We start from the raw sequence: 1,153,433 nt of genomic DNA, 5'->3' as shown, positions 1-1,153,433 counted from the left end.
TTGCAATATTCCTGTGACCATAAAGGAATAAAGGACCATTAGTGTGAAATGACTTGTAAGTGTGAAATGTGGTTAAATCTGTGGCCAAGGCCACTCCAGGCAGAGCTGAAATGGAAAGCCACAGGCATGTGTTGTGGACAACAGTAATCCCAGATTGTGCCTGTCTGATCAAAATTATACAGGAAAGCTTACAGGTATGAGGTATATGAAAAAATACCTTTTTGCAAACTCATTCGTGCCTCTGATCTTTCAAGTTGATAAATGTACTGCTTTCAGTTTCAATAACGAGAGTTAGGAGAAAAGAAGAAAAAGGAAAAGGAGGATAGTGAACTGACAGGAACATTTTAAGTGAACAGGCATTCTAATATGATTTTTTAAGACAAATGTTAATTTTTCATTTTATGACTACACTCCTTCTGGAAAAGTTTATGTCATTTCATACATATAGTGGCTGGGAATTATTACTTGGGAAACATTTATAGATGGAACTTTTCTTTTAATAGGCAGCAAATTATTGCAGTATGTTATGCAAAAGTTCTCAAATTTAAATGCAAGTGTACAGACACAGACGCAGGAGTACTTACAAAACCACATTAAGGTACTGTAAGACAATTTAACTTTTCTAGGTGGGCTTATGTTTAGGGTCAGAGTAATGGATTTATTGAGGTTTAGTTCTAGATTCTCTGTCTTTCAAAGTTTTCTCTTTTTGCTCCTTTTGCTAGTCATCTCAAGACATAGAACGAGAGGCAATGGCCTCAAGTTGCGTCAGGGGAGGATTAGATTGGATATTAGGAAAAATTTCTTTACTGAAAGAGTGGTCAGGCATTGGAACAGGCTGCCCAGGGAGGCGGTGGAGTCACCATCCCTGGAGGTGTTCACAAAACGTATAGATGTGGCACTTTGGGACATGGTTTAGTAGGCATGGTGGTGTTGGGTTGACGGTTGGACCTGATGATCTTAGAGGTCTTTTCCAACCTATGATTCTATGATTCTATGAAGGTCCACTAAGAGTGGCAAAATCAATTCATTCAAGAGATTAGTCAAGGAAATTGTAGACAGAAATGATTAAAGGGCATAGAAAAAAGCAGTATCTTTAAAAGGACAAAAAGGGAAAAGGGTTCCTTTGGTTTCCACATACCTCGAATTTCTGGTTTAAAAAAAGATGCAGTTCAAAAGCACAGAAACAGGAAATTATATACCAAGATATTCCAAGTGTAACATCCCAACTCTGAAATGCACTGTCTTGCTCCTCGTGTACACTGACCTTGAGCATGTATGAAATGAGACATATATGGTCCTTTGGTGGGAAAAAGTTGATTTTCAATTGGAACAAAACAGTAGTTCTAACCACTTTCAGATGACAGTGCTTCCCTTGTCTTCAAACCCAGAACTATGGAGGTGCAGCAAGTACATTTAAAAGTAGTGAAAACCTAACCACGGAAATCAGTTATGAAATTCCTGTTGCTTCCCAATTCTGACTTTTCATGAGGTCAGAATGTATTGAATGTAATTTAGATATTCTGACTAAGTTTAATCAGGTCAAAATGAAGTTCTTTTGACTTAAATACTCTTTTGGCCATGAATCTTTCCTCCTGCTCTGAAGATCTGTATTTGTAAGCCCCACTGACATATGAATTAGCTCAGAAGCATTACTCACAATGAATAGCATAGTTCAACAGTTTGTCTTCTATTCCCTGGAAAAATACTGCACTACGTCCTTCTGAAATCAAGGTTGATAAGTGCGCTTTAATTGTGTCCTCCTTCTTAAAAGCAATGCTTCAATATCACAAAGAATTTATATGCATCCATGAACTTCTCTTCCTCCTAGAAATGGACAAAACCATTCCAAAGATCCATCCTTAGACAGGTCTTAAAATAGGTAGGATTACAGTTTTGTCCTTCTCACCAGCAAGACTGCCTCCTGAAATCTGTCTCAGCATCACCTGGACAGCTTTGCTTATCATTGTCCTGAGAATATGTCATAAGAAGCAGTAATCTTAAAGGTTTGAAATTACAGTGTTTAGCCAAGTTGTGTGACTGCAGCAAAGGCTCCACAACACATGATCTCCCCACACTGGAGATCGTGAAATACTGTTAAACTTTCCCAAATTCCATCCAAGTGTGAGCTCTTTAGAGCAAGGGAATGGCCACATTTCATGTCAGTTGTTTATAGCAAATGTGAAGAATTGAAAAATTCTTGAATAGGAGGAGGAAAATGTAGTCTGAAATACTAAGTATTTTAAGAAATTTAAGATTAGTTCAGAAGGGTGGAAAAAACGCTGGTATCTTGGACCTGAGATTTCTCTGAAATATGGGATCACATTCTCATAGAGACTAAGGACATTGGTCGGTGAGGAGGAGGTTTGGTTTGATTTGCCACAGATGTCTGGTGAGAAAGCACTGTGCAAAAATGGAAAGTGATTGAAACTCTAGCTTAAGCAAAATTTGCGTGAAAAAGGTCAGGAATCTTGAAGGTTAAAATGTATGCCTATTTTCTGTTGCTGAGTTGAGATTTTCTACTACTTTATGAAGTTGATTATCTTCATTTCCACCTAATATCAAGTGGCCCTGAAAAGCAGAACTGTAGCGTTTGTCTTTTGAACCAGCATCGCTGGGCATTCCTTGGCTAGGGTGCAGGGAGAAGGCCAGCCAGCTCCTGATACACAGGTGAGCAGAGAGATGCCAAGTCCCCTTTCCCAAAGTACCTGTGTACTGTGTACCTGAGTACCTGTGCAAAGGACATCTGCCAGAGGTAAGAAAGAGGTAAGAAAGCATCACTGTTGCCTGTTCAGATCAAAGGGAGTAGTTTTGAGATTGTCCAACGGAATAGCCTCATAAGGGCTATTTCCACTCTAACAGTTCCGAGTTTGTTGGACATGAGGGACTAAATTTACAAAGAGAAGCATACGCTTACTTGCTTCAATGGCTGAGTCAGAGCCTAAGTACCTGAAGCAGTAGGGTATGCAGGAAAAGCTGACTCTAATTCTTGCCTTTCTTGTATCTGCTTGTAGATAGGGTTTGTTAATCCCTGCAATTAACTATAGAGAAGAAAAAAAGGTGTCATACCCTGGAGAAGAAAATATTTCTCCTTCTTACACTAAGCGTTAAGATTTCCCTGGCAAGGAATTCTGGTTTTCTGCTGCTCCAGCATTAGCACTTCTAGAAGAAGGAGTAAGAGGAGCCAAGGGCATGAAAAAGCATTGTGGAAGCCTTCCTGCTTGAGACACTTTAACATTAAACGACTGAAGCATTTAGAAATGTAGTGTAGAAGACTGACACCCAACTAACAGGTAAACAACACACATTGCCTAGGAGTAATTTCTGAGTTGCAAAGTTTTGCCATTCTCTGGTGCTAGCTGGGGCATTTGGCTGAGCTGTTCCCAGGTAAATGCTTATGTTCCTGCTCCTACAGCAGGCTCCAGGCAGGAACTGACAGGAGGAGGAGGAAAGCAGAAGGTCTTGTAGGGCATAACTCACTGATGGAATTATCTCAGTTGGCTCCTGGTGTAGAGTGATCAGTGGAGAGCAGCACTGTAGCCATTAAAGTGTGCAATCGAGCTTTGAGTATTTACGAATCTGTAGTAGCAAGAGCCAAGAGAGATCAGTTTTACCTCAATCTTCTTGGCATAGAAGGGAAGATAAAATAGAAAGAGTATCTGCTTAATATGCCACAGTGCAAAAGGACTCAGTCTATTGACAGTCTCTGGAGACAGGTCCAGTGCAGCTCTGAGGCTGGCTGGCCCTGCATTCCAGCCAAGAACCAGGCTGCAGCAAGTCAGGAGCTTTGGAGGTGAAGCGTCTGTAGGAGGCAATGATCTTCACATCCATTGATTCAATTAACATAAATCTTTATATTTCCAAAATAATTATTTAGGGATTCTTTTATCCCTTATAACCATATATTTAGGCCTTGAACAGTGTTCATTATAGTTATATTTCTAAGTGTGACAAGTAAACCTTCACCCTGCTGTTTAGCCTCATCTGCTGTGTCTTGCCTTGTCTTGTCTGCATCTGAGCCAAAAATGAGGGAACTTTCTTTTCTGCTTAAGCAGATCTTTAACTTTCAGCACCTAAGTTGACCTTTTGACTTGGGTTTAAAATTTTGGCCCTGCTGAAATGGGTGGAAGTTTTGGCACTGATTTCGATAGAGCAAGCATTTTGTTCCAGGTGCTTTGCTCAATAAAGCCTATAAAATTACAAACCATAGGCCTTTCCTCTTTCTTAACTTCTCAGTCATCCTAGGTATCACTAAGTGATAAACACAAAAATCTTGAAGAAACAAAATGGCATCTTAAAAAAAAGGATCCTACACGAATGATTAAAATACCTTTAAGTATATATAATAGGTACGCATATGCACACATGCACACACATATATAAGATGTCAGTGGGATCAAAGCTTTTCTCCAGCACTTTAATAGGTGGCATGCACCCTCACTTATCTGCTGCAGTCAAAACTTGTGTATGCATGTGCAGGTGCTGGGAGTTGCTTTTTCACATTGTTGGCACAGGGCCACATAGTAGAGCCATGCACCTTAATTTTTTAACAAACCTGTGTTTTCTCAGGTGTTCATTTATCTCTGTGAGGGAATTTCTTAGACCTGTAACCTCAAGTTTAGTATGCTAATAGGAAGAGGTGCTCTTACTGCCAATAAACAGGCCTTATTCTGTCTTAGACGCAAGGATATGGATTTCTTTTAATATTATTTATAATCTTTGCAAACGTAGGGATCATGCACATGGAGTAGTAAAAATTGGCATTTGGAACAGACTACCAAAAGATGTGGTTAGGTTTTCTACCACTGTGAGTTTTACCATCAAATTTGGATAACTTTCTAAAAGACAAGTTTGGGTTTGATCTACAAGATGCTGTCGTAGAGGCATGAATCACTGTATGAAATGTATGGCCTGTGTTGCAATGGCTCTTTTTGGCCTTAAAAATCCATGAGTTCATGCTGGTTTTGGTGATACAGAGTTACCATGAACAAAGACAGAGAGAAAACTAAAGATTATTCTCTTGGGAAAAAAAAATGCTTTGAATAATGAAGCAGAGCTAAGGAAGGTGCATATTACTATCCATGTGATTAATACAAGCACTCTGCTCAAGTGGGCCAGTCTTTTAATTCACTGTAAAGTTTTAAAATTGCAGAGTGGATTGGCTGAGTTTTTGAGTGAGTGATTGAATCGTTTGTGTAGAATATCTTTTTGGCAGTTTAGGAAGCAACTCTGTTCTTGCTACTGAAGCTCCATTACAACAATTGTGATTTTTCTGCAGGCAATATTGTCAGTTCTCATTTCTCTCAGTGCTCTGCATTTTGACAGCAATGCAACCTAGGAGTCAAATTACTGGTTTTTTTCGTTGTCTGAGAAGCCTTTTCTTTTCTGCAGTTGTCTGCTTCAAGGGTTCATTCCTTCTCCTTTGCAGTCAGTGGAGTTTTATTGTTGTCTCTCACAGGCGAGGGACAGGGCTCTTGTTTTTCTTTTGTGCTTTTATTTGATCCAAAGGGCTTGTTCTTGTTATCTAAACTGAAAGTCACTTTCTCATCCATTAGTCAAGGTATGTTAAAGATCAAAAGTTTGGGGGATTTGCTGTTGATTCTAATCTCACAACATTTTTCTTTATTTACTGCTCTTTTAGATTCTGTATTTGAGAATTTGCAAAACTTGTTTTCAATGTCAACATCCAAGTACTTCCCATAAATAAAAAAGCTGGAGTCACTTAAAATAGTTTCAAAGAGTTCCACACACAATCTCAGATGGAATAGTCTGTAGTTTCCTGGTATTAATCTATGGTTTTATTTTATATTGTAGTATTACGTTGCCACTTGGTTTTTTTAGTTCTTTTGGATCGCTGCTGAAATGTATAAGGTTATGAAAAGAAATCGTATCTCTAAAGAATGCTAAAACCCTTCTAACTGCTGCTTACTTTTATGGGTACTCTGGAAGATGTGCTGTTTTCAAATCTTATTAGGATCAAAAATGTTTAACTCCTACCTATTTCAGAGTTTCCTGAATGAGTCTGAAAAAAAAACCAAAGAACAAACAAAATCATAGATTACTTATAACTGTAGATTTCTCTAAGTGCTAAAATAAAAATAACTTTGAGTAGTGAGTTACTTCTAGGAAGAGGACATATGACAGAAACAGGCTTTTGGGAAGGAAATCAATGTGCAGGGATAGTTAGCTATCCAACAGTAAGCCAGCGTTTTGTGGACAAGTTAACATCCTATGTGTCCACTGCATGGAGCAGCAAGCGCCATTAGACATATTCTGAGGAAACACTGTGGCTCCCCAGCATCAACTAACCATCAGCCGGCACTGCAGGAGCTGTCTTAGACAGTGCTTGTTCTGTGCCTGCAAGTGTCCTTGAATGACATGCATGGCTCCATTTCTGCCTTTGCCTCCCCACATCCTACTGTGGAGATGCTGCTAAGTCACCTAGCAGCAAGCAATACCCACAAGCACAGATACTAAAGCTGCTGCTTTCCAAAGCCACGCTGCAATAGGCATTGCGCTGTCAGCAGGTCACCCATCGCCTTCATGTTTGTATCTCCCAAGGGGCGTCTCTCCGAAGCCAATGACAAACTTGTGTCAGCTTTTTCTGGGCTGTACAGAATGGCAGCTGTGGTGGGACACGGCAGCATGACAGCCTCCTGCTGTCGGAGCACCTCTGGATCCTGCATGGGGAGGTTTGAGGTGTGCCCCCAGCAGCTTTGCAAATGAAATCTGAGTTGAAATACAAGATTTCTATTAACATGCTGCTTAAATTCTTCCCTTTTAAATAGTAATGCTTTCCTCAGAACCGTTGTCCCTCACTCAGGTTATGTCAGCACAGCAGTGACATTCGCTAGACCCAGCCCAGAGCCAGGCAGATCCAAGGCCGCCCGGGTCACGCTGCCATGTTCCCTGCTCATCAGGAAAGGTAGGAATCATCACCCATGGTAGAAGCTGTCCTTCAGTGTCAGTCATCTTTTCTCTCTGTTTCCTGCTGGTTTACGGTTATTATTTTTAGTAGTCTTTATGCCTCAACTCCTCATTTCAGTGGGCCCAGTGGATGGCTTATTCTCTAATTTCTGGTATGGGTTACTTTGGTCAAAGCGTGCTTTCCTCTTGGTACACTCTTTAAATACAGCAGTGTGACTACTGCTTGGGAAAGGATTTGAATAATTCTATTGGTATATTTTGGTATTTGCAACCACTTAATTTACTTTCTTTAAACTTTCATAAAAGGGATTTTAAGATTATTACTACTTGTGGGCATAGTGATAGGAAAAATAAAGACTGTAAATATGTATAGGCACAATATTTATACTGTAATTCTATCTATGTTGATCTTGGATACCGTATCTGAATTAGGTACTCTCTAGTCTGGAAAAGGAGTGATAGCATGGGGCTCAGGTGGACTGTAATTATCACACACAATTAGTCTGAAATATTCCCTATTGCTAGTGGCTTTTCAGCCGTCCCGAAGGTGAGTTGTAGTTCCATTGAGCTGATGTGAGATTTTAAAGTGAATGCATTTGCAAAAAATGCTAAAGTTTACTTTGAAATAGTTTGCTAACAAAAAAAGGGCTGTGACTGTCACATGAAATAGCAGACCTGGATTACTAGCCACAGTCTAGTTTCAATGTTTTTTAAGTTCCAATACACACGAGCTTGATTTCTACAGAGTTATTTTCATATAATCCTCTTTAAATTTACCCTTAATTTTGTTTACAAAGAATGACCATTTATTTCTATATTTCAGATAGTGTCTTTACAACATGCTTTATTCTCTCACTGATGTGTGTCCCTCCCCAGTAAAAATGAAGCAAAAAATGCATGTCCTCCTAAGCACTTTCCTAGGCATTTTGTTGAGCTTAAATGTCTTCAGTATGTATGAGAAAGTAAATATACATGTAACAAAGAGTTCTTCCTTCCCTGGGCAAGAGCATGTTATATAATGGAAGAAATATTATTATTGGCATGATAATTAAAAATAAATAACACATTTGAATAGTACCAGCCCACAAAAAGCAGGGCTTGCAGCTGGCAAGCCGGAAAATTTTACTCTAGGATGATTTTTTTCCACTACACTAGGAGGTATATTGGTGATATGTCAAAAGCCTCTGGCTTCTGTTAGTTTTTATAGTAACTTTAGTACAACTGAAACAACAAAATTTTATTTTACGAATTAATTTTGCAGAAGTCATTTTCTTCTCATTTCAACTGGACAGTATTGAGTGGAGTCTGTGCATACCGAATCCAGAACTGCTTCTTAACAGCATAATGACTACTTATTTTTTCTGTGGGATTTCTTCTATCAGCCCCAGAATACTAGAGGCTATACATTGATGGAATCTGTCATTCCTCATTCTTCTTTCTCATTTTGTGCTGTAGCAAGGCTAGTATACTCCCAGTTCCTGCTCTCTCCCCAGGCAGCATGACCCTGCCAGGCAATGTGGTTCTGAGCACTGAAGTATCTACCATTTTCAGAGGTAATTTCTACTTTTATTAAAGATCAATAAAAAAGTGTACCTTTAGCATCATGCAGGTCAAGCATGGAGCTTCAGAGAGGCTGTGAAGCTCTGAAACCAAATGTTAGGTTTTGGGGTTTTTTAATGAGTGGATTTGCACAATGACCTCAGTATTGGGACATGGATAAATACCACAATTTTCCTTTAAACAACTATATCCTCAGAGTGCAAAGTCAGTGCCAGGGACCTTCTGCAGAGGAATCTGTTGAGGCGATGAAGCAGTACCACTGCCAGAAGGAGCCAGCGATACCCCAGCCTCCCTCATTCTCTGTTTTTCCTGCGCCAAGTTCTCATGTTGCCCTGGTGCAGGTGTAATCACAAAATCCCCCTAAGAAAGCATCTTTAGCAAAAAGGAAGAGAAAAAAAAATATTCAAATCCATTCATTTTGGTTCTAATGAAACTAATTATCAGATAATATAAGCCATCTGTAGCCATATACTTAATTATTGACAAGTCAGGGCAATCAAAGGAGCTTTAGTGATTCTCGGTTCTAAGGGGATGGGCAGACACACTGTCCCCTTCTCACAGGAGCTCAGCCCAGCCCAGCCAGTGGCACCAATGCAAACATGACAGCCAAGAGCTGCGGTGGGCCAGCATGTGCCGGGGAGCGGTTGCAACATCACCTTCTGGTGGAGAAATCTCCATGTTTACCTTCAGACAAATGGTTTGAGCCGCAGCCCACGGATGCTGTGGCTAGCAAGGGCATTCCATGCATGCTTATGAGTAAGTATTTGGAAGCAGAGTAGGTGGCCACACCTGCCAGCAGCCGCAGAAGAGGCTCATAGTTCCTACCTGCGAGAAAGGCAAGGGATCTCCTTACATTATATTGCCATTTTATCTTCCTCTACTGTGCTTTGTTACAACTAGTCTATAAAAGATCAGTATGAAACCTTCCTGATGGGATCAAAATTGTAAAAATACGCTTCCCTACTCCATTATATAACAGTGTGAAGTGTTGCTGAAGATTCCAGAAATACTGGGAGAAAGAAAAGAGAAAGCACGTATCACCCTGTGCAGTCTTTCATCTCCTCCACAGCAATCAGGATAAGCTGGGCCCACACCCATCTGTACAGAGGCTCGGGCCTTTCCAAATGAGGAAATCTGTGGAGGAGTAATCTGTGATGGAAACCCAGGGGATCCTCCAAATCTGCAGATTCTTTAAGGGCAGTTGTTTTCCAGTGTGCGTTAGTGTGTTTGTACGAGGCTGGTGGGTTCCTGAGGCACCGATAGCCTTTTGGGGGTCGCCGTGTATTCAAGAGGGTTTGCTTTTGGCATCATGACAGCTGGAGTCGTTTGGAGCCTGATTGTGCACTAAAGAACATGTCAGGAAACCACAAGACACTGTTTCTCTGTGTGGCAATGATCTGCAGGGAGCCTGGATAGCTGTAATGGTACATTGCTGCTCGCTTTATGTCTGGCTTCGCATTAACTCTTTAATTTGCTTGCTTTGGCTTCCCTGACTGTTAAATACATACACACAGGGTCACTTCGACATAGTGAAAAATTGCTTTCTGGAATCGGCTTCTTCGTCTCCAAACCCTGGAGCTCCTCGCGTCGGTCCTGCTCCCGCGTGCTGCGTGGGGTCGCGTGCACCGTGCCGCTGGGGTAAATCACCGTCTTGCCTTCCCTCGCTAATTTGCTGCGACAGTGACCAATTCCAGAGGCATCGGTAATGAGGTAGGGATTTTCACCTGAATAAAAGTTACTCTAACATTTACAAGGATTATTTTAAACTGTTATCAAGTGAAAAATATTTTTAAAAGGAGCTCTGTCTATCACTCCTGCTTTGCTGTGCCAAATTCTGGTAAGCATGGGGCATCTGTCTTTTTAACCCTTTTTACCATTTTCTATTTTTAGATCTCCTCTTCTACTAATGCAAAAGTTTTGCCATTTCCACCAGGCCTGGAATATTGCACTCCACTTTTCCCTAGTTCTTCTGTATTTCGATATTTAGATTTACAGGGATGGGACAAAAACGGGTAGCTGGAACATCCAATATCTGCCTTTGGGAGAGGGCATTGTTGTCGTTCTTTCCCCACAAAATAGGACAGCTCTTGCAGGGCTGCAGAAGAACCATTTCCTCTCTCATGCACAACATAGTTACAAAATAGGGTCTCTCGGGCCCAAGAGGTGCAAAATGTTTTGACAGACCTGGAAAATAAGACCCCAATGAATTTATGGGTACAGGATTAATTGAGTAATTGTTGCTAGATGTAGTTTTTGTTACTGTTTACTGCTGCTTTTATTTAAGCAAATGTGCTGTAGATACATTATATTCCTTTTTGATTTCATCTAGTAAAAACATACAAAATAATATTTGATAAGAATACCATGTTATTTGAAACACATTTTTTCTTGAATTACTATCACCTAAAGTAAATGAACTTAAAAAAAAAAACAATTCATATTTTTCCATACTAAAACCGTCCAACCTCAGATTTATGCTGTCTGTGACTTTAAAATCAGATTGAAGAGGGACAGGCAAAGAGGAACCAACATTAACAAGAGCAGGAAAAGAAAGAGTGTCTGGCAGAGAGCACAACAGATGCCTTCCTCCCTAACCTGCCATTTCACCTCTACTCATAAAATGGAAACTGGCCTTAGAGCTAGATGACCTGCAGAAACAGAGACACAGCATACAAAAAAAAACCCAAACAAAATCAGAACAGCGATGTAGGTACGTACACCAGAAAATATTTGGCTTGGCTGGTGTGTCAGTTTAAAATTTAAGAAGTTCTTGATTTTTTCAGGTTGGTTTATGTATCATTAGCAAGGGCCGTACTACAGTTAGCTCAGTCACACAGAGGCTGCTCCCAGGATCTCAGTGTCTTGAACTATACTAAAGGTACAAGTCAGAACAAATATAGGATGTTTATAATTTATACTTCAAGCGAATAACGCTGCATTGTCAAAGCTCAGTTAGCCGTGGTCGCTTATTTGGCCTAAGGATTATCGTTGCCACCTGAATCTGGCAGATTTCTCACCCAAGAAAGTGTGTTGTGTGAACAGGGCTCCGCCGGCCACCCCCCTCCCCCGCTGCCATCCTCGGCGCTCAGGGCCCGTCGGTCCTGGCACCGACTCGGTGGGGAACAAGTCCCACACGGGCATGGACCGGCCATGCGGAACAGCTTAGGATGCCCGGAGCTGCCCTCACCCCCGGGCTGGCTTGGGAGTTTGACCCCGGCGGGTCGGGCTGGTACATTGTGGTGTGTCCAGGGCACCCTGGCTCCTGGCAGGGACACTTTCTTTGCCATTCTTTGCAATTTTGAATTGGATTCTTTGTAATTTAACTCCTTAGAGATTTTTTTTATCCCAATCCCTTACGGAAACACAATTAATTGGCAATTATTCCTTTATTATTGGAGAAAGAAGCAATGTAGCTTATGAATAGTAAATTGCCAGAGGTAGCTATGCTCCTTGTCATGAGCATCTCTTTGGTAAGGGTGATGGTGCTGCAGCAGGGTTAGATGATGTACAGAGAACTGTATGGCCCTCTGGAAGGCATTATGCCATGTTTGTACGTGGTACAACCTGTTGTTACTTGCAGAACAGTGATCTCAGTCCTAATATGAAGGCTTGCACTTAAATATGAAATATGTGCAAGAACATGCATTAGAAGTTCATATCAGCATAAGAGACAAAAGATTTTCCCTTGTAAATAGAAGCCTGAACTAGAAGTTAAATATATCTTCTATAAAATACTGTCCAAATGTAAATGTTTTTCTTCAGATAATGCAGATGCCTTAAGACTGATTAAAAAAACCCCACAAAAAACAACATTTTAAAGAGTCCTTTCTAGAATTCTGTGGGTGGTTTTAATAGTAAATGATGTTTCTGCAGCAAGGAGGGGTTAAGCAAGCTCAGCTCTGATGGCTCTATTTCCAGCGCCAATAATATATTCCACTGTATCCTACAAGAGATCCTGTAAATGCGAATACAGAAAAACTGAACATTCTTTTACACAGGAAGGTCTTTTCCTCAAGCATAAATAGTCTGTTTTTTTGAGATAAAGGCTATATCTTTACCAGACCAATGGCTGAAATTTCTCTTTGAAATCTTTGTAAATGCTGTCACTCTGAAGCCAAATGCTCATAAATTCCAGTGAAAATTTCCCTCAATATTCCATACAAATAGCAAATCGTAGTAACTAGCACCTTTCAAAACTTATGGAAACTTAATATTGCACAATGTTGAAAAAAGAGAAATTTCTAAAGCTAATTCCTGTTCAAATAATTTGGAGTTTTTGTGCTTAAGTAGATGTAAATCCCTTCAAGATCTTTGAAGTTATTCAAATTATTAAAAAATGTACCCAAATCCTATGAAATTAAATGGAAGTTAGGACCATAAATAAAAATGTTTATTTTTATTATTTATTATTAATTCAAATCCAATCATCTTATAAATTTTTAAATTTTTTTCAACTTTTTCTTTAATTCAAAATTTAAAATATGAATATGCAAGCAATCGTATTCCTCAGTGTGTGCATGAAAAGAAATCCACTATCTAAACATCCGTAACAGGAAAGTTGGAAGTCTAACATGTTACCAATATGTATAATGTACAAGAATATCTTACAGTAGTTTTAGAAGATAATTTACAACCAGCACTGAGCTCTAAACTACACAGAAAAATAAACAATAATTCCATTAGATCTGGATCTTTTTTCAGTTGTTTGTTTGAGGATGCTTGGCTTGATTTAAGTGCTTTAAGATATTCTTTGCCTATTCTGATGACAAGTAACATAAAAAATAAAAGATTTCCCCATATAACAGTAGCTGCTGGTGTCCTGTGTCAGGGTATTAACCTCTTTAACCCTGTCAGTTGGCTGGGGCCAGGAAATATAGACTAGTCTTTTACTACTCTTCTGTGTGTCACAACTTTATTACACATCACATTTTTACCCTTCTGAAGTGTCTATAGTACTAAAAAAAAATAGTCTTGTAAAGAGAATGCAGTGTTACATGGTTAAAAAGGTATGTGGGACTGAGTATCGTATATTTTATCAAAGCGATGTCCTCCTTCATCCAGAGCACATTATTGTTGCTCTGCAAAATCTTCACATCAAAGAAAGACTCGAGGTTCTGTTTTGTATTTTGTAAAAGTGATTTCTGAGCATTTCTAGTTGAATTATTCAATAGTTTGCTGTATATCATTTTGCTGATGACAAGAAAGCTGTCTCGTACCTTTAGTGGTGTCTGTGCAGACTTGGCTTGTCTTTCAAGTTAATATAAAGCTATATACAGCTGATTAGCAGTAAATATTTCAACTGCTATTAAAAAAATATTAGTTCCTACAGGCAATAGTATTGTCCATTGCTTATACATACTATAGTCTTCTCAGAGACCTCGTACATATCTTCCATTAAGAATAATAATGAAAATTATGAAGGCACTTAAAAATCTCGTCACAGTAAGATGGCATCATATTGCTAGATGAATCAAAGACACCTTTTAATTCATAAAAAAAACACTGCTTTATCACTTAATTGTAAATCTTCTGAGACTTACACATTATTTTCAGTAATCCAGATGGTTGCAGAAGAATGTTATCTTCCAGTAAATATCATTTCATTAAATATATAACAGCTTTGGGCATTACACGGCAAGCTGCATCCAATTCTCTTCTCATTGCTGGGGTTACAGCTGATGCAATAACTTGGCTCCCTTCTCCTTACTATTGTGTCCATCTTTTCCAGATTGTCACCCGTAATTTACTAGTCATGTGTATGCAGATGGTTCACCTCCAAACACTGTTTCTTCTGATAACCACGGCAACAACCGTTTAAAGTGACTTAGAGATAGTGTCCTCAAACCATAGCTGTATCTGCCTGTGCAGGGCAGGAGCGTTATGAGAGAAGGAGTCTTGTCTCCAGTTTTGATCCTGGTATTGGAACCGCACCCGATGCAGGCAGGTGGCCCCAGCCATCATCTTTGGCTGGGGAGATCTGCCTTGCTGCCTGCACCTCCTGCCTGCACTTCACTAGGGTCCCCTTCATTTTGCTTGCACCTCTGACACTGCTCTCCTCCCTTGGAGTGAGAAATGGGTAAGGTTTCGATCCCCCTCTGGTGCAAAGTTTGCGCTCTTTGATGGGCAAACCTGACCGGTCCGCAGAGCCCCAGCAGGGCTCCCACTTCCCAGGTTGCAGCCCAACCCACGTTAGCCTGGATCCTCTAAGTTCTTGCTTGTTTTCTTTTTTAATTTTTTTTTTCCCCTTTTTTTAAAGTTTCTTTTGGGGTGTGGGGGTTGCGTGTGTATTCATTTGGTTTCTGCCTCAGCAGCCTCCTTTGATTTAACTCCTGCAGTCAAGCAGGGTAATGTCACACAGGTAACACCTGGGGGAACTGTGACATTTATTCCCTATAACTCTGTCATCCTCCACAGCAGGGTGTTGCTTTGGGGAAACTTAAACACGATCCAGGGAACATTCAAATGAGCCTTCATCACAGCTAGATGGAATTTGGTTCCCAAAATCACTCTGTTTCTCAATCCTTTAGAAAAATGTGGCAAAGACCATGGCAATGCTCCCTGTGAGGAGGTTTTGTACGCTGCGGTGGGATTTCAGCTTCATCCCAATCCCACTGTGCACCTCTGGCAGTCTTTGGTAGACAGCTTTTTGGGAGATGGAAGTTTTGGGGATGAATTCAATCAGGAGAGCAGTAAGAAATAAAGTGAGGGGAAGTTTTTCCATTTGGTGAGATGATGCAACACTGCAATAATCTGGAAATAGATGGACTGCATAGCCTTTTACTTGTCTGATTTGTAAGTGAAGTAGACAAAATAAAGGAGAATCTACTTTCAGGAATAATCCTACCTCAGAGTTTTCATCTGAAACTAGTTTGAGTTGGTCACTATTCACATTTTCCATTTATTAAGCTAAACTGTATTCACTGTTTCCAGTTTTTAAAAAAATCCTTAGCATTCAAAATTCCCAATTCTTAACAAATGTTAGCTCATTCTGAACTGAAATAAAAACATGGCTTTTTTGAAATTTTACACAAAATCAGAATTCTGGGAAAAAGATGTTTCCCCAGAATTTTTATTCTAGAATTGTAAAATGTGTTCTCAATTTTAAACATATTTAAAATTTTGCAACATATTTGTTGGTATAAGCCAGTTTTCTTCCGGACTAGTTTGTGTTATGTCAATAATAGTAACCTGATAATATAGTAAGTATGGTCTGTTCATTTGTAATTAAGAAGAAGGGCTCAACTGATTAAAATCCTTTTCTCTTCTTTTCATTCACAGTGAGTAAATCTTAATCACCCCTGACAGCACTTTACATCACCAGAAGAAACTCTGTAGTGACTGGTGTGTCTATATGGTCCAGAGCAGAGCAATGCCAAGAGGTTAAGGAGGGTCCTAAACTCAACAGAGCTGTGCTGGAAAAGTTAAAGGGTCCACAAAAGCTCTGAAGCCTTTGGAGTACTTTTCAGGGGTCCACAGTAGCAGGTAATGGATTTGCTCCACTTTATCACCTTTTGTGGACCCTGTAAAAGTAGTCCAGAGACTTCTGAAGAGACTAGGGGAATTCAGGTTCGTGTCTTTCTTTTCACTCTTGATACTAGTGCAATATTTTTCACTCCATGCTAAGAAGCTAAGGAGGAGCAAGCAATCATGATTACTTTGTGTCATGTCAGGCATCAGTAATTTTGTACTCTAAGTACTTCTGCTGACCTGCTAGAAATTGAAGAAAAGAGCATTATACAAATCTCCACCTGAAAAAGTGAGGTTATAAAATTAAATTTCAAAATATTCTGAGGTTAAAAAAATCCCAGTGAAAATTTGTTCATTTCACAATATTTTTCTTAAAAAACCTTCATCCAAACTTCTGAGATTTTATCAAGCAAGTTTATGGAGGAGGCATGTTTGACAGAAATCTTGTAAGCCATGTCTGGTCTAAATGAATTGTGAATAGAGATGTAATTTAACGGATATTCCTGGTCCAAGGAGTACTCCTTCTTCATTGATTTCATAGGAAGGACAATTTGTTACCCGTCTTTTTTATGTATCACAGAGCTTGTTTACTTGGGAAATATGCTTTTCATGTTACATTTTAGATGTAAACTTTTGGGGTTTTTTTTAAACAGTAGATTTTGAAACAGCTATACAAGTAAATACTGTCCTGTTTTAGTATGATAATCAATTTTACCCATGCCAAAAATGGAATTTTCCTGTTCTTCATTTGTAGCTGAAATATTTTTTTTTTAGGTTCAAGATTTTACTTTCACTTTTTAACCACGTGAGTCTTATGGTAAAAGTAATTAAAATTGTAACACATTTGGTTCCAGCAGCCTCTCGGGATGCATTTCATGCAATGCACACCCCTGCCTTGCCTGGCCTTGTCGTTCCCTCCCTCCCTTTCCCTATTGTCTTTTTCCAGCACAGAAAATACGATTGCTTCATACCAAATATCCCACATGACTTTTTTTCACAAGAGTTATCCCTTTCTGGCATATTTTTCTAATTTATAACATGTTAGTCCATCTTAATTTTATTCTTATTACTGGCACAACTGAGAGTTTGGGACTTTTTTTAGATTTTTGTCTATATGCAATTAAATGCAATCAACTCCCAGTAGTAAAGTTTTGGTCACTTACTTTAAAATGCTGACATAACATATCCTGTTTTAAGGTTTTGATTTTTCTTCAAGACACTAATATGGTGTTCATTATCAAAAGACAAAGGGCACTCTGAATTGTAATAAGGACTTTCTGGTTTTAAATTCCATTACTTGCATTAAAACCACTTACTGCCACTAAGAAAAATGAGTATAACTTTGCATAGTTTGTGGCAAATAGGCAGTCTTTTGATATCTTATAGCAGAATGTTTCAGTTAATAGGTCTGCTCTTGAAAGTACCCTTTCACACCAATAGTTACAAGTGCATTCTGTGTTTTTCTTTAAGCCTGACATCCATGAAAAGACAACCAAGATCTGTTTCTTATTGTGCATTAAAGAGGATTCTCTGGAAATCGCTGAATAACTTAGCAATATGCTCTGTATCATTTTAACTAATGACAAGAGAGATGTCATCTCTGGTGCATCTGTCTAAAGTATCCTCTTGGATAACTTCTGTATATCGCAATCTGCTTCATTTCTTCAAATAGGAAGCCTTTTCAAAAGCCCAGTTAATTGGCAAATACCAAAATATTTCACTTATTTGCAAGAAACAAAAAAGGAGCATGTTGACTTTTGGGAATCAGTTCCAAATAATAATAAGTATTCCATTAAAAAGAAAAAAAAAAAAAAAAAGGAAAGAAAAAACCCACAACACTCTAATTCAAGACCAGGGCTGTTTTTTTCAACACAAATATGTTGTATCATTTCAAGCATTCAGGTCTTTGCCTTGGCGTGTTTAAAGAACACAGCTGTACCAAGCTGGTTTATCTTCCAGTTAAGGTCAGGACAGCTGGTCAGGCCTGGAGACTGACTTTTATTATATTTTAGTGTTTAGATTCATTTTATTCTGTTTATTGCTTTTGTACTTGGAACAAAAAAGGGGTTCTTTGCAAATAAAACCCTTTCAAACCAAGATATAGGCTACATCTCCCACTGGTGAGGCCACCATCTCGCCAGGCTTCATCTGCAGGATGGATCAAACCTGTCTGTGCGGTCCTTCTCCCCTGGGCTGTGCAGGACAGATGCCGCTGGGTGTTGAGCACAGGCAGCACACGCCTGTGCTGGGAGGCAGCCGAGGTTTTAGCCACTGGTCTCTCTTGTAGAGAGAAGTGCAAGTGTGCATGAAAACCCAGTATAGCAGGCTTTTGAGGCACAGCTGAAAATAAATGAGTGCTCCAGCTGCCCACTGGTATGCTGAGCATAGCGGCTTAAGTGAAAAAACGGGGAGTCGCTGCAAAGTGAAGCTGAATAGGTTTTGAACAGTACAAATTTCCTGTAAACACTTCTTTAAAAACCGAACAGCAGCAGAAGAGCAGGGCAAAAGGGAAGGGAGAGAATGGGAAGGAGAACAAACAGGTTGTGCATCTAAGTGCCGGCTGGCACAGCTCTGTCTCGTCCCAGACATCAGGGGAGACCAGCTCAGCAGCTAAAGTGGGTTTTCGAATACAGAAAAGACAGCTGGGTGGTGGGCATTGGTAAAAAGAAATCTGCCATGATTAAGGAAATGTCCTTCACCAAAAATGGAGTAATTTTGAACACATTTTAGTCAGTGGTGCTAGCCAATGATGCTCAGTTAACATATTTGTGTGGTTTTAGCCTGTAAATATTTGGACTGCCCATTACATTCTACTCAGCGGAGAGCCTTTCTTTCTTACTCCAAAAGGCTCAGTTTTAGGGTAACTCTGTTACATCTGAGGGGTGTTTGCTGGAGGCTGCTCTAACACTGGTCTTAAATGAGACTCTTTTCACTGTAGTTATGGCATGGACTGCTGCCACAAAAATTAATCCCTGGGAAAGCTGCTCAGGATTTTTCACATTACTGTGATTTGAGCTTGGTAATTATGACACTTACATTGAGTGGTTTTTTAAAAACCCTGAGGGTTTTGATTTAGGATATTGTGTCAGGTCATTATAGATAGAGTGCACATCAGGATTCAAATCTGGATCAAAATCTCCCCAAAATTTGGACTTCTCATTCCCAGGGATTATGCGACTCCATCACTACTGCCTGCTGCAGATGGCTAAGAAATTGGTAGCCTCTAATTGTAAAACCTTGAAAAGGGCAAACATTGTTTAGTGAGATGTGAAGAACCTTACTCTCATTGCTACCTTCACAGCTTGTTCCACCCTTCTTTCTCCCAAAATAAAATGTAAGAGCTGGAAAAATGTTACCATCTAAAACTGTAAAGACTCTCTTTTTGCTTTTCTTTGTATGCATATACTTTGCTTTCTCTTTTTAACAATGTCAGTTCAAGCATCTCTGTCATCCTGACTTACACTGTAATTTTAAGATGTCATCAGAAATATTTCTTTTAGTGACTGCCAATCATTAATTGCTTCTGCCGTATGTCTCCATAAACATTACGTGTAGATATGTTGGCATATAATATTCATAGGTTTTCTGTTTCTATAAACTTACTGGTAATACTGTGTTTCTCCAATAGAGATATCTATAAATCTAGACCTCCAGAGATACCTTATAATGACTTAAACATTACACCAAACAAGCAATTCCAAGGGGACATGATCAGGATGTAATAATGGGCCAGTGTCAAAAAGGATTTATGATTATTATTCATATGACTCAACCATATGCTCCAGCTACTGCTGTAATCTTGCTAGTCTTGATCTGACATCTGTAGTGATAATGAGTAAAATTGCATTACGCCACAGAAAAAAATCAAGACACTTAAAAAATAACTAGTGGGCTGCCAGGAGAAACATTGACCTCCTCTGTAGGGTCAAGAGATGGTTTTAAAATATGCGGGATGCTCCTGACAAAGCTGAAGCACTCCAAGGATCTGGCAACCAGCTGTTCTAGCTTTATTAGAGAAGAACTTAAATATAATTGAATTCCTAAACCATATGTATTTATCACAGCAGTTGAATACCATGCATGGTCCTATTGAGTTGACTTTTAAAAAGGAAGTTACCTATTTCATTTTAAATAGTATGACAAATGGTATCTGTTCTAAATAATGTGAGAGTGGGGAAGATACTTAAATAATGTGTATTTCCAGGATCACCTGAATGGTTATGGTACCTGTCTGTCCTTCCTGGTTAGGTATCAAGCTTCCAAGGGACTACAGGGAAAAAAACAGATATTTCTGCTTTGTTTCCTTCTAGCAATCTTGGTCTCCCTTGCTCTTTTACAGAGCAACCCTTGGCTCTGGCTGCAGCTGAACCTGGTGCTAGCTGGGAAACAGTAGCTCATCTGTGCCATTTCCAGGCTGCCCTGTTCAGTGGGAATTTAGCAAGCATATAAATACCTTCTGGAGAGATATACAGGCACAGAGAACTCCTTACTGCATCTGGACTAATACATACTGATGTGCAAGGTAAATATATGAGTGTAGACTTCCTTAGTTTCTGTCAAAGTCCATTAATGTTCCATTACTGACTGCAGCACTTAGGAGAGAGGTGAAAACTCATTCATTTCTCACTGAGAAAGAGAAAACTCAGGTGAATGGCCTGATGTCAACCTTCCTGATCATGCAGTGGTGGTTAGCAGATGGGCAGCAAGCAAAGGTTAAAGGAGCTCACGCACAAAGTGGGCTAAATCACAAACCACCAAAGTTGCTATAAAATCATGGCCAAACATAGCAGTAAAGGACAAATATTTAGGCAGTGTCAGTCAGTCAACTAATGTATGTATCAGCATATTAGTGAGGAAATCCCCAGAAACTCTGTGGGAGTTTTTCTTTTTGATCTGCTACCACCTGCCAGGCTGCTGGCATTGCCGCTGCAGCCACTGGGCGGGTGGGAGCAGTTCCCCTGGGATTGGAACAAGTTGCTCCTTAAGGGAAATAGCCACTTCATTAATTCAAAGCCAGACTGAGCAATCAGCAGCAGCTGTGGAGCAAAAGGCAGGGAACCAGACTAGAGGCAAGCTTGTCTGCCTGCCCCGGAAGTGACAGGAGAGCTCCTTCTCTGCTGGTTAATCGCAGCAAATGTTCTTCACTACTGTCAGACTTGCACAATCTCCATTTTGCTCAAGCTAAATTCTGGTGCCTCTCCTCATCCTCCTGAGATCCTCAGCCAAAAGACACGTATGACATCTGTGAAGCCTGAAGTCTTGGCTTCACCAACACAAGTACTGGTAGACTCAAGATGTTGTTTTAAGCACCTGACATCCTCCATCTGTCTTCTTTATTTTTAATTATTTCTAGTCTATAGAGTGACCTAATCAAACAAGCTCCCGTCTGATGTCAAGGTTCTTTCTTTGCTTTAATCTCTTCATATTTCTATATAATTTCTTTTTCCTCTGGAACTATCAAAGCATTTTCTTTAACAAGCCCATCAATGAAAAACAAAGTCTGCATTCTTGAATTCTAAGTCACACGTAAACCTTAGAGATGCTGTTTGCTCAGTGTTGACAGAAGCAGTCGTCTGCCCTAATTTACCTTTGTAGCATGTTTTTGTTAGAGCTGTGAGAGCGTGCATAAACTCACCAGGAGGATATGCACGCTACAGGGCTCTTTTCTTAAACTCTTTCAGCTCTGATAAAAACACACAGGCTAAAGCACTGTCCTGTACTGGGACAGTAATGCCTCTCTGTCCTGTGTTCTTTTAATATCAGAAAAACTGTCGCTGAGAATATTGACTCACTGAAAGTCATCACAACAGGAGTAAATGAATGGTGTTTGAGAAATGATCTCGAGGAATTGTCTTTCTTCCATTTATGTTCTGCTCAGTCCTACCAAATTTCTTGGCGATGTTTTCTCTCTAACTTGGGTGTCAAGGCTCATATCCCTATTCCAGCCCAATTATTTTTCAGGTTCTTATGGGGAGAGAGTGATGCCATGGACAAGCACTAATGGGCCTCCAAAAGTAACTAAAATGGTCAACCTATTGCTACAGGCTCACATTTTCTAAGCAGGATTTCCATATTCACTGTGAAATTCACGAGGCCCTACCAACTAACAAATATTAGACATGGATGTATACCACCACATGCATAAACATCAGTTGGAGGCAGTATGAGCTCAACATAGAAGGGTTATCACTGTGGCTGATTGGGGTGCTTCACGTTTAACTTCTAGAAATCACTTAGATCAGAGAAAGGTGTCATTTGATCTTCCATTTTTCCACAGATGCTGCCAAATAGTTTTCTAAATCAGTCCCAAATGTGGCCTGGTCTCTGTGTTGGTCCAGTGTGAGTATAGTAGTGGTTTTGTTCCTTCTTGCTACCTTTTTTTCTCCCCACCTCCCTTCCTCCCAGACTTTGGGGTGAGAGCACTGAGCCCCGGAATATTACACGAGTTAGACAAAACAAAGCTCCAATGTGTGCTAGATATAATAACCTGCAATGTCTCCCCTGTCATCCCAAATTACTGGAACACACTGTGTTTCAGCCCTGCCTACATACATGCCTGCCTGCTGGAGAGCAGTGCTGCCACCCCATCAGCTGGACTGGTGCAGGGTCAGGTGTCAGCTCCTTCTTGCTGGAATGTGCTTGCATTGCATTCTCCTTGTCTTCAAGGTCATGGACAGATGGTGCTTACGCTGATCACCTGCAGGGAGTCTTCATGAATTATGGGGTTTCTCAGAAATGTTTTGGGGTTTGCTGGCTGTACCCAGTAGTACTGGGGAGACTGATCACTGCCAGCAAACGAGTCGGGCACACACGGCTCACCAGTACCTGACTGGTGCCTTTAGCAGTGGCATAAACCTGCCTCCCCGTATGGAGTCGGGGGAAACTTTTCCCTCCATGCCAGGCTGGCAAGGCTGCGCATTCGGGAATTGTGCTTTGTTTAAAAAATAAGTCCTTTACGACATGGTATGCAAGCTATTTCTGAAAAGATCCTGGAGATACATTTAATATGTCATGGGGAGGTAAGTCTTTGGTTGCTTGCTTTCTTAAGTTCATTGTAATTTTGGTCTTTTACCTTACTACTTGGGTTTTCTCGTGGGTGTTGAGAAACCACCTCAGGGCACAATGTAGACAAATAGCCTTCAGGCTCTTCTGTGCCAGACACTTACTGCTGCAGTCTCCGGTGACTGGACTTTAAGAGCTAATGTACTGTTTCAGCCTTACTGTTCTTAAAATCCTAAAATAAGCCAAGTCCATTGAAACAGTTTTTGTAGTAGGTGTTTGAAAATTCATCTCAACCAGGCACAAACAGGTTAGAAAGCCCATGTTAAAGTGCACAGCAAGTTCTAACAGCCAAGTGACCGTGAGTGCTTGAAGGTAGTAGACTCGTCCATTGGATTAGGCAGGCCCAGAAGTAAACATTTTCCAGAGCCACATGGTGAGAAAATCCACACCTATCACTTTATTGCAGTCCTGCATGCGTTAAAGAGGGTTGAGGCTACATAGTGACATATCTGTAATCTATCCTGGTGTACTCATTGGCATGGTTGAAAGATGAAGGTATAAAACCAATATTTCAGGTAAATCAATAGAAATATGGCACAAAGTGGTAAAACAGATTTTTTCCGATAGTTCAGTGAATTGCAACATAGCTTGTATTTTTTCTCCACTTACCCCTTCAAATACTGCATACCGCATCCATCAGAGGACTGAGTCCTCAAATAGCTCTGACATTGCATATGTTCTTGCATGTGATGTTTTTAATCACTGATATTTTGTGCTTGGTTTCACTTACTGCTGCCTTGTTCTGCCATCTGGTTGTCTTTTTTAGGGAGGTTAATGATGGAAAGGAGTTTGATTATTTTGTAGGATGCCATTTGCTCTCACCTTCCATGTACCTTTTCTTCTCTTTACCTGACTAAAAAAACAGCAAACATGGCAGAATCCTATACATAGGGCCTGGCACAGTGCCAGTGAAGACACCACCCACCAAGAAAGCCAGATTTTTTCACAGTACTTTCTTAAAGCGTGAGTATATGAATGCGGAGAAAACATTGTGGGAAGAACTCTAAGGGTTTGAAAGGGCTTGTTTTGATTTTATTTGGTTTGCACAATGTAATTTTTTGCTTGTAGCAATACTATTTAATGATTTTCACGGCAGAAGTAATTCCTAGTGTCAAGCAGACTCCTGCTAGACACTAGGAAAAAAGTCCTGTTTAATCTTGCATTTATTTTAAACCCTTTTTTACAAAGCATCAGTGGAGCGCTAAGTGCTCAGGAGAACAACTGGAAAGGCAAAGTTCAGGGCTTCAAATGCAGCTCTGTTCCACTTTCAGGTGTGAGTTGACTAAGGTGACTAAGGACAGGGATGGAAGTGGAAAAGAACATGCATCATTTTCCACCCATGAATATCCAAGGTAAGATACAGATAGTTCTAAAAGGATGACTAAATTTTTACAATAACAGTTGCCTAATTCGCTTCTTAGACCTTGTCTAGAGATTCTGCTGCTAATGGCGCAATTTGGAGGAAGAGACTTGGAGAATCAGACTAGAAAGTCATACCAAGTTCAATAGGGCAGCATGAACACAGGGATTCAGGAGGCTGTAGAAGTGGAAAATGTAGTAATTCACACTATGGATAGATTAGTGAAGATAGATACATGAAGGGATTATAGTTGAGATATAGGCAACACTCTTCTGTCCGACTGTCCTTGGGTTGCATAACTGAATTATGTGGGTGGACTCCCTGTCAGGATTGTACGGTACTAAGCTAGGGGCACATGGTGACAACATGGCATCTGGATGGTATGTGGTGGAGAATGGTGTGAGAAAGATCAAATTCCCAAAGCCTGAAATGGACTGAAGATAATGTCTGTTGGTGCCATTACTTCCTTTTGATGTTTGCTTTTGATCATGTCTATTGGTGCCATTGCTTCCCTTTTTAACACTCCTAAAGTGCTTTACTGGGCATAGAAGTATGTAGAAATGCTTGAGTATTGTCAAAGGTGATGGAAAGACAAATCTCATAACTTAAAATTGTATATGCACACTGTTAACAAAGGTCTTCTGGTAGAATGCAACCTGTGTTGCTGTTAATCTACCAAAGATGTCAATCCAGGAGCACAGTGTCCAAAATCAACCCACGGAAATTTCCTCCCAGTGTTCACAGTGTGAGAATAATCACTGCCACCTTTGTATCATAGGGATTTCATATCTTTCAACAGAATTTTCTATCATCTTTGCAGTAGTGGTTTGTGAAATGAATGAGGTCCCATAAGTGAAAACATCAGTAGAGTAAGTGACCTTCATACATAGAGGTATAAAACAACAAATCAAGCATTGCAACAAGCCAACAGTGCAGTGTGCACATATGGGAGCAGACAAAATAAATTAAAACAATGTTGATATCTGCTGTATTCGCCAGTATCTCAGAGGCTCTGAAAAGTTGACCATGTATTTTTTTTCCCAGTTGCTTATATTCAGATTTTCAAAAGCCCAGAATCTTCTTTATAGATGTTTTTCCCTGTCATTTTATGAAAAACAAGGGAAGGACTGTGGTAACTTCAGTAACTAATTGAGCTAGTAATGTAATCAGAAGTTAGATGACAAAACTTGTTTTTTTATTTTCAGTAATAATTTTTCCTCTGCTTTGTGCTCCTTAATTTAAGATTAAAACCACTTTTTTAAACCACCAGCTTAAAACTCAGAATGAAAAAAAACTTACAAAAGGAAGTAGCTGAATGTTAGTTTCAGGATGTTTTTATTAGAATACTTTTAGAACAAATTGTTGGTGAAATATTGTTCTTGTAGCTCAGTTTTCCTTACTACTGAGGAAAATCAGAAGCAGAAAAGGAGGTGGTTTCTGGTCACACCACAAGTCTAGAGAATTAGGGCTCAGTCTCTGCTTACTGTTTAAACTCATAAAATGTGTAGGCTCATCACTTAGTTCAGTGGAGTTGCTCTAATTAGCTGGAAGCCATGCCAACCTGTTCACACGAGTTACTTCTGACCAGATGTACGAGCCCATACTCTGCCTTTCTGTACCTGTGCCCTCAGTGCTGACAGGAAGGAGCTGACGCACCCATCTGTAGCAGAATACAGCCACAACACTGTGTCATGCCAGAAGAGATTTTGGTGTTCCAGAGACTGATGTGTTTTATAACGGCAACAGAAATGCCTTTCCAGGCAAATTCTAGCAGTGACACACCAAACTTAACAGATTTAAACCAGGAAATAATTTGAACGATACACCTAGAATAGAAGAACAAGAAACAGAAAAACAGGGTGGCTTTTGTTGTTTGGATTCTTTTTACTTTCATTTTACTGTTTTACATGCTGAGTTCCCAGAGTGTCTGAAAGTTTGAATGCCTCCACTGGGGGAAGAGGCCCCAGCAGAGGCATAAATTGGGCACTTTTGTATACCCTAATGCACTTATGACATTTGCTATATAGCTAACTACGTACATAGCTACACAGCCAGCTATCTATGAAAGCAGCACAGAAACATTTTTGTTTTCTGTGCTTATTAATGTTTTCCACAAACTTCTGTCACCTGTGGGTGCTTAAAACAAGGTTACAAAAAGCACTACTGCTGCATGAATACGACAAAAATCCAGAACAGAAAAAGCTAGGTTACTGCCCTAACAATTCAACCAGCTGAAATACTTTCTCCGTGTAATCAAATGCGCCTGTCTCATTATCACGCTTAAGCAAACAGCTTAATAGGTGGCTTAGTCCAAGGGTGTACAACCCAATGTAAGAAAATCCTGCTTTGTAGCTTGTCTCATGAAAAGTAAAACATAGATTATGCCTTGGAAGTTGTTTACAAAATTGCTCTTGGTCTGCCCTGAAGATGAGGTTGGTTTTCAGCTTCAGGAGCCTCTCAGCTTAGTCAGCTGTTCATGTCCCTGTGCTGCCCAGAGCGCTGCTTTCCTGGAGCAATGCGGGTGTCCTCTGGTGGCTGATACTCTGCTGCAGATCCTGTGGGCCTCGCACCAGAGAAGTGGGGTCTGCAGGCACTGTAAGCTGCTGAGCCAAACAACCCTGAGTTTTATTTTATTTTGTGAATCAGACAGTCTTTTCTTTCCATGCAGTCTCTTATTCTCCTTGCAAGTGTCCCTGTTATTCAGAATACCCTGTCATTAATGAAAATGCTCGAATGGCTCCTACAAAGCATGCCCTCTCCTCGCGAGTCTTCGCGGTGGCCCTGACGCTCTCACTAGTGCAGCTGTGGCATTCGTACCATGGTCAGGGGGCATGACAGGACGGGTTAAATGACTTCCGCTGTGAGATTTTCGTAACTATAGGTTGTGTCTGTGATTGCATGCACCCACATCACACAGTGCTGTGGGAGCTGCTTTTGCCATGAAGGCTTAGATTACAGAGCAGTTTCCTTCCCAGCCTCGTGACTCCACGCATGCACACATGCACATTTCCAAAATACTCCAATCTGGGGGATGAGGTTTTTTTTTGTGGACTTGCTCCATGCCAGAACATTCGACAAAATCCTTTGAGCTTTTGGGGGGTTTTGAGAGGATAGCAATGATGCTCTTCCTATCAGTCAAAAAATTCCAACCACCTTTTTTTTCAGCAAGACACAAATAACACTCCTGTGGGTCCCGCAGTGTGTCTTTTCACAAACCTCCTCTTCTCCACTCATTCTCCTCTTTCCAGAAAGCATTGCTTTCGCTTTCCCCACTGCAAAAACAAAATCTCCCTCTGCTCTCTCTCCCTTCTAGCAAAACTGTTCTTCCTTTTCCTAGAATGTCCTTGATTCTCATTTTCACCTCAACCAATTTAATACCAGCTGCTCCCCTGCTCAGATCATACCTATTCCTTTTCCCAGTGGGCAGAGCCCACAGTCTCACCATCCATTGGTAAGACCACAAACGAGGGGGATTTGGTCCCGCATTGATGACCTGGACAGGACCCCAAACCCAGGGTTCACAGGAGTGCCCCTCTGAGGATTTCAGAGCAAAAGGCACTGTTTTATTCTATTCCACACCACTTTCAGCAAAGGGCTGGATTACCCAGATACAACAGTACTTGAGCCCCAGTGGTTGTACCGTTTCTGTGATGAGTTGGCTGGAGTACCCCTGAGAACAGTCCTGTGCTAAAGCCCCAGCACTGATTTTTATTTTCTTCTGTTAGCATGATATTTTCATTCAGTGGAGTCAAAGCCTCTCTCTTGACTTTGCCTGTCACTTAAATGAGCGGAACTGGCACATCTGGACCTCAGAGAAGGATCTGGTCCTGTTACTTTGTGGTATCTTTCTCTGTTTGTAAATCTGGTCTTCTGTATTTTAGCCTGCATGAAGTAGTGGCATTTGACATTTTAAGCCAATCTTTTTGTAATATCTCTAAATTAAACACTCTGTCTTGTTTGTTAGTTTGGTTTATCTTTACTGTCATCTAACATGAAGCTACAAGCTCCACATCCCTTCAGAAAACAAACATGACTGGCAGCAATCGTTCTGCAGAAAAACTGAAGCAAACCATGCTTTGATGGATTTTCTGCTAAGATTCATAATAGCATGGAGTTAAAAGAGAGAAAATAGGTGCTTTGGAGCATAAGATTGTAAAATGCTAATTTCAGTGACACAGTGGTGGACTGGGTAAATATAGAAAGGATTTATTATGAAGTTCTTTAGTATTGTTGGCACTGATGGCAAATTGCTGGGCAACGTTATATCTCCAAAATCCAGGAAATAGCATAAACATTGAACCACTGTATTTTCAATGACAATAATGAGAGAAGTTTTGGTATTGGTTGGCATCCCCACAAAAGGCACATGTTGGCATGTTCAGGAATGTAAATGATAGATCTGCTGCTTGAAGTTTATAATTATTTAATCAAACCCAGACTGCAGAACCTGGAGGGACATCGTGTATCCTTAAAGGAGAAAAAAGAGGGGGAGAGAGAGAAAGAAAAGAAAGTCATACTTTGCAAATGACGGAATGCGTCAGTCCCCTGGGTGTGCCTACTGTGTATCTGTGACTGCCACAGAATTTGTGGGTGAGCTTTTCTGCTCACTACAGCACCATACATTTAAGTAGCCCTGCAGAAAACAAATTGCCGACAATCTCTTTCATGTGCTGATGCAAGTCAGATTAATTCTCTCCATTTCCTTTCATGGAAGAAAGAAAATCTGCAGATCGGGACAGGAAACCACTCATTTGATGAACTATTTCTACACTACTGTACACACACACACACACACACACACGCACGCACGCAGAGCCTCCCCCCTTCCCTCCTGCAGACAGACACGCACACAGCCACAAGCCCTCTCTCTTCCAGACACACAGAGGCAAGTTATTTTCAGCTCAAATTGCACATTTAGATTATTATTACGGAATTTCAAGCAGACTTCTTTTGCTTCCATTTTTTTGTAAGAAAACAAAAAAGAGATAATGAACATTCCGTTTTAAGAAATAAATCTCCCAGCATTGTATGTTCTGGCTGGTAAAAAGCTGAGTAGCAGAGTTCTGCTATGTTCCCAGCCTGGGCTTTGCTGTCGACTCAACTTTCAATTCAGTCCTAGCGTGATGGAAAAAGAAAAAAGTCTTTCAAAAGCAGTAATTGTGTGTTTCTGGGGAGAGAGAACAAATTAGTAAATCAAATTAGCATTACATTTCATTCCTAGACCCTAGGAGATTCAAGGATTTACATAAGATACTATCTTAAATTACGTTGTTAGTGTAAACATTAAGATTCTGCACAAGATCTCTGAGAATTGATGCATCATTGGGTGATGTCATCATGCCATATTTAAAAAATAAAGGAAGAAATGCCTTAGCTGCACATATCAATACACGATTGCAGTATTTTTAAAAATAAAAATGCATGATTTTATTATATTGTGAAGGACTGAATGTCATTAAGCCATTCACTGTGCGTGCTAAGAATACTTGCATTGTTTTTTTCTTTTCTCTCCTCACACACCAAAATATTTGCTGTAGGGTCTTCATGACTGTAGAATATGAAATCCAGGCCCCACACAAGACTGTGGAAGAGTTACCATGGATTTCTATGGGGTCATCATTTGACTCAAAAAGGCTAAATAAGGGTCCTCAATATTACTGCATTTCCCATCCCAGATTTCTATATCTAGAGACCTCCTCCTTCTTTGTATCACCAAATCCTCTGTAATTCTACCTCAGCTTATTGATTCCTTATTTGCAACACTGAGGTAGAGCAAAGTGTCCGTGTGAGGCTCCTCAGCTCATTACTGCACTCTGGGCAGCCGCACTCACAGGCTGCCGCAGCCAGCTGCGTGGTACTGGGCTGCTTCTAGCTCAAGTTTTAAAATTCACTCTGCCAAAAAAATAGTGCAATGGTGAAAATAAAAAGAAAAAAACGGCTTCTGTGTCTGGGGCATGAGCATTTGGTAATTAATAATTTGAAAATTAAACACAGTATAATGTAGGGAATTTTATTGTTAATTTTATGAGTTTCAGGTCCACTGAAGAGCTGAAAATGGTAACAGGATAAATGAAGTAAAATTGTATTTATGTCCTAAGACATATAAAGAACAGTCAGTACTGTTGTAGTTGTTGAATTAGAACTGCCCAACTTGAGGAGCTAAGCCACAACAGCATAAATAAATATGCAACTTATATTTAATTCTTTTTAATTTAAAGATGACTTAAAGAGCCATACAAAACATCAGGACAACATTAAAACATATGCAAGTTAAAAAGCTTCATAACTGTAAAAAATTATTGTAGTGCTGTTTTTTTTTAAGTTTGACTAAACAGTTCTGTTAATCCTAGGACTCTCTGTATATGTTTTCTGTGTTTCAGACAATAAATGCTTGCCACAAATTTATGCAATAATGTGTAATATATTCAGGAAAACTAATTACTGAAGCAATTTCTGTTTGGAAAGTTGTCTCTAAAGCCAGAGGGATAGAAACATTTTGTATAATGATAACTCACATCCCACACACCATTTCTTTTATTTAATCTATCTGTGCACAGAAACCTATTATTAAAAAAAATAATAATTGGCAGAATAAATTCAGCAGTTGAAAGGCATAAGAAAAAATATGCAAATTGTGAAACAAACAGCTAAAATTACAGGTATTTTAAAACTCCTTTATTAAAAATAATTATGGAGCTAAAAATTGAGTGCATGTCATAATATACTCCCACTCTAAATGCACCCTTCCCCTGCTTTGCAAATGGGCTTTTGTATGAATAGAGTATCGCAAAAAAATGAGCAATGACCCCTCCTTCTTATCTGGTTTTTTTTTGGATGTTCTTTTCTTGACAAGGAATGTGGAATTCACATTTAAATTTCCTGGGTTTTATCCATTTGTCAGCACTAAGGCCATCTCTGTGATTTACATGTTTTGCATTTAATGATTTTCTCAAACAGAATTAAAAACTCTCTTTTTCAGTTCTCCTTTTAAAATCTCCAGGATTGATAACAGGTTTTAAATAAGATCTATGATTAAAGAAACATGTGGGTTGATTTTACAGTTCAGAGTTCTTTTTAAATACAAATAAATTAATTTTTAAAAAGACCGGGATCACTCGGAAAGCCTTCACTCATTGGTTAATCTGTAAGGATCAGCCAGAGAGGTGAAGGTATATCTGCAATATCTAATTATATTCATACGAGAAACATAACCCATGCAGATTTTTTTATTTGTGTTGCAAAAAGTTTCATTTCCTGCTGAAGTTTCTGGATGCGGTGCTTAGCTTAGCTGGTCTTTCTCAAAGCCTGAAATTTCAAATGAGGTAAATGCATTACCCAAATACACGTGCTCTCTGCAGCTGATCCCAAATCCAGCAAAATCAAGGGGAGACCATGCGTGAAGATCCGACATGCCAGCTGCTCCATGCAGGCACGACTTCACTGAAACCGCAGGAACCACATCACACCAGAAGTAACGCTGTACCAAGGCTGTTTTTAACTGATCTTTTGAAATAGACTCAATTTCTCGATACACAGAACTCTCAGTATTTGAAATAGGCAGAACATATATTTTGTATGTCCATAGGTTCATTGCTAATAATATGTCAAACTGTATCCCTAGGTGCATTGAAGGCACTCTCTAGGTATGACTAGGAGTCATGCACTAATACAAATCAAGTGAACTGGGTTTTTTTATCAACTCATCTATGCTCAAAAAAATGTGTTGCCACCTCAAAGTTTTCTTTTTTCTTTCTTACATTGTTCCTCAGTCTTTCCCCAAACTAGATGCTGTTTTTGCAATTGTTTTCAAATGTCATCCTTGTGACTATGTCAGCTGTTCTATCCCGCAGTTGGACAGTCTGCACAATTCCTTCCTGATCCTCCACAAGAGCTGTGTGTACCAGCAGCCTGTATTTTGGGAATTGAGAAAATGTAATTATATGCTTTGATATCTTACGTCCCTAACTCATTTGCTGATAAGTAGCTGCCAACTTTTAGCCCTGTATTCTCCGTCCTCTCCAGCACCGGGAACTTTGTGTGTCGGGGGAGTTTTGGCACATTACTGGGGAGGTGCCAGCTGTGCTTGAGCTGGCTGCACTTCTCCCTTCTGCTTCTATATCACTGCATGTGTCTTCAGACACTGAAATTGTTAAAGGCGAATATGTGGCTTAGTTTGTCCTTCAGCAGCTTCAGTTAAATTATAGCGCCTCTGTTAAGAGCCGTTTTCCTTTTGCCATTTAGGACAAAATCTGTTCTTTAAAGCACGCTGCTTGGTTAAAGCATGTGTGTACGAGCATTACCCAAAGTTTTGTCTTAGAAGATCTCATTTTGACAGGCACGTACAGAGCACCCAATATTTAAATGTGGTGTATTTATATCAGATGTATACATAGTAATTAATTCATCTCTCGGTATATCAGATAGTTTTGTGTATAATGTAAATAGCACATCTTTTCCAAACAGCCCTTAAGCTTCAACAGCCTAAATCTCCATTCATCCTATGTTAGCAACATGAATAAATTTCTTCAACCCAGAAAGCTAAACATGTGGTTGAGCGGTGAACCCCTAGATTAATGACATGGTCTATGCTGATGTCACTGGACATGACAGTAATTCCACAGCATAAAACTCACCCAATATAATATCAACACACATAGGACTTAAGACAAAGTTTTAACTGAACCCTTTTCTATGAAAAAAAAGCATTTCACCGTTGAAGTATTTTGCAGAAATGTGGTTATATACACAAAAATGTCAATGGAGAAAAACCTACGTTGTTCATTTCCTTTCCTTTTAATAAGAAATACATTACAATAAGAAATGTTTCATCATTTTAATGAATATTATTTGATTTTATACCATATTACTAATTACAGCTCTTTAATATTGTAACATAACACAATGATGAAGAACATTCAAAATAGAATATTTCAGTGCCTGTAAGCCACAATGGTTTGCAGCTTTTGGTCTCATATCATTATTAATGTTTCAGCTTATTTTATGCTTTGCAAGAATTTATTTTTTTTTTTCAGAATAGCCATTGAATTGGAAGTTCTGATTTCTGATCATCTTTAGAAAGCACAGCATCAATATTAGGAGGAGATTCTTTGCAAATTTGAAGAATGTAGTTACTATTATATACATGTATTCATATCCTTTATTTATGCCTTGCCTTCCCCTTTAGTAAAAGGGAGAGAGATAGGCCTTCCCTTGTAAAGTACTTTGAGATTGACTTATGACAAATTGTTTATGGAAAATTGTTTTGGGCTTTCTTCTCACGCTCTTCTTTTTTTTTTTTCACCAAGTCCTCTAGGACCAGGTTTTCAGAAGCATGAAGCTACCCAAAATCTGACTCAGCTGCTGCACCTCGAGGCTTCTTCCTGCCTACAAAAGTCTTTCCATATTTTCACCTCGTCTTTCCAACTGAGCATGTATCATGCTCGCATTCACCTGACTCAGCTCCTCCAGACAGGGCTGTAAGTATTCTCATCTGCTAGAGCAAGAGGCAGAGCATGCTGCTGGCTTTGTTCTTTCACAAAAGCTGTTGCAGTGTGGGCTATGGGACAGGCAAGATCAGGATTCTGGGCTGTGTTCTGAATCAAAATGGGTCTTGGCTGTGCGCAGTAAGCAGCAAGCCTTTGGTAACAAATGTGTGGGCACTGGGCAGCACAAGTGCACTCACTTGCTGAGGCAAAACCATGCAGATGCACCTGGCATTACCTTTTGAACTCTCTCAAATGCACAGTGTGAACTAACTAGTGCACCAGTCTGATCGTGTGTACGCTTACTGGGAAATGCTTTGCTGCAAGCTTAAAATGAGCACTGTAGATGAATTGAGTGCCACTGAATGAACTAGTTTACACAGTCAAAACACACAGAGATTTTGGCTATCCTCTTGCACTGGAAGGTAGCACTGTATGGCAGTGAGCAGAAGACCCAACAATATAGTGTGAAGGGTATCTCACAGGTAACATCCAGAACCCTGGGCGGATAGGTTATGTGCCTGGGAGGACAGCATGTGCAAGGCTTTGAAAAATCTTATAAGGTTGCTGTTAGATCCAGAAAAATAGCAAAATTGCTGTTAAAGTCCTATTTAAATTCTGCTCTGCACTGTTTTCCATTATGTTTGAAAACCTGGTAATAGTTCAGCAGCCTATCAAAAAAGAAAAAATTGAAAAAAAAAAAGATTGCTTTTCTGTAGGTAGGAGGACTGACAAGATTACAGCAGCTGGGTTTCTATTACTCCAAATGACATTGTACAGAGCTAAAATGGATCTTCCTACAGAAAGCTAATCAAGGTGGAAGAGAAAAATTGGGTTCATTAACAATGTCCGTCACTGAAAAGTCAAACAATTTTTCACTCTTCAGATGAGTCCAATTACAGAGATGTTACTAGAAATTGTTTTTCTGTGACAGAGAGCTTTAACAGTGGTTTTCCTTTTTTGGCACTTTGCTTATTGGTCTCTCGCATTGCACCCATTACTGGGTGGAGATTAACACCTGTTACTGTTATAACAAAAAATGACGAATGATGCCATTACTGGCACAGCTTTATGTGAACAAAATTAAGCTTATGTGTGTTAACTTTTGTAGTTACAGCAATTACCACAATAACCTTCAAATTATAATTTGCACAGACCCTGCACCAAAAGTGAGCAACTGAGAACAACCATCTTCCCATTTTCTTGGAGAGGGCTGTAGGCAAAATGCAAACTGAGAGCTCTCTCCATGCCTCCCTTGAGTCAAGGGAAAGCTATAAAGCACCCCCTTTATTTTGCCCTCTCAGCTGGCAATTCTCTTAACACTCTTCTCCAATATATGTATAAGATTCTCACATTTCAGTTTATAGCTACATTTGACTCAAATATGAAATCAATATTTATAAAGCTTGAGTCAAATCTCAAGTTCTTATCTGGATTTTTGAAACGTGACCCGTGTGGCTAAATTAATGGGCATAGTTGTACTTTGGCTTTAAATACATGTATCGGTTGTACCACTCGTTCTAATTCATCTCAGCTGGTGTTGACTATCAAAGGTTTGAGTTCCAGTCTAAGCTGCTCTTCAAGGTTCCCTCTATAGTCATCGGGGATCAAGACTTGTCACTCCACCAAAGATAGATGGCTGGTACTAACGAGATCAGTTGCCATCCAGAAGTACTTATTTCTTTGCTTCGACTATAGAGGGAGTCAGGACAATTGGCTGGGACCAGAAGCCGAGCTTTTATTTAGGATAAAATTCAAAGCCATCTAGATGAGGTGAAGGAAAATTGCCATCCTCAGATAGTAATTTACTGCCCTTCAGCTGGACCAGCCAGTGAAACAGCCGTTTGTTGCACAGTAGCATGTTCTGCTGGTAAAAAATCTGTGTTAAAATAGAGATGCCTTTGTGTGCAACTTTTCTGTTTTTTTTGTTGGTAGGCTGAGTTCTTTAGAGTAAGATGTACAAAAATCATAGCACATACTTTCTGAAATGTGATACTTGAAAATGTAGTTGTCAGGAGATCTAATAATCTTTTAGATTATTAAACCTATGGCTAATAAAAACATTAATGACATTTTTACAAATTCTCTTTCCTGCAGCTAACCATGAAACTCAACATTCTTTCTTTGTTTTGTGGTGACACCAGAAAAAGTATCTTGTGATTTAATCTGATATAAAATATTCTCTAAAATACTTTATATAAAAATTGTTCTTGCAAAAAAATATATTTTCCAGAAACAAAAAAATACAGAACAATTCCCATATCACATCTCTTGGAATAAATTATCCCATTCATACAAACCAACCATTATATCTTCCTGATGACAGCACTGTGCTTTCTTTTCTTTTCATTTTTCCTAGTACATTTGTAGCATGTGGATCAAAAGTTTGTGGATTCTTGTCTTTTCTTGAACCCACAAGCAAAGCAGCAATACAGCCAAGTTTTAAAAGTTTGCAAATCATTAAGAAACAAAGCAGACAAAACACGCAGTGTTCCCAAGAGACCTGAGACATGAAAGCATCTATGTGGTCATGTACATACACAGAATCTGTTGGGACTAGACTTAGTTGTTTAGTAGAACTTGGAATGCACTATCATTCGGATCTCCTGTTGTAACTTTGAGGAAGCAGTGTATATATTTTGCCACAATTCTCCCAAACACTATGTCTGTAATGGAGTTGAACCTGTCCATTACTCTCGACTGAACTTCAGATTTTAGAACACTCTGATCTCCATCCATATTTTAAGTGCATATCTCAATACATGTTCTACTTGAAGACAAACTCTGCAGAAGTTTCCTAGGTTTTGGTTTCTTTACAAACCTTATATGAAAAACTGTCCCCGTGGAAGTTAGTGGGGCTTTGCCACTGCCTTCAGGATTTCATTCCTGGTTCTTGCTGTGTTCTTGCCGTTGTCCTCTGGTGACAGACTGTTTCTGGTCTCCTTTCCTGCTTACTTCAGCTGATGATAGCCTGATTGCACACAGTTATCAAGAGCAATATCAGGCAGGAAACTGGCTTGTGCTACCACGTGCTACTACTTTAGTACTAAACTACTTTACTTAGTGCTAATGCTTTAATCAGGCTACAGTGAGTTACTAAGTCAAATATCTTATACAAGTCTCACACCTGTGTAGTCACCTTCATCAAACAGTTTCACAAGACTTATTTTTCCATAAAGCTGTCTTGACTGGCACCAATTATACTGTCATCCTTTAATTTTATACTAATTGAATTCCTTATCATCTTTTCCATTACTGTGCTTGAGACTGATGCCAGACTAACTGACCTGTAATTACCATGATCATTCTGCTTCCTCTCTTTGGCTTTTGGCAACGTTGCGTATTTCTACTGTTCTCTAGCAACCTTTGGATTTATAGTGCATGGGCTCTTTGATTTGAAAATATTCATCTCTAATAGAAGGATTTTAACAGTGACTTTCTGGGCAATGTGGTGCAAGGGAGTTTATTATCATTGTGTCATACGAACGTATCATCTTTTTTCAGTTCAAATACTAAACAGTAGAGTGTGTGTGTGTGTCTGCATATGTCTATATACAACATATATTGTTTCTGTCTTATCTATAATATATATAACACTGTTGATTTAAGCAATCCAGTAATGTGTTCATACCATGTTAAGGAACTTCAGCGGAGATAGTATAGTCCTGAAAAACCTTCTTAGTGTTCCTAGCAGCATGTATTTCCTTAGATCTCTTTATCCTGCTACTGTATTTTTTTCATTGCTAATTTATGCAGACCACTGTCTAATTTGATATATGTATATCTGCATATGTACAAGCAAAAGAAGGTTTTCCATGTTATGCAGCAATGCCGTGTTATGTTTTGCTGTTTTCTGCCAAAAAAAAAGAGACATAATCACAAACACTGCTCATATGTAGTCATATGATCAGAAAAGATGTTCTGATTGAATTTAATTCATTCTGTGCTGAATGGTGTCATTTTACAGCCCAGAGCATTTATTATAGTACGTTCCAGTAAAGATCATAAGATACCCTCAACTAAAGGTCCTCTTTGTTTCCTTTTCCATTGTCCTTTTTTTCCTTTGTTTAAACATAAGTTGTTTGGAAATTCTACTTATTCTCCTAAACTTACTCACTTTTCCTTCACATGGTCAGTATACTTCTGTCACTGCACCAATGCATACCAACATAGCAGTTTGAAGCTTACCAATGACATCTTAACAGCCGCAGCCTGCGTTCTCAATTTACTGGGTTTTGTATCTCTCCTGTTTACTGTAGCTTCACAAGAGAATGATATTTTATAAACACCTGGTAATTTAGTTAAAATAAGGAGCTGGACACCTAAAAAGTGGGTTTGGTTTTTTTTAAGGTTTGGCATTCAGATATGAAACAGATGTTTATTGTGCTTTTTAAGTGTCCAGGAGATCTTGTCAAAAGTGTCTGGCATGTACAGTTATTTTTATGTTATAGTAAGTGTATATTATTCTTTGTTTTCATGTCTTAACACATGTATATTATTTCATAAATTAGTTTTGTTTTCTTATTATGGAATAATACTTTTGGTAATTGCCCACAGCTCTGCATATAAATGTGCTCTACAAAGGTGTTTGGATTAAACATGTCTGTCTGCAGCTTTATTAAACAAACTGTTAATTAATCTCAAATATTATCTAGCATGCCAAAGGCTTTCCCTTTGTAGACAATGTAGGTTTATCCATGGAATCTCCAGTCACTTGGGCTTTCTTACTTCTTATATGCCAAACCCATTTCAGTTGTTTCCCCATGCAGAACACTGGGTGTAACAATGCATGCAGCCAGGAACTGAAGCCTTGATATGAAGCTTTGCATTGCCAAGTCACATAACCAGCCTGGACTGGACTACTGTCCTCACATAATGGCATGCAGATCTCACCTTTAAAGTTGCATCAAAGAAAAACACAAGATCAACTTTTTAATGGCAATTTCTCTTAGGACGTCAGTCCTTTTCAAGCATTATTCTCAAAAGAGAACCTTTGTTAAGAAAGCAAAGCTCTGGGAATAGCAGCCACAAAAATGTTCCCACTAGATTCTGCAAAGTCCACCAGTTGCTGAGCTCTTGGCTCTGCTCTTACGCCTGGATAAGGACTGACAAAACCAAAGGAGATTAGGTCTTAAAACCCCTCAGAAGACACAGGTGAGGGCTAGACTAACTGTTCAGTGTGCCAGTCTCGATCTTAGTCAAATCCTGCTCTTGTTTATGCTAATTTAAATGTAGTGCAAGACTGTTGACTTCAAAAATGTTCTAACCAAGGACATGAAATTCTGAATTTTGACCTATTTTTGTTTATGCTGGCATTTCTGTTCTCTTTTATCTTAGCTGTTTTGTCTCAGTCTGTGTCCTCTCCTTTTCCATCAGTGAGTCCCCTCTGCAGCTTTATTTCAGGTTTTGTTTGCCTCTGATCTGTTTCTCATTCTTCTAATGAAAATACATTGTCTTATCCAAAAAGGTAGTGAAAAGGTGTTTTTCCTGGACTAAGCATGAATATGCAGGAGAGGGGTATATTACTTCTCTCTGTGTCTTTGATTAAAAAAACCCTGCTAATTATGGAGCAGTTTGTAGAGGAAAAGGGACAATTATAAACGTCAAAAGGATCTGAAGAACACCCAGTCTTACCTCGCCACTTAACACAACTTTGGAGTAGACCTGTATTAACAACCTAGGGAAATTGCCTTGAAGGTTGAGCCCACCTTTACTTTCAAAGGGAAAGTTCAACAAATTTTGCCAGACTCTGTAACTTCATTAAAACACTGGAAAATTTCAAAGTGACAACTACTTTAAGCCTTTTTTTTCTATATTCCTTCTTGGGTGGATCAAGTAAAGTAAAAGAAAAAAGAGTGTCTGACTGCTGGGAAGATTTTCTGCCATTCAGATGCCTATCCAAACTCGATTCACAGAGAGGAAAAAATATTACTTTGAACTCCTCGATATCTTTTGCAGAAATTAAGTTATGGGTTATTTATACACGTTGCCCTGTTGTTACACTGAGAACACATCTGCTGCCTTTAAAAAAAAAAAACCATTGCCAATCATACTGTTCTTGTGATGATGTTATGTGTCAGAGTTATATTTATAAGTACTTTTGCTTTAACTGAATGCAAAATGAGTCTTTAATTACAGGTTTTAAAACTAAACTACTGAAAAATTGGTTACTCCGATTCACTATAGAGATTTCAGGCCTCCTTATGTTCCCCTTTTGACAGGAGCAGCCACTCATCTGCTGCACCACTCATAAGGCAGAGGTGGAGCTCCCATTAGTGTCACTGGATCTCTTGCATCAAACTAATTGGAATTTCCTGCTTGTATGAAATACCTTTTTTTTTACTTTGGGGGTTGTTGTTCTCCAGAGAAGTAGCCATTTTTCAGTGTTTCTGAGGAAATGGACATTGTGAAAAAATACTAGCTTGAAAGCAAGGCCACATGGTACTTTCAAAGCACGGCATGCACTTGAAGATCCAGAAGGCACCAAATGAGGTGACATGGATTATGCTGGCTGTGCTTGTCTCTACCATAAACATACTTCTCCTCCACAGTTATAAGTCTGTGTGTGTTGGGTTTGTGTGCACAGTATGCATTAAAAATGCTGTGATATGGTGGACCTTCTGGGAAACCATGGGGAATTTTAGCCTCCAGCTTCTTCCTACTTCAGCATTCAGCACGGGATGGTGTCCCATGTGTCTTTGAACTTTGTTGTAAGACATGTATATGAATCTTGCATGTAGAAACTTATGTAAATGATGCAAGATTTGTATACAATTAAAAAAATACTGGTGTGTATATAGACATGTATTTAACTATGCATATTTAAACTTTTTTTCTAGCATTGATCTAAATTTTCAAGCATTTTTCTCTGTTTAGATTTCCTCCATCCCATGTGCCAATTTACTATTTTCTTGAATCAGGAAACCAACAAGAAAATCAAGAGTAAATTGTTTTTTCATCTCAGTTTATAGCACCATCTGATAAAATGTAGGTTTCTTCTCCAGATAAACTGTACAAAAATTTAGAAGTTTGCCAGAATCCCTAGAGCGCCTGTTAAATACTTAACAAAAGGCTTGTTTTGACAAAGGAATATCACCCCTAATTGTCAAATCCATTCCAAACAAAACTAGGAGAAGATGAGCGGGTAATATTTTCAGTCAACAGTCAGGCCTCTGAAAACTTAATTGTGGACAGTCAGAGCTAATGCTGCATTTTTGTCTTATCAGTCACAGTTTCATGGATTTCATTATTTTCACGGCGTTCTTTCATTCAATACTTTAAACATAATGTTTGGCATGTGGGGAAGAGGGACATGACAGGACAGTGTTCGGAAAAGAAAACTGCTGAGCTGGTTTCCTCATGGTGGGTGCTGGTATCTGTTAGCCCAGGCTGCAGGGCGGCAGAAGCTAGGCAGCAGTGGCGTACCTGACAGAAAGGTCCAGGCCCACGAGTCCACGTGCCATAAGGTTTCCTGGGATTTTTGGAGTAACATACGTTGAGAATGAACTTTTTCCTCCATTTCTCACTGTCCCACAAGGGTAGCATCTTACGGTCTCTTTGTCTCAACACTTTTTTCACTTTGTTTTGTAATCCCTTTGAGGCTTGTTCCCCACCCACTTCTCTTCTTCCAGTACTATATGGCTTAGAGGTATTGTTGTCTTCCTTCCTCCAAAGTCTTTGCACTTTTAGCTAGAATTAATGACATCTGGGTCAGGCAGCCAAGAGAAAACTGGTTCCTTCCAGTTTAGAGGCCAGCTTTGTTGGCTTTGCAGAAGGACTAACCCTGGAGATTGTTGAACTAAAGTGAGGCTGCACAGTCATCTCTGCCTGTATATTTTAAACGCTTTATTTTCAAACAGAACTCTGTTTTGTGGAGAAAAGGAAAACCACAGGATACAGTTATGAGGAAAATAATTTATAAAGCCGTGCCAGATCCTCAACTCTTTCCTCTGGCCCAGCACTGAGAAGCAATCTCTAAGCTGCTTACAGAGGACATCTGGTGACCCTGTGGTATAGCGGAGTCATCGCGCTGCTTAGCCAGTTCAGGACATCTGCTCTTTTCAGCTTTTGGAGAGTGATGGGACACAGCCAGAATTCGCAGTATTTCGAAACAGATCTGTCAGCAGAATAGTTCCTGGTGAATTTTATTCTTGCTGGTGTAATTTCAAGTTGGTTCTTTCTTTGCCGTTTCCAAATCAACCAAAAAAAGACCCAGTGCATCTCCAGTTGAGACGTCAGAGAGGTGTTTTAAAGCAGCTTTTGCCACCTCTGTGGACTCTGCCCAAAAAGTAGGTTTCCAGACAGGAGGAACCTGTTCTGAACACTGAATGTAAGTTTTTCCATGAAAGATATTAGACACCAATAAGGGCAAGCAGTGTGTAGCTTTATAGAGTCAGCATGAATCAAGAGTGCGTGATCGTATTAAGCCGTTGAGAGCACAAAGCAGTTGGTACAGCTGTGAACTTCCCTGGGCATGTCCTCACTGTGAGAAGATTGCAAGTACCTGCTGTGCTGGTGATGTTTCTGTATGTCAGAGATACTGAAGCTCCAACCATCAGCACTACCCCTCTGGACCCTTGTACCACCTTCTGCTCCACTATTCTTGGATTCAAAACATCAAAGACTTGATTGCATAGAGTTATGCTTTATTTGCTTCAAAACAGATGTACATAGACTTGGTCTTACTGTTCCTACCTGAACAAAAAAAACAGAGTAAATCATTCACAGATCCATCGTGATGGAAAGAGAAAGGCTCAGAAGTAAATCTGCCAGAAGGGTGGGTGGATAACAAATTTGTCACCTTCTCCCACTCTCTGCTGCCTTCTTTTTTGGTAAAGATGGCTCAGCCTCCATTAAGAAAACAAGATAATAAAAATATAACATAAGATAAACTCATTTGGTATGAACTCAAAGAGGATGATAAAGAAATTTCCATCCTGTCCCATGCTATATGTGGTAGCTGCATAATTAGACAGCTTACTCTGTCACACTTCTAACACATTATTCTGTTTCATAAAGAAAGTCTCATAAGCGCTTACAATGTAATGTGTTTATCTGGATAGATCCTCTGAAAAGTCTGATGTTTTTGACTTCTAGATAAATAAGCACTCATGGAGTACACACCGTAACTTCTGTGTGGACAAGATTGACTAGGACCTAGGGAATGGTATTATCCTTCACAGTACAAAACTGAGTTGGTATGTACTAAATTATTTTTAATCTTTGAATATGATAAGCACTTCCTCTTTTCACAGCTTTTCAAGCAAAAAAAATTAAATCTACTTTTATATTTACATTCTAGAATGCCAGCAAGGGAGACCTAGGAAAATCATTAGGAGGATTGTGACTAATGTATAAGATATCCATGGAAAGTACAGAAATTTTTAACACTGTCCTGAACAGATACAAATCCTTTGGTAAGGGGGAGAAAAAAAAAAGTGTGTTTTGGTCATTATGCAAAAGAATAAATTCTTCCAGTTAGCTATCAAGATGTCTGTCATGTTTGGATTCGTAAGTTTGTGTAGATGTGAATTCCTCTTCAAGCATCTTAAGCGCTGAGAAGCAAATCAAACTGTGGAATAAGCAGGTATAAGGCCTATTGCCTTTAAAAAAGATTTGCATAGTTTATGCCATCACTGAATTTGGTGCAGAATCATTTAATCTGGTAGATCTGATCTCCTGAAATCATCTTTAGGTTTAAGCCTCTTCTGCAGGTTTTCTAGAGACAGATATGCTTTCAGAGACATAAACTTCAGACTTTTAATCACTTTTTAAGAGTGCCAGCACCAGCAATATGCATAATTAACGAGTTTCATGTTGCAGACAGGTTAAGGCAAATGAACTATTGCAAACACATAGCTACATACTATGTACCTACAAATCCAGAAGTAAATATTGTTCATACTTCATTGCACAGTGCAAAATGCCTTTTTGCTATTGAAATATAGAGGCAGTATTTTATGATTTCCATGGCCACAAAGAGGTATGAGGGTAACTGGATTTCAGTATTTCTGTCATGATGGAGAATGGCAACACATACTCCGTAAGTCTTCATTGTTAAAATACATAAATCTTAACAGTGACCAGAATTTTAATTAGAAATGCATCTTTTAATTAGTTTTCTCCTCTGCTTTCATTCTTCAGAATCCAAGAGCCCTTTTCTGAATTCAGTCACAAATATAGTCGAGGTTTCTGAAGCAGTTCATTTACAAATCTCAACCACAAAAGACGAGCAGTCCCCTATAAGATACCTGAACTGCCTCAAGGACAATGACAATGTTAAAATTTAACAGTGAGGTGAATTAAAGTCTTTATTTAGGGCACTCTTAACCCTATTAAAAATCCCTTTGTGTCTTCAGTGCCTGTAAAGGCAGCCAAGACGCTGGTTGTTATTCTTTGCCTACTGCTCATTTGTTCATTCCTATTTATGTTCTGCATAGCATTAGCTGATATGTGAAGCAAAGCGCCCTTCCAGTACCCACCATGTGCTTGACACATCATGAAAGCCACCCATGCTTCTGAGAGATGCTCCTGGCTTCTGTAGCAATTCAGGGCAGGGAATGGAACAAAAGATTTGAATCAGGCAAATTAAGAATGATCTCTAATATAAACATGTATTATTCAGTAACCTTATTTAAATTCCAGGAAGCCTGAAGTCCATACCTCTTGCTTTGTGCTGCCTGAAGCCTGCTCTTTGTCTTCTGTCAGATTTTCAATCTACAACAGGGGGTAACTGAGTTTTCCCTTCATTTTCAGGCGCAACTGTTTTCTCACTCTTCCAACAATGCCTTCAGATGTTTGTAGCCGTCAAGCTTTGTGATCACTGGCATGAATTCCACCATGTCTGAGAAGGAGGAAGATATTGCACATTTTCACCAAGACCACTCAAGTCACCCTTCTCCTATTTCTGACACACTCTGCTGTCCCTGTCTACAATAATCAGAAAACTTCGCTTTTTGCACCTGGCTTTATATAGGCTCAGTGATACCTTCATAAATTCACTGTTTCTGACCTTTTTTATTTTTACGTTTTTACATGGACTGTCTTCCTGTTTAACAAAGGAGGTGGAAGAACGGAAAAATAGCTGCCTTCAGAAATAACTGCCTTCAGTCATTCTGCTGGGACTGAAGCTTTGAATTTTACATACCAGTGGCATAAGAAGGGCGCAGCAAGCATGCAGATTGCACACCTTGAATATGAAAATATGAATGATGGGTATAAAGCACAAGTTTGCTGCAGTTATTGCTTGAGTGGAGCTCACTTTTGACAAGGCTCAGTGAATGAAGCAGGGGAACAAATGTTCACCCCTTGGTTTTTTTTCATTCATGGTAGAAAAAGATGCAAATTAGAGCTCTCACAGGAGATCCATCTCATGCAAGGTCTTGAAATACGGCTTTATTCCAAATTGGAACAAAGATCCAAAATTTCCAAATGTTCAATGAAGAAAAATATCAAAGAAAAATAATTCACACTGGATTGTCTGAATAATTTTACTTTGTCAAAACTGAGGGGTTCTGTTTTGACTTTGATTACTTTATATTTTTGATATGATGCAAAATATAATACCTCATTCAAAACTTTTAAGTTCAACAATACTGGAAAATAGCATCTGCTGGGATACCACTTTGACAGTAGAGTTATTAAAATCTTCACAGATGTCTACTGAAATTGTTGGGAAGTGAGTTTCAGTCACTTACTAATTTGTAATTGCTCATTTAGAAATGTTTATAACCATTTCTTCAGCCGTGTTGAAGAAGTCACCCATCGTAATAATGCCAAAAAGCATGGAGTCCACCTGACATACACCCAGCCTCCCCCACTAACACGATTTGAATCTGGTCCCAGCAGCACCTGGGGAAGCCCATACAGATGTATGGGTTATCACGGTGTAGGCTGAGTGTACACCTCTAGCCGAGTGCAGTCACCCACTACTTCAGGTCACAACTTTTTAGGTGAAGGATGAACAGTACTGATAGACAATGTTAACAAGTTTCCTTCATGATTTGAGTTAGGATGGACTGCAGGCTGGGTTTCCCTAACCTTGGAAGATACCCCTGTGAATTAACCTTGATTTGGGACCAGCAGGACCGAGGTCAGCAGGTGTGCCTGGACCACACAGGTGGGTTTTATGTATCCTAGAACAGCCATTGGCCCTAATGAATTATTTAATGGCTGTATTATCCTTTTTTATTATTATTTCCAGTACCTGGCTAGAACACAACTGGGGTGTGTAACTGGGAATACAGGTTTTGAAATGATTGAAGCCAACACTGGGAAAAGGGTTGTTGTGCCCCTTCTCAGCCGCCATGATGTGAATCCTGTGGGACTTGTTTGGTCGTGTTTGTTTAATACTCAAGCAGGGTCCTTTTTATTTGTTCTTTAATCATCAGAGCATAACTTATTCACACATGGTCATGACACACAGCTCCATCACAATTCCTTCCTACTGACTATAAAAGGCATGACAGCAGAATAACCTATGACGGCATGTTCACCCCTTGTTTCATGCTGCACTCGCAGCTTAATCACCACAGTTTAATCACTAGTATATAGCACTGTGTGAGCTCGAAACACCATGTTTCTCAGAATAATATGTTGGTAGAGAGTAGACCTCTAAAATGCAAAGCAGTAGGTTAGAGAGTGGGTTCACTCCTGCCATTCATTTATTTCCTTACAGAGCACTGATGCAGTGAAACTCCCATCACAAAGCTAGTGCACATTTATTTGCTTAAGGAGTCTAATAATCAATCATCAAATTTCTCCACTTGTTTTGTGGCAATTGTATTTCATCACTTGGTAGGGTATGAAACATTATCATTCTTTACATGAGTTTGTTAACGGAATATTTATTTGAAGAGTTTTCAACATAAATAAAGATTTTCTACATATATTTCTTTAAAAAGATTTATTTTTATTTCAACTATTTGCTTTTCTATGAAAAATTTACATGAAAAAATAATCCAGAAGTGTAAATGGCATGAAAATGGAATTATCCATCAGATGGAATGGGTGATCACTCCAATTCAGGTATGCAAGTCTGGGTGGGGTACAGCAAATGGCTTCAACAGTTTATACGTTTGGGGGTTTTCTCTCCATGCCCCTCTCTTCCCTCTACTGTAGATCATTTATCCTTTGAGAAAGGAAAGGAAGGCTGGTATAAATTAGGAATGGTAATGTAAAAGCCTATACCCACTGCACAAAAGTTTTTCAAATTAATACAAGCGTTAAATTGCCAAAGTTTTTTTCCATATACTGCCAATATTAAACATGACATGCCTGCTAGGGTTGGTATAAAGTTTTGTCAACATTTTTGGCATACAGGGGCTCAGCCTAGGGTCAATATTTTCCTGACCAAATTTTGTTGTTTCAGTTGCCTTTTTATACTCATATATTGTAACTTAAACATTTTTCCCAAAAAATGAAATTTGGCAGGCTATTAGTCCATAATGTGGTGTAATGCCTTTGGGTATTTTTTTAAATATAAATCATTGAGATATTTAAGGTTTGAGGTTTAAGAACTGTGCATACACTTTAACAACTTCTTTTAAAAATATTTAGTATGCATATTTACTACATATGTATCTTATAGAGACTAGAGATTAACCTGGAGATTACTTGCTAAAATATGCAAGCTGCTGTCCATGAATAAACATCCTCATGAACTCCTATGGAAAGTTTCTTATTTTAAAAAAGTTGTTTAAAACTACAATAAAGGCAAAGGGAAGTAAGATGGGGGGGGCAGGGAGGAGAAGCAATGTCTAAGTAACTTTAAGGGTTTAACTTGGCCACAGAAGATAAAATTCATTTTTTTTTCTCCTGGGATCTAATCCAAAGCCCACTGAGGTCAAAAGCAGGCTTTCCACCTATTCCTATGTGCTAGAGACATTCCCATGTGTCCCTGGATGCAGTCTCTGCTCTGTTGCTCCCTTACTGTGCTATGCTGATGGGCTGCAGCCGCAGCCCATATAACACAGCAGCCTACTCATCTGCCCTATGCATTACATGGGTTTGGGCTAAGTTACCGTGGCAAAGCAACTCTCCTCTGGAGTGTCCTTCCTTCCTCTGTAAATTCAAATCAGATTTCCACTTTTGCTTTGACATCTCAGTGCTTACCAGTTATTTGTTGTATTCCTCACACAGTAAAATATGGGAGGAAAATTGTAGAATCCTGCAAATGTGCAAATGTCCCATGGTGTATGTGCACACGACAGTGTTATGTACCACATAGCATCCCTCAGTCTGAGAGCTCTTTGAGATATTAACCCCATTTCAAATTAATTTTTAACATTGGCCCAGGAATACATTCTGTAACTTTTGCTAGTTACGAATGACAGGATTTGTGTAATCGAAAAACACTGGTGCCATCACATGCAATACTCGTTAGAATGCAATTCCCGCAGTTCATGGACAATCTGTTCCTTATGATGATTTCTGGGAGCTTGTAAACTCTCACTAAGACGCTGGAAACATCAACCAAACATCTCAGGCACATTGTCTTTCTGAACCTGAACTTTTTAAATAGTGGTTAAACATGTAGTCTGCTTTAGTTTCCTGTCTATCTTCATCATAAGCCAGCACCTGTTCCCAATAAATTATACACAGAGCTGTATCAGCAACACCTTAGCAGCAGCTGCCACCCTGAAAAGCAGAATTCCCTTGAGGACAATGCACCTGTGAACACATACAGTGTTTATTTAGCTGAAAGGCAAAACTTGAAGTTACATTAAGCAATTATCTAAAGCCTCATGTATGCCCATTATTAACACAAAATAACCTTGTTCTTAAAAACCAGTAAAAATCTATTTAAAGGCTTTTTCCATATCCCAGGGAAGCATGTACTAGCACTGCGGATCTGCTATTAGCCTAGGACTTCAATGTCTGATGGTGGGAAGACGTGTGGGGGAGGCTACATGTGCACAGTTACAAAATAATAGGGCACAGATTTGGAGTTCATTATACACAGAGATGAGAGAAGAAGCCAAATCATTTTCAGAGAGACTGGTGAACAACAGACTTTTTTCTTTTTGATTCTGCATTATAAAGTAGCATTTTGTTGCCAAAGTATAGAACTACTGTGTTTAAGACAGTGTTTGATCTTTCCATCACTATGAGACAGTAGGAAAAAGTGGTCCTGAGAAAATGGTTTTCTTATTACTAGAAAAAACGTCTCATACTTAGTTCACTGCCAGCACTGTCCTTTCATGTAACAGCGAGCCTATTTTAGCAGCACTAAGCAGAGTTGGTTGTTTGCAGCAGATCACAGGATAATGGAAATGAAAAAACTGATGATTAAAATAGAACAAAACTCTGAGATAAGTTCTGAAGTTTTGGGAAAGCAAGAAGTAACACTAGCAACTCTGTAGTTGAAGTAAATTGTAAAACACATTCAGATCAATGTGCATACTTTAAAGATTACTTGGCATGTGAACCTTATAAATCACTTCAGGGGAAGACATTTTCTACTTTGTGTTTCCAAAATTAACACTAAATATAGAAAGTTTATGTATGTGTGTGCATGTACGTACAAGTTCCTTTACTAAATTCTTACAAAACACTTAATTTTTGAGTCGTACTTTACAATAGTTTCATTCCTTTTCTGATGCAATTCAAGTGATCAACTCGAGTGCTCTTAGGTGAAAATGTGTTTTAACACTTCTGTTTGGCCAGACCTGAAAGCTCTGGAAGGACTTACTAATGATATTACAGCTTTCTTAGGTGTAATTTTTTTTAAACCCTCGCAATGCTGAATACAATACGTAGAGTGGTGATGCCAGCATGTAGATATTCTCCCATCAATAATTTTGTACAATTAGATCCAATGGGTTACATTTTATGAGGCGCAAGATAAAATTCCAAGAGAATAGCATTAGCACAACCTCACAATAAATACCTTGCCTTTCATGTGTTGCTAATAAACGTAACATTTCGTTTCATATTTCATTATCAGATAGTTTGAAGTTTAACATAGCTATATTTTTTCCAGTTGACTTTTTTAAAGCTTCTCTATTTTCATCCCAGAACAAGCATGGTATGTTTCAGAGATCCAAGCTAAAACATATGGATTAAGTCAATGATTCAGTTTCTAAACCTCCAAATGACTGTTCTGATTACTCATGCAAATCTATATTTTTGCCAGGTTTCCTTAAGACTTTAAAACAAGTAAAATTAATAGGAGTATATTTTCTTCTCCTAATGCACGTGAAAATGTGATAGAATGATGGTCTCCTTACACAGACACAGACCTACTTCTTGATTTCAATTTTCTTGGCTGTGTTTGATTCTAGTTAAACATAAATGCTAAAAGCACCCAGCTAAGAGTCCAACCAAAAAGAAATTCAGCTATGGCTACAGAATAAAAACTATTTATTTTCCCCTGGAGTGTTTAGCTTTTATTAAATGTCAACAAATCTAAAAACATGCTTTACTAATCTATGGCGTGTATGGGAAACAAGTCGCTAGCACAAGTTGCTGAAGGTAATGTTTGCTTTGGTTTAGATACACAGGTTCCAGAGAACTGAAACCTCTCACAAGCATTTAAATCCTACCCCTTGCTTTCCTTTAACATTTGTCAGATCTCCCACTGGTGACCAAAGAACGCCAAGCTGTGGTATGGCATGGGGGCTGAAAGCAGACCTACATTTGTCAGTATTCACTACCCACTGTGATATGCTTATCCATTAGTTTTTTTCCTGTTGACTTTCATGCATGCTATTAACCCAGGATATTACATGTTCTCAAACAGAAAATGGAACTATGAATGGAAGATGCTGCCACCTGGAAGGTCTGCCTCTGTGCTGCCCATTGGAGGATCACCTGGGGGTGAGGACCACAAAAGCATCTTCACGCTGGGACTTGCAGGGAGCCCCACCTTGCTGCAGTGTAAGTTGGGTTCCTCCTCCCCTCACATCTGTGTTCACACAGGTTTTGCTGAGATTGGGGCATTAGAGTGGAGGCAAGTCCTGTACATAGGAGAAGTGTCCTAGTTATAAAAGAGAGCACATAACCACCACGGTTCCTCCAGCACAGCTTTTCATAGATTCAAGGAGGTTAACAGGAGTGCAGGGTCGTGTGGGTCAGTCTAGTCTCACCCAAGTGATCCCAAGTTTGGTTTGATTTGGTGGAGAGACTGCTAAGGCTTTATAAACCTGAGTTGCCATGTGGAAGGACCGACAGGGCAAACAATTACTGACATAGGGCACTGAAGCTCGTATGTCCAGAGCAGAAGTGCTGAGCCAACAAAAGGAGGAGGGGAGAGCTGTGGAAACCTGTTACTGTCTCAACAACATCTTTGCTGCAGTGTGATCTCTTCTGTGCGTTAGCTGTCATCACTAGGTTTCTCATGGTGTGATGTTTGGGCCAGGTAAATGTAAGGCTTGGCTTTGGTCTCCAGTCAGATGGCATCCAAAAATAGGTATTAAAAGGCACCGGCCATTTTCTGAAAAGCCAAACAGAAGCACAAATGCAAAATACAGTTTGGTACAGTAAACAAAGTGCCACCAATAAGGCTAAGTATGTATCAGATCATCTTCTTGGAGGACATTTTATCTCAAGCACAGTAAGGTGGGCAGGGAGCCATTGGTATGAGAGCTTCCTTTATTGCAATGCTTCTTTATTATTTTAATTAAATTTCTTTCCACTCATGGAGATGCACAAAACAATAAAATAAAGCCATATGAAAGTTCACAGTATGCAAGATTCATCTTGTATTCACAGGTTTTGAGTAGCCCATTTTAAACTGATGTTTGCTTGTTTGAGAATGCACACCTGCACGTTACCACTTGTGGTAAATAAGTTTATTAGCCAAGGAATGTCTGAATACTTACTGGAAATCCCATGTACATGCAGTTATGTTTTCTGTTAAGATCCCTCTTTGGTAAAATATGCTATCCCACTTCCATACTCCAGGGAAAAAAAAAAGCAGTAAATGATATACAAACATGCAAGAAAGATGCAGGTGAAAAGATTCACAGAGCTTAAAAATGTCATATGCCTGATGATTCAGTGTGTCTTTCCACGTACAATTTAAACACTCTGTTTCATATTCTATTTATGTCAGATCAAATGTTCCACTCAGAGACTAATACTTTATTAGTGTCTCATTTATATTTGTTTTTACTTTGAATTAAAACCTAAAGGTGGTGACAGAAGAAATTCTGATGCTTGGCATAGGATTAATACTTGAGGGCCATTCAACTTTGCTAATCATCCATTTGAAGAGAGTTTCCTTATGCAAAGAAATTGCTCCACTTAGGACAAAACCAATTTTTTTCATCTCTGAACTCCAAAAGAGCAGATGGGTGGAAAGAAAGTGAGGGGAGGCAAAGGAGCAAACGGACACAGAGCAAAGTGGGAAACTTTGATCCTTTCACTGAGGGGCTGAGGCAGATCAAAATGAAAGAATCTCTCACCACGTTTAAAAAAAAAAAAAAAAGAAGGAAGAGAAACAGAGAGAGCAGTATGACAGGAGACAAAGACTGAAGGAGAAGGCAAAGCCTCAAAGTAAGGGCTGATGCCAGGCTCTGAAGGAGAAGATTTGCAAGGAACAGAAGAGAGGAAGTATCTTGGCTTCCTAATCACAAGGAACTTCCAAGACAAGTGAAGAAATCACAGGAATAAAATACATTCAAGTGACTTCTGATTTTGCTTTGCTTTTTACCTTTCTTGTACTATCTAAATTGTAAAACACATCTGCCGTAACTGGACTGAACACCCTGGAGCTATGGAAGAAAACCCATGCCCAAGCTATTGAGTGATTTGCAAAAGGAGCAATGGCCCCACAGCCTTCAGCAGTAGGAATGAGAGACCCCATTTCTAGAGCAGAGAGACGCAACATGGGTGCATGTCACAGTTTGGGGAAGGGGCTGTGCTGGACCCCCTTGGGTCAGGGTAAACTTGAAAGAAAAGGAATCTACCAGCAGGTCTGTCGGCTGGCTCACAACCCATGTGGGACAGATCTACTACAGCTGTGTCTCTGATTTAAAATGAGCAGAGAATTAATGAATTTATCATATGGGTTTAATTTTGTCGTAGAAAATTTGACTGGTACTTTATTCTAGCCCAATTAAATGAGTAGGACTTCCTGCAGAGCAAAGCATTATCACACTTGAAGCAGGATCAGTGTTCTAATCTGCCACTCTTATACAGCCCAGTTTGCTTTATTTACACCTTTTAAGTTACAATGCCTACATCATCTGTCAGTAAGTATCTTTTTGGCAGGCCAACAAATTGAGGTGGATATACAAAAAAGCCGGTTTATCTGTGCCTGCACTTTTGCCAGGGATCCTAATGGAGTATGAATGTACAGCCCAAACACTGTAGTGTGTCAGCACAGTTCCTGGCAGTATGTAGTTAAGCATGAACAATCTGTGATTTGTTGAAGACCAATAAGAGACTTGAGTCCTTCTTAATGTGTAGCAAGATCAGTTTTTGCAAAATAATGATTGCTATATGTGTGGCACTTAGCAAGCTGTTATTTGTTTGCATGATGGTAGCCTTTACTGTCCTAATTTATTCTTAAAGAACTACAGTGTATAAGTAATTATAAACAGAATGTGAATTCAGTGCCTGAATAACTGCCACTTTTTTTGCTACTAACAGCAGACACTATTCAGACACTTGAATGGTAGAACAGAACACACACCCACCCACTGTAATTTATTTCAGTCACTTTCAACAAGATGTCCTGCTTAGAAAAAAAAAAATCATTGAAAAATCCACATCAGTCCTTCATCTCTCCTCTGAGGAATGTGTATTTATACTATTCTTGAGCCAAAAATGGATCATCATTCACATATGCAAAAGAAACATTAAATTACTTCTAGAGTTTGCCCGTTCTTATTTTATTCTCTTTACTTCACTTTTGTGCAGAGTTATACATTAAACAAGTTCCTCTGCTGAGTGTAGTAAGACTACATGGAAGCTTACATACAAAGGAGTGCTAAGAGATTGGGTGGACATTGCTGCTTATTTTTGCAAGAATCGGCTGTTTTTATAAAGAAATAATACAATGACAGTCTTGGGCAAGCTCTAGCAAGGTACTGGTTTCCGAGTCCTTCTGGCAATACTATTTATAAATGTACCAGGCCTTTAATTTGTCTCATTCCATGTCCATGCTCAAAAAGAACAGGATTTCACATTAATTTAGCTGTATATGTTTGTTATTTCAAGTAAAATTCTCAAAGCATCAAAAGGCCTCTATATATGAGATATTTCAAGAAAGCAGACACAGGCACACCAGATCAAAGGTATAGAATGCAGTCTGATTAAACTAATTTTTTAAAAATACATCTGAATAAATATTCTTTGATTCAGGGAACATGAAAACCAAACTACCTTTGAACAAAAAATTCCAATGAAATCCAATATTTTTTTATAATTTAAGAAATTCAGGGTTTTTAATGTTTCTTTGCTTTTTGCTTTTTATATGTCAATTAGAGTGGGACAGATCTATTGCATGAAATATATACAGGGTCAAAGCCTAAAGCAGAGCCATCAGTAATAAGGTCTGTGGAACATCTGAGTTTTCTTTGAATTTCATGCCACTTTAGAACAAAGACGTTTGCAAAAGTCTCAGCAAGTAGTGACATTTTAGGTTGTTTATTAAAAAACAGAGACCAAACCTTTGAAAAGCACACTGTAAGTACATTTACAACTATCCATGTTAATAAATCTAGCCACTTCTTTTCTGTTCAGCATTTGTCCTGTTTAGCTATCACATGGCTGGTCTCACTTGATGCCATCCTGCCAGTCTCACAAGATGTAAGGCATTCCCAATATCCAGGACACAAGAAAGAGTATGGGAAGATTTAGGAGCACATACAAATTGTGGAGACCAGTGATGAGTGGCTTTCCTCAGGGGTCGGTATGGGGACCAGCGCTGTTTAACACCTTTGTCGGCGACATGCACAGTAGGATTGAGTGCACCCTCAGCAAGTTTGCCAATGACACCAAGCTGTGTGGTGCAGTTGACACGCTGGAGGGACAGGTTGCCATCCAGAGGGACCGGGAGAGGCTTGAGAGGTGGACCTGTGCGAACCTCATGAGGTTCAGCAAGGCCAAGTGCAAGGTCCTGCACATGGGTGGGGGCAATCTCAAGCACAAATACAGGCTGGCTGGACAATGGATTGAGAGCAGCCCTGAGGAGGAGGACTGGAGGGTGTTGGTGGATGAGAAGTTCAACATGACCAGCAATGTGTCCTCACAGTCCAGAAGGCCAACAGTATCCTGGGCTGCATCAAAAGCAGCGTGGCCAGCAGGGTGAGGGAGGGCATTCTGACCCTCTGCTCAGCTCTGCTGAGACCCCACACAGAGTCCTGTGTCCAGGTCTGGAGCCCTCAGCACAGGAAAGATGTGGACCTGTTGGAGCGGGTCCAGAGGAGGCCACAAAAATGATCAGAGGGATGGAACACCTCTCCTATGAGGAAAGGCTGAGAGAGTTAGGGTTGTTTATCCAGAAGAAGAGAAGGCTCCAGGGAGACCTTAGAGCAGCCTTCCAGTACCTGAAGGGGCCTACAAGAAAGCTGGAGAGGGACTTTTTACAAGGGCATATAGTGGTAGGACGAGGGGTAATGGTTTAAACTCAAAGAGGGTAGATTTAGATTAGATATAAGAAAGAAATTCTTTCCTCTGAGGGTGGTGAGGCACGGGCACAGGTTGCCCAAAGAAGTTGTGGTTGCCCCCTCCCTGGCAGTGTTCAAGGCCAGGCCAGACAGGGCTTTGAACAACCTGGTCTGGTGGGAGGGGTCCCTGCCCATGGCAGGGGGGACCGGAACTAGATCATCTTTAAGGTCCCTTCCAACCCAAACCATCCTATGATTCTATGACTTATGGAAGCAGTTAGACATGAGTCTTGTCTATATCTTATTTTAGGTAGAATTATAGTAGCTGCTCACTGTATGCTCAACTTTAAAAATTTAATTATCTCCTTACCTACGCCTTCATTAGTTTTCAACCTTTGGTCACCAACCAACATGCTGCTTTAGTTTCTAACCCTTTTTCAACTGAGAAAAATGAAGACACGTCTCCAAAGATTTGAAGGTTTAGTATTTTTCTCATTTCCATCAACAAGAATTTCTCCAGATAATGGTATCTGTCTAAAAGTACCCAGCCCTCACAGGCTTTATTCCTGAGCCCTGACAACAGCAGCACACTTCTTGGTTGCAGTTTCAGTAGATTGTAGGTGGGAGAATCTCCAGTAATATCTAGTTTCTATTCAGGATTTGTAACTAGACTGGAAAGTAAATGCTGTCCTCCTAATTTATTATTTGTCCCTTTTCCTACAAGAAATTGCCTGCAAATTGGTTTTCTCTCCATCAGCTTTGGTTTTCTGACTAGCTGGAGTTCTTAATCCTCTTTTTATACTGTTCAGTTGTCATCCGTTTCATGTCCACAGCCTCTAGACTTTCTTCTTCAAACTGTCTTTCAGAAGCTTCTGACTCCTCTGAACAGATCAACCTTCCTGATGGGTTTTATACATTCCTGAATCTAACAACTCCTGCATTCCAGTGAATCCACCTTCTACAGAGACTCCGCTCCTCTAGAATGAAGGGTATGGTGCCTGTTCGAAGTACTGCATATAAAGTCACCACCTCTATTTATTTTCCAACTTTCTATGTATGCCCAAATCTTGTTCTCAAAACTGTTAGGCGAAAGCCAAAGTTATGAAGAAGTTTCCCAGTAGCAAGTAAACTCTACTAGTTATGCTTACAAAGATGCGATAACTATAATCAGCATAAGGCTATGAACTTTCAGTAATGGCAAGCACCAAAAATGCAGATAAATGGGTATCAGTGGCTGTTAATGTATTGCCTGGCATAATACGAGAAATAAGAAAATGTCTGTTTAAAAGTATATTTTACCTGTTTGATAGATGTCTAATGACAGTCATCTTGACCACCAGTTGCCTGGTTCTTGCTCATTTTCAGGATACTGATGCAAATATAGGTTTTGCATACTGTGATTATAGTAAGCAAAACCCCTAAAGACTCAGCAAGCAATTGAGTGCAAAGGGACTGAAGAAGCTGTCAGACATTCTCATGTGTTGTCTGTGCTGTAATTGTTTCCAGTGGTCAGCAAAAAATGAAACAGAACCATAAGGTTTTAAAGATTAGGCTTAATGTCTCCCGCATCGTCTAATACACGATATGGCCCTTTCCTGGAACACTGTATGCACTGAAAGAGAGTGATGAAGCAGAAGAATGGGCACTATGCCATTGCATCAGATGAAAGGGACGCTGGTGGATATTTGCCATGGGAATACTTGACTGTTAAGCACTTGATCTACTGTCTGTTAGCTCATGGGAATGGAACTAGTAAACTTGGGAAACCTCAAATAAATTCCCATTGTATATATAATATAATCTAAACCAGAATCTTCTTGGGAACAATTGCTAATGATAATGGAAGTCATCCTTGTTTAGTGGAAGAAAATATCCATTTCAGTACAGATTTTTATACTGAAAATTTTTACCGAATTTTTACGAGATCGGCAGTCTGTCATTAGCAAAATTTCTATTTTAGTCATCAGTTTACTAGGGTATTACAAAGAATATTTTTTTTTAAAGTCTGCTTCTGCCACCCTTGCAACGACATGAAGAACCTTTAAAATTACCTAGATGATAAATTACTGTTTCAGAAGAATTCTTGAATGAGCTCATCTTTGTACCCTATCCACTATAGTCATGGTTTCTGTTACAAACCAGATGAGCTGAACATTTACTTTAGATCTTGTTTGTAATTTATGAAACAAATGTGTAATAAAGACAAAGTTAATTTCATATACAAACATTTTCACTGAAGTCTAAAACAATCCAATGGTTTTTTCACTGTATGTTTGGAGATGAAACTTTTTTTAAATTCTTCCTCGGCCCAAAACTGCTAAGTTTTTTTAATCAATCATCTGCAGATACCTCACACTGAATAAGTCATGCATTTCTAGATGGCTTCCCTAAAGGGGCTTTATTCAGTGTTTAACAGAAACCATTAAGTCACTGGAATCAGAATACACAGCTAACATATTAACAAGCCCAGAATAGAATAACTGATGTCAATCTGTAAAGAATTTATCTTTTAATTACTAGACCCCAAACAATGAATCAACATAGAGTAATGGATGACATATCAAATATACCTGATTTATAAGGTACATATAAATGCTTAAATAGTGTGGCATTGGAGTTGGGGACATGAAGTATAATGAAATATTGTTTAGAGAGTAAATTGATTAGTGTGAGTTTAATAATAATTTAATAATATTTTTTTCTGCCTTGCAGATTTATTCTTGCTGGTTTAAGTTGTCTTCTCTCGTATCTTGAAAGCATGTTTCTGTATTCATTACATAAAACCCAATATCTCCATTCAAATTTTATCTCTAAACATCTTTCTTGCCCACTTCTTTTAATTTCACAAGGCATAGCCAGAGAATAATGTGTGTCAGCTGCCACAGAATACATTCCACCAGAAGAATGCACCCAAATTTGACCCAGGGAACAAGATATACCTTATTGTATATAAAAACCTTAATATTAAGTTGCTAGAAGGGTATCTGGCAAGCACCAAATTAAATGTCTTTTCAGTCGACTCTAGCTACTTTGTTACTCTGTAACCTTCCCATGGCCCACTGCTTGTATGTACCTTAAAAAAAGAAGAATCAGTTTGTTGGCAAGACAAGACTTCTCACAATAACTCCAAGGTGCAGGTGAAACTCAGTTTTCCTGTTTAAATTACGCTGTTTTCATTCCCCTCTTTGTCTACATTCCTCTCCTTTCCCTCTCTTTTTCTGTCCTTATTTCTGAATGGATTAAAATTAAATTAAGTTCTTTAGAGAAGAAGGGAAAAGAAAGACACACACATACATGTCTTAGCTGTTATTTTAAACTCTCGCAGCACTAGTAAAAACGCTATATACCTAGGCATTGCAAATCAACATTATTTTTTCTGCAAAAACACCACGTGCATGTTCTTAAACATGAGTCCTCTGTGCAAGATCTTTTCACACATGCAAAAACAGCTGACATTTCATCACTTTCATGCAGTGGATAAATAGAGGAATCGTGGAAGAGAAATCCACTGCTGTTCTTGTCTAGTTTTCTTGTTACATATGTTGCTTCTTCAGTATCAGGATTGTGCATGTTGATATTAATTATGAAAGTCATTTTCTTAAATATAGTGGCTGTTACAGCAGAAATTTAAATTATTTCAGCGTTCCCTGCAGTTGTCACAAACTTCCTACAAAATTAGAAGAAAAACTCATTTCCTGGACCAACATCCTGCTGAACCTAATACAAGTATTAATCTACTATCTTTTTTCACAGAATCACAGAATGGCTGAGGTTGGAAGGGAGCTCTGGAGGTCATCTGGTCCAATCCCCCTGCTTGAGCAAGGCAACCTGGAGCCAGTTGCCCAGGACCGTGTCCAGATGGCTTTTGAACTCCTCCAAGAACGGAGACTCTACAACCTCTCTGGTCAACCTGTGGTAGTGCTCAGTCACCCTCACAGTAAAAAATGTTTCCTGATGTTCAGATGGACCCTCCTGTGTGTCAGTTTGTGCTCACTGCCTCTTGTCTTGTCACTGGGCGTCACTGAAAAGAACCTGGCTCTGTCTTCTTTACACCCTCCCTTTAGGCATTTATACACATTGATTGGATCTTTCGAGCCTTCTCTTCTCTAGACTAAACAGTCCCAGCTCCCTCAGCCTTTCCTCCTATGAGAGGTGCTCCTGTCCCTTGATTATCCTCGTGGCCCTTCACTGATGTCTCTGCAGTATGTCCAGTATTTGCAAGTAAGTGTGGGTTTTTTAAAACAAAGCGGTGCCTACGCTAAATACGCTTGAATAAGGCAGCAACACAGTCAGTGAAATAAAAGATAAAAAAGGTGAGCAAGGAAAAAGCATCAGAGATCATCTGTTACAACCTGGACTTTGTACATAAAGCCTTAGCATGCGGGAATACAACTTGCCCGGGGCATGTTCTGCTTTGTTTCTGATGGGGAGCAAAGAGGGAAAACTAGGCATCACAGAGAAGAACTCGGAGCTGAGACAGAGCAGAGATGTTTAGAGGTAATGTTCATGTGTGGATGTGTATGTCCATGTGTCTACATGTATGCACGCCTACAGATAGTGGTGTGCAACTGCTAAGGCACTGTAATCTGATGCAAACTGTTTTGTATATTAAAAAGCCGCATTAGTAAAAGATCTTTTCAGAAATAGACAGATGTGATATCTATGCCAAAAAATGACATTGCAAAGGGATTAACTGTTTAAGTGGTCAAATTAGACAAGACAGACATAGTTAGCTTCCCTTGGCCTGTAGCTCCTCTGCATGAGACAGCTTGTCTCGAGCTGCCAATACCTCATTGCTGCTAAGGCAAGGAGACAGTAACGTTAGGAATTGGGACATTTCCCAGTCTCTCACTGTCTGACCTTACGCCTTGTAGTCTTATCTGCACTAGGGCAGGATCTCCCAGTCTCCCTATGCCTAAACCTGGGCCACAGCAGAGTGCTTTCCCAGTGTAGCTATTTCTAGAGAACTGTCCTAAAACTTGACGTAGACATGTTTATTCTGGCAAAACTGCACTTTTGCTGTGTAATATGGGTGAAATAAGCTACCCTGATGAATACACCGTTTTGTCATAACTTAGTCCACAGCAGGGACTTTTGCTGACACAACAAGGGATAATACTCTTTGACTGATATTGTAGTTTGTAGCGGAAGCCTGGCCCAAGTCCAGGACTGGGACCTATAACCTGCTCTTTATTATTATTAGCAGTTTTATTTAGATTAAGGCAGTGGCTTGATACTTGATTCAGGAGATTAGGAATAGCAATGTGCACGTGGAAGAAAACACAAGGGCATGCAGAGGTGCTCCAGCCAGACCAAGGGCTACTCCAACACAATCGTGGTATTTCTGGCACTCAGCTTTACTCTTTCAGCGCAAGCTCAGACATATTTGGACAGCATTGCATGCTTTCATAACACTAATAGGTTTCTTAAAGAGTGTTATCTGGTACGAGAGAGCATTAGCTGGGGGGGTTGGTGTGTGGGGGGAGGTGTTCATCAGCAGGAAAAACCTACTTTAAAATTACATATTCAGTTGCTTGCTTTAGTCTCAAGTTCCAGAGCAAAGTAAGTGAGTGAGATGTGCTTTAGTCCTGTGTTAGCAATACCAATTTACAGTATAAAATGAAGCAAGTAGCTCTCAAAGTCAGCCTAGTCCTTCCAAAGACTACCTGGTCCCTTCTCCTTCCCCCTTGCCCAATTATCATAATTTTCCTAACCTCTGTGTGCACAAGTCCTGTCACTTCACTGCTTACTGTGCCAATGCATCACCTCTTTCCCTAGGCTTAGCAAATGCCCACACTGCAGTTGCTATCTCCTTTAAGCTTGGATAACGTCTCTGCAGTGAACCTGAACTGAGCTGCACATTGCCTTGGCTGCTCCTGCCAGAACCCAATGCCGTGAATTTTGAACTAGGGTGTCTTTGTAACACATAAAAAGTAAGTCCTGGCACAACTCTTGGAGCATCTTAAGTTATTCAGCCCTATCTGCTTAAAAACACCATGACTTCATAACCAGAGGAAGGTGTACTCCTTCCCACTCCCATTTCTCCTATCAGTCACAGCAATACTGTGAAGTTGTAGTGTTTTGTAATAGATGTGGGCATTCCCTATGTGGCATCCCTATTTCTCACAGAAGGTATCCTAGATGATTCACTGACCCTACTCTGGACCATGTATAATTATCATGCCAGAGAGACCAACTTAAATCTACCAAACTCTCTACTACCAAAGCATGAAAAAGAGATTCTGCAAAACTCCTGCAAATCTTAAACAAAATGCCAGAGACTGTTGAAGTCTCTAACTAGAGAAAATTGGCATTGCAACCACCATAAATTGGAAAAGGAATAACAAATGAGTTGGCAACATTTGCTACTGATACCAGGTTCTGAAAGATAACAAAAACGTTCGCAGAAGAATTGTATGGCACCAGGTGACGGGATGCCAAAATGGCAATGAACACACAGCCCTGCACAGACTGAAAGGGAGGCAAGTAATGAAGTACCTACCAGCACTCCCAAAGAATGAGACCTGGAGCCATAATAGATGTGTTTAGGAGAACATCAGTTCAGTCACGCTAGACCACAAGGAATTCTTAGGAAAGAAAAACAAAACTGAGAACCACACTATACCTTTGAATACCAGGTACAGTCCTGGTGTCCTATATTTCAAAAACAGTAGACCCAGAAAAGGTGCAGAAAAGGGTATCAAAAACTGGTCTGTCCTGCATAGTGGCAGGCACAGAGGGATGGGCTGGGCAGAGCATAATCCCCTTGCTATCAGCGACAGCACAGAGCGAATGCAACTCTTGATGGACCCCTGGTTGGCCTTTGCCTGTTGGGGTTTTTAAGGTGTAAATCCTTCTTTGAGCTAGATCTGCATGGCCTGGAGTAGCTGGAAGAAAACCTAAAGAACAGGCCAAGTAGGGAGAAGAAAACACAACGAAAATGTCCACAGTCTCTGAAAGAGCCAGTCAACACAGCTGGAAAAAAATGTTCTGGATAAAGAATTACAGCCAGCAGAAATGGTGAGGTGCAGTTAGATTAAACTAGAGCAGTTCTGAGGGGACGCTGTCAAAAAACGTGCTTGCACAAACACTATCTTCAGTATCATTCATAAAGCAGATAGTGCCAGCGAAGCTGACTTTACCCAAAATAATTATGCATTTTTCCACTTTTAAGTATTCTCCAGATTTACAGAAATATCAGCAGCAGCTTCAGTTGTCTACAGCCTCTATCTGGCAGTCAACTGGACACACAGACAGGGATTCACAGATGCAGCACTGGAGCAGCATCGCAAGCCTGGTGAGCTACAGCGAATGCGGCAGCTGCAGAGCCTACGATGAGCCAGGGGCTGCCCCAGGTGTCAGATGACCAGAGTACTAATACAGCAAATTGCTGGAAAAATGAGGAGTAGAATACATCATTGATGCTGTATTATTTGTGCTACATTTCTCATTTACGGTGTCATGTCTGACTGTCGCTATAGCTTTGGTCATAGAGGGACCTGGCAAAGGACCGTTCTAACCATGCTCTACATCGTTCTTTCCGCAAGCAGCCTCGGTGTGGTCAGTATGTCCCTGTCCAGGTTGCCTGTTTGCCACATGTTATCCTTACGTATACAGACACATGTACATGCCGATTAATAAGTTAATTTAGCACAAGAATTTGATGGTGAGACAGAAGACCCCAAGAGAATAGATCTTTCCTGTTGAGATAAAGCAGCAACTCTGTTAGCTTAAGCCAGCAGAGACTTTTTCATGTTACCCAGAATTGCTTAGACTGAGATTTTCTGAACATCTATGCATTTGAAAAAGACTAAACTATTTGAAGAGCTATTAGCATGCATGCTTTAACTTCACTTCTTTTTCATGTTTGGCTCTTACGGAAAAATACCAGATTTTGATACAAACATCTGTTTCATGTTTTTCTAAATGTGAGCTTAGTACAAAAATTAACCCCTGAATTTTTGGTTTCAGCAGCCTTCTAGCTCTTCAGCACGCATTCACAAGCCTTGTCTTCCTAGTATTGCTAGGAACTCAGCTCAGCCTATGGCTGCTTCATCTTCTGGAAATAACTTGGCTAACACTGGGTATGTTCAAATGTTTAATGAAGGTATTTTTCACACAGTCACCATTAGCAGTTGTCACTTCTTTTTGCTGAGGCACTCCAATCGCAGTAGCTCAGCTCTTTGTCTCATGCAACCTCATTCAACTTTTATCGCAAGGAAATGTAGGGAAATAACAATCTTATTTGCTCTTTCCAGAAATGGATTTTAGTTACTAACAGGCCCAGCAGATGTTTAGCAATGGTGAAACCACTCTACAGAGCACAAGTCTGAGCTTGATTTAGTGGGCAGTTTCTTCTACCTCACCAGATGACTAAGACATTAGACACTAACATATTTTCACTTATCAAAACAAGGGCAATTTTCTTTCCTGTCAGTTTAGGGTACATTAGCTAAAGGTAATGACAACTAGCAAATCTCCCCAAATGCAGGAGTTCCTTTCAGCGTGGGTGAGCAGCCAAAATGCCAGAGGATTTTCTGAATTACCCAAACTCCCAAGCCAACAAAACCAGACCTTTGGTATCTCCTGCTTCAGGCTGGCTCAGGAATCGCTCAGATGTGATCTTTCTTTTTCACAAATTAGTAATTCCTATCTGGAGTTAAAGGGGGACTATACAAGGGGGAAGAAAAGAACTAAGTAAAAAAAACTTTTATGCATTTTAAACTCTTCAGAATGTTTGATCTTCACCTGGGTGAATTTCAGCTACAATTCGTCTCTCACCAGTTTGGCTATCTGTGATCATAACAAGGTTCTGCATCAGCTTATGGCAACAGTAAGTATTTTATTCTCTTACTATATGAAGAAACCAGTTTTTTTTTACCACAATGAGAAAGTTTTGCACACTTTTGTAGTGACAACTTAAAAACTCCAGTAGTAACATCTTTCAAAGCTAATGAGATACTGTTGATCTCCCCTTTAAATGTATAGATGATGTACAGGGTTTTCTTTTAATACCTGTTTAAGTTTTTTTTTACACACTACCATTGTATTTCTGAGGCCATCAGTGACATCCAGTGGCCAACTAGATTAAGCCTAGACATGTTTTATAGACATCTGCCTACTGCTTGCCTTAGTAAAAAAATCAATTAAAACATTAACCGTGCAGTTGACTTGTTTAGCCTAATTCTCTCATAGCTGTGATGGGAATCTCCCTGGAGAAAAGCTCATAAGATCAGACACTCACTCTATTCCCTTCCTTTGAACTGGTGAAACCCAGACGTTTCGTGGGAGACACAAGAATGTGATTTGAGCTCTACTTTCTCTGCCAGTATCACTAAAGTGAGTCAAAACTGAAGCTGAAATCTCTTGGGAATAGAGTTGGAGAAAAACTGTAACTAGATTTTTTTTTTTCTTCTTCATGCAAGCAGATGTGAATCTCAATATAAGCATGTCCTGTCCTCTCTGTTTCATTAATGAAATTTCATTTTTACTAATTTATTTTAAACGAGCTACTCTAAAAGCAGTTAATAGGAAAAGCAAATATTTATTCAGCCCAAATCACACATCTGGATAAAAACAAGTGTGAAGCACTACAGAGCAGGTAAAACTCAGCACTACAAAAATTTTATTCAGACTATATCTTACAGAAAACTGAAAACGAAATTCAGTGCAGTAACAAATTTCCAGTGCTGAATTTTAAGCTTGCTTGCAGTGCATGACCATGTTGTTAACTCTGTTAATAGCCTTCATTGGCTAAATGACAGGTGTTCTGGAGAAGGTGTTTGACGATGTTCAACCCCTTCCTTTGGTGGTGACAGCAGGGCGGCGCAGGAGAGCAGTATCTGGCCCTTGCAGTGCAGCCTGGGCTGTGGGTGGTGGAAGGGCTTGTTCCCCCCGGGCACACCCTCCTCCCGTCCATCCCTGGGGGCACCCAGGGCACTGAGTTCAGCTGAGGCTGCTCGCCCACAGGTAAGTATGCCTCACCTGGTGAAAGAAATGGGGGTGATATTTGCCCTCATACGGTTAGCCCATGCAGAGAACAAAATTTTTTTTTTTTTTTTTGTAAAAGATGTCTTTAAATAGAAAGAATATGAAAGAGATAAAAGCTAGGGACTAAAACTTATGGTCTGCAGTTCCCCGGGCACAGGGACTTCAGCTGCTGATTTAGCGCTACAAAGCATGGACAATAGTACCAGTGGTTGCAACCACTGTATTCCAACAGCAGTAGTAGTCATTGTACTACTAACACGTCTCTTTAGTGGTACCTCTCATCTTTTACTAGATAGTCAATTTTCCTGTGACCTGTTCTGATGAAGTATTACGTCCGCACTTTGCATAAAATTGAAGAGCTAAATGCAGTACATTGGAAAAGGACATTACAGAATCACAGAATCACAGAATAGTAGAGGTTGGAAGGGACCTCTGTGGGTCATCTAGTCCAACTCTCCTGCCGAAGCAGGGTCACCTACAACAGGCTGCACAGGACCTTGTCCAGGCAGGTCTTGAATATCTCCAGAGAAGGAGACTGCACAACCTCCCTGGGCAGCCTGTTCCAGTGCTCCATCACCCTCAGAGGGAAGAAGTTCTTCCTCATGTTCAGACGGAACTTCCTGTCCTTCAGTTTGTGCCCATTGCCCCTTGTCCTGTCACTGGGCACCACTGAAAAGAGTTTGGCCCCATCCTCCTGACACCCACCCTTCAGGTATTTGTAAGCATTTATAAGGTGCCCTCGCAGCCTTCTCTTCTTCAGGCTGAACAAGCCCAGCTCCCTCAGCCTCTCCTTGTAGGAGAGATGCTCCAGTCCCCTCACCATCCTCGTAGCCCTCCGCTGGATTCTCTCTCCAGTAGCTCATCTTTCTTGAATTGGGGAGCCCAGAACTGGACAGAGTACTCCAGATGAGGCCTCACTAGGGCAGTGTACAGGGGAAGGAGAACCTCCCTCGTCCTGCTGGCCACACTCCTCCTAACGCATCCCAGAATGCCATTGGCCTTCTTGGCAGCCAGGGCACACTGCTGGCTCATGGTCAACCTGTCGTCCACTAGGACACCCAGGTCCCTCTTCGCAGAGCTGCTCTCCAGCAGGTCCACCCAAAGCCTGTACTGATGCATGGGGTTGTTCCTCCCCAGGTGCAGGACCCTGCATTTGCCTTTGTTGAACCTCATCAGGTTCCTCTCTGCCCAACTTTCCAGACTATCCAGGTCACGCTGAATGGCAGAACAGCCTTCTGGTGTGTCTACCACACCTCCCAGTTTGGTGTCATCAGCAAACTTGCTGAGGGTACACTCTAACTCTTCATCCAGGTCATTGATGAAGAAGTTGAACAAGGCTGGGCCCAGTACTGACCCCTGAGGGACACCACTAGTTACCAGCCTCCAACTAGAATCAGCGCCACTGATGACAACCCTCTGAGTTCTGCCATTCAGCCAGTTCTCAATCCACTTCATCGACCACTCATCCAGCCCACACTTCCTGAGCTTCCCTAGGAGGATATCATGGAAGACTGTGGCGAAAGCCTTGCTGAAGTCTAGGTAGACAACATCCACGGCTCTCCCTTCGTCTACCCAGCCAGTCATGCCATCGTAGAAAGCTATTAGATTGGTCAGGCATGATTTCCCCTTGGTGAATCCATGCTGACTACTCCTGATAACCTTCTTTTCTTCCACTTGCTTGATGATGGCCTCCAGGATAAGCTGCTCCATCACCTTTCCCGGGATGAAGGTGAGGCTGACCGGCCTGTAGTTCCCTGGGTCCTCCTTCTTGCCCTTTTTGAAGATTGGAGTGACACTGGCCTTTCTCCAGTCCTCGGGCACCTCTCCTGTCCTCCAGGACCTCTCAAAGATGATGGAGAGTGGCTCAGCAATGACATCCGCCAGCTCTCTCAGCACTCGTGGGTGCATTCCATCAGGGCCCATGGACTTGTGGACGTCCAGATCGCTTAAGCGATCCCTCACACAGTCCTCCTCGACCAAGGGAAAGTCGTCCTCTTTGTAGGCTTCTTCTCTTACCTCCGGGGCCTGGGATTCCTGAGGGCCAGTCTTAGCACTGAAGACTGAAGCAAAGAAGGCATTCAGTAGCTCTGCCTTCTCCGCATCCTCCGTCACCAGGACACCCGACTCATTCAGCAGCGGCCCCACATTGTCCTTAGCCTTCCTTTTGCTGCTGATGTAGTTAAGAAGCCCTTCTTGTTGTTTTTGACATCCCTTGCCAGCTTCAATTCCAGGTGGGCCATTCATGCCAGCTATTACGATTGTGATATTTGTGATTTATTTCCCCCCCAATATCCTTTCTCCATAGCTGGCACAAACCAAAGTAACGGGGCTGCTTATGAAAAATAGTTGCGGTCATCAGAAACAAGAAGAAAATAATAATACATTCCAGAACTCTAGTTTTGAATAAAGTGTGTTATTTCTGGGAAACATAGTATAAGTATGAAGTAGCAGTTAACAAGAACTAAATGTCTGTTGTTCGTTAGTCCACCAGACAATGAATTAACAATGCTTCACAGATTATAGCATGCAAAGATGGAATCTGTGCTTATGTATACTATTGATGAGGTGGAAAAGCATCAATGAAACTGAAACTTACTCCCCATTTAGACTGATACTGTTGGAGAAGGAATCACCCCTTTGTTTACAGTGTTTTAAATTCCTTTAAATGTATAAATAATATGCATTTAACTGGTCAAGAGGTGCCAAAACCAAACCCCTGGTTTCATAAGCTTACATGTTTGAAGTGTACTAAATAGACTTTATATTAAAAGGTAACGGATGTTTACTAAGCTTTCTTGATTCTTGCCAAGGATAGGCTGACTTACAGGGCAGACAGCCATAGAAAATATGCCATCTTCTCACTGTAGGCTGAAATTTTTCAGCATCTTTTCATACATTCACAGTCCACTTTCACCTTTACCCTCTGCACAGTAGCCAGCAGCCACTTTAAACGGCAGCCTTATGCACCTGGCTGCCAGTGAGCAATGGTAAGGGACTGCAAATATATACACATAAATACTTGTAGATAATTTTTATTCCTACATATATAAAAATACATAATGTATAATATATAATATATAATATACATGTTATAGCTATATAATTTTTTTACATGCCAAGCTCTTGTCCAGAAACAGCACTTCAATGAGTCTGTTGAAGGTTTCAGTACAAATATCAGCATTCAGTTTCAGAGCATGCGTGCCTCCATTTTTTTCAGTGGGAGACCAGCACTTTGCTCTGATTTCACAGCAAAGAGAAAGGGCAAAGCTTGCGTAACGTCTACAAGTGAAATACAGAAAAACTGTTGTGGATCATTTCTCTAGTAATTCCCCCTGAAAGCCAGTAATACATTTAGAAACTAGCAATTATACGTGCAAGGCATCGTTACTGGCAAGTAGCACTGCAGTGAAAGGCTGTATAGTTGGTATTGCGGTTACTGATGGTTTGCTCTGTTCTGCTATATGGTTTCCTTTTTCTGTATCATGTAAAGCTATTTTGATGATGTTTCACCACTGTAATATACAAACATCATTTTCTATGAGGCAGAAAATGAAAATCCAAGGTGGATACCAAAAGGCACTGAGAAAATATTAGCTACTTTATTTATGGAGTTATTTAAAGAATCTCATAAGAAAACTGGCATAGCTAAGCCAGCAGTACTCATTTGGACAGGGTAGTCAAGCCTGAGATCTTCAGCTCACCATCAGCTGCATATTCAGTTTGTTGCATGGAGCTTTTGCCACATTTTCTTTGCACTGTGCTGATAACACACTGTTTAAAAATCTCACTCAAAGTTTTGAGAACAACCCACTGTAAGCAGCGGTTGTGAGGGAGTGCTTGTGCCAGCTTCCTGTGCCTGAAGCCCTCCCTCTATTCCCAGGGCTAGCCAGCAAGCGCTGCCCCATGCGGGTGGTCTGCCAGCATCCCTGGGAAGCTGCAGCACCAGAGCATCCTGCAGCTCTGAGACAGGGAAAGGTATGACCCCACCAACACTGCTCATCTAAGTGAGAGGCCTTGAGCTTCAAGCCTATGCAAGAGGCTCTGGATGTCATTCCTGGGATGTGCTTTTTATAGCAATGAGAAGGACTCACACATCTGGATCAGAAACCATGCACAAACCATCCGTTGACGTCAGTCTGTTTGAAAGCAACTTTGGCAGAAATATCTAAAAAAAGGAAGAAATGCTGAAAAAAAAGTACATCTGTTTCTTGATGTGTCTCTGTCTAGAGGAAGTTCAACCCCATTTGTCTGAGGGTCTGGCAACATCCAAGCAGTCTGTGTGAAAGGAGCATCTAGGCAGGAACTATGGAAAGAAGATGTTTTATTCTCCACTAGGCTTCCAGATGCAAAGGATGGGCCATAGCTTCTCCCAGGAGGGGCATGGCTCTGAATGTGTGTGTCTACCTTTCATGGCTTCTTCAGTCAGTGTGGCGTGTTTGCTAACTTTTTCAGGGAAACTAATCATACCTGTGTTTTGGAAATACTACTTTTAAATTGGAGTCTTCTAATGATGGGGTTCAGGTCTGCTGAGCTCTTTCTTGATGCAGCTGAACCTATTTCGTTAGCATTTCCTGGCTACACAGACAGCTGGTCACAGCATTGGCAACACTGTGTTTCTAAGGTTTGTCTCATTTTTGGTCTAGGTTAAAGCAATTATGGAATTAATTATTGGCTGTACAGCTGTTCTTCCCCACAGCCTGCCAAAAGTCAGCTTAGCATACAGTCTTCCCTGCACAAAATGCTAGTGAAAAAGCAAATCTAGTGTGCTGAGTGTAGAACATAAACAGCAACTCCCACCATATAGCCAAACCAGGGGATTACAAGCAAATGCTTGCCAGGAAAGCTGCCATGCATCCAGCGTGCCTGTCACTCTGCAGCCTTTAGGCAGGTGTTGTGAGCACACCCCTGCGATCTCTAACATGTAATACTTGAGAGTCAGAGATGCAGACTGGCTTGTCCTTAAATAGCATTTGCCCCCTCTTGGGACCACCAAATCCTCTATCCAGTTGTACTAATACTGAACCTGCTTCATCAGTTGTAGTAGAGTTATTTTTTAAGTACATTCTTTGGACTGTTTGTCCTTTATGTGGTTCTATGCATTTTGTTATGGTGGTGTAGACTTCTGTTTGGTTCACTTCCTTTATTGACATGGACACCTTTTTCCTCTAAAGACTAAAGGTAAAACTGCCAATAACCCAGTCTAACCCGTGGCACTTTCCCTCCTCCACCTGCTTCCCTGCCTCCTGCCCAAACACCGGCTTACAAAATCATATGCTTCAGAAGAGGGCAGATTGTAGTTACAAAATAGCTTACTTAAAAGAGTCCAGATAATCACATCTGTCCTTGGAAAGTGTACCCTTTGCCACAGTATGGCTTAATTTCACTGGCAAGGTCTGGTGCTGGGCAGCTGCTGCTCGCAAAGCCACCTCTTGCCTGCTTCCCAGCTAGGCATGGAGATTGTGAACTAAGTGAATTTAAAGGTTGGTTTCATCTTTGGGGATTTAGATGACTCTCATGTATGTCACCTCTGCTGATGAACTAATAAGCCATCATATGCTTCAGGTTGTATGGAAAGTGAAGTGAGGTGCCAGGAGGAGAAATGAGGGCAGTCTGGGACAAGTGCATGGTGTCCTGGTGGCAGGTGCAAGCAAGGTGTGCGGGGTGGCATGGTCCCCTAAGTTGGCTGCCAAACTGACACCATGAGGGGTTTCCTCAGCCCCACAAGCTGCCTGTGGCCAGGGAGAGGGACAGCAGCTCCTGCCCCAGACCTGGTGCTCCCAGCACAGCGGGACAGGAGCCGGCAGGAGCACCCAGCTGCTGCTCTGCAGGCACAAGGTGTGGGCACAGACCTAACATGTGGCTCTTGATTACATTTCATCTTCGTTTGGTTCCCGTGCTTTAATCAAAGCAGCCGACACACACCTTTACGTGGTAAGGCCCTGTAAAAATGCCAAGCAAATTCAATGCTCTGAGAGAAATTCAGGAACGTGGAGGACAAAACGCAGCTGCTGTGAAGAAGCAAGCTGGGCTGAATTTAAAACTGCAGCTTAAGCAAATGTCATCTGCAAGTGCTGCAGTTCAGCAGAGCTTTTCCTGATGGGTCTCACCAAAGACATTATCTCATTCAGTGGTCCCCACAGCATCTCAACAGAAAAGTATATATACTTCCAGTGTCCTGCATGTTTTTATCACCACTTGTAAACGGAGAACTTGAGGCGTACAGGGATGAGGAGTCAGACTTTCAAAGACAGCGCTAATTCTCCATTGTTGCATTTGCAATTTGAAATTCATTGGATTACATAAATCACCCGATCAGCAACTAGAAACAATACCACATCGCTTCAGAAGCTAACCACACTGAGCATTCTGGCATTTGAATAGTGAACCCTTGCAGTGAATCGCTTGTGTACTATTCAAAAAGCAAAACAACATTTTGAAGAAAAGGCAAGAAATTTTTGAAGAAAGAGACTGGATAATTTAAAAGAAATATGTGAACAAAAAGAATTTCTTGTTAATTGTAGTTCATACTTATAGCCTTAACCTCTGCAAAAACGAATCACGTAGCTAGGTGTTTGCACTCTGGCTATCATCTTCATGATAGCTTTCCTCAACAGCTAGCAGAATTGTTGGGTTTTTTCCTTTGAGGATTGTTTTCATCTGGTATAATTTTATTAGGTATACAAGGGGTAACAGGGATATTTTTCTAACAGTGTATTTATTTTCTAATGAAATGTGTTTTATTGTTATTCTCATTCCTGTCTGTAAGTGAAATCTGAATTGGCCCTGTAGTAGCTGTGAAATTGTGCTTCCATGTCTAACCTTCATATTGCTTCTAGCTTTCAGTGACTTTCACTAAGTTGTCCAGTGGCTCCCTGCCAATCTGAAAATCTCTGTAAATGCAAAGAAACTCTCTGAGGATCATTTTGGAAGGACAAATTATTTTGGTTTCAGTAATAGACAAGGCAGAATCTAAAAAACATTTTGGGATATTTATTTATACAGCATAAATAGGCAGAACTGCACATCATGCTGTTGGAGTTTTAATTCAGAGCTTTTCTCCTCCTACAGTGAAGCCCGACTGTTGCAGAAGCAGAGAGAAACAAATGAAAATTTTCTAAAAGGGTATGAAAGTTATCAATAACTAAGAGATCAAATTCCACCCCTCTGGTACATATAAATCTGAAATGACCTGAGTGGTTTCAGCTGAGTTGTTTCCAGTTTGCACTGACATATCTGACACTGGAATTTTGCTTCTCAGTGATAATCATCAGCTGCTTTTCCTATCTGTGCTGGACATTTCAGGCACAGGGACAGGACTACACGCATCCACACGTTGCATTGTACCTGCAATCTGAACACATCTGCTGTTGTCCAGGAAAACATAAAAAGCTTTTGAATAAGTGTGTGCTTAAGCCCAGATTTGTAGTCCAACACTCATGGGCTCAAGCAGCCCAGATTACAGGTGAGGTCTGCAGGTGGTAACAGCTGCTCCCGGTGGGTGTATGGGTGCGTGAGATGGAGGACTGGACAACCAGACAATTAATGGGGTTCTGATGTTGTTGGTGGTTGACTGGGAGGTTTTTTACCTCAGTGAAGAATGAAAAAAAAAGTGTAAAGCAGAACTGGGCAGACAGTTTGCTGGCAAAATGGGAAAATAATGGGAGCAAACAGATGTTAGGACTGAATTTTCAGCTACCCCAAAACAAGCAAGAATTAACTTGGATAAAGCTCTTTCTTTGAGGCCAGACAAGTATTTCATTCCAACTGCAGTGTTTAGGGTCTAGTTTCTTTTTTTGAGTGAAATTATTTCTGGCTAGCTTTTGTTGACATGAATAGTTTTGGGTATTTTTTGTAAAACAAACTGTCCAAAAATTTCATCCACCTCAGCCGCAGAGGTCACTTTTACACAGAACTGCTCACTGCAGAGCAGTGGAAGTTCATCTAAAGTTTCTCCCCACCAATGTAACAGAAACAGTGGACCCCACAATGCTTGGGACAGAAATCACCCCAGCATCTCTGTGTACAGCCCAGACATGTGAGGGCACAGGCACTTGCAGAGCATTTGGGAGGGCCAAGCATCCACACCTGCCCATTCTCTTGGCTTTTCAGTCATAAAATACTGTGCCATGTACACAGAGCTCAGATCAAAAATAGTCATATAAAAGAGGGGAGCAAATAAATAGCAGTGCCTACATGAAGTGCATCAATGAAAACAGGAAGGATTTAGATATCTATTTTAGGACTTTTGCATTGCTTTCAGGGGTTTACATTAAGCAACTCTAATCCAGAGAGAATCTGGGACTGAAATGCAGAGGTAGGGATTTGTTAGCTTTTTTTTTTCTTTAAGATCCTCACAACCACTCCTTTCTCACAACTATGCTTAATTAAGAACACTGTCTCTTCTGACGTTTATTGCTTTAGTAAATGTATTAGACTGCACCATCAGCTTGTGTAAAGGAAGATCTGTCCCAGTATGTTTTTCCTAAACAAAAAATACTGTGAGACTGTATGTACAGCAAATACTAAATACGCAATTCTTTCTTCTTCACCAGATAATATACCGCCCTATTTGGTCACGTAACAAATTATGCAAAATCAAGAGACATGCAGAAAGAGTTAATTCTCCTGCAGTAAAGCTGCTCACCTGCTGATGTTATTACTAAAGACAAGAATCAATTCGATTAGTAAAGAGGGCAGATTTAGATTAGATATAAGAAAGAAATTCCTTACTGTGAGGGTGGTGAAGCACTGGCACAGGTTGCCCAGAGAAGCTGTGGATGCCCCCTCCCTGGAAGTGTTCAAGGCCAGATTGGATGGAGCTCTGAGCAGCCTGGTCTGGTGGAAGATGTCCCTGCCTATGGCAGGGCGGTTGAAACTATATGAGTTTAAGGTCCCTTCCAACCCAAACCCTTCTATGATGCCATGCTGAAGTGCTTACCCCAGCTCTCAATAGCAGAAGGAATCAGGCTGACAGGGCTTTCTCATTCACTCAGGACCTGAGTCAGCTCTGAGCAAGGAGTGAGCAGCCAGTAGAAATGTCCACAGATACCCATGGCCATACCTTGGTCAAGCACCCAGCTAAATAACGTAATGGGAGATCTGTCATCTTGTACCCAGTACTGGTTCTGGGGGAAATGGTTTTAAACCAGATGATAAACTCAGCAGCTCAGTGAATAGAACGTCCTAAACCCTGCATTGTCCAGCTCAGAAATGGGGAAACTGTTCACCTGAATTTACTCTCAAACACCACTTAGGAGCTAAAGTGGGACTAACCAGGGAAGAAAGCAGTGGGAACAGAATAAACAGGATGTCCAAAGTCATATAATAATGCTGTCGCGGTGTCAGAAATTGAGCCTTTTCACCCTTTCTCCTGAAAACCAAAACCAACCCGAAGCCCACTAACAAGAATGATTACCAGCAGACTTCAGTGGCTATTCTCTTTGTTTTGCACTCCAAGATGACTGTACGGGCACTGATTATAATAAAACAAATATCAATTGTGCTTGCCACACTATGCCAGATGCACTTTAAAAGACAAGTAATTATAACTTTCCAAGATCATTAGATTAGATTAGCAAAAATACAGGTGCAAAACAAAGTAGACACGAATTTAATTACCATGCTAATTTTCTGTTGGTATGACAAATACCGACTATACTCCTGTAGTTACTTGCTTTATACATCAAGCCTTGCTAATACTACTGCTTAAGTTACTAAAACATTTAAGAAGGAAACTGTGTTGCAGTTGTGAAGTATTGTGCTGAAACAGCCTGTAAGTATTACACAGTTCTGAGATCTTAAAAATGCAAAAACTAACTTTTGTCCTTTTCAGGCAAAATAAAACCTGGAGCTGCTAAGCAGTAGGGAAAATACAAATTTATTTGACCATATATGTCCTCTCTTCCATTAAGAACTTCTGAAATTTTTAGTAACTCATGCAAAAAGCAATAATTTTGTGAAAAATCTGGGGTTTTTCTCCTCCCGAATTAGCATTTTAGCATTGATTATGAAAAATTCTTTCTAATGAAATGAAAGAAGGAATCATTGGGACATTCACCGAGAAACTGCTTGAACTAGGCCCAAACATCTGAATTTACTGATTAGTTTTTCTCAGGAAAATAAGAAGTGGATTTCATCACTAAGACCTGTGTGATTTTAATCACACACTCTTTAGCACTAAAAACCCACAGTCCCTTCTATCTTCAGTGTCATGAGATCAAAGTTTAAAAACAAGGCAAGAAAAGAGTGTCTATGCTGGACACTCCTGCTATTATCAAAGAAAAAGGGAAAAAAAAAATCATCCGTGAATCCTTCCCCAAGGGCTGTCAGCAGTCAGTGGGTGCGTACAGCCAGGTGTTGGCTCTCTGGCTGGCTGGTGAGAGCCCCAACAGCCTTGGGCTCAGGGAACCACATTGCGCCAGTGCCTGAGGGTCAGAGGCTGGCACAGAAGGTCCGAGAGCGGGAACCTGCTGGAACTGGTGCTGGCACAGAAGGTCTGCTGAGATTGGTGCTGGTGGTGAGCCCAGGGGGGCTGTGCTGGCTTGCTGGAGCCGTACAATGCACATCTGCTTCCACCGCTCCAAAGGCTGACTTGGCTTCACTGCATGGGAAGGGGACGATGCAATGGGAGGTTGGAAAATGCCATTGTTCTGGTGTCAAAGGAAACATCAGATCAGCTCCCCTAAGAGACACAATCCCATCTGGACATCAGAAATAGCTACCACTCCTCTAGAAGAATATACCTTTTTTAGCCATTTCTTTTCTTCTTGATCTTTTTTTGGAGATTAATTTTAATGCCTCTTGTTCAGTTTATCTTTACCTTAGATAGCAACAACTACTACTTTTTCCATTTGGGAATACCTTCTCTCACTGGTATTGGTCTTCAGCAGCAAAGAACTGTGCAACATGAGCCTTCAGAAAACAATCTCTGCTCTCAGATGTTCATGGACAAGTCTCATGGAACCTGGGGCATAACTTCACCTTATAAATTGTGTTTATCAGCAGCCTGATGTTTCTCTATAAACTGTTCTGCATTGCTAGAGAAAATGTAAAGTGCTATTTCTGAACAGTAAAGCTTTTCCCCCCCAGAAGTAGAATATGCTTCTATTCTTGGCAAGAAACTCGCTCTCTACCCTGGGATAGCTTGAGTGAGTAAAAGGAACAAACCACTATGAACTGAATACTTAAAAAAGAAAGAATGAAAGAAAGAAAACTCTCCTCCTGCTTACAAACAGAAGACTGGTTCATTTGCGCATGCTGTGTAAAACTCACCACGAAGTCCTTTGTGCCATCAGCATGAAAAGAATCCTTTGCCCAGGCGGGAGATTAGGGTGGCCAGCGGGAATCCCTGCACCCGAAATTCAGATCAGAATGGGTAAGTTCATGGGAAGTTTGGATTTTAAAGGGATTGTTCTGATGATGCCAAAAAAGCAGCAGTAACAACAGCCAACTTCAAGGGCCCATCCAAACTTCTGTTTTCTCTCTCAGTAAAGGTACACTGAGGAGATGACATGCAAGGGGCTGGTTCTGCTCACCTTTAAGGGTGCTGTACAAGAGTGAACCATAAAGGTGATAGCAGGTACATCAGGCATCTCATCTGAGACCCCTAACTGCTGCCTCTCCCTCCCCTTTGTATTAGCAAACCCTGAGAGATTGGTGCTGCTGTTGAAAGCCCTGCAAGTAGGTAGCGGCTTCAGCTGAGCGCTATGGTCTCACGCAGTACAATCAGTGCATCAATCTTCCTTACACCAGTGTCTTATCTTGGCTCCCAGAGCCGTAGTCAACTCCAGAGATGACGAGGGCACCAAGGGTGCCGAGACGTGGGCCCGCAGCTGCCACTCCCCTCCTGTGCCGGCAATTGTGCTGCCACCTTGGGAGCACTCCCGGCCGCCCGGCATGGTCAAAAGACCTTTGAATTAACCTTTTCACTAGAAAAGAGATTGTGGCCCTATAGAAAAGTATGAATTCAGAACAAAGCCTTTCTGCAGGATTAGTCCATTAGAAGCAAAAAAAGGAGAAAAGTTTTTTTGTTATTCTGCAAAATATAAGTGATTACAGGATTTAAAGGAAAAAAAAATCGTCTGTCTACAGTGGGGAGTATCAACGCTGGAACAATGCATGCTCTTATCCTCTGCCCAAGTCCTTGTACTGCCCTTATCTCCATCACATCTGACTGCCTGCCAGGAGCGTGAGCTAAGAGATACAGAGTAACCGCTGTCCTGTGTGGTCCGATCCTCTGTCCTCTCTCAAGAGAAAAAGGTGTGTGTGAGATGTAGGTCTGCTTTGCTTTAGGATTTTTTCAGGGAAGGGGGAGGGCTGTACTAAGATTTTGTATCAGAGGAAGAAATAATTCCCTGTCAGAGTTTCCTTCTTTTTCTTCTTTTCTTTTTTCTTTTTGGTAGCCTTCTTTTTCCCTCCCCTTTTCGAGTTTCTCCCAGTCAGTTCCTTGTCTCATTAATAGCCAAAGCACCCGCACCAGCTAATCTCACCTTTGGGAGAAAAGTAAAAGACTGTGGCCTGCAAAATACAATGCTCTCCTCACCAGCTTAGAAACAAAGGACTTTTTTGTATTTTTTTAATATGGTATCCATACACACATGCTTAAGTAGACAAGATATTATTTTTAATGATCAATTATTTGGGAGGCATTTTCAGTTTGGTGACAAATTAGAGTAATTTTAAAAGAGTGAGGTTTTTTTTTTCCCAATGGTTGTATAATAGCACTTACTAAGAAATCTGTTCCCTATACGGTATCTAAAAGCTAGTAGAGAGCAAACAGTGAGCACCTCTGTTTTAATTCAGCATTCAATCTGAAATAAAGCTAGGGTTCTCAGAGGCCCCACAGTAACTAAAGGTAAAAGGTTTTTCAAATTTCAGATCCTGCAGTCCGTATGTCAAAACTATTTAGTGTGGACCTTATGATTAGACCTTCAAATAGATTCTGATCTTTGTTTAGAAACCATCTGGCTAAAGAAAAATAGCCAGCTGTTTCATCTCTCCTTTTTTTTCCTTCTTCTTTCACTCCATCCCAAAAATACATTTTGAGATCAGCATTCTGCTTTTCATCCATTTTTGTCAAATGTGACAAAGGATTTTTAAATATCCAGTGCGTGTTTGTTACACATAACAAAGTCCGCGTAATCACATGCTTGTAGCAGTAAAATCCCACATTCCTTCCCTTCAGAGATGGTGCAGTAATTATAATTCAGCTCTCTGAATATAACCCAGGGCATGGAACCAATACGCAAAATTTGCACGCACGCTAGCCCACCCTTTTATAGAATTTAGAATGTAACCAGTTTATTGGTTGTATGGTCACATTAAAATTCCCCTTTTGCAACACTTCTGCAAAAAACAAACACCTGGATTGAGAGTTTCCTAAAGGAGTCATCTGAAAATAGGTACTTTCTGCCAAAATGTCATGAAGATTTATGTGCTTACATTCACGGATTAAATTGAGGACAGGTGGGAGAACATTCATGTATGAGAAGAAATGATAGCAAATTTATGTGTAAAAAAAAAAAAGGAGGGGGGAAGAGGGTAGTTATTATGATTTCTGGTGGTTTAGATAAAACAGACGTAGATTTTGCAAAAGGTAAGGTGCCATGCCTGGAAAGCCATCCTTCAGCAGTGAAATAATTATCTATGGGATTGTATTTCCTTAAAATGAAAATAGAGGCATTCTGGAATTCAAAACATACTGTCTCGACTACAGCCACAGCACTGAATGGCACTTGCATGCCACGCGGCGTGTTGGAACAGATGTTTATGGGGAGGACTCACAGAAACACTGCCGCTTGCTTTCCTTCACTGACTGGGATAATTGTCCCTCTCCCAAGGACAGCCCTGCCACTGTACAGGAGACAGTGACGGCTGCTGCAGAGGAGGACTGGGTGGTCACCGCCAGACCCCGGAGCCCCTCAGACACGGGGGCCTCTAGGCTCTCTGCAGAAAGCCCATGAACAAGTGAGCACTGGTCACGAAGCACCAGTGCAACACCTTAAATCGGGGTGAGAGGCAACTCCATCCAGTAAGCAAAAGTCAAAGCAACAAGGACGCCAAGTTGTATGTGATTTATTTTTTTTTTAAAGCTGGTTAGTATTTCAAACACTTTTTTAACACCTTGGCAATCTTAAAGTATGAACACCTAACGACTGGTCTGCTAGAAACAGATGCTGGAGTCTGATGACTGTCCTCTTCTCTGGATTTGGGGGCGGTGTCCGTGAAAAGTCCTGCTGTGTCCAGACCCTATGTAAGACACTTCCAAACTAAATTTTACACTGAAGAAAACTGTAACATAGCGCAATAGTCATCCAAGCCAGCTGTAGTTTTAGCCTCTCTGAAACACCATCCCAACTATTATCAGCATCCATAGCTATGTTGCAAATCAAGCTGTTCAGTGGGCACCAAATTCCTTTTAGATTAAAATTAACATTATTGCAATCCATGCACCAGAAGCTGCCTGTGTATATATTATCATTCCTTTAAAACAGCAGTGCAATGAAGATCAACATATTCCCAGCTTTTAAATCATAGAGGATGATTATACAGAGGCACATGAAAACTGAAGAATATCGACAAGCTTTCTTTTTTTTCCCCCTCTGCTGGAAATGACTGTAGAGGTAGGCAGTCTAGTGTTCCACATAAGTACTGTGTTTTATGTAAATAAATACATAGCTAGGAATAGTCATGGGGGTTAAAGGGCATCTGTAAAGAGAAAACTATGGTTCCAAGACTCTTTGTTGAGTTTATTTAGTAGAGGGACTAGAGAAAGTTTCTGATTGGGCTGTAAGGTGCTAATAGTCCGACTAGATAAATGTTAGATTCCGAAGTCTGGATGCCAGAAGAAACTGTAACATGGTTAAGAGCTGACACAAAATTCTTATATCCAAGAAAAACATGTTATTCTGCACAAAAATTAGGGTATAAAGTATTATATCTCAGTATACCATTGATGTATTATTCTTTTTCAATTTCTAGCCTTCACGACAGTGCAGTGTTATTGTTCCATAATAATCCTTCCAAGTATAAATTTATTTTAAAAATTGTTAAGTGGAAACCATCAACCTATGCTTCATAATTTAGAATTTATTTTTATTCACTGGTGCCTATAATTACTTCTTAGAAATAGCTGAAATAGGTTTCCTCTCTAAATTTATTTTTACTGTATCACAAATGCATAAAGATTTAACAACATAGAGCACTTGCATGAATTCTGAGCCACTGGAATTGCTCTTCTGTCCAGAACTGAATTAAACTATTTACACAGCAACAGTGACTGTGGGATTAGGTCTTAATTACGGCAACACTTCTGCAAGCAAAACAGGTTGCATTTAACAAGTTTATCATTGATAATCATTAACAACACCTATCAGTGAGTATTTCATAATTAATTTAACAACATGCATCATATAATGTTCCGAACACAGGGGCATTTTTGACTGTTCAGTTACCCAGTACCTACAGGTTTGATTCCTGACCAAGATCAGGGTAACACTAGGCCATCGGGACCTGTCTGTTGTCCCTGAAAGCTGTAAGAAGGGTTATTTTTAAAATATGTCTAGTCATTTCATCCTGCCAGGAACAACTGAAGCTTCCAGGAATCCATTATTCTTCACATAACACAATGTTTCCTGTCTAAGGCTCACCAGTTTAACACAAGCTCTGGAAATATTTAAGTTAAGTCAGACTAATCTGTTATAGCTACATCGTTTGCAAACTCTCTGAAAAGTGCAGATTCAAAGCATTCTGTCTCCCCAGCAGGATGTTAAGTTTTGTATCTATTTACTAGGTGGGATCAAATTGTGCCCCCATTTTCACCTGTACTATCACAGTGAAACCAGTGGAAATAGATAAGTGAGAAACAAAGCAAATGTAAAGTGAGGTCATTGTTCCTTATTTCTCCAAGAAGGCTTCACATAGCAATGCCCTCTGAGAAAAAAATCCATCTTAGACCATATTAGTCCCAGCGGTAATACTGATTTTTAGCAACTGTGTTACACCAGGGATACATTTAATCCCACTGTTCTTTGTTGTTCTCATTAATAAGCCACATTATGTCACTCAGTCTGCATGCAAAAGTATCATTACCGTTATTTAATTGCTTTGTTTTTGTAAGAAAAATTACCAGACTTTGTTGCGTATAACCAGTAAAAGTGGCCAAATCAAAGTTGTGCACTCCAACCCAAATATTTTTTACTTTGTTTCTGCACATATAATTGCATGTAATTTGTAGTTGTGTACAGAATTTTTATGATAAAACCTCATTAATCACAAATTCATCAATGCAGCAAAAATACATCCAAGAAAATGCAGTATAATGTTACAAACATAAGACATGTTTTAGGATGGAAAGAGGCCAGGATCCCCATCTTCATCTATCCCCTAATGTTACATAAATGACTAAGTCATCATATCAGTGGTTTTCACATGGAAATATAAACACCACTGAAATTCCATATGCTATAAATGGCTATGACTCTTGAGTGCTTAAAATTACCAAGAGTACCATAAGAACAGTGTGCACAATATCCACTGAAGGAGGAGAACAGCCAAGGCAGCACTGGCAGCATGGCGCAGTTGATGCGGGGCATTAACTGCCATCCAGGCTGCTGTTCCTGGGTGCGTTACCACCTCCCCCTGTGCCCTCACATGCAGGTTCCTTCAGAGCTCTCCCCGTTCAGTTCCCTCCAGCTCCCAAACATTTGTTGTTATACTTCTGGCGCTCTGGTTATTTAGCTCTGAAGGCCTAGCATGCACGTGTACAGCTCCTGAGAGAACTGGGTCTTCAACTTTCTTTAGCTCCTGAAGCCCCATTTGAGCACTAATTAAAAATAACCTTTAATGTAGGACACTGTGGGCCCATCTTCACGCTCTTCTGCAGCACTGAGGAGCTGAAGTCAGTGGAGTTGCTCCTAATCTGTATCAGCGTCCAGGTAAGGAAAATTTTGCTCTGTATGTGCTTTCACAACTAAACCAAACCCAGGCTATATTCTGATCTAATTATAGTCCTTAAACCAGCAGCATGTTACCAGCTCAGGGTCTTGTCAACTTCAGTCTCGAGAAGACAATTCACAGACAAGTGGTGGCTGTGAAATTCAGTCAGGCAAGACATGCCTCTGATTTCGAAGCAGAAATCCATTCTATGTTGATGGCATTGTTGGCTCAAACATCATATTTACATTCTAGTTTTTAATGACTTGCAGTTAAGAATCAGACAAGCTGTTCTGTAGGTGGTCTGAATTATATCCTGTGTGCACGCTACACGCTGAGAAGAGTTTGCTGATCTAAAAAATGATAAAAGACTAAGCAATCGCCCACTGTAAGTCCAAATCTTTACCCTGGCAAACCTTACCCTGATTTTGCACATGAATTTTGCCTGAGTAATGGCTGTAGAATTTGGCCCATTTTGACCACACCAGTGATTAACGGTCCAGCACTGGGACCCCTGTCTCTCCAGTCCATTTTAGGAATTTAAAGTTGATTCACATTATTGCAATAACCAAAAATCTTACGATCTTCTAGTCTTTTTTAACCTCGCATTTCTCTGTGATGAAGATATTTTCTTCATTTAGCAGAGCGGTGACATTTTTTTTAGTTATATCTGATTACCTAGAAATGTACATGCATGCCTTGTAGGATTTTCAGAAGTATCTGAGTGCCTGTCTCGCACTAAAATCAACGAGAATTAAGTCCTAAATGTCTTTAATGCGTCATACCAACATGACTGATGAAAAAAATCACATTAGACAGCTTTGACAAAGCAGGAGATTTATTCTGCCACCCATGTGCCAAACCACTACTAAGGTCCCTGCACTTGACTTCTGCAAAGACCATCATCCTCCTTTCTCTTCAACTCACTTCATTTCATGTACTTTATAAAAGGGATCTGTAAGATATGTCCTGATCTTTCAGTCTGTACATAGCTCAGAAGCGAAGATCTTGATCCTGACTGAGACTGGGAATTACTGAACTGAATTAATTTAATTCAAATAAATAGTAAAACCTAGAAATTGTAGTGGTACCAATGGAAAGCCACTGCTTTTCTTTTTTAAATTTCATATTTGAACTAGAAATGCTTGCAAAAGGTCTTTCTTATTTGGGAGGGCAGGTGGGTAAAATTTAAATAACAATGCTATGGCAGGCCCCTAAATACTATCAAAACCTACCACCTTTGTGCTAAGAAGGTGCAAAAGTTGCTACAAAAGCCTCTGCAACTCTGCTACCAGTGCAGGAGCTAAGCGGCTCCGGCTGCAGGCTCAGCCCCAGGTGTGTGCACATCTGAGCCCTTCTAGCTGACGGTGCTGAGGGCAGAGCAGAACCTGGGGGCTGCATCTCCTACCCTCTCTGTACTGGCATACTCATGACCATAGCTATGGCAGCAGGTAAGCAGTGCAGTCATGGTGGGGCTAATGTCGCGGACACAAAATCAACAGTGGGTGCATTCGGGGGGGGGGGGAGATAGGGCTGTGGGCCAGTCCTGTGGCCTGGGCTCATACTGACAGCAGCAGCCCGGAAGGTGTTTCGGAGCACGCCTCCCAGGAATTTGTACCCTGAAAACATACTGGTTAGTGGGAACAACTGAGAGATTTACCTCCTGATATGAAGTAACATGAGACATCATGTAAGAATAAGATTAAAATGATTCATTTCAGGCAATTGCAGGAGAAAGAGCCCTTCTTTATGTTACCTTTTTATAATCCTGAAATAACCCCTGGTAGAAGGCAAATTTCAGTTTCCTTCAACAACTGCTCATATGTTTGACATACAAGTTGTAACCCTTATTCCTTCTTCCTGTATCTTGTTGGACTTTAGCTTTTGGGGGAGAGATTTCTGTAGCTGTTTCTCTAATTGAAAATAGTTCTGCTTACACCCAAGAGTTATCAACACTGTGAAAGTCCCTGCAGTGTCTCAGCTCTCCATCAGCCTTAGGCACAATTTAAAAAATAGTTTGATAAGTTGCTTGCTTGCTTCCTCTCTTTATCACTTAGCCTTCCTACAGAACCAGTAACGATCAGAGAGTAGGAATACCTGGGCTACCTCTTCATTCTCAGTAGAACACTATGCTTGTGAATAACCATGGAAAGACAGGAGGAAACGCTCAGGCTGGTCCAAATCTGCTGCCAGTCCTAATGGTCAGGCAGAGGAGGAAGCTGGTGGTTGCCCAGGCATGAGCCCTGCCTCAGTGGGGTGCCAGCAAGGCAAGGAGGCAGCAAACCCTGCACAGGTCTCACCTGCAGGAGCTGCTGCCACAGTTCATGGACAGCCTGTGGAAATGCAGCTCCCAAACCTTGTAGTAGTTATTAGCAGTATAATAGTTAATATTGTCACTCTTACAGGCACCAATTACTCTTTTTTGCTGTTTTGCATGAAAAGCACTACTGAAAGCTCATCGGTAGTGTATTGATCTGGATGGTATTTTCAACCTGGGTGCAACAATCTGTTATTTTCCTGCCCAAGACCTTGGCGAAGGCAGGACATCTACACCATGCCAGTCCTGGCAAGCCAGGTGGGTGCTGCCCTGCAGGAGGTCAGAGCCTGCGGAGTGGCAGCTTTTACTCAGAGAAGGAAAAGTTTCTTCTTCCAGCAGCAATGTCCTCATCTTCGTGCCTCACAGGACCTCACCAGCAAAACCTACAATTCTCCTTGGTTGTGCTTCCCTCCCCTCCCCTCCTGTGCAGGCTGCCCACAGCCCAGCCCTGCCGAGAGGCCACAAGTCACTGCCTCTTCCCAGCGCCCTAGATTGAACTGTGAGCAGTTGAACTGTCAAACGTGCTTTTTGGTGGGTGCACACAGTAATGTTCTGTCTGCTGCTCCTTCTAACTTGAGGTCATTTGTCTTGGTGTTTCTCACAGGTGATTACAATAAGACAGCAAATGGTTTCCCCGCTTTAAAAAAAAAAAAAAAAGGCAACAAAAAGAACCCAAAAAGTAGAGGGGAGTTAAGTGAAACTTAGATATGTTAGTTAGGAAGCATACTCTTGATATTATGTTAAAATATTCATTGAAGTCATTTTAGTTTTGCTCACCTAGATTTTTAAACAGTCAAATCTCTTTGGGATGGAAATGTTCCCTCTGCAACCCAGGAAAGACGAATCTTTTCTGCAGTGTCTTAGGTGAAATAGGCTATATATAATAAATAATCGCATGGTAATATTTTCAACGCTATCCTTGGTCATTGTGTTAATCATCCCTATGCATACAAAGTAGTAGGCTTTCTGATCTGCTTATATATTGCTTTGTGTATTGGTTTCACATTTATAGCTTTTTTTTTCATCTAGCTTGCTAGATCATGATGGGATAATTTCAGGAAGCCTACAGCTAGATTCCCTCCTGCTTGCACTGACTCTCTGCTCTGAACAGCAGGACGTCTATTCCACACTAATATAAGAAAAATAAGAACAAGTTTTCACTGCAAGAGATTCCTCTCCTGATTCATTCAGACTTTCTGGGAGATGGGATGAAAATGGCTTTTGAAAAATAAAAGCTGCTACAGCTGACTCTTTGCTAGGGTTTGTCATATCCCATTAGCAGCGATCTAGAATACCAGTGTCATAATGTGTTGGCAATCACTCACCTTCACTAGTATGATATGAACGCCTATTCATGTCAACGTGCACCCTGTCGCTCAAACAGCTACAAAGATACACCGCGTAACAGGAAAAAATTGCTAATGGACATAACTTTCATGTTACCAGTACGAGTAATGGAATAACATGCTTTACGCTGTGGAGACTGGTACCTATGTCAGCGTACACTAGATAAAAAAACATCACCGCCATAGAGGATTTCACCAGGTCTACAGATTTTACATTTTAGATGTTCTTATGGCTCCATTAAAGTCCCTTGCTATATATGTATTTCATAGCCATAGCGTTTGTTGCAGTTCAGATGTAAAATATAGCTCCTTTGCCTAATAACACCATGGTTTTTTCACTTGTATTCAATTAGGCCCATTTTATTACAGAAACCTCTACTTTCAGTCATTGTAAGGGATTACTATTACATATTCCTATAAATAATTGTTCACTTTAAGGATAATGTGAGTAGCAATTTGCTTCCAAAGCATTTTCATCAACATACTGTCAGCTTACTGCTGATATCTTTTAATTACATGAGCTTTTTTCTGGAGATTTACCCTTAAATCTCTTGATAATCCTAGCAAAATCTTGATGTCAGCTAATGAACCATGCCCCTTACAGTGCAATTACATCAAGGAAAGAAAAGGATCTAAATGGTTCCTTTCGTTTTTCCTCAATTTAATAATATAAGATGTTAAATGGGAATGGAACAGAATTTAGGAAATGCCAGCCCACAAACAAGAAAACTCCCAGTAAAAGAAACTGGGTTACATGCCTTCCTCTGAAAATAAAATATTCAGCTGCGAGTCTGTGGCACGCAATTTCATCTTTTAGGAATTTTATTCAGACTCACAAATGAATACGTATTATTCAGCTTTTGTCCACAAATGGAAAAACAAAGCCAACTATGCCTACAAGAGCTCAGAATAGGAAACAGAGAGAAGCAAAAGAATAGTCTTGAATTTTGACCAGAATTTAGATGTTAGGTGGCTGAGCTATTTGAAATATAATTGCCGTTGCAAATATTCTGGGGTTGCTCGTTGAAATTTAATAAATAAATAAAAAATTGGGTGTGAACACGCCATTGATCTTGGTGTTCGGCAAAGTGCCATCTCTTACAGACCTGCGGAGGTTTCGTGCACATTTTTCTGATTGAATGCTATTCTCCCAGTCAGTCAGAGCGCAGCGCAAGTTGCCAGAAATCATTCATCAGCCCCTCGCAGAAAAGTCTGTCAGCTAAGGCTACAGGCCTAGCGCCAGGCTGTCAAGCTTTGGGCTTGCAGCCAGTCTGTCATGGTTTAAGGCTGGTAGCCAAGCAGTAACTTTGATGTTTAAGGGGTTAGCCAACTGGTATGTGAGGGTGGCCTATCAGCTCAGAAATAATATACCGCACTCAAAGGTCATGAGTTCTGAAACTAATCTGGCTGTTATAATATTTCTAATAAAAACTGAGATCGACATTTTATATTGTAAAAAGTGTTCAAATTATTTCGGTATTTGTTTTGATTAAAATTTCCATTACACGTGCTTTTCATTATGCAACTCAATTAGTATATAAAAGATTTTCTGTTTAAAATGTTGAAATGAGCATAATTGTTCAATTTGGAAAGATTACAATGCTTTTATTTAATTAACACTGCAATAAATACTTCATTTTCTAAGGAACCCCATACTTTTGGGCCATTAACCATTCAACAAATTTACAGTATGGAAGGTTCTTTATGGAGAAGATGATAAATAAAGCTATTTAAATGACTGTGCAACAGCTCTGATGCTAAGCAGCAAATTATAGCTTTTTGCTTCCCATCCACTAGAGTTGTACCTCGATTACAAACACATGGGAATGTAATAAACACTATACATTTCAATTACTATTTTGAACATGAGTTACACAACACTCTCTCAAATTTGGTATGTAGAAATGCACTCTGCATTTGTGGCATCCTCCCAGAAAAAGAAGATGAAATAAATTTTCATCTGTCTTCCTCCTTCCCCTTCTCCCACCCCATCCCCAGCTTCTTGAGTTCTGCAAACCCGTGTTAGAATTTTCTGATTTAGATCTGATCATTTGTTTCTTCATCAGAATAAAAGGAATCAAAAAACCCCCAACTGATCAATAGTTTATTATTTGCAACAGGAATATGATGAAGGCAATCCCCTGGTGGCAGTGCTGCATGGTGCACTCCATGCACACCAATGAATGAACTAACAGAGAACAGGGGTTCTGACACAATAACAGGAAGATGGCACAAACCCTAGCACTCCAGTTGGACCCTGCATTAACTTCCCTCCATTCTGAGGCCTGCGACAAGTCTGCCTAAATCCATAAATCAGAAGAGGCTCAAGAGGTAAAGTGGCTTTTTCGGGTAGTGGAAGCACTGCATAGTTAGACAGAAAGCACGAGCCTGGAGTCCCCACAAACAGGCTGATCGGAGCCCGCGGAGCCCGATGTGACTGACCACAAGGTGTTAAATACCTGCAAATCCCAGCAAAATCAGCAGAGCTAGGAGTTTTTGGCACTTGCAGAAGCTGTTCAGCATCCTGTTTCATCCCAGGCTGCCTGGGAACTGCCGCCAGGGCCACAGTGCCATCCACCTGCTGTGTAGCTGTCATGGAAAAGGGGTTCACTTCTGTCAATATTTGTGTCATTTGGTGGTTCTATGCAAGGAGGTAACAGGAGGGCAACGCTATTTCAGATTTACAGGGCTGCTCACCGAAAAAAGCTCATAAAACTCTAGTTTGCCAGAAATGGCAACATAACCAGTAACAAAATCTAATTTGTGAACTTCACTGGGAAAAAGGCCTCTTTGTAAAACTATGATATCATCTAGGAATATAGATTCAAAAGATTTTATTGCTTTATTAGCCAAACCTCCCTTCACCTAATCCAGATGTTACAATCCAGAATCTTTAAATGAAAACTAAAAAAAACCCATCAAAAAACCAAACCAACAAACAAACAGACCTAAGAAAATACTTTGGAAATGCATTAGACTGTCCTTTTTCACACTTTTAAAAACTGATGGGCAGTATTTTTATACAATGTCCACTGGAGTCCTTTCAGATGTTGTGCTGTGTTTACAGTATCAGTTTTTTACAATAATTATGAAATTAAAATAAGCCACATAACCACGTATTTAGGCATTCCTTATGAACTGTAACCACTGAACAAACTACTTGAAAAACATTACCGCATGCTATGTTTCTCAGTTCTTATTTGAAGAATTTTTTTCCTAATCTGAAAATAATATATAAAGAGCACAGATATAAAATAAAATGTGAATTCAGAGAACGTTTAAAACTACAGGTGAAAAGTAAAAGTACTGCTGAAACTTGACTTAATAGAAAGATTTTCTTAAGAGCATTTAGAATTCCCAAGTGTACCTTAAGACAAGTAAACATTTAAAACAGATTTTTCTCAGGAAAGCTAGCCACCTGTTTTTGTATATTTCCTGGAAAGGGAAAAAGATAGACTCCTGTTGTGCAAAAATAAATTGTGCAGTTTGTGGTAACTTTATTAAAGATGAGTCATTTTTAAAGCTAGCAGTGAGACATAAATGTTTAACACAAGAGTCTCTTTCTTATGGAAGCTTTGAATAAGGACATGCCTGTTTTAAACTGTAGATTTACAGGGAGAGAAGGAGCAAAATATTTTAAAATACTAACTGTATAGTCTAGTCAATGAAAGTGTTAAAATCAGATTAAAAACTCAACAAGCCATGTCCTGTCCTATATAAGCTTCTTAGCCCCTGGCACTTGCAAACCTAGTGAACTAGGTTATGGGCTCTCCAGACGTACGCGTCCGTGTATTTCAGCGAGGCTGGTCTCACTGTAATAAGTGTAATAATACACTTAAAATTGCTAGAAGAAGAAAAGATATATCCCCTAAAGTCTATTTTGAATGCCTTCTTCAAGGGCCTGATTAATAATCAATACGCTTAAGCATGGGCTACATTTCATGGTACTTAACTGTAAATATATGAAGTAGTTTAGTTTAAATCCAGATGTTTCTTTCAGAAAGTAATCTATATTTGATTCTGCTTTCTAATTTCAGACTATGAGCACTGCTCTTTTCTTGCCTAACTGCATGATTTAGGGTCAACTAGATTGAGAAATGATAAAAGATTCCTTCATAATTAAGTGATGTTATCAAATCCAGACAGAAAAGCCAAATATTCTGAAAAATCAGGTCCTCCAGTTTAGTTCTGCAATGTTGTCTCTGAACTCTCCGCTTCGGGAGGGAGACGCCTCTGTCTTAGAGCTCAGGTACCAATGAAATGTAATATTCCTACCTTTCATCTATCTTTCATGGCAAATGAGGATTAAAAAAATCAGCCATAAGAGTCTAAAGGATAAGTTATTGATTTCCTGTTTTCAACTATTCTGGCAAAATGATTTCTGTTTACACAAAAGAGGTTGATTTTGTTTCGAAATATTTTTTTCCTCACCATTCTTATCTCAATCCTGCAAAACTCTTCATCCTTCTTTTTATAAAGACTAAAAGTAATAATGATATGCTCTCCAATGCTGTCTTCCCTTATACCTGAACCTTAGTCTATTTACTTACAGCATCTTACGAAAATAATTGAAATTATCAGAGTGGGTTTTTTTTCAGCTCATTCAGTACATCACTATGAAGCAAACAGACTATTTTATGAAATGTGTGTTGTAGGATGCTGGCACTGTCCTGAAGGGTAAGCTGGGAGCAGGGTCAAGAACGCTAATTTTTTGACCAAGCTGTCTCATAATGGCAGTAGAAAGGGCTAGGGTTTTGTGGGCTCTTTTTTTTTTTTAGCTTTGTGGAAGTCTGAAACTATGCCATTAAGACACTTCTGAGTTACATGACCAACAGTCTTGTCCGGTCCCTTAAATGAATGTCTTGTCCTTTATTATCTAGATCAGAAGCTGAAGTATCACACGTCTCATATGCACAGCACTTGGCACTCAGTGTGAGCTCGTCCGAGATCCTTATCTCTAAACCAGTTTTTCTTTAAAGTCATAAACATCTGGAAATTGTGCACTATTCTCACTCTAGAAATCAAACACTCGAGTCCTTATTTGATCTCCCAGGGAACATTCCCATTGCTTTCTTCTGTTGTGTAGATGCCACAGGATTTGGCTTTCTATTTGACAGCTTCTTTTCTTAGGTGACTGGGAATCGGTCAGACAAGGATAAATTAGGCCTTTTTTTGCCAGCTGCATTATTTAACCGACTAGATAATAAAATGTTCAAGAGCCAGCAGGAAGTTTTACACTGAGATAAAGTTGTTACACGAGAAAAGTTGAAAGTCTCATTTGCCCTTACCACAAAGTGCCTGGTGCCATCCAGGCTTTACATATCCTAGAAAGCTGTGGGACATTATGAAATCCAAACTCTCAAACATGCTCCTGGTTGCAGGTGAGACATATACCTAACATAATGTTTTGCCTGGCTAAGAAAAAGAAATAAATATACAGGGTCGGTATATAGCGATTTCTTCCTGAAGAAGCCATTGCAGCTTCTGACAGTATCAGGCTTTGGGACTTCCTGAGTCGCTTTCTGAGAGATAACACTCAATATTGCCCCATAATTGAGACATTAATAGTTTTTCCAAAAGAGATAGATCTTGTTTTGTCTGAACTGAGCAAGAATTGAGCTTGGCCTGATGTTTAGGAATGGAAATTTCCACAGCATCTTCTTAAAAGCAACTTTGCATAGAAGGCCACGGCTCGGTTTTAAAAGGAAGAGCTTTAAAGGATTATTGGAAAGTTTGTACTATCTCAACCTGATTTTCCCATTTTCTCTGTTAATACCATCAGATGATTTCAGTAGCTTCATAATGAATTGCATTTATCAAAAAAAAAATATATATCAATGGTATATGTTACATCCCTAATTTATCTTCAGAGCTACGGAATACAGTGCCCCGTGTCATAGTGATCCTACTGGCCTTATGGTTAAAATCCTGTTCCTATCAAAGCAGAGCAGCCAATATTCACTAACAATATTTTATTTCATACTCTTCATTCAGAAAGATTCAGGATGTCTCACATATCTCAGGAAGCAATGAGCATGTGCTGGGTTTTTCATGGAAAATACAGTCTGAATAAAACTTCACAAAAATAGAAGCACGAACTGCACATTGCAGAAACAAATCTTCCATGTTTTAAGCCAAAAGCATCAATTTCTTGTTAAAAAAAAAAAAAGAAAGTTTTCTGTCTGTGTTTTCTTTTGCCAAAAAAAGTTATGTGAATTTCCTCCTCCTCTTGTTTTTATTTTTATTTTCCTTTAATGTTTCCTTCAGGAAAAGAACAATTCTGACCACGTCTATTTTTCTGAATGCTCAAATATAAAAATTCCTTGGCAGCTTTGTGCCTGCAGGATGTGGCCCCTTGCATGGAGCGGGAGCAGCTGGAGGAGCTGGCCCATTAGAGCATCTCATAAATAGGAGAGACCAGGAGCAGGTGAGCAAACATGCTACGTTTCAGATCTCAGTTTATCTTTATGCTCTAAATGCCTGAAGATATTTCATATAAATGTCTTGATCGTAAGGCTGTAAATAAGGTGTACCAGATTCTGAAATGGAAGTTACGAAAAAATACCTTTTTTTTTAACAAGTTACCCCACATCATGAAACTTTCTGAAGGACTGTATATATCTAGAACTTTTCTGTCTGCACACCCCTTACAAAACATTTAAGTCTTCAAACTCATTCAGAGGATTTTATAGTTATGATGAATGATAACAAGTTTCATGTGGGCATCAGAATATTTGGAAAAAAAGCAGAAAGTGAGACTGATTACACACTGGTGAAGAATCAAATGTGTATTTACTTTCATGAGTTCAGAATGCCAAGCTAATTTATGAGCAGCTGAACAAAACAGAGCCATAAGTGTGTTCAAATAAGTGGTCATCCCAGATAAGTAAAAAAACCCTACCACTACTACCCTCATGTTTAACCCCTGGAGATGTTGCCTGTCATGTTGGACCTTGTATATTATCTGTGCAATAAAGAACAAGGGGAACTTCATGCTCTTCAAGGGGTCTAAAATGTACATTTAGTGGTATTAGTAAGCAATTATGAAGCGGGAATCTTCGTGGCTGGCTGTCTTGTTCTGGTCCGGGAATTGTCAATCTCTCTGCAGCACACGAGAATAACAAGCTGGGATGCCACAAGTATATGGGTAACTTTTATGTAACCTTCAGCCTTTGTGGAAAAATAAAATTCTTTGTTACTCGGATTTGACTCTGTACCAGATGGTATGAATAAATGTTTGCAATGCCAGTGTTCAGCTTGGCTGATCGATTCTGTCATACTCCCAAAGAGGTAGAGAGGGCTTAAATAACTGATTCAGGATGTAGAAAATATTTTCCTTTTCCTGTTGCAGTACTATTATGTAGAAGTGATGCTATTCTGACTGCCAGCTTCTCACCAGGTGGGATGCATAAATTGTGTAACTATTGATCAGGTTTTTAGCAAAGTTCACACAGCTCTTTGCTAACCCTTTCACATATTTTAATTAATTCCCAAAGAAGCTTAAAGTACAATGGTTACTATCCTTCTCTTTTTTTTTTTTTTTTTCCTCAGTATTATTGTTGCCTGGACTAACCAGAGCTGATGCAAAACCTGTGTTCAGCTCTTGATGATCAAATTCTCTTTCATTTCCGGCCTGGCTAACAAACGCATTCTTATGGTGGAACAATTTGGCAAACCTTTCCTTGGCCAGTACGAGCCTTATGACAGCAACTGTCTTGTTTCTTATATGTGGAATATAGTGCCTAGTACACTGCCCTGAAGTGGACTCAGTGCTTCTAAGTGTATGCTATGAATAAAACAAGCAAAGCTATTAATTTGTTGAGTTGGCATAACATCTATTCTCCTTCTTTAAATTTTCTCCCTTTCTTTTTGGATCCAAGGTGGTGGATCTCACAAACACAGGCATCAGAGCTTTTTTCAAAAGGTTCAATCCCCTATGCCACGCCTCCCCAGAAGATTTCAGCCTTTAAAGTTTGATCATATGGAAAGTTTTATGTGGACACTGCTAAAGCTGGGCCACAGAGCCCAGACTACATTTTTGTGCAAAATTGCAACCAAAAAACTCACTGATTTTTCATAATTACCAAAAGTGTATGCTACTTTCAACTTCTGTATTACATACAAAAATTTTCTGACACACCTACTGTGGTATCAGGTGGGAAAAGTAAGTCTCTGTGTGTTTCTGACGCAAAACCATTTTTATTTTGGCAATGTCACATAAAAAGCATTATGTGGGTTTTGTTCATCAAACTCCTGGTCTATTTTAATGTATCTCTTCCATTTATGCTGCATGGTGTCTTTTAGAAAGCTGTGAAACCTCCAAGGGTTTTTCAATCCTTTTATATCCTTACCACAGCACATATCAGACTTGCTCCTGCAGAGAATTCCTCACTGCTCTTATCAGACCACAGCAAAGTCTCAAGATAATCTTTCTCTGTGTCTTAAAGTGTGGGAGATACTTAAGTATTTAAATATCGGTGTGTACAAAATGATTATTACAAGGAAAAGAAAAACCTCTGGGACAAATTCACATATAAATAATGTCATTGATACCAATAGAGCAGAGCTGTATTTACAACATTGTACCTTAGAAAGAAATTCCCCTATCTCTATCCTACCTGAATTTATAACAGATGTATAAGTACTCTTTGGGATACATACATTATGAACATGGAACTATCATCACGGCACTCAGGACCACATTTTGACCTGTACATGTGGTGTACACCTGTGCTTTTTCTGGAAATGCACTTGATTTGCAGTGTGGGAAATTCCCAGATTCAAAGCTAATCTGGTGTCTTTGTTCCTCTTATGAGATCTTTTTAAGCTTTTCTCTATAATTCTTACACAGCTTCTGGAGTAACTGCATCTTCAGTTCCACCTCCTTTAAGAATATGGATCTTATTTTCACTAATACTGTGTTAACTACTAAGCAAAGGACCCGTTACAGAGCACAAAGGATTATGATGTGTCACAGTAATGTTGCTGTTCAAATGCCCTACTCTATATATTTTGTCTCAAAGTCAATAATGTTCAAGAAGAAATCAATTTCATCAAATTAAAATAAATGGCAGTCAAACCCCACACCTAAAGGTAAAGCTGCTTCACTGTTTCACTTCAAAAACCACAATCACTGTCTCTGCTATGTTTACCCTGCAAACAACCCTTGCACTTTCATGTGATGAGCACTGTGGAGACATTAAAGAACTACTTTTCTTATCATTTTACTCATTCCAAAAAAAGATCACCAACTTCTTCTCTTTCTCATTCTCCCTGGCCAGACTGCTTATGGACCCAAGTGACACCATCCATCTCTCTTTCCTTGTACTTGCCTCACCCTCCCTTGCTGTACTGAAGGCAGCTGCTGCATCCTAAACTCAGCGATAACATAAAGCTGCATCCTAAACTCAGCGATAACATAAGTTGGCTATCTGGACTTTTACAGGCAGAATGACTATATCCTATCTCAGGCGTACACTAGCCTCTTTGTAATTTAATGCTGGCATCTTTGACAAGGTAGCTGCATTCTGTCTCACAGCATGTTGTATATTTTAAATGCTGTTGTACAACTGCTAGCCAGACCGCACAGTATAAAGTAACAGCTGAACAAAACAGAGATTCAGTACTAACAGGCAAACCACAGAAGTTTTGGCTGAGCATCCAAAACTGCTAATGCTTATCGAGACCTCCTGAGAGCCCCCCTCCTTCCTGCAGCCCAGAAACCTCCACCGCCAAGTGTCCTGATCCTCATTAACTTCACATCACTGTCATTTGCTAGTTTTTTGCAGCAGCGGCCTCCACAAGCTGCCTGGCACTTCCCAAACACAGTAAGAGACATGCGTTGCTATTGTTTTCTCCTCTTTTTTTTTGTTTTTCCTTTTTGGGAATGGCAGGAGACATGAGCTGTACTGGAGAAATTACAGAATTAGTGTAAACCCTGCTCTGTTTCTGTGCAGCGATGTGGTGCCCTCTGATGAGAGCTGAAATCTGGCCTCCCCAGCCCTTCAGGGGTCCTTTACTATCTGTCACACCACCAGGCCTCCAATTCTGCCGGCTTAGACTGAAGCATGGAAGCAGCTCCATTAAGTTCAAAAAGAGACTCGTTTTAAAAGTTATGCCCGAGAACTTACGTCTTAGCAGGGACAAGGACTCTTGCAGACATGATGTGAGAGTGCATCTCAGTGTAGTGAAGGGAAGTTTAAATACAGCTCTTCATGTAAATACCTACACCAAGCATTTACCTGCCAGACAGCAACTTCTCAAGCTTTTTCGTCCCCTCCCTATTCCTGCTCAGTCTGTGTCTGCGGGAGCAGGACCACAGCTGCCATCCGCACAGCTGTCAACTGCAGTGCTAAGACTCCATACATATTTCTTGACAGAAATACCATCACTGATCCTTTCCTCTGCCAATAAGCACTACTGCAAGATCATCTGGGGCTTTATGCAGTTTCTTAGAAATGGCCTGGAACCACAGATGAGCTTCAGGATGCACCACATAATCACAATTTATCTGAAAACTGCAATTACCCTTCCAAAGGACACAAATTAATAGAAGGCAACACAGACTCTATCACAGGATTAACTTTTTTTCCCCTAATTCTCTTTTTCTTTCCTTTCTCTTCCTCTTTATCTGGCTGCTGTTCTTCTCCTGCTGTTCTTTCACCCATTTGGTTTCCTGCTCCCTGTCCCCCTCTCTCCTCCCTGTGCGTCTCCTGCAGTTTGCAGTGCTTTACTTCTACATCAGAAGTTATGACTTATCACAATCACAAGACCCAGTGTCTGAATGGCCACTCATCAGGTATGATGGCGTGTGTGTGACCTAACACGAGCAAAGAGATAAGCAAAACTAATTTTTCTACAGATTACTAAGAATCACAGTTTTACGGGAAAGCAGCTACTCCAAGTCTCATCAAACCTCTGACCTGGCAGTGCCCTGAGGAATATCTGTTAGGTGTCACCAGCACTCAGATGAAAGCGCTTGCTAACATGATTTCACTCACTCAGAGTGTAACAGTACGATGTTATCCCTTGGCTCTCATCCACAGTACCAAAAAGGGTAAGGATGTGTTGGGTTTTTTGTTTGATGGTTTTTAACAATAGCAAACATAGCTTCTGGCTTCCTTGTGGGTGGTATATTAAATGCGAATTTTTTCCCCCTAAAGAGGTTCAACTATGAATTTATTTTCTCCCCGCCCTGCTTGAACGATAATATTGTGCTAATATTAGTTTCACCTTGGGGTTGCTACAAATCAGATATGCTGATTTTAGGATTTTCTTCTTGTTTTATGCCAAGAGCTAGGAAAAAATTAATTAGCATTTGATGTAGCTCCAGAAAAGTCCTGATTCCCAGGATTTTCATAACATGCAATGTCTTCTTACAGATATAGTCTTGCTGTAGATAATAAAACGGTACAGATTCAGTAGTTGTGGTGGTATTCCTTAGCAAGGAGCAGCAGTGAAGCTTGTGTATGAAACAGCAAATTGTCAGAGGTATCATTAGAAAATTCCTATGATCCCCCAGACATGTCTCCACAGGAAATGCAGTGACACAAGTACCCGTGAAATGGCTCTAATTAACAAAGTAGGGTTTGTTGGCAGTTGAAAAACTAAATAATCCTTTATCTTATGAAAGAAGTTGAATCCAAATAATAATTCTTTGAGGGAATAAAAGCCGACCATGGAGTACATCATTCATTGCTGTTTCATTTCTCACTTCGGTAAAGGGACAAGTTTTTCTTTCCCCAGCTGGGGAAGAAGAAAATAATGCACAACTCACAAAGCAGATTTGTCTTTTTTAACTACATATTAGAATAACTCAAATCATTTAACATGCTGCATTACTAACAAGAAATTGAATTCACAGGTATTTCTGAGCAGGTGTGTTAAGAAAAAGAAGGAAGAATCCCCAGCTGAAAACATGGTATTAAAGGTTAGAATTGCTCACGTGAAGCTGTGATCTTGCACTAACTGCCATCAGCAGACACCATGGTTTGGCCTGAGATTACACACTGACTGCTTACATATTTCATGATTACGTATTATTTCATAGATACTTTGTATCAGCTGCACTCCTTTCTGGACATACTTCCCTCATCCGCACCACTCTGCTCTATAACCACGTTTCACCGAAATTCTGTTTTACTTAAGCTAAAAATGTGTGTTCAAAATGGCTAGCAAAGTTTCATGAGTAAGAAACTAGGCAATGTGCTTTCTAACTCATCTCTCAAAACCATCAGAAATAGTGACTTCCCACTTAGAAATCCCCTCCAAGTACTTTGGCTCACTGGCTGGGCAGTGTAAGAGGAGTTTACATATACACTGGATTATATACAATCTTTGTCTGGCTAAGTCTTTTGCTTTTAAGTTTGTTAATCCTGATATCTTTGGGTTCTGACTCACAAGTCAGATAGTTATCTTAGGATGTCTGTGGTGATTCCTGCTCTTTGGTGCCTGGACCACCCGCCTCTTGGAGATGTCCCCCCAACTCCACCTTCCTCCCATTGCAGCGTGACTCATCTGCTTGTGGACCAGCTGTCCCGGTCTCACATCTTTAAGTAAGGAGGGAATGGCAAAAACCCACACCACCCCCAGCATAGCATTCATCTGCAATGTGGGCGAAGACGACTTGTGTTCTCTGACACTTTAAAGGAAGTTAAACTCGGTTATCTGAATTCTGGACAAATGGTAAAAGGCTCTCTCACCTCCTTACCTCCCTTCCCAGCACCATTTTGCTCTGCTCTGCATGAGGCCCTTTTTGATGAGATTAGGCCATGCACCCGCACGTTCTCGGAGGCTGCTTTGAACAGCCATGTGCATAGTGCATCATTTGTCAGGACCTGTGAGGTCTGGCCATATTCACAAGCAGATATTTTGGGTGTTTGGGCATTTTTACTGTTGAAATGTAGTCATGTAGGAACTCAATCAAATTGAGGTACAAGCTGCAGGGGAATTTTTCAGGATGTACAATTTAAAGTGCCCAAGTCCCTTTAGAGAGCTTTACACACCAATTAGTGACTGTTTCTGTGCTAATGAAAAAGGAAGCAACAAGTATGAAAAAACAAAGTTTGCTGAAACGTGAATGCCTGGCACAGAATTTGAAAGACTCTGGTAAATGACATAAGGAGTGACAGGAGCAGAATTTCCTTTTTGACACATGCGGCTTTTTGGTGCTGTTCTTATGATGACAGAAGTTAGTAAATGTAAGTTTGCATCTGGTAGCTCATAGTGGACAACCCTCTGGTTGTGAAGTAATGGGCAAATATCACAGATTTGTACGAAATGTTAGAAACTCTCTCTGAGGCCAATTCACACAGACTGTATCAAGCTTTTAATTTTTCTGGGGGGCAGGGGGGGGAAACATTCTGGGGAGAACTGACCTCTCTGAAAACCTGCTCTCAAAGCTGCCAGTGTTGATTTTGATCCCATGGAATAATATAATGTTTTATGTTGTTTATACAAGTCTTCCCATTATTTTTGTTTGGTAATGGAATGAATATTAATACAAAGTCTCACATGTTCCCACTTTGAACAAATCATCCCTGGTACTGACATTCAACCTAGGAAAATCTATTAGTACTTTGCTTAGTACCTATAGCTTTTCTATTCTTGACTTTTTGACTGCAAACTTTGTTTCAGCTTTTCATGTCATGGTTCTCAGTCACCTGTTGAAGTAATATTAATTAAAAGGGTTTTTATTCTCAGACAGTTCTTCACAGAATTTTGCCATCTGGCCATCATGCCCTGTTTTTCTGCATCTCATCTGTTTTTGATTTAACAATTCTAGTTTATAATTCAGAAACTCTTGTCTGTGACCTCTGTATCTTGAATATCCTCTGTGAGTCACCTTCATCATCACTGTCTTCTAATTCCTCTCATTTCTTCTGATCTCCTTTTCTTATACCTGACTAAACAGATTTGTTTATTTTGGCCCTAGTCTAGCCTCTGATCTTGTGCTTATTTAATCCTTAATCCTCTTAACACCGCAGCTGAGATACATTTTTCTTTTTGGGCTGTCTGTTCTTTCTAAATGAATTCTTAACTGCAGTAATGTCTCAAGCAGCCGCTTAGTGTTTAGATCTTCCTCTTTCAACACTAACAGCACTCAAAATTTGTTATCAATGTCAGTAATGCAGTGCTCAAGCAGTAGGTGGAAGACAGAGCTCAGTTAAACCAGGGCTCCTGTAATATTTTCATTGCTCACATAAATTCAGCTAGACACATGAGCTTAGACTCTGAGGCAGAAATATCACCAACATAAATTTGGTAGCTGACAAAAGGAGATACAAGGCTATCCTTGGTGTGACTTTTTGTCCATCAGTAACATTACGTCCAGGTTTCCCTCTATTGCTTGTGAAGAGGCAGCTGTGTAGTACCCATAACTAATGTTTTTCAGTACAGAACTTTGTGGACCACTGGCCACCTTTGATAGATTTTCCTGTTCCAAAAGGGATGAGTGATCCCTAATATTTCCTCATTACCCCTGTATACAGTATTAAATTTATAAAAATTATATGTATACCTGCTAGAGTGCAAGAAAGATTGACTGAAATAATTTATGCATTGATTCACTGATTTATCCTACTTCTGCCACAAGGCTAGTATCAGGACAAAATTTAGATCACTGTTACAGTGACTGGAGCTATAGAAAACCTCATGCAGTGGACCGCAGTCAATAATTTAGCAATTTTTTTTATTTTTACTAATACAGCTTCTCTGGAAAAATGACCTTCTCTGTTTGCCTAACTGTCCTACCTTGAGACCACCCGAGGTAGCTGTCAGTCAGCCTGTGTGGTGGGAGCATCACCCAACACATCAAACATCCTTGTCACCTGTTTGGTTTTCAATTTTGCACTACTTCAGTTTGTCATGCATTCACAGAAACACATCAGATGTTGGGCATACTGACTGCTGCTGTGCTATTGTCTGGAGATCTTCCAACACTGCTGACCTGGCTGGCCCAGCATGCTCTCAGCCACACCTTGGCACTTTGCTCTCTCCTACAAAGAGTGGCTGTTAGCACCCTCTGCATTAACAAGTGCAACTGTCCCAAAATGGCACTCTGTGTAGCTCCCACCATCATCTGCCCCTGCCATTGGAAAGCATTTCTTCTTAAAGACTGGGCTGTGGTGGCTGAAACATGGCTGTGCAGTAGGCACAGGGAAGAATTGGTTTGTGTTTCAGCTACACATCTTATTTAGTTATGATAAACCCATTTCTATAACAAGAACATGTCTTGAATAAAAATGGCAAACCAGTCTTCCAAATGTACTAGTTTGGATGTTCTTAATTGCCATACAGCTCTTTTCACAAAACTAGGGAAAATACCTGAATGCCTGCAATCAGAATATTTCTTGTTCAATATTCTGTACATTGTACATAATCCTTGCTTGAACTCTTGACAAAACTGTGAGGCTATCCAATATACCTGCACTTGTCTTAGAAGTGCTTTTCAGGGACAGATGTTTAAGGGAAAACTTATGTAAATCCAGCGTTGAACAAATAGATGAAAAGTCATTAAAACTTCAGTCTTTGACTCAATACACTAGTACTTGTGACTTTTCTGTTTTGGAACATTTCTCAGTTTTCTTACCAAAACCCCCTTATTGGTGAGTCTTTGGTGACAACAGTATCTCATCTGTGAGAGATCCTGGTACAAAAGGCACACTTTAAAATGCTTTCCTTTATATACATGCTGGAAAAATGGTTCTATAACAAGAGAGAAAATACCACTGAAATGGTATTTAATGCAGATAGTTCTTGAATATTCAAGAACATAAGCTGACAGTAAACCACCTTGTTAAGGAAACGTGTATTTATTAGCACTTCTTTACTTTTTTGGGCTTTTTTTGTTCCTGTTTTCTAAAGGCTTCTTACAAGCATTTTGTATATGACATAACTTGAGTAGAACAACAATGAATGAGCTCAAAAAACACAAATTCTGTGTAATACAGCAAAGCTCTTTTGTTGTTATGGCAATTTGAATCAAAATATTTGATCAAAAGTATAGCTCTACAAGACTGCTAAAGGCACGTATGAAGTAGCAACAGTGTCAGTTACTAATTTCTGTCTTCATGATGGACATTAAAGAAGCGTACTTAGTTTACAAACATTTTCCACACTTAGATACATGTTATCAGTGATTAATAAGAGTTCGTGTTTCAAGAAGACAGAGATCGTGGCTTTTTCTTGAATTAAAATTGGCTCTTGGAACATAGCACCACTGTTTTTGCTAATGTAGTGGTAAAAAACCATGCTCGTACACAGATCAGTGAATGTAAGCAAACATGCCTTACCATACCTGGGCACCCTGAGGACTGTATATGCTGTGAAGTTGAACTACACAGACCCAGGCCTTGGCTACAACTTGGCAGAGGGACAATACGTAAAAATGTGTGGATAATTTTATTATTCCATCATCTGTGGCTTCAGTAATGGTGACATAAAATCAATGATAAATCACATCTCTGTGTGAAATTGTCACTGGGCTGTCTCTCGACTGTTGCGGTTTTGGAGTCAGGAGTGTGCTTCTGCACAGATCTAACATCTTTAGACAAAAAAGGACAAAACTTCTTCTGAAAGGCTCCCATTTCATATTCCAGTTGGCACTTGAGCTCTCTGTTAGAATACATTACTGAAACAGGTGTGTACAGCTTGATACTGCTTGGCTCTATCATATAATATGAAATATATATGAGAAATAGAAATCCTGCTGGTTTCTTCTAGCTCTGGTAGCCTTACAGCAAGCTGCTGGCAAATTTCAAGTCTTCTGCTTTGACTTAGGCTTCCCCCCTCCCCAAGTAAGAACAACAGTGCACAGATGCTTGTCCTTGGACCTTTGGGAATTGGCTGGAAATAAATACAGAAATACATAACTACTCTACCTTTAAGAAAGCAGAACTTCAACCTCTCTGTAGCTTTTCTAGAAGAGCTGCTGAAAAACTTGTGATGGTTTCTCTTTTCTGACAACTGCTTCATAACTTTAAATGTATTATCTCTCTTCTCATCTCCTTATTAGGTAATTTTAATCTCTTTGCAGACATGGCAAATTCAGCCCATTACTAAGGACAAAAAATCCCCATGCATAGCTTTCACAGTTCAAATGAGCAATGTTTCAGAACATAAAAGCAAATATTTTCTACAGAAAGATAATTTGTTATCCAAACAAATATAACTACAAGCAATCTGGTAAAATAACACTCACAATCCCAATTAGTGTACAAGAGACTAAGAGAAAAGACAAAACTAAACAGTACCTGGAATCTTTCCTGAGTGTTTCTGTCTGATTTATTCTAATTCATCCATTACTCGAATTTTAGAAGTGAACAAAGCAATTAGACTCTAGATTTTTAGCCAGAAGCTTGATGCAATCTTGCCATCCAAACTACAGACCAAGTCTGGGCTTTAACGACCTCTCTTCCTTGAAAAATACAGGAACCAATTTTGCAGTGTATAGGACTAAGTTTAACACGGGCCATACTAATTAGTATATACTTTACCGTAGCCAGCTCAAAGGAAAAGCATTACAAAAGCGAAAGATGAAGAAATAGCCCTCGTTTGTGCACATTATATACACAATTAAATGTATCGGTTTGTAATAATAACAGATCCAACCTTCCAGAGAGCATTGAGCTTTTGTGAACTGTTCAAGCATTCATTAGCTGTTGACATTCTTTAGAAATGAATAATTTATTTGAGTTTGGGAGAGTAGCACATGATCTAATAAAATAAACAAGTCATTGTCATCTGCAGGTAGTGTGCCAGATGTATGACTTAAGCCTGGGTCGAAGGAATAGTACTATTTGCATAGAATACTCATTCAACGCTAATGTTCGGAAAGCTCTGCTGACAGCTCTTGGCCTCTGCAGGGAGATATGAATCTTCACCTGCTGTCTGCTCCCACCTGCTGTTGAGGTCTCTTGTAAACTTAAGGACAGCCTTTGGCTCCTCTAAAAAAAAAAAATCACTCATTCTATATATAACTACTCTGCACCAGTCATTTAAAGCATAACTCGCTAGCCTCAACTTTTTATCAGTACTTACATGAGCAAGCTAGACTGTGTCTTTTGTGAAAATAAATATGAGAGGAGTGATTTGTGACTGGTGCCTTCTGCTCCGCTCGGACTGAGGACAAGGATTGTATGCAACCTCCTACTCCCCGGCAGCCCTCCTGGCTGAGCAGACCTGTCGAAGGACTCCAACTGGCACATTCAGTGCTTCATGGCAAAAAAACGTCCCACCCAAGAGGCAGCCACTCCTATATTTCAATCCTTATCTCCAGAGACAACTGACTAGTCCTATGGAACTGAGTATGACTTGGCACAGATATCTTTAACACCAGCATAGAAAACTACATCAGGTCCCTCAAGCACATTACGTTTACTCAAATGCTCGCTATTTACCACGCTAAAGGGTTTTGTTTTGCCCAAAGGACATTAATAGAAGGAACAATTTAAAAGTTCGTGGATTTGTAATAAAATTGCGTGTTTCACCAACTGTTATGCCATAGGAACTGATAAAATGTACAATATCAATTGAACAGACTTGCTAGTTATTGTACAGAGAAAAAAGGCATGAGCTTTTAAATGTTCAAAGCATCAGCTTACAGAGCAGGAACTAATTAAGCATGCACTAATGAGGCATGATCTTATGAAATGGGAATTAATGAAACTTCAAAGTGCTACCTTTCAAAGTACAAAGCTGGCAAAAACAGCTCCAGATAATTGCCTAACTACTTGGCATCAGGTCCCAGCCCAGGCTCCAAGACTGGCCTAAAAATCAGTCGCCAGCCCCTCGCTTAGCCACAAGGAGGTGAACAATCAGTCCGGACTAACTTCTGCTAGTGGCATTTAAGGACTTGCTCCCCAACATATATATTTATATAATATGGACAACCTCCAGTAGGAAGTGAGCAATACCATCACCTTGCCAAGAGGAAACAGCTGGGGGCTAAACTACACAAAGCTGTTCAGTCCTGTGTCTGCAGGAGACTGTTTCAAAGTTAACAGAGAGAAGACAAATTCCTGATCTTGGCAGCTGGTGCTTCACAGCTTTGCTATCTGGAACTTCGTACGCCAGTGTTTAGGAGTTTCTCTAGCTCATGTACCAAGGGAGTGACAAAACCAAGGGTTGGAGTGTCCAACTCTTGTTGCTTCCCTCCCTCCCTAATGAAGAGTTAGTTAATACAAAGCAGAACAGCTACGAAATGAAAATCAGGGACGCATCCAGAAATAACAAATAGTCTGGTAGCTAAGGATGCTTGCCAAACATGCAGAAGACTGCCTTGTAGGTCCTGGCTCTGAACCGAGGCCAAGCAAGGACTCCGTTTTGCTATCTAGCACCCGTACCAGCAGGATACGGAGGTCATAAGAGCACTTGTATTCTCCATCAGCAAAATATTTTACTAGGCTAGACAATCACTATGAAAAATTACTTGTTTGGGAATTTTTCAGAGCTTATCAGTGTGAGATGTGTTTCTTCAAAAAACCTAGGGAGGAGGCTACCTGGGACAGAGAATGAATTCTGAGATACTTTTCCAATCAGTTCAGCCCTGTCATCTAATCTGAGCTTTCAATGCTGCAGTAACTATTGATAAACTGTCATTTGCAACTGTCAAGACCCTTTCAAAAGGTGCTTGATTCAAAAGATGCTGCTGCCGATTCTTTGGTTTGACTACATATTGTGCTTCGCAAGAATCAGTCCCTAACTGGTCTGCAGCACCATGGGAAGAAAGCATGTAATAATAAAAACCAAACTTCTGCACTGGTAAGGAAAATACAACCGGGAAACGATGCATTTTAACATGTTCTCTTCTAAATACTTCAAAGTCACTTACAAGAAACATAACTCTATACCATTCCACATGTCCCCTTCACCCAGAGTTCAGATCTCTCTCAACAACTCTCAGAGTTGTTGACTTTAATTGGAAAGACTCTCATCCCTTGTGTCAGGCAAAGACTTTAGAGGAACTATGGATTCTAGCCACTCTCACAAATGTTTGCGTACTACCAGTATTTAACATGTGCCTTGAGGAAGAACCTCAAAGGTTAACATATTTAATGCACTTTCTTCCTCTAGGTACTGTAGGAGAGCAATAAATGACACTCTTAGCCTCTGATGCGAAGCTTATTATTTGAATAGATCTCAGGTGACTCTGTGTGAAGCATCAAAGACACTGGGACTTCAGTCTGGGTTCCCTTCACAAATTAGAAAACGGTGCTGTGAAACAATATACTTCAAACTCCCCAGAGCAAATCTGCATACTGGGTTTTCCATATAAAGAGACAATTTTCACCATTTCATAGCTTGTTCACGCGTCCCAGGTTTGGATTTAGAATATTCCACTGTTGACCTACTACTCTACTGTGTCTTGGCATGCACTTCACCTTTTGCTGTGTGAACTGCTGCCTGCCCACCTTTTGCACTATGTACACTATCATAAAGGTTTTGAACCACATCTGAAATGTCTGGAATTTTATTCTCTCCCAAACTGTGCCTTTAGCTTCTTCAACAGCTCTAGTTTTGAACTGATTTATTAGTACTTGTCCTCCTTCTTTTTACTACATTTTCAAAGATGAAAATGAAAATTGTCATACAAATTATTGTTCTCATACATGTGCTGGAAAGCCAGATAAGGACACTGGATGTAGATGTAAAGCCCCTTTCTTCTATTTAAAAATAGTAGGATTATTTTCATTAGAACATCTGTAAAAGTTTAGCCAATTTTTTCATAGATACATTTTCACGCTTTATCCAATGGAAAAATATTTTCCAAGGACATTTGGGTAGGTTTTAAACAGACAGTCACAAAATATGTGGGATCATATCCTCATCTGGTGTAAACTGATGACAATCCATTCCTTTCAAAGCTAGCTTTGTGCAACCACCCTATTTTTCGCCAGTTGTGGCTCAAAAACTATCTGGAAAACAACCACTTTGGAAAAGTTTACATGCCTGGCTGGTCTTAGTCTACCCTCTTTTGTTTATATCTCAAATATTTTGGACCAGATATATGATTAATTCAGTGGAAATTTTACCCTAGTTACTCTCAAGATTCTTTACAGCGGTTTGATTTAACTTGAGGGAGTGGAGAGATTGTGTTTACTGATGGAGGAGAAAGAAACAGGAGTCATAAACTCCACACTCTGACACTGCCGATGCGCAGGAATGCTGCATACCACCCTGTCAGCATTGCAGCATGCTTTCATACTTCTCTCACAGTTTACCAGTAAGATTCAAGATTCCTACAATTCCCAAAGTACCCAAATCTTCGAGACTGAGGCCAAAACCAAGTTATCACAGTAAAACTCAATGAATTGTTGTAGCTTTTCAAACTGCATTTATAGGTCAAGAGGAGGATTTTTTTTGTTTTTCCCTCTTTGAAGCTTTAGAACGTATACTTTTTAACAGGACATTATCTTCTAATTATAAAAAAGAAAAGGCTTTCTGGCCCTAAAATCTATGGTGTGCAAAATAAACACACAAACTTTCTTCTTTCATGTTTCCCAGACCAGACATCTTTACACTCCTGGGAAGCTCCTACCTCCTGCTCCTATCAAAGGAGACAGTGAGGAGGGGGATAGGGCAAGCCGGGGCTTTCTAAATTGGTTTATTGGAGGATCAGTTGTAGACTCTGTGATGCTGCTTTTGTTTTACAGATACCAGGACTCATGGCTTCCTTCCTTCCTTCTACAGAAACCAAACCTCCCGTGTCCTCCCTGCCACTTCTGCAGCTATCAGAGCTTTCAGCTACATAGAAGTCATAATGAGAACAGAGATCCAATCTCCAACAGAGCCCAGCTAGCTAGGGAAATAACTTTCCTAAAAAGCTAATTCAAGCACAAGTCAGTCCCCAGCTCAGGTCAAAAAGAGCCCCTGCCACTGCCTGCTCTTAAGACTGGGCAAAAGTCACTTCCTTTTGCATTTTAATGAATAATTTTAATGTCACAATACTGACATTGCAGGTGATCTTGAGACAGATACCTTAAAAATACGTCATTGTACGAAATACAAGTTGAGAGAATATCCCACAGACAACCGAATCGGTATGAAGAAGATGAACACGTGAATCCAATTCCCACAATGTTGTTGAATAATGATTATTGCACCATAATTCCTTATAAGCAAGAGAAACACAGTGGAAGCACATCAAGTATTTTTACCTGCCTTTTAATGAGAAATAGCAGGTGGAAACAGGGAGAGAAGCAGCAGTTCACCGGAGACCACCAGAGCACCACAGACCACAGAGACCTTCTGTTGGGAGGGATTAATTCTGTAAAGCTGAATTAGCTTCCTGGTATTCAGTACAGCCAGATCTACACACACAGAAATTATGAATGAGACCCCCAGAATCATGAAACTGACTTTAAAGTGAGATTTAACAAAAATGTGACTGGTTTATTTGCTTTCTGGGTGTTCAGCCTCTAGGGTTAACATTTCCAAGCTTCTGTTTGTAATCACAAGAACTAGAAACCCATTATTTAAAAAATGGAAACTGAGATTTGTACATGCTTCAAGGGCTGAGGTGTGAAGAAAAACCCTAAGCCTTGTAAGAGATGTGATAAAGACGTCATAATTGGCAGTGATGTAGATATTATATAGTTTGGCCTTGTCTGGGAGAAAAAATATTCTCTCCAGCTGCTGACCTTACAAATTCTCCTGGTCTCTACTGGTGATACCCCTCAGTCTCAGGCAGTTCCTACACCTCTGCACAACTCTTCTGAATTCCGAAATGTTTAGCGTATTCCACAGTAAACTGAGCTCAACCCTGAACAGACTGATCAGCCAAGGAGCCAACATCAATAGCTTTTCACAGTTTGGTTGGCCCCAGAGTGCCAAATATACCACAGCAGATAGAAATCTGAGACTCATAATACTGCTTTCTAAAAAGAGAGCTAATTTTCTCAACATCTAATAGAATTCTCTGGTAGTTTCACTGAGATGTCTTGTGCTGGTTTCATCTCAACATTTAATGAATACTGATATTTTTAAGAAACTGTTTATTTGCATTAAAAATTTACTTTCCCACATTCCCCAAAGTATCAAAAGAAATTGAATGTTAGATTTATAATTAACGTGGTTTGGATTTTAAAAGCATTTTTTTTACAGCAAATAACATTTCCATAAATCATGTCCATGATTGAAAAAATATGGCCATAACTGAAGAAAAAACTGCTTCATTTTTCATCTGTTTCACATATATAAATGTGTCAAGTTTACATAAAACACACTGATAAAGATGAGGAAGAAGGGAAGAAAATGATAAAAATAGCCTAGGTTGTATCTGTAACACCTCTTTTATTATAATTCTCTCTGATACTATCGTGAACAAACTCATTACTTTTCTTGCCTGGTTTAGTCACTTAAGCTATTAAAAAGTTAAAAGAAAAATAACTTTTAGCTCTTAATTCAACCCTGGAAAAAAGGTGGCATGTACAATGTGTCATTACCTTATTTTCTTCTGACCACTTCACAGACAACAGCCCTAAACTAGTTCATGACAAAAGCAACTTCTTTCTGCTCGCACCAAATGTGATCATATAGATAGCTTTGATTTCAGGGCCAGACACCCACCTGGGGTAAACTATCCGTATTCTGTCAGTGTTGGCAGGGCAATGCCACTTTGCACCAGGGGAGGACTGCCCAGCGCTCCCGTAACACAGCAGAAGTGAAACAGTTTGCTAGCAGAACCACTTATCCCATGTAATGTCCTACTTGTAGTTTTACTCCACAGCATAACATACATCTCCTGAATAAATAACTTTGCTGCTTAGTTGGCCAACAATCTGCTATTAATAAAAAAAGGAACGCTAATATATTTCTTCTAATATTTTAATTAAAATATACGTCTTTAATATATTTGACTTCTTTTTACCGCAGTGGTTTGGCATGAAACATCAGAGAGAACAAGAGTATGCAGCAAAAACAAATTAAGTATTTAACCTACCACCATGGTGATGGGAAAGAATACGTAGTAAATTTTTCAAACAGAGGTAAGTAATGTGCTGCATTAATTTTTTTCTCCTAACAAGTGTGTAGCTGGGGTGGCTAACGCAAAGCGTATCTCCCTCTTCACACACAAAAGTTGTTTTCAAGTTTTTTCCATTGATAGTGAAATCTCCTTCAGTTTAGTGAGGTCTTAAGTATTCAACTGTTCAGTGTGCTTAAAAAATATATGCAATTCATATTTTCTATAGCTTATTTTAGCAGCAATAAATTATTTAGAAAAAAATGTGTGTTAGAAATTTCTGCCAATAACTTCCCCCGTCCTTCAGCAGTAAGTTAGATTTCTTTCTGTGATGTGTCCATTCATTTACAAATTAACAGGAAAAAAAGAAAAATCCTTAAATATTCTTCAAGAAATGGTAGGTAAATAAAACTATCACTCAATTTTCAAGTGTTTCAATTAGGCACATTCATACGCAGGTTTCAAGCTGGAGGGAATCTAAATGAGACTGACACTGTATATGTGGTTTTACTTACTGATTTTAGTAAGTAAAATCTTAGAATCTTACTGATACTAACTTTGATCTGCCTCTGCCCTCTCTACATGTTAGCGATGCAGCGCGGTACCTTTTACTTCCACACGCTTGTCCACCACCCCCGCCTATGTACACGCATCAGCCATGGGGCCTTTGCTCCCCTTCTGGAGGCAGCAGCCTGCCCTTGCTGGCCATGCCTGGCGGGAGCCCCGGAAGGGCCACTCCTGCCACAGACACGGGGTGGAGGGGCCCCTCAACCACCTGGCAGCCAGGGCACAGGATTTGGCCCTTTACGCTCTGCTTTCCCATCCAGCCTCAGGAGGCTGCTAAAGCTGGCGTGCGGCAGGCCTCATTGTTGTTTTGTGCTTCCTTTTTATTTTAGTTGGCATTTATTTACTTGCTGAGGGCAAGGTAGCCTCTAAACTAAGGCAAACCGCATTTTTAGAGGCACAGAAAGAAAGAAGTGATACAATTTATGCTGACAAAATGGAAACTCGATTTGCTTCCCCACAGCCCCTGCAGCTGCACTGCTCCCCGGCCACAAGGCCTCGACACGGTCACCCAGCTGGGGCCGGGCCTGTGCTGCAGCCCTCACTCTTCGCTCCCTGGCCACCCGACATCACCGTGGCCACCAAGCACAAATATTCAGGAATATCATGGCCATTTGTGAACAGCCCCGCAGATGCCCTAATGGCCATTTGAAAAGGCTCTTAAAGGTGCTGCCCCTTCCCCACCAGCTGAGGGTGGGCCACGACCAGCGGCCGCCGAAGGCTGTGCTGTCCCCAGTGCCAAAGAGCTTTGCAGCAGGGAAGGACTTGGGCCATTCCCTTCCCTGAGGCTAGGAAGTAGCAAGCCAAGAGCCAAAATGCAGCTGCCCTCCCTGGTGTGGGCCAGGGGTCCCCAGGACCCTTCCACCTCCCGCCCAGCACCATGCTTGGCCTTGTGCTGGCAAAGCCCAGTCCCCAACCTGAGACTGAGGAAAACTCAAAACCAGACAACATAAGCGGTGGTAGGGAGGGGGGAAAGGCAGGACAAAGAAGAGAGACAAAGGTTTAAATAAAGACAAACAAAACAATGAAGCAACAGAAACTGAGGGGCGAATCTGAGGAGTGACTCGGCTACTGACAGCCAGACTGGCACTGGGTCATGGGCTGGAGCAGGAGGGCTTATTCGCGTGCAGGGGCTCAGGCAATTTTGGGGGAGCCCTGGCTGTGCTTCCCCCGTGGCTCCCTGAGCAGCCCTGCCTTCTGCACCTCTGTGCTGGCAAATTTCTCATGCCTTCAACTGGCACAGAGCGAGGAGGCAAGTGAGGAAGGATGCACCAGGGTCCCTTACTGCTAGAGAAATGCTTGTAAACCTGACAAGCAAATGGCCCAATCATGATATTTTGCCCCTAATGTGAATAAGCTGTATGAGAAATTTGTTTTGCATGAGCAAAGGCTACAGGACTGAGCCTAGGAACCACCTTATGAAGATGAAATATTTCTTCTGATTTGTTTTTTATATTCCAAATCCTTGCATTATCCAGTCTCCTAAATAGCAGCAATGCCAAATTTCCTTTTACTGAGCCTCAGTCAGCTTGCTTTAGGTGCCAAGTCAAATCCAAAAAAAAATTTACTGTGCTGCTATCTCTAGCTCCTAACAATCTATTACTCAAAAAATGAGATTTTTAACTGTGCCAAGCATTCTTTATCAAGGAGGTACCTGGATAGGAACCTATTTGTGAGTGCTTCTGCAAAGAAACTACTGCTTAATGCTAGAAACATTACAAGACGGATCTATTCTGGCTCTATAAATTTGAATTCTGTGCTGATTTAACCCCATATACACAAGAACATAAGAACAGTCATATTGATGTGCATCTAACCCCTATCCAGTCTGCAGCAGTCTCTCAGCTGGCACACAGGTAAATAAGAGGCATAGGTGTTGAATACTTCCAATACTGGGAGCATTATCCCAGTCTCCAACTATTTTCAGCTGTACTGATTCCTAACTCCAGTCTGGTTTGCTCAGTAACCCTCAGAGGGCTGCTCTCATAAGTCCTTCTCCAGTGTTGCCCAGAGCCCATGTGAACTTCCGACACCCAAAATGTCCTTGGTCCAGAGTTTCTTCTGCTCATCTCATGGAGAACTTGGTGTTTTGGACCTGGTCCCCACAGCCCTCACCTCTGAGCCCTCTTTCTCCTGTTAGAGACTAGCAAGAATCAATTCCATTCCACCCACTCACAATTTTCTAAACTTAAAAGAAAACTAAGTAGAAAGGCACTGTCCTTTTAAGAGGTGCGGAGTAAATGAAGAAAAAGGCAATTAGGAGGTAATAGCTCTACTGGGTGAGCTATTGAAACACTTTGATTTCCACATTAAACCAGAAAAACTCTGATGTTTCCAAGTTCACTGGGATGTGTGTCCAAATTGACCTTTTATTGCATATGGTCAAGTGCTGTGAAAAATCCCACCACTTAGCATCTCTCTGTTATCTCAGCCACAGGCAGGGAAATTCTCCCCTTCAAAGAGGACCATAAAAAGAGATAACAGAGACTTCTGTGCCATCAGCATTTCAAACTCAACAACCCCTCAGGAAAAGGGAGGGGGGTTTGTAAGGGAAAACAGGGTTATTTGTAAGAGTAAACTGATCGATGGCAGTAGTTTCTCACCCACCAATCTTATGCAACACAGGAGGAGGAATGCCTCCGGGCTCTCCACCTGGAAAATGTAGTATCAAACCAGTGCGTGTACAATTCTTGGAGTACTAATCTGGCACCGTGGTGTTAATCAATCAGCTTACCAAACACACAAGCTTACAATTTTCCCATATAGTTGGAGTGCAAAGACAGGTTTCTACTCAACTGTTACATGACCTCCTTTCAGCCCGCTTTTTACTGAGGAGCATGATTTTGCTCACACTAATAGATCTATAGTCAAAACTTCTGCTGTATACTGAATGCCAAAGTAGATGCTGCTGTATGTGGGTGGGAGGGGGAAGGAGTCTGCCAGTATAGCACATTTCATTCAGGGAACTGGTATAAACTACATACAGACAAAACACTAGCTTGCCAGTATAAGCTGTGGCTACACTAGGAAAGTGTGCCAGAATAGCAAACTGCCAAATCTTTTCTAGCATAGAGAATCCATGCTAAGCCACAGATAAACGTTGCTTCAGACATTAACTCTCACTCGTCTCACCATACCACATGTAGGAGCTGACACCACTAATAGATGCTACTACTTTTCTCCTTAATCTGTCTGGGGTCAGCGATTTCAGGAGGCCCAAACTGTTTCGGGGAAGGTGGGAAGGGAAGAAGCCTTTGGAGGATGGGTTATACCCCTGTAGGTTTGTTGCAATGGGACAGATGCACTGGGGCGTGGGCACTGCCACATACAGAGACAGAAGACCTGGCTTTGCTGCATTAGAAATTAAAGGGGACTACCATTTTGTTTCGCTTAGCGGGAATAGTCACTAGTATCCTCAACGGAATTCATCAAGCTGTCTTCTATCATAAAACATGAAGGAAACGGATTTCACTTGCAAGTGAGAGGACTAGACAACAGCTTGACAATGAGTTGGAATAACAGCATGTTATCACAGTACGAAAAATATCACTAACAGTAATCATTTCACAGGGTTTCCCACATGTTTGTGCAGGACCTTTTCATGTACCACCTGTGGCCACATTTCCTATACTTTTACCTAGAGTCAAAGCAACTATGGCTACAGTTCTTCAAAGACTTACACGCTTTACAAACTAAGAGGAGACACCGAAAGTCCAGAACATCTAGCACAGTAAATACCATAGCTGGAGAATTGGAATTATCAATCTAGCACAGAAGACAAAACAAGTGCATTTCTTTTTTTTTAGATGGCACTTCAGGTTAATATCAAGAGCTTTGCTGGGAGAACATATGTAATATAATACAATCATATATGAAAACACAACAAAAATTATTTAAAAGATCATGCTGTACTCAAAGTTTTCATCACAGCATGAGAAAATTCCTTTTATTGCTCAAAGTAGTGGTTGACCTCATCATCTGAAAGCAGATAGATGGAGGTAAAGCAGTCAAATCAATCATTTAGCAAAGCAGCGGGTTGCATATATGGCTTTTTCTGTGCAGGTTGTATTTTTAATGGAATTTTCCTCACATTCCCAAAATCTTGATAATTAATATGCTAGGGACATTTAAACATTATTTGTTTAGAGCACAGGAAATAATACGATGGAAACCACCAGAAATAACCTCACTTTACAAAATTTTGGAAGTGACGCCCCAAGGCCAGCTTTTTGCCGGCTCTTTTTTTGTGGCTTTTTGCCACAGTGAAATAATTAATTTCTGATACAGGTTTAAATTCCAAGCTTCCTCCCAATTTTTTGAGAATTTTTCTTTCGTATTTGCAGCTAAGTGCTTTGATTACTTATTTCATGTATATATATTTCTTTTCATTTGTTCCTATACCATCCTGTCTTTGATTAATCTAATTTCTGAGAAAAATGAAGTCTTCAGATTTTCCCTGCATTCCCAGGCTGGCTGGCAGTTGGTCCTACACTTTTAAAGGAGAGATGACAGTTTATTAAGCATTAAACTACAGACTAATGAGTTCTTGCCAAAGCCTGTCAGGATTAATTCATTTTCCAATGAAGTGAAATGAGTGGCTGAATGCTTGACACAATTGCCTGCAATCAGTGCTCCTCCACAATAAATGCAGGAAAGGCTGCCACCAATGTTCTGCCGTACTCGCCATCAGTGACTGAAGTCTCACATTACCCAGCTTCTCTTCCGGCTGCTTTTGCAAAAGTGCTCTGCCAGGGAGGGTAAGGAAATTCAGGCAAATAACAGTGTTGTTAACTAATTTCTTATTCTCATCCAACATTTTTCCCCTTATTGCCCACATTTGCCAGCACTCATATTTCATGTCTCCTTTGACTTTCAGGAAGGAATATTTCAGTTTCTCGTAAGGACCAGACTTTGGCTCTCTTACCACTGCATGGGATCTGGCTTCAGAGATAGTCCTACAGATTTCTGGGAGGGGACCAAAAAAAAAAGCGATGGTGGAGAAGGGCTTCAGTTCAGTGGAAATACACATTCCTGGGTTAGGCACTCCTCAGTGTAAGCCAAGGTGTTAGTGTGTTGCCACCAGGTTGTCTAGACTAATTAACTTGAAACACCACTGTTTATTATTATAAATTATTTCACAGCTTTGTCTGTTATTCCTGAGCTCCTGAGCTAGTTCTTGTGATTCATTCCTCTGAATGCTCCTGCTCTGTCCCCTCACAACTAAAAAACAAAAAAAAAATTAAGAAATTCCCCTTCTCCTGTGCCCTGGCCACCCTTCCTGGTGATAGTGTGACCTAACTCACACATCAGCTCTGGAAATGCAGAAAGCTCTGGGATCCCTTTAACATAGCCACTGACTGATTTAAGAGGCAATTCTTATTTATTATACATTACGGCAATTCATTTTTCATTGTTTGGGAGATTCAGGGGGCTTTGTGTTACCTTTAAAGAAAGTGCTGACAAGCTACCACAACTGTAAGGAGAGAGGCCACACAAGAGGAGGAAAAGAAAACCAGTGCTAACGGCTGTTTGCTCAAATATGGCTGATACTCTCCATTCAGTCTGTATTTATTTAAGAACTCAAGGAATATTACAATTGTGGCAACTAGTTGGGGGCTACTCCATTTTATAAACTGGTTCACTTACTCATATCAAGTGCTCAAAGCCAATAAATGTACTGGTTTGGGATGTATGACACCGAAGTGCAGAGTCACCGAGGCAGGCAAGGAGCGCTCTCCCTTACTCCAGCACTCAGCACTTAGCAGTCGTTGGCTGCTGCATAAATCCTGCACTGTACTATGATATGTGCTAGGCACAGCCGTGTTCTCTAGTTGAACCCCAGCACTGCTGCTTTGGGTCTGCACAGAAACAAGTCAGCTCCTCTCTTTGGACTTGGACATAAAAAGCAGAACCCAGTTTTCCTCTCTTGTGTTTACTTCTTTCTTGTGTCTTCTTATTTTTAGACAGATGAAATTTATTGGCTTTCCAGGATCAAGAACTTAAAATGTTGATAATGATCCCATCTCAGGATACCTTCCTAAGCAAACTCCCTGAGAGATAACATTTGGTCTGTTACAGCAGAGCCAGTAAAGCCTGCTTTCCTAAGCATTTCTGTCTGATACCAAACTGCTGCATGGATGCACTGTTATCTGCAATAAGAGATTAACATTCATTACAACCTGTCCTTTGGTAGGGACACAAGTTAGGTCCCTTTTCTCTGCTGGGTTATTTTTACAACACAAATGAAAACTGAAGCTATTTCAGAACTCTCCCCTTCTGCACAGTTCAGTTTAGGTGTCATTGGATGAAAAAGGAGGAAAACTGACCGCCGAAAAACAAAATCCTCTAAGAGCATTAAGAAAGAGCATTAAGTACTGTGTAGAGCAAAGGTTGGGAACTCTAGTTAATTCTATTGCAGGTAAGAAACAACTGGAATAATTTTTTCAAGGACCGCATAATTAGGATTTAGCCTATTAATAAACTATTAAAGGCATTTATAGGATTCAGACAAGGATGAGGAACATGCAATTAAAGTCCTTACATTAATTGCAGAATTACACGTCATACACTGTAAATTGGACATAAATAAAGTAGTAGTGTGGTGATACTCTCATTTCTTTTATACTATTTCTACACATCATCAGTATTTTTTAATTCTAGCTAATTCTAAGATACATTTTATTTCCTTTCAGCTCTGCGTTCTGTGGAGATAACATTATAGAATAAATCTTTAAATCCAAGGCCCCATGCTTGCCTATGCTCCAAGTTAATATACACATGCATTTGCCCTGTGCACAAAAAAGGGGACAAACATCACATGTTTAAAAGAATAAAAATGGCAAATATGAGGTTTGTTTTAATGTAACTGTACAGTAAAGACCTTAATCCTTGAACCTGCCACAGTCCTGCTCTACGAAGTCTGTACAGAGTTTACACAGGAGTTACAAATCAGAAAGATATAGCACCAAAATAAACGGTCTGTACTTCCTATGGGATAATGGTATTGCACTCTGCTGAGCTGCAGGTTAGTTTTTTGCTGTACCTCTCCTGCATTTGAAAAATCAAATGTCAATAAATTAGAAATTTAATTCCTTTCTTCACTTACCCACATCCGCTTCCTTTGCAAAAGCAATAAAGAAATCATTACTTTAAAGCCAATATCTCAATACTTTGAGGGAGATGGAGGGAGGGGAGAACAGGGAAGATGAAAAGGACCAAGTCACAGTTTTAGAGTTTTTACAGATACTATTATATGGAGCAGCCTGAAATAAATAGGCTGAAACGAACATGCTCTTTCAGCAAGAAAGATACTCAAATTCAGAATGTGCTTTTGATGTCTGTGCTTAGAGCCAAGCTGGTCATTTTTTTTTAATCCTATATTTTTTCCAATTTCAAAGCAGAAGTCTGCAACTTGGTTACAAGGCTCTCAGATATAAACTATTGGACTAAGGAACAGAGCTCCCTCTAATGGTACTTCTATACTTACACTGATTTATAGTATGTTGTGATGTCATGTTCTTCCTACTTGTTGCTAATAAAGTTACATCAAACTCAGGACTGCCTTTGTTGTAGATATTTGTGTTTATTCATTCTCATTTGGTGCTACAGCTTTTCTCTCTGAGAAAAGAGCAGTTCATTGAAATGGACTCTGAATATCAAAGGGAGCTTGTGCAGAAGAGGGTCATTATTATGTATTAAGCACCCAAAAAGGGAGCAAAAGCATTAGCATCTAGATAGTCTTTTATAGGCTTTTTTCCTGTTTGTAAATAATGGCTGCTTGCCTGCAAAAAGCATGCATTCAGAAAGATAGTAATACTTTCTTTGTATGTTTTGATTTTCTTTATTGCTTTCTCATCCTGGCATCCCATCATGGGAGAGGCTGCTGCTGTCTTTGGGATACTGCCAGGCATATAATTGTTGAGGTGGGTTGAAGACAATACAGGATTCAAAGAGAAAATCTGAGGAAAGAATTGTAAACACTTGACAAGCCTTAAGTAAGATAATATGAAAACTTGCTGATGCAGAATGGTAGTCCATACTCTTGCTTTTCATCTAGAAATTGGCCAAAACCAGGCTTATTTCACATAATTCTTCCTGCTCCATCCCACTTGTTGCAAGTTCCAATGAAACAAGACCCAAAGGCAAACCACTACTAATTTTGATCCGAAAAACCAAAAATTACAACGAAGATTCTGTTTGTTTGTTTGCTTGTTTTACCCCAAAGCACTCCCATTTTGCCCAGAAAATCTCTGAATGTTCCAGTTTGACCACAAGCAGAAATACTCTGCAGTGCCTCATCTTTCCCTTCATTTGTGCACATCACCAAGCTTAGTAAATTAGCAAAATTACAGCTACGCAGTGAAGGAATAAGCATAACATGGAAGGGATATTGCTGCTGTGAAGTAAGAGATATTGCCATGGTTGTGTACAGAAGTCAGCACCATTAATTCCCTCTTAAATATAAGTTAGAAACTCATGCACCCATCTTAAAAGATAGAACTGGACAGAAGCTTTACTACATAGTGCTGAAAGAAGAATAAAGCAAGGACAATCTGTCCAACAAAAAATAAAAAATAAGAGCAGAGACGGGAACAGAAGCTGTTGGAAAGAAACGTGGCTTCGCAAAACAGTAACTATGCACAGCTATGCTTATATGCATTTTGTACTTTATAAAAAATTTTGAGTATACACCATATTGGTTTAACAAAAAGAGCAGCATCAGTGCTGAGAGAAATAAAACACACCCTTGGCTAAGTATCTTGATCTGTGTCCCTGAGGAGAGAAAGCATTTTTGGTGGTCAGGCAAAAAGGATAGCAGGGATTCATTATTATTACTTTTGTAGAACTATATTCTACATGCAAAAGGCAGAAATATGCAGAGGGCACTTATTTTAACTTTCCCATGTACTTAATTGGTAGCACAACTTCAAATAACTCATTCTCTTTCTGCATAGTACCTGCCTATAAAAGGGTTGGCCAGTAACCAGATCCTTTTTTAAGTTTTGAGCATTTTTCAGTTGGTAGTGTTGAAAATTGATCTCCTCAGAAAATCATCTCACAAGTTCAAAAATCTGGAAATCAAGAGTTAACAGAGGCATCGCTCAGCAGCTGGGGCACCGCAGGTGTACAGGCTGCAAGTCCCTTTTAGATCACAGTAGCGGATGGTAGTGGGTGGCATAGCGGTGGCTTATTTGATCCTAAGTTACCTTCTTATTTGAGTTTGAAAAAAACGCCTATTCGTGGTTTTCAAATTATGGAATGAACTTAATTAAACTGTAAAACATTAAAAAACAGTAGGAAAGATTATATCCTTGTGGGGAAAAAAGAATAAATCAAGTGCCTTAGTGACTTAGAGAAAATAAACATAAACTGGTTGTAAAAGTAAATCAACAGTTTCCAGTCCCACCCACCACCTTTTCAGTGGAGACAGCAAGGTGAGCTTGCCTTTCTAAAGAAAAGTTTATGCAAGAAAAAGAAAAGAAAAGGCTGATATATAGATTCAGGTCCTTGAGAAAAATATCACTGCCTTTCTTTTTTCTTTCTCTTCCCCCCTGCCCTCCCCCCGCCCCAACGTCACTCTGTCATGCTAAGCGCTGCACACTCCAAACAGTTTAAATGTTTTTCTGAAGCTGACGAAACATGGTAAAACGTGGAGCATTACAACATTACCGCTCTAATTTATCAAAAGTTTGGAATGTTTCTCAATACGTGTGAGTGGGAAGGCAGAAAGAGGCATTTTTGACATGTAAAATCATGACTGGAGAACTTTATAGAAAGCGCAGGCAAAAAAAGGAGAGCAAAGGACAAAAGAAATAAAACAATCAACAAAAGGATAAAAAATTATGGTGGGGAAACAAATTCACAAGCATATCTGACAATCATTTTTAAAAATATAAAAAACAGTCATGAATTGTAAAGATTTCCTGCAAAGCAATTGAAAGAAAAAAAATCAGATGAAGTCTTCTACACGAGACAAAAAACTGTGTTTCTACCAGCTGTCATGAAAATATTGCACAATGACTGGCGCAGAAGACTAACCCTCAGTGGTTTGGGGGTTTTTCTGGTGGTTTTTTGGTTTTTTTCTGTTTTAATTTATAATCAATGCATCAGAAAGCTAAACTGGAAAAAGAAGCTGCCACATCGTATTTAACTTTCAGACAAGCAAAAGCCTGATGTTTCTCTCACTCTGTGCATTGCAAAAGTACTGAAGACAACGTCATACTGAGAGATTAATTCAACAAGGTACCTACACGTGTGCCCAACTGCAAATCAAAGTGACTGCTCAGTCAGGTCAGTGAAACTCCCTGAGTCAGGGCTGCAGAAAAAATCAGGGACAATCTTAATATCTCCTGTATAAGAAACTGTCAGCAAGAAATTAAAGTCCTTGGTCTTTAGAGGGCTCTCCGAATTGAGTAAATCACCGAGATTGACGAGGAATGTGAGGACAAAGACTGTCAAAGAGACAGGCTGGGACTGTGTAACACCTTACAAACAAGGAGAGCAATTTCAAAATCAGTATGGTATTTGACTGGCAGCCAATACATTTTCAAAATAAATCAAATGTGCTCCTGTCGTCTCCTTTTCATAAGAAACCTGGCAGCCACATTCTGTGCTAGTTGGAGTTTATGTAAAGTCCCCGGTTCCCTTAACACAGTGAAAACCCAGCCTACACTACAAGTATTTTCACTGTTCATCTAAACCATACTTGCATCCTCAAACACCACTCTGCTTTCCCATGATTTTTCATCATATTGCATTCATGAAGAATCTTTAAAAGGTTAGATTGCACTGATGAAATAAAAATTTAAAAATTTACGTGCAGTGCATGATCTCTGGAACATCATAAATAAAAGATTCATTCTGTATGTATAGTTGAATGCTAAACCAGATATGATCATTTTCAGAAAAAAAATTAACTGTTCTTATTAAAATTCTGAATGAATTATTCTTTTCTGAGATTAATTTCACATTAGTACATGAATAATTTTTTTTAATACAGTATTGTCCTTTTCCAAGCACAATCTATTAATACTGAGAACTAATATTTGTTATAACAAAAAATATTTCAGTATTTCAGAGCAGGATTTTGCATCACGTTGGTGGGGGGGGCTGGAAAGCAAAGGTATTGCTAATCACTGAAAGGGAGGGAAAGATGTATGCAAGTATGGTGCAATAAATCTACCTTCAGAAAACAACGAAACCAACAGCCAAAATAGAAAACAAAGAGCCTTGCCATGATGACACACAATAATCAGCAACCAGATGTGTAAGTGGGGAAAACAGTTACACTGCTTTGTACAAGCTAGCACTCCAAATGGCATTAGTTCAATTTGATTTTTAAAAATCTAATTATATATAAGAGTTCAGATTCTTAATATCAGATGCTTGAATGTAATTTGGGAAAGATTCCATTAGAATCCACCAAGACTAATACAGCAGCAGAATTTTAGGAGAAAGAAAAAAATGCAATGGCTATAGCGTGTTGTCATAAATGTCTTTATAAGGGCAAGGAGGCAAACAGCAAGTGACTGCTGGATAAATGCTCGAACGGATTTTAGTTAACATCTTTATTAATAATCTCTAAAAGGGAACACACAGCACATGAACTAAATATGCACAGCATATAAATTAGGAAGTGCTACAAACATCAGAAAGGACCTAGAGACGTTTAAAACCCCAGGGAGGAAAGAACAAATGAAGTACCACCCAGATAAATACATTCCAGTATAATGGGGAAAGAGGCGGTTAAATTCTGCACTGAACCTGGCGGTCTAGTGGCTCATGCAATATATGCTGAAAGCAAGTTAACTGTGCAACACTTCCTTCACATAATGCTACACAGATCCTCTAGAATATTTTGGGTTACCTCCTTTTAGACAGGGAAAGATACTCAAACTTCATTGTGGCAGTGCTAGCTCTTCACAAAAATGCTTCAAGGGAAGAATGCAACATTTGCCTAGGATTTGTTTAGATAACCAGATGAATTATTGTGCTTTTTCCTAATTCCTCTAGTTTACATCTTCCTCCCTTTTTAAATGAGAAGAATTCTCCCCTCGATCCCAAATATGAATTCTAATTTTAAAAGAGAGTGCAATGCAGCCTGATTACTGTTTTACAAGTTATTTGTCTAAATTATGTGGCCTCTGTAAAAATAATTACTCTTTATCATTCAACTTGCTTACTATAAAGATAGCTGAAAGCTAATTAGAAATTGTTCAGTGGTTAGCCAATGCTGTCTTTGATCACTTTTTGCTTTTAAAGTTTGTTCCTGTGCCCATACTGCATTCCCAAGACGTTTTCATTTACCATCAGGAAAGCAGATAGAATTAGATCATGTCACAAGAGAGGAGTACTGAGAGGATGAGTAAAATCAATGCAAAAAGAAGGCAGTTACAGCTTATCTCACAAGTTTTAGGAAAAAAAAAACCAAATTGGGTATTTCAGAGTTTTTACATATAGAAAGGAAATGGGTACAGTCCTTCCAACATGCTTATGATCAAAACCACAATGTGGCAGCCAAATATCCAGTGCCCATTGTTCATTGCTTCAATAGCTCCCTGTTAATTCACTTAACTCAAATATTGAAGTTATGTTTGGGAAGCCCCACTCAAAATTTACATGGCCAACTGACTCAGAAACATCCCCCTGCCTCCATTAACTCTTTTTATATCTTCCTTTCAAAGCCTCATCAGTCATGGAAAATGAGGCACTCATGGAAGGTTCTGATTTTGATGGGAACGCCACAGGAAAGGTGATTCACACATAGACAGGGTGGGCGAAGGACTGTTTATGTAGCACTCTCCAAAGCTCTTTTGGATGTTCCTATATTCAATATCACAGTAAACGAGGAAGTTATCAGGATGGACTCCACACCATTGGCCATTGGATACCTGATTATGTAGCAGGTTTGCCAGCAAGCTTGCTGAATAGGCTTTAAAATATCTTGTAGGGCTCAGTGGTCTCATAATTCCCCACTATATGAAACCTGGAACATCTTTTTTGGAATTCACCTCTGCTTCTCTCAGTGTAAGTCTGTCTTCAGCCTAAGCAGAACATATTGATCCCATTTGATTCTACAATACATCTGCTTCAAAGAGGTTTTGCCATTACAGCTTTTATTGGGAGGAACCTTCACTATAAAGGGCAGCCTGCTGCCTGCCCAGCATTTACCAATACCTATCTTCAGGGAAAACGAGCTCATTAGCAAAGTGCTCAGTGGAAGGTCTAGAAACAGGGAAACTGCGGAGCAAATGACAACCCATAAATTAGAAAGTAAAACATGCTATAGCAGTGATGGACAAATCTGACACCACAACAATGTCCTTGCCCATGCCCAGTGAGTAAAGGAGGTCTGCACTGTGTTTGAAGTTAATGCTAGAGAGTAAACAGTGCTTCTCTTGCATTTGCCTTGAAGAATTAGCACTGTGGCTAGAAATTGCTCTTCTGGGAAAAGCTTCACATTTTATGTTCCACATCTTCTTGGGAATTGCTGGCACCTCTGTCTGAATCTTATCAGTAGGTTTTACCAGCTATGTCCTTCCTCACGCCAATTAGCATAGAGAGAAAAGAGCATTTATCTTTTTCTTCTTCAGGGGCTGAACAAGGTGATAGGAGTGGCAGATAATACTGGATGCATTACGGGAATTTTTTAACCCATAGTTGCATGTACTATGCCCTGCAGCACAGGATTTGAGTTCCTGGTGCTCTCCAGCCTCTGAGGTCTTCTACAGCACAAAGCCAGGAGGATGGTACACAGGGATGGGTATTTCAAATAGTGTGAGTGGCCTCTCTAATTTTTTTTAACAGAAATTTGCTTACCCCCTTAAGAAGACAAAATCCAAGCTTTTCATACAAGAGTGTCAGTACTGGATCAGATCAAGGATTCATCCAGCTCTGTGTTCTGCCTCTGACAGCAGCCCCTAGCAGACAAGGAGAGGACAATAAGCATCATCTGAAGATACACTTACAGATGAATGTGCAGTGGTAGTCCCTCCAACACCTGCCCTCTGAACTTCCTGTCGTAAGGTGGTATAAGGATATCCAGAGCTAGGAGCTGCACCTAGACGACAGATTTTAACAGCCCCTAAAGGATTCAGCCTCCATTAACATATCTAGTTCATTTTTCAATCTACTACACTCTCAAAATTGCAGGTCCAAGGTTCACTGCTTCCTCCCAGTCAGCTCACAGGGGAGGAAGAGGCAGCCAGAACATGCAGTCGCTGCTCGCTGGCTGCTTGGCTGTGCCTCTTTTGGAAATTTCCTATGATTGCTGAGGTGACACTTGAGAAAGGGGTAAGCAGGACTTCTGTTTTCATCGTGTTTAAAAACAAACTTCCAACACCACACAAGCAGTCCGGCAGCCTACACTACAGGGAATTGTATCCACTCTTGCAAGTCCTGTGTGGGAGATCAGTACATTAGATGTGAAACAAGCAGTGCAGCAGAGCAGGATTTGATACATGAAAGACTAGACTCCTCGCAGACTGTCTCTGCTATTGAGAATAAAGCGGAGTCTTTTTCTAAGAGATTAGAAGGTGCTGAAAACAAGTTTGCTGGTCTGCAAATTGGCTGTGCTGGATATGTTGGCATGTTTAATATGTTGCTCAAGGAAAATAAAGTGCTACAATACAAGACAGACAAAGTAGATAGTGAGGCCAGAAACAGGAATTCTAAGAATAGTTCTACACGCCTGAGAAAACCGAAACAGGGAAAGGGGATGTTTTCTCTGCACAGTGGCCTGAGGATCTGTAGTATCGGGGGAGGACTGGGTGCTGATCACTTTGATCTCTGCCAGAGGAGCACCACGGAAAAAGCAATATATTCTGCAGGACTCTGTTACCCAGCACTGGAAGCCCTTCCACGCCAATGAGAAGCTCCCAGAGACTGGGATATCTCAAGGGTGGCTCAAGGCTGGGGAATTAACTCCCCCATCTGCTCACCACTTCTGCTCCCAGGGTAAAATATGGCTTTTTGACCTTGTGTTCTCTAACAATTGCACATAAATTGCCACAAAGCTTGCCATGGTGCAGCCTCTTACTTTTGGGATGGGATGATGCTGTGATTCATGCATGGGTGGAAAGCACCCACAAAGTGACAAGTGTTCCCCATAGCCTCATTTACTTGCTCTGGTGTCTTATTAAACTGACTTTCCTTCCTGCTAAACACAGCATCTAGTTGCTCATTTCACACATGAATATTGTGTTCCAGTCACATTGAATATTCACCTTAAACTAGCTGAGTGGTCCTTTTCTCAAAATGTTTCTCTCTCAAGCATTATATCAGCCAGATGATAATAATAAAAGTAAGCAGAAATTCTCAAAATCTATTTTCTTTTTTTTTCTTTGACAATCAACTCAATAGCACGTTCCTCTGACATCAGCCTGCCCATTTTTCCAAAGCACAATATCTACTGAGTACAGTAATTTCAAATTTGAGGTAGTGATTCTGACACAAGGGGGATTCTCTTGATTTGCATGTGAAAGTAAGTATGCACAGATTTCTATCCTGAAATCCTTTTTTTTTGCCCCCCCCCAACGGTTTGCTGCTTCTTGCCCTCTCTTCCCCCTTGCAGTATTATCAGGACCTAGTTCAGAAAGAATCTTGAGCATCTCCTGCTCAAGAACACCAGTGAAGCAGCTGTTTAAAATGCTCACATGGTTTCTGAAAAGAGGTCAGATAAACACGCATGTTGAAGTCTTTCTGAATCAGGGTGTTACTCTCACCACAGGCCATTGTGCAAAGCCTTAGCTAGTCAGCTGGTCGGAATAGGGACTGCTCATCTTTCTACCAGTGCTAAAAACACAGGGTTTCTAATCCTGATTTGTTCTAATGTTGCATAAACGGAGACCTTTCAGTGCCTGGTGAACACAAACAGTTTTGGTGCATACAGCAACTCCTCTACATATACAGCTCCAATTCAGCTTGTTTAGATACCCACAAGTTGCATGCAAATAGGTTTGTTCTGTTACCCTGCCACATTCTTGTCCCGTCCGTCACTGAACGCTGCCGCAGTGGATGACAAACAACTCCCCACACAAAAGGCAAGCTAAAGGTCATACTGCCTCTTCATTCCTAAAGCACAGCTACTCCACTTCATTTCCTATGAGAGAAAACACAGTCCTCTTCACAAGAACTCTTTGCTGAAGCTGTATTACTTGGGCCTGTATACAGAGGGTAAGAAGCGGGGGCATCACCTTGCAAACACCCACACACAGAGGCAACCTGACGCCGCAGACTGCCCCGTTGCCTCGCACAGTGGCTCACGAGCACCAGTGCCAGGCTTGGGGATCACAGAGATGTTTTGTAAACTTTAGGAATGACTTCAGGAGAAGGGTGCGGAGGGGGTATGCAAAATTCAGAAACATCTACTTTGATGTTGCACTCTTTTCCCCTGTCATTCAAACACATGTTTTTTTGTCTAAGGATGATTAATATATTTTTAATGTTTTTCCTAACTGAAGGGAAGCCTGTGCTATATATTAAAAGGGGCTAGAAAAACACCCCGAAAGCTGAGCTGGCATAAGTGGGTAGCCTGTATGTGATGTTTATTATGATTTTTCGTTAAGATCCTTGTCTCCTCATTTTTCACCATTTCTTATTGCACTTGTCACTGCTCTATTTGAGGCATCTTGTCTTCACTCCCGTATTAGTCCAAGTTCCAAGAAGAATTCAACCCAAAACACCCTTTGTGAAAGCTTTAACCAGTACAAAACTGAGCCAAGCTCCACGCAGAGTCTGCAATACTTACAGAGAGCCAACTTTACTGCCACTGACATTCAACTTGCCAGAAATCTGGGTTTGATAGCGCAGGTTTCAGGGTGTTTGTCAGGTGCCTGTGTTAGGATACAGCTCAGACCATTCACGCCTGAGTACGGGAGACCCAGAGCTGCTGCTCTGGCAGGAAAAAAGGAAGATTAGCCCTTGGCACGCAACATGCCAGCAGTCCCAGTCCAGGGCTCCATGCTTGCCCCGAGCGCAGTGATGAGGCCCTGGCACGGCTCTGCTCCAGCCGCTCTGTGGGATCCACCTGCCCCAGCCCTGGGGAATGCGCGTGCCTCACCTCTGCCTGCTGCACATAGAAAAGCCATTTCAGCGTCTAACCCTGAGCCCAGGCAGATACAGCAAGCCCTACCGAAGGCAGGGGGGTTACCCCCTCTCTCATGATGACGTTTGTCTAGCATTAGCAGGGGGAACCACAGGTGATGGCTGCGCTTGACACAAGGGAGAAAAAAATCAATGGCAAGAAAAAAAGTTTCTTAGCAAACATTCAGATGTGAACAGATCCTGGAACTGGATTCACAGCACCTGTTAAATGCTCAAGCTGGGGGAGGTACCAGGTTTAGCAGCAACGGCTAAAACCGAGCTCAGGTTTATGGGTCAGATGAAACAGCTGCTTAACTGTTCAGGAAAAATCTGAACTCCACTGGCATGTGGACTTGATGATCTTAGAGGTCTTTTCCAACCTATGATTCTATGTGGCTCAAGCTGTAGCAGTTATCATATAAATAAACAGTAGTCCTTGAGGTCCTCAAATTCATTAGTTTCTATTCCTATTATTTTCATCTTGCAGATAAGACAAAAAACCTCATTATATTTTACTTTTCTAAGTTTTATGGCTCTGACATATACTCAGAAAGATTGCCTTTGCTGCTGTTAACTACCCGCCGGCACTCTCATTAAGGTCCATTTAGGAATAATCTATTACCAAAAAGGAAAGGTCCAAGTTTCAAGGATGGATTATTTAAATCACAGCATGCCCTTCTGCAGCAACAGGAAAACGGCCGATTCCCCCCACCAGCACCTTTCAGAGCTGCTCAGTGGGGGACGAGGCAGCCCATGGGAAGGTGTATTGAATTTCCAGATGGGAAAATAACAGCAGAAAACTCAGACCACCACATCTCTGGACAAGTGCAAAAGAGCAATATTTCACTCTAGTATGAAGAGCTGCCTATAAAGAATATACATTCTGCTCTGCCCCTTAAAAACTATCCAGAAGGATAATAAAAACATTTAAGAAAGCATGTGCCATGTAATATTATTTGCACATATAGTATTCTTCTTACATGTATTTATAAAGTAAAGATACAGAAATTACTAATATTTTATTGGAAAAGACACAAACATAGGCAGAAAACAAAGCACAAGGCTATTCTAAACTACAAGTAATAAAGCATATACCCATTTTTCTTTGATTTTAAAAATTCCTCTAGAAACTTGAATGCATGCTTGAATCAAAATTTAACAAATATTATAGTTTATATTACTATCCAAGTACCTTTGATGGTTCACTTTAAAACATTTCTGATCTATTTTACCTTTTAAAATGCATTCAAGTACAAATATTTTAGGAAAAAAAATGCTAATGGAATAAGAGGGAACAAATCACGTAATGTTGACTGACACATAAAAAGTAGGCTTTGTTAATGTTATATTCATTACCTTAGAAAATGTTTTACAGGAAGTGTAGTAAATCCACCACAGATGTGATAAAGATTAAAACCTCTTTTAAAGCAAATCTGTCCATTTAAAATAACCCAAAAGGCGTGTGCAACATTTCTCAGCAATTCTCCAAACAAGTAGCTGATTAAACAAACTCACTATTAAATGAAAGCATTTCATAAATTCTACGCAAATACAGTCCTGTTCATCAAGATGAAAATCACCAAATCTCCACTTTACCCTTCATCTCCAAGAGATATTAAAAAGTACTTAGAAGCTAATTTGAAATCACAGTCCGTTTGCTCTAGCACTGTGCTACCTACCACGACACACAAAACCACTTGCAGTGTAAAACACAGGAGAATATAAGCACTGCACATCCCTTAGAGCACTACTTAAATTTAAAAAAAAACAACCCAAACATTTTGAAATACAAGTATCTAAATTAAGAGCACATTATCTGATACATTTAAGGGAGGAACTGTTACTATTTTATCCACCATGTTTCATTTTGGTTTTTAACAGACCATCTTTAGATGAACCAGGATTAAATATTTGCATTAAGCATACCTATAAATGCCATCAAACAGCTGGGTCCAATCAACCCAAACATCACAAATGGCTTGCAAGATTCTGATTACTACATGCATATTAAATCAGCATTAACATTTTTTCCTAAAGGCTATATGACAGCACAGTGGAGTTAAATGAGAGTTTAAAAATAAAGAATTAAACCAGCCACTTCATCATGATAACATGTTGTATTTCATTCTCCTCCAATGAGTGTCCCTGTCCTGCAATTTTCAGTTAGGATTTCTGCCATTCTTCCATATATTTCATCAATGTTTTAAAGCAGTTGAATTAAAAGGAATATTTAGACCAACAATAGACATCCAAAAGAAAAATAATCACTTCTTCTACGTATAAAAATATTTTGCTATTGCTTTGTAAAACATGGTATAACGTGATCATTACATACTACTCCCACACATGACGGGTACAAGAGCATACAAAAAAGTTGAAATGGTGCAGCTGAAGAGGAAAGACAGCCTTGAGACCCAAACCTACAAACATTTTTTCCCATGATTAACTACTCTGTCATGAGGAATCTCATTTGAATCATTAAGAGTACTCAGAGTACCGAAGTTAAATACATACGTAAGTATTTATAGGCTAGGACTTTGATATGACCCGACAAGGCAGCAGAGAAACTCTGTCCCTATTTTTCTTTATCCTCAGCTGAGCTAATTCCCATCACCAACAGGAAGGATTTCTTCAGGAAGCCCACCAGTCACTGGATGGCAGTTTCCCTGGGGTACACAGAATTTTGATTCAGGTTTCTAATTTGAAAAAAAAGTTCTCTCTCCCCCAAAAAAAGCAGCATGAAGAGAACATGCGTGCAGATAGCAGCCCGTAAAACATCTATATATAACGTTAAATGTTTGCATATCTTCTTATGTTAGCTTGGCAAGAATTAAATTTGCTGCTCATGAGTATTGCTGACATTCCAAGTTCATGCCAAGAAATGTATTTACTACCACACACTGCCATCTTTTATGTAACATAACATATGTGTGTGTTTATATACATATACACATACACAGTCAAAAAGAGCTGTGCCATAAATAATAATAACAAATCAAGTGAAAATAACATTTAACCCACACACCGCACACTCACTAATAAACACAAGCAATGTATAGACAAAACCTATGCTTGACTGTCATCATGATGTAATAACTATTTCAGATCAAACTGAGAAAATTAGCATGCTAGCCAAACGAACATGAAGTAGGCTAATTTGGCTAAAACGCTCAATTTCTCACTTTCTGCAATAAAAATATTACTGAAAAATTCCAATTATGTAAATAATGTAGGAATAAATAAAGTGTTAAAAATATAATTCAGTTCCAATGGAAAAGGAACACATAAGGGTATGAACCCTGCTTCTTAATCAGGCTAATTCTCTGCTGAAAAAAAGAGTGCGCAGATCAGGTTACGCCAAAAAGAACATAAGCGATCCAAAGACAGCACCGTGTGTTACAAGGAACATGTAACTTTTTTTCTTAAAAGAAAGCAATGCAGCAAGTATATAGACTTCAACGCTTAAGAAATTTTCCCCATGGATGGCATACATAATTTGATATATTATATGTATTTCCTTGTACATTTCCTCCAAATTCCTATACTCAAATTAAGTCAGTTGTAATGCGCTATTTCTCAACAGGAGCTTTAACAGGCGTCAGATCTTTCACTCATCTGTGACTATACTATTTTCTCACAGAAATAACCAAGAACAAAACTTGCTTCCAATTAATTCCTTAATGTCCCATGTGTACAAAAGAACACGGCACCAACCGAAGTGGAGCCCACAGTGCGATAGCCATGGTACAGACTTGGAGAAAGCACAATCCCTGTGCCCATGGGGTTGTTGCATTATATTTGCATTCTCTGCTGCTCAGAAAGTCGGATGTGTTCAGCACGGAGCAAAAGAGCCACGATTTACCTTTCACATCTGCCTCAGGGCTTAAGAGGACTATATACTGAGATGCCGGGTGATGTGCTGTGTTGGTACCAAATGTCCTGATACAACTCTTGGGCCCCTGCATTTGTTTTGTTCCAAGGAAAAGGGCATCTCCTTGTCTAAAGGGCTTCCCACCTGCTGAAACAGGTCCACTTGGCATAGTGGCCATAACTTTGGTATAAAACAACAAATACAGACCCCCAGAGCAGCTACGAGCAGAGACAACCATGTCTACTCCATTTGTGTACCCATATTGACTTGGTTCTTCCAAGTCAAGTGCGTCTCGCCTGTAACGGAGACTAGCCCTGCAAGAGTTGCAGCGACGCTTGTGGGTCACCTCATGGCAACTAGCAGAAAGACGAGTATGCTCCCCGCTTCACAAATTCCTCTGACCAATATCAAATGTTTATGTGGTCTAAGACCACACCAATTATACAAATTTATGTAAAGTTCACCATAAAAATAAAAATATTTGGGTCAATACACAAAATTCTGCAGAGAGCACCCTGCGGATTTCTACTAGCGAGACAGAGCAAAAAGCCCATAAAATGTAGACAGCTGGTAATAACAGCACAGCAAGGAAGCCTCTACATATTGCTGAGAAGCCCAAGTATATTTCAACTTGAAAATGCTTAAGCAAACTACATAAACTGAGTGCAAAGCATATTTCAGTAATTTACCTTCTCAGTAAGAAAAACAACTTAAAGAGAGACTAAAATATACAGTTTTAGAATTTGTTTGCATAAGAAAGACACATCCTAATTTTTGTAATGTATAGTGTTAATAGTATATATTTAAATGAGCCTCTATAATCTGTCATCCTGCTACTTAAGTGTTTCTTTAATCAGCAGAAGCAGGGGCCTGGATGTCAGCCGTTCTGAGAAAACACAGCTCCCTTTACCTTCTGCGAGAGCTGGGTGAAGCTCAGCCCTCTCCGGGATGAGGTCTCTGCAGGCAGGATGGTGGCTCTTGCTCCGGCACAGCTGCCACCGCTCCACACTGCGCTCTCTTCCTAATGTGAAGGCCTCAGAATTAAACCTAACTTTAATTTAAGTTGGAAAATCACAAATACTATTTTAGTGATATCCTAAAGCCAGCACCAGCCCAGGGAACTATTAGTTCCTCTCTACCTTTCCAGATACAAGCCAGCTACAATTCCAGGAACAAAATGGACACTACCCACAAAACTCTTGTGATGTTACTGAAGATAAGAGTAATAAGTGGAGCAACCAGTAATTCCTATAGTAGAAATTCAAAAAAATCAGCATTCCAACAAAGAGTTCATAAAAAACATCCATCTATTCAAGAAGAAAAATACATTGTGGATTTTTTTTAACTTCAAAGTAATTTATCAGCTCCTGAGAGGTATTAGGATTGTATGTTGCAATGCTCCTCTGGCATAAAGTTGCCCAGGTGGTAGTTTAGCACTCTGTGGAGAAGTTTTGTCTAATGCCTCGGGGTCCTTGAGATTTCTGGAGACACCAAAGCATCACTCCAGTCCCACTGATCTTTGCAGCAGGATAAATGGCAAAGGGAAAGGGATGCCTCCTCTCCCTGATGTCCCAAGTGTCCCCTGAGCACAGCTAGGTCTGGCTGCCAATGTGGGCAGAGGGGCTGAAGAGCAGTGACCCTGCAGAGTGGCGTGGTGCGGGCAGCGGGAGTGCCTGAGCTGGCCACCTCCTTCCCCTGCTCCAGGCTCACAGCCTTCCACAAGCTCTTCACCTTTCATGAGCCGCAGGATTTTAAACCAAGACATGTATTACAGCAGTTCTGAGAACACAGGAATATTTACCTGTCCAGAGATGACTACTCCTCTGCACCTTGCCTGCCAGTAATGGGTACCAGTGCGGCAGGAGGAGATGCATAAGAGCTGTAGCAATCTGCTTGTAAGAACAAATTCTTCCAAACCCTTAGTCTAGGATCTGAACATCTCCACTTAAATCTGTTCTGAGTTTTTAAGCACATTTGGCTGTATTTTGATATATGTAATAATTTAATTGTAGTAGCTGTCTATGAGATGTGCTTTTTGTACAAATAAGCTTCAGACAAGGCCCAGTCACTTGGGGGATTTAATTAACAACTACCTGGAAATTCTTACTTGAAAACTGGCAAAGTTGATCAGTGTGCAGGTGACTGTTGCTAGAGAGTCACCAAAATCATTTAAGAAACTTTAAAAAAGGGAAGAAACTGCCCTCCCCAGTTTCATGTTGATAAATGACACATGTGAATGTGCCCTTAAATAAATAAACCAACCAAAACCAAAACAAAACAAGAAAAAAAGGTTTCCCGATTAAATAATGAGCTATTGCCTGGAACAGCAAAAAACATATAAACAAATACAGTGACTGTGAGAGCTAAAATGAGGAGAGAAAAATAGTTTCAAGTGAAGACTAAGAGCCTCTCCAGAGCAGGAGCTGTGAGCATTAAGCCGAGCCCATGTCCCCAGTATGGCTGGCCCCAGTTGATGCTGAGGCCATGAGTTACCAAAATGTGCTGGATTCTCTTTAGCACTGACCCCAGCTCCTTCCATCTCCTGGAGTGCATGTTTCTTTTTTTTGTTGTTGTTATGGGTTTGTTTGGGGTTTATTTAAATAGCAATGCAAAGTAAAGAGGTGGAACAGGTTGATATGGTGATGGCATTAGGTTTTGATCTCTTGCTTGAAACAAAAGATGCACACCCTGCTATCAAAATATAGCGAACATTGTTTAATGCTACTTGCCTGACTTTCCCTCGCCTTTTACCTTGCATAGTCACACAGATCTGAGCCAACAGTATACAAAATGTTACCCAACCAGAACTATCCACAATGCAGATATTTGATACCCATGTTGCCTCTTCTAGTTTCTAAAGTCCTTTTATAAATGTCCTTTTTACCTTAGTCCTCTTTGTAATATTTAAGTCATTTTCAAAAGAATATCAAACTCCCTCCTCATGCAGTGTCAGAAAGGGAAACTCATTCTTCCAGGACAGCCCCCCTTCCTCTCTGTCAGAGAGAAGCAGGCTGCAGTGGGTCCCAAAGCAGGTGACTGATCTGCAGAAATGTTATGTACAACTAGGAAACCCTTCTCTGTTAAGCCAGGAAAACAGCAGCTGCTACAAAGTTATCAGCTGCAGCATTATATGCAGCATTCTTTTAAATGGCATAGTTATAATATTGATGTGCAATTAAGAGTTTCCACACAGTCTGTTATTTTAATATTGTCCAACCACAAACTTGTCAATGTATGTATTATTCATAATGATTCCAAACTTATAGATATCTCTAGCTGGGAAAACAAACAACGCACCTCCCTGCTCCCTCCAAGCCTCCCACTTCCTATTCCTGTAACGCAATAAAAATGCTTGCAAAAGTTTTTGGACAGTCTCCTATCTTTTCTCTTGTTTGAGGAGAAAAATAAATGTTCCCCAGATTCCTTATAACAGAGAGAGGTTTAAAATAGTTTTGAAAAGATTTGATAGCATCTTAAAATAGTCTCTTTTATCTTTTATATTTTTCTTACAGTGTCTGTAGATTATGGGCTGAGTTTAAAAAACCCTTGGGTGTTACTTTTGGAGTTAAGAGTATGCATATGGTGCGCACATTTCCAACTAAGTGATGACTTCCATGAGACGTAGTACTATATGTGGGTGGGATGATGGTAAGTAACAGATTTTAATGTACAATTCAAATAAGGGCATGAAAATCCAAGTTTTGCAATAAAAGAAACATGTCAAAATTCAATGGGACAAATTTAATGTTATTTATTCTCTGTCTTCAAAAGAGCTGGGATTTTTGGTTGTGTCCTGAGGCTGTACAAAATGGCTACATGGAAAATCTGTCTCCAACCAAATCTTCCTGGGACTGCAGGCATTAGGCTGGTTTTGTCATGTCATCTAGAGTATTGTTTCACAGAAAATATGGAACTGATTCCATTTTGCTAAGTGAAGTGGAAACAAAAAGATTTCTGATGCTCAGTTATAATCACTTCACATCTTTCTGCCCTCAAGAGAAACTTTACCTGTCAGCGACTTCAGCAGCCTCAAATGAGGTGTGCCAATACATGATGATACCATGATGCTGCCTAAGAAGCAGGCTCTTGATGTTAGCCAGGCAATAGCTGTGGCTGCATTAGGACATGGACAGTGTGGTCTTTCAAGCTGGAGTAGTAACACTACAAAAATTCTTTGCCCAAGGCATCAGCATAATTAGGAATGGCTCTGATCATTAGCACTGGAGCAGCAGTTATATTGTTTTGCAATTTATCCAGTACCAGAAAAATTCTCAGCTCTGTACAGTACATCGTTCACATTTATTTCCTTCCCCAAGGAAAGTATAGATTGACCACACCACAAAATGTGCTGTGACTGGGACATTGTGTCCCAAGTATGTTATAACATGCTCTGCTCTTTGTTGTGTAGACACTGTTACTGAATTGTGTTATAGCCCCACATTAATAAAATATTTTTAGGTCTTTAAGTGTGCTGAAAGCATAGTACGTAAGAGATTCTTGAAAGTTTGTACAGATCCAAGTGATTTACCAACCAAAGTCAGAAAGGAAGGATTTGTTATGAAGATGCTTCCTGAACAAAGAAAAAGTAGGTGTCTGCTTACTACAAAAATGGGAAGATGTTCTTGCAAACAGAGTGGGTGGGTAGTGACAGCGCAAGGCATAGGAACGTAAGTGGGAGAAGGATGAAAAGTTTGGGGGATGCGGTATCAGGAAAGAGCAAGAGGTTATGTAAAACTAATGAGACATGCAGAGCCCTAAAACCACAAGCTATTACCCAGGGATAAAATCCCACAAACATCCCGTGCAATTTAAGAAAATCATTTTTCCTCCTCAGATGTAAGGCATACAATATAGTAGGAAAATAGTGTCTCGTTTTTTTTTTTTTTTTAAGCTTGGCACATCATCAAAGTCTCCCGTGGAGCCAAAGAAAAGCACCTCCACCCTAATCTGAGGCTTCTGCATGCGGAAAGAAAACATGTCCCCTTCACCAGCTATTTCTACCAATGAAAGCAGAAAGTAGGTGGGAGACACACAGAGCCATCAGCTCTTCCCATTCCACCTTAACGAGGCTGGAATTTGGCCAGGACACTACTTTTACAAAAACGCCATCGAAACCTGTAGCAATCCAGTCCACCCCTTCACAAAGATGGCACCTTTGGAAGCCCACTGCTAACGTAAGCGCTGATCTGCCCCTGACTGGGAAGCTAACCCTCCTGCTCTGCCGCCCGACGAGCCCAGGCGCTGGGGCCTTTCCAGGCGACGTGGAGGCCTCGCCCTCGCCTGCGAGCTGACGGCTCCCAGGCCAATGGGGAGAGGCTGCAGACTTGAAAGACACGCTGCTTAAAAGGCTCTCTCATGTTTCAGCTGGCCATGTGTTTTCTCTTAGTACCCTGCAAGTTCAAATACCTCCGTATAACAGAAGTCAGACTGAAAAGACATTGTGCATAAAATAATTCTTATCCACGTTGGTACAAGCCTTTGTGCTTTTTAAAAGCATATATGAGTAGGCAGGGTACTATTCACGCTACTTGGTGCATAGATTGCGTCTTGTTCAAATTCAGTGATCAAAAAAAAAAAAAAGGCTTGCAAAGGTTTTTTTTTTTTAAACCTGATCTGTAGCAGCACAGAAATATTTAACAACATCCACATCGTTCATAGGTAGCTACCTTTTGAGAAAGACCAGATTTCTCCCTCTTCCCATGCAACACTGCTAACCTGAATGTGTGTGCCAACTGCAGGATCAAGCTCACAGTAATGACACAGTTTGCAACAGCATCCTACTAAGTTCTAAAGCCAATCCCAAATCACAGTTTTTTTCTGAAATAAATCTTTAAAAAATCAAAAATAAATAAATAAAATTGTAGTAGTAGAATCATAGAATGCTAGGATAGTTTTAAGTAGTAGTTCTGTGTTATTGAAGTAGTATTGAAGGATGCAAGTCCACCAGTGACAAGAAATCAGAAATGCACCAACAAGTTGTTTGGTGAGCACACCCCAGTTTAGAAAAAGTGTATGTTACCTCTGATTTTTATTACTTATAAAGGTACTGGTTTTACAGTTTCTTCAATGCACTCAGAATGCCACTACATGTATAACCACTGAAGTAAATCTTCCACACAGAATGAGTAGTCACTGTTACAAATAAGGCAATATTGATTCAACTCAGAAACTGGGACTGCTTGAGGACAACAGCTTAAGACAGAATTTTGATTGAGAGGCTCATATTTTCCTAAACTTTGCTTTCTACCAAGTTATTCATTGTCCATAAGCAAACATTTCAATAGCACTCCTCAAAGTCTTTGCATTTATACTGTAAACTTTGGCACTTGCTCATAGACGTAATTTAAGACGATGTGATAGACTCTGCATATTTGATCTCATTGTCTACCTACCAAGCTAAGCCCATTGCTCACCCATTGGCACAGGAGTTAGGAGACAGCTGAGAGATGTCATCATTGATGATTTTAGGTACTGACATAGCAAAAAATAATCTCCTGGTGGTGACTTTCCAGCCTTGCAGATACATGGTCTAAAACGAAGTATAGACAGACACACAGACTATTCCACTTGGTACCCTCAGCCCAGGGTGGCGTGGCAGGCTTGCTTTAAAGACTCAGGAGAGCGTTTCAGCGCAGGGCCCCACTGTACAGCACTGTCCTTGCTCCACAGCTGTCACATCCTCCCCCTTACAGCCCCAGCATGCCTTTACTGCTCCTGTTTACTCTTTTTTCTAATAAGAACATAATATAATAAGAACAGGTTTGCCCACAGACTACTCCAAACACACGCAGACCTGCACTTAGATTAATGATGCCAGGCATTAGGGATTTAGCCAGCCATCCCCACAGGCTACCAGGACTCGTCTCCCCTAACCAGGTCAGTAGGGCTGGGGAAGCTTCTTTTCTTCTGCGCCACGGAGCACTTTGCCGCTGCATCCACCCGAGCGAACCATACTGCCGCAGCTCACAGCTACCAACAAAGTCTTGCGGAAGGCAGCACAGAGGGTTTCCTATTCTCTACCTGCGGTTTAATTTCCCAGTTTCCCCTAATCAGCTTGTGTAGAGCACCTCACCACTACAACCGTACTTTTCTGAGTACTGAACTCATTCTCTGGGTTGTGCTGTACAGACCGCTCTTAGCAGTCTGGGAAACGCAGACTGCATGACCTGATGCTCTCCTACGGGTTTTAAGAAACTCCAAATGTTGGTAAAACCCATGTTAACATATTGCACCGCATTGTCATGAAAATCTTTATCATTACAGAAAAATTCCAGTGTCATGAGAGAATTTACAATAATGACTTCTATGTCAGAATGGTGTTTTACAAAAGCCTTTTTCACCTGACAAAATTCAACCTACTTTGTTAGGTAAAATGTTCCCAAGTAAAGGCAAGTCTAATTCAAGAACAGCAAACAGGACTAGAGCTTGCATTGCTTGTATCCGAGCCAGAAACAATTAGTTATGTTTATTAATGTATACCTTTACTACTATGTTGAGTCAGACTTCTGTGTGTTTCTTTTGCTTATCCCCCACTTTATATTGTCCATCCTCTCTGCTCACACAGAAACCTGAGACTGGCAGCCGTTAAGAAGTGTGTTAGCTGGAAGACCTAGAGGTGTATTCCAGATTTCATGTATTAAATTCCCTCAGTCTGCTGACCTCTTCTATTCTCAGGAAAAACACAGGCTGCATCACTGAGCAGGACTTCAGAACGATTAGGGACAGGGAGTAGGGACTACTGGACTAGTCAGGGTGAAGATTTTCTTTTCTTTAGAAAATCTGCAAGAGTCATGCTTCAGTTCTCATTTGCAGCTTTTCTGGAGCACAACGTGTTCCGTGTTGCTACGGGTTATGAACATGTGTTAGGGAAATTAAATAAGAACCTAATCCAAGCACCACTCAGTTAATTAATACTGTACAGTTAAACAGGGGTTATAACTGCATGCATGAGAATTAACAAGATTTGTTTGTATTAACATGGTCTTACCTCTCCCAGGTGACAGCAGGGACCATGCAATGGGGATTTATGCTCTGCTCTAGCCGCTGTCACCAGAGGGGCTGGTCAGGGACCCCGGCGCAGGTGACCACGGGGCTCTGATCCCCACCCATCACCTCCAGTGCCCGCTGAGGAAGGCCACCACTCGCTCCCACTATTGAAGCCGACTGTACTTTGCATGGGAGAATTACTGATGGCTTGGCACAGGGAGAGGGGAGATGACCCTCTGGCCTGCTGATTAAATGGACTAGAACTGAACTTGCAACAAAAATAAACACAGCAAGAACACAAATCAGCAACACTTGCGTGACTTCATGAAGACAAAAATCAGATTACTTCAAGATGATCTTTACAATTACGTTAGCAAGTTCAATAGAGCATCAAAGTTGACAGCTGTAACTTTCTGCGGCGAGGAGCCTGCAGAAGGCGGTGACAGAGCTTCTACGGCTTCGGCAATAGTGGGGCTGAGCCCCTCTTCCCTCTCATTCCTCAGCCATTACTCACATAAGCACCATGAAGATTTTTATTATACAGCATTGGGAAGAAAGTTAGGACAGAAATGACAGTCCTGCTTTGTGTTTGGCACTAGTTAGGTGAGACTTCTACTATTTTCAGTTCGTGATTTCCTCCTCCTGCTCCTCTTCAGCTGTCTGCCTCACCAGCCTAGCAATCTCCTACATCTGGAGAGGAGATATACCTGCACTGCTGCCTGCACACTGCCAACAGCAGTGCCTGCAGCCTTAGCGATGGGCTCAGGGTGCTGGCAGCAAAACTGTGGCCATAACTCTCCAATAACAGATGGGGTTTGCTCTCTGTCTGTCTACATGGCTATTTGCTATTAAAAGAAATGATCTTGCTTGCTTTTATCAATTTCAACTGTAACAAGATTTTGCATTAAATCATTTACCTCCAGACACTGGATTTGCCTCTATTACTACGAGTTAAATTTATCCGTTTTCAGGAGCAAGTAGGACAGTAAGTCCCACAGCAATTTATAGATGAACACCACACCAAACACAAGGTTTATACCCTTGAAAGGTCAGTACTACAAATTTGATGTAGACTACACAAGGTTTAGTCAAATGCTACAGGCCACATTATGGGGCAAATTTCTGTAGATTTAAGATGAGGTCCACATATTCTGCTAGTTTTCTCATTTGCAAACATCTGTAGCAGAACACACTGATCTTCCACTAACAAAACCACACAAATGGAGTCAGTTCCATTTGTTTTCCTTATATGGGAAGAACCATCTCTAAACAAATTTAATTTCTGACTCCAAGTGGGATTGAAGATGCTTTTCAGATAAGAAGCGGGAAAATAAAATCGCAAGAGATCACAGAAAATGATGTTGTTATTCCCTTCCTTCAGCATCCATCTAATTTTATGTTTCGCATTGGGGCAGTTTGGCCTTCTCGCAAGACCAGAAAGACAGTAGAGAAACAGCAGTTCAGCGGTGGTTAGACTGCACTCATGTAACCCAGCAATCAGAATTCAAGGGAGAAAATAATTTCCTATCAGAAATATAGACCGAAATTGCCAAGAAAATCTCTCCAAAGCTACAAACCTATCACCATTCATCCATTAGACTTGCGATGAGGACAAAAATCAAAATTGCACCACTTAATAAACCATGGATGGAATATCACACAGAGAGGAAGAAAAGAAGACGTAGCCATGAAGTCAGCTTGAGTTCTACTAAATACTTCATTTTGAAATCACATTTCTAAACAAATCAGAGAAGTAGGTAAAAATACTATTGCATTTACAGCCTACCCACTGTGACATTTTTTTCCAGACAACTGGTAAGATTTTGTATTAGCTACGAAGCCATGTCTTAACAATCTTGTGGATTCACTCATCTCTTCATCCTTGGTGCCAGAACTGCGGTGTGTGATGAACAGCGAGTTGGCTTTGAGACACCATGCATATGACGTGCAGTTGAGGAGGACACCGACCTGGGAGCAAGTGCCTGGATAACTATTCAAACCTTCCTAGCTCCATTCCAGTTTTCATAAGGTTTATACCAGTATTACAGTCTTTTCAAGTTAAAATAACCAAGAAAGGAAAGTTTGAGGGGTGACGTTCCTTGAGCTTTTTCAAAAGTATTTGCCCAACAATAGTGAATTTCTCTCCCTAATATGGGGTGTTCTGCTCCTTTGGCACCAACAGTAGGAAAAGGGAAAAAAGCCTCCACGGTGCGATTTCCTGATTAAGCTGCTTATAACCTGTAACCTTCTTGGTCTATTTTCATCTGGTTTGTTCTGTTTGTTTTTGGTTTGGTTTTTTTTTTTTCCTTCAGTTTCAACTGCTGAGCCCAAAGGAGAGCTGTGTTAGAAATGGATGGCTAGTTCATAGAAACATTATCTCGTGCAGCATCAGAGATTTTCAGACATGAAACCCTCGTCCAGTTTTTTCACACTGGTGGCTATAGCAGATAAAGCATCATCACTAATGCATCACCAGTGTGTTATTTCAACCTCCCAGTTGAAAACAGACTGGTAATTTAATTATCTATTGCCACGAGTCACTTTGTTACACCATGACAATAAAACCCAAAGTAGACTGACTTTTTTTTAATAGAGCTCCAGAACACAAAACTTATGAAGAAATGAGAAACACAGTAAGAGCTGAATCTAACTATAAATGCTGACATATCTCCACTAATAATGATTAATGACTAAGAAAAAGAAAAGGGAGGCTGCATGCACAAATGCCAACCTGAACTGACATTAAGACATACAACTATTTTAAACATTTTCCCTTCTAATTACATATTTCTTACTACTGTAAAATATCCAACATACAAAACCAGATTGGCTGTACTGGCTGTACTGCCTGTCTCAAAAACAGCAGGCAGTCAAATAAGCTCTGAAAAGTTAATTCAAATGCCACAAGTAAAACAGCACTGCCGTTTCTTCCATAGAAAAGCCAAATAAAGCTCATTTACTTCTCTTGTGAGTATAAGGCAAAGGTATTAACACCACAGCAGAGTTGTTCCACAGTAATATGTGAAAAAGGGGACTGAATGCCCAAACCTGCAGTCTCTACTACAGCCTCCAATATTTTTACTTACATTTCAGTGGGAGCACAACTCATTTGATTCATGGAGAGGGCTGTGGCCACACTGACTCGGCTTGTTCACTATTACAAGAGTGACCTCCAAAAGACAGAGCTCAGGAGTGCACTAGTAAATAGCATTCAGGGTACGCCACTTTGTTCACTACTTTCCAAGGACCAAAATTTCTTTTCCTGGGCAGAATGGCTCTTTTTATGACAGCTTTACAACTAATGCACAGCCCACCATATTCTACGTGACCTGAGTTTCACCGTTCAAGTGCAAAAAATGTAAGTTTTAGTATTTCCCTGTTTCACTGACAGGTGTAAATGAGAGCGTGTGCGTGCCACAGAGCATATCTGGACAGAGCTACGCATGCAGGAGTAAAGGCTGTTGGAGCTCTGTGGGTCCACATAGCAGCACGTGTTGTATCAGCACCATGACAGCAGCAGGAGGCTAAATGCTTGTGGTATAGAACATACCAATGTCATTAGCATGACACCAGCACAATGTCCCACTCTGCACCCCACTGCTCAATCCACCCTGATCATGTGTTGCTTCACCTTCGCCCTCCCAGCCCGGCTCCCGGGGAAGGACAACATCTCTGTGGCAGCACAGGAGGTCAGCACGGCTGGAGGGGGGCTGTGGGTCTCCTCCTCTCCAGGAAAACTACCTATTCAAGCCAAAGCTGCTCAGCACACGAATTCTGAGGCTGTTTAGGGTTTTTGGAGGTGGGTGAGGGACAGTTTGGGTCATGCCAGGGGTCCCAGCTAGGACTGCTTTCAGCAAGGCCACATCTGGCAAAAAGCAAGTGCCCAGTGACCACAAACCAACCCCATCCCTTAATGCCACTGACCTCCCATACAAAGAGCTTAATACTGTGTTGTTATTTGGGGATCTCAAGGTGCTCTCTTTGCTGTCAATTATCACGCAAGATCGAAATAGCATCATTTGTCACTGGTGCAATGCCACGTAACACATCTGGAAGCAGGGTGTTGGCAGTGTTTGTGTTATGCTCTCAGTGGGAGACGATTTGCTAGTAGAGATCATGACAGCACTGCTGGAGATGAAAACACCCAAAAAAGTGTCCCTGACTGGCAACTTTTATTTTGCAACATATGTCAAACTCCTGTCTGTGATGTGGCACGACTAGCTATTGTATGATGTAAGTGCAACAGCACATATTTTAACATACAACACAATTGTCTGGGAGAAGTTAATTCAGCTCCCCACTGTGAGATGCATTACGTGATGACCAAGTCCTGAAAAGTGCTCTGGTCCACTTAAACCAGTGCAGTAGCTGAAAGGGCTTCTCACAAGGCAGGGCGCACTGGCAGAAATTTCCAGAAGTGAACTGTAAATGGAAAACCTTCAGACAAACACAAATATTAACCAAACTGGATGCAGAATTACTAGTTTGGGTTGGGCCTCCTCAGAGCGATGAAGCAATTCCCTTAGAAATGCCTCTATATGTTCAGAGCCTGCACTTAAGGCGGATTAGCCATGTTGTCATCTTATGCGAATACCAGTCTTTGCTTGGGAAAATGAATTAAGACCACACCAAAATTACTCCAGTGAAGAGTGCTCAACAGCACTCGTAACCTCAGGGATGCCATTATAACAGCAAAACGAACCAGCAAAACACAGACTGGTTTACCAATGCTGCTTTACTGCAGAGCAAAAATACGGTTTATGAAAGTGAAACACACTAAAGAAATACTTTGCTCAGACCCCAGCATGATGGTGCCATTCCTCAAGACAAGAAAGTCCTTCTTCATCCCTTCCAACATGGAGCTTAGGAAAAAATCACATCTGACGTGAGTCATCTTCTCATTCAGACATTAATTCAGTTTATCCTTGCTGGAAGGATGACCTAACTCCTACCTTCTCCAGAATTTCTCAACAGTGGATCCAGGCACAGGGTCAGAGAGGAGCCGTGACAGAGGTGAAAAGAGGAAGGAAAAACATACACAAACAGACAGAAGAGCGATAATTCTGGAGTTTTCCTCCAGGAAACCACGTGCCACTGCACAGCAACAAAAATAACCCAGGGGTTCCCTCTCTGCTCTGGCTCCCTGTGAGGAGCCACTTTAAAGCTTTTAGAACATTTGCAGAGTTTGAGAGAAATGGTTTTTGTTTAACTTCAGCTACTTCAGAAATGCCTGGGGCCTGAAGAAACATATTTTTGGATTGCTCTTAAAGAACAGGCTGAACTTTGAAGTTTGGGGAATTTTTTTCAGATCAAATGTTAAATTAATAAACACCAACATGACAAATCGGTCTGAGTACTGAGGAAAAAATTAACAATCACTAAAAAAATCTTCTTGGATTAATTGTAGCATATTGTTACTTATGCTAATAATATGTTGATGGGTCTGGCACTGCAAGTCCTATAAGCCATGCTGCATAATGTGATTTTGTGTCCTAATTAAGCACATTTGATATTATTGTCCGTTTGCCCCTACAACGTAAAAGGCATATCATCACCATTGAATAAATACCAGTTTGGGTAATGATGAGATCATGAATAACTAGTTTACTTATGGACCATTTAAGAAATGTGCACAGAAATTCAAAGCATCTGGAATCTAAATTACTTCTTCGTACACAGCCTCTTTATAAAAGAAGTTTCATCAATGCCACTGAATTTACCCTGCACTTTCTTGTTAATTGAGGTGCTCGACTAAAGCGTCTCACGTGACTCATTTATTCTTCACTGTATTGCAAGAAATGGCTGGATAAGGAAACCTTGACTCCATGGGAACTCATGGGTCAGTCAGCTACAAGCCACACACAGGCTATTAATTACAGCTACGTGGTTGCAGAATCATCTGCTAACACTGTACAAACAGGAACAGTATCATGCCAGTATTGCCACATCCACATTTTTGTATTCTCACCTCAATTTTCCTCGCCCTATTTTCAGAAGAAAAAACATGATTCATTCATAATAGGTGCCCTATTAAGTACTTAAAAAGCAATAATGTAAAACAACCTTCGCCTATAAATACTGGTAAACAACAGTTCACTCACCGCTGCAGTTCCTCACCATCCCAGTGAGGTATAGAGGGGAACTCTTACTTTCCTGTAGATTTCAGGGACATTTTTTCAGGAATCTGAGGACTGTAATGCTTCTGCAGCCCAGAAGTGTTCCTACCAAGGACCACCAGAACAAGTTTGCTTCTCACAAGTTAGCTAACTTGTAAAAAGAAAAGAAAAAAAAATACATCTCCTCCATATTCTAGTCTCTGCTCATTAATGCAAGCCAAGCTAATTGTACCAGGACATTCCTACTGCAGGATGGAGCTGAGATGGGAGAGTTCCTACTGATTTTATTCCCGGGAATCTGACACCAGAATCACCTCCCTGAAAAAAGCGGTCCATGCAGAGGGCCAGATCCTCAGCAGGCACTGACGGTCAGGGTGCTTTGATTAACACAACAAGCTCCTGACCCAGAACATCAGCGCCCTGAGGAGGATTCCAGCAAACATCTGTTACCATTAAAGATCGCTGGTTGAGATCTACACCCAGAGAGGGCTAGGGCTGAAGGATTGCATAGTTCCTCTCTGAGGCTAAAACAGCACAGAGATTTGAATGTCAGCAGAGCAACATTTAAGGAAATCAGCTTCAGAATCAGGAATGAGGAATGTGAAGCTATTCATTTAGTGGTTTCTCTAATGCCTCTCCATTTAATATTTGCAAATTTAATATTTACACATGCAAGCCTTACAAAAATTATGTTATGAGGAACAGCTTCTGCAATTTTCATCATAAACAAACAACCAAACTAAATGGTATATATAGCAGGGGTTTACAGCTGGGATCCTATATTACTTCTTAGAGCCACTTATCTAAGATCTGGTATCTATAAAAAGCCTCTCTGTTTGCTATTTACACAGGTGTCCTGGAGCATTATATAATCATGTAGCAGATCAACATAGCCTTAGGATCTCAAAGTATAGTAAAAGTACATTAGGATCATGACATAGAGGGAAAGAGTTGGCTACCATTTGACACTGGTCTTTCATTCCTTCCAGAAGTTCACCTGGACATGGAGGATAGATGTTTTCAGTTCTTCATGAGAATAAGGCAAAGAAAACACATCTTTTCCTAATCTCACTCACCTACTTTTTTTGAATGTAGACTCAAGCTGGCTCCTCACATAAATGTTGAAACTTTGCCACTATTATTCATGCTAAGTAGTTCCACTAAACTTGGCAATAGATCTTCTACAGTAAGGTCCACAAGCCAGGGGTCTTACAAGATCTCTACTTTCAAAGAGTCAGGCTTTAAAACAGTAAAGCCATAATAACTTAAAGTATTCCAAATGTACACCATCAAGGAGGACAATAAGACATGAGAGGTGACAGAGTCCACACAAGGCATAGATGTTTCCACATACTCTCTAACTACAGAGAGGATCAGAAACTACATTACAAATCAAAGCAGATTCTATAATAAAAATGCCCTCCAGAAAAGGCATATATCATCCCTTAAAAAAAAAAAAAATCAACGTGATGTATTATCCATAAAATCCCCCACAATGATTAATCTATCATTTCAGTCAGCCAAATCCTTTAGACACTGTTTGAATCTTAACAAGGTAACAACAAAATCCACTAGAATGTAAGAACAAGGGACATCTTCACTTCCTAGTACATCTGGCTCCATCAGAGCTTACTCAGCTTTTACTCTGCTATAATGAAGACCTTATGTATGAGTAAAGATCTCAGAATTTGACATTTGTATAGAAATATATATTGCATGCAAATGACATGGCAAAGGTAACACTAGTATATCAGACCTTGTACTTACTATGAACGAATTACATCCTTCGTTCATTAAATCCTCCCGTCATTCTTTTCAAAAGCATCTGTTACCCAGGATCTCTACATACTGCCTTGTTACAGAAGACAACATCAGGATGAAGAAACTTCCACCTCTCGTTCCCTAGTCTGTGCACAGTTGCTGCTTATGCCAAGGTGTTGCACCCTCTCCCATAATTTTCATCAGCCATTAAGATTCCCATATATAGAAGGCTGTAGCAAAAAACAAAATTCTTACATAGAATGCAATGCAAATCATAATACTTTTACAAATTAAAAACCAAAATCCTATCATCTATTTTCAGGTACAAGCATGTCCTCATGCATACTGAGGATTGCCAGAGGTCATAACTAACAAGCATTCCATATAATGCATATAGCTAGCAAGGAATTGTTCCCACACTATTATCACCAGCATTTGCCTAGTTGTACACTTACAAATCAAACGGCACTGTGGCTTAAAATGGACATACTGTCTTTGGCAGAAGTTACCATTTGCCTGCTTGAGAACTATAGCAGCACTAACTCTTCAAAAACAAATCTGTTTTGAGACACCTTGAGCTGTTCGTTTTCTTTACAGTGTTTCTTTGGAGCCATTTCTTTGGTTATGGTTTTCCTTCTAGTTCATTAAGTCCTCAAACCTGATTTACTTGCAGGCTCTTTACCCACAAAGGTACTCTGTGGGATGACAGGATCATCAAGGGGAGACTTTCATCCAGAAAGCACAAATGCAGAAATACATAGATCTTCAATTTTACACAAATATCAATCAGCACCAATGAAGACTGCTAACAAAGCCAATGTATTTGCCCACCATAGCTTAGTCTTTCCCCCTTTTTCTTCAGATATTTACTAGTTCATTTCTTGCTGAGTAACAACTTTCTTTTTCATGCTGTGAATCCTATCACCCAAAGGAAAGCACAAAAATACAGCTGAAAAGTATTTCACAGCATTAATGACCTCAATCTCCCTGCCCCAAGTAATGGCCAATTCAAGTTTGCTCAGGGATTACCCTTTGCTCCTCCAAGGTTGCCGATTTACAAAGCAAAGAGATATCTGAGAAGTCCTGAAACGATTTCCCTACCAAGCATTAGCTTTTCTGAAATCAATAGTCATGGAAAGTAAATCCCAGCCTATACTTGAGAAAAGCTGTGTAAAGATGAAATTCCTTTCATGAAAAACAACAGGAAAACCTACCGGCAGATGGACTTGCTCCCCTGGTGGAAAGAAGAGGCAGAAAGCAGCAGCCAAGGCTGTAAGGACTAGCAAGCTGCAGCTGTTGCCCACTGCTAATGAACTGCCAGGGGAGAAGCAGGAGGACGCTCTGGGCAGCAGGTGGTTTCTTAAAGTGGTACTCATAATGCGACTTGTCACGGGAGACCTGGGAGTCACTGGTGGAACTCCACAGAGATTATCACCTTCTATTGCAGGGATCGTTGCCTTTGCTCAGGGTGTGCCTCCCAGAAGAGGACTTTCAAAAAGAAATTCTTTAAAAAAAGTGGAACTTTGGAATGGGCTGCTTTCTAAACACTAAACAAAACCAGAAAGAACTGTGAGCCATGCTATGAACTCTATGCTACAGTTTGCATTTTCAAAATTCCTCGCAATGGATCTGGAATAAATCAGCAATGGGTCAAACCGCTTAAGAAAGTGTTTGAATAACTGCCCATGGAGTGTCCGGGGGTTCTCCGTCAGCTGAGTATTTTGACTGCTGCTGTTCAATTACCATTTGAGAAAGCAGGACTGCTGGGAAAGACAACACAATGTAAACCAACATTGGCTATAAAAGCATATAGTGTACCAATGCACAGCCCCAGTTTCAGAGATGTTACCAAAGGCAACCTCATATCACACTGCTCAATGATGCTTCTAGCCAGCAACGTTCAATACAGCCAAAGGTAAGAGGTCTTCAAGAAATCATGAGAGCCAGAAATATCTAATTTTACCTCTGTAATAGAAACAGTAATTGACAAATCATCTTTTACATTTATAAAATATATGACGAGGAATGTACCACAAGCATTCTAGACTTTCTGTCTGCACTGGAAATCAACTGGGAAATTAGGAGGTATGGCGTAGAAACATCACTACGAATATACTGTATTACTGCTTTTGCAGCTGCAGTCCCAGAATTTGTTTCACAATAATTCAGTTACCCATGTTTAAATAACCAGCCAGCAGAAGAAAGGCTGATATATTTCATATGCATTCTCTTTGAGCAGGGGGGCCTTCACGTCTGGTCGAAAAACATCAGGCTCATATGACACCACCAAAGTCAGGAGAGATGCCTAACCATAACTAAAAGCAGAATTTGGCCAACACAATTGGAAAATACCAGCAAAGTATATACAAATGCACACACGCAACTTCACGTAAAAGCAGAGCATGAGACAGATTGGATTTTTTTTAATCACACCTTTTAAAAAAAAAAAATCCATGTGCTCCTACGTGGTTCATTTATCCCGCTGCAACATAAACAGACCTATCAGAGCCTGTAGTAGGGGAGAAAGTTTATTTTTTTCCTTTTTTTTCCCTGCCCCCCTGAAGATTTTAAATACAGTTTGAAGAGTGAAAATACAGATCTGGCCTGCCTTCCAAACTCACTTCAATAATAGATACGCAATTTTAAGACTACCACAGTCAGCAAGTATGTCCATAAGCTATACTTTAATGTATTTATCTATATTTTTAAGAGAACTTTATTTTCCCCCTTTGTTTTCATAGTTTCCTCTAGCATATAGTCCAGAAGAAAAAACTAGATGTCTTTCCTGATTCAGCAAAACCACCCTTCCACAATGAGTATCCTAAGAGTTTACATATTATTTCTCCAGAATCCTTACCCAAAGGAAAGCAGGCTTTTCGTCAGCTTCGGTACCAGTTTCTACAGATGTTGCATAGTCTTCATAAGATCGTTCTATCAAACATATCCTTCAGAAAGGAAGGATTTTAGCTTGCTTTCTGCTTGCAGTGTCTGACTCGAAGCTGCCGTTCACTTCTTCAAGTTTCTTGCCTGTTGCTGGCACGCTTCCTGCTAATACCTGAGGCTTCAATCTTTTGCAAAAACACAGTCAAAATCAGTACTGGCAAAGCCATAACCAAACATAAAGATTTGAAGAGATTACTAAAAGTACAAGATTCTGAACCAGGGGATAATAGCATTTTTAACAAAATTGAACAAACTTTGCTGCAAATTAAAAACAATTATTTTGTATCGGAGCCCATAATGACTATTTTGAATATAGATATTTACTGCTGCCAATAAAGAATTTTTTTGGTAACTTTTCTATTATTGGGAAGAGCTTGAATACAATCCAATCCAAAAAAATGCTGACTTTCCTAAATAGGGGCTGTGTTTTTGCAATAAAGAATACTGGTCAATATACAAGTGAAGGAAAACTGAACCAGATGTCAGTAATAGGACCACAGAACGTTGCATTTGCCCAGAATCGCTATTTTAAACACACGATGTTGGTCTACTGGTTTGTGGGATAATACATTCTTGGCAGCCAGAAGGAGTTTCGATATGTTAGAAGGTTATCCTTGAGCAAAAAAAAAGAAAAGAAGCAGAAGAGAGGTAGAGAAAGGCCACTCATTCATCAAGCTTCCTATAGGGGAAACAAAATCGTGACTTACTCGGGAAACCAGTTCAAAGAAAAGCCAGTCTCAACACAGAAGGCTGTTTTTTTACATTAATTTTCATTATCTGCTTTGCTTCCTTACAACTTCATTGTACTTTGCCTTTTTTTTTTTTAAAGGATTCTTCCCTCCATACATGCTCAGTTTCCAGGCAAGAAGTCGAAGGAAAAACTGGTGAGCTTTTCCCTTGCAGCTCACGTGCAGTCAGATGATGGGTGGGAGAACAATGCGCAACCCAAACCGCACAAAATCCAGGCCTGAAAACTTTCTGCGCTGGAAATGTTTGCTCACATGAGGATCTTGCTGCCATCACCAGGATTACTGGAGGAAGCTGTTCACAGGATCAGGCCCAACTGTCCCACAATCACTACTAGCAGTGCTGGAAGCCGCATGCACCAAAATAGCATTAACCCAGGTCCCTATCCATTGTCAATGAAGTACTCGCCCATCTCTGAAATGCTTTCTAGTTTCGAGTCACAGCGATTTGGGATTGGATTTTTGGGGGAGGGTTTCCCCTTCTATTTAAGAAGTAGTTACATCTGTATGCCTTCTTTAGACAGAAATAAAACTTCAAGATGTATTTTGTATGTTTGGCGAACAATCACTTCCCTGTTTTACCACGTAGTAAATTTAAAAATCAACTCTGTTCATTGTTTTAACAAACCTTCCTCTGAAAGATAATTAAAACCACTTCCCAATATACAACCAAAGTTTTATTTTTATAGTCTATCTTCCATTATGGCATAATACTTTCTTTTTTTTAAAACCAGTGAAATATACAAATCACGCAAGACAGAAATATGTACATTAAATGTACAGAACAGAGGAAAGGACATAGAGGATTTACATATCTGAATGACAAGCAAAATATTTTACATTAAATAGTGTTTTAATAGCTAGGGTCATGAGATTCAATTCTGCTCAGACAAAAGTCACTAAAAAGGAACATGAGGTGATTCAGCAAATGAAAAAAAAAAGGATCATGTTTTTTGTACAATAAAAACCAAAGTGACATATTCAATGAATTAGTGCTTTATTTATTTATCTTACTTTAAAGATATTCTTTGCAAACATCTGAAGATGAGGGGTAAATATTCCTTGTACAATAAATTAAGAGCAACAAAGCGCCATTTAAGAAGCTGATAAATGATCAAGATGAACTTAATGATACAGCTTAAAGGCTCGTGAAAAGTTAAGGCTTTAGTACAACTAGGCTAAAGTGAAAGATTTTCCTCAGTTGGTATTTGCTAAACCATTTTCTTTAACTTGTTGGATGGGACTAAGTTTGAAAGAGGCATCCGAACCAAAGATGATATCCTGTGTAATCACACAGCACTGGGGGGAATGCATATTGTTCAACAGATAACAACTTCCATTTCAAAAACCGAAAAGCAAGGCCTGAATGCAGCACATTTTAGAGTTGGAAGGTGTCTCCTTTCAGCAATAATCAATAATGCCCTTAACGTGAGAGTGGAACAGAAGCGATCTCCAGACCGATACCAATTCAAGCGTAGGGTGCTGCCTCTACCAACCACCCAAGAAAGTCCTAAAGCTGGGAAGAGGCTTACTTCTTTGGGATTATCTTAAAACTTTTGAATGATAAATCTTTTAAAAAATAATAAAAAAAAAACCAACACCAAAAAGTCAGAATCAATCTAAAAACCTGAAGAGATCTGAAAAAGAAAATGGGTGATGAACTGCCCCTGTAATTTAGATGTTTTATTATTTCTTAAGTCATTAAAATATATACGTACAAAAAGCTTTGAAATATCAGACACCAGCAGACCACAGTTGTCCCATATATATGTAACTGCTCAAGTATAGTCTGAACAGTTGTAGTGTATATCTGCAATATATTATCTAAAGCATGTGTATTAAAGACATAGAATGATAAATTTGGTATTGCTGCAACATTTCATTGAACTATAATAGTCAGTTAATGTTATTAAAATACGAAACTGTTGTCTCCTTGAGTGAAAGCGTTCCCAAAATCTGAGAAAAAAAAAAAATGAATCATTCCAAGAGTGGGTATCTAATGATTTATTTTCTCACATAAAATTAGAGGAGTTATTTGTCAAGCTGTGTTTTGAAAGACAGCCAGGTATTACAACATTTTTAAGGCATTTTCAAATTTGGGGAATTCTATTTTCTATGGGCTTTCCAGGCTGGGAGACCAAAACTGTTTGCAAGCATTGCAGCTCCCTGCCGCCCGGGTACTGTGCTCCACACAGTCTGCACCTCGGCGGCTCTCCATACTAGGTAGTAGTGAAGTACTGCTCTGGAAGACGAGACACTCGAACATCACAACTAGCTAAGAAGGCCAAATTCTGCCTTGAAGAGTATCTTCATTATTTGTCAAGGCAGATTTTTTTTCTTTTTCTTTCTGGTCTTGTTAGGTTCTGGAACCAGACACAGTGACTCTGGAATAGCGCAGCTGTAGCCTTTATGATCCTTTGCTCTTTACCCTCCGATGACATTGCATACTTAAGTGGGCACATTCAGATCTGCCACTGACACGGCACTTCATGATGAATATACCCCTTACTTACAGAGCCCTAAATGTACTGAACAGCTTTATATACCCTATTCTGGTAACTTCTAGTGTCTGAAACTAAAAGTCATGGACAGGTCTGTGTGTTCCTCACATCCATAAGGATTGTTCTAACATCCCAAGCACATTACATGGTTGCTCTGCCTACTGCACATGTATTATGTCCCATGGGACTAAATTAGGATATGTTGGATTTTCCCCTCAAACTACTCTATTGTTTTTAAGAAACGTCAATTTTTTTTTTTACTTTGTAAAATAAATATTCTCGGGTTCTCCCCCATTATTGCCAAAAATATAAGCTGCACACAGTTCTGGGATGGACGCAGACAGGGTTTCCAGGCACTTCTCTTTACAACCTCTATATTTTTCTTTTTTCGTTCCTTTTTTTTTCCTTCCCCCTGCCTTTTTTTTTTTTTTTTTTTTTTAGAAGACGACGACAACTCATTGGACTCTATAAATAAAGTGGAGATAGTCCTGTGGAAAGGGAGAGGGGCCTGCACCCCTTGTTGGCAGGTGGCTGCAGTTCCTCCCACCTCGTCTGTCCCCTATTTGCACACAAATTGGTCCACGATCTCTGTGCACAACTTGCATTTCACGTAGCAGCACCAGTGGAACTTGCAGTGGCAGCGCTCTCGCTGCACTGTCTTGAACTGGTCATACCCTCGGCCACAGCACATGAGTTCGCAGCCGTCCATGCCCTCCGAGGTCTTATTGCAAAGGCGGCCCTGGGTGCCCAGGGACCCAGTGCTCTCGTTGCGCACGCAGTAGTCAGGGCTGGGATCAATGTAGACCAGGTCGTGGATGGTGGGTGCGTTGAAACGGCTGTTCACTTGCACCAGCTTGCCCCGGCTGTTGAGTTTCATGGCAGCAGCGCTATCATATTTCTCCTTGAGGGCATCGCCTACCTTGCGGAAATCGGCAAGCTGCAGCCAACAGGTCTTCAGGCTACAGGAACCAGAGACACCGTGGCACTTACAGGCCACGTCAGCCAAGTTGTACACAGTCTGGAGGAGCCGAGGAGAGAAAGCAAAAAGGATGATGAAAGATTAGCACGGCTGTGAAAGCATTTATTCCCCTCATTTCCTGCGCTCTGCTGCATTCCCACTCGCCCCTCTGCAATCTTCGCCTCAGCATCCTCCTCCCTCCTGCAATACGCTGGGAAGGAAGCGAGCTGGCACAGGCGCACCCCCAGCAGCCCCGGCAGCCGGGAGGAGGGGGGAGCGCTCCGGCCAGTCGACCCCACCACAGAAGCAGCCGCACCAGCACACATGCAGCCCAGACAGCAGCATCACTCGGGCTGCAGTCAAATATTAGGAATTTGCTCTCACGCCAGCAAAGGATTTTGCTGTTTCATTGAGAAATGTAAAACATCCCTTTATTTCTCCATCTGAGTTACTGTATTGATCTCAGCTTGAAGCTGCAATTAGGGAAAGAGTTAAGATTCCTCTTGCTCCTGGCTCAGACACAGCTGATTGTCTGCTCTTGGCTCGGCATCCTCCTCCTAGCCCAAATACTGCTCTGCAAGAGCGACTTCATCCAAGAAGAAACCCCCAAACACCTATGGGTGGGAGACAGAGCTACATAGCAATATCCTCTTTACAAAGCTTTGGCAGGGAATTATCAGTCATTTGCTCTGTACAAATAGAAATAAGAGTCAGTGTTGACACTGCCCCAAAAATCCTGGGGTCTGACACATTAGATGATACTGCAGACAACTTCCACCCAGCAGTTACAGAGTCTTAACGCTGCCAAATGGCACTGCAAAGATGAGGCTGAGGCAGGAAAAAACTGCTCGAGTCTCCGTGAGCAACTGTGAAAGTGTCATTTTTCTTCTTGCTAATAGTAAATTGGCCTGTCCATTGCTTTCAGACACCCTCCTCTCACATTTAAATACTATTAATTTTCAATTATCTTTCATCCTTCTTCACCTTAGAACACAAGTGTAAAGTCTCCAGCCGAATATTTCTGGCACTTCAAGCTCTAGGAAAATAATGACTTTGGCTCTTCATATTCAGACTATTAAAAAAAGAAAAGTTTACACCCATTCATTTAAGGCATTTTTGAGATTAAAGAAACCATAAAGACATGTTTAACCACAGAAGACCATGTTTTCTAATAATATGGAGGAGCTTTTCACATCCTCTTTAAGCAGGAAAAGAAAAAATACAGTCAGAACAATCCTGCGGCACAGTTCCAGCCTGGGAAGCCCAGCGCGTTCCTCTTCCCTCCAACACACACTGTCCTGGTTGGAAATACAAACTAATAAAATTCTGTTCTACAAAGCATCCATAGGGAGCAGAGCACTTTCAGTGAAAAAATATGGAGGGAAATACAACACACTTCAGCCCCAATCCTCCCCCATGGGGAAGGCAGTAGGGCAGTCAGACAACCAGGAGCAATACAAATTCATACACTCCCCACCCACACCCTGTACTTGCTGTTTTCTTGTTTTGTGCATGGAAATGGAGGCAAGCCTTGGTGGCTGGGCACCACCCAGCACTGCCCTGTGCCCCACCGAGGCTCGTCTTTCCCCAAAAGGAGGGACGCAGACAGGGGCAGAGGGATGTGCTGTTTCACAGCCACTTACTCTCCTCCCCGCCTCGTTGTTGTGCAGGTTCATCATGATGCGGGCACTCTCGTAGGAGCCTCTCTGGTAAACCCTCTCGCGCTCCCGGGCGTCAACAAACTCCTTGGCGAAGCGGTATCCGTATTCGATGTTATCCCCGCAGCCACCCCAAAGCCAGTCCCGGGGCAAGTCCTTGGGCCGCGCTGCTCGGCTGCAGCCGCAGGAGGAGAGCTCGCCCTCCCGGCAGGCACGGCTCATGGCGTTGACCACCCCGGCCGCGCTCACTGCGTAGGTGAACGCCGTCTCCCGGCTGCCTGCGCAGAAAGACAAGCGGTGTTACAGGAGAACCCATGTGCACCACTCCCTGCCCACCGACAAGCCGGAAGGGCAAAGGCTCTCCAGAAGCCACCAAAACTAATTCACCTACTAAAACGTAGGGTAACCCTGAACCATGCTCCTCAAATTGTCTTCACTCCAAAAAAACCCAAGCAAAAACAATCCATTAGAGCACACAAGCTGTTTGTGAAGAGCAGGAGTCGCTTCTCATTCATGCTGGTGAAAGCTTGGATGAGGGAGAAGGTGAATTGGGGCCGGAGCACAATGCCAGCGGGGCCGAAGCAACCGTGTCTGTGTGTGAGGGGCACAAAGGGAAACAGACTCCCTGTCTTTCAGAAAAAAGAGATGTTAAATACAACTTTTAAAAGTCTGGTTCTTAAATTACTACTTCTCAAACATGATTTATGCACTTCACCCACTTGCACCAACTTATTTAAAGTTATAGCATTTTACAAAGCCTCCTGGTATCAAAAGAAATGCGCAGCAGAATAACATGCAACATTTCACCCTACACATAAGCCAGGCACTTCTGCAGGAGGCTATTTAAAACCAACGACAACCTATGCTGTTTAGTATCCACCACTCCAGCTCATGTGAATATGGCAAGTGAGTCCATGGACAATCATCTTTACAAATTACAGGGAAGAAAAAACCCATGGCACAAGGCGGCCTTGAAGGTTTTCTCTTGCATCTGGTGCCCTTAAATGGAAATTGAAAATCTCGAGTTTCAAACTTTCTGAAGAAGAAAGTTACCATACCCACAATGCAAGATATGGCCACGTACCATGTTCCTGACAGCACATAATCCCACCTTTATTTAGAGCCTGACTACCCCTATCACTTTTCCAAGGGTGCCACAAGTTCTGCCTACAACTAGAAAAGCTTTCAACCAACTATCCAATCAAAACCCACCCCACAAAACTTGCACCAGCGAGCCCACTTGAAGTTTGTTTTCATTCTTGAGAGACAGTATCCCACTGGGTCTCTTCCAAGAAAGATTCCCAGAGTGACAGAGAATAGACTAATTTTTTTTTTTTTTAAATTTATGAGTTAAGATTTATTCCTTATCTTTAGTCCAATCAATAGATCAAGCTAGTTTTTAATCTTGATTTTACAAGATTTTTCTTAGGGAACAGCAAGGGCCTTTGTAAAATCAAGGCTTTAAAAGGTTGCGTTTTGGACATGTCATATGTATTTAGACAGCAACATTCTGAAGACGAAACTCTTTGTACAAGACCTACCATAACAGGTCAAATCTAACAGGAGCTTTCGAGCACTTCTGGAACATAAATAATTTGCAGTCTGGTCCATATTTAACATAAAGATGACACCATGCTCAGAGCAGCTTTGTTAATATAACAGCTGTCATCCACTGGATTAGTTTTTAGTAATAGATGCTGGTTTTAAATGGGAAAAATCAGAAGGCTTACGTTGGGAAAGATCAGATTTAAGGAAGGTGAGAAGCACTTTGCTCCCTTACTTACAATGCTCTATTCTCACAGACACCTGCTCATGGAAGTACTTACATGAATTATGAGTACAAAGGGTTACAGAAGTAGCCTTTTCAGCTGAAAAAGACTCAGCTTTATGTGGTGACTTATGCCTTGCATTTACTGCAAAGTATAGCAGGGGGAACCTCATGCAGATTTTAATGTTCCCATTTGTTCTGTAACACACATTTCTGGATTAATTCCTTAAGCAAAATTTCCACTAAATTGAGAGGAAAGAAACGTGGTCTGCTTCAGACCACAGGACTTGTCTCTTCTGTTCCATTTTATTCTTTTTCATGTTTAGTTAGCTCATGCGTTTACATGGTTAACTATGCCATTTATTGCAGGACTTAACTCATAAATCTGAATTTTTTTTGACTAGTTTTCATTATTGTCCTGGAGGATATTTTTAAAAACTTACTCTTAGTGGGAAGGAGAAGGAAAGGCTGGGGTACAGACAGGAGAGTTGCCCCCAAGTTCACCCCTTGAACATTTAGGCAAATTATAAAACAGCATCAGCTGCTGAAGTAGACTCCAAGCTCCCGCAGGCTGCAAGCCAACACTGCCTCAAGTCATCGACCCCAGGAACACACTAAGAGTGATGGTTCCACATGGATGAGTTACTCCGAATTTTTTCTTCTTTTTTTTTTTTTTCCTTTTTTTTTTCCCCCCCAAAGTCTTTAGGCACAACTGTGCTTTCCTTCAGCGTCAAACATATCTGTCTTTTCCCACAGTCCAGCATTTCTCTCTATTGTAGCCATGGCAAGCAAACACACATTCCAAACACATTCAAGTCCCCTCTCTCCCATATATATAAAACATAGAAATGGAATTGTTCAATATACACACACCGTAGGAAGCCACCCACAGAGCTAGGAGCTGAGCTTTACACTTGATATTAATAAGTCTGCAAGAACAGAACAAATTTTTTTATACCTGAACGTAAGATACAAAATGTTCTTTGTCTTGTATTTTAAAAGCATTCAACATCAGGCAGCAGGCACGAATAAACTGGACCCCAACTACACCAAGCTGTTGAGGCAGGATCCAGTTATTTTGCTTTATTTTAGCACTTCTCAGCTGTTTGCAAAGCCCAAGCACAGCCGGCCCGGGGCCAGCCCCAAAGCCAGGAGATGGCAGAAGGCGGTGAAGGCAGCAAGGACCATGGCCCGACCTGAGAACCAGCACCAAAGGAGAGCAGCAGAGAACAAAAGCCCTAAAATTTTGCAGTTCAATAAGCCACAGAGCAAGTTTCCAAACCCAATGCTAGGTTTATTTGTACAGCTTTAGCTAACTTTGCAGGACAAATCCTGGAAGAAAGACTGTCCATTTATACACTGGGGTAATTACTGTGCTGTCAGTCAGCGCTTTGCCTAGGCGCTCTCCTGCGCACTGCCAGCAACAGCGTGGTCGTTAGCTCCAATGACAAAATCCTTCCAAGCTATGTGCAGTCACACCTTGACTACCATCTTCCCGCATCAGTGAGAATAAGGAGTATCCGACAGTCCCTGACACTCCAGGGTACGGCAGGCTGAAGTAAAATCGAGTCAGGCTCTAAAAGTAAATTTTTCTGCCACTCAGAGGAACAGCAAATGGTCATCGCTGAAGGTCAGCATGAAATAACGCAACTGTTACCCACAACACCTTTCTTGTTCTCAGTGAATACACTCTTTAGGCTCTTTAACTCTTGAATATGGCTATTAACCTTGCTTCCATCTGCAATTAAAATAAGTGGTTTAATTACATGATGAATTGCTGTGTAGACATCAGCTAATACAGTCATATTCAGCAGAAGGGTGCGGCAAAGTTATTTAACTTGAAAGAAACCACCTTTAAATAGATCTGTCATACTTGGGGAGGGCAGAAACGTCTATTCTGGAGACAGACACCACAAATCACGGGCCCAATCCTGTACGTTTCTTCACACTGGTAGTCCCCTTGAGCTAATTTTCACTTGCTTGGATAATACGTAAGAGCTGAAGGATGAAGGTCTAAATTTTAAACAGATTATTTTTATGACATTTGTTAGATTATTGGAACAGGAAGGTCTACAGAAAAAGTTGTCTTTCATGTTTCATGTGCTTTTAGACTTTTGCTCAGGTAAAGCAAAAAACCAAACTGGATGGGGGAGTTAATACTGTGCTTGTAAAAAGCCCAGGGAAGTTTGTTTATCTTAAATCAGCTGTTCCAGTTGGGTACTTTTATGCAATAGACTTTTTTTCTATTTGTCTGACAAAGTCCAAATAAAAACTTCTTTTAATAAAAATCGAGACCAAATGTGAATTGATGTATTCCTTCAACCTTAACTGGAGTTTGCCCATTTACAGATAAACCTAGCTTGAGTCTGATTTTAAAAATTTATTTTTTTAAAGCAGGACAGAAAAAACACTGACATAAAAGCTCTACTTTACATCTCCAACTAAAAAGCACTGCTGAGTTTGTCACTGTACCGATCACTACATGAAAGATCACAACTGTCACCCAGAAAAATAGGCATTTTTTCAGTTGCTTACACAGAATCAGCAATCTGACTTGGGAAGGGCAGAGGAAGGCTTCACCACGGACCCAGTTCAACAGCACTGGTTAAAATTTTGCCAAGGACTTTAAAATACGACGAGGTCCTTAAACGACAGGAAAGGCAGGCAGCACGTGAGCACTGGAGAGGCACGTTTCAAAGAGGATCTGACAGGGAAAGGGCTGAGCGTCCACCAAATTGTGGTAAGATGTTAAACAGGAATCTGTCCCTCTTACCAGCGATGTGATTACATTAAATGCAAGTTACAAGGACAATCACACATTTTGTCCTGATAGAACTGATTTCATTAAAAATTACCCTGCTACGTTATTTCTAACATAGATCTACCTTTCTCAAAAAGAGAAAAAAGTTACCATATCCGGTAATAAGCAAGAAGAAATTGCCTATAAACACTAATAGGCAGAGCAGCAATCTTCAGTTAACCTCCAGACCAAGAGCAATTTATTATGCAGCTGCTAACTTTGGAACTAGACAGGGACATCTTTAATTTCACAAGACACTGCTAGTTTTAATTCTCTGAGGTTGCCTTCATGTTGTCTCAGGTTTTCTAAAAGGAGATTTCAGGGACGCATTTTCCTTTCTCCTCTATTCCCATATGCAAATACATATTCCTACTTTGTTTTCCAAGACACTTGGCTGGACAGTGGTGGGAAATCACCTCCAGCTAAAAATAATTCAACTCCTTTGCCAACTTTTAAAAACACTTGATTGTATACAGTACTCAGTAAGAACCTGGCAAGAGTTTCAAGTGCAGAACAGTGTGTGCCATACATATCCTTAGACAAGAGTTTAATCGTAAAGATGTTGCTTCCTACCTATCTGCATGACTCTGCCAAAAACAGAGTTGTTGTCCACAGTGCTGCAGTTCCATCTTCTATGTCTGAACTGATACTGGCACTCCTTAATGCCCGTCTTTGCGCCCTCTCCAATGAATTGCATATGGTCCTGATACAATTGGCAGAGTTTCTTCTGTCCTTGGGAAAGCCCTGCTAGCTGGCTACATAGTGGCTGGGCTCCTATTATATACACCTCTGACATCTGAACAGGGTTCATGGGGTTCATAGGGTTCATCCCTAAAGACCTGCATAAAGAAAGATTTGGATTAATAAAGAGCAGACTCAGAAAAGGAAAAAAAAAAGTCTGTAAATCCCAAGCAGAACTGTATCTTATACGTGAGTATACAACTCCTGGTTTTGCTAACAGATGAGGAAAAAACCCACTTAAATACGAAACTTTTGTTTTAAAGACAACACAGAACAGAAGTTATTAGTTCCCATCCATGTGGTTATCACCATACATTAGGGACTGAAGTAAGACACGGACTTGGAAGACTTGCATCTAGTCAGTCCTTCATCAACTTAAATGAACATAGTAAAAATAACAGGAGCTCTAAACAACTGCAAGGCCAGAGAATAAAGCAAAACCAAAAAAAGCCCCCCAAATCCAAATTTATTTTAACACACATTTTAGATTTAAGTTTGGATTTTTCAATCCGTTCTACCACAAACAAATAGGAAAGCCTTTCACAAGCCAGAAGTTAGAAACTTGCTGCAGAATACTTCCAGCTTCTTCTAAATGACACAAAAATACAGAGGCAAGTATATTCACTGTAAACAAAATCAACTTTGTTTTCTTAATTCTCAAAGTGCTCTTCACATGATACATTTCAATTAAAAAGTGGCCATTAATCTGAAAAGGATCACTTGAAACAGCTGAGAAACACCTATTTCAACAGCTCCCAACATCATACACTATTCAGAAACAGATAATTTGCCAAAGCAGAAATTTACGTGTACTTCTTTGTAACAAAATGTATTTATAAACATGTAAGTTACAGAAAAGTTCAAACTGAAACTTTAATAAAAGTTTTTACTTGTAAATCAGCATTCTCTCTCATATACGCAAAATTTCTAATCCAAGGGAGTTGAAATCACTCTTTTAAAAGACAGATGATTCTAGAAATTTAAGGATCATCAAATCCATAGACAATCTACTGCACAGCATTCTAAAAACTGAATTTTACAACACGAGATGTTGAACATTTACCCTTATTCGAGAGAGCCGTTCATTTTACTACACAGCGTATTATAACTACAGCATTACCCCACTGCTGTCTTGCTCATGCGGTACTCCCTCAGAAAAAAAGTACATAAGAAGCAAATAGATACTTAATCAAGCAAATCTTGACACCCCCTTTTAAAAAGCAAGTCGATAGAAGATGCTTACCACCAAGAGCTGGCTTCTATTACAACCTGGGTAAAAGAGGCGAAAATGGCCAGAGCCACTACGACGTACTGAGAAGCCATTGTACTGCAAACTGTCCCCAAAGCACCTCCTTGGATTAATACTGCAGTGGATTTCTGGAGGGGGGAGAAAAAGGATCAGACCGTTTATTGCTTCTCAGGCCGTTTTCGAGCATTCAAGTTTCAACAAGGGAAGCATCCGTGCCCCTTTTAGCTGGACGCGGACTCGCCTGCCCTTCTCCCTCCGAGGCTCGGGTGCCAGACGCAGGCACGTCGCGGCTCCCGCTCCGCCGGGCAAAACCCACCCACGCACCCCCACCCCCCCGCGGACACCGCCTTCCCGGGGCGGCGGCAGCACCGGCCCGCGCCCGCCTGTCCCCCGGACCTGCCGCGCCCCGACGGGACGGGACCGCTGCTCGGGACGCGGGGAACCCCATCCCCGCGCCACGCCCGGCCCCCCCCGCTGCCCTGGGGCTACAGGCGACCCGCGGGCCCCGGGCCGGGCATTACCCCATCGCTCCCCGTTCCGGAGCCAGCATCGCAGACACGAAACGCTCCCGGCTGGCTGAAGGCGACTTCAGGTTTGCAAAGCGAGCCCGAGCGGGGAAGGGGGGGGTGGTGTTTGGGACGCCGGCGCCACGGAGGGGGTCGGTGCCGTGGGGGGGTCCAGAGGGTCCCGCCCGGGGACGATGCGGCCGGTCCTCGCCCTTCCCCGCCGGCCGGACCAGGCGCTGCCCGCTGCCCCCTAAACCATCTCGAAACAGCCTCCGTGCTGCGCCGCCGCCCGCTCTCCGCGATCGCCGAGGAAGCCCCGGGCTCCGCGCTGGCAGCCCCGACGGAAGCCCCCGGGTCCCGCCGGGGTCGGTACCAGCCCGGGGAGGTACCGGGAACGACAAGGAGCGGTTCCGCGTCCCGACCCGGCCCCTGCAACAACCAGGCTGCCGCCTCGGAAGTCAGAGGTTTCCCCCGCCAGCTCCCACGATCACCGTCTGTGTACTCACGCGGGACTCCCTAACTCGCTAACCAGTGCCATTCACGGTTTTTTATTTCCCCTCCCCTCGGAAGGGGAGAGGAAGAAAAAAAAAAAAAAAGACATTTCGACACTTGGGGGCTCCCTATTCATTCTCAAAAAAAGCCCTTAACGCTGACTTGAAGGTGCTCTGCGTTCCAATTTATTTCGGCTTGTGAAGGGTCGGGAGGAGAGGACCGGTCGCCGGGACGTCGGGCTGACGCGCGCGGTGACACGGAACCGGCCCGGACACATGCGAGGAAGCTCCGGTCAGCGTGGGGCCCGTCCGGTGTGCGCCCGCAGCAACGCGCCGCTCCCCGCCGCCGAAGCCTCCCCTGGCCCCCGGCCGCCTCCAGCGGGTTAAACACCCCCTACCCGGGGGAGCCCCCCCCGTTCCTCACCGCCGGGCGAAGGGGGGCCGATCTCCCGCGGCAGAACGAGCCCGTCCGCTCAGCTGGGATCAGGCCCGGGAGGGGCGCGAAAGCCGTCGGCACATTAAGCGAGGGACGAGGCGAAGAAAGGTATGCGAGGAGCTCGCTGCGACACCCCAAAGCGGACGTGTTGGGGTTTGTTTTTTCGTTTTCTTTTACCAGTTAGTTCTTAAAACAATAACAATACACGAACAAGTGCCATGGGACTGCCCGAGCCCCGAGACGGCCGCAGACGCCGTGCCGAAGCGGGACCCCAACAGACGTGTGGCCGCCCCGTCCCGCAGCCAGCCCGCTGCACGCCGAGCTGCCCCGGCGGGGCGGGCGGGCGGCCGGGGCCCGCCGGGCGCGGAGGGAGCCGGTGGCCGCGGCACGGCGGGGGGGAAGGGGCCAAAGCCCCTCCGCCCCGTTCAAAGGGCCCGGCCGCCCGCCGCACCGGGCCGGGCCCCCCGGGAGCCGCGCCGCCCCGCTCCCGACAGGGGGCGGGCTCGGCCGCCGCAGCCCCGGGAAGCGGCGGGTCCGCGCGGCTGCTGCCCCGGCGGCGGCACCTCCCGCCCCTCGGCGCGGCCGTCGCCTCTGCGGCCTCCTGACAGGCGAGGCGGGAGGCGGCACCTGCGCCCGGGGGCCCGGCCCCTCCAGCCCGACCCTTCTGCCGGCGGCCGCTGAGGACCTGCCACGAAAAACAAAACAAAAAGCCAACACGCAAGGGGAAAAAAAAAAGAAACACCCCCCACCCCCCCCGCCCCCCCGACGGCGTGGCAGCGTTGGCTATCACGGGCGTGAGGCACCGTTTTCAACTTTGTAGGGCCGCGGAGACTGGGTTTTGGTATTTAATGCGCCCCATGCGGAGCCCGCGCTCTCTGCCGAGATGAAAAGGGAAGCTTTTACAGATCCCGCAGCCGCGGGACCGCCTGTGATCCCGTTTTACACGGGGCGTCTGGAAAGCCTGCGGAGGCATCTGGTTTTCTGGGAGCACTACCTGCGGGCAGGCGGCATCCAAAGTCCCGGCTCCGGGGGGCTATAAGCCGCAGCGGGCTCCGCGGGGAAGCCTCCGGCCGCCCCCCGCTTCCTGCTGCAGCTTCACATCCATTTCGGACGGGCGAGACCAGGTCTCACGTCTGAAAGGCACTGGCAGGTTCCCCAGCCCGGCTCTCTCCCACCGGGGAAGGGGGGGGGGGGGGGGGGGGGAGTTAGGGCGCACCTCCGTCCGTCCCTCCGCGCCCGCTCCGGCCGGGGAAAAGCCTCTCTTCTCGGCCCAACTGAACTCTCCGTGACCCTCCGAGAGCAACCGATTTAGCATACAATTGCCAATTAAAAACAAACAAACAACAAAAAGCCAACAGCCTTTCCAACATGGAGTCCTCGCAGCGCCGAGGAGACCCCGAGGAGCCGCGCTCCTTCACTCTGACCCAGGAGGGACCCTCTGCAGATGCAGAGTGATAATCTCCAGAAACTTAGAATAAAATTAAAAAAGGGGGGGGGGGCTGACTCCGGGTCCTCCACTGGCCCCCAGCCAGCTCTCCTTAAAGGTACAGGCCACCATTAGCGCCGACGTAGAGCTCCTCCATAGCGATCCTACTCGGGAAAGTTTGGGAAGTTTGGAAAGATATCTTTAAACTCGCGTTAGGAACCGCTGCCAGAAAGATGCACCGGGCCGCGGCGGGCAGAGCCAGCCCAGCAGCGTCCCTGCGGCGGGCAGGCCCTCTTCGAGGGGGAGGAGGGATTTAAAAAGAGAAGGAAAAAAGGAAATGTAAAGGAGCTTTTTCCAAGCGGGGGGCAGCGCTCTCTGCGGTGGGCGAGAGCGGAGCGGTGGGAGCACCCGGGGAGGCGAGGCCAGGCCCGCCCCAGGCCGGGACCCGCGCCCCGCCAAGGCGCTGCCCGCCCTGCGCGCCCGCGGAGCCTCCCGCGCCCCGCGGGGACTCACCTCCATCGCGGCGGGATCACCGAGCGAGAGCAGCCGAGTAATCCAAACGGAGCAGGAGGGGAAAGGGCGAGGCGAAAGTAAAATCCTGGATGGCGGGAGCCGGGCGGTCTCCTCCCAAGCAGCGGACGGCGGCGGCGGCTGCCGGGGGAGCGCGGGGGCCCGCGGAGCTGGCGGGGGGCGGCGGGTGGGAGAGCAGCCGCTCTGTCCGGCGCGGGCTGAGCGGGTCCGACTGCGGAGCGGGGCACCAGTGCAGCCTTCTTTCCAAGGTCCATCAGCAATCGCGGTAATTAGGGCTTTCCACCACCAGAAGAAGACGGAGACAAAAAAAAAAAAAAAAGCCAAAAAAAAAGCCAACCCAACACACGCACACAGCGCCCGTGGGCGTGATTGTGCGGAAGCAAATAAAAATCTTCACAAGCCGCAGCGAAAGCGCCGCGGGCGCCGATCCGTCCCGGCAGCCCAGGTGGTGCCGCCGCGGGGCTCCCCGCGCTCCTACCCGGCTCCCGGCGCGTCCCCTCCGCGGCGCGGCTCGGCGCGGACCGGGCGGGGGGCGACCGGCGGAGCCGAGCGGGCGCGGGGCTCCCCCCTCCCCTGCCCTGCCCGCCCCCCGTCACTCGCTCAGAGGCTGGGTGGCGCGGAGCCGGGCGGGTGCAGAGCCATCCTGGGGCTGGCTCCCTCCATTTTACACAGAGAAGAAAAAGCAAAAAAAAACCACACACAACCAAAAACCAAAAAAGCCCAACAGAAAAAGAAGTTTCTGCACAACCGGGGAAGGGGGCGCGGGGGGGGGCCTTGTGCACGCGTGTGTCTGTCTGACGGGGCGGCTGCTCCTGCAAGGCGGGCAGGGGCAGGGGGAGGGGAGCAGCCCGGGGCTTCAGGAGCTGCGGCTCCCCACGTCCATCGCCCGCCGCCGGGCACCGGGGTACGCGCGGGAGGGCGAGCCGGGGCCGCGCCGCGCCGACCCTTCCTCCGCGGGGCTCTGCCCCCGCCCGCTGCAGCCGGCCCAGCGCCCCCCGCGCCTCTCGCTCGCTCCTCTGCACCCCACGGCTTAAAACTGAGTTTAAAAAAAAAAAAAAAAAAGAAAAAGAAAGAAAAAAAAAAAGTTAGAGAGCCAACGGCAGCCGAAAAACTTTCTCGGCAGCGCATGCGCCCGGAGCCGGCCTATGGCAGGCGGGGCTGGATTTTAAAGCTGTACGGCAGCTAGCGGGACCCCGGGGCGGGTGGGGGGCGTCAGGGCTGAGCGGGCCAGCGGCGCCCGGCTGAGCCCCGCAGCGCCGGGCGCTTCTCGGTGGCCAGCCCCGGCGCGAGCCGCCCTCAGCACGCACCACCGCTCCCGCAACGCGGCGCCCCCCTCGCGCCCACCCCCTCCGGCAGGGCGCGTGGCGGGGGCGCGCCCGGGTGTCTTGGGGTGGGGGGGACGGGGGGGGACGGGACGGACAGACCCACGCGCGAGCGCTGATGGCCGGGCCGCCGCCGCGCCCGCGGAGCCTCCCCCTCGCCGACACGTGCGCGCGGTGTGCCGTGCGCAATGTGCAGCGCACGTGGCCAGGCCGCGCCCCTCCGGGCGAGAGGCCGCGCCCGTCGCGTGCTCGGAGCAGCGCGGGGCCGGCAGTTCGCGTGCCTTTCTCGGCGGCGTCTTTTTTTTTCCCCCGCTGTGAACTTGGCAAGTTGCGGGCAAAACCGTTTTGGGGTTAAACCCTGCGGGACCCCCGCGAGCGGTGCGGGGGGGGTGTGTGTTGCGGAGACCCCCGGTGCTGCCGAGGGCATTCCCCGCCCTGCGGCCCTCAGCCTGTCGCGTGCACCCAAGTGCGAGAAGCGGGAGCGTAACCCCGCGCTCTGTCCCTCGTATTCGGCAGCGACTGCGGGCCGCGGGGGGGAGGGGGGGGGCGCGTTATCAAAGCAGCCCTGGGAAACCCGAACTGGCCGCGAGGGCCGCTCCGCCATCAATACACGCGTTCGCTCCGGAGCCCTGCCAGTGCAAACACAATCCCCTCAGGAGCCCACGCGGGGACGGGCGCATCTCGGCCGGCCCCGAGCCCCGCTGCCCGCCAGATAAGGGCGGCGCCCCCCGGCATCACCGCCCCGACCGCTGACCGGGCAAACTCCCCCGCCCCGCTCTGTCCCCCCGGGGCGCCGCTCCCCGCCGAGGCCCCGAGAGAGCCAGGGTGCGCGGGCAGGGAGCGTGGGGAGGCCGGGCCGGAGCCCTGCGCGCCCCGCCCGGCACCTGCCCGCCCAGGCGGGCCCGGGGTCGCAGCGCCGCTCCCGGCAGGGTTATTTGCTCCCTGGTGTCCCAGGAGCCTTCTCCGTCAGACGGCCGTAGGGCCCGGGCCGCGGTTCATTCCTCGGGGCGGCGGGTGAGGGATTTATAAATGAGGTGTTGCACCAGGTCCGGGGGGGGGGGGGGCGCGGTGTTAGGAATAAAGGAGTTGTTCGTTCCTTGTAGGAAGACGAAGACCAACCTTAGTTTTATGCCTAGTGAATAATATTGCCTTTGGTTTACTGTGGCATTTCGATTATCCCTTTTAGGAGTCTGCAAACTGCACGGGTTAAAGGTCATTTCTCAAATCACTAGAATTAGTAAAGAATAGCAGAAAACTGTAAAAAGGGGAGGAGCCGTGCAGTAAAACAAGAAAGATCACCTGAAAGAAACTAACAAAGAGCCCCGAGCTGTTTACCTCTGGCGTTTGTATTCCCAAATGGTGTTTATCATCGTGTAATTGCATCATGTCATCGGGTGCAGGAGAACACCTCGCCCGGGACCAGCGATGCAGGCGGGCAGGGCGCTTAGCAGCAGCTTGGCGATAGGCGAAGCCAAGAGCAGATCGTTCTCGTTGCCGGGATTCCTAGTTGTTGCTTTTAAAAAGAAAACTGGACAGGGAATTTATAAATCACGGGCAAATTTTCAAGCTGTGGCGCGCAGAAGTGGAAATAAAGGGCAGAAATCCAAACATCCTGCAAGGCTTTAAGAATTTTAATTTCTCCTCGCTATTTAAAACAGCTGGGTGAAGCTAGAGGGGGCAGGAGCGAGAAGTATTGACAATGCTAAAGGCATTCATGCTGCCCAAGCTTTTGTTTTCAAGGTTTGCTGGCAATGGAGCTCTTAAGTTAACCAGGCAGTTGATCCAGTGTGCTTTACTGCCAACGTCAAAGTATTTTATGGAGGAAAAAAAAAAAATAATGCTCATAGGAATGTAATAGGAAGTGCAAAGATACTGTTAAACGTCTGAACAGCAGAACCCCAAACAGCAACACCACAGGATTTTAGAGGTGAATGTCTGCTATAGCCCTGCAATTCACTGTAAGACAGCAAAATAGATTATTTCTGATCTTGCAGATGTATTTCTGCCATTTTTCTGCAGAGTAATGCATTTTAACAAAGGAGTAGTCACATCAAAATATTGCATGCATGTGTTCATTGTAACGTGTAGTGCTGTGTGATTTATATCTTTACACCTTCACCAATGGCAAATATGCAGTCAGAGGCCAATAGGCACAGTTTTCTATCACGAAGAACCCATTTGGGAAGCAGAACTTTTGAGGGGAAAAGGCATTTTCCTATATGTCTTTTTAGTTCATCATGGCATTTGAATATATAATACAGGAATTATTACACGTTGCACTGAACCTCTATGAAGGGATATCCCATCTGCAGCTGCTTTGGTATTACAGTGCGTAGTGTACCTGCATATGTGCTTTTCCAGGTGAGGGCCGTACATAGTACCATAATGACCGTTTAACAGAGCAAATATGTCATGTTATTTTGAAGATGTAACCTGCACCCTGCCCACCAGCACATCTACTCCAGGGATGACTTTTTACTGAACTCCTCAGTTCTGAGGGACTTAGAAGTGACTGCCTTGCAATCATTTATGCACTTAGGTTAAGACTGTTTTCTTTCCTGAAACATGCTGTTGCTTTCTACTACAGACCATCCTGTCATCCAAAAGATGGCTGAACTACAAAAGAAATGCCAAAGATAACGATTTTATGCCAATTCTTGCAAGAGTAGTTGTTTTTGTATATCCTTAGCCACTAGAGGCAAGAAATAGCATGAGAAGCTCCCATTCTTTTTAAATAATTGTTTTGTATTTCTAGCTTGTCTAACTGCTGAAGAAACTTGGACAAGCCAAGTTAAGAGACTAGAAGACAAAGAAGAGTATGGACATGTGTGTCCCTGTCATCGTCCCCTGCCCCCTCCCTCAAATCCCAAATTTGTGATGTTGAAAGAAGCCAGGATATTTGGAAACAGGAATAACGACTAGAGAGGAGGAAATACAGAGTCTAGATTAGCATTTGTTTTTACCAAGTGAAGGCGTTATTTTAGATGCAGTGAGATGCAAATAAAAGGCAGCAGGCAACGGAGGAAAGTTTGCAGGGTAATGAAGTGTCACAAATTCTGCTAAATACACTGATCTACTGTAGGAAAAAAAAACATTTTATATTTGAATTGATGATAACTATACCAACTTGTTATTACTAGTAATGAACTGCATAATAGCCCCCTCAAAACACTGAGCATTTGGCTGAATTAGCAGCTGGAGAAGGACAGTTGCAGATTCATTTTTTATTTTTAATGTGCAAAACAAGGCTGGATTAGTCTCATTCCCTCCTCCTGAGGTCTACTAAACCTCGCTGCCACTGCAGAAATCACAGCCCAGGTACAACACATGTGTCTGCTGGGTAATACAGGAAAATAAAGATATGAGAAAATTCTTTACAAAACCGAGAAGTAACTCTAAAAGCTGTTGAACCGGGATGCCAACCTGCTGCTGCATCTATCAGAGCATGGGGCTCGACTGCTGTGAGATCAGCCAAGCGGAAGATGGTCAAAAAATGCCCTCTCCCACGAGGAGGCAAGGCTGCCTTTTGGTGCCCCACAGGGGTGGTTCTTTTGCTGTTCTGGGAGACTGCTGCCACAGGCAGCTGCTTGTGCCAGCGCCGGCTCTGGCACACTGAGCTCTGTGAGCTGGAGGTGCAGGTGCTGACGCAGGTGTCTGAAGAAGGTGTTCAGGGAGGCTGTGACTCCCCCGCAGCCAACAGGACACAGGAAAGCTGCCTAGACCTCTGCTGTCTGTAGTAATAGAGACCGTGAAAGGGACACTTCTGACATTTTCTGGTTTTACCTCTGCAATAGCAAGGTTGTTGAAGGTAATTGTCAAAGGGATAACTTTATGCCCCAAGAAGCGTTTGCTGTTTTCTCTTCTGTCCTGCCTCTGTCCAGGGTGGGAGTCCCTCTCCTCGCAGCTTGTGCCTTGTCTAGAAGCTGTAGGTCTTCATCTGGGTGATACCTCTCCCGTTTGCGTCTCAGCCATCCCCCTGCTGCCACCATACGTCATTGGAATGTTTCAAGTAGTGAGTCTGGTTTACTTAAAGAATACTGCTTTTAGAGGAATAATACTTTGCTTTGTTTCCATTAGGACCTTAAAAAAAAAAAAGTTTATGGGAGGAAAAATAAACAATCCCACACCACTCCTTAACAACAGAGTACTTTCCCTCTCCTAATGCTACCAGTTCCTTCTTTCACTGAGGCCAAAGGCACCTCCCATAAACTCTGGAAGGCTCTTACATGTTTCTTCTGAGTGGCCTGATCATAAGTCTCCCCAATACGCACACAGAGTTCATTTTCCAGAGATGACCAGGCAGGGAGCTTTGTCACACTAACTAGGGACCAGTGCAGTCTCCTGGTTCCTTCTCAGAGAGCCACAGAATAGTTGAGGCATGGGAGGCCATAGCTGCAGAGAGGGTCTGCGCAGGAGGCAATGGAGAAAGGACAGGACAAGGCTCTTTTCCACAGACCACCTGTATCCCTCACATGTAACAGCCCTTTAGCAGCCCCGCTGCCATATGCAGTGCTTGGTCGCTGTGCTTCAGGTTCCCGACTGCAGCAGCAAGGCAAGCAGAAGCAGCCCAGCACCAGCTGCGGAGGTGAGGGATCACACTGGGGTGATCTCTGCTCTTTAAACAGACACCCCTAGAAGCAGGCTGCTGTTGCGCTCCATTCACACTGCTAGCACACCCCAGGCAGCCTCAGATGTGGTTTGGGGCTGTGCATGTAGTGCTGGGTGGTACCTCACCACTCTTGTTTCACCATCCTCCTCGGACTGTGTAAGATGCTGCTCCTGCCTTAGGAAACTTTTTAATCCTGTTTCCTGCCTGGCATATTTTCATGGTGTTGGTGTGGTTGCTGTGCCATACTCATGCCCCACAGGTAACTAGGACTCTCAGGAGATTTTACTGATAGCAAGCCACCAGACCATGAATGGGCATGGATTTACATGCAGGAAGAAGAAGAGAGGAAAGGGCACCACAGACTTCCCATGAGCATGGACTGGTCTGACACCCACCCCTGGCATGGGCACAACCATGTGTGGTTGCCTGGGGCCATGTCCGCTCCTGAATAGTGCTACTTACCTCCAAGAAGATTAGAAGATTAGGCTGGAGTTTATAATTGTAGCAATATTAGATCCTCAAAGTCCACATAGCTCAAGGAGGAATGTAGGTGGATGCTGTCTGAAGCTCTCACCTGAAGTATCACAAAGTATTTCTCTAAAATATGTACACACACGTCATCACTAAGGTGTGTTTAAGAGTGAGAGGAGGGAGCTCAGCCCTTATATGGCACTTATCTTAAAGACTACTGAGCTAATTCGTCATTTCCTTAGGACTAAAGATAGGTCGTAACAGCTAAGCCAATGTATATATGTCCATGACTGCTTAAAGCCAACGTAATTCTGAACATAGCTATCAATCTATGCACCATGAGCGACACATCTGATAAATTTAACCCTATCTTTCAAGCTCCATAATAGTCTGTGAAATGGCCTCGATTCTTACCAGTTTATTTAGAATATGGCATTGTTTGAAAACTCATTTTACAAAGATATTTAAGGTTTAGCTTAATTTTGAACTCTTCATTTTAAGTGTTTGATTAGGCAAACCTTCTGACTTGTTGCTCCAGTGATAGTATTGTCTGTATTATTTCATGGAATGATGAAGGTACTATTTTAGCCCTACATTATTTTCATCAATTTACATTAAAATTGCAAACACGTTTGAAAATGGCACTGACAGTGTGAATGTTTGCCCACAGTGAATAACACAAGGATACACTGACAGCACAGCCATGGGACCAGGCTGAGTAGTATGTATTTAGATTCTATACAGAGTAGGTGTAATGGCCACATGTAGACCTGGCACTGACAGCAAGTGCTTCTGCTAAAATCACTAACCCAGGCTTGAAAAGTTGGAAATTGATTTATCATGGACCCCCTCTCATTCTCTTCTGCTATTTAGAGCCTGTAGACCACCACTTTTTGAGGAGTGACCTGACAAAAATTGCTGATAGTATAATCTTAGAAGAAACAAGGACTATTGTGGTGGAAGGTAGTGTACTGTGCCTCCAGGCAGGACCTGGCAACAAAGTGGGTGAGGGCTTCTGCAGAGGCCTCTGCTGTGCTCCAGCCTACCTGAGTTCTGGTATCAAAGTCCATAGCCTGTGTACACGTGTTCCTCTTGTTCTGCTTCTTCATTCGAAGGCAGAGAGAAGCCATCTGAGCAGCTTATTGTGCTATTGGAGCCGACAGTCTCACGGAGATGGGAAATGCTTGTCTGTTTTTTATAATAGTACAGAACACTGTAAGCTTTTTTGTCAAGTAGCTGTATTTTTGCTTCTGGGAGAGTATGACAGGTATTCATTACCGCCCAGTGCGCTGCTTTGAACAGCTATGGTAATTGCCCAGCCCTGCCTCATTGGCATCTGTCCTGGTCACAGCATCTCTTCCACCCAGTCAGTGATAACCTGTAATTCAAAGCATAGCGGTGACTCCATGATATCACTTTTAACAAAGCAGCCAAGCAAAGGAACAGCTACAGAAGTAGCCACTTAATTGCTTGATAATAGTCATTGAACTTGAGTTTATCTAATTGTCTTTATTATGGGTTGCCAATTTAGCAACTTTTCTTTATTTAATCAGCTGGTTTGCTAGTATTTTCATAAAACACTTCCTTCCAGAACATCTGAGGCTTACAGGGCAACTTACCCAGCATAGAGGTAGATGTACTGATCTACCCCTGGTTGTAGTGAACTCCACAGGAAAACTCATTCATTTCTGTAAGGTTTTATGCAGAACATTTATTGCATTTTCATGATCAGTTACATGTATTTCTACAGAATGATGGAAATGCCAGAGACTAATATCCTAGCTGCTTTTCAAGCAGAAGTGCATTTCCATGCAGTTCCATCATCCTGTGACCTTTTTTTGGTGTGCAATATAGTATGAAGTGATTGTGAGGGCCACATTATTATGAGTAGGATATCATGAGGATATTCTCCATTTCCATAGAAGCTGATAGTATTTCCTCACTAACTATCCCACAACACTATCTTGTATTCCTTAGGAAAATATTTAGAAGTTTTTCAGTATTTTCTTTGTACCTCTCCTCTTTGTCGAAAAGGTGTCTTAGTTATAAGTCCCAGCTTGACTCTAAAAAAAAGAAAAGGAGTATAGAATATACATTGTAAAAGTCACTTAAATAGTTAAATGTGTGTCACAGCAGGGCTTTTTGCCACTAAGTAGGCAGGGTGCTTCCCTTCAAAATGCTGGACTTTATACTTGCCATTTGCACTGGAATGAATATTGACAGATGTGTCCCTGAGACTAGAAGAGTTTTAGGGAAAGCATTCCTTGTCTGAAATACAATTTGAGCAGTATTTTATTATACTGTGACCCTGTGAGTATACAATCAGGAGGGACTCCTGGGGTTTATTTCAGCTGATTATGGAACACAGAGCAGAATACAGCCAGTGACCTCTGTAAATGATCACATATTTGACTTTTGGATAAGAAGTCATCTAGTCATAAATGATTTATCTAGAAGATTCTATCTGATCTGAGACTAAGCTTCACTCAGCTGCATTAGCAAAGCATGTAACAATTTATAAATTTCACATACTGTAGTACTTAAAAAAATATATTTACATTTTGTATTCTTTACATATATCTGGACTGGATTTTGAAAGCTAATTCAAAGTGAAATCAGATTTTTAAAATATTTGTTAAAAAGCCCTTCCTAAAAATCTGGTATTCATTTTAATATTATATCCTGTATTTAATAAGAACTGTTAATATTGTCTGTGTAGCATAATTACAAAACTATAGTAAGATGTGTCATTCAAAAGAAGTGTCCTTTTCATCTTCATTCCTGCGGTGCAAGTAGGATGTGCATAACATCAAAACTATCTCTTCAATTGCCATTTTGTTTGTAACATGGTTTAAGGCAGTGACTTTGAAATGTTTTGAATATACAAATAGGAAGAAATTTAGCAAAATAAAAACTTCTGATTTTTTAAATTTGTCCCATTCCCTTGGCGTTTGACCTTTGTGAAAGTACTAAGCTATTGCTCATCAAGGCGCCCTTCCTTTCATGTGAATTACTCTGTTCAAATATATCATTTACTTTATTTTCGGACTGCAATTTAATGTCTGTGTTGCTAAGTAATCCAAATTCTTCTCAGAACTCACTACAGTGACAAGGTCCAATAAATCAGTTGTAGAAAATGCCCGTTCAGTGCAATTTCTCACTAAACACTCAGAGTTTAACAAACGTGCGTGCATCACAATTTGTATTTGCAATTTCAAAAAGTGAAAAATAGTCATTGAGACAAACTGATTAGGCAAGTGAACTCTGAAAAAAACCAGCATTTCTAAACAACCTGTTTTAATATTTCCTGATTTGCCTTATTCTTTGGGACACCAATGATGGCAACCTAATGTATATTATGAAAATTTTATAAGGTTTTCTATATTTCAGTCTCTTATCATGCAAGATGCTGATTATATTCAAATCCCACAGCAAGCAAAGGAAGGAGAGCACTTTCATATTGCACAGAATAGGACCCATAGGTGATCCAAGTCTGAAGCACGTGTTTCATCTCAGTCTTACCTTAGGTGCCTTCTGACTCATGCCAAGTCCTCTGTGCACCCCCAGAGAAGATGGCAAAGCAGCCAAAGAATCACAGGATTCCTTCAAAAAGAGTTTTTCAACAACTGCATATGGCACTTCTGCATGAGGGAATTTAGAAATAAAAAATGTGCAAAGCACTGTGGAAAGTAGAATAATCAAGTCCTGTATGCCCTTGTGGATGCACTGGAGAAGTGCAAACAGAGCAGCAAAGCATAAACATTTTAACCAAAATCGTTCCCTGTGATGCACATAGAGAACAGATGTGGGTGAGGATTGCTATGAAAAGGTATGACCAAATGCATTCACATTACCCCACAAGCATTTATAATTGATTTTAGGACCTAAGTCCTGTAAAAATTTGCTCATGGGAGTAGTCGTATTCTTCTATAAGCTATCTGGCCATTTATAGCCAAAAATGCCAAGAACTGATACCCCTTACTTGAGAAGGGCTGGGAGTACCTTCCTTCTAACTTTAGTAGTGTTATTCATGGAAACAGGGTGCTACTCCTGCTCTCTGATTTTAAATTCTTAACCTGTTTCAAAGACACTAATGAATATAATAACATTTATAGTCAGCTTAGTAACCAGTTCTCAGTATTTTAGCAGAGTAACTATATCCAGTGCAGTATGCTTCACCTAGAAGGAAGGCTGTGAGGTATTTCAGTTAATTTACTTATGAATTGCAATAATTGATGGCAATCTTGAAGAAAAATTAAGAATACCTGCACTATTCTCAGGCCTGAAGAAGAGGCTTCCACTGAAATATTCATGTTCTTGCGACCAAGAAAAAATTCCTTATCATATGAGCTGGACAGGTCTTTTCCTGGAGTTTTCAGACCTTGATGTTTTATTGACCAAACTCCTCGCTTTAGACTGGAGCTCATGTTCTCCAAGGAAGTACAAGTGGTAATTATGCAAGTCTTTCCTTCCCTGTCATAGGCAACATTTACAAGGGTGATTTACAACCTTCAGCTTTCAGATACGGAGACTATTTTTTTAACTTCAGTGAGAATAACTCTGACATGGTAAATGGCATCACAACTGGAACAAAACTTCTGGAAACTGGCTACCCGTACAGCCCTGGAAGTTAGTTATTATGGGGTTTTTTTCCCTCTTCTTTTTTTTTCCTGTAATAACCCCAACTGAAAGATTGGTCAGAATTTATTTCGTTTTAGAAAACAGACTCCTTAGATAAAATGTATATTACTCCCTGAGGCAACAGCAAATCTGTCTATAGCAGTAGCAAACTAACCTATAGACTGAGTGATACTTATGCAAGTATGTTATGTATGAGGCCCCAGGGTCGTTCCCCGGCATCTCCACCAAGAACTGTTGTGGTTTTGCCTCAATTTGCAACAAAAGAACCATGCAGTTACTCTCTCACTCCTTCCCCCTCCCCGGTGGGATGGGGAGGAGAATCAGAAGGAAAAAATGCAAAAACTCGTGGGTTAGGATGAGAACAGTTTGAGTGGCAAAGGGAGAAGAAAACAACAATCAATAATACTGATAAAAAGCATATACAACATGCAGTGTTCTCACCACCCAATGCTCAGCTTGCTCCTGAGTAGCAAAAGCCTCTCCTTCAGCCAGCTCCCCACTTAAATACTGAGCATGACATCACATGGTGTAGAATATCCCATTTGATTGGCTGCTTGGGTCAGCCCAACTAGTTTGTTGTGAAAATTAACTCTATCCCAGCTGAACCCAGGACACAATCATAACAGATACCATGAGATAAGTGACTGTAATGTAGAGACACTATAAAGACAGACTGTCTTAAGCATTGGTAGAAATAGAGTGCTGACCTAGAAACACAGTCAGGACAACTATAAACAAAATACATTGTAAATGAACCTCAGTAATGAACCCTAAGATATAGCTTCGTATTGCAAAGCATTCAAAAAGTCAGGCAGTTTGTTTGTCTGAATTACATTTAGCTTAAATTGTGATATATAGAGGAAATAGTTTGGCCCCATGCTCGTGTAAATGTACGCATATGCTCCAGAAAGAAGCAAGCGGGGCACAATCAGAAACTTACTTTTAATCAATAGTCTTTCAGTTCAGTAAAACTTAGATTAGTCCCTTAATGCACACCCTTATCATGACTGACAACAATCCTGCCTTCTCACGTTTGATCTGAGACTGGAGAAGGTAGAGAGGGCAGCAGAGTTATACGCGAGGAATACGGCTGCTCCGTAATGACCACATTTCTGTGACCCTTAGTGGATAGTAACACAGATCTTATTATTAAAACAAAACAAAACAAAACAAAACACAACTGTAAGAGCTCCAGGGCAGATCTGTGTTCTCTTTTGGCTTGCGTTAACCTCTAACCAAAATCTGGCCATTTAAAAAAAAAATGTGCTTCAGCTGTTTTTCTTTATTTTCAGAAGTTTAAAATGAAATATAAAGCCCATAATAAAATGCATATGAGGACACAAATCAATAGACTTGAGAACTATGTTAAGAACTACCCAACCATATAGGTCTTCATTAGCAAGGGTGTTCTCCTCATGAAATTCAGAAAATGCTCTTATTCGCTTGTACGCCTGTAGTTGCTCATGATATTATTTATTTCTATGGTAACGAAAGCAGTAAATACAGCAATATTAGACAACAATAATCAAGAAAAAAAACCTGTTGCAAAAGAAGACAACTAAGAGCCAAAACAGAGGTGTTTAGATGATGGTGTCATTTGCTATAATAACTGTTTAGCCACATATTTGGCAAGCCTTGGATAACTCACTTATGAGTAATGCATTTGTCCAAATTACATTCAAATAAAAAATAGTTACCATGCTACATTATCATGAATATTCTGCACAGATATTTCCTTTCTATAGATTTTCCCACGACAAGAAGACTTCTTACTGAACTCAGGTTAACTGTAGATTGGTGCTTATTTCTCTTGTGCAGCCTCTCGAACATTGGTTAGGTGATGTGGAGCCACACTTCATCAGTCCTTCACTATCTGGAGCTATCTAACTTCCTTGGGCAGCCTTCCACTCGCCGCTCTGCTGTTTGCTCCAGCTGGAGGGAGCTGGCTGCTGTCCTCCAGCCCCGGCTCCCTGAGCACAAGGCAGCCCGCATCTGCCAGAACATCTGCTGTCTCCTGGCCTCGCTGGGGTGAGTACCAAAAGTATGGCCTTTTTAAAGTTGGCCAGTTGCCTCCATTAGAAACCGGACGAGTTCAAAGTTCCTGGATTTGTCCTGAGACTTGTAGCTACATGGGAATGTATGGTATATTGATCTGTAACACAAATTCAAGTGCATATTTCAAAGGGATACATGCGTTGTCTGTAGGATGCCCTGGCATTTTGCCTGCTCTTCCTCTGCGTCTGTGGTGATCTGGTTTTAGAATAGGTTCATTCTGAAGGCAGAGTCATTTTGAAGAGCAAGAAGTGGAAGGAATGTAAAACCAAACAAAATCAGTCTTCGATTTGGCAATTGCATCCATCGAGGGTGGGCTTCTCAACAGGGCTACTGCTGCATCAGTGCCTCCAGGCCATACAACATCTGTAGCGATGGGTCATAGGCTACTCCGGGGGAAGGCAGAGGTTGCCTCTGGTTTGAAAAAGTGCATTTAATAAGAGGTGTCTTGTTTGAAAAGGTAGGAGCATGAAATAACGTCACTGTAATCTCACAGGAGGAAAAGCTGTACAGCAGCGCCCACATCAGCTGTCCTTTTCATATACGGGTCAAATCATGCCCTGGCAATGTGCAGGGCTCCCACTGACTTCATAATGGGAAATGTATTACTTATTTAGAGCTGACTTGTCTTTATTTAGAACGATTTAATACATTAGTTATTAAAAATTTTGTGTTTTGGAGAAGCAGTATCAACAGGTGCAATACAGCTGTGCAGCTCTTTGACCCTCTGTTTTGTACGTTCTGACAGGTTTCTGCACAGGGCAGGACGCAGCATGTGTAACCAGTGTGGCTCTTTTAGGATCAAATCCTGGACCTGGAGCACAGTGAGAACAACCGGGAGATGCAGTAGGTGTTCTACAATTGGCTTTATCCAACTCACGCTGGCACAGAGCTGTTTGGGGCTCTCAGTGTGTCTGAATTGACACGTTGGCTTGAAATGTAGGCTGACACAATGGCTTCATCTCCTGAAAGTCCCCCACTTTGGTTTGCTTACTCAAATCTCAAACTACTTTGGCTTAAGTCTGGAGTGAACAGATAGGCTCCCTCAGGAAGAAACCTCAAGTTCAGAAGAGGTTGACTCTTACTCAGGCTCTCTCCTGTAGGGCTGGAGGAGCCCTTGGCTGTATGAACTCAAACTTAACTTGAGGTGAGGTGTTCCTGCAGCTAGAGCTGCCCTCTGGGGAGCTCCCCTCCCCTGAGGCACCCAGCAGACACCAGCACAGCCTTCCTGCCCCTTCCCCTGGGGCCCTCAGCCCCTTTCCACAGAGGAAAGCGCGGCGACTCCTTGTTGAAAACAATCTTTGGAAAACGGGGCTCAAGAGCCTTTTACAGTTTCCCCAAATGCACTGCTGTCCTCCTCCGTGTCCTTAGTGCTACACATTGGTACATACTGTCCCCTTCACCGTGAAGGGAAGCAGGAGTTGCCTTTAACACAGGAAGTAATTAATGCTGAAAACAGAGTAAAAAAATGCATGTTGCCAATGGAGAGGGGTGAAGAGTCTGCCTGAATATAGAAAAATATCATTCTGAAAAATTGTGCAGGTCTAGAAAGAAGATAGGAGCAATTGCTACTCAATTTATAGTATTACAACTCAAAGCTAAGTAGGCATAAGTAGAATACACAATAAATGTATATTTAGCTGTAGTTAAAAGTGAAACTTAATATCCTATGTTAGTACATAGTCCTCTCTTACCAAGAAAACTAATTTATAGGTAAAGAAACAGAGCTTAAAACTAAGAGACTGTGTGTTTTTAAATAACCTAAGTTAAATGCATACTTACTTACCTTTTATTCTCCTGCTGTGTGTGCCCTGAGCTGGTCCAGGGAGTTCTATGAGGTAAGAAATTCCTGTTCAACAAAAGTTCCTTTTCTAAAAAAAGTGAACATAATGGAAACGGGGAACCACTTACCAGGCAGCTGAAAAAGGAGCTGACTGTGCAGAGAATTTCACACCTTATGGCTTTTGGTCAGTAAAGTACATAAACAAAATGTAATTTTCTATGCAATTACACAGGGTCACACAAGAATACTATGTTTTAGCAACCCACTCAAAAGCATATTGCTCTCTAAGAGCCCAATCCGGAAAATGGTTCCTCACTTTAGCAGAGTTGCTCGTAAGCATTTCTGGGAGTGGGGCCTAGGAGACATTTTCCTTTTTATGCTTTCTTAAACAGTTTATGTGATAGTAACAACAGGAAGATAAATTACTTTGAATGGTAGCAATTAGAGAAATAACGAGTGTGATAGATTTACCATGTGGAAAACATCTCTCACACATTTTCTTGCAGTCATTAAACATACTTTTAATGACACAACACTGATTTCAGAAAGAAACAAAGTTTATTTGATGAATATAAACAAGCTGATCAACACTAAATACTTCCCATACACATGATAACAATGTTATGAACTCTAAATACCTTGGTACTTTACACTTCTACTAGACATTAAATTACAATGACTGTCTACTACATGCCCACTGGTAATTTCTAGGAATTCCTTAGTTTCATATCAATGTCCTTAACCATATATCAATATCACAATCCAGAACATGCCACTCACTTGAAAAAATTATTACAAGAAGCACTATCAAATGAGGATCTAAGGTAAATAGGGAATACTGACCCATTGCTGCAGAACATCACATTCAAACATCACCCTACACACACAAAAAAAAACATTGCAGATACAGTTTGTGTCAACACATCTGAGGTCTTTTCATAAACACTGTTTAAAAAGTAAATTGAAACCCACTTTCAAATGAAAGTCAATGTGCAGGTACGTGCATACTGGATACACAAAATTCATTAAATACAAAATTCATACTGTACATTTAAATGAAAGAAAGAATGTGCAGTACAAGACTGATCTCACATTAAAATAATGTTAACCAAAAGTTGGTTTGCTTCTTTACACTTAGGGGGAAAACCTACCAAACATTGCTCAAATAAAATACTTCCCAACATCACAGTGTTTATTGTAAACCCCGAGATTCTGTTTTAGTATATGAAAAGATTTTCTCCAAACAACATAGAGTATCACATGAAATTAAAAGAAAAAAAAGAAAAGAAAGAAAAAAAGCAATGTTAGACAAATTAGGGGCTAACTTGTAGGCCCTGATAAAAGTTTAGATCAATACTCTTACCAACATGAGCGGGGCAAAAATGCCCCTAAAATAATACCTGTGACAAAATTGGCACATACATATAAATACCTAACTATACAGCTTTGTATCTGTGACCCTATTTCCCCCCTAGTTTATGTCCTACTTCAAGTATTCAGTTGCAGAGTTAAGGTAAGAACCTGATTGTAAGAGACACAGACGATTGTCCCCTACTGCGACAACAACTTTGTCATGAGAAACTAGTTTTGTTGTCTGAGTTTCCAAGTGCAACATTTGTCATATGTGCTAAATATACTCCCAAAAGCTTTGCTGTTTCAAAAACAAAGATCTAAAATGCCATTGATAGTTAAAGGACAAACCTTTTAAACATGAATGAAATTGGGATTATCTATGCTATACTAATTCTATACATTTTACTCTTATTTACTGAAGACAGTAGCATCCAGCAGGACTCCTGCTTGAATAAATTGCTCTTTGATTGCACCAAGAATTATGGTACAAATAAATAAAATATAATCTCTAGACAATAATTTTAAGGGGGTTACTATGTATGGCTCATGAAGGATGTTTAGGGTTAATTGCACCACAGGTTCAAAAAATAATTTTTCTAAATTCAGTGCAAGACTTCAGAAGTATCCATTTAGATTTCTCTTTTTTTACAGCAGCAAAGAAAAACTACTAAGGATTAAGGCCACCCATGCTTAAATTTATTGTTTGTCCTTTAAAAATGTAGATATTCTATTCCCACTCCCATCAGCATGGAAGCATTTCTTCCATGGACAAAAAGATGCCTCAGTAAAACAGCCAAACATTTGCACGTTTGCCAGACTGACTGAAAGTGTTCATGGAGTCATAAGGATCCTCTGCTTGAGAAGTGGTAGAGATTTGACTTTCAGTTATATTCTCTCACTGAGTGTAATAACATCACATTTTATTTTTCCTTGCATGTGCTTTGAATTTAATTTACTAGATATATTTTGTTGACACAAACAGCCTTTAAGTGCTGTTTGTTCATTGGTATTTTCTTTAACATCTAAGATTCATTGGGATCCATGTTGGAGACTTTTTCAATGCAGAAAACAATAACAAACAGTTCCTCATTTACAGGAGACCTAGTGCATATACTGTATTCACAGCAATCTTAGCTTTATTTTTGTTTTTGTTTTTTTTGTTTTTAAAGAGTCCCAGCTTTTATTGTTGAAAACCTGTATGCATTTGGATGGTAAAAGTTTGATACTTCCTTGTGTATATGTCCATATATATACATACATACGTATTTATATATGCCTCAAGCTTTTACCATCCAGGAATAGATACATCTTGTATATAATCTTACATTTATGCTCAAATTAGATGTCCTATGCATTGTCAGAGACACACACCATATTTTTATAAAGCTAATCTTTGTAATCAGTTATTAGTACCAAAAATTGATTTCATTTCCAACCTGGCCCAGAGCTTAATACCAGTTATACTATCAATGTTTTTTCGGTTTTGTTTTGGTTTTAATTATTATTATTTTATCAGTAGATATAAGAAAATAGAGGAGGGTAAAGGCTTGGGTTTTTGGGTTTTTTTTTTTTTGAAAAGCCCACACCTAACTGGGGGTAAGATTAATGCCAACACCCTTATATAGCATTTTACTAATACCTCTTTGATAATCTAGTGCAATAGAAGTGATACTTTAGAACAGACTAGGTAAAATCAGCAAATGCAGATACCACATCTAAGAGAATCTGAATTACTTATTGAAATCATTATCAATTACCAAAAATTAGTTAAATAACCTGTTTAACTGAACTTCATTAAACAATAATCTTCTGAACAGATGGTTTCTTCGTAAAAACAGAATAACTTGCAAGACCCATTAAAGACAGAAATGAAGGTCTTCTAATATCTGCTTGAATCTCCTTCGTTATTTTCCAAAGTATCTAATTTCATAGTAGACTACAAAAAATAATGGAGAAAATGCCAATTAATGCAGCATTTCATTAGATATCAACCTTAGCATTCATTTTCTGCATCTGTGATCTTCTCCAGGGTATCATGGTCACGTTTGGAGATCCAGTGCAATAGATTATCATCGTTACCTTCCAGTGCTACATTGTTTTCTTCCTGTTTTGCTAGTTCCTCTGACAACTGTAACAAGGGAAAAAAATATTCCAATTAGTAACATGATCGAAGCATACAAAACATCCTAGTTCTTGTCTAATCAAGCTTCTCATAGACATTAGTGGATATGTTGCTTTTCTAGGGACTACGGATTAAGTGAGGATATAAATTTTATTTGAACCCACTTCCTATGTTCATAGGGTGGCAAGTAGTTTTACAGCTGATTTCTATGACAAGCTTCCCTCTAAATGGGAAATATTTTAAATTCCAAAGATGAGAAATTCCATTGTGCTTGTGATTCTGCAAATGGTGATTTTTCTGATCTTACCAATAAGCACAGTAGCTTTGAAGTGGAAATGCTATTAGTAAAACTAAATATTTTTATTGGAAACCAGAGGACTCATCCATTTATTTCCACTCAGTTCCATGGCAGGTGGGAATATGTAGGACCTCTAGCAACCCTCCAGAACTGAAGATACTGAAAGCAACATTTTACTGTTGTATTTTAAGCACTTTAAATCCACTTTAATTTACCAAACAGTGGAGAAAGGTTTTATAGATACACAACCCTCAGATTTTTAAAAGTTAAATTATACAACAATCTGTTATGAGTTTTTCAGCCATGCAGTCACTAATCAATGGCTGTTGCTCTTCGTGGCTTGGCTGGCATTCCTGAAATCCAGGGGACCACAAGACGTAAGTGGTGCAAGCCTGAGTCTGTCAGTGGGAAGAAAGAGTCTTCCTGCATGCCATGGGCTTTGGATGAGGCTCCGTGTCTGACTGTAAGCCACTACCGAGTGAAGCCTGAATGATTTTTATTGTTACACTAGTTCTGCTGCAGCTAACGGCACAGCGTCTTGAACAGAGCACAGTGAATTAGTCTTATTTGCATTATCTGTATATCAGATGAGTGGGTGGAATGAAGTGATTCCTTTACAGGGCAATTGTTCGTTTATCCACTGACTTCGTTTCTAGAGAAGTGGAAATGCATTACGTATGGGATTCTCCTTTATTTGCCTTGCATTTATGTAACCTTAGAAGTTTCCAAAACATCCAATTTTACGAAAAAGAAATTGTCATAGAAAGTTTACACTTTTGTGTACAGCTGAAAAATGGTTATGTTTTGTAAATTGAACTAGTTGACTAAAATTTCCCTTCAAATTCTAGAAGCTAATATTTATCGGAGTAATTATGCTGTGAGTAAAATGAAACGCTGTTGACAGAATAAAGGTGCAAATGATTTTAAATCCCTATTTCCAAGTTCATATCTGTGTGGCAAGTACATATAATGGTTTATATAATAGAAACTTAGATGTATTGTTTTACTTTTCCAATAGGAGGTTAGTACAATTCTTCTGGTTAAAACACTTAGGGACTAATCCAAAGCCCACTGAAATGTGGAAAGGTTCCCACTGATTTTAACAGGTTTTGGATCTGGCCCTTGAATGGAGAAAAAATTACTTCTGCAGAGCTGGAAAGCCAGGGAGTTCCTAAAGTAGATCATGTTACTAGTTCTGGCACATAAAATCTTTGCAAACTTTTTATGAAAACTGTAAGTCAGAGATGCATTACGTTTCGTGAACTGTGCATAGCTCCCATTCTTTTGTGTGCCAAGTATTTCTTAATCATTATTCAAAGAGATATATAGGTATAGGAAGCACCCATATAAATTAATAAGGAGAGTACATTCCAGAAACCGTAGCACAAAAATGTCTACATTTTTTAACAGGTTTGCAACAACATAATCACAGCAGATCTTCAATGTACATGATATTTCACAAGCTGAAATTTCTTTGCAATTAACACTCATTTATGCTCTTAAAAATAAGAACCCAGAATAAAGTGTCCAATCTGAGGAACAGCAACAAATCACAAAATACAATTTCTCTCTGGCTTGCTCCCCAAATTTTCATTGGAGTTTTAGTATAGAATGAAACCCCCAAATAAACCCCACCCGCTTATTCAACCACCCATTCATCAGGAAACCATAGCTGTATTGGACATGTAACAAAAACTTGTTCGCCACAGGTAGGAAATGCAAAGTATTTCTCAAGCAAGTCAAATAAATATATAAAAGGATATTGCTGTCAAATACCAACTGAGGTTGAGTAAATTAAATTCTTCAGTGCTGTACTTGGTATAGGTCACTGAACCTCTGAAACAGAAATTTGGTAACATACATCGGGCCTGAGATTCAGCAGTGCTCCAGCTGAAATTAATGTCTTGTGAGTGTGGCACCTCTGACAGTACATTAGATACCAGTCAATGAAAACAGCAGAAGGATGTGAAGATATAAGAATGCAGTAGCCCACAAATATTTGTTCAGATTCTTTTTCCTTTGGATAAAGACACCTGCCTGATTACTACGTTTTACCTCCAGTCCTTTCCTCTCAGCAGTGATTTGCAGAAACAAGCTGGAGAGGGTGGGTAAACACAAAGGGGTTAAAGGGGAAACTGTTTAATAACAGTAGTAAAATGCAGGCTATTTTTGACATCTGGGTTAATGTCCATTATGCTCCATATGCTTTCCAAATGTTTGCAACAAGCACCCAGATACAAAAACAGATACCCATTCACATAGGCTTAAATTGCCCTCTCGTAACCTGTTGCACATGGTACCTACATAAAAGGCCAACAACTGATATGGTAATTAGTGAGTCAGAAAGAGAGGGGCTAGCCAGTTTATTGCAGCGAATTGGTGTCTGACCAAATGTTAGTAGGGAAGGATATCATTAATGAAAACCTGTTAGGGCTATTTCTGTTCCTTAATCTATGACAAGGCATCTGCATTATAATGTGACATCTTTTAAAAATCTGTCAGGATGTGAATTCCTCAGTTGCCTTCTGTAGACTCATTCATCATTGCTGGGATCGGAGTACCAGCAAACAATGGGAAATTATTTCATTTTCTGTAAACAAGTAACTAGACTGAAATGTAGTAGTTAAAAAATAAGGCTATAACTCATAAAGTCTTTCTCAAGTGACTTCCTGGAACTTAGCTGTGCCTCTTGCAACAACAAATTCTACATGACATGAAGAAAAAAGAAATGCGTTCTCAATTTTTACTTTTGTCTGTGCAAAACCATGAAAAGAATGACACGATTAACTAAGGCAAATCCCTGGCATGGTACTGTTCTGAATTGTATCCCTGCCACGAGCTTATTTTGTGACTAAGGAAAAAGTTGTATCATTTTTCTGCGCCTAACTTGCTCTTTGCTATAGCGGGGATAACATCAGGCTCCTCACAGGAATTTGCAAGGCTTAATGTTTGTAATGTGCCTTAATAGTCTTGGATGAGTGCTAAGTATTATTATTTTTCAGTTCCTGCATTTGATTATAACTGAAATAACATAGTAAAAATTAAATTAATATATTAAGTTACAAGTAAAGAGCAAGCATGTGGTTTGTGGAGCTACTTGTAACACCTTTAATATGAACATGTATTACAGGCTAGGTGATTCCCAAGGTCTGTAATGACATGTACCATGTGGGCATAACTTAACAACTTTAGAGTCCCCCCAGATGTTTGATACAGCCAAAAATCTGTTCGTGGCTGCTGTACAAGCCCAGGGCTTGGACCAGTGGGAGCACTGTGGGCTGCTTTTCCCCTGCCCCTGAAGTGCAGTTGCAAACATGATCACAGTCCAGATATTTGCAACTCAGCACAAGAAACAATATTAGGTAGCACAGATCTGCTGGAGTGCTCGCCACTATATCGTTCCCTCAACACAGGATATGGAAATGGCATGCTATGTACTATGTGAACTTCTCTGTCGTTACAGTCCCAACAATGAATACAGTTTTGCTACTTCCTCCTGGCCTAACTCTCATGGAAAGAATGAAAACGTACTTGTGGCTTTCTAAAGAATACAGTAACCTGTTAAAGCTTGTTACATCAATGTGAAAATCTCTAGCGAGGAGGGCCAAGAAGAGAAATAATTAAGTCATAAAGTTGTGTCCAACCTACGTAGAAAACTTTCAATGCTGAGATGCCAGAGACACCTAAGACACTTGTTGAGCTGAGTGAAAAGGTAAAATCTAGTTTAAATTTATAGCATTCCTTCAGTGTCCCTCTAGGAGCTTGGCTTTTTGCCAGTGTTCCTTGTTAAAAATTTGTTAAACGTGTTTGGCATTAATGCAAACACAAAGTGCTCATTTGTTACAAATTCTATTGGAATGCATTCATTTAAGGCAATGAAGTAGTTACCAGAAAAGAAAAAAATGTTCATTAAGTACATTTTAAAAATACAATGATGTATGCGGTGCATAACTATGGCGCCCCAGTGGCTATATAAATATCTTGACAGAATAACCACAAGTTGTGTTTGGTTTGAAATTGGAATCTTTTAAACATAACCAATAGAACAAAACCTGGTTTTGTTTGTTGTCAAAACTGATGTTAGTCTTTCTTGTTTAGAACTAGTTAAAATAACCAAAGTTTTGGCATACAATTTCTTACATCTCAAACCAATAAAGCCCACAGGTTAAAGTAATGCTAAAGGAAGTTTCTTGATTCGAACGGTAAGTGCGGCACTGCACATTATCTGGAGAACGCTGAACACAGAAAGTAAACACCCTGCTTGGAGGAGAACAAATTTTAGTCATTCTTAAAAACTCCACTTAAGGAAATGTTACCTGGGAGATCTGCAACTGTCTGACAACATTCAGGTATGCCTAGGCAAAGGTGTCCTGCCCTACTCTTAGTGCACTAATCCTTTCAGAGAAAAAATAGCTCAAACCTAGTTTACAAAATCCTAGTAACAAATCTGTCTTTTATAGTAACGTGAAATATCCCGATAATGATAACTCTTGATTTTGAATAAGCAATTCTGAGGTGTATTTCTTAGAGGCTAGAAAATATCTTCTTAGCTACCCTGTAAAAGTAGAACCATTTTTCTTTTTATTTTTTCAATTATTTATAGTTACTTACAATAAAGCTTAAAAGTGGTAAATACATGAGTAAAATATACTTTAAAAGAAAGATCCAGAAACTGTGTGATTTAATTAAATATTGAAAGATTCACAAGACACATCAGTATAAAAAGTTATTTATAAAGACAAAATTAACTTTGTTCCAATTCTGGCAAAGAAATTATTTATCCCATTTGTTGCTATTTATGTTTTAAATTCATTATACAGTAAACTTCAGAAGGATCTGCAGCTGGTGGTAGAATCACTGCATGAATGTGATAAACTTTCCATATTGCTATAATGCCAGAATTGTTAATCTCAGTAAGGCATAAAAGCAGATACCATCGGGATGAATAAAATCAAATGAATTCAAGCCCTCTAGAGAGTGAGAGTCCTCTAGAGAGTGAGAGTCCTTGAAAGCTACTGTACAATTAGATGATAAAGTTAGATGAAGTTTATGAACCTTGAGACTATTTGGACAAGGATGCCTTCTCTACTGGGAATGTTTATAAATCAAAATTAGACAAGTGGTATATGAGTTGAAAGATAGGGGTTTTTTCTTAATAAACTTTTTCTTTCCATGAAACAAGTCTAGTCCAAATCAAAGCGCTGCAGAAATACGAGAAAACTCAGCACATATTCTTCAATCTGTCACTTTCACACTAAATTAAAAAGAGGTTTATGGGAAATGTTGAGGATGGCTTCAGACTAGCACTCTTTGATGACCTGAGCTGGAGTGTATTGAAGACGATGGAAGAATTTCCATCGACTCCAGCGGACCCGCGAGCTGCTCACACAGGCAGCAGTGACTCAGCAGCGTAGGGCATGGAACTTTTTGTCAAAACATTTACGACTTCCTTAAGATGCAGCATGTGAGACCATTAATACTTTTTTTTTTTCTTATTTAAATCAAACAGAAATGACAAATAAAGAAGAGTTCTTGGGTAAAGTGATTCAAACAACAAGAGTTTCCTAAAAACTGTCAATAGCAGAGATTACTTAATGAAATTTGAAGGAGCCTTTTTCATCCTTGTTGATGTGGAATGCCATTTATTCTCGCGCTAGGGACTAATTAGGGGCCTTTTTTGAAGATCAAGGTTTTGCGATCTCTGCTTCTTAATAACATGGTTTGCCTGTCTGCCACCTGGGACAAGGCAAGGCACTCTCTCTAACTCCTGAACAGCAGGCACTGCCTTAGGCCATTGCAAGTGCAGGCAGGAAACCGATCCTGCCTTTGCAGTCGTTTAACCCATTCGCTGCCGGCCCTCCGCAAGCCCACTCAAAGTCCTGAACAGGCAGTGACCAATCGAGTGGGAAAGCATTAATTTAGTATAACAAACAACTGTGTGGCTGGAAATCTGACATTAAGGGCAAAAATATTGTATTGGTGTAGTGATAAAGATGGCATCAGAAATCATGCTCGATTTATAGACTGGACTGAATGCATGCGACAGTGCTTGCTGCAAATCCAGATACCCCTTGCTGTGCTCCAAGCAGACAGACAGTTCGTGTTTCTGGTGGCTGGGAAAAGAAGTGGTTAAATAAAAGCTGTGTCAAGCCCTCAGTCTAATAAGTCATCTTATTAGGAAGTTGTGATGCCCTGTTTGCCCTAGCCTGTGGCTTGTCTGCTCCACTGAAAGGTCTCCTGCTGGGACCTTTGTGGCATTATACGAGGTAGAGAAGGCTGCTGCAATATATGAGCCTTGGTTTTGAGCAGCCGAAACAGCAGGAGAACTAAGCTGCAAAGAATTAAACATGTAACAACTTTGTAAAAGCACAGACAGTGATTGAGGTTGGCCCTTTTGCTGTTGACACTTTCTGGCCCCTGTAGGTTGTGGTCACTAAGCCCATTAGAGCTGCAGTGTGGCAACATCTAGTTCAGCAAGTTCAATGTGTTTCTGCATTATTTCTAAATACTGGACGCAAGCTGGCAGTGATAGGAGAGTGGAATATGGCACCAGAAATATGTCATAAACACAGTCATCATTGTCAGGGATGTGAAATTACTTTTCAAACTTTATTTTTGGCAGATGGAGGTTGGGTGTATTTTTGCATTTTGTTAACTGAAATTTAATTGCAACTTGCTGCATGTTTTGTTTAATTTTTTTTTAAAAAAGGAATTCTTTTAAAAGAAAATTTTCACGTATAGAGAAATCTTTGTTGCTAGAAATTCATTGCAAATTAAAACAGAAAAAAACAACCCACTGAAATCTCAGCTGGGTTAAGTTTCACTTATGAGCATCCACTTACTTAAATCAGCACTCCCCACTGTTCTTACTCTTTTCATTTCTTTAAGATAAAACATATTTAATTCAGATTTTAAAAACTCAGTTGTGAAATGGACAAGAAGTATGAATTCAATTAGTGAAAGGATATAATATGGATGTAACTGAGGGGTAGATTTAAATTATGAACTCTAGTATGACACACAAATTAGGAGAACACCCCTTCCTGGCCTCTTCAAGACTAAATTTTTTTTTCAGGGAACATTGCAAGGTTTCTGTTGCCCTTTTGATGAGGATGCTCATGACCCTGATCTCTGAAGGTTCTGTTTGCCTTTTGAAATTGCATTGTGGTCGCACGTTTTGTAAATCCCTCCAGATTCATCGCTGCCAGGATGTAGATATGGAGCAAATGATGAGTTGGCTGAACACTTGTGTCTGAAACGTTTGTCTCTCTCACAAGTCTGTTACGTATTGCCGCTGCCCTCATTCCCAAATGAGCTAAAGCTTATGTAAGAGGTTAAATGTGCAGAGCATGATGAAGACAGGTCACAGCTGAAGGAGGGAAAGGGTTGGCAGTCTTTTGTTCTTTCTGTCTACAGGCATTTCCCTGGTGCCCTCCCCTGTTTCTTCATGGGTGAGGTAACAGGGTTTTTGCTCTGGCGTAGCCACCCTTTGGGTGCACCCAGCTCACCGCTCCGTAAGTTCCGACTTGCTGATCCACAGAAATGACTGGCTACTCCCTTTGGAGGGATGAAAACAATATCAAAGGCAAAGCACATTCTTTCTTTGGCCACTGGTGATGAAGGATTGTTTCTTTGCTGTTCTTAGGAGTTCACTTGAGCCAAGCAAGGTCATAGCTGTGGCTTTTCTCTGGATGAGGGGAATTTCTAGAATTTGTAGGACTTGTTTTTTTCTGTGATCTTTTTAGATTTGCTGATAGTTTGGGACTAGAAGGAAATTCTTAAAATCTCATACGTGTTTGTCTGGTTGTAGGAAGTATGACTTGGTTTTCACCTCATGCATCCTACCAGAGTCAGTCAATATTTAATAGCTAAAATTGGCTGGCTGTTGTGCTTGGATAACTAGTTACTGTGGCTGTCACCACACTCTGTTGTTAGAAGCATATTGGTTGCTAGATGTTGTACCAGAGTAAATACTAATAAATTTCGTGGTTGTGGTGAAGAAGTTTAATCCAAAAGCGTTCCAGCCAATGAGCAGGCATATAAGAGCCGCACTCCTTCTTTTGAAGTACCCAAAGGCTGGATGGGGTTGGGAGGAAGAGAGGTGGTGAGGGCTGAGTGCAAGTTTGAAGTTCTTTTCAGTGGTGCCCAGCGACAGGACAAGGGGCAATGGGCACAAACTGAAGCACAGGAAGTTCCGTCTGAACATGAGGAAGAACTTCTTCACTCTGAGGGTGACGGAGCACTGGAACAGGCTGCCCAGGGAGGTTGTGGAGTCTCCTTCTCTGGAGATATTCAAGACCCGCCTGGACAAGGTCCTGTGCAGCCTGCTGTAGGTGATCCTGCTTCGGCAGGAGGGTTGGACTAGATGACCCACAGAGGTCCCTTCCAACCCTTACCATTCTGTGACTCTGTGATACTTCACGTGCGGGCCTACTTCTTCCCTTAGGAAAAGGCTGGATTCCTGGCTAGAGCGGACAAGTTGTCTTGGAAGTGCTGGGCATATCTTGGTGTCCTTAGGGCAGATGACTCCAGTAAATTGGCAGAAGTTTGCTGGGATTATATTTTTCTTAACCAAATAATAATAAGAAAATTAATAAAGATGCACCTAATGGCTTGCAATGATCTTAGATGGCTTATCTTCTAAAGTTGAGAATAAACCAATGAGCTTCAGGGTATTGCTCTGTGAATTTGAATATTTGTAGCAACAGCTGTGTGTCCCTATCTATACTTCATAATGTAGGTAAACCATTAACATGCCATTTCATTAGTTTATTCTGCTAGTTAATAGCCCTGTACTCTTTAAAGTTATCCTATCAGTTATATTTAAATACTAATTGTGCTGTGGAGGGCATTGTGAGGTATGCTTCTTGTATTAATAATAAATATAAAAGAAATCAACACGCCAAAGGATAGCTCAGGGTTTTGTTATATACCAAAAGCCTGTTTCACAGTATATACTTTCATCTTCTTCCCCTCCAAATGATCCTAAATATTTTTTATTTTATGTGGTTCGTGATATCAACCTACTTATAAAAGTGAAGTGTGATATTTACAGTTGCATCTTTTAATGTCAAGAAGAAAGAGATACAACTAAAGAAAGTGTTAGTAGGTTTGGTCTATTTGAAGTAAGACCAATGCTGGTTCCACTTACAACTCCTCGAACTGCTAAAGCATTACAGTGACTGTGTGTGGCAGTGTGAACATGACCATACATGCTTGGCAGCTACTTATTTTTCAAATACTCATCCCAACAACACACAGCATTTTGAAATCTAACTTGTGTGGTCTAATTATGCAATAATTTTTATACTTTAGGCCCCAATATTATGAGCTTCTCCACAATTATGGGTCTGCCCACGCATTTCTCAGTGCATGACGGGGAAGGCTTAGGGACCAGTTCTGGTAAGCATATAAGTATATATTCTAATTTTCACTTTAAGTGAGACTTAAACATGCACCTAACTTTCAGAGAATGCTTAAGAATCTATCCTGAAAGGGACCTTGCAGGCTATCCTTTTACTAAGGGCATGCATATCATATGCGTGCCGATCAAAGACCCACAGTTATCGGCATACCAATAATAATGACAATTGCATAAAGGGAAATAATAAAACAGCAACTTAATAAAATTGCAACTTATGCAACATCTTCCCCCCTCCCCCCAATCTCCAAACATCATCTTCTTAATCATTTATGAACTCAAAAGCATGCAAGTGTGTAAGGGTTAGCGAGATCAGAGGCTTAGATTGCAAGATTTCCAAAGGAGATACTCAGACCTTCCATGCAAGTGTCAAATGACAGGTAAACATATACAACTAAAAATATGAACTTCATTATGAAATCATACAAATTACATGGGCAACATTTTCTACCTGATGCATTTATAAAAAACGGATGCACTGCAATTAAATCATGTTCAGCAATACAAGACTGGTAAATTTATAAACAAAAAGAATCACTACAATCCATCATTAATCACAATTTACACTGCACAGTATTTTTTTCTAGAGAACACCTATTTCCCTAAGCCCATTTGCTTTCCCTTCTCAATCTTCCATTTCCACGTGTGCACAGACCTTCTCTATTTTTCCTCTCGCTATTTTTCTGCTTGCTTAAGCTATATTTCTCCCCACTCTTTTTTATTCCATTCTCTTACCACTCTGTCAGTCTGTGTTGCCAGTCTCTGACCAGCTCATTGCTGACTGGTGGTATTAGACTATAGCTGGAAATTGTGTGATATCATCACCACCTACTTTACCTGCATATTGCAGTTCTGCTCATTGGAACAAGATAAAACATGAGAAGAGTAATACACACAATTTGCTAAATAAAAACAGCAAAACAAAACCAAAAGATACTTTTGTTGTATATGCACAAATGTATCAATGCCACTGAGGAAAAAGTAAAGCCCAGGGTGGAACTTAACTCATGGAAACAACTTGGAAAATAAGAATAATGATGGCAATACAACTTTGCTCATTCCTCCATTAATTTTAGAGGGACAAGCAACAAAACTGGTACTTAAAAAATATCTTTTCTACTGAAACAACTACATTACAAGAAAGACAAGATAGTTTCAGGACTACTTTCCGGAAACTTTGTTCTTGCTGGACTCTCTAATTCAAGAAGAGAAAACCAAATTTGACAACATGTCCTAATTTCTCATTAAGTGTTCTAAATACAAATAAAATTATCCAGCCCATTTAATTCTTCTGGATTTATTTTTTCCTCCCACTTGCATGTCTTGCCTCATTTTGTATCTGAACTTAAAGAGACAATATAGGTCACCACTGCTATGAACACCTCCACATTCATATTTATACACTCTGGATATGAGATACAGCGGCCTGTGCTGTATAAAGAACATTCGAGTTGGACACAAAGGTGTGGGAAATTCAGCAAAAAACCACAGCTGGATCATGATTTCATATTTTAATTTAGTGTACTGTATTGTGAAGGCTAGAATATAAAATGCAAGGATTAAGTCAAAGAACGTGGTTTCACTGTATTTTTTAAATAAGAAAACCTTGTTTTTACAAACATTTGCATAGATCAGTTCAAACATTATTATATTTAACATTATTAATTTGTCTAAGCTACTTGTGCTTCTGAATAAGCCGATTTTTGTAGCATATACCCTAATTGTAATTTATCAATTGTTTTATCATCAAAAGCAATTGATTAAGCCAGGAATAGGTTTTTAACAGAGCTCAACAATTGATCATGTGAAAAGCAACAAAGAACCTAGTAATTTTCTCATGCAAGTTATGAGATCACAAACATAGGATGTAAAAAAGGAAGAGGAGGATCACACATGTCCTTTTCAGAATATGTTTCCAATAGAATGTTTTGGGATCTTTACTTTCATTTAATTAAATTAAATCTTATTTTTAATTCCCCAAGGTATATACCTTCCACCATTAGGCATTTCCACAGTAATGATCACAAATTATTTTGTAAGCTCCTAGAAAATGTAGGTTGTTCCAGTAATAATTTCTAATTTAGCTCTCTTCCAAATTTCAAAGTATGGATCAGGAACAACTCCCACTTTCCACCATCCCTTTGCAGAAGTAAACAGGGCTGCCCTTCCTCTCCAGGGAATGCATCTTCCAGGCTCCCAGCAATGCACGTGTCCTGGGAGCTCAGGGCTCCCTGCTAAATCTGGAACATTTCATTTAATAACCATTAATAGACCAATACCATCCACAAACCGCTTAGCACTGTTCCAATTTCATTTATACTTGTGGTCTCCGCAGTTGGCATGGTAAGCCTGGGCAACGGTTACATGATATTTGAGTAAGTATTGCTTGTATTATATCTGGAATCCACTGCCTGCTCATTTCACTAAGTGTCTGTATTGTGGCAAAATTTACCAATCATTTAATATTCACACCCTTCAGACTATTCATGATTTCAGAGATTTTCATATTTCTAGATATTTTCCACACTGAAGAATTAGATTGCAATAGCCTCTCTTTACGTAGAAACAATTTGAAATCTCTACCATCCCCATCATCCTTTTTTCTAGCCTTTCCTGTACTCTCTATTGTTTCTCAGTGGCTTATCAGAAATGAGTGGAATAGCAAAGAATTGGGTAAACCTTGAACAGGTACAGGGGTTAAAAATGGCTTTGTGTTTAGGTACCTATCTCTTTCCTATGTATTTATATTGTTTGCCTTTTTGATTACTGCTTCAAATAAAGCTAAGTATTTCGAGGACTATGCACAATAATTCCAACATCTCCATCCTGAAAAGTAACAGCTAACTCACATCCTGACATTTGGTAAGGTAGTGTTAGGGTTGCTTTCCTCCCATATGCTTTATTCTCCATTTATCTAAAAGAAATTTCATCAGCCGTTTTACTGCCCAGTCCCTCAAGTCAGTGCAACCTAAATTTTGAATTTTCAGAATTCCTTCAAACCTGCAGAGGAACAAAACAGATTTCAAAACCATTTAGTGGTAAATTCCCATTAAATATATCTGGTTTCTCAAAAGAATGAGCTGAAACCTGCAGGGCAGCTGGGATTGAGGGATAGCGACAGACACATTTCCATTCTGTGCACAATTCAACAAAGTGCCAATCCATCCTTGTGGAATCTTTTTCTGTGCTGGTGTTGCTGGCTGACAGTGTCAGCATTCTTCAGCATTACGCCATTATCAGCCTGTACTGGGACCCTTTAAAACAGCTGAAATAAAAGGGCTCTTTTTGCATATTTATGCCATCCTGCTCTGAGCACTTCCTGCTGGCCCCAGTAAATCTCTGCTAAATTTCAATCGACTCGCGTGGTGTTCCAGCTGTTAGATAAACTTCCAAGGATATTTTTGTGACAGGTACAAACCTAGACAGGAAATCCCAAGAAGAAATCCTAAATTAATTATATGTCAACATTCAAGCCACAAGAAGGAGCAATTGTCATAAATTTTTGAAGTTAGAATCCAATTTTAGTTGTAAGTGCAAAAAAGTTCACTGACTCAGTTGTGAGTCAGTGCCAATAAAATAACATATTTCACATTCTTTAACAGTTCACTTTGGCTAAACATAGAAAGGAAGAAGCTATGATCAGTGAACTGTATATTTAAATCACATAAAAAGACTACAGACAGAAGCCAATAACAAATCATAGATTTTCAAATTATAATTCAGTATTGCCTAATCTTATCTCACCTTTAAAAAACACATACAAAATAAAAACTAATTTTATGCTAAATGAAAACATCTTCACTACCTGAAAATCTGACAACGATGCCAACAAAATCTTTCTACAATACCGCTCAACATGTATCCCAGCTCTCTTCCTCTATACACACACTCTGTGCGTTTTGTTTGCTTTATGAACGCTGGTAATGCCAAGTAAGCAAGGAGTTGCAAGGGCAAAGAGTGTTGAAACGGTACTGGCCCACAGAGGGTTGCCCATGTTTCTCTAGTTTCAGTATGGCTGCGGATTTCTTGACAGCTTTTCCAGTTCCTCCGCGCCATGCCCTTGCAGAACCTCCAAAGGCCGGCTCCAGAATGCACAGGCAGGGTGAGTCCTCTGCAGCTGCCCGGCTGTGCAGGTGACAGAGATACCCTATCCTGCTCCCCCAATAGTCAAAACATTTTCCTGGGAATGCTGTCGAGTGCTCCTGCCCGGCAGCGCTTCCCCAGCAGCGTAGACAGCGGTGGTACGTCCCTCCCGGCCCCTCAGCTGCGCTCAGCTGGGAGCAGAGCTCTAATCCACTCCCAGCTGAGAGCAGCTGGAAACGCCAACCACTGTGCGTCAGGTCAGGTACTTGAACAGCAGCCTTGTGCTCTAACCTGGCAGGGGGCCCTTTCCAAACCTGTCTACCTAAAGACAAGAGGGAGAGTTTTCAGATACCCGCTGTCTCAGTACAGAGAAAAATGGGGGGGGGGGGGGGGGTAAGGGAGAGAGGGAGTGGGAGAAAATACATGAAGCTTTGCAGGCTGCATTTCTCAGTGCAGCTTTGGGGCACATGTGGGAGATGCTTGTGGTCCTCATTCTGGCACCAGGTCTGTAACAAGCTCTGGCAAACAGCAGAGCAACACAGCTCTAAATCCTGCGGCATTGATACCAACCTCAGGATGCTGTCTGCTAGGTATGGAGCTAGTGGTGAGAAACCGTACTGGCCACAGCCATTACTCCCACCGTTGGCAGAGCTCTGCACCATCAGCCTTTGGCTCTGTAGTCCAGCGACCACTGCTCAGGAAAGAAAAGCCCAAGCAAGGAAGTGCAGCCATCTTCCTTGTGCAGAGGCAAGGCAAAGGCAGCAAGACAGAGAACCTGCTTTACAGCAAAGATAGTTCACACTATTGACAGGAGAGGCTAGAAAACAGCCATCTCACACAATGGGCATGAGGCCATGGCTGACTATTCTGTTCACAAACAATATGCTTTTGTAAAATGCAGGTAACATTGCTCCTGCTTCACCAAGTGTTTTCTCTTCACAGAGGAAATACACTAAAATGAACCATCCAAAGCCCAAGGAAGACTGTCTTTCAAATTAGTTCAGTGGAGCTATGTCAAAATAGTCCCAGGAAGCAAACACTCGGGACTCATCTGCAGGCAAAACATGGCCCACAGCATAAATACGGATACGTCAGAAATCTGGCAAGGCACTAGCAGGAACACACTGCACTTAACTGACCACCTTGATTCTGTGTCTCTGAAGTACTGTGGATAAACAACTGTTCATGTCACCCTGGGAGAACAGGAATGTACGATATGGCTATGAAACCACCTGGACTTTTGTACATAAAAAGTGTTTTCACTGCTTACAGAAAGCCAGACATGTAAATTACGCTACCTTTAGCAGGAAAAAATATGTGCCAAAGACCATGCCTAGGAGCAGAACTCAGGAAGAAGGGGGGTGTGGTCATGCCAGTTTTGCAGTGTTTTCTTTTACAAGCCTGTTTTACTGCTGAGGTGGGGGAGACCAGCGTTATTGCTTCCTCAGAAAGCTGTTCTCACAGGATTTGACTATTAGTCATGAAAATCTTATAAGGTCAGACAATCCTGCAAGACTTTAACAAACTGAGGGTTAAACATGTTCCCAAGATTTCCGTTATGTCCATTTCTAAGATGGAAAGTAATGCCCTGACAAATGTGTACCCCCTGGGAAAGCAGAAATAGAAACAAAACTGGCGATCTGAATTCAGTTCCCCTGAAAGTTTACACAAATTTGTTATCAAATTATTTATCTGCTTTCAGGATTTCCACATGGAGAGATAAAGCTAGCATTGTCAGCAAAACCATATTTCCATACTAAATATGTGGATAAATAGGCTTAGCCTGTTTTCTTCGTGCTGAAGACTGATCATTTTGCAAGAACAAGAAGACACACACTGACAGCATCCTATGCCGTTAGAGGTCCCCTCAAGGCTGATTGTAAGCATTAGAACATTAGCAACCTGTGTATTTATCAAAATATGGACACTTGAGTGGCTTGAAGTAGTTTCACTTCCTCTTAAATGAAAATAAATCGGCAGCGTGAGCGTTGACTGCCTGAAATGCAACTTCATTACTTCAGAGGTTAATGGAGCAACCTCTCTCTGTTGATCTTCCTGTCACCATTGGCTACAAAAGACTCTCTGACACAGTGCAGTTTTCAGGAGAGGCACAAGTATAACAGAGATTAACCACATCAAAAAAAATACTGTCCTGCTCCATTATATTCTGCAAAGCTGGTGTGCAGTAAAGCACAATGGCCAGCAGTGTGATCTGCCTTGTCTGAAAATAAAATCAGCATAAAAAGAGGGAATGATACTCTATTACTGAGACAAATACCTTTCCATCCTAAAAAGAAAAGAAAAAAGAAAAAGAAGGAAAAAGGAAATAAGCAAAGAAGGGATGGGAAGGAAAAAGAAAAAAAACAAAATGTGAATACTTTAATTATGATGTAAAGTATTAGGAGCTGCTGACCTTGAGCTATTTTGCACTAATTCTATACAATCCCTCTTGTATTTCTTACAGAAAGTTACACAGTGATTTAGCCAAACTACTGTTCTTTTGAAGGCTGAATTCATGCTTTTGCAGGAGATGAAGACTGACAGGACAAGAGTAGGAGGTGGCCACTGAGATTCAAAGCGGATTACATTTAATGCTGGTTAAGTGAATAACCCACTGAATGAAAATGTATTCATTTAGGGAAATGTGCCTCTTCTTGTTACACGTTACTGCCCTGAAATGCCTGGAAGGTCTGATAACTTTCAATAATACAGAACTCCTGTTGATCACTAATAACATAATGAACATGTCCCTCACAATTCTGAACAGAGAACACTGCCCAAGAAAGCGGAACATTCTGTACATCCCATACACAAATAACTGGGAATCACTTCCAAGAAGGTAGATTACTCCTGTCGTACAAGCAGCATCCACTGTGTCAAGAACACTAATCTAAATTCACAGTATGTACAGGTTAGTTTTCTTTTGGTGAATATGCGGATGAAATGAAAATTCTCATTAGAAATGTTTCATTTTGTTCAATATTTCTGTTCTCTTCAGCAGATTAACAGATGAATACATAACTAAAAGTACATCAGACATGCAATTACAGCACTGTAGATGCATGCACATATGAAGTAATTATACGTGGTGTTGTGCAAACGATTCTGATGTGTTTCAGGTCACTTGTATCCACTCTCCACTTCCCACCCCCACCACTGTTTGCGATGATGTTTAGCAAGTCTGACAACATGCCTACAGCAAATATATCACATTCCCTTGTTGAACTCTTATCTTTTGGAAGCTTCCATTAGAAGTGAATACTTTTGAGCATGAAACACATCAACCTGAATGAAAGCATCCACTTCCTACACACAGTGGCAGGTACCTGGACTTCTTATTAGAAGGCAACATTGACAATAAGAAGTGGCTGCTGATAGCGTAAGGGAGGAGGAACCTACTGGAAATTATGGGAGATAAGGAAGATCGGATTTCTTGCTGCAGAAGCAAACTGGGGGTGGAGAGATTCCAGGAAGAAACTCCTCTGAATGCCAGAGGAACTGTCACCTTCCCAGACTGTGATCTAGGTGTTGTGAACAATGGGACAGGAATTCAGTGTTCAGCTTCGCTTGTGCTCTGTATCAAGATTTTCTCAACTGTAAAAATCAAAAAAGCAGCCACTAAACCTGGAGAAGTCCCTTACAACCTACAGATCAAAGTGGGATGTAAATACCAAGCTTTTTTCTGTACTACTACACCATTTTCAGTTTCTTTAGATTGAAAAACGTATGCAGCGTTACCTGAACTCAGGTTGATTAGGAACCATGACTTACCTTTTGAAAGAGTGAATAGTGGTTCTGGATGACAAATGTGAAAAAATGAAAAATGTTTTACTTTTACAAAGTATTTAGCCTTTCTCTCAACTTAGGATCCAAAAATTAGTTCCAGCAGTTTGAAGCTGTGTTTTGCAATAGCTGCTATGCTGCTGTAGAAAGAAGACTCCTTGGTGAATGATTTAAGATAAGAATTAAATAGAAAAAAATGGTACTTCAATGGTATGTTGATCCCATGAATGTCAGAGAGTTGAGAACGCCTCTTCCACAAATATATCAAACTCAAAATTGATAATTAATGTGACAGTGCTGCATGTTCTAAAAGATACCATTTATAATATCTCAAAAATTCATTGTCCCACTGGAAAAAGTTTGAGAAATTGTATGTTGCATAAAAATATGAATTGAATATAAGAGTATAAGACAATTCTTAAACATGGGAAAGCTCCACCTCTGCATACACAGAGTATCAGAATGCAACAATATGTACTTCAAAGCTACATTGCTGCAGACAGAATCAGCCACATCTCTCTTTGTAGGCTCTCCTTTGAAGAAGGAACTTCATGGGTAAGCGGGTGAGAGGTATAGCTGCCACTCATAGCTACACAAAGTTGTTCGTCCTTATCCCAGAATGCTGCATTTTTGCTCCAGACAAAAATGCGCTATGGAGCAGCTGGTTTATAGGTTAAGAAAACATTTTTTAGTATCAGTGACAATTTCATTCCAGCTTTTCTTCTGTGTCCATAGAGATTTTTGGTATTTATCTCTAAATGACAGTTCGGCCTGCATCATAATGAATACTGTTGTGGATACATTTATATAAAAGCACTTGAACAAATATTTTTAAAAATTCATGGTAAGGAAATATTCTGGCTCTTTAAAATAGATTGTGAGTTTGCATTCCGAACTTTTTTTTATAAAAACCTCTTGATGCTTTCTTAATTAGAATTTTTAACAACAAGGGCAATATCTTAGAGGGAAACCTCTACCAATGTATTTTTCAATGAGATGCAGATTTTAGAAGGATTTTCTTTGCAAATAAGCAACACTTCTTGATTTTTATGTCCATTTGAATGGTCAAATTATTCAGAGGAGTGAAGTATTACTATTATTAGTAAGTAAAAGAGATATCAAGCATTCTAAACTCAAAGATTAACCATCAGCAATGAAAGAAAACAACAACCCTACAAGTATAGGATAGCCTCTTTTTCTGTTGGCTGAAATCTTTTATATGGTATATAATCCTGGCAAAACAGAATTTTTCTATTTACCTTTTTCCCTATTGACAAGTAATGCTCTCTTTACCTAACCTTTTCTAAACCACCATTGAAAATTGTATTTTCTGATTCAAACAAAACATTGTTTTTCTTTCTACCTCATATGGCTAATAATAAAGACTTGAGGCAAATCTCCCTACAGCTGCTTTCAGTTCGTTTTAAGTCAATGAAACCTATATAATCCTGTAATACAGTCAATTGTTTCTTTTCTACTAGGCCTGAAGGGCTGCAAGCTTAGAAAGGGAAGAATTACTGTTTTGCTTTTAAGCACCTATTAATATTTTGCCCCTCCAGCAGTTCTTTTTTTTCCCCTTTGAAGCCTTTTTCCCACTAAATTAATGTTTAACAATTAAATCAAGCTGACAGAGATCTTAAAAGATCTAGACAATTACTGATTGGGTAGAAGAACAGGCCTTTAATTTAAATGGGAAACATCTCTGAAATGATGGTATGAGACCCCACAACTAATTACATAATTTTCTGCATCTGAGAAAACATGAGCTGAGAGAATGCAAATAGAGCCACACATGTAATATCAGGAAGAAAAGCTGGAACTCTAACATCTACCTATTATCTTTGAAAATAGAGCAACTTGTAGAAAAACAAGCTTTATGCTACTAGATACACAGAGCAAAAATACAACTTTACAAAAAAGCAGAAAATCCAAGGGACAGCATCTCTTTTTCAGGCAAATCTTACCTATACACCTAGAATGGCAATACTAACTCTCTATGTAAACATCACAAGCAGGCCTGAGAGCCCTTTCGAAACTGTATATTCTTTGTATACATAATATACTTTTGTGTACTTGTAAGATAGAAGTGTTTTGAGTTTCCTGCTTTCTTCTGTAGTAATGTGTATTTTAACTTAAAAATACAACCACAGCTGAGTAGGAAGGGACAATAATGGAGTTTTTTCTGTTAGGCCTGAATAAATAGAGTTTGTCCTGATTGAAAATCCTTAACCTGAACTCAAAAGCTGGTTAGTGAGCACCTCCTTTGTTAGATCCTCTGACCATGCGGTCCGAGAACTGTCTGCCCCCTTGATTCAGACAGTGCTTTGGGTACTGAGACCTAACCAGCTCCATAACCTCGTGTGTCTCTCCAAATCTCAGAAATACCTTAATGTGTGCTAAGACCCCACATACCATTATTTTTTCCTCCTAACTCAAGAAAATTTCAGCTGCTCCAAGCAGGGTATCATGACTAGCCTTGCTTCTTAAAAAGGGTCAGACTGAACTATGACCAGGGAGTGTTTGGACCACATGTGCATTACCAAGACCTAATTAACAGAGTCAATGACTTTATCGTATTTCACCATGGGTGCAGAAGCAGCTACGGGCAACTACTAGAATTTCCAAGAAAATGATGGAACATACCAGCAGAAACCAAATAGGTCCATGGTGTGAAACTTTCAAAAATGGACCCATGCTTTTCAAGTTTGTCCATCACCCAAGTATTAGGGCCAGACGATCAATGAAAGAGGCGTGTAATTTCCTGATAGGTCCTCTGAAGTATTTCCAAAGGAATTCGACTCCCACTGATTCCTACCATATGAGAAAACAGCAGTTTTTAAGACAGGTACTTTAGGTTGCTTCCACTTACATGGTTGAACTCTTAGGGAACTTGAAGGTTTTGTTTGCTGTTCAAATGTTCACCAAACTGCACCTATTCCTGAAACATTTACCATTGTTCTCCTGTGAGGTTCTGAGTACTCGCTACTACGAGCCAAGCCACAGGTAAATGAATTAAAAAAAAAATCCCCACAGATTTTCACAATTCAAATACTTGCTTAATATTTTAGATGGAGTTTTCTCTAATACAACAGTTTTCCTCACCCCTAGATAGAATCAAAACATGATCTGAGGAAAAAGTGTTCTTCAGTTTCATGAGTCATCAAATCATTCTGAAACACTGGGCGCATTTTAGCTCACCATCTGTTATACAACCTCAATGCAAAGTAAAAATTATTACGCTTTTGGCTAGAAATCTGAATTCCATTTTCAGAAAAAGGTTGAGATGACAAACAGGCTACTATGAAGGACACATTCACCCAACCAAAACCACTCTAGCACTTCCAGGAATTAAGCCTCTTATTCCTACAATAACAAACAGCATTACTGACATAAGAAGGTCGTGTCCTTTCCTGCTTTTGATAATTTTTTTTTAATATAAATTCTTTAGTATCTCTCTCTCCACTATTCATTTTAAATGTTTCATTTCACCATGCCAATTATATTAACAATATATTTCCCAATACAGACTGTAACTGATTCATGACTGTGTGCCTGGCTGAGGCATATGCACTAAAAAGCTATCCTCAATCAAATGCCTTCTTTTTGCCCACAGAAAAAACAAATAGGTAACAACCTCACGTGTGTGTCATTTACAATACACGTTAAAAAGCTACAAAACCAGGAATCACTTCTATGTTATGCACACACACATACACACCACCCTCCCCCCCCCCGCCCCAAGACATTCTGCAATAACACCTCATTTATGGTTCTGGAAGGAACTGACTCCCTCAAGGAAATATATATGCTGCGGGCCAACAGAAGCACCAGTCGCTTGCAGACAGCCGAGCACAGGCTCTGCTCACAGGTTCGTTCCACTTAGTCCCTGTTTGAAAATCGTCTGCGTGTGAGTGGGTGGGAAGGGTGACAACCTCTGGGGCTGTGACGGAGCTGGCAGCAAGAGGAGGAGATGCAGCCGGGCAAGTCGGACAGGAGCTCAGGGGCTCCCACCACTGCTGGCACCAGTTGAGTGCAGAATGTATTGGTGGTAGCTCTTAAATGACAGATCTGAGGTGTGGTCGTAAGTGCACGAGACTGAGCAACCAGCACTGACTCCAGCACAGTCTTCACTGCTGCCACTTTTTTCTTCTGAGTCATTTTGCGTGCCTCCAGGAGCAGCTGTCCCACACATCCAGTAAGATGCTGGAGCTCAGCCCATCCCCGAGGTCTCCAGTGCCCTCAGAGGTGTTGAGGGCCCTCCGCAGCCAGATAGTTGGAGAGCTGCTCCCTCACCCGCGCACGATGTACTCGCCAGGGTGCAGAGCAAGGTCTCCTGCAGCACTGCAGGAAGCTGGGGATGGCTGGGAACTCGGGAAGGGGTACACAGGATGGCTGCCGCTGGGGACAATGGTGCCGCTGGCTCCTGGAGAGCCGAGCACAGCCAGTGGCAAAGCTGTGCTGCGCGCAAAAGCCCGACCCTGCTGAGTGCCCGTGCCTTACCTCCGCATTAGGCAGCAGCTCCTGTTACCAGCAGGCTGCAAACCATATCCTCACTCTTTCCCCTCCATTTCACACACCAAGTAAATCTGATGAGGACACTGTCCTCTGACACCTTCTGTTTCAGAGAAACTACAGAACAAACAAAGATGTTGCTAACACTTCAAGAATGTGCTGAGCTGGGCAGCAAGTTTGCTAAGGATTGCCTGAGAAGGCAGAACCACCCTCCTGGGGCAATCTGAAGGGAGCACAGTATTAAACAGTTTTTAAAAGCTATGAAGATAGGGTGGGTCAAGAAGACAGATGAAGCAAAGAGTAGGAGATGAACAAAGGCGCAGGCTTTGGGCCAAAGAATAAACTTTCCTTACTGTGTAATGGCAAAGGTGAAGAGGAGTTGACTGGCAGCAAGAAACAGGCTGCAAGTTTCCAAAGAGGGACTGTGCCCCTCTCTAAAAGCTGTGTTCCTAACACAGGAAGAAAATGATGCAAGGACATAAAGATGTTTCTGTCTTTTGGATTCAGTATATTTCTTGTAGTGTTAAAAGTTCAAAGTGAAAATTTCCACCTCAGTCTGAAGATGAACAGTGCAAAGATTTGAGCTTTGGGAAAGCGTGAGGATCTTCCTGGAGATCCTGCACGAATACAGGCCTAAGCAATGGAGAGCAGGTCTGTGCAATTAGGCAAGCATGTCTTGAGAAGGCGTGTAGGAGCCCCCAGCCAAAGGCAGTCCCAGGTTCTGCTCAAAGTCAGGAAGATTGAGAGAGAACAGCTCCTGAGCCGTAGGACCTAAAGACAGAGCTTGGGGAGCATCCAGCCAGTGGAGGCTGTCCAGAACTGTGACACCTAGTAACAAATAAATAGCAAACAAAGATATACTGGTGACAACAATCAGCTTTAGAAGTTAACAGGAGAAGCCTGGAAAGTGTAAAACATATTTGTGTTGCTAGGCAAAGGCAGTGAAACTAATTCTAGAGTAATGCTGTGTCAAGTAGCGTTTCACACAGAGGAATTTGAAGAACAGAAAACAAGGAAGATGAATTGTTATTTAAATTTCCAGATTTGGATCCTTCCTATAAGCCTGACAATGAAAAATTGATAATACAGATTCATCTAGTTTGCAATAAAACCAGAGGCCAATATTATGTTCTCAGCAAACACTAGCTAACAGGCATGAGAAGGTTTAAACTGTCACCATTCAGAGCAACGATGATGAGTGAAAAGTGACACGGGAAAGTTGGGGACTGTTTGTAATCACCCTTGCATAGCTGTTACAGGCACAATAAAATGGCAACAGGACATTATAAATAGAGCATGTAAAAGAGCCTTCTGTGACAGGGAGAACTGTTACAGGCCTCCTTATTAGACAGGTTGGCTTAAGCATTCACTCCGTCACCTTCCCCAGTTGGTCAAATGCTCTGTCCCATCTTGAAGATAACCAAGCTTGTTCAGCTTGGTTTGTCCCATCTCTATTTTCATATAAAAAGGGTGATTTATCAGAGACTTCATTTAAAAAGCAAACCAAACAACACCACAAATGTGTTAAAACTTTTTCAATTTCACAGATAGGAAGATAGGACAGCAGCTTTGTTTTAAAAGCTTTACACAATTTAAATGATCTGGGATGTTTGGAAGTAAGTTTGATTGTAGAAAAGAAACCTCTCTTCCCACAAAGATGCTGGGAAAGGACGGAGCTTCCTAGCTCTGTTTGTGTCAGAACTGCATTTTGCAAATCTGCAAATCCCTCCACAAGCAGCACTGCATTGCACAACATTGTCTTTTGGCCTAATTTTCAAAGATCTTTATACCAATAATTCCCACTGAAGTCAGTGGGAACACAGAACTAGAGAAAGGAATCTGAACATTTATGTAATTTATGAGGAATAAATGATAATCAGTCCATTTAGTCTTGAAATGTAGCATGCAAACACACTAAATTCTAGCTGCTATTTACAATTTACAGCAACAGTTTCAGCAAAGAGCATGCAAGCTTAAAACAATAATCAAGATAAATGTTTCTGGTTTTTTAATAATTTAGTTTGGATTCTTATTTCACTGCAAATTATGTACTGTAATATTGAGCACAAAATCAGCTATTATTCAGAGTAAGCACTGAAGAATTACAGATTTGTTTCCAGCATTTACTTCTTTTTGCTGTTACATCACAGATGTGCACACGTTTATTTTACTATGAGTTTTGTGCATTTAAGGCCATTGTTAGAGATAAAGAAAATGGGGTCTCCTTTAATGACTTCTTGGCAATACTTCCCTCTGTAATCATACAACAACATACAGCATGATATCCATAAAAAATAGTATTGGTGCTCATGTAATTTAAATTTCTTATTCACCCTTCCTTTCCCCAAATATGTCCTGTGTTCAGCTAATCTCACCTGTCATTCTCAGAAAAAATTAAAATAATGAAAAGAAATTCCTTAAAAAGAAAGATGATTTCCCTTAAGCCTAGGCATAACTGAAGTATGCCAAGGAAATAATATCTGCAGGGCTCAAAGACAAAGGACCGTTCACAGGACCTACAGTTTTGGACATTTTTACTTACATTCCTCTCCCAAAATGAGGCGCAATATCAATGATTAAGAACAATGAATGTTTTCTGAGGTCACCCAGCAGAAGAAAAAAAAATTAATAATAAAGAGCACACCAGAATGTTCAGAGGGAAATTAAACAGTAAATAAATACATAAATATGATTAGATTCAAGCATGCACTTAATACATGTTCAGAGTTCTTCACTCCTACCCTACTCCATTATTGCACAGATTACCTTTCCTTCACCCTTCCTCCTCTGGAAATTTAATTAATGATATGGATGAGAGATGCTCACCAGGCACAATGAGACATGCAGAGGATGTACAGGAGTAATACTCTAAACAAATGAGAGTATAAATAAGAAGTTCACATACAAGTTAACTACATCGCACTTCTGCGAACAGACATGCACCTCATTGGGAGGCAACTGCATGCAGAGCAGACCAAACCTTCGATATATGTCATCTCCTAAGATGAAAAAGGAGCATGCAGCAATGAACCTTACTATTACTATTTTTGTGTTTTGTTTTGGTTTTTTTTAAGTCTGGCATTTTTGTTCTATTGCAAACTACTCCATTCTCATGGCCTAGAGTAGCTGCAGACATGCTTTAAAATGCCACTACTTCCATGCCTTTTCCATTTTACTGTATTCAACTGGTTTTAAAAGAAAACAATTTGAAAGTCTTTTCCCTCAAAAAACATCTCCTTATATAAGGACTCTCTCTGAAATAATTAAGATTGCTCAATGCTAACCTAGAAAAGGATTGCACCACTCTGAGCAATAACCCCCTAGATATCAGGACATGGTAAATGACAGGATGTCAAAAGCAAAAGGAGGGAGACACCTGCAAATTAATTCTGTCATCTGCTCACTACTCACCCACTCACATCACGCGGGGCTGAGGAATGAGGGACCTCACCTCAGCAGGGTGGTGCAAGGATCAGCAAGAAGAACAAAGCAGCAGCTGATCATAACAGTTGCAGTCGAAAATTGGAAGGGAAAAGCACAGGGAAAATTGAAAAACGGAATTTATATACAGACATGGAGAAAGACCAAGATAGAAGAGATAAAACATCCTGGGCAAATGAAGAGAGGAGACTGCACTAGAAGAAAAACACGGTTTAACCCAGTGTTTTAAACAAAGACAGACTGCTGACTTTGTACCCGAGGGCCTTTCTGTGCTGAAGTATATTGAGGGAACTGATGGATGTCACTGCTGTTCCTGAACCTGCATAGAAACTTCTCCGGTTCTGGAAGAGGAGGAAGGCAGGTACAGGCATGAGTGATATCCACCATCCTTGCTGAACTCTGCTGGAAGGCTTCCAAAAAGGCAGGATTAATTAAACTATGAGCAAACTACCGTTGCTGAGCAAATTGTTCCCTCCTCCCTGTGTTTGAGAAACTGAACAGGGGAAGGCTGAAGTGCAGAGATGGTGCAGAAGCACCGATCTCCCCTGAGGATGGCTTTGTGGCTCTGGAGGATGCCCTGCGATCTCTGCAGACCTCACTGCTCACTTCACAAGGGAAAAGCACACTGCTCTTGCTGCGCTACAGGCAAAAATGTAAGAAAAATGGAGTCACTTACAAAAGATTTTTCTGTATTTCTTGTAGGCTTTTTTCCATAAGAGTTAGCAGGTCCTAACATTGGAATACAGATGCCTGGCTTGATAGTCTGCAAAGTTCACCTGACAGTATGCCTTTAAGGAAATGTCTGTGTGGAGAAGGGCTGAGTATGCGGGAATCTACCCTTCTTTAAAAGTATATGTATCCTTATCAATGCACATTTGCCTTCCCTCCTTGGGAGTAGGTACAAGTATCAGTGTAAAATGATAGCTGGATTGTTCAAGCATTTACATGGTTTTAATGAGTAGCTACTTAAATGGTCCAGTGACTCCACACATAAATATTTGACCCTAGGGCTACAGTAATTTATGGACCATCCAATTATGGAAAGTATTCTTTTTTCTTTTGCATTGCATTTGGACTGTTCCTTTTATTGCTTACTCCATATCCTTTCCCACTGTTCCCCTACAGAGCTTTGTGTGATTGTGGGGAGTGACAGAGAGATCTGTACATTAGCCTCACACATGAAGGAAAAGGGTCTATTTAGGCTACTTACAAGCCAGGAAAGAAAATACAGGGAATTGTGGAAAAGTTTATGTGGAAAAGTTCCACATTATTTTTATTTTTCTCTAACAGTGTGAAAGGGAACCTGAGCTTAAAAATGTGGTCTACAGCTAGAGGTTCAATATGATATATATTTGCCCCTAGCTAAAAGTCAAAATCCTGTCTTTTCAAGTATGTGTCAGTAACTACTGTAAATGTTTGAGAAGGAAAATGGAAATTCTCATCTAATTCAAGCCATGCCAGAAACATATTTGCATTGTCTACAGTGATACAGAAACTGTATCAATCACAGCCTGATCACATTAAAATTTTAATTACAAAGTCCTATGCAATTATGAACAAAGTCTTTGGATGTCTTCATGAAGTCCAATTGAAGACACACATTCCAGTATTTAAAAACTCTTGCTGTTTATGGCAGGGGATTCATTAACTTACTTACAAAATATAAAGTCTGTATCTTCCATATAATATTTGCAAAATCTGTTCTGTGTGTGTTTCTCAGTGCTGGCAATATTACAGCAGAATTGGAAAAGAAGAAAGCCAAGAATAATCTCTATCCAATTAGTAACAATTTTTTCAACTGTCTGGACTAGCTAAAAATACGCTGCTTGGATGAGGAAGGATAGCTCTGAGGTAAAAATAGCAGAAACAGAATATTTAAGATAAAACAAAAAAAATCCCAAATCATTCTTAAGAACTTGTGCAGAGCTTTAATATTTATAACCTCCTTGCCCAAGCAGAGCTTCAAAACACAAAGAGGACATGAAATTGATAATAAAGGAAAGGCACCAAGAATGTACAAAATAGAAAGAATTTCTTCATTCCTTCTGTGAACATGGAAGTCCTCCCTCTGAAGAAATTTATCTTGGCTGATGAGGGATAAGTGGGTGTGCCCAAGACAAAACTTGTCAGACAAAGACATGTTTGTTTGCTTTTTATTTATCTTAAAGTCAAAAGCACAACACATTACAGTGCTAATGTGGGCCTCTCCAGATCTTTACTCTTCTGTGGGATATGAGATGGGGAGAAATATTTATTCCAGGGGAGGATAGATCTGTAACTAACTCTATAGTTATCATAAATTTGTATAATAAGTAGCCTTTGAAATGGCTGTGCAAGCATACTGAAAAACATTCTAAGCAGATAAGACAAATAAAGACTGAAAACGGCAGCAAAGACAGAGGCGGAGCAGAGTTTTCCACCTCCTACAGTAGAATAATGGCCCACTCATTACTAGAACTGTTAGGCTATAGCCCTCACTCCCTGCAATGATATTCCACCCCTAAGCAATGTAGATCTTTAAATTAACATAAGTTAATCTCACTGAGAACACACTCCAGCTAAAAAGTAAGGCTGAACTGGAAAACAAACTTCCTTATTTTCTGTTTTTAATTCCAGCATTGCATGCACTGAAAATGTGTTTTTGAAGGCTCATTATTATCAAAAATTAATAGCTTCAGGAGCGTGACAGCAGAAAATGCTGCTTATGGAGTACTTCTCACTGGTAGGAAGATGGAATGGGTGAACTAATATATATATACATATATGTTTAATTTCTATTGTCCATGGCTCCAAGTGGACAACAATTGACCTTGAAAGCTGCATTCCTAGCAAGATTAAACAGAGTACAATGAAGTGTCTGTTTAGAACAAGATTAAAGATGATGTCTGGAAGACAGAGAGTCAATGCTTTACTTCAAACACAGCTATGAAAATTTATTCTGACAAAATAAACAACATCAAGTGAAAAGTCAGAAAAAATGGTCTTGGATTTCTGTTAATCAATATTGGTTTTTTCAAAATGGATGTCCAGGAATTCCATCATCAGGAATTCTTTGTAGATTAATTACATGTTCAATAACCAGTTCAAATCAATTTATTCATGCCACATGTCTGGATTTTCATGCATTATAACTGATATTATATTTTTAACTGTAGCTTGTTTTAAAATGCAGTGGACATAGAATTAAGGCACTGGACATAGATTCTTCATTCCATTTTATATAGTCACAATCTCAGTGTAGAACTTTTGGAAACTTTTTTGAAATGCTGAAGTGTTGCTACATCACTCTGGGGTAAGTTCTGCCTTGCATATTCTTTTGAGTGATTGACAACAAGAATAAAAATAGTACCATGTTAATCCTTTTTCTTGATTAAACTTGATTAATTCTAGTTACATTTATAATTTTATTAATCTCTTGGGATTACTAGTTTTAGGCTATGCAAGCTAAAAATGTATTATCTGATGCAATCATTTGATGAAAATAATGGGCCAAGTGATTACTACGGAAAATAAGTGTTCAGTACCTCAGGGGATGAGGGCCTATCAAGGGGATAGCAAGGCATTGTTTTTTGTCCAAATCTTCACAGTTACATAATATTTACTGTTACCCACCTATATACTAAAAACACATAATGCAGATGGTATTCCTGACTGGAATTTGTCTCATTCTCAGAACAGCCCACAGTGATTTTATTTATTTACAAAAAGACACTGAAAAAAGAAGATATCCACTGCACTTGCATAACTCCTGGTCAAGACCTAGTGTTTGCTCTAGGTTGTTTGAGTTTTAGAGGATTCACACCCTCCCTCATGTTGGAGTATGACATATCCTACAAAGTTCTGAATTTTAGTCAAGTTATTCTCAATCCTGGCCAGAATTCCATTGGGTTTTTTATAGAAAATCAGAAAGACGGAAAATGGGAATATCTAGAACTCTGTGGGAATAAATCACATTTGATAGTTTGTTCATGACCTCTTTGCCATAGAACCCATAGAGAGGAGTGAGATCTGAGCCTTCCAGCAGCAAGGTGCAGGGAGAAGCTTCTGCCTAAATAGGATGCTGCAGGGAATGTATAATTTTCTCTTCAGTCTCATGAGTTTCAGAAGAAACAACAGCACTATACTTTTTCTTACAATCCCTTTTATCATGCATTCAACCCATTCTTTCTCACATACCTGTTACTCAAAGATTCCAGCTACCTAAGATCATTATAAGAAGCATTTCCATTTTCAGAGGTAGGTCAACAGCAGAACATTCCATATGAAATGTGTATTCTTTCATGAAATAACATCTGACATTTATATTTTAAGCAGACAGTGACTTGATGGCACAAAATAAATTTAATTAAGTAACTAAGCCCAGCAACAGCGGGATCAGAATGAAATCTTGAACAGTCTACAGTGCAGCAAGTTATAATTTTCTATAGGTTTTAGTGCTAAAGTAGAGAAAACCTGGAAAATGTATCTTTTCACAAGATTAATATAAAATGCAAAACATTCATAAATATGGTTTTAAGCTCCTTAAAATATAATGCTGTAAATCTTATTACAGACTTCAGATGTAATTGTTCTGCTGTTTGTCTCATAGCGCTGTGTCTCTTAACTTTATATGGTTACAAAGGGTATTAATTTTGCTTTAGTCTTTTGTTTTCTTTTGCTAATAAAGACCAGACTTGTTTGTTCATTTTCTTTCAAGTACTTCTGTTTCTCATACTGTGTTTCTCATATAGATGTTATATAGAAAATCAGTATAAAAATCTAGATGGTTCAGGTAAAGTCCAAAAATTTGGACAACTTGAGAATAATCAGAAGCTTTTGGGGTCATCCATTCCTCTTTTATTGCTCTTATATTTCTCATATTCTCTCTTATATTTCTCTTCCTCTGTATTTTCTTTTAATTTCAAACTAATAAAAAATGTTTTTCTCCTCTTAAATTCATATGCTTTCCTCTCAGAATCCATTCTTCCCTTTCCAAAACATCACTGGCAACTGAGAATACCTTCACATTACAGGCTTATCAGTCCATCTCCTTCAAAAGCCATCTTGCCAACAAGGATGTACATTTCTAGAAAAGACCATCTGATCCTCCTGCCAGCTGAAAGGACAGGCCACTGTGTTTCTGTAGAGCTTTGCTGGTATGAATTTGTAGGTGTATGGAGATTTCTCACACACCATATGTAGATCAGGTCCAACAGTAATAATTTCTTTTAAATACAGCATCACTTAATAGGGCTCAGAATACAGGTTTATATATTTTTTTAAATAAAGTGAAAGATATTTTGGAAAGTCAACTGGAGCAGAAATGCCCTGACATTTTAAAAATAATATAAATAATAATTTAAATTATTTTTATTGCAAATCCATAACCTATGCTGTGATCCCAAACACAACAGCATTATAAACAGAAAGACCAGGGTAGGTAATGCACTATTGCCAAAAGTAAGAGTAAACAGTCTCTTAATTCATCCTTACAAATGAATGAAATAGAAATGTGCAACTGAACCAAATTTTAAAGTCAATACAAATTTTGGTACTCTCTTCTGCTGCAGAAGCCCAAGACATTCATAACAAAGTTGGAGCTATATAGTTTATCTTGACAATATTCCTTTACATTCTCCAATTATAATTCTATTTAAAAGAAGAAATACTGTTTTAAATTTAAAAAAAAATCATGAAAACAGCTCCTTTCATTGTAGTTTTCAGACAACACAGGGCCCTCTGACCTGTAATTTCCTGGACTACAGCTTATGTACATATTAATGAAGATGTAATAGCTCTGACTTGTTATTGTCAAAGATTTTTGTCAACTTAGTAAGAGATAAACTCTTAGAACATAGGTACCAGAAATACCAGAAAGCTTGCTTATAGATTTATTTTTTTACCCATCTCATACAGTTGTCTAAGGCAAGATGAAAAAAGTTCAAACATTACTATGCTGTTTAAGTAGACCTTCATACAGTCTTTCTGACTTCAGCTTTCCTTCCCCTCTAAATACATAATAATCTAAGCAGCATAAAACTATGCTTGTATATGCACTTGGTACTAATAAGTTTAAAGTAGGAAATGATGGTGATGTGATAGCAAATGAATGTTGGCAAAATGTCAAATGTCCGGTGTAAAATTTTATGAGCATGCACATTCCAACGTAATGTGGACACAAGCCATCCACTGTAGTTCATTTTGGCAGAAATATTGCAAAAATATAATTTTAGCATATATTACAATTCACTTACGGATGCTTAAAAACACATTCATCAGCCTCCCAAGAGAGGTCAAAGAAACATGTGGGTATACCATATACAATAGGAACTGGTGTATCAAAAAAGACTGGTTGAAAACTGAGACATAGATGCATCAAAGGTATCACAGAGGTTTCTTAGTGCTGACTGGGCTTAAAGTAAATACAAGTCTGACAGTGGGAAAATGTAAGTGAGCATGGCTATGCTGATTTTAGTGGAAGTACAGCAATTAAATCCAAGTGATGATCAGGCCATTAATTTGCAAAGGAATTAAAAACTTTCTCATCAACATTAAATGTAAGACATTTGATGCTTTCTGATAATATATACGTAGGGCCATGTTTATAATCATTCCTGAGATGGTATCCTTTTGTTTTTCATGGAATAACCTAGCAGTTTAATTTGTGCATTAAAAAGATGGAGTTGTGCAGTTAGTTGTGTGTGTTGCGTGTGTTTAATTATGGGTGGAAACTGGAAATCTGTTATTGTAGTGGGAGAGCTGATTTTTTAACAATGACGGGACAGAGAAGTTGTGAAGAGATGAACAGGGTGAAGTTATATACCCTGTTGCTGTACAGCAGCATTTCACACTGGCACAAACATAAGCAGCAAACAGTAAACTTTGGGGCAGGACAGGGCACCTAGAATCCACCAAACAGAAAACTACTTCTACATCATGTCTGAGTGAGAGTCATTGATGTCAGTGGGGTTTCTCAGCGCATACAGTGCTTACAGCTCTCAGTTCAATGTGTCGAAATACAGGCGATATATGGTGGACACTTACATCATAGCAGCAGAGAAGGAAGCGCATTACAGTGTTCAAAATTTTGTTAAATCACTTGAGCTGGTAGGTTTTGAAAATAAGACATCTGTACATTACCTGATTTCATACTCCTAAACACGCGGTCCTTAGGAATTAGAAGTTCTCAGGATGGATGTAAATATCCATTATAATATTAATTCTTATTTATACAGTCAATTCAAGTTCACCAATGGAAATACAACATTTGTCATACTGAGAATAATCCTGTGGTGCACAGTACTTCTTTAAGTCCCAAAAAGCACATTCATTTTTCAGTTTGAAAAAACCCGTGGCACCTTGAAGAATTACAGTCTTGGGATCGTCATCCCTGTACACTGTTTCACTAATCATTATATTTGTGAAAAAGGGGAACCTAGTCAAGCCTTTCAGAACCTCTGCCATAGTTTACAAAACCACTAACTCTCAGACAAAATTCTCCTTTTAGAAAACATACAACATCCCTCAAAGCTCTGCCTCTCCCAGACTCATTAGTGGTAAGTGATAAAACACATTAACAAGGGAGATATTTTTAATGAGCTTGCACAGAGGTCTGTGCATGTTTGCTAGCAGCCTGACCCCTTCTTGTACTCCTTGGGCTCCGGTCTTCCAAAACAGATCTCTTCTGAAGTGTGATTCTCTTCCTTGGGCTTTTGTTATCACTTTACAAGTTGTAAGAAAGCAAGTAAACTAAATACCAAAGAGAATTCTGCTAAATACCAGCTGAAGTCTTAATTATGGCTGCACAAGAGTTTCAAAACAATCAATTAAGGTGCCCCAGATGGCAACTGGTAAAGTTGCTTTCACAGCAGAAGTCATATCACACATGCAGAGAGCGTACGATATCTGCTGCTAGCGATCGCTTAATACTAGGCAAAATCAAATAGCCAATGTCCTTCACTGAGATCTGTGTGGCCAGTACTGTCCTCCAAGGAGCAGGAACCTTCAGCTCACAAAAAATGTCAAAAGCAAAGATCCTTAAGACTTGTCGTGACTGGAGAGGACACGAGACACTAATGAAATGCCCTACTGGATGATACACACACAAAATCCCTATCATAAACACTTGCTTGTCCATAGGGTTAGCTTCAGGCACAAGTCAATGGAGAAGACCTCTAAATGTGGAGCGGAAATATTAAAGTAACACTGATTGTCAAAGGTGCCCTGGGAATGCTGCCCAATGCACTTAAGAACCACCTCAATGACTCTTTCATTAGTCTCCAGAGTTTCCAAAAGTCTAGACTTACTATCTTGAAAATGTCAGTATCAGACAAATTTATGGTGAGAAGCAAAGTTCATGAGATAATGGTGGTGGGGAAAAGAGGATGTTTGGGGAGAGGGAAAGAGAGACGGGGTGGGAAGAGAGAGAGATAAAAAGTCTGGACTTTATTTTGAATATATCTTCCATTTTGTGACATCTTGACTTTTAAGCATCTAGTTGATCTTGAGCTCATGAGGAAATAAATCCAGTTCATAGAAAATGGCATCAGTTCATTTGCTTATGATACAAATGAATAAAACCAATAATCCTTGATTTTATCCAGTTAGACTAGCTAATGATCAGGGATCTATCATGATGCACATATAGCTAATTCCTACCTCAAAAAAAGTATTGATTCACATTTGCAAACAAAGACTGTAAGAAAAATGAGGTCATACAAAAATGAATATGGTGATAAAAAGTTTTCTTATGTGCCTCCTTCAGTCAAAGTTTTACGCTTGGGACTAAAAGTAAGGTAGATGACAGTCCTGTGGGGACTAAAAGTAAGGCAGATGACAATCGTGCCTAAGGCTCCTTCCATTCTTGTCATTCTTTGATCCTTAATTCATGGTTGTATTGAACTGTGGTCGTGCTGTACATACTGGTTCCTATGCAGTCTGAAAGCAATTTATGCTTAATAAATGTGCCCATTTCACCTGATGAACAGGCTGACCAGAATGAGCTTCCAAACCTGTCTGATTAAACAAAGGAGAAAGGCAGATCTGAAAACATTAAAGGGCTTAAAAATCCTCTTTGATTATCATTAACTGATCTGCATCTGGAAAAGGCATCAGAGAGCATAATGTGATAAAACTAAAAGGTTAAGATGTTTGCAGAACAAGAATAATCCTTATGCTATAGACAGGAAATATTCAACTCGGGGTAAAGTTTAATGAGGGCAAAATAAAGCCTAGGCATGTGGAAATGCTCCTCTTTGAGGATATTCTTTATACCAATTACTCCTCAAAGGTATTGCATGAATGTTTTTGGCAAAAGATTACAATTAAATCACATGAATAGTTTCCAATGTTTTTGTATCTAATGTGTTCAAAAATGTTCTTTTGCTCATATTATGAATCTGTCCTCCTTGTACTTTATTTTGGCAATTCATATAGATACTGATTTCAATTATGTCAAGAATTTAAAAACATCTCAGCCTATTAATCTCATTTATGACAGGACAAATAATTAATTGGCTTTCATTATTGTTTTTTTGTTTTCCAAGAATATTGCATGGGGAGAAAAATTGCCAGTAAGATTGTACTTCTTTCTTATTTCTTCCCAAAGGACTTTTTTTGTTTTTATTATTACCATTTTCCCCTAAAGGATTAACCACTGTCTTGAACTACAGTCTCTTCTAATTTTATTACAAAAAATTCTTTTTCCTTGCTGTGCTTCTGATATTAGGAGAGTAACAAAATAATACAACTCAGTAATTCCCTGGTAAAGCTAAATTTTGGACACAAAGGAGAACATTTTTCGAGCAGTGAGTGCAAGATGAAGAGGCACATCTGAGCTGGGATATTGGTCCGTGTTTAACTTCCCACACACGCCCTCAAAAATTTAACCCTACGTTTCAAAAACAATGCTGTAATCTTCCCCCCCCCCCCCCCCCCCCCAAATTTTAATAATAGCAATGTCTTTTTTTTTTTTTCTGGATACTGAGATCCCTTTTCTCAGAAAATCTACTTAATTAGGTGATAAAGATCACCTTGAAAAGATTTGGGAGATGAAATGCACATCACAGTAATGATCTGTCTGAATGCACGGAGTAACAAGAGCAGGGGTTGAAATCTCCTATCTCATGCTTCCACAGAAACATTAAACTCTGGATTCCTCTTTTTCTCACACCTTTCCCTGTTCTCCCCATGCCATTTCTGCAAGTCCTCCCATGTTTTCCACATGCCTTTGCAGGACTCGGTAATTCAGCCTTTTTTTCTGACTGATCTTCTTGGGCTTCTGTGTTTGTCCCCCAGCCACTGCCATACTCAGTGGGGCTAGTCTCTGCTGAGGGGTCTTGCAGGCACTTTTGGGTCACAGAAAGCAATCTGAGGAAGCAAGTGGCAGTTGTGTGCAGTTAGGAGATTATGGATATTTATTAAAAATATATTCTGTTTTTTGAAAAATAGAAGAAAATTGTGACATAGAAGAGAGTCATGGGGAAAAATCTCAGACAGGAGGAAAGTTTGGCATTCTGTGCTTTCAGACAGAATTACTTTTTAAAAAACCCTGTCAGAAGAGTTGGAGGAAAACATCTTTTGTGTAAGGATGCCAAGCAAGGGACAGCCTGGGCTGGGAGAAAGCAGCTCTGGCAATAGGTGCTGATGTAAAGATCCCTGCATATTGGATCCCTATACGGTTTAGCTCAGGAAGACACTTGCCCCTTCCAGATTATCAAGACTTCAAATGAAATAATAGCCTTAAATAAGTAGGTTGTTCCGAGTTTTTTTTGGTAAAAATAAAAAAAAAAAGAAAAAGAAGAAAGTTTATTGTAAGGATTGTGTTTAACCTTTCATTTACAAAACACCTAAGTGAGCAGATAGGACATTCTTCTTAATCTAAGTCTTTGTTTTTCTAGAGATTAATATAAACTACCCAACCAACATATTTAGAAAACACCAATATGAAAGATATGTTATTGACAGATCAGAACTGCTGCACCAGCGGCTTGCTGGATTTGGCCTGCCTCGCTAGATCCTAGCTGCTTTGAATTACAGTTCTCAGCTCTCTGTGCTTCCTCTTGCACTACTTAACATACCACTAAAACTTTTTCCTGTCTCTACTTATTTCCACTGCTGTGCTTTCCAATAACAAATCCTCATTGTAGCTTTTTATATATTATAATTGCTTTATAGTTTTAGGAGGTTTGCTAAAACAAAGATAGACAAGATCACCGTAATGACGACAGAATATACCTTCCCTTTGTTTCCTAGCCTAGTCTGAAGAATTGAGATAAATTCATGTATACAATCGGCATTCTATTCCTCCGATATAATGGCTTTTGTGCTGTTCTCACAATTACAATGAAAATACAATAGATGTACTATGTCAACTAGTGAAAGAAAGGAAAAATTTTGTACCTCTCTTTTGTATAACTGTATTAAATTAGGAAAACAACGTGGATTTAAGTGGAAACAATGTAACTGTTCTATTTAAACACCACCATAAATCTGACTCAACTGAAGTGCTTTGTTCAGAATTAGTGCAAGGAGCCATTACCGTAATTCTCTGACTCTCTTTTTCCATCACACTTCTTCAGCACAGAAGGACCATCGCTCATTCCTGTGCTTTGCAATGCATCCTCAGCCAAAGAGATCCGCTTCCTATCAACACCCTTAAGTCATTTGATGCCATTTACCTTCTTAACTGCTATGCGATCTGTTGGGATGCTTTTTCCAGGCAGCTGATCGATCACACGTGTTACTAGTGCCAGTAAAGAAAATTCTCAGAGTCCCAAAAACATGAATGGAGGCAGTATTTGTGCAGAAAGGTGTCTGAACTTGCTGCCTGCAGTTATGGAGCACTCCAGTCTGCCTGTAGAGCATTCAGCAACTAGCAGGCAGTCTTTTATGGTGAGATACAGGCCTACCAGTAATGACAGCAGTAAAAAATGACAACACAGAATGCCTTTTATAACGTGGCTAATTCATTGCAGACTAGAAAGTACACAGGCATGTAAAAAAGGAAAAAAATATACATCGCATATACTACTAACAACTCTTGTATAAAATCTATCAGTATAATTTGAAAACAGATACTCTAATTATAAATAGCTGTAGACATTTCAACACTAAGGTCTTCCAGTAATATCGCTGCTAGACAAATATAGGATGAAAGGGTCTTAAATCATGTTACTAGTGCCTATGGCTACTCTTAATACTTTTTGCTATATAGTGTTTTGGACATTACTATAGTTCTTTGGTTCTACCTAAAGCAAAGGAGCCAAACAGCAGTCCTGCCTAATCTCTGTGGCCCCTGTGTGCCTAATGTGGATTCCTGGGATCTGGTGTGACCAGAAGCCGGAGCTCTGTGGGTCACATTTAGTTCACAGGTTGAGTTTTTTGTGATAGGTGCATACATTTCAAGCATCAATCCCGATTTTGATTTTCACGATATTCAAGAACTTTGTGGTTCAGCTGAAAGTAGTATATTGTCCTATTATAGCAAACAGGGGGACAGAAGGGGGAGGTGTATGGAAAACAGCTTTCTGAAAGGCAGTCTATCTTCTGTCAGTATAATTTCAAAATACCAGTTGAATTGCAAGTACAATTTCTGTTCCTTGCACCTCTAAGTGGACTTGACTGTAGATACAAAAAAAAAGGGACCTGTTTATTCTCTAAGGGAAAAGACTATTTAGAATAAGTATATGCTTACAATTATGGTAATGCTTAGAAAACTCAGTTATGAAAGGATTTGGGGTTTTTTGTATGTAAGTTGCAGTGTAATCTAATGAATTGCATTGAAAATGTATGATTTTTGCATGCACATCACATTGCTCCTTTTCTGTTCGCAAAAATCTCATGAATGTAACTAAGACAGATTAAGTTTCACAGAGAAAATCAGCCTAGGAAAAAGTGCAGAATTCCCTTCCACTACGACCCTTTCTGCTTTCCTCATACATTCACAAGAGAAAGACTGGGGAAATGTCAGTTGTACAGAGAAGAAAGAAACTAGGTCCAAAATTGAGAATTCATGCTACATGTAGACCATGTATTTAGAAATAGAACTTTACATGCCCTGGTATTTGTCAATAAAAAAATGACTATTGAAACTCACAGAAATTGTCAAACACACAGTATTTTGCCTTTAATTGTTACTTCTTCTCTGAACTTTTACTTCATATGCAGAAGAATAAAGATTACCTGTCAAAATAAAATGCTGCACAGCATGTACTGTGGGAAAGTACTTCGTTCACTTACAGATGCAGCAGCTGGTGTGCACTACTGAAAAGTGCTTAATTTAATCACCCGGAAAAATAAAAGAGTTTATGGCATATTTCAAGCAAAGACATCTTGAGTTTTTCACATGATTAGTATTCAGTATTTATTTTAATATTCATAAGTTGCCATTGAAAAATAGCACTTGCTATACTAGAAAAGGTAAATTTTTAACCTTCTTTCCCATTCAGTGTAATATACTATCACATAGCAAAGAAATCAAGATGTCTTTTAAATCCAGCTTCAAGTATCTGCACATTCCATGTTAAGCTGCAATGCTTAATTTAATATCGGTGCAGTACTGGTAAACATTTTAAACAATAGATTATGTAGCCTAAGGGACAATGCCACAGTATTCAGAAGGTGGTATAATAGGTTTGAAGGATGACTGTACACTTGAGAGGAGGCAGAAAAACCAAAAGCAAGGAAATCTTGACCACAACTGCCAGAAAATAATGCAGTCACTATGTGAGCACAACCTCTGGCACTCTCTTCTGTCAGGACAGGAGAGAAGTCTACAGTACTGTCATGGTCCACAGGCCACAAATGTTCCCAATGTAGCTTTGTATTCAAAGCTTTTAACAAAAAAGGTCAACAGCTGTGGTTCACTGAAAGTCTGGGGGCAATAACTCTGTGTTTTAATGACATAAATGACAATAGTTTTTCAACAACAGAAACAACAGAGAGAGAAGAGAGACAGCAAAAATGGAAAATAAAATTAGTCTTATTTCGTTTCCTTTCTACATCACTAGTTGGAATAAAAAGTAAAGTATCTTTCCAAATTCCCTCAAGTGCTCGAAATCATTCTTCAAAATGAAAGGCGCTAATTACCTGCAACAGTTACGTTCATCTAATGTAACAAGATTTCATTTAGCCTGTCTTAATCTTGCCACAGCTGTTACTGGTCTTTTATTTGGGCAGTGAAGGGAGGGCATGAATGTTGTTATTAAAAGATTCAATACCAAATTTGCAAACAAAAACTCCTCAAGAACCAAAGCAAATAAGATCATTAATATCATACTTGTGCATAAATTTAAAATACTGTTGCTAAATACTGGCAAAAAATTCTACAAATACTGCACATGACACTGCAAACTGCATACAGCACTTCCAGGAGTGATGTAAAAAGCAGTGTCTAGGGAAGACAAAACGTTTCCTAGATGATATTAACATTGCCATTTAGGATGAGCCAAAAAATATCCTTCTGCAGGTTCAACTAAACAGTTTAGGAAACTCTGGCATCAAAATACTTACTAGATCCAGATGTTAAGAACCTAAAACCCCAAAAAACTTGTAATCTTTCATTCTACACTTATTCTACTGTTTTTTACCATTCCTACCATTTCATGATGTGCTTGTGATTTTTCACAGAACCTCAAAAGGTTCAGCTCAGCTAGGGAACCTTTCCGCTGCTCTCTTGTTCTCCATAATCTCTTTTATCCCCCAGAATATGCCTTCCACCGCTGACCATGCGTGTCGCCTGCATGATCCTTTTCTCCTTCAGTGACTACCAGCAAGTCGAGTACCAAAGTTTTGTCTCCAATATGACTCCGAAGAGCTAAATTTTATGGTCCTACCTAATGCAGATTTTTCTCTTCCTGTTCTGATTCATAATGAAGCCAACAAAAATGAAGGGTCTGCTCATGGAATCAGTTCCATGCATACTTGTCTTGTGGAGGTGAATAATCCCGCTGATTTCAAAAGAATGACAAATGTGCATGAAGTTCAACATAAGTGTAACTGGTTGCAGGCTCGTGGCCCGGATGCTGATCGCAGGATTTGGCTCCAGCAGTACAATCTAATGCAGCTTGTGCTGATAAGTCTTATTTTAATATTAGTAAAGAGGATACGGCACAGAACGTGTCTGTTAAAAGGTTTAAAATACATGTGTATTTTATTTAAGTAACGTTGAATTTCTGGGCAACTTCCCTAAATTCCTTTAGTTTGCTGAACAACTAGAATCAGCTTTGGCATTCTTGTGTAATGACGCAGTGGAGAATTAAATGACAGACCATATGTATGTGAAATGTATGTAAATTAATACAAACATGCAGGAAAATTAGACATATTATAAAAGAAAAAATGCAAAAGTATATGCTGCTTTGTGCACACAAGGTTCAACATTGTGGCAGAAAACCTGCTGTGCTTGTCAATGAATTAATCTTAATTTGATTTCTATATAGAACACACAAATGTTTAAAACTTTTCAAGAACATTTCTTAAAAGAAAGCGCACATCTGTTCACCAAATCTGACCTGAATTTGCACACAGTATTGCACCCTTCAAAACTTTTTTTTGGAAACAAAATTAGATTTTTCAACAAAAGTGTTCCTAATTATCCCCATATAAAGATAATTTTTATACACCATAGGACACGAAAGCCCAGGCTAGTAACATACACTGAATCCTAAAAAAAGGAAGCAGACCCCTCCCTTATCTGTCTGCCCAGCCACTTTTCTACAAGAGTTTGAAAGCCACACACACACAAAGGCACTTATATACGCAATCAGCGGGCAGTGCTTAGATACAAGATCTTAGTCATGGTGTTACCCATATATAACTCTTCACTTACAGAATGTCATAAGTATTTTAACACCCATAGCAAGATGTCACACTGCTTACAAAGCAATCTCTCAGAAGTACAGGCAAACCAGATGATTTGCTTTCCATCATTTCACTGGTGTTACTTTCCTGACATTCACATGGGACACTTGACCTAGGGGCTGGTGTGGTCCCAAGCAGAACAGCACACTGTACAGACCTGCCTTACGCACAGGGGTTTCCTACCAGAGGCAACACAACTTGCATCTTCCTGCTTCTGCTCCACGGGCAAAAAAAAGCCAGTTACAACAACTGTCCTGGTTTTCCTGGACGCAACAGCCTGACAAAATCTTACTCTTGCAGCAACGCCGTTAACATTTAAAGAGAGAGAGACAGAGCTGTCACTCGCGCAGCTGAGCCAGTGGCCAGGGAAGTGAGTGGCCCTGCTGTGCAGTCACCAGCAGAGAGGTGGCCAGTGTGACTCCTCCGAGCAGGGCACTGCCTCGGCTCCCGCCCCTCCCGGCCAGGACACCAAGCGCAGCATTCCCACTCCCCTGGAGCTGGCATTTGCAAGTCACTTTAGAGTGCCTGAAACTGGCACAATGCCATCATTTGTATGGGTGAATGTTTTTGGATATAAGAATGAAACAATTGTATTTGTAATCACATATATTAGTTGTAGGTTATCTTTTATAGAAATAATTAATAAAAGCTTTGCTTTCATGCAAAGTGAATTTTGAAATACATCAGTAGTTTTGCATACAACTGGAAAAAAACCCTAGAAAGTTAACCTGCACTCTGAGAGAAACCACTAATCTGGAAGAAGAAAAGAGCTCAGCAGATTTTGGAAACATTTTTCAAAATACTTCAGGCCAAAATTTCCACAGGCTTTCTGAACCATGATCATAGCATTTATGCATGTATGATGACTTGTTACAGATTTCCATCTAGCCTAAGGAATTTACTTTCTTAATTTGTTACATACCATAACAAGGAGAAAGTGAAAATCATTTGTAATGACCACCAGTGAAGAAGATTTGTCAAACACGGACCACATTGACCCATGACAATAGGGAATATGGACTGAACACAACTCTCTCTCAAAATGCAGTGCTCAAAATACCTCTCCAAAACCAACACTGATTTATCATTAAAGAACAGGGAAATGTTAAAATGAAAGTCCGTCTCTACCCATCGATCTGTTTTATACTTCAATTAGGAAAAGAATTAGTATAGTCCATGATCTAGATATAAACAATCGCTACAATAAAGTTTTGTTAACATTTCTATAGTAATTTACTACAGATGTTACTACATTACAACTAATTTCTCATTATCTTCTCATCAGGAGAAATTCCTAACCAAAAAATAGACAGATATTAACATTAGTTGAACCCATTAGCAAAAGCAGTCATCCTTATGGTGGAAAATTCATCATCACTGTGGACAATCCTAAATAAGGAAGGAACATTTCCATTCACTTTTGGTAAGCAGGAACTAAGCTAATCTCAAATCAATTTGTATTTGTTTTTTGCACACCTTATTTCCCCATGAACTGGTCCAAGCTCTCATTTGGTACTGCAGCTTCCAACCGGCCTCAAAATTAGACAGATTTCTTGAATCTATGAGTCTCTGTTAGGAAGCCGGACAGCTTCCAGGACACAAGATAGGAACTTAACCCGCTGATCTGCAGGCAGCAGTTCAATACTTCTAAAGGAAAGTGCTTTTGGATTGTTCAGCAGGAACGGAAACTTGCATATACTGCACGCAACCCTCTCTGCCCCTCGAGCCACCCCCCAAAACTTCCAAACCAAAAACCAGACAAACTAACACACATTGGCAAGAGGAGGGGAAAACAGTACGCAGTTTGCATCCATTCATTCTCAGTTGTATAGGGACTGGGAAATATAGCTGACATCTGAACATTACCTGGAATGCAAAGAATATTTAATACTGGACCTATTTCTTTCGGGATTTTTATACCCATTCAAATGAAAGTTGAATTGCAGAGCTAAAAGAAAAGATATCACACTCCTATGCAAGCCATAATACTAAGAATTCAGTGGTTCTTCCAACAATGACTTAGTAGCTCACAGACGCAGAAGTAAATTTTTTTCCAGAAGAATTTCTATTTTTATGTGCTGCAAGTGCATGGATTGGTAATGATAAAAGTAACACTGGTCACAGATTTTGCTGTAAAACTATTCAGTTTAACAAAAGGGTAAAGAAAATTAGCAATTTTTCTGCTTGAAAATATTTTTCTAACAAACTACTAAACCAAAATACAGAATTTTTAACTTTCATAAAAGAATGTCAAGTGGATTTTAAGCATGGAGCTTCACTCTTCAGCAAGATGCTAAAGATATACATACGCTCACTAAAGAAAAAAAAAACCCTAATGGCAGATCTCTTCATCACAGATACATGTCACTGCAGACTTATCAGTTTAATTATGGCATCCAAGAATGGCTATGCAGCTGTTTTTGTTATTCACTACGTATCCCGTGGTAGTACTAAGTTAAAAGCTTTCAAAAGAATGTCATTTAGCTAACTGTTTGGTAACTGTTCAGCAGCTTGGATTTACATAGCACTGCAGAGCTGTGACTGTATTTGACAGCATGCTTATTGGAAGACATACATAACTGAGCTTTGATATTTATGCTACGCACTTTTACCCAGAAAGAAAGAATGCAACATGTGTACCAGTTAATTTCCTGTATTGTATAATTTAGGTATTCTCTTAATGGTTAGTTTCATAGTCTGTAGATAATATTGATCATTACTAATTGATTTATGATGAACTACAAACTTATTTTGTTAGCTTCAAGAAACTTAAGATTTGCCATTAGGTATTTCCAGATCTTCTTTTTCCAAACGGAGAGTATAGAGCAGAAATACAGAATATAAATTGAAAACAGGTAACAATTCACATTTCTTGTGAATGACATAAAAGCAGGGAAGGATTTAGATGGCTTTGCAATTGGCATTGTTTCAGTGCTTCAGTAATTTATTCCTTGCTAAGTAAAAATTTACAGCTGCCAAATACTATTTTTTTAGATATTGATTATGTACAATGTTTTTAACTAGTATATTTCTAAGTCAAGTTGTGAATGGATTTCATAATTAACTAAGTATAACTAAGTAATTTGGCAGCCCCAGCCAACTTCAATTTATACTTTTGTCTGGTTGAAAGGAAAAACAATTACTATACTCTGCATTACTCCCAAAGCTTAAAATACACATCGGCTAAATATAAACTTAACACTAAACACAAATAAATGCATTTCAAGCATCGATAGTCTGTATCAAATACATTTATAAATATTAAGCAACAATTATACATCAAGTTTTTCATTGCTGATAGAGTCTAATTGAGTGATGAAACAGTTATTCTACAGAGCCCTTTAAAATTCCAGTCATATTTTTTTATCAAAAGATATGCAATCCTTGGATCCCTGTTACAGGCTCATGAAAAACCTTATATACAATGGAGAATAACATCAAAAATCTAGACCCTCTTTTGAGTATCATCGGAATTCATGTTTTATTAACTACTCATATTTAAGATATGAGTACAGAATGGTAGAGGTTGGAAGGGACCTCTGTGGGTCATCTAGTCCAACCCCCCTGCCGAAGCAGGGTCACCTACAGCAGGCTGCACAAGACTTTGTCCAGGTGGGTCTTGAATATCTCCAGAGAAGGAGACTCCACAATCTCCCTGGGCAGCCTGTTCCAGTGCTCCATCACCCTCAGAGGGAAGAAGTTCTTCCTCATGTTCAGACGGAACTTCATCTGCTTCACAGTATCACAGAATGGTAGGGGTTGGAAGGGACCTCTGTGGGTCATCTAGTCCAACCCTCCTGCCGAAGCAGGGTCACCTACAGCAGGCTGCACAGGACCTTGTCCAGGCGGGTCTTGAATCTCTCTAGAGAAGGAGACTCCACAACCTCCCTGGGCAGCCTGTTCCAGTGCTCTGTCACCCTCAGAGGGTGACCCTCAGTTTGTGCCCATTGCCCCTTGTCCTGTTGCTGGGCACCACTGAAAAGAGTCTGGCCCCATCCTCCTGACACCCACCCTTGAGATATTTATAAACATTTATTACGCCCCCTCGCAGCCTTCTCTTCTTCAGGCTGAACAAGCCCAGCTCCCTCAGCCTTTCATCGTAGGAGAGATGCTCCAGTCCCCTCATCACCTTTGTAGCCCTCCGCTGGACTCTCTCCAGTAGCTCTTCATCTTTCTTGAAGTGGGGACACCAGAACTGGACACAGTACTCCAGATGGGGCCTCACTAGGGCAGTGTAGTGGGGAAGGAGAACCTCCCTCGACCTGCTGGCCACGCTCCTCCTAACGCACCCCAGGATGCCATTGGCCTTCTTGGCAGCCAGGGCACACTGCTGGCTCATGGTCAACCTGTTGTCCACTAGGACGCCCAGGTCCCTCTCCACAGAGCTGCTCTCCAGCAGGTCCGCCCCAAGTCTGTACTGATGCATGGGGTTGTTCCTCCCCAGGTACAAGACTCTGCACTTGCCCGTGTTGAACCTCATCAGGTTCCTCTCTGCCCAACTTTCCAGCCTGTCCAGGTCACGCTGAATAGCAGCACAGCCTTAAGTTCGCTACAGGAATAGTAAATTAATACACAGATAAGGGGAGGTGCTGAAGTTCTGACTTGCATAAATAAGAGAAAGCAAAAGAGAAAAAGACAGAGAGATAGATAAATAAAAAAGTAAATAAATACCATCAACACCAACTAGGAAAAAAAGAAATTAAATACCAGGAAATCTTAATATCCCACACAAGTCACTACAAGGAAAGCTTTGGATTAGGCTTCTAGAAACCACAATTCAATAAACCAACAGTTGTCAAACTGGTAGCAGACATGACGGCTATTTCCCGTCCGGTGATGGCCATTATGGAAATAAATTTACTAGATTGCTAAATCAGTGTGAAAAATGTTGCTACGTAGGTAATTCTAGTGGAGGCCTTTTTTTGCCCTATTTATTATTTACATTAAAACAATGCCCAGAGGCTTTAAGCAGGATTGGAACCTAGAAACAAGTTCAGACAGCTCTGCATAGTGTTACCTAAGCTTGTTTAATAGGTATGCATACATAAAATGCACGTGTGTATACACACACACACAAATACAAATCATCCTTGCTTAGTACACATACAAACATACAGACCTTATTTACATACTCAAAACCATTATTTTACACTGTCAGGATCATAAAAATATATAGGTATTTATATAGTATATAATGCAATGACCTCCTGATCCGTAAGTGGGCTGAGTAGACAATTCCTTTTTATAAAAAGCCATCTAGTACATAATCATCTGAGATCTGCTATTTTTGTAAGCAAAGTCCATAGTACTAACAGAAATGGACATCATACACATTTTAGTATTGTTAATTATTTTTCTCCCGCTTCTCCTACATTTTATAAATTCATTAAATACAAAGAAAAAACCAAGTTGTACTTCTTTGTTAATTACCAGTATTTTGAACTTAGGATAAAGTAGACATGTTTTTTTGCTAGTTTCTCATCTCTGTGTCACAGTAGCAAATAATTGATCAAGACTATAGTAAAAATCCTTAAAGTGGGATTTTTCCTTATACTTCATGTTAAAAGACACGGAGACGTGGTTTCGCAGCAGCTCTGTTGACTAAGCAAGTAAGAATCTTCTTCATCTCTGACTAGAATTACAGAGTATGATGTTACGCTGTGGCTGTGAAATCCACAGATATTCTTAGCCTAGACACACAACTTGCTGTGTAGATCACTTTGCACCTTGTGACAACTTAAGTTTTGTATCTGTGTCTGCAATCTGAATGAGAGGGAAGGCAGAAAGATAAATCTATAATACATCTTCGTTCCATGTTGAGACCTTTGTTAATTAGGTCTTCCTCAATCATCATATCTTTAATTGGCATTTTTCTAATATCAGGAAGAGACGCCTAAAGTTTTGGTGTCTGATGCTGCATCAAAAGGCCACTGATAATGGCACAGCTCTATTCCAGTAGGACAGCATTTGTTGTCAATAGAATAATTTCTCATTTTAAAAACAAAGACTAAGCAATGAAGAACTTGCAGTGTCAGAGGCGAAAAAACTTATAGGGAAGAACAGAAGCAGAAAAAGTATTACAGGCTGTTTCTAAAAAGATGAATGTTCCCTAGCTAAGCAGACTTACCACCATCAGAATAGGAAGACAGAAGAATAAAAGAGGACTGTGCCATTGGAAAAACACGGAGACCAAATTACTCTGAAACATGCCGATGAAAGCAAAGAAAGGAACAGCACAGAAGCATTTTTCTCCATCTAGCTGTAATTTTGACGTGTTTTGTAAGTAAAGGGCACATATTTAAGAAATTCCTCTGTGCAGACTATGAGGCTAGGATTATAGCAGTCACGTCGTACATGTGGTGTTCTTAACTATACTGCTACAAGAGAGCAGATCCGAAGACAGAAAGCATGAATACTGGAGATACCAAAGCTAGAAGTAATGTCATGTATGACATACCGGAAATGTATTCAAGAAGCCAGATCTAGTACACAGGGCCTGGAAGCTTTTTATTTCAACAGAGTTAAGAAGGACATGAATGTATACTGCTGTGCAAGACACCAACTCTTGTTCATCCATAGGTTCCTGGACAGAATATTCCCAGATATTAAAAAATACCTGCACACATTCTTTTTTTGTTTTGAGATGTATACTGTAAGGTTTTCAGAGATGCAATACACCTCACGCTTCCATGAGCTTTCTGTAGGGTTTTTGGTTTGGGGTTTTTTGGTTGGGCAAGGACTAGGAAAACAAATGTAAAACACCTCAAGATCTGTTTCCTGCTTTCTGTATCTGGTTCTCTTTGAAGTTTTTGTCTTGTCCTGTAATATTTGCCTTATGCTCCTTTTTCATCCTGAAGAACCATATCTGCTGGAAGAACTTACTTGCTAATATTCTCAATCATTATTTTAAGAGCCCTACAGAATCCAAAACAATATGCTTCAACTAGGTATTAATGCATTTATTTACGCATTCCTTTGTTCCTTTCAAGCAAAATCTGATTTGGCCCTATGTCTGTATGCCTCTTAAAGATAAACAGGGCATTATTAAAAAAGCAAAAAAAAGTTATTGTTTAGCCATAAGCCAATTGCAACTTAGTGATGTGACAACAGCTCTTATTTACACACAATTAAATCAAGGCTGTATTTGCACTATACAGTTTTAAGGGTTTTCTGACATCATGAGTTAAATTGATTCTGCTAACTGTTTAGGTCAGCTTTTTGATTCTATTTTATACCGAATGACATTAACTTACTGTTTTTGACTGCTGTACCTGTGTTAGTCAAGATAAACATTTTTAGATATTTATACTGAGAATGTATTCTAGATAAGTTTACCTCGCATTACCTTTCTCTTCAACAAAGTGCCAGCGATTAGAAGCTCATGATGTAGCCAACAGAACTGTCTGTCCAAAAATCTACACATCTGTTTAATAGAGAAAGAGAGAACATGGGCAGGAAGGAACAGTTTTTGGTTATCTAGAACTGGATATATTTAAACTAATGGGTTGTTTAATAGCATCTCAGGCTTTGATTTATTTTACATTGAAGGGATTCTGTCCCACATCAAAGATGTCTGTTGAAGAAAAAAAAAAGATTCCTTTCAAAAAAAAAAAAAACCCCACCTTTGGCTGAACAAATAATTTTCAATTTAGGAGCAGGTGACAGTAAGATATCTCCCAAGGGCAGAGTATTTAGACTTACATGGAACTAAACAAGTCTGTTATGATGAAAGCTGGACATTCCTCAGTGCTGGGCTCTAATGAAAACATCAATGTTTTACTAAGTTTTGAAACTGACAATTTAACAGTTTTACAAGAAACATTTAACATTTATCATAACTTTGTACAAGTTACATTTAGACAAGCGAAATAATTGCATAAAGCAAACAACTCTTGCATATAGTAAAAAAAATGCATACTCTTCTTAAGATGAATGTACATTTAAGAATGATGCCTCTTTGCAATGAACTGTCAGCAATAATGGGTTCCCATAAACAGGACATTGTATCATAAAAAGAGGAGCAGATTACTATCACCTCTGATGACAGAAAATACAGACTTTCTCTGACTGTGCTCAATGCAAAGTCCATCAGGTTGAGCATTTGCACGGACCAAATAACAGGAAATTGTAAGGTCAGAACAGAACAGGGGAAATTACTGTAAGACAACTATCACAAAACTGGAGAACAGTCGGGAAAAGCTGCAGAGGCAGGAGACAGATGATGTAACCCGGGAAAGTGGAGTTTTAAGTCTGGAAAAAGAGAATTTGAAGACCCTGCAGGTTACTAAATGAGGAAAGAGGAAAGAAGGGTAAAAAGGCTGGAGATGCACTTGAAAATAAATCAAATTAAGCTTAAAGCCTGGAAGGAATATGCAGCTGGAACAGGTTGTAGAGGGAAGACAGCACAGCAGAAAGACCACATAAGAGAACAAAGAGCCACTAGAGGCTGTAAGAAAGGAGATACTGAAATCCTGGAAATGTTAAAAGAGCAAATCTGGCAAAATAAGAATACGGTGCTTCCTTGAATTAGGTAGCCAAAGCTGAATATGAAACATATCCATATACGTGCTGAGATATTAGTAACTGGAATATTGCAACATTTGTCATTTAGGTAATTTCGGTTAATGACAGGAGGCACATTGACAGGAGTGATTGGCAGAAGACAATCCCTAGGTGCTCAGGAAGACGGCTGGAAGACAATTTGGGGAGATAGCACAGTTCAGGATTTCTGAGATGTCAAGAATGAAATGATGAAAAGGACAATACAAACCAATATTCTTGTTTGTCCTGTAATGCCTAAAACAGGAAGTTTCTACACTTCAGAACTATGTCTTGCAAATCTTACAGGTACTAAATGACATGAAAATTTGTTAAAACAGATAGAAACAGTTTTAGGAACACATGCTAAATTTTGAATATGCCTTTAACTGCCCATACGAACCATTGCTGTAAGAGAAATTGCACATGTCTATTTTGCAAAACATCATTTCCAGAAGTGAAGCTTGCTCTCATTGAAACACATTTAAATATTTGTATTCAGATGAAGAATTCACTTGCTTGTTCTAAACATTCATTATGTTAGATTCTGCAACTACAAGAAAAATAAATTTGCACAGAGGTTTATCACTATACCATCTCATTAGCACACAGAAAACTGAAGCTGTTGAAAAGGCACAACTGTGCCTTATGCAACAAAAGCCTGTTTATGAATTATGACTCTATACACAATATGCCTTGGGGATTGTTCCTGTTCTAATCAAATACTTGTGCAAATATGTTGGCCAGGAACTGATAAAGTATTTACCTGCAATAATTAGGTAAAAGAATGATACTATCAAGTAAAATATAGTTTCCTATATACTTGGGATATTTTCTTCACTCAGTAGCCAGCTTCCAAAGGTTTCACAAAAAAATTAAATCACATAGCTTAAATATTTGTCCACAAATAACACTGGTTAAATAATTCTGCAACATCTGGTTTCCTTTTCTGTTTGCTATTTGCGCCCTTTTTCTGAGTATAATTAGTCCTTATAAAATGGGAATAAAGCAAGTTATTGTCTTCTGGAAACTAATGAAGTATATCACAACTATAGACAAAGGGACTGTACTTCATTTTGCACAGCAGAGTTAAGATGCCCACAAAGAGAAAAAGAGCTTATGTTCATATGAACATGGTACTTGGAGCTCAGAGGCCTAGATTCACTTAACAAATTTAGTAAAAGGAAGTACTTAGAGTAACCACATAGCTGAAGTGGAAAATTTCAGGAGGAGGACAGTTCAAAGGGATGGGAAATAAAAGCACAGGGAGACATGACACGACACTTCCCTTCTGTCTTGATTTTCCATGTTGAGGGCTCTATGCCAATACAGATTGAATTTGTGGGTCAGTACAGATAATCAAAATGGGGGAAAAAACCCAATGTGTGAATGGTGTTTCTATGGGAGCTGTGGTAGCATGCACCAGTATTTGCATTTTCATTACAGTATTAATCTAAGACCAAAGAAAGGTTTTGTTCTCCCTGTATCTGTCAGTGTGCACAGGAGGACAAAGCCACACTCTGAAGAAATCATCTTTGAATTTAGGATTCATTACTGTAACACTTCAACCAGCAGAGCTTGAAAGGGTAGCTCCAGACCAAGCTGTTCAAAAAACTGTATACCAAAAAAACTCTTTATTTTGCCTAATTACAGAGGGCAAACCGAACATATCCCGATCTTTTTTCTACAAATCAATGAAGCTTTTGCCATTGATTTCCATGAACACAGGTTTAACATTAAAAAGTCAACAACAGCCACTGAATCTTGTTTAAAATACTGTTCTATTTTCCTGTTCTGACAAGAATGGAGATTAAACCATTTTATGTTCTCTTACATCATCTTTTTCTATTTGATAGAAAACCAAGAGAAAAATGAGAAGCAATGCTAAACTTAGCTAAAGCAGTCATTACCACTGGTCCAGTTCAAGTACTTGGTCTACGAAAAAAATCTATTAAAATAAAGGGTGGATTTAAAATTAAAATGAAGTGGGTTTTATTTCTTTAAAATTCATTCTGCGACCTCATAAAATTCGACAAAGGAGACTCTTATTGATCAGTTAATTATGTCTCTGTAATGCATAATAAAATATTATCTGCTTTCCATTTATGTTTTGAGATTTGGTCTGATTTTGCCTTGTAAACACAAAGTGCTATATTTGTAACTATCTGTTTATGGAAGACATTTTTATAATCAAAGCTTATTTTATGTTTCAATGATACATCACCCACAAAAGGATCCAGACCTCATACTGAAGCGTCTGGTTCATAAGCTACCTGCACAAGCTACAGTTTGAACCACAAACTCCAAAACGTAACAAAGAGCTTGTCTTTTTTCAAGAAAGCCTCAGCAGGACTGTGCCTCAGGATGTAACCTGCAGTATCCCTCAGCACTTCAGACTGTACAATGTATATGGAAGAAGAGTCAGGAATATACATAGCAGAGTCACACAGTCATAACACTGTAAAGCAGAAAATGCCTACTACTCATTGTGTTCGGTTTAATAAAACTTTATTTTTACAACTGTCTTACTTTTATCTTAAGAATGGGATCTAGACCTGCTGCATACCTAGACATGTATTGAACTTTACTTGCATGGATCAAATTAAAAACATGAATTTGCATTACCAGTTTGGACTGGCAATAAAGCCAGAATTAATTAAGTATTCTAGGTGTGCCACATTACGCCGCCTCCAAAAAATCAATTTGCTAAAGGAAATCTTCCCGGAGAAAATGTCAGTTGTGTACTTTTCAATATGCTTCATATTTCTGCATTTTTCTGCATTAATTTGTTATGGAACTATCTTTCAGATTATCCCTGCTTTTATTGTGTTTGGTGTTTATTTTTAAGTAGAGTCATAAATGTATTTCCATTTCATGCTATTTTCAGTTAGGAATAAAATGACAGTACTTCCAAGAAAGAAAATTACCAGGGAATCTGTTCTGCATTTGTAGGCAGGAGTGAGGCACTTTGAATGGAGAAGAAGAATTAAATTAGCCCCAGATATAAGAGCTGAATACTAGCCATATGTTTTTGAAGTGAGTATCTGCAAACCCTTTCCTATAGATGCTTTATAGTCTGAAATTTATACATATAAATATAACAATGTTGGTATAATCTGGTAAGAAGTTTGCTGCCCTACAGCAAGCACAAGTCCCTCCAACTTTTAGGCAAAACGTTTTTTTCTTTTTTCTTTGCCAAAGGGACCACTGCTTTTTGAATAAAGCATTTCTACCTTTCCCCAAAGCCACCAGTTTAGAATGAAAGCATATTCCATGTTTAAGATTCTATATTTACTTAGTTTAAATATTTATGGGTGAGATGTATATACAATATTGAATAAAACAGAAACCAGATTCATTCCTTAATGAGTGAGAAAGAATACACTTCATATGAGGCAAAAGGTAGTGTTAGAAATTGTCACTACTTCTCTAAAGTCAGCAACCACAAGAAATGTTCAGTCTGCTCAACTACTGTACGAATAGCAAAACCAAAAGAAAGTGTTATTAGTTTTTCTTCCATATTCTCAGATTTTTATGACAAAGGTTAGAATGTTCAAAAATGTGTTTAAATTTATTCAGCTGTTCTCATAGTTTCATGTTTCACTGGGCTGCTACACTGCATTATGCTCCCATATGACTGGATTAAAGCTATCTAACAGGCTGGTTATTAGTCCAGCATCTGAATACTTGCTCAGAACCTTCTTCATCAAGTATTGACAAGCTGCAAAAGTCATACCGAAATCTTCTTTTTTTTTTTTTTTAAGAAACAGGACATCAAAGGCATTTGTTAGAACAACACTTCTAAAGACTGCTCTTCCTCCAAAGACACTGATAAACTAAAAACGGTGTTAAACCCAGTTGTAGGGGGACTGGACAGCCCAAGGAGAGGTAATGGGATACAGAGATTTTGACCTTTAGGTCATCAATTTAAATTCAGCTCAAGCTGATCATGATCAGCATTCCCACATGATGAATATTTGTTAGCCTGTGTAAAGAAATAGACACAATAAATATTGGTGGACACATTACCAAGGTAACTGATCCCTTTTGGTAATCTCAGAAGAATACCTACACACCGAAATGGCACAAAACAATCCTGATTCCTGTAGTTTCATGGAATCCATCATCAACCACATATTCCAAAGCAATGTCCCAACCACAACCAAATTACTTATGACAGGTTTTGGAATTTTTTTTTTTTTTCAGTAGGCATGTATTTCAACTAGAAGCATCAATGATCACCACTGAGTTCACCTCGTAATAACAAAGCATAAGGTGCAAAAAACAGAAATAGAAAACTGTATTGAAAAATGCCATTAAATTCATTGCTGTTATATCCCAAGAACTACTTCTAAGCAGATTTGCTTGAACTGTTAGAAGTATGGATATAGCAAAACCAGAGGAAAACCTGAGACAGCTGACAGGAATAACCAGAGGCATGGAAAGACAGCTCTACATGGAGTCTGAGACGGAGATATTGTTTAGAGTCCAGTTTAATAAATGCTGCCTGGTATGAACATATAAAATAATGAATATTACAGGCATTTCTTCAGAGCCTGGGGGTTATGAATAAAGCTAGGCACAAAGGTTCTTTCCTAGCCTATAAGAATTCTGGAGATTTCAGATTATAAGAATATATAATATATATAAGAATTCTGGAGATGTCTTGTTAGTATTAGGACAAATCCTTTCACAATTTCCACAAAAGCAGAGATACCCAAACTCTTGCAGACAATAGTCCAGTGGTAATGACAGTTGCCTTGGATGCATTAGATATTCAACTGGGTTTAAGTCTCTATTCAGCTGGATTCAGAAAAGGAAATTGAACCAAAGTCACATGTCTTAAAGGATAATGCCCTCACTATTAAGCTGTGGGTATTGTAATGCAGATTTCTCTCACGGTTTCTTGTTGAGCAGTTCCAATTTCAGTAAATTAATTATTTGCTATTTGAAATTAAAGCTTCTTAAACAAAGTGTCTTTAAACTATCCCTGATATGAGAGAGGTTTCAGGTTCGATAAAGCAATAATTTCTATCAAAAACACTTTTAACTTGAAAAATTCCCTGGCAGCTTCAGTATTTCCAAGAGCAAATGCAAATAAATTTCAGACATTTGTAAACAGTTTTGGTTTGTTTTTTTTTTTTTGTGGCAACACTAAAGAGGAGACAGTGAGACCAGGCCATGCAATCTTTTCCTGTTCATGATATCAAGTGATTTAAGGCTGGGAAATAATTATTACTAATCATCCATCAACAAACGTCTCATATAAATAAACATAACAAAACATGCAATAAAATGAGAAACATTTTCATTTAAAATTGATTAAGGGAAAACACAACAGCATTCATGTTACTTTTTTTTTTTTTGCTAATTGACAATGTAGTTAACAATTTTTATACCTGGGAGGATAAGGCCTTTAACCTGAGCTTTAACTCAGTAGAGAGTCCTCTTTATTGTAATTTCTTTTTACCCTTCCTATCCGTAATCTTGAAAATAGGCTGTACTTAAATTAATACTAATCTTCATGTGATTTGAATCATAAGTCTGTTTTTCATTTCTATAGCTGTCTTACATTTGTCTATTACCTGACTGTATCAAGATGCTTATTGATCACAACTTTTAAGTATCATAACTGCCTTATGCAGGGCTTCCCAAATCACACTGATTCAAAGCAACTGGAATCATGTAACATAGTTTATCCATAGTTCTATAAAATTTATTCATTCTTGAAGACCTCTACTCACCTCCAAAGTTTACCACTCTATCAACTCATAGCTTTTAAAATTTTCCCTTCTGTAGAAATGTTTGTTTCCTCCGCTCTTCTACTCAATTTTCCAATTTCAGTTTTTTTTCAATCCTCTCTCTCCTCCTCTGTCATTATGTGGGTTATCACCATGAGTTTTTAGCTATTTATCCCATTTTCTTCACACTGGTATCTAAGCACTCCCTTTAACACATCAACAAACATCCACTTCTCTAGAGCAATCAAGTCAACACTGAGCTAATCAGTTCCCTACCCCCGCAGGTCCCCATGCACACAAAATCATTAATATGATCCTGACTTACAATCTTTATCAATCTAACTTCTATTCACTGTGAAAGGAAAGTAGTGTTAAATTGTGCAAATGGTAGCCCATCTAAAGACAGATTATGAGACAGTGAAAGTCCTGTGTGTGTAAACATAAATGCTGCCAAATCAACTGCACATAAATCTACTCAGTCAATGACCAGGATACGGATTGCATCCTTCCTACTTCTGCTGAGTGCCATCCTACTATACAATAAGTTCCACTGAAGAGAAAATATATGCTAGCAAGGCAGAAAAAGACTTGTCTTTAAAACCAACAGCCTGTCATGAATCTAGGTTTCTATTCCCACCTCCAGCACCCCCAATTTACCATATTACAAAGCAGCAATAGTTCACATTTGGATACCAAACCAGGTGATACATCTACCACCAGAAAAGTAACATGTAATGAATCACATTATTTCTCCAGTGTTTTAAACAGGTAGAAACAATAATAAAAGAACTGCCAAGGAAATCCACAGTTCTAATGTTCTACTGTCTGTAGCTCTTCAGCCTAAAAATAATTCACTGATGTTATTTTCAAAATTAGCATTTCTATTAAAAAGAAAACCAGATTCATCTTAGTTGATCTTAGACATCGATTTACTCACCAGAATAATTCCACTGAGACAGATAAGTGCATTTTCATGAATAAGGACCTGCACTGCAGGACTTAATAAAAACATATACATATAGAAAAAAGTGATAGCCTAGGAATTAAGTCAGAAATTTTGACAAACATTTGTTTTAGAACAACAATGCAGTTAATTTAGTTGACTATTCCTGAGTTCAGATCTAATATACACTGCTCTAAGCAACTTCCTGAAAAGCATTCATACATTTAAAGCAATTTCATTAGAGCTTCAAAACGCACTGTTTCTGTCTATGTTCGTAACTGTCAATGCACTGTTGAACCACAAATTCTTCCTATCATCTTGTTTAATTTTAACACATTATTTTAAAGTTAACATGTTCGAAAAACAGGTTCATAAAATCCCTCAGCTCTACATTCAAAGGAGCTGTAAAATTAAACTAATTACAGGCCTGAAAATATGGGAATTCAAAATGGGACGTGAGCAGAACTGAGGCACCTCCAGCCAAAATGGCAATCCTCAAGGCCCCTGCCTCATCCTGGAGATGTCTGTTCTCCAAAGACAATACAGCTTTTGATGGTAAGATAGGCCAGGAGCAGTAGCTGCATCTCTGTGCAAGGCCAGAGTTTACCTGTGCGGCCAGGACTGAACACCTCGCTGCACAACTTACGTCTAAGCCTGACTGGGATCTAGAAATGAAGCCCACCCCTGCATAGATGATCTGAGGAATTTGATCCAACAGGTGTTCCCAAAGCCAGCCTAAGCCAGCCTAATAAACACCAACCAGGCAGGTTTCCTACAAAATTCTTCAGGTGTTATTTCTTTCTAAAATGGTACATGAACAGCAGTCATTCCTAGCCTAGCAGCAGGACTACTCATCCCAGAAGCAAAATCCCCAGGTCCAATTCCTACTTCAGTCTAGGACTCAAAGCAATGTCTTTTGGCAGAATGTTCTAATCAATAGGCTACAGGCTGTGTCAAATGCTGGGATGAGGTTAAGGATATATTAAAGATCTCCTGCTGAAGTTGTATCATTGTACAGAAAATAATTCAAGATTCATTGGGCCAGAGAAAGAACACAAGAGGGAGCAAGAGTCTGTAGCCTAGTGATTTGGGCACTCAGCTGGGAAAAGAAGTCCTGGTTTCCTGGCCTTTGCTCCATAGAAGGTTCATGCAATTTATCAAACCGCCTTTGCATAATGTAAGTCCTAGCTTGAATCTCGCTACATTTTCCTTTTTGATCCAAGTCTACAACATTTTGTGTAATCACATTCATCAATCTGAATTTTGCAGACACCAACATATCTTTTGTATGCTTTTAACGCTAAAATTTAAATAGAGAACATCAACAAAACTGAAAAACCCTAAAGCTTATTTTATATTAATTTTGCTTTATAACTACATAAAATACAAGCACTTACTTAACAGCATGTTAAAAATAATACTAAAATGCAAATACATTTATTTACCTGTGTCAATAAGGTGCTTTGAATTACTAAGTTTGAAATTATTTTTTCATCTCATCTTTCTCAGGATATGGTAAGATTTTTAAGAAGTTGTAACAATAGTAACAGACTTCTAATATCTTAATTCTGCTCAGTTTCAGTTTCTCATTCTCATTTCATAGTATTTTCATTTGCTGGTTCTCATTCCCTAGCACAACAGTGCTATGTCATGCAGGCGACTGTTTAAATCCAAGCAAGCTTACCCTGAAATTCCCACTCCAACAATTTCATGGACATATTTCTGTTTTTGCTAAACATTCTTCTTATAATAGCTTCATTTTGGGCTGAAGCCTACATAACAGGGTTCCTTTAAATAATATTCCATGCCTTGAAACATATTACAAAAACTGTTATATCAAGGCAAGTTATGCAACAGCTCTCAATGGTTTTAGCATATTTACTCTGTCATGCCATATGTGAGACTGCAGCCTCCACAACAAAACCTTTACACACTGAAGTCATTATCTCTGTGAAGTCTGCAACTGGCATTTAAAACTTATTGATGGCCTGGGTATTGGTGGCTCAGTAGGCAGCACTCTTGCCGGAGGCCCAGAAGGTCAGAGGTTCACATTCTGCTCAAAGAACAAGTTGGACATGTTCCAGGATTGTGTGTGGGCTGTGCTAGACTCCTAAAGGGGCCGTCCTTAGGACAGTAAGTGAAAACTTGTCTGTTTTGTGGATACCAAAGTCCTCTTGGAAATGGAAGAGGAAGAGTGAAAAACAAGTTTAACTTGCCTGAAACAAGTTAATGAAAATGAACGTACCTGAATTTAGTTGCATGTGCTAAATACGGAATGGTATAACTACAGTACACTGAACAGTATTAAACAAGCCATTTTGGTCTTTGTGGTCAACGTGTTGAAGACATAGGTACAGACTGTTAGGCGTGCTCAGTATTAACTAACCTAATAGCAGAATGACTTTGGATTCAGTTTCACATCACGCAACTATGAAAAACGCATGTGTAGTTTCAGTAAGTGAGGATTCTAAACAAAAATGCTTTAACGCTGGTAAAACTTCACAGCATACTATATCATTACTGAAAAACAATCTTCAGCCAAATATCCAAGTCAATACTAGCAACATATATAGAGAATAATATAAACAGAGATTCAACCTGCTCTGGTGTTAAACTTTGATACTTGAATATCCCAGATGTCTCCCTCCTCCTCTTCTTCTTTATAGACAGGTAAAGATGGATCTCTTGAAGGAACTGGGGATCACACTCTAGGCAAAGGTTGGACAGGTGATCAATGTACAGCATGAGATTTTGCCGTGGCTATGTGCCTCCAACAGTGACTGGATCATCTGGTTTAGAAAAACAATTCAAAATTGTAATATTTTCTAAAGAACTTAGGGAAAAATTAGCAAAAGGGAGAACAAATTATTTTTATAACATAGAATGTATTACAGAACATCTTCTCATAATTATACAGATAATTTCAAAAATTCATTTCTTATTTAACATTTAGTTGATTAACTTTTTAATTCCTTACACGTCAGCCTTTAGAGGATTGTGTCCCATTTCTATTGGCAGAATGTGTTCAATAGTTACTGATGGGACATGAAGTTATTCTTATTGGTGTCTAACACAACCACGAAAAGTGCCAAGGCCAGGACTGGTCCATTACTTAACAGGTTTTGGAGCAAGTCACTATTTATTAGCCAAATGGGATTCTACTCTGTAGTGCACTTCAGAGAGGTATTCACAGAGGTTAATGTTTGTTAATGAAGATTCATCTCCCAACACTCCCCTCATTGTCAATAGACTGAAAGAGCATTTTCTAAAGGACCATTCAGAGAACCTAACGTGAGACTTCTTCTAGCATTTAGGAACACCATCTTTTATCTACCTGTCTTGTACATAGTGCTTTTTTTTTACCATCACAGAAAAACAAATAATGCCCTCCTTCCCAGAAATATCCATTAGTATAATGGACCTTTAAGCTTGGTGAAATCAGCCTGTATTTAAGACACAGTGTTTACACACAGTAAAAGAGATCATGAATTACAAGCATCATGACATCTTCAGGCTACCACACAATTAATGTGTAAGCAATGCACTTCTTAAACAAAACAAGTTAATGATCGCATTATTTCTAGTTTAGAAACAGAGGAACTCATAACACAATCCCAGTGTAAATTTGCAAAGAATTATGAGTTCATTTTATATGAAAAGAAGCTATTTCAAGGAACGAACTATGTCCTCCTAACCTGGGACAACAAAATTGTTTGTTTTTTTTCTTTTCTCAGTAAGAAAGCAATTAGGTATTTTCCAATAAAAATATCCTTGTCCATATATAAACACTCCTGGTAATCATGTAATTACCTTACCCAATCAGATTAAATTGCTGTCAGTTGAGTTCCCACTGTTGATTAACTTTCACATACTCTAAACCTAAATGAAGTCTTTAGTTAAGTCACTTAGTCATTTACAAAGGTGTCTCTATGATTCCAAAAAGTATAACAGCAATATACTATTTGCTATAATCATCAAATATCCAAGGTCAAGGATAGATCACAGTGGACCCCTTTTTTAAAACCCAGAGAAACACAGAATTAAACTATGTTGCTTATTTTTGTGTTTCTTGCCATGACTTCTAAATGTAATAGTAACCTTTGACCCCCCCACATTAAACACCATAATTACATAATTAAAACTAATTATGCAATTTAACATACATATTTTTGTCCTACAACAGGCAGGTCAATTACCTCACTCATTGACCTTGGAAGCTTTCACAGTTTAAACAAAACAATGAGGCTTTCAATTAATTTTAAAGTACAAACAGAGAAGGAGCAGCAGAACCACAAGTCTTGAAGCTGATATTGCATAGATGGATCACTTACAAATCTCTTCATTTAGTATTACATAAAATAAATCCTTTGATAAAAACTCCTAAATGTCTGTCTTTGTTATATGTTTCTATCATTAGAAATGTTAGCACATTGTGAACAAACAATATATACACATGTATTGCCAAATGCAAGCAAGAAAGGCCATAGAATACTTTTTCCTGTCCCACATCTTTTCTTCAGTATAGTTTCCTTTGCTTCCTCCTACGCTTCTCTACCTCTCATCCTGTTTCACCTTCACTTTCTGAAGTCTTTTTCTTTCCCCTTTTCATTTCATTATCTTCTCTGTTCCATTTCTAGCTGTAAAACTTGATAGCAATTTATATATTCTTAAACTGCTGTAGCCGTTGTCTTTTCCAGTTTCCACTTTCAGCCCTAACCCCATTCATGAGATGGTGTTTCTCATCAGGTCCTGCCACCAGTGGCTCCTGCTGATGATAATCCAGCACACTGAGGGAACTCTGGACTAAAGAAAGCTACCGCTAAAACAAGCATGGGACGTGCTCTAAAAAAACATTCTAAATTTTCCAGGGTGGGAAGTTTGGTACAACTGAGAGGCACTTTATGAAATTATTGAAATATGTTTCCCTTGGATAATGTCTTTATTATCTGCATACACTTAGGTAAGCTACATATACTGTACTGAAAATGTTTAAAATTGTACAACAGAGACTTATGCAATATTAAGTTGTGTCCAAGGAACTTCTTTCTTTTCATAGAGTAAAATTAGCATTGTAATTCAACCACGTTTTTATTTTTCAGTAAAGTAAATCCCATTTGCCAAAGAACAATTCTTAAATCAAGTGTAAGCCCAGGAGCTCTACATTAAAAAGGATAATGTTCTGCTATGCTGTTTTTTCAATTGTTATCTTAGCCACAAATAGTTCCACCAAAGTTAACAGACTTAGCTGTGAAGTGACAGGCAATATACATATAGGTATACCAATCAAGCTTTAAGTTGTTTCCTCTTAATCTTGTTTTATGTGGGGATCAGAAAATAGCTACTGGCAAACACATATGCAAATCTTTGCTGACTTCTTGAAAGTAAGACAAAAATATCTAAAGTGCATTTTTAGTTTCGGTGTCATTTCTAACACCATTTTTTGAGTCCTTTCTGTTCTCTGCTTTAATTAGGCCTGACTGACTTGCACAATGAGCTCAAAAAGATATCAGTAAACCTTTGACATAATGGAAACAAGGAGCACTGAACTCTGAATGAGGAGTTACAAAAGGAAAGAAACAATTTAAGATGGTGGCAGGCCTTACTGTAACACTAAACCTTAAACTGGATCTTATTTATATAAAGTAAACCAATATATTAAAATAGTGCCACAAACTTCTGGACAATAGTTTGAAGGAAAATAATATAGAGCCTGTGTAGAAATTCTATCCAAGGGAGCGGAGGAGATTATTCCTTATACTCCCATTTAACAAAAAGATTCCTTCTGTTTTGAACAGAACAATATTCTAATTCAGCTCATAGAGCATCCCAAACAGAGCAGCAAAAGAATGTGTGAAGGAGTCCAAATACGGTGCTATTGAAACAGAGCGGGTTAGAGGAATTGAGACAGAATCCTACAAGTGGCTAAATAGCAGCAGGAGCTCAGCATCACAAACAGCAGGATGCTGTTCTTTCCAGACGTGAGTGACATAATACAGGCAAAACAATCAAGATTTTAGCTGATAAATGCATGCATTAGGAAAAGGCCTTGCTGTAGAACTTTCATACGCAACCAACGTTTAGGTAAATTCTGCAGACCTAATTTACACTGGAGAGCATTTTGTCTTATATGAACATGTCATGTTAATCATATAAAACAGAACCCTTTCTAACATAGAGACAGTAATTTTTAAGAGCCTAAATGCAGAAAACACAAGAGTATTTGCTTAATGATTCAGTAATGGATAAAGCTACAAGCTTTCAGTAGTTCGACACAGCTTCAACTCTGTCCTGAGCATTTCTACAAATATTAACTATATATAAAAATATTAACTCCAAATATCTAGGATATCTAGAATGAATAAGTAACAGAACCTATGTAACCCTACTGATTATACGTAAATTCCATTCTATAGCAGTAGTATTAGAGGCGCTTTAAGGTTCTGAAGGGAATAGTTGCATTTGTAAGAGATATATTGAGATATTAAAATAACATGCACAATGAAAAAAAGGATCAATAGATCATTCTGATTTCTAGATTTGATGGGATTTTATAACATGACATTTTTATTCTACACATCTATTTTTCACTCACAGTATTTTCAAAATATCTTTTAAAAGGCTGAGATTCCACTTACTTTCCATTTTATGCTATGAGCAACCAGAAAAAAATTTATTCAATTGCTTTTTACCCAGGGAAATGCAAAACATTATGTGTAAAACATTCATCTGTGTTCCCCAAATTCTTCCCTGTCCTCCACAAAACATCCTTTTGGAATAATTACTTTAGTAAGTTTGAAATAAATTACAAGTTTTAGGTCAAGAAAAGATTCCAGCCTGGAGTAGAGGCACACTTCCCCTCGACTCGGAGAACACTGTGAGACAAGAATTTCTGAGTGGTGGGGTAACTGCAGGAGGCCTGGTAGGGAGCAAAGGGACATTGAGGCACACCATCTTTTCTCCTGTGGTGGCTCCTGGTATAGTCTCCCAGCTTAAGCAATTTTCACAGCATAGTTTTTATGCATTGCATACAGCATCTCAGCATTCAATAGATTCCTTCACTGAATTCATCAAATCTCTTTTTGAACGAGTAAAAGCTTTGGCACTCATAGCATTATGCAGCAAGAAGTTGCACAGAATTGCAGTTTATACAAACAAATAGTCCTCTTCCCCCGTGTTGGTTTTTCTTTAAACTCCCCAACTGCTAATTTTATTTCATACTCAGATTAATTGTGGTACGAGGGATCATAAGTAGCTGTTTCGAATTCGCTTCTTCATCATAGCTGGCTTTATACTTTCTGTAAATACACAGGCATTTGGGTAAACCTTATTAGTTCTCCAGTTATCAATTATCCAATTGACTGTTTTCATTCAGAAATCAGTTTCAGAGGCAGTTGTGCCTTTGAGAACATGAGCTATAGTAATTAAGGAAGCAGGACAGGGAAAAGGTCAACCAGAAGCACAAAGCTACAGAGTTCCCCTGCCATGGCTGGGACAACGACATAAGAACATCATGACATTTGCAGAAGGCACCTGAAGACTCTATTCTGTGGGCCCTTTCTCAGCACATGACCACAAGTTCACCTATCATCTGATCACAAAACAAGCGTCTCACATCACATGAGTGACTGAGGGAAGATGACAGATGTTGTCTGTATTTTGACAATGTGATGGACGTGTAAATCTATTCGTGGTAGTTTCTTCTGCAGAAAGACCAGATTACAGAGCAGATAAAGTTTCTTGTAAGCTGGCTCCAGTCCACAGATCTTGTCACAAGCTGGCCATCGGTGATGGTAATGTGTATGATATCTGGAGATCTTTCATAAAACTGTGAGATCAGGAATTTGAAATGATGTAGAAACAGCCATAGTATTCTGCAGTTCTAGTCCTCTGCTTAGCTGAAAACCAACTAGATGCTGCTGCTTTTCTATTACCTGCAGCATTGTGCAGTTATTGAAATATGCAGTCATCTTGTTCTCATCATCACAGGGAGTGTGACTTATTTACATGTACGGACATATTGCACATTTATAGCATGCTTGGTACAGAGCACAGCAGCTTTCTAAAAGTTGATTAAGACATTATGCTGAACTAAAAATTGGGCACTTTGTGAATATCTGCGTTTTGGCCTTTTCCCAAATGTCTTCCCGCCACAAAGTGAAAGAGGACAGCTGGAGTAGACTAACTTTCTGTACACAAGAGACTTTTTCCTTTCCTTTTGAAGGTATTACTTGCATGTTATTACATTTGCATAAAGGATCTTTATTCTTTCCCATATATAGTAAATTGCCTTCTAGTATGTGAATGTTGTATAGCCATTTGCCCCCCAAATACAAAACAGAACTATCCTCACTGTCATTCAAGCTTTTTTTTCCCCCCATTACAAAGAATTTATGCAAATCTATTTTTGTTTGGTCTGTTTTATGCTGACAGCAATTAATTCTAAAGCCTACAGCATAAAGACATACAAGTATCACATATGTTTTTAATCTACAAGCAAGTTATCCAATTATTTTAGGTAAACTTTATGATCACAACCATTCTTACCAACTCTGATATAATAGGTTTTCTTCTTCTCAATGGCTTAAAATTCACATAGACTGCTATAAGGAATATACTCTTGAACATTCCTCATGTTTTACCTCCTGATTTTGAGATAATAATATAATCAGTGAGCAAATTTTGTTTATACTTATTAGTAAAAAGACACTAAAAGCATGGTGGGAAATAATATTCCATGCCTTAGGACTCAAACAAGTTTTCTTTATAAATAGAGCTTGTGTAAATCATAGACCAAGTTGACAAATTTCATGGATGAGTCATGGTGAAAATATCAGATTTCATGGTTTAAAACAGATTAATAAGAAAATCATATTAGAATCTCAATTATCTAAAATCTGCATGTTGCTGAAGAATTAAACAAAAAATAGTAATAGTTCTGGAGTCCGTGCACTTATTTACATTTGCACTGAGTCACATATAGAGCATAAATCCTCCTCATCAACCAAGCGCCTTGTAAAACCTCAGAAATCTATATTTAGGTACATTAGGCAAGACACACTAGAACCAGAACATCAAGAATTATAGAGATTATAGTACATTCAAGCTATTTCAATGCTTTTTTTCCCATCAAATTATCCTAATGGGAAAATATTTTGTCACCTTATAGAAAAACATTAACTAAAAGAAGAAACAGACTTTGAAATGCAAGCTGCTATTTTCACAATTATTTATATTTGGTGCATTTAATTAAAAATTAGGGAAAGAATCTCCTAAAGAAGTTTCACTTCAACAGAATATCTTGGTATTCTGGTAAAAATATAAAATTCATACCAATGACAAACAACATTTAGAGTTAAGAGAAACTATCGGTTTGCATGTAAAACTTCATGGCCTTTAAGTCTTTCATGATGATGTAATTTAAAGTGAGGCCTTATTTAAAAGAGAGGTGACATGTAACCATGTGATTCAAAGAGACTTGCTGACTATGTAACTACTTGGCTTGATGCCTACATCTCTTCTACTTAGTTGTACAGACCACTTGTCATCTTTGCGTATGAAGACAGCCAATTTGTCAGACATTTGCTTTAATTCTTCTCCTTTGTCTTCTTTACAATATCCTTCATATACATCCTGGTCATCAATATCATATATCTGACTGGAGGATGGAAATTCATTTGTGTCTCAGTCTTACTTCCTTTGCATGCAATCCTCCTGGGTCTTATAGGATGTACTTAATAAGAACCACGTTATTCTGCTAAGTCCTTGAGCAGACTTTGAGAAGCAGTACGGCAAATTAGTTTCAGAACGTGGAAAGTCAGGTTGGAAATAAAAAGCTGCAGTTATCTGCAGTACTTTCTGCAGTTCAGAAAGTAAGAAAAAGAGGTCTAACTTTCAAGAAAGGATTTGGTGTTTGTTTTTCCTTTGGAAAGCTGGAGTAATTTATCCACAGACAGTAACGTGTTAGACACTAGCTGCAACTAGAATTAGCTTTTAGTTAATTCACATTTTTCATATATGAGCAACACACGTCTCATCCAAGCATATTTAAATGCCTTTGTTTCTACAAACTTAGAACATTATTTGCAACAAATTCTATACCATTCAAATATTTAAAGTTAAAAGTGTGTTTGAACATAAATAGCCCTTTAGATGGCTGGAAATGCCAGGTTTATAGTTGTCCTTGCAACCTTAATTCTGCCCCCTGGTGTCTATAATTTGTGTTTATTTCTAACTAATGATCACACATTATTTTTCGCTCTAGGATCTCAGTGTCATTCTGTTGACAGGCTAAAATATTCTTACAGAGTGAAGTTGCCTTTCAATACTACCAAAGGTTTTTAAATGCTGCCTTTGCTGAGCATGTCCCTGAAACTATGGTACTATTTGCTTCCCGGGCTTCTCTGTGCTGCTCATCACCATATCTGGGCATCTCTAGAATGCTAACAAACTGCTTTCTGCATCTTCTTTGTGATATGAAAAGAGCATTATTATCTGTGTAGGAAAAGATGGTGCACAGACACTGGGCACGGTTTCAAAAGTCTTTGTTTTATTGCAGATGTCTTGGTCGTTTGCTCTAATGCATTAGGCTTACTTGTGTAATGTTCTTCAGGTTTTATAGACCTTTTCATTTTTGAAATAGCTGTATAGACTTTAACATGTTACATTTGACAGATCTCTCTCTAAAAAAAAAAAAGGTAAATCTTATTTTCCTCATTTTGTAGATGTTCAAAGGTGACTTTTGCCTAGGCTGTCCAAAGACCTGTTAGAAATGGCCTAAAACTCAAAACTACTCCTGGTGCTTCAGCACTGGGTTTGCTCCTGATGACCAGACACTTTTACTAGCATAATGGCGGCGTTTTCATTGCACTGAGGTACTTTGAATGCTCCATACATCTGAGACAGGTCATGACTGAAATAAACACAAGTTCACACAATACTTGTATTTCAGTCTACACAGTTTGTTAGCACAGAAGAAATCTGTAGCAAGAAAATGGATAGGGCTAAGTTAACCAACAACATTAGTGTTAGTCTCTCCAACAGTGACTGTCCCATTTAACATGCCACTCCAGAATGCATTTAGTATAATAGATAGCAAGCATGGAACAGCAGTAAGGTGCTACAGAAAATGTGGTAAACGGCTGTATAACTGAAAAGTGCTGTAACGTACCAGAAAGGGCACCAAAATAAAAATTACATGAGCTACCTTAAATCTGGCACTTCCTAACTTCCAGACTTTTGATTTGCACTGTGATGACCATTTCATCAAGCTGTTTGGTTGACTTGCAACATATATTTGCTGTATTAAAAGACGAAAGTTACGGACAACTTCAACAATGGCTCATCAGTATCAGAAGGAAAGTTTGAGCTCTTAATAGTGACAGCTGAAGTACAGATATACACCTTTTAAAATAAACCTGTGGTTATTGGTGATCACTTCCAATCCTAGTGGTGTGCACTGAAAGAAAAAGCTTCTAGCTTGTATATTTGAGCAAATAAAAGCATTTTGGTTTGCTTTGTTTATTGTTTAGACACACTGGAGCATAAATCCATCACTTACTCCCTGAACAAAATCTGAGTGCCCTCTCTGAAGTGGCCATGCAAACTAAAAAAGTAGTGAAAATAAGGCTTTTGGTTCTTTAAACCTACCAGCATTTCATCCCTATTTTCAAATGGATCTGATCCAAAAATCAGCTGGTCTTATAAGGAGCCTTTTTGCTGATTCCAGTTAGGTGACATATCCCTTAGAGGAGTTTGAGCAATGCATATGGTCAGGCTAAAATATCAAATCTACTCTTTGTTTTTACCATCTCGTTTCCAATTACACAGACCTCAATGGATTTCTCATTATCTGTTCTAACATCAGGAAATCAGTATCAGCTACAAAATTTAATTAAATAAATTTCTTCATAGAAGCAATGAATGCATCATTAAGACCCAAAATTAATCTCAGTCAAGTCTATCAAAAACCTCCCATTTTCTTGGCAAAAGCAGATTAAAACTGAAATAATACGAAAATTCCAATTTACTCTCCAGTAGCGAGTTTATGTGTTTTGTGTCTGTATTTCATCCTCCTCAGTGATGAAAAATTACCATACTAAATTTTTGGTTCTTAACATTTTGGGGTACAAGAACTGCAAAAGACATGTTTGGTTTTCTATTGACACTAAAATGAGGAAAAAAACCCACAATATTTCATTTACAATCCTAAAAAAAAAAAACCCCAACAAATTTTGGACTAAATTTGGTCAAAACTTTGACATAACAATCTCTCCCTCACTTTCTCATATACTGAAAGAAATAAGTAATCCATGTTTGTAAAGTGTTTTAATGAACTCAGATGAAAATTACAGAAATGCAAAGCAAGTATAATTGTTGTTATGACGAAAACGTCTAGTCCTACTCACTATGTTCATTGCCTTAAGTAACACAGTAGGTAGCCTGTTATTACTAAAGGAATAAACTTTTTCATCAAACACTCTTTATAAAAATATTTCCCTGGAAATGTAACACAGCATGTAGCAAGACTACTACAATTTTCCATCACCTATGAGTACATGCAGCATAGGTACTGCATGTAGATAATTTTACTTGAGCTTTTTGGCAATAGTTCCTCTCAAGGAAACCTACATTAACCCGAAATTTAGAGTCTGTTATCCCCAGGCCAGCTTCATTGGAATTTTTAATATGGCACTGTCAATTCAACTGTTGTGTGTAAAACGCCAATAAACTGGCCAGAAAAGAGCTGAAGGGCTAATTGCCTTTTAACTCCACTGTGATGATAAAGTCACGTAGAAAGAAAGGAAAAACTCCCACTGCTTTAACAAGTTTATCTGACTGCCACTTTAACATTCTCTGTCTGCATACACTTTAGTGCATTCACCAATAAAAGGATAAAAGCATTCAAAATCCTGCACCCTCAATAACTAAGAAAGTCCAGATTCAAAACGTCTGCTCTGCTGAAATCAGCCCATTAGGTCCACTAGCTTTTTGCATGGTACCTAATTTCAACTATATAGTATATACCAAGAAAAATTTTTCTTTTGATGCAAAAGGTTATAAATCCTTACAAAACTGGAATGAGAGAAGAAAAGGAAGGATACTGTTTTTGAAATAATAATAAAAAGCAGAAACTGCTTCTCACAGCTGAAAGGTGAAATAGTGCAACCAAGTCAGTGGGGAAATTCCTACTGACTGTAATAGGGCAAAGATTTAATCTCAAAGTAAAATACAGGAAAATATAGAATAATTTAATTTTTAATGCTGGATAAATATATAATTTCAATTTTCAATTAATGTCTGTTCCTTCAACCACATTTTGCATTCTTTATTTCCCTCTTCAAAAATGCAGTTTTATAAAACCATTTTTTTTTTCATCTGATTATGAATGAGATTTTCTAGCTACCTCTGGTTTTCTGCACTGTTATTTCTTATTAATCCATAATTAAAAGTAGGCATCAAATAATGCCAGTTATGGAATTCAATATTTATAGACAAAAGGCATATTTTCCTTTGCCAGCTGAGTGATAACCATTCTTGTCCTACTTGATTCCACAAAATGAGGTGGTTATTAAAACACTTTTCACAGGACGACTGAAAGGAAGAAACTAGTGGTCCCTTAATTTTTTGCTAGACCTGTACTTTCACTTTGACAAGAGAAGGGAAACAATCAGGTCTGATACTAAATTGACCTGTTCCACTTAACAAAATAAAAGCAGAGGTAGAGGCATTGTGATTGCCAGCTGCAAACCACTGAGTGTTGTTTTTCTATTAAAAATCTCTTCCATGTTTTTCTTATTGTAACCTGGAAAGAATACAAAATCTGAAATCCAAAGGAATTTCTACAGAAAAGAATACTGTTAACACGAAAAGGTCCTCAAGTACTCACCAGAGCAAATGTTATATCATATTAAGGTAAAATTTAAAAGCAGAGTTCAAACTAAAAATGAAGTGTCCTTCAAAACAGACCTATGTGCATCAGATCCTATGCATTAATGTACTTATTTCCATACAGTTCTGCATTTCCCTCCTCTATCACTTCATAATTCATTCCAGATTTTGTTATTTCTTTCACATTTGAAGGCACATTGTTCCATATTTGGGTGATGAAAGACTGAACTGGATGGAAATACAGTGAAATGTTAGAGGGAGAATGAAAACAAAAATGAAATCAAATTTTCAATTTATAAGGTAGTAACAAAACTAAAGAAAATTTAGTGCTCAGGGAGGCCTAGAATGTTCATGCTCACAGTACAAAATAAACAACCTTGCTATCCTTCCAAATGTAAAATGCCAATACCTAAGGGAAGTAATGAATTTATCCATAACATTACGCTACTTTTAGGTTGTCACTGCAGCTCAGGGTTATTCTTAAAGCTTAGATCTTCATTAGTAGATTAGAAGGCAGAGTAAACTAAAAGATCAAGCTAATCCAGGATAAACTTCTTTTCCACAGTTCAAAGGCATTGGCCTTTACACAGGTTCAATTGCAGGGTTCTTTGAAGATGTGCCCTAAAGTTCATTAAAGAAATTTCACTGACTTGAACTGATTTCAACATTAAAAAGATAACGCGAGAGCTTCATTGCCAGAAAGAACCTGACAGACTGAAGGTGGTATTAGACTATTTTTTTTATTCTTCCACTAAAAGCCTTCTTCATTTAAATAGATCTTTGTGTTTAAACCCTTAAGAAACTTTAAAAATCAAATGAAAAAAACTCTTGAAAACACAGATTTAAAAAAATCCAGTTAAAAATCATTACTTAATTCTGTCTAGAGAATCCAAACTAAGCATCACTGATTTTTTTTTTCCCTCATTGACTGTCCTTAACAATATTTCCAGCTGGTAATACACACAGTGAACTGTCAGTTATTGCTTATGAAGCATCTAATCTGTGCATAGAGCTTTGTAAAGAAATATAATGGCAGAACAACTAAAGTCTTTAACAATGTAAGATTTACACAGATGTACATAAGCCTTGTCTTAACAATAGGTGCTCCATAGCCCCTGTTAATAGTAATGGGAAGAGGAAAAGACTGTTTAAGATTTTCTTCAACCTCTGCTGAAATCAAGAGAGACACATTTGCTGATTATAACTCCAGAGTTTCACTTGGTCATTACCTTTAAGTTGTTCTACCATGAACCTTTATGAGAAAATCCTAAACAGAGAACTGTCATATGTACCAAGGCTTACTTAAAACATCATTCTCAGCTTTTTGATGTATCCTGTGTTACTCTTTCTCTTCATAAAAGCACACAGCTGTCTCTTTAAGCCTATTTATTTTATTTACTTTGCTTTTTTGAGTTCAAGATTTTACCTTGTAGATTTTTTTTAAAAATGACAGAACTACTTGTCAATGTTTACACATTTAGGCCTTGTAGTAAAAGCTGTCAGGCTATGCAGCTGACTCAAGGAAGCTGCATTTTATCAGAATAATAGTATCAATTTCAAAATAATTATTTAAAAAAATTACAGGATGACTGATACTGGTATACATACTGAAGATAAAACGCTGAAATTCACATTACAGCTTTTGTCATTTAGCAAATCTCTTGCTGCATATTCAACCTTTTGCAGTGATGAAAAAGCAAATATTTTATCGATGAAAAAGATACTCAGAAACTAATCCTTCTTTCTGCCACCTAGCTTAATGTTAAATGCATAATGTGATTAAAGCCCAGACACACATAGATAACTTTTTTTTAAATTTACACAATGAATTTCCAGAAGTTTGTCTACTATCTTGCATACGATCTACTTCACATGTATGACACACACAGAAAAACCTTCTATAACATTATCAGCTAACAAGTTGAAACAAGCAAAATGTAAAAAGTTCCAGAATTAAATTATCCATTCAATTTGAATTTTGTATCTTATTAGATATTATTTATGATACAGTCCTTAATTCTACATACTATGTTTTTCCCCAGGACTCCTGCCTCAATCCGTACACAGAAGTGATGTCAGGTCCTCGCCCATGACCAACTAGTCAACTTTTTTGATACATCTTGTTTTCAAGCTTGGTTAATTGAATACTATTCAAACATTACTGTCTAAACAAAACTATTAATTTAATTCAGGCTTTTCTAGAGCAATCTTTATTATGACATTATTGCATTCATTTAGCTAAGTATCAGCATCCACAACTCCGTCAATTTGCAGTTATCCTCATCTCTCTGGACTCTGCTCAGTTACCACCATTAGGGATTTTGCTCAGCCAGTTCCAATTTCCCCTCCATCTTCCATATTGAATCATTCTTATTCATGTACTCCGACCTCCACTGTGCTCTCCAGTCCCACCTTACAATCCCCTCCTTCACAGTTCAGCAGTTGCAACTTTTATCTGCTGAACCACCAACCATTATTCTCACCTGCTTGCACACCTACCTCAGCTCTATCTTACCCCTGCAGCTGATTTACCCTTTGTTTTCTATTGAGATATATTCCCAAACGCTTTTTCCTCCCGCCTCAAGGTTTTTAATCAGTCTCAGTCCTCTCTGGATCTCATTCTCTCCCCTCAGATCAACTTATTGAGAAAAACACCAGCTATGGATTGACTGGTAACACAGAAGGCAGAGGAAAGAAAATCTCTCAGCTTCAGCTCTGGACCTAGCACAACAGCACCAGTCCCAAACTGAAAATAAGGGAAATCTTCTGCAGCTCCAGAGCTGATCATGCAGATGGAATCCTAGCTGCTAAAACCTAATGACCTCATGCAAAGTGGGATTCTTCGAAATTAACCAAATTTAACAAACATTTACTTGGACAACAAAAAGTACATCCATGAAATGAATACTAGCCAACTGCCAAAACTCCAGACACTATCTTGAAGCAACAGGCTCAGTAAACCTTTCCAAAGAAGTTTCCACTTGTATTGTTTACTAGTTTGGGTTGGGTTTATTTTTTTTTAACTTATATCCACTGTCCTGGAAAAAGCTGAGCCTTTTCAGCTAAGCACATGGAACCATTTGTGCAGAGTATAAACTTTTGAGACAGATACCTCACTTGGCAAGTGTCCCAAGTAACTTCCTAAAATTATCAGCTAAAGGAAAGGATTTTTTAATGGAAAAGGTCAGACAACCTTTAAAAGAAGAAAGGATACTAGGCCAGTCTGGAAACTGGGTATATATAATGCAGATAAACAAATCCATACTACTGCTTTATTGTAATAAGCTATTTAATTTGTTTCTTTTTATTGTCAAAACCAAAAAGGGAATTTTGAAGTGCTGTAATTATAAAACAAAAAGATGTAGAAAATTCCAGTTGATAATTATAACAGCTGAAAAACTCTTAAAAAACCCCCAGAAGAACAAGTTAATAAATACTGTAAAAGTTATTTGTAAAAAAGTTATGTAGATATAATTTTTATGTATTGATGTAATAATATTTACATACTGACATATATTTCATATACTGATACAAATGTTTATATATTGATATAATCTTTGGGTCCTTCTTGCTAAGGACAAAAACCACCTCCAGCATGATAGGAATAAAAAAATTGCTGTATATATAAATATTTAATAGAAGAAAAAAGGACATATAATACTTTCAAGCTACACTATTGCCAGAGAGAATGTTGCTATTCAGAGCTGATTAAATATATTTAAAGTTATCTTAATGATCAAATAAATATTTTTTGCTTTTGAAATTTTGTAAAATACTACTATTATTTGTACATTCAGACTGTAAACTCAGAGTAGTTGTACTGTACACCTTATTCGCAGCTTACAAAACATTATTCTTTAGTGTACCAATTGCTTCAGTCCTCAAACCACAATGCACAACAATAATACAATGTTCAGAGAAATAACTCTATGTAAAACCTAGCACATAGGCTACATAAAAAGTTCAAAATTGTTAGAGGTACAATTAGTCACAAACCAGATCCATACAAATAGACAAATACAAAATAATTTAAGAACAGGTCATAACATCTTCATAGCTCAGTTTATCAAAATAGAAATATAATAGTACCTACTTACAAATTATTTTGTGAAGTTTAGATTTATTAAAAAGAGCACACATTCTTAGTAGTAATTAACACCAGAATTTTTTTTATGATTAAAAATGCAATCGAAGGCCTCCCAGAGGAACACAATGCATAACCCACGTACGTAACACCTAAAAGAACGGGCTGCTTGAACAACACCCTTACGCTTCAGCAGTGAAGGTAAAACTTGCTTTTACAGTTTGATGTAAAAGGTAATGGTTGACTTTCAACTGACATTGATGGATTGTAGATCACACCTTCAAACCTAGCTGGATGAATTCCAGTTTTCATAGGTGTGATATCACTATCAGTATCGCTGCCACCATCAAATAATTGACCAGTGATGTTCAAATTGTAAGATTTTATTTTGAGTCTATGGGCTGCCATGTGTTTAACACTATGGTGTACCATGAGGGCCCTTAAAGTGTTTCCTTTTAATTTTTTTTTCTTCTCTTAGCTGCGTTATTAACTGTATTAGCAGTATTTCCTATTCTGCATTTCGGAAATACCTGCTTACACCAGTAATACCTTGTCTAACTGTAAAAAACCTAAAAGGAAAGTATCCACTATCCTACAGTCCATAAACATATCAAGCTCTTAGGCACATAAAAGTGAGACCCTGCAATCCCTGGTTAATACCAGATAGATCTCTGTTAGACTATTTTCACTCCTTCTACACACATCCCACCATTGAATTTGATCCAACTTAATCCTGTCTAAAATTAAAATAATGGTCACCTGTTATTATTTACTTTATTGAATGTGAATGCTTACTGTAAGAGGAAAAACACCAACTCAGTAGAAGAAATTACAGCAATCACAGTCATTTGAAATGTAAGCATTTGTCAGTTTTTAACACAATTATAAAATTAAAATATAAGATATTTTAAAATCAGATTTGCTGACAAAAAATGGTTGTTGGTTGTCTACAACGTCTGTTGAATTCAGCAAGTGTATTGCATTACTTTTTAGGGCAAGGACCACTCATAAGAATGCAAGCACATTTTATCTTCCTCGGGCTCTTGTGAATGACTGTTGTTTTGCTAAGATACTGTATTTTTTATCCTATGAGAATGCTATGAAAATTCAACTTCATTAAATTAATGCCTCACATAAAATTCAAAATTGTTGGTTCTCAAGGATGATAGTGTATGAAGGATAACTTTGTTAGCATATTGCATTTCTCTTAACTTTTAGCCTATTAACTTTCCTATCAGAATTCCATTTTTGTAAAGAGTGTGAGAATAAGATATTGGCTTTTTTTTTTTTTTAAACTCTATGAATAAAGTGAAATGACTAAAGCCTTGGGTTTTTTCATTTCAAAGGTAAAAAGCCTAAACCACATTTTAGTCCATTCACTTACACCTTGACACCAACACATTCTGGAATCCCAGCTAAGTCCAGCATACATTGTCCTACTGAAATTTCAGATTAATAAAATATTTGAAAGGTGCATCTTTATTTCTACAAAGATTACTTTTAAATAATAACAACTTAAAGAATCCCTCAGCTGTAGATGTTGTTATATTTAGAATTCTAAAGAACTTTCTCTTTTCCTTAGATGAACATGAAGAACTATATACATCTGAAAACATTTATTAAACTTTAGTCATCTCATTTCTGCTTTTTTGTACCACAAACAGATGCAGAAATGCATAATATTCAGTGCAGACGTGTCTAAAAATGAAAGGCAACAGTGTATAAGCCAGAGTAAAATTCTTTCTCAGCATTAATTCAACCCTTTTTTCTTCCACCATGCATTCTTGCCCCTTCTACAACAGTCCTTGAAATTTAGCAGCTCAAAATCATATGTCTCTGTTAAGCTGCTAGGTATGTGGAAACAATGTTTTTAGGAGACCCACAAAATCAAACGAGATCAGACTAAATTATCTACTGCTGATCTGCACTGATACATTACTGCTAGTCACTAAACCAGCCACTTTAGGTCCTGAAAAAAATTCAAGGGGCAATGAACCATGATATGCAACTTCATTGAAAGCTAGTTAAGCACATTATCTGGCAGAAAAAGCATTTTCGACCCCCTTGGTTGTCAACTTTGAAGAGTGATAATTACCTCTTTAGCACTAGTAGAGACCAACTGAAGTATTACAGCACGAAAGCTCTTTCATAACACAGACTGATCTACTGACTAAAAATGCATTCAACTTTTTTTGAATTCTGGGATAGGAATTATGCCACAACATTAGTACAGAGGCCTACTTGAAGAAAATAAGGCTGCACTTCAATCAATTTCTCCACCATCATGCCTGTGCAGATACCTTCTCCTATATGCCAAGTATCTGAGATCAGATCAAAATGTGGGCATTGGGCTTTCATTGCTCCTTCTTGTCCTTTTGTGAAGATAGTATATCAGACATTGCTTTATTTACCTCCCACTACAGAGCTGCAGCTGACCAACTATGCTTTCTTCTCACTCCTCTGCTATATCACACACACAGTCTGTTTTCCTCTCAGCTTTATGCCTTCTAAGGCAAAAAAGGGACTGCAACAGTCATTTATACATAGTGTTTCCAAATGTTCCCAGATCACCTGCTAATTCTAAATGAAATCAGATTTAGGTACAATTCTAGAATTAGCCACAACTCCATTATATTTGGTATTAAAGACAGTATGAAAAGCTTATAAAGAATAGAGTGTATTTGTGCATGAGCTTCCAGAGGAAAGCCTTCATCTTGGAGGACAGCAGTGTGCACATGGTGAGCAAGTTAAATCTTCCTTACTTTGTAATGAAATTCTTAACAGTTCTCCAGGTCTTTTGCTTTGTATAAGTCCCCTCATGTTTGAGCCATGAGAAAACAACTGACACAGCTGAAGTTCCTCCACGACATTGTGCACAACGTATCTTCAAGTGATTCTTTCAACAGATCCAGAATTTTTTGTTTAGGTGGAACACAACAACTTAAATGAAGGATTCAGAATGACAGAAAATCCACAACTTTTTGATGTTTAATTGTCTTCCCTATTACAAATTTATCTCTCACCTGTCCTGTGAGCTTTTTTGGTGTGAAATATATGCTATCACTTGTTCCATCAGAAGTTTCCAATCATCCTAAGTGGCCTCATCTTCATGGAAGTGACTCAGCAGGCTCCTCTGGTGGGATGTATTTGGATGAGATGGATAACACAATGTCCTTGGCCCAGGTCTTGCTTTCTTCTGGCTGCCCAAGCACCTGCTCAGGTCTCTGAACTGTGCTGAATTTCTTTCTTGCAAAATTGTCAATCTGTTTTCCCTCCTTTTACCCCAAATATTTGCAATTTTCAAACCCTTAATGTCATGCCAGTGGCTTCTTAGTGCTTCATCTTCTGTTTTCCTCCTCAGTCATGACTGTTTGTCCTCTTTATGCTCTTCAGTCATCAGACTTTTACTTCGGCATCCCACAAGAGTTGTATTGCTAATTTCCACTTTCTGTTCCTGCTCTCACTTTGCGAAATACCACTGCAAAAAGCCTCATATTGATGAGGCTTCTTTTGTTACAAATTTGTTCTCCTCCTCCATTTTTAATGACTTTGTTAAAATTTTTCTACTAGACATGACTCATACCAAGATCCAGATATACCTTTGCTCTGAATGATCTTGATAACCTTTTCAGCTTGTCACGTATGGTCATATAAATTAGCTGACAATATGTAAGTACCAAAAATTAAACTTGGAAACAAAAAATATTTTTAAAAAATGTATCTACATGCAGACGTGGACCAAAAGAGGTACTAGAATGTTAAAGTGATAAAAACTGAGAATGTATGTCACTTATCACAAAAATGATAAAAAATAGAATCTTCTAGGTTAGAGACTTCAGTTCAGAACTACCAAAACCAGTGTTTCTTTGATCCACTGCTTGACATATACACGTACCTGAGAAGAGTGGGAAAAATAAACTGAAGAAACACACGAATCATAATATCTTTTTTTTTTCTCATAAGAAGAAATTAGACAAAAGAATTGTTTCATGTACAAGTAAATCCCAACTTACTCTCTAGTTTCCAGCTGATGTAGTTCAAATAACCAGGATAAATACATGAGGGAACAATTTGAAGAGTTAAGAATAAAACTGAGTAAGAAATAAGAGTGTGGATGTCTGAATGATGTGATGAAATACTAGAAATTATTAAATTCATTAAAACTTGGCCTGCTGTTCATAGATTAATAATCAACTATAGCAATACACATAATATATTGAAATCATTATTATAAAGTAAAATACACAAAAGCAGCTGGTATGCCCTAGTTACGTGTTGCTTATGAGCTGAATCATGACAGTAAAGCATTAAGGGTGTGGATTAAAGGTACAGCTACAAGAGTTTTGAATTATGTTCCTAATTATGAATCTTGCAAGCCAGTATCTCCTAATATTGAAATATCTACCCCTGATATTAATATCCTAGCTTCTTTATGGACTCCATTTAATTACCAACATTATAAAAATATTTTGGCTCTAATAAAATAAAACTTGTTTATTGTTGTTGCAACAGATCTATCAACCCTGTCCTCAAACACTCCAAAATCGCTTTGAGAATAAGCATCTTTAAAGTCTTTGATTCTTGGAATACTTATCTTTTCTGAGTACATCAAGGAAAACAGCAAATAAATAAATAACCCAACTTCAAACTGCTATACCTAAGACCTTTAAGTCTCAAACAAAAATATTTGACTGAGGCAGATTACAGTAAGGAGCCAAACTTTGTTTATACAGTACCATGCCACACAGGAAAATAAGAGCCACTACAGACAATAATACTTATGCTTTTTAATTCTCTTTAAACTGACAAAACTTCTTATAAATCAATATGATGCACATTAGATGTATGTCTTTACCCTTTTTTCTTATGTCGGTTTTGATCATCAGCGTGGAATACTACTTTTAAGTATAAGGTGAAAAGAAAGCAACAATACTCACAGATTGGTTTACAAAGCAAATGAGGTGAGAACTGTGGAACATTTCATGCACTGAGCTTCTCAATCACTTGCCCTCCTGCCATGCCTGATTAGCTCCCTATATTCTCAGAGCCACTATCATTAGTCACGAGGCAGGCACAGTTAACAAATTGAAATAAAAAAGTCTTTTCCACTCCTAAATTCTGGAAGCTTTTCCCACATCGAATACTTCATGGGAGACATCACTTAGAGGGATGCAAAATGATCCAGGACTTAATAACATGCTCAGTAATGTGAACTGCACATTAATAGCTCTGCTACAACTACACAGTATGTAGCTGTAGTGTACGCAACAAAGCCAAGAAACGCTAGTTAAATTGTGGATCTCAGCTGAGTTCAGCCTCTTGTTTCAATAGTCCTTTCCTGTCTCCACATTTCTCACTAAGCAGCTACTCTCACTGAATTATTCACCACTGTCTGTATAAATAATGACAGCTATGATTATCGTATTCCTTTGACATTCCACAAATTAGTACTCCTGCTAAGGTTTGTTTGATAAAGACTGTCTTATCTTCTGTTGTGAGCAAACATTTAGTGTGCCTACAACATACAACTACAGATTTTCTTACTCTGAACAAGAAAAGCAAGGAAACTAACTTTTGGAGGCAAAAAGCCTTAACAGCAAAACTACACATCAATCCTAGCAATTCACACTTCTAGAAATAACACCATTTCTACACCTACACACAAAAAGTGAAGTGTATCAGGTAATGATGGCTTCCAGAAGAGATACCCAAATTAAGTATCTATTTGCCCCATGCAGTCAAAATTAATGGTAATTGAAACTTTCTGAGGAAGGTGGGAAATCACCCATTTAAGAGCCAGAAAATGCAATGGCTCTAAGGGTGAGCATGCAGCTTTCCCAACTCTCCAAAGCCTGTCACAATCCTAACAAATTGTAGTGCAGTTTCCCCTGCCCCCCAGAAAAGGTCCACACAAGAATGCCCAAGAACTACTATTTTGTAGAACTGCTTTCAATAAATTTCCCAAAGTTCACATTTCCTGATTTGTGACACGTCCCATGATTCACTGAAAGTGAAAATTCAAAATCACACTGCTCACAACATTCAGAATTATAGATTTCTGTTACAATTGTACCTATTATCCATTCAAGGACTTATACTCCATCACGTTCTTCACAGTATAAATAGCTGTTGTCCAGAATTTTCACAACTTAGGATAAAAATATAAAGAAACAAATAAAGGTGAGATGAAGAGGTAGATACAACCCTGATTTGAATTACTGTTTATCAGCTTTGCTTGTCACTTGCCCCTCTTTCGTTAGACAGAAGTTAATAGCCTTTAAGGGTAATTATTAGTGATTTAAAGAGTGACATGGTGGTGAGTTCATAGATTTGGACATAGCTGCCCCTCACCTGGAGAAAACATGAGGGAAAGTGTGAAGTTGTTGGAGGAATAAGGTGAATATACCAGCAATAAAGGTTGGACTTCCTGACACAGCCAAGGAGGAATGAAATTGTGTCCTAGAATACTGGGTCTAAATGGTAGAGAGACAATTTCTTACTGAAGAAGTGAAATCCAAAATGAGACAGGCCTACAATATTGTTATTTACTGCATACTTTTCTGAGCACCTCGAAGACAATGTTTACTGACATGCTTTCATCCTCAAACCTGGGACTATTTTTTCTAGTGCATTAATCGCAGATGCTCTACAGAAAGCAAGCGGGTATGAAGACAGAAAACAAGGAATGTTCCTTGAGAACAAAACTACAGCAACATTTTGATGCACAATGAATGAGTTGATAAAATATATTCATAACACAGTTTGTACTAACTTTACCAGAGACTCAGGGCCACTCCTGATATGCTTATAGCATAAAAATAGCAACCACTACATATATAACACAACTGTAACACATATCCTCAGGCATATCAGCATTAACTTTTCTAAAGGGTTCAAGAGCTTCCTATGAAAACCTGCCACATAAGTTAATATAAGGGACTTGGGCAACATATTATCAAAGCTGGTGATCCTGAAGATTGTCTTACATTTTAGACAGTGGACATAGGAAAGCTCCAGGACAATCTCAAAAATATGCAAAAAAATGGAAATTGCATATTGGGAAAAAGGAGAGAGGTCTCAGTGACTGGCATTTGAGTGCACATACGTGATAGAGGAGCAGCAAAACCAGCACAGGACTAACATGGAGAATGTAAAGCACAGCTAGAGAAACTCTGATACTGTGACCTGGATAGCTGTGTGGATTGAATGCTGCCAAAACCAGGACAGGACATCAAGCAGGTACAGCACTTTTACTTTATATCTTCCACAGCCAGGAAAAAGCAAGCAGTATATATTAGAAGACAGATATGTAAGTCTGTAACAATGACAGGTCACTATCTATTGTCTCTGTTCCTGGAATAAACACACCAGGCTCCAAGAACCGACAAGTTAAAAGTGGTAAAGTTTGTCACTGTGTTGGACAGCTTGGCTATTCATAGCTTCTCACCTTGGTGGAGATGGAAGAGCCACTGACATTGGAAGACATTAGATCACCGATTAAAATATCTAGTAATAGACTTACCTTTGAAGAGCAGCTGTACGTAGTACTGTGAAACCTTACGTGCACATCTGGGCAACATTTGCTTCACACAAATAGATATTTTATTTGTATTTCATACAAAAGTTATTTTATTCTAAATGCTTTACCTACTTTAGTAGGTGCATTTATTCAATTATTTATTTGATTAAAAAATAATAAAGTGACTTAGATCTAAAATTGCCCATTATTCATTTAAAATTACAAAGTTTGGTTTTGGTAACATTTTTAAATACATAACTTTTCCCTTGTACAAATGCAAACATAAGTTTCCCCAAAACACATGCCAGTAACTATATCTGCCAAGTCTCATGTGCTAAACACAAAATTCATTCTTTTAGCCTATCTCATGCTCTCCTGCTGCAAGACCTCATGCATTTACAGCATGGTGCCACTTCCTCTCTCCAAATCCGTAACCTAATATGCCACATGCAACTGCCAGGCTAAGCAACTGTGTGTCTCCAGCGCAACTTACATGGCAGTGGGGAAGTGACATGGGCAAGTCATGCAAGAGAAACAGCAAGCTGCAGGGCCTGCATGGGCCAGGCTGTCTCCATCATGTGAGCAAACACCCATCTCCATCATTTACACAGCTCACATGTTGGGATTCCAATAAACTGAAAGAGCTGGAGTGCGTAGGAGGGACTGACATGTGGAAAATCAAATATGGAGGGGAAACACTTCTTTTATGATGCACAGAACCCGTTGGTGTGGTCAACAGATGGAATGTAGCCAGATGCTCATTACAGCAATGCTATTGACATTGCTACAATTAAGGTAAGAGTCACTGTTTCCACTGTAAACTCCTGTTTGCAAGAGCTTATAAATTGGCCATAAAACTTCACTTCAGGCAGAACCTTAACACACAAGGTCTCAGCATTAAAGTATGTTTCACATATATTAAAAAAATGGTGTGCCTTTCAGATTACATGCTAGCTCAAAACAGGTTTCCCATTCTTGTTATAGTATTCTCTGCACTCCTTGCACTCAGAAAAACCTTTGTGTCTACTGAGCAGGATGATGGAATTTTCCATTCTAACTACAATTTTCCATAGTGGGTAGCAGTTTCATTTCTTATTTTACTATCACATTAATAAGTTAAGTTGTTAGCTTTGGAAAACTGGTTATCATCTTTTGAAACAGTATTTTTAACTCACAACACCTCCTATATACCCATTTAACACAATCAAAACATAGCTTCATATAATAAAGCACCTTGGTTGAAAAGGATGCATTATAGTTTTTAGTCTATTTTCCTCACATAAACACCCCCCCCCAAGGTAAAACGAGTTCAGCCAGCTAATACAGTTATCCTTCGTCCCTGAAGTAAGAGGGAGAAACTTCCTTGGATTTCAACAGGAGCAGACCCAGGCTTTCAAAATACATGGGTGCCCTATAATTACTTCTTATTTATAGAGTGCTGACAGTAGGCTCAGAGCTGTACAAACAAAAGAAGACATGGTCCCTGCCCCTTGGGGCTTACAATCTGAAAACACAACAATTGAGGCACATAAAACATCAAGTGGTGATACAGTCCACAGTGGAATACTGACATGTTTGTTTTCCCACAAATAAATTGTTCTTTGAGAGTAGAGAGAAAAGGGGGAGATAGTCTTCTACAGTTTGCTTTTTAAGAGAGGATTTGAAAAAAATCATATTCCTAGCAACCAGTCTTAAAAATTTGCCATGAAATATGACTATGAGAAAAAATAATCTCTATGTAAGGACTTAGTGGACAATTACAGAAAAAAAAAGTTTACATTCCCTTTAGAAGGAGCTGAAATTCTGCTCTATGTCTCTATTCCTCAACTACTGAAAAGCACACATTATCCTTCTACTTCTGCATAGCATGTGACTGTGTATTTATAAATACACATAACTGCGTAACTACCCACCCTTCGTACTCTGATTGGTGAAGTTATCTACAGAAAGACAGGATACTGCACTTTTCAGTAGAGGCCCTGTGCTCTTGCAACTTGGATTGAGATATACAAAAACAGTGCACTTAATTTTTAAAGAACAAATGCAGCTGGGTTTTCTACAGCTCAGGGATGACACTGGCCTATCTGCTCTAAGATAGGGTCCATTTCAGCAGCCCTCCAGAAGAAAGAGAACATTTCATTCCATTCCCTTCCAGGCACTTTGCTGGTTATGTTCCTAGCAGACATCGAATCAGACTCATCCTATTCTACAGAGCAAGTCCTTGTTTTAGTAACAGTAGTTTTTCACTTAATTTAATCAGATCAGCTATAATGCAAACATCAGAGTAAGGCCAACTACTCCTTTCTCCTAATTTCTTCTTTTCTGGGTAGTGACAGCTATACGCTCTGCCCTGTACATCTCCCTACTGCCAAATTAAGTTAGGAAAAATGTTGAAAACAGGAAGACAGTTTGGCACACGCAACACTTAATCCCAACTAAAGTGCTAATGTTAATGCTTTTGAAGCACTCCCCAACTGCATATATGACAAAATCCAGTCAAAACTTCATAAGAGCTGGACTCTGCAGTTAGTAAACTCCACAGTGTAAATGCCTGAGACTACGGCTTTGCATTCTTCACATAAACTTCTTATGACCTATGGCTTCATGGCTGGATATGGTTTTTAAATTAGTCCAGCCTTGATTATTTATCGCACTGGGTCAGTGACAAGTTTTTTAAAAAACTATTCTTTAAATAAACATTTACACTGTTAACTTAGTAGACTGTAATGTCTTCACAGAATTATAGGGTGGTGGTTTGGGGTTTTTTTTAAAGTGACATCAAGACTGGAAGGCATAAAATTTGACCTATCCTGGCAGTGATCCTCCCTTCCATTTGTTTATTTTTCTAACCTGCTTGCCACTGGCAAAATTAAATTAATGAAAGGCAAGTGATATTAATACCAAAAAAATCAAACTGATGTATAGGGCATAAGAAATAGTATCTAAGAATTAACAATAATATAATAATATGAAATAATGTGCAAATTTTTTTGTTACTTCAATGTCCAAGTAATTTGTGCCTTTCCAAAAATTGAGGGAATGTCTAGATTCTAAAAGCAGAAACGGTAACTCCTTCCATGAAGGCACCAGGAAGAACACTCCGGTCATACACACGGAAGAGAAGCACACCTGTACTGCATGGATACCCACAACGTACCTGAAGAGTGCCCTGGCAGAAAAAAGCTCTGCCACGGGACACAGTAGCCTTAACTTTAAGGGTCAGCTTCCAGGACACACACATTTTAGTTAGGTGCTAGTGATAGTCCAGCTGAGTTAGGGTCAGCACATCACAGATGCATGAATTATTATGGTTCCCTAGGTCTAAAGGAAGAATGCTTTAAGAAAATGTGAGTGCCATGGTACTTGCAGATCTGTTTTATACTCTGGCAGCTACTGACTATAAAGCTAGAGGGAAAGATTTTTACCATAAACTTTTACCATAATTGTGTAGGGGTTGCAACTGAAAACATTTGAGACTGAAATAATGTTACATTTCAAGGAACTTCTCAGAGGAGAGCTGAGCTGCAGCGTGGTACTGTGGCAGGCACACACACAGACACCAAGTCAAGAATGCAAAACAGGGCTTGTAAAATGAGTACACTGTAATTGAAGAGAAGGATGTTGCTGGAGGGGAGATAATGTCCCTGCCTGTGGCAGGGGGACAATGACAAGAAGATCTTTGAAAGTCCCTTCGAACCCAAACCATTCTATGATAAGGAACATATGGCAGACTAACTCAAATTTGCAGTTTTTCTCATATATCCAAATATTGAAATAATGTACCAAATTAACTTCAGTGTAATCACACTAGGGTTGAATATCAGATTTTAGAAGGGACAGTGAAAAATAGAGGGGAAAAAAGGGAAGAGGCATTTAATTTTTGACCACCCAACCACAGTGAAGTAGAATTTGTGCTGACAGCACCTTGCAACTAAATACATGAAAGAAAACTGAACACCTTCCTTTCGTTCACATTATAACACACATGTTCCTGAGTCTGCTTCATTTTCTATCCCTCAATATTATTATTAAACCCACTTATGCTACCTTAAGACATCTTTGCACTGTTACTACATTCAGGGGCAATGAAGAGTGTTTATACACTGAGTGGAAGTGAATGTAAATGCATCTAGAAGTATAAACTGGCATAAAGGACATTGAAGGATGAGAAATGAGATACAAGTCAACTCAGATAAGACTATCCAGACTTAACTACAACTCATCCACAAAGCAGCATTTGCAAAGTAGGTATAGATTAATTTTTTTTCCTGAAAATATTACAGAACCCTTAAATAGCCTGAAGGGGACAGTGAAATAGACAACAAAGAAAGAAGTGAAAAATATGTGGTGTGATAGAAGATACAGGACATGCTTTGTGCACTGAGAGTGCATTTGATACAATTGTGCACAGACTACAATCCACAGCCAGTTACAATAGATAAACATACAATCCTCCGCTTTTCTTGCTGGCCACTGCCACCTGCCTTCTCATGCTCCGGGCACCAGTGTGTTACGGATGAAGCCCACTACTTTCTTCTGACCTCTTCTATTTGATTTTTTTTTTTTTCCCCAAAAATCTTATCTCTGTAACATTCCTCTCAGACACTCTCCATTAAAAATAGTTATTCATACATGCAACATACATACATGATTTGAATATAAGCATTGGGTAAAGATCCATTAATAAGCAAACAATGCTTAAATCAAACCACTTAAAAAAGAAAACAAAACCAACATTTGACCCTTCTCTTGTAAGAACACACGGAATAATCTGATGCAAAATCCATGCCTACAGACCTGCCAAATACCATGAGTTGAGTGTGGGACTCATGCTTTTACACAAATAAGCAAAGAAATTTAACCATAATTTTCAAGACTATTTTTAAACTTCTAAAATCTGACTAAATTTTATTTGTCATATTAGGAAAAAAGAATCAATGAATAAAGAAATCTGTGCAAAATGCATTTTATTCTAAAAGACTTTTTGTTATCTGGAAGACCTATCAAATTCGCTATCATAATGGAGTGCTGCTCCATCTGCATCATCTCAGAAGCCTTTTCCTCTTCCATGTTAGGGGATTGTCGCAGCAAGCCAGAGAGTTTGTTGTGACTTCTGTTGTTTTTATTGAGGACTGGAGAAACCAGGCTTTGAAGTGTAGGTCACCTTTTGGAATGTAAATTACAGCAGACCAACGGCTGTTGCTTATTTACAAATTTTTGGTTTAAGTTTCAAATCCTTTTTTCTACATTTGATATCGCCTATTACACAGAACTAATTATATTTCCATCAACTTTGATCTCACTCATTCTGTTGCTCAGTTTTCACTGAAAAGGCTGCACATATTTATGATAGTCTAGTTGTGAAAAAAGGAAAACACCAGCAATTTCACTTTCTATGTCTTTAAAATAACGCATATTTAAATCCAATGCTAATTCATTTGCAAGCATATTCAACGAATTTAAACATTACAATATTTAATGCTTTTCTAGGTAAAGACATCTGTTGCTAGGGATTAATCTGCAACTGAACAAAATGTTTTATTCATGTCAAATAAAAAGCAATTGACTTAACTATCTGCAACAGGATACAAAACTCTCTTACAGAACTCCCCTGTTTGGCCCTTGCTGGGGTTGGCTCAGTCACAGGGAAAGGAGGAATCTTATCTTTTCTTTGATAAAAGGCTATTGCAGATACTGTTCTGATATCCAGGAAATATCATGTCTAATGAATAGGCACTTTGTTACAGAAGTTCAACTTCTGGTTAGAAATAATTTTTCAAGTGCTATATATAAGAAATGACAACTGAAATCTATCCAAAAAACAATAGTCTGTATGATTTATAGCCTGCAACGATGGGAGAACGCCATTTTCATTATGCTGAATCAGTAAAGACGTTACAGGGTGAATCTGTATTTGACCTTTGAAGAATTGGTTACATAGGTAAAATGCAAAGACCTCATGTTACTGAACTATTGAAAAGAAACAAAAAAATCATATTGGCTGAACACATTTGTATTCCAAACTCCTTGGATTATTTTTTTGTTTGCTTTAGCAGTATATTCCTAAAACAGCGCAAACATGCAGCAACTATGAATATTACAATCCATGCCAATGGATACAATTTTGTCATTGCCTTCAGTCTATCTGCTTTCCTGCTAAAAGGGGAGATCCTGCCTTCCTACGCCCCCTTTCCCTGCGCCTCCCACCTCCCAGTCACAGCCACGCAGTTCTCGTCATTGGCCTTTTTTGGCATTACTACTCATTTAGCTAACTGGTGAGCAGGATAAGCTCACTGATTGAACAAAGCAATCATTATTATTTCGTTTTGGTAAGGGTTAGTGTTCAGTGAGATCTGCAAGCTTAGCATGAGTACTAATAATGGCAAAAAGACCATGCAGCCAGGAGTCAAGCAAAGCGCAGGACCATCCTTCACAGCAGCACCAACAGGCTTAGATCAGCTTTCGCAGATAATAAAAAAAACCCCTTTGGATATTTTGTACTTTCCATATACACTGTTCTATATCTGGTTTTTCATGCATCATCGCGGTCTTCTGAGAGGTATTTTTCAGTTGTTTGTATCATATGGCTATAAAATAATAAACTAAGATTAGTTGGACTGCCTTGCTCTCCTATTAAACATCTTTAAAATTAAACAGTTTTGCAAATTCATTTGGTTTCTATTTTATGAAGATAAGAAAATGGACAAGCCAGGCTCTTGATAAAGGAAGTTAAATCTCTTCTCCTTTAGCAACAGATTCAAGTCAACAATTATTGCAAAATAAATATAATCAAATAGCCTTATAACTGGCTAACATCAAATTAGTTACTATCATCTGAGTTCTTAACAGACAGAAGTACTCTACAGTTGGCCAATACAGTCTTACTAGTAATCTAAGGGAAGAAATCAAGGCAGAGCAGACAAAATTTAGGGTTTCCAAATAGAGTGAAAAGGTCCATTCACAGGTTCTCCGGACTGCGCTATTAAATTCACATACCAAAGTGTATTGGCACTGGTGGAGTCACCAGGAAGGTATGTGCTCTGTTCCTTTCACAGCAGTTCAATCTCCTATAGAAAAAGGGCATTTAATGATCTCCAGATATGCAGGTAAGTTTGATTCTTAAGTTCTCTGATCCTGACTGACTGCTGGTGAATTAAAGTCTCCCTGATACAAACCCCAAGTCCTATTTCTGAGAAGGATCATTTACATAGAACTTGTGATGCCAGCAAAGACCTTTCAGTTGCGTCTGGTAGTTTATCATCTCCACAACATCCCTGCTTCATGAAATGCAGATAGACAAATATATAAACTATTCTTACTTCTGTACTACCTGTTTATACATTTCTACATATTTCACTGACCATATACTCTGAGGTCTTGGTGAAAAAAATAATCTCTGTCCAAACAAGGGCCTGAACAATCTGATCTAACTTTGAAGTTAGCACTGCTTCAAGCAGGAATGCATCTTAAGTAAAAATCATGATAAGTCAGAGTACAAAATTTAAACAAAATATGAGTTTCTAAGCTTTGTGTAAAATTTTGATTTAAGCTTGAAGTCTGTCAGGATGGGACCAAGTGTTAAAGCAATACTGAGCACTAATCAAGTTTGGCTCAGCAATCATTTATTCCCTTTTGTCCATCAATGAACACGCTTTTAAAAACAATCCGAGCTGCCACTTGGTTGTGAAGTGCCCCAGACATCAGGATGGTTTACATACAACTGCCTATTCTCTAGGAACATAAACCAGCAGTAATTTTTTTTTTAAATATGACTTTTTATGTACACATGCACTATTCAAGTACATTACCTACAGATTTCCCCTAGAGCTGCTTGCTACACGTGTATATCTTAGCTTTTTCCATTAAGCTGAGCTACTTATTTTCTGCAGTACCACCTGAACCACGCCTGTTAAAAAATGTCACTCTCATGGAACATAATCCCAGCCAAAATTCACATGCAAGATGTAATCTCAACAAGCCACTTGGAATCATCTCTAAAATAAATAAAAGCCTGCCTTCTTCCATGGGAACGAATCAGTATGATAGAAACGCCTCAGATGGATGTCTAATCTGTTCACATGAGAACCTGTCAGTAGAACACTCACTTATATCATTTTCATAATCTGTCATTAGAAGGAAGACTGATTCATTCAATTTCCGAAACTTCTGTTAGACTCACAGTTAAAACCTTTCTTTCACGCTTTCACATGTTTGCATGGAACTTCCAGCAACAAAATGTACTGAACAAAGTAAAAAAAAAAATCTAATTCTGTTCACAAATTCCTATTTAGTTTTGCCTCTAAAAATCTACTTCCATTCAAATCCTTCCATCAGAACAAGTCTATAAGGTTTAACTACTAAAACAGGTTATCAAAAGCTCCTATTTATGAGAAATTTCTTTAACTTGTGTCAATTTTTCTTTTAAATCAACACATACAGATCTGAAACTACAACAGTAATCTTTCATGCATTTTAACACTGATCATATGTCCAAATGATTATTGAGAGTAATATAGAAAATATTCTATTTCCAAGACAAACTTCAAATGAGGAATCCAGATATCAACTTAATAAATTATTTTAAGTGCAGGCTAGTTAATGTTCCACATGAAACAGAACTCTGCATAAACTAATCAAATGGCCAACCATATCTTTAATCACTAAAATGCAAGTACTTCCAAGAAAAATATATCTATAGTACAAGTAACCAAAAATATTATTTCATGACATCTTAGATAATGTTTTTTTAAAAAAATTTTACTTTAGAAAAGCCTTTCCACTGACATTTTTCTCATTACTATTCTTTAAAGGTAAAGCATTCATACTTCAAGACTACCTCCTGGGAAGCAGAGATCTCTGCCTTATCTCCCTACAGGAACCAGTACAGATTACCCTTTTAGAATTAGAGCTAAGTCAGTGGCTTAAAAAAAGCTTAATAGACTAGGAAATAAATATAAGCTAATTCTGACAGCTCTGCTAATCACTTGATAAATCACCTTCAGAAATAATATTAGGGCATATGACAGTAGTTTATCTTTGTAACATCTGTCATCCAGAAAGGGTATCTATCCACCCTTTAAAGAATGTATATTTGAACCAAGACACTTCAAGCCACACCTCATTTTGAGTAAAATCAACAAAAGTTAAATAAAACTAGCAATATGACTGAGTAGTTTAGGAAAAAAATTAAAGCTTACTGACTCCAGCAGAAAGTACAATGGAGACTTTGAAGTGAGGCAGAATATCAAGAAAATCACTAAGTTAGAGAGGAAACTAAAGAGCTCTGCTTTCCTGCAAAATGTTGCGGTAATTTGAAGCCAAGCTGAAAATGGCGATACCACTAATATGACAGCAAGCAACCTAACTTGCGTTGTCAGAAGCAGTGTTACCATAATGATTTCACAATTGGTAAAGAAAAACATTGGAATAAAAAGCAGCTGGCTTGAGTTCTTCACAGGTAAGACCAGGATAGCAGTAACCAGGATGTGTCTCTCAGCTCATGCATGTTAGACACTTACTCCTGCATTTTTTAGAGCAGTGCGCAACCTTGGCGTTGTTTTACCATCACTTATCCTACATAAGCAGCAACTTTTGACTAGCTAGGAACTGTCAAAGTTTTCCCCTTATCTATGACTCTTCTAGCCACCACAATGCAGGCACTGTGTCCTCTAGAATGGACTGCCGTAACCTGGAAGTGATCTAGAAACATTACACCGATTTCCTGCCACAGAGTGGGATGCTGTAGGTACAGAAGCATGGAGCTCTGATCTCCCAGAGACTATTTATGCCTACTTCTAGCTCAAAATGCTAACTCCAGCTTCAGCCCTGGGCCAAAGGCATATCTAAGTAACAATGCAATGCCTTGCAGCAATATTAAGCTATATCTGAGTCTTTGACCTTTACCACCAGGAGCAGCACAGCTTTGCAACTTGATGAACATCTGCTCAGGACAACTTATTTCTGCAGAGTGTCACACAATGTCATCTCCATAAGGGATGAAAACCTGCATTAAATTCTGAATAGTTGTCACTTTTTTTTTTTTGAGATCTGGGAAGAACATGATTTAAATCAATGTGGTACTAAAATCTAGAACAAAAATTAGCAGGACAGACTAAGTGGTTAAGAAGAAAGCCTATGAACAGTCAAGACTTACGTGCATTATAGAATCACAGTTTGTGAGCATTAACATTGAAAATTATATGAATTCCTGTTCCAATAAGAAGCTAGAAATTAATAACATCCTGAAAGAATGAACTGTTATTATTCACTTCAATTTTCTGTGGTCATTATTTTAGGCAGTATGAAAACCATACAGTAAGCATCTTTCCTTGCTCTAAGAAACCTACTGAGATGTCAGGATCAATCTTAATGAAATAGAGCTATCAGAATGGTACCGTTACCTGTGGCAGAGGCCACCTGGGAAATGGGGGTCCGGGGAATACTTTAAGACGTTGTTACTTATGCCATAAGAATAGTGACCAGTTCACAGTCTGCACAATCTAGGCAGCCATATCAATTCCTAAAAGTATAAAATACAGCAGGATGCTATTTCTTAACCTTTAAAATCAACACTGTACCACTTTCCTCAAAGGATCCCTGTAATAACTTATCCATGATACATAAGGTTTCTTGTATTCTGACTCACATCTGCTTCTAAGTCTTTTATCAGTCACTCCTCCATACTGTGCATTTTGTTAAATCATCAAAAATCCCTGATTTGTGTTTCAAAGGAAGCACCATAGTGCTTAAAAATTATGCTAAAAGATGAACATCATAGATGTTCCTACTAACTTGAACATATGCCTTTTTGATTCCATTGACTTTTATTTTCATAGTTTAAGACACAAATATTTTTGACCGGGGAAAAAGCAAATATGAGGAAAGCAAATGTAGGTGATATCAATGCTACTGAGAACCTTTTTTTAAAAAAGCACCATTATTATCTGCAGCATGGAAAATAAAAACCAGAGACCAGCTGAGGTGTCAGTCTTTTAATTCATAGTAGGACAAAATTATTACCAGCTTTCAATCCAAATATGCAGTTGATGGGCTGGATTCAGAAATCAGGTGGGAATTTTGCAAACTATTTTCAGAAATTGAGATGGATTACTTTATCCCCATGAACTGAAGTCCCACCAGAAAATGCTACCCAGCTACAAAGGCAACCAGAACTTGAAAATAAACCCTTTCAAGATTTGTATCACACCTAGCAACAAAGCAGGAGCACGGACCTAAACTACGTAGTAGAGTCAAAGCTACATATGCAAAATTTCACAATCGAATTTCAACTTTAAGGTCTAATACTGGCTCAACTTTGGAAATAGCAAACAAACCAGACATTTCTTAAAACAGGGTCTCAATGCTAACAATCAATAATTATGTGAATTGTTTTTTACACTAAAATACGCAAAGAAAACACAAAGGTGTTTTTTTTTTACCACTGGGATATAAATACAGTGTAATTAAACACCGTGAGACCTGTTTTCTACCTTACAATGGATTTGGGGTACTCAACTTAGCAATCTCCTTTCAACACTTTTAATCATTGTTATTATTTAATTATATCACAAATTTGAAAAAGAATTATTTATTATTATTGAAGAAGATTTAAGCTAGGGGAAATTTCCTTTTGGTTTAAGAAAACAAAAAGGGGGACTTGCCCCATCTTAGCTTCCCCCCCCCCCAATAAATAAATACTATTTTTATGTTTATGACAAGTTGCCAAAACTTCAATTGGTCTCCTTGAGAGGCTGGTAGAGCTGTTTTAGTCACTACCACTTTGTTTGAAAAACTGAATGAAAACCAGGGAACCTAAAAATGTCTTGGTTTACATTCACTAATATGTAAGAGAAAAGAAAGAGTGATAATGGATACAGTGAGTGTAGCTATGCCAAAATACTTTAGAGTCTGTCTGCTTAAAAACAATGAAAAAGAAAAAGTCTGAAAATTTTCTTTGCAAACAGGGATGTTCTAATTGCTTTTCATTAGGCTAATTTGTTGGAACTGACAGTGGACCTTTTCAGAAATGAACTAAAGTCTTATTGAAATTTTGAAGGATTTTAAATAAAGCTTTCTGTGCTCTAAATTTACTGTAAATTCTTTGCTTTCCTAGAATGATCTCACAGTATTTCACCAAACCCATCTCAAGATTTTCCCACTAAGGGGGCTCTAATTCACTCCCTCTTTTCATGCCTCCTGGAGCCTCTACATTCTACAAAGTTCTTTAAAGATAATAGGGTCTGTAAGTCCCAGAAAGGAACAGAACCTAGATTAGAATGCTTTCTTCAGATTTGTAACGTGCTCCATGGCAGCTAGTCACACAGCAGCTTGCAAGCAGATAAAACAGGCGTGTTCTTTGAAAGTGTCACAATCGGTACATTCTCAAAACAAAGTGCTCTAGCACACAAACACAAAAATTTTAGTAGAAATGAGCATCTTTCAAGAAGACGAGCTTATGCTATTACTATCAGTAGCAATATTACAGTTATTGCTGCTATTATCACGAGTCATCTACCCTGTGCAAAACACCAAGACAGGTCTCTTTAGCAGGACACTGGCAGAGAAGGAAATGGGGAAAAGAATGTTCTATTTATTATTATTTTTTTGAATGTGAACTTTTCATGTTAGTTTTCTGTGCAGTATTTTTTTCCTATTGTGTGGTTAATCAGTACCTTCACGTTGGTAGACAGGTACACATTTTTTTAAAATTCTTGTCATTAGTATTTCTTTCATAAAAACACTATCAGTGGTCTAGCACAATCTTCTTATCTTAGAATACGCTTTAATTACATTAATACCTATTTGTATTTCTGAAAGATCTTCTAAATACATTATTTATTAGCCATTTGGATCAAAGCCCATAAAGAAGTCCCTGTTTAAATTCCTGCTGCTTAAATGATTCTGGATGCACAAAATGAGCATGCTTTTCAGAAGATGACTTTCCATTCAGTTTTATGCAATGTATAAAGTTTATACAAAAGCCATTCCATAAGATGAGCCTCATGTAAGATATGATTTGATTTGGATGGTTACCATCTTAAGAAGCAGTATGTCTTGTCCGAGAATAATTTATCTCAGACTACAGACAATGTATGAGTTAATGATTCCAAGAGCTAAAAATATACTTGGGGTAATGCTCAAAAGTACATGTGTACAATATGTACATCAACAGGCAACAGTTAATTTTTCTAACGATACAGACATCAGGTCGCTCATGAAGATTCAAAAACCAGCTTCTGCAAATGTCAGAAAATGCTTATTTGAGTGTACTGTAAATTTAAAATACCAAAGTAATATATTTATTATTTTAAATACAATAGAAAGATTAGAAATAGATCATCAAGGAGACAAGCTAAACCCTATTGAAAATAAGTTCATATGTTTTTTTTAACTTCAGCTGCAACTGAATATGAAGTTTTGTTATCTCAAAAATGTTTTGACATTTGTTGAACTAAAACTGAAACACAATTTCAACCACAGTCAAACGCAGACTAGAGAGGAATTGAAAAGTTTACTGGCTCGGTCCCCTGGAAGGAAAATTTAGCAATGAAGCATATTTTTTAAAGTCACTAAAAAGCTGTGAGATTAGTTTCTCATCTCATGTATTGTTTGGAAATATACCTTACCAGACCCATTTATTCCTAATGCAATTTACATGGCATCCAGTAGATTCAAGCAGACACTGGAGCTGGTACTCTGTTTTCAAAAGAATGCCATTCATCGTTGTACATAACTGAAAATCAAATGAGAACAGATGAAACCAGATCTGAGTATTTCTTTAGCCCTACTTAAATTCTGAAAATCTTCAGTATCTGCCAAAGCACTTGGGATCGTTTCACCAACAGGTTATTTGCCCACTATACTTCACAGCATTTAAAAAAAATAAGAGATGGAAAGTTTCATGTAAATTTTCATGTTGCTTATCCTCATTAGTATTTTGTATCAGTAAGGCTTAATTTCATTGTACAGAATACAGAAGTAGATTTGCTATAAGGAACTGTTAATTACAAGTATCAAAAAGTATAAAATGGTCTGTGAAAGACAGCCCGTTTGGCAGCAACTGTGAAAAGTGAACCAAGGTATTTGAGGATTAATCTGCTGCTGAATATGGTCTTACAAGTGCAGCTTTGGAAACGAAGATAAAAGAAACTACTCTGTACAACTACAAATCACTTCAGATAAGAAAAAAAAAAGACTCGTAAGTCATCAATTAGGCAAATCATAATCATAAGGAATGATAAAAAAAAAATATGCTACTGAGCTACTACCAAGGGTCAGATGATGTCCTCTTATTCTGTGCCTTTTAGTTTACAAGTGCATTTCATCTCAAAAAGCAGAGATACTAAAAGAAAAATTTCTTTAGATAGATTTACACATATCTTGTAAGATTATAATTTAAACCAAGTACAAAGCTCAATTTCAGCATTCTTTATTACTAGCCATATTACAAAGACCAGAAAATTGGGAGGTAAAGCTGCTTTAGCAGTGATGCTTATCTGACTTCAACACATCTTTCTTCATGTTTCAATCAAAGAACAGCTGCTGTCATCCTACTGAGAAAACAGTGATAGCAGAACACATAGCAAGCCTTAAAAACTGCTAACACAGGAGCCTTATTGTGGAAATAACTCCTCTGCAGTTAAACTTCACATACAGGAAAGCTTGTAACTGAGGTGAAAGGATGGATTTAGCAGTAACATTCTTTCAAAGTCTTGTACTGCCTTTCCAGAAGGACAGCTGTGAGCCAAAACAAGGCCTTGTTCTACAGGTGATGCACCTTGATGTCCTCCAGATAATCACAGACATGGTCTTTCAACAGCTAGGCTGTCGTAATGATCACAAATTACTAAATACAACACTGTCCCATTAAAAACCCTTAAGACAAAGCATGATGTGTCTTAATGTTGGCAACAACAGTAACAAAAGTGAATTTTTTTTTTTTCAATAAACTACTTCTGATACCTTTAAGCTGCTATTTGGTGCAGGGGGGGTGTTGGGTTTTTTTGTTTTGGATAAGATTACAACAATTTTGTGTTATTTTTTTTAAACAAGAGTAGAAATTAATTTTATCATTCAATGAGTTATTTGGAGAAACTTGTTCCTTTAGGCAAAAGATTTAAAACATAGCTGTTTGAATAAAAATAATGTTCTAAATCAAATGCAGTAGCGAAAAGCAACTACCTCAGCAGTAGGACAGTGCATGTCCATGAGAGGCAGGATAGAATTCCCTGCACTTGCTAGCTTAAACAAGGACCTTTTGTAGCTTTATATTTGGTGCAGATAAAAAAAGAGTAAAAGTTTTGTAAACACAACACTTCAACTGATCTAATTTTATTCAGTTTTTAGATGAATGAAATCTGTGCACTTTTTAAAATATATTCACATTTTCTTCAATACACACAAAATACAAAAGTCTTCAAAAGTTATATAAATATTACAATTAAGAAATGAACTAATTTTAGGAGGGTGAGTATCATTCTCCTCTAAAAGGAAGATAAGGAAAATGAAAAGTGAAAATCCTTCTAGGATTTCACATCACTCCTATTGCTTCCAGGAAATAGCTGCTAATATGTAAAATCTCTTAAGATTTAAACAACAAACCACAAGGACCAACATATTGACCTTCAACCTAAAATAATTTTTACTGTATATTGACCTTACTCATACAGTTGTTTCTTTGCCTTGATAAATAAAACAGAATATTAAGCACACTGCATACTGTACCTTTGTTAAGATGAGAAATTCCCATGAAGAAACGTGTGCAAGGAATACCTCAGACCTGGATGTGCTCACTTTGCCAGTTGCTAACCACTTTGGTAAGTAAAACTTCCTGCCAATATGAACAACTAGATCCTTTGGGAAGGAAAACTGGCGTGCTCTACCTCATCATGTTGGCCCTCACACCACACAGCTAGTTAAAGAGACATTCACTCACACGTACTCCAGCATACACGTATTCTGCTTAAACTGTAGACAAACAGCAAACTGAGGCAATATTGCTCAGTACGTCCTTTACACGCCTTTCCTTCTTTCACTGACTCACAGAGGATGCTACTGGTCAAGCTAGTCTCACAAAATAATAAACACTATTTGACCATGCCTACAAAAAAAGATACAAACCATATAGGTAAATATGCAAATTCAAAGGGATGGGTAAATGCCAAATGCATTTACACTCATGTGGGTTCAGTTCAGGTATGAGTGATTGGAATGATTGACTCTGAAAGCTTCCAGTCACTCTGTGTAAATAGGGATGAATAAAAAACTTTGGCACGACTATTCATTTCCCTGACCCTGGCAGCGAAGTCAAGCCAACTGGCCAAAGGAATGTAGATTTAGACTTCCTTGAACATGTCAGGATGATAAAATAGTACATTAAACAATCTATGTATGAACAAAAATCCATTTCATTTATTCTTTCGACCCTGAACTCTGATATATTTATGTTTCAGTGGCTGTCAAATTTTCAAGCATTCAGAAGCTAAAATGGTTAGGTACTCATTAATCTAAACAGCACAATACATTTACTTTTTCAGGCTTGCAGTGTGCTTGCAAACGCAAAAATAAACCAAAAAAATGTAGCTTATATGGCAAGGCAATTAATGAGTTTTCTTTGAAGTTGTTGTAAATAGGAATAGCAAATCAAAACATGCCCTTATAGAACAGGCAAATTATGGCAGAAGCCATCTGCTCATTTTTATAAAATTGTTTTAAATAAGCAGATTGACCAGTTGACTGATTTCCAGCGATGACACTGTAAGCATCTTGATCTTTTATTTTTTTTTTAGTTCAATGGCCATACAGTAATTTATTGAGTGCTAGATAACCTACCAGATTCCTACCTGGAAATTCAATGAACAGCACTGTCCTAACCACAAAACCAAAATAGCTGAGTTTATACTTTTAAGGCTTCTGTGCAACAGGCCTTCTTTTCACTAAGTGGCAAACCCTTGGGAAAACACTACAGGCTTGACCGGGAATCTGGTACGCCTGATTTCTGCCCTGACATAAAGAAAGCTTAAATCTGGTGAATCAAACCTTGTCACATTTTTTTAGCATTGGGAATTCTTTGATGGTCTACTGGCATTTTGGTCATATTCTTTACCATGATACACCCCTGACACCACAGTAATGCAAATAGCGTACAATTCTAAGAAAATCAGAAGAAAAGGCAAATTTACTAGATTTCAAATGACAAAACCACAGCTATCAAAAGGGTTTATTATTTACTGGTATCTCCAAGCATGTGATTAATGAATCTATTGTCAAAGACATTTTGTAAAACAAAATAATAATAAATGTAAATACATTGAGTCACAATAATTTAGGGAAATCAACATTTTAAAACCAGATGCAAAAATATGTACACAAATCTTTGCTGATGCTTGACGTGCATTTGATCCACTTTTTCAATCTGCATGTACATACTGGGCTTTGTGTTCAGAATAGGGTACATAAAAGGAATTGAAAACATAAACCTTGATGTGCTATATCATACTGCATTCCAGTCTTACATTAAGATTTTTTTATGACATGTTAATTTTATTTTAAAATAGAATTCTTTCTCCTAAATCTGCAAAGCTTTTGATTATTGACTCTAAAGCACATAAATATTCACATTGTAAAGATATTTAAACTATGTGCACACCCTACCGATTAATAAATGCCAAATTCTCCCATTGTTTCCAAACTTTTGTCCTGTTTTGGATATCATACAAGCTGTCCTATACAACACAACATTGTCCCTGCCAGAAACTGCTAAAGTGAGAACAAACATTTAAGATTGACTTCAGCAGTTGCCTTGGAAATTAGCAATAAGGATCTAGAAGTCTTGAGTTATTCTTGATTTCATATGAATAATTTTATATTGTGCACTCTATATTAACAGATTATTTTTTAAAATCTCCTATTTTACAGCAAAGCAGACAAACAGAAATTATGATGCATCTTTTTGTTTGGAGGGAGCACAGTAAGATGGATTCCTGTGAACAAGCTACATTTGGAGTAGACTTCTGATTCTGTCAGTTACCAGCCCTTAACCACTTTTTTTCGACTGGACAGACCAGCAGAAAGCTGATTGTCAGACAAGGCCCTGGCTCTTTTATTTCACAAACATAAATGTGGATGATGATCCATCTACACTAAGGGAAAAAGTAATAGAATTTATCTTCCATACAACTTTCTACAGCTTTCCTGATTCCTCCTCAGCTCCTGCAAATTATTTTGAATTTGTGAAATTCTGACATGACTTTTCAAACTCTTTAGGACTCTATTCTACCTTTCACTAACTGGAAAACAGAAGACAAGGCATTATTAACCTTGAAAACTTTATTAAAAACATCTAAAAACTTCCTAAGTAATAGCAGTTAAAACTTGACTGACCATGACATAATTTCCTGTTTTAATGATTTTTATTGTCTTCTTAATCAGAGAGATTTGAAAAACACTTAGAATTGTAGAATAAAAAGTAACAGTTTCCCCAATTCAAAATTGAAATTCAATATGATATATATGATTTAATATGTATATGATACTTAATATGAACTCATTACTTGTTCACTATCTCAGAACAGCAGTTTCTACGGAATCTCTAACCTCATTACGTATTTTATTATATTTTAAACCTTACTACATTAAGCTTATATATTTCTAACCCTACTACATAAGTCAGAATTCTCCATCCACTACAGGACAGTTCTTAAAAAAACCCACTGGAAACCTAAATGTCGCCTGTTTATCTTGTTTAATCTATATATCCGACAAGAAAAAAAATCAGATAAAATGTCTTCTCCAGTGTAGTTTCAATTAGCTTTGGAGGACAAAAGAACAATTTTTTAGAGTTTTCTGAGGGAGCAGGGATTTTTGAGAACTGACAAAACGCCATGAAGAAAGAAGAAAAGTTTTCTCACTGCTCATATGCTATTGCTAGCTCACAACAGCAAATAAAAGCATCTGAAACAAATAATAGCACTTACAATACTGTTGTTTTAATAATTTGTTGGGGTCTTTTCTGAAAATTTGACCTGTTCTTCACCTACTGAGGAAATAAATTGTGTGTTCCTTAATAGAATTCACCACGTAGAGCCGTAAATCCATTGTAGAAGAATTCTAAGTCTTGAGAAATGTTATTTAAAGACTCCAACTGTCGAACTAATCTTTTGAATACCTAGGTAATATCCCTGTACACTAGGAGTGGGATTTCTTTAATCTGTCCACTTGACATCTGCTATATCTACACCATTCTTTTTGTCTGTACTCTGGTCTGTAGAGGATTGAAGATAACTTAACTTACTGTGCCAATTATGACTCTTTCTACTGAAATAGTTTTGGTTATGCTTTATTATAGCAACATAACTAATATACATTATCTCACTCACTGCAAAAACCCCATCAGAAGATTCTTCTGTGGGCTGGCGAGATGATGTGTATACTGCATCTCCATCCATACTAAATCCCAGCCAGTTTATTTTGTGTTAATACCATCATCTACTGACTCATCTGGAGAAGCAGAGATAGTTTATATGTGTTAATTACCACCTTCAGCAATGAATAAAATAATTGTATTCTATTCTGGAAACTGGAGGCCAATTTCCTAAAGGGGCTTCAACATTCATAGCCTAAAGTAAACATCACCAAAACAAGAGCTGCCCTGGCACAACACAGGCACAACAAAAGTAAAAAGAAAACCTAGTCTTCCTTTCTGTTCTAGACCTCACCTCCCTTCAGTTTACTGCTTTGAGTTTTCAGCTGTGTGCTGCTTAATTTTATGTGCCTGCAGAAGTAAATTACACATCATGGTAGTTTGACTATTTGGGGAATTTAAACAAATTATTTAATAAATAATATTAGAAAAGTCAGGTTATAGTATGATGATCATGAAAGCAAATAAACAAAAACAAAAGGTAGATTATCTATTTTAGACATATTGCCTCAAGCTAATAAGTAGACACCTGAGGGTTTCAATAGCCGTGATTTTAATTTGGAGAAAATAAATTGGATCCAGGATAGGACTGCAGATTATGAACTATCAGCAAAGACATAGAAAATAAATTGTATTTGCAAGTGAGATTATCCAAAGACTAAGGCGTAGAGACATAAGAAAATGGAAACAAAAGAAACCTCAAAAAAAGTGGTGAAGAAGATCCATTAAAGAATAACTTGGAGACTAAAGAAATAATGACTATTTTTTCAGTCCTTCATTGATCTCCTAATTCTATCCCTAAATCTAACTCTTAGCATACAATTTACCTACCACCCTTATTGGACATAACCCATATAACTTGTTTTGTCATTCACCTTTTCACTCCTTCGTCTCAGATGCTCAGTCTTGCCAAAACAAACTACACCCCATCCTGGTGCTAAAACTAGCCAGGTTTTTCAGCTCCTTCGTACTTCCACCTGCCTGAAAAGATTCACACCAGTCAGCAAGTCTGTGTCTTGCAATCACAAGAAACAAGCACATGTTTGAAGAAACCTCTTTTTTGTCAGTCTGCAGTCTCAGAAAGCCAGTTCCCAATTTCACAGCCAGTCTCTCCCTTCTCACTGACTTCTCACCAACCTGAAACTTTCTTCCCTCCTTCTAAGGGAAGCAGAAGCAAAAGACATTACATTATCTAGCCAATATTATTACCTTTTGATCCAAGCATGAGATTATATATAGTTCTTTGATGACGTTTCAGTTCCTTTAGAAGAGAATGGCTAAACTGAAAGTAAATTATTACTCTACAAGGAAGAAAGCATATTTCTCCCGACCTCACCACGCTCCATCTCTGTTACTGGGGATAGCTGTATCTTGCTGTGATAATCTTGATTCAAGGATCAGTGCCTTATACAAGTTGTAGTGTTGTTACAGGTATTGAAACATTTAGTAATGTGACAGAAATCACACAATTCTTCACTAAGTTAATTACCACTAAGTTTTAAAAGAAGTAACATCATCTACTACCAGAATCTACACTTCACCATGTTACTAATATATTGACCCATTTGATTAAATTAGCCAAAAAAAACCCAAACCATAAAGGAGGACAAAATGAAATAATTTCAAAATGCAGATTTAATATCATACTGCAATATATATTTGTACACATCTCATATAAAAAAGCACTGATAAAAAACATTAAAAATATGATTTTAATATGGCCCAGTAATTTATTAACTGCTTGCAACAGTATTTGACAACAAAAATATACATGCAAAAACTTCATGCAAAACTGTTGCAAAGGCATTTGGAAAAGCAAGTACTTGTAAAAGACAATTAGTTTTCTAAGAAAGAAGGCAGGCAGTAACACGCATCTGGAATGACAACTGTAAGTTTCAACAGCAGCTTCCAGGAAACATTTACATTTGAAAAATCCCTACTTTGACCTCTTTTTCCCGACTTTGCTTGCTGGCAGATAGGAGTACATGACAAATGAACCTAATTTAAGTGGGCTGAATGCCAGATTGCCTGTTAAAAAAGTGCACCTGATTGTACATTAGGTGAGAGGTCAGTGACACTGAACACCAGCAGGTGTAATAACAACTGCAGGCTTTTTGTAAAGGAAATGCAAACAAGAATTCACCCCGAGGACATTCAGGACAGCACCTATCGGCTTAGGTACCAAGTGATTGGCAGTCAGGATTGCACATCAGGATACTTGGGTATGCTTTGTTAACCTGTATCATGACAGCACTTTGAGCAGTCTGTCACGAAAGATGGACTCTTTAGCTAAAATCATAAAACAACACGCAACTAGTCACTGAAGAAGAAAGCAGCTTTTCTACTATTAAAGAAGCCTCAAAATAGAATAAATCGTTCTGCATCTCAGCACCTGTTTTCTCCTGGCTACAAAGCCTTTATTCATCTGTCATCATTTAAAAACACCAGTGTTGGAACTACCTGATCATTAATCTTTGAAATATTTGCCAAGAGAGTATTAGGTTCTTGCAAACTGCACGCTCTACCCACAATTTGTGGGAAGAATGTAGAAAAACAATAAGTAAATAACATTTTTAAAACAGTGTTATTCCATCTTATTAAATTACATCAATTTGTCAAACACCCCTTCTGCTGATTCAGAGGTTTTATATTCCAGCTACTACTTTTTTGATCTAAGGAATAGTGACTGGTTGATAAACAATATTTTTCTTAAACAGAAGCATGCTAAAATTGCATTATCATACCAATACCAAAGCACAGAATTCATAGCAACCCAGTGCAGTCTTGTAACAGACAATCACAAAGACAATATCCAGTGCAGCTTTTATAGATTTGGGGTGTTTTATTTTCTAGAGTATCACATCCACCCTTTATTTCTGAAATGTTGGCATGTCTTTTGGTTAAGATTTATTTATTGGTTTAGAATCTGGCAAGGCATCTTTGTCTGTTTCAAAAATTCAGTCACAATGTTAAGAAGAATGTAGAGTTCTTGCGGAACAGGATGAATACTTTAATTAATTATTGTTAGCAGGATCCTAGCAAAAACCGTCTGTGTCATATGTATACGTAAATTTGATCTCACATAATAAAATTATGAAAAAAATAGCTTGTTTAGTAATTAGCTTACTGCTTTGCATTTTCTGAAATACATTGTTCTGAATGACGATACATGACAGATCCTGCTTGGTAAGAGAGAAGGCTTGCTTATCTTTCATATAAAAATATTTGTGCTACAATTAACTTTGAATAAAAATTTTCTTAAGATTAGGTTCTATCAGACATCCCAAGAGAGGCTACTTATTAAAAAGACATTTATTGATGAGATTTTTCTATTACACTAATAGCAAAATATAGCAGAGGTGGTTTAGATCTTGGTCATTATATTCTGATTTGTACTGGAAAGCAATTAATAATAATGAAAATGAGACCAGCATAGTTGACATACTCTCCTTTTCAAAAGTCCTTGTGCGTAATATTGTCCTCAAAGAAGTCAATGGGACAACGCAGTGATTACTGACCTAAGTGTGTTAATACACTGTAAATTCTTCAGGACAGTGGTGGCTTCATGTGGTACGTCCTTCCTCTTCAACAAACACGTATTTGGCAAGTAATAAATAAAATTAGATGAAACCATGAGAAAACAAAGACTTCTAAACCCAGTATTATAGTTGTAGAAACAAAGTGAAACAGCCACTGTCATTATTACTTTTGAAGTAAAACCAGTCAATGGCTTACAGATCTTCCAGCTGGTCAAGGCTGTTTCTGAACAGCTTTTATGCATCAGACCATGCACAGCCACACCCTACACTATTGTTTCACCATACTCAAAATTTATAGTCCAGTTGACTATTAATGAATTACTCCCAAATACAGAAAGCATACAAGTATGAAACAACTTACTTGTGGAGAGCTTGTTTTCTGAAAAGAAAAATTCAGTTTCATAACGTGCTTACTAATTCTTCCTTTAGAGAAAATCATATTCTAACACAATTTAGTAGCAACTTCAGTGCATCAGATCACATAACTTCACAAATTTGAATGCACAAAGACAGCATCTGAAATATTTCTAACACCAGTTTATTAACTGAAGTTTGCTTTGTAGGTGCTAAGCAGATAGTTTTGTCCAATCAGCCCATTTAGGAGAATGTACTTGTGTGTTAATCACCTGCTGCGCGGGGTAGGGGGGTCTATCCTTTGATCAAAGGGAGACATACTGGTTTTACTTTACATCCTGTCTCTCTAGCTCTCAACTCGCCCATAAGCTGGAGGGATTCATTTCAGGATTTTTCTTTATTCCCAGTATTCTGTTACTTGCTGCATACCACCACCCAAGACATCAGGGCTAAAACCAAACACTCTTTGTGGTACACCCATATGACAGACTTCAACATGGAAACAATATTTAAGTTAAACCTGTAAGATCAAGTTTGCTGAAATCCTGCAACACTTGCAGCTTTTGAACACTTCAACATCAGATCAAAGCTTGCCAGACAGAGTCAAGGAGCGAATCAGTACATTTAAACCTGTCAATGCTCAAGGAAAACCAGGGTACATTGGTAAAAGTGCAGTTGACAGTATTGATTCTGTCTTGGTGCTAACAGCAGTTAAATACAGCTAGAGAACTCATGTTTTGTCTCTGTAAACTATTTTTTTCTGTAACTACAGCAGGGTTCTCACTCAGCTTGTCTCAAAATACATTCCTAGAAGCTACACTGCTTTGAAGAGGGAAAGAAAGGGTATTTTTCTTCTGACTCTTATATTGAAGAACTATTTCCAGATAAACCTTTCCCACACTTTCTTCAAGCAGTATGACTGTATCTGTGGAGGATTCACATACAACTTTAGTAGCTTTCACAGTAAGACCTCTCCTTCCTACAAAACCAAAAGACAAGTCACTCTAAGACACTGCAATATTTGAACAAGCAGTCTTCACTACTTTGAATTAAAAATTAGAGAACTTCTTAAACAAGTAAAAAAAAGCCCATCTCTCTCCTGCAATCAGTTGCAGGCTTATTTTGGTTGACAGGTTCAATTCTAAAACTATTACTACTAGCAGAGATTTTTTTAGCATTTATCATTTTTCTTCAAATAAAAGGCAATTCAAGTTCTAAATGATTTTCCATCTATTAATTACACACTGGAAATACATTACAATCCTCAATCTAACCTGGTTTGCAACACTGCAATTGTAAAATAGTTAATTTGAATTATAAAATAGTTAACAATAAGACAGTTTGTTACTAAAGTTTCTACCTCTGACTTTAGAAATTAAGCAATTCAACAAATGAAGAAAAAGATCTCTTAGAAGATGAATGACCACCATTGCGTAGAGGATGGAATAAAAACTGAGTCTGGTGTAGTAAAGAAATCTGGGACAAAACAGCAAACAGATTCCAAGCAGTTTTCTAAGTTTTTAAAAGGATGACCTGCCATTCGTACGTATTTTACAAATTAAAGCCACAGGATCTACATGCATTTCTCAACAACTTTGTCAGCCTCAGACAGAGTATGATTGAGGGTAAGTTAAACAGGGTGGATAAGGAGTTATGTTTTCATTAAATCTAACCACAGATTTAAAACATAGCTACAGCATAGAGTTAGGCAGTGATTAAAATTCGAGAGTTGATAAAAATTCTTTCAGTAGTATGACACTGAAGGCAAGTTCAGCATTGGATCAGGAACTGATCAAAAATTTGCAAAAGGAATAAAGCTTTTCACCTTTATCTTCTCCCCCCCAGTTGATGCAGCTAGGATATAATACTCAATTACACCAAAAAACATAACGGCAATCTCAGAGCACTTTCCACCCAAAAGGCTTGAACACAACTTCATCCAATCAAAATGTTGGGGTCTCTTACTACTTACACAGGTATAAATTCCTACAGGGGTATCAAGCCAATGTAAGTCAGATCCAAAGCCTGTAACTGCCATAATCAAAATCATCCTAGCTAACAGAATTCCTAAATCATTAAAAACTTGCCTCATTGTTTACATTTGACCCTATCCATACTCTTAGAACTAAAGTGAATCCTCATGAAAAGCTCACATGCAGGAGCCAGGTCAACAGATGTAAAACACTACACAAAGAATGTGACCATACTTTGATGGCTCCAACAAACAAAGATTTAGGCCTCAGCCGCATTCGGGAACAGTAGTCATCCGTAAACACTTACAGATAGACTTTAAGATCTGCTATAAAGAGCACAGCTTTCAGCTTTCTTTGAGATTTATCACCTAATACATTTTAAGGTCCTAGAGCTACATGTGACAAAATTAATCATATAATTAATATAACTGGCCCAGCAAAGACTTATTGCAAGATCTATCTGAACTGGTTTTGGTTGGGTTTTTTTTTTTTTTTAAGAACTGGTTTTTCTAGAATTTAACACAGATTTACTATCCAAAATTATAACTCCTATATAAAATGGAAAATATAATTTATTACTGATCTCCATGCTTGCATCTGGTAAAAATATGTCTATCTGCAAAATGAACAAAGAGGTTCTGATTCTGATTAAACAAGAAAAGCACACTGGTTTAATTTAAATAATTTTAATAATCTGATTACCTAAATTGGTGCAAGAGTCTTTGAAGATAGTGATTTCAGTAAGGGTCTTTTTGTTTTTAACTTATGGACATAATTCTTTTCCAGACTGAGCTCTTCCATTTGAAGATGTTACCACCACTAGCTGCTCTTCACTAACCATCAGATGGATGTTACCACACAGTTTCCAACAGAAAGTCAGAAATGTCGGAGCACGCTCTAATCCACACCAGGCAACAATAAACAGGCTTGCCTGATGACTGGGTATTCATCACTGTTTAAGCTAACTTGGCTCAGTTTGCTTGAAGTTGATATGGGATTGATGGGAGTGATTTCTTCTGTTGAGAGATCTGGGAGAGTAACAATCTCTAGCAGAAAACCAGTAATAAGCACATAAGGGTGGGTGGTAACAACGTCATCAACTGGCACAGCTGTTTGTAGAGTGCTCTGCCCATGGCCTAAGGGTGTGGACAGATATCCTCATCTACATCCAGATATGCTGTTGAAAGAAATTCCAGCTGCTTGTCCCTCTCCCTTCTGAGACCACTACTTCAAATCTTCCAGTAAAGTTGTTCAAGTGAGTAGCTTGCTTATTTTATTCAAAAAGATCTGGCTTAAAATAAAACTAGTACATGAACTGTTTATCTAGGTTGGTAGAACTCAGTAGAACTCAACTGAAGTTGCTCTTTGCCTAGCGGTCTCTTGAAATGGACAATTAGCAGAACAGATTTTTTTGAACAAATGAGAATACTGATATCAAAATGGATGCCTAATTAGAGTGGGACAGTATAGCAAAATGAGGAATATTAACAGGCCTTCCTTAAGTATTTCTAACCCATTACATTAATACTTGCTACTAGAGAACAAGTATGCAAATAGCTTAATGTCATCAAAGCAAAGTTCCCAAGATGCTTCATACTGAACTTAATTACATCACATGAATATTTTTCATAGATTCCTGTATTGTACTTCCTGTTATAGAATTAGTTCTAAATTATCATGTTTCAACCACTAATTCAAGGCTTAAACTCAAGACAATCCCATCCTGCCCAATGCCTTTTCTTTGGCAGAAAAAGAGAATGGTTATGCAAGTAGTACACACCTGCTGAAACAATCAAATGTCTCTTGTTTCTTCACATCCACATCTCACTCAGCTCAGTCTGAGCTCTGGCCACCACACCCAGATGAAGCACTTCAATTATTGCATGTGTGTGATCTCAAAATCTGCATTAGAAACCACTGCCAGAATAACATGCAGCAGAAGAGACAGGGATGTCTCTCAAATCTGGCTCCAGGCCTTGTGGCTGGTAGGACCGGATATCTATGATAGCAGTCATCACCTATCAAAGCTTCTCCTTGAGGAAATCAAGAGACATAGGCAATGACAACTGGTATTTCATTGATGTTAAGTACGTCAGCACAGGGAGGTTTTTGGGTTAGTTTTTCATGTTTTTCTTTTTCTTAAAAGAGGCAGCGTTATAGCACTGTAACTAACAGAGAACAAATGTGTTTATATTAAAAACAGATACTAGATAATTTTTCATTAGGTATTATTTTCTGTACTCTACTGAACATTTTGTCTTGTATTTTTCATAAACTTCCCAGGGCAATTTATATAAATCTCATGTTTCTTCAAAATTGTTTTTTTTTTTAAATATATATATTTTAGTACTCAATTGTAAAATCTTATATTCAAAAGTTTGGGTCGTATGACCTTTGATTAGGTCTTTAAGTTCGGTGGTACTTCTGCTTCCAAACAAACCAAGACCTTCCAGGAGGAATGCTGTATTGCCAGTCCCATATTCACATACTCTAATATTCACAAACAACTGCTTGAAACTGTTTTCAAGACAAATAATAGTAATTTCACACGTTCACATGAATATTTGTAGAAGTGCAATCCAACAAAATGCAATTCATCATTGAATACATCTCTTTAAAGCAGATTTTTGCTACTTTTTTCAAGATGTTTGCCTAGCTTCGGATATTGATCTATAGCTAGATTATGTGATTACTTTTTTCAGTGTGAAGTCAGTGATCATCTACTCCTGTTTACAGCAGCAACAACATTCCAAAACCATTTAGGTGTGAAAAAACATACTGCCTTTTCTCACTTTCTACGGTGTTAAAAATTGCTCTAGTGTTATTTATTGTATTTATTACTATGGAAGATTATAAAAGAGCATGACTGATGATTGTAGTCCCTGTGGTTGTTGTCTTTAGGCCGACCACAAGCTTTGAAGTTCAGTTCAGCAGCTACATTTTCAGATTATTTGCACACCTTCTGCACCTGCAGTGAAGAAGCCGAGGCCAAAGTTCAGGTAGAATGGCCTGACTTACACAGCTAAAATACAAGTGACAGACAAAAAACTATTGAATTTCTATAATAAAGTTCTATAGCTAGACATGAGGGTGATTTGGTGTCTCATAAATACCTGAGATAAGATAAGATAAATGCCTGCTGGAGTAATGTAAAAGACATCCAGTTTGTACAAATCTATTTGAGAACACATATATGTATATTTACAGGATTTTTTCTACCAAGACTATGAACAAATCAAAAGAAATTGCTCTGAGTGAGAACTTAACAGTACTGAAATAAATAACAAGACTCTCACCAACCTCAGTGGGCCCAGGGTTTCAACTTCTGACCTTAACTCTAATGTATTTGGCCATAGCAGTGTTGTAACAGAAAGTTAAGAAGGTTTTTTTCAAAATAATGATGATCATCTTTACTGATCTTCCATTCCACAAGAAACACAGAAAAAGTTTAATGTTTGTCAAGTGACTCATGGATTTCCAGTGTATAATCAATAAAAAAAATAATGAAATACATACAGCTAAATAAATTCCTGTGTGCTTCTAATGAAAACCCTCTGTCTTCAACAGTGGGCAATTAATACCCCAAAATATTAGCAGTAGTAATGAAATCTTTAAGAAAATAAGAAAGGTAACTTTTTAACTAACACAAAATCTCCCAATTAAAGTAAAAAATAAAAATGTCTTCTATTATGAATAAAAGTATTTTAACAGGCATGAAGACTAATCACAAATCTGTCCACAGTTTGCCAAACAAACATTCCTAAGGAGGTTCCTCCTTTTGTTTAGTAAAAAACAAGTTGCAGTAAAACAACAATCATGTCTAAAAATTCACAAATTCAAAATGCCCTTGGGCTCCAGTAAATGTAGCAACACCCATTTAGCTAATTAAGCATAGACCTAGTATTCATACACTCTATGAGGGAATTAAAATGAACACTGCAAACAGTCATGCTCCTTATTTTTCCATTGCTTTGCATGCTACTGAGACTCAGTTCAAAGTTAACATGTTTTTTTCCAAAACAGGCTAAACAGAATATCCAAACATAAAGAGAAATAAATTATTTACAAAAATCTTGACTTGAAATAATAAAAACAAAAAGCAGAACAATAGCTAATAGTTAATGTCTTTAAACATATCCTTATATAGTAACGTGAGCAAATTTTGTTATGCTTTATACTGCTGTTACTAAGGACATCTTGAAAGAAAACTGTTAACCACATCCCAACAAAGACAAAGCTAGGTACCACATTTGTTTTAAAACAGCCTCCTCGTCCTTCTCCCTCCCCGAAAACATACAAAAGACATTCAGTAGTTAGAACTGAACAGTGACTATCTGCCTGAGCAATAATTAAGAGGCTTTACTCTTTGCCCATTCTGTAAACAATTCCTGCTTTGAAGGGTTTTTTTTACTGAATGAGACTGATGCTTCCCGAAGAATGACTCCACAGTGATTATCAAGGCAAAATTTTAAGATTACAGACTTTATGTTCGGCTCCTAAATTCAAATTTAGCAGACCAGCTTTATAATTTTAGTTTCAAAAACACTAGATGTCATTTGCTGGCAGGCACAAGCTTCAGTCCCTCTTTATTTCAGGTGTGAAGGTAACCCTATTCTAGGGATGTAACAGGCAATAAACTTGTTCAAACACCCCTAAACATCTTTTAAAACATCTGATTTACTTCTCATATACTTGTTGCAAAGTCCTACTGTTTTTCCAGTGTCTGCTGCACTTCAGTGGTAAGAAATGGAAAAGAAAAAAAAAAGCACTTGTATTCTACCTGCACACCTCAGCTGTGTCACAAATCATATTTTCTGAGTCACATGGCTTCAGTTACACATGACAGAATGCTATATGGGCTTAATTCTTAAAACTTCTCATCACCTCCTGATTTTTTTATTTTCCTTTGTAAGAGTGAGGAGAGGGGAAGAGATCCTGTTTCTAACAAGCCCCAACCAGTGCAGCTACACGTGCTACCAAATTTACTGGCCAGTGAGATATCCCTGAACACCCTGTCTGTTCCTTAATGAGTAACAAGCTCTCTATAACCTTACAACACATTCTCGTCCTGCCACTCCACATTTCCACCATCATTTCATGTCGCTCTTCTGTAGTATTTGAGTACTGAAGTGGTAAAGTTTAAAAGGACTTCACTGATTTTTAACTTACCACTTTTTGAACAATTAGAGGACCAGTCTGCACTATCCCTACTTAGGCAGAGTACTACCTCACGGCCTCAGGAAAACTTTCTATTGCACAAGACTATCTGCGTGCTACCTAAACCAATGTTAGCAAGTCCATATAATCAGCATAAAATTAGACTCGAAACAAAGCAAGTTCAGAAGCTAAACTTTTTGGTATCTCGGGTGCTTTCTGTTTTGTCGAAAAAAAAAATCCTCAAAGAGAAATCAACTCCAATTCAAAAGCATAGTGTTTATTTTACACTACTGCAACAAAAAACAAAGTAAGGTTTCCTTAGTCTCTTCATAGCCAGTTTTCAGAATGATTGTACACTTTGTACACAAGGTTTTTTTAAACCAAAGCAAATATGTCTTTGAGACTCTGAAAGGACATTAATATGCTTTGGTTCATAAACAAAATTGTGTGTCACAATGGAACTGCTGCATTCACAGTTTATGTAATTTAAACTGTATAACTAAAAATTATGGCAAATCTATGAACTATAAAAAAAGTAAGGTGAAGGACTTTTTTCTAGAAATCCACATTCTTGCAGTTCAAATACTTCTAAAATTAAATTGTTTCTAACATTGTATTTTCCTCTCCAATATAAAATATATCCCTCATTTTCATTCTTGTTGGGTTTCTTGGTTTTCTCACGTTCACAATTTGCTTTTGATAGAAGTCTGCAATAAAAAAAAATACAGTGAAGCTTTTCTAAACAAAATATACAACCAATTTAATTGTATTGTCTGCATTTTCATATACACACAGCTGGCTGAGATATTTAATGTCCCTCAGTCATACTCAGGATTTCATACCCAGCCATGAAAATCAGAATACAGTGAGAGAGGAAGAATGGTAAAAACATGTTCAATCCCATGAATTAAGGGCTGTTTTAAGAGTCCTTACATTATGAAGAGTGAAATCAGCTCATTCCCACATGGAGATGAAATATCCACCTCCTTCCTGTTCCATTTATCTAGTCTCCAAATCCATTTCGTAAGGGTGCTGAAAGTTCACCAGTCTGACCACTCATCCACCCTACTACTACCACACAAAAAGAGTCGACTCATCCTGCCTAACCCTGCAGCCACAGCACTACGAAGACAACCGGAGTGAACTGTGCACCCATCATTCCTGGTGGAGAACAATTGTTCAGGGAGTTTTATCGCCTTGCCTTGGTGAGAATAGCATCCAGATTCCTCTTACGTGCACTGTCAAAAACACAGGACAGAGCTCTCTGTAGTGAAGAGTTTATGCCTAGAGCTTTAAAACTCTGCACAGAAATGTATTTATTGTAATCACTTGGATATTCTACTCATGTTAATGATGCCACTTTTAAATAGTAATGCACAATTCAAGACAGTTCATTTCACCCTGATTACTAACCATTCGAGCTGTTGAATTCATTTAGCTTTGAGCCATATGCATCCAAGACAAATCTTGTGTCTTATTTAAATAGCAATATAAATTATTAAAATGTTCCAAAACTAAATGGCAGGCACTATTCCTTTCAATCCATAATTACAGCATTATAAAGTGGATTCTAAAAGGAATATCACACAGAAAATTATAACAGAACTAATTACAATGTCCAGACTTTTAAAAAGCAAATAAATGTGGAAAAATGTGTATCTTACACAGAAAGTGTCTGCAAGATTCAACTGTATCTGCCTTTTGACTGTCAGTGTTGATTGTAAGTAGAAACAGAAAATAATCCAGTTATCCAAGCCATTAATTTCCTTCACAGATCCAGGGCTTTAGACTATATATAAGAAAGTACCATACAGTTATCTTACAATCAAGTAATTTTTCACTCCTGCCCTACTCAAACATCAGAAAGTAGGAATAAAGACCTGGAAACTAGTTTACGTCATAAATTCTACTACTCAAGAATACTTCTGAGAACTAAATCCAGTTTTCCTCTGGTTTAATACAAGAGCTGAGTAGCTCGGTTCTACCTGAGCAACCCCACTGCAGAGCTAGACGAGTGGAGATGAGATAGCCAAATCAAGCTGTTAGCTCTCCAGTCTGCGCAAAACAGAACAGTTTATCCATTACTTCTTCTAAGTATATATTTTGCAAGTATCTCTTTTGTAAGATATGCTTGCAGCTCTTAATAGCAAATATGAAGAAATTTAGCACTATCACACATTTTCAGAAAGGTTTAGTGGTCTGAGACTGAAGCTATTTTTTTCCCCTAGGGAAGGAGGTGTATGACATGGGTTTTCACCTCACATTAGCCATTCCGACACCATGGCTATTCCACCTACAAGGACAGGTCTACTCACAAGTTAAGTCTGACAGGCAGGCTATACCTCCTACCAGCTATTTGATACACTACCTTTGCAGTAGTATACTACCCCTGCCCAAAAAGAAACAGCAAACAAGTTCTTCATCAAGGGTCTGGTATATAATGATACCAGATAAATTATGTTGGCATTTGAACAAAAGAGTCAGAGAGGAATGTCTGATTTTAAATTGGAAATACATATGGGCCTGGAAAATAAACAAAGATCTGCTCTCCACACCCAAAACAGAAGAATGATGCTGACAAACAGCTGAAAATTACATTACTTTTAAATAACATCATAAACTGCTATTAAAATACCATGCAGCTGCAGTTAACAGAACTTGCTAATTACTTCAAACACAACACTAAGGATACCCATAAACCTTTTTACATTCTTATGTGAAAAAAACAATTCCAGTTTCTTTTTAAGGCTACTTATGTTCAGGAAAGAAGAAAGAGGAACTAAAAGATTTAGAATTTGAGTCACATCCTTTCCTACTGCTACCACATGCAATATGTGCGTCCATAAACACAGAGGTTACCTACATATACAACCTGTGCAAGCATGACATTTAAAATTGAATCAGAAAACATAAAACCAAAAAAGTTTATAACTACTCTCTAAAAAACCAAGGTTGCTATCTTATAAATGTTAATGGTACCACAGTGCCCATTATTTGATTTTACAACTATTGAATCTTAAACTTCTCTGTGACAGAAAGCTTCAACAGTTGGTTTTTTTTTAAATAAAATACAAAATATTCATTATGGATAGCACTAATTTTGCACCTCATAACTATTCTAAAAAGTAAGTATATAAGAATAAAAATTATTCCTGTCAAATAGAACAACTGACTTGTAACGTGGCTTATAACACCACTGGAAACAAAACAAGTTATACAGTCTTCAACCTTGGAGTGACAGGGACCAAAGTAACATAAGGTATGGCAGCTTTAATAACATGTTAATTTTTACTTATGTGAGTAGATTTTGTTCCTCTGAACAGTCCTACTGTAGTAAATAGAATTGTTCCAGTAAGAAGTAGTGACATGAGCAACATTTTCTATGAGCAAACCATCAGGCCTGATGATCTTAGCAATGTTGAGACCACAGTGATCATGAGCTACAAATTACCTACAGCTTCAAAGGCAAGCACCAAAAAAGTGGATATGCCTTGATCAGTAACTGACACACAGTGACAACACAGCATTTGCTCAAAACTGAGAGCGACAAATAAGCTGCACTTTGTGCTCTTAAATATCACAACCAAATTACTGTATGAATGTTAGTCCATCAGATTATTTCAGGCAAAGAGCATTTATTGCACAGACAGATTATACTTTCTTTATTAAGCATCTGCTGCTTATTTTCAAATTTCATTTAATTACATTGTAGCTTCATAGGTAGTCTCATTTTTTCCACGCATATTATAAATTCTGTTCCAGTAAAATCGTATGCTTAATCTGTGGCAAACTTTCTTAAGTATCAAATTTTCATACTCATTCTGCAAAGAGATTAGCTTTCTTACAGGGATTTTCAAGATGTTACAGCAGATTAATACTAGTTTAAAGAAATTCTTACCCATTGAAAACAGGAAATTGTTTAGGCAGATACAAACAGATACAAATACACTCTTTTTAAAGTTTTGTACCTACCTACACATTTAGCCACAATAGGCTAGGAAAAAAAATTAAACTATTAGACCATTAAACCATTAGACATAGTTTTGTACTGTTCATTGCATATGACAAATAATTTTTTACATGGTTCACAAACACGCTTGTCAAGAAACACAGCTCCATGCAGTTTAAAATAAAACAGTAAAAATTAGACTGAAAGTTGAAAGAGATAGAAAAGAGATTTTCTCACCCCTCAAAACAAAACTGGAACTTTGGTTTATAGGAATGGCTATGCCCATATACCCTCCTCATCATCCTGCGTGCCAGACATTAGGAGATGCACAGAGAAGAAGTTAGCATTGGAATGAAAGAAGAAAAGGTTAGTTACTTTGGTGCATATAAAATACAGTTTTCTTGACTGTTAAAGACATTATTTTTTTTAAATGTAAGCTAGCAAAACCAACTGAACAAATTTGTATTACATATACAAGAACCTGCATCTATAGCAACCACAAAAACAAGAACAATGACGTAAACATTTTTCCCACCCAGTTAAAACAGTGTGTAGGAAGTAGATTATATGATTAAATATTAAAAGATTATCTATTTTTTAATTGCATGCAATTCATACCAACATTGACAGCAGAAATAGATCAAACCTCATAAGCAAACAAAGTAGTTACTTTTATCAAATTGTCTTACATTCTGTTAGGTTAAAAGACACAAAAATGCTGAACCACCAAAATAATCTATTGTTAGCAAATTACACTTTTCCAACATGCAATCAGTTAAACCTATCTTTTAAGCAATCCTTAAACACTGCACATTGTTGAGTACTATTAGAGAGCTTCTCTCCTTTTTTCAATTATTGAACCATTGGGATTACTCATTTATTTAGAGTTTTAATGATAGGTAACATTAATGGCAAACACAAAAAATCATAACAATTTCATGAATTTGTTTTTAAAAGTATTATTTTACTGTAGATATGCTGAAAGCAGAAGGTCTTTCTTTACATTTATTATAAACTTGAAGTTTAAAAGAACAAAATAAAAAAACATGAACTAAACCAAAAGAGTGAAATATTCTTGCCCAGATACATTTACTGAAGATTACATTTTCTATAATGATTCTTTATCTATAGAGATGTGTACGCACATATCTATATCTACTTTTACTGTGCCAAATTCTGATGTGATACTCAGCTTCTAGAACAGAGGTGCACAATACAATGTTTTTCATTTAACTCAGCATTTCAAAATCAAATAAAATCTTATCATTTTAGATATCCTTAAAACTGACTCATTAATATCTTAGAAAGATAAAAAAATTACACTCTACGGTTTCAAAACTGTGAAAGTTAGCTGGTGTAAAATATTGCTGGCACTTAATTCAATCTAAAAAAAATAATAAAATTAATGTTAATTAATTATGATTGAAATAGACAGGATTTTTAGCCTGAAAATACACACTGCCAATATCACTACTGTTCCTAGTCCATTCTTGGAACAAAAAAGAGCTCCCAGATGTCAACTGTTATTAAAAACCAGATGTTAAGATAGATGTCTTGCATGTTGCTGAATTAAGTAAAGAAATCTGACAGTCCACTATAAACTTAGCTATCATTTAACACAGAAGAAATGTGGGTAAATTTTTTACAGTTAACTTGCAACACGTCTTAGTTATAATGTCTGCACAACTACTCCACAAAGCAAAGACACCGTAAACCCTGAATATTCTTATTTCTTTTTGAAACAAAGGGACAAATTCTGTAAAACTTCCAGTGAGCTGGGTTCACCTCCCAGAAAATATGAGTCCTTTACCCTGAATTCTACAGGAGCTACTTTTATTCAGGCCTACAAATGCTAATTAAATTTACTTTGAAGTTGAGAAGAGTTTTGCCAGAGTAAAGGTTGAAGAAAACTGAAGGATTTCTTTTCCACTGAGTAGTTTGATCCTATTTCACTAACAGAACGCATTAGGTTAATCTTTGGTGATATCTTTAAAAACAGTAAAAATCAACAAAATGGGCAATTCTACATTTTCAGATGACTCCTCCTAACTACATACAGCTGTTTTGCTGTTCAGTGTATTTTAATTCTTCAAACAGGCAGATGTTCATTGTTCCTTCAATTATTTGTGTGACCTCTTTTTGGCAGAATTCTACAAGAGTTTAAAAATCAAATACTTTTTAGAGTATTATGAGAAACAGACAGACTATGTAGTTTGACACTGATCCTGATACACAATAAGCAATAAATCAAAAGCTGGAGCTCAGTTAATGTCAATCAGTATCGCTTTATTGAGTACTGGTCCTGTCAAAATAACTTTCTATCTTTTTCAATAACAGACTCTTTTTGATAAGGTAAGTGCTTTGAAATAACATGCCAAGATTTGTGCAAGGCATTTGACTACGTGCCACAAAACACAGTGACAGCAAAATTAGCTCTGTATAGAATGAATGTTGCTGGAGAAGGAAGAGGACCTGCAGATATCTTTTCTCATCCCAAACTTGTGCTGTATTCCCATAATCTGAGAGAAAAGTCTAACGAAGACTGCTTGGAAAAGAGAACGTTTAGCTGAATAAATGTTATCAGCTGCATAAGCGTACGACTGAAATCATGTATAAAGCGTCATCATTTGAAAACGTACAGGGCAAACTTAGAAGATGGGGACTACATCTGAAATCAATGACATCAAAAAGAGCTTTGCAGATCGTGGTGGAAGTGAACATGTGATACAAAGTTGAATTTACAAGGACAAATATAGGCAGAGAAATAAAAATCAAGAAGTTCGCTTTATCTCTATGCAGCAGAATGAGACCATTAATAGAACTACACATGTGGTGCTCATGTCATACTCTTGTGAATATTTGAAAGACTGTAACCAGATCAGGAAACAGCTACAAAATTATTGAAGAATAAACTTGGCAGTGAGAAACAAAAGACGCTCAACCTAACTGGTCACTCAGAAAATATTAAAAGATTGTTTGATCACTATTAACTAACACATACAGAAAAGGAGACAGCTTTTTTCTCTAGCAGGAAAAACTAGACAGAGATTTACAAGATGTAACTACACTACAAATATGGTACATATTTTCCAATAGTTCATCAGTTCTGGATGACTTGAAGATTTCATATCAAGACTTAGACACTTTATAAAAGATACGGCTAACTGTATTCAAAATAATTTTTAAAAAATTACAGATTTAATGAAGAAATTATTGAGTGGTCAGGTCCAGATTATGATCGTGTACCACTTCATCTTCAACATGTACAATTAATAAAAACCCTCTTCCATCTTTCTTCCTCACATCTGTTGTAGTGAGAATGTCTGTGCCATGATCTTACTCTGTACACAAATAGTTTATTATGTATTTTCCAATTTTAGTAATTAACAAGTTCATAAAAAGTTAAACACAGTCATCTATTTTGACAGACAACCGAACAGAAAAAATAAACTGTTACTGGATTTGAGATTTTTAGTACTAAGAGCAACCTCAAATCCTGTTTCAACATACTGTCTTGTTTTAAAAATCTGTATCCATATAGTATTTTGACTTGATTTATATCTATCCCAGAAAACCTGTTCCTATCTCATTTTCAATTCCATGCACTAATTATTTATAGAAGATAAATAGACTTGCACTAACCTAAGCAGAGCTCATCCACTTAGCATCCATATTAAAAAAGGCCAACACTTGATAATTATGTGCTTTATTACCTAATATGTTATTGTTTAGTTAATTATGTCATAAATCCATGCTAGGTAATGTACTGACCTAAAAATACTTGGCACTTGATGACAGCTGAGGAGAAAAGTACAATTCCTACAGATATCGGAGAATGTCAACCCTCTTTTTCATTAAAAAAACAGGATTAAACCAAAGAACCTTAACGTCACGATATGTGCTGTCACTCTTTAATCTCACAGAAGCCAGAATGTACAGATGCAAGATCTTAAAGGAATATTAAAAGAACTCATTGATCACTTACTATTCCCATTATGCAGACAGGTTGTTTTTAAGCCTGCACTACCACCTTCCAGTGCATTGGAACAAAGTTATGAGATAAGGCTCAACTATCTTTGTCATTCTGCTGCCTGTTACATTTTGAGAAGTGCATATTTAATGGCGTAAATCCTAACTTAGTGTTATAGGCTTTAAGATTTTTCTGTATGGATAGGAACAACTACACAAAAGCACTGGATAAAAATCATGTAAGAATCAGGACGGTAGTTTTTACTGGATTTACAAATAAACCATTCTATCAGGAAGGTAAGGTTTGGTACCTCAACACAACCAGATAATGTAAGAGAATACAGAATTCTTCACTGATGTTCTGAGACAAATGATGTTCATTACCTATTTTTGCACTCTTGACACACTGTGAGGCAAAATTAAAGCTGCAGTTATGCCTTATCATTTATTAATATTGGATCAGAGTCTTCCAGAAATATGCTTAGTCTTTCATATCAGTGTGTACCCTGAGAATCATTAATCTATGGCCCTTTCAAACAATAAACTATAATCAAGCAATTTTTGATGAATTTTTGTGTACATTAACTGCTTTTTAAATTTGGATCTTTGATTGGTTTATAGGGTCAAGAACAGCAATTCAATGACAAAAATGGCAAAGCAAAATCTCAATTATAGACATGCAAAAAAACCCCCCAAAATTCAAGAAATAACATTTGAATTGATAAATTAGTATACACGCTTAATTATGACAAAATTATTATAAATCCAAAATATTTAAGGTATTAAATGCCTTGCATTTTTAGGACTGACATCCAAGTCTCTAATTTGGACTAAATGGTATAATCTCCAGTACTATGAAAGCCTTGGTACATGGGCTATTTATAGATTATTACTTCATTGATTTTATCTCATCCTTTTGCTAGTCATTTCTTTTTTCTGTGCTGCTACTTATCACATTTGCTTAACTTCTTAAAAAGAAATATCTGGTGCTATCAAATACAATTTGCTGTTCTGATCCCACTGCCACAAAACCTAATGTTAAAACCTCAAAACTGGCTTCAAAGTAGCAAGATGAGGAACTTCAAGAATAGTGCTTGGAAAACACTACGCACAGATGTAGAAAGCTCGTATAAAGATATCTTCTGTTTTATTATTGAAGTGGCACACAAGTATCTTTATAAAACGCATTCTTTAAATAAAAATAAAAAAAATCTTAATCTCCTTTTAGACAAAAGCTTTTGCAACCCAGGCAACATTAAAAACATAAGGAGTTAAGCTTTTCTAGCTCTCTTCCCACAGTAGAAGACCCTTCCTGACAAGGCTCATCACATTTCCCTTTCATGTGCCGGCATGCTAAGAATTAATGTCTTAACCTGAGTTAAATAAATCTAGTGATAACCTGCTCATCTCTTGAACTAACTTCTGATGACTGATTTACACTACTCTCCTTACTATCTATAGCTACTAATGGGTCATTAAACGTGTAACTACTGGCTCTGGACTGTGAAACTGTCCTACTTACAGCAAACAATTACATTAACAAGTATTTATTTCCCCTTGTGACACAGAAATCTACCTGCTAAGTAATGACATTTCTTTCAAATCAAGAACTTCACCTAACATCAGAATCCTTCAGAGCTTAGACAGACTTTTATCTGCTACTCAATTTCTAGGGGCAAACATAGTTGAGTGCTAATCTCATGAACTCTCCATCCACAAAACAACTGACTACAGAAGAGTTTTGAGCAGGAATGATTTGAAGAACTGAGCCTGTGACTGGGAAGGGGAAAGACTTGGAGTGGATCCGTTTAAAGCTTTGGTCTGTACAGTTTTCAAGGTCTTTATTTTATGTTTCATTTGTTTATTCAAAAGGTTTAATAAATCTTAAAAATTGCTTCAGCAATATGGATTTATGTCACAGGTCTATTTTCAAACCTATCCATAACAGAACGGGTCGCAAGTAACCATGCATCATCCATTTCTGAAAATGACCATAAAACCCATCTCACCATTTGTTCTATTTGTATATAGTTACATTAAAATCAAACATAAATACTGGTGATGGGGGTAAGTGGAAGGTTGTTTCTGACCACTTACATTGCAACACCCAGACTAGCATTAACATGAATAAGATGTTTCACCAGATACTCATGCATTCTAAAGCTTTATCGCTAGATGAAGCGGAAACCCAATACATCTTACAAGAAGTGGTCCGTGAAATCAGATTTGCAATGCAAAAATTTATGGTCCCCTTTGTAGTGAAAGCCTGTGACATGTTATCTCACTTAAGTAACCAGCGCCAGATACGCAACTTTTGTTATCAAGTTACTGTCTCCCAGAAATGCATTTTTGGCTCTTTCAGCTGGTCTCAAGACCTATTTTAGACTATGATGGTGGCAGCTAATTTTTCTAGTAAGAAATATAAGATAAATGTAAACCTCTATATAAGTGTTGTATATTCTAACACACACATTCAGGGGAAGTGAGTGGGACAGGTTTCTATAGCTAAACATGATCTCAAAAAATTCTTCCATATGTGGAAAAGACTGCAAAGCTAACATATAAATATAGATATATATAAATATACACACTGAGCAGTATGTATACATTTATATCACATTCATTAAACCTCAAAACATAAAATAAATTCATTTCTGTAAGCAAAGGAGAGGTATAACTTTTGAATATACAAAATCCATCTCCTGGAGGTATCATCGACAGCAAAACCTATTTTCTACTTGTTACTTTTAATACAGCTCTAGTTTAGCTAGTCTTTACTCAAATTACAAATTTAATAAAAGGTATATGAAAAAATACCTGTCTAGAATATAATTACAATTAAGAGGTAGGAATAACAAAAGCATGAAAAAATATTACAAATTTCTGTTGGTTCTTACTTAAATGAGAAACCTTAAGTAGAGCACAATGTTTGTAACTGTAAAATGGCAGTATACCAAAATCAAGAACTAGAGTATCCCTGAAAGACAGAATCAAACTCAGAGCAGACTCTCAAATTTCAAGGCTCTTTCTTTTGTTCCATCACAATTACAATGTAATCTACAATGAAATTTATGTTTGAAATCAGTCATATTATCCTCAAAATCTGGGCAAGCCTCTCTGGAAGACTATTTCAGTTTTAAAGTAAAGTAGATAGAAATACCTAGACAGATGTCAGAGGCAGGAAAAATTCTCTATATCTACTGAATTAAGCATATGATAACACTTACTGACTTTTGGGAAATGCTTAGACAGAAATTATATCCTCAGTAGAATAGAAGTATTTGCCATTCAGTAGTGTGTTTATAGTAAAAAATATATCTATAACTCCACACAATTTAATTTGAAAATTGACTTTTTAAATGGTGACCATGATACAAATAGTATTTTATTGCATTCAGTTCCACAAGTCTGAACAATGTGTGATATGAATCACAAGTTCCTTGTTCCAGAGGGACAAAATGCGTAGCAAAGATGAAAAATTGGAGGAAATACTTCAAAAAGTAAAAGCATTTGACTAATTTGCACTGCACTCCTGAGATCTCAAAACACTAATTAATTCAGCACAATACTAATTATTTACAGTGGATATGCCTGTGATTGTTTATACTGAATTTACCAACCAGCAAACCTTGCCCTGCCTAAATTCCTAAATTAAATAAATCCATGTGACTCCAATGAGCTTAGTGCAGGCTCAGCACTGTGCTAATGCAATTGCTTGCTTCCTTGCAGCTCGAGGCACCAGCAGAACTAGTTCACGTACGTTTAGTGAACAAACAAGAGCAAGCTCACACCTGCCCAAATACAATGTGTAAACATACAGGATAAAGAAACACACAGAATATTAAACAAAATCTGGGTCAGGGGAGGGGGCAATAATTCCCACTTACTGCATTAAACAGCTATGTCATAACACTTCTATATACTAAAATGTCACTGGTGCTTTGGGTTTTCCGCTTATTTTTGTTTCTTCTTTCCTGAACAACTAAAAGACAAAGTTTTAATGTTGCAGAAAACTCCTAAACATGATATTTTAGTTTTCCAGATACTAAACTTCTGCTCAGAATGAACTTCCTACTCACAGTCCAGAGAAATTTGAAGAATTTTACGCTTTTCAAATAACCACGGTTATCTGAATAAGCTAAAACAATCTGTTTTGTTTTATGTTTGTCCTCCTTTTAAGTTCTGTTGTTTGGTTTTGTGGGTTCTTTTAATGAGAAATCCCAGTTCCAGTATTCCTGAGGCCTATTCAGGAGTTTGAGGTTGGCAGTTATCCAGCACGGCCACAGAATATAAAGCTTTATGCTAACAGCCAGGGCTGCCAAAATACACAAAGTAGCATGCGCTCCTTTCCCCTAAAATTATATGTGGATCAATACAGCGATTTGCAGATCAGGATCCAGACACTAAAATAATAACCATTGTTTGACTGTCCTGTGGCTCTGATTTCAAAGTCATCCACCTCGAACAAAATCCCATCTGACCTGTTCAGAGTTTTTCACATATCGCCTTTCAGCAACTCCAAGGATATTTAGCAGTTCCAGCTGATGAACAAAGACCTGTTGCCAAGACCAGTCACCACTACAAATCAATAAACACTTTTTTTGAGAGCACATGGTCTTGAAAAAGTCAGGTTTTAGTGGCATACTCCTACTTTGCAACAGTCAGATTGTTGTCAAGTTCTGTGCATCATTGCACGTGATTTCTTTCCTCAAATGAATGAGTTTACCAGCATACTTTAAAAAATCTTTCTAAAATGACAGATATTTAATACTAAGACAGCTATTAGATAGGTCTTTAGAAGCTGGCTTTCTGATTGGAAAACGGCAGTAAGGGAAGCTTCATAGATACACACTGCCCCATCACTGTCCTAATAAGGAGGACTTTTCCTGTAGACAAGAGGATAGTTCAGAAACCTTGAACTACCTTTCAGGCCTCTTTGCTGAGATTTCAGAGTAATGGAAAACTTCATGGTGAGTTTGTCACAAATTACTTCTAAGCACCACCACCTTGTAGCTAGGCCGTCAAAAATGCTTTAAATAGGAACAAAATCTCTATGCAGCCAGACCACATTAAAAGATGTAAAAAGACATGTCTACATGCTTATGACACCACGTGACATTCCATTTTCAATTACAGCTCCTAAGGATAGGGTCAACTTTTTGGAAAGCAGTCAGGTCCTACAGCCTTATGGCATGCCCTATGCTATTCATATTTTTCTAAAAATCAGATTCTTTTTAATGACAATATCATCTCCCATCATAAAACACAGTTAAAATATATTTGTAGCCTTGTTGACCATGGAGTAAAGCATTCAACCTTAATTCAACTACAGCTTGGGAATTCAGGAAACTCTTATGAGATGAGAAACACTTTACATTTTATGTCCTTAAAAATCTCCAGTACTATGGGAAGTAAGAAGATTTTATAGTTCTTAAAATCATCAGAATTGGCAATGAAGTCCTAAAGTACAAAAATTCAAAATATTTTCAATACAACGAAGGAAACTGAAAGATGATTTGGGCAACTGAGGCCAAGAGAAAAAGGTTTTTAGGAAAAACAGTAAGTATGTAGAGTATGAGATAAGAGAGGCAGGGAGTTAAACAGTAGGCTTTGTGATGAAGTCTACGCTCTAAGGGCAGGACAGCTTCTAAATCTGGAAGTTCAAATTAATTTAGCCATGGGTTTTTTTTGTTCCAGATAGAACTTGGATGCAACGATCCAGATTAGATTACTGTAATGCACTCTACAAAGGGCTACATGTTACAATTCCTTGGAAACTGAAGCTAGTACAGAATGCTTATTAAGCTCATTTTCATGCTAGGAGTATTACACCCTCACTCCAGGATACACACTGACTGCCAAAATGTTTCCAGGTGGAATTTAAGAAAGATTGCCAACTCTTAAGCCAAAACTGAAGAGAATAAATTTAAAGTTTTAGTGCAAAGCTGCAAAATTATCTTTTTTTCCCAAGTTTTTTAAAGGCTAGTAAAAATTGTTAATATTGCAATGTTATTGACATGGCAGCACTCAATCCCCAGAAATTTATTTCTATCAAATAAAAATCAGATGCACTACAATAACTAGGGAACACACCATGACTCACTGAAACATGACCATGTGCATGGGCAGAGGAGAGTTAGAGTCTTCCTATTGCTTGTGAAGTTTTCTTACATGTACCCCAGAGTTTAGGTCCAGACACACAAAGGCAAAAAAAGGTTGCCAACCTATACCTCTCCCTAAACAGAAGAGCAAAAAAGAGGGGATAAAGGCAATAAGTGGCTGGAAACTTGGCTTTGCTCCCTTAGCAGCCGCCAGAAGACCGAAGCACACCCACTACATCTGAAAAAAGGTGCCCAACTAGTTCCTTCAAGAAAGTAAGAGATCCTATCCTTTACTATGTCTAGAACCATGCTGCCACATGCTGCCCATGGCAGGATATGTTAGTAACAGTTATAACAAAACCATGATCACTAAAACAAAATGTCAATACCTGAACAGAACAGCATCACATAAAAACTATGCATATTTAAAGCAGGATGTGTGTGTATTTCTCTTCCAAGAGACTGGTGGTACACCAGTCTCTTTAAAGGGGGTATAGACTCACGGTAGCATATATACAGTGGTTTGCATCAGTAAGTGGGAAATGTATTATTCTTCCTTAAAAATATGTACTCAAATATGCACATGTACATAGTTTTACAGCCATATATAATAACATACATGCATTTCTTTATATAAACGCAGCATATAAATTAGAAAATCTAATGTTAGCCATAGAAATAAGAAACGTTTCAAGATTAACACTGTACATTCAACTGTCTCTTTCTGTCCAGAATTTGTGAGAAAACTTTCAAAAACTCTCACTAGCATTCACTAAATTAAATGGCATTTATGTAACAATATGCACTATTTCTTGTCTCCTTACAAAATTAAAAATGCCCTCTGATGATTTGCAAGTTTATTGTGTGGTTTCAAACCACTAGCAGTACATTGGATTATGGTCATCAAAAATCACATTTCAAGAATTTATGTGTAATACACTACTGAATGGGAAACACAGGTTTGTATGGCACATGGCAATCAAATTGAGGTACAAAAGAATGCTGTATGGAATGGTAAATAAATACAACACAAAGTAAAAAAAAAAAAATCTAAAAATCCACGATTGAAAAATGTCAGCTAAAGCAATGACTTGAGTTCATTCATGATTATCATTGACTGTGCTGTTCTCAAAGATTATTTCAGCACAGATTTTGCTATGGATCTTCTAATTGCTTGCTTTAAAAGTAAACATTTGCTGAGCTGATCCATTGTTCACAGAGTCTGTGGAAATTTAGGGATGGCCGCACTTCAGGAGAGCACCCACTCCAAGCCCAATGCACCAACACAAGATCAAACAAAGTTATTATCATGTGCCACAGATTTTCATCTAACCCGTTCTTAAAGAACTCTAAGAAAGGAGCTTCCATTACATCTATACGAAAGAATGTCCACATTTTCTTTCCACTTCTAGCTTTATTAGACTCACAGTGAAAAAGTTTCCTTTTTTTAATAACTAACCTAGTTATTCTTGGTATAAATTAGATTTCCCACTCCTACTCTTTCTCCAGTGGGCACTGGAACACAATTGATCATCGTCTTTTTACAACAACATTTTATGTATTAGAAGACTTATGTCTCCCTTTTAGGACTTACTAGACTAAACAAACCCAGTTCTTTAAGCCTTCCTTATAGGTCATGTTCTCTAAAACTCCTATCATTCTTGTCGCTCTCCTTTTGTCCCTTTCTAATTTATCTGTCTTTCTTAAGGCATGGTGATCAAAACTGTATATATACAGCTTTTCAGGTGAGGTCTCACCAGCACTCCAAAGAACAGAATAATTGCTTCCTGCTTCTTTTGCAGTATTACCTCAGTCCCAGAATTAGATACAACTTCATTGCAACAGTATCCTATTGTTACCGCATACTATGTGAAACCCATATTTTTTTTCCATGCTATTGCCTCGTCAGTACACGTGACTTCTCCCTTGTATATGGACTTTTCTTAACTGAATTTCAGGTTACTTATTCTAGACTTTCTCTCCAGTTCATTGAGACCGGAGCAGCGTACTGAGCAGTTTAACTTCTCCTATTATGCTTGAAGCTTCTTGCAGCTTGGTTTGTTATCAACAATATTCATGTTTTTTCTATTTCATCACTGAAATAATTTCTAAAAAAATACTCCACAGAAGGAGATAAACAACACACCTCTTTGGAACCCTGCTGTAAATGTCCCTCCTGTCTGACAATGAGTAACAGAAAATTTGTCTGTAGCCTGTCATTTGTATCAATTGCACACCCATCTCATTTTGATTTCATAATTAAATTAAAATAGTGTTATTTCTAGTTACAGCTTTCATTATGGTAACGTATTTTACATCACATATTAATTACATTAACAAATTAATGTATTTATTTGTATATTACAAACATATGGTAGGACAGTGTGAAAGGCCTTACGAATTCAAAGTATGTCACAGTTACCACTTCCTTCTTTCGCCACAAACCAGTTACCCTATCAAAGGAAATTAGATTTGCTTGACATAATTTGTCCTTGACAAATACAGGCAGACTAAATATAGGATGGGTATGCTATGTAACAGCCATCTAGACCTGCATTCTGTTTTAGAGAGTGGCCCAAAACTGTCACCTAGGAAAGAGTACGAGAATAAAGTGAGTACACAGTGATAAACAATCTCATATCTTCAAGAACGTAATGTAAAAATAGCTTATCTGGTCTAGGATAGGAACCACTCACTGGTGATTACAAAAAGAGGATCGGGGCAAAGCAAGTATGAAGGGATCTGATATACACTGAGATGGATAGATAGATAACATCATGCAGTCTGATACGGATGTCAAGCTACTGAAAATGAACAGTAAAAAGACTACTGACTTTCTATTGATTCACTGATTAATAATTTATTCCATAACTTTCCAGGGTCTAAAATAAAGTTATTCATAAATCTTCATACATTTTATGTATAAAGATGAGAACAGTGTTTGCCTTCCTCGACCCTCCAAGGATCTCCTGTATCCTACATGACAGTTGTTGAATATAATCAGAAATAGTTCAGAGAAAACTGAGAATACTAGTACGAGTAAAATAGCTAGTATTTTATGTGCTCTATCTTTAAGCATGCACTCATCTCCATCATTCATATAATTTCTTACGTTTTTTAAGTTCTTAAAGATGTTTTGATAAAGACCTCATTATGCTTCTTATCTGTTCTCTTCCCTGAATAACCTGTTATTGTGCATTGAAAAGCACCTTCTTCACTAACTGTTAGCTCTCTTGCATTGTCTTGTCCCTCAAATTTTCTTTACAAGTTCAGGCTTCTTGAATTAGTTGAAACCAGTGTCTGGGTTTCAGTAACACAGAGGTGGCTGTTACCTGTTTTTTTACATCTCTTTCCTTCATTCTGTTTTTCTCATTCTATTCCTTGCACAAAGCCCAAACCTTTTATTTCATGGTCATTTTCAGACAATTTTGCCTTCTTTTATAAACTTAGCCAACTTGCCCCTGTTAATGAGAAACAGAACTAAAACCAAGACAGCAAGTCCTTAATAACTTTCTCCACTTTCTGAAAGAAAAAGTTGTTCTTAACATGTTCCAAGAACCCGAAAGATTCTGTGCTCTGTTGTTCAGGTTGTGGTTTGGGTTTTTTTTTTCAGTTTGTATCCAAGAAATTGAGTTTTCTTTTATTTACTAGTTCCTGTCTTTAGTACAACTCTATCGGTCATTCTAAAAAAAGCGTCATTTGCCTCTGTCTCCTATTCTTGATTAAGTAGTCTATCATACATCCCCGTTTTAACTTCACCAATGTCTTTCCCTTTTATTTCTATGCAGATATAATGAACTTATAAACTAATTTAGTATCAAACAATGATTCCAAATATAAAAACAGTGGTTTATTTTGCCCCAGAGTTCTCTACTTGAAAAAGAGTTAGTTACTTCTATGAACAGTTTTTCCTACTCCAGATAGATACATACATGGGTAACCTCCCCCCTTGTCCTACTGTGACTGAGTTCCTCCTAAAACTCCTACAGTTTTCAACTCTCACTCGTTGTAGTAGGCTAGTGTCATATAGTGAAAAGAAGCCTGTCTTAAAATTTGAAAGTCTTCTTCAGGCCAGATTCCATCCATAGCTGACAAGCTCTCCACTTACTAAGCATATTCATCTGAAATGAAACAGGGCACCCAGCATCCGCTGGAAACTCATGGCATGCTGGCAGCATAGCTTACATATATGTTTTAATTTCAAAATAGAAATTTGTTTCTTGAAATTTCATCTACTACAGCTCAGCTTCTCTCATTTGTATTTCTTGTGGTTTAGTATTTCACACACATACCTACTTGGATGTACACACACACACTCTATTGTTTACCACAACAAATTTTTTACCTTATCAGACCCAGATCTCAGAAAACAATTACAAATATTAAATATAAAATGTTTGCTGGCAGAAGGGTATTTAAAGGATGAGATAAAGTTGGTCACTAGAATTTGAAATAATCTTTTGGTGTGTATACATACAAATATAATGTATACTTTATATAATTACATAATGAATTAAAGAATTAATTACTTTCAATACTGTAACTTTATAATGATAACTAGCTATAACTAATAACTAGAACATTATTACTATTAGCTATAGCAATATTACAGCTTTATTTTCAATATTATAACTGTAAAAATAAAGCAGATACTTTATTCTTAGTGGATTTGGTCTTTAAGCTTTGCAGAAATAAAAGGCGCAGCAATTTCTGTTTGGAATCATCTGTTTTCAAAGACATCAAAACAATAAACTTTTTGGTCAAAGTGTCTGCTTCATCCAGTTGTCTAGGAATGTACTTGTAACTCTGGACACTTAGCAAATTTACGCCTATTGACAGCAATATTATCTGAAAAACCACATTAAAGTATTCCAAAAGGCAAAATCTTGGCATGCTGACAAACCACAGAACATCACAACTTCCTCATTCCAAACATATACAGTGTAAATATTAATTTAGAACTATGTGACAGTAAATACCATTAATATTCTAAAATACTATCAATAAAAGCAAATTAGTTACATATTTGCAAAAATATTTTTGCTTGAAAAAATGTATATATTTGCTTTTTCACCTTGAGTGGAGGAGAAATAGTTCAATGCTAGCGTGCTCAATTAACATACTTCAGAAGACCATTTTATGAGGACAGTTATTTGTCCTTTCTGAAACACAGGACTAAGAAGAATAATATTCTAAGAAGAATAATACTGAGTTACTAAGCGTTTTTAACCTAATAAATATCTGCAATTTGGTTTATCTTGCCCAGTTAAAAATCACTATTGATTTTAATCTGTATCTATTATTTGCAAGCTTCAACAGAAAGATACTTTTGAAAACAGATTAGAACCATTGGTTTACAAGCTGCCAAAGAGAACTGCTGTACAGGTTTTTCAACACGGATGATTAATCCATTTATTTCAAATAAACAAAAAAATATCGCAAAAAGTGCATACTTCTGAAATCACGAGTAATCACAAAGTAGGAAACTTTTCACTGTTTTTCTACTGGAAAAGCTGACTTATGAAATGCTGAAAATAACTGTAAAACTTCTAAGGAAAGGTAAGAAAGAAAAATAAAAGACACCAGACAAGAAGACAAAATTTTTAAATTCTTTCAGGGACAGAAATAAATACCAAAGCTATTAGTTTTGGTTCAAAGAACACATCACTGGCTTATTATTTTTTTGGAGTATTTATTTTATCATGAAATATCAAAATAATAAAATTCTAAAACTGAAGGTGAAAAAAGTGGCGACTAACCTGATCTGGAGAGGGTCTGTGGTTGGAGTGTTGTGGCCTCCCAGGAGATCGGTGGTGGTGGTGGTGGTGATGGTGGTGATAGTGGTGATGGTCATCATCGTAGTTATCTGCCATCAGTTTCATTCTATTTTGCGTCTGTTTAAGATGTAAAGTGAGACAATTCTATTACATGCTGGAATATATTACTCTAACAGTGTTTTAGGAAGATCTTAGCTCCTTCTTATCTGTCTCTTTTTTTATTTTTTTTTATTTTTTTTTTAAAATAGCTGTAGGGACCGAATAACAGAAGTCCAGGCTGCTGGCTTACAAAGAAAAGGAAACAGAAATAGAAAAAGATAAAGTATGTGAACACATCTTCTCTCTCAGTTTTCACACAAGTAGAATTGCACAAAGAAATCAGAAAAGGATATGATCAAGGATGTTGTGTTTGAAGGGCGTCAACAAAGACATTCAGCTTTTCTAAATTTACTATTTTAGAAGAGTTTCCTATTTTTCCAGTCTAATATTATGTCTTGCCAATTAACTTGTAAAATCTCACTGAAAGAATATTAAATGTACTTCAAATATTTACAGTTAGCTACTGAGGCATGTCAACAACACTCATGAATAGCTATGCTAAAAGCTCTATTTTGGCTTAATTATTTTAACTGTACACTAGGATCATCCTGCTAAACAGTAAAGAATCTGAAAACTGATACAGACACAGGCACTTAGAGAAATCAGCAAATATGGAACTTGACACATATTACTGAATGAAAGTAAGTCTTAGATACAGATCTTGAAAAAAAGATCAACACTTCAGCTACTGCTCTGTACAGATAATAAAATCTATGTCACCCTGAGATAACAAGATACACCGCTGCTCTTTATCACTATTACAAGTATTCCATACCATGAGATACATAGACTGGAATAATTCAAACCTTGCTCATAATACCAAAAATATCTTACTACCAATTGCCCAATAGCAGTGGATACAGTACTTCTCTTTTTCTGTTAGTAGGACTAACTAAGGCTGTCTCAGGCAAACTTGTCACCCTGTAATCATGTACTTATTTTTGCACTAATAAAACCCAGAAGAAAATGCTGTCAACTCTCAAAGACCTTTTCCAAAATTAGAATAATAATTTGGAGGCATATGCAATTAATATCATGCAGATGACTGAAGGAAAGATAGTCTTAACACACTTAATATCATCTTCAGAAATCTCACCTGAACCCTCCTTCAGGAGAAAGGTTGTTCTTGAAGGAGCATTATCTACTTTGTGCCAGTTGTCTATGTGGACATGATTTGAGCTGGTCAAGCACAAACAAGTCTACTTTGCACGTAGAGACTTTTGGTGAACAGTAAACATAAGGGACTGAAATCAATTGCAAAAAGCCACGGTTTAGTTCTACCCATGCTGCAGGGTAGCAGGATTCATGCTAACACCAGTGAGAATGCTAGCTAAACACATTACCCCAAACTAATAAGTTCTAAAGGACCAAACACAGAGATACATTTAAACACAGCTCCTTTGTTTGGGTATGTTCCTATATTAACAGGCTTCCAATTTGAAGTGCCCATGAGATAGCTAGTCTCCCATAGGTTGTAAGTAGGAAAAATTTAATTCCAGGACTATTGTAAATTTATTTTCCTATGAGAACAATCTTATCTCAAAATCTCCATTAGGAAAATCTGACTGGTAAGTATATTTTAATAGAAAATGTAAAAACTCAGAGATTGCTATTAGAGTCCCCAATTTTATTGTTTTTTGCTAAAGTAGAAAAGAGATCTGGGAAAAAAGCAAGATAAATATTCATATTACACAATATTTGAAATATAACAAAATCTAATGTAAGGAAAACTATGAACTACAGGGATCACAGGAAATCCTGATGTGTCTTTTCAGCATTTACATTTTTTTGAAACATCACAGTGCTTCTCAAGCACTTAACATGATGTCCATTAGAAAGATCACAGAAAATCATTTTACAGGAGGGGACCTGTACTCAGTTCAAGTAAAACCCACCAACAACCAAACCAAACCCTTAAGGCACCCACAATAGCAAGATAAAGGAACAACAGCAGATTGGATATGCACATGTTTAGCCACCCTTAGACTCTTTCTGAGCATCTCTACAGCACTAAAACAGCATCTTCTCTGTGTGTTACGGAATGAATGTCCTCCAAAGGTCAAGTGGTGGATTCCTTTCAACAGCAATTGCATGGGCACTATACGGTATCATTTCAATTTTTTAAATGCTATTTTCTGCACAGTTGGAACCATTTCCTTTTCTCCCTCCTGGATAAGTAGGTGGAAGCGTACAGCTGTATGAATTTTAGCTATGAATTTCTATCAATTTTGCCGAAAGACCAACTCAATCTGAATCATCATAGTTGGTCTGTTTGTCTTTAGGTTCAAAGAGGAAGGCCTTTTCAACAAATGAGTGGAAAAGGTGGAGAATTAACAGACAAATAATAACCCAGTTACTGTAAACACTGTAATATCCTACCTCTTTGGGGAAGCTCCTAACATTTTATTAGTTTATTTTCTTATCAATGAACAGCCTTAAATTTCCTACCTTTCAACTGTATTCCATAAAAGAATGTAAAAGTTAAACAAGATGATATATGCAATCCTAAAAGTGTCCCCTGTAATGAGGTGTTGGGGATTAGACGTGTCATGGGATAAGAACTGTAAATGAATGATGTCATCTTTCTAATTTGGTGCTGAAATATAAATAAACCACTTCTAATGTTTCTTCCTTTTGGACGCCAGATTGCAGTAAAATGTGCACAAAGAAATGTTAACACTGTAGTAGGCTTCCTTTAGTGTGCCTGTTGCGGAAGCAAAATATATAAGAAATGTGAAATGAGAATTTCTTTTCCATTCAAGTGATCATCAAACTATGCAAACTTATACATGACTTGTGATTGTCATTAATTTCTTAAAATGATGCTAAATATTTTGCAAAATCTTATTTTTAAAAGCTTTTTGGTTTTATTTGTTAGCTCTTCATAATGATAGCTAATAAGATTTTGAGGTTCTGTTTGTCTTTGCTTTAGCTGCTATCAGAGTGCTATACTTCCAAACCAAACTGTACTTTCCAGGTATGCTTAGTTTTGACTGAAAACATAGTATGATTTCAAACTTTTAAAAGCAGGATGAGGATTTCTGGAAGAGGAACAAAAGTAAAGCCATCCAGAGCAACAACACAATCCTTTCCAGGTCCTTCTAAACAAAATCTGTAACATTACTTCTATTTGCTTCCCTTGCTAACTCTTTTGTCTTTAGTAGGCTTTGAAACACCAGGTATATTTTTATTTGAGAAAGAAATTAATTAACCACATTGGAATTTGCTCAGGACCCCAGGGCTTCACACCCCTACACCTACATACAAGCACATACACAAACACGCAAAAAGATGTATACATTTTAGGACGTTGGTTTATCAAACAGACAGTAAATCCTCATGGTCCGGGTCTCATATCAATGCGTTAGGACACTGCTTCAGTACTGACTGCGAGGGAAAAATACCACCAACTGCCATCATTTCCTTCAACATCTTCAGCATATTTGAAAACTTCCTATGCAAGAACATCCAAGACCTTTTCTTAAATTATTTTTGAAAGCACAACAGATTATTCAGTATGACTCTTCTCGATGATCAGGAAACTCGGTCTTGGATAGTACAAGTCGTGAAAATTACAATGATGAGCATACATGCATTTAAACTGTGCTGCACAGAATTTGCATCTATGTTAGTCTGCTTGTGTTACTCCATATCTGAAATAGTTATATAGTTCAAAATCTTATTCACATTTTCCTCTCAAAACTATTATTATTCATACAGTTTTCCTGAAAACGGAGTTTCTCAAAATTTGCATAGCCACAGCTCTGACAACAAAATTATCATACCAGCAGTCCTTTTTGAAAATGCCTGGTGACCACCAGGCCCACCCCTGAAAAGGAGCAGCTTTTAATTTGGATTTATAGTAGGAAAGAAAAAAATGTTAACTTGTAAAATGCAACAATTCATTAACTGCATCTCCTACAGACCATGTATAGCTTTATTAGTTTTAGCCTAAACAGTTCCCTCATTTTTTTGCTTTAAATTTATTGACTACATTCAATAAATACCGTGTCCATTTTGAAATACAGGAACGATAGAGGAATTAAAAGCAGCTTAAATCTAGGTGCACAGGTATATTAACCCTTAGGGCTTGAAACAGTTGTCTTTGATCATTCAATATCACTGTTTGCTAAGCTGTCAAGGTCATGAATGGTATGCGTAACTGAATTTTTAACCCACTTACCAAAGAATTTATGGTCTAGCACTGTAAGAAAACTGACAGACATTTCTTGTCCTCCTAAAATTCTGTTGAGTTTAAGTAAGGATCTACTGAAGTGAAATGAAAGTCTTTGATTGACTGGTAACAGACTAAATAGCTTAACAGCAATCTGTAACTGTAAAACTATAATATTAAAACTGTCTTTTAAAAAATATTTTAGCAAGGTGGCAATAGGGAACTATGCTTTGATCTGTCATCTGGATCAAGTTAACAATAAAACTCTCATGAATGAGGTTCAAATGAGGAAAAATAGTAAGATTTGTTGCTCTGGGATATAGGTGTAACACCATTCAATAGCTATTACTTTCCTTTGAATTTTCTTCTCAATCTCTCTTCACTAATGGAATTCAAAGCATTTCTAGAATATTCACTTTCAATAGGGTAGGATTTTTCCCTATATAATATGGGAGGGAGGCAGATATCAGGCCTGCAAGCTATCCTGGAAATATCCTGTGGTCTAATTATTAAAGCATGGAATTTAAAATCTAGAGACCCACATTCTAGCCTCTATTTCTTGCAGTCTCACTATTTGAAAACAAGCATGCTAATGTTTCCACAAAGCATTCTGAGATCTTCATGTGTCAGATTTTTAGTTCTAGTCTTCCTGATTTTTACTAATAAATGATATAATCTGAGCTTTTTTCCTAAGACAATAATTTTAGAAAACACAAATAATTTTTTTACTTTGAAATCCAGAAGGTAAGGAACTAAAAAATTGTGTGCTTAAGACTACATAGTTTGCCAAGTTTATCCAGAAGTTGCATAAACTTAGTGGAACTACCCTGAATTTAATGAAAGCATGTGCAACTGCAATTGGTTTCCTAGTATGAATCCAGCGCTTCAGGCCTGAATTCCATTAGCTGAGGGTTAACAAAATGTTTGCTAATTAAGTCAGCTCTGTACTTACTCTCTCCAAATAAAACCAGTTTTCATGTCAGAACATATTTTTACATATTCTTTGAAAACTGTTATCGTCTGAAGAGAAGAATTTCTTCTCATTTCCACTGCTGCACAACACAAAAGTTGCTAACTGCCACAGAATACAATTTATAGCTGATTTGTTATTTGATAAGTTAGTTAATTAAATATTGGATAACAAATGCTGTACTTGGCCTCAAACATCCTTAAAGTTCACCGACTTACATTCATCACTCACAATCTGTTTAAGAACTGTAACAGTTTGCACTAAATGAAGACTTTACAAAAACAGCATATATTTGTTCATTACAAAATACAAAATACTCCAGAATGTAAATTGTTCTGTTTGTGTAACAGAGGAATACAGTCTGAGAAGTAGCTACAAAAGGCATTTCAGAAAGCAACAGAGAATGCTGTGTTTCTAAGTAACCCTTATGGTGACTTCTAAGACCAAAGAAATCATCAGAGGCAACACTGACAATTAAAATTAAATGCTGTGTAAAGCCTGTATTTCTAGAACTTGACTGTTGCTTTTCTTTTTTAACTCCTCAGCAAGTTTCCATTTATTTCAATTCTGTTGTCTGTCCACTACTAAACGTTTTTCTGAGATCAAAAATAACAAGTTCAAGTCTTGGAGGCTCTAAAAACATGTTCAACATCAGTCTCATTTAGCTCCACCCTCTTCGAGCATTTCATGCTTACTAGAGATACATGCATACCACATGAGTGATTTCATAATAACCCAAATCATGAGCTTAATTTGCTATCTAGAAAAGAAATTGAAGAGACATCTCATCACAAAGTTTCATCTGAAACACCTTTTGCTTAAACTTCTTGTTAAGAGATTTTTGAGCACTGGTTCACTAATTATCTAGCTGAAGCAAAAAATATGATTCCAAGGCTCTTACTGTTAAACAGCCTAACCTTGAGACAGCTCTCGATTCTTTTTCATGGTAACACACTTCCCGAATCAACACATGATTAAATGAGACAAATTGTTAAAATACATCCACCAATTCTAGTTTTGACAGAAGGACTTGTGTGTCACTTTTCCACAAACAGGAGGATCAATTAATAGGCCGTTGTTTTGAAGGATCTTTTGCCAATACTAGAGCTGCATGGAAGAAGTTAACTTCAATATTCTTCAATATACTCCAAAGTAATGCAGAGCTTGTATTACTTTATGCTAATTATTCAGGCCACTTCTAACAGCATAATACTAGCAACACAATGCTTATTATTTCCAAAATAAACTACACTCTTGCCTTGAGTCATTAGAAATACATGATAATATTAATTTCAGGCTTTTTTGTTGCTTCTGCAGTGAGTTTTGAGACACCAAGAAAATTCCAGCAGAAAAAAATCTTAAGTTATGAAGACTATAAGTTTGCAAGCACTCATCAGTAACAAACAGATAACAAAAATGTTACAGTATGGTAACTAACTAGGAACTCCAGATGCTAAATAACTATTGTAATCATAACCGAATGGGTGTTGGAATGCATCACTACGGGGTAATGTTTTACTGAGTGGTTTAATTATGCATTTTCTTTTTATAACATCACTATAATGTAATCTATTCTTACATTCCTACTCTTAACTGTATTTTAACATGGGTTTTGCTGCTTTGTTTCCCACCTCCATTGAAGAACACAGTTTTTTCCCTGTTCAAATTCCAAATGCGCTAATAAGCATGTTTTACTTTTCCTGTTATAGTGTATGACTTGTCTTGGAAAGTGTGAGAGACACGATGCATGCAGGCTAAAAGTGTGTATGATACCTTCCTGGAGAAAAGTTTGGCTACTCCTCATTTAACTCTTTTTATTTTTTTACCTTATTAAAAATGTGACTGTTGCATATGAAGTAAAGAACACAGTAAAGCATTTATGCTAAGAATGCATACAATTTTTTTTTCCCATCTATATCTACTTATACATTAAACTTAATTAATGTGATGTTTTACATTAAAATCTTACAATTGTTATAATTTGTAACACATACGTAACTAGAAGACTTGTTCTTCAGGCCCTGTCTGCCCTCCCCAGTTTGACAGGACAGAGAACAGGGACTAAGAAACAGTACTGAGTATTTTCCAAGTTTTCATGAAATCCAACCCTCCTCCCAGGTGAAATATAAAAGCAATTGCTGCTCTATTGAGATACGCTGACTCCTGTGCACCAATGCAAAGCAGCTTCCAATGCAGATCTTTTCAGAGACTTGGATCTGATAATTTAGTGTTGAACATAAGCATAGAAGTTTTACGTATATTTCAGTTCTTTTTTAATTAGAGTACTATTTAACTGATATTGACAAAAATTACACTTGCTGCTTTGCAAGTTTACAAAATGTGACTGACTTGTCCTGAAAGCAGCTAGAGCTCATAGTAAGTCTCTCTCTTCACAACCTGAAGGATAACAGTCTCACAAACAGCAGCTGGGATATTAGACACTTGGCAGACCGAGACAGGCAGCAGCTCCAAGTGCCAAGCAGACACTTATCTCAAGCACTAAGGCTAAATTTCAACTTTCCTGACACTTGTGATTGAACAAAGTTATGCTGATTTGAACATGGTCCATCTGACTTTTTAGTTGTGGTCTCTGCATTTAGAGTTTGCATTTTTGAAGTCTTTTTAAGTTCTGTAAATTAAAAGTATGGCTTGAAGCGCAGGAAATACCTTGTAATAATACAGAATACTTAGTAATGTATAGGCTAAAGTCACGCTAAAAGTATTTGTCTAAGTCCTACTACTAAACTTGGTAATTACATAGAATTATGTAAGAACATAGACACAAAGAAGTACATTAAAAAGCATAATTAAAGCTCTGAAACAGTAGCTGCCTGAGGATATCTCAGGCCAGGTCCTACTAAATGCAGACAAACAACATAAGAAGGTAAGGTTCTCTGTTTTTTTCCTTTTTACAACAGGAAATAACTCATTAAAAAGATGCTTCCCCATAGTAATTATTTAAAACCAGACATGAATCAGAAACTTCAGTAGCTAGCAAGACCTTTGAAACTGCAAATCTCTGGTTAGTAGCACTGATTGTCTTTCAGTGTCCTTAACGTCTGAATAGTTCATTTCAGCTATCTTTTTTGCAATTTCATTAACAAGCCCAGCTCTCTCATTTGTATCATGTACAAAATATAGCCTAAATTGAAATTACTACATTTCTTCCATTGTATGCCATATAAATTGATAAAGAAAACAAATTTCAACACATGGATGTTATACTGGAATATGGAACGAAATGGAGGTAACGTCACAACACTGGCTTGATATGCTTTATAGAGACACCTTACCTATAACTAATTCTTGTTTGATGCTAGACTGTAGAAATGATAAATTTTTCCACCATTACAGGAGCAGAAAAATTTGACACCCAAGTTTTACAATATTATTCTAATAACTTGCTAATTAGCACTGTACTTGAGATCAAGTGTTAGACTGTATTTACCTTTATTATCATGGGATACTTTGTAGTAGAACTTCAGGACTTGTTTCAAAAATGTCTCATGGAGAAAAAAAACCAAAAGTTTTTGGCTTGGGAGTTCACTCATTTTTATAATGGAGATATTCACTATTCTTATCAGAGATACTTAATAACTACCCATTTTCACCTATCAGCCAGAACAAAAATTACAAAAGCTCCAGTGTTAACATATACCTTATTTTATATCTGCATTACCTACCTGTTCATTTAGTCTCAGTGGAGTTAAACCGTTTGTCTGAACAAAGTGCGTTATGACAACTACAGCTATTGAGAGGATCTAGTATAAATTCACAATGAGATTATCACCAGTGAAAAAGGGTGCCATTAGAGATGGCCATGCTTAAGATAAGATATCAATTCTTCAAGAATTAAAAAACTCCGAACAGAGAACAAACAGAAACAGATTTTAAAGCAGATCACCAACTACAAAGCAGGAAAGGACTTCTGTACCAGGTCTGTGATGCCTTCAGGGCCTGACTGCTATAAGCTACAAGGCAAAAAAAACCCCTCTCATTGGAAAATGTTTGTGTAAAAATACCATCTGAAAGAATCCGGATTCCCGAGAACATAAGGAGGAAAAAGTGATGCCATATCCAGCTATGACTTGAGTCCTTCAACTTTTATAATTTGAAATGTCAAATCTTACTAAGAATATGTGGAATGTTTTGTGTGAGCGCTGCCAACATTTTCAGTATTTTTCCAACACAGAACATTTTTTCTGAATTAACTAATTTGATCCGGCAAAGGCTATTAGTTACACCCACACATTCTGTCTCTTACCTTATGCCATATGGAACCTGCTGCCTTAAGCTACAGGGAGAAGTGGCACTCTGCTGTTTCACCACTACACTACTCTGTCCACATTGGGTTTATATCTAAGCTGATTGTACTTAGCAAAAATGAGAATTACAGATGCAGATTCAAAAATACAGATTCAAAATTCTGAGTACAAATGAAGATAAAAAAACCCAATGTTAAGACACAGACAAATATTGCCTTAGGGTATTTATAATTAATAGAAAAGTATAAGGTACAAGAATTTTTCAGATAGTAAAACAATCTAAGGCTACTGAATGCATGGGCTACTTGTATTGATGTCAATGGGATCTGAACAGACACATTTAAAACCAGAGATTAATAGCCATTTTGCTACATTGCCTGAAAATGTTTAAGGAAAAAAATAACCAGACTGCTTTTCCTCATATGAGAGTTTAATATATGAAGTTACTAGAACATCTACTCTTACCTGCCCAAAATAAAACAAAGAGCTTGTGTAGCATAATGGTAACAAAACTAAAACTCCTAAAACTTAAAAGTTCAGACTACTCCTTTGTTCAAAGTTAAGTGCTTAAAGCTTGAGCAGGACCAGTATTATGAGCAATAGTGACCAGTACAAACAGAAGACAAAAAAAAAAAAGCACAATGGACAAATATGTCTGCAGTACCCATGTGAACGGCTCCATAACATGGGTTCTATTTATTGTGCAGTAACACTCAGACTCAACTGCACAATAAAATCTCTCTCTGAAGTAGATCTGTGCAAATAATAATGATGATGATACAGTATTCTGTGCTCTCATGATATTGTCACATGTGAAATTCAAGGAAATCAGAAATTTTAACTTAGTTTGACAATATCAGAAACAGAAGCAATAGTGATTAGGAACCAACACAATATCAGGACAGTGCTACTGATCACAAGGTCTACAGACAATAATGTCTCCAGACATCACAAGAAAGCACTGGAAGACTTTTTTGTTCCCATACTTGTTAAACATTAGAGGGTTCAAATGCAATTAGTTAATGCACAGCGTTGCAGAAGAATGTTTTGAGCTGCCAGAATAATCACAATCACAACAACTTCTAATCCTATTTATTCTCTTAAACAGTAATATAAACACTTCGAATATCATAAAATACACAATGCAATACAGGTGAATTAATCTAACAGGGAAAATATAACTTGGGGTATTTAGTTGTTCTTGAGTGCTTGACGTCATCACCATAACATCACATTAGCTCTATTACTGATGTACTTAACTAGAACAGTATACGTAGTGCAACACACTGCCTTCAATTCCATTTTATTCCTTCGCTACTGAAAGAGTTCTTTGAAATATTCGGATGTTAATTAGTGAGAAATACTTCTATGTATTGCATGCAAGAGAAAACAGTGGTTAATTTGCTGAAAAACTGTCGTTATACAGATTTTTAAAATTCCTTGATTGTTTCTCACCCTTTTTGTTTCATTAGCAATATGTTCATGTGATGAAATATAGAGTAGTGAACTAATAGACTAGAGAAGACTGCCAAACACCAGCTTTGCCTCTGGCCAGAGTATTCTGTACACCTGCAGTCTTGAAAACACTGGAAAGGTTTCTGATTTCATGTTTTGAGAAGAAAAATAAAATGCTCTTAAGGAGTTAGAAGACCTTGCATTTTGGCCAACTCCACTTACACTTTTGGCTCTGTATCCTGAAAGTGAAAAGAGGCAACTGGGAAATTTTCTCACAGTATCCAAGTTCAGAATGAATCGGTGACATAGCAATGTCTTCTGCTCTTACCAAAATCTCTTGAGATGTTCTAAAAACGGACTTTAATTATTTCATGAAGGATTGCATCACTATACAAATTTCTCTAAAAATAGCCGTCTCAGAATTCTCAGAAGGAATCTTGGCCAGGGTGATTATAAATATTATGCAATCATTCAGCCAAGCCCACGTGGTGATCTTGTTTAATACTGTATTTCTGAAAGGTTTTTTTTAAGCCTACAACAAAGTTCTATGGCTCTCAAAATACAGCACTTGGTGTATGAATCAAAACAATCCCAGTGGTTGTTTTGCTGGGAGTGCATTACTATGCTTCCCATTTATTTAAACCACTAAACAATAAATATTTAACTGACAGATTACAGCTGCTAAAATGTATTTAACTCATCATACTTAAATATGCTCATTTCTTATGGGAAGGTGATCACATGTGTTCTCATTCCCTTAAAAAGGCAGTATATTTAATTTCTTTAAGATGCTTCTTTTTCTTTTTCAGTGTGAAGAATTGTGACAAACTACTTCAAAATCAAGGTCTTGGTCGTTTACAATCTGTTTGACATTTCCAAAGGCCAGAAAAATTAGAATAGAAAAATTGGAGAAAGGCATTCAACTGCATATTTGGTGCTAGGAGCATTATTAAATCATGAACTGTTTAAAAAAGAGAAAAAAATACCTTAAAATTTCAACTGAGACTTGTCAATGTGGAAAATATTGACATTTTATGACTCAAAAATAATTGATTAATTAAAAAGAAAAGGATGCCGGTGTCTTTTTGAATTGGGGGGGAGGAAGGGGTGCATTTGGGAAGTAAATACTTTGCCACCAAACCGAATCACAACGGACTTCACTGTTGTGTGGCAAACCACATTAAAAATAAAAAAATATAAAATAACATCCACTTTATGACATGGATACAATAGGATGAATATCCATGCCTAAGCAGGCAATACACTGTATTTGTTTTATCTGTGCCAGAATGGTGCCTGTTTAGACAATAGCCTGTTACTCCTAGATATTGAAAAGCTCTTGGTACTTCCTCTCATGGAATTTTTCATGCTCGTTGCCTGTGGCATAATGCTAATATTCTTCTGAAGCGACCTTAAGGAAGTTTTTGGAGAGGCAAGAAGCTTCCAGTTGAAATACAAAATGCACCAGGACGCTTCAGGAGTCTACCAGAGTGATTAGAGAAGTTTTTCACAGTGTAAGTCTGTGGTAAAAGCAGCTACATTTGCATTTAGGCAATTCAATCTCCGTGCAAGTCTGCAAAACATTACAGTACAGCGATAGAATCTGTTCTTCTGGCCTTAATCCAATAACAATAAAATGCTATGAGTAACCTCAATACTTTGGGTTACTCCACTGAGTTTCATAGAACTGACCTCCTGAACCTTTAAGACATGTACTACATATTGTGCCCTATCTCTTTAAATATGAAGCAGGCTTTTGATGTCTACAATGACCTCACGCAGTGGAAGTCACCACAGCTCTTGTACAGCATTCTGAGTAGCAGTAGATGAATTTGCAAACATTTTGATGTTCCAGCTAGGTAAGCACCTATAAATGTTATGACGTAGAACCATTAAAACTCCACAACCCCTTCCCTTAAATTGCAGCCCTCACTCGCCTCATCAGAGTTAAGTGAAAGAGCAATATTTGGCCCTCTCCTGCACATGGAAATATTAAGGAGGAGTATTCACATTTTTTTTGTACGACAAAAATTTTGACTCTAGGACATTTACTGTCAGCAGCAGGATTTTCCAGAGGAAGACTGTGACTTCCCTTCTTATGCCTCAACAAGGATATTCCTGGGCATTTCATGTATACAGTCAGAAATCCTGGATTCTGATTAATTCACATACATACCTCTCCTCCTGTCTCTCAAGAAACAGCCTTTGTAGCGCTCTCAAAAAAAGCCCTTTGTACTTACTTTCTCATATCAGCAGAGGACTTTCGAAGCTACAGTGATCCTACCTCAGACACTGAAGCCACCACTTCAATAGCAATAGCAAACCAGCATCCTAGGCTTGAAGCAGAATGTTGCACTTTTTAAAAATTGTTATTTTCTAAAATAACTACAAATGATTTCCCAATAGCTTGGCTACAGGATTTAAGACATAATCCGTATTAACTGCTGCTTTACACTGCAACAACTGCCCTTCTGTTTCGCAGGTCTAACACAATGGTGAAATGAAAGTCTGGTTCTGAAGAATAACACTTCTCAGCAAAATTTGGAGAACATTAGAAGTAGCACAGGAATTGTAATAGGAAGACAGATAACTAAGTGGCGTAAAACAACCTTCTGAAACATAGCAGAAAGTATTTTTACGTTTAATGAAGAAATCTAAAGTTGATGCACCTGTAATAGAAGCAATTTTGTAGCAACACAGAACAGATATAACAGTATTTTTTACGTTCAGGAGATGCTTTATTTTACGTACAGTATAGCACAGGAGTGGATTTGGGGGCCTAATGTTTAGCATTATCTAGTGAGTCATCTTCTAATATTTATAAGTATCTCTCATGATCACATTAGGCTGGAGAAATTGGCCTTTTTTTTCTTCTTTCTTTGAGCAGTAGAATAGCTGTAGAAATGGGGAATGGGACAAAAAGGCTATCAGAAAAAATTTGATGCTGCAGCTGATCGTTCACTGAAGTTCTAGTGAATCAGAAATAGATTAGGAGACAGCATCTCTCACAAAAACTGAGGAACAGGGTGGATATATCACACAGTGTGGAATCCATCACTTCCCCCCCCACCCAGTACAGCCATAGCAAGGAAGACTAGCGCTAACAAGACTTTGTGTTGGATGCACATGTGAAAGCTTTGGGGGTTGACAGTGGCTCTCCCCAAAGGGATTAAAGAAGTATAAATGATCTCTACAATCTATACTATCAGATAATTCTTAAGTGTAATAAAGTGGTGACCTAGTTAAACCACATTCCTATTCCTGGTGTCTCTTCTTTTTGTGGTGTCTGAGATAACAGGGAGATTATTTAGGCATCAATTTAATCTAGTTAAATAGCTTTACTGAAGATCTTTATCACTATAAATAATGGAGGTATTTGAAGTATTTGGTTACAATTCTAACTGAAGTTATCCAAAACAATGCCTCTCTAGCAATCCTCTTCTGCTGTTCCTTTACTCTGTCTGAAGCAAGTTATGAATGTTTTGAACACTTTTCAGCAATAGCTTAAAGGTACAAAACCAAACAAAACTAAAATACAACAAAAAAAACCCAGTTTGCCCAAGTCTCTGATGAACTTTTTAAAAATATCCATGACGTATCACAGAACATGACTAAACGTTGTATTAATTTACTCTTCAGTAATGAAAGATAAAGGTGAAAACAACAAGGTATCTAAAAGAGGAAATAACTGCCTTCTCTTTTCTAAAGCAAACCAAAAGAAAAATCCCTAAAACTATTTGGAACGTAACATCATCTGCTCTGATGCAGCACAGTGGGATGAAGTACTAAAAAGCATAAAGCACGTCTGCCTATTTAGCACATAAAATTTGGGTGAAATGTCTCCTGGCCAGCTAATTGACCTGAGACATGAGTGCGGCATGGCTGGACCACAGGTACTTGGCTGGAATGTCTGTAATGAAGTCAACATCACAAGTGGATGATAAATTCATGCTTAGGGGCTGTCTCCTATTTTTATAGACCTGTGGGAAAAATCGATAATGATTACACGCGTGAGGTCAGAGCTATAGGGAATTTAGCATAGCAGCAAGGGCTTTCCTTAACTTTCTGTTATTGAGTGCATGGAGTTCTACAGCATGTAATGCATGATTCAGAATGAAGAATCACAACATTGACTATGCAGTATGTCCTAAACATTATTAGCCTGGCATGCTCATTTGTAAAGTGGCACAGTGCCCGACAGCAGAGTAGTTACTTGAACAGGCTAAGGAGATCAGAATGATTTTGCCGATAGGTTTTCTCCCCCTCAAACAATAATTACAGAATTCAGTAATGTCACACAAAGGAAACCATCAGATACACCACCTCCAGACATGGTCCAAAAACATATTTCTCATCTTTTTCACCTATTCTGAAAGGGGAAAGGTGTTTAGCAACACACATGACACACAGCACAGGTCTTTATTACCTAGGTTATCTGAACATCTTTTGTCCTCTTGCCTACAGTACCTCTTCTGGCTATGACTATTACCTTTTAAAAATCAGGGCGAGTAGCTACTGCAGAGTATGCAAAGTTTTAAACATTTTAATTAGACAGAGAAGAGATCTATGTACTATGTCTGGTACATTTGTACTGTGTTTAGTATGGTTATGTTCCTCATTAATAAAGCAGAACGTAAAATAAATTTGCTTCTGAGAAAATCTATTTCTAGAGTTTGTAACTAGGTGGGGTTTTTTTTTAAACCTCAAATGACTTACAGTGTTGAAGACTGGGTGATTTTTACTCATTTGAGAGTTTATTTTAAGGATAATCACAATTTCCAGATAACCTCTCAGAAAGCCTGAAACCTTCTGAAAACACAATTATTTAACAACAGATAAGCAAATAACTGAACAGAAAAAGTTAGAAAGAGTCAACTGAACAGACAGATCTGGCTTTATGGCAAAGAGCATCTGCTCTTCTCTGCCTCACATAATGAAGACAGCTGGAAGCTATATGAGGAGGGAAAAAAGAAAGCGTATTGGCTGCATATAATATGCGCCAAGCAAACATGCGGCTAAATACGTAACAACCATAAAGAAGCAATAAATACTCAACATTGCACACCTCCTACCTTTTGTAACTGCTGTCACATATCAGATCTGGCTTGAAGACTTTCAATATCAAGTTAGGATGAAATCATACAAATGCAAATAATGCCAATTTTCTGATTCCATGAAAGTATGAAAATGAATGTCTCCCCACCTGCTGTTTTAACTGATGTACTAATCTGTCCTTCTCTCGTTTAAGAGCCATTACTTCCTCTTGAGTCTTCTTCTTCTTTGAAGCAGACAGTTCAAGCAAGGCAATGTTTGCATCTTTTTCGCTAATTGCAGCAAGCAAAGCTTCCTGTCTGATAAAATAAAATAAAAATTGTTACATTCTCATTAAAACAGAACATATACTACTATATTATACTACATGAGATGTTTCTTTTAATCACTACGAGAACAATCCACTACCTTCTGAACACCCTTTAAACAGCAAACATTGTCAATTCTAATCAAATTATGAAATAAACTTTTTAGACCAAAAAGTTCTCTTTGTAGATTTCTCATTATTTAACTATTTCATAAAACATTTACCTTAGGCTATTTTACTACAATACAATATCTAACAAAATTTCTGTTAAATGTTTGCTTTTAAAAATCTTTGGTATTTATTTTTTTAAATTCACTTTTCTGAATTCTAGAAATGTCTTCAATAAATCTGTTGTGAATTATTCAAATCACACAGATTGAATAATAAAAAGCAAAGCAATACAGATAAACCACATTTTTATGCTATCCTGTTAATTTGGTACCCTGAAGACCTCAGTACAGAAATCTCTGGACATCTTCACATTTGCTTAAATCCTATGGATTTGTTATTATTCATTGTGTCACCACAAAACTATAATTCTAGAAGTAAAATATAATATCTAGAAAAGAAGTTCCTTGATCTAATTATTCATGAGGAATCTTTTTCTTCAGAATCTTGACCTCTCTATCTCCATAAAGCGAACAGAAACTTACAGCACTCAGAACATATAGAATTACATAGAAGCTAGCAGGGGCACATCATAAATAGTTTGTAAGGACCTACAATAAACATAATTTTTACAACACGCAGTTGGAAACACAGATCTTGCAGTATCTTATTATTTCTTACGCTCTAAAATGCGCACATTGACAAAGCCATAATCTGTCCCTTATTTTCCTAAATAAAAGAAATATATTCATCTTTTGCAATGCATTCAATGACAGACTATGACTTATCAGCCAAGAAAAAGCATATAATACTTCATAGCTTTTAGAACAGAATATGCTATGGCCTACACCTTTTTCCAGAACTATGTAAGATCAATCATTAAAAAATAAACATGAATAAATGAGTAATAAATTAACCTCAGGCTCCAACTGCTAATAAATGTAAGAATAAGGCTCATGAACTTCATACAGTCAAGGTGAGCTAGAAGTTTGAAATTCTCATAGTCCTTTGCTTGCCAGCAAAAATGTCAAGAAAGCTATTTCACTTTTATTTCAAAGTTCCTAATGTATTAATGTAAATATTTATAGGACAATATTTCTGATGGAGTCAAAGAAAAACAACCCATTTATTTTACTCTCAAAGTTGAGACATGGATCAATTTTAGATAAACAGTTGCATTTTATTCATACACTTAAATAGCCTCATTTATTATTCTGTCTTTTTCATTCTGATCACTGTTAAGTGATGTTTGAAAGAGGATGCCATAAGTCTCCCACAGTCTTAATTTAAATGAAAGCTATTAATTATTTTAAATAACAGGTATTAAAGAAAAAAATATCAGAGGGTCACATATCCATAATGCTAATTTGAAATGAGATATAGGTATATTGTTTTCTACAAACCTCATAATAATGCATAAAACTTGCTGCATAGTAATTTGCAAAAGACTGACAGAGTTCTCATGTGTTGTGCTCAAATACAGTATCAATTCCATAAGAAACAGAAGACAGCTGATTTGCTACTGTATTCAACAATTCCTCTCATCTTGCAGAAAGCAGAGAATTTATGCCCCATATAAAATCTAAATATGCCCTCTTTTGAGCATCCGGCTCAAACAGGAAGAAAAATGTAACGCAGTTTCAGCATTTTTTCGACAGTACCTTTTACAAACAAGTCTGTACTTTTCTGTTTTAGAAATGTGTCCTAACCCTAGAAGGTGGGGTTTTTTTCCAGGGGTAATAATATAAGCTTTCTGACAGAAAGTGTCAGCAATAGGTATTCTGTGACTTTAAAGCCAAAGAAACAGCATATTGCCTTATTACATAAAATACACTTCTTCTAAATTAAGGAAGATTAGGTTAGTTCCTCTACAGTTATCTGATACCATAATTATCAGTCTAATTATAAACTTATTTAATATCTGAAGATAAACATTGACATAACCATCACAAACCAAACACACTCAGAATGAAAATAGGTAAAGAAATCTCAGAAATTCCAAGGTTTATAATACATTTAGATTAATTCCCAAGTTCTGTAAGTTAACTTCATCCCAGCCAGACCCAATACGTCTGCTCATCTAATAGCAAATTTCATAGTAAATGCTTGCCATCTACAAGGTTTCTAATGACATCTACTGTTATTTAATTATGTGTAACACATATTACAGCTATAAAAAGCCACAAACAGAAGTTCCAAATTGACTGGTTAACTACATGAAGCTATACTGAAATTTCGCTTCTGCTCCAAAGTTTAGGTTATTTCACTGCCTCAGAATTCACCTTGGAAACACAAACCTGACTAGTGAGGAAGAGGAGTCAGAACTACTGAATTCTTTGGTATCTTCTCAACATTTGATAACGGGATTCACTGACATCTGTCTTTTTTGTATTGCCAGACAAAACTATCACACATTGCTGTGGTCCTAACTCTTCAACTGTGCAACACTCTCTAGTCTCACTTTCAAGCAGCAGACAAGGTAAAACCTTCCACAGGACAGGAAAGCCAGTCAACACGCTTTGAAAAATCTGCATTCTGGATTCTGCAGCCCCTAGCATGCTTTTTCTCAGGTGATGGTGTTCAGGGATGATGAAAGCCAACCAGAAGTTATGAGAATGTTTTTGCAAGGAAAAGCTAAGAGAATCTTCTTTCTCTATTGTCTCGTGGCTCACAGGATAATTCCATTCAGTATACCACTTCTCCTATCTGGGGGACATATGTAACCAAACACTTCATCCCAGGAAATAAAGATCCATAGTCATGTGAAATAGCTGCTATCATATGACTCCATAAGGGCTCCACTGAGACGCTCTAAGATTTGAATAAAACCCACAGCACATACACAAGTTTGAACTGGCCCCCCCAGATTATTGTCAATATATTTTTTTAATTCTTATCTTTGTAGTAAACCTAAGTGGAGCTGGGAGGCCTTAGACCTACGAAAGCTGAGAGATGACTGCACAAGAATACAAGGATGATGATTTCTACTGAAGTCCTTCCACAGCAATGGGGAATGGCGAATGCATCTATGGAGACGGGCAGCTGAATGCAAACTCACACTGCCAAGTACTCTTCAGGCTGCCCGAACGTGAGTCAGCTTCAGTTCAGAAGCTGTAAAGCCTCATTTATCTAAGAGACAAGGTGTTTTAGCTTGGGCACAGTGCCACACAACATGCTGACGGCTTCCAGACTGGAACTGGCCCACATATAGCCTACTCAGACTGTGGGCAGAGCAAGCTTGCATCTGTCTGCACCTGTCTGCACAGACATACTCGTGGAGTACGTCGGCGTATTATCTGCATCTATTATCATGGATAATCTGAACAGTAATAACCTCAAATATATAATCCAGTGGCATTTAAGCAGGCATCCGGGTTAACAACAGTTCAGCACAGCAGGACTGAATATTCTACCAAATGATACATGTTGGTTGCTCACATCCTTATTAACTAACTACTTCAAAAAAGATGGAAGACAGAGAGAGCCAACAGTTTTTTATTATTATTTCACAGAGTACAAAATAAAGATGCAGGTTGTGACAGGGCATCTAAAGAAACCAAAGCGGCCTCCTTTACTTCTGCATGACCTAGCATACTACCAGAGTTACAGTTCCTCCACTAAGTCCCTGGGAGATAGAAGTTGAAAAATAACTTTCCCGTGGTGGTAAGGCATCATAAGTGAAGAGATCCAAGCATTTGTGAAGCAGCCTGTAGGGACAGACCCAGAACTCTACATTATCATATCTCTTTTATTACATATCACACACTGGTTTACTCCTCTCTGTGAAAGTTGCTGTGCTACTCTGTCAACGTTCTTCACGTTTCATATGAAAGAACCAAACCTGTTTAACAGAAGCAATTTATTTTAGTTGCCCAGTCACCCTGCTAAAAATTTAGTATCACCATTTTTGCAGGAAACATTTGAAATGAGATCATCTGACCACTAGGAACAAGGCTAACATGCCAGCAAAACAGCTCACAATCATGACTTTCTCACTTACAAACATGAAGTAAACTTCATTCAAAAACGTAAACAGGTGGCAAGGTCTTCGTCTAAATCTCTCAGCTGAGTAAAACACTTCCACTTTGCTGCTAGAAACTGAAACCCATCTTGCCTTTTTGTGTAAGAATATTTGAAAATCAAGACCTGAACTGGCACCAAGAACAACATACAGTCTGATATACTGTCCAGCTAGCATGCTTGAGAGTGTAAGTGTAATTTATAATTCCTAATTATCTACTGTGTCAGGAAAAAAAATGACTATCCAAATACAGTTCTATAGAGATGTTATCACTATTTGCAGCCAAAATGTCTCCTTATTGTTTAATACATTATGGTAATAAAATACATTTTAAAATAATTTATTAGACCACTGAATTAAATTACATTCTTTAACAGTAATATTTATAAAGAGTAATCCTTTTCACTATTAGTAGTTTTTCCTCTCTTTTTTGGCAAACTAATCTGTTATACAAATAACAGGGTAGTACTTTTAACGCCAAGAAAAATCACTTTAACTGTACATGGTAAAATTAGGTAAACTCTCAGATTAACAAAATACAAGTTTAATCTAATAGCATTTGCTCCACATTGGTAATTATTCTGTACATTTTTCCTTTGACATACATAAAGTAATTCATAGGATTCCCAATGTACATATCCTCCACTACAATAATGTTGCTCATTACAAGGAGGAGAGGGAGAACTTTTCCCTGGAAAAGCAAAACTCGTGAAATGAAGCATCTCCTCCCTGGCAAAGCCTGACTGCATTCTACTCCACAGCAACCTACTACCTCAAACTAGTCACCTTAATACAAAGACAGTGAATATACCAGTCTCTTGACGAGCACACTTGCAGTTGCGAGATCAGGGCTTACAGTACTAATTCCAGTGAGAAGTACCAAGAAACTTGCACAAATATCTTGGTATACTTTATGTCACTCCATACTAAAATACAAAAGAAAAGACTAAAACAATAGTTCCTTCCTAATGGCCAGGAATTAATTCATTTACACAAGCAGTATTCCAGCCCAAACTATTCAGGATTCCACTCTGTTTAATGTCTTCATTAACTGCACAGATGATGGACTAGAAAATCTACTTCTTATACTTCAATGAGACTTGAGACTGGGAGAATCTTCAAGTGCCATGAAGACAGGAATAAAAATGTCTTTACAAACCAAAGACGCCGTCTACAAAACTAAGGGGGAACTCCATATTAATGATCTGTTGTGAATAAGGCAAACATCATACTGTGAAGTATAAACAGAAATAGACTGCAAGACAGAAGTGATTCTTTTGATCTACATGACTTCAGGAAAATCTTAGCTGGAATACTGATTCCAGTTTGGATATGAATCTTCATGAAAAATGTGGAGACTGTTCAGGGAAGAGTAACAAAAGCAGTCAGAGAAACAACTGACAAGAAAACATTGGAAAAAGTAGAATAAATAGTCTATGAGTGGCAGGACGATAATGAGAATATAAAATGCTATGTTAAATTGAAATAGAACATTTTTTTCCATATCCATGGAACACAGAACAAGAAGTAATGTGCACAAATTGCAGGATAAGAAGTTGCAGGTTTTTTTCCTCCTAATATCTAGCCAAGGTCTAATGATAATGGCAGATAAGTATGAATAGCAATTGAGTACTGGAAGACATAGCTGGGGAAAAAAAAGATGGTCACCACCATTGGAAGTCTTTTTGAACAATTTAGGCAAATGTCTGTTACAAATGACCTGGGTATAGGTGATCTTGCCCTAAGATAAGACCTTACCAGCAACCCAATAATTCAACGATTCCACGTTTTTAAGCTCATTTACTCTGTGTCCCATTTAAGACAGCAGTCCTTGGAGTTAATGTCATGTTTTATCTGCTTCCATCATACGCTTGCTAGTATACCTACAACTGGAAGAAAAGACCTTTTATATTTAAGTTTCTACATCTATAGTAAGAAAGAACAATATAATTTTCTGTGAAAATTTCCATGACTGCAATTACAGATAACAATGACTTTAGATTGCATAGGCCATTCCTCAGTGTTAGTGAAATACGAAGATGCCTTTCCTTGGAGGACCTACCAACTATTAATCTGATACTAGACATGGCTTTTAGACAAACAAAAAGTATAAAATCATATCAATCTTTTGGTGAAGTCACTGGAAGTAGTGTTAATGAACAATTTGAATTAAGGAAAAATACCATACATAGGATTAGAGACAGCAGATGATACCAAAGCAACTCAATTATAAATGTAACCTAACGCCTGAAAAATGCAATCTTATAGATCTCTAGCAATAGAGACACAGAGCATGCTTTTGTGAAAGTGTCTGTCTCAGAGTGAAAAATATTACTCAATATGAAAAGGAAGCTTTAGCATACTAGAAGGGAAGATTAGATAATGCAAGAAGAAATAAATCCATGAAAGACTCTGTTGAATGCCAAACTGAAAAAGTATATTGTATACAGTATTTTATCAAACTGCAGCCTAAACAAATGTCAAATGGAATAATTTCTTTAACAAATATGGGCAACAACTGAGAAAAAAGGGTTGCTCACTAGCATATATTTAGTCAAGATTAACTATGGATAAAAAAATATACTAAGAACAGATTTAATAACCCTAGACTGTCATTCAGCTTGTAGGAGGTATTCAAGATACAGCTAATAAAACACAAAAAATGGTTCTAACCACCCACAAAAAATCTCAGTAGTATAAAACACTGAAGGATGACCACTAAGATAAATGCTTTCTTTTGAGAGCTGCCTTGCAGTTAACCTTCTTAAAGAGTCTCCCAGAAACCTCTAATCATAATACATTGCATTGCCACTTATCACAGTCAATTTAGAAGTGAACTCTGTAAACACTCCTGCTTTACTCCCCACCTCTGTTAGTCTAAGAATAATTTTCTGGGCTTTAATAAAAGAACTTATGACAACTTATTGGGAGGTGAGGTGAGTTCTTAGAAATAGTCCAATTGTAATCTAACAGAATTCCAAGATAAAGTTTTATAGAAACAAGATCTTCTAATAAGAACTTTTCCTGCCTTTACTACTTAAGCTGTTCTCCATAAAATATAGAAATGCAACTTAAAACGTCGCCATTAAAATTAAATCAAGTCAGAAATGTTTGAACTAATGATCTACAGTAAGTACTCAGCCAGCTTCTCACATGCTAATCGTACCGAAGGAGAAAAAAAACAGCTCAACTTTTTCCCTTTAATTATTGTTTTCTTTCCCTCGTGACCCCCAGTATTCAACCTTAAGTTCAGTAGGAGGTGACTAGAGATAGACGGTGATGAGAGATCCTGTTTGAAACAGCTTCTCTCTGTCACTCCTAAAGCAAATAAATGGTTTGTTAAAACATGCTGTTAATCCATTATGGATGTGCATGTATCTTAGAAAATAAACTTCAGAATATTATTGGTATTCTAAAGCTTTTTCTTTAAAAACAAGACATACTGATCACAAGCATGAAATTTAAAATCTGTATATTCAACAACAGAGTTGTAAGTCTAAGCTAGTTGTGTGACACAGACATGTAAATTCAGTCACTATTAATTTTAGACTATTATCATAAAATTGTGTGTCTAAGGCTGACAGAAAACTTGTCTCTCCAACTACATGACTTAGTATGCTTTACAAAAGCGTATTTATAGCTTACGTCTTTTAAATGAACAATTATTTTGCACTGCTTTTAAAGAACAATCCCTTCTGAAATACTTTCAGAAAAAAATCCAGCATGAAATAGCACTTCAGGTTGGCCTGGTGCCCTTACCCCAAGCACAGAGAACTACTGATGCTCCACAGCCCAGACACACCAAGAAGCAGAGAGGACTGCTCCATTAACTACAGGGCAGAATGACGGGGCCCCTGCTCTTACAAACCCCAGTCCACCAGTCCAACCCACCAAGCACTTCTCATATTATCTGAGTAGCAAACCTTGAATTTACCATCTGATCAAGCCTTCTGCTGGAAGCAGGTGTGAGAAGCAAATAGCAAAGCTTACACTGTGTGAGACAGACAACAAATATTCTCTATATTACACCTGTATTGAACATTTATTTTCATTAGGCTGGAATCAAGAAGAAATAGGAAGAAGCAGGTGTCCCTAATGAGAAATTTCAGAGTAAATGGACAGAAGGAAAAGAGAGGACCTGAATCTCAAAAATCAGAAGAGTTCCTTGAAAAAGCAGCTTTCTTATCCATTTGTCCTTTTCCTCCAGTTTACCTCGCTAGAGCCACAGTTCAGTGCTTCTTCCCTATGTCTTATTATTCCCACAACCACAGGTCTCCTTACATCCCCCATTACCAGTATTGTCTTTAGATTGGCAATTTTAAATTATTCCTTTTTTTCCTCCTTAACAGCATGTCTTTTGTTAAGCAAACAAAAATCATTCAGTATAAAGGTATAAGTTCAGAAAGAAATTTTAAAAGGCAAAGAAGGAACTTCATGCCCATTTTTGGGGGCTAATTTTCAAGTAAGAAGTAGGCACTCAAATGCCCTTTGAATTCTTGGATCTTCTTCAAGCCCTGTAACATCGCGCTTCTGATGTCTCGATGATTTATGTTTTAGAAATGACAGATAAGTAAAACAGATCCCCTCAGAAAAGGTATACTCATGTGTGAAAGCAATTAGACCATAGTTTCATAGATCATGCTTCAATAACCACTGCATGATCATTTCATTCAAATGGGCAGCATTGCTTACACGAGTAGATATAACAAGCTTCAGACTGTGTGAGAAATGCAGAGAAAAAAAAAATTCACAGTGCTGCAAAGCGCAGCCGAAGAAGCCAGATGATGACAATTATTTCTGAGTTTTGCAGCTTTTTACTAGAATTGACTCCTGTTGTTCATTTGGCTTCGTAGAATTCTCCACCAGAATGCAGCCAATACTTGGTTAAAACACCTCCGCCTGTTTTACGCCATACCACAATGTGGTGCAGAAATGGGGACTGCTGAGAACAACAGCATCTGAAAGCATGGGATTGTGTTACAGCAGAACATAGCACTGCACAGAGTCCACCTAAGTTAAACAGAAAAACAAAACTATAGGTAATCTGTCATTGTCAGCCTCCTTATCCTTCAACACTGCTTTTTGTGTTTATAGAAGACAAAGATAAAAGTACTTTGCAGGATGAATGGTTTGATCTCCAGAATATAGTCCTTGGTTACATTTTTGAACCGCCAAATAAATGTTTAAGCTTGGAAAAAAGTTACTATTGAGAGTCACTATTGTTTTAGTGAATTTGCAGAAAATATTTGAGTCAAAGACATATAAAACTGAGATGCAGAGACAGAATATTATAAAAGATATAAACATTTGCTAATTGTATTCTGTTCTTAATTTTGAATTGGCAACATATTCCAAATGGCCATTTGTTACAAGTAGATGGTTATGCTAAAGAATGAGTGGGGCTTTCTTTCAACTTTTAATAAATGCTGATCAACAAAGTCAACCTTTTTGCAAACAGATAACAAATACAAAGATACGAAAATCTATTCCCTTCCTTTCCATTGCAAAGTTAAGAAAATTATTGATCTGATTTTGTTAGAAGTAACTTAACATCCTCCCTCTAATTTCCACAAAGTTACAAGCAGCTGCTCTTTGAATAATATACATAACAAAACTCATAAAATCCAATGTTGATCACATTGAACTTTAAAGTATATCACTGCGGGAATAATTAGCTCGACTGTGAAACAACATCCAGAAATCAATATGAATATATACTAGAATTTATGTCTTGAGCTTTACAGTATATCAGAAGGCAATTTCAAGAAAGAAAAGTGCTTGAGTACATATGATTAACAAAATGCACTCTCTTGGCAGTGCATAATTGATATTTGATAACTGATCTGAGGACATAGTTTTAATGCTCACTTACTAAATAGAGTGTCAGACAGAGATTATGTAAATCAGTGTCATATAATTTCCAGTAGCCGCAAATATATATCAGAGTACAATTCTGTATGTTAGCCATAAACTAAGAAACTCCTTAGAATTTTGAACACACTCCCCACAAATGGGCTGACAGTTTTAACATTTTAATTATTCTAATCTAGATCTGTGAAGTCAGAATCATCATTACTATTATTAACATGATGACATCCATTACTTATTACTACACTATGAGTGTGTGTTAAAACTGGTATGTAGCTTAATTTGATAGATACAGGAAATTTTACAAATTATTACAACTGAACATTTTTCATTTTTTAAAACTACAATGTTTTTGTTAAATTTGCCTAGCTGATAAGGTATTGCTATGTACAGAATAAGCTTAAACATATTGCTCCAGACATATAGTTTCTGAGGATTTCACTATATTGGGAACCATTAGATACACATTTATGATCAAGTTACAGAAATCCAACTATTAACACCACTAATTATTGTTGTTAGGATTAAAAAAAAAGGAAGATAAGCATCTGAGTAGAGAAGATAAATAAGAGAATTATTCTCAAACTAACAGGCCACTATTCCTTTAGGTGTGGGGTATCTAAAGAGGTAAGTGCCTAAAGGCATTTTGTCAGAGAACATTTACTCAAACCCTGCCTCCATCATTTTACCACAGTGAAAAAAACACTTTCATTTTTAACAAAATACTGCATGCCCAAAATACAGCATATGAAAACAGTAACTACAAAATAGAAAAATATCAGTAAAGACAATGAAAGCCTAGAGCAGGCCCAAGATATTTTATAAGGAAGAAGAGAGGTAGTTAGACATCAGTACACAAATATTTCTCTAATTAGTATCTTAAAAGATTGAGAATGAAAGCAATAGGATACCACACAATGTTATTTAATTATATGACTTCCCTGCTGATGGAGCTATTCACAGGCATTGCCAGGAGCATGAAGACCATCATACGATTCAGCTTTGCATGAAGAAGTTTGCTCATTGATCTTCTTTGATGGGTTAACTGTTTCAAAATTTGTTTCAGACTAAGGAAGCTTTTTAAAAAAAAGGCATATGTACAGTCTTTGAGCACTAAGATAACACACACTGACTCACAGTGAAGACAGTTTGTACTGACTTTCTCAAAGCAGACAAAAGGCATAATGTGTATCACTGAACTGTATCAGAGAGAAGGCATAGAGTCCACCAATATGGATGTCCGAATGGCACTAAGGAGTCATCACAACAGAAATAACAGTAGTTTGATATTTTAAGATAGTTCTACAACAAATTGCAGCATGTTTAGTCTTGATAAATAATTAACTATTTACATATCATACTAGACTAACAGGACTAATACATGAAGTTGTCTGTTGATTTGAATAATATTTCTGACAGCCTTTAGGAAAACTTCTAAAACTGAAGGACTTTTACCGAGACCAAAGAAAGAGTCTGCTTTTGAGCTGAAATTGAGTTAGTTCAAATATTACTATAAAAATGGATAATAAAATGACAATGCATAGGACTACATTAATTACTGAAAAGTTGTTCAACAATACCTGTAAAATTATTAAAATCAGTGAACTAGAAATAAAAAACTATATGGCACTTACTACTAGTTGGGTAGGTCAACCAAACTGCTTCTCCATCCTTGTCAATGTTTTAACTATCAGCCTTTCCACAGTTAGAGCGCTCCCTTCTGTAGATACTAGCTAGGTGTATGTCAGAAGGCATCTGTTCTAGTCGGGTATTTTCAAGTGTATGTTAAAAATAACTGACTGAGGTGAATCTTCTTGGGGAAGGGGGATATTAAGACCTTTCCTGAAGAAGCTACCAAGCCTGTAAGGTGGGACATAGAAAGCTGTCACAGCAGGGGGCTGGGGACCAGCAGCTTGCCCAGACACCCAGATTACAAGCAGGGGTGGCAGGGGACAGACAGTACTTCTGAGGAACCAGTGGGCACTGGACAAGTTTGCTGCCATCCAAAAGTCACCGAGTTAGCTGGAAAAGGGGCATGTCTGCAGGGGGGGAGTTATGCAGAGATCTTTCAATTTCTGATGAGACATTCCTAGACTTCCGCTCATCTTTAAGGAATCCTTAGGGGCAAAAAAAATAGATCCATGTCAAAACTATGATCAATCTGTGGCCCTGTCACAAGACATTAGACTTTCAGACACTTATGCGTGTAGTCATTCGGTCATGTCTCCATCAACCATGGGATCTGAGATCCATCCAGATGGCACACAGCTGAGTTTACTCATCAGTTAGACACATATATGTTGGCAATGAATGCACTGCTGCAATCATCAAAGCGACACTGAAGTAACAGGACTGTGTATAGTGGTCTTGCATATATTTTCAAATCTTTTCTTCCTAATGAAGAATGCAGCATTTTTCTCCCCATCCTTTCTGCTTTTACTGTATAAACGATAACTACAGGAATTAGCAATCTTTCCATCCCATCTCATTGTATCTGCAAGATTTGCAAGGCCTGAGAGTTCCCCTCCTCACCACGTTTCATTAATTGGGAGGATATGAACAACTTTTCTGTTAGAAACAAAACAGTTGAGTCTGGTGTGCAAAGTCTGTTTTTAAGGTAGGGATTTACAAAACAGAGAATTAATCTGAAAAGCCATCAATAATAAAAAACAAAAATACTTTCAAAAAAACAACTTCAAAATACTATCTAGATGTTATTTTGCAAATTTTTGATGGCTATATCTTAGAAAAATATACAGAACTGTTGCAGAACACTGGGTAAAGTCATGTTTATGGTCTTACTAAAGTTTAAGAACTCTTTAAGAAATCAACAAAAACTACATAAGGCTTAGTATTTGGCAGCCAAGCTACTTAAAGCTATACTAGACATTACAAGAGCAACACAAAAGCAGAGGATAAATTATTCAATTAAAGAAACACAATCAGAGGAACTGAAAGAATCAAAATCAAAAGGGATTATTACTGAAAACCCTGATGCTTAGATCAGGATGGATGACCCTTCACAAAAAGGATGTGGAAATATTATATTACACTTGAATTTTAACACAGTCATGAATTTCATAGTTCAAAAGAAGGTTACAGTAGAAAAATAAAAGCAGAGCATAGAGGCATTGTGCAGAATGTAAATAATTTCAATTTTCAATTTTCTTTTTCAAATCTGACATTCAACAGTACTGATAAACTTTATCCCACCAAATTTAAACTCTAATTAATAAAAAATAAAACCAAAACTAACAAAGATTTCAACACTGAAAACTTGAAAGTACTCAGACAGTTCAGACAGTAAATTCATACAATCACCTTTCCCCAGGGACAGTCCTACAAGAGGTATGTTTGCAAAAACATTTAAATTAATAAAGACTGCTAAATTTCTACAGTAGCTATGGTACAGTTAAAAAATATAAATTACTTCCAAAACCTAAGGCACAGACGGTAAGTGCAACAAAAATCAACAATGCTTTCGTAACAATAATAGCCAGCCAATTCAAACAAAAGAGTTTGCTTAGAATCAAATAGAGGACACTTTCAGAGGCCTCTGCATGTCCAGGGTGGATTTGATTTTTTTTGAAACTATGTACAGATTTGTACACTTACTGTAACCTTGGATGGGCTCTAGAATCCAAGACAACAGAAAAATCAGATGTTTCTAAGCAGGATTTTGAACATTACCTGAATCAACAGCACATCTGGAAAGAATCGTGACAGCAAGAGCCCAAGAAGTAGTTGCTATGGAAAATGCTCTCTTAGTCTGCTGTCTGGGTGGCCTTGTGACTCATGCAAATAATATGATCCTTTTTAAGATGCGCTCCCACTAGAAGGAGGAATGCTAATAGAAGTGCCATTACTATGAGAAATGAAATGACAGGTGTCAATTTCTGCAATGAGCAGGGATTCTGTATAGGTGGGAGGAAATAATTGCACCTCAGCAGCTCAAAGTAGCCAGAATTAACCAAATCAAAGTCCAGATAGAAAAATAGCCATAGGATTATTTTGCTATTGCACAAAAGGGAACTAGTTAATTAGTACAACCCAACTCTGCAGGTAGCTATGCTGTTGAGTGTACTGTCCAAAGACATAATAAAATGTACACTCTAAAAATATAAAAAAGATTTGCAGTATTCCAGAAATTGTTTTAAATCTTATGAGAACCATGTTAGCTGGCTAGAATAATATTTCCCCAAATAAGAAAATAATACAAAAACTTGCCAAAAAGATACTGAAAGAGAGAATGCAACATTGCCCTTTCTGGAATAGAAGATTAAATGAAATAAAAAATTCAGGTCAGTATCAGGTCCTAATAAAGTTTATCTATGTCTTCCTTACTCCTTCCAAAAAGAGAAATATAATAGGCTATTACTGTATTCATTACAAAAACTTCTGATTTAACCATGGAAACCAATGCTTTGGTTAATAAAGAACTGATGTGTTTTTAAAAGTAGAAAAGACTGTGCAAAAATCTTATAAATACAATATTTAAAACATTAAAAACTAAATTCAAGTATTAAAAACCTGGCAAAGACATAATTGGTTTGGCTGTTATACTTGTTTTAAAACTACACTATGTGAATACTGCTCATGATTCCATAGTAAAGGTTGACTTAAGCTTATCCTTAAGGCAGAGAGTCATACTATTTAAGCACAAAAGAACAAAGTAGATTTCTCCCCAAATTACTTCCATGCTTCCGAACATTAGTGGAAGTTACTTTGTAATGAACAATTACTAACAGCTACGATTGTTTGGGAAGAACAGAGTGCATATGATGTTTATAAAGGCTGACATATTCAGTTCACATTTACAGGAAGCAGACTAGCTCAAAGCAAGAGAGCTGAAGAACAAGGAACTTAACATATCAGTGCTGACTGCCTAAGTGAGAAGTAAATCAGTGCAGTGTATGGGAACATAATTTCACATATGTTGACAATATCTCCAAAATAAATGATTTCTTATGTTTTCTAAGAAGTCACTTTCTCAGCCACTCGTATAACAGAGAAAATTATTTGTACTTCTCTGCAATCAATACAGTGCATAAGACATATGCACATTATGATAAAAGGAGGAACTCCTAATAGATATTGCCTCATTTTTTCAACAGGTAGAATAACTATTACTAGTTATAATCAAATTCTATGCTGTTAGTCAGTGAATATTTGTTGGACCTGGAATGCTGAATGGATAGTATTTTTTGAAGTCTTTCCATCCAAATGTAATCTACGTCAATAGTTTCCAACCTTTTTGCAGCTGAAAATCTCTTCAGGAGTAACACCCCATTGCATGATACACCTTGACATTCTTCCCATTCATAACCCTGAGCTGTTGCCACCTGCCTTCTTTCTTAGTGGGTACAGCTGCCAGTTCCACTTAACCAACCACTCTTCTGCATCCTGCAGTTGTGTCAGCATTGCCACTAAGCCTGGAAGCTGGCTACACAATTGATGGAGAAACTGCACAAATCTAAAACCTACCTGGCAGAGTTTATCTTTGCAGTTTATTCTGTGTAGTGCCTTATCATTAGGTTTATCTGGTAATCAAACATCACGTAGTCATAGTACAGCCAACTGAATAAATCAGAACGCAATCAGTATCAGCTGAAAAAACTTCCCAAAGTTCAACACTGTAGCTGAAAATGCCCTATTCTCTGAGTTGAGAGATGGATAGGACCCTAACCACCTCCTTTCAGGAAACAGCTTAAATTCCTCAATGGACCCACGTATATGTTTGTATTGTTGAGAGAGGCCTTAATTTTTCAAGTAACATAATAGAATGTCAGTAACTACGACTTTTTCCAAGTCAGCAAAGAAATTATTACTGACAATAACTACTGCACCTCACTGGTGATTTGTTAAAGATGTTGATAAAACTTTCTAGTTAAAAAGCTGTGGCCTTCATTTTCTAAAGGTGGATCTAACACTAATCACCTTAAAGTAATTTATTCCAGCAGTGAAACCTCAACTGCTACAGGAGAGGAGAAAAGCAGATGTATGTTAGCTACCAAAAGGACAAACAGCATTTACCAACACTTACCACCTCATAGATCAACTTTTAGTTATCTTCTTCAAGGTGAACTACTCAAATTCTCTTCTTTAACATACAAATACAAAGCCACCAAATTACAAATTATTTCATACTGTACATGTGACAATATGAGCCTACGTGTTGTTTAAAAAGCTGTAACTTCTTTAGCCTACTTGTTAAAGAATGAACTTTTTGAAAAACCACCAGAATATCCCACAGATCCATTCCACACAGAAACTAAAATGGTGAGAACCCTACAAAGGGCTGTGGAACTCTTGGGCTGCTCATTCCAATCAGCTAAGATCACTTTTAGGAAACCCTACTTAAGAAAATACTTCAAGTAAATCTCATTAGTCATAGACTGTGTCATTACCCAGCACAAAGTCACAACTTCCAGGTATTGCATGATTATAGCCCACAATAATGAAGATAAACATAACCATAGCTCTGAGGAGTCAGACAAGGTCAACATCTCCTGATTGAGCAGAATGCCCATAATAATACAGGAAATAAGAGAGCTTGCTGGCAAGCTTTAGATCAACCAGGTCCAACACTGACATATGAGAAACAGAAGTCCTTTGCTCCTTTCTTGATATACCACTGGCCCATGGACTGGAGATAATACTGCTCTGTATCTTCTCTAAACCTAACCGTAGTAATACATGAGCTAATCTAGTACAGCAGAGCTGGAGGTAAGGATTAAGTTTCATATTGCTCCTGCCAGGAATCCTCAGAAAAATTATCAGAATGTGTCTTTTGAGTATAATAAAACAGAGATATTGAGAATTCCAGGCCTGGTCTTTTCCTATTCAATACAGACAAGCAATAGTATAGCTAACTAAACCACAGCAATCCTCTAGTGTAATAAATCCAGCTGCTAGATTTGGTCCAGGTCTAATTCCAAAAGGGGACCCCAAGGACTCTAGTCCTCATAACGTCACCATGTGGTATTAATTGGACTAATGTGCCTTTCCAAGCACCTTTCTTTGTCAATGACTCTTGGTTCCCAATACTGCATCTAGACTGCACAGCTGGCGCACATTATTCTTCAGCTCATCCAGACTGGAGGCCTGTTTTTTACAAGGTCACAGGATCAGAGGGTACAGCAGCTCTCTTCTATCTTATATTCTAGAGTTTCCTTCCTGTGGAAGTTAAGTATAAAGGTGAGTTGATGGGATGACACACAGATCTCATTCTGCATAGTTCAGAATTCTCATACTTTCAGCACTGTCCATCAGCAAGAGGCTCCCTTTGAGAAGTGCAAAGCTCTGTTTCAAGAAAACAAGTATTTTGAGATGCCAAAGGAAAAGATCTCATGCATCCAATTCATCTTGGTTTTGGCTTTCTCCATCCCCTGCAGACTCTCCATAGAAGGTATACCTTATATGAAAGTCAATTGGGCAGACTACGTGTCCAACAACAGACACTCTCCTACAAAGAAGGCCTTGCTCTGAACATGGTCAGTTCAGACGAAAAATATAGCCATCCTACCAAGGGCATCTGACTGCACAAAGCCTAGTGACTGTGGAGATTTTGGCAATGGAACAGGGTGGGTGTCAGCGTCAGAGCTGAGGTGTGAATCAATGCAGTCCTAAGAAAGTATGTCAAACAGCTGCTTCAGATTAGCATCACCACGGACATTGTCTTCTTCTAGAGGCCTTCTCCACTTTCTTTCACATGGTGGGATGATATGGGCCTAAATTATACATTGGAATAATCAGAATTTCTGTATTACATTCATCAGGAAAAAGTGAACTCTATGGTTAAAGGAAGAAATCACTGTTCCAGCTATTAATAACATGTGTTTGTAAATGAACTTTATCACGTATATAACAAACTAGTATTTTCAGTCCAACTCACAGTACTTTTACTTTCTCACTAGCATATGTTTCCACACTCTATCTCAATCAACAAAGACAACATGTTAAGAGATTACAAAGAATCTCTCAAACACGGCTTCCCTTCTCTCACAGTGTAGATTTGACCAAACTTTTCATACACATTAGGTGTTCTTCAGTTTTATTCTTTCTTACTTTTTAAAACATTCAATATCTGTGGAAAATTAAGTCAGAATATTTATAGGCATTCATAAAGTATGCAAGTACCACATCAGGAAACAAAAATTAAAAGGAGTATGAAGGATCTGATGACAATTAGATTGAAAATATTAATTACATCCCAAACCAAGGACTTCTGTAAGCTGCAAATTTACAGTTCTTTACTAACTAGAAACGATGAGACTCACAACTGCAGTAGTGAAAATATTATTGCTTCTGTAAACTCCAAGCTCAAGTATAAAGTAGATATGTAATCTTCAACTCCCTAAACACTCCAATTTGGCCACTAAAGATGCTGTTTTACATTTCCAAACATTTTCCCTTGTCACTACTTTTTATACTTCAGTTCTCAGGTTGTAAGTATTTGTTACTTGCAAAGCAACTCCTTTTGAACACAGAATCATGGGAGGCATTTGTTACTAACTGCTAATGCAGCCTGCCAAACAAAAACTCCCTGCTGGTGACATGACCACCTAGTGACCTCTAAAAATGTTTTAACAATGTGAAAAATATCTCCCTCTTGTAGGAAACGGCAATTTTTTAAATTAAATGTACATTGAATGTTCGCTTACATACAGATAAATGGTATTCAGAGTCACCTTCTCTGTTTCCAATTTCAATCTTTTGAAACCCAGCCCAAACCTAAATAAATAAACGTTGATACTAAGAGGAAACTAAGAGCTCAAGAGCCTTGTGATTTCACAAACAGCTTTTTTCCATTTTCTAAAATCTAAACTTTGAGCCAGACATAGAACAGGTAATGAAAAGAAACAAGTTTGGCAGCCCCTATGTGGGTCTAAGATGAAAATATGTCAGGCAAAAATAAGTGGCTACAATTTGGTTTTAAAAGTTTGGAGCTTGCTAGACTGATTTTTTTTTTTTTTTTAGTATGTAAAATTTGCAAATTGAAACACTGTAAATGTGTTGAAAAGTGACTGTTACATAATGCCACCATAATCAAGCTTTGAAACATCATTTTACCATTATCTATTCTTTATGCAATAGCATCACAAAAATAAAGATATCTATTTATACGATAATTAATATATAATACTTAAATATGCTATATTTCTTTAATACTATTTGATGAGGTTTTTTTCAAGTTATCAAGACATTGACAACTTTCAGGTAAATATTTTTAGATAATTGTATCTCATTTATTTCTTTTTTTTTTATTTGTAAGACACTGGATTAAAAAATTATGTTACTTGATACCTTTTTAACAAAATACAGCAGTTTCTGGAATATTAACCTGTAATTAGTTCGGATCCTTCATAAAGAACAAATTTGCCAATCTCATTCCATCAACATTTTATGATTTTTACTAAGAATAATAAACTAGCTAAGGTACAAATCTTGAATCTCTCTCCTATCCAGAACTATCTGGTGTTCTGTTAGAGTAGTGTATCAGGTCAAAATTGGTTTAGCAGGCTAATGCCACAAGACCGATAGAAGTCATGGTTCCTTGTATGTCATTGACATGATTGCATATAACTTCAAGTAAGCTATATAAATTAAAGGACTTTAGTCCTATTAAAAGAAAACATTGTAACCTTTTCACGTATTTAGGCTCTGAATGAAAAGTCAGAAAAGTTGAGATATTAGAGCTGAACAGCTGAAATACTGACACCACAAATAATCCAAAGGAACTGCCCAGGGATTCTGAGCACCGAGAGTAAAGTCCATGCTACATCAGCCTGCTACATCAATGCACGAGGTTACATATTTGCTAAGATGTAAGTACGGCTTTCAAAAACTTTCTACTGCGCTAATTAGCCATCATATTCAATATAAATCATGGATAATTTTAATGGAGTCAGGGGGAACACTCTTTTAAGTATTATGATGAGAACAGTACTTTTTATCCAAATAAAATTCTATATCAGCATGTAACATAATCAGCAACACATGCAGGTTTTATACACAGCTTGTGTGTGTAGCTACTAACAGCTTTTAGGTGAAGTACTTCTATAAGGAGTTCCAAAAACAACTTCTATCCTTAATATCAGCTATAGCGTATGTCTGCTTGATTCTTCCTTTGTTCCAAAGCAAAAGGTGTTATCTACACTTCTACAACCGCAGCAACTACCAAAAAGTGAAAGCATAGAATTCAAGTTCTGAGTAACAGAACAGAATGCTCTTCACAAGAATAAGACCCAAGGCAGTGAATTATTTCTCATCTTTGACCCTGACCAAATGCTACTGTTATCTGGGCAGCCTTACGCTGGTTCCCACGTCTTTCTGGAAGCGATCTGGAGCAAGGTGTTCACCATTCAGAGGCACTCTCTGGGACAATACTCAATATAGATGTCTAATATAGACTGCAAGATAAATATACCTCATCTCCTTTACATTTGATGCAAGACAGACTTGTGAAAATACAATCATGAACTGATCAAATAAGAAAAAGAATCTCTGTATTGCAACACTTTTGCACCGAAGTAGAATCTGCTGACTTACGTGAAGTGATGCCCTTTTGATTTTACTATGAGAACTTCTTCTCCAAGCCAGTTCTCACCCATAATTCAAGTGTGCTGTTATAGGTGAGGTACAGTGGTTTACAGAAGACTCCTTAAACCAGACCTGCAGCTGGTACACATTTTGTAAATTCCACTAAAATCACAGGGACTGACCTAGTTCAAACGTAATGGTCTGGTACATAAACCTTGCACTGACCCAAATTATCTTACACAAAATGTTGTAAAGATGTTATTATGATTGTTGGGCTCTTATTTATTGATGACAAATTATAAAGTTAAAAAATAAACATATTTTAATGCTTTTGTATACTTATTAATACATTTTCTGACTTTTTATTCTCTACATTGTTTCTTCATATGTTCGATAACAAACTGGGGCAAGGCGTCTCTCAAATTCCATCGCCAAATTACAGTATTACTGACTCTCTGCCTAATACACTACTAGATTTTATTCATCTTGCCAGGACTACTGCACAGGAAGAACTACTCAAAGTTTTCTTTCTTCTTTTTTTTCACAACAGTGGGAGACATGCCAGCTGGGACATTTTAAGTCTCTTTCATTAAAAAAAGGTTAAGGTCAAAATAAGTATGATAAACATGGTAGTTCATCTTCTCAAAACTCAAGATGAAAGGCTAAGCAGAAGAGAATATTTTAACCTCACTAACTGTAAAACTTTTTTTTTTTTCTTAGAGCATAATTAGAAGCAAAAAAGACTTGGAAAAAAACATTTTTGCTATAAATTTTTTGTCTTTAGATGTACTCAGTAGTTAATTTAACAACGATATAAGTTTAATATGTTTTCAATTATCTAAATGACTGACACTTCCAAGTTTTATGGAGGATTATGAAGAGTAATACACTTAAAGAGAAAAGAAATACATCTTTCCATTGTAAAAGGAACAAAAAGTTTAAAAGAGAACTCACATTGTGTTTTGGTTAAATGAGTTGTCCTTTGTCTAAAAATTTCTAAATGCTCAGAGTTCCTTGCCTGTATGAATATATTAACATATGGTAAATCCCTACACTTAAGTTTCTTATACTAAAATACTTTGTTACAAGAACACTGAAATATGTTTTCACTCACTTTCTAACAGAAAACACACAGCCCAAAGGTTATCAGACAAATGGGGACAATAGATTAACTTCCAAAGAACTATATTCTGTTTCTTGTAAAAGAAAAGTAAATTTATGGCACATCAAGCTTTTATTCCCAAATGAATATAACAATTGTAATGCAAAAGTCTAAAACTGGCAACAAGTAGAGTTGGTCAAAGCATATGTAATGAAACTTGAAACTAGGCAAAGAGATTTGAGAGGTTAAAAGGAGATAGGGTGGGAAGCTAGCAAGACAGACCTGTTCTCCCTCAAAAGCATAAGAAAAATCTTCAGTACAGTGAAAACAGTGTAGGTTGCATAAATTGGAAGTGACAGAGTCTTTTGGACTATGGTGTTGTTTAAAGCAGGAAGATAGTTTGGGGGGTGGCAGGGACCCATGGAGCACTACATGGAAGATACAGTGTCCAGTCTTATGGGTTAAAGTGAGAGGAGAAATATAAAATGGACCATATGAAATTAACTCTACCTCAAGGACTGCTGCAGTGAATTACCCATGGAGAGATAAGGAGAACAAAAGGCTCAACCAGCTATTTCCCAAAAATATGCTGCCACACAACCCCTCTGCCAACCCAAGAAAATACATTGTTATTTTGTAGTTTTCCTTTAAATCAGAAGAAAATCTGAAATCATAGAAGTTTTAATACATCTAGTAATTACCGTTAATGGATAACATAAGTCACATAGCATCAGTGAGTAAAATGTCCACAAACAGCTGACATACAGTTTATTAAAGGAAGGGGGGAAGGCTTCTAGTTAGTACAGTTACAGAAAAGAGGCAGCTCAAAATGGTGCCAAGTGTCAACAACTAATAGCATAACTCTGTTCTGATTTACATACCATATACACTGGGATGACTGGCACTGTAGAGGGTGTAAAATTAGGTAAGAATATAGTCTAAAGTGTCCTCTTTGGCTAATGACTGCAATGTGCTCAACATGAGGCAATTCTAGTGCTGATGCAAGGGGAAATCTGAGCTAATGCAAAGGACAGCAATCCATTTAGTAAGTCGTATATTTTAGACAGAGATCTTAACACCAATACTCCATGACCTGCGCTGGCTGTCTGCCAGCTTCTGGGTGAAACTGAAAGTGTTAGTTTTGATCTACAAAGTCTCAAATAGCTTGGCACCTGCCTACTTAAAAGAATCCCTCTTACCCTTCCTTTGTGCTGCACAGCATAAGAGACAGCATGAGAGTCTTTGCTTGGAAGCGTGAGTGCGTGGAGGCAGTGGGGAAGCAAGAGAAACAGGGATGAGGGTTGAGGAGAAAGCATTAAGAAAAGTTCTCTTAATTGTGCAAAAAAATGCACTTCTTGAAGTGAAACAGTCCCTGAGGTTATGCTATAAGGACCATCATTTGAGTGCCTGAAGTGGGTATGATTTCCTACTCGTGACTATTTGATGAACACACTAAGTGTACTGGCAAAAACTCCGTCTTCAACTTCATGAATGGTGAAGTTATTCTGAGATTTTCTTTATTCCTTTGCTTCACTTATGGAGTTTCCTTTGAGAATGATAAAAACGTACTTGGAGTCGTATATGGGGCTTTTTGAAAGCCAGCACTACACAGCTAAATGATGAAAATAAAGTATTAATAAGGCTTTATATTTTCACATCATGTCCTAAATCTATAGCAAAAGGCAAATGGATGTTACTAAAAATCCATACTCTTATCAGTGCTTAAAGTACACCTTACTCACAGTCGATTAACGTCTCTCCATTCAATGGTGCTACTCTGCATTTCCTGCTAAGTTTTAAGATTGAAGCACTGCACTTAAAGACAGATATTAAGATATAAAATAAATTATAGAGCAACAATTTCCAGAGAAATGACGTGTTCACAACACCAATAAAAAAGATTTAAAGATTTTTTAACTGAATGTTTGCAATGGTTAATGAATAGAACATTGATTTTATGACTGTTCAAAAGACACTTTCACCACACATCACATAATGCTTTTGTACACTTGGCAACCAGATCTTACTTTAGCATATAAGTAGTTAAAATGTACTGAATCAGGATAAGGAAAAGTAGCCATAAAATTCAGTTGTTATTCAATATATTATTGCACTATTTTCACATACACCCTTGAGGAAATGAGAGCAGAAACATGCTGCACAGTTAATACACAGTTCAGCTGCATAGTTAATACACAGATTAGACTACTGTATTCAAGCAGTAGATAAAGTCTAGGAGATGTCCCATAGGATATCCCTATTGAATTCTCATCTGTGATTTAATCTAGTTAGCCACAGGGTGTCAACACTGGTCCACACAGAGGCAGGCTCGCTGAATTTATATTTGCCAGTTTAAAAATAAATCTTAAATAAAACAATCTAGAAATAACAGTTTGAACAATTTGACACATACAATAAACATATGCAATGACTTACAAGGGAAGGAGACTGAAGCACAGAGCAAAAGTGAGTTCAGGAGACACCCAGCCTTGTTACTTACGCAAGCAGTAAAACTGAATTAAATACTTTTTGCTTAGAGCCAATGGGACTAGGTACATGACTCAGACAACAGGGTGTAGACAATAGGGAAAAAGCAAGAACAGAATAAACTGAAAAAGAACATCAAGCAGTTTCTTCATCCAGTTATACTGCTGTTCTCCTAACTCTTTCCCCAAAGACAGTGTGAACCCTACTGAATTTTTCAAAGCTGATTATGATGTATAGTAAAACTCTATGGCAGTGCTGTCGTTACCATTACCCATTATTGAGCAAAATAGCTACACTTAGCTGAACAAGCTAAAAATAGCTGTTTAGCTCTAAAGCTTACTAAATCTCCAGGTTTGCGTTATATAGAGTACTTTCTTCCAAATCTATTGATTCTGTGATCTGAGTTAAACATGTATAAGGCAGCAATAAAGTATGTATTTGCATAAGCTATTTTAATAATAGAGAACAGACTGTAACACAGCAAAAAAACCCACTAGATACAATGCAATCTCTATTACAAAAGTTAGATTTATGCCAGTACCACTCCAAATGAGCATTTTTAAAACAGTAATTCTAACAGAAAGAAATTAAACATCACAGAACTGCCATTATTTCTTCAGTCACTGTGTGATTCTATTGACGAGGAAACTGACTGGTATCAGATACAAGCGTAGTACTGTATTTATGCTGACATTTTTTAAATAAGTGGGAATTTCAGAACAATAACCAAAATACTTTATGCCCAGGTGTTCAGAGAAAGAGGAAGCAAAACAGAGTCCTGAAACTATTCTCTAAATTATTACCCAGCCCTTCCTCAGTTTACCTCGAAGTATTTTACAAAGAAGAGGAAAAATAGGAATAAAGGATGAAACTGATTTTTCTAAAATAATCCAAAAAATAGCAAAAAACACATCAGGAACAACATTCAAGTTTTATGTTTCCCAGAGTACAGCTTTATTCACTAGCCCCAGTGCCTTTGGATTGGATATGGATTGTTGTGTAATGTAACAAGTTTCGTTATCCTACTGCAAGCCATCCTTAGGTACAGCACCTACTGAAGTTCACTGTAGGAGAAGGACTGCTAAAAAGAAGAACTGCAGCTAGAGAGAGATGGATTTTAGCTCCCCAAACTCACTAATACAAACAGTTCCATCACTAGTGCCACTTTCTGAAAGTTGTATTTTTTTCTTTACCTCAGATGCACCCAGTAAAAGCTAGTTAAAAAAAGAGTAAAAGTGATAAACAGCTACTTCGGTACTGGAAGATTAATACCTATATACATAAAGCATGTTCGAGATACCAGAAATTAAAATAATGTTTGCACATTATCAAGAATAACCAGCATACTGTGTCACAGAATCACAGAATGGTAGGGGTTGGAAGGGACCTCTGTGGGTCATCTAGTCCAACCCCCCTGCCGAAGCAGGGTCACCTACAGCAGGCTGCACAGGACTGCGTCTAGGCGGGTCTTGAAGGAATAGATCCACCTAAAACCTGAGAATTATAAAAATTACTTCACAGAGTTGTTTCAGTAAAGTAAAAACATGGTAATAATAACCATGCTTTGCACTAATCCAGCATCTAATGGTCTATGCAGACTAGGGAAAATAATTAAGACCAAGTGAAAAACTGCAAATACTTGAATTTCATTCATTATTATAAACGGTCCTGTTTTAAGAGTTTGGATCACTCCACCAGAATCTCTGACTTGAGAAATGTGCTGTCTGGTCAGTGTTTTTTCACTGTTGTAACTTGGAGCAAAGCTGCCAAAATAATTTCTCTATCCAGAACTTTATTCTTTATCCAGAATTTCCATCACCTCCCTATTCCAGAAATTCTAGAAAGGAATTGTTTCTTTATGTGATATACTTGAAATACACTGATTAAAGATGGTTCTCTGTTCACCCCAAATGCAGTGTTCTCCCCTGCAATGACACGACATTTCTGTAAAAAACAAACAAAAAAACCCCAACCAAACAAAACAAAAACCCAAAACCACACCTAGTCTGCCTAAGTGGCACTTAGTTACAACTAGCAAAAGAGAGTTTGTATCTGTTATTTAATTTTTTCGAAATTACTGAAGACAAATTTTAAAAGGAAAGTGACAAATATTGTAAAAGTGATACATGTATGTACAAGCTGTAAAAAACAAAAGTGACTCTAATGATTCATTCAGTCAAGGGTGTAGAAAAACCCAATCAAAAACCTGCAATCACCATTAGTGATTATACTCCAAGTCTACAGAATCCCTTTACGATTATTTTCCTTGACTAATAGGGTCGAGTCCTGAAAGCCACAGAGTGGTCTGCTTCTATTCACTAAATCATTTGAACATATGCTTTCTCATAAGCAAATCAGATTTGAATTCAGTAGAACCACCCACATGTTTACAGCTAAGCATATGCTTAAGTGCTTTACAGTTCATGAACAGTAAGATTCTTACTTGTAAGATACTCCCTTAAATCCCCATCTATTTGTGGTTGTAGGAACTGGTAAAGGGTCACAAACATTCTGTAACATTCTTTGCGTTCCCCAGAATCTTGTTTAATCTGCAAATAATAGCAACTATCAGTCTTTTCTAGCATTCTGATATCTCTCTTCTGTTCCTTGACTAAAAAGTACATTGCCTGTTTGTCTTCTCCCTCATTAATACAGAACAAGTCTTTCCAAGTTTTAAAGAGGAGGATCATTGGAAAGGACAGATTTATTTCACACTGGAAAAATAATAATTACAAACATGAAAAAAAAATTTTTAAAAAAATTAAAAAAATTAAAATTATCTAGACTCAAAAATGACAGAAAAGATCAGTGGAAGAATAGTAAAAACAGCCAGAAAAGAAGGGGAGACAGATTTCATATATGAAAGAGTAACACCTGAAATATGGAGTGACGTAGCATGGTAAGTAAAGGATACTTTAGAAAATTAAATCACTTGTAATCTTTCATACTTCCAGTTGCAAACCTCAACACTAACAGACACGCATGTCACTTCTGCCTTTTCCACAGCGGATGTTAATTTAGACCCATATAAGAATGCATCCATCAGAGCCACTCCTCCATGCTGCCTACAGGAGACAGGCCCACTACCAATTTCAAATATGTGGGGAGACACTAACTGAAGTATTGTTCCAAACTACAGTCATGGTAGCAATAATTTACAAGAGGTGATTAACATACGTATTTGACACTGATAAGGCCTGACTGCTCTAAAAATCAATACATCTAAAGCAAACCAATTCTATATTAAAAAAAACAGTGACTTCTGATGTTGGGGCCAAAAGTTGAGTTCAAGCAGTTTGGGATTTATTGCTACCTTAGGTCAATTATACTGCACTAGTCCTCACCTGGGCTTCACTTTACGTCCTTCTTTAAAGCACAGCATAAATCTATAATCCTAGCAAATTTAGAAACTTCTTTAGGTTACAGTAATTTATTTCATCTTGAAAGTTTTTAAGTCAAAGAAGCCTTTACACTGACCATTAATTCTGGACTGGAATAACATAGCTGATTATTTGAAAGTGTCATCTTTCTATTCTCCTTAAACAACTGCACTTTATGCAAAACCTTCCTGCAAGAATGACCATGCAGTCTATATGTCAGACATCATTATTTCTCTGCAGAGAGAATTTATAGAGCAGCAATGAATCAATTTTAGGATCTTCTGCTAACAGACAGTGCTCTGCTTGACCTTTCTCTTTGCTCTATCATGTTTACATTTTATACTACAGTATGTCTCTAATCCCCAAAGTGTCCCTAAGGGAACTTTACTGTTTCTTAAGTCATGCTCAACTGCTGAACTTTGCAAAACATAGCCAGAGAACAAAAAAAGTATGTGAACTAAAAAAAAAACAACCTGTTTTCTATCTTAATTTTCTCCCATTTAAATATTAGCGGGGGGCTTGTTTCTTAAATTAAAAGATCTGCAATTATGATAGTCATTCACTCTGTATTCTCCTCTCATGAAAAACTACTTTTCCAAAAATTCATTGTCTCATTATTGCTTATTTATAAGTTACTCACTACTATGCTAAGTAGTAAAGAATTGTGGTATAAAATTAAGAAATAATTTTAATTCACATTAATAACATCCCATATTCATCTGCAGCTCACAGCTTTTATAAATGTGACTAACTGGCCTGCTAAGTACTTAGAATAAAACTCCTTCAAGCTATCTATGAGATAAACTACTCTCCACTAACAGCTATCTTGTGTATATATATCTTGAAACGATCCTGTGCAAAGTGACACACAGTTTCATTATTAATCTCTTACTATCACACAAGAAAATCTTGTATTGTTACCACTTACGATTAAAAAATAAATATACTCTCTCTCCATGTTGCAATCATAAAAATACTTCCACAGAGGATGTACCATGTCTCTCATCTGTGATACTGGTGCACAAGTTCATGCTATTTGGAGAATTTCTCATTGTATGAGAAGATACAGTTTTATATTTCTTCTATGTTCTTATATCCTTGCCTACATACGCAAAAGAAATCTAGGCTATCATGGAAACAATCATTGTCAACAGGCAATGCATTAAGCACGTTTGAAGGCAGATGATGAAAACAGGAAAATAACTCACCACTCCTTACAGTGCAGACATGGTATGCTAGACTTGAGGTAATGAATCTTTGTTAACAGCAAGCAGGGCAGAGCTTTCAGAGAAAGCTGAACTGTTAACATGCACAGTAAAAGAGCTGTTCTGTGCCTGTGGACACAATGACTGAAAATTGTCATACATTTGTGATCTCCTTACACGCTCTCAGCCTTCTCACAAATTTCTCCAGAACACAGTTTCGCATTCTCATGTCTAGCACTAACTAGTCTAGTACTAAAATGTCCAGCACTAACTGCCTAGCACAATTTAGAATACTAGGCATGAGACAACAATGGGTCCCTTGCCTCTGTCCTAGGTTCCAGAAATTACTTTGGAAAAGTTACTTAAACGCAAATTAGGAAAAGGGTATTTGAGAGTTTAAAGATACAGCTAGACGCTCAATGGACTTTCTGAAGAAAATCCCCTCGTAAGTAATAGCCGATCTGTGGCAAACAGAATATATTGCTAACAGCGTCTCAACTGTTCACCAGTTGTGGTGCTGGAAACTCACATGCTTTCAACACAGTGACACACCTTGTTCTCAGATTTTCTATCAAGCATTCCTGAGTGCTTGAGTAATGAAGACACATCCGCTTCAGAGGAAAGAAAAGAAGGTTACCTAGACTGACAAATCTCTCTGTTATACCTAGCTCTCATAAAGGAACATGCTCAAGACAGGTGACCCAGGGTATGAATCACAAAAGCTGGTGCTGATAATACTTCTAGAACACACTATGAAAAAGTTTTCCATCATTGACCCAGTCGTTTGAGAAAAATCTACTGATCTGTTGCTTAATTGTGTAGATATATACACAACTATTTAAATCTGGGTTGTCTCTTTCTAATTACTTCTAATCTAGAAAATAGGAATCATGTTAGGCATGCTGCAAGAGTTGACTACATCGATGTTATCATGATACTTAGATGTAAAAGTAAATGGGCAATACATATATATACAAAAATAAAGGTATTATGCAACTCAAAATAATATGGTTTTAAAGAAATACACCTTTACTTCTCCTCCTAAGTCTGAAACATCCCAAGTAAAAATTTCCACAAGGAGACTGAGTAAACTTAAGAATTTGGATAGCTATTTTTTCATGCTCATATGTGGTACTATGATTCAGAGACCTGAAGCTTTTACATGGTAGACATAATCTTTTCTTTAGAAGTCAGTGCTTGCTCCTCACACAGCAAGAGCAGAAATACTAGACCTTAACATAACGCATTGTGTAACTACAAAAAATTAATCTTGCTTAAAGAATTTAGGAAATCTGGCTTCCACAAACCCCTATACAGTAGGACTGATTGCAGTTTAAGGCATTCAGATTTCAAGGGATGCAAAAATATCCAATGTGAAAGTTCTTCACTGTTTAGAGTTCTAGCTTAAACATTTTATTTATTATAACATCCGGCAAACACAGAATGAACAATGGTATGTTATGGTAAATTTTGTCAAAAGGCACGTAAAATCACCATGTATGTACATGGATACACAACGTTTGGCTATATTCTGATAAAAGAGAAGGTGATGGGTTTGGGGATTACAGTTGAGGAACGGGTGTTTTTATAACGGATAAATTAATCTCTAGTGCCATTCTAGTGATCTACTAGAAAAAAAACAGGGATTAATCTGGCCCAGGACACCAACTGTAACAGTAAAATTATTTTGTGGCTGCTTTTCTTTCTGGATTTATAATCCCTCACTGTGCAGACTTACATTGTCAATAAATAATATGTCTGTTCACCTAGCAAAAGGCCTTTCTTCTTAAAAAACTATATATGGTAAGTCTGTGTTCTAGCATTTTCAACTTTTATCCTATCATCTTCAACAGAGATTTCAAAGCTTCCTCTACTAATATGTCATGGTTTAACCCCAGCCAGCAGTAAGCACCAGAGCGCCGCTCGCTCACACCCCCCCCGCCTCGTGGGATGGGGGAGTGAATCAGAAGGGTAAAAGTGAGAAAACTCGTGGGTTGAGATAAAGACAGTTTAACAGGCAAAGCAAAAGCCATGTGTGCAAGCGGAGCAAAAGAAGGAAATCCTTCCCTACTTCCCTTTGGCAGGCTGGTGTTCAGCCATCTCTGGGAAAGCAGGGTTCCATCATATGTAACGGTTACTTGGGAAGACAAATGCCATCACTCTGAATGTCCCCCCCCTCCTTCTTCCCCCAGCTTTATATGCTGAGCATCAGGTCACATGGCATGGAATATCCCTTGGGTCACTGGGGTCAGCTGTCCCGGCTGTGTCCCCTCTCTGCTTCTTGTGCACCCCCAGCCTCCTCTCTGGTGAGGTGGGGTGAGAAGCAGAAAAGGCCTTGACTCTGCGCAAGCACTGCTCAACAGTAACAAAAACATCCCTGTATGATCAACACTGTTTCAGCACAAACCCAGAACACAGCTTCATATCAGCTACTATAAAGAAAATTAACTCTACCCCACCAAAAACAGTACACCACAAAATAACACTGACCTTTTTTTTCTTCTAAGAATCATACTAAGCATCATTTGCTGTATTAATTAAACATTTGCTGCAAATGTTTACATCTGTCATTTGGGAACCTCCATAAGCTTTGACTCTGCCGGTGGTTAGATATGTATTTGACAAAAGTCAGCAGAAGTAGTTGAATGCTAAAAATTAAGCAATACAACACTGGCAGGAGTGGATCGTAGCTTCGTTCCATGGAAAATTTAAAAAATAGTATTTACTTACAAATATTTCTAAAGCAGTGTAAAATCAACTCCTAAGAAAATTTGCAATAACAAAAATAAAACGGGAAAAAAGATTTGGTTTAGACCAACGGAAATTACGACAAAGAAACAAATGAGAGACTATATTTAAATGACTGCATATCTTCCATCTTTGAGCTCCAAAAAAGGACAGCATTATCATGGTAATAAAGTACTTCAAAGACCATGTAAATTAACTATAATTTTCCCATATTTTGTCAAAATAAGTGCATTACATTTAATTTTCCTGACATGTTTCATAGTCTGTCACAGAAAAAGCTGAGTTTAATCCTTCAATACCAATTTGGGATTCCGGAACCCAAAGATGAGAACCAGTATACACACAGCACAATATCTTCCAAAGGAGTACACTATTCAATAAACTCCAGTAAATGAACTCCTAGTGACTGTTCTATGTTTAAACAGGCAAAGCATTGTGCTAATGCACCTATGCCAACAGAACATGAAGAGCCATGGACATAACCTATTTTTTTGAAACTATGACAGGGTAATTAACACTTAGTACACCACTTACTGACATCTTAAGGCTTCCTAAACATATGCACCATTTTATTGGGAACAACGTCTGCTGATAAAACTCTTACCTTTCCTGTGCATTGTGTCCATACAGGCCTAGGATTTCTGAGTTGGTGCAGAAACCAGCCAGCCACCCACACTCCCTTGGAAGTGGCCTTTCCTTCCCTCTGAGGCGTGGGGGGCTGCTGCCTGCTTTGCTCAGCAGTTTCTCTGCTTAAAATGCTGAACTACTGCTCCCTGCAGTGTCTCTGGTCCTCACCAGAGATCCTCTCCAAGCTTCTTCCTCCATCCATGCTTAGCTCTTCCCCAAAGCCATATCCCCTCACCTAGAAAACAACTCCATTTAACCCTGTCATTTCTTTATTTTAGAGGAATACAAGAGAGAATCAAACAAATCAAAGACATCAATGCTGCACCTTTCAGACAAGGCAAATCCATTGAATGTCTGCAATAGTTGTTTGACAACTTATTTCCTTTGAAAAAGCTTACCTACTATTTATGCTTGGGACTGTTTTTTATCCTCACTGAGGACAGTTCCCACTTCATCTTTGAACAATGCTTATTTATAGTTATTCAAAATATGATGTTGTTCTACGGAAATATATATGCAAATACATAAACTAGAGCATTATTTAAACATGTGCAAGTAATTCTACTCAAATATGGTTTCACAGAAAACAATAAGAAATACTTCACAAATACAATTCAAGAAGAGAAACTCCAGCACATCCAAAGTAATTTCATAAGTTCTAAGTAGCATTCAGAATGTAACAGAAAAATTAACACATCTTTACTCAGAAGTGCATTCATAAAAATTCATATCAATTTCTACAATAGGACATTTACTATAACTTGATATTTTGCTTTGGAGAAACGGGGTTCAAAGTTCGTTTCATATATGAAAAACTAACTACGACACAATGTTGGACAAAAACCCAAAATCATAAAAGCCATGGTTTTAATTTCAGGATAGGAAAAGTTTCTATTTTCAATAACTGTGATCTATTTTGATCATGTGTATTTTATCCCAGTGATCAAAACTACGGATAGTGGATATAAACTACTTTAAAAAAAAAAAGTGCAATACTGAATTTATACTACAATGTCATCATTTTATCAAACAAACTTTCTCAAGGGGGGATGTTATTTTCACTGCACTTTTTCAAGCTTTCATTTTCAGCCATCAATATACAATTTAAAAAAGGATATACTACCTAGCTCCTAAGCAAAGAATAATCATATTACATTGCCTGGAACATCATCCTCAGCTTGATCCTGAAATCACTGCATAGGAAGATAAATGATATTTCCACTGAAAAGTCTCCACAAATAGCTCAGTGTTTTAACAGCTTGTTCTCCAGATACGCTTTTCCCTTAGCCTTTCAAAAACTAAAATGTCAGACAATATGATAAACACAGTAATACAAAGGTGAAATTAACTTTGTAAACCAAGATCCATAGGTAATGCAGTTGAAAAATTAGACAAAGGCAAGAATGGAACTGAAGTCTGTGTGGCTTCATGTGATGTTTGCTGGCTCAAAGGGCTTGTATGCAGCCATGACCTAACACAAATTAAGTAACTCCGAAGTAGGAGGACTGTGGCTACATCAGGACAGTGCTGCATCCCAGCTAACAAGACCTGACAAGGTTAATTGTTTCAGATAGTGATGTATTGCTGCAGTTAAACTGTTCTTAGAATTCAAACTTGCGTTGCTGTATAGAGGAAGCTCATCCTCCGTTAAGAAGAGTGTTTCTGACACTGCACTCCTGTTAACTTTCCCAATGACCTTCCATTAAAATTGAACTAGCATTTGTAAAAATCACTCACATCTGTCTTCTACATCAGTATGTCTATACCAAAGTTTCACAGGAGAAGATTGGTCGGAATTATTCATTATCCTGCCATTCATCTTCACAGAAAAAAAACCCCAACCTACAGAACCAAGTACTCATAACCTTTTCTTGTTGCTCACGTGGACATTTCTACCCCACAGCAGAACGCCTATTATGTACAGAATGACATTTATTCTATGGAATAAGGTATTTTATTACATCCACTTTACAGCATTCACTTGACCTTCTATCGATTGTCCCAAAACACACTGCACTGTTTTCAGGTTCTGTCTTTCGATGCCCATGCCCTTTATAGGAAGGAACCAGGTGGATAAAACCCACCTTGAGGAAGACCTCCCACAATTCTACACTCACCAGGAGAGCACTATATTCAGGGCTGCTCATCTGTGGTGTAGGACAGGAAAGCAGCCAGATTTTCAAGCAAACTGAAAAGCCAAAATGTACCCACGCTAACTCTCTAAAATCAGCTTCCCCATTCAGAGTCTCACCAGCGCTTTTGTTAGCACACCTGGAGAGGCACACCGTATCAGAAAGGCAGGACCAAAGCAAGGCAATGCAAGATTCCAAATTTTCTCTATGAATTCCACTGAATCAAAAGCTTTCTTCGGACAGATTGCTCCCTTGGTTTGGTTTGTTTCTGGGATTTTCTTTCTTTTTGTTAATTCCTCTATCATCTTTGATAAAACAGCAAGGATTGCCCTGTCACCTCACTTAAAACTTTAACAAACGTAGAGGATTATACTTCCTCCACTAAAAGTTAAGATTTTTTTTTTATTTAATCTTTTTATATACATCTCCAAGAAAGCAACAATTAGCTTCAGCAGTGCACTGAAACACGAGGGGTCCATAACAACATCAGTTTGCCCTTGACTTCCTTTATAAACCATAAAGTAAAAGGAAGCCAAATGTGGAAAAGCTGAAAGACACAGAGAATGGAGAAGTCAAAAAGAATTTATAAACACAGTAGATTAGTTTAGCTTTAATCTTTCTCGATTTAACAGCAAAGATCAAATTGCTGAAAACTTTTGCTTCGTAAACTATAAATATTCCTACAATCTCTAATATTAAATAAGTGCAATTTAAACTCGTATCTAAACTTAAGAGCACTTCATATGCTCCACAGGCTTGTTCACTAATCTCATTTTTACTACTAGAAATGCAGACTGAGGTGTAGTATAGGATGCCAATCAGCAGTACACTTTGTAAAATGATTTTTTGCACGAAACACAATAGCTGCATGTCAGCAGGACATGCTGATAGATTTTTTTTTTTTTTTAATGTTTTGGACTTGCCAAGTAAAATATAATAGAAGTGTAACGAGATAACTTCTTCAGTTTCTGCTTCTTACCATTTATTAGGGCTTCTAGACCAGTTAAGGAGTGATAAGACACCAGAAAAAAACAGGGATGTGTTATTTTTTATGTTACAACCACTATTATTAGTACTTATAGTGCTGTACTTTCTCTCAAGACCCTCACCCACGATTGTGTATCTTATGTATCCATGCACATGGAAGACATAAAATATATGTCAAACAAAATAAAGCAAGTTATTAAGTCAAAATAGACCCTAAATCTTAGTGGAAGTCAACAGATAAACATACTATAGGTCTAGTATAGCCTAAGTACACAATGCATAATTCAGAGCTGAACTAAGTTTATAACTTATTGCAATATTTCTTACTCAGAGAGAGGTCTGGTATATTAAAGCTTTGTGCAGTCACTAATTCAGCAAAACTCATGAGAAACTTCTTTCTTACTTATACTTTTTTTTTTTTTAAAAGCCAGTACAGCAATATCTCTCCCATGATAGACATGTCTAGGAAGAAAAAAATCTAGTCTGAATTTGTATATAATTAAACACAGAAATTTATTGCTAAATCATTTGTACTCAGTGCTCTCATTGCCACACTCATACACATATTATTTTATGCAATTCTATCATGATTGCTGGCAAAGACTTTTTTTCCCTATCATTGGCCTTCCCCGGCACCCATCCTTCTGGACACTGCCATATAAATTCTGTTTGGCAGTAGTGAAGGATGTTTAAAATACTTTGTAAAATAGTTTAAAATATAATGTGAAGTTAAAAGCATAATAGATTTATGGAAGCATTTATCCTCATCGCCATTAAAAATGTAGTAATATTCATGACAATTTCCATCAGTACAATATATTGAAATACAGAGATAATCATAAATATTAATATCTAACATCTGATTCCTAATCTTCAGATCTGTGCACTAAACCTAACCATTCTACGCTCTCATACTTCTCACTTTGCAATGCTGAGCAGGAAGAGTAGCTCAACTTGAATGTCGAACATAAGGAATTCCCTTTGCTCCCAGCTGAAAAGAAACTTCCTTATAAAAACACACAAGTTCATCTCCAGAGGGTACAATATAAATCCATCATGCAGAGTGCAAGGAGACTACCAAGATGTTAGGAGCATAGGAAGGAACAGCAGTATGCGAGAATCAGATATGAGGGAGCAGGGCGGTTGCAGTGGAGACAGAAAACTCTATAATTTCTACTTTACACCCAACTCCTGAATCTAAGATAGGCCCTACTACTCCTGAACAGTTCAACTTTCTGTTGTCCAGCCAACATTCACAGTTTAGTTTAGTTCAGGAATTTGCACCATAAATGGTTTCTCTATGGGATAAAGGACTTGGCTTTGGTGACGACAATGTGGCAGTCTTCATGGAAAGTCATAGGCCACATATCAAAGATTTAAAAGGAAATCAAATTACTTATTTTTTAATCATAAAAATAGGATCACATGAGAAACAGTGACCTCACATATGGTTCTTTATTGGTAACAAACAGACTAGAACTATGTTAAGACTTTGCAGTGAAACAACTCCAATACATATTCACTTAAATGATAAAATACCATGGCGTTGGTCTGGAGTATTTATAATAATCCAGTGAACAATGGAGAAAGGTGGTGGTTGTTATTTACAAATAAAGTATCACTGTTGTGAACAAAATTGGTCTAAAGATATTTTACATTAAAATAAGCACTTCTATAGAAAGTATGCTACTGTTTAGTACTTCCTCCCCCAATTCTTTTCCAGCATCTCAGTACTAACCTTTTTTTCCCTCCAGTATTTCCCCACTGGTTGATTGATATAATTGGTATTTCCATTTTCCAAACAAATCACCAGAAATTTCCTCCTCCTAATGTTTCTCTTCTCCTCTCATTTTCTAACACTGTAAAATCCTTCAAGCTACCTTTTTATCAACATTCACTCCACTTCCTAAATAAACTTTAAATATGTCTAGTTATACAAAATTTCGTTCAGTAAACATTGTTATAAGATTATTGCCTCCTCAATTAATTACTGTGTGACAGCACTACTTCAGCTTGTTCCAGCCATTTAAACTGAACAGCAGTGGCAGTCCACTTAGTCATGATATACCTTGCATATTTCTGCATTTCTTCCAGCCTGCTTTCCAGAGCATTGCCCATGAGCATAGCAGTTGATTAGGATAACATCTGAGATTTAGGAAACAGGGAGCAGTTTCTGATCAAACACCTTTCAGGACATCCGTTATTCATGCAATCTTAAAATTAATATGCTACTATAAATTTCAGTCACAAGAACTGAAATAGAAAGAAAAGAAGTACTAGTGTACTAGAAGTACGCCTTTTCTTCAGTGTCAAATTTCTGAATAAAAATCCCATGTTAAAAGAAAAAGAGCTGAATAAATGCATCACTCACAAGGCAAACCCAGGATATGACAAATTATGGGACAATACTTAATTTCATGCCAGTGCCCAAATAGCATATTTTCGGTGACAGGCTTGTCATCATTATTAAGAACTTCCCTTGTCTCCCAGTGATGAAGAAACACATTACAGACAAACACATCAATCTTTCCACACAGTACAATGCAAAACCTTAATTACAACCTCATGCTTTCCCCCACAAACACACAACATACCACAGCCCTAAACCGTACATATGTCAACCCTGAATATCCGCTGATGTTCTTCAGATTACAGTTAAGGCTTTGTGTTGAACTATGAGGGAGATCACTATATTGAATACAATATGGTTTTTTCTCAATCAAAAGTTTAGAAAATAACCCATGAAATCTAGTCTCTTCTCCTGGATTTGGGGCTGCAGGTTTGTATGCATATACAGACTCCTAATACAGAGAGTTTTCCAGCAATGGGACTAAATTATCTTTTTGAGTTAAAGACAGAACTCAATACAGAGGTGTACTTCAGTGACAAAACTACAAAATGAGAGAACCAACAGACTCAAATGACACTGGCGTTCGGATCACAGTCAACACCTTGTATCACAAACAGAACTCCGTATCTCAGTATTTGTCTGTCTTCCCATTACCTTAGTCCAACAGAAGGTTGGACAAAAACTGACTGAGACTCAATGCAGATAAAACAAAAATAAACGTTTTCCAGGAACGTAAAACAACTAGAGTAACTGAAGGATTAGGGGTAAATGTTTTCATCTCTTCTTCTAATCCGCTGGCACAAGGATTGGAACCCAGTTTTCCCTGGGTCTCCCATAAAAAACTGAGTGATATTTCTTTTTCCTTTCCAGAACGTTATTGCAGTAGCTCTAGAAGGAGAGACTGACTGACAGTCAACAGGTTACAACATTGGCCAGGCAGGTGAAGGATGTGGATTGAACCACAACAAAATGAAGTCAGTACTCCTTCTTCTCTGACACTGTGACTACCTAAGCACTGCCTTCCTTTCTGCTACAATGAGTGAAATAAGGGAAACAAGGGAGTGAAACAAAAAAAAAAAATCTTGCTTGTTTTGAGAAGAAAGAAACCTCTTCCACTCCCATAACTGGACACTGAAAATTAATTATGTAGCTACAAATGTGGAAGCTTATTTGATTAGTAAACACACTGATGCTTTTACTAAAATAATTTTGATTCCTGCCTGTTGCTGAAATTGCTTGCACTTTACAACTCATTTTCCATTACAGCAAGCCTGTATTGGCCTTGTGTTGCTGAAAAATTGCAGGTCATCACTCCATTTGACCTCCATCCTGTATTACTGCAATGCTACGACTAAGGATCACCCTTGAGATCACTAAGACATGTCAGTCAACGTACTTCAACATTGGAAGCAGGGATTCCCATGGTTTTGTTCACAAAAGTGCAACTTAATAAACAAGACAATAGGCAAGGATTGGATAATAAAATTTGCCTGCAAGATGTTCAATAAATGTAACGGGATACACCTTTCACATACAAAATTGTAATAGAGAACTCAGGAGCATTATTTATTTCTACTTGAGCAGGATACATGCAGCCTGACTTTTTCTGCCTATCACCTATAGTCCTAATATGGCTAGAAGATACGCTGCAAACACTAAAGCTCCTCCAGTCAGATAGAGAATGCCAGAACAGAAAAGAAATGATTTCTTAACCACCAAACACAGACTTTTCTACTAGTTTTCACAGATTCTAAAGAAAAGCTGCAGATCGTGCTACAGCAAAGCCTGCTGCTGCTGTTTTATGGATACATGCGTATGAAAGGCAAAATACGCTTCTTTATTTCTAAAACATTTTAAAATCCTATAAGGGGACAGTAAAAAACCATACTGTCTGTAGTGCTATGCTGAAATTTCATGGTTCATCAAAATTTTCCAGAGAATAAACTAATCTTCACAACCACCCTAGAAGAAATTTATTTCCACAAAGCAATTCAAAAACCTTATCAAAAACTGCGAAGTAGAGACCTGTTTCTGTGGCATGCTCAGAATCTGTAACTGCGCCTTTCAGCAAAAGCATTCGTACAGGACATGTTCAGCAGATCAGCCTCTATGAGATGAGACTACACTATCAGGTTCTGGTCATTTTTACAGGGCTTTAGTTAAAGATCAAAAGAAATGTTTGTCTTTGGTCCTCTGTAGATTTACATCAGTTCAACTGCCAATATTTCTTAATTCACAATGAAACTGTGCAGGGCACCCTTCATAAATATTTATTCCAAAAGTTAGACAACTGAATTTTAGTAGTGTGCCAAGCTATAAACTAACTGAGAGACTATTTGTTCTTCCATGGAACGCATGTCAAGGTACCCAACTTCCTCTTCATGCAGCAAATCTACAGGCATACCAGTTCCATTTTTTCTTAATAACTTATTACTAAGCTGAACAGTGATTATTTAGACTTCTAAATGTGCTGGAATTCAGACTGTGCAGCAGACTCTCCATTTGTATTGTTACAGGATAGATCTATCTCTTCTTGAACATGAAAATTATATGTAATGAGTAATTTCCTGAATGGAAGATCGCTTTATAGAGCTATTTATCCACCATAGTAAGTTATTTTTAGTGATTATCTTCAGTGAAATAAAATTCCAAAAGAAATAGGATCCATGCATATTCTACAATAGTTTATTTACTTATATATTATGTAAGGATCATTCATTCAATAAAACCTATGTTACAACCATCATCTACTTTGTGTCATATGAAATATCTGATCTTTGGTTCTCAGTTTATACTAAGCTCAAAGGTGAGTAATTTCACCTTAAGAAAAATGTCACTAATAGACTCTGTAGACGTGTAAATGGTATTAAAAAGGTCAAGGAGACCAAAGTCTGGCTTTCATGAGGTCTCACAGCTACAAGGCGTTTGTCTTTGTTGTTGGTGCCAGTTAAGGCATGTCTGGCGCATTTGATCCCCCAGATTAATACAAAGAAGATATCTGAACTGCGAAAAAAAAATACACAACAGGAAGCTTAAATGCAGCCATATGGACCATCTGATTCTTTCAACCTCTTAACAGATGAGGGTTGAAATAACTTCCTTTGCTTATTAGCTAATTAAATTGTCCTAACAGTGTATAAAATGCCTATAATAAAACTGAGTCTAACCATAACCTCCAGCTATGTTCCGTTAAGTCTCACATTCTAGGTCGTCTAACCATTCAGTATACCACATACTGCTAACTGAGGTATAAAAATATATTATCTCAACTTAAAAAAATTGTCATTTTAAAACAAATACGGCTCACAAAAAGACAAGAAAACACGAAAAGCACTTTCAAATATCCACTAATATATATTTAAGATTTTTACCAACATTAAATAATGAGTCTTACATGGCGTTAATGCAAAGTCACATGCCTTAGCCCCTATTAAACTTTGTAGTAATGATTACGTGACAGTACCTATAGTACCTAAACCAGCTAACTTTTTCATTGTTTTTTAACACAAGGAATATTTTGGAATCAATCATAAGAGAATTGAAATATCTTTTTTTAAAATAAAATGTTGTGCTTTAATGTTGCACATTACATTCATGCAGATATATGCTCTTCCACCACAATAGCTGCTTTATGTGTTGCTTTACTATGAAGTCTACCACACTTTTTATGATGTACAGCTAAATGACTACATAAAAAACATATCAGTGATTCTAATGCATACATATCACCAGGACAGCAGTTCCTTTTTCGGTTTTCATTTGTCAAGTTCAGATGAATTTTAATTAATGCAGCTGAAAGGACTCTACAGAATATATTCTCTGAACTAGAGCAAGACCTATGACTCTTTCCAGAATGGCTGAAAGCTCCTTTATATCCTGTTATCTCCAAATGATAAGTGTACCTTTCAATATATATTTACTTCTCCTAGATAGGAATAGCTAAAGTACATTTCCACAACATATGACTTCCATTAGAAGACATGATGAATGACCCTCTCTCAACAGCCCAGGGAAGAGCTCATCTGTGCATACTGTAACAACATGACTACAATGACATTTTTCGTCACATCACCATATATTATCAAATTGACATACACTGTCATTTTGCTAGGAGATATCATACTACCTGAATAAAAGTAAAAATAATTTCCAGTTTGCAGTTTTCAAGGATGGTATTTCTTTTTATTGATACTTTGAAATCCCTCTTCCTTAAAATTTCAATTAATTACAATTCACATGATAACAATGCCAAAAATTGCTAGCGGTAGCCTGTTTTCTTTAATCAAACCCAAAATTGCCACCCACATCATGGTGTCTGACTTTCATGTTGTTATTTTAAAAGCAGTGGGTATGAGAAAAATGCAGCATTTAGTGTCCTATGAAACAGCAATCAACTGAAAGAAGAAAATTGTCCTTGCAATTGAATATATTAACTACATAATTTTACCTTGGCTACAAAACGCAACACTCACTGAGGCATGAAGAATCAATGCAAGTACCCTGGCTCACTCACATTTGCACTAACTTGCCTTCACAGAGTTGCCAGTAAGAAACTAGAGAGAGGTGACAGATAAGACAAAGGCAAAGTTAATGGATTATCAAAAACTTTGGACCAAAGGAGAGTTTAATGCCACACTTGGCATCACTTATTTTCACTTTATGAAATTGCATTTCCAAATTTCTCTAAAACAACAGACTTAGAAAACACTTTCTTTTTACAAGACATAATGTACTGGAAAGACAGAAAACATATTTCATTAATTTATCATAAATAAGTTTTTCGTATCAACAAGCATTTAGGATGAAGAATGAATAATCTACTACTAGTGGAAAAATCACATGAAGACGTAACTAGCTAATATTTATTGATGGAGATTTCTAACAAAGATAAGGACACTAGAGGACAATATATTTTGCAAAAATATAGGAAATAAATTATCAACTTAGTGTCTTTTTTTTTGGAATTATACAAATTAATTAGAGATTAATACATACTAATTTCATCATTGTCTGCATCTCCAGCAAAAATAATTCCTTCCTAAAAGTTGCACATGATTTTCTCAGATTATGCTCATCTCTGCAAAAGGATACTGACAGTCTGAGAATCATAAACTTTAACATCTTATTAAGGTGTACTTAGAGACAGGACCCAAATCAAATTTTTAGAAGGAATAACCTTCTGCTTAAAAATAATACTTTTCAAGATGAATATACTTATTGCGCTAGTTATTTGCTATATCTGAAATATTAAAGCTCTGGTTTTTCAAGCCCCACCTTTGGAGACTTGCATGTGCAGTCCATTTTCACTTCAACTTTATTTAGCATTTCAAAATTCAAAAGAATAAACATCCATCACGTCAGGAGAAAAAACATCCCAATCCCTAGCTTTTTCTAATTTGTCTGGTGTTTCGGCTGGTCCACTACCTTTTGTAGGTTAGTAATCAGCAAACAGTAATCATACGTTTCAACTTCAGGTACAGGAAACACCTCAGTAAATACTGCTGTTCTATCTGGATTTTTTGAATGGTTGGGTTTTCAGATAACTCAGTGTTACCTTTCCTAAAAGCCACAGTTTTTAATCGATTTTTACTTTACCTTTAATTCCTGTACTGTTTGAGGCTTTTCACAAAGAGTCAGTTCATCTTCCACTACAAAATAATAGTCACGAAATGTCTTAGAGCTGTTTGGTTCATTAAGATTATGATAATAAAAACAGTTACCTTTGTGTATGTTTTATGTATATGTACATACATATATTTTTAAGAACATTATATCCCCACTCAAAGCCTGCAAAATCTTCAGAATCATTTCAGCTGATCACATACAGGAGAACACTTACTTTTTTTAGATTTATTTTGAAAATCAAGAAGTGAGATTAACAATGATTATGCAATTTTCTAACAAATTGCCAAGACAGAACTAACTCTCCTCACATAGTGGCCATGATACTATTCTTTTTCTCTTCACCTCCTTATTGTGCAAGCTCATACGCTTGAACAATTTATCAACAGAGCAGGATGAAGATTAACAGCTGGTGGAGCAGTAATATGCTCATTTCAATCAAGCAAGCCATGGAAAAATATCAGCTACAGTACAAGCTCCTACGTTACCTTCGAAAAAATACCCACTCGGGGAAATGAATTCAGATCTACATACACTAGCAGCAACAAGTCTACACTGCAGGAAAAGATATTAAAGTAAGTCAAAACAACTAATCAAGCAAACAGACTGGTCCAAGAATCACAGAATGTTGGAATGCCTAATGTATGCGCTAATAAAGGTTTATCAGATGGGAGAACCTTCTGCTGAGACATTTTCAGATATTGTACTAGAGCAGACCATAAAACTGTTCCTAGTGTTTTTCAGGAGATTACACAAACCACTCTAGAACTTTCAGAATGGGTAGTGCTGATTACTGCAAAGAAATAATTTCCCTAGATGTAACCTGTCTTTTATCTCCAATCACTGCAAAGGTGACTTTTTTTACTACTATTCACCTAAACTGAAAGACAGCTGCTACTCTACAACAGCAGACTGCAAACGTTTAAGTATGTATTGAGCCTGTCCTATAACACCAGATACTAGCTACTAAAAATATTCAGGTTTTCTTTCCATTTCTCTATGATAAAGAAACAACATTACAGCAGATACGTGCTGCTTATAACAACGAGCAATCAAATGAAGTTGTGTTGAGTAGTGAAGAGCAGAAAAGCAGCAGAATGTTCTAAAGAGGAAACTTGGTTTTTGTGCACCAGTTGTGCTTGCAAACACAAATCATGTCAAAAACAAGTCCTGGAAAATACAACAAGTGATGCCATAGCACCATTTTGCTACAAATTTGCTACAAATTAGAAATGAGCATGCATGTGACCAGTAAAAAAAAAGTACATCTTTGTGAAAATGAGTTCCTGCGAGATTCAGCAGAGCAGCTCTCCAGCTCTTGATTTCTCTTACTTTAACCTTTACAACTACCTAATGTACACTGCAAACACGGCTTTCAGTACACAGGCTTTAATATTCACTTCGGCTCAAAGAATTCCTGCAAATAAATAATGGCCTAAAAATGAATGATCAGTTCACTCCCTTTGTAGTGTGCGCATCCTTTCTCCTGCCAATCTATCCAAAAAATCCTGACCATCCTCTAACTTTCTCTGCAAAATGAAGCTGCCCAACTTCCATTTTTTTAAAATCTTAACTGCATACCTTCCCATAAGTATCATGTGAGGAAACATCCCCATTCCCTCAGATTTCATAGTAAAACTACAAATGTAATTGTAAATCTCTTTCTATCAAAATGACCTGGTTTAGAAAAATCCTTAAGCATTACTAAAGAATTTAAAATAACTTTGATTATTTTGACAGAACTAGGGTAGGAAGCAAATACAAGTACAAAGAGATTAAAGGTGAGCAGTCACCTCTCCTCTAGCAGAGTGGAAACACGCAGTGTTCAACTAGAGGAGGTAACTACATAACCAGACTCAGCTTCAGCCAGAACAGGGTGTATGAATGGAGGCGAAGACACGCAAGAGTGCTAAATCAATCATGGACAACGTACCAACGTTTTCACTCCGTCCACTGAGATTACAGTACAAAAGTTTAACATAAGACTTATTGACTATTGTATTTTCAGACTAACTTAAAAGCATGCCCCATTCAAAGTAAACAGAAACGCAACATGGTTAAGATAAGCTATTTCTAAAAAAATAAAAATGAGTCAGTGTATCCCTCTACTCCAGTTTGTTAAATTTTATCATAATAATATTTCAGTTCTACTAACTCTGTTAGTACAAGGCTGTGCTGTCAACAAGGGACAAATGTATAAAGAAATAGTAATAAAAAACTATGCTATAGCCAGGGAGAGATTCCCAGTGCTGAAATAAGTCTTCAGGAAACCAGTAAGAAAATTCTAAGCTACAGTGACTATGATAGCATGCGAGCACAAACTTTATATTATTTCAATGAATTCTTGCCTCAACATTGTCTTATTAGCAATATTACATAAAAGAATAAACCAAGAATATTGGAAATTCAATCACACAATTAATTTACTTACTAGTTTACTCTTTCCATATTACCAAGGTCTCATGCCCACAGGGCAAAAAACCTCCACTCTCTAGTTCAAGTACCTTTCATTGTCAATTACCCAAGACAACGTTTAAGCCACATTATTTGCAGTAGATTCTCATGTAAACATCAGCAGCAGCATCAAAATTATCATTTAACACAGAAGTTACACAATCCTACTAAAAATGATGAGTGAAACCGCATTTGTGATACAAAACCATGAACACATACATACTGATTACGATACACGAAAGCAGTGTACATTTCCTTGAGTAGGAAAACATTTTAGCCTTGTTTTTACAAAACTAACACCTCTAAATGCGTGAAGATCTGTGCAGTGCTGAAGCCCAATGGTGCAAAAAATGCTGAAATGTGAACAACTGCATTTCCATCACATCAGCTGATTACAAAATACGGTGTTTATTGCAATTCTAAGTTGCCTGCAGGAGGACAGAAATGCTTCTTGTAAAAATTGGTAGGAATAGAACAGAATCATTCAGTTGGAAGGGACCTACAACAATCAGCTAGTCCAACTGCCTGGCCACCTCAGGGCTGACCCAGTTAATGTACATCATTAAGGGCGTTGTTCAAATGCCTCTTGAACACTGACAGGCTTGGGGCATCCACCACCTCTCTAGGAAGCCTGTTCGAGCATCTGACTGTCCTTTTGGTAAAGAAATGTCGTTTAAACCTCCGCTGGTGCAACTTTGAATCAGTCCCATGTGTTCTATCAGTGGATACCAGGGAGAATTGCTCAGCACCTCCCTCCCCACTCCCCCCCCCAGGAAGCTGCAGAGAGCCATGAGACCACCCCTCAGCCTCCTTTCCTCCAAACTAAAAAGCCCAGAGTCCTTCACTGCTCCTCTCGGGACATTCCTTCCAGCCCTTCCACTAGCTTTGTCACCCTCCTCCAGACACATTCCAGTACCTTCACATCCTTCTTAAATTTTGGGGCCCAGAACTGCCCACAGTACTCAAGGTGAGGCTGCACCCACGCTAAATGCAGTGGGATGATCACCTCTTTGAACGGTTGGTTATGCTGTGTTTGATGCACCCCAGAGCACGGTTTGCCCTCTTGGCTGCCAGAGCACAATAGTCATATGGTCAGACAATATCTAATTTGGGATAGGGTCTGCCATAAGAAATACTCTTTCCAAAAAAAAAATGAACCATACGGGTGAGTTTGTACAGCATACTTAATAACATTATTGATCTGTTAAAAACTACCCTAAAACTGCATTTACTGTCTCCTGAAACAAAAATCCAAGTCTGATAAAGAACTGCAACCGATTGGGCCATATTGCTCCCAGGTAAAACAACCTCAAATTTCTGCTCAGAAAGACAAGTTTTAGGATTATGCATCTCTCTCACAATCTGTTCCTTAACAGCAGGACTTTCTAAGCATGGTATTTCTAAGAGTCAGTAGTTCACACAACTACAGGCACCCCACTGTCTCTATACATCTGCCCTTTAGAAACCTTGCAGTGCATTTCTGCAACACTTAACTCACCTTCAAGATTCTGCTCCTTTACTATTACAGATTCACTGGGCATACTTGCAGACTGTCCACATTGTTTGTAGTACTGTCTACAGCATTTTTATGATACCTGTTGAACATTCCACTAACCATTTCCCAAGTTGTTGCACAGTGACTACACCATACACCTCCAAGTCCAAGTCAGCCTTCCCTTTCACTCTCCCTGCTTCTTCCTTGTACCTTCGTGTCCCCAGCTGGCACGAAGTTGGTTCACTCCAGTCATGAGTCAGAAACTGAACCAACATGTTGACAGTCTAGACAAGAATTCAAGGTTTGAGTGTAAGACCAATTCTTAAGGTGACAAACCTAAAAAATTAGGATTACAACCTTTAAAAGTCTCTACTAATCTAGACGCTTTCTTTTTTGAGCACCCTACTTTACCTACAGCTGCATGTAAACAGCAGATGATAATATTTTTCCAATAGAACCCTCAGGTTGAAAAATTATTATTAAACTGTGACTTCAAAATCTTGAAAAAGCTGTAGAAACACAGGGAATACAACTAAAATATCCTAAACTTTATTTCAGAGTAATAAATACTTTATTGAGTTTTTGCTGTTCTTTTTCTGTCATTTACCTTGGTCTAACTTAGACGATCAGATATATACTCAGACTTTAGATATTATTGAATTTAGAATGCCATATGTACTAGTTTGAAATTTTGGGCCCTGGCTAGTGTATATAACACCTAACTTCCCAAACTAAGCTTTTTGTTCTTTAATGTTTATTATGCTCTTGTTACCATTTCCAGCTATTTTTAAATACACAATAATATCTATCAAGTTGTCTTGTGAAATACAATGTAGAATAAATTCTATATAACAAAAAATGTTTTTAATGCTCACTTTATAATGTAAATATTTACTACATCATAGCTATATACATTTAAATGTCATTCACTATGAAACAATAATTTGTCAATCTTCAGGTTTTAAAGTTATAAAAGAGCAGAGAGGGCACAAGCATATACACACAGACCTGCTAAATCAGAAGTATTTCAGTTACAGATTAGCGTTACATTTCAGCATACTATATTTTTCTCACTTTAACTTTGTTTTCCATGTTGACTTTAAATTTTTTTTATTTGTGTGGTATATTAAACCCTGGCTTGGAATAAACGGATTCAAATAAACACAACTCAGTGCCAGCATTGCCACAGGCACATATTTTTCTTTCAGTGGTCCTGGGAAGTGGTTTGTTAAGCTATTGTTCTCAATTAAAAACTCATGTGTTTGTTCAGTACAATATGGGTCGCTGCTTTGAGTGAAAGATTCCCTTGACATGGCAAAACCTCTAATTGTAACAAGTCTATGCCAAGTATGTTTAACCAGATGCAGCCCCGGGTTTGATTAGCAGCCACTGAATTCCATGTACAATCAGATAATGATGGTTTTGCTTCTCCGCTGAGCAAACATCCTCGGCTTTTAATCAAGTATGTATGTGTATCTATATATGTATGTATGTATATGTGTATATATCTAAAAACCTCTATACACATAATTATGAGCAGCACAACTATTTTAAAACTATAGTTCATCTCAACTTACTTGACCTTTGACTGTTTAATCTTAGGAGGACCTGTGCAATACCAACTAAAAATAAATGGAATCAAATATTTATTTTGGCAGATACCATACAGATATAGTAAAGAGACACGTGGTGCATGGAAATTCTTTACCACACATGTAGAGAGCAGAAAAGACTCTGGAATACATTTTTGTTTTCCCACTTGTGGGATAGCATCTATTGGATAATGATGATATTAGAACTGCAAAGACACGTGCCATTTTGGAACAACATTCCAATACTCCTTAACTATGCCTGAGGGAAGGTGGTAAAGGTTGGTGTTTATTTTATGTAAGAGTGGGTATTAGTTAAGTTTGCTAATATGATTTCAAGAATATTTTGGACTTCTGCTATTTGCATTTATTTTTGTTTTATTTGCATGTATTCAATAAGGGCTATTAGTGGAAGTTAACAAAACAAAATTCTATCACTTTATTTAAGCCTAGACTTCTTTTATTCCAGAAATAAATACACTATTATCTTAAATACCCAAAACTATCAACATAATCTCTCATGTAAAGTAAGAAATTAATGTCGTTCTTCTGTACACCATATACACAAACATCTTTAAGTTTATCCTGTTCTGCTCTGGTTTCTTTTGTTCAAAACCACAGAACTGAGTCCAAAAGAACACAGTGAAAAAGAATTAAAAGTAATGTGTAATGTAGTTCAGTCTAGGATAAATGTAAAACAAACTTTAAACAATCTAAATGAAGGCTACACTGAAGGGTGTTAGGGAGAAAGTCACCTGTGTCTTTTAAATATTTATCTTCCACAAGGAGCAACAACACATATTTCCCTCTACACGAACACACAAAAGCATATTTATTTTTCTATATAAACTAGATTTGTTCTTTCACTGAGAACCATGTGTGTAAAATTAGCTTCATGAAGTACATAAAAAATAATTAATGAAACAACATAAAACTACGCAAACAGTTGACAATATGACTTGCTTGCTGAATTTAATAGAAGTCTCAATTTAATCATCACTTCAAGGACACTGTATGTACATGCACTATTGTCCTGGCTTCTGTCATTCCCATTCATAAACAGCTGAGAGGGATACAGGAAAGTTGCTCGCCTGTACTTTCTGTCAGAGTCTTTAGACCAAAACAGGTTCTAACAGACGGTGTCGATTTCTCTATCACATTCATATGCACATAGTGAGAATAAAAAAAACCCCACAAAAACTTCAGGCACTATAAAGCTTACAGTACCAGGCTACTAAAAATACTTACCTCTAACAACAGACAGACAAAAGCACGAAAACATTTCTAATTTTCCTCACTTAAGCTTTTCCTTTCCCATTTTCACAGTGAAAGTTAATTCCATCCATTATTCCAGACTGCAGTTACACTTAAAGTTTTACAGACATTTTAAGAGTAGCAGCATCTCCTCATCATATGCTTCACAATGAATTTTCATCATGTAAATAAGCAGCTAGAACATGGCTGAAAAGCACTCAAAAGTCAATACACAATTTTTATCTTCTTCAGCTAAACTTCTTTCTTACGTTTACTTTGCAAAGTAGGAGATCTGGGGACAGGGAGGAGGAATTGCACTGCTCTGTAGCTACATTACAGTACTAGTGCTGTGTTATACTTGTGTCATACTACGTCGTAACTCCACGGATACCTATTAATTCCTCTTTCGCAGCTCTGTCCTTGATTCGCATAGCTGTGTCGAATATTATTTCCACTGTGTGCTCTTAATTTCCTAACATGCTGTAAATAAACCACATTGTGAAATAAGTCATATTATGTTTAATTTAGTAGCTCATAATTTGAAATATGTACAGTAGTATCAAATAAATGATGAAGATCGCACATTTCACCCGATTCTAAAAGAAACACTCAACTTGAGGAAAAAAAAAATATTAGTGTTCGCAGCTAACTTAGGAGAACAGCAAACCCTGCCCCCCGCCTCCAAGAGGTATGACACCAGGACACAGCAGCAAGAGAAATTCATACACTCTCTTCTCTTTGCCACTGCAACCTGACTGCTGGTAGCAGCTTGGGTGTTTTTTTTTTTTTACAGTAAGCTAAAGCATTTCTAAAATGTTTTCTTCAACACAGACTTATTTTATAAGTGTAATGAAGCCAGGAAAAAGCATTGCAAAATTACACCTGCAAAACACGAAGTTTTTGCATTTTTAGGAGATTAATTAAAGAAGAACCCTGGGAAATTGGGCAGTTGAACTTGGGCTCTAGGATGCAGAACAGGAGAGCATATACATTCTGACTGATTCCCAGCTGTGTGCACCTCTCTGTAAAACAGATAACGTGCAAAAATGACAAATTCCCACAAAAGAATAAGAGATGTTTCTAACACTGCACTCCCTCAAGGGCTCTACTAGTTGCGGAGAGCTGGTGAAGAACACTAATTGACATTGCGGAGCAGCTCATCCTCTGGCATTTCTGGCTATATCCCTCAAGGACAGTTCTGGTAACTGGCAGTACTGGATGCCAGTGGAACCATCAGCAAATGCTTCTGCCTGGGAAAGGAAATAGCCTTACGCTGTACCCTGAGGATAGACTTCGGCTTTGTTAAACCATGTATGTGTCTCTGTAAGAGAATTCCACAGTCAACGGACCTCCACTGAGAAAGTCATGCCACCAGATGTTTAAATCAAGGGATTCTTAGTGCACCAGCTGATCTCAATTGCTGGTGGTGGTAGTGAAGGCACTTTTGGCTCTCTCTGAATTGGGCTGTTGTCTCCCTAGGTGGGGCTGTCATTTTAATAATAGATCATTGTATTTCCCAGTAGGAGGCCCACTGTCATGGTCCAGAGTAGGATGGGGAGAATTAAGCTCCTGTTTAATATTTTTTTGTTATGTCATATCTCACAAATAGCATTGTTTTACTCTATAGTCCATGGAGAGATCTCGTGCCTAGGACTTACTTGAAAGAAACAGAATTTTCAGATTTGCTTACAAAGAAGAGTTAGCTTATAAGCCCATGCACACAACATATACAAAATTTGGGAACACTGCCAGAGTTCTGACATATCACACACACACAAAAAAAAAAAAAAATCATAGTGCAGTGTACGTGTGGTCTACTGAATTGAATAAAGGTCTGGTAGCCAGGAACAATTCAATTCCTCCCCACTTAGCTACACTATGTGGCTAAATATAACATTTCAATTACAAAGCAGTTCCAACCCAAGCATCACATACACTAGATATGTACTTCACGGAGTTAAAAAATGTTTTCTCTAAACGAATGCCAATGTGATGAACAGAGATGTATGTTTGCACTCCCAAACCCTGGGTGCATTTCTGGAGAAATACACAGGCAGCGCAGTAGGAAATGCACAGCCTGAAGTAGTGTGAAATTAATGTATTGCTTAATTCTCATGTTGAAAAAAACTTCAGTAAAAAGTTTCATTTACATGAAAAGAAGTCGCTTTATACCTCTGTTATCTGTAGAGTAAAAACTGCAGAAGCGCTACCTCTCCACCACATCAGAATGCTTCAATACATCATTATTGATCATTTAAGAATTATCAAAATGCTACTTTATAAATAGGTAGGTGATGTTGCCTCACATTCAGTGCTGTTCAGTTCCTACAGATTATTATTTTAAAATATGACCTTAGTTGCAAACCATGATATTTTCAGGTGTTTCTAACATTAACAAGCATCTTCAATACAGACATTTTGACCCTAACCTGCTTACACATATTTACAACTCAAATATATTATTGCAGCTGTCAGGAAACTCATTTATCACATGTACCACACATAACGCTTCTACACTTGGAGTACACTGTGTAAATTATGTAATTTTAAAAAATCATGACCTGAGTAAAATTCTACTAAATGTAATAAAAAACTTTAAAAGTATGACTATTCTCACAGCCAAAAAGTTTTCAATTACTTGACAGTAACTAAAGCACAACACATTGTGTTTTTAGATCTATTAAACATTGATGATCTTTGTATTCTGTCTTTATACAGATAAAAAACTTGGTTTGTTCCATATTTGTTAAATATTCTTCATATACATGTTTTTTAGCATACAAGACAAATGTCAATAGAATAAAATGAATTAATGTATTATTTACAACACTTAGCAAACACTATTCACGGATTAAAATAAAGTAGAACTTGTCCAAGAGGACTTAATCCATTAAAGACATAGGAAACCAGCTTAATTTGTCAGAATGGCAGCTATTAACTCTGCAAGGTTATGCAAATACGGCAGATGGATGAGAAAGTGCAGGCCATCCCCACTGTGTCAAACATAAATAAACTTTCTATGAAACTGGCAGCTAACAAATTTGTTGTGTAGAGAAGGCAGGTAAGGAAACACAAATACTTTTCCCCTTAAATAGGAACAATATAAATAATTCTACAAAAGTTGTTAATGTTTGCGAAATCATACAACTACTTTTGTTCTAAATAGCTCATACATTTCTCGGTCTCTGAGGTTCCCTAGAGGGAGGAAAGCTTCAGAATCTCTTGACACACTATCTGTGTGGAATAGGCAAGTCAAATGGTAATTACAGACCTACAGGAAGTACTTACACAGAGTCTAAGTATAAATTTAGACAAATTAATAATATTGCTAATGAATAATATTCCTGACATGGAAAACCTGTGATTTTAAAAGTATGTGATTTTCCTGACTCCATCAGGTCAATAACTGTTTTTAAAACAGTAATTCCTGAACCTATTAGACAGCATCAGGGGGTTAGAGGACCTTTCACATCACTGACAAAGAAATACAAAATCTATGTGTGTGCATGTATGTGTTTTGTAGATGTAGATAGACACAGACAAATTGACAAAGGTCTTGCAAAACTTGAACAAAATTCTGAGGTGAATCATACAGGTTTACAAGCCCGTACGTCACTGTAATAACTTCAAACGTGCATTATTGCTTTCTGTTGCTACTGTTACCCAGATCTTTCATGCATGGAGTCTCTTTCTTCTAAACACGAGGGTGGATAAATACTTAGTCAAAGAACTTGCGAAGTGGCAAGGTATATCACCTTGGGAAGGAAACATCAATAGCTTTGTAAGAACTGCTGATAAGCATAAACTCCGTCATTAAAAGAAATACAGGAACATGTAATTCTGATTACTGTTTATGAGGGAGGAGGAGGAAAAGCAGAGAAAGCAGCACCCAAATCAGTTTGAACAATAGCATAACAGTCAGATAACCCAGAAATACTGAAGGAAGATTACACTGTACAGGAGTAAGATCATCACGATCTATTAAGTAGCATTAGGGAAAGAGTTGGGCATAAATTTCATTACACTAAACACATGTGCAACCAGTTTAAAATTCTGCTTTTTTGTTGTTTTGCATAGAACAATTTTTATTCTAACTTTTAAAAAAAATGGGTCACATAACTAGCCACACAATCCCAAAAGATGACCTCAAATAGCTTTGAGGTAATTGCTATATATTAGGCAGTATATCCAAACAGAAGGTCAAAGAGAAGATAAATTGTGAGAGAGTGCTTGAAGCAAGCTCCTAGCTTTCACTGGGCAATTTCAGAAGGAAGACAGAGGGAACAAAGTTGTTTACATCCTCTGTTTTTTCAGCATTAGATTGCCAATCTCTCTAGAGGACTGAATGTCCCCTTAACTAACTTTATCAGTTCAAGTTATCATTACAATTGAACAACCCCTAATGTACCTCTTGACCAGTGACCTCTTCTTTCCAGTTGTTCATCTTTTTTTTCTTTTTTTGGATCTTCCACAACTACATGAAATGGCATCTTTCTAAAGCTGAACTTTTTTTTTTCCCCAGTTTGCTCCACCGTCTTGCTATTTTCAACTTCAGAAAAGGCATTTTCTCCCACTCCAAATCTGCGACTTTGTTTATCCTTCAACAGTACACACACAACTTGCAGTGCATGAACTTTCCCTGCACTGTCAGGAAAGCCCTTCCTTGGACCACTTTTCCTTAGGTTGGCTCCAATTGTGCAAAACAGGAGAATTTGCCACCAAACCCCTAACAGCTAAGAAAGAAAAAAATATCACACACGATCTACTAGCACCACTGCTCTCGATGGGCTACAACATGAACTTAAGTATAAACCGCATAGGATAGTTGTTCTTCTCTACCATATAAAAACCACTTACAAAACATTTTAATATTTTTGACCATTAAAGTGCTTAAATATTCTGTTTGCCGAAGTAATTCAAGATAAACTCTTCCTTTTATAGATTCATTCCACTACTTCCCCCCCCCTTTCCCTAAGAATTCAGTCTGCACATTCCTGCTAACAACTTTTCTTAAAAGGCAGAAAAAGATACAGAGCCACAGGAAATGCTTCTCTGAAGTTTCACTAATGAGGAAGCAGATCTTAAGGCTCTTGCTGCTATTGGACTCATTTGTATTTTTTATGAGCTGATGTACTAGTGGGCAGAAAAGAGACAGACTCTCTACTGGCAGATTAACCAGCCCTTTAAGGGTGCCTGCTGTTAATTTTGGTTATTCATCTGCACATCTGTCTCTGCCCAACTGTGTCATGACTATTGCTCCTTGCAGCTCACTTCATTTAACCAGAAGCTTTTCACCACTGAAATCTGTCAGCTTGTTTTGTTCTCTTACAAGATCTAAGCTCTAGTTCTTAACCTAGCTGAAGATCAGATCTTTCATTTCCACTAGTGGGAATAAAATGATTTCTGATACCAGAAATTTTAATGTAATAGTTATCAACCATGTTTATTCACCATATTACCGACATGATAGCTCCTGACAAGAATTGGTACCTCAACTGTTTTCCTGAAGAAAGCATGCTTTGCTAACCCCAGACTGTCCTAGCTGTGACTCTAAGGGAGCCATTCATTTTGCCAAAATCTCTGAACGGAATACAGCTTAAACCCTCCGCTGCCTTAAAATTTCAGGGACAGTTCCTCTGGTCTTCCAATGGAAGAAAGACTACCTTGTACCAGCTTTCAGACAACATATACTGTTTTCTCAGCTGGAGAATATTCCCTTTGTTTTGCCAAAGCTTGTCCCTCTTAGCCATCTTAATCCTAAAGGAACAAAGCATATGATCCATTTCTTTTGTGTCTTCGCTTTCATTTTTTTACTCTGTCTGACTATAATAATGGACCTTGGATTGTTACTACCGTCTGCCTACAAAGTATAGCACGTTATCATTTCAGCAGGGATATACAGTACATTTCTGTGCAGTTCATTTAAGCTCTGCTCCTATCCCATTACTGTTTCATTCACTTAAGGAACAAGAGGAGTCTTCTCAAGTATTCCATAGATCTGGCAAGTAAGAGCCTGGAATCTGCTGTTCTTTACCTTTAGCCACTACACACTCTTGCCTATACAAACAGAAGAGTGCTAATACACTGTATATTATCTATGCCTGCCCTTTATGAGACTCCAGCATGACTGCTTTGTGGTTCACCTGATTTAGAAAGAAGTGATGTAGCAGAGCTGGGGTTAGAGCACATCAAATATATTCTATTTGCATTTACATTGCTTTCATGTGAATTCTGCTTTAGAAGAACTCACAGTCTCTCCCATCTAAGAGACAATGCTCCAGCCACAACAGTCAATGTCAAAAGAAGAGCTTGGTACAGAAATCAGTTCTCTTCTTGGTGAGTGAGGCAAGATGTCTGCTCTCAGCATGAATCTTTTATCTGGTGTTCATTTATTCTGCCACTGTTCTTATAAGCCTGAGGGTTAACCACCTGAAGGCATATAACTGAAGATGACTTTCTTCCTCTCATAGTTTTGCCAGATTTACAACAATACAGAATTCTCCAAATCATGCTATTTTTCATACACTCTCTTTAAAGAAACCCCTGCTTGCTTTGCGATGCTGAAATAACACAAAAAACCCAAACCGCTGCAAGAGTTTGTCTATGGATTACCATTTATCTAGCCTTTCAATAATATTTTCAATTTATTTTCAGTAATATTTGATACTTATTTAGTCAAATTTGGTTAGCTACACATAAATTTTAGCATTTAGATTCATATAGCCTAGATGAAAGCAGTCACACTGCAAAGCTCTAACCATTAGCAGCTTCCCACAAATCCTATCACACCATGTCTCTTTTGTGCCACAGCAAACAGAGCCACTTTATTATAATGACAGGTAAAACTGTCTGTCTGCCCGGATGTATTCGATCTGTCATAGGGATGACTTGCCTAGGATCAAAGAAAATCAATCACCATAGATACACTATCTCAAAACTTAGGTACTTTTTAAAAAAATGCAGGGTAGGAAAGAAGCAGTTTCTTATAAAAGTAAGCTTCCATATCACCCGAGTCTGGGATTTTTACATGTCTTCCCATAGACCAGGGTAGAGAACTTTTTAAATTAAATTTCCATCAAGGATGTACACATACCCTCATCATTATTTAAAACAAGCTAAAAATTTAGTGGGTTTATGAACACTTCTACAAGCAAATTCTTTATATACACTATTTATAGAAGGAAAACACAAAAATAACTGAAGATCAGCTGAGAAAAAGATCTAATGTCCTATTTTAGTCAATATTAATTTATTTTTTGAGGTCTGAACAGATTCCATATAACAGGATGTTAATATGAACTTCCCTTCTTGAAAAGATTTTTCTTCTCCTAGTGTCTCTGCTTGATTCCATAATCATTATTATGGACTGTGAGATAATATTTTAGCAAAGGTGAAGAAAACAAAAGACATTATTTCATGACTTCTCTGTCTTTCTGCTATCTCCTATACAGGTTGCTGTGTGATACTTCATTTTTCAGAATACTAAGCAGGCAGTTGCAGGTCAAGATTTGCTCTATCTGGTTGGACATGTGTGGCCTCTGAACTGAGAGTTAATAGTAATACAAATACCCCATAGAGTAGAAAACAGGAGTCAGACCAGAACAAACAAGCTCCTGATATTTATTGCCAAAAGTATTAGTAAATAAGATTCAAACTGCAACCACCTTGTAACGTTTATACACAAAAGCCTAACTTTGAGACACCAATTTACAAGGACCAGGCCCAGTTACAACATCTCTGCATTCCTGGACATACATGACAATACAAAAATAAATACACAGCAGCCTTAAAGTTCTCCTCCGTTTGACATACCAGTGTAATCTTTACAGTTAAATTACAAAGCCTAGACCTCTCTGAAAATAGCAAAAAAAAAATATGTATTATATGAGATGTGTCTTGCTCCTGGAAAAAGAGAACAAAAAGAAAACAGATTTCTTTGTTAGAAGAATGAGGAGTGAAAAGGAAAAGAAATTACTTTAGTGACTCAGAAGGTAGCTACTATCCTTACTTTTAAGAAAATCCATATTTTTAAGAAAAAAATCTAATAACTGGGGAAAAAACAGACAGAAGTAGGAACATGGATTCAAAGGGACATCCTGAATCACCACCTGGTTGACTCTGGAAACGAGAAAAAAGGTAAAATTAAACCACAAATTAATTCTTAAAGGCATAAAACTGACTAACGCCATTTCTATATGCCAAAACTCAGTGATTTCATGCAGAAGTCATTCAGAATGTCCCAATTACCACTTGACAAAAAGGCCCAGAAAACAAACATGGATCTTTCCCTTTGAAGGGGCATCTGAATCTTCGGCCTCCCATAGAGATGGCAGGAAAAGGATCATCAAAAGGAGAAAATTCATATACATAAAGATGCTGGACCACGCTTTCTGCTATCTGGCTTCAGCAAGATAATCTTGTAAATAGGACATACAGTGTCTAAGCACTCCAAACAATGCCAGTGGTCTAATTAATATTTTTATGCAATCTTTCGTGCCTACATTCAAGAATACTCTTCTGTTTTGGCCTGGGTATTTTTGGTTTTAATCTGTTATAACTCTGGAACTCTTGCCTAGATCAAAACATGTGACCACATGCATCACTTCACAGGGGCAGAATAAACATCTGGAATTATTCTAAGACAGCCTCAGTTGGCGTACTACTGTCACAGGCTTCCTCCTAATGTTGCACAATGCAAAGAACATTCTAGAGACATACAGGAATTGTTCTGGCTACCTCGTATTTTATTGATCACAGTTGCCACAAAACCTGAAAATGCTAGCAAGATGCCCAAGCAATGGCAACCCAAGAGGTGTTAGACTCAGCACTGCAGTAGAAGTAGCTTCAGAACTGGGGAGAGAATGATCCTCAGCTTAAGAGACAGCCCTATGCTAAAGGGTCAACAGAGTGAACATCAAATTGTCTCACTTAATATAATTTTATAATTAAGGTAGCCCCAATATTGGAACTCTCCTCTTACTAGTATGTTCTTCATTTTACGTTTCTGACAAATAAGTTACAAACATGAAAATAAGGTCGTAAGGTAGCCTAAAGGAAAAATAAATTCTAGTTTCAGGCAATGAAATACAGCTACCATTAATTACATATATTTAGATTAAAAAAATAAAATTAGAATTGAATGCATACAGTTCAGAATTCCTGTGATAAGTATGCATGGCCTCCACAGAATTCTTTATGTTCTCATTAGTGAGTTTTACAAATGAAAGCAGTGGCACTACGCCTTTCTTAGGGTATTACTTTGACATGGGATGATAACAGTCTCTCCACTGCAGATTCAGAAATCTAAAATAACAAAAGTGACGGCGTTCATTTTCTGACCAAACAAAACCACTCTTGACATATTTTATGGATATATATTGACAGTCTATGTTTTTATGTGTGAAGAACTTTTAAAAACATAGAGAGATTAAAGCAGTTTTCATTAAAACAGCTTTAGTTCACAAACCAGAAATGACTACATGAAGCTAGTGCAAAGGTAAAAGAAGACAAATATTTCTGTTAGGGGAAAAGTCAGTAATACTGGTGCAACTGAAGATTTAAAAGATATTAAAAGAATCTAATTTTATTGAAAAAATATATAGTCCAAACAGCAACAACTTTTTTAGAGTTCATAGTTTCTTACATTCTGCTGTCTCTCTGATATTAAATAAAAACAATCATTGTTGCATTTACAATGTTATTTAAAGCTTGCTATTTTCTAAAGATACATAGCCTTTCATCTTTAAAATATGTATTGTTCAAAATCTCAGAAAAAATATTTCTGCTGTCAAAGAATGAATATTTTTTTTCTTCCTCATACACTGGTCGTGATCCACATGTATTTTGTCAAAATTCACCCTCACAAAACAGTAAAATGAATAGAGGAAAAATGTAGTGAAAGCCATCTGTGATGAAGTATAGAATGAATGCTGTTAATCTGCTAAACAAGAAAAAGGAAATTAGGGATGGACTGGCTGCTCGGAGAAGTACTATCATACATTTAACTTAGCACTTTCTAATTAAGTTTATTTGTAAATAAATCTTGAAACAATGCATCATTTGTGTTCTAATATTTTCTGAACAAAAATAAAGTCACTGTAATATGGATTTTGACAGCTAAATCCACAACAGTTAAAATGTAGCAAATGAAAGACTACAGTCTACAATAAAACATGAGCTTGCAAAATTATTACCTCCTTTAACTGGGGCTATGATTTTTTTTTTAGCATTATAAATCATTCTTTAAGCTAATAGAATTTTAGGTTTGTTCAGCACCTTCGAACAAGTTATTCTCAAATTTTTTCATACTGGTACCTACCTTTCTGCTTTGACTTTCCACAGCACCACTGAACCATTGGAGAGGTACTGAAATAATCAACATTTATTCTGATCAGCAAAATTCTACCCTCCACTCCACGCTCATTTTACGTTGGGTTCCTTAGATGCCCACATCAGTGGTTATGACTGTTAGTATGCACACTTCCCCAAAACATGCCAAAATGTTGAACGTTATCCATCAGACTCATGAGCAACTGAGAAATAGCTAAAAAAAAAAATTCTTAAATTTCTATCTTCAGACTTTCCTTCCCCAAAGAAATGAGCACTGTGAAAGACAACTATAGTTCTATTTATGTTTAAAAGAAAAAAAAAGCACGGTTTCCCAGGGATGTACTTCTGCAGTAGTGGGAATCAGCATGCATTACCTTATAGCAGTGCATTCTGCATGCTTAGCTCTTTAGTATATAAAGTCACTTCATCAACCCAATTATTTCTTATTTCTCCTATTTTTTCCCCCAAAGTAACTCTAAACTACTTTAAAACACCTTCATTACAGAAATGATTCAACCAGCACTGCTGCAAACCATGGAAATGTAAAAGCTGTTAAAAATGTATTAAATGCTGTCCATGCCACAAGGGTACTAGTGTAAAATGACCTTAAGTTTAAAGGCTCCCTATGAAGGCAGAACAGTAATCTTCTCTGCTTCTCCTAATGAATAACAAATGGGCCTTCACAATTCATTTAGTTCAGTACAAGCTGCCATTACAACCCATTTTGTTTTTTTAACTTTGTGGTAATGTATCATCTTGCCTGACTCTATGTCATCTTCTTGAAGGTCACTAAAGGTATGTAACTCCACTCCTAATAATGAAAAAAAGGAGGAAGGAAAAAGAGATACGACAAATTTTGACAAAGCACCGACCAGTGCACTCAGATACACTCTCACACAGCGAGGCTCCTACTTCCTACACAAAAATGCTTCCTGTTTTGTAAAGAAAGCCAGAAAATCACTGAAGTCTTCAAAATAATTCTGTTTTTCAATTAATAACTAAAATGCAACAATATCTGTGAAAAAATTCTTTGGGTTTCTGTTTACTTACTCTTGATTTTTGTTATGCCCTAAAATGTAATCTGAATCTGAGCATTCAAAAAGGAATAAGACCATGAATATTTATCTTTATTTCACAGGTGTTTAGAAACATGTATTATGTTGCTATGGACAATTAGCCTTTTATCCAATTTTAGCTGGCAGTTTAACTCACCCACCCTAAGGTTTTAATTATCCCCTCAATCTGCATGCTTAGGCCTCAATTCATGCAGCTGGAAATCTGCCTCAGTGATGTTATAACCTTGTTAATGTAACAAAAGAGGAGTTTACTTAAAACTGTACTGACTGTGGACTTAAGCCAAATTTACTTGAAAGAGGAAAGAGACTGTCAAAAATCCTACAATAAACACAGAAATGCAGTTCTTTCATAACCTTCACCTTAATTCATATAGACAAGCAATTTACATGTAAGTGGATTCATATGGCCTGCGAGGGGCCTCCTCTCTGGAGCTGGACTATTCTTTGTACCCCACCCCCATCTTTAACAAAAAAAGCTCCAACAGCTCACTTTACAGAAATGGCAGAGTATATGCAATCTTTTTTAATCACAATAAAACATAATTAAGATAAACATTTATAAAGCTAATCAGTAACAATAAAGGCAGCATAATTTCATAAAGCCAATTTCAAGGAAGTTCAGCTAGTCCTCTGTCAAATACATATTTTAAATTCAATAAAGGTTTTATTTGAAGAGTGTAAAGTTGCACTTCTAATGAGGTAATAGTTACTTTAGCCTTAAGTGGAAGTTGCTTGTCATATACTGATATCCCTCATTCATTTAGTTGCCAAATTACAGTAGGGATTTCCTAAGTTCATCTGTTAATTAGATTCATTTGTAGGCTAGATACTAACAAAAACCTACATTAGACTAAACAAAACCTCATAGCATTTGAAGTGTTGAAGGGAGATCTTTATAAGAGAGAAAAAAATACAAATTATGTTTTTTAATACAACTGTGAAAATACTGTAAGCGGTTTTCATCCTGATTGGATTCTTCTACTATATTTTAAGAGAGGATCTAATGGGAGGGGCCATAGTGGGTAGCTGGGTGATACCCGTGTATGCATAACCACAAAACTCATAAAAGACTGTTTTCATTTCACCAGTTTTCTTTCAGTCATTGATAAAATAATCCAGGGGGGCAGGAAGGGGGAGGTAAGGGGCACCCAAAATAAAACTGTAAAGCAGTCAAGTTTCTTTCAGGCATTCTGAAAGTCTAAATATTTTTCAATAGGCGAAAAGTCTTTTCTTTAAGATCATGAATGTCAGAGTATTTTCCGCTCTGTTAAGAGGGTATTAGGTTGCTGGATGATGATCTACCACATTTCTCAGGCTTCTATTCTTCAGGTGTTACGTAATAATCTCTACTTTTTTGCTACTGAATTTCACACTAGTCCCAACAACAGCTCTAGCTCTAAACCCCACAGACATTAACTACTTACCTTTTGTTTACAGACCACACAGAAAACTAAGAACAGCTTCTCAAGATAGTCATACAAGACATGGATGAGTTTTTCCAGCTGACAAAAATTGTCATAAGTTATCAAATACAGTAAATCTCCTAAACACTGATGAGAAAATTCCATCTTTTGGATTTTTTAGAGTGAGGGGGTTTAAAAGTCCAGATTGCTCATCCTATTAACTGCATCACTCCTTCCTAATCAGTCTTTGGGACATAGCTTGCCAGAACATGCAGGCAGCTGAACATAACTACCGTGAAGTCTCCTCACTGTTGCTCACTAATTGATGCAATAAGTTCCTACACTCACACCTGACTGCATTTTATCCAAAACTCTTCCAGCCTAAAGAGATAAGGGAGGATACAAAATTACATTCTTATGGTTGCAGATTTAAGTGGAATTAGAATTTTCTTCAATAACTTACATTCACAACCCACATAATGTAAGGATTTGAAAGTCTCCAAACTAGCTTTGATTCTGTGTTGAATAGAGGTGACCTACCCATCCTATCAAGCCTACCTTCAACATTTTGTCCTCAGTATCTATCTGTTTCCTAACCATAAAGAAAGCTCAAAAGGGTTGAAAAACAAAAGAACGAAGTAGTACATTTAATGACTGTCTCCATTAGACCAATTTTCCCGCCCACCTAGAAAATGAAAACCATGTAAGCTAGTCTTCAAAGAATGCAAGATGCGCTTGTTGGAAAGCAAAAATGAAGAAACCCTAGTAACTAGAATGATTTTAGTAATGTGGTGATCCTCAGAGGCCTGTGTGGCCTAATTTTGGTCAGAGTCAAATGCAACAAAGATGAACTACATGTTTGAGGTAGGAGTGGTTAGAAACTGGGAAGAGTTTAACCACAAAAAAGTATTTTTACATTTCTAATCTAAGCCACTAAATCACAGGTCCCACCCCCCTCGCCCCTTAGCATCTACATATTTACAAAACTAAATCTGGATGGGTTTTGAGAAAATCACTATTAAATACAAGGAAAAAAAATATACCAAGTCTTTCACTTGCATCTCCCAATATACTTTTAAATACTAAAATGCAACATAGTAAGCATAGTACTCCTACCAGGATTATGCAATCTCCTCTACAAATGCAACATTTCTATTTACCAACAACTGAAGAAATCTTTCCACTAATAAGATTCTGCGTGTGTGCCATCACCAAGCTTTTGTTTTACCTTGAAAAATTAATCTATTCAGTCGAAGCCACTTCACCCTAAGGAAGCAAACCAAAGTGTCCTTTTAAGGTGATGTTTATCCTGAACACAACAGCATGACTATAAGATGTAGCACAGACTTTTATAACGTAGCTTCTTAAATAGGGCTTTTCTTTGTTAAGATACCCTGGTACACTGCACAGCAGTGTGGACATAGCCAAGTTTGTTCACAATCAGAGAAAATCGAGATGAGCTCATCCTAATTTCCATTGTCATCACATTAAGTCATGATCTGTCAGTCTCTGCTAAACATCAGCACAGCATTGAAAGGAGAGATGTTGTTCATTGGAAATTCAGTGCTTCAGCACATTGCTGTGTGCTATGCCATATTCTACCAACCATATTTGAAGAATTTTACTACAGAATTTCTAAAGTCACATTGTTTAGATAATGTTAACAGTGCTAACATTATACCTGGTTTTATTATCTTGTTTATTATAGTACATATGTTATATATTGGCTTGATGGCCATTGAAGGATGGGAGCCCATTATGCCTGGTACTGTATTAATAAAGAATATTGATCAGTCTTGTCAGGCTTATACTCTAAATAGGTAAGCTATACATGGGTAAGTGGGAGGGTATAAACACCACCAGAACAAGTAGTGTGAAATTCTCTTAGATTTAAAGTATTGCATGAGTTTGTTTCCCTCCCCAAAATACAGAAACTCTTTGACTCAAGATAGAGGTACGGACCTCTATGACAATAAATTCTTACAGGTATCATTGTATCAGTATCCTGGTTTCAGTTGGGATAGAGTTAATTTTCCTTCCAGTAGCTGCTGTGTTTTGGATTCAGTATGAGAAGAATGTTGATAACACACCGATGTTTTTAGCTGTTGCTAAGAAATCAAGGACCTTTTTCCAGTCTCCCATGTGCAGCTAATGAGCAGGTGTACAAGAGCTGGGAGGGAGCACAGCCAGGCAGCGAGCCCAAGCTGGCCAGTGGAAATATTCCCGACCATGGACATCATGGTCAGTTTATGAATGGGGGTTGGCAGTGGGGCAGGAACTTTTCCATGAGTTCGTCAAGCTCTACAAAATCTGCAAGTTCTGTGATCACTGCTCAGGGACTGGCTGTGCAAGTGATCATCGGGTGATCAGAAAAATGGTATTATGTATTGCTTGCTTTGCACATTCTATTATTATTATTCCTTTGTTGTGTTATTAAACTGTATTTGTTTCAGCCCATGAGTTTTACTTTTTGTCCATTCTCCTCCCCATCCCAGCAGTGGGGAGGAATGAGCAAGCGGCTGTCTGGTCCCAGTTGCCGCCTGCTGGGTTAAACCATGACAACCAGTTAAATAAAAATGTAAATCTTACTTATGCCCTAATAGGCAGAAAGGCTGCCCCATGAGCTCACACCTTACAAAGAATGAGAGAATGCACACTAGAGAGCATTAATGAACGCTCTCAGATATGAGAGAGCAAAACTTCAAGCACATCTTGCACCTTATTAGACATGCGTGAACCCAATCAGAGGAAACAAGTCAATAGGAACTTGGATTTATTTTTCCACAGCGCACTGAGAAGTACTTGTTTTGCTAGAGGTATGGGGAGGAATGAGGAAGTACAGAAAGGAGTCAGCAGTGGCTTTACTTCATGGCACCTAAGCAGTAATGGGAAAGCAGAGAAAGATAACCGAACCTTTCCCTTCTGCCACTAAGAAAGCTGTTCCTGTTTGCCTCCGACTCTGTTCTCTTCTGACTTTGTAAGACGTTTTCTTTTTAATAGAAAATGTTATCATACACATTTCTAAGCACATTTTATATTTTTATACAATATTAAACAATAATCCAGTAGTTTAAATGATCCAAACCTTTAAATTTTTTGGTTCTCCATTTTCAAAGATCTGAGTTTACATTAAGTTAAGCATTATCCCACTGGGGAGAACCTCAGCTCATAATTCCTGTCATTGAATTGCATGTCCTGGGTCTCAAATATGTAAGATTTGCCACTGGAAAAAGGAAAAAAAACCTGACCTATCATATTTTGAGGTCTAAAATGCAGAAACATCTGCTAGAATAATATTCAGTTGGGTGAGGTTAGAAATATGGGAGCCTGCAGTTGATCAGCGCTGCCCTAGGTGTCACAGAGGCCAATGGGAATTACACTAAGAGGGTTTCAGTAGACAAGGGCATAATTCAGTCAGCTTTAAAAAAAATCCATGAAACGGAAGCCTAATTTTTTCTTTCTTTTTTTACTTTTAGCCTCCTACTCCTTCCTTTCTGTCTTTTGAGTCACTTGTTCTTTTGAGTACATTATCAGAGGTGGAGGCCTTCACGTTCCCATGCTGGCTGAACTTCAAAACAAATGCCATCCTGTTTCATAATTTTTATCATTACTAAGTTTTTAGCTAATAAAACTACTTTTAAGTTAGTTTTAAAACAAACTGTATATAGCTTTGTCAAGATCAGTAATTACAGAGCACAATTTTTTTCTATGGTATTGTTCTTCCGGTAAAAGGATTTTGTTGCTTGTAATTTCTTACATTAAAAAAAAAAAAAAAAAAAAAGAGTTGTGCAATACAAACCACACAAAAAGTGTTTAATACTTAGCAGATAGCTTATAAAGTTTTTCTTCTTTAACTAAAAAGTTAAAATCGCTAAACTCGCCAGTAAGTTAGCTTTAGATGAAAACAGTAAGCTTCCTTAGAAAATAGAAATATACTTCAAACCATACCCTTCTTTTCGAAGAGCCCAGACCTGGATTTTCATTCTTCAGGTTTGTACAGCCCTCTTCTTTTTACCATAGTCCATGTTTCACTGAACACTAACTCACAGTCACTCCTTACTTTTATATACTACCCTGCTTATCACCGTCGCTTTCTGAATACTATTCCACCTCACATGAATGTAGAATGCTAGGAATCAACATATATCATGGATTAAACTGGTGTATGTTAAACCCTAACACGTTTATGAATTAAAAAACAGAAAAGCCTTTTAGTTTAAAAAGGTTGATTTTAAAAAAAAAAGGAAAAAAGAGGAGAAGCAACTGTAATGATTTTCAATTGCAACTGTCTTCAAATTTTCATTTGCATTACAAAAGACTAGAATACTCTGCATCTCCAAGTCCTTCAAGCAGCCTAAGACACCTGTAAACATGAAGCACTGTTAATCCTATCTGTATTCTGAGTAATTCAATCACTAGAGAATATAATGTAACTGTCATATTTCACTCTTACAACTTGCACTTTAAAACAATCATTTTGTCACTTGTATCATCTTGTAAATCCACTTATACACTATAGAGCAACAGAAGATGCAAAAGGCGATTCAAAGCATGGCCTTTACTCTTTCCAGAGTGTATTAGTTGACTAGTTCTCAAAAAAAAAAAAAAAAAAAAAAAAATTTGTTTTAGGAACATAGTTCAAGAACAACAGCCAAGGAGTGTAAAGAAGTATCCACTTATGGACCTCTTGCCCATGAATTTGTCTAATCCCTTTTTGAATCATCTGATGCCACCTTGTCCTCTGTGGAAGCAAGTACCAGAAAGTCACCAACCAACCACTCCATAAAGCAGCATTCCCCTCTTTCGAATCGATCACTGATTAAGTTCAGCAAGTGCCTGATACTCCTCGTGCTGGGGGATCTGGCAAACAACAGTTCTACGTTCAGTTTATGCCTTCCTTTGAGATTCTGCAAACTTCAAACATATCCTCCCCCTGCCTTCCCCTCCCCAGAGTGAAGAGCCTTTAAGCCTCTCCCTCATAAAGCAGCTGCAGGATTCCCTTGATCTCTCTACCATTCAGATTCTGAGGAAAGCACTCAAGGAATAAAACCCCTAAGAAGCATTGTGGAATTTCCAACATAAAAAGTTGCTGAAGCATTGTTTGTTATTTTTCTACTGAAGCAGTACCTGATTGGGTAGAGAATAACAACAACAAAATCGGAAAGAAAAGTGCACTATTAGGACATAGAGGGGCAACTACCATCAAAGTCCCTTTCTGCCTGACAGATGCCTCAGACCATATGGATCATAGGAACTTGGAAGATCATTTTTACAACTAGAGAGCCAGAAACTTAAATTTCTATAGTTTGAGAACATTCCTCATGGAAATGCATGATAATTAACCCAAAATACTTATGAGATGAGGAAAACAAGCTGGTAAAAATCCAGACCCATTTTCTAGATCAAAAAAGTATGCTTATTTATTACAACCATAATATGTGTTGTCTGGAATATGAACTCTTTCTGGCTCCCCTTCATGCAATGCTTGTGTGACCTAAGAAGCACTACTGCCATTCCATAATAGAGAGGAAGACATTGCCTTCCTGAGAGGGAAACCTTTGAAAAGGTTGCTACTGCACTCTCCCAGCTGTCTAAAGGAGGCAGGAAACATGTGAGAGGCTCCAGCTTCCTTTGCTCATATCACGTTTCAGAGAAATCCTAAATTGATCTTACTAACCTTCAAAAGCAGATGACAATCTATTTTGAAAGTAAATTATGACCTTAACTAGAACAAAATGAAGAAAAGAAATGGCACACTTTCTTCCCATGTTGATGAAATTTCAAACATTATGAATCTTACAAAATAAAATGAAAGTATTCTCTCATTTAGTCTGAACACATAAGACAGTCAAGTGAATAGGAAATTGGTGACACTCATACATCTTTAAATATGAGAAGCACTTTGCCAAGTAAACAGTTCACTCATTCTGTTCTCACAAAGAGAAACATTTTATTGCTTTGTGCCCTTCATTGTTTACAGAAGAAAAACATCTCTTCATTTTAGTCAAGAAAGCTTCTGTTCCAGAGAACAAAGCCTTCATTTGGGTTTCTCTAATCTTTATGGTGTTTGCAAGTTGGTGTCAAAAATGTTAGTCAAGGCATGCTGTGTTACAGGTCTGTGGGGTAAAAGCAGTCACAAGAGACTTTCCACCCAACTTAGAAGGAGACCACATTACCATTCTAACTACTTCCTATGGAAGTCACAGTTATATCAACATCCTGCTGTTTTGTTTGTATTTAACTTGGGATATGACTCTCTACACTCTCAGCATGAATCCTACAATTAAATGGAAGCAGTCCACAGGTTACTAAAAAACAGTCTAGTGTTCTACATTCAAAATGGTACAATTTTTGAGACAATCAACTTGCTATCCATTCACTGAACATGTTTATAGTATACATTGCCACCAGCTGAAACACGTCAGAATAATCCCTCTAATAAAATCACAAAAAATAGTAAATCGCTGTCTGAAAATTATTTTTTCGCCACAGCTATTTATACACTAGTCTGTTACCTAACCTATTAAGCAAAAATGTGATTCACACTAGAGAAATAATCATAACCATCTTTCTCAAAAAGGCTGTATTTAGAGCTGAAAAAGTGGGAAAAAACGGATTTCAAAATGAACCTACTTTCAAAATAATACTTTATTAATGGTCTAAGAAATCTGACCCTATTGTATTTGCTTAAACTTCAATTCAAAGAGTATCCTTTAATGTCAGGTATCCACTACTACTCATTTAGCCTAGAACTATCCCCAAGGCAGGTGCTGGCTCTTTTTAGAAAATACTAGCATGTAAAAAAGGAGCATAAACTAAGCATCTTTGCCCAAATCTTTTAGTTAAACACTTCATTTTCCAGTGTAGGCAAGAGAAACGGTTATCTACCTTCTTGCTTTCCTTTTGAAAAGAAGGGGGTGGGGGGAAAGCACTGCCTAACCACAGGGAGCAGACAGTGTCTATGGGGAAGCTAGACTTATAAGTGGTTTTAAAGAATGAGTTCTAAGTGATTCAAAGAGTAGTTCCAACTTTAAAACACCTTCCCAGTTTCTCCTGCCTTGCTGTATTGCTTTCCTCATCCTTGCTGCAGTATGGAAGACCCCAAAAAAGGAAATTAATTTCATGACCGTGTGAAAGTAGAGTCATCCCTACAATTTCATCAGGGACTTTCCTGTCAATGAGTGCCATGCTTCTGGCCTGTGTATGCACTGAACAGGTGAACTGCATACACAATTATTCTGAAATGTTCCAGATGCACTGGATTTACTACTTACACAGAGATTTCAGAAGCGCGTTTGACCATAGCTGTACCCACAGCGACGAGGAAGAAACCGCTTTCCTGTGGGTGACAGAACCTTTTCCAGTGGAGTAATTCGGACATAAATACAGGAAAATATGTTCAGTTCTTCTCCTTTTCCCTCCTCCCCAAGTGCCAGTCTGAGATGGTGATGGATGGAAATAGTAATAGGAGATCGTAAGGCAGGGACATCAGCTGATTTGTCCAGGTGCTGGAAACGTATCTAGATTCTCTGGACATCCAACAGCCCTTGTCAGAGCTGCAGCTCCTGCTGAGCTGCTACACAGATGTGAAATCCCCAACTTCTACTCCCGAAATCCCCAACTTCTACTCCCATAAAATTTATAGATGGAAAAAGGGGTATGTCTGCAGAAAACCATATGAATTGTAAACTTCCTTATACTTCTGCCACAAGTGCTTCATAAAGCATTTTGACTTCCCTACAAACTCTGTGACTCTCCAGTTTTACATCTTACACAGTCTTCCCTTTAGGCTGTGATCCCTGACTTCCAGAATCCATTCAAAGTCCCTCTTCATTCCTGCAATATCCTCAAAAGTCCATTATGAAGCCACGCTTGAATTTCCCGCACTTAAAAGGAAGGAGGGAACCAGTCAGACCAGGTGACAGACAAACAGACAAGACACCTCCTCTCTCCTGCAACGAGACAACCTTCCTGCTTACTCTGTGCTGCTGCTCTGCACTCTGTCGAACCAAGCAGATCCAGGCCACGGTCTTGCACCCGAGACTGGCATCTAGTGGCAAATACAAGGGCTTTCTCCTCGTCTGGCAGAGCAGCTGAACCACTGACCCAGCAGGTAAAGGTGCATTATGCGCTCAGCACTTTGCAAAGAACGGCAGCTGGTGGGACTGAATGCTTGGTGGAAAAAACATTTTATCCCCTTCTTCACACAAATATTTCACCCTTGACTATACACAGGTGCTGTTAAATTAACAATGTAAACATACTGAAAAACAGAGATAAGCAATATTCATTTATTATTTTCAGCGAAAAAATGGTGGACATTCTTGAACAAAGGAAGGGATGTTTAATTTTATACTGTCACTGTAAGACAATTTACTGCAAAATCTAATTTTAAAATAAAATTTTTTTTGACAGCACAGCAATGTTCTATTTTTGTTACTAAATGAAAGGATTAGTAGCTGGTTATTTTACAAGGGGATCTTTAATGCTTCATTACTGAAGTAATCTGATTTATTCCACATAAGGGAAAATATATATTCTTCTGGAAATTTGTAGTGAATTTCAAGGCAAAGTCACTTCCAATAAAACTGATTTAGCAATACCCACAGGTGATGGCATGAACTCTCTCAAAGTCAAGGAAATTACCTTTCAAACTCTTGGCAAGAATTTCATTCACAATACTCTGCAAGCTTCACAGCACTGAGGGTACCGAGTTGATTGCTATAGGAAATATGCAGTAATTAACAGCTGGATATCAAAAATTAAGAACTTGCAGATCTTCAAGTCTAAACATCAAGGTTCCATCTTTTTGCGGATTAATTCCATGGTCACTCACTAAGCGCAGTGTTTGTCACATGTGACTAAGTTACTGAAAGATCAAATTAATGCAAAACCACAAGGAAATAATTTCTTTTTTTTTTTTTTTTACTCTTATATTTAAACATATTTCTAAGTAGGGCAAACACCACAGAAAGCGAATTTAAGGGCTTTTAACCAAGAAAACCCCAAGTTTTGATAACAAAGTTTAGAGGGTTTGGGGGTCTTTTTAGTTTTGTTTTTAACTTCAGAGGTTTCAGCTTGAAACTTACCTGCATATAATTTAAAAGTTGAACTAACAAAAAAGTGATAATAATTTTTATATCTTTTCCCTCACATGCCATTAGACTTTCTTTTATGACTATTGGCTCTCCAGGTCAAACTTTATATCTTTCACAGGGAAAATAATTTTGACCATTTCTAAAAAGATGATCTATCCCATAGAGTAAAATCCACTTTCCCTAAGGACAGGCATTTATTTCACATATATCTATAAAGCAATTTTAATACTATATAAATACTCATTTATCTATCTATACAGCTATCTAATTTTGTTACAAGCAGGTTTATGAGTTTTGGAAGGAACCGCCACATAGGGAAGAACATCTGTATGAAAGCATTGTAGATGCCTTGTGGTCATGAAAGTATGCTCCACAAATATGGCATTTCTGAAACATCTGAAAAAACTCCCACCACATCACAGCGCAGAAACTTTGCCTGCCCTCAAGCTCTTCATGTTACAGAATGAATAAGCTTTTCTAGGCAATCTCTGTGAAGTTCTCAGTAGGCTATGCTCCTTCTTGCAGACTCTCAGAAAACAAAAACAATGTCTGGAAAAAGTAGTTTTGATATATATTTCTAACTACCAATTCTTAAGTTGAGGCCAAATGAAACATTTCCATATATGACAAATACATTTTTAATAACATTACCATGCCTTTTATCACAATATACAATATAGAATTTTTTTAAACTATCATTTATTAAAAAATAATAAGTGCATTGGTATTTTTTCTTATGCTCAGAGATAGAAAGAGCACAAAGCATTAAGACAATTAGGCAAAATGATGGATTGGAACACATGTTGCATTTTACTGTTAACATGTATGTGTAACTTCCATTAACGTCAGTATGAGTTATGTGTGCGCTGATAAAATAATATGACCATAACAAAAATATTTCCTCCAGAACTAATATAGCAATATTTTCAAGAGACATTTTGGGAAACACCCACCCACCCCACCATTTAGAACGTAATATACAAATGCCAATCTTTCTCCAAACTTAACACTTCGCAATTCCTTAAAACAAACCTTATTTTTTCACATGTTGGCATCAGATTAAGAATAACCTGATGTTTATGTCCTTCCATCAAACTACTTTTCATTTAATGGGTACTTACCTAAGATCTCAGTTCAGAAAGATCAACCAGGTAATGAAGAAGATTAAGCTGCTATTCATCTTTATTCTAAACTTCCTTAAAGAACTGAATGTATATGGGAACACGTAATGACAACTAAAGAAGTTATCTAAAACTGACAACTGATCGTAGCCAGTAAATTAAGATGGATCTTCACAATGTCAGCCAGATGGGCCTAGAATGCAGAGTTATGCTTGGAACTTGAACATAATATAAGCATAGGAAATCATCATGAATGTTCTTAAACACATAGTTCATGCCTATTTAACTGGAAGCTAGCAGCCAAAAGCTATAATCACTCAATATTAAATTACAAAAAACATAAACAGAAGTTATGGTCCATGGTACCAATTAGTAAATTCCTTTAAAATATCAGAGAGAAGACACACTATTTTACTATATTACTACAACACAGAATTATCATTATTCTGTCTTAGCTAGCTTCTGCACTCTTTTTGAGAACATCTTATTCATTAAAAAAACGTAATGCCATATCTACTATATTCTGTTGTAACGCAGCAGTTTTCTAAAGCTTGTTTGTCATACACTTATTTCAGTGATCAATTTCAAAAATTAAACTACTGTAAATGAATTATCTGAATTCTTTCTAAAAGACATTTACTAATGTGTATCTATTAATTTCTTTTTAGTATATCTTACTAGATTAAGAATCTAAAAGTAGGATTTACATGTAATTTATATTTAATATCAGTCATGTAGCCCTTCCCATACGCACAGCTCAAAAAATGAATAAGTATGTTCCTTTTTGCTTCTTTGATTCAGTACTAATGTTGTTCAAGAAGCAGCAAAAAAAGTAAATATGATCATGTGAACTTGTCATTATTTTATTTTTTCTCTCTGTTGAGCAATACTGTGCTGTGATTTTATGTATTTTATTTTGTTCGTTAACTCTATTTCCTATCTGCTAGATCAACAAAACCATCCTGACGTCTGACAGCTATATTCATTTCTTTCCATCTCACCACAAGCAACAGAAGTTCTGCCTGATTCCATCTCCAGTATGAGCTCAGCTTTGTAACATATTTCACAGAAACTAAAATTAGGATAGAATTAAAAATAGCGATACTTTTTTAAATTAAATCATGTTCTAATTGTAAGATACCAGCTGAATCATAGATGTCAGGGGGAGCGATTTGTATATGAGTTAGAGCATCAGACTCTTACAAGGAATGACACAGGGCTAGGTAGCTGGGAAAGCTACCCAGTAGAGGATTAGGTAACCCTCTGTGGCCTAAGCAGGAAGTAAGCATTATAATTAATTGTATTTTACTATACATGTTAGAAGAGTTTTGTTATTAACTTAGAAAGTCAAAAAAATTTTTGGTCTGCTCAGGATTAAAAATTAAAATTGTGTGTGAGCAATTGCTTCTCGAAGATGGTAAAAAGGTAACGGCAGAAAAAGTCCACATACATACGCAGCTAACAAAGTAGCAATTAAGAAATCAAAGGCAAAAAAGCCAAGTCATAACAGCTTCACTCTTTTTTGCCAATTTTAAATATCATGTCAGAGCTTTAATATCCCATAATTAATAACATTTACCTTCATTGTGGGTAGGAAGTTAGATTTAAATTATAGCTCTATGTTCCTTTTTCAGTTCTATACACTTATACATTGTGATAATATGTATGCAAATAGGTTTTTGTTGGTTTGCGTTTGCCTATTTGAATGCAATAAACTTTGCACCATCCATATAAAGTTAACAAACCCCTTTCCTTGAATTTGACACTAACAGAAACTCCAACATAGAATACTCATTGAAAGATGGGACATTAGACCCTCAGTTTCTCATGGAAGTTATAGCGTGCTGATATTTTATTTGCATGTAACAAAGGACACCTATCAAAAAATTCTTCTCATGTCAACTGTTGAACACTTCTAAAATGAAGACTTTTGCATTTCCATATTTTAAAAGGAATTTAACAGTTTTACAACTATTAGAAGTCCTTACATTCAGACTTAAATATATACATAGAAAAAATACTTACCGAAAAAAAACCCACTTCTCTTCTGGCAAGAAAGTAGTAATTTTAATTTTTCTAGAAATTAGAGAAATCAGTGTACTTACTTCATTTCTAGAATTTCTTCGAGCTGTTTTCTTCTCTCTATTCTCAGGTTAGCCAGATGTGCTTCTTTTTCAGCCAAAGACTGCTGTGTTGAGGCAAGACGGGCTTTGGTAGAATCTAATTCTTGTCTAGTCTTTTCCAGTGCATTCATCAGCTCTTCCACCTAAGAGAGAAAACTTTTTAAGCTCCATATTCTTTACAATAAGTAAATATTATATCTATATAAATCCAGAAAAAAAACCCACACAAAAGAAATCAAGTAAATAGCTATACAAATCCATTCTTATCCTATTTTAAAAACTTACAATAAAAGTAGTCTTTAAATACCAAAAAATCTTCATGTTTCCATGAATCCATCGAGTAATAAGCAATATTTATATAGAATAGAACTAACATAAATTGCCAGTAACCTATTTAACTTGGGACACTGCCACATACAGACACAATTTATAAATATTTTCTGCACCATTTATATTACTTAAATGCAGGGTGGTGGTAACTCATCATAACAGTAATTTCAGAAATTTTAAATGCAGATATAGATTATGTATTTTAATATAAAACTGATCATGACAATTCATGTATTTTTCATCAAAAAGTGCACACCCTTCTGTGCAGAACAGGTTGCCTGGGAAGCTGTAAACTCTACAATCCTTGGGTATTTTCAGATCTTGACTGAATGAAGCCTGGAGAATCTGATCCAACTTCAAAGTTATCTCTGCTTTGAATAAGAGTTTAGACTGCATTGCCTCTAGTGGGCCCTTCTAACCTGAGATATTCCATGATTCTGAACTTTAAATGTCTGTTACTGCTCTAATAACAACCAAGTTATTTTCCTCAAGACAATTGTCAGAATCTCTGAAGTATGAAATATAGGAAAGTTAGGGTGATCCCACTTTTTCTCTGGTGTTGGTAAATGTCAACTGGATGTAAGATATATTGCTTATTGCAGGAATTCAGAAACCATTCATCTTTTCAGAAAACAAAATGCAGAAGTAGAAAAAATGTATGACATGGACTATCACATTATTTAAAGAACATCCTAAAGAATGGAGACTACATATGACAGCTGTCTGGGAGCAGAAAATTTACTTGTGGGGTGAATCATATTCACCGAACCAGAGGGTCACGAATAGTCTCTGGTAACTGTGACACCAATATGATTTCCCCCTATTCAAATGATACAGTTTACATTAAGAGCTGCAAGTAAACAACAGATTTAAATTGGTTTTTATGAGATACAATGATTTACATAAAGAATGTCCTATTTCCAGCATTTTCTTTCTCACCTCCTTTGTCCAAATATTAACATTTTATAAATTAGACAACACTTCATGAAGAAAATTTAAATAAAATGAAAGAGGAGAGAGGACATATTCCAGGTGTTCATGTTATGTAAGTCATTGAAAAGTGACACTTTTGCTGGTGTATTGAAAAGTCTGACAATATTTCACTGTGGTCGTGTAATCAGTGTGTCTACAGAGAAAATGAGATGTTTTCTCCCAAGTTCGAGCTTAATCATTATTTGTTGTTATTATCTATTACTAGCATGCAATCAGCGTTTATAACATTTTTTGTTTCCATTTGAACACATATTGCCTCCTATGTAACAGGTTCAATAAAGCAAAATTAATAATACAGTCTTCACTCAATTGTAATGAGGACTTACACCCTGTTTGAAATGATACACTGATTACTCACCCCTTCAACACCAGCTGCACCTTTATAAACACTCTAATAAGATCAATGGAATGCTACGTCTGACACCCTTCAGTTCATAAGAAGTTGTATCTCATGAATGCAGAATCAGAACTGCCAATAATGCTGAAACTACTGATCTTCAACTTTCCACTCAGAAAGTAAAACCAGTGTAATACTGATATAAACAAAATAGCAAGAAGTTCAAATTGTGCAGCAGAGTCTGTGCAGGCGCAAGATTCCACTAAAGCAAACCATGAAGACAGACAAAGGCTTTAGGTGTCTTTGTAAAATGACTATCTAGTGAACTTTCACAGTAGAAGCTGCAAAGAGAAAATACACTTGAGGGAAATAAAAAAATATAAAAGCTGGATTTGCACTTAAATCCTAGGGAAAAAAACCTAAAAACCAGAAGCAGAGAGACAGATCATATTTCTTTAAAAATATACTCGATTTCTAATATAACACGAGATATTTCATTTTCTGTTTTAGTACAAGAACACAAACCAATGCTGTCTCCAACAAGGACAAGCCCCAACTACTAAAACATAGTATGAAATATCTCCCTGTTTTCTTGGGTGATTTTGTAGGCTCGTCCTTGTGTTTTTTAAAAAATTCATGTAGTTTCTGCTGAGCCTCCAGCCTATTCGTTAATTCCAGGCAACATACATTAATAGAAACAGTAGTAAGGATTCCAGACTGCAAAGTCATTGATTTATACAGACTCTTGGTTGAGACAGTATCTTTAAACATCAAGTCTTTCCACACTTGCAGATTTGTTTGGCAGATGAGAATATAGAAAGGCAGAATAGTAACACTTCCCTATCTACAGTATCGTCACCCACCTTTTCCTACAGGTTCAACTGAATTTAGTACCCAACCTGCTGACTGACAATGATCACTTAAGTTCTGACATATCACATCATTTTAAAATATTTAAAGGAATTAAAGACTTGTGGAAAAACAAGCTGTGGATTTGTTAATGTATATTAATAACATACTCTTATATTACCAGATAAAAGAGATTAAAGTTTAAAAGACAGGGAAAAAACATTTAAAAATTTAAATACGAAAACTTTTTCAAACTACAAATCGTTAACACACGTAGACTTGAAAGTTATACCTTCATATACACTTTCAACACAGTTTTTGCCAGCAAGTTGTTCTTCATTTCTTGAATGTGACCCAAGTTCAGAGTTGTATGTTTTCCAGTTAAATGTCTCACCATCACGTACAGCAGAATTCAACTGGCAGGCATGTGCAGAAGCAACAGATTTTTTTTTTTAAAATCAACTACTATCAAATGTAAATGTGTGAATGCTGAAGTTGCACGCACAACAAGCACGTTTATTATATAGCTGTAGCAGATGTATTGCAATGGAAAAATAAACAAGGAAGGCAGTATATAAGTCTATGGGGAAAAAAAAGCATTGCAAAACATAAACCAAATTCTTAATGTAAGCACATGTTCTCTTCTTTGATATTAGCATTAAAATGCTAGCAGAAAAAAATTATGGGTTAATGTTGATGTACTGCCTCTTAGTCCTCATGTAAGAAACGGAAACCAGTCCAGTACTACCAGCCCAAAATTTTAGCTTTCTAACCTATAGCAAATGCTTCTTTTGCTGCAGTTAGGAGTACTCCATCTAGAGAATAATGTGTGTCCAGGAGCCCTCTCCTCTTCAAAGCACTGGTACGGTCCTTCCTTCCAGTTTCTTTTTCATTTTTCCACTCTCCAGTTATTGAACCGAGTCCCCTGTTGAAGTATCAGTTCAATAATGGCCAAGTAAGACATTTACGTACTTTTCTTTCCGTTGTACAACGGATCAAGACAAACTTTGTATTCATGACCACATTTGTGACCTCTAATATCTCACCGAGCCATTTTCTTCCCAAACTGCAGCATCCATTCTACCCCAATTACCACGCACACACCCTCCAGACCCTCACTCACAAGCAGACACCGCAAGCCTCCGGCAGGGGTCGCTGCTGGCCAGCGACACATCCCCCAGCCCAGGCGGCGCTCGCAGCGCCTCCGGCTGCCGGGGCGCGGGCAGGCGCGAGCCGCCCGCCTGAGGCTTCCCCCGCGCCGCGGCCGCACCACCCCCACCCCCCGCGCCCGGCCGGGCTCCGCTCTGCAGCGCCACCTCTCGGGGAGGGGCGGGCTGACGCCTCGGCAGCCCCCGGTCAGGCAGCCCGCGCCCGAAAGCCCGCTGCTTCTCGCTGTCTGACTGGTTCTGGCCACAGCCTTTGCCATTTCAGATATCAGCTAAAGAATTAATAAGAATACGTGTTTTGAAAGAGTTTATTGCGAGAACCTCGTTGAATACCAAGTTCTTTGCTAGTAAGTGCTCTGTGGCCCGAACACATTATTAAATGGGGTTTCTTCCACTTTGCAAGGCAACGGCCTCATGCTATCCTTTGTATGTGCTAATCAAAGCCTTTGGTTTTTCTCCATACTTTCAGAAAGCCTAACTGACCTTAACGCTCCAAGGATTTTATTAAAATCAGTACTAGAATTAAGTTTACATTTCAGAATGGCAGAAAATCAGCAAACTAAACTATTACAATTTTTAGTTTTGACTCTATTTTAAATGAACACTTTCTACTATTTCTGCAGCATCACATTTTCAAGTCCAATCAGCAGTATTTCACACCAAGTCAAGAAAAGAAAAAAACTAATGTGGCTGAGGTATACATCTGTGTTACCAGATTCTGCAAATTAAAGAAGGTCAGAGTTCAAATGAATGAGAGTTTATTAAAAATGCCCCAGAGCATTCTTGATTCCAGATTGGATTCGGCTCCGCACAACTCATGCTAACATAATACTGTTCCAGTCCGTGGGAAGGAGGAGGGGGAGGGACAGTTGCATGCTTTCTCAGTTGAAGTATAACATATTTCTGTAGGATGACAAAGAGCTGGCAACTTTCCAGCAATCTAGGTTAGTATTGTTAATATTACTGTCTTTAAAGGGTTGGCACTTCATTTTAGCAACAATATTAGTAATAAATACAAGAGTTTTGGATTTCCCTAACTGACTTTTTCAAGTTTCGGTAGCTATACAAGAAGTCTATATCTACTTTAAAACATAATCTTGTGTTAGTACACACAGATAATTCATGAATTTTACAAAGAAAAATAAAATACATAAATCCTACTGTTTACTTATAGATTCTTCACTTTAATGCAAGAATAATAACCATTATAGATAATTTTTTAAAAAAGGGTTTAACAAACTATTACATTCATCCAGTACAGGTTTCTGTGAGCTGCATTTTTATAATAAGAAGTCACCCAGTGTAAAAATCCATCCAGTTGTTTTCAAATGTGCTTTTTTCCATTTACTAAGGAAATGCTTTGCTTTTTTTTTTGTGCCAAGTTACACACTATATAAATTTCAGTTATCTCTAGTTCTGTAAAGATTAATTAAAAATATTTTTTTTTCCCCAATGATTAAGCGTGAGATTGCAAAAAAGGAAAGACTATATTCCTTAAAGTTTCTCTTTGTGGCTTTCCTACAAATTTACTCTGTCCCTGGACTAAAAGGACTTAGATTACACATTCACAGAGATGAGGGAAAACAGATAAAAACCTGGATTTGCACACACAAATATCCACTTACCAGCTCTTCTGACTCACAGGCTGGAGACTTCAGCTTTTTACACTAACAGATGGCCTATGCTTTGCACAGCAAAGGATGAGTGTCAGGCATCCCAGGATCCTGGAACAGCGGCTGCTGGCCATGCAAAGAGCCGCTCTATCTCATGACTAATTCAATTACACACCTACAGGAGGTCCAACACAAGTCATGTGGACCCACTGCTCTTCAAATTGCCAACGCTGTCCTGCAATATGGTTTGTAAATACCTTGTTTCTTTCTGTTTCTAATGGGAATTTCTCCAGGGTACAACTGCCTGAACAGTTTCATTACAAATGTGTTTTTCTCAAAAGAAAACAGACATAGCAAAGTGTCATACTGAGCTTTGCAAGACATGGAAATAAACTCTTTGTCACCCTCCCCTCCACTCTCTTCCCATCCCATTTGTCATCCATAGCACAATTCCTCACCTCTGCTCTTTAATCACAGCTTTTAAACCCAGGAAAGAGGTTTAACAAAACCAGTATAGTTATGGAGGCTGATGTTCCTGAACCTTTCCAAATGAAGAAATTAGACCCATACTGTCCTTACAATTTTGGACAGTGACAGAGAAAAAAAAGTAACCATACTCTAGAACATTATATAAGCTTTAAAATAAACATCGTAAGTGAAGGATTTGACAGAAAATGAAGTAGAACATTTATAAAATCCACAACAATACTTCCTTTTCAACTAGGGGTTCTTGTGGTTTTTTTTTAAATCATAATAGACTAGGCAAGTAGGGCCCAATGATATCAACCAGCAATGCAGTGGTAGTATAACACAAATTGCCAGAAGCAGTGAAATAGCAACCCTCATGAAACGGCTTGTCACTTCCATAGGAACACAATGGCACAATTATCAGATGGGATGTCATGCTGCAGAATTTGAAATTGGAAGCCTTCTTGAGATTAATTTATTACATAAAGTAGAATTTAAAATATTTTAATCCTCTTGCTAAGTGCTATGTTAATAACAAATGAGGTTTAGTTTTATGCAGACGAAGGAGACAGTATAGATAGAGCACATATTTCCCATCTAGACTTGCAGGGACCACAGTCAAGGAGAGAAGGCACTTTCATTTCCTTAGTATTTCCTTGCTGGCTGTCCCACAGTAGCTACCAGTCATGTTGATTTATATTAGCATGGTGTTATGATAGATACATATGTCCATCTCTACATAAAATTATTTCACAATTTAGCAGATTCATGTAGATCAAAATAAATATATATCCTAAGCGGAAGGATTAATAATGTAGCCGTCTTTATTAAGTTAATGTAAGATTTTGCAAGACAGTTCTGGGAACTGTATTAAAATTATTAACTTGCTTGATACTGGCAGTTAGATCTTCCATAATCTTTTATTCTAAACCTCAGGAATTCAATAAGATATAAGACCACAAGAATATAATTCTTGGATTCGTTATCTGGTCTTCCAATTAATATAGTGATTTCACCTACAATTGAAAACTTAAATCATTTTTGAAAATATTGGTAATAATGAGTTAAACAGAATAATAATCAGTTTAGAAGGCCAAACCAAAACAACAACCAAAAGCAACAACAAAAATATATGTGTATTTCTAATTTTTCAATTAAATCAAATGAAAATGATAGTATAAAGAATGTTAACCTCCATGCTCTAGTGTCATGTTTCTAGACAGATGAAAACAAAAACTATTCTCAAGTGCAAACAAAAATGATGCTTCCACTGCAGTCCCAGGAATACTGTTTAAACACTCCATCTTGTGAAACACAACCGGTCTCCAGTTATAGTATTCTCCATTACTTTCAACTAGAAAACACTGTATGACAACCCAGTGTCCAAAAGTGCATGGGACCTCCTGCAAAACTTAAAAGGATGGGCAAAACAGCAGAATACTCCTCGCGGATGCAGCCGGAATGTTTTACCCCAAATAAAAGCTCTTTCATTAGCAGCAAAACACAGCTATAGGATGGAGTAATTAATGTCACATTCTGATTTTGCAATGCTTTATAAATTAGAACCCCCCCACACACACACTCAGATCATTTCAATAAAGATACAGTATTCAAAGTGTTGCAAGAATCAGCCAACAAATTTTTTTTGTCCAAGGTAAACTTCACACTGACAAGGCCTAACTGCTCATTCAGCTCCAGAAGTCATCCAGACACCCACTGCAATGGAAACAAGACCAAGCACCTGAGCAATTGTACAATTCCACTTCTTAGAAGAAAAAGTAGCATCTTTTTATTTCATTTACTTTGCAAATTAAGTATTTCATTAACACAGCTTATTAGTTTTCTCTCCTTTTCCACTGTGCTTCATTTGAGCAAGTCTGTGACCGTTTTAAACGGCTGGAGGCCTCAGTTCGGCTCTAACTTAAACTTGTTTGATACTATGCAAACCTAATTACAAAAGTAGCATTAAAGGTGTTTTATAGTTGTGCAAATGAAAGCAGACAGATATAATATATTGACAAATTACAAAATTCAACCTAATGTTTTCAGAAGTATAAAAAAATATGTAATTTAATTAGCTATTGAACATATGTTGATTTCAGTAGGACAATGAATTGTCCTACAGGATATTGTATCTGGAAGAGAACTCTCACAGACTGAAAACAATTACGCTGTGTGATTTCAGTGTTGAGTCCTTTTAGATAAACCATGCAAGCAGAGCAGAGCAACTCTTTAGCTGGTGTTAAAGTACAGCGCTGTCAGACTGGCCTCTCTGGTTAATGTCAATAGCACTGCGTATAAAAGGTGACTAAAGTGTGTACAAATGTTGATCTTTGGAGAAGGCATGCCTAGAATCATACACACATCTACTATTTCATCCACCAGGTCAACTTCAGGGAGAGGGGGCAAATTGGGAGTTTTCTTGCCAGAAGTTGATTCTTAGCACACTTGTTAGGTTACACTGCACAAAGCTACTTCCCCACTGCTTTTAATCCATAATCTCAATATGTTATTTGTTAGAAATGCTTCTCCCTTAGAATATTTCCAAAGGCAGCAGAGATTCACACGTCTTACTGCAAACAGGTAGTTTATGTACATAACAATTTCTTCACACACTACAACACGCCTACATCTTGTGAAACAGCAAGTAAGGTTTATTAAAGTGAGAACATTATTGTATGAAATTACTTGGATAGTTTTATGTAAGAAATCTCATAAAATACAGTTACCTATCTAGTTTTGACAAAAGTTAAATAATATTACTAGGCAGCAAGATAAATGAAGATTCATGCAACCGGTAACAAGGCATAGCTGCCACCCCAAAGAAATCTGATGCCATCTTTAGTGCTGTGGCTTTTAACATAGTGTTCATGTGAGCACTGAATGCCCAAGGAAGCTGTACCTGCACTCTTAAAGCAGATAATATTTCCTTGTTTACTTAATTCTATGACATTTTTACTATAAAATTTTTTATGCAATATTTTATTGGCTTGGCACTCCTACAAAAGTCACAATGGCTTGGGCATGCTATATGCTTAAAAACTAAAACTACTGTCTATTGCATATAATGCAATATTAGCTATATATAAAGAACCTTACAAAAAGTCACAGTATGCCTGTACATTCAAGAGCCAAGTTCTAGCTCTAGCACACCCATTTGCAAATCATTCTTATCAGGAAAAATATGAATACTTGATATAACAATTGGTAGTTACATCCTTATTTGAATTTGTCCAGAGCCACAGGTGAAGTACAGGAGAACACATGGAGCAGGACTACAAGCAGTTGACGAAGTTAATTGTTTCAGACATGGTGCAAGCATAAGTAACACAAGTTTACCAGTAGGGGCTCTGTCTTTATAGGTCAAATAAGTTGCACTTAAGTCCTAAAAATAAAGGTTATATATTTTGTGTCATTTCTGGTACTTTTCTGGGGACAAAGGTTTGTTAGCAGAATATCTTTCTTAAAAAAAAAAAAAAATTAAAAATTGCTTTGAAGGGTCACTTGAGGAAGAGACCAGTCAATGGGAACAGAACTGAAGTGCTTATGAGTCTGTCCAGGATAGGATAGCCCATAGGACAGTCAGGGGAGGCCTGTGAGGGATAACAAAACGTCTTGACAACTGGACTCCATTATTAACACATGATAAAGCTGGAAATGATCACATGATGAAGCAAAAATATCGACCCAGAATTTGTCAGCAGGAATTCCTCCATGAAGGCAGTTTACAACCAATCAGCAAGTCAAATTTTCAGGCCACCGAATAGAAATCTGGCTCAAATAGTAAGTCCCTGTTCATGACACTGTCCCCACACCTACCACACGTAATAAGCTTACTGGATAAATCAGTCACAGATCACAGTGCCTCCCCTCAGTCAGCATGCTAGAGAGAAATTCCCTGTGGGAGGAAAAAGCAGTGCTGGAGGAGCAGGATGCCGAACTGAACTCAACAACAGTCTCAGGAAATACTACTTGTGCACAAAAGGAGCCAGATGTGAGTGTGGCTGCACAGGCTGTTGCCTCGGAGAGCAGGGCCGCCAGCGCTCAGCAGGAGCTGAGAAGCAGTAACAGAGCCCATAGATGCCTCCACAGCGCTGCAGGCACACCAGCTCAGGAGGAAACTATGCAGCAACTAAACAGCTCCTTACACATTAACTGCACAGAGGCAGCATACAATGCTGCACAGCAGAGTTGCAGAGACAGAATGTGCAGAATTATACAGAGTATGCAGAAAAGAAACTCCATAGCAATGGTTCGCTATGACAGAAACGGGAGAAGAAAAGGAGGTAGGGGAGAGAACACTGACAAGGGCAGGAAGACAGCCCAAGAAATACTATCCTGAAATCACAAAATTTTCCTCAGTCACTATCTGAAGGAAGGAAGAGACAGTAAAGAGACTTTATAATAATAATGGGTTTACTTCAGGTTAGGTCGGGAAAAATTCATCTCCATCTCTTTGTGAAATACAGCAGCAGTCAACAATGAATAAAATCATTTCTGGGAGAAACAAAACCGGCTCTTCTCCAAGCAACAAAACCATGTTGTCTGACTATCACTGAACCAAAACGAGGTTTAGTGAGGATGCCCAGATGAAGAAAAACAGCTGTCACTTAAACTATTACATCACCTACAACAACAACAACAGACTTCAATTTTGTCACATCAGTTCGTGAGAGTTTGGCACAAGCATAAAAACGCACATACTGTAACTCAAACTTCCAGCACCTAGACGTTTTGTTTGTCTCCCCTCATGCAGTTAATGATATACCAACGCAATGCACTTCTACCCAGTGATAGATTTTGTTTTGCTAGACTGAAAAAAGGGAGGAAGAGAAGATTATAATACTTAGATTCCTATTCACGTTATCATTATACTATTCCAGAGTACTTATATTATTCCAACATCTACCAGGTACAAGAAAATAGTAAGAAAAGGCAATAGAAAATGGTGCTCAGCTCTTTGTTCTACAAATTCAGTTGCTTCTTCCATCTCATTACTGTCCATGAGTACTCCCCCACTACATTGCTCTGCAATTCCCTTTTCTGTGTCCATTCTAGTCTCTTTTAGCTTCTGATGGAATAAATATACAGATACCTTTTTACCAAGCTCCCAGAATTTGATGAACGAGCTCTGCCTCTTCCACTTCATCTTACCAAACTGCTGGTCTAGGTCATATCAAAACATTTCTCCATACCATTCTTGGAGTGCTTCAATTCCAAATTCTGCTCAGTAGTCACTTAACTGTCTTTGCCTTTTTATCTTCTCAGCCCAAAGATGTGACAGTTGAAATATTCTAACAGAGCTTCCCTGCAGAAGTTCATTGATTTCCCAACTATTACCTAGTCATTGCTCAGCCTTTTTTGGCTTATATGGTCAATGACTGGGGTAAGACAGCTGTTCTCATTTAGTGATTACAAGCAGTTTTTGCCATCTGCTAGAAAAAATACTGAAGAACACCAGGTGTCAACATTTAGAGAGAGCTTCCTAAGTTGTGCTTCACAATACATTACAACAGAAATCATAATGAAAGGCAGTCTCATTAGATCTAGGAATTCTATTTACAGGTAGTACAAAGAAAGTTTCTGTATAGATAAAGCAATAATCAGTTTATAATAAGAAAACTAAGAGAAACTGCACTATAAAGCCTTGGCCTGAACTGGGCAACCATAATAGTTGCTCTATGGCATTTACTAAAGAATTTACTATTGTAACTGTTCTTGTATGAACATTATTTAGATACCAAAGCAATGGGCAGTTACATAAAAGCCTAAGTTTTATACAGCTATAAATACTTTTTTAGGCAAAATACATTAGGCAAAATTTGATAAGAACAATAATATTTGTCACCAGATGAAACACGACAAGTAGTAACAGAATATTTATCATAAGCTGCCTTTTATTCATCAGCTAAAGGTTTGTTTTCCTTCTTAGTCTCTCAAGCCTCCTCCCACATGAGGCAAAATACAGGACAGCATAAACAGAAAACACGCAGATCTACAAGCTGACATTATTCACTCTATTTTGAGGCAAAATACATGGGCATTAAGAAGACAAGCTAAGTGACAGGGCTTACAAAACTTACAGCCGGGAGGCTTAAATTGGCCTTGATGAGAACTGTGTTTTGGGTCTGCTTGACCTTTCATGTAAACTAACACCCTTGCCACTGTTCATATTTTGTATAATAATTCTCATCAGGACATATCGTTTCTTATTCTTAAGTCCCTCTCATCCAAACACAGGTTTAGTTTCAGAGGACGGAGATGACTAGGTCCACATCAAGTTGTACATTTGAAGTATTTTTTAAGATCTAGAGTCCCTATCCAAGGAACGCACAATCCCACAAGTGAGGATACATTGAAACTATATTAGAGTGCATTTACAAACACACAAATTTACACAGCATATTATAAATTAATGCTTTCTTTCTTTCTTTCTCAACTTTGTACTCAACTTTTGTCCCACAGACAAACTTTATTATGGAAGTCTCTGCTATACCCATCAGTTAAATCCTTTAAAGAATCAAATTTTTATTTTACTTCTGCAGGTAAAACTTATGAAACAAACAAAAAATTCATAGATTTATCATGTTTTAAGTAAGAAGTTATGTACTACGAATTAAGTAGGCAGTTTTTTAAAGCAGAAGAGCATTTCCATGCATTTCAAGGTGCTTGATACAGAAACATGACTCTCTAATGCTTAAATTACATATATACTTTTTCAGATGGGGCTATTCAGCCTCTCAAATTAGCTCCAGTACATGATACAGTAAATTAAATTTGTTGAGCATCTAATCTCCATTATAAGCAATATCCTCAACACCACATTGATGTGTTTTAAAATCTCATCTCCAAAATGTTCAAAGAAAAACTTATTCTTTCATATACAGCCTAACAAAAATAGTAACACCAACAATATAACAGTGTGCTCACAACATGCGATGTCACAGTATAGAAAACTGTCTACAATGGCTGAAATTATTACTCCTGTTTTAAGCAGCACACAGGACTCTACGAAGCAGGTTATATAATTATTTAATTATTTTATGCTTCATATTTCCAGTCAGATGCAAATATTTTTTTAAATGTTTGGGAATGAGGATAGTTAAATATAATATACTTCTACTGGAAATAACATTTGCTCCATTTAGACCTCAGGCACTGCTGATGGCAGAATAAGATTGGAATGTGCAGATAATTATCTTTGAGGCTAGTCAACAGCTAGAAGTCCTTCATAATATCACCTTTAAGATCAAGCCAAGACATTCCAGTCTGAATCAAGGTTTATTTATTAAAGGATTTAGCACTTTTAGATCCAATATTGCCTGGAAGACCACCAATTTCCATTCCCAAATATCTAATTTCTCCAGTTTCTTGGTGCATACATAAGACCTTTAAAATCACTTCAGTGAGAACACACATATGCACATAAATGACATCTAAATTCCTTCCCCTCTCCAAGATGAATTCCACAGGAAACACCTCTACAAAGCACAGAGATAGTAGGAGATTTCAAAAATTCTCATTCGTTTAAGAAACACAGCTTAGACAATTGCAGGCATTTTTTTATTGAAAGTCAGTTTTTTTCTTGATCTTGATTTGTATAAGGAATACTTAGAAGAACAGTATTTCAAGGCTAGTAAAAAATAAAACTAAATTAAGTAAAATTAAATCATTGGTATATGAAATCATCATATCTGTCCATTCTCCTTGGGGTAGCAAAGACAAAAGACATAAAAATTTGACAATGGTGGTAAGCAAATACACGTAAGATGTGCTTTGAATATTTTCTTATCAAGGAAGAGAGCTAGGCACTTAAAACTTAGAGGATTTATCTTTTTTCCTTTTAAGAAACACTGTTTACAATGAGCAAACAAAATTATTATTCAAAATTAGAGCTCAACAATTCTGTTGTTGTAAGTTGGCTTTTTCAGTCTGGGGTCTTTTTTCTGCTGGTGCCACTTATCTAAAATCTACTGTTCACATCAAGATCAAAAGTAATGGCTTATAATACAACATCTGTTCATTAAATTCATGTGATAGTGCAATATTAAAGAGGCTTTCAATAAATGAACAAAAAAGAAATATACCCTTTCTACATATAATAGATTTGGGCAACAAAAAAACCTAAATACTCACAGTATGATCCTGGTTATCCAAACTTTCCTGATGTACATGTCTTCCTGTCTGACAGTGACTTCTCATGACACAAACTCTGAGTCACCCAGAGAAATTTAGTGTCATACAAGTTGTTTGAATAACTGATCTCCTACTGTATTGCATTACAAATACAATTTAATCTGAGATCTACCTTGTGGAACTTCATGTAATGTTATACAATATTCCACCTCAAGAGGAAGGAAAATTAGCCATTACAAAAGAGTAACCCTCACTGCTATAAATGCACAGTAATACATGATAATAAAAATAGTAACACGTATTAACTTACTATACTGTTGTAATACTACAAAAGCACCAAGCATTTAATATTCAAGAAACCCAAAATAGTGGCAAACAATGTTTAAAAAAGTTTTTTTAAAAAGAAGAAAATAAGAGTATCTACTTTTCCAAGACAGTATCTGTAGTATCTGTCTCTCCTTTACTTTAGTTAAGTAGAGCTAGTAGTTAAGCTGCCAAAAAGAGGCCCAGAAGATAAAAGATTTCCCAAACCAAGTAACATAAGTTTCCCGGACATCGGAAAGAAGATTCAAGCTCCTTATCTTAAAGGACAGCAACCTTCCTCCCTGCCCCCTGCCTTCTCCAAACAGGGTTTCAAAGAGAAAAAAGAAAAGTCAATTATATCCTCTGTCAGGAGGATATATTCTGCTCCCACGTACTGCCCTTGGCTTCAGCAGGGTAGAAGCAGTTAAAACAGATAGCAATCCACTATTATTTTTACTCAGAGTTGCATGTAAAAACTAAAACCATTTTAACAATCCCAGTACAGGCTTATGGTTAAAAGCCGACATGGTCCCATTCACTGTAATATCTAAAATGAGAGTCTTGAAAAAACAAAGAATTCAACCAAAGCTAAGAGTATTGCTGTCTTTAGAGAAGTCAACTCAGAAATAAACACAACTGTTCATGAGAAAGATATTAGAAGCAGTAAATTTTCTAGTGATGAGTGGTTTTAGGTGTATAATTTATGTGTGTAAACACTTACTTGTGGTATGACCAGAAACACAGATATCACGGAACGAAAAGGAGAAAAAATAGGGGAAAGTAGAAGATGTGGATATATGCTCTACTAGGCTGATAAATAAAACTAGCAAACATATGAAATAGGAGATTGTGACATATTTTCACAAAAGCAAAAATAAAAACAAACGCTGTTGACTCAAGAATGAACATTGGCAGGAAGCTGCCATTAGGTCTCCCATAGTTTACACTATATTTTTTCCTTCCAGACGTTGCCAGTGGGAGGTTTTATAGGATAATGATATACTGAGAAACTTATGACAAGCATGTCCAAACAAAGTAAAACATATTTTTCACAAAACAGTAAACTCTGATAGCTTTAAATCCATGGAGTCAGAGGTAGCCTGAAGACTAATTATAGCAGAATTGTTAACTTGCAAAACCTGTTTCAGGTATTTAAGCATTCTTGACTTTTTTCCAGAAAATATCATTCTAGCAGGAAGTTCTAAAAAACAGACTTGAAATAGGAAAGGCGTTATTCATACAAAAATGCTGAATAGTAATATGTTTAACAGCTTGATGACAGCAAAAACAGACAAATACCATAACTGGCATCAACTAAAAATGTATCTGGCATAGTAAACAGAATTTTAAAGAACTGAGTAGGCATAAAACTTGAATAGTTTTTATTCCTAGGAGCTGTCTTTTCTACCTCATACTCAGAGTTTGTTAGCAAAATAATATATAAGGGTGTACTTAAGTTTGAGTCTATTTAAATGTGTTGGGTAAATGCAGATCATGACAGTCACCAGTGCAGCCACTTCTGTAATTTTTACTGTACAACCACATGACTAATTCCTGAAGTATCAAAACCCTCTAAGAATGCATAAAACTACTTTCACATATTAAAACAAGTTTATCTGAGCCTGTATAGAATCAAAAGATTTCTAAAGAACTAAAAATATTTTAAAAATAACATGGGTGTGAAAGATAAAATTTTAAATTATTGGCAACAGAACTTTTTCTCATCCTTTTCTTCCTGTAAAAACACAATCTTGACCCAAGAAAAATTTCTCATCTGAGTTAGACAAAAAGGCCAAATCAGTATCTTACGATTCTCCTGACACTTTCAGATAAAGAAGATGAAGTTTGCAACATTCCTCTGGATATACAAATCAGTCCAAAATCTGTGCCTTAGACTATTAACCATCACCTGAGCATTAGTGTGTGACAGGAAGTGCTGAGTATGTGCATTATGATGATTTTCCTCCTTTCCTCCTAATATAGGAATTAATAATTCTTTAATTCTAATAATCCCTAAGAAGGGGTCAAACAGGGCAGAGGAACCAAGATGTGGCTTTCCCGGCAGAGAGATGCAACTGAATTCTCAGCAGTGTCTTGGAAGGACAACGATGATAATCTAGCATATTTACATGACAGATCTAGTCACAAGCAGGAATTTAATTGCTTGTTCATCTTCTTCCATGATACCAACTAAGGAAATAATGAACAGGTTCAGCCTTACCCAGACATAACAGATCCACTCTGACCTTCACCTAGTGCATAACTGCTCTCAGAAATAAAAAGGCTAACAGTAGCTAGGATATGGGACAGACTAATAATCTAAATAGGACAGCTGTAAAAGAGTACCAGGATCAGAGATTATTTTTCAGCTACTCCTTTCACACTTAGTCCTAAGTGTACTGATGGCATAACATTTGCATTCCATGTGTATCATTCAAAGCTTAGTCTGTAAATTCTCTGAAGTCATTTTTCTGTTGTTACTGAAGTACTTCTTTAAATACATATTAACTAATCTATGGTTTCATACATCAAGTAGACTATTTTTCATATACAGACTTAAATCTGGCTTTAAAAACTGTACAATGAATTGTAAAAACAGTTTAAAGTTATGATTGGCTGATAAAGTGAAACTCTACTCCATTTCACTTGGATTAGTGTGCAGCTGCAAGATATAAATTCTGTGTGAGAAACAGTACATTTTTTAATGTTCTTTGAATTATCATGTTTTTGCAGAATGAAAGACAACTGGTTTCATATGCAGGTAAGAAATATTGGCATAAGGAATGTTATTTGATTTTAACTGAGTCATGTTGCCAGAATGCATGAAACAGCTGCATGAGCTGAGTATCTGCCTGAGGCTACAACTGTATTTCCCTCATCTTTTACCACCTGTCTGTGCTGAAGTTACTGGAGGCTGGTAGATATCAAACCCCACTGGGATCTTTAACTACCATAATTACAAAATGCATTCTCTACTCTCCTGTTGACTCTTAATGTCTAAGCATTTGGTACTAGATGAGACACCATTATCCCTTTCATTTGCAAACTTTTAAAAGAATGTCATAAATAAACTCCAATACAAACAAAGTTACTAAAGCTTAATTGAGACTTAACTCTATCAAGCTTACTCGCTTTGACACATCTGTAAATTTATTAAATTATTATGCCAAGACCACCAAAAGGCTGATGCTCTTTTGCATCACTCTCTACCTAAGAGTAGCACAGATCAAATAGTACACTTACCACTCGGGGGGGGGGGGGGGGGGGGTGGGGAAGAAAAATGTCACTGTTGGGGACACACACACACGACACAATAGATAATAGAATACTGGAATGTTTTAATATCAGCTATAGTGAATTTTGACCTAGGAATAAAAATCTCCGATAAAAATCTCAGTGCTGTTGAAAACAAAAGTGTTTTTGAGAACTCCTAGGGAACAGCTGTGATACCAAAAAAATAGGGAATGACAAATATAATTTTGTTCTTAACATAAAAAAGGAAGACTGGAGAATTACCAATAGATCAGTTTTGATTCTGAGACTTACTGGAATAAGCAATCTGCTTCAGACTATTTGTAAACACCTAAAAGAATCAATATGGACTTCCCAAGAAGTTATGTCACACAAATCAATTTTTTTCATATAACGGAGTAATTGGCTTTGTTGAAGGACAAGAGTAACAGTCATATCTGGTAACAAATCTCAAGATATTCACATAAGCAAGCTAAAGGAAAATATGATCCAAATGAAAGTAACATAACATGGATCCCAAACTAGTCGGGAAACTGTAGTGAGCCACCAACAACTCACTGTTAAACTACAAGACATTTAAAAAAAATGTGATTTTGCAGGGCCATATGATATTCTTTTATTAATAACCCCAAATACTAAGACTACACATTTGCAGACAGCATTAGTATGAAAAACAAAAATGTAACTTTAAGACATCTATGCATCTCATAACCTGAGAAATGAACTGGAAAAAAAATTATTATATGTAACAGGGAGAAAATCAAGGTCATACACTTCAGCAGAAATAATCAGTTCCACAAATCCAGGAAGAGAAGTAACTGATTAATAAGTTGTCTTTTTCTGCTAAAGGAAAGGATCAAGACACTAGGGTGACAAGTCAACAGTGTCATGTTGTTGCAAAAAACACACTATGGAAAGATGTATATATAGTAGTAATCCTGTTTTCTTTGGCGCTGGCAAGATCTCAGCAGGAGAACTGGATCCAATTTTATCCACTCAAAGATGTGAACAAACTGGAAAGACTACAAAGAAAAGCAACAAGGACAATAAGAAAACTATAATACATAACCTCTATGGTAAGATTGAAAGAATTAGGGTCTATCAACTTCAAGAAGAGAAAGCAAAGGAACAGGATACGCATTTTCAGATACAGGTCATCACAAGGAGGAGGAAAAAAGAAAAAAAATCAGTTCGCTATGTCCAGTGTGGCTAAAACAAGAAATAACTACCTGAAATTACAGAAAAAGAGACTAAATTAAGACATTAGAGAAATCTTATAATGCCTGTGGACTCATGAACAAGGTTATTACAAAGGTCACTAACAACAAGCTAGACCGGCTTTTCTCAGAAATAACAGTGGTATAATTGATCCTTACTCCCTGCTATGGATGCACTAGAAGATACCTTCACATCCCTCCTAGGCCTGTTTCTCTATATTTTAATTTAAAATGTATATAAAAATCTATCTTTTATTCTAGCATAAAATGCACAAAAGAATTGCTAGACAAAACATTCCAGATCTGCCAAAAATCACAGGAAAAGAACCTAACTCTCACAGTTAAGAAAGACAAACAATGTAAAACTATCTGCAATGAGAAGAGGCAAGATTTCAAGCAGGACTATTTAGCTTGGAAAAAGCACTATTGAAAAAGCAGCAAGAGACTGTAAATGCTATAGAGAAGGTGAACTGGGAACTATTTCTCACAGCTGAAGAACGATGGCCACCTAAGGACATTACTAGGCAACAGGCTTAAAAACCACATAAAAAGAAAAATGCTTAACATGACATTTTCAGTTGCACAGATCAAGAACCTGGGGTAATTCTCAGCCCCAAAATGAGTGCTAAAAAGTTTTAAACACTTAATTGATTATAAGTTCTATGGCTGCTAAACATGACAATATATATGCTATTTCCAGCTCAAAAGGTCCCTAAAGCCACCAACTGGTAGAACCTGAGACAGTATACAGAGCAAAAAAACACTTTGCCTATTCTTATTTTTTCATGCCCTAATTCTTGCATTATTCGACTTTTTTTCTGCTGACCAGGACAAAAAAATGAAGTCTGCACTCACAGCCCAGAAGGCCAACCGTATCCTGGGCTGCATCAAAAGCAGCGTGTCCAGCAGGTTGAGGGAGGGGATTCTGCCCATCTGGTCCACTCTGGTGAGAGCCCACCTGGAGTCCCGTGTCCAGCTCTGGAGCCCTCAGCACAGGAAAGACACGGACCTGTTGGAGTGGGGCCAGAGGAGGGCCACAAAAATGATCAGAGGGCTGGAACACCTCTCCTCTAAGGAACGGCTAAGAGAGTTGGGGCTGTGCAGCCTGGAGAAGAGAAGGCTCTGGGGAGACCTTATCGCAGCCTGCCAGTACCTGGAGGGGCCTACAAGAAAGCTGGAAAGGGACTTTTTGCAAGGGCACACAGTGATAGGACAAGGGGTAATGGCTTTAAACTCAAAGACGGTAGATTTAGATTAGATCTAAGAAAGAAATTCTTTTTATGAGGGTGGTGAGGCCCTGGCACAGGTTGCCCAGAGAAGCTGTGGGTGCCCCCTGCCTGGCAGTGTTCAAGGCCAGGTTGGATGGGGCTTTGAGCAACCTGGTCTGGTGGAAGGTGTCCCTGCCCATGGCAGGGGAGTTGGAATTAGATGATCTTTAAGGTCCCTTCCAATCCAAACCATTCTATGATGACATGATCTCTTATCCAGTATGTCAGTTCTTATGTTGCAAAGATAACAACAACAAACGCGTTTTTGTTGCATGAAAGAAGGACAGGAATGATGTCAAGGCTGATGTTTCCTTCTCTGAAAACACTGCTGCCACCAACTCATCCTCAGTTCACCAGGAAGGTGTAATTATTGTAATAATATCCTCAGAGGGTAGCTGTGATGTAGAACTACAGAACTAGTTCCCAAGCTGCAGGGACTCATCACAAAAACTGCAGATATATTAATTAAGCTCTTGCTGTGCATGGCTCGCAGCCTAATATTCATTCTGGGGAAATATCTAAAAACTACTCAGGTATGTCACACAGGTTACACTAATTCAGCCTCAGAGCATTAGTAATGTAATGTATAACCTTGCATGGAACCAGATTAAAAAAAAAAAAATCTCAGGCTGAAAAGTGCTTACAAAAATGCAGAAAGATTCGTATCTGGAAGAATGTTCTCAGTCATTCTTTTGCATAGAGTGAAGAAATCACCCTTGGCCAGACCCCTACAGTTCTTAATCAGCTAAGGATTCCAAACTAGAAAAAGAAATGTAAGTCAAATTCGTCTACGTTTCTCCTTAAAAATCAAGAAAGTCTACCCAAGAGTTAATGACAGTAACCAGAATAAAAGTACTTCTCTGTTTCATGAAAATAAAATAAATATTTAGAAAAGGACAAAATATAATATAAATTGAAAAGGACTTGCAAGTATTGTGGAGAGTAAAATGTTTAGTACTGAACTCCAAAAGGCATGACAGGTGCCGGAAGTCTGTGATCTCCCCGCTAAACTGAAGAAGAATGATATGTCTCCTACCTTTCAGGAAAACTTTACTTCTTAGTGGCCAGCTTTGTCTATAAATCAAGTTGTTTATAGAAATTTGTTATTAGTTGCTCAAATACAGCTGTGAGTAGCTAGATAAGAACCGACAGATACTCTGGTATACAGCAGTGTGGACAGAAGTGCCCTACTGTAAATCACAATATGTTACATTAATGCATGAACATTTTTCCTTGACAACACTGGAATTTAAAATATATATACACCATATCATTACATTCATAATTACTTACTGAAGGGTAACGATCATACGAAAATCTCATGAAAACATTTCTCTCCAAAGACACTGCACCACAGTTCAGATGGCTCATGAAACAGTCATTTGAGCTGCCATTTTGGATTCTTCCCTTGGAAAGTAACACACCAGCTAGCTGGTTTATGGGCCTTGATGTCTAAAGTTTATTCTAGGTTTTTACAAGCAATCAGTGACTTACATCATGAAGTTGTTTCCATGTTCAGGATATGCTGCTGTAGCAGGGGGTGGGGGGGGAACAGAGAAAATCATACAACTCCTTCTCCAGGTACAAAAGTTTAAGGCTTTTGTTCAGATTTTAAAGTAAAAAATAAATAAATAAATAGAAAGCTCTAGAAAAAATAAATGTCTTTCACAGACTCTTTATAAGAGCCAAAGATGGTATTTTTAGCTTTTTTCTGCAGTCCCAGATATCCTAAAACATTCTTGTACATAGTTCTATAATGTTTTATAAAGTACAGAACTAACCAGTGGTATGCAAAAGGATGTAAATCACGGGTGTCAGACTTATTATATTAATCTTCTACTACCTAAGTCCTAAGTAATTGAGCAGCTGACCCTATATACCAATCTTAATTAAGAATTACTCATGCATTGAACAACTCTAAAATTTCTGAGACACGACATCCATATGCATCCATTTTACTTTTGCAGCACAAGAACATAATTCACTGTGTATTCCAGTTCCTTTTCACATTTTCAGCTTCTGCCTGGTAATTTCACTGTCTTCAACCAGTATAAATTTTATTGTCCCACGGAAAAAAAACAGTTCATATTTTCAGTCTTGGGGTCATTCAGGGAACCATTGTTCCCCTAAATTTTATTAAAATATTAATTCTACCTTTCTTAAAGACTATGAAAAAATCCTCAACAATGCTGTAGTGCAGATTCCACCTAAATGTTGTATTAAGCCCACCATTCCTTTCAGATTTGTCAGTTAGCTGCTGCTTGCTTTGTCACCAGATAATTTTTACTGTAAACATGTTTTCTAGGTATTAAAAAATATTCATTTATTATCATTTCTGTTCTACATAATTTAAGGGCCAATGAAATCAGTGAGACGTCCTTTCATTTTAATGAGATTACTTTAATGGAGTCAGACTTAGCTCAGTCAAACTTCAAGTCCAAACTCATGCTTGCTAAGAGCAGGAGATGCTTAGTTCTTCAGTTATACGAGTTTCCCTGTTTGAGTTGGGATTTTTTACTGTCTTTAAACAGACACTTGTCAAGACTTATACCTGCTTATCTTTTTTATCCTAAGCCACATTTTGGCTGTATGTGAAATGAGTTTCCAGACTGTGACTCTTGAGCCACATGTCTAGTGGATAGGTCAAATAAAGTTCCCGTGATAGGGTTTCATTACACAACTGATAACAGTGCTTTGCAGTAGGGATACAGCTGGGTAATCTGAATCCCTGACTGGGAAGGAAAAGAACCAGCTACAATTGTGAGATTCATTTATATGCCAGCTCCATGCCTAAAGCAGATTCATCCACAGACCCCCTAGAGATATAGTCACTTCCCATTTGGTAAACAATCCCAAGACCCCATCTTCTACCTCCCTACTTTTGATTTACCAAGGTGTAAGTCTCCTCTCTCCAATCCATAACATTTTTCGTCCACAGCTTGTAAGGTTAAGGAACCCAGCCAGCTCTGTATACAGTCTCACCCACCTGATAGACAAATGTGTATCTCTATCTCCTTTCTAACATAATATTGTAGGTTTAACTAAGTACAATGAGAAAAAGGACATCTTACACCCAACAAGCTTCATTCCCATCTCAACTGATGAGATCAGTTCATAACAGATGAAGTGGAAATCTTGATTCTTGATGTCATTCCCAATTCTTCTATTCAGCTGCTAACTCTCTTAGCTAAGTACACTGCACAGAATTAAGCCCACCATCAAAAGGCACAGATGTGTATTGATGCCCTAACTAGTTCTTTCACAAACACACACACATTTTCATTGTTTACAGTAGGTATTTCTGTAAGTTAAAAATTAATATTAAAAACCTGATTGTTGGCAGCCTGACATTTCACACAAACCCTGTGTATTCTTAGTATTCATATCTTTTCAGAAACTTTTATCACAGTTCTGCCAAGACTACAATATTAAGTGTCTGACTCTTCTTTCCTATACAGTTTTCAGGGAGTCCCATCACTGATGAAACGTCTATTTACTGGGCCAAACTGTCAGAAGTATTAGTACAGAAGCCCTTCACATGTTTACGAATCTAAGTAAAAACTTCACATGTAGAACTTTGTCTCTGCTGCCTATCCCTAGAGAAGAGGATGCTGAGAAGGACATAAAAGAAGTGTGGAATATAGTCTTTTTCTACATATTCTTCAGCATCAGTGTGACATGTCTGGAAAAAAAACCTGTAGCATCTTCATGGAAAGCAATAGCTATACATTTCACATGTAACAACAATCACCCAGTTGTATCCTTACTGCTCACAAATTCGACACAGAACTTTTGCTGAAAAACTAATCTTAAAGAAAATCTAACAGAGACGCATCAAAGGAAACACACTTCCAGCTCTTTTATTCTTAGTTGTAGCAGAAACCTACTGGGACCTCCCCATCCCAAAAAAAAAAGGCGGGGGGGGGCAGGAGGAAGTCTACACTAACCTACAGGGAGAGTTCAACCAGAGAGATGCATATAGCATGAAAGTCTCTCCCTAATCTGTTTCAGGTATTGACTTACCATGGGAAGGGGACACAATAATAGAGCTGCATTCCAATGCACTCAGGATATACAGTTCTTGCTTTCAAAACAACTAGCAAAACAGAAATGAAATTGATTATGCAACATTCAGAATAACAAAATCTATGTTTCTTCCCTCCTCCCCTCAACTCCTGACTTGAACTTTTCAAGAAGCTATGTTTTCTAGTTCCTCCCCTAGTACCCACAGGTTCTTATTGCCAAAGTTTACTGTGGTCATTGCTTTTCCACTTTCTTTTAACCCAATATCGATTTGGGGATAAGATTAGAAGAATTTTGTCATGTGAAAGTAAATGAAGAAGAGGATACTAAATTTATGAATTTTAGATAAGCACTCAACAGTTCAGCTGAGGATACTAAGTTACTTCAGTCTACAAAGCCAACAAAAACACAAAACTATCATGAACTGCATATATAGACACGATACTGTCATGACTGCAACTATTCTTTCCAGACAACATATTCACAATACATACAATAAAATTCTGGAAAACTAAGTTTTCAAAATTAATCTTAAGCTTAGCTCTTCTGAGCTGTAATATTTGCCCTAGGTTACATGCAAAGTTTTCAGAACTCTATAATTCAAAAATTGGCCGAACTTCTGCAAACTTCACACACACATCCTTTTTTTTTTTTTTTTTTTTTTTTCCCCAAATGACAACCTGAGTGTAACCAGGAAAATTTTTAGGTCAACGGAAAGCTTAAAGTGTGATCAGCTTTGTAACCTTCTAAATGGGGCCACAAACATAACCCCTTCATAATGTATGTCTTTGATTTGTACAATGTAAGAAAAAATAATGGGAGAAGAATTTGATAGTCTTAATTCAAAAATCCCATATGGTATGTTTATCATTTACTATATGTATAGTGTCTGATGTGCATACAAAGACTATGGATTTGAGATGCTTTTTCAGACCAGCAGCTTGAACATATCATATCCCACAGTTTCATGAGATCCAAACGAGATGCAGAACATACACCATTTACTGTACAAGCACGGCTGTCACCATGGAAAGTGGTACTTACATTACCAGAATTTAAGAGATGCATGTTAATAAGTGGTAGAAAGAAGCCATACTATATCCCTTTCTTCAACTATTCAGTGCTTTGGATGTCCTAACTATGTCATTTCATATTATGAAACACACAAGGAAGGCCAAGTATCTAACATTACCACTTCCACCAAAGTGACAAAATATTTTCAAAATGGGCATGGAGACACTTCATCATTACAGGTGGTATCTACAACCTTTTTGTTCAAATTCTGCTATAATACAAAAATAAGCTCTCATTTTTCATCTCCTTACACACATACAGTAAAAATACTTTTACTGGGTATAGATACTCTTATCCATTAAGATTCAGAAATAGAAAAGCAGCTCTGGAAAAAAGTGTAAAGAAACAAAGAAAGGGGAAAACCATTATGATAATTAGAGTTGTGTGATACTTGGCTGTTATGGTATGTACGGTTCATCCAAACCTTTTTTTTGGCTTTGATTCATATTCCAAATGTTGCTTTGACTTCTAGACTTAAAGGAAGCCAAAAACTTTAAGTGAAACGTTGCCAAATCCAACATATTTTTGCAGGTTTAGGGTCAAAACCATGCAAACCCAGAGTTCCTCATACCATCATAAATCAGCCTGAGTTAGCCAAAATGTTATTTTCTGCTCTGCATAAGCTTTTTTACTACACGCTTCCCCGTAACATTTAAGCTTTTTGCCATCAGTACTGCATTTAGTAACATGACTACATAGCTTCACGTCTTCATGACTTTCTTATTCTATGACAGTTGCTGTCGTCTTTTTTTTTTTTTTTTTTTAACAAAAGACTTATGAGCTTTATTTTTAAATATTATCCAGTTTCCTAAGAGTTTGTAGGGACGCACAATCAAAAAAAATAATCCTTGGTCTTGGAGTGGATGATGCTGAATTTCATTCAACTATTCGCTCTTTTTTCCAGGCCATTTAAAAACACACCGAACAGTCACAACACAGATTCTTAAGGAGTATTCAAAAATATCATGACTCGTGAACTCATGAGGAATGATTTAATTTTAGGAAAGGCACTTTGCCTCTTCACCAACATACTATGTTTAGGCACATGCCCACTAATTCTACTTCTTTAAAAACATTTTATCTTCATTTTAGCAACACAGATGCGATATGTAGAGGTAGTTTTCCAAAACTTGCATGGAACCATTTTTAGAAATAGGTGTCACATTAGCCACATTCCAGTCCTCTGGTAAAAAGGAAATTTTAAGCAAGTTATACACTGGAGTTATAAAGTGTTAATAAGTTATAAATTCACATATTTCACCTCTAATTTCCAAGAAGTTTAGAATGAAAACTACTGGGTTCTGAGAGCGACTTGGACTGACGACAAGCTCACTCTGCTTTGAACAACAGGTTGAACTTGACAATCACTTGGAAGTCCCTTTCAACCTGAATTATCCTCTGATTCACTGATCCCATTGTTAATTTTAGTAACTGTTGTGTAATCTCTTCTACTGTAGCTTCACTCCGAGATAAATCTTCCAATATTTTGTCCATAAAAAGGACTTCCAGAAGCAGAAATTACCCAAGCTCCTCTTCTGTGAACACGGGAGAAAGAAATTTCTTTCATTTTTTTTAACTTCATGACCTTATTTTCTGAAAGCACTCTTTATATGTCTCGATTATCTTTGGCTCTATGGATTTTCTGGCAGGCTTCTGCCTTCTGACACGTTGGAAAATTACTAGTTCGAATGCATTGCACGACTTACTCCTTATTGTGCTTCATGCATTTCATGGTCTGTCTATTTGTGCTTTTTACATTTTACTTGCCAGGTTTTATGATTCTATTTTTCTCCAACTAGACAAATTTCAGTTTTTTAAAAGATGGTTTTTTCCTTTTGATAGCTTCCTTTATCCTGCCGCTTAACTATGCTGGCTTCCGTTTGGTCTTCCTAAAGTAGTTTTTGATAGGTGGTATCCATTTCCTCTGAGCCAATATAAATTTCTTTAAATAGTCTTCATGATGCCTGTAAAGCCTTTACTCCTTTGCTTGTCCTTTTCAATTTCTTTTTGACCAGCTTCCTTATTTTGGTGCTGCTTCTTTTTTTTAACAGATACAATGTATTTCTTGGTTCTTGTAGTTCCAGCATGCACAGAGCCCAAGTAAAATGTCAACTGCTACAGCATCACTCTCGGTCCCCAGTTTTTAAACCTGGTTTCAATTTCATTTTATTAAATCACTATAGGCTAATATTCAGCTTGCTTATTTGACTGAAAATACTAAACAGCTACAGAGAGTGTCGTATCAGCAGTTAATATCAGTGGTAGTCAGCACAGCTGTACCGCAACATAAGCTGTATTTTGCTTGCTTTCCAGCTTTACCTCATGAATTGTGAAAAATCATTTACACCAACAAAAAAGAGAACTCGAAACATTCTCTGAATGGGACATCTGTCAAGGATGTCACAGTGGTTTATGAAGAATGAGAATGCATTGATTGTTCATACCTATAGATGCACCAAAACAAAATTCCTTAGGTATTCAACACTGGGAATGAAGACATAAATATAGACTCATAGAATCATAGGTTGGAATAGACCTCTAAGACCATCAAGTCCAACCATCAACCCAACACCACTGTGCCTACTAAACCATGTCCCAAAGTGCCACATCTACACGTTTTTTGAACACCTCCAGGCATGGTGACTCAACCATCTCCCTGGGCAGCCTATTCCAATGTCTGACCACTCTTCTAGTAAAGAAATTTTTCCTAATATCCAATCTAAACCTCCCCTGATGCTACTTGAGGCTATTATTATGTGTACACAATACTGCCAACATACATAAAGACGATATTTTGATCATTTAAAAGATATGAACAATAAAGACAAGCATTTGTGCGAATGTTAATGAAGTTTTGACCAAACTACATGGCTGAGAAAGTATAGAGAAATAAATACAACTTTTTATACACATAAAAGACTAATCAATAAAAATAAAAATTGGCCAAATTTTATATTTATATACTATTCATACTGGACAAAATTTTCAGATTGCAGAAAAAAAGTAATAGCAATATGCATACTGAATGTGACTGACACTAAAAGCCTCAGAAAATTCATACTCTCTTAAGTAGACTTCCATTTGTTCATATTTCGAATATTAATTCTACCAAAGAGCAATTCTTTCCAAAACACACAGACACACAACTCCACTTTTTTGCCACAATTTATAACTTCTATGTGTATGGAAGTAGTCTAAAATATTTATTAAAGATAAATAAATTAGTGGCATTCAGGATTCATACTAGTTTGTACAAGCTTACACATTCATATCATGGACCTAGTTTGACTCAGATTTTGTTCAATTACTACATTAAAAAGGTAGTGGGAAAAGTTCTTTTTTCCTTCTGAATACATATTCAGTGCTAAACATCTGAAATTTTCATGAAAATACTGAGATATTTTCCAGCATTCTAACATTCTCAAAAACAATTAAGTGCTTCGTTACTAGCTCACTGAATTTATTATTGATTATGCTTTTCTTTAAAGCACAAATGCTATAGTTACATTCTGCCTGATTTACTTACTTTCAATCACTATATGAAACATCCGGCCACGTGTTTTTTACGCAAGAACTAGTATTGGGAATAACATATTTGAGGGGAAAAAAGAAAGACTTTTTTTTAAAAAAAGACAACAAAACAAACCACACACCCTATCAGAGACACTAGATTCTTCAGAACCTTGCCAGAAGAGACATAGGTTTACACTTGCTATATCTACATCTGGGTTAGAGGACAGATGGTCACTGCACATGTAGTATAACCTGTGAAGGAAAATTTAACACATGTGCACCAAACAGTGTAATTACAGCATTAATCCTGAAAAGGAGCAAGAAAAAACACCTCTAAGACGAGCACGTAAATGTATTACTATACCAGGGAAAGGGAGGAGCACACCTTTAAAAATTTTTGAAACTGCAGTACTCCAATTTCTCATAAGACTCCTTTCACAAAGAAAAAGGGCAACAAAACCACAAGCAAATGTGCTGTAATGCTTCGAGGTAGATGCATATGTCATCTTCAAAACATGCAATTGAGTCTACCCACCAGCAGTCTACTGCGTTAAAATCAACATTACACACCTCAGCCACTGGGCATGGGAGGGCAAAGCTGCACCTATATATGAACTTTGATAATGTATATACAGAACTGTGAGAAAGCCGATTTAAACGAAGAGGCACTTAGGTCTGTGTCCTTTAACTAAATCTTATGTAGCTGCAGTCTAACACAAACATAGATTTGTGTTACCCATTTAAACTACTTACTCCTTTCTCAGAAATTTCAGGCCGAAATATCAACCTAATAGGTCTTCATTGTAAAAGACAGAGAAAATAAAAATACCATATAGTAAGGCTGTACAGAGGCTCCAGAAAGTCTTTACCTTTCAGCACCTCCCCTTACAGACTGAAGGATTCCTACTCCTTTTTCTCTAGGTTTTCTGTATGAAATAACTTCATCAAATCAACAGTACGGTGAAGGAAAACATTTGAAAAAAATACCATATATCTGCCAGAACTATGCTGTAGGTTTACCTGTCTCCATGCCTGTTCCCCAGACACAGGTTGGTGCTCAGCAGTTGGCATCTCATCTCTTGAGGGGACCTGGAGCATACATGGCAGCCCTCTGTCCCCAGTCAGGCCGCTGGTCCCGTCGTCTGCTCCTCCTGACTGGGTTCCTTCGGACCCGATTCATCCCTAATCATGCCTGGGACTGTGGACAGACCCTGTTGCTAGCACCCAGCTCCGTCCACCATGCTGAGATCCTGCAGGACTGGACCAGCCGGTGCCTGGGTGGCCTTGTGCTCCCAGTCCCTGAGGGGGCAGCTGGCCTGCCCTGCAGCCTGGCAGGGAGCCCCAGCCAGCCGCAGTCCTGTGCCACGGAGCCTGCCCACGTCCCTCCTCCTCCAGGCCCCGGGCTCTGACCTCCCCGCAGCCAACCCCCTGCCCAGCCCCAGGCTCCTCAGGGACTTCCCTCTCAGCATGTGGTGGGAGCAGGGGGGCTTCCCAGTGGCAGCCTCAAGCACCAACTCCCTCCCACCAGCTGCAGGCCCCTCAGTCGTATCCTTGCCATGAAGCTGAGCCAGCTCCAAGTCCCCTGTGCCACCTCCTTACCCCTGAAACAGCCCACTGGCACCCCACAGCAAACAGGTCATTTTACAGCCAGTCCTTTCCGAACCCAGACCTCCATGAGGTAGGAGGACAGGGAGAGGGAGATGCTGCTGTCATGGCCCTGAGGGCACCAACAGGACTTAATGACCCTAACTGGCATCACCTGGGAACTTCCCCCACACCTGTGCCCACTCATATCCCCAGTCCTGTCTCCTGGATCCCCTCCCACTTCAGCTGCAGCTTGTCTCGTTACCATGAGCAGCATTAGTACAAAAATGTTTGTGTATGGTCCCTGCTTCTCTTGTTATAACCAGGAGAGACAATTCTGCACTGGGAACTTGCAGAAAAAAATACTCTTCAAATGTCTTCAAATATATTTTATAATGTCCTGGCTTTTCAAAGTAGCACAGCAAACCGAATGGGGAAATCATGACTCAAGGGATTGTGAAGGACAACAATTATACAAAACTTTCTCCTTTAGCCTTTAAGAAACATTTTCAGGTCCTTAGATAAATTATTACACCTGACTGTCTACTATATAATTCAGTATGTGTTTTAATTTAACAGGTACTTTATACACCTTTCAATTAAGTAAGGGAAGAATGTAATTTGCAGTAGAAAATTGGAATAAAGCACCTTAGAAAACCAACAATATACAAGTCAGCTTATGTCAGGCAGCTAACTGTAGTTAATAATTCATACCATTCCACAACAGATTTAGGATACCTTCGCCCAGGTGTCCCATGAACATATTCACAGCAAAGTTTTTAGGTAAGAAGCTGTTAGGTGATGTCTTATAAGATAGCTTTCTAGTAGTCTTGTGATACGCTTATTTCACATTTAGAGAAAAGATATAAAAGAGAATGAGTTTAAGACACCAGTTATCCTGCTTATAGCACTAATTATTTAAGTGTTTGTCAGTTTCATAAGAAAAAGGTGAACAAAGCCACGATGCATAAAGGATCAATGCCTATGCTGAAAACACAAGAACCAGACAATAGCCTTTAAGCAATCCTTTCTAACGTCTGTATTAGGAGAAGTAATGATATTTGTTAGGACTTGGCAGCCAAATGTTCTTATAAAAGAACACCCAGACAGAAAACCAATCTTGACAAACCTTACAGCTGACTGCGGAAGGACTTTCTCACAAATTACAACTCCCATCAACAGACCAAATGTCAATGATGAATGACAATGGACTGTTTCCATTTGTACTTGAGATCCGCTTTCTCAATGACCTTTTAAGTTTATTTTTTGTCTGTACAGGGTTTTTTTAGATTATTTTTCTCTTCATGTGAGAAATCTTTGTCTGACAAGGCAGTGGCAAAATTCCCATTAACTTTACTAGAGCCAGGAATTCACCCCATATGCAGGAAAACACAAAGTTCTTTCTTCAAAACAAAGGGACTGTAGCACTCGTGACACACTGTTCATACTGTTATAATGTCCTTTGAAGTTTTAAAAAAAAATAAAAAGGGGGGGATCACACACACCTGGCTTTTATCTTTGTCATAGCTTCTAGATGGGTAAATTATGGTAATTCTCAATATGACAGAGGCATGTGACAGATAAAGAGTAGGTGTAAAATGCTTCTTTCATTATGCCAATATGCAACTGTGAAAAGAAACATGACTGGCTGATACTGAATAATCTTGCGTAATAAAACTCCACCCCACTAAAGAACAAATGCATTTGTAAAAGCATTTCTAATTCACATCACTAAAACATCCCCAGAAATAGAAATAACTCAAAAGTATTTTTTTGTAGGCAATATGAAAAAAATCTGCATTCTGTGAATAGTTTTGCTGTTTAAGACTCAAAGTTAACATTTTTATAGTTCAGCTACATCAAGCTATTATTTTAGATTCAGTTCATTTTCCCTATTAACAATTATGGAAGTTGTAACAGAAAAAACCCTCCGACTGTATTAATACATTTATTTATTTAAAACATTGGGACTTCAACAATATCCATAACCTATCAGCCTTTCTCCAAGGAACATCTAGGGAAGGAGTCTTTTTCAAATGCAGAATGCTGAACAGACTGTTTTTCAAGGAAAAAGTGAAATGGAAACATACAAACACAAGTAGAGGATCAAAGAAATGCTTATTAAAGCAGACAGGACCCTAGCTGTAACTTGAAAGAACAGATAAACATCAGCCTTCTGTAAAATCTGATGTACTGCACTCCAGTGTCATTGTTGACTTATCTGATTATCTTGATAATCCAGGTTAAAAAAATAAAAGCTGAATCCATTGTAAAAGAAATCTAAACTGCAAATGGCAGTACTCTTTTTCTTCATCTGCAGCTATTACAGATCATCCACAGAGAAGTGAGAGACTAGTAAGACTATCTAGCTATTGCAAGATAGTTAACTTGGTATGTAGTCTTCCTCATCTTTCACATGCTAAAGACTGATCTTCCGATCTCTCACTTGACCAAAAACTATTTCAAATTCACCTGCACTAAGTACCTCAATCAGTAGCAATTCATTAGCAAACACTTTTAGTATCATAAGTGACACACCACTTCAAAATATTATCAATTAACAGATCAGACCAGTAAATGGAACACTGGATAGACTAATAGTAAGTCTGTGCTTCATGGTGCCGTCAGCCACCTGGAACACCTTGCGCATAACCTTTATTCCTTATGCCTCAGTTTCTCTCAATATATTTGTTACACTTCTATTCTGTAAAATACTTTGAGATCTACTAATAAAGCATGCTATGTCAACTGTGTGGTTTCTTAATTGAACATAAAGTTTTACTTTTACCTTTAGTCACAAATGAGCATTTTCTGGCAGCCTGTGTGTACTGTTTTAACTTGCATGTATTGTGAAATAGCTAGGAAACTGAAATATTAACAATTTACTCTCATACTTCCATGGTGAAGAAGTCTATATCTGAATACGACTTTGCTCTACGTGACTACAGATTTCAATAGATGGCCAATACTTGTTTGTTTCTTTAACTACAAGATCTGATGGTTCAGCTTGAGATTTCAAAATCATGTCCTTTTTTCCTGACTTATCTATTCTACCATCATTAATTTTTCTGGCTAAATTCTGCTCAACTAAAACCAAACAATTGAAAAAAAAAGGGATTAGCAAAGTATAAAAGTGAAATTTAGTCCCAAAATCTTCTAAAGAAAGCTGTCGCATGAAAGCTTCTCCAAGCAAAGATGCGCTCACAGGGAATAATTTTAAGAAAACTTTCCAAGGTAGGACTGTTCTAGACAAGATTATGTAAAAAAGCACCTTCACCTCCCTTCTCTTTCCAGTCTGTAACAAAAGGTAGTCTGTAAGTAATGGTGTATAAGGCTATTACAGAACACTTGTAATGAGAGATAAGTGGTATAAATCTGGCTTATTAGCAACCAACCAGAATAATTCTACTTAGCCTTACCTCAAGCAGAACTTTTGTTACTGACCAGATGTATTAGTAACAGACTTACCTGCCATTCAAAATGATCTATGGAGAGTGAGAAACAGCAGCAACAGCTAGCACTGGTTAAAAACAGGTAAATACACCAAGACCAAATTATAAAACTAGCTAGAAATCTCAGCTTGATGCAGACCACGAGGAGGTTTTTGAAAACTTTTCTGTATTTTCATCCAACCTATTAGGCTTTCAGCAAAAAAATGTTACAGCCCATGCATAGGCTATGGTTATAACAAAGTATTATAGATATACAGTCTGCACAGAATTTAGCTAATCAGTTTTATTTCTAGAACATGATTACTTTTTTGCTAGTTTATATATAGGAAAATAGCTTTTATTTGTGAAAACTGAAAATAAAAAAATATATAGGTAACATTTTTAAGCAATGCCTAAATCAGAAAATCTATGCTAACACAAATTTCCATTATACTGCTTTTGTATTACAGGGTTAAACCTCCTATATTCATCTTATATTGAAGACAGCTACACAAATAGTGTCAGACATTTTATTGCAATTTCACTTTGCAGAATTTCATCTAAATCATTGTTTTTGTCATTGATTATAATTTATGTAATATAGAGTTTTTAAATACATAAGTTAGTAAAATATTAGACAAGCTATAAGTCAATGTAAAAGTTAAAAACGAACTATACGTAGAATGCTATATTGGACAGTCATGTGCTGAAATACTAACATCTATTATAATGAGGTTATTGATGTAGAGTTGACATATGACTTGATTTGCAGATGCCCTGCTGACTAACCTTTTGCAACTATATCTCAGTGTAAGCCTGTGGTAATTATTGCTGGGTAGGGAAAGTTGGTTTAACTGAACTATTTCTTTTGATGCATGTTGAATGTGATTGCCCCCTGGAGACTACAGGAGTCCCACATGTGTGAGTTATTACGTAAATATTGAGAGGGAGAAAAAAAGGCGTATCACATTAAATTTTTCCTGTTTCCTATTGTTGCAGTTTTGTTTTTTTCCAACAGGGTCTTTTTCTTCCAGGGCTTTGCCATATATGCCCTTTTCAACTAACAAAGCAATTCTTAAAGCACATAGTGGAAATAACATACTTAATCTAAACACAAAATACTTGTCAATAACTGCAGTTCACAGATTTCTAAATTAATATATTAGAATATACAAATTTAACTTTGCTTGCAAATCAACATGTCCAGATTTTATTCTTGGGCAGCAACATCAGTGAATTAACATTAGTTAGACAACACAAAAGCATTATGTTTCTGACTTCAGTGTAGAAACTGAAAAAGATGAGAAAGTCAGTATTCAGACTTTCTGATATGGGATGGTCTAGAAGTCCCTGTAATAGTTCAAATGTTGTATTAATAATTATATATAATGTTCTATAATATTGTACCTGCTTAAAAATCCAAAAATAATAAATTGGGAGAGTTCTAAGAATAAAATTCATGTTATTTTATACATACTTATATACTGTGATTAGACAAAAGAATGGAAAAGACAACTACATACAACAGTTGTACTGATAACATTTTACCAGCTAAATTTTTTTTTATATTGTAGCTGGTTAGAACATAGCACAGAACACTGAGTCACTTCTGTCAGCCTACCATTTATGACAAAGGAAAAAAATTATAAGAGACTGTGAGTCTGGCAGAAATTGATCTTTAAGTGAGATTTTCACAGATTCTCTATGGGGACATTTTATAACAAGAGTAGTTTTGGCTTCTGGGGATTACACCGCACAACGAAAACAAATGTCAAAGTAAATCCCCAAAGAAAAAAACCACTTCTGGTATTGATCCTCAGACCCACCAATCAACCTTCCTGCCCTCTGTGGACTCTCAAATACTTCTCTTCATCTGAAACCTTTTAGAAATATTTTCTTCAACATAATCTCAAACTACTGGCTGAAGTTCAACACACGTTTCAGCAACACATATGGAATTTATCCACAATTTATGGAACCTCCACAGGCCAAGGAAGAAAAATTCCTAAATGTCCATCCATGTTTACAATCTGAATTTATATTTATATTATGTTAGAAATCTGAACATACGTACACTAGCTGTGTCTTCAACAGTCTTATGTGTGTTTGAATCGATCAGTTTGATTTTTGTAAGTATGCACTTCTAATCTCGTAATCATTTTTTAATATATTGCTCTACATCATCACAGGCTTATTTACTTTTTCTATTACCCGCTGCCTGAGCCTCCACTCCAAGATTTTTTTATAGATTGGTTATCAATGCATAACAGAAAAGATACTTTTGTTAAGTCCTACTTTTTCAAAATCTGTATTAAAAATTTACGATCAGCTACATGAAAATGACTGCTTTAAGAAAATGCAGCTCTTGCCTTTTTCCCACATATTCACAAAGAGAAAAATAGTTCCCTGAACTGTGTGAAATTTATAATAAGCTGTACATTTTGTTGAAGGTTGGACATTATAAGCTACACTGTATCTTGGCAAAATCCAGCCATAATTAGAGACACGGAGAAATGCCAAAGGAAGCACCCACGAACATATCACTAATGCACACAATGGTGTAATCTACTGTGCTAGGTTCTTTCCATTTGCTAATACATAACTCTTGCTTTATAAGGGTAAAACAGTTTGATATGTATATGAACACTAATTTTCTTACAAATTGACCAAACTTCAGCATAACCACTCAAAGATGAAACTTTACAGTCCCCAAGGAACTGGTACTTTGAAAACAGAAGCATACAAGGACATTTTTTAGTTTTCAAGTAATAAATTGAATAGAATTCTGTAGATGTGTTTCAGAAAACTCGCACAAAATATTGAAGTTTACAATTCTTTGTATGTTAGTTTATTAACATAATAGACTCTATATGGAGAACTTCGCCAAAAATTCCAAATATTGCTCACTTGCACTTGGAATCAACATACTTTTTAAAAAGTATTTGCAACAGCTTGAACAAATGTATCCAGTCAAAAAAAAATTACAATTTAGTGTGAATGTTTTGCAATATGCTTGGTGTTGAAAATATTTCTACATGGGCTACAATATTAAATAGGACAACTACAACACAAGGCCATCACAGTCTTTGATCTTAAATAAGTTTTTAACTCACTACAACCATAATAAAAATAAGCTGCTAGTCTGTATTTTCCACAAACAAGTCCACGAGACCTTTAAAGGACGAACTTAATTCTAGCTGTGGCTGACCCCATCTTCTGAATTTGTCACTGAACTGGTTCCAAAACCTTGTGATTCTTTGTTAACTTACACAAAGACTGAACGACTTGTTGCAGCTGATTCTTACAGGGACTTGCAAAGAACCTATCTTTTGTTTTAAAATATTTGTAACTGATAGCAGAAATCTTAGCAAGAGGCAAGATCTTCAAAAACACTGCAGGTCATATCTTATCCTTTTTCTTGCCTCTGTACATATTTCCAAAAGTCTATCTCCATCATATCTCATCTGTGTATTCTGAACGCTCACAATACTGAGAAAGAAAAATCAAGAGCAGTCACCTATTTCCCCTTCTTCTCTACACACAACAATGAGAGGTAAGGAGCAATTCTACTCATCACAGTGAGACCATTTCATGCATGCACGTTGTGGAAATCAGAGAGGAACGGTGTGAAAGACAAAATCCCAATCTTATCTCCATCACTCCCCACAAAATGACCGGCCTTCTGAAGACAGAAACGTACAGAATCTCCCAAACACTCGGAATTATTAGAGTCTTCCAGAGACATATAGGTCTACCTTCAGATGCATGCTTAAACTAGAATTCAGTTTCAATACGATAACCCATGATTTCAACCTCTTAAAAGGTTGGGTTTCCTCCCTACACATATATTTCAGCACTAATAAATACAAAGCTGTGTTTATGCAATTAATTCTCTCCTGCCTTATGTCAGCTACATATACGAATGCCTGTCTGCCTAACAGTTACAACTGTTTCCTCTGTCTCTGAACTGATTACGCTGCTCTGTTCATTTTTATTTGAGACTTCATCTCATTCCCTAGCTTCCCCTTTTTATTAATATTATAGTTTCAAAGTTTTTGAGACAATGCAGTAGGAAATACACTGCATTAAGAGAAAAATCATAATAAATTGATGTCAGCTATACCCCTTGTTTAGGCCATGCTTCTACTTTATTTTAAAAGACACAGATATAACACACAGCAATGTGCCATGTCTTTAGTATATTTTGTATTTCCAGAGCTATTATGGAGATGAAAACTGCATGTTGAAGCACAGAGTGAAAAATAAACAAACAAATGTAAGTTTAAGCATTCATGCTGACTAGCTATGAAATCTCTTGGGAGCTATTTTTAGTGAGTATGATACCACAGATATTCACATGCCAATAATCAGACAGCAGTAATATTAAGTACCCAGTTTTTCTCTCTTTTGATAGGACTTTCTCCTGATCATGTTTTATTCATTACCTAAGACTAAACTTCCAGCCAGTACAAAAGTATTGAAAAACTAGAATTCTTGCCTTGCTTCAGTATGTCCAGTGACAAACCAAGGCTGACATGCTGGACTCTGTTTAAAAAGTGAGATTTTTACACCTGGAAAATGTATGTGTGTACACAATCTGTTTCACAATAGTTCAGACTTAAAGCATTGATCAAGTTGCCTGTATATATTTGAAACTAATGAGAACTACACATTGTCTCACTCAAAAACAATTTTTTTAGTGAAATGCCTCTTTCAACATGTGGATTTCTGCCCAAAGAAAATCCAAGCTACCTAAAAGAGAATTGTGACAAATAACCCAAGCATTTAAAACCTTAGGAGAGTCAAAAACTTTTCCAGCAGATAAACCAGAAGAAAATCAGAAACATCCAGAAGCTGTGTAGATCAGAGCCGAATAGGGTATTTAACTTTTTAACTTTCTTTTCAGTCTCATCCCTGAACCTCTCTTGTGACATGTATGCTTTGGACAGTGTGCATAGTTTCTGCAGAGCAGTGTTTCTGGACTTAGTACAGATACGATTCCACAATGTTCAATTCACTTATTGAATTGATACTTTACATTTATGAAAAGTATGACCAGACAAAAGCATACATATAATTTCCTTTGGGACTATGTGATGAGACATATGTGAACATTATTCCATGCACACTCTTATTGTTTACTCTAGAGAAAAGAACGGACTTTGTTGTTGTTGTTTTTACAGCAGCTTTGAAAATCAGAATCAAAACCAAGCCCACTCTAGTTCTCAATGTTATGTAAATGTCTTCTTTCCCAAATCTATTGAGGTAACAGTGCTACTAGAACAAACACGTTCCATACAATAATCAAGAAAAATGCATTTTAGGAAATAAATGTCTCACATCTATAACATTTCAAGATCCTGCAGAGATTTGAGGAATTATGCACAACTTTATGACGTGATGCCTGTATACTACTTAGCTCAGCATTCTCAAAAAGCCTCATCTTTTTAAGACAGACAAAAAAAAAAAACACAGAAAAAAGAAGACGTCAGATACACCATTCTCAAAAGAATTCACGATAAGCTGTTCAACGGCCAGCTCTCCTGCTGTGATGCTTTATGTAATATATGACCATCACATTTGGCAAGACGTGCACAGGTCTGCCCTTGATTTGTGGAAGGAAAAAGCAGAAAACCTCACAACTACTCTTCATTCCCAAGAATTAATCTGAAGTCTGGCTCCCTGGTGTTTCAAATTTTACAGTGATCCAAATAACCCCCCAAAACCACACCTGAAGCATCACTCACAATTATAACTGATAGCTGAGGGTGACCAAAGTGAATTCCCTCCTCAGGCATTCCAGGGCACTCTCCATCACAGCAGTGGCCCTGAAGTGCTGTGAGATGGGGCCATCAGAGATTCAAACTTGATCTGCAAGCATGGATGCTAGGATATGAACCAGCTTTGAGAGGTTTTTATCTGAGAAGATACTGAAAAATGTCATGAATATACATGATGCTACAAGCCTCAGGAAGTATTACATACTACCGAAGCTTCAAAGAAACTACAGGCTTCTGAACTTCTTCAAACCTACCAGAAAGCAAATGGATAGCTGAATGGTTAGAGCTTCAGTCCCTGCTTGAGCTCTACAAAATGGATTGCACTTCAACTGACTGCTTCAGTTTGCCCTGAATGACACCCTGAATGGTCCATGGACAATTATACTAGCTTTCTTATGACATCTTTTCCAGTACTTCTGCAAAAGAGATTGAGATTTGGCTGGAGTAGATGTAATTTGACTAGTCTAATTGCTCTTCAATTCTCAGCTGAGCTTATCGCAGCTAGCGAACAGCCAGCTTATCACATCTAGCCAACAAATACAATCATTACTTCAGGCCAGAGAATTTCAGGATAAACATTACCCTAATAGCTCAACACATCATTCACAAATGTAACAAGCACACTATAGACACTAGCACTATGTGTTACAAGTGCCTATAAACACAGGATGTTTCTACTAAACATAGTAGAACATATTATAAATAGTAACAAGAAAAGGTGGTTGGATCCTACGATTTACTAAGATGTTAATTCAATATTTATTGAAATACCAATTAATTTTATTTTTAATTAGCAGATGCATAGTACTCCCAGACACTTGTTTTTCACACTATATCATATATCTCACATAATGTGTCTCCCCCAAATTCTGCCTCACTTGAATCCTTAGATCACTACTGTTACGACATTTTATTAACTCTATATATTATTTATAAATTGTAATTTAATACTAAGAGTGATCAAGTATTCTGTTCTGTCAGATTATTCATTTAGTCAACTCTTATACCCCAATTTGAATTCTGTGTATGTTCCCATCACTAGAACATGCGAGTCAGGGACATGTTTCCATTAGATTTAGAATTAGTATCATGAGCTTTTACTGGAACAATGAATTTTGTGATTAATTTTCCAAAGCAAATCCTACAGAACTTCCACAGAGAATAACAATTCCTCTACCTCACAAGAGCAACAGAAAAAAAAAGTCCCAGATACTACCACTACCCCAACTTCCTTAATCTTATGAAAGAAGCAATCATACAAGGACACATGTCATCAAGCCCATTTGGGAAATCATAGAACCATAGAATGGTTTGGGTTGGAAGGGACCTTAAAGATCATCTAGTTCCAACCCCCCTGACATGGGCAGGGAAACCTTCCACTAGACTAGGTTGCTCAAAGCCCTGTCTAACCTGACCTATTCCTGTTGAGTTTTGACTTTGTGACAGTTTATGACAGAATACTTCGTTGTTCTCTGCCCTACAGTCTTCACACAACTCCTCACATAACAGAAATCTCTACAGTTCAGTGCTCTCTTGTCAGACAGATGCCACAAAAAGCTCCCCATGATAACTCTGAAAGTCACAGGGGAATGAAGCCTCACCTAGTTTTCCTGTGAAAGAAAAGCTCCACAAGAGGTAGGCAATGTCAAGAGAAGTCCCGTTCAGAAATTCAAGCAGCTCATGTAGATAGAAAAGTATAGTCTGTACTATACAAAACAACTCAAAATGCAAAAAATGCATTCAAACGCTCCTTAGGTTTATGTTTGGCTTTCCCAAAAGTATTCGACTCGCAGTCTTTGCATTAGACTTTTCCAGATATCTCAGACGCAGACTTCTTCCATACTTGGCTCTGGACATGATACAAGAGAGATTTTGTGTTATATAAGATACAAGAAAGTCTTCTCCTCCAGACCAATCACCAAAACGGCAATTTTAAGAAGAAATGAAACTAAATGAGGCTGTGAATCTTCCCAGAGAACCATCTTGATGCTGTTAGTTCATCTTCATCTGTAACAGCTTTGGGTTTAAAGAGACACATATATTTCCAAAGAAAGCCATCTGAGAGTTAAAATAGCCCTGCAAAGAAGTGGGAGAGCTATTTGCAGTAGTGGAAGCTCTTAAATGGCAGGATCACTCTGCCTTGGGCTATGTGTGCTACAGCTCACACAACCCCTGCCTTGTAACAGCAACTTTGGAGAGATATTTTCTCAGTGTGCAACCAGTGGCAAGCACGGCCTCCTTTGCCTCAGCCAAGGCAGCAGAGTAAGTGCTGGCAGGTTCCTGCCATAGAATGGTCCAAATTATGTGACAATGCCAATCTAATTGCCTGTCCTTTCTAAACAGCTTTTGCCCACAATTAGCTGGATGAAGGTAGGTCAGTCTGTGGTAGAGAGATCTCTGTGAGACTGAGCTTGGTATTGGGAGAGAACAACAGGACAAGAAGTTAATAATGATCTTTTGTAATAATTATGTTGTCCTAGGGCTGCTAAGACTGTCTCTTTTACTGTGGACTCACTCACCAGCATCTTAGGGCTGTGCTCCATCTTGCCCTGCACTGCCACTTAGAGATGAGTAATAGCTGATCTCTGCACTGTAGAAAGAAAACCCAGTCTTGTTATGTTCTTCTCTATACCTGCAGAGGAAACTTGTCACCTCTTGAAAAGTGATGACACTTGCTGTTTGAGTGCTAACCTCTGTCAGTGGTTGGAACTGCCAGGACTTGAATTGGTGGCAACGATTCACAGCAAGGGCCTGGTGTCTTACACCTGATGCCGCAGGCAGAAGCAGAAACAAGGAGGTTATGCTGCCCTTCACATTGCTTGTGGGGGACTCCATGGATGGTATGAAGCCTTGCCATTTCTCTTCTATTACTCAACTAGTTGAACGCATGGTTCCCACTGAAACTTAAACCTGGGTGCAGTTCTCAGCGTATTTTATCTATGGGGAAGCTACAAACAGGCAGTTCCACCCTGTACTGACTGTGAAATCTTGAATGTTACTCCTTTGGCCCCGTAAATCCTTTGAATAGTATCCTCCAGAGTTCAGGAGGACACAATAGCACTAGGAAGGAAGGGAAAAAAAGAGAGGAAAGGGAGGAAAGACTGAAACAATGAAGGGAGCAAGGAAGGACAGGCTCCAGCCTATGCCAGAAGGGCACATCTATCTGATCTCAAGGGGCTTGCACTATGGAGCACTGGTCTGATAACTGGGACTGCTCTCTTGACATTGACTGCTGTAAAATCTGTCAGCATAGATAGATTCACTGTTGTGAGTGGAAAACAGGCCAGAGGAATGCGTTTACTTGCCAGAGGTCCACGCCCAATGATGCTACCTAGGTGGGCTGCAGAGCATCCCAGCATTGCCAACACACAAGTCAATGGTTTGAAACATTCTAATTTCTTTAACCTCTCACTTCCAAACCACAAGGCCTAAGAGGGCATTTTTTCCCTAGCTACCTAGATCCCTTGAAGCAGTGAAATAGTAACTGTCTCGTGTACCTGCTAGACCAAAGTAACTCTATCTTAATTTGCTGGGGAAGGAAAAAGCTGACAGATATTCATCAAGTTTGGCAGCTTTTCTCCATCCCTCTCCATTCACTTTGTTTCCTTAAGGATTTACTCGAACGTATCACAGGGCTGTAGAGTCAAACTTCTATTTGCAACTGCACATCTCCAGGTATTTTATGGCTCAACCTGTAAAGTCAAACAAGCCCTTTTCATGCAGGTGGATTTGCCACCTCTGTGACAGCCAGTCTAATTCACTAAAGAAGCAAGCTGCAAAGAGAGAACACATCCAGCCCTGCATGAACACAATGGTTGACATCAAGAAAGACATGGGAAGAAATAAGCCAAGGAAATGAGGAAACCTTTTAGACACTGGAAATATAACAACTAGTTATGGTAGCAAACTTAAAAGCAGCAGATTGCCTGCTTTGCCTATGCCAGAGAAGGCAGGATTAGCTGTCCTAGCACGCCAGCAGCGCAGACAACCAATACTCGGTCCCTCCTGTTGTCCTTGCAGCTACTGAAGGAAGGGTTGGGAATGCAAAGCACCTACTGACAGTCAGAAGCAGCAGGGGTCCTCTCTTTTTCAGTTTCCCAGCAGCTCAGCAAGTGTATGATGGGCCACAGCACATACACACATACATTACTGAAAGTAATATGCTGAAGTATATAATATTTAAGATAGTAACATTTTAAGGCATAGTAACAGAAAAATAGTTATTGGTTAACTGGTTTTCATAAACTGTTCTTAGTGTGTAAATGCTTTGCAGCCAGTGAACAGCACAGAAAAGCTATACACCAGACAAGCTTTTTTCTTTCTAAATTCAGGCTATTCAGCCATGCAGCTTCCATTTGGTAGACTCATTCTCATCAAATGACTTGAAAGCTCCAATCATAGCAGTTACATCAAAGACCCCTGGAATGACTTCTATTCTCTGGTGATCACATCGTTCTGATAGATTTCCAAAATAATACTGAAAAAATAAAGCTCTAATATATTCTCTTCACTGAACCACATTAATTACAAGTAGCTGCTCAATACTGAAATTTAATTTTGATATATCATATTGTCAGACCACATACTTCACAAAGTTTTATCACTATATCACATGCAGTAGAATGCATGGTGATGCTATCAGTACGTAATGACCAAAGCTACAAAGTATATATAAGACCACACAGATGCATAAATAATGTATCATTTCCTGAATTTGATTCTGATGTACAGTTTCACCAACACAAGCCTGAACAGAGGTGTGGTATTAATTTCTCCATTTTGCATGCAGGAACACATGAGAAATACAGTACCAAATGAAGTATGTGAGGGTCAAATTCCATCTATCGGAAACTTTTCAGAAACCCATTATATTAAGCAGATCACAGCAATATTGATATTTTGCACTGTAAATTAGACCTGCCTATAAATATGGGATGTGGGGACATTGAGGCTGTTGACAGAAATCAGTACTTCTCTTCATAGTTTTTCATGGTCAGATCTCATAGAGTAATTTTTAAGTCAAGCATCAAACATGCTTTGTGGTCTTTAATACAAACTCCCTAGTATGTAACATATCATTTAACCAGATCAGCTAATTATCTCTCAAATCTCAATGCCTGAACTCAATAACTTACAAACTGTAGAAATTCTCCTAGAATAAGTTTTAAAGTCTATATTAAATTAAAAAAGAGATAAATAACCTTTTCGTTCAAACTGTAAGGAGAAAGATGTTGATGTAGTAACTGTGCAGTAATGATTATGAGACCCATCAAATACTGTGTTCCTCTATGTTACATCTAAGTACATAAAAATTATCTCTAATGAGGATTCAAAATTCATCACTACCTTCTTAGACAGTCTATCCTCATCTTTTCAACCCACTACATATGCATGTACAGAGAGTTAATAAGATCAAATCACACTCGTTAAATGATCTGAGTATGCAACCAGATTATGATCTCCCTGTTGATACAGAATTGCCCTCCCAGACAGTGGAATTTAACGTGAAGTGCTACATCTAGAAACACAGAACAAGAAGGGGCTCGTGGGTCTCAAATGCTGTTGCCTTCAATCTCCACACTGGAAAATATGGCAGAAGTTCTGTATACAATTGAATGCTCTTGAAAAACTAAATTGAATTTGCAGAGCTAATCACCAAGATATGTAGAGGTCTGCCCAGACTCTCCTCAAAACAAGCTCACAATCCTTGTGAGGAGAGGGCTTCAATTTCTATTGCTTTTTCCTCACCCTAAATATTATTTCATGGGTGCAACTGAAGTCGGTAGTGCATCCTCTGGTAGGAAAGGAGAGAGCCATAAGCTCTTTAAGGGACAAGATTCATTATGCATCGTGGAAGACACACAGTGAAACAGAAGTGTACTTTAGTTGATGATTTTAAAACACAGATGAAAATTAAACTCACTTGTAAATGTTGAGAGTTGTCAGTCATATTGTCCTCTCGCCTACGAACTTCTTCCAACAACTGTGCATTCTTCTTTTTCTCCATTTGCTGATTGTGCTTCAGATTGGCAACCTTCTTGTTTTGGTCCTTCATATGTCTAAGAATTGTATACACATATGCATTAGTGATAATGACTGCAAGCACTTCTTTTTCTCTATAAATTCACTTGCAACTATGACACAGGACATCGATTCTCCAACAGATACAATTATTCCAAGTATCAGATGAAAACAATAAAACTTCATCTTGTTTTCAAGCTGTCGTATCAAAACAGCTTTATTTAACACCATCAGATTATACCCTAGTAAAGCAATTTGTCAGGCCTGCAAGATTTCTTCTTTTTTATCATCTGCTCACAAATAATCCTGCATGATCTAAGCACTACACAGAAAAATTGTTGTAATAGAGGGAGATTATCCAACAACCTTTACACACTCAGTGAGTTCAGGAACAATTTTAATGGGTGCTTTAAGTAGCATAAATTTCAAAGGAAGGTGAAGGTGATGACTCCTGTATGTTCTGAAATTCTATTTTTGAAAACCTGGACTATAAATACAATGTTTGTGAGGATTAAAGTGTAATGAGCTAGGTCAGGCCATAGATATGCCATGAAGAATAAAAGATGCCTTTACAAATAGCTTTCTACATAACAAAATCATCACATTTCTATCTTTTTAATAATTAAATTTCTTTCTACAAAACATTAAAAAATTTGAGTAACTGCTAATGAAAATGAAACAATCTTTACCACCGTTATGTATTTTCTTTTTTTAAGACTGTACATAAGTAAAAAAATATATATTAAAACTGTTTCAATGTTTAATTATCTTTTTCTGTGGATCTTCTTCAATAAGTTACCAGAAGCTTTCTTGATTCTGATACTTAGCACACATCCTTTTAAGAAAGAAGGCAAGCTAATTTTGCCTGGCAGGCACTGAAAATATATCCTTGAAGTAATGCTTTCTACCTGCTTGGATTCTTCAGTATTATTTCCCTACTTTCTCTGACTTTGAGGAATTTTCTCCCTTTTATCTATATAAAAATAAAGTCATGTGCAAATTCCTAATGAGATCTACTCACTAATCCTGTTTTGGCAAATGAAGAGAATATTATTCAATGCCCAGCAGGATCACTGAAAATGCCTCTGTTGCTTCCATGTTAGAACTTTCAGTGAAAAAAAAAAAAGCTATAGAATACATTTCTTGCACTGATTTTATTATGCTAAAGAAACTAGGTCGTTTTATATTTACTTCTACCACTATTTTCTTTGTCCTACCACTGTTTTTTTCACTACTTATTTATATTAAAAAATTACCACTCAATCTCTAACCAATAAATGTTGCCATGGTATTAAAAATTCTTCGAAGACACTTCATACAGAAGTTTGTAGGTATAGTACATAACAGATAAGCTAATCTATTCTTTTTAAAAAAAAAGTAACTTCAACTTGCCTAGAAAACTAAAAGTGGGTACAACTCATTCAAATAAAAATCTTTGCTTTTTAAAAGAATTACATCAAGCTCAAAGACAATTTTTTAAGAATACAAGTATGAATTCTTCTGTTTGAAAAACAGATTTTTCCTATAGTTGTGTTCAAGTGTTTGCATCAGCCTGTTAAGGCACAAAAATATAGGTTAGCCTAACTGATTGTCTGTTTACAGCATGTCTTTTGTACTCCGTTTTTAATGTTAGAAATAAAATTTCTGAAGACTGTACATACCGTAAGAAGAATCCCCAACAAGACACTGTTACCACAAAATAGACCAGTTTCAGGAAAAAAAAAAAAAATCAAAAGCCATCCTTTTTAGATTTATTTTTAGTACAACCATTTTTATATTACTTAAAACACCTACTGGAAGATGAACAGCTGAGCTTCTCCAGCTTGAACCAACTCTAGTTAGGAGTTAGTATTTTGCAATGCTAGAGACTTTGAGACCTTAGTCTGCACCTTCCTTAAATATTCTCAAATATTTGTTATAGTACTCAGATATAGCTCTAAAACCATACAGCTAAGGCTCCCTCCTCTTTAGAAATAGCTTTAACAAAATGACAAGACTCCTAAGAAGCAACACCTTTTTCCCAGGTCAAAGAGACCACCAGTACAGCACTACATCAGTCTCTTGGTAGACTTCTGGCATCATGTTTAAATGCCCAAATTAAGTTCACTTGAGAACGAAAAAAATACCACATGATGGTAAGAAGAAACCTGCCTACAGGAGATCTACCTCAGTAGGCCTGGGAGCATAACATAGATCACCAATACTCTATCATAGTTTTAAGAAAGGTTAATTTTCTGAAAGAGATAGCAGTCTGCCACAGCTAACCAATAATAAACAACATGACAGTGCTAAAAACAGCAGGGATATTTCTGTTAGAGTTACACTGATAGATTAATAAAAAAATCAACCAGAAACTGCATGTTCCAGTTTAAACTTGTTTCTAACTCTTAAAGAATATAACGGGTTTAGCTATTGAGTTGTCTATTTTTTACTAAAATTCCTCAAGAATTTAGAGTAATGCTCTTTGACTTTCTAAATAAAGTATTCAAATATATGTCAGGTGCTCTGTGCAACTCCAAGCGAAAATCAGTTCTCCTTCATGGGTCCATGTCATAACTGTAAGCACAGACCTAATCAGCATAAAACCAAAACGAATATTAGAAAAAATGACTTTCAGAACTTCATATATAAATGTGGTATTTGGCAGAAATTTTGCTGGTATAATATGACTTTGTGCTGTTAAAATGTAAAATGGTTTCCAGTCTAATGCTGAGTAAATGATAAATTAATTTATATTTAATCTCTGTAAGAAGTTCAATTTTGTGCCAATGCTAACTGCTTCTTTCATCACCCTTCCCTCTCACAACTTCCCATTTCAGTTTCTGTCTAATGCCACACTGAAAAGCAGAACATGGTAAAGCTGCAAAGGAGAACATCTGGCGCCTGTGATATGCAAAATCTTGAAGAGAAAGAAATAAAAGAAAGCTGTGTCATAGCCTCTCTTTCTTCCACAACTGACTACATGCCTATGGAAATGAAAATAAAATGCTACCATTAAAAAGCCTGGCTGAGTAGTTTTCTTTTAGGCCTGCATTAAAGGTACAGGAGGAGTTCAACAGAGGAGATACAACAACACATTCCCTATCTTCTTTTTTTTTTTTTTTTTGAACAGCAAATGTATCAAATGTAATCCTTGATCCAGTATATTTTTTCAGTGTGCTTGCTGTGGTATTTTTTCATATGGCTCAGTTTCTAAAATGCTTTTGAATAAAATACAACATTAGAATAAGTAAAAATTATTCACAAGAAATAGAAAAATATTTGGGACCATTATACAATCAACACAAAATATCATATGCCATTACCATGTAGGATATAAAATATCCACATAGTTTACTAGTAGCGATGCTGCTATGCATAGTTGAGTCTACATTATTCTTTACTATGAGGAACTAGTTTCATGTGTTCTGCTACACTTTTTCAATTTAAAGCTGTAAGACTACAAAATTCATTAGACAGAATAAAATAAATCAAACATTCCTGTTTAAGATATATGTCCTCAAAAACTGAAAGGTATGCTGCAGGCGGTAGAATTGATTACCATCACACATTAATCATATTCTGGTACTAAAAAATATGCAAAAGTATTCTTTGTTTGATAGTGTAACTGCCCCAAAACAGTAAAACAAAGTCCACAGCTTTCTGATTTTCCACATTGTTATCGTTCATTTTGAAGCTGGGTATCTATTATCTTATAGCGAGCTAAATTCTTTAACCAGTGAACTATTTGTTACCGAATGCTACTCTGTTTGTAATTTTACAACCTTAACGTAACTGGAAAGCCAGTCTTCAAACTAGTTCTAAAGCACCCAAGTCCAGAGCACACTGAAGTGGCGCCAACACCACATTTGGCTTAAAGAAATGATGTTCTGAGCTCATAACATTCAAGGAGGAAAAAAGCAGTGTAAAAAGCAGCATGGAGGACTAACACTTTACACAGATGCTTAATCTTGGTGAAACATTAAAATGTCTGGTCAACAACACTTTCTCAGATAAAAAAATTAAATTTCTGTTTGTGTTCCTTATGGCTATAGCCAGTCAGCAATTGTCATAAAGTATCTAGCAGCTTCATCTATGAACAAAAAAGAATTCAGAGTGAAGCTAAGCTGTCTTCAAAATGGACTTGAATGTAAGCACACCTTGAATAGTAAAAAAAAAAAAAAAAAGAAAAGAAACAAGTTCTGTTCCATTACACAGGTACAACCTGAAGGACTTCATGGCACGTTCTAACTCATTCGATCATTCAATACAGAGAAGCAGAACCAAGCAAACACGCATGTCACATAAATACTAGATGACAATGATATTGGAAGTTCATAAAGAAGAGATGAAGAACACCAGGTGTAAGAAAAAATTCTAAATAAAATCTGATTCTTCTAGTACATTAGACATTCTCTTATTCCTAATGAAAATATTATATAAAATAACATACTTCTCTAGAAACTACCTTACTGCACATTAAACTGAGTTTATGAAATTTTTAAACCTAGATCAAGCCATTGCTCTGAACTGTAAATACACAGTACACTGCAGCTTTGCTACTGCAGTAAAAATCGGCCAGTGATAATTCCCCATTCCTCTTCCTGAATATTCTCCACCTGGGATAATTTTCGATAACCCTTCTCAACACACAGAATGCTCCACAGCCATTCATTTCCACCTCAACTGGGCATTAGACTTAAAATCAGGTATCTAAACCATAGCAATGCCAACATTTGTTTTCCTCAGCATCCAACAGCTTTTTCAGAAAAATGGCCTTAGATTACCAACACAGGAATCAATAGACTGTAGCAGCTCAGATTTCTGATACTGCTGAAGAACCATCAAACAATGACTGCTAAATCTTTAGGTACACTTAGAATATCATAGATTCGAACAAGGCCGGTGAAGGGAGAAGACATAGAATTCTTATACAGCCCTATAGCTTGGTCTCTTATCAAGATTGGACTAAAGAACCTAGAGCCCCTTAAACCTTGCTGTGCAAACAGCAGACGCTCTTACATCAATTACACTACCTGTTCATTCTATTTATTTTTTTAATTGAAGTTTCTTTGTAAGAAATAGACATCAGTGCCATGGAGACCCAGATCAGCAAACAGACAAATATCAAAACGCAGCTGCACTTAAATTCTTGCTGGTATGAATATCGCTGATTGTAATAACTACATTTAATCATGTTCATTTGTGTTTTTTTCTTGTTCTTCTGGAATAGCATAAAAATTGATCTCATAGTTTTAACTACAGTACATTTAATTCCTTCATACCAACTTTTTAAGACAAATATTAACGTTTAGTTTCTGCATATATGTATCTTTCAGATGTCATTTCACAGTAGTGTGTAACTGTTGTCTAAACTCCAACGCTTTCATCTGTGATAGCTATAGAAAATCACACTATTTCATTAAAATCCCAGTTTTAATTAGCTACCTGGGTACCTTGGCCAAAAAGTTGGTAGCATTAGCCAAATGTGTTACATGCACAGTATAGCCTTTACTCTATTTCATAAAGATTTTTACTTCCTCAAAGCATCCAAAAAATGCAGACATGCAAAATACTCTCAAGAGCAAAATCTGAAACGTTTTCTAAAGGAATATGTCTCTGTAATAATTTTCATCACATTATACAGCATTACAATGGGACCAGCTGTCAAAGTCAATCAGAAAATTCTCCAGTATGCTAGGAACCCGTACTCCTCAAGAAACAAAAAAATCAAGAGTGCAATAAACTTACTAAAGAATGCTTTCAGGAAAAAAAAATATTTTATGAAATACAACAATTTAGTCAAAACAAGTAATTTCTGTAACACAGGAAAGTCTCCAAGATATATTTTAAAATGTAATGCAGTACACATTTTAAACAAACATCTTCACCTATTGTTCTAGGCGTGCACTGGGTGGAATATTACTAACAACATTACCTGAAAAAATTATTTTTATTTTTAACAGACCATCTCTTTCTAAATAAGTAGGTATTATCATGATAAGAAAAGCTGTATCCATGACAGGCTGAAAGTCTGATATGACAAAGAAAACCTAACATACCTCAAATAACTAAAAAACTTTCTGGTTGGGTTTTTTTTAAATACAGATTCTATAAGCTAAAGAATTATTAGAATCCCAAATGTCTTTTAAAATATGGAGGTTTTCCTTATTCTTAACCTTTCTTATTTTCTTTTTGTTAACTAATACAATTGTCATGATGATAAAGAATACCTTAAATGCAAAAAACAAATAAATAATCCTAACCATTAAGAAATTAATTACTTTGACATAGGCAGCATGTCCAACAGAGCTGAGCTTCATATTAATTTTTATTCTTTCTACCCTGATGGCAAAAAATTATATTGGGACTAACCCTTTTTTTAATGATGTAGATGATGCTCAGAAACTAGACTGCTCATACATTCCAGGCCAAATCATTCAACCAGCTTTATGCCCTGATATAAAATGGCAGAGAGTAATGATCATAACCACAGGAAGAAAACATATTAAAATTTATTAACATATAAAACAATAAAACTATTTTATTTCATAAGCATTTTGCCTTTTTCCATGTAAAATGAAATCTACTGAATGCAAAACTGCAAAACCATCTCACCATTGTACACAATGGTTTCTTCTGAGATAGGCAACACAGAATGCAACTATCTATTGCCAGTGCATTTGTTAAGAGGGCGAAAAGAGTTAGTATGTCCAGAGCTGCACAGAAGAACAGTATTCCTCATTGAGATAAGGCATGTCACAGCTGCAGTATCAAAAAGCAAAAAGGAAAAACCAAAGGTACAAAGCCGTTGTCTGGTTCTCCCAATAGGAAATCTTTAAAACACATATAAATGTATATATGTTGCAGGGCTAGATGCATCAGTGTGGACTGTTTCAGTCATGCCCTACCAAAACTGATCCACAACTCACACCAAGGGCATATTCACCACTGACAGAATATACTCCAACCACAAAACAAGCAACCTATGTAGAACGCAGCCTAAGAAAGTCCCAAAGCTATAATTCAGCAATTTACAACTTCTAACATGTTACCTCCTCCACAGTAATTATTTCATTTGTGCTTTTTCTTCTCATTTATTCTGAAGGTCTGATGACAGAGCTGCTATGAATATCTGTAAATTTGTTAAAAATGGTGCCAAAACCGGTAATACTTTCTCTGCCAGCCTCTTTATTCCATTTGATAACACTACACAATGCATCCAAATTCTGAGAATATAAGTGGCCAGGTGATTGCCTGCCTTAAAGAGGACATGGCTCATACTGAGCCGTTTGGAACCAAAGTATAACATTGGCATAAATCAGCTCCATTCTCTATTTCAAAGCTACTACATCATTTTAAAAAATAGCATTTCTTGTGCTTCTTTTGAATTTGGGACTCTTTCTGCTTTTAATCTGAAAATTTGACAGATGAACATAAAAAGCTCACAGATTACTACAGACCACTACATAGGCATATATGAGTAAGGTGTTTTGAATAAAGACTTCCTAAGGGGTGGGGGGGAAAACCATTGCTCGATTTTTGTTTAGGTAGACTCAAATGAAAAAAACCCATATTTTTTTCCATGTCTGTTATCATAAAAGCCACATTTTGGAGAAATACTTCATCCCCAAATCCCAAAGGATTCCTTTCATTGCATGTCTGACTCATTACCATCCTATAGAAAAAAGTCCTGTCTATCCTGTCTAACCTTTGCCCTTCTTGCCCTCATTATTCCAAAGCAGAAAATCTAGCAGTTCTTATTCTCACCCTTTTTCTTTTCTCTCTAGAAGAACTTTATTTTCCCCTCTCTACTTCACACTGAAAAGGAGCAGGGGCAAGACTTCAACTGCCTGAACTAATTCCCTTTGTAATTGTTTAAACTCCTAGACTGTGTAACAACATAACCTACCACCCTACAACTGACCCTGTGACACAATTGCATTATTACAGTTGTGCTATCTGATCTTGCAACTGAAAAAAAAATCTATTCTACAGTGACATAAATGGGAGTAGCTCAGCTTCCTTAGCATGTCTATTATAATATGGAATGAGAGTGAACGCTTGAGTAGGTGCCTCCTGGAGAGACAGAAAAACATTGTCACCCTGAGGCTGGATTGCCCCTGCTGCCAGGAAGGTAACAGGGGACATTAAGACCTTCCCTTACGAAATAAGCTTGCAAGAACTAAGTAAAATTTTGTTGCCTTTGGGACAAGAGAATTTGGAAGAACATAATACTCTCTGGTTAACCTTGGCCAAACCTACTTTATCTTTTGGTAATGAAGGCCACTATTCTGCTACACGTCTCAGAGAATATTATCACAAGAAGTTAATATTGTTATCTCTTACTGAAGAAGAATGCTCGATCTTCTTTCTGCCCTTCATCTAAAGCTGAGACTACAGCAAACTCCACATCACAGTTCATACTCTACTCACCAGGAGAGCTAAGCAGCACCCTCTATGTTCTCTGTTGATATAAAGGACTGGAATCAAAATGACCAGCACAAACAATGGACCAAAAAAAGAAATCATCCAAACCAAACAATATTTTTTTAAATCTCCAAAGAATTTGATTCCCACATCCTTAATTCTCCAGTTGAATGCAAAAACGCTGTAATGCCCAGAGTTACCAGCTCTATATTCAATGTTTTCATTACATTCCCAGCTCCTGTTACCAATGGATTACATAGCTATTTCAGTTCCACTCAAAACAGTGAGCTTGCAGCCCACACAGATCTACAGGTCTCAGAAAACACAAGGCAGTTCCATTGCTGGGTTAAAAATTAAAAAAAAAAAGCCACAAATGCAAATCACCCTTTTTTCCTTCTTTTTCTTTTTCCCCTCCCCCCTTAAATCTCATTATTTCAATTGTTTGAAACCTAGTTTAAGATTTCTTAATACTCCAATTACGACAGTGCTTCAGTGTGACAACTATTTTTCCTCCAAATGCACCACAAAAAGATACTGTTGCCTTGAGAGAACCAATAACTCTGCCTGGTAGAAATAAAGCGAGTGTCACAAAAGTCACTGAAACATTTCTCACCTCAAAGACAAAAACGTGGGAGAAAGGGTTTACCTAACACACAGTCTGGGAAGTCTTCCAAAATCTTTGTTTAAGAAGTGTTTAGTCTGACACAGTTCCCTCCAAAGCCCTAGAGAGATGCTAGAAACATCCACTTGAGGATAATGCAAGAATGAAAAAGACCTACTAAAATCCTGTTCCAAACTATGGTTCATATCACTTTGTTTCAACACATATTTGTGCTGCAACCACTGAAACTCCAATACAGGGCACTGCACTACTGTCTTTCTCAGCACATTCTTGCTGGATGACACTTTATGTGAACATGTGTGAAATCCGTACCAGAAGACTCATCTGTCACGCATCTCTCTTGTACGCCCAGGACTGTTCTGCATTTTCTTCTGATGTTGTTCTTTTTTTTTTTTTTAAATACTACTGATGACAGGACACTAGATGAGAAAGGTACTTGATCTGATTTAATGTGGCAATTGCTTGCTCAGCTATTTTATTAATTGATACCATTAGCGATAACTGTAACCAGTAACTGGAAATAGTTTGTTGCCTGATATTTGCAACCAAGCAGTTGCAGTCCTGCTGCTGCTTCATCAGGTCCTTTCCAGCTGTTGTCCAGGTAAGCTTTTTTCTTTTTTTCCCCCTTTAAAAACAAACAAAACAAAAAAACCCCATGAACTCCTGACTGTCCAGTTATTTTCTGCATCCAACTGCTCCACAGCATGCCCAGCTCAGCCTGACAGCAATCAGGATCAAACCTCCTCTGCTGCACTTCATATTTCATTGCAACTTCCTTCACAAGCAAATCTTTCAACTGCAACTCCTGGCTCAACCTAGCAGTTCTTGGGATTGATCCAGCCATTATCATTCAACACATAAATTAAAAATTTCCATACTTTGCAGTAACCTCTTCAGACCTCCAAATAAATCAGGTACACTTCGTACAATTTTTTGACATGCTAACTTCCCCTTATTATAAATTCAGATCAGAGCATTTCAATCGATTCACAATCACGTTGTCCACGCATGTTGCTCCTGCATTATGGAAGCAAACAATGGGAATGGAAGAAGTGGTTCCACCAACAGCCCAATTCCTAAATTTAGTCCCCCTGTCTCTTTTCAGTCACAGCTTTTTGAGGGTAAGCTGTGCTATCTCATGACGATTCTTCACTCACACATCCCTCCACTGCACACAGGGAATCCTGAAAGCATTGCACCCAGGCAGTCACCAAGCTCCCCAGAGGAGTGCTGTATGGCTACTGTATTCACACATTCAAGCGATAAAGAAATATGCTCTGTGGCTCTTCCCCTTGGGGAAAACTTGTGGAAGCAGCCAGTCTAGAGAAGCGTAAGAAATATTGCTCTGCCTTAAAACTAGTAATCATGAAATGGAAAGAGTGACAGTTCCTTGTGTTCTTTCTTCCCCAACACAGAATTGTGGTGACAGGTCCAACCCAATCCAAAGCGGATATTTTTCCTTCTGAGAGGCAGAGCTCTTTCCTCCTCATATCCAGTTTATGCTGCATATCCATGTACTTCCACAGAGTATTTACACTTCAAATCAAAACCAAAAAAAGGTACATCACTGAGAAATTACAAAATATCCTTCCTTACTTAAATAAACTATTTCTAGTTATCTCAGAAATTATTATTTTAACCTCTACATCCCTTTATGCAAATTGAAAGGGCAAAGTATAGAACTGGACAGATTCAGGAGTCAGATAAAAATGAACAACAATGCATTATGCTATCCCATAGACCTGTTTGTATCTTTTTATTGTTTATCACTATGATTTCCGCTCATTCTGTAGTATATTATTATTTTACGTTTTTTTAAGAAAGTACAATTCCAATGAAATAAACTTTCTATTTTACTTTTCTTAAACAAAAATAAATGTAAATGTACACACATTTAAAATTACACACGTAATCAGATAAGTCTAAATAATCTCTTCTCAAATCTTGATCTCTTTCAAAATGTTTAAATATTAAAATGTTCACAATGTTAAAATGTTGATTCTGTGTATGTAGCAAGTAGACTAAAACAGAAAGACATGACGACAACAATCTGTCTTTTATCCAATGTGACAACTGCTTCTCACTCAGAATAACTGGTCTCTCAGAAGAGTAATGTATATCACAGATTCTCTCAGTTTTCATTAGAACACTATCTCAATTTCTCCAGGGAAATTATCTTTGAACAACATATCACTCTGCCCTTGGAACCATCAAACTGACATTTGACAAAACTGTGGAAGGCTCGTAAGTTAAATTTAAAACTCCGTTAAACCTTGCTTCACACATGTCATTGAGCTCTAGGCCCCCCCAGAAATAATTAGAAAGGCCAATATCAGAGGCTGGTGGGAAAATTTCCAGCACTGGTCAGTATATCAACAGAAAAAATATCCATTTCCTCTTTACTTGCAAGCAGAAAAGTTTGGGGACTTTATAACCTGCTGTAACCTAAATGAAAAAAAATAATGTCACTGTACTGATTCTTGGGCTCAGAACATTTCTTTATTATAGACGTAGATGCCCATGGCCAGTGGTGTTTATGCCAATGTATCTGATTTTCTTGTTTGCCATCAGTACCAATAGCCCATGATGTTACAAAACAGGCACAGCATTTTTCTAATCATTCTAACCCCGTGTAAATACGGATGAATAAAATGACAGCTAAGAAAATATTGATTAGCAGAAGTTAAAGAAATTAATAGATCTGTTTCTTAAATTAAATTTAGACCTTAATGATGATTCAAGCTGCGAAAATTTAACACTTCACTAAAATCCCACAATAAACTCTAATCATACGCTACAACTTAAATAAAACTCTAGGGACGAAAGTTGGCAGGATTATGAGGACATTTTGCTTCAACAAGGTCAAGTGGTTTTTTAGGTCAATAAAACATAACAGAAATTGCACCTCCAACTGCTGAACAAATGTTTCTGCATACCAATCTTTGAAAGCCAGTGAAATCAACCATAATGACAACCGCATAGCGTAATACCTCTCTAAGCTCTCTCTGGCTAGAGATATTTTCAATCAATGTTGGGTATTTTCTGATAAAAATGCCAGAGTGGTCACACTCAGACAATAATTTCATCACAGCCAACTCTGGAGTTAATGCTTTTAATTTCTGGAAGAAAGATCAATTCTGAAAATAAATCGTTTAAGTTTGGGGTTTTTTTTTTATAATTCAGGTGTAATAACTATCCATTCAAGCACATTAAAATGTGTTTTTCGTAGATAAACAATAAAAAGAAAGTGTTCATCCAATCCATTACTGCAATCAATAAGCCTCAAATTTCAGAAATAAAATTTTCCAGCTGGAAAGTTGCTTCCGATCGTGATGTGCATTAAAGCACATCAGGAAAAAAACCCTCTTGTCTTGTCAGTCTTTTCATAATAAGACATCTTTTGCCATACAGTTCAAAGGCATCCACATCAGATACTTCTCTGACACGTCTGAACTGTGAAATGCGGACTCTGCTTGTTATAGAGACTAAAATACCAAAACTCTCCCAAAATGGCAAGCTCTGCTTCTATATGAATACAGAACAATGCTGTACAAAAAAGTATACATTGACATAAAAATTCTGAAAACTTCAGATCTGAACACATTATAAATGCAGACTGGACATTTTCCATGATTACAGACAAATGTGCTGCTTGACAACCTGATACCTGGAACCAGCAGAAATGGCTAGAAGTTTCTGAACCAGAAGCTGAACGACTCCAACTGATCCTATTATGTTTTGTAGTAACAGGGAAAGGGATGATGGTAAAGTATTAAGTCTCTGATCTTAGGTATAAATCTCTCTGTATACTATCATTATTGTTCTATCCCTACAGGGTTGGGTTGTCTACCAAAGTTATTCCCAGTGTTGAATTCCCTGTACAAAGACAATAAAACTGAAAGAAGAAAAAAATCTTCACACAAAACAACATATGAATTCAGTATGTTGTTAATAAACATTTTTTTCTTACAGACTCTTGACAAATGCATTCCTTTTCTGTAAAGTTTCTGATCTAGAAATGGAATGACCAAAAACTTCACAACAGGGACAAGCAGAATAAAAACAAAAACCAAAAAAGACAAACAGAAGTTATTAATATGGAATCAAAATGGCCAAGCAACTGAAGCATCCATGAAAATCTTCATTGCAGAAGGAGTAATTAAGTAGGAGAGCAGTAAATACTGACCTGGAAGTCAAGCTGGTTGGAGTAGGGATGAAAGCAGCAGTTTGGAGAAAAACAGATAGGGAGGAAGACAGCAAAAAAAGAATAAAGGAAGGAACATATTAGTTCTTTAAAAATGTAACAAGCAGATGTCATATCAGCAGATTTTATTCGAAAAAAGAAAAGGAAGGCAAAGGGAAAGCGAGAAGTAAAATAAAATTTCTGTAGCCGTATATCCTTGCTGTGCACTGAATAAAACAGAATTTTTACAATAAAATGGCATCTTGTCATTTGTGGACTGTGGAAAGCCATCCATATTTATAACCACCCGAATGCATACACACACTGAACAGAACAAATAAATTAGCTGGATATTGGTAGTTTTCGCTGCCACACAAATGTCTCATCATATACCACAAAGTCTTTTTTTGAATCGACATAGATTTGGTGACCCACATTCATGAAGTCTTCCCATGAAAGCCAAAACAGCTAAACAATTTGGCAGCTTGTTCAAAGGTATCATTTAGAAGTTCACAAAGCACTGCACCTAATAATCAGTGACAGAGATTTGTGTCATGTCGCTCCCCACCCCCCATCCCGGAAATTCAGCCACTTCTAATGCTGACAGCAATTTTTTTCTTCATTCTGAAGAATAAGGTTAATACTTCATCACTGAAAATACTCCAAGGCTTGATAACTTATTTGTTAAAACATACCTAACAAGCCCTTTCAATTAAGTAAGACAAAAAAAATCCCTGCCTGACACCCAGCTAGACTAATCCTTAAAGCTGTCACTGGTGCACAGGTTTTCGTTCACTTATGAAAAGGAAATTTTTTAAAAGCCACAAAAATAGTTTTTTATAATGCAATTATTCCATATGCTGATGTTTTGTCATTTATGAAATGAATTGTCAGTGCTCTGTGGACTTATTTTCATCAGAATTTAAATCTAAAACAAGTCAGAATGAATTAATTGTAGTCTGAACATCTCAAGAGCTTAAATGCGCACCTATAGTGTTATTACCCAAAACTTATCACTTCATACAAGAAGTGGATAACAAAACCCCGAACTTCTTGTTTAAAAACAGACTGGGTTTGTCTCAGATAGTACAGTATTTTTAAATGAACTTCCATATTGTTGTAAGCTTTGCTGAAAAGCTACACTCAATCAAGTAAATGACCGACCATCCAACACACCACTGGAGAAAAGCAGATCCAAGCTTTTGCAATCTACACTACGTTTTCATCACTTTCTTTCTCTTTTCAGACTAAATATATTAATTTACATCCACTGTATTATGTACCAACACTCTTTTACTGAAATCACTCTTACTTCACCGCAGTGCTTATCCCTTTCACGTCTTTATAGAGAACAGGCATTCAGACCAAGCCTTTGTTTTGCCAAAGAAACAAACTGCTGTTGTTGAGACTACTCCTCTGACAGAAGCACTCCATTCCTTTAATTATCCTACCAGCCCCCGCTGCACCTGTTTCCAGTTTTGATTCAACCTTCTCAAATATGACTGATGGGAAGTATACAGCTGTGTTCCACATGGAGTCTTGCTAGGACTCGATGACATTAATACCTTCCTATCCTTACTGTCGACATTTATTCTGACATATGAGGATTCGCACCTCATTGTTTAGATGTCTGCTTCATTATTTAGATGGCTCCTAATGACACTGCCATAAGCAAATTCACCCAATCTTTCTCTTCCTAAACTGTACCAAGGATTATCCTCAGCTTACAGCAGGCAGTCTTACTGGTCCTAACTTCACAATCATGCATTTTGTATTATTGTATTTCACTTAGTTTCATGATTCATACTCCCTAGCATACTTCACAAATATACTTTTCATCCTAACACCATTAATAAAAGCACTAAACAATATACTCCTTCCATCCTGACAGTTCTGTTTCAGCCACAGTTACCTCTCTTTGGCTAGGCCCTTCACAATAAAATTTAAGCTGATCACTATCTTACCCAGTTTCACTTACATTAGCAAAAAAAAATCCAAACGAAAAAAAACCACACCACATTTCCTTCATCAAGAAAACCAAAGAAAACCACCAAGCGAAGTTTACTGAAAGTACATTATGCTGGGATATACTGCATTTAATTTTACTCTGTTCTCATTATAAACAGATAAATCATGAAAGATGCAATAAAAGTTATCAAACAGCTTTAGTAGAGGAGGAGGAATTGATTCTCCTATGCAGTAATAAGAAGTTATAAAATACAAAATTAATGTATATGGAGTAATTCAAGAAACAGATCAACATGTTTTTATACAGGAGGAATAGTATGACTCACGAATCTTAAGTGATGCAACTCAGAAGTGTGATAGTTTCTGAAGCAAGAAAATCACATTAAAACCAAAAGAATCACCATTCATCTGAAAGCTTCTTCAGTATTATTAATAATGTTCATCCGCCAAATAGCACACACTTATCAATTTAATGGCCCATATCCTGAAGCACTTTCTGCGTCAATACTTTCTGACAGACAGCAGAATATCAGTGTTCATCACCTGGTTTTAATTCTTGTTTGAATTTTTAAATGGTAAGTTTATTACAAATGTTTTTACTATTCAAACTGATTTATACAAGTACACCTCATTATGCTGATGAATTTATACATCAATATAGCAAATATTGTGAAGACACCATAGATTGCAATACTATAGATTATGACTCTCAGAAATTTATGTTTGTAAATTTTGAGAATTTATCTTGTTGTCATTATCATGCAATGTAAAGGTGTTGGCACAGCAGCAAACATGGATCCCAACAAGCTATTAACACCAAGTACATTTCAAAAGAGCACTGATTTTCCTACAAAACCCCAGAGAGGCCCTTACATCTGAATTTAGGGGAAATGTTGAAGATAAGCTGTTTCCGAACAAGAAAAAAAGAAGGAGAAAAAGTAAGGAGAGCAAATAGCAACTTAGAGTACCTTTTATGAATTACAAAACAGTGGGACAAGAAGGAAAGAATACTTTCAAATACGCTCTGCTAAAGTTCAGTCATTTTCACAATGCTTTATTCCCATAAAGTGGGTAAACTGAGCTTTGGCTCCACCTCTTTCCTTCAATAATGAGCCAATCAAGTAGTCATTACAAGCTGAGAAAGTAGTAGCACTTCATAAAATGTTACAGCAATTTACACTCCACCTAACCCCCTAGAAAGGGGAATTTCAACATCAAAGTTCCCCCCCTAGGGACACCAACAGGTGGCACAGTTATATACAGATTTAGATCTTTAGGCCAATGTTTTCAGAAAATAAGAAAGAGAAAATAAATTCAATTTTAGAGAAACCTAAGGTGGGCCTGATTAGTAAGAAGGGTTAGATACCCACTCTCTAAAAATATTTCCCTATTACACTTTTACATTACAGGCAGATTGCTAGCCTTACTGTACTCATCAACAAATTTGTGCCTGTGCTTATACATGGTGGAAAGCAGCTTTAAGACTCCATTACCAAGTAAAGGCAGTAACTTCAGCTGATGAAATCAATAATAGATAATTTTTACGTGAATCCTTGGTTTTCCCCTAGTTTACAATAATTAACTTACATATACCATGTGTACATGAATTTGGAATTAATATTGAAAGCTGTACATAAGTTAAATCAAGTGAGAAACTGCATTGAAGTTAACAGAATTCACAAATAAATCTTAGTGCATGATAATTCAAAAAAATTGCAACATACTACTCTCCTTAGCTGGTCATGACACAGATATCTTATTGTAAGCAATACCAAAGCACTTAAAGGTTCATAGCAAAGCGTAACTACTTCATCACATTCAAAGTACAGTATATTCTGTTCAAAAAGTCTGTGCTTACTCAGTGGTACCAAATTATTTTCTGAAAAGTTATTTCAGGATCAACACCCTCATCAACAATAACACACTGGAAATTGGTGTCCCAAAATTTCACTGATAAAAGTGCATTGAAATAAAAAAAAAATTTTTACAAAAACAGAAAATTCTGTCCATTACATAGCCCATACAGGATTCTCAGACAATAAACAGAGGTTGTGTTCTGACAATGCCATAGTAATATCTCTACACCTCTTGTTTCTTTGTAATCATTGTTTGGTGATCAATAATTCTCAATTTAAATAAGTCTACTGATTTATGTTGATTCTTTATCTCTATGTAAAATATTTAAATCAAATCAAAATTTACTAAAAGTTTTAGATCACAAGCTTCACTACTTCATCATGTTCATCTTTTAATCTTTATTGTCATTTTAATATTCAACCATTCAACACATATGTGATTGCTACTTAATAAACCTCTCAAGAGTATCCTCTTGAACAAAAGTTTAGCATGCCTACTATTGCATCTAGTGTCACACAATAATTCAGTAGGTTTTTACAGCCCAATGAGGGTATCAGTTACTGTTTCTGTAAAAACTACACAGTCAGTTTCCACCAGCTTGGTCACACCTGGAGTCACTATATTCCAAGCCTAGGTTTGTAACTGCCCCTAAAGTACATGCACTGATGCGTGGAATAAGCAGCACTTTCTTGACCACACAGATTCACTCATCATGTTTCCTTTTTCCAATACACTGCTTTAGGCTTTTGGAGAGTTTAGGCAGAACTCACAGTCATGGTGCACAAAGTGACCACTCTCTATCACTAGCTTCCTCTGGTATCTACTTTACACATTAAAATCAGTGCAAACACTAGAGTATTCTAAACTCCTTCTGATGTGGTGAGAGAGGTAACCACTAATTAAAGTTGTCCTCACATAAACATGCAATTACATTTTGAGTACAAATCTTCTTTTTTCACTTTAAATTTGAGGTCCCAGTTCTCATGACGCTTTTGTTGGTAAATATATACTACATTATGAAACTTTTTGCCAAATGGCTGCAGAGAAAGATAAGTTTTGGCAACAGGTAACTGTGAAGGTAGATAAGTCATCAAGACACTCTACACCTCTTCCTTTCCAAGCTGGCTGTTTTTCTCTCCCTAAGCTTATCCTGGAGGCCATCATCAAGCAGGTGGAAGAAAAGAAGGTTATCAGGAGTAGTCAGCATGGATTCACCAAGGGGAAATCATGCCTGACCAATCTAATAGCTTTCTACGATGACATGACTGGCTGGGTAGACAAAGGGAGAGCCATGGATGTTGTCTACCTTGACTTCAGCAAGGCTTTCGACACAGTCTCCCATGATATCCTCCTAGGGAAGCTGAGGAAGTGTGGGCTGGATGAGTGGTCGATGAAGTGGATTGAGAACTGGCTGAATGGCAGAGCTCAGAGGGTTGTCATTAGCGGCGCTGAGTCTAGTTGGAGGCTGGTAACTAGTGGTGTCCCCCAGGGGTCAGTACTGGGCCCAGTCTTGTTTAACTTCTTCATCAACGACCTGGATGAAGAGTTAGAATGTACCCTCAGCAAGTTTGCTGATGACACCAAACTGGGAGGTGTGGTAGACACACCAGAAGGCTGTGCTGCCATTCAGCGTGACCTGGATAGGCTGGAAAGCTGGGCAGAGAGGAACCTGATGAGGTTCAACAAAGACAAATGCAGGGTCCTGCACCTGGGGAGGAACAACCTCATGCATCAGTACAGGCTTGGGGTGGACCTGCTGGAGAGCAGCTCTGCGGAGAGGGACCTGGGTGTGCTGGTGGACAACAGGTTAACCATGAGCCAGCAGTGTGCCCTGGCTGCCAAGAAAGCCAATGGCATCCTGGGGTGCATCAAGAAGAGTGTGGCCAGCAGGACAAGGGAGGTTCTCCTTCCCCTCTACACTGCCCTAGTGAGGCCTCATCTGCAGTACTCTGTCCAGTTCTGGGCTCCCCAATTCAAGAAAGATGAGGAGCTACTGGAGAGAGTTCAGCGGAGGGCTACAAGGATGATGAGGGGACTGGAACATCTCTCCTACGAGGAGAGGCTGAGGGAGCTGGGCTTGTTCAGCCTGAAGAAGAGAAGGCTGCGAGGGGACCTAATAAATGCTTATAAATATCTCAAGGGTGGGCGTCAGGAGGATGGGGCCAAGCTCTTTTCAGTGGTGCCCAGCGACAGGACAAGGGGCAATGGGCACAAACTGAAACACAGGAAGTTCCGTCTGAACATGAGGAAGAACTTCTTCACTCTGAGGGTGATGGAGCACTGGAACAGGCTGCCCAGGGAGGTTGTGGAGTCTCCTTCTCTAGAGATATTCAAGACCCGCCTGGACAAGGTCCTCTACAGCCTGCTGTAGGTGACCCTGCTTCGGCAGGAGGGTTGGACTAGATGACCCACAGAGGTCCCTTCCAACCCCTACTATTCTGTGATTCTATGATTCTGTGAAGATAACCAACATTTCCACTCTTTCATGGTAATTCTCCCTAATGGGACAGAGCAGTGCTATCATTACTGGCACTACAGCAGTAACCACAACAACAAGATCCCTTCAACTTCTCTTTTGGAACCATGAAGAGTTTTTCTTCTGACTTGATCACCAGAAAACAATTATATAAAATATCTGAAAACATAAAATTCCTTCTTTTTTACCTAAGAGTGGTTAAGTACAAGAAGGGAACAAAGAAATCAGATCCACATAAATTGCTTATCAATGAAATAAATTGCACCATACCATATGGGAGAAGGTTCCAAGAATAACATCATTATAAGGGTGTGAAACAAATGGATCCCAAAATCCTCATTTCTCCATTAAAGAAAGACTGTACAACCTTTCCGGCAATAAGACAAACACTGCCTAATCACCACCAGAAAATATTCATTTGTAGCGGACAAAGACTACAGAAACACTGAGAAATAGCTACAACTATAATTAAGTAGTCATGAGACTGGTTAGAAATACTTACCAATACTTTTCAGGAGCTCTGAGAACTAGTGATGCTGTTCACACTGACAAAAAAAGTGTGGGGACAGTTTTGATTTACCAGTTACAAGAAAGACAGGGTTATTGCCCAACAAGGTTTTCTGGAAGGCTTGTTGTCACTGTAAATTGCCTATGGCTTTTCCTATATGTGTTCCTGTTATGAAGACTACTAAAAATTAGAAACCTTAAATAGTTCCAAAGTCAGCAGACAGGAGATGCAGTTCCCAGGTAGCCTTTTTTTTCTTCATTTCTGATTCAATTTTACAAGACATATCAAATATTCTGTTAAAAAACATATTCTACTCTTAACTTCTCTGGTCTGCAATGAAGATCAAGTAAATAAAAAAGCCACTCAATGTAAGACAAATAATACAAGAATTACCTTTCTAACTCAGCAATTTTCTTATCTTTGTCATTCTTCTCATTCTCTACTTCCTTGAGTATTTCTAGAAGTCTGTCAACCTCAGCCTGAGCTTTGCCACATTCTTCTCTATAGTACGATGCCTCTTTGTCAAGCTGTTTCATTCTGTCTGCAAATTCTGGATTCATCCGTGCCTCCTCTTCAGCCTCATGAGCCTTCAGAATCAATATTTTTAAAAAAATAAGGATGACAATAATTTATATAGCTTTAAGAGCTTTGCTTCTTCAGTCTCGGAGTTCAAATTTTCATTAAAAAGGATTATGGGTATTTCTGTCCGATGACAGTATTTTCTACAGAAGCTTTATAAAAAGGAATGAAAACACCTTCATAATCTAAAATAATAGTTAAATGCTAGCATCCTGAAGGGGGAGGAGATTCATTACAGTTTTTTACATATTACAGGGTGTTTTTAAAAATAAAAAGTCACCTTGTAATTAATTTAATTCACATTAAACTTTTAAGCCATTTCACATACATAGACAATTTCTTAATAAATCATATTCTTTCTCTTTCCCCGTATATACATACACTTTGTCCATGTATATATATACACAAAGATACGTATGTACATACTGTAATTTATATCACCAGATGTTTCAAATGCAGTTTGATATGAAGAATTTAAACGGAAGAAATTGTTTTTATGCAGTGCTGTTTTTAAAGGACAGACCAATAAAACTAAAAAGTTGCTTTCAGCAGACGTTTTACCCAATAATCCTTTTTCTCTTATCATCAATACTTAACCTGAAACATCAGAAGAACAAGCCCATCGGTGAAAATGACACAAACCTGGCAAACACATGCATGGATGGGTGGCAGTTTCACAGACAAAAAAGAACGCAATGAATACAACAACAACAGTGCAGAACCCAATCTTACTCCCATCAAACCTAACGGCAAAAACCTAATTAACTTCAATGGGAGCATGATCTAGCGTCAAGTGCTTTAAACTGTTGGCTGTAATAATCACAGACAGATGGAAACAACAATGCACTGCAATGTTTAGCCTACCCCTTGCTTCCCATTATTCCTAATTGGCATCTTGAAAGAGCAGGCAAGGAAAAAACAAGTAGTTTAAGGCAGTGCACATTAAACATAGAAAATTCAGATAACATTCTCTTAACATACAGGAATTCTACGGAAATTCAAGATATTTAGAACTGAAGGTCCTCCAACTATCTTATTATGCAGGGAAGATGTGGACTTAATCTTCTTAATTTCAGGGAATAGACAATGCAAGCAAGCAATGAGAGAAATGCAGATCAAAATGAAACATGCGAGTTTTGGAAAGAATTAATACAAACTACAGATACTAGAAGGTTCATATTCTTTGCAATGGTTAAAATTTTCTGTATAAATAAAGAACAAGTCTGGGTTCAGTATAAATACAAGAATTAAAAAAATGAAATTACTAGGGGAGAAACTTAGGGGGAGTTGCATGTAACATATAATTTAAGCATGAGGATAATAAGAAAAAAGATAGTAGATTATAAGTGCTATCTATCCCACTGTGAGATTGTTCTTCAGAAGATATATTTGGTTACCAAAATAAGCCACGGGAATGACATGAGAAGCCTACTAAACTTACTGGCCTTGCTCTTCAAATTCTCTATTTTGGATAATAATACACGCTCCAGCCCTGAACTGTATGCAGACACAGGACCTCCCTAAGACAGAGCTCGTTTCAAGGTAACATCCCAACAGTATCTCAATTTTACTCTTTGGGTGAGATGCTAGCAACAGATTCCTTTTCATAGTCACAAATCTTCCTGCTTTAAACATAAACTTTGATTTATTTCATATTGGGTGTTAATTGTGTCAAGAAATTTACTATCAGCTAGCTTTGTAATTTTTGAAGTAAATGTAATACTCAGACTCTAGCCCAATTATGTGACTGTGTACCAATGTCCAGCTGCAGACCACTTCAATTTTCCATCAGCTCTATTGAGAAATTAGACAATGTATTATCTCTCCAAAATGAACACTAAGTGTTCTTTTACAACAAAGAAAAATAATTCCGTATGTTGGTAAAGGTAAATTCACCCTAGTGAAAAAAAAAAGAACATAATCCAACTCCCACCTTCAAGGTACTAAGAAAACTATGCAAAGGGCATGTTGTTCTCCATTGCTCTTCAGATTTCTCCTCCTCTCCTAAGTGCAAATCCAGAATTTCACAGTTTCCCTCTATAGGCGATCACTCTTTCATATTCCTCCCTGCCACCTTTCTTTCCCTTCTGTTCATTTTAGGGTAAAATTCATTTTTTCACCAGCCTTGCTTCCATCATTTTATAAACAGGCAAAACACCCGCCTTCCTGCCTCTAATCAGTATTTTCTTCACTTTAGCACACAGGGACATTTGGCTTCAGCTCAAATTTTTTCCCCCCATGCACCTCTACCATAGTTTTAACCCAGGACAGGATGAAATGCAGAAGAGACAGAGAAGCCGGTCTTACTTTTGCTTTTCATTGCCACACTGGACTTTCTATGATGAAAATACATAATTGGGCAAGAACATGACAGAGTCACCAACACAAAGGTGCCAAATGTTCTACTGCCACAGAATACTGCTGTCTCACAGCAGGTCAGAAATGTACTGAACAAATTATCTACTGCACAGCTTATAACTGAAACATCACCTGAAATAATAAACTGTATTCTTCAGTTTAGCCCTATAATCCTTGCTCAACAGCATGCTAAGGAAATTCATGTTAAGTTGCAAAAGTGTTTTCAGTTCTTGTGTTTTCTATGGTACTCATTCCATTCCCTATTTATGGGATATGTTTTTGGAAAACAAAAAGTAAAAAGCTTGGTCACTTTATTTCCCTATAGTTCCCAATATGAAGCAGAACCTACAAGATATGTTTAAATCCAAAATGATTAAGTATCCAACCTATAGAGGGTTTTGAGGTGCAGCACAGTTACCCATAATGTCACATATACATCAATATTAGGATTCAGTTCAAAGACAAGTGTAAGTTTATTATAAACTTTAAAACAAACAAACAAAAAGATCCCAGTATCGCAAACCACCAATTAAGTTGGTTGCCTCTAATTTTACAAGCACTTCCTATAGAATATTTTTTGACTGTTGGCAGGAAGAAGATTTCTACAAGGACATTGCCTTAAAGAAGAAGGAAAGGAAAGTCAGTTAAAAAGGGAGAGCAAGAACATAAAACATTTTTAAAAAGAGCTTTCTGCAGGTGGTACTCTAACTTGCAACGAGTCCCTTGAAGGGAATCCTCACGTTGTAAAGAAAGCTGCTGATGCGACAAGAGAGCAAAACACAGCCCATCCGACATTCCCAGGACAAAGGCACAGAATTACTTATAAAAGCCCTATTATATTTTATGGCTTTGAAAGATGTGTTTGGATTTGAACTCGATGCTCTTTTTTAATTGTTATATACAGATCAGGGGTGGTTTGCTGACAGATGGAACTTGACTTTTGAGGTCAAACAGTAGGCCCAAAGGAGATGAAAGGCAGCTCAGCTGATATTGACCCTGCTCCCACTCGGACAGGGCACATTTCTTTGGCTTTTTTGCAGGCTGTGGGAGACCAGCTTGGATCACTTCTCACCCGAAGCTGCATGGTTATCCCATGAATCAGAAAGTCTCTACCTGTTACTGCTGTCCTCTCTTCTATCCTTTTTTTTTCATTTCTGTCCCTCTTTTTCTCCCTAAGGTCTCTGCTTTCTTGGAAAGAATACATTTTCTGGTTTTATGGGGGTTTTTACAGGTAAGAGTGACTGGTTCGTGCATATTTTCAGCAGTAATTAATCTCTTAACCTGTACCTGTAAATGATAACACTTGTCTGTGCAGATTAGGCTAGTTTCAAACTAGCACGCTTGGTTTATGATGTTTTGTCTGTCACTTGTGACTTTGTTGTATGTTATTTTTGCAATTCAATAAAAATAGCATCTCACTCTACTATTAGAATTTCACTAATTTTTACAGTAATTATGTATATCTATTCTGATATTTGCTTAGGAAGTACTGCAAATACTTTAGAAGTAACATTTCTTTATCTAAACCACAAATTTTCTTTAGAAACACCGTAACAGTGTGGTACAGACATGCAACATGAATTACTTAGTCAATTAAAATTTTATGGTACAATCATATATGCACTATTCTGCATAACAGAAATGGATGAATAGATATAGTATTTAATTTTTAAAGCTTCAGACACAAACATACACAGAAATCAACCAAGTACTTAATTAAAAAATGGAACAGCAGAATTTACATGCAATAAATTACTTTCTAAGATCCTTCAAATTTTATTATTTTCAATAATAGACTAAAAAAAATTGCTGCCACCTTAATTTTTTTGTAGTCTCCTTAAAATTCAAAGATTTTTATTTAACTTCAGGGACTGCTCTAAGCAATTCAGAGTGGATTCTGTAAGCACTTTAAATTTTAATCTGACATTGCTCCAATGGAGCATTTGGCAAATGAAGTCTTCACTATTCAGAAAAAGCTTCACCAGAACTCCAAACTAAGTACATCATCATATTTTCATTACAGGACAAAAACAATCATGTAACTTCTTATAATCAATTTTTCACAAGAATTCATTAGGTATTTTTAAAAGTTCAGCTTTCAAAAGAAGAAATGCGCACCCAATTCTGTTTACATCTTATTCATACAGGTGAATACATTTTGAAATACTATACTATAGAATATGCACAATTTGCACCCCTTCCATATCATCTCCACTTTGGTACCTAAAGGTGTATTTGTGTACATACATGGTATAATGCTATAAGAATAAAATACTTCTATGCATTGCTGTATTTCAAAAACATTAGATTCAGCAATAAATGACAGTCTTGGAGTTAGTACTTGTGTGACCTAGTAGAAAAAACACATTCCACCACAAAAAAAATGCTCTATTACGGCACGGGGTAAAAGAGGTCTACTCAGAGACTGTTATTTCTCTGACACATGTAAACAAAACAGCATTAAAACATCAGTATTTTAAGATTCGATTGCCATCTGTTTTTTTGTAACATTATTATTCTCAAACAAAAAAAAATGTGGCAAGGAAACATTCTATTAAATAAAGTATCAAAATTAATTGTGGTACAAAAAAAAAGTTTCAAGTAGCTGCTATTATGCCATCTCAAAGAACAAAAGTGAAATCTTGGCCTTGTGGAATTCAAAGAATACACTGCCATTGACTTCAATCGAAACACAATTTCATGTCAAGACCTCAGGTGGTTTTGGGCGAGAGGAAGATCATTACTACTAACATTGTTAAAAGTAGACTGATATACCCAAGTGGAAGAAGAAAGAAGATGAGCAAGAAAAGTTTATTTAAGAAAACCTGTCTCATGGATATATTACAATTGCTGCCTGGTGCCAAAGGAAAAAGATCTTGCTCCCATGATTTTGGAACTGCCAACAGGCTGTCCTTTTCAGTATTAAGCACATAAAGGCAGAAAAAATAAAAAGAATGACTGACTGACTTTGGAATACCACACATAAATAGACTGGGAAGTAACAAATGAATTCCACACAGCAGACTATCTAATACTGAAATAATGACTGGAAAACATTTACAAAATCAAGAGAAAAACTAACACAAAAAAACACTCCAGTCTGAAAAGACATGCACAGTAGGAGTGCAAATGATATGAATAGAAACATAACTACCACACAGGTGAACCAAGATGATACAGAAAAAATGGGTTTATTGTTCAAAGGGAAAAGCTCTTTGACCAACAGTGTGCTGGGTGGTAGAGGCCATAATATCAGGTCTTATTCTACTTCCAATCAATTTATGACTGGATTCTAAGAACAGTTAGCCAGTAACTTTTAAAGTAAATACAGCACCTTCTGTGGGACTCTCTTTCACCATACATAAGTCATGACATATCCATCACATGGTTAGAAGCTACAAAACTCAGCAATAATAGACTCCAAAGCTGGAATCCTGGCCCGCTGACATTAATGGCAAAATTCCCATTGACTTCCATGAAGGCAACACCTTCCCTAATGCATAGTATCACATTGCTTAAGCTACAAAACCAGTTCTTCTGTATATACTATCTCAATAACATGGTAATTCCAACTATGATTACTGTGTAAACTATAGCTTGCAAATTGCTGTTACATCATTTTTTCTGTCCTGCGATGCTCACAGCACATTACATTTAACAGTCTCAGCAAAAAAAATGAAAACTGTTCTCTGCAGAGAGAGTGTTTGTTGCTGCTCTTCCTCAAATTGAAAAAGGAACATAGTCAAGTCAAAAGGGTAGATATTGTGCAATCAAAGCAGACATTGGCAAGAATAATAGTGCTAAACAAGCCAAAGCAATACTGTTTGGCTTTTTCAAACACTGCTCTTTGTGTTCATCATTTTATATGTCAGCATTTTCTTTGATTAAATACAGTATTTCCATATTCTTAATATATATGTGCTGAATGTATACAGTCTTATAGGCGTAAAAACTGATCTGAACTATTTTAATTGTACAGATTTTTGACAGTAGCATCAGTCACTTCCTAGATATTATTATTCACATGATCAACTCAGTCACATAAGATAAACTGAATAAATTAGAGGTTATTTACATTTGAAGGATCAAATAAAGTACTGCAGAGGAGGAATTAAAAAGCATAGCTAAGCAAAAAAAAAAAAAAATCTGAATCACCTGCATGCTTTCTCTAATGGAGAAGTTGAGGACCTAAAGGCTAGGATGTTTGTTTTCTCAGAAATACTTTATGTACCTATTTAGTACACTTCATATTCTTAAATGGCCTTGAAGTCCACAAGGTTCATTTATTTGGATATAATGAATATAGCACAGTGAGCATCAGAAGTATTCCGCAAAGCTCCACAGAGGAAGAGCACAACACAGTAAGGTAATGGATCCTCATGCTTTCATATGTTACAGCGGGCATTTTAAAAAAGAACTTACTGGATTGTACATCTGATTGAACAACTGTTCAGCTTGCTACATTGCAAAGTTGGAAGGGAGTGAAGCACAGACAGGAAAAGAAGGAAAGATCCAGGAAAACAGCATTAGCTCAACAAAACCAGTGCATTTGCACAGAACTTGTCATAAAAAAGTAGAAATTTAAGATTCTAAACATTCCTTGGTGAAAGTGAGAGGCACTGGGGAAACATAAATGTTGACTTTGGCTCCTAAAAAAGAATAGCTGGAGTAAGAAATTTAAGGTTTGTGTTACTTCCCCTTTCTCAAGTTAAATAACCCATGAAATAAAGAAAGGTGTCCACTTTTGATGATACATTAAGTGCTGGTCTCAAGCAATGAATCATGAGAAGTGCTTTTGGCTGAGGCTGCAATTTATCACCAAAGCTTCAAAGACGGTAATAATAAAAGATTAATTAAATTGTATCATTAAATTTATTACATTCCTCTTGTTTAATACAAGACTGAATTTTCTATGCGGAATGACTTTCGAACAGTACAGCTTGGCAAAAAGTACTTTAGCAATGTCAGTAAGCAAGTAAATTTAAGATAATGAAAAACAACAAAAGTAGAAAATTCTAGAGTGGATAATAAGATTATACATACATATACCCACACACACACACGTATAAAACACTTAGCTACCTATTAGGTAATTCCTGCTGCTCTTTCACTAGTAGCAATACCAAGCAAATCAACAAAAAGTTTGTGCAATTTTGGCACAAAGTAGCATTAAGCATTCTTCTGGAGTTTATGATTTTTTTTAATTTTACGAATTTCAATCCATAATCTTTGTCACAAAGACTTCAATAAGCTTGTCCATGGTTTTAAACCTTATTTTGAGTACCAAAATACAGCACAGTATTGTGAATGATTAATATTTATGAATAACCTATTTATTATTTTTTGAAATATATCTACCCTATAAAATTGAAACAGTGGATTTAGAATCAGCATGTTTTCTCCTGCTGAAATGCAAACAATCCAATTATGTAATACTGAAAAATATTTGGATCTAATCAGACCCAGCCAAAAACATCTTTATTATCAATAAATTAATCTTATTCTCTCCAAAAACAGGAAGGAGAGGAAAGAAGGGAAGAGAAACTATAAATTTATATTTTTTTTTTAATTTCTAGATTTTCTTTGTACCTGCCCTTGCACATGTCTAGGGTTTTTTCAGGCATAGTACTCACTACCATTAGTGCTCACGGAAAATTAACTCCTACCAAATGTGCACAGAATACTGTTTTCATATTTATTAGTATAACTTACTAAAACATATATCTCAACATTAAACTGTAATGATTTTATGACACTATAATGAAAAGTGCCTTCTCTACGATATTTTTAGAGAGAGAAGTAATGTGTAAGCTAAATTCAAATTTCTCAAAGTAACAAGCAGCCCCTTGGAGTCACTTCTGAAAGAGAGATATAAACTTTGCCCATTCCTTTTAGCTTCCGTAGTGGCTAATGTTCATACATAAGCACACTTATGGGACATGCAGGCTAATTTACTCCAAACTATGTTGATCTTCCCTCCTACTCTAAACTCAGACATATGCAAGAATAACCCAGATTTCTCTTTCAGTTAGTTTCCTAAGGAGTGAAAACATGGTGAAGGTAGTTTTCTGGGGACCAATTACTTTTAACACAGGATATTTACAGGTTTGAACATAAAGTATTTTATTACAGAAAATGTGAACTGAAAATAAGTGTTTGGACTCTACTATCATTAACAGTCACTGTTTCTGTTTAACTAAACTGTCCACAAGGAAGGCTGTAACTACATTTTATTGTGGAAATACCTGGTCTCCTGCAAATGTTGGGTGAATTTCCATTGGGGCTTCATGCTGTATTTCTGATATAATAAAACTATTATGTTTTCACCTTTCATTTAATAATCCTTTGTATTTATACAGAGGGAACAAAAGATGTCCCAGACACTCTCTGTCTTTTATAAGTGCTTATTTTTCCATGATTATATGATGTGTTTATATGTACAGTCATAAAAGATTGACTTAGGGTTGCAAGTCCTTCAAGAGGATTATGATTTTTTTTTTTCCACTGATCTGTGCTTTTGGGGTTTTTTAAACTATTTTTATTAAATTAAGAAAATCAGGTATTTCAGGTTGTAATGAAGTATATTTTGTAGTGAAGTGCAAAGTAAACAAACACATTTTCTAACAAAAGAAAAAATAAAGGACTTCCAGAGAAACAGCTTCTTTGGCTATTTTAATTCTGACATCAATAGCATTTATAAGCTGTCAAACATTTGATATAGTTGTGTTTCCATTAAAAGCTTCTGTATTTATTCATTGAAAAGTATTACTTTCCTTCCTCTCCACAACTAAATATGTAACATAGGCACCTAATTGCACATATTCATTCTGAATTAAAAAATAATAGAGGTATAAGGTTTACACTCTGGTATCCTTTATACTTTGCAATACCTTCTTCACAAGTAAGGCTATTAAAACAATGCTTAAGCACAGAGCAGGATGCTACTAAACCTGGGTAAAAAGAATGTCAGAATATTATCCTAACTGTGGGAACATTCATAGAACAAATAAATTTTCTTTTCTAGAAAATGAAACATTAGATATCAATATAAAAAAATAATGTTTGACATACACTTAGTCACGAATTAGACTTAGAAGGCAAACATAATGCCTAAACCCATCAAATATGTCATGAGACTGGGGTTCAAACAATGAGAGCAGACATTACCAAATGACACAGAAAAAGGCCAAAGAAACAATGTATGGTAGAAAAGGCATTAATAAACTTGCAAATCATTTAAGCAAAAACTATTTTAATGCATCAATTTAAAAAAAACCACATTATAAAATATAGGATTGGTATGTTTTTCTTTAAGTGCTTGCTTCCACTACTCGCTGAACAGAAACACTGAATTGCTAGCTGAGATAAACTATGCATTATTTCACTTAATTATCACAAACACGTGTTCACCAACAAAGCCAAAAAAATGACAAAATAAAAACCTAGCTAGAGTTTCTGTTTTGGAAGCAGATATTTTTTGATTAGGAAGTACAGCATTTCTTGGACGAGCCTTTAATTTTTTCCCATGCTACAAAAATTTCAGTCTACTTCTAATAGCGGTATAAAATCATATGCCTACAAATTGCTGCTTTGATAATTTCTTTCTGCCCTTCTGCTTTCCCGCCAATGTCCTGCTCCCAGTTCATCTATTTGTAGCAGCTTCTCAGAATTCCCTCATATAGGTATTCAAGATAATTTCTGAGGCTCACTAGTGGCTTTGGTACAAGCCTCTTCAGGAAAAGTTAGCAGTATTCGATGCAAGGATCAAACAGCATAAAATGGGTATCTTTTACATTTACTCCAGAAGAGTAAATAAGCTTGTATTTTCAAAATGAGGGCGTGGGATGTTGATGTTTGTTTTTCTGATTGTTTTTGTTTGTTTGTTTGAAGATGGAACTTACCTTTTTTAACTGTGCTTCCAACTTACTACACTCTTCTTTCTTTTGTTCTATGGCTATTTCTAAAGACTTAAGTTTGGAGTCTCTTTTCAGCCCTGCTGATGCCAATGAAGATGCATGTTCTTTGAGATCGATTAAACTAGACTGAAAAACGACCAAGAGTAAAAAGTTAATTCCTAGTCATCAGGACACTAACTTATTGCCAACTTAGTAATCACTCGGATCCTGTTCCCCCTCCCCTTCCCCAAAAAGAAATGACACAAAGATAAGCATCAATAGCAAAAGACATCATTTTGAGAATACAACCAATTGGAATCACAGGAGTTGGCATGCAGTGAAACACAGAAACATTCATAAAACAGAAAAATTGACATTATATTCTGGAGGTACAATTACTTTGAAGTCTGTTGTTCTAACTGACATATGAAAACAGGAGTAACAATGGAATATTTGAGACTACTGGAGGCTTATGTAAAGGAAAAAGCAGAGATAATGACACACAACTACACAAAAAAACTGAAGCAATATTTTATGTACAAAAGTGAGGGCTATGAAGAAGCTTAAGAAAACAGCAGTTCAGAAGCTGACCACTGAAGTGGCAGAATTTCAGTATTTAAAATGATTCGAGTAATCCTGATGCACTTTGTTTCATCATGATATAGATAGCAGAACATAGATTTTACTGAAAAGACTGACCTCTTTTTCTGTCAATTCAGCTTGTAAAGCATTAACTTTCTCCTTCAGGTCTTTGTTTTCTTTTTTATAAGATTCAATTTCTTCAAGTCTTTCTCTGTCATCTCGCTCTCTTTGCTCCTTCAAGCGCTCTATTATTCTTTCCTAACAAGGGAAAGAATTACAAAATGGAAAAGCTGGGAATCACTTTAAGAAAAGACAGAATAAAATTTCTTTACATTAACTAGCACTTAGAAAAATCAGCCGTCAGAAGTAGAGTTAATGGTATTAAAGCCAATGCAAGATTTCCCCTGATTTCAAAAGCATTAGATCAAGGTTTTAAATACATGATAAGAGTAACACAGTACAGAAACTTCATTATATTATTATCTATACTAATATGAATATATTTAGTGTTGCGACAGATATGGAAAGTTATCCATCTCAGTAATGTATGTCCTGTATTCATAAGCAATTGAAGTCTTGAATAAAAGTTCAAAACAGAGAGGCCATGACTGGTTTACTCAGCTTGAATTTGGTTATGTTTTTGGAATGCTAGCAGCCTCTATAGTGGCTGTAAGAAGTTCCCAAGGTTCCAAACCTAACTAGAATTCAGTCACTTGTTAACTATCAGTAACTTACAGTTTACATGTATTATATTTTGAGAGGACAAAAAAAGAAATTATCCAAGACACAGAAAAAGTGCTCTGATAAAACTTCTGATATCCAAAGGAAGATTTTTCTCCATCTAATTAACAGTAACTCTACACATATTTAAACTCAACCACTTTATTGACTTCCAGTTACTATCATAAGGATTGCTGAAAATCACCAGTCAAGGACTGCATCAAGAATTCAAACGACGAAACGTGAAAAGCAGATGCAGTAGTATGGTTTTGTTAAGCTTTGATTACATTCATCAAAATCACATTCTACCAATACTTGAAGCATGCATATAATAATCAGAGAGAAATATTTAGAGTAAAATAAAATAACCACTAGACTTGCATCTGAATTGGGGATAGGTCAGTTTAAGCAGAGCATCAGCGGAACTACTAGTGTCCTTTTGGAAGTGCTAGTCGGGGGGTAGTGGAAGCAACACCATTTAGGAAAATTAAACCTACATGGGACAAAACTACTTCCTCACTGATGAAGTTCTGGCTCAGGTAGAACCATCAGCGTGCTCATGGATCCTATTTAAGCCGTTTTGTACTAATGCTTTAAATCTCCAAGAAGGAGTTTAAGAGTGGGAACAAGACTTGAAATACTATTTCATAGAACTGGACAAGACTGATGGAAGCCTAATAGTACTAGTAAGAGAGAAAACTCTCATGCCAATTCCCTCTGTCTATGATTCCTTATACTGCCATACATATACAAACACACACACACTGGAGATACATATATACACACACACACTACACATACAATTTAGATTACCTTTACGAGTTTACCTTTGCCCATATCAATCTACTCTCAGCTGTGGTTATTGTATCTCAACAAACCATACAATGCAAACAACATTTCAGCAGCTGTATAACCCATTCTGATTTGTAATAAACTTAGTCATTATAATGAAAAGGAAAAAATTCATTATCAAAGTTAGCTGAAGTAGTAACAGCACTTTTAACAAGCGTCTGTTATTGAGACAATCCTGGTTATTTGTTCATTTTCTCCATACACTTGGTCAGATGTTCCTCCAAGTCCTAGAGGATCTTCCAAAGATTGTTTCTGTGCTTTTTAAAGCTCAATGCATATTTTGCAAAAAGCTCACTGTCAACGCTTCTGTGCATGAAAAGAGAGCCTAAACTCAAGGCTGGTGTTCATCCCAGCAGTCTCCAACCTTGGAAATATTCAAAATCCAGCTGGACAAGACCTTGAGTAAACTGCTCTAGTTGACCCTGCTTTAAGCAGATGGGTTGGACTAGACAATCTCCAGAGGTCTTTTCCAGTCTCACTGATTCTGTGGGATAGGCAGAGACATTTTCTAGATTCTGTACCTCAAACACTGGCTGTTTCTTTCTCTTCTGCTCAGTCTCTCTCTCCCCATTTTCACAATTCATCCCTTTGTAACACCAAGCAGCAACTCTGCTGACAATTGTCCATTGCCTCTGCTTGTTGTCTGTTCCTCCTTCCATACTGCATAGCAAAGGATCTACTTAATAGAAAATGGAACACCTGATGTTTTCAGAAGGCTGGGAAGTTTTCCATAAACGCCCCCTTGTATTTTCAGTTTTTATATATCTGCCTTTCACTAAGCATCTGTTGAAGATCTCCCGTTTATTCATTCTCCTGTCACTTAAATGCCATATTATCTGCATGTATGAAGTTTAAAACCGATAATCAGTTTCTGTGTGAACTGAATAAATCTTCTATTATTTTAAATTACTGATTTAAAACTTGACTACACTTCAATCAATTTGACTTTAATGGGTTATGCATTTCCCCGAAAATATTTAAAAGCCAACTCAAGAAACAGAAAAATTCAGCTTCTCATATTGATCTTTACTTCTCTGGAATGTCTCTAATGTTTCCATTTGCTTATTGGAGACCTAACTGCAGGGCCCAGTGTAAGTGAAATTAAGCTTATTAGAATTTTAATTTAAATCTTAATTTTTGTACTTCCTTATCTTTATTTTAAATATTTTAAAATTAACTTACTTTTGTATTATGCTTAAACATAAAATGTAAGCTATGATGCAACATCACAGAATCACAGAATGGTCGGGGTTGGAAGGGACCTCTGTGGGTCATCTAGTCCAACCCTCCTGCTGAAGCAGGGTCACCTGTTAAACTCAAGTATCAAAAGCAGATATGGGGTATTAATCTTCATAGATGCTTGCTATATGACTAGTCTATTATTGGATGTGAAACTAGGCCTAAGTTGAAAACGTGATGTATTTCAAATATATTCCTTTTAGAGCCATTTCAAACATTTATGTTCCTCTGACAGATTTTTTTTTTTTCTTCCAGTTATATAATATTGGCTTCCAGCTGTAATAATTTATTTCACCAATAGTCAAAATTTTTTAAAACGCTTCACATTGAGTATTTCATAATGTGATTACATGTATTACTAAAATTAATGTTTAACATTATTAGAAGGTTTTAAACAATTAAAGATCTTTACCAAATAAGTAGTTATATTTAAGTTTGTAAATAAATGTATTTTGAATCTTTCAGACCTTAGAAAATAATCTGCTTTATATTGAATAATCTTGTAATAAGAATATTAGTATATTTATTTTTTGTTATCCAGTTCCCAAGGAAAACCTCTTCAAAGGGCTGGAAGTTCACAGTGCTACTTTCACTTTGCATCTAGCATTCCCCTGACATCAGGGACGCCCTTGTATAATCTAGCTAACGGGGCATACATCTTACCAAATTAGCATTACTATAAGAATATTCACAGAAAACAGTGTTGACTACTGTCCTGGGTTTGGCCAGGACAGGGTTAATTTTCACCGGACTCCAGGAAGGGGCACAGCGGGGGGTGGGGGCTGACCCCACCTGGCCAAACAGAGCCCGGTATTCCATACCGTGTGCCATCACGCTGGGTTCCGGTGGGGGGGCGGCGCAGGGGGGACTCACTCCCCGCTCGGGAGGGTGCGGCGCCGGTCCTGTCCGGGAGAGCGGGTCTGTTCTGCGTTCTGTTTTGTCGTGTTTTTCTCCTTATTTGTATCGTTGTTGTTCTCCTTATTTGTATCGTTGTTGTTCCTGTTCCCTCTGTCTGCTGTTCTGTTAAACTGCCCTTATCCCGACCCACTGGTTTCTGCCTCTTTCTTTTCATTCTCCTTCGCACCACGGCGTGGGGAGGGGCGGCCGCGTGGCGCTTTTGTTGCCGGCGGCAGCCGAAACCAAAACAACTACTCATACAGAACTTGTATCCCTACTTATTTCATTCAGAAATAAATACACATCGATGACATACTACGTTCCACTTAGCACACACTAAAAAAGATATGGTCAAAACTAAAGGTAGCAGGCTACCTGTAATGTAACCTGTTTCCAAAACAGTACCAGCTGCCTACGCACCAAGACCCCTGGAACTGTATGCGACTCCTGACTGCACCCAGCCCAACAGCAACAGCTTCCTTTGACTCATACCTGGCAGGATTTCAGGCAGAAATGTGTTCATACAGAATAAAGGTCCTTCAACAGCAACACTGTTGAGTATTACAGAAATGGCAAACCAGCAGCAAATGGACTAGGTTTTAGGTGGGTTTTTTTAATTTTACTATTAGTTGGCTTTGGCTATATAGATTGTGCAAGAAAGGGATGATATGGGATACTAAATAACTTCAAGTTTATTCCTAGTAACAAATAATATTAATTCTAAATCTTTTGAATATTAACGTTAAAATGCCAGCCTACACTATGTGGAATAGTTTAACAGCCATTCAGAATCCACCCAGTTATATTCAGACTCAGTTTTATACCAAATCTTTCTTGAAGATTTATTTACCTAAATGACTTTTTTTTCTCCTGTAACAAATTAAACATAACACTATTTCATCTTATTAATGAACAGTATACATTTTTTTTCTCAGTCAATCACAAAAGAAGACTAATTTATCTGTCAGCTGCATAAGGCTAAATGTCAAAAATGTGTTAAAAGGGCCTAATATACCATGTTTTACTTGATTAACAGCTAACTTGCGGATATCCCAACAATGTGTTCTTGTTTCAGTCTTATTTGCATTGGCAAGCTTTCCATATGCACTAATCTAGGACCTCACAGGTCTAATCTATTTGCACTTCATCACAGAAGCAGGAACTGAATTGCCACAGCATATAGCTCTATTATCAGACATACTCAGTTGCTTATCTGCTGTATGCTGCTACAGTAGGACCAACTTTATAAATATCAGCTTCATGAAAGCAACCTCTTGAGCTGCTTTGGACCAGTCCAAGAGCTGAGATATTCTCTGAAAAGTTTCTTGTTAAAACATCAAGGAAGCTGATAGGAGTTTTGCATAGTCTAATGTTCAAACTTTTATTAGGAGTAAATTAATTTTTTGTTTATTGCAACGCAACTATCACTAAGAGTTCTTGTTTTGTCCCATTTGGACAAAAATCTATTCCACATTTCTACCAGTATTCGCAGTGGGAAAAGTCAGTAACTATTGATAAAGGCTGTAGGTCTTAAGAATGCTACTGCAGACAGGATCCGGGACAACAAAGGTTACTCACTGAGAGCAGCTAGGATGAATCAGAAAGCTGTACACAAACAGGAGTAAGACACACATGTATACATAAACTTGTCAAGGTATTAAGCTGCCAGAAGACACAAGAGAGCTCGACAGAGTAGTTCATTTGGAACTTCTAGAAGATGCCGACTGGCTTCTTTCAATGTGTAAGTACATCCCAGAGACTACACTTAAGATTGAGTAACCTACCCTTGAAGGTGTGGCCTTCTGACTACTGAGTCTTCAAGTCTGGCTTTTCACTGCATCAAAACTTACAATGGGAAAGAAATTGTGCACAATTTCTCTGCACAATAAACAATGAAAATCATACAAAGAGATGCTTTCACCTTGGAACCTTCCTCCTCATCGGGTCTATCGCTCTAAGTACCCTGTTTATCAAAACCTCATGTTAATTCTGCTCTGCAATGTTGCTTTTCTCCTCTGTTTTTTATCTAATATACTAATCATTCCTCAACTCTAAAAGATTTCCCAGTAGTGGGAAATCACCCAGAGTGACGGGTCACACATTAAAAGTTGCAAAGCTCACTTGTAGAAAAAGGCTGTTATTTAATAATTATGTGCCTATTTTCCTTAAATTAACAAAGTAGCACTTCTGAAGTAATACAGAATGGCAAGCCTATCACTAATGTATAGAGTACTTCCCTTTATATAGTGCCACCTAACTCTTGTAACAGTCTCTCCATAAGCAATTGAAACGGTCACCAGAAACCACAGCACAACTCAGCTTCAAGACACTTCTCAAAAGCACTGGCTTACAAAAGATACAATCACCTTCATCAGCCGCAAAAACACAGAAATCTCTGTGGCAGAGGAAAACATCCCATGGTATTTGTCATATACATGTCTCGGAGTAGCCTGCAAACACTGCAGGAAAGACGCCATTCTCAGTTGACTGTATGTAAGCAAAGTCACTACTTTATACAGAACTCAACCTTAGGGATCCCATGTGAGTGCTAATCAATTCCACTTGGAAAAACCACCAATCACACCGATTCTTTTAAAATTCATATACATCCATGCAATTCCATATGAAGTAGACATGAATTGCAAAAACACGTTTCAGAGAAGCATCTAAGTTTATCTAAACTTTCCAAAACATTAAAACTAGAATCATTTATCAGACTTCAACCTTAATGACAGCAATCAAATAAAGCTTGACGCAAAATATCCATCAGGGTCTCTAGTGTTGTCCCATTTCAAGTTATCACATACACAAAGAAATTCTATAGCACAATTATTAAACAAACTCTGGGACAAATCCTCACTACGACATTCAAAAATAATGGAGCATCCTGAGTTGAGTAAAATTTTACAGTTTTTATGTCTGACAATAATAGAATATTTTATTTTCAGATGCATACAAAACTTTTGCAAAATTATAAAACCTTTTACATTTATTTATTAGTTTGTATTTATTTCAACAGATTTTAGAATGGTACTGGTACAAAATGACTTGAAAACAACTAATTACCACTCATTAATTTGGATTAGGTTTTAATCTAGTACTTCTTACTCTTTTTTATTTCTGGTAGTGAGAAGAATATTATATATGATTATTCCATGCCTCCATTCTAGCTGCTTCTGCTATGAGCCCTGGCAAACTGCCATTAATATAATATTTTCAACACAGAACTAACATTAAAATTGAAGACAGATTGCAACTTAGCAAATTACCCCAGCTAAGAAGTATTGCATAAGTGCATTTTCTCTGAAGATATCTGCAGATAATACTGAGGCAGCAAATGGGATACAAGATTTCTTTGGCTTTTGACAATCTACTTCATGCTCAGTTGCACAGGAGAACTGGCAAGTTTGCAGTGTGACACTCACTCTGCTTTCTACATTGACAACAGTAGCATGATTGTTAAAGGACCATTTTAAACTGTCAGCTGCCTCTACGGGCATTTTGGGAAAGTGACAACATAGACTAATCCAGAAAAGATAGTTTACAAGGAGGAAAAACAGATTAAAAAGTACTTTGTGTCATTTTTTAATAATATGCTGTGAGATGGGTGAGCACTGCATCCAGATTAGCAGTGAAAGATGAACAAAATGTGTAACTTTCTTTACCGCATAAATGCTGTAAGCACAATTACCCATATGAAGCCACAGAAGTACAGGTTTGGGGCGGAACTGCTGAAGAGCAGCTCTGCAGAGAGGGACCTGGGTGTGCTGGTGGACAACAGGTTAACCATGAGCCAGCAGTGTGCCCTGGCTGCCAAGAAAGCCAATGGCATCCTGGGGTGCATCAAGAGGAGTGTGGCCAGCAGGTCGAGGGAGGTTCTCCTTCCTCTCTGCTCTGCCCTAGTGAGGCCTCATCTGGAGTACTCTGTCCAGTTCTGGGCTCCCTACTTCAAAAAAAGATGAAGAGCTACTGGAGAGAGTCCAGCGGAGGGCTACAAGGATGGTGAGGGGACTGGAACATCTCTCCTACGAGGAGAGGCTGAGGGAGCTGGGCTTGTTCAGCCTGAAGAAGAGAAGGCTGCGAGGGGGCCTTATAAATGCTAACAAATATCTGAAGGGTGGGCATCAGGAGGATGGGGCCAGACTCTTTTCAGTGGTGCCCAGCGACAGGACAAGGGGCAATGGGCACAAACTGAAACACAGGAAGTTCCGTCTGAACATGAGGAAGAACTTCTTCACTCTGAGGGTGATGGAGCACTGGAACAGGCTGCCCAGGAAGGTTGTGGAGTCTCCTTCTCTGGAGATATTCAAGACCCACTTGGACAAGGTCCTGTGCAGCCTGCTGTAGGTGACCCTGCTTCGGCAGGAGGGTTGGACTAGATGACCCACAGAGGTCCCTTCCAACCCCTAATATTCTGTGATTCTGTGATAATAGTAATGCCAACTTTTTTCACTGTTGTTGACCAAGAAAATGTTAGTAAGGTGGTTAAACATACAAAGAAATAAAAAATCCAACATTAGCTTTTTAGGTGTTAGTGCCAACACCACACTGGCATTTTAAAGTCATATACAGTCACAAATATCTTCATAGGATTACACACTGCAGAATAGCACATAATACTTTAATTAGTTGCACTCACCTGTGCATATTTAAGTGATACACATTAAGATCTGTGATCTGTAAAAAGTGGATACTTGTATTGATTTTTTTGGCATATAAATTCATTTGGATTACCTCGTATTCAAAATCAACTGGAAGAAAAACCCTGACCTCACTAAAACTGGTAAGAATGTTGCCACTAATTTAAACAGTCCAGATTTAGCCCTTCTGCTGGGTATTTTCAAACTAAAGGCCTATAATTTTAAAGGAAAAAAAAAAGTAATTCTCCATTTTTTTAATGAAATACAGTTTCTCTTATAAAATAAGTGTAGGAAACCAATAGTGCTAACAGCAAGCCATGGTAAGGGTTGGTAGAGTCCCTGCCTGTTGGCTCTTCAGTTAGGCTCTGCTTAACAGACAAAAGAACAGGATACTCCAGATCACAAAGCCATAAACATACCCCAAACTCTACCTTAAGTCAGGTTGTTCTTTCAGGGAATAACCATTCATCCCACTGACTGAGAGAAAATCTTCTCATGCCCTGGGCCATTTACTCCGTCCCTATTTAAAAATTACATCTTTCTTTTCCTCAGAGTCCAGATTCAGTTCACCAGCCGGGAATCACTCCTTGCTCATCCTACCAGAACAGAGCCATCTGCTTTCCTGACAAGGCCTATAGGCTTTGTTACAGGTGCCAGACCAATTTAAAAAGACATTTTCTGGACACGCTTCACCCACAAGAGCAGCACAGAGCACCGTTCCATTAGAACACATTACCTTTTCTGACAGAGCTTCTTCTAAGGTTGCTAGTGCTGTGTCTGTGTTGCTAGAATCCGTCTGCAATGACTTCACTCTGTCTTTTAGATTAGTTAGTTGTTTGTCTTTGTCCCTAAGTTGCTCCTGTAGATTTTCAATCTGAAAATGAAGACAGATTACAATATTCATCAACCTTGTCTTAACATTCAAAGGGGGATTTGGGTGGTAGGATCAACTGAATGTATACATATCACAAATATGATACATATGCCTCAGTATATTGCCAAGCTTTTGCATGGTATAATATCAATTAACTTCTGTCCTTTCTATTTTCTTTTGTTTAAAAGTATCATTTTATAATAAATCATATGAAAAAACTCAGTGCAGTCAGGTATTTTATTATTTAAATATTTCTGATATTCATAACTTTAAGGTACTGCATTATCTCAGTAATTCAATGTGTGGAATTACCCCTTTAGATTATTCTAGTTGCAATAAGCAGGATAAAGAAAGGGAGAAGCAAAGCAAGTTCAGTGAGCCTTAAACTGAGGAAGAAGAAAGATAACAACCTACCTATCTAAAAAGCCCTTCTTCCATGATGCCCTGTTGTAAAGGAAGCTCACCCGGACAGAGATCAGGATGCTTATAATTCAAAATGCCAAACCCAGAAACAAAAAAAAACAACCCAAAGGCCATAATTTCCATTCACTTTCTTCATCTCCATGAAGATTTAAGGTATGTCACTCTATTCTGGATATTAAAACTGCTTTGAACAGGTCTAGTTTTTCCTCTATTGAGTATTTAAACATACTGCTAAGGTACCTATAAACACACTGGTTTGTTAAACAGGTCATAATTTTTAGTGATTAAGTCAGAAAAGGTTTGCACAAAAAAATTATCTGCAGGACCACGTGGCTTTTGGAAGTGAATCTAAATAAAAGCACTCAGTTTCTGATTGTCACAGCAATCACCTTCTATGGCTGTAAGGCATTATGATCTGGGCATAATGCAGAGAAGACATGAGGTATGTCAAATGTATAAAATTTTATTAATTGTCTGTCAGAAGCACCTACCTCCCTGTATCCTACGGTCTCAGTGCCACTCACTATTATGCCACTGGCATAACACCAAAATTTGTTCCATAATATTAGCACAAATAAATAGTAACAAGAAAATTAACTAGTATATTATTTTAGTATGCCACTTTATATAACACAACAAAATATGCCTAAATTCATATGGTATCATTTATTCAAAACTGGTTTTAAATACACTGTTAAAATTTGACAAATTGTTACTGTCAACAGAGATTCAAATTCTTATTTTCATCAGTGATTTTACACTTTGGATCATGTTCTTTTGCTACTGAAATGAATGAAGATTCGCTGTTCATTTCATAAAGTAGTTTTTCTTGCAGCCAATGTCTTTTCAGTTTAAAGCAATTCAGATTTTAACAGAAGCAGGATCCTTCATAAATACTGTTAAACTGTATTTAAAGATTCTTTTACAAACCTGAAGCTGAATTCAATGTATGTGCAGCTCTGCAGAAGTCAACAGTTATGTCAATAAAAATTTGGTTTCCACATGCAAAAATGTATCACCGTCATCAAATACACTTTAATTTGGAGCATACTTTGGTAAAAATTCTCCTCCTACTACATTATATACGTGCAGGAAAAAAGTCTGAAGTTAAGTTTTGGCATTATACATATCTATCATTAACAAAAAAATAAAACTCACAGTACAGCTCTGTGCACTGTATAAAGTTTTTTAAAATAAATTTAAATTAAAAAAAATAAAAATTAAAGAAAATTAAATTTGAAAGTAAATTTGGAGGAGCACATTCCAGTTAGAAAATCCTTATAATAGTACAGCAAATACAAGCATTGTACCTTTATATATATATATATATATATAGACACACGTAGTTTGGTATGTCAAATTACTGCTACGGCCCAAAGATTCCAATTTCTTTGTAAACTAGAAAATACTAAAGTACATATAGAAAAGTTTTTGGGGAAAACCTGGCATAGAATAGCTCACTCTTGTAAATGACCTCTTGTAATATTTTCTTTCTGTGTATATTTTATACAGATACAGAAATAAGATACATGTGTTAATGAGTTAAGAACTTTTTATTTTATGGCGTGTGTATTAGTCACATCTAGAATTACGTTAACTGGCATTGAGAGGACTGCACAGTATGTTTCTTTACTTTCATCCAAGTATTAGTGATTCCAACAACTACCGCATGACACCCTGTGGAATACTTCAGCAACTGCACATTTCAGCTTCACCAAAATAAATTTTCAAGCAAAAAGGAAATAAAACAGGAGAGTGAATATTGATTACATGTTCTTTGAAGCAAAGTTAAGATCTGGTCCTTTATTATCATCAGCTTGACCTACCAGTTCTGGGCACCCTAAATTAAAGCACTTATTTCCTATGCACAGTGCTTATCTGAATTCCATAGCATTTACACGATTTCCTTCCTCTTAAAACTAATTTAAATATGATCCAACCCTTAACCAAGAAAACATGTTCTAAAATTATTCAGCATTTACAGAATTCTTTCCTCAGAGGTAAAGAGAACAGGCAGCAAATTAAAAACATCCCCATTGAATCACAGCTGCTTTAAAATCAGTCATTCAATGCGTAGTCCATAGATAAAATAAGAGGAAAGGATCTGATTATTCTTCTATTTGTGCTATATAAATCTGAAGGGAATACTTTGATGGGAACAGGACCACACCGGGGTATGCAGAAGTAGATCACTACCACAGAGTATTTGTTTGTTTGTTGGGATGGGCACAGGATTAGTAAAGATCTGCTAATGCAGACAAGATTTTACTACCAGTTAACCACAAAGAGTTTTCTCAAAAAGATTAGAGGAGACAAAGAGATTGAGCATTCTCACATGTTAAAATCTTGGAACACAAGATATGATTTAGTTCTTCCTGGGTTTTTTAAATCCAGAAAGAACAACAAACAATCTGGTAACCTCTGTCATTCTACAGCATATATTTGGGTACAGGCATATATGTAAAGATGCAATTCTATTTCTGAATAATTACCTACTTTTGAGCATGTCTGAATTCAATTTATGACAGGGACTGTCATGACTTTCTTATCCCCTAACACTTATATTTTTATCTGATAGGAAATCAGTTACTGTGTAGTTTTGTCAACGTGTAATTCTTACCCCTGCAGACTGCTATTTCCACGTGCCATGAGTTGTATGAAAAGCAACTGCTCCATTCTTTCTCTATTTCATAAAGTGTGTACATTGCCAGAACTTACGACAGACTTTATTCCTTTTTAAAAAACAACACCCTTTCCCACGAGTCATCCTGTCAATAAATGCAAGTGCTAATCTTGTCACTTTTTGGTGACAGTCTCAGGAATGCTTCTTAAATACTCAGGGCATTAAATTAAATCTCACCCACAGACAGCCTTTGTAATTCTACAGTAACCCAAACTGTCAAAAGAAAATTACTTTCATTATGAAAACTAAGGTACTGTACTACGGAATTTGTAAGAAAATTACATAATCAAAGAAAATGTTCCATGCTATAACAATTTCCCATTAGAGATACGCATTAAAGTATAAGAGAGTTTAAGACAGTGTAAGAAAGAACTTACCAGAGACTTCCTAGGCCTAGCTAGTGAAACATAGAGCCATACGCTTAAACTTTGCTCCATATATTTTCCTCTCTGCTCTATATTTGAGTTTTAAGTAAACAGACAACGAGTATTTTGCAATACTGGCTTTTTTAGTCCTAAAACTAATTTTGCTGTATTTTAAATTTCTCTAGGCAGAACTTTTTGACATTTATTTCATATCAAAGAACAGGTCATGTCTGTTTCAGTGAAGCAGATGAATAATATAAGATTAGTTTAATTTAAATTTAAAATTGAAACACAGAGGAGTAAACAGAACTTTTGTATATATCATTTTCACCATTTACTAAAAAAAAAGTTACTATTTTAAGAAAACAAATTCTACTGAACAGTTTCCTGAGTACTGTTACATTCTACAGTTAATCGAATTACGACCGAGATTTAATAAACAACAGCATTCATCCAACTTAAGCATTAACTATGACTACTTTAAACCTTAGTATTCATTCTCAGACTTCAGCTGCTGCCTCATACATATACTTAACAAAAGACAAAAAACCTAACTATTATTTGAAACAGAAAAAAATAGTTTGGTGTAGTTCAAATGCAAATACTCTTAAATGTCTACTTACAATTTATTTTTATTTGTAAGACTCCTGATAAAATGTTCTATCTTGTACGGTCCTTTTCAGAAACACTTTAGTATATCCCAGAACATGAAACCATCTTTGGTAGTGACTCAGTAAATTAGATGTATCTACAAATGTCCTCTAACATCTCCATTCACTTACATGTGTGTGCATGCATGCATAATTTGTAATGAAATACCCAGAAAAAACTGAAATAATTTTTCCCTACCATGACTATAAAATATTACTACCTGAAACCTCAATATACAGAAGGTATAGTTTTTGGAAAACACTACAGATTTTTTAGCCAAATTTTTACCAAATGATATACAGTTATTAAATATCAAGTCAATCAAAGTATTTTAAAATTAACAGGCTTTACAGCAGTTATCTGAAGTTTCAGCCTATGTGGCAAGAGGGGGAAGCTACGGCTCCATAGCTATTCACTAATATCCATGATATGACCTAAATACATTTTTCAATTTAAGTAGCATTTCAGTTAACAAAATGAATTCATTGAAGTGCAACTTCTGCTTCAACAGCTTGACACTGCAGAACGGTCTTTTAATTTGAAAGAGACTAGCCCCAAAGTGCTTCATCATTCAGTAGCACTAACTTTCACTTTGGTTTTCTTCCTTTTAAGTAGGTAGACAGACAAGCATTAATTAGGAATATTGTTTCAAAAGTCAAAATACATATACATTTGGATTCCAAAAATTAAAATAAATGTTATATTGAAAAATTATACTATAATATAAAAATCTAAAAGATCATAAAATGGGGGCTTGCTGCTTGCAACTAAGTACATTTATTAAAAGCGTAAGATTTGAACTAATCTTTGGCTTTATCAAAGTAATTGGGAAAAGCTTGCTAATCTTAGCACAACATGATAAAAATACTCTTGGATTTCATAAGCAGTTCCAATAGCTACCAGCACACTTGATTATTGCCCAGTAGAATAAAGATTCTTACCTATAGTTGCCTATTGCACAGTATGTTCTCAATTTCAAATATTTCCAGAGTAGCTTCTTCTTACTACCTTCCAAATTCATATTTTCCACATTGGAGTAATACAACAGCACTGCCCTTAGTTCAGATCACAACATACCTTCTGGTTCAATAGTGTATTTTAGCTTTCTATTCTTTCATTATTTTGCCCCACAAGACTTCCTTAAACATCAGAGATTTTAGATGGCCCAAAACATATGACCAGCTCAATCCTACACTGTCAATATGGCAGTGGATTACCGAGACAGCAAAGGTATTTGTAAAGCTGTACATAAACTTTAAATAACCCTTTAGTTTATGCAAAGCAACATTTCCAAACATGGCTACAGTGTGTGCCCAAGGAGAAAGCAGTCTCCAAATCAATGGGTCTGTAAGGTTTTCACAAAAGACAACTGCTCTGTCCAAATAGTTTTTACCTCATACTTCCTTCAGAACTACAGTTCAAAGTAGCAAAGTGCAGCTGCACAGTGACTGTCACAAAGGAGTTAATGAAGCAAATGCCACTTCAGACATCAGCCCTCACAGTAACCTGATGACAAGAGCAATAGAAAAGTGGCATGAGCTAGTAATTACCCTATTGCTACCATCCCAACTCACATAATCCACGCAGGAAAGAAAATAATCCTTCAGAGTTTTCCTCTACTTGACAAGCTTAAAAAACAGAAAAAGACGTAAGACCGTAAGAAACCAGAAAAAAAGGTAAACAGAGTATTTTTCCTGAGGTACACTTACCTTGTTTCCCTCCAAAGATACAGCATTTCTATACAACACAACACATTTTCTGCTTCTTCAAGCTCATTGAATTTTTGCCATTAGGATTACACAGCTGATCAGACTAACACTGTGGTTTGAAAACTTACTTTTGTGGTTGTTCATTCTTATACCATCAAAGACTTTTTTTTTTTTTACCCTCTACATTTACACTATTAAGAACCACCTGGTCATGCCCATTTTATCCAATACAGTAGAATCATCTTCCCTTTTACTTCATTTGAAGTTGCTAATCTTTACATGCGAACTTGTTTCTAACAAAGTTGAAAGTGCTTTGGGACAGGAAGCTGTTAGTTTATACAGTGTTCAAAAAAATAAGACATCAAAATCTAACCGGTGTCTTCACAGAAATACTGCAATATAAAATACTACACCATTTCACAAATTAAACTGAATCATTTGTGACATGAATTTTTTCTCAGTGAAATCAGTCTCTCTCGTCACATTTTGTTGGGTGCTGTTGTTCCATTATTTATCGTATTACTAAATATAATACCATTTTAAAACAATTATGTGTAAAACAGCTCAAATAAAACAACACAAACAAATAACTTACCTAAGACATGCCTTTTTCTTTACTTACAAAGTGCTACTATTCTCCAATATTAACACTGTCAACCAAGAACCTACAGTGAAACTATACCCCATGGATTTACGCTGTCCCTTGTAATAAGCACTGACATGTTAAGAAAGCCAAGTGTACCATTTCATAGAGAAAAATGTCAAGTCTTGGGATGACATACCAAGTACAACTAATTTTGTTAGGCAAGGCTCTGTGTAAAGACAGTTCTGAAAGACTGCATGAGAATTTGATCTCTGCCTTGCTCAGTGGCTAGAATAAACTATCTTCAAAAAATGAGCACTGTGAATTCAGCTGAAATTCTGAGCTAGAGAAAAGAGTGTTTGCTTTGTTTGTTACCACTTGTATTCCAGTACTAGCCAAGATTTTAGTAAAGTTATTCACTCACATATTTATCTCCAATTTCTTGCTAACCTGCAAAAACTGTCACTAACATACTAAAGCATTAAAATGTATACTGCAAATCAACCCACATAAAAAGTTAACAGAAAAACAAATTGATACAAGGAAGATATATATTCTATGTTTGCACTTAGTATGAAATAATACAGAAAAGAGATGGCAACTCGTTTTCATTTATTCACAAGCAACAACTTCTGAGGCTGAGTGTGTAAAATTACAGTAGAGTCGACAGGACATGAGACAGATTATCAACTGCGTACACTCTTCAACAGAAATGAGCTATGCAGCATGTACGGCTAACTCCTTATGCAACTGAGTAAGGCAGAAAAATACCTGAAGAAACCACCACTAGAGAGAAAGTGCACATGCAGATGAGAGGCAAAGATGATGTCATTCCTCTAAAAGACAGAGTTGAAAATTATAACAAAATATGAAAACAAATATCAGAATACCAAAAACAGTACTTTGGATGAAAAACTTATGCTCTTACAACTAAACACTAAAGCTGTAGTAGAAACCTAATGTAAAGAAAATACCGAACAAAACCCAAGAGTTTACACAGATGCTGACATCTGGAGAATTTTCAAGGAATGAAATGAAGAAAAAAGAACAGTAGACAGGAAGGGAGGGGTATAAAAGCTATGAAGATGTAAGTAACAAACTTTAGCAACAGCTTCAAACACAAGAGTAAAGGGCAGTTACAATTTGATTTGATCAGAAGGATCAATATTACATACCTATTAACAATCACATCAAAAAACTTCCAAAAAAAATATGAGAAGTGGTGTATTCAAGAATTCTCGGGATTTAGTTCTACTTCAAGATATACACAAATTTTTTTGTATGAACAAACCCAAAACCTACAGAGAGCTAAAATCATTTAAAAGTTAGCGTGCATATGTTTTTGAAAACTGAAGTGTCAAATATTTCGGCCACTTCCACCACTATGTCATCAAATGCCTTTACTGCAAAAAATTGGTATCATCATCTCTAAACAGGAGACACTCAACAAAAGATTGCTCAGAAAAAAAATATATCAAGTGGATCCAGCAGTTTCTAACAACCATGAACCAATTATTGTTTCATGCTAAACTCCTCACTAGCATCAACCAGGCCTCCAGGAGCAGAACAACCAGGACAGGGTATTCTTCTGCTTGTAGATGTTATACTTCCTGTCTGAATTATTAGCAACGGCAGCAAGCTCTGCCTCAGTATCTTCCGTAACTTTTTCTCTCAAATTGCAAAGTTTAAGATATTTTCAAAGCCATTAATGAGAATTCAGATACTTCTTCTCCAATGTGGATTTCAGTTTTGAATTGCTTTTTTCTTCTATTTTAAAGAAACAAATAAGGCTCAAAATTTCCTATATAATTTTTATACCCAGGTTAACAGTTGGACTTAGTGATCTTAAGCATCTTTGCCAACCTAAATGACTCTATGAAATATTAATAGTTGGTCCCAATACTTAATTCTTATTCTGGAAAGGGTAAAAAGAAGAATTCACACTTTTATTTGTATGTTTGTATTTTTACAATATCTGAAATACAGTATGATTGCAGTAAAATTTTGAACTTGATTGCTAATACTTTATCAGAACTCCATAAAATAACACGGAAATTCATTTCTTCCATTTCCTTTTCCCATTAGTTGATAACTAAAAGAACTGTTTTCAAAACTCTCACATACTTCACAGGTACAGTAACCTGAAAAGAAATAAGGTCTTTACAGATTTGCAGCACGTGAAGTAGTCTTCACAGATTTGCAGCACGTGAAGCCCACATTCCACAGAAGCTCTACAAACTAAATTTCAGCCCTCATATCCCTCTTAGCTGTCACAGAAACACATAGCTGTAGGCCTCTGTCACCTGAACGGGACTGAGAGTTGGTTTTGTATTGTAACTTACTACAAGCGTTTGCTTACAACAAATCTCTGTCCTAAGGAGGATTCAGGAATACAGGGATATTTGAAGGTCTATAAGACATTCTTGCTACTAAACAGTTTAGTCCCATATGTTCACTCTGTCTATCCATCCATTCGACAGTCCATTCAACACATTCACCACAGTATGACTGTAAAGCTGCAAAGACCAAAAAGGGTATGATTAATGAAGCCATCAAATTTACACTGATATCAAGCTTCTGAACAGATGTTACACAGCAATTAAGCTTTCCTAACGTAGGATGAGGAAATCAAATGTCAGTGGTAGAATCAAGAGCTCTGCCCACATAATGTGCAACTACTTCCCATGTCATTATATGTTCTGTATGATTCAGTCTGTTAAATGTATAGAGTATCAACTGATTATTTGTAAAATCTTGAGGAAAACAGCACACAAGCATAAAGTATTATTATTACGGCATCTAAAAAAAAAAATCCAATAGGATTGGAAGTTTACCTAAAGAAAAAAGAAAATACATATGTCCCTTCATTTGGTAGAGGACAAAAAGGTATAAAGAAGGAAAATAACCTATGATCTGTTTATCACTAAGAGAAAATGTATATCATTTACCAGAAATATGTGGTCATATTATCTGGTCAGCACCTGCACGAAAGTACATATGGCTAGAAAAAAAAAACACCTTTCTTTATTCTATAATTGGAAACATCAGCCTACTATCCAAAGTACATGTAGAAACTGAGAGCACCATGTTGACATGCATCAATAAATAGAAGCAAATGCAACTAAAATTGGAGATCAAAAGTGATACATATATATATCTTCTCTTCTTCTTCCAAAACAAGTGTGCGTGTTTGTTCTATTGTGCAATCACTGCAGGAAATATTTCACCCATTTTTACTTACTGTGAGATTCTAGATTGCTTCCATAATACAGGATTTAAATAGACAGGTACAGGAAGGATTCAGAGGAATCAACAAGCATTAAGAAAGAAGACGCACGTGCTGAGCTTTCATACAGCCAGGAGAAGAAAACTCCCCTAGGTCTGTTTAGGTGAGGGATCTGCCCTCAAGTCAGCTGATACTTTTACAGAGCTATAAAAGCAGGTCAGTGGGAAAACTGAGCCAAGAGAGGAGAAGGCTGTCACACAGAAAGGAGCTCCTGGACTGAAAGCTTGGCTTCTGTTACCAGACTCCAGCTGAGAAAGAGTTGGAACTTAATGATAAAATTAACCTTCACCAGGAAGCTAGCCAAAAGAAGCCTGGGCTGATAATATCCACTTGTGTATCTGGAAATACTCAGTCTCTGTCTCCGTCTCTTCAGGGACCAATAAATTCTCTGAACAAAACAGCTTGACTCTTGGATTCTTCTAAGCAGGACTCATAGTCTTGTGAGAAATCCATTGAAAAGTTTTTGCTCTCATTATATGTATTTATTTTGATATAATTCAAAATGCAACAGTTTTTCTCCAGATAGTAAATATAATAATGTGAAATCAACTAACACAATTCCAGTTATGACACATGAAGCGGTAGATATTCATTCTTAACAAGCAAATGGTTCTTATAACAACTGCCTGTACGTGTTCAGGGCCAGATATTCAAGCTGGGTTGGGTGGGCATGAATTCCTACATCTCACAGCATTTTACATGTTACAGGGTAATGACTGATTGCTGAACTTTTTGGGAAGTCTAGCCCACTTGCACATTGATAGCACCTGAAAATATGACCTGTAATACTTCTCCAAGTTAACCACGAAAAATCCTACCTTTCTGCTCACTCCTACCTTTCAGCTGTTGGCAGACACCTGATGATTTGTTACTCACGGCCAGTTTTGTATTATTTCGTATAGGTTCATATAAAATAGGTTATGATAGCTTATGCAAGAATTTTTCAAGAAGATTTTGCATGGAAAAATGTTACACTATGTCCTATGTAAACCAGAGAAGTGTATATATACTCTAATATACACTCCAATGTAAACTCACATGTAGGAAAAAGCTGCTTGGGCATACTTACACTTTTAATACAAACTATTTAAGATGAACAGTGATATACATTTTAGGTTGTATCTTGTCATTCCTATTATGCCTGTATCAGTTGGGAAGACTTGGGGGCCTCTGCCCAGATTAAAAAATTACAGCACATCTTCATAAAAAAGTTAACAGATGATGGGAATAGAAAGGGAGCAGATAAGTTGTACAGACAAGTGTTAGGCAACAGAGAATACAGAAAAGTAAAGCTAAAACAGAAATGGAGTAAGAACAGGCACATCAAGAGCTGCAGAAGGAGAGCAAGAGCCAGTTAAGACAGTAGCATGGGAAGCCTTCCAGAGCAACGAACACAGAGAAATCAGTAAACTGGATAACCTGAAAGGGAAGTAGCAGAAATTAAAAAAAAAAAAACAAAAAAAAAAACACCACAAAACCAGCAAAAAAACCCAAACAACACCAATGTGTATGTTGTGTGCATTATTTTAAAATACAGATATATCCATGGAACTACATATAGAAGCAGAAAAATAACATAAGCTTTAAAACAGATGACCAATCTGTCCTGAAAGCAGATTTAGGCTTTGGTATCTGAAGTATCACAAGAAAGAAGCTAAAAAGCATGTTACTTCATCTTTAAAAAAATTATTTCACTTTACAATATGTTATTAAAGTCAATGTAGCTATTAAAGAGCAATGAAGTCCTGATAAATTAGAGAAGCATTCATCAATGAAAACAAAGCAGTAAAACAGAAACAATCTCCATCAGGAAAAGACTAAAAAAACATTTAGAAAAATAAGAGGAGGAATAATTTACCATAAACTTGAGTTATGATTTTAGATACTTATGAAAATTATTAAGATAGGAAAACAGAGAGAGATCCAGAAAAAAGATTTCTTAATTACAGAAAAGAGCCATCATCTACAGTTCTGAAAAACAGGCAGAACCTTGTAAACTCTACTTCATTTCAAAGTGAAAAGGTTGAGCAGGTTGTGATGTAGAGAGGCTGTAAACCTTATTTAATCCCTAGAGAAAATGTAATGCTTTCATTCACTGCAAGAATATCCTTCAAATCCTGCTTGTGTGTAGGGGAATGCACGATGATACTCCAAGATCCTTTCCAGGACTATGGCCGATGTTACATCTAGCACTGAAAAACCTATGGTAATTGAATTTACTTTCCCATTTGAGGGCTATCCAATCACTTAACAAATCTCCTTGTCAATCTCATTTCATGCTACTCATTTTCTAAGTTTTACACTGTCCAGAATAATTTCTTCTCTTTTGTGATATTTATAACTTCAGCATATTAGAATAAAAACTTCAGTTCTATTAGTTTTAGGCATATACCTGTGCCTGTCAGGCCTCTAACTGTTGTTCTTGCCACACACTTTCATGTTTACATTATTGTTCTAACAATAAGATGTCTGAAATTAAGCATGTTTTTTCAGGTGGGATGACACAAAGGCTGTCTAGAGAGAGGTTATCATCCTGTCTTCTGCTACTCAGTATTTCTGTGGACAGCAATATTGGCAATTTTTACTACCACATGCCATTGCAAATACTCTTCTAAATTCATATTAACCACTCCCTTCAGCCTCCTGGCATTACCACTCCAAGTTTCTTTTTTAGGCTAGTCACCATTTCTTTTTCCCTGTCTGTCTTTAAACTTTTTTTTTCCCCCTAATTGAAATACTGAAGAATATTTCCTAAATAAAAATATTGAAGAAGGCCCTATTGAGAAAAAAAATCTGCCTTCTTACTCCAGCTAAGTCTCCCTCATCTTAACTGTAGTTACCTGTTTATCCTTTTTCATACTTCATCAATCAACTTCAATCAATGCAGGGAATTTTTTTATTACCTGAAGGATTTTTTTCCACTTCTATTCTTGCTCTCTTATGCTCATTCTTTTCATATTCAATCTAGAACTATGATTTATAGCACAGTATTTCTAGCCTAGAATGTCACTGCTAAACTTTATCATAATCTGTAGTCTTCCGGTTTTTCCGGCCTACTTTTCATATACTTCTAACTTATGTACATATGCATTGTAATGCTTTCAGAATACCTGTTTCATTTTTACTGACACCACTAGATATTGCTATTGATGGCTTAGGGTTACCACTTAAATCACCAGTTTGAGTGAAAGAAAAGAATATCTTTAGTTCCTTTCCTGAAAAGTTTAAAGAGATATTTAACACGTTTTGTAAGGTTTGAGTGTGAAACTGAATATATCTCTCATTTAAGCAACTCCTATAGTTTTCATTCCAACAGAAAGCTATAAAAGATACAAGAGTCTAGACAAAAGCAAAATAAATGTACATTTAACTAAAGGGTAAGAAGGACATGCACAGGCAGTAGAAACTGGGACAGGTATCCCGGGAAGAGTATAGGGGCGCTGCCCGGAAGGCCAAGGCACAGCTGGAGCTGAACTTGGCAAGCTATGCGAACAATAATAAGAAGGGCTTTTACAGGTCTGTCAGCCAGAAGAGGAAGGCCAAAGAAAGCATACCCCGCTGATGAGCAAGACTGGCAAACTGGTAACAATGGAGAAGGCTGAGGTACACAACTTTTTTGCCTCAGCTTTCACTGGCAACCTCTCTTCCCACACCTCGAGTGGATGGACCACAAGATGGGGACTGGGGTAGCAAAATCCCAACCACTGTAAGAGAAGATCAAGTTCGTGACCACCTGAGGAAGGTGAACATACATAAATCTATGGGAGCTGACGAGATGCATCCCAGACTCCTGAGGGAATTGGCTGATGTCATTGCCAAGCCACTCTCCGTGATATCTGAAAAGTCCTGGCACTCAGGTGAAGTCCCTGGTGACCGGAAAAAGGGAACCACTGCACCCATTTTTAAAAAGGATAGAAAGGAGGACACTGGGAACTACCGACCTGTCAGCCCCACCTCAGTACCTGGGAAGATCATGGAACAGATCCTCCTAGAAGCCATGCTAAGGCACCTGGAGGACAGGGAGGTGATTCAAGACAGCCAGCATGGCTTCACCAAGGGCAAGTCCTGCCTGACCAACCTAGCAGCCTTCTGTGATGGAGTGACTACATCCATGGACAAGAGAAGAGCTATGGATGTCAGCTATCTGGACTCTGTAAAGCCTTTGACACAGTCCCCCACCACACCTTTCTCTCTAAATTGGAGAGATATGGATTTGATGGGTGGACTGTTTGGTGGATGAAGAATTGGTTGGGTTGTCACATCCAGAAGGTAGTGGTCAATGGCTCAGTGTCCAGATGGAGATCAGCGACAAGTGGTGTGCCTCAGGGGTCCATAATGGGACCAGTACTGTTTAGTATCTTCAGCAGTGACACAGACAGTGGGATCGAGTGCACCCTGAGCAAGTCTGCTAACTCCACCAAGCTGAGTGGTGCTGTCAACATGCCTGACGGATGGGATGCCATCCAGAGGGACCTGGACAAGCTTGAGAAGTGAACATCATGAAGTTCAGCAAGGCCAAGTGCAAGGTCCTGCACATGGGTGGGGGCAAGCCCCAGTATCAGTACAGGCTGGGGGATGAAGGGATTGAGAGCAGCCCTGAGGAGAGGAACTTGGGGGTACTGATAGATAAAAAGCTGGACATGAGCTGACAATGTACGCTCACAGACTATGAAGTCAACTGCATCCTGGGCTGCATCAAGAGAAGCATGGCCAGCAGGTCAAGCGAGGTGATTCTCCTCCTCTACTCCACTCTGATGAGACCCCACCTGGAGTTCTGCATCCAGCTCTGGAGCCCTCACAAAAATGACCAGAGGGCTGGAACATCTCTCCTACAAGGAAAGGGTGAGAGAGTTGGGGCTGTTCAGCCCAGAGAAGACAAGACTCTGGGGAGACCTTAGGACAGCCTTTCAGTACTTATAGGGGACTTATAAGAAATATGTGGACAAACTTTTTATCAGGCCCTGTTGCAACAGGACAAGGAGTAATGGTTTTAAACTGAAAGAGGGTAGATTTAGACTGTATATAAGGAAGATGTTTTTCACAATGAGGATGGTGAAACACTGGCATAGGTTGCCCAGAGACATGGTAGATGCCCCATCCCTGGAAACATTCAAGGCCAGGTTGGACGGGGCTCAGAGCAACCTGATCTAGTTGAAGTTGTCCCTGCTCATTGCAGGGGGGCTGGAACTAGATGACCTCTAAAGGTCTCTTCCAACCCAAACCATTCTATGATTCAAACATCTCACTTTTCTACAGGACAGTGTAACTCAGACCATATACAATTATGGGTATGGCAAATGGCTAACATACACTAAAGCATGATACAACTAATTTTGTTAGAAGACTCTAGCCATAAATTGCATTGTAACAGTAATTATATATCCTTATACTAGTAGTTTCATAACATGCCTTTTACAGAGAATTGTGTGACAACATTAAACAAATTTGGTATAAAGATTTCAAAAGTACAGACAGATAATTCACTTGAGAGTTAACGTAAGCTTTATTCGATTGTTCCAGAACATAAAGCTCTTGGTATTATTTCTTTAATTCAGAGACTTTCAGATAACTGTGTATTGCTCTTAACTCCAAATGGTAAATTGATTGTATAGATCAATTTAAATCGCACACATTTCACATTTGAAGGGAAAAAAGTGCAAATACAGCACTTTAAAACTGCTCTGTCATCTTTAATCTCTAATTACATATCTCTTCCTCCAGCCTTTATGAAATTATTTCAGGAATTTCCAATATTCTCTTATTTTTCCTTCTTCCTGTAAAATATTCTAAATAATAATATAATACTTCATCAAGATCAACACAGGAGAAATACTAAACTTTACACTTCCTTACTGTCAGAGTAAGGAATAAGGGGGTAGACAGGCTGCAGAGGGAGGAGGGAAGCCCTAAAAATGGAAAATAATTTTAAATTAAAAAAGCCAACCCTGTAATAGCAACAATTTTTACATTGAAAGTAAAAATAACAGGTCTGCCCCCTAGCTACTATAAATAAAGCATGGCTATATGAATTCAATACAGCTATGTTGATTTGTACTAGAAGAGCATCCTGCCCTTAGAACTTGCATTCATGAGCTTGTAATCGGGAATCCAGTTTCACATGGTACTATTTTACATGAGTTTCTTTAAGTGTCAGTGGTAAGAAGAAGAAAAAAACCCCAAACATAGCAGTGGAGCTTAAACAGGCAGGAATTAATCAGAAATATTAATACCCTTTCTGTTGGAAAGTTTCCTTTTAGCTCCCTGGTTACAGAGGCCATCTATATTCATATATAAGGGACAGTGTAATGACTTTACATGAATGAAAAGCTTTGCAGACGGATAACAGATCTCTCTGCCTGCTTTTTTTAAAGATGTCTTTTCTTAATCATTTTAAATTAACACATGGTCAATGTACATAGGTTTATATCAATTAAGAGTTGTAGTGTCCAAAATGTTGTTCATCAGAGATCTACGATTCTTGTTACTATGAGATGTAATTTAATATTTGCACTATAGCTGCACGAAAGACAATGCACAAAGAGTTTCACCACTAGTTACTGCAGGCCAGAAACAGTCTTTCTCCATATAAACTATCAAAGCACCACTAAATTTAAACTGAAATGTTAAACACAGTAACTTGGATGTCTTTAATCAACATCTGCTGAACATTTTAGATTTTCTATAGCAGCAAAGGTAACACAGCAATGCTTTTATATCAATGTCTGAATAGGAAGTAGAAGTAACCTGAAGTGGTTCTGTGTTTAAGATAGTTTGCTTTTGGTATGAAAAAAAGTCCCTTCTTTTTTTTAACCTTTCACCAATTTTCCTTTATCATGTATCTCCTCCTAAAAAGCAGCAGGTTTGTATGTACAACTTAGCCTCATTCTAATATCATCGACTATAAATAAATAAAGCAAAATTATTATATAGTAGATCTATGACAAGAAATACATTTTCTCCCAACCCAGTTTTTCATTAGGTCGTTGATGTCTGGGATTTATTAATCAATGTAGCCACCCTTATTCATTTGGTTTTCTTCAATATTTTTCATTTATTATAAAAGCCTTGATGAAAGGATCCATGAAGTACACTCATTGTCCCTTTGACAGTTACAGAAAAATTCATTGTAACATCCTGAACATGCACTTCAAGGTAATCTGCTATTGCAATGCCAGTGACACCGACCTCATACTTTATTAAAACCGTCACCACACTTGTAATATTTTTTCTCTGATGTGTATTTCTTTGCTTTTTATACCACATATTTAAAAGTTTATCTTAAAGAATTACATAGGATGGTAAGGATTTTCAGCAACTGTCAGATGCAGTTGTCTCTCCCATAGCGTTAAGCCCCTGTAGCTCTATGTTCATTTCTGTTACTACCTGAAACATGCCGCTCTCCACGGTGGGGTTTGACAGACATTAGATAAAACCTTCAGAAGAGTGGTGAGTTAGGAGTTTTCAGTTAAGAACACTCTGAAGACCTTTAGAGGTGATAGCTATGTCAATAGCTTTATTACACAGACTACTATATCTCTATAGTTCTGCAAGCATTAGAATTATTACAGAACTTAATTTTTGTCAGGTTTTCTCCTCAAGAACATGCGCTTAAATTTAACTGTAAAATTCTTTTTAAAAACTTCAGCATTGCTTAACAATGAAACTAGAATAGTCTGACAACACTTCCATTTTCAGTGTCTCCCATTCAGATCATGACAGATACTACTAATGGTCTGGACTTTTTAAATGATTGAATGATGGCCAGCTCAATGTGTCAGACACAGGGAAGAGCTTATTACAGAACTAAGGATATATATAGATTATTTTCTACTGCCTTACTTAGAGAATTTTTATTTTAGCACTAGTATAAAAAGTTAATCAGGTAGTCTATAAGTGTTCATCAGGTATTCTGTAAATAGTATATTAAAACTTAACCAAAACCATACAAATCTTCCTGTTCTGTTCCTGTGCCTTTTTGTGGTATGGTTTGTTTGGTTTTTTTAAACAGGTTTTGCAGCAGAACACTTAAGGCACAGCGATAACCAGTGATTGCAGCACTGCCCATTTCCCATCTTCCCCCTCCCCGATCCTCATCCCCAAAAAATCCAGATTTAGCCCTTACTAAGAAATATGTCCTGCAGCACGAATTGTAGCACAGGTCTCAATAAGAAGAAGACACATTTGTCTGCACTAAACACTTCTGTCAACATTACAATATGCCCAAAGAAGGAGAAATGCTCCTGCCTTGTCAAGGAGAGGCAATTCACAAGGATGACGATACGAATCGGTTCATTTTAGTGTCCTGCCTGCAGCGAGCTGTCTATGAGGTGGCTCTTCTTCCCCCTCCCCAAAGTTGGAATGATTTATAGGAACTTGTGGGAGGTGTTGCAATTCATACATTTCAAGGCAGAGACTGAATTCTATTACAATTCATAAAATGACAGTATACAAAAGTTAGTAACAATTAGAGTTCTAACAGTGAAATCTGCTGAACACGTAAAATGTCATGCAAAAAATTATGTTTTGTAAATCTAACACAATTTACAAGACTAGCTCCCATGGACAGTTCACAGGGATGATCACTTTGGCAACTACAAGAGCAAACTCCTGTTTTCTGTTACCTTCCTATGTAGTCTAGATTCTATACTTTGAAGTTCTTCACATTTGTTCAGCTGCTTACTATGACATCCACCTCCTGACATGCAAAAAATCTAAAACTCTTGAAAGTCATGGATTTTTTTTTTTGTTAAACAAACATTCAAATCAAGCTATTTATGGCTCCCATGACAGCCACAACAAAAATCCACACTTAACTATTGATTAAGATTTTGGGATAGGTCACAGCAGGTATTTCACTCAAATTTAAAATGTGCTTTTACATACTCTCAATCCTGCCTATCAACAAGCAGCTGCTTTAAGACGAACAGTTCACAAATTCACGTGGACCTTTAGCAGCTTCTCACCCTCACTCAAGATCAGCAGTAGGCACTACAGAGAGCGATGTATAGAAGTTCCCATGGTGTACAGCCACTTTGGCATGAGGTTAAACACAGAGCAATGAAGGACTCTGTGCCTACCTGGGGACATGAATGGAGATTTCTGCCATCAAATTAAGGCATCTCTTAAGCAATAAATCTAGTGGATCTGATTCTTCTTCCAGATAAGTAAGTGTTTACACTGGCACAATTACCTTTAGTAAATTTACTGCTGATTTATTCCTAAGTGAATGGCAAATACGTCCAGTATTTCTTTCATATATAAAAGATTACGCAATGTTATACCATTTTTCTTTTTAGTTTCCAAGAAATGCTTTACTCCATTCTCTTTATTTCACTTTCATCTTTGCACTGTGCCTGGCTAGGCATTAAAAATCAAAGTCAGGTGTGCTAGAAGGAAGTGAATTAGATTCAGATTCCATTCTGAAGTTGGATTTATTCTACTCATATTCAAACATACCACTGCTGATTCTACCACCAAGAAACACATACTACTTGGCACCAAGAAAATTATCAAAGCAATCTGACCAAATTGGCACCACTAGCTCTCGCTACATCTGGTAACAATAATATGAAGGGAGAAGTATGAAGATAACAGTTCTCATTTATTGTTACCATTAAACTTATCTTCATGAATACTCTTAAGTCTTTGAACTCCGTGATTTCATAAAGCCGGTAAGAGGTCCACTCAAAGGTGAGGGGTGATGCTTTTCCAAAAGTGATAAAATATCCAATCTAATAAGGTACTAGAGTCTCTAGTCACAAACTGCTCAGTCAGACGGACAGCAGTGGAATACCACCAGGAAAGCCTGACTGCCAACATCAAGGAGCTCTAGCAACGCATAAATTAAGGTGTTTGATTTTATGCCAACGGAAGAGTAGATATTTAATCTACTACAAAATTGATAAAAATCAACTGCTAATGCATAAGTCTACCTTTTATATTTATTAGGAAATGTTTCTTTTTTGTTCCAGATATAACCAACTTGGATATACACTAGGTCAAGCTGCTGATCAACTGTAACTGCCTATCCTAGCAAGCAGATGAACAAGGGCAGTGGGATCTACTTTCTAGTTTCAGGATGGGATCAGGATGGTTTCTCACTTGAACAAGTTATTCAGTCATCACATTGCTAAATAATTCATGCATCAGACTGACAAAAAAAATTTAACCTCTCAGTCAAAATAGGCACAAAATCATACGCAAAATGTACCATTTCTGAATCAGTCAAAATTTAAAATTGTCTTTTCGTGGATTTTACTGCACACAATTACCAAGCTGATGAACTTATTTTCCTAGGAAGCATTTCATAAAACTACGATTCACTATTTTTAGCTAAAATGTGCTAAAAAGGAATAAGGATCATTAATAAAAACCTGGTAGCAACATGTTTGAAACAGTGTCCTATAACCATGATACAGAATTATACAGACCATTTATTTAGATGCAAAATTTATCATTATACTTTGCAATAAGCAATCTTAGTAAACTTTGAACTGTGTCTGCGACTTAATTTAAATATACCAAATTCCAGTATGAATGAATTAGTTCAAATGAAAACAATAAATAATATCCAAATACTTCTAGCATTAACAAAAATCTCCCCATACTAGTAGCATCAATAGTTGCTCCCCCTGTGCATGTAGCAGTAAGAAGTATATATGACACCTCCAAATATACTAGCCTGACAGGATGCACAGTTCCCAGCTTCACAAAGGATTATGAAGGTGACAACTCATGTATCCAAAGGATGAAGACTTATGCTAAACATCTCTACCAATACTGGTGTAATCACAGTTATGCCTTGTAACAAAACATGATATACAGAATAAAACAACTGTTCTTTAGTTCAAGTATTACTTGGCAACATATTCCCAGCTTGCCACCTTATATATTCTGAAGCTAGAGCTATGCTTTTAACATACATGTATTTATTCTACTGCAGAATATGTCTAAAATGGTAATCTAATCCAGCGGGTCTACATTTTGGAGCCTGGCAGAGAGTACCTCCTATACTCAGTTACAACATACACAGAGAAATGGCTGCTGATTCAGAGAGGCAGCTGCAGCATGTTCCTGTGAATCCCCCTTTTCAAAGTCTGTGTCAGTCAGCAAAGGTGAGAAGTCACCCAACGTCCTTCCTCCCTACCACAAATAAGTCACCTGGAATCTGAAGCTTGAAAGAGATTTCAAGAGAAAGATTAGCATGTAAGACAGACATGCAAGCTTTTTGGGTTCTTGCAAAACTTTGTTCCATGGGCTACTTTTTGAAGGATATGATTTTGTGTCATTTAAATTTGAGTTGTCAAAGATTCAGTGGTAAATGGCTGGCAGGTATAAAACCAGCTGAATCTGTCATGTTGAGAGAGTTAGGAAACAGTCAGGCTGCCACTCAGAGATGCAGTTCCAAGAGCAGTGAATCACATACACACACTCTCAGTCAGCAGCTGAAAATTCAAAAAAGTAATGACAGCAGGATACCTCTCCAATGCAATATCCTTCTCAATTGCATTTATAACACTCTCTCATCATTTTTAACTCCCATAAGAAGACTTCTATTACATTTCTTGGAAGACTATTTCACAGAAAAATATATTTCTTCTCTTAAGCAATTTTGATTCCCTAACATTCTTTTTCAGATATATTAGTAGTCATCCATTTCCCTAAATAATTTCCCTGTGTTCTTCTGCACTTCCCAACTTCTACTTTCTTTTTGCCCAGTCACACTACACATAATTTAGTTCTTTCACACTTCAAAAGAAATTTCCTCCAAATCTATTGAAAAGAAAATATTACTCTTCACATAGCTTAAAATTCCCAGCATGCGAGTTGGCTGCTTTCTCGGCATGAATAAAACTTCGGATCATATTTAAAGATCACTTTGTTAATTAGTATTGACATTTCAGAGCTGAATGGCAGCTTCCTTCCTTGCCAATAGCACTGGTGTCACACTAGCAGTAGGAAACTCTTATGTAAGTAGCTCATTAAGCTCAGTCCTACTTTGCAAATGGCATACTGTTTTTAAGAGCACTTCTGTATGCTATGTATAACCTGAGTCTTGAACTATTCAGTTCTCTTCATTTGAGCAGTGTGTGAAGAACCCTCTCAAAACTAGCTAGCATAACTTGATCCAGAATAACTTACGTTATTTACACTTACAATTTATCTTTAAAATTCTATATACATGTGATCTACACACACATTCACTATTTCCCAACAAGTTATCTTTTTTTATTTCTCATTTATATATTGTACTACATCATACTTTAGATCTTACAACTGAGTGCCTCCTTTCTGTACATGTAACTACATTTAGAAAGTTAAAAATGTATTAGTTAATAATGTATGTAGTAACAGTATCATACTACTGTGCTAAAAACTATACAGACCAATATATGACAGCATCTCTTCAAAGCAGTTATTTCTTATTTCAGCCTGTTTCTTCAAAGAATTAGTGCTTTTTTCACTTTCACTAACAATCTCTTACCCTATAGCATATGAATTAAATAATATATCCAAAATGCTCAGTTTTCCACAGTTTGCATACAAAGGCAGCCAAATTATTATTTTTAACTTTCAGGATTTTAAGATACAATTCGGATTTTCAAACATGCAAAAAAACAGGTTCCTTTGTTACCTCTTCAGAGATGTACACCACTGGTACATGAACCAGACTAGTTTGACCCACTGCAGTTTGACTCCGTTTCTTGAAAAACTGCATGCACGTTGCTTCTTATAATATTTTGTGACAAGTAAGTGAAGGCCATCCCAAAGAATACATGCTTCCACCTCATATTGGGCAAATAATTACCGTAAACTAATGCACGCTTGCAGTTTCAGCTACTTATACTGAAACCTAGTGACATTTCTGAATTCTTTCAAACACCTGGTACCAGACATCTCCAGCCATTTCATGAATGTCAGCTGCCACTGATAAAGACATGATTATTGTGAGCAGATCTCCAAACAACTTCAACATCAAGACCAAGTGCAGTTAATGTTTCTTCACTTACTTGAGAGTTCATGATTTACTATACACCTGATATTCAAAAATTACCATATTTACAGAACTGGCATTAGATAAAAATTTTTTTAGATTTTGTAATCTTATGAAAATTCTTTTGAGGAATTCAGTGATTTTCTCCTATAAAGATAAGCGCTTAATTTCAAATAGGTCAGTAAGCAGAACAGTGTAACTATTCTCCTTTTGAGTGTAGACTTGAACAAAAGCAGCAGTAACGAGCAGGTCATTGGCGGGGGCGAGGGGAGGGACAACAAAATGCTGGGCTTCTAGCTTCTGTGGGTAGCAAATTCATTGGAAAAGACAGTAGATTCAAGCACAACCTGGAAAACTTTATAATGATCATGAATTTCAAGGTGCAAGGACTTACCTAAACTCATACCTATCGTTTTAGGCTGGATGATCATTCAGGCTGGCTTCACTAAGCGTACCTATATTAAGTCACATATTTCCAGTGATCTTTTCTAACCTGTAAAAACTTAGAAGTGTAAGGTGTTACAAAGAATGGAAGTTAAAGAAGATAAAGGAAGGTGAAAATGATCACTGCCTCTGATCCTAATGACATTCTTGTCAGTGTCTTAGTGTACAGGCCAAGAGTCTCCAAACAGATGCACTGGTTAGGCTTGAGTTTTTTCTGTATTTATTCAGATAGCTTTGATGTGTACCACATGCAAAGTTTAAGGGCCCCAAGGCTGCACTTTATTGCGCAGAATCATTGAGGATCCAATTTTTTTGACAGTGTATAGGGATCAATAACACCACCACCGTGGATAAACAATTGGCTATATTTAGTTCAATCTCACTTTCAGACTGCCTTATCTGAATAACACAACATGAATTGGCAAAGCTGCAAGCATAAGCAATTTTCTAATACTCAGTACAGTGAACACTGTATCCTTGGAATGGGCATATATTATTGGAAGAAACATTTTTTGACATATTACACAAGTCACCATAGCAGCTTTGCAACATCAAAACTTTCATGTTACACCAGAATGACTCGATAATTTTTTTTTTAACATTAGACTGGTAATCTACAGTGAGAATATTGATCTGTTTTACAGAGCAACTAATACACTAAAATTCTGATTCGGTAATTGCAAAACCCCAGTTCACATAACAGCCTATTCACACTGCTCTGAGAATTTGACAAAGTTAATAATAATGTCCTTCATCACACCATCATGACCCCTCAATGGGATTACGAAAACGTGCTTCCAGCTGACAAAACCATGGGAAAAAAAGCAACAAAGGTACTTTCTATCAGCAATGTACTTGCACTTCCTACTTGTTAAGATGAAACAAAAGAAATTGGTCTCTTAGGCTGGACCATTCTGGATTCAGACGTTTCCATTTCAGTGGTGTTCTCAGCCAGAATTCCTGCATCAAGCAATAATACTGATGAAAATTTCCAAGCACAAGAGTAGATGTTTACACCAGTAATGCTCTTAATCTGACCGTATGTGAATTTCCTTGTTTTCAGACGACAGCTAACAATAATGCACACAATTAATTGTACAACACATTTTAATTTAACACGAACTGGACAATATCACCTAGTGTGCACAGTCCAGCCACTCCAAGTACAGATTCCAATTATTACATGAGAACTAAGACTTTATGACATTTCCTACAAATGCTAATTAGCTGGTAGGTTAGGGCTCTCAGTCATGTAGCACTTCATCAATCACAAAGCTTAAACTATTAAAGATGGAAAATGTAACATTTTACATGAAAAGTTACATTGCAAGTCAAAGTAGAATATTATACTAGCCCCCTTTACATGGTGTTCTTTTATAACGGTCCCCACGAAAGAATTTCCACAAGCTGTTGTTCTAATATGATCCAGGTCTACATCCTCCACACTGTTCTTGTCTCAGCAGCTACTGTTTCAACATTGAGACTCATACTTCAGAGTATATAATTGGTTTTTAAAATATCTACAGATTCCTAGAGGACAAAACTCACCAGATATAGCCACTGTATGAAAGAGAAAATTCAGGAGCAGAAAGGGACACAAATGAATCATCATCCAGTTCAGCACATCTGCCCTTCAGCCTACAACTCGACCATACTCACAGAACTTGAAAGTTTGAGTATAAACACATAAAGATTTCTGAGTTCTGCCCCTCTACATGCTAAACTGACAGATATGAGGTGTAAGACTAGCTTTGCCAGGTTAAACAAGTCTATTAAAACAGCATACCCAACTTTACTGGCACTAAAATGGAACAGTGGTGCCAAAGATTCTGAAAGAAAGAAATATTAAGTAATATTGCACCTCTGACATTGACATAAGTTTATTATTACTCCATGCCAATCTATCTTGATCCAAATCCTCTAAACACATGCTGCTCCAGTGCTGGGCCTCTCTTAAACCTGCAGATTATACTGAATAGTGTAGCGGTTTTTACATTTGGTCAAAAATTACACCAAAACCATTGCATGGAAGTACAATACATCATTAGCTCATTATCTTGCTCATTAATTTTTTCCGCAACATATTGCCTTGTGTGTGCTCCTACACCATCCTGTGGAACTCACCTCTGCTCTTTTGTTGCCAATGCTTTTGTTTCTTCCACACCTTTGGTAGGGAGCCCTCAACAGAACCTGTCCTGTCCTATCCTGTCCTCCAAGTGTAAGAGCTATCCACAAAGGAGAAGAAACAATTCCAACTTTGAAAGAGAGCTTTCCTGATTTTGGTTTGGTCTACTTCATATTTTTCAACATGGCAGATAACAGTAATGTACAGAAGAGAAATCTAGAATTAGAAATTGCCGTCTTTCCAAGTTACATATTCTTTCCTACTTGGTTTCAAGTTATTAATGACAGAAATATTTTTAAGCTCTATATACAAATTCTTCCTTCTTCAATTACTTGAACACAACCATTAAAACAAATATTATTTTAGGCTAAGTGAAGCGAGATGTAGCTGTCTACCTTGCACCAACAAATGAAGGCACTAAAATAACTGGTTATTCACAAGTTCTCATAGCAAAAGTAAATAAAAATACACAGATATAAAATTTGGCCCTGCATAGAAAATGCAGACAAGTATTATAATATTACAGTCAGAAGAATCTAATGTCTAGAGAGAACTTAGGAAGAAGAATTAGAAGCAACTCCTTCGCTTTCAGAAGAGTTTTCATGAGAGTAAGAGGGCAACGAGGGCAATGTCCTGCAATAAGGTATGTAAAGGCAGGACAATCCACTACAGGGCCCAAAATTGCTTCACCTCCTCAGTGCCGTATGAAACAGTCCATGCTGCTTTCCACCCACTGATTCCTCTACATATATGTGCACGATGAGGACATATTCATTTCTAAATGCTTAACACATAAATGTCTGGCTGCCATCACTTGAAGTGAAAACAACAATGGAATAAGTGGTCAAAAGGTCAGAAGGAGAAGATGAGCAGAAGCTGAAGGAATGCAAGATGCACGTGCAATCCAGCAAGGAGTAAAAGATAAAAGCAAAATCAGATTCAAGTAATGGATAAAATTATTGCAACTGATATATATTAAATACTTTTTCATCAAAATTTATTCTTCTATATGGCTTCTATTGGAAAGGTATGTTGTCAAAACCTGGAAAGAAAAGAGGTACATTGGACAATCTTCTTATTAAAGCACAGCACCCACTATTAGGCTATTTGAAAATCCCTGAAAAGTGACTGTTCAAAAATATTACAGTAAGAATACTACAGCATCAGGAATTACTACTATACATAGTCCAACATATTTTGGAAATAACATGACTGAAGCAACAATCTGCCTATGGTCAACAAGGAGCTGTGCTCCCTTTGCCTTTGACACAACTTAAAGACTCTGTGAGGTATGAATGCCCTGGGACACATAACTTCATGTAGTGAGGATAAAATTATCTAGAACATAAAGGCACTAATGCCAGGAAAGGTTCTTGAAAAAGTAGACAGACACTTTACACCTTCCCTTCTACATGCAAATGTTGTGGTCCAGAGATGAGATTGCATTTGTCGCCAAGGATGCTGGGATGCTCAAGGAGGCTAACCATGAGAAGTCATGATCTAATAAGCACTGCCATAATTAAGTTGAACAGTTAGGTTAACTATACAAGTAGATTATCTTTTTTTTTTTTTTTTCCCAGATTAATTTAAAAGCCTGGATTTCCATTGGTGACATACAGAATTTTCTACTTCAGAATTGTACACCAGGCACATGAAAAGTAAACAGTGAAAGTATCCATTACAGCATCATACTCTAGATTTATTTAAATAACAGGGGTGAGCAGAGCAGGCAATATTTCAAACAAATTTTTCTCTAGTCAAATTATCTGTAAGCGAATTTACCTTCAAACATATTAGAAGCAAGGCACAAGTAAAAAAATGATCCAAAGCTTAAAATGTGACCTAAGGGTAATTTTAAAAACGTATTCTCCAAATATTATATTTTTTCCTATACAGAAAATAATGGTGTAATGATGATCTGATATTAGCATTTTTGGGCATGCTAACATCTACATATTAAGGTAATGTGTTTATTAGAAATGGTTCAGGAAAGCAAATCTATGCATAACTTATATGGTGTAAATGAACTATTTTTCTCTTTTTTTTTTTTTTAAAGTAATCATCATAATTCATTCTTCTCTGAGTAAAAGTTCTGCCCATAGCAGAAAAACTGAACTTCAGAAGTCTCCTGATGAAGTATATTTACCAGAATAAAACCCCCCAAAAATTCAGGTGCTACTTCCAGTTCTAAAGAATCAATTTAGTACTAACTCTGATTTTGCACCTAGTAGTTAGCAGTATTTATTTATCACATTGTATACTAGAGCCCACGAGGCTATAATGTGTTTACCCTATGATTCAGTGAAGAGAGATAGTGCAGTCTGAGAGTGATTACTTTAAGAAGCAGGTATAAAAGAGGCAAGACCATCCACAAGCCCTAATAAAATAGCCACAATGTATTAAGACCACAAAAACACACCATGTTGCATATCTATGAGCACATAGCCATGACAGGCAGTGCTGACAGCTCTGTGATAAGTTATATTCATCACACAATTTTCATGACTGAATCCACATTCCTCCTACTCATCCATTTCCTTAAGATCTCAATACAACACCAACTGTAAATCACAGAATCACAGAATGTTAAGGGTTGGAAGGGACCTCTGTGGGTCATCTAGTCCAACCCCCCTGCCGAAGCAGGGTCACCTCGAGCAGGCCTTATACATGGGAATGAAGTTAGCCTGCCAAATTTTAACGAAGGCTATATCATAGAGCAACAAATAGAGGTATAAGGACTCCGAAGGACATATGAATTGAGTATGCTGAACTGCTGTCATAAGCAGACATTTTCTCTTATTCTTACAATGTTAATTTGCTGGCAGCATCACAGCCATTAGACTAATTTTTAGTTTGTTTGAGATTTTTTTTTTAGAATACAAACCATAAGAAAAGATGCATTCTTTTCTTCAAAATTCTCAAGTGATGTCCAAAATTAACTAGCATTCAGCACGGGATAAAAGGCTTGAAGCTTGTATCTTTACGTGATCAACATTGCTAACAAGGCACATATTCAGAAATAAGATTAAAGCAGATTAATACCTATATTCCAGTTTTGATAGGCCTTATTTCCTGGGCCTGAAAAAGCAGTCATCTCAGTTTCTGGAAAATAAGGACTTGGCTTTTTAAAGACTGTATTTAACCACAGTTAACACGAACTACCTAGATAGTAACAGAGTAAGGAGTAGACGTTCTTTGAGTGGCTGTAAAAGGAGGGGAGAAGTAACAGTAAAAGATATTTGATGCCAGGAACTTTTTCTCCATTTATCTGTATGCTCACAAGTGCATCTACATATGATAAAGAGTAATACACATGGCACACAGAACATACCCGCTAGCATAAACATTTCTCTGAGCGTGACAAAAAGGATATGGTAAATAAATGCACTACTACCGTGTGCAGAACCCTTGCAGAGCTACCTTTTCAGCAAATTCCCTCCCCAGTCCCCCAGGTGGAAACTATAATGATTAAATCCAACTTCCCAAAGAGAGTAAATACAGTTAGCTGAATTTGTGAAAAGTTAGAAATAAGACTAATAAGGCTGTTTGGAGAGAGCCTCCATACTTCATATCTTTAGCTCACAGGAAAAGCAGACAATTGAATTAAATTAACTTCCTTCCCCCCCCTCACTCCCCTTCCCCTCCCCCCCCCCCCAAAAAAAATAGTCTTTAAAGAAAAAAAGCAGTATCCTAATCTTCTAGCAGTCCCACACATTTTGCTTACATTATTTGGAAAAAGTAGTCATCAGTGTTAGCAAGGATAAAGGAATTCCTCATGTTGAGGAATAAGATTTGTCAGAATTTCTAGGTTTTTCATTCAACTTCAATAATTTGGTGGAAACTGCAGCACCTAATACTTTTGGGATATGATATAATATAATTAAGATATAATACTATAGAAATGATCCCACGGAAAACAGTAACACATGTCTTATATTAGAGAACTACTTGACTATTACAGACTTATTCCTTGCATTTTTTTAATATATTAAAAGTAATATGCTATAAGAAATATATATATTTCCCCTAAATGTGCCCTCAAAAATTTTACAATATATCCTTTCACCAGTGATCTTACCTTTTTTTGAAGGACATTAATTTTTCTTTCTTTTACTTCCAACATGTCTTTCATATCTCGAATCTCTCCAGCCAAGGTTCCTTTCTCTTCTGTGAGGTCTTGAAGTTGTTTGGTTTTTTTATTCAGAAAGGTTTCTTTTTCTTCCAATCGTAACCGCAAGGCATCAACCTACATAAGTAAATCAAACATATTTAGGTTTTAGTAGAGATCATTAGCATATATAATTTTTTTTCTAATTCCCTTTGTTTGTCACTTAAGAAATGCTTTATTTCTTTTCTACGTAGATTTTTCCAACTTTATCTCAGACTAAGAGATTCTATTACTTGTTAAAATGTAATAAAAAATGAAAGCAATTTTAGCACCAAAGCATGAATAGAAAAAAGTAGAATAGTCAAAACATGAAATAGCATTAAAACAGTCCTAACTTGACATATGCATAAAGGACCTGAAAAAAAAATCATCTTGACTTATTAAATATATAACTCATTGAAAATAGGGTTTTGTATCCTGTATTTAATTTGCCCATTGAAGTCATGAAGTGGACAATCAGATACTACACACTTACGGGCATAGATCAGTAATCTAGAAACAGAATTGTTTAACAAAGACAGGGCAAATAGGGAAATGACAAGATTCTTCACTTTTCCCCAGTGTATACTGCATAAGTCTCTTAATTTAATTTTTTTGTGCGTGTTAACAAATTTTTGTTTGTTTTACTGTAATTTCCCATAGTAAGCACAAATCCCTATCAACCAAAATAAGAGATACTGCAAGGATTTTCCTAAGCAGAAATGTCTTAATAAACAACCTCACCAAACTGCTCTGCATTACATAATTGCTTTTTTCCTTTAGAAACCCTAAAAAAAAAAAAAAAAAAAAAAAAACCCAAAGCATTCTAACAGCCCAAAAGGTGTATGTAGCCTTGACTTTCTCATTTCTTGCTGTATAAATGCTCAGCATGCAATTTTATTGTTCACTTAACGCAATTCAAACGGTTCTCAGATTACGGTCAGGCAAATACTTGCTGGTGGTGTGGAAAAAATCCATAGATCACTTGGTATTGGTTACTATTTGCATACAGTTGTTTCTATCAGCAGCTCTACTGCTAATTGCAATTAAAAGCTTGGGTATTCATAACAGAATTTGGAAATAAGGACGAAAAATAGCTGACTCTCCTCCAAAGGGAGGGGGGTGGGGGGGAGAGCAGCAGCCACCTTCAAGGACAGCAGCGTAAATACTATCATTGAGAAAGGAAAGAAAACATTTGGTAAAGCAAGGAACAAAGTCACAAGCAAAGGTGTTATTCACATTGTGAAGCAGAGCAGATTCAGTCACTGTCAGGATGCTCACTGATACAATCTTTGAGAACTTCTAAGATACTATTCAGACTTTTGGCTCTCAAGAACTTTCAAAAAGGTATTCACAGTAAGAGATCTTGTCACAGCTTCCTTAAATTAAAACATAATAATGGAATGGAATAAAACAAATACTTAAGGGGTCTTACAATGATGTGATGGCAAAGTGGAGGTGAAACCATAAAGTGAAATTGCAAGCAAAAAGTAAAGCTCAAAAACAAAGTTTTGCAAGTTTTAATGGTGCAGCTTTTTGTACGGTAAAGAAGAACAAGACAATTAAGAATCAACAGTGTAATAATTCACGAATATAAAGACACTGACTGTAGAATATAGGGGGTTCAAAAAATTCTGTATTTAATCTTTGCTGACCTTGATAATTAGCAAAATCAAAAATTATACATTTCACTGAAATGGAAAGAGCAAGTAACATTATTCCTACAACAATGTTTAAAAAAAGTGTATGATGGGATAAGTTGAATAGGTGAATAAAGAAGAATTATAAAGGGGAAAAAAAACAGTAATTAAACTGAATTGGAATGTATCTCTCTAGTTTAAAATGTTCATCAATTTCTTTGTCTAACCTAAAATATGCTGGGTGGATGGGTGCTGGAACTTAATTCACTAATGCCAAAGAAAGGATTATCTATCTTGTAAATTCTACTCTTACTACCTTTGTAATAAACCATATTTTTTTAATAAAATAGTAGACATCTCAATTCATTAAAGCAACAGGGTATGTTTGGGTTTAACCATCACTACTGCATGAGTTTCACCTTACATGCATCGGTTTCTTCAGTAAGCACTTCCACTAAATCATACCTGTTTCAACATTCTGGTTCAGAAATGCAGTTATGAATGAATCACTGATTAGCTCACAGGCAGCACAGCATAGAATACTGGGTGGGGATGTTTTTTGGTAAAAAACAGATTTCATCATATACCAAGATTTAAAGGTCAAAACAGACACTTCTATATTTTTTTTTTAATGTGAGCCTCATATTATTGAAGGCTAATTTGTAAATAAAATAGTACAAGAAAATATAGCGTATCCCTGAAATTTTGTCAGCAATTTTAAACATTGTAAGACGTCAACAAAACCAACCCATTGTTAGTGTTAAGCATTATGGATTCAATTCTGCATTTTTTGTGCAGTCTCAAACTCCCAAATTCAAGTCTGGGGTACGAAAATCAAAGAGTTTATTCTTAGTGAAATACTTCAGTTTTCCAGAAGGCTGGTTAACACATCAACACTTGGATTCCAGGAGAGGAGATACTAAAAATACTGCTATAGACCTAATTCTGTATTTGCCCTTGCACTCCATCCAGAGACAGCAAGACACCATGCAGCACAGAAAGCACACAGAGGTGGCAGCATGGTCATGGAGAATCTTTGCAAGCCATTAGAATAACATTATAATTTCATGCAAAGTAGAGAACTAAGATAAAGAGAATGCAATCATTTGTTATTACAAAGACAGGTTTCCTTGACTAGAGGCCATTTTTCTGATACTGTTTTCTTCTGCAGCTCAAACCATGAGGTGTTCACATTAAGTGGATGTACACAGGCTTATTCTAGCTGCAATCATGCCATTGGGAAGACAAGGTTTGGATTGAAAATACATGATGTGGCAATCTAGAATAATTCTCTTTCTACAAGAGAACTGCAGGAAGTCAGGCAAGTGAGAAATTTTAGATTCACTAATCCAAATTTCAAACATACAAATATCAGAAAATAAAGAACAAGGGTATAAAGTTTACATTACCTATAAAGTTATAAAGTTTATTTATAATGAAAAGCTAGATGGAAGTAACTGAAAGCACGTACGTGTTAGTTTAGCATTTTTAAGTTCTGCAGTTGGAATAGTCAGAAAAGGTCATATGTATTAAGCACTTTTTCCCTAGTTAATCAGAATATTAGGAAAATACAAAACACTAAGCAAATCTAACTTATTTTTATTCATATTCTGAGTTTTGTAATGCTAAATTTATTCAAAGCAAAGTCTTTGCGATACCATTTTAAAACTTGGTTTGGGACCAATTTAGATGATCTATTGAATCTCGAAATGCATGTTCTGCTTGCTCTTAAAATGGCTCATTGCTTTTCTATACACTGGAAAAAAAGATTTATATTCTACTGGATTTATTTTATTTTTAGGACTTTTTTTTTTTTACAGTATTATAGTAATAGGATCTTGCCCTTTACAAGCAGTGTGGAGTATGAGATTCAAAGCTGACTTTATAAGTTAGAAAACAAGAAATAGTAGTAGCAGCAAACTTTCAGACCTCTTTTAATAAACATAAAAGACCTCATCTGAAACTCATTACCACATCTTCTTTGTACTTAATCACTTACTTGCTCCATGTCTGAAAACAATCCCTTAAGTCAAATCACAAAAATCTCTGTTGGGCTTTTAAGCTGCAGCTGAGAAGCTCGTCATAACATTCCAGCGGGAGCTCCTAAAGGGGTTCTCTTCAGTCAGGCACTATAAGTCTTATTTTCCAACTGCCACTAAGCAGAAGCTTAATACTTGAAGTCAAAGTGAGTTGGAGGTGATTAGACCCAGCAATAAACAAAGCACTGACACCTTCCCCAGTGATTGGTGTTACACAGTAGCTTCCATACGTGCTGATACAGTTCTGTTCTGCTTGGCTGATCCAGGCAGTTTGAGTCAATAGTTTTTTCATCTCTACCCACGCAGTCCCCACCCTAAGGGACAAGCAGACAATTCTCACTCTTCTTCACAAACTTCCTCCACACACCCTGTCATCACGGCTCACTAGATTCAACCTGGGAATGAGGATTTTAGGCATTAAAACTTGGGAGCACAAGAAGGAGCGTGGAGAGGATGAACAGACAGCACTGAAGTCCATTACTATGAGTGACAACCTGTGCGGGAAAGGGGAGCAGAGCCCTGTACACTCCAGTTTCTTAGACCCCAATCCTGCCCTCACACAGCTGTCAATTAAGGAGCACCACATTACCAAACCTTTCACCACTAGCCAGCTCATAACATGACTAATATGTTATTTCTATTCCTTAACAAAGATACAAATTCAACCTGGAGGGACAAGATAAGGTGCATGGTGGTTTTCTTTCACACCAAGAGGAAACACACTCGGAACTCTGCAGCAGAGCCACACTCTCCGTCTTTCCTTTCACTGGTGAGCGTTCAGGCCAGCCATACAAAAACCATTCAGTTAGCACAAGGGATATATCCTCAACTGTGCTACAGGTAACAGGCACCCAGTATCTTAGAGTTGTCTGGGCTGAAATGCAGAAACAGATTTTTTTCTTGTTAATGTCATAAATAGATTATTCCACACACCTTCACGTAAATACTTGACACCTGAGATCAATTCTTTCAGCTCCATGGTAACTTTTTAACACTTACTAATGAACACTAACATGTTTGAGGTGAATTACATTCTTCCATAAGAAGGCGCACATGGACTACAGATCTGAATATATTTATATGCAAGCGATGTAACTTCTGCCTAGAGTCCCAGTTACCACAATAAATTGTTTTTAATACCAGACTATATCAGTTTTAATTTAAGAGTACATTTTTAGCCTTGGTAGCTCCAAATAAAAGCTTAAAAGCATGACTGAAGTGCAGCTTCAATTGCACTGAGAAAAGTTTTATAAATATTTGAAACAGCCAAAGAATCTCAATCCCAGCAACTCCACCTCGCCCAAGGACAGTGCAAGCATTGGGAAGGAAAGAGCATGGCATGTCCAACCACAGCCTGAGGTGGCAGGTCCTCCATTCCAGCCCCAGGGTCTGCTACCACTACTCTTCCCTCTTGGGCAGGTGAGTGGTTGCAGCTGCTCCAGAGCCATAGAGGCCACCCTCATTCCTAACACAGAGAAACAAAAGACCGGTTTACACCCCAAATTCTGTCAGGGACTCAGACACTTCCATAACAGTTCATGATGTCATGTCCAAGACACAACATATTCAAAGTCATAGTTAGGAAGGTAAATCTCACTCCTCAGCCCTTTCCCAATGAATCATAGGTCAGCAAATGCTCTACTGTTCTAGCTAGAATTTCAGTTCGACTTAATTCCTTCTTAAAGGAACTTCACCTTCCTGGTGAAACAGAAATCTTTCTCAAATAGGATGCGAAGCAGCTAGGGACCTGGGTTACTGACATAGCATTTCTCATGTTTCAATCTGGATCATGGAGTTTCAAACTAATCTTTTGCAAACCATACATATTTCTATTCTTTTCTAAGACAATACCTTATTTGATGCTCCCTCTTTTTTTACCCTTTGTGCAGAATATTTCAACCATTATGTATTATAATTAAAGCCAAGTCCATGTGAGAGCTCACACTAAAAGCTTTAAGAGCAGAAAAGGACAATATTTGTAACACCGCATGGTTTTTGATCTGTGTCATCCTTTTCTCCTTGGAAGCAGAGGAAACAGAATTATCTCTAGTCTTCATCCCCTGAAGCTATCTTTTGTGGAGCTCAAATTAGATTATGTCCCGACACCAATGTTGGGAAGAAGAAAAAAAAGAAAAAAAAAAAATCTGCCAAATATATCTCTATTTTCTTACATCTCCTCAACCAGCGATCAGATATCTTGAGACTGATACAGCAGAGCGCTTTAATAAACAGGAGGAGCTGGAAGCCACTATACAGCAGGACGGCTACGACTTGGTCGCCATCACAGAAACATGGTGGGACAACTCGCATGACTGGCATGCTGTCATGGATGGCTACAGACTCTTTAGGAAAGACAGGCCAACGAGGAGAGGTGGGGGAGTTGCTCTGTATGTGAGGGAGCAACTGGAATGCATTGAGCTTGGCCTGGGGACAAATGAGGAACGAGTTGAGAGCTTGTGGGTTAGAATTAAGGGACAGGCTCACACGGGTGACATTACGGTGGGTGTGTACTACAGGCCACCTGACCAGGAGGAGGAAATTGATGAGGCCTTCTACAGGCAGCTACAAGCAGCCTAACAGTCACAGGCCCTGGTTCTCATGGGGGACTTCAAACACCCTGACAGCAGCTGGGAACACCATACAGCTAGGCAGGCGCAATCCAGGAGGTTCCAACAGAGCATCGATGATAACTTTCTGATGCAAGTGGTGGAGGAACCAACAAGGAAAGGCGCTCTGCTGGACCTTGTATTAACAAACAAGGAGGGACTGGTGGAGGATGTGAAGGTCGGAGGTAGACTCGGCTGCAGTGACCATGAAATGGTCGAGTTCAGGATCCTGCATGGAGGAAGCAGGGCGATAAGCAGGATCAAAACCTTGGACCTCAGGAGGGCTGACTTTGGCCTCTTCAAGGAGCTACTGGGAGGAATCCCGTGGGACAGGGCTCTCGAAGGCACGGGGGTCCAAGAGTGCTGGTCGCTCTTCAAATGTCACTTCCTCCATGCTCAGGAGCAGTGCATCCCCCTGAGAAAGAAATCGAGCAAAGGAGGCAGGAGACCTGCATGGTTAAACAAGGAGCTTCTAGCAGAGATCAGGTGGAAGAGAAAGGTCCATGGAATGTGGAAAGAGGGGCAGGCCACTTGGGAAGAGTACAGGAATGTGGTCAGAGCGTGCAGGGGTGCGACGAGGAAGGCCAAAGCCCACCTGGAATTGAAGCTGGCAAGGGATGTCAAAAACAACAAGAAGGGCTTCTTCAACTACATCAGCAGCAAAAGGAAGTCTAGGGACAATGTGGGGCCGCTGCTGAATGAGGCGGGTGTCCTGGTGACGGAGGATGCGGAGAAGGCAGAGCTACTGAATGCCTTCTTTGCTTCAGTCTTCAGTGCTAAGACTGGCCCTCAGGAATCCCAGGCCCCGGAGGTAAGAGAAGAAGCCTACAGAGAGGACAACTTTCCCTTGGTCGAGGAGGACTCTGTGAGGGATTGCTTAAGCAATCTGGACATCCACAAATCCATGGGCCCCGATGGAATGCACCCACGAGTGCTGAGAGAGCTGGCGGATGTCATTGCTGAGCCACTCTCCATCATCTTTGAGAGGTCCTGGAGGACAGGAGAGGTGCCCGAGGACTGGAGAAAGGCCAGTGTCACTCCAATCTTCAAAAAGGGCAAGAAGGAGGACCCAGGGAACTACAGGCCGGTCAGCCTCACCTCCCTCCTGGGAAAGGTGATGGAGCAGCTTATCCTGGAGGCCATCATCAAGCAAGTGGAGGAAAAGAAGGTTATCAGGAGCAGTCAGCATGGATTCACCAGCGGGAAATCATGCCTGACCAATCTAATAGCTTTCTATGATGACGTAACTGGCTGGGTAGACGAAGGGAGAGCCGTGGATGTTGTCTACCTAGACTTCAGCACGGCTTTCGACACAGTCTCCCATAATATCCTCCTAGGGAAGCTCAGGAAGTATGGGCTAGATGAGTGGTCGGTGAAGTGGACTGAGAACTGGCTGAATGGCAGAACTCAGAGGGTTGTCGTCAGTGGCCCTGAGTCTAGTTGGAGGCTGGTAACTAGTGGTGTCCCCCAGGGGTCAGGCTGGAAAGTTGGGCAGAGAGGAACCTCATCAGAGGTTCAACAAAGGCAAATGCAGGGTCCTGCACCTGGGGAGGAATAACCCCATGCACCAGTACAGGCTTGGGGCGGACCTGCTGAAGAGCAGCTCTGCAGAGAGGGACCTGGGTGTCCTGGTGGACAACAGGTTGACCATGAGCCAGCAGTGTGCCCTGACTGCCAAGAAGGCCAATGGCATTCTGGGGTGCATTAGGAGGAGTGTGGCCAGTAGGTCGAGGGAGGTTCTCCTTCCCCTCTACACTGCCCTAGTGAGGCCCCATCTGGAGTACTCTGTCCAGTTCTGGGCTCCCCATTTCAAGAAAGATGAGGAGCTACTGGAGAGAGTCCAGTGGAGGGCTACAGGGATGGTGAGGGGACTGGAACATCTCTCCTATGAGGAGAGGCTGAGGGAGCTGGGCTTGTTCAGCCTGAAGAAGAGAAGGCTGTGAGGGGACCTTACATATACTTACAAATATCTGAAGTGTGGGTGTCAGGAGGATGGGGCCAGACTCTTTTCAGTGGTGCCCAGCGACAGGACAAGGGGCAATGGGCACAAACTGAGGCACAGGAAGTTCCGTCTGAACATGAGGAAGAACTTCTTCCCTCTGAGGGCGATGGAGCACTGGAACAGGCTGCCCAGGGAGGTTGTGGAGTCTCCTTCTCTGGAGATATTCAAGACCCGCCTGGACAAGGTCCTCTACAGCCTACTGTAGGTGACCCTGCTTCGGCAGGAGGGTTGGACTAGATGACCCACAGAGGTCCCTTCCAACCCCTACCATTCTGTGATTCTGTAATTCAAAAATCCACCTACACAATGAAGCCCAGGCATTTTGATAGAATAGGTATATGGTCCCCCAAACTAACACACACAGCAAGGAGCCGTTCCGAAATCAGTGCTCTACTGAGTTTTCAGAGAGGCAGAACTCTGAGCCAGTGCCAGTCTGAGAGCATGAATAGGCAGCTCACACTGTGTGTGGTCTTAGGTGTACAGATTTAGTTTCTATTCACAGGAATGCAATGTGGAGGTTTATAAGAACATTGGTTATGTCAGTCATTTTCTCCTTCCCTAAATTCTTCTTTCTTCTTTCTAAGTTCATGTAACCATGAACTAAGACTTTTATATTTCTCATAATGTGAAATACAACTACCTCAGCCTGAACTGCATGTGACCTTTTACTATACGGTACCTGTTTGGTGCTAAGCACGTACGACATCGTTTCTTAAGTCAAAACCTGTTGTATCAGCTCCTCATCTTGTGGAAGACAAGAAGCAAAATATACTACTTCATTTATAACCAGGTTGAATTTGCCAATATTAGAAATAATGTCTTCATGAAAATGGTAATGTGAAATCACATCTCCCAAAAATAATGAAACAATGAAGTATTCTAAATGGAGCACGCCGATACACTGTGACAAATGTCTCCCATTTTGTTACTCCTCCTTTTATGTCTATGGCATTTTAAATATAATCTGAAAGGAAATTAAATATGGGTCATTTTACAGCATCAGATATACATTTTTTTATTTGAAAGAATAAGGATTTCTGGTACACAAAATCCCTCTCTTTGGCTTTTCACTCAACACTACGTAATTTTGATTCCTTGACATATTTTTCCCAAGCTTTGGCAGTACACTTATTCGTAAAACTTGGCAATCTGAAGAACACCATCATTTTCCAGAAAAATAAAGCAAAATCTGATTTGATAGCTAACACAAAGTGTTTCAAAGATGTCTGTCCAAGTAAATTGCTTTTTAATTTTGTCTAACTTCTTTTCCCTCAGCAACTACTTATTTCAACTATTTAATACAATAAACTCTGTCACTTGCTCTGGAAATATACAACACGCTGCAAAAACTTCAGAATTGGGTTATACGTTAGAAAGAAAAGAAAAGTTCATGAAAGTGGCAAAAATTGCCAAATTCGAAGTCGAACTTTATCAATCTTCACGTCATCACCCGCCACTCATGACCAGCTCCAGTAGTGATGTCTATTTCTTGAAGTTCCTTACTGCTAACTGTTTAAGTTTTATGCCATATTATATATATAATTTATGAAAGTGGTTTTAGTGTTATGGATCTCCATGAGGAAGTAAAACATGAAGAAGTACTACTGTGTTTCACTGTTAAGAATTATTTTACCAGCGTAAACAAATATATTTAAAGCAAAGGTTTAGCTGTATTTTTTTTTTAACTAAATCTGAATTTGCTAGTCAAGCAGTAAGTGTACTGAAGTATCTGGGGTAATAGAGGAGGCAAACTGTAACCCACTGTCAATCTCCGTCCTAATTCCACCTCTGTTGCAGCACGTGCTGCAGTCAATATTTGCCACTGTGTCCAAGAGCCTGTGCATGCTATCATTCCCTCCCCTCCTGATGACCACTGGAGGCTCCACAGGGCTGCTGGCACTTTTCCATGCCACTATTTGCTCTCTTAGCGTATTACACAGCCAACTTTTGATGAACCTCTTCAGTCAACCGAAAAACAAACTTCTACTAAAGATCTCAGTGCCTGTATTTATACATCCATACGTATCTGGGGAAATGTAATATACTAAGTTTTGATTATGAAAACCATTTTAAACCATGAAAAAAAGAGCTGTCACTTCAATTTTCTATACACAACTATTGAGTTGTTGAGTACAGAGAGCATATTCTCTCATGGGCCTTTTTGCAAATATAAGAACTAAGTTACAAGTATAGAAAGGATATCATGTGTCTTTAAAATGTCCCAACTGTCCACATCAGAGTTAGAAAAAAAGTCTATTCTAAAATACAACAATAAAATAAAAACTATGCCCTTGTCATATTTGTGCCTCATTTTTCAGTCTGATCTGATAAACACAATTTTTTTCAAAGCAATAGTTGTACCTGGTAATCCATAGTATAATACATCAATTTCTTTCAAAAATACCTGATCTATGTAAAATTCAAGGCAGAAAAGGCAGAACATGGCCACATTTTGAAGCTGCAGAGACTTGAATTTTGTAGAATTAATACACTTCACATTCTTGTTCCAAAAATTGAAACTTTAGCGAGTTAGCTTTTTCCCTTCTCACAGGAAAACTCCACTTTCAAGCATTATTTCAACAACATTATCACCCCTATTACTCTGGGTATTATGGTTGCTCTAGTTTACATTTTAATTCAGCAAATTATTTTATTGTAGACCTGATAGTTAACAGGCTTTATATTCTGGAAAAGGTAATGTGTTTTATTGTCTTCTTTCTTACGTACTTCAAGCTGAGAACATTGTAGTTGAGTGGAACAGACATTGGACAACATTAGAAGATGTTTTGTAAACACAGGATAGCATTGGCTGTTCACATCAGGAAAACAAACTCGTACCATCTCATACCATTTCCCTCACAGAGTCAATGTCACAAATTCGTTCTTTCAATCCTGTACAAGAATGGGAAAACCACCTGATGGTGTAATGCATCGAATGCACTTACTCTCCTTTACTCACTCCTTGAAAGATGGCATCTACATGTTTCACAAAGCTCCCAGCCTCCCTCCCCGACAGCTTAGCCAGCCATCATCTCTGCTAATCAGTCTTGATTTTTCTTTCATTCTTTTTTTCCACTAGTCCAGATTGTGCTGCTCTTTAAAAGACAAAATTGGTAATACTGACTGGTCAAACTACACTAGAAAAGGTTTTAGCTGAACTAGAGATTGTAGCCAAGATATAAATGGTTCCTTCGGGCAGTTTGAAACTCTTCCTTGTGGAACATTGTATGCCACAAGGAATTCTGAGTATGTGTATCTTATCAAAGCAGCCAACTGCTTAACATCTGTTTTGTTCAAATTTATATCTTTGCCCACCCTACTACTAAAATTAGGTAGTTTAAAGCAACTAGTCCAAAGTTCAGAATTTAATATTAATTTCAGTTCCAACAAATTTTGGAAAACACATGGGAATTTTAACTCATGTGCTAATATTTATAAATTCTTCTTAATAAAACTTCCAACACTAACCTTACCTCATTGAACTTACCTCACTGATTTTTATCCTCACTATAAAACTATAGTTGTCATAATATTTTTGAATTACTGCAAAAGGAAGTCAGTCATTCCAAAGTCAATGTTATTTAGCAACATAATGGTAGTTGTAAATTCAAAATACTTAAAACCAATTTACAAAACTATCAGTCCTGGAAGTTTAAACTTTTGAAATTTCTGTCTCCAATAACATTCAAATTTTATTATACTGTAACAGATTAATAGAAAGTGAATTAAAAGGCTACAATGTTCTTTTTTAAAGTCACGCCAATGCATTTAACTGCTTCATGAAAAAAAGTGTAGAATTCCATAATAGTGTATCATCAGTAAATACTTTAGCTTTATACATGATAAAAATAGAATTTTTACATAAACTTTTTTCTCAGTTTTATTTTTTTTAATATTAGAAGTCAGTTGTTACAAATAGTTGACATAGCAGTGAAGGTGTGATTTTCAAAAAGCACATATAGGCTTGTAACCTACTCAGAACATTCAAACAAAGGAGCTGCCTGTAGGTAAACATCTCTCCAACTGAGCTAGAGTGCCTACGTTATGTTTGCAGGGGTGAGCTGTACCCTTGACCTTACTCTCAATTTCACATGTTTTGAGTCAGATACAGCTCAGAGAAGAATGTTATGATTCACCCTGTTCTGCAACTGGAACACCTGCTTATGTCACCCACTTGTTTATCAGACATCCCTACATCAGTAGGTCCAGCTGGAATCAGCTTGGCTACAAGCTTATCTTCCAGGATCTATGGCCAGCTCATAGAGTGACATAAAACAGCCTAGACAATATTTTTCTTTTATTCATAGAACACAGCGAACAAAGAAGAAGGTTAAAACAATAAGTTGGACATATATTGTTTACATTAAATTTAACACAGTGTTTTCTTCAAGAAATATGCCATTTTGGCTTTTATATGTCTCCTGCCCATATTCTTCCAGAGACCAAGTTACAGCCTTTTTTCTGCAAACCGCTGCATTTTTCTTGAGTGATAAGGTTCTAATTACTTGTAATCTCTCTGATTAAAATTTCACCTCTAAAATTTTCCAAATACAAAAGCTGAGAGTGAAGTCTCTCTCACAACAAGCCAGGCCCCATAATCTTCTACAAAATAGTAAACACCAGCTGGTTTGATATTAACCTAGAGTGCCAGCAACTGTTACAGGTCAGCTTAGCTCCATCACTTGTCCTTTGGTTCTCTAGGCCCTTCCAGAACTTAGAACTTTCTCATTAGCTCTGGCTTTCGAGGCATGTAAGCGCATGCAACCCTCTCGCTTGCTCCCTTTGCATATAGATGAGGCAAGAAGAGGTTTGCCTGCTATCGGAACAGAGAGCAGTGTTTTACTGCCTTAGATGGCCAAAAAGGTGATGTGGAATATTTGGCATTCCAGGAGTAATGTTCTGAAAAGTTGTCATGTAAGTTAGGAGGTCCATTTCGGATATTTTTGAGACATGCCCATAAAGGAAGTTCCTCTCAAGAAAAAAACCTCAATGAAGGTTCAGTTTGCCAACATCTGGCACATTCTCAATAATTATACATTTCAACTACAGCTGGTATTATGTTACCAGATCCTCCTACAACCAAGTTTTTAAAAAGATAAAAGGATAAAAAAGGTACTTTTATAAAAAGACAAAAAGATACTTTGCAGGAAGATTCTGCACTTAAACATGCACTTATTCACGAGGTCTCTGTCCTCTGTGCAATTACAGATATCAGCTACCTTCTTCAGAATGGCCTGGTCAGTATATTATTCATTCGGGGGTTTTTTCCCTAGCTTCACAGTCAGTCTTTTTTACCCATGCAGATTTGGGGTGTATATTTTCTTGTGGTACAGAGCTGCATCAAAATACACTGTCCATGCACTGTTATTAAAACTAACTTCCCTTTTACAGCATGCAGCTGAGTTTGGGTGATATATAGAAATAATTCAGTTAGTAACAGTACACAAATCAAGAATTATTAAGTTCCAAGTGTTTGCCTGGAGAACTGTGTACAAAGTTCTCCACCTTTATCTTCATAAATTGGGCTGAACTATGTCGGCATATCAGAACGACGCAGGCCTCAAATCAGAGGCCCCTGGGACAGTAAGACCTAAAGTGAGAAACAGAAGTCAACCTTCAGGTCTGCTCTGCTTTTATGCAATAATCAAGTGGTACACACATGCCCAGAATACTGCCCCCCTGCCCCAGGAACAGCCTAATGCTACATATAGACTCAATGTATATACACATCTGGTGTAACAGACTTTTACAAAATACCCTTTCACAGTGGGTAAAGGTCATAGGATACCTGTGCTGCTTAGGGGCTTCCAGCCCTGCTGTAAGTTGCTGATCTTAATCGCATCCTATAAACTTAAGAAGTGACACCAACCAGAAATGCTGTTTGTTCAGAATTCCAGAATGTCCTTGCATCTAGAGGCAAAATACTACATTACTTGTTATAATGGCTTTGACAAAACCTTTCCAAAATCATAAATAATTTTAATCTTTAGCTGACAAGCATTAATTTCAATAAACAACGATGCTGAGGTTTCTAGCAGAAATCTTTTTACAAGATTAAGACGCAATATGTATTAGACATGCTCTCCCTTCCATTGACTATACCAATTCACTGTCATATCCTCTTTCCATATGTCTCCCCAGCCCTCTGTGATTATAACGTCCAGTTTAAGGACTGGCACTATTCAAGGGCAGATTCAAAAATAACAACTCTAATGTAAGAATCAGATAGATCATACAACCAAACTGAATGTACTGGTTCTGAATCACATGGCATAAAACATCTATGTAGAGAAACCCTACCTAAAAGTCTGCGAAACAAACCCTAGCTGGCTCAATTCTATCATAAGTATTAAATCTGAAAATATTTATGTGTGAGCAGACAAGTTGCAAATTAATGTCAAAAATTAAATTAAAAGTAACATCCTATTTTACAGTCTTTTTTCTATTAGGCCAAGGACACAAATTTCATGGAACTCAGAAGTCAGGTCTGGTAAAACAAGAAATAAGAGAAAACCAAAAGACTAGATAATTAAATTACATCTTTCTAGAAATAAAACCACAAGTTATATAAGAACAGATTACTTCAGGAGAGGTCTTTATTTCCATACTCAGAGTTGAACCATACCTTCTAAAATGTTTGATGCAAGTAATAATTAGTGAGTAATATTAAAAGCAATTGGTTTTTTTTAATATGGACTGAAAGCGCCATAAATGGACCTTAAAAGCACTACTCTGGCATGTAGTAGGATACAGAGATAAACATATGTATCTACTAAACGTTAATAAGGTTTTAAAAATGATAGAGATCTCCCAGAAAGAACATTCTAAGTCATTCAGGATATAATAAATAGCAATAAAGTGTTCTTTAAATAGCAAAGTTTGCGTACCATTCTTGGAGACAGTTTTAATGGGAAGTCTGTTTCAAGCGAAGGCAATATGCACCCCATCTACAGCAAAGTTTTTTGCTTCCTGCAAGTGGTAGGTTGTTTTAGGGGACAACTTAATAAGTACGTGTGTGTCTCAGATCAAGAGTAAAAAAACAATACTGATCCCAGTGTTGTAATTTTTTTTTTAATATGAAGTTTATTTCTGAACTAAGGGAAAAATCACTGATTAATTGTAACTGTTGAGACCCAAAAAGCAATGTTTCTGTACTAAGTCCATAGTGATCTCAGTGCTATAAATTATCCAAATAGGCATTTCAAACTCAGCTGATGGTGATGATTCTTTTCAGTGGCATGGTATAACCTTAGTTTTCCAGTTATGGCAAGTTGAAGATTAAAACATCTATCCAGAGGAATGAAAATGCTATCACAGCAACTCACATAAAATCTACTTCTTTAACTGAAGGACGAGCAAGACCTGAGATTCTGCTTTAGGACTAAGTAAAACTTCAGAACAAAATTTAAGTCCAAGCTCACAAAGCAAAAAATTTCAGACTCAAAGGTCAACTACAAAAACTCTTTCTGGTAATAGGTGAAAGAGATAAAAATGCTAACAATATAAATACATATTTATAGCTACAAATGGCAAAGTTTTAAGCACTCTTGAATTACACAACTAAAAACTGTCAGCATTGCCTCAGTGTAATATCTGCAAATATTTCTACTTCTCATGTGGATGGGAGCATTGACTAGTCTACACACAACAAATACAAGCCAGAACAGGATATCACTTAATAGCTTACTGAAGGAAAACAGCTGTGTGCTGAGAGTAACAAAAGGAGTAACAAAAGAACCAACACTCTTCTATGACCTGACATTGTAAAAGGAAAAATCTAGGACTATAATAGCAAACTATTGTTCAAAATTAAGGACTCTGACACAAAACTCAAAGATATATGTAGCTGAACTTTGTATCACAATTACTTGATTTTTGCAAATAATCAACTTGAAAAAAAATCAGAAAAGTGATCTCAATAGAGCTCAGCTGTAGCAGTGGATTTGGATGGATCATCAACTGTTTGACACAGCAACTTGCCAGCTGGTCTAGTCTTGTAAGAATACACAGACATACAGTTCTCCCAACTTTTCCCACCACTGCCTTACCCAAAAACAAGTTAAATAAGTATCTACTAACAGCAAGAACATTGTATTTGTTCTCTAATCCATGGAACCTTCCAGAGTGCCAAGAATGGTAGCATCTTTTCTGGAAGCTTATGTCTATATTACTGATAGTAGGTGATGATACCTGAATAGCCATATGTATGTTATGTCAGTTAGTTTGGGGACTAGAGAATAATCTAGAAATATTCCATTTACTAGTACAGTCAAAGCCCTTAGTAGTACCTAGGATAAGTAACTTTACTAGGCTAGTTTGCAAGTGGTTTGATGTTGTGGTTTAACTCAGCAGCCAGCAACTAAGCACTAGACAGCTGCTTGTTCACCCCTCTCCTTCCCCTCCAGCAGGATGGGGAGGAGAGTGGACAAAAGGTAAAAATTATGGGTTGAGATAAAGACAGTTTAATAAGACAATGAAGTAAATACTAATACTACTAGTAATAAATATACAAAGCAAACTATATACATTTTTTCTCACCACTCGATGACTGATTCACAGTCAGTCCCTGAGCAGCGATCATGGAATCCCAAACTTGTGGTTTCTGTGAATTTCTCAAAACTCTCCAAAAGACTAAACTCCCAGAAAAGTTCAAACTTCTGGACAAGAGATAATCCAAACTCACAGACAATGGACGAAAGATTCCTACACGCCGGCCAGCCCCCATTCATAAACTGAGCATGATGTCTATGGTACGGAATATTTCCACCAGCCAGCTTGGGCTCGCTGCCTGGCTATGCTCCCTCCCAACTCCTGCACACCTGCTCATTAGCAGAACATGAGAAACTGGAAAAAAGTCTTCGATTTCATAGCAACGACCAAAACCATCAGTGTTATCAACATTCTTCTCATACTAAATCCAAAACACAACAGCTACTAGGAAGAAACTTAACTCTATCCCAGCCAAAACCAGGACGCTTGAGAACAAGATTAAAAGCATACTCTGAGTCATGTGATAACTAATATTTTCCTTAAAATCTCAGTCCTCAAATGCTTAGTGCTGAAACTCTTATGAAAAAAAATCTGTTCTTTATGATAGTGTAGAAAAACCAAGATCTAAAAAACTTAAAACAGAAAGAAAAATATATAAAAGTACAATTTAGATCACATTTAAAATGTTATGATTTTCAGACTTAACAAATGAGTCAACATTTAAAATGTGAGGGATCAGTAGTTTTCAGATTTATGGAAACTAATAGCTTTTCGGTTATACTTTGACCCCTTTAAGAAATTGCTCTGTGAAATGCTGTAACATATGTATTAACGTAATTCTGTAAGCCATTACTAGGCGATATCTTACAGACAGTAGACGGCCCATCAGCTGAAAACAAAGAGGCTTGGCAATATTGCTAAACTACTTTGTTAATAACAAGCATCTCAACCAAACAAGCAGACTTTACTCCTAATGAAACAGAAGTGCAGCCATTTTGCTTATCTTAAACATTGCAAATGTATTTATTTTTTATGCTGGAAACTGACTCCCCCACTACTTCGAATCATAGAATCATTTAGGTTGGAAAAGACCTTTAAGATCATGAAGTCCAACCATTAACCTAACACTGCCAAGACTACCACTAAACCATGTCCCTAAGCACCACATGTACACGTATTCTAAATACCTCCAGGGATGGTGAATCAACCACTTCCCTGGGCAGCCTGTTCCAGTGCTTGACAATCCTTTCAGTAAAGAAATTTTTCCTAATACCCAATCTAAACTTCCCCTGGTGCAACTTGAGGCCCCTTACTCTTGTCCTATTGCTTGTCACTTGGGAGAAGAGACCAACATCCACCCTGCTACAACCTCCTTTCAGGCAGTTGCAGAGCGCAACAAGGCCTCCCCTCAGCCTCCTCTTCTATAGGTCAAACAAGCCCAGTTCCTTCAGCTACCCCTCATAAGATTTGTTCTTCAGACCCTTCATCAGCTTCATTGCTGTTCTTTGGACGCACTCCAGCACCTCAATGTTTTTCTTGTAGTGAGGGGGCCAAAACTGAACACAGTACTGGAGGTATGGCCTCACTAGTGCCGAGTACAGAGGCATGATCACTTTCCAGAGATTGTGCTGGCTTGTGACAAGAATTCCAGACATGAAAAGCCTACTCAGACCATAAGAGGCTGCTTGAGATGCAGCGTGTCAAGAAAAGACTAAAAAGGCGGTTTTAGATTCCAAATACATAACTCATTTTTTATGCCATCTTTGCAGTCACATTCTTTATGCATTTTAGGTAGATTTAGAGAAGGCATTTTACTCTAAAAAAAAAAAACTTCAACCATCACAGAAATTGTAGATCTTTGCCTCATATTTTAAGTGTTTGAAAAGTCTAATATAATTAATGAAACTCAACAATATTGCAAAGAAATGCATGAGACTGGAACTAGAGACATAAAAGAAAATTTAATCTTTGTCTAAATACAGTGCTTCTAATAGAGGTTACATGGTAAATTAAAAATAAAAAAGTTATACAAGAATGAATTCAGACAGAAGTTTCAGTTGCAGGCTTCCTAACATACTAACAGAGCTTAGCTTGCCAAATACTTCTACTGAATCCAGTCTGCCAGATCATCTAGCAGCAAGTCAGAAACATGTCAAGATCTGATCTTGCAATTATTTATTATTCAGCTGGAAGCTATAAGTTTACTAGTTTACCACAACTATATTCCACCTGGGAGACAATCAGTTTCTCAAGACAGAACAGCATCTGCGTGAGAAAGATAAAGCAAAACTGATAGGTGCTGCTTTCATAACAGCCTTGACACTAAACAAGCTATGTAAAGTTAGATACGAAAACAAACTGTATCACAAAAGTGGTCTTACACTGTCAAATATGTAAGGGATACTCTCAGAAAAAGAATCAGCAGTGAAATAATTCTCAAAAACTACTTTCAGAGAAAGAGCCTTGCAGCCTGCAAGTATCAGCAGTGACAGCCAAGGCACAGGGACTAAATAGACAAAGAGAGAGTCTTCAACTAAACACCTATTCAATGAGAACACAAGCCAATTCTGATTCTTCACAGTACAAACAAGTCTAGAACCCACAGATCTCAACTGTAATTTCCATGATGCTATCGTATTCTTTCCTTACCCAAAATGTGCAAGGCAATAATAGATATCACGTACACTTTATCACATTTCAAAAAAAGAAACTTCATGAACTACGTATCCACTACTGATCCTGAGCTGCAGTAAAATCTGCATGTAAAAATCATTACACCACAATCACGTACACTAGAATAGCTTGAAAGAAATCTTTTCTTCTTCCCCCTTTCCCAACTGTCTTCAAGGAATCTCCAATCTATAAAGCTTATAATCAGAAAAAAAATGTGGCTAGTATAGATCCAATACAACCAGAGTGTCACAGATCAACAAATGCCAGACTTCTAAAATGGGGTTCTCTAAATCCTGCAGAGGCATACCAGATTTTTTTTACCTACTGGATTCAATGTCCTACTTGGTATAAGGAAAAATACGTTGGTGAAACATAACTACTGCTGTATATCATAATAAAGACACAGTAACAATCAACGGGGCAGTGGGGTAACTATTTAGCCATAAGAAAACAATTTTGCACAAGACAAATAATTTGTTCCTGACATGTCACTCCTCTAGGAAGTCCTGCAAAACAGCTTCAAATGAAATGCCTAGGAATAAAATTCATAACTCTGTTGGATATTAAAATAGCCATTAAAAACAGTTCACAGCACGAAGCTACAAAATAACATCTACAAACTTCTCACCTAGTTCTGTGAGATTAAACTGGTGGTCCCTAAGAGAGCCCAAGGCCAGTTACAATTTTGGCAACCATCTCTGTAGAATATCCAACATAAAAAAATAAGACTATATGAGTGCACCTAGTGGACAAAAAAAAAAAATTTCCAGAATCTCCTAACTCTCACAGCAATCATCAAAAGTACACAGAACTGAGTCTGTCTGCATTATCCTTGGCTTGGGAGAGCCTTCATCCATAAAATGGATTAAAGCCTTCCCTAAAATAAGACTCAGCAAATGAAGACTACTAGAATTATAAAAGGATCAAAAAATAGCCGCGGAAAAAATTAAAAGGCTTTTCATTTTACTGTACTCCACTACAATTTAAGTGTGACGTAATAAGATGCTAATTCATTGACCTTCCATGTATTACTACTATTTTTTTTTTTTAAATCTTCTTAGCACAAGTCAGCACTAATTTGAGTAATGTTTGTCAAATGTATAATCTGTATGTTGGATATGTTTCATTAGAGTTTATAGAAGAGAATGGTGTCATAGCATTCAACATAACTAATCAAAAGGTCAAAAATATACCTTAAATATAGTAATACAAAAATATGATTAATACATTCTCTATAGAGAGTTTAAGAATTAGTTCTCTGCTCAGATTTCCCCCCAAAAGCATGTCAACACTCTCCCACCAAGTAATGTTATAGGAGAACTGCTGTCAAAACTAAAACAAAAACTTGAATTATTCAAAAAATGATCTAATTGTATTAAATTGTGGTCATTACACATCAGATAGTGAAACACCATTGAATTAATTTGGACATATAATGATACATATAAGCTCTGTGTGTTTTTTTCTCTTTTCTTTTTCCCTTTTTTATATTAAAATTTTGTTACCAGTAAGGAGAGAAAATGCAGTGAGAGGAAAAATGTAGTAAATACAACAAACTATATAATTATGTCAGGGTCCAAATGGCATTTTCTACCATTTTCTGTAGAAGGAATTGGTGTTTCCAGAAAATACCTCAAGTAGGTAATCATCAGCAAGATGGTTCTACTCTGTACAGCTCAGTTTTCCTGTCCATAATGTAAACATAGTAATCGTTATATACGTCTCACAGACATACTACAAACATCCAACACTTTATTAAAAACTTTTAAAAGTGCCTTGCATAAAAAGCCAGAGGTGTGTCATGCCACAAGGACAAGAAAAGAATAAGTAGCTGGGGTAATGGAGTGTTGAATCAGGACAGCAGGCAGGCAGCTTGAGCCATTTCTGGAAAGGCCATAGTTCCTTTAGGAACTCCCAAGGAAAGATCCAGAGTCCCATAATGACAGTTCTTCTATTGAAGCTTGTGAAGTATTTTCAAGACTTCTGATAGAGACATTAAATAACTGCTGTTCTACTTTACAACAGTAGGCTGAAAGGAAAAATGCAATATGATGTGCAGCATCTTAAGAGCAGATATCCTCCAATTTCTGCTATCATTATTATAAACAGGGTGCAAAAATCTTATCATTATTCCTAGAAAGTGAAACGTACCTGGTAGCCTGTGAAAACTTTCCCATATTTAAAGCTTGAAGGAAAATTTCAGCTGAGCCAAAAAAATACGCACAAATGGACACTTCAAATAATGCTTTTATCAGGGCTTTTCAAAATTAAATCTTTTCTTGACTTGATTTGCTCTAAAAAGTGATTCTGCAAAAACTTTGAACAAAAATTTTATGACCATTTTTGGTAAACATAGATAGATTCCATTTTTTTAACAGGGGAAGGATAAAGAAGCATTCTACAGATTTTTCCATAGAATGGTTTGCATTGGAAGGGACCTTAAAGATCATCCAGTTCCAACCCCCCTGACATGGGCAGGGACACCTTCCACCAGACCAGGTTGCTCAAAGCCCTGTCCAACCTGGCCTTGAACACAGCCAGGCAGCGGGCACCCACAGCTTCTCTGGGCAACCTGTGCCAGGGCCTCACCACCCCCACAGGAAAGAATTTCTTCCTTATATCTAATCTAAATCTGCCCTCCTTCAGTCTAAAGCCATTACCCCTTGTCCTACCACCGCATGCCCTTGTAAAAAGTCCCTTTCCAACTTTCTTGTAGGCCCCTTCAGGTACTGGCAGGCTGTGATAAGGTCTCCCCAGAGCCTTCCCTCCTCCAGGCTGAACAGCCCCAGCTCTCTCAGCCTTTCCTTGCAGGTGAGGAGTTCCAGCCCTCTGATTATTTTTGTGGCCCTGCTCTGGACCCACTCCAACAGGTCCACATCTTTCCTGTGCTGAGGGCTCCAGAGCTGAATAGAGGACTCCAGGTGGGCTCTCACCAGAGTGGAGTAGAGGGGCAGAATCCCCTCCCTTAACCTGCTGGCCACACTTCTTTTGATGCAGCCCAGGGTACAGTTGGCCTTCTGGGCTGTGAGCACACACTGACGGGTCATATCGAGCTTCTCATCAACCACCAGCACCTCCCCAAGTTCCTCTCCTCAGGGCTGCTCTCAATCCATTATCCCGCCAGCCTGTCTCTGTGCTTCGGATTGCCCTGACCCATGTGCAGGACCTTACCCTTGGCCTTGTTGAACCTCATGAGGTTCACACAGGCCCACTTCTCAAGCCTGTCCAGGTCCCTCTGGATGGCATCCCTTCCCTCCAGTGTGTCGACCGCACCACACAGCTTGGTGTCATCGACAGACTTGCTGAGGGTGCACTCAATACCACTACCCATGTCACTGACAAATGTGTTAAACAGGGCTGGTCCCAATACTGACCCCTGAGGAACACCACTCATGACTGGTCTCCACTTGGACATCGCGCTGCTGACCACAACTCTTTGAGTACGACCATCCAGCCAATTCTTTATCCACTGAGTGGTCCATCCATCAAATCAATCTCTCTCCAATTTGGAGATAGGATGTCGTGCAGGACAGTGTCAAATGCTTTGCTCAGGTCCAGGTGGATGACATCTGTTGCTCTTCCCTTATCTACCAATGCTGTAATCCCATCGTAGAAGGCCACCAAATTTGTCAGGCACTATTTGCTCTCAGTGAAGCCATGTTGGCTGTCACCAATCACCTCCTTGTGCCTTAGCATAGTTTCCAGGAGGGATCTGCTCCATGATCTTGCTGGGCACAGAGATGAGACTGACTAGCCTGTAGTTCCCTGGGTCTTCCTTTTTTTCCCTTTTTAAAAATGGGGGTTATGTTTCCCCTTTTCCAGTCAGTGGGAACTTCACTGGACTGCCACAACTTCTCCAATATGATGGATAGCGGCTTAGCAACTTCATCCACCAGTTCCCTCAGGACCCTTGGGTGCATCTCATCAGGCCCCATGGACTTGTGCACTTTCAGGTTCCTTAGATGGTCTCAAACTTGATCTTCTCCGACAGTGGGCGGTTCTTCATTCTCCCAGTCCCTGCCTTTGCCTTCTGTGACTTGGGTAGTGTGGCTGGAGCACTTGCAGGCGAAGACTGAGGCAAAAACTTCGTTGCAGTACCTCAGCCTTCTCCATATCCCGGGTAACCAAGGCTCCCTATTCCTTCTAAAGAGGGCCCACATTTTCCTTAGGCTTCCTTTTATCACCAATGTACCTACAGAGGGCAAGAAAAGCTTCTGTGTCCCTCGCCAGATTTAATTCTGCCAGGGCTTCAGCTTTCCTAACCTGATCCCTGGCTGCTCGGACAATTTCTCTGTATTCCTCCCAGGCTACCTGTCCTTGCTTCCGCCCTCTCTAGGCTTCCTTTTTGTGCTTCAGTTTGTCCAGGAGCTCCTCATTCATCCACGCAGGCCTCCTGGTGGTTTGGCCTGACTTCCTCTTTGTTGGGATGCATCGCTCCTGAGCTTGGAGGAGGTGATCCTTTAATATTAACCAGCTTTCTTGGGCCCCTCTTCCCTCCAGGGCTTTATCCCATGGCACTCCACCGAGCAGATCCCTGCAGAGGCCAAAGTCTGCTCTCCTAAAGTCCAGAGCAGTGAGCTTGCTGTGTGCCCTCCTCACTGCCCTAAGGATCTTGAACTCCACCATTTCACAGTCACTGCAGCCAAGGCTGCCTTTGAGCTTCACATCCCCCACCAGCCCCTCCTTGTTGGTGAGAACAAGGTCCAGCACAGCACCTCTCCTCGTGGGCTCCTCTCTCACGTGGAGAAGGAAGTTATCAATGCATTCCAGGAACCTCCTGCATTGCTTATGCCCTGCTGTGTTGTCCCGCCAACAAATATCGGGGTGGCTGAAGTCCCCCATGAGGACCAGGGCTTGTGAACGTGAGGCTGCTCCTGTCTGCCTATAAAGGGCCTCATCCGTTCAGTCTTCCTGGTTGGGTGGCCTGTAGCAGACCCCCACTGTAATGTCACCTGCCACTGCCCTGCCTTGAATCCTGATCCATAAGCTCTCAGTTGGCTCCTCATCCATCCCCAGGAGGAGCTCCATAAGCTCCAGCTGGTCACTGACATAGAGGGTGACACCCCCTCCTCATGTCCCCTGCCTGTCCTTCCTCAAGCGCCAGTAAACCTTTTGTTCCAACACTCCAGACATTTTCTACACAACAAACTCAAACTGCTGGAACGCCAGACTGTGACATGTAAATAACATACTTGAAAAAATAAATAAATGATCAAATAACATACAACATACTTGCTACAGGATTCTGAGCATAGATTGACAAGTCTACCTAGTAAAAAAAAATTTTTTTTCAAAAAAGTATTTTAGATTCCGGTCAGATTACCACAAGTAAACAATCTGAAGTTGTTTCAAACCTCATTCATCCCTGAGTTGGAAATTACTATTCCTCAGCAAATATATCACAACTGAAAAAGCAATGTCACCAGTTCACAGCAGTGAGAAGCAAAATGACCTCCCTGAAATGACCCCCACAAATGAAACCACAATACAATGATACATTTGAGACAAGTCTTTTTAGCATAACAAAGTTTTTCCATTTTCCTGATCATCCCTCTAACCTTCCTCTGCACCTCTCGTGCCCTGAATTAATCCCTCTTGAACCTGGGGGACCAGAACAGTAAACTGCCTTTCAGATGAGATCTCACAGACTACATTAAAATATTTCCCATATGTAACAGAAATCTCTCTTCTGATCTTCTAGGATCAGATTTTCCACAGGCACATTTTACTGGTGATTAACAGCAATCTTCTGACTAACACACTATTACTACCTTTACCTCAACTTTTACATTATAGAAGCTCCAGTTTTCAGTCCTCAGGGGCATAACCCTGCATTTCATAATACCACATCTCATCTGTTTTTCTCACTCCAGAATTCAAGATCATCCAAATCTCCTCAGCATTGCTAGTGGCTCAAATCTGTGCTTCTCCATGAAATCTTACGAATGTGCTTCCAAAGTTTGGCAAGCTATGCAATGAAAATATTAAATACACCTCATCGCAATATCAGGTCTTCAGATGCTTCAACAGTATTTCCTCCAGCCTGGTCTTTCCTCTTCCACACTATCTACAGTGTTTCTATATCAGCCAGTATTTCACAAATTCTACCATTCTTGGACAGACCTCATTCTCCTGCCACTTTCAACATGATATGACACGAAAAGCCTTACCAGATTAGACACTTCTCAAAGAAAGACACTGCTAATTTAAGAGATTCCATACCTAAAATGGATGTACAGTGGCACTCTAAAAATGGCTAAATGAAAATTTTTTTCATAACAGAGAAATAATCTCTTACAGCAAACTCAAAGGGAGATACTGAAAATAATGTATGTTTTTACTTTAGGTAAAAATGGATTTTTACCATTTGTTTCAAGCTTGCTATCCAGTCTGGGAATGGAAGTGGTAAAATTCTACTCTAAATCCTATGCTAGTAATGAAGTTGCAAACTCTGAGCAACTATTTTGTTCCACAAAAAATATCACCAGAATTCCTGCTTTTTGAATAGAAGGCATTCAAAAGACTTTTACTAATTATTTCTGTACTTCACAGTGTATCTTTGAAACACTTCTAGGATTTTAACCTTTTCAACTGAGGTTATCCTTAAATATGAAGATATAAATGACCGTGGAAACGATTTTGCTAATATGCCATAGAAAACATGTAAGAAACATTCATTTTATAAAATGTTTACTATTTAATCATTTTTAATATTCTTTTTAGTGTATATAGTATGTATATTTTTAATGTATATTCTTTTTAGTCTATATATATTTAGTGCATATATATATGTATATGCATACTCATGCATAAATGAGTATTATCTGCTAAAAAATCAGGGTATAAATAATTTAACACAGAAGTAGAGGCTATGTGAAAGCAGATTACGAGTCATGGAAATGAAACCTGAGTATGAAAATTCATTCCTCAGTCTCTGACAGTTGACATGAACATGGAGTCTTATAAATATGCTCTTCAAGAAAATTCTAAAAAAAAAAAAAATAAATAATTATCATTCCTCATCTGCTTTCCTTTTCCTGGAAAGTACTCTGAAAGTAATCATTTTTCCAGACATAGATTATTCTGCACATGGGTGAAATTCTGCTCCTTTTTCCAGTCTCCTCACAAGATTGGGAAAATAAAGACACATTTCACAAAACAGGACAATGTCAGTGTAAAAGGACTCTTAATGTAAAGTTTAGCATAGATTAACACATGGGATCCTGCCTTATGCAAAATTCATTGTATTTATCAGCACACACAAGTATCACAGTACCATCTCAAGGAGAAGCAAAAAACATTCAACAAACCAACCTCCAGAAAATCCGCATCTTTCTAATCCAGCAAGTTAAAAAGGACAGGTTAAAGAAGTGCTAATATTTCTCTCTGTAGCTGTCAGGCTGTCTTAACACCCAGTGCCTTTCCCTATATAATCCTATGTAGTGACACACATTTCACACAGTTCAACTAAATAGCAAAATGTGTAAGCACTTTGGCACTTAAAATGACACTTCAGAGAATTCAATTTCCAAGTACTCCTTCAGTGAGGAAATTAAAAAAAAAAAAATAAATTAAATCATTAAAAAGTGAAGAGCTACTAGTTAGAGAATAAAACCAACCACAGACAGTTTAATTTATTAAATATAGATCTACTTTAAGATTGCATTACAAAAGCATATCTGTGGATACATAGGTGTATTAGCCTCCGATTTCCATCTCACTTTACAAAAAATGAGTGGTTTTTTAGGCCTATCATTCCTGAAAATTAAATCTAGAATGGGAAAGTCAGCCTTTGTTCTTCCCGTATACATTACACCCTCAGTAATGCCTCTGCAGTCTGCCTGTAAACTTGTGCAGATGCAATTAAGTGCCTCTGTAACTGAAACTTTCCAAACCCTTCTATTATTTATGAAAGAAGAAACCTAACCCTCTACTCTCATTCCTCTCTGCACTGGATTGCAAGACCTAACAGAGGATTAAAGAATATTAAAACATTATTTGCTGAATGATGTATGTAGATGTGATTTTTAATGACAAAAATATAACAAAGAATGACCCTGAGGAGCACAATGTGTCTTTTCATAGTAATACAATAAAATAGTTTCCATACTTTCTTGTGATTTCTTTATATGTATGTACAAACTTTTATATTTTATATATATGTATATCCAAATATTTAACTTTTTGTCTTTAATAGCCATTCAGCCCCTGAAATTTTACCATTCAGTATGCCCTTAACTAGCTATTTTGTCCATTTTGAAAATCTTAATTCCAAGGATCTGTCAAAAAACTTAAACTGGCATCATCATCCTAGGACCATGTAAGAGTAAATGATTCTAAAGAATCAAGAAAGCTTTTGACCTCAATGTAGGCATCCTGTATCAAAAACACTTAAAAGTGTATAAAAGACTGACTTCAGGAAATCTTATTCTTTAATATAATCTATTGCTTGGCATAACAATAAGGGTTCTTCTTCAGCATGACTGCTGGTTATAATTAATAACAGTAAATGATGCAAGTTATCTATACATGAATATCTGTCACGTGAATTAGATAATATTAAGCATCCAAGGAATACAAAGAAGTACCTACTTAGCCTCAAGGTCCCATACTATATAATTCATTAAGCCACTGAAAAGCAGAAACCTTTGAAACAAAGACAGGATCCCAAGCTTGCAAGCAGTGAAGTCCTACAAAAAGGAAATGCAGGTGGCAAATGGACATCAGATATTGAAACTCAATATACAGAACATAGGCTTTAAATAACAGTAGCAGCCTTTCCCTAGCCAAGTTTTCAACACTCATTGCAATTGTCAACACTAGCCTAAAATTTTCTCCTCTTATTTCGAAAGAAAATTATTATTACATAACTTCCAGATTTCTCTTTCAACCATGCCACCCACTGGTTGAGAGAGCAAGACAACTGTACATCACACAAAAAGTTCTAGTCTTTCTCTTTTAGTTTTTAACAGCAGATACCTGATTATACCACTATAAAAAGTATCTTTGAACAGTTTAACTTACTAACACAGTTAAAAGGAAAAATACCCAAATCCTAAATCTGTAATTCATAAAGCAGCATATTTTCCTTAATTAATTTTCTCAAAGTTTACAATATCTGTACTAATTCTCTGTAACTAGATACGTTCTGGATCCATTCTCAGAGAATCTGTGTAGAATAAACATTTGAAACATCTTAAAGACTAACTAAAACCATCTTTCTACTACACTGCAAGGCAAATGATTTTTGGATGTTTTGCATTTTTATGCTAAATAGTGCAGCTGCAATTCATAAAAAGCAATCAAGCTAATTTAAGTCAATCATGTCCAGGAGGTTCTCATCACTTGTATAAAAATGCTCTCACACTCACATTAAGGCTTTACCACAGCAAGTAGCTTCTCCTCACCCCAAATTTTGGTACCTTAAAGTTCTGTCTGCATCTTACGCAACAAAGAAAAGGAAATAAAATTCTTATTCCAAAGAATCTTCATAGTTTTACACTGTAAATCAAACTTGTATGTCTCATTTGAATAGAAACTTAGGTTGATAGTACCAAATGAGCACAAATACAACTTATCACAACTCAGCAACACTGTACCTTCAGTGTACGTCAAGGCATCAGGTCAAAGGCAAAATAAACTTCTAGCACTGCAAATGCACAACTGTTACCCTCTAATGCATAATCTGGATTACATTACTGAGATCATAACATATGTTTTGAATTTATGATTTTGATTTATCAATACAGCACATCACAGCTGCCATCCTGAGTTCCCTCTCAGCTGCTGCATTTGATATTTTAAATGATGATTGTTTATATTTTAAAATTTTGCGTTAACTGTTGCCACTAAGTTTCAGACCTATAAAATTATTGTAGCCATGCAAGGACTCTTTCCTAGACGGGAAAAATCCAACATAATGGGTCTGAATTCTGTTACGATTTTTACTCTTATGACCAACTCCTATGTGCATATGACTGCTGTCACTTTTCAGCCAGCTCAAAAATACTGAAATAAAGATCTGAACTTCAAAGTATGCCATGTCCCTATTCCTGTTCCCTATGAGATGGTTATGGGGTTCAGTACAGTAACTGGAGGTGGAAGCAGAGAACCACATAACCATGCCCTGGATCTCTTACTCCTTCATGAAGGGATGAAGCCAGGTGACAGCAGGTGCTATCAGACTGATATAAATTGCTGTCACGGCTTCTGTTCATGTTCTCTTTGAGCAGCTGCTCATCAATAGCATTTGCTCACTGTTCCCACACAAGCAAATAAGGAAAATACAAAAACATCAAGAAAACCAATCTACCAGCAATCCTGCAACTAACCAAGGCAAGGTTTGAGAAAACATACTCTGGACTTCAAATCATAAAAACTGCCATCTGTCTCAGTGGAGGAAAATAAGGTACAATCACTGGAATAATTTTCCTAATACTTTTTGGTCTACAGCTGACACAAAATTTTTTGCCAGATAGGAAAGATTCTCTTTTTATTGACAGACAACTATGTATTTTTTAAATGCACTGAACTTTTAAATAACACATTGAATGCTAACATAAGCTTTTCATCAAACTGCTTATCTTTGAACTGTAAGTGGATAATAATTCTCAGACTTACGTAAGACTAATAATATTGAAATTAATAACACATTGCAACTCTGAACTCATGTTCTAGAAATGCTTCTTTTGGTTATTCATCAGAACACAAAATTCTTCACAACAATAGGTAATCCAGCACAAAACAAAGCCAATGAACAGGACGAACAGGCAGCACCTAGCTTGGGAGTGTGCAGCCTGTCTCTGGAACTTGTGAGATCATACATGGAGCTCTCTGCCCAGTTTGGATCACCCAGTACAAGACAGATACTGAAATACTGGCACAAGTCCAACTGAGGCCCCACCTGGATGGTCATGGGAGTGTGGCACAAAACGTACTAGCAGAGGCTGAGCCCCAGGTTTGTGCACCCTAAAGAAAAAGCCACAGGGAGATCGTGCTGCTGTCTTCAACTACTTAGTGGGAACATTTGAGAAGACAGAGCCAAACTCCTCTCAAGGGTGCACTGGGAAGGGATGACACACAACTGGAACATTGAAATTCCACCTTGTCATAGAAAAAACACATTTTTTACCACAAGCATGGTCAACTACTGGAACAGGTGCCTAGAGAGGTTATGGTATCTCCACCCCTGAGATACCCAGAACTTGACAGGACACAGCCCTGAGCAACCTGCCCTAATTAAGACCTGCTTTGAGCAGAAGCTTGGGCTAAATGACCTCTACAGCTCCCTCCCAAGGTACATGATTCTATGGTTCATCTGAACTTAAGCCTCAATCTGTCAGCCTCATATACCTCCTGCACTAAAAGCAGAGACAACAGATGTGCTCACACTAAGCCTGGTACCACAACACACCAAGGCAGGAAGCACCCACTTGGAGGAGGAAGCACCTACAGACCAGCACTCCCTGAGGACTTCCCCAAAGACACAGAGATGGGCATGCAGCAACTGGGCTGCATGCGCTGAGCACAGTATGCACTGTGTAAGAGAAAGTTAGAAGGTGCCAAAATCCCAGCTATCCTGTGATCTAGAAATTCTAGAGAATAAAAATAAAAGCCTCCCAGTGAAAGCTTATGTTAAGAATGTGCTGAAATCATGCTTAAAGAGTCAGACATTTTGAGAAGTAGGCATGCAATCTGAAAGCTAGTTAAATTCATAAATCATAGACCTGTACACAGGGAAAATCGGGACAATCTTGTCCTTTATCACGGCATCCAGCTATAATCAAAGTCATAACTTAGCCATTAGTATGTGTTATGCTAGCTAGCTATAAGCACTTTCCTTTTTGTTAATACACTTTATTTTAACCAAACTTCCAGTGCTTTCAGAAAAGAAATGATAGACTAGTAGAATGACAGAATAAATATAATCTGCTTTTTAATAACTCCAAACTGTATTATGCCACTGTGAACAGAAATAAAGATCAGTCTCTTGCCTTCACATCTCTATTATAATAAAGCAAAGCATATTTTAAAGGTGTTAGCTTGCAAATGAAATTACTTTAGCTAAAATGAAAGAGAAGCTGAAAACAACTAGTACATTGACATAACTTAGAATATACACTTACAGAAGATTTTAGGACTAGGTGGTATATTAAGCAAGAAAAGCCCAAGAAGTGGTAGTGCTTGATAAACAGAACACAGTCACAATCCTGCATAGCAACACAAATACTTAGTACCTCACCAGTATCAACGGTAAATGCTTATGTGCAACCCCGGTAGAGGTAATTGCCTCACTGAGAAAGGCTAAGAGGTTGGTCAGACGTTATTTCCCCATCACAAATACATGCTGGCTACTCCCAATCACTTTCTTGTCTGTCATATATTTGGAAATGGCTTCCAGGATTATTCCTTCCTCATTATGACCTTCCCAGGGATCAATGTGAAGCTTACCAGCCTGTCGTTCCCTGGATCCTCCTTCTTTCCTTTCTTAAAGATAAAAGGGACATTTGCTTTCTTCCAGTCTTCAGAAACCTCCCCCAACCACAATGACCTTTCAAAGATAATTGACACAATGCTATCAGCACTTGTAGGTGCATTCCAGCAAGGCCAAGGGACTTGTGTGTGTCTGGTTTGTTTATATATTCCCTGACCTGATCCTCCTCCACCAGAGATAAGTTTACCTTGCCCTAGACTTTTCCACTGCTTTCAGAGACCTAGGACTGCTGAAGGCCAGTCTTACCAGTAAAGATCATGGTGAAGAGGGCATTCAGTACATTGGCCTTCTCCATGTCTTTTAGGATCAGGTCCCCAAAGCCATTCATCAGTGAGCCCAGATTTTCCCTAGGCTTGTGCTGTTGATGTGCCTGTAGAAACCTTTCCCACTGCCCTTCACATCTCTTGCTATATTCAGGTCTACAGGGGCTTTGGCTTTCTTAACTCTATACCTGCATGCTCAGATGGGGTCTATCTATTCCTCCCAGGTCACTTGTGCCTGCTCCCACCCCCCTGTGTCATTCCTTTTTATTTAGCTTCACAGTTAGAGAAGGAGGAATGAGAGCTGATTTCAACAGTGATCACTTACAAAAATGCATGGTACCAAAACATTCTGATATATTTTAACAATTCCTGAAAGCATTCATTGTCCAGGAAAAACATAGATCATTTAAGCTTACACTCTCACTAGGGATGTGACAGACTGCTTCAGAATTTATGACAGAAAATTACACAAACTAAACTAGCCCACTGCCAGACTACTAGTGCACAGACTCATACTGGAAGACAAAAAGGTAACGGGCAACTGGCCCTTCAGTGTGGATAGGCCTGAACTTCTGCATGGCTCATAAACCAACACAGCTGCAGGGCTGGGCAAAAACCATGAATCACCAATGTATATGAGTCTAGGTCAAGCCTGGCAAAGATTTCCTGCCTGATTTAAACTTAGTTTATTTGGGCCAATGGCACTTTTCCTAGAAATGGAGGGCAGGTTGACCACACGTGTGTCTGTCTGTATTTGTGGCCTGACACTTGGCAGCATACACTTCATTATGTTTATGGTTATACTTAGAAAAACTACTCTCAGTTGTTTCCAGTCTGTTGCAAACATAAACCTACAAGCTGTATTAAATATGTACTATTGTAGTTACTACAACTGTATGAAATCATGCATAAAATCCTAAAATGGAATAAAATAAAAGCAACTTCTCCCCCACCCTCAGTTTCTGGCACCATTTCAAAATAAACAAGAAAGCAAACCAATCCTTAGATTGAAAGGTCAGCCAGGGCCTTATTTACAGGAAGGATAAAACTAGCCTAAAAAAAAAATTATTCAATAAAAGTAACCTTCTCTTATATCAACTATGTAGAAAGATAAAACAGCTCAACAATGAAATATCTAATTAGCTGTGTCTATTAATGAAGAAAATGGATCTTCGAGCCAAAAGAGTAAAATGAAATTTACACTTGCCTCAAAAATGAAATAAATTAATAGTAAGGGACATTATTGAAACTCAAACAATGTGGATTTTACTAAGTGTTGCACAGAATTCAGGTTTGAATCTTTTATTTTCATCCTTTCTAATCTCAGGAACCTTCCTGCTCCTGACATAAAGCAGAGAAATTTAGCTATAAATATTCAAAGTCAGAAAAGAATGTGGAACTATACCAAGACGCAAAATACATGTTCTCTTTGAAATTCAGTGTAGTGCAGAGACCATTAAAAACTGCACTATGTTATGTTTTAGACTTCTGAAACATGTAGAGGATCAGTGAAACGTAATCTGGAGCTCAAATATATCTGAGCACTCTTTCCTCTACAGTTTCCTTCCTTGCCCTGTAAGGACTCTGCTTATTTTTACATGATTTTGCTATGCATCTAAATTCAAAGATGAAAGATGAACCTCCAATACAAATCTTTCCAGTAGTAATCCATCTTCCTTGCAAGCCACTGACCAAAGAATCACTTTTGTCGAACTGGACATGGCAAGGAGGCATCATGAGCACTTTTTGCAGAAACGCAAATAATTTTAGTAACATCTATTACTACTGGTAGTAATTTCTACCAGAATTTTTTTTCTTATTACTTTATTATTTGTCCCAAGTTTTACGGCAACATTAGTGTCCTCCATGAAGAATATTTCAGCTGCACCGTTCCTCCAAGTTTTACTACTGAAAAACACCATAGATGTTTACAACAGGAAGCAACTTTCTCCAACCTTGCTAAAAAAAAATGTTTTAAATTCAACCACAAAGAGCACACATACTTGGAAAACAGCAAAATATTATTTATGTAAAAGATTATGAATATAAAAAATGAGCAGATACAATAGATATTTATTTTCAATTAACTATTATAGGAAGACAGATATAGTATTTATGAATACTATAATCTATCCCAGAATCCAATTTAGTGTTACTCTAATGGTGTTCAGAACAATCAGTAAATGATACAGTATAAAGCTAATTAAACTAATGGAAAGTATTTTAAGTATTTTCTTGGAACTCCAACAATTTAAACAGTTTAAAGGGGAAAATAAGCATGCAGTGAACATTATCCAGAACTGTTTTTATGTACACGATCCTCTATCTTTCCCACCCTATACTGATCTTGTCCCTGATCTCACAATGTAGGACAGCTGAAATAAAGTAGTCTTTAAAGATAAAAAACAGCTGTTACACTTGTTTGACCTGAGGAAGAATTTGAAAGACAAAAGCAAAAGGACATGAGAAAGAAAAGAGTCTTCATAAATGCAGTATTTGCAGAATTGTTTCAGCCTATTTCTATCCAATTCTCGTAATAGTATCTGATGTGCACCTTGCTTGCATCAATCTTATTTCCACCGAAAGACAGAAGTAGAACGGAACCTAGCAAAGGCAATGATGATTCACAAGCCCCATCTGAATATCTACAAAAGCAATCTATTTTAAAATTGTTACTGAATTTGGAAAAAAATCAACACCACACATTACAACATGTAAGAATTAAGGTTTGCCTCTGCGAATCCAGTTTGAACCCGCATGTTAAAATAGGCAGCCAAAGAATTCGTATAGAGACCAAAGCATCCTATCCATTTTCTTCTATCTTCTGATTTGCTTCTCAATCCAACTTTACACTAGTACCAACATTTTCAAAACTCTCTAAATACTTGACTACTAACTCCCTGATTTTATGTTGTTAGGGCTTAGTTCTACAATACTTAAATACATTTCTAACACTAATCATAGCAGAACTTCACTGATTCAGACAATGTTTAAGCAGCTCTATACATCAGCGCTGATGTTCCTATCTCAGAGCTCTTAGATAATAGCATTTTCTGCAATCCCTCTCCACAGTTCCATGCTCCTTTTTCATTCATTTCCCACTGATTCTTTAGAACACCTGATTTTCTACATGAAGCGTTAGATTATTATTAATACTTCACAAAAATCTCCTCTCCTTTCCTTCTCTTGTAACTGTTATTCCTTCAAATGCATCAGAAATTGTTGTTCGCATTTTTAAAACAACTTTTCTGCACATTTCTTTATCTTTATTTCTTCTAGCATGGTACTGCTTACACAGTTTCTTCTGCAAAACTAAAAATGCTGTCATACTGAAAATATTCACAGTTACTCTTAAGCAAGAATCTTTCAAAAACAGAGACACAGATCTGTGGAAAAGAGTACACCTCGGAAATTCACCAGGATGCACGTGGAGTCTTTAAACAAGTACAGCTGGTGGAATGGACACAGGTAGGGAACGTATGATAGTGTATGAGCATAAATGACCCAAAATATATGGTGTCTGTAACAACATCAGCAAACCTTGGCCTTCTCATCACTTTTTACATCCCATGCTTCCTTCTCAAAAAGATGGACATTAACATTGAGAATCATAGCAGTAAATTAATCTTCTGTGTGAGACAGAGTGCATATTTAACAGAGAAGTACAAAGCAAACAGTTCAAAGCCTTTCTTCTTTATATTTCACCGAACAGATAATAACCAAAGGCAATAATGCAGATTCAAGTTACTTAATGCCACATAATGCTATTTCTTTAACAAATATTAATGCATTAAAAATTTTATTGCATAGAAATAATGTAACTAATGCTACCAGGGGGAAGGTATATGATTCTGTACAGGAAACACAAATGCAAAGGATTTGTTTGGAGAGCTAAGATTTAAGTTATAATGCCATAATTTAAAATAATCACAGGAAAAGAATCAAAGAATCAAACAAATGGAGAACTGCACCACAGTCAACTAACTGAACAGTTTACTAACATCGTTAACCACTTACATGTCCAAAGATCTAAAAAGAACATTTTTCAAAGGAGACAGATGACTGCTGAACTTTGTAACAAGCAATTTTTACCATGTCCAACAAATGTTGATTGGCATCCTGCCTTTGAGAACATTTTGTACCTTAATTAAAATGCACAGCCTTCTCATTAACTATGTATCTTTAAAACTTTTTGCTCTAAGGACATTAATATCCTTATTTAATTAGGTGCTATCATAAACAGTAGTTGTTTAACCCAGCTTCTTTTTAAGTGTCAGACCACTATTTTCATGGCTCACTGTGCACAACTGCAATTCCTCCTCGCAACAACTGGAAACTAAGATGATTGTTCCCACATGTCTGCACCAGCCGACAGTCCACAAGGATTTTTACTTACTAAAGCCTTAAGGCTACACAACTTCATTGCCATGACCTACCATGGCAGAGCTGTGAAGTACCAAATCTACTTTAAAAAGACAGTTTTTGCCACCAAAGTATTATCCTTCACATCTCTAAATGTACATTTATGTACATTGTCTAAGTGTATATTTATGTCTAGGTTTCTATTTTGTCCAATTTATAAAATGAAAAAGCATCTTTCACTTCAACAGAAAACAAAAATGAAAGCTGCAAAACTGGAATTCCATTAAGTTTGCCACAACAGCTAGTTGAAAATATACAAATAATGACAGAATCAAATTATTCAGGGCGAAATCCTGCTTCTTTTGCAGGACATAATTTGTAAATACTTTTTACCTGTAACAATGACAAATCTTTTGAAAATTCTCACAGCCTGTATTACTTGATGATTTTACATATGGAAAGTACTACACAAATTTAAAGTATTATGTAATTATATTATGTTATCACCTGGGACATGAAGTGTGTAACCTCTGCTTGCCTTACCTGATCTTAGTAAGAGGCTTCCCTAAATATTAGCAGGTCACCTGTGAAACCACTTATCTTTCACAAGCTTAGATTCTTACTTTCATTTTCCACTGTAATACCAAGACCTAGAGATTTCTTTGGATGCCCAATGACCACAGCTGCAGAAGCTTTTTTATTTCAAATGGGCCATATCTCCTATTTTATTAAACTCTGCTTCTGCTGTGAGCATGACTTCTTCCTTTTCAGAGACAGAGGGCAGGCTGAGAATATATCTTTGCACCTACCACAGGCTTGAGTGTTGGGGTTAAGAGCAACTGTGAGCTAAAAACTGTTATTTATGTTAGGAAGAGCAGATCTTCTCGCTGAACAAGCATGCTCCGAAACTGAGTCACTAATTAAAAAACTACACAGTTTGCAGTCTCTAGCCTTAGTCCCAGCACAACAGCTGAACTGTCACACATGATATCACTGCATTGTATTCTTAACACCCGTATTAAAAAAATAAATAAATAAAACACCAACAAACCACAACCCTTACACTGGTACTATGTAAGAAGTAAAAAAGCATACCTTGTTCCTACCTTTGTATAGCAAACTATTATCTAGCTGTATGCACCCTGCACAAGGATCAGCCTCATTGATGATTTGCTTGCTTCTTTCATTCTTACCCCCAAATAGCAGCCACAAAACACCAGCCACCATTGCCCTTTCCTTCTTTCGCTTTTATAAACAGGAGAGCCACTTGTCTTTGGCCTTAAGGCCATTCATGGCTTATTCACCAAACTATGCCCCCCCTCCAGTCAAACGACTTAATTCGTTCTTTAAGTGGTTTAAGCCCTTTCTCTCCAGCTGTCTCTTCAATACAAAAGTCAAAAATACGCAAAACTACTTCAGTAACTTCTTATACTTCATCATAGCAATTTGTGCAAGACATCATTAACAGTTTCAGATTGGGGGGGTTATGTCTGCTAATTGTTATGCTAATTATAACATACACAGATTATTTGTGTTCTCCTTGGTTTTGCATCTACCTGGTGAAATTTCAATACTGTTTTGAGGTGGATTTTTCTTTGCATTTCTTTGTGTACAGTGCCAATACAGTAGGATCATAAGTGGGCCCCTTTAGACTTAATCACAACACAAGGAACAGTTAAACTACACAAAGAATCATTTCTGAAGCAATTCTGTCAAAGTTCCTCTCAAAAGTTCTCCAGGTAGAGCAAAGGTTTTACATTAGTAGGTAACAATACTAATATTTTCCTAATCATTTCCATCCACTAGAATTAAGCCTAACTGCAGCTTAATTTATCTTATCACAGTAAATTTTGCTCAGTTATAAAAACTCATTAAATCTAATTGAATGTTGTTTTAAATGGCAACAAGGTAATTTTCTGGAAATCTAGGAACTGAAGGGGGGCGGAGGAGGAACACCACAGCTATCTATCACTTTAATTAAATAAAATAGATGAAAATGAGAAGCATTTTGACAGCAAGATACATTTAATATTCATTAAACTATTTGTCCCAAACAACTTGCATAAAGTCTTTACACTCTGAGTATACAGCCCTTATCTTTGTATTTTCATCTTTCCCATTTTTTTCTGTGTTTTCCTGTCTCTGAGCACTACCTTCTACAGGCCCCACAAATGAAACTCTCCACTCTTTCAGTCACCTTTCCCTCAGGAAATTCCATTTCAACTTTTTATGAAATAAAAATAATGATGTCCTCAAAAGAAAGACAGAACATTTAAAGCTATTGTCAAGAATGGACTCAATCCTGGGTGGGGAGGAGGGTGTGGGTGTAAATAAATCAATCAACATTTAATCTCTCTCTGGACAAATGAATGCTAGTATTTAACTCATAGAGCAGAAAGTACACATCTTTGGGATAGTATTACCTATCATGTATTTGAGGGAACTTCATTGGTAGTACCATAGAGTCAGTGAGGTTGGAATGGGTCTCAGGAGGTCATTAGTCCAACCTCCTGCTCAAAGCCCAGAGAACACTGAAATCAGACCTTGCCATTTGATGTGCCTTTGAACAGTAAAGTCTTGAAATGCTCCAACAGACAGATGGACAAAAAAACCCCTTTGCTTCAAAGTTTACTTCTGTTTAAATACAGCATTTTGCTAATCTAAGTGTTCTTTCAGTTTAACTCTTCCAATTTACTGCCTTGCCTCTATGCTTCTCTCTCCAGTTTTAAACTGTCATAGAAGGTGAAAACTGTATAAAAAGTGAAATGGCTGGCAAATTCCACCCGAGATAAAGCTCCGTTTGAAACATGCAACACACTGTCAATAAAGCTGTGAACAGCTGCGGAGTGACAGAGAGCGCAAATGGTACACAAGCCTCCATAACAGTGCTTTTTACAGTGGGTGATCTTTCCTTTGCATGCAGAGCAGATCTACCAGAACAATATACTGGCAGTACAGGAAAGAGACCACACTGAAATATCTGGCCCAGCCTGATATGAAACAAGAAAAATTACAAAACAATAGAAAAATCCAATTTCAAAGTAAAACTCTAACTTAGAAAAATAAAAAAGTGAGTGAAATAACCATAGTTATACCATTATTATTGTAAAATTAAAAGCAGATTTACATTTCAAGCAATATCAAATATCAACATTGTAACAGAAAGAAAAATAAAGTGTTTGTAGTTTTGTTCCAAGTATTTTGTGCTGTCTGCTTTTATTTGCTCTTTAGGCAAACTAAGAACAGCCAAGAAGTCAATCATTTCACAACCCTTCTCTATAAAAAGATTTGTTTAAAAGAAAAAACAGATTGCAATAAATACGTACTATAATCACCTTTCCTCTTCATTTTTATTAGGTTTTCTATATTAATACATGCATGCTGAACACATCAGTATTCAATACAGTACAGACTTCACCTATTTTTCTAATCCATTTTCTCCACTGACAGGACTACACTCACAATTTACAAAATATCTTTGTAGACATTTACTTCTATCACAGTTCATTAACCTCCAAACAGCACACCTGCCAGTTTGTGGGTGTGTTATCGAAAGCAAGGATACACTAATAAAATGCTAAGTATATTTGTGTCAGAATTGCTTATGAAATGAATGTTTTTCTCCACTGAGCTACCCATCTGAAATGAATTTATTTGCATCAATATATGTAAGTTATTTTCCTGATTGTAAGAGCAGTAGTTAAGTCCCAGTCACTGCAAATATGAGTAAATATAGTCTCAAACTGTACCATCTACCACTTTTTAATGTATACAAATGGTAGTGTCTCATCTTTTTAAATCATCAAAAAGGATCATTCATGTTGTTTAACCTCTTTCCCTCTGCACTAACAGTACGATTTCATTTAAAAATTAACATCTATACCTTTTTCACAACAGCAAGGAAAATCTCAGCAAGTCTAATATTCTTCCTTTTAACAATCCTGTGGATCACAGTGACATCTTCAGTGTTCTGTAGCTGGCGTAGCCTGACCATGGCTCATTTTTATCTGACCTCAGGGTTTTCACATCGTTAATAAAGAGATAATCAAAACAAAGCCTATATACATTAGGGTAGGAAAAGTTTGCATAGCTTGGCACTATCATCATATATACCCTTAAAAATGGAACAAAATGAAATGCACATAGCCGAAGTGGTGAACCTTGCAAGGGCTGGTTCCAAACATTTTTCCTGCTGGCAGTAAACCATTTTCAGACCTCCCAACTCTGACCACCATGATAGTTATTGCTTTGCAGGATTATATCTTTTTGTTTCAGCTGTCAATAAAAATATCAGATGATACCTTTTTAAGTCAAATAAACATATGGAAAAAAATCAACCAAACACTGACATCACTGAGAACAGAAACACAGCGCAAAAAGCACATTATGTTTAGATCTAGACTTATTTACAGTTGGTTTTAAATTTTCTGACATCATGTGACAAAGTGCCATTGTACCTGAAATCTGATCCAATTACCATTGTTTGAAGGAAATTAACTATACTAATTTAAAAAATCCAGATGTCCTCTTATTTCTGATGATCTTCTATAACATGTGTAGAACAACCATCTGAATAAACAGATACGCTAGTCATGCCTCTCAGTAGCAGTCAACATTCTGCACAGATTAAGAAACATTATAACTCTGCTTACGCTTCATTTCTGACCGTTGAAACCAACTATATAAGCATAAGCTCAAATGTAAAGTATACTTATAAAGTAGTAATATTTTCTGAGATAAATTTGCTACATCATCATGAAAATTCCAGACTTTAAATTATAGAAAAAAATAATCCAGTCTACTGAATAACAAACACTGATAGAATTCACCAATAAAGAAAGTGAAATAACTTCCAGGGATATTTGAAATAAATATATATATACACACACACATAAGAACAATAATACCAACAGATTACTTCTAAGCCTTATGCCCTATTAGACCTGGCTTGCAAGCACCATGGAGGGAGGTGGAGGAGTATCAAGTAGAATTGGGGGACTCAGAACCAGTATTGTACACCAGGGGTCAATACTGCATTCAGTCCTGTTCAACATCTTCATTTATTATCTGAATGATGGGGTAGTGTGTAGCCTCAGCAAGTTTGCTGATGGTACAAAACTAGAAAGAGCACCTGATACACCAGAGGATGATGCTGCTGTTCAGAGTGACCTTGACAGGCTGGAGAAATGGGCTGGCAGGAACCTCATGCAATTCAGGGAAAGGAAATGTGAAGTCCTGCACCTGGGAAGGAACAACTCTATGCACCTGTACGTGCTGGGGTCCACCCAGCTGGAAAGCAGCTCTGTAAAAAAGGACCTTGTGGTCCTGGTGGACACCACGTTGAACGCCAGCAGTGTGCCCTTGCAGCAGAAAGGCAAACAGTATCTTGGGCTGCATTAGGAAGGGTATTGCCAGCAGGTTGAAGCAGGTGATCTCTTCCCTCTATTCATCACTGGTCAGGCCACACCTAGAATACTGTGTCCAGTTTTGGGCTCCTCAGTACAAGAGAGACATGGACATACTGGAGAGAGTCTAGTTAAGGGCCACAAAGCAATTAAGGAATTAAGCGCTTTATTAAAGTGTTGGAGCATCTCTCATATGACAAAAGCCTGAGAGACCTAGGACTGTTGGGCCTAGAAAAGGGGGCATCTATCACAGTGTATAAATATCCAAAGGGAGGCTGTAAAGAAGATGGAGCCAGGCTTTTCAGTGGTGCCCAGTGACAGGACAAGAGGCAATGGGCACAAAACGAAACACAGGAGGTTCCCTCTGAACATCAGGAAACACTGCTGTGTGGATGACTGAGCACTGGCACATGTTGCCCAGAGAGGTTGTGGAGTCTCCATCCTTGGAGATATTCAAAAGCCATCTGGACACGGTCCTGGACAACCAGCTCTAGTCAGCCCTGCTTGAGCAGGGGGGTTGGACCAGATGACCTCCAGAGCTGCCTTCCAATCTCAACCATTATGTGATTCTGTGAATCACGTCCTGTTGCACCATATGCAGCTGCTGTCTCCAAAACCTGAAGCTAACTTGCAGCGTACCATTATTAAGCTAAATAATAATAAAAGGCTTGCTATGAAGTAACAGAGATCCTATTGAGGATTTTTTTTATTACAGGATTTACTAAGCTGATTTAATTACAACAAGGTGATTACAAAGTAATCTTATTTAGGTAGGAAGTTGACACTGCAACAACAAATAACTTACTCAGATCAGAATTAGAACTGGCCTTTGACAGTTACTTTCATCTCCAGCAAGAAGCCCTTCAAGGCAGGTTATGATCATGTTTTAGGACAGCATAAAATTCTACAGCGATAAGTAGCAAAAACTGTCTATTCTATAAATGGACAATGTGAACACGGAGGAAGAAAAGAGTGTGTGGCTTAATGTAGGCCAAAATGTTATTAACTTTACTCATCTGGGAACAACCAACAACAGCTTGTACAGTACAAAATTCCTTCCATAACTATTTCCACCTGCTGGAGGGCTGCCATTTGCCCTGCATCTCCCTGCAGCTGCTTTCCCATCTGCTGCTGGAAGCCATTGCCCTCCCCTTAGATAAGACCTGAGGCCTGGAGACAGAAGATTCAGCTACTCTCAGCAAACAAAATATTTTCCTAATTCCTGGCTGCAGAGAACGAAACCTGCTAGGTCTAGAATAATTGCTGGACTGCTACCACAGCACAGTCTAGGCCTTGGCTTAGTCAGCTTAAAACCCGGGTGTCAGAGAAAGCCCATCTGGCAAAGCAGTATTTTTATTCCTCACCCATCTACGCTGGCAGGCCACAAGCTTGATCACCATGTAAATGACACTTGCTCATTTTCAGGTCTCTGGCAAGAAGGATCCTGGTCTTCGGTAAGAAAGCCCCTCTACCCTATCATGGATCTCTTGTGGCAGAGATTGTATTTTCTGCAGGAAATGTACGAGCTTCATTAGAGGAGCTTTTGATATGTTGCTGTTTTGTTATTTAACACAGCTTAGTATATTTATATCAAAAACCAAACACTGATGGCCTCTGCTGATACTTGAAATTAGCCCACATTTAGTATCTCACATATAACCAAATGTAACACTTTCACCAGAGATTCCTATGAGATACAAACATTTAGCTCAGGAAGTGTGGGCTGGATGAGCGGTCAGTGAGGTGGATTGAGAACTGGCTGAATGGCAGAACTCAGAGGGTTGTCATCAGCAGCACTGAGTCTAGTTGGAGGCTGGTAACTAGTGGTGTCTCCCAGGGGTCAGTACTGGGCCCAGTCTTGTTTAACTTCATCAATGACCTGGATGAAGATTTAGAATGTACCCTCAGCAAGTTTGCTGATGACACCAAACTGGGATGTGTGGTAGACACACCGGAAGGCTGTGCTGCCATTTAGCGTGACCTGGACAGGCTGGAAAGTTGGGCAGAGAGGAACCTGATGAGGTCAACAAGGGCAAGAGCAGGGTCCTGCACCTGGGGAGGAACAACCCCATGTATCAGTACAGGCTTGGGGCTGACCTGCTGGAGAGCAGCTCTGCAGAGAGGGACCTGGGTGTCCTGGTAGACAACAGGTTGACCATGAGCCAGCGGTGTGCCCTGGCTGCCAAGAAAGCCAATGGCATCCTGGGGTGCATTAGGAGGAGTGTGGCCAGTAGGTCGAGGGAGGTTCTCCTTCCCCTGTACACTGCCCTAGTGAGGCCCTGTCTGGAGTACTCTGTCCAGTTCTGGGCTCCCCATTTCAAGAAAGATGAGGAGCTACTGGAGAGAGTCCAGCGGAGGGCTACAAAGATGATGAGGGGACTGGAACATCTGCCCTATGAGGAGAGGCTGAGGGAGCTGGGCTTGTTCAGCCTGAAGAAGAGAAGGCTGCGAAGGGACCTAATAAATGTTTATAAGTATCTCAAGGGTGGGTGTCAGGAGGATGGGGCCAAACTCTTTTCAGTGGTGCCCAGCAACAGGACAAGGGGCAATGGGCACAAACTGAAACACAGGAAGTTCCGTCTGAACATGAGGAAGAACTTCTTCCCTCTGAGGGTGACGGAGCACTGGAACAGGCTGCCCAGGGAGGTTGTGGAGTCTCCTTCTCTGGAGATATTCAAGACCCGCCTGGATGTGGTCCTCTGCAGCCTGCTGTAGGTGACCCTGCTTCGGCAGGAGGGTTGGACTAGATGACCCACAGAGGTCCCTTCCAACCCCAAACATTCTGTGATTCTGTGATTCCCTCCACTTCTCCAGAGTTCTCAAAATTCAAGATTAAATGGAAATGTAAAAGGTCCTTTTGAAACACAGGATACTTCTGAGTACTGAAGACAGACATTGTTGCCTTGTAGCAAGTTTATATTTGCCAAGTGATTACCAAAAAGTCTCCCCATAAAACTAAGAGTAGGTATACAGGGTGATCAGGAAAATTTTACTCTAAGGCATCATCTTGAATTTTCCTGTCTTGCTGCATCACATTTCATTTGTACAGGATGTAACAGGAGAATGCAGCCTGAAGGCATAAATTTGTTAATTGAGATGCACAATGAAGCATATAATGAAACAAACAAGAATTACTTAATTCTTATTTCCACATATTGGCCCACTAGTCAGTAGAAATACATAAAGGGCAAATAAGCAGGCAAAAAAAGAGAAAAAAGGAGGCATTTCCATCCTGAATAAGAAAAAGCGCAAGCAGCACGAACAGCCTGTTTTCAACCAGCTCATAACTGACTAACACTAGGAACAAGATCAGCTCAAAAACCCTCAAACTTATGACATCTAATGAGTGGTCTACAGCCTTCGTAATTAATTTTTACTGAGGTTTCTTCTTGTCGCTTATGTTAAGGATGTGTTCTTTCTGGTTTTGTCTAAATATTGGTAAGAAACAAGAACTTTGGCCTACAGGGGTAGATGTAGCAATCCACAAATTCAGCTGCTGTCCAGCTTTTGTGTTCCTCAGAGCTTCAGCACATTTCTCCAGAACACCCACAGTTTAACAGATTTTCTCTCCAATAAACTGCACACTCAGTCTGGAAGTTGTAACATAGTAGTTTGTGGAGAAGAGACATCCTGGCAATCATTTTTAACCAGAAAAACTCCCTAGCACACAGCAGGGTGGTAAGAAATGTGCCAAAACCCTGAGGGTCTTAAAAATATGTAACAATAGAGCATCATTAGAACATGCACATCAGCCTTGAAGAATCTTATTTTCTAATCTATGAAATTGCTTGGACACAGAGATCTGCCACTTGTTTTCATGACTGTTGGAGAAAGCAAGTAACATCCTCACATATTTGCACAGCAATCTATGACAAAGCCAGCATTTGGTTATATGTGTGTATTTCTTACGGCTAGCTGAAAGCTGCTGTAAGACTCTATTCAAGGAAACAAGACTAGATAGGTCAGTAGTTTTAAGGAGCTCTTGATTCAAAGTCTGTTCAGAAGAGGTGAAAAGTATGTTCAGACTAACCACATATCTTTTGCGAGCCTCAATATTTTTTAGCTCCAGAAATGGTTCTTCATTTCTAACCCCTGAATATCTAATCTTCTAGATGGAAAGTTGTACAGCCTGTGACATGCCTGCAACAACCTTGAGGCTTTAAAATAACAAACAGAAGTACTGGTCTTTCCTGATAAGTCCTGGCTTGAGAAACTAATGGGTACACGGTGTGCTACCTCTGTAACATAAAAGATCTTTTTCAGCAGATTTGAGATGTGCTACATCTCCATCATAAAGTACAGGAAAGTAATAAAACATTCAGTGTATCATAAATGGATAAAAAATGAGATGTAATTAACATTACCCAAAGAACGCACGTTATTAAAGTATTTCGAGACCAGGTAAATTGCTGACATAATTTTAAAGTTTAACACAGGTTATTGAAGTCTCTGCCTCAGGCAAATGGTGCACATAAGAGCACACCCTGTAACGCTATCTTTTCAAAACTAAACAGAAAAAATTTTGAGGCAAGTGAAGTTATTTACCATTTTAGATCTGCTATTAGATCAAAATTATTTGGAAAACCATTTCAAATAGTGGCTGCATCAATAAATGTGTATAACTGGAATTGGAACCTATTTTCCTTATGTTGCTTCTACTGCATCTCAAGAGGTACCATATCCCAAAATGCAGTCTGACATTAACCCAATACTCTGAGGCCTTCATCTTCATATGATCTCCCAGGGGGGTTACATTAATGTGACCCTTCTGCCAAAAGCCTCTTGTACATGAACAGACAATTACAGAAAATTTTAACTAAAATTAATTCCCATAAGAGGTGGACATAATTCACCAACTTTCCCCAATTCCCTTTACAAGTTATTTTAAAAAGAGAAAAGAAACTGAAAAAACTGTTGTCTGATAAAATCATTACCTACTCAAAGCAGAAAACAGAAATCACCTAGAGTCATAGTTTGCAATGTTTCAGAGCTTCATCAAATTATGAGGTAATGTAATTGCCAAAGGCTGACAATAATGCATACGAAATCAAAACACAACTTCTGAAGATTCAGTCACAAATAAATTCAGGCTCAATTGATCTAGCAAGTCCACCCAGAGGCAGCCTTAACTGTGTAAAACCAAGATATACTGTGATGACATTTATGAGTTTTTTTGCTTCATTTTTAAGTCTCATATCAGCAATGACCCACCTAGCTTACAGTGTTATTTCATTCAGAAAGAAACAGAGGCTTGTCATCACAATGCTTTGGATTATACAGAAGTAAAGGGCTAATTAAAATAAATAATCAAAACCAGGAACTGGTATCTTCCACTGAATAGAAATTATACTGAGCATAGCTTTCCTTCATCCCATACTTAAGCAGTTTTGGGTTTTTTTTTAATTGAAAGCTGGAAGAATTGCACATTATTTGTACAAAATATCACAATCACTTATATCACAAATAACACATTAGGCCAAACAAAAGGGAGTCATTCTTTGCTATTATAGAGCATATATTCTATCAAGTTACCTCTCTGATTGTTTTTGCATTAATTTTTCATTTGGTTTCCCTGAGAGACTAACAATAAGCAGACACAATACAACTGATTGTCACCTGCACACTGATAGGCAATTACAGCTAATTTTAACTTAAATTGCTTCATATAGAAGGTTCAAACTCAGCTACCTTATTTAGAAACTGGGAAGAAGAGGAATTGAATACCTGTCAGAAACCAACTTGTTCTCCGCCAGGACTAGGCAATCCCAGCAGCCCTTCATCAAGAGTATGTAGATTCAGTTCTTTTTACCACTGCCCATCTGCCAGCCATAAGACTGTAATGCCTTGAATACATACCAGTCCGATAAAGAACTAGGAAATCAAATTAGCGGAGAGCAAATGGAATTCATCACCATCCTCAGCAGCATGACAGGTAATACAAAGCTTGCAAAACAGATTTGCATAGCTGAAAAATTAAAATATGTAATCTTTACCACTCAAAAGCTAGATTGAGATCTGCCATAATTGCTGCATTTTTTACTTTTGTTCTATTATGATCATTTTGTCTTATATACATATGCTGGCTGGCCCATTAAAAACAAGCTGGAAACTGCAAGATTTCATCTGTGTCTTCCAAATGTACAGAGGATAAGACATACAGCACAGAGGGATCATCAGAATCTTAAAAATATTTATTTTGTGCTTCCATGATAATGATGAGTTTAGTCTGTTTTTTTCTCCTAGAGCTTTGTCAGCCAGAAATTTCAAATGTTCTGGAAGATACCTGTATTCCTTAAATAATATACTTCTCTGAATAGAAACTCTTTGCACTCTGTGACTGAATTTACCAGGTATTTCTGTTTCTTGAAAGGGGTACACACATTAAAAATAAAATTAAGACACTATAATATGAATCAGTCTAATCAGTATTGTGTGCTCCAAGTGTACAAAGTTTTTTAAAACCCCAGGAAGTGAACTAATGGACAATTTTTTTAACACTTGATTTACACATTTCATCGAATATGACAACCATCTCAACCGTTTATTCCATTACCCATATTTTTATGATTGGACTTTGTAGATACGTATGTAACTAGTGCACTAGCCTGTTTTAAAGACTGAAATAAATCATATTTTAAAATAAATGTTGATTACACTCAAAACAGTAACAACAGATTAATATCATGCACCCTTCAACAGTTCCCTTCAAAATACATCAGTAGCTTCACTCCTCAGAATAGAAATACACAGTCAAAAGCAAGCATCAAGCCAGAGCAGCCAAGAGGAAAACGCAGTCAACTAATACATGAAGAAACAAGGTATGAAATCACAACAATCAAGTCAATTAATGCCCAGCTCCCCACACTGAAGCCAGTGAGAACAGGCACAAACATTTTCTTAAATGCAATAATAGTTGCTTCTAAAAAAATTCTAGAATGAGAGGTGGTGTACCACCAAAAAATATATACCAAATATACTGCCATTTAAAGGGTTTTAAATTATTTCACTATTCTTTAACAAATTACCTTCTACACAGACTTGCAACAAATACATCATCACCTTGACACATGCTATGAACTAAATATTTCTATTGCATTTTATGATAAGAAGATACAATACCTCTGTCTGAAGTATGGCAGCTCTCTGTTCTTTGGCAGTAAGTGACTCTTTAAGCACTTCAATGTGTTGCTTGCAATCTGAATTCTGATTGCTGAGGGTTTCAAGCTTAGTTTGTAAGGCAAGAAGTTCTGATTCTTTCTTTGAGAGTTCTTGTTTCAGTTGGTCAATCTGTAATGGGTAAAAAATGGTTAGACCATTAATTTAATTTCCAATTCACAGTCGCACTGAAATCTGAAAGGTGTGAAAAACCATGATATGACAACCCAGACACCTGTAAAATTTGGAAGAGAATTAACATTCGGACTTTTTACACTCAACTTCAATTGAGTTTCTTGTAATTTAACGTACACTGTCTTCAGAATTATTTCCCTGCTGTTGCAGAAGTTAAAAGGAAATTCAAAGATTATATGTGATGATTTGGCCTATAAATTTACTATGGATCTAACTTAAGTTCAAAGGAATTTATCCTGTGTGAGACAAGTCTGGCAGGACAGCAAAAATGCATAGGAAAAGAAATGTTCATAAAAGCACAAATTCAATCCAATAGCCTCTTCCTTCCAACCGTGTGATTCTTGTGAGTTATCATTGGCCAGAGTGAATCAAGGTTTTTAGGAGCCTGATAAGCAAAAGCAGGCATCTTAGCAAAGAGAAGAAAACAAAGAAGTAGAATTTTAACCTTACTCTTCTTGCAAATGTATTGCCGCCCACTGTCCTCACCTCCTTTTTTCCTTCCTGGCAGTTCATATAGAATTCTCAAGTACGAGGAAAGACAAGCCAAAGAGATTAATTTAAGAGAATCCTGGAGAAAATGTTACAAAAAATTCCACAGAGTGAAACGTCTCTGAGGTTGTAAAAGTGCATCCTAGGGGAAACAGCAGAAACCCAGTCACTAAGACGGAGCTTCTGAATTTAAGTGAATTTAAGGTTCATCAGTAAATGTCACAGAATTGTGATTATTTTTCGCTTTCCACAATGACAATTGGGAAGGGTAGCCAGAGCACACGAAAGTGTGGTGGATTTAGAATATACGAATATGAACAAAGCACTGGACAATACACAGAATGATACTAAAGGATAGTGAATTAGGTGACATATATCTATTCTTCTTAAACTCCTGTGAAATAACACTGGTCACCAAATGAGTTCCGATACATCATCTCATGAGGATTATTTGAAATAAAATGCCTCAGTGCATCTGCGTAAATCAGAGAAACCACACTTCTTTATATTTGGCGTTTTCTTGATGACTGTAAGGCCTAGATATTTTTCTTTAAAATTCAAGTTTCAAGTCTGCGACAACCAGAAAAGTGCAAGAAGAGCTCTTTACATTCTCTCCCATCACTTGCATCCCAATAGACATTTGGAATGCAAGAAATCTAGAAGGGCTAGATGGAAAATGACTCAAAAATCTCCACGAAAAAAAAAAAATGTATCCACAGGCTGATCCTACTCAACCACATCCTAAAGATCCACATACTAAAATATTTCACAGATTCAATATTGTATGGCACAGTCACTAGAAACATTTACTGCTGATCAAAATATTTTTATTTTGGTTTACATCACAAGCATATCCTTAAAAAAATCAATCTAAAAAATCCTTCTTCCAACTATAGTCCATATGCACATCTTAATATATTTATTCCTTATTTCTCTTTATAAATCTCAATATGTTTGTCTAGCTGGTTAAGGTACTTGACTAGTTCCTCCTGAGCTACATATAAAATCAAGAAACTATACTGGCACTAAAAGCAATCACTTTCAGAGTCTGAAAATACCAAAATAAGAAAAGGAGCATACAAAAAGCAGATGTCAAGAAAATGTAAAGAATGTAGTTAAGAAACTGCTAGAGAACTTTCTCTTGAAAGCAAACCACCTTCCTCCAGCCCTTGTCAGAACATGTGAGAAAGTATGGCAACCAAGACAAAAATGTATGCAAAATGAACAATGGGAAAATCTGTCTACAAGATATAAAGACAAAATGCAGATCTGCAGCCTTTCTGAATTATATCACATGCTTTACAGAAGACCCATGTGAACACCACAGATGCTTAATCTCTCCCCACTTTTTTCCATGACACAACCCATACCCTGAGAAATAATCAACAACAGCAACAACTACAAAAAAAAGCTTTGTTTTCATTGCAGGTATGTTCTTTGGGTTTTAGAAACAGAATCCATTTACCTGTTTAGTATAAAGTTCTGGCTACAAGACCTACAAATTGCCCAGAGTTTAAAAATGTGTTAGAGTTCTCAAATAAAATAAATAAATTTTTTTAAAAGCCACAAAAAATGTGCTTTTGGCTAGTGTTTTATTAAAATAAAGTATAATGATGAAAGTGTACTAAAAAAATTAAGTTCAAAAAATTAAGTATCAAAAATACCAAAGGCATAACAAGAAACCACATAACTTCTTAAAAGAAATTTTAGACGCGGTTATATTTGCTTTTTTAAAGTTCTGCAATTATCTGTTAGTGTGTGAACACATAAAAAGGGACATGAAATAAATCTCTGTCTACAGCAGATGTGCAAACATTTTAACTTTGCTGTATCTTAAGTGGTGTGGAAGACCAACGGTCACAATTCAACGAGATCTCCTGATCTCAGTACAGAAAGAGACAAAGGCAAAAACATTTTTGTACTTTATCAAGACTACAGTGAAGACAGCCTACACGTCTAGATGCTACAGCACTTACACGCAAAGAACTCCAAGTTCTTCAGGTCTGATCCTGACCTTCCCACTATCTCACATATTTCATATGTGCAATTTCCTTGTCACTGCTTTTTCAACATTGCCCAATATGATCTTGCTTCACCTCCTTTCCTGAAACCCTAGTTCTTTGTCTTCCTTCTCAATTCATGATTCTTTGTCACCTCCCACATTTCAGTCCCTTAGATATTAGCATTTCTAGAAGATCATTATCCTTTTTCTTACATCACTATTTTTACAGAAAGGAAAAGGAAAAGGGAAAGGGAAAGGGAAAAGGGAAAAGGGAAAAGGGAAAAGGGAAAAGGGAAAAGGGAAAAGGGAAAAAGAGAAACAATCAGAGCCTTTCCCCTGAAGATTGCATATTAGAATTAATGGGCCAAATCTTCAAGTAAATAATTCCATCAAATGAAACTATATTGATTTATGCATTATAAGGATCTAGTCTTACATGACAAATGACAACTGCTTTTTACAGTGAAGGATTTCAGTAAAGGAAAAACAGTAGCAATGCAAATGAAGTGGCTGCATACAGTACATTCTACAAGTCTGTCTGTAGATTCTACAGGTTATATTGGTCAAGGTCTATTTTTAAAGTGTTTATCACATTTCCAGGCCTATCCACAACAACAAAAAAAAAAATTGTAGTTCTTTTCCTATATATTTCTTCTACAGGATCACCAGAACTTGCATGCTTTCCTTCATAGAGTGTGAAAAGTTCTTGTACGCAGACATTAGTTACAGAGTGCCTTCTTACAGCCTAACCAATTCTTAAAACTCAATGGTAATTTGCTGACGTTGTGCTATACTATCACTAGATTTTCGTACTCATTCCTATCGATAGCATGAGAGTTCTAGTACTCAAAGAACTACTTAAATTCCAGAGTGCAGACTCACACTTGAAAAAATGCATGTGTTCCTTTAAATATCTCGCTGCTAGCCAAAGGACGAACCCTAGTAAGAGAAGGAAGTCTTGCAAAGCAGAAATTATTTTTAAAACTGCATATCTTCCTACATGTTTTCTTCATATCCTTAACGAAGATATTTGAAGCTTCATATCCCTCAGTCATGAAAACTTTAAGACTTGTTTTGACAACTTCTGTATCATGTGAGTGATGGCAATTTTTGTTGCTTCAAAAACAGAGCATGGAGAGTCCTCATAAAGTGGGGGAAAAAAAAATCTAAGCAAGTTTTCTTTCTCGTTTCTACAAGTTCTATTTAACTGCAAGTCAAAATTAATGCCTATATATTTGGAAGGAGTGAATATTACTAAAAATTGGTTAAGAAAAGGAACACTTCTCAGCATTCTCTGCCACTCACATACAATAAATAATATTCAGTATTGGCCTCCATTTAACACCTCCCTATTTATTTAAATCAAGAACAGATTTTAAACAGTTCTACTAAAGAATAAATGTGAAGTATTAAGAGCTTTATAGCACCTAAGATTGTTAACTGTGAGAATAATTTTGTTCTGCTCTTTGCCATCAATCAAGACTTCTGTTTATCAGAATTTATTAACAATCTCAGGTTCAACAGATCAGGTAAAATAAAATCTGTTTTCCGACAGCTACGTAAATACTTTTCCACCTTGAAAGGTTCTCAGATTAATGATGAAAATAGTATCTTCTGCTGCAAATCTCAATTTTAAGTGGAAGAAAAGGACTACTGAAAGAACACAAAGTTTCATCAGAATGTGGCATTTATCAAAGATCAGAAGATTACGACAAAACAAGACACGTTTAACAGTCTTCTCGTTCATCTTCTTTCTGTGCCACAGAAATACACTGAAGCTTTTCCTCTCAAAAACATCAGAAGGTTATTAACAAAGTACTAGGCTTTGTACATTATTTTTATAGCAACAGATTTGCTGAGATGCATTAGGATTTTAGCTGGTAATTGCTAAAACTTAATTGCTTTGAAATTATCAATGTTTAAATAGGCAAAATAATTTTCCTGATCATAATGCTACTTAGGAACTTTAGGTACTTTTCAGTATCTTAAGATCTACTTCTTTCAACAGAATAAATACATTCTTTGATAATTTTTATTTTAATAAATCTGGAATAATTCCACATGGGCACTAACACTTCGATTTCTTCTGCAGCACAGACTCCCAGGAGAAGATAAAAATAGGCCCCAATGTCCCAAGACACCAGCAATTCCTGTGATGTAGTTTACAAGACACTATAGTTTCCAAACTGGGAGACAGTAACAGCTCTTCTGAGATGGAAAATCTTCAGTATCCTATACTACACAATGTGATAATATTTTCTTACTCCTATACTCCCTGTGGAGTTCAGACAAAGTAAAAGCATCTTGTCAAGAAGATAATGAAGGTCTAATTTACACAAGAAAACTGAAAATCAGAGAACTCTGATTCTCCAGAAGGTGCTGACAGCATTTCATTGTCTGACCACAGACAAGCTGTGTACTTTCTCTGAATCTTAGCTTGCCCAACTCTGAAAGCGTGGCAATGGTATTTATCTACCCGATATTGCAAACTTTGTACTTAAACAGCAACATTGCTAAGTATTTTAAGCATCAACAGACAGTGGCAGGCAGAAAACTACAATTTAAGCCAATTAACTCCTACTTTTTTTGCTTATATGGCCTCTAAAGAGGTAATAGTATCAGCTTCTCCCCAAACAGTATTTTCAGAGCTGCAAGTACACATTTCGGAATGTGAAACAATCCATCTCTGTTCCCTAGAATTTCACATACACAAAAAACCCTAAATATTAAACAGAATAAGAACCCAAACAAATAACTAGGATGGAAAGACTTTTAAGATAAAGTAAGATTTCATAATAATCAAGACTACTAAAGTTGTTTGCCTGGATTTTACTCTGGCATTATGGTAAAATTTTTAACATCAGTGCAAGAGAGGAGATGGCTGGCTTTCCTCTTCAGTGTTTCCACTTCAGGCTGCAGTGAGTTGTTTTGACCCATCTTAGTTTATCTTATAAATAAAATTTTAAAAATGCTTCAGTCTCCATAACTCCATAAACAAAACACATGCAAGGTAGACAGGTGGGAATAAGCCAGCACAAATTGTAACATTATATATATTTATTAGAATTTTTAAGGCACTTACACAAATATCAGAAAAGAAACATTAGAATTCACAAGAAAGACTATTTGGAACGCTCATCTTTACCTAGACAGCAGCTGAGCACAACAAAATGAAAGAAGGTAAAAAGACCAGCTGCAACAACAATTTAGACATCAAGCTTTACTTCCGATGCATTTTAAAATAGTGAACAAGCAAAGCTGTTTTGCAAGCTTGATACCAGCAAATGTGCTACATCACTATACATTTACTATCTGCTTGTGGTCAGCTCATAATTATCCATGTAAAATAATTTGAAACAAAAGGTACTCTACAGGAAGAAAGTCCTCAAACTGCAAGTCATTAAAACGTTGGAAGATTACACTTTGGTATCATCTACAGAACAGCAGTCCTCACTGTAAAACTACAGGCAAAATCAGAAAAAAATTGCACAGTTGAAGTTGTGCCAAAATGATGCAAGTCAAAATTATGAACTAATTCAAAAAGCCAACATTAAAACACAACACACAAGAAAGGGAAAAGGGAACACAGTGTATATTCACGAGTGTAGTAGCCTCTGTAGAAGCAGTGAAATAGTCTCTTCATTACCTCTTCCTAAGTCAAAACATAAATGCTTCACTTCTCCATAGCTACTAAGTATTGCACAGTAGAGATCTACCAAAAGACAACATGCAGAGAGCTGCTTGTGTTGAAAAGGGTGAAGTTAAAACTTTTGTTTCCATTATTTAAACAGCAGTAAGTTATTTTATTAATAGACCTTACCTTATTTTTCATGAACTTTGAGTGACTCTTATAAACTTCTATTTGTTTGATTTCTTCTTCTCTGTCCTCTGTATTCAGAACTCCATTTGTCTTTAACATCTGTATTTCATCTTCAAGATCTCTTATATTGCGCTCCAGTGAAGCTATTTTTGTATCCTAGATCATAAATAAAAAAGAGAATACTGAAAATTACATGAAACGTTTGTTCAAGCGTAACAGAAGTATATCTGTACTCACATGTACATCAAATAACAACATAGCAAAGAGGTGGTACAAATGCAGATTGCACATACTGCCATAAACCAAGAGTAATTCTATTGATTAAAAACTACAGAATTTAGACCTCTTTCACTACCAGAAAGAGATATGTAGTGCTATGTTCTGTTGCACGGTCTGTAGAGAATACACTGGTCAAAATTCCGTCTTCATTCCTACACAGTTAGGGATGAAGGGAGAATGGAAGATACCCTGTTTGCCATGTATACATGGTAACATAACCTTGCTTGCTCTGCTAACCATCTAGGCCTGGTTATTCTTTCAAGCTCTTGAACACAAAATTTAGCCTGGGAAGGCCAGTACATCATCACTGCAGGATGACAGGCCACTTCATTATGTGACTCAGCCAGACACTGGGTTTCTCTATGTCCAGAGTTCCGCCTGCTGTCAAGAGGAAGAAAGGTTGTCTCCTCATATACCTTTCCTCCACTAATTCAGTCACATCACTAAGATGGGATTTAGCACTTGTTATTATGAGTCTCAAAACAAGCAAAACCCCAGCCACTAAAAAAATCTGCATCACAGCCAACGGCTTCCACGTGTGCCAGCACAGCACTCAAAATACCCAGTGATTTTTCTTGTTGTTGTCAGTCATTTGGAAATGGACTAAACCTCTTCAGTGAGAGTCAGAAAGATTAAAAAAGTGATTACACAAACTTCACAAATAATTTTCAAAGAGCATTGCAAAATCACTTATTAGGAAATCTGCTTTAGGCCCTGTTTGCAGACCTTTATTAAGAAATTGAAAACACTGATTCAGATGGTCATTCAGTTCAAGCATGTGAAGGAGCAACCATCCATCAAAAATCAGAGATCAGGGAGAAGTTTTTGTTCCACTTAGGTCAATGAAAAAAGAAAAATCTGATTCAATAAGATCAGGGTATTACCCTAGAAACCTAATTTGGGAAAAAATACAAATTGAATTGATCTTTTAACCAGGACAAGCTAAGCTTGAATCTCTCTGCTTAACTACAGCTTTGTTTCTGTTTCTTTTTCCAAAATTAGTTTTATTTTTCTGAGCTCTAAGAGTACACCAACGCTTTCTCTAGACTGCTCAAAAGCACGCAAAACCAAAACTCCTGTAATACCTTCTTTGATAACAGAGCTAAGCAAATTTAGCAATTTAATATACAGGATAGTCAGACGAAGTTCCAAAAAGTATGTGAACTTTTGGTACTAAAGGAAAAATGAAACTCATATTCTTTTTGAGATTTAGCAACCACTGTTATAAATCCATATGGAATCAAAGCTATGTAAGGACTAAATGTCATTTAGATGGCACACTATCATTTCTCTAACATTTTAGCTTTTATCTTTATAGTCAATAATAAGTCTCAGTCTAGGAGAAATTTTATTATTTTCTTATTTCTTACATTAAATTAATAGAGGTTTTTGAATGGGAAATTTTTTAACTATTTAGTTAGCAGTACAAAAAGCTGTTAATAAGCAAGTGAAAATATTCATAGTCTGAAATACTGAAGGTTTTAAAGATCTGACAAGATAAGTATTTATAATATGAAATTAAAGTCTGCATTTTCCTTACAATTTTCAATCCCAGAGAAATTCTACTTAAAAATAAAATAATAACATTATTTAATTTACAGTAACTGTGGTCCTTCAAGATTTTTCTCTCAGAAGCTGATGCTTTTTCACCAAACATGCTGGAGTGCATACAGATACTTTTGACTAGAGTACCTGAGCAGAACATCCTGAATATCTTTTATGCCTTCAACTAAGGAAATAAAGAACACTTATTCTCAGCCAATCCTATCCCTGTGTGGGACAACACATCTCAAAGAATGGTATTTACTGTAGTTCTAATACTATTATTTTGTAAGGTAACTAAAAACTTCCTTGCCTACATCTTTTCTACATTCTACTACATTGAGTGTGATAGAATTCTACCTGTGCAGTGTGAAAACAGTCCCACCAAAATTAGCTTCAGAACTTCACAGTTTCTCTGCAAAACAATGTCACAAGAACAGACTCAATGAACCACAAAGAGTTTTCCCGTATATCTCCATTAATGAAAGTATTTAGGATACAGAGACAGTTTGCCTAGATAAGTAAGCTGTCATACAATAGCTCATTTGATAAATCATAGCACAGATTGAGCCAATTAGAAGGTCTGCATAGAAATAATTATCCACATTGTCTTCACAAAGTCAGAGCAATTGAGCTTAAATTCAAATTAATCTGAACTATGTAGGAAACAAGCATTTGGCTTAGTCTTCAATGACAACACCTCTCAGGCCTCTGTGCTTAAGGAAAGGGTTCAAGCAAGAGGACTATTAACAGCGAGGACTCAGTCAGGGCTTACTTGTGAGAATTCAACCTGTACAAATCCATGGAACTCAACCCACTGCACCCAAGGGTGTTGAGACAACTGGCTGATGTCCTTGCAAGCCCATTCTCTAGCATCTTCAAAAAATCATGGAAACTGGGGGAGATCCGTGACAACTAGAGGAAGGCAAATGTTGCCCTCATCATAAAGAAGAAACCAAAAGAACAAACCAGGGAACTACAGGCTTGACACCCTCACTTTGTTCCCTGGAAAAGCTATGCTGAAGTCTTCTTGGACAACATTTTTGATCACATGAAGGAGAAGGTAATTGGGAACAGTCAGTGGGGATTTACCAACAGTAAATCATGCCTGACCTACCCAAATGCCTTCTGTGATAAAATTATTAGATTTGTGGATGAAGAGAGAACAGTATCTGTCATTTACCTCAACTTTAGCAAGGCTTTGGACACTGTTTCCCATATTTTTGTATCCAAGTTAAGACGTTGTGGTCTGTATGGGCAGACAAGTAGCAAGGTTAAAAAAAAAAAAAAAAAAAAAAAATCCGTGATCAGGTTTAGAGGGTAGTGGTTAACAGGTTGTGTTCTACCTGGAAGACAGTAAGAAGAGTACTACGGGGCCTGTCCTGGGACCTGTCCTGTTTAATATCTTTAGCAGTGACCTCCAAGAGGTGACAAGAGTGCTTGCTCACAAAGCCTGTAGTTTACACCAAGCTGGGAGACCAGTCAATATGCCTAAGGGCAGGGCTGCTATTCAAAGCGACCTAGACAGACTGGATGAACCGGCAGACAAGAACCTTAGGAAATCTGACAAAAGACAAAAGCAAAGTCCTGTGTCTGAGAAGAAAGAACTCCTTCCAGCTGTACCGGGCAGGGACTAACTCCCCAGGGTGCAGCTCTGCTGAAAAAGACTTGAGGATCTTGGTGAACAGCAAACTTAACAGAAGCCAGTACTGTGACCCAGCAGAAAAGGCAGCAAACAACATCCTGGGCTGTATTAACATGAACACAGCCAGTAAGCAGATCAAGGGAAGAGATTATCGCCTTCTACTCAGAATTCATTAGACTTCATCTAAAGTAGAGTACAGCATCCAGTTTTAAGCTCTGCAGTACAAGACAGACTTGATGAATGAATTCAACAGGTGACCACCAAGAGGGCTGGGGTACTGGAGTACTTGCCCTCTACAACCAGGCAGAGGAAAGTGGGCTTGTTCAGCCTAAGGATTAGAAGAGAACAGAAAGGCTTCAAGAGAGACCTAAAAGTAGCCTTGCAATACCTAAAAGTGTTATATTTTGAGTACAAGCATTGGAAATGGTTGCCCAGAGAGGCAGTGCTGTCCATCTCTGGAGGTTTTTCAAGATATGACAGGATAAAGCCCTGAGTTTATATCTTCATTTGGGTTTTGCAATCATGAGGCACAATATACTACAGGCAAATATTCATGAATTCCATCAGAGTAGAAAGAATATTCTTTCTCTGTCATTATTCCTGCAGTAACTGTAGTACAGTGATCTTAAGCCTGAATGTCTGATGCCACTGAAATATGTTCAGCATTTCACTAGCAAACTGTATTAAGATTTTTAGCACCCTTAATTATTACTGTCTTAATAATTAATCACAAATAGCTTTGCGGTATAATTAATTGTAGAAGCACATGGATGTATTTCCCAAAAGTAGGACTAACTTCAGTGCTTCTCTCTTGGCTTTTCTCTTCTGCAAATAGCCAGCTGCAGTGTTCATAACCAAAGTAATGCAAATAATTAAATTTACAGCCCTTTATAAGATCTAATTCCTTTTCTTCATGTGTAAACAAATTTTCAGTCAAACTTTGTTCTACTGAAAACGTTAGAAAATCACTATACACGCAGTAGAACACAGAAATCATCTCATTCAAAACAGTTAGTTGAAAATTAACATCAGAGTAAAAGCATGTTTCTCCTCTGAAAGACGATGCCCTCATTTAACAGTTTTGTTCAATCACACAATCAAAACGACAGTAAATGAATAATAACACTATACTGATATAAGTAAGTATATACCAGTTCAATCATAGAAACTGAATGGCTTTAAAATGAACAGCAGGATAAGCACTTGCTTAGTCAGACAGTGTGACCAGGAAATTTTTGTGTGAATGAGAAACCTGATAAATACAGTCAGCTCCCTTCCAGATACTTAGAAAGTCAAGAATACAAATTTTCACTTTAAAAAAAAAAAAATCAGTCATAATATGATAGGTAGAGAAAAAAAAAAGAAAAAGAAAGACTTGTCAAATTTTGCCTACTGCTAACATTGTGAAAATGGGAAAAATTCATCTTGCATACTGCTGAATGCAGATTCATTCACTTGCATCACACTGTGATATACCAATTTTCACTGGCAGATATGTTTCTGGGTCATACAACTATGCAAATACACTGTGGTTCCTGTCTGAAGAGTTTTTCAGTGTGTTTTAATCCAGGTAAGAGCTCAGTGATGTAAAAGGATGTAAAACTTTTCAGTAAGAATTCGTAGACAAAGGAATTTAAAATAGAAGTTGAGGAGAGCTATCTTCCATGACAGCAAACATACTTCCATGCCACACAAGCAAAGTAATGCACTTTGAAGGGAAATACCAAACCCCTTCATGCATCTTACAAGTTTCCAAATTAACTGCATCCCCTCTTGGAAAACGAGCTCCAGCCAAAGAGAAAAGTATGCCAGGACGCAAAGGAAACAACCAAACAAAAAAAATTCTTGGAATGTGAATCTTGCTGTTTCTTATCTTTTATCTCACTAGCTGTTTCTTTTCTGGAAAATCTCTGATACTGAAAGTGCTGATGATAATCAGCAGTCCATAATTTCCTTTCTTGAAGGGTATGTTCAAAGAGAAAGAGCATTCAACCAAAAATCAGTTAAAAACCACAAGGGAGTTGACTAGGGATGCAATTTTAAACAAAACAAAGCAAACAAACAAAACAAAAAAAAACATAACAAAAAACCCACTACACACACACCACCACTACCACCACCTCCACCCCACTCCCCCGTTCTGTAGGGCTTCCAACCAGCTTTTACATTATATATATAGAGAGATACACGCCTATATCTAATATAATTATGGAGTTGTTTTTTTTGAATAACAACTTTTCAAGTTACAGGTAAAATACAACTTAAATTACTTAATATGTTAGTCTAAAAAACATTATTAAAATGACAGATTTTCAATAGCAGAATTTTTAAAATTTTATTAATATTTGTCCATGGAATCAGCATTACATTACTCATATCATAGAGCAAAGGCTGTATAAATGGTCATAAAAAACAAGTAATCTTTCTATTAACTAGCCCTTCACATGCAGAAAATAAACATTTTTAAGATGTTAACAGTTCTGTTCACAAAACATTTTTCCATATGCTTTTTTTTTTTTTAAAGAGTAAAACAAAAGGTTGAGATGGAATGAAAAAAAGAAAGGGGAAGAATTCTCATTAAACCTTATCATTTGGAGAAATTGCACAAAAAGAAAAATACTGCAACAGAAAAAAATTTAAAAGCTATCAAGGTTTATGAACAACAATAAATTATTGTAGCTCTCGCAGATCATAGCTCTACAATCAAATCAGCTTGCTCCATCAGACTTCATTTCAGAAATTTTCTACTCCCTTTACTGAAGATAAAAGCAAAACCTAAGCTTCAGTGCACTTTAGAATGATTTTTGCACTGAAATATATTAATACTTATATGACCTGTTATGACATCGCATCTGGGAGTAGTCCTCATCAAATCTCTCCAGCTAAGTCTTCAGGACTCTGGCTTTTTGTACTACATTTGTATTTTACATTTTGCAAATGTAACGTGGCAGAAATAATTTATAGCACAGCCTGTTACACACTTACAAGGTTTATACATCACAGAATGACATTTAAGTTTTATTAGAAATATCTAACATAACCTTTGGAAGCATTTTCCGTACTTCTATCACAAGTTTAAAGTCTCTCAGGAAAAGTTGACTTTTAATCTATCTCTGCACACTGTGATTACAACTGTGTAAAAACTTGTTTTCCTACCTCTAGAAGAATTGTCACTGTCAGTTTTGAATTAACTTCTTATTGGAACAGAAGCTAGAGATTTCACAAATTTTGAAGACTGCAATCTGTTTCAGAATAATTTATCTAAAACATCAGTGATGACAAGACAGAAGAGAAGCCAGGCATCACCTTCGTTCACAGACTGTTCAAGGAGTCAAAGGTACTGTTCCCTTATGTATGAACAATACAGGACCAGTAATGCTGGAAATACACCAGACAGGCTGCTGGCTTGCATAGGAAACCTGAAAGTTTTCCTGTCTGGACAACTGCTAGAAAGTGAGGACCTATTTTTGCAGGTCAAAGATAATACAGTCTAGAGCTCCCAATGGGTACTGCCACAAGGGAGCTGGGTTGACTTAGAGGATGGATAGAAAGTTAGATAGCTTTACTTTCACTAAAAGTTTTGACAGAATAGGCACACTCCCATGAAATCTTATGATTCAGTTGAATCAGCATTTTCCCACAGAAAACTTCAACTGGAAAACTTTCAACTAGCTCTTGTTGTGGCACAGGGTCTGGCAATCTTTCAGAAATTGAAATAGGAACAGATGCAGTATTTCCTTCAAAACTTTAAGCCTTATCCACATTAGCAGCATTCTAAAAACTTTGTGGGTCTGTGTTGAATCACGAAGAAGATTCCTTTGCAGTAAAATTAAAGAAGCAGCTTAGTATTAAATGGTACTAATAACTGTCTTCAAAGTTCTACAACAATGCAACATTTATGCAGATTTTTCCAGTCAGGCCCTCTAAATCTGTTAAAAGACATAAGATTATATAGCAGGCGTTGTGATATAGATCAGGATACTCACTCTAATCTATCCTTTCCTTCCAGCAGTAACCAATACTTCTTCTACCTCTCCTTTATAAGAATAGTGTTGCAGATATTCAGTGAGAGAGGTTAGGACTATTTCTATGCTGGATCTAGCAGAAATCCATCTCTTTTGGAACATGAAACAACTAATGTGTGTCCTGAAGCCGAAGACAATGGAAAGGAGACTAACTCTACAAATGAGTTTCCACAATAACGTTTCATGAATCTTCTATATCCAGTCCTCACAACAAGAGTGCTATAGTACATTTCCTGAATGCTTGGTGGGGGGAGGGCAAGACATTTGTAAATAATACAGCATTCCAGTCTGTCTTACTCTGAAACGAAAAGTAATGAAATGCTACTCTTCATCATTTCAAATACCTGATAAATTTACACTATGTCTGTGAAAAAAATTGCTTGCAGGGCATTCAACAAGCAATCAGAAGCAAATATTTGAAACTTCACATTTAATAAAACTTGCATTTAAATGCACATATGCACACTTGCTATCAACTGACCATAAAAGACTACTCTTCTGTATACTTTTCTTAACTTTGTCAATTTAATACAGAGAATATTCAGGCTTATTTTTGAAGACAAGGGAAAGTGAAAGTTCATGCAATCTTAACAATGAGTATGTTGCACCGCAAACACACATACACACTTTTTTAGAACCAAACCCATACCTGAAATATCAAAGCTGGATCAATACATAAAGATGGCTCTTTCTGCAAGTAAGGTAAACCACAAATATTTTCATTTACTTTACAGCTTACCATTTTTAAAGACTTTTTAATTCTTGTTGGTAGACTACATATATTTCAGGATGGTCAATACTTTACAATTAGGATGAGCGTTATGACATATCTGCAGGCAACTCATTTCTGATTTTCTCTCTCAAGTAATATCACTGGTTTAAGCCCAGAATGGTCTGAAGAAGATCACAGAATCATAGAATGGTTTGGTTCGGATTGGAAGGGACCTTTAAAGATCATCTAGTCCAAGCCGTCTGCCATGGGCAGGGACACCTGCCGTTAGACCAGGCTGCTCAGAGCCCTATCCAACCTGGTCTTGAACATTTCCTATGATGGGGCATCGGCAACTTCTCTGGGCAACCTATTCCAGTGTCTCACCACCATCATCATAAAGAATTTCTTCCCTATGTGCAATGTAAATTTCCTCTCAGTTTAAAACCGTTGCCCCTTGTTCTCATCACTACAGGCCCTATTAAAAATTCTGTCCCCTTCTTTTTACAAGCCCCCTTTAAGTATTGAAAGGCCACAAGAAGGTCTCCAAGAAGCCTTCTCTTCTCCAGGCTGAACAACCTCAACTCTCTCAGCTTTTCCTCATAGAAGAGGTGTTCCACCCCTCTGATCATTTTTGTGGCCCTCCTCTGGACCTGCTCCAACATGTCCATGTCTTGCTAGTACTGGGGACCCCACAATAGAATGCAGTACTCCAGCTGGGGCCTCACAAGGGATGAGAAAGTTTTGACCTGATTCATGTGCTCAGTAGTACTTCTTACTGAAAGAATGACATGAAAAGTGTGTTTGCCTTAACTCTTTTTATTATACTAATCAGTGTTAATCAACTTTGGATATCACTGATATTCAAAGATATCAATGATCTGGCATTTGTCAGCACGCAAGGCACAAAGAAGTATGCATGGGTGAAATTGAAATTAAAGGAAAGGACTTCAATGTCCTAGCTTTATTTCACACTTAACAGACAAAGATTTAGACGTTAAAAAAAAAAAAAGCTGTTTGTTTACATACATCCATAGCCACAAAGTCAGAAGCAACCATTGCAAAGAAATTAGACAGGCTTCCTGTATAACAGAAGACATAAAATTACATGAATGCTGCCAAATATACACACCATATTTTAGTGTGCATTTGCTACCTCTAGCTTCCATGCAGTGTATTTTACAATATATTTATTTTCATTCCTGGAGAGGGCTCTTTTTTTTTTTTTAATGGAGATATCTCAGGTAGGGATCTACAGACTGTAATCTCTTTGCTCTGTCATTTCCTCTTTGTTAATTTACACAAAATTTAAAAAAAGTCATTCATTGCTTGGTAATTTTTTTAAACGTTCTGGTGGCTCTTCTCTGAACACCATGAGCTCCATGATGTAACTCACTGTTTTGGGCAGATACGCACTTCAAAACTTTTACCCCTTTACTAAACCCATGATACAGACAGCTTATCTAGTATGCCCCACTTTCTAGAGAACACATCTCAAGAGAAAACCATGGCGGAGGGCTGGGGGAACTAAACAAAACACAAATATCTCTTGAAAGCAAGGTCTACAATGCGATCAAGCCAGTTTCAAAAAAAACAGGAGCTTGAGGGAATAACAGGAGCATGTGGGAAAAGGAAGCATCCTGCCCTCCTCCTGTCCTGTAACACATTTCCAGAGGAAAGAAAAGCTTCTGGAGAAGGTCTGCTGCAGACAAGGGAACAGAAAGTAAAGAATGTAAGGAGAAAGAATAAGCAAAAGACATGGGACATCTGGAACTAAACATCTCTAAGAAGCAAAATCAGAAAGTTAGGAAAGAAAGGTCTGCACAATGCATCTGAAAATGAATAAGTAAAGCAATAGAAATAGGAGTCACAATATAAGATGTCAATTTTCCACCTTTTCTGTTTGCGCCCCCCCCCCTTTTTTTTTAGTAAGTATACCAAAGATGCAGAAAATATAATTGCTATAAGAAAAGGCTACTGCTTGCAAAGTATTCAGAGAGAAATGAAGAACATGGCAGGATAGGAAAGAAAAAAAGCTATTTAGGGCAAAAAATCCACATATGAGATGACAGGTGGGAGAAATGGGTATACAACATTGGGTGAAAGGGAGGAGTGACTGGGAAAAGGGACAGAAAGCATCCAGCAGCAGCAAGGGACAGAAGAAAACCAGAGGAAAGAATAGAGAGATTTACAAAGGAGGGAAAGCTGCCTCGTGGCAGAGCCTGGGGGAGCCATGGAGGGGACTCAGACAAAAGCTAATGTGGCGAGGGGGCAGAAAGGGTTTGGTGCAGTAAATAGAAACGTGTACTGCTTGGAGCCTCTGCATGGGGGAGTGGATGGCCTCAGATTGTCATATTACAGGGTAATCTTCTCCCTCCTTCTACCCTCAACACTGTAGGGAAATTATTGCTTCAACGCTTGATCATTCAAAACAAATGTTGTCTGGATTAAGACAGTTTAAACTTACTTGAAAACATTCCAAAGCTGGAACTTGTAATAATAACTGCTGTTTAATCACGTGGATTTCAACATCTTACATTTGTCCCTTTTTCTTTTCAATATTAGGCCTATTTTAGACAGGGCAACCCCAAAGGAGTGTGTGTTAGCAGGAAAAGAGCAAGCTGTGTGCCTCTGAACCAAAAGGCAGCTCCATATGAGCATGCTCCAGCAACACAATTACAGCCTCACTCGTGACAAATGAAAGCCCTCACTACAAAGACCAGATTTTTGAGAAGTGGAACATGGCATCACACCCAACTCTCCTGAGAGACAAACAAAAGACTTCACTGTCCTCAGGCACAGACACTGTCAAAGTGGCTGCAACTACAGTCGTCGCTTGTGTCATTCATGTGTCATGTCCCCTGTACTCCCATTCCTTTCAAAGAGTTTTGGTACAGGAAGAGGGATTGCAAATTGTCTTGCAACATAAACTTTACATTGTTAATAACCCACATGGAAGACCATAAATTATTCTAACATACTATCTCTCTATCCAGAAATTTTTAAAATTATAATTCTGAATATTAGCAGAAAGAAACAAGTTTCTCAGCCAGTATCCTACTTTCCCGTTTCTCAGCCAGTATCCTACTTTCCCATATACTTAGGGTAACAAGTTACTGCAAAACCACACATTATAGATTTCGTAGACTTCTGAATGAGAATAAACAGGGAAGATCCCAGGCAAACACACATCAGAAGATGGAATACTGAAATCAATGTACCTTCTTTGTTATTCATATAATCCAAACTAATTATTATCTATTAAAAGGCAGATACTGTATTTATAAAGTCCTGCTGCTGTTTTAACTGTGTATTTACCACAATGTTCATGCTGAACTCATTTGCTCCTAACAGAAGTCACTTGCAAAATGAAGCCTTTAATTTGCACTTCCTTTTCAGACTGAAATGAAAGACCATCATTAATGTATTTCAGGCAGCATTGTCAACTCACAAATTATCTGAAGTCTCATGGTATTTTTCTTAAGGATGTATATTCCACACTCATAGAATTATGTGAAAATACCAGGTTTCACTTTTTAAATTATTATTTTTATCTTTTGTTATTGTGGGAAAAAAAGCCACAACACTTTAGTAATATTATATATCAAAAAGAGGAAACTATATTCAGGACTAAGACAGGAGTTTCAGCACATTTCATCATATCACTCTGCTGATGCAGTGAATATTTGCCTTAGGTTAGATGTAAAATGTTGGCCAAATAACCACCACCAGAAGTATTGCTTTTAAAGATCAAGAAGAAAAACATTTTACATTGGCCTTGGACAGTTTATGTTTGCTTCTGTTTGTCAGTTTATTCCACCCACTTTGGCTCACCTGAAATTCTCCCCACCCCCATCTTTTTAAAAGCAATATTCAGTTCTCATTATTCAGCAAAGCTGCACTTGATTTTTTTAATCAAGTCTTAATACAAAAATAGTCTGGGGGAAATAAATACTAATTATTCCTAGCTTCACAACAAAATAAGTTGAGAAGTAAAAGCAAGCATTTAATGAGTTAATAGTAAAAGTTATAAATCGAGGTGTTGTGGGTTAACCCTGGTAGGTAGTTAAGTGTCACACAGCTGCTCATTCACTCCCTGGGTGGGATGGGGGAGAGCATCAGAAAGGCAAACATCAGAAAACTCGTTGGTCGAGATTAAGCCAGTTTAACAGGTAAAGCAAAGCTGTGCACTCAAGCAAAGCAAATTATGAAATTCATTCACTGCTTCCCAATGGCAAGCAGATGCTTAGCTATTTGCAGGGAAGTGGGGCTTCATCATGCATAACAGTTACTTGGGAAGACAAATGCTATAACTATGAATGTCTTCCCCCCAGTTTTATCGCTGAGCGTGACATTCTATGGTACAGAATATCCCTTCAGTCAATTCAGGTCAGCTGTCCCAGCTGCATTCCCTCCCAACCTCCTTGCTGCGGTGGGAGGAGAGTGAGAAACTAGGAAAGCTTTGACTCTGTGTAAGCACTGCTCATCAACAGCTAAAACATCAGCATGTTATCAACGCTGTTTTAGTCCCAAATTCAAAACATAGCACCACACAGGCTGCTACGAGGAAAACTGACTCCATCCCACCCATACCCAGTACATGAGTTCATGCTACAAAAGTAATGTACGGGAAAACACACAAAGACCATACCTTCATTTCAATAACTGTTTGAAGAGCCTTCGTCTTTGCTGGCTCAGGCTGAAGTTGGGTTCTTCTATGCAATTCCTGTGGAGGGACACGATAGAAGTAAGCCTGACGACTCATCTTTCCATTATTTTAATCGCTCATGTGAATTTACTACAACAAATAGCAGTCTGATGATTAGAAGCATGTAACCCCAAATGCTACAGGTGCTTCCCTCTCTATAACCCCTCTAGCATCACTGCAGTACTTATATTACAGTCAACTCTGACAGCACATGCGCTATTTCTGAAACCTCTATCAATTATTAAAGTCAACGGTGACAAAGCCAGCAAGTAATTACTTAGTCCAAAAACAATGCTGCTGTTTCTGCCTAAACATCAAAACTTCATTAATTCAGTTGCGTTAGTAATTCAAACACTGTTAAGTCATTTCACACCTTTTACTGTAGTTTCTTCTTAGTTTTTCCTCTAATATTTGAAATAAGCAATTTAAAGACATTATATTTAAATTTGACATTTTAAGGATAATAATTACATAAGGGATTGACGCAGCACCCTCTACAGTAGCAATTACATTTCAGTTTCACATTTTCATTCTATTTTTTATGCATCTTAATCCACAGGTGAAAGAAAAATAGATTGCATTAGTTAAGACATACAGTTAACAGAATTAATGTCTACTGGTCTTTATAAGAAAACAGTATGAAGACAGCAGCACTCGGTCTCTTATAAAACACAGGAGTTGTATCTTGGTAAGAGATATCTCAACAAAAAACTCACACACCTACATAAAACAATGTAAAGCTGTAATGAAACACAATCATTTAAGAATCTCGTGATGCTTATACCCCTCCAACAAACCATCTGAGCAGTTTATTAGAAAACAAAACTGAAACAGGACAGATATTGTCCTGTTTCTAGTCCTTTGGAGTCCTTCCCCTCTAAAGGACAGGATTGCCATGGTAGATGTCTTTCTCTCCCGGTTCTTTCTACCCCAGTGCTCCACATACACACTTGAACTAACTTTATAACCATGAAATACATTTACACCTGGTAGGCTGAGAAGCTAGGTTCATTCACCACAAAGACATTAGCTAACTCCAGAACCTCAGCCATTGTGTCTCCCAAATTATGCCTCTCCTAGCTCATCCTCATATATTCAGGGAGGGAGGATCATCAGAAAAATCTAACACTGTGGGTCCTTATTACCTTTATTCCCACCTCTCAAATCCCCTTTTCTTAAATGAAGCAAACAATGTAAAACTCCACAATCAACTGACAGACTAACAATCAAAAATATAATCAACTATGGATGGTGCACATTTATTTTCCTGCCCCCTTCCCCCCCCCCCCCCAGCCTATCCTAGCACATTTCCAGGTCTCACCTATCTAATAACACACAAGCTTAAAAGTCATAATTTTTTGTGTCATGAACTATCAATGAATTTCTTGTTCTATTTGGCAACAAGCATATTGCTTATCAATGACTTTGAGAAACAACCACTCGAAAGACTATAGTAGAAGTGATTTGGGGCATGTTGTTAAATTAAAATCTATTGATAATAAACATCTTTATAAAATACATTCAGAAAATTGTGTGGCCTAATATATTAAAATAACAGAAAGAGACAAGTTAGTCATATGTGCTCCATTCAACTGAACATAGATTACTTGACTTGAAAAGTTGTGTATGACAGGACATAACATCAAGACACTCATCCCAATATTGTCAGGTTAGGCATACATTTTTGGTTAAAATAAAAGCAGCTGTCCATAGGTAACAGAAAATTGTATGTATACAGAAATACGTCAACACTTATGATCTGTAGAATTACAGTTAAGTAGCCAAGTTACAGTCAAATGGCTGGTAAAGTAAGACCATGTTTAGATCACACTAGTTTCATCTCATTTTTCAGACTCCTCTGTTAGTGATCTTTGCCTGCAAATACCTGGGGGCATGGGCAGTTTTTCATTCCCTATTTGTACCACAGCTAACAATGATACCTTAGTCAGTAACTGAAGCTCTTAGGAACCCTGACAATATAAAGAAGGAGTTGGATGTGCTCTGTCTTGCCTATTCTATTTTGCCCACTCTGCTGCTTTCATAGAAGGGATGCACAAAAACATAACAGTTAGATAAACTGCTAAATTAGATTCTGACCTGAAATAGCCTATTGGTATCTTGATAAACCACAGCACTGCATGCAAAAGTCAGATTAGGTGCACGTGTTTGACTGCATACCTGAAGTTAAGTAGGTCTGCATGCTTTTTTATTACATTAAATATATTGCAGATAAATGTATGTATATTTAAACTACCTCTAACATATGACAATAGTGAATTTCTAATTTTGCACTGGGCATTTATGAGAAAGTATATCTGAATGGTCCTTTCTCCTTGTTTTTTATTTACAACTAATTCTCCACATTATATAAAGAAATCATTGCAAATCACCTATACAGTGAATCTCTCAGTCACCACCAGCTGTTTGTCTCAGATAAAACAAGTACCTTGACCACACAAATGTTTTAAAAAAATAAGAGTATGTCATAGATTTGTCATATAGGTCTGCTATAAAAGTCATGGAAAAATAGTTGGCCAGTCATACCACTATCTGATCAGCAAAAATTACAGCTAATTCTAAGACCAGACTTTGCTCCCCAAGGCCACATAAACTGAGCTGGAGTATAAACAGGATTCCACACATTACCCAGGGATACAAACCAGAGTTTCCACCCCCTTAGCCAAAGACGAATAGACTGCCAAAGATGAGTATTCTTATATGTCTATCATAGCATGAAGCCTTGCCTCATAATACTTTTCCTGTTTGCTTTATGAATCACTCTGATGCTGGCTGACTTAAAAGCTTTTCTTCTCTATCCCTGATGGTAAAATGAAGCAGACTTTTGGATTCTGGAGAAGATCAGAAAATGACTCCCACTTTATTATTTTGCATGGGTTTTCTTTCAATCAGATTCAAATGTTTGGAGACTCCCACAAGACTCGGTTCTTGAATTTATGTTGTTCTACAACACATTTTTTTCTTTTGGGGTACCTGATTCAGGGGTATACTTTTGGGGTACTGATTCAAGGACACTACCAATTTCTATGCATGATAGGTTATACTGATGATGTTACTCTCTGAAGTCATCTGGACAGTTTCAAATTTGCCTAAACAGCTAACCAAGAGATATTCTGAACATTTCATAAAGTCCTTACAGCCTAAGGAAACCAGATTTTTATCCATTTCATCATTTTTGGAATGATGCTGCTTTGTCTTTTTAATTTATTTTAATAAAAAGCCCAGAGACCCTAATAAAAAAAACTTACAAAAATAAAACCACCACCACCACAACAATAAAAAACATCCATAAAAACATCAGGAATAGTTTCTTTTAACCTGAACTGTACTGAATGGAACTCTGGATACTTATATCTGTGATAAAATACTTGTGCCATCTTCTCTGCACCCATCAAGGTTCATACTAATAATCCCTCAGAGATGTACTCATTCATGAAATTACACTTTCATTATATCCCCTATATGACATCTGTATCACTGCAACTGGTAGTAGTTCTGAATAACCACTTTGCACATATAACTTTATTATAATTCTGCATAACCAGATGCCCACACCTGGGATTTCATGATGGCGCTTAGTTGTCAAGGTGATCAACACACCCACAAAAATTGACAGGTAATCAGATCCTTTTCTTCCCATTAAATTTACTCCAATATTCCTTTATTTTACAGCAATATGAGTCTAAAACAAAAGCTGGCCATTGCTTTCTCCTTCCACGTTTCTGGGATATTAGATCAGCATCTTGTGTTGACCTCAAAAGTAACTTCAGCACACAATTTTACCACTAATTTAAACATTAAAAAATCCCAAGAGGAGACAGCTTATATCATATACTTCCTAAAAAAAATGGTGGAAGAAAAGTCCTGTTCTTCTGTTCAGAAATCAATAAAAAGAACTTGCAAAACTTTATCATTATTGACTAGTATTCAAAACCTGCACTACATAGCACAGTCTGAACCTAATACTAATTAAAACTCAAACAAAACTGCCTTTTTATCCTAGCTTCATTATAAAACACTTCATCACTTGGCTGCAGGAAAGCCAGGGTGCTGCAAACTGATTTTCCTTTTATTCTGTTTCTGATGTATTTTATCAAGGTTCTTAAGACATCAGTGACTATGTGTTGTTCTGATTAGATGAAATTGAGCTGAAACTCTTAAATAAAAAGCTACATCAATGCTGTTAACGCATTTCAATGTTTTATCTTCTATTTACATAAAACTGCCTAAAATAGCATGACAAACTGCTAGAAAGAAAAGGACTTTTTCAGAAAAAGAGGCAACTTAGAGATGGTATCATGAAACTGTCAGTAAGTGCCTGTATTTCAACTGGTAAGCTTCTACTGATTAAAGAACAGAAGGAAAATGGAATCATAGACCAGAAGATTTAAAAAAAAATAATACGAAACTCAAGATTTATAAAAAATAAAGACATAATAGGAACACAGACATCAGAATAAAATAACTATTGGAAGAAGACAGACAGATGATTAAAGATGGCAGCAACTATACTTAAGGCAACATAAAAACAGACACGAGAAATCATTGTGTCAGTAAATCTAGCTTCTTGTATTCCTAGGTAAAATGTACAAATCTGTAAATCACAGCAGGCAATAGTATAGGAGCTGCTAGTTCTCTCAAACACCTCAAACCAGACTGCTTCCATTCTCCTGGAAAAGAAAACCTTGGAATTGCTTCTATACGATCAGCCTATCTGAACTTAAAATTTAAATCAGCAGTATATAAATATTTCGATCAATTATTTAAGTAAAAGCACAGCCACTTACCAAAAGTGTCTAAACAGTAATGTTTCTCCAGCCAAAAATACCATTAGAAAGACTGATCAAATTCTATTTAACCAGAATACTACAAAAATGTAACATATAGGAATTTATTTTTAACGTATAAGCTTATTTTCTCTTTCCAGTTTTCTAACTTTTCACATCTACCCCCAGCCAAAACAGTCTCATAGTACTTTAGACAAGAGTATGTTTAAGAAATCCTGATCAAACTCTTTATCTTTCTGGAAACCCTAAGCTGACAACACTGAAAATTTCCATGTCTGGCTCCAGTGTGTAGGGAAAAAAAAGCCCTATTATTAGGAAGGATTCAAAAATTCACATTGCCATTGGTCATCTTTTAAAAACCCACTACCATAGGTATTTGACCTCTGTGAGAACCTGTTACAGAAATTTTGTCAAATCCAAACAAATTTTATAGTTTGAAGAAATGAAAATATGGATACAAACATCCGAAATGAAAAATTGCAGGAAACTATAAAGAGCTGATAGCTACACTAGTCCCATACTAGAGTTTCTTTGTAAATTAGGTGTATTTAAATTTATTCAGTTCTCATAGTTAAGCAAAATATTCAGATGCATGCCTAATTCTCCCTCCATTTTGCATTTTCAAATAAACAGGCAAATAAGAGTTTTGAGGAATACAGAAGAAATTGCATGAATTAGGCACCACCAACAAACTATGAAATAAAAAGGTCAACAGTCCATCACTGCAGACAAGCCTAGCGATAATCTCCCTGGCCTCAGTACTCTTGAACAACGATTCTGACACCACTCCTGGCCTACATTAGAGAACTTGGGTGCGTGAAGAAGGGTAGGAGGAAGGAGGAAAGGAAGGAGAAGCTTCTACACCAGATTACAACCAGATTTACACCAGATTAAAACCACCAAATTGAATTACTAGCCAAAATATTTCTTCACAATGATCATACTTCCATTTATTCCTGAATTCATGCATAAAAGAAGGGCTTCTGATATGTTTTACCAATATGCCTAAAGACAGACTGTAAGGAAAAATACCCTGAGCATTAAGAAACTCAGTTTTTCATTGACTTATATGTCAAAAATATCTTAAGCAATCACATATGTTGTCATACTGGAAGAGTGTCCTCTGGCAAGAGACGACATATAAAAAGTTTCAAATGAAAAGGCGATTTGTGTATGGAGCTTGTGGGACATTACTTTCTAACTGAAAGCACATAGAATGCTTCCTGAAAGGAGCTACTGAAACTCTACTTTCACCAGAATTCTTGAAAATTTATTTCTTTTCTTTGTAGAAGGAACAAAATATCTAGAGGATCATTTATTTTTTTGCCCTGTATCATTAATTTTTTTCCTCTTACCAAAATCACTTCTCTAAAGAAAAGGGAAAAAATATTGCTTCACAAATATCTTCATAAAAAGAACCTTGATGATAAATAGTTTTCTCTCTTTTCCCCCATCCTAATTTTATTTAAAAACCCAGAACAAAACCCCTGAGTGCATGCAAATAAAGGAAGCCCATTTATTTGTTTTCAGAGGTAGTCAATTAGTATCAGAAAATAAAAGTTCCAGTCACCACTTACACTTCTGCAAAGTGTATATGCTCTGGAAACATCCTGGCTAAAAAAACTTCCTCTTTGCAGTGCATAGGAATCTGAAACTGCATGGAAAAGTACACCAATTTTTTAAAAACTAAACGTTTAAAATAGACATTTATTAATAACCCTGCCACATTAAAAGGTATCACTTAATTTACAGTAGGATACATGAACAAAATATAGCTAGGAGTTATAAACCAAGATTTTTACACATTTGTATTTGTGTGTCTTTCTTTTAAGAAGACTTTATCCTTTATTAAAATCATATCTGCCAATTCTAATAATGTAATATCCTTATCGTAACAAATCCTTTATGTAATCCATAGTGTTTAAAAAATCCTTATCCAACAAATCCATTATTTTAAAGACTTATTTCCATGCTCCAAAAGTGTTTACTCTTTCCTTCCTCTGTAGACGTTTGAACACACAAAGAATTTTTTTTATAAGGTTGAAAAAGAAAGAAATATCACATCAGTTTTACAGTAAGTGTAACACAATACTAACCATGGAGTAAGAAAGGAATTCCACCTTAGGGCATAACTAAGGGTAGACTTCCCTAGCTTCTGCCATCAGAAGCATACGGGCAAAACTTAAAAGGGTAAAGTCACAGCAGAGATTACCAAATATCATCCTAAGATCCAGAACACACAACAGAGATGGTGCTGTGTGCCAGCTCTGCTCTTCATAAGATTAAAAAAAAAAAAAAGGCATTTTAAAGCATGTACTGTGAGATAGGATGTTAGAAGCAGTGCCAACATACAGTGCTTGTGATATTTCTATGGGTCAGTTCATACAAGTAGAGGAAAACAGAGTTTTACAATAGTTCTTGTCATATTCAGATTACTAACATCCTGCTAGTTTCCTTAAACAAGCTGAAATGTGAGAGTTCTCCTCTAGAAAAGCAAAAAGACAAACAGTAACATCCATGTTAGTGCTTTCCCCACCTTCCAACCTATGCGCACACTCAGTGATTTTTAAATTTCTGTTCTGCATCTGTGCTCCTCTTCAGACCAAATGCAGGTGAAAAAAAACCCCACAATTTAAATGTTACTTCTTAAATGGAAGCAAAATAACACTGCCAAAACCAGAGTCAAACTCAGAGCCAGAAGTACTACATACTTCACACACTAGCTGGACAGATCTCTTAAGTTTACTGAAGGATGTATTAGCTGGTGTTAATATACACCAAACTTCAGACATGCTGCTCACTTTTTTGTAGAAATCACTTTTATAAACTCAGCGTTGATAAAACATCAATCCTTGATCAGAGTATCACTGCAAACAGCCTGAGTCAACCAAGGAAAGTGTTGGAATTCCCTATGTGATTCACATCCCCATGTTGCAATAATGCTTTAACTTGATTAAACTAATAGCACAGGACTTTTTTAATTCTGAAAAGCATGGTTTCATAGGTGTATCTACTAATATCCATACTTGTTCTTAATGGATATAGTACTTTGTTATTATTTTTCTAGCCTACCTTTTAGTGTATCCCTTACTGTCTCTTCATGTTGGCTCAGTGAAATCACTAGCTAAAATAATTTATGGTTTTGATTTTCATTTCCCTAATTCTCAAGGAAGTGCTTTTCTACATATGGGTGGGTTTTACTTATATGCATTTAAAATTACTGCTGGTTTAGACTATTTAGTACTTAAACATCAGGCCTTAATCAGCAAAGCCAACAAACATCAGAGCTAGTAATATTTCAGATCTGTAAGTTACTTGGCTCTTCGGTACAGCAGGGTTTTTTAAACGCACATAAAGTTTTGTGGTGATATTTGTGGTATCCCTCAGGGGTCCATATCGCGACCAATGCTGTTTAATACCTTGACCAATGAACGACAGTAGGATGGAGTGTACCCTCAGTAAGTCTGTGGACAACACCAAGCTGAGTGATGCAGTTGATAACACTTGAGGGAAGAGATGTCGTTCAGAGGAACCTTGACAGGCTGGAGGAGCAGGCCCGTGTTCAACAAGGCAAAGTGCAAGATCCTGCACACGGGTCAGGGCAACCCCAGTATCAATAAAGGCTGAAGGGATTGAGAGCAGCCCTGCCGAGAAGGACTTGGGGATATTGGTAGATGAAAAAATAGATATCGTTATTTTATAACATTTGTATAAAATTACAGTTATCACACTGTATTAAAATTCTCTGATCAGCTTTTTCCACTACCTACAATTTGAGCGTGCAATATAATATTATTTTGAAATAAATAAGTGCACATATTTTTATGAATAACAGCAGTAAAAAGGATCAATTCATAGAAATTCTATATAGCTGTCAGGTTATCCAAATATATGACAATGAGGGACATGACAGCACTATCATAATTCTGGATAAGAGATGGACAATAATTCATACAATTTGGGTACCAGGTTTTTTTGAGGGGATGGGTGTTCTCTTTAAGAAAAAGCTTACAAGCAACATGGAAACAGATATATTTCTATTTTGTTAAATGATCTTTAAAAACCATTAGATGTCTAAAGCAATCAAAATTTTTCAAAGTGTTAAATTAAGTGTTTTGGAAAGGATTTGACATAGCTTATATTTTCCATTGCCTTTGATCTTTTTAGATTAGAACTAGAATGCAACTCTTAAATTTCAAGAACAAATCATGCTCTTTAACCTAAAATTATATTTTATGCTTGCCAAAAGAATTCACCACACCCCCTCAAAAAAAAAAAATTACTTCACATTGATCTTTTCACAAAAATCCCACTTTTGGACCTGTCAGAAACTAAACCAAAGCCGCCTACTCAATGCAGATCTACCTGTCAGTTGAGATATGCCAATCAAGTCAGTCTTTCTCAGCAGGGAAGAGGCAGGGGGTAATGTCTAAACATTAGAGAATGCAGAACACTGATTTCACTCTGAAACATGTTCTGCAGAAGAGCATGAACGCATCATTACAGGAATACATCTGAATCAGAATATTATAAAATAGAGTTGATTGTATATTAGAATATTGGAGTAAAGCAAACACTAGTGTCATTTACAAAAACTAGTTGTGATGTGTTGCTTGGCACCTATACTGTGCGCTACCATAACTACAGAAAACAACCATTCGAGTCACACAGTAAACAACCTGTACAAGTAGTTATCAACCAGCTGAATATTTATCATTCTGTGAAGTCTGTCAAGAGTCTGTTAAACTGAAGTTCATACATCAGCTCACAATAATTAAAAGAAATTAAAAAAAAAAGAAAATACACTTAGCTCCTGCTCTGATTCTTTTTCCATTGCCTGGGAAACAAAGTGTTGCTTGGTAACTTGAATCCATCTGTTCAAGTTTCCTTTTTATCAGAACAGAACAACACCGCTTAACTGAAAATACAATTGGTGTGAAAAAAATGTTTTCTCACTGCATAAAAGATGCTACAGATCCTTATCTACATTAAAATTATGACAGTTAAAAATATCTGCTATTGTCTCTTCAAAACAATGCTGCTTTCCCTCCCAGTTTTTTTTTTTTTTAAGAAAGCAAAAAATTTTCTGTTTTGCTCTTTTTCCTGACCTCAGGGCAATATTACCAGGAAGACACCACTTCCTTACACAGTTTAGAGACTGCATCTTTTCTGTAACTATATGCCGAACATGAATACCTACAGCCCAGGGGCTAAGGCACAGATTACACACTACTTTGCTGTGTACTTGAAATAAATGCTGATATCATAAATATCAGAAGTCTCTAAATGCTTCGTTTTCTCTAAAGATGTAAATCAAAACAATCTCCACTGAAGTTACTGGGATTATCTGCTGTGAGTAAAATCAGACCCTAAAGGAGTATTTTCAGAACTTGGGGAATCCACGTGATGATGTAAACAGCGTAAGACAGGAAAACAGACAAACAAAGAAAAAGTACATCATGATCATAGACTCACTAAGGTTGGAAAAGACCTCTAAGATCACCAAGTCCAATCATCAAACCAACACCACCATGCCTGCTAAACCGTATCTCGAAGTGCCACATCTACACATTTTTTTAACACCTCCAGGGATGGTGAGTCAACCACCTCCCTGGGCAGCCTGTTCCAATGCCTGACCACTCTTTCAGTAAAGAAATTTTACCTAATATCCAATCTAAACCTCCCCTGATGCAACTTGAGGCCATTGCCTCTCATCCTACTGATAGTTAACTTGGGAGTAGAGACCAACACCCGCCTCACTACAACCTCCTTTCAGGCAGTTGTAGAGAATGAGAAGGTCTCCCCTCAGCCTCCTCTTCTCCAGACTAAACCATTCCAGTCCCTAAGCCACTCCTCATAACATGTGTTCTCTAGACCCTTCACCAGCCTTGTTGCTGCTCTTTGGACATGCTCCAGAACCTCAGTGTCCTCAATGATGTAGGATACCAAATTCCATACAGAACACATTACCATATGTATTGAAAAAAAATCCCACCATGTTACAAACAGAAGTGGTAGCAATGCCAAACTAGAGCCCACATCCTCTTCCTTTCAGCCTACTGGACAGTTATGCCAGACTGCACACTGCTACCATTTTCCTGAAAAAAATTGCACCACATCACTAATCATATGACCAAATGCACACCCATTTCATGAGTAAAAATACAGACATTTCCGATACATAAGCAGGTACACCCTGTTGCTAAGCCACGCCAATAGCATTTCGACCATGCATTAGATCTATTTCTCATTATAAGCTGTGAAGGTAGGTCGGCACACACATTCAGTGTTTCCGGTGCAGCTACATCATCTGCCCAGTCTAATGATTGCATAGCCCCATACGTCTCACCCAAGAACTGTTTTTTTATCAGGCAGTGAAAGACAACTTATAGATAGTCCATTAGGGACATTTTATATGCCAGCAGTAATCAGAACCCAGTTTCCAGAATCCACAGTGCTGCCTCCTTCTGAGATCAGAAAAGCCCACAGTGCTTCCCTTCAGTTTCATCGCCTCTGAGCAACTCAGTGCATACACTGCTCTACCTCCCAGGGGAGTCAGGGAAGTCTGCCACCATGGGAGGCTGCGCTGGGCCACACTAATCACTCTGCAACACCTGTCTGTTTTGTTCCACTCTTGCTCTCACCCAGGGCTACAGAGAGCAGCAGGAACTTCCTCTAACATGTCTCTCTGACATTGAAAAGGATGCCTTAGACGGTTTCCTCTTAGCACAAAACTGAGATTCATTCTGAACTGAGCAAGTAAGCAAGTCATTTTAGGATTACTGGCCAACATAAAATCTAACTTAGCCAAAGAATCATGGGTTTAATAGCAATATATACCTTTACATGATAGCTGATTCAGGTTATTTACACGAATTGGATGAACATTTCTAACTTATTATTTATGAAAATATTTCCGAGCTGGAGTAATTATTTTTATTCAGTTTTGATTCAATTAGCACAGGTCATTTGTCTAGTAAATCCCATGATAGATAAATGCTAGCTATCTCATTAGTGAACAAAGATTTGTAGAATAGAAACAAAATTCGCAACATACTAAAAGAATCATGATAAAGTTGTCTTAATTAGCTGTTTCTCCAACATGTTTGTCTTAAATTAAACATATGTAGTACAACTACTAGCTAAAATTCCCCTTCAGAACACTTTTTACCCTCCACAAATGAGCCAAGCACATAAAATACCTGCAATGTAAATGAGAAAGGATATACAATACATGCTACTATAAGCAAAATGGCCAATAAAATGATTGCTCTTATTTCTACATTCTAGCTCCATGACAAAGACTGGTTTTATACAACTGTGAAGCTACCATCAGTTTAACAAGTGAATTTGCAAGAGCACAGGTTGGCAGAAGAATCTACAGTGTTACCATGGAGATTTACATTTGTATAGTTTGACTTAAAAAGAGCAATTATCTCAGGAAAACACAATCTGCTGCTGAGAATCTCTAGCTATAATAAGAAAAGCAAACCTGAAAAATTCTTGATCTCTATTTAATTGTCACATAATAAATACATTAACACTTCAGAGTCTATATTCAGAGTTGATAAAATTAGCATAATAAAAATTTGTAGATAAGCGTATACCAAGTGAATTCTTTTTACAATATTCTATGACTTAAAACTCAGAATAGAAAACAGAGCAAACCTTAGTCTGTGTGTCAGCACACAGACTATAATATGTATGATAATGAAGGAGAACGACCCTTTTTCTGCCTTTTATTTACAAATTAGTTTCACAATACATCTCACTGATATTAATAATGTATTTTTAAAGCTGTTTGAAATAGCTGAGCAAAGGTGCTAAACAATTGAAAACTAAAACACATATGGAGTAAAATGTCACTCAGTATTTGCTTTACATTACTTGTTGCAAAGTCTCCACTATATAGACCACTGTATTTTAGGGATGAAGTAATTTTATTTCATCATTTAGTCTTAAGCCCAGTTATTAGAACATAAGTATTATTAATTCATTGATTATCATGCTAACAGAAAACTTCCCTCCAATCCATCCGTTTTTCTTCTCATACTTCTCTGTCAGAAGTTAAACATCTGTTAATGCTGCCACTTCTCTTTAGGGATTCCATAACTCACACTGACTATTCTTTCATTTTTCATACTACCTTCCCATTACAGAGCAAACACAGCAACCTGGCTTAGTCAGTTTTCTCATGTTCATTTCTTACAGTTCTGCTTTATCTTAACACTGCCTGAGATGTTGCATTCAACATTTATTTCATATCTATTACTTAAATTTTTATGGGCTTAGACAAGGTCAGTCCTAACAGTCCCTTCAAACATGATAGTTTACTTTCTATGACTTCCCAAACCTCCCTGTGGGGAATTTGGTCTAGGCCTTCTGTAAATCACTAGGGAGCCAGAAACTTACATTTCTGTCACTGGTTTAAGTGCATACTACTGCTTGAACACGCCAAATCTTCAATCTAGGTAAAAATGCTGTTCATGTATGTTCCATATTTTTAATTAGCTACTTCCTGTGCATTTAGAAGCTCTCAGTGAATACAGAATGTACAATACTGTCCCTAAACAATAAAAAAAAAAAAACTAGCAACTTACCAGTTGCTAGTCTCTGAATTGATAGGTTTTCCTTAATTTAAATATAGTACTTGACTGTTAACAACTATTACCCAAGCCCTGCTGTCATCAGATAACAAAGCTTGTATATAAAGACATTTTCACACAAGATAATTCATAACAAAGAGTTATAAATAAGTTAAGGTTTAAAAACTGTAAGATGTAGGCTAACCGTACAAAGAAGAGAGAACCTGTGTAGAGTAAGAACTGAAACCTAGGCAGTATAAAAAGCTACCTGGTAGAAACTTGCCAACTACACAACTCTGTTGACATATTACAGAAACAATTTATTTCATAGTTTACTTACTCCGTTGATTCTTGGTTAAATACTATATAGTTATTTACAGCTCTCTATGGACACTGCCAGTAGAGTCTAGCAGATTTTCTAGGCCCCTATGTCTTACCATATAACCTCCATTTCCAAAAATGACTTCTTCACATATCCTGCCAGTTGACGGACTTATCCCACAAATATCAAAAATTCTTGGCACCAACTCCTACCTAACAGAATTCTCTTCAGTAATAGTTCAATAGTCGGTATCTCAGCATGTTCTCAGCTCCCTTTACATACATTATTCATTTTCTATTTGGAAATTGCTGTGTGCAATATCACAGAATCAGATGACTGAATTACAAGGCTAAAATTCAGCGGTCAGTAGGTCTCTATAAACCAATGGTTTGACTCTTTCCTTATTTATATCAGCATAAGTCAAGTATAATACTAATCAATGACATCACCACAGCAAAGTCATTGTAGATGAAATCATACACAAGTCTGTCAAGCATAACAGAATGGAAAAAGATACTATGAGGTATCTCACATTAGCTTCACTATATTTAGAGGCAACAAAAAGGAAACAGATATGATATTTTCATTTAGTAGGAAATATACCAACAATAAAACATCTTTGTAAGTTAGATCTCATATATGCACTTGTCTCTTTCACTGTTCAAGTCCTCCATACCATATCTCTGTCAGCACGATTTTGGAAGTTTATCATGTTATGAAAAAACACCAAAGTGTCTTTGCATTTGTAATAAAAATATACTTAAAAATAACTACATTTCATATATTTTTATTGTAAGCTCTTGAATTTATTGCAATTTTGTATGATAGCATTTTCTTTAGAACATTTTACAACATAAGGAAATATTTCTAAAGAAAAAAAGGAGTGTAATGTAATCCTTTTTTTCACAGCCGCCTTCTGATTCTCCTATCGTCCATGTTTTCTAGGAGGAAAACGATGGTACAACGGATGATGTCATCACAGGGGTGATCTAAGAGAAAGAATGGTACAATGATGCTTTAATTTTTTTTACAAAGCAATTAGGTAAAATGATTGTGATTCTGTACTTTGCTTTATTAAGTATATACATATATCATGCAGAATTCTAAAACATAGCTACTACAAGTCCTCAAATCAAACTGAAATATTTACGAGCCAAGGAACTGGATCATTACCTGCCTCAATTTAATCTTTCAAGCTGGGATCATATATTTCTTTTTCTGACCCTTCTTCATGCAAAGCATTTCCTACCAGATGATAAGTATCTGCAAGACAGGAAAAGAGAACCCTGAATTGATTTGTAACTCATATCATTATCCAACCCCTTAAAACCAAAGATAAACAGATAAACTGAAATATAATGATAAAGTAAATTTAACTGAAAAATTAGGGAAAACAATTATTTCAGGATGCATGCACAAATTGTTAGTTCTGTGATCACAAACATAAATAGGAGTGTAACTGACAAATAATTCATTCACTATAATAAACTTACCACAGAAAGGCTTGGAGGACTTCTGTGGTGCAGTCATGACCAGTACCCTGTGTTCAACGGAAGAAGTGGGCCACCCTGAAGGCCCCCCTTCAGTTCTTCTGCTACACCCTGATGTTCGCCCCATCTGCAGATGTATCCATACAGAATAATCCCTATATACAGAATAAGTACCAGTTTATGGGGTTCTTTTTAATTGATCAATGACTGTTCCACAAAATGAGAAATGATCAAGTCAATGAGAGTTTTTTTGCTGAGAAAATAGAACTGAATACGGTTCAAAATTTCACTTAACATGTTGGTTCCCTTTCCTATCTATAGGAAGGAGTCCTGAATCTCAATATCTTTATCTCATTTTTTTGGAGCAATATCAAAGCTACAAAATTTCTTTTACAACAGAATAGCTTTCAAAATCAGTTACTGGAAATTCTCTCAACTACCATATCTTATATGCCAGTTAACAATTAGTTTGGAATGTTTTATTCACAATAAACAATACGTTAAAAGTTAGAATTAAAGATAAGGTTTAACACATTGGGGTTTTGCTTATGCATTGCCTCTTAATTTCTTGAGGTTTAAGTGCTTTCTTAAAAAAAAAATTACAACTCATAGGAATGATTTTTACCTTCAATTACTCACTCTCCAGCCTTGCTCTTGGTGTAGGTTTTCCTGACAGTTATATGTGCTTCCAATAGCTGCACACAAAATGTTCTAGGCACACTGTTTAAGCAATCATCAGCATGGTTATGCTCAATTACCAACATCTAAATATAGATGTTTATATCCATATTTGGTTGTTCGTCATTATTTACCTTTACCCATCTAAATTTTAAAAGTTTATCTACAGATGCTAGCCGAAGGAAAAAAGCAGGCTCTGTATTTCTAATCTTAATTATCTCTATAAGGTCATTAAATATGGATCGAGGTGACTGTGTATCAAAACTTTCAAGCTTGAGCAAGAAGAGACACTGCCCCAGTGTAAGGGCTAAACAACAGAGCAAGAACAACTCATACATGGCAGTAATAAATGGAAAGAGTAAGCAAATTCTTTTCCAGATAACAAAACTTATACAAATAACCTCATGTTCTTCTCTTACTATTTAAAGTCCTGCAACACTTCAGAATCAGAGAAATTCAAATCTGAACCAAATCATCTGAATATTCTCATAGCTGGAAGGCTGGATATTTATAAAGTAAGACTTTCTGAGGTTTAGTTGTAATTTGTAAATATAGGTACTTGGAACCAAAACATTTACATGAAAACGCCCCTGCAACAGTGGAAGGTACTGCAGGTGTCTATCACTTCCTTTCTGCACATGTTCAGAAGTGCCTCTAATACTGTCAGCACTAAGATGTCGAGTGTCTTGCTCAAAATCTAGATCTATCTGAACTGAAGCATGTTATTTGTCTTCCTATTGGAATTCATTTTAATAAGGATGTTCAGAGTGTATTCTGCCCGCTCTTTCCATTCTTGAGCAACTGAAAGCCCTTGCTCCAAGGCTGTTTAATATATCATCATCACTGCCAATAACTCTCTTCTGTATTGTAGAAGAAAATGCAAATGCTGTTCACTTTTTGGAAGCTTGCATATACCTGTCTTCCAGAGAGGCATCAAAATTATGAAACAGATAATGCCTCAGGCTTGGGTAAAAGGCAGTCACTTTAATTTTAAACATAACTGAAAAAAAAGTGCCTTCCCACTAAGTATTACACTTCCATTTTCTTAGGACTGAATTTATTAAATCATCAGGAAAACACTAACATATAAAAAAAAACCCATTAGATTACTGCTAATCCAACCTTCAAATATTTATCTGGAAAATACAACATTCCCATGAATGCAGAACTTCTGTCAAGCTGTTGGAAATCTAGTGAGTTTTCACTGCATTAATTCTGGAAAATTCCGAGCTGCTACATAACAAGCATTTACCATTTTAGTAGAGCTCTGAGGACTAAAAATCTAGCGGTACACTGAGCTATCAAAGACAACTGTCCTTTCTGTTTTTGCAGATGGCAGGAGATTTGCACATTATTTAAGCGTAAATGCTGTACTTTCACGTGAATACATATAAAGCTCACTGTGCTTCAAAGATTCAGGCCCTAAGCACATCTTGTGCTGTCTTTATTTTCTAAAACTATTTTCTCAAATTTTACTTGGTGTCCTGCAAGACCAACCATAAAGAAATTGAAAACCATAAATTCCAAATACACTGAAATACCAGCAGAGCCTATTCAAAGAAGCCAAGCAAAATCTGAAACAAGTACATCTCTCTTCTACTTCTCAGACCACTGCACTGGTGATATTGCATGAAAACAGAGTCTTGAACTTTCTAAGTTATAACATGAAATATTTTCAAGACTTTGTTAAGTAATATCATAACAAAAACAGCATCATTCAAAGGGTTTTCCTTCATCAAAAAGTATTGCTGCATTTTTAATTCAAGTAATTTCCAGCAGAAAACATTTAACAGAAAGCAGTCTGGGCAGTGTTCAGATTACAAGTGTATGTACTTTATACTTTAGCTTTTACATTACCGTAACACTACATTATCTCATCTAATTAGATTTTTCGAAAACCTCTGGAAAATGAACTTTCCACATGCTCTGGATGTTTGTTTATTGACTAAAGATGCTGTGCATGAACTAAACAATGTATTGTAGTAATAGGAATTATGAAAGAGCAATACTACAGCCTAATGGACTACAGTAATAGTTCTGTAAAACCATCACATTATCTCTAGCAAAATATGTGTCTTAAACACATTAAAGACTGTAACTTTTATAGTTTTGATCTTTATATTTCTCTCTCAAAAACAAAATAAAAAACAGCTCCTATGTTAATGAACAGGCCCTTAAAAATTTTGTGACATTTGTAATTTAATCAGGGTAAATTACTGTTACATTTTTAATTTTATTCTGAAAATTTACATATTTATTCTCCACTATTTATGTAGCTATTTCAGAAAAATACCCTTCCCAGATTCCTGACTAATGGTGTTTTGATTCCACAGACCTGACTTAACAGCATTCTCATTTACGAGCTGTTCACACCATACAAAGTATGAGATGCTCCAATCACTAGATGACTGATTCCCCCCCCCTAGATTATCTGCGACTTTCAGTGACTTCATCTGCAATTCTAAACACTTAGCATTTACAGATTTCTTAGGATCAAAAGGATGATAACCCAGAAAAATCAGAAATAAATAAGCAGACATTTGCAAAAGCGCTGCATGAAACAACTGGGCCAGCAATAAGGAGAAACTCAGTGGTAGAGCCAAGCAAGAATCATATCTGAGGTCACATATAACCCCTTTAATCTATAATACCACTATTTCTTTTCTTATCCCACATCATTCAATACACATTCTTCCAGTTTCTAGAGCAAATGACACAGAACTTCTGCCAAAAAACCTCACTGATTGACTACCTGACCCCAGTATGGAACAACTGAGCACTGTCTATTTTTTCACTTTAGGAGTTCTGTCTTGTGGAAACACAGCATATATTCTGTAAAGACAAAGCCACTACACGTTCTGCAGAAAACTAGTATTTACGCTTCACAATTTCTGAGTACCTGGTTGTTCCCTTATAACATTACTTTAGTAATATGGAAAACATTTCTTTTAAAATATTTATTTTAAATCTGCCGGCTTTGAGTGGCAAGACAGTAGAGAGAGGAAAAGATAAAACAAACATTTAACAAAAAAAAAAGAAAAGAAAAAACAGATACTCCTCCATCAGAGAGTTTTCTAGAATGAAACAGAAGATTTAAGAACCTAACTGAACTTTTGTGATGTGGTATGAAGGTGCATCAGAAGTAGTTCAGATTGGGTATTAGGAAACGATCTTCACTGAGAGGGTGGCTGCTCACTGGAGCAGGCTCCCCAGCTAAGTGGTCACAGCACCAAGCCTGTCAGAGTTCAAGGAGCATCTGGACAACGCTCTTAGTCACATGGTTTAGTGTTAGGTGGTCCTGTGAGGAGCAGGGATTTGGACTCGATGATCCTTATAAGTCTCTTCCAACTTAAGGTATTCTATGACACTCTGAAAATTTCCTATTAAATCACAGATATAACTGAAATTTCTTTTAAAGATTTTTAGCGCAAGTTTCACATATAGTGAAATCTTCACTTCCAAGTTCCTGTCAAATTGTATTTTCCTTCAAAATCTAGCACACTGTAAACATTTAAGCAAAACCACAAAAGCAAGTTTTCTCTGTCAGAAGAGCAGAGAAAAAAAATCCAGCATAAATTCCCAAAAATATCCTTAGTACCAACACTTTAGGTCTCCAAAGCTATTCTTGTTATGCTTCCCAACTATGCTAATGTCATCGCAGAGTCAGTGAAAAGCTTGTATTTTTCACATGCCACCCTTCAAGCTGCAGTACAAGACTTCCTCAGCTGCCCTCAGATATTTTTCTTTCCTCTATTTCTATCCTTTTTCTCATTATTAAGCAACAGTACATGAACAGATGGTTCACTAAAACAAAAACAAAACAAAAAAAAATCATAGTCTGCAATATTATAGCCCATGTGTTACAAAAATAGAATTTAAAACTTTACTTCAGTGCTATTTTATCGTAACACTTAAAACATGCTGGACTGACTTTCTTCCATTAAAAAGTCATAGAATTGCTCATCAAAAAAAAAAATATATCCAAAACAACCAAGCCAAAAAAGTCCCACAACAGTTAGACTTAATTTCTCAGTGCATTAGACAAGATTAACATTCATATACAAGCACACTATTTTTTTGTTTGCCTTTTATGATATGTTGGCATCTAAAACAGCTTTTGAAAGGCATTTTCAAGACAAAACAATATATTGCTTCCAGTTATCACCTATGGTGTTGGCAATTATGAAAGATTAATGACACCTCATTATTGTCACTCCTTCCCCCAAGGTCAGTCATTAACTCAGTTTCTTTTCAAGAGATTCCAAGCTAGTCCCTGAAAATCCCAGAGAGCTTTGTTCTTTACAGGTCTATTTCCTCCTTTTTTATCTTGCTATTTTCCAGGTTAGGTGAGACCGCCTCTGAGTGGGACAAGATCTAAAATGTTATGTCCTTTAGGAACTCGCTACCAAAGAGAAATACAAAATGTCTCATACTTAGTATTTTACACTGTTAATACAATTTGCAATTCTGTCACCATAGTGAAACAATCCCATTACAGATTACTTTGTTCAGGTACCAGAGTGCATAAATCCATTCGTTTAATACCACTGATTTAATACAGCTGAGAACATATTGAAAACTTTTAAAGATACTTCCTTTTCCTAGCAAGGTATTGATAGATTGTTCACTCACGGAAGCATTGAAAAAATCTTTTCCTAAGTATATCTCCACAACTGCAAGGCATTTTGTAAGAGAACACACACAGTTGCAACATCCTATATATATATATATATGTATTGTCTATCCTTCACAGTAAGTGTCAATTTTTGAATTTATTTTTACTTTACGCCAAAAATCAGAGTGTGTAGCGCTTCAAATCTTGAAAGATGGAAGGAGCAATTTGGACATCTAGAGCTCTGAAGTCATGCAAAAGGCAGAATTAATGCAAAAATATAGACAGTGTATCTTTTATTTTATTTCTGAATACAAAATAGGTACCCTATACAGAAAAAAAACCTCTACGTTAAAAAAAACACCCACTTTCTTCTTTCTGCTATTCATATAAATTTTGCTGTGTCATTAAAGAAAAATTACTTTTGCATTTGTAAACTAACATAGCAAAGCACATGACAGAAGCATGGGTATTATCATTTTCTCAGAATTATTAGAAAGAACCTCTACATATTGAATAAATCAGAGTGTGAATCTACATTGCAGAAAAAAGTGAAAGGATTGTCCAAAATATCTATAAAAGAACATTTGGCTGTCTTCAGATTCCATTTTTTTTATATGACATTTCACATAGTACTGCTATCATGCAAAAGAACTAATACAAATCATCACCCAAAGTATTTTTACAGATCCATTAATATCACAAATATCACATTTTATACAATGCTGCATATAGTATATTATTTATATTGAATTTTTAAAAACCGTGATTAGTATCTGATAACAACTCCTTTTAAGTTGCAAAGCTACCGTGAGGGACTGCATACATAACACCAAGTATGAAGAATATCTTACTATTCAGAAATAGTTTTGTATCATAAAATCCTCCGACACAAAAAGAATATAGATGTTTTATCCATAATTGCATTTATTTCTATAGTGGACATTTCATGTAAAATAAGCCTAATTTTTCTTATTTTCCAGGTTTTAACTGGTTAAATAAAAGGCAAGTATGTTCATTCTGTACACTGCTGAGCAGAAATCCTACTACTAATAATTTTTTTGCTGCTATTCGAAAAGTATCTAAACCTCGAAGTACCCACTTGAAAATCAAATTACCAATCGTCATAAAATTGAAGCAGTTACACATACTATTATAATAGCACTTCACAGATAAAATCTACTCATCTCCTGCTATAAAGGAGAAACTGCATTACTTTAAGACCCCCACAAATAAACACCTGACAAAGACCAAAAGTTAAAATAGATACATATGCACAACTTATTATTGGTGGTTCTGAAACTAAATGTAAATGAACATAAAATGAAAATATCCAGACTTCTATGTCTATGTTCCATATAACAGGTGAGTTAACCTGCAGTTAATGCATACGATGACTGCAACAAGTGTATTACCAGACTTCCCACTGCATTTCCGAATGACATTTCGAAGCATGAATAAAGATTCTCACTCTATGGATAACTATATGAAATAAGCCAAAAACATCAAGGGCTGCACAAAAAGCAGTTATCTCACATTAGAAAAGCTTTTTTTAACTGAGACTTGTGAAATAACTTATCTCTGTCAGTATTTAAAATTGTTAGTGAAAATGTTTCTCACTTCTAACCTGATATCTGTCATAGTCTTTATCCTATTAGCTATTGCTGAGTTCCAGCTTAACAATAATAGAAACCTTTGCAATTGTGAAACATCCAGAAAAGCAAACATCATGCAAAGTATCATATACAACAAAGTTCATAAGTAGCAGATTTGGCATTTACCAGTGTTTATATAAAACTACAGTGACAGAAACATGAATACACAGAAATATTGACAGTAAGAAAATCAAGCTTTGTATTTTCAAGAGCTGAACACTGATAAAGAAACAAATTCATTTTCTTTCTTAAAGGATGGGAATTGTCAACCCCTAAAATATCTGGGTGCATTACCAAACTTAAGGTAGAACTTTTCAGGTCTAGAGGAACGAAAGAAAAGAAAAAGGAGTTATTAATCGCCCTATAGCCAGGAAATTCACTTGAAAAAGACAGATTCAACTCCCTGCTCTGTACATTACATTGATTTTGTTGGTGCTGTTTGTATAAATAGTTATGTAGCCATCATTCTGAAGTAATCACTTTTTGGACTGAATGTTGGGGAATAACTGAAGTCCGAGCTGTGTAGCCAGACAGATGTGACAGCCAGCCAAACACACAAGGTTACTCATATGCTTTGTACACCTGCAACAGAGTTCTAACAGCTGCTACTTATTCTGCACATGCATCCTAGCTACACTCACAGTATAAAGGATGGAAGAATAAGGCATGACCTATCACAATTCCTTCTTTGCTCTGAGTATAGATAAGAGTGGAAGTGATAAGGAGGGGGGCAGGAAGTAGAATACAGGAAGAGTCAAAGGGTCTCAAAGAAATCCAGAGGGCAGACAAGCTAGTAAACTTTCCTTTTTTCAGTTGCTTGTCCTCGTGAGTGTTTCCCTGTAAGTGAATCCCAAGCAGCATGTAACAGTTCGGGAAATAAAAGTTCTGAATGTGTCCAGAGCCAGATAATTCACAGCAAAGCCTTATTCAGAGAGACAGTCACATTTTTTTTAGTCTCTCAACAGGACTAACAGTTTAGCGAAGGAGGGCTTCAACCTTCAAATAACAAAGCTCTTCTGATATCTGATAAGTACCACATAATTTCTTCATGATTTGAATGTGTCTCAGAAGGAATACAGGTTAGCATATAACCTGATTAAATGCAGAATTCTGAAGCTATCTTGGGCAAAAGGGTTGAGTATGACTTCATCTAGATCACCTCATGATGAAATAGAGTACCAAAGTGGGACAATAGGGTCTCACAGAAAAGTCTCAATAGTTTCACCCTGATACTGGCTGATACTGTTACTGCTAAAGGAATTTCACTTTCAAAGTAAAATGGAAAAGGGATAGGATACAAAGGACTTCAATGCATTAGAGCTGGAATATTAAACTCAGATCTGCAAAAGGAGGGGAAGGTGTTCTTGTGGCAAAAGAATTCTTGCAGCTCTTTCTTAAATTTAACTGTGAGTCACTGCAATCTTAAGGTGCAGCAGTGTATTGAAGGACTAGAAACACTAATGACTGCCAAGCTTATAAAGAATATTTTTTACCTAGAAGAAATAGTCAAATAAATTTAGCAGTTACAATGGCAAATGTAATTATTCAAATCATGTACAAAATCTTTTTCAATCTGACATAACAAGCTTTCTTTCTAAATTCCTTCGTGCTTTTGCAATTGTCTAAATTTGACCTTTCTATAGTAAATATCTATCCAAAATGCATGCTACTAAACATGAGAAGACAGGTCAAATGGATCTGTCCTGCAGAGACAAGAAATCCGATTTGAGAGATTACTGAACATGGCCTCTATAGCCAGCATAAGCAGCCATGGAAATTCAAAGGACACGTCAATGCAGTAAATGCTAGCTGAACTGCTGCTCTGGCCACAAAAATTGCAATAATAGGAATGCAGGTGTTAGTTAACCTGACCACTGACTCAGAAAACGATCCCTTAGAGATCTCTGACCAGCCATAGACCCAAAAACTCTTTGATATTCTTGTTTGCACTGAATCCACAGATGGATAACCCCCACAACTGGCAAACTAAATATATCAAATCAGTTGTTTCGCTTCTCTTCCCTGGAGAGTTTCTGCTAAGACTGTCAGCACGTTTTAAATAACTGGCAAGCATTTTGCAAATATCAGAACATGATGATGTACATACCAGTTCCAAACCCTGCTTGCTAGCATTTGCAATTACACAGCCTACATTTTCCTTTATTTATGGAGTTTATCACTGTCATACTGCCCAACGATTCTAGCAGGAAGAGACTGTAGGAAATACTCAAATACATTTTACATTAGTTAAAGCTTCACAATGGTAAATTGAGTCAAATATTCCTGTCAAGCTCAACCACCATAAATTCATAAACTGGGAATACTCAGCTTACTAATAATGTATTCATAATTTGTTGTCAAAGGAATAAAAGGAGAAAAAGGTTTTATGCAAGTTTTGAACTCTGTATTTTTTCCCTCAAGACACAAAACCCACCCAGGTCTTCTGGAGATTTAAACTGGTATTTTTAGACTTTGCTGGAATGCAAACCATTCAGAAAAAATGGCTAATAAATTAAAGAACAAGTTTGATTGCAACAGGCTTCCAATTACATGTGGCAAAGAAACCCCTCCTGCTGAAGGGCTCAGTGGAAACAAATGATGAAAGTAGCCCTGATTTGGAATCCTTCCAGAAGCTCTGTTTTACCATCCTGAAAGGCCACTATTGTTTTGATAAATTCTACTATCTGAAGTGGTGTTAAAATGAACTCTTTTTGAGATAAGAAAAACCGCACAAGATGGAGTATACTTATCTGTTCCCAATCTCTTGGTAAGATTTACTTTTTTCTGGCCAATCATCCTGTGCCTTAATGATGCAGATGGGATGTAAGCACTGCCAAGACCTCTGTAAACACTCACAATATTGTCGAGAGGCTGAAGGGTAACATTATATTGATAATGGTTTCTGAGATTTGTTATCAGCAGAAAATCTTTTGTCTGCCAGATGTACTCCTATGTAAAAATATGCCTTTTTCAAGTTGACAGCTGAAAATTACTCTCTCCAAGTGAGTCAGGAATAATTGAGAACAAAGTGATTGTTCTGACTCTGAAACATGCAGGTGTTCAGTCCATCAATGCTCTGAAACAGACCAACATTTTTGCTGGGAATAACAATGCATTAGCAATAAAAATCCTTCCTCCAGTGCTACAGTGGTACTACTTTTAAACAGAATATAGATTCTACTTCCTTTGTGAGAAAGCTCTCCTGAGAGAGCTCTACAAAAAGTTGTTTGTGGCATGTATGCGTAACTGCACTACAAAATCAGAAAAAGCCTCCAACACAAGTTTGTTCATAATTATGTTATTTGCTCAAGCTATGAAAACCTCCGCAAGCATCTTCTATGTGAGGCAAAAAAAAAGTGAAGAATAAAAGCTACATCTTAGGGAACTACCATATTCCCTAAGATACTGTAATTCTTCATCAAAGCAGATGTTTAATAAATGACAACAAAGGCAACAACTGAGCATATTGGGTGTTCTCATCTATCTGACACTTCCACAATCACTTGTAAAATATAAATAGTAAAAAGTTGAATTACTCATATTTAGGAAAAACTCATCAGGCATGACATAGCCTATGAGTCTTAAAATGTAGAAGAACAATAGGTTTTCTCACTGAAAACACTGTTCTTTTGGATGGTAGCTTCCTCACCATAATTTTGAAACAAGGAATGCTGGAGCCATTAGAGTGCCCTGTATGTCACAGGTGCTGTAAGCTGCAAGATGCAGTGGCTCTATTCAGTTCTGCTTGAACTCAAGATCTTGCTAAAAACTTGCTACCATCTGAAATATCCCTAAGCGGTTCCCTAATATGCTACCATAGTTTGCCTGTACACTCAACTAGCTCATAATAATTTAATTGTATTTTACTATAAAATATGATTAGGTTATAATTATCAGACATTTAATAGCAAACTTTGCTTTCAAAAAGATGTGATTGCAGGGGGGGGAAGGAGAGGGGGCCACCTTTGAGGTCATGCTTATTCCTATTGCTCCTGTGTTCCACGTATACTGACATAAGAAACAAAGATGTATATACATCAAACAAAACTTTGTTACATAATTTGAAAGCACTTTGGGTGTTTTTATGTTATTGGCTTTCCTGGATTTTAGATGAGGTCTAGTTTTAACCACATTAGAAAATGGAGGTTCACTGTGCAAAATACAAAGTAAAGCACTGAAGATGCTAGAGTAATGAGATGTGTTTAGAAACACCATTGATGTATAGCAGTCAGGCCAAAAAATCTTGATGATGCAAGGGTACAAGCAAAATTCTGATTCATCTGTCTTTTTTCTTCCCTCCCGCTCGCCCCACAAGCTCCCCAAAATGGTCACTAGTTGCTCAATATGTTCTGTCTCTCTTGTTACAGGAACTGGTTCAGAAATTCTTTTCATGTCTTGCATATATTCTAAGCTATGAGTTTCATGTTGTTTAAAAGTCTTATGTATTTTGAGTAGATGATAAATTTTAAAACTAAAAAATTTACGAAAGCCTGTTGTGTGAGCCTTCATTTGAACTTTTTTTACATTTTTTCATAGAAACAATGCATCTTTTTTGCTGTTTTGAATAAGGCCCAGCTATTTCTTTCTCAGAGAATACACAGTATTTAAGTATTATATACTACACAAAGATAATAAAGGAACAATTAATACCTAATTAATACCTAGTTGAGAGATTAAATTTTGAATAGAAGATTTAGATTTACAATTCCTGCCAGAGTTAATAAGAAATTCACTTTTCAAAAATCTTCTTGCATCTTATTATTGATCTTTTATTATACTTACATAGCCTTCTCATCTCATGTCAGGTATTTGATTTTAACATAATGAAGTAATTATAGGAAGTATTTCATATATTCCTGAAGGCTGTATCTATACATCAGCTTTCAGAGTCAGATGATCCAAAACACATCACAAACTACGTGATGCAAAGGCAGCTATATATGTGTTGCTTTTGGCTTCTTCAGTATCGTTACACGTTACCATGTCATTACGAAGGTAAGAAAACCTTCTGAGTAAGCTAAGTACTACAAGCCTATCTTGAAATGCAGCACAGCACAGCAGCATGACTTGAGATATTCTTCGCCATCCACCTTCCAGGTCCCGATCACATAGTATCAGCATAGACCTGTGTTTCAGCAGTTGGGGTATGCAAGCACATATCATGGTGAAACTCCAATCGATTCAAAAAAGGCAGATAACTTCTTGGTTTGCTCTTTTACTTTTGTAAATTAAAGTAAATTACAAGCTTTGACTAACACATGGGGACTGAATTCCATTAATACCTTCAGACTGAATTCCCGATGTCACTTTTTCTGTAGAGAGCTCCACTATACTTTTTAGTTTTTACTCCTTGGTTTGATTCTTAGATGCAGCTATTTTAGACTGCATTCAGCTTACAGACTACTATAAAATCTCTGTGAAATTGTCTTTCCATCGACTTTAAATGCAGGCAGTACTCCTCTTAATTCTATCATTGTGAAGTGAGCGAAATAGGGTGCAATTATTTGTGAAAACCAGAATGAAAACCAATCGTCATTCAAGAGTGCCATCTAGTGATCAAAATAACCCTACAGCCTTTATACGCAGGATGTGAACCGAGCAAGTCACATGCCGGCTGAGTTTTACGAATTGTTTAGACGCCCTCCTCCCTCTCCCCCCTTTTTTTTAAGAGGGGATATTACATTTCAAACTGTAAAATGACAAATGACAAAGTTTCTCATCTCTAACAGGCTACTCTTACTGCAATGAGTAGGACAGCAACTCATAGGACATTCTTAAGTGACGAGCATAATTTGAATGTCTATGACCTCCAATGCTGAATGAATTTTATATACCTGTATCTTCACAAACCTCACAGTGCATATCCATGAAAATGCACGTCTGCAAAAGTCTAATGATTGCAGAGGAAACAAAGCAAGGTGTATGTAAATGGAGAAGTGGTGTTTGGGAACGGTGCTGGCTACTAAGGAAATATGCAGCATTTATAATAAATTACACTACTAACTTTCCTTAGCTCTCATTACAAATCTCCATGTGCAGAAACTGGTTTGTGATTTAAGGAGAGGAGAGATTACATCATTGACTAATATTGTTCCCTACACTATGCAATTTTACACAATGTGCACGAGGACTATTCATACAAGCACGTGCACAGTTGCACTGAGGTTTTAATGAGATAAGGCCTATCATGTTCCCATTGTAATTCAAAATGCCAAAATTAAAACTATTCAGGAGATACTTTTTCGCATTTTTTTTTATCTCGAAAAAAGCTATACATACCAGAAGGACAGGATGCCATCCAGAGGGACCTGGACAGGCTGGAGAGGTAAGCCCATGCAAACCTCATGAAGTTCAACCAGGCCAAGTGCAAGGACCTTCACATGGGTCGGGGCAATCCCAAGCACAAATACAGGATGGGTGGAGAACTGATTGAGAGCAGCCCTAAGGAGAAGGACTTTGGGGTGCTGGTGATTGACAAGAAGCTCAGCATGACCCAGCAACGTCCGCCCGCAACCCAGAAGGCCAGTCGTATCCTGGGCTGCATCAAGAACCGGCAACATCCTATCAACAGACAAGAAGGCTGAGGTACTCAACTTTTGCCTCAGTCTTCACTGGCAACCTCTCTCCTCACCCCTCCCGAGTTGATGGACTGCAAGATAGGGACCAGAGGGGCAAAGCCCCTCCCACTGCAAGGGAAGACCAGGTTCATCAACACTGAGGAACCTGAACATACATAAGTCTATGGGACCTGACAAGATGCATCCCAGAGTCCTGAGGGAACTGGCTGATGTCATTGCCAAGCCACTCTCCATAATATTTCAAAGGTCATGGCAGTCAGGCGAAGACCCTGGTGACTGAAGGCAGGCAAACATTGTGTCCATTTTTAAAAAAGGTAGAAAGAAGGACCCTGGGAACTATCGGCCTCTTAGCCTCACATCTGTGCCTAGGAAGATCATGGAACAGATCCTCCTAGAAGCTATGCTAAGGCACACAGAGGACAGGGAGGTCATTCGAGACAGCCAGCATGGCTTCACCAAGGGCAAGTCCTGCCTGACCAACCTAGTGGCCTTCTATGATGGTGTGACTAGATCAGTGGACAGGGGAAGAGCTATGGATGTGATCTGGACTTCTGTAAAGCCTTCAACACAATTCCTCACAACATCTTTCTCTATAAACTGGAGAAATATGGATTTGATGGGTGGACTGTTCGGTAGCTAAGGAATTAATTGGTTGGAAGGTCGCAGACATAGGGTAGTGGTCAATGGCTTGATTGTCAAAGGGACGCTGGTGACAGGTGGTGTCCCTCAGGGGTCCGTACTGGGACCGGTGCTGTTTAACATTTCCATCAATGACTTAGTGAGATCGAGTGCACCCTCAGCAAGTTTGCAGGTGACACCAAGCTGAGTGGTGTAGCTGACACACCAGAAGGACAGGATGCCATCCAGAGGCACCTGGACAAGCTTGAGAAGTGGGCCTGTGTGAATCTCATAAGGTTCAGCAAGGCCAAGAGCAAGGTCCTGCATGTGGGTTGGGGCAACCCCTGCTATCAATACAGGCTAGGGGATGAAGGCATCAAGAGCAGCCCTGCTGAGAAGGTCTTGAGGGTACTGGTGGATGAAAAGCTTGACATGAGCCACCAATGTGCGCTCGCAGCCCAGAAGGCCAACAGTATCCTGAGCTGCATCAAGCGAAGCATGGCCAGCACATCAAAGGAAGTGATTCTGCCCCTCTACTCCACTCTGGTGAGACCCCAGGTGGAGCCCTGTGTCCAGCTCTGGAGCTCTCAGCACAGGAAAGACATGGACCTGTTGAAGCAGGTCTAGAGCAGGGCCACAAAAATAATCAGAGGGCTGGAACACCTCTCCTGTGAGGAACGGCTGAGAGAGTTGGGACTGTTCAGTCTGGAGAAGAGAAGGCTCCGGGGAGACCTTAGCCGTCCAGTACCTGAAAGGGCCTACAAGAAAGCTGGAAAGGGACTTTTTACAAGGGCATGCAGTGGTAGGACAAGGGGTAATGGCTTTAGACTGAAAGAAGGTAGCTTTAGATTAGATATAAGAAAGAAATTCTTTACTAGGAGGGTGGTGAAGCCCTGGCACAGGTTGCCCAGAGAAGCTGTGGGTGCCCCCTGCCTGGCAGTGTTCAAGGCCAAGTTGGATGGGGCTTTGAGCAACCTGGTCTAGTGGACGATGTCCCTGTCCCTGGCAGGGGGGTTGGAACTGGATGATCTTTAAGGTCCCTTCCAACCCAAACTATCCTATGAATCTATGTCTCTGATAAACAGTTTATATAAGCAACTTTAAAGAAAGATATGATTGCAGAATCAGATGCTAACAGAAAAACTGAACCATAAAGTACTCTCTAGTTAGCAAGTTACATGACAGCAGATTATAAATCACTTGCTAACTTGAAAAGACCTTTGAAAAAGCAAGAAAATCAGACAAAAATATGCTCTACTCGTGGACTATCGTGGCTTTTTTTATCTCCACTCCTCAACAAGAGGATATATGGAAACAGAATATGCTAAGTTTCTCCATGCCTCCAGTTTTTATAGCAGAGTTCCTCTAGGAAAACATAAAAAATTTCATGCAACCTTCCTTTTAATGTGAGTAATGCTGCAAAAGAACAGCATAATCATAATAGCTGTGTAGTAATTTCTAATAGAAATTTTAGTATGTACTGCTTACATAACATGCCATTGGTAATTTGTTCAGTTAACACAATAAAAATATCTAAAAGCTCTTCTACATTAGCCAGATCTAGGAACTCACAAAACTGAATCATGCTTTGAAAGCATGGCAGAAACAATGCATATTATCTTTTTTGTTGGCACAAACATTTATTTTTTCAAGTATGGCACTTCAGCTCTCCCATAGGAGGGATATGTTGTCAACGACTGATGAAAAAGCATCAGGTACCACACTTTAAAAACAGCCACTACCAAGCCATTTGAACCGTAATTTGACTTGTTCTGCATATAGCTACCACAAAAAATGCATTACTTCACTAACCAAACTATTGTTTCCTGTCAAAAGCGATCCTACAGAACAGATTAATTCTTATGGGCTATATATACATTTGCAATCAGGCAATTTCACTTGAAGAAGAGAAACTGAACTCAATTAAGCTTTAATCTTAAAATATCATCTAAATACTATCAGTAGTCACAAAAAGTTGTGTGGCAAATAAGGGCACAAGTTAATAACACCTTTTTCCCCCCCAATACTTTCACATATCTAGTAAACAATATAGTGTTTCTTGTTCAGCATGTGAAGACCACTGCTTTAGTCAACAAGCCTTGTAAAAATTCAGTTGATAATGAAAAAATAGAAAATTAATTAACTCACTAGTTGCAGGAACTTGCTGAAAAGATTTCATGAACTGAGAAATTACTCAAGTTCTCCATCTAAAGATCACATGTTGAGAGTACTTTTTTCCAACATATATTTTTGAGTCATATAATGAGCCAAAAGAAAAACACATCATTTAGCTTATATTCATTGTTATAAATCTAAAACCTGAGATCCACATATTTTTGTAAATAATTTTATATTCAGGGAAATAAAATATGTCAAGAGCCAAAGGCAGTTAAAGCAGAGTGACTAGAGAAATACATTTCTAACTGTTAATTATGTGTTAACAGATGAAAATAATGCATTCTGCAAATGCAGATTTTAAGGAGAACAGTGCGTGAAGCACATTGCCTAGCAGTGCTTATTTGAAGGGAATTAGGAATCAGATTGACAGCACAGCAGAACAATGGCGGCATAAGAATTTTGTTAATGGAGGAATACAGTAGCCAGAACTCAGTGATAAACCACTAAGAACTTGTTTGTAATTATCAAGTATAGCAGTAAGGTGACTAAGCATTTTTCTTTTTGTCAATTACTAGATTATTTTTCTTCTGAATTATATCAGTGGAACTCAGACTATGCACAAAATCTTCCAGTATCACAAGTGTCCAGAAGGGAATACAAACTGTATATTTAAAAAGAATAAATTCAAGGAAATTGGGTAAAAAGCAGAGCTATAAAAAACATAGTAGATGTGCCCTGTATACCTCCTGAGCCTACAGAGTAGGAAACACTACAGTCTTGTCTTTCTACATCCCCAAAAAATTGATAATTTGTTACAGTCTATAATAGGGTATTGCATATGCACTCCTCTTTTGGTAACTAGGGAAACATGACTGATTCATGCTTCCCTGGATCACATATTGTTTCTATTTATCACTTCATTTCCTTCAACAAGAACGATGAACTGTTATTAAAAGACCCGCCGGAATATTGCTCAACTCTTTTGTACAAAAACTGGAAGGAACAACCAAATGCCCAAACCCTACACATATGCATAAGAGTAAGCAGTTCCCTGAGTTCATATAACTGCATATATTAATACTGTCCTTAATCTTGGAAATGACAGACACAAGAACACACAGAACAAGTAACTGTTCTAAATATATTCATTATACATAAATGGCTCTAAAAAGTCTGGGTGGTTTTGTTTGCTTGTTTTGTAAAACTTTATGATTCAGGGAGAAGAAAATCTGAAGAGTAACCAAAATACTTTTACATAAGAGTGTTAGCATATGTGTTGCTAAATGGAGATAAGCCAAGCAGGTGAAGTAGTCAGCTCCATCTACAGAAAAGCTACAGTGAACTGCTTCCTTCCAAGCAGCGTAACCGAACAGTCACCAAGCAGTACCCAAGGCTGGATTCTATCCTATTCACCTTAAGTCACTCAATGAATCCCACTGACCTCATTTGACTCACAAAAAAACACATACAGGATTTGGTCCTCAGTACTTTCAAACATCTCCACAATTTTGGTGGATATGTCTTTCAGAGCACATCTGGGTTATTCATCAATATTTTAACCAAATTTTTATAGTGACATAGGATATATTTATGCTCATTATCTAATTTTATATTTGGAAATAAATAGTTCTACACAATCATGTTGAAATATCAGGCCCCAGCTGTCAACAGAAATTGTCCCATCATCAAGACTATCTCACAAGCCATACATCTGTAAAATTAAGATATGATCAGCTAACTAGCTAAACTCCATTTCTAGTAGATCAAAGGCTATATATTCTTTCTGAAGAAGACGGTCAGACTCTTTCAACAAGAAATTTGCATCTGTTCACTAAATCAGAAATCTTGTTTTGTCAAATGGTTTAATCTAACATTATGCTTTTCCTTCATCATACTGAGTTTCAGGTGAAACTTTAGGATGAGTTGATATCATCAGCCATATTCTACTGCCTGTAATACACTTCCACTTTTATTACTGAGATAGGCCATGTATATATAAACACAAAACTCATGTTGCTACATAGAGTTTAAGACTGGCACAAGGAAAAAGTTTAGCAAATGAAAAGCAGTATCTCCTTTTGAAGGGACGGGGCGGGGGGCAGTGGTTAAGGATGACTAAACGTATTTTCTTCATTTGGCTCTTTACATCTACATGAAAGAAAAAATGTGTGCATACACATACATACACATGTGTATATAGTTCTGGCAGGAGGCTAGCCTGTTGCAATTTTCTGGAAGTCAAGCTCATATGGCTACAACACCTGGGTTTTTAGTCCAGTTAAAAGGCTGCATGATTCCTAAGACAAAGGAATCTCAACTTCGCTAAAACTTGTGATGTGCTGGAAATAGCAGTTTTGTTTCAGAATTTAGAAGGGTACCCCTGAAAATGACAACATAGGGTTTGCTAATCCTACTGTGCTCTTGGAGCTATATACGTATAAAGGATTTAGAAGAACAGTAAGTGTTCTTCAACCTATTATTTTTACAAAACCTTCATTTTCCTCTAGAGTTCTAAGGTTTTCTTGTGAGATCACACAGGAGGTGGTGAGTAAAAGACATGCCAGCCTACAGCAACTTTAACTATAACTGAAATTATTCAGATTATCAGTCATAGTCTTCATTCATATTCTTCTGGAAATATTCATACAGTGGAAAAGCGCTGTTATCATAAAAAGATTCAACAGTAGCTTTCATTTTAAATGGATGACAATAATTTTTCACACCAATTTTCCTTCTGGGGTCTTATAAAACAATGTATCTGAAATGAAAAGGTTGGTTCTGTTTTGAGGTCCACCTCATAAGCACGTTTCCAATTCCTTATGCCTGCTGGCTGAAGGTCAGGAATTTTAATCTGCAGTAAATGCACCCAAAACAACTGTTACTCTAACACTTGCTTAGTAGTATGTTATAAAGCCTTTGTAATGTTTTTAAATAGGAAGAAAACATCTGCCATAAAAGATCATATCATTAACTAATGATATCTTATATCCTGACTTAAACATTGTCTAATGAGCTTTGCCCCAAAGGAAGCTGAAAAAAAACACAGTAGATTCGGTCAGTTGTACCTCAGTACGAAATGAAGGTAGTAGTCCTTAAAAGTGGGACACATTATTGGCATGTATCCAGCGTAAGCAGAAGATTAGTGATGTAGTTTAATTAAGTTCATTGGTTTGAGAAGTATGAACAATAATTCAGCACATTAGTAAGAATGCACTCGACTGAAGCCTTAATCCTTTGACTTCATCCTGAAAAACCTTTCTTTAATATATTGTAAAGAATAGCCTAGAACCTGCATTAATACTACGTAACCAGGTCTACACTTCTTTCACTGGAAAACAGGTCAGAGTTATTTCACAAGACTATGAAAGACAGTAAATAATAGAAGGAAAATAGAAAGCAATGGCGTTTCAGAATATCAGATCTTCCCCCTCAAGTGATAGCTTATGATGCAACAGAAAGTTATGAAATGTTAAGAATGTACACTCTTGCCCACACCTGGAATTGAACTGATCCCCCTGAATTTTCAAAATACACAAAATACTGACTGCTTTGCCCTAGGCAGAACTGGTAATCTGATAAACTCTCCAGGTCTGGCTGGCTTGAAATAGCGTGATTGCAAGCAGCAGCACTTGTACTAGAAACCTCACATCTAATGGCAACTCTTCCACCCCAAGCATTGAGCTGATCTTACATTAAGAATTGAAAACCCTCTTACCCAGGGCCTTCATATAACTATCAGCACAACCCTTTTGAAAAGCCTTTTCATTTCCAGCTGTCTCCTCCTTAAGGTGATTTGACCGTAGTTACTTACAGCAGTTTCGAGTAGCTGATTTTTTAACAAAACCTGTTTAACATGTTAGTATGTTAAAATATGTTCTTCTATTTTAAATTCAAGTCTTTGAATAAAGACAATCTTTTTTCAACTTCTGCAGTTTCATTTGCATAATGGACTGAAATGAGTAACTGTGGTCAGGGAGTACACACGGAACTCGTACAGATCCTTTTGCTTGCTTCATTATTGATTTTCTGAGAAGACCTGGGCAGCTTGCTGACTTACCTTTTGCTTCATTTTCCTCATCTATAGAAGTGCAGTATTACACTAAGAAAGACACTGAGAGGTAATTTGTTAAAAATAAACTGTGAGGCATGCAAACATTATTGGCAACACAGACCAGTGGACAGATCAATATTTTTGTTATATTTAGAGTGCTGACGTTCTGGAAGACACATTCATGCTCTTCTATGAAGTATTTCCCTAATTTTGAGTTGACTCATCCCAGTGAGATGCAAGAGGTAATAATTATTTACGATGAGCTATGTATACAGTAAAACTACATCTTAAACAATTTGGTGCTTTGTTTTGGTTTCTGTATTTGTTTTTTAAATCTTCAGTGATGGTTCTTTTTCCCCCTTTTATTTATTTTTGTTATATTTTATATGAACAACGTTTTCCCTTTTTTATTTTTTGTAAGAGGTTTGAGGAAGGTAGGAATATGACTTCTCCCTGAATGGATCAAGTGATTAGGAAACATAGCTTCTAACAGATAGCATTGTCTAGGTGTCACATTGTGCAGAGCAACTAAGGAGTTGCATAATCACTCTCAGCCTAGTAACATTTTAGTAGGAGCAGCAAATTTCTGCATTGTCTCTGACAATTTTTTTGTTTTTCTAACAACTGTTCTAAGAGAAGTCTTAGCCATGGATTGTTTAATGGGAACAGAATTACTAAATGAAAATAATTCTAAAATAAATGCTGAAGATAGCAAACAGTATGACCAAGTGACTTTCAAACGCACTTCCAAGCATCGTAAACTGTGCTATGAGCATAAAATTCTGTGGGATTTATGATCTGTATCTTGTATTTCGTCAGGCCGATAAGGTTCCTCAACAACTCTGGGCAATCTATTCCATGGCATAACTGCTCTTTGGGTACATGATCTTGCACTTAGGAGAGCGTCTAAAGCAGAAAAGTATACATAGGACTTCAAGGGTAACCAACTCCCCTCTTCCCTGCAAATTTAGCTCTGATTCTTTGTGTGAAAATACATCAACATGTTAGAGCTGTGAGTCACATATGTAAGTTATTGTCATTCACATAAACAAGGGCAAGAAGATCAAGCTAGAGAAAATTAATCACATTATAGAATAATCAAGTTATTGCCACAGAGATGAGTAGCAGCATGTTTACAGAACAGAGACTTTAAAAGATACTAGACAGAAGATGAAAGGAAACAAAATCTATGATAGAAACCAGAATTGATCACGGTTCTCTGTTTCATTATCAGCTAGTCTCTAAAATGTTTATATGCAGCCTGAAAGTTGCAAATGCATCAGATGAGCAGACAGCCCTGCAAAGATAGTATTTCCACATCTGGGGACAAGACTAGTTTTACAGCAAATCAAGACAGTCCCCAGATTACCTTCTAAAGGATGCACTTTCCAGGAATGCTGGCGGGATCAACACTTATCACCTCCACATATTGAAAGGTATAGAAAACCCAGCTTATTCATGAATCTCTGATTTTTCTCTCCGTTCCTAAAATAATTTCTTTAGTTGCTACCCTGTGACCTATCAGTTTGGAACTGACAGTTTTCTCATATTCTGGATTTCCAACTACTGGTGATGTTGTCATGGAGAGCAATCCTGTCTTTAAAGAAACTGATTTCTAAATGAACAAAGCTTTCTCATCCTCCAAGTGGACCTATAAAAACTACTGCAAACAAGCACTCTGGCAAGAATATCATCGGGCATAACAAATCTGAATGGGCTATGTTAGAAGTAAATAACTGTTCTCTAGAGCATAATCAGGTTCTGTCTGCTTTCTCATGTCTCAAGTGACTGCCAACATTGCAAAATCCTTCTGTATACTTAAGAGGCCACCTTAAAAACACATATTACTATTGATATTTTGATAGAAAGCAATTGCCTTTATAGCAACCGATTAGTATTTTGAGCTGAGCCAGGAGAAATAAAAGGAAAGAGGCACTAATGAACCTAATAAAGAGGTTCAGTCTAGAATGGTTGTTAATCTATATAACTAACTTCAGGGAAGAAACGTTTGGTGTCGATAAAGCATTTCCTCAGCAAATTACTACTGGCTCCAGTGTAAGACATTTACAGTAAACACCAAAAGTCTGCAAGGCATCTGTTCTGTTCACAGTAGAAGAAGGAACTTTGCTCCATTAATAACTTTAAAAACATGCAACAACTAATTCATGATGGCAGTTCAAATCCTATCAGCAGCCTTCATTACTTGACCAAGCCGAGTTCAAAGATAAAGCAAGCTTTAAAAAACCCTTGAAAATTTAAAAGTACACTTTAAATGATAATAAAGAAGTTGTGTTCTTCTTTCTACTAAATATAAAAAAGCTGTAGCTTTAAACCATGTGCAACAACATTATTTTACGAATACATGCAAGATAAGAGTTAAAATGTGTATATAACAGCCTATGCGATCTCAGATTCTGTTTTAGTGAAATTGTATGTTATATAGCGAGGGCATGCATAATATATGTGTATGTATATATAATAAAATACTTGCTGGAATTTTAGCATTTGACTTTAGTAGAGATTTAGTGGGACTTTGCCTAAGGCAAGTTTTTAATAGCAATAATAAAAAAATACTTAATGGTACTTAGGCTAAATAATGTGTGGTCACTATGTTTAACAAAATTAATACCAAACATCTGTGCTAGATTTCTACACGATAAAATCCCCATATTACCTACAGTTCTCCCAAAGTTATATAGCAAAAAATGTTTATTTAAAATCCGAGAAGAGACATGTGATAATCAATTTAAGAACTTTAAGGCAGGCATCTTGTGTTTTCTGACAGGAATGTATATTTAGTGACCTTCATGTTATTTTATTTTGAACATGAAGAACGCCATGGTATGACATTACGGCTTCAAGACAGATTTTCGACCATTAACATACTTACAGGGAGACTACCCAGCCCAAGAATGTCCTTTTTCTTATGTGTGAGTATTTGCAAAGACCATTTTGTTCCATACAGGATATGTTATTTCCCTATCAAAGCAAATGCTATAACATTTTGTTTCAGAAAATGTCAATAAAATTCAGCTACCTTTGAAAAACTTTAACAAAAATATTTGACTGAGGTTAGTTACAAACACAGGATTCGGTCTAACTCAGTGAAGGAAAATTGAGCGCAAACTGTGCAGAAGTTCTCAGAAACCACAGAAAAGAACTCAACATTCTCTCCTCAGTAGGCTGCATCTCCAAAACTGAAGCAGAAACACATGCTCACACTTTTTGCTATTCAGAGTTTTATTTGTTATTTCTTGCTTCGCGAATCAGCAACTAATGAAACTTGTTATAACTATTGCAAAGCTGGGAATGTAGCTATCCTTGTGAAAGCTTATTTTCTCAATTTTATATTCTTTAATACATAAAAAGAAATCTAATCCTACTTTTTGCATAGCTTATTTCCCAATATTTTAATGAACCTTACCAACACTAACAATCTTTGCTATTTCTGCAAAAGCAAGGGATCCCAACTTCAACTGAAGTGTCCTCCTCGTCCTGTTATACAAGCCTCAAATTCACCATTCCTAAGACCTTCAAACACAAAACTTGAGTAAACCTATCATCACAAGTTTGCTCCTGTGAAAGTTTAAAGATGCAGTAGACTGCACACTGCAGAAAGGTACAATCCTTGAGGGCCAGGTAGTTAACACAACAAAGTCAGCCCAAATCTGCTATGAATATGAAAACAAAGAAAAAAAAAAAATGGGTTGTTTGTTTTACTTTCTGGAGTTATTCCTATGCCTCTGGTACACTAGCTATTTGCATATCTCTCTCCTGTACCTTCTCTAAGAAATATAATCTAAGGCCTGGACAAATTCCAGATCTTTGAAGGCAGCTACATTATGAAATTCTGCTATGGCTACTCACAGGAAAAAAAAACAAAACAATCAATGGCTTAAGAAAGAGACATTTTTGCATGATTCTTAGATATTCAGCAAATTATTTTGAATCATAACAGTAGGATATTAGTTTCTGGTAGCGTGCATACTTACGTGAAATACGAAGAAAATGAATAGGAGAAACATTTCATCATTGAAAAAGTGGTAGAGACTGAAGGACAAGAAGAAAAGTTATTGCTCTCTACCTAGTTAACTTTGAAAAAATTACTAGCTATACAAAGACAGCTCTGGAGTGACTACGAACACATCCCTTATTACTCAATTCCTAGTACGATCAGTGCTAGCCATTGGATATACGAGTGTTTAGAAGAGAGTGCCCGTAATTGCCAGTCTTTCACAACCAGTTGCTTCAGTTTCTCTGACAACATGTTAGTTTAATTCTCTGGTTTGGTCAAAATTCCACCCACCAGTGGTTATTAATAACAAAATCAATTTCTTCTGCTTCTCCTCCATTAGCTTTCTATTCCACCATGTTGAGAGATCCAAAAGACTGAATGAACAAGAGAGAAGACAGATTCCAGCTTTGGCACTGTTTTAAAGAACTAAGAAATGAAAGCATAAGCAAGAAAGATATGGTTGCATTAGGGGAAAACATGTTCAAAAGCTCAGCAAAATACATATAAGACTTGGCCTTTCTCCAGCTAGGATTTAAAAGGTAACAGGATGGTACACAATCAGATTTCAATAACTAAAAAACTTCAGATTGAAAGTATTTTTAAAATAAATACCAACAGCATAGCTTATGAGAAGTCAATCTATATATGCTTTTTAATGTAGTATTTTTTCCACATTCAACCTCATTTCCACCATGTTCAGCTTTTTTTCCATAGACAGCACTCTCTGCTGGAGACTACAGTGGAATCTATCATTGTAAGAATAAACTAACACACTAGAAAACTCTGTTCATTGAATAACTTCATTTGCTGCTATAAAGAAGTTTATCTTTCTTAACTTGTTTCAAGTGCAGTGGCATAACGTCAAATAGCAAAGCTAATTAAAAAACAGAAACAAGCGTTCAGGATTTGATCAAACAGTATGTTACACATGAAAATATACTAGTTTCTCAGAAATACACTCAACACATGAGCTCTATGCTCCAACCTATAAAAATACAAAAAGCAGAATATTTTAGATGAAGTTCTAAAATGACAAATATTTTGTTAAAGATACAGAAAGATTAACACTATTTGAGTGAATACTAAATAATTCATTAATGGAATTAATCAAAAATGTATCCAAATTCCAGTTTGCTTTTAAGGCATTCTCAGGGAAAAAGGAAAATAAAAATAATCAAGTAACTCTATAAGATCATTTACACAGTTAGGATGAAAACTTACTAACACTAGTTCCAAAAATACAAATATTAATCCACTGAGGAGACTACTGCAGCAGATTCAACACAGTAATTCCTGTTTTATCATGTTGGAAAATTGTATTGTGCAGGATGAAGACTACATGCAGCGACAGCAATTCAAATGAGCACTGCAGAACAACAAGCACCTAACGAGCTACACATGAAGATCAAAAGTTGATCCATTTGGACTTTTAACAAATGGATAGAACTACACAGAGTATCTGATATTCCCTGAAAGCATGGAGACAGCTTCCCATAAAAAGACAGAAAAAGACAAAATTTGAACCCCAGAACATTTTTCCAAGACCTCACTTGAGCAATCAAATCCAGATTCCTGGAAAAACAAGCAGGCATCTACTGAATATTTAGTTTCTAAAGATTTCATACACTCAACACATCACACTTCCAATCTCCCTACAAAAAAATTCAAATATGCCCGGAGGGGAGGGAATCAAAACCCATAAATACCAGGTGCAACAGGAAGAGAGCTCTAGACAGGCTTCACCCAAAGCCTTGAATTCTTGTAACAGCAAGTAAATTGTTAGCCAGAATCTCCAAATCACTACATGGTTCCTGCCAATCTGACAGGGACAGATTCCAGACAGTAAACCTAGTAAATTTTTAACCTTGACCAGTTACCAAGGCATATCAGCATGTCATAAGCAACAACTCCAGTAAATCCCATTCTATACTTGCAGTACTCCAGATGAAAGACAACCTCTACGTCCTCATAAATTGATAGAAAAATCATTTTTTTCCTGGCCCCTGAGGGTAACCCACAGGGAACTCTGAAACATAAAACTAATTCAGTACAAATATAGGAGGAACATGCACAGTCTGTAAGTAGTAATATGATCTCCTTTCAACATTCCTTGGACTAATCAATAAATTTGAAGCCCACGGACTTTACTTGGAAGCTTCAATTTTCTCTACTTTTCAAGCTCTATTTAGTTCTATTTCTCTCACTACTCTTGACTACTACGCTAATTAGAAACTTTCTCCAAATTTCCCCTGTAAATTTATCCATGTCCAATACATACCCAAATTGGGATTCACAAACTGAAGTGATACTGGTGCAACAGACAAAATGCGAACACTCACATAGCAAAACAAATAGTAAATAGCAAAACATCCATCCTTGAAACAGATTGTATGCACCACTCTGAGAATAGCAGATATAAATCCAGAAACTTGTCTGCTAGTCTATAGACCTTCTCCCACAATCTTCCCTCATCACGGTATCATTAATTTCTTACACAACTCCTTTCAGGATCCATTGACTTTCAGACTTCATTAATGGGTGGCATCGCTTTTTAAGTAAAATTCTGCCTGTGAAAAGATTCGGGATCCACACTTTCACAAGAAAATTTTACTGAAACATATCATTGCGCCTTGCAAATTTTCCAGTTTCCAAGCTTCAGGTGGGCCCCAAATGCGACTGAGTGCCCAGTACATACTGAGAAATGTTAAAGACTACCAAAAATATATATATATATTATAACATATCATACAACTAAATATAAAAGAATTTTTCCATAGGAAACAAAATATTTTGACAGCATTCTATAGATCTAAATAATGTCTAGCATTCACATGCTTAGTGATACACAGGAGCCAATAATACTTTTCTATGGTCTTATACTAATTTTGTTCGTGCTTTGATTTGTCAGGCAAATCAGTGTTTTTACTAGACTGGAAGTTCAGTCAGACTACACTGTTTCTAAGGAAACAGACCTGTTTGTCCTGATTCCTCTTACTGTGGGTAGCTTGAACTCTGTCTCCCTGCATTTTCACTCTTAGAAGGACGCAATAGGGTCTTTCCGAGGAAGACTCACACTGTCTTGTTTGCCTGACACTAGTCACACAATAATGCCGATGGGCTGCTGGGATGTAGAGAAGCAGACAGACTTGACACCATGCCAGATGGCTTTTTACCGTGGTTTTTTTACCCAAAAAGTTGGGGCACCACACATGAAAATACATTAGAAATGCACACAGGCAGAAGCCTTTGTTTATATGGAAGGCAAAACATTTTAGAACACTCAAACACAACGGGTATAAAATTAAACACAAAAGTAGCACTCATGACTCTTTAGCTTATAGTAGCAGCAGATGTTACTTCCCTCTTCAGTAGTTCTAGTCTTCATTTGCCAAATACTGGTTTGCCAAAATACAAAGAATACAGAAACTATGCAAAGCAATGTCAAAGACAATAAGCCCCAAATACAATTACTTTTCTTCCATAACTTCTTATACTTGCTTTCAAACGCCAAAAGTCCTGTTGTGTTATTTATTACAGATATAAAACAAATGGGTGTTATCTTCTACAGCAAAATGAAAGCAGAAAAAGAAACAACTTGGATACTCTAAAGTATATTTCTAAAACTGCAATAAGTACTTTGACAATATATTTTAAACAAAAAAATGAGTTTTTCCTTACCTCTCTAAGATGCATGTTTTCCTTCTCCTTCTGATCTAAAATCACTTCTAAATGATTAACCTGAGATTCAGCCTCTGCCATCCTTCGAGTTCTCTCATTGTCGTCTTCCATTCCTTTAGATGGCAAACCTTTACTTTGCAACATTTCCAGCAGCTTTTTTATTGATTCATCTCTGGCATTTAGTGTTTGCTTTTGTGTTTCAATCCTAAGCTCCATTTCTTCTAGTGTTTTTCTCAACAGGAAGAGCTCTTTAGCTTGTCTATCATGTTCTGCTTGAAGTCTTCGAAAATTCTCCTCTGTGAGCTCAATGGTAAAATGCTCAGCCCCTCGGTTTCCACTTTCTTGCTGGAGAAGATGGTTAAGGTCTCTCTGGGTTCTAAGCTCATCTTGAAGTGCCTGGATTGTCATTTGCAGATGCTGCAATAAAGAAAAGAAATTTTAAAAAAAATCAATTAGGACATGAATGTCAGATTAGTCTTTGATTAAACTTTTGTTGTACGCTGTTACAAAAATTCATTAGAATAAATGATGAAAGTATATCAAGTGATCTTATAAAATAGCAAATGTATGTGACAATATTAGTAATGATATCTTTCAAGAGCTTCTAAAAAAACAAAAAGACAGCACACACACAAAATAGTGTCAGCTACTGACAAAATAAATGGCAAAGAAAGGCAAAGCAACAAACCCAAACACAAGGCAGTGACACATCTATTAGTACAGTCAATGTGTACCTATAAAGCTGAAAGACTCAGTATTCCATGTTTTCTAACCTACTTCATAGACTAAAGGTAATTCTGCCCTTCATGGTGCTCAACGGTACTGTTGTTTATAAAGTCAATCAAAGCATTCACAGTAACTGAAGGGGCTTTGGGGAGTGGCTGAGTTGGGGCTGGTTGGTTTTATTTTTTTCTTTTGGCAACTAAAGCTACGAATGTTTTAATAAACAGGATTACTGCATCTCTAACAAACAAAAAACCACAATAAGCAATACTGCATTTAGAAAAATAAATTGACTGCAAATAGTGGACAAACCTTTGTTCTCCTGGCATCCAAAAACTGAACAGCATGGTAAATGAAAAATGAAGCAAAATCAACATAAATAAAGGTCAGATGCAAGCAAAGGAGATTCAACAGAAAGAACTGAATTCAACAAAAAGTACCTTCAACAGAAAAATAATTTTATTGAGTTCTACATAAGGGCATCAACAGCTTCACAGTACTCAAATATATAAACGTTAATTATAGACAGACTTTACTCAATAGATGTGACAAAGAAAAACATACAAGAAATAATTAATCTCACAGTGACTAATAACATTCCTATTTTATCCTACTGTTATTTTTCATTTCAAGGTTTTTCAAAACACAGTAACTTGTCCTAAATTATTTGTACTACATTTGAATACAGAGGTCTTTTTCTGTTCAAGAGGTAAATCTTACACTCCTTATTCAACACAAATCAAAAAGGATTTTGTCCATGTTAAGATTGGAACATAGATAATTATCCTAAATTAATATGGTTTATGATGTTAATTTCAGATTATATTTTTATCTGATTATTTGTTTTTCTTCTTATTTTTTCCCCTCTATTCACCACCTACACAGCATACTGAATTTATAGAAACATGAATTACTGAATAGGCACATGGTCTGTACCAGAATACATTTACTTGAAATAATTAGATGACTTAAATGCATGGCAACAGACCTTTTTGCATTAATGAATATTCTGCAACTCCGTATTCTAAAAATAAAACAAAAACAAACAAACAAACAACAAAACAAAACCAGAAAAAAAACCTCAAAACACACATAGAGCCAACAACAAACCACACCCTAAAAACACCCCAAAAAAAACAAAACAACACCACCATGCCACAAAAAAAAAAAACACACCACATCCACACAACCACATAATTCATTAATGCATGAACTCAGTATGGGAGGCTTCTTCATTTCATTTGGAGGACTTGGCAGTGTTAGGTTTATGGTTGGACTCAATGATCTTAAAGGTCTTATTCAGTCTAAACGATTCTATACTACCTTTACATTTAGCACAATTACTAAAGCTGTCAGTTTGTAACAATAAATTAAATGAAAAATGCAAAACCTTAAGAAAATAACCTTTTGAAATCATGTCTTTTATCAGCTACTTCAAATGGAAAAAAGTATTATTGGTGGTAGAACTCTGTACAGTTAGGCACTTTGAACCTGTTCTATTGTTAAATAGCACTGTTTTAATAAACGTCTAGGTCTCAATTCTCTTTATATTTGCATCATATTAGGCACACACTCAGTTAAGAGCATACAAATGTAGGCTATGCATTTACAGCCCGGCTTTTATTTAATGGTAATTCCTATCTTCTCTAAATCTCATCATCTTTTTAATCATTTATACAAACTTAAAAGCTTATAGTCAACTTAAAACTCCTCTAGATATAGCAATTTTCCCACTTTAAATTTACTAATATACTATTTATGACCCCAAGATTGACAGTTTTAGCGCAGAAATTCAGTGCATAAATCCAAATGAAATTTGCAAATAGTACAGAAATTATATTCAATGATTGTCATGAATGAGCACATTAACAAAGGACGGCAACGACAAAAAGGGACAGACGCTGCAAAGTAAACAGAATCAAAAACATTTATTTTTAAATGCTTTATCACAGTGTTAAGTCATAGGGATATAATTTTTATAGATTACCTTAACCAGTCAATACACTGGTTTTGTGATGATTTCAAACTAAATGACATTTTGTATTAGAGAATACAGACTTACTGTATTCTCTAATTCTGTGTAGCTTTGTAAAACTGAAAGTTGGAGAACAGATGCTTGAAATTACTGAATTCAAAATAATTCAATTTTTACTAAAGTTTCTTTTCTACAAAAAAATATTATTTTTCTTCACTAGCATTAGAGCAGAAATAGGGATGAAAATCCTGGTTCAAGAGTATTAAAAAGTAAAGGAAAAAGAAAACCAGAAACCACCTTCACATTACATTACATTACATTCTTCAATATATGACTATTGAGATGGAAAAGGCAAGGAAGCAGCTAAAAGTAACATTTCACTTTTTTAAAAATAAAAAGTAAATTCTCAGGAAAAAAGATGAGATACACCTTCAAGAATATATTGGAATATCTCCATTCTCATCTTCGATAATGATTTAGCTTAGCTGATAATGCTTCAAGCTAATTTAAAGTTACACTCAATAGTTTGTTTCAGTGGCATGACTGAACAGTGTTTTTTCATAAGTATTTAAGAATTCACAATATATATTTCTATCTTAAAGCTCAAGGAACAGGTTTTTTTCTGTTCAGGTTTTGTTGTTGCTACTGGTTGGGGGTGGGGAGGGAAAATGGTGTTTAAATCCCAGCTTCTGACAAAAAGCAATTATATATGAGAGTCACGGCTTCCATTGACAAAAATACATTTTTATTCAAAGGCAGCCATGAGTGTGTGACAAATGTGACTAAAATTAAAAAGACCACAACCAAATAAAAAAATAATTATATAAAATTTTTCATTCAATCTTATTATTTAGGGAAGCAGCTTAATTTTCTACAACTTTGGAGTTGGAATCATATTACTGACCTGATGCTTCTCTACTTAATTTTCCTGTTATGGAATGAAGCCTTGGTTAGACCTTATTGAAAATTTTCAGATGAATAATTATGGAAAAATAGATTTGTATCCATTTAAACTACTTATAAATTTGCATCAAGCTTGACAACAAGCACCTTTCAAAAGAATTCAAGAAATATTTTCTTGTTTTTCAAATTAGAAGTTTAGACTTCTAAACTTTTTCCTGATATTTTTAATTATAAATTTTCCTCCTTTTTTAAATTTAATTGGAATTTTCCTAAGTTAAACGTTTCCTTTTGATCAAACAAAATTTCATTTAACATTATACAAAGAAATTTCCCTTTCAATTAATTAATTTCCATGTTGGTGTCCACATCAGCTATTAGCCAGAGTTTCAGTCCCAGGGCATTCATCTGAAGAATGAAGCTCATATCTATACATTCTTCAAAAGAGTAACTGCCTGAAATAACACACATATAAAATTTATTTTGCATAAGCACAGTAAACTAAATCCTCCACATTCCAAAATTATTTCACTACTAAGCAACAGTAATATTCAGCAACTACAAGTAGTCTTGAAATAGTCAAAAGGAAAGAATTGTTTTCTCCAATTTGAATAATGATTTAAGATAAGTCCTCCTAATGTTCAATTGGACAGTATTTATTACTTGATCGTAAAAACTATTTACAAATAAACGTTTTCGCAAATCCAAGCAATCTCTGTAGACCAAATGCCTATATGTCTATAAGACTTTAGCTAAGCAAGAGAAACTCATTCCTAAAACATTTAAAATGTTGTAAGACAAAATAAAAGCAAACAACATATGTTACTAATGTAATGCCCTTCTGAATGCAAGCTGGAAAAGCCAAAACTGTTGGATTCATACACAAATCATCAGAAATCAGAATTCAAGCAACAATTCTAGTAAGATAAGCTAGAAAACTTCCTTTTCTGTCCAAACTGTGTATGCGGTTCTTAGGTTCTACCCATAACCATGGGTGTCACAGAGCACAACAGTAGTTGTGGCTGCTTCTCAGTAATTATGCTAAAACTAACAGCCTCAACTGCAGCAGACTACTGCTACTTTGACATAAGTGAATCCATTTTTGTACACCTTCAAGGCTTAGAACTCTCTTTGAACATAATGGACCCGATTTAGACTTGTGCTGGCACAGACTTTCATATCTGCAGCTAGCTAAGAAAGGAAAGAACAAATGTTGTGAGGGTGGAAAGAAATAGTATAATTAATTGCAGTGGGAGAGGAATGTAGGTGTTCTGTGAGTATCTGTCATTACATAGACATAGAACTTTATAATATTTAAAAAAACATGCAAAACCTATCCTATTTTTCATAATTTCTACAGACTAATTGAACAGAAATATTTCCATGCCAATTTCTTGGTAATAGATAAATAGTTTTCTCAGAACTTTTTCACTCCTTCTCTGTAGCCCGACTCCAAGAGACAATCCATGGAACTGCACGGGAGGTTCCATTAACCTTTCTCCAATTTAAGCATAGTACAGGTTTTCAAAAGTTGCCCCCATAAAGTCAAACAAAATTATAAAAGGAAGATGAATTAGTAGCCCTTCCCAGATTCAAAATCATGTTCTACAGAAGGAAGTTCCTCTACTCTGTGCCAGCTGGCTACTGCAAAGGAACTGCCTGGAGAGAACTGTCCTGCCACAAGTATGCCTTGAGCCAGAGCGCATGAGTGCTTTCAGAGCATCCCAAAGCCTTAGATATATGGTGAATAGTGGAAGAAAAGCAAATCACAAGGAGCCTCACTGATTTAAAATTGTTAGTCCACCTACAGAAGTCCACAGCTTCTCGTACTTTGCACCATCAGCAGAGAACATACATACAATCCAGTCTATTGTCATGTAAAAAATTGCTTGCTACTGACATGGAACGAAGTGACAAACCTCATGTAAGGTCAAGAAAGAAATAAATTATAGCTGCGGCTGCCCTGACTGGGAAAGGCAGCCTCAAGGATTTGGTGGCAGACAGTGGTCTTACACTATCATGAAGTAATAATTTTGAAATATACATCCATTCATATACAATTTGCTAGTAGTTTCTGTAATGTAGTGATAATCTAACAAGTTAATTCCTCAGACAAGAATCACTCAAATGGGGGCACCAGAGCTGCTGAAGAATTCTGAGTATGTTCTTTGATAGTTTCTGCTTTAACAATTCAGTAGGGAGCCCTACTGACTAAAGAGGGTGATGGCAATATCATCCAGTAGATTTGAAACAACTATTTCTGTAGCCGTCCAAGACAATTTCTTATTTTGGTGCTTTATCCAGAGACCTATATCTACTTTATTGGACTTCAGTGTTTTTTCCCCACGTAATGCTTCAACCCTCCCTCTCAACCCTCACTGTCTTTTTATTGACTTCTAGTTCTTATCTCTCACAATTCCATTTCTAGCTTCCAGTTCTCCTGTTTCTTTCCCACTCCAAACACAAGGACAAAACGTATTAGCTTTGTCTTCTGGGACCCTCTTACCTGGCTTTACAACAACTGAGAAGGAGTGATACTGCCGTGGTACCAGTCTCTGCCCTCTCAATGCCAGAACTTCTATATAATGTGATGGTCAAACAATCTCACAAAGTCAAAACCAACTGACAGACAAACCCTGCAAGTTTAAAAGAAACAATCAGAGTCCAGGAAAGAGAGCAGGTCCAGGCAACACAGCCACACACTGCAGGGTGGGATGTGAGGTGAGGCTGAACTGCCTATCGCTACACCAGGCAGCTGGCAGTATGGCAATACATAGGAGTACATCAGGATGGATTCACGACAGAGACTTCCAGAAGAACTGGAAACCAAACCAAACTGAAGATTTCAATACACTCTTTCTTTTTTCTCTTTTATTAATGCACATAAAAGTAACAAAGGACTTTGTTGGTTGTTTATGATCTGTTACAGCCTTTGAAAGGGCATGGTCTAACACAGTATTTTTCTGAATTTATTCTTCAAACTACTGGTGATTGTTTTAAGCAGCCTCTGCAGCCAGCTGCTTGATGGTATGGGATATCTTAATAAGCAGCCTTGCATGATGACATTATCTCTATGGTATATGCAATGAAAACAATAAAATGTACTAACTAAAATGCCCTGTGTCTTGAGACCTAAATATAGAATTTACAGGGCTAGATAAGTTGACAAGTCTAATGTCTTGAGAGTGGCAAATACATGATGATAGAGGAGACTGGGGGGGAAAAAATCCTACTGTGTAACTTTAAACCATAGAAAACTACAACTATAACTGTATACATCTGAACAAGTATAACAGCAAATTAGACTATCAACTATACTCTCATTTTCTAAAATCAAGCTTCATTATTTATTCTATAATCTGCCACTGCTCCATTTTCATTATTCACTGTATGAAGCTCTATCATTGAAAGCTGACAAACTACTTAAAGCTTTCTTATGAACTGCACCTAAACCAATTTGTATGTTAACTTTAGTTAAACTACTGAAAGAAGTATGAGCATTAGACTTGCAAATATTTCTAACCAACATCGTTAAGGACAAACATGCAAATCTTTATTTTCTTCTGTGAGAGAAAACCACAAAGGAAATTGGAGACACTTTCTTCATCAGCACAAATTAAGAAATGGATTCTCCCATGCATTTGCTCCGCTGTCTAATATAATCTAAAATTCCAGCATCCAAACAACAACACTGAGGATCCGTTGACAAGAATTTTGCTTGAATAAGACAGGACTGACAGAAACAGATGTAATTTGCAAGGAACGACAGGAGATTGATAGCACACACACAATGCATTTTCAGCATTGAAAATTCTAGAGGTGCAACAGATGTGAGACAACTTCTGCATGACAGTGTTTGCTGGTAGAACCATGTATTTTAAGAGGGAGAAATCTTGTTTACTGACTTTCCCTAATTTTTCTTTCCTTATGCTTTTAAATTTGGTGCCCTGTCAAATCCTATAAAGCTTGCCCTTAATATCATGCTTTGCAAGTTAAATAAGAAATCTTGTCATGTACATTTAAATATGCATTTCTTAATAGAAACGCTATATTTAATCTGAAACATCAGACTGCATTACTACTCAGACAGCTTCTCTTGGTCATCTTGCACAACTATTTTGGTGAAAAACAACCTGATTAGAAAGACAAAGTAATGCCTAAAAACTTGAGGTCATTGTACAAAAATATATCTCTATAACTGAAGGGTAGCTGTAGCCTAAAACACTTTAGCATTGCAAGTTCCATTGTAGTTTTGCACGTAATTCTTAAGGCACAATCTGTAAATATATTTGTTTCCCGATTCCATGGTTTGCTGTGGGCTGAGATGTCATTTTTCATTTATTTCCTTTGCTTTACCATTTGTCCTAAGTAGGCCTGCTATCACATATACAGTTTGTCGTTCTGTCAAATAATATTTCTTCATAATAGATATTTACAGTACCACAAATCCATCTCTAAAGCACTAAAGCTCATTTATTAATTTGGAGTATTTGGGGGTAGAAAAATCTGTGTCTGAAATATCTCTCCATGCAATCCTTTCCTTCTTTTCTTCCATTTCATTTCTCCAGTATAACCAATACTTTCTGTATGTCTTTCAAACTCACCTGGTCTCTAAAATGCAGTACTTCCTTTTTTTTTTTTTTTCCTTTTTCCCCCTGAAGAAAGCTAGCTGAATACTATTTGTTGAATTATTTATTCAATGGAGGATTTGTGATATTTACCAAGCAACTTTAACCAAAGTCAGAACACAGTCTTCTCTCTGCAGAAACACAGTACATTTTACCTCAGTCCACACTTACCAATGGGAATTCAGTTATGGTGTACCTTGCATAAAGTCATCAGTATCTCAAGAGCAAAAGTTCAGTACAACCCTCTTCATCAACTCCTTTAAATTAGAAAATTTGAATTAACCTATATGTTTTCTCCTACTGATAAAAATCACTTTAATACTCATGGGTCAAATCTTGTAGCCTATACTCATAAGAACCAGAAGGCCAAGAGGAAGTGACTTTTAGAAATGTATCCTTGAGAGCAGTAATCTGTAAAGATACATGTTCAAAAAAATGTCCACATCAAGTTCTTTAATTACTATAAAAAAGCTTTTTTAAAACTTGCAAGTCATCAGTATCATAGCAAAATACAGAATTTTGTATTTAGGTGATCATTACAGGTACTATTACAACTTTTAAACATTCCAACTATGCTATTCTCATGAGACTGTGGCCTCCTCTTTTCCCCTCTTCCCCTTGGAAAAATGCTGCTAGTATGTTTTTAGGGCTGAGCAATGCCAGAATCACTAAAGAGTATTTTAGTTGACTGAAAATCACCTGCAACACATATTTTGGCCAATCTGAACACATTTGAAGGAATCTGTTTCATGATTACTTGTTACAACTTACCAGGAGGAAGAAACAAAAGTAATTTTAACAAGGCCTGGAAATCAATGTTATCTTAAGAAAAGCAGATTTTTTCCTGCCCACACACAAATTCTGTCTGTTACATTAGCTAGCCAGGTAAGAACAATGAAAGTTTTGGGTAGTCAAAGATAAATCTTAGGCATTCATATTTAAAAACTATTCTCATCAGACAAAGTAACTATATACTGTGAGAAATCCTCCATCCCCTAATGCACTGCAGTTTCTCTGATACTCTTTTCTTGCCAGTATAAATAATTTCCACTCTTTTTGGGGACTGAAGCACTTAAGGCCCTCTAAGGAAGCTTTCAGGCCATTTGGGACCATAAATCTCTACCCTCTCCACACAAGATTTCTTGCATGACCTAGGCTCTACATAACCAATCCTCTCAATTTGTATTCTGACTGCCCATGGTTTACCAAAGATGAGCAGAATCTCAATCCTACAGCTAATCCCAGGAGTAACTGCAGTCACAGAACAGAATCCTCAGGGCTTCCCATTATCACAGCAGAAGTCTAGGAAAGTGCAAAGGCAATCAAGTCCTTTTCCAAAGAACAAAGAAAATTCCACCCCCCCAACAACCCCACTCCCAAATCCCACTGTTAATGAAGAGATACAAGATGAAAAGAAAAACAAAAAGCAAAACAACACGTTATTCCTAGCTCTCTTGCTTATGAAACAGCAGATTTCCAGTTATCTCCTCAGCCTTTTATTTAAAAGCAATAGAAAATTTGCAATTCTGCTGATACACTGTCTGGTACTTCTGGAAACCTTCATTTTTGGGATTGCCTTCTCTGCTGTAGAAATCTTCCTTTACAAAAAAAAAACAACATCATAAATATGCCTCTGAAGTAATAATTACTTGCTTTCAGAAGGTAACAATTTGCAGTTGTCAAGTATTTTCAATATATTCTATTTGGAGAAGATACTTACAGACACACACAAAGCTCTTAAAACTTTGTGGCAGAAAACTTTCTTAAAACTCAATGAGCAAAGTGTTTTTCATTAACAAAACACTGTATTGTGTGTTTAGAACTGATTGAAATTTTGTTTCCGTTTTATTTTAACCAAAAAAAAATGGAGGAAATGCAGAAAAAAATAAATTTCCTCCCTGATTTCTGGCAAGTTCAAGTTTCCATGAACAAAGCAGGTTTTTTTCCCCAGCACAGTGATGTCAAGTTTTTTTATGAAAGAGCATTACCTTCCTCTTTTGTTATGGTTATAATTAGTGGGTTGTTATTTAATGCCCAGAACATCAAGAGTGCCGTACCTGGAGTAAGCTAGTAAATCACATGGAATTTAGCCAACACACTATATTTTAACTCTCCTCTCATTGTGAAAAGTGCATATAGGTTCATCGATGATTATAAGAGGTCAGCACCTCTGCTTTATGTCTTGTTTAGGAGTCCAAAGAAAACTACATTTTTTTCTATCAGCAAAATCAAACAAGTGTTTGATCAAACATGCTTTTAATCATGTATGGTCTAGTAAATTTGTCTCATTCATCAAACTACTAATATTATTCTTATTATCCTTTAAGGTAAGTAATTTCTAGTGTTTCCATTCTAACATTTTCACCTATGAAAAAAAGCAGTATACTTTTGTGGTATTTTACCACTTTGCAGTGTTAGGCATTAAGCAGATCTCACCTGCATGCCTTTGAATCAGCCCACTGCATGCAGCCTTTCTCAGAAAGGCCTTTACCTGTTGCTTAAAGATTGCTTGCTTTTGAGCCATGCAAATATAATACTAAGTGTTTCAGATTGCAAACAATTACAACTGCTTTCATTAAATCATTCCCCAACAGAAAATGCTGAGTAACTTCCAACAAATTATTTGAGCAAAATTACACAAGTCTTAAAATAACTTTTTTCCAATATGTAAACTGTACATTAAAGATGAAAAGAGACAATACTACATCACTATTCCACCACAAAAATGGCAAAGGAAGATATTCAGAACATTACAATCCAGAATATTGTTGAATTAAGATCATATATAATTGAGCATGTTAATGGAAAATAACAAAGTCAGGTCTATGATAAAATTACTATTTAAGGCTTCCAAAATGTTAACAGCCAAATAACTGAGACCAAGTGAGCAAACATTCACAGAATTTTCAAGGATATTGGTATTCCAAATATTTTTGGCTACCTTTTTATACGCAAACCTAAAAAATATTTACACAGAAAGATCTAACATTTTTCATGGTTGTCATTAAAAATTTTAATTCCTCAAAGCCTTAAACCCAAGTTTTATTTCCTTCCCTTGGGTAGCACTCCTCTAGTGCTTCAATTGTGTCTGATGATAGGACTGAAGTTTTAAGCAGTATTAGGTCCTGAACATACTGGGATTTTTAATACCTCTGCAATAGCTCAGAGTAGGGGATGTTCTGAACCATTTCAGCTGTACCCTCCAATAAAGTGTAGTAAGATCACCAGCCTTCACCTATGGATGACAGTGCTACTGCGAAAACACTTCTGGCTGTCTAACATTTAAGAAAAGCCATAAAACTCAATACTTCAGAATTTCCATGAGTATTTCCTATATTACATATTGTATATACTGAAATGATACTAATTCTTACTGCCAAAATAGGATAGTTGTGATGAAATCCTACTAACTGCACTATATCAGTTTACTACTTCTTGCTCAGAAAAGATTAGTAATAAAGAGATGGACTGCTCCAGGCACCAGAAATTACACTGTGTAAGAAAGGGATATGAAGAGATTCTTCCCTGATGTCAGTCTTGTCAAACCAATGAGCAAAGAAACAGAGGTACATACTGAAATTTCAATAAGAAAGGCTACTGACCATTCCCTAATCTTCAAACCTGCCAACATGTAACTAAAGTGTCTGAAAAATTATTAAAATATTATTTGTCTCAGTCTCACCATAACTACAAGTTTTAAATTTTTTTTATGCCATAAAATCAGTTACAAATTCATGTCATCAATACAGATATTGACTAATCAAATGTTGGTAGAGAGCAGGGGTGTGTTTTGGTTTTGTGGGGTTGTTTTGGATTTTTTTTTTTAAGAAAAAAATAGAGAGCTCCCCTTACAGTGAAATCACATACTATGTCCTCAATGGACCAGCAGCAGACTGAACATTGCCGTGTCAGATTCCAGTATAGATTACTGATCTACTGGAATGCAATGTTCTTTCTCAGAAGAGCTCTAGGGACTCCATAATTGGTTTTTATACAGTAGTAGAATGCCATAGGATCAACATTCTTCAATGCTGTTTTGGGGCTTGAGAAGAAGTTAGGTTTAGCAATGATCACAGTGGGCCCAAAAGCATATACTGGGAATGTTTACTTAAAAAGCAAGATTGCATGTGAATGAAGATTTGCATTTGTCATAGGGAGCTGAGCTCTATTCCTCATTCTGTGGTCACATACAATTGAAATCTACCTGTTTGTAAATCTGGGAAATTATATTTGCCTTCTTCCTGGTATATCCATGAAATTATATTTGGTAACACCAGTTCAGTATGAACTGTTGTGCAGACTTCTGTTAATGAAGCATAGGCAGTTAAGAATTCATCGTTTCTGATTGCCAGCTTTAAAAACATCCTGATAAACCAAAAAATATTTGCTAAGTAGCTTCCTCTCTCTTTTTGGACAGTAGAATATATTATCCAGCTTGTTGATTCCATCAAAATAATAGCCTAGCAAAAATCTTGGATGCTAAAAAGGTCTATTATTTTCTCATTTCTCAAAAACTGAGGTCTAGCTACTTTAAAGCAATTCTTATTTAGGCACCAAGTCAAGAAACTTCTTACAAATGGAGAGCATTGAGAGTAAACAAGGTCACGTTTCAAACACTGAAAAACCTGTGGTGTTTGATATTCAGCCCCTCCCTTTATCTGCTTGATCTTTTGCTATAAAGTTTAGGGGCTTCTGGCTTACTATTACCTTGAAAATAATAAAAATAAAAACAATCTTTTTCCTAGATAAAAATTGTGTGAACTGGGCTCCCTTTTCCTGTTTTGCAGTCTGCCTCCAAATTAAGAAATATCCCACTTCTTTCATTTAAAGAAATAAAGTACATCTGAAAACAGGGATTTCTGTGGGAATAATATAGGTTCTGCTGAAGCTATCAAAGAAAAATGTGTAGCAAAACTATATAAGTATCCAAATGGTGTTTCCAATAATAAGGTCATAACAGACTGAAATAGAGATGGTTGCCATTGTCAGTAAGCAGTAATGGACAAAACACTGAATGATATCTGAAATACGAAAACAATTATTTCCATAATATAAAGCATTTGTGTTTGTTTCTCAGGTGACCTTATATACACCACATACTGTAAAAGTTAACATTATGCATATCATATCTAAGAAACAATATGGGAAAATGTAACAGCCTGATATGGCTTGTCAGGTCCTTAAAAAGATATTCCAGAGATTATTTTACTCTACATTGAAAGACACAGAATAGGAAAGAGAGAAAACTAGACAAAACCTCTGCACTGCATTGCAAACATATATGTTTAATTTACATGTGAAAGCTTGACGTTTCTATTCAGGAAATCTTCATTGACATAAGAGAAATGCATAGCATCACTGAAAGCTGTGGGAGTGGGACATCTTAACATTTGGTATGACCATCTTATCCTCTCCACCTTTTGATTTTGAAACTTTCCAACTATATTCTTTTAATGCAGCCACTAGAAAAATCATATGAATATAAGTTATTCACATGACAATTTCAAACACAGCTTTTAGTAAGCCAGAAATAACAAAGTGATAAATCAACTTCCAGTTTCAACCTCTCCCTGCTATATCTTAATCAAGCAAAATACATAAAAGAGCACTCTTCATCTTCCGTTTTTTTTTTTCTTTACTAGGAATAGTACTGTGAGTTGATTAACCATAATACATAATCATTTCCCATTGAAACAATTTGAAAAGGAGCTTTAGAACTGTGTGTTCTGCTACAGTTAAGGAAAAAAAAAATCAATATAGAGATTTCAGTATCCCCAATCAAAACAGTGTTCAGTTAGATCCAACAGAGAAAAATGATGCATCACAAAGCAAGATGGCCATCTGGGAAGACATTTCATCCTGACCTACTGAAGAAGTGCAGAGCAGCAGGAAAGAGAAATTAGTAAGGAAGAAACAATATTTTGGGCTCAAAAGGTCTATGCAGTTCGAAAAAATATGCTTTCATAAGGTGGAAGACTTTGGTTTCATGATAAACTTTGTTAAGTCTATGTTTATTCTTGTCGGAAGTGACAGGAGTGTCTTCTCACTTCTGGCCTAAATGAATCCAGTACATTGTCATAAAAATACAGGCAGTTCTTAAGTTTTCCCACAAGATGGCACTAAATCCATATCCTACAGAAAATCATTAACAAGCACAAAAACACGGGGAAAACTGGTCACATTCCGAAAATAAATAAACATAATAAATAAACAAACCTAACTAAGAATTAGAAGTTGTAAGTATGGAAAAACAAAATTAACAGCCTAAGCCAGGTCTTTTCTTAAAAGGGATAGCAATTTTCCCCTCAGCAACTGCCAGGGGCGTGGGGGCAGTGCACGACACAGCCAACATCACACACACATATGTATATACACATACACACACTCAGTGCATACTTACACATACTTACTTATACTTAATACATACTTAAAGATACATGTCTGTATATATGTATACAAAAATAAAAAGAATGTAAACATTTGTTCCTCAATGTATAATACACAGAAGTATCAGTAGAAACTGAAAATCCAACCCCAAGTCTGAAACTGCATTGCCTTGCAAAGGATAATCATTAAAAAGCAGACAGGAGACACAACTGAACTTAAAATCCAGTAGCAAAATGCCCTCTAACATGGAGCACCCCAAGTATCCTCCCAGAATTACTTAAATGAAGACCAGGGGATCCCTAAACTACAATACCATTCAAATTGAAATCAAAGCACTATTAGTCTGGAACTTTGTTTTAATTCTTAAGTTTGAAACTTAACTCACAGGCTGACTTATCATCACTAATCAAAAATAGCGTCTATTTTTTTCCAAAAACTATATTTAAGGCTTCGGGGGCAGGGGGGAAGCGTTGGTGGTTTTTTTCTTCCCATTGAAGTTTTTTAGAACTTACTAATCCGTGACTTACAGTTAGCACTTAACAACAAATCAAGTTAGCCTTGTCTCTTTGTTCCAAGTTCTGATACAGAACCACAATATTTCTAAGCTAGAAATTATTTCATTCCCCTGGTTACTCTAACACCGGTCAGTCAATGTCAAATATAATCACACTGTTTGCACTGCAAACACTGTCAGGTGCAATGTTTTGTACTTCCATGTTTAAATACGGGATAGCCTTCATTCCTAAGAAGCAATTACAAATATAGTACAGCTATGTACATCAAAAAATGGTTAAATCTGTATGTCTTCCTAATCACCATTAACCGTCAACAACTCAGTACTTCACAGAATACTTCATTGACTTTTAATTAAGCAGTTAAGTATTTAGAATTTTAAGTACTACTGACTTACATTCTTTAAATATGACTATAAAACCTGCTGTATATTTCTGTAGGGAAAAAATATATCAAACTAACAGCATGATTTTTGAAACTAATCCACAAACAGCAAGAAATTTCTCAGCTAAGACTACAGATACACGACTAAACCACTACAGGGGAGCAAATGAATGCAGTAAATACTCCATTTAAACTACTCGAAAATTCTTCACAGTTAGGATTTACCACTACCCTTGTCTTTATTTCTATGTTGGTAGATACTTTTTCCCCCAAGCACATAGCACAATCTTAATTATTACAGTGCTGAAACAGTAGTGCATACATGTGCTGGTCTACTATTTAGTAGTGGTTCAAACTCATGAAATGCCCAGAAGCCTCCAGGGAGCCTTTTGTTGCCAACTCCAATTCAATAAACAGGTACTAAGGGTCATGTGGGGCCAAGAGCACTCCACAGTGCTGAATTTTAAATTGTTAGCACTATCTTCCACCAACAGTCCATCTACTCTATCATACTTTTTCCTTATTTCTCAAACTGCTCTTAAGTAAGCATGCTGTAAGATTATTCTGTTTATACAGTTATTGAGAAATAACGATTAAGGCAAGAAAAGGTAAAGTGATTTCAGGACCTGGTCTGTACTCCAAGCCTTATATTCAGAAAACGCAATGCAAGCTCCACAAGCACACCACTACTACTGATTTCCTTTCAACCACCCCACGTTGCAGATAAGACCACCACAAGATCTGTGCGGCGGGTAAGGCATTTTAAAGCCACCTTGGAGTGCAAAATGCTTATTTAGTTGTAACTGCTAGGGCTTTTTTTCCCAAATCACATGCTTACACATCTGTTGGCTATATGATGTAAACTCATTGCAGTTTAAGTACAGATTTGTGATCAGAATGAATATCCCCTTCAACATATCCTCCCTTTGTGATCAGAATGAATATCCCCTTCAACATATCCTCCCTTAATCCCCAGTTTTCGCACTGTACAACCAGAGAGGATTTGTTCTATGGTGTATAAAAGGAGATGAGTGTATCATATCAATACTCATGTTGTCATCCAAAACACTCCATGCATCCTGCTCAGCTAATGTCTGCTTCTGTCAATAATTTAATAAAATGTATGGGCTCTTTCTGTTTTTTAAGAAATCATGTAATCTTATATCTTTCTACTTTTTAAATTCATGCTCAGATGCATCTTTATAATAAGATCATTTTATCTCACTCTTGAGCAGCACACAAGAGATAGAGCATATTAACCATATGAACTGGTTTTACAGCTGTTTTGCTTGAACCTACCCGATTCCTCCCTTCTCTTCCGTAGTCCACATTTTCTCTAGCTGTACCTATACGTTTGCAACAAGTTCTCACTCTTATATCTGATTTGCTTTGCTCAACACATATTTTTTCCAATTGCAGCTTTTCTTTAACCCCTAACGTTTCCCAGACAATGTTGTATTTTCAGTAGACATCATGCAGTAGCAAAATCTTGAACAAGAATATCTGTGTTATTGTGGGTAGGGGGCCTGTTACTTCCCCAGGTACACACAGACATGATGACTTTGCAGTGAACCAGCATACACAAGTAACCATAACCCTGTGTGGGGAATTAAAACCTTTTTCAGAGTATAATCTTTAGAGACAGAGAAACTCCACTGAGATCATTAGGTTGAAAGCAAAACATCAAGTAACAATTATAAACATCAGAGAAACACAATCATCTTCACTGTGTACACATGCTTTTAACCTCACTTCTAAGAAAAAAATAACTACATAAAAGTAAACTAAACTTTATGACTGAATGCAGCTAATCTACCAACTTTCATTAGAAGAACATTTGATTTAAACAGAAAGCTTCTTGATCCTTTATTATGCTTGCTTTGTGGTGTTGCAAAGATTTTCAAGTTTTAATGTTTCTGCTATATATGTGTTTAGAGTGCACTGGCAATCATTATTTTGTGAGACAGGTGTGCCCATACAAAATGTTTCTCAAGGAAAACAGAAATACTTTTCTTCTTTTGAAGAATTACAGTGTTTTCAGAGTTCTGTTTCACAATGCTGATTGTAATTTCTATCCTGACTCTCATAAAAGACTGAAAATAAACTAGCAAACTCATAACTCACTAATTGCTGCAGTTAATCTCTCAGAAGCCAGACTACCTAGGTTCAGTACTGCACTTCATTCATGTTCCTACATCACTTAATCATTGTAAGATAAATTATTCTGATGTCAGACATCACTCAGGCTCCACAATAGAATTCTAAGGGAAAACTAGACTTTTTTCAGCACAAATTACTACACAATAGTCTGGTAAACCAAAGACACTATTGAAAATATAAATGAAAATAATCAAAGGGTTATCATAATTGGAAGGTTATTGGACATACATTTCTATGTAAAGGCCAAGGGAGATAAAGCTTCATTCTGCTCCTGTTCTGGCTGCTGTTTGTTGATCCTTTGGTGCAAAACAGTTGGAAATCAGCTGAAATCACGAGTGCTTCCCTTCCCATCTCCCCCACCCCATATCCTATAGGGCAATAAAAAGACCACTACCACTGAAGGAAGAGTGTTACAAGCAACATGATGCATTAGTCTTTTTTCCCCCCATATGCCAAACTAGCCTTTATAATGCCTTCTCTTAGCCCAGCTATCACTATCAGTCCTGATTGTTCTTGCATAAAATCCAGAAGAGCTGATTCCAAGCCTTCCATCTGAAATTCCTTCTCCAATAAACAAGAGAATTGCCAACACTACAAGATGGTATTTTCACACCACAATCCTAGTAACAGAAACAGTATATTCCATTATTCTTGAACAGGTTTGTATGCTTTGATTGCACATAAAAATTAATATTTGTAATATTTCAAACAACTACACTACTGCTGAAAGTAAATATTGAATTATAGTTCTCTAATTTAGGGCCATCTAGCCACACTAAGAATTGGAAGAGGTGCTGCTCTGACACAGTCTGCTGTACATGCTGTACAGATGAGATCATTAGTAGCAGCAAAGGATTAATCATAGGTGAATTGCTCTCCACTATGCCACGTGCTGTGGCTCCTATAATTTCCAGTATGCCTTATCACTCAATCTATAAAGTAGTAAATGCACTTATGACACCTTCTAAGAAGTGTAACGCACATGTTCCTTGAGGTGCATAATCTGCACCAGAACTCTCTGGATTAAACATTTATGCTAGTCAAGGGACCAGAAATCCCCATCCAAAGGAAGTTCTAGAGTACACAATCTACCATAAGTGAGAAATAAATTTTTTTAAAAGTCTGCATCTTAAGATACTTAATGTATTACAAGTAATACTTCTGAAGAAAGCAGCATTTCATTTTCAACTGAAAAACAGAAAAAAAAGCTGGTTTAATTCTATAGGTATTGTTTAACTCTCTCTATCATCAGAATTCTATTAGCCCAAGAAGGCAAGCTTGTATACAGTCCTACATTTAAAATGTGTGAGACAAAAGAAGAGCTGGTTAACTAAACAGTATTATTCCAGTCAACTGACATGTTTTATCAGAGATGCATAGAGAAGCCAACATTAAACACTACAGTGTTAGTTTGTGCTTCAGACTAGAAATCCTTAATTGCAGCCTGTAGATGAAGTTGCTGCTGAAACCAGTAAATGGATTGATGATCATACGCTAATTTACTTATTTGCAATTTACTCTATGGGGGGAAGATGAAGTGGCTAGTAACAACAGGAAGCCATCTCATGCACCTTTATTAGAAGTTATTTCTACAAAAGAAAAAATTAATTAAGACCTTTTCTTCAGGAATGATGCCTCTTAGTGGTATGGAACTGTCAGCCAATGTGGTAGAGGTGCAAAAAAACAGAACGGCCAGACAGTGTGTTCAAAGATACAGAGAGGAAAAGGACTAGGCATCATGGAGTTCAGGAAAGAGATTAGAAGTCCTAGACGTGAGAATAAAATGGAGCTTAAAAGGTGTTACACTACCTTTTATCACTAATAGGAACACTTGCCAGAATGATGGCAGTGAAAACTGCATTGCAGGCTTAATTTTTTTCCATATGATCAACTTCTGTATCTGATACGGAGATTTGAAATGATCACAGAAGAGAACAAAGGTGGTTAATAGAACACTGTTCTTTTGTCAAGCCTTAAACCATTATCTCAGACAAAATACGATATAATTCCATAATGCTTTCCCTTCTCTTCCTGCTTCAATTCCTCTGTATTATCATTAGTTTACCTCATTCTATTAAAAAAAACACAACACCAAAATGAAAAGATTACAGTGTTAAAACTGTAATTTTACTCATAAACATGAGGTACTGACCTCTTTAATGTCTGCAGCAGTGAACAAAAGAGCTGCAGCTCAAAGGACTATTTCGTACCTTTTTTTTTTTAATAACTTTACTCCCAATTCAAAATTCAACAGAATAATGAACCACTAGGTATCACTTCTCACAAAAAAACCCCAGGACATTCTATCTCTTCAAGCCCCGTCAAAGGTAGTCTTAGGGGTTTTTTTCCTCTCCAAACTGTTCCCACTACTGAAACAGCGACCAGCTACCATGATTCATCTGTCACACAGACTCTCTATTTAAAATCCCAGTTGTATTGGGAACACAAGTTTAATCCTAGATATTGAATTTTGTCTACCAAGAGAAAAAAGTCCAGACCACTTGTACTCTGAAACTTTGAGAATATGAAAAAAGCCTTTATTGAAAAGCATACCTTAAATAGCACTCTGCCATTTCTACTACTAAAAACCTTATTAAAACATACTAGACTTCTCATAGAGGATTTTCTTCCTTTGACAAACAGAGTTTATGGAAATCCTAAGTAAGTGCTACCTATATTCAATATGAATCAAATATCTGGGTATGATGACACAAATAACCATTCCATTTCCTCTGTGTTCCAAAACTGTTCATCACAATAAACACTTAGTGACAAAGCAAATTCTAGAAAGTATCTCAAGTACTTTTATTATTTATTACTTCAAAAGATAAAGGCTGTCCACTCCAGAAACCACACCTTTTCCTTCTACGCATATATGAAAATCTTGTTAGTTGCAGTAAAATGTAAACATGTATCTGGTTTAGCCTCATTCCTTTTCATCCCTCAACTCACTCAAATCCTAGAAGCTCTTCTATAGGTTACAGTGTAATCTATGCTGATTACTGGTACTTGCATGGCGTCAACTGAAATTTATTTCTGAGACAAAACAGTAGAAGGATATCCACAAAGTCCACTCGTCAAAAAATGCCTTTGGAAAGGCTCTGCTGGTTCTGTTCAGTTTAAAAGAGAAGGAAATATAACCCTCTTAGGGAAAAATACTTCTGTGGTTTTCACAGTCCCATGAAGTTCACAATGCTTTGTTGTCTATGAGCTTAAAGCTCTTTAATTGTTTAGACCTTTCTCTTCTTTATAGCAAGTAAAATTGCCAAATAAAGTAATTAAATAGTCAATTTATATTTCCAAGCAACTATTCTTCCATGATTACTCTGTATCCTATTTAGCACAAGAAGTATTTGAAGGGTGAAAAAAAGAAGTTAAATTTGTATAGTCCTAAACTCTAATTAGTCAATAACATTTTTCTTGCTTTAAGACCTTTGCTTCTTTTTCCTCCAGCGCCACAGGAGGTTTAATCAAGCTGGACCATAGAAGATAAATTCCAGGAATTATGAAATGCAAAATATCCTGACCTCCTTGGAGAGTAATACTGTTTACCTGCCAAATGAAAAATCTTCAGCCAGCTGGATCGTTTATTTTTAACTATCACTAAATAGAACCAAGGAGAAAATGGTTCCAGACATTTCAGAAAAATGATACATTTAATTACTTTTGTAACCAAATAGACTTTACATTAATATTTTGTTCTGTAGAATCTTTTATTACCTTTTTTCCTCACAAGATCTAGAAAGAAAATGCAAGTCTTCAGAACAACAAGTTGATAATTTCTCACTTGGGTAGTCTGACAAGACATCTTGGGAACCTGGCGTTAGAGCTCTGTTCAGCTAAATTTCTTAGTCTAACTGAGAGTTTAAGAATAAATCCTAATAATCAAGCAGCTCTACTCAGAATTATTGTGCAATTTCATTTGTGTACTCTTCTACACTAAATCCATTTTTAAAAGTTTATTCAAAATCAAACTGTGATGAAAGTTATCCCAACGACAAAAGTTTGATAACTACCTACCTACAAAAGGATGTGTGCTTGTAGTTTTTATTGTGTTAAAATTCAGTTGTATGAGACAAAATAACAGAAGGCGATGACTGATGCACACATACATTTTTTTCTGGTCCTGAAAACATCTGATAAAACCATTCAAATAAATAAATTAATGCACTGTAGCTAGTTACAAATATTACCAGAATATAGCACACTTTCACCAGTCAGTATTCAAAATTTTTTCAGCAGAAATAACGCAAATATCTGCAATAGCTCAAGGCTAATTAGATTGTTCAGAACATTGATGTTTTTGCTGGCTCTTACTCCTCATTGGGAAGCAGAAAAATCTAAATTTACCTGACATCAAAAGGAAACATGAAAATGTGCTTATTTAAAAGTTACAGAAAAAGGAAGCATTTTTAGTCTTTTGATTCTAAACTTAACAACCCTTTTGACAGTCTTCCTTCCTCTGAACAGGATATTACTTTCTTAATTCAAACTCATATGTTAAATCTGAATAATTTCTGGTACTTCATACCTGGTGCCTTGGATTTTAAGTGCTTTCTCAGATAACTGACATCCACTTAAAGGAAGCTTTGTCTATAAAGGTCAGAATAATCCTGACCAGACGGTATACCTCAACATTGTTATTCTCCCTAATAAAATGTAACCTTTATTAAACCCAAATGTACTGTGTTCTGAAATACCCTGTAACTCATCTACTTGCCAGTTTCAATATTAAGCATGTATTTGATAGTGGCAACTCTTGTTTAGAGTTTCAATGTTTTAGTGTTTGAATAGTTTTTATGAAGTGAGTTAACACAATCTGCCTGTGAACAAGAGTATCTGCTGTAATTTTGCTAACAATTAATTTAGTTTCACTGTGAGCGTGGTTCCAGATAGAGATGTACTTCTGGCACTTTTTCTCTTGATTTGGAGACAGAATCCCTTGTTGAGAGAATCAGCATGAAAGAATGTCTAGAGCACAGACTGATGTATATGCTCAGATGTCGTCACCATTCATTGATGACCTTATTTATGACTATAATCACTCTGTTCTTACTAAGATCAGCGAGAAGTTTGGAATACAGTCTAAACAGGTGTTTCATCTTTTAAACTTACAGACAGGGACAGGTAACCACAGTTTAAATGTAGTTCAAGCAACCTAAGTGCTTTCTTTTTCTGTGCTTTTACAGAAAAGCTTGTGATTGCGTGTTGTAATAGAACATGTCTTATATATCAAAAAAAAAAAAAATTTTGAGCCATCTTTTGAACAAGGGCAAGAAACAGTGGGACTCCTAAGTCAGACACTATAGGATGTTTCTGTACTGGATCCAAGGAGCCCATACTGCATGTGTAGGGAAGAACATAAGAGACAGAAGCAGATGTGGATACAGTTTCCAGTAGTCTTCAGCTCAAGGAGTTCTAGGTCCAGATTGGGGATCTGTGTGCTTAACAGTCCTTGAAAGACTTTTATAACTCTATCTAATGACTTCTTGAATTTGTAGAAGCCATTGTCCTGCAGTAATGAGCTACCAGCTGAACTCCACACTTTCAGTTTAAATGTCTTTTTGCTGATTCTGACCATGCTACTTTCATCTGGTATTTCCCAAATCTCATTTTATGAGATATCAGTTATTTGTCATTCTTTTTGTCATGCTGCTCAAACTCTTGCAGATTTCTATTACATGCCACTTCTGTCATCTCTTCTCCAACCTTAATAGACCTTCCAAATTTGTGTTTATCCTTCCTTCCCTCCTCAGTAGTACCTTCTCTAGTTTTACCATATCCTTTTTGATATGAAGGGAATTTGAATTTGCAGAGAATTCAGGACATAGATGAACTACAAAATATAAACTGTCACTGTAATGTTCTCTAGTTTACGTGTCATTGCTTTTCCCCAATTTTTTCTATTTTTTGACCAGCTTTTTTGACTGTACTGAGCATGCAAGCTGACATTTTGGTAGAAAAATTTATTACAACCCCACACCATCTTTTCTGTGTGCTAACAGCCCAGTAAACATCACTCTCTACGTAAATTTAGAATTGTTTTTCCCTCAGGTGCATCACTTCTCACTTATCATCACTGAATTTCATTTACATTTTTATCAAACATATATTCAGTACACTCATGCAACTCTTTCTAGTCAGTATTCACTGTTGTTATCCTGATTAAGAACCTCAACAAAAGATACCACCATATTCTTTGCCCCCTTTTTCATATCATTAATATGTTGAACAGAGGACACCCTTTTGGATTTTATAAGCAATCTCTCTGATCCATTTCAACCTGTTGTTATCCCATGAGAGTTGTTCTACAAGTGATTAATACATGTGAAGGAACTTTCATTTCACGTCAGATTAGATTTTTTAAGAACCTTTGACAGGTGACTTTGAAAAAGCTTTTGAAAGTTCTATATGGCCATATCAACTATATCATCATTATCTAGGTAACCAGTGTTTTCAAAACTTAGTATACCAGTGAACTATGAAGAGGAGGCCAGGAATTTACAGTATGTTGACTGGCCATAAGGTATAATTCTTTTCTACATCTCCAGCTTTTCTTTTGTACAGTAAAGACTACACGTTATACAAAATAATTTGCTATGATCAGTTTTCTACAGAACCAATGAATTACCTCTGTTAGTAGATTATGAACAATAACATACAAGGGTATGTAGATATTTTTGTCAATCCTTCTGCCAGCTACAATTAATGAGTACAACAGCAGCCCATTTTCCTGTTTGTCACCTAAGTGAGAACTGGGCCTGTACCTCTATAATGAATAGAGCCAGGTTTAGTTTTTGCTTCTTTTAGCATCTCTCCAATTGCTCCATTTTCACTTCGCAGACAACAGCTTGCAGAGCAGAACTCTCCAGTAAAGGGGATGTGTAGAGCTCCCCCTACTCTGCCAGCCTCCTGCACAGATCTGAGATACACAGTTCTGGCCTTAAATGATTTCAGAGACTGCAGTGGTGACTTGACCCACAGAGCACTCCAAATTACAAAATAACACATAGAAGACATACAACAGTACATGACAGAGTATCCTCTTGGAACCATTCCGTACCAAAGCTCCAGTAGATGGTTACTTGTAACCATGTGAGGCTGAACCAGTCTGAATACAAAAAACAGTTCTTCCCTGTCTATCTTTCTATGTTAGCTTTCACTATCTGTAATTTTTATCCTTTATTTCAACTAAGAGTCTAAACTATTTTGCCCAACTACTCTCACAAGCAAGTATGTTTTAACTGGAATCTCTCAGCAATATTGGTATGCAAATAAATAATTCTCTTTCAACCTATACTACAAGCCTGTTACTGAAAATGTGACACTAGAATTGTTTAAACATTCTAATGTACCTGTCTTCTGCATTTATCAAAATACACTACATCTGTTACATCTTAGTTGAAATACACTGACACTTTGGAATAATTTGCAAGTTTCTAAATTAAATTACTTGTGTGTCATTTTTAAGCTAATACTGCATCCAAATTTCCTAACTCAATAATAAAACTGCACGAATTACATTTGAATTTATTTGTACTTTGTAACTGCACTCACATTAAGCTCATTTTAAAATATGTCAACAATATATCCTAGTCATGTATTTCCACAGGTGGTAAACAACAGGAATAATATCTTAATAATGACATAAAAATGAAATTAATTTTTTTTTAAGTTAGGAAAATAACTCTTCGCAGCCATGTGGAAATTTAATCTAACTTCTCCAAAATATCAACTACATGTTTTTCCACACATTTCCTATTAAAGACTACAGCAATATGTTAACAACAATGAAAAATTCTTACGCAAGCCCATTCATTACATCTTTTTCACAGCGATTTTCCTTGAGTAAGAACTGGAAGACTGAATGTAGTTTGATTTTTTTCCCATCTATTCACCTAGCTCCTGCATTAGATTATGGCTGTCCCATACCAAACACACTGAGAGAAGAGCGCAAAGAACAGATGATATCACAAAGTTTCCAATCACACTGTCACTGGAGGAAGCAGCTATTCATAAGATACTACACCCAGAGGGAAAACAGTCGAACAACAGGGAAATATTAATTTTAACTGAAAAGTTTAAAAGTTAAGGATGTGCCATAGGTCTTTCAGGCATACTTTCTGCATACAGAAATTGTATTTTTCCTTTATACTGCTCCTGACCATTTCATCACCAGTGAAAATGAAATCTCAGCTTGTCATCACTAAGTAAGAAAAAAAGTCTTTCTCAAGTAAAAATATCAGGAACCTTTCCATCTGTAAATGGAGTGCATTATCTAACTTTGTCAGAAGTGAGCTAGGGGGGTTGATAGGAAGCCTGTGAAGTCTCAAGAACCCCCAAAGGTAATCCCAAAAATAGGATTCTTCAAAATAAAATATTTTAAAATATTTTATAAATTTTACGAATAAAATTCTTCTGCTCAACTAAGTAGAAAGACTAGATTCCTAGATGGTGTAACAATACCCTCTTGAAACTACACCAGAGCAATGCTAATGAACAGTTATCTGCAGGAAAAACAAAAAACAAACAAAACATACCACAAAAATACCCAACAGGTTTTCCTTTTTCTCTTTCTTAGCTGACAGGTCTCAGTTGCTTACTCAACAAGTAACAGTTTAACTAACTGGAGTAACTGGAATGCCTGTAACTTTTGATGAAATAGCAAAACCACAGGCTCTCAACTCATTGCTAGGTAATAATAGGAACTAGTAGGCAAGAGAAGCCATCACAAGCCTTATACTTGGCTACAGAAGTCATTAGGTCTCACAATACAGATCAAAAAGCACACGGACCCACCAAAAACCAAGGTTCAGAGCAGAAATTTCAGCTGATCTTAAAAGGTGGCCCAGAAGCAATATAGGAAATGAAATCATGCAAAATAAAAAAACCAACAATATAATAAAACTAGGTTTTTTTCTTTTCTATTTATTTTACTGTGCCAGTCACCACAGCAGCTAGCCATTATAATGTGTGTGTATAAATAAGAAGTATGCATAATTAAAATCTTTTAAGCACACCAAAATTCAGATCTCCTTAGATAACAAGTGAAGGACCTCTTGTAGCTCCTAAGGGGATTGCTATAATGGCCTCATTTCTACTCATCAAAACATATGTATTAAAGGCTGACATTTTAGTCTATTCAACATAGAAGCTTTGACTCCACTTTCAGTAAAAGCTCGTAACAGAAAAGATGGACTCCCTTCTGCTCACTTTTTGTAAAAATTATCTCTGACCTGGATGTACTGCAGAATACCTACAGTAAGACTAACATTCAAACTTCCTATGTTCAAAAATTCAAAGATGAATTTTATTCTAATCTCATTGCTTTTAACAGGAAATCGGAAATTTTACAGAAACACATTGTAGTCTTAACACCACAAAAAATATATGTCATGGATAGGTATTAATTTTTGTGAATTTGAATAAGGTTTTATGCCCCTAGTCAAAAATAAGATTCCATATAACCAGAAAAAAGGTTGAAGAAGAGTAATTCTTTAACTGGATTCCATGATCTCAAAAAAGCCTGTGAAGTAGTTTCTGTTGCTTTTACAGTACTACATAAAGCAGCTACACAGCAACAGATAACACATCAGACCCTCTCTCAGTTCTGATTAAATGCATAGTCCTGCCAATCTGAATTCATTCACAAAAATAAAACACCTCAAAAATAATAATCACAAGGTTCATAAAATCTCAAACAAAGCAAGGTTTGATCACACTTAGTGAAAAATGTAATTTCCTCTTCCTTCTTTGAATCATCTTGACTGTGTTTCACCATTCCTTATTTTCTACTATAAGCACTGAAAACTTGATTACATTTTCTAGAATAAACTTACATCATCAAATAATCTAGCCACTGAATTTAACCTTTCTATACAGAAAATTCTTAGTTATAATATGGGATATAGTAGGATTGATACCATCAACAGGTACTTTGTAACATGGTTCAAAAATTATTTTTATTTTATTCCAGAGTGAAGTTCTCTTGGCTATCAAGCTAAACATTGAATGAACTTCAAGATCACTTTGCACACTGGGATATTCACATGTTATTACAACATGAGCATTAAATAAGTGAAGCTCTTCTAATATTATTTCACTAAAAATTATGGAAATGTAATCTCTTGCATATATGAAACTGGGAGGCACATATTGAATGAGTTATTTTACTCATACATAAAAGGAGTCATGTGAGTGTTTAACAAATTATTATGACACAGAGCATAAAATTAAGACAGAACAAAATTACACCATTATGGTGACACTACTTAAGAAGTTTCTAATCTGCTATTTCAATGCATATGTAATTTCTAAACCACAGAAGGGTAAACTCAATAGAAATAATTCAAGACTAAAGTCTCTTTTCTGTGGAGCTTTCCAGGAGCTGTAGTGCTGTAGAGAGAAAACTGTAGAACTTTCCTTTCTTTCCCAGGTGGAAAGTCTCCCAAAGATTTAATGGAAAATTGTCGTTTTCATTTTCAGACACACGCAGAGACCCCAGCAACTTCCACAGGAATCTATATAGCCTTCATTTTAATGCAAATAAACATTTCTACAGCAACTAGAAAATTAGCTAAAAAGGAGCCATCACAAACATGCTTTTCAAGAGGCTGTCTTATAAAGCAGTGACGGGAACAGTAATCAGACCTAGCTGCCTGTGAATGTTTAGTCCAGGTACCCCAGCAGCATAACTGAGAATAGCTTCAGTCTCAATCTAGAATATTCAAATGCTATGAATATGTAGCATAATTCTATTGCTGGTATCCCAGGTTTGGTTTTTTTGTGGGTTTTTTTTTTTTGGTGCATTTTTTTGGTGCTTTTTTTTGTGGGGTTTTTTGGTGTGGGTTTTTTTTTGGTTTATTTTTGTTTTGTTGGGTTTTTTTACATATTGGAATCCAAACTCCACAGAAACGTAAAGAAGGATTTCTGTGGAGTCAAAAGATGGGGAGTATGATCAGCCACCACCTCATCTCTTTTTTAAATTAAAAAAAATTACTTCCTGTTTGCAAGAATCCAGATGTTGGGGGTTTTTTTTTCTATTATTTCCTGAAGAAAACCAAAGGGATATGTAGCCCTCAATTTCCTGCTTAAGAAAAACTGCAAATGACAAAATTTTGACTTAGAATTGTAAGTTTTGACTCACAGTAAAACTGAAAATGCCAGTTTATTTCCTAGTAATCTATATGGCTTTATTTACTGAATATGGTTTTAAAAAGTATGTATTTGCCTCAGTGCTTGAAAAACATTTAAGTTACTCTGCCAAGTTTCAGTTTAACTTAATTATAAAAATTTAGTTGCGCTGTAATGATCATAAGATATGCAATGCAAGATTTAAATCAGTAATTGCAGTTCAAAATCACGACAGAAGAAGTTCCCTATCTTTCAATTTGTTCATCAACCGTTTTAAAATAAAAAGGGATGAGAAACAGAAACTGATTATTTCTGCCTAAACATCAAATTTTTGGGTGATCTGCTTTGTTAATCCAAAACTTGTTCTATCAGATAACTGAGTAATTAAACAGGCTTAATTTACAACTACACTCCCATCAACACCAACTGAAATGGGGACATGTTTAGGTAAAAAAAGATTATACTGGAGCCTAACTCTTCTTATACTCATTATTCTGCAAATCTGGAGTAGTTTCATTGAAGCCTACAGAATGACACCACAAAGAAAAACACGAGAGAATAGGATTAGATACTTACATATCATTTGTTATTTCCACTACAAATCTAAGACTTTCAGTCCCCAAGGCTCCACAAAGTAAAACCAAGTGAGTTCTAATTGAGCGCATCATATATCTGAACTTCACCTATACACTATGAATCAGTGAAACTTCTATATTATTTGCATAGAGAAATAGAGAAACTTCTATAACCACTCTTAAATCCAGTGTTCAACAAAATATCATCTTTCCCGTCAAAGAAAAAAAAAACACAACACATTATTCCTCACTAGTGGGTCAGTTGGCATGAAGTACTACAATTTATTTTTTAAATTCCAGGTAGGAGGTAAGAAAATAACTTAAAAAGAAATATACTCTATAATTCAAGTAATTCCCACAAGCAAAACTGAAGGTTAACATTCATATCCATTATCTACCCTATGCTATGGCAAAATAATTGAAGCCAGAATCGAAAGGGAAATCTTAGCAAATATATCCACTTTCCAGTGCATAATAGCCACACAGGCCTTCTAAAACCCATTATTTCCCCAGCAACACCTACATAGTCTGGGATACACATACATTTCACTACAAATTGTGCACCTAGAAGCATGACCCTTCTTGTGCAAGTAATATTTGTTACAGGTCTTCAGGACATTTGAAGCCCATTTTACACCCTTCCCAACTGCCAAAAAGCACACAGAAAATAAGTACAAAAAAAAATTATTATCAGGGATTATAATACAGTAAACACTATGCTCAAACACAAAGATAGTTCCTCTGAATGAATCTGAAATATAAATTTGGGGCTTTCCCCAACCCTTGTAAAAAGAAGTAAAATTTAGGTTTTGTATGAATAATACATGTATTTTTGCATGCCCCATGGTTTTATTATAGAAAACAAATGCACAGTAACATATGGTACATCTGTTTCATATTTTCCCTTTATGCTGTCATACTACTACTCTCAACGTTCAGTAACACACTTCTGTTGGCTCATAATAATTATTGTTAAGCTGCATACGAAACCCAGCCTACCACTACTGTCCTTCCAAGAACATGATATTCCTCCCTCCCTCCCTCCTCATACAAACATAATATTGAATATAAGTTAGCAAAACCAGAACTAACACAAGAGAAACCAGGAGTCATTATCAAATACTTTACACTCCTTCACTTCCAGAAGCTTGTTTTTCCAAACACTCCTATGCTGTAAATTCACAGGGAAAGTGATGGCAATAGAAAGATGACACCAACAGAAACAATAATTGCAAATCATTTAAGTAAAGCCTAATACTTGTTTAGATGTGTACAAAGACATATTCTCTAACTGTACAGGCAACTTCAGGCACAAAAGCCATGCTACAATTTCTGTGAGGCAAAAACCACAAGATCTGGAAGAAAGAATGGTAAAGAACTGAAACCGGAAAAACATCATTAGCTGGAAAAAGGCATGTGAGATTGGAAAAATAAGCAGATAAGAAGATATATTACCTACAGGGTGGACTTAGATACAAGCAACACTGAAAAGATACACAGAAATGCATATAAAAAGAGGTCACTGAAAAATAATAAGCCTAAGGGGAAATAACATGGCAGGTGTTGGAAATAGTTTGACCTAGAAAGAGGCATAAAAAGACACAATTGGGAAAGCAAGATGGAAGCCTAGACAGAGCAGCGAATACAGCAATAGTCAAGACATAAGACAAGTTTGAGCACAAACCTAATTGAGACACCTACTTTTTTTACATCTGCATACACACAGAACAGCCTAGGCAAAAGAGAAGACATAGAGAGAAACCAACTAGTAACAGTCTTTTGTGAATCCGATACTAGTAGTTGATGATGTTGTCATCACATCAAAAACACAATAATCAATGTTATTAAAAAAAAAAAAAATCTTAATTTGCCAAATTTTTTTTTTTCTGATCTGTCCAAGAAAATCTAAATACTTCTTAGCAGCTGTCCTTTCCTTTGGGCTTTATATCACATTACACAATAGGGCACTGATTGGCAAATCTGACTACCACTTCGTTAAATAAGTAAACGTTCAATAAAAATAATACAGTACTATTGTTGAAATGCCAATTTCAATTGCAAGACTTCAACCCTTTTTATTTCTTTGTGAAGCAGATGGCAGTTTTGCTGGAAAGCAAAGGACTGGGGGTAGTTAGATTTGGCACACTGAAAACTGCCACCGGAAGTTGAAAATGTTCCATTTCAATTTTGTCACAGAGAAAGATGAATCTACGAATTAGATCATAATCTGTGAAGTAGAAACTAAAGGAGCATTTAACTCTCCAGCCAGTTCACCATTATAGAGTCTGAATAATTTCCTCTTGGGCCGATATATTATTAAACATACCTTACAACATGCTATAAACACTATAAATTAATAAGCAACTCCATTTCTAACTTGAGTCACTCCTATCATTCCTTCCTTGTTCTTGTTGCATAACCAACAAAATAACTGAATTTTAAAAAAAGGTTAACACTTGTGCATATTAAAAAAAAAGAAAAAGCATCCCCATCACAAAAGGGTTTTTAGGTGCCTGTTGAGAGAATACAGTATTATTTACAGGAGGAAAAGCTTTTTTTAGACATTCCTTGATTCAGCTATGTAACACTGATGCGATATCATATATCATACTTAATTTTTTGATAGAATGAAAACATACGGTTTTCAGTACACTATTTTATGAATTGGACTGCTGATAATGAATAGGCTTTCCAGATATGCCATTGGCACTACACTAAACTGAAATATTAAAGCAGTTTCTTATATACTAAAACATAAAAATCCCAATACGCTTCATTGTCGTATGGAAAGTCCTTTATATATAAAGACAAAAAGTATGTGTTTATATATCTTTAAACAGAAAACACAAAGTATTACAAAATTGTTTCTATAGGATGATTCAGAATACCAATAGAAAGGATACCAGTGGAAAAGCTTTAAGAGAAAGATCTATAATCAAAAACTCCAATAAATATTCAGGTCTTGTACAGATAATATTCCAGAAGGTTTTAATTTTTATTAATAAGAGTTGAGCCATACTTTTTCAGTATTGTTTTAACAGTAAGGGAACAAGGCACTACTAACACATAACATGCAATCAATTAGCAAGTTTCTTCTTCCTGGTTACACTGCTACATTTTCATTACTGTGAAAGGTTAAGTGCTATAGAGTATGTATTGCATCACTTTTTCAAAACTTATGTTTTACTTTAGGACGGGATTTTGCAAGACCTTAAAAGAATTTCACAGCACAAATTCAACAGCTAAAATTATTGAGATCTGCTCTCAATTTCCCTATGCATTTTTCACAGTCTCCTGTCAAAGCATTAAGTACATGCTCGCACAAACTAATTTTAAAATGAACGTTCTTCTTTACCTCAAGGAACGATATATCAAAATACATTGCTTGGGCCAACCGTGGCATTGTACAAGTAGCATTCACTGCAGTTCAAGGAATGAGAAGCCAGGGCCTTCATCACTCCTGCTTTCTTACCATATTTAGTATTAAGACTATGTTCACATCCTAGATGTAGTCAGTAGCTACCTTACTATATGCTATTGAATTTGTTTTTTTCCTTTACCAACCTACAAGCAGCAGTTACAAAAGATATTTTGATATCACCATAAAATCATGTTCACAATTTTTCAATTCTCATTTTTATTAGAATATATTTATAGTTTCATTCATATTTTGAAGCCATAGCCTTCATCCCTCAATGTATACTGATTCAGTAATGACAGACATGTTTTTCCTCAACCATACATGCGTTTAAGTTGCCAACTTCAGTGCACAGCAAGAATGATATAAATAGTCTCAGAGCATAGTAAATTCAGTTATAGGCATGCATCTAAAATATAGCACAGTATTCCTAATAAAACAATTTAATTGCTTAATTAAATTTTTAAAAATAAATGTTTCTGTAATCATGTTATGAACATCTTTAATGTAAGGTAACTGTTCAAAATGATCACTTAATAGTTTTTGGATTTCAGATGAGTCGTTTACTGCCAACTTCTGTGGTAAGATATTGCCTTCTTTTTGCCATGCCCCCACAATATCCAGAATATCTCAAAATGATGCAGGCAGGCAAAATCCAGTCCTTTCACTGAAACCACCTTTGGAAATGACACAAATGCTCAGCTGACATTCAGCTGGTGGCAAAATGCCAGCCTGGACACACGCCAGTACTACAGCAATGTCAGCAGCTGTAAGCTCTGGGCTCTTAACCACCACACACAGTGCCTTTGCCAATGCAATGTCTCTCAATGAGGAGAGACACCAGCAAAAGCAGCCAAGCATGCATGTGCTTCAGCAGCGCAGCAGAGTTGGCAGCTGAAAGGCAACAAAAGTTAGTGATAAAATTTCTTTGTGGTAGACATGACCTCACCCAACAGAAACTGGTTGGGACCACAGGATGTGACACACCAAATACACATCTCTTTCCCCACCTAACAAAATGTCTGAATGAACATTCTAATACTACTCTTCTATGTTGGAAGAGGTCAGCTATGTATTTAAAAAAATAAAATAAATAAAAATCCATCAAACTGCATTAATATCTTGTAAAAGGAAAGTTAAATTAGTATGTGAGATGTAAAGCTACATTTGCAGAAACATTCCCTATTTCATGTGGCAGAGGAAATTACTCTAGGGATTCATTTCTGTGCATATTCACAACCATTTTTCTAATACAGTCATAAAATTCTGTTTTATGAATCACTGTTCTCATCTGGGCTAAAGAAATTAAGTACTCAAGACAGAACAGTAAGTGTGCTAGGGCTAATTAATATTCCCCTCAGGTCAGCCTAGAGCTTGCTTGTGTCTCCAGCACACCTGAGGTTCGCATTAACAGAGATAACTATGCTCTCTTGGCACCTCCCCAAAAATACAAACTAGGCATTTAGGATCAAGTTTCTTTTCATTGGTGTGTGCCCTCACCAGCTTTCCCTGCACTAGTCCTGAGGTCAGATGTGCTTCTAACCAGCATTTTACCTGAAAAACTGCAGTGCTTCCCATCTAATCCACAACATTTAAAAGTCCTTAACAACATGATTTTAGCAATTTACGTTAATCTCTTCATGAATCTGACTACTTCACTGATTTGCCAAAAGACAGATTTGCTATGATCTGATAAGATGAGAAAGAAATGTCCCATATGTATGACATTTAAGGAAACAACTAAGAGCCACAGAAAACCTCTGAGTTTGTATCAAATCCTGAAAAAAAATAGTTCTGGCTGTTTCTGTATGCCAGCTACATTTTTCCTCCCTTCGAAGGTCTTATTAGCCCACTGGTCCACTGACAAAACACTGACAGATTTTAGAAAAAAATGTGGCTTGTTTGAATATTTTACTATTTCAGCCTCTGCCATGAGGTAGGCCAAGAAATTCCTCTCTTTCAAACATTTGGGCACAAAATTTAATCTCCCCATGAGTTTTTGGTGGTTTTGGTTTGTTTTTTTTTTTCAATAAGCAACATTTGAATTGGGCTTCAGAAATAGTTTTCCAGTTACACTACTGATGAAGATACTATATGTAAACATACATAATTTCTTTTTCTCATGTTGTTTTAAGTTTGCTATGTTAGTTTATTCTTAGTGTATATAAAACACTGTACCTGTATGCACAGGTAGAAAAGTTGTACTAACAAAAAATAGTTTAAAATCCTTTCCTGTTTTCTCTGTTAAATTAACAACCAGGAAATACTGAAGTGTTATAATTTTTAAGTCTATAGGTTTTGATTTAGTTCATTAATTCAAAGTTTTCTCAGAAAAATCATGCAGATTTTAAAATTGAGAAAGCTTTGAGTAAAATCCTTTAAATTCTTGTTTAAAAAATAAAACCACAGTTACAGGGTTGTGAGCAGAAATTTGATTTGTCTTTATAAAGAGTGCTTATCTGTAACTCCTTTTTTTCCTAAACCACAGATGGGGTCATCTTTAAGATACTCTAGTTACTTCTAAACATAAACCTGGAAAAAAGAAATAGAGTGACTTTAGATGAACTTATTTCCTAACCTTAAATAGATCGGATATTTTCTATTACATCAGATTTAATGCAGATTTAAACACATTTGCATATGTAGATACATGCATAAGTTCCACAGATGCTGCTGTTATCAACAAGTTTAATAGCACAGAAAACCGTTCACAGAATCACAGAATTTTTGGGGTTGGAAGGGACCTCTATGGGTCATCTAGTCCAACCCCCCTGCCGAAGCAGGGTCACCTACAGCAGGCTGCACAGGACCTTGTCCAGGCGGGTCTTGAATATCTCCAGAGAAGGAGACTCCACAACCTCTCTGGGCAGCCTGTTCCAGTGCTCCATCACCCTCAGAGGGAAGAAGTTCTTCCTCATGTTCATTTTACAGGCTCCTTTAGAAGATGTCATGGGCCTGACTACATAATGTCGTTGTTGTCCCAAAGTGTTCACTGATCTCTCCTAAGGAAGATGATTTTAGATCTGCACATTTCGTAATGCAGATGCTACTTCGTATATTTGCTCAGTTCCAAAGTGAATAGATCTGTATTTTCTTACAAAACTGTAAGACTCACATCTTCACTTTCTGCAGCTGTTCGATACTGCAGCCACCCAAGCACAAATCACTATTTAGCATTCTTGCACAAAATTTGAAAGTCTTTAATGTTTCAACAAAACAAGATCTTGAATGACACCAATCAAAAGAACAAACCACCCAGATCGCTAGTTTCTCCCAATAAAGACAGCAGCAGTCAGTCTTCAAACTACTTCTGTGTGACAAGACATTTTTAGCCTCACTAAGAAGGATTCTGGAATTGCCAAAGGCTGACAACCATCTAACAGAAGGCAAAGAGTATTACAGACATCTAAGAGACGAAATAGCCCATGTAAAACTGGACTTCAATAAACAGACATCTGAAAAATGCTTCCATACTTCTATGATATTCTGAGAAGTATCAGAAGACATATCTTCTTGTTTTGGTTGATCTAATTGCAAATAATGAAATGTCACTCATACTTTATTAACCTATTCATGTTTCCACTTACAAAACACAGCAGCTCACCATGATGAGGAATAGATATGCTGTACGGGATGTGAAAAGGCATCCAATATGCTAAACCAGCAGCTATTCCAGATATTGATATTGATGGAAATATCAAAGCGAAAGCTAGTTATGCTTGGGCATAATTAAAAAGTTGGTCAAACAAAAATGGCTTTTATCTGATTAAGATTGAAAAAAAATTGAAGTAAAACATTCCTTTCCTTTCAGTATATTGAAAATTTCAACAAATGGTCTGTTCTTGCCACGATTTTTAAATTGTTAGGTCTCAGTGTCTAAAGAGAAAGCCAAAATGGGTAACAGTGGCTCATTTGTGGGAAAAGTTTCCAATTTTACTTCCTTCATGAATTTCTATTAGAATAAGTGGCCATAATAAGCTGATATTTCAACTATATATTTTAAATTCTACCCATTCATGTGTTGCCCTGCTTGTTAAATATACTGGTCAGAATCACAGACATCAATGACATCCTGCAGCCATGAAAACTGGGTACACATAGGTTTGCAGTAGCTGGGGCTTGAACCTGATTGCAAAGAGAAGAATTGCACGGAGGGCTACAAGGATGGTGAGGGGACTGGAGCATCTCCCCTACGAGGAGAGGTTGAGGGAACTGGGCTTGTTCAGCCTGAAGAAGAGAAGGCTGCGAGGGGACCTTATAAATGCCTACAAATATCTGAAGGGTGGGTGTCAGGAGGATGGGGCCAAGCTCTTTTCAGTGGTGCCCAGTGACAGGACAAGGGGCAATGGGCACAAACTGAGGCACAGGAAGTTCCGTCTGAACATGAGGAGGAACTTCTTCCCTCTGAGGGTGACGGAGCACTGGAACAGGCTGCCCAGGGAGGTTGTGGAGTCTCCTTCTCTGGAGATATTCAAGACCCGCCTGGACAAGGTCCTGTGCAGCCTGCTGTAGGTGACCCTGCTTCGGCGGGGGGGTTGGACTAGATGACCCACAGAGGTCCCTTCCAACCCCTACTATTCTGTGATTCTGTGATTCTGTGATCTTTTAGCTGGGCACTGCTGGGCTACCAAACATCATAACAAAACATTTATGATAAAAGGTACATGGCAACTACTAGCCTAAAAGAGAAACAGGTAGTGGGTCCTCTATTCCTTCAAATTTTTGTTACCTTTGAGCATTGTGGTCCTAAAGGCCTTATCATGCATATATGGAAAGAGGAAAATAGTGCAAGACATTCTTTGTCACAGTTTATAATCATAGCCATATGGTTAAAAATTCCTTCTACTACCCAGGTAAATCTGACTTGTATCTGTCTGAGATTATACAGTGTAATAGGATATTCCACACTAATTACTGATAGAACAGGTATACTTTTTATGTTGCTGGTAAAGACACAATTCCATTAAGACATTAGGAAAAAATTCCAGTTATTTTCTTGGGTTATTCATTAATAAAGCTATTAAAGGGAAATAGGAGATATCTAAAAGTCATTAGTGGAAATACAGTAAAGCTTTGACATTGTGCAACCAAAAATGCAAACTTCATTGGACCAGAAAACACCTAATAAAAGGAACTATGACTCATCTATTGCAGAGGTACTCTGCTGACAATAGGAAGGGAATTCCTGGTCCCTAAACAGCTACTGATTGTGGATTCTACACACAAGAATAAAGAAAGAGTACATAGAAAGTGCTGGGTGCCTAAAAATTAGAGTAGACCTATGAATTTTTGTGCTAACATAAATTCCTTTGTAAATTTTGGCTTCTATCACTTATCCTACAGATAACTTGTATTTATGTTTTGCAGATTCTATTTCACTCAAAAGACAGAGAACTTCGTAAATGACTTGGAAGATAATGACAAACAAATATGATGTTAGCTGGGGGATGGTGGTGTTTAATATTACTTTTAAGTACATTTTACTCTTGATCCACATAAAAATCGGGTACATGGTGTAAGTCAGAAAAAAGTCAGTGTAACCTGAATGTGTCTCAGGTTGTAATACGTACCAAGATGCAATTATAGATGAATATTAATAGTTGCCAAGGAATTTAGCGTACACTGTATCTGTTCCATTGAACATGTGGAGGCTTAAGTAACTAAAAGCATAAATAAACTCTGGTTTTTAACACAGGCAATGCAAAACTAAAATAGTGGATTATAAACAGTCTCCCAAAAGAAGAAAAAAAAAAAAAAATCAAATAGAATGAAACATTTCCCAAAATGCATTCCTTCTGATATAGCTAAACAGTAGGGACAGCACGGAACCATTTGTTTGAACCACAGCCTAAGCAGAAATACGTATCTTAAGAGCATTAAATACTTTCTTCATAGCTTCTTTAGCTATTCTATGAAAAGGTAGGTCTGATAATGATCAAAGTCATTAAAAATCAAATTAGTGATGAATATTGCATTTTTCAGTTGTTAATTACTTTAGCAGCTATGCATTATGCACTCTTAAATGCAAATTTTCTTAGTGTTTCTGTTAATAATAAACATTTTAACAAATATCATTCTGTTGTATTAAATCTTTGCAAAGTGGTTTATCTTTTTACCATGACTTCACTTTCAGGTCTTGGTTTCTTATCCTCAGTTAAGAGAAACTTATTGGCCCAAAGTTCTAAAGGGAAAACAATCTACTCCTTCAACATAAAGATGTTATTTTAATAAAAGTGATCTAAAATGTAAATAAGCTTTTGAGGTTGCAGCAAAATTAACATGTTGTTCTGTTCTGTTCTCCTTGCACAGAAGGGAATGGACAGCCCACAACTCAGAGGAAATCCACAACTGTTCCAAGTCAATCTGGATAATTAGATTTAAACAAGAACTTGGAAAACTGGCAGACATAGCTTACCAAACATGGTATCCATCGATATGTCCATAGTCTAGCCAGAAGATTAAAAGAAAGTCGAATGACATCCAAGTTGAAATTAATATTTAGACTATAGCTCTGATGCCAAATACAGCATATTATCTATGAAGTACAGATATTTATGTAATAGCCAGACTTCCTCACCTATTCAAAACTGATCCTGTGATTCTGATTAGTGTGATTCCTCAACAGAATCTTATCCTCAGTGTTCATCCCACTCCCTGTGAGAGAAATGGTTGGGCTGTTTGTCTCAACCTCCGTTCTTCCCTTAGCAGATGGCATCAGTGGCCACCACCTTTTCTTAGTTCTATTAATGGTTCAGAATTGCCATTAAAGAAAAAAATTATTGGGTTCACTAGAAAGTGCACAGAGTTAGGAACTAGAACTGACAGACAGGGTAGATGGAGGGGCCTGAAAGTGCATCTTTCCACAGTTTCACTTTGAAGGCACTGAACCACTCTACAGAATGATTCCAAATCATCAGCTACAACCGAGAAAAATCAAAAGTAAATTAACAGTAAGGAATCAGATACATCAAGAAAAGTGTTTCTTGTATTCATCTAGGCCCAATCACTGTTCTTGTGTTCTACTGATCTGAAACCTCGTGGTTTGTATTTTGTAATCAATGAGCATAAAGAGTTAAATTTTGAAGTTTTAAATACAAGATAATATTAGTAAAAGATTAATGGGAATATTTATTTAGAAAAATTTACAGTAGTCTTAAAGGTCAGATATGGGTTCAGTTTTGCTGATATTTAATCATTAAATCCCTTACAGCACACAAAGAATCCATGCAACTAAAATAGTGGCAATCATACTCTGAACGGATGTAAAGCTGATGCAGTATTTCACACTAGAAAAATCAAAGCTTCAGTCACTAAAGTATAAAAATACTTTTCTGTGATTGATGAAGGCAAATTAAGTGATTTGATGGCAGAGATCCATATTCAAAAGCAACGCAGGAATTAAATTCATATGCTTAGAGGCTATTAAACCTTTGACAATAGGGTTTCTGAACTTCAATATTTACACTAGATCCAACTGGCTAAAAACAAAAAAGAGCACATTTATTCAGTGAGTAATTCCAGCTGCCCATACACAACAAAGCATGAACTTCATTAGCTGCTGCACAGGACTTTATGTTTCTAGAATTAAGCCACCACAGTTTTCAGGTATACAGACATCACCTAAAACATTTGTTTCTTAAATACTTAGTACAGCAACAGCTAATTGTGTTAAAGATTTCTGTACAAAGAACAGAAACAGTCCACTTTCAAGAGGAAACATTAGTAAGGCCTTTTAGTTTGCCACATCATTCAGGTTTTGCCCAGCTTAAAGGAAAACATAAACTAAAATCCAATAGCGCTACATAAACCTGTCTGAGTGTGTTCATAATTGCTGAACTCATTGTTTGGGTACTATTCAATTTGTAGACTAGACTGCTGAAGCAAAAGAAACCACAAGCAAAATGGCAGCAAACAGAAAGATACCAAAAGAAAAAACAGTATCATCTCAATAACATGCAGGCAGATCAGGAAAATTGCTTCATATACAAGAAATATCAATTTGAAATGCAAAGTTCAACAATGTAGTTGTGCATAGATGGTATTTTAAAATACAAGTACTGCAAATGTGCAGGTGTACACTTGTTCTTTATAGCATTTATCACAAACTGCTCTATTTTTGTTATGATTCTTATCCGGTAATTTAGTAAATGGGACTGAACTGCAGACACATGTGCAGTTACCTACCTTTGTACTCTACTATAAATGATACTAGAATTGTTGACTATTACTACATAATCTGCCAAAGTCACGGCTGGCTTCTCCTGAATTCCCACCTTTTTTCTTCCTTCATTTGTTTTACGTGAGTTCATCGAAGTGTAAGTAAATTTGTCATTATAATTTCTTGAAATGCAAAAGAAATTAATAACCTATTTGAAATAAAGCTTCATCCAAATTTGGTATTACAGGAAACCCTCTCCTTTCTGAAACAACCTGAAGTTGCAATTTACTCACTATTTCACCTATAGAGTAGCAGAATTGTGACACATATTGGTCTAAAATCAATCAACTTCTGGCTAAAATTTAACAGAAAAGCAAAAGAAAGTGGCTTTATAAAATCTTTTCGTTAAGTTAGCCATCCTGCATCATGAAGTTCTCTTTAATGGTATGGTCTGCACTACTTCCAGGTATTTAACAGTTGCAAATATATCGATCTAAAGTTGCTATTATTTTAAATGTGAATTTTTTTCTTTGAATTACTGTTTTGATGAAAGATGAAACAGCAGAATCAGGTTTCGAACTCTACACATAATGCAACACATAGAAATTCATTGCATGCCCTCTGCAGCTGGCATGAAAATATCCACCTTCCTTATTCTGCAATAGCCATAGGAAACACAAAATTCATGCACGAACACAGAATCACTTCTCAGTCTCAAAAGGAAACTACTACTTTACTGATTTTGTTTGGGCTTTCTTGCTTCACATCTAATGCTTTAAGTTTCACAATTTCAGAATACTTTTATAATAGAAACATTCATCTTCTGCATACTGTTTAGATCCTTAGTTAAAAAATTACACTTCTTAGTATTCAAAACAAAAAAGGAACATCTCAAGCCATGGTTATTTTATAGATCAGTTATTGTCTTTTGGACTGTTGCGGCGTGGAGAGTTAGTGTCACTTTTTTATTGGATTTAATTAATGCTGTTTTAGCTTTTCCAGAATTTGCATCAAAATCTTCTTTCCCCCATCTGTACCTTATAACCTGAAGATTTTAAGGTTTTTTCTGTCAAAAAAAGTACAGCTTGATTTCAGCACTTAAATAATCTGTGTGTATCTGAAAATTCATGCTATAAGCAGCAAGTCAAACAACTCGAACAGCTGCCATCTATTTTCTCTTCATTTGTCAGGGAAGATAAATTCATTCTGATTCAGCAGGAGGACTTGCTCCAGATTATCAGTAAAGGGATGTTCTTCTATCCTGAATTGTAAAGAAGGCAGTGTAAACACATTTTGATTAGACAACAGTTTGCCAATGGGAAAAAAAAGTACCACTCAAACAACAGTTTACCAGTTATTATGCCCATTATAATGGTTTAGAAATATTTACAAAGTCACTCGTTATGTCCACACCCATGTTCCCAAATGATTGTTTGTTTTACTTAACTAACTGATCCTGCAGTACAGCATTCCACTCTATAGGAAAAGGGGTGGACAAATGTCTGGGGAACTGGAAACCTGGCCTTTTTTCATGGCTCGTCACACCTAAGTTTTTTACTCTCTCAGATGCGACTGGTGACCTGTACAGGTTTTCTCCAGCACAGTGAAACAGAAGGAAACATTGCTTTTAATGAACACACTGTGTTCATTAAAAGCAATGTTAAACACAGTTATTCTTTCAGTATTTAAATGCTTGAGTTTGTCAATCTAGGGAAAGTGAGTAGTCACACTATAGACTGTGGAATTACTACCTCAAGATACCATAGACTTTAAGTTTAGTAGTCAAAGAAAATGCAGAGTCACAGCTGAACAGCACAACAGAAAAGGGCAGGATAATACTGAATGTATAAGATCTGTAAATGGTATAAACAAGGAGTTTATACAAATCAACTCACTCTTCTTGATCACACATAATCCTCCCAGTAGCCTTTTGCGAGCTGAACTAACAAGAACAGCAGCAAATCCTGTTATCTGTTTTCCAGAATTTTTACCATCTGGTAAAAATGAATTAAGCAATAAATGAGGAAGAGGTTACATACCTTATAACAAAATATATTTACTAGATTTTTTTGCATTAAAAACTGTTTGCTTCTGCACATTTTAGAATTCCTTTTCTGTTAATTATTTAAAACAGATGATTACTTAGTTTTAGAAAAAAAAATATGAGGAAAATAAGCCTTCAAAGCTTAAATAATTAAATTTGTTGTAGACATTATTAAGCCAGGACTAAAAAGAAAAAAGGAAAGACACCCGAAATTCCCATGGTAGCAGGGAAAGACTGATTTTAATGAAGTCACTGAAAAAAACAACCCATCAGATAATATCAAGACAGAATAAAAAAAATATTTACGGACATCTGAAAGTGTTCAGGGCAAACACCAAAGACATCATCAGAGCTCAAACGCACTACTGACCTGACAAAAAGAATGCAATTCAATGGCAAATTGTGTTGTACACTGCAGTCGCAAGAATATCAGTATTCACCATTTTTTCATGAGGCAAGCATGCAAGTACAAAATGTCTAAAGTAGGCTAAATATTATTTTCTGTATCCATTGAGATATGTCTGTAACAAAGACTGCAGTATACTACAGATATTCAAGCTTTCTTTCAAGGAATTTCTTAAGTGCCAAAGGCAGTCAAGCCTCAGTAGCACAGAGGCTCAGCAGCAGAATCTGAATGGCGACCAGAATCTGAGATTCCACCTTCATCTCCTACTCTTGGCCCCTCAATCTGTTTTACACCAGCACATGACTAGAGCAGTCAGGGAAGCAATTCAGCTGAAAATTAACCCAGGGAAAGAAACCTAAATATTTTGTCCCTAATGCAACACGTTATGCAGATGTACAAATTCTAATGACAACTATTGGGAAAAGCAGCAGGAGAAAAATATGCAAGATTGCCAGCTGGCAAAAAAATAAAGTGGCTTTGCAAGTGCTCTGTGACCCCTCTCACTAAGCTCCAACGTCCTACAGAAAAAGAACAAGATGGCAAAGGTCAGAAGACATTAACCCACACATATTTGTCAAAGCAAATAAACTTTCAGGTTTGGGTATTAAAATAGTGGGGAAAATACGGCCACAACTCACAAGGAGCAGAATTAGAAATAAACGAAACATAAGTGAAACATTCTCTAAACAAAACTCTATAAGCTGAAGCACCCATTCCTAATGAATGTTGAAAAGATAAAATAATGCCCTGAAAGCTATTAAGAGTAAACACTCATCAGAACATAAAGATGAAAATTCTACACACAATGGGACTTCTTTCAAAAAGGCATACATATAATGCTGAGTTTCACAAATTTTCTGTTATCTAGCACCCACAGAGGCACTGAAAAAGTAACCCTGAAATAAACAATGCCAACTGAACAAGAATGCCATTCTCCAAAACTGGCACACACAAGCAGCAAATGCAGTGGGGAAAACCACACCCACACAGAATAATAATAGAAGCTGGGACCAGGTTGGTGTAAGGCAAAGATCCCTTCTGATTTCCAAATCACTTCTCTACCGTTTTGGTTTGTTTCCTGTGTTTGTTCTTTTTAAAATTGAAATCTGTTACAATATCTGAAATATTAATAATGCAACACAATTTGCCATGACATTCTTAAGTTAATAAATATGGGATCAAATCTTTTTATATATTTCACTCCCAAGTTATTCCCAAAGTTTAGTTCAAGAATATCAAATAAAGAGCAGAATCTACCTCACATATTTGGAAACAAAATGACTCAATTGGACACCTCTGGGAAGTGAACACCTAGAGAGATTTTGGCATCATCAGTTTTCAAATAGAGTTTCCAACTGGATCAAGTTATCACTTTCTTCTGAGACTGTGACATAAAAAAAAAAAAAGTGTCTTTCTAGTTGAAACAAATACGGAAAAAAAAAGATTCCTAAAGAGAATATTGTTTTCTTGTAATTTTTTCCTTTTGATATTCCTTTCTATGCTTAGCTATTGATAGCACCACTTCTCTACACAGTGAAGTGATGCTTTATACAAGATCTGAGTCCTGAAAAGGATAATGGCCTACCTATTTAACCTAGAATCTATATTACTGGTGGCTTCAATTCATGTTTTATGACTATACCTATATACTTCTTAACAAAAAAATTCTTCTCTAAAATATTATTTAGAAATAATTTTGTCGGAGTTTGCCAGATTGGCACTGCTTGTTCATTTCACAGTCCTGAAGTCAGGATAACGCAGTGTATTGAGGTGGAAAAGCCGATCATGAGTTTTCTTGTCTAATTGTTCAAATTCTCATTCTGACCGCTCTCCCTCTTCAGGGGATGAACTGCCTGAACAGTAGAAGAATGCCTGGTTTTTCTTTCTTCAGCAACTTTTGTGCTTCCTAATCTACAGTTCCCTCCTCTCCTTCCTTAACTCCACTAGGGAATTTGAAGAAAAAAAATACTCTCTAGTGTCATGAAAGTACAAGATTATTCACACAGTTATCATAGAATCATGGAATCATAGAAAGTTTTGGGTCGGAAAGGACCCCTAGAGGTCATCTAGTCCAACCCCTAGTTATGCAACTATGCAGCTCATTCATTTCCACGTTTCAAAGTAAGAATATATGAATTATATCTTATAAATAGAACAATAAACATACTAATAATATGCTATTAAAATAAATAAATTTTAAGGGTGATGGCCTTCTAAGCAGTTGTTGTTAACCAACGATTAAAAAGTATGCCAAATCTTAAGTATAAGAAATTTCCTAGTAAAACTTCAACCAGCATACAACACAATGTCTTCCTGAACACATATTCTGTAGGAAAAACTTCAGACTTCCAGAATACTGTAATATATTCCAGTGCTATACTGTAATTCTCATAGCAGTGTTAACCATCTCTAGAAATACAAAGGGTTGTGGGGGCGTTTTGGTGTTTGGTTTACAATATAATGTGTACCTAGACGTATTTATGTTAACATCAAACTCAGTACAAATCTTTATTTTAAATAGCTTTTACATAGACAATATATACCCCATACTCCAGGGAGCTGTGCTGACAAATAGGTACATTTTCAGAGTGGCATGGGAAGAAATACAATTTTGGCTGTAGAATAAAGGGCAATTGGAAATATCAGTTTCCCTCAAAATTCAAAGAGATACAGCTTAGTTTCTATCACTCACAGAACAGTAGAAACTTTTGACACAGGAAAGAAATTAAATATTATCATTGAATGCAAAACATTCTGAATATCCCACCATATATTTTTTTAATATACACGTATTTACGTGTATAATTATACATATACTTCAATAGACCAATTGGCTTTTATCACAGATCTGCTGATTTCAAACTTTTCAAGTTGGGCTTGAAACATTTTATTACTTCTTTGGTATAGCAAGACTTAAATAGCAACCCACTATTTCAATTCCACCTTCTACTGTACCTAGCAAGAATACTATACCACGATATTTAGGCATTTCTTCACTGAACTAGTTACAAACACTGTGTTTTATCAGTAACTATTAGCTATCTGGAGTTAATATCACACAGAGGAAAAAGTTCACACTAACAGGACTATTCTTCCAGACTTTTTACCTACAAATTGAAAGAGCTAGACAACATCAGTTGGCATAGTATTTGAAACAAGATATGCAGGAACTACTTAATTTTCAAAGCACAACTCCCTGCATCTTTCTGTGTCATTTTTCTTTCAATTCAAACAAATTCTGCAGTGAGAATTGTAGTTTGTACAATTAATACTGTAGTCAGTTACATGGAAAACTTGAGTCTACGCAAAAAAAATAGACCTTTTTTCAGGGCTTGCTGCTCCTCTGAAGCTGCATCCCAATGTGTGTTATGCTTTATCTCTAGTTTCTGCTGACCTTTGCTTTTCTTCTACAGAAATGTGATGTTGTGGAGACCTCACACTCTCCTTCAGCTATAGATGGAACTGGAATAGAGACTACCTTACAAGACCTCAGTGTTCTTCAAGTCTCTAACACTGAAATATTTACACTGATTTGCCTCAGAATTTTCCTTTTGGTAAAAACACCACTTACGCTTTTCCCTCCAGGGTTTGAAGAGCACTTCACACGAAATCTACTGCCTTCTCGTCATGTTTTGTTAGCTTTGTATATAGTCTTCAAACACCAAGAGGAAGAGCAATAACTATATTGTGACTTAAGGAAATTCAAAAAGGTAAACACAATTTCCCCATCCCATAGGCCAAATATTCTAAAATTACTAAATTCAAAAGAGTTATTTGCCCTTCCTACAGGCAACCCAAAGATATCCTTTAAAAAATATACCAAGGGCTCCTGAATGCTAGTTTCTTTGCGAACTCAACTGACACATTCTAGCACTAAATACAAGCAGCAAATCGTATCTTGCAACCAGCAGCTTTTACGACTGACTGGCACCAGGGAAATACACCACAGTTCTATAGTCAGGAATGCTAGACACCCTGAACCGAGCAAATGACAGCTAAAGTCAGAACGTGACCGTGCATGACATTAACAAACCATAACTGCCAGACATGCAAAAATTCAGAAGAAAATTGAATCAGTGACCAACAGGTTAAGTCACCATCATAACATTCCTCCCCACCCCAACACAACAATCTGAAATGCACCTTATGAACTCAGAAACATAACACAACAGAAAGGTTAGGAAGTGTGATGCAAGTTTATCTTTAAATAATATATATATAAAAAAATAAATAAAAAATAATGCTTTGCAGTACAGCCAAAAGGATTGTGTTGTTCAAAAACAGCCTAGAGGATGGAGGTCCCTATTGCAGGCTAACAGAATATGGCATTATCGACTGCCTGGTAGATAAACTGGGGATATCTCAGGAAATCCCAGATGAAAGGACCAAAATGAGCGAAAATCTCTGAAACAGTAAAGACCAAAATGTATTATGAGAAAGGAATAGCTAATTTATTTTTTCAGTACTTCCCTTCAGATGATGGAAAATTCTGAAAAGTCATTTCCAGCATTTTTTTTAGTTGAACTGTAAGACCTCAAGGTTTAAAGGCAGGAAGGAAAACAGTTTACAACAGCTAACAGATGAATTAAAATATCTTTTTTTAAAACAAAAAAACCACAACCCATAAACTGCAGACTCCATCAACATCAGTGAAAAACAAATTCACCAAGGACAATGTTTGATGTATTATCTATGATATCTGTGAGAAACTGTATTATTCCTGAGATTAAATGTTTAGTTAACTTCTTCAGGAGACTGACTTTATGCTTTGTAAGCCTTGCTGTCAAAGTAAGTTCCTGTGTTATGCAATAGTTTACTATTTACGTGACATCTCTAACACCTCCCAATTCTAACAAAACTCAAAATGGTTTATATACAACACAATTATCTCTCTCTCCATCCCCCTTATGCCATTCTGACAGCATCAGTATCCTACCACAATGCCTACTCTGGAGTGATCCCTAATTTAAGGCAGCAGGCAGCAAAAAGGAGCAGCTGCCTGCTTGAGGTGTGGCTTATCAGTATCTACCGAAGGAATACCTTCAAGCAGTGCTTCAAGATTAAAGCAAGGTTAACCTAAATTACTTTTATCCCAACCTATTTCCTGCTAGATCTACATTTTTTTGAAGTGGTCATCTCTGAGACCCTGTCAGAATCCTGGCTTCTGTACAAAGGGTTTTTACCCACACAGCAACTTAACAATCACTGTTGAACAGCAGAATCATGTTTCAAAGCACATGAGAATACAGGAACACAGAATGCCGTAACCATCTGAATTTGCAAGTGAAACTTAACAAACAGGATGAAATTACTGAATTCAGCTAAAGTATCAGCTAATAAGCCTGCAGCAGATGATCATCATTACAGGACAAAAAACCCACAACAGAAGCAGCAGCACTTTTTGTAGTATCCGAGGGATGTACCACCAAATGTTAGCTAAGGATATGAATATGATCAAAGCTGATGAGATCACAATTCTGAGTCATATAGCATTACACAGTTCCAAACACCTCTTACTGAAATGTCATTTCTGCTGTAGAGTCAATCCATCTTTCCTTATAAGCAGAATGCTATCAAAAAGCTTCAGTCAAGACTAAGCAAACACTGACACACTTACAGGGATACATTCCCCTTATTCTTTTGCTAGCTCAGTACTTACCAAGCTTTTTCAGAGTTAAAAACCCTATGGTAAAAAAAATATAGTTAAAAATAATCACATTCCCCATTCACCCTTAAGCACTTTCGGGTTACTGCTTCCTCAAAATTTGCTTGGACATTGACAGTATTACAACCACCTCTTTATCTCTTTCCAATCCCCACTACTGAGCTGGCAACCTTTCCTCATCATCAGTAACAGTAGCACAAAAGCCAACACACACCCTTCTGGCATGGGTGATTCATGCTGCTTTACATCACCTACACACCATCACTGGAAAAGATTCCTGCTATTTTAGCCTCTTCCCATTTGACAGAAATATTTATATTTACAAATTAGAAAAAAAAAATTACTGATGTACTTTTATTTCATTGTACTTTCATCTCCAGACAATGAAATTTTGCACCATAATGAATGTTTGAGCTATTCCACACATTTAAATGCCTAAGCACTATGTCTTGTTTGGGAAAATGTGAAGAAAAAATATTTTGCACTTACCTAAACTGCCATCAATGTACATGAATTTAAACGAAGAAAACAGTGAAAACATCCAAAATAAAGTTAAAATTGATAAGTATGCATGCAGCTCTTAAAACAGAAATATTGAAAAAAAAGAAAGCAGAAAAAAACAGTACAGTGAAAAACAGAAAATAAGGTGAATAAATATGATGAACCTACTGGCTTTAAAATACCTTAGATTTTCACTGGTCATAAATACTATATTACAACTTTGAGTTGAAAATATTGAAGTTCATTACTTTTTCTTGAAAAGAGACATTTAGTAAAAAAAGTCAAGTAATTTTTTTTGTATTCTTATTGCATTAGTTTATTAATGTGATAACATACCTCAGAAAGCATAGTAAAACATGAACAGAATGTTTCCATTTCTCAGATTACTAGCTTTACCTTTTGTATGTAACCTTGTACTTCATAAATATTCACAATAAGCTTCAAAATTTGTGATTCTGTACACATTTACACAGAAACAATGAGACAGGCTGAAAGGTATTTACAGCCCCAAAAAACTCCTCTGACCACCTCTGGTATCTAGGAACAATGCAAGGCCATCTTTCCATCCAGTAATCAAGTGTACATTTTGATGCATAGTAAGGAAGAAAATACCTATCTGGGAACTCTAACTGAAGACCCAGTCCCTCCACATTCCAACAGGATCAAACCTCCATATTTTCAATGAGCATAAACAAAGTATCTCAAAATAAGATGGCTCAGAAGTGGACAGAGACAGTGAGGAGATAACAGATCTTCCTTCGACCTGCATTTAGAGGATGCCAGCAGAGTCTAAGTAATGGACTGTCCAGTTTGGAAGTAGGCAGTGTTGATCCCAGGCATGGAAACCATTGTGTGAAGTTAGGAAGTGGTGAGCTTCTTTAAATATATATATTATAATAATAATATTAATACGTAATCTTTTTCAACTATAGTTTTACAAGTGTATATACACAACTTTTGATTTTTCATCTGGGAACTAATTAGCGGAGTTAAGATAGCAAAGTTACAGCAAATTAAATTACAGCCCTTGCTTCCTGACTTTTCTTTTACAAGGCAAGACTAAAAGAATGTACTTTGTATGATGTGCAACGCATTACAAAGCAAAATAAGTGCATGTTACGTTTGGAGTTTTTTGGTGTTTTATTTGAAGAAAGTAGGTGTGATCAAGGTTTTACTAGGAATACAGTTTAATTAATACAAAGGGAAACATCATTTCAGAATATTTCTTAGTTCTACTTAGATACTTATCATGAATCAAAGTAAAAATTAAGAGAAAGTGAAGTAACGTTGAGTAGCTACTCGCAGTACTGACTTTATGAATACTCATAGCCTTATCTAATGCTTATTTTATCATCTCTATTCTGTTAATTGCAACATCTGTGACTTATTCATATTGCTATACACATATAAAAATTATTTCAAGGAACAATATTGTATTCTAAACTACGAACCTCTCAGAGGAACTGTTTTACTACCCTTTTAATCATTTCTCTTCATCTAGGTAGGCCCATGTGAACGTCATGAAGTTCAATAAAGCCAACTGCAAGGTCCTGCACATGGGTCGGGGCAATCCCAAGCACAAAGACAGGCTGGCTGGAGAATGGATTGAGGAGAAGGACTTCAGGATGCTGGTAGTTGACAAGAAGCTCAACATGACCCAGCAACGCGCACTTGCAGCCCAGAAGGCCAACAATATCCTGGGCTGCATCAAAAGTGTGGCGAGCAGGTTGAGGGAGGTGATTCTGCCCCTCTGCTCCACTATGGTGAGATCCCCCATGGAATCCTGCATCCAGCTCTGGAGCCCTCAGCACAGGAAACACACGGACCTGTTGGAGAGGGTCTAGAGCAGGGCCAAAAGCGATCAGGGGACTGGAACCCCTCTCCTACAAGGAAAGGCTGAGAGAGTTGGGGCTGTTCAGCCTGGAGGAGAGAAGGCTCTGGGGAGACCTTATCACAGCCTGTCAGTACCTGAAGGGGCCTACAAGAAAGCTGGAGAAGGACTTTTTACAGGGGCACATAGTGACAGGACAAGGGGTAATGGCTTTAGACTGAAAGAGGGCAGATTTAGATTAGGTGTAAGAAAGAAATTCTTTACTATGAGAGTGGTGAGGCACTGCAACAGGTTGCCCAGAGAAGTTGTGGGTGCCCCCCCCCAGCAGTGTTCAAGGCCAGGCTAGACAGGGCTTTGAGCAACCTGGTCTGGTGGAAGGTGTCCCTGTCCACGGCAGGGGAGTTGGAATTAGATGATCTTTAAGGTCCCTTCCAACCCAAACCATTCTATGAGTCTATGATCTCATTAATTAGAAGCAAACTCCTGTAGTATCAAGAAAGGTATAAAACATCAAAAGAAGATTAAAAAAATTTACAATATGTTTTGAAAGAACACATAAGCAAACTAAAAGTACCCGGTTTTCTCCAAGGAAAAAAAAAAGGATCAAACTCACCATTCATTTCCAACAACAACGTATAACAATATCATGAATGAAAACAAGCCACTGTTCATTGCATGCACTGTTCAATGACACTTATAAGTAGGGAAAAAGGACATTGTTTTGTGCAAGTCAGTTTACAGTTTATTTTTAAAGTGTCACAGTAAATCTAATTCAGTTATTGCAATATCATAAAAGCAGCATGTCAACTGATAAACATTAATATGCTGTCTTAGGACCAGCTAATCTAAATGGATAAGCTAGTTCTCCCTCTTTTTTTGACAGGCAGGCAATAATCATAGAAATGAATACTGCTGAATAATTTCTTGTGTCTTCCCAGTTCTTTCCACCTCATAGCCATTTGCTCTCCACTGAAACCTTCTACGTTAACTCTTCTACATAATACATTCAAGCAAGATTAGCAAGAATAACTATCTACCTGGAAAAAAAAAAATGCAAAATCTCTTATTGAGAAATTGCAAATGGATGATTCCAAGATGAACAACCATTTAACTTTAAATAGTTAAAAAGATTTAGAGTATTTCCTGCCCCTACGTATATAATCAATCTATATATAGAATAATACTAATTGTGCTGTGAGAAAATACGTCACAAAGAATAAGAAAAAAGACTAAAAGGACAAGACTTATTGGGTTGTAACATCAAGGAACAGGTGCTCAAAGCATACATTTTCAAAAGTAAAATAATCTTCAAAAGAAACTCTGGAATGTCCAAGGTATGATCCAAAAGGTTTATTTTTTATCAATTTTCTCTTGAAACACATAATCCTCTCTTCCAGCATGCTTTCAACACTTCCCAGTTTTACATTATCGGGGTGCATAACACATATCCATCATTCAGAACACGGATGATAGCCTCAAACACAATGGATCCCTACCAGATCCTACTAGAAATCTTTCCAGTCTCACCATGAATCATTGATAATTACTTTGATGTAGTCTTCCAATCAGATGGGCATCTATCTAACAGCAATTTCACCTCATACACTTCCCACCAGCTTGCTAATGAAAAGTCTTCTGGAGACAACACAAAAACTTTTCCTAATGTCAGTATGTTACTACTGGTTTTCCATTATGCATAAAGCCTGTTTTCCTGTCATCCATGAAAATCAGACTTGTGACATTATTTTTGACAAATCCGTATTGAGCGTTTCTCTTTTTTTATATTTTTCCCCTATATGACTTCTATTTCAGAAATGGTTAATTATTTTTTTAAAATACAAATTAATACAGCTTACAAATAATTTTTTCTTTGATTGTTCTTACAACACTTCTCCATAAACGTCATTAAAAATATCAAACTTCTAATGCACCCTTTTCTCTCTCTTCCTCCCAGCCCCTTCTCTTTTTTGGCAAGCAGCTAGATTTGCCCTTCTCCAGTCTCCTGGGAGTTCCCAATGTTGACTGTGAGCCTAAGGGCCCCATTCAGGGTGAACTTCATCATGCACAACCAATCTGAAAACAGTTTTCGTGTTTCTGTAAGAAACACCTCAGTTTTCAAGAAAGGAAGTTTCATAAGCCAGTAACCTTCAGACACACTAGCATAGATCTATCACTTAAGTATCAATGTGATAGATCACATTTTTTAGACATGTCAAAAACAGTCTTTAAAATTACAGCTTTTTGATATTTTTGATAGAAATTAGTTTTTTGAAAAGATCAATAACCATGTGGATAAGACTGACAAACTAGCTGGCACAGCCAGCTTGGGACTTCCAAAGCCATTCCTTCAGAAAGACTCCTCTGCAAATGCTTACAAGAAAACTAAGCAGCAATTAGGTAAGTGGGATGGTCCTTTCACACAAAAATATTTGATTACAAGAGAGGAAATAGCAGAAACACATGGTCAAGTCATAAAATCAGCAGAAAGCCCCTGTCGAGTTTTGCTGGAACCTGTGGCTGTGATTTGTGCTGTCTGACATATCCTAATCAACACAGAGAACAGTAAGATGACCAATTTTCCTCATGATATTAGGTTATTCAGGGCAGTAAAGACAAAAGCCAAATGCAAAGAATAATTTTATTGAACTAAGCAACTAGGCAAGGGCTGGCAGATGAAATTCAGGGAGATAAATGTGAAGTTATACACAAGTGAAAATAATACTATCTTCATACATAACAAGCTGGGATCTAAACTGATCATAACCACTGGTGAGATTCTTCAGCTACGATAAATACTTCCATTAAAATATTACGTCAGTACTCAGTAGCAGTAAGAAAAAAAAGTGTTGGGAATTGTTGGGGGAGACGTAAAGATTAAAAAAGCAAACGCTATAACATCAATACACAACCCATTTTACACCTGTATTATGAAAAACATGATCCCTTTTGGTCTCCTCACCTCAAAAAAAAAGTAACAGGTCTGAAAAAGATCCAGAGAAGAATCAAAGAAATGTCACAGATTCATGAAAGGAACTATCACACTTGCCAAGATTCTCCTGTCTGGAAGAGAGCTGCGGGAGGGATGTGATGACCATGTGCTATAAAATCATAGGTGGCACTGAGACTGGTACCAGACATCAGCTATCTTAATGTTTTCCTTCCAGCACAAGCAACAGGAAATCCTAGCAAAAGCAGCCAAAGTCTAGCGCAAAAACAAATAAAAAGCAGTCATTCTTCACAAGACATGTTAAGCTATGGGATTCGCTGTCATAAGAGGTTGTGGACAGTAGAATTTTACATAGGTCCAAAAGCAACTGGCTTAATTCAAAGAAAAGTCCACTGAGAGTTATTATGCACACAGAAGCTGTAGCTGGATCATAAAGAGTACTCAGTGGAGATATTACTGTATACTAGGTCTATTCTATGAACTCTTGGACATTGTTACCAATGGAATACTGGGCTATCCAGTCTTTATTTTATTATAGATTAAGGACTAATATTAAATATATAGATAGGGTAAAATACATTCTTTTTGTCTTTTGTTAGGTTCATCCTTACAAGAAAATAAGAGCACTGGTTAAAAATGAAAACATATAATCTTCTCTTATGAGGAAAAGCAGAGGGAGCTGGGTTTGTTTAGCCTGAGGAAGAGATGACAGAGTGAATCTTATAAATGCTTATGAATACATAAAGGTGATAAAGTCTCTAAATACCAGATTCAGATTCCAAATGTCAATAAAAGATATTCATGTGACATTTCTGTAAGAAAGGTTACTGAAACAGAGTGTATTAGAATATTCCTGCTACTGCTAAGGTGACACCAGCTGTCCAGTTGGGTCACCAATTATAGGTGACACCAGCTAACCAGTATCACTAACTACAGGTGATACTAACCAATCTTCTGATCCGAAAAAATAAGGGGTTTGAATAGCAGAACCTCCACCAAACATGTTTTTGTTAATATTGGTTCTAGCAGTATCCTAGTGCAACTACTACAGAAAAATACTCCATAGCTACCACTGCCAGTCTGGATACACAGGTTACACAAGAAAATAACAAATTAATTCAGTGTACTGAATTCCTGATCCAGACCCACACAGCTTCTCACTGAAGTAACTGTTAGCAGGCTTATTAGTTCTACAGAAATTTAGGTTCATTATATGCCTAAGAGGTGGAAAGTTTGGTGAGAAGCACTGATGATCACAAACCTAGAAGTAAAATAAAAATTTCAGTTGTTGCTGCCTGCCAGTAAAGAAGTTTAGATTGGGATTCTGGAAGTGAGAGAAACACAGGATTGTGTTTTTGTCTGGGAAAAGTTAACAGATGGTCTAAAAAGGAGCAGTTTTAAAATAAGACCAGCAGCCAAAAAGTGTGTGGAGACAGCAATGTGAGAATTTTTTTATCTATTCTGTGCCACTGTTTTATATAGCTTTGTGAAATAGCAGAGAGTCTCAAAGCTTGACTTTATAACTTTATTCATCCAGATTAAAATACTTCAATATTTTTATAACTTTGGGAAAATAATGCTTTGTTGCAAAAGGAAGTATTTGAAATACATATTTACAAGATGCTCTTTTTCTAGGACACAGGTCTAAAACGTAACTTCATTCTGTAACATAGAATTACAGAAGGTTGCATATGGGGATTCAATATCATATCTTCTTTTACCTTTAAAAAAATGGGCAGCTACATCCCTATACAGCTCAAAAAATGAGCCTCTGGATGTTTATTTATACTTTTACAGAAGTAGCTCATTTACTTCTTCAGAAAAGGTTGCTGAGTATATTTAGACTGTTGCATAAAAAAAAGCACTAGAGAAAGACTCAAAAATAAAACCGATAGTGACAATCAATCATTCTCTTCAGCTATAATATGAAAGAATGCTGCATGAAGGAAATCATAAGCTGCATTCAGATTCTTATTAATGAGCTTTCCTACTGTTTAGCAGCCAGAGGCAAATAGATCAAGACATATAATTCTTGCTGTAAATTTCAGTCTTGTTCCAACATAGGATACAGTACCAGAAGCAAAGCGTCAAATACTTAGCTGTAAATCAACAGAAAGAAACTTTCAGAATTACTTACCTGATTTTCTTCATGGGAAACTCTCATCTGTTCTTTAAGAACTGACATTCTGGCTGCTTCTTCTTTCCTCAATACTCTTTCTTTCTTTAGCTCAGGACTCCAAAAAGTTTTGATGCTATTCATGGAGGATCCCAGTTTGCTGTCCTTAATGTCAAGTTCTTTTCTGAGAAGATCATTCTCCCTCTGCAGTTCTTTAAGCTGAGACTGCAGGTCTAACATGGTACTATCTCTAACCTGTCTCAGCATAGAAGGAACCTGATGGTGGTGATGGTGTGAAGATGTGGTCAGACCTCCATGCTGATCAGTATAAGAAAGGACGTCGGTATGTGAAAGTCCAGCTGAAGCAATATTAGGACTGCTCCCCATAGCTGTGACTCGACCACCATACACAGCTCGATTCGTAGCCCTTCCAAGAGTCATTGTGCCCTTTGGGAAAGTAGTAGAAGCTACACCTTCATGGTCACTCAGATACATTGGTCCAGATGTTGCATAGGCTGCGTTAAGGGACTGGATGTTCTCCATTGATAATGTCTTCCCTGTCCCTCCTCCTCCTCCACTATTTGTTCGCCTATGGCCCAGGCGAGGAGATCTTGGCAAACGGGGAGACCTGGAGGGACTTCCTTCTAAGTTGCTGATTGTTCTTGCACTTCCGTACATTTTTCTTTCACTTCGAGGTACTATTTAGTAAGAAATTAGTAACACTAAATTTAAATATTAAATTTGTAATTCCAGTTAGAAATATTGGCAGTTTCAGTGCATTCTTCCAGCAGGCAAAACACTACTCTTTCTCCAAAGTCAGAGACCTGAAAAAAGATATTATAAAATTAAGTAAATTTTCATCTAGAAAAATAAGTTTACAAGTAATCAGCATATATCAGAAAATAAAGTAACCCACTTCCTAGAGTAATTACTGCAAAAATAAAAATTACTATGCATTTTGCATTTAGGATTACAAGTTAAAAAACGCGTTTTCAAACTAATTTAATTCAGAAGAAAACACTGCTCATTTCCTTCTTGCTAGAAAACATCTTGACATTCTGACTTACTTTAACAAGCTTTACGTTGCGATAAACATCATAGACCCAGAAACATCTTAGCTGATACTTTAATGAACTCACATGACTGACCATGTGGAATTATATAAAGGAAAAAAAATAGCTGTTGTTGACATTAAGAGCTACCCAGACTAAGATATTAAATTTTCAAAACGCAGTGTAAAAGTAGCAGTTCAGCAGTTCTGTATATTCTCTAGTAATATTAGATTAATTAAGACTGAACAAAGAAATAGGCAGGAGTTTTAGTTTTTGTGTAACAAAGAGGTTTCGGGACAGGAAAAAGCATGAAGGAAACAGCGTTTCGAGTAGATTGGCTGTAGCCAGTAAAAACATATTTTAGTAAGAAAGATTAACAATAAAACTAAGCTAATTTGAGTGAATATTTCCTTCTAAACAATTATAACGTATTACAACACAGTATTATTTGTTCAATGAAGTACTAGCTTGCTAATACTTGTTAATAAACTTATCAGGAAAAAGTTGCATGACAATAATCTAGGTTTTCATTTTGAAAAGGAGCTCTTGTGAAATACAATTTTCTTCTTTTTTTTCCTATGGACATCATATTATTACTTTGACAGAATTATCCTTGTAATTTATTTAACCAAATAACAGATAGATGTGGACCAATGCTCTGTTTTCAAATTCTTCAATGCTATCACTACACATTTACCAAGTTTCAAGTAAGTTTATTAACTTTACATAGTATAAATATAAACGTACAATAGGTCTTTAGGATTAGGCAGGCCCAATGATTTTTTTTTTAAACAAATCTGACCATTTCAGTAAATTTGTGGTATTAATTAAATTGGTGGTCATTAACCAGATCTAGTATCATTTATTTCAAAGATAACTAGAGGAAGAACAAAAGCTGGATTCAGTCAAATATGGTAACCTTAAATCATACCCTCAAGGCATCCTCATTGTCTACAGACACATTCTTTTCCAGTGTTTTAAAACATCTGCTCTACATTTGTTGTGAAAAAAACACTAATGCAGGGGCAGGTAGAAGGATGATTTGATGTCATATTTATTAATAAGCTCTAATATATTAAATCCTCACCAACAATATCAGTATAAAACATTATGAATACTAGTAACGTCAGCAAACAAGAAGCATGCCTTGATAGGACAAGGGGTAATGGCTTTAAGCTGAAAGAGGACAGATTTAGACTAGAGATAAGGAAAAAATTTTTTACGATGATGGTGGTGAGACACTGGAACAGGTTGTCCAGAGAAGTTGCCAATGCCCTATCGTAGGAAGTGTTCAAAGCCAGGTTGGATGTGGCTCTGAACAGCCTGGTCTAGCTGCAGGTGTCTCTGCCCATGGCAGGGGGGTTGAACTACATGACCTTTAAAGGTCGCTTCCAACCCAAACCATCCTATGATTCTCCACTGACTACTCATTATCCCACACAAACATATACTACATGGCTTATGTGAATTCTAACAATTGCTTGGTATATGCTAAGTTTTCAAGTTTAAGAGCCAGCACAGTCTAAAGCATTTTTGTCTCACTTGAATTACCAGTATGCATCTGAATTAGCTGAGATGTTTCAACTTGTTCAACTTGTTTCAACTACTGTTATACTACGGTGGCCATTCTTGTGAATTTTCACCTTTCCCAAGAGGTCACAAGAGTCTTGTGGTAAGCATTACAAGATTCAGAAGTAGAAGGCATGGCACTACACTACACTGAAATACTGATGACAATGCCACTATGGGTGCTGAGCAAAAATATGAGTGTGGTATTTATTCAACATTGATAACTCGGAAACACTGAACTCTTCGTACTGCACTCAGGCTGCTCCATTAAAAGTAATTCACTTCAATGCAAACATTGCCCTCGGCAAAATGGATCACACAAGCTAACAGAACATTGTTCCATACAAACTAGATTAACAAGACCAGTAATTCTGTCATAAAACATTTCCACTTTTTGCCATGTACAAACAGCTCAGCTATACACATTGGCACTTATTGCCACATACAAACAGTTCAGCTATGCATAAAGCAAAGCAGGGCTACCTACTTCAATGAGAAAAATGTCGTTTTTAACTATTTAGGAAAACATAAATACAAAATTTCCTTCTAGCAACCCTTTTCTACTTTAGGATCACATAACTCGTAAATTAACATTAATATTTTTAATTATAGAGGCAAAAACCTGATCCAGCTTCTTGAGCCACGAAAACCTCTTTAAAATTTCCAGAATTCAGCCCCAAGGCACACAGATTTAAAGGAATCAGATCAAACTTGCTGATTAGCATTTTCAAATTTTGACATTTTATCACAGGTATCCTAATCTGCCCCCCTTTTCAGTTGTCATCCTGCATTCAAGAGATGACCCACAGCTTGTTCCACAAAAACACCTGGTCCGATTTTTCTGCCATCTCAGCTTCAATGCATTGATCAACAAAAACCATTTCTCATGGTCACTGGGGGCAATGCAATTGCCTATCCTAATTCTCAAGTGCCAGCCATCCTCTGGCCAAATAATACCACGTAATGAACTGTGAGAAATCCATCCTTGTATATTTCTAGTTTCCTGAAAAAGTTTTGTAGCTCCTTCAAAGAGTATCTCACCTGAGATCAGAGCTTAAGATCATTTTCCTTCCACTGGCTCATGGCAGATCCTGAACAATTTAAACTGGACACAATCAAATATTTTTAGAGACAGCAGACCTGATACATGTCCAGGTGGAGGAGGTTGGTGCAGATTTGTAGATTCGCAAAAATATAGGTATAGGATACCCTATCTCACCCCAATAGTGTTTTTCCTTTCTATTGCAACAGTCTGATAAATAACTAATTCTTCCTTCTCCCTTTGAGTCACTTAATATCCTACTTAGCCTTTTGTTTATGTCTCTGATATGTATTTTAGGTATTTGTTTTGCTTTTCAGAGTTTACTAGTTGTAGTCTGTCTTCTTTTCTCTACTCGTGTGAATTTCTGAGAAGTTCTCATCTCAAAGCAGAGAACACTTCTCTTGCTAGCACTCCAATTCTTACCATTGAGCCCTACTGAAAAAGGGAACCATCGTCCCTCAGGTACAGGGAGGCGAACTTCTTTCTGGACTTCTGTACTTCAATAATAATGTTCGCATACTTATTTAGCATTGTAACATTCATATGTCTGTGAAAATTCCAAAAGCAACAGGAAAAGAGAAATAAAACACCTTGGAAATAGGAAAGCATGTGAAAGTGTACTTTTTGGAAGCATATACATCTTAAGCATAAACACCTTGAGCCTTCCTTTATGGCTGTGAAAAATTCTCAGACACGGTAGAAGTCTTACACCACTGCTTCATGGAAGAGGTGAAAAAGGCACCTAGATCATTTTCTACCCTTTACTGCTTATACACAGAGCCTTCCTAGCTTCAGGAAGATTCACTTTGTGTCTCAACACATAAGGAATTCGAGGCATGAAGAGGCAGTATCAGCCTCGTGGCCTCCACAGTTGCCATACAGATCATCATCTACTGCCCTGAAGAGAAAGAGAGATCTCCCATCTTCTCACAGAACCTGCTGACACAGAGCTATTCTAGTTTAATTTCAGAGTAGGCAGGTGAGATATAGATGACTCTGTCTTGAAAACTGAATTGATTTTGCTATTTCAGTTTATGGGGCAGACAAAAATTATTAAAGCAATCATTTTTCACCCAAAATTCCAAGGATGGTTTTGCTGAACTAAAACATAATCCTTATGCACCATAATGCAAAGGGTGGAGAGAAAGATAAATAGAATCAAGTGGCAACATAAGAAACTCACATATCATGGAGAAGATGGGAGAGCTATATAGACAAGAACTGCATACCCACAACTAAAGGAGACCAACCCTCCCTCTTGAAAGGAGCCCAGAAGCTGTAGATGTTGCAGCAGCAAGCACAAAGGAGCTCCAGTACAAGATCATATCCCCCTAAAAACTTCTATGAAACAAAAATTCATTCATACTCATTCAGTTTGGTCTGCGACAGACTGCAGACGTACTGCATGCATCTTCCCATAAAAGGTTTCCAAAAACAGCTTAATAGTATTAGAAAAACTAGATGCTTTTTACTTGTCTCAATACTTTCTTTCTTTAAAAATACTTTTAATGTGCATAATGTATGCCTTAAAAACTAACCACTATAATTGTGGCTTTAATATTTTGCATTGCAAACAAAACTGTACAAAAGCGTTCAGAAAATTAAGCATGCATTCTCGTAGCAGGGGCGGACAGGACGCATCTCCCCAGCATGTTCTCATCAGCCTTGAAAATCCCAGCAAATAAGAAATAGTCTATCCCATGCTAAAATACTTCCTGATGGCTGTTCTAACTTAAGCCTAAGTTATTTTCCACATTTCTGCCTCTCCTTATCATTCGCACTCTGCAGAAAATAACATCATGGGTTCACATTATCCCTATCACTTAAGTCTCTGACACTGCATTTTATTTGCCTTGTAACTATCTATTTTTATAGAGGCTTAAAACGCAGGATTCTAATATGATGCTAATGGAAAGTCTGTCTCACTCAGTTCAGTAACCAAATGCATTACTTCTACACTTTACATAATTACACAGTTTCCTTGAAATACTGTCTTCACAGAACCCCATAATTTCTGGTTTTCACTGGTTACACACTCTTACCACCACCCCCCCAGAAAAAACCCAACAACTAATTTTATTGCACTATTTAAACAAATCAGGGTCACCAAGTTCAAAGCAAGTAAGAATTTTCTGCATTGGGTCTATCAGTCCTTCCATAATAATTAAAAAAAAAAATTGTGTAAAGGCATTGTAGCCTCAGAACAGAGTCAAGGTTACTCTGCCTGTTTCCTGAGCTCTGTGAATCACGACGGCTCAGAAAAAAATGGAAACTAGGTTTTGCCAGACAAATGCCTGTGGTGTCTGAATAAATTTTAATGAAATTATTAAATTCCTCCTTCATTCAGTTCAGAAAAATCACGATATGTTGTTACATTCCATGTCTCTCCTGTAAAATGTTTGGGCTTAAGCAGCCCAGCAGTCTCAGATCAGATATTCCAAACCATTAAAAAAGGTAACAGTTTGAACTTTGCTACCAATGCTGTATGTAACCACAGTGTATACAGAGTTCTCACCAGTTTCACGTGAAGGTTTCACTAGCAAGCAGGTGCTAGACAGCACACTGGCTAATTCCACAGCATATTCAACAATTTTATTGAAAAAAAATATCAAATCACACTATGCCGGAAAACACCAAGAAATGTAGAAAAATTTCAGTAACTAGATATAGGGCCAGAGAAAACAAAATGTAGCAAATGTTTCCTCATTATACATTCCCATGACAGAAAACTCAATATAAGCAAATATTCAGACTATGCTCAGGAAGTGCATTGACTACTAACCCTAAATTATCATCTTAACCATATAGAAATCATTCTTCATATTACTAACAGCAGCCAAACATTTTTAGTGAAGGATAGAGACTTGATTTCTTCCTTCTCCTGTTTTTTGTGGGGTCAGATTTTGGGTTGGTGGTTTCTTGCTGGGGTCTTTTGTTTGTTTGTTTGCTTTAAAACTCAGACTAGGGCACACTATTAGTTTCGTTAAGGGTCAGCATACTGTTTCCGTATCATTAACTGATCACCAGTATTTGAACATCGAGCTACTTTCTGACTTTCTGTAAATATACCTCACATTTACACCATCTTCACAGGCAGACATTGTGACGCCACAACAGGCGCCAAAACACGGGGCGGGGGGGGTGAAGCTGAGGGAAGAAACCTGACAATTATGCTTAGAAAGCTTAGTGCCGATTTAGCGTTTTTGCATCTCCTCCTCTAGCCAGAATCACCTAGTCAGCAGTAAGTATGGGTATCAGCCAAATACTTAATAGCTTTGCACAACTACTTGGCAATGTTAACGTTCAGCCAAGAGCTCAAACATTTGCAATACTCCCGAAAGCTTTAAGGGAACTCCTTCCTTATAGCTATCCTCCTGAAATAACACATAGTGACAGCTAAGTGGAGAAATTATCAATCTGATTTTTAAAATACTCAATGGCTTCCAAACTGTCTAAAACTGTTTAGAACTATGCAGCTCCCCAAATATAAACCAAAATCAACAAAATAGAAGAAATAAGAGATGATGTAGAGGATAACACTCCCATATTCTCCACCAGGACTCATCTTTCCTCTATTTTGAGACACCACAAAAGGAAGGAGACTCACAGAGAAAGTTCTGACCCATAAACACATGTCCTGGCAAACAGTAAGGATTTTTTTTAAATAAAGGAATCATTTAAATACTCTTATCACAACAAAATCCATCACCATATGCAGAAGTCCAGGTATGCTTGTATATTTAAAGCAGCAACCAAGAGCCAGAAATATTTCTGGCATATTCTGTTGGTTTACCTTGTTTTTTGACTGCTTTAACAGTAGCTCAACATATCCTCATAAGAAAGAATACTCTTTTCTTTGCATGTTTTTTTTTTGTGTTGATTTAAAAAAAAAAAAAAATCCATAAACTGACGCAAACTAGATACAAAGAACCAAAATCTATTGTACAGTATGCTTCCTTTCTTCATTAATCTGAGCAGCACAGCATGTCTTATTTTAATAAAGTAACAAAAAGATAACATACAAAATGTTGGCTCATATGGGGTTAGTACAAGCCTGCATTGTTTTTATTAAAAGTGCAAAGTGTTCTTTTTTCCTACTTCTCACTATCAGACCAATCAAATTACTTATTTCCCCACACACAATTTTTAATCCTAAGAAAATCACCCGTTTCTTCCCATTACTCTACTATTCCTTATAAATTTGAAAAACAAAATATACATGACAACATTAAAAGCAACATCATCTTCATTTAGGTTCTTTAGAGTGTCCTGAATCTGCATTTCTAATGTAAATGTAAGTTCTACTGTAGTCTTCACAATAAATTTATTTTTACTTGTCAATAAGCATTATTTACCGTCTCTTGAAGTTAGTTACAAAAATAGTACATATGCAGCTGTGTATAAAGTTAGTTTCAAAGTCTGTTTTGGTCTTGCTCGTTGATGTTGTGACCTTGAGTTGGTGATGTCCCAGAACTCCCATCAATGCTAAATGAAAGCACTGCCACTTACCATCTCACAGGAATAATTCATCACACCTGTCTGCCTTTCATTTCTATTTCATACAAAAGAAATAGTATATGAAGGAGAAAGAATGGCTGCTGAATATACACCTAAAAACATACATGGAAAATAAAGTTGTCAGGTATTCTAATGTTGTCAGGTGCAGTGACAGCAATTAATACTTACCACCTGATCAGAAAACTTCAGCAACAGATATATTTGCTCAGAAATGCAGTATTAAAAGTCTTGAAAAAACAAGCAGTTCTGACTGAATCATCAGGATTGACTACTTAAGTATATACAATATACTCTTAAGTATATTTAAGTGAAGAGTGAACAATACCTTTTAAATTCTCTTTTATACAAGTTTGACAGTTTTAAAATAAGTAGAGATACATTTTATTAATGCACTTTTTCCTCTTTATTAGCAAGGCTAGAGACATTGTAATTGTTTTAAAACACTTTTAAATCAGCATATTAATTAGAAATGGGATTTAAATAAAAGTAATATTTAAACTTCATCAACTGACACCGCCATTACTCTGTAAATTTTAAGTTAGGTCTCTCTATTTGTTGTTGAAACACTAATTCTTAACTTTTTATCTCTAACTTCCAGTAAAAGAATTCTTTCCCACATTCCTGCCTGTGACAAAAGAAAGCCTCCCTGGGCTTTCCAAGATGCTTAAGGAAGGTAAGTAATTTAAGATTTTCTATTTTATTTTTCTTACGTTGTGTCAAATATTAAAGACCCAAAGATATATCACTAAAAAAAAAGGCTTCTACAGCCAAGAAATTGCAGAATTATGACATCTAATTTTCATTGGTTTTGCCAGAAAACACACCGTATCTTTATAAAAAGCTATAGGGCAGTGTATCTGCTAATTCTAGGCAAGCAAAACCAAGTACAGCCTGCACAAAAAATTATCTTCTAATGCAGACTATATACCACCATCCAAGTTTATTCTAATTTAATGGTCAATCAACAGAAGCAGGGATGCTCAGCATCATCTTTGTTTAAAATATTAAGCACCAGCGTTAACAGTATTGTTAAAAGTAATGTTTCAGAGATGCAGGGTAAAATACCTCAGTTTTAACTGATCAAAGTTCATACTGTCTCCTTGTTTCGCTCTCACTGCAACTTTTAACACCAGGACTCGCGGGGGGGGCGTGGGGGGGGGGGGGTGGTGGTGGTGGTGTGCAGCCAGTGTGTGAAAGTCACAAGTAATACGGGATAGAAACACATATATTCCAAAACACTGTCTGCATCTCTTCCAGTTTTTCAGTCTTCTCAACTTTCCTGCACCATAATGACTTTCTCAGGAAACACGGATACTTCTAAAGGCTTGGCAAGCTTTTGTCTTTCCAAAGAATTCCTAAAATTTAGTCTTTACAGGTATGCAGGTGCCTTTTGTGTGCTTAATTCTGTATCCTAGTCTGTATTCATTGCGTCTTCCATCCTGCAATTGTTAAATCACTTGCCTCTTATTTCTTTCTCAATAAGAAATCTCATTTATCAATGCAAGCCTGCATTTATGAACTCCAGTCTTTTGTGGAGAATTATTCTAGGGCACCTGGTAGCCAGACAAACAGTATTTTTAGTTTAATGACCACTAAACAACAATTAAAAAATTAAATGTCTTAAATTTTTACTAAAATGGTCTCCTTCCGGGAAAAATATTGAAATGTAGAAGTATACACCATTTTTCAGGACAACTTAACAACTGTGCTTAATGAGCAGCACAATTTTGCTTTGTGTTTGCCAAAATTTACCTAACTTGAATGAGTATTTAACAGTTTACAGAAATACTGCCTTTGTTATAGAATGAATTACCCTCCTATTCCAATTGAGAAGTTACAGCTTAAAAATAAGCATTATCTAAGACAACCTGAAAATTTTCTAGCTAAAACTGGAAGACCAGTCTTGTTCTTTCTATTATTTCTAAATTTAAAATGGCAACAAACGCCACCTTCCTTCCCCTCTTAAGCAATACGTGAGTTATTATCTATACTTAATAATGACAAAAGCCTCATTTTTAAAGCTTCTTTACAGAGTACCTCTAACTCCAAGAGGGACACAAGAGACCGTTCCAGACATATTAAGATTGTTTTCATACTAGACATATATTTCATTATAAACATATGTAAAGAATCAAATGATGACATAGTTCAGCTTAAAAGTAATTATAAAAGTGGAAATTCAAGATGTAAAGAAAATAGCAGCACAAAGAAAACTAATAAAAAATTAGGTAAAAAATAATATATCTATATTATTATTTAAATAGCCAAGATTTTTCTTAGCTGCAATCTCAGTTGCCTTGCTCATGGAGCGTCCAAGTTGTACACAATAAAAAGCGAAGCAAGTAGGCTGATTCACATTTGCAACTTCATATTGCTAACTTCTCATCTAGTCCACATTTCTTCTGCCTTGTTTATGAGCAATGAAAACTAAAGCCTTGACAAAGCAAACTATGGTCCAAATTCTTCAATCAAATGTGAGAGATGTAAGAATCTAATTTTAATTAAATTGTATGCATGCTAATGACACTGAGTTGTGATTCTGACAGAAACCTTAATTCTTCTCACAGAATAATTGTGTACATTTATTTTTTTCCATTTGCATACTCTGGACTAACAAAGCCCATTGTAAGAGTAAGAAACACGAAAACAACTATTACTGCAGAAGTTTGCTACATCAACTGTTGTATCATCATGCAAGAAGGGAATATAGGTTAAGGATCACTCCAAAAATTTGGGAACGAGGAACCCATACAGTGAGCTGCTGTGATGTATTACATCTTGCAGAAAGAGCTCTTAGAATTCAGGTATTGAAAAGATCATACTCAGCCTTCAAATACAATACAAATAAGACGTTCACAAAATCATGCTTTATAAAAATATGGGTTTAATGTTTTTATATATGTGTTTATACTAAAGACATTGCTTCAAACTGAAAGCTTTTGTAAACATTGTGTGACACCTATTCTCTGTCTTTCCTGTTGCTATATGTAATATAAGGTTATAACAGATTAACAATAAAAGACACAGAATAGTCAGTTACACATGCAGGAGTGACAGAAGAAAAATATGATATTAAACAAATATTTCATTACAAGTTATGTGTAGAATAGGAAAAGTCACACTTCTGATGCATCAGGAATGTTTTGATAATGCCAAAATAATCAATGTCTTTCAAATATGCCACAAAGGTAGAAGATGAAAAAACTTGTTACACATGTTCATGCAACAGCAAACACCTATATTGTCAACATTCATACCTACAGCCTTTGAAACATAAGGCTGTTTACCTGATAACACATACACATATCAAACATACATCAAAGATTGTAATTATTTGTTTGAGGAATAAAACCTAGGAACTGAAAATAATGTAAAAGGAAATTGACTGAATTTATAATTGGACCTGTAAATTTGTCTATTTTCATATTAGGTATGTTTAAGAATATCCTGTCATTTACATTAATGCAATACTTTTCATTTTAATATGCATTCAAAACTTGTAAATCTATCTTAGAAATAATCAGTGATACTTCTACACAATGGAGTATTTTCAATTGTATTCACTAAGGCTACTCACATGAATGTTATTAAACATCGGCTTATATATTTAGAGCATAAAGCTATATTTTTCTTTTTTGCTACAAAGCTTCCATTCTCATAAGAAAATGACCGGATAGTCATAGGATCAGCTATTAGGAATGTCCGTGTAACTTTCAGCATTTTCTTAGAATACTTAAATATTGGGATATTTTCAATTTAGCAAGCTTAAATACCCATTATGCATTTCACTTTTCTTGCATTTGAGGGTAGTAATATAGATACTCAAATTACATTTGACTAAGATATAAATAAGGGTATGCACATGTTCTAGGATCATGCCAAAAAAAGAAACTGGCTGTGCCTCAGCCACATTAGATTAAAGTTCTCCAAGGAACTTACAGGCTCTTTAAATGATGCAAGCCATTCAGTAGATTACCTCTCAATTCAGCATAGAATCAGCACCCTGGAACCATCAGAAGGCACTGCAGTTCTAGAATTACCTGTTTATTTATTTACTCACAGAAAAGGTGGAAAAGAGCTTCCCAACCATTTGGTTTTTGGTCACTAACAACTTCATAGCACAACCCAATCTTCCACCTTTGGGCTGACACTGAACCCATGTTGGCTAAGAATAATCATGCCAATTCACAAGTAAAATTTGTAAGCTGTTACAGGTATCTCATGTGATCATTGGACATTGATGACAGATGTTATTGTAACTGCTTTCCTTAAGGAAAAACAAATTGCCTGAGCAGATTTCAAACAAGGTCTGTAAAAAAGATATATAAATGAAAACCAAGGTACATGATGACTGCCAATACTTAGCCATCAAAAAATAAACATGCTTTACACAGAAAACTGTCTTCCAGAGAAGCACCTGAGAGTATCCATTTTTTGCAGTATTATTTGACATCAATCAACAAAAAGAACAACTATGCTTAACCTTTTGTCCACTAATCTGAATTGTTCAAAGAACATAAGTGGTAAGAACTGTATTTCAACAACAATATATTTTGAGAAAAGAATGCGCTACAGAAAACTTCTTAAGTTAAAGTCCACTCCATCACAGAAATAACATACACCTATGCTGTTTCATAAAAATATTATTCAGACATTGCACATACCACAGACATAATGAAATATGTATCTCAGCATATTACCTATAAATTAATTTTACTGACCGTGAAAAGTGCTTAGTTAACAATACGGAACGCTGAAGAAACATCAGCACAATCTACAACAGGATTCAACATATACTTGACAAGGATAAATCAGTTCCTGAGAGTTCAACTACTGTTGTCTCGAAGTCCATTCGATTTGTTATTTTTGCAGTAAGAAAATCCAAATGCATGCCAAATAGTGTAGCCACAAGTACGGACACAGTAAATCTCCATTAGGAATTGGAACAACATCACCAAGGTGTATTCTCTTAGCCTCTCAACGTCAGTAGAACAGTATGGCCAGTAAATCAGCATTCATGCCAAGTGATCCAAGCTATTTACTTGGAGGGAAACTGTCCCACATGCTACCAATGGTCTGTGCAATATGTGATCTGTTGGACTAAATTCAGGAACAGCAGAGACTTTTGTTACTTTTCTTTCACTTTCTTAGAAATAAATTGCACATTATATCCAGCTAGGCAGTCATTACAGACATTGCTTTCTTCAGCGACTTCCCACCTCAGCTCCACAGTTATCCCATTAACTACAGCACACAGTTTTCACATGTGCCTATACCATTTATCTTTCACTGATATTTTTACTCCTTTCACTGTTCCATGGCATTTCCCACAGTTTGAGGCATTTTTTACAGTGATTTAACTCTAAAATAAATCTCTCACAATTTTCCATTTCTGTAGACTTCAGCTGCTAGATTCTGTATCTCCACTGTGACTTCTGTTAGACAGATAGGATAATATGCATGACAAGCAGCAAGCTTAGAAAAAAAGTATTTGTTGAAAGTGGGATACTTCAAATAAATAAATAAAAAGTGCATTGGTCATTAAAGAAGCCATATGATAACTAGTCTGAAGAATTTCCACCAAATGCCCGTCTGTAAGAATGAGTTTTTAAGATAGTCTAGAAACCTGATATCCCCTCCCAAAAACCTAATCTTAAAACGCCTCAGAAAAGCTTCGGCTTTGCTAAACATCCAAAATGTCAAAGGCTTCCACACATCCAATCACAACTTGAAACTCTGAAGTACACCTCAAATACTTAGACACATTCCATCTGCCATCCTAAAAGAATAGAAATTCTGACACTACAGTTCTCCCTCATCGCTCTCCTTACAAATTAAAGAGACCGTAGTGATATACAACTTTCAAAATATGTAAACCGTTCATCTCTAAGTCTACACTTCTAATATCATGAAGGAATTCCACGTTTCTGTGAACAAAAATGGTATGACAGTAACAGAGTCTTATCCAGAGAAGCACTAAAGCATCTTTGCTACTGTTCTCTCCTGTGTCAGAGCTCAGCATCTGACAGACTGTCTCAGCAAGCAGATGAGGTTGGTGTTCCCAATTGTTATAACTACTCCAAAACAAAATCTGGCTATTTAAGATATTTGAAAGCTGAGCATTTCAACAGCTGCTATCACTAAATGAATCATAAGAACTCCCTGGGATCAGCAGCCAAGAAAGCAACAACACAAATACTACACTACCAATGTCAATTCATCAGACGTGCATTTTCTTATACAAACAAACATTGGATATCTATGCTTATAAACTTCCTTGTTTGTGGACTATTTGTGGGGTCCAGTCTCCAAGCAAATAACTGGGGAGGAGAAGGGGACAGAATGGAATGCACCTTACCTACAAGCAGTAACAAACCAACACAAATCTATCCCACTTTGTTTCCTTATACAAAGCATTATGTAAAAAAAAAAAAAAAAAAAAAAAAAAGTGACCAGTTTAAAAAGTCAAGTGCTCCAGAAAAAGATTTAACTGATGTTTCTGCTAATCTGCCTTTGCATTTTCTTCTAAGTATTACACAGAAGAAAAAGCACTGTTCAGTTCATTTAGAGAATTTTGTTTCTGAGCTTTCCCCTGATCAACTATGATCCTCAAAAAGAAATTATAATCTCGTTTTGCTTTAAAGTAACTCTTGCCCTTTATCCAGGACTTTGTAGAAAATATCAGCTAGTATTAATGCTGCAAAATAAGTAAGCTGAGCAAACCTTGTAATTGCTAAGTACATATATAATCACTCAAAAACTAAAACTTAAACTAAAAAATATTTTAAAGCAATCCTAAAACTGAAGAAAACAAATATAATCTCACAAGTAAAAGAGCAGTCACATTACAAAAAAACGAGCCTGTATTGCAATAATATTTCCTAAGGTGGATCTGACTGACAGTCTCCATATAAATCCCAGGCATTTTATAAACTAAACTGAGAAGATAACAAATGCATCATAGTGGATAAAAATATAATAAACACCATAAGAGATACAGGTGGGGGAACACATGTTTTCTTTGGAAGCGATACACAGGCTGGTTGCCTCACGCTTTTTGAGGGGTGAACAACCCACTCTTCTGTTAGTCATCCTTGAAAGGTCTGCAAGCATCATCTTTCTAAAGCAAGAAAATCACCTTGAGCATTCTTTTACAAAAACATGCATGCTGAGTAGCTAACTCTCTAAATATCAGGTAAATTTGACATTAAGATGGCTGAAGGTGCTCACTCGATATTTGGCTGCTAAGAATATGGGCCACCACTTCCCTTGCCACCTTTTGAGAGCCTTCAGAGCGGGCAAAAGATAGAAGGGGCGAATAGTATAGATATATAATATCTTACACTATATATGTATATAGATATATATATCTTATAGTATATATAGATATATATATGACACCAAACTGGGAGGTGTGGTAGATAGACCAGCAGGCTGTGCTGCCATTCAGCGTGACCTGGACAGGCTGGAAAGTTGGGCAGAGAGGAACCTCATCAGAGGTTCAACAAAGGCAAATGCAGGGTCCTGCACCTGGGGAGGAACAACCCCATGCATCAGTACAGGCTTGGGGCGGACCTGCTGGAGAGCAGCTCTGTGGAGAGGGACCTGGGTGTCCTGGTGGATGACAGGTTGACCATGAGCCAGCAGTGTGCCCTTGCTGCCAAGAAGGCCAATGGCATCCTGGGGTGCATTAGGAGGAGTGTGGCCAGCAGGTCGAGGGAGGTTCTCCTTCCCCTCTACACTGCCCTGGTGAGGCCTCATCTGGAGTACTCTGTCCAGTTCTGGGCTCCCCATTTCAAAAAAGACGAAGAGCTACTGGAAAGAGTCCAGCGGAGAGCTATGAGGATAATGAGGGGACTGGAGCATCTCTCCCACAAGGAGAGGCTGAGGGAGCTGGGCTTGTTCAGCCTGAAGAAGAGAAGGCTGCGAGGGGACCTAATAAATGCTTACAAATATCTTCAGGGTGGGAGTCAGGAGGATGGGGCCAGACTCATTTCAGTGGTGCCCAGCGACAGGACAAGGGGCAATGGGCACAAACTGAAGCAGAGGAAGTTCCGTCTGAACATGAGGAAGAACTTCTTCCCTCTGAGGGTGACAGAGCACTGGAACAAGCTGCCCAGGGAGGTTGTGGACTCTCCTTCTCTGGAGATATTCAAGACCCGCCTGGACGTGGTCCTCTGCAGCGTGCTGTAGGTGACCCTGCTTCGGCAGGAGGGTTGGACTAGATGACCCACAGAGGTCCCTTCCAACCCCTCCCATTCTGTGATTCGCTGATATACACTATAGATATATATATATCTCTCTATATATCTATCTTACACTACCATTCATCAGAATTAGACTACCAGCAGGTTAGGGGAGCTGACGAACCATCTACAGAATACAAGAGGTGGTGAGATGGGTCTCCTCCAAAGGCACAATAAGGCATTCAAACACTAACAGAAAGTAAAAGGAGGTCAATGCTCAGGAAGACCAGAGACACACAATTTCTAAGGCAAGGAACTCCATTTTGCACAGGAGGACGGGAAAGAACAGATGCCTCTGCCTGCCAACTTTCTCCTTCATGCTCGGGAAGGAGGGAAACTGAATCCTCTACATACCGGAAAAAGGGATGGAGCTTAGCTCAAGACAGAAGCCATTTTCTATTCATAAACCCATCTTCACAGTATAGGAAGAAAAAACCCCACACAATTAGCAAGTCAAAGCATGTGATCTCAATAATCACGTGAGGAAGGAAAATACTACAGTATAATCTTCCACACTCAGGAAAACAGCGTATCAGCCTAGGTACCCCACAAACTGAGCAGCATTAAAATAGGAGCTATTTAAAGATAATGGCAGCCAAGTCTCCTCCAAACCCATCTAAACACACCTTCTCCTGCACAGAAACAACATTTCAATCCTCAGCACCACCCTTCAAAATTATTTACTTCAACTGTTTTCTGGAGTCAGGATTTTTACCATCTACTCTCTCAAGTAAACAAATGGCCTGTGTGAGGGAATGCCAAGGAGGACAGTCCACATACTCGCTTTCTCTTTCACTAGCAAAACATTATCTCCTTCCCCTTGCATTTGAAATTTTAGTGGTGATAAAAGAAAATGTCTGTTTGAAGACATAGTACAAATTAACTAGCAATAGAAAAAACAACAAATAACAAGTCTCTCAGTTCTTTAACTGGAAGAACTGCCCCACCCTGGGTGCACTTGTGAGAGATACAGCACAGAGTTTCTCCACAGTTTACACAACTAGTTTCAATCTGAGCTGTGAAGCCATAAATCTCTGGGACTGCCCTTATCAATCCTTTGGAAGAAGAAATCATGTTCCCTTCACTCAGAGGATGGAAAGTCAGTCCTCCACTCCCCAGTTTCCTCTTGGAAAAGTGAAATTGCTAACTCACCCTGATGCCTTTGAAAACTGTTTTATGTGGAGCTTTCAAACAATTATAGAAAGGTTTCTGTTAAAGCACTGAAGAGATGTGGAAAGAGATATTTTCACACACACACACACACACACACACCCCCCTTAATCCAGTCACCCCTGAAGGGAAGACCCAGGCTGTAAGTTTCTTACATCAAGAAACTACCAAAGCTTTTCCCACAGAAACATATTCCTTTAGGGAACTAGGGAAACTTACCATTACATACTCCCTGCATGCAAAAATAGACCCTAGAAAAGCACCTTTTCCTCTTCATATTCAGGGAAAGGAAGAAATCAGAAAACGGACTGCTCAAGCAGATGGGACCACGAAGGGACGGGGGCTACAAGAGCCTTCGCTCTTCCACAGAACAAGCAACGAAAATACCAGCCAGCACTAGCAGCAAAGCAAGCTGGCAGGCTGCCGGACCCCACGCAGCAATCGCGGGGCACTGAGGAGAAGCGGGCGCTGAAGGAACCTTGCCCCTGCGAGGCCCGCGCGCGCGCCTGTGGAGAGCGCCACAACGTCCCTCGCGCTCCGCCAGCGGCGGGAGGCGCGCGCCAGCCGCGGCCCGCTCGTAGCTAAGGGCCCTGGGACGTTCCCGCCCCTCCCGCCGAGGAGGGAGAGGAGGCGCGGGGCGGCGCTGCCTTCCCGCTCGCAGCGAGTGCCAGAGACAACCGTGCCTGCCCGCTTTCCTCCTTTTCGCGGGCGGCTGGCACGGCCCACGCCGAGGTAGATAGAGGGTGCCCTTCGCTCGAGCAGCGACAGCAGTAGTGGGGCGGGGGGAGTGTATGTCCTTTCTGTTAGGAGAATTCCAGGAAATGCCCCTTGCAGAGGGTTTGCCTTGGGGGTCCCTGTAGGGATGCAGGTGGGGTGTGGACGCGCTGCTTCAACACAGCCGTCTGCGGGAGGAGCTGGGCCGGGAAGGCGGTCGGGCTCGCTCACCCCTCGCTGACGAGAAGTGAGGCTGGGAGGACAGTCCCAAGTGCCCCCTGCTCCTGGGACTGGAAAACGGCCGACCGTGGGGCCGCAGGAGGTCTGTCCCCGCGCCCTGGGAAGCGGCTGAACCCACGCTGTGGAGTTCTGCGCTTTCCCGAGGCGGAAGGGGGGCGGTAACGGATCTCCACAGCATCTTCCCTCACAGCAGGGCGGCCAGGGAGCTGGCGGGGTGGGGGCAGGCACGACACGGAGGATCTTTCCCGTCCTCGCTTCGCCACAGGGAAATGAAGTGAGAGCGGAGAAGCGACGGGGGGGGGGGGGGGGGGGGGGAACACACCTTCCCCCATTCCCCGCCTTTCGAAGAAGGAGGGAGCCGGAGAAGGGCCTGCTCTCGGCGGAGCTGCCGGGGAGGGCTTGCGTACGAGCTGGCCGCCCTGAACATGCACCTGGGGCGCGGGGGCACGGAAATCGGAAATAAAAACAAATCCCAAACAAACAAATAGTTAAGTGAAACCACTGATTTAAAAAGCCAAGCAGAAAACTAACCCTGACAAGTAGGTTTTGCCCTCCTCTCGACTGCACTTACTGGCTGTGCTTATTTGCAACGAGCTTGTAACTGCTAATGCAAGTGGTTGGTTGGTGTGTCCATCAAAAAGGAAAAAGCAATTCGCCGCTAAGGGAGTAGATTCCCATCCATCCATCACAAGGCTTAGCAGGTAGCCACCTAGAAATCAAATCACACACTAATAACAAAAAAAATGTATATATATTCCTTCTTCATCACATTACTACTGTAGTGCTCTCAGAAAAACATACGTGTATCCTTGATGAATGTATGCATGGATTTTATCACATGCATCACTCTTGTCCAACCTAAAAGGATCGCTTAAAAAAAAAAAAAAAAAAATCACACAGCATCATAAATGAGAGACCCCAGTAAGTATTAATTATTTATATAACTGCACAGTAATACCATGTTAGTTTCTGGTTTCCATTTGCCAGCCACTTGAAAGGAACAGAAATCTCACATTTTTCCTGACACGATTTTCAAAACACCAAACATTATCCAGTATTTAGGTATAACGCTAGGAATTTCCAAGGCTCATCAATTCTATTCTAGAAAACTTCAACAACAACAATAATATTTTTAAACACTGGACACAAAAAATGAGGCTCCTATGGCTGCTTTTAATAGAAATTGCAAGAGAGGTTTCTGGTTGACGATTCTGTAGGGAGAGGCACTCTGTTACCAGAATAAGATGTGCACTTGGTCCCATTTATTGCAATGTATTTCTAAAGCAATATAAAAAGCCTGTTCTGCAAATTCATGTCCAGTTTCAGCTACCAGACAGCTGCAGAAAGCAATATATAGCCATTTCCTCAATCACAATAAATTTGCAGCCATGTATTACAGCCATATTCTTATTTAAGCTTCTCACCTTTCAAATGATTGCATCTGCCTTTCGTCCTCGCGTGGATTTTACAACATCACGCTTAGCTGACATCTCAGTGGCGCGGAGGAAGGAGGCAGCAGGGAGAGCCAGAGCAGCCGAACACCTCCGCGGGGAGGAAGAGAGGGAACCTGCTGCAGTCGGGGGAGCCTTGTGTGCTCCTGTCCTTCTCTCTGTCCCTCAGCGAGTCTCCCTCAGTCAGCTGCGAGCCTGGCTGGCTGGGCTGCCAGTCCCTGACTCAACATTCCCAGCATTCCCGAGGAGCTGGGGCTCCACCAGCGCCGAGCGGCCTGCCGCCGGGGGCAGCAGCAAGCGCTCTGGCAGCGGCGGCAGCAGCAGCACACGTACTGCAAGCCCCTGGGTTTCTCAGAGCATTTGTCCATTCGTTGCAAACCCGTGGGTTCCAGTCCCCAACCGGTAAACGTCTGAAAGGAAAGTGTGTTACTCATTGTGAAATAGCCTAAAAATACACCTAAGTTTGAGTAAAACTGCAGAGGCAAAATTGCTTTCTTGTTTCTGTTCGCTGAAGGCCAAAAATGTTCAAAGCCAGGTGCTTAAGAACACTGTATCTAAAATCCACTACTGTACGTGCACACATACACAGTGTGGGGGAAAAAAAAAATCTAAATCTGTGGTTTGCCTTAAGTGTAAAAATAATTAAGACAACATCCATATTTGTTGTGTTTTTGTTCTTTTTTTTTTTTAAAAAAAAAGCAGATTAGCTGCTATGAGAAGCCAGAAAGCTTTTTTCATCAGGAAACTGTAAACTGTATTCAAAACTACTCCTGAGATTTAGTTTTGTATCAAGGGGAGTGAGGGAAACATCTACAAATATCAGACTTCTCATCATAAGAAATGAAGGGTTTTTCTGCATCTATTTTTCCCTCTTCTCAAATTTTTTTATTACCTTTATTTTCTTTTTTATACAATTACAACTGTCAGTCCTTAGCTTCAGTGCAGCTGCATACCTTACCCTACATACAATTTCACAAATGCATTTCATCTGCCAAGAGCAACCTTGTTGCTGTAACAATGTTTTTTAAGAATCACTTCAGATCTGTAGTTGTTTTACTGCGATCTGTTTTATTCATCTCTTGTCCACATATGCACCTATGCATGCCACTATTAAGCGTTATTGATAACAACAGTTTTTATGGAATTACTATTAAAAACTACATCAAATGAAATTGATTTCAATCAATCATGTTTAAAACTAACATAATCCCTTCATTGCTGTATTTGAATTATCCAAAGACAGTTGAAATGATTTGCTGTCATGAATATTTATTCAGAGATGCAAATATTCAAAACAATGCTAGAATACAATTCACAGTAGAAGTATAGCAGTTTTTATTTGCCCAAGAAAGGGACATACTCTTGCTACATCTGTCTACCTCAGCTATAATTACAATGTGGGGCAAATATTTTTTCTGAGTTCAAAGTAATGGGACAAACCACGATTAAAATTCAAACTTCAATTGCTTTTCAAACCTGCATATTTACTTGAAGACATTTCTGTTAAAATAGTTACAGAGCCACAGAAATCACAGACAGAGAAAATCTGTTGCTGGAGAAATTGACAAGAAGGGACATGGTTTTGTATACAAATTTCACTTGATCTGAAAAGCAAACAGAAAGTACTCTTGAAAACTTAGCAAGTCTGCATCTGTAAGAAAATTAGATACACACTATAAAATGTGGGGCAATACACTGAATGCTTCAAAGCACAAGAAGTGTCCATTTTGAGAAGTTTAGTGCTTAATTTGGATTCCATGTGCAATAAGAATATATTACAGATCTGTCTCAGTATTGCTAATACCAATTCTATCTCAGTACTGTTAATGATGACAGGACTTTTGTTCGAAGTGGTGTCAGCTGCTGACAGTTTTTTAAACAACGTATCGCGCCATCCCTTTCTGTATGAAAAGGCAGGAGCATCAGGTTCTGCTTTATCTTTTTGTGACTCATTCACTGGCAAAGGTTACCGGCCTTGTGATAGCCTGCAAAAGCCAGGATCATTCTGACAGAAGACCAAGTAGCCTAAGAATCTGCTTTCCATGGAATAATCATTGTGGGCAGACACCACAGAGTTAACACAAAGTTGCAACAATATTGCAAGGAATTAAGCTTGGTATCATTCAATAAAGTTTGTAACAGATTTAATCATAGACCGTCTTGGAGCAGTATACCATCTGCAGAGTGACTGTCAGTATCACTAGTGCCAAAGAACAGAATATACCCACTATGGACAAGACCATTTGGTGTAGAGCTTTGTGGAAAAAAAAAAAAAAATTTGCCGAATTGTATTAAAAAAAAGAGTTGTTAGAAAAATGTGCAATTCAAATTAAGGGGGGGAGGATCAGAATTTTTAGCTATTCTATTTATTGTGTTAATAGAAACAACATCCATGCAAACAACCTCAGGGTCACATAATCCAAACCCTTCAATAATACTCATTCCTTACTTTCAAGACAATGCTGGAATCCAGAACCAAATAGTAGGGTAACAACAGTAGTATGTACTCAAAACTGACTTCTTTGCAGCTGATGAAAGTTCTCATTTCGGTCTAACCACAGGAACACCAGTGTTGTCTTTGCTGTCATGATTCAGGTGGGCACCACTAAGCATAAAAAGAAGAAAGCCATATCATATGCGTAAACTAGCACTTTTTCTTTTGTTTTTGTTATAAGAGGTTCCGATTCATAACTTATGATTCATCCAATACTAGAGGCATCTTTCAGCCAGCTATTAAAGGGAAGCAGTCTGCTGTAAAACTTAAACCAGTGTTTATAGTATGTGCCACGTGATGCTATACCTAAGGTTTGCATTTTTCAACAGTTTCTACCTTCAGATAGCATACTTCTGTTTGTTTTCTTAAATTGTTTTCTGAAAAGATTTCTGCCTTTAAAATGCAGTATATTCATAGTTCTTCTTGCTTATATTATACATCAGGAGCTGTGAAAACCCACTGAAATTAATGACAAAATTCTTTTTTGTTTAAATGAAAGTAAGGTAGACCCTAAACAATTAAAGTACATGTGAACTATAGATTTTCCTCAGCCTAGGCTATATTGATTTTGGAAACAGGAAAGTGTAAAGCACACTCTTATTATAATTTTTCTGTTTAGTTATTCTATGTATAAATAATTCAAAATAACATTTGAAAACATGTAATGTTACTGATAGTCTTCTGTTCCTCTGCCTCCCTTGATCCTCCCCAGCTGTGTTCTCACCTGTGGTAATAACAGTTCAGCAGCAGCTAGCTCCTTTTCATATTTTGGTGAAGATGTATGCTGTTTAGAGCTTCATTTCTTAAAAACAGAAATACGAATAGAAATGGAGCCCAGTCACTGCTGCTGCATAATTGAAAGCAAGCAACTACAGCAAGCAAGCTTTAAAAACTGACAAAAATGCATTTTAGTTTTATTCCATTGAACTTGGCCCTGACGTATTCATCTGTGCTTCCCTAGTGGCACAGTTGCTTTCAGCTTTCATTTCCTGTTACAGAAGACAAGTCAAGAACATGACATAACAGTCTACTTTTTTTAACTAAAAATTAAAAGTTAAAAATTGTAAAAAAAAAAAATTCTGGTATTACATTGATATATTAAAAACTGAATAATTTTCTGACAAAAATACAGCAAATAGAAACAACACAAAAGTGAAAATTGCAAGAAGCATGGGAGCTTCTGAAGCAGAAAGAAGAGATGATCATGCAGGTCAGGCCCTGTGTTTTGATGGTAAAAACCAGAAATACATAAGATAATGCTAGATTAGACTATTATCAAGAAATGGAATCAGTAATTCTGCTTACCCTATGTTGGACTAAAAAGCAAATAAACATGACAGCAATCTCCTTGATAAAATTTAACTGTTTATTCCATTCACAAGCACTTCTCGAGTTACTTATAATTGTCCAGAAGAAGTCACTATTACAAGATACTGCTGAGATACATTGTTTAAATAATATTCAAAGAAAGGTTTTAAGCAATATATTTATTTGTTTGAAAAGTAAGTCATGATGGATGTTGGTGCTCTTTACTCCTATCAATACCTGACTCCCAGCAAGGATCAAATGAGAAAGTTACTTTCATAGTGCAAGTTCTTCTCAACTGGTAATGTCCAGAAAGAAGAAAGTTAATGGAACTGTGCAAGAAAATTATTTGCACATGGAGTACATTGATATCTCTGGAAAAAAAACACCCCTGAATTCTGTATGATTTACACTGATGGTTCAGGGGAAAGAGTTGCATTTACCATGATATGGTGATCAGACTTGGGATGTGCACTTGACCCAAACCAAGCAAAAAGAAACCTCTAAACAAACAAAATAGTTAAAACAAAATGAAGTTTTTCTGTTGATTTTCGAATGAGGTCCTATTAGTCTAGTACATGTACGTGTTGCATCTGTCAGTCAATAATTTATAGGCTGCCCTGTTTCCGCTTTATCAGTTCAGATATCCACCTACAGATACCTGTCAAACTAAATCATAAAATAGCTTCCACCAGATGTTACTGTCCTTCTTTACTTTCCTCATGACAGATCACCAATCAAAGTCTGCTGTCTTGGTTTTCAAAATCTTTAATATAATTTATATATTTTTAATCTTACAGTAACACATGCTTTACAGAGGATAGAAAAATGTTACTTGGAGATACATGAACACACAATATGCTGTTGTGGAATTCATTATAATGTATTATCCAAAAACAAGGAAAGTATGTTCTTTTTGTAACTACATAATTTAAGCGATTTATTATGTACTGCACTGCTTATCTATTCAGGATAGAAATAAAGCTAGTCTGGCATGTGCTGTTAATTTCTTTCTTGCAAATAGAGCAAAAATAGCAAAATTATTTAATAATAAAAACACACAGCTCACAGAAGTTCTTCAGCTGCTACATCTCAAAATAGTGCTATTAACAGGCCTTTACATCAACTGTACAGTGTATTTCAGATACCTAAACAATTTTTTAGCAAAATTCAAACTCCAGTGGCCCTTAACACTATTTAGTAAATCTAGCTTAATATATCTTGAATTAGGCTTAATTTTGGAAGATCCAAAATTTTATCAGTAGTTCTTTATTTACCTGGTTGGATCCGTTTTCTGAAAGCACAGTATTACTGCTACCACTATTGTACATGTGACTATACTACAGCTGCTGCTAAATGAGCACTGACTAGTAAACTCCTACATAGTGGTTAATTTTTCAAAATCAGTTTAGACAATTCAGAGCTAAAGCCCAACTCACTTTTCAGTAAGGCCTAAGCTTTTAAATGCCTACCTTATTCCTAAAAAGTAAGTCTAGGTACTAAAATTTTTACTCACAAGCATCAACATGAGACACTTCATCTGCAGGCAAGTGAGGTTCCCCTCTCAATTCTCCAATTGGAGGGAACTGAGAGCTCCTTCCCTACTTACAATCTTAACCCCTACAGTGAAGTTGGCAGGTACATACAAGATCAGGATCTTTCCTCAGCAGAGCTACAGGGCAGTTGCTCAGTGAGAGAATCTTTTACTGGCAAGATGATTTCCTCTAATTTTAAACAGCTGGGTACTGAAGCCTGCGTTACTGCCTTTATCACATTCACATGATGGAAGGAATTGGGCAGGAACCAAACTGCTTAAGCTTGGTGGAGCTAGAAACTTGATCCACAAGAGTAGTCCCAAAATGGAATCAAATTTCTACAATGAATAGCTTCCCCACTAGATCGAATAAATTAAGGAATGAAATGAAAAGAGTGATAAACAGTAGCCTTGTATGACTGCTGCAAAACCAGAAGTGGATATATACAAAGTAGTAGAGTATCAGGAGTATCAGACCGACAATGAACCTGCAGATGCTTCGCTACTTTTGTACTAGTTGTGAGCTCTGTTGAGGAACCGCATGTCCAACAGAATAGCAAGAAGTATTAGATGCCTGGCCATGGGTGCCCAGTCCAGCTCACACTAATGCTAGCTATCAGCTAATAACTGACATTACATAGAAGGCATTAGGTTCACACAACTGTTACATTTATAACAAGAGGATTTGATAGTCTTTACACCTGTTACTCTATATAGACATGCTGAAGAGGATTTATAGAACTACTGTAACAATTTACATCCATTTCATAATACTCCATAGGATTACACAAAGTAAACATTTGTGGGGTATTAAGTTTGATTTATTTTACGTATTACCGTAGACAATTTACAAGGTGTTTTTATAGGTGCATTTACACATATACTAGTATTCCTCCTTGGTATTTTTGCATGAAAACACAAAAAAACCCTCCACAAGTTCCCCAGTGAAAAATGATTATACAAAGGATTAGGTTCTCTCAATCTTCAACTTCACTACAAAGTCCCAGAAACTTTAAGAATAAAATTGCAATACTATGTTTGACTTTATAGCTAAAACATCACTTTTCCGGCTTTCATGGTTCATGATTGTTGCTACGGAACATTTTGTGCCATCCCAACATTCTTTTAAAATTAATTTTAAAATTATTTGTTATACACAAAGTTATACTATGTAAAAAAAAATCTAGAGAACACAAGAATGTTAGATTTCTAGCTGTATCAATATATTTTTTGCTTCGTGTAGAACCTAAGGCCAGATCTTAAGGAATCCTACATTTCAGTAACTGGGCAGTTGTCATATACTCTATAGCCTTCACTGAAGTAGTCTTAACTTCACTGTCCCATTTTCTTTGTATTTCAGTGATAATTTATAAAAAGATCTCATAACCATTGGATTTCACTTTTGTCACTGAGATTCTTGTCAGTGCTGTAACACAGAATAACTACTGGCACATACCATTCTGAATACTTCATTTTTGTTCTGGTCTTTAAAATTGAACAAAGGTTAAATATAGGCTTGAAAGTATCCTTTAATGTTGCCGTAATTAAATATCTATCAGTATTTCTACGACAGTCATCTACTACCCTGACTTTATGAAATATCAGGACTACTCCCACATTTGGGTAAAACTTGGTCACCAGAGGATCTAGCTTCAAGTGGTTATGTCCACTTATCTTACCAATTATAGAACTCAAAAGATATAATGGTCTTTTTCTCATTTTTTTTCCTCATTTTTACCATTTAGAATCAGCCCTGTAAACTACATGTATGCTAGCACATTTCATTAAATTTATCCAGAACCACCCTCTGGCATGAAAAGGAAATGGCTTATAATTATCTGCATTTGTGCTGCTAGACTTTCTCAGTTCCCAAAAATAGGATACTCCCATGTAGATTTCCTATTGGGAACATATTCAAATTTATGCAAACTCCCAAAACATGCCCGAGAACTGGGAGAGAGGGAGTTTGTCTAGTCCAAAACATAATAGATACTGTTCTAACAATTCAACAGTTATGTTCCTGTGCTTCCTGAACCTTTATAATTTACTAGCATAAATGTAATTGTAGGTGAAATTCTTTCTATCTGGTTGATTCTGAAGACATTATTTTCCTCTGTCTACAAAAGCACCTAATGAATAAGTTCTCCTCAGAACCTGACATGCTCCTTAAAAAATGCCTGCTTCAGTGTTGCTGACTGCAGATGAAGTGTCTTCCTTAGTTAGGGGCATTTAGATCCGGGGATCAATTTGGCATTGTCTTTTTTTGCATTCCTCCACCAACAGCTTCTGCTTTCTTCATTGCTCCAATCTTACTTTTACATCCTGTTCCACTAGTATAGGTTGTTGATTATCTTTCTGACTAAAAGCAATTTGCGATTTCAGTAATGGAAACACAACCGCATCTTGTAACAGAAGAATTTACATATATAACAATAATGGAGGTCTAAATTAAATTGAACTGATGACTTTTTATTTCTTTATTAAGCTATATAGAAAAAAGAAAAAAGGAGAGGACTCATGAGTTAAAATAGAGAGGGATAAAAGTTTTGTAATTGTCAGCTTGACATTATATAACATTTCCCTACAAATAGGTATAAAACAGCTGCGAATATACAGGAATTCCTCCTTGTCAGTCTGGAACATCTATTTCTAGTGGACTGCAAATCTCAGCATATGCAATTTGCAAGCCTGAATATGCCTGAGGTGTGACTGTGCAATGAGGGAGAACGTGGCTCTCATAACATAGTTTTTGCAAATTCAAGTTTGTTTTTTTTTTTCTGTTATCACCTGATAAAGTATTGTTTAGAGGGAAAAAATCTATATCTACGACTATGCCTAATCTTTTTCCATTTTTGTGGGCTTTCTCATTGTTTAATTGACTTTACTGGGGGAGTCAAAGAGAAAAAAAAACAAAGGAAAAAACCAGGAAAACATCAAACTATAAAGTTGAGTGGAAATAACTAATAGTTTTGTTTCCATCCAGCTGTGGTTATGGACTAAACATACCAGTAAGTTTAATTTCCACATACTTTTTCTTCTTTAAGACTTAATCTTAGGAAGAAAACTTATTTGAAGCTGCTGAAAGATGACAGAAACCTCAAAACATAGGAAGCAAACATGAAGCCTATAAACAGCTGTTCGTCTATCCTTCCGTCACCTTTAAGAATGAAGAAACATGTACGCTCCTGTCAATCCATTAGAACTGAGTAGCACAGTATTCTTTTGGCAGATGTGAAAAAAAGCAGAAGAAAACCATCATCAGTACTGAAGCCATGTAGAAATGTTGAGGAGCAGATTCAGAACTCCCAGAATAATCAGGTCATAGAAACAAATAAAACTGCTGGTAAAATCCTTTAGCAAAATCACTAGCTAGAGTAAGAAATATCTATGCAAAGTTTCTATAAATATATCAGTCGTAGAGAAGCTAAGAGAAAAGCAATGGAAAACCTCACATACATAGCTTAATTCTATTGTACCAAAACCATTTCTCACTCCTTCAGGGTGTAAAACACCTATATACAAGCGAACTATACACTATAAATCATGAGATATTTCATGTTGGGATAAAGGAGTATTTTGCCATGCAGTACTGAATTCATTCTGAAATCTTCAGGGGAACTGGAAAGCAAATATGTATAGCAAAAGGCAGACAGGCAAACCATATGTTACAGCAGCAGCAGCTGCTGTGAAGGGGAGGATAAATGAATTAATCACTGAAGTATAGCTCAATTAAAAAGATTTCTATAAACCATGAAAGATCAGACTACGATACAGAGCATGATTTCTTGATCTCTGAGCAGACTGTGCTACTAGTGTTGTATGAAAACTGTGTATGACCATCTTCAATATGAATGGAAGAACCAGGGAGATATTGGGATAAAAGAGGAGGCAGTAGTTACAACAGCAGCATTTTTTATAACATTTCTCTGCTTCTTATTTATATGTACTTACATTTCTCTGCTCCTTATTTAAATGTACTTCGGATTTTCCAAAATATAGATTTATTTCCTGCATTCCTTTTTTTTAATACCTTGACCTGGCAGCTGAGAGGAGGAGTACATCTGAAAAGGAGTAGAAATATTTTACAGCTACAGCAATTGGTCTAAGAAAACATATTCCCTCTCTGCGCAAACCTTATCTCATGGGACATATTTTGCCTGCTTCTTTCATGCAGCTAATTGGATTCATGTTTTTGGTGTTTAAGTACAGTTGCAGTTTTAGGATCCTAAACAGCACTATGGCCTGTGCTTGACAGACAGAAGGGTTAATCTAGAAATAAAAGGGAATCTGAGCAAAACTACTTTGTTGTCTTTAATGAGAAAAAAGATAGGAACACAGGAGCATAATGAGAAAATAAAGTATTTTGGAAGCTGACAATTATTTCATTTATAATAGTTTGCGTTATATTAGTTGAGTGAAATAGCTCTTTACATCTGTGCTCTTGTTGCAGAGCAGAGATTATGGTATTATGTATATATATGGTATAATGTATTATAAGGAATAGCAGTGAAGAAAGAAGATCAGGCTTAAAAAGGATTTAGTTTGGCATAGCAGCAGGTACTCAGGAATGTAAGGTGAGTTCAGGTTGTTTGCACATAAACCCGCTAGATCTCAAAGACTTCTAATATTGGCTGTTTAGCACACTCATTATTGAACTTTCATATCATGTACCTACTAATACAAAATGTAAGGAAAAACACCCAATAGCAGATACTCTGGTTACACTCTTTCTTTCAGGGCTCCTACCTGTGTTCGCTTTTTCATGAGTTCTTTGTAAAGCAGGACATTAGGGTGTCCAAAGGCTATGAATCTTTGGTTCAGGTCCTTCTCAAACACTGCTGCTATCTTGTTGCACAGACAAACCACTCTGGTTCCACTATAGTACAGGTTTTCTTTTTTGTTGCCAAGTTACATTCTTTGCTCTAGACATTCTTTTTTTCCTGAGAAGCTGCAGGTTGTTGATTTTTCTTAGTCCTCTTCTTCCCCCAATTTGTTTGATAAACACAATGCAGCAGCAAAGGCAGCCATGGAATTGAATGATGCTATTTGTCAGTTACCTCCTAGTGCGATGAAGCCAGCAGGAGTACAAAAGCACAAAAAAAGGCCTCTAAAAGAAGAGTAATTTTCTTAAATATTACAAAGTGATTCTCTTAAGATAATACTTGCAATCAGCACCCAGCATGTGCAGCAGCCATGTTCTGGAAGACAAAATTGGCTGCTTCAGAGAGTTCAGCATAAGCAGACGGTTGGGGTACTGTAGTTCTCCTACACAAAGTTATTAAAAGACAAATCCTGTATGCTACTGAAGCTCAAACTGAGGTGTTCCAGAATCACATAGTTCTTATACAGAACAGAAAATAGTTAAGATCTGTATGTTGCTACTTGGAATTTAAGCTGTGGTCACAACACCCATTCACATTAATCAGCATGTATCTTCGAAATGGGTGTATCTTAAAGATGCTTTTTTGCAGATCAGCTTGGAAAGTAGAACACTTTCAGAGGCATAGAAATGACTAAGATGCATGGAAGTAGAACAAAATAAACTAAGGAAGAAATGAATGAGAGAGGTAGGGGAAAGACCAGAATAAAGTACTGCAATAATTAGAACTTTATTTGTAGAAGAAAAAAAAAAATGCAATGGAATTATGGTTGTGAAATGGTATGAAACAGATACTGGCAGAACAAGTGAAAGCTACCAAGTTCCTGATGAAGTACTCTTTATTAGTCCAGTTCCAGCAATGGTCAGCACTTTTAAGTGCAGAGATGATCCCTATACTGATCTCCTCTGGCAGTCAGTTTTTAATGGAATTTAGGGTACAGTCTTATCCCTGAGACTGCTGTTTATTTCTTATAGTAGAACCCAAGGTGGACCAGTATCCCCAAGGCTGCACATTTCCTGCACTCAAAGACTAGAGTAACTGTTTCCAGCTATTCTAGCACTATCAGTGCCATTTGTTACTACAGAAACACAAAATGAAGTTTCATTCATATAAAATTCTGAATCTCTCAATGTTTTGTCCCCTTTTCATAAGACGCATTCTTTTTATGCTCTGATTTGAAGGGAAGCTATCCAAAAATTTTAAATTGTCTGAAACATTTACATTTTTATATGCTGTTGTGGATTTTTGTTATAAAAAATAGACTAAGTGCATCTCAACTATTAATTTATCAAAAGGCGTTACTTTTGGTAGAAGTGATGGTGGTGGAAATGCTGTGCTGAATGCAGATTGTCAGAGGGGAATAAATGTGCTTCACATACAGCCCACTGGAAATTAACTTCACATACCATTCAGATTAGATGAATAGCATGGCTGGAGATGGCTTATTTTGTCATGATAAAATTAACACAGATTTTCAAATAAGTAAATAAATATTATGCTCTGCAATTAACAGTTTGTGATTGCTCAAATGAAGTGAGAAACACATTAACACTTCATTTATGATGCAAATATTGAGTATTTTTTATAAGTGGAGCTCCTTTAAGAGAATAATAAGCTTCATCTCGCCAGTGAACAGGAACAATTTCATTTATTCCTCAGTAAACAGATTAGAAGTATTTATCTTTTTCCTGAAGTTATAGTCTCTTTTCCAGTTGATTTTTTTTTAAATGTTCATACCAGAGTCTTCTGTCATCTGACAACAGGATCAGCAGGGAAGTAGCTACTTCTTTGTCGGAACTGCTTCTTCATATAAGGTGCAGTGATGCTGCAGATTGGTTTTTGATGCAGTCTCTTCTTGGTCTTCCAGCACTAGCATAACTCATTTTCCTTTTTTTTTTTTTTCCATTCTGTACATATCAAGTTTGTAACAATTTAAAGACTCAGCAAAGACTATAGCACTTGTATATACAGTAACAATTAGACGTTTGGCTTTGTCATCTAAGGAAAAAAAAATCTATTTATTGATTAGCTCGAGTCTTGTATTTTAGGCAGTATTATCATTCTGTTCACTCAGATGCCAGTTGTTTCCAGCCATCCTTTGAATGATTGGTTATTATTCACAAGTGATGTGTCCTAAGGACAGTAGAGTGCAACTCTGGTTTTTTCTTAGCTGTAATGTGATAAGCATCAGATGCCATAATTTAGTAACTCCAAAACAAAAATGGCTTCTTACTTGTAGCAGGGGTCCTATTGCCAAGTAATTATAGCAGTAGGTCTCACAGCTTCTGTCACATTCAGTCTACTGGTTGGTTTGTAAATACAAACACTGCCACAAATCCAGAACATTTTCAATCTAAACAGGGATAAAGTATAACAGATGGATGTAGAACACAGATGGAAGGAGGGAGTAGGAAGTCTTCATTGCCACAATCCATATCATACTTATTATGAAGAAAAAAATAGCTCCATTTCTGAAGCACCCATACAGTATTTTTTGAGCTTGGAACTCTCATAAATCAGCTGCTGATGAATTGCTCAGCAATGTCTGCCCTTTAGGCAGTCAACTGTCCCACTGTCCCTATTTTTCTCCTTTTGTTTTTTTTTTCCCCCATGACAATCAGTTCTGTCACAGACATCATCTTCTTTTCATTCATCAAAACAAGATTCAAATGTGTACACATTTCATGATCTCCATGACCTTTCAAGTGGTTTAAAAGTTTAATTCCATTGTGATGTTATTTAGCTTATTCCAACTTTGCAAGTATACAAAGGTCATACAATAATATCTTAAGTGCCTTGTTAATTTCCTTTAGCATGAAAGAAGAAAACACAATAAATAACTCCTTTTTGTAGGAAATAAGAAATGGAAGTGGAAAAAAAATGACATACGGACAACAGATGTTAACCCCTTCTATACAGTAGCTGTCGCGGTGATGCGTACAGCAAGGCCTGGGTAAGGAATCCCTTTCCAAACAGCTTTTGTGCAAAGCTTTAGTACTTCAAGTTGCCAGTTAGTTAAAGCATTTATGAAATACTATATATCATACACACAAAGAACCATGTAGCCTTTCTGATACTATTAGTCTCAGTATTTTGCTTCCCCAAGACTGATCAAAAGGATTTATTTTCCTTAATAAAATGAAAAAAGGGAAAGAAATCCCAACCACCTCTTACAATTATCCAAAAGTCATGTTGCATAACACCATGCAGCCACAGAGACGAGATGAAACTGCATTTTTCTGTGTTACTGGATGTACATGTTGTGAAAGCGAGATGCCACTTAGAGCATAATCTAACTTATTTGAAGAAAAATCCTATCAAACGGTTTAATAGTACTGCCCTATTTCGCAAATGGAAGAGCAAAGTAAGGAGGGCAAAGGTTAAAGCCCAATTATTTTGGAATAGAAATTAATGCGTTCAGCTCCTGGCCATAAGGCTGTTCTACAGACTTTCTTTGGACAGTCTATTAGGGCATTTCTGACACTATAGTAGTAGCACACCATCTATCTAGCTCTGTATTTTAACACCCTAAATACAAGTCAAAAAGTACACACACACATACACATACACTCGGCTAAGATTAATCATACAAAATTTCAGGGAAAATATTTTTAATCACTGTTAGAAACAGAAACAGTCATTACCATACTGGTGTTGCAGCCTCTTCCTTTGCAATTTTACTGATCCTCCTTAGAAACTTCCATTGGTCCACCAATAATCCCATTAAACCCAAGTTATTTTCTATTTAGTGTGGATAAAAATGACAAAATTTGGCTCATTCTTACTACTACGATCCAATAATGTATGCTTCTGAATTACTGCATGCTGTAAAAGCATACTCAATTCAAAACATTAGGTATGACATAACGTTATAGAACACTCTTTCAGAAACTGTCAATTTTTTATAGCCTGTAAAGATTTGCACAAGTATGAAGCAATTTGTTGTAGGTATTGGAATGACTGCTGGCAGATTTCATTTCTTCCAGAATATAACACAGTAATACTATCAGATGTACGTTTGCATTGCAGTAGTATAGAAAAATCACTGCAGAAGGAAGACTAGACTGACTTGAGCTACAGTAAGCAACATGATGGCATGTTGTCACACTTGTCATCACAAGTTCACTCTCATCTTGTAGTAGCTAGATAACTGTATTTTTCTTTGAAGCGCAGAACAACATTTTTGAAAGCTATAGCACAACATTTTTATCTCCTTAATAAAGCTCTTTTGCCTGTTCAAAAGGAATATCCTGAATTACTAGTGTCCCAATATATTTCTATTCAAGCTCCTCTAATTCAACAGTATGAAGCTTTCAGAATGAAAAGAAATACAGTATATACTTATATACATTTTTGTGTATGTATACTTACAAGAACAACCTCATATATATATTTAATACATGTGTGTGTGTGTATATCCACACCTCCATATATATAAAGCTTTCATGGGAGAAATAGAACAGTTGGCAAAGCTTACTCATGAAGTGGGATTGAATCATAAATCATTCAAGAGATCCAGTGTGTTTGCCCAATTTTCTGCAAAACAATAATTGTCAGATATAACGAGCACTGTCTTCAAAGACTGATAAGGATTACATATAAATGAATTTACATCTTTAGAAATTCTACAGCACATATGAAAAAGACAATATTCAGCAAGTAGCATTTGTTGAGATTTATTAAAATTATTTTGAAATATATCCAACTTCAAGCCCAACTTGGTTTAAGAAGCAAGTTATGATTAAAGAGCTTTGCTCAGCAAACTTGAAGGGGAAACTCATACAAAAGATGAGAGAAAGCATTACATCAGCATAGGTCATCCTTTTCTTTTTTGTTAAAATCTCCATCCATTATGGTGCATTTTCTGTTTCAGCTACACCCAAGGGTTGGATAGGTTAAAAACAAGACACAAGGATAAAAGCAAAAAAAATTAAATTCTAAAAGCCTTTTTATTGTTAAATTTCACGGGGGGTGGGAGAGTGAATGGAAGAGAGGGGGTGGAATTGAATTTAGTTGATGGTTTTTAAGCCAAATCAATTTCTGCAATTATTTGAGTCAGAGCTGAATCTGCTATTACTGCTTTGGCTAAATTTTTTATGTGCCGTTTAGTCAATCAAAGATTTACAAAGTACTGCACAAAATATGAAAGAAATCTACAGGAATTTCTGGAAATGGAACTGTTAGGGCAGAGTTTATAAATCTACAGAAATCTATGAAGTTTCATCTACTGCCAACCATAATTACAACTGTGAAATTCTGCAGGAGAGAAGGCAAAACTATCATCAAACTTTCCATTTGGAAGAATTTATGACATTGTACTAATTAAGGGACTGATTCATCATCATGTATAACCTGTAATGTTAACAGTATCTTTGGAAAATATATATAAAATTCTACTTGCCCAACAGAATTCTTCACAAAGTTACTGGGACTATCAAAAATGGCAAGGAAGAGGACAATAATATTTTTTGTTTTTTACATTTAGGATTAACTACTCTCATCAACGACCATAAAGAAATAAATGATCAACCGAACGAAAACTCATGGGACCAAATAGAAAATTGTGCTAACTAGACATTTTTCCTTCATATTCTTACTCTAGATAATACAGAAGGTGAAGTTTGCATCAATATATCACTTTCCCCCAAACATAAGCATGAATCCAGTCATATGTACAGCTCAAAGGTGAAGGAAAAGAGAATGTGCACAATTTTGGGAAGAAACCAGATACTGATAAAGGGAAGGACAAGAAAATATGGAAATGCCTATGAAAATGGCATTATTTACAGCGTAGAAAGAAAAGGGCAGGTAAGGAAATTTGGTAGAAAATCCTACTATTTATCCCTCAGCACAAATACCTTTATATTTAGTCTGCTGATATTCTACTCAGATTTTTCTTAATCACATTAGCAAAAACACAAAAGCATCTTGAAAATGGTTGTAGAGGTGTCCACATTTTTGTATCTGCCTCTCGCCCATGGATGTACTTCTCTTCCCTTATCACACAAAAGTGCTGGGATCTAGATTGATCATCATCACAAAAATTCTAAATATACAAAATAATCACATATTCCCTAAATAACATAATGGCATATTAACTATTTTTTCCTGAATCATGTTACCATAGAGTGTAATGTTTGTATTTACTATGCCCTCACTGACTGTTTTAACATATGTAGCCTTTCTATAGTTCCCCCCCAATCAGAAACAATTGGAAAAAGTGTACAAAACATTGTTTTGAAGAAAAAAAGGATCTTTTAACATGCTGTTATCCTGTGACAATGTCATGTCATAAGAGAACGCATGGTCTCCTTTACTAACACTTCCCAGTTTACAGGAAGTGGATACATAGGATATTCATTTATATAAATGAACATATTTATCTTAAAGCAAGACAAATGCCAATCATCTACTTTCCTGTTTATACTTCTGTTATTTAATTTGAAGGTAAAATCAACTCATAGCTGATTTCTCAAAGCCACACAATTTAATGCTGCTATTCAGAATGTTTGTTTATTATTGCTATGTCTGTTATTTTTCTGTTTACTATTGTTACGTCTACTATTTTTCTGATACTACAGAGCTCCATACCTTCCCTCACTTCCCAGGTTGAGGCATCTATCCAACTCACTGTTCAGCTTACTCCAAAATCCCTGAAAATTTAGTTTCCAAAAAAAAAAACCCCACAAGAAAAATTTCGGTTAATGATATGATCCATTACAACATGAACATATGCTTTTTCTTTCCCTCAGGGGTTCTTCTGAATAGTTACTTTGCCGAAGTTCTAGAAATCATAATGGTTCAGATTCTGAATAAATTAAATCTTATCCCAAGAAGACAAATAACATAATACAAAGTGATGGAAATATAATTACTAGCATTCATTTACTAAAGCTATCATTTTCTTTTATATTTCTGCAGCTGGTTTGATTGCTTCAGTGCTTTCTCCTCACATATCCTCTGCATCACGATTTGTCCAAGCTCTGATGAACATTCTCTATTTAACTGATACAGTTGTTTTTATCTTCGAGATTTTTAAGAATTTATGGACATCGCCTTCTTCAGATAAGTTGCACTTTAAATATATATATATATAGAAGAATAAAGAAGGGGAGAAAGGTATCTGCATACCTTTCATGTGCTTGCTCAGAAAAATTCAGTGGTTTGATCAATTTCTAGTATGCAGAGGACTTTTTCTCTTCTCTTTTGGCCGCTTTAATTTTTAAAGTATAATATAGTTTTACTTTATTAGTGTTTGATTTACTACAGGTTTTCCTTGCTTTATGATAATCATTCATCTTTGATAGCAAGTATAAATAAACATAATTACTGTTTCAATTATTTGGTTATTATTTCTTACTATTCCTTGCTCAAGTTTCGGTTGTTTTAATTTTCCTTTCATTACTGTATGTTCAAATCCATATTGATTGATTTCTTGTGAGGACAGTTTCTGCGGTCCTCACACCAGGTATTTATTTTATACCTGCTGTGAGATATTAATTTTATTACATTAAATGCTTCTGCTATATAGTAGAACCTAGTCAGTTTGCATGGCACAGTTAGTATGCATGAAGAATGCATCAGTGCCAATATGATCTCTCTATCCAAAAAAGAAGGCTCCTTCAAGAAAAGTAATAAAAGATTTGACAGCCTATTGGATTTTTATGAAGAGGAAAAAAGGGGGAAAAAAATGAGGATTATTAACCTGGTGCAAAAACTCTTAGCTGTCAAAGGATAATCCTGAGATGCTTGCCATGTCTTGATTAAACACGACATGGGCTGATAAAACGCAGAGAATCTACCAAAACTCCCTGCTGTACAGTTAATTTCCGCTTAGACATTGAAGACTTTTGAATTTTCTGCAGCTTGCAAATTGTACTGAACAGTTTTCAGATTTCTGCATAATGCATTTTGGTCAAGGCTTGAGAAGCAAGAGGCTCATTTGTAAGTATTTGCAGGAGATGCCTTCCTGACAAGAATGAAATGTTATGTGGTAATCTTTGCTTTTGTAGTGTTTTATTATAAACTATATCAAAACATACTTTTAAGGAAAAAAAGATTATACGTCCTTCAGAAGAAACACTGGTCCTTCTTAATAGGCTAATCATTAGTCATTTCATTTTTTAAAAAATCCAAAGTTGATGCTACATATTAGCATTATGTAATTAACATTCTAATCTCATTACCAGAAAATACGGTTATTTTGATGCAAGTTTTATTCTTCTCCAACATTTGATGGGGAATATATTTGTAAGAAATAAGATTCCACTCTTTTATGTTTTGACATTCACTGTGTATTCCAGTACAGTACCATGAGGTTTTGTTTCTCTGCTAGTAAGAATGCAGAAAGAAAACTTCATAAAAATCTGCCGCCACACAGGTACTTAATTTGGATCACAATCCATTCATTGCTTGATAACCTTTTGCATTACTATGCAATATGTTCTATTTCTACATTTTGTATCAATTCTGTGATAACACTACACATAAATCCTTTTTTAGTCACATGAACTTTGAAACAAGTTTTGTGACAGATTGAGATTTTTTTCATTTAAGACTGCCACATGAAGAAATAGGACAGGAAAGGACTGTGGCGAAAACCTTCTATAGCTATGTGCAATTTCAAAGCACAATGTGCCATATACAAATAACAAATATGCAGCAAGTACATTTGGCTTTTTGAAGCTAGGCTCACTTCATAGATGTTTCTTCCAAAAGAGGCTACTGGAACATTCAGTTAAGCATGTAATCTCTGAACAATTCCTAAAAAACAATGGTGCATGTAAAGTTTAATATTCATAGGCATGTATGAGATACCTCAATATAATGGCAAATACTATAAAGCCCAATAAGTTAATTAAAGAGTTTATCTCAATAGGAAAGTAAGATTCACCGTTGTTCTGATCTGGCTACATTCCCTATGCAGCTCCACTGGAGCACAGCCATTTTTGCCACCCGTGAATTTGGCTGCAACCCAACCAAGCTGATAGAGTTGAAGGTTACAAAAGGAAAAGACTACTGCAGGCTTCAATTTACATAAATTTGGGTGGTTTACTCTCCAGTTTGTCTTCCTGCTTTAATGTTGTTCAGTAATGCATGTGCAATAAAAACATTATTTCTTTACATTCTTTATGTGCTTCTTGGTGGTCTAAACCATGTATATTTCAGAACATAAAAGTATCTGTCTTGCACATAACAATCATTGCAAGGTAACAAGTTATACAAAGACAATGCCTATTAACACAATCTCAAGCATAACTATTATTTAAATCCATAAATATGAAAGGAGGAAATGTGTAATACCCTACACTGCGAACAAAAGTATGGTATATATGGTCTGCACATTTCTTGGCCATACACAGGTTTCAAGAACAGTATTCCTCTGCCACGTAGGAATATATTTTAGAAATACTCTAGTGTTTAAAAACTTCTCAGTGTGTAGTGACATATCAGATATAAACTCTAATTTATGGACATCACGTAAGCTCCTGTTTGGAATACTATTTTAAAATCAGAACATGCAGTCCTGTATCAAATGGAGTGCCAAAAAGTAACAGATTTTCTTGAAAGAAAGATTTTGTTTTATTTCAGCAGTCAGTTTACTTGGCATACAGTTCATACTTTCATTTCATTAATCGTGAAGTATGCTAGCTAAAGGTTATCACCATCTCATGCTGATATTTGATTGCATAAAGTTGATAGTTACTCCTTATCATTTTGATTTTGCAGGAAGCAATCAAGAAAACAAGTCTAAAAACTTTCATTTATGTTCCGTAAAATGCATTGGAAGCAAGGCCAAAAGCAGTTTAAGTTTTCCATTTTAACTTCTGAAGACCTGAAAACTAAGTATGAATTTGAACCTGTCCACTAGCATGTAAGACACCTTCACACTTTGAGGGCTGCTATTCAGCAGCTATCTTTGTTTCAATGCTCATCTGTGGAGCACTTGACAGAGATCTGCTGTTTGCTCACCTATGCACATAGCTTCTTTATAGTTCAAACTGCTAAATTTCATTAAGAAAAATTAAATACACATTAAGGACATTCCTGACTCGCTTTACTACATCTGCAATGGCTGGATATACCAGAGAAACTACATGTAAGTATTAAGAGGAAGGATGATGATTTCTGTCTGTCACTGTAGGGTAAAAGGATACACTTTCTCCAAATGTTATGTTATTCTGAAAAGGTTTGGGAATCCCCGCCCCCCAGATAAAGTTAAAAAACAGAGACTAATGGACTCAAACCACATTTGCAGTATATTGAACTATTTTAAAAATACATCCCCATGCAGCAACAATGCCAAATACAAATCTGGCTACATTCCATATGCAAGTCCCAAGGAAATGTATTCTTGGGGGGACCGTCTCAGCTGCATTTGTATTGTAAATGCATTTACAAACCCAGCTGCAGGCCAAAACCCCATTGCTCTAGGTTCCAGAAGCTATCACTAATGTTGAATTTAATCATTGTGCTTATCCACTTATTCACCTAGAAAACAAGCATAACAATTCTGAGTGGGGTTTTCATGGGTACGTAAGTGATTGAAAAAAATCAATGAGACTTGTTCTTTTAAATCACTTAAGACCAGATATTAATGGTATTTATGCGTCTGGAGATCAAGACAGACACCTGATGGGACTTTCATAACACCTACCTCCCACTGAAATCTCATCCTCTTACTTTGCTTATATGGGCTATTAGAAAGTTTAATTAAGGAGTGATTGAAGTGTTTTGTATAGTGTTTCATGATCCTTAGGAGAGATACATGTAGCCTGAAAGCATTTTTATTCAGTCTTCTGGAATAAATCGAGGACTGAGGAATGCTGGTGATTCATTTATCAGGAAATTAAATAGAGCCTGGTAACTTCCCCTGCAAGCATTCCAACAGTCCTTGCATTATAGAAACATGTATTATCTCCTCTGTTCTCCTTCCTAAAAGCATAAGCACTTTAAATAATATTTTTGGACAAGCAGTAATAGGAAACATAATCTTCAGATTTCTTCAGATATTTCACGTCAACTCTTATCATGCCAATTATGGTGGATTCTAATATTCACACAAAATTCTGCATATAAGAATCAGTAAATAAAACTACAAAAGTTAATTATAATATGGAAGCATGGCAAGTTACAATATAGTCCATACAATGAGACAATGTCGTGAATAGACAGATTATCCACATAGAGTTTGGAATGCACGGCTAAAGCCTCCAGTCCAAAATACAAAAATGCCTAATGATAATATGTAGATTCCATAGTCACATATTTCAAAAATGTATGTCAATGGAGAAAATTAATTTCATACCTAGCGAAAAGATACAGGGAAGATAAAACCACAAGTTAAGGCTGGACTTTTACTACCTAATGCAACCTGTTAAAACTCTTCAAATAAAACAGAGTAATTGTCTTAAAGTTGAAAGGTTCCCATGATTTAAAATAGTAACAAATACTGAAACATGAAAAAACTTTGGTATTTTTAAAAATGTGTATCAGAGCAGGATTTATCTTCAACAACTCCTTTATTGGTTCTTCAAAAAACATTATAAATTATAGCATGTACACTAGATAGTTAGATTTCCTTGCTCATTTAAGAAAGTATGTCAATTTATAGGCTGCAGGTAATTAGAGCGCCTTAAAAATTTGTACTATCAGCATCAGTGCACAATGTACTCTCAGTGTGAGACGGATAACTCTCCTGCTGTGGGACAGAGTGATCCTCCTTTCCATTTGATAAATAAATACTTTGATACAGTTCTCCTCTCAACATATAAACATTACATAGGGACTCCTTGTGAAACTGTGGTTCAGTTAAGGAGCACTGGATATTTTTAGAATTCTGCCTTCCAACATGGGAATGGCACGTTATATTTCAGGAAAAAATTTCCAAGGTAGTTTGAAAGAATAAAAAAAGAAGTTATCTGGCCTTCATGATAAAACAAAGCCAAGTATACACTAATAGAAGCAATCATTTTTTTACAGTGTACGAAATCCTTTTGCATAAGTTACAATATCCATATTTGCATTTAATTGTATAAAAATCTTGTACTTAACAAAATATGATCCCTCAAAAATAGCAAGTCTTTCAGGCATTTAATAAGGCAGTAGACAAAGTAAAATTATTTTGGCCAACTTCATCTATGGTGTAGCTGTTAAAGAATTAATTTGAAATGTTATATGCAAGCCAAACCAGTTCTGCTTCAGATATAAAAAGACTTACCAAAAGGCGTGTTCAATTCAATAAAGATCATTTAAAGTTACAGAGTAAAAGGAGTATAGGTACTTACATGCTTTATGTATTGAATTTACAGTGAGACTACTACTCAAGCTAAGAGCAGAGATACATCATGGTTAATTACTTCCTCTCTGACAAAACTCACTTAGACATGTTTTACTTTTTTCCATTTCAGCCTTACGAACGGAGTACGTGCTCAAGTTCTGTGTAGTGAGGAAGCCCAGTTTTGGTCTCATGGTGCACACTTACATATTTACTTTATAATGATATGTGCATTCCAGGGCCACCAGGGCCAAATATACGGTATGTTTCTTTTTGAACAACTAAATGAATGAGTAAATTTCTTCACTTAGACTAACCAAGCCTCACTCTTTTAATCCTCAAGCCTCTGCTGCCCTTAGACATATATTTTGTGCAAGTAAGGTGTAATATTTGGGTTAAAAATGGTTTAAAAAAAAATCTGAAGTTTAATAACTCTTAGCCAGACCTTCAAATACAGCAAGGCGAAAAATTTTTCTTTCTCCCTCTAAATCCAAAAGGGTAGTCATAATCTCAGTGACTAAAAGTTATGCAAATGCTCCTATGCATGGAGGGAAGAATTCTTGAAAACAAGGGGTAAAACTGCATACCAACAACATAATTGCAAAGTAGGGATAAAGGATTAATTCAGAAAGGGCTAAAAGGTGACTTTGTTCCAGCTACCCTGATTCTCACTTTTTTGTTAACGATACAAAAATACATGCAGTTTTAGCAAACCACAGTGATTAGCACATGATTAACTCTTGATTCTGTTGATGTTTACTGTAGAACTGGTACGACCTAAACAAAAAAGCGATCAATTTTCTGCAGCTATCAAAACTGAATAGTGGTGTAGTAGTACAATTGTACAATTGCTGCCTTCCAGTAGTCTACTGTAATGTATGAATTCTCTGTAACATTTCATGAGTATTCATTTACAAACAGCATTAAATATAGAACAGAATTAACTACAGAATATCAGGGACAGGTTTATTCGGTTACTTTGAAAGCATTGCCCTCCCCCATAACGCTACGGCCAACCACCTGATTTCAAAAGTCTGAATTGCTCTTTAATATTGGGGTGGCTTTTTGAAACAGACTTGTGATTAATTATCTATTAAGCCTGCATATTGTACCCCCCAACCCCATCCCACTCTGGAACCTCCAGTTCTGTATGTGTAGAACAAGTTTTCTAGATGGTCTTAACTTATAGAAAAAGAATAGAATAGTACTGGTTTTGTCCAAGTCCTGAAACTACCGTGATTTACATTAAAGGCACTAGTTAATCATTCTGATATCATCCTGGACACCTCAGGAAAAGTTCACTATGAACAGAAAAACAGCCTTACCATTTCTGTGGAAATCTTGATAAAAAAGCAGGCTATACAGTAGATTAGCAGGTACATAATTTAAAAATTAGTTTTATTTACAGCTTAAGATAGCAGCATTTGATCAACTACTATCTGCTTTTTGAAAGAACCTGTTTCCTTTTTACCAAAACACAGATGTTTAATTTATATATTATTAAAATAAAAATATATCCAAATGGACTGTGAAACTTGTTGTTTCAAGCAAAAAAAATGGTTTTAGAATTCTTATAAAATTATTTTCTGTATGATAAACTTTTGGAGAGATGCTTGAAACTATATTGCCACCTGCTGCCTCAAACGAAAATCAGGAGACAGGGCTGGCTGGCTGTTTATTTAAAATTCTGCAAGTACATTATAAATCTATTATTTGGGAAATCCATTGTGAAGCAGGAGATGAAATGTAAATTTTTAAATCATGAAGAATGATTTAGTGCCCACTCTCGCTTTCTTTTGCTTGGCCATGATTGGTCCACAAAAGATTAGATGAGTAAATGAGAAGGAAATTACCAGTGAAGACTGCTTAGCTAGTCATGCCCCACTGATCATAAAACAACATTCTCTTGCAGCTCTTACCACATTGTTACCAGATACATACAGCTGGGATGAAAGCAGCGGTATAAGACTGATGAAAGTGAAGAGCTGCTTGCTACAGACACAATGTTTTCAGAGCGATTGTGGATACTGCAGGCTGACTAGAAAGAAAATGCTTCAGTCTTCTGTATCTCCTCTAACAAAGAGGTGATTGTCTACAGGAAACTAGGATTCAGTCTCTCTACATTTCAATGAATTAAGTTTTGGGAGAAGCAGGATGGTGAAAGAAACAGTAAGGTTCAGAGGTTTTTTTTAACACCTTACTTTAAGTGTTTTGAGTGAACTAAACTAAAGTTAATTGGTATATAAACACTGTTAAATTATTTAGAAGGGATTACAAATACCAATAGCGAGCCCAGGGGAAAAAAAAAAAAAAAAAAAGAAAATGTACACTGAAAGTTTAGACGTATGAATGCTAACTCAAGTATCCAGGAAAACACCCAAAACACTAGTACTCTATTAAATAATAATAAAAACAAGAATTTGCATTAATTAAAATAGTATAGCTTAAAGCAGTATTTCTGGGACCAGGTCAGTAACAAAAGAAAAGTAGAAGTTGCTATATTAAACACTACAAAAATTGCTATTCTTGGACAGTAGGTAAGGAGGCACATGGTGCCCGTTTGAAATCTTTTTGCCCAAATTAAACAGACAATGCCCCTTCTGATGGATAAGAATCCAATTTCAATGTTGTTGTGGAAAAGCATTGTTCAACAGACTTTGATAAGAACGTATTCTTTCATTTTGTCTCACTTTTATCAAATTTTCATTCCAGAACTTAATGATGATCCTACAATGTATCAGCTAGACAAATTAATGTCCAAAGGTTATTCTTGATGACATCCCAGGGAGATCTGGAGAATAAGAGTCAGAGACACTGATATAAGGCAGCCAAAAATGACAGCAGTTAACAACAACATATCTTGTACATTCTGTGCCTCACAGGACTTCACATGTAGTGCATTACTGAAAAAAACTCCACATTTTCTTTTCTCTTCCTTCCTTGTTCTAGTCCTTAAATGAGAGTTTCAAAGACTCGTTAGCTGACATATCCATCAATAAATACCATACAAACAGCTGCAAAACAGTATTTGAAAAAAATACATAATTTTGTCTGATGACTGATGTGTTAATTTTATATAAAGACAAACAAAGCCGTTCAGGTAGTCTGGCAGACAGCAGATTTTGGGTACACATTAAAGTCAGCCTCATTGTCTGTTTCTCTATTATTGCTTATTTGTTGTCTTTTATAGTCTCAAAAGGGCAAAACTTCTATTACCGTCAGTTGGAGTAAACACTGCGGAATCTGCCCCTGTAAATACAGCCCTTTGACCAGCCAAAATTAACTGCGTCTTGAAGCAACACTATTCAAAACAAGCCTTAAGGTCTTAACGTCCTTTGAAATGAAGGATTTCAGTAAGCATTTGGCCTTAAGCATATGCTTAAATGCCATCTTGAACAGTAAAAGCTCTAAAAGGGCTCTGAAGCATTCTGTTGACTCTGCTCTTCCACTGATTGTACTCGTCGTCACAGCCAAATCCTCCTTCCGTACCTCGAAGACGTTTTCCCTCAAAATGAGGCAAAACGTAGATTCATTTAATTTGCATTTTTACCCGTCCCGTTGCTCAGGAAGCTGTACCCACAACACAACAGACTGGACGGTGCTTAATCCTCAGCTCCTAAAACGCTTCTCCAGACTGTCACAAACGGGCCACGAACTCCGCCATCCCCTCGGGCGCGGCTGGGCCACCCCCGCGGGCAGCGGCGGACACCGAGGCCGCCAGGCCCGTGGCGCAGCAACCACCCGCGCACCCCAAGGCAGAGCGAGCCCCAAGAGGCTGCTGAACAGACCCACCCGCTACGGCAGCGCAGCCTACGGACGGAAAACGTCCTAGGAGGAGCCGGCCCTCACCGGGCGCCCCGAGCAGTGCTTCGCCCCCGGGGCCGCCCCCGCCCCGGACCCCCCGGACACCCGGGGACTGTTGGGAGGCTGTCCCGGCCGACCCTTCCCCTCCTCGGCTGCTTTCCGCTTTCCACCTCCCCTCGCCCGACGAGACCGCGGGGCTGCCGGCGGGCGGGGGAAGCCCCTCACCGGCTGGCGCCGACCGCCCGCCTGCCGCCGGCAGCCCGCCTGCCGCCGGCAGCCACTTCTTCCCCCACTTTCAGCCCCGCGCCCCGCTCCCCTACCTCGTTTGCTTTGGCAAAACCGCACCGGGGACGGGGGAGGGAGAACAGACAAAAAAAAGGAAGAAAAAAAGCCGAGCGAGAGATAGCCACCCTCACACAGAACGCCGCCGCGCCACCGCCCTTTCCCCACCCGCTGCAGCGCGCCCACCTTCTCTCCCTCCCCGCCCGTCCCTCCCTCCCTCCTTCCCCTCCTCTCTCCGCAGCTGCCTGGGCGCCGGGGTTAATCCCCGCCATCGCTTTGCACCGCAGCGCCGGGATTCGAGGGAACTCTCCCGGCCGTGGAACTCCATCCCCCACAACGCCTCGCTGCGGCCGACCCCGCAGTGTGCGAGGAGTCCATTGGCAAAGCCGCCGCTCTGCGGGAAGCCTATCGCCTCCCGGCTCCTTGTGCGGGGCTGGCAACCGCTGTACACAGAGAGCAAGCGGGCGATGCACGCCGCTGCCGTGCGTCTCCTCAGCCTCCGGCATCCCGCTCGCAGCCGGGCAGAGCCATGAACCTGGGGTAAGGAAGGAGCGGAGGAAGGGACTCGCTGGGCTGGCAGCGGGAGCCACTCCCGGCGGCTGGGCCGCGGCCCTGTCCGGGGAGGGGCGGCCCCAGGCCGTCACGGCCCGGGAACCTGCCCGGCCTTCCGCTGCGCGGCGGGCCGGTGCCGCGGCACTGAGGGGAGCCGCGCGGCCCGCCGGCCTTGAGGCGGTATCCAGAGCACCCAGTTCAGCGGTGCGAGAACCGCCTGTACCCTGCGGGAGGGTGGGCGAGGCCTGCGGCCTTCGGACCGCGCCGGTCGCCTTCGCTCTAGTCAGGGAAGCCCCCAGCGCGGCGGTGGGGAGCGGGGGAGAGGGACACGATGGCGCCCAGGGACCTGCGCCTGAGCCCGAACCCCGCCCGTGGCGTTCATTGGCCCCTGCCCCGCCGCCTGCCGCTGCCCCGGCCTGCCAAGACAAAAGCGCTGCGAAGAAGAATAGGTGCGGGCTCGGCTTAGCTGCCGTATGCTGCTTGCACGTATGCAGTTACAGCTTCGGGCACTGCGGTGCTGCCGCGTTAGCTACAAAGTTGAGTGCGAGCTTTAGATGTTTAGATTGGATGACGAAGTTATTGAAGGAGGTATATTGCTGTGTAAAACAATGTAGCGTGGCACCTTCAGGGTGAAGATTTGCTTTGTAACATGCAAATCCAAATTTTCCAGTATCAATAATAAAAAAATACCCTCTTCAATAGCTGTTGATTTCTTTGTATTGAGTAACTTCTCACAAATGTAGAAAGCTTGGGGTATGAAAGACTGTTTGGACTAACAATAAATACAGTGTTATAATTAAGTACTGTTGTCCTTGTTATTAATGTAAAAATCTCACCCTTATCAGATTACTTAATATTTCAGATTTCCCCCCCCTTTCTCTCTTTCATGTTGCAGAGATGGACTGAAGCTTGAAACTGAAGTGTTGGATGGAAAGCCTAGGCTAATTTTAGCTTCTTCTGGTATTTTTGTTTAATTATTTATCTCAAGTAATCATTAAAGCTTCTTGAAGTTAAACTGCAATATGAAGCACAGCTTTATTGAAATATTTTTCAAATTAGGAAGAATATTTGTGCATTGTTATTTACATGTCCTCTTACCCACCAGCTTATCACTGGTCTAGGCTGATACCGAACTTGTGAGTAGCGTGTCCACTAGTGAACAGCTGGCAAATAGTCTTGACTTGTTACAGCTTGTCTCTCCATTCATAAAAAAAGTTAGTACTATTATATATTGACTGACATAACTCGAGAATTTCTGTAGCTTTATAGCACCTTACTTACCAAGGAAAGAGACTTAATAACTCTGCTCAATTTACACAGAATTATATCATTACAGTCACATTTTTGACTTTAAAGCTGCTTTAGTATTTGATAGTTGACAGTGATAATTTTCAGTAAGCAGTTTATTTAGGCCAGATCTCATTACTTCCATCTGAGGTTGACTTTTCCAGTATATGTTCATAATTAAGCTTTAATAAATTCTGTTTTTGTGATTTGTGAGACATGTTTCTGTTCTACATGGCAGTCAGGATACAGAAATTCTCCATTTAATGACCTCCATTTATATTTTGTTTTCTGCATTTACCAGACACTTGTCTAATGAGGCATTATAGCATATTTTGAGTTAGTAAGGAATACCGGTCTACTGGGAACAAAACCTTGCAACACCTCTAAAACAGCAATGCTACAGCTTTCACTTTTTCCAACCATTGTTAACATTGTCAGCTGGATAGGGGCAGTGTACATTCCAGAGTGCTCTAAGATAAAGCATTACCTTTGACTTTGAACTAGCCTTGAACAAGCAGTCTTCTTCAGGAATTAACATGTTTCAACAACTGATATAAACAGCGCCTCCTTGAATTTTATTGTGTCAAACTGTATTACTTCCGAATTTCGATTTTCTGCACTGTTAAATACTGCTCACAGTCTTAGGGGCTAAAGTAGGATTATTCTGTAGTAGCTTAAGCTACTACTTGAGATAGTTGTTTCTCTTTTACACAGAAAACACCAAAGAACCCATAAGCAGCACTTTGGAGTTCCCCATTATGTATCTCCCCACTATGATGGCAAAGACCCTATTTATGTTTCTTTCTCCTTTCCACAGAGAAGTTGGGTTTGCATAGCACATAGAATCCCACCTTATTTAATTTCTGAATAGCCAGAAAGAAGTCAAAAAGTGACTTTTAGCTACTTGGATGACTGTTTAATGTTTGAGAATCCAGTGATGAAGTCAACTGCAGAACAGTGATATTACTGAAACATTACCAAGATGGTTCAGGATTTAATGCCCATCTACAAGACAACAATTTTGCATCCTCCCAAGTTTTAAAGTGTTCGTCTAGGTTGGAAACTATTAACAGTGTAGTTTTGCAGACTTTAAGAACAGTGTTCCCCAATGTCTTCAATTGGTAATGCAAAAAAAAAGTATAGGTACTACCAGTGCAAAATGTGAAACAACCACTGCCAGAGCAATAACTGCTTAGTGCAGCTGAAGAAGCTTTCTTTCCAACAAATGCGTTCCACTGAAATATCATCTCTTTTCCATTAGCCACGTGTGCAGGATTTCTTGTGTGGAGTACCACATTCTCTCTATTAATCAAGATTCCATTATTCTTTATTAATAAGTATTATATTAAACATTGTACTTAATATTATTTTTGAGACCACTACACCTCTGTGCATCCTCTAGGATTTGGGTTAAATGACTGAAGGGCATGTCAGGGTTTAGGTAAGGGGCACAATAATGGATGGTGTGATTGTGCAAGTATGGTTTCTTAGGCTGCCAGCGATGGAGACAGATAACATCACGTAGTAAAGTGGCGTTGGATGCAGAGACTATCCCAGAAAGATGTCACACAGAAAGAAAACTGAAAAATCACAAAAACAAAACAATTCAAAATAAGCCATTACCACAGGGCTCTCTGAGATGCAGAATGAATAGCAAGGGAGGATCAGGCTCACACAATAATTTTATTAGATCTATATAAAACTGGAAATAGTTACTGAAATATACCTATCTAATGCTTTTCTCCACTTCTTCTTTCAAAGTGTGTATATTAAAACAAACAAAAAAAAGTGTAAAATAATATAATTGGGGCAGATTTTATGGGGAAAGTACTTTCCCCCTGTGTTGCAAAAATCAGATGAATGTAATAGTTTATTAATTTATCAGGATTGTTTTTCAGGAGGAAGTTGTTATTAAATGCTTCTCTCATATGTTTGTGTTTGTTTCCCAAAAGATAAATCGAAGCCTGCAATGAAGGTAAGTGGAAAAATTACTTTTTTTGGTTAAAGCACACAAATTAACTAATCAATTTGTTAACACAGGAATTTGAGAACACATTTAAACTCTCTAAATATTTATAATCAATGATGTTTATGGACAACAAGTATGTATTTTTGCCAAGAAATTACAGCAGCACAGGGAATCACCTAAATCAGAACTTCCAGAGACCTTAAAGGGATTTTGGCAAGACAGGGATCCGAAGTGTGTTTAAGTTCCAAATTAGTTATATAGGTTGTCTCTAAGTAAATTGGACTACAATGGGTTGGGGAAGCAAAGAAAGCAGAAAAAGGTCTCAATACATAGGAGATAATTACAAGTGTACATCAAGGACCTTGAAAAGGATAAAACTTTAGTACAGAATGGAAAAATCAAGATTCAAATAATACTGACTGTATGGGAAAAACATATACCTGTTTGAAGCGAGGCTTCAGAAACGCTAAAGAAAAGCGGCATTAATATTCATTTTCTTTTAAGTGTGATGCTACATAAAGTTATTTTTCATACTGTCATTTTTAAATACTCAAATTTAGGTGCTGTATTATTTTCCAAGGTATTCCTAGTACTGATGAAGATATTTCATTAGCTTACACTGAGTGAGTTTCTATTGATGTAACAGAGAAGAAAAATTACACCTACTTTACTTGTTGCTTCAATCTTGTATTCATTTGTTACACATGCCAATTTCTTTCCTTATTTAATATATGGTGAAATCTTATTGCTTTAACAGATGGGTAATAAAGCCAGAGCACCTAAACAGACATTGAGAATAAGGCATACTGGGCATGTTCTGAGGTCAACACAAAATGCTTGTATCAAGCAGGAAAACTTCACAAAACCAAGGAGTGAATCAAGCTTATCAATGACAAAAGGTGAAAAATGGCAAGTTACTAAACACTCCTCACATGAAGCCGCTACTAAAGGTCACTCTTTGATTTTCCAAAGAGATAGAACAAACAGATACCTCGATTCAGAGAATCCTAATGTTAACAAAAGTAAGCAGAAACCTCAAAACCCATGTGTATCAGCTGAAGACCTAAGAAGTTTGGTGTGTTTAACACAAGAACAGCTCCAACAGATTTTGATGACTGTAAAAGAAGGAACTAGAGGCATCTCTGAGAATCATAATGAAAAGCAAGAGGAAATGGGTAAGATAGCGATAGTTGAATAAGTTAGTTTCACGGAAACAGAGCAAAATGCAAAACCTTGATTTTATAATTTAAGTTTATTTGCAGGTTGCAGAGATCTTACTCCTATGTTTAATGGTCTCAGACAAAATACTGTTTGCTATTATGGATGTGAAATTGCCTGTTACTGTTAGGAACCAAGCACTGGATAATTTTAACAGTAAAAACTAAGGATTGCTTGACAGTATTCCGTACTTTGAAGAGCAAAACAGAAAGCAATTCCGTCAATATTTCATGCAAAAAAGGAACCATTTTACATTGAGGGGAAAACATAGAACTATACTGTAAAATTACCATTAGGGATCTGAAAAAAAAAAAAAAGCAATACCTCAAAGAGATAGGCCTTTCTGGTCTTGTGAAGAGTTCAGGTCTTGCTATGTGTCTCAAGAGCAGTAGTGCCATTTTCCTCTGGCCTGAAGATGTACATCTATCTTTTTGCTAACTGTAATATTACTGTTGAATAGCATTTATTTCAATTCAACTCAGAAGCAGAAGAACTATTGTGTATCTTGTATTACATCGTTACTCCTGTTTGTGGACCTGTGGAGGTGGTCAGCTCCTTGCCACCAAGAACAAAACACACTGCAATTAAGTAGAGTCCCAAAGTCTGAGCTCTGAGCCAACAATAGTGTTTACTGTAAGTGTAGCATCCTAGAAAGACCCTGTGGTGGTGTAACTTACATGCTTTGACCATACAAGCAGGGCTCAAAACAGTTTTGTTAAATAGTGGGAAATTTGCAAATTTCTGCTGTTCTTAAAGTATTTACTCAATGCTGAAGAAAGTTTAGTGGTCATATCTATACCTATATATATATATTTATATATTTATATTCTACCACAGCTACTAATGAGGCATCAGAAGAAAACACTATGGTGTTGCTCAAAAAATCTTGTGAGGTTTCATCTGTTCCAGATGAAGCTAACTGTGATTCAAGCAGGAAACAAGGAGTATATCCACAGCCAGGACAGAAAGTTATGTACGTAGATCTGCGTTATTGTCTACAAAAATTGTATCTCCAATAAGTATTCCTATTGTAATTCTTAATCACACTAAGAATCTTTATAAACACTAATTACAGTCACCTTTAAAATTAACAGATTAGCTTTTTAGGTAAAATTTCTTTTTTTTTTTTTCCCCCCTCCTTTTCTGTAGAAAGGATTCATGGAAACCTGCTGACATGTTTAGTACCTTGGGTGAAAGAGAAGGGGAGAAAGCCTTATTAGAATTTAGAAGGACCCAATGGAAGAAGGAATTAGGTACTTACGATACACAGAATATATTTTTGATCAATTTATTACACTCAAGATACTAAGAAACTTTGTGTTCCTTTTAAATTTACTTGTATCAGTGCAGTTGCTACAAACTGGAAAATACATAGTTTTATTAGTCCCCAAGACATACTCTTGAATTTCAAAATGTAATGCAAAGATTATCTATAACTTCTTGCAGAAATGCTTCTTAACCAAATAAATATTATCACAAATATATTCAGTTATGCTTCATATTTTAGGCATTACTTGCCACCAATTTTGTCAGGTTCTACCAGTAGCTGATAGCCATTACCATTAACAAATTCATTTGTTTTTTAATGGGAGAAGCATCAGCCTAATCTATAAGCATGACTGACTATATCAAATTACAATTTGAACTTGAAACAGTTTCCATTCCTGCCCCGTCACTGACCAAGGGGAATCTCTGTAGAAAAACAAGTATGTTCAACGCAGTAGTAAATTCTCTCTGACAAATTCAGCTTTTTATAATTCACGTGCAGGAGCGTGTGTGGGCGTAGACCATCTGGTTTCAGGGTTTGATTCTGCATTGTCAGTAGCTTCCATGTGTAGCTCCTTTGGTTTTAATAATATTAAAGTAGTCCAAGACTGGTATAATAAAATTGAGAGAATTTTTATGGTTAGTTCTGTTCGCTTTCCCTCTGCCACTGGGACATTGTTAAGCCTTTAGTGTTTTGTAGTCTTCTCAAGAGAGATTCCCCAATTATCTCTACATTTCTGGGCAGAGACTCAGCCGCCATCCTCTTAAGAGCAAAGTCATGTTTAGATTGATTGGTCAGACAACGGTGGCTTACTCTTGTAGTCCATTTTACAGTCAAAATTACAGGGTAGACGTGCATTGCTGCTTTTTTTTCCTGCCCTAAAAAAACCTGCTACACATGTGTATTAGGAACTCTTACTAGTGTTTGTTTTTTTGAAGATGAACAGGTAGCACTGAAGAAGAAACTGAAAGAAACTATGGAGGGAGAGGTGGGCTGTTTCTGGGCAAAACCTGGCAATAACAAAGCCCATACAGAGAAAGTGGAAACAGCTGACCCAGATAAGGTAAGGCTAGCAATAAACACAAAAGAGCGCACAGTTTCCACAGCACTGTTTCAGAACTGTTCAGCTTTTAATTCATACATTTTCTTTGTACGAATCCAGTAGAATCCAGTCTCAGTGGTCACTTTAAGCTCTTTCATGGCATGAATTGCTGCAACTCCCTCTTTCACACTTACCTACTGCTCCAATTTGTATCTTCACAAATTAAGATCTTTGTAGCATGAACATTTCTGTCCTTCCATATTGATTCCTAGCTAAAAGGCATAAATCTTTTCCAGTTCTGTTTTGAGGAATAGTGTCAAATGTAATTCCTGGTTATGTAATTATTTACATTGTCCATGATCTCTCAAAATATATTTAGTTGCTTAGATAATAAGCATAGCAATTTGACTTTTACTCTAACCTGCCTTTAAAAGAGTTGTCTGTCACTCTGAAAATGCTGTGTCAAATGAATATCTTACACTCAGATGAGACTGCTTCTCCATTGAAATTGATTGCCGTGAAACAGAAGTTCGGGTTGTAAATTGCTTTTTTTGTGGCATGTTCAGCATTCCTAGAAAAGTTACTACTCTGCCCCATAAGAATTTGTTTCAATCTACATAATTAAGAAATACTGGATATGAGATGCTTAGTTACAAGTTTTGGCTGAAATTTTAATGAATAGCAGCTTCTAGAAGTATAATTTACTTGGTTATTGTATGTTAAAGGCTATTTAATACAAGTAAAACAGATGAGCTAAATAAGTGAAGTCTTAACAGTGGTCACTTTATTTGCAGACAATGTTTCCAGCTGACTCAATTATTACCACTGAGGAAGACTCTGTCTGTAAAACTGCTTTAACCAGAGAGGCTAATAAAGTTCCACTGAATGTTTCAAGTGCTCCTACTGGGCAGTCTTCTGATTTCAGTTCTTCTGACTTACTAGCTGGCAATTGCACAGCATTGGTTATAGGGGTAAGATTTTAAATTGCATGCAGGTTTTTTTCACTTGTTCATTGACAACAGATGTATACATTCAGTAGTTCTTTTAAACCAGAAGAATTCAGCAGACCTTATTGCTCTGTCTAGAGAATTGTGTCTGAATAAATGTTACCAAATATTTGTGCTTTGGAGGCTGAGCATTTTCAAGGCTGATGTGAGGAGCAATACTAGAGGTGTGAGCTGAAGTGTTATTTAGCTTTTAAGTACGTGTTAAAGAAACAGAGACATGGGAACCTATCAGAAATAAAATACTTCAAAAAAATTACTGATGGCAGAAGACTCAAGAAGCAGTTTTTGAGTTATTGCTAGTGGGCACCAACTGAAGAGTGTTTTTTGTCAGATAGCATTGAAAGTTCTCAGTGCCACTGGAGTTTGTTAAATAATACCGATACCAATTAATAAACAGGAACAGAAGATGATATCTAGAATTTGCTTGAGACAGATCACTGCTAATTAGATACCGGTGCTGAATCTACCTGGAACACAGACTGAGCAGTGAACCATAGGAATAAGGAAGGGATTTTTATTCATGATAAGTAAGGTTTTTTTGAAGTGAGAGGCTGATAGTTCAAGTTAGAATAGTACTCAAAGACTGGCTTATTTAGCATCTTTCTAACAACTGAAGCATTTTTATGGAGCAGTCAGACACTTGCTACAGTTACAAACTTACATTCATTTTTTTGTGCGAGAGAACAGCCCAGTTATGCTTCGCAACTGAAGGCAAAATTTCTTGCTAAGTCTTTATTATATGGCTAGACAAGGTACTGAATTTTTTGTACAAAGAAGAGAGTAGCACTCATTTCAGGAAGCTGTACCACAGGAACGACCTTTTAGTGCTTTGAAGCATGAGCAACAGAAGAAGTGGCTTGAAGAGCTGGACAAACACAAGGAAGAAGCTAAGCTACAAAAAATAGAAGAACAACTTAATTTATCAAAGGTATCTGTGGTTTAGAGGGACTGCTTGGAATAAGAGAAGTTTTTCTCTAGATTTTTGTTTAAGAAATAAAAGATGAAATCGCAGACTTAATGAAGTAGCAACAAAGATGTAATTACCTGCAGTACATCTAGGTTTTCACCATAAATCTATAGGACAGTCTAATTGAACATTCAGCCAGTAGCTGGTCTCAGTATTTCAGTGGCAGAGAACAGACTACCGTGTGTCTGGTGTGATGTGTTAGAGTGCTTGCTGCAGAGATGAAAACAGTGATACTACAATGCTTTTTTTTCCTTTCCCACCATTGTGCGAAACCACTAGAGTTTGGAAGGCGTTGTAGAGACACTTGCTACACACTTTGTAAAAAGACATTTTCTGTAGACTACGGAGGAGATGAGAAAAGAGAAGGAAAGTTATAGACAACTACAGTATGTCACAGTGGTGTTCAAATCCTGTTCCTAGAAATACTATTTTGATACACGTATATACACACATGCGTACACTCTTGCAAAACTTTTTTACACACTTATACTCCAAAGAATTGTTCAAGAAAATAGCCTTACCTTTTTTACGCTTTGGTTTTCCCAGGCTGTTGAATGTAGGTCTCTTATGCTGGACCTAGAGAGAAACTGTGGCCAATATAATTGCTTTGCAGGCAGAATACCTGAAGAGACTTTTAATACTGTCACTATTGGCCAATTTGGTCAATATATCTTTTACTCCTGGAGGTTCTTCATATAGAAGCTGACTTCTTTCATATACTATATTATAGTTTCTACTATATTAGTAGCTTTAAGGTCAGTGGAATACTCTGCATTCTTATACAGCCTGATACTGACACACTCTTACAAAGACTTCTCTTTTGAAGAAACATGCAGTGAGGTTGTACTGTTGCTAGAGTCTAGATTTCCAAATTACTGTACATAGCTTTAACCCCAGGATTGTATCTTTCACCATGCATGAGATGTATTCCCATCATAAGGCATTCTGTATTGTTAGTGAACAAGAATCTTGGTTACTAAAACTTGATTGATATGAATGTTCACAGTCTGTGGACTTCTGGATTAAAAAGCTGCAGTTTTTACTCTCAGCTGAAGCATTTACACATTTTCACAATTCCTAGACAGAAATTCTTCATCTTAATTACACAGTTTGTAGCAGTAGAAGAAAGCTTTCCTACCCACCCGCCAAAAATACCCCTTTTGCCAAGGTCGGTTACATACCTACACACAACACAAGTTTTTTCATTTCCTGAGTTGTTGAAGGATTCAAATTTCCTTTGCAAACTGAGCTTTGTAACTGTGAAGGGAACACAGCTGTGAATGGTTCCTTCATTAGCTGCCTTGGTTTTTAATTTGATAGCTGTGCTGTGGGAAGATAGTTGCAGTCGTTAGTGAGTAAACTAACAGTAATCTCACTTCAAGCCTCTTTTTGAAAGGAAGCTAACATGCACTTAGTCTCATTTTCTTCAACATCTTTTTTTTTCAGGCCTTGTGTTATACTCTCAACCCTTCTGCATATTGCACCGTTATTCTTGCATAAGAATAACGTAGATTTTCCAACTACTCTGATCTGCTTTTACATCACAGAGTATTTAAAGGGAACAAAACTCAGGGAGCAGGGGGAAGAATATTTTGGATTCTTCTTATTTGGACTATGATTTCTTGCCTCTTTTAAAATAGGTGTGAAACTTTTCTGACACAATGGAATTTTTGTTTAAGGAAAAGACTCCTAGAAAGCTTAGTAGATTAGATTCTGTTAGGTTTTTTCCTGCAGAATGCAAGTTTTGAGGCAGGCATTTTCCAGTCCCTCCAGAGAAACAGTTCTTTTAGTCAGAAGAGAAAAACCTTCGCAGTACATACAGCAAAACCAAAGGCCCCTTACGTAAAAATCTTTTCACAGAATCACAGAATGTTCGAGGTTGGAAGGGACCTCTGTGGGTCATCCAGTCCAACCCCCCTGCCGAAGCAGGGTCACCTACAGCAGGCTGCACAGGACCTTGTCCAGGCGGGTCTTGAATATCTCCAGAGGAGACTCCACAAGCTCCCTGGGCAGCCTGTTCCAGGGCTCCGTCACCCTCAGAGGGAGGAAGTTCTTCCTCGTGTTCAAACGGAACTTCCTGTGTTTCAGTTTGTGCCCCTTGTCCTGTCACTGGGCACCACTGAAAAGAGTCTGACCCCATCCTTCTGACACCCACCCCGAAGATATTTATAAGGTCCCCTCTCAGCCTTCTTCAGGCTAAACAATCCCAGCTCCCTCAGCCTTTCCTCGTTTTGTTAGTGATATATTGGAATGTCCCAATTGCCAACACTGAGCCAAAAAGATAAGCCTGGGTCATATAGAAGAGACACTTAAACCCAGTATGTCACCTCTACAGAAGTTTTAGGTACTTTGCTGGGACAGCAGTGGTGGCTGGTGTGGGTGGAAGGGATTTTGAAAGAAGGCTTATTTTATAATGGGCCTGTCTAGCTGAAAATAGGAAGTTAGAGATTGATATCTTGGCCCAAAGCACATTAATTCTGCTACCATCCAGAATTAAAATGGAGGGGATAAATGTAGGACAGTGTAAAAGATGCCACTTGTTCATGTTACTAGAGAGAGAATATGTACATAACAGGAGAAGACTATGGCAGAGCGGACAGGGTACTGACCTCTCAATCAAGCAGTTCCCAGAACTATTAGAAAAATTACGGAATGGAATGGTAACATAAATTGAAAAAGCAGTACTAAAAAGCCTGAATCCATGTTAATTTACTTGTGTATTTTTCAAATTTCTTCACTTTCTAATTTTTGGGGTTTTTTTTCCCTGAAAATATAGTAGCAATACGTTTTTGCTGACCCAAGTATATGGATCAGCAGTATAATTTCTGATCTGACTTGCATTTTAAGCCACAGAGAGACTTCTGTTTTCCCATTTAAGGAATTAACTACTGTCTGTATTGTAGCCCTGTAACAGAGCTTTTCAGATGTTCCCTGTTTTACAAAATGTGTATTGTTTGTTTTGTTTACCATACTTTATAGAAACAGTGTAATTGAGAACATTTCCTGTTTTTTGTTGCTTCGTATTTAGGCTGAAGAGCATGACAGATGGGCAATGCATTTTGATTCTTTAAAGAGCCACCTTAATGCTAATACACAACACCCCTTAAATGGAATGTACAAAAAGCAGCCTGAAAGTGCGTGCCTGTCACCTGACCCTAAGGAGCTGACTGCTTTTATTCACCCTTTTTCACCTGCAGCTTTAGGCAACATCACGCCCTCACAGGTGGGAAATGCAGAAAAAGCTGCTAAAAACGATGTTTTGGAACACAGTCAGAAAGTCAGGTGAGTGATCTTTGTAAGGATAATTATCTTCCCAGCCAGAACACTCCTGATACCTCCTTGAATAAGATTCTTTGGATCTTATTAGTTTGGCTTTTGCTTTTTTCAGAAATACCTGTTGTTTCACTTTTGAAAGGCACAAGTGCTTCCATTGTTCATTAACAAAATTTACTGCAAATAACCTTACTTTATTCCTTAGTAAAATGAATTTCCTAATTGTAAATTAATACAATGGGATAAACTCAGTATGAAAATATTACTTGAAATCTAACTATTTCTCATTAAGACATGCTTTAGGTTTATTTTCTTACGATTAAAAACATTTACATGATTCTTTGTTCATAGTTTCCTCCGTTCAACGACAGCTCTCCTGGACCCTGCACAGATTGAAGAGAGAGACAGGCGGCGGCAGAAACAGTTAGAACATCAGGTAGGCCTCTGTTATACTGACACTATTTTAATGAGAAGAAAGGATGAAGGGTAGTGTCACATGAATAAAGCACGAGATTTAATACCAGAATTGAGTGAGGTACTTGACTTATGCCTCAGATTACATGTTTACAGTTGTTTAACAGTATTTCATTCCGTTAGACTCTACCATTTTCTTTTAATATTTGTACAGAGATGATTGCATTTCTGTAACTGCATTCTTGCCTCAAAAAACATACAGTGCAGTCTTTAGAGCTCTGGTAGGTTTGTGTGCATTATTATTCAGTCTCCACTGTCATCAGGAGGACTGATATTTACAGGTACCCACTCCATAAATCTTTTAAGTTTTTATCTACGTCATTTACATTACTTCTGTGGCAGTCTAACTGCATATATATCTGCACAATGATGTCTCTGGCACAGTATAAAGTTGTAGTATAAATGTAACGAGCCTGTTCTGGTCAAACTGTTATTCTGCAAGATCAAAATACTAGCTTACAGTATGCAAGGTAAAAATCAGACCACCACTTCTTTACAAGAAAAATAAAAGCATTTTTGAAAACATAAAAAGCTACTGTTGTTTGTATCTGAGTATTTCAAACTGCTTTACTGGGTTGGTGGTTCTCCCAAAGAAAAAAAGGCAGGCAGCTACCTCTCTTGTGAGAAATTAAAAGAAAAAAGTGTTTGAAAGAAATTGTCTTGATTATTTTTTGTTTGTCCAAATCCAATTATTATACACGTATATGGAAATATATGAATATGTAGCTTATAATACCTTTAATGTTACATCTTTTCATTTTCCTGTTTTTCTGATATTACTAGAAAGCAATAATGGCTCAGGTAGAAGAAAAACGGAAGAAGAAACAACTGGAGGAAGAGCAGAGAAGATCGGAAGAACAAGAGGAAGAACAGCGCCTAGCACAAGAAAAAGAACAAATGCAGAAACAGTTGGAAGAAGATATGCTGAAACAAAAACAAAAGGAGGTGGGTTTTTGAATTTTCTTTAGTGCAGATAGTCTCTAGTAATACTGGGTTTGAGGAAAATGGTTCTTGTTCTTCACCTTCGAAATAGTGTTGTCTCTCATCATTTTGAAAATTAAAACTATCTGAAATTTAGACATTTGAGACCAAAATCTGTTTCCACAATTAATGAATTTATAGCACCATATGAGTTTAGGGCAGGTTTCTTTTTTTCGGACAAGGGCCTTTTCAGGAAGAGAAATAGATAAGAACTGGCAAAAATGGAATTGTAGTTTTAAATAATGCAGAAACACGCATTTTAAAATGCAAATTTAAAATAAAAAAAATATCAAAATTATGTGATCCAGTTATTGTTGTTGGTAATTTGATGCTTTTAAGATGCTCCAGTACCATGAACTGTATTTGACTGGATGTGCTTTCACTCTGGATTAAAGACTTTTCAGAATATATTCTGGAAAAGTAATTTTTAAAGTCATTCGTGTTCTAGAGCTTTCTCCTCTGCTGAGCTTTACATATTCTTTTCATATCAAAGTTAAATCAAAAGTAACATTTTGACCTTTGGTAAGTACAAATTTTGCATTTGTATACATTCTTACCTGTTACAGAAGAGTCTGTAGAAGGTTAAAAGCCTTATCTGATGTTTTAATCTTCCTTTTAGCACAGTAGCAGCTATTACTGTTAGCTTCATATTTGGAACAGTAGCAGAATTCCATGATGCCATAAGGCAGTGTGATTCCAAAAACACACCCTCCTCTGAAACCTGCAGAAATATGGATCCCTGATTTCTCTGCATTTTCTGGAGGCAAACGTGTAGCATCTCCCTGTAGGTGCTAGAACAAACTGGTAAAAAATTGGGAAAGTCATCTTTCTCTGTAATAGCTCAGCTCCTTCAAAATATGTTATGCTATCAGTTGTTCTTTCCACCTGCAAATGCAGGAGGAAGTAGGGATGACGTGGTAATAACACTTTAGAAAGGAGATTTTCCTTGGCACAGTCTCCTGCACCTTGAATATGCTGAGGCTGGAAACTAACCCTCATATTTAGGGATGGTCTGCCTTCGTTAGGGAGGCTTCTACTGTCTCCTTTCTGTGGAAGTAGGAGGAAAGTGGGTTTTAAAATTATTTTTATGTAGGCTTCTTTTATTTCATTAAACCTCACAATATAGGAAGTCATTGATGACTGAAGTCAGATGGCATTTAGGAAAAGGTTAATTTATTAGAAAGGAGATAAATATCCAAATAACTTTAAGGCTATAGATGCTCGCTTTTTAATGTTAGCATTGAACATCCTTCATTAGCACAGCAGAGGTTCCGAATTTATAAAATTACATGTTACATATTGCATCTACTCAGCTAGTTTTGTTCTTGTTTTAAAAAGAAAAGGCTTTACTCAAAATAAAAATATATGTAAACTTTAAGGATTATATAGAGATAAAATAATCTTATTAATTTTATTCTCAAAATAAATGATCACATATATTTACCTTTTTTTTTTTTTTAAAGGAACTCGTCACTCTTAAAACAAATGAGCTTTATCAGACAATGCAGAAAGCTCAAGAATTAGCACAGAGATTAAAACAAGAACAGCGCATGCAAGACTTGGCTCAGAAGGGACATGACATTTCAAAACTTCAGAAGAAGCTTGGTGGTGGCAAGTAGAAGTCTTTCCTTATTCAATTTGTCTATTTCTTTGGTGTTTGTGTGCAAGTTGGTGATGGTTTTTGGTTTGCCTTTTTTTCCCCTGCTGCCTTTGTGTCAGAACTTGCTCTTTGCTTCACAAACCAAATTTCATTTCAGCTTATTTAAAGAGCCTCCCACACAAATATCAGTGTTAACTAGTACGGAGAATAGTGTATTTTAGTAAGCTTTAGATACTATATTACATAAAGGTAGACGTATAAAGATATTACCAGGAATGTACAGGGAATATTCAGACTTACGTGCTGTTGATTAGATTTCCAGTGAAAAAGGGAGAGTAATTAGGATCTGAACCATAGTTCTCAGTCTTGCTTTGAGTTCTGAACCACAGTACTCTGATAACTTGATAGCATGGTTTAAATGGAACATACATTACTAAATTGAACAACTTTACTTACTTCTTTTTAGGTGATACAGAATTTGAAAATTGTAATACTGACGTTTCACATCAAAGTCATAATGTTTCTGATGACATGAAGAGCCACATTGATCAGCAGACTTCTCCTCGGAAAGACACTGCTGTACAGACAGGTATGCAGCCCTGAAATTTTGTTACTCTGATGTACCTTAAGAAAGACATTTGAACAGCATAGTTGTGAAACTGAGCTATAGGGCCGAATCACTGTCATTCACAATGGAATAAAACTAGAAATAAATACTTGGATAGACACAGGCATGTTGGAATATTACAATATATCACTATATTATTCCAAATAAATTATATGTCTGTATAGTTGTTACTTACCAGTTACATTCAGAAGTACAATGTTGACTTGGTCGCAAGCCTTGTAGGACTAAATTTGTTCAGACATTTAAACGTGTATTTGTAGTAGTCTTCAGTGTGAATGTTCATAGGTTTATGTAACGTGGTTTGGTATCGAGCAGGGCTGGGCTCCTAATGAATCCTTGAAAATAGTGGGAGAAACATTGTCAATAATTCTGGAATTAGAAAACTAGACTCATTGTAAAATGAGAGCTTACACGGAAATGTTTAGAAAAGATTTCTACAATGCTTGCTAAATACCCAGACAGAATTGCGGGTCCATCTAGATCGAATACTTTCCAGTCTTTATCCTGATTTTGTATCACACTGTCAAGAAACCCAGATCAAACTTAGTCTGCATCTATTAATTCTGTAGATGAGGTGTGAATGAGCAGATTCAGCGGAAACTTGCAGTCACTTTATGCCTTGTATTTAGAAATTTATTGGCTTCTTATCACTTGTTGAAGTGGAAGCTTTATTTTGTTTCTATATAAGTAAGCAACAATTAATATTTTTGGGTTTGACAGTGCTGGTAGAAATTTTACTGTGAATTTGGAGAGTTAACAAATTAAATAATGTTTTTGTGTATGTCCCTTAGTAAAGAAAGAAGCTTGATTATTAGTAATTTTTTAATTGAATAAAGTATTTCCATTGGAAGGCGAGAATTAGGAAAGTAAGTTATTCCCAGTAGCGCTGTGAATATGACCAAGCTGTCAGCATGCTGAAAAACTAACCAGAAGCTGTGTTTTGCTCTTTACCACTGGGTACCATGACAGAAATACAGTGTAGTTTCATTTTCCATAAACTATTTTGCCTTACGGTGACTTGATTTCATTCTCCTTTTTTTTTTTTCTCCCGTCTTCTTAGTGAGTTTGCTTCTACTGGTCCTATCTTCCACATCAAAAAGAATAAAAAACATTATAAAACTGTAACAACCAATGTTTGAATAAAATCAGTAATTGTAGATTGATGCGCATACAGAAGTCAAACAAGTAATTTCAATAGTTTAGACCGAGTTAAAATGTAATCATATTTTTTTTAGATTACTTAAATACTTCAGCATACACTGAGTCAGCTGAGGAAAGAACTGCATGCTGTGGATCACCTGATATTTCCATAGAATATAAAGAAACCTCTATAAGCAAAAAATACCAGAAGGAAATGCAGTGCATAGATAAAAATAAAATTTCAGGAAAAGAGCATGGTGGCATTTACAGTGATCTACATGAACAATATGCAAGAAAAGAAAGACAAATTAAGCCTTCAGAAAAATACAGTAAAAGACCTGACTGGAACATAAACAAACCTGGGAAAAGATACATTCCAGCATCAGAAAGATACCCTAAACAGCTACAAAGACAAAGGGAAGAAAACAAAGTAAGACGACAAATGGAGCTGCTTCAGCTGGTAGAAAGAAATACCGCTGGGAATCTCTGCCCAAAAAAGGGTTGTTATGCAGACAGGTCTCCTTCACCTCATGAAGAAATAAATATGAAGAATAAGGAACATAGACTCAGAAAGGTAACTATTTCTTCTTTAACAACAACGATGTGTATTTTTAAGACTCTTGTTCCACATGGTTTTGCCTAGATAGGAATTCAGTTATGTAACTCAAGTATTACTACCCTTTGCGTAAAGAATGGTATTACAGCATTGTTTCATTCTTCATGATCAGAAGAATATATTCAGATTTTGTGACTTAGCTTTTACCATTATTTCAATCTTCCAAAGTGTTTATTCTTTTTCATTTATTCATTATCATCAATTCATTATGTAAACAGGGAGCTTGACTGAAAGCAGTGTGCAGGATAGCATGACATCACTGACTTGCTCTTTTTTGTCCAGTCATTCTGTTGTGGTGATGGCTGAGATACAGGAGTACCTGTTCAGAAAACAATTCCTATTTCTGCAGAGAATATGGATCACTGAGGATGTACTCTGTTGTCATAAAAATGCATCCTTCTTAGCAGAGTCATTTCTTCTCCATTTGCAGTAAGCATGTATCAGTACAGCTTGTGGCTGGGAAAAAAAAATCATTTAAAGAAAATACTATTACATGTATTCATGCCTTCTCTCTCCCTCTCTGTCTTGCTTGCTTGCTCTCCGTATGTATGTATATACATACGCATGCATAAACACCTCACTTTCTCACACCTTCCAAACAGAAAAATTCTGGTGTAGAAAAGGTGGTCACTTACAGTTCTGTTTAGCCATTTGTTTAGTGTGGCTACATGCACATATTTTAGAAGCTGTGGATGTTAAAAAAAAATAAGTGAAAATACATAACTGTTCACATAGGTATCTAAAGATTTATTCATTTGTTAAACTGAGTTTGTTGGTTTATTTGAGGTTAATGGTAAATCTAAGTTTTGTGCTTACATTACTGAAAGGTAAATGTTCAAGAATTTTGTACTTGAGAAATGGGGCAATGAATTCTAAGCAGATTTTTAAGAGAAGTAAGCGTTGTCTGATACCATAAGAAGCATGGGATACGTTAACATTTTTCATTTAAATAGAAAACTTCTACTGACTGTATCTAGAAACACAATCTTTCCTTTAATAACCATTATCTTGGGCTGAACCTTTCAGGTTTATAAATGCTGCTTTCCAAGGTCATTGGAAAATATAGACAGTATTTTTGATAGTGCTTAGAGCTGTCAAAGGCATAGAAAATTAGAGCAAATCCTCCCGTAATTTGTTTAATTTAGTTCATAGACACTACAAGTCTCTTTAATGCAAGCCTTTGATAAATACCTTTCTCCTGAACCCAGGTCAAACAGTCCTTCGGGAATTTCAAGCTTGTCTTGAAAAAATGAAAGCTTTTAATATAAAAAACATTGAGCTTTTTTATGTTACTTTTGACTTTCTTGGTTTTCTCCTAGGAAGAACAATTATATAAGAATCATGTGAATGAAGAAAGGTATGTCAATACTCTGCATTAATGAAATGTATAAATACATTAATTGTGAAATATACATGCTTTTCTTTCCTGATTTTTAATTTTCTTAAAAGAATTTAGATGCAGCTAATTGTCTACTATTAAAAATACACAAGAACAGACAAACTGCAGGTATAAAAGCAGACTAAACGAGCAAAAGTGCAGTCCTCTGAGGATTCTCTATCTCTACTATCTGAGAAAATTAATCACATTACTGAAGTATTGTTTGGGGTTTTTTAACTGAAATTGTTTCATACAGATCTGAATCACCACCTGTCCCAGCACTTAAGAGCAGATTACACCGAGTACAACAAAAACAGATACATGCTTCTAATTTCCTGGTGCATACCAACAATAGTAGAAGAGAGAAAAGCTTAAAGACAGATACACAGCAGAGCAGCTCCCTCCCTTCCGTTGCAGAAGCTGGAAGACCTCCCTCTTCACAATTTATTCCATATGTTCGAACAAATGAAGTCTATTATCTCGATCCAGATGCACCACTCACTAGACCTTCAACACATGACCCACAGTATCGACAGTTTAATGGTACTGAAATGTATTGTGAACTGATTCATGTAGAAGAGAAGAAATGTTACAGTGATTTAGTTCAAAGTGCTGCAATTTATTCAGTTTGGTATTTGTATTTAAAAATGCATGTTTCTGTATTATTTAGAACTACAATTCCATTGGCCCTTGTCCAAAAAAAAGAAACCTGCCTTAAACTCGTATGGTGTTGCAAGGTTATTAATTGAGGGAACAGATTTTGGTTTCAAATGTCTAAATTTCATATAGTTTTCATTTTCAAAATGATGAGGGGACACCATTTTGAAGGTGAAGAACAAGAACCCAGGTGTGTCACAGCACTGTACAGGAAGTCTATGCAGCCAATGATACGCTGTGTTTAAAAAAAAAACAAAACACGAAAACATAGAAAAAGTTAAAAAAATCAGAAAAGCAACAAAAATTCTTATTCTTGTATCTATCTTTTTTGTCTGTTTACCTTTAATGGAGTATGATTGCACTTCTCTGGTATTATTGTATATGGATTTGGGTTTAGGAATCTAAGTGTTGTTTGACTTAAAAATAGCGATTGGAATCTAGTAGCAACCAAAAACTGCTTCAAAACTGAAACAAAATTGATAGAGAGTATTGTTATCTGATTTGATATACATTTACTTTTAGATTCTTACCAAATGCCACGACAGATTTTTAGCTCTGATCACATTAGAGATCCTCTCCTAAATCCTGATGTAGTTAAAACCAGAGAGAGACAACAAGCAATTCTCAAAGGACTGTCAGAATTACGCCAGGTAAGCAAAAAGTCATTGAATAAACATGTATTTATATATGTACTAAAGTCAAAATGAACATTGCAAGCTATTACATAGTCCTAAGTGTTAGTCTTTAATTCATTTTTCCATCATATATGGTAAGTTTGGGGCCCTGTCCTCCACTGTTGTCCCTCTTAGAGTTTTGCTTTTCATGCTTTACTTCCACCTTTGGACTGTCGTTAGAGACTGTGGACTACTTAGTCCTTAGATTCGTTCTGAAACACTGGAGTGTCTGAGAAAACCTGAAACCAAGAAGAAGGGCTTTAGTGAGTCTCCAGGTTTTGATAGTTAGGGTTGCTTATAGTAAGAATGTTTCCATTTCAAGGGGAGAAAGAACGCTATTTTAACAAAACACTAGAAGCCTTGTTAATGAAATTTGCTTCGGCATTTCAGGGGTAAGCCAGTCGTGACAGAGCAGTGTGGTTGGCGCAGAAGAGTTAGCGGGGTGGTAGTCCTGTGCCAGTCCTGGAAAAATACTGTAATTTGCAAATTTTAAGTGTGAACACATAAAATCCTTCCAAGATAGCTATTCTTTTGTTAACATGCAAAAGTAAAATTCAGGATTTGTCAACCAGCCAGATTTAGTGACTGAATATAAAATGAGATTTAGTTTAATCCTACACACACAAGAGCTCCTGAGATGAAAGCCTGTGTATGTTTGTATACATTGTTCTATTTACAGTTAGTTACTGGGAACGATTAGATCTACAGGATTGCCAGAAGGATTTTGAATATGGTGAGGCTGTCTTTAAAGATACAACTTGCAGTAAATTAAAGAAGCACAAAAGATTATAGCTGGTAACTGTGAAGTTACGTATTTTTCCTGATTGGAGTAAGAATACCAGGAAAAATAGTCAGGCATCTAGTTATTAAAACATGAGTGAATTTGATACTCTACCTGTTCACAACAAGATGTAGCCCATGGGAGCTTCAAACCGCAGGTCTGGACAATCACACAAAAAGTTTCCTTTTATGCTTCTAAATGGCCTGACAGGGGACTGCAAGATTAAAAAAAAACCCACCACATTTACTCGTAGGCTTGCCTTTTATTCTTGAAGAACACTAAAGATAAACGTGTATAAGTAGCTTCCCTTGGTTTTGAATGGCTCCATACTGAAAGGGCTTTATTGCTAGCAGCATTACTTAGTGTTCTTTGCCTTGAGGGAGAAAAATTGCATAAATGATCAAAATAAATGGAAGAAAATCTGACAGACTTATGTACAACAAAACTACCAGTAGTTAACACTATTAATTACCTGCTGTGCATTAGAAGGACAGAAGTTCCGCCATGCATACATCGTGTTTCGGTAGTAGGTAAATTCCATGTGTAAATGAAGGGTCATGGCGCTCTCCAAGTTACTAAGAAAGGTTGTGACCCAAGAACACTGAAGGGTTGCCAGGTCTCTCATGGCTTCCAGATAGGTTTGACTGGATCTGGTCTTCCCCCATGCTCATTAATGTTTTTGTTAAATATCAACAACTGTTAAGTATTTCGTATTCAGGCTTCATTTGCCAGTGGTATTTTGGTTAAGAATGCAGCCAGCTTCAAAGCACAATTTGATCCTTGTGCGTGCTGTGGTGAATGCAAGCCATGGGTATTTACAGAGGTTTAAGGTGGTAATATCCATGTTGGCAAACTTAGAGAGAGGAGCTTAGGGACATTCTTGATGCATAGTATATACTCGGGTCTTAACAGTGTCTAAAAACTAATGTTTGAGTCTCTCACTGCATCTTGGTTCTGGAAGACAGTTAAAACATGTAGAGTTCTTTTTTGAATATCTTACCAGCTGCAAAATGCATTGAGAACATTAACTGTTGAACTTAGGTGTATCTTGTATACCTAAATACTGTATACTCCTGCAGATGACACCTGTTTTGCACCATTATTTCACTGAGAAAGGAAGAGTAATGCGGTATTTTGTATGACATATAATTTAGAGCAGTTTACTTTTCTATTTCAGAAGGTAATCTAGTCTTGTTTTTTTAAAAAAATTATATATACAGGCATATATATATATAGGCTCAATAGTTTCAGTATGCGCATATATATATATTCACAACATATTTGGCCATTCTTTAGCCGCCTTTTGTCTGGGGGAACTCACAGCATGTTTGACCAGTTTGTAGCCTTTGAAATACACCCTCAGCTAGGGCGCTAGAGATGCAATGGGGCTGTTTCAGTACCAGTCTTGCCGAACTGGCTGACCCCCGGGGGACGGCAGTGGAAACGGAAGGCCGATGAGGGCCTTTCTCTGCCAAAGGGAGGGGGAGTCTGTCGTGTCATTTGTTACACGACAGCAAGTCTCTTCCCATATTTCAGGTGACAGCAGTAATAGGAACTATCAACAACATGCTGCTTCCCTCACTCAAATCAAGTCAGTGAAATAAGCCCAAGTTTATTCATCCAGAAAAGTGAATGAGATATTTGTGAAGAGCCAAAGTTTAAGAAAAAGGGAAAAGCCCCAGCTACAATCAGTATGTACCAGAGCGCCTTATTTTTACCCTGGCAATAAAACCACTTGCCAACAGGTTGTAGCCTGCAATGGCTAAGCCAGCCACCAGCAGGCTGTCCCAAGCACATGCACGGAAAGGCCTTGCTACTTGTCCCCACACAGAGATCTCGCATTACTTTAGGCCCTTTTCATGACCTTTGCAAACCACGCGATGATAGACTTTGTTCCGGTTCGCAGTGTTGTCTCTCACCTCAGCTCTGGGTTGATTTAAGGCAATTTATTGTGTGACTTTGTTTCGTAACATGCTGCTAACTGCAAAAACCACTCTATAATATAAGTAATTTTGACAAAGGGACTGAACAAGTCCACTGACCCATTACTAGAAGTAGCAGATGCTGGTGATGAGTTAAAAATCAGTTCATCAAGTGAGTGAAAGTAGGCAGCTGCTGCTTTCGGAAGGATGCAGAGTGAATCATAGAATCATAGGTTGGAAATGACCTCTAAGACCAAGTCCAACCATCAGCCCAACACCACCGTGCCTACTAAACCATATCCCGAAATACCACATCTACACATTTTTTTGAACGCCTCCAGGGATGGTGACTCCACCACCTCCCTGGGCAGCCTGGTCCAATGCCTGAAGGCTAACAGGCTGCTTTGCTAACTGAAGCCCGTTCTCAGTTGTAGTACCTGCTGGCGTGCATTAGGTCTGGACTGAGCTGTGCCAGCAGCCTATAACCCTCAGCTTGGAGAAAGGGCTGGTGACTGAGGAGGAAGACCATAGTAACTGTTCCTTTTTTTTTTTTTTTTTTAAATAAACCAACTTCCTTGGTACCAAATTACTTCTGAGAGGTCTAAAATGGCTAGAGACCCAAGGACCCAGATGTATCAATATATACACTCCTCTTAATTACAGTAAAAAGACTTATTTTCAATTTATGAACGTACCTGACACAGCTATATCATCTATCACTTATCACATAGCCAAGGATACACTTCTGCGCGGTTTTTTATTACAGGTTTTCTCCATTGTCTAGTACTTAGGAGAGCCATTAACAAAGCAGGAACCTGTTATCTTTTGAGAATAAATCTGCATATCCTAAAGTGTCTGACACCACTGTTCTAGTTCAAATGGTAATGCTGTCCTTTATCTTCATTTATGTTAAGACTACAAGCTGGTACCCGTGAAGGTTTTGGGTGCTGCTCCATACAAGAATACGCTAGAATACCACAAATGTTGCGACAATGCCCAGAGCCAGCAAGTTCAATTTACTGTGATGGAAAAGTCCTTTTTCCTCTGCACACTCATCCCTGGAAACTGGACTGGCTTCCAGTCACACTTCAAGCCTTCTGTGGAAGACATGAGATCTTGAGTTCCCTCATTACTGAATGGATTACATTTTTTGTAAAAAATTTTTTTTGTAAAATTGTAGATTTAAAAAGCATTGAGCCTTAACAACAAAATGGTTTTAAAACATGAAACAGTGACATTTCATTAGGTCAGGCTGGATGAGGAAGACAGAACATTCACATTTATATTCCATTTATTTCAGGGCCTCCTGCAGAAGCAGAAGGAGTTGGAGACTGCTCTGATTCCTGCTATAGCTCAAGAAGAGAGCTTCACTCCGACATTTTGAGGTACATAGGAATGTTCCAAGTTCTTAAAATGTAAAGGCACAGCACTTTGTTTGCTACTGTAATTACTTATGAACCCTCTCTTTTTTATGAAATATTTAAATTATGTGAATTCTGATAGATTACAGGGTCATGTTGCTTTTCATATCAAAGATACATTAAACTATGATGCTGTGTCTGTTTAGAATGGTCTTCATGCTGCCTGAAGACATATGTCCATTTAATGTAAACCACCAAACACAGTATAAAAATGTTACATGGGTTTTTGTAGAACTCAGTCTATGTATTTTGATAAATAAAAGGATTAAGATGTACTCTGAATGGCTGGGGTAGATTTTGTTGGTATTTTTATCTTTATGGAACTGCTTGTACTTAACTATTCAGACAGCTTTTAGGTTTAGACAATATATATATTAACTCACGTAATCCCAGATTTTAAGACCACAGAAGTGCTGACTACAGACTTTTCCCCCCCCTCTCAATAAACAGGATAGCAGCACTTAACATTACAGTGGGCTGGGTCCCAGGCAGCAGAACTCCAGTTAAGGCAGTTTTCTTGTAAACAAGGTGTGAACAGCTCAGTATTCAGTGCTTCCAATCAGAACAAATGTTTACTGTAGACAAATTTGCTTTTAAGTCTTCAAAAATAGGGTAATGTGGGTAAAACCATTTGTCTTCTAGATCTTGTCAGCAGATGCGTAACCTGAATTCATGGTAGCTGTTCTATGATATCATGTGATAAAAATGGCACAGAACCTCCAAACCAAGATTCCTCCCAGCAGCACCTATGCTTAGGCATAAGCTCCATCTGAAGGGACCTTACAGCAGGAGCAAAGGCAATAAAGGTGTGCTCCTTCCTCTCATTTGTCCGCCCAGGCAGGCAGTCGGCGAGAGTCTACAGGGGATGGTGGAGGTGGTAGCACAGTTTTTCATAAAATCCTTTAAGGTTATTAATACAAGGGAGGGTTTTTTTGTAAAAAAGAGATTATTTATTTGCCATATTTGGGGAGGAGGGTAAGAACTGCTACACTAGTACTGCCTTGTTCTTAATTTAAACAAATAACTGTTAACAGAACGAAAGACATTTGACTTCAGGGAAAAGTCTATGGCCTTGGTTTGTTTGTTTTTTAAAAGCTACCTTTTTTTACTCAGTAATACTTCTCCCAACTCATTTTGCAAGTTTAGTCACGTAGTTTCAAACACTGTCATCCAGTATGAAACTGCACATCCTACATAAAAGCACTAAAATAAAATCACAAACAGGAAAAAAACCACCGAACGTGTAACTTTGGACAACCTGAAGACAAGAGCAGTAAACGTGTAAGTCATGAGTATTAGTATGTGTAAAACAGCGCTGTAGTAATAACGGCAGGCCTGGGCTCCACAGCTTTTTACCATCAGCGGCTGTTTTCCACAAGCCTGAGTCAGAAGATGGTGTACACAACGAGCCAATGAAGACAGCATCACTGGGAAAAGTTTATGACGCAGCAGATGTGAAAGTAAAAGGGGCAAGATTAAAACAGATAAAACTCTGTACTTATGACAATGCTAGTTTAAAAAACAAGCCAAAACAAAACCACACACCAGTAACCATTATGCTAAAGGGGGACAGGACTGCGGTTTTTTCTAATGCAGATTGAACTACCCCAGCCATTAAACCCAGGTTTGTCCTTCTCTCGTCACAGTAATTACAGTGGCAAGGTAACAATTGTAAGATCACTCTGATGGTGATGTAATAAGCATGGAGTATCAAAACTAGACACAAAGATCATTGCTATCTCATGAAATAAAGTTTGGGTTTGTTTCTCACATACTTTGAAAACACTATAAAAACCACAGACAATGCAATGTATTAGCAAGTCCCTTGTGCATGAAGTTTATTTTATTTTTGTAATGGAACTGCACCATTGGTTACTCTAATTGAGGTATTTAGCCAAAATCCAGTATAGAGTCATTAAAATAACTACACTGCCTTAGAGCTATGTAAAAACATTTGTACAAAATTTGTGTCAAATGTCAAATAAATACATGTTTTGATATTTATGTAAAGAAAAGTGATTTGAATACTCTTACAGTTAAAAAAAACCTTGCCGTTTCACATACTTTAGGCAAACATTCAGTTTTACATTAAAACAGACCTCAAACTGAAGCCCAGGTACAGGTCAAATACAAATGTAGAAACTTAAAAGTGCCAACAAACAAGATAATTCAAGTACAGTAAATGTTAAAAAATATATATATTTATTTCAATTTTCAGATGCTTCCAACAGGTACAGGCCATCAGGATTTAAATAAGACAAGAAAACATTTGAGATAAAGGACAAGAAACATTTTGTTCCAGAATAAAATAGAAATTGTTAATCCACCATTTTAGAAACAGAGAAGTCCACAGCAACTTATAAAAAGAGACTTACGAGTTTATTTCTGGTTTGAGTATGGCCTGGAAGAACCACAATTTATATCCCAACCACCAGGCGATGACTTTTCTGTATCCGTGCTCTGACTGTAAGCAGAGAGAAAATAACTGCCCCCTTCTTGGTTTTGACTTGCAGAGGAAATGGGGTATGTTGTTCCCAGAAAAGTCTGATGCGTGAGCACGTTGAAGTGACTGAACTGATAGGACATGTTCAGTTGTCTGCTGTAAACCTGGAAGTTATTGAAAGGAGCTTGTTCAACTGACTTGTGGTTTTCTCCCTCAGCAGAGCATGTTGTAGAAACTAGAGTAATTGGTTGTATCTCTTCCAAGTCAATTTTAGAAGTCTTTTCCATAACGCCAATTTGTGCTTTAGGAGATAACTCCATAACTGATAAGCAGCTTGCTTTTGCACCTACTCCATGTGAGCCCTTGGCCTCTGTCTGCAAAGCTTCCACATGAGTTTCAGAGGCGTCATTGTAGATTTCTATTTGTGATGTTTCATCCCCTGAATCCAGAGACATGTCCTCCTCATCCTTTTCATCGTTTTCTACAAGAACTACATTAAAAAAGAGAGAAAGTCCTATTCTATTGAAATACAAACTTTTGTTAGAAAAGCTATACACTACTCACAGAGTGTTACGCTTCAGGTCTGCAAGTCCAATATCACTTATGTCTTGGTCTTCTGCCACTCTTGTTCACTTACTCAACATACACACTTAACCCTCTGTGTGAGTGTCCAGTTATTCCGATGCTAAAAGCTTCTGCGCATTGTGTTCATGCTTAGTGTTGGGAAATCCCAACTCCCAGCTCCAAAGGGGTTAATGTCAAAACAGCATCTAAAGTTATACAGTAGGTGAGTATTTGATCAGACAATCAAAGGAGTACAATTAGTGACAATCTCAGTCCTTTCGTTATGGTTTCTAAAACCTATCATTAAGTTTATCCTTCTCCTGAGAACAGACAGTTACACCGCTCTGGCCTATGTCTAACTTTCCCGAACACCACATTAGCCTGTAACTCTGTATTTAAGATCTCCTCTGGTGCTCCATCCCAGCTGCTTTTCCCCCATCATTTAAAATAGAAAAAGAGTAGCCTGAGAGTTGGGTTTTCCTGGCCATCTGCAGTGTTCATTTACAAGAGTAAAGGCACACTATTTCATCCACCCCACACATCTAATTAGCTAAAGAAAGTGTAAGTGTGTTCAGTATTACCTGATTGTCTTTTGTGCGGATCAGAGTGAGGAAGGCTGTTTTCTTCAGTAACCGAGTTGTGATACCCAACGAGACTTTTAAAATTTTGCATAAAGTCATCAACAGTAGCAACCACTATTCCATTATCAACGTAATTTGAAAGTGTTCTGAGATTCTTTTCTGAATACGCAAAATGAGATTTTTATTAATACTTAGCACCTATTATCAAAAGAGGGAGAGAGATATCTCTAAATTTTGTTTTTACCTGTTAAGAAGACAACGTGTCGCTGTTGTATGTTTTGAGCCTGAAGCCTGATAAGACAGTCTAATTCGGGAGCGTTTCGAGTTTGAGAATCACAGTTATGGTAAGACAGAATCTCAACCAAGTGCTTCTTTTGATAGGTATTCAGAAGGGTCAGCAGGCTCAGGGCATTAGCATTCATTCTATAACGGGGAAAAAAAGCACACTATTAGAAAGATAATTTTAATATTTATCCTGACCTTAGATCAAGTAAGTCAAAAGACATTCGTAAGTTCTACTTAACTAGGTTTTTTAGAGCATCATTGAAGCTGAAGCATAGTAACAACTGGTATTTGAAGAACACCACTTACCTCCCCAGCTCTTTAAGTTTTTTTTGTATTTTGCAGTGGACTTTCCACTGCCATTTCCCATCTGGGGTACTGAGGTCCTCCAAAAACTTTAAGAACTGTTTTAGTTTATCTGTTTTGGGAGATATTGAATAGAAGTTAAATTTTGTGGTATGCAAACTGAAAATACTGCTTCAGTATATACATAAAGCTTCTTTCCGCTTTCATCAAAGTATAGTTGCACAACTCTGAACATTAGCCTAGTACTTTAGGTTTTCTTCCCAGCAGATTAGCCAACAATATTCCAAAACTGAGCTGCTTTTTTGTAGGTCAGATGCCTAACAGTGGCATCTGTTTACGTAAAAGCTGAATTCAGTCATACATGGTCTGCCTTGCTAAAATATCTATTTAAAAAACCTAGTAACTTCATTAACTATTCAATTTCAAATAAAGAAAAAGTGAAAAAATGTAAATTTTCAGTGTTTTTTTTCTGGCATACTTGCGGATTGAGTAATATGGAATAAAAGGGGCCATATACGTAACTACACAATCTAACACAAATAGAAAGACAAGATCTCCAAGTTCACATGTTCCCCAGAAACAGGTTCTCCAAAAAGGCCACTGAGATAAGAAAGAGACCGAATTAGCTGAAGTCTCAAAACAAAACAAACCACAAAACCCACAAAAAATAGATAGAAGACTTGATTCTTCACTGCGATGAGTATGGCATCTTTCTCATACTAAATTTTCGTCTTTTTTTGTCCGTATTTTAAAGCTTCAGAAAGTGTCACACTTACCTGTAGTGAGGGACTCTGGATTAAGGACAGATTCATCCGACACAACAAAACCGCCAGACACAAACAATTCATTGTAAGTGTGATTTTTCACATCATCCAAACTATCGACACCCGCAAAGCTGACACAAGAAAGCCTCTTCAAAGTTACTAAGCCAGGTATCTGTTTAAAAATGTTCTAAATCAGAGATGTATACCAAAGATGATAAAAAAGAAAAAAACCTACAGAACTTTCCTACTTACTAATACCAAATATCAAACTTCAAAACACATTTTCCAAGAATTATTATCTTTTTCCTCTTGCCATGGGAGGTGCTCTCTCACAAACATCACAGGCATGAGACAATGGAAGCTGAGCACTTAAGAGAAATTCTACTTCCTGTCCCTCACAGGTTCTTAAACCCAGCGGTCAGGAATCCCTACGGTCATCCGACAGCTGCCTTCACTTCCCACTGGAGCACCACCGAACTACTCATGTCTCTGCACAACTTTACAACTACTAAAAATAAGTATGCATTACCACTTATGTGGAGGTGGAAGAAGTTACAGGTGTATGGTGGAACAAGATCAGGTATTCACCACAACCACTTTTGTTTCTTCAAACGGCAGCTGAACACAGGACATCGTTTAAATGCTGTGTTGTTAGGAGAAAGCCTTGCTCAAAATGAGCTCGTCTCACCACATTTTAACAATAGCTTTCTGTAGCACACACTCACTTATGTGACGTACCTTATGGATGAGGTTGGCAATGTCTTCATTTTGGATAATTATCAACAGTTTATCTAAAGCAGCTCTTCTTTTAAGGAACTGTTCCGGATGGCACTCTGTGTTACCTAACTTCGTAAGATATTCCTAACACCACAGGGAGAGAAGATGGTGAAGAAAAGCCAGTAGGTAGTTCGGCCAAAACAACCCCCACACGATGACCACGTCAAATGAATCTCAGAGGCACTGGCTTCTTTGTCTTTCCGATACCTTAATCGGAAGGATGTAGCAACACAGAAATAGGCTGTTTCAGCAAGTCAGTCATTCGTAGAGAATCGCACATAAATGGCCAACTGACAGCCTATCAAAACTGCATGAGTTTTCAAGTAAAACCACAAGTTTTCATTATTTCCCTTTCAACTTTCATCTTACTCATTTAAATACAGAAGAACAGTAATCTCCAAAAGCTACCTGTATTATTAACTGGAGAGGAAGGGAAAAAAAAACCCCAAACTACACACATCGACTTTTCATTTTCTTTCTAAAATCATAAGCGATCATATTTTTGCTCTTGCTATTCTTTTTCCATAAGGCTACCTCCTGGCAGGAGCTTCAGAAAGAACCAAACTACAGCTTGTTCTGCTTTCCCACTGCAAGAAACAGACTCACGTAAAAGCTAAATATAAGCCAGGCTACCGCAGAAGCTCCAATGAGAAATGGGACCGGACAGCCTACTTTCACAATTCAACCTTTTCTGAAACAACGTTCAGACTACCTTATGTTTGCAAGTCCAGTTTTACACATACTGACTGGAAAGGCACTCTATTCTATTTTAACACTATAGAGAGGTTGAACTGGAACATATTTACCTTGATTTCTTTGCAGAGAATGCTTTCCTCCTCTTCATGAATATAAAATTTCACAGTGTTTTTCTGTACATCTTTAATAATTTTGACCAAACTGTTAAATACTTCCGGTTTTAACTGACTTATAAAATCAGAAAGGGCTGGCTGGGTTGAAATGTTTAAGTTCTCTGGGGATTTCTGTATCTTTTCTGGTGGCTCCATCAGATCACCACTGGAAGAGGTCTGACCAGATGTCAACGTATCCTCCGTTTTAGCATTCACATGATCCATTTCCTCCTTCACTAAGGGTAAGCTTGACGAACGCTGCTCGTTAGAATCCAGCTCTTCCACCACGTTATTACACAATGGCTCTGGTAACAACACCGTGTCAGAGTCCCTGCAAACAGGCAATGTGTCGGGTGGAGGATTCAGTGCAGCGTTACTAACCACTTCTGCTGATTCAGGACTACAATAAGTTGGTGGAGTACCCCTAGTGCACGAAGAGGACAAAATAACACTATTCAACTTCTCACTCAGTGTCTCTATATATTCTTGGACAGAAATCTCTGATGCCTGTAAACAGATGTACTCAGAAAGTCTCATTATTCTCTCTCGGGCAGAGAAGACTGGTGTGGACACACCACTAACATAAGCAATATTCTTTTGCTGCAAAATTTCCTGAATCTTTCTTGCAAAGAGATTATATTCTTCTAATAGTGTAGTCTCTATTATTGCACTAATGGAATGCTTAGTTGTAAAAGGGTGATCTGCTAGCCCACACTGATCTTCAAGTTTCTCCACTTGTCTTGTATAAAGTCCATCTTCTGCTGTCCCCTTTTGTGTGTCTGCAAATGGAGAGTATGGAAACTGATAATCAGAACTTCTCTGTCTACTTATTACCCGGGGGTCATTAGGAAAGGCATCCTTTGGCGGTAAATACACCAGTGGTTCTTCTGGTGATTTCAGACCTATATAGGAAGAGTTAATGATCATCATCTCATGTTTGAAAGTCACACACAACTGATATACTAAACCCTCCAAAATACAGTTGTAAAAGAGCACTACCGTTGTGCCTCCCCCCGCCAATCAACTTAAATCCAAAGACTCAAGTGTTACTGGCTGCTGAGCTACAGCACACTAAGATAGTAAACAATAAAGTCAAAGTTTCCTCAGAAAAGCAGAACACCAGTAATTTTCCCAGAGATAACATCTGATTAAGCATAACAGGAACTGCCTTAATTAAAAAAAAATTAGAAATCAAGCAGGGTGACAAATTATTCAAATACTTTCATTTGCTACTATCTTATAATCCTCAGACCTTCAAAAGGCTTCCTTTAGCCACACACTACCTTGTGGAGTTAGACTGCAAAGCGCAAGCTGCTTGTCTGATCTTGCAATTGAGAGCAGATTTTTTTTTGCTTAAGATGGTAGGACCTAAGTCTTACGGTAGTTTTTGATACACAGAACCAGTTCTGCTGCAAGCAGTGCTGAAAGCCTCTCATCATCCAAACCTTCTTACATTTTAATACAGCTAATCAGTTGCATACCAATTTTTAGCAATGACATTTTGGTCTGTGGCTCTCCTGTCTGCACCCCAATACCGGTAAAATTTCAAATCCCAAGGTTACTGAAAAAAATAATATACAATCCACTCATCCCAGTTTGTTAGAAAGTTTCTATAGCAATTATATTAGGAAAAAAGTTTTCAAGTTATATACGATTAAGAACTGATCAGGTTATTCTCCAAAGGTATACTGGCATACAGAAAGACATACTGCTGAATATGATATATAACTCCAAAGTATTTTCTAACATGTAAAAAACATGATTAAAAAAATAAGAGGATGATTTAAACTAAAGTTACTGTTATTTAAACAGAATTCTCTGAAGGTGGCATCCTTCATAGATCTACACCTTTGCGTCACAAGTCTTCACAAAAAACCACATGCATGAGCAAGGAGCAAATCCCAAAGAAGTAAATAAACACTGCTACAATAATTAAAGTTCGATGTAGGATTCCAGACATACTCTTTGTTGGTAATACCTCGCAACTGGGTATGTCAAAGAAACCAAAAGGAGCACTGCCTGAAAATAACCTTGGAAAGAGCAGCTGTCAAAGAGCTGCAGAAGTACCTATCCTGGCAGACTAAGAGTCAAATTCCTCACTGCTTCAGAGAGGTCTTTCTACAGCAACTCCAGAAAGCGGATTCTTGGGTAGACTTTGAAATCAGAAATTCAAACACCACCTGACAAAGAAAGCCTAGAACATTGTTTCTTCATATCCAAGACAAGTGTCATCAAAAGCCATCACTTTTAAGAATGCCTATTAAGGCATCAATCTTCTCTCACGACAGAAGGAAGAATAAGCAAGAACAAACATCAGTTTTGCACTTAATGTCTAAAGCCAAAGCAGCATCTCAAATTCAACCCAAAACTGAGTCTGGATGCGTTTGTTAAAACACACACGTGCCTAAGTTCGCTTTCAAAAATCAGACTCAGGTTTCTTTCCTCTTGTCAGCAGTTTAGGTTATGTAATCATGAAGAAATGAACACCACCACGATACAGAAGCAGCCCAGAGGAGTTGAGGACCTATGAACAACTATGTTCTCCTACACTTTCTCATGTTGGGAAGAAGCAAAACAAACCCCCCACTCCTCAAGGCACAACTATAAAGAGTTGAGTTTTTAAAGTACGTTTAGCTGAATATGATCCTCGTATCAAAAGTACAATGTATTTTTGTTTAAAAAGAAAAAACAAGAGGTTGCTAATTTGCCTTCCTGCAATTGAGCAGAGATTAAAAATAAAGATTGATGTTCTCCAAATTCCTTTTTATAGCTACCTTACTACAAAAATGAGAGACAGGGAAAAGCCACTGGATTTAGAAAGATACCAGTTTCAGAAAAGAACAAAGCTTCCTTTAAATTACGTTACTGAATCAATCTTAATTCCCTAGAATAAAAATTCAAAGCCTTCTAGAAGATACCATACCAGGAAGAATCGGCTGCCAGTAGCCCAAACCATTGAAGGCTCTTCTGACTGCCCTACAGCCTTCTTGATGTACTTCAATAAAATGAATCTACTTGCTGAACAGCGTATTACTGATCTAATTTTCTGATGAAAATTCAATACCAGGTGAGAATACGAGTTGCTCAGTAGTTCAGACCACAGTGACATATGCAAACTGTCCCACCCACTCTTCTCACCTGTTTGCTTACATTCACATTTTTCAAGCTGATCCTCTTGAACTCCTCCTGCCCCTCCTGAAGTCAGCAGCAGGTGGCATTTGTGGGGTTTCTTGGTACTTACATAGCACCTTTCTGATGATCACACTGCATAGTTAGTCAATACTTGCTGCAGTATGAGCCAATTTGAAGAACTGACCTCATGGGAACTCAGGATATCCAGTGATGCTCAAGACAATCTCTTTCACCTCTAGAAAGGCACTTCTCCCTCTTAGAAGACTTTAGAAACGTTTTTTTCTAGTAAGATTCCTAGTCGCACAGATGACTGTGCAACATGTCAGTCAATTGACAAACCCTTGCATGAACTCCCACATCCAGTGTCTATGACGTATTACAGTTTTTAGATGCTTAATCATCCACTTAACTAGTTACCTCAGCAACCATATCCTCACCTATATGCACAGCGGCCACTTCCTCCAGGAGTAAAAGAAATAACATCCTCTCCAAACAACTTTACTGATCCATACTCTGTAACTTGGCAAAGTATCAGAACAGATTTTTGATGTTTGACTCTCAAAGAAAGTGCAGAAAATGTTATCCAGAACTTCCCGGATATTTCGTTGAAAGGCCTACGAATACTGTGAAGGGAAACCCATTTCCCCTGCCCTCCTCCCTTCTCAGTCAAACAAACAAACAAGAGCTGCTGAACTACCCAACTGCAATCAGAATCTGGTATCAGAAGTGTCCAAGAGACAGATTCCAGCATTGCTGGAGCACAATCAGAAATCAGTACGTTTCTACTGAGATAATGCATTGAACAAATTCTATCTGGATTTAGCCATAAGATGACTTAATTCATAGCCTTCACTGTAGTGCTCTTGGTGACTATTCTTCCAGCCCAGTTTCCACATCCTTCAAATCCATGCTTTTATGCTGTCCCAAGATTTGAGACTGCTGACTCATTAAGAAGCAGAACAAGAAGCTGCTTCTATAAGATTAAGACGTAAATGTTTAGATAAGGACAAAGGCTTTGAAGCACTTTTACTTCAAAAGCTTGATGCAATATGAAGTCAACTACTTTCTATAAGAACAACACATTTTTCGTTACTTTCCTGGATTACTAGTTGCGATTATCCACCCACCAAAACTTTCAGCAGAACCTAGCAAGTTCAAACACTGAATTCATAACAGCTGTGTACCCCACAAGATAAATACTCTAGCATTCACATTTCTAGATTACGTCAGTATGTGCTCAAAGTAATATTCTCGACCAGTATCTGTTTTCATCCAGCAGATTTCTATATTAATCAAGTATCAGAAACAACTGCATAGGCTATAGATATGCTTGTGTATCAATACGTGAACCAAGAATAGGATCTATGAAAGACACAAATCTTTAGAACATGTTTCCACTCAGTATTTGTAGCAGCGTAAGAGTTAAACTCATCTTACCTGTAATTGGAATAAGTTTCCAGTGCATTCCAACTTCTCCTATGTTATTTGAGTTGGAATGTTGCCTGCGATAAACATGTTCTATAGGCGTACTAGGACATGGACTGTAGTCTTCAAAACAAGTTACATTTCCAGTGCTTGCTTCCTACAAAACAATAAAAATTCTCAGCTCAAAACTGTTTTTTTGGTAGCTATCAAGCTTTTACATTCTGAACAGCTGACAGTAAGAACGCACCTGAGTTCACCAGCATACTGGCAATTCTGCCATCAATCAAGTCAAGTCAAACCTGGAAATGTTTACATGAGGTACTTATAGATTTCATTTACCTGTTTGATAATTTCTGAGACAGACGTCTTTGCTGGTGGTCTAGCATTAAGTAAATAAGGCAGTCCTGAACACATGCCTTAGAGTACAGAAGCTGGGTGGGGCATGGAGAAAAGGAGGCAAAGAGGGGAAAAAAAAAAAATAGAACTGTCTACTCCTTAGCCTTTTTCAGGCTGTTGTCTTGATAGCTGACTAAAGTCATGAGACGTTGGCATTACAGAGGAACTGCCTGCAACTAGTATTAAACCCTTGAACAATCCAATTTCATCTCACATTCCAGACAGTTAGAAGCAGAACAGCAGAGACTACAGGTAGGACAAACTCCTTCCTGCTCCATGACTTAGAAACTGGGCTTTGTGTAGAAGTATCAGTAACACAAACCATAGAACAACCACTCTGTAGAGTAACTTGATGGAGCAAGCAGCTGGGGAACTCTGAACACTAAGCACAAGAGCCTTTTTCAAAGGGTGTTCTGCCAGTTATATGCAGTCATGAAAAGTATGGGTGGAACACAGACACACCACTGCACCAAGAGGGCACATGAAGAGAGATAGCCATGTGGTTTAAGTGCTCAGAATGTGCACCTGAAGTGTTCAACTCTGCTCCCACCAAAACTAAATAAAGCCAATTTCCCAACCATCTTTAATATCCATAGAGCATTGAAGACCTGCCACTACGCACGTTTCTTAATGCTTACTCACTCAGACACTGCTAGAGGGACAGAAACAAGCCCCTCAACTTCTCCACAGCACAAGACCAAAAGACAAGGATTGCAGGATCCTCACTTGTGCACACAAGTGAAGGGCGCTTTCCTGCCCTGTAAAATGCCTGCTACTGTTAAGAACGAGAGAGAATACACTTTGAAGAGGCTGGACCAAGACCAACACCCAAAACTGGAAAATAACTACACTTAGAGCAAAAGAATGCTTAATGATTGCAAAGCAGTAAGAATCACTTTATCAACCCTGACGTACTGTCACTAGAAAAGGTCACTAACTCACACATGGGTACAGTCAGCTGAGGAAACCTGTTGCCACTGGGTTTTTTTGTTTGTTTTTAAGATAATAGTCCAGAATCCATAAAGCATATTTAGTTCCCAAAGACAAATCGACTTAGTTTTGCCAATCTGTTCTATGCAGACGAGACAGCTATCATTAAAAGGTAACAGCTGTCATTCTGCTTCTCCAGAGTAACTCTTGATCACCTGTCGATAAACATTCTTGTTTAAGATACCTCCAACCAACTCTGAATACCAGATCGCAATTTGACTTCTTTCACTTTCTTGCTTATGACAATAAAGCAACATGCCAAAAAAAGCCTTGAAATTATACAGCCTACAACTGATGTATTTATTTTTGGTTTGCATTTGGGGGGAGAAGAAGGCAGAATTCTGAGTGTATAAGCTTTGAAAGAGATCTTCTCAACTTAGATCTGGCAGGAGCCTGGTCAAAAACAGGCTCATTTCTGTGCCCGAGATGGAATTCCATAATCATGACAAGTTGTCATATTCAAACCACCTATCAGGTCTGTAAGGCTAAAGACTAAGCAGTGCACAATCATTAACGGCCTGCCCTGCAACCACTGCAGAGAGAGTCCATTACAGACAGAAACTCCTACCTTATAACCCATTTTCAGGAAGAGTAACAGCTAAGCAATAACTCTGATGAGGAACTCTCCCATGTCTCCTGACTGAGCTTCAGGTTCAGTAAACCTCAACACCCTAGTCAGACCAAGAATCGCCCCCAAAGGAGGAAGATGGAAGCAGTATGCAAGCTGTTACAGTAGCACTGTACCTGTTCCAGGCAACAACTTCACAGATTGCTAATTACCACCATAAGCAAGGTGAGAGCCAGACTAGAGTATCTTTTTTTCTACAAGACGCAAAAGACAACTGCAAGGCTTTGGTCTCAGCAAATACGAAAAAAACCCCTCATATACAGAACTCGGCCACGAAATGACAGAAGGTTTGCTGCCTATTGCTGAAGCAGCAACATATGACACTTACTGTAAAGCTAGTGAGGAAGGCTGACCATGGTTGCTTTCCATCTTTCAGGTATTCTTAATTATAATTTTATTTTATTACAGAAGAGTAGACATAAAGAACCAGGAACATGTCCTAGAGGTAAGAAAATCTCCATATGTGCTCCTACCAAACAGCAAAGCTTCTTCACAAAAAAATTAGTGCTTATCTATGTTTACCTATGTAAAAAATTACAATGTTTTTTCATTCAGTCTCATAATATTTATGAAAACAGTAACTTCCTTATCAGCATCTACCAACTCGGCAGTTTCACTTACTTTTAAACGTAGCGTGTGTTCAAGGCCTACTTCGTTAGCCGAAAGCTGTAGATCAACATCAACAGGGTAGGGTAAGCATACTGCATCAGTTTCCAGTATCACTGGGCTCTGTGGGTCCTTAAAGTTAACATTTTCAGCCTGAGCAGTATTAGGAAGCTCATGATCATCTTTGTCCTGCGCTGGAATGGATTCATATTCATAGTTTTGTCTCATATCCTCTTCAATTTCATCAGTGCTTAATCCTAAAGCTTGATTTACAGACCGTGCCAACGACGAATCCAAGCGTCCTGCACTAGCTAGCGTTTCTAAAAGCAGTTTAATGAGGCCATGTGTGTCAGATACAGCAGGGTCGGATACATCTTGCTGCCTCAAGTCAGTATCATGTCCAAGACCAGTATTAACTGAGAAAACAGAGTGTGGCGAATCCGAGGTTCTGCCCCCTTAGAGTAGGGGGAGGAGGGGAAAAGTAATCCATTACTAAGTTTTAAAATAAAAACAAAACCAGACCCACCCTCCCCCAAATATCTATCATATACCCACAGTCTCACTCTTTAGCATCAATTCATACAGTACACATACATTCATCTTCTTAACAAAAAATTTTAAACAGGTAGATGTTGATAAAAGGGCAGCTTTCTAAAGCTAATACTCTCCCCCAGATAAATAATTACCTTTTTTTAGGTCTCTCAACATCACACTTGTTTATGTTTTAAAAGCAGTCACATACTATGATTTATGTATTTTATGGAAACCTTGTAATACTCTCCATCGCTTTTTGAGAGAAAAAGATTAGTTTGAGGAAAATATTTACTTCTCTCCATCCTATCACTGTTGCTCCAGAAGCTGTGAGTTTCTGAATGCTTAACGTCACAAGCTATCTTAGACTAAGTGTGATTCTAAAACTTTACCATGCCTATTTATACTAAAACGTGACTTTAGAACAGGGTTATTATTCTACTCACCCCATTGGATGAGTAAATACCATAGGTATTTATTCTTCTTGGAAAGAGGCAGGCCAGGGAACCACTTCCAGTATCTTACGAACCCCTAACTCACTAATCATATATGGAAATCGAATCATGTTTTGATACTTCAGCTCACAATATTTTAGGCAAAATTTTTTGCAGGACTAACAAATTACTTTCAGGGTTATATAAAACCACAGAATTCAAACCATAGACAGATGTTGCTGGTTTGGTACCCCTGAAGGAGTTAAGTCAAAATTTAGTTTTAAATAAATTCTGCTCTGATCACAGCCAGGCAGAAATGCCTTAATCTATTTCATATTAACAATCAACGTAAAATGACCCCAAAGATTCACAGACTTCCAAGCAAGAATCCCAAGATCTAGCACATAGCCTACCCTCTGTCTCTGTCCACACATGCCAGCAGCTTTTGTCCCTCTCAAAAGGGAAACTTATTCCTAACATCAGCCACTTCATCTCCCAAAGTGATTCACATACTCGTAAGAATGACTGGCACTTGATGTAATTCCCCTTCTTTCTGCCACCCTTCTCCTCAGTTTCCCCCTTTCTCAAGGAGGCCTCCATCACGGCCTTGAGAAAAGGGTCGGGGAAGCAGAAGTCAGAACAGGTTTTTTGGCAGATCTTAAGTATCAGATAATGTCTGTGATAATTATCTGAGGTTTGGACGTAGGTAATTTCATGTACAGAGTAATTAAATCCTAATACTATTAGGTTGTTTCCTTCGCCCCACTACACACATTACTGGCTATTTCAAAACTTAACTGTGCTCATGCTTAGAATTTAATTCTCCCCTTCAATCTAAATTTATTAGGTATTACATAGGGTATTGGAGCCATAAAGAATTACAGCAATGCCTAAAGTCAAACTCTGCAAAAGACATTACAACACCAAGACCAAGACTGGTTAGTACTCTATATTAGAACGTCTTTGGACAGCTGCACAGCTAAGCAAACTCTTGGGCAGTCTGCCTTCTTTCCAAAGAGGCAGAACAAAAGCAGCTTCCATAACAAGTCCTGTTAACTTGTCTTCTAGAAAGAGGCAACCTACATAAACTACATCTCTATTGACAGATCTCAGGCCAACATTCAAATGAACTACCATGCATTACAATATCCACGGTACCCAAAAAACATTCAATCTATAAAGCTTAAAAGTTAAGTACACTTTGAATTACAATGTTTAAAGAGGAACTCTAAACAAAGACTTTCTTACCTTCATACTGAAAACTATTCTCTGAAGATTCACTTATTTTTAAGTATTTCCGCAAATTTTCAGACTGTTTTTCCAGCTTCCTTTTCAGACCACTTTTATTTCTAAGGTCTTCAGAATCAGAATCTCCACCTACATTTTTTTTCCTACACTGGATTAAGTTAATAAGTTCTTTGAGTCTTTCGGTATCATAATCTCCAGAATGAGGCAGTTTTCGCTTGGCAGCAGTGGCTTCATATTTTGCACGGATTCTTTTCCCACATTTTGCATTGGCAAAATCAGAGTCGTCTTCTGTGGCTTCATAATCTGAGATGGGACTGAACTGTTGAAGTTTCCGATTTCCCTCCATCAGTTCCTTAGCTCTAGAAACAGGTAGTTGATATGCCTCACAACCAAAAATATAGTTTTGCAAGGAGCTGTCAACATGAGATTTATTTTTTGGAGCAGGATAAAGAAATTTTTTGTCATCCAACCGTGATTCATACCGATATAAAACAAATTCTCTATATTTTCCAGAGCCACTACAGCATCTTTTCAAATACTCATTTATATACTTTTCCACAACAGCATTGAAATCTGCAGTAGTGTCTTTACGAGACTGGATTAAAGCAAAATGTAGAGACTGAATAAACTTTGTGAATTCTGGAATGATTTCCCGATTTTCGTGCAACACCATGGTAGTTGAACTTTTCTGTGTTCCAAATGGAACACTTTTTTGTGCTGCCATAGAAGAAAAGGGAATTCACAATTAAAATCAAATCATAAAGCCATAAATAAATGATGACTACTTAGCAATATTCTGTATTATACATATTTGGTGAAACACAGTTTGGAGTGTCTGAGGGGACATAACCCAAAAGTCAGGAAAGTATTTTTTTTGTGAAGTAACCACCTTTAAAACGTACTTGAAAGTCAACCTACTCACAGTCACAATGAACCGCTCATTTTCATACTTTTGTGGTACCACGTATCCTAGATACACATATCACTTCCAATTTAAACCACTTTACTGACTCTTCTAGAAGGAGGTCACTTCAAAGGCTTACCAAGGTTTATCAAGAAGCAGCCTAACAGCTCCCTGCAAGACACAGGGGAATCATTACTCCCTCCTGTCCAATCCTGATGCATTCATTGCTCTAAGCTCACTGGACCCTTATAAAATGATTCAACTTAGTAACCCAGCAGAAACATATACAGTTTTTGCCATTCCTTTGCAAAGCAATACAACTCATTAAAGAGATGGAACAGCAGCATGTGCCTAGAGCAAGATTTCCCTGTCCTGGGAAGCTGTTAGATCCTTTTACCACATCCTTGAAACAGCAGCTCAAAGGAAGCTCTAAGTTATATCCTTCTTTTATTTTATTTATTCACACTCTTCCCCCCTTCCAATCAGAGACTAAAACTTCTCTCCATTCAACCACTTAAGCACCTCTGAAGACTCAAACCACTGATTAACCTTGTGTTTGACAGAAAATGGAGCTCACAAGTCTCTGAAATGTCACAGCAGCAAGAACTGGAGTATTTTTAAGGAACTGGCATACACATGCTTTAAATGTCATCTTATATCATATCTCATCTTACCCAATCTATAACTGATTGAATTTTCACAATTGTTACTTAAATAAGAAAAAAATAAGGGGTTAATTATAATTTAAAATGCAGATATAAGAATCTAGGAAGCTGCCAAGACTTCAGACAAGAGCTTCTTTGTAAAAGTGAAATGCCTAGGAAAAAGTATGTTCTGACGATATAAATTCTAACCCAGTGCAGGCCAAAAAAGATTGCATTCTCCTACTAGTACTACTTCTTGAAAATTTCAGCTGTAAGAGATTAACTTTAAATTCTCACCCCAAAGCATTAAAGTTCTACCAAAGCCAAGTCCTTTCAGTCATCTTTCATTACCTGGTTGTATCAATATTTTCTTTGCTCATTTATGCAGTTTTTGGTGCATATCCCAATGCAAAAAAAGAAAAAAAATTACAGGTACATTAAAGACTTTCAGATTTTTTGTTCTTAATGTTTTGATTTTTAAAGAAAGCCCTCAAACCTCTGAAGTGCAATTTTATTAGTAATGCAGAGATTTCTTGAAATACTGATGCTTGGTTCTACTAGAATATACAATCCAGAAATCTGAACAAAGTTTTACTTTCTAAAAAACGAACAAATGAACCTAAAACATGTAGTGTGAGAATTACTTTTGTGAAGAAATAAACACTTTTTGAACACCATCACCAATAAGCATAACCAATGCAAACTGTTATTTATAGTTTACACTGACAGGCTAGAACACTACGAAGTCTTCAACAGACTATAAACTACATTGAAATAAGCATGTACACAACACTCTCAACAGTGAACAAACTTACTTGAGCTCATTACACCTCTAGGTTCTGGAAACAGAAACAATGCATGTAGCATGCGGGGCCGTCCTGTTTGGTGGTCTAGAACAAAGAAAATAAAATCAGTTGAGAAGGAAAAGAACCCTATGTTTCAAAAGGAATCAAAAAACTACCCCCTAAAAAAACCCACACAAACCAAAACCAACTCAAAACCAAAAAGCCCAGAGTATGCATACCGTAAGGGGACATCATTTGCCAAGGAGAAAGAAGAAAAAGAAATCCTCTGTCCAGAAGTGGTTTCACAAGAACCTGTTTCCAAGCAAAAAAAGTATACCATTTCAAACAATCAAAGCCATCTGCTCACTACGAATACTCTTACTGTCCGTAAGCTAAATTCCATCATGGGTAGAGAAGTGCTCTGATACAACACTTAAGAATATGCCAGCTAAGGAATTCCAGTGAGATCACGGATCTTTGTAGTACACCTCAATTACTAGTTAGTTAAATTATTTTTGAAAACAGGAATAATCAAATCTGCTGCACTCACAAGTTTCTCTTTCTCTAGTTTCTGAAGTAAACCCTCCAAGTGACTACCAGAACGGGACTTCTCCACAACTTCATAAAGGCTACAGTACATGCCGTTCTTCAACACTGACAGGATATAAGGGTAGAAAGAAAAGATAAGAAAAACAGAAACAAAATTGGAATTCAGAAAACTTCTTAAAAATCTGAATATAAAAAAAATAAGCTACAACTATTTACCTTCTCTTGCTCCTAGGTAAGTTTCTTTATAGAACAACGCTGGTGAAATTTTTTTCTTCAGTTGATCAATGCTCACAACTTTTTCAATCTCAAGCTTCTCAGGACTGGAGACGGGGGAGGGAGGGGGGGTGAGAAAAAAAAAAAATAAAGACCTCTTTTTTCCTCCACAGTCCTACCCTCGTTGACCAACTAAGAACTATCAAATACACACTCTTACAAATCAGTTCCTTGGACTACCTCATGAGTCAGTGGTGTTCATTCCTGCAAAGGAGTGTGTGTCACTTCAAAGAGAAACAAACCCAAAACCCAACCAAACAAAAAAGAGATGCTGACAGAGTTGTGTGCATGAACTAAAAGCAGCTTTGGACACGCACGACTCCAGAATCTAGTTTGACACATTTACAGCATCTAGTCAATGTGTATGTTAGATTTTTATCTGAATATATCAAAAACGCACCAGTCTTCACTAGAAAGAGTTTTAACACAACAGTATTTTAAACTTACTCGTCAAATGGTAATACTCACAGCTTGCATGGAAGGAAAGGACGTGCTGCTGATTTCAAGGAAACGTGGCACAGAAGTTTGCCTTTATTCCAAAGCTGTCCCCTCCATAATGTATAGTTAGATTTATCTAAATTGAGGTAGAGAAAGACAGACTAAGCGCAACCACTTGCTAGGTGGGACTGAAAGGAAATGGCAGCGAAGAGGCTGCTGAATACTCCAAAAGCAGTTTAGGGAAAATTCTGTATTAATACCAGACAATAATATGTTAAATAATAAGTGAAAAGGTAACAGAAAGGGTGTTCACCCTATCTTGTTTGGATCTGCTCCGAGCAGAGTGAAGGAGGTTGGTGCATTACCTGTACCTGTCTATATAAGCATGCCCTTGATACCAACATCTGTGGAATGATAGCCTCTTTCCTTACCTTAGCTGTCAACCACTTTCATACATATTAGTATTTTGCTTGAATGAGGTTCAAAAGAAAAGCAGGACAGTGGATCACATTATTTGAAGTGCCATTGAACAGCAGATTCGGGAAGAGAAGATAAGTTCTTACTATGCTAGAAGTAGAAGAGGAGGGGGCAAAAAAAGACTTGATTCTGTTAAGTTCTGGTTTGTTCTGGTAAAAGAAGATACACAGTAAAGTGTCTGTTCAATCATCCAGTATCAGCAAGAGATGCCTGCAATCAGTATGGTACAGGATAAAACTCATGTATACAGTCTGTGTAACTAAGCAGTCATTCCCGTTAAAGACAAATAAAACTACATGGACAAAAAAAGTCCAAAGCTTTCTATGTCTGTATTATAAAAGCAATAAATTTCAATTCATTCTTACCTGTATTTCTATCTGTGTTGAAGCTGTTTGATCTACAAAAAGAAAAAAAGACAGAATGACTAGGTTGAGACAGAAACGTCTGGCTACTGAATTTTACATTAAGGATATTTTACCAGTCTAACAAAATAGCAACACTGATAATTTGCGTTCTAACCTCAAGCCATCACTGCTACAGCATCTTGTGGTATTTTAGGTATCCTGATAACTATTTTTAGCACTACATGTGGGGACTGCACTATCAGCACAGGCATCATATTGTATCTGTAATCGACTACCCATTTAGATATTCTCTCCACAAGCAGTAAGATGACACCAGCAAAGAGTTCAGTGACAAAGTATAAGAACATTTTTTTAGAATACAAAGCAATGTAATACTGTGAACATTTTTAAGTCTGTGAATTTCCTCAGTTAAACAAAAAAACCCCACTCTATACAGGAATTCCACCTTGGCAGAAGGTGAAAAGAGCAGCAGAACTGCTTCCTACAGCAGCCAGCCTGCTGCATAAAACCAACTCTGTCACCTCTTGCTTTACGTTTGAAGCATTATTTATGCTAACTCCCTGTGACATGTCCATTCATCTCAGCACTGTTCATCTAAATCAATTCTAAGCTACTGCCAAGAGCTATGAATTCTTCATGCTGTGTTGCAGTCTTACCAAAACTCATTTCCTAGCTTACCTTGATGGGGGCAAGAATTTTGGTACTTGCAGCATTTCATCTTTATAAGTAAACGAAACCACAGCATACGGACAAACATGTCTTGGTCTTCGCCTTATCTCATCAAAGCCATATTCGTAAAAATAGTACTAGAAAAAGAAGTGAACACAATGTTAAATTAGAAGTCTGGTAAACTGTATTCTGCAAATATACATGACCTTTCTTCACTGAAAGGTGTACTCTTTTACAGGAATAGCTTACAAAATATAGCTCATAATTAATTTCTTAAATAAGCAAAGGGAGTTTGTTTGAAACCCATTATGCCAAACATTAATTGATATATAAAACAAGTTGTAAGTTACTATAACAAATCACTTTCATGTTCCTTTTCCCAATAGCCTATTTCTTCAAAAGCTTATACCTAAAATAAGGAACCTTTTAAACGCTGTTCTCGTATGTACTTTGTAACACAATCAATTAAAGGAGGGAGAAGAAGGTAAAAAAATCACCTTATCAAACACTGAAAGGACGGACAGGAGCTAATCAAGAATGAAAAAATAATTTTGCAACATTTATTTGAAAGTATATTCTTGATGAGGTAAGGGACAATTAACAACAGCAAAACAATTTCTCTGACGAAAGTAGATATTTCTATGAGTCCATCTGCAGTCCATCTTTAGTTCAGTCACAAAATTCTAATGTTAAAGTGTTAATCTAGGCAAGTTCACAATCAGAAATGAGAACATACATTCATTTTCTAGCTGTCTGATTCAGTGCCCAGCGTTGATTTACAGAAGTCAAAATAAACTGTAATACTAAAGAGAATGCCATTAAGTGAGCATCCTGAGATCTATGGTCTTGATGGGATAAGCCGACTGCAATAGATAATGCAGCAAGAGAGATGGAACAGCTGGAGGAACAGAGATGCTTGCAACTGATTCCATTCTCTCCTCCCTCACCATTTCCAAACCTGAGAATTTGGCAAGGGAAACAAAAGGGGGTAGAGGTGGGGGGGTGGGGAGTGGAAAGCTGCTCTTTCCTAGGCAATGTTTTCCCTTTTTGGAGCCTCTCTTCCTACCCACAAGCCAGTTCTACTTTTACACTTCAAACCCCACATACTATCGCGTCTCCTCCCCTGCCTACATTCCAGTCCCCATGAACATTCCCTAGCTATTTCCTATTCCACCTACAACCTAATCTGAAGGAAATCTTCTCCATCAGGTCCAGGTATGTAGAAGGGAAACAGGAGAAGCTGATGTGTTGCTCTATAATTTCTAATACAGGCATCTGTGGTCTACTGCTAAACATAGACCAGACTGCAGCTTTACAGGACAGGCTCAGTATTTGTTGTATCTTCAATGATTTTACCTCCATCATTTCAAAAGTTCTGTTTATAAAGTTCTTATGTAAGAAGTTAACGCATGCTCAGCTTTCATCTACCTGAGTACGTTCGTAGGCTCGGTAAGCCAACAAGGAGGTTACTTTATTAGCATTCTTTGAAACATGACACTCATGCTTTGGTGTTGGATCCAATGCGCTCTTTACTGTTGATTCCATTGCTTTCATACCAATGTGGTCATATATGCTTTTCATTTTTCCCTGTAATAAAGCAGAAGAATTGTAAGCATCAGCTTTTTCCTGAAAACTTGCAAATTGTTTCAAGTACCAAAGGAAATAAGAGCAGGGAAATGAAAATAGGCCGTTAAAAAAGCTATTTGTAGAAGTACATTATTTTCATACTTTCAAAGAAAACAAGACATCTTTACCTTTGATAAAAATTTATCATGCTTTACTTAAGCTCAGTGTGAACGTCAGATTTTAAACGTAGTATGGTTCTAGCTTCTCTATAAGCAGGTAATTGTGTAAATGGAAGTTCAATAAGTTAGGTTAAAACCACCTTTATTTTATCAGTAAGCAAGATAATCCTTCAAGAATAAGCAAGATAAATTTACCTTTATTATTTTAAAAACAATCACATCTCCAGTTGCTCCATCTTCTAGAGGATTAGGCTGCAATAAATCGGCATACCTGGAGATATATACACCTGAGAGGTGTATAAAAAAAAAAAAAAAAACAAAACAAAACCACAAAGCCCCACATTACGCTGAATGTTAAAACATTATCAGAAGAAGCATTACATGTGATTAAAGCTCAATGTGTACCAAACAATAAAGATACTACAAACTTTTTGTAATACAACCAAAGGGATAAGGACGTGTTCATAATTTGCAACTTCAAGACAGCAGAATAAATGTTTACTTGCACCAACTGCAGTATGAAACACCACAGCAGAACATAGACACTAGCTCAGCCGGAAAGGAGCATGCCCACATTACTTAAAGTGTTATGACCAAGAGGACAAGCCCTGCCCAAAGGCTATACAGATATTGCTTTCAGGTGTCCTTCTGCAATCACATGAGGTCCTTCTGTACAATGTCCCACTGCACAATGTGGAGATACGCAGTGAAGGTATGACTGAGAAATAAAGCAGGAAAACACTGGCACCCTCAGCAACCTTGCATCTTACACTGCTGACAAAAAGACACTGTTTTGGAATCGTGAATTGACACTCAAATGGAAAGGTATACTAACTTCTTGCTTTTCAACACTTCAGTCATAATTTCATAGATTTGAAGGCCTCAAACACACACTGTCATTTATGGGTCTAGCTGACTACCTCAGATCAAATAACTCCAATTCAACTCAGCTACTCAGAAAAGCATCCATTGTGCTTAGGTTCCTTGCATTCCAGGTCTGTGTTTAACTGCTTTGATAAATTGCTCCAGAACCTTTACCAGCCAAAACAGTAAAAAATTATATGCTGATATACCTTTGTTTCCCCCCACCCCACCATGCCTCGCATCTGTTCTGCTTTCAACATTCGTACTGGCACCTCTGTATCACATTATTCTTACAATGCATAGCAAAATTACTTAATAATTTTCTAACTGAAAAGCTTTGCAAAAGTAACTTTGCATCTTGGAATTTCAAATCTCTTAATGCCTTGTGACTCTTCCAAGTCTCCAATTTACCTATGCTCTTCTTGGATTTGTGGATTCAAGAACTTTAGTTATGTCTACATCAACAGTAAGCTGAGCTACTATTTCCATTAGGTATTTCTGACTGCACATACATGCATATGCGTATGTACAAACACAGAGAGGCACACAGCCATAGACTGCATTAGTTCTTTGGCCTTCGAATTTCCCTTTGGGAAAAGAATTTAAATGAACTAGTCAAAAACAGAGTTATGAAATAATGTTCTGATGTCAATCTACTTTCCTAAAAATTTCTATCTGTGATGTTCCTGCAAGAAGTGACAGGAAAAGTACTGAAAGTTTACACAACTGCATCACATTACCCATCAACACATACTGAATAATACCAGCACATATAATTAAAAGATAGTTACCCATGGAAGGGCTGCCGAGAATTGTTATTTTGGAGTGGCCCACCTGCAGTCCCTTTTCACAGATGCTTTGGATCTGAAGAGAACAGACTTTTTTTTTAAAGCAAGTCTATCAGGAAAGCCAGAATACTAACAGAACAAACGGTGAGAAACAACAATTACAGAATCTTGACTGAGCTAAAAAAAACCCAAAACAACCCCCCCCAAAAAAATCCTTGCAAACAAAGCTACCCAGAAGAAAGACTAGCCTGAACTGCTATATAAACTGTTGAACTGTGCAAGTCACTCAGTATGAAGCAGTTACACAGACTCACCCATATCTTAAAAAACCCAGCCTCCCCATACCTTAAGCACACTTCATGAACATTACTTGCTTTTAATATACAAAGCAGAAGTAAACTTGCCCAATATTTGAATACTTAAGAAATCCTGGCTCTATCATAGCAGAAAAAAACACAGAAATTCCCTTTCCATCACTTTCATTAAAAACATACAACCAAAGAAGAGCCATAGAAGATAAGGTCCATTTTCTAATATTACAGGTTACCTTCTCTTTAAGGTAACCTCTTCTTGACACACACACAAAACACACCCCTACCAAAAACCAACTGCAATAAAAACACACAACATCCCTTTTCAATTAAAACACAAACCCAATAAAACCCTGCATGCCATCCAGAAAATCTATCCTTTTATTTATAAAACAGAGAAGATACTTCAGAGACACATAAACACAGCACCTTAAATTGCAGAGAATAAAGGATTTAAATGGTAATGTAATATCATATTCTTTACCATCCTTCTATACTTTTCAGTGCTGAATTTTGAAAAAATAACTTAAAGATTAATAAGTGTGTCAATAAAAACACTGCATTCAAAAACCCAAAAACTCTTAACTGAAAACGAAGAGAAAGCATTTTACATGCAGTTTTGTTTTCTTACCTGAGGTCGATCAACCATCAGAAATGCATAGGTTTCAGAAAGCTCCTTTTCTAGGCGACCATCAAACTTCAGCTCTCTGCGTTTTTCTGTGAACTATTATTACAGAAAGCATTTAACACATGTAGACAGATTACTGCTTGACATTCAAGTGTCAATGTTTTAAGGCCCCATCCATGTTAGCAGATCCAAGTGTACAAAAATAATCAACATATAATTTGAGTGAGACTATAGTATGTTAAAATTAAATTTCAAGAACATTATACCCCTGGGAAATATCACTGCCTTAATCTGCATTAAGGTTTCTTTGGTTTCTTCTAAGGAATAAACACTCTTCAAACAAACCTGTGCAGTAATTTTTTAGTGTTATCTTTGTAGCATAACTATCTAGAAACATCCAGCTCAATGCCTTCCACATCATCTTTGAAATTCCAGAAATAAGCCTTTTCCTCTTTTTAGGAGACAGACATTACCTCTTACATTGTGCGTGTACTTTTGCAGTTGCACCTCACTGCTACTGAGGTGGTTTTCATCGGTTGCAATATTCCTTAGCTGTAACCACGAATCATAAATATTCTAGTAGCAGAAAACAAAATGCTTCAGAGTTTACCTTCTTTTCAAAATAATAGTGATAGTAAACCAATTATATATTCTATTAGTCCATACATGAAGCTTTTTGGCACTGGGACTGAAAACTCATTTCACAGTTACGAAAGCAAGCCAAGTCTGGATTTAAGAGACACTAGATAAGGTACAGCAGAAGCGCTTCAACCAAGCCACTCCACTTACTAGTTCCAAGTAATCAACTGTCTTAGGTAACAACAAAATTACAGAGACTATGTAAACTTAGTATCAGAAAAATATTATTATCTTAAGTTTCACAGGAGGCATAAGGCCTTTCAAATAAGGCACTATAACATCTTTCCAGGTTATTAAAAATACATAAAAATTAAGAGAATTATTGAAAACTAAAACTGCACCGAGATAAGTGGTGCCAAATAAAAATTTTCTTATAGTCTGTTTTGAGTATCTGGCAGGCATGATTTTATGTCTATGCAGTAATAAACCTGCCTGAAAAATAGCTGCTTGCTTTTTGGGTGATGCGAGTTTGCAGTTAAATATAAAGCACATAAGTAGAAAATAATTTCCAGGTCTTTGCCTCTAGACTCAGAAAAAACATTCAATTTCATTTGACTTGTACCTTATTCATAAAGAGAATCCACAAGTATACTCACTTCCTTTTCCAACAGTTCACTATGAACTAAGCTGGCTCTCTTATAATTAAAATTGGACTCCGAACTTGGTTCCAAGTAAGATGAATGCAGAATCTTCACAACATCCTCAAATTCTCGAGAGCCTACAGCTACTGGCTGAAAGAGTGCTATAAAGGAGAGGAAATAAAATAATAAGTCCCTAAAAGCATCTGAAAAAAAAAAATCTAGAATTTTCCAATCCATTAACAGTTTATACATAAAGACAAATGGTTCATGATTCATTTTAGAATACAAAGTACCTAAAATATTTGAAAAAGTTGGAATTTAGGCAAGAAAGTCACCCAGAATTATAGCATCTTAAAAAAATCATTTTTTACACTTTTTATTACTCAACAGCTAGTTCTCAGAAGTTAACGAGAAGCACCTCAAATCCGAATTTACCCTTTGAAAACATCTGATATGTATCACAAAACCCTGTAATTAAATTTTCAGAACTTTAATTAAACTAATTAGCTCTTTTAATTAAGAACCAGGAACAAATTGTTCTAATAAAAACATCAACAACCATTTCATAGCTTAGCTTCTCTTCAGAACAGTTACAGGGTTGTTTGTTTGCTTGTGGTAATTAGGCTAAATATGAATAAATTCAATACTGTTTTAAGAAATCCAACAAGCTACTATTAAAAACCAGAGTGCCTGTGTTCATGCTTTATGATCTTCTCCCTTCTGATAACTGCTTTAAAAGGAAAGTCCTTCATTTGTTCTTGTACAAACTCACCACCTTGGCAAACCTTTGCCTAACTTCCCACAGCGAAATGTTCATCTCCCCAAGCTTCTTCATTTGTATTTGGGTACTGCAAGTGAGGAACTGATCAGAAGAGCAACCCAAGAGTGGCCCAGCAGGGACTCCAAGTACAGACTTTGAGAGTAATGTCTGTGAAAATACTGCTCCTGGGGAAACTGAACTAGTCCAGTACAGCAAGTGTTTTTCTTCTCAGGGTAACTTCCAAAATACTCACAAGAAGCTCAGTATTTTCGTCGTATTTGCTAACTTCAGACAGAAAGTATTCCCAGCAGGTACTTCTGAGACTACTTCTGCTCTTTTTGTAGGAGGGTCTGTTTTTCTCTACCAAAATAAATCACCAAACCACCACCACCTGAAATCACTAGAAGTTACAATAGTGAGGAATGAACTACAACAGTACTAGTCTCACATAAAAGAGAATCTACCATTACTCTAACAGCAAATTAAATTTAATTACATCTTTAAAGTGTATCTCCAACTTCATTAAATAATATGGTAGTAGATTTAGATAGCAACCTTTTCCTCATTTGCAGGAGATATTGTGTTAGCCTCAGTATAAAACAAATGTTCTAAACGAAAACTGAATTGTTTTGTGCTATCTAGTAAGAGCTGCATTTACACACACACACTTTATAATGTAATACCGCATCTAAAAACCAAAGTAAAGCAACGATTCCAACACCACCAACGAGTAATGGATTTTTTTAAGAGTGCAAGTTATGAAAGTAATTAAGAAACCATTCTTATGTAACATCCTTTTTAGTAATGATGCCTTCATTCTTGAAAGGCTGACAGCAATATAGCAGGAAAGATAACTGAAAGAAATTCTCAACTTGGTATTGCTGCAATTGAACATACTTGTACTGGGAACACTTACTAGTAAAATACAAAACAAGCCTCCTATAGATATACACACATTGGAAAAGCACCTCCTGTCCCACCCCATCCCAAAACACCTCTTAGACCTTTCTGACAAGGAGTTATTAAACTCTGGTGTTGCAGTGCATGAGTTTCACACATTGCCTGCTTCTCTTCTGTCTAAAAGGACCAGTTAAGGTAGAAGGTTACCAACGCCACCAGCTTGTCCAAATTTCCTGTTTCCTTAACAGTGATTACTGTACCTCACCCTTTGTCCCTCCGCTGCCCTAGAAACGCATGTGCAGTCAAGCCCAGCCTATTTCTTCCGTCCTGAGTACAGGCAAGCAGAAAACTCTGCAGGACTGGCTACAAAGAGTGACCACAAACTACACACAATGTCTTGCCTACTTCCCAGACGGAAATCTAGGAAGAGGCGTATAATTACATCAGTTAATATCCTGTCATTCATTCAAATAGTGTCAACTATATTCGCATTTGTGTTTAAACATTTCCTGCTTTGTGCAAAGTTCTGATGCACAAGCTGAGACAAAGTTGCCCAAGAACAGCATGTCTCCCTGTTCTTCAGCTAGGAAGAACCTACATAAGCTACTACACAACTAGATCTCAACAAATTTGTGGAAGAGGTCTACCTAATGCCTTAAATTATGGAATACAATAGAGATTTCTTCAAGATTGTTGCGCGTTTTTTTCCATTTCTTAGCAGAGGACTTAAAGCATGTTTTACTACTATTATTACTTATCATTCAATAATAGATACACTTCCTTGTACTTTGCCAAATTTATACCCCAAACAAACATCATCTAAGTTCATCAGAGATACTACTGAAGCTAGAAGAAAGGCTGTTGCTACCTTTGTAGTAGAAGACAAACTTAAGTACTTCAGCACAAAAGTCACTTTTGAGATTCCAATTTTTCAATCTGAGAACATACAGAACACTAAAACAAGACTGATTCCACCCAACTGATCACATCAGTCCAAGACCTTACCTCCACCTTCCAGTAGGAAAATGCTTAATAATCCAAAAACTTCATTGTAAAGGAATTTCTATGCCTTTGATTTGCACTGCCCATTCAATACAAAGTGCACAAGACCAGCAACTACACATATAATCTTGCCGTAGTTTATTTCATGCATAAATTAAAGTGATTGGCTTCATGATCAGCTGTCATCCATTGACTGAGAAATAAAGGAACATGACTGAAATCCACTGAATGTATAATCCTTACACAACTAGCACACTGCTTATGTTCTGAAGAGTACTTATGAACACCAAATTCTACTCTGACACCTTTTCACATATAGCAGTGGCACACAACCCACACTTGGTTTGAGAACTAGACAGCACCCTCTGAACATTTCTCTTCAGGGGCGGCCTGCTAATTTTCTGTCTATTGCATTGCGTTTCCAAGTCGCCAGATGATGGATGGAGCAAGCAAAATCTGGTAAACTGACTGCAGGACTGTAATCATAAGTAAAAAAATTAGTCACTTAACTTTGAATTCTAGAGAAATTACCACATGCAACAGCAAAAAAAATTAAGAGTGCATGGCATAAGCTTTTTTCCCTTGTTCAATTATGTCTCTTCAAGCACACTAATCATATGCTTCATGACAGGCATAAATCCACTTTCACAGTTCTTCCAGAACTTGAGACACTGCAGGCTTCAGGCTCTTCCTAAAAACCTGAAACCTTACCTAACCAGGTAAGTAGCAAGGCAGTACTTTTCAATTTGTCACCTAAGCATTAGTACTAAAGGGCAGCTATTTTCTAAAATATTATGGTCACTGTAGAAGGGCCTGTACCTGCCTTAGCCAAGCAGCTCAGAAGAAAAAAAAAAAAAAAAACAACACACGACAAACCCTGAAAAGTACTGAACTAGACCCTCCATAGAAGTCATCAAATCCTATGTTCAAAGGCAAAGTATGAGATTCTGAGGACTCCAGTCCCACATCACTTCAAACACCAGTCATGTGTGCACATGTATTTTTCAGGCTCACTATACAAACCTGATGTGGGTATGCTGCACCTTTATCATACCTGTTTAAACAGTCATTTATGTAAGGACTTATTTACAGTATCCTTGTAACACATACAAGTCAATTACTGTGGTTTTTGCTGGCTTATCCTACAGAAGTAAAAATAAGTAAATAAATACTAGTTTTGTTTAGTTTCTACCCATTGTATTGGAACATAAATGTATTTTTAGCTGGAAATGAAGATCAGCTAATATAGTACCTAGTCTGTGGACAGATGTTAGATGGGATGTTCAGATATAATCCCTTAGAGGCTTTAAGTTTCTCTTTCACAGCTGTCTGATGCTTCAACTTGACAAAACTGAATTTGAAGCTAGAGGGTTTGGGTTGTGAACTGGTTTTGGGTTTTGGTTTTGTGATTTTTTTAAGTCAGAACGTGAAGAGGAGGAACACAGAGGCATTCTCTTTCAGGAACCCTGAACCAACTAACTTTTAAGTGAAGATAAATAAATTACTTTATTATCAGCTACATTGGCAGAATACTAGCACTCTTCACAAACAAAAATCTGTGGTCTTAATGAACCATAATGTTATGTATGTGATTTTTTTGGGCCCAAAATGTCTTTTGCTCTGAAAAGCTCTAAGTAGTTATCAAGGACTGCTTAACAAAATCCCCACATAGAAATAGCAAGTAGCAAACAGCAGATACGCGTCTCTACCAAAGATATGGAAAATAAGACAAAAGACTAGGCAGAATGAAACATCAAGTACTACTCAGTAGAAAAAGGACAGCCTAGACCTCCAGGCAAGTCCTGCAAAGACTTTCATGGACAAAAGCAAGACCTTCCCCCCTACCCCCAGCCTGACAAACAGCAGTCATTTGTTAACTTGGTAGACTACAGAAACATATGTCCAACCATTACCAACAAGCAACGCCCTAAGTCACTGGTTGCTACTTGAACCTGTGTTTCAGAATTGCCTTTTGGTATGAGGACCACTCAGAATTCAGTAAGTCAAAAAATGCCCTTCCAGAGCTTTATCTTGAAAATATGTTCTCCTCATCCTATTAAACAAGGATCTTTGATGTTTCAGGCAGACTTGGGACACCTGAGAAGATCTGACAATCAAATTAGAAGAGGCCATGACAACTGGCTATAGTGCTAAGTTTAAAAAAAGAGACACGATACTCAAGAGAGAATAACACCATTACTAAACTGCACGTACCAAGAAAACAGAAACTTTCAAGATTAAGTAGGAAAACAAATGTACGCACACATTAAAAAACTACACCTCAGAGACAAGTGTTTTTTACAGTTTCATTTACCGAATTCTTCAGCTCGGAAATAAAAAAGGAAGTCGAAAGAATCTCTGTGACAACTAACCACAGTTAGTTTTAAGAAGCAGGCTTCCTCCAGATGCAGTTCTCCACATTAACAAGGTTCATTCTGTTGGCTTTCAGTCCCTTGCTAGTCTCCGAACAGAGGTAGAGACAAATTTCAGAAAAGCTAAATAAGCAGCTAAATACTAAGTTTTCTAGGATTTTCCCCTTTCGTTTTGCAGATTCAATTTTTAATTGCTTCACAATCAAAAATTATTCCCAAAACACATTTTGGTGCTTAAAACCACCAAAAAACCCCCCAAAAACCCCACCCAAGTAACAAAGTCATTCTGTACAGATGTTACAGTTTGTATATGACAGATGTCTTCATAATCAAGACAGCCAGTATCTCTCAGGATGGTATGTCCAGGAATAAAAATGGAAGTTTAAAAAGCAAACCAAGGACAATTCCAACATAAGGAAGGATGGACAAAGCTTCCATGTGCATTGTTTCATGCTAGAATTCAGAATCTAGCTAAGAGCTCTCTTTTGAGAAGGACAGATGATACTCGCATCATTTTGTAATTTAACAAGATGTATTTGATCACTGGTACTAACCATGCTGTAAGTGTATGTTATGACAATGTTGGACAATCAATGCACTGCTAATATTCTACTTTAGTTCCATAACTGATTTAATTGCGTTATTTCTCAAATGTCAATTCCAATAGCAATTTGGTTGTCCTCAAAGACCACAGTTTTTATGCTAGCCCACTTCTGCTAGTCTTGCCTACAACACGCTCTCTCAAAGAACTCTGTGTTACGGTATCGCATGGTGCAACACCAACAATGAGCAACCACAAGCAACTATATGACCGCAAACACCATGGACAGATGGAAAAAGGTCTCTTCTCCAGAATCAGATTTTTGGAAACTGTAAGTCGCCAGTATGATTAACATGTCCAAGAAGCATTCTGTAAGCTGAAAGGGAAAGCAAATAAGACTAGTACACTAAAATGTAAGCCCTTAAGAATGGGTCAAATGACCTTGACATTAGCAAGTGAATTTTAGAAGTAGGCTAAGAATGGCTTCCTCTTCTACTCTACAAGGCACAGAAGCCTGATGTTTGAACTACATATTCTGAAACTTTTTACACACTGTAGGAGATGTTTCTGCAGAGGCAAATGATGAATTAGATGACCCAAAAAGGTATTTTGCACGCTTTATTTCACATTGGAACCAAATGCTAGAGAGGAACTTCAAACGTCTGTAGCTAAACACTGAACATTTCTGAGATATAATAAGTATTCAAATGTAACCCCAATTGGGTCTGACATATGGAAGCGCAAGAGGCACCATGTTCTATCCAGACATTTTTCTGTCAGATGAATAAGAGACTTTTTTCTCTCCAAATCAGCCCAGTCCTTTTTACAATGAATGTCTGCCAGACTTGTATCCCCTTTCCAGGGGCGGCAATTGGAAAGAAAGGGAAGAAAATGAAAAAGGGGACATTACTGCCAAAAATGGAAGGAGGGAAAGGGAAAGACTGCATAATGAAATAAACCTACCTTCATCTCTTCCTTACAGAAGCAAGCATTTCAAGAAGTTAGATGACAGTCTCTGATGAACTAGAAGCCTACATGAACAGGTATTTTTGTGATGTGTACTAAGTTACTGACCCCATTTTGCAACAAAAGGTCAAGAACTGAAATAAGTTTCAGGGAGGGAATAAGACATGTCTTCAACACCACACAGCAAAATCAAAGATGAGCAGAAGCCAGTGGAGTCTCACGAAAAGCAAGAAATACCACAGGCTTTTAGAGGAAGAGTTACTGGAAAAATCAAAAAGAACACCCTGGATGCAATCGAAGAGGAATGCTTCCAAGGTGAGACACGTGAACATGGGATGGTTGCTTCCTTCCTGCAAGATAAGGAACTCTCACTAGATAAGAACAGTCTTCTGCGCATCACCAATGAAGGACATCTCTGCTCAGTGTTTGCTAGTCTACCCTAAACAGGAATACACCCCTCTCCTGCAGGGAGGAGATCGGGGGAAGAGAAAAGCGAATTATCTTCTCTGTGTGTCCGTGTCCCAGAGCACCATCTTCTCTGCGTGCGATTGCATCTCCAGAAGCAGAGCCAGGATCAACACTCAAGCCCACCCTGATCGCATCCAGCTTTCCTGTCCTCTTAAAGCAATGGTCTGAAATTCAAGCAGAGTTTTGTTTTTTTCTCCTTCTTGTGACAAAATAAAAACGAAAAACGAAAGAGAGAGGGGTAGGGAAAGAATGTAAAAGCCTCTCTGACACTAAAAATCTTATCCCCAGTAGCCTCGCTAGTCCAAGCCATGCCACAGCCTCCTCCACACCCGCAGGATTTTGCATGCAGTTGTGTGAGGTGCATAAAGAGCCTGCCTAATGAACAAGATGAAGAGGGGAGTGAGGGAGAGAAGGGAGGGAAAGGGAAGGAACAACCTTTCTTTTCTCCGCTCTTCCTGGGGATCTGAAAGTTCCTCCTAACAGGCAGGTCTTCTGGGGGCTTAGGGAGAGGGGGAGGCCCCCCCAACACACCGCTGGGCGGCTGCTGCTTCTGTTGTTCATTTGCCGTTGAGATGCTGCTCCTGCGCTGGCTGCTGCTAGTGATGCTGAGGTTTGGGGGGGCCTTGTCCCCTGCAGCAACAGCAGCCACCAGCAGCGCCTCCCCAGTGCTACTGCTCTCAGAGCGTCCGCCATTTTGTGTGGTGTCCTCAGCGGCTCCTGCTCTATTACTCTCCACTCCGAGGAGGCCCGCGCTGATCTTCTCCGTCCGCTGATGCTGCTCCGGCTCCATCTCGCCACCACTGGGGATCACGGCATCCGCCGTTCGCTCCTATCGCCGAGAAGCGGGCACGATCGCCCGCGCCTTCTCTTCCTCCCCCACCAGGCTACCCTTTCCCCAGCGCCATGCACCGCCCGCTGCCGCTACTGCTCCCCCTCCGTCCCTTCGCCTTATGGCAGCCCCACCGCCCCCTCCCCGCTCTCTAACATGGCGGCAGCGCGCACAGAAAGGGGGCGGGGCTGGAGCCAGCCCGGCTTAGCCAATCCGCTCTCGGCACAAGTTATAAATAGAGGGGCGGGGCTCGCCTGCCCGCGCTGGGGCCGCCACAGCCGCCTCGGGGGCTGGTCTGGGCGCGGACGCTGCGGGAGGCGGAGGCTCTCGCCGCCGAGCCGCTTTTAAAATGGTGGCAGCCCGCGCCGCCGCCGGCCGGGCGACGCGCCGGGCTGCCGGCGGCGCCCGAGGAAGGACCCCCTGCCCGCAGCTTGCCGGGGCGGAGAAGGCAGCTCGCTCGTTTCCTGCGTCCCTCCTGCCAGCGGTGTGGGCGCGGAGAACCGGCAGCTGCTGCCTGCGGCTCTGGCGAGAGGCCCGAAGCGAGCCGCCGGGGTGGCCGAGGGAACGCTCGGCGGGGCAGCTCCTGGCCTCCGTCGCCGCCTCTCGCGGGGAGCGGGGTCGCTGCTGGGCCCGCGTCCCCGTTCACCAGCGCGGGCAAGCGCGGGGCCGGTTCCCCTGCGAAGAGGGGACGTCTCGCTCAAGGGTGACGCCGCGTGCTGCAGCCCGCACGCAGCCAGCGGGCAGCACCACGCGGTGCAGGGCTGGCAGCCTGGCTCAGGACGGCCTCTGGGAGCGGGCTGAGGGGACGTGCGTCGGCCCAGGCACATCTGCGCCGGGCGGGCGGGCGACGGTCCGTCCTGCCGGGGCGAAGCAGCCGCGCCACTTACCCAGTTCCCTCAGCGAAGTCCCGGGAGCAGAAAGAAGCAGCGCACCGGGAGAGCCAGCTCCTACTTCTTCCTCTCAAAGTTGCTGTCAAGACGTTAGCCAAAATGATACAATTTCACCTTTGAATAATAAAAATAAATTATTAACCATGAAGGACAGCCAAAAGTCTCAGTATACTTTAACAGAATTCTTGGATAGCGTGTGTGTGTGTCCCCATCTTCCCATCTTTAGTGGGGGGTAGGGTACAAACACTGACAAACTTTTTCTGCCTGTGGACTAACATGTCTTTAGCATAAGGAGTAATTCCAATGAAAACAGTAATGACAGCTCGGTACAAAGACAGTGTAAGAGGTCCAGTTCTCACTGAATCAGTTAAAAATATGAATATGGCTTGTTACACTTTTTTGGGACAGAATCTTAAACTGCAAATGAAATGCATGTTCTTCCAAATAATTTTATGTGTTTAATTGTGTAACTTCATTGATTGTAATCCTCTTTTGTATGTTTAATCAAGTGCATGCACGTGTCCTTCTAAGATTGTGACAAAGACAGATTCTGTAGTAAGGGGACTTAAGCGACAACAGCTATTTGTGTTCCATGGCTTGTAAAACTACAAATTGCAAGCAAGTTTCAACAAGAAAAAACTGCAAGCGCAAGTAATGAATTATTTGACCTGTTTCAAAAATAAAACAACTATAATGTCTCATCAGTACGATAAACAATTACAGATTAACTGCAGGCAACGCAATCCATTCTTCATACACCAGAGTGCCTTTTGTCAAATGCAGTGACACCAAATGCTATAAATGGTTTCGGTGCTATTGAAGCAAAGTCAGAGACTGTTTTTCCAGCAGATTTGCTAAGGAAACTAAACAAGGTAGTATGCTGGGATAGTTATGTGCAGCACGTTTTTTCCTTTCTGTGCCAGAGCCAAGTAATAACATGAAGCTGTTACAAGCTTTGTGTTCCTACAAAGAAAACATAATACTGTATGTATGGACCCGAGTGTGATACAGCAAACCGTGCAAAGGTGCTAACTTAAATTGCTCTTCTGTCACAAGATCATCGCTCAGTCTGTTCTATATTCTGTAACTAAAAGAATAAAGAGAGTGCATTTAATCCTTGTGATTGTGGATGTAAATCAGCTTTTAAGGAAAATCAAGGCTTCACATATAATGCCAATAACTGGTATTTCAAAACAATAAATAATGGAATTTCATCACATCGATACAGTTGTTAGGTATTCACAGATGAGCTTTGCTGGATTCCTCTCCAGTACTTTAAGGTGTTGCTACATCATGTTGGCCATCCTACATCTGTACTGGAGGCCAGTATCGAATCAGAAGGTTAACATTTATTCACCTCTGCTACCCCTGCTGCATGGCTGATAACTTCTGGTAAAAGAATGGTCTGAATATGTGAAAGGCAAAGCAAAGACCTTTCTTCAGCAGCTTTGAGGAATGCACTGAATTGAAAAGTGCCTGCTGAAAATAACCCATACTTGCAGTGCCTAGGAAATACGAATACTGGATGTTTAGTTCTACAAGCACCTAGCAAACCATTAAAAGCCCAGTTTGTTTTCTTGGTTAAAAGTATATTAATGCTGTAGTTGTTGAATAAATGCACATATTCATTAGTTACTTATACCAATTATTTTAAATCTCAATAACTGTGGCTATTTCTATTGTCATCTCAAAAGCAGCTACCAAGCTTAAATGCAATGTTTTTCCTATGCAAGGAACAAATATTTAAACCTACCCCTTTTATTTTATTGATCTCTTTTTAGATTACTTGTATGTCAGAAAATGTAAGTAACCTACCAACTCACAAAATGGTCTGGTGCTAATGGTAGCCTCCAGGGTGTTAAAAGAAGATAAGCTGATAATTATTAGTTGCTTCTTGGAAGTCTTTGGGGAGCCAGCCAAGTTTAAATAGGGTAATTAGTATCTGTAACTATAATTTACATAAATTACAGAAACATGAGACCAAACATTTATCTAATTGCAGAAACATGGTGTTCAACTATCCAGAGGTAATAAAACCCACAAATGCAGTGTTCAACCTATGGATAAATTAAGACTGTTTTCCTGAGAATTGGATGTCCTGCCTCTGCAAGGATTCAGTGGTGGTAAAGAGAATGTTACAGATGAGACAATATATTAGCAGAATAATTTAGCTGTGCTTTACTCTGTTCAGACAGAATTTCCCTATACAAGAAAAAAAATGGAAATACCAATCTAGTGTTATTTAAGTCTGTGTTGGTCCATTACACATCTCCAAACACATCAACCTGTTAATTATTAAGTTTGAATTGGCAAAACTGTTAAAATTACTTTCAGGCTGTGTATGTCTTCAATATACAACTAGTTCAGTTGATCAGTGTTTGGATTTGATTATATCTGGTTTGTCTGCATTGACAAGTGAGCAATATTACTACAGAGCTAAGTTGGTGTCCTCACTCTTGTTTTACACACTCTTTTCTTTGCTGTAACTTCTGGCAACATATCTAATGATTCTTTTGTGCTGCATGAATCTAAACCATTGTGTGAAAGACTGGAAGAATGCTGTTGTTTTGTCTAGAAGGGAGAGGATAAATAACAGCAGTTACCAAGTACAAAAAATGCTGTTGCAGGGAGGGAAATATTCTCAGCATGTCCTTGGTGACTGGGATGAGGTTTAGCTTGTATCAAAGGAGATTTAGGTTAAATGTTAGGAAAAACTGTCTAGCAATAGAAGTTAAGCACAGGAAGGAATTCTTTGGGGACACTGGGATTTCTTTAACTGTGTGCTTCACGTTTATTTAATGTAGGTCCTTCCAACCATATTGTCTATTCTCATTCCGAAAGAATTACTGAAAAATGTATCTATGCTTTGGGCAGGGTGAAAGAATTTTCAAAAGAAAACAAGGTCTTCCAGTAGCCGTTAAGTTCGTATGTACAGATGTACTAAGTGTATATGACTCCGCCCCCCTTACGAAAACGTAGTTTTAGCATGTATATATATATACACGTGACATTTACTTCCTTGCTTGTTTGAATTACCATAGCTCTATTGACATAGTGTTCACTTTAGATTAATACCTATCCACAGACAGCAAAGATTTCAAAGACTTCAGAAGAAGCACTGAGTCCAAATTGCGTATCTTCACTGTAGTCCAGTAATTCTGGAATGGAGCCACTTTGTATGGATCAGCTATAGAGCCACTCCAATAAATTCAACAAGCACTAAAGAAACAACTACAAAAAAAGGCAACAGGGTGGGAAACTACTGGCTACTAAAATTACCCTGTAACTGTGAGAAGTATGCTAACTACCACTTTCTCTCGCATTGAATGCTGGAAAATATGCTAAAGCACACGTTTACAATGTATTTAGATGTGTTCAATAACAAGAAATATAAACATCATAAGCATGCATCGTAACAAATCCAAACAAGGTATGAAGTCTTGCTTATCTACCAAACAACATACAAAGTTTTCGTCATTTACCACTTGCTTTAAAAAGATACATCTTTGCAGCTGTACAAAATTATTTGATGTATTAAATGACATAAGACTGGGAGAGATCATCACAAAAATTACTAAGTACTACTTGATAAATGATGTAACAATTCTGGATCACTGTACCACTATGAATCTCAAATTTTAATAGATATAAAAGAGGTAACAAGCATCCTACTTCACAAAACAAAGTTTCAGTGAAAAATCGCCATAGGAAGAGATTAGTTGAATAATACGAAGTAAAAAAAAGTTGTAAAATCTGTCACCTTATTGTCTTTCTAGTTTCTGTGGTTTCTGATATTTGCCAAGCATTCAACCACAACTCCCTGGCTTGCACCAAGTGGTTTCCCACCCAAGTACAAAGCAGCTGCAGATCACTTTGATTCTGAAATTAGATGATATGTAATGCATTAGTACTGCAGATTTAGATCAGACTCATAGCCACAAAATAAAGACATTTATAAGGGAGGGCTGCATGAGGCTCCCTGCTCAAGGAACAAACTTGGGTGCTTGCTCCAGACATTACCTCAGTATTCTTTTATGAAAGCAAATTTAGAAATGCAAAATATTATTTAGCCTGAGCATATTGTTAGTTTAATTTAAATAACTAGAAATTACTCCTTTACTTTCCAGAAATTACTCTAGTGATGCAAAACACATCTCATTTCTTCAAATGTTTAAGTGCTAATTTTGTGCTAAATTTTAGGTGCAAGGAGATCAAAGATAGGAGAACCGTATCATTAAACTTTCTTCATAGACCATGCAGAGAGAGGTACCTTCAGAAAATTCAGAGACAAAACCTGATTTACACACTTGGAAAGAGCTTCAGACTCATTTACCAGCCACGGAGAAAATATGCCTATGATAGTAAAAGGTGAGACAAACTGGGGAAGTAGTCTCGACTTGGCTCTGTGTTTCTAACAAATTTGTGATCATTAGGTGAAAATATCTAATTCTATTTTTTTAAATACTTTCATTTTATAATTATTAATACATTTAATATCTTAAAATATTTTAAATTTCATGCAATCAAATCAGCTCTAAAAATACACAATTATTTCCAGTAGATGGCAGCATCAACCTGTAGAACAGATTACAGTATTTTAAAATAAATATTCATGAGGAAGTATTAAATATGGAAGAACCGTCCATTCTGGAACTGGAAGCCCCTACTCAAAGGAAACATATCTTCTTCCATACACGTAGAACTCAGTTTCCGGCTCTGTTAGATCCTAGGAATCAAGACTGTCAAGTGCCAGATAGCGTCACCATAAAACAACTTTTCCAAAAAAAGCAGCCCATTAAACCGGTAACTAAAAGTCCTGATGTGTCTTTCAAACGCTAGAAATTTCTGTGAAATCTCAAGAAACCTGGTTCCCACTATTGCAGAGGCATTCCTAAGGCAGTATCCCTGGTTCAGGTGGGTCATGCTGGATAGGAGTCACCACTCAGAAATACTTTCTCTACCCTGGAGTTCAACTTTGGGCCTATCTTTTACCCAGATTCCGACAATGGGTATTCTGGTACTGAGCTTCACAAACTTTAAACTAAGTGCACCTGCACTCCTCTCATAGCAGACCTTTGTGTTCCAGGAGATAAGTCTTCATCCTTGCATTGTTCTTTTCAGTGCTGCAGACCAAATCTAGGGAACCAAAGAGCACAGTTAAATTTTCTTTTGTAGTCTCAGAGGACCCACATAGTGCAGACTTCAAGGGGGTTCTCTTTGCTTACCTTAATTTCTCAGTCAAGACAATCTATGCCTTTACCGTTAATATTTCTGGTTCATCAGAAATTTCACAAGCCAAGACTACACTGACAGTCTGTTCTAACCAGAAATAAAAGAGTGAACACGCTGCTAAGATTTGTCAGAAAGGTATGAAACTGCCACAGCAGACTACTGACCTTCTGCTCTTGAGAGCAAGACGCCTCATCACACACTATTCTCCCAGATCGTGAGATCCAGAGTACTCATACCTCAGATTTAGAGGAGCTGGAACTCATCCAGCATCTGCAGTCCTCTCCTTTTTGCCATCCCCTTGTGGTGGTCTCAGAAGCCCTTGACACACCTCAGGCTCTTCATTGCCCTCTTGCCTTTTTTTTAGATGCTCCTCCTGTTCTCATTCTCACCTTTGTGCCATGGCGCTATTCTTCCATCTGAGACACGAGTGATCCAAGATCCCTTAGAGATCCAAAATAAAAATTACACAGCTTTGAACTGTCTCATTAGTGGAAGCACTACACATGCCATGGTGGGTGACCTGAGAAATCTGAAGCAATTTTCTGCTCAAGAGTCACGCAGAGGCCTATGTGTACTGCATGGCTGCAGCACGCATGCCAGTTCACTGCTGCAGTTTCTTAAGACTCTGTTCTGCTGACACCAGGATTACTAACCGTGATGATCAGTTTGATGTATTTACTTATATTACTTTTCCTCTTTACTTTGCATTCATCATTTTACCCATCCTTTTTGGTACATTACATTGTCCATGCCCACCCCATCCTACACACCACTCACCCCCCCCTCCCCCTGCTGCAATCAAAAGTCATTCTTACAAAAGCAGTGGCATTTTAAATGTGCTAGAACCAAACCAAGCTAACTAAATCCATAATGATATTAGTATTCTTAAGCTGGAAGGCTTAATCCTTAGGATGATTTGAAAAAAGACATTGTTAAGCTTCATTAGATCAAATCAGTAGCTAAGTGCACATCAACTACAAAGCAGAATCGAAACACTTGCACTGCAGTATGTTGAACGTGATGCTAAATAATAGTACACAAATGTAAATTAATCTTCTGAGATTCACTGGCTGGTTGGTGGCTTTTTATGTGCCTCAAAATTCATCATCTCTATGTTTTGGAATAATATATACTTTATAGAGATGTGACCCACAAGGAATCAGGAGAGAGAAACTGATGGCAGGATATTAATTTTTTGTTTCACCTACTTACTAAATTGATTATATAATACAAAACTTTGGAGAATGTGTGGAACTGAGTGCAGTGACTTGCTGCTTCGTTACTATTTTGTATCTAGCCAATTAGATCTAAATATGTAACACTTCCATGACCACCAAAATGGAAGCACTGGTCACATTATGTTAAGACTGTGTGTGCAGCACTAAAATCTTTTTGTAGTCTTGCACAAACAACCAAACCAAACAGAAATCAAAATGGTTTAATGTAATTTATTTGAAATGCTTCCAGAAAAGTTTAAGGCTATTATTAAAAAAAAAAAAGTAAATACACACATTCATTCTTTCTTCTCTACCTGAACACTTTACATGATTATCACTCTTTTTAAACATTTTGCTGAACAATTTTTATGAAAATGGTTCATCATCTAATATGCGTTCCTATGCCTTTTCTTCTGCAAATTTTTCATTTCTCTCATCTTCACTGGCATACTCCTTCAGATCTAAAAAATGAAGCAGTTGAAATAAATTACAAAGCCTGAAACAGGAAAGAAAACTGACTTTTTTAAAAACTATAAATACAGAAATATGTTCTATAGGGTACAAATGACATTTTTTTAAAAAATAAAAAATGCCTTGCTTTATATTGTTTATCATCTTGTCACACCGATTTCTGTAATGCACCTCAGCATACGTATATGTAAGATACTTGACATTTACTATTTTCTGTAAACTTGTAGAACACAAGAAAAATGTTTTTGGCAATAACTTAGCAGTTTTTCTGCTTTTGTTGGTACAAGTACTTTGCAGAGGTTAGCTTGTGTAACATCAAGGGTCATTTGAATTTATTAATATATCATTTTCATAGCTTGCCGCACAGTACTGGCATTATTTCTTATGCTAAGAAATAAAATATTACTCAACGATTCCTGAAAAGTAACAGGATGTTGAACCGACTATTTTAGACTGCATTTAAGTGACTCATCTGCTTCTCATCATAATGAGTAGATTAAATCAGCCACTAGAAAACACAGTAACATTTCCAATTACAGCATGAGATTAAATGCAACAAAAACTTTTAAAACAAAACTTGAGAAAAATATAAAGGATGTAATACATCCTAAAGGAAATGCAATTCCCTTTTTGTTTAAACTTCCTCTACATAATTCCCTAGGGTATTTGTAGAGCACCATTTATATAAAATTGTCACTTAGTTTAAAAACCAACTACATGTAATTGTAAACAGACATTTACAGAAATTTAAATGTTTTAACATTAGTTTAGTGGTGTTTAAAACCAACAGTGGAGGTCAGTGGAGTGCAAAACGCTGAAGAGGGCCTATTCACAAGCAAAAGCTTTTTTCCATTCTTATCCTGGTTGGGATAAAAAATATATATGTATATGGCACTGAAAGCAAACTACCAGCTTATTTACACATACCCAGTATTCTCAGCATTTCACTTAATTCAGTGCTGGCTGTAGAGGTTTGATTCGTTGTTTTTTGCTGGGGTTTTTTTTTTTTTTCCCAGTGGATTATTCTTAGCATTACAAGGTTTAATAAGTAAACCATAGCACTATGCTGACCACTTTAACAGACCACATTTTAATAAATTCAGCTGCTGGATCTCAGGACAGTGCTTCATTCTGAAAAATTAATCCCTAAGGAGTCACTGGTTACGTGGCCTGTGTCAATAGTTCTTGTTGATGTAACACCACAAGAATTCAGATAGGTTATTGCAAGATGTTTTTCTTTTTTTCCAAGAAACTATTTTTTCTTTCCATGCCTGTATGAAAACTTATTATCTTAATACCTGTCCTGAAACTCCATATTAAGTCCACATCTTCAGCTGCCCCATTAAACGGCAAATAAAGTACTTTAAAAATTATTAAAAGATTCTTTATGTAATGCACATAAAAACAGTAGTTTAGAGATTCCGTTTACAGCAGGACATTGAGAATAACTGGTCAAGTACCTCTTTCATCCACCTTAAATGTTCACGGAATATAATCACAGGACATGAGTTGCAAGAGATTCCAGCTTATACAGAGAGGCAGTTACAGTACTACACTCATAGGTATGAATACAAGAAGGACTGCATTGACATTGTCACAAAAAATATTTTAAAAGTGCTTCTCCAAATGGTTCCATGTATGGAATGCAAATACTGTACAGGTAAGAGACAGATTCTCTTCCATAAACTGCAAGTTTTTGTCAAACATTGGTTTCTACTTGCTTTTCATTTTCACACGAGTTTGTCTGTTCCATCCGTTCACAGTCGATGCTGATCTCACTGGTGTCCATACTACAGTCTGACTCACAGTCTGATTGGTCCATTTGCTCGAGCGTGGTTTCTCCCTGGTGTACTCTGTTCCCATTTGGTGACAAAAGAAAATGTGCTTCTGAGTTCAGCACACGAGCTTTGCCTGCACACGTAACTTTTTCTTTGGCCTGGCGGATACAGTTAAGCCACTGTTGTTTGTTGAAGGAGTCATTGGCTTGGAGTGAGTGAGACTGGCTTTGAGATCCATTTTTGAAGCTGACTCTAAAGAAGTTTTTGACTGAAAGAAACAATACATATCAAAACACTGAATACTTTGGCTGAATGGATTTTATAATAAATGAGTATATTAAAATAACAGAATACATAAAAATCTTTGACTTAAGATGTTTCCCTGCCAATACCATATCAGACCAGAGAGAAGAGTCTGGGTATCTCCTTGTTTTGTGGGGCAAGAACACAGAACACAAGCACTTCTAATAATTTCTTATTGCTGGATTAAACAATTGTGGTTCTGCCATGCATGAGCTACCTATAAAGCTTTAAGTGAATCAGCAGGATTAAGGCTTCTCCCATACTTCAATGCCTCTCCTCCTACTTCTCTGCAAAGCAGATTTCCAGAACCTACACTGAATACAGCGCCTTGTGTCAGCTGGAGATTGCCTCATCTCTTCTATTCACTCCACTAATAAATCAAATACATAGAAAAAACCCTCAAAGTTTTCGCAAGATAGGTGAGATTCAAAGGACCCTTGTAACAGAAACAAGCATCTTTTTAATATGCTTATTTAGAAGGACATTAACTGTTTCCTCTTGACATTAACGTGAACAGTGGCAGTCTTAACACTGAGTGCTGTATTCATTATCTGTCAGCTGAAATACTTAGTTATGGAATAGTAATCAATGTCTCCATAATATATGAAAAGTCATACCAGCTAAAGCTTATCTTAAGATTTCAAAGTACACTTGGTTATAATTTTGTGGTTTTGCCACTGCATTCTACATATTCTCCCCTTCTCAATTCAGTACAGAAGCAGGTGTGCAGAGAAATCCCAGTATCAATATAGTGAACTTTGACAAACAATCTAAAAGAAGCTAGTCTAGGATGTAGATAATGTGGATTTTAGAGAAAATATTGTAATGTCTCATAGGCAGGTGTTTTGAGGCTATAATCACCCCCTATAAGCAAATAAAAAATAAAGGTGTAGTCATACTTCTCTCATTGTTGCTGAATGCACCACGTATGGATCCACCCAATCGCACCTCTCCATCCTGCAAGTCTTCTAGCACAAGCTCCCTCACTGGAATTGGCTGCCGATACAGCTGGTAGCAGAGCTGTTCATTATGGGTGATAGCTCGAGTAATCACCAACACTTCTTCAAAGAGGAAGACATGCAGTTTCTGTTAAAAATTAATAAATAAAAATGCATTATTCCTTTGCTAGAACATCATTAAACAAAATTTATTTAAACTCTAGCACACTGTGTTTTCAACAGTTAAACCAAATAAGGACTCTTCTCTTCCCATTATTTAAAAGTCTTATAATACAACAGCATATAACCTTGTAAATACTACAATTTTTAAAATTCTAAAATTATTTTTTCCTGTCCTTTTCTCGGTTTATGTCATGAACCTAATTAATCTTTCCTGTTGAGGCCTTGAAATGTTGTGCATGACATTTTAAAGCTCTCTCTACAGCAGCATGCTTAATACGCATTCTTTCTGACACCCACTTTAACTTTTCTTTACTGCCTGTGTTACTAAGAAACAGGCAGTCTTATTCATCCAAATATTTTCCATGACCAGTTATGAGCAATCTTTTTACAATTCTCATGCTACTCACTATCAGCTTCACCAAAGCTTTTTGAAGCTCAGAGAATTGCTTTTGCTCCTAGGTGGCACAAGTTACCTGTTACCATCTTTAAATTAACATCCTCCTTACATTATACAATCTCCAGTGACTTCCAGTAATACACAAACTGAAATTTTAAATTCATTTCACTTGAATTCACTTCATTGTTCATGCACTGAAATTATTTTTTTCACTGCCAAAATTTTCTTCAGATTAACGAGTAACTGTTCTTTGCTTCTAAATTGACCTGACTCTAAATCTAAACAGACACATTATTTGCAGTTTTAACACAAGATAGATCTTCAGATCCATTTAGCTCACTGTCCCATCTTCCAGTAGCTCATGCTTTCAGAAAACTATAATGAAATAGGTACTTATAGCAGAAACCTTTCCCAGTATGCCTTGACAGTCTTCTAAAAGTCCATCTTCGTTCTATTTTTCCACAACAGACACCTCATTTTATACAATGAATAGTCCACTTTTCTTCTACTTGTGCCTCTCTAAGTCTTTGCAGGACACACACCTAAATTTTTCGTCTGTTGCTCATTCCACAGTGCTGTCATCTTTTATATTAACAGCCACTCTGTGCAGAGTCTGGTAAAGAGTCTATCCATTTTGTGCTTCAGTTTACATGTTTGGCAAATGGGTACCTTCTCATATGAATGAAGTATGAAAGAAAGCAAAAACGTGTGAGATTAAACATTTGAGGTATATACAGATATGGATGTTTGCTTGTTAAGCAGGGTTGGGTTTTGGGGATTTTTTTAGTATTCTTAAAGTGTAGCAAAAATACCTTGTTTACTCTGAAACCCCGTTTTCAAACTATCATCCACAAAATGTTGCAGATTCTTCATAATGTAAAGCTTTGTTATGGCTGATTTTAGTGGAAGTCATATGAAACACCTTTCGATGATGAAATCTCTTATTTGCTGCAAAAGCTAATACTCTGTAAGAGTAGGTGTGAAAAGGAGACTGACAACATTAAGATATGAATAATCTGGTTTTCACCCCAAATCAAAGAAACACACAAACACAAAAATATCCCACACTATCAGTTGTATTCAAGGATTACATTAGTGAGGAAATCTCCCCAAAATGCTGGGGAATTTTAAAAACTGTTCATAAATTGGAAAAAAAAAATTATAAATTTAATGTTATGCTACCAGAAAAAGACAGGGGTAGTATGGATGGAATAAAGTTCACCAGAAAGATGAAAACTGCCAGTTTCTTCCTGCTGGTTTCCTATATATCAACTGCCTGTCTGACCTTTATCAGGTGAACCAGAAAACAGCATCCATTTCATCTTTCCATCTCAGCCATACAGTAAAGCATGACCCTTCTATTGTATGCACAAACATGCTACATAGAAGCACTCCCAATGGTGAAAAACGCATTTAGAATCCTGCTTACTTTGTCGGGTTTTTTAATGAAACTTTTGTAAGCTCAGTTAATGAGAAAAAGATCTTTTTCGTCGTTTTCCATTCAAAATCTCAGGTTGTTTCTACCTAACACTGGGGAAAAAAAACCCTAAGAATGAGTGGTTTCTTTTCTATTAACATCTCTACTAATCTGCATGTTTGTGCAATCTGCAATTGTGCAGACCCCTGGAGGCTAGAATTCGCAGTATCAAATACCAAACTTCTCTGGTCAGTAAATTAACTTTGACTTCAACCAAGTAGAACATTCTTAATAACCACAGCCTTTGACATATTTAAAATTTATTAGTACATTTTGTGTGGCATTATAGACATTACCGTCATGTCTGAGACCAGAAATATGTTTCTTATTTGCTTTTTTATCTTTTTTTTCCTGCAAGTTTTACTGAAATTTATCAGTATCAATTTAGCCAGGATATTGTTAGGTCCCCTAAAGAGACAGATATAAGATTCTCTCCATATACAGATATTTGACTGCTAACAAAAAAAGATGAGTGTTATATACAATAAGTGTTATATATATAAAAATATATAAATATTATATCAACTTCCTATATATTAGAGGATGATGTTTTTGTATGTGTACTCACAGTTCTTTTAGCTGTCATGCAAAATGAAGATACCTTTAAAAGTTATTTATGACAAAATATTTATCCCTTACCACTCCCCTGTTGTTCTTCAGTTCACCATGACAACATACAACACGTGAATTATCAATCAACGAATCCCTCTGGCCTTCTTCAAGATACATAAGTCTCTCTTTGTAATACTGGCATTCGGATTCACCAGTCTTAACGTTGATTTCAGCCACTATGCCCTGAATTATATTTATCTACAGAAAAACATTGAAAGCACATTAACTTTAATTAGACAGTCCAATATTCAGAACTATCTACTAGTAATCTGAACTGTAGCTACAAGAAAATGTTTTAATTTACAGTATATTTCTCATTATTTTTTTCTCAGACCAGTCTGTAAGAGCATTAATATTAGCAACAGAATTAAGCAGACTACAGTGTACAAAAGATACTTTAGTTTGGCTTTATCATTGTTTCTGACAACGGCTTAAAAATCTGATATTTATCTCTTTATAGCAAATCTAAATAGGCAGAATAAAGATAAACAGATGTAAGAAATATAATCAGAGATGTATTTTTGTCAGCTGAAATGTGCCAATAAATGACACAGGACAAATAATCTGCCTTAAAAATATTTATTTTAAATAATTATAATTCTTTGTAAACTGCTGCATTGTATCAGAGAACAGGAAACATAAGAACTAGCAAGATCCTTATCCTGTAAAACATCCAACTAGCCCAAAACACTAAATTCTCTACTTTTGTTCATTATGAAAGTTACCTTCTGGAAATAAGATTAATTAATTTTATTTTATTTTACAATTCCATTACATGCATAGATCTACAATTTTACAATTAAAAGTAATAATTATCTTGCCTTTTTACTTTAAAAAACACTAAAAAGAAACCTTTGCCTTTTCCATAAAAATACCTCCCTATCTTGAACTTCCTTATACTATACAGTCTTTTAAGGACCCTGAAATCAATTTATTCGGAACTTAAAATACGGCTCCTTAACTGGACAACATGGATGTGAAGTTCTGTTTATTTTAGTCAAGTCTAATAGTCATCATAGGTTGCTCAGACCTATCAAATCAAATTGCTCTGTTAAATGACCGGTGGTGGAACAGAGGAATAGGTTAAGGCATATATGACCAAATAGATAATTCAAGAATCTGCTGATCCCAGGAGATATATCAGGGATCTAATGTGCTTATAGCAGATTGCCAGACAGGAAGACAAATGTACTTCATAAGCCTAAAACAGTGTTAAGAGCCAACTGCATAGAGTAATTTGTCTCCTAATTTAACTTGGCAAATACACAATTTATGAAATACATCACTTCAAAGATAAACTGTGTTCTGCTGAAGCAGAATACCACAAAGCTATATAAGGCTATTGAAATATCAAGAAAAAAATCCTGATTATGTTTTATTAAATTATTGCCAAATACAAGTACTGGAAGAAAGCATTTAAAATATTTTTAAAAAGACATTTCCAGACATTATTAGAAAAATCAAACCTTAGAAATAAGCAGAATTCTGTGAGATATTTGTGGTTTTTGTTTGGGTTTAAAAGTGTATGCACAAGGGGAAAATGTACCTTATCGATTACATCTAAATGCAAGTATCCAAGCTTTGAATTTAAACCACAGTTGTCCAATTTTACAACAGAGAAGTTGAGCTGGGCAAGGGATTTGGGGAAGGAACAGCAGAACAGTAGTGGCGAGGTACACGTGTTTTGAAACACACACTTTCCAAAAAAGCAGGCCTGTCATTTTTCAGCAAAGAATAAAGTGTACAAAATACTCAAGTCTAGGCAAATCACAAATTTTGTCCTCAAAATATTAATGGAATTTACTGATATTTAAATACTATTCAAAAAATAGTACGATACTGATGATATTTATGTATTCATTAATTTAGAAGTCCACTTCAAACAAATCTGCTCCAGTAAGCTCACTCCCAGATACACATTTGCATATATGTGCACCTATTATTGGATTTTACATATATGCTTGTATGGGAAAGAACAGAAATCTTACAGACTCTTCAGAGTATCTGCATCAGGTTCCTTTCTATTAATAAAGAAGGTTTAAAGCCTTGGATTTATCTGTCTAGTTTTACTTCAGAAAGCGCAACACTATTCCAAATAAAAATCGGAATGAAGGCAAATTTCGGCAACATTCCCATAGATGATAATTAATCTAGATTCAGAGGTTATGTAAGGTCTAAAACCAGGCAATAAAACTTAACTAAACTATCAATCTCCACATTGCCCAACTTAGATTAGAACAGAAAACAACATTGAAAGGTAAATACAAAATGGACAAGGATCAGACAAGAGCTGTGGAAAATACCTCCCACCACCCCCTTTCTTTTGGTATCACTTTGCAACTGAAATAGGATTTAACTGGGGGAGTGGGGCTAGATATTTCACTTATCAGCTTCGGCTGTTCATGTAAGCCTTAGCATTTACATATTTTATGTAGTGTCCCTCAATTCATTAATAAGCTAGAAGTGCTACAATCTCCTAAAAAAAAAAAAAAGCCAAACCCAACAGTAACTCACAGCTTCTTCAAGGTGCTGCTGATCTGGATGATCATTCGGTGTGTGTCTCAAAATCTCTCTGAGCAGTAATGGGTATTTAACTAAACGGCTTCTTGGGATGTCAAGGAAATTCCAAAGGTCCAGTTTGCGACTAAAAGGAGACTCTAAGCAGCGTTGTAGGAAATCTTGCACTCTGTGATCTTGCTTCTTGTGATCCAGTAAAGCTTTGGCTGCTACTTGATTGCTGCAGTAGCTATCATAGGAGTTTAGGCATGGAAGCTGAGGAAAGGAATAAATTATTCTGCAGCTGAAACAAAGCACAGTTTGCTATATAGAAAGTTTCAAGTGATTCAGGATGTCAGAACTCATGCTGAGCATCCTTTTTTTTTGAGATTTGTCCACAATTTATTGATGATAATGTTTCCAACAAAGATAACGTTTACAAGGGTCCTCTGACCACCTTGTTCATCACTTAAATCATTTAGAAGCACTAGCTCATCTCTCAGTTCCAGAGATCGCCAATATTAATCCAAAGCATTACAAATATCCATGACTTAGGATTGAGCACTACTTAGTGCAGACAATAGTTGGAAACAGAAGTCTGATTTTAATTCTGAATGGAAACAAAAGTTTACGAATGAATACTCTCAGATCTGTCTTTTTTAGATAAACAAACTTCTATAGTCACACTTCTGTATTGCCCCAAGAACCCTGACTGACCAAACTAAGATGACAGCACTGTGCCTTAAATCTGAAAAAAAGCTAGCTTATATGTTGAGTAGAACAATGTATCTATGTACAAAACCTGCTATATTAACACTCAATATATGTAAAATCTTCAAAGGAAATTAGACTCGTACATATTTGGACCAAGAGAAGTTCACTCTCAAAACATACTAGAAAATAAATATATTTAAAATTACTTTATGCAAAGAAAAACAGAGATAATTTTTGACACTTCACAAGCGTATCATTAACTATTTGCATTAAGTACTAGTAGTGATTGTTTCTCCTGTTTACAATAGGCCTCTTTCACACAGAGCTGCTAAATGTCTTTATTACCTAATCCCTTTAAAACGTCAAGCCCTTTCTTCTCCTGTTAAACTTCATTCCTTACAAAAAAAACTTTTCACGTATCTAAATCCTTTTAAAAACAGCTCTTTTTTAATATGAGCAAAGTTATCAACAAAACCAACCAAAGCATGGTTTTTCAGCATTTTTTGTTTTTTCAGCATTTATGTTGTTGGATGCTAGTGAAAGTGAACTTGCCAACTTTTTCTTTTATGGGGCATCTCGCTTGCATCCCTGTCTGCTTTATTTTAATAAACTTCTAGAAAATTAATATTCTTTGACAGCACTAATTACTAACTGTTACCTTGACTGGAACTGACTGACACTCAGAAATAACTGCAGGTTGCCCTTACATGATGTGACTGTTCAAGCTTCATTTCCTCAGCAAACCAGAATACAAATGGCGATTTTTAAATTAACATTAAACAAACTCTAGTCTGACTCTTGATTTTTATTTAAAGCATATTAAATACTGCTCATCTCCTGCATAGCAAAAGCTTTAAAACCAACATCCTAGTCTGTATCTTTTCATGCAAAACACCTGAAAAGAGAAAATATTCCATTGTGTCTCTAAATAGTTGCACTAGATATGGAAATTGTCTGATAAAAACTATGTTGCAGCTCCAAAGTTCCAAAATTGATTAAAAATTCTGCCTTACCCAACCCACAAGGATATGGCCAACATGTTCTGTTGATCCATCAGGTTTTCTGACTTCTTGAAGTCGCCTAAGAAGATCTGATCATGATTAAAAAAAGAAGAGAAACTTCACTTAACGAACCAGATGACTATAAATCTATGTGCAATAGTAATGCAGACAAAGACTCTGAACTTTACCTTCATGTAGAGGAATTAGAGTCTCCAGCGTTCCAAAAATTTGGTTCAACTCTTGCTCTGTCATTATGGAAAGTTTAAGCATTGGGTCATGATAAGCCTGAAAAGAAAAAAAGGCTGCCCTGTAATTAACGTATCACTGGTAGCTGGAAAATTAGTGATAGCATTTAAAGTTCCCTATAAGTAAAACCAGACCAATAGCTGAGAATATTTCACAGTTTCATAACCATATCTTAAACTATCCATTTCATATTAAAAAAAAAATTAAAGCAGAATACTTAAGTGTTTCAGCAAGAACAGGAGAACAGGAGTATGTTTTGTTTTTTCCCCTCTTACTGTCTTAGCAATTATAAAAAGCAAGAATTGTTTTAAAGGTGACACGAACCAATGAATGTTGTTGTGTTCTGTTTTTTTTAAAAAAAACATACCTTTTTTGCTAATTTCAGATCTTCTATCAAGTCTTCTTCTCCCTGGGAAAGTTCAAAGATAGCCTGTAAAAACAGACACAAATATTATAAAACATCTTAATATTAAATCTATACTCAACTTGTTGAGTTGATGTTATATTCTGCACAGCTGTCTTAGTACCATGTAGCAGAATTTCTCTGCTAAATCGAATTGTGGATATAAAGTAACGCTTTATTCCATAGCTACAGAATCATGTGCGGTATTTTTTAAGAGAGCTGTATCAGATTGTTCATTAAATGCTTATCTGAAATAGCCCCAGAATTAATTTTTTTCAAACAGATGCATTTCTAGATGGGGGAGCTATCTTCAGTGTGGAATTTTGACTCGACTGTATCTTATCTGTTTATACACTTACTTGCATAGGAGTTTGTTGTGTTGCATTTTAACACATGCAGTGCTAGAAGTTCCAGGTGGTCTAGTAAGTAAAACACAGATCTTCTTTAAAACATTACCTTGGTAGTGAGCACTTTTATTCTCGTACCAGTTCATTTTTTGTTATTAATGCTGAGCTCTACTTAACTGTTGGCTGATGTTAGTTACTTCTCTTGAAGCAGATATGAGTCTTTAAAACTGGCAGATTAAAATAACCACCACCCTAAAACACTGGCTTATCGAAATACCACTGTATTTACTTCTTGCATGATTTCATTCTCAACTGGGATACAGTGAAAGTTAACAACATTTTGGTCAGTTAGTATTACTAACTTTATACTCAAGGCTTTCAGCCTGCATAAATCATGGAAGAACATTTTCAGCTAGTGCAGATTCTCCTAACTTGATAATATGCATGCATGGAAGGCTTGCCATAGTGTGAGTTAACTGACAGCACATGCATGGAAGCGGTTCAGATATTCTGTTGAGGCATGCAGTGTAAGAACCAATATGAAGCAGAATCGTCATGCAAAACTCCCTGGAATACAGCTCTCTTATTTGGGCTCTATGAAGGGTCCTGGCTTCTGCCCCAAGACAGTAATGACTGTTACGCTATGCAAACAGTTTCTACAGGTTACTTTTCAATAAACTGCCTTCGAAGATCTCAATTTTAGAAGTTATTTCCTATTAGTTCCTGTACAACGTTAAAATCTGCACAAGAAATGCTTGATGTTACTGCTGTTTGCTTTATGAATTAGCCCCTGAAATATTCTCTGATAGATTGTTTAAACTTTGTTGATACTGCTAGAAATCTCTGCAGGAAAAAAGAGTCTTGATTCCATGGCAGCTCTGTCATTGGCTCTAACATGAACTATTTAGAATTTGTTATGTACAACACATTAAAACCACTGATGTAGGGTTTTTTTGCTTTGGAAGATACATCTATTGATTAATATTTCATCTTTCTAGCACTGAAAACTTCCTCAAAGACACTGTTTTCCAACAAGGGAACTGATTGTGCATTTCTGTGCATACATATCACTTGATAAATTAGCTGTTCCTGAAATAGCATGCTCATCTATCATTATTAGAACAACAAAATGAAACAGCAAAATACCAGCCATAACTACAGAAACTGTCATACAGAACATGTACACCATGCAGCCAATCACAGTACAATGTATCTTAGAAACGTCACATTTATTAAGGAGATATGAGTTCATTGTAAAAAAGAATATATTCATCTAATATGGCTTGAATTATAAAGACTAGGGAGGGAATTCTGCTTCTAGCAGAGATGGTGATGTTCTGCTTAATTTCAGGAAAGCTTCAAGTGCTATCCTAATGCCTAGTAGCATTCCTGAACTCCATGCTTTAAAGATGACTTGTGAACATGAAATTTATGGTAAGAAAAAAAAAAAAAAAATATATATATACCTCTTGACGCTTGATTTCTTTAGATGTAAGCATGTGATTGACACAAACATCAAAGGTCTCACTCCATAGTTTGCTGTCTCTCCGCTTTGTGTTAGCAGGGGGCATATTTCGAGACCATGGTCGTGGACTGAACAGATCTGGACGACTGTCACTACGGAAACTGATAGAACGCTAGAAATATACAGAATAGTTTTTACTGTTAGAACAGTTTTACATTGCACATTTTTTTCCTAAGGAAATTATATACACAGTTCAGTACAACAAACAAACATTACCTCATTAGTTTTTACTGTGACTTAATAGCAATGTTTAGTACTGGGAATGTAAGAGAAATTATTTTAATACATCTTTATGGAAAGCCATACTTCCATTCCTGCAGTGAACTATGTCCATGTCCTGTTCTTAACATGTTTAAAACTACACAATGGATTCATATACCATGCAACAAGAATGAACTACAGGGATAACCGCAGAATGGTACAACACACTAACATAACTGATCAAATACAAAGTTTCAATTCAGTAAAAAGACAGGAATTATTCATGCATTACACATCTGCCTCATTAGCTCTCTAATAGTTAAAATTTTAGAATTAATGCAAACTTTAGAGACAAAACTAGTATGAATGCTTTTTTGGTTCATTTTTGGAAGAAAGCTTCAATTGTTATACAGAACCTATGGAAAGTTAGGACAGCAAAATCTGGTAGATAAAACTCATCTTCTGTATCAACTGAAAGTCAACAGAACTGTCAGGTTTCGTTTATTTTTGGGGGGTGGGATTGTTCAAGTATGTCTATACTGAGAAATAATAGGTCCTACCTCGAGGAAATCAGATAAAAAGGTGAATTATGTCAAACATATATTAATGATTTAAGGAAAAAAAAAAAATGCTTTCTCAGTTGGGCAGAAACAGGGTTCATAAAGCGAGACTGACCCTCAAAACTTTTCCTCTTACCTTAATAAGTGTGTTGCTACCTGATGATAATACTTTTTGGTTTTTGCAAACTGTCAGAATCATGAAAGATTTGATTGGTATAATCATTCCAGATATGTCCATAGCAGGATTAAATAATTTGTGCTATAATGCTCTGACCAAACTGGTTTTGATACATGGAGAAAACCCTTTCAAATGGTAACGTCCTGCCTCCTCAGATGTATAATGAGATCAAGAAACTAATTCACACAGAAAGAGTGAAATGGGTATGACTGAAAAGAGAGGAACAATCACATTATTTTTAAGGAAAAGTTATGTCAATATTCAGATTTTAACCTTTATGACAAGCAAGAAGCCAGATTCTTTTCACACCGCTTGCTTCTGCTTATTTCTTAACATTTGAAGAAATGTGTTAAACAATCAGTGCTAGCAAATAGCAAATTGTGAAACACCAGTACTGTGTTCTACTACTGCAGAATCTTTATTAATATTTCTGGAGCCTCTAAACTCTGATGACGTGCACCAGCATCTCTGTATCTGTTATGTGGTCTGGTCTTAAACATCAATAAAAACAAGTCCAATTTTAAGTAGACTTGAGAGTTCTATTTGCCTGTAGACTCTTAGAAAGAGTTCAGGCTACAGATGGATACTTTATGCTCTTACTGTCCTATTTTGAATAGATTCCTTTCTTGATTCCTTAAAATTAGAGACTTCTTTTTGAGGTCCTACTTTTGAAATGCCTCAAGTATTTCACGTTGTTGAAATACTCTACATCTTTCTTGTTATTTAATACCTGCCTTACATAACACAATCATCTTTCAATTGCCTTGGGTAAGAATGTTTGAAACAAAATAAATTCTCTTCATTTCCAGGTTGAAAGCAGCATATCAAAGAAATATTTGAAATTCTCCTCTTCAGATAAAAGCCCATGAAATGCAAACAGCGCCTATAAATACAATGTTTTTAAAATATCAGAAGACATGTTATATAAATAAAAGTGCCTTCTAACAGAAGCGATTTTGAGTCCTACCTGGAATTGACAAAACCCCTAAAAAAACCACACACACACACACACACACATATATACCAACCTACCAAAACTTTGCAAGTCAGGTGCTAGTCTTCCTTCAAGAGTTAAGAAGATAAAGAAACACACATGAAATTACATGCTTAATTTACAGTTGTTATAATGATGAATCATGGAACCCATTATTTTCACATGCAAATGGAAAGATTAGGGAAAAGAGGTAGGTGTGTTGATTTCACAAACCACCAATCATGAGAATGCAGCCAAGCAGAACAGTTGTCATTCCATGACCCAATGTGGAATGCCCCTTTCCATGCATTCCCATATGCATCCTCCAGTATATAGCTCCTTTGTTTGCGGTGGTGTTTTCTTAAAGGAATGGTTTATGTTGAATGGAGAAACTACTTATAATGATCAGCACCAGACAGACTGATTTTTAAAGTAAATGCCTCAATCTTGAAATGTTTTAACAAAAAGTCATATATCATGTTATAAAATGGCATGCACCCGTAACAGCAAACTGAAATTACATCGTGTTTTGAAAAAAGTAAGCTTTCACATCCATTGACAGTAATGTTTCTTTATGCTGCACAAGACTGCTTGATACTATTCTCTACAGCCCTATCCAGTCCTCTGTTGGGCAGAAGGGACACAAAAAGGCTGACTGGCAAAAGGAAATGAAACTGCCCCAAATCCCGCTTGCTTGCTTAGCATCTTTGCTACCTGGACACAGTAACTATATATTTAATTGTTTTCGTTCATACATCAGCCTTTTAATCAACCATACAAAGTGTACCTTGCTTAATATTAATAAGGAACATTGGATCGAGGCTATTTATTAGTGGAAAGGGAAATAAATGTTTCAAGGCGTTATTTAACAATGAGGACAAATTTCACTTCAAGAGCAAGTGGTTTCTTTGTCTGGAACGTTTTCTTCTTTTATACACAATAACACAGTAAAGGCAAAACCACTGACTGACTGATAGTGGTACACTGAAGTCTAGTCAGGCCGTGAATCGCATACTTCAGTGTGGAATCCAAGCTTATTTTAATATATTATCTTCTGTTTACACATTGCAGAAATTGGCTTGTAAAGCAATAAAAAGACCCATCACCAGGGAAATACTATCTAATACTATAATACTATCTCATATAATGTAGATAATATCTATACTATATTAGAGATATTAATATATTAGAGATATTATATCTAATATAATATCTATAATACTATCTAATGCTGAAATTAATACTTTGCCACTTGAGGGTCAAGCATACTTGCATTATCAATGTTGTAACAGATAAGAATATAAATAAGATGTAAACCTGACATATAAGTCTAATTAAACAAATCCCCAAATAAACAATAAATTATTTCAATAAAATTCCCTCATAGTTTTAAGATAAATGTAGTTTATCGTTTAACCATCTCAGTTCTACTACTTCGCCCATTTTTATTGCAAATAAACTGACGCATTTCAGTTCTACCAGAAATTTTTAAAAACAAGTTTAAAGGTACTCTGATGGTATCTTTGGTTGGTACTTGCCACAAAGGAAAAAATACATCACTCGTATGATAGAATCCCATTAAATAATTGTAGGAATGTCAAAACAGCATTTCTGCATCTCCAGTCTTTTAAAAGTATTTTCCTAGCTTCTGGCCTCCTTAAAATACATGTCCAGCATACTGGTTAAAAATTATGCCCATCTGGGATTATTAACATTTTCATATAATTCCAAAAACTAAAGGAGCTGGAGAGGAATCCAGCCACAACCTCTATTTTGTTTACTGTATTTATCTGACTGCGACAGCTTTTACTGGCTGTTAAAGGATTGTTACTACGGAGCGTCAATGTGTTACTGATGTTGATTCATGCAATTAACAAACTTCAATTTCAGCTGCAGTAAAGCAATCTGCTTCATGTACTGGGAAAAGAGGACTACAGATCAAAGTCCTAGCATTCAGAACCAATGATAAGGAGGGGCTGGGGCGTTGCCCTTTACATCAAGAAAACACTACAGAGTGAAGAGTTGTCCCTGAAGAATAGCCATGAGCAGGTTGAAAGCTTATGGGTAAGAATCGGAGAGAGAGGCAATAAAGGGAACCTAGTGGTTGGTGTCTACTACAGGCCGCCAGATCAAGAGGAGCTGATAGACAAAGCGTTCTTCCTCCAACTCCAGGAGGCTTTGCGCTTGCAGGCTCTCATCCTACTGGGGGACTTCAACTACCCCGACATCTGCTGGAAAAGCAACATGGCAAGCTGTAGGCAATCCAGCAGGTTCCTAGAATGCATTGAGGACAACTTCTTAAGCCAGGTAATAAGCACCCCTACCCGAGGGGATGCGATACTAGACCTGGTGGTCACCAGTGCGAGTGAGCTCGTTGCGGATGTCAAGATCGGAGGTAGCCTGGGCTGCAGTGACCATGCGCTGGTGGAACTAACGCTACTGAGGGAAATGGGAATAACGAAGAGCACAGTCAGGACCCTAAATTTTAGGAGGGCAAATTTCCAGCTCTTCAAGGAGATAGTCAGAAGGACCCCCTGGGAAACGGTCCTCAGGAACAGGGGAACAGAACAGAGCTGGCAGGTCTTTAAGGATGTATTCCAGAGAGCGCAGGAGCTCTCGATCCCCAAGTGTAAGAAGTCGGGCAGAGAAGGGAAGAGACCGGCATGGCTGAGGCAAGAGATGCTGGTCAAACTAAGGAAGAAAAAGGAACTGCACAGGCAGTGGAAGCAGTGACTGGCTTCCTGGGAAGAGTATAGGGAAGCTGCCCGGTTGTGTAGGGATGGGGTCAGGAAGGCCAAGGCACAGCTGGAGCTGAACTTGGCAAGGGATGAGAAAAATAACAAGAAGGGCTTCTATAGGTATGTCAGCCAGAAAAAGAAGGTCATGAGCGAGACCGGCAAACTGGTAACAGCAGATGAGGAGAAAGCTGAGGTACTCAACAACTTTTTTGCCTCAGTCTTCACTGGCAACCTCTCTCCTCACCCCTCCCGAGTTGATGGATGGCATGAAGGAGACCAGGAGGGTAAAATCCCTCCGGCTGTAAATGAAGACCAGGTTCGGGACCTCCTGAGGAACCTAAACATACAGAAGTCCATGGGACCTGATGAGATGCATCCCAGAGTCCTGAGGGAACTGGCTGATGTAGTTGCCAAGCCACTCTCCATGATATTTGAAAAGTCATGGCAGTCAGGGGAAGTCCCCAGTGACTGGAAAAAGGGAAACATTATGTCCCTTTTCAAAAAGGGTAGAAAGGAAGACCCTGGGAACTACTGACCTGTCAGCCTCACCTCTGTGCCTGGGAAGATCATGGAACAGATCCTCCCAGAAGATATGCTAAGGCACATGGAGGCCAGGGAGGTGATTCGAGACAGCCAGCATGGCTTCACCAAGGGCAAGTCCTGCCTCACCAACCTAGTGGCTTTCTATGATCGTGTAACAACAAGAGTGGACAAGGGAAAACCAATGGACATCATCTATCTGGATTTTTGTAAAGCCTTTGACACGGTCCCCCACAACATCCTTCTCTCCAAACTGGAGAGCCATGGATTTGATGGGTGGACCATTTGGTGGACAAGGAATTGGTTGGATGGTCACAGCCAAAGGGTAGTGGTCAACAGCTCAATGTCCGGATGGAGACCAGTGACGAGTGGAGTTCCTCAGGGGTCCGTACTGGGACCGGTGCTGTTAAATGTATTTATCAATGACATGGACAGCGACATCGAGTGTACCCTCAGCAAGTTTGCAGATGACACCAAGCTGAGTGGTACAGTTGATACGCCAGAAGGACAGGATGCCATCCAGAGGGACCTGGACAAGCTGGAGAGGTGGGCCTGTGTGAACCTCATGAGGTTCAACAAGGCCAAGTGCAAGGTCCTACACCTGGGTCGGGGTAATCCCCGGTATCAATACAGGCTGGGGGATGAAAGGATCGAGAGCAGCCCTGCTGAGAGGGACTTGGGGGTACTGATAGACGAAAGGCTGGACATGAGCCGGCAATGTGTGCTGGCAGCCCAGAGCGCCAACCATGTCCTGGGCTGCATCAGGAGAAGTGTGGCCAGCAGGTCAAGAGAGGTGATTCTGCCCCTCTACTCTGCTCTGGTGAGACCTCACCTGGAGTACTATGTTCAGCTCTGGAGCCCTCAGCACGAGAAGGACATGGAACTGTTGGAGCGGGTCCAAAGGAGGGCTACAAAAATGATCCGAGGGCTGGAGCACCTCTCCCATGAGGACAGGCTGAGAGAGTTGGGCTTGTTCAGCCTGGAGAAGAGAAGGCTGCGGGGAGACCTGATTGCAGCCTTTCAGTACTTAAAGGGAGCCTATAGGAAAGATGGGGACAATCTTTTTAGCAGAGACAGCAGTGACAGGATGAGGGGTAATGGTTTTAAACTAAAACAGGGTAGGTTTAGGCTAGATATAAGGAAGAAGTTCTTTACAATGAGGGTTGTGAAACACTGGAACGGGTTGCCCAGAGAAGTAGTGGAGGCCCCATCCCTGGAAACATTCAAGACCAGGTTGGACAGGGCTCTGAGCAACCTGATCTAGTTAGCGGTGTCCCTGCTCGCCGCAGGGGGGTGGGACTAGATGACCTCTAGGGGTCCCTTCCGACCCAAAACTTTCTATGATTCTATGATAAAAAGTTTTCTGCTTAAGGATTTTTAGTAATTTCCAGTGTCCTAAGATAGATAAAAATAATTTGGAGTCCCTACTTCAAGACACACTGATGAAAACTGAAGTTGCAAAGGAAGCTAGCCAGACTTTAATTTCTCTCTTCAGCATCAGCTAGAGTTCTTTTTCCTGATCCTATTTTCAGCTTTTAAACCGAACAGCACAGCTGTGAATAATACCAAGCAGAAACAAGCAGATCATCATAATCATTAGTCTAGCTTGATGCAGACTGAAAATACAGCTATGAAATACAGTTGTTTTCCAGGTGGATAAACAAATAAGAATACCTGCTTAGCACCTGATAATCCTGCAGATATACAGACAGACTCTGTCAGCGATGAAGCTAACAGCACTATATTAGTCAATTTGTCTACAGTGCTCTATGCAACAGAAACAGAGTGACTACAAATAGTCAAAAAACCCAGAAAGCTGGAAAGACTTTATGTGCTTTGTTGCTTGGAACCCTTGTGGAAAAGTACTGACAATAATGTGGAAAATTGTAATAAAGTTAAGAAGACATTAAAAAAAAAAAACAAATACCTGTATAATCAACGGAATATTCAAAACATGAAAAGTTGTTAAGAACACATATTAAAAGACACTACACAGATCTCAAACTCAGAAGTGTTTGTCTTCAACCTGCATCCAGAAAGTCCATTATATAAAATAGAAGTTACATGTGTACACGGTAACATGTAAGGTAAGGAAAATTATGCACAATAAACTTGTTTTTCCCTCTTACATCTATCTTCCATTCAGAAAGAATACATAAGAAGGTTTATTTGAAATGGCATAAACGAAACTCAGAATTTTCTAATTCCTTTTATTGACGCTGTTGGAATGGTCTTTTTGGATGGATGTTCTGTCGCTTTGTTTTGTTTTCTTCCAGGGGAAGAAGTTGTTTGTTTTGGATGTTGTGGTGATAATAGTAGTTTCTTAATTTTACAGATACAGAATATCTTAGCACCCATGCAAAAAGAAACATGGGGTTTGACTGAAATAACAATAAAGATACATAAATTTCATCCAGTCAGAAAAATCAACACTTTTTTCTTTTTACAGGTGTTAGACCATGAAAAAAAATCCTGCTCTATACTGTTCCATAAGGCACAGTGACAGCCATGTCAATACATATTAAAGTAAAAAAGCTATACATGCTTCCCAGAATGTTTCTAAATAATTCCAAATGGGGCACCCAAGAACAGGAAGATCAGTCTTTTTTTTCCCCTGTTCTGTTGTTGCCAACAAAATTAGGTAAGAAGTCAATTTACAGCCAGCCATGAAGGCAGTTTTGAGAGACATCCTCAGCATTCAGCGCTTGGAAATGGATCCAGACCTAGGATTTGGAGAACATAAAGACCAATTTCTCATCGCAGCCTCTTCAAGCCCATAGTCACTTAGAGGAGACGGCATGAATAACATCACTGTTTAATCTGGTAGAAGCAGGCAGTTAATTAAAATATATTCTTATCATCAGTACGAACAGAGCAAGACAGAAATGCTTGCAACAGCAGGACTTGCAACAAAGCCACTGTTTCCTCTCCTATTTTTGTCAAAATTTGCCGTGAAACACATTTACGTAGCTCTTGTCTCAAGAAGCTGCTGCTACATGCATGCAAGGACAGTTTGTTTCTGGTAGTCTAAATCAAAATTTATTAAATATAATATTGTACTGGACAACCCAGTCTCAATGGCATTCACTACAGAACATTAGCATAGGTACTTAAATGAGGACAACAGCTGTCTAAGGCCGTGAAAAGGGAAGCGTCGTGCTCAGAAGCAGTTTAGCCAAAAATTAATTCACTTTCCACACTCCTCACAACTGGAACTAATGTAGTCCTTCCAGAGTCAGGCCAACTTTTTCCTAGAGGCAGACTACAGAGGAGATTTATACACCCCAGGGAATACAGGCATCTCTGCTCTAGTCACGCTATAATACACCTTCTGGATCAAACTCAGAGCAAGTGGAGTTCAGCCATTTTGCCTTTCCTCCAACCCACACATGCGGCTTTTGTATGCAGATGTCTGCACTTTCAAAATCGTAGGAACTGAACACAGGAAAACCAATGCTAAAGAAACCCTGTAATATCTGTTTTCTAGAGAACTACCACTGCAGAAAAATGGGGTTCTTTCCCACGACTTTATTTGTCATAAGACTCCTAGCTCTAAAGTTTTATTTCCTTCCTCCTTGAGATTAACAGATAACTCCAGTAATGCTCCAATTAAGCTACTTTTGATTAAGTAACGTCTTTAATACATTTACGATATTTTTATAATTCCTCTTATCAAAGAAATTAGGCTTGTTATGAAGTAATTTTCTTTAGATCTTATACATGCCTTCTTAGATAAACTGTTTTAAAGAGGAAACAGTCCGGCTTTCTAGACCAGACCCACAGCAGTATTGCAGCTCCCAACTGTTTGTCAGTCATGACAACCATTAGGAATTGAGCACCCAAATGTTCTGCAGTTCCTAGGTCTGAAGGCACAAATAATTTAAAGTTCCATTAGTCTTCAAGTATGTTAAATATTATGCACCTAATCTATAATACAAAAATTGCAACTACAAAATTTCAAAACTGCATTTAAAATTTGCTTGTGCTTCACTAATTTTCAGCAGCAGCTTTGAAAAAAGACTTTTTTCCAATTGTTCAATAGTCTTTTGTTTAGGCAAGGTCAAAGTTCACTACACAGAAGGAAATTTAGCAGTGTAACTATAGTTATAACTAACTATACAGAAAATAACTAACTATACAGAAAATAACATTTTCAAAAAACCCAACCAAAATTAATAGAAAGTGTCATGGAAAATTCTGTTCATCAAATTTAAAAACCAACTATAATCCTTTAGTATAACAACCTTTGTATACTACAGCTGCAACTGTTTTCTTACTGGTAGTTAAAAACCTTCATTATCTGGACAGAGAAGTGGGTTTTTTTGAGGTGAGAGTTCTGAGTTTTTAAGCTGAGTGACGCTGTAGTCGTAAGTTGCCTAAACCTGTCTGCCACATTACAGTGGGGTGTATGTGCATATGTGAGGGTCACACTCCCATGCTAACCCCAGAAGAAATTGTGAATATGTATGCATTCCCCGTTTAGCAACGCAGTTCAATGCAGCAGTGCATTTACTGTGATTACCTGAAGTGTCTGGCTGAACCGCTTCAGTGGAGTGGCTCGTACAGGAGGGATCAGACTTGCTAGTGATGTAACTCTGGAAAGCGGTTTGACCCGTTTGTTACTGGGCTCCTGTAGGGGGCGGGGGGGGAGGTACAAGGGAAACAAACAAAAAAAAATAATGGGGGGAGCATAAGCATAATCAGACAAACATTGCTACCAGTTTTGCTGGTTTTCCTAAGAAAGAATTTGCAAAAAGCAAGTTTGTAAACCTGGTATATAATTAGGGTAGTAAAGAAACAATAGCAGTTTAAAACGCTGACAATGACCGATTACTCTTGGCTGGTACATACAGATCCTGGAAACAGCTAAAAAATGTAATGATGGAGAAGTTGGCGTGGCTAGGAGCAGGGGAAAGGAGAAAGGTAAAGAAAGACAACAACATTTTATTATATTAACTCTTTCTTAAAAGAGAAATTTTCAGCAGTGCTCTGCAGCTAATGCATGTTACAGTAATCTTATCATTGAAAGGAATACTTTAAAATAAAAACAATTCCATTTGTTTCTTTCCCTCTGGCACTGTCAGCATTTGACTCTATTCAGTTAAATGTATTTTATTCCAGAAAATTTAATTTAGACAGAAATCTCTAATTGTAATTGTCCTTTGAGTGCACATTCCTATGGAAATACTTATATACACAGGCAAACACATTAATAACATGCTTACATGTATTTAATTTTTGCTTAAAATAGAATGGAAACTAAAAACTACCATAAAGCATTCAATTAAATGTTTTTCTTTTCATATATACTTTTAACAGTGCTTATAGTAATACATAACCACTTCAATATAAAATGCCAACTGTCTTACAGATTTTTTAAAACAGTTAACAGAAATCGTAACAGAAGAAAAAAGTGATTATAAATACATAAAAGTAGAACAGTTACCCTTGGCTTCCTAACCTCCATCTGACATTTAATGGATCTTGAATAGCACATGCAAAAGGCAACTTTTGACAGAAAAAGAGCCAAACCTTCCAAGCGAAGTTAAAAAACCCATCCAATATCATATTTCAAGGACATCCTAAAGCAGTTCATCTTTCTTTTTCAGCCATGCTTATGAAGTTTGTGTAGGCTTGCTATGCCTCCAATTTGCTAGACATAACTTTAAGAAAATCAAGCATGCCTATTATCCTTTTGTTCAGAAATCCAAATTCTTCTGGAAATAATGCAGATTTGTAACCTTCCTGATACAAAAAAAAAAAAAAATCTCAGTAGCGATGATCATTATCTGTATTGCTGACAAGAAAAATCCTCTTCATTAGCACAGCAACAGAGGAAAGGTGAGAAGCAGCTACCTATTTAATTTACTTCTCAGCAGGCAGACCTGGAAATTCATAAATGCTGCCTGAGATGAGGGACAAAGCATTTAACCCTCTAGCAAAAATAATGTATTCCATCACACACGAAACCTGGCATTAAAGAATATTAGCAGCCTAAATCAAGTTACACCCTTATCTTCACTGTTGCACTGCTACTCATATTCCTTCCCTTTCAGCAACAATGTCTTTGAAGGAGTATTTGTTTTACGTCATTGCAGCACCACTAGCACACTTATCTACAGCATCACCATCCCTTCTCCCCTCCCCCAAAAGAAAAAAAAAAATCTTTGATATTCCACTGTAATTCTTCTCTAACTGGTGTCTCAGCCATCAGCTGTTTCTTTTTTATGATTATTCAGAATGCCAGTCCTGGTGCACAAATAACATCCCATGGCAGAGCCTGCTTGTTATGAATCATGCTGCACTGCAGTGAAAGGACCTGAAGTCCCAGAGTTAGGCAGTGCTTTGCCAGCAGCACAGCTTTTGCTAGCAGCTCTACCTTTGCTGCTAAGGCTGCTTAGGCATAAATATCACACCCCGTAAACCACATCTGGAAATCAAGACTATATGGATGTTCCAGAAGACAGGGAAAGAGGGATCAGGATTAATACAAAAGATTTCACCTTCTTCACTGCTGTGTCCCTCCTATTGTCTTACAACTTTGCTGCCATGTATATGTTCTTTGGTCAAGAGGAAAATACACAAAAAAGCACAGATTTGATCCATACAACATCATAGCCATCTCTTGCTTGAAAGTTAAATGCTCCCCCGAGTCTTATAGACCTTTTCCACACACACTGTGATCTAGTCACAATTTTGCACAGTCTTTCAGTCTTAACTTATAACAAAACCAAGTCCAGAAGCCCTTGGATAATTTTCTGAGGCATCTACTGACAGCAAATGAAATCACAAAAGAAGTAAATCTATATTTCACTACGTATCTGCAGCATGTCATTTGAAAGCATTGCAAAAAAACTGAATGAAACTTCCTGAGTAGTGTTTAAAACTAAGTAAAGAACACCAAGTCAGTCTATCCTTATTTGAATACTTCCAAATACTGTGCACATTACTGCGGCTGAAGTTTATTAATTACTACTCACAGCCTGCAGGCTAAGCACACAGACCAGGACCTAATTTGCTTGGCCTTGTGGGGCACATAAGCCTGAGGCAGCTGTGAAAATTGATGCACAGCATCAAATCACCTTGGAGAAAATCAGCCTCAGTAAAAAGAATGGAAATAATCTTTCTCTTGGAGAGTGAGAGGAAGTGAAAAAAGAAATATTATTTCCCCCTTCTTCATGTCAGACAGCCCAAAGGCTCACTGAAACCTGTCCCATCTCCCAGCCAAGGATGCCTACAGTTCCACAGGGGAACACAGCAGAGTTTCAGCCACCATCAAAATACATTCAGTTCTTCTAGAGCTTCTAGTTGTAAGCCACCAGAGGTCAGCACTTCTCCCAGCAGTCAAAGGAAAGTTAGATCATGGATTGTGAAGGTATGCCTGCAAAAGTCCTACTCCTTCTGTCACCACAACCCATTTTGTCTTCCTCATGTAGTGTACCATATCCTGTTCTAACACTGAAAAATCTGATCAGAATTCAAAATAGCTAGAATATGTAGTTCAAATTAGGAATCTGATCTTATTAAAAGAGGTGAGCATTATTACAGGATTCTCTCCAATAGAATTAAGATCATGAATCAATAATTTCAGAAGTCTAAAGACTTTACACCTTTACCAATCAGGACAAAGTAAATCTTGTTAATCAGAAGTTCTTAATTACAGTGAAAGCTTTCTGAATACTTCTAATGTGCTTTTCACCCCACATTAGGAACAGTCTGTTAGGTTAAGATAGCCAGCTGGAAGTGAAAACTCATCAAACCTTAGTGTTCCAGGTGTCATCTCCCTCAGAGAAGTCGAACAACAAAAGCAATCAGCACTGAATCACCCCCTCCACTGTGGAATAATGAAGTTTGTACAGGTAAGGCTTTGACTGCAATGAAAATATAGCAATACCAGAGCAATTCCAAGAATGTAAGACAGTAATACTGAAACTTATACATTTGATCAGTATTTCTGTTGCATGGTCTACATCCATTCTACCTCCCTGTGCTGGTTTTGGCTGAGGTAGATTCAATTCTCTTCATAGTAGCTAGTATGAGGCTATGTTTTGGATTTGTGCTGAAACAGTGTTGATCATACAGGGATGTTTTTGTTACTGTTGAGCAGTGCTTGCGCAGAGTCAAGGCCTTTTCTGCTTCTCACTCCACCCCACCAGAGAGGAGGCTGGGAGTGCACAAGAAGCAGAGAGGGGACACAGCCGGGACAGCTGACCCCAGTGACCCAAGGGATATTCCATGCCATGTGACCTGATGCTCAGCATATAAAGCTGGGGGAAGAAGAAGGAAGAGGGGGGGACATTCAGAGTGATGGCATTTGTCTTCCCAAGTAACAGTTACACATGATGGAACCCTGCTTTCCCAGAGATGGCTGAACACCAGCCTGCCAAAGGGAAGTAGGGAAGGATTTCCTTCTTTTGCTCCGCTTGCACACATGGCTTTTGCTTTGCCCGTTAAACTGTCTTTATCTCAACCCACGAGTTTTCTCACTTTTACCCTTCTGATTCACTTCCCCATCCCACCAGGAAGGGGGGGGGGGGTGTGAGCGAGCGGCTGTCTGGTGCTTAGCTGCTGGCTGGGATTAAACCATGACTCTCCTCCTTCATCAATACCCTCATTCTCAAGCTGTGTCGCCTCTCCACAACAGCATGACAGAGAAGCTGAACAAACTATTGAGGCCAATGATCTGGACAGGGAACAATTCCACAGTTAAGTTGCATAACAAAGTTTTAAACAGATGGTTGTTTTTTCTCACCAAGGGCTCTGTTCTTCACAACAAAGACATCAAATGGAAAGAGGAGAGTGTGTGAACTGTTCTGCTTCACTCAGAGATACCAACCAGAATCTGCACTCGCACATTAGTCCAATAAGATCAGGGAGCTGCATTCCAGATGCTGCTTCCCAAGCCGCTTCAATTTTTTTTTTTTTTTTTAAGAATAAACTGTTTGCAGTTAGGAATTCCTAGTGCATGTTCATTATCTTTTCAATTTGTCTCTGAAAAAAATCTCTGGTTTTCCAGTTAACCAGGGGTGCCACAATCATAAAACCTTTTGAGATATTAATCTAAGCACATGGGAACACAGAACTGTGCAATTCCAGTGTCTGTCCAGCATGAAGAGGCTCCAATTAGGACATACTGTCTAGGTAGAATGAACATCAGATTCCAGGTATGTACCTCTGAGTGTGCTCAGAAGAATCTAAGCTACTCAAAGGCATCACTCCTCCTGCTCCCTCTCCCAATTCAGGGAACATAGAAGCAGACAGGATTGAGAGATGGGATTTAGTGGCTGGATCCACTTGCAAAAACCATCACCTGTCCAGCCTGGGAACGCAGACAAGTTATGACACAAAAAATTCAGGAGTTACAATGCTTTGCCTGACATTTTGAAGTTGTTACTATTGGTATTAAAAAATAATTTCAGAGTTTTGAATTAAAACAAAATGTTAGACTACATTTTCAGAGTCACAAAGGCTTGACAAAACAATATGGGAAGTAAACTAGAAAACAAAAGATCCAGACTACAATTTGGCAGAGTTTCCAAAATGTGGAGCTGGTACATGTGAACAAGTAACATTAATCTGACAGGGCTTTAAATTTGATATAAGGCTAAATAAAGCTGAGGGAAACACGAGTGCAGAACTTCAAAGGCTGAATAGTCAAGCGAAGTCAAATTAATACCTGACTAGGCTAGAACAAAGAGCAGATGGCTTTTGGGGGAGCTGTATATTTGAACTCAAGATGACTTTGGTAACATTTGAATTCACAGAGCAAAAACTTAAAGCTGGAAATACCGTGTATATACGCAGCCTCAAAAAGAACTCTTGAAACTGTCAGCAAACTGATAAAACAAGCAAATCTGTGTCCAAAATCTGGATGGTTCTGGAAACCGTACAGTGGACATTTCAAATAACTACTATATCCTTCTGAGAAAGTGTATTTTTATCACATACTTTTCAGGGGAATTCGTAGGAAGAAAGATTAGAGTAATCACAATGGCACAATCACTGATTATCACCTATTTAAGACAGGAAACCATCAGATAACAAGTTTCAAAGATGCCACACTCACTATCCTACTTTGGCATGTAGGACAGTGCTCTAGATTGCTTCTTCATTGTAATTTATCCTGTAAATCCTATATATATATACATACACACACACATATATTTCTAGTATCTTCTACATATTAAACTGTAACCTAATGGTTTAAACTGCTGAGTAAGAAAGGAAAGAAATGTATAACTCTCAAAAAATTAGTCTTCTGCTGTTGGACAGCTGGGAAATGCATACAGCAAGCAGCTTCAGGTGTAGTGCTAACAGGAAGCTATACTCTTCCGAGTAACTTCTGCCAGCTCCCTCTTCAGTAAAATTTATGTCTTTTTTTCCTTGCATAACTGAATGAGGTTTTGCTTTTTAAAAACTGTGATATGGTCATTTCAAAATGCCAACATCTTGGCAAAAAGTTAACTTTTGTATTATTACTTTTGGCTTTAATACACACGGATTACTACTTAAAAGCCTGAATCCTAGCACACAGAACCGCTCCTGAGGCAAGCTAAGCATTCAACAGACACGGAAGCGTGTTAAAGCAGATGATTTTTTGAAGAATCAGTCACTTATGTTAGTTGCAATGTACTGACAACTAAGTTTATGTAATTTTTATTTCTTCATTAGTGAAACCAGCACCCCTAATAATTCATTCTGTTGCATCCAACACCACATTATACAGATATGAAAAGCTTCGAGGAGGCTATTTAGGGGAAGAAGCTAACACTTCTCACGCTCTTCATCCACAAAATATAACAATTCTTTTACTGGTATGTGTAAAGAATGGAATTTTCCCTAAGTTTAAAGTGGAGTGTCAGAGTGAGTTAAATCCATTCAGTAATATCGATTAGTTTTCTATACATTGTCATCTAACAAGACCACCCACAGCTTAATTATCACGCTTTGATGGATAAATTACTCTAGCAAAAGATTGTTTAATTTTCTAACAAACAGAAGGAAAGGAAACAAAAATAACTAGGCCAGGTTCCCTTTATATTGCCTGCAGAACAGCAGAACCAATGACCTGGATAATGCATACTGAACAGCACAGAGTAGTTGTCAAGGTGCCACATAAAAGGTCTTTATTTCCCTCAGTACCTCACTTCAAAATTCTTTCACTCTATGCTCCTGACCGGCTTAGCTGCTGATTTCCTCCCAGCGCACATTAAAAGCAAATGTATGTTCACTGCTGGTATGATTGTTTTTCCACCCAACTCTCCCATCTCTTATCAGCAATTTCAACAACAGTCTCCATGTCAGAGAACTGGTGCTGAATTTGACAAACAAGGGAAAATATTACCCTGAGTGGTCATTACACTTGTGTCTTCAGCCCACGTGCAGCACTACTGTGATCACATTGTGTTGATTTTTCTGATTGTATTTAAAAACTAACTCAATAAAAGGAACTTACAGACAGTTTTAAGGCAACCCAGAAAATAAGTGATATGTGAAAACTGGTACAGAAACTCAGAATTTTAGAATATTAGAATTTACCCCATTTACCTTCAAAGGCAAACTAACCTCCCAATCCACATACAAAAACGCTGAAATCAATGCTTGTAAAAAAACGTCCTAACTTACTGGAGTTCAAGTTCTGATATAATTATTTGCTGTAGTAATTCTGGATTTGGGGTTGCTAACTTTCTTGATGTTTTATAAAAAATATGCTGGTTATTTGTTTTCCCCTTTTGATGTATTTTCTGTTTGTGAACGAAGGCAAACAGATCTCCAAAGCACTCACTCTGTGCTATGGAAGCATTCATTAGTGCAGAATGTTTTATATTAGTCTCCAAAGAGTTAACAGTGTAATAAATGGAAGACGCTATAAAATGAAACAGTACAGCAACCTTTGTTTCAAGCATAACTCACAAGCAGTGCCAGCAAACTGAAACAGAACCACTCTGTTTCAGACTTCATGTAACTGACTGAATTTCCACACTCCTATACTTTAAAGGTTAATAGTTTTTAGTCAACTTTATAAGGGTAAGTCAATATTTGTCATGGCAAGAAGCCCAACATTATTATTTTTATTAGTCTGCTACTAGTAAATTGGCCTAAGATTAAACAATTCTAATAAATGCCCCCAAAACTTGGAGTTAAACAAAAAAAAACACATCCAAGCTCTGTTCCACAGGATGTTATCAGTATTTAACCTTCAACAGGATAAAAAAACCTAAAACAAAACAAAAAAGGTTGAAACAGAAAAAAACAACTTATGTTACAACAGTCTCTTAATACAGAAAACACTTGACCTAAAAATGAGCCAGGTATCTCAGTCTTTTTGCACCTTCAGAGAGAAGCAAATCTAAACTAGAGCAACATTCTCAGTTGTTACTGGTGCTAATCAAGACTAATTTTTTTAATGTTTGAAACAGCAGAGAATTTGCCTTTGCTTCATAGTATCGTAGAAATATTCCAACTGGGAAACTCTAAAACATTCACTCTTCTAGACCTGAGGCTGATGGTCAAGAAAAACAAAGTAGGTGACTCTAAAGCAGTTCCAAATATAGTTCAGTGTTGCCCAAAAGTAACTGTAATCATCCACACAAATCCATCCTAAAACCTGGGAGTGGCATCCCCCTAGTAAAACTGCCAGCATCCCAAGAAGAATTTATTAAGTGATTTCAGTAAATTGCTACATAAAGGCAACTTCATCAGTCAATAAATTGTGTGTATCAATGATACAACTTTCCTTCAAATCCACAAGGTTCCACTCACAACCTGTGCTCTCTGATGGGAGCAGGAGGAGGTTTGCTATTCCTCCTCTGCCAGTCTCCACAAAACCAGCAAGGAAACAAAGCAAAATCCTGAGACATTTTGTTTTAATCACAGTGTAATAAAGAAGAGGACCTGAAATGATAGTCGGGGTACAACGAATAGCCATAGAGAAGTGGAGAAGTATTCTGAGCCAAAGAAAATCAGCTGAAATTTGCACGCTATCGCATCCTGTGTTCATCAAAGACCGGTTCCTTGCCGCAAATAGGCTGCCCTCATTAGTCACCACTCTTAAGACTTCAGATTTCATTTGCCACATGCGAGACAGAACCAGTGTCAGCAGCATAAGGACAAGTTGCACCCAGCTATCTTGACTGATTGTTCGTTTATTTGCAATATGGAGAAATCAGTATGTCTGCCAGCAGTTAGGAAATGAAGGCCAAATAAGAGAAAAACCTCACACAGAGGTGAATTAACACAAGCAACAGAAACTCTGAAAAACCCAGACAACATAGGGTTGATTAAATTCTGCATTTCCTCTCATTAGAAGCTGCTTGTATAGACTACCTAAGAAATACCTTTTCCATTCTGGAACAAACTAGATATGAAGCTGGACTGCCAATTCACAAGCAGATATCATACAGAGAGTTAATGAATGGAAAAATAAAGGCAAGCTGTTTGTTTCAAATTGCCATTAAGCAGAACAGATCAGTAGTTCCAAGTGGGGATTTAACATGTTTCCATGTTTAGCACACTGCAGTTACACTGCACATGAATTTACCTGAAAGATATCAAAACTCCGGCTTGCTAGTATTTCATTAAAAATGAAATACGTACATTTATGAAGATCAAAGAAAATTCATGACTTGCAGTCAACCTTTTGGTCCCTCTCCCTCTGGCTCCATGCCTGGTTCTCATGTTAATTATGTGCCATGGCCCAAAGGCCTGTGGGTTACCCTTCAGGTTAGTTTTCCTGCACTCCCCATGCCAAATTAAACACGGTCCTGAGCATGAGGCAGCCTAGACCTCCTGCACATCAAAACAGTGAGGATATCAGTAGGCAACAAAACACAGATTGCAAACAGTCCTGATTCCTAGGTCTAAGATTTCTGCAGCATATGAGATGTAAGCAGACATACAACATACTGGAGACACAAAGGAATTCTGTGCCACCAGTGTAGTTTTTAGAGCCTAAACCCAGGCACTGTATTAGATCCTGTACAGCAGAACAGAACATCTCTACTCTGAGGAATTCATGTCTTCCTTTCCATGACTTCACATTCAGAACTTTAAACCTCAGTCTGTGATTGTGCAAGCTCTTTCTTATCTGCTGCCCCTTCACTGGCTCCGCTTCATTTTGTTTCCTTTAGAGGGGGTGATAAGGGAATTGCTGTAAACCAATGAAACATAGAAAATGGTGTGGTATATATATCATCAGGAAACATGTGGGCTTTTTATATCTTAAAGCACGCAAATTTCAAGTTTCACTAACTGTCTCTATTTTTCTATTATAAAAATAGTTGGAAAGAGCCCAACCCCTCTGTACCATTTACACCTCAAATTGTACTACAGTATTTTATGTGGGGTATGCAATGATGTATGCAAAGGCCTTATAGTATTTCCTATATTAACTCATCCCTCAGGCACCACAGTGTTTTATTGCGCTTAAACTGCATTTAGAAAGAACTATGATAATTGTACTTTGACTAGAGGTACACTAGCCTTTCCTCAGAATCCAGATTTCTACTGTTCACATATATTTTGGTCATTTTACTGGTCATTGTTTTGTGACTGTGCTACTTCTAGGGAATTTATGCCAAGGAAGCTGGTGTGGCTTACAGAAAGAACTGCAGAGTAGAAAATCTCTGTTCTCTTTTGTGCCACTGACTTGTTCCTCAAAAACACCACTAGTTTTCCACTGCTGCTCTGCCGTCTCCTAGTGAAGCCCAAGAATAAGGAAGAGCTGATCTATTGCCTGTAAGCTTCAGCTTGTTATCCAGAGACCTCCAGCTGCAATTTTGGGAAAATTTCAACTGTACAAGTATATGTCAAGATTTTTGCTCAATTTCATCCCATGGAAGTACTACTGTACTTGATCTTCCAAACAATATTTTGTCTTTGTTCAAAACAAACACTAAAAGATCATTGTTTTATAAAGTCAGAGGAAATATTTTATAGTAATGAGTTCTGATTTAAAAACAAAACGCAACATCTATGTAGCAGAAAATCTGTTCTGCTCCACATGTACCAACATTTATGCACAAATTAGGTTACTAAATAAATCAACCAACTTCACATGTTCATTATTAAAACGAAACTCAGGTTTTCAAAGCCAGGAATTCATAACCCCCACACAGCAAGCTAGCTTTCTGGTGTAGTAACACAAAATTGTGCTAGAAGGCGCCCAACAGCTTTATTTAGCCTTGTAAATACTAAAGGATGGAAGAGCATCTTAACACTAGAGCTTCAGAGGAAACGTGAATTTCCCCCCGCTCAATATTTAGAGACTTCAAAGACACAGGCTACATACATAATGCCTTTCCCAAAGAACAGTTTTACTTCTGCTTCCTCAACCAAATTTTTGGAGTGGCAGGTGGTCTTCTCATACCCTCCTAAGACAAACCAAAGAACGTTTAGAAGTTTACTTTTCAGAATGCTGAAGTCCCTCATAATCTGAGAAAACAGCCTGAAAGCATATGGTGCATTTTCTTACTTGTATAAAACAGCAACTAAAAGATCATAAATCCAAAAGAACCGTTTGCACATTGTAATTTTGATTGATCACATCTGTTATTAGATACTTCCTCATGCTCTAAGCTTTCAGTGAGACTTTTTCTTTGAAATCTGACTATAATCAAGCTGCCCTTCCTAACTGTAAGAGAGCAACACTCCAACTCTTCAGATTCGACAATTCTATTCATTCACAAAAAACCCTTCATACAGTAAAGGCTAAAACATATTTATTTAATAGTATACTTCATAAAATGCATACCCTTAAGAGAACCATTTAGTACTTAACAACTTGTATTTTACATAGATGCACATGTACACACACACACTCAGGGTGTATTTTCAAAAATACAGTTTAAAAAAATCCACTTTTCATTCAAAATCCATTGCAGTAATTAAATCCCTTTATGTAAAGATACACTGAAAAGCAAGATTGCAGCATCTTCTTATTAGTTCTTAGCATCATGATTAAATAGGGTCACTTAGCTTATATTACTTCACTTCAGATCCACTCAACTGCTGGAGGTAATTAAACTTTGATGTAGTTGTATTACATGCACCCAATTAGTAAGTTGTCTTCAAGTTACTCAGCAAACAAGACTAATGAAGAAGCTATGTATTTAAGACACAAAAAACTTCCCGAGAAAAATTTTATCCTGCCTCCAATGCATCTAGACAATCCACAAGGTCACTGTTTTCTTTCCTAACAAGCACACAAAGCAACATTAACCTGAAGTATCAAATACTTAAGTCTTTCACAAACATTTGTTCCTGAAACGTTCAACCACTTATGAGAATTTTGCAAATCAATATACTGAGTTTGGGTTAACGAATAAGATTTTTAATGTCACTTCAAACGATTTCATGCTTTTTAAGAAATTGAGCAGTCAACCTGCTGATAGGGCAGTTTTCAGTTAACTGTGTTATCGTATTAATTTCTTGGTTTATTTCTGACGAGGACAACACAGACGATGCTTTAAGACACTGTTTTCCAGATTCTCTCCACTCAACAAAGCACATAACCAATTCCTGCATAAGTTTAATAATTTATAAGTAATGGTTAGCACTGGAATAAAATACATATTGATGACTTTAAGCTACATATTGAAAACAGGTATTTCTCAATTAGCTACTTAAAGATTTTCATTCCATTTTCAGTCCAGATGACAAAAACCTGGATTCTTTATTCCTTGCCTTATTCCAAAGGAAAGTTCAACATCTAGAGATGGCTGTAAACGATGCCTAGCAAACCGGGTGTCTACACACAGCAGCTATTTCCAAAGCACATCACTTCTCCCCATGACAACAGAGACCAGACTGTAAAGCAAAGCAAAGCTGCAACCCCCCCACCAGCATATGAAGTACCTCCGTCTCTTTGGCCGGGCTGGTCACTGTCTGCACTTCCAAGGCACAATTTGCCCTCTTGACGGAAAGGTAAAAAGGGTAATCCTTGGCCACCATCGTGGCCGCGGGAGGAGCGGTTTCGGGGGTCACAGCTGATTCTGCCCGAGCACAAACGCGAGGACAAAGCCGAGCCTCCCCTCCCCGGCTCCCGGCGGCTCTGGCACGGAGCTGTCCCGCCTCAGGCTCCGCAGGGTGCGATCAGCGACGGCTCCCGCGCTCGAGTACGGTGGGAAGGGCACGAGCGCCGGGCGTCAGGCGAGCGCCCCGCCCCCGGGCGGCAGCGGGGCGGGGCAGGGGCTCCGCGGGGAGGAGCGAGCGGCCGCGGAACGCCCGCAGGGCCGAGCCGGGCCCGTCTGCCCTTCGCCGCGGCTGGACTCGCCGGCCGAGCCCGCAGCGTCTGCAGCCGGGACCGCCGACAGCCGGGCCTCCCTGCTGGCTTCCCGCGGGGAACGGCCGATCCGCTACTGCTGGACTTAGCAGGCACGGCTCCTGCGCAGGCGGCAGCGGCCTTCTGGGCGCAGTGCCCCTGCCGAGCCGAGGAGGAACGCTGCCTCAGGTTACGCTGCCACAACACACAGGGCTGCTGTTATTTTTTCCTGTCCTTTATTTTTTTCTTTTGTTCACCCATATTGTTGCTTTTTCCTGTCTGGCAAGCAGGAGTCTGTTTCTTGCGTTTTTTCAAGTTCCACTTTTGTTGCTATTGTTTAGTCGGAGAGCTCCCTGCCAGCACCCCTCATTGTAACGCGCCGAGAAAGTGGAAGAAGGCCTTTGCCTAACATCTCTCCGAGGGCAGTGCAGGGGCTGGGCAGCCAGGCAAAGGCTGTTTGATGTCTACCTTAGGACAAAGGTAGTGAAAACTCCCTGAAAAGAGAGAGGAAGCGCTCGGGGCCCTGTCTGCAGTGCGGGACCGGTCTGACAAAGGGACTATAGGGGAGACAAGGAAAAGGAAACTGAGGAGGAAGCAGGACAGCGGAGGAGGGAAGGATATTTTCAGCCAAAGGGAAGCAGCGCAACCAAGAATACCTCTACAGAGTTTGAAAGAATTAACTGTTTTTAAAGGCAGACTGCATGATCTGTGTTGCTTCACAAGCATTTATTTTCCTAAAGGTGGTTAGTCAGAAAACAATGTCTTTAGAATAAGCTTAGTCTAATGGCAGACACAGTCCTGTACTCTCCTCTGACTTCACCAATATCCCAAACACAGAATGTCTCTCCCCTTACTCTTCAAGGCCTGTTCAGTAGCAACGCCACAACAGAGCCAGAGATGCTGTCCTGCTGCCTGTTAATGCAGATCTGTCTGTACTTTGATGGTAGTCTACTCATAAAACAAAACCAACCCAGCAGCCTCCCGGTTCCTGGAAAATCGCTAGAACAAAATTATCAGTACTTCTAGATGTTCGATTATTCTAGAGGAAAATGCGACATCTGAACATCTTGAGTGTTATGTGCAGTACCGCTCTCCCCATCTCCATCATAGTAGGATGGGACAAGGTTCACTGAAAGCGAAAGTGTTGACAAGAGGCATCAAACAGCTTCATGTAGAGACTAGTTAAGCAGACAGGACATTTCAGAGCAGAGGAGAGAAATCAGAGCAGGTGGGATAAAGATCTACAAACCATGAGTGACAGAGAAAGCAAACGGGGAATGATTTTTCACTGCATTCAGCTAGAGGGGGAAAAAAACAGTGCATCAAATCAGATGGTGACAGATTCACAGCAAAGAAAAAGGAGCTAATTCTTCACAGTACGTACAATTTTTGTGTTACATACAGTGGAAGTATTTGTCACAAGACGCTGCTGCTAGGAAAGCTTCTCAGACACAAGTTCTTGGCTACTGGGACAGTATTTTGAGGAAACATCGTGACAGGCTATTTCTGTTTTGTACTCTTTCCTAAGCACCTACAGCTGACCACTGTTGGAGATTTGATATTGGGCTAGATCAGTCTTTGCTGCAGCCCCCTTCCTTTTTATATTTCAAAAGATACGAAAAGGACGTAGCATTTTATTTGAAGACTACCTGTCTTATCTAAGGATTTCTGAAGGTACGAACAATCACTTCATTCACATGAACATGCATTCATTTTTGCAACTCTTCTTCAGTGTGATGGGACATACCCCTGAGCACAACCTGATCATGTTGGACAGTTTCTCCTCTCATTTCAAGCACATCAAAAAACAATACACACAAATTATATCAAATGGTCAAGAACCTCCTGAGAACACTGCAGCTGCTGTGTAACCATGTAAGCCCAAGAAGCCTTGATTTCAAATACCATCTGCGTATGTTTGTTTATGAATGTGTATGCTAACACCATGTCAAAAATCAGCTTCACTTAAATCAGTTAGACAAAATGCCTTCAGGGCTTGTCCTCAAAGCATTCTAATCCTGTAACATGCTTCACAGCATAAATAGCACTTCACACAGGACAAGAGTGTACTGGTTTGGAGATTGAAATAATGAACTTTGGTTTATACGTGTAAAAAAATATGCCAAGGGAGGGACTCATTTTGCCCTTAATCAGGCCAGTGCACTTCAGCTTGACTATGCATTCCTGAGAAACAGGAGAAAAATCTTTCTTAAAAGGAATATGATTCTTAAAAAATCGGCAGGACCTTCATATCAGTAACTTTTAGAGCATCTTGCACCTACAAGACAGACTTCCACGAACATCTAAAAGAGGATTCATTAGACTCCTTGGATGTTTGTCTACTTTACCAGAAGAGTGTAAACACAGTTTTAGAACTGAAATTTGGACCCAAAGTTCACTGATCAATAGCACCTGACTTTATAAGTATCACATTATCTGATGGAGTAACACAATGGTACAATTTCAAACAATTCTCTCTTCCAGAGAACCGAATTTGTCCATAGAATGCTATATCCATTCATAATCAAAACTATGTCAGTTTATTCATGGTATTGAGTCCCTTCTGTACTGCATATCAAACACAACACTTACAGCCCATTCTGAAAGGTCTTAGTACTGATCTACATTTACATTTCATTTGTACACGAATTTAGACAGCAAAGTGACTGCCTGTCAGCAGTCACTGTGTTGTGTTGTATTGTGCGCACACGCCCAAGCAGAGCCAAATGTCAGTTCGTAAACTTGTGGCTGAAAGACTCCCTAGTGAACTCCAGTTACATAGTTGAGAAATAAAGGTTTCAGCAATTCAAGCAATCTTGTAAGACTGGAGCCAGTGAGTCCACTCATTCAAAAAAAAATATATTTAGACTACAAATCTACACTACTACTACAAAAATTAATCTGAATTGCAAGCTACTTTGAAAGAAGAAACTAATAGTTAAGAAAAAAACAACGCTAGTGACTAGACTGCACAGCAGACCAGTGCATCAGTTTTGCCATTTCTGGAATAGTTTTTTTTGTGGGTGGATTTTTACTTACTTAGACCACAGGCACAATTTAGTGTGACGGTTACTTATCTGTCAGGGAGACCTAAGTAAACTATTTGGTAACTCTGGAAAGCCCTGCTCAAGAGAGGTGCCTACCACTGTCGACCAGGTTCAGGACTGAAGTTCACCGACAGAGTTGTTCTGTGACTGTCTTGTTCACACCAATGCCTTTGGTTAGTTTCCCCACACACTCAAAACTTCACACTGAAGTAACTATTGCAAAAGCATCTGTCTGCGTGGCAAAGTCCTTTGAAATATTTTAGGTTTTGAACCTTAAAAATATCTTAGTATGTGGCCAAAATTCCTTTTCATCTTATGCTAATCTTTGAGATCCATATAGCTTTGTTCAGAGTAATTTTAAAATTAAAATGCAGTTGATTAAAGATTTCTCAAAGGATTCAAAATATGATGGCAAAAAACCCTGTTTCCTCCTAAAGAATAGTTAAGAAGTCATTATGCTAAGCAGTAGAAAAAGGAAATGAGACATTTAATCTAAACGTTTAAATAAGGAAAAGCCCAATGGAGTGAAGAATCTTCAACCATGGAAGTCACGGGCTTTAAGGAGTTCAGTGGAACAGAAAATCATCAATTAAAGCTGAACGCTGCCTAAGGAAGAAAACCCACAAATAGATTGTTCAAAGATTCGAGTTGGTGTTTTTGTTGTTTTGTTTAAGCTTTGTTTTAACATGATCTTTGCCAATACCTTTTAAGTGCCTTTGGGCAGAAATGCAGAATCTGTGATTAAACAGAAATATTTTGAGATGTGTACATGCAGATCTCGATTACCTTCTTCTTCCTGATATGCTAATATGATTGCTTTCCCTGTTAAAATTCAAAATCTGTTCTGCCAAGCTGTTAAAAAAAACAGCCAGGTAAATACAATTAACTTTTGGCAAAATATCAGTATTCCAAGAAGGAAAAGACTCTGAATGTCTGTCTGCCTGCCTCTGCTTATCTTTCCTCATCCAATGTAAAACAGCCTTTGGCTTGTTTTTGGTCTGTGTTTCACTGTGATGCCTAAGCAGCAGCCTAGCCTTAGCTGCAACAATTCATTTTTTTTTTCTTAATATCAACTAGCAAAGCTAAAAGAAAACCACTAGCTGTATTTCTCCTGTGATTCATAATTATGGGAACTTTTCCTTTTGTTCTGTTCATTCTGATGACTTAGAAATATACACTTATGGCATGTAGATAGATTCTTGGTGAAATATATGCCCATGTAAGACATTTCCAGTAACGTGACAAGAATTTAAGAAAAGGAGTAATGCTTAAAAAAACCCCCAGAACCCCAAACAAACCAACAAAACCAACTATGCTATTACAGTCATCTTCAGATATGCTATATTTGCAGTTGATTTTAAGAAAATTGCATTAAGAACAATAACCAGTCCATTGCTTTGTTTTCAATTCAGATTCATTGCTGTAAGAATATCAAGTTATCCAGTAGTTCCTGAGTCATCCTGAGTAGAATAGCTCTGCTGTCTAGCTAAGTTACTCCAGGTTTACGGAGGGAGTAAAAGATTTAATGTAAAGTGTGTTGCAGAGGACCAGAATCTCCTATACAATTTTGACTAAGTGTGCAAAGAGTACTTGGCATATGATGTTTCTGGAAATTTTACCCACCATAAAAACCTGAAATTAAGTAGAAATATTGCATACACATTTCAAGGGGAGGGAAAAAAAAAAATCTCAGTAGTTTGCACTTTATGGAGTATTCTGAGAATGTGCTTATCTCATATACGCATGCACCCTATGTATGTGGTTTCACAAAAAAACCAGAAGCCACTGCCTAGAAGAGGTACAATTTTGCCAAGAATATTCAAAGAAAAGCTACTATTCTGAAATGACCAGTGAAACTTAGCCAAGCTAACGCAGCACATACACATACAATTCTGCACTTATTGAGTAACTCTGAAGCCTCTCTTCAACATGTTCCAGTATGTCATCAGGGTAATCATTAGGAAGGTTTCCTTTCAGAAAAACAAAAACAAAACAAAGAAACAAAAAAATCCCAACCACCAAACACCAAAACTACATGCAAACAACCAAAAGAAAACTCTTGAAGCAGTCATTTTAATCAAGCATTGTAAATTTGAATCTGCTTGGGAGCTGGAATACACAAACACTGACAGTGATGACTGAGGAGCTAGAAAGCATATAAACCGCTACATAAAGTGTATTTATGAGGTAGTTACACAGCTGTTCATGAAACTGCAATTTCCTCATCGCAAATACGGATTGTACACATGGTAATGAGAGTTCCAACTCACTAGATAATACATATTAGAAAGATACCACTTGATTAAACACAATGGTGCTGAGAAATTCCAATAAAAATATGATTACAGGATAAATGATTACCATTAAAGGTATTCTCTTAAAAACCACAGCTGTAATTTTTTCAGGTAGAGTCTTAATCCTGGAAAAAACATCGCAGAACAAAAGAAACACATCTCTGGGGAACATGTGATGTTACAAAACTGAACCCCAGATTTCTATTCTGTCTAAATTCTCCATTTGAAGATTACCTTCCATATGACCCTTACTTGCGCAGCTTATGGAGTAACTAGAGAAGAAGGAAGTTACGTTTCCTCACTGTTAACATGGGCTGTGCGTTGGGATTTGCAGCCAAGATGCGCTGAACTATTCCCCTAAGTTTTGTCAAATGCAATTAATAACTAGCAAGAGTCTGCATTGTCTTCCACTGTGAACGATGGCTATATACCAGCTTTACACTGAAACATGTCATGTTGAACTCATAGAGACACAAGATTCTTGTACAAATCATCATTAATGTTTTATTGTATAAACACACATCCAGCTTGCAAAGCAGTTTGCAGCCTTTAAATTAAGACATGCATACATTGCTGAAGTTTCTTCATAAAAATATAGCCTATGAAACAATTCTGCACTGGGAGACAAACTGATGAAACAATCTGCCAAATTATTTTGTTTGTTTTCATTTTGCTAAATTCACGTAAATTTGGATTACTACAGAAAGTACTGTGCAGTTACAGGATGCCCTCTAACAACTGCATTTGCACCGAGACAGCAGCACTCCATTCAGGAGCTTCCCTTGGGAAGACAGTAATAATCCATTTTTAAAGCTGCCTCAGATTCATATCTACAAACTGTTATGGTGACTGGTCTGCAGCTCATGACTAGCGATGGCCCGCCTAGAAAACTCAGGAAGGATTCATGCTTCTGCACCCCTCTACCACAGCCAGCAGCGCAAACTCATTGTGAACCACGGTGGTCCCTTGTGAGGGAGTGCAGAGCGTATGGCGAGGCTGGACAAAATGAACCTTCAAGAGATGCACTTAAAATGAAGAAGTTGGTTCAGCTTGTCTAATTCCCTGGGTAAAGCAGAAAGGAGGAGGTGGGAAGGACTGTACTGATTTATCAATGTGGATTTTAAACAGCCAATCTGTAGAGGGTAAAATGATGACCCACAGAGTAGCGTCCTGAAACTTTACATTGGAAGAGGCATTCTACAGAGGCAAAATTACTAGAAATACTTGTATGACATTTACATGACATTAAATGTAATTAAAATATTTTTGTTTAAGTTACAGGCAGTGTGGGAGCCGGAATTTCTCTCCAGAGCACTCCTGCTGACTGGAGAATTAAGTAACAAATTTCTTGGTAAGAAAACATTGCCTCTAACCAAAGTGTTTACTGAGACATCACAGTTTTGATGAAATTTTATTATAATAACATTTATATTACATGAGTAACTCCAGAACATTTATCCTCAGAGAGGACAGTGTTTTGTAATCTTTTGCTGTATGCTTAGAGATGTGTGTATGCTTAGATATGGGCAAGAAAAAAATTCTGTTCTCTTCAGAAGTAACAGGAATTTTCCACACTCTAACTGATGTCGCATGTAATACTGGCCAAAGGCCACTTACTTTGTTCTTCCAACCATCCTTTCCAACTGGAATATGTAAAGCAAAGTTTGGGGTTAATACGGTTTATTAGATCAAATTATGTTAAGGCAGGGGGGAACAACCAATCACCAACAGAAGAGCTTTCAGATACACAGGTCCTTCTTCAGGTCAGAAATAAAAAGAGCAAAAAAAAAATAAGACTAGGGCCTTTTGAGTTTTCTTTTTCTATTCATTTATTTACCTAGTTGTATGAGTTTCAAACTTTGTTATACATTTCAATGTGTTCAGTTTGACACATTTTACTACATTTACTTGTTCATATGATTCTACCAGTCCTGAGAAGTTATCTTAGTTAATCACATTCTACCCTTCATTAAGATGTTATTTTTATTAATTTTGGAATGAGTTTTTACTTTGGGAAGTGCTGTACTCAAGATGCAAATAAAGTCTCAAAGTGCTGACTAAGAATAGGATTTTACAGTATGGCTGAGCTGAATTAACAATTCGCCACTTGTAAAAATACTTCCCTCTCCTCTATCCAAAATCCTCATCCCTCCGCTTTTCACACTCTTCCACTGGCACTGTACCCTCCCTCTCGGTAGTCCTTCCCTGCCACCTTATGCCAACCCTAGCACTCATCTCATCACACAGGTAAGTCTTCCATCCAAGACCAAAAAAATACTTTATTTTGCCAGATTTTTTTTTCTGCTAATTTTGTGAGCTAAGTAGGTTATTTATCATGCCATGAGAAAAGCACCAGAACTCACTGAAGATAAAACGGGGGAAAAGTGTGCAGGTACGGATACAGACAGGGCAGGGAAAAGGCCAATTTTTCTCCTCCCAATAGCTATAAACTGTTAGCTCATCTTCAGTTGTTTCATGAAGTCATACCCAAAGAATACTGTCAACATTTCAGTTTTTCAGATTAAAGTTTTGGATCAGAAGCTTTATCTATTTATTTATTTTAAAAATCAGACCCACCTATTAATATCCATAACAACTGCACACTGTTACTCATCTTCTAGTCAGTTATTTTTGCCAATTTGAATATCTTGAAATTAAGAGAACATCTGTGCTTCTTGAATAAATATTTAGCACACAAACCTTCAGACTGATTTCATGTTCTCCTGCACATGCTGTACCCTTTTCTAGACCACAGCCAAGGAGATGCCAGCAGTGTTTCTAAACCCAAATTTAAGTACAACTCACAATTCTTTGACACAGATTACTAGACATCCGTGGGAAAGAGTGATGATAGTCAAGCAAAACAATGAGACTATTAAGTGCTTTGCAAACAGTAAGAACAGTGTAATACCTCAACTACAGCAGAGCAATCTTGAACCTGAGATGCCTTCTTTCACACAACACTCACTGACAACCCAGTGCAGAAACCCTCCACATTTGGTCCTGAATACAGTTTTGCAGATCACACAGTGCCTTACAAACCAAATTATTACAGTGATTATCCACATTGCAATATTCCACTACTGTGGTCCATTAATCTTTTTACAAATATTGTTCAATTCCCATGTGCTATGACATACTGCACAAAAAATATCAGACAGAAATGAACACAAAAAAATAAATTATCTATTACCCACATCCTCTCCCTATGAGGGGGGAGAAAAACCATGATCTCACTTCAGAAAGAACTGTCCTTGCAAAAACCGATAATGCATCAACAAATGATAGAACTAACCTACTCCCAGTACCAAGTGTATTGTAGTTGTACGACCGTAAACTTGACGTGGCGTTAGCAACAATGTGACTAATCTTTAAAAGACAGTTGAAATGGGACATAACATCTTCAAAGAGACACTAACAACTCACACTAGGACAGAACTTCTTTGTTCATACCCCTTGATCACGCATCAGGGAATCGAGAAGCCATTCCCAGGAATGTCTTTCTTTGGGTTACAAAAAGGTTTTATTCAAAGTTACAAAATAATTCTCTTCCCAAGCATAAATATAATGAAGTAATCCCATATGGCACAGAAGTTACCATAACAAGTTTTAATTGAAACATAAAAATAAAAATATAAATAAGAAACAGTTTTCCTGAATACTTCTTTCTTTGTTCAGGAATGCTAACTATAATGTCTGAAGGCCACCTCCTCTCTGGTCAAGCTATTAACCACAAACTGCTATCTGGCAAAAAAGATGAAGTACATCCTACTTTTACATGATCTCCGTTATCAAATCTGCAACCACGATCCACCATAAGTATTCCATTTCCCCACAGCTATGAATTTTGGACAGGTCCCTAACAACCACAGCTAACTTTGTCCTCAAAATAGCAGAGATAGTCAATAACTGAAGATGGAAAAGTAAGTCTTAGAAAGTAATTCCAACCACCACAGATAAAATACTGGTTATTATTTTTAAAGCTAAGAAACAACTCAAAAGTGCATCAGAACAGAATTTTTGCATCTCTTAATCTTGAAAACATAGTGAATAATTGAACATAAAAGCAAGATGATATATGTTTTAGCAAACATGAGTTTGGTCTTGAATTACACGGATGTCAAATATTCTATCTTCAAATCCCTGCAAAACCATGAACGTACTGTCCTCTTGAGACCCTACTAAATAGCGAAGTGTTAACATAAGTGACTTTAGAACAATATGAATAGACTTCAATACGAACCCATAGCCATAAAATTATTTTGTTCTTATGATGCATGTTAAACACAAAATATAGCCAAAAAAAAAAGAGGCTGTATACTTTCAATACCAGGCATTGGTTTCAGAGCCCAAGACGATTAACAGTTGTCAAGTTTGTTCTGACCATCATGTATCTTTTGAGGAGGGTTCTTTTGAAAACATAAGGATGTGTAGGGGGGAAAAAAGCATACAGATTTAAAAAAAAAAAAAAAAAAAATTTAGGATGAATGCTGGTATGCTAGACCAGACAGGAAGACGAGTTTCCGTGTGCTCTGCAAGCTCTCCTTGAATTCACTACTCCATCCCTCCCCAAAACAAACCCGGACAGGGGAAGAGAGCATGAACTGGATATTCAAAATGACCTAAGGAAGTTGCAGTGATAATCCACAAAGAAAAAGACTTAAGTGTTTAAGTCCTATGAAACATCCAGCCATTGCACGGATGAATCAAATTTGAAAGCTGAAAGGACAGCTTCATAAAAGCATAGCTGTATAATAAAGATCGGAATGCACTTCATATCTGGAATATAAAAGCAGGTATGTTATTACATACTGTTCTCTGGAATTTGGTGGCTTTATTGTATAAACATTTAGAGACTACCTGCTTCTGTTCATAATTGCTTCCTCTAAACCTGGTATTTGTATTAAAATAAAGCATATCTATCCTCCCAAAATGATTGCAGTTTTACCACAATAAGAATCTATCTATTTTCTTAGTTCAGGAAGTTACATTTATTTTAGTACGTGCTATCTAACAGCAGATGTGCATTAAAATGTGTCATGGCAGGATATATTAACCACATTGCATGAATAAGCCAAACAGCTGAAATAAGAAGCTACAAAGACCTTTTTGAACATGAGCAGCCTCCCTGATCTCTATGAAACTAAATCACGTGTCAGATATTACTCGCACGTATGGGAAAGACACAATAACCAGGCAACAGATCTTGCACAAAGTACAGCCTTACGCCTTGCAGCAGTACACTTGTTTCACAACTGCCACTTACCCTACTAGCACTTATTTTCCCCCGAGTTGCAGAATTATTTATCTACAGCATATCTACAACACCATTATGATTCAGCTATTTATTTCCCCAAGATACAATAGCTCGGGGGTAGAGGGGAGGTTGGTTTGTTTGTGGTGTTTGGGGTCTTTTTAATCACTGCCTGCCCTCATATTCTTTCTCAACATCTGCAACGTTTGAGCTGCAAAATCCTCTAATCCTTCTGATCTAGAATTTCTGTCAGAGTTGCAATATCCCCACACCCTCTGTAAAGTGCAATGCAATCAAAAAGTCACATTAGCCAATTTTTATGTTTCTATCGAGACTATGAGAAATCAGTTTTGAGTGAGATACTGCCAACTTTCCAAAATAACGGTAACAGAGAGAAACCCAATTAACAAAGTACTACAGAGAGACAGATTTTTTGCAAAAAGAGCAAACAGAAAGAGGGTGGTTGGAATTATGTCTTGTTTGTGAAACTGGGTGGAAGTTTTTAATGGTCCTGTTCAGGAAGTATGCATCTGTTTTTCAAACCTGTTCCTTCCTAAACTTGCTAAAGTTGGCCCCAAAAATGTATCAGGAAATAACTGGAGGATGAGGGGGATGGGGGAAGAAACTTTAAAGACACCTTGTCTTAATTAAATCTACTTCTTCCTGTTCAACGGCGTCACATACAGCTTTAGTGTATCACACCTGACTGGGGGAGGGGATGTGTCAACATCGAGAAGAGGTTCATATTGCAGCTGCCTCCTCTAATTGGCAGCCTGGAATTAATTAATGAAGTGGAACCAGAGCATACTTGAATGCAGCATAAAGCTAAACATGGCAAGCAGTATAGAAAAACATTGCTTCTTTCTTTAATCCTCTTTTATTGCTACAAAATGTGGAAAGGTAAAACAGGAAAGCCAAATGCAAATTAACATATGACAGTGTCTCCAGCAGTCATTTTGACCATCTGGGTCTCTGTCAGCTGCTAAGCTATTACTGAACAAACAGGTACAGTAAGAACAGCTATCCTACCTAATAAACAATAGCCTTTGACTTTTTTTGTCTTTTTGGTCTTAGAATTATTTTAAATAATCTGCCTAAAGCCATACGATTCATGTGGCTGTTACAATCTCAGTACACAAAATCAACATTTCAACTGCTAATTCAGCTGGAAAGCCAGGGTCAGGAATGCAGTCAGCTCCATACACTCACCGGACTCATGACAGGAATGTCATTTCTGTAACCCTTCATCTTGATCAGCTCTCAGTGTTCAGCACAAGCCACCTTCCCAGAGGTGAGGCCAGATACTTAACTGCTGTATTTCAAAGAGCAATCCTTGGAGAGGTATAGACTAAAAAAATACCCAGTTATTTTTGGAGCATTTCCTTTCATTTCTTTTTGTTGTTAAGTAACAGCAGATCTTACAAGCATATTTCTAGTATCCTCAAAGAGCCTCAACGCAAGCTCCCTTTTAAGTCAAATGTTAGAGAATCTCTGCTGTATGTTTTGGATTGTTTCTCCTGAATGAAGCTTCCCTTCTAAATTTCTGAGGAAACACCTCTACCAGATTCACTTTCCTCTTCAAAATACCCTAACAAATTTCTTGCACCATTCGTGTAAAGCAGTAAAGCATGCCTCCTACTTCAGCAAAGGAGTATTTCAAATCAGGTGAAAAATGATGCTAGAGAGTTCAGGATGGAAATCACATCTGGAATAAATTTTAGAATTTGGGAATTCCTAATTCTGCATCTTCTGTTCCAGACATTTGAACGTTTTTTCTTCCTAGAAACCTCAGTTTTTACATTTACCTTAGCAGCAGCTTAGTGAGATGTCCATCATGAACGGCATCCTAACAGCTCCTGTTCTTCTCATCTGGCCTGACTCCCTATGCTTCTCTGTCTAGGGGCCCTTAAGTACACCTTCGAACAAATTGAGCTCTTAAATAAAAGCTTATGAGCAAAGTACGTCCAGTGTCTTGTCTGTTTTAACCACTCTTTCTTTTCCCCAGTCAATTTCTGGTAATGACCAGCACTTCATTAAGGAACTCAGTCAAGACTCAGAGCGATTCTTTGAAAAATATCTAAAAAACGCTTCTTCAGTAAAAACACAGGGCTCGGTTTTGCTTTAACTGCTCTTACAGTGTATCTGCAAAGCAGCAGATAATTCCTTCACAATGTACATAAAACGAGTGCAAATTACTTCTGTAAATTTATAGCTACATCACATAAATAGCTACCAGAACCTCAGAGTACTGGTGATTGCTGCCTACAGTGGAACTTGCACTGATTTAGAGTTCCACTGAGTTGTCATTGACTCAGTTTTGCTATATAAACACCAATTCTAGTAGTTATTAATAATAATTTTATTAAGGAGAAAGAAGCCATTTAGGTATCTTTCAGGTGAATCACAAGTGCAAGCTTGGCTGGGTGAAACCTTTTCCGCATTAGGAAATGAAAGTAACCTGAGAACAATAAATGGTAGCTGTTCTAACCCCCAAGGATAAGACCTACTTTTTCCATATAGAAGCTTCCACATGGAAGAGCTAAAACATTTCAGCTTTTCTGACAATCCTTTAACAGAAGAAAGATGAACACTGCCATTAACAACTTCTTCCTGCTTCCATTTCCTATTTCTTTACTCAATGGGAAATTTTAACTCACTTTTTTGAGTTACTTTTAAGAAGTGGGAAGTTGTGCAAGCTATAATAAAATATGGCATAGCTTCATTACCTGTGAAGGAGTACCTGCAGATACCACAAGAACTGTTTTACAAAGGCTCTATCAATCTTTCCTTTCTCACTTGCATATAGGTTTGCATTTTGGAATGACCTCACACATCAGACTAAAAGGAAAAAAAAAAACGCTGCTGAATGCACCAAGTCTGTGCTTCTTAAAGTAAGATCATTAAGCGGCAACCAACGGGTAAGAGGTTTACCAGTATAGCCATCCAGCACTTCTATATTTAAAACTCTGTGGTCTGTTTAATGGCAAGAGCTGCTTTTTAAGATGTCCTCATCTGTATCTCTTTCATTTGTAGAGGGTTTTTAGCCTACTTAAAACAGTGAACACCACAAAGAGGACGCTACTTTTAGAGGACTAAAAGTGACCAATGTGAGCAAATATATCTAGCAAGAGACTGATCATTGCTTAATGAATGGATGAAAAAAATATTAGTATGTTGATACTATTTATGCTTTCTGCTAATGTAAATAAAGACCGCTAAAAGACAGATGACAACAGGAAGAATCACAGTATAGTTATACTATTGCTCCTGAAGAAGTTTTTTTTGAAGCAAGTCATTTAATGGAAGGGAATATTCATTTCTCCTATTCCCAGATATTGGGGGCGGGGTAGAAAAAGAAATGTTTCCCTTGCAGGAAGCCCCAAGGGAAACTATTTTTCCTGAGGCTTACCATCTTAACTTCGGAGGAGTTAGGCAAAAGCTGCCAGTTATGCATCGAATCCCATTCATGACCCAGGCTGCAGGTGGTATCCTATTTTATTGGTCTTCCCCTCCCCTCCTCAGCCACCATCCCCTCCCTCATTTACAAAAAAAAAAAAAAACCAAACAAAAAAACCAAACTGAATTTAGAAATACACAGTGGAGGAATGATGGATGACAACTGGCAACAAAGGGGTCATATTATCCTCAGCTGTCTCTTTGACCAGTTAGTATATTTTGGAACTTCTCTAAGTGTAAAATACAGTGCCCATTTAACATGACATTTTAAAGCCTGTATGCAGAAAAATCAAGTGAGAATTTGATGCAGGTACTGGCCAGAAAATTCAGCATTCACTGTTATCTCAGCCATGCTGTAATGGCTCTTATCTGTTTTTTTTTTTCCCTTTTTCTTTTTTCTTGTTACTATATAACACACCACAGCTGCACTGACTTCATGCAGTAAACCGATTAACAAATTTATTCTGAAGTACTTCCTGGCACTGAATTTAATTTACTTCTTTCGCAGCTATGCATCCTACATCAAAAGACTATCTCAACCACAGCAGCTCCTGAAATTCTGCAAGCAAAGCAAACTCAATCCCAATCACATAATAAAATAGCAACAGAATAAGAGTTTCTATTTAAACAACATTTTGTATGGTCTTTTAAAATGATGAATGAATTTTCTTAGTATCAGTAAGGGAAAATAAGCTCATCAGCATTTTATAACCAGTGAAAACAAGCCACAGAACGGGTAACTGATACATGAAGTTCATACAAGAAATGTGTGCCATAACCACAAACAGTTTCGTAACACCAGGCAGGCACAAACCCAGACTTCACTTCAGTTCTTTGGTCAGTTCCACATAGACATGGGCAGCAAATCCATTATCTATAAACTGTCAAAAAATTTCTGTGAGCAGAAAAGGGCATAAAAAGCTGCTTCTGGCAAGAGGTTCTACTCCAATAACAAAAATGTCTTCAAACATCAAAATACAGAAGCTGCTTGAATTCGGAGCAAATTTCACACAGTGCCCAGAAGTCACTGTGCTATTCTAAGAAGTGATGATACAAAAGAAAAAAAGTCACAAAAGGAGCACAATTAACATGATTCAGATGTAAGCAAGAAACAACAGAACATGAAAACAACTCTCCCAGAAATAACACAATGCATACAATAAATAACATTATGTATGCAACATATTCCTATACAGCAATGCTCAGACAACTCACAGCTTTATGCCCCAGAACTGACTGATTTGGCTTTATGTAGAAGATACTACAGAGCTTTCATAAAAGAGGTACAAAAACCTTCATCCAAATATTCTGTACTACCTATAAATACAGAATCACAGAATCACAGAATCACAGAATGGTAGGGGTTGGAAGGGACCTCTGTGGGTCATCTAGTCCAACCCCCCTGCCGAAGCAGGGTCACCTACAGCAGGCTGCACAGGATCTTGTCCAGGCGGGTCTTGAATATCTCCAGAGAAGGAGACTCCACAACCTCCCTGGGCAGCCTGTTCCAGTGCTCCGTCACCCTCAGAGGGAAGAAGTTCTTCCTCATGTTCAGACGGAACTTCCTGTGCCTCAGTTTGTGCCCATTGCCCCTTGTCCTGTCACTGGGCACCACTGAAAAGAGCTTGGCCCCATCCTCCTGACACCCACCCTTCAGATATTTGTAGGCATTTATAAGGTCCCCTCGCAGCCTTTTCTTCAGGCTGAACAAGCCCAGCTCCCTCAACCTCTCCTCGTAGTGGAGATGCTCCAGTCCCCTCACCATCCTTGTAGCCCTAAATAATACTGTCAGAACTTTACTCAATGGTTAATTAGTAAATAGTTAACAGGTATAACAAACACTAGTGCCTACTCTCACAAGAACGCTTCTGCTTTAATGATGTCTAGTTGCACAGTTTGCCCCTTCCAGAGTCCCATCCTGTTTACATCCCATCACATACACATCACTGACGCCATTTTACACTCAACAATTGATACACATTAGACAAAAACATCTGATTTAGATGCTGATAGATCTGATACAAAGATATCCGTTAGTGATAAATAAGAGCATATACCTGGTAAAACTTGCAACTTGTATTTGTTAATATGTTCACACAATCAGGGTCCCTACTTTTTGGCAGAAATCAAAGGTTTCTGGAAGAAATTCCATTAACTTCAAAGGAAGAAGAAATTTACTGCCAGCCTCTCCCCCTCCAGTTAAGGGCTTCTATTGTATTCATTTCATTAATCATTGCACTTCTGGAAGTCTGCAATTAGTTTCATTTACATTCTAAGCTCTTCACTAATGTTTACAGAAGAGTAACAGCTACATGAAGAACACCGAAGCTCTTTACCCAGGTTATATAATTAAGCCTCAAACATCATACATTTTCATTTGCACGTCCCATAATTCAAAACTAAGGTAAGTGAAGGAGATCTCTTGAAAGATGATGTATTCAAAATAGCCAAATAACACAGAGACAGTTTTTACATTTTGTTGAAGAACTAGCTTACAACACAGAAAAGCAAAATCATAGAATTTGGGTTTAAACAGGTAAATTGTAATTCTAGTAATGCCATGGATACTCTTTGTAATTACCAGGATATCTACATAGTTTACAGTTACACCAGTAGAAACACATTAATTTTTATGTAATATGAATTCTTAAAAGCTTTAATAATCAGTTATTTACCCAGATAATAGTAAAACTAAACCATTATAAATTGCCTCAAATTTTCAGTAATATGCAGCTGGTATAGAATAATCTTAATATTCAAAACACTACCTTAGTGCTTTATTCTACTTTATCAAATAGATAGATCACTTATGCTGTAATATGCTACTACATCAGGTTTGTGCCCTACATATATTAAAATCAAGTTTGTTCTAAACACATAAGGATGACAAATTTACGTATCTTTACAAACATAATAAAGTACAGTAACATAATTTGGAAGGGAAAAATCTCAAATCATAACAGTTTTATGAGGAAATAAACAAAAATTCATAAAGTGTTTTTAATCAACATGCTAAAGAAAACACAGACTAGTGGAATATTGCCATCTTCTGAATCACATTTTTAGAAAATCAAATCAAAAGTCAATTACATTCTCACAGTGAGTTAAAACTGAGTAGAACCATTAAGCATACAGCAGCAGATATTTAAATGTACTAAGTTACCTACAGTCAGGTTTGGAAATTAAATGCTTCAGCACCTTTGACATTTCTTTGCAGATATATGCATCCATTACAACCTAAGCATCTTTAAAAAAAAAAAATGGCATGCAGTCCTAAATAGTGCAAAGGAATACCTTTGGCAGCTAAACTGCTTGCATTCTGGGAAGGAGAGCTTTAAAAAGATTGTGTTCAGTTTCCAGTTCTGTCAGATGTTCACTAAAGAAGCCAGATTACTGAGACAAATCAAGCCAATCCCTCTTCCATGAAGGGATTAAGCTCTTAGGGGCAAACAAAACTCAAAGGACAACCTCTATCACTAGTACAAAGCAAATACGTACAATTCAAATAATATATTCTATGTACAAAAATAGCAGCTGAAAGTCTCAGCACCTCCTAAGACGCAGTCAAATCCCTGCAGTCTTGGTTTCCTTGAGAACAGTGGCGAAAAATCCCAGCTAGGTTGTTATACAACCATTGCCTTAAGAATTAACAGATCAATTAAAAGCATAGATCTTTTAATCCCACTAATGACTGGTTTAGCAGATAAAACAGAAGAGAGTATAGAGGAAGTAAATGAAACAAACCTCCAGGAGCTGGTTTTGATATTACCATGAAAATTCAGAATTGTGTGAATGAAGACTACATACATGAACCTTGCAGGTTCACAGCAAAATTACTGTGACTTTCTACTGACTAATTTTTGTAGTTATCTAAATTAACACATTCAAATAACTGTAAAGATCTCAGAAATTACTGCTGGAGATGCTCCGTCCTCATACAAGCATGATGATTTTATGACAGTTCAGTGCTCAGAATAAACTTGAAAATTCTCAGTCTACTCTTACAATCTGATTTTTGTAAGGCAGACTTGTAGCGTCCTGTAATGCCATGTGCGTTATAGGCTCATTGCCTGTAGGTCTACAGGTGACTAAAATATCTTGCTCAGCCTGCAGTATGTTAGTGGTTGTAGCTTAACCACCAAGCGTATTGTTCTGTGAGTTTTAATGCTCTTTTTTCTGCATTTTTGTTCACCAGTAGAGCTGACACACTAATATTCTATTGAGAAACACATTCACATGCTTGTAAACAACAGAGTACTATTTTTTGTAAAATACTCTCAAAGCATTTCCAAACACTTGTTTGGCTTCTATTCACTGAGGGCTTTTCCCCCTCCTTGCTGCTTTTCACACCGTAGCATAGGAAACAGGGTGCAGTTGCATAACAAAGTGAGTCAGCAGCTGCAAGCAGATACCCTCAGCTGTCCAGATTACATAGCTACAGTAATAAAGGAATGACAGAAGTAATAATAAAAAAAAAAAATCCCTAAGAGATACGGGGACCTAAGGGCTACCGAATGAACTGGGAAATCACTGCTATGCAGAGATAATATTCTAAGATTACCATGGCATTGCAAGATGCCCCCAGAGAAAACTACTGAAACTCTTACGAGAAATCATGTTACACTTCTCTGTTACAATGAACTTTCAGGTTCACCTACTTATGTCTTCCTACACTATTCTGCACTGAAGTGACCCTGGTTAACAGCCTGCACAGCCACATACACCTTCCAATTGCAGTCATCAGCAGTGGCAGTGCAGAACACTCTGAGAAATGTTTGCATTTTGGTCATAATGCATCTTAGGAAAACAAACAAGCAAAATTATTTGTATTTTGCAAATAAGAATCTGATCAAGAGAGAGGTTGGATGGTTCGCTGGCAGTTACGCAGAAAACTTAAGGCTCATGCTGGAATAAATATAAGCCAAGCAGACCATGTAACCTCAAATACCTATGTGAAACTATCTTTTTTTTCAGACCACTCTTACCAGCCAAAAGTAGAAAGTATCTAATAGAAAATTTTGTACAGTAATACTGCTACTGACAAAATACTGATAAGATTTATAGTTATGAGGCTTGTCTTTGTTTTTCTTATTGCTAAGTTCTTGCTCAGTAAGTTATTTGATAATAACTTTCCTGCTAAAATGCAGCCAGTTTAAAAAACAAACAAAAAACCCCTAGTACAACAGGTTCCTTCAGAAGATACAGGCTGACATAATCTACTATATAATGAAAATCAGGCCAACGTACTGATAAAATTACTTTAACTTCTCTTTTGCTGAAACAAATACTACCTCCTCTGATGTGCCTAACCAGAAGATCAACTATTGCTGCATTTTATCTTATTAAAATTTATCATCTTTAACTCTTGTAAAGCAAAAGGCATCATCCAAAATAACTTTACTTATCAGTAGGTTCTGGCTACAGTGAAAAGTGTAATATAGGATCCCCTGTCCATGTCCTTTCAGTGGATTTTATAGTCTTATATTGATCTGAACTAAGACACTGCCTTATACCATACGTGATAAACTGATTTGTGACTAGGAAAATCTTGTTAACAATAGACACGAAGAAGCTCTAGACTAGACTGCCTGCAGAAGCAGCAGAGGCTTCTAAAAAAACCTGCAGAAATATCTGCAGTGAGTAACTTCATTATAATTTAGTTCAACCACTGAGAGAGATGGATGGAACAAACGCCCTCAAGAGGCCTGTCCTAACCCTGTGATGTTATAAAAGCATACTGGTGTATTTACGCACCAACTTAATTTCCTGTTATGGTTGGTTGCTTCCAGAGGCAGAGCCAAAATGTAGTTGGCATTACAGAAATTTATGGACTTTAAAATATACGGCCATGCTAATTCAATGAAATCCTGACCTGACTTCCACTCGAGACTTCAGTAAGCACTGGACTATGTCAAACACTCCCAGCAGTTACTATCTGAAGATGAACGGGCTTCCTTCATCAAAGTACGTAAGCCTGTAATTTGGCTGACCTTGAAGTGTTTGAATGGTCTCATTGAAATAACTGCTGGAAGTCACAGGAACTACTCAAATGCTTGACGATAGATAAACCTCTTCAAGTGTGCTTCACTGAACTGCAGTATGATGTAATAGAATTTAAATTCCGTGCATCTTGTAAAATCTTTGAAAGATTAGAGGATGCATGATTAAGAGGTGTATCTCTGGAGAGATATATCTGGACAAAAGGAAGCATGTTTAAGAGGCATTTGAACAACGCCCTTAATGATGTACATTAACTGGGTCAGCCCTGAGGTGGCCAGGCAGTTGGACTAGCTGATCGTTGTAGGTCCCTTCCAACTGAATGATTCTGTTCTGTTCTATTCAAAAGGACACCCACGCCACTAAGCTGAAGGAGAGGAGAAAGAACTGGAAAAGGCAATGCTAGGAAACAATACAAGAAGTCCTTCAGCTGTACCATGGGCTCAGAAGGACACCAGTTCATGCATTCTTGCACAAAGCACACATGTCCCAATAACCCTCCCAGAGCCTGTACCTGTATTTTCTTTCCAGTCTCTCCTGTGGTATCTTCCCTTTGCTGCAAAACACGTTTCACAGACAGCATCAAGGCAAGATTCAGCTGATCCCTCTTACATGTTCTTGTCAAAACAAGATCCAAACCTCAAAAGTATAAAAGAAGTCTAGAAAACTAACTCATAGTCATAGCTGCCAAAAGATAGGCAAGATGAATCCCACCACCAACCATGAGAAGACCAAGTACAGACACTGATAGATCTGTGTGTTAACGCCGATATAAGCAATTTCTGTTTCCCTGAAAAAAACCACAATTTGCAGATTTTACGTATATCTTCTATATAAACTCCATTTAAATAATGTCTCAAAGTCTCTCTGCCTCCCTTCTGGCTCCCTGCCCCCCTCCTTTTGTCGGTAAATACTTTACCTACGTTAAACTTACTGCTGATACAGCAACAGCTTCAGTAATTCTGCCAGAACACAAAGCTCATTCTGGTCACACTTTAATTAAAAAGAATCTATAATTCCTTCAATATGGTATTCAGAAGGATTGATGTTTTTCTTTTTCATTTAGTTGATCATTTTTTAACACGCTGGTATAAGTGAATATTAAGTATATAAATATATTTATATATTAAATACATAAGTGAATATTATAAACATTGCTTATTCATGTACACTGTTCCTTTTCTATAAAATATGAAACTAGAGACCCACTTGCAATAATATTTGTTTTCCTAAACAAATTTTCCTTTTTTTGCCAAAGACAAGATGACTGTAGCCTACCTCCCTAAACTGCATTTTCCTTCACTGATTTTTCAGTCATTTTTCAGGTATAGACCCCACTCAAATAACAGGTATTCTTTACTCAGATACTCTTTCCTTTTTTATCTGTAAACAGACCTTGTTTTGTATGAAATATGTAGCACATTAGAACTGCTAAGACATCAAGAAAAGAAATGCTTTTGGAAGCCTTAACACATACAGGATCACTTCATAGTCTTGCATACGGGCAGAGCTGTACTGAATTTGCCATATATGTTAACTAGTGATTTCTTCCATGTCCAATTTCTGAAAAGAAAAAAAATAATAAAAGGGGGAACAATTTCCCTGTGGTCAGTGGATTCTTTGTACTGTAGGAAAGGATATTGTACTCAAATTATGTCTTGTACATGAACGTAAATAGGAGCAGACAAATAGATGTCAGCGAGTCACAGTAAGATACTGTTATACTTTAAAGAGGTAAATTGTTATACCTTAAACTTAAACCTTAAAGAAAGTTAGTTTTAACAATCATACTTCATTTAAGGTATCTATAGATCAGCTTTAATTTCTAGAAACTGGATGAAATCATACAAGAGACCATTTTCTTACTGAGTTCCCAGTTGCACAAGTATGTTTTAAGACAGTTTGGTCTGTGTTTCCACAGGATTTGGCGTTATAGACTGATACGTACTGAAGATGTCCAACTTCATATATTTGCTATCTTCACCAGAATAATCTGTGAGATTTACTGGAACAATTAGCCAAATTCCGAGAAGCTGTTCATGTAAATAAAGAGCAACTGTATTGCTACACAGCAATACTCTACACAGGAAGTCTGAGATCGTTCCAGAACATGGAAAACAAAAAGAAAGCAGCATAACCAGCAGTTTATACATTTTTCCAATAGAGTACTTGTAGGCCTTGTTTAATGAGAAATAGCAAGAAAATAACATAGCATAGCCTTAAGATAAATGACATTACATTACTCCAAATAATACCCAACAGCAGACAGTGTCTATAATAATCATATGATGGATTAATAATGGATTAAGAACAGTCAGTTTATAATAAAGTCTGAATCCAGATGGAGCACTGACCACCTATGCGATAGAGCTATATTAAGAAGTCATGCATAATTCAAACTTATTGTATACATCTTACTGGGCAAGCTGAAGGTCTTTTATACTATGAACATGCAACAGTCCAGAGTTCACAGAAATAAAAAGACCCAGATACAATATATATTTTAATTATCTCAACTCTGATAAGCTCATGTAGAAGTAATCCTCTCTAAGCTTTTCAGAGCTAGCTCACCATACCTTAGCAATCAAATATTATTGAGTTTATAATTAAGTTTAATTAGGTCAAGGAATGTTTCAGTTGTATTGACTCTCAAATACAAAACAAATGTTCACACAGCACTAAAAGCAATCAAAATTAATGAACTCTGATGTAGTGTATGCAAATGTAGCTTAAGTCTGGGCAACTTCATGTTTGTATTTTATATTGGGGCCTATTTTATTAACTTGCAAGCAGACAGAGCAGTAGGACTTCTCCAGTTCAGAATGCACTAACAAATGACCATTTGGAAGACTTTTATTTTCAGTAATAGCAACTGTTCTATATAAGCAAAATAAGTAACTCTTCTGAGGCCTTGCATATGGAATTTTACCTTCTTTATGAAGATGTTTTACTTGTGTAGTCCACCACTTATTTGTTGTTTGTTCTTTCTCCTCAATATAACAAGAAAACAAAAGCAACTTCCATGATTTTACATTTTTTTCATACAACTGATTGCAGAGAACTGCACACCATTGCTCTGTTTCCTCTTCTGAACAGAATTTTGCTTAAATAAGTATAATTCTATTCCGAAAAGTACAAGTTTTGTATTAGGTTTTACCAGCTTTTTGGCCTGGATACCTCCTGAGTTACTCAGGATTTTACAGAGTTGAGAGTCATCAGGCACAGGGTATCATCTACCACCTTTACAAGACTTCAGCTACTTTGCAGCTACCCCTTTTCCTATAGCCATTAAGAATACATCACTTTTAATAACATTACTGAGCGCTCTATGTAAAAATCTTCAGATAACAGTGTCCATTACCACTTTGCTTAGTATGATACGCCATCTATACGTTACAGCCCAAAATTTCCAAAGAGCAGTTGGTCTGCAGAAACTAAACGGATAGCCTGTTGCCAAGAAAGGTCCAGAGCACAGTGGAAGAACTCTGGCTACCTGACCCGACTGAGGAGCACAAACCCTTGCACTCCTCCAGCACTCCCCCAGGCTCAGAAGAAGGTTGCACAGACTGCAGACGCGCTTTTCAAAGTCTGGGTATTGGAAAAGAACAGCAGCGGCAGCAGCAACAAGGAGTGAAAGCACAGGCAGAAAAATCTGGAAACTGCTCAGAATTTAAGTAAGGAGAGACACAGTGTCTGCATGAAGAGGAATACAGAAAATTGTGGGGCTACAGTGGGGTGTTTTAAACACGAAAAACTACTTAGCCCTGTATGATCTTGCAAGCTGTCTCTGATTCTCTGTCCCAATTCTCCAAGCTATAAAAGGATATCTATAAAATCTAAAGTTTCTGTAAGCCATGTTAATTACATAATGTCTGTAAATCTATATGCATATGCAAATCACTCTAGAATGTACCACCATTTTAAGAGCACAAGCACAAAACACCCTACAGGCTGAGCTAACTGTATAGACTGAATACAAGGTAAGCCTTCCAGTGGAGGCCAACGGGAACAAAAGCGTGTTGGACAACACATGCATTTCCATTTAAATGCAGCCTTCCAACTGCAGTGGCCTCCTGTATGCTTGCACTCAGCCCTCACAGTCTGCTGGCCACATCTGCCACAAGTTATCACAAACTATTTGACATGGAGAGGATTTACAAATCCATTTCTTTAAGCTCGAGAGAAAATCAGCTAAGACCAACCAGTCAGTTTAATAAGCCAGTTTAGCAACTCCTGAAGCATCAATACCAGTCCAGATCACTAAACAAATACAAAGATCATTTAACCTGCTTAGGTTACCAGTCCTTGTCCTGAGTCAGCAAAGCCCCAACCAGCATTTCCTGTGAAAGGAAATTCTGTCTTTATGACTGATTCTCCTGGAAGAGAGAGAGGTGTCTGGCAATAGTCAGTCATAAAAAAAAATAAAATCTATTTTTATAAAAGGATTGTAGACAGATTATGTAAATTGGCACAAGACCTATATGTGTTGCTTTCCATGGCATGAAGCAACTTCAGTCTTTAAATAGTTAATACTCTTTCTTTCCCGTCCCTACTCTCTCCTGGACAAAGGTGATGAACAGATGCACGGACACAAATTGGAAACTTTAGACAGAGTAAAAGATGGCCAAATCTTTCCATTGGCAGGTACTAAGAGGAGGCACAGCGCTGAGGTGATGCCCATGAAGCCAGGGCAACAGCGACTGCAGCACCGGACTGACAGTGTTTCCTCACATCAGCAGCTAAGCGAGCTGGAAGAACAGAACAGGAGTCATTCACCTAATTAAGCAAACTAGGAATATGCTGCACAGGAAAGTCTAATACGCTTCTCTGTTAAATACATACACTATTTAATAAAAAAATAAGAATTTTATTACAGAGCCCAAAAGATTTATCACCTGTAAAACTTTAATAATACATAATTACACCAGTTAGAATCTAAATTCATAATATGGAACACATGCATTTAAATGTTGATATTCTTAGCCACTACCCTGGAAAACAAACACTTTCATTGAGGATATCGATATAAGCAATCTGGCACATCTTTTCAAAGACATAAGAGAGCTGCTAGACAAAGGAAGCTGAATATTTAATTATTTACGTCATGCTACAACCCAAAGGCTCCAACTAAGTGTAGGGCCCTCATTGTGTTTCAAAACTGTAACTGCTTGGAAGAAAAAAAAAAAGTAGTGTATTGGACTAATTAAAGTCACCTCAGAGCAGCTGTGACTCAGGCTAAGGACGGATCTCTGAGGCCAGGACCATATCGCCAGCAATGGTAAAAACCAGCTGCCCAGGGACATGTGTGAAAGCAGAGTAAACCCCCAGTGATACACGTGTAGATTACTCTCCCAGACTCCAGAAGCATGCAAGTTGAAGGATTTCTTCAGATGCACAATTTCACTCGGTCTAACAGCTCTTGATGTATTTTTCTTCCATGAATCTGTCCGATCTGCTTTTTGAACTCCTGCAAACCTCTGGTATCCAGAACACTCTGTGCCAGAATTCTGCCACTGCATGCTAGGTGAAGAAGTATCCCTTTTGGTTTGATATCAATCTAGAAAGAGTTTCATTTTGTGCCCTTAATCACAAGGGATTGAATAACCTTATTCTGATCATATTTCATAGAACTAATCACCTATCTTTTTCCCAGTATATTTGATTTCAGTTTATGTAAGTTTCAGTATATTTGATTGTTTCTTATATGAAAACTGTTACAAACTTTTGATTATTCTAGATACTTCCCTTCCCCCCACCCCCCCCCAGGTATTTGGGTTTTTTTCTGGAGGGTGGGGGGGTGGGGATGGTGGGGGTGGTTTTTTTTGTTTCGATTTTTTTTTGGCATAAGTATATGAATAGTGGAAAGCAACACAGTAAGAAAAGGTGATTCTGCATACCACCACGCACAGCTGGTTTCTGTGAGGTATGAACCAATTCTTTTTGAAATTTACCTTCTTTTTGGAATTCGCCTTCACAAACATGAGAACAAAAGACAGACAACTCTCTGCTCTGTAACAAAATCTCCTAACTGTCTGGAATGTCAATTATCACTCTCTAAGAGCAAAACCCAAGCCGACCAAAGACGCATCTCTCTCCAACATAAATAGCATCTTCTAGCATGTCTCCCTTTTCTTGTGCTTTTTAAGCACACGCAGAGAACAAAATGCTTCTATGGATAAGGATTCAGCCACAGACTGCTGGATTCCAGCTGCCTCTTCATACTACAACATTCCACAGTGCAGTGAGAAGACTCTCTAATGTGTTCTAATGACATGAGACACCTAGAACTTAATGAGCACCTATTCAATCTACATGCATACTCAGCATGGTCTTTATCACTATTCATCAGCAAAATATGATGTGGAAAGAAAAACAAATGCTTATTTGCCATGTCCAGGACGCTCACAAAGGTGATAGTCCTCCTTTATCAGGTTAATTATAATCTAATTGGCAGGAACATGAGTTGTTAGAAAACATGTAATTCTTCCTGCCCAGCTACTTCTAATGTCAACAGCACCAAGTTTTGATGTGCACATTTGAACAGTTAACTAAAGCTAAAAAAATTGAGGGTGTTGTTCTGAGGTCACATGCCAGGCTGATTTCCCAAACCAAAGGCATGTTCCCTCTCGAAGGAAGTCACCTGGACAGTTTGTCTTCTGTCACAGCCAGAGACAAACTAGCCTTAACACCAATTATTACCAGTGATGAGAGCACAGTATCACACGTTGAACAGGAAACTGTAGTATTATAATGTATAAGAGTTCAGGGCAAAGTAAGTTTCAAAGACACAAGACATAGTATATTCTGTCTGGCAGTACAGCGTAAGATAGTAAGTACTGTCTGGTAATAGGAAAAAGTGGTGACAGGCTTCAAGTTACCTCAAGCAAAAAAAGATAAATCAGCTAGTATTCATATAAATTATATGCTTAAATAAACTGACCATTCTTCAAGATACACTGCATACCACTACCTATTCATATATATCATATATCTTAATTATACATGAATAAAATACATACTCTTTACAGAAACATGTAAATAGTTAAAACCAGCATTTTCCATCTCAGATCAGTCAGGCATCTAAAAAGCTATCAGTTTGTCCAAAATAAATAGTCAACATTTATAATTTTCCCTGAAACCTTAAATGTAATCGCTTCTTCAAAGAACTGATATACTTAAAAATAAAATCTGATCATTAAAGAAACCACAGCACTAGGTTTGACAACTGCTAAGAAATAAAACGCTTAAAACAAGTGGCTTTTATTCTCTACTTTTTAACTTACTTTTTCTGTCTGTACTACATGAGAGGTCTACAGGAAGGGAAAACTGGTTTAACAGCTGATTGTAAACAAAACACTGAAAATGATGATACAAACACTGAACAGAAGAAAGGGTAAATTTTCCTACATCTACTTTAGTTCTACGGATTTGAAATGATAAATGCAAGTGTACCCTTATCACAGAATCACAGAATGGTAGGGGTTGGAAGGGACCTCTGTGGGTCATCTAGTCCAACCCTCCTGCCGAAGCAGGGTCACCTACAGCACGCTGCAGAGGACCACGTCCAGGCGGGTCTTGAATATCTCCAGAGAAGGAGACTCCACAACCTCCCTGGGCAGCCTGTTCCAGTGCTCCGTCACCCTCAGAGGGAAGAAGTTCTTCCTCATGTTCAGATGGAAATTCCTCTGCTTCAGTTTGTGCCCATTGCCCCTTGTCCTGTCGCTGGGCACCACTGAAAAGAGCTTGGCCCCATCCTCCTGACACCCACCCTTCAGATATTTGTAAGTATATATTAGGTCCCCTCGCAGCCTTCTCTTCTTCAGGCTGAACAAGCCCAGCTCCCTCCACACATTGCAGCTTACTGCGTAATTACACTCATTAAAACTTTGATTCAGCACCCACCAAATCAATAGAGAGAATTTGGTCCTTGTAGCTTCTTTTTAAAGTAAGCAGACATCAGTCACTGTAGACCTTTTTTTTTTTAAATTATAACACCAGTTTTACTAACTCAGACAAGTCAATATTTCACCTTTACTTACAGAAACGATTAAAAAATTCACAAATCAGAAACAGTCTATTTGTATAGAAAAGCACACACATTAAAAACTGCCCAATTTATATAAAATGTTTTCTGATAGCTTCTGCACATCTGAAGCATGTGATAGAATAGCAAGGCTGTATTGTATGCAATGCGTGCATCACTTCAGCAGTGACAAACGCAGGTCTCACAATTGTATTAATATTACATTACACAGGTTCACAACACCAGCATTAACCACCACTTACATAACTGGAATAAAATCTCTCATACAGCCATGCATTGGGATAAAAGGTCTGTTTTATAGTCCTGCATTCACAATGCCTTTTTATCCTCATAATTATTTACTAGTAAGACATTTTCTGCTTTACACTAAAGTGTCATTCTGACTTTTTATTTTTCTCTTTAAAAGTTTTACTACAGAAAAATAAAAAGCAGTAATACATCAGCTGTTAAATTTTTAGTAATAAGCAGAACAAGTTATCCATGATATGAATTAAAACAATACAGCTGAAAAGATGAACGGGTTTGTTTCAGAGCACCCATTATAGCCATATTTTAATTTGAGGAGGTGGGCAGGGAAGGCAAAAACGAAAACAAAATTACTCACACTTGTATCCAGGCTGCAGATACTGATTGTATCTTCATCTTGAGTACTTTTTTTTCTTTTCTTCTAGAAAACAAAATAAAAAGAAAAGCTCAGTTTTGATGAATAGTACCAACTACCATTAGCCTGATCCTGAAACAGGTCTACATAAAGTCATACCCATATATATGCATGTATATATATAGTTCATTATTTTCTCTCATCATCATTATAATCACCATGGATGTGAATATAAGCTCTGTTTTCACAAGTTCAAAAGCTACTTATTAGCACATTAGTAAACTAATGTTTCTTTTTCTGCTCACACAGATTAAGTTCACTTCCTATTAAGAAACCTATTTCTAATTAAAAGCACAAGTAACTATTGCATATTGTAAACTGTAGTTTGGTACTTGATATTAACTTTTGTAACTAATGAAACCATCAGAAGGAGAAACTTGTATTTTGTGTCGAAAGCCTATACTTAGATTTTTCAAAAGATACATTCAGCAATCAAGTACCACTCCCAGAGAGACAATATTACATAGTGAGGACAACAGGTGAAATGTACTGCAGGACTTCAATTAACATATATTTGGATTTCAATATCCATGTCAGTGACTGCATCCTGCTCTATATTTAAGTTTTGTTTTGGGAAATGGCAAGCCCTCCCTGATGTCATTTCACAGATTCACCACAAGATTAATCCTCATGCCCTTCCAATAAGAAGTATGAAATTTAATTTAACAGAGCTCTGCATTTTCTACTAGGCCAAGAAGACTTAGGAAACAGGAGAAGTCACAGCATACATGATCTTTATTTATCCAGCTGTGTCGTCTTCCACTGTCAACTAGAGATAAGCATTCACAGATAGTAATAGTTGGGATTTAGTTTCCAGTCTACAGAAGTCAAAGACGAGCAATTTAACCAACCAAAAAAACCCACAGAGATGCCATAAGGAGCTCCTATTTTACGAGATGACCAAAATTCAGCAATAAGGCCAGAGATGCACACTGTGCAGGTTTTTTTTAACTAATAATTACAAAATATGTATATATATACACACACACACTGTATCCCTCCTCCCCAGTACCCACACTACTAGCTCTTCTAAAGCCTGGAGGTTTTATTCCCTCATGCCAGTAAAACAATCATTGCATCTACTAGATCAAGCATATGAATTCTGAGAACTTTCTTTGATGAATAAAGATAAGGAATATTTATCATAGACTCCAGAAGTTTTTATTTCATGCTGTTTTAAAACAAAACTGGAGGTGTTGAAACTTTACATTTACTCACTAGTTTTCAGCAGATCTTTGACTTATGTAATCATATTTAAATACAATTTTGCTTTTTTTTTTTAGGATGTAACTTGTCTCACTGTTTTCTAAACATAATAATTTTAAAGTCAAGAACAGCTGTGTTTTAATACCATTATTATTCAGAAGTAGAAACTGGATCAGGAGTTCTCTAACCACATTACACAACAAGAAGTGTTTTATGACAAGTAATTCTTCACCCTCAGACTAGGCACAATCAAATTCTTCTTACTGTTATAGTACAGATTTTTAGCAACAAGTTAAAAGAAGAGAACACAGAAATTTCTGAACCAGACCAAACTGAGCATGGAACAGAAATATCTGAAATAATACTGAGTATATTTGCTTATCCTGTAGCAGTGTTTTATAAGGTTGGGGTTTTTTTCCCCACAGCATAAACTAATCTGAATTATATTCTGGGGTTAACCAATGCGAATTCATTATGAAAAACACAAAACAGGGATGAGATCTGCAGTCTGTACTTTGCCCAGAGGGTAACATTTCCTAAGATCCTAGTGAATGTGTTGCACACTATTCTTCAAACCTAATTAGACTTCTGTAGACACAAATGTATGCATCCTTAAGTAGAATCAACATACAATACAACTAAAGACAACACCAAGTCTTTACTTCGCAAACAAGAAATTACAAAACTAAAAGGTACCATCCCTCCCATACAGTGGACACAGGTTAAACCAAAATGAAGGGTGTTCAGATGTGGAATACAGATTTCTGCAAGCAAAGGGTAAATTGAAATCATGCATGGATCTGGTATACCGGAATCTATACTAATGGTGATGCTGGTGTACGGATGGATGGGATGAAACCACATTCACAGCTTGGGTTGGCGTTGGTTTAAGTCTGACACCTTTAGTTATGGAAATATAAAAATGGTGTAAACCTAAGCCTCAGTCTGCAAAATATTAGAATAAAAGTTAATTCCAAAACAATCAATATAGTAATACAATAAAAGGTATTACTTCATCACCCCACCCCCTAAACAAAAAAGTAAATCAGGTGCTTGGTTAGAGTCTGTGTTCCCAATACATTACAGACAGGTCAAATAAAAAAAAAAGTCTCTGAATACTATGCATCTTGGAACTATAATGGAATAGATGCTATTTCATCGATAGCAGAGTGTGACAAATGACTGCACGCGTAACATATAGGTAGCTCCTTTGTTAAATAACTGATTAAAAGACTCTTACTGGTAATTACGTGGCCACAGATTAACACAGAACATGGCACTTCCAACACAGGCCAACTCTAATGAAAGCGGATTGAGACTATAACTTACATAATAGGAAGAACAAGCATGCTAGCATGGCTACAGGATTAAAGTGACCTTGAAGGAGATAGGACATCCTGTTACTGTAGAAGGAAAGTTATACAACAACAACTACAAGGGCTTCTGATTCCGGCATTCAAAGGAGGTATGGGGGTCCATAACACAGAGTGTCATGGACAAAGCGGTGTCCATGAGGACAAGTGCCCAAGGCAAGGCTATTCAGGTAAAGCACAGCATGAAATGTAGTTAGTGGTAAATACTAACATGCTTCTATCTTATTTAGAGACAACCTCTTTGGTTATATAATTAAATCTCCATATGCTTATGAGGAACAAATTACTATCAACTGTGACATACACACCAAAAAGGATGAAAAGACAGGTAAAATGTAAGAAAAGCAATTACATATTGAACGAGTCCGGGGGAGGAGGGAGGGGGGAGAACACCACATGTTAGGGGTGGGGGGGGAATCCAATAATTGAGCTACCAGATAAATTTCTTTGCCCATAATAAGTGGATTAGAAGCAAAGATTGCAGTGGATATTGTGCAGGGTGCATAAGGTGCTCATTAAATTAATCCCTGCTCTTTGTGAGGATCTTTTACCCACCGGAGTTACAAGTCCTGTCTCGGTTGCCACAGCACTACACAGCTGACCTCTGAATCTCTCATGTTCCAGAACATTACCCCTTAAATGCTGCTCTCCATTTTATGTTTTAAATCACATGGCACATCAAGTAACACAAACTTCACTCCATTTTGATGTCAACAATTTCATGCGTATTCATTTCACAAAAGATCCTAGAAGTACAGTGTAACAGCTTTAGGATGAACCCAGAAGAGGAGTTACGTGATTAAGCATTGTATGTGTCCCACAAGTTCGTAGCGGAATAAGCTTCACTGCAAAGTCAAGGATCTTTGACGATAAAATGAATTTATAGCCCAAATACTAAAATCAGTGAAGTGTCGTTTCAATGTAAAAGGTGAACTTCTTGAGAGAGGTTAAGTAAGCGAAACTCTGAAATATTCAAATACCTATTGCACACGTTGTCTGATGACAAATAAATGTATCCAATCCTAACTATATCATATTGTTTTACAATAGATTTTTCATACCCGCATATATTGCCACAAAGAACTATGTTAAGCCAAAAAACATGTGCGAATCGTTATTCAACATGACACCTGCACTGGCCCAGGCATAGCACTAGGGAGAAAAGACAGATTTCTTAATTCCATTTTATTACCTGGAACATGAAGTATCCCTAGATCTTGTTAATATTTCTTACAATTACCTATGGCTGTAGCAACCACCTGTTTTCATACAATTTAATAGCTTTTTTTAGAATTATATGGTTGAAGAAGCATGTGCAATAGGGAAAAACAAAGCCCACGCTGAGTGAGCTGTATTGACATACACTACTAAGTCCATGAGTATATCCATGCAGAGATCTTACAGAAAATTGCAGAAGATTTAATCATAAACATGTCAAGGGATAGAAAAGTTGAGGCCCTTATAGATACCAGAGCATGCCTGAGTTATATACACAAGTTATGTTCCTCACATGTGTAATACATAATCCCTTTCTAATACACTGCATATGTGTTGTTTTAATGGAACCATGTCCAGTTAGAGATTGTATCTGTTTTTGTTTTCATTAAAATCCCATAAGAAGCCCAAAGATATTATGAATACTATGAAACTGGGATAAAGTTGTAAGACACACAACCATTTGCATTCCCTGTCTCTGTTCTTGGGAAGCACGTCAAAGCTATTAACGTGAATATTCCTGAAATTTTAAACTGAACTATCCAGTTAGAACCCTCCTCTATTTTAAATTCAGAGTAATAATCTTAAAAATTATCCAACTAAAGGTAGTGTGCTATCCTTATACCAGACATGATTACTCCTCATCTCCAGTGTATATTAATGACGAGTAATGCCACACTGCAGCATTGTATGAAACACATTAAATATAAAATACTGTGATTACTCCACATCAGGCTATGAGTAATAGACAAATGTCACCTGCTATCTTACTGCAGAGTACTTCTTTATTAGAATTTGTATGTACTCGAAACAAACTACATCGAGAAATGTTATGAAGCTGTCTGCCTTGCTGGGAAAAAAGGACTTCAACAACCCCCCTTTTCTGCACAATACCTGTAGACTTTAAAAAAAGTGTACACGTCTGTGTGGAAAAAGTATACCAATAAGAAGTCACTATTCTGAACAGAGATGTGTCTGTGTTTTCTGACTGACTACGCAGATGCATTACATGCATCTGAATGTGTAGCTCTAGACTGAAAAACATTTTCTATCACACTTGGGGTTTTTTTGTCTTTTGAAATACAAAAAACCAAAACCAGCCAACTTCTAAGTCCCCAACACCACTAGGGCTGGGTGTGTAACAAGTTTGACTCTTGAGCCACGTCTGTGATACTGTTGCCTAAAAGGCTGTGATTACATCCTTAGTTATAGAGACAGAAGACTTCCTGGTCTTAATGCAGCAGGAAAGTGTTGTTGTCAATAATTAACTCACAGGAGATGAGAAAGAAAGATATCCAATTATATATTAAAGCAGTCATTTAATTAAAGGAATTAGAGCAATAAGACATTGTTATAGGAAGGCTGGATTAACATCCTCTCCCCATCACCGGGTTTTAGTTACCAATACCAGAGATTTATATTTTACCACTTGGGAGATGAAATGCAAAGATGCACGAAAATAGCTTAATAAAAAACTCATCCTGTGACAGAGAAGGACATGCTTTTCAGAAGAATCACTGACTTTTGCTAAATCATCTATCCATTTTAATTCCTTAAATATGTGTCTGCACAAAGACTGGCATCAAAATAAATAATAGATCAAGACAATGTGTTTCCACAGGCACATAATATCCTTAAACCTTCTAAGTCATACACAGACTCATTTCAAAACAAAATACTAACCAACTTAGTTTTTAAGCCCTTTTTTCATACAGAAATCCATTTAACAAATCATGATCCATTCATTCTACCAAAACAGACTTTCTCCATCCCCCCAAAACAAGGAGTCCAAAATGAAGAAGCACTAGAAACTATTTAATCATTCTATATTTCAAATTATTTTCATATGAAAATATCTAAAAAGCTTCTTCTTTCCAGAACATACATCTGCTAATTGGAAGAAATGAACTTTATAAAAAATGCAGTTCTAATATATGATTTAAATAAATATAAGTAGGTAGAGATGCATATAAACACATACACTTATATATAAAAATATAATATATATGTGCATACACAAATATATATCACATACATTTTTTCACTTAAAAAAAAAATCCAGGCAAACATATCACAACATGTTCTGTTACAGTTCCTTTGAAAATCCTATTAAGATTTTGGGGGAGAGAAGTATGTGATGAACCAAAAATATTTGGGTAAACATTGTTAAGTTGAAGAAACAGTTTTCCATACCAGTAATAATTCAAAGTGTCTTTAAAAGGATTTCCAGGTGGCAAAATGCAAGTTAACATATTTTTTTGTGAAGTTCAATAGTGAGAGTAGTTATGGACTCCCAGTACCAAGTCTTATAATAGAACATCACCACACACTACGTTTTCAAATTAAAATATCTAAAAAGGTCAACATATTTTCTGTCTCTATTTGATACGTGAATGGTTTCCTAATCGATTGCCTGCTTTTATCAAAGCAAATTGGGTCATGAATAATAACCCAACGAATGCATTCATTCATTAATGTATAAACGCTGCATTTTTGCTAAGTTTATCCTATGTAATAGAAGTTTAATCAAAAAGTAAAACCCCACAAAACTAAATAACACCAAAATTTGCAATAATACAGAAATTGGAAAACTATTTAGCCAACAAAATTTTTATCATTTTTACTGGTGACGAAAAGGCAGAAGAGGATTCACTGTTCTGGGTTTGATGCTCCTCTCCAGTTTATGGTACAGTATTATCAAGGACAACTCAAAGAACAGTATCTCTGTCAGACTGAGTTAAAAATAAAATCCAAAAAGGATTAAAGAGAAAGAAGTGGAGAAACCAGACCAAATACTTAATAAAAAGTCAAACATAATAGGCCAGAAAAGGTTCAAGCCACAATCCAAAGGGCAGACTATGTCTACACGAAAAGCAGCTCTACTACATTAATTTTTTGTTTTTCTTTTAAAAAGCAATCAATATCTCCTTAGCCAGCTGAGAGTCCCTCAATCTACAAGGAACCTTCACACGGAAAGCCTGATGATGGCCTTCTGCACTAGGAATCACACTCAAGTGTTCAAGCAGCTGGGAATAAGGCAGGAACATATCATCATTTTCTTTCTACAAAGCCATAAAATCAGAACAGTAATTCACACTTTCATGTGAATTTCTACTCGCACTGTTTTTATACAACATTCCTTCAAAATAATTGGTCTGCTTATAAATTCTCTTGATATATAAATTTTTATCAGCAAATTCCACGTGTATATATTCAAATATACTAGCTATTCTAAGCACCCTTCTAATTTTTATTTTTTATGTTTATACATACCCTATATGTACAGAGAGAACATTCAAAAGAATATTCAGACACTACAATTCTCATCTTTTTCCTTTGTATTTTGACAGTACTTCCACACCCATCTATAACATGTTGATCTCTCTCTCAAAAAGCCCTGAAAAATACCACTTGCCAACACCAAATTTATTTATTTAATGTTTCAAAAACCTCCACCTGCTGTTGCTTCTGTGTTGTAAGATCCGTTTCAAGTTTTCACTGTTTCCGTTTCAAATCACATTCAAATGATCTCAAAGGTATCAAGCTCCCAGATCATTATATCACGGATTATGGAGGATTCAGAGTCAGGACAGAGTCCAGTGATGAGGCACAAATACTACAAAAACAGATGTTATAAGGTATGCAAGAAGTGAGGCAGGATGAAAGCAATGACACACTGGACTGGGAGGGAAGTAGGCAATATTTCAGTTCTCCAGACTGATTTAAAATGTTTCCAGAAGTTTCACAGATTACACAGCCAGAAAGGAAAAAGTTAAAATATTTCAGTTTGGTCTTCCTAATACAACAGGAAGAAACTGACTAAACGCATCCACATTTTTCTCACCTGCTGTCTTCACTCAGTTAACAAAATATGCCTTGGATCTAGCTTAAATCGGGTATAAAATTACTAGGCAAAATATTAATAACCTCAATAACAATCACTAATATAACATTTCCTGACACAGGTGGGAGGCTACACCACCACAGACTTCAGAAGTGCACTAGAAGAGGCAGCAGTGGTGTCGCGTTACCCATCTTCAACCCAGTGATACCGAAACAAGAATAAACCTCATGTAGGATTGCCCACTTTCCATCTGATCACATTACTGCTGCACTGACATTCAAGTGTCTAAAATGAAATAAAGGTACAGATGACCCACCAAAAAAAAAAAAAAAAAAAAAAGAGAGAGCACTTTGGCCTGACTGATACAATGCACAGTTCTAGAAAGAAATCTGTAGAGACCGAGACTGGGTCATAGTAATCACATAAGCATCTGTCTGTAATAACCAGAAAGAAACCTCTGAATTTCTGCTGAATACGGTGTTCCTCCTAAGTTGGGTTAAGCACTAAACAATTGCAATTTCACAAACAAGTGATAATTCATTCCCTAATTTAAGCTCATTCAGAGAAAGATGAATCTTCTGTCATCTTTTAAGGCCAGCCGTCTTTTCAGTTTGCCACAGCCTACCTCTCACCTTCATGCCCGTACCAGTATTCCTCCCTGCTTGCTTTCACTTCTGCGGCCGTGCCACTGATGGTCCTAACAGCGTGAAGGCACAGGAAGACCATGGCTTCTTAAAGCAGGTGTTCCCAGAGCACAGTGCCTTTTAGCTGAATAATGCATCTCACATGCTTTTGGGGACCATTAGTTCAGAATACTGAATTCTAACACAAAAATTTAAAGAGGAACAGAACTTGTTACCCTGCATTCCAATATCACAGTTCTTTATGTTATATTGGCAAAAAGAACCTGCTTAAGCTCTAAAGAGAACCAAACATTCCTTAGTTTTATAATAAAACTGGTTTCCATGTATATTTCCGCTGCCCTCTACTGATCAGAATACCAAAGACCTTACAGACTTCTTTTTCTTAGGAATGACACAAAAATCTAAACAAAAGTTTTGTTTCTTTTGAGGGAGAAACAGTCAGAGACGAACCGACTGTACAGTTTGCACCAAGTCTAGTGGGAAGCTCTGCTGGTTCTATTTCCGACCCCGCGCGTGTTCTGCTCGCAGACTCCCTGGATATTGGTGTTAGTAACAGGACTTGCTTGTTCCTGATGCCCCAAGCAAAACACACAAATGAACAAACAGACCGTGCTCTAATTCTGTTACAACACAGGAGAAAACTCTGACATGGAGGTGAGGCCATCTCTGGCACTTCAGGCTTGGCCACCGAAACTTAAGTGTCAAAGTGCTCCTGAAGTGTCACTCACCCACAGCTCTGCCAGACAAAGTGGCAACTCCTTTTCATCTTCCTCTGAGCAGAGAGTAAGCTTTACTTCTACAGTGCATTTTGTGACGAGTTTGAGATTTTCCAGTCAATGTAATATAAAGTGAACACCGAACAATGCAATGAAAGTTATATTCAATGTGTTCAACATTAACAACAGGAAATCGGTGTACATGTACGGGATGCTGTCAGGACAAGGATCAGCAGAGCTTTGTTCGAGGACTGGTATTTATTCTATCTTTATTTAACCTTCTTCCTTCCCCTTTTTGGAAGACGGGGAGAGTATCAGTCACCGGAATCTAGCAGAGAGTTAATTATGCTGAAATTTTTTCACAGATTACTATAAAGTCTGAATCAACTTCAGATAAATAAGTTACATGTTTTTATTTCTTTCTCCGTAGGAGTTCTTTGTTACATGAGTGAACAGCAATCTTTATTAACTGATCCTTTCTCAGTCAGAACTTGAAGACTGCTACATAAATTACGCTTTTAATTAACACAAGCAGTATCGAAGGATTCTAAATTCACCTATCATATAAATAAAAACTAAGATGCAATTTAAAAGAGCCCATACGCTATTTAGATTGATCTTCTGTTCTTCCCACAAACACTTTTCAGCTGGGTTCTGTCAGATCCAGCTCTCTGTGCCCTCAAGTAATATAATCAGTCAGCATGCAAATAATACCTGGATTCCTTTGCCTTTGGCAAGCTTACGTGATGAAGTTGCCGTTCCTGGCCTTGCATGTTTGTGTTCAGGCAGCTTATTACAGGTCTAGTTGTAAAAGCAAGAATAATCAAAGCTGGGCTATTTTCATGCTCTAACTCTACCCTTCAAGATTTTGTGCACTTGAAGGCATGGGGACTTCCTCTGACTGGACAGAAACAACCTGCACTTGCAGCAGTTGACCGTTTAATCACAGCTGTCAACCACCACTTCTGGTTTCAAAACTGCTACATCTGTGTATGTAAGAGGAAAGACTTTTTTTTATTGGAACAAAAACTACAATGAAATTTTCTCACTTGAAAAGCAGATTCATTCAAATGACACTTTATTATAATTTTAATTATATTATTTATTTTTTACATTTGGGGGTTGGTTGGTTTGTTTTTAAGAATCCAACAGAGCTGCTCACTGTAAAGGAGAGCTTGTCTTGCTGATGCTGTGCACAGCACCAGAATCAAGCATAAAAAATTTTCCATAAACTAGGCCTCCCCGTTGCATTCAATTGGCTTACGTTTGCACAAACTGCAGTCATCCCTTGTCATTCTAATACTTTACTGTTAGTCTGCTTTCTCCCAGTCTCCTGCATTCAGCATCGTTATGCTGCTGTACCTTTAAAACCACAGACAGGTTCCTGCATGTGGCTTTTGATCTAAGCGCCTCAAGTGCTCTTCTTCAGCATCACGCAGAATAGGTAAAATCGCTGCACACAAAATGGATTTTTCTGCAGATAAAAACACCACCACTTTTACTAAAATTACATGTTGCTACGTCCATTTTTGGGTTCACTATATATAACACACAAACACTTTAGCTCCATTTCTCAGGAAACAAGGCTTGTATGGCATAGGTGGATACCCCTATGACTGCTGATTCTTGACTTATTTTTTTTAAAATAGGTTGCCCAGTTGCAACCAAAATTGACCAAGGCATAAAGGCTTCAATTATTTTGGACAAAACATATAGAACAGGAGACAGAATTCACACCCAACTTGAAATATTTCAATGTGAGCTCAGCAATTTTACTAAACACCAAACAATCTGCGTGATTTTACATCACAGACAAACACATATCTCCTTGGTGTTCCAAGAAAACTGTGGCATTTATTAGGTTACTTCTGCTATAAATTTTCAAGTAAATGATACCTAAAATACATACCCACAGCAAACATGCATATTCAGTACACCCAAAAAGACTACACCAATTTAACAGTACAGCAGGTAGTAAACACCAGTCCAATTCTCAAGCTATTTAGTAAAAACTGAGAATTCAAATGTATAACACCTATTAACCTAATTTTCACTAGTTTAATAGCTCAATTTCTCTGATAGGTCGAGCCTGTTGAAATTTTTATTTACCTTTCTTAAACATGATTTAAGTCAGAACTGCATAAAGCATTCCAGGTAGCATCTTAAAAACATTCTGTGCAATAAATTTATCACACAGACCATGCCTCTCACTGTTAAAAATTTTCACAGGGAACGTAAAAAAAAAATATCCCAATTAACAACCCAGTCTTCAGCTTCAGTATACTTAAGTCACAGTCTCCACCACAAATCCAAGAGCATACAGGCCCCTGAACATATCCTTGACTTGCTTGCCTTGCACTACAGGCCTCCACCTTCATCACGTTTCCAAGAACTTCAAAGTATGTTTTTATTCAACATATACGCAAATATTTTGAAATAACTTTTCTCCTTAAATACAAGGAAGCTCTCTAGTTTTCCAGAAAGTGGAAGGATGCTACAAACTGGGACTAGAGCTACAAAATTAGAGACCACATTTGTGCACTTGTGACCCTAACGTGCTACTCCTATTCACACATTAACAGCCCAAAACCCCACACAAATCTTTAAGAACAATAAAGTATTAAATGCTAACCACTGCAGCATGTAAAACAGGTCAATGTGTACAGTACAGCTTTCTAAATTACGCTGAAAAGTTTGATATGACAGACTTCATAATATAATTGTATACTCTGTTCTACTGCTGAATTAACATCACAATTGGGAAGTGTTTCCCCCCAAAATATTTAACCTAAATCTCCCTCGCTATGGAATAAGCCCACTTATTCCTGTGCTATCCTTGGCAAATACAAAGAACAAGTACCAACTTTATAACTGTTCCCACACACTCAGAGACCAGTGTATACTTGTACCTCATATCAAGTCTTCTGCTACACAACATGCTTTAAATCTTTTAAACTTTCTTCATAGGCTGTATTTTCTACAGTTATCAATCTTGCTGCTTTTCTGTCCACATCTTTCCAAAGTGAAATGTCTAAAACTGAACCCAGTTTTCCAGGTGATACCATGTACACATGCCGCACAGTAGAATCACTACACACTGTAAATACACTGTAAATAGCATCTGTTACAGCTTTCACTTTGACAATAGATAGTCCTGCATATAGCTATGAATGTTCACATTTAAACCCTAGCATCAGCCAAAATCCTCATTTTCACACTAGGAGACAGAGAAGTTTACATGTGTATGATAAAAAAGCAAACCCAAAAACATAAAACCACCATCCTGCAGCAATAAACTACTAATACACAGAGAAAAATAAACCATCATCCATCCCACTGGGAATATCAGAGTACATGATCTAAACATTTAACAAATTTCTTTCCTTACAGAAGGAAACACTCCTGCTAAGCAACATTTTGGTTTCATTAATACCCCATTTTAAATCCTGGCATGCTTGGAAGCAGTATCTGTGCAATGTCAACTTACTACAATGCCACACACATAAACAACTACAAGTAACACAATCCTGAATTTACACTTACCTGATGATGCACAAAAAAGCAACACCACACCATGAGGTACTTGGGACTGTACCCAGATTTTAGGAGGCTTCTTAATACTCAGTGTGACAGCGAAAAGCCTTTGCTGCAAAGGAGTTCCTATGTTTCTCCTTCGGTTTTCGGCAGGAACCCCTCCCCACGCAGCCACACGGTTTGCTCTCGCTTCCTCTCGTGCCGCGTACTAGAAGTGTCAGAAGCCGAGCGATACGCATTGTCGAGTCTCTCTCTGTTGTGGTTTTTCCTCATAGACTGCTTTGAATAATATTTTAAACAGACAAAAGTGTTTTAAAACTTGTTAGCAAGTGAATGGCACGGGTATGGTAAAAGTAAATACATCATTAATGTGTTTTTACAGTAACAGGTAGGCGTTTGGGGGCTTTGAGAGACAGTAACTGAAACACAGTCCATCTCCTACCTGGGTAATTCTCAGTCAAACAGTAGCAATGGGCTTTAAGCTGAGGGCAGACACCTATCTCCAAATGTAATGCCCCAGAAAACAGAACAGTTGGTAGACACCGGGTAGAACTTTCAAACATTTAGTTCACAGAAAACTTGCAGTATTTCAGAAATTAAGGGATCTACTAAGTGGGAGTTCTTAAATTAACAGAGGCGTAATGGCAAGAGCTTGGCACTGAACATTTTAGAATCAGCCCAGAACAAAGACCCAAAGATAAGCTTCACAGAGCGCCCAAATTTCACATGTGAGGACATGTTAAGGAGGCGCAAAGCTCAATTTTATCCCTGGTAGTTTGATAGAACTAATGAAAACTCTTATTTTTGCTGATTCTTCACCAACGTAGATACAAAAACCAACTGCATCCTATGAAACCCAGTGAATCCTCACCGGAATTTGGAAAACTATATACCTCAAGCATCAAGAGCACATTGACCTTAAGGTTATTGCTGCCTTAAAAATATCAAATAAGACTATTGGTACCTCAAAGACATAAAATTTCCCAGCCCACCCAAAATTTCCAAACTGCGAATCTCCTCCTGAGGGGACTCCCTGCACACACACACACACACACACTGACCATCAAGGTGATTGAGAACTTGGGCAGTAAACTTACACGATTAGGTTCCAAGCTCACAATCCAAACTGCCAAAATAAAATGCTTCCTTGAGAGCTCTTATATTTGCATGTCAAATCATCCTTCGCACAAGCACAACTGAGCGAGACCAACCTGCTAATAATGAGTGGCTTCAGTGGTCTCTCTCCAACTGCCAGCTAGATTGCTAGCACTTTCTAGTGCATATTTTCCTTTAATGTATACTCAGTTAATTGCCTCATTTGGCCATCATATTAAGTTACATTACTTCAAGATAAGAAAAGCTAAGTTTCATGAGGTGCTTGTCTGCAAGTTATCAAAATACGTAAGTTCCCACTCATTATATGAAAATTTATATTTGCATATGATTCATATATACCAGTTTCAATGTGCATTTGAACAGCCCTCTTCAAAATCTATCCATACATAGATATCAAGTTCCCTTAGCCAAAGTTAGCTAGAAAAAAATGCAGAATATTGACCCTGAAAAATGGAATTCATAATCATCACAACTGATTGAAACACAGTCCTTTATCTGGCAAGTAAAAATGAGTGATCTAAAATGTCTCTCCTACATCTTTCCTGCATCGCAAACTGACATAACTATTTCGGGCAAGTGAAACTTACCCTCAGAAACTAGCAAAAAGGAACTATTGAGAGATGTACGAGATTTGGTTCTTTTTTAAAGCATATGTAGACTCACAGAACCACAGAATGTTAGGGGTTGGAAGGGACCTCTGTGGGTCACCTAGTCCAACCCACCTGCCAAAGCTGGGTCACATACAGCAGTCTGCACAGGACCCAGAGCCTTCTTGGCAACCAGGGCACACTGCTGGCTCATGGTTAACCTGTCATCCACCAGGACACCCGGGTCCCTCTCCGCAGAGCTGCTCTCCAGCAGGTCCGCCCCAAGTCTGTACTGGTGCATGGGTTTGTTCCTTCCCAGGTGCAGGACCCTGCACTTGCCCTTGTTGAACCTCATCAGGTTCCTCTCTGCCCAGCTTTCCAGCCTGTCCAGGTCACGCTGAATGGCAGCACAGCCTGTCTGTGTATCCACCACTCCTCCCAGTTTTGTGTCATCAGTAAACTTGCTGAGGGTACATTCTAACTCTTCATCCAGGTCATTGTGGATCTAAGTTGAACAAGACTGGGCCCAGTACTGACCCCTGGGGGACACCACTAGTTACCAGCCTCCAACTAGACTCGGTGCTGCTGATGACAACCCTCTGAGCTCTGCCATTCAGCCAGTTCTCAATCCACCTCACTGCCCACTCATCCAGCCCACACTTCCTGAGCTTCCCTAGGAGGATGTTATGGGAGACTGTGTCAAAAGCCTTGCTGAAGTCGAGGTAGACAACATCCACGGCTCTCCCCTCATCTACCCAGCCAGTCATGCCATCGTAGAAAGCTATCAGATTGGTCAAGCATGATTTCCCCTTGGTGAATCTAAAGAACAAGTGCAAATACAGGGAAAAGTAAAATCATGGAACTTTTCTGATCCTTTGTACGCACACCGCAAATGCACAGCAAAAAGTTGAGTACTTACCTTTCAAAGTATTTTCTATACATTTGTAAGATACTGCATTCTTGGTTTTAGAAGACTTACTAATTAGTCATATCAGAAGACTGGATATGTTCCTACTACTACACCAAAGAGACTTTTTTGTTCGGTTAAGACTCAAATAATAATTGTGTGAAAGGTTCAGGCAAGTATCTATATTAGACAAACAGATGAATGTATCAGTCAACTGTTTCATTTTTCATAACAGTATGCTACCTTAACCATTAAAACCGTGTTTTGTTATTACCACCACTAATATTAAACCAAGAAATATGCAATAAGAACATTAGAAATTATTTGAACTTTTGTATTACTTTTATACTTCGACAAGTCCTTGCTTTACCAAGTTTGAGGTAATTGCTTGACACACACTTAACTTGCTCTACCATTCACCGCACAGTTCACCTACAGGGACAAAGCAAGTGTGTGTTCTGCAGCACCTTCAGTATTATACACTTTCTCATTCTACCTTTAAAAGGAGATTCAGGTAGGAGTCATAGCTACCAGAAGCTGAAAGAAATCACAAATAGGTACCTATTATGTAATATGTTAGGGTATTTACTTCCAGTGAAGTTATTCCGTGATACTTTAAGCACTGAAAAAAGTATGAGGCCAATCTGCGGCTTTCATCTAACTCAGGTCTTCAGCTGCTGCAGCTCAGTAATTCCACTTCTAAACCAATGGAGCTTCATCTGCTCATATCACTAAAGAATGAATTCCACTCTAAGAGAAGTGTTTCAAAGCCTGTTTTAATAAATGATTTATAGGTAACTGAAGATTCTTTAAAGCATAAGTTTAATAGCTCAGGCAAAAATGAAGAAAAACAATGAGAAATGGGCATGTGCTAAGAAGTCAAACACGAATAAATATGAAGGTTTAAGATATTGTGCCTGAGAAAACAATAAAAGCAGTTTAAAAAACAGACTTATCTCCTTTTTCGTTTGATGAAAAGTAACTGGTAGTAATATTTCACTATTTTTAATAAATTTCTTATATCCCATAAATTCTTTTAACTATATATCTCTATACTTACACACAAATCATTACTTGACGTACCCTACATCCTCACACCTCATTCTTGATCTGTTCCTACCCTATTTAATCTTCTCTGACTTGCGCAGATCTACTGACACTGAGTTGTTCTGCAAAATTCTGCATACTTCCAGTAGGCAACAATGCAGACAAATTTTAATTTGGGCAGCAAGCTAACAGCAATTCGAATTTTATTTTTAAAGAAAGCAGGTCCTTAGTGAGCTGGTACAATCTTTCATCAGTTCAAAACTTAGCAGAACAAAAAGTTCTGAGCTTGGAGGAAGAAGATAAAAGGTGTAACAGCCATCGCATCTCTCTGCAGACAGAAAATACTAATTGAAAGAATCTTCAGGAAGACTATCTTTTTAAGCCAAGACTTAAAAAAATTACTCAAATATTTCCCTTTTAGGGTACTGTAAATGCTTTTTCCTGTCTTCCCTGCCTAAAGATGAGCTAAAGCCAAATCTAGCTGCCTTCTTTTCAGACCCTTCCAGCAGAACACAGTTTATTTTTCAAAGGAAATTCATATAAATTCTATATATAAGCCTGCAGGTTTTTTTTCAAGGTTTCTTTCTCTCTATTAACTTGTCATTATTCTGTCATTAGATCCAAGTTATTTCTTAAACAATCTTTCACCTCCTCACAGAAAACCTTAATCCTTTGCTATCGGAATTTGGTAATCCCTCACCCAGGCTCAAATATAGGGGTGTAAATTTTTGAAGTGTTATGATTTTCACAGATCTTAAACTGCACCAAAGATGAACTTAAGTAGGCAGGCATTTTTCAATCAGATTTCCTGGTAACATTCAGATTTCCGTATTCCATTTCCTGGAGACCACAACATGCAAACAATCTACCTTGCTATGCTTCCTTATATTTGCACTTGTGCTATTTCTTAGGTTGCCAATAACCTTCTGCCCCAGTAGCCATCAGAATTTAAGAAGCCTAAAGGCAAATATCACAGATTTCAGCCTAGTGTTGGGCATGAGATTGGCCAACCAGACTTTTTCTCACCAATCTAGAAAACGTGTAGAATTGTCTGCCCCACCCCCACCCCACCGTATCAGTCAACACAGATGAACATGATGGCAAAAACTGCTCTCTAACCTCTTCATACATAAAACTTTGTATTTGTGTTTTTTCCCCTGCAGCTTTGCATCAGTCGCCTCCAAGGTACTCTGCACTTTGTTGACAGCAACATCAACAGCATCTACCTGAAAGAAAGTGCAGCTTGAACTTACACACATTATAAACACCCATGTGAGTACCAAGGAAGGAAATCTAAGACATCATGTCTAGATTCCAGGCAGTAACTGCCTCTAAAGACTGAGATCCACCCTGCCAGATGCTTTTAGCGTACCTACTGACCTCACCTCTTGGACTGCCTTTATTTATTTTATCTAACTGAAATTCCTGGCATAATGCCACAGACACTTGGACACCGGCCTCTACCTATCTGGCATGTGCTAAATGGCCTGGCTGTGCCAACTGATTTCTAATTCTTAAGTTACAATCAAGCAGAGATCCAGAGGCTCAATCTGACTCCTTCAAAGACCTGGGAGAGACGCTCACTGGTGGAAAATTCTCTGCAAGACTTCCAAATTTGCTTGTCTCATATCTCACAGTACAAACTACTTTGAGTTTGTAATTTCTCACATATACTCCCAAAGATAACGATTTGGAGAACTCTGAGATAATACTTCCCACAATGTAAAAGATTGTTATGAGTTTCTGACAATATTAGAGTTGTGAGAATCATTTTTATTATTGCTTGTATGACTGCAGTAGCCCAGGAGCAAGCACACACCAAGCTGCACCAGTCACTACCCAACTGAGCACCCTCATTAAGTGCCGCGATTCTCCTCTCCGATCTTCTTCCAGTATCGTTCCAGTCAGGGCACGCAATCTAATCTTCTTATGACTGGCATAACTGCCCTCATTTTATGACCTTTTCACAAGGCTACTGGTCTGCTTTAGACTGGAAGTGTCTGAGAGGACACAGTGAGTGTTGAAAACTAGGCTACTTCTTCTGAGGATATTTAAGGTTTTGAACCACTGAAAACTTGAAAGAGTGCTTGGAAAAGAAATAAGCTCTCCAAATTCAGTGAGGAGCCTGCTGGCACATAGACAGATTGAATCTCTTTTCTCACGGTGCATTTTGAGTGTTTTAAGGATGCTAAACTTATTCTCTCTGAAAAGCTTTACAATTAACCACAACTTAGAGAGAGACAGCACCAGTGCACAATTTTTGAATGAAAACAAATACAATCAGTATTTTTAAATGTGCATTTTACAGAGTTTTAGAATGTTACCCCAAATCATGTTAGGATCATATTATATGCAAGGCTTCATGCATCTTGAATTAGATTTAATATCCCATTTCAAAACATGTAGCAGAATCCAGGAATTACAAAATTTGTCATCCTAAGTGGAATTTAAGAGCTTCAACAGATCTAAATTTTCTTTAAAAATTTAATTTAGTATTATTTAAGAAATGTAACAGCATGTTCTTACAAAAGTTTACATTATAAACCCTTTAGAGAAACTAGTTTATTTACATTTACATGATACCTAGCAAAATGGAGACCTTGTTTTCCAGCGCTACTGTAATAACAAAATTTGTTTCCAGGCTGCTATAAATAAAAGACACCATCATATTGCTCTTATTATGCATTTGAGTCAGATTTTAAGGGATGACCATAATTTTTAACTGCTGTGTGCTTTTCTAACCACAGAAAATAGCATTAACTTTCAAGAATAATCTTGTTCTGATGTTTAGTTTAAAAATAATTAAGACTCATTCTAAGACTGAGATGTCTCAGAGCAAAGCTGGCTGTGAAAGCACTTCTACATTTGGGATAAACAGCAGTCTTCATACACATTACCAACAAACCCACTCAAAATGCTGCTTCCAAATGAAAACATCAGAGGGAATTCAAATTTCCTGTTCTTTTTCCATGAGGACTGTTTCTAAGCTCTTTCAGAAGTTTTCAGAAGGCTTTCCCTCTCTTTGCCCTTAAAAGATTTTGTTTAGCTTTCAGTCACAAGCACAACTTGACAACCTAAATCAGAATCTGTGGAACTGGAAGCGGAGAGGCAGATGTTTGAATAAAACCTCTAGTACAGCACAGAGGATTTCCCAAACATTTCTGCAAATGATGCTTTTGCAACCTTTTCCAAATGCGTAGACTTTTTATTTACTTTTTATTAAAAACTTATTCCATCATCTTAAACAGTACTATCTAAGCACCGCCAAACTGGAAAGTTCTACAATCAGCTTAGACTGACCAGTGAGTTTTTACAGTATGAGCACTAGGAAACTAGAAAAAAGTCCATCACAATGATTTTGTAAAAAAGCAAACAGTGATGTTAACAATATATCTTTGTAACAGGCTGTAATAACACCAAGTTCTACTGCAAGCACCATGACTAGTGCAAATAAACAAAAAAGCAACTAAAGTCGGTGCGTATAGCCATTCATGTCCACTAGTCATTTTAAAATAAAATTGCTAATCTAAAATAGTGTAGCATCAATAAAATACCAATATGTAGTGCAAATTGTTTCCAAAATGCTGATTTCTCAGACCAAGTAGCATCAAGTTCAGCTGGACAACAGCATCACCCTGTTAACCATTACTAGTTTCTGAAACAAAGTCACAGGAAATGGTAATTTCACATCATGTGTTCTCAAAGAGCAGCCACTGGTGGGGTGGGGGGAAACAAATACAAAGAAATGGACAGAGTTTGGTTTAAGTTAAATTGAACAGGGGTCAAGTTCATCTGCTGTTGAACAAAGAAAAGAACAGTAAATGACAGCAGGAGTACAAGGTAACACCCGATCTATGATTAAAGACAGGAAGTCTGCTATATAACAGAACATCAGACTTGGCCTAAGAGAATGACAACTGGACCTATCTGCTTTATCACGTCGCTTCGAGCTCAGTATTGTTTGTATGTGCAAAATAACTGGCGTGATAGCTTTATAGCATATACAGAATATTTCTACTATAAATAACAAACCACACCCGGAACAAAAATAAACTTGTTACAAAGCACTTACAAAGATCCATAAAACAAAACCCTACAATGTTAACAGAATGACTGCATAAAGTATTTTTCAAGAAAATATTCTTCCAAATGGCGGATATCACAGTGTTTTCATTATCAGAAAAACCTGAAATACTAATTGAATAACTGAGCTTTAATAAACAGAATACCTGCCCTTCACAATACAAATAATGATGGAAAAGTCTTGCAGATGTAAAAGCCTATGACAGTTCCTTCATTTAAAGAATACATTAGCCAAGTGCTCTATAAGCATGCCTCAAAATTCTTGTTCCAAGAAACATCATCTAAAGTGTATTTTACATAATTAGAATGTAATGACCTGGAAAGTAGCCCTGTAAACTAGGTAATTGTACAGGTTTAATGGCTATGTACTTAACTCATAGATGATTTTAGATGTAAAAACTACAAAAGTTCAATAAAACAGCTACTATTAAAAAACCCTACAGCATTCTCCAGATAGCATGAGCAGTAACAGCTCATAAAATGTTAACAGGTTTTTCTACCCGAGTCCTAAACTACTAGAAACCTGGCAAAGGCTGAAGGCCAGCCTGCATCATTCTCCTTTATAACTCATTTATACATAACTCTTAGATGTCTCTCCAGCACGTGTTTAAGTACTACTGTATAGGAAGAACCTTGTAATTCACACTACCCATTGATCCTACAAAAAGCTACAGCCATTTATCACATACTTAAGAACCAATACATCCACAAATCATGTTTTGCTGGAATTTCAAATAAAACATTCTGACATAACCTAACATCACACATTGTGGATAGAAATTATCACGATAATTAAACCATGCTGAGTCAGCATACCAGTCTGGCATAATACATTCTTGAATTCTTGAAGTTTGTCTAACCAGTCACAGGGAATTGCTTTTTAAATTCTATGTATACATTAAGAATAAAACAATTCTGATGTGTGTTTTGGAACTGCAAGTGGAATTGACTGCTATCCAGTTACACAAATGCCACACAATGAATTTCTGATAGCATCTCTATCTGTTTGCCAACATAAACCTTGCTGTTCCAAGAGAAATTAGTCTCGTGACTAATGAACAACAGTTCCAATGGTTTGTTCGAAAACAAAACCAATAATAAGCTAAAATATTTAAAACTCCGCCCATAGATTAAGCAGGGAGACATCAAAACGAGCTCTTTTACGAATAAAAATCAGTGTTCAGGCTGTCCGCTTGCTACAGTTTATAAGCTCTAGTATTCTGAACTATAAATTGTGTATTATGGAAGGGAATTTTTAACACTCCTGTTGCCCCCTACTCTGCTGCTGTCAACAGTCTGAAGTAAATTTTCCCTGCTCCTGCATCACTCCAAGGAAAGAACTACAAGGCTACAGAGAAACTCAGCTTCTACTAAGCTCATTATACAGGCTATATGTTTACAGCATCCATCTTCTAATACATTAAAGCAGAAAGACTTATTTCTTACCACTTCTAATACCAGGTTATCAGAGGTATTTTGGCCCAAGAAAGGTCAATGTTGGACAGCGGCACAAAAGCACCCCCACAGAGGCAGAATAAAAGCAGGCCTGAACAACAACAGTGAAAAAGACTTAGTGCTGGGGCAATTAAACTCTGAAATGGAAGAGCTTGCAACCCACTGGAGGTAGAAAGAGTTACAGATACAAAAGGAGCGAGTGGAGCACAGGAATACATCATCTGTTAGAAAGGAGAAAAAGAAATACAGAATCTGTACTTTTTCTTTTCAAGAGAAGGGGGGATGAGACGGGTCAGGGATCAAGCATCCACCTAGCATCTCTTTAACCTGCTGCAGGAGGTTGGAAGGTACCAACGGATTTCGGAGGGGGGCAGGAGAAGCAGGCAGCCCCGGCAGAGCGGGGACACCAGCAGGACTCTCCCACGCGGAGCAGCCTTTCCATGACACACAAAGGAACAATTTCTGACTGTGAAGTCACCATAGGTATAATTATTCCACTCACAGCTATGCTTTCAATTGTGCAAAGTAAACTTCCCCCCCCTCCACGCAGGAAGCTATTTAAATTGTGCACACAAAATACAAACACATTAAAATAACAGAAAACGCTTTTTAACATGTATGATAACTGGTGTTTTAAAATTATACTGGTCCTACTATGAGGTAGTGATACTTAAGCACATTTGATCTAGAGACATTAGGGCACAATTTTCCTTCAACAAGTATTAATAGAGACCTGTCTGACACCTCTTCTAATAAGCATCTGTTACAGGTAACAGCATTGCTTAACCAAACGAGTATCAGTGGATACAGACATTAAGTAAAACCAGTCAGAATCCAGCAAAAGTAAAGAGCTGCTTTCTGTGGTAGTATGTAATTTATGTAACTAATCATCCGGTTAGAACTAGGAAGACACTTCTCTCGTAGGAGCTTTTATCTTGTTTAGTTTCATGCACCCTGAAGGGAATAACCAATATCTGCCAGCCTGCACAAATAAATATACTGTTTTGTAAATACTATCTGAAAAGTGTGGAATTTTTCCCATTTGGCATGAAAGACACCATTTTCCCCACAAACACACTTGCAGCAAAACTAGAAAGAAACCACTTACATATCTAAAATTGTCCTTCAGCTTGTTTAGCACATTTTTATGTAAGGCTTCTCATGAACTAGATCAGCCTTCCTCACAGGTGACCACATCTGCAGCTTGGTTAGTTAAATGCTTTTGCAAAACTAAAATGGAAACAAAAAAGGAGGAAATAGGAAGAAGCCTAGTTGCAGTATATTCTCTTCAGTCTTCAGGCAACTGCACACCAAACACATGCCTCAAAATATTTGAAGTAGAAAATCTTGGTATAGATTTCACTATTTATTTGAGTGCTAAAGTTCTTCAGGCAAATTTGGTGTGTAGGGGAAAGAAAAGCAGAGAAACCATCATAATGGTTCAGATGTTTGTTCAAAATACACAGGAAATGATGCTAGCTCTTGGTGGAACAGTAGAGAGAAATACAATAAGCAGAGACAAAACCAGCATCCTCTTCACTTACGCCTACAACCCCAATATTCTTTAGTTGTCAGGTAACTGCTTTTCTTTTGATTGTCTGGCAGTTTCTTCATAACCATCTGAAGTGTCGTTATATGAACAGCAGGACTGCTACGTACCACTGCTTTTGAAAGCCTATGTAAGTACATCAATAGAAAAAAAAAACAAAACACTAAACTACTTCAGTAACATGAGCCCACCATTCACTTAACTAAGGCAGTCTAGAAAATTATCCTGCTGGCAAAAAAATAAAGTGGGTGATTTTCAAGGGAGCAGGAGAGGAGACAGATAAAGAAGCTGAAATCTGAAACTCCTCAGGAGAGATTCTTAGCCTTCTTGAATTCAGAACTGTCGTATAAATAATCCTGACTACCCTCACTATGCACGGAAGTGTGTAACTCCAGTCTGTATCATAACTAGAAAACAAACACAGAAGCTCTAATCCTGACATCTTCTAACTGCGCATGCATGACTGTACAAATGCAAACCTCATTCAATGGGATGCTTCATTAAATAAAACTGTTTCCCATCCTACCTGGCAACAAAACACATTATTTCCACAGACAGTAGGAGCAGCATATTAAACTGCTGTCTCTTTGGTATAAGCACCGAACAGCAGGGCTGAGCAAAGCCTTCTATCTGCACCAAGGTTTTAAGGGAAGAGTGGCATGGAGATAAGAAGAAAAAGAGTGAGAGTTAATGGCAACCAAAAGAAAGCGCAAAATCAGAATTAATACCAATCTCTGTGCTAAGATCTGTGCTGTTCTTTTCTTTCTGTACATTACTGACCTGCCTCTGAATTGCCTCATTCCATGAGATATTCACACATCTTCTCTTTACCAAGCCCTGGACACAAATTCCTCCCCATCCCCATGGCCTTTTTATCTTCCTAGGTTCAGTATTTGCAAAGGCTGAACTGATAAACCTGTTGTGTTTTACAGAAGACTTCAGCGTCCACTCCACCCTTCCACCTCTCTGCTTTCACACTCACTAGCTTTCCTCCCTTTCTATACTTTGTCCCCCTCCACTCTCTCTCACTAACTCTTTCACTGCTCCTTGCCTTCCCCATCCCGACTATCCCTTGCTCCAAGTTGTGGCTTCCTCTTCTTTCCCTCTCCGATCCTATACCCAGTATCTTCCTTTGCTTTATTCCTTTTCTGCTCCAAGCACCACATCCACCACCTCATCTCCTATGTCCTTGTTCTCCCATTACACTGTGCCTCCAGTTTGCAATATTCTTGTCTCCACAGGTTCTGTGTTTATTCCTCTAAAATCACAATTCTCACTACAGATACCTTCCCTGTAAACTACTCTATTTGCTGGACACCTGACTATACAATCCCTTCAAAGACCAAATTAACCTGATGTCTCATATGTTAATGCAAGAGGAGCATGTAGCAGAGAGATTGCACAGCTCGGTAACCTTAAACCTAAATTTCGTCTAAAACAGGTTCTTATTATTTTAAATCAAAATAAACTTGCTTCTCCCCACCGATAACTAAACACTGCCCAAAGTTCTGGAAGTAACTGCTACCATTATCTAATTCTACTAGCATTTGGTAGAAACACATAAATGATATCATCTTGACATGGAAATCCCCACTGAGAAAATTAAATACGATCTCTAACCACGGGGCTCAAAAGAGCTGCTCAACATGGGAAAAAAGCTTCTTCTGATAATATAAATCTAAGTAAGCAGAGGAAAAGAGAAGTGCAGAGGAGCTGCTTCGGTAAATGTTTAGCAGCTGGGCCTTCCTTATCTTACTCTGAGGTTTACGTTGGTGTATGTTCAAGGATGCTTTAATGCACCCACTTTCTCAGCATGATACAGAGACACTTAAAACCAGTGAACTGACTGCAAACTGAGAAAAGGTAGATGAACACAACGTTGCAATTTGGTGCTTGGCTACTTTCTTTTAATTTTTGCAACTGTTGAAATGATTCTGTATTATAGTTTGTAATATAGAAATAGGTATGGTTTTTCAAGCGTCTATGCTATGAATAAGTCATCTCCAGAGCTTTTTTTATTATACTCCAGCATGGCACTGCTCCACTGTCAACATTAATTTCATTCTTTTACCCAATAAGGTTTTACTCCTGTTTGAGAAAAGACATCAAAGTTAACCTTTTATCATTCACCATCTGTACAAAAACCTTTGTGACTTCACCTCTGCTCACTGGGTTTTTCATAACACAATTCTTCCATTCATCAAAATAAAGTTGATGCTGACACACTGCAAATATCAACAGACTTAGGTCTCTTGTCTAGTGCTCAGGGGTCAAGTTTCAGCACCTGAATGGATCGAGTCAACAACTGATACAGGTTTTTCCCTTGATGTGGTAGTTTATTTCAAACAATTAACTCCAACTGCCAATTACCATGCTTTCTATGAAATATTACAACTATAGAACTCAACATCTGTGTTAGTGTCTCGTAAATTCCTGAAAAATGAGGGGGCAGACAACGCCCACAGATCTTCATTTCCACACATGACGGAAGCAGTCTGAACACCCTTTACTCACTGCCTGTTTTCTCTAATCAGGCTAGAAATACTACCTATTCCTATCTCCAAGTTCTTGATTTCTCCTCTTGATTCCAAAGTCTTTCACTCCCCAGTTCTCTGTTCTTTGTGTATTAGCCCAGCCCACCTCTGCCATACAGCTTCAATCACTGACTTCATGTTGTCACACTTACCAGCCCCAGACCCTTACTCCCACTGAGCTATTGCTCTCTGAACTTGGGATCCCTGTTTCTCCAGCTGGAACTCATACCTATAACAATCTTCCTGTTATTTTCATACCTACAACATCCTTCCTCAATTACTTTTCCAACATAGTTGAGAATTTTGAGAAATACTAGAGTAAATTTTACTTTTAAACTTGCTCTGAAATTTATAACTAATCTACAGATTAGAGGTTGTTGGTATTTTCCTTGCATTCTCGACAGTGCTGTTGTGAAGGAACTATTTTCTCAGTAATGCTGACAATTTCATCCCTGTAGTTTTGTGGCGCAATGTAAGAAATAGATGGTGAAAATAAAAAGCTCACAGTAAACAATAGCGGATGCTTTAATCAAAATATCAAATTAGAATGCAAGACTCAGTATCAGATACCGTGAAAAGTATTCTTTGTTTTAATAAAGTTTACAGTATTATGACCAACACAGAGCAGTAAACCTATCAATGCCATCTACCCTTTCAGCAAAGCATTCAAGTAATGTCTTTCTACTTACATCTGTTGTTGGAAGCTCAGAGAAAACACATTTATATGCTCTCCTGAATACAAAACTGAAATCTTCAGATTCAACATAAGTCAGCCCATATTACGGGTAACGGTAATTTACTATTATACTAAATGAAGTTTGCAACGCAGAAAAGACCTTCCTTTGACCTAAAGGTTGCAGTAACACTACAACTTAGATACAACGTGCAGTGACAACTCCTCCTCCTGCACCCCACGCTACAGTACTTACACACATGGCAAACACACCACTGCCTTTTGAACGCTGCCACCATCATGTTAAATTTTTCACCAAATGGCATAGACGGCCTCACAGGACATAGGGGGCAACATAGCTCTTTGAAATAATTTATCTGCATAAGAAGTACACCTCTGAAACCGGAAGCAGTCACAATTAAAAGCTTCTCTGATACCCCCAGCAAATATTCAGGTTCTCAGTTTCACTTGCTTTGCTTTTTCATGTACCTTTTCACTCAGTTACTGTCGGAATACACACGTTTCCATATTTCCTTCCTCAGCCAACCAAACAGAAATAAAACCTAGTCCCTTCTGCCTTGTAAGAAATCCATGTAATTTTTGTTATCATTCTCCAACTGTACTTCAGCAAAATTCACACATACAAGGTTTCAACAACTAACTTTACAACTATCTGTATTAAATGAACACTTAAAAAACATACATTATCAATTCAGTTTTGCTGACTTATTTTCAGATATGAACACACACCAGTGCTTCTTTCGTTTTAAACTACACTGTACATTAACCCACTTACATTAAATGATCTCCTTCATCCCTCATAATAAGTCAGCCAATCATGTAAACAAAAGCCAATTTTTTAGAAACCTTTTTAGGAGGTCACAAAATTAAAAGTTCCATTTTATAATTGTTTTACCACAGTTTTAGTACTCAGAGGTCATGTTTTAACAACAGCTACACTGCAACAGAATGAAGCAGGCGGGAATGTTACAGAATATAAACAAAACAATACCAAACTTACCCCTCTGAAATTCCAGCCCTTGGTAGAAGGAAACAAGGAAAAACTGTTCTGTTGCTGTTGTTTTGGCCTGCAAGACAAGACAAGGAAAAGCATTTACCTTTTCAGCTATCATATTTTCTATATCAATAACCAAGCGACAATGGAAGAAGAAAAGAAAAACACAGGCTTCAAGTACTAAGACACCTTAGATTTCCTTGGCTGTACTTCTGACAGGTTTCTCTCTTCAGTTTAGTCAAATGTTTTAATTCAGATTGAGAGCTGAGGGACATGGCAGCCTTACAAGCCTTCAGAGATGCCCTGACTTGATGTCTGACAACAACTTGCTACTCCTACTGATTTTCAACAAGCAGAAACAACCCTGGCCTGAACAGCATGGGTCTCTGATGCTGCAATTATGTCACATGATGCAAGATGGTGCAGTCTGCCAGCTGTATGAGATGGGGACACTGAGGAGCCTTTAATCCTAACAGCAAAGCTACGCTAAGCACCAACGTAAAGCAAGCTAGCCATGCCTTTGTGTGACGCTAAAAACTAGAGAAGCTGACTCCAGTTTTTACTCATTCTAACACCGTTCTCCTATCCTATAATTATCGCTGTACAATTACTTCTGAAAAGTAACTATAACACTTTCCACTTCATTCTTAATGAGAGCTTTTCAACAGTAAGACCTTAAACTACTTTACAATGGTGAGCAAACATTGCTGAGATTTTACACATGAAGCCAGATCAAAGCTTGACTGACCTGCTGAAGTTGACCAAACCAACAAACAGTTTGGCGGCAGGACCTAAGTGCTGAGCACGCTGCAACTCCAACCATGCAATTATATAGATTACAGAAGCGATCACAAATAAGAACAGGAACACAAAAACTTGGTTAAAAAACATTAAATTAAACGGCTGCCTGTCAAACCTCACCATCCCACAGTAACAGGATAGATGTTTTGCAGTTAAAGCACTGGACCAACACATGAAAGATCTGGGAGTCGTTCCTGCTGCTTAAAGTTCCTGAAGGACTCCAAAACACCACACCCCAGTTTGTTTTCTGTAGAGCCCGGATACCAATAGTTCTCTCTTTTGTCTGTCTTCTCTACTTTGGTGTAAAATATTTGGTGTATGGACATTTTTCTTCTTATGTGCATTAAAACACATCATAGAGCTGTGATCACAGTAGTCATTTTTAGAAGCAAACATCATGAAAATAATAAACTATAATCATGACAATTGAGTCATTTTTTGTATCATCAAAGGTTGAGATGTGAATGTCAACTTTTCACTCTCCCATACTATCAATATTTGAAGCACACTGTTAAAATCACTAAAAAGCACAAGGCAGCATACATCACAGACTTTAGCACTGAAGACTGTCACACTAATAAATCCTCCTACTACAGCTTTCCAAGTTAAAATATTATGAAACTGCATTTACAACCCAAAAGCCTCACTGGAACTGTAACTGCATTATGAAAAGAGAAAAATCTGATTAACAAGAGCAAGTTACACATATTACCAATTGTCCTAAGAGTGTTTTGCACCCTTTTTATTCACAGATGATCTCACACTAGAACTAGATCCAATTTTCCAAAAAGTATTGTGAGCATTCCACAGAGTTGTGCTCCTTTGTCACTTCTCAAAAAATCTCATGTTTAAACTTACATTTCTGCATTTTTTTCTTCGATATTTTAATGCTGTTCATGCATTTATTTTCCCAGTTTATTAAGAACTGCACTAGTTCTATTTTAATTAAGCTCAATACAGGGGAAACAAAAGATATTTCAACTTCAGTATAGCAGAATTTATGACAGTTCAGACAACAGTTATACAGGAAATGAAAACTTCATTAAAAATCTCTCCCCACAACCACTCCGTAACAAGACCCGAGAATTCTGTAATAAGCAATGAGTTTGTTGTATCATTCATCTACACTAAACTGAAGGCCATCCACTAGCAAACAACTGATGACTGACCATTTGGTACCATCAGTCTGAAACTTTCCCACTCACCGAAAGCATTCCAGACTACAGAACAGCCCGTCTTTATAGAGTGCAGACAATATCAAATCTACATTTCGACAGTTTCTACAACAGGTACCCTCCTTCCTTTTCTTACCAGTGAAGAACCTTACCTCATTTTGGTGAGAATGATCCTTTCTATTATTCACAATGTTATGCTCCTTTCTTTTTAATGCTATTGTAGTGTTTATTAAAGAGCCTTAAATGCAGCAGCCTAATGAACCCAGACAGTTCTTCCAAAAGGAGTTAACTAAAAAGGCAGTGAAACATACCAAAGTCACTGTATGCTCCTCCATGACCTGCTGGCCTGATCTGATACACACAAAATTCTTCGCAACTTGTTTGTTCACCCAGTGTGTGCAGTGTTCTTCTAATGAGCGGAAATCACACTGAAACATTACACTCATTTACCACTCTATGGGCTACCTTCAATAATTTCTTCAAAAATATTCACTTTCACGCATCTGGCCTGGCTATTACTTCCCTATTTTCTATTCTCTCATGGGTATTCAAAGTCTTAGTCTGGAACACAATGAATACATCAAGTGTAATCTCCCATTACAAGCAACCATTTCACGTAGCCTGTCTCAAACTTACCAAGATACTAAAACTTCAAAACTACTGAAAGATTGTTATGATACTTTGATTGTTTTGATACTTTCTTACTGAAAGATTGTTTTAGAAATCTTACTGCTCCCATAGCTAGAAACAACCGAGGTTAAACGTATTCATAAATTGTTTTATGACCACCATTCTGAATCAGCATTTTTCAGCTGAACACACCCCTAAATCAAAATAAAGTCAAACACTAGTTCTGGTTCTGAACTGCTCCTCATATAACAAAATACAGTTCTACCAAAAAAAAAAAAAAAAACCAAAAAAAAACCTCCTTTACATTTTTCAGTTTGGTCGTTCTCTGTCTTAAAGTTATTTTGATCTCTTGGTCTTCCCAACTATCAACACCGGTGAGAACTGTACTGAATAATAATTACAGTATTGCAGATTTTTTCTAATACATTTTGAATTAATGTCTTGCTTTTTTTTCTACAGGGCACTACTACTGTTACTTCTGAACATTCTGTTTACTGGGTAAATCTTTTCTGAATTGCAGCAGCATATAAACTAATTGAGAAACAGTCTGTATTATAATATTACTAAAATACTGAACTGCTATTTGATATTTTAAATACAATAACACAGAGCTACAAAACTGTCAAATAATTCCATTTCTGAAATAACCAGTAAATGTTACACTTTGATAGGAGGGATATTATATCAATAGGTATATCAGAACCATTTGGTTTGGAAATAATTTACTGACCAGACCAATAATAAAAATCATCAGTGGCATAAGTAGGTAGCAGATAGAACAAAATAAAACATTAGCTTAAAGATGGAAAGAGGAGAGAAATTAATAGGCATTAACAGCGATGAGCAGATCTGACATATAGATGCACATAAGTCTAAAATGAATTACTCAGATAAAGTAAGGCTTTTTCAGATGTCAAGAACAAGGCAGGGATGGTTCCTATAACTGCATGCACTGTGACTAACATTCTTGCAACACACTTGAATAGATTATCACAGACTAGATCATGGCTAAGAAAAGGAAGTCATGTGAGGGACAGAGAGGAGTGCCTTCCTACAGTTGCTTGCAACAGTAATCTCAAAGCTGTAATTTATAATACTCTATCTTTCTTACTGATGGGTCTTCTTTCGTTTAGCTAAAAGTCACCAAAACATTTTCTTCCCAGTACTGCTGTTTTAAGAATGAAAGACCAGAAGGTGGGACTATAAAGGAATTCTTCAGATTGTGGGAGGAAGGGGACCACCAAACCTATCAGCTGAGCTTGGTTTGGAGATCACTGTGGAAAGTTTACCTTGGAAATAAAAGCCTGAAACCAAGTACATCCAGTTTGAGAAAAATACAAGCAGAGGCCTGCCACTTGGAAAAGCAGCCCATAAAGATACTCAACCTTCAGCCATGTCTATCTGTTTGAGTGTCAAATTCCTCCTCATCATCACCTTTAGCAGGAGTTTTAACCATTCACCTTCCATTTGATCTTTAAGCTTCAGCCCTAGAAAAAAACGCTCTGGAAACAGCATCTTCACATCTTAGTAGCTCAGATGTATCTTAGATCCCTTGAAATGTTTACTAGGGAAATGACTGAACTATACTGACTTGCTTGCCTGCTAGTTTCCTAGTGATCCTACTGTTCAGTAAGGATAATTTGGAATTTTACTGAACCAAACATTACTGCAGGAACTTTTGACACTGGTAATATCGTAATGAGCTGGGGCTCTACCTTTAACCAAGATGCTTCTACTACTATTTTGTGGCCTGGAGAGTAAATGGCTACTGAATTAAACATACAGTGAATAAGATTTGTGAGGTCTCAGATTCTGTGATACACGAGAATCACTTAAAGTTCTATGTCAGTATGAACAAAAGTTCTAGAACTTCAAGTATCCATGAGTTAATTTATATAGTTTATTAGGTTAATTACAATAAATCGGGTCCCTATGCGTCCTGTAACACAAGGCTGTATTACACACTGCCCAACAGAAAACAGAGTTTTACAAAAGAAAACCACTTGTAGAGGTGGAAAGGGGGCAAAAAAGGAGAAAATGAGGAGAAAGAATAAGATAAACCATGAAAAAACAACTATTACAGATACAGAAATGTTGTTTTCTTTCTCACACCTAAGTATGTACTACAGAAGTTTGCACATAGTAAAAACCAGATGTTGCCATAAACTCTAATAAAGCGGATTAAGGATAAACGTCAGTTGGTTTTCACCATGGAACACTGAATTAAAAGTATAGATGCAGCTCCATCAAGATGAAGTAGGTATTACTTGTCTTATAGCACGTTTATGGTGACCCATCGGCTGTCTGCATTCAGAAGAAAAAAAAACATCCAGTATTTCATATTAAACCAGCATCACCATAAAGGCTTCTCTGGAAACAAAACACTGATCCTTCTTAAAATGGTTTTGCAAAAATGATACCTACATTTTACATTTGCTGAGTTTAATAAGTATGTATCTAGCATATGCCAATTCTGCCTTGAAACTTAAATGAAAACCTGATTTTTTTTTCCCTCACCTGTCACCAGTAGCAATAACATTTACCGATCACTGAAACTGTAGAGTTTTGCAAACACTAAATATGACCTACACTATTCTTTCCACATAAAAGTCAGGACAGAACACAGCTATGTTCCCCAGAATTTTGTTGACAATGCCAAGAAAAAGAATTAAAGGTTGTAAAATAATGCTTTTGTTCTTAAGATGTGCAGGGTTTTCTGTTTGGGTTCCCTCACACACATACTATGAATAGATATAATAAAAACATCTGCTAGACAAAGATATCCTTACTGAAAGCTTTATTTAGACACAATTTTTAGACACCAAATTAACATGCCTCCCAGAATAAATCACCAGAGTTTTTTTATGCAACCTCTACTGTGCTGTACGTTAGTTACATAATGACAATCGATAAGCAAAAGCATATAAAGGAATCTAACGGCTACAACATGCACCGAACATCTTAAAGTTTCTATTTACTAAAAAAAGCCTGTTAACTGTCTTGAAGAATGATGAGATAAATGAACAATTTATGGCAGTTTATATTAAGCTTTCATCACTTTTACATCTTCATCTGATCCCGCAGTCTTTCTGCACACAGAATCACTGACTACAACAGTATTTTTTTAGATATGAATACCCAAGCTGTGTGTTTTGTTTAAAACGTTCAGCTGCTACATCTGTTTGAAGATAAAAGCACATTTCACAAACCTACATGAATACTCACTCAGATAATAAAAGGAAAGCCCAAACCACTTAGAGACAAGCTGTGCTACGTAAAAATTCTTTTAAATCTGCAAAAATAAAGATTGTTACTACAGCTGTGAATATTTTACAAAGATACTGTTAAATAATAAATAGTGGTTACTGTTCAGAACTGATCTTTGTAATGTCATCTGCTCAACCCATCAAACGTATACTAATATACTGTTCATAAAAGCACATTTTAACACATTGGGATATTTGTGATACTAAATCATACACAAAAAAAAAATTCAAAGTGGTTTACCTGGTGAAGCCCGAGAGATGCAAGAGCACTTTAGCTTTGAACAACCGTTCTGAAAAATACTGATTCTCTTAGATGTTTTAAATTATGGATAATAATAAATTAGTGTACCTTTGGTACTGATATTACAAGCAGAAAAAACCCATGGTTTGACCTACTTAACAAAAAACCACTGACGAGACTACTTGAAATCTCAAATACTGCTTCCCTTCTATACTAGGCCTGTGCATTTTGGCACTAAAGAGATTGTGGAAAATTTCATTTGTTTTCCAGAAGGAAAAAAACAAATCTAATACAGCAGAATCTGGCTCAGAAGAGTTCTGAGTTCTTATGGAGAGTTTACTTGATATGCTTTTCTTCCTAAAGGCAAAGCATCTCATAGAGACTGTGTGTACATTTGATTTACTAAGGTCCAATCCTGCAGGCATCAGCTCTTCAAGCTCCCATAGCATCTTCTGATAGAGAACTGGTGGAGTGGAGAAAAGGGGGAAGGCCATCTAGATGAGCAAGACTGAATACTTACTACCTTGAAAGAAAGAAAAATACTCACCAAGGAAAAAACAGATGACTGATTTTTACTAGTTGAGCTGACTTCCTGAATACTAACAGAATCTTTTATTGTCCTACTATCAAGAACTATGTGTCATAAACATATTAAGAAAGAAAAAGAGCCCTTGTGAATCTGGATATACACAGATGAAAGCCTGCATCACTGGAGCAGGTACACGTACCAGCAACCTGCCCCACTCCTACTCTTTTCCCATGCTTTGTTCAGAGCACGTTTATTTATACTACAAACCAATGCACAGCACCAAAAAATATCCCATCACTAATAAAACCCAAAGAAGCTACAAAATGCATTTTTAAATTTCTGCATTTGATTAATTTTCTGTAAAAAATTAATATTAATTTTATGAAAGAGGAAAAAAATCTGAAGACCAAGTAAAGTTCTACATTTTGGTCTAAAAACCAGATATTCCTAATGAAGTAACGTTTCATCTTCTGAAAGAATACAGGCTTGATTTAAAGCTTTAAACATAATTTATTTCCTCATCTGTAACTACTGCAGGTTAATGCAATAAATTAAGTCTGACTTACACCACTACAAAAGCATCCCCCTTGAATTATCTGAACTCTGTTCACAACTGAAACACAAAGCCCTGGCTACCAGTGAACGGAAGGATGCAAGCTTTTCTGCTGTTTGACAGAGGTATAGCTGCATTAATGCTGGGCGGGATGAGCAAAGAATCCTGTATTATGCTTTTATAACAAAAAAATCACTACTTCATGAATATTGTAAAAGCTAAGATTAGAAAGATTATTCACTTGCTCACTTTGCACAGCGTAAAATTATTCCTCTAGCATTTCAATAATACTAGGAAGAAGAAGTGGCCATAACGTTTGCTAATTTTTAGTTATTACCTCATCCTACTGCTGTATTACAGATACATGCCGTATTCTTTACAAAGAGAACAACTCCTCATTAAAAAGAAATGTTTCGTGATCTCCACCCTACAGTCAGCCATCGAGAAGATCCTCTGGTCCATGGGAAAAGAAAGATGTGATGGTAATTTTTAAATGGCCTCCACCGTGAGAGCATCAGAAAAAGCAAGCCTCCAGGCAAAAACCTCACAATATTCATGCTCAAGGAAAGACAGCAAGTCTATTCCATTTTGTTTTCAAAACAGAAGTAAGCTCTCATTGAGAACCTAAGGCTGGGAAATCCACTTAGTTTAGCAAGATTGGATACTTACTGGTTAGACAGAAACAAAAACGTTCACCCAGAGAAAGCAGACAAGGAATCCCTTAGCAGTTCATGAAATCCAACCAAACAGCATTCTCAGTTAACATGCAGAGAAGCTACTAACACCCTCAAACTGATCATTCAAATGCCATCACGTCATGTTCTTGATAAAGGAAATGGGTGTTTTCTGAAAATCTTTTTTGTTTGGATTTGTATCATTTGGCTCTCTTTCTGAAGGTAAACATGAATTCCTGTGAAGCTGGGGTTCACTAACAGGCATTTAGAAAGATTCAGGACTGAATAAAGCGAGCAAAGCTATTTAAAACAAGTAACATTTGGGAGCAAGCCAATCCAATATAAGATTTTAAAACTCCTGTACTGCTATTTCCTCATCCCTCCATTTGCAACTTTTTCTGCATTGTACCTTGTATTTCAACTGAAAAGCCTAAAAGTGTAGGTTTAACAAAAATGTCTAATAGGATCATTATCTCAATAAGCCTGCAGCCAATTTAGAGGCGTCTCTGTGTTGAAAAGTGAAAACTCCCGCACACCTTTTGAACAGTGCTGTATGATGCTTTTCATACCACTAAGCCAGTCAGTCAAGGAAGGAAACCTGCTTTTATTAAATGCGATCAGTTACAGAGGACTGTAACTTTCAGAATACTGTTTCACTGAGAAAGATTATTCTCGCATGAAGAAGTATTCTAAATGGAGTGAGGCAAACCATCCCTGTAATTCCTATGCAGACAGATCAGAACGTCATCTTGGAATTGTAACAGGCCTGTCACCACCAGAGCTAATAAACTAAACTTCTGCAAGTCTATGCAATCATGCCCATGACTTAACTTCAGTGTGCAGTAAAACACTCCTCGCCCCCACCCCCCTCCAAGTCAAATTATACCACGTAAGTTCATGTCTGCACTAGTTCTGCCTTCTACCATACGTGAAGGATTGCAGGCTATCATGGCAAACTGCATTTAGCTACTCTGTCAGATACAGTTCAGTAACTTGGACACAGAAATCTCACCAAAGCTTAAATTCCGCAGCATACTGAGACTCTGCTCAAGATACAAGCAAATATTTTACTATGGCATAACTGAAACATGGGCAACATAACTTCTCCCACACTTGAAGCATTGGCACTTAAATAAAGCACAGAGTATCAAGGAGTGAAAAAAGTCAGGAATTCATCAACTTACCGATAACAAAACCTTTCATGGGAATGAGTTTCAATATTTATATCAAGTATGAGTGAAAAGGTTCAACTTTTTCAAACAACCTTTCCCAGTTTCTAGAGGTTTTTTTTTTCTTCCCCCACTTTGGGTGCTGCTTTAAAGATTAGCACCTAATGAAACACTATGCTTAACAAAATATTTAAGATACAGCTGAAATATCTGCAGACAAGCAAACATTTTTAGTAGTTATGTACCCAATACAACCAGTTTTCTTTAATAAGCTTCCAGTATATTTAAATTTTTGAACTCCTTTATTTTACGGGCACCAATATTAACTAGAAGAGGCCCTGAATCAAAGCATAAAGCAATATGTGATATATACATACAAGTCATCAAGATCAAACCATGCAACTCCCGGACTTAGGCAGACTTTTCACGTGCAAGACTTTCACTTGCACTATCAGCAGATTGTACACTGGAAGAACCCAAACAAAACACACAGTGGTATCATCTCCATTTCATCTTCATTGCCACCTGCACAGTAATTTCTATTAAGTTGCATAAATAACTGCAGAAGCAACTATCAGCCCCGTGGGCTTAGAAAATTTTTTTCTCCTCATACATAACAGAGAGATCTTCACAGTTTTCTTACCAGCTTTAACATATTTTCTTAGACCTTGAAAAGTACTAGCAGTGTCCTTTTAGTATTGATTACTTTATTTTTCCTTGTTTGATATAACTCAGTAGGACTTCTTATCATGGCCATAAAACCCCTGAGCTCCGTAAGCATTTTGTCTTACTCCATGACAGTAAGGCTACCAAATCAAGCCCTAAAATGCTTTCAAGTTTAAAAGTTTAATCATATCATAAACACCAGACTGGTTTCCCCTTTGTTCTGAATGAAAGTGAAATAAACACAAACAAAGCAACTATATGTACAAAGGCCAGTTTATACGTACAAGGAGAGCTACATTTAACAACAAACAGTTTTAACAAATACTGCATCCTCTGACATCAGGATATTCTGTTTAATACAAACACTGACAAATTTATTTCTGCAAAAATCAGAACATCAGAACAGGCACTAACATCAACAAATACTGGCCTCTATCACGTGACTTGTGATCTTGATCTTCACTGCACAGTGAGGTCAGAAGGTTATCACGATAGGTTTTTATCTTCAAGAATGATGTAAACACATTTATGTAACGAATAATACTGTTGTTAAAAGCCAAGTTATAATTTCTGAGTGGAAGATTTTGTGCTACATATTTGGCATTGAAGTTTCTTTACAACATGAAACACTTGAAGCCCGTGCCAAGTTTTACACCTAATGTTTCTAACACTCTTCATTGATCTGAGAGATGACACTTCAGCAATATATTCAAGGGGTGTACGTACTCTGAAACCAATACTCCTTTCCTAATATCTGGATTTTTATGTAGTACAATGACTTCCTATTCAGTAAGCAAAAAAAACACACCTCCATTATTTCCATCACTTCTGAAGGGACATTTAACCCAAGATGCAAAAGCAAAATGGTTTCAGTTGTTAGTTATTATTCACAGATGTGTTCCTGGGGGAACATTTTGTGCATCAGCATTGCCATAGTAACTCGTACAGAAATCCCTGAATGTAACGGACTAAAAACCTGTTGAAACTATCGTCCATTAAAGCTCCATTCAAAATACCAACTCAGGACAGAAAATGTTCACTTATCTCTACTTCTGCCAGCAACAGGTTATGTTTTCTAGCATCTTCAACATAAATACACTAACTACATTACAGTAATTTCAGCCCAATACCATTTTAAACGAGCATACAGAAAACTTTGACGAAATAATTTTTTTACAAATACAGAATCCCATAATTAGAAAGTAAAATTATACCAGTGATGACTGAAAGCGTATTTTTTATTTTGTCCAGGTCAAAGTATATTCATCAAAAAGTGCATTTGTGGGTAGGACAGACTGAGTCATCTTTTTGAGAAATACATATATGAAAAAATCAATGTATTTATATGCATGAATACACATCCTTGCATCTTTTTTTTCCCCTTCTGAATTAATACAATTCCTGCAAATATGTACATATATATATAAAAAAAAATCAATGTATTTATATGCATGAATACACATCCTCACATCTTTTTTTTTCCCCTTCCGAATTAATACAATTCCTGCAAAAACAGGAATTAACGTGTTAAGCAAGACCAGAGGATCAGACAGGCAATGGGATTTTGCTGTACAGTAGACCACTGATGGGCTGATCCGCCAATGGAGGACATTTTCTCATGTCTTGCAAGGTAAGATTGTCTGTCCACGCCTGGAAGCGGGAATCCTTCTTATTTTACCTTATTTATGAGATTTGTTATCCATTACCTTAATTAATACAAGTATTTAGTTGCTTTTTCTTCCACAATCTCTGCCCAAAGTACAATATCAGAGCAGCAAGTGCAATAATTAACTATGTTATTCTGTTTGCCTCATAGCATGCATTCGCATTCTCTGCTTCAAATGTATCGGTGGATATTGCCATAGGCAGAAGACAAAGCCAAACCAAAATTTCAGGCCTATGACTCCAGATTACCTGTTTTAAGATGCCTCCCAAAATAAATGCAATGTAAGTGCTTAAAGGTCAAAAAGTAGCCTTGTATGAAAGCTGCAAGCAGAAAAATCTTGGAAGAAACATCATTTGTACACATCATCAAGGAAAAATTACTGCTAATAAGTATCCGATACTTGCTTACATTATTTTTAAATTATTTTTGTTGTAGGAAAAGAATAAAGATCTCAAATTATCCTTTTAATATATCATCAATATCGCTAAGATCACACTGTTGGACCTTACTCTTCAAAAAAACCATGAACAAAAATCCACTTACTTCTGCTATACGTCAGTGCCACACATACCAAAACTTTCCTATCCAAGCGCATTTTTTAAAAAAAAGCTGATACAGAACTGACAGTACCTACTGAAAAGATCTTCAGAAGGTCCTATGAAATTAACACAACTGCATACAAAATTTTAAAGTTTTTCCACAGTTATTTATGAAACTGTAAGAAATAATATAGTTTGCTCCAGTAATGCATATCAGAAAAATCTTTAACATAAGTTTGCCAGAGATTATTTGCTTTCAAAGAACAAACATTTTCCAGCTATTTGCCCTTGCACATGTTGACATATTCTCATCAGGTAAGCTAGTACAGTATCATTTTTTCCCCCAAGAAAATACTCCATGATTTGCAACAACTTCATAATATATGGTAGAAGATTCACCCTGACATGCAGAAACTACTAGTTTTAGGCTCATTTGTTAATGGTTTTTGTTATACTGCTGAATGTTAGCAGCTGCACAATGGCACACCGTTTCATTTTGTATTTTCATCAAGTTTATGGTTTTTTTCAAGATGTTCATCACTATTATGTTTCCTCTGAAAGCTTTTTTTTAATGCCATGCCTTTAAAATAAGGCACTTCTATCTTTGCTCTTACTCTCGCTGATAGCTAATCTATTTGGGTTTCAAAGAGGTATATTAATTAGATTTAGGAAGCAGACATACAAAGCACATTTAATTATAAAAAAATTAAAAGCTTGCTAATTACAAAACCACCACAACAGGCTTTTTTACTCTGAATACAGAAAGTACCAGGACACAAGGACAATATTCCTACTTATTACAGCAGCTGAAGTAACAGAGTCATAACCCACAAGGGAAGAAATCAAACAGATGTTGATTTGATCAATGATGATGCAAAATTATTTGTGAGTTCCTTTATGGTCTTTCATACCAGAACTTGGGCTTGTTCAGCCTGAAGAAGAGAAGGCTGAGAGGGGACCTAATAAATGTTTATAAATATCTCAAGGGAGGGCGTCAAGAGGATGGGGCCAAGCTCTTTTCAATGGTGCCCAGCGACAGGACAAGGGGCAATGGGCACAAACTGAAGCAGAGGAAGTTCCATCTGAACATGAGGAAGAACTTCTTTCCTCTGAGGGTGATGGAGCACTGGAACAGGCTGCCCAGGGAGGCTGTGGAGTCTCCTTCTCTGGAGATATTCAAGACCCCCCTGGACAAGGTCCTGTGCAGCCTGCTGTAGGCGACCCTGCTTTGGCAGGACGGTTGGACTAGATGACCCACAGAGGTCCCTTCCAACCCCGAACGTTCTGTGATTCTGTGAACTACTGTTGGTAGCCATCAGAGTGACAGGAACACAAAGTAAATGGTCCTACTTCTTTTGAATATGTGAAATGTGTTCCTGAAGCTAACCTACTGGATTTTTTCCAATCACTTATACTATACCGCCTGATTAATAAAATAGCATCTTCCTTTAGGTACAACACTTTTCATTTCCAAATGCATCAAAAACGCTGTTCTATGATTCTATGAAAAACTGGTATGAAGAGAGTTCACTTAATTCAATACTCTCCCCACCTCCGACTAAAGTCGGGTCTTCTGCATTAAAAACATTAACGATTTAACAATGCTGCAAGATTCACCGACAGCATTATTGGTCTCACAGCCTTATAGGCAGGTCTTCCAACCCTGACAACTTCAAACTGAGAAAGAATAGGTATGTAGCTACATGACAAGTTGATTGCTTGGGAGAAGTGGCACAGCAATGAAGAACATAGAGAGCTCTGCCTTGCAAGTCCCATACTCCAGTAGGGGTTCTTTGTTAAGGGCAAAGACAAACGATAAGCAGCTGCTTTTCCATTCCTGAGAGGGTAAGGCGGCACCAGAATTTAGTGAAGCAGCAGCCACATCCTATGCACAGCATGTGACCTCATGATTTCAATCAGAACGTAAAGAACAGAGATGCAGCACTGAGCACGCGTGGTAACAGCAGAGGCATCATCTCGTTGCAAGCAGACAGCACCTCTTAGGCCCCACACACCCACTCAAACAAACTCTACAAGGGGCAGAGCTGATGAAGAGTGGTTTCCTGTGGAAGCAGGCCCTGTGTTTTGTCCCACACTCAGCGCACACCGTCTCTCATCACCTCGGTGACACTCTCGCCATGAAAAGGCTGTGGTTAGTTCAGAGCAACATATCTGCTGGTAGGCTCCTGCCAAAAGAACACAGCATGGCTATGCTCTGGCAGCCTTCCTCACAACGGCGGTACTAACTGGTGTCTCTCACCTCCACCCATACACAATTACGTTAAAACTTGAGTTTATTAGCTCTGATAGTTTTTATATTTTTTTAAAAATGAAACTGGGCAATGGGTTTAAAAGTTACTGGCAAGAGACAGACAGCATAGTCATACACCATTTCCTGAGGAAACTAGGCTTTCTTTAAACCACACACAGTCATCTCCTCTGCAAATCTGACTTCTCTAGGTACTCTGAACAGCAAAGTAAATGGTTTCATAACTTCCAGCTCCCACTCCCCTTTATGCCCTACTGAGAAAGATAAAAGTCACGAGGTTTATTTGTTTGGTTTTTTAAACTCAAAATGCATCATAACTTTTTTCTTCAGGTAAATCTGTGGAAAGAGGAAAAAAGTCTGTTATTCTTTAAATTATCATAGTGAATCAACCACCCTACTTGGGCAAAAGAAAAAGTGCAATGATTTTTCCCAAAGTTCATAAAATCAAGAAGCTGTTCTCAAGGGACAAAAATTTAAAATTACTAGCAAGTGAAAATTATTTAATGTTAAACCTAAACCACAAAGAAGCATATATTAACACTGTGTCTGACACGTAAACAAAGAGCTTGAAGACGATCATTCTAAACTCAACTGCACTGTGAAAATAAAATTCAGAAAAGAAACATTACAGTATTTTTAAGTTGTCTTTAAATGGAAACCTGACCAAAACAGTTCCAGCTTTGCTCTAGTAGCATGTAAACAGAGTTCCAGTAAACTTGTAATGAATGAGTTCTACATTGAGCAAATGTATCAGCAAACAAAAATTTGCCCTATAGCACATCCGAGATTTAACTGATTACCAAAAAGATATTAAGTCATTAAATTACTGTAGAAGACATTTATTGTAAGTATGCTCTGATATGACTGTAAGTCTTTGCGCACCAGATTACAACATCTAATAGACAGTAATACGTAACAAAAAGTGGGTGTTATGGCACCTTTAAAATGGCTTTACACAAAAACTTTTCCATTCTTACAGAAATCTCAAAGTGTGTGAGTCACTGTGTAAAGAACCTGAAATTCTAGATATTTGACTTTCAAATAAATACAGGTACGTTGAATAACTGAACTTGTTTTCCTACACAAGTTAGCACTGTCAACCAAGGAAATTCACATGCTTTGTTAAAATTTCCACATCATGAACTTTATAACAAAGCAAGACAACAGGCATTCACACTGAGCCCAAATTTTGTTCTGTAGCACCAAAGTTTTGTTTACCCAACCAACTTCTAAACTGCTAGATAAGCCTGAGAAAAAGGGTTGGCAGTTTCCTTGGGGGAAACACAGCTTTCGGTTTCACCAGACTACTACCTATCCTCATCCATTCACCTAGCACACGCAAAATCCTCAATCAACTGTGATCTGACAACAGATGAGACAGTTCCTGGGACTGCCAATACCCTGGCAAAAAAGATAGTCACAGATTCCTTGCTGGGCAACAAATATTACTTGGATCACTTATTAAAATAGATTGAGTTGAAATGGGCAAGGAAATAATGCTCAAGATCTTTGATGAAATTTGGTAACACAAAATCATTTCCTTTAAATAAGTGCACTGGAGATGCAGAATCCAAAACAAGTTTTTGCCAGTTCTAGCATCCTCCGTCAATCTTCCTACCTGCCCTTTCTGACAATTATGTGTTTCTGTAGGTGGAACTCAGTTGCTGAAAAGCCTGAGGCAGGAGCATAGCAGGAAAAAAACACAAACACATCCTATCTGTACTGTTTATTAGAAAAACAAACAGAATGAACATTCATGGACAGTGTTCTTTAAGGAGGCAGGGACAGCTGCTTCAGTTGCATAAAGTTGCCATATTAATAGAGGAATATCAGAAACCACTATTCTGTTTATGACCACAAAGTTTCTGTATACAGTTTTTGTAAACTGCAGTGTACAGACTAAGGGGACATTTCACAGTTGTCTTGTTGTATACAGGCTATTTAGGAGCTGTAGAAAAGAGATCTGCTCAGGTTGACAGGAGAAAACTGCGCCAAGCACACATACAAACCTGAAGGACACTGCTGGTCAGAAAAGTCCAGCCTTACATGCACAGCATACATACACACTATGAGCAAAACCATACAGGAATAACCTTTGAAGAGGAAAAGAAGAAATGGTCCAGATGCTACAAGAATTTACCTTTTCAATACCTTGACAGAGACACTAAAAAACTACGATGAAATCAAGTATTGTAATATTAAGTTCTCCAAAACAAAGGACAAACACCAATAAGTGAGAGGAGTTTGGCTAAGCCTTACATGGAATTAAAACACCATACATTTTTTAAATTAAATACTCTACGTAGGTACTCATAGGCCCCACAGAACAACAAAACAAACATCTATTCACATACCATTGGTAAATACAGCCCCCTGCTGCGCAAAATATAAAATCTGTAATGCAGTTGACTTTCTGTCACTGCGCTCTATGATCTTTCTGTAAATTATTGTGCATTCTCTCATTTACATACAAAATCCCAAAGGCAAGCAATAACAAAAGAAATTCTGTTTCCTTACAGCTCCCCTACTCCAGTAAATGGAAAATGAAAAGATTCTGAATGGACAGGTATTAAGCAGCCTATCTATTGTAATACATATGAGAACCTTCCCTTTAAACTCCCCCCTCCCGGTGTTTAATCGTTTTCTTTTTTGTTATAAAATCAAGCTGTAAATGGTGAATACAAACACATTATATATATTTAAAACATCCTCCAAATATAATGAAATACAAATCAGAAAGAGGAAAAGTTCATGACTCATTTCAAACCTCTGTTGAAATGAAATGCAAAAGAATCAATTAAGTATTCTATTAGAGAACACGTGACCAGGCAAATATTGGCTTGTGCCAGATGAGTTGTAGATTAAATAAGAAACATTAAGGAGGGAAAATTATTTTTATGCACAGAATATAAACACCATGAAAAGGAGCTATTATTTAACCTCTGGATTAACCATATGATGCCCAAATTTTAGACAGCTTTATCTCCTACAAGAACTGGTCAGGAAGACTTGATGATGTTAGAGGTCTTTTCCAACCTATGATTCTCTGATTCTATCATAAAAACAGGCATCGCCATTGATTAACTGGATTGTCACAGAAGTTTCACCAGATCATATTCTGACAGACTGGAAGGCAAGAGTTGGAGGGGTTTATTATCAACCTGTTATTTCAGGAATAACAAGTCAGCAGATTAGCAAATAAACACAGCGTGTAATGATGAACTAATTCAGCCTCCTAAACCCTACTTTTTCTTCCTGCTTTCTTCATTTCTATGGAGACTGGTGGAAATTTCCCACTATTTTCTGTTTCATTATGGAGCTCCCCCATGTCAACACAGCACAGGGTAGAAAGATGAAAGAGTTCCTTAGGTCAATTGTCAGTTCAAAAAAAGGAGGGTATCTGAGGGAAGAAAAAAACCCCAACCTTACAAAATTTGATAGATGGGACAGAAAGGGTGCTACATGCAAAGGTACAATAAAAGTGTATCACCACTTTTCCTGTCTGCACTCTGCTACAAATCACTTACTGGTTATAATTGACTTACTGTGACTTCACTTACTGCCTTAAATTAAGACAAATAACAGATATGAGAGAGGAGAGAGAATAGAGAGGAAAGCATGCCTAAGCAGGCCCAGTTACAACTTGCCAGATCTTCTGACTTCTGCTGTAGTAACAAATAACACAAAATAAAATTTTGGATGTGAACATCTCTAATGAATTTGCAGACATAAAATTTTCGTAACAGTGTATTAGAGACCTCCACTTTTTAAAATTTGAGTGCAATTTTTGTTTTGTTTTTGATCTGTCTGGTCACATTCAAATTCAATTTTAATCTGTGGAATAGAAACACATTATATCGCATCCAGAATAGAGCCATCTTTATCTTACTGTTCTGTACGGAGTGGGGTGGGGGGAGACATCAAGAAAGAAAAATTGAGAGCTCCCCCTTTTTGGTGTAATTTCCTTCAATAAATGAGAGTCTTTGAAACAAAATCTTCTCCATGGTCAGAAGTATAGTAATAATTTAATACACTTTTGTAAATATAGCTTTAGAATCCATTTTTAAAATGAAGACTTAACTAACTGGACAGCTAGTAAAATACAGTTAGCTTCTGGCCTTCACCATGGAGTGCAAAACATGACAGAGAAGACAACAATACAGCAGGAAACACAGTCCCTATATTCCTGCCGACTGATGAAGTTAATTTTTCTGAATTTTAATTTATGCTTTTTACAATGATGCTGAAGTTCAAAGTCAGGGAAAACAACATGCATTCTTAATACTAACAAATGTAAGTGGATATTCTGAAACATTTGCAGATATTTTTCAATACTTTGTAGTGCTCTTATTGTAGCCATCTATTCTTACGGAGCTTCTGTTCATAAGGACCTTAATACGAGCTATTACTATTAGCCCAGGTTTTCTTATCCACATCAGAAGCCCCAAATCTACAGATTTAGCTGGGGAATTTCCTGGTGTAGTTTTAAGGCAATGTAATGACACCTTACTACAGGAAAGCCATCTGTCATATCTAAGATATTTGCAAGTGACCAAATGTATTCAGCTCCAAAGATACATTTTCAAATCATTCTCTCTTACAACATGTATCTACAGAAATTCTCAGGGCCCACACGAATATGCAGTTAATTTAACCAATTCACATCATCTTCAGCCTTCCACCCCCTCCCCCGAAAGACCAAGTTAGAAATGAGCCTTTTGTTTCTTATCTTTTGTTTCCAAATACGACAATGTTTACATGTTCCCATAGAAATATCATGTTTGTTTTCCTTGAAAACTTTACCACTAGCTCCCTCTACAGCCAGAGAATTAACTAAAAATATATAATCACTATTTGAGGGGGGAAGTTGAGGTATCTTAATTAATATTAATTAATTAATATTAGGGTATTAGGGTAATTGCAGAAATGCAATTGTACTACAGGTTGAACAAGTGCATAAAAAAATAACAGAATGTTTATAAGAATGGATACTGGAGTCTTAGTGAAAAGGAATCATGAACATGGACAAGAATTTCTGAAACAGAAGCAGGGTAAGCACACAGGAAACAGATGGTCGGCAGTGGTGGATCACTGAGATTTTCTTTTTACACTTAAAAAAAAACCCATCACAGACACACTTCATATAGGCATATACACATACACCCACTCAGAGAACCAAGATGTTTCAGAGTGGTTAGGAGAAAGTTATTCTATTCTACATTTTATATGTATTTACTTATGTGCTTTATGGGCTTTGTTTGTTTGTTTAATTTTGTTTAGTGGGTTTAAGTAAGAGTTCTTTCTTTTTCTAAATCAGCCTAGAAGTAAAACATACTCCACCTACAACGGAATGCAACAAAACCTGGCATGCTCCACTGAACATGGGTGCCTTTATTGAACAGTGAAAGGTACTGGCCAAGGGAGGAATGTAAACCCATATTAACTGAGCAGAGATTTTGTTAGAGCTCATCAGCCAAATATTGCTTCAAAACAAAACCAAAAAGTATTAAACTGATTCCTAGGCACAAATAATAAAAATCAGAAACAAAACAAATTAAAAAAAAAAAAAAAAAACACACTATGAGACTGAAGATATTGTGGCAACTAGACTTAAATCAAATACAACTTTTGCCTTTGTGGACAACTTTTTTCACCCGTTAAAGAATCAACAGAGAATCTCCATGGTGAAAAAAACAATAGTGCTAATACATCTGTAATGAAGCCTGGAGGATACATAATTGCTACAAATGCCTGGAAAACTTCAATTATCACAGAAACAGCGTGCTTTGAAACACACTGGCAGACTTACCTGCAGTAAGCCTTAAGCAGCTGCCCACAATGAGTAAGGGTCCCTGGAGGGCTAATTGTTCCCAAAGTATTGGCAGCAGTTACTGGAGATGGGGCTGATTAGCGGTAGAGGCATACCTCCAGAAGGACAGTCAAACTCACATGTATTTGATGAAATCAAATTGAAATTAATGTAAGTACTACCAGTATCACTTGTTTAATATCATATCCTGCAGCTTCTCTAAACCGAAATAGGAAAACCTTGCCTCGTTCCTCTGTTAGCTTGCTCAAAAGACTTATTTGCTCAGATGTCGTAATACTATACACGGCATTTAAAGATCAAACTTATCAGAGGGAGATCTTTAAAAAATGGCATAGCTCCTAAAAAATCCATAGTATGCGCATCAAATATGACGATATGCTAAAGTAGCTCTGATGGTGGGGTCTGGTGCTTATTGTTTATGATTCAAGTATCACATCACTGTATATTTAATTTAGCCAGAGTTAAACATTTTTGCTAGATAAATAGAAATTAGGGCAATTAAGACAGCCTAAAAACATTACAACTCTCTTATCACTGTTTATTTGCTATTGCCACAAGTTATTTTTACCATTATTGGAATAGACTATGAAGTAGGGGAGGAAGAATTTTCCTTTACTTTGCTTGTTAACATGCTTCACACTTTGCAAGTTTTTACTATTTCCACAATTTTTGTGTTTTTTTCATGAAGTAACAGAGAAGGAAAAGAAAATGCAGCAAGATGTAGTAGATCTGAATGAGAAGAGGAGGCTCTACAGCATGAAAAAAAACCCAAGATGATATTTTGCCCTTGTTCTAAACTAAGAATAAATGAATTTGCAATGCTTGCAAGACTGCACTGAAGGAGTTCTTATTTGGTCTCATCATAACTTCAACTTGCAAATGACCAAAATATGAGTTAGGGATGCTGAGGCCTCCTTCCACAGTGTATTAGTTATTTTCGTTGGTGATCCAAGCCTAATCACCATGCCTGTGTTATTTATCACCCTGTCAGCATGCACTGAAAAAAAATTAAAAAAAAAATCTTGACACGCCAAAATGAGAGAGCCTGGTTCTTTAGATAAAACTATACAGATTCAGCTTCTCAATTCCAGTGATTCCTGTTCCAGCCAAGACAGTGACTGCCACAGGAAGTCCAAAGTGGCATCCATTTTTATTAATTATCTTTCTAGATTTCACCAATATGCCCCATCAGGAAGAAAGGAAGAGAGAATCTTAATAACACGTCGACTGATAAGTTTTAATACTCCTTTCCAACAACAAAAGTGATAGTTTTTAAACATTGCTCAGCTCTTTAAAAACAAAATATATTTCACTCTCTCTATAGCCTTTTGGTGAATATTCCATTTACTTGTACATCAGAGTATAAAAACCATGTCACTTGCCTGTCCACCAATATGTGTTTATAAACAAAACACCATTGAGGGCAGCCTAAAGATGGTGTTACCTTTACTTGGATAAAAACTTCTTGACATTGAATTGGAACTAATTAGGTATTTCGTAAATGTTTGTTCTACCTCCCTCGGCTAACAGATATTATACAAAAGACACGTAACAGTGAAAAAGCAGGTAGAATACAACACAGTCATAACCAAGCATGTAGCAAATGTCTCAAGAGATGCAATACCAACAGAAATTATTTGAAGTACAACCTAGAGACAATAAATCACATGTAAAAAACACAGATAAGAGCTTTATCCAGGAACCCAGGGAGTGCTCTTTTACCAAGAAAGAAGAAATAAAGCCCCTGCAAAAAAACCCCACTAAATATTACCTACAAGCAGCAGCCCATGCCAAGTAAGACATCTTTTGAAACAATCAACAGTTCTCACCTCTGCCTGCAGCACCAAGCGCCAGGGGGTGAGGAGGGGGAAGGCCAACAGCCAGAACCCGCGCGCCACGGCCGAGCTCTGCATCCAGCGCCAGGTGCTGCTCCGCCGGGCCGCGCCGGCCATCTTGTGGAGCCCAGGCCCGGCTGGCACACGAGCCCAACGCTTCTCTGAAGGAAGCAATCAGGATTTCTTCTGATCCCGTCCAGGACGAGGAAACGCAATCCATACCAAGTTTTGTAAAACATGATGATTAAACATATGTTTAAACTTGTACTTGCCTCCGGGGCGTATTTTCTTCAGTTACAAAGCCCATTCCACATGCGCATGAGGCAGCCGTCAGCAGCTGGCAGCTGCTCTCCCTTGCACCTTCCCAGCACACCCTCACCTCTCACAGGCTCTGGGCCCTGCTGCAGAAGCTGCCATGGGTCACCCCCACCATGTTCCGCGTCGCCCTCCTGGGCCTTCATCCTCTTCCTTTCAGGGACCGGCTCTCAGGCCACAGGTCCCAAAGCAAATGGCTCCTTCCCAAGAATTTTCAATTCTACTACTCCTTTTATGGGCAAAGAAGTACATTAAATAAGCTAGGAAAGTTAGGTAAGATAGAAGGTTTGTTTTTCTAAAAAAAAAAAAAACAAAAAAACCTATTTTGTAAATATTTATCTGCTTTATTAATATAGTCTGCCATAATAGTTATATTACATTAACTATCCTGACTATTCTTCAGCTTTCCAAGAAGAGTATTTCCAGTCTTTGCAATAAGACATCACTAGAAAACAACTAATTCAAGGCCTCTTGCAAATAAGATTAATTTTATCTAGCTAGCTAAAGTGTTAATCTGCAATTTATGGGACTTCCTTTCTGCAAACACTGTAACCTTGTATTCTCCAAACATGTATGTGCCTTTTGTAATCACAAACATCTGCAGTCCAATTGCACTTTAGAGCCATTCCAATTCAGTTCTTCATGATGACTCATTTCTACTGATTGAACAAGGATAGAGCAGAAATAGGAAAGTTGTTAAACTTGTTTCTCTTCTCACACTAATTCCAGACGCATAATTCTTCCTTCATCAGTTAGCAGCTGGCAAAAGCTGCAACAGAATCATGATGATTTATGTCACAAAACCTTACTTCCCACACAGCTTCGGAGTCAGTGTGAGTACTTGTCTGTCTCTGAGCTACAGTGCGCAATTTAGCTACCCTATTCTGATCCTCATTAAGGAAGAAGGGTTGTGTGATTAAAACCACATGCATTAAGGTAAGAATCTACCATGTGGTAGGTACATACTGCCTCATCATGAAAGTACAGATTTTCAGCTGCTCACCACTTTTTCCTGTGTTACTTTTACTCACATTGCAGTCATGGGCATGCCAGTTCAAGCATCTTTTTAATCTCTGTTGACCCTATTATTTCTATTTGGTTTTTAAATAGCAGATTAATTAAAAAAAAAAAAACAAACTTCAAATACAGTTTGCACAATATCCCAGAATAACTACTTTAGCTATACCAAAGAGTTTCCAAATTTTAAAATTCAGATAAAACAATAATCAGTCATTAACATAACACATACGTTCAGGGAGTGATCCAGTATCTAGCCACTGGGCAGAACTTCACTGTAGAACAGTTTTTTCTTATTAAATAAAATCACATTAAAAGCTAGCAGTGTAATTGTAAGCCTGGTCAGTCCTAAATTAGTGAATGACTACGTATAAGTTTAGCTCAGCAACAGCTGTGAAGAACCTAGAATTACAAAAGCGAGAAAGCGCTTCACAACTGAGATCAGAGCCCAGCCACAGAAAGCCCAACCACTATGGATTGAACGGACTGTATTACAATCGAAGTGCTACAGAAATATGTACAGGCATAGAATTTGTTTTCTGGAAAGTGAGAGACTGCAGCTAACCAACATTTAGGCCAGCCTGAGGCCTTCCCTCCTCCATCCACCTTCTTTCCCTACCTTCCACCCTGCACACTTTTTTCTTTTAAATGCTAACCTGCATTTCTTGACTTTTTGCCACCCAGTATTTTTATTTCTTTTCCCCTTGCTTTCCTGTTGTTTTTTTTTTTTCATCATCTGTGACATAAGACAAGGCCAGCCCCCAAAAGAAAATGCGCTGTTAGAAGCAGGCTAACAAAATTAGTGCCTTCAGCACTCTAGTAATTTTTTCAGTGGAAGAGCTTTAAAGTTTCTCTCTTGTAATAATTTACTCACAAGTTAATTTGACAGTGAATTAGTGCCAGTCAGGTCAACAGAACTGCACAGTGTTCATAATATTAAACGAACTACAACAAACAAACTTTTTTTTTTGTGGCATATTGTATGTAATACTGAAGAACTGACAATAAGGATTTGATTCTAAGAAAAATGTCTTTAAAGTAGGCCTGTATCATTACTGGGCTGGCTTTATAAATTCTTATAGCTTTATATTGCTCCACTAAAGTCAATACTCTCACTACATGAGCCTACTTCCTTGCTTTGATCAGACAGCTACATACTGTAGTTTTGGCAAAGAAGTCCTAGTAAAGTGGTCAAACCCTGTGACTCCCCACCTCCTTGGTCACTGTGTCCTACCCCACACTTACTGCAGGTTTTCACCCTCTGAGTTGTACCAAAACTATTTGTAGGGTTGTGCTACATACAAAATTACTGAAATAAAAATTTAATCTCCTGCTGGTAAAACTATTTTTTCACCAAAATTATTTTCACCTGATTCATAGAATGGATCAATACAATATTGGCACAACAGAGGTCATGGCAAGTAATGGTGAAAATGGGACAGGCAACTGAGAGGCCAAAGTTTTTAAATTAGCTTCACCGCAACAGCTAGATTATTGTGAAGCCTCACTCCCAAATGTTTTCTCAATTAAAAAAGTTATGTTTCAATTAATTATTTCCTGTGTCTATTTACAATGTTCTATTTCACATTTCTAAGGTTGTGATATTAAAAAAGACAACAACAGTAAAAGTAACAACTTTGCTCCTAATTATATTCCACAGTATACCACATCCCTTGCCTAGGGAAAGGAACAGCCAGGCACCAAACATGAGGCTTCAGGGAAAACTTTAAACCACAAGCTCTGTAAAGAGCCCCAAAGCAAGAAGAGTTCTACTGTCTTCATCAGTCACTTATGACATGAAGAAAAAACATTTTTTTGCTGACAAGGAGTTGCATTTCATTTAACTTACACAAGCTTTTCCGGGTAACTAAGTTAACAAATCATTACTAACTACTCAGATCAAAAATTCAAAATAACAACAAGCATAAGGAACCAGGATCCATGAAAGTAATTTTAATAATGTTTGGATTGCCAAGGTGGAGAATCAAAATTGTGGTTAAAATTACTAATTTGCTTCTTATTGATAGGTGTTTTTCTCACATCTTCTGACAGGTCTTAGTGACTGAAAAAAAAGTTTCAAAATCTCATTCTAATGATCAAATACAGCAAATGCTGTGTTTTCATGTAAAAGCCACATTCTGGATAACCACACCACTTAAAAAAACTACTGGAATTAAAAAGGGGAAAGTAAATCCTTGGTGTAGTCTTGGGTGACCTACTCAAAATCGAGACAGACCATCGTTGGGGCTTTCTCCTTTTTAAAACGAAGACTTGGGAGAATTTGAGAATAATTTGGAGCATTTAAAAAGGAAGTGGAAAACACCCAAAGTACATCTCTTTCTGGAACACAGAAAAGTACACAACTTTTTACTCCTTAATATTTGCTTCTGCCAAATATTTATAGTTTGCTTCCTGAGGTAACAGCACATACTTGACTAAAGGAATGAATATTTGATTATACAGATAATATATGCTTGGGAACAAATCATAAACTTGCTGCTGCATTCAACATTCCTCCATTTAGAGCTGGTCTAGTTTTAAGAATTGCAGAAACCAGACATGCAAGAGCAAGTAGGTAGTCCATCTATCCCTGAATCTCTGGGTTTCCATACTGTACTTCTTTCCTTCCTGCCTCGAAATCTCAACCACATCAAATTTACCGGATAAGCTTCTAGAATCCTGAGAACAGCCCCATGAAAGATGGTCATTTTTACCTCTCTGTGTCCCTTTTCTATCGTATTGCTTTAAATAGGAGCAGTGCAATGTGTTGTAATGGTATCTAGCCCTCATACAGACAACGCTCAGCTGGAAGGACTGGTAATGTCAGTAACTAGCAAGAAAAGTAGGCTCTTCCCACTTTGTCAGAAAATGTTGAGGCATCTTCCTGCAGAGATTGTGTTTGAGGCAGGAGGCTACAGCCATATGCAGGGGAGATGGCTGACCCACTCTCATCAGAAGGGCTGCACAGCCACAGCTGCATGACAAGACGCAGTGCCATGCAGCACACCAGCCAATGTTAGCAGAGAGATCCCAACAATCTCTCTGCACCCTAGATATGTTTACACTAAGATACAACAGTAAGCTTTTCTCTTCCAATGTACGCAATTATGGAGCTGGTTTTGCAACTAATTTTTGTAATACCTGCATTCAGTATGTAAGTTTTTCTTCCTTCTCGCTATACAGACTGGAGTTTAAATAGCACTCCTTCCCCCAAAAGTCACCAAAAATAATAGTTACAAGTTGTCAATTTCTCTGCAGTAAATTAATCAGAAAGCAAGTTATTCTTCTATTAAAGTTTAGTGCAGAAACATGACTAATTCCAGCCCCCGATGAAACACATAACTCTAAAAAATGACAGAGATTCCCAATTAAAGTTTTCACATAAGATACTCTCACATTGCTATTTGCATGCCAGCGCTCTCAGCCAAGATTAGCACCGGTACCCACATGCCTTTATAGATTACAAAAATACTTCAATCTCAGACTAGAAAGGAAAGCCAAAACAAAAACAACCTCGCTGTTACAGCGGGAAACAAAGAACAAACAACAAAGATTTAAAGACATTTCTGTCCACAAACTCAGTGTAAGTCAAGTCATAAATATAAAGACAGAATGCACCGGAGTCCATATATAACAATGCATGTTTTGTTAGTTTTAAGATTTATAGATTTATTTCTTCAGAGCCTCATGACAGTGGCAGTTTTCAGAGAAATCTGCACTAAAAGTGATGGTGACGGTCAGAAATAGGAGAGTGTTGCATACTTACTAAGCAACAGACAGAGTATTTGGACATAGAAATGTAAAGCCAAGGCACCACAAACTCAGTCATGGAAGAGATTCAGAACCCAAAATTGGAATTGTTAATTTAAAAAGGCTGAAATACTTCCCGACTTAATCCTATGTAAAAAGATAAAGAAGTGACTAGCAAGACTTCATCCAGCCTAGAGGAAGCACATTATAAATTCACACACAGTAACAAAAACTGGAAAATTTCCAATTCCCCTGCACATTTGTTTTGAAAAATGAACATGCCAGCAAGCTACTTTCATAGTAAGCACAGATGAATTGACACGGTTCCCACTTGCTCCCTTATCTTTAGTTCCTTTCTTGCAATTTTCAACATTAAGAAAATGAGAATCTGTCACATTGGTAGCTTCTAGAATTTCAAGGCTCTCGAGCCTTTTTTTGTTCAACCGCTGGTGCATACTAGGCTCGGATAGTAAATGCTCATAACACCAATTAGTATCAGCTAAATTTCTCAGTATTCCTGCTTATCAAGAACAGCTTAATTTGGTTCACATATGAAGTCTGCTGTGGTGCCCTTCAGTTATAAGACATTTACAACAGTCACGCTAATATTACTACAAGTGGGGTTTTGCTTCTGTAATCTTGATTATGTATGTTGGAGGGGAAAAGAGCAATAGAATGAAGTGTAGCATTGCTAGTTTGTATCTTGTAAAGGTTCCAAACTACACAGATACAAAACACTGATGAAACAGAATAGAAGAATTTGTAAATGGCTATACAATGTAACTGGACCAGAGCATACAGTTCCGAAATTGAAACTTCCAACAGTAACTACATTTATTGTATTTTTGGTTGGGGTTTTTTTTCAGAAGCCTTATCAGATTATATCCTTTTCTGGTTGTCATGGTTTAACCTGGCAGCTAAGCACCAGACAGCCACTCACTGGCAACTAGGATCACGCAGCTCCTCACTCATCCCTCCCTTCCCCCCCTGCAGGTAGGACAAAAAGTAAAATTCGTGGGTTGAGATAAAGACAATTTAATAAAACAAAGGAAGGAATAATAAGAAGAAGAATATGCAAAACAAGTGATACACAAAACAATTTTTCTTACCACCCAATGACTGATTGTGCACCCAGCCCCCAAGCAGCACTCACGGAACTTGCGGATTCCTGCCCTCCCGCCAACCCCCATTCATAAACTGAGCATGATGTCCATGGTCAGGAATATTTCCACTGGCCAGCTTGGGCTCGCTGCCTGGCTGTGCTCCCTCCCAGCTCTTCTACACCTGCTCAGTAGCTGAACATGGGAAACTGAAAAAAGGTCCTTAATTTCTTAGAAACATCTAAAAACATGGGTGTATTATCAACATTCTTCTATCAAATCCAAAATGCAGCAGCTACTGGGAAGAAAACTAACTCTATCCCAGCCAAAACGAGGATACTGGTATTGACTCTAGGGAAAGAAAGCAGATAAGGTTTCAGATGTCCTCTTCACAGTCAGTAAAATAGTTAAACCATAGAATTCCTAATACCCATTAGTATTTTGGGGAGATTGAAATTAAGAGTTCTTCCCTCTTATACTCCTTTCCATGAACTTCAAAACTCTAGCTAGTTAGCACTGTACTGTTAGTACACTTTGTCTTCTATAAAGATACACTATCATCTTCTATAAAAGGGGAAAAAGTAATTTAGTGAACTATTATTTATTTCTATTTTATAATTTATCCTCTAATCTATCCCCAATATAAATATATATCATGCCAAAAGTATTTATGGCATCTTTATTTAAAACAGGATACCATGCAGTAGGTAATTTATGAGAGTAAAATACTCACTGGCAGTCATTAAAACATCACTTATGATTTATAAATGAAGTATAAATACCTAAAAGACCTCAAATTTAAGGAATGGGACAAGACAAAACAATTTATACTTACCACCTGAACAAATGCACCATGCCTTTACTGAGCAAAGTACACAACAACATTCATACAACGCATGCCAGTTTAGTTACAGCACTTCAGAAACTTCACAATATACTAAGGTTATGTGGATAATTCCACTGCAAGTTCATTGTATAATATTAATGTCCTTGATATTAAGTGTATCTACGTGTTGTTCACATTTTAGTAATAATTAAATCACGGAAAAAAATTAAGAACTTTGTCTTCTGGCTGTGAGTAAAAATTGCCACCAGTCAATTATTTACTCTTCCCTCTGTTTCTAGGAGACCTTACGCAACATCAAAGCCTTTTACATGCATCGTAAGTGATGTTTAAATGCTAGATAAGGTCTTGCTCAGGGCTTTAGCACTGTGGAGACTTTTGACTTGATTCAATAATTTACACTGTTACTGCATACTTTTAATAGCATACATTCCTAGTCTGCTATGACTAACATCCGTTCTTACTAATAGTCACATTTTTGTGAAAATAAAACTCAGAACCCATCAGAATGTAAATATGTTTTTCAAGAATCAGACAATGAAAAAAAATAATAAATGCATGATGCAGTAATGCATTGCAACACTGCACTTTATTAGCCTATTAAAAAGGATGTTTATTCAGCTCTAGTACTCACAAAACCCCACAATACCAAGCACAAAAATAAATTTTAGAAAACTTCAAACATATTCCACATAGAACTAAATGAAATTTTTACCATTGTATTTACTGCACCTGCCAAGTAACAGCCAAGTCACAGATCGCAAAGAACTCGTCAGCCACATCTTGCATTTATTATACCAGACATGCATCAGACTGCTATTCAACTTCTCAAATCAAAAACCCAACTAAAATTCCACAGACTGCAAACACAATGCCCTTTTTAACAAACAAGATTTTGGGTTACAAAATAAGGAGCTAGCAAAAGTGGTATTGTTGGTTGATATACAGGTTGAAACACATTTAAGGAGATACGAATCACACCTGAAGTTGGGTTAAATATTTTTAGCTCCCTGTAATTCAGCACAGGCCCCACAATTTACACTAAGAGGTAACCCAGGTCTTTATAACAATTCAACAACCTAATACATGGTACTTAAATATAAAAGGATATCACAAAGCTTATGACAGCATATATTATTCTGTGTCCACAGAAGACTCCAATCTCAATACATCCTTAACCACTGAAGTGTTCATCGATTTATTTTTCAGTAATAAACACTTCAGTGTCAAGACAAGCCAGTCCAAGTTTCTGCTGCCCCTGATTAGCATTCTCTTAGGCTGTCACATACTTACTCATAGCCAACAAAGTCTACAAGGTGAGATTCTGATTTAAAATTTTCATTTTATGTTTATCTTACTGATCAAAAATATTTATCAAGCATACATCCACACATGCAGTCATGACTATACCACTCAGTGTACATATTCTACTGCTTATAGAAAACTTTATTTGCAAGTGCCATGTAAACTGCATTAAACTAATCCTACAATGTGAAAGAATTCTCTGCTTCTCAGTGACACACTGAATAACTTGGCCTAGCACCGTCAAAGGGAGGGACTTTGAGAGTATGTCTGCTCCTGCAGATGAGCATTTTGAATTGTGGATATTTATTTAACCTCAAATCCCAAGGTAATTTTACAATGTCTGAAAAAAGGAATCTGTTTTATCTCCTAATTAGAACTGCTAAGCATCCTAGGATATTAAATAAAAAGATGTATTTAATTCCTGAAGAAGAGAACAGTCTCTGCTCTAACCTCTGACTAATTTAATGAAGAACTGCAGGAAGGCAATGATTAAAAATATTAACAAGTATGACTGAATGTACGTCAAAGGAATTGTAGATTAGTGTACACAAACAATACAGACAAGAAACTGGGGGGGGGGAGGGGAGGAGAAGCGGGACAGACATGACCAAAGGGAAATCAAAGACTAGTAGACAAGTAAATTCTGCTATTTTCCACCACTTTCCCTAAGGTCAATTACACATTTGTAACAAATTATACCATTTATTCATGATAGTCAAATACTTGATAACGTAACTTGTACTCTCCCACTATTTTAGTCAACATGACCAAGAATTGCCATGAAGCATTACAAAGATATGCCATGCAGAAAATGAAGTCATACTGCTCAATACCACAAGCAGGATAAAAACCAAAAGATAGCAAACAAAGGAACAAGTATGTGAAAATTCCCCACCCCTCATTAGATTTGGGAGTCAGGAGGGAAGATCACAAGTCTTCCTTATCCCGCCCCTTCATCCAAAGATTTTGTTTCTAGCTTTGAGGATGTTCCAGGACTAGTAGTAGAACAGTGGGAGACACCTCAAAAGAAACTACTTTCCAGGTACTATGAGGCTGTTAATTTAATCCTACATAAAAATAAAACCAAAAAAAGATTCTATATGATTTTCTGACAAGCATCCAGCAGGAAATGTAACATTCATTTGCTCATTTTTCTTTAATTTTTTAGATTTTCAAGAGTTTTTCTCAGACTACAAAAACAATGTAAGCTAGCTTTTTGTCCATATGGGTGCCACGCTTCCTGTCATGAGTTTATCTGTTGTTTTCTAGGTGGTAAATAAACAATGTAATAAAACCCTAGTTAAACCCTAGTGAATAACAGCAAGTAAAAAATCAGCAGGCTCTCAATAAAAGGCTCTCAACACAGCTGAAATAGTCTCAATGCCTTCTCAAGACCCCTTTCCCTTCATCAAAACACCAAAGAAGGTGCTAGAAATTGCATGGTCAGCGGCAGTTTTCACAAAAAAATTATCCTCAGCTGTAAGCATTTGTCCACATGTACCATCAAACAGCATACAGCTCTCCAGTTCTCCAGTACAGAGTACCACTTTTTTTAATATAAAAAGTAGAAACTATACTTTGCAATGTCTCCCAGAGCATAAATGTCAGCAGACCACAAGCCTGCACAGTACTAAAGGGTACTAGGAACAGCATCGCACAAGTATAGCAACAGCATTGGGAGATTAAGACATCTGCCGTACGTGAAAGATTCCGCGAGTACAACTGGTGCACTGTTGAAGTGAACAGTTTTTCCATTCCCATCCCCCACAACACCCTGTCCCATGGTCATCTGCTAAAAACTCAAAACGAAAATAAAAATTATTTCCCTTCTTCCTTCTGTGTTGTTAAATAATGCAAAATTAATGCAAACAATTATAACAAATAATTCTTTTACTTAATTTTAAAATTACATCTCCCAATATTGCTGTCTATTAACCTCTTAGAAAATTAAAAAGTAACGCTTACCAAACTTTTGCTTCTTCCATTCCTCCTCTGGCACATTGGTTTATTACAGCAGGGCTACTCATGGTAAGTGCTGAGCTTTCAGAATTCATTTTTTTTCTACAAAGGAACAACATCATCAAAGAACATGAAAAATGCAATATAAATGAAGAATTTCTTTACTAATTCACTAGAAAACCAAAACGTTAAGACAAAAGCTTTTAAGACCAAATACAGTATGTTTTACTCAAATAAATGTCCTAAATCAATGGGATTAATTGGATGAATACATTGAGAAGGGTTTGGCAGTTTTGTGGACTTGCTAGTTATGCCAAACTCAACACTGATTGTCTTTTGTTTACTTTTCTGAATAAATGCCAAAAGAGTTGATGTCAGCAAGCCTCTATCCAGGGCTGTGCATAGTGTCAGTTATGTTAATACAGAGAGCAGTCACAGCTAGCATTGCCATGGAATGATCCACACAATATTGGAGAGAAATTTTAAATTTCTGATATGTATAGTTTTTCAGAAGCATTTTAGCATATTTTAATAACTTAAGATCCATATTTTAATAACTTCAGATTACATTTGCTGATTTGCAGAAAATAACAATTCATTCATGGCTGAAGTCACTCTCAAAACCAGCACAGACATACTCAAATGCTGGGAATAGCAATACCGAAGTCACAACGCTTCCAAAAGATCTATATAGCCAACGGTGCTTCAAGCAAACAACTTGTATGGTAAGAACAAATGAAGTCTCTAGTTAATTTCACCATGAAACACTATTTTTTTCAGTAACAGGATCCACAACATTAATATTGAACTTCCTACACCTACAGCTTCCCTCGCTCCCTTTTTTTTTAAAAAAAAGAGAGGAAAGAAATATTTTTAGCCATCAAAGTCATCTTATTCAACTTGATTTGACGTCTAGTTTCTATTATGATCAGCACATAGACCTAAGTGATTAACAGAGAACAGGTTTAACTGTGTATTAATTAATATCTGATAGAACATAACCAGAAAATAGGCTGCGCTTGTGAAGATAATAACCCCTTGCTTTTTGCAAGAAGGTATAAAGAACCATTAAAAAGCTGGTTTAACCTGTGTGAAACCTGGGTCAAAATCTGACTTGACATTCATGGACAGCAGGAAAAGTTGAGCTCAATGCACGTGTCCAACCAGTGGCAGGCTGATTAGGCCAACCTTCACAAAACTAGTACTTTGAAGAGAATGCCGATCTTTGTTTCAAAACTGTCCGTGCAGGAGTAGATAAACAGCCCTAACAAGCATGTTTATCAGAAAAAAGTCCCAAAATCAGCAAACCAAAATTTGGTCCTGACTGGAATTAATTTCCCCCACCCTTTGCTCTGAACAGAGCACGCAGCACTGGCACTCCAGAGAAAACAGAATGGACTTACAAGAACAGGTCCTTAATTTTCTTTTGTTTTTGTTTTTTTTTTTTTACTTCCCTCATAATAGCAAGGGATAAAAAATCTGCACATTCTGTTTCTGATCAAATTTGTTTCTTGAAATCTTGTTTTAAAGATCCAGTAAACTATTCTGAAAAGGAGAACAACAAAAGCCTCACCTCTGTGAGGGCAGGAGCAGAGACTCTTGACCATCTGACCTCTTTTTGGATCAGTGCCTGACCTCAAATTTACTCCTGATTCTGAAGTTAGATTGCTTTGGGGAAAAAAAAAAAAAAGAACATTAAAAAAAACCAAACAAACAACAAAACCAAACCAACAACAACAAAAAACCCTCCAAAAACCAAACCCATCCAAAAAACTAGTAAATCTGGAATTGGCTCAGCAGCAGCAGGTGTTGAAAGTTAAATTATTACTTGCCTTTGTAGTCTATAATAGTGCAGGAAGAGGGCAGTTGTTCTTAAATATATTTTGGAGCAAAAAATGCAAGAGTCCATGCTTAGACATCTTCTGCAAAGTTTCCCTCTTTTGAGAAGCAATTTCCTGACAGGGCAAATTAAAGCTTTTCTTTTAGTAATGACAGGGCAAATTAGAACTTTTCTTTTGGTAATGAATTTCTACTTTACATTCGGCAAGTCCAGATGCTTCAATGATCATGCAAGTTATGCCAACAAGAGTTTTATCTCCTCTTACAGTCACTCATACTAGTAAGATCAAAGGTTCAACGGAAGGTTAAAAGCAGTTCATTAATTCTCAAAGTTGAAGCTGAAAGATTCAAATAACAACCCTACAAGGTTGTCATTCCAGAAGAAAACCAAAACAACAACAACAAAAAAATTGCAACTACTTCTGTTCACTGTGAACTAGTACTACTGCAGTACAAGTGTTCAATGTATGGCCAAAAAAGATGTTTTCGGCACTCCCCTCTACCCTTGAAAACATGTAAGCAAACACTCCATATATATCTCCACATTGAGACTTCCACACTGAACTAGAGTAAAAGCAGAGGACATCAGTGATAAAAGATACTGTTACAAATTTTTCTATGAACAATCGATGACAAAGGTTGACATATATTTAACAGAAAGTAAATGAAATATGGCATAAACCAAATTTATGTTCTCACATGTTCCACAAAGAAAACCATGTAAGTAACGCAGAGAGGAATATATCTTGGCAAACTTCTCAACTCCCTCAATTCCCAGTCCAATACCTGAAAATGTCAGGAACACATTGTATTCCTTCCCCTCAACAACCTCAGAATCTTACAAAACTCTGCTTCTGGTGTTTTCTGTAACATAAGAGGAGGGCATCAAGAGGCCAGCATTTATTCATTCTGATAGCAAGATCTCATCCACCACACCTTCAGAAAGATATCTATATGCTGGATAAGACAGCAGGCTTTTCGGATACCGAGTCATATTCTTTCACAACACACAGTCATCCTCTTGCAGCCTCCACTGCTCAGTTTCCAAAAACATGAAAGATCTGCCAAGTCACTCGCTAAATAAACAAATACACCCTTCACTTAGACATGTGGAGGAGAGAGACGCTACAGTCAGCTGATAAGATTGTGTACAAGCATCCCTCCTCAGCTACCACGGACAACAGGGGGGCAGGAAACACCCCCATGCCTGCCTGGCCTTCTGTCCTCTGCACTGCAGCAGCTTCCTCGAGAGGGGAGCAGGTAGAGCAAAGCACCCCTCTAACTTCCCACCTGCGCCAAAGAACGAACAATGCTCCAGCAACACTCACCATGTAACCCCTGTCTGCTGTCGCATAAACTCCTAGCATCTCGAATGACTTTTGGCTGTATCAGCCAGTTTCTTCAAATCAGACTCCCCCTTCCTTGCCCTCTTTCGAGGTGGAGGAGATTGTGAAAGTTTTGAGACAAGTGTCCGTTCAGTGCTGCCATCCAGCAGCACTTCTCATTCCCATTTCAGAGGCTGGACAGCAATGAGTCAGACAAGCTTCTGAAAAATCATCAGGGATACTCTTTTGTCATCCTACTCCTGACAACAGGTCTACACAGGTCCCAGTTACTCTTTACCAGGAGCAACAGGTAATTAAACAGCTGATCCCCACATCATTGACAAGTTTTATGGCCTTGTCAAAGTAGCAGAATTTTTTTAGTTTCTAAGTGACAAGTGAAAAATTGGTGAATGAAATTAAATGAATGAAATGAAAACTTTACAAAGCTATTGATACCAAATATTACCACTACTTCTCTTACTTAAAAGTCATTTCAATGAAAAAAAATCAGCCTGTAGATTCTGTGATCTGACAACCAATCTGACAGATTGCTGTGCCACAGAATGCTCTTAGAGTATTTCTTCAGAATAAATAACTATTTTTAAAATAAAAAAAAACCTGTTCATTTTAAGATGTAGAAGGGGATATCTTTTTTTCAAGTATTAAGAGTTTTTTTATGGAAGTATTTCTAGTGAACACAAACTGCTTCAATAGGTCTAAAATGAAACTGAATTGTTCTGTTGTGGAAAGGAAAGTTATTGTAAGGCTTACACTCTCCAAAAATATTGCTTATATTCAAAGTGAACCACACAAAATGGAAGCTAAAACTGGCAAAGTAAAACTTTGTTTGGAATATACTGGTTTAGGATCTATTCAACCAGAATGCAAACACTATCACCAGTAATACACCAGCCTCCAGTAATAACATCATCTTAGAAAATGAAATGCAATTCCAGAAGCAAAGGAACAATATTCAGAAAAAAAATATGCTACTCACAGGTGTCTCTTTCTATATTACCATCCAATTCTTGTTTGGACTTGAACTTTCTGGCATAGGCACTATACATGATGCAACTTGAAAGAAGGAAATAAATCTAGCATCTTCCTTCTTAATACCTCAAAGCCAGATGCCAAGGCAAGTCAATGAATATTAATTTAAGAGACTCTGCTTCAGATGTATTCGGTTCCTCATCATCTGTTTGTACACTGAACCTCGACTGTTCCAGATAAGGAACACGTACTTTAATTAGGTGGTGTCCTAGGGATCGTGCTGTGCTGTAATAGGAGGAAGTGGGCAAAAGGCAATTCCAGAACAAAAAACGTAGGAAAACAATGTCAAAGACTTTATTTAGAGCAGTTATGTTTAACACTACTGTCACTATCTTATTGAGGGAACAGCCTTGAAGAAATATCCTTGCTGGTTTTGAAGAGATATCAGACATTCAACATACTTAGTCTTCCATGACCAAGTATGGATTGCTTAATACTAGAGTACCCAGAAGAACGCATGCACCCCAAAATTCTCTTATCTTCACAAAGAAACTCATTTTTATGCTTCCATTAAAATCATTAACTTTGATTATCCAATGCATTATCAGTCCATCTGCCTCAATAGATTCTTAAACCCCATAATGGCAGAGAAAAGCCTAATAGTGGTAAGCTACCAGCTCAAGAACTGAAAAGCGTGTTACATTTAAGTGTGTTGTATTCATATAGATTTCATTCTGGAAGTTCCGCAATTGCCTTTAAGTGGACAAAAATAAAGGTGGGGAAAAAAGGATCTAGTATAGCACAACACTTAAGTCTCTGCACACCTGCACAGAAGAGCATTATAGGATCATTTGAACAGAAAAAGTGAGAAGGTTCAAGAAAAGCGTTGAAGCCACAACACCCCAAACACCCCGACTTGCTGGTTTGGGCTCAAACCAGCCTGTGATTTGTATCTAGCAGAATGGGGAAAGTATTAGCCCATCTTTTTAAAATCATGATTCCCTACATAAAGCTCATTTTCCCTTTTGTTTTTTTTCCTTCTGCTTGTGTTGCACAGTGTAGGTACACTTTGATTCCCAGGCTAAAAACCTTTTTCGCCTTTTCCTCCACTCCCTGTTTGTATCTCTAGACAAGTAAGATATTTACAGTAGTAGTTAAAAAGAATAATGTATCATTCAACAGCTGTTCACTACAGCTGAAGTAAAAATAACCAATATCTTCTGATAAAACATGTTCTCACAGCTCCTTACCTTCACCAACATGCTTTGCATTGTTGAAATAGTATCTTGTGTACTTGGTTGACAAGAAAACTGTGAAAGAAGTTTTACTGAACCCTAAGAACCATCAATGCAAAAACTATTACTCCTTTTAATGAAAAAGAAGGCTGTAACATCACTATAGTAATGTGCAAGTACTACAAAGAAAAAAAATTAGGAGTGTTACATGCCATCATCTCTCAAGCAGAAGTCTTTATGCTCACAAAACCTGAACAATAGATTATTAATTAGCAAGCATGCATCATAACATCTTCAATTTTAACGAGACGATTTCCATTTCCTCACTAGCTACACACAGGTCTGTAATTTCTAGTGAACACATTCATTCTTGTATTGTTTTCTGAAAAGTCTCATTTCCCCACACAAAGTTAGCAAGTACACAGTATCTCAGAACTTGATAGCTCCTAATCAGCGACTGCCTTAGGCAAATAGCTTGTTGAAAGGCAGATTTAAGCTTTAAAACAAACTTCATTATTTAACTGCATAACAACAAATACCAAAACCAATCTTTTATCCAAAATGGTTTTCTGAGGTGTTCAGATACTGCAGTTGCCAACTATCTTCATAGCACTAAATCATACTTCAGTAAAATCAGAGTGAAAACTCAAGTAGCTCTTGAAGAATATTTCTGCTGACTACAACTCAAGTGGCAGGTAGTCCTGAGAAATTTCACATTGCAAAATCACTTCAATCCAAGCCTAGCATACCACAAACTTTATTTCACACACACTATGGTTATTACAAGTAAGTTTTGACCTCAGTGAACACATGTGGCATACCATTACTTATCCTCTTGAAGTCTCTAAAAATGCATCTGATGCACTAAAGCATAAGGTTTGGAGGACCTTCTTAAATACCTGTTTTTGAAAGGGTTTTTATTCCTGTCCTTGAGGCATCTCATTAAACATAGTCACCTTCTGTCCTCTTAAAAAGCTCAGGTAAGTTTTATGTAGGTACTTTACACAAGTTTACATACAAAGATATTTGGAGAAAGTAGTTCAGAGAACCACAAGGCATTGCATATAACTTTTCACTCCATATTTGGTGACTGCATCAGAAATCTCCAAGATAATAAAGAAGAAGCTTTAAAATAATATGATGATTCTGTCTCACAGCAAGTATCAAGTTTGGCTCCCTCTCCCATAAACACACAGCTAGCCAGTCTATCCAGCCACAGATAAAAGACAATGTTTATTATTTAAATAGCATGAATGTTACATTTATTCTCAGCACAAAGTAGAGTAAAAGGTAAAAGACAACAGTTATATGAATAAATAAATAAATACAAGTTCATACCAGGCTGGAGCCAGAGCACTGACATGGAATAGCGTTCCATGCTGGAGAAATATAGCCTACTATGAGACACTGTTCTCAATAGGACTAGTCCTTTAGTTTACCAACACTTTGCTCTGTTCCCTAAAAAATACCAAAAGAAAAGGAGGATAACCAATTACTTTACAATTCACCCCACATCACCTTCATGAAAGCACATGGATATAACTCGGACACCTTTCAGAACCATTTAAATATGTTTGTACAAGTTAACCCACCAGCATCAGGGAAACCACAAGCAGGTACACGCACACATTTTATTCTGAAAATACAGATTGTCCTGAGCTCTGAAAAATAAGAGTTTTGAAAGAATTCAGACTGCTGCTGGTTTAGTCTATCCTCCATATTAGCATATTGCATATTATACATCACTGCAAACAGAAGAGCAAGGACTCATCTGCACTGTCCAGTCTGCAAAGTTATCAGGAGCTTTGAGTCTTTTAGTGGTTTCAACTCAGAAACTTTAGCAGTGTAGGGGGAAATAGGGAATGCCTGTGAGCTTGTTGTCACCTTTAGGGATGGTAGCTGATTGCCAATTCAACTAAAAAAAAGTAGGAATGTTTCAGTACTCTGTGTCTTAGAACAACATACAGCTAAAACTCACTTATCTGATTAGGAAAAGCATTTAACATTATGAAACACCAGCAAGGACTTAACAGAACATTTTAAACAGAAGGTTTAAAATGCAGAAGGTGCACACCAAATTAAATATACTGCTTAAGCAGAATACAGAGAACACTAAGTACTATATTCTGTTCAACATAAATGGATATCAAGAACTTTTTTGTCACTGATGTTATAATTACATATGTCATTCTGATACAAATCTGTTTCTCTTTGGACTAAAAGATCCAGATGTTCCCGTTTCAAGTATCTGGCTTCAGCACCAGACAGTAACAAAACAACCTACCATTCTATCAGTGTGCAAGAAGAATGGCACTGGCCATTTCTCTACCCTTTCGCCCCTCTCCAAGTTTTTATTTCTTTTCAACAAAGCAAGCAAATGAAACACAACAGTATAATAATCTAGATTTATCCTACAAACAGTGCTAGCCTTTAATAGTTAACAATCAGTTTAACAAGCAAAAAGGGGCAAAAAGTTATCTGCTTGTTTTCATAAACTATGATTTCAAATGCAAATACAACTACTTTTAAGCTAAACACACTGTATTGTGTTTTACAGTTGACACTATGCAGCAAAACAATGTTGAGAGGTTCTTTCCAAAGACTGTATTTATGTTCCCAATTTAGTGACTCATACAGCTAGCAATTTCTGAGATTAATTTAACTCTATCCTCCTCAAACTTCTGAATTTGAAAGCAAGCACTAAATTGTTATTCAAAAGTTGCAACAAAGATTTTATCTATGATTTTTTTTTTAATCTAGATTTTATCTAGGGGGAAACTGTTTCCAGAAGTAACTATGTGCTATTTCTGTAAAGCATATTACAAGGGCTATACAAAGCTAAGCCAATTTAAGGACAACTTATTAAACAAAAAAAAGAGGAGTTTTCTGAAATTAGCAGTTAAACTAAGTCTTTTTCATGGTAATGGCAGACTCAGGAAAAAAAGAAAAAGAGAGATACAGTCTGCATGCCCAGTGTAAAATTTATGCAACCGCTGCCACATTTTTTCCTATTCTTCTCTTCCTTTCAACATATTCCTGCCTCCCTCATGATAAATGGGTTTATCCTCAACAAAAATACATTAAGAATGAATGAAAACCAAGAGAAATACCACCACAGTTGAGACAAACAGAACCCATTTTCCCCTTCATCAGAATCATCACTGCAAGGGAACAGTAGCAAGTTCAAAATTCTGCCTGCCTGGAAGGATGTCACATTTTCTCCTTATGATTAAAATTACGATCCTTTCAGCCTATTATCTTAATAATCATGATTATTTCAATCAGGATTGCTGCACAGTTTAATAAGTAATTGAGGTTTGTCAAGTTGGTTTTGCATTTCTTTTTCTTGGTTATTTAATAGATTTGAATGGCAGACGAAAAGGTGTATTGTCCTAAAATTATCTTCAGTCCTTACAGCTTTTCACCTACAATTGCGAAGCACAGTCAGAACCCAAAACTACATGGGTAAGTCTGCAAGATCACCCTTCCACAGAGTAATCAACTTGCTTGAGAGAATTTTTTCTAGTGTATTAATTACTTGTCTGTGGAGCATCAACAAATGCTCATTTTGACATCATCTGTTTCTGTAGGCAAAGTATTCTAAGGCTCATGCTCATGTTAAGAACCTCACTGGCTACAAAGGGATACTAGGTTTGGAATACGTTCATCACAGCTGGCACCAATACAAATGTGGTGGCTTTAAGCACTGTCCTGCGGTTCCTACCTGCCTCTAACCTCTCTCAACCATCTGCCATCTGGATGCGCCAGTTAAGGCCATATGCAAGCAAAAGCAGTCAGCCACCCCCAAAACACACACTGGCCAAATAGCTGGTTGTTGTCTTCAAGACAAAGCTGATGGTCCAGAGTAACACTAGCTGGACACACTGTAATATTTAAAATAAAATCGGTAGGCTTCTTGACACAGTACAGACAATGTAATGAACATACTCTTCTCCTAGTTATAATCCCGAAAATTTATTTTGGAAAAATGCTGAAGTGTTTAAAATAAACTAATGAAAGCTGTGCTCCTATTTAACAACTAAAATGTTTGAGAGATGATACCAGCATAGCAGCTGCTCTTGCTCTACACAAACCACACAAGTCCAGATAACTCCTGCCAACTTTCTAAGTTTATGCAAGCTTCAGTGGTGTAAAAGCCAGTAAACCTTTTTGAATACAAGTTGTACCACACATTGATTGCACCTACAGAGTGATGAGGGGAACTGCACAACTGTGAGGGTAATTAATCCTATATAGAAAGAACAACAAAAGAAATATTCAGCAACAGTATAGGGCACCTTTCTAGTCACACAAGGTTACCATTTGTGTTTGTATATATAGTGCTCTAACACGAAAAGCCAAAAAATGAGCTTTTATTGTAAAGAACATAAAGCTTCTGCTTCTTGTCCTGTTTAAACAATTTTTGGGAGAGGATTGCTGGATTTCACTATTGGCCATGCCTTCAAGTACCACGCTCAGCAGTGGTCTGTATAAGACACGTATTACTTTGAAGTAACATCTATACCTACGGCAGCACGCTTACTGAGATTTTAAATCCTTAGACTACTCATCAGCACATGATTAGGAAGAAGTAAATAAATATGCATGTACATATGCCCTTGTGTTTAGATATTAACAGCCCGATTCATTAGCATGCTAACCACTTCAGCTGGATCCTGTACAGTGCTGAGCACCTGCAAGTTAATCATTGTCTACATTTCCATAATTGACAGTGTTATCACTTCAGGTTCAAACCTGGTTGACATTACATGGGAAAACGTTTTTTGTTTGCTTTTACATCCTCTATGTCACATTTGGGGATGGAGGCCACCACAGTCACATGCTAAGTAACTACTTATTTCAGAATAGCTACTTTGCAGCTATTACAGTCAAAAGCAAAGCATGGGGTGTTTGTTAATCACAGATTACTGGAGCGTATTTACTGAGTCCTTTATCTTCCACTTATTTACCTACCACATTGCAGTAGTTCTACATGCTCTTAGAGACTTGTGCAAGACCATAACCATTTGTTTAGTCCAGATTTCATGTGACTTGGACAATTGAAATCCATAACATGCCCTCACAAGTTGAGAGGCACAATCTGGTTAAAAAAAAATCAAAGGGCTTTTATAGGACTTAGAAAATATTAGTTACGTGGAGATAACTTTTTTTTTCAGCCAAGAAGTATAGATGCAAACATGAAAATTTCAAGACTTCTCTTTGTCCAGCAAGTTCAAGTATTTTAATCTGTTTCTACCTTTTATTTCAACATAGTGCTGCTCTGCTCGGGCCTCTTCCTAGTCACGGATTAGAATTTATCTATAAAGTACTAGATTTACCTGTTTATCTATAAGTACCTGAATTTACCCATAAAACCTAAGTGACCTTGCAATGCTTATATCCCCATGATTTAATAAACAAATAAATAACACAAAGGGACAGATTAAATGAAACATTAAGAGACTAATTAAGTTAAAATAAATCAATAATATGATTTATAGCACCCCAAGTCTTTTAGTCTTCCACAAAAGATGTAATTTGCCAGTTTCCCTACATATTACACAGGAAAAAAATGGCAACTCTTAACAAATTACTTCTCAAAATGCACATCGCACTTCACTGACATAAGGTGTCTGCAATATAATATACACATACACAAAGCACTCCAAAATGATTCTAAATGCATTTATTATAGCAGATGCTTTCACAAATACTTGGAAAAATTATGTTTCATCAAAAGACATTGTTCAAAAACCTAAAGCACTGAAAACACACAAATAAAACTCTAGCATAAACAGAATTTAAGAAGTCAGGTTAATTTTCTTTAGTACCTAAAGCAAAAGATTAAACATGTGAAAAACTAGCTGCTGAGTTGAAATTAATAGATCACATATAAACTCCCGAGCAGAATCACCCACTTCAATTCATGAACACCAAAACAAAACAGATTTTTGTTTAAGGGCATGTGGTCTCATTGGCCACTTGCTGGAAGCAACTCCACATAATACACCTTCAAATCCTGCGCACTCCCACAACTTGGAATCAAGCCCGAACAACTGTCTACACAAAAGCAGTCCCGAGAAGAAGTGCACTATTCAAAACAGAGCGGAGGTCTGAGAAAATGTGCAGGCACTGAATGTTACAGTGTCTTTGTGGGTCATGAGGCCTTGTCACATTGTTAACTGATACGCACGATTCTGACAGGAAATTAAGAGGGATTTCTGTTCAGAACAATATGGTATTTTCTTTATTAAAGCTGGGTAATAAATATTTACTGAGAACAGGTAGCAAGTCATACGCATAAAAATTTTAAATAGAAGGGCTAAATCCACTAAACGACAAGCCAAAGTCATCCCTGGGCATTCCCTTACTTCATGTACACTGGGGCAGCTCTGTTCCACACACTCCCCACCTACAATCTGCAAAATCTACTATTCTGCAATAAATATTTTAACTCTATTTGTTTCCAAATCCCACAGCTTCTATTCTGAATTCAGATTCTGTGCAGATACAGCATCCAACTCATAACATGCCGCGCTCGGCAGACCTCTGCATATGCTACAGAATTATTGAACCATGTTAATTCTTTAACAAGTGTTTGAGGGTGAAATTGTTTTCTCCGCCCCTTCACTATGAAAACATAGCACACAAGGTACTAAAGGGCAACACTTAACTATAAATTATATTGACGCATGTAAGTACACATGAAAAAGATATACACAAACATTTATATATTCACAAGATTCAAGAACTAAATAGAAAAATAAGGTTATCAATTACCAAAGTTGGATTTTTTGCATTAGTGTAAACAGTTCCTTCGTAAGTCACAAATTCCGGTCACCGCCAACCACATCGCTAAGATGCTGGATGGACAAAACACCGGCGCTGCAACACCCGCGCAGCCGTTTCACCTACGCGGGCCTGCACCAGCGCTAACTACTTAAACTCGGCCAGCGATCGCTGCCGTGCCCATTAGCGTCGCCTCTCTTCTACAGCCTGTTCAGAGCCTGCTGTGACCGACTTCGCAAGTGTAAGTAATTACCTCCGGTGTTTGCTGCTTCCACGTTCGCCCGACCCGGCCCGGCAAGCAGCGGGGGAATAACTTATCGGTATCAACAACTGCGGTTTTCAAAGCAGGCAACAGGCACCCCGCACTTCGGCCCCTCCTTCGCGGGGCTCTCCTTCTGAACTGACACTAGCGTAAGATTTGTCCCTAAGTAAATCTAAAAAGTTCTTTTAAAAATCAGTAAATAGGAACAAAACTGCTGCCGAGTCCCGAGAGGAAGCGGGTCGAGCGTCCGCCGTCCCCAGCCGCCGCCGCGCCGCTGGCTCCCGCCGCCTCCTCAGGGCCCCTCACAGGGCTGCCGGGCCCACGCGGGGATCCCTGAGGCGGCGGGGCCCGCCCGCCCCCCTCCGACTCGCGTCAGACCGACCTTGGCGGGGCAAAGCTCCGACGGCGAGGTACCCCCACGCCTCTCCCTCCCCGGGGCACCGCCAGAGCGGGCGGAGGGCGGCGGTGGCATGAGGAGATGGAGCAGGGTGCGCGTACCCCCAGCCACCCCTCAGGAGCCGCCGGGACACGGCCGCTACCGCTCCGTGCGGAGTCCGGTAAGGGGCGGCGGATCCCCCTCGGAGGCACAGGACGACCTTTGTGGTCAGCCCCGCCACGGCCGCCTCTCTCCGGGCCCCCTCCAGGTGCCCCGCAGGAGCCGAGCCGCTCCAGCTCTGACAGGCAGCCTCCCTGCCCAGTCCCAGGGGACAGCACCTTACCTCGCACGCTCCTGCTCCTCCTCGGCTCCCGGCATGCGGCTCCCAGAGCTGCCACCCCGGCCAGCACCCGGCGGCGGAGGCAAGAAAGGGCGCCGGGGGCTGGGCAAGCGGAGCCGTCGGCGGCGGGAGCGGACGCGGGGGTTCCAGGGCCGGCCCGGCGGCTGTCAGGGGCGGCGGAGAGAGGGGACCTGCGCGTGTGCCGGCCCGTGCCGCCCCCGGGGCCCGCCCCCCCGCACCCCGCCTCCGCCGCCCCCTCCAGGCGCTCGCCTTTCCCGCCCGCTCTCCCGATTCTGAGCTCCCGTCTGCTCCACGGCTGTGCGTCCTTCTCTTCCGCTCCGGGCCCCTTCGCAGCTGCCCACCCCTGCGAGGCGCCGCCGCTCGGGCCCAGGGCAGCTGCCTCCTCCCGGGGTTCCGGGCGTCACTTCCCCGGCTGGGGAAGCCGGGACCTGCGAGGCGCCGGAGGTGAGAAGGGGCACCGGCCCCCAGCCCTGCTCCGGTGACCGTGCCGCGGCTTGGGCCGCCCGCGAAGCTGCTTCCCACTGGCACGACGGCCTTCGAAACAGGGAGGGAGGAAGGACCGACCGAAAAAAGGCAAACGGCACCCGTTCCCCGCAGGGGGAACCTCAAACGAGACTAACAGCAGGCGACCGGGAGGTCCCGTTAGGCCAACAACGCGGGGAGAGCAGTGACAAATAACCTACAGACAGTAACAGGCTGGTCTGCTGTGGAGGAAAGAAGAAATATGGAGATAGACAAGGACGTCCTGTTGAGCAGGAAAAAAATTAGGATTGTGAACATGGAAGGGAGTAAACGGTGAGCTCTTTAAATGAGGGACTGTCTGGTATGTCTTTGTACTGTGCCTGGTAACGATAAACTTATTTTCTGTGACCAAAGTTTATAGGCACTATTTCAGTATAGTAATTTATACCAACACTCACATCACTTAACACAAATGCAAATTTAAATGAAATGGGGGTGGTAGATCATCTTCAGCAGCAGTACTGCCAACATAAAACAGCCAATGGAAAAAATGATTAAGGACAAAAAGTAGCTCACCACAGTTTGTAGCCCACAGACCCCAGACACATTTTGAAGTAGAATAAGTAATTGTGTTTCTCAACTCTGGTTAGGCTTTCAATTTCAAACCTAACATCAGTTAGGTTAACAGTGAGATTTAATCTTTCAGTTATCTCAAATTGCTGAGGTTAGAAATGTGGTATGGACATAAACATATGGACATCAGACCTTGCTTCTTTTTAAGTAAACGTCTTAAATTCCATTCAACTTCTTCAGTTTGGGATACTAAAGTAATCTGAAATCCACTTCACAGAGTGTGAAAACACTCTGGAATTGAAGTCACATTTAAAGAAACTGTTTCTTAAAGTGAAAAATTCTTTTTAAACCCGGGACAATTCAACTGAAAAACAGCCATCAAGATGCCAGAGTAGCTTTACAACTACTTTCTTCTGCTTCTAAAGGAGCACTTCACATGAATTAGACAGGTGTATGGGGACCTGGCACTTTCCTAGCCCTATGGCAGTTAGCCACACAGGGATTGATGTTATAATCAACGTGATGTTATGGGCAAAACCTGGGCTCCCAGCAGTGTCGATAAAATTAGCAGAATGGAGAAATCTTTGAGGGCACTCGGGTCTGATTATTTCTGATGGATTCCTGAAACATTGAGCCTTCATCATGGCTGCTGCCAAGAAAACCAGAAAACAGACGTCCCACCCACCGCTTTGTTAGTGGTGCCTGTCACAAAAGCGGAGCTGCAACAGGCAGCAAGTGCCTGTCCATTTTTTATTCATGACTTACCACGCCTGTAAAGGAAAAGTGACAGTTTTAGACCCCTGGTTTAAAGCTTCATTTGGTATTCATTATCATAACTTTTAGTGTGTTTCATGTGTCCTCAAAATTTCCACTTACTTATGTACACAGGGAATGAAGGATTATTTAATGTGAATTCTGTAAGTATATAACATACTAGAATCTGCTCAACCACATCAACTAATAATATTGTCCAGGGAGATTTAACACTTTTTAGTAATTACTAATTTGTAATTCCTGGTTTTTAAGATGATGAACTATATAACACAAAATGCAATTTTTATTTGTTCATCATTTTAAGCATGAAAGTTTCTTTAGTATGCAAAACACAGATTGCAAATGTTAAATATGTTGTTACTTCAGTCCAAAACATTGTCTTAAAGTACAGTGATATTTGACAGTTATACTTTAAAAAAAATGTTTGTTTTTAAAAAAACAATTTAAGGGTAAGAGCAGGAATATTCAAATAAAAGTACCTGTATTTCTCAGGTCTGAAGGCAGTCTAAGCAAAGAGGATAAAGTTTAGAAATACAAATCCTGCCCTGCTTTCCTGATTCACTGTAACTGTTATTCTCACTCCACCCTCAGGAGCTGAGCATTGTCCAACTATTCCACAAAGAGATGGTGGTTTCCTTCCGAACACCTAAACCACACCTTGGCATGTTTGCAAAAGCTACAATAGAGTAGACAGTTTCCTCTCTGTTGATGACTAATTACTTTTATGGGTACATCCCCTATATTAGATGTTGCTAAAGATAAGTTCATCTAATTCTATTCTCACTTTCAATTATTTTGAAATAAGTATGATGTAACTGACAGCAATGAAATCACTCCTGATTTTCATCAAAATTATAAGTCATTCTTGCAAACCACGTTCACATCGAGCAACGTACTTCTAGAGGAGAAATAGCAAGGAGTGCTTATGGGACCGAAACAGGGCCCTGCAGTCCATCAGAAGGCTGCCCTCAGTTAACTCACACTTCGGAGGTCTCCATGGGATGTTGTAGAGGAAATAAAACATGTTGCTTAATGTTTGCCCCAAATTTACCTTCTCCTTCTCTTGCAGTCTGTGCTGTGCCGCCCTCCGTTTCCCGCCATGCTCCATCAGTAGATGACTTGTTGCAGTGGTGCCACAGAACTTTGGAGCATTAAACAGTGCCCTGGTGATTGTTCTGTCATGCAGTTTATTGCAAAACAGCAAAAGCTGCAGAAATACTATCTCTAACCAAAGACACTGACTGGTTACAGACTGTTGGAAGAAGCACCGTTATGGCTCAAGACCGAGACATGAATCCCTGCATTCTGTCTTCAGCTGACACCAGCCTCATCTCTGTTCTGAAGTGGATGTATTTCCTATCCATTTCTCATGTAAAATGAGAATAACACGTGCTTACAGCCTTTATATCCCCAGTTGTGCACTTGTGAGGGAAAAAAATCTGACTTGCGACACACCAAACAACTCCGCTGACGTACGTCCCACTCACATTGTTAATATCTTATTTCACAACCAGACCCACTAGAATTGGTTGAATCATCTGAGAAATAAAGCATTACTAAAAAGGGTGTGGCCGCAGCATTCATAAAAGGCTTAGGAAAATGTTACTGAAAAAGACTTCTATATCGTGATTATTGTTTTGCAACTTGCACTGTAGATGACTCTCACCAGGCAGGAGCTAGCTGCAGAGAAAATATTCTTGATGCTCATTTCCTCAATGTAAAATTCTTCTGAGAACTTTTTTCTTTGAAACACAGTTTAGTTTGGTAACTATGTAAAAATAAATAAAACAAGTCAATTCCCCAAGTGTTTAATTTTCCCTTTTGCTATACTAGGCATCCAGTCTTTTGACAAATTTAATCCTCTGTAATTTGGTTAAAAATAAAATCTTCTCAGCCATGGAAGAGGTGACGTCTGGTTTTAGTTTTGGTCTGTATTTTTAGTGTACTGTCAAAGGTAATAAGCAACTCTTGGGTCTGCAATTGTTGGCAATAGTCAATATTCCAATAAAAGGCAGAGTGTAGCATCCAAAGGTTGGTTTACTCTGATACGGGCCCTTTGTATAATCTCAGGTTCCATGTCCATTAGTAAGAAATGTTACATTCCCTAGGAAATCATATTATGATTATCAATAGCCAAATATTTTTGGTAGAGTAAATCTCATCACAACCATGGCTGGCTATTACAGACATTCAGAGCAAGTTATGTGAACAATTTGATGCTGATTTACAGTCAAGGGTTAATACAGAATTTGTACCGGCAGCATACATGTGTTAGAGCTTTTACAGCTAGATGAAACCACAGATGCATACTTCCCCTGTGGAGAAAAAACTACCAATTCTATAGACCATTATGAAATAAATTTACCTGACTTGTATAATCAGCAAGACTGCCTCACTTCCAAGTAGATCCTTTTGTACACCAGTAGCAACTAAATAGTTAGCATTCCAGCTAAATCAGCAGCTCAACAGGATGGCATTCCATACACTCACGCTAGTTCAATCTTCCATCTACTGTCAAGGCCTGTGAGCACACCAGCAGAGTCTGGGAAAACCGGTTGTTTGATTTCTGCGATAAATCAGCCTTGAATGTTACAGCTCCCTATCCATTAAAAATTAAGTCTTTTTATTAACTGATGAAGAAAATTCTCCAGATGTTAATTTCTTCTTGCACTGATGTTTACTATTATAACTATTAAGTCCATTAATAGTTTATTATAAACTATTATAACTACACTCCCCACCCCCCAGCATCTTTCATATTTTCACATTAATGTTTTCAAACTCCCAGCCTTCCCAAAGTGTCTGCATCAAATACCAAGATTACTAAGAACTGAGCTTTTAGCATTGAGGTAGGTATGGGCAAGCACTTAAATTTCTGATCGTCTAGGTGACATCTGACACCGAGGAAAGAACATTTCCTTTTCCTCTGCTTTTTGTGAACAGGACAATACGACCAATCTCTACTTTTTCCATGGACTGCTATAAATATGAAATCATTGTCAACAGTGCAGCTGCCCCTAAAAATGAACATCATAGGTAAATCAGACTTTATTAAATCAGTTTTAAGAGAATGAAGAATGAAATTGTATCCTGTTATAAAAGATATAAATTGACCATTGTTCTGGTTTTTATGAGTCAGAGAAACAGCAACCAATGACATCAAGTAAAATAAAACAATTTATAGCAGATAGAGGGAAAAATTCCATCAGTTGATCTATAGTACAGCCTTTAACTTCTGACCTCTTAGAAATCATTCAGGTCTGACTAGTTACAGTTCAAATGCACACATCGTATGCAGTGCACGGTTTTCACTATAACTCAAAAAACTGTTTGTTGTTTTATGGGGTTTGTTGGGGGTTTTTTTTGGTGGATGATTTTTGTATCAAGTCACAACAATATTTAAATGTAAGACAAAAAAAGAAAAATAGGAGCTTACTTCAAGTTTTTTCGAGATGTATTATCCATATGCACATCCCCATATCAAAGCATATCTTTCCACATCCTCAAGGTGGAAGAATTTTGGCCAACAGTTCCCAAACGTCAAGAAAGGATCCTGAAGATTCTCAATGTTTTAAACTGAAGGTATAAAAAAACAGAGCAACACCTTCTTTCCGATTTCTTTAAACCACAAAGTCCCTCACGTACAGGGTTTCAAGGAGAGGATACAGAAGTAGGACTGCAGAATATACATATGGATAACAGATCTCAAAGAAGTCCAGTTGAGATACAGAGAAGGAACATCCCATTTCCTTCTGAATTACTAATGCAGCTATTCACGTGCTTAGTGACCCTTCACAATGTCTCCGATTTACCTGGTGACAGGTGCAGAACCAGGAGTTGTGGGATAGAGACCCAAAGACAACAGGTATAAACACTTTAAACATCATCCTGTAAATTCAACATAGCTAATGTGTATGCAAACTATCTGTTATTAAGTAAGCACTTCAAGATTTCAATAGTAAAAAGTTTTATAGACTCATTACAGATTTTTCTATAGCATTCTCAGTTCGATTGTGCCAGACCAAAAGTCCATTATAAAAACCTTCATTTACCTGAGCAACATAAGGAACACGAGTGGTTTCAAGTCTTATCCCTGAAATTACAGTTTGCAGGGTTCATTGACGGGAACAGTGCTTTGAAATCCACTTGGATGGAAACAAAATGCATATAAATCTTAGGTAATTATCACATCTTCGACAAAATTAATTCAGTCCAGGTTATTGTAGTTTTGTAGTTGGTGAGGATAGGTTTCACTTGACATGCAGAACCATGTACTGCTAGGAGACCTTCAAGGAGGATATAGGAACAATAATTACATAAAATCATATTAAGACAGTTTTATTTAATAAAAAAACAAAACCACACCCAGTCTGACCAATACAGAAGTTTTAGAAAATTAAAGTTTTTTACAGTTGCTTGACTATATTAAACACCCATCAAAATACCTGTGTCACTTCCAGATGTAGAGTGAATAGCAGTCAGAGAGTCTGGTTATTTGTGTGGCGTGCAGAACTGCATTAAAAGTGTTTTGGATAAAACAACTGGACTCTTAAGCCAAGTCTTCTTACACTACTAAAAAAAGCTGAATGGAAGAAACTGAACAAAAACATTTTATTTTTGTTTTCAATTTCTAAATTACAGTATCATAAGAATTTTATTTCTGCAAATGTCAACTGCATTCTGTTTTCAACAGTTGATGTGTTTACTACAGGTACAAATTATGGCCAACAACTATACTTATCATTCAAAATGCTGAACACGCTGCCATATCTTGAACCTTCAGCTTTCTAACGTTTTTTCCATCCTCCGAGAAAATACATTTTAGAACATCCAAACAATGTCCACACACTTGAGTCTAGTAGAAATTAAAGGGATCCTTTCACTGTTAACATTCTGTTTAGATTCACTAATGCTTCAAAACAGTAGTAAGCTAACCTCTAACGTGTGTATTAACATACTTGTTTTAATATTTTTTACAAGGATTTTTGCCATTTTTCTCATTAGAGGGAAAATACAGAATGCTTGCAAATTCAGTACTACATCCTTCCAGCATCTCAATATACATAATAGTTTTCTATTTTTCAAAGCACTGTGGCTTTGTAAAAAAACTATGCTAAATCAGATGAAGTATTACTTTTCTCAATTCTGTATATTTTAAGTGTGGGCTTGTCCTACTCTGAATTTTCAATTAATTATACTCTCTTTCTTCTGAGGACATATAATATGCTGTTTCCACCTTATGCTAAGAAGGAATCCTTTTCTCTTCCCCCCCCCCCCCCCCCCGATTTGATCTGCATAGACTTTTTATAATTAAAAAAAAGAGATTTGCAGGATTGTACAGCAAATTTTGAAGAAATACAAGTAAAACCATTAATGACAAGTGATTCTTTGTGCAACTGCCTTCATCCATTTTCAAAACTTTCTTAGAGCTCAAAATGAAAACTTAATTCCATTAAGTAATACCAATTCTGCTACTGAATTTAACAGAACCAGGAGATCTTCCTAATCATTAGCCTAGAGTAAAATAACATTTATGAGCTGCAACCTTCCATGGAGGAAAGCAGCATTACCTTCACCAGCGAACTGCTAAGAAATTGCCTCCTCCTCAGGTTTTGTAGCTTTGGCATTTCTAAGCACAGCAGCTCTTCGGCACACAAATTTTGTAACCTATCTGCCTGTGTCTGATCAATCCAAACTCATTCTCTAGTAAAATGGCAAGAATTGCACTGAGTCAAGATCTTTCACAGCTGGATTTAGTGGAGGAGCACTTAGGAGAAGAGAAGGCTGCGGGGAGACCTGATTGCAGCCTTTCAGTACTTAAAGGGAGCCTATAGGAAAGATGGGGACAATCTTTTTAGTAGAGACAATAGTGACAGGACGAGGGGTAATGGTTTTAAACTAAAACAGGGTAGGTTTAGGCTAGATATAAGGAAGAAATTCTTTACAATGAGGGTTGTGAAACACTGGAACGGGTTGCCCAGAGAGGTAGTGGAGGCCCCATCCCTGGAACCACTCAAGGCCAGGTTGGACAGGGCTCTCAGCACCCTGATCTAGTTAGCGGTGTCCCTGCTTGCTGCGGGGGGGTTGGACTAGATGACCTCTAGGGGTCCCTTCCAACCCAATACTTTCTATGATTCTATGATTATTCTGCCCAGTTTGACCCAGGCATCTTTCAACTTCAAAGAATGGGAAAACAAAGAATTTTGCTTTCCGTACAGCCAAGGCACAGCATTAAAAAAAAAAACAAAAACAAAAACAAAAAAAAAACCCCAAAAACCCTCATTGAAGGCACAGGTTACACACTAGGTACTTAAAACTACCTACAACTTACTTAGCTATTGAAAGTTTGAGGTTTTCCAGTTCAAATTTCTTTCAAATTCAGAAAATGGGAAGAGTAAGGAACATTACATTAAAGAACAAGGCCCTCCAAATCTGACCCATACATCTAGTTGATCACAGAATTCCACATTACAATTGCAAAGCATGCCAGAGTTCTGCCATCGATGGTTATGTTCAAATAATTGTTACCGTACTTTCTTGCTCCATCTGTGACAACAATTTTAAGAGTCTCTTATTTGGAAATTCAAATGATTAAATATAAACTGATGCAAAAAAAAAAAAAAAAAACAGGAGCTTTAAAGCTACTCAGTTATCCAAATCTTCACTGGTTTAATAGTTCTATCTCATGCTATTAAAATAGATAATACAATGTAAGAGTTAGCAATGTCTAATTGATATTTGAGGTGTGCAAGTTCTCAGTTGATGTATTCCAAAAGGTAACTTTTAGGAATAGGTTTAGCAGAATGTGAAGACAGGTGGATCAAGACAGAATCTCACTCCATGAGCAAAATTAGCAAAGGCACATTGATAAGGTGTCCTTGACTATTTGCTGTTATCATGCTTATTATAATCGTGCCTAGAATTGCAGTTACACAGATGGGTTTTACTTACGAGAAGTTGCTCTTTGGAAACGGCAGGGATGGATGATGCGAGTGACCTATGTGGTCACTGCAAAAGGATGGACAGGCATGCTCTGTGTCTTTAGATAAACATGTCCAGTTGTAGTTTTAGCATTTTTTGTTAATATAACACTAGTAATATTACACTATCTTAATCACTAAGTAACGCTATGTAGTGTGAAAAATAACTGCAAAATAACTCATAGGCTTCCGTTTACTGGTTGGCTCAAAACAAATAAAAGTATTCACGCCTGTTAACTGCTTCTCTTAACTGGTTTTGCCCCAGGTGATTTTGTAGCAGCACGTCCTTGAAGGACGACACGAAATCCCCCACAAAGCATATTCATCTCGTGGCTGAACAAATCCAGAATGATGTCTTAAATAAAAAATTTGGTCTTCCTTCTCCCATCTCTTTAAAGTACTCCTTATATTAGCCCTTCCAGGGAGAAAACAGGATACTTGGGTTTCCATGGTATCACTTAGCATATGCAGGATCTATATTTTTGTTTATTGAAAATGATACTTCAGACTCAGTATGGTACTATTCATGAGTCATTATAGCCAGATTGTGGGGAACAGATAGGAGAATCATACAGAAGAGGGAGATAGGCACTTATCTGAAATTAAATACTGAGACACATTGACATTTGGGAAAAGAGAGGATACTGTGAGGAACGGAGCTCAGACATTGATAAGAAAGTGATTTCTTCTGACGGAGAATTTCTTGATCTTACCTTTGGCATTTTATCCTGCTTCTGAAAAAAATTATGCTCTCGTTCACTACAACACTCCTGCCATCAAGTATGTCAGCACTTAAAACTAGAGGCTGGACTAGAAAATTTGCTAAGACTTAATGTTGCACACTATTTTATGTCCAGTTGCAAGATTATTTCTAGCAAAATAAAGTCAATTTTGATTATGGCATCTGTAAACAGTGTAATATCATGACATTTTAATTAGTAATAGGAATAACTCTGAAATGTATTCTCATCTATTTTTCCATGCTGCATTTTTTTAAATTATGGAAGACTTTATATAAAAGACCAACAGATTCAAGTTTACTGGCCATAAAAAAAATCCCTTCGGAATCACAGATCTTCCTCAGGGAGTGTTTGTTCCTTCAAGTAGATTTAGTGCTGAGACAGTGTGGTAGTTAAAGCACAAACAGAGGCTGTTGATAAAGTGGCAATGCATAAAAATGTTGTAATGTATTACAAAGGAGCAATTGCCTGCAGTTCATCATTATGGATATGACAATGAAGTTCTGCTTTACATATTCCAGGCACTAAGAATTTTGTAGCACTGATTACAGGCGGTTCTTCTTCCCCTATAAAAAGAAAAAAAGAGAGGTTCATTAATTGAAACGTTGCCTTTGTATCTGATCAACATTTTAGAAAGAATGCAAACTTATGAAAACCCTCTGGATCATAATGCCATACATTCACGAGGCTGAACTACCAAGCTCTGCAACTCCTTATCTACTGAATTAATACAAATTTTCTCCCAGGCAGGGCTTCTTAGAGAAGACCTTATTAGTGAATGGACCTAGTAAAGGTTTGGTCATCGGTACTCCCTCAAAATTAAACTGGTTTGAGCTTCAGTTGATAATGCCCAATATAGTGATCTCTTCGATAACCTTTTCTTTGCAGATCAGTAGTCTGCACATGAACTGCACTGAAACATAGAAAGTATTACAGATTATGTGACTTATGATTACAATTCAAAAGATGAAATCAAACTGTCCTGTAAAGAGAAAGGAAAGATCTACACTGAGATGCTAAATGACAGAGCTGTTCACTTCTGTTCTGATTAAGTAATGGGTAAAAAATAGGTAGCCAGAACAGAAATGGTACTGTGAATTCAGAGCAATAATTTGGACATGTCCAACTCTTCGAACAAGAATAAAATCTAAAAAATTCTATCTACTCTCATTATTAGGCATATAAATGTTAGGCCTACAAATATTTTGTACGTCTGTGACAGAAAAGATTTAATGGGTTGCACTCTAACAGGCAGATGATGCTCAGTTCTACAGACTGTCTCCTTTGTACCCTGTACATGATTAGGACTGTGGTTTGGGTGAGGGGGGGTTGAGTGAGAGTCAGTCAGAGTGGTGCTTTTGGGCAGGGACAGTAAACGGGAAAATGGCAGAAGTTATTGGGGTTTCTCAAGATGCTGGAATATCAGTGTTAAGATCCAACTCCACCAGCTAGTGCTATAATGTTTAACCTCTGTAGCTGGAACATGCTAACAAGTAGGTATGTGACTTGAGAATTAATTACTGCAAAGACTGCCTCTTTCTTCCAGTGACTCCTCGGCAGCTGGGATACCCAGCTGACAGCTCTGTGATTGAATCAGGAGGGGAATACTGGTAAAGCATTCTCACTGAGAGGCCATAAATTTTAAACTAGCATCCTACTTGCATCCAACACTAGAACTTTTACAGATATCACCTGTAATTTTTCCCACAAATGTGAAAAAAGGCTATGTTCAAAGATGGCAGGAAATGAAAGAATATAATATTAATTTTGAAACAATAACAGAGTATTTGTGGCTTAAGCAATTAAATCGGTAAATCTATTTTCTCCACCTGAAAAGTTTTCAGGTTTTAGTTATTTTGTCCTATAGACTATCTAGCCTATAGATATAGATGCTATATCTGTAAACCAACATCTACATTCTCTCCCCCCAAGAGAATTCTGGCACCAAATATTAGTTATGAATTGTCTGAATAATAATAAAAAATGATCCATTTAGCCAAGAGAAAAGTCTAACAAATTAGCTCACTGTCAACACTGATTCACAAAAATACAACAGCATAACATCATCTAAATGCAATATTCACCTTTTGGAGCTGCTTAAGGAAAATCTCAGCAAAAAGCAGTTTTATTCTATGAATACAGCTGCTGGAACATTCCACACTGATGTAGTTGTGATGCCAGTTCAATGTACTGTAACTAGTAAGGTCACAGCAGCTTTTTATATAGCCTGAGGCAGTATTTACACCTTCTAACTGGAGGCATCTAAGATGGGTATCTATGTTGGAGAGTGTCATCCAAGCATTTAAATTCCTTAACTGAAACCCATTTGTTCATTCCTACCAGGCCCATATCCAATGAGAAGCCTAATGTCATTCTGAAACTTGAGTTAACCATAGTACAGACTATATCCCTAAAGGTTCCAGTATGTGCTGAAGCAAAACAGGATGTCAGTTTTAGATTTACGGCCGTTCTGTAAGAACACTTCAACGCATCACCCTCTTGATTAAACCACGCAGCTGTCAGCTGAGTGTCCCAGCTGCCAAGGAGTCCCCGGAAGAAAGAAGCAGTCTCTTTAATAACACGTCAATTAACAAGAAGTGACTTATTAATATAATTTTAGTGAAATCTTACTTAGCTAAGGAATCCCCCCCCCCCCAGTAAGTTAAGGAAAAGATTCATTTATCTAAAATTACTGAAATCCATCTTTTTCACCATCTTTACACAATGCGTACCTTCCTCTGCAGCCTTCTATATGGCTCCTCACATACTATCTTAAGTATTTTGAGATAGTAGAAATAGGCTTACAATAACTGAATATCAACACTTCTGTATCTTACCTAAACCTGATGATGAAGAAACGCTTCCTGTAATGGAAGATGTTTCAATTTGGTCTGTCAATAGTCCTTCCATTAAAGGTAAAGATAATTCAGATGAAGGAACAGACGAATCATAGATTCCAGAATCTCGAGGCATATCTTTAACATCTGAAGCTTTAACAACATGTAACAACGGCTGAAGAACAGAGCTGCCACCACCTTGAATGTCCTGAGTTTCTATATCTTCTCGAAGGTTTAAGTGCTGAATTATACAGTGAGAGTCTGAATTTCCAGATGAAATAATATTTACATCTGTTTTCAGGTAAAAATCACCATCCATCACCTGTTTATTCACTAAGTCATTTAAAACCAAGCCCGAATCAAATTTTTCCATGACAGGCTCTGAGTAATGTAAAGAAGGTGGAAGCAAGGGAATAAATTGTTTCTCAAACCAGTCCGGTTCCTGATCAATGAACTGATGCATATTGCAAATGGCAACATAAAGGGACCTCCCAGATTTGCTCCTGAAATAATTCCTTTTACTAATGTTAACAGGAAACACCTCTGAATCCTGTACACTAACATCTCTGGAGTGTAAATGTGAATACAGCTGAGGGAGATTGTCCATGAGTTTGTATTTTGTACTTCGATCCAGAATACCAGGGATGTCTCCTTCACAGGAGTAATCAAAGTAGACTGCAATGAATTTGCAGAGGTCATTTGAATTTTGCTTTGCCTGACGAAGCTTCTCTGCAACAGTCAACACAGCAAACAGAAAGAGTTCTCCTTTTCCTGCATCTTTGGTTATCCCTCTGTGCTTCCAGTTCTTTTTTTCAACAAAGTATTTCATTCCCTTGGAACACACAATGATGATAAATTGGGACTCGTTTATTTTTTTAATAAGCCACTCTTTCTGACCTTCTTTACAAATTCTTAGATCTTCCCACAAATCCAGAGCCACCTGGAAGAGAAAAGAACATTCTGGTTGATACTCATTATTAGATTATTAGATATATTTGCTAATAAAATTTAAATAAGTTATACTCAATGAGTCAACATGTATTTATCCGACAATTGAGAATTAATGATGAGTTTAACTATAGCTTAACTCTGATGCAAATATGCGCTATTTTAAAAGATAAATAAGTAGTAATTAACACAGCACTGATAGCAGACAAACTGGAATCACTGATAGTAACTATGTCAGTAGGTATTCACCAAAATGAGCAAGGCCTCACATTAATTCTAAACTTTCCCTGTGGGCTGAATATTTCACTGGGTTAAGGAAGTGGATAAATTGCTAAGGCAAAAAGGAAAACCTTCCAGGCTTTTTTTTTTTAAAAAAACAAACAAAGAATGATATATGAATGCATTTTGCTGCATATTTATTACTTAAAGAAAAACATACCTATTTATACATGTGTTACATGTAAATTTATGGAAGCAACAAGTAACAGAGTGACAGTGCAAAGCTAAGTAGCTGAATGTAAACTGGGTAGTTTCTTAAAAAATAAAACTACTATGGATTTGGTATATAGCAATATTTCTAGGGCAATAAAAAGAACATAGAAAATGTGGCTGGACCAAGTAAATTACTATTTACTTTTCTGATCAAATTAGATACTGTCAATCCACAATAAACAATGTATTGTGCCTGCCTCAAACAATTTAACGGTTGTATACTTCAGTCCTTAATGTGCTGAATGTAATGGAAATCCATATTCATAGATCATCTTTTCCATATTAATGAAGTCTGATGCCAAGAATTTTCATATCTAGATACAAACATCATTAGTGCCTGTACCACTGAGTCCTCTGAGTTAGGATGCAAATCAGCAGCAGGTTATCTCTGATAAGAAAGCTCTGAAAATTTTATCATAAGATTTGTTTTATTTTGTACTTTGTCAAATTTTCTGAACGTTCTACATGGTCTGAAATGCCTGTGTACCCCAAGATGCAGGACACAATGCTTTATGTCATTAAAGAAAGAAGGAGCAGTACAATAACAGAAAAAAGATGCAAAAAAACTTTCAGAATAGACACTCATCAAAATCACTTGTGAAGTCTTCGCTCGAGCGTTTTTCCAGAGAACAAAGTATTTTTGCTTTGCTATATCATCCATAACAGAGTGGAAAACTTTGCCATGTCACAAGACAGAGAGTAGGTGGAGGACTCCTGAAACCATTACCGCACAGTCAGCTACAGGCACAAAGTGACCATGCCCGAGGCGGTCACGCAGTCGGCCCTGACGAGTCCCTTCCAGCCGAAATACTCTATTCTATGCTTGGGGAGGAGAAGTCATTTCACAGCTTCTTAGGAGATACTCTGATAAAGGTACAGTATAGGTAGTTTTACTTTTGTGACTGGTTTTTTTTTCTGTTCTTCAGAATACTGTCCGATCTGCTATCTGTGAGAAAGGATTTTTAGTGTGGTCAAGTTTTTATTTTAAATGGTTGTTAAATGCCACTGGTTTTGTCCTTTACAAGAAAACATTCCAATTCCACATGAAAAATACTTGTTCTATTATGTAACATATATGTTAATATTAATTAATATTATTAATATTAATAACAGCAACCCATTATTTCTGTATGTAGGTGCTATCAATATTTTGTTATATAAATCTTAAACGATGCCTGATACTGTATGTTCCATGGTACATAATTATAGCGGTTAACAGCTCACCTTAATACTATTCCAAAGAGGTATGGTGGTAGCAGGGCTAAAGCACATCTCTAAAAGGCGGATTCAAGCAAGTTACCTATAAAACACCTTACCTGAACCATGTAAAACGCAAATAAACAGTGAAGAGCCCCAAACATGCGAGGCATTGATCACGTTACTGTGCTTGGCCACTAGAGTTCAGCCTTGCTGCATAGTCGAAAAAACAGCTTCGGTTCTTCCATTTAAAGTCACGGTGGCAGGATTAAAACACAGCAAAAATAGACTAACAATTGTCTTGCCGTTGTACAGTTGGAAAGCAAAACACCGGTCACATATTCATTATATTTTAGAAACAAGCCTGAGATTCTAAGCCTAGTTGTTTAAAGTAACAATGTGAATGGCCTTCTCATAGCTTGAAATGGAAACCAGGAAAAGACATGCTGATTTTACAGCATTAATGGAACAGAAGGGAAGTAAAAAAAAAACCATCAATAAAAATGAATACATAATTTCAACTATTAATCCTAATTACACAGATTTTTCTCTATGAGTAGGAGTTTTGATAGATTCAACTATTTTAAAATTAGAACATAAAAGGTATTTTACGAATACTGAAGTGTATCGGATAGACTAACACCTTTTTGTGGCTACCAACTATAAAGATGCAATACCTACTTGCAGCCAAAGCAGTTCATATGAAACAAGCTAAACACAGCTGAATGAAAGTCCTGCAGTCAATGTGGTACTCATTTTCCACTATTCTGTTATTTTTAAGCAGGCTATGATCTGTTCCGTTCCCTAAGTAAAGAAAATTTATATAGCAAATATTTAGAGAAATAACAAAAGTTATCTCTATGGAAAGGAGAGATTGAAATATCCCATTTTCAAGCGCATATTATTTTGAGTTTTGGGGGTGCTGTTTCAGTTAAGGAAACTCTCTTTACAGAAGAAATGTTGAGTTTACCTCACAACCACAAAAGTCCTGAAGAAAATAGGCAAAGCATTGGATGACATTAATGTGTTTCTGGCAATCTTTACTGGAATAGCAGATGAACACTTTTGGCCGGGGACGAAGTCTTTCCACATGGAGACCTGCAGCATATGCTGAAGATTCTGAGCTCTCCTCATCTAGATGGGAATATATATTTTCTAAATTGCAAAAGAGAAAGAGAGTTCACACTATAAAGCTTGGTTTTGTTTTGTTTTTTTTTAAAACTTTTGTAGGCTCATTACCAATGCATACAGTAATGACTTTTTTCAAAAGATATTTCTTTCCTTTCCAGCCTGAAAAATTTACACACACTCTATTTATCCAGCTTATAAGTTGCTACATATGTGGAACACACTTTGAAAGTGAAATGTGCAGTTATTACTGTACAACTCAGTAAACTCAAGAAGGGTTTATTTTATAAATAGAATGAGGTTGTTTCGCCTCTATCCACCTTCAACAGTCTTTACTTCTGTGTTCAAATATTACAAAACCTTAAAGATGTACCATCATCACGAGTTTCCTGTATAACAAAGACTTGTTTTTAAAAAAAAAACAAACATGACACAAGCCAGGTAAGAATATTAAACTCCAGAATACAGATCCCTTCAGAATATCATACAGTATATCTCTCTGGTATATATATAAACACACATTTGGACATTAATTTGACATTAATTTGAATTAAGATATGATTAATTTAAATCAAAATAGCTATTGGTGTTTCTTTCCTTATATATATGCTCTTATGCTGGAACGTAAAAGTCTGGGCCTACATCAGACTAATAGACTAATTCAATCTAGTTCCACAGCTGATTAAGCTAATTTGAAATAAAGCATGAGTATTTGAAAATATAATTATCCATCTAGGAATTTAATTTAGAACAATTCATCAGCAATAACTATTCTGGAACAACTCTCTCTGTAGACAAATCCTTAGTGATTTGCCTGTTTTTTTCTGTTGGAACTGTGCTAGCTGTGAGCAAAGGGACAACCACAGAAGACCAGAAGGTAAAAGGATTTAACCCGGATGGCATACAGCACTTGCACTGCACCTCAATGCCAAAATTCAGATGGATAACACAGATGTGTGAGGTTTGGGGAAGTAATCTCTTTTTCCATATTAATGAAACTGCATGATTCCCTAGATTCTACAAAAAAATGCCAACTGATTTTTAACATCTCAGCATAACAAATGTGGCTTGCCAGCTCCTGGACACATAGGAGAGAGAAGTCAGCAAAGAGGGATAGAATCTATTTCAGAGAAACATCTGCAAGTAAGTCTCAGAAAGAGTAAATTTAGGAAGACGGCTTAGGATGAAGTATACAGGCAACTTCCAGGAAAGTGTGCAAATCTGGAATAACAGATACAGGTAGTATTCTAGACAGTGCTGAGGACTGTACTGTCATCACACGGCTTTACTTTCCTTCTGGTTTAAAATAAATATAAATTAGATATTTCTGAATTAAATGAGGGAATGTTTAAAATGTATCAAATTACAGATCTGTTTGTATTCTACGCAGTCACGCAGTACTTTCACAAATAAAAAAAAAAAACTTGAAACCAAAAATATTTCCCAACAGCTCTTTCATTCTCTCCTTTCTACAGTGAAGTCTTGATCTGTTATACAATACTTTCTATGGCAACAAATTACCATCAGACACTGATTACAAATTTGCTACAGGTTGCAACACACAAAAGAACTGTGGAGAGGAAGGAAAGAGGTAGAAAGTTCTTCAGATAAAGGTACTTCTGGAATAAACCTAGCAGTTAAGACTTTTTTGGTTGCAAAAGTGCGTCTTTAAATGCAACTCTGTATTGAATAAAGCCTCTTACCTTGCTGTTTCTTGCGGCACATCACTGTGAAAAGCGTTGCAAATGCTGAAATGACAACTAAAGGGACTGTAATGGCAATAGCTCTTATCGGTCCAGCCCACGGCGAATGTACTTTGAAAAATAAAGCATAATTAGCCATATGCAAATAAGCTATATCATAATTATCTAAACAAATCATCACACTGGGAATGTCAAGCTGCTGCAGTTCATTATTATCAGGTAATTCCCAAATATATAGTAGAATCAAGCATCATGTTCTGCTCCATTTCAAATAGGTTTCATGCTGATTGCTCCCGTCACCACAGCATCAGAGCAACTAACACAGTAAGAAGAGCCGTATGCCAACTCATACCTCCTCCCATGAGAAGAACTTCACATGAAGTTTGGTTTTGGTAAGATATGCAATAGTCATTCAGACCTGTCAGATTTTTGTCGCAGGGTGCTGAGCTAGCCACTTAGAAAGAATTGTCTTCCTGCGCAGATTATCTGTAGCAATGTGCATTAGGATTCAGTCCATTTTTGCCCATTGCCGCCGTCTGTGGCAATGTTTTGCGTCTGCAGTTACTTTCTGAAATCCTTATTTAGCTTCTCAGTAACTGGTCTGATACAGACATGCTAAGCATCCACCTGACAGGTTTTCCAGACTGCTCAATTTCATTTCAGGGCTGAAGTATGCAGGCAGGTAATGCATTTAGGCTGCTCTCACAGTTTCATTACATTATTTCCACATTACTGCAGGTACCTATCAGTTGCACGCAATTAAGATACAGGCTATGATTCTTCATATCCATATATACAACAAAAGTGACTTTCCCACAAAGATTTCCAATGATATATTGATCTAAACTGTGCTAAATATATACGTACAAAGAGGCAGATGTATATGTACAAGTGTGCATGTCTACTCTTTTTTCATTAGGTCAGAAGATCACAGCACAATTCCCTCAGTAGTCTTGATTACGGCAAACATACAGGTCAAATCAAAATCTATTTCCAACATAATTAAAACTGAATTTAAATTAATATGGTAAATACTGTATGCTGTTTAAAAAAACCAAAATTCATACCTGGTTTTAGCGCATAGTGCATTGTTTTCCTTGTCGTATTAGTGTCATCAACCAGCTTTGAAAAGTAAAAGTTGAATTTTATTTTGTGGAAATTTATTGATTTTCTGCAATATGTAAACAACTATAACAGCTTTCATCACCAAATGTGAAGAAACTTACTGTTCAAAATTTAAAATCAAAGAGCACCACAAACTAGTAATTAGGGAAATCATTTGTCTTTGTTGGTACATAGTTTAATGTTGTAACTTACAGATTTCATACTGTCATCATCAGGAGAAATATCCACTTTTTAAGTACAATAAAAATTGACCAAACTACAGAATTCCAATTAAAAAAAAAATAAAGTCCAAGATTTTTGCAGGCCCACAACTTTATGTGAAGGCACAGGTGAAACTGCTATGCACTCAGGGAAGAAAAGCTATGGAAAGGTCAAGAACAAGCTGTCTAAAAACTTTTACTTCCCCAAGGTAATTCAGTAAGGATGCCTGAAGTCCACTTTTATCAAGAAGTGACTTGAAATACTTGAATTTCAGTTAATTCCTTCATTAACGTACTCATTTAGCTGTTATACAAATGACTATTTATAAATATTACCTCAATTATATAATCCCCTGGAGATACATTCTGAAGAATACAACTTGTAGTATCTGTGTTTTGCTCCTGTATCAAAGAAAGAATATTTTGCAAGCCATTCACATACTTTTAAAACCTAATAAAAAATACATTCACATTGATTTAGAAATATACAGTCCCCTCCTGTACTAGGACACCTTAAACAAGCAAAACTAAGTCTCTCCATTCAAACATACAAGGACTACAACCCTCTGCCTGCAGAACTAAACTATGATTAATTATCCAAAAAAACTCTTAAAAGTTTGGTCTAATACATAAACTCTACATTATGCCCCCATGAAGCTAACTAGCTTTCAGAGACTTAGGATGAAAGGTTGACCAATGAGAACAAACTTGCCATTGAATACTAACCAAAGTTAAGGAAAATTATACAGCAAATTGCAGCTCCCACAATAAGATGTAAGCACGCAGCCATACGAAACCACAGAGAGCCTAATTCCATGCACATACTAAAATAAGAGCTATATTGTGATACCATCTCAGATGGGTAATCTATGAAGTGGTCAAATTTGGTGCAAAGGTGAAATTAAAAAGTAGGAAATCATATGTATAACAAACGTAATAAAACAGTCTCTTCCCATTTGCTTATACTTTCAAGCTCCAATGGAGTCCTCAATCCTGATTTTGACTGCTGAGTGCTATCACAATAGAATTATTATTTACATAAATAGTATAAAATAGTTTTAAAAATTTAAAACTGATAGTATTCTATATTGTCTTAAATTTTTAAAGTTTCTATAAAACCTTAGAGCATCTAATGTTAATAGGTTTTGTGCTTTGAAGAGTTGGCAAAACTCAGTGACGTACCTGTTTGCAGGTCTTTTGCTTAAATTGCCCTTCGTGCTTAAGTTTGTAGTGAAGAAAGTAATATCTAAACCCAAAGCTGTGAGGTGCATGATCAAACGACACGTGCATGTTAAAACCCTGCTGGGTAACATTCAAATTCCTGGGCTTCCAGTCTGTCAGAGGAGATATTAATGAATTGGAAAAACGTGACTCTTCAAGTACAGTAATTTGTAAGATGAATATACAGAAAGTATTACATTTTACTTACAAGGTTTGCAGACAAGGTTTTCTGGCTGTAGCAACAATTCACATGCTATAAAAACACACAAAAATTGTTAATGATACAGTATCAAAATGCTATGCTATTTAAACAGAAAAAGAACAAAGGCAAAAGAAGGGAGTTCATGATTTTGAAGACAGCATCCCCATTTCTTTCCCAGTCTCTAATATGCCTGGAGTAAATATACTTCGCAAACTTCACTTCTTTGTTATGACTTCAAGTTCCTTCTCATCTTTATATGAGAAACATAGGTTCATTAATTTGAAAATAGCATTCCTTAGTGAGATAAAAGGGATAGCACCAGACACAGCACAGCAGGAAAGGAAGTTGAAACGAGCCTTAAATACATTTACTCAGAGTAAAAAAATATGCTGAGCACGATTACAAAGATAAATGTTATTGTGGTCTGCATCAACAGACAGACCTGAAAATGTTTTTAGAAAGTTTTAAAGGGAAAAAACACCTAAGTAGGACAAATATCAACATTTCACCCCAAAGGGTACTTGCAGTTTCTCATCATACTATTTAAGCACTGATGAGCTTATTCAAGTTTTTTCTCTCTAACTTCAGTGAGAATTGCTAAGTAATTTTGAGAAATTCAACTTGATTTGTTGCTATCTAATTTTATAATGTACTCATCTATATCTGTCTCTAGGTATCTGTTTTTGAAACTGTGATCTCAAAACCAAAACCAACCTGAGCATCTTCATAATGTCCAGAGAGAAGGAGCAAACCATCTTCATGAGTCAAATGTTCCTGAGACCCATGGGAGTAATCCTGCTGCAGGCAAACCTGAGATAATCTCAAGCCTGCCTAAGACTTTTCTTCTGGTTGTTGTCTAACACGTATTATCATACACCACAAATTTATTTGTGGCATCTGAATTCTTTCCACTTAACATCCAGATCTTCCTTCAAAGACTAGGTCAGTAACTATCTTAACCCAGACGCATCTAACACCATCACCTATTACATTCCTTTGTTGGGAAAACTAAAAAAGAAAAAAAAAAAGGGGGGGGGCACCCACTGGGGAAGAGATTATATGCAATACTACATTGTATGCAATACTTACGTCTAGTTCGGAAGAAAAATGGGTGATAATTACTTTCATTTTTAACAGAAGGAAAAGGAACAATCTTTAAAAAGTAATCTGTTTCAAACTTCAGATTTACAAAGGGCTGAGATTCCACTCCCTACAAAAAGACAAGATTGCAACATATCTTAAAATCAACAATTATAACTGAAAGTATCTTTCAAAACAAGCCCACAGTTTTGCAAACATAAGCAGAAATCAATACATTAACAATTCTTTATCTACCCCTCCTTTACACATTGACGTGAGGAATCTCAGTGCAGAGTTGGATGTGGACTACTACAGATGTGCACCTGTACTCCAGAGTCACCCAAATGACAGTGTCCAGCTTCACGAAAGTGTCTATAGAAGAGGACTAGATCTGTGCCTAGATCAACAACTATCATTAATTTAAAGAATAATACTTTTAGGAAGCAACCTGCATCCTAGTGAACAGCACACTGTGTATATATTTAGACAGAGACATATTTAGATTTATACGCAGCAGATAAACACATTCAAGATTACTTACACAATCAAGAAACAAAGAAACTTTTCTTGAGACAAAGCACTTACTGTTCGTTTGAAACTGGGGCTGAGCTGCTTTGGATCTTTTAAAACCATCTGCTGGCATTGTCTTCCCTCTGATTTTAACTCCTCAAGTATTACTCGAAATCCTTTCAGGTATTCAATCCCTGCAAACAGCAGGGCATTAAAATAGAAGACTAATATTTCAAAATGCATAATGTGGCATTTTATGTAATTTGAATATATTGTCTTTAAAAACAAAACTTGCTATTCATATGAAATATGTTTATGTTTAATACCTGTTGTTGTGTGTCAGTTCTTCCCACATTTTCTCTCTTGCCTATTTAGAATTCAATCTTTGGCAAAGGCTGCAATTACTACATACTTGTGTAATGCTTGGAGCAGAGGGGCCCACAGCTCAGCTGGGGCTCCCAAATTATCACTGCAATACAACTCATCATTACCTTCATCACCCTCAGGAATACTTTATAGTAACTTCACATTTCCATTATTAGCAACAAAATATAACATTTTGTGAGCAAATTATAGAAGTACTCCTTTGTAACACCTTCCTATGATTTCAGAGACTACCAGATTAAAGTGATAGTGGTTGTTACAACTTCTTTAGTTCTAGTACAGTATGGGATAACAGAAAACTTGACTTAAATGGAATGGAATTTATTCCAGTGCATGAATACTTCCAGTTATTTATAACCAATGCCAGAACTACGCCCATTTTTTTCAAGTTGCTCTAACACAACTAACTCTCAGCACAGTGTCTTTACATTTCTTTGCAATGTTCTCATCATGGAGTTACTGCATGACATGACTAAACTGAGTCACGGGGATGCGACTGTCACAGGACAATGCCAGAGTCTTACCCTGTGACAGTTTTGTGGCTCAGGTATCAAAGTCACTGCATAGTTCTTCAAGACTAACTACCACCACTCTGTCTAATTACATCTCTTCAACAGCATTACATATGGCAGAACACATATTTATCAAAGACACAGCCACAGCCTTCATAAACTAAACGCCACATAAATCAAAAGGGATTAATCTGAGTTTATGCTACGCTTGTCAAATAAAAAAACAAAACAACACCAACCCAAATGTATGATTTTCCATGGATGACCTCTGTTTCACCAGTTTTCATGGTTTTGTGCGGGTTTTTTTCATGTTTTATAATCTTGTAAAAGATAAAGACCACGAGTTGCCCAATGTTTTCTTAATATTCCATGGAACAAAAGCACTATGTGTGCTTACACGAAGACCATGAAAGAGAAAGTGTCCAGTCTCCGTGTTACCCGGGATGTTTCAATGGCAGTTCTGTCCTCCTGCTCTCCAAAGGATTAACCTCTGATCATTACAAGAAAGAACACCAAGCTTTGTTTCCCACAGAGATTTGATTCACCTAGTCTAGAGCTGAAGATTACCAAATGCTTTCAACTGCACAGTTTTGCAGAACTAAGTGTAATTTTCATATATTGTTTTAAATCCCAGAAATGAATCATTATTTTTTTATCAAAAAAATTATGAAAGCGAGATGCAATACTGGGAGGCCACAAAACAATGACATTTTTTCTTATCTAAAATGTTTGACTTAATAAATGCAGGTCTAGGCTAAAAAATTTACATCAAATTTAATAAATACATATTTGCATTATTAGCCACATCTCATCGTTTAGGACGCAATCCTACTGCGTAATTGGGAATCTTCCAGCTCTTACTAAATCATAAGAAAAACCTGATTTAAAAGCTTTTTGAGGGAGTGTGAACCATGAAATATCACACTGAGACTCTGCTCTATGAGAAAAAGAATATTAAAAAAACAAATTTCTGTTTGAATTTTGAAACGGTATTGTGCTTAACTAATTCTTTAATCAATATGAAAAAACACCTTTGCAGTTAATATTCTTTAATGAAGTATTAAAAACATTGTAGAAGAAACCTCCACTTCTTTCATTTGCTAAACACCGGTGACTAAAAAAAAATAAGTTTATATTACGTTATTCTATTTAGGACCTTAATTAGCATGAAGAAAAAGAAATGATGAGCAGGTACTGACACAGAGGGAGGGCACTATAGTGCAGCGGTCTCCAAATTTTGTTGATCCTACACTCCTGTGAACAAAAAAATTTTGAGCACAAACACCCAGTATATTTGTAAAATACACCGATGCACTAATATATTATGTACATTATAAAATATACACAAAAAACATTTAAAAAGCATGAGATAAAGATTAAGAACTATTTTTAAAATAACATTTTACTAATGATACAAAAAACTTTTTTGTTCTCACTTAAAAATATTAATATTTTTGAGTGAGAGCTATGTGATTGAATATGCTTTGTTATTTTTTAAAATGTTGGTTTAACACTGTGTAATATGGCAATTTGAAGGTCTGGTTCTAAGTTCAGTTTATTTCATTACTCGGTTTTAATGGCTGTCATAGCTGAAAAAATAACCTCACAAAGACAGATGGATCCAAATGGATGAAGTGCATCATCGGCTGCATTTGCTAAACCATGATACCCATTTTTCACTTCCATCCTCTAATTATGCAAAGGCTTTTCTCAAAATTTGGCTAGTAAATTTCTATCTTCCCTGATGTCAGCTGTGCCCAGTGACAGAGCAAGGGGCAATGGGCACAAACTGAGGCACAGGAAGTTCCGTCTGAACATGAGGAAGAACTTCTTCCCTCTGAGGGTGACGGAGCACTGGAACAGGCTGCCCAGGGAGGCTATGGAGTCTCCTTCTCTGGAGATATTCAAGACCCACCTGGACAAGGTCCTGTGCAGCCTGCTGTAGGTGACCCTGCTTTGGCAGGAGGGTTGGACTAGATGACCCACAGAGGTCCCTTCCAACCCCTACCATTCTGTGATTCTATGCCTTGATTTCTGTGATTCCATGTGTTGCATTTTCATATTTTTAACAAATGCGTTCAAAACCCACTGAAACTGTGCCTTCAGAAGATTTTTCAACAGGCTAGGAAATTCTGTTTCCTGATTTTTTAAGTGTAAATTATGAGAGTTTTTATAGGTGAGAAGCTGGCATTGTTTTCAGCAACAAAATCACATAACAAAGGAAACATTTCCAAACATCCATTTTCAAAAATATCTTTCAACAGCAGTCGAGTTTCTTTCAAAAAGCAGTTACTCTCTCTCATTGTTAAAATGTCAGCTTTACCTTGAAGAGACACATTAAGTGTGGTTTTGGTTTGTTTGGGGTTTTTTAAAGTATCTGCTGGGTAGCATACTACTGACAGCCACTTGTCATCAGAGAAAAGGTCAGGAAATTTAACACTTCTCTTTTTGTGAAAGAAGAATGCTTAACTCAAAGATTTGAGGTTAACAACTCTTAAGCACTTTGCCACAAGATAACCAGTGAACCTCTGCATGGCACAAAAGATTTTCATGGTCACTCGCCATCTCATTACAAAGTATTGTAAATATTCTGCTACTTGAATATCTTGTTTTTATAAAACTAATCACACTGATGACATCCTGTGCACTTCTGGCTCCGACTTCATTGCTGCAATAGTTTCCCTATGAATGATGCAATGACTGAATTTCATGTGTGGTGCTATCTCTGTAACCTTAGCCCAGAATCCTTTTTGTCATTCCAATATTTCCTTGTATTATTTCATCCAGCTTTACCATGGGAGGAAGAAAAAGTGTTTCCTCAGCAGTACGTTGCTTTTGCTCTTTCACAACTGAGTAAGAAATCTCAAACGAGATTTCACAGGAAGAGACTTCTGCAGATTTATCATTAAGTTTAGTGAAATTTTGTACTTATATTGAGTATCATGTGGCTTTAAATATCGCTGAAAAAATTGCAGAGGTTTGTCTTCATGTTCCAGATGCTTAGTTTCCAAATGTCTTTCTAATCCTGATGGCTTCACAGTATTAGCTAAAATCTCAAGGCACACTATACACTTAGGTCAAGGTTCGTCATTAACAGTGGCAAGTGTAAATCTGTATTTCAAATAGTTTTGATAATTTTGATAACTTTGGCTAACTTTTTATCAGAACTGATTAGATAGTCATTGTTTTTACCTTCTAATGTGGCTGATGAAGAGCCTGTACTAGGGTTAGGGGAACTGTCAGCTCTACTATTTTCTTCTTCACATGTGCTCGCATTATTGGTATTATCTTCAATTATCTTAAGGCACTTGTCCATTTCATGATGGTTAGTTTAGTTAAAACTAGATAATACAATCAGTAAATCCACTTCACCTGGCACCCACACACTGCAATACATCACAATACGCTCAAATCAAGTGAAAGAGTGAGTGTGCCACCAGGAATCCCTCCACGCTGCAGAACACCCACTGTGCCTCCAGGATACCTCATGCACCACACCTCAAAGATGAACATCTGACACAGAGACCCCAAAACGGTGCCAGTGTCAATCCATATATAAAGTATTAGTAAAGCTTAGTTTTGTTTTCAAGATCTAAAAAATATGTAAATAGAGGTTCTAAAATTTTCTTCACATGCCACAGTGGATCATCTTGCACACCCCCCACTTTGGAGCCTCCTGCTCTAGTGGGCAACAAGGTACTTCCAGAGACATTTAAGGGATTGAAGAATACTCTTAGTGACCATATCTGACAAGGAAACACATTAAAGTCTGTATAGCTATGATTAAATAATGTTTTCCACCTGTAAGACAATCTGCATCCTAAAGAATCTTTAAGTGTATCAGCAATTAAACTCAATCAATGCCACTGAAATGCACCAACGCCTTGGGGCAGAAAACAAAATCCAGGCTATTGCACAGTTCCAAAGAGCAGGGAAAAATCAACAAACTGGAATAGTAAAAAGCAGTGTGTGGCTGCAGATAGCATCCTAGTTTTAAGGGTATTTCAAGTGAGCTAGCAAAAACATCAGCTTTGCAAAGCTGTCAAGAATTTCTTTCTTCTTAAGCAGTTTGCTTCAATGATTCCCGGCATAATTTAATTATTTTACTTAATATCAATCAGCAGGAAGTTATTACGGAAGACATGATGAATTAGCCCATTTTGGTCTTACTTACCGATGGCATTTGCAGTCCAAAGTATCGTCACTGCAACCTGTTCGTAACATGCATACTGACTGATGGTTATGTTCTGCACATCTCCAATCACATGTCTTCCCACAGAATTCAGATAAGGCGTGCAGTCTAAAAATACGGAGGAAGAAACGCTTTAAGAAAAACATTCTAGCTGATGTTCTCATGCTATACCAGAGCAAGTAAATCATAATCTGCCAGCCTAACCTCCAATATCTATTCAAGCAACCAGTATCCAACATGACCCACATCTTTCCATGTAAATAAAGAATTATGTTAATTTCCTAATATTTCTTCAAGATTGAGCAAAATAAAAGCACTTGTGCACTTTTCATTTATAAAAATAAGTACTGTGTAGTAAATCTAGATGAAGCTTTTGTCTCAGGACACTGAAAACCACAAAACTTTACAGATCATTAAGCACAACCACTTTCACCAGTTGCAAAACCCTAGTTCATAGGACTCCAAAGGAAATTACCAGTTTATAATACCAGTGTAGCCTGTATCACAGTAAGAGTAAAAATGACACGTGTTGGAACTCCCAAGCAAGAACAACTTTTCCTCACTAATTACTCAAAAGAATGTGAGGACTGACATTAATTTTGTGGATGTAAAGTGCTTAGAGCAAGAGAATGTTGGTCAATCATCAGGCAAGTATGAGAACAATGAACAATGTGAAGCTTTAGAACTGGTGTTCAAGAAGTGCTTTTTAACCACAATACTGCTTGATCCTGACCACAAAGAACCTACTGCCTAAATCCGTCTCATCTCTGTCATCCATTCAGTAGCCACATCCCCGCAGACCATTTTCCTGCCACTGGATCCAGTTAGAACTGGATTTGTCTTGTTATCCGCACAAAATACTGTGTATTCCCTCAAGTTACAGCTCCACAAGCATGTGATTACAGAAAACCTCAGATTTCATTAAGAAAAGAAAAACATTCTTGACTTTGTTGTTGAACATGACCGTGTCTTTATGCATGCAAACAAAAAAACAAATAACCCCAAATTGTATTACTTTTAAAGCTTTACAATGTTTAGGCTCATATTTTGTGGCAGGAAGAGACGCAGCGGCCAGAGAATTCAATAGCTCTGGAGCACAGTATACATGAAGACATGTACACAGAAACATTCTGCTTTTGAACTAGTGAAGCCAACAAAATCCAGAGAAAGCTGACCAATAGACTATGTATTACTGACTGATGATTGATTCTAAAAAACTGAGATAATCTATATGCTATGTATTTGTCTAGAAAGAGTTTGTAGAAATGAAACATGAAAAATCATATGTTATTATCAGCCAATGCGGGACATTAAAATTTAATTCAGAGGTGTGATCCTAAAGGCAAGGAAAGTAAAATTATTAACTGAAAAGCAGTTTAAGAAAATGGCTTTTTACTGTGAATTACAATGGTAAGGGATCTTTTATGTAACTGCCGTGCAAATAAGAATAGAACCATTTGTACGACATTGCCTTTTACAAAAGCTGGGCAGTTGGTACTTACTCTGCTGTTTGTAGAATTCTGTTGCTACGAGTGACCTCAATGACAGCACGAACTTCCTCTTAAGAGACAAGAGTATCTCTTTCAACGGAAAGTTTGAAGTAACAGGGTTTTTTGCTAGGTCTGGATCCAATTAATAGCAAGCCCAAGATTTTGGATTCTGGTTACTACAATTTTATGGTCAAATAACAATTTGCCAAAAAGGAATATAGCACAAATGTCTGAAGTTTGACTGTGAGTCACTGATTTACATTTTTAAAGAACAATGGATTTAGGAAGAAAACAGCAGGGGAAAATTGCACTTCTTTTACCTGAATACAAGTGAAATACTAAAACATACAAACTGTTGTTTTTTACCTGAACAAATAATCTAACCAACTAATTTAACAACATAAAACACAGTTCACTAGAATTTCTGTGTGCCATAATAAAAGCCTTTAAATCACAGCCAGCAAGCCAAATTCTCTCTTGTGCTGGCTTATTCACGATAAGTATGTATTTCCATATTATACGAACTCTTTAGCCATGGTATTGGGAAGTCTTTTCCTAGTACTGCAGAACTCAAACAACTCCTTTGTCCAGGAAGCATGCAGTGCCAGCAGAATTCTGAATTAACACTTGTCATTGGTTAAACACAGCTCCTGGTGCCAGAATTAACGAAAAAAACATGACAGACACTGGAACTTAAACAGACTCCATTGCGTTAACTAAATGTGGGGACCTCTGATATTATTTCCTATTTTTCTTTATGTAGACAAAAAATCATAACTCTTTTGTAGCTACCACTTAACTCTTGTACAATCTGACATATTTTGCTCTTTTTAAATATTAATATCAAATTGGATTAAAAACAAAATAAAAATAAATAAGAGGAACAAAAGTATGATCAGAATTAATCAAAAGCACTGTGGTTAGGCTTCCTGATACATGCTCTCAATTAAGAAATTTTACCCACATTCAGCATCTGAGGTGATTTCTTTGGGTAGGCAAAAAAACCAACCCATGTCTTGCACTGGCATTAATACAAACATTACCAATGTAAATTAGGACCTTCTCTTGACTGTACATTGAGATTATATTGATGATGGCCACTAATTGCCCAAATAAGGATAAATTCCCAATGCAGTCAATAGTCATATTTTACTGACTAGACAACACAGATGACAAAAACCTTTAAAAATGAGAACAATAAGATACAGCCATTTAGTAGACATTTGAAGTACTATTGCTGCATCCTGCTTATTACTGTTACTGTGCTAGAGATTATTATCTTCTTAGTTCAGCTGCAAAACAGATCACATCTGCTATGGTAATAAAACCATCTGTCTTCACTGAAAATGTAGACAGCAGTTTTCCACTAACCCAGCCCTTTAGCACTGTAGCTATGAAAAGTTCTAACTACATTTTATTATCAGTGAAACACAGGAAGGAGAAGATCCACCAGACCCAGCAGAAACAAATCTAGATTTTAAAATTCTGTTGATACTAACAAGCTCAGGCTGCTCTTAGAGACATTTTAAAGAGACACATTGCTATAAATTGACAGCCGTGATGGAGGCCTTGATTTTTGTGAATATAGTGCAAATTTTCAACTTACTGTCATATTTAAAGGTGATATTGAGTAGTCCATTGTTCTTGGTGAGTGATGACAGCCCCTGTAGAGAAATATTAAGATAATAGTTCTGTTGTATTTCTTTATGTGAGGCCCACATATTGAGGCCACAATCACTTCACCACTTATTATAAATATTTTAAAGAAATTCTTGCTGCGAATAGCTTAATTAGACAAGAACACAGATGGAGAATTTAAATTTCAATCTTCCCACTGATTATTGGCTAAAATCAACAAATAGTTATTAAAGGAGAACAAATGAAACCGTGGACTTCCAACTGGAACAACTCAGATAATTCTATCCCGTAACTTTCCCAGAAGAAGTACGTACTGCACCATTACGCTACATCAGACACCCTTTTCTATTATCAAATACTACTAAAACAGATACTGCCATTCTTGCTGAGTGTCACAGAAACTGAGGACCAACCAAAGAACCATTCCATTGCTCTCCAGGGAGGAATCCTGACACGCATGCAAGCTGATGAGTCTGCTGTCTTCTACACCTATACAATCGAACTTCAGAGACAGCAGTACCTTACCCTTCAGAAAGCACGGAAATTGTTCCTGAAACACAAAATGTAGCATCACCCTCACCCTTGACACAAAGTTGAAAACTGTAACATTGTTTCTTACCGAGTAATACGATTCCCTGAAAGGCAAAAAACATCATATTTACCATTACCTTTAAAAAAAAGATACTACTCATTTACATGGCATTATATCTGGTTTTACAGCTACAATGTAAAGTGCAGAAGTTAACAGTATTAAAGGATTCCAACAGTAATTACTTGTTGTCGTGATCACCTGTAAACATTCACCATGTCTCACTTAAAAGTCAGACACCGGTCTTTAGAAAGAAAAAAAGGTACGAGTTCAGTTACCTTTAAGAAAAATCCCCATAAAATACTACATAAAGATTGCAAGCCAAGGAGATCTTCATAGTATTGTTAGGAGTGCAATCTGTAATCTCACTTTCTTCCTAGGTGGCTTTTCATTTGTTTAACTTTGATGTAGTCTGGCATTAAACATGCTGTTATACAAAAAGGTTTCCCGAAACAGGAAGGCGTCAATTTTTTTTCAGTCTTAACTTTTCTATTAATAGCTGTTCTATTCTGACTAATTTTCTGTTTCTCTTAAGCTATAGAAAATCTCATTTAACTTACTACTACAGCAAAACAAAGACATGTGTTTGATAAAAAGTATGCAAAAAAAATAACAAAACAGAAGCTATTGACTTTTTCTACTTATAAAGGCAGATAAACCATCAAATTAATTGTTACTCGTCTTCATTTTGTGTCCTAGAGCTGAAGTTTTGAGACATAAATTTCACCAAAGCCCACAGAAAATTAGCACAAGTATTTTAATTCTTTACATAGGATCTTCTATATCCTATATTTAAAAAAATATAATGTAGCTATGCTTTTTACTGCACCTTTAATTGCATTTCTACTCAAATTATGGTGACATCACAAAATATGTAACAGTAGAAGTATAAATCTATATACCACAATCATTAATACAGTAGATGTGAGAAGTAAATATAACATAAACCAAATTCTGCTGAATTTAAGCAGCACATGATACTGGTTATAAAACTTTAATCTCAAGTGTATAAAAAGTCAAAAAAGGCTAAATAATTGGGGAGAGAACTAGGGTCACCTTACAAGCGTTAAACTAGATAAATGTCATATGAGTTATAGCTAAACACACGTAAACTAGACAGACAATTTGATTGTGCTAAACTTTGGTATTAATCCTCCAAGTACTTACTGCTCTGAGTTTAAAAATATATTCTTCCAGGAAGCATTCCCTTGTATTTAAGCCATAAAGTAATTATGCTATTTAAATGGCTTATAGCTAAGACAACTTGTTTAGAGCATCTTACTACAAAACTATAAATACTAATGTTATGGCCTTAGGGCTCTACATTCTTAGTTAATTAACCACTAACATTTGTTGAATTTACATGCAGCTTTTAATTTACTCTGAACTTTACTAGAAAGCAAGTCTCCGTTGCCTGGAGCTTTGTCTATAAAATCCCTTTGGTCCACATACTTCTATACACACTGACTGAGAAGGAATACATTGGAAGTAAAAAAACAGCCAGAACATCTTTTATGAAGAACTATAGACTGATGATCTTTGAACAGATAGTCAAAGTTCAAGTGCACACAGATGAAATCACAAATAATCTTGTCGATCAAAAACTGGGGTTTGGGGGGGGTGTTATCCATAAAAACATTAAATCTCACATTATGTGATCTCAAAGCACAGAACTCCACAGAGAACATGATGAACTAAGATCCAAATCTTGCATCTATACTGGGCAAGCAAGCCAGAAAGAATCTCCATCTCATACCACGTATCTCAGATCACAGAGATCAATGTTGGAGCTGTTCCTCAATGTACATGAACAATTTGGACAGTTAAGGTTAAGATCCTAACATACCTTAAATCCGCACAGTTCTGAGTAAGACTAATACACATCATCTCCTGAAGAATGAATAACTCATATGGATGTTCAAGGCATGTGCAGACATTTCATTTGATCGAAATATTCATCTTTCAACACAAAAGAACACAAGTATTCTTTAAAGTCAAAGACTATTACATGAAGTTAACCTATATTTTTGCTTGTTCAGATTTCTCTAATACCTATCCTTCATTTACGGTGACAACTTATTAATGAAATGCACTTATGACAACTCATTCTATCCATTACCATGCCAGAGAAGAAACAAGTTAGAATTACATTTCCAGAAATAAAACTTCAATGGAATTTTAACCACAGGAACTAATTGTGCCTCCAAGAAAAGTTAAATTTAACTAATGCCTGCCATAAGAGGCATAAGTTAAATACAACAAAAAAATTTAAAAATGTCCTCAATTTTTATTGTTGAACTTTTCCATCTTCCTTTTAATCTAGAACATACAGTGTTTCATATTTGAAAGAACCATCTATTTTTTATACGTGACAATCCCTGCCAGAGATGGCATTGGTGATTTCAAAACTGTCCTATTAATAACCATTTTTACAAACAACATTGAAATACACTCCAACATTCAACTTTTGTTGAACAAACACTCTTTCATTCAATAAAGGCAATGTATGGATGTGAATAGGCACTGTCAGGCAGCCACTTTAACATCAACACCAGGAAACAGAGAGAGATGCTACCGCTAATTACAGAAATCTGGTAAAGGAGGTAGGAAATCACACTACCCCTCAAGCATAGCCTTGTGCACCAGACCAAAACAGTAATCATGATTCATCTTTCATATGTTGTTAATCAACGCACACATGGTCCTGATTTCATGCTCCCATGAGGCAAACTGAAGGGACAATTGTTTCTGAACTCTAACATCAAGATTAATAATCAATGTTTATCATGCACATTGCTCAGTAAACTAAAAGCTTTATATCTGACATCTGCTCCTTTCATTTTAAAGCTTTCCTGGTGTTTTCAACCAAGTTAAAGTATTTTCTATTTCTACAGTCATCACTAAAAACATGAATTATCTGTACTATTTATATGCCTGCATTTTGGATTGCTTCCAACAGAATATAACAAAATACATAATCCATGCTAACGTTTGCTAGGTAACTTGTGTGTATTCCTTGGACTGCAGAATGAATTCTAAACCCTGGGTGGATGGGTTTGTACTGTTATTATTACATCCTTGGCATAACTAACAATTCCAACCATAACTTTTGTACAGATTTGTCTTTTTACCTATATTTATGTTCCTGCACTGCATGGACAAATAATGGGAATAACATTTTAGAAAACATCTCGGTGACACTGGAGAACTAAGTTTTAACAAAAAGTGTATTCAAGGAGCAATGTGCTTCCCAGTGCCTATTTCATACTTGACACAGGGACCTAGATTCTTCAAAACATTTTTTTAACTTCTTTTAATAGGTTGGCATCTTTTGTGTTTCTCTTTATGTAAGCAACATAATGATTCACAAGAAACTACCAGATTTTGGTCGGTCATTTGCTGTTAGTTATTTACTGTTTCATTGCTTCATTTTTAGAGCCACTGCATGCAAGTTTGGCTGCAGAGGAGCTGAATGTGTCTTCATAGCATTGTATCTTGAATTTGGCCTCAGCTACGACAGGTTTTTACTTCATTATAAACGATGGGGGGGGGGGGAACTTCATGCTCCACTCAAGGAACTTCATGCTTCACCCAACCCCTGATCACCCTCTTGCTACGCAGGCTGGCTAGTGGGCTCTTCCCTAACACATCCTTGTCAGAACAGCCTGTCATGCTCAAAGATACCAATTTTTCTCCCATCTTGTGAAAAATCAACTGTTGATCTCCAGGTGTCAGCACATTACTTGTACACAATTGTCCCTTTCAGACAGAATATTAGGTTGTCTGGTAGATCAATTAGGCCCCTCCTCTGAACTGGAAGAACACTGGTTCCATGTGAACATACTTCATGCTTTGACTTTCCCAGCACAGCTCAGCCTTCCAGGGAGTAGATGCCTGGTGACCTGAGGCAGGCACCATACATCTCCCTGGGTTTAAACTGTCAGACATATTCACATTTAGCATATTCCTTCTCCAGCTCCCAGCATACAGCTTTTTACCCCAATTTAAGCCCTCTGACTTAGAAAAAACATTATGAAGCATCCATACTAGCCTTTAAAAAACAAAAAAAAAAGTGCTAACTTAACCGACAGTTAAAACCCTCTAAGAAGTACAAAACTGAAAATCAGGACTGTATAGACGGCCCAGACATCGTGAGTTATAATCCAAGCACAACAACAAAAAGGCTAGTTTACATAAAAATCTGGGAAATTAAACTTTCTTTTAAGAGTAACATGTAATACTTATTTTCCTAAACCAAACATAAGGAACTCATACTTCATTTGTATAAGAATTGTCCTGACCTTTTGTGATCATTAAATATCTCATTTTTTCACAAAATCGTGACATTATTCATGGCTCTATGGCTGACTTCCCACATAGGTAATTACATTTTGTCTGAACAAATTCTTCTGCCATTTCAAGTAGACACGGTTTTCTCAAGCTCCTCCTATCAGGAAAGGATATTGAATTCAACAGCTGCTGAATTCAACCCTGTCAGAGGATGAAGTGGTCCCTAAACCTACACATGTATACTCCTACACCAGCTAGCCTCACGGGGGTCTTTTTGGATTTCGAGGGAAAAACATCTGACTGATGATCACCAATTGCAGCGTATCTTATGTAAAAAAAAAAACCTGAAATTTAAATTTAAAAAATGCAGTAGAAATGCCTTTTCATTATGCCTCATTCTGGGCTATTTTATTTTCCATTTTAAAAAGGCAATGTGAAAGGTTACCTTATACATTAGTCGGTCTGACAGAGAGGTGAGATATCATTGTGAGGAAGAAATACTACAAAAGTATTTACAGCTTGACTCTCCAGTATGCAACATGGCTCCATGCAGCTGTTCACTGAATGTATGTCAACTGGTTTACTTTAAGGAACAAGAGTTCTTAAAGCCACAATTTAACAACAATAGAAGCAAGTTTAATCTATACTGTTTGCCGCCTACCGTGAAAATCTTCAATCTCTGAGTCAAGCCCAGGAATTCAATGCAGCAAAGCATGACAGAAAAGGCGTACCAGCTCTTATTTCTCTCACACAGTTTACAAGTTTGCCTAAGAAGTTTTCTACAGTTTGCCCTGCCACACTTAATTTTTTCCAACTTTGTTGTGTGAATGATGTTTGGTAAATTAGAAGCCTTCTAAAAACAATCAAAAAAGCCCCCCAAAAATCAACAGAATAAACAGTTTCAAACAATGTGCATTTCCCACAAACATTACTGAAATGTGCTAGTCTCAGGGTATTTGGACAAAAGCCAGAAGCCTGTAGTTAAACCAGTGTTCCCTCAACTGTGGGACATGACCCCTGGCAGAGAGTTGGGAGCAAAGACGAGGTGTTGGGAAGGGGAGGGGGAGAAAAAGCAATGCCAAGACAGGTGTACAAATGGTGACTGAGACTGGGAAGAAGGGGGGTGCATATGGTAAAGTTGTTTCTAGAGGGACCCAAAGACAAATTAGTTTGAGAAACTCTGACTTGTGCTATAAACAACAAATACATAGAATAACTCACATCTGAAATAATGGAGGAGAAGAAATCAATGGAGCTTGCTATGTATGCTTACTGCTTAACATACAACACAGCATACTATAAAAAGAACAAGCTAGCTGATTATTCCACTCAAATTAAAGAATATATTTCTTCTCATGGTGGGAAGTTATCTAGAACCTCAATAAACCTACAGGGTCACTCACACTTAAGAGGAACAATTGCATAAGCACTGAATTTTTAGTTTATGCCCAAATTAACCCTAAACTAGAGAAATTATTGTCTAGGAAACAATTAAACAATATATTTTCATCCATTTAATTGACTCTCTGCTTCATGTCCAAGCATGCAGAGCCATATGCCGAGACACAGTCTTTCTCTCCCAAAGATGTTCCAAGAGAGTTAGAATACAATAAAAAAAAGAAATTCAAAAGGTGACTGAGAAGTACGAGAGAACAATGGATATATATTATTTATATTAATATGTATATAGAAAACATGGATATGTTCATTCATTCTTTTTGCTTACCACATTAAGAAATGATGTGGCTTTCAGAAGAGAGAACCTCAGGGAGAAAAGGAAAGCAGAGAAGAACAGTACTTCAGAGCTACAAAGCAAGTGGATTAATTGTATCTTTCAAGATTTTACGCACATAAAGGTTTGCTGCTTCTCCTAAAGCAGTCTAGTATTTCTAAGCCAGCCAGATCCAAAAAGAAAGTTTTTCCCTTTAAAGCTGAGCATAGGCAGTGGCATCTGGAGAACAACTAAAGGAACTTATTTCCAAAATCATAAATGGTTCACTAATAACGTTCTGCTGCCAGAGTCCTACTTTTCAAATTGGAAACTCATAGCACGAGCTCTTTGTTTGCTTCCACATTTCATCCAAAGAAACAGAAAATCTGTAAAAGTAACTAGAATTGACTTTGTAGGTTCAGTTTTAAGCTTCTACCAGAACACAATTCACAATTATGACTATTTCAGGGTAGGTTTTTTTGCTCCTTGATTCTCAGTCTAACAGCAGAGTGCACACAAAAAAACCCCTAACAACTCTGAGGGAAACTATCATCAAATGTGAATTAACTTCTTTATTCATAACTGTTCTACCTAAAAAATTCAAATCTGAAATTCACTGCATTGTTGGAAATGTCATTGCGAACAAACTTAGAGCAGCAGACTGGAGATACTCCCATTTGTAGTACCGGGTGAGTTTATCCTATTTGTAACTTTTGAAAATGATAAGAACAGCTGCTTGCAAGGAAATCTTTAAAGCAGAACATCACATAAAGGCTGGCATGTGAAAAATGTGACATAGCACATCTATTTTGTTTTGTGTGCATTCACACAATGTCTTTCCCCAGCCCTAATCCTTCTCCACCATTATTTGAAAGTCTCTGATATTGTTTAAGAGCTTTGCAGTCAGAAAATATGAAACGCATATTCTTAGAAACTTCGTTTTAATTCTTACTTACATGAATAAAACATACAGGCACAACTAAGGAAAGTATTACATATTCACAGGAGCTCACAACATTAAAGTAATGCACATTGGTTTTCTAGGACCAACATATAAACAGACCAAAGTTTTGGTTCTAGAAGATATAGAGGAAAGGTAATTTAGCACTAACTTCACTTTACTGATTAGAGTGCCACAGAACTCATAAAACTTCTAAAGTAGATAGGATTTGGGACTGTTCCATCTTAATCCCTCACTTTGAATTAATGCAATTATTCTGGACATAAAAACCTATTCTTGGGGATTTAGAAACACACAACTGTACTCATCCATAAGATTTTAAAATAGAATTTGTAAGCAGCACGGTTCATTTCCATGAACAATCAATTATTTGCTTGCCAAAATCCTATGTTCCAGCTTTAAAGGGTCTTTCACCATTCCCCCAACAGTATTTTTAATACACCACATGAAACTTGTTTTTGCAGGAGATAAAAAACAACTTTCTTCAAAATGATACAGACATCCCTTCCCAAAGTTGCTATGCTTGTGAACTACACAACTTTAAAAGGCTCAGGCAATGAGAAGCTAGGACTTGAAATGTGAAAGGCGTCTACTCAGTAGCAATGCAAATGTACCTTTGGCATCAAGTTAATATCATGAGCGACATAAGAAGAACGTAACATAGCAAGAAGCACCACATGTATTCCATATACAGCCATGGTATACAACGCCCTCTTGAAAAAAACAAAACCAGAAAAAATGAGGGACCATTATGTCACACACAATGACTAAAAATACTTTTTGCTTAAAAGTATAAGTTCTTGTACATCAAACTACGCTAATAAAATAAGTTACCTTTCTCTACAAATCTTCCCCTTGGAAGCAATCAAGAATTGCTCCCTTTCTTCCACTCACAAAGTTAATGGACCAGCTGCATGAGCTGGCTTCCTGCAGAGTTAGAACAAGTCTCAGCTGCGTTGCCCTTCCTTCTGACCACACCAAAGGCACGGGCTTTGGTTCCTTCACTACTATGCATTGTCATTCCCACCTTCCCGAGACAAGCACGGCAACACAAGACTCTCACTGCTGAACTATGCGTTTTTAGCAAATAGATTTCTTCTTAGAGCTTCCCTCTAGTCCTGGTCCACAGAGAAGATGAAAATTACTCCCACAGCTTAAGCAGTAATACAATCAGCAGTGAGGATTAGAAGGTCTGGCGCTTACTATGCACTGATGATCCACATGGTTGAACTTCAGAGACTCAGGCAGATACATTTGGTGGCTGCAGAATTAAAGCTACAGCTGTCAGAGAATTTATACACTCCTGGTTACCCTCTAGAGACTACAGCCATCATATATGCAGCCAAAAAAACTCCATTCGGAACGTGTCAGAAATATAGACAGAGCTGCACTAACACTTCTGGTCCACCTGCAGGATACTTGGAATAAATGGTACTGAAATATTCCAACTGCACTGGCCCCACTCTACAAGCAAACTGGAGCTTCCCCACTTACAGCCATTTAAGTAGGAAGAGCTCCAGCAAATGTAGATCGTCAGGAATTTGAATGTGACACAATAAAACCACGCAAAACACAGCTTTCCGAGGAGACATTCTCAAGATGACTCTCCAGTCTTGAACAGAGTTTACGTCAGAATTTATGTGATCATCAAGGCTGACTTTCTTCTCCTAGAGTTTTGATTTTCACACCATGCAAATCCATTTATTTTGTGCCTAAACTGTGCCACTCGGCCATCTCTCTATACAGGATAGCTTCTGCCATCTAGACTGTTGAGGCTTTTCACAATGAAAAACAAAGATGAAGAGAAGACAGAACACATTTAAATATTTCTGTGTGCTCACCTCTTTGCAGTACTTGGATTTGAAAAGCCTTAAGTATTGCTAAATCTTACCAATGGAAAAAAAACAACCCACACGGAAATGTGTGTGTTTTAAATATATCTGTACTGGCAAACTCTTCAGGTATTATGTGCTATCAACTCCCCTGAGGTCTCCAACTACTAAAAAAGGGAACCTAAATACAATTTTTAAAATAGAGATTTAATGTTTGAAATTGTATTGAAACTCCAGTCTGACTGCATTCAGTTTCCACTCATAAAAGACACACCCCATGGATATCCCACTTTATAATACACTTGGACAAGTAAAACACTGAGAGATGCATTTTTCCTACATATTTAGCGTTATATGCTTTTGAAAGTAGGCCAAAGCAAAGGTTACACGTTCTATCTGGCTAGTTCATGGCTGTACATGGCTAGTTCATAACTTCCATTTTCATACTAATTAATACACTACTTGACATGAAAGTTGGCATCTGCTAAAACAATGACACAACCTGTATCACAACCAGCTTGGGCTTTAAATTACTTCATTGGTGCCATCTGCTTAACTGCTATTTAAGGTCTTGGAATATTTTCATTCTAAACTTTTTCATGAAGGATTGCTCTTACTCACTTGCTAGAACCCCGGAGCACTTTTTGTTCTTACATTATTGGTTAAAATTGGGTTATCCAACTAAAAAAAGATATCATGAAGAAAATCTACATCTTGATAACATTTAGTTTTTCTGTCAAAGGAGCTTTCTGTTATATAACTCATTAATAAAAAATATGAAATCACACCTTGGGAAAAACAACAGGAACCCTAAAATCAAATGTACAAAAGTAGGCTTGGCATATGGGTCTACTCTCTCATGGCCTACCCTGACAAGACGCAGGAATGGTACAAAGCGCCGTTAGCCTCAGGAAAAATACCATTTCTGTGCTGCTCTGAAGAAATTCCTCTAGTTTCCACACAAGCAGCAACAATAAGATCCAGGGGATCAGGGCAATCCCAAGCACAGAGACAGGCTGGCTGGAGAATGGATTGACAGCAGCCCTGAGGAGAAGGACTTGGGGCCTGCTGGTAGTTGACGAGAAGCTCAACAGGACCCAGCAATGTGTTCTCGCAGTCCAGAAGGCCAGCCATATCCCGGACTGCATCAAGAGAAGTGTGGCCAGCAGGTTGAGGGAGGGGATTCTGCCCCTCCACTCCACTCTGGTGTGAGCCCACCTGGAGTCCTGCGTCCAGCTCCGGAGCCCTCAGCACAGGAGACATGGACCTGTTGGAGTGGGTCCTTGGAGTGGGTCCAGAGGAGGTCATAAAAATAATCAGAGGGCTGGAACTCCTCATCTACAAGGAAAGGCTGAGAAAGTTGGGGCTGTTCAGCCTGGGGAAGAGAAGGCTCTGGGGAGACCTTATCACAGCCTGCCAGTACCTGAAGGGGCCTACAAGAAAGCTGGAGAGGGATTTTTTACAAGGGCACACAGTGATAACACAAGGGGTAATGGCTTCAAGCTGAGAGAGGGTAGCTTTAGATTAAATGTAAGGGAGAAATTCTTTATTATGACGGTGCTGAGGCCGTGGCACAGGTTGCCCAGAGAAGCTGTGGGTGCCCCCTCCCTGGCAGTGTTCAAGGCCAGGCTGGACAGGGCTTGGTCTGGTGGAAGGGGTCCCTGCCCATGGCCGGGAGGTTGGAAGTAGCTGACTTCTAAGGTCCCTTCCAACCCAAACCATTCTTTGAACAAAAAGCTTCAGAACCTATTTCTCTAATAAACACACCCTTGTCACATCAAGGTATACACACTCCCAGCAGAAAAGCAATCATACTACACTTTAATTATTTCCTTTTGAACACTACCATGAATTCCTTTTTCCTTCCATCTCTAACTTAGTCAAAGCAAATAAAATTTAATTCGTTACTTGAAAGAGAAAGGACTCACATGAAAATTCTCAGTCAGATTTAGTGTTGACAAGGCCACTACATGGTACTATTTCTTTTTCTCATATGCTCTTCTCACACAGTTTTCCTCAAAATAATGCCAGATGAGCTGGTTTGCACAGAAAACGTTAAACTGACATTCATCTATCAATAAAACAATTTTAATCAGCCTAATACAGTATCTTTAAAAAAAAGAATACTTTGGCCTCTGCTACATATCTTTTAAAGAAGGAAATACACAATTAGTTCCAAACTTTTATAACCACAATGCACAACAGTATGAAAATTAAAAACGGAATATTTCAGGATGTTAATACATGCTGAAGATAAAAATGTAAAACTTTTTTTCCTCCCCGGTTATAATGTCCCCTAGATGAACATAGCCTTTTAAAATGTGTAATTACTTGAAATGCTTTAAATACTTTAACACGTAGAGCTGTTCAAATACTACTTCACACTCAAAAAATATACAGAAACTTCAATCTGACTGCTTGATGTTTGCATTAATAAAGTTACAATCCATGGATCTCACACTTCCTAATACATTTGAAAAGGAGACAACTTGAAGAAATCCATTAAACTGGAAGAACCTAATAATCACACAGGAGTTCACAGTCTTAGAAAACCAGTCCATTACAAATACTAAGGTCTGAGACTTTGAAGCAGTTTGGCCACCATACAGTAACTCATCAAACTGCTGTTCACTTGGTGTGTATAGATATTTACCTGAAAACACATTACTACTATTCCTTCCACCTTGAAACGCTTAAGGGATCAATATTGAAATACAGAAAGTATGAGACATTAATAAGAAAAGTAGTATCTTTACATAAAATACTATAAAGCAAAAATAAGTGTTTGGAAAAGATTATACTCTCCTTAAATAAAATACTTCTATTACATCGATATTCACAGTGATTTTTCTGAAATCAGACACTTTCACCCTAGACTGTAAGACTGAAGCGATTTGAAATGGAAATATTTCCTGTCCACTCACTGCCAGTTTCTGCTCCCAGAGTGATATAACAGATGACATTCAGTACAATAAATTCTTTTATTAACCATAAATTTGAGACTGCTTTAGGGATTTGAAGTGTTCAGTTTCACGCTGAAAAAATGTAATGTTATCCACAGACCATCAGCATGTGTAACAAAAACTGAGCCACAGGTTCTGTGACTGTGATCAAATTATGAAAAAAATCTTTTGAATTTAAAAATACTTGGAAAAGCATTTACAATAATTTTTTTACCTCTTATTTTCAAAGAGCCATGCACACTAACTGATCTTTTTTCTGTAGGAAACAATCACTTCTAACAAGAAAGTCTCTACACAGTAAGTCAATACCATGAACGTTTCCTTCTAGCAGTCATCTTATTTAAGAAGCCAGAGCTGCAACATAAGTTTTAAGAGCTTAAGCATTTAAATACACAGATAAAAGGTTAAATTGAACCTGTATTTCTCTCAAACTTTTACTTGACTTCCTTTTATCAAAATTGAACTGAATATATACAAAACTAATCCTACAACATTGAATAGGAAGATAAACACAATACAGAATATAAGCCCTTTCAATTTAAACCTTCACGTCTATTAAAATAAAATCACGTTATTGTAGTAAATTGAGAAGCAGATCCAAAGACCAGCAAGTTTCACTTCCAATATATGTGATAACTTACAATAAGGAAACTACTTGGATTTGATTGTAAAATATAAACATGGAAACAATTATTTCCTCTGTTGCACCAAAACCTAACCATGTTGAGGGGTGGGACGAGAGGGGTGGAAATTGTGCCTTTAACTGCAAACCAACTTTTGACATACAAGCACACGAAGAAAGTACTGGAGTTTACATATTGCTAACTTTTGCAATTGAATGGAACATAATAAATAGTAACTAAAACCTATGTACCAAACATAATGTGGCTACACTGAACAGTAGTCATCCATATCTATCAGCATTGTTAGATGATACCGGGTGTCATTCTATCACTTATTTTGTGGCTTTGATTCCTACATTTACTGCCACAATCTAAGAAAAAGAAATTTCTGTCCTTGCAGTTCATTCTTTCGTGAGCTGAATGTCCTATTTTCAAACCTCTGCATGACATTTCACAGCTAGTGGTCCTTACTGAAGAAGAACCCCAAAAGTGAATGGCATGATTAGTGAATTACTCTTACAAATGAAACCTAAGCTACCCCAACTTTCATTATTCCTAACTAATGATTAAAAGATAAAGATTTTGCTTCCATTGATGTTCTGAAGAAGCATGGAATAACTACTTTTCACCTGTTATGGGTCAGGCTGAGTTAGGTGTTTGTTTTGTCTTTTTGATTCTTATTCTAACTTCTTTTGTGGTTAACCTATTACTCCTGTCAGAAGGTAAATTAACGTAAAGATAATTATTAAACATCACCAACATAATTCACTGAAAAAATGAAACAAAGCAAAACTGTAACTATTTTGGAATAATTATGTTACTGATCCTTTGAAAAGTATCTTAGCTAAATATTATGTGTTATGCAACAGAAAAATATTAGATACTGCTTCATAACAAAAGCATCAGACTACACACCTGGCCCTTTCTTCTGTGGCTGTTAATACATGCTTTGTGAAGTGGTACAAGGAGGCCTCAGATAAAATTCTGATGCAGTAAATAAAATTAAAGCTCTTTATAATGGACAATGATCTTTAACTGTGCCCCATAACTACACAAATTTGCTCACAGATACTGTACTAACAGGAGATGTCGTCTTCAGAGCAAGGTAAGAAATAGAGAGAGTTATACAAGACCTAGCTAGGTCACACTGTACTTTTAGTGGTTATCTGCCCAAATTCCATTCACAAACTATGGACTGCATAGTGAAGTCCCCCCTCGGGTTACAAATGAATACACTACTCCTCATTTCCTGGCAGGAAGGGTTGTATAGCGTTACTGTGCACTCTTCAGCAACTGCTGTATTCCACCACAGAGTTGGCTGCATTTCAACAGACGCTGAAGTGATTTCTGAAACATTATCATCTTGTTGCCTGTGAAAAATTCACTGTTCAAAAAAATGTTCACATGAAAACTCTTGTCTTATGACTTTAAAGTTTCATATACGCTCAGTATACTAACTTCAAACTCTTTTGACAACATACTTTTTTAAAGGTATCTAAATTAACACACCTCAAGGGTGGGAAGTTTAGAAGTGCCTGAATAGTTACACGGAACATTTACTTAATCACAAAATTAGCTTAGGGATTTCCTGACTCCCCTGTCCAGTCCTTGGGTTTTCCTTCATGCTGTAGCTCACCACTTCTGAACATGCATATAACACAACTGCCAAGTGACCTTGCTTTATCCATGTCATTGAAATGACCCCAGTTGTGAAAAGGGAAAAAAAAAAAGGCATAGGGATACTTTCAGTTCAAACTGTTTGAATAATGTGATTTACAATGCAGCTCAAACGGGTGCATTAAAACAGGTGGGGAGGAAAGGGCAAACAGCAACACCAAAGTGGGAGGAAGCAGATGGGAGTGAAAGTTCCACTAACCAGCTTCACTGCTGAGTCAATATAAAATGTAACTACACCCTGAGCCACAAAAGAGAACAAATCCCATTGAAAGTTAATAGGAGTTAGGGCACTCCATTCTTTTTCCTGAATCCCACTCCAGGCTTCTAAGGATCTGCTCACACTTACAGGGTGAAGCTTAAATCACCCTTTTATACTCCATATCTCTAAGACTTCAAGGGGAAGCCCAGCACAGGCTTGAAAACTCTGGTAAAAAGGTTCGCAATTCAGCAACACCCCCTGCCCACACCTTATTTAAAGCTCATCTAGACAGAGCAGTCTTTATGCTCAGAGTAAATTGCACAACTTACCGGTTCCAGCTTCCATCCTCATTGTTTCTACTGCCTACAGAGACAAGCCCAGACAGAGAGATAACGTTGATCCCCATAGAAATTGGAGGAATATGAAGCAATGCACACAGGCTTTACAAGGGCTTTGAGACAAGATACAGACTGGCACCTGTATGGCTCAGACAGGGGAAAGAGATGGAATTCTTCATCGTCTGGGTGGCTGTACCCAAAGTTACTCTGGTACATTTTGTAAAAAATTATCTATCCCTAAGGGCCTGTTTGTATAGGAAGTTATTACTATGTGATAAACTCAGATGTAAATCTACAGTGCACTACCTACTCTATGACGCCACACTACATGGGTTGTTCCAGGACACGCCTACGCAACACTAAGACTGAAGATAGCCATTATCGAGAAAGCCCAAGCATCAGAAATTGCCATGCTAGCAAACCGCTCTGCTTTGGGTCAGCCATGGCCGCAAGCAGGATGCCCCACTAACGGAGCTATCCTGCTTTTGGTACTCAGCTAACTGGCGCCGAGCTAGTTCGGCTGTCTGCAGCACTCCCCGTGCTGAGAAGACGCACCCAAAAACTCTCCACGTGGGAGGTTACTGTAGAAGCAAACTGGCGTCTGAACTTGCATCCTGGTTTAGTGGGCAGTGATATTCCCGTACGCACAAAGCAGCAGCCAGGTAGGAGGCTTGTTTGTCAAGTGTGCAAAGCGCCCAGCTTTTGCACTGAAGTCAGTCACAGCTGTTTAGTGCTGGGTAACCACCAAGCACCAAGGCACCTGAGGTATAAAAGACAAAATCCCATCAAAATGAAAGTCCAAGTTTTGCCGCTGAGTTTACCAGGTAGGATTTTAGCTCTTTAAACAAAACCAGAAAGCCCACAAAGAACAGAAACAAAACTAGTCGCAAACCCCCTTAGTCTTCTGCGTTAAAAAGCAAAACAGATTGGATGGTTGTTTTCACATGTAGATGACAAACAGAGGCCTACACACAGTTTGTTTAAATCACTGTATAAAATTAAAAGATCATGTGACTATTAAAAGTTTCTAAAGTTGTATTTTTTAATGCTTTCTGATTCCAGGCCAGTCACACCTGGAATACACACGTTTAACTGAGCAGCTGACAGCTTCTAGTTTTAACTATTTAGAAGATTTACTATTTGGACATAAACATCCTCATATTATGCCGTCCTACTAGCTAAACTAAATTTATGCATAATTTTAACCTGCATCATTAAAAAAAAAAATCTTTCTCTTTTAGCCTGTAAAATTAAAATTATAAAAAGGGGACTTTTACAAATCAGATTACTCTTTGGAACTTTATATGCAGACAAAACAAAACTTCACTATGGATATGCAAACAAAAAACAATTTCCTTTCATGAATCCCAGAATCTAACCCAATAGGTTGTTTTAATCTTGGAGTTATAGAACTTTAAGGGAAAATATTAGAAAAATACATAAATATTTTTTACATTATAAATACAAAATTCAAGAAAATAAGTTTATTTTACAAAGGTAGGGTGTATATTTTAATTGACAGTATTCTGAGTCTGAGATTCCCATGGAGAACTAAAATCCTCCATTTGAAAATACAAAGCAAAATTAATTAGAAAACACAGTTTGAGTGAAAAGTATTCTTGCAAAGAGTTCTTAGAAAGGATCACCTTGAATGCGTTTGATGCTGAGGAGATGCCATAACTTTTCTTCACACAAAAGCAGTCATCAACAGAGCACAACCAGATGTTAAGTTTTCTTTTCTTAGTTTCTGTAAACCTCTGTGACCTCCCTCAAATTAAAAAAGGGAATAGCATTTTTAAAGCCACAGGAGCTATCATTAGTGAAGCATTCTAAGGATTTTCATTAATTCATAGGCAGCCAACCAGGAATTTTCCCACAGCCGTATACAAAAAAAGTCAGAGAAGTCACTGATTGCTTGGTTGGATTTGAATGTAGTCAGAAGTAAGATCAGAAATATCTAGTCCCTCCCACTGATATAAGAGCGAAGAACATAGGGAAGGTCAGAAATTAAAATCCAAGCCTGACCACCAACCACGGGGAAAATCCAGCTTTGCCATATCACAGTGGGTATAGAAATAGTTATTACATACAATTTTGTGAGGTAAGAAAATCATACAGATAGACAGAAATCCATTAGTTAGAAACCTTGAAGCTCAGAACATGCAGTGCCAAGCAGAACTGCATGACTCCCTGTAGCAGCCTCAAAACTAGATGTTGTCTACTTGTTAGTGCAATACCCACAGTTTGTAGCAACTTATGACCCAATACACACATTTAGTCGGAGCTCTTTGAACTCTGCATGCTCCTCGTTTGTCCCTTACAGTTTCTGTCAGCCCAGGGTTGCAGCACAGAAGGAGCTTGTACTTTCAATGTTAGATCATCAGAATACAAAGGTTACAGAAAACAGAAGAACACATTTCAACAGGACTTCCCCTGGAGACATTACAACGATCTCTGCATTGCTGTGACATGCTAGGCTCTGTGCAACATTTGTAAAGGGAAAGGCCAGGTACAGACCCAACGACTGCTGGCTTGCAGACTCCATGCTGCCAACAAGAAGGTGCATCTGTCAACACAGAGGTCATCACAGCCACCTCCGCACACTGTCAGATCACCAGGCGGTACAAATTTGATTCAGATCAGTCACAGGCACACAACTCTAATTCTGTTAAATTAACCAGAACATACATTTCAGAGTTTATGCTTTCAGACCTGCAAGAAGAGATACGATACCTGATCTATCATGAAATCTCCTTGGACAAAGCTACATCTCACATTTATTTGAGCGCATTAGAATAAGCAACATGAGTGATGTGCCCCAAAACTACATTTACTGTGCTGCTGAATAACAGTCCAAGACCAGACCCATATGAATTAGGAAAATACAGGGAGTTCATGCATCTACAGCTTTAAACTTCAGAGGCAACATGCAGAAAGACTAAAACACGCATTTAACGGATAGGTTTGACACATTCCATACATTCAATATCCCTTTATGTACTCCTGATAGATTTTGACACTTTATTGAAAATGTTGCTCACTTGTCTTGTAGCCAGCAACAATGTGTTTTTCATGCAGTAGGTGAGCTATCAGTCTTTTTCTTCCTACCCACCCTAGAAGTGCACAGCCCTCTCCCAAAAGATGTTGATGGCTATTCATAGGTAGTGCCCTACAAGTGAAATGAAAGAGCAAGGATTCTCTGGTCATCTAAAAAAAAGTAATCCCCATGCCTGCATCCTGTACTTCTTCAGGTTGATATCAAAATTAATCTTGTTGTACTCCTTACTCCATCTCTACATAAACCTATCCAAAAGGTTTTGCTAGCCATGATTCCAGTCCTAATCATTGATAACATACTAGGAAAAGGATTTCATACTTAACTCTTAACCTGGTCATTACAGATAAAGGAATTCCTCTAGGATCAGTAATCGATTGTTTAACTGGGGATGAAGGAGGAAGAGAGGAGTTTAATATACTGGATAGCCCTGGCAGGAACAGATGACAGAAGGAATTCATCCGCCTGTTTGAGGACATTCACCCCTACTGCCTAAAGAGCCTACCAAGAAACAGAAGGGGTATAGAAAGCACAGAAACAGGCACTTCATATGTGTCCTTTACCAGAATCTAACAGAGCATCTTGAGTTTCAAATGTGTGAAAAATGCTCATCAACAGCCAAGAGATGAGGAAAAATGTGGGTGACCACTGAACAGGGTAACAAATTAGGATGCAGACACTTCCTAGCCACAGAATTAGCTTCCTTTTGCTATCCTTTACCACCTGAATGATGCACCAAGAGGCAGTGTTCTGGCATACCCATGGGACTTTTGCACCATTATCAGCACCAGGAATAATAAAACAGGATGTCTGGAACAAATCTTCAAAGCCAATAGTGATGTAACACTGTAACAGCCTTAAAGTGAGACAGAACTCCAAAGAATACAGTATCTCCTGAACCCTGTGCTGATGCTGCTAAACCTCTAATCAAAGTTTTATTTTTTATAATCAAGTCAAACTGACAGAACAAATCCCTACCTGCACATTTAATTTCCCTCACACTCTCAGAATCTATCCATACAGTGGTGAGAGGCGACAGGAGGACTAGAACTATGATGCAACTTGTACACGTGGCTTCAAGTACAACCACTTGTATTATCTTTTCAAACATTGTTATTAACATAAAAAAGTTCTTGCTAATCTGTAATTTTCCTTATCTTCATCTGGAATCCGCTTCTGTGAGGCTTCCTCAGTGGGTTCCTGAGGTTTGTTGGTTTGGGGTTTTTTTATTTTAAAAATAAATCGCTGAAATGTATTCTTAGAACATCCTCTAGTTGGCCTGTCCAGGTGATGTGTTTGAGAACTCATTCCAGAACCATCAGCTGCACCTCATCTTGTTCTCTTCTTACCATGATGGGTTCCTCTGGTGCTGTTTCCATCTCTTCTGCCTCCAACTCTGCTCTGTTTGGAAGTCTAAAGACTGTATTTCAGACAGGGATGAGAATTTAGTCAAGCTCTGCACAGGTATGACTGATAGTTACTGCTGGACTGACTGGCAGCTGTTCTAACTTGCCTTGTCATAAATGTTTCACTTCTTAGTGCTTTTTCTACTAGAAGGGCTCTAGCTAAACTGACTTCAAACAATACCTCTGAGGTACTGTTAAATCACAGTAAGTTTGTTGCCTCAGAATCAGGTTCTTCATTGCAGTCACACTGTAAATTAACCAGAAGCCCAGTGCTATTCTGCAGTCAAGAAAGAGTGCGTTTGGACAGTATCTCCTAGGGGTATTTGACTAGTGCTACCAGATAGAACAGGCCCCACAAAGAGAGGGGTTAACACACCCGGTGCCAGCTTGCCTTCCGAGTGCTGGTGGCAAAGGAAGCAATTTGTAAGACAGAAAGCTTGGCAAGCAGAGACCCACTGAAAGCTAGTGTTACTAGAAGACTTAGCAAAAACTCCAACACTGATAGTCAGCAGATGCACCTTCACTGTAAAGTCTGTTACTCCAAGCCCCGTTCAAAAACAAGACTCAGGCTCTTACCTATTCACATGATCAACCAAGAAAGTGTGCTCAAAGTGGTTTTAAGCCAGATGTAAAAACACTGCTGATAGGCTAAAACCAAAACCAGTTAATAACCTGCAGTTATAAAGTATTCATGAACTTTAGAAAATACAGTATTGAGAACTTATATATTTCTTAGAAATAGGTTTACTGTCCCTGAGTTTTGGTGGAAAACACAAAGTAATTTGCAAGATAGAAGACTTGATATATACAGACCCACAGAAAACTGGACAGTCACTGAACTTTATTAAGAAATATTTCTTACTTGTACTTTCCTCGGTTCCTTAATTTTTATCGTCTACACAGCCTGACTCACTTGCAAAATTACACCTGTTTTATACCAGTAGACCCATTTGATAAGGACCATCTTCTCCAGTCCACGGAGGTCACCAATACTGATTTATAAACCCAGAAATGATTTCTTAGATATGATCTTGGAAGTACACTTTGTTAAGCAAAATAGGTTCAAGCACATTGAAACATACATTTATACCCTGGCTTAGCTGGCAGAATTTTGGATAACATGTATGTTTCTGTTAAATAAATACTGCAGAAAAAGTACAGAAATGAGCCCATCGATTACTGGCATAAGCCTGTATTCACTAGTTTGTTAAGTATATATCTGGCTAAAGTCTCTGTGGGAAAATCATGTAGAAGCTTTGGGTATCAAGATGAGCAAGTCCTATCAAGGAGAGATGAAAAAGACAAACAGCTGGACAATGTAACAATTGTGAAATACTACATGCATAAATGGATAAAATCCTTTGAGTTTGCACTGAAATTTTGATCCTTAAATAGTCTCACATTACCATAACCTAAAGTACTTAATAGGTACTGATCTAGCCATAGTTCCTTATTTTAAGTTACTATAACTAGAACTTCCATAAAATAACTTTTCATAATTAATATAGGGAGATGGATATAACAAATGAACATCTATGTATTTGATATAGCTTTTATGTTTTTTTCTAGGTGTGATGTATTTATGCATAATGTTCATTCTTAAACATAAAAAAAACACATGGTATAGAAACATCAGCATTAACCTAAAGTCTCAGGAAAAAATGTATTTCAAATACAATTCATTATAGTAGTAGCAGTATATATAAAAACAAAGCAATATACTTAAACAAATTAAAAATATTTTTGTTTTTGAAAATTAAAAATGGTATTCAAGCTTAACAGTTCTCCAGCAATACTCCACACTCCTACCTAGTTTGCTTCTGAAAAAACATGCTAAATTTATGGGTAAAATTCAGCCTTTGAGCAGAATTAAGCAGGCAAGTTCACATCAAAGCTTTGTTTCATCATCTTTAGACTGATCTATTCGGAAAGACAGCTGGTCCTTATTAAACACCCCTTAAATGTTGCAGTTGTAGTTAAGTAACATCCATGTTACACTAGTATTACTAAATAATTAACTAAAGAAAAGCTAGTATCGTGTGATCGTGACTGCTTAACATCTTTTCACCAGTGGACTATAAAGTATTAATCTATTAAAGCAGAACTTGTTCCTAAGTAAGTGTCTCAAGACTTTGTATCAACAAGTCTGATACGGTAGTTACTACACTTCTGCTTACGCAACAGCAGCTTTTGGGTGGAAGAAAGGCAGGGAGTGGAGTTTGACATCTAAACTAAGGGACAGGATCTAGAAAAGAAATTAATCAAATCTGTAACAGTCCTAAGAGACTTCAGCTGCAGAAATCTAATTCATAATTGGTCAACAAATTCATAATTTCACACCAACATACAAGGAAATAAACATTTTTGTTGTTAATACTTAGTTTCAATTACATAAGCAGGCTTGTTTCCATAACTTTGTTCTCTAGGTTTTGTGTTTGAATGCTTTTTCTGAAAACACAGCATTTAAACTGTATAGCCTCATTTAAACTGCATAGCCTGAAGAAACACTCATCTGCTTATTTAAACATTAACATACTTAGGGTACTTTGTGCATTTTTAAAATAATTTAAATAGGCAGACTGTCACCAACACTTTTTGACACTAGAGTAAAAATGGGGTCACACTCTGCGACATTACTTGATACGTGAAACTCAAAAAACACCAAAACCACAACCCTGGAATGATCTCAAAGTCAAATTCTAAGCTAAACAAAACAGATGCCTATCTGCATGGCTGACCATGCTTGCAAAGCCTTGCACTCAACGTGTCATTTAAACCTTCATGCATTTCTCTGATTAGATATACCGCAACATCTAATCAATTCTAAAATGCTACCACATTGTTCTATATGCCAATGGAGATAAGTCTATTCTTATAAAAATTCAGCAAAAATGGAGGATACAGAACTCCCGATATCTGGTCTGCAGAGCTTTCAACCAGCTCTGGAACTATCTACAGACTAAAGAGCCCTCGACGGCAAACATCGACACCTTCCACTATGCTTCATTTCAGGTCTGTCTTCTGCCCAATACACTTAGAAATTTTTAAATACTCTGCAAGAGAAAATCTGATTTTTTTTTAACAGTCACAGAATCACAGTCAGAAAAGAGTAAGAAATAAAGTGAGGAATTTAAACTCCAGTTATTTATTTCTTCCCATTTTACTAGTATTCTTCACCCTAAATGAAGTTCCCAAAGCATATATTTATCTGGGAAAAATATTTCAGTATGACTTAGATCTGTGCTTAAAAAAATCCTAGCTGTAGAGAAGAATGATTGTGTGTTGGGAGGGATGCTTGAGGAGATAAATGCAGGGACATAGCAGCATGAGCCTGAAGAACAATGCCACAGGCACAGCTCCTGATAGTGGAACGGTAGGAAATGGGGATCTGCAGAATCTCTGCTATGAAAGAGAAAAGGAAATAGAAGCGTCCTTAAAGAAAGAGCATAGAAGATGACAGAGAGAGTTTCGGGGAGAATGCACAGGGACAGAGACCCCTACTATGTCTGATAAGCTTTGCTTAGCAGAGCAAAGGAAGGTACAACTCTGCTAACAAGAGGGTGGAGGGAAAAAATAAACCAGTTTGCTAAAATGCTGTATTATTTATTCTTTCTCATCATACAGTCTCATTAAATTTAATGCTTTACACTGAATATGCTTCAGTGCCAGGAACTTCAGAGGAATTAAACATATGAAAAAAATTACTCATGTGTGTAGTCCCTTTAGAACCTACAAAACAACTTGAGAGTAAAGTTGCTCATGTGTTTAACACCAAATAAATGAATCTGAAATATATTCAGTCACCATCAGAGCCAAGTCTGTCTCCCCTGTACACGTCATAGCTTGTTCATAGGATGAAAAAAATTGAGAGACTGCTTTTCCAGAATGGCTCCCCATGTGGACTTACTTATTCTAGATTAAAAGAGGCCCTTCCCTGATTTATCTTTTCTGGATAAAGGTATGCATATGATGTAGTAAGACCATCCATATGGAAAGATCATCCATACAGAAAGACCATCCATATGGAAAGCTACTTTGCAATACTATTCTGCTTTAAACAAACGTTCTGCCTTAATCTGAAGTAACATTAAGTGTAGGAATACATTAAAATTTCATTGAAATTTTACATCATTGAAAGAAATCCTAGACTTAGCAAAGTCAATCCAAATTCTAAAATCCTGGATCCACTGAAATCACTGATAATTCCTAGCAACAGTAATTTTAAAGTTACCCATCCCGATATCAACTGCTTTCGTGCTGCAGACATATGTTGAGCTTGCAAGACAAATGCCAAAGTATTACTAAAGAAGGCAATTAATACAAGCATATATTTTGTGATAGAAGTTGTAAAAAAAAAAAAAAATATCACATCTAAAGACTTTAGTTCTGACATTACCTATTAAGAATAATTTCAGGAGCTATGAATCAAAACATCAAATACTTCCTCATTACATTCTTTTAACTGTGGTCCAGTAACACGGTCTCATTAAGTCAAGCTTTTACTGCCACAGAATACTGAGGAAACTTAAAATTGTATTTTGTGGAGTGAAAAGAAAATAAGCATTACTTTTCAAATGTAGATTTTCAAAAACGACACTCAAACAATAAAAAATATTCATCGAGGTGGGAAGTGCATCACACATTCAGTTTTAGCGGAGGAAAATACCCAGCACACATGTGTATCTAAATGTACACACAAACACAGAGCTATCTACATTTCTCCTTAGAATAAACAACCATTAAAACTTAATTGATATTTTTCTAGATTATTTATACCATTGTGAACTACCTCAACTCCACTGCTTCATTTCACACAAGACATTTTTACTTTCTCTATATAGAATGTTAAGATTTATTCATGCTCTTAACATACATTAATTAGACACTACTTATAAATAACTTGCAATAAGAATATCTATTTGAATAGGATACAATTGCTTCAGGGCTTGTGTCTTTTCAATCAGTCAGTGTCCCTGCAGTGTTTAGAGTGGCAGAGGGGAAGTGGCCTGTGGTTAAACAGAGGAAATACCAAGGAATTTTAATAGAGCAAATAGTCTCTTTACTTCCTACAGGGTGCTACTTCAAAGGCAACCCTGCTCCAGAGCAGACAATGTGTTAGAGTGGCCATCAGTCATTTAGTAGTATGTCAAGTCTACTCAAAACTTACATGCAGACCAAGATATATACCACATAACTGAGACAACGGGTACTATCCTGCAGTCTTTACTCTAATAAATGCTGCCCTGGATTCTGTAGGCAATCGTAAGCAAGATCGATATTACAAAACCAGACTATGAAATTATAGCTAAACAAAACCAGACAAGACATCTAATATATTGGCTAGCGAAGTCTGACCTTGAAGCCGAAAAATATAATAAAAACTACCACAAATATTTAATAAATGAAAATGTTACATTTGTTGTGAGCAATAAAGACAAAGGGGGATTTATACTAATTCGAAACACTGTAATTTTAACTGATGTAAAAGTCAGTCAAAATAACTGCACTAAAAGAATTATTGTGGTACATTCAGGTTTAATATACACAATGACATTAATTCTGTAAGCAAAAGTAAATACAATACAAAGTGCTTCTGCATATTTCTATAAACGTCAAAATACACTCATGAACTGTTATGACTTTTAATAGTGACAATCTACACCGTGGTCGTTACGAGCATGCGGAGCATCCTGCCTACCTCCGGTGAAACGTACAATAGACATTCTCAGCCAAAACATTTTATTCCCAATTCTCGGTTAAAAAGACCTAGTAGGGGAGTTTAAACATCCAATAGTTCCATCTAGCACGAAGATTTAGGTCTTAAGCTTTATCAGAGTTTGAAGTTTATTTTTCCACACTCTTCTTTTACACATTTTCCAATGCTTTGGCCTTTCTAAACTCTGTCCTACAAACTTCTGAACCGTGTGTTGCAGCAACGTTCTCAAAGGACCTGATCTGAAACCAAGAAAATCCTTAGTGACAGCCTAACAAAAAAGAAAAGCAATGAAAGTCAGTTGTGTTCCCTCCGTGTTCCTAGGTCACCACGCTTCAACTAGATTTGTGACTAGACATCAGGCGAAAGGAAAACAAAACCAAAACAAACCACACAACTCAAAAGTTATTTACAAATACCAGAAAAGGAAAAGAATCCAGAAAAGTCTGACAGCAAAACGCACTAGAGACAGGAACAAAAGGCAAAGACCAGTAACAAACTGTTTATCACCTTCTCCCCCCTTCCCCCTCCCGTAAATTTCCTACATCCTCTGTATAATGATCGGGCCTGCAGCTAGGACCCCAAGCCGGCCTCGAATCATTAAAATAACAAAGCCCAAGTGATGGCTTTTATCCTCCTCACAGCGCAGGTCGACCGCGGGCAGCGGAGAGCGCTGCCGGTACCAGACCTGTTGAGCGACTCCTTCACCCTCGCTGCTTACGAGCTGCCCCTCCCCGGGGCCAGACACCACGAAACATCCCTGCCCGGGGCAGGCCACCCTGCCCCCCGGCCGCAAACTGCCGGCCAGGCGCAGAGCCCGGGAGCAGCTCTGCCAGCTGCAGAAGCGGTTCTTCCCCTCCGCGGCAGCCCGCTCCCTGCTCGCCCCGCCGGGAAAGCGCCCGTCCCACCCGCACTGCCCGCACGGCCGCGGGGCTGCGCCCGAGACCCGGGGCTGGAAAGCTCCCGGCATCTCCCCTCAGACACCGCCGTCCGCGAACAGCCCCGCTCCACCAACGCGCCCGCCCGCGAGGGGAGCCGAGCGCTCGGCTCTACTCACCCTCCCTCCGCAGCCATCGGCCGCTGGCCCCCTCCTGCCGCCGGCTCCCCCGGCGAGCTGCTGACCCCCGAAACAGGCGACGAGCGCCAGGAGGAAGGAGCCGAGCCGCAGCCCAGGGGCCATGGTCCGCAGCGAGCCCGGCAGCGCCCGCAGGACGGGGGCGGCTGCTGCTGCTGCCGCCGCGGTGTGCATGCGCGCCGCCGGCCCGGGGGAGGGGTAGGGGGCGCCTCCTGGGCCGGGGCCGCGCCTGAGGCGGGCGGGGGGGTTGCGGGGGCCGCGCTGCCCCTCCCCGGCCCGGCCCGCGGGGTCTCGGCGGCCGTAACGACGGGCGCTGGCGGGACAGCGCGCCGCCGCCTGCGCACCCTGCCCGAGGAGCAGCGGGGACGCGGGGCCTCCCCGCCCCGCAGGGACAGCAGCGGGCTGCGCTCCCTGCCCGAAAACCGGCGGCGTGCAGCTCGCACCCGAGCGGCTTCCCCCCCCCCCCCCCCGCTGCTCCGTGCGCGGCGCGGCACCGCGCTGCTGACCCACGGACAGCGCGGTACGGCTGGGTGCCGCTCACAGGAACCTGGGGATTTGGGCTCCTCTTTTTCTGCAAACAAGAGCGGAAAGGTGCCACTGCGCCAGCGGGACGGACCTGCGGGAAGCCACAGCGGTACGGGCCAGGCACTTGGCAAGATCAGGGCCACGGGCCAAAAATAAGTCTTCAACAATTAAGGAGTAATGCATGAAATATTAAGAAAGACAGGAAGGTGGAGAAGTACGCTATTGTGGAACTTCAGTTGCAGAAAATGCAATAGAAGTTGTATGTCGCAATACATATTTCAGCTTTTTTAACTAGAGCCTCTTGCAGTTCATTTTGGTATTACACGCTTTGACCAAAACCTCTTTCTTTAAAAGACAATACATCACATCGCTAATAAATATCAAATGCCAGCTGCTCTGATCTATCATAGAGCAGTTTGGGTTAGGAGGGACCTTCCAACCCCCCCTGCCACAGGCAGGGACCCCTCCCACCAGACCAGGCTGCTCAAAGCCCCGTCCAGCCTGGCCTTGAACACTGCCAGGGAGGGGGCACCCACAGCTTCTCTGGGCAACCTGTGCCACAGCCTCACCACCATCATAACAAAGAATTTCTTCCTTACATTTAATCTAAAGCTACCCTCTCTCAGCTTGAAGCCATTACCCCTTGTGCTATCACTGTGTGCCCTTGTAAAGAGTACCTCTCCAGCTTTCTTGTAGGCCCCTTCAGGTGCTGACAGGCTGTGATAAGGTCTCCCCAGAGCCTTCTCTCCTCCAGGCTGAACAGCCCCAACTCTCTCATAGGAGAGGGGTTCCAGCCCTCTGAATCCAACAGGTCCACGTCTTTCCTGTGCTGAGGGCTCCAGAGCTGGACACAGGACTCCAGGTGGGCTCTCACCAGAGTGGAGCGGAGGAGCAGAATCCCCTCTCTCAACTTGCTGGCCACACTTCTCTTCATGGATCCCGGGATACAGTTGGCTTTCTGAGCCGCAAGCATGCATTGCTGGGTCTTGTTGAGCTTCTCGTCAACTACCAGCAGGCCCCAAGTCCTTCTCCTCAGGGCTGCTCTCAATCCATTCTCCAGCCAGCCTGTCTCTGTGCTTGGGATCGTCCTGACCCATGTGCAGGACCTTGCACTTGGCCTTGTTGAACCTCAGGGATCTCCTCCACGTTCTTGCTGGGCACAGAGATGAGACTGACTAGCCTGTAGTTCCCCAGGTCCTCCTTTTTACCCTTTTTTAAAAATGGGGGTCATGCTTCACCTTTTCCAGTCAGTGGGAACTTCACTGGACTGCCACAACTTCTCCAATATGATGGATAGCGGCTTAGCAACTTCATCCAGCAGTTCCCTCAGGACCCGTGGATGCATCTCATCAGGCCCCATGGACTTATGCACCTCCAGGTTCCTGAGATGGTCTCAAACTTGATCTTCTCCGACAGTGGGTGGTTCTTCATTCTCCCAGTCCCTGCCTTTGCCTTCTGTGACTTGGGTGGTGTGGCTGGAGCACTTGCTGGCGAAGACTGAGGCAAAAAATTCATTGCAGTACCTCAGCCTTCTCCATATCCCCGCTAACCAAGGTTCCCAATTCCTTCCAAAGAGGGCCCACATTTTCCCTAGGCTTTCTTTTATCACCAATGTACCTACAGAAGCTTTTCCTGTTGCCCTTGATGTCCCTGGCCAGATTTAAATCTGCCAGGGCTTTAGCTTTCCTAACCTGATCCCTGGCTGCTCGGACAATTTCTCTGTATTCCTCCCAGGCTACCTGTCCTTGCTTCTGCCCTCTCTAGGCTTCCTTTTTGTGCTTTAGTTTGTCCAGGAGCTCCTCATTCATCCACGCAGGCCTCCTGGTGGTTTGGCCTGACTTCCTCTTTGTTGGGATGCATCGCTCCTGAGCTTGGAGGAGGCGATCCTTGAATATTAACCAGCTTTCTTGGGCCCCTCTTCCCTCCAGGGCTTTATCCCATGGCACTCTACCAAGCAGATCCCTACAGAGGTCAAAGTCTGCTCTCCCAAAGTCCAGGGCAGTGAGCTTGCTGTGTGCCCTCCTAAGGATCTTGAACTCCACCATTTCACAGTCACTGCAGCCAAGGCTGCCCTTGAGCTTCACATCCCCCACCAGCCCCTCTTTGTTGGTGAGAACAAGGTCCAGCATAGCACCTCTCCTTGTGGCCTCCTCTCTCACTTGGAGAAGGAAGTTATCATCAATGCATTCCAAGAATCTCCTGGATTGCTTATGCCCTGCTGTTTTGTCCCGCCAACAGATATTGGGGTGGTTGAAGTCCCCCATGAGGACCAGGGCTTGTAAACATGCGGCTGTTCCCATCTGCCTACAGAGGGCCTCATCTCCTCGGTCTTCCTGGTCGGGTGGCCTGTAGCAGACCCCCACTGTAACATCACCTGTCCCTGCCCTGCCTTGAATCCTGATCCATAAGCTCTCAGTTGGCTCCTTATCCATCCCCAGGAGGAGCTCCATACACTCCAGCTGGTCACTGACATAGAGGATGACACTCCCTCCTCATGTCCCCTGCCTGTCCTTCCTAAAGAGCCTGTACCCTTCTGTTCCAACACGGCAGCCCTAGGAACCATCCCACCACGTCTCAGTGATGCCAATGAGTTCATAGCCTTGCAGGCATGCACATGTCTCTGACTCCTCTTGTTTATTCCCCACACTGCATTGCATAAAGGCATTTAAGTTGGGCCCCCAGTGAAGCTGACTTATTGGCTGGAGTTCCTCGGTGCTGCGCTTCAGGTGCCCTCCTGCTGACCTGTGATCCTTCTCCAGGCTCTGGGCATCAACTGCCAGCACTGGCATCAAACTGGTAGCAGTGGGATGGATTGAGATTCCCCTGCCCTGGCAACTTTAATTTAAAGACCCCTTCACCAGCTTGGCAAGCCTCTGACCAAAGCTGCTCTTCCCTTTCTCTGTTGAATGGACCCCATCAGCCCAGGTTTCAAAGGGATTCCCATGGTCTAAGTAACCGACCCCCTGGCTGTGGCACCAGTCCTGTAACCACGCGTTGATTTGACAGATTGGACTGACCCTTTCAAACCCCTTCCCTTTGACTGGGAGGACTGATGAAAATCTACCTGCACTCCAGAGTCCCTCACCACTGCTCCCAGGGCTCTGTAATCCTTCCTGATACTCCTCAGCCTACTCCTGGCTGTATCACTGGTGCCCATGTGAAACAACAGCAGCGGATAACAGTCAGTGGACTATACAAGGTTTGGTAGTCTCTTGGTGACGTCCCTGATACAAGTCCCTAGTAAGCAGCACACCCCTCTGGAGAGTGTGTCAGGTTGGCAAATGGGTGCCTCCGTACCTCTCAGAAGAGTTGCCTACCACTATCACCCATTGCCGTTTCTTAGTTGCGCTGGTTGTTATATGGGGAGCAGACTGGGCTGCCTTACTCAGCTCCAGCGTTTCTCCTGATGTAATGGGCCTTTCCTCTTCAGTCTGCAGAGTGGTGAAGTGGTTTTGCCAGGACACCTCAGGCTGCGGGGGAGGTGGTCCTTGCTGTTGCAAGTTTCCATTCTTGTGCATTGTTGGCCCCCCTCCCTTCTGCATGTGCTGGTGGGGGAGTTTTTGGCTGCAGGATGTCATCCACCTGGGCACACCTTTTGCAGGCAGGTCTGCTGCCTGTCCCTGCCCCAGGAGAAAGGTCTGGGCACTTTCCGCAGTCCGAGGTCTGCACTGTGGCCTCTCCCTTCAGCAGCATCATTTGAGTGCAGGCATCGGCCACCACTGGGGTAGACGGTGCAGACCCCCCAGCCAGAGCTGCAGCCTTTGCCTCAGACGAGTGCCCACCGTTCTGCCTTGAGGATCAGGTAGGATGAGTGCCTTTGACCTATGCAGATGGTCATGGAACTGTGCCTGGTTGCTGGGTTATGTGTACTTAAGTCTCCACTCGGGCAGTGTAATGCCCCTCCTCCAAAGAGGCACCCTCCCTGCGTGCCCTCCTGTGCAAACTGCAGCACCAGGCTCCGTTTGCCCGCTCTGTTGGCAGCGCTCCTGGTCACTTGCATTCCCCAGGCCGCTTTCTATAAGCATAGGGGTGGCTGGGGTTGATCTGGTAGTGCGCAGCCTTGTCAGTGTCTCCTGCGAGAGCTGCCAGCTCCCTGCGGGTCTCTCTGCTGCCCTGACATTTCCCTGCCTCAGGAAAACCCCCTTTGCGCCGAGGTCTGCTGCTCTGCTGCCGATCAGGCCAGCTCCGGAGCAGCTCCCGTTGGCAACTGATTGATATCAATGAATTATATAAATTACAAACTCCTTTCCCGAAGTTCTCAAAATCATGTAAGAGACAAGGTATAATTTACCTTGGAAGGGACCTCAGGGCATCATTTGATCGAACCATCTGCTGAGAGTAGCACTAACTTCAGTTTTAGATCAGGTAGCTCAGGGCCTTGTCATACATCACTCGTCACTTTTATACATCACTTAACTCCAGTTATTTTTGAAAATTTTGATTTTAGTAGATTCTGTTGCTATGATTAATACTGGACAAAACCACAATCCTAATGGAATAAACAAACCCATCAGTATTATAAAAGAGATTACAGTTTGAATTAAGATAGTAAGCAAAAACGCCACTAAGCCAGTCAGTTGAAAGGAAACATGATCAGTTGGTAATTTTTAAACTAGTACTGGTTTTACACCCATCATAGGGTTTTCCACTTTTGGTGACTATTGGCAAAAATAATACAATAAAACTCTCTTAAACTGCTTGTTTAAGTTAATGAATCACAGTTCTTGCACTCACAATTACCTTTGAAAACAGGTTTGTGACTTCAGGATGGTCATAGCCCTTCATTGTGACATGAACAGAAATTGGATTCTTGCCAGTAAACATTTTTTGCACAAATTGGAGATTAGGCCATAGTCCTAACATAGTTCCCTAGGAACAAATGATGGTTACTTTTTATTTGCATTTTCTCTGCAGGCTGGAATTCTGAAAAAGGGATTAGTAAGACTACTCATTCTATACGTGGAATTTCACTGATTTTATGATGAATGTTTTCTAAGGTCATGTATATCCCAGACCAGAATTAAAGTTTAGCATGTTTTTTCACTGTACACCATACAGTTCTATCTGGGTATTCTTGATTTACTTTCTCCTTGTATTACTCAGAAGTGACCAAACAGGCTTGAAAACTAAAACTATATAGTTTTATTTGTATAAAAACTCTAAATAACTGGTCCTTTTATGTTTTAATATATTACAAAGGACATAAAGCAACACAGTATCATGGCTAAAGGGAGACATATGTACAATTTATTTACAGGACAGTTATGTCCCTGCTGCCCCTAACCACCTATGACAAGCAGTGACTCCCTGTTGAACACATCTCCATTGACCTGCAAACAGATCTCCTTACAAACTATGGAGAAATCTGTTTGGCATTTTCTGTTAACAGAGTCCTAGACTGCTGGAGAACCTTAAATTTTTAAGTGAGAACTAATAGGAAAATTGGCATTATCTGTGCTATTGAGGCACTAGCTTACAATGATTTTAATACAAACAAAGATACAGATTGAACAGTGACATTTCCTAGGTAGCACAATTACTGAAGAACTCTCTGCTACTACTGATTACATTGGCAGTACCCAGAAAGAAGAAAAATGCTCGGTCTTATTTACGAAGACCTCAAACGTACCAGCGCAAAGCAAAGACACCATCTAACAAAATCAGCATTGATGCCAATATTCAGCTTGTGCTAATAACAAAATGACACATTTTAAAAAAATTATCTCTGTACTGTCACTATGTCCAACTCACTAACGTGAATGAACTGACTGAATACAGAATTATTTAATTGCTTTGTATGCATTTGTACGAAATGTTTTGTGGAAAAGTGTAGGGGAGAGGTAGGAATCAAATGACAGCAGTTAGCATTTTTAGCTAGATTCTCCAAAATGCTGCCAGCTAATGCAAGGGAAAAAGTGACTGTGGGGACTCTGCTTTTCTGTAGGCTCTTTTGTCCTTTTCACAACAGTCTCTTGTTTCGAAATAGTATAGAACGCATAACATCCAAAAGTCATGGGTATCAATATCATGCATTCTACAGCTGGTTTTGGTTGCCACTCTACCTTCTCGCTTAGAGCTAAAGAACGTTTTTTTTCTTCCCCTTTCTGAGCAGCTGCTCCCACATGGAGCAGACAGTCAGAACTGAGCATTTTCTATAAAAACATGAAAGCTTGTGCAATAAAAAGTTCTGGTAATATGGTTAAAAATTCCTTACTGATTTTTTCTATCGCTCAGCAAAAATTCCTTCTTAGACTCAGAAGTTGTATGTTCCATCCATACTTCATATTTCTAGCACTGAAATCTCTCCCAAGAGAGACTGAATTTTACTGCAAAAGGAGTTATGAAAACAGCTCACTTTTGGGCCAGTAAGCATGCATTATGCCTGTAGAAGTATTCAGTTGAGTCAGAGAATCATGACTATTGCAATATCACACTTCTGCTAAACACCACCCGCTGTTACAAAATGAGGATGAGCTAGGGTGAACCAAGCAGACAGTATGCTAAAAGTTCAGCAGCATCTCAGAAACCTCTTACAGGTCTGGAATCAAAGCATCATCTCACACTCCATAAAAGCACAAATGAGATGCCAGAACTGCAATGTGAGGGTCTTCTGGAACTTCATCTGGCAGATACTGGAAAGTAGAAAACCATATCCTTTGAAAATTACCACTTACACTAAGGTGTCCCACTTACATGGGAATGGTTTACCTATGGAATGAACACCTAGCATGAAAAGGAAGAAGAAAGATCTTCCAATATCACAGCTTAAGAACAAAATTAGAAAGCCTGAAATGGATGTGGACACTCACCAAGGGCATGAGCATTCCCATCAGTGTCAAGGGTCCCAAAAATTCTACTCTGGTAGAATCCTCCATATTACAACATGCCATAGTCTTAAAAGATCTGGCTATGCTCAAGTGCAAGATGACCAACTGATGAGACAGTGACCCCAGGCCATACAAATGAACCGAAATTTGAATCAAATCTACCAATTGTTACAAATACTTACCTTGTTCAAGACAACATTTAAATCACTAGGCCTTGATAAATGGGCCAAAAACTCATGAAAAACACTGAGTTTCAAAAGAAAAAAATCTATATCACTAGTCCCATTTTATAGATTGGGAAACTTAAGCAGAGTCATACAGGTGCCTGCTTTTATGTCTTGCACACATGCTCAGGGCTAAACCAATAATTAGATTTGGAGTCAGGAAAGACTCTGCCCCTGAGTACGACAGGAAAAGACCCCTGGGTGTAATGGATTTTGTTTTTAATTTGCTGCTTTCTATAAACACACACTATACTTCCTAAGGTCACCCAGACACTACCAGTGGGTGCTTAAATAGTGTGGGCCGTGGAACCCAGATCCAGCCTCCAGAGCAATTCCATCCAACTGGCTGCTTCTGTCTGGTGAGTGGCAGAGCACAGCATGCTGTCCTGGCAGCCAGCTGCCTCCTGCTGTGTCCAAACATTTATTGGAACTTCTAGAGTAGCTGCTGTTGTGTCCAGATGGGACTTGAAAGTGGAATTAGATGCATGAATTCTGCTTTGACACTGGCAGCCACCACTTTTATACCCAGATGCTTTGCAACAAGTCCTGAAATGGAGCATCCAGTCCTTAATGCTGAATAAGCTAGACCTTACAGAATCCCTTGTAGCATATTGGCAGTAACACTCCTCTCCTGCTCACTTCCTATGTCACAGTGACACATTTGAGCTTTTTTCTCTAAAATCTCCAGTCTATATTCAGGTATTTGGGGATGTTTTGAGGCTTGTAGAGTTCAGAGAGCAGGGAGTGAATGGTCTTGTGACCTTTCTGGATGACTTAACCTCTTCTACAGGAAATTGCACTTAATGACCAAGGAAGTTTCAGTCCTATATTCCTAAAGGCTCAAGTTAGCATCAGATGTAAGTTATCATCAAAAGGAACTGACTGAAATACACCAAACAGTCACTATATGAAAATTACCTCTGTTCACCACCAAAATAACAATTTATCAGTGATCAATGGATGCAAATCTTCATATAATATTGTATACAGGCTGACTTGTTCTGCTGGCAGAGAACATTTGCAGTCAAATGTCAACTCTATTTCTGTTTAGTTTTGCGTCTGTTTATTCACCTGAATATAATCAAGGAACAGACAGCTCAGTTCTCTGAGATGATTCAACTTACTGATGTGCCACCAAATACACTCCTCCCTGCTCCAAAAGCATGCTGAATTGACTCACTCTGGGGCCACATGTCCTTTCTGAGGAGGGGGAGCAGGGCAGGACTGCATCTTTCAGCAGCAGTCTTCTGTTACACTGGATTAGGTGTAATATGAAACTGCACTTCTAGAGAAAAGTAGATTTGTGATGCAAAGAAAATTTAAAATTGCATGGAAGAGTCACTTTGTGATAAAAATTCTGTTGAACTAGAAATACTCTAAACCAACAACCATATCCCCAAAGTTCTGTATGTTTTATTCTTTAGCAATAATTCAATATTTTTAATGTTCAATTTTAAAATAATATTTTTCTGCAATATAGGCATTTAATCTCAATCAACTATTAAAAATGCAAATCAAGATGCCCACAATGCAGTTTGAATAAATGCTAGAAATATTAATAAAGTAAGTTTTTTTACAAAAGGTTCTCAGTTTTACTTCTAATCTCAGCCCTTTCTTATTACAGCACAATACTTTCCATCCAGACAGCCTGTCATTTTCCTTCTGCAGTGAAACACGGGGGAGGGGTGGGAGGAACAACCCTAACCTGATTTAACAGTCTATTCTGAAATTCAACAGCATCCTGTGGCAATGTCTGCAAAATTAATCCTAGCACACTAAGGGACCCCTCACTGAGCGTAACCTGCCTTAAACCCTTTCCCATTTAACCGAAGGAGATCTATTTGCTCAAGCACTTCAGGATGACATCATTTGTTATTTGAGGCCAAAAGCTAAGGGTAATTAAGGCTAAAGAAAATGTTTTGAAGATTTTTGTAATTAAAATGCATAGAGACACTAGTAACAGACACTGTTACAGAACAATAGGAGCATGGCCAGAAGAATTAAAAAAATCTTACTATTGTGTAACCATTATAGAAGAAGATGGGAATGCACTTTGTCACTAGCACCTCATCCTACTCCCACTAAGGGAAACACACAAACAAAAGAAAATACGAAAGCTGGAAGCATATGGAAATTGCAGTCTTTGTTTATATAATAGATATATAACAATATTTCAGAGAAGACTTTTGAAACATTTTATAGCAGATTTACAAAGGAATCCACAGCAATTCTACAAGATTTGGCTAAAAAAAAAGAGGAAGGGTCCTGTTAGGAATGACAATTGTTGCTGACAGCCCTGCCTCTCAAACAAACTCAAGGTTCTTTTTAGCTACAGTCTAGCACATTCTTTTAAAATAAAAGTTTGAAGTAGTCAAATATGAGGGTTGAATTAGCCGCTTATTTCTGGAAAGAGTAAGATAAATATGTAGATAATAACAGATTGATCAAAGACAATTAACAAAATTTGTTAATACTTCTGTAGAAAGTTAATGCATGTTAACTTAATAAGTTACAATAGATAATTATTGTTTCCAATTAGATAATAGTAACAATAACTGAAAACCCCACTCCTACTACATTGTTATTTGTGATAAAACTTCTTGCCCAGGACCATTTCTTTACTGAGGAGAGAAGGGAAAGACTAGATCAGTTTTCTCGTTTAAACAAGAATGTCTACAAGAAAAGGAGGTTTTCAACATAACTTACGTTTCACAAAAATATCTAGCCATAGCCAATTGCATTCTAAGGGTAATGCTGAAGCCTCATGAGAATGTTTCCCTAGGACTTCCTTTGTCTGTCAAAATGAATTAGAGCAACTTGCAATTATATTGTCAGATAGCCACATCCTGTCGCATAGAATAAGATGCTGTTCCAACTCTGAAGTGAGAGAATTGCATTTCACTGTATGCCTCATATCCAAATATCTACCTGTTAACTTACAAATACTTGAATCAAGAAAGAAATTAAAGTGGATACTATAACATTTTTTTAGATTTTACCCTGACTGAACATTTTGAAATGCAAGACAAACTATTAACAAATGCGTATCATTTAAACAGCACAAAGTCACTTCTTATCCTTTTAATGCGATGAAACAACAACAAATGAAAAGTCTGGTGGTAATAAGTGTTTCTGCATGGCAAGCCTTTGCATTGTCAACATTGCACAGAAGACATATGTTAGTAGATATTGTACCAGAAGTCATTCTAAGTTTTACACTCTAAGGAATGGGGTTTTTTTAGAGTTACTGGCCACTTTGTTAAATGCTTTCTGGAATGTAAAAAGATTCTGCCACTATAAACTGACTATGTTGGGCAGTCTTATAAACGTGTACTCATGAAAGCAGCCTTAATTAATTTAGAAGCAAGATTTTAAAAGGTTGGCTACCCAAAAGTGAATTCTTAAGGTAACAGCTAATCATAATAATAATAATATAATCATAATAATAAATGTTCAGACTATCAAAAATATTAAGCACCCACCAATTTTCACTAGGTTCAGTTCAATATTGCCTGTTCAGAACTTTTAAAAATCAGGCCCTGCATCAAGCATTTGTATACACATACAACATAAATTTGGTCACTCATTTTGTACAATTAAAATAGGTAGTCACATGATGGCATGCACCCACAGCCTAACTCATGACTGCAGATTTTACTCAAAATTAATCTAACAGGTAGGACTGTAATTATAACATCTGGCCACAAGAGGGCAAAAGCAGCCCAGTAGCTGCATATGCCGTTCAAATACATGCTGTTACCACTGTTCAGGGATTTATGAATTTAAGGTCTGATTTAATATGAAAAAGCAAAGTGTTTAAGATGCAGCTAATATATAGCCAACAATCTTTAATACAGAATATTTGATCTGCTGTCATCTTAATTTCCTTACTATGGCACCATCCACAGAAACTGAATCCAAAGACATTTTGGAGTATAAGTATGATTGATGCAATACAATTCTAAATATTAAGTGTGTGAAATCTATCATTAAAAGATATATATTCGTTTTCATTTAATATATAAAGTATAATTTGATTATACATAGACAAAAGACTGCCCCAGAATCTAGAAATTGTGGACAAGCACTTATCACCTTAGAAGTAGTAAAATGACATGGACTGGTAAAACAAAAATTAGGTGTTAAAAGTGCAAGAAAGGACTGGAGAAAAACAAGGTACAATAATTAAGTTGCTGCAAGGTTACAGATTATTTTTTTTTAAAGATGTCACAATGAGATAGTGAGTTTGAAACACACGCTTACATACGCAATTTAAAAACGGCAAATTCCTAAAATTTTACGATTAATGACAAGACTAATAATATAGATAACTTCTAATGAAGGGGACTATTTTATACCACCAGTTTACTTTTGTCTTTTTTGCTCCAAATTGCACAAGATTAAGGAAAGGAATGACAGACTATACTCATTGGGTTCTCCAGCCATCACAGTAGCAGAGGAAAACCTGGTTTAGAAGTTAGGAAAAACATTGCACTGTAAATCCAAAAACAAGGAATATGTATTTTCTCCCAATCAAGGTATGGCGTCATATTTATAGGCCACACATACAGACCTTTATAACTTCTCAAGCCATATGACCATGCTTGAAAATTGGAATCGAAACCATTACTTGCGCCCTGTTTGAATCGACAGAGACTCTGTTTGCTAAAGGCTCTAGACTTTACACCAACTGATTTGTAACATGGATCAAAACACTCTTGAAAAATCTACCATTTCACTGCTTTTTTCGTTCTTCTTTGCATTTATTTTATTTTTTATTAAGGCACACGCAATGCACCACTTGCTCTCTCTAATACCAGCACTATACCACATTCATAAGATCAAATATAAAACATACATGGTGGTATGAAAGTCCTTGGCAATTGTACCACAACTACATCAAACCCCATATATCCCTATGCATCTTTTATCGTGTTCTTACCTCATCACTAAAAAAACTACATCCTGCAAAAACAGGTATTAGAAGAAATTCAGTTTATTGCTTCTTCTTCTAAACTCAGCAAATATATGATTAGTTTTCTATTTTGATAGTCAATCTGAAAAAGCAGAACTGCAATGCTAACACTGTGCCATGCTAACACAGCACTTTATACTTTCTGAGATTCTCCTGATTTGGTCTAAGAAAATACTGCTGGCCCATGCCAATACCAGCTTCGGGTGCCCGAAATATAAAGACTGGTCTTTCACATTTTCTGTCTAACCTTTTCCCTCTCATGTCATGCAAGTCAAGGGACTATTCCACCACAAAAGCATCCAGAACTGATGGCTCTTCAACAGCCCTAGATTCCTCTCCCTCACTAACAATCCTGTTCGCACATTATGACCGCCTGAACTTCCTTTGTAATGCAACCAGATGGGATCCTTCCCCCCCAAGGTGCTGAACAGCCCCAGCTCCCCCTCACATAACGATAATTACTACTTTGTCTTTTTACTGCTCCATTATCAAATAGGCATGAGATATTCTAAATAGCTCTAATAAAAGTAACATAATATGATTTTGAGTCAAGATGAATCTAAGACACAAATAACAGGACATGAAATAATAATTTAGGTCAAACACCACTGTTCAAAAGTTTTTTTGAAAATAAAATACCTTATATTTCCCACCCAATTACATAATAAGTCCTTTAAAACAAAGCAACAAAGACCATCAACCCAACAACTGATACGGAAACTGAGCCAATCCAAGGAATCAAAAAAAAAAGGTTATTTTACAACCAGTTTCTAAAAAGCTTTGATTTTATCATTACCAGTTAACCATGAGAGTTAATCTCAACTATTTAGAATTAGCTTAATTTCATGTTACGTAAACTGAAGGTGTTTGCAAATGATTTTATGCTACTGTTGTGCAAGTCTTTTGTTAAATCAAATCATGTAAATGCTGGGTAATTTTTAAAGCCACATTTCCTTTTAATAATGTTATGAACACAGCATTAATCTTCTTGCATACCAGTATAAAAAGGCCTGGGTTTCATTGCTCTAGAAGTATTTGCAATATAAAACTTTGAACAACGAGAAAAATGTAGATATACCCTCACACAACAGGAAAATTATACCATAACATTTGCTGGTGTGCCAGCTTGCTATTTGTAAGCACAGACTTGATAAACTAAATAAACTGCAAATTCAAAGTTTTAAATGACAATTTAACAAGTGGTATTCTAAATCTGGGCTTTCAATGCTAACATTGGTAATTTCAAGACTAAGTTTCAAACTATGTTCTTATGTATGCTGCAAGTAATAGTTTTACAATGGAACTCTGGAAATGCTAGCTCTTTGGTATAAGTTAAATTGAATCTGCTTTTAGACCATGAGCATAGTTCATCTTTTTCAGACAGCACTGGGTGTTGCTGAAGTTTGTAGTTAGAAAAAAATTTTTAAATAGACACTAATTAAGAGAAGAACAGCAATTTAAAACAAATCATTATGCAGCCCAGCATCCCAGTTAGGGTCACAGGCACTGGACTTGCTTCAGGAAAGCACTACTAGAAAGTTTAAGTGGCATAACAGTCAATGACTGAAGCCCATTACCAACCCGACCCTAGCCTAAATTGTAGCTGTTGATGGATGCCGACATAACAGTTTGCCAATATTAAGAGCAAGAAGCCTTGCAACCAGAAAGGTTTTTTTGGCTAGAACAGTTTTTCATCATCCTAGTAAATGATCAGGGTCAAATGATCACTGGAGCCGATGTAAGGCAAAATGAATAGAAGGAGGTCATGGCTTCACAAAGCAAAGTATGCAAAACTGGAACAGCAGATTTCAGCATGCATGGTGGCCTCTTCTGACAGCCTCATCCACTATCGTTCTTTGGACTGGCTGTGCCTAGACAGGTAACAGTGTATTACGTCTGTTACCAAGGTAGCCCAGAAAGCTGCGTATTATCAGGAACTACAAGATTAGAAAATCCTGTGAAGTCCAGACTAGTATTTTTTAAGATGAGTAAGTGATGGCCACAATTTAAACCCATGCTGGTCAAAGTAGGTATAAATTGTAAAGTTAGAGGTTCTCCTTTAACTTGTTGATGCATTTACTTTGGGAAGAACAAGCTAAACCAAGCAAATAATGGAATTAAGCTATTAAACTTTTTGTCCTTCAGCACTATGTGTGACACTGAGTACCTTGCACCAATCATCCTTCTGGTAACATTTGCTAATTGAGAGCTGGATACCAGGGCTGGGGCTATTATTATTCTGCTATTATTCTACTCCTTCTCTTAAATTGCTTTGTCAGACTTCCGTCACTTGAGACAAGTTCCATTATAAGAGACATTAGGTGTATTTAGGTATTTGCCAGATAATAGAGTAAGGTTCTTAGGCATCAATCTGTACAGATTAGTCTAATCTGTTACTGCTGGAAACCTTGTTTCCAGCACTAAAGTAGACAATAGTTTCAAATTACCTGCAATAAGGTTAAGCTATGGGCAATATATGTTTTGAGGTGACAAGGAAAACAAAACAGAACTCACACATTCCCAATATTGTCTTTACCTTTACCAGATCAGGTTGGTATCTGAATTGAGAGTCCATTTTCTCTAAAAACTATTCCTAATGTATATGGCTCCATTTAAATTGCTTTATTGGTGAATTTTCTCTTCAGTATTTTTGAATGCAGTATACAACAGAAGTTCAGTTAGTAATGTTATTTGCTAAATCCAACAAAGCATGAATAATTAACATTTCAATATTGGATAAAAGTTTGTTATTTTCACACTAAAACAGGATTTCCAGGAGCAAAGTCAAATAAATCACGATTTTAGAGATTCTACAAAAATGAAGGCAATGAGCCCATGAAGTTAGAGACGCAGAATGGCAAATACCCGTAGCCTAATATGAGACTACATAAAATCAAGTTTGTTCTATCATCCCTTTTAACTTTCATTCTATAGGACAGCAGATATCACTGATACAAGCATCGAGATATGAAGAGCAGTACTTGGTTTGTTCATGATCTAACAGGTACAACATTATCTTGTAAAATCCTAAACTAACTGCATTTTGCAATACCTTGCAAACATTCAGCAAAGCTACATTAAACCATCTACTGTAACAACTGAAGTATATAGAGATGTCCTAAGAAAGAACACAAACTGAAGGAAAAGCAGAGCATGTTAGAAGAGATACAGGAATCAAAAACTGTCTGGAAGCAGTAGAGACAGGTCTTCAAAATACTGAACACCTACCTCTTCTAGAGACTATACTACCTTGAAAGTAACACACCAGGAAAAAAAAAACTGTTGTCATTTTATTATTTTTAAACAAGAATGTTCAAGTGAGGAACAATCTAACTGTACTTGCACTACTAAAGCACTACAAGCACTACTATGGACTTTTCCCCCCCCCTTTTTTGCTATTTACATTTAGCCTGTATTAACAATGATACACTGAATTCTGTGCCCTCCGTGTCCTAGCTGACTTCATAGCAGCTGAGTGTCAGGCTGTGAAAGAACCTGGTGGCTAAGGTGTGTAAATTGAAGACTTCGGCTCAAATTCTTCCTCCGGTGAATATCAAAGCACTTTGTATAAAGCAAAACTGTTTCCACAAGAAATTGGAAAAACATCATCATAATACATAATAGCTCAGTGACTAGGCATTCCTTCAATGTCAGATAGTTAGTCTGAGAACTATACTCTGAATTAGACAAAAACAATTTGAATGTCATAAGCACTCACATAATTTCTTCTCCCTAGTTTTCAGAATTTTCCCCTATGTTCTTTTTTTTTAAATCAGATAAAATGACTCAGTTCAGGTTTTTGACTACTGTAAACACAGTTGTGCTTCAAAAGAAAACATTTTTCAAGTCAGCCACTTGGGAAAACCCAATTAACAAAGTTTTATGTCTAAATTCCTCGACATTTACTGGTTCTTTCAGATTTACAGATTCAAATACCGTTTAAAATCAGTGCTCCTGCCAGACCATCAGTCTAACACAAAACAATTTTTTGTATACACAGCTGGGCCCATGTATAATCTACCTCTAGTAAGAAACACAGGCTGAAGTCTCATTGAAGGACACCAGCACTTCAAGCAAGTGCTTGAAGCTCTGCTGAACAAAGAACAGTGTAAACCCATACTTACATGGCCATGAAGAGTTGGGTATTTTGTATAAGGCTTTCCTATGCATGTTGACTTCTAGCTGAATATCAATATGAGGATAACTAACTCTCATGTACTGTTTGATAAAAGTGATTTTAACACCTAAAAATTAATGGCAATGATCTGGATATCTGGTCTGGTCCCAATTGATCTGATCTTGTGAAATGCTGCATTCTGTCATTAAAAGTTAATGAGGGCAACTTACATAACTGGAACACTGATGCTGACAAGAGAGGAGATATCCAAGGTGAAGCATGAAATGGGCAAATATCCTAAATTAAAATATGATATTAAAAAAAATTATAATTTTCAGCTTCTTTTCACCAAACAATTGCTCAAGTTGAACAGTCAGTTGAATAGTAGCCCTTCCATTTGAGATACATATTTTCTAAAAATTATGTTCTTTATGAAAACCATCATACTCTTTATAAATAAGCTATTTAAACTCCAATGTAACACACAATCTGTTTCAGGTAGCAGAGTCTATTTTGCATATTTCAGACTTTAAACAGACTTTTTTTAAAAAACTGAAGCTTTGTTAAGTCATCTTGAGTTAAGCCGCAGTAATTCGTACTAGCTGAAAATCTTGTGCAACCTAGGGTTTGGATTTTTTTTAACTGCAAAAATATCTACACTTTTCTGAAAACACTTATTAAAATATATAGGAAAAATTAGCTTTTTCCACAAAAAAGTAGATTATAATATACTTCAAGTATTTACAGTTTATTTGAATGAAAGTTATTATAATATTTCAAATCTATGGATAGAATCATAATTAATATATGATCATTACTTAACACAAGTTATGAAAACTCCAGTAATTCTTCATGTTTTGTTGTAGTATCGTAACAGCGAACCATCCTTCTCTCTACTCCAGCAGGCTGGAAGTGAAACTATTTTTCACCATTAGAAACTGAGATTCTCGGTGGGATCTTTTCAGCTTTGCACGACGGTTCTGGAACCAGATCTAAAATTGAAAGAAAAGGCATGCTTTTCAGAAATACAGCACTGTAAGCAGAATAAGCTTTGAAACTTAAAAATATTTACACAACTTTACAGTATTTTGTGCAATGACAGTAGTTTGGAAGTTCAGTACAAATTTAAAATCTTCAAATCATGGCATATAGCTACCTGTAATAATTTTAACACCACAGATGAAGAAAACACCCCCACCTTAAGCGAAGAGTGGGGACCAGCTTCATTGGAATTAATACAAAAACTAAAATTAGCTTTAGTGACACTGAATCAGATCCTGGAAGATCCTGAGCATCTGGAATTCACACACAAGTCTTAAGATGTATTTCTTCAGCTGCTTAATTCATCTCAGCATCAAACTTCCCATCAACCCCAATATAAGACTTGCTTAATAAGCATCAAGGCAAGGCCAAAATTCTAATGTTTATGGTATGCTTCTTATCACACTGGACTATCTGGAAATCAATAATTAAAATCCCTGAGTAGATTTTGCTTTTGGCCAGGTGAAGACATAGGTTCAAACATTGGTTTAACACGTGTACACTCTACTGACAGTCTCACAAAATACTTAGATATCCATACAAATTATTCAAATGTTTGTTTCAAATTTGATTTTCAAATACGGCGACAAGCACACTATACACATGATTTTGAAATGAAGAAAATTATAAAGTTCTGTACATGATAACTAGAGACTAACAGAGCAGATATCATGGAAATATTATAGTGATGAATAGCTCATCAAGGCTATGGAAGAAGGTTTAAGATTTCAGAAAGAATTCAATGGCTTCCATTTCACATATCAGTGAAGGTATACCACATGTGTAAGTGTACACTGTTTTAAATTGAGATTATTAAAATTATTGATCCTGCTGTCAAACTACTCATTTATATAACCAGAGAGTACATATAGATTGAATTACAGAGTTCAAATAAATTTTAATTACCTGGATCCTGTCTTCATCTAAATCTAATTTGCGAGCTAGCTCTTCTCTAATATCAATGCCAGGGTAGGAGTTAATTTTAAAAACATTTTCCAAGACTTCAATCTGAGGAGATTAAAACACATTTGTTGAATAGTTAGCACTACCTTCATGGGAGTAATAAAGGAAAAACTTACAGAAACCAGCTTAGTTTGTTGAACAGAAGACTTGTGAGCAGTGTTTGCCCAATTCTGATTCCAAGCATAAACACAGGTCTGCTGAAATTAGCAACATTACTGTTAATTTACACTACTTCCCGATGACTCTGCGGAGGTACATCATACTGAATTTGTCAGATGTTACAGGCTTCTACCAACATTTTACTAAACTACATAGTTGTTCATTTATTAAATACTATGAAAATCCCTACCTGGTTTCTAGTGAATGCAGTTCTTGGTCTTCTACCCCTGTACCAGCTCAATTCTCGTTTGAAAGACAGCCTTTCAGTGACTGAAAAATACTTATCACATTTCAAAACTTCTTCCTCTTGCACTGCATTACTGTTAGGATGAAATAATGGATTTTCATAGGAAATAACAGGGATTTGCAGATGAGGATTACTGTCATCACCTAAAACTAGAAAAAGCAAGCAAATAAGAGCTTCAATTTACTGGTTTTCAGTAGAAGCATGAAAATAACAGACTGCTGACTTACCTAAGTTGGTGCGTGCATCCATCCATGGTCTGTGAGGTTTCACAGCTGGAATGCCATCTTTTTTCTGCTCCAATCCCAAAATACTTTCAATTGAAAATGAGCACTGTGTGGTTTTATTTTCTACAAAACCAGTCACTTTCCGCAGATTCTGAGATGCTGATGTATTAGCGGCACATAGCGATGTACTTGCCATGCTTTCACCTCCAGCCAGCACAGCATGTAAACTGTACTTGCATTTCTCCAAAAGTCCTCCTTATAGCTATGTTGACAAGGGGGTTGGATTTGCAACGTCATTAATTAAAATCTTTTATTAGAAAGTTTTAGCATGTCAATGAAAACTCTCCCACCAAGAGGCACGAGGAGTTAATTGTTTATTTGTTTGCAAGTAATTAGCAACTAATGGTGACACTAGGGGGGCCACCAAGAGGGACAAAAAGTGTTATCTCTCCTAACCAGAACATCGACTTAACTTTCTCAAAAGAAGCTGTGAACAAATATAGTATTTCTCTTTTATTTGAAATCATTAATGTATAAAATCATTTTTTTAAAAAACTTTATACTCTGATGGACTCCACTTACCTAAACACAGCAGCATGATAGGAAACCAGTCAAGTAATAAGTAATCTCATTTAAGTGAATTTCCTTCCAAGGAAATTTAAAAAATAATCTCTTAATGCTATTAGGGTAATCCCGGTGAAAATGCCTCTGTTTTTTCATATGCATATGTAATGGTGAACGTGGTCAATAAAACAACAATAGCTTTTGGCATAAGGGACTGTGCAGTGGGTTGGCAATGCTGTCGAAGCTCAGTGTAATTGCCTTCCAAGTGCCTGGATTAGTTAACAGGAACAGTTGCACCAACTATTTTAAATAATTCATGCATTCATTTTTCTTATTTTAATAACTTCATTTCAGCTTTTTTGAAACATACCATACATGAAATTTCCTGATCGTTCTTTACAACATAAAACCAAAACTTACAGTAATAGAAGCAGTACACAAATTTACTGGTTTGAAAACATCTTTTTACTGCTAGATATTTCTCCCTTCTTGTAGGTTTATAATCAATAGAAATTTCTTTAAATCCTACAGAGTGAACACTTAAAATGACCAAAACCCATGATTAACAGGGAGAAAGGAAATAAAGGTTTTGTAATGAAGTTCAAGACTTGAAAAAGGAATTCTGATTTCATTCATTATAACGCACCTACTATAACATTTATATATTCAAGCTCATCTGTCAGTCACACAGCAGCTTACACATCACATGTTCAAAACCAGCTTTTGGTTCAGAATAACCTCTCTATGGAGATTCATCCTTTTCTTATTTTGGATAAACCTTTCTTTCAGAATATGCAAAAATTAAAATAATATTCAATTTCAGTATGCAAAAGTTACCCCTCTCAAACAAAACTTATAATTTGGAGCACAAGATGTAGGAGCATATGAGCACACAGGACTGTGTGCTTTAAAGGAAAAGCCTGTCCCTCTATTTTTTCTTGTTTTATATTTTCTCAGAGTAGTTTATTCAGTGCAATTCACAAGGCTAACAACTAGTGTTAAGGAAATAAACAGTATGCCCACTTTGATTTTAGGTACATTTGTAAACAACCCAAGACTAAACGTTTGGAATAGACAGAAGCAAGAAAATTGCTAAGGAAATGGCATTGTCTAGAACTGACAACACTGTGCTGAGGGTGATTCTACAGAGAAAAATGCAATCCATATGTGGCTTTATATCAGAAAAACGTTCAGCTGAAGAATGTTGACTTACTGGACTGATTTGTGTTGTGCATTGAGACTGCTGTCAAACCAAACTATCAGAAAGCGAAACAATTTCAGCAGTGATCTTACCAAGGACACGTTATCAGCACTTATCAATGGATCTTGAAGTGGCATCAATGTAACTGCAGTGACCACCTGCAAGCTCAGCTTCAACCATCACTTAACAGCCTCAGCAATCACGAAGCATAGAGATAAAGAAAAGCCATAAGGCCCTATGTACAAAACCACTGCTTACTGAATATTTGGTGTGCTAGAGGTCAGTGGAAAGCAGTGCTGAGCAAGGGCTGTGCAGTCCTTTATGTTTCATTACAGCTGTTCCCAACAAGTCAACCTACGACCTTAACAAAGCAACAGGACTCCTTTTCTTGACTGCAGACAGTTATTCAGAGTATTCAGACTCCACACCAAGTCCAGAGGTTACTAAAGAGATAAAGCAAAGCCTCTTAGATAGCAGTGACTGGTAGATCAGTTTTCTACCTCTACAGTCTCTGCATGGAACCTTTATTTGACCTTCCCACAAAACACATTAAGTCAAAACCAAAACAATACATCTCTTTCTGTACTGAGCTTGGAGCTGCTTACCAATTTCTCTATCCCAAAGAGGTGAAAAACATGATCACTGATAGAGAGACAGCCTCTTGAATCCAGAAACTAATGCGGACTTCAATAATATAAAAAACAACTCTTAATGATTGTAATATAGGCAGCTAGTTTCTGAATACAGCCCACCTTTTTTTTTTTAAAAGAACTTAAAAATACCAGCACAAGCACTGATACAAACCACATTTCAGAAAATATTTCTTTCTCTTGGATCAATCTGAATGAAATTAACCTGAGGCACACAGCTGAGGCTCCAGTTACCACACACTTCAAGCCCCAAAGTAGTAAATACCTTTATAGGTGTTCTCTTCAGGAAACTATCAAGAACTATCTATAAAGACAGGCATATGTGGTGTTAAGAGAGACGCTTATTGGAGGCATATATCTTTCCAAAGCTAATCATTAAGTTGACCAAGTAATCGTAACTTCTTTTTAGTCTCCCTGAGATTGTGGAAGACGGAAGAAAACCTTTTCAGGTTAGTTTGCTTATAACTCCCAGTTGGCAATGCTCATTCTTTCAGGGTTTTGTAAATGACTTTTCTGGGAAAAAAGATCTTGGTATCTCTCAAAAAGAATTTTCTTAAATAGGCCCAAACCAGCTAACGCATTCGCTAGGCACAGGTCAGAAGCTCACCACTTGCCACCATCTGGTGTTGAGGCTTGCCCAGCTGTTTAGTTTGTTCAGCAATGTTATCCAAGTAAGAAACTGTGTTATTATTAAAATAATCATATTACTTTCATTTACTCAATGTTGAATTGAGTCAGACCTGTAGAATGCAACGTGGTCACTGAAATATAACAACACTCTTGCTTTTAAACAGAGTTCATGGTGGCAGCTGCATATAGGACCAGGACGTAACGACTCAGAAGGTCGCAAGAGATGCTCACACTGTGCTCCCTAATTTCTGAGAAATTCAGTGAAATTGAAACACCATATATCTAAGAGACCTTTATAATGTTAATGCAGCTCTACATAACTGTTTATAAAAATTTCACATGAAAAGAGAACTTATTCTAAAGATAAGAGGTCTGCATTATACCAAAATCCCATTATATCCCTGGATGTGCTGAAGGTCAGGCTGGATGGGCTTTGAGCAACCTCATCCAGTGAAAGCTGTCCCAAAGGCAGGTTGGAACCAGGTGATCTTTAAAGGGCCCTTTGACCCAAACCATTCCATGATTCTAAAACAACATATACACAGAGGTAAATCTACTGCAAAGTCTGGCTGGAGGTCTAGCATTCCAATGTTGCCAGATTTCTTTGAACAGAACCTTGCTTAGTTGTAAAAGAATGCTATTTGTTATAAACAGTCAACAAATCGTTCTGTAAGAAATAAGTCTGAAAATACATTTTCCACAGGGCAGAAAACTTAAAGGTTTAGATCTAAGAATATCTGATAGTAAGGAACCAGATTAAATTTCTAGGAATTCCCACTGAAAGTTTAAATAGACCCTGAGCCTTCACTCAAAAACTACTTTTCATTATTTTGGCCCATGACAAATGATCAATACTTCCCTTGCAGCCCATATGAAATTACCTATAAAGTTTTAGCTAAATACTGTTGTAGAGGCAATTAGAACAACACAATAAAGATTAAGTTGAAAATCCTAAGTAATCAGTAATAGGAGAAGTCACTGCTCCTTGGATATGCAAATCCAGTCCTCTTACCAGCATCACATGCTTGATGAGGCAGCAAACTAATCTCCCTTTCGGATTTTGCACCACTTTTTTGCCCAGGGACAGTAGAGTTCATCTCTTTGGTAGATGAAGCTCTTGTTCTTTAGAGCTACAAAGCCCCTGAGGACTCTGTTCATACCAGCTGAAGAGACCCCACCAAGAGTTCTTGGTGGCTTTGGTCTGAAACCCTAATGCTTACTGTTGCTACCTTTTGCCATTGTCACTCATTGCTACTCCACTACCAGGTCACCTTTCACAATAGCCCGTGCCGTATTTTCGTCTTTTTAAAAAGGTATAAGTGTCATATATAATCTTTCTTGATTACTTATCACGCTCAAAAAAAATTGCCTTTCATCTCACCTTTCCCACAGCTTCTTTACCCAGCTGCAACAGTACTTTACCACCTCAGACGTTCTGCTGCATGTAGTTCCATTTCAAGTAAGTTTGAATGTGAATAACAAAGATTATATTCAAAACCAACTTCAAAACTTAAAAGGTTGGGTTTTTTTTTTAGGCAAGAATACCTCAAAACTGTTAACACCAATTTTTGCAAAACATGACTAAAAGCAGTTAGCTATTTATTGGCTGAAGTAAAAGCTAACCCAGTGAGATTAAGTGAACAAAGACAAATTCAAGGTAAATCCAAGGGTGGCACTAGCAAAAGTATGAGAAACAGTGTATTAAACAGTAACATGCAAGTAAAGCCTACCGCATTCAGACAGCTACTTTCACCCTCCAACAGAGGCAAAATGTTCTCTCCATTAGGGGACACATCTGGACTCCTCTAAAGACCCACTGGCTGCTCTTCTCCTTGTTTACATAGTGCCAAGTGTTAGTTACCCACATTTTTAAGGCCTCTTAGTATTTTGCAGAAAGAACACCACCCTCTTCCAACCCAAAAACCAAAAGCCTAAATCACACACTAACAAAAAGCCTACAATGCTGAAAAAACCCACACTTATTAGATGATTCAGAGAGATTCTTCAATTCATTACTATCAAATCTCATCTGTTGCTGTCAAATTTGTATCTCAAAACTTTTGGATGCCTGGTAACATTTGTAAAAAACATACACAAAAAAGGTAAGAACAAGACTAGTAATATCTTACTGAATGTTTTACCATAAGGGATCTACTTAAAAAGCTGACTACTAATTCAAAGCAGCCCTGGTATACTACAAAATTATTAGAAAGGCTCCCCTCTTGCTACTGAAGTAAATGGAATCATTCACCTGAATCCCTAAGATCAACAGAAACAAGACACATTTTTATGCTACATGCCAGCTGAGATACCAAAGCACATTTCTATATATTAAAGATAAGTTTGTTAGTGTTTTGTTTTTACTTCTACAAAATATTTAATTCTCAAAGAGCTGTTCTCTATTCGTAGCGATTCCAGAAATGGTGGGTTTTTTTTTCCCCTCTGCCACTTACAGCTGTAAATATACAAAACTTACTAAACCCAATTCTATTTAAAGTTGCTACCTTCCTGAATTCTGCTACGGAAATGCACCTTATAGTACAAAACAGAGAGCATTTCTTACAGAAGATTGCAGGTTAACTGATCTCAAAACCAGAAAGCTATGCACATGTACATAGGTCATGAACATATGCTAGTGTCCTGTCACGTAATAGTTACAGATACAAGACCTTATCTTTAAAATACCTTGTAAATGAACTCTGTATTTATAATCACCCTCATATGACAGGGACAGAGAGCAGTGGTGTGACTTCTTTCAGTCAGGTGAGTCACCTGAGCTGGTAAATGAACTGACTGAATTGAGTCCTAACTTTAAAATTTCCTCACCACTCCCTACAAAAAAACCCAAAACAAACAAAAAATCCATCAACCTCACCTCAAAACACTTTAATTTTTTTGTAATTTAATACCAGCCTTTTCCTTTATCTGCTTTTAACAATAACACATGATCTGATACAACATAAAGAAAGGTCTCCATAGTAAGACTGCACAACAGTTAATCATTTGCTCTGCCAGATGACTTTGTGTACTTTCTAATCTGGTTTTATACTAAGGTCACCTGGCCACAAAAAGCCAAAACCAGCACAAGAACTGCCTTTTTTTCTTTTTTTAGCTGTAACAACGAACATATCCAAAAAGTTACTGATCATCCATAAGAACGCAGAAATGAAATAGCAAGTAATTTCAGAGTTGAGCCAGTTTGCAAATTCAAATACTCTGTACAATCTGGTTTTATTTTTGTTAGCTTTAAGAGTGCAAATTTTATGCTGCCTCTTGTTTAACACAGAGTATATTTCAATCTGTTTTTAAATAAATGGAAATTTAGATGGATATTCTTGATTAGCAATTTGTACATACTTCTCTCAGATCTCCCAAACAACCTACTCTTAAAATAAAGTACAGTAACTTTGGTCAAGCACTACTGGTCACAGAGGGCAATTCAAGAACATGCTCTTTTTTAAAGAGTGCACAACGATCAGTTCAACTCCAGTGAACCCTCACGGTAGTTTTAAACATCTAAAATTGGCCACTAACCTATAGCACCAAGCTTACCCAGTCTAAGCAAGTAGGGGGTCTATTAGGACTGATTACACCCTTGCTTCTGAAGGGGAAAAATTGTGGTCAGCAGTGGCTTTGGTTTTTTTTAAGACAAGTAGGAACCCCAGGTCCTCAGCTGAGGCTATCATTTGGTAACAAAAAACACTAGCTAGTGACACTCTCTTGATAAAGCACCCTGGTGGGTGGCAGAGACCGACATGACAGGGATAAAAGGAGACTTCTCAAAAGAGATGCTCCAAGTAACATCAAGAGTGCAAAACACGCTTCCATGATGACGGGGATATAGCATTAGTCCCACTGTGGCAATTCTCTGTCTGTTCAGAGACAGGACAGCAGGGCTAGGAGGCCACGCTGATCTGTAGCAGAGCATGTAACTACAAACGCAAAAACAAGGGGAAAAAAAAGAAGTTTGCTTGCTTCTTCCCAGCAACTTCGCCTGACAGCCATCATCTGTCTGCGGCACCGCTGGCCCGGCGCCTCAGCGGGGGAACGTCCCTTTCTGCCTCCGCTCCCTACTCACCTCCCCGAGCCGGGGGCGGCCCGACTGAGCGGGGGACGGGGCGCTCTCCCGGCAAGCGGGAGCCCGACCTGGCCGCCCAGAAGCCCCCCTTCTCCGCCCTCACTTCGCTGACACGGGAAGGCGGGCGCCGCAGCCTCGGCCGGACGCGCTCCTCTCCCTCCCCTCAGCGGCAGCGCGCGAGCCGCGGGGAGTGGCGCGACGCCCCCACGCCGACAGCCCCGCGCGCGCCCGTACGGACGGACCCGCTCACCAATAACAAGCTGGGCGGGCTGGGTGTAAGAACCAATAGAAAGGCCAAGTGGGCGGTGACAGAGGCGGGACATCCGGCGCGAAGCGGGGCGGGGGCGCCTGTGTTGTGACTGGGGCGGAGGGGAGGGGTCCCGGCAGCTGGGCGCCGTGGGCTGCGGCAGCGGCGCGGAGTGCACCCGGCGGCCGCCATGCCCGGCATCGACAAGCTCCCCATCGAGGAGACGCTGGAAGACAGCCCCCAGGTAGGAGCGGCAAGGCGGAGGCCAGATCGGGCCCAACGCGTGGGCGCCGGGCCTAGCGCTGCTCCCCCCTCGCTGCCCCCCGCCGCTTTCCCTCGAGGGGGCGCCGGGCAGCCTGGGCGGCGGCGGGGCCCGGTGCCTGCCCGTCCTCCTCGCCCCTGTGGCGCGGCTGGGGCTGGGGGCCGGGCGCTGCGGGGCTCGGGCCGCCAGCCTCGGCCGTGCCCCCTGCGAGGCCTCGCCCCGGCCTCCGCGGCGGCTTCGTCCCGCTCGCAGCAGCGCGGCCCGGCGGAGGAGCCGCTGGCGGGGCGGCGAGCTCGGTGGCGGTTTCCCGGAGGTGCTGTGCTCGGGCGTCGGGCGCCGGCGTGGCGGCTGGCGTTGGGTCCCCCGCTCCCCCACCCCTGCGTTTACATCCGTGGCTTGTTTTGGGGACCTCGTGTTGACAGAACCCGTCTTCACTTCCCAAAGCGATTTCTCCTGTCTTTCGCAAGGACCGCGTTGAGGTCCGATAGATGGGTACGAACAGCAGTTAGGGCCGGTTGTCGTGGCGGTTGTTAGTGCCGTGGGTAGGTAGGAAACGCGTGGTGCTGAGCGGCCTTTAATTGCTCCTGGATCTTCACTTCCATTTCTGCTGCTCGACCTTTCTCAGCGATGCCGGGTACCGCGTGAGCATTTCGTTCATACTGCCCTTAAGCAGGACATGCTTCATTCACTCGCGCTGGTTTCTCTTGCTGGTAGCAACATCGGCAAGTACTTTGTACTGCTCTGCCGAGATAAGAAAAAAAGTTTACGATATATTTTCTTTTATTGCAGCCTTTTGAATGAAGATCCTTGCATTGCTGCATTGTTTATGTAGATGCGCAAGACTTTCTATGTTGCCATAGCATATGCATTGGTACGTTTGATTCCTCCACCATAGGAAGAGACACTTTCACTTGCTTAACAGGGAATTTTAACTCCTAAAATGACAACCATTTTAACAAATTACATCAGGTGGAGGGACGACTTAGAAGAGGCAGCAGAAGGCTGTGCAGAGAGTGTGTCATTGCTTGCCTAAGGACAGTGCCCCATATAGCTCAAATATTAGATGTTAGGTGAGATCTAGCCTGTTGTATGGTTCCTGGGCCAGGGACTACACCTGATATACTCTCATGAAGACGAAAACTTTCTGAAAGTGTTATAATAATAGTAATTTAACAAAATTATCTCTTGAAGGTCTGTTCTTAGTATATGGAAGTCAGAGCAATTCATATTTGTAGGAAATGTCAAATGTGAGATGAACTTAGGATCCCTAAAATGTGGGATGTAGTTTTTTTTTTCCCCAAGCACTTAAGACTGGAATGTCATTTGGGAAGCACATGCAAAAAAGTTACATATTGGAACATAATTATAAATTCTAGACTCTTTCATTTGAGGTTATTTATGATACAGACTAGCAAAGCCTAACAGTCCAGTGAGTTGGATGTGCTTAAAACACTAGATTTGCTGATACCTTCTTCTATTTTAGGTACAAAATTTTACATCTTTCAGACAACCTTATATTTCAGGTGAATTCTGGCTAATCATCTCTTAGGAGAACATAGCAAGGACTCTACAGTCTTCTGTTGCATTAGTTCATTTCTGTTATGTTGAAATCAGTGCCATGAAAATGGCAACAAATGTTGCTTGAAGAAAGAAAAAAGCTTGCTTTGGTTAGGAGATGCCATGACTTCCTGACTGATGTGTTCATGCGTTAATATTGAAAAAGATCATCAACCTAGGTCATTGTTTAGTGTTGAACTATGGACTGGAGTTTTGCACCTTTAGATATGTTTCAGACACTAACTTTAAGTTTATAAACATCACATCAAACTTATTCTGCATCTGGGGGAAGGAAAGGCTTTTCTGAAATGGGAAAACCCATTCATTTCCTCTTGTCGCAGGATAAACATCTAACCACTGTTTTTAAACTGAATGCCAAGTTTACACTGTCTTTTATTATGCAAAGCAGTGCAATTTGAATATTAACTTAGGACCTATATTACACACACACTCAGTGTTTATATTTAGAGAGAGTTTCTGCTCAGATATACTTGCATTCCCAAGGCATTGCACAACAGAAAAGCCAAGAGACTTGATCGTACAGGCTCTGTCTTGGGTCACACTACCATACCTATGATGACACAGAATACTTAGCAGTTCACTGACTTCTAACTGGGTGGTTTCTTTGTGCAGCTTGTCACTGGCAATTTCGAGTGTACCTGTGCGCATACATAGGTTGAAAGCATCTTAAAGAACATGCAAAATAATGCAGAGTTTTACTAGAAACATCAGTAAACAATTCCTCTAATTTTTTGCTAAGCAGTAGCCTGCCATAACTTGTTTACAGAATCAGGTTATTTTCTTTCCACCAATATCATACAATGTCAGTTTGAAGTCCAGACATCAGTAACTGGTATTTTTACAATAAAACATGGAAATGCTTTTATTCTGCAGTATTTGGTTTTAAAGAGTAAGCATAATCCAGAAACCTTGTATGGTATTTCTTTAAAATTACAAGTTCAGGTTTAAAGGTCATGGGTATAAAATTCAGTGGTTGTGGTACTATGTAATTTTTTCTTTTGCATTCTTTCACGTATGTCTCCTTTAATGGGAGAGTCGCAGCTATTAGGATGACACAACATGTTGCCACACCTGGCAAACATTTGAGTTTTCCTCCACCTCTTTCCTCCTCCACCCCCTTTTTCTACTTGCTTTATAAACTAGAACCACCATTAAAATGATTTATTGTGTAGTTGATTCTGTTTGATTATATTTTTTTAATAATTAAGTATCTTGTAGGCATTATATGGTATAATATTTGTGAGACAGGCAGGCATCTGATTCAAGTTAAATAAAAGAATTTAGTGCCAAAAGAATGGTCAAATAATATACTTTGTAGAGGTTTAATATGTACTCCTTGATTAACATTAAATGCAGAAAATCAGAAAAGTAGCTGAAAAAGACCTCCGTGCCTCAGGGGGAGACGGACTGAACACTAAGTTATTTCAAGACAAGTCTTTGACATAGCAGTAACTCCTAATAATAAACCCCCCATAATTCATATACAGTGCGATCCAGTGCTTTGCACTCATCTCATCAGAGAGGTTTTCCTGATGTCCAGACTTCTTGTGTCAGTCTTCTGTTCTTTCCCCAGGTCCCATAAGTTCCTTCCCTTCCACTTTGAGGAAATGATAGCTATTTAGCCTAGGGAAGACTAAGAAAGAGAATTTCTGATTTCAAGTGTTTAACAAGCAATTTGTTTTGGGAAAAAACAGTTACGTACTTACAATTCTTTCCATTTTCTGTCTGGACATTAATTTTAGTGTAAACTTAAAAACAAAGCACAGTTGTCTCGCTAAAATGTTACTAGAGTTAAAGAGTTTATTTTGTGGGTCTTGCAAGCGATACTCCTGTTTCCACATCCAAGCATCCCAACCAATATTTAAGATTGGGAAAAGCAAGTGTAGCCTGTGCAGAGTTACAGGTACATTCTCTGCGCTTCCCCCTTTTGGGTTTCTGTCTTGGTGGAAGGAAGCTGTTCAGTATCCTGCTGGTGAGGAGTAACATTGCTTCCAAATGCAAAAAGGATGAAAGAACACTGAGTCAGCATCTCATTTAAGCTTGAGGACAAATTATGCCTGAGCAAAACCTGATTGCCTTCTCATCCTGAGTCACTGATTTCATCACAGGGAAGAGCAGTGGATGTCACTTAGAATCATAGAATCATAGAAAGTTTTGGGTCGGAAGGGACCCCTAGAGGTCATCTAGTCCAACCCCCCCGCTAACTAGATCAGGTTGCTCAGAGCCCTGTCCAACCTGATCTTGAATGTTTCCAGGGATGGGGCCTCCACTACCTCTCTGGGCAACCCGTTCCAGTGTTTTACCACCCTCATTGTAAAGAATTTCTTCCTTATATCTAGCCTAAATCTACCCTGTTTTAGTTTAAAACCATTACCCCTCATCCTGTCACTGCTGTCTCTACTAAAAAGATTGTCCTCATCTTTACTATAGGCTCCCTTTAAGTACTGGAAGGCTGCAATCAGGTCTCCCCGCAGCCTTCTCTTCTCCAGGCTGAACAAGCCCAACTCTCTCAGCCTGTCCTCATGGGAGAGGTGCTCCAGCCCTCGGATCATTTTTGTAGCCCTCCTTTGGACCCGCTCCAACAGTTCCATGTCCTTCTTGTGCTGAGGGCTCCAGAGCTGAACATAGTACTCCAGGTGAGGTCTCACCAGAGCAGAGTAGAGGGGCAGAATCACCTCTCTCAACCTGCTGGCCACGCTTCTCCTGATGCAGCCCAGGACATGGTTGGCCCTCTGGGCTGCCAGCGCACATTGCCGGCTCATGTCCAGCCTTTCGTCTATCAGTAGCCCCAAGTCCCTTAAGTAAGGATTCTGACACGGTCTCTGGTAACATTCCTCTGGGCAAAATGGAGAGGTACGGACTGTGACCTGGGTGGAGAAACTGGCTGGATAGTTGGGCTTAAAGAGTAGTGATGAGTGTTTTGAAGTCTAATAGGTGGATAGTGATAAGGAGGTTGATTCTGAGGTGGGTACTGTTAAGCACCTTCATCAGTGATGCGGGCAGCGCAATAGGATGCGTAGTCATCAGGCTTGTGGGTGACAGCAGCTCAGGAACAGGTTGACCAACAAGCTAGGGTAAGGACAAAGGGACAGAACTTTTCAATCCCTTTCACTGTAAAGTGGTGAGAGGGAGAAGCATGTATCGGAAGAACAACAAGATGTAGGTTGTACCGGTTTGTTTTGGTCTGGCTTCTAGTTCCTCAGTTTTTTGATCACCGAATTGGATGTTACTACACAGGTGAATTATAGGTCCAAGGACAGCCAGCAACTCTCTTCATGCAGGGTGGGTGGTATCAGAAAGCCAGAGCCTTTGTTTTGAGCTCACTGCAGAAGAAATGTGTGTACCTGGCATGCTATACAATAGCAGTTGCCTTTACCCTTTTGCTTAGGGATGTACCACGGTGGGTCCAGTAGTTGCCCACGGTTCCAACTTTTTTGTACACTTACCCATCTCCCTTGGTCCTTTCCTTTGTGCAAATGTGTGAACCTGGAGAGAGGCTGAGAGTAGGAGTGAGCCTGAGCTTGAATGTGTTTGACATTCTCTGGCATGCAACAGGTATCCTTCCGTTCCTGTAAACAGTGTTGGAGGGTTTATAAACTTTTCAGTAATGAAACCTGAAACAGTGCTGTTTTAACTTTGAAATTCTCTTACTTTTAAATACTGTTTTTCTAACTTGACACGTTAGTATTTTGGCTGTTTCATTTTTACAGACCCGGTCTTTGCTAGGAGTATTTGAAGAAGATGCTGCTGCGATTTCCAATTACGTCAATCAGTTGTTTCAAGCCATGCACAGAATATACGATGCACAGGTAGTGTTAATGAAATTCTTGAATGCATTATAAAGCTTTTGAACCACATTTCATGTCTCTTGATGTTTTTTAAATTATTATAAGCATTTTTTTTAACTTCCACATTCTTTATATGTGGAAGTGAAATAAAATAAGAATTAAATTATTGTTTTTCTGTATGTTAGGGAGTGGTAAAGACAAAATTCTTGTGATTTCTTTTCCAACAGAATTTCTTATGACAAGTAAAAAGATTTTTCTGGTCTTTCAGTAGTTCTGTTGCATTTCCCAAGTGTTTCTAAAATGTTTCCCATCATGATCTTAGTGTGTATAATAGTATGTACCAAGTGGGCGATTATTTTTTACCTACAATATATTCATGTTTCACGCATCAATTATAAGTAACTACACTTTTATGCCAAAGGCAGAATCTATTTCGTGTGTTTTTCTGAACAATTGAGTTTATGGCTGTATTTTTTATTTGTATGTACTTGCACTGTTTGATGTTTTTACTGATTTGTTACTCTTGCTTTTGGTATTTTTCCTGTTGTTTCTACTTTCATGACTAGGGTGTTTATTGTAGGCTTGCTGCTGTGTAGTTGTATTTTACTGCCTTTCTATTTAGCTTTTAATTTCTGTACTTTCTCCTTCAATTGCATCATGAGAGATGAAGTTGTTCCATACCATGATTCTGCTAATTAGGTCCTGTCTGTGTGCAAGTACAAAGCAGTTTGTAACCAGGTAGTGCTGAAGTTCATTGTAATTTTTTCTTTCCTTTACAGATAACAAATTCCTAATACTCAGTAACTAGGGCAGTGACTTGAAATAATTAAATGCAAATATGCGCTGTGTAACATGAAAAATACAGAAATCGGTGCACATAGTACAGGCTATGTAAACTTCATGTTTGTAAACACTGATTACTTGTAACTCTCAGTAATGTTAAAGAAATGGAAAGGCAGGATGCTTAGGTTTTTTGAAAATCTGTAGTCAGATTTTAAGTTCCATGTCTGTAATAATTTTGTATTCAAATATGTAATTTTTTATATTAGTTTAAATCAAAAAGTAACAAGCTTGGGGATTTTGTGGGTTTTTTTTTAAACCAGAATGAATTAAGTGCAGCAACTCATCTGACTTCAAAGCTTCTGAAGGAATATGAGAAACAGGTACTGTGCAAATCGTTCTTGTCTTGGTGTGGTTAGGACTGTATTTTTGTAGTCGTTTATCTCCTAGAGCACAATGTATTTAGGTTTGGTCCAGATAAAATGAGCTGTACTTGGTGGCTTGAATCTTTGCCAGCATAACCTACAATCTTCATATTAGTTCTTCCAATGAAAACAGAATTAGGTTTCTCTTACCATGATGAATATTTTACTTTTGGATCAGTGTTTTGGAGGTTGCTTAGGGGTGATGGTGGTATTATGTTTTTGTTTTATAAACCTATTTACTGTTAAGTACTTTAATTTTACTAGTCACAAAGAGAAGGGTTTGCATAGCAGTCTCTATTTAACAACCATAATTTGCTCGTATTGTGAGAATAATTCCATCTCTGAAAGTGCAGATTGTGGAATCCATAACTCTCTACTGGTTGCTGGTACTCTGAAGTTTCCTATTTGTAGTGCTGGGACCCCTTTTCTGAGATGTATGTTAGAAACAAAAAGTCCCACCTTTTAAGGAGGCTGGCGCTCCCTATCCTCATCCTCCACCTAATGAGGCAAACTAGAAGAGATACTATTTATTAATTATTTTGGTTTGGTGAGTCTTTCTAGAGGGATGAGATGACACTTTATTTTTCCTTTGCTAATTGTTGCTAACGAATAGGTGTAATGCAGATAACAATCAAAACCACAGTGATGCTGATCCAAAAGAATAATGAGTATTCATACCTACAGTAGCCCCATTAGGAAGAGACAGAGAAACAGAGAGATTTATTATGTCTTCTGTAAAGAAAAAATTTTTTATTCCTCATGACAGACTGGAAGTGCTGCTTAAGATGTGTGTGCATACTTGAATTGTAGCAGGAATTAAATTTATTTGTGCTTTCATTTTTTTTGGAAGTAGCTGCAGTACTGTTGTTTGAATTGTTTTAATATTGTTGATACAATACCAAATTGACTTTAATGACACAGGTATTTAATGAATTGCACGGTTTCTGCCGTTTTCTAGCAAAGACATAGCTTTTGCAAAATCAAAATAAAAAGAACTAGCTTCAGATTAGAAGAACCAATTAGGGCATGATATTCTTATTCATTAGCAGTTATGGATATCAAAATATATACCAAATATCCTTATTTCAGTTACAGTTTGTTACATTCATGGAGAAGAAGGAGGGGGGACCCTAAGAAGCTGGAAGGAGGTGTTCAAAATTTTTAATGAAGTTGGTTTTTTTTTTTCACATTTCAAAGTGTTTTATGTATAGCTGCTGTGAATTAAAAGAAGAATTAAATTAGCATTGGGCTTTTAAACATATTTTTCCGGTTTGTGTCCTTTGGACTGCTTTTTTCTCAGTCAGGAGATTAGCTTAAAAAATACACAAATAATGTTTTAACTGGATTATTTCTTTTTTTCAGTTGTTACCATTTTGGTCATACTTTTGCCTCCATCAAGGCATTATGGAAGTAAACTCTTTTGGATGGTTTAGAAATTTCAATTAATCACATAACTGAAGAGCTGGAAGTTCAAGATGAACACCAAATAGTCCTTAATTCTTGATAATTTTAAAATAAATTGCAAAGTCTGCATATTTCCTGATTTTTAAAATAAAACAAGTTAATTAATTTATAAAATCTATTAGATTAATCTTTTTTAAAAATAGATTTTTATTTTAATGCGAATTGTTTATTACTTCCCCCCGCCCCAATACTCCTTCTTCACAGGACAATAAAGAAATGCTTCAGTGTATCTTAATTGTATAATATTTTAATATAATTGTATTCCATATTGTATAATATTGTATAATATGGAATACCCAATGCATTTGTAGACCTGATTAATATAGTTTTGTGAATGGCAGAAAGCACTGCAAACAACATGCCTCCTTTTATTTTCTTTTAGCGTTTTCCTCTAGGGGGAGATGATGAAGTTATGACTTCCACTTTACAGCAATTTGCAAAAGTGATAGATGAGGCAAGTACTTGTATTTGTTTCACTTTGCTAATGTTGTCATGTATAGATTTTAACTGGCTTAATTATTCCAGCCTTTTTTAAGACAGGAGGTACAGAAATGGCTTTCATTTGTCAATAAGGCAACACTAAATTGTATGTTGCAGTATGTATTTAAAGTTATATAACCTGAAGATAAAGAATCAATTAAGCAAAATGAGGATATATCATTGAGAAAGAATGTAATTTAACTTACTGCAGATACAGCCAAAAACATTACAGAATGGCAGTTGGGAACTGTTTTCCCCGAGGGTATTTGTGTCGCCTCATTTCAGATACCTGACTGACAGAGGAACTTCCTGCTGTCTGTGTTAGGGTCAGAGACTGACCCTTGTGAAAGACAGCTTAGCACCATTAAGATCTGCATCCAGATCTTTTCAGTGCTCCTTCTCCTCACTTTTAACATTACTTAAACAGTATTTTGGGATGAAGAGCACATTTATTCTACCTCTGTAACCTGTGAAAGATGGGCTGTGATGTAGCTGGAGATGACTGGAGAAATAAATTGACTAGGCATCAAAATGTATGTGGCCATCTTCTGACATGATCCAGTAACATGGAATACATTTGGAAAAGTAGGGACAAGTACTAAACTCTAAAGGTCTTCTGTAAAAAGCTACTGATGAGGTCAGGAACCTAGAAAAGAATAGCTGCAAAAAAATGAATGCGCAAAGTGTGTTTGAGTTGTACATGTCATCTTTGAGTGAAATTGATGCCAACCTATCTTTATTTTGTTTTGTTTTATTTTGTCTCAGCACTGTTTCACTAAATTTTTTTTCTTTCTCCTGTCTTTTACAGCTCAGCTCTTGCCATGCAGTACTCTCAACTCAACTTGCAGATGCAATGATGTTTCCTATTACCCAGTTTAAAGAAAGGGATCTAAAAGGTAGAGTGCTCAAACAAATACAGTTTTTATCAACAGCAGCAATAACAAAAATGTAGCAGTTTATCTCCATAGCTCTTGTTTCACTAAGTAGAATATGTCACTTATTGTTCAGCTCTCAAAAGTATGCATCTCCCAGTTTTTTAAAAAATACCCTCTGTTCATGAGGGTATTGCAGTTGAAGAACTAAACACTATTACTGTTTCAGGAAAAATACTATTTATGTTATGGGAGCACTTACCTCCTACTCAAGATTAAAATTTTGCAGTTACTGTAAACATTAGGAAAGAATAATTTTCAGATCATTTGCACGCTCAGGAAATATCTGTATATGTGTATCTATGACATCAGTATAATGGCTGGACTAAAATCAAAAACCAAAATGCCAAAGTTTTAGTACTTACTGTATTATTAAGATTTAGTAAGGTGGTTCTTCAACCCTGCTGGTAATACAGGTGGCTTCTTACATGCAGGCGTAAGATGCTTCCAACTTCTTATGTTTGTAATAGTTGTATCTTAGTCTGCGTGGTCTAAAGTAATATATAATGTGTGTGATTATTATAGATTTTACTCAAGATGCTGAAGTGAATAGGCTGGTGTGGCAAAGGGGCTTCAAAGATAAATTACAAGAGTTAAAACCAAAATAACTTAAATCCCTAGTGTGATCACCCTAGAGTGGGTATACCTGACATATGAATGTTTTAAGTCTAAATTGATACAGAAATTACAACTCATCAGACATCAGTCTTTTAGCTCTTTATGAATCTCGGAAAATACCTCTTTGTCAATAGTTTGTTGCAAAAAGTATCCATTAACTAGATTACACTTTTTGAGCAAAGAAACATGAGTGTCTAAAGGCTAATGTTACTCCTCTGAACCTGGAAAAATCTCCTGTTAATATTTACTGAAGAAGCATCCCTGAGGCAATAACTGCAAATTAAATCGTCCCACTGGAAGTTTTTAACCGCCAGGTGATGTAGTATTTAATGATACCATACTTCTTTATGGACTTCCTAGGCACTTTCTGTAAAACTTTTCCATGCTTTTTTGTCTTTGCTTTACCATGAAGTTGAACATAGCTCTCTGCTCGTTTATGTTGTAATGTGACACGAAACCACAATCAGAATCAGAACAGGTGCTAAGTATTGTGCTGTTTTCTGTTTCCTGACACAGTGAGACTAAATAACCATCTGGAATGTGACTAATTCTAGGTAGGAGGAATCACAGTGTGTCTGGGGCTTTCCTTCGAGCCAGTGATACTTCCCTGTCTCCTGTGCTTCCACTTCCCCAACTCAGACCACAACTCTGCCCAGAGCTATAGGTGACACATTGCATTGACAATCTCTTTCAAAGTCTTTTGAAAAGAAGTTCCTCCTTAACTTACAACTGTACAGTATCTTTTTTGGTAAGCTGGACAGCCACATAAATGATACTCAGGCCCTAGGTAGGAGCAGACTTTCCTGGGCACATAGTGCCTTGTGCTGGTAACTCAGTATGGTACCAGGTGTGAACTACAAGTGTTCAGTAGTGAAACGTTGCATGAGAAACCTTGATGTAGAAATGTTACGTTAACAATAATTTATTTAAATTGTGATATGTTGTTTTTGTAGAGATACTAACTCTAAAAGAAGTTTTCCAAATTGCAAGCAATGGTAAGTGTAAAATACGTAATGTTTTAGATATTACAAGATGACAGGATTATTGTACATTATTTACTCAGAAAACTAGTGAAGATATTTGCAAAGCTTGAAGTGACTAATTGAGGTTAATTTTTTTCAGTGATACTTAGGCACACAGCTTTCCTTGGTTCACTTGTAAATCCCTGTTTTGTGTACCAAAGTTTTAAGGCAAATTGACAGTATTAGTCTTCTTTACAATATTTTAAATATATGTATAATTATTAAATAATTTAGGTTTACGCTACCAAAATCACTAAACATAGTAAGGTGCTAGCTCATTTCTTGAAGTCAAGACTGGATTAATGAACAAATTTTACCTGCCTAAAATTAGTTTGATAGTTCTCTTATTGTCAGAAGTTCATTTTTTGAAGCTAGCTCTACTATATCCTCATAGAGAACATATTCTTTAAGTAAGGATTCTGCTTCTCTCAATGTATATTGCTTCATTGCTTTAGAAGCAAAAAAGATTAGATACAGCTTTTCATAGTGGAAAGTTGACTCTACTTGCAGAAAGTTTCTGTTTTGAAGAATATTAGATGTTTAGGGAAATTTGTAACAAGTTAGCCATGTTTGCATCTGGTCGGAATTTTTGTTCAGCCCAAGAATTTGTGGCACTGAAGTAATTATAAACAGGCAAGAACAATTCTTCAAGGTTTTAATATCACAGAACTTTGCATTCAACTGGCTGTACAACACACAGTGATATAAAAGGTTTTCTGCTCTGTTTCATAAGTTGATTTATCAAAATGATCATAAATTCTCTCTTGATTGCTTAGACCATGATGCTGCCATTACCAGATACAGTCGGTTGTCAAAAAGACGGGAAAATGAAAAGGTTTGTAAAACAAAATACTTAATATAAAGATTTTTAGAGGAGATAAGAAATAATTTTCTTCTGATATATATATTTATGATGGAAGACAACGTATGGCAGATTCCACCTGAAGGTTGATAGTTTATGTGTTAGCAGTCTAGACAGGTTGCTTCAGAACAGAAAAGCAGGTTTCCCCAATATGTGCCTGTCTTGTAACACTGAAAGTGCTCTAAGATGAAGGTTGTGATACTATATTCAATTTATTTTTTTTATAGAAATAACCACACTTTTCAGGGAGAAAATGCTGTGTTTGTTGTTCATGTATCTCTTGTGTAAGTTAGAGAAGCAGAATCATAGCGTAAAATATGCAATTGCTGATGATAGAGGGTAGAATGTGACTGTTGTTTTTTCCATGCTGCCTGTAAAGCTGTCCAGAAGGCATGTGATGAATACCAAATCTCAAACATTTCTTTTCCCCCCTCCCCTTGTCTGTGTCTCTTTAGATCAAGGCTGAAGTTACAGAAGATGTATATACTTCCAGGAAAAAACAGCATCAGACTATGATGCATTATTTCTGTGCATTAAATACTCTTCAGTACAAAAAGAAAATTTCTATGCTAGAACCCTTGCTAGGATACATGCAAGCTCAGGTAATTTCAGATTCTGAAAGCTGTAGTTCTGAAAGGAGATGTAAAAGTGCTCCATGAAGGTTGATGTACTCAAATCCATTGCAAGACCTCTTCTGCAGTCCAAGGAAGCAAATGGAGAAAAAGACGTACCCCATCCACATCCCTGTAGCTGTCATAGCGGCTGCTATGAACACTGTCATCAGCTAGCACTAGTCATTTCCCACTCAATATATGAATCTTACCATGACTTGCCCTCACTCCCATCGGAGAATGTTCTAGGAAGTCTGGGTGACAAATACAAAGGTCTAATTCTATCCCAAACCCCAGATGGCTAATTTAATACGCTACCTCAATTTTCATTTCTGGGTACTTTTTTTCCACTGGATCACTAATGGGAATACCTGATTAAAACTTTCATGAATGCAAGTCCACATTGAAGCATGCTGTCTTAGAAAGTAATGTGGAGACAGTTAAACCTCTTTCCTGTGGCAGCTGTTCTGAGAGGAGATAATCGTCAGTCACATCACTGCTGTTTTCAATCAGTGGCGTGGAAGAACTGGGCTGCTAAAAATCATTCTGGCTTGGTTTTGTTTAATATAAAGGAGTTCATTGGTTTATTTGAGGATGTGTGCAATACAAAGTACAACTACGAAAAAGTTCTTTGGAGAGACTTAGTTTGTATTTTTAGCAGTATGTTAGTATGTTTTTTTTAAAGAAAGAAAAAAGTCAAACTTCCCAGCATCTGGCACTGCCAGTGTCCCAAGTAGAAATTAACTTCTACGTACTGTCTGAAAGCTTGCCAAGTCCAAGAAGAACTCTTGCTTCTTTCTGAAACATCGCCGCTTGGATTTAAGAACTAAGCTCTGAATGTTTTCTGTAACAAAGTAGTCCTGTAACGAAGTGCAGCCTGTTGTTTGGGTGCCATTTTTTGCTGAATCTGAGAATGGGAAGGGCAGCACCACGCCCCGTAGCTTCCTGTTGTGAGATTTCGTATGGCTGAACTCCGTTTAGCTGTGGTGGTTTTTCCAGACCGATACGACTGCTTTTAAGATACATCTTGCCATTTCCGCTTGGCAGGGTCCACAGTTAGAGGATGGCCCCAGACAAGTCCTCGCAGGTTTCCCCTCTCCTGTGCCCCCCAAATAACCCCACCCAGAATGCAATAGTCAGCAGACTTGTGGGCTGGAGAAAGTACAGAGAGACTTTGGGATCACTAAAAGATCAAACCTTGTTTCTTTTCCAGGGCAGTTTCTGCATATTTCTGTATTTCCCCCAGGTACCTCTGTGCACATTCTATTGACACAGTGAAATCCCACTGCAATGTCAGCCTCAGCCTTCACCTGCAGACAAGAACATCCATTCTGCTCCTTTGATTGAGAGGCTGTGGTGGGAATGAGGGCTGAAAACAGATTTCTCTGAGAAGCTTTAACCTCCTATGTCTTCGTGTGTTAACTGTTACTGTAGTTTAATTAATGACTAAGTTCTCCCTTTTCCTCTTTTTTTTTAAAGATAAGTTTTTTTAAAATGGGTTCAGAAAATCTTACTGAGCAATTGGAAGAATTTTTGACCAATATTGGCACAAGTGTACAGAAGTAAGTTTTGCTAAATTTTCAACAATTATTTTTTCTGTTTGTACTTATTAATAAATTATCTTTATTAATAACACATTATTTACCTTAGTGTTCGCAGGGAAATGGAGTGCGAAGTAGAAAACATGCAACAAACTATAGAGGACTTGGAAGTAGCTAGTGATCCGCTGTATTTGCCTGATCCTGATCCTACGAAATTTCCTGTTCACAGAAATCTGACACGGAAAGCTGGCTATCTCAATGCAAGAAAGTAAGACTAACATGTTACTTAAAAATGCCAGAATTTTAATTTTGAGAAAGGAAAGCTAAAAAAAGTATGCTTTTGTGGTTTTTTTTTTTTTTTTAAGTTATCTATACTGATTTTACGTACTTAGTTGAGTAAGTCACACAGGAGATACTCTGTTTCTGTCTTTGGACTCCTTCAGTTAATTAGTATTAATTTCATTGCAAAGTGTCATTCAGGGGGGCAAAGCATAGTTACTGTCAGTCTAATTTTGCCTGAATTTTCACATCAAAAAGAAAAATTAAAGTTCAGGAGAGTGTAATTTCACTGGATTGTAATTGGAAAATAACAAGATTGCAGCTATCGTTATATACCTATTAAAGCTTTGGGATTCAAGTTACAAATAAAATATGACAAGCTTGAGATATACAATGCAAAACGTTCTGTTAAGCGAAACACGCTTTGAACGGCTGTCTCAATTTCATGAGGTAGACTTTTGTCCACTGGAGGGAGCTGGTACTTTAAATAAAGTCTAGCAGCTTGTCTTTATAGTTACTAAAAATAAGTTGTAGCACTGAGATTTTTTTTTTTTCTGTAATTTGTGTAATAAGCTCCAAGGAATTGTTAAAAAAATGTAGATTACGTTTACAGCAACAGTTAGAGTAATGTACTCACTGAATGAGGGATGAATTTCTGTAGTGAGACACAACTGCAGCAATTAATATTGAAGAGAGTATCTGAACAATAATGAGGCTAAACTGCAAGTGTTTTCCGATTTTTGGTTTCAAATTGTTCCTCTTCAGTTATTCAGGGTGGGGTGGGGGGACCCCAAAAAAAATCTCAGCAGTATTCTCTAAGTAATTTTGGAAATCTTATTGAATTGTACAAAATACGTGGAAAATTCAGATATCTTACGTGACTAAGCTAATGCTTACCACAAAGTTCTTCAAAACTTAGTGTTAACAATATAAGTGCAGAGTTCAGAGGTCTTATCAATTATATTGATAATCCATGCATATAATTTGAATATGCATATTGTGTAAAGCAATACTGTAAAAGCTGATCATCAAAACTGAGGTACTTACGCCTTTTAATTCTAAATTAAGTTTCACGTAATCTAAGAAAGCAACTATTTTATGTGTTCTTTGCCCAGCGGTAGGTTTAGACTGAATAAAACGACAGATGGAAAGATACTAATTTAGCTGTAAAGCTAACCTAGAACATTAACATATTCCTGATCTACTGACTAAGAACCTGTTTTTATCTTTTAGTAAGACAGGGCTGGTATCTTCCAGTTGGGAGAGACAGTTTTACTTCACTCAAGGTGGAAATTTGATGAGCCAGGCCAGAGGTGATGTAGCTGGGGGACTTGTTATGGATATAGACAATTGTTCTGTCATGGCTGTGGACTGTGAAGACAGACGGTACTGTTTTCAGATAACATCTTTTGATGGTAAAAAGTAAGTATTCTTATATTACTGTTAACCTTTAAGTAATACTGGACTCACTAATTATGAAAAGAAAGATGGTCTACCTTTGGCCAGATCATAGTTTGATAAATTTGGGGGGTATTCAGAAGCAACATCTGGGATGTCTTTTTAACTTTGTAATGTCTGGGTTTTTTTCAGTTTATCAGCTCTATAATGTGGCTGAGTGGTATTTCAGAATAAAACTACCATAATCAGTTTACAGTGGTGTATTACATTTTGTGAGTGCTGAAGTATTACATGGGAACAGTTGGAATTTTGTTCCTTTTCTGTTTTCAATGGAAATTAAAACATAGTGGGTTTTTTTCCCCCAGTAAGTAAATGTTGACTGCACTCAGCACGTAGACAGAATCTTTAGCCTTTCTTAATTTGTTTTGCAGTGTGCAAACATGAAAATGGAGTTTCCTGTCTGAGTGTACTTGTGAGGCATTTTAAATAGACAGGATTGTCTTTTCCTTTCTCCTCTTTCAGGTCTTCAATCTTACAGGCAGAGAGTAAAAAAGATTATGAAGAGGTAAGCTTGTAGGAGGTTTGCGTGGAGTCCAAAGATTGTTTTGTTGTGCAGAAGGAATACATTTGTAACAATAGTTGGAGCGCTCATTTTATGTTCTCTAGGTGGTAAGCAGTGAAATTTTAACTCATTCTATCCATAATGACAGTTTTCAGGAAGTCTGAGAAAATATTACTGTGTTTAGATCCCAGAGGAAAAAAATGCAGTTCTGATTGCCACCGAGTCCTTTTCAGTATTATGGAAGAAAGAAAGGAAAAAAAAAAAAAGGGCTACAGCAAAATAGCTAGCAGTAATGGAATCTTGACAAATGCTGCTTCTGCTTCGTCCTGTTCATGTTTTCCCAAGCTTCTTTCTTCCTTCCTGCTTGTCAGGGATGGAAAATAAAGGACATCTTAGGTCAGGATACAGATAATGATACAGGCAATTGAGAACGAGGAGAAGCTGCTCCTCTGCCCCTGATGCATGATGGGAAATGTGTTTATACTTCATGAACAAGTTGAATCAAGAAATGTGAAATAATTTGCTTCAAAGTTGCTTGTGATCGCTGTTTCCAAATGGCTGCTAAGTCTGGTGATGCAGATTTACTTGCCAGTGCAGTGGATGAATGCCAGCTGAGAAATGTCAGTGTTCAAACACTAGGACAGCAAACTCATATATGGTAGCAAATACTGATGAGGAAAGGAAATGGAAAAAAAAAATGCCCACCCAACCAGCAGGGATAGCTTTTTGCCTACTTGTTTTAGCTTTCTCTAGAGCTGAAAATAAAAAGTTTCTGTAGACTTTTTGCAAATAATAGTCTAATGGTATAGGCATGTACTGGTCTAACAAAGAAGGTGCTAGTTACTAGAATTTATGTTTATTTGGACAGCTAACAGCTTTCCAAAGGCTTGCACAGATGGGCCAAACTGATAGATTCATTACATTCATAGTCTATGAATACTCTCAGATTTGTCCAGAAACAAAGGAACGGATGTACTAGGTGATATAAAGTATTTGTTACTTTAAAATGTGTGTCTGTTTGCGTTATTATTCAATATAGACTTTTCAGTAAGGGGCAGGATGGGAAAGAAAATGCTTTACAAGCACTGTTGATTTAACATATGTTTGGGCAAGCAGCTGAATAAGGAAATACAGAAAATACGGTATTTTCAGCCTGGATTCAAATTCCTCTGCAATTTGCCATGTTACATTCATATAAAATGATCTTTTATGTGCTTCCTAAGGTATTTAGCTGGGTTGTGTCAGGTTGGCCCTGGTTCATTTGCTCTGTTGAGGTTGTTTAATAGCCTGACTCTGAAACATTTGCTCTCAGATGCCTCACCAGAGGAAGGGAGTTTATACTCAGCTTTAGCAGCTCAAATTTATTATTTTCTGGGCTGCAGTTGCTGTGCTGTCTTCTAGATAGCTCAGGTGACAACCCTAACACCAAGCTGGGGTTCAGTGGAACAGCACCAGTAGTATGTGTGTGTCCAGTTAGATTTCTCCTTCAGAGAGGAGCTGTAAAACAGAGGGCAGGAGCAGATGGTTTTCCATCACACAGGGAGATCACAGATTCTAGCTTACAGGTGCACAAATGGGCAAATTCCGCAGAAGGCAGATGGACTCTTTATAATGTCTTGAGGAAAAAATGTCATCTGCAAGTCACAGAATAATGGAGTACAGAGAATCTGGACTTTGTTTTTTAGTTCTTTCCTTACAGGATTTAAGCTTGCTTTAGTTTTTAGCTTCAGTGTGACTTAAAATAATATTTTCAAGTAAAATGTGATATTGTAAGGTGCAATATGCAGGCAGTAGTGAACTTAACGATGAGCTGGGTGTGCAGAATACCGGTTTGGCTCCCTGAAGTTAGAAAGAAAGTGGAAAAAGTGCTGAAACTAGCCAACTCGGGTATTTAATCAAGTTTGTTAAAAAACTATGAAAAATTAATTTTTTTTCCTTATTTTTCTCTCTTTTTCAGTGGATATGCACCATAAACAACATATCTAAACAGATATATCTAAGTGAAAACCCTGAGGTAATTTTAGTAAAATTTATAGTGTCAGTAACTTGTTAAGATGTAGATATGCACAAAATCAAACAGAAATCAACTGGATCTAATTGGCTAGCATGCAATTCAGCTGAGTACTTCCTATTTAATTATAAGCTTTTCATGGTATGAAAGCATACAGTCCACTGTCTCCTTCATCTAAATGCTTATACAGAAAGCATTAAAAATATGTGACTTTTATGTTTGGTGTAATTTTTCAACATCTACAAGATCCTGTATTTGTGTTTGGTATATGATGCTTTGTTACAAATTAATATGTTTGGCTCTTGCCAAATAATCTGGAAGATGAAGGTGAAATGGAAAGTGCGTCATGGCAGTTTTTGGTTTAGGAACTAAGTATCACTTTGTAGACAATACAAGTACCTGGCTGACTGTCTACGATAACAGATGAGAAACGAGATGAGTTTAGTGCAAAGCTCAGCTGGCTAAAGCACGTGTTCTGATGAATACAGAGCTAAGGTTCTTTGTAGCCCTGGCATTAACGGGTGCAGCTCCCTTACTTCAGCGAGGGTGTGTGCATTTACGCCTGGATGTTAGTGCCTTCTCCTCACTTCCCACTGGCTTTATAGTCATTCTCATTTTCTGAGTCAGGCGCTCACACAAAATGATCTGTCTGCTGCACCTTCCATCTCCAGAAATCCCCTTTCCTCAAGCACTTTTGCTGTTGGCTTTACCCCATGAAGTGAAACCGTCAACATTAAATACTGATGCTTCAGAATCAGTGATTTCAATGAAAGTTTAAAATGGAATTCTTCAAGTGTAAATGGTCCATTATTTGCTGAAATAACATTGTTAACGTAGTCTTTACTTGATAGTTGTTCATGTCTTGGTTTTTCAGAAACATTTAAGTGTTCCTGAATTTCACGTGCAGACTTTTGAATGTTCGTGGTTTTTAGTTAGTGGTTGAGGACTGCATTTCTCAAATGAGACTTTTCTTTTTCGTCCTAGCTACATTTGCTTATTTTGTCAGAATTATCATTGGGACTTTTCTCCATTGCTGGGTTTTATTAACATTCCCAGTATTATAAAGCAAGTGCATTCATTTAAATTTAGAAAGTAAACAGCAGGAAATGTGTTACAAGTTAGAAGAAAATACTACAGCTATGCTAGTGAAAATTTAGGAATGTAAGATTCTCACAAAAGGTTGAGTGATAACTTCTGTCAATTGCATGTAAATAAAACTAAAATCTTGAAGCTTATTATGAGGAAAATTTTTTTCAGTTATTTTTCCCCATCTATCACAGGAAATTGCTGCACGTGTAAATCAGTCAGCTCTGGAGGCTGTTACTCCATCTCCTTCCTTTCAGCAGAGGCATGAGAGCATGCGGCCAGCTGCGTAAGTTAATGAACTATAGGTCATTTGAAGAGCACATCTATAAAGAGAATCCTGGATAAAGTTCCAGGAAAATAAAAAAACTAAACAACAAAACTTAATGTTCATAACTAAGTCTTTGGTAGGTCAGAGGAGAATTTCATGAACTCACCTTTTTAGCATTGTTTAGCATCTAATGTTACGAGTAATCCAGATTTCCAGCTGAATGATGGTTTTGTTGGATGCATCATATGTCTGGTTTGTTGTATGAATTTATAATGAGATTTTGCTTAATGTGTCCAACTCCTGGAAGCAGACGTCAGATTGTTTTAGCATCAATATATAATCACATGAAATACAGTACAATCTTATGCAATTATTAATGCAAGTAGTAACTTTAACTTGCTTAAATTTGACTAGGAACGTAGGCTCCACTTTTGTTTACTATACCCTGATCTTCTTCAGGTTTTCAGTTTTTGTTTTGTTTTGCATCCAAGTTTTGGAATATTGTATTGGTCTCCCCTGTGGTTTAATTTATTATCAACTAACCTGAAACTAAGATATCTTCATTGTGATATTTTTGTTTTGTTTCAGACGATCTCGTCCTCCTGCAGCTCGTACTAGCAGCACAGGGTCACTGGGATCTGAATCGGCAACTTTATCGGCACTTTCCTTGGATTCACTTGTTGCCCCTGACACTCCTATACAGTTTGACATAATATCTCCAGTTAGTGAAGATCTGCCTGGTCAAGCAAAATCTTCAGGGCAGTCGGGCAGGTAGGATGTGTAGAGAGAAGGAAAAAAATTCTTAATGTTACTAATTTGAAAACAAACAAACAAGAAAATCATGTGTAGGCTGCAGCTCCAAAACACACATTGCCTTTGCCCTGACTCATGTCACAAAATTTGCAGTGGCCAGCAAAGCAAAGCAATTATTAATTGTTAAATAGAGTTGTAAAAAAATTGCTTAATTACATGCACTAGATTCAAGGTGTAGTTTTCTATTTTCTTGCTTTAACGGCTAATGCTTATATTTCTGGATTTATTTTAATCTTTTGGTTTCTCAAAGTATTTTCCTTTCCTATTGCTTGCTCACCCAGCAGCTTGGGTTATTTCCTCTTGGAAACTCAAGAGAAATTTGGTAGCCCTGCCTCCAGGTGATGATGGCATATGATGACACCCTTCTTAACCTGAAAGGTGAGTGAAAATGATCTAGGCTTCTAGAGTAATCTCATGTACAGACAAGTTAAAATTGTCTAAGAGCTCTTCCCAAAATATAAAAACATTTTCTCCTACTTGTTTTTTTGTAAACTTCCCATTCAAAAATAATAACAAAAACCTGTAAATCTGCACTGCATTTCTGGAATTATATATACAAAATTCAGGTACTAAGAAAACATATTTGCAGATCCAGCTGCCCTTAACAACAACAACAAAAAAAGCCAAAACGCTGAAAACTAATTTACGTGGCTCTACTCAGTAATGTGTAGTATCCCCCTGCCCTCTAGAAAAATACTTGAAATTTCAGTTGCACCTCACAAATCTGTAAGAGTTAAAATTACTTATATTCAAATCTTTTTTTGTTTGTTTGTTTTGGACAGGTTTTTTTGTTGTTGTTTGGTATAGCAGGATAATCAGTTGGCTAACTAGATCCTTAAGAACTTACTGATTTAAAATAGACTTGAACTGCATTCCAGGAAGTGGAAAGGTTAATACTTTCAGCTAAACTCATGTCATCAGTTGTAATTTCGTTCTAGAAAATCATATTGTTCATGGCAGAAACAATACAGACTTGTGTACAGCATGTTCAATTAACCGTCACTGTCAATAAAGAACTGCAGCGTTTGTACAGCTAGGCACCATGCTACTTTAGAAGTATTAATTATTAAAAAAAAAGACTTAGTTTCTGATACTGATGACATGTTTATATTTTATTTTTGCCTTTTGAGAGATTCTGAGATTTTGCGTGTACTGTTCCAGTCTAATCTTAAATGACAAGAAAAGTCTGAGCAATAAAAGATGCTAATAGAAAGAATTTCCCTGTAGTGTATTTGCACAGGTCAGCATTTAATGGAATGATTCTTGATTGAGTCGGCGTTATAGAAACATTGTAGCAATGCCATCTTGACTTCAGAGTCCAACCTAGAGCAATTTTATTACTTTAAACTAGACATCTCTTAGTTAAAGGATTTCACTAACAAAATAAAGCTGGCAGTCAACGTGACATGTAACTTAACAAGAGAGACTGACATATTTTTTTCTCTTGGTTCCGAAATTTGCTTTTAGAACACTAACTATGGAGAGGTGACACCTTCATTACTCCCCTATAAAACCTAATTTGAAGTTTATTGAACCCTTGACAATAGTTTTTCAGCTACCAGTTAGCCAAACAGAAAGGTTTTTTTCCTCTTGCCAAGTTTTAAATAAAATTCCCCATTCCCCATACTCTTTTCAGCTTTGCTTTACTCTCTGAAAAATGTAGACTTGGAAGCCTAGAGTATTTTCACTTTTCGTTGTAACTGATAGCAATTCTGTTTCTGAGAGCCAGAAGTAGCCACATTTCTCTTGACCCTCTAGGAGTAAAACCCCAGTGATGTTTTCAGAAAGCTGCATTTGAAACAAAACCAGTGAGTGACTTGTCTCCAGTAAGTAATTCAACAACTTGAGACAGTGATGAGAAGCGTGGTGCTCCTGTGGAGTACTGACAGGAGTAGCTTTTGGCTGTACTTCCTGAAGCTGTTCTGTGAAACTTCATCCCCTAAAACTATACCTTTTCAAATATTAACAAGGTCTTGACTTGGGCTTAATTCAGATATAAAAAAATACCACATAAACAAAACTCTCTGTGGCAGCAATAGGACAATAATACCTGGTATTTTCCCGTAATTTGAGCCCTCTAGTATAGCAATTTATGTCTAACTCCTGATTAAATTGCTTGTCTGTATGATTTATCATACATTATTCCTCTGGATTACAAGTCTGTGAAATCATTACATGTTCTTATTTCATGCAGCATGAGACTATTACATTATTCATTAGTGGTTCTTGTATTCTGACTCCTGGTTTAATGTTTTCATTTTCTAATAGACGCACAAATCCTTTTGGTGAATCTGGAGGCTCAAAATCTGAAACGGAAGGTAAAGCAAAAATTTGGTTTCAATGCAAAATAAAAAATAGAATTTGAAAATTATTTTTGTGTTTTAATTTGTAGATTCTCTCTTCTAATTTTACACTGGTTTTAGAATGCTTAGTTACATTAGCAATGTATTAGACAAGTTCAGTTATATCAGGCTATTTAAAAATAATTTATTGCATCTTTTGTATTTATGAAACCAAATAAAAAGAGGCGTGACTTGTTGTTTAGTAATTGTACCTCTAATTCATAAGTTTGAGCAATCTTTTTCGAAGTGACTAGAAGTTTGGAGTTTTCCTGACTGCAGTCCATCTTTGGTTTTGAATGGAAAACCCAAAATGGAGTTCACTTTCTTCAATACTTTTCTTTGTCTTAGATTCAATTCTTCATCAGTTATTTATTGTAAGATTTCTTGGCTCTATGGAGGTGAAGTCTGATGAAAGTCCAGATGTTGTTTATGAAACAATGCGTCAAATACTAGCAGCTCGCGCCATCCATAACATTTTCAGGATGACAGAATCACATTTATTAGTCACTTGTGACTGTTTGAAGTAAGTTTGCTTCCTGACTTCTACTGATGTTTATTTACAGAATTACCTTCTTCCACTTTGGTAAAATTTACTTTCTGGTTTGTTTTTAAAAACAAAATTTTAGGTTAATTGATCCACAGACACAAGTTACAAGACTACGAGTAAGTAACTTCACATTTTAAGATAAATACCCAGCAATGTAATTCTTGTCCTTTCAAAATAATGTTATTAGATGTTAGCAAAAATCATTGACAGCATGAGATCTCCAGACAAACTTCCACTGAAATTAGGAGACTAATGCATATTTTTAAAAATAGACAAACACTAGCAAATCAGGTTTAAGAGGAGTGATTTCAATAGGTCAGACAGGCTTTTGAAAATCCACACCATCCCCCCACCCCCAATTTGGTAGGCTAAAATATTAGGGAAACAGAATATTGTATTTTAACAATGTGTTTGATTATAAACATTTATGCTGTTAGTAGGGAGGCAACATTAAGATTGGAGTCAGATTACTTCCGAAGTCCACAAGGGTTTGCTTGGTGTTTGGTTTGTTGTTTTTTTTTCAGGTTTTTGATTTTTAATGTATAATTGCATTGAGAGTGTTGTACGGTTTCTGGTGTGGGGGTGTTATTTTTTAAATTTTTTTCCTAATTCGTTATAAAAATGCACTTGAAAGAAGTTGAATTTTTTGTAGGATATCAAATATGGCCAGGAATCAAATACAGCCAGCTTAATTCGCCAGTAAAAGCAGTCTTTATTTTTCATGTTTCAGATCTCTGGCCTCCCCCCTCCTTTTCTCCATGCACAATTTACGCTCTGCCATTTCATTTCTTTGGGTCTTCTTTTGAAAACATTTAGATTTGGGGGGACTCTGAATTGCTTTCGTTTCCATAAAAGGAGAATCATAAGCATGTGAAAGTGTCTTGATAGTTCACGTAGGGCTTTTTTCTTTCTTTACCTTTTTGGCATTAAGTTCAGAACTTTTACAGCTGAGATGGATACATCAACTGAGTGTGTGTCCAGTATTCTAAATGTCTACATGTAAGGTTAGGAAAAACTCGTCCTGTCAGTTCATAGCAGCTGTAGTAGGGGCCTTCAGACTTTAAACACTTATCTTTTAGTAAGTCCTCAAAAAAAGATACATTTGAAATTTCTAAGTCCTCCCTCTTTTATGAATAAGAATGAAAATAGTTTTATTGTAACAAAATAATGAGGCTATGTGGTTTATTTGGTGTGGGTTGTTTTTTTTTTTCTTTTCTTTGATTCTTGCTTAGAGAGCTGAACTAATTGCAGTCAAGGTTTTGGAGAAGTAGTGCCTTTACCTGGCACCAACTATTGAAAGCTTAGTCACAAATGTAATTTGTATGAATGATGTTTCTCTAAAGAAAATAAAAAAGGAATATATTCACATTTAGAAGGATGACTGAATCGCATTGCAGATGTGGTCCCCTTTCCTTACATGGGGTGCATTTTTAGAAGTTTTCCTGTCTTTTGAATAATTTAATCCTTGTCTCCTAATCTACTGTTTGTGTTTCATAATTACATGTTTGGTCAGGTTGTAATTTCCGGTGTGGTTGTGCATTTCTGGTATTGAAGTCGTTAATGTGCAATATATTGAAACCTCATACAGGAAATATTTAGAACCGGTTTTAATATCTCCATATTTGATCCCTTTGGCAGTTTCCTTTGCCCAATGTAGTCTTGTATGCTACGCACCAGGAGAATAAGCGCCTTTTTGGATTTGTGCTTAGAACTTCAGGAGGGAGAATTGAGAGCCGCCAAACTTCCGTCTGCTATATATTTGAATCGAATAATGAAGGGGAAAAGGTATTGGTGATGGTTATACTAGTATCAGTTTTGAACCTGACGTGGATTTGAGATGGTATATCTATTCAAGCTGTCTAAGGGATTTCTTTGGGAGAGTTATTTTGTTCAGGTACTGAAAAACAGTTAAGCCTGACAGTAGTAGTACCTGTAAGTGCATTAAAATGCTGTCGTATCTAATTTGCGAATCTGACTTAATTTTAAAGGCATTTTTATTAGAGACTTTTTGATTATTTGAAATCTTTTTTGTGTTTAGATTTGTGACTCCGTTGGACTGGCAAAACAGATAGCTTTTCATGCAGAACTGGTAAGAATCTTTCCTGGGGAAAGGATCCTTGTGAATGGAAGAGAGAGAGTATATTTAGTGTGTGTAATAGAACGTATTCTGCAAGATGCTCATACATATGCAGTAATGCTGTTGTGGTGTATTTTAAGGGATTGATTTTCTAGAATTTAAACCAGAGATAAAAAGACTGAACAATGTCTGCTGTGGAACAGTATTCAAGATAGGATTCGGTTTGCTACCTTTAACAAACATACCTGTTGTTTAAAAGAAGAACAATCAAAACAGTGGCATAACAGCTTTGAGCAAACTACTATACATCAGTAGTGTATCAGACATCTCCGGCTGCTGTTACTTATTTACATTTTTGCCCTTTAGGATCGAAAAGCGTCAGAAAAGCAAAAAGAAATAGATAGAGTCAAAGAGAAACAACAAAAAGAACTGAACAAACAAAAACAAATTGAAAAGGTACACTTCATCATTATTTCTTAATATTCTTTTTTTTACTTCCTACTTATTTTCTTTTGCCGTTCTGTACTCCAGGCTCCACTATCACGTTCTTTAGTGTAAATTCACAGAACATTATGGAATTAAGTTATTAGAAGTATTTCCTGTGCAGATTTTGTACAATTTGGAACGGTAGTGTTTAAAAAAGAGCTCTTCTGAGGAGATAAACCACAACCATCTTGATAGGAATACTTAAGGGCAGTGCTGGAAAGAACACCTGTCGCAGGCCCAGAACCCGTTGCTTTGTAGAGGAGGGCTCAGTGGCACAGTGAGGAAGGGGCTGAGGGAGCAGGCTGGAGCTGCAGATATGTGTCCGACCTGCTGTGGTCTGCAGCTGTCGGTACAGGTGGGTTAAGGCATTAGCTGTTCAAATAATGCCAGCTACCGAAATGTAAATGTTTTGGTTTCCTAGCCAGTCTTTTGATTCCCTCTGCACAGAAAGTTGTCCATTGATAGTGTTAGAAGATCGTAATGATGGTATCCTGTTCCAACTGTAGATGGCTTTAAAGTCAATATTCTGTTTCTGATTTCCCACCCCCTCCCCCCTTCTCCAATTAGGACTTAGAGGAGCAGAGCCGGTTGATATCTGCTTCCAGCAGATCAAACCAGAGCAGTGGAGAAGGACAATTCGTGGTCCTTAGCAGTAGCCAGTCGGAAGACAGTGATTTAGGCGAAGATGGAAAGAAGAAGAGAGAATCTGAAGCCTAAGGTTGCCTACTTTATTGAAATTGAAATCGTGGATGTAGCTGGTGAAATGGCACACGTTCTACAAGAAGTGAAATGTAGGTGGAGGGTCTGTCGTATGATGTAGACCCCATTATGCCTTGATTTTTCTTTCTCAATTAAGTGATTCCCATTTTCATGTCAGTATAATCTCTTTTCTGTATGCCTGATGAAGCATGGTGATGCTACCGTGTTTGTTACAAAATTATGTTTTCTCAAGGCTTCTCTGCAGTATGGAAAAAGCTGTGGGGTTTTTTTCCCCACTTCCCTCTCTGTGCAATTGACTGCTCTGGAAGCAAAACTTAAAACTCTCATTAGACTTAAGCAGTACACTGAAATTTGTTGTTTACACTGCAGCTGGAAACAAAAGTGGATGTCCAAATAAGACAGTGCTAAGCTTTACCTAATTCGTTGCACATAACTGTTTTTAGATTTAGAAAGAAAAATCCTTATTAACATCAGTGAGATGTGTAATAGTTCTAGACAGAAAGATCCTATGTTTTGTTTCATAGTGCAGTGTATGATACTGTCTTGATTTTTTTGGTGAATGCTGAAAGATGTCTTTCAACAGGAGAAGAAAATACTGTTAGACCTATATATGTAAGAGCTGATGTGACGCAGTTGCACTTTGCTGCATGAGGAATGTATAAAGCATTCCTTATCAAATGATAAGAATAATGTATATATTCTTGTAGCACAAGTGCCATGTTCTTGGCTTGCCCCAGTACATGTAATAAAAAGCTGTAAGCCTCCGAGTTCACTTTTTATAAAACATGCTTAGAGTTGCAGGAACATATTGAATTCCAGCATTTGAAAAATCTTCTGAATATGTAAATGTCTTGCCACCAGTACACTACCTTTACTGAAAAGGAGCTGAGGCTCTTTAAGTCTTGTCATGGAAATTGATTTTGCAAGCAGAATTCACTAGCTCTGAAGGAAGAGACAATGCTAATCCTACATCCTAGAGTCAATCTCGTTAAAGCATTTTTTAGAGCAGTGTCTGTTCACAGCTTATCTGAACTCCGTGTTCCATACCCTGTGTAATATTTATTTTGTATAGTACTAAACGTGCATTCACCTTTTGATCCAGAAGAAGAAACTTGTTTGAAGAGAAATATTTATTTTTGCACTAATTACTATAAATACTAAAATCCAGCGGAACAGAAGGTATCGCTCTAATAGTGGCATGAAAATAACAGGAAATGTAGAAAGAGAAGAATATACTTATACTCCAAGTTATAATATAACAGTTACAAGTGTTTTACAGTTCATTGCAGGGCATTTCTGGCGTTCAGGAATGGAAGCAATTTTCAAAGCATCTTCCCATGAGCTGGTGGTGGCCCAGCTCTTCATAGCTGGAGTTGCTCAGTGCTGATGAAGTCAGTGAGGAATCTCAGGCCCTCTCCGCTGGACGGCCGTAGGTGCAGAGAGGGATCGCTACCCTTAGCTCTCCTCGCGTGCCGGAGCGGCCCTGTGCTGGCTCAAGGCAGCAGCCGCCTCCTGCCCCTGGCCGTGTGCGGATTTCGGTGCAGAGGTCCACGCTTCGGGCTCCTGCCGCAGGAGAGACAGGGAGCAGCGCCTGTCGGGACTAAGGGAGCCTGGTGCGCCAGGGCGGCTGCTGCAGCAGGGGTAGAGCAGCTCGGGGACTGGGCGCTCCTGGCCCCGCGGCCTGGGGAGGGGCATGAGCAGCCTCGGAAGGGGTCACAGTACCCCTGGGGGGAGGATGAGCAGCAGAGAGCCTCCAGGTTCTCTTCCTGAGTGAGTTAGCGACTCCTGTTCCAGTACATTTTCCATCCCAGAGGAGCCAGTCACTTGCAGAAATACCTGCTTTTGCTGTTGCCCGGTCAGGCCAAATGGCATTGCCCTGGGGCCAAATTTGGCTAGCACACTGTCACACGGACCACACAAATCTGAGGCTTTTTTCTAAAAGAGAGTGGCATTTTTATTTCGTATATACTCTTCTATTCTCACCTCTCATCCTTAACAGACAGTTCTTATTCTTGCCAGCAAAAATGTATAGAGGCAGCAAATCCGATTTTTTTCCTTTTTGTGCCTAAATGTAGACTTACAGATAGTTGCATGACAGCCAGTTTGTCTCTGCAAATTGTTCCAGTTCGTGTTTCTTTCTCTTGTTGTTTTGTTTGTTTGTTTTTACCTAGTGATACTTGTTTTCTATTAAATAATATGACAGCGTAGCTCAAGGTTACTTTGTCTTACTGTATCTTCCTCAAGTACGTGCTGAAGACAAAGTAATTTTGAAACAGCCCAGGAAGAATATGAAATTGGTGGTCTCCAGTTTCTAGAATCTACTCCCCCAGCTTGTCAGAGTAGGACTGATCAATGTGTTAATCAGTTCAGCTGCAATAGCTCTGGCTCCATATGGAGGACAGTTAATAGATTAGCCGTCTCATCAAAACACATTTCTGATTTGTACCCGTTTTGCATTAGCCTTATTGAAGGAATATCAGAAAATTGAATTGCTCTATATTTTTTTTTCTTGAAACCTACCATTACTGTTTTAGACAAATCTGCAAAGATGAGGAAGAAACCAGGAGAAAGAAAGTTGGCACGTGAATTTACTGTCACATGGATTTTTCAGATTTAACAATACATGATTGGAATGACTCCATTTGCTTTTCAGGCTTTGCATCTATGCCATTAAATGTAGTAGTCTAAAACAGACAGCATAGGAGTGAAGTGCATTTCTTTTGTGTTGGATGATTCTCAACCACTAAAAAAAAAGGGAAATGAATGAAGAGAAGGGTTAAACAAAACAGACTGACACGCATGAATGAAATGAGGAGAGTTTTGTGCCTGTTTAGGAGAGTTTCACCTGTGTAAAATGAGCAAAAAGACATAAAAGCATCTGGGAGAGCGATGAAAGTTGCAAGAGCAAATGGCAGGTCAGAAGCAATGAGGTTAAACTGGAATGGTGCAGTGGGGTGAGAATTACTGAGTTTTGCTTAAGGGGAGGAGCACCTGGCTCTGTAATTAGAACTACCTCAAGGCAAAATAACAGCTGCTGAGGTTTTATCCCTCCTCCCCAGAATAAAAAACTATTTGGTACCCTTTTTCCTATGAGGTTTAGAACTACTTCGTTGGAAAACATTTTTGTTAATTAAAAAAACCCCAACATTAAAGTACTTAGTATTTTCCTTGAGAATGTGATTTTTAATCTAAACACTTCGTGTTCTCCTGGGAACTACTGCAGTCGGATTTCACCACCTGAGCGTTTTATTATTACAAGTAAATTACTGGTTGGTTTCCTCTCATGTAATTTATTTCTCCCGTTTAGTATTTCCCGTTGCCTTTTCCTTACAGACTGATGTTTCAGGCACTTCCAGCTGAAGCTGTAGTTTGCTTCAGGCCAATGTACTATTATTTCAGAGACTCTTGAAAATATTCTCTCAAGTACATGATTTTAAAATGACTTTGTATAGGTGCTGAATCAGCAGTGTTGTTTCAGAGTAATTTTTTATGTTGCTAATTGCAGCCTAATAGTTCAGGTTTTTTCCCTTAGATAAGGGAATATGAAGCTTGTTACACTATGTCGATTTACACACTGCAGACCAAGCAAGTCTTGCTGTTAGTTGTTTCCAGCTACATACATTCTTTACGTATGAAGTGGCATGAATATCAAAATATATAAAGTGTGCTAATGGGTATGCATTTTACTGCATTACAGATAGCACTCCCCTGTGACCATTAATAGATTTCTCCAGGTCTAAATCAGAGGACAAGTTAAGAGTCATAATCAACTTAGCCCTATATAACTGGTTACGAGTGGGTAGTGTAAACTAATGTGTATTTGATAGTCTATTACTTCCTTGATCTGTTTAGGTTTGAAATTGTATCAAGACACATTATGATCTAACAGTACAGTAATATTTAAGAGTTAAGGAACACTCCCCCTCTACAATGCTGTCAAATTTTGTCTTTATACGGATGTAAACCCAGAGCTGAAAATCCTGAAACAGCTGAAGTTATATATGAAGATATAATTTATCTACATTGATATAAAGAAGCAAATTTGACTGTGAATATGTTTAAGGTAAATTCTGATTAATTAGTTGCACAGAATGTAGGAGAAGCCAATGGAGAAAATTATGCTATGATGCAGTCTCTTGCTATTTCAGAAATAATTCACATAGAAAAAAATCTGCCTCTGCTTAGTGAATTTAGTAGAGATATTGTCTAGTCTAACAGCAAGAGCTGGTATTTTATATTCTTTCTGTTGCTCTATTTTACAAAATTTCTTGCAAGTCAGTTAGTCTGTAAGGCTTTGCTTTTTAACCGAGCAGTAAGCTGATTTCCCCCCACCCCCACCACAGTGGTATCCAAGTTGTCATGAGAAGAACAAGTCAGTGTGTCACTGTGAATGCACTTGTATTCCTAGTGAAGTTTATATTGCAAGCCAAGGTTTTTGTACAATCTTTCAGGTCACTTTTATAATAGAGTGGAGTGGTCAAATTCTTATGATGGTCTTCTGGACTGGTCCTGTTCTAGTGAAGTGTAAGTGATTTTTGCAATGTTTGAGACTGACTTGCGCCTTTTCCCTGAACAGTTGTATTAAAACCCTCCAGTGGCATACTTATGTCAACTTTGATTGTTGTGTCTTAATCTTGGAAACATGGACAGTAAACATATTATGCCAGGGCTTCAGTCAGCATTTTGTAGATTAAATAAAAGCTTAACTATAGTAACTTTCTGGGTGGGATTTGTACTGGTGCAAAAATCTCCTGCATTTTTCGTAATGCTGACTTCCAGGAAGTACCATTACTGGTGACAGGATGCGTTCCCTTCCATTAAACGAAGTGTTAACACACAGTTACAGCCCTCTGTTGTCAAAGAGTATAATTTCTCTTCATTTTAATCGTATTAGACAGATAACTTCCTTATTGTACTTGGGAGTGCTGATAAGGTACTTCTGCAGCAATCAAAGACTGGATGGTAGAAGAAAAAAACCCTTACCATCGTAGCTGGCTGTTTAGAGCACAGTTGTTTGAGTCACACGACAATGTGCAACGCTCTGCAGAGCTGTGGTTACAATAGTGATCAGAATTTGCATGTGCAGAGGCTGTATCAGCACAACCATTAACACGGGTACCAATTCATATCTTCATGGGCTTCATTAGTTTATTATATGATAAACACATGTAAAAAAGCCATGGGTCTTAACTACATTATGGTTAAATTTGTATTTTATAGGGTTTGTAGATTTTTCTGGGGAAAAGCAGAATTTTGAATTATGTAACTTCGTGATAAAGATGCATGTATAACTATTAAAAAAAAAATCTATGCTTACTTGATAATGAAGGAATAAATACTACTAATGCCAAGTATGTTGATGAACTTTTTTTTTCCTAAAATACGGACTGACATCTGCAGCATTCCTAGAAAGCACAGGCATTCTGTGGGTACTAAGTAAGACTTCCTAAGACAACTGTGCCTGCTGCCAGGTAGTGCTCCAAAAGCTTAAGCTCCAACTGTTAGAAGAGAAACTCCAAAAATTGCTAGCATGCCTTCGGACAGCACTGTTAAAAGGAAAACCTAGTTCTAGAGAGAGCAGTCAAAATACGTAACGGGTGAGACGTATTAATACCCGAAAGTGAGACACAGAACTGACACGTCTTTCAGAACTAGGACCTTCTTGTTGAAACACCGCTATTTCACACTTGCTGCTACTATAAGCAGAGGTTTCTATAGCTCTTAATCCTGTTTTGCTGCTTAGAATGTGGGATTGCTCAGTTGGGTGAAAGAAATAAATCTTCCCTGGCGAGCCAATTCTGTACTGATCATTAGCTGCTCTTCAGAACTTACTGTAGGACTTCACACATGAAAACTACTTCTTGACAAGAGAAAGGGAGGTACAAGAGAAAAAAGAACTGTGTCCGTTCCTGGTGCTGGTTAAATCCCTGACCTTTAACTAAACCCTGAGTTCAACCCTGCAGTGGGTGTAGTGTTACCTGTCATGACAGGCTTTAACTTAGCAGTAACACAAGGTTTGCAGCCCTACATTTTACAGTTCCTTACCTTTTCACACTAAGCATTTAAAATACTATTGCCCTAAATTCCAACAGTTTACATTCCAGTAGATATATAGAATGGGATCACCAATACTTACATTTTGGGGTTTTCCCCCTTTTCTTCAGGGGTTGAGGGGGGAATGCTGGTATTCCTTAATATACAGAGGAGATAAAATCCCGAAAGACAAAAGCAGCTGCATCAGAGAGTCTTATCCATGTCAACATTCCCTGCAAATATAGGACTAGTAATTATGTACAGTTGAGGTTGTAGGTTCCTGTGAAGTTTTCCTGTCCATAAAGATCATATTCCTTGTACAGTATGTAGTCTTTCAAGGAGTTTGGCAGTGGAAGGAAGGTCATGAAGACAGGGCAACGGAGACGCAACCGGCCCATGCATTCCCGTATCTTCAGACGACAAAGATGCTTCAGAGAGCGAGGGTTTGCTAGAGAGGAGAAGGTGAGACTGATGTTAAGTTATTCATCAAATTTTGTTAAATTTATTTATTCAACACTCTGCTACCTGGAAAACCAGACCTGTTGGGATCTAGCCTGTCTACCTCAGCCCATACATCTCTGTTATATTTACTATCATCAGCAGCTAAAGCAACAGCTATTGTTTCTGTCAAGGTGACAAAATGTAGGCTAGTGGAAGTTTAAGTAGTAAAGTTTGGGGAATGTACTTTAGCCCCAAATAATTGGCACTAGTTTTCCATCAACCTGAAGAAGCTATTAAAAGTAGAATTACGAGTCATTGCTTCTTAATCTATGTACAAGCAAAAAGGACATAGAATAAATCTAGACTAGAAGCAAATCACTCAAAAATAGTAATTTATTAGATTTATGCTATCAACTTGAGGCAGGGGGAAAAGCTTTTCTCCCGTTGAAGAAGATTGCATTATCTACATCACTGTAATTTAAAGTTCCATGGAGTTACGGTCTGTCAGACTTCTGAGAGAAACTTAGTTTAAATCCTACATAGACTGAGTTTTAAGAGGTCTCGTACTGTCAAAACAAAACTTTTCGCCTAAAAGTGGTCAAGAAAAGCACCAGTCTGAGGTAAAGAAAATGAAAACTAAAATATCACCAACAAAAAAGGCCCCAATCCCCAAACAGCTTGTTTGTCATTTCAAATGTAAACATCAGATACTTACTTAAAATCGAATTGATGTCTGGCCAGAGTTCCTGTTCTTTGAGAACTGCTTCTAGCTTCCAGCAGATCTTAACGTGATCGACGTAATCTAACATTACTCGCACTACTTTCCCAGACAGATGCTTCAACCATGACAAGGTTATCACTTCACAGAACTGTTAGAAACAACATGGTTAACTGGGTACTATTCAATACTCCTGTAAATGACTTATGCCGCTGCAGGACAAGAGCAATTAAATAAAAAACTTCAGCAGAATGCCAGGAAGAAGGAGTCTTCCGTCAGTCAGGGGAGCTCTAGAGGTTGTCACAGCTCATATTAAGCCTCACTAGTAGAATCTGAAAATCTGAGAGATTATTATTTTGTACTAGATCCAAAAATGAACTTAAGCAGCTGTGTATTTGGTAACTAAGTGCTTAAAAGAAGTGCTACCACTCTAAGTGGAGTTTAGACTTGTGACCCAGCATGCTGAACAGGGGGACGCCCCAGTCCAGTGCGTGCCCCACCCCTTATCTTCAGGTTAGAGGGGACTTTACAAACTGCAGAACAATGATTCTGATGGGTGTCTCCAGGAACCTCTTTAGGTCAGTCCAGGTTTGTTAACTTTTGCTCAGTGCTTTTCATGCCAGCTGCAGGGGGTCCTTACAACAGCCTCCAGTATTAGTGTTACAATACAGGACAACCCAGCGAGCCAGCCTGCAAGTCCCTGCTTTCACAGTATGGACAAGACTGCCCTGGCGAGCCGATTCTGTACTGATCATTAGCTTATCGTTAGCTGTATTTGTGCAATTCAAAAATATTGGCTATGATAATTTGCTGATCTGAAGCAGCCCTTATGGCAACATCTATTTATTTTTAAAGCTTTGTCTATTCCTACCTTTATGCGTAAACTGTCTTACAGTTTCAAAAACTTCCTTTTCTAACACTGCATTAAGTACATTTTCATTTAGTTTTAGGAAGGATACTGGTAGTAAAACATATGAAGCCATCTGATGTACTTACCTTTGTATCTTTGATAACAGTAGAAGTCCATCCATCAGTCACATACTGGGAATGTGAACTGTTTCCATGAGGACAGTCAAAGCAGCGGTGCACATCATACCCATAGTTCATCAGCATTCTTAACATGACTTCATCTTTCAGAGCATACTGGAGAGCTGATGGAAAATGTGTTGTATTCACTCTGCAGAAGTAATTGACATTAGCCCCATGCCGGAGCAGTAGATTCATTAACTCATAGTTGCCCATTCTCAAGGCTATCTGGAGACAGTTGATGGGATCTTGGTTTGGCAGGGCTCCAGCATTCAACAGCAGCTGCGTCGAACAGATATCCCCATTGGAAACAGCAAAGTACAATGCTGATTTCCGGTGGTCATCATAGCCTTTGCGAACTCTTTGATCCAGCATGAAATTGGCATCGAACCCAGATTTGAGGAGAAACTCAAGGCACTGAGGATGTGCTCCTGCTGCCGCCGAGTGAACTGGACTTATCCCACTTTCTTTAATGGCATCAAAATTAGTAACTGGAACTAAATTTTTTAGGGCTCTGAAGAATTAAAAAAAGACGACTCTCAGAATCTTAAACATAGCGGTTCACCTAGCTCAATCTTTGAATTCGATGGTGTTCACCTACCAAATCAGTACCATGGCATGCTATACCTCTGCTATACCTCTGCATTGACTTTAATTGCTAACAATTAAATTGTTAGCCAGCAATGGATACTGACTTTACACCTACTACACATAAAATATTGTTCTATTATATTGTTATTTCATTAAGAACCCCATTCCTTGCTAGAGGAATAATGATTCCTTATCGATAGAAGCTTTTCCTGAATGTCGAGAGCACAGTGTTACTGCTTAATATATAGGAATTAGGGAATTAATAGAACAGAATATATTCTTATATTAATATATAATTTAATGTATACAATAAAGTTTAAATATAATTTAATTAATATCTATAAAATATTAACATAGTAATTAAGAATTCTCAGATTCTTAACCACAATGCAACATTCTAGTATCCAAGAGCTGTTTCTCACTTATTGGTTGTGATTTTAGCCTAAATATCTTCCAGTGACCTTCCTGTCTTTAAAACTGGGATAACTCTTACCCATTAAGTCTATCCGATTGTTTAGTACATTGACCTTCCTGTGATGGGGTGGAGACGAGGCACACCCAAAGAAAGTGAGGATGTCCCAAAACCTCAACATCAGACTGGACGGTGTTACTATTTGTAACAAGTAGGAAAATGCTATAGGAATTAGTATGTTCATCCTAAAATGATGAAGATTTTGTCCTGACTGGTCTCTTACTTTCAGACACAGAAAGCTCATATTTACACAGTCAAAAAGAATTCATTCCACACAACTACAGATTTGGTGCTGGCTTTGAACAGGGCAGAATTAGCAAAATTAGTATTTCTGGTGTCACCACTACTTGATTTTTAAGTATATTAACTCACAGAAAGTGTCCTCTATATGCAGCTCTGTGGATTGGCAAATGACCCGAGTGCTTTGGTACATTGGCATCAGCCCCATATTCTAGCAAAAGACTCAGAGAATCTGGATTTCCTCCTCCCGCTGCTTCAAATAATACAGAAGCACAATCCATTGCCTGTGAAAGCACATCCGCACCTGGAAAGAAGCATCAAGAATTTTCACAGCAATCATGGTAAATATCCAGCAGGAATTAGTATCTCCAGCCCTCCAGTGACATGGTATTGTAGATACTACTCTTCACCAAACAAAACCACTATGGGCATAAACCTTCATGGGAGAGCCTTCATCCAGGGAACAAGAAGGTCCAAATTGCTTTGAACACAATCACATAGGAAGACTTCATGCTACAACTGGACAAGCAAGGGCTTTGGTCTTTGTTCATACAAATAATTGGGTTTTGGCTTATATACACCACATTTCAGTTCTTTTACTTTACAAAGACCAGGCAGATGTAACTGTAAATATACAAGAACCTAGTATCAAATAGTTCATACAATCCAGTTCCCGTGCAGCTGAGCCATCATGTAAGATTGCCCACCACAAATGTCCTGTCAAGCCTTCCCTAAAGCAACCTGTCTACGTAAGAAAACAATATTGCATTTAAAAACAAATGCAACTACTAAAATATTGATACATTATTTGAATATTATGAAAAGGTGGCCTTTATCAGGCCTTTACTTATCTACACCACACCAATCCTCTTGGTGCAGATAGCACTTAATTTTCTTTAGTAAGGAACATTACTTCTGATGCTATTTCTGAAGGCATATCTTACAATAACCAGTTTTCATCCAATCACAGAACTTTCAGAAGACTAATAAAAATGTGTGTAAATAGGCTAACTAACTACTTTAGAGGGAATATATATATGTGTGTGTGCACGCGTGTGAATATTTATATACACACACATATAAATCTTAACATGAAATTTAGATACTAGGAATTGTTTAGATGGACCTCAACTTACATGATTTGGGAGTCAAACTCTTCAAATAAATTAGGATGCCATCCAAAAATGCAAACAAAATATCTCCTGCAACATGTCAGATTTTCTTGCGGTTTTGCAAAGCATTCACTGATGCCTACTACAGTTTGCTACAAGTAATCAGTTTTTTAAAACGTATTTTGTACCTGTTTGGATCTATTAACACTACAGGCTCTATACTTAGTAACATGGTAACAGTTCATTTCCTTTCACTGCAGTAACGCAAAGTTTTACTGGATACTGAGCTAAGAACAATTTTTTGCCTCTGCATTTAGGAATAATATTCTCTGGTGGGAAGAGGATTCACTTTGTCCTATTTGGGCTTTAAACTTTTCAGTACTAACACATGTGGCTTACAATTTCTACTCACTTGAAGAACACCACCACTGAACCTGCATGTTACTGGATCAATCTACTGAGTCATAAAATAAAACCACCAAATAGCTGAGGTTGGAAGGACCTCTGGAGATCATCCAGTCCAGCCCTGTGCTGAAGCAGGGTCAGCCAAAGCAGGTTGCCCAGCACAGCCTCTAATCAGGTTTTTAGTATCTCCAAGGGTGGAGACTCCACAGCTTCTGAGTGACCTGTTCCAGTGTTCAACCACCCTCACAGAAAAAAGTGTTTTCTTATGTTCAGACAGAATTTGCTAGGTTTCAGTCGGTGCCCACTGCCTCTTGTCCTATTATTGGGCACCACCAAGAAGAATCTGGCTCTGTCTTCTTCACAGCATTCCCATCAGATATTTATGAAGCTGACAAGATAGACCCCCACCCCAAGCCTTCTCTTCCTGTAACAGTAACAGGATATATAATAGATATATAGATGTATAATCCTATATAACAAAGTCTCACCTTTTTGCAGTAAGAGCTCCATAATTTCTGTATGTCCGATCTGTGCAGCCAGTGCTAGAGGTGTGAGCCCATATCCACTGCGAGGGTCAGGATCTGCTCCAGAACGGAGGAGAAGCTTCACCAGATCACTCCTGCCTAGTCTGGCTGCCTCATGTAAAGCAGTCCTCTTGTGGACGCACTGCAAATTCACTTTTGCACCAGAACTTATCAACAAGGAGGCAATCTCATACGAATCATGTTTAATTGCTGTAAGACAATAAGTGAAGTATCAGCCAGAATGTTATTCAGCACTATTCTAGGCACTATGGCTTCTGTTACGTGGCAGCCTAGGAAAGCTGAAGCTGTTCCTGGCAGTGCTATTTATACACTGAGAAATGTCACACTACACTGAAAGGTTTAACTTATCAACACGTCTGGTCTTTGCTTCCAGGATAACATTAACTATACAAATGAATAATTTTATGATAATCTCTTTTTCTCTCTGGAATCCTCTGCTGCGGTTGGTAACGCAACTTTCCTTGCCACCAGATGGAGATCATACATGGCGACTTCGTGCAGTCAGGAGCTGGCCTGCTCTGAGAGCTCTATTTAATCTTCATAAGCAGCTACCATAATACGAAAGTGTAAAATGACTGCGTCATATGCCTTCTTAGCTTAATAAGCCTGATCTGTGAAGTCAGTAAGGATCATAAAAGAGTAATTTGCACTGGCTCCAATGAGTGGAATGAATAGCCAACACCTTTCCCTCCTCCTCTCTTTGATCTTCCAGGTTGTGTGGGGTGGAAGAGTGAGTGCCCTTCATTGAGACAGATGAGGCAGAGAAGCTTCATGTGCCACAGCTGCTCTGACAGCATACTGTAACCTGTGCTGCCCCATTATCTGTATCTATTTGGCAAAATACTAGGACCAGTTCTTCACAAATCAAGAATTACAGTTCTTGTGCACGATCATCTTAAAATGGCATTCACACTAAGAGCGATACTAGGTACGGGTCCTTCTTCAACCAAAAACATTCAAAGAGAAGTGAACTGAGAATTTAGGCCTGGCTAGCTGCTTCACTTGTCATACTTGGATTAATTCCAACAATGTCTGAATAGGGACAAACACATTCTATGTAATGCAGATAAATGTGGCTGGTTTGCTATAACTTTTGAAAATCAAAACCAATCACCATAGTTTTAGGAGAAAGAGAAGCTGATGCAATGAAAAAGATACCATGTAAGCAGAGGATATGAATGTTTTGTGCCTGCAGACATACAGAACAGTAATAGCATGAAGAAGCAGGAGAACCTGGTTATCTGGCACCACTGCACAAATGATGCCACGGAAAACAGAGGAAGATACTCTGGCACTTCATGGAGAAAGCTATTTAATTCTTTGAGGAAAAAGATGTATGTTCAACTTGAAACTCAAACTCCTTGCAACTGAGGGACGGAAAATGGTAGGCGCCTGAAGCTCCCTGCATTGGATCAGACTTTGGGGGAAGGTTTTTAGCTTCTCCTAGTTCTGTTTCCCATACTTCAGTAAACCAATAATACTTTAATAAATAATGCAAAGAACTTCGTAGTGATGATCCCTAACTTGGAATTGTTGCCCCATTTAATGCCTTGATATCGTCCAAGAAAAACAGACAGGGACAAACATATTCAACACAGAGTAACATTTTTTGCTCTTTATAGCAAAATATTTTAGATATTGATGTGAAGTCAAATACATCAAATTGTAACCTAAAATGTGTAACTGTAACTTCACCTCATTCCCTCACCTCTCCACCCCTAAATAAGGTATTCACCTATAACTAAAGAAGAATCTCCCTCTTCATTCTTAACATTGGGATTGCAGCCGTTGAGCAGCAGAAAGCGGACATTTTCTACAAAGCAATTTCTTACTGCCACCAAGAGAGGTGTTTCCCCTTTTAGAGTGGTCTGTTCCCACGTAATGGCACGGGAAGCTGAAATACAGAAAAGCAGAACACATTTGAAGCTGGATCATTCATCAAACCTGACTTTGTAAAACTTTTTGGTGGAAAGCCACAAGGAATCCATACCTTTCAAAGTTATTTCAAGGATGTTCTGATTTAGCTGTGCTGCAGCTTCATGCACAGGAAGCCAGCCCTGCTGATCTGCTTCTTCAAATGCAGAACTGTGCCTCACCAACTTCATCAAGGCCTCCTCTTGGCCTGTGATATTTTGGGACAGACACATATCCCATTACTCATACTAAAAAACAATTCAGGCAACTAATATACTGAGTGCCATTTATCCATCAGTGTATTTAGAATAAACAACTTGCTTTGCCAAAACAATTTTCTTCTCACAGGGTGGTTTACATGAATGGAACAATCAATGATTGACATTGACTCACAAATCATTTTGAATTAGACATTGAAAAAACTTACTTATAATTAAGATGACTAAAATATTTCAGATATAATTCTTACGAGCAATAGTGCATGAAAGTTTAATGTATTAAGTAAACAGGTGATCTGGTAAAACTGTAGGAAAAATGTTTAGGCTGGCAAAAGTAAAATGAAGCTGATTTAACAGCATGAGATCCATCTTGCTATTCCTGCTTTTACTAATAATCTTACCAGAACTTTAATCAACACAGATTATGTTTTCATTTTTATATCTCATCAAGAAACAGTAAAACTTTCTCAGCTGGAAAGCCTGTTTAAGTAGAGGCCTGGTTTCTGCTCATGTTTTTTATCCCATCGTTCCTGGGAGAAGGCAGTCTGCCCTCCTGTTACCTACATCTATAGGGTGAGGCGACAGACCGCTCTTGATCTCTGCTACTGAAGTTCTCCTACATATGGAAGAATTCTATATTCATAAGGCCAGAAAGCAAGTGTAACTAGAGTTCAGGCACATTCTTCATGGTGTATGGAACATATATAGCACCTTCTTTTCCAGAAAAGACTTGGTTTCTTGATTCCTGCTCCATTAAATATCTCTATAACTACTTACTACGACATGTATAAAGGTTGACATGACTGAAGGTTTCCCACTGTCCTAACAACTGTACTACTTATGCTCATTGTTGACATATCTCTGTGACTCAGTATATAAATTGATTATACCACAAAAAGTTTCAGAAGAGCAGACAAAGAATATCTTTATCTTAAGGGTGGGTGTCAGGAGGATGGGGCCAAACTGTTTTCAGTGGTGCCCAGTGACAGGACAAGGGGCAATGGGCACAAACTGAAGCACAGGAAGTTCCATCTGAACATGAGGAAGGACTTCTTCACTTTGAGGGTGATGAAGCACTAGAACAGGCTGCCCAGGGAGGTTGTGGAGTCTCCCTCTCTGGAGATATTCAAGACCTGCCTGGACAAGGTCCTGTGCAGCCTGCTGTAGGTGACCCTGCTTCGGCAGGGGGTTGGACTAGATGACCCACAGAGGTCCCTTCCAACCCCAAACATTCTGTGATTCTGTGAATATCTCATATAAGAATACACTAAATTTTGGCAATTAAGGAACAATTCTGCTATGTTTTCAGGTAGGGAAGGTATTTTAATCTGGTTATCTCACAAAGTGAAATGTTTTTAGGAAGCATTAGTTGACTGGGCGCCTTGCCATCCTATTGTTTGTTTTACAAGAAAGGCTTGGTGCTGCCCCCTAATTCCAGGAGATGAAAGCACTGGAATCTGAGAGGACTGACATTTGAACCCACCCTAACTACCACGTTCCTATCCAGTCAGTTAGCTTTTGGGTGTCTCGTTTTTATTTGCCTTACTCCTCCCAAGACTCTGTAAAGAAAAGCTGCACTTAAATCAGGTGTTCAAACACCTAAAATGTAGGCACTGCTCAACAATGCAACACCCAAGTGATTCCTAGCGGTATAGGCTTAGTGCAGTGTGTTTGTACTTAACTGTCCGAATTGCTGCAATTATCTTTCCATGTTCTTCACTTGCAACAGACTGGAAACTGTATAACAGAACAAAAATAAAGTGAGAAGTAAAAATTAATGTGAAGTTCAGGATATAATTATACCTTAACTTAAATATTCAAGTCTAGACTACATGTTAGCCTTTTGTAAATTATGCAGTTATTGTCAGGGGTTAATGCATTAAACACTTGTTTTGTTCGTCTTCCCCTGCGACTGTAAACATCAGATTTTTCACACAAGGGCCAACAACTAAATACTGAAATGAGGGAAACTACCATACCAATCTACTTTTACATCACATACTTATCATCTTCTTAAAGCCTTGTACTCATTTAGATATTGATGTAAAATGTCACCTGAAAGTTTCACACATTCTATACTCTCGAGGAAATGGGTATACTTTTTCAGGGAGAACTCAGAACAAGTGAGCTGCCAGTGGTTTCCAGTACACATGAGACAAGGTCAGAGCAATACAACATATGGAGTCACAAAGGAAAATAAGGTTACTGTATGCTTAAAATAATGCCAAGAAAACACCCAAAATGAAGTAATAACTTATTACCTTTCATCCCCTGTTGCATTGCCACTTGTTTCAATTTTACGCCTTTCTTGTAAGCTTTCCTGAATAGCTTGTTGGGTAGGGATTTCATCATCAGAATCATCATGGAACATATACATAGAATTATACATGGCAAATCAGCACAACTTGGATCACTTTTCCCAGGGAAACACTGCTTTTTAATTGGAAGCAAATGTTAAATCTTCTGGTTAAATCTGGAGTAATAGAAATAGTAATCGCTGTTTAAGTATCAGAAGAAATGAAACATAGTTTAAAATACATGAATTGGAACTTCTCCATCTCAAGCTCCAGCCTCCTCCCAAGTAATTAAGTTTGTGCTGCAAAGAGTTGCTCTGTTCAGAACACAGTAAAGGTTTTCTACTCCAACAGCTTTTATCTCTGTTCCACAGACTGAACATACACAACAGCTACTTGTTCTTGCATTACTTATTAGAAAGCAACAAAAATAAGTAAAACATAGTTTTTAGATAAGTTGTCATTCCCTCTTAAGTCTTTTAGGCACTCAAATATCATCACAATTGTACTCTGATATTTCCTTAGGAGGAAAACAGATGTGCAAGAAGACTTTGGATGTTTTTTCAGATTGCTCACAGAGGACCTGGAAGTAAAGGGCAAGTGAAGGACATGAAATTCTTTAATAATAGCTTTTTTTCAAACTGTTTCAACAAAGATATGGTTAGAGCCCTATCTGTAGTCAAGAAAGTATTGTGGATTTGTGCTATTATGTGCATCAGCATTCTAACTGAAACAACATCAAACTCCATGCTTGAAAAAAGACCAATTTTACCACCTTATGTACATAATCTCCAGCCATTTAGAACAGATAAACTTACAATTCTGCATTCTTCATCAATGCATGCTTTTTCTTCCTAATACTTCTAAGGGATATATATATATATATATATATATATATATAAAATACTGCAACAATATATTTCCAAACACAGGCAGAAATAAAAAATACTGGTGTAACGACAATGGAGTGTTTTTTTTTAAAAAAAAAAAGCTTAAGAATAGCGTTAGTTTAAAAAAAAAGTTGGCCAAGTTGAAAGAGTTCAATTAAAAATATTTTTACCATTTTAAGGTTGTAATACAAACAATGGAGCACAGAAATAAATCCCATTGATACTCTTTGTTAAGTCTAAATGTTAAAATCAAGAAGAAATCATAAAAAATTATTAGTGATTAAATCAATCATAGTATAATGTGTGTAGATGTATACTGTTTTATGCATAAGCAGTCACACTGTGCTTTTGTATATTCAGATACATGCTATCATAGATTAAAATCACAGATGTTCTGTTAGGCTCAAACCTCTCATCTGTTTTACCATATCAAAACATCCCCCTCTGTCTTTCAAGAGAGCTGACGTGAAAAAAACAACCAAGAGTACAGGGCAAAGTAAAATAAAACAAGTAAAACTGAAAGCAAATAAATTAGCAAAATGAAGTTGTCAATATGCCACTTACAAAGTTTGGAACAATTCTAGAAACATCTGAAAGTTGAGCAACAGTAATTCATAGCAAAACTGCATCATTTAATTCTTTACCTGATCCACCTAACGTGTGATTGCAAGGCCTTGCTCTGTAATTCCACACATAGCAAAAATGAGAAACATATTTAAAAAATGTACAGACAAGTAACTGTTAGCATTCAATTACACCTATAGTACAAGTGTGTAAACATCTTAAATTTAGACTCTTTCTTTTCTGTAAAAAGACTACTTATTTTCCTATGAATTGAGAAAATATACTGGTTTTTCTCACCTTCTGAAAGAGGGAAGATCTCACACTTTGAAGAAGTGATTATTAAGTTGAAAGTGATATTTTCAGGATTGAAAACGATCTCAGTAGTGCCTACGTCCATTAATAGCTCACTATAAATACCCGATCATAAGATACTCTGGGACTTTCACCATGTTTTTTTTATATAGGTTAGTTATGTTTAATAATCTGACCCGACAAATGTGTCGGCAAAAGAAGGATTTAAAAGTTCAGTTTATTTGTAAAAATATTCTTGGTTAAAAGTTTTTGGAATGAGAATTTGAGAACTATAAGTAGTAACTATTACATTACAGAAAGAAAATTCTTTAGTGCTTTCCTAACAAACTGAAGATACTGTTAGGAGCTTACTCAAGACAGTAAGACAGTGTAAAAAGAAAAATTAAAACCAATAAAAGTAAACATAAAGAAGCAAATAAAGCAAGAACCCTATTAAAAATTATGTGTTTCTTGTTGCTTAATCAGAATTCACATATTAATATAAACAGAAAAGCAAACAAAAGATAAACATGTAGAGTCTTTAAAGGGAAAAGCACAGTTTCAGAAAGACAGAACTACGCTGAAACCTTACACTGGTGTAACACACAATAAGCAGGTGAACGAAGGACACAGACACCTAGTTATAATAGTGAAGGTAGGATGGAGTCAGACTTCGGTGTGCTTAATTCACAGAGAATTCCTGACAAAGAAATGATGATGGCTGTGTCTAAATGCAAAGTGGAAATAGTTCTTTGCTGGAGGAGATCTAGGAAGAGCACTTTAGTTTAAGAAAACAAAAGTGCTGAAGCAGTCAAGGAATTGAACTGGACTGCCACTCTGGAGCAACAGGGAAACAGGGAAACAGATAACATGGCAGGTGGTCATAAGGGAGATTTTATCACTTATTCTTTACAGAAATTACTTGGGGAAAAAAATCCTCACAATAATCAGAAAATCTGAACTAAACCCTGAAAAGATGAATTTGCCGAGGAAGGCAGGCATGAGAAGCACCTTCTATAGATAGTTAAATGACTTCTCATGCTCCAGTCTTTGCTGTTCCTATGACAGAACATAGGCTATATATAAATCCAGACTGAAATCCCCAAACTTACTACCTACTAGCTTTCCACTCACATGATTCAGCATGCTCAATACTTCAAGTTCTTTAACTGTACTGTTTCTCTCAGAAAGCGCAGACTATTTTCATTTTCCATTAAGACATATTTTGTGATATTCAAGTAACACATAAGTGACGTTTACATATTAGTAATATTACCAAAGGCTAAAACCCTAGCTGTATCTTTTATAGATTGTAAAGATGCTAATAATAACACACACTTATTTAAGACAAAATATTAAGGATCAGAAAATATTTGCATGCCCTCTTTTAATATAAAAATGTCCAGATGTTTCTTTTACGCAGTATGTTCCACTTCCTCTGTAAACAAACAAAAAGAACAGGATCTTATAAAGTCTGTATCTGAACTGTCCAAAGTTAGTCATCCAGCTGGCAGAGCAACGCAACACCTCGCTTGATCCAGTGTTGAACTGGTTTATCCGTGTTAAGTGTCAAAGCAATGACGAAGTTAGTAGAATGTCCAGTAGTAGATAAGATTCCTTTACGCTCGCTTGTCTTGTAGAGTGGGCAAACATAGGCAATAGATTTCTTTATGTCCGATTTTGCAGCTTCAAAAAAACCCCAACATAATATATTAAATTCAGCAGATTTGTTAAAAAATTCTGTTTCTACATAATCTACACACAAACATTAAGTATTTACAGTAACATCCCTAAAGCTAAATGAAAATGCAAAATTTTTGTTTCGTGAGTACCACAATAAAATTATGTAGCTTTTTTGTGTGGTTTTTTTGTGTTGTTTGTTTTGGTTTTAAACCCAACTAATTTAACTACCGTTTGTTTTCAGGACTCTATGCCTTTCTGTGATTCTACCAGTTTTGTAATCATTCAAAGACACATTAAAATCTGCATAGTTACATAGTTAAAGTGTAGTTTCAACATGAGCTTTCAACTGCTCCAGAAGAATTCTGGTCCAGCAGCCATCGAACCTAACTGCAACCCAAGCCACCCGAGATCCAAGGACACAACTCTGCAAGAACTGTTTGTATGCCTAGACTGCTTACATGCAACTTGCGCAAATCTAAAATCATGCATGTCTGAACAGATTCATCCAACCTCAAGAGAAAGCACAGGCAGAAAAAGGGAAAACTTTGTAAGGCTGCCTATTAGTTAATAACATCTCAGTTGCAACATTTGCAGGAGAAAGTCTTGCTTAAGTGAATAAATAAAAACAGGGATTTACTGCTCCTGATCAAAGAAAACAAGAGTTATGGAAAATATCTTACTAGTATGACAGACAACTAGCATAGCAGCTAAAAATAACCTAAGAAAACCTTGCTAAATCGTGTGAGGTAAAACACTGAGTCTCTAAGTTAATTAAAAGTTCTCCTCAACCTTGAATAGAGTCAGCAATTCAAGAACCACGTGCTTTCCTACCCAAATTAACTTTTGGTTGAAAAATAGATTGGGCGGCACCTAAACATATTATTAAAAAATTTATTTAATTAGTCCTTCCATCTAATCCATATAAACATCTGTGGGGGATGGGCCTGTTGCTCACATGAGATGAGACTGAGTCAAGCTAGCAGGCCCAGTTTTTTAATGTAAAAGTTATAGGTCAGATGCACATGAATTCTGTGCCCATTTGGGTACTTTGTGAGGGTAGGAGGATTGATCTTCTGCAGAAAAAGAAGTTCAGTGTTGCAATTTCTTGTTCAGTAGCTTGCACTTCAGAGAAAATATACTCACTTGGCTTTATCCAAATGATTGGCATTGTATCAAAGAGCAATTTGGGATACTGCTCAGCTAACAGGCCCCTGGTGAGAGAAAGCAACAAAGTAATTATTTGTTTTGGTGTATGTTTTTTGGTTGTTGCTTGCTTGTTTTTTTTCTTTGTTTTCCTTCTCCATTTTCCACACATGAAAGAGTGTTTCATTTGGTGTGTTATTTCAATAATACGAAAAGTATCACTTAAAATATTTAAACAAATCTTGTCTGAGCACCTAAGAAAGCTTTCCAGCACCATAGTAAAACACTTTGTTACTGACTTGGTCCTGTCCCAGCGAGCTCCGTCTAAAAATAATCCGTGGATATAAACGCCATCTTCTGGTGCAGTATCAGCAGTATCCTGAGGAATAACCTACAAGAAATGAAGTGTTCCATGTTATTAAACTGTCATAGCTGTTTGCTTTTTGAGGTATTATGACAAAAGCCAATTTTCAGAAAATCAATCCAAAATGACAATAATATAGTAATACCTTCCTTTCAGCACTACTTTTATACAAAACTATAAAGATAGCAGACTTCTGTGGGTCGGTTCATGACCTTTATTGCAGGTTGTAAAATAAGGCTGTAATCACACAGACAAATATGTACTCTATAAGCTGTTTTATAGAGTGGAGGTCCAGGCCCAATGATAGAACTACTTTTAATATACCTCTTTTATGGATGTTCTTTAACATGCCTACCTTACCAAAGAATTAAACATATGTCTTCAAATTGCAGTGAGTTAGTTGCATAATGAACCTTCCAGTTAGGATTTCCTTACTACATCTCACTACAACAACAGAGCTCAGATTAACACAATATGCATTTATGATTTATCTCTACCTGAAATTCATATTCCAGAAGGTCAATAGGGATCCTGTGCTTCCTAGCATAGTTTTGCATAGCTCCAGTTAAAAAAGCTTGAGTAAAATAGAATCCCGACAGCCAAAATACCGTGGGCTTCCCTGATTCATACCAATCCTGGAAAGAGGAAAATGACACATTCAATAACCAGAAAGAGACAAATCCCCTATTGTTTGACCATTGTCTACATAACTGTACTCAGAAAATCTAAGTGAAATCTATCACTCCTTTGCCAATACTTCTTGAACGTAAACGACAAATTCTATGACGAAGTGGATTAAATAATTGATAGTATTGGCTCTTGTACATTACCTGTAAAAATTTCAGCCTTTCTAGAAGATCTACAATGTAGCTCCCTAGTGGTTTTAGACTTGGGTATGAACGTTTCGCCCAACTCTCAGGAACTTTTCCAATAAGCAGACTGCCACACAGAGCCTCCAGTTCAGCATCCATTACAACCAGACCTTTAATGGCTTTCTTCAGGTTAATTAGTGTAACACGAATAGTTTGGATTAAACTAGAATTAAAAAATAAAACAAAATTTTCAAATGTTTTGCATGATTTGTAAAACACAACCACCTCATTGGAAAAAAAGGAAAAAACCTGGATGTTGGAACCATCTATAGAACTTGTATAGCTGCTATATAACCTCATAATTTGCCACATCTGTGAAGTCATGAATTTGTGCATTTGTGCTGATTTATTTAAGACTAGGAACAGTTTAATAAATTATTTTGTTATCTCTGATATACTCAGTGTTGTTTGGTAAGAGGATAAATTTGGAACTCCAAATGGAGAAAGAAAATTAGGAAACAAAGTCAAAAGAGAGACTGGGGACCCAAAGAGAAAAATAAAAGTGATTATAGGTTTGTAATCCTAGGAGAATAATTGTGGAAATAAGGTATAGGGAAAAAGGCATCAGGAAAGGGGGAAATAAAGGAAAAAATTAAAACAGAAGCATATGAGACAATAAAGAAATAAGCAGAAGTATTTCCAACTATCAGGGAAAAGGTTTCATAAACTATAACTATGCCTGTATTACAGTTTCTAACCTCTCTACCCTACAGGTCAGAAATACAAAGAAAATAAAATATAATTGAAGATAAAGATGGTGAAAGACAAAGCAAAATTAAAAAAAAAAAAGGAACATAAGAATATTGTTCATATTCTCTTTTCCAAGTGCCTTCTCAGACTTCCTTCTTCTATCATGCATTTTTCTCTTTCAGTTCATTTTTCCTGACATCTATCCTACATTCTGACTTTCCAGAAGGAGTAATGGTGCTTGGACTGCAGATATCAGTGTAGACAATTAGAAGGGAACAAAACAAATAACTAAAATGTTTCACACAACATAGGGTTTACAGTATAGGATTTGCAGGAAAATCTCTTTTTTTTTTTTTTTTTACATTTAATGAAATACAACACTCTTACCTGTTAAATCTTTTCATTTCTTGCACCAAAACAGTGTTCATACTTTCTTCATATCTCACCGGGTATTTACTTAGACAACCTTCAATGTCAAAATCATTTGGAAGCTGTAAATGACAACGTATTCAGAAATAATTCCATATATTATTATGCATCGGTATTCTATTAGAAGTATGCGGATGTGAAAAATTGTAGAGTAATAGACACCGCTAAACTTTCTGAAGAGTACCTTATCAATACAGTATTTAGTAGTTTAATCCAAGTAAAAATTATGGCTTTTTAAAAGTGATGCTTCTCTTTTAAAAACCACCTAGAATTTTTCATACCATGTAAAGTTATGAATACTTTTCAATCTTATTGATTTTAAACTTGTTCACATGAATGAATTAACTGTTCTTCCAAGTTGTGTTTGTTCTGTTTTCTCTCTCTGTCTCGTATCTCCTACCTATTTATTACTTTCATATTGCACTAAATTCCTCCCAGGAGATTTTTCCTCCAACACAAAATCAATCTGACATGGAAGATTCTGGTCAAAGAATTGCTGCTTTGTAAAAAGATAAATTGTAGTCACCGGTATAACACAATACCTTGCTGAGAATATCATCTGCAATTTCATAAAGAGTGCTGTCACCATCTCCAGAAGTTCCCTGAGTGCCTCCTCCTTGTGTTAAAAGCAGAGATTCAAAGAGGATCTTAGTTTGCTGAAGATCTTTTGAAATATCCACATTTTCATGCAAACCAAATACCTCTGGTTGCTGACTAAGGGGAAGACTCTAAGACAAAACAATAAATATCTGCATGAGATAAAGCAGCATGCTAGGATTTAAATTCTAGTCTTCTTTAAGCAGCCGAGTGAAAAACTACCACTGACTTCAGCTGAAGGTGGACAAGGACCTTAATATGTTAGGTATTTGCAGACTGTATTACTGGTGATAGAGCCATCACCTCACTTACAGCAAGCCATTTAAAAGGAATTCTTGATTATCTAGGCTAGGTCCTCCTGTCTACTTACTGATTCCCCCTCTCTCTCGGAAACATTACAGATCATGGCAAGGATCATACAAGGATGTTAGGCAAGAAGCCAAGCACACTGATTAATGTGCTGCAGAACTACCTTTGCAACACAAAGAAGCCTTTATAACAGCTTAAAATCTTGCTGCTACTTCTTACCTTAATAAACTCAATGTAGTCCTCATATGTGCCTTTTGGTGGAGCATAATATTTTCCACTGGGACAAAAAGTGTAACGAGGATTTTCAATTATATCTGGATTATAGAAGTCATCCAGCATTGTCAGCAGTAAACGTCTGTCCCAGTCGTCTGTCACTCGACCTCCATAGTTGCACTCACCAGTTAGGTAAGATACAGCTTCAAAAGGAACATGGCTATATTCATTTATGAATAACTGAAACAGAAGACACAAGTAATTCCAGAGAATTGAAATATCTGCAGAACAGTGTGACCTACAGACTAAAGGGTTGGAAGCTACAGTACATGTAAAACTGCAGTCTATGGAGTTTTCCCCCTAAGCGCTGGAAATTCAAATTCTGAAATCTTTTTTTTTTGTAAAATTACTGTTTAAATTAAAGAGGACATAGTAGTAAAAGCCCCTCATGAACATCCAAATTAGTAAGTTATCCAAGTCCTTCTTGAATTATTCACAAGTGGATAGTTTTTCCAGTCTAAACTTTCTAGATGGACTTTTTTCTGTGTCATAAAAAACCACGCATTTCATGTAATTTTTCTTCCAGTCTTCAGAACCCTCTGATCTCTTTCATTAACTTCTTGATAACTTCCAACTGTTCAGCCTGAACTTACGTAATCCATAGCTTTAGCTCTACTGACTTATCTGCTCAGGGCCTGCAGAAGACTCAAGGTTGTGTTCAGCATTTCATTTCAGGAAAGGAGAATAGTCTGAAGCTCTGTTTAACTAACAGCATATATGTAAAAAAAAGTTCCTCCAGCTAACCACAAAACCCATCATAATAGGCGACTGTCACTGACATGATGTTACTTAAAGCACAGTGAGCTCATATATAACAATTTTAACTGTTACTACATTCACATATACTCATTATATTCCACCTCTGTAGGAATCTAAATCTCGTGAAGAACAATTTTTAATTTTATTTCATTTGTAATTCTGAAAATATTGATAATATGATTGACATTCCTTGCCTTTGGAGCTGAACTGATGAAACTCTATGAACATTTGTTTGTAAGTTTATTGCTCCTTTTTGACTATCAGCTCATTCCTACGCTTCACAAGATCAGAGCTAAAGGTAGCAATAGATAATTGTACCTGCAGCTGTCTGATACTGATCTGCAAGTCTGATTCATTAAATCCATAGGGTATATTCCAACCAAGAGGACCAAATTTTCTTCTCTCCTGAACAAGAGCATGAAAAAAACAAACTCCAAACAGCAGTTTCTCCCATACCTTTGAGAAAAACAAAACAAAAAAGTATTATTACCTAGCCTATATGCTCATGCAGTCTGTAACTTTAGAGAACACACCATTTGAATACCACTCTCCATCTAGGGTACAAATACAATCAACTACTAAGTATGCTGTGGTTACTTGACCTGTGAACAAATATACACATAGTTGCCACATACGCAAGCACATTTAGCTAGTTCCTCAAGTACAGCTACACAAGATTTTTCTCTTCCTCCATGTAAAGGGCAGCTGACTTCGTACGAATTCAAATAGCACCAGATATTTATTTTTAAGGCTCATCAGACAAACATAAAATACAGATGTATTGTTTCATATAGGTCCTTAGGTGCAGCCAACTTATACCTATGCATACTGATTACCATACTCGTATCTCTGAGTAATTATTTTTTCAGTTCCTTCACAGGTAATGATTAGCTAAGTGGTTCATCATTTATCAGTAAGACATATGGACACTGCAGTACTGGTCCCTGGTAGCAAGAATAGATCTTCTCAATGCTTACCATCTCAGTAATGATAGGTATGCCCTACCAATGAATGGTCAGAGTTTATGTACATTGTGTAATATATGTGTGTAATATGGATGTAATTCAATACAGCCTAAGTAACCATTTGAAATATTGCCACGTGAAATTACCTGGTAGAGTAATTCTCAACTAATCATCTTTATCATTGCAAAACCTAAACTCACAACCATAGTACAAATTTTAACATAATATTCACTGAACAGAAATCAGTGTATCTGGGTAAAAAAAAAAAAAGAAAGAATAAAATTGTTAAGAGATAGGCACATTACCAACTCCTTTTCAGGGCATCCAGAGAAAAATGCAGGATCAGAAATAGGATCAGAAAGAAATGACTGCAGAAGGTTTAACCGGAGACCAGTAGGAGGTTCATGTGTCATCTTCACTCCATTCTGCAGAATGGTTACTGGAAACTAGAAATAAACAATAGCAAAGCTGCATTCAGAAAGTGGGGAACAGATGCTATATTGTTCTAGTAATATATTATTACTCTGTGTTTGTTAAATAAACAATTCTCTATAAGAAATTACATTTTAAACATCAACAACTTTTAAAAAAATTCTCAAAGGCATCAACAAAGTAAGACTTTGCTATAAACAAACCTGTATTTTAAAATGTTTTCTTTGTATTCAACACCTTACAAAATTTAAAAATAAATATTTGAATTTATGTGAAACAAAACCTCGTTGACAGCATAAAAACTTCTTAATTATATATGCTGGCAAAATGCAGTTCCATTCACTAGTACACAAAATATCACACATCACAATATCAAAATATTAGAAAGGAAGCTTGGTACTACTATGTTTATAAATAATTTTTTAAATGTCCTTTCGTACTTATATTATCTCTTCAACAGCCTCATTGTATTGCAGAGACGTTCTGTATTATCAGCTCATTCAGGGATATGAATATTTCCTAAAAACATCATCACCTTTTCCTTTCCCCAAATACGGAATATTTGGCAATGCATGTACCTTTGGTGAAGGGTAACTAGTAAGCCAAAGTCTGAAGGCTGGATGGCATTTTTCATTGTTAAACTCTTCACATATTTTCTCCAGCATCGGCATCCAGGAGACAGCTAAATGACAATTTTGTAAACAAACCCAGGTTCCTTCTTCCATTCCCTTTTGAATCATTTTTGTAGCTATAGGTCCTTGTCCTTGTCCTAAGGAGATGGACTGGAACTTCTCTCCAACCATCCCTCTGTCATTTGCAAATTTCAGGAGGCCTTGAACAGAAAGCATAAGATTTTAGCATTTCTTCATTAAAAAGAAGTTATGTCAGTGTCCTGTTTTCGGCTGAGATAGAGTTAGTTTTCTCCCTAGTAGTTGGTATAGTGCTGTGGTTTGGATTTAGTGTGAGAATAATGTTGATAACACACTGAAGTTACTAGTTGCTAAGCAGTCAAGGACTTTTCAGATTCTCATGCTGGCCTGTTAGCGAGAAGACGGGGGGGTGCATGGGAAGCTGGGAGGGTACACAGCTAGGACAGTTCACCCAAACTGGCCAAAGCGATATTCTATACCATATAACGTCATGCATGGTATATAAAATGGGGGAGTTGGCTGGAGGGTGCCACGGCTTGAGAACTAATTGCGCATCAGTCAGCAGTTGGTGAGCAATTGTGCCGTGCATCACTTGTTTTGTATATTCTTTTACCATTATTATCTTCTTTTTTGTCTATTAAACTGTCTTTATCTCAACCTATGAGTTTGTTTGGGTTTTTTCTCCCCCTTGATTCTCTCCCCATGGAGGGGGCGGTAAGTGAATGGCTGTGTGGTTGTTTCAGCTGCATGCCAGGTTAAACCACAGCAGTCAGGAAAAAAAATATTTTAAAATGTTTATTACTATTCTGTTAAAATGTACATACGATAAGATAGTATAGCTTTGATGTAGAGTGTAAAATTTATTCAGTTTAAAACACCATTCTCATTTTTAGGGAGCACAGAATTTTACCAGCGTGACACAATGCATCCAAATCTACTTGCAAAAAGTGCAAAATAAAATGTGTATTGAAGGGGAAATTCAGGTCCCTAATCTGAAAACCCGTACTATGCTTTTATTTTTCTTTCTGTGTATACTTACTAGACATGGGATCTGCTCCTGGAGATAGGACAAATATTAAAGGGATTGTAGAATTTGAATCTAAGTAACTTTTTGTTAGATCAAAAGGTGGTGGCTCTACAAATTTCTTCCCAAGTTTATCAGTTACAAATGCTGTTATAGCTGGACCAATCTGGCAAAAAGTAAATACAAACCATTAACATAAATCAAACATAACTGCATATTTGACAGCATCTTTTATGTATCATATATTAGTTAAATTCCTGAGCCTACAGGAACCTCTCTGCTTTGCAGAGATTTGAGGCTAGCCTTGCAGAACTCTTCAGAAGCAAAGGTTTCACCTGTTGTTGACACCCCACACCCTTTTTTCTTTCCCCTTACAAAAGGAATAATACTGCTTTTAGAAAATAAAAAATAACTTACCGCACATAAACTATATTCAATTACATTAAGACTTTAATTCAGGCTTTACCTGATGTGGAGGACCAGCACATTCCCCCTTAGTTCATGCAATCATTTTCATTTCATGCTAAGGAGCAATTGCAATATGTACTTTAAATCCTAATATTGATTGTTCCTAAGGTACATACGATACAATTTGCTCAGTGCACCAAAGGCAGAACACGTTGAAAGTTCACCTTGGCTGTTCAGATAAACACATTTGATCTCTCTTTGCCTTGGAACCCTTTGTATGAAAGCATGTGGTACTGGATATTTGTGTATTTGTTCAGGCTAATATATCCTGCTCTTGAGTGTAACAGACTAAACATGAACAAGGACCTGAAGAAAACTAAAACAATGAGTATGCATTAAATCTCATCAGACAAAAGATTTCAGCTGATGTTTGTGGTATTTGTATTGCTCAATTGAAAAATAGGAATAGCATTTATTTTCTTAATAAAATATGATGAAGAACAGATTAGTTCTTTTAACAACCAGTGCAAACAATGCTACAAGACATGGAAGAGTCTACAAACATTTGATAACAGATCATTTTACCTTGTCTGGTCTTAAGCACCGAAGAATTATCATTTTTTGTAACTCATTTAATGTATTATTAAATTGTTCCGGTAATTGAAAGCTTTGTGGCTCTTTGATGTCATAAATTTTTTGCCATTCGCCTGTATTTTCAGAGATGTGACTCCTGGAGAAAAAAAAGCACTTACAATTACCGTAAATATGTAGAGTCTGGTTTTCTATGTTTATCAAAAGCCTATTTTCTACACCAGCAAGTATTCCTACAGTTGAGCTTCTCCATGCTGAAGAGTGAAAAATCTTTTCCCACCGTGCTATCACAGACATACAAGACTCCACCTGAAAGGTTTTGAGTTGACAATATTTTCTGCCTATTCCTCCAGCCAGCACTGCCTATGGACCTTCATAGGTTTGGGGAATTTTCTGCCTCTCCTGTTATAGGAAAACTCCACTGTTTAACTGAAGAAAATTACCAGGAAATACAACCTGAGAAAAACTGTCCTCTGCAATGCGACAACTCTCAGGCTATTTGAAGGCTGCATCATCATCCACATTGCTACTAAAACTCCAAAGGGGGAGAAACACAAAACAGCCTCAAACAATTTCTTCTAACAGAGCAGTGTTTCTGCAGTCAGATCCAAATCCTCCAGATATTTGGGCCCTGTCAGCTATTTATACGTAACACTTGTATAGCCATGCTGGCTTCAGAATTTAGGGTTAAATTCTATTTAAATCCAAGGTGAAATTCTCCTGATTGCAGGAGATTAGATTTTACAGAAATATTCCTCCCCTAGTACTGCAGTGGAATTTTGCTATATGTACTTCTTTTGGCCTCCATTGACCTCCTTGAAACACTGTTTCTCCACCATGGAGACATTCCAAAAGAAACGTTCCTTTAGGGAACGTGTGAAAAAATTTAGGAAAATAGTTAACTAAATAATATTATAATTAGCCAACTGACTGTTTGACTTATGTGAAGCAAACCTAATGATGAAAAAAGGAGATGGTTTTACCATTTTGGCATTCCAGCACTGGCTGGAAAACGTATAGGACACATTTCCTTCATCATGTTACACGTGCTTTGGTTCTAAACAATTCAGGATAATTCACATCAACATTTTACTGTACCTCAGTCCTTTCAAAGCCGGGATTTCACTTGCACGGCATAATTCATCCCAGCTCTTATCTGGTAGCCAAGATGGATCTGGATTCTTGTACTTATTCTTGAGACCCACACCCCCAGTTAGTAAGAACATAAACTCTTGATATTCTATTTCATTTTTAGCCCTATATTAAAAAAAAAGATGAATAATATTCAGTATTGAGATAGAATTTTATACAATATAAAGAGTTGTTTAATTATACTTCACTGCCATTTAGTAATAGTTCTACTGCAGTAACAGCTGAGAATAGATCTCAGTATTCTATACAGCTAAAAACCATACAGTAAAAACGACTGATTACGACTACAGTAAGGATTTCAAGATGTAAATGTTATATAGCTGCTTATTTGTTAAGAAGTGCAATTATTCCTGATTTTTAAAGGCTTTCTAGAAAATACTGGGTTCTGGTAATACAGTAACCTTACAAATTGGACCAGGAAGAATGGTCGATATACAGAGGTGTACACATTGTAATTAAGCAAGTATGCACATTAATGATCGTGCAATTTTGAACTTATCTTCCCTTTCACAATGTACTCACACAAAATTACAACAAAAAGGGAACATGAAACTTAAAAACCAGTGGAAGAGAAAAGACTGCAACCGAGATCTCATGATGTATGCAAAAGGATAAAAGAGAGAGAAGAGAGAAAATGACAAAGACAAAAGCCTAGAAGTTGCTGGAATGGCACATTACTGTCTTAGATTTCTTTCTAAAACACTATTTAATAACAGCAATCATTCTTGACATAGCATGCTATGTACCACTACTCAGGTCCTTTAGAGGGAGTCAAAGATGTATCATTGACAAAACCATTTATTTTAATAAGCACAGGAACCCTTTTTTCACAACATCCAAAGGTTATACACAGTAGTGATACATACTCACATACTATTCCACTTGTAGGTATCATCAGTATTCAAAAACCCAAAGGCTATATTATCAATACGCACAAGAACATGTTATCTTATCAATATCTTTTTCCATTACAAGAAAATAATTCGTTTCTGTTATTAAGAGACTTCACAAAAATGTGCTTACATGAGAAGATTACAACACAGCAAAAACGAGAAGAGCAGCTTGTCCTTTTCAAACAGTGAACGACACACATTGCAATACAAATTGTATGTAAAGTGGTAATTTAGATATTGAACTCGCTTCTCCAAAACTTTGGATTTGTTACTAAAAAGAAAAGAAGTGAGAAACTGAGACTTCAAATTGAATAATAGGCAAATCAGTTAAGAAATCTAAATCTATTCAGGGTTGTAGAGGTATTATATTAGGCCCACATACTCCACAACAGACGTAGATGCCCATTTCCCCCAAATTTCAACTATACTCAATGCTTTACAGCTCTTTTAGAAGTCCCAAGCAAAATAGTGAGCTGAAATTAATTTGTCAATAGATGAGGGCACTAAAACACCTTATTTTACACCAGAACGACTGTATTTACCTATCATGAATAGAGTTGATGAAGAGCTTAACAAACCAGCTAAGGGAGTATTGGTACATGGGATCAATGTTTGCCAAGTCTGCAACACTGAAGAACAGCACCGATGAATGCTTTACAATAGGTCGATAACGTTCTCGAGATTCGGCTATTTTAAGTTCTGTTTTCTCTGCAATCTAAATATGAATAGTAGTTGACAAAGAAAATTTTTCAATATTCTCTTTTGTACAAAAATATTACTACTTGACAGCATTGTTAAAATACTTCACTTTGTAACTCCAGAGTAAGACATCTTTTATGTTCCAAAATGCTCACAGCAGGTGATAACTATAGTAGGTAAAAAGAGTACTTGCCCTTAACATAGTCCTGACCGACTTCTTTACCTGTGCTACAGGATGTAAGAGTCAAAACAAAGGACAAAGGAGGTACAACAGTTTCAATACATCATTTACTGTCAAAAGTACCAATCTGTATCTCCACAATATTAAAAAATATGGGTAATTTCAGACTGGTTATGTATTTAAGCTCTCGTTATTCTACTGTAAATCAGCTTTATACAAAACAATGCTTTGAATATAAAAAGGTTTTTCAAAATTTGACCATCAGACATATTCTGAGATTACATTTGACAGGTATTAACAAATAGCAGGAAGACCAACATCAGCTTAAAGAAAACACCAGTACTCATTTCTGTTAAATCTATAGTAAAAAAAAAAAACAAAACCAAAACCATCTTTATTCTCTCACCAGTGTTATTTAGCTCTCATTGACTTCAGCTGGTATTTTACGCACTAAGTACAACAAAGAATCTCGGCGTGCATACCTATATTGGTCACCCACATTACTAATGTCTCCCTGAATACTTTTATCATTTTAAAAATTAATTCCTTCATTTATCTTAACCTGTTACCTTAACTTCATAATTTCTGACTTCTCACTCAGTCCTTACAGACAGATACATACTCTTTAAAATATTTTTAATTAAAAACTGAATAAACCATCAGTGAAGATTCCAGAACAGATCCAATTTTATTTCTCTTCACATTTCACAAGCACAGAATTTCCTCCTTGTGCTAGGCATTTAATTTGCACTCCTTCTGCTAGCTGTCAATTTTAACATTTAATTTCTAAGTATGGTTAAGGAAAACATACATACACACTCCTCACCTGCTGTTTTTTCGTGATCTCATTAGCCATTATTTTAGCAGAATCCAAAACGTTGATAGCAGTCTCGTCTTCCAGAATATTCCCTTCAGATGAATGCAAGGTTTCCAAAATTTTCTTCTCAATTTCTTTTAGATGCTTTTTATTGGCTGCAGATTGAAGGATGAGAGCATTTCTTTCCTCTTCTAATTCTGGTCTAATGAAAAAAAACACACATACAACAAAAATAGTCAATGTTCATCTTCCACTGACTGTAAAGGAAGCCTATGAAGATGACTCCCTCTTCCTATAAGAAATATTTGTGAATGTTCTCTTCAGTTTAAATTGGTTGTTGCTGTTCATCATATATTTATAATTCAGAGTATAGATTTCCTTGCATAATCTCGGTTCAGTATTTGGAAATGAGGGTCTAAAATTTGACATCTTTGCATGTCAGCACATCCTAGTTTTCCTTTGCTATATCTCTGCTGCCTGACAAAACACCATGTAATATGTGGAATAAGTTTACTGCTGGAAATGCATTTTTTTAGCAAACAGAACTTAGTCCAATTGTACAGATGTTTCCGTACAAGCCAGACACTATTTCTCTGTATTTCTGTGAGTGTTCAGATAAGACCCATAATCAGTTTCAGAGGTACTGTGCATTTATTTCACAAAAAGTTAAAACGAAATCCTCATAATTCTGCACCCTTGTCTGGCAGCTCAGTCAAATTGCAGAAATCACAATGATTTAAACTTTAAATAATATTACATAGTTTTCTAACATCCAAAGAATATTTCAGGAGAAAACTGCCATGAAAAAACAATGATTTTACACCTGCTATTTTAATTAACTTGTGGACACTTACCCCACAGTAAATGTGACAATCAGTTTCCCTAACAAACTTTTTAGATATGACAATTAGAAAAATGCCTTTTCTTTTTTTAAAGCTGTTACTAAGCAACATTTACACCATGTAACATTAATTTTGTGTTACAATAAATTAATCTCTGATTTTCTTGGAATTGCACCACAAAAAAATTTAAATGGTTATTTCCATAATGAGAGACTTACCTCTCTTTTGCTACAACAATACCTAGCAATTGGTCTTCAAGTCCCTCTGGTGTTATCATAAAATTGAGTAAAGAAACTTTTGTAGCAAGTTCAGGCATATAATGTGGATTTCTCAGTTTTGTGGTAATAAAAAACTTGAAATCACTGGAATACTCAATAATGGTCTCACCCAGCCTGATACACTCCATGCCTCCTAAAGTTAAGATGAGAAATGTTAGAAAACCATTGTCTACTTCAATTACTTACAGAAAAAAACCACCACGTGTTTATATAAAAGCAAATTTCTTGTCACTGACAAATTTCCTGAAAAGTACAAACAAACAAACAAACAAACAAATCCTATACTCCGAAAAATTCTCAGAGATTTCAGTGAGGCCACCTTTTACTTTTAGTAGATGAAATCGAGTCAATTCAATTACTATCGTGCTTTCAATGTGCATATACAATACTGGAGATGGTACTAGAGTGCTGTGGAATTTTTCTCAAATATGACATTCTTACAGACTAGTCTTTCCTTGAATTATCTGTCTGAAATAGGAAACTCAATAAAAAAAGTAAAAAAAAATGTTCTAGTTTTTTTTTTTTTTAGTATGAATGTGAAAGCCAGTAAAGATAAACTCTGTAAGAAAGACGGAAAACATATTTGTGTTTATCTGCATTTTTCTGTCTTTATCCAGCAGGAAAAGAAAGAAAAGTTGCAAACAAAATTTATAGCTACTCAGTAAGTTTCAGAGAAACACAAGAAAATTGTGCCTCAAGCAAAATGCATTGACAGCTTTTCTCAATTTGTGCTAAATTTAGTAAATATTAGTATTAGACTAAAACATACAAAATTGAGCAAGCAAAACAATTTCATTGAGAATCTTCCCTTTGCAGAGTCAAGTGTCTTCATTTAGTCTCCTTTAGTGGCCTGGTGAAGGTTTTCACGTAAAATCACTGTCATAATACATAAATGATATTTATTAAAAAACAAAATAAAACTTTAGGCTGTTGTGAAGTTACCTTCCTCTTACCACAGGCAGCAGTAAGCCAGAGGGCAGTAGGAGAAACATCAGACAGTACCATAGACTATAAGATTAACATTACTTCAGAGTTCAAAATTAATTTTTATGTACCTTGCTTAAAAGTCTGTTTAAGTAGTAAAGGTTCAAGCGATGGGTCTAGTTCTTCTCCAACATTTTCTAGTAGCAGTGGAGTTCCAGACTGAATGCAGTTCTCCAGGGTTCTCATATAATCTGTGTCACTGAACTTGATAACACTGAGGCGGTTTTCCTTCTCATAATTCTTGATCCATTTATTTGCTTGACCTTGAGGATCAATAATTAATGGCCTACAACATACAAGACAGTTTTCTCAGTACTTGCAGGAGTTTTTCAAAAGTTTAATGTTTCTGTGTCAGACTGTCAAGGAAAAAGTGATACAGCTTTGATTCTGTTATTTTAAGAGATCAGTGAAAAATGGAGGTATAGGTGTTTTACCATAATTTGAAAAGTAATAATAAAAATAGTTTTAAGAGTTGCAAAAAATGTTCATAACATTTTTCATAAAATACAGCAGAATGCAGAGTTCTTGTAAAATCTTGTTCTGCCTCTCCCCTGGAATTCTCAGTATTGAGAATTTATTTATTTTTACAAATTTTGAGTTCTTTCTCTCATATTTTTTCACTTAAAAAAATAAAAATCAACAATTAGTTGCAATTTAAGTCTGATATGTTGGTATAGCAGCTAGTATAAGACTGGAAAAGTAAGCAGGGCAGGGAAAGGTGACAATATTTTAATTTTGTTCAACAGATTTGTCACCCTTTGTACTTGTTGATTTCATCTATATGTATGTATTTTAATAAGTCAGGGATGAATGATATCAAACAGCTCCTCTAACTGCACCCTCAGAGAAGTAAGCAACATTCTAAAACTGGAATTACACACTGCAAACTGAATATAATCTGAATCTATCATGAAGACTAATTCTTAAGAGAACACAGATCACAAGAACATCACTAGAAAGTTTTATAATCTACTGTTTCTACTGAGTGCAGATTATTTTCAGATGGCTATCACAAGTTTCCATGTAATAGTTATCATCCTTGAAATAAAACTTCAGTTGGAATAAACAAACAAAAAAAAGTTGCTAAAGGCCTTAAAAGAATCCTCTATATAGATGTGAGTTTCACACACAATAAATATCTATAAAATATAAAAATGTCATCTCATAGCCTTATAACTGTAAGAACCTGAAGTTGATTGTGGTATATCTGGACCTTGCAATTTACATAACCTGAATCTTATCATTAAACATCTAAAGCATGAGGTTTTCTGTGCAGTTCTAAAATTTTTAGAAATGCTTTATTAGCTAGTAATACCACAACAAGGTACAATATTAAAATCAATCAACCAACCAACCAACCGAGGGGGGCGCAGAAAAAGAAAAAATAACTTTATCCAAGAGCACTGCATCTCCTGAAAGGAAAGCTTTCGTGTAACTACATACACAAATCTCTGAAGTGTTCTACCTCTTAAATTTCACAGGAGCTGGATATAAAGATTCCACTCCTGCTTTCAATTACAGTGTCTCTACAGAAGCTACATTTTCTCTAGACATTTAGTTTGCTTTTTCTTAAAAAGTGAAAACTTGTTTGGATTTGAAAATTAAACCTTTTTGTCACCTACCAACGTCCTGAATTGTCAACAATGACCCCATTGTCTATGGAAAACATGTCAGTTGGCAAACCAGCAATATTCCAAGCTCTTATTTTTATTGGGTCACCAAGAGTCTTACTCAAAGAGAAATTCTCAGAACAAGGGATATTTTTCTCCTGAGAAAAAGAAGAAAAGAAAACCCCAATTATCTTTATTCCACATTTCTTTACGGCTTTTATTAAGTGTCACTTCATTCCAAAGTGAATATGTGCATTTCCTTTTATGAGTTTGAAATAGATCAAGTATAAGTAAAAATCCTGGGAAAAATAAAATCATAGTTTCAATAGCTAACTATATTTCCCCATTGAACATTTACTCTCCAAATTCTGTAGAATTTGCCTAGTTTTTTGTACATTCTAAATATGAGGGCTTTGTTACATAAAGTTATGACAATGCATTACCTTAAGAAACTCACACACAATTGGAAATCATCTAATGGCTAGTATCTTCCACTGACAGTAATCCAACGTTGATTTGTTACTGTTTAATATCACAGTCACAATCAGTGACTTCAAATCACTTGATTTATGAATTATGGTGTTAGTAAAGTATGTTGGAACTGTCCCTTTGCAAACAGCAGAATGAACCATTTAATTAACATATAAATATGTGCCAATGTAGGTTATTACAGAAATTTTTTACATCACACATAACTGCATTTTAAAGTTACTTCTTCTATTTAAAGGCAGAAAGAGAAAATTCTGATATTTCATTTAAGTAATAATCAAGCCTTACAAAGTCACTGATGTGCTCTCATTTCTGATATGCTACTTTAAGTCTAGAGTAAATTCACTGATTTAATGAAATTCAAATTTACAGAATATTGGATCAGTAGAGTTTATCCCATTGATCTTACATTTTACTAGGCTAATATTAAATAAATGACATGTGATTTTTGAGGCCTTTTGCAGTAGTCTGAAAAAAGCAAACACTTCTTTAAATCTAAGACATGCTTCTAACCTTGCACAATTTGCTCCAATCTTTGGTACATTCTTGTCGAAATCCAGCAGTAAAAGCTCCCAGATATGCTATCACACCAGCTGATAACAGAACATCTCCTGTCAAATTATCATATGTGTCTTGAAGATCATTTGCAGCATTATTCCATCTATGACAAGCAGAAAATACAGAAAAAAATGATGCTGAAACGTCCACATTAATGATAATGATGAAAAAAACCAACCTTTGTTGTTGTTGTTGTTTATCTTAACCAGGTGGAGAATAAGGACACTGTGTTTATTTTATTCTCATTTTGAAGACTTTCTCTACAATTTTCCCAATGTTCCTGCCTATATTTTTACATTACAAACAGTTAGGAATCTTTCAAGTGCCCAGACTGTTCCACTCCTCAGCAGTACAGCCCTCAGACAGAGATACAGCATTAAAGGCTCAGAGAACTGAAGTTCAAATTCTGTATCTACACTGGCTGTTATATCTGACATTTTAACTTTAACCTGACCTTGATTTCTCTCCACCAAGGCCTCCAATCAACTTCTCTGCTCGTTCTAGTTTTTTAGCACACAGATCAACCTGGTATTCTAAACGAGCCTTTTCTTCAGTTTTCTCAGTGAAGGTTCGTTCCAAACCAGCCAAATGATTTTCAACTGCTGCAAGTTCTTCTCTCTTCTGATTCAAGAGTGTCAGCGTCTCTGCTAAGGACTGCTGTGCCTCTCTTAAACGATCTTTCTTGGGTGCAACCACCTATATAATTACAAACAATACACAAATGCTTAAAGCATATTTTTGTAACTATTATTTAATAGAATGTTTAGGGTGAATATACCAAGCAAAGGAAATATTTCATAGCACTGAGGGACTAGGATCAAAAACGCACCTTTGCAACCCTGTCATACACCTCCATTGCCGTAATCCATTTACATAAACCCTCTGCTGCCGAGGAAGCTTTAGCCACCTTTTGTGGATCAAACTCAGGATTAGTCAAGTATTCAGCACGAATCTTCTGCATGACAGCTGCCTGGATAACAAAAGCATTATAAGCTCACCAAAGTCTTGTGGCTGATACTTTAAAATTACACTGATTGATTGCCATTTCTCTACACAACGAAACAGGAAAGAGCTATTCAATATTAACTGTGGTAGAAACCACTGCTCATTTGTTTCTTTCGATATTCCTATCACATTTTGTGGTGTTTTCCTCCTTTCATTCTAATCCTATCCTTATCCTTTATAAGCATGCATTTGTTATGTCTTCCTTGTGGCAGCTACCTAAGTGCTAAGAGCATTACAGTCACCTAGCGGCCTTAATTTATACCGTCCCTTGTGCAAAACATGCTAATGTCATTATTCACTATCTTTTCTCAAGATACAACTGTTAGGAATCATTATAAAAATGTACTTCTACTAATGTAAGACAAAATCTAAATGAACTACATTGCTTGTGCCTACTTTTGGGGACCAGTTTCATAAAGGGCAAAGCATATTTAATTTCCACTGAACTGGGCAAATAGCAAGAATCATACTCTCGGATAGCAAGATCTTTAGAGGAGATGGTCGTACATTTCTGCATTGATTATGTATCTTCTAGTATACTTAACAAAGTATCACCCATTTTGTCAGCATTCATTCAATCAAAATAATACAATTAGAAACAGTCATTAAGAAGAGCATGAATGTGCACAGTTATTTAAAAATAGAGAAAAGTTTATAATGCCAGAGTAACTGATTTAGAAAAACTAGTATAAAAAAAAGGCACAGAAAGGCTGGATAGGGATCAAATGTTCCTTGGTTCTACAAAAAAACCCCAACCAAAACCCAAACAGAATACATGAAATGAGGCTATAAGGACCCAGGTTCAGAAGAAGCAGAAGGAGGTAACTCGTCATACTATTTAAAGCAGACTTCTGGAATGCTTTGTAAAAAGATCTTGTAGATACAGAAAGTTTATATGGGCCTTCAGGGCACTAGAAAAATGACAGAAGAGAGATCCATGAAAGCTACTAAACACAAAGAAACTACATCTAGCTTTGTAAGTCCTTCATTTAAAGTGCCAGAGTCTGGAAGAATATTTGAAGCAATTATCACATATACTGTTCCTGCCCCTTCCAAGGCACCAGATTATGGCAATTTTGACACAGGATAATGGATAGGACAGACTATTTACTTTCGTACCAGTTTTTTTATGTGCTGTTTTTAACTTTTGATGAGATACTACCTATAAATTGCACAGTTAGAAACATTTGTGCACAGAAGGATGTTTCATTCAAATAAAAGACAGGCTGTATAGAAGCCTTAGAAATTCCCAGAGGCAATACTAAAACCTTCTGAAAGGCCACTGACAAGGCTCACTGAGTAATATTGACCCACTTGCCACGACCATGCACATCCTATAGAGATACCCTATCAAACTGTAAAGATCCTTGGGTCACAACAGAAGTTAACTAACTTGGGACAAATGGGGCCTCTGATACAGTATTTTCTTTTTTTTTTTTCCTGAAATAAAGTGTCTACATGGTAAAAATCACTCAAAAATTAGACAGAAGTCTTACTGGAATATTGTCCTTGTCATATTCTTTCAAATCCTTTAAGAAATTCATGTCACCAAGCAGTTTCTTGCTCGGACCCCAGTAATCCAAGATCTACAAAACACAGTAGGAAATACCTTTTCAAGCTTTAAAACAAACACACAAACAAAAAATGAAAAATCTCTTTTAATTAAAGCTCATTCATATTTAATACTGATGACACTGTATCTCCTTGAGACTTCCATAAAGGAGAAAGTCTACCATATCAAATATTTTCCCCAAACCATACCTAAAGCCAAAAACTGAACAGTGTCTCAGGGAAGAGTTACGTATTATCTATTATCTATATACCAGTCAAGCAAATTGAATGTGTTCTCTTTGCACATTACAAAACTTAGAAAATTTGGAATTCTGGAAGTTTTCAGTAAAATAATGGATGGAGGTTGCAAGTACTTGCCTACTTTGGCAGACCTCAGGTGATCTTGTTTATTGAACAAGTACTCTGAGTTGAGAAGAACATGAATTACACTCTTACTTGAAACAATTGTCTGCCATTTTACCTTGCCTCCAGTCCCTGAAGGATCTGCAATTTTTTCAGGTTTTATGTCTTTCATGACACAGACAGCAGCCATGACAAGTTTGACACCAGATGGAGGATTTTTCATTGATTTGACAATTGATATATCAGAAGGCTGAAATAAAAATCAAATTTAAAAAAAATCACGACAAATATTATGTCTTTCCCACCACTAAAATAAAAGAACTAACAGAAGAAAAGGAAAATTATAACACCGTTACCAAATAAAAAAATATAGAGGACTTTTAGAAGGGATGATACAGTGTTAGCAAGATAATAACAGTATGTATTTATGTATCCATGCAGAGGAAATAAAAACCCAGTAAACGCTAGTAACTGTAAACTAATGATTAATAAAAATTATGTTTCAAAAAGTCCAGGTCAGAATATTTTTTGATACAAAATGTCATCTTGGACATCTCATATACTTCATAATTCCTACTAAACCACCTCCTACTATACTGAATTCCTGCCAGACTTTCTCAACAATACTATGTTCAGGTTACATGCAAGTCACGACAAGCACAAAACCTGTAAACCAAAGATTCAGATAATTCTTAGCCATAAACAAATACTATGTTACACACTGGTGGTCAACATTAACTTAGCTGAAAGAGGAAATTCAGCTGATACCACTACTGGTAAATTCAGGTTTTGGTTACTTTTCCCACAAGTGAGCTTTCTTGCAAATAAACAATTTTTTAAATGCCTTTTGTATTCCGAGTACATGAAGAGGAAATATACTGAACAACGACTGTACAGATCCTCTCTTTTGCCAAAACTGAGGAAATTCAACACTTTCCACAATCTTCTCGTCTTATTGCATTCTTTCCCAAATAAATGGAAGAGTTTCACCATGCTAAATAACTCTTTCAAATGCTGAAGTTTAGATCAGCTTGCCTTCAAAGTGTCAAGAGCATCCAGTGCGGCCTCCAGGGCTGGGATCGCCTCTGCCAGGTCACTCTCACATTCATTTTTCAATGTCTGAGCTTCTTCAGCTTTTTCTGTGGCAATTTCTTCATCTACTTTTACAGTTTTTCTTTTTTGTTCTACTTCTGCAGATTCTATTTCTATTGTCTAAAGAAAAACATATGAATGAGCTTCCTATTGAGCAGTGTATGACCAAATAAACTGAAATCACCTAGTACAGCACTTAGGGAAAACTGTAAAATATAAACAGAAAATTGAAGTATTTCAATATTTTCATATATTATCAATTTATGTTAGGGGAATAAATTGTTTCTTAGCATAATGCAATATCATCATGGAGCTTTAACAGTAGGTAAACTGCATGAAATCAGACTACTGTCAAAAAAAGCTATTTAAAAAATGTTTGAAGTTCAGGAGACGAGAAACTCTTCATGTTTGTGCATCAGGCTGTTACTAAAAATGACTAGCTTTTACAGTGAGTTTTCATAGCTTCATAGTCTATAATGTTGACTACTGAAATTTTATTTTCTTTTCAGTGATCAGTCAAGCCCACATTCAAGTACTCCCTTTCCAGTTCTACACAAGTGATACCTAGTTTTCTCAGACGTTTGTAACACTAGGTAGAAGAGATATTACTGTATCTGTAAAAACACAAATCAGAAGCAAGTGCATAAAGAGGTCAATCAAATTTTGCTTTTCTGTGATGCAACAGTAACATATGTAAGTGTATTTTTGCAAGTCAGAATTTTCAAAAACACCAAAGAGACTGGTTTCTACATCCCACTAAATTTCTATGAAGTTAATCCTTTTCAGGATCCTTTTAAAAATCAAGCGTATAATCCCTGTGCATGCAAAGACAGACTGTGCAAAACTATTCTTGTTAGTATGCCGAAGAACTATTTGTTGTTTTTGCAATGTTTGTGAATGATCTTGGGAAATCCAGTCTAACCACTGTTAGCAGGAAAGTTCCTCTAACATCCTTCAGCATGGAGCTTAGGCAAGGACTATACATCCAGAGTCTGTATCTTACATAAAGGACACAATTTTCCAGTTCTAAGGATATAAGCACAAATAGTGGCAAGTTCCACAATACTGCAAACCCCAGTAAACAAGAAGTGAGCTCAAATACCTGAACTCAGCTTTATTTTTCTGAAAGTCACATATCAAGAACCTTACATAGGCATATTCTTTAGAACCTGTCTACAATCAGCTGAGATACTGCAGTAGAAGTACATTGTATGATTAAGACTCCTCACTCAAAGCTAATTATTACAACAGTGAAACTACGGATCCCAAGTATACGCATGCTTACATTAAAACCCACAAAGTTGTATTTGTGTAACTCTACCTTCATCATGTTTGCATTATCCAATTTAGCCTCTTCCAGTTTGGGCTGCAGTTGAACTAGTTCTTGTTTCATCTCACCAACCTATACATACGCAAAAGAATCAGGCAGGATTCAGAAGTACCAAGTAAAATTTCCAACAATTTCTATAGGACCTGGATTTTACCTAATGACTAGTTTATTGATAGAAGGAAATAACATTCAGTTTCAAATCAAAACACTTCAGAGACTTCTTTTTATCTCATATGTACAATCTTTAAGAACTATGTTCACTTATAGTCACCTGTTAACCCCTTAGGAAAGGGAAGTTCTGTTCATATACTGCTTAGCAATACATGCTTAGAGGTCTGTGGCCTCTAGCACAACTGCTATGACTGTAGGAAAGAAAAGACAAAATCTCTTTCTTACAGTTTTACTGTTGAAGATTGAGCTAAACAAAATGTGAAGTAATGCTTTTGACTGACTCCTCCAGGAAATGACCTGATTTTGCCAAACATTTTGTATTTTCAGTTCCAATTTTTTCCTAACGTACCTGTGATTCAGCAAAAGCTAGTTTATCTAGTCCATTCATGTACTTCTTCTTGGCTTTCATTACAGTGCCTCGTTTCTGAGTAAGAAGTTTCCGAAACGTAGCAATAAGCTCAAGATAAGAAGTAGGAGTAACATAATTATGGCATCCCAGACTTTGCAAGAACCTAGAAAAAACAGTACCTTCAAATTTTGTTTTCTTTTTTTAGTTTAACTGTTGTTAGCAAAGTTATGTAACTGTTTGACCAATCATAGGACTAAACAATTTTGACAATTTTATATAATACTTTTATGCAGGCAGACAGCATACATTAACTTTTAATACTGAAATGGGCAGGAACGAAACTCAAATCATCTACTATTTTGTTGTTACTTACTTTTAAAAATTCAACTTTTGAGTTCTCTGTTGTTCAATTTATTACTTTTGACAGCACAATCTTTTCCTTCTTAATATTTCTATAAATTAATGAGTTGTTTTCAAAAGAAACAGACTGACCTTACAGAGAGTGACTGAACTGATGTATGAAAGTATTTACAGATGGGCACAACTTCCTGACGCTCTCTGTCTGTGAGCTGAAGTGTTTCTAAGAACTTATTAGCCACACATTCAAGGGCATCTTCAGGCCATGGCTGAGGGAGAAGTGAGGAGAGAAGCATTTGTAAAATTCAGCTGTTAGTAGTGTTCATACTTTAAAAATAACATTTACTGTTCAAAACACCAGAATGAGACACACTAGTCCAGCTGTGCCTCAGGAACAATGAACTGATACAAGGCTTAGATCAGGCAGCAAGTTCACTACCCATGCAATCTTTTATGGTAACTCCTGGCTGATCTTCTAGTTAAAAGCTAGTTATTGCCATTCTAGCCAAACGCTTCTGTGTCTCTGTCACCCTTCAGCAGAAAAATTAATTGTCATCAGCACCAGGCCAAGCCATAGAGCTAACTGCACTTTATTGAGAGTAACACTGTTTACAGCAAGGATCATTCACTACAGCAATTTTCCAAGTTTTATTCTGCTATAAAAAATCTACTAATAAACAACAGAACTTGTATTTGCTAGTCATTCTCACGATGCACGATCTGTTTACCAGGCTGTAGAAATTATGACCATTTCACAATCACATTGAAATGATTTCTCTAGTCCTTTAAAACATACATGTTATACGGTAAAATGACAAATCACCATCATCAACTATTCACTACTTCAGAAACCTAAAATCTGTAGCAACAAAATTTAAGTTTGTTTACTTGTAGAAACACTCAGATTACACACCAAAGACCTCCCAAAAGATTACAAAAAATGCCTATGATATTTTAAAGTTTTGAAAAACATAGAGTACTTTTATACGGAAGACAAGCGAAAATCTAATGGGACATGAAAATACGGATTGGTAGAAAATGGAAGTAGTTTGTTGAGGAAACAATATAAATATTTTCACATACCTGGAACCAATCAATAGTACAGCAGTTGATGAGTGAGGGAAACTGTCTCAGACGATTGCGGAAAGCATCTCCAATTGGGCTGAATGCTAGCACAATATGGAGATTTTCTTTGCAGCAGTTCACAAAAAATGCAAACAAGGCCAAGAGACTGAGTTCTTCATGTTTGTTGCCAGCCTGAACTATTGCACGAACACCCTTAGGAATAATACATAGGGTAAAAACTGTTATATAATTTCTCATTAAGCACTTCTGAAGTCCTACAGCAATCATGTTAATGACAGCACCACCATGATTTTTTTTTTATAAATGAAACAGGTAGAATAAATTAGAAAAACAGAACAAGTAATAACTATTTGAGAACAGGATTATGATATTTATCTGTGACTCTGACAACTCTTTCTAGAAATGATCATCTGCTGTTTGGAGCAACTGAGAATACATTAGAACAAAAACTAAAAATCCATCCTAAGATGAGTTCCAGATGGATAAGACACATTGAGATGAGACAGAGAGTTAACACACATTCTGAAAAATCAAAACTTATAATTAGTTCCCTCAAAAAATAAAGAGCCAAAGCCTTCTAATGATAAATACAACTATCAGGCTTAATTACAATCAATCTTAAGTCACTCGAAGATTTACGAGACACAAACAGATGAGGCAAATCACTACTCTCACACAAAAGCAAATGTTTTTCTCATAATCTACGCTTTAAGTGCCTGATAAGTCTCCTAAACAACAATTTAGGACATTAACTCACTAAGAACTTTTTCAGCTTTAACATTATACTAAAATGTGCTGTGTTTACCTAATTGCAGAAGAAGATTTTAAGTTTCATACATCAAAACATATTCCATTCCTTCATTCACCAAAACCAACAGTCTCTCAAAACAAGAAAACACCTCTAGATTTGAAATGAAAGACTACTTCATAAAAGTATTGTCCTCAATTAATTAACAATCCATGCAATAATGACTACAAACCCCTAAAGCTCAAATTATTCTTCCACAAAAGCACGTACTTTACACAATCCCACAATTAAAATAAATGACAAAAATCAGTTTAGTAGCAATACAGTAAAAGTGGAAAAATTTTGATGAGCAGATTTAAACGGGTAAAAAACAACCTTGCTCCAGTTGGTATATTATGGATAGCCACCAAGTTCTAGCACACAACAAGTGAATATGTTTGTACAAACTGTGTAATTGTAAAACAGCCACATTATCTTAATCTTGTTATTGTATACCTGGCAAGAATGAAAAAGCAATAGAGAAAGATGATCAGAATTATAATCTAACTTCTCTGCAAAATACATGGAATGCAGGTATCAACATGCTCCATAACTTGAGCTCAAGAAAATACAATACATTAACATTTATCAAGTAATATAGCTATTTCAATAAAGAACATTTGTATATGTACTAAGAACCACTCTGAATGTCAACTAGAAGCATACCTAGGTAATTTATTAGTAAACATACCACAGAGATATAAAGACAGCACAGCATATAGTTACAAATATTGTTAGCTAACAGTAAGTTTCCAACCCAATGTACACAAAGATTGATGCTTCTCCCTCCTAACTGGTGACTGCTATTTTGAAAATTCAAGCCTGATTTCAGTTAGATTTTTTTAAAAAATTGCCCGAGTACATTGCGTCTTTACTTCCAAGCTTGAATTCATGGAGCACCCTTCCCCAACTTCCCTCTGAGAAGAAATGTCAAGACTATGAAATTCTGTCTGACAATGCCCTAGTGCTCTGGACAGCAAGAGTATATTGACAAAGGCAGGCTGTGTTTTCTCAAAAAGTGTCTTTGTCCTTAACTGATCAATGAAAACATTATGATGTACGTACTTCTTCTGCACAATAGACTGCAAAAAATAAATACGGCCACAGGGTATTTGTGAACAATTAAAGTTGCCTACATGCACAATTGAACGTGTTTGTGAACAGAACACCAAGTCAGAATTAAAGCTAGTAGTAAACATAAGCTGCTCCATAAGTTTACTAATAACAGGCTGATTTACATAAGGCCTCAAAAAAAGTCACAGAATTAAGTGCATTTATCCAAAAGCCACACTTCACACTGAACTGACAAAACAGCTTAAAAGGGAGGTGACATTAAAGAGAATTTCTAAAGATACCTCTATAATTTCTTGTTTTTCATTTGTTGCAAAAAGACTGGGTACCTCCCCAGTGTTCAGGACACTGTCAACATCTTCTAAAAAGCTTTCTTCTTTAATTTGTGCATCTGTGATTATAAATACAGTTTTCAAGCCTTTTACACCTGCATTCTTCAGAAGACTCTGAAAATGCAAGACAAGTAAATTACTGTACGTTCCAAAACATCCTTCCTCAAAATGAAGTCAAAATGCAGACAGGTTATCAATACTCACTTTCAGATCTTCTCTCCACTCATTTGCACCATAGATCTTAGAAATCTCTGGTTGAAAAACACACATTTTTGCCATGAATGCTGCTAGACGAGTCAAAGACTGACGTCCACTTCCTCCCATTCCAACCAACAAAGCATTACCCCCTGGCTGCTTCAGAATACGGCTTATACGAGACAAATGTTCCAACGTATACCTATATTTGAAATGTGCTGATTATGAGAATGGCAGAAATACATACACAGTTGTGCAGCTACAGATCTGTGAAATAAGTGTAGAAGGAGCATCTCCGGAACAAATTTCTGAAGGCAGGGAGGTGGTGGGAGGGGGGCAGAAAACAAGTGGGTATGCACGACAAAATAAAATAAAACTCACAAGTCTTCTATTATACAAATCTCACTATTTAGCTAAATCACAAATGACTACTAAAAGGAATTGGCAGCAATGAGAACAGGGGCACTATATGGATAAAGACGTCAAACAAAAAGAAAAACAACAGAAATTCTTTACTTCTAAATCATACCAGTATTAGCAGTTTTAACTCTCTTCAAGGATAACAGTTTAAATGCTTTTTAAAGGAATACCTGTGGAAAAACTGGTTATATCAACAAACCCCTCCTCTGCCTCTGACAGTGTTTTTATAACTTCTGTGTGAAATAGGTATTGGAACAACATCTTCAGAAAGCAGTATCTGCACATTACTGAGAGTCCTATCTATTGTGAAAACACAAACACAGTTCATCTCAGAATTTGCAAACAGGTCTACAGGAGATCACCTGCTTAAGCACAGGGCATGGGGCAGTTAAAGTAAGCTGAGCAGCAGTTAAAAGTGGTCTCAAAAAATGTTAAAGCATTTCAAAAAAGATGAATTCTTGATCATTTTGATTGGTTAGAAAAATAAAGGAGTCAAATGCAGACGTTCTCCATGAGATTGGACTCTGAGGCTACAGTCAGACGTGCTCCCCTGGCTGCAGTTCCATGAGGTAACTGGCATATTGCTTCTGCACTCAGGAAGTGGCCTCTGCTCAGAGGCTGCCAGCTCTTCAAGCTCCCAGCATAGCTGTATACGCAGGTACTCACAAATCCAGCTTGTCAAAATGACCTAGACTAAAGTACACTGCTATCAGAAGTGTTTAAACTAACCCTTAATCACTTTCACAGAACATCTATGTGTCAAGTTATACACTAGCGAATATGAAGAGGCAGTACTCTCTAGCAATAGGGAGGAGGAAGGAGTTGGGACCTCCTAATCTGTCTCAGTTACAGCTCTGCCTGATCACAAGTTAAGGTAATAACAGCAGCCTGCAGAGTCTAAAATTTCACAGCTAATCAGCTGCAGCACCAAGCTGGGTACGTGCCCCAAAGAGGGGCACGCATATGCTGCATAATAACAGAGCAGACGGACGGCCACGATTGTGCTGTATCTCACCCTGCACCTCACAACCTTAGAAACCTTGTCCTTGGTGAAATGAAAGTCCAGTGGCTGCAGGCAAAACTGACGTCCATCTTCACCGGTAACAAAGGCCTAGCAGGAGCAGAGCACCCACCTGATTTCTACACAGAAATGTTTCTATAACAACCAAAGAATATACTCAAAGACTCTCAGGAGAAAAACTTATCATTATTCACTTTTGGATAGAAAAAGCAGAGGCATAAGAGAAAAATCAGTTAATTTCCATCCAAAAAGGTGTAACACCACAGACACTTCTGTGGATGCATAAAGGGGAGGAGACATACAAAAACAACAGCCCATAAAATTGGATATACTCAATTATCAACTACTGCTTAGAGGTCTTACTAATACAGATTGTACGCACCTGAAAACTACAAGGTTCATTCTTGTTTTGTGGATTTGATTATATTCATCCAGACACTGCTCCACAACATCACCGAACAGCTGAATGCTTGGAATTTCAACATAAAGTCTTTCACCTCCCTCATGTTCTGGAACCATGTAGTCACCAAAAAACAAACTTCTCATGTTTTCTTCAGTTACCTATGGTAAATATTCAACAAATTATGAAGTAAAATTTGATATTTAATGAACATATTCCTCATTGTAATTTTAGTAAACAATGGAGGATGTAGACAAATACTTGAGACATCAGAACAAGCACTCTGAAATATTTTGACTCACAGACAACACGCACTTCAAAATACTCTATTTCCCATATTAAACAATATACTTTTTCTTAATGTGTTCTTGAAATACATTTGGCTCAAATAGTCATTAACAATCTCATAATCATGACCTTCAGATTACATCAAATTTATACAGATGTATGTTTAGCAATTTTCAATATATTACGAAATGGACAACTAAGACCACGAAGTTATTTCTTCTATACATCAGTTAAATGACAGGGAAAGGAAAAAAGAAAAACAGAAAAAAGGAAGTCAATGCATACAGTATAACATGATTCTGCAACATTTTAAATACATAACAATTACAGAATTCTGTTTACTACACAGTAACTCAGTCACATTTAAAAAGGGAATGTCTCCTTGTCCTGTAAATCAGGTCACTGGAAGGCCATTTAAGAGTATTGATACTTGTATTTCTCCTTGCAGGTACTGTACTATGCACAGATCCCAGCTACTTTGTGACAGTGATCTATAAGTTACCTGTTTTTTTCTGTTATCTCCCATTGCCCAAACATTCGGCACGTGCTGCTACATCTCCGAGAAAAAGTGACAGAATTTTTTTGAAAAGTTGCTCTATGCAGCTACTGATTAATTGGATGCTATATTTCTATGTGCAGACATCTATAGGAGCTTAATAAAACGCTATGCTTGGTAAATTAAAATTTGTAAGATATAAATACTCAGGGTTTTTTGGGTAAATCTGAAAAAATTTTGCACTTTTTAACTGAATAAGAAACAAGTTTTTCTTTCACTGTCAGATACACAAAATATTTTTACGGAAAAGTAGTAAGTACACCCACATTGTAGATTGAATGTTTCTGAAAACGATATTAACGTACAACAGTTAAACCCTTCCAAACAGTTTTACTCTTTTTTTTTTCCCAAAGAAACTGTTTTTCCAAATTCAACTCAAATTTTCAAGCACATTTGATCCAAAATTTCACCTGTGATTGAGAAACTTTCTAGGTCTAAATTTATAATGAAAAGAATTATTTTGAACAGGTTAAACACGATACTCACAGCTGTGTTCCCTTGCTTCAGGTGTGCAAAAACTGAATCAAATGCTTCTTTGAAATGTTCTTTCACAATATCTTTCATTAAATTGAACAACCAGGCTCTATCATTGTCTTCCACTAGACGGTCATAGAAGACACGAAATACCTCATGTACAAACAGCCGAATCATTACGTGTTTGCTTTCAACTGATTTTCTCTTAATGAGCAAGCAGCCATGGATAACACGTGAAAAGTCACGCAGGTTGAATGTATAATGAGATTTGGCTGGTGTGGGCAAAAGATTTTTGATGGCTTTCTTATACACCTTAAGATAATAACAACAAAAAAGAACAAAATCAACAAAACAGAACACCGACCATATTATTATAATAAATCTTAAATGTCTTTTAAAATTTTATTTCACCAAGAAAAACATTTCACACTTAATAAATCCTAATAACGTCTAAAGATCTCAAAGTCCTCTGAATATATCAGATGCACCTCATGCAGTTCTGGAACTAACCTAAATTTGCAAGCTGGAAAAGTAATTGTAGCAACTGTAAAGACCTGTTGTAGGACCAGGAATATCATTCTGATCTCTTCACTTCCTTTAATTATATGATATCCTCCTTAAGTGAAGTATTGAATGATATGTAATGGTAACTTCATAGATTTTCAGTTGTTTGAATCTACTTGTTTGTATATAAACAAATTACACAAAACTAAATAGTCAGTAAAAATGCTGAAGGAATAGACAGATCAAGAAAAGTGTCTTTTGTCTATGTTTTGCTTTAATTTGGAATGCATCAGCTGTCATTAGCTCATGCCATATGACTGAAATAGTGTCATTTCTCATTACACTGAACATAAATACCACGTTGAAGTGAATGCTGACAAAGGAAACTTTTAATCTGTCTCTGTATACTTATAGGTGAAGACAACTATCAAATGTCAACCTGTTAAAAAAAGAAGTACAGTAAAATCAAGTTTTACAGGCTTGACTATATCCATTGCACTGAGTACACATTTCACCTGTTGTCCCACGTCCAAAGCCAATTCCAAAGCCCAGTTCTTCTATCATACTTTAACCCTAGGAGTTGGAAGGTATTTCTTACCAGGACAAAATCCATGTTAGAACACAGTCTCTAGCAGCTAAATGTGTAAGAGTCTAACAGCACAAACAAACTTTGATGCAGTCTGATGAGAAGTACCTGCATGACTGTATTAAAAGACAGCACTGAAACTGGTCTAAGATGTACATGTAGTCAAACGCACTCAAATTGCTAGTAGCTGCTACTCTTCTCTTTAAAGCAAAACTTGCGGATTTCTTGCGAATTACTTTTTTGTTTGTTTGTTTGTTTGTTTTGGAAGGATTAATTGAACCTACAAAAAGATTTCTAGTGGCAGTAGTCAGTCAGCTTTGTGATTCATCTGTTGAACGTACCATCTAACGATATTTCTGAAATACCAGCTCTGCAAGTCCTTGGAATGAGATGGATTCAGTCTTCAGTATGTCCTTGGGTATAAGTAGAACTAATGGAAAAGTCTGAGAAAGGCCTCAGTTCTGCAGTAGAAGGAAGTCACATCCCCCATGAGAATTTCGCCATTTGATTTTGCCTTTGAAGCTGATCAGATTTTCTGTCAGAATTATTCATTGGTCAAATATTAGCTACCTTATGCATTTCCATGATGAATACTTATAGTAGGCAACAGATTTGTTCACACTGCTACTGATTTCTGCTACACAATAAGCCAACAAAGCTATACGTTGATATTGCGTCTGTAACTTACTGCTTCTTTGCAAAAATGTCATGAATTGCCATTCCCTTTTTTAGGTGTATGGTACACTGCAAATGTGATACTTGCCAAAATCTGTACCATAGAACTTCACAAAACATTTGGAAATTCCATACAGCTGGGCCTAATGGCTTTCAGTTTCACAACACTTACGTGATGCCTTTTGTCATACTGGAGTCAAGATTCTACAAAGCTGCATGTTCACGTTGGCTTCCTTAGTGTGCTGTGATGTGTTCATAACTAGCATAAAAATTAGGAGGGGAAGGAGAAAAGTGGAGGGGGTGATTTCTTCATTCTTAGTCTCTCTGGAAGGAATTTTGGAAGGGTTGCAATTGATATTTTCATTTTGTCTAGAGATTCCAGTCTCATCTACTTGACATTATGTGGACTAGTACCATAGACCCCACATTAACACAAATTCAAAGACAAATCTCCTAGAATAAGAAGGTTACTGCAGCACGAAAAACTAAGACAATTTTGTCAAAGCAGATGTAAGAAGAGGATGTACATTAAAAATAACAAAGAACAAAATATCTAAAATCTCTACTTCATCAATTACATTATTACAGAACCAGTGGAACTTTACTGAACAATTCAAAAGCAGCTTCTATCACAGTGTTTGCCTCTTACCTCTAAAGTGGCAGTGACAATTTGATTTCCAACTGTGAAGAACTCAGAAGAAAATTCACTAGTCTGTAGGTAGAAAGCTACTACAGTAGAGAAGATGCGGACCATTGTTTCATCGCTAAAAGGATTAATAGTGCAAATGTTGAAGTGTCGCAAAAATCGAGGGGTAACAGGATTTCTCCCACCGCCTGGAGGCCCCATGGCAGCAAGCAGCAGTACATCAACAAGTGTAATTTTAGATGTATCCTTCAAATCATACCTTCAAAACAAATTGCAATGTGACATTTAAATAGTTACGGATATAAAACATTTTTTACAGCTTAGATACATATGTACTTAAGAATATAAAAAGTATAGCATGTAATATATAACAGTATATATATTTTTATATATTTTGTATTTTTAAAACAAACAAACAAAAAACCAATTAGTCTTATAACTATGTGCCAGCTAATCTCATCACATCATATGCTGGTCTGAAAGAAAGATTATTTGCTTAAACTGGGTTACATAAAACTGGACATGAAATTTTGAGATAATTATTTAAAACTGTAATACAGCAAGATATATTATCTCTATTCAAGAGCAACAGATATTTGAGAAGTGCCTGGAATCACAGAATAATTCAGGCTGGAGGTGACCTCCAGAGAGCACCCGTTCCAATCTAAGAAGAGCCAAAAACCTCAAAAGCAGAGAAGATCTTTAGCTTATTTTACTTCATGCCTATTACCAGATCTCATTTCATTGTTATCTAACAAAATTATTCTGAAATGTTGTTAAAAACAAATGTGGTGACTAATAAAATCTTGGATGACAGTAAAAACCAATGCAATGAGTAAAACCAAAAGTTTTATATAATGGCATATATATATATATATATGTATATATAACTACCAATTCACTTTGAAGAGGAAAAGAAAGGAAAGAAACAAGGAAGTGCACTGGAAAAATAAAAACAATGAAAAACACAGACATAAAAAATCCAGGTGTAAAGGAACGATTTATTTATATATACAAACACTGCTGAAGTTCAGCAATAAAACCGTCTAAAAAACCCCAAACAAATCTGATGATCCGTTCCTAAATTGAAAAGTCACTTAAAGACTAACACAGAAGTTGCTTCAACTTTAAATAACATATTTTTATATAAACCAAAGCCATCCTAACATTTACAAAGCACTTTAAGAAAGTTTTGAAAGTAAAATTCAAGTGAATAAATAATTATAACAACAAATGTAATAATAAAAAAATTTCAATTGTATTTCAAATAATTACCAAAATCCATGGTCAAAGAACTGTCTTAGAAGTTCTATAGGAGGCTGTGCACCATACTTCTCCAAAGCAGGCATATTCATATCATCTACAAAGACAATGCACTTTTTTCCCACTGGAGGGCCAAAGACTCCTTTGCGCCTCTTGTCCAGCCTGGCCATAATAATGTTCTGTGATGCAGATGGGAATATTCAAAACAGATTAAATATTCATACATGTTCTCTTTTTGTAACATAAATTATCTGTTCTACTAACCTGGGTCTGATTGGCACTGGTTCGAGCTGAAAAATTAATGAAGAAGGGAAAGTAGCGCTCCTTTTCCAAGTTGTTCATTAACTTGTTCTTGACGTACACAGATTTCCCAGTACCTGTTGGTCCCACTAAAAGCAGCGGTCTTCATAAAGAAAGCAAGCAGAAATCTAACAAACTATAAACTGATTGCAACTAGAAGTCAAAGGTTTTATGAAGTTGCCCTGCTTGTTCTACCTCTGAAAACATTACATGCCTTAAGAAGCAACTAAAATCCTTTTTTTCATATAACCCTCTCATCATTTTAGTTTGCTCCCACCAACAACACACAGTGGACAAAGAGAAAGACACATTTATCATTCCCTCATTCTACTGGCTTTGGAGGAGTATGTATGAACATACACGAAAGTAAAATTTCTTCTGATTGGTCTTGCAGGAGTTTAAATTTCATAAAACTTTCAGCCTTGAAATTTAACCTGAGGCTGGTTTGTATTATCTTATATGATCTGACCAGAGCTAATAAAACTGATTTTGAGATGACTAAAGAAAGAAAAAAAAAAATTCATTACCAAAGAAGAAAGAGGGTATAAAACAAGTTTGGGCTGTCGTAACAGCATCATCGGAACAATCGTACTGAAACTGGATTATAATAAGGCTTCATTAAAAAAACCCAAAATAGACTTTAAGGCAACAAAGTGTACTGTTTGTAGTAAATGTCTATTTTTAACAGACCAAATAAACTTTGAGGGCTTGATAAAACCATTGAAGTAATGGAAAGAATAAGGGATATTTCTACCTATGAACAATATTTCAGAAACTGGCACTGAAGGGACATAACTTACTTTCCACATGAAACGAATAGCTCTATCAAATACGTATATCGGACTGTATCCATAGTTGGGACTATAATATCTTGAATCTTCACATTTTTATCACTGTAATTAATATTTTTAATAAATCTGTTCCAATGAACCCAACATCCTCTGCCTTTCAGCTAGGAAGAAATACAGATGTAAAACAGAATGGTGTTACTTCTATACATATGGAAGGTTTTGTCTACTACGCCACTGACAAATGAAAATAATGAATTTTAACAACTTAACAAATATTAAATGATTCAGAAGTTCATATATTTAGTTTGCTTTATCTCACTAACAAAGTGTTACTTACCTAAGCTTAGACTCCTTTTTTTTCTTAAAGATTTTGCTCAGCCAAACAAAAACCCAACAGAAGTACATATGTAAAAATTAGAAAGTGTAATTATAATACAACATTTCTAATGGATACTATAAACAAAATTCTAATACGAGCAAACTGCTTATGTGCTCAACAGCCTGCTTTCCTTCTAGACAGCCCCCATCCTTCCTTCTATATGAAACCAGATTTGAGTCTGTCAGCTTAGCTTTAGCTACAGAGTAACTATAATGTGGCAACATTATAAATAGAACTGATGTGTATATTTTGTTACTTTCTAAAAAAATTTGGTCAGCATATTAGTATTAAAAAAAGAAAAATAAATTAAAAATGCACTGTAGGATTTGATCCAACATCAACACTCTGCAACACCCAACAATCTTTGTAAAGTTACAATATCCATCTGTCTATATTTTCCTGCCTTTCCGACTGTAAGAATCTACCTCAGCCAGCGGAGAAGCAATCAATCATACCTCATACAGGTAGTCATAGACCAAGCCTTTCTCTTCAAAGGGACACTCCCATTTTCCCACACTCGTTGGTACAGGATTTATTCCAGATTTCCCAGCCAAAGTTTCCCTCAAGAAATTATCAAAAATTATCCTGCTGTCACCATCACAAGTTCCACCAATGGACCAGATTGTGGCAAAGGCAAAGCAACCCTACAAGAGCAAAAAGGTCTAAAAAGTTGACATATTATATGAATCTTGCACAGTCTGATTAATAAACATAATTCTGAAAAATACCGTTAAGCGGATAGGTGTTACAGGTTACCCTTGTATAGCCCTGGTCTAAAGAGATTTAGAAATCTGATTAAAGACAGAGCAAAGAAAGAACCTTATTTAAGGATATATATGTATGACAAAAAATAAAGGCCACTGAATAAAGCATTACATCACATGTAAAAGCCTGATTAGAAAATCCTGAGACCACAGGATTGAGGTTTTATCACAAACAGGATCTAGGAATTTTCTAATTCAATTTTAAATAAATACTTTTACATTCTGTTTTTTTCACTTTTTATAAGGATAGTCATATAAGGTCAGACAGAGCATACAACTAATATAACTCTCAGAAAACACTCTTCCCAAGGAAATCTTGCTCAAACAAGCCAATCAGTATTACATGAGCACTTATTTCCTTTAAGGGAAACAAGACACTTTGCTTTGGCTAATTACTTGGTTAGTTAAAAAGCACATTTAACAAAAACATTATTTATCTCAGTTAATTGGAAAAATAGGTAAATATTTAATCATATTTGTAACTTGTAAGACGTGTCTCATCTGGGCATCTCCAAAGTTTGGAGGGAGGGAGCAAGGAGCTAACAAAATTGTTTTACATGTGTCTTATCCCAAATTAAAGTTGTTCTGATGAGTCAAATTATTTTTGAAGACCAGCATATGCAAAAACAGATGTACATTTTACTACAGGTCAAAAGAACCAACCATAATCCATGCACGGATGTTTCTGTTGGTGGGATCTTCTTGCACAGTTTGACAAATCAACATTTCAAAAAGCCGTGTAAGAGCTACTACAACATTGGTATTGCTTGTAGGTACCAGTTCCTAAGAGATACGAAAGGATGGGTATTATACTTTACGTGTTCATTTAGTTTTTCTTTTGGAGCTAAAATACTAAAATAATTACACAATTAGCTAATTCTGAACAAATATTAGAAGGCAAGGTTTATACTGACTTTCATTCAAAAGATCATTTACCATCCTCTGTCCTTGAAAAGTCAAGACATTTAGCTTGTTAATCGTGTTCATGACTACCATGTGACCACTACAATCATGTAGCTTAAAACAAAAACCTCCACAGAAGCAACTACAGCAATACAAGAGGCAAAAGCCTAAGCACTATATCACACAAAGTTTGCAAGGAACTGCATGTACATCTCCCCTAACAGTTAAAAAAGTACTTCCCTATTCAACATGATATTTTCAAGAATAACAACAACAACAACAACAAAATATATGTACAAAATTATCCTGGGAAGACTTTCCACTCAGTGCTTTGAACACTTATTTCACTTCTGAAAAGAACAAGGCGAAAACTATGATCCACTTGCAATACAAGTCTTGCCTAACATTCTCATTTTGTCTTTCCAAACTGGACCCAAGAGTTGCCCTTCTCAAAACAACAGGAGGGTGCTGCATAATATTCTAATTGTGCTTCTCACGAGATAATAGTCTCCCCCTGGGTAACAGAATGGAAATGGCCACCTAGCTACTACAGGAAAAAAAGGCAAAAAATACCTTGCACTGTTTCTGACGGAGTCTTAATGCTGGTGGTATTAACCAATCAAAAAGTCCCTGCAGAAGATCTTTATGTCCCTTTAAGTTAAGCGGTTCAGGCAGTTTACTCAACCAAGAGGTAACAAGTGGCCTCCAGCCCAGCTGAGAAGGTTCCAAGTAAATCATGCCACAACGACTGACTGTAGCAGGCTAAGGAAAAATTGTAATTTCATTTTATTATACATTTAATATATTGAACTTTGTTTTATATTTTCATTAAATACAACACTTACTGATGCCTGTGAAAGATCCATTGTTTCAAAAATAAGATTCATCTGAAGGGACATTTGGATGATTTCCCCACTCATCAAACAAAGCTTTAATAATGAAAAATAAAAAAATCACAAGCAAGATTAGGAAAAAAATATTTAGTCATAAATTATGCTTCCTATCACAGGAGCTGTATATGAAAATCAGCAAAACCAAGTATAACCAAAGGCAAGGTCAACCATAAAATGTTTAATCACTTGGAGCATTAATTATTTCTTTTTAAGCTTTAGCTAAATTTTTCACTTAAACCATAGTAATCCACATTATCCTACCAGTAGGTTCATTACAGGTAACTATCAATCCTGTGTATGACAGGATAAAGAAAAGACAGCAAGCAGAAAGGATAAAGGATATCTGCCGCTATTGTTGCTAATACTGAAGCATTCCAGCTGGAGACTCACCATTCCTATTTATTAAAATAAAAGTGCAGTTTGAGTATTCTGACACACTATCATCCAGAACTTAAACTTGAAATGTCGTCTCTAATTTTTATATTCACTTTGAGATTCCTAAGGCCCATTTTCAGAAGTCCTGTGCGGTTACAACTTTGACTTCAGAAGTCATTAATTTTGAAAACACAACTCTCTGTCTTGCGATTGTCTTTAGATGTAAGTGCCTAAGTTTGTGCAAGTTTTGAAACTGTGGGATTTACATGAAATATAATTAAATGTATTTTTTTAAATTTAAATTTCAGTTATTTATGTTGCATACTTACAATATGACATCAAGGAAATACTATACATTTAATGTTTTATAGCAGTGAGTTGATCCTGTGATTATGATTCCAATAAAGCAAAGTAAAAAAAAAAAAGCTTACAACTTGTTACCAAAGTCACTTTGCACTTGCTTTTTTCAAATGCCAGGCATGTTGTTCGCATTTATGGTTTTATATATAGAATATTTGCAAAATGTCACATTATTTTATTTAGGCATTTATTTCCACTGACTGATACCTTTCTGTTGTCATCCAGAACTGTGTTCATGCTTTCTATCCACAGAGTATCAATTGGACCATCAAAGATAACCCATTTGCGTTCAGGAGTCTCAGATAATGCAAATTCTCTGAAAGTATTAGCAATTATACCATCTGTCCACTGGAGGAGAAGAATGTAGGAATGAAAAGTAAGACACAGTATACATAGTTCAATTTAAATACGAATTCAACAGTTTACAATGCAGACTAATGGAGGTCTGACATATACAGGAAAAGGACAAAAAAAGAAAGCACTAAAAATACTACAAAGCAGAAAAAACAGACGGGATTATCAGCTCCTAGTGTTGAACTCATACTGGCCTGTTTGTTGCTTTTTTCTTAAAACCAGACCAGTAATTTAATTTATAGCACAGCCCTATAAAGACTGTCTGGAGTCCAGGGAACAGATGAAGAAATGCTGTCTGGAATCAGGACTTAAAAACCAGAAGCAGTAGCCTTGTGAACTGCCTTTCCTGACCCTGAAAACAACTGTGGAATAACACCATGAGTTAAGCTGAAGTCAGAACACGCTTACACAACCATGCTCATACAAACCCCATGAAAGCCACAGCAGGTGAGAGGAAGAAACAGATAGAGGTGGGCAATTACTATACACTTTTTCTAAAACATACATTACCTCATGGGATACCGTATCAAACTGCCCAAAAAGCTGACCCATAGTGATTGATTTTGGGTTCACAGTTCTAAAAATTACTTTTTCTTCTTCACCATAACCACGCTCTTTCATAAGAGACAGTGTATCTGCCAACACATGTAGAACTTTGGTCTTCCCAGAAAAGGGTTCCCCTACCAGCATAAAGCTGTTAGATGGGGAAAGAAAAAAAAGGTATTAATAAATTTGTCTTGCAATTTAGACTTTTACAGACCACATGAAGGCCAATAGCATCATTCATATGCTTAAAGCTAACTTTCACCTAATTTTCAAAAAGCAGAGCAATTAAATCTGGCTTGTATCTAGGAAACATCAATTACACAAAACCTGTTTATTCGCACACACAAATCTGATTGCACAGCCCCAGTACTCAAGTTGCCCTCTAAAACATAGATTTACTACCACACTAGTTCCTTTATTTGCTGAATCAAAGATTACTTTCTAGCTTATTTGCAGTCTAGACAGAGTTTATAACAAAGTTCTGGAAGAACACAAACAGTATGAACATGTACTACACACACACACACACAAATCAAAAGATCTTTGCCCACATTTCAAAATAACTTTTTTAGTCACCCAGCAGAGGGATGCGACTAAAACAATGTCACATTGAAAAGATTAATTAATGAGCTTAATATTAACAATCATACAACTAATGTCATATTGTATATATGTTCTCCACACAGTTGCTATTGAGTAATAAGAGCTAGGAATAAAATGGCAGAGATCTGATAACTAATATTTTAATACTGACAAACATTTACAGTCTTAAGTCTTCACCATACTGACATCTGCACCTAAAATCATTACACAGGTGAGGCTGCCTCCGATATCAAGAGCAGTACAATTCCTCAGATACAGATTTACAAGAATTTTGGTACAGGTAAAAGCAGTATCAGTGGCCAACTGTTCCAATACAAGTAGAAATTTACATTTTGCCACACTTAAGACCTTTTATGTTTGACATAAATAACCACTGCAGTGTAAGCCAAAATTACAACACATACTGCTTGTGACACTGTAATGAGAATCTTACCCATGTCTAACAATCATCATTTCATATGTCTGGATCATTTTCTCTATAAAAGCTTTTACAGGTTGGACATTATGTCGAATGCAACATTCGGTGGCACATTCCAGAAAATCCTAAAATCAAAACAGATCATAATCTTATCATTGTTACAATTCAAATACTGTCTTGGACTACATTAGAACAGTTTATGCTCATCAATAAGTTTTTCAAACTAATTAATAATTGAAATACTATTAATCAGAATATAGCAGACATCCCTGGAGAAAAAAAAATCACTTCTGTACTTCATATGCTAGGAACAGGAGTTAACTACAATTTTTATCTTGAAGAGACAGCATATCACCATCAGGAACCCAACAGTGTGCTTTGGAAAAATACGCTTTTAAAGAGACTCTAGGATTTATTGGACATTTTTAAACAGTTAATCCATTTTGTCTTTTCCAACACATTCATCTTCTTTCCAAACATCCTCCTACAAAGAAGCTACACTTTGATGGTTGTTATAAACAAAAGAAAATACAAACACAAAGTTTAATTTCACTTAATTATGTACAAAAATTAGGAAAGAAATCAGCCAAAGACCCTAAAACTTGGCAAATCTGCAGGTCAGTTTCTGATCTACCGGATGTCTTACACTTCTGGATGTAAGGGAACACAAGAATTTTCTTTGCCTCTAAGTTTCATGGCAAACAGTCAGCAATTTTCCTTATCTGGCAGCAAGTCACAAATTACTGTATTAATTACACTTGCTTAAAAACAAAAAACCAACGATTACGACCAAGGAAAATTATAAGTGTACTTACATTGTAGTCTGCATCAGGAAGCTTGATTCCAGGAAATAAATCACTAGTTATACCCATGAACAGAGGTATGTCATGTGACAAAAACTTGGGCTCGTTCACATCCTTAATTGATCTAAGAAGCTAGAGGGAATACATATACATTTTACTGTTCTTCTTAAAAAGACAGAATAAACTGTTCAGCAATTAATCTAATATGTAATAAAGATTAATTAATTAAATGGTGCTTTTAATAAGCAGTTAAGCACAACTGTGTGATCATCAGCATACTAGAAAGTGCAGCATGTATTTTATTATCTCCATTTCCAAAGCTAAGAAACACGGCTCAGCAATGTGACAAGACGTGGTGGAACTGCCTTCAGAACTACATCCATCTGTAAAATTCCTTAAGAATTATTCTCTCAGGAACTCACCAATACATCTTCATCTTCCATGGGAAATTTCAGTTTTAGATTCCCAGCAGCCACCAACACAGCTTTCACTGCTCGCATACCATAGTCATAGTGATACTGAGAGGAAAGCTGTTCTGAACAAAGCCTGTAGGTCATTACTATCTTCACCGAGAGTGACTTCGCATTCAAAAATCCGTATGAATAGAGCGAAATTTCTGCTATCAGAGCATAGTTAGGAACCATCATTGCTACTGTTCGGAAAAGAACCTGAAACACATACCCAAAGAAATATCTTTAAATAATTAATTTATTCAGGAATAGAAAGTAATGCAGAACTATGTCATGTGATGGATCAGTAATCTTCCCATCACCGTATTTCTAACTGAAAATAGTAACAGCATTTTAAATGAAGTACTGTTTAGTACAATGAGGTAAGCTGTGGATCATTTTAAACTGTTACAGTGGAAGGCAGTGGCCTGCAGAACATTTGGGATCCAATGAAACAGAAGAATTACCAATGTTTGCGGCTTACGACTCACTAGGAAGCTAATGTAAGTAAGCTGCCATCAAGATCCATCTGATCGTACAATCTGGTGCAAAAAAAAAGCATTGTCTCTCCCAGCTCTTTTCCCTCACCACTGCCTCAAGGATGCAGTCTGCCTCTTACACTGATACATCCAACACAGCAGAAAGCAAAGGAAGGTGGTGTACATGGCAGATGAGAGAATGCATTTCCCATCTTTAAGCAAGGTGCAACTGGTATACTCTTCACGCTGCATGAGCTCTGCTTTAAGTTAGCATTCACAGTATAGTTCCAACTGAGGCAACTTGCTCTGGCCCAGCAGCATTGTGTGAAGGAAGGGGTTAAAAGGGATTTTAATAGAAGTGGTATTACCTAATAGTTGCTGTGCATTTAAAAAACTGATAGTGCTTATCTATTGTCTAAATTAACTGAAGAAGACAATCTTGCATCTCCATACAAAGGGGTTGGCTCCTCATAGGGGCTGGGAGTCGCCTAGAACCGGTCAAGACCGACCCTGCTGTATGGATGGGAGCCAGGAGAGAACTGAGTTTGCGCAGAAACAAAGGTCAATCAGCGGACACCGTGATGAAGAGGATGGGCCTTCATCTTGGGACCCCCGATGACCACCACTAGGAGGCACTGCACAAGTGCAGCTGGGAGGAGTCTGGAAATTACTTCTTGGAACTAATTATAATATGGAAATGATTTCTTGGAACTGATTTTGATATGCAATGAGGATAGATGCATATGTATATGTGTATTGGGAAATCTAATGTATATGTAATATTTGATCGTATAAATTGAAGAGACACTTTGCTGCTCGGTGCACACGACTTTGGTGGGACTACCACCCGTGCTGCCCGGCGCCGAATAAACATACCTACTTTACAATCTTACAGATTGTGGAGTCTGCTTTCCGCACGTCATGTGCTACGTTGAGTCTTAAGGAACAAATGCTGTTCCAAAAGGCTCCAGATTACTTTGCTAAATCCAAGCCTCCTCAACGAAACAGCTAATCTAGTCAAAACAATCAACTCAAAGCTTCTATTTATTCAAGTACTCTAAGCAAATTCATTACACACATCAAGTGTAGTTCACTAACACGTCTTTTAAATAAGACTACAATAAATGCCATGTAAAAATACTATCTTAAAGCATTTTTTCCAACATACTCCTCCATCTTAAAAAAGTTAGCCTTCAAATCTTCTAATCTACCCACAGCTTGACATTTGCCAGTTTCCTGGCTACAGTATTACAGCCTTTGGCCTGGAAAAATAATAATGAAAAACACTAATAGACAGAAGAAAAATAAAAAATATTTCAAATTCCTTCAAAAAGAATACAGTATTTGGGGAAAGAAAAAAAAAGAGGCTTAGTATGTGCAAATCGTACAAGTACATGTTTATATTCCAGGTGCTACAGTCTGAATTACTACCAGCAATACAACAGTCCCTTAATTTTTTTGAAAAACTCATTCTTAAGCTGAAGCACGTATTTTATTATTTTACCTTCAGATTATCTGGAAGTTCGGAACGTCCTGCATAACCTGGATTCATAGTAATAGCTACAAAACAGTTGGGGTTAAGCTTCAGTTCAGTTCCTTCAAAAATAAATGTTTCTAGTTTTATCTGTATGGCCCTCTGGATGCAAAGGATCTGCTGTGCCACAACAGACAGCACTTCCAGTTCAATGCGATTGAATTCGTCAAAACACGCCCACGCACCTGATGAAGCCAAACCCTTGAAAAACTGCAAATGAAGAAAAATAGCAATAATATCACTAATGGAAGCTTAGAAGATTCAAAAGAAACTAGGAGTATCATGCTGGAATTTTAATTACATGAAAGATACAATTACGATAATAATATCTAAGCCTGTTTAGAGCAAAGATCAGTGATGCACTGAATAACAGTCTTTTCTTGGTTCTAAAGAGCACCAGATCAGAAGCTCCTGATCCTGTGAACTCTTGTTTCTTTCATGTTTTAATTAGCAACTTAATAGGATTTTGTAAAGCACAGAAAATTAAATTTATGTAGAGACCAGTATAGTGTTCAAGCACTGCAGAGCACAGGTGCCATAATTATTTAAGTGTCTCTGCAAAGTAGGGACCCTATAATTTTCATGCTAAAAAATAAAACACAGAATACATTTATTTCTACTTACCTTTCCCATTGCCAGGTAATTGAGGCCATCAGAGCAGTTGAAGACAACGCACTGAAAGGCAAGAGCTTTAGCCAAGTCTTTGGTGGTCTCTGTTTTACCTGTCCCTGCTGGACCCTCTGCGGCACCACCGAGGTTTAAATAAAAGGCTCCAATCTAAGAAACAGAAATAGTTTATGGCAATTATTAGTACTTCATTCACATGAAATTATTCCAAATGAAAACATTAAAATGCACTACATAGTTTCATACAGTCTTTGTATCTAACATAAAAAGTATGGTTATACGAATTTAAAAATAATCTGAAATTTACTCAAGCTTGGAAATATATACAAGAGAATTGAATTTTGACCTTAACAGAGATTAGTTTTATTATCATCATGACCATGACTAGTTACTCAAACTTTAATGGACCCAATCTTTCAGTTCTGGCTCAGATACATTTTTCAAATTCAATTTGATGCAATTACTTGGTTGCTACTCTTTTCTATCCCTGTTTCTCCTTTAATACACTTTTATCTTCATTTCTTTTTCTTTCCCACACTGCTGCCCTTTGTTGCATGTGTATTCCATTGACCATTCACTATTCTCTCCTATAGTCCACTGAAGCAGGAGGAAAATCTGACAGAAAAAAATAAAGTTGCAGACTGAACAAAAACTCAGACGTATTGGGCTTCCAATCCACAGTTACAGGGCCACATCTACATTAACAAGCACTGGGAATACTGTATTAAGACCTTGGTGGGCAAAGGACGAGACTTCCATTTGGCAGAGTGCCAGGCTTCCAACTGCTTTGCTCCAAGATTCAAGGTCTGTGAGCCTAAAACAAACAGACTACCAGCTGCATCATCCTCTCACACCAATATACCTTGATGTTTTGACAAATAGGTACCAAGCATCAGCTACAACCACACCATAAAAACTGAAGGTACCAAGAGGGCAAAAAAATATCTTTAGATGCATCAGTGTTTTCAGACCTTTTCATTATCAAACCCTATGGAGTTTGTGATTAGGTCTCCACAGCGTGAAAATTACCACCTTACAACAGGAGGAGGATGAATGTCTAGGAAAACTTGAAACCATACTCTAGCCAAATAAACTGCAGTGAACAACAGCCAGAAAAGCCATATCTGAGATGACTTTGGTAAGTTTCAGTTGTCAGGTTAGTTGAGGATAGACCAGTACAATAATAAACACCTACATCAAGAGCAGAGATACTAAAAAGTTGCCAAACTGTTGTTCCAGTCCTAGGAACAGTATGATCCTAAGTGGAACAATATGATCCTAAGTGGATCCTTCTCCAATTTATTTAGCAATCGCAGAACATCAGAAAAGGATTTTGTGTTCTTGAAATCTAGACAGCAATAAAAATATTGGGCATTTTTTCCTGTTTGTATTTTAAAAAACACATCCACAACATAACAATCCACTGATGTCACCTTGGTGTACTGTCCAGATTTGTTGTTGTAAGCCAGTTTCATGTTCAATATTCTATAGAAATTACAGTCTTTGAAACATTTTAACAGAAATATCTGTTAACAGATACTAACAGAGTCTGACAGCAACTGCAAGCCCTAAAAATACGGTTGTAACGAACGGTGTAAGAAATACTATACTACAGTAAATACAGAATTTAGTAGCACTGGTGTATGATCATACCAAGGTGCGATAACACCTGTCTGTAAGAGGAGTAATGACAAGGCGTGATGAGTTTCCAAGGTATTCATAGGCATATTTTACATTGCAATTAATGATGCAGACATGAACGTTCTCACATTCCCAATAATATCGTAGTTGTGCAAGCCACTGAAAGTCTGTTTCACTCTGCACGCCTGATAAACACAGAATTGAAAGCAATCGTAAATTATGTTTTAGATAACTGGATTTTCCATTAGGTTTAAATGTAAAACAGCTTTGAAATTATTAATGTTGATGCTCACCTCCAAACACTCACATACATTTCTTCATACTGTTGTATTTTAGGCAGCAAAATCAGACTGGTTAACTATTTTTAATTAACTATGTCTTAAGATATTTGTCAAGAAAAATGTTTTAAAAGGTAATTACCACTTTCTATCATTTCCATGATGACATCTCTAGCATGAACATCAATAGTAACCAAGGCACCCAGTGTAGTCCTTGTTTGCTTTGACAGTTTTCCTCTTACCAGCTCTACAATATCATTAAGTTGAAGCTGAAGCATATCATAATAATCCTTTAAACCCTAGAAGAAAAAAGATTATGAAACCAATTATATGACAGGTTCAAGTGTTCCAGACTTCCTCATGTTGACTAAATACCTTAATGGAGATTGCTTATTAGGCCATTCTTTAACATTGTCATGTTTTTGCATCAATTCTCTCTCGTTCACAGTTACCCATTTAGGTTGCAAAGCTACATTTTAATCCATGCTTTCTTTAAACAAGAATATTGAAGTACCTGAATCAAAGGTATAAATCACTGTACATAAATACATGTGTATGAAACTCATATCCTGATCCTTTTTCAAATTTTATTTTGGTTGTACAAAAATATTTGATCAAGCAAAATGCATTAGCTGAAATGAAAAATTAACAAAAAATTTTAAAAAAGATTATGCATTACTAAGTACCTTTGGCCCACTGCGAAGAACTTCATGTACCTCACTTGTCCAGAACATTTGAGACACACACAATACTACTTGTCCAGGCCACTCCAGAACCCATCTCTTTCTCTCAGTCTCTAGATACGCCTAAAAGAGTTAAATGCAGTATACAAATACAGTGTCAGTGCTTATATATCACAACATAATACAGAAGCATATAATGTGATCTTATTAATATTCTTTGCTAAAAAATACTATTTTCCTATTTTCAAAGTCCAAATGAACTTCTAAATGTTCTTTTCCCCTTAGGTTTGCTATTTGTTACCAAATAATTTTAAAGATTCTTGCACTTATCTTTCCATATTATGTAAATATCCACAACTTGCTAACTTCATACAAAGAAACATTTTCTGGCTAATGTTTTTCTTTTAGGAGCAAGCAAACATATTACAAGTATTGTATTTCTAACTTCTAATGCAATAAAAAAATCCAAATCATTTATTTGCATCAAGTGATATATCCTATAAATACAGTATTGCTGCCAAGCTTTTAAAATAATTTATATTCAGCATTACAGGAAAATAACTCTTATTCAAACCAAACTCTTACTTATCTCACCGGTCTATAAATAAAAGTCATGTTAACGTGCTCCTGATCCCGTAACTTCATCAACTCAGGAAGTATTCAGGAAGAATTTTAGGAAGCCAAGAGACAGCCTTAAAATAAAGAAAGGTCTATTTGTGCCACAGTTAGTAAATTATTACAAACCCCATACCGTTCTTGATCTAGCAATAACATCATGTATACTCTTCAGCATAATATCTTCTACTTGAGTTAACCACTTCTCCACGGCACCTCGAGCTTCAGAAGTAGAAATGGTTGAAATCAGTTCTACATACTCCCCTTCAGAACTATACATTGCTTTAATATCCAAACTGGGAAGGAAATGGAGCTTAGCAATGCCTTCAAAACACTTCTTCAAGTGAGGCTGAACTCTGAGAGGATCCTTAGTCTCTGACAGGATCTCCAACATTTCATCATCAGACAAGAAAAAGAAGCTAAAAAAAATATAGAAAAAAGAAAAAAAAAAGAAAAAAGCCAACTGTATTATCAAGCTGCTTTATAGGCTGACCTTATTCACAACAAAATAAACATTCAGAATCTTTGTTTTTTAAATAGCCAAAACTCATCATACCGGGGAAAGAAGAGACGTTTTTTCTCAAGATAAGCATTAAGTCCTTTCATGATTTTGTCAAGAAGCTCATTACACTTCTGAAGCTTCTCCAATAACCCTATCAAGGACGTTGCAACAAGAACCTGTAACAACAAACACGTGCAAACTGTAAGTTATAAATAAGATCCTTCAAACTGTAAAAGTTGTTCAAATAACGTACAACATGGCTTTGTTCCTAGAAAGCCTAGGCAACCAATGTAGTAGTTCATTGTATATACTCTGAAAACAAAAGCATTGACAAGAAAAAACAAACCAGACAGAAGCTCCTGTTTCCTTTTAGTATTGTATGTTTTCCTTACCTTTGGGTCTTTGGCACAATACTTCATAATATCCCTCCAGTGTCTGTCCACAGTCTGAAAGTGATGCCCCTCTTCTGGCATCTGTTGCATAATATCCTCAGAAGAAAAAATGGGTTCCAAATAAAGCCACTGTGCTTGCACTTTCAGCCACTCATCAATAATCTCCTGAATCTGAATTAAGCGATTTTCCCATTCCTTAATAAATATTTAAAGAATGTTACCATAATATTTCCAAACAAGTCATGTTAGAGAGAATAAATACAGGAAAGGTAGACACTGTGGTACGCTAGTTCCCAAGAAGAAAATTAAAATGTCTAGCAGTAAACAAAATAAAAGAAAAAATATTTACGCCTATTTAGGTTCTTTGACGTATACAGATGGCCAACGGAGTTCAGAAAGCTTAACTGACCTGGAAGTGAATTTTCCAAAATGCAATTATCACTTTAGTGATATTTTAACAACTTCATGGTTAAGTAATATCCAGGAGGCTACCAGTGGCAAATTTTGTTTCATCTCCCCACAGCAAGGAGCTCTTGGTTTGCACCTGAATTACAGCAGGGACACAAAAATACCAGAAAGGCCATACTAGATCCCGCCAGCCCAGTATCCTGTCCCTAAAGTGAACAATAGCAGATACTTCTGGAAGAGCCTGGAGAGGCTGCCTGTAAAGGGTAAATACTACTTATGTTCACTGAGCCTGCTTGAACCTGAAGATTTCCTACACAGACAACCAAAAACTAGTGAAAGTAAATGCAAAGCTATTTCACCAGCTTCTCTCCCGTCAACAAGTCATGGTGTTAGCACCACAAAGACTACTGTAGCCCTGAAAATATAAAAGCAGGTGTGAAGCAATCCCATCATTGTTCTGAGGCCTTATTAAAAAAAAACCTTCTCCCAGCTCTCAGGTAATTTCCTTGCCCACACGAAAACACTATAGTTCAAAAGTTGAGTCCAAAACTCAAGGATTAAATGATTAAATGTTATTAACAATAATAAAAACATAATTTCCAGTTATTAAGCAGCAACATTAAATACACTAATGGAAATAGTGATTTTGCAAAATACACGAAAAAATAATCAAGTTCTCTTGGTTCTTGAATCTGAACAGAAGAGGGAATTCCAACACAGAAATAATGTAAGTAGGACTTCTATGTACTCAAAAAATCTTGCTGAAAAACCAATGAAAGCATTTCATTAACAAGTAAAACAATAAAGTTCTAATACAATTGGCATACTCTTATATTATAGTTATCCTGCAAATAAAAATGATCGTACCCTGATTTCTTTGTCAAATGGTTTAATGAAAGGTGATCCTCTCATTATGTGAGTTTGCATAATCTGATCATCGAGAACAGCTTGAATCTCATCCACCGCAGACAGAATATGAACACCAGTCTCATGATACACACTTGTATTGAAGGAAATTGAATCCCAGGTTTCCATCATGGCACGCATTGCTTTCTCTAAGGAAAATTCCTACAGTTTAAAAAGGTTCATTTTAGTCACTGCTGTATTTTTTGCCAGCTCACTAATTCAATATATAAGCTCATCTAGTTGGATAAACCATTTTACTCTAACAGCATAAATTAACTTCTTGGTATCGTTTCTCTTAGTATATCATTTTCTAGTGCACAGAAAGCATTACACTTGGAAAATACTAACGAAGTCTCACCAAATCTCTTCTGTTGCGTAACAGCAAAGACAAAAAATTCTAGTAAGCCATAAAAGCCATCACTAAGAGACCTGATGTCATATTTGTCGCTATCAAATCTCTGCGCTTACCTTGCTTGCACCTACACTTATAGCTTCAAACTCTTTCAAATAAGGGGCTAGATTCTGCTTTAAAACTTTTCTCAGGGTAGTTCCAGAGTCTGGTGTTAAATCATATCCTACTATATTTGACATCTGCTGCCACTGACGACTTCTCATGCCAGGGTTACAAAAGATAGTCACAGTGGGAATATTCTCCTAATTGAGGAAAAACAATTATAACGTAAAAATTGTGATGTACATTATTTCTTAGTTTTTTAATCATCTTTGATGTGCATTTAAAATTCTGCTCCAGTAGCTGATGACAAAAATATCTTTTCTGAAAAGTGCAGATGGATGTTTAGTTATCCATTCCATTTCCAAACAATTGTACTAAATCACTGAAGAAGAAATACAAAACTAACAAGCACAGTCTTAGCAGAAAAGAGATAAGGAACAATTTTTCAGCTATGTTATGCTAAATTTCGCTTCCATTAACATAACTTACAGTACACCATTTCAAAATTCCCAACTACATCTTTAAATGTTTCTCTGCATCCAAAAATTACTTTTCTTCTGTATGTGTCCACTCTTTAAGAATTCACACTCCTAAAACTACAGATATCCAAAATCCAATTTTATTAAAACCAATGAGACAGTACAATCTTAAAATGGTTATTCAGAGCTTTCTCTCTCTCTGTAATAACAGGAGTCTCTGACACTGCATCATCCACCTACGCTGACTGCTGAATTTAGCAGTTGTCCCTCAGCATCATATATATTAATATCCCTGGCCTTTTCTTACCTTAAAGTCTTTAATCTGCTCCAGAACTGAAGAACACATTGTAAGAGTTGGATTTGCCTTTGTTTCTTCTTCTGTCTTCTCTTTTGCAGTTCTGTGTTGTGACGTCTTCTTCCACTCCTGTTGAATTTTCTTCTGCTTTTGTTGGAAGAGTCTTGACACCCTGTATATCTCTCTAAAAAACTCATCAACCTCAGCCTCCATGCTTTCCCCATTTAGTTCCAGAAAGGTACCATCCATCCATCTGAGAAAACCCACAAAGTTAGAAAACAGAATTACAAACAAATAGTCCACAAATAATTCACACTTTGTTTTGCAACATAAACAAGATGTAGATTAACAGTTACTTAAATTAAAGCTCTTGTTTCCTATTATTGTCATTCTACGCAAAATTCCAATACACATCTAAATGAGGCTTGATCACACTCTTCTGTGCATTGTGTAATTCTCTCCAGTCAGTCACGTACTGAAATCAAGTAACTGCATGGATTAAGAGATATTTAAGTTAAGCTCTGGATAAAGATCAACTTATGGCATCAAAAGATACTAGGCCTTTGCATTTTCAAAAAAATCCGTACTTTCTAGCCATATCACGTTATAACTTCCAAAGAACTGGTAAACAATTTCACTTAATTTAGACGCTGACATACTACAGTTTTTGTGATAGGACCTAGTCACCAGATAGCAATGTAATCATTTCAGCACATCTACCTGGCATTTTGGACAGCCATTAGGTCAAAAATGGTTTTCATTACATATAGATTTTGAACTTTCCAATTTAACTTCTTCCTTTTCTGGTATACAAAATAGCCCATAATTAACCAAACTTTTTCTTCCTAATGTATTTCTTTCACAGAGTTTGTGTTATCATAGGCTTCACCAGCATGACCAATACAGTTAGAACCCAGTACGCGATACACTCCTTTGCATTACATTGAAAAAAAACAAAATACTTTTTTTCTAGCTAAATCGAAACTAACAAGACTGATATGTAAATTATCTCACTATTATACATGGATTTCTAATAACAAATAAATGTTTATAAGAAAACAAGTGTATATTCTACATCCGACATGAACAAAACCAGCATGAGCATTTTTCCTGCCCTCCCTCATTTCGCTTCAAGAGCTGAATTACCTTTTTTCTGTTCGTTGCCATTTCAGTATAAGATGAAAGAGCTTCTGATATGGTTCAATATCAACTTTTAAGTTGTTGAGGAGTGGGAAGTCACTCAGTTTCCATTCGAGCAGAGACTCTTCTTTATTTATAAGAGCTACTGTTTCATCAGCCTCCTGTATGCGCTTCTGTAACGCTCTCAAGTCAGACACATACTGAAATGAAATAATTATATGTCTTGAGAGATAACTAAGCTGTGCTCTGAACAGCTATCGAAATAAGATATCAAAATATAATAAGCCTTCATATTTACTAAAATTTTAGAAAACATGAGTTAAAAACTCATCTTCCTATCCTTGAGCCGATGAACTGTGAAGAACCCAGATTAACATTAAGAAAGATAAAGTTGTTTTACCATTACTGAATTTAAGAGTATAAAACCATTTTCAAAATGTTTGAGCTACAAAATTCACTGTTCCAGAAGGCAGGCATACATGTTTTTATGTACCTAACGTAAGTGCAACTGGCATTTATTAGCTCAGAATTTCTGTTTTGTGCTTTGAAGTGCTCTGTTTTTACAAACCAAAATCACTAAGCAAAACTGTTACATCCTCCAATTAAAGCGCAAGACATGCTCTGGCGATTATAAAATACTTCTAGAAATTTGCACAGTTCTAGAGCCAGTGGTCTCCTCTTCAATAGCAGAAAAATGAAGTTCTTGGGTTCATAGGAAAAAAAAAATTATTAAAAAAAATCAAATTGCTACCAACCACACTTTCTAACCTGGTATTTTTTCCTTCAGTGCCTCAATGTATCAAAAACAGGGAAGGAAATTCTGATCCCACTGAAGTTATTTGCAAATAATGTCATAGGGGACAGAATTCCATGCTTTGTACGAACCAGAGCAAAAAAAAATAATTCACTTTACACATTTGTAGTATCTCAGTCCTTGCTGGATTACTTTTCAGCTAATTTAAGCACAACTTTATAGTAAACTTTCCTTTAAGTCAAATGTTATTGCCAATGTAATACCAAAGGGGGTAGGGGGACAACACAGGTCATTTTATGAGTTGGTTCATTGTGGTAATAGGATAATAAACATTTTAGTTCACATTTGTTAAAATAATTTATTATTTTTAATTCTAAGTTTCTTCTACAACCCCTATGTATTAAACTTAAAGAAAATTTCTACCCATTTTATACTATATGCTAATCAGACCTGTTGCATGCAACCCAGTTCCGAGTATTCTTCGAACTCTGTCACACAACGTGTCAGCTTCTCTAATTCCACCATCAGTTTCTCATATTTATGTGTTAGTTCTTGCTCTCTTTTACATTTAGACTGTTGAATCAGCTACAAAACAATTTTTTTTAATGGTAAAAAAGCAACGCAAAAGTGGTTGTAAGTCCTTTCAATGATTAACATACATAGTACATTCTAAATTAAACATCTAGTACAAACAGACAGAAAATAAACAATACAGCTAAGTTATTGTCCTTACAATAATCGAAATTTCCTCAGGAGTTGCTGTCTATGTGTCCCATTTAAGTGTGTGCAACCTCCATATGTTAACACGGAACCCTTATCTCAACAGTCACAGCAGTTGCGATTGCCTTAAAGGCCTCCTTCAGCAATCGGACAAAAGATAGGAAAGAATTAGAAAAAAATGGAGATATTTTCATCTTCGGGACTCAGTGTTTTATTGACAAAAGAGGACATCTAGAGCCGTTGAAAGTCAATGCTATCCCACATGTATCTACTGCTATAAAAGGCAGAAATTCCAGAATGTAAGACCACTCTAAATCACAGGTTCTACACACAGAGTGGTTATTTTTAAGGTACCAAACAAGAAATCAGCTGAGGCAAAGCAGATGTCCTAAGACAAGGACACCTACTACCACACAAAAATTGTGAAGCAGACAAACAGAACTCATCCAAAGAAGGAAGGAACCAGTCTTTTCTGACTGTATTAGAATGGACTCATATCTGAGAGTATAAAAGGCAAATATGCAGACTCATAAAAACCTGATGTAAAACTATTCTTGTCCTTAAGCTCTAGTACAGTGCAAGTTGCTAGGTAGTCAGCTACAGAGAGATATTCTCCTGAGGGACTCTCATTAAGTCAGAAACACTCTGTACTACCATTTTCACTAAAAAGAATTTGAACAAGCATCATGGACTCTCTGTGTATAAGCAGAAAATTAATTTCACTTATTTATTTCTCAGGATTAAAAGAATGGTAACTTGCAAACAAAATAGTTTACAGACATAGCAGTCTCCCAAACTGGGTATGTTTTAAGACAGAGGCATATCTACTACCCTTGGACATACTCCTTAGTAGCTAAATCAGATTTAGTGAAAGAGAAATCCTCAACAGTGATATTTAAAATATATTGATATTTTTATTTTTAAAAATGTTAATTCTTAATTCTTAAACATTTTTAGAAGAAATTATTAAAGCTATGCTAAATTCCTATAGAGAGGCAAGTGAACACCAAAAGGCTTGACTTGGTGTATCACAGCCAGAGAGAAAGAATGCTAGCGAGATTAATACAGACAAGTGAAGAAAGTAATCTACAGCCACACAGAGAAAATTAGATGTTGGATATTTTCTATTCATGATTGCTACCTAAAAAACACAATTCCCACTGTTCTTTTATTGCCAGAACAAAATATGGTTTTAACTAAATGATTTCCCGTCCAGAGCACTAACTCTTATTAAGGGCCTGGCAGTCACATTTTCAGTACTAGTCCACTGCAGTGTAGCGAATTTTCACCTTCCTATGAATTACCTAGTACTGACCACAAACAAATTAAGATAATAAGACTTGCTGAAGGTTTTAAGTTACAGTGATAATTTTTAATTTACTCCACAAAAAGCCCTCTATTGATATAAAAATCTGGAAATATGTTATTTATGCATGTCTAAATAAGTACGGTTCATACATAGATACATTTAGCCTGCTGAGGAAACAAATCGCTCCGGTAAAGTGAAAAGTCTAACAAGCCAAAACATACCATAAACTAAGAAAATGCTCTTACCTCATCATGCTCATCAAAAATAGGGCTAATCATCTTTGGCCATAATACAACAGCTGCATTCAGTGCAAGGTCTTCAGGAGCAAATAGAAACACATCTAAGAAGTAATTCATCTGCCGACAGCACTCCTATCAGAAGAGATTTCACAAAACTTTAGTTATTATAGGTCTGTTTAAAATATAGGGTAGGACAATATTATCTACAAAGATAAAATAGAAGTCTACATTTCACTGACTTCTCAGGATTCGGAGCTACTTCAGTCAATTGAATATTAATATTAAAAATATATATTATAAGCTATTCACATCCCTGTCCCGTTCATGAGCTTATTTCTCTAAATATGACTCCTGTGGCCTGTAAATCTACATGCAAAAATCCTCGTGTTATTGAAAAATATTTAAAATACAAACTCTGCAGAATAAATGTGTTATATTTACAGACCTATTACCGTAACAGAAGTTCTGATACATACCATCATCACATACAGCAAAGAACTTCTTAGCCAGTAATGTTTTTGTCTGATCCATGCCTTCCACAATTTTTCAATTTTGTTCTCTGAGTGCAAAGTACTACTCCTAATGCAACATCATCTATACCCTGCTCAATTAGTAAATTGCTTCTTGTGTGTTCAAAGTCATGATCACATAAAACTCTCTTTACACTTACATGTTATATTTTCACAAACAGCTTTTTAAGCAGCCCTGAAGTAAGTCTCTAGGTACAAACAATAAAGTGAGGGCCTCTACAATCTGTTATGATTTATTAAATGCTGCACTTCCTCACTGACACGCAGAATACATGGGAATAGGGAATAAGAATGAAAGGCATATCGCAAAGAATCAGCTGGACTTTCTAATTCTCTCCGCAGTAACACTGAGGCTACAGTTTATTCATGCATGAAGCATGATCAGATAAACATGTCTGCGCTCCAGAATGAATTTTGTATTTGTATAGGCCAGCATGTCTGGTACAAGATTAAGAACTAAAGGATAGTCATTTACCTTGATCCTTAACAACAGGTCCTGAATACCTTTGGTTTTGACCTTCTTTATGTAAGCTATTGTTTCCACCATTTCTTCTGTTGTCTCAGGAGCTTTCAATGCACATTCCTTAATTGCTTCAAATTCCCTGCATATCCTATAAATATATTTAACATAAAATATCCAAATTTTAAGATTTTAATTTGACTGACTTCAAGCTCAGTTTTAATGGAATTAAAAGTTCAAATTATTTCTTTAAGTATCACCCCTGCACAAACTCCATTACTTTATGAAACTAAATAGGGAATATGACCAAGTCAGTCTAGGAAAATACTGTTTATTAACTTGCAATAATTTATTTGTTTGGATTTGGGGGTATTCTTTTGCAATAAATGCTTCGATTACTTTTGGTAAGTACACGAACCTAAGTACAGTATCATCAGCATACACACAAACATTTTCCTAGTAAATATTTTATCATTTTGGTAACGTGGAATCACGATAAAACTTGACTATAATTGTTCATTTTAACCAAACAATTTAATATGACCTCACTCATGATTTAATCCATATCTGCAAATTAACCTTTAGAATTGATCAGTGTTATTATCTGTCATTATCTAAGAAAACCTAGAGGTATCTGTCATGTTATGAGAGAATTGAGCTAGTCCTTGCTTTGACTGTGCAGTAGTACTGTATTTCACACTTAAAAAGTCAGAACTGTAATGAAGCCCTTTGATCTTTTAGCTCCCGCATTATCTAAGTCTATTACTACATTCCCCTAATAGTTTTTGAGTCTAAAACAGAGGAAAAAGTATATCAGCTGGTGCAACTTGCATTAGATCATTAGTTAGCCAAGAGTCTTCACTGAACAGGAGTATGGTATATTTGCATTTCTTCTACATGTTTCTACTATGCTTTTAACACAGGTAGTATTGACAAGCAGAAAATTCTACTTACTTTTCATTTTCCTCTCTGTAATTTGCAACTATCCTGTTCATCAGCATTTTTGCAAAGGTATTTGCGTTACTGGACAAACCTTGCTTTAAATCCTCACAATTCAAACAGATCATAGGGAAATGAGCCACCTCTGGTAAACTCAAGATTTCCTTCTTGAGGGTGAAGAATTCATCTATGAACTTCAGAAAAACACACACTTCAGAGCTGTTATTCATGTAGCCAAGTAATTAATTCAGTATTACACATTGCAGAAAATAAATAATAGATTTTTCTACTTACCACAGACTTTAAGGGAAAACCACACTTAATGTTGTAGATTTGTAGGTAGTCAACATAATTTTTGGCTAGAAGTGAAACACTCATTATCCTCTGTTTCCTTGTTATTTTTGCTGTATGTATAGTAGAAATTATATATAAAATGTATAATTAAAACTTACAGCAGTATATTCATCAAAACTGTGTTCTTCTGCTTCAAATCTTTCTGTCCGTGCCTGTGCAGTTCCATCTACAAGCCAGCCATACCTTTCAACTATAATTCAATAATATTATATTAATATTACTATAACGCACGCGCTGTACAGTAAGTTACTTATTTCAAAGAAGTAACACAGTTATTTAAACACTCTTCTATCACTCACCATAGTTTTCAAAATATTCCTTTGGACCTTCTAAGTTGTCTCTGATAGATTTTTTCAGTGTAGATGTGGCCCATGCTATGACATGGTTAGGAAGCTCAGTGTCCAGAGTTGTAGTGCCTCCCATTAGCCACGAACGTACTGTCTGGATGTTCTAATAGAAGTGCAAGTTCTGATTACATAAATTTAAAAAAGCAATGCAGGGATACATATATACATGTAATATATATATAATATATATAACATATATATACATATAATATATAAAATAGTAATATAATAATATAAAATATATACATGTAATATATATACTTCTAAAATTAAAAGTAAGCTGCAATGTGCAGAAGACACTGTACCAGCAAAGTATGAGACCCTAATCATGACCAAGGCCAGGTGCTTCATACGTACCTAGAGCAACTATTCCTTACTCAGAAAGTTTAATAGGAAACATGTAAAACGGACACAAAATAATTATCCAATCCTATATAAAATTAAACTCTATCCTGTGTGCAAACACACAGAACTAAACCCAAAACACTTCTCCAAAAGTACCGTCATGTATGATTCAAGGCCAATACTAAGTCCACATCTAAATACATCTAAAGCCCCCAGAAAGGCTGTCTTCCCTTGGGTCATAGATTGGTTCCCAAGACATACATCTTTAGAGACTGTATACACTAGTTGTTACTTCTTTTTCTTAAAAAGTAAAGGAATATTTAGCTAATTTTCCTTGTCTGTCTCTGAGGATCTTAATTATTAATGCAAGTTTATTGTAATTTTGTAAATCATCACACATACAACTAAGGTGTTAATTATATTTCTATGCAAAATGTTAGTTCACAGAAAGTATACAATGCAAAACTACTTTATTTTCAATGTTAAAACTAAATACATAAATAAATTAGAATATGTGGTTCCTTAAAGCATTCTCAGGTTTTCTAAATATACCAAAGAAGAAAACAAAAAGCTTATCTTCTGGCTAGTTTTCTTTCCCGGGTAAGTTTTCAGCCTGACTTCTACCAGACAATTAATTTGTAGACACACACACAGATTGGCAGATTAAAAAAGCAGACTAAAACAATGAATAGCAGGTGTACTAATGTTTTTCTGAAAAAGGAATAACAAAATGAGTTTCAAAGCCTGGAGTTTCACTGGGCATCAAGATTCATGAAGTGACCTGCAGAATGCTCATGGAAAATAAATACCTCAAGTTGCATTCTGCTTCTCATTTCCATGGTAGTCAGAGTCCTAAATTACTAGTATGTTCATGTATGGAGCAACTTAGCAGTTACATATTTAAACAAAGACAAAAGCACACCTGGAGAGTCTGTCCTATACGATTTACTATAAACAGAATTGCTTCTTCTAGGTCTTGGAAGCTTGGATAAAACTCCATTTTCTTCTCATCAAGAGTCAGTTCCATCTTAAATACAGGTAGACAATTTCTGTCTTCAGGATCAAAAAGTTTCACAAAAGCTTCAACTGTTCTTCTCAATAATTCTTTCAGCTAGGTAATAACATATATCACCTATTAGTTGAAAGAATAGAAAGCCCCATCCCACTTCCCCTTCATTCAGCAAACCAGGACGTCCATCCATTTTAGTACTTTTAGCCTGATTCATGGATAACTGCAGCAGTGTGAGGTTTACTCACGAATTCAGTGGGCATTAGTCCCAACCCTTAAAGGATGTAAACTGATGAACAAGTAAACAAGTATTTCAGTAAAGCCCATGCATTTATTTTTGCTACATAAGTCTATTACTAACACATGCTTTAAGTATAAATGAAATATCTGGAATGCATTTTCCTCTGACTTTTTTACTTTTTTAATATGAGAATGATTCGATTGGACTACTGTTCCATTATTTTTCTACAAAGTAAAATAAAGGGTTAATCCTAAAAATGAATGCCTTCTCAAACCACTGAACTTTTATATTCCCAATGATTATTATATTCCCAAATAGATCAACATAAACAACAGATGCTTTAAGTTAACTGGAAGCTAAAGCATCTTTAACTTTCAGTAAACTAAGGACTTCGAAAAACAATTGTCAGTCTGAAAGCAGTGATTTAATTTGAATGTTCTTGTTTTATTATTATTAGGAAATAAAACAACTGGAAATTCATTTAAAAAAAAAAACAACTGAGAAACACTTCATACAACTTCCATCATGACATAAATAATCAGGGAGAGAAAAAACTAACTCACAAAGCATCATGGTATCATTTTCCACACAAAAAAAATGTGTTTGGAAATTTTGCAGAACTGTAGCCACTTGGATACATGCTAGCAGAACTGGACTTTCAGTCTGTTTGTGTAGGTATGTTTGCTTTCAAGGGAGACAGACCAGGTTTTGATCACTTTGTTAATGTACGACATGTAATTATAGTGCCAAGATTGGTTATAGGAAGGGTCCTGAGAACACCGAGACATTTCTTTCCTTAAGCTAATTAGATTCTAGTTGGTAAAATGAATAAATTTTCCATGTCAAAAAACTAGAAGGAAAAGAAGTAGACAAGACTATGCGTTTATTTTAAATGAGGGAGGTTAAAAATATTTAACACTTTGAATAATTTACTGGATTATATGCAACAGATGGCTAACAATGAATAATTAAACAGGCCCTGTATCATATAATGTCCTGACTCACTAAAACTATCTATATTTCACACTAAGTTTATCACAGAGAGGAAAGATTTCTACCTGATTAGACATAAGCGTAGCCACACAGTTATAAAAAGAGTCAACCTGATTCAACTTCACACCATTCAATGCCTGCTTCTGAGTAAAGAGACCGATAACTCTTTGATACCACGTATTCAATATTTTCTCTTCTGCTTTAGAACAGCTTAGAGAGACATCAGTCTTTAAAGATTCTAAGTCAATTGGCCTTTTCAATCTAGAAAAGAAAGTTACAGGCAACTTTATAAACAAAAATAAAAAACCCATGGAGTAAAGTAACAGTAATCTATACTGTACTATGAATCCATTCTTTTTTAGCAGAAAGCACAGTGGTAACCTAAGCATCACTTCTGTAGACTTAAATGAGTGGAAAAAGTAGCCCAAACCCCAGGAAATAAAGAACAGTTACCACAAAAAATAATGAGAAAAAAGATAATTGAAAAATTATCTTTTTGAAAATTAGGAAAATGAAAAGTTCCAAGATTAAAAATTCAACTCATGAAAACCAGCAAGAAATCTGATCTTCAGGGCTAGCGTAGAATTCCCTACAGATAGCAACACCACTGTGAGTCAATTTTTCAAATGCTACTTCAACCAGCCTTCTGTAGGGATCACGGCATTAAGATTAAATAAATAATGAGGAAACCTTTACAGAATTAAAAGCAAAACACAAATCAAAAGGGCTGATACTACCAGCAGTCTAAGCACCAATAAAATATGTACATGTAACAGAGAGCAGAAAGTTAAATGTGTCATAACACAAAGCAACCTACTCCAAGAATATTAAACGACACACTGAAGAAATTTATTATCTAAAAAACCCTATGATAAACAATAGAATTGAACAATCTCTTCTTCATCAGCTTCAAAAACCTACACAGGTTAATAGCTCATCAAAACAAACTTTACCTGAAACTTGAGAAATCCACTATAAGAAAGGTAGAGAATGCTGCATAACCAAGATCCAGTAGAGTTTTCATTGTGGGGTGGAGAATGTGCAAGTTGGAAAGGATTTGATCTTTTGCTTTCATAAAACTGTTATGCCACGGTCTAGAAAAATCCAGGCCTCTGAAAAAAAACCCCACAACAACCAAAACAAACAAACAAAAAGAAAAATGAAGAGCTCAAGCAATACTTGAATAAAACATTCTGACATATAAAAAGTAGTATTAAAATGCTTATTCCCTAACCTGAATAGTTATTTAAGTGCCATAGACATATTCCCAAAACGATGCAGTGGAAGCCATAAAGATACTCTGTTTGATCAACCACGTTTTATACTCCAGAGTGTTTTCAGACACCTGCTCTTCCTGAAGCTCTTTCAATGTAAACTTTGAACTTCACCAACCACTAACAAGAAGTATTTATCATAAATATTTAGATGGCACACATTCTGATGCTTCAGCAAATTGTGCATTTCAGATCATTACATTCTGTCTACCAGAATTCCTCTTCTATTTTGGCACAGCATAATAGCCTTTTCTTCAGTCTCAAGGTTCCACCTCATAACACCAAAGTGATATGGAACCTTGGCTCTAGATGCAGTTTTATCATGTTAAAGTACTGTACAATGCTGCTGTCTGCCAGTAAACTGCCCTGTACACACACACACACACTTCATTCCAGAGGTGGCTGCAATACAGCTTTAGTGTCTGGGCACTCAGAGATATAAATCTCATTTGCAGTCATTAGTGCTATTCTGTGTAACTGTAATAACAGTGGTAAAACCCTGTCAGTGCTAAAACTTTGTAAAGCATACAGATACAAGATGCTCAAATGTAAGATCCTCTACAGACAGAGTGTCTCATTAAGGGACTCCAGGATCAATACTGTGCCATAACTCTGTTCATGCAGTTCAACAACTCCACTCATGCAACTGAGTGTGTTTTGCCAGTGGGTTACTTGCTAACTTAATCCACTCACAGAGGTGATAAAGGCAAAGTTGCATCCTCTTCAAGTCCTTTTATATCTGGTTTAATAAGAACACTTCGCACTAGGGGAAAAAAAAAAAAAAAGAGAACATTAGAAGAAAATGAAGCTATATTCAGCAGGCTCCCCAGCAAAGTGGTCACAGCATCAAGCATGTCAGAGTTCAAGGAGCATCTAGACGACACTCATAGTCACATGGTTTAGTGTTCAGAAGTCCTGCGAGGAGCAGAGACTTGGACTCAACAATCCTTAAGGGTCCCCCCCAGTTTGAGATATTCTACGATTCTATGATTCTAATAATATATGGCAATTTTTTTTAATATAATTATAGCGAGATACTACACTTATATACATAAGTATCCTACTGATGACATTATGAAGTTAGTCCCACATTAAATTGTGTGTTTTTTTAATGTGCATTTTTTAAAAGATCAACCATCCACCAAAATACTGACAAAATTTGGCCCATTTTCAGATTTCAGATACTGTAAGTGTTAATAAAAAAGACATCAATACATGATTTCAAGGAAATACATTTTCAAAATTTCAGTTTATGAATCTTTTTAAAAAAGTTTAAAAATCAAAGTGAGTTGTATCAGTCATATCTGAAAACAGCTAATTATCTTTGCAGATCTTTACTGCGAACTTCCTCATGCATAGAAAGTAGCATCAGAAAACTCATGGATGTGCTTGTGGATGAACAGCTTAAAAAAAAGCTGTTGTTCCTTAAGGGGAAAAAAAAAAAAAAGAATGACTAGTACATAAAAAGTTTCTACTTTCTCTAGTAGAAAACACCAATACATTCTTGCACCAAATTAACCAAACATATTGAAGACTTCATGAAATAAGGTCACAGCAATCAACTTCTTTCTCATGAAGTCTACAGCTGCCATTTCTCTCCTTGAACTATACCTCTGTCTGGTTAACCTTTTAGTAGTCCAAAAAAAAAAAAAAAATCCAGTTTTGTCTTAAAAATTACGTTCAATGCACATTTGGTGAGGCAGAAAAAGAAAAACCAGTGCTTAATTACAAAGATAATGTCTGGCTGAAAGAACAACCTAGAAAAATTATTTGCAGTGGGAGAACATGGAACGGCTTATTTTTTATATATATATACACACACATGTACACACACATGTTAATATTTTAATATTAGTACTGTGTAGTTTCTGGTACTTACCCACACATCTTCTCATGCTCATCTCATAATCCCTTGTTACCTCCCCTAAAAGCTTTTCCACTAACAGCTCTCTATCTTTGCCTTCCATATACGACTGTGGCACCAATGCAAGGATGGACATTAACCACTGCTGCTGAATGGGAACCACCGGATTACTTTGCACGCATTTCTTCATAAAGAGATAGTTTGTCTGAAAGGACAATATTGTCAGATGTCTGTTAACTAGTTATGTAAATATTTTTGCATTAGGCTTGACAATGAAGTCTCTTTATTCACCATAGTTGGTAAAATGGTCTCCCTATATCAATGCTTAAATACAAAACATTTAGTACGGCATTTTCCTTGGTTCTCTGCTGAATTTTATGACTGACTATAAAACAGTTCAAGGTTCATGTTCTTGCTCTTTGGAAAACCATTTATATGTCAAAAAGTATGGACAAATAGGGTTGTTTTTTTTCCCAAAGAAATAGGTATTTATGCTTTTGAGTGATATGCTTGTTATAAAAAAAAATGGGACCTGAATCTCTAGTGTTCAGAATCAGTTTACTTAACATCAGCTAGGAAAAACAGATGTTCCCTGAAACTACTTAAAATAAATATTTTAATGCTAATTTGAGTTTAAAGTGGCTCCCAGAGATAAAGTCTTCTTTTAAAAACTATACACAAATTCCAGGATTTGTACATATTCTTCAAATCAGGTGAACAATGTCAAAGAGTACTTCTAGTACAAGCTAAAATACAGTCTATGACCTAAACTGAAAAAATCCTGAAGCCTGTTAGCATTTTTTCCTAAGTAATGATCTTTAACTAAGGTCTAGATCAAAACTTAAATTATTGATGGACATACTTCATGTAAGAAAAAATACTTTCCTTCTACTGGACCACAAGCAAAGATTCTTATTTTGCTTCCTATTCCATTTTTCCCCAACAAGACTACTGAGAAAGCTTTTCCTGTTTAACCACCATTAATTCCACATCACATACTTAATCCCTCTGAACAGAGACCATTCACTCTTCTACGCTAAAAAAGCAGAAGAATTTAACTCACTCTTCGTTGTTCTTGCTCACTGTTCATCTGTATAAAAAGGAACAGAAAATTCTAATAGATTAAGAACATATAAATACAACAAACAAAAAAATCTGAAATATACAGTTGAACAAGTATTATTCCTAGATTAATTCTTTATTCTGTGGATACACAGGTGTCAATTTCAATAGGATTACTTGAGCATATAAATACATTTGTGAATTACTAAGGATTGAGATAAGTATCTTTAAGTAAATACTAAGAAGCAAGAGGCATAAATGGCCCAATAACAAAGAACAAAACAGGCCACAATTAAAGTATTAAAAAAATACTTCCTCACAGTGGAAGGCAGTTCTGGGATAGGGGGTACAGGAGCTCTGTGATATTTTTCTTCCATGGACATGTGATAGGCTTTCAAAGCTCGATCAATTCTAAAGTAAAACACAGAGTCAGAAGTGCAGAAAAGCTACAAATAATATATTAAAAAGAATACTATCATTTTAATTGATGCAACCTGTTTTTTCACATTTACCAACTCTTAGATCACAAAAAGGTAAGGCTACCTTTGCATACTCTGTCTTCTCTTAACTAAAGAGCCACATTTATCTTAACCACAATCACAATATATACATGCCTTGATTCACCTCATCCAATTGCCCAATGCTCCTGTTAGGTTTATATCTTACTTCTACTTGATCAACTACAACAGACCTTGTTCAACTGTATAATGGGGAAAAAAAAAAAAAAAAGAAAAAAGGTGCAGAACAAGACTCCTAAAGCTGTTTACTTTAATACCAGTTCTTTTTCACTGCCTGTAGTTATAAATTGCTACATAACTACCAGAAAAATTTAAATGGTTAATGTCGGCATGACCTGCTGACCTTATGCGTTAAAACATTTCAGTCCATCCTTTCGGGATACACTCTGTACACATCTTGCAGAGTGTTTCAGCCTTATCCCAGCATGACTCCGCTAAAAACTCCCAAGTGGAAGCCAGACTAACAGTTTCAAGTATACATGCAAATCATTACTTCATGGGACCTTACTTAAAAGACAGTTCACTCTGTACAAAAATGTACCTGCATCAATGTTCCAGCAGAATACTGCTGTTTGTCAAATGGCTAGTCAGCAGTCACCTTACTCCACAGTAAGTTATTACTACAACATAGTCAACGTTTTCAGCATACTGAACACCTGCATTCTAAAAACTGCACTCTGCTACTGCAAGTATCATTGAAAGGTCAGGATTTACTTTCCAAGAGCTAAAGTTAAAAGACTTCTTGTTTGTCAGATTTGTATGATAACAGCCTTTAAAGTATAAAAAGAAAAGAAACATCTTTCTCTACTCCTAACTTCCATACAGATTAACTGCTTGCTATAACTGATTGTTGCTACCATTATTTAAAAAAAAAAAAAAAAAAGAAAAAAAAAAGAGATAAAAACAGGCAACACCCCCCCCTTCTCTTTGGCACAAATCACATTCCCTTCTGTGATCAATTCTTCTCAGACTTTGATCCTGCAACTCAGATTTACACCACTGCCAAGCTCCAATGAAGCCAACAATTTGGGACACTTACAAGTATCTTTCAAGAAAAAAAAACGTGTCATACCAGGCCACTTTAAAATTAAGCCACTGAAGTGGAACATCAATTGCATATGAATTAGTTAAGTAACTGGTTACCATCACCAAATCTTGTCACAGCAAATGGAATCACTAAAAACCCACACCAACAAAAATAAAATTCTTGATATCAGGGACAATATTCAAAATAGGTTAAATTAAGACTTTACATAGGTCTTTAATTTCGACTTCTTCCTCTGAAGGCCAAAACAATTTTTTTCTGTGCTTTTTGATCCTATCAAATACATTAGAATACCTTACCTTTTTAATCTTTTACACAAAAATGCAAGTTGCTATATATTTCATAATCCTAATATAAACTATGCAACCTTAGCCCACATAATCCTCTCATATTTATGCCAAGATTGTCAACATGTCTAGAGATTCTTCCATAAGTTCCTGAAAACAATCTAGGTATTTCAGGAATAAATTTCTATCAAAATAACAACAACAAAAAAAAGAACCTAATTTTCTATTAGACCTAAAACAACTACATGAAAGCAGCCTCCTCCTATTGTCTTTCCTCCTTTTCAAATGAAAACATTGAAAGACAATTTCATGTGAATTTACCAATCGTCTTGGCAGCTATGCTCCTCTGGCAGTGACACAGATCAGTAAGCTCAGCAGCAAATGCATTAAGATAGTGAGTGACAAAGAAGCCCGTTAGAGGCAGACCCACGTTTGGATCATTCACACAAAAGCAAGTAATCCAGACTTTGATTCTCTTTTAAAAGAGCTTTAATAAAGAGAAAGGATTTTTTCGGTCTATCATAATCAATATTCAAACTGTGAAGGTCACTTTCTCCTCACAATTCACCCCAACAAACATACCTCAAGGAGATTTTGGGTGCTGTAAAAGAAAAAACATCAGAGATTCCACCAAATGTTGTATAATTAATGATTTTAGATGGAAAGTGTTCAGCACTGCAACAGTAACAACAAAAACTTCTAAAATTAACAAACACCATTATTATTTCTCAGATGTCAAATGTGCAATGTTTCTTTCATTTGAATTTCAACATTTATTGAATTACATGAAACTCACAGTAACTGATTAAGCATCTTTTGCTGTTCGGTGCATCTTCGGTATGTCAGTAGTTTTTTCTGTAATGGTGACATATCAGATGTGACTGACGAAGGTAAAACAGCGGGAAGAAATGAAGTTCTCAAAGTCTTTTTATCGGAAGGTGCTCCATCTGAGTGTGCCATCTAAAACCATAACACAACCAAGATTCTAGAATACAATTAATCCTGTCCAGAAAGCTGTTTATCAGATGCATGTATTAAGTTGAACCTATGTTAAGACGTAAAATGAGGTAGCCTCAGGCATTTCCACAATTTAGGTATGAAAGTCTGGCTTTCAGAAAACACAGAAATACTGTATACACTAAAATGGCAAAGTTCAATGGGAAGTATATACATACAAAGTCTACAATAACAAAAAATGATGGTACAGTTCTATTAACTCAAGATTAGCACATCGCATAAAAGCAAATTTCTATTACAAGTCTCTAAGTGCTAATCTACCGGCTCTCCACAGCCCAGCAGACACCAGAAAAGCAGCCTATTAAACCCTCTGGCAGACTGCACCAGGCTGGCCCTGTTCTAGGCAGATTCCCTGTTCTGATGGGGCCTGAGACAGCGTGACTGCTCCTGTGGCTTCAGTAGGTGACTACCAACTCCTTTCTTGTCTGGTCGCTTAAAAAAAGTTACTGGCTCATTAAGTTCACCCATGTTAGATAATGTGGAACAAATTCAGACAAGGGTGGCCTCTAAGGTATTACTATAAAGATAAAGCTGCAGCAAATTTTCAAATATGAGATCGTAGAATTCTAGTGAAGTAAAGGGTAGTCTTTAAAGGAAAAGAAACAAAATCATAATGACATCAACATAAACTTACAGTTTCACTACAATGTCAAACAAATGGGAGCAAATTATGAGAAAGTTATTCTTTAGACACTGTACCACTGTTAGAGACAGAAAAACTGCAGCAAGTTATCAAGAAAGCATTTATACAAAACCAGCCCCCTATTCTTCTTTTCATGTTTCTCAAGGAAAAAAATAATTAAGCTTGTTTTCTATGTGCAAAGCAGTTATTAAAAGCTCTGTTCCATGCATGGAAACGTTAAGGAACAGCACGATCCTCTCATTAAAAGCAGTGTAAAAGACTGAAGACTATTCAGAAATAACTTTGTGATGCTCAGTGTCTCGGGGTGAACTTAGCAGGCTGCTTGAGAACTCTGTCTTGCATATAAACATATATTCCATCAACAGACCCTAGCGACAGCGCTTTATGTATTTACCTAAGGCAGAGCAGGGCACAATTTTGTTTCAACCGCCTGTCTGGACGTGTTTATCTGAGCTAGCAGAACAAGTGCCTCTGTAAGTACCAAGCAGGTGCTCAACAGTATACGCTGTTTTACAGCTCTTTTACACTGCAGCAACTCTGGGCTCTCTAGATAATATTCACTTACAGTATGCCAAGGTGTGCATCTTCAGAAGCAAGGCTAAGCTGAGCAAAGACTAAACTGAGATTACCAAGACAAAAGAGGCAAGCAAGCTGTTCACACGACAGAGGGAATGTGGCTAAACCCTGGCTTGTGGATGCAGATTGCCAATGCAAAGCAGGATTGTAATTTGGTGGGGTGGATATGGGACCCAGGAGAGGCAGACGGGAGTTTTGGTTGCGACACCACGGTTGTGGGTAGTTGGGCTGTGCAACAGGAAAGTGGAGACAGGTATGGGTTTGACACAGGAATCCCAGTTTGGGGGCAGGATGAAAATGTGGAGCAGATAATTGGGTAACCATGGTTAAAGATACTTGGCAACCAAAGTTTGATAATCGCCTCATATAAAGACAGAAAAATAGAAAAAAAAAAAAGAATGAAAAGAAAGAAAAACACCCTGTTGTGTGACTGGGGTCAGGTACACTAAAAGACTATCTTTCAATAGCAGCTTAAGTCTTGCTTGTGACTGAGTATGGCGATCCCAAAAGATTCATGGTAGGGTTCCCCTGGAAACACAATACACAAACTCACAACAGCATTTCAACAGGTTCTCACAGGGGAACAGACAACAAAAGCTACTCCCTAAATCACTGGTATGTCCTAGAAACAAATTAAAAAGGGTTGTGGTGGAGTCATCAAAAGAAATTGCAGCCTCGGCAAGTTTGCCAACGACACCGAGCTGCATGGTGCAGTCAACACACTGGAGGGCCGGGATGCCATCCAGAGGGACCTGGGCAGGCTTTAGGGGTGGGCCTGTGTGAACCTCATGAGGTTCAGCAAGGCCAAGTGCAAGGTCCTGCACATGGGTCGGAGCAATCCCAAGCACAAAGACAGGTTGGCTGGAGAAGGGATTGAGGAGAAGGACTTGGAGGTGCTGGTGGTTGACGAGAAGCTCAACATGAGCCAGCAATGTATGCTCACAGCCCAAGAGGCCAGCCATACCCTAGCTGCACCAAAATCAGCGTGGCCAGCAGGCTGAGGTAGGGATTCTGCCCCTCTGCCCTGCTCTGGTGAGAGCCCACCTAGAGTCCTGCATTCAGCTCTGGAGCCTTCAGCACAGGAGAGACATGGACCTGTTGGAGCAGGTCCAGAGCAGGGCCACAAAAATGATCAGAGGGCTGGAACTCCTCTCCTCTGAGGAAAGGCTGAGAGAGTTGCACTGTTCAGCCTGGAGAACACAAGGCTTTGGGAAGACCTTAGAGAAGCCTTCCAGTACCTGAAGGGGCCTACGAGAAAGCCGGAGAGTGACTTTTTACACGGGCCCGTAGTGACAGTGATGAAAGGTTAAAACCAAAACCAAAGAAGTACTTTACAAAACAAGGCTTTAAGAAAGCATAAGAGGCAGAACTGCGCAATTCAACCATGCAAAAAGATAACAGAGCCCAGCGAAACAAAGAGATAAAGGAACAAAAGGACCTTGAATTGGGAACAAGGAATCCTCCCCTGATCAGGTACTCGGAGATACTACAAAATTGACCAGATTGTGTCTTTTAGATGAACTTAGCTCATTATAACATGAAAACCACATGTCCAGTGGTTTATAAACCCATCCCCGAGCAAAGACCCCCTAACCACTGAGCATGCTCCGTACATTTTAAATGTACCTTTAAATGAAGATGAGACATGTAAGGACCAATGGGGAAAGACAGTGCTTAAGCATAACTGTAAAAGTATTAATAACTGTTACGCGAAATGTATAAATGTTCACCGTGTGTTAGCCAACGTGTGCCAGCTTTGTGGAATTGCCACCTAGCGCCCATCTCTATGCAGACATCAAATAAACAGCTATCTTCGCTCTGTGAGATTGGCTTATTGCACACTGGGTGAATGAACCCATTTTGTGGGACAACAATAGGTCAAGGCGTAATGGCTTTAGACTGAAAGAGGGTAAATTTAGATTAGATATAAGGAAGGAATTCTTTACTGTGAGAGTGGTGAGGCCCCGGCACAGGTTGCCCAGAGAAGCTGTGGGTGCCCCCTCCCTGGCAGTGTTCAAGGCCAGGCTCGACGGGCTCTGAGCAACCTGGTCTGGTGTCAGGTGTACCTACCGCCTACCCCAGGGAACCAGATGATCTGCAGGGTCCCTTGCAACCCCAAACCACTCTACAATTCTATGAAATAAAGCTGAGCTCAAGAGAGCCGAGAGGGTGTTGCGCTTTCCTGGCGCTCCCCCAGCCCCGCAGGGCCCGCGGACACAGCCCTGCCGGTGCGGGGCCGAGAGCAGCACCGAGCCCCGCGCCCGCCCCAGCCCCACGGAGGGCCGCCCCGCCGCCCTCACCTCTCCCGCGGTCGCGGAGGCCGCCGGGCAGGACGGCTCCACGGGGGCGGCTGGGGACAACAACGCAGTTACCACGGAGCCGAGGGCGGGCGGCGCGGCGGCTGCCGGCGGAAGGGGGGAGGCCCGGGCAGCGGGGCGCGGCGGAGCGGAGCTCCCGGGCGGCTCTCCGCGGACGGGCTTGTCCCCCCCCCGCGCCCCCGGCGCCATTTCAGGCGCCACAGACAGACCGCGCTGCCAAGGCCACCTCAGCCGCGCGCGCGGGCGTGAACCCGGGCCCTCCTCAGCCCCGCACAGAGCCGCCACCGTCACGGGCAGGCGGCGGCCGCGTCCCCTCCGCCCCCAGCGCCGGCTGCTCCCCTCAGCCCGGCGGCGCGCGGCCCCCCGGCGGCGCGCGGCTCTGCCCGGACCCCTGCGGCCAACAGCGAGGGGCACCCGCCCACAGCCGCGCGCTCGCTCAGCGCCCGCTGGCTCGCAGGTGTTCGTTGCGCTTTGCACGCTACCAGACTACTGATACACCCCTCTGATTATTAAAAAAAAAAAGCACCACAGACTTGCAAAAATCTTACCTCCGATTTCCTAGTCTGCCACGGGGCTCAACAGAGCCTGAGCAAGCCGGCAAGGCTCTCCGCTCCAGCGTCCCGCCTGCGCAAAGCAGATAAAACCTCCTTGCTCCAGGTCACAGCACCAACGCGTAAGAAATGACAATACCGTCACGCATCAGAGAGCTGTTGCCACGCTCCTGCACTTCAGAAAACTATAAATGGAAATTTTAAGGCATTCCAGAGATTTACCACCTACTCGCCCACCTTTGACAAAGAGACTTTAAAATCCTAACACCGGATCCGCGTGGGCAGAGCCCCGCGAGCAGACCGCAGGAACAGCTGGGGGGGATTTTTAGATCCGCTCTCGGAAGTCCTGGGCACTTTCACCGCTCGTTTTGGCAGCCCCGGACTATCCAGTTGGGAGTTTTCAACCTCGACATGAAAAGTTTTCTCAGAAACAGAAAACAAACCCAAAACCCTCGACACCACGAGACCCATCCACGAGCAGCCCGCACCCACCCGCGCACCGTGCGGGAGCCCCCGCCCCGCTCGGGCAGCCGCTGGCCGGGCGGACGCCAGAGCCGTCCTGAGGAGACGGGATCCCGCCGCTGAGGGAGCTGCTGAGGGAGCTGCCTGCCCAGGCCGCCTCGCGGACGCCGTGCGGGTGGGCTAATGGCCGGGAGCGCTCGCCAGAGGAGAGGGGAGGAGCGGAGACCCGCGCGAGGCAGCGGCTCCGGGCGCGTCGAGTTGCTCCCGCTGCCCCTCCCGCCGGCGGCTGGTAGCGCCGCCCCGCTGCCGAGCCCGTCGCTTCCGGGCGCGCCTCTCGGAAGCGGGCGAGGCGCAGCGCCGGGTCCATGTGGCGCAGGCTGCGCTCCGCCCTTGGGAGGCTCCGCGGCTGGGCCGCCGCCGGGCCCGGCCGCGCGCCCGCCATGGAGCGGGCCGTGGTGCGGTGCGTGCCGTCCGAGCCCAAGCTGAGCCTGCGGTTCGTCCTCCCTGACGGCAGCGCCAGGCACATGCAGCGGGACCAGGCGGAGCCGCTGGGCCGGGCGCTGGCCCGCATCGCCACCAACGCCGCCAAGGGCCGCGACAAGGCGGCGAAGAAGAGCAAGAAGGCGCGGGCGGAGGGCGGCCCGGCGGGGGACGCGGCGGCGGCGCCGGCCGTGCGGCTCTTCTCCCGCGACGGGGAGGCGGTGGCGGAGGAGGTGCCCAACGCGGCGGCCTGGCAGGACGGGGCCGTGCTGCAGATCGGCGAGGCGCGGTACCGCGTGGAGCGCAACCCGCCGGCGCTGACCGAGCTGCGGCTGCCGCGCTCGCTGCTGGCCGGCTTCCCGGTGTGCCCCAAGGTGAGCGCCGAGTTCGCGGCCCCGCAGCACTGCCTCTTCCGCTGGTTCCGCGAGCGGCGGCCCGCGGCGGGGGAGGAGGAGGAGGAGGAGGCGGCGGCGGGCGGCGGCGGCGGCCCGGCCTGGGTGGAGGCGGCGGCCGGCGGGCGCGTCTTCACGCCGTCCAACGCGCTGGTGGGACTGCGGCTGAAGCTGCGGTGCACGCCGGCGGACGGGGCGCGGCGGTGCGGGCCGCCGCGCGAGGTGGAGAGCAGCGGCCCCGTGGAGGCCGGCCCCGGCGCCTGCACCTTCGACTCCAGGCACCTCTACACCGGGAAGGTCTGCGGGGAGGGCTCCGTCCGCGCCGTCTCCTACAACACCCTGGCCGACTCCTACGCCCAGACCGAGTTCTCCCGCACCGTGCTCTACCCGTACTGCGCCCCGTACGCCTTGGAGCTCGACTACCGGCAGAGCCTCCTCAAGAAGGAGCTGGCGGGCTACAGCGCTGACCTCATCTGCTTGCAAGAGGTGGACAAGTCCGTCTTCACGGACAGCTTGGCTCCAGCCCTAGACGCTTTCGGACTCGAAGGGCTCTTCAGGATTAAAGAGAAGCAGCACGAAGGCCTGGCCACTTTCTACCGCAGGGACAAGTTCTGCCTCCTTAGCCGGCACGACATCGCTTTCAGCGAAGCCCTGCTCTTGGATCCGCTGCACCAGGAGCTGCGTGATAAGCTGGCCAAGTACCCCTTGGTGCAGGAGAAGGTGCTGCAGAGGTCATCTGTGCTGCAGGTACTGTCTCCCCACTGTCCTCTTCCCACTGTCTTCTGGCAGGTGCAGCCAGGTTAGATTTGCCGAGCATCAAAGCGCAGGAGTAGGGAGGCAAAGGGTTAACCATCTGAAATACAGACAGAACAGTGGTACGGTCTCTGTTAGCTAGGGCAATGAATAGAGCAGAAGAGCAACTTAGGAACAAGAGCAAAACATTGAGACTTTACTGAACTGGACATGTGAAATTACCAAAATCTGGCAAAAAAGGCAAAATTACTTTCTTTGTTTTAAGATGAGGGCAGCTGTTGAGATTCTGGGCCAGGTATTGATTCCTGGTTGGTGGTATCGGATGCCAAGTTTTTCACTACTTATTCTCCTATGTCAGAGTATGTATTTCATAGAATTTAAATATTGTAAATCACTTGTAAATGAGATTAAGTTAATCTACCTTGCTTTAATAATGCTACTTTACCAAAGTAACAGTAGGGAGAGAAGCAAGGTTGGGCAGGTCTGTCCACTTGTTGATGCCAGTGGGTCTGCCAGCAGAACTACTGTGTAAGTAGGAGTGTGTAAGATCTAGGTCTGTGTCAGGAATTACAGAAACACTGGTTGGTAGAAGTTTCTTACTCATGGACTGAGTAGTGCTAACAAGCTTTCCTTGGTAACTGAAATCAACTCTGAATTTACGTTCAGTTGAAGAACTATGCAATGCTACAGTTTCCTTGCTAAAACCAGAGACATAGCTCCAATTCCACTGCAGAGGTGGGACAATAGAAAACAAAAGTAGTTAAGAATGGTACAGCATCAGCAACATCTTAGGGAAAAATATGGAATGGATTGAAGGAAAAAATACGGCCAAACCAGACACAGACAAAAGAACATTTATTAAATATCTGGATGTAGTGGTAATATGTTGGCTGATACCCTGACGTTATATAGAAGGTAGACTCAACTTAGGACCTGTACTGTTTATTAGTTATTAGCATCACATTCTTTGAATGGGATTGCCATAAAGGCATAAGCTAACTATTGCATTTTCTAAAAATATGTAACCTCTCTATTTAAGACTTATCAAAGATTGCCTTTTCTCTTGGAGGTTTCAGTTCTTCAGTCTACAACTGACCCTTCCAGGAGGGTTTGTGTAGCCAATACCCACCTCTACTGGCATCCAAAAGGTAATTTTGTCATATTCGTGTGTGTAGCATAATGGGGTCTGTAAAGGTTTTTGTCCTTCCTAGGGAGAATAGATCCTCCCCCCCCCCCCGCCCTTCTTCTGCAGCTATAACCTTTTCTTTTGGAACTGGGGGTTTCCTGCCTTGCTTCTTATCTAGATGAATCTAGCCAGGCTGTTAGGTCTGTTTGTTTTTTTTTCTTAGAGTAAGATTGTTCTAGTCTGCCTGGGAGTCAGTAGAATACAGCTGAAAGCAAGGCAAATCATGTTACACACCATTCACCCAAAGAGCAGACTGTAAAATACAGGTAGCTTTGTGTGTGTTTGTGGCTTCCCAGTCTTGTTGTACCTGAAGGAGTTCTACTGGGGCACTGCCAGAAGGGCAACCAAATTTGGCTACAGAAGCTTTTAGAAGAGATTCTCCTCTTTTAAATTAGTTTTCTTTATGGGTGTTTAAGGTTCAGAGTTCTTGCATGCGCAAGTTTAAATTGAAACACTGCCTGCCTCTCTAAAACTTTCATAGTCACAAACTTCAAAGGCGGCTTTATTTATGAAAACTATTCTAAAATGTAGTGCACGGAAAATTTAAAGTGAGATTACTGTTTCAGAGCTATACATGATATATGCTTAAATGAGCAACTTGGAAAATTCCTCCAGTGCTACTGTGAAGTATTTAAAGTAATACATCTTTGTATTCTTAGGAGGGAACATCCGGCTCATCCAAGTCGCTGTAGCCTTGTCTCACATCAAGCACGTAGCATGTGATTTGTATCCTAGCACACCAGTCATATTCTGTGGAGATTTTAACAGTACACCATCATCTGGAGCATATAGTTTTATTAACAGTGGTGGCATTGCTGAAGATCATGAAGACTGGGTCTCGAACGGTGAAGAAGAAAGGTGCAATATGCCTCTAAGCCATCCTTTCAAACTGCTAAGTGCTTGCGGAGAACCTGCTTACACGAACTATGTTGGTGGGTTTCATGGGTGTCTGGACTACATTTTCATCGACAGAAATGCTCTAGAGGTTGAACAGGTCATTCCATTGCCAAGTCATGAAGAAATAACAGCTCACCAGGCTTTGCCGAGTGTTTCACATCCTTCTGATCATATAGCACTAGTATGTGACTTAAAGTGGAAATAGATCAGCTCTTTCATGGTGCTTTTGGGAGTTTTCAAACAAGAAGTTTAATTTACTGCTGGGAAACTGAGTTTAAACCCTGACTTGTATGCTACTAAAAGTAAAGTCAGAATTATTACTAAAAAGTTCATGTGTTTAATGGTTCTGTGGAGCATTATCACACTGGTCAGAATATTTGCATGACAACTTTCCCCTTTTTATATGCTAATAGGAAAACCAAATATATTTAACATGGGGGGGTTTTGAAAATTGGATTATCGTATACCTTTTGTTATAGGTGTTTTTAAAGGATTAAGAATTATTTTGTTAAAAAAGATACGTGAATTTAATCTGATTTATAAGACAGTGTACAAACAGAACCCTGCTTAATTCAGAACCAAACGCAGAACCTGAAGACACATGGCTTTAGCCGACTCAACCTTATTGCAATTACTGTCATGACAAGACAAATGACAAATTTTTAAAATAAGTTCAGAAATTGTTCACTTACCATTGCTGTGTCCAATTTTTTAGCAAGTGGCATGAACAATGTACTTGTGCCTACTACTTTCTGAAAAGATGTTCTTTAATTATCAGTGAATAGGCTTTCTGTCAACAATCAACCATCTTGAATTTAAGATTATACTTGATTTGGAAGCATTTTGCTTGCCTGCTTAATATGGGCAATGAGGGTAACTTTAGCACTTGGTAAAATTGGACTACATATATAGGTAGCATCTACTTTGAACATCTGTTCCTTCTGTTTATAATCATTGGCAATATAAGAATGTTGCAACATGCCCGTGGTGAAGATGGACAAAACATACGCATACAATATGAATGCTGCAAATGTCAAACTTTATTCATAGATTCAGTACCTTATATACTATTTTTCAAGATTATCTCATCGGAACATGCATTTTTCTAGTGACAGCTACAGATTATACCTGATATTTATGGTGACAACTACTAATTATTTTTGATTTCTAGTTTCTCATTAGTACAGGATATAGCTCATTAGTACAGAACATAACTTTCTCACAGTAGCATCTTTACTCGCCACCTGCATTTCTTGGCAGACCATTCAGTCCCATTTCCTTGTGAATCTTTGCTTCCGTCTTGTTTACTTTGGCTGTGCTTTGCCACAGTCCTTGAGTCTTTCATCAGGGCATCCTTCGATCACTGACTTTGGTCAAGCAAGGCCTACAGGCCCTGCTCTACCGCAGCGAACCCCACAGTTCCCCTTTTTTTCTTTCTTAAAATCGTATCCATCAGTCCCATAAGTATAGACATAGAGCATTGTAATATACAAGGAAAGATTATTAGCAAAACAATAATTGAGCATAAGATAATGAGACCATACTTGATTAAATCTTTTATCCAGCCGGCAATTCCTAAGGAACTCAGCTAGTCGTCAAACCGATCTTCAGATCGCAATTTACGCATATTATTCATCAACTCTTGTAACTTTTTATGAATCGATTGTGAATGATCAGAAAGATTCATACAGCACATACCAGAAAACTCTTCACACCCATGTCCATGTGCTAATAACAAGAAATCTATTGCAGCTCGATTTTGCAAAGTCGCATGGCGAACACTATCTAGGTCGGTTGCCAGATCATACAGAATTTCTGAGGTTTTATTCATTTGTTTGCCTGCCCAGCAGGCCAGGGTGTGTAGAGATTGCAACGCTTGGATTGATGACAACTGTGGAAGAAAAAGAGAACCAGCAATAGACAACACTTTTCCCCACACTACAACATTATCATCACATTTTTCGTTGAGCATTACCGTTGCTCTTTTTTGGTGGCCTGTTTCACTCACTGTTTTACTCACTTGTACTAGATACTGTAAATGTTGTTTACGTGGCATCAAAAAGGTCAATTTTCCAATATAACAAGGGCCTCCAAATGGCAGGGCCGGCACTCCTGGCCATGCCCTATCGCCGCATATCAAAAAATAACTAGGCGGTAAAGCTCGTGGTTTTGTGATGTTATACGGTATATGAGGGGCAGAACCATTGCAGTAAAAATCATCTTGGTACCACTACTTCTGAGGTGAAACTCGCGTCTCGATATCATCCTCGCCTCTAACAGTGCTGGTACTAAAATACCAACAGCCACCAGCTTGGTCTGAGCCCAGAAGTTCTAATTCTTGGGGAGGCAACATTGTTTTATTCAAATTTTTTATTAACAGGGCCATTGCTGTAGACTCATAAGTCCACGAGTTCTGTTGAGCTGCTTGCCAAATAATTGACTCATTTAACAATGGTCCCAGATGGGTCTAATTGCCAAATTCAGATATATTTATATACGGGATACCAATCAAGCAAGTTTTAAAAGGATTCCCAACTTGTCGTAGTGACAGACAAAAATCTGTGACTCCAGCCTTATGTGCCCAAGTCACCCACATGTTAGGTGAATTCTGAGAAAGGGCCATATCCACGGTTACTGTATCACCATTCAGAGGGCAAACAGTTAACAGCAGAATTATCCATCTCCTCCACTGTCTGAACTGTGTACTTCATCTTTCCATGGTCTGATCCATTTCGCTGGTAACCATCTTGTACCGGTTTCTGTTAAAATACAAGCATAACCCCTTCCCCAGGTCAATAATCTTACCGGACCTTTCCAATTATTATTTTTCACATCATACCATTGCACAGGTGGTTTTTCCTCAAAAGTTGATTTCTTTAATTCTCCTAAATGCTTTATTCCTGGAGGTAAAGAGTCATTTTCTCGAATGTTTAGCCAATTCAGCACATATAATGCTTTCATCAATTGTGTTTCTGGGGGTAGAGCATACTCATTCTGTTTTTCTAACTGTGATTTTAATGTGTGGTGAGCTCGTTCAATAATAGCTTGACCTGTGGAATTTCCCGGGACACCTGTAACATGGAGTACCCCCCACTGATTTAAAAAATGAGTTGTGGATTGAGCAATATAACCAGAACCATTATCTGTTTTAATTTTATGGGAGACTTCTAAAACAGCAAAACGTTGCAGCTAATGTCTACGTACACAAGAAGCAGAGGTGGATGTTAAGGCTGTGGCCCACATCATATGAGAAAAGGTATCAGTAGTAACATGAACCTGTTGAACATTTCGAAATTGAGGAATTTGAGTAACATCAGTTTGCCAGCATTCTAGTGGGCCAAGACCTCGAGGATTGATGCCGTCATCAATAGCAACTCGTGCTTGTGAACAAGATGGACAAGCAGTGATAATATTTTTTGCCTGGCTTTTTGAGAGACTAAATTGCCTGCTCAAGGCTTTAGCAGATTGGTGAAAAAATTCATGCGAGGCAAGTGCCTGCCGAAATAGATCTGGAACAATAACAGGTGCAGCAACTAGGCCATCAATAAGATGATTTCCTTCAGCCAAACCCCAAGGAATTGGCGTATGACTGCGAATATGTGTAATGAAATAGGGTTCTTGCTGAGTATTAAGGAGATGCCATAGCTGAACAAGTAACTTCCATAATTGAGGATTTGATACCTCCTTTAAGAAAGCTCACTTTAGGTGTTTTACGACGCCGACCACATATACCGAGTCACATATAAGATTTAGAGGCTCTATAGCAAATTGCCGAAAGACAGAAACTACTGCCAATAGCTCCAAAATTTGAGCAGAGCCATCAGCTAAAAATATTTGTCGCTGCCAATCACCATTTTCAAACCACACAAATCTTGCTTTGCCAGTTCGGACACTAGCATCAGTAAAGATTGTTTTACCCTGCAGAGGTTGAGATCGCAACATCAATTCTTTTTCAAAAGATAAATTGGTGGCAAACAATCGATGTGCTGGGTAATGATTGCTGATTTTACCACTGTATCCTAAAATAGTTAAAGCAAAATCTACACGATGTTGTAACAGTTTAACAAGTTGGTTTTCGGTATAGGGTAAATACATAGTATCACAAGTGGTCCCTGCGATTTCCCACAACCGGTTCCGCATCTTAGAGATACATAGCGCTATACCTTTTGAACGCGTCGCTATTGTTTTTGAACAATGACTCGGGGGAAAATACCATTCTAAGATGATAAGAGGATCTGAACGTTGTGAGTCCCACTGAAATATAATTGCAGCTAAATACCTGTTGGAATTCATGATAGCCAAGTTGAAAGGTAAATCAAAAACTCTCCGCCCTGTGAAGGCGTTAGAAAGTTTTGTTTCAATAGTCTTTAAAGTTGTTCTATGCATAGGAGTGAGCTTACGAGTTGCATCAGCCCCTCCACCGCCTCACAGTAGCTGTAAAAAAGGGGATAAATCTTCATTTGAAATACCACAATACGGGCGAAGCCACTGTAGGTCTCTTACCAAATGCTGTACATCATGTAAAGTCACTACATTTGTAGTAAGACGTAACTTTTGGGGTTGGACAATAGAATCAGTGATAGAGAGCCCCAGATATTTATAAACAGGTGCTGTTTGTATTTTTTCCGGAGCAACAACAAGTCCTGCTGTAGCTAATTGTTGAGATAGGTAATTAATTGTATCTCTGAACACAAACGACTCACTGGCTACTAAAATGTCATTCATATAATGGTAAATAATCCATTCTGGATGAGCTTGTCGAACGGGTGTTAAAGCCCACGCCACATAATACTGACAGATCGTAGGCGAATTTTTCATACGTTGAGGTAAAACAGTCCATTGGTAGCGTTTGTACGGTTCTTGTTTATTCAGTGAGGGCACACTGAAAGCGAATTTTGCTCGATCTTGAGGATGTAAAGGGATAGTGAAAAAACAATCTTTTAGATCAATGATAATAATTTCCCAGTTTTCCGGTAACATAGTGGGGGTTGGCATTCCGGGTTGTAGCGCACCCATGCTTTCCATTACAACATTAATTGCGCGCAAATCATGTAATAAACGCCATTTCCCCGACTTCTTTGGGATCACAAAAACAGGGGTATT

At 37.8% G+C, this 1,153,433-nt stretch overlaps 11 protein-coding genes across 44 annotated transcripts; 3 read left to right on the top strand and 8 right to left on the bottom strand.

Annotated features, from left to right (window-relative positions):
* Positions 1-151,775: 151,775 nt before the first annotated feature.
* WNT5A (Wnt family member 5A) lies at positions 151,776-166,352 on the bottom strand. The gene is made up of 5 exons (XM_075432919.1): positions 166,076-166,352; positions 162,698-162,831; positions 161,287-161,552; positions 156,131-156,423; positions 151,776-154,547 (listed from the first exon to the last, which is right to left on the bottom strand). Exons 1-5 carry the CDS (start codon positions 166,079-166,081, stop codon positions 154,089-154,091), a joined length of 1,158 nt encoding a protein of 385 aa, XP_075289034.1. The 5' UTR covers positions 166,082-166,352; the 3' UTR covers positions 151,776-154,088.
* Positions 166,353-181,553: 15,201 nt separating this feature from the next.
* ERC2 (ELKS/RAB6-interacting/CAST family member 2) lies at positions 181,554-738,587 on the bottom strand. Of its 14 annotated transcripts, XM_075432855.1 has the most exons (22): positions 738,473-738,587; positions 726,549-726,607; positions 721,143-721,252; positions 691,878-692,680; positions 636,428-636,451; positions 635,393-635,809; positions 592,131-592,205; positions 579,280-579,435; positions 572,738-572,905; positions 523,577-523,744; positions 494,098-494,235; positions 485,131-485,271; positions 484,438-484,578; positions 480,959-480,994; positions 475,043-475,072; positions 473,993-474,186; positions 453,479-453,614; positions 408,201-408,361; positions 332,942-333,089; positions 316,758-316,892; positions 301,166-301,231; positions 243,747-243,835 (listed from the first exon to the last, which is right to left on the bottom strand). In XM_075432855.1, exons 4-21 carry the CDS (start codon positions 692,532-692,534, stop codon positions 301,205-301,207), a joined length of 2,952 nt encoding a protein of 983 aa, XP_075288970.1. In that variant the 5' UTR covers positions 692,535-692,680; positions 721,143-721,252; positions 726,549-726,607; positions 738,473-738,587; the 3' UTR covers positions 243,747-243,835; positions 301,166-301,204. The 14 variants fall into 14 exon arrangements, with proteins under 14 accessions (XP_075288973.1, XP_075288970.1, XP_075288969.1 ...); XM_075432854.1 differs by lacking the exon at positions 726,549-726,607; XM_075432856.1 differs by lacking the exons at positions 726,549-726,607; positions 738,473-738,587 and adding an exon at positions 724,305-724,947.
* Positions 738,588-738,702: 115 nt separating this feature from the next.
* On the top strand, positions 738,703-765,061 carry CCDC66 (coiled-coil domain containing 66). Its single transcript, XM_075433069.1, has 19 exons — positions 738,703-738,974; positions 739,882-739,946; positions 742,226-742,248; positions 743,000-743,417; positions 744,298-744,433; positions 744,610-744,713; positions 745,666-745,790; positions 746,564-746,740; positions 750,772-751,025; positions 751,368-751,452; positions 752,274-752,435; positions 753,935-754,082; positions 754,538-754,660; positions 755,935-756,413; positions 757,775-757,812; positions 758,090-758,376; positions 759,013-759,140; positions 763,168-763,252; positions 763,931-765,061. The coding sequence occupies exons 1-18, from the start codon at positions 738,964-738,966 to the stop codon at positions 763,249-763,251; spliced, it is 2,847 nt and encodes a 948-aa protein (XP_075289184.1). The 5' UTR covers positions 738,703-738,963; the 3' UTR covers position 763,252; positions 763,931-765,061.
* Positions 765,062-765,471: 410 nt separating this feature from the next.
* On the bottom strand, positions 765,472-797,844 carry TASOR (transcription activation suppressor). Of its 8 annotated transcripts, none has more exons than XM_075433060.1 (23): positions 797,348-797,844; positions 789,919-790,064; positions 788,687-788,779; positions 787,748-787,820; positions 786,288-786,379; positions 785,776-785,934; positions 784,357-784,484; positions 783,679-783,710; positions 782,867-782,972; positions 782,342-782,445; positions 782,127-782,230; positions 781,816-781,888; positions 781,607-781,681; positions 779,244-779,960; positions 777,046-777,485; positions 774,423-774,567; positions 769,812-770,755; positions 768,967-769,089; positions 768,241-768,415; positions 767,468-767,576; positions 767,121-767,299; positions 766,877-767,035; positions 765,472-766,221 (listed from the first exon to the last, which is right to left on the bottom strand). In XM_075433060.1, exons 1-23 carry the CDS (start codon positions 797,700-797,702, stop codon positions 765,668-765,670), a joined length of 5,085 nt encoding a protein of 1,694 aa, XP_075289175.1. In that variant the 5' UTR covers positions 797,703-797,844; the 3' UTR covers positions 765,472-765,667. The 8 variants fall into 8 exon arrangements, with proteins under 8 accessions (XP_075289175.1, XP_075289176.1, XP_075289178.1 ...); XM_075433061.1 differs by having other exon boundaries at positions 768,241-768,400; XM_075433063.1 differs by having other exon boundaries at positions 769,812-770,632.
* A 7,471-nt stretch (positions 797,845-805,315) lies between these two features.
* Positions 805,316-942,125, bottom strand: ARHGEF3 (Rho guanine nucleotide exchange factor 3). Of its 8 annotated transcripts, XM_075432845.1 has the most exons (14): positions 941,965-942,125; positions 930,379-930,473; positions 928,812-928,907; positions 896,679-896,745; positions 869,118-869,180; positions 827,684-827,791; positions 817,913-818,083; positions 816,064-816,126; positions 815,639-815,735; positions 815,463-815,539; positions 813,754-814,011; positions 811,267-811,437; positions 808,532-808,718; positions 805,316-807,597 (listed from the first exon to the last, which is right to left on the bottom strand). In XM_075432845.1, exons 3-14 carry the CDS (start codon positions 928,898-928,900, stop codon positions 807,251-807,253), a joined length of 1,698 nt encoding a protein of 565 aa, XP_075288960.1. In that variant the 5' UTR covers positions 928,901-928,907; positions 930,379-930,473; positions 941,965-942,125; the 3' UTR covers positions 805,316-807,250. The 8 variants fall into 8 exon arrangements, with proteins under 8 accessions (XP_075288960.1, XP_075288959.1, XP_075288962.1 ...); XM_075432844.1 differs by lacking the exon at positions 930,379-930,473; XM_075432847.1 differs by lacking the exons at positions 896,679-896,745; positions 928,812-928,907; positions 930,379-930,473; positions 941,965-942,125 and adding an exon at positions 881,716-881,790.
* An 8,325-nt stretch (positions 942,126-950,450) lies between these two features.
* Positions 950,451-998,907, bottom strand: IL17RD (interleukin 17 receptor D). The gene is made up of 13 exons (XM_075432308.1): positions 998,785-998,907; positions 972,339-972,396; positions 969,225-969,350; positions 964,230-964,348; positions 963,654-963,774; positions 962,571-962,615; positions 962,324-962,475; positions 961,478-961,543; positions 960,884-960,938; positions 959,817-959,927; positions 957,956-958,140; positions 954,349-955,288; positions 950,451-952,077 (listed from the first exon to the last, which is right to left on the bottom strand). The coding sequence occupies exons 1-13, from the start codon at positions 998,905-998,907 to the stop codon at positions 951,962-951,964; spliced, it is 2,217 nt and encodes a 738-aa protein (XP_075288423.1). The 3' UTR covers positions 950,451-951,961.
* Positions 998,908-1,008,377: 9,470 nt separating this feature from the next.
* Positions 1,008,378-1,025,427, bottom strand: HESX1 (HESX homeobox 1). 3 transcript variants are annotated; one of them, XR_012765216.1, is made up of 5 exons: positions 1,018,108-1,025,427; positions 1,017,824-1,018,029; positions 1,017,418-1,017,519; positions 1,016,289-1,016,462; positions 1,008,378-1,015,767 (listed from the first exon to the last, which is right to left on the bottom strand). XR_012765216.1 is itself a non-coding variant. In XM_075432310.1 (5 exons), exons 2-5 carry the CDS (start codon positions 1,018,298-1,018,300, stop codon positions 1,016,364-1,016,366), a joined length of 600 nt encoding a protein of 199 aa, XP_075288425.1. In that variant the 5' UTR covers positions 1,018,301-1,018,366; positions 1,025,228-1,025,426; the 3' UTR covers positions 1,016,203-1,016,363. The 3 variants fall into 3 exon arrangements, 2 of the variants coding, with proteins under 2 accessions (XP_075288425.1, XP_075288424.1); XM_075432310.1 differs by lacking the exon at positions 1,008,378-1,015,767 and having other exon boundaries at positions 1,016,203-1,016,462; positions 1,018,108-1,018,366; positions 1,025,228-1,025,426; XM_075432309.1 differs by lacking the exon at positions 1,008,378-1,015,767 and having other exon boundaries at positions 1,016,203-1,016,462; positions 1,018,108-1,025,426.
* Positions 1,025,428-1,025,579: 152 nt separating this feature from the next.
* Positions 1,025,580-1,053,193, top strand: APPL1 (adaptor protein, phosphotyrosine interacting with PH domain and leucine zipper 1). Its single transcript, XM_075433098.1, has 22 exons — positions 1,025,580-1,025,718; positions 1,031,025-1,031,123; positions 1,032,206-1,032,265; positions 1,034,154-1,034,225; positions 1,035,060-1,035,147; positions 1,036,755-1,036,796; positions 1,037,600-1,037,658; positions 1,038,141-1,038,287; positions 1,039,776-1,039,858; positions 1,039,947-1,040,105; positions 1,041,350-1,041,538; positions 1,042,037-1,042,079; positions 1,044,034-1,044,090; positions 1,045,368-1,045,459; positions 1,046,030-1,046,212; positions 1,048,523-1,048,572; positions 1,048,945-1,049,119; positions 1,049,223-1,049,259; positions 1,050,782-1,050,928; positions 1,051,182-1,051,232; positions 1,051,587-1,051,676; positions 1,052,274-1,053,193. Exons 1-22 carry the CDS (start codon positions 1,025,665-1,025,667, stop codon positions 1,052,421-1,052,423), a joined length of 2,127 nt encoding a protein of 708 aa, XP_075289213.1. The 5' UTR covers positions 1,025,580-1,025,664; the 3' UTR covers positions 1,052,424-1,053,193.
* A 5,369-nt stretch (positions 1,053,194-1,058,562) lies between these two features.
* On the bottom strand, positions 1,058,563-1,068,535 carry ASB14 (ankyrin repeat and SOCS box containing 14). The gene is made up of 9 exons (XM_075433099.1): positions 1,068,403-1,068,535; positions 1,067,827-1,067,878; positions 1,066,000-1,066,135; positions 1,065,745-1,065,903; positions 1,063,953-1,064,198; positions 1,062,080-1,062,251; positions 1,060,615-1,061,158; positions 1,059,616-1,059,769; positions 1,058,563-1,058,907 (listed from the first exon to the last, which is right to left on the bottom strand). The coding sequence occupies exons 1-9, from the start codon at positions 1,068,528-1,068,530 to the stop codon at positions 1,058,714-1,058,716; spliced, it is 1,785 nt and encodes a 594-aa protein (XP_075289214.1). The 5' UTR covers positions 1,068,531-1,068,535; the 3' UTR covers positions 1,058,563-1,058,713.
* A 3,140-nt stretch (positions 1,068,536-1,071,675) lies between these two features.
* On the bottom strand, positions 1,071,676-1,144,874 carry DNAH12 (dynein axonemal heavy chain 12). 5 transcript variants are annotated; one of them, XM_075433093.1, is made up of 75 exons: positions 1,144,653-1,144,874; positions 1,144,158-1,144,233; positions 1,139,852-1,140,040; positions 1,137,526-1,137,616; positions 1,137,207-1,137,233; positions 1,136,159-1,136,348; positions 1,134,973-1,135,042; positions 1,133,959-1,134,117; positions 1,133,071-1,133,266; positions 1,131,685-1,131,873; positions 1,130,370-1,130,520; positions 1,130,169-1,130,260; positions 1,129,732-1,129,910; positions 1,128,793-1,128,928; positions 1,127,794-1,127,919; positions 1,125,970-1,126,104; positions 1,124,772-1,124,965; positions 1,123,638-1,123,878; positions 1,122,866-1,123,051; positions 1,122,359-1,122,559; positions 1,121,084-1,121,278; positions 1,120,746-1,120,867; positions 1,120,326-1,120,608; positions 1,119,578-1,119,697; positions 1,119,034-1,119,190; positions 1,118,626-1,118,798; positions 1,116,970-1,117,122; positions 1,116,316-1,116,555; positions 1,114,306-1,114,551; positions 1,113,896-1,114,015; positions 1,113,096-1,113,205; positions 1,112,024-1,112,207; positions 1,111,367-1,111,507; positions 1,110,377-1,110,460; positions 1,110,105-1,110,293; positions 1,109,292-1,109,411; positions 1,108,320-1,108,508; positions 1,107,495-1,107,646; positions 1,106,659-1,106,797; positions 1,106,407-1,106,573; positions 1,105,135-1,105,390; positions 1,102,733-1,103,032; positions 1,101,385-1,101,563; positions 1,099,571-1,099,763; positions 1,099,319-1,099,480; positions 1,097,174-1,097,368; positions 1,096,226-1,096,359; positions 1,095,734-1,095,896; positions 1,095,205-1,095,285; positions 1,093,827-1,094,003; positions 1,092,910-1,093,041; positions 1,092,374-1,092,463; positions 1,090,702-1,090,842; positions 1,090,327-1,090,568; positions 1,089,828-1,089,975; positions 1,088,838-1,088,983; positions 1,087,287-1,087,501; positions 1,086,172-1,086,364; positions 1,085,121-1,085,313; positions 1,083,957-1,084,129; positions 1,083,545-1,083,685; positions 1,082,468-1,082,626; positions 1,081,364-1,081,508; positions 1,080,386-1,080,536; positions 1,079,275-1,079,528; positions 1,078,570-1,078,710; positions 1,077,618-1,077,755; positions 1,076,487-1,076,720; positions 1,075,904-1,076,089; positions 1,075,320-1,075,423; positions 1,074,201-1,074,405; positions 1,073,868-1,074,005; positions 1,073,306-1,073,397; positions 1,073,007-1,073,074; positions 1,071,676-1,071,866 (listed from the first exon to the last, which is right to left on the bottom strand). In XM_075433093.1, the coding sequence occupies exons 3-75, from the start codon at positions 1,140,013-1,140,015 to the stop codon at positions 1,071,676-1,071,678; spliced, it is 11,871 nt and encodes a 3,956-aa protein (XP_075289208.1). In that variant the 5' UTR covers positions 1,140,016-1,140,040; positions 1,144,158-1,144,233; positions 1,144,653-1,144,874. The 5 variants fall into 5 exon arrangements, with proteins under 5 accessions (XP_075289208.1, XP_075289207.1, XP_075289209.1 ...); XM_075433092.1 differs by having other exon boundaries at positions 1,139,852-1,140,015; XM_075433094.1 differs by having other exon boundaries at positions 1,139,852-1,140,015; positions 1,144,661-1,144,874.
* A 113-nt stretch (positions 1,144,875-1,144,987) lies between these two features.
* Positions 1,144,988-1,152,866, top strand: PDE12 (phosphodiesterase 12). Its single transcript, XM_009938675.2, has 3 exons — positions 1,144,988-1,146,241; positions 1,147,317-1,147,395; positions 1,148,093-1,152,866. Exons 1-3 carry the CDS (start codon positions 1,144,988-1,144,990, stop codon positions 1,148,533-1,148,535), a joined length of 1,776 nt encoding a protein of 591 aa, XP_009936977.2. The 3' UTR covers positions 1,148,536-1,152,866.
* Positions 1,152,867-1,153,433: the final 567 nt, after the last annotated feature.

The sequence above is a fragment of the Opisthocomus hoazin genome, chromosome 11 (assembly GCF_030867145.1).
Source record: "Opisthocomus hoazin isolate bOpiHoa1 chromosome 11, bOpiHoa1.hap1, whole genome shotgun sequence".
NCBI lineage: Eukaryota > Metazoa > Chordata > Aves > Opisthocomiformes > Opisthocomidae > Opisthocomus > Opisthocomus hoazin.
Note: the sequence above shows the minus strand (reverse complement) of the source record. Positions and strands in the feature narration are given on the sequence as shown.

Coding starts and splice junctions, on each gene's coding strand:
- WNT5A (XM_075432919.1), bottom strand. Junction 161,553..162,697: donor ATAGAAGCCAGCTCTTGGTG/GTAAGCATCTTC, acceptor TTCTTTATGCAG/GTCTTTAGGGATGAACCCTA. Junction 154,548..156,130: donor ACAACGAGGCGGGGAGGAGA/GTAAGTGGCTGT, acceptor CGGCTCCTCCAG/ACTGTGTACAACTTGGCTGA.
- ERC2 (XM_075432855.1), bottom strand. CDS start 692,534: ATGTACGGAAGTGCAAGAACAATCAGCAACTTAGAAGGAAGTCCCTCC. Junction 572,906..579,279: donor CAAAGTTCATGAAAAATAAG/GTAAGGTCTATT, acceptor TACCCATTACAG/ATTGACCAACTGAAACAAGA. Junction 408,362..453,478: donor ACAACTCTCAACATTTACAA/GTGAGTTTAATT, acceptor TTTCTCTCTTAG/GTGGAAGAGCTGATGAATGC.
- CCDC66 (XM_075433069.1), top strand. Junction 739,947..742,225: donor GCTAATTTTAGCTTCTTCTG/GTATTTTTGTTT, acceptor GTTTCCCAAAAG/ATAAATCGAAGCCTGCAATG. Junction 758,377..759,012: donor ACAGTATCGACAGTTTAATG/GTACTGAAATGT, acceptor ATTTACTTTTAG/ATTCTTACCAAATGCCACGA.
- TASOR (XM_075433060.1), bottom strand. CDS start 797,702: ATGGAGCCGGAGCAGCATCAGCGGACGGAGAAGATCAGCGCGGGCCTC. Junction 786,380..787,747: donor TCTCGGCAGCCCTTCCATGG/GTAACTATCTTT, acceptor TACACCTCTCAG/GTGTATATATCTCCAGGTAT. Junction 777,486..779,243: donor GAATAGTTTTCAGTATGAAG/GTAAGAAAGTCT, acceptor CCCTACTCTAAG/GGGGCAGAACCTCGGATTCG.
- ARHGEF3 (XM_075432844.1), bottom strand. CDS start 941,999: ATGCCGGGAGCCGAGGAGGAGCAGGAGCGTGCGAG. Junction 869,181..896,678: donor AGGGCTGGAATTTCAGAGGG/GTAAGTTTGGTA, acceptor TTTGTTTTCTAG/AAGAAAAGAAAAAAAAGTAC. Junction 807,598..808,531: donor ATTCAGCAACAATGAGAGAA/GTATGACTACAC, acceptor TGTTTCTTTCAG/TCAAAAACTTCTTTAGAGTC.
- IL17RD (XM_075432308.1), bottom strand. CDS start 998,907: ATGGCCCCTGGGCTGCGGCTCGGCTCCTTCCTCCTGGCGCTCGTCGCC. Junction 972,397..998,784: donor CCGATGGCTGCGGAGGGAGG/GTGAGTAGAGCC, acceptor ATTTCTCTACAG/GGGCTGTCATCACTCACCAA. Junction 962,616..963,653: donor ATTTTTCTTCCGAACTAGAC/GTAAGTATTGCA, acceptor GTGTTTTTATAG/CATGTGAATTGTTGCTACAG.
- HESX1 (XM_075432309.1), bottom strand. CDS start 1,018,300: ATGGCAAGTACATCGCTATGTGCCGCTAATACATCAGCATCTCAGAAT. Junction 1,018,030..1,018,107: donor GGATGCACGCACCAACTTAG/GTAAGTCAGCAG, acceptor TGCTTTTTCTAG/TTTTAGGTGATGACAGTAAT. Junction 1,016,463..1,017,417: donor TAGATGAAGACAGGATCCAG/GTAATTAAAATT, acceptor TTTCAATTTTAG/ATCTGGTTCCAGAACCGTCG.
- APPL1 (XM_075433098.1), top strand. CDS start 1,025,665: ATGCCCGGCATCGACAAGCTCCCCATCGAGGAGACGCTGGAAGACAGC. Junction 1,025,719..1,031,024: donor CGCTGGAAGACAGCCCCCAG/GTAGGAGCGGCA, acceptor TCATTTTTACAG/ACCCGGTCTTTGCTAGGAGT. Junction 1,038,288..1,039,775: donor TAGGATACATGCAAGCTCAG/GTAATTTCAGAT, acceptor TTTTTTTTAAAG/ATAAGTTTTTTTAAAATGGG.
- ASB14 (XM_075433099.1), bottom strand. CDS start 1,068,530: ATGTATAATTCTATGTATATGTTCCATGATGATTCTGATGATGAAATC. Junction 1,065,904..1,065,999: donor CCTTGAAATAACTTTGAAAG/GTATGGATTCCT, acceptor TCTGTATTTCAG/CTTCCCGTGCCATTACGTGG. Junction 1,064,199..1,065,744: donor AGATTCTTCTTTAGTTATAG/GTGAATACCTTA, acceptor ATTGTCTTACAG/CAATTAAACATGATTCGTAT.
- DNAH12 (XM_075433093.1), bottom strand. CDS start 1,140,015: ATGGCACACTCAGATGGAGCACCTTCCGATAAAAAGACTTTGAGAACT. Junction 1,112,208..1,113,095: donor ATGATGATTGTTAGACATGG/GTAAGATTCTCA, acceptor CCCATCTAACAG/CTTTATGCTGGTAGGGGAAC. Junction 1,103,033..1,105,134: donor TTGTCACTGCCACTTTAGAG/GTAAGAGGCAAA, acceptor TATTATCTTAAG/GTGTATAAGAAAGCCATCAA.
- PDE12 (XM_009938675.2), top strand. CDS start 1,144,988: ATGTGGCGCAGGCTGCGCTCCGCCCTTGGGAGGCTCCGCGGCTGGGCC. Junction 1,146,242..1,147,316: donor AGAGGTCATCTGTGCTGCAG/GTACTGTCTCCC, acceptor TTTCTCTTGGAG/GTTTCAGTTCTTCAGTCTAC. Junction 1,147,396..1,148,092: donor CCTCTACTGGCATCCAAAAG/GTAATTTTGTCA, acceptor TTGTATTCTTAG/GAGGGAACATCCGGCTCATC.